The sequence below is a fragment of the Ambystoma mexicanum genome, chromosome 2p, assembly GCF_040938575.1.
Source record: "Ambystoma mexicanum isolate Mex_15411 chromosome 2p, UKY_AmexF1_1, whole genome shotgun sequence".
Classification (NCBI taxonomy): domain Eukaryota; kingdom Metazoa; phylum Chordata; class Amphibia; order Caudata; family Ambystomatidae; genus Ambystoma; species Ambystoma mexicanum.
Genome location: NC_090923.1, coordinates 782239388 through 783363835, shown reverse-complemented (window position 1 = coordinate 783363835; position 1124448 = coordinate 782239388). Strand labels below are relative to the sequence as shown.

At 46.2% G+C, this 1124448-nt stretch overlaps 1 protein-coding gene across 1 annotated transcript; it reads left to right on the top strand.

Moving 5' to 3' along the window:
• The first annotated feature begins 316433 nt into the window (after positions 1-316433).
• LOC138566788 (cytochrome P450 2F2-like) lies at positions 316434-1123582 on the top strand. Its single transcript, XM_069644442.1, has 10 exons — positions 316434-316544; positions 553284-553488; positions 659668-659830; positions 803596-803745; positions 822716-822876; positions 911551-911727; positions 1054288-1054429; positions 1060735-1060922; positions 1062576-1062717; positions 1122955-1123582. Exons 2-10 carry the CDS (start codon positions 553312-553314, stop codon positions 1123134-1123136), a joined length of 1482 nt encoding a protein of 493 aa, XP_069500543.1. The 5' UTR covers positions 316434-316544; positions 553284-553311; the 3' UTR covers positions 1123137-1123582.
• The last annotated feature ends 866 nt before the right edge of the window (positions 1123583-1124448 follow it).

Here is a 1124448-nt window from a genome sequence, read left to right as displayed (position 1 = left end):
ATCTCTTCAGTGCCCACACAATAGCAAAGTATCTTCTTTCTATTGTTGCCCACCTGGTTTCAGGATCCTTTAACTTCCTGCTGATGAAACAAATGGGGTGTTCCCTACCTTTCTCATCCAGTTGACCAAGGACTGCATCTATACCTACATTAGAAGCATCAGTTTGTACAATGAAGGTTTGGTGATAGTCAGGAGCTCTTAGGACTGGAGCTTGACAAAGGGCTTTCTTTAGTCCTTCAAAGGCTTGATTGCACTCCTCGTTCCACCTGACCTTTTTAGGAAATTTGGGCGAGGAGATGACATTCAAGGGAGAAGCTATGGTCCCATAGTTCTCTATGAAGTTCCTATAATACCCAGTGAAACCTAGGAAGGCTCTCACTTGGGTTTGAGTAGTAGGGGTGGCCGGTTTTGTACAGCTTATACTTTGCTAGGCACTGGCCTTATTTCACCTCCTCCTACCTCATGTCCAAGGTAGACCACTAAACTCTGACCAATTTGACATTTGTTTGCCTTTATGGTCAGATGGGCCTGTTCAAGAGCCTGCAATGTATAACCTAGGTGTTCAACATGTTCTTTCCATGTAGGGATGAACACTGCAATGTCATCCAAGTATGCTATGCAGAAGTCCTCCATCCCATTCAGAACTTGATTAACCATCCTCTGAAATGAGGCAGGTGCATTATTTAATCCAAAAGGCATTACCTTGAATTGGTAGAGGCCAACTGGGGTGGAGAATGCAGTTTTCTCCTTGGCATGGTCTGTCAGGGCTATTTGCCAATAGCCTGACATTAGGTCAAATGTGCTGAGGTACTTGGCTGCACCAAGTTTGTCCACCAGCTCACCTGTCCTAGGCAAAGGATGGGCATCAGTCATAGTGACTGCATTTGAGCTATATAGTCCATGCTGAATCTGATCTCCTTGGATCCTGCCTTTGGTACAAGCACAACTGGGCTAGACCATGGGCTAGTAGAGGGCTCTATTACCCTGAGTTCAAGCATCTTGTTGACCTCATTCCTTATGTGGGATCTGACATTGTCTGACATTCTGTACCCCCTGCTTTTTACAGGCAAACAGTCACCCGTGTGTATGTCATGCTGGCCCCAAGAGGTCAAGCCTGGTGAAAGTGAGAACAGGGAGGCAAACTGATTTAACAGTAACTTGCACTCATCCTGCTGGTCAGATGTGAGACTGGAAGAGAGATTAACTCCTTACACTTGCTCATCCAAAGGTAAGCCTCTGAAGAGGTCATGCAGAGGTTCACTCTCCTCCTCCTCCTGAGCTGAAGCTAGAAGCAGAGCTCCTATGTCAGGTTTAGAGACATAAGCCTTTAAACGGTTGGTGTGAAAGACTCTGGGAGCCTCCTTAGAATTGCCTAAATCCACCAGATAGTTCACCTCTCATAGTTTACCCACAACCTTGAAGGGTCCTATCCATTTGTCCTGCAAGGCCCTCTGCCTTGTGGGGACCATAACCAGAACAAGCTGGTCTTGAGTAAACTCAACCATGTTAGCCTTCTGGTCATGCCAATGTTTGACCAGAACTTGACCAGCCTTCAAGTTATCACTTGCCTCTGCCATCATGTGTGACATTCTCCTCCGGAGACCTATCACATAGTCAGTCACTCTGACTGGCTTGGGGGAAGGAGCACTCTCCAACCCCTCCTTAATCAGGGCCAATGAACCTCTGACTGGATGGCCATAGAGAAGTTCGAAGGGACTGAATCCTACTCCCTCCTGAGGGACTTCTCTATATGCAAAGAGAAGGCATGGCAGTAGAAGGTCCCACTTTCTTCTAAGGGGTTCTTCTAAAGCACCTATAATGCTCTTCATAGTTCTGTTAAACCTCTCTACCAGTCCATTGGTTTGTGGGTGGTAGGCATTTGAGAACTTGTATGTGACTCCACAGGTTTTCCACATGGTTTGCATGTAGTGGGACATAACATTTGATCCCCTGTGAGATATAATTTCCTTAGGAAAACGTACTCTGGTAAAAATACCAAGTAGGGTTTTAGCCAAAGCCGGAGCCATAACAGTCCTCATAGGTGTGGCTTCCGGAAATCTATTGGCATGGTCCACTACAACCAGGATAAACCTGTTGCCTGAAGTTGTGGGAGGGTAAAGAGGACCAACAATGTCAATCCCAACCCTCTCAAAACGAATTCCCACCACTGGGAGAGGCACTAAGGGTGCCACATTCATGGATCCACTCTTGCCAGAGGTTTGGCAAGTGTGGCAGCTTCTGCAGAATTTGTCTACTTCTGTACCCCTCTTAGGCCAGTAGAAGTGTAGAGATAGCCTTTCTTTGATCTTCTTAAAACTTAAGTGAGCAGCCAAAGGTACCTCATGGGCTAACTGCAGAAACTGGAGTCGGTTCACTAGAGGTACTACAAGTCTTTTGTAGTCTCCAGGGGTTGACTCAGTTGATTCACTGTAGAAGAGGCCATCTTCCCAGTGCAACCTATACTTTCCAGGCTGAGTCCCATTGAGCTGAGAATTTGCATGTTGGCGAAGACCTTCCAAGGTAGGACACTCTCTTTGTCCCTTACTGAAATCTTCCCTTTTGGGTCCACCTTCTGCCAGTAAAGACTGAAGCTCAGGATGGTCAACAGGCTCAAGATCTCGCACCAAGTTAAGATCCTCTTCTAGATCTGATTCCTCAGTATCTAGTGTGACCATACAGGGTTGAACCTCACACTCAGTCCCCGCTGGTGTGGGAGTCACAGGTGTGACTTTTGACAGTCTCGGAGATGTCCTTCTGGGCACAGGATCGCTTGCTGGTTTCTTGCTGGCAGACTTAGGTTTCCTCTTTGTCTTTTCTTGTCCTGCAATGGCAGTAAGTAAGTCCTGTGGACTTGGGGTGATAGCTTTCTCTATCATGTCCCCAGGAGAGCCTCTTAAGGTTCTCTCCCTTGCAGACCTTGTGAGCTCCTGCTTCCTTCTGCTGGGGGGTGTCTGGGGGGTGCTAGACACAACTCCAAGAGTTTTAAGGTCATTACCCAAAAGGACCCTTCCAGGTACGTTATTTTGCACACTTACAGGTATTCTGACAGTCATGTCATTACACTGGATGAGAGCTGGTAACTGGGTAACCATTTGCAAAGGGCCTCCAGCTAACTTGGTTAAGTGTTTGGGTGCCTTAGCAACATCCTCCACTTTGAAAAAACATTCATCAACCACAGTTATGCTGGCTCCAGTGTCTCTGATGGCAGGGTTCTCCTGACCATTCACAAGAACACTATCTTTATAATACTCTAATAATCTATCTTTATAATACTCTAATAATCTTCTAGATCTGATTCCTCAGTATCTAGTGTGACCATACAGGGTTGAACCTCACACTCAGCCCCCGCTGGTGTGGGAGTGACAGGTGTGACTTTGGACAGTCTCGGAGATGTCCTTCTGGGCACAGGATCGCTTGCTGGTTTCTTGCTGGCAGACTTAGGTTTCCTCTTTGTCTTTTCTTGTCCTGCAATGGCAGTAAGTAAGTCCTGTGGACTTGGGGTGATAGCTTCCTCTATCATGTCCCCAGGAGAGCCTCTTAAGGTTCTCTCCTTTGCAGACCTTGTGAGCTCCTGCTTCCTTCTGCTGGGGGGTGTCTGGGGGGTGCTAGACACAACTCCAAGAGTTTTAAGGTCATTACCCAAAAGGACCCTTCCAGGTACGTTATTTTGCACACTTACAGGTATTCTGACAGTCATGTCATTACACTGGATGAGAGCTGGTAACTGGGTAACCATTTGCAAAGGGCCTCCAGCTAACTTGGTTAAGTGTTTGGGTGCCTTAGCAACATCCTCCACTTTGAAAAAACATTCATCAACCACAGTTATGCTGGCTCCAGTGTCTCTGATGGCAGGGTTCTCCTGACCATTCACAAGAACACTATCTTTATAATACTCTTTAGTATTATCTGGGATTGAGTTATATACATCTAAGTTCTGTTGTTCCCAAAGACCCAAGGACACTAAAGAAACACTAGCTGAGACTCTCATGGGCTCATCAGCTAGTAGCTGAAAGTTTCCACTGGTCATAGGTACTTCATCCAACTGGGAGAAGGCTAAGGAGATAGTGTTGATCCCTGAAGGTTTACCCTTACACTTACGATCGCCTTTCACATGGCCAGGCAACCCACAACCAAAGCATTTTCCAAATGCTCTCTGGAATGGGGGTTTGCTCTGACCTCCATCTGGCGTGGAACCAGGTGGTACACTAGCCTGATCCGGTTTACCTTGTGGCTTACCCTGGTTATGTTTGGGGCCCTCTTTTGGATTGGAATTATTGGAATTCTCTTTGTTGTCTTTCTTTGGCTGCTTCCCCTCATCCTTCTTCTGAGTAGCCCCAGAATCTTTGTGAGTGGCCCTGTTGGCAACCGACAAGTCAGCAGCCTTAGCTAGCTTCTTAGGATCTATCTCCTTCGAATCAGCCAAGTGCTGTCTAAGCTCAGGAGAGCAGACATCAAAAATAGACTCCAACATTACAAGATTCCTCAAACCTTCATAAGTGTTCACTTTGTAACCCTTAACCCAACCATCTAAGTTTTTCAAACATTCACACACCCAGGTAGCCCAAGGGGTACCATCATGCTTTTTGCGGGTTCTAAACCTCTTAAGATACTGGGAAGGGGTCTTCCCAAACGTAGCTATTAATGCTAGTTTCACACACTCATAATCCTGTTTTTCCACCTCCCCCAACTCCATTACAGCATCACTTGCAACAGGGGCGAGCCTAGAGAAAAGCCAAGGAATCAACTGATTCTCTGAGATACCTTGAATCCCATGGTTGTACTCAAACATTGCTAACCAATCCAAAATATATAGTTTAGTAGCATACATACCAATCATTTCCTTTGGCATGCGGGGTCTCTTAGGGCTGGAAGACCTAGAGGTCTCTGGGAGAGAAGCATTTTCTAGAGACAATTTCTTCATTTATAGTTCATGGTTCAGCTCCATTTCTCTGAGCATTAACTCTTGATGTTTCATGGCAGTTTGTGCATCAATACGTTTCACTTCCAATTCAAGTCTCATTTTCTCAAGTGCAATAAACTCAGGAGTAAGTGTAGGACCTGTGGGGGTCCCTGTGGACAGAGGTTGTGCATTCTGAGCCGGCAAGGGAGTTGCAGGGTTTCCTAGCAAGGACTTATCTACTTCTTCACAATTAACACTCTCAGAATCAGAAACATCAAAATCCACATTTGCTGGAGTGGTAGGTCCTTCTGACCCACTCTCCAGGCTTTTTCCCATTAACTTTGCAACCAGTTCAGATTTCTTTCCTTTACCAGAGATATTCTTATCCCTACACATGGTTCTCAGAACCTCAGTAGTATAGAGTAAAAGACTCTCTTCAGTGTAGCTTTCCATATTTGACATGATTTCTTAGTTAAATCGAATTAGTGGTGTTAGCCTTGTGGTTAGTTGAACCCAAGCAACAGCAGCACTCTAAGTGTAATCACTCTACTTCCAAATCCTCACCGCTGTACACCAGTGTTAGGCAGAATCCTGTGCAGTGCCCTTAGGGACCACTACACACTATTAAGACTACAGGTGGCAATACAAGTTTTACCTTTGGTACAAGCCTGTACTACTATGTCAGAGTGGTAGCAGTGGCGGAGCAGCCAGGCTTATCTCAAGAGCATATGAGCAGTAGATTACACAAAGGGACCGCAATCACTGTGACTCAAGCAAACACTGACTCAAGGTTTCAGGTAGAAAAATATAAGTACATTTATTTTTAAACCATTCGTTATCAATACAACACTTCTATTAAACTTCAATAAAAACCACACGTTAAATATACTACAACTAACCAATTCACTTTGTACAGTAAGTCTCAAGGTAACTACCCTGTGTTTGAATGAACCGGTGTTAGGAACAAGACACGTTACCGTGAATACGATTGCGATCACTTTTTGACAGTTCGGTCTACTAAATAAACGCGTATCCGTGACATGAAATGCTACAGGGGCACAAAAATGACAGGAAATATTTTGGTTAGGCAGGCAGAATCAAGAAACATTCAGAGATAGGAGTTCAAAAGTCAAAGGGCCGGAGCCAGGGTCGAAAGACACCGGGGCCTGTTGCCAAAGATCACACAGTCAGACAGTTCACAATTCAATGTAGCCAAAAGTACTTTGATATTGTCAATGTTCGGAAGCAAAAGTTATAAGAAAGAGGGAAGACAAGGGCAAGCCTTGGAAATGAAAAAAAAGGGATTCACCCAATTTCCTCAAGCAGAACACAGTACCATGTTCCAATGGTGCAGCTGGTGCCCTGGCAGTTGTTGCTGTTGGTTTCCCACAGACCCACAGACCCACGATTCCTGGAGCTTCGGTGTGAAGGAGGATGTCTGTAGGGGGTCCACACCAGGCAGGGATGAAGCCGGCAGCAACAACGAGGAATAAAAGGGGTGCTCCTTAAAAACAGGAGAGGCTCTCCAGGTGGCTATCCAGACCACTACAGCAGCGTGCAGCGATTTCGACCAAGGAAGAGGATCCTCTGGCTGTAGAAGATGAGCTGGTTATCCCCACCAAGCTCAAGGGAAGACGACTCCGGACTGGATCTTCTCTAAGTCGTTGAAGGGAAGATAGCTCAGGACTGCAGCAGGGCTTCACCGGGACGGGGTAGTTGCAGCAGCCATCGTTCTCTCCGCTTCTCTTGTTCCTTGTAGTTCCAGTGGCGAATCTCTGACTTCTAGCCCAAGAGACCTGCCTTTTATGCTAAAAACCCCCATTCACACAGCCTGGCTGTCAATCACCCAGCAGGGGGGTTGTCCAGTGCGGACAACTACCCTGCCAATCTTGACAAGGTGCGACTTGGGTTTCCTAGGATACCCTGTGGAGGGGGTGACTATGCCCCTCCCTCACATTCAGCCCACCTAGACACCCAGGCGCCTTGAGGAGGGCTTCTGAGCAGAAGTTTGCCGTACAAAGTAAAGCACAAAAGGACTTTAACAAAAAGAAATGGCGAATAAACCCAACCGGAGCCAAAAGAAAGACGATTTGGTCAAGCGGGTTTATGTTCGAGGCTAATATAATAGCCAAGAACAGTACCACGTTTGTCTAATATAATTGTGGTAGAAAAGTTAGGGTAGATACCACTGCCACCAGCCAAGTCTAAATGTTAAAAGAGTGAAAGAATGCTCTAGGAGGTACAGATAAAAAGGGATACAAATTAACCCTTTCCAGTACTCCATGGAAGATGGGGTGTACTGGATCCGTGGTAGATTGACTAAGTAAAGTTAATGGTAACTTTACCATTTTCTGGGGGACGTAGTCGCCTCAAAAATGGAGTCGAGGGAAGTCTCAAAGACAACCCTGTGCCACGGCACTGAAGGTGCTGTGTGACACACAAAAAGAAGGGGGCTACTGAAGTGGTGTACTTCAGAGTCCACAATCACAAAAACAGATAGTAACACATAGCAAAACACAGGTAAGAGTGGGGGAAAAGCTCTCACTCTTACCAAGTGAAAAAAAATAAACTCCAGAAATCCAGCAAAGCCGCTGGGGGGACTAACTAGGTGACAGAAATTAGCCATAGATGAGAATTCTCCCTAACAGCTACACCTGTTCTCCAGCCCAGCCGAGAAACCTCCAGAGCCAACTATGCAGGATAGCCCCCCCTCTTTCTACCCGCAAGCAGCCTCTCCCTCACCAGGAAGCTCCCAGAAACGAAGACCCCCTCCTTTCTTCATTCTCCCTCTTTTAAACCACTCAGTGAAAACCGCCCCATATCCTTTTTCTCGGTATACTTTTCTTTACCATTTTCCCAGCCTCTTCCATGGTGTCATCTGTCACTCCATGTGCCAGAACCTATCAGCAACCCTCTTGTCCGCTCAGATTCCGCTTGTGTAGTTTTCCAGCCCCTGTTTTAAATGACCTTTGGACAGTACTCAGCAGAACACAACCTCCCAATAATGTTGGATTTTCCTTCGTCTCTTCCTGCTCCGCACAATGAACATTTATTTTCAAGGCCCATTGCACTGTTACACTGCATGCTCTGCCATGCGAAAGACTGCTGTTCAGCTTTTAATTTTGCATTACTTTCTGAAACGGCTGATGATCAGTGAAAGAAAGTGTTTGTGTGCCTGCTGCAATATTCGTACACTCAGAGAGCCAGTGACCTAACAACTCTAGCACACTCATTCACCCTTATATTAAGTGTAAGTAACCAATCTCATCCCCTTTATCCCCAGTACTGAATGTTAGAAACACATGTACTATACTACATACAGAATATGTTGTACAAGTTCTTTAACATTATTTAGCTCATAATCTCCCCTAAAGATCCAGTGTGTGTCCCCTTTGCAGTTGTTGGGGGCTGTTGTCAATTTTGGATAAAGGGAAATCTGCCTCTAGGGCTTCTTTCTGTTCACCCGACAATCTCTTTAAGGGAAGGGCATCCGACTAAAACCTCACAGCAGCCTTGCTATATCCTGGTCTTCCACCCACAGGACTCCAATCGCATTCCTGAGGCCAGATACCCATCTATCCCCATTTCTTCATACGTATCCCTAGATATAAGCACTTCTCCAAAGAGTAAATAAGTAACATCACTCATGCATTCACATCTAAACAATGTGTATTGTCATTAGAAGTGTCAAATGATCCCAACAACAATATTGAAGTGTGTTTGTAAAATGTGATATTTCTGTAAAAGTTGTGTCAACTGTATGGCCATCTGAGCTTTCTCAAGGCAGGTCAAAATAAAGGATTTGCCTGTGCATCAGGATAGAAAAGTAAGAGCAGGAGCCATAGGAGGGAAGCTTGAAGAAGAGCTTTGTGTCATCCACATAACAATGAAAGTTAGGAAAGAAAGTGGAGATCAAATGGGCTAGGGGGTGGGTCGATGTTGAAATGCCAAGGAGAGAGGATGGAGCCCTGAGGGACACCACAGGTGGAGAGTGAGATGGAGGAGTGAAAAGGGCCCATTGAACCTGGAAAGGTTGTTCAGAAAGAAAGGAAGTCAAACATTCCAGAGCCAGGTCTGTGATGCCAAGCGTATCACAGAGCAGATTTATAAGGGTGGCATGATTGACCGTACCAAAGGTAGAGGAAATGTCAAGAAGGATGATAATGGAAGGAGAGTTGGAATTGAGATAAGAGAGCAAGGAGTGCAGTTTCGGTGAAAATGGCAGCTCTGAAGGCAGACTGGTGGTCGTGGAGGCAATCAACAGATTCAGTGTGGCGGATAAGCTGGGGAAAGGCCAGCCGCTGCAAGTGTTTGCCCAGGAAGGGGGTAATGGAGATAGGGTGTTAGTTAGCGGGACAGGAGGGGTCGGCAGAAGGCTTTTTGAGGACAGGGTGCACAAGGGGGTTCTTGAAGAGGAACAGGAAGGATCCAGTGGCAAAGGAGTGATTGCAGAAATCGGCCAAGGCTGGAGCAAGGGAGGCAATGTTTCTCTGGAATGGGTCATTAATAGTGCTGGCACATGTGATAAATATGCTCACAAAGGTATTTCGACAGCCATTTAAATAAAATCTCATTAGCATCCTTAAGGCATGATTCTTCAAAGCTTACACACATGAACTTGATAAATGATTGATGAATTTCACAGGTTCAGCTATAAGTGATATATTCTGTAGTGAGCAGGTTGTAAATTGTGAAATTATGTTGTACCGAATACCTTGGCAAAGAATTTAAAAGGGCTTCTACGAGGGAAGAAGTCCATTGAATGCAACCGAAAAAGGATGACTTATTAGCTAGTTGAAGCAAAGTACATGGAACTTAATCAAGGTGAAATGCAGGTGATGCATTCAAACCAGACAGCATTATTCCTTTTCATATATTTTCCGCTGTGAGCTTTGATGCCCTTGTGTGCACTGAAGGAGATCGATAAACTGATGGGGGAATTTGTTCACCAAGCCTCTCAAAGTCAGATCTGCCCTGGCTGTTTGAAAGAAGTGGTTCGTGGCCACCCTACTGTTCCTTTCTTTTTTTCCCTTTTTGTTTTGGTGCCTTTTGGTGTCTCAACAGCACCACCATATCGACAACACCATTGCTTATATGAAAAGAGACAGGGGAAAAGGCTGTTAAACTAGCAGAATATCCAATTGACTGCTTGTAATGCTGTGACATGAATTGACCTAACTAATCATTATTTCTTCTTCCATTCTGCCATAGAAACGACTGAGGGTATGTTGTGCAATGATTCAGTCAATCAGCAGTTCTGTTAGAAAGCACTTACTTTATTCTATTCTCTTGTTGGGCTATGCAGTGATCAGGGGTGTCATTTCACCAAAATGCCAGGGGTAGCGGAAGTGAAATCACATGACCCTTCACCTCTGATGACATCACAGGGAGTGATGTCATGTTTGACCCCACCCCGAAGTGACATCATGGGAAATGATGGAACACAACCTTTTAGCCCTTGACAAAACAGGACGTGGCATCACATACCATTGTTCTAAGTACACTATGAAAAATATGGTTACAATATCACTGGAGTATTAGGGGAGCACCTGTTTGGATGAGACCTTCATAGAGCAGGCTTGTCTAGATGTGATATGGGAGAGAAAGAGGAGAGAAGAAGGAAGGGGAGAGGCGAGAGGGGGACCAAGGGAGGCCTGAGAGCATGTACGGCAGAACAGAGTGGTGTAGGGGAGTGTAGGACAGGATGTTCTGAGTTTTAGTAATCAAGTGAGAGGCCAGTGCAGTGCAGAGGGCGAGGGAAGGCAAAGGAGAAATGGAGACTGCAGTAGGTTTGGCAAGTTCAGCTGTATTGTTAGTGGACCCAGAGATTTGGGAATGGATATAGGCCCTCTTCTTAGAGATGATGGAAAATCCGTTTGGCAGGCCAGTCTGTCAGAGGTTGTACTTGAAGCCTGCCACTTCCGATCAGCAGTTGGACACATAATTCAGAGAGGCCAGGTTGGAGTCAGGTGTTGCGCTTAGAGGTAGACTTCATGCTAATCCTCATGACAGGTGCAAGGATGTCTAGAGTGTTGAAGGTTAGTAGGGGCTGAGTCAGTGGCAGGAGTGGGAGGGGGAAGGAAGGGAGCGGCAAAAGCGTCCCCTGACACTCGGTTCACAAGTCCAGTGACGGAGAAGAAGACTGGCAGTGCGGGGGGGGACTTTCCCGGGACCACATGAGGTCCTGATGAGAAGTCAGGAGAGCATGATCAAACCAGAAGAGAGGAGCAGTGAGAGGGTTGGGATGGAGATGTCTGCTAAGATGAGAGAATCCAAAGTGTTCCCAGCTGAGTCTGTTAGCCCGGCCAGCACTGGGGCACCAAGGTTATCATCAATGAGCCCCAGCAATGGGTTGTTGTCGCCCCCTCTGGATGCTGCAGTAGCCCACTGGGAGAGCATCCCAGCATTGGGAGGGCACCCTTGTAATTATCAGGATGCATGGGGGTAATTCATGTCAGGATCTCCTGTAGAAGACTGGACCGCACAAGTGCCTCTAGGTTTGTGTCTGCACCATGCGGCTGCTGGCCACGCACCCCATGCATATTTAATTGGATGTAGAAAAATGTTTTTCCTTCATCACAAATTAGTACCTTTTAGAAAGTAGTTAATATTCTGGGTAATCTAAAGTTTCATATATGCTAGAAGGTCCAATAATAACTTTTTTTTCCTTTAAACATTTGACAGAATTTCCTTTTACTTGACCTTTTATAGGTCATGTAACATAAGATTGACCTTTTCACAAGGTTGGGTCCTTACTTCTCCAGTAACGGTTTGCTGTGATACGAAAAGGATTCTGTAACCCTTTTCCTCTCATGTGCGTTACTATCTTTTCCTGAACTGTGGAACGGTTATAGTTCAAGTACTCACTGTGTTTGTTTAATTCTTCCACATGTTCTGAAAGGCTGCAATGTGCCCCTTTTACCATGACTTCGTCGATACAGAGTATATGTCAACATACCCTGAAGGCAGAAGTTACACCTTTGAGTATTCCGCATTCTAGTCACAGTTTTCAGAAAACCTAGCTGCTCCTGTTGCAGATTAGAATCTGTCCAGAGTTGTCCAAGATGGCAGCGGAGAAAAGTGTACATGTTCAACTTAAATAGTCCTTCTGATATACTATTAATCTACAATCCTCTAAAGTGTACAGCGTCAAGCATTACAACAAAGTTCCAGCCCTTTTTTACCTTTGGTTTTCACACTCGCCTGTCTATTCTTTCTTTAAGTCTTGAAAATAGTGGAAGGCCTCCAAGGGAATGCACCATTTCATCAGAGATCACCCTGCCTTTGCCCCATCAGAAACGTTGTGAAGGAAGTAATTGGAGCCTGCCATACCACCTATTGAGATGGTATTTTTTTTCTTCTTTTCTTCAAACCTTTAGTTGAGACTAATTGAGCCCTGCACTGTTACATTTTCCAACTTGTACCCCTCACTTCTAGAGAGGCACTCTGGAGTCATTCCTGAATTATTCTTCACCGTTAATCTAGTCTCGATGCACATGCAGTATTGCCAGAAACCTATTGTTTTGGTGAAACTATGCTACTGTGAGTCCGATAAAACGGTCTTTCCTCAGTCCACTCTTTCTCTTGTAGTGTGCAATTTAATTTCTCCATAGCAAAGATCAGATTTTCATATGTGAAGACTACCAGTAGCATCTGTTCTTACAATGCTATACAATTGGACTTCATCAGTGCTTCTTATACCATCAAGAAATGGTTCTGTGCTTCGCATGCCATCAACCAATGCTTCTTTATTATCCTGTTTATCTCGGGAAAGATCACTGCTGATACAAACTAGACATTCACTCCTATCAAGAAACATAGACGAGTGCATCTAGCAAAGGGATCAGGCGTTGATGAAGCTAACAAAATAAATCAAAACCATGTTTTATTCCCAATTGTAGTTGTTACTCAACTGTGTACAGGTGACTGAAAAGCATATCTACACCTCAAAATAGTAGGCTATGTTTGAGTGGCACAGCAACACTTGATAAGGTATAATCTGCAGCTCGTTCAGAACCAAGTTCTGCAGTTGAGGTACCTGGATCCAGTGCGCACACATTCCTGCTCTTTAGCAATTTTTGCATCACTAGGTGACTGGTTATCAAAGATATTGCACCTTTTTTTGTGCAAACGAGCTGTGCCCTGCCATTGTGGCGTGATTTCAAAATAGTACTACCGTTCCATATACGGCAAACTAGTCTAATTTGTGAGTTTTGTATCTTTCGGAAACTGGACAACATCGTCTTAGTTCTCATTGAAAATAACGGCGTTTCCTGATAGTTCTCTACCCTTCCGAAAAAATTACTTTGTGCACTGAGACTGCACTCTGCCTCTATGTAAGTAAGTTCTGACTTGCCTGCAATGGCTCATTCCCAGAAGACATTCAGGTTACAATGAGCACATACCAAAATAGTTGCTGTATTTCAGGCAGCTCAACGTTTGGCGTTCAGTTTTGGCTTTGGTTGGATGTACCTAAGAACAATGGTGTTATTTCCTGATCCCTCCCCATTTCTTATTTGGAATGGGTCATTAATAGTGCTGGCGCCTGTGATAAATATGCTCACAAAGGTATTTCGACAGCCATTTTAAAAAGAAAATGTAATTTGCATCGTTAAGGCATGATTCGTCAAAGCTTACACACATGAACTTGATAAATGATTGATGAATTTCACAGTCTCAGCTATAAATTATTTATTCTGTAGTGAGCAGGTTTCTGTAAGTTGTGAAATTGTGTTGGACCGAATACCGAATTTGAAAGGCTTTCTACGAGGGAAGAAGTCCATTGGATGCAGACGAAAAGGGACGACATATCAGCTACTTGAAGCATAGGACATGGAATTTAATCAAGGTGAAATGCAGATGATGCATTCAACCCAGATAGTATTATTTCTTTTCATATATTTTCCCCTGTGAGCTTTGCTGTCCTTGTGTGCACAGAAGGAGATTGATAAAATTCAGATGGGGGCATTTGTTCACCAGGTGGAGAGCCTCTCAAATTCAGATCTGCCCAGGCTGTTTGAAAGAAGTGGTTCGTGGCCGCCCTACTGTTCCTTTTTTTTATTCCTTTTTGTTTGGAGCCCCACCATATCGACAACACCATTGCTTATATGAAGAGAGACAGGGGAACGGACTGTTAAACGAGCAGAATATCCAGTTGACTGCTGGTAATGCTGTGACACGAATTGACCTAACTAATCATTATTTCATCTTCCATTCTGCCATAGAAACGACTGAGGGTATGTTGTGCAATGATTCAGTCAATCAGCAGTTCTGTTAGAAAGCACTTACTTTATTCTTTTGTTGGGCTGTGCAGTGTTCAGGGAAGTCATTTCACCAAAATGCCAGGGGTAGCAGAAGTGAAATCACATGACCCATCACCTCTGATGACATCATAGGAAGTGATGTCATTTGACCCCACCCCGAAGTTACATCACGGGAAGCGATAGAACACAACCTTTTACCCCTTGACAGAACAGGAAGTGGCATCACATACCATGGTTCCAAGTACACTATGAAAAATATGGTTACAATGTCACTGTAATGTGATAAACATTTCATGCAAGAATGGATCACCATATGTATCGGCAGAAAAAAAAATGCTATAACTGCAACTTGCGAAAAGCAAAATACATAGTCCAAAATGGATGCTTATTCTACTCTAAATGTTTTTGGAGTATTTTGTCTGCTTTGTGAATTTGAGGTTTAAAAACATACTAAATCAGTAATTCACCCCCTGAAGTGTACCTGAAATAAACCTTTAATGAGTCTAGCAATCATTGTATAAAATTCCAGAAAGACAAATTATTTGTTAATCCTATTCTTTCTTATTTAGAGTCACTGCTCAAAGTGTTAAACTTGTGGAACCCCCTGTTTTTTTTAAGAAGCCTGAACAAGAAAGTCAGCCACTCTAGAAGCAAAGTGCCACATGGCATTGGCCACAGCCCTGGAGCTTCAATTTGTAAACTTTGTAAAATTTTAGGGGTAGCAAGGGAGAGCTCAGTGGTCGCAAGTGCGATCCCTGGTGACCCTTAAATGACATCCATGGCAGTGATCCTTCCTTTGTTGCCTGCTAGCCCAACCAGTCTATGTGTGCCGACTGCTGGGCTCATTTCTAGCCACCTCTCATCACAGCCGTTTACCCAACATTTGCTGTAATCTCCTCCTCTGTGAGCACCCCTGCTTTCACTATGCATTACACACATGAAGCCTGGTGAGTGGAGGAGCAATATTGTTGAGTGGCACACAGTGTCAAGCACAATTCAAATGTTCTGCTCACAGTGAACTTGTATTATGCTTAGTTAGGGTAATTTGTGTGCCTAGTGATGATGCTGTGCATAGCTATACTACACTACTAGCATAAGCAGAAGGGTCTGGGGAAGAGGGCCACTCTTGTGCAGGGCACCGTTAGATCCAGGGGTGGCCCAGGGCACGAGGATGCTGGGTGTGTGCCTAATACCCCTTCCTATATAAGGGTTGGGATGAGTGCCACCAGACCCTGGGGTGGTGCCAGGCATGGGAGGACAATGGACATAAAATGAACCAACCACAGCAGGAAGCTGACAAGTTCCATTCAAATCTCAGTTGCATAACGCAGCTTTAAAGTAATTTGGAGCTTGTGACAAAATGTCTACTGCTCTGCAGGAGTACAAGGATGAGTGGTGGGCAAACCGCCTATTTAACTCTCACCCTTCTACAAACCAACAGTAAACCCAAATGTAAAGGTAAAACACAGCACAGTCAAGCGATGTACCTCCCCGCCTTTTGTGGCAATATGAGCCGAGGGAATGGTATACTCTTACAAGGGGTATGAAAGTGAGACCCAGGCAACCCAAACAGCAATAGCATACAAGTTCCAAAATAAAAGACTGTCCAATCAAGGTTATAACAAATAAAATATACTTTTATTTTTATTAAACAAATCAATCCTATAACTAGCTATTAAAACACTATCAAAAAGCCAGTCCCTGTAAAAAAAAAAAGAATAGGGTATAAACAAGCAAGAAATAAAGCAGTGTTGGTATATGTGTGCCAGACAGACTGGGGGTCACACTAAGAGCTCACCGTTCCAGCTCCCAGGGCCCAATAAACTCTCCCCCAGTGCACAGATGGAGGACTCGGCCAAGGGCAAGTTAGAACTGTTGTTTATTACACAAACAAACAGGGATCATACAGGACATTGAAGATCTCTCGAACTCATGGCTCCTGAGCCAGTGTCGGGCCATTTTGTTCACTTACTGCGTTACATAATGGGGCTCATCCCCAAAAACCTATGAGGACACAGGATTGGGTAGTTGGGGTGGTAGTGACCATACACAGCACCTATAGATGTTACTCTATTGGTCCTCACAAGTAAGGTGGCTTGCCTGCCCCTTCCATGAAAACGATCTATTACATTGTTGCAGGGTCGGAGGATTACCATTGGCCCTTGACCTCTACCATCCACCCCTGGATTTGTGTTCCCTGATTGGCTGGAACTGATCTGCCCAGGCCTGGGACCCATCTCGGTTCTCAGCATACCTTCTTTTGCCTATGAGAGTGCCCTCAGTGTTGCAATGTTGTTAGAGAATCCATGTTTACCTTCATGTCTGTGTCGCTGGGAACTGCACATCTTCCCACCACTGGTGAATGATCATTGTCTGGCTCAGTCGCACAACGTGGTTGAGGACCGTGAAATCAAGCTCTTTGGTCTGCAATTTGTGAGGATTTATGCTAGTATTTTGCAGGTTGCACATTGTCTCAGAGGCCCAGGAATGTTCTGCTCATCGCTGACCTTAGCTGCGAGCCCTTGCCTGCTGCTCTGTGCAGCCTAATTCTGCTTTTCCTTGCCTCTCGTCCTGAGGCTTGTCGCCTCATGTAACCTCACTACATTTATACTATGATTTCTAAATATCTATACCATGCTATGTTTCATATAGGTCAGTGGTGTTTTGGTTCTTCCATTCTCCTTATACAATCCTGTAGTTCCATATGGTTATGTGCAATAAGCGGATGTAAGCTTGCTCTGCATCTCTTCTTTTGCCTTGCGTTCAGCATTTCTGTATTTAGCTAATAAGAAAAATAATCGAAGGTTTTTGTAGTGTTATATGTATCTGTCCTCTGTCTACTGAACTGTGTGAGCATGTTCTTCATGTGCGGAGCTGTGTGTCCGTGTAATTTTGCGCAATGGTGCGAGTTTGCTTCATGACTAACGTTGCTATGTCTTGGTGTCACTATGAGGTCAGCACAATAGATATCCGTTATTATTCAATCCGATCCATTGAGGCATTTGGATCCATGATCAGTGGAGTGGCACCTGTATCCAAAAAGACGTTGACTGCATACGGTTTGAATGGCTGTCTAAGAGAATATCTGTTCACATATGTGGATGTCACTGGCCCCCCTGGGGGATGTCCAAACCGTTCTTGACTCTTCAGGCTTTCATGTTCATTAGGTTGAAGAGGGGCATTTCTGCGACCCTCTCTTGAACATTGTTATTAAAAAAAATATGTATTGGTGCAAAAGGGACTTAACAAGTCTCTAGGGTCACAACAGGTTAACCAAGGGGACATGTTCACTTGAAAGTACCTGACTCCAATGTTAGGTGGTTAAACAGTTTCAAACCAGGCTTCATCATAATGAAAATGCTAGTTGAACCAGGTTCAAGTGGTGATCCGGTGTCTAATTGGTTCATGTGTTGCTCTCTGCAGTTCAAAGGCAGCATCGAGCAATGCAGGTCAGTTGATCACCAGGAGTGGTTCCATGATAAACTGTGGTTTGAAACGATTTGTACGCTTGTTCAACTCGATGAGTGATACAATGAACCAATGTTTCAAGTCGTGCTGCGATGCAAAGTTCTGGTGGTTTGGTGCTTGGTTTGATGCAGCAGTTTGATGTCATCTGCATTGTGTGCTGGTGCTCGAGCTGAACAGGTGACTGGGATCTGCTGGGGCTATGTGGTGTTGAGCCTGTTTGAAGGTGAGTGGCAAAGAAAGCACTGCAGGTCCTGGTTGTTAATGTAGTTTCTGCTCTCCCAGCCTAGAGAGGGTTGCTGGAGTGCTTAATTTGTGTGGGTGGTTGCCGGTGCCCAACACTGGCACTCTTTTTTGGGCACCGGAACTCATGCGGGGCCGGCGCACGTGCCATTGCTTTGTTTGTTCTTCCACTTCACTTTGCTTCGATTATAAATCATTGGGATTTGTCATTCTGATCTCAATCTCTCTCGTGCTTGCAGGTTGCAGGCCATGGCTGGCTGGGCCTGGGAAGGGCCAGCAATTGCAATGAACAACAAACTGTTAGAAACAGCCAATATAAACTACCATTCTGTTGTTACTATGCAGTATTTGATACATTCTGTATAGTAACACAGAATGTGCAGTTTTCATTGGTTGTTCTTCTGAGCCAGTGAAATTACATGGTGACGTGTTGTTGTTGCCACAGAAGGCAGCGCAGCGCCACCTTCATTTCACAAGTTACTGTGAAGTGAAGGTGTCGAGTTGTTGCGTCATCGGTCCTGACTTGTGAGAGAGAGAGCCTGCCCTGCTACACTGCGTGGTGCCGACTAGTTGCTTTCTGTGGCCCCCCCTGCCTGCTTTTTCAGTTGTGCAGGTGCCAGTGTGCGCACCCGCCCCCACCCTGAGGCCCCGACAGCAAAGCAGGTAAGTCACTTGTTGTTGCGTGCGGTGCAGCCTGAGCTTGTCACAGTCAAGTGATCAGACAAGGAAGGCCCAGGTCGGGGCCCGGGCAGTGGGGCGGTCCGCTGAGGTGTCCTGACTGGCCAGGAGTCAGGACCCCAACAGGGGCCTGTCCACTCCCGGGCTTCTGTCTGTGTGACCTGTGTGTAGTGTGCTGCTGACTGCAGTCAGTGCCAGGCCCAGGCCAATTTCTGTGACCTGGGGCTGCCAGCTACCGCAGACTGAGTCGGATGATTCTGCTGGGGGCGGCCGGGCCCGTGGATTGTGCCCAAAAGTATGTTTTTTACTTTTTTCTTTCAAAACCTGACCTTCCGTGGGGCCGGTGGCCAGGGCCTCACCCCACGGAAGATAGGTTTTAAAAGAAATAACTTATTTTGAGTGGCAGCTGTGGACCATCACTTCGAAAGTGATGGGCCCCATCCGCCCAAATACACGTTCTTTCTTTTAAAATCATGCACCTATTTTTTATGTGGTTCATCATCAGGCTCAGCATGGCCATGGCGGTGGTGGCCCCATGGAAGGTAGCCTAAGTGATTGAGGCAAGGCAGGGCAAAGCCCAGGACCGGACGGGGCAGGGGCAGCAGCGTGGTCGCATTAGTGTCTGTCACAAAAGGAATGAATTGTCGTTTGCAACTTTGGCCACTTTTTCATTGGTGCCGAGCCCGACTCCAGACAATTGAATGCCCCAGTCCGACCCTGGATAGCATTCATCTAAGCGAAACATGAACTGTGAATTTTTGACTGGGTGTTTCCGTTCTTCCTTTTAATGTTATCGGCCTCATTAGTTCACAAACGAGCTTCAGCGAGGGGACCCGGAACGGTGCATGTATTGGGCCGAAACCGAACCGGCTGCACTTCGCGAGAAAAGCCCATGCAAAGACGAACTTCTGAAATGCCATTTCAGGCTTAAAGATACACACATGGAAACTAGATGGGGATAAACATGGTGCACGTGGCTTGAGAGTAAATTGATTAAATAAAAAAACACCTGGATGAGGTGACTGAAGAACAGGCTGAGGTGAGGGTGCTCTTCCTGGAGGTAACCGATTAACAATACTTGGTGTACTTTAACAGACTGTCAGATGGGGCAGAAGGGGTAGAGACAAATACAGTGCAACAGTGATTGAAACAGAAAGCTTTATTTATTTTTTATTTATTTGCATTTTTAAAACGCTCACACAGCCCGGGGGCATTGAGGCGCAGTTACAGAAGGAGCATGTCTTAGTTGCGCATTTACTACTAGCCTGTGCCAGCAGTTGCTGCAGCGCCAAACATGTGACATGGAGCAGCAGCAGTGTGATGGGCTGGTGGTGGGCCGATCTAGGTAGGTCTAGCACTGAACTGGCGGGGCCGGCGTGCCCGCGCTGAGGATGGCGCAGCGCCGCGTCCGGCATTATGGGGCCAATATTTTTTGGGCACTGGCACTTATTTTTTTACAAATTAAGCACTGGGTTGCTGGCATTGTAGTTGGCCTTGGTCTTCAGCAAGAGTCACTCCTAATGTGCCCTGGGAGTAGGTAGGGTGCAATGGCAATGAGGTTTGGAAAGATCAAATCTCCTCATAGTGGCCCAGATCAATTGGTACCGATATTCATGAAGGTCAAAAAGTGAATTAAAGGAGTCAGAGATCCCTCTTTCATAAGCAAAATTACACACAGGTTTGGAGAAAGGTAGGTCTGCTTTAATGAGTTCTTTCCCTGCCCTAGTCACAAGTGCCCCTTGCTTTCTGATGTCCTAACCAGAGTGCCTTGTTCCACATGAAGTGGAAGGGACAGGAAGGAGAAAAATGGCCACAGAAAAGTATGTTGTAACTGTTCTAGCGTCACCCCTTACTCAGCCTGCAGTGCCGAAGGCTCGCTGGTGTGTATCTCCTCAAATTGAAGCAGGTATTTGTATGGAATTAGCTCAGCCAGCCTCTCAGGGCAACTCCAGCTGGGAGATCCCAGGCCTTGCAAGGGAGAAGTCACCTTCAATCCCAGAGAGTTAACAGAGTTGTGCATCCTGCTCTTTCGTCTGATTCATGGAATGCAGACAGGTGAGTGCCTGAAATCAACATAGCCTTGCATAGCTGTTTGTACTCATAGGAATGACACTGGCATGCTACAAATGAATTGTGGTCTTTATAATTATGTAAACTAACAACTGTCTTCAGAAAATAGGTATGGCATATTATCCTGCCACCAGATCGGTTGTTTTTATAATTATGGTTGTTTTGGAACAAGGCGTAGACTTAAATGCAACCTCTGCAGTGCAGTGGCTTAGCTGTCACAGTAGCTGTCAAACAGAATACTTGTAACCTGTGAACCTTCCCTGTGCCATGGGACAGCAACATCTGCATATCAGGATACTGATGCAGCAGGGCTCAGGTGTAAACTATGCCTTTGGCACATAGTTTAATGAAAGGGGTGGTCTTGTTAGCAGACCACCCTTTCTGAGATTGATTCCCTGCATCATTTACACCCTTACAAGATTAAATCCTTCATGGCATGCATTGTGGACCATGAAACACAGTCTCGAACCTGCTGAAGACAGAGGAAAGGACACCGGCTAGAGCCATGAGGACTGGGACTGAATGTGGAGCAATTGAAACTAGACATTGGGTGGACGAATTGGAACTTGGGGGGGCATGCAGAGAACCACTATGGGGGCTGAAGGGCTCCAGACCAAGGACTAAAGGGGATTCTGGAGCTGGGGCAGCACGGAACAGGTGGGGATAGGGGTAAAAACAACTTTGTGGGTATATGTGCATACATGGGATTGTGCGAGTGGGAATACATGTGAACAGGTGTGTCTGAGCGTGCTGGTGTGTATGTGTGTAATATGTGGGAGCTGGGAGAGAAGGGCATGTGGTGGGTGGTGGTGAACGGGGTGTCAGCAGTGAAACTTTGAAGCCAGAATGGACCTGTTTTCTTCCAGGTGCATTGTTGGAAGAGCCTTAATGCTATCCCGATCCTATGACCTAACAACCATCACAAATGGAATATGTATTAGACTGTGGTATGTGGTGCATCTTGCACAGTACTAAACTCCAACTGGGCTAAACAAGATCATTCTGCGGGTAGGCTTCAACATACTTGTTTGTTTATCCTGGATTTGAGGGAACAACCGTATTTTGTAGTGTACATTTGGCCTCCCTGTTGATTGTGCTAAAAGAGAGCCCGAAAATTAAATGAGTAGATGGTCTGAACTAGGATCCCATACACTGTAGCTAAATCCATGCACACTGCTAAGCGGTATGAGGAAGCTTCCACTGTTGAAGAGGATGCAACATCAGATCTTAGATAAACACTGAAACCCACCTCCTTAATTCACTCACGTCTTGACAGTGCTCAGCTGGTACAATGCCAAATTGTTTAATTACTTGAGACCCAGATGTCTTGCAGTTCTTAACCGTGGTCGTCCTCATAAATGTTTCCTGTACAATGAAGGGAAATTGAAATCGGATAATTTGTGAAGCAGTCTGATTTTAGATGCAGATAAAACCCATAATGTGCATATCTTACCAATAATCCACTTTAAAAAGTTTCTTCTTACTCATGTGGGCCTACACGTGCCTTGCCGCCTCACCCTGTCCAGCTACTCAGCCTACCTTACTCCCTGCATTTTTGCCTCTATATGTAAAATTACATAAACTGCAAACGCCAAAACAATTGGTTTTGCCAAACCTTATTTTCTTTATCTACAGAGGTTTTTTTAGGCCTGGAGGGTGTTCTACCAGAAAACCCGACAATAAAGAACAATCCTCTGAGGAAAAAGTCTCAGTGCACCTTTTTCAAGGATAAAAATGTTTATTGTGTATACAAAAAGGAAAATAGTGGCAGCAGATCTCTGGCACTTCAAAGCAAGCACAGTATTTTAAAAGACAATGTCGTTACAGGTGACGCAAACAGGATAAAATATTTGTTCCATGTCCTCATTGGCTATCCCATATACATACTACTCATCGACATTAGCTCAATGGATACACTTGAGGTCAAATAAGCCCTCTGTAACAATGTAGAGCTTCTTGTGATCCCAGACATGCAGGTGTCATTCCTCCCCGGTGCACAACTGGATTTGTAGGCCTCACCCCTGGCACTTCGTATTACAAATCACAGGGCATTATGCTGTTTGCTCCCCATGTTAGCTGCCCATCCCCAGGGCTTCACCTGGACATCTCCCAAACCACACTAATCAGCCAACTTGTGAGTGATTTAGGAGTTCTGTTTGTCGGCATCTAGCAGTTCAAATAGGATGACCATTCTCCTGGGGGGCGCGGGTGCCCAATGGGATGGGTTGTTTTGACCTTCAGGACAAGCGCAACCGTGCCAGTGCTCGGCCCTTTGCATTCCTTTCTGGTTTTGCAGATCAGCAACATGATAAAATTAAGGTTTATCTTTGAGGTTTGTAGGCCTTTTCTTCTAACTCTCTTGCTGGGAAAGAGGGGATGGGAGAAATGTCTCAAGATGCTCTGTCAGGATACACTGCTGTTTCCACCACAGCCTGTGGCAACCTAGGTCTCACTCATAATATGTCGGCACTTCAGTATATCTCACAGCAGGACTGGGGGCTAGCTGCTACATGGGTCATTCCTGTTGCAAAATAACTATGATCTACTAAGGGACGCATATATCCCCTACATGTACGTTTAGTCAGAATGTACACTCCCCTGCACCTGGGTGCAACCCGTTTCTCCAACTCTGCATGTTTTCACACACCCTGCACATCTCTGGATGTAATATATTTTTCGGAACCTAAAGCGCTTGGGGGGGAGGGTGGCCTGGGAGCTGGACATGCATCCCAACAGGCACCACCCACATAGTTGCTATGGGTCATGCAAACTTTGAGAGTTTATGCTTCATAAAACACCAAGTTCATGTACATTATTCACTCTCTTGGGAATGATAAGGTGACCATATAGAAAAAATAACAAACCAGCAAGTTTACCCCTGAAAAGAAAGGAGGCACTGAACCAAAGCCACATTTTAAGGGGTTTTATGATATACTTGGTACATCTGAATCCAATCAGGAGTTTGTGCCACAGTATGGGAACAAGAACAGAGTAGGAGTGACTGTGGAGACCCCACCTGCATAAACTGGGAACTAACACTGAATGTCTGCAGTATAGAGTGGGAATAATGGTACATAGGGTTTCACGTTATTGCATAGGAAAGGAGAGACCATGGCAGAAAAAGGAAGGACGAGCCATACAACGCTCCTTGAATTGAATGCCAGCAGACAACACAGATAGGTGTGAGGCAATGGCAGTCGTGACAACACTTTCGGGACCATGGTGAGCTCATTGTCTAATTTTAAAAGCCCGATTCTCGAGTGTACACCTAACATTGGGAAAGACTTATGTCTCCGTGGGACAATGTACATACTCAGCATATTCTATGACAGGACAGGAGGCTCGCATTATGCTTTACTTTCTTTAATATTGCCACAACAGCTTTTCAACTTATCACTTTTAAACTTCAACATTTGCGCTTTTTTTCCTTCCAGAACTAAAAAATAGCCAATCTGAGGTTTAAAAGTTCCACCTCTAGAGTTTACTTCTTTAAGTTCCATTTAAACTAAAATTCCCATACACCTCCAGGAGTGTAATAGTTCCGACCCTATCCCATGTTCCAATCCGGTGATGGGTCATCCTATACGAACCCTCAGTCCCAGGTCCTTTCCTCTTTCTTTTTGCTGCCATGAGGTAAGTTCCTCACGTTTTAGTCTCTAGAATAAATGTTAATGGTAAATAATAAATAAAGTAATGTAAGGCTTATAAACCATATAAGGGATATCATTAGCGCGTATAATACATTTCTCTTTGGAGGAAACTGTACGTTTTCTGAAGTACGTGACAAGGTTTATCGACGCGGGTAGAGCCGTGCATGTTTATTTCGTTCGCTCATTCGGGAGCGCAGCGCAAAGTAAGAATACCGTTTTCTAGTTATAGAGGAGGCGGGGTCGGCACCGCAAACGAACGCGCTCGCCTCAGGCTCCCGGCCCCACTCCTCGTTCCACAAAGCCGCGCCGTCAAAAGCAGTGGGTGGCAGGACCGAGGGGAGCGGGAGGAGATCATTTCCCCGGCCTTCGCTTGGAGCTCTTCCACTCGAGTGCACGCAATTTCAATTGCGTAGTGTAAGCCGAGCGAAGAGGAAAGCCTTGTTGACACAGCATACAAAAAATATATATATATGTATTCGCTGGAGCAAGAAAGGGATATTTTACAAGGAGAATCCTTGCAATATAACAAGCTGATTAATATCCCTTGCTGACAGCATAAGGAGTTAGCCTTGCTAACAATATGGCACATTATAGAAGCCCCAGTGCCACTCCTTCCACCTCACCAGAATGGTCAGAGGAGGAGTGGGAAGAAATTCCTTACCAGCAGGACAGAGACCTGTCTCATAGTTTTAAAAGATTTCTAGGAGACTCTTTGGAAAAAGTAGTGTCACAGGGAGTACAGCCGATTGCCCAAAGGCTGGACATTTTGGAAGCTGTATTTAATGAACAGCAAGCATTGCTTGCCAGAAAAAGGAAGGCAGAAAACTCAGAGAGAGAGCTGCCAGCCAGACACCCCACAGAAGGGGTTGAGCACAGGGGGAAGAAAGTGGCTAGCAAGAGTAAACAATCTTTGACCCCCCCCGAGTAATCTAGATAGGGAGAATTCCACTCCCCAACTGAGTAGCAACCCTGTCACCAGGCTAAAGAGAGCCTTCCTGGAGAAGAAGCAGAGCCAGGACAGACCCCCTGCCCCAGGGGTGAATAATCAAGGGGACAATAACGAGGGCTATATGCCTGATGATGAAGGTGAGGAAGTAGACGCTGATCATCGGTACGAGGAGGAATTGGATCCTCAGGAGCCAGACGGTACAGCAGATATGTTTGATCCAGAAGCTATCAGACACCCTAAGTCCTCTGAGTGGGTTCCGTCGCCTAGAGTTGCTGCCTATATGGCTCAGTATATACGAAAGCCTCTGGATAGGGAAGTAAGATTGCGTATGCGTTCAGAGTGCCGTAGACCAGATTTGCCAGGGAAACTGGCAGAAACACCTGAACTAGACCCCAAGATGGTTACTTTCGTCACAAAGACTTTAAGAGATATATGTAAAGGCATAGACCGCACCTGTCAGGATGCCAAGATAAGCTCCTCGATATTGCTGGCCCATTAGCAAAAATAATGGACCTGGCAGAAAAGGCTCAGGACACTGGAACCCCAGTAGACGCCTCCGACCTAGCCAACTGGGCGCAAAGAGCTGTCTGTATTATGGGGAATGCGAACTGTGCTCTGTCCTCAGAGAGAAGGAGGGGAGTGCTTTTAATGATTGACAATAATCTAAGCGATTTGGCCACTTACGAAGCAGGAGAAGGAGCCAAAGGCTTGCTCTTTGGCAAGGCATTCGCTAAAGAAATGTCACAGTTCGTGGGCACTTATTCAGCGCTGGAAAAAGCACAAACCTCCATTAAGAAAATCTTCCCCACTCGAGTCTTTTCCGGGACCGGACGTTACAGGGGTCGTACGTCCGGTCTGTTTAATTACCAATGCAGACCCCAAGGGCCATGCGCCCAATTCTGGGAAGGGAAACAGCAAGACACGTTCTTCCCTATGAGATCCAGATTTCCCAGAAATCGAAGAGGTAGAGGCTCCTACTGGCCACCCAATGCTTCAGGAGGTGAGTGCAAGGATTGTACGCGTGGGAGGGAGAACCCTCCAATTTTTGAGCGCTTGGCGAGCATTATCGCATGATACATGGGTGCTGCAAGCAGTAGAGGGACTGCGACTAGATTTTGTAGGGGACCCTACTCAGAGAACAAAACCTCATCCCATTCAAGTGTCCCAAGAGGAGGCAACATTGCTCCACAACGAGATTCTCAATTTGGTAGACAAAAACGTTATAGAGAAAGATACACAAGGAGGACCAGGTTTCCTCAGCAGTATATTCCTAGTGCACAGGGGAGACAAAGTATGACCGGTCATGAATCTAAAGAGCCTGAACGAATGGATTGTGTACAATCACTTCAAGATGGAGGCTATCCATCTACTTCGAGATCTCCTCCGATCAGGGGACTGGTTAGCATGATTAGACCTCAACGATGCTTACCTGACGATCCCGATAGCTCAAGAGTTTCGGAAATATCTGCGATTTCTTTGGAAAGGAGAGACATGGTGTTTCACGTGCCTTCCGTTCGGCCTAGCGTCAACGCCCTGGGCCTTCACCAAACTGATGAAGCCCATAGCAGCAGCCATAAGGGAGAGAGGTATTCGCATAATCGTGTACCTAGACGACATTCTCGTCATGGGCTCAGACAAATTGACACTATCGAAGAATGTGCAATGGATATTCACGCTTGGTGAACTTGGATAAATCCCAGCTAGTACCAGTCCAACACACAGAGTTCCTAGGTTTCAGTATAGATACAGTCAAGGCGACCCTTGAGCTTCCACATCACAAAGTGAAAGCGATAAAGAAGGAGCTCAGAATAGTCATAGCGAAGAGGACTATATCTCTTCGAGCTCTAGCGAGAGTAGTAGGCCTTCTAGCAGCCTTGATTCAAGCAATCTTTCCACGTCCGCTCCATTATGGAGCGTTACAGAGGCTCAAAATAAGACATCTACAAGGAGGGCTAGGTTACCACCAGCTAGTAACCCTGGACCAGGAAGCAATCTCAGAACTCCACTGGTGGCTCTCTAAATTGGAAGCCTGGAATGGCCGAGCAATCTTCAGAGACACCCCAGACATCGTTATAGAATCGGACGCGAGCAGATCTGGGTGGGAAGCCAGGTGCGAGAACGTGAAGACAGGAGGAAAGTGGTCAGAAGAAGAACTAAAAATGCACATAAACTATCTAGAACTATTAGCGGGCTCTTTCGCAGTACAAGCCTTTACGAAAGACAAAGTACGATGTTGCGTTCTGCTCAAAATGGACAACATCTCGGCAGTACGATATATCAACAAACTAGGAGGAACAAAGTCGAGAATGCTAGTAGAATTAATAAAAGACTTCTGGCATTACTGCCTGCAGAATCAGATCACAGTCACAGCAGAGTATCTTCCGGGGACGCTGAGCGAGGTAGCAGATTGGAACTCATGATATCTTGTAGACTCCAGCGATTGGAAGCTACACCCAAGCGTGTTCAAAAAATTACAGGACCTCTGGGGCCCGGTACATATAGATCTATTTGCGTCCAGACTGAACGCGCAGACTCAGATATATTTCAGTTGGAGAATAGACCCGGGTGCAGCTGGCATGGACGCTTTTCTCCAACCGTGGAAAGGAGAGCTGAATTATGCTTTCACTCCGTTTCTCATGATCACGAGAGCGTTAGCGAAGGTTCGCAGGGAGCAAGCAGACCTAATAATAGTACTCCCCCTCTGGAAATCTCAGCCCTGGTGATGGAAATTTCTACAGATTTTCCGAGGATAGTTTCTCAGCAACCGGACCTTCTGCTAGACCCAGTCGGCAGGGTTCACCCGCTCATAAAGATGGGCACATTACAGTTGGGAGTCTGCAAGGTTTCAGGAGATAGTGGGAGTTGCCAGGCATTTCGCAACTCACTGCAAACTGCATCAGAGATTCCTGAGCGCCTTCCACCATCAGGAGCTATAACGCGGCAAGGAAGAGCTGGGACCACTGGTGCACAGACAATAGTTTGGATCCTGTTTCTGCCCCTGTAATGCAGTTATTCAACTTTTTAGCAATGAAGTTTCAAGAAGGAAGTGCCTTTAGAAAAATAGGGACATGATCAAGTAGAAGGCAACTCCATAGGAGAACACCCCGTAGTTCTGCGACTGTTGAGAGGAATGAAATTGAGAAAACCCCCAGAGCCAAAGTATTCAACGTTATGGGACGTCAAAGAAGTTTTCCAACTGTTTCTTAGATGGCCAGACAATAGAGATCTATCCCGATCAAACCTCTCAGGTAAACTGGCAATGTTGTTGTGTCTCACGTCATGCAGAGAGTATCCGATGTTAAAGCACTAGAGATACAATGGAAAATATTCTATCCAGAAGGGGTAACCTTTAACATAGCTAAGCGAACAAAATCAGATTCTCGAGTGATCTCATATCCCTATCTTACAGAAAATAAAAAACTATGTGTAGCACAATGTATCAAAGATTACGAGACCGCTACAGCGCAGTTGAGGCCGCGAGGCGTAACACAATTGCTAATTTGCGTAGCAAATCTTATCATGCAGTAGCTACAGCGACAATTGCGAGATGGGTGCGCAAAGTGATGCAATGGGCAGGGATAGACTTGTCCCAGTTTGGTGCGCATTCAGTTAGGGGCGCGATGGCTTCTAGGGCCTTTTCAGCAGGGGTGCCACTTCAGGATATAATGAAAGCGGCCGATTGGTCCTCTGAGTCTACGTTTAAGAAATTTTATTTCAAGCCAGTGTCAGACTTAACAAATAGGGTGGTGGCTAGCTTTGAACAAGCATAATGCGAGCCTCCTGCCTTGTCATAGAATAAAGATTGTCCACGCTTACAGCTCAGGAAGTCTTCATTCTAGTAAAGACAAGGCGGCGAGCATTATATCCCACCCAGAAAAGACAAAAGAGGATCTTATGATGCATATATCAAATGTTCAACTTTGTCTTGTCACCCACCCTTATTAGTATTTATTTGTTTTGTTCCTAGGAGATTACCAGAAAGCAGCCTGATCGCAGACAGCGAAACATCATGACAAGCACCGCTACTTCGCCCAGGGATTCAGGGCAGTTCTGTTTCAAGAACTCTGTTCACAGTTATGTTGGAAGTTTTGTTGTTGACCGTTCAGATCAGGGTTGAGTTAGCTATGGAAGATCTTCAAGGCAAAGAAAGAGGAAAGGACCTGGGACTGAGGGTTCTTATAGGATGACCTATCACTGGATTGGAGCATGGGATAGGGTCAGAACTACTACACTCCTGGAGGTGTAAGGGAGTTTTAGTTTAAATGGAACTTAAAGAAGTAAACTCTAGAGGTGGAACTTCTAAACCTCAGATTGGCTATTTTTTAGTTCTGGAAGGAAAAAAAGCACAAATGTTGAAGTTTAAAAGTGATACGTTCAAAAGCGGTTGTGGCAGTATTAAAGAAAGTAAAGCATAATGCTTGCCTCCTTGTATTTAATAGAATGGAGACTTCCTGAGCTGTAAGCGTGGGCAATCTTTATTAGCGTCTACTCGCACTGTCGTGATCTTGCTCGATTTCATTTAAGTCCTGGACCATAGCCCTGTATATGCATATATGATTGGTTATTTATACCTGGTGGTTTCTAAGCGCGGAACCGGGGATCAAACCTGTGTTGCTCCGTGTCATTTTGTTTCCAAAGCGAGCTCGCTCATTGCCCCTGAGCTATGCTCTCAAGGAACGTAAACTAAGGGGTTCAAAGCCCTTCTACCCCACACCTAATCAGGACTGGTTGTCTTCAGCATAAGTGCAAAGACGTCAGCTAAATGTATGCAGCTATCACTAGTGTTGGGATAGTTAAATTAAAATGAAGAAGCCTTAGTCTTTTTCACCCTATTTTATACGTATCTAATTCTTGATGACTTTCTGGTTGTCTGGACTCAAAAAGGGACACCCGTGGGTCAGCTGTAAAATTAGCAAAAACATTCTATTATTGTGAAGTGCAGTGATATTATGGATAATGTGCAGCGGTTGAGGAAGGGGTTGGTCAGAGAGTGGGACCAATGGCTCAATATTTTTGTGGAATAAATGCCTTTTGGGGAGTGGTGTGCAGTACTGAATTCTTCCTATGGCACAACGTCTCCTCAAGGGACTTTCCAAATTTAATTGGATATTGTTTTGGTCTGACATTTTGTACATGCTTCGGTTTTCATCTCTCCCTGCTGACTCGACGTCGGATCATTGCATAGGCAAAGAAAAGGCCTGCACCACTTTGGTACAGGCCATTGCAGTACATGCAAAGCTAGGATAAGCAGTGATTCGCTTGCTCAGCTTTAAAATTCACCTGTCTACAGTGCTCACACTTGCACCCTTAGCTTTGTTTCCTGGAATTACAGGTGTAATCGTTTTATCAGTGATTTGCATCCCTTGTTGACAAGACAAACCATTTGCTTTTGTCCTATTCTGCTGTACCTTTTATCCTAGCAGCATAGAGTCAGTTGTGCAAACTAATTTAAGAAATCTAAGGGAAACCGTTGAATCCTCATACCTGCTGTGAAGGAATCGGGTTGTGACAATGGTATTTTATTTATTTATTTTTATTTATACTGCACACAAAGACAAGCCCAGAGGCATAGGGGCGCCAAAAATGCATACAACACACAACAGAGAGGGGTGAAGAATGAGAGGAGAGGGTCATTGAAGGCACAAGGTTAGGTCGTTGCCATGAGTGTACTCAAATAGCTATGTTTTCAGCCTGCTCTTGAAGAGTTGCAGATTAGTGCAGGACCTCAGGTCTAGAGGAAGGGAGTTCCATATCCGGGGGGCAGCATGAGGAAAAGATATATGCTCCACATAAGACAAATGTGTTCTTGGTGTTTCTAGCAAGCCACTGTAGTTAGATCTCAGCTCTCTATGCACCAATAGGTGCAAGATACTGCTGGCCAGATACTTGGGTGGCTTGCCCTGAGAGACAATTGTGAATAATGCACAACACGCGGTAGATAATGCGGCTGCAAATGGGGAGCCAATGTAATGCTCTCCTAGCCGTTGTGACATGTTCTCTCCTTTGCAGACCTGCTACGATGCGCACTGCATTCTTCTCCATCACATGCAACTGGGTCATGTCTTGTTTGGAGATTCCTAGCAGTAGGCTAGAGCAGTAGTCTATTTTAGCTTCAATAATGGCTCGCATCACTATTGCGCGATTGGCTGATGACAAAAAGGGCTGTAGCTGAGCTAGGAGCTTCAAGATGTAGCACGTACAGGAGACAAGACCATTGACCTGATTTTTCATAGACAATTCTTGGTCTAAAATCACACGAGTGTCTTAACCTTAGGTATTGATATTGCATAGCACTTGCATCCAGGATTGAAAGAGTTCAAAGGTGGAATTTAACGAAGCAGAGTAAAGAATGTAATCCCCTGCCAGAGGCACAAGGAACGCGTATCATCCGCATTATTTGCGTACACCATACCAAGTTTGTCTACTTGCTCAAATAGTGTTAGCATAAAGATGTTAAAAAGAGTGGGTGTAATGCATGAACCCTGTTGGATCCTGGACATGACAGTGAACCCCTCAGCCATGACGTCATCGAAAAAGACCCTCGCTCTACGGTCCGTCAGGAATGATTTAACCTACTCAATTGCTGGTCTGGAGAAGTGCGCTGATGTCCGCAACCTCTCTGCCAAGATAACGTGATCCACAAGATCAAATGCGACAGAGAGATCCAGAAGCATAAGCATGGTCATTTTTCCCCCCGCCATGGCCTGCATTATGTTGGTCTTAAGCTCCAGAAGCTTGGATTCTGTACTGTGAGCTTTTCTGAAACCAGATTGTTTAGGCCCCAAGATGTCATATGTGGCCAAGTAGGCTTCGATCTGAAGATGAGCTACTTTATTCAAGATCTTCAATGGATAAGGTACATTCGTAGCGGGGCGATAGTTGCCCGCTATGCCAGGGTCAAGCGAGGGCTTATTTAAAAGTGGAGGGATCCATGCTTGTTTTATAATGCTCCGGACAGTATTTTCCCTGAAAGATACATTGACACATTTTGTTATCAAGGGCACCAAATGAGGAACACAGGCTTTAACAGTGATAGCCGGGCAGACATCACCCTTACAGTTAGTAGGCTTGCGTTTGCCCATGATCTCGAACAAGTACTCCTCCGATATAGGCTTGAAGCAAACTGTGGAAACTATTTGGCAGCTGCTTGTTCTCCAGTGTCCTCCACATCCACCAAACAGTCCTTATTTGTGCGGCGGATGCTTACCTGTGTCTTTTCTAATTTGTCTAAGAGTGCCTCCTGAATATCATTACAGCATTTGGCGTTTTTAACCACCTGACTAGGCAGAGAGCATGGCTTTTCCAGCTCTTTGAGGATACTAAAAAGCTTCTTCGAGCTGGAAGTGGCTCCAGAAATGCAAAGCTCATAGTAGTTCCTTTTTGTGCAGGTAATGGATGATTTATAGGCCTTAACTGCCTGCAGATTGATGAGGTTATCCTCATTGGACTTGATTTTATCCCATTATTTAACTGCTGTGCATACGTTATTCCCGATAACCCGAATCTCTGAAATGTACAATTTTTTGTCAGGTTGCTTTGTGAATACGCGTGACTTCATTGGCGCTAAACAGCTGTTTCCAGTGTCTTATAATAAACATTGGATAATTTCTCGGCCGAGTTCAGGTTGGTCAAGTCATTTCTCATGGGCATGATAAGGGGGGCCATGGCTATCTGGGTGAGTGTGTGGGTATTTTTAAATGTAACCCTACGACCCTCTGTAGGGATTTTCAAGACCAGAGAAATGGCCATATACCAGTCCAGGAGATGATGATCCAACCTTAGACATTGGGTATTTTGTGATAAAACCCAATCCAGGGTTTTACCTTTTTCATGGGTGGATGATGTGATATGCTGGTTAAACCCAAGGTCGAATAGCATGGACTTCATCAGCATAACAGGCGCGTCCACATGATTAAAATATCCAAAATTAATGTCCCCTAGGACTTAAGAGTTTGCACCCTGGAGAGAATTAGTGGGAGGGGCAGATTGAATGGAAGGAATGTTCACTCACTTAATACATGTATACTTCACTTGGCCTCGCTGACTCAGCTGGGGCAGGGTGCTTGGGGAGCAGTGTGTTTTCAAGGCAGGAGAAGAGTTCTCATGTTTTCCCATGTCCTGTGTGAGCTTATCCAGTCTTGGTTTTATTATTTTGGATTCTGGTTCTCTTATTTTATGAACTCACACTGGACTAATGATGTCATTTACATCTCCTGGCACATGATGTAAAACAATTGTAAGTCTTAGTAACATATTTTAAAGTGATTTAATTTGTACCGCTAGATGAGTTATGATTGCCTCTACCACACTGGAAATACAATTGGTTCATTGTATGCCAAACTAATTTAGGTGTGCTGTGCAATTATAGTTGACTTCTGTTGTCCTTACACTCCGTCCTTCAGAGCTAGTTGGGGCAACATGTGTCCACAGGCTGGTTGGTGAAGCTAATTAAACAAGAGACGTTGCCCCAAACAATTTGGGGCCCCACATGTGTGTGCATCCTTCCATATTGTCTCCTGCTCTTTATCAATGTTCTACCAACCTGTACACTCAGTTTGTTTTTTCAATCAGCCATGGGTCACAGTTAGTTGCGGCTCTGTTTTACCATGACGCTTTGCTTCCACACCCCTTGTTATCTAAATGTCAGCATAACTGTTAGGATAATATTTTTGTTTTTTCCTCACTGTCTTTATTTCTGCCACTCAGCCCCATCAGTCTCCACCCAAGTCCTTGCTGGTAATGTAAAGAAGAACATGTATCTCTAGGAATTCCTTTGCTGGCTTCCCTAAGAAAGTCACACTGCTTGGTTCTGTCTGATTGCAGCTCTTTGTATCAATTTAGAAGTCTGCACAATGTTGCAGCTATTTTGTGATCAGGGACAAAGGCTTTTTACCTGCAGGTCCCCATTAAAATGGCAGCTTGGCTTTGGAAGTACAGTGAGAATCGTAGGTGTATTAACCTGGTAAGCTTGTAAGCAAGTGTGCCATTTATGGCCATGGCCTTCCTGAGACACACATTGTTTAGGGCCCTGGCTGTACCAGGCCAGATATATTAATGCTTGTCTGGGATTCACTGGTGAATCCACATCCTGGGCATTTGACTGGGAAGCTTTGAGTGCATTGACTATTCCTGCCAAGATGGCTGCCAAATATTTCAATGGTTCATTCTGACTGATTGGAGGGATTTGTTCATCTAGTTGGAAAGGACCCTAAGGGTTTTTGTGGGGTTTCGGTAATAACAAGACTGGAGGGGTTGTCAAATAGGAGACATGCTTTATTAGGAAATCACCATCACTGTCCATCCTCCTCTCCCTCTACTTTACTCTTCACTTCTAACCATCTTGTGCTCTCATGCTTCTGGTAATTATGTTCTAAAATTTCAGCACAAGATATTACACCACTCCTTCCTTTATAACGTGATATAAACCATATATAGTGAGAACATCTTTAGAAAACACCTTTTCTAGGTAACATCAACAGAAATATGAACCGTCAACACATACTACATCCAACATCTCTCAATTAAATCCCTCTGCCATTTCCAATTAGCTCTCTCTCTTCCTCTTGCTCATTAGTCAGAACAGACATTTCACTTCGCTCATGTTCCACAGTGAGGGGAGTTATGTTGCAACCTGGGACCTCGCACCTAGGATGATTTATGAGTCTTCCAACGCCAAAGACTGTTCATTCAGCATCACATGAGCTACCCACTCAAAATTCCACACTCTACTGGCATCCGCACACACCGCTCCTTTGAATATTTCAATCACTCTATAAGCTCTCAAGTTCTTTGACATCCCCTTTGGCACATTCACCTTCACCCAATCACCTATCCTGATGACACCTGATGTGAGTGCCGTGAGTTAAAGCATTGTACAACCGTGTGGTCCTGTGCCTTGGGCAAAAGGAGAACGTACTTCCAGTAGATCCACTGGATCCATTGTAACAGACATGTCACTCATCACACTTTTCCACATCCACCAATTGTTTTCAGGGCAATGGGGTTCTATGCCCCCTAAATATCTCAAAATGAGACACCTTAGTATTGGAATGCCAATGTGTTCTATATGCAAATAACATGTTTTGGACTACTTTCCATGGCTGAAGTTTACACTTTATTGCCAGTTGTATTGTCAATGTAAGGACTCTATTGAACCTCTCTACCAAACTGTTAGCTTGGGGGTGATATAACGATATAATGCAATGTACTATAGCACAGGTAATCAGGAATGCACTTATCTCTGTGGAAATCAACTGTACCCCATTGTCCGTAAAGTCTTGTTCGCTAATTAAAGCAATCCCTATGGCCCTCATTACGACCCTGGCGGATTTTTACCGCCATCGACGGACTTTCCGGCCATGGCGCAAAGTCCCTTTACGCCATGGCGGATGGCGGACTTACCGCCCCATTCCGAGGTCGGCGGGGCGGTAAGTCCCCATTGACCCATTTACCCTTCCCCATTCCCATTTTGGCCCCATAGGGTATAATGGGAGTGGGGAAGGAGTTAATTACGCCACCGTAAAATACGGTGGCGTAATTAACACCAAGGTCCCAGAGCGCCATGGATTTTTCCGCCCGCAAAAAGCGGGCGGAAAAATGACCATGGCGCTCCGGGAACTCGTAGTTGGCGGTAAGGGGTCGGCGCAGCTAACGCTGGCGCAGACCCCTTAGCGCCAGGGTCCTAATGAGGGCCAATGTCTTCAATAGTTGATTTCTCAATCAGTATTCTTGAAAGACAGTCAGCTGCTACTGTCATGATTCCAGCCAATGGGGGTCATTACGACCCTGGCGTTAAGGGTTTAACAGCGCCGTAAAAGTTGTTGGCGCCGTTAAACACTTAACGCCTGATTATGAGGTCCCTTTGCGGGACCCGACCTTAACAGCTGGTTTTACCAGCCGTTAAAGTAGGGTGCCGCAAAGGGACCTCGGTGCTAATTACGGTACCGCAATTAGCGCCTTCCCCCAGTACAATTGAGCCCTATGGGGCGAAAATGGGAATGGGGAAGGGCCATGGTGAAATGGGGAAATACCGCCCGCCAACCTTGGAATGGGGCGGTATTTCCCCATCCACCATGGCGGACTTGTTACAACACCGGCACCAACCATGGTGCTAATAGCGCCATGGTTTAGCGCTGGGGTTGTAATGAGGGCCAATGAGCGCAGTGTACATTCAAGCATCCCAGATAAGCCAGGAACATTACCTCAGTCAGTGGGTCTAAAGTGGGCATTTGTCTGGCATACATGGCATTTGCACCACTCTCAACATAAGTTTCCATAGACTTCCATAGTGTTAACATTGGCCTTATACTCCAAACATAGCTGCCGCAAGATCCAATTCATATCTGACAGCACGTTCCATTGATATTGCAGAGGGAGCTACTTAAGCACTGCCTCCGCTGAAGCGCTCACTTCTTGTCTTCTCCGCTGACAGCGGGTAACGCTACCAACACTTTCTCCTCACAGAACGTGTCAGAAGGGGAGAATATAAAACATTAGATTTACCGAAAAAAGACAACAGAATCTCATAGTTTATTGAAAGAACTTACCGAACCATAGTTTTCTTCTAAGCAGTATCTTTAGTCATCGGTAGTCGTTTATTACCGCAGCAGCTCCTGTCAGAAGTTCCTCTCACAGCCACAGCATCTTCCGACTGCAGTTTTCTCTGAACCCGCAACATCTTCAGTCAGAAGTTTTCTTCCGCCACCTCTGCACCATCCGAAAGGATTTTCCTCAGCTTTCCGCAGATCTGCAGATAAAACAGAGGTATTTAATTAACTAAAGAACTGAATAGAAAAATACAAAAGAAAGTTAAATAAGCTTACGTACCTTTCTCTCAGCACAATTGTTCCGCACTTTTCCTGAAGACTGCAGTTATTCCGCATTGTTGAACTTACGTTTTTAAAAGTTTCCTCAGCCGAAGTAGGTGTGTAGTCATTCGCAGTAATAAACTTTCTGAATTCTGGGAATCTGCAAAATAAAGGTTCATTGTTAGAAAGAGAGATCTCTCCAATTTAGGGATAATTACAATGTTTTAACAAGATACCCACTCAAAGAAATCTTCTGGAAACAATGGACGTTTGTATGGCAAACAACTATTGAGCCCTCAGCATTTCAAGACTCCATTGTATTCCATTTTCAATGCGCCTCTGTAGAATGCAGGATGGAGAGCTCCACACATAATAAACACAGGTGAGAGGGGAGAATTACCACAGTATATATTTTAAAACAGCACCTTCTCGGTAATAGATTTTATAGCCGTTCTATTGTTGTTATTGTCATTTAAACAGAAAGGGAATCCAAAGAGTGCCCAAGTGCAGGTTCAGAGGCTGAAAAGGCATTACGCTCCCGAGGAGCCAAGGTAAGCGTTACAGCTCCATTGGTCTTCCCATGTTTAAATTGTATGTCGAAGTTGTATTCCCTTAGCATTGATCAAAGCCTAACCAACCTGGGAGCAATCCTAGTGGTACGTGTAGCAGACAATACTTGAATCAACGGCTTGTGATCAGTCCTGAGTATAATTAACACACCCCATAGATACGTTTTGAATTGTTTTTTTCAACCCACAGACATGAACGTGCTTCCCTCCAAATGACTGATTAATGCATTTCTGCTTGTTCGAGTGCTCTCGAGGTATAGGCCACTGCGTTCTTCATCCCATTTTAAAGTTGTGCTAACACTGTTCTTAGTCCTTTATTGCTGGCATCCACTGTTATCACCGTTCTGTCCTTTGCATCGAAAGGTTGCAGAGTTGGTGCTCTAAGGATGAGCAGCCTATGCTCACTGTCTCACGAAACCCACATTTAAGTGAGCAAAAGCAGGCAACCTTCTCCCTCCAAACTTGCTAGCAGAGCAATCATGCTGGACTTTTCAGAGATCACTAAAAACTTGGCTATTTGCATACATGGTCAGCTGAACTTTGTATGATCTACTGTCTTTATGTACATTTGTTAAAAGTAACTGGTAATGTAACAGCACATTGGTGCCCCTGGGTTTAGTGTGCTTTATAAATGGAAAAATAAATAAATGAGTTGCTTCATGGTTTTAAATGCATGTGGTTGCTCTTTTCCCCCCAATTAAAACTGACACCCCTCTTATTTATGTATCTCATCGGTTCAACCACTGATTCAAAACCTGGCATAAAATTCACGTAACCCTAGGAATGATGTTAATTCCTCCTTCTTTGTAGGAGCTGGGGCCTCCTTGATGGCCTTTGTCAATTTAGCTTTTGATTTAACTGCTTGTGAAGAAGTGTGTCTGCAAAATAATCAACCTCATTCATAAACAATTTGTATTTGTTCACTTTCAATGTGAGTCCATATTTCTTCATGGTCTCTAGAATCTTCTGTAAGGTAATCATATGTCCTTCCCTGTTATTGCTGTACAGTAATAAGTCATCTTGGAAAGTAACTGTCCAAAGGACATCCATAGGCATTTGGACGTGCCAAAAGAAGTTATGAACGCCGTCAGGTCATTAAAATCCCATGTGAGCTCGACCTGGTGGTATGCTGAATGCAGGTGTAATGTGGAAAATAAAACACTTCCTTTGATCCTTTTGACCATTTCTGAGATATTTGGTAGTTGGTGTACATCCACCATGAGGTTTCCATTGAGACTTCTGAGATCCACACATACTTGCATCTCTCCACAAGGCTTGTGTGCCAGTACAATGGGTGCAAACTATTCTTTAACTTCATCCTCTGCTATGTCACCCCTTTTTTGTACAAAATCTGTTGTTTCAACTGTTCCTACAACCACCTTTCTCAGTTGATGTTATTGGGGTCTATGCCTTCTATGAGAATAATCTGATTTTCTTCTTTGAATAAAGTGGGATATTTCTTTGTCAATGTTTCAAGTAACTCCTGTATGTCATGTTCTTCAGTTTTCCCTTTTTGCATCCCGTTGATCAACAGTATTTGTTGTTCTGCAACAGGTTTGGGAGTAAGTTCAAAAGCAGCCTGATGTTTCCAGCTAAGAACAAGTATTCCCTTCTCTTCCACATATACAATTCCAGTTGTTGAATGGTCTTTATATTTCATATCAGCTTGAAAATATCCAATGTGTATATGGTGGCCATAGTATGCTGCCAGTGCAAAGATGATTGGAGCTAGATTAATCACACTTGATTGTAGTGCTTGCTAATACAGTTCTTTCAATATTACTGTATATAACAATCCAGAATCAGTGATATGTGACACCATCTGTCCAGATATTTTTATATCTATGATAGGTCTTGAGGATCCTGGTTCATCCTCCGGTCCATCAATCATCAGTATGGTATTGGCTAGGTGGTCTGTTATCTCTTCTTTGTCCAATGGTATGTGGCCTAATTCATCAATGGCAGCTATGCCGGTTCCTCAAGTTTATCTGCTTGTGCATGGTTGTTTGTGTTGCAAACACACTTGGGCAAAATGGTTAAATCGTCCACATGTTATACATTATTTCCCCCAGACTGGGTAGGCTCTGCTGCATCTCACACAGTGATTTAAGATCCTCTGATGAAACCTGTTCTCATATCTTTGTTATTGATGGCATCGCCCATGGACATTTGCCTCTCTGGCCTCCTAGTGGCATTAAGTGGACAGATTGAAGTGAGTCATTGTGCTGAGTTCCCTGTCTGTGTTTGTGTCTTCTCCTACCCTGGGTGTCACTCCATGTCATGGACTGCTCCACTCCTTTCACCAGCACCATAGTTTCATCCAATGTGGGTTCAACAGCGAGCCATAGTCAATCCCTCACATATGTAGCATTAGTGTGTACCGAGAGTTGATCCTTCATTACTTAATTTTGGAAGGCTCCAAACTCGCAGGTCTTAGCTATCATTCTCAGCGCTGCTATGCATTGTTCAATAGTTTGTCCTGACAGTGGTTCACTTGTCTAAAATGTGTGCCGTTCTATGGCAGTGTTTACTTATGGCAGGTAGTACAAATCATATTTCTGAAGGGGCTCCTCAAAGGGGCATAACCGCAGAGTGCAAGCCAGGGTCAGAATTGGGGGTGAGTGCCTCCTAACTTCCAGCACTTCTGGGGCAGGCAGTTCTGTACTACCACCGTTTCCTTTGATGCTGTGAATAATTTCCCATTGGATGCCCCCAAATGAAGTTAGGAAATTTTGTTTGAACCTCACCCAAGGGATTAGTGGAGCTCCGGGACATGGTAGGATTTTGGGTGGAGGCTTTATGTGTTGCAGTGTCAGTGTCTGGCTGACAACATTGTGAGATTCATGCTTGCTTGCTGACTACTTTTCTGAGGTTCTGTATTTTCCTGTTGTAAACCTGGAGTGGCCATAGTGTTGGGACCTCATCAAGCCCTTTACACTTGTGTATTATGTTATGTGGCTTGTGTGCCGAGAGGACATTGCACAGCAATGTGCATGGCATTCTTGGCGGTTGGAGTTGTTGCTTGGCAACACAATGTTGTGTTCCTATTGGGTCATGCACGGGTCGCTGTACGTGAGGAGGTCATTTCCTCGAGTGTGTCGTGACACCACTCGCACTCTTCCACCTGCTGCTGTGCCCCCAAAATCACCAGCATTGGCAAAAAACAAATTGAGGAACAAGATGCAAATTTGTTCTACTCACGGTTTACCATGTCGGGAACAACAGAGGGGCCTGGTGCAGCGTGTGCTGCTTGCTTCGTCCCAGTGGACTGCTGTGGGTCTGCAGCGTGGTGATTTCTGTGGAGAGGAGTTAGGAGATCATTGCGAGTGTGGGTTGTTGGTAATAACCAGACTTGTTGTCAAATTGGAGACGCGCTTTATTAGGAGATTACCATCACTGTCCATCCTGCTCTCCTTCTCCTTCACACTTCACTTCTAACCACCTATCGTGCTGCTTGTATTTCTGTTATTGAATCTCAACACAAGATAATACACTGCTGCCTTATATTCATAGCCCCACTAACTTGCTGAAGCTTTGCCTATACTCTTGAGTTCATCCCTTCACAGCTAGCTTACAGCCTCCTGTTAGAAGGGCACTCCTCTCAATGATTATACTCTGTGTGTAGGCTTCACCTATTTCGTATGCAAAGTGCAGCCCTGCCTCAAGGTTTTGATTGACTTAGTATTGATTCCCATGCAGTCTGTCAGGTCCACTTGTAACTGTCATGTTGTTCATATATTAATTTGTATAAACAGGTGCCATGGTGGACACATGCAAACAGCAGTGATCTACAATCAGTGTTTTCAATAAATGAACAAGACATACATTCTCTCTGTCCAATGAATTCTAAAATGTCACTTTAAAGGGCTTTTTCCTCTAAATCACTTTCAAGAACTTCAACCAAGCTAGGGTATAAACATGGTTGTTGCTTCTTTGAAGCACAAACCATTTAAACTAATGTCAGATGACCGAGCACGTCTGAATACGTGCTAGTTGAAAGCGAACAGAGCGCTACCCTTGCAGCGTAAAGCCCTGGTGAGCAAAGGGCTGGTGGCACTGTTTGGCTGTGAGGAAGTGCGGACTTGAATACATTTCTACTGTTTCCCCTGCATCATACCACAAAGGTTCTGGCTGAAGCGCGCTGCACCTTTAAGGATCTTTGAACGATTACTGGGATCAGCTGACCGAGCACATCTGAATACGTGTTAGTTGAAAACAAACAGAGCGCTGCCCTTGTCTCGTAAAGCCCTGGTGAGCAAAGGGCTGGTGGCACTGTTTGGCTGTGAGGAAGTGCAGACTTGAATACATTTCTACTCTCTCCCCAGCATCATATCACAAAGGTTGTGGCTGGAGCGTGCTGCACTTTTAAGGATCTTTGAACGATTACTGGGATCAGCTGACCAAGCCCATTTGAATATGTGCTAGTTGAAATTGAACAGAGCGCTGCCCTTGGGGTGTAAAGTCCTGGTGAGCAAAGGGCTGTTGGCACTGTTTGGCTGTGAGAAAGTGCAGACTTGAATACATGTCTACTCTCTCCCCTGCATCATACCACACATTTTGTGGCTGGAGGGTGCTGCACCTTTAAGGATCTTTGAACGATTACTGGGATCAGCTGACCGAGCAGGTCTGAATACGTGCTAGTTGAAAACAAACAGAGCACTGCCCTTGCAGCGTAAAGCCCTGGTGAGCAAAGAGCGGGTGGCACTGTTTGGCTGTTTGGGTGGAGGGTGGACGGTGGACGACAGGAGATAGCAGTCCTCCCAGGCGGCCGTAACCACAGAGGCACGATAATTTTCCATCTAAAGAAAGAAAGGGTAAGAGTCTTGTGCTCCAATTGACAGAACCGTGATACTCTGTGATTAATCGGTCATACACAGTGCCACTGTTTCTTTTATTGGACTGGAACCGTCACTTTGCAAAGCCAAGAGAATGACTGCATAGGCTCAGCCCAAAACAACCTTGCTAGCTGGTCCCAAAACAAGGTTGCATGGAAAACTGGGCGAGACCTCTCCCACCCGACTCCCATCTGAGTCAATTCAACTGACGCCGGAACAAGCAAGGCACAAGCGGAAGACAAAAAAACCCCGATCTTGACGGCTCATGTCAAAACGGGCGATGCCCGCAGCTGGAACCAGCCTCACAGCCAGGGGAGACAGGCGAGCGGCAGAATGAAGTAATTCTTCCGGCAACAAACAACGCCCAACTTCTACTAGAAATCAATCGTCCCCTAGATGAACGATCAATAAAGAACTCGCAAGTCCAGTGCACTGCTGCAGACAAAATACATATGAATACAGAAAATGAGTCAACGGCGCTAGCCAAATAAAGAGTCCTGAAAATATAAATGTCATTAAGAACAATTGTAAAGCAAACGCTTCAGCTGTTGATGCACACCTGCACGCCCTTCAAATGGATGAGCCTGGCAATGTCATACCACAGAAAGCTACGATTGGTACTGACATGGCCTGTCAATTCACAGACAGTCAGGAGTCAAAAAGCACCCCATATTACAAAGGGAACCGAGTGAACATATAACACTGGGCGAGGACTGTTCCCACATACTGCAATCCAAGAGCAATATACAGTCATCGTTGAACAACTTACAACGAACTGCCAACTCTTACTTGGAATGTAAAATACAAATGGAACAAGCTATTGCAACTAACCTAGCCTCGCTAAGAGAAGCTAGCAAGTTACATTCTAAACCAACTATCCTACATGAAACAAAGAGACATTCTCTGCCCGACATCTCGAAGAAAGAAAAAGCCAAACTTGCGAAATTAAGATGGCTCCAAAAGCACACAGCACAAAAATTGGTTAAAGGAAATATACCACAACAAACTAATAGAACAAATGCCACAGCAGCGAGATTATCTTTTTTTTTTTATTTATTTATTTTTTTTATTTGATTTAGCTGTAAAAAAACAGCCTTTCAAAAAAAGGAACATACAATAAAATATGCATCATAAAAGTTGACACGTTGCACAAAATGGAACATAACAAAGAAATCAATGATTAAATATGAGTTTGTTACATTCTTCGGATAAAAATTGCAACATAAACCTTGGTGAATATTAAAATTTCATTTGATTTTAAACTGCCTGATTTACATGCTCCCTGTAGTTATCACACTAAATTCTGCATGTTGGGAGATCTCTACCATATTTCACCTTGCCCGTTATTATCTCAAGATCTCGTCCTTGAATTTATTAGATGTCTGGAAATATGTTTTGAACCATCTTTTCCCACTCAGTTACACATTTTCCAGCGGACATATGTTAGTACCATCTTTCAGCTTTAGTGCCTCCACAAACATTAATATAGCTAAGTTTATTTTGACCAATTGGCTATGATATAATTTATCCCATAACACATCATGCTCAGTGATAACCTGGTTCTCAAACAAATGTTTAAAGAAAGTACATCTCTTTCCAATAAGTGCAGGACATACAGCAATTAGATGTTTTAAGGATTCAACTTGTCCCGCCTCCTTACAAAATCTGCAATCCCCATTAGTAGTCAACTTTCGCATAAATCGTATTTCATTTGAAGGAAAAACATTCAGTCTTATTCTCAGATAATTAAATCTGCTTTTGGGATTGGGAAATTTGATGAGGTATTGCTCTATTTTATGTACTTCTTTCACAGCAAATGAATGACATCTGAAAGTTTTTAGTTTGGCACATGCATTTCTAGTCTCAATCCAATCCCACATCCATAGTTTTTTCTTTGCTCTTTCTGGATTATTTACCAGTAGCTCATCATCAATACCTGCCTCTGTCATAGCCAAAAGACACCACTTGCGCCACTTGGCGGTGTTCATATTATCAGTATTCAGCATGTGTTTTCCCATCAAGTACATCACACCATCATCTTCAGAGGCCATCACATACTTACGATACAGACTCAACATTTTCCAGAGATATATTGCATTTAGTGAAACCAGGCCCAATTCATGTCTTATCAGACACACCGAAGCTGAGGTAGGGAGGCCACATATCGACTTCCAGAATTCGCCTTCCATTTTAACCCATATAGATTTTTTCATAACTGCTTTGGTTTCTGATGCATACGTCACTATGGGTACAACTTTTTGTTTGTAAAAAATTACAGCAGGCATCAAAGAAAATTTGCCATATTTGGCTTGTATTATCTTAGATTGATTTATTCCCGTTTTAAGTTTTTCTTTCAACACTCTGTAATATGGATTATCAGCTGCATCATTATTAAATTGGATGCCTAGATATTTGTACTCTGTAACTATTTCTATCTCTATGTCTTGTATTGCCCATCGATATTTTGCATGGGGGGTTTTTCTTTTGGAGCTTTGTATCATAATTTTACATTTCTTTTGATTTATTGTTAATAAGTTTGCGTCTACGTATCTGCTCAAAGAATCAAGAAGGTTGTGCAATCCCACAGGAGTTTTGGCCAAAAGTACCAGATCATCCGCATAGAATAACCAAGGTATTGGGTGATCACCAATTCGCGGAGCATCAGCTCTGCAGTTCGAAAATTCATGCCGGACAGCTGCCATAAAAAAGTTAAAAAGGGTGCTGGCCAGAATACAGCCCTGCTTGAGACCTCTGTGAGTCAGAATGGGGTTGGATAAAGTTCCATCTGAGGCCAATCTGATTTGCACCGTGGTGTTCGTGTGCAATTCTTTAATCCAGAATACAATATATTCAGGACAATTTGCCTCACAACGTTTTTTCACCAGCAATTTCCTGCACACGGAATCAAAAGCCGCTTGGAAGTCAATAAAGGCCAGATAGATGGATTGACCTTTTATCTGTTCTTGTTTTTTTATGACTTCTAATATGTGCAGGTTAATTGCCGTTCCCATACCCGGCCTAAATCCCGTTTGATGTGGGTCTCTCAACTGTACCTCATTCAGCCATACATTCAGGTCTCTCAACAGCAATCTTGCAAAAATTTTGCTTGGAATATCTAATAAAGAAATGGGCCTGTAATTGGCAGGTTTTTCATGATCTCCTTTTTTATAAATAGGTATGGTTATTGCTTTTTTCCAAGAGCAAGGTAAAATTTGCGTTCTTATTATTTTCAAGAAAATAGTTAGAAAAATGTTGGCCCAAGCCATAGGATGTTGCTTTATCATAAAATTCGACAACCCATCTGGCCCTGGCGCACGAGAGATTGACAGTTTAGAGATCTGAAACAGTATGTCATCGATGTCAAAGGAGAGGTCCTTAACGCGAGACTTAGCAGGTCCCGCGATTTCCCCTTTTAAATTTGTGTCAGCATACAGAGATTTATAGAAGGACGCCCATACTTCCTGAGGTATGGGATTTAATTGATGGATAAATTGCTGTTTAGACTGCTTATAATTCAATAAGGACCAGAATCTGGATGAGTTCTTAGATTTTAATTTGTCTAGCATGTTTTCCGCATCCTTCTGATATAAAATCGCATGTTTCGATCTCAGCCAGTTTTTATATTTACATTTTAAAGCTCTGAGTATATTACTCCTATCACAATGGTTTAAATTCATCACGTGCCTTCTATCTTTTCTATATTGGGCCTTCCGAATTGCAACTTCATAATCATATGTGTGCATAAACTTGATGCCATTTGTTTTTAAATTATTTCTTTTAACAGCAAAAATTTGCATTTCTTCCACATAAGACTGAGTATCAGTTTGACAATTCTTCATTCTCTTCAACTCGCTCGTGATCAAGTTATGATTTAGCATGTGTAAGGATTTTGGACACCATTTAAATCTATTCATCCCATAGTTCAAGGACATATTCGTTGCCAAGGATTTTTCATAGTGTTTCTCAAAGACGGACCATGACCAACTCATGCATTGAATATCGTGATCACTAACATGTTGGGGGAAAATAGAGAAATTCGTTATGCTCTTGAACAATTGCTCATCTACAAATGTATAATCGATCATGGCTGATTGCGCACCTCGGTGCCAGGTGATATGTTGGGGAATATCCCCCCTTATGGCACCGTTTAGCTTACATAAGAGACGTTCTTCCATTAATGCATTCCATTTTTGAGCAGCCGTGGATATGCATTTCCCCCCTCGCGCATGACATGTTATGTTAAGATCTCCCGTTACAATAACATGATCACAAGTAGGATCTAGATAGATTACATTCAAAAGATTCTCAAGGGCAGTGAAAAATTCATAATCAGTGATGGCTGCATGGTTCCAGTAAATGTTTATCAAACCTATAACCTTGGAATCTATTATTATCCTCACCAACTGCAAAAAGCTATTGGGGGAAACCCATGATTCTAATTGAGTGTACGGATTGGTTTTTATTGCTACCATTAGACCAGCCATGGGTCTACCCTTGGGAGGCATAATTGCTGGAATCAAGGTTATAATGTGATTATCCCAGATTGGCGCATATTCTAGCCATATCTCTTGGAAAGCCAAGATGTCAAATTTTTCCAATATGCTGTCATTGCTTTTTAACAAATGATTGAACCCTCTCGTGTTCCATGATGATAGAGAGATAGAGATTGATTGCTGGCATAGTTAGTTTCTACATGGTCTCTCCTCTCTATCATTTTGTACTCTTTCATTTTCAAAGACTGACTCTGGTTGACGATTTCTAGAATGATATTGCACGTCTACAACGGAATTAGATTGATATTGATTTCTGATTGCAGATATTTGTGGAGGATCAGTCAAGGTGTTATTTAGCAGAATGAAACCCAATTCATATACATCCATTCTTGCTTGCCATAATGCGTTTTTTATAAAGCCTGACTTCATCCACAGCTTTACAATAGAAAGATCAGTTGGATGTAAAAACTCTATTTGCTCGAAATCTGCCGAACATATACCTTCTAGAGCCGGTACATCTGCAAGAATATTCATGACTGATTGTCTATTAAGATTGAATGCATGGAACGGATGCGAGCGGCACTGCAAGATTAGGTGGTGTGCTGTTACAGTTTTTCTTGGAGTTCTCAAGGCCCCTTTTATAAGTGAAGTCGACTTGAGATCTATTTGATTTGCTGGTTTATTGGGATACGCAGAAGCACCCATTGTGTTCAACATGTTTTTTTCCATAGAGACCTTAGTATTTGTGTTATTTACCATGGAAACAATTTTTTGAATCGATTTCTCTATGTCTTCTTTCCATTCTTTCAATACTACTGTGTCCACACTCTTCAATTTTGCAGGCTCTACTGGCAAGGGTTCTCCACAAAATTTCATTTCTACAGACTTTGGTTTGGTTGTCAAGTCATCCTCTTGAGAGCCTATATCATTCACCAAAGGAGCTGATGCCACGGATTTCTGCATAGAGACATTTTTATTGACCTGTTCGCTCATCAAAACCAAACTGTCCAAAGGTTCGTACATCAAGGACGCTGTTCTGGCCAGTTTGGATTGACTAGCTTTAAACAATAACATGTCACGATATTTGTTAGCGATATTTTTTCGAGCCAAAGTGATTGCAGAGTTTGGTTTAGATAATGACTGTATGAATTGTCTAGTTCCAGTGATCTTGGAGTTGGGAATGGATTTGACGTTTTTAGATTTTTTTATAGCATTTGGTATCAGAATGTGTGCTTTTTTAGGTTGTTTTTCAAATATATGATAAGTCGACCCCTTACTATCTGAATCAGGGTCTTTTTACAATTTCAGCAGCTTTAAATTGTTGGCAGACCTCACTAGAGGAAGGGGGTAGAGTATTAGTATACTTCAATTTTGCCTTGCTTTTCTTAGAACATCTCTGTCCAACAACACATTTCTCCTTTATATTGCTTCCCGACACAGAACTGGGTTTACACATCTCACATTTATTCTCTGTCACTTTTATATCAGTTTTTTCCACCAATCCATTAGATTGAACAGGTATTTTTGCTTTCCCAGTCTGGTGTTGTAATACAATTTGTTGATTCTGTGAACAATCAATTAAAAGTACATCAGAAGTTTGTACATTTTCAACATACTTTTTGCCCCCTATCTTTTCACACATTTCATTCACACATGGATCACACTCAAGTTTGTTTTTAAGACAGCCACATAGAGGTTCAGTATTTTTTGTTTGATTCTGTAATAATTTAGCTAGTAGCACCTGTTGCTCATTCATTTTTGAATCTAGAGAATCGTATAAGCGTGTCAAAGAAAATAAGGCTGCGTTCATCGTTTGTAGAGAAGTCTCTACACCTACGATGAACGTCCCTTGGGAGGGATGGTTGTTTAAATTTAAGGCATTTGGATTGCACCGTGGAGTAGGGTTCATAAAAGAGCAAGACATCACAGACGACTCTTTAGGCGAAGGAGAAAACATCATTGGGGATTTAGATAGGTTGTGAAAACTCTCTCTCATTCCGGTCACCAAATCAACCACTTCATCGTGATCAGAAGGAATACACTCGCCACACTCATCAGTTTTCTTAATTGAGTCTTCCTCATTTAATGTTGCTAATTCCCAAGCTGCATCATTGGACGCTATTTCTCTTCTAGATTCAACCTGCTCATCTAATGTCAGGGATGATTTTACATGAGTTGTTATTAATTCACCTTCACTCAACTCACCCCTTAATTCCACTTGGTTCTCAATAATCGCCAAAGCACCAGCGGCCACTAAGGAATCAGGGGGTGTACCTCTCAGCTTAACTACCTCCTCGTTTATTTCCTTTTCTTCAACATTGTTGGAGCATAACCCCTTGTTAGATAGGGAGGCTTGCAATTTTTCAACCCCCCCACCCATTTTAGTGCCCCATTCACAGAATTTACGTATATCCGCTATGGGGGTACAGGACCTTATATTAGAAGCAGATTTAGACGCGCGTACTAGCTGAATGCAACGTGTAGAAGATTTTGGGGTTTGGAAGGCCGCAGCAACACAAGCTTTTATTTTGTCCTGGGGCGGCATTCCAGTTTTCAAGGTTAATACCATTTTGTTAGAAAGCAACAGGGGAACTAGAGAAATATATAGAGAGAAAGGAGGGGGATTACACTCACCAAAGTTTGTCTTTTCTAAAGTTTTTCCCCTATGTAACAAGGCAATAATATATTCTCGCACTCAGTACATGAGCATCAGAACAGCGAACAGCCAACAGTCCTTCCGTAATTAGAGATGGATGTTCATGGGGCAGCGCACAAGGCAGGGATCAAAGAGCATAGCCTCCGCAGTCTCCGAGCCGGTCACGCCACCGAACAGCCGCACAACAGCCAGCGCCCTTGACCCCGCCGGGCTTAACGCCGCAAGGGTGATTGCCTCTGAGCTTTGTAGCCGGTAAGGTCACGTGATGAGTCACGTGTGCTGCACGGGTCCCGCCTCCTCCAGGAAGCGACCTCACGTTAGCAAGAGCACCTGGATGGCTCGCAGTTTCTGCAAGATGCAGAATAGAAAAACGTTCGTTTTTGTCAAAATGAAAGCAGGTTTTCGGGCAGCAGCATTATCACTCGACATAACAGAAATTGAATCTATAATGAACAGTGTAGAAAAAAGAAAGGAAGTCTTTGGTGACATTATACAACCAAGACACCCAAAATCAACCTCAACTCCTATGGTGAAATGCCTGCAACCCCACGCAAACACCAACTCACGGATAAAACCTGAGCCACAGAATTTGAACTATCCCAAGGAAAGTCTGCCCAACCACTTCACCTATGATATGGAAGAGTCCTTCCACACACCGCCACAAATTAATGAGAAACAGAAGCGGAGCTCTCCAACACAGTTTAAAAAGGATCCAACCATAAGTCCCACGCAAATGAACCCAGGCAACAATGACCAAAATAACTATAGGATACCAACTACTATGGTAGACTTACAAAATATGCTCATTGAAGTCATATCACAATAGATGGTAACCTTTCTGAAACTGCATGAAACGATGAAAGACAATATCCATGATCAAGCAACATTACTAGCTATGATTCATTCGAAACAGGTCTATACAGAGAATTTTACAACCACTGTAGAAAAACGACTGGACGCAGAAGCGGATCAATCTCACATATGGCAACAAAGGCTGTTCGAGGTCGCGAGAGGCGACCGGGAGGAAAAGATCCAACTAACTGCAAGTGTCATGTCCTGGCTGAAAGCCCCACAACAAATGCAGACAAGGCAAGAGCCGGATGTAATTTACCCTACAGACACCACAAACCCTCCTATTCCCTCTTCGATACTCGGATGGAATCATTCAGACCGCAATGGAGCTACCAAACTGCCTCAAGGTGGGATAGAAGACTTTTCCATACTGCAACCGATTGTTCTCAATCTCCTGTCAAAACCGCCGGCTACAATGTCTGTGGACACCTTCTAGATCTTTTCTAAAAAAAAGAGAACAGCCAAAACGCAAATTTGAAAGCAAAAAAAGAGAACAACCAACCAAACAGGGTCACAGGCATTTCTACGAACAATAAAGAAACCTCTAGAACACCCCGTAAAGAATCATCAGGAACCTCAAGTACATCTGAAGGTACTGGAAAATAGAAACAAGTCCTCAGCACAGAAGCATGTGCGCAATATATGTTTGCCCTCTAAAACAACAACAGAAGACAATGTCACAAACCTAGAAGATCTCCTCAATCTCACAACCCATACGGAGGCACAGGCTGAAGCAAACAATGAGATCTCAAACGCACCTAACGATTCTATGCTGATCATCATTGATGAATACACCTCTAACCCATTAGAAAACATCAAATTCACTTGTGAAGATATCTCAGACAGAACCCTCGCCGATTTAACAAGAACCAACACTGAACATGATTCATGCGAAGAAATCACAGACGATTCCTTGGACCACACAATACGCCAGATCACTGATAATGAGGGACCGTCTGAACATCTGATAATCCAAAAGACGATTTCCGTCCACCTCAATTTGTCAACCCCATGGCCAAATGACCAAAGATCAGCCTATGGCTGGAGAATATTATTCATAGACCAACCTCATTGATACTAAACAGAACCAACATTTTACTACTTCTCCAGGCGATACCACAATTGAAAACAATTTGCACAAGAGATATCAAGTTGGTGGCATTTGAAGTCGATGTCCTGTTAGATAGATCAAAAATAGATTTTTGGGATAGAAAGGTGATGGAAAAGATACTCTCAATGGAAAGACCATTACTGAAACTTGGATTCAAATACACGAGCACCATACAGGATGATAAGCAGGCCGAGGAAAAACAGAAAAAACAAGGCAGGAAGTCTCTCCTCAATGAAACAGTGAGCAAAACACATGGATAGAACAGATCACCAATTAGGCAAGACAGTAGGACTGCAAAAACTGTAATCCCTTCCTATGAGTCCTCAGCAAACAGAACCCGCCATGCCAACTACAAATATCCGATCTGGCGGGAATATGATAGATATCCATTGAACACAATGTATGACCTATCGGCCACTTCATACCCATTAATGAAAAGCGAAAACAATTGGTCCTTGTGCTCTTGGAATACTAGACGGAATGTGCATCTGTTCAACGAGCCTTCGCCGGAACTCGAAATATATAACATCATTTGCCTTCAAGCAACATGGCTCACTGAAACGTCATGTTGCGATGGATTTATAATTTTGCTTAATCCAGATCCCCATGGGAACCAGGGCAGACCTTCTTCAATCCATGGATACAAAACACTATTGTACAAATTCAAACCAAGGCCGAAAAACAAGACCAGGAATTCATGCAGCAGACAACTGAATGATTTATATCAATCATGAATCTTTATTGGAATCCTCTGGCAATCACCGTTAACACCTTCCTCAATGGAGTCTTCATAAAGATTGACAACACAATTAATAAATACCAACTCGTTGATTCCATTATCTGTGGTGATTCAAACATTCATTTACACACAGCTGAAGGTGACCCGATAGACTCCAAAGATGTATCCCCCCGTTCAAGGAGATGGCTTAAAGAAATAACCATGCAGAATCCTGTTCAAATAGACCACGCCACTGACCACAAAAATACCATCATACCCACTTGGGTAAGAGGAAATTAATCGGCATTTATTGACTTCATTTATATTTCATCAGAATCGAAGGCACTGATAGCAAAAGTCAACACCTTCTCTACTACAATGAGTGATCATTACAAACTGACAATACAAGGCCACAGAATGACGGAATACACCAGGAAGCAACCAAGTGCTCAACTAGACGTTATTGGCAAAAATTGAGGCTACGAATAAGTCAATCACAAATTGCGAATATACCAAACCGCTTCCAAAGAGCAAATATGGAAGAGGCAGACAAACTAAACTATCAGTGGCTCTAAATTCCCTTCTTTAAACAGAACACAGCAACTGGCAGAAAGAATCATAAAAACGCTTGCAATGCAGAATTTGCAGAACTTCGCAAGAATATTCGCAAAATAAGATCCAGTGGCAGTGCAGCTTACAAGACCCTACTAATAAAAGAAAAGCAATCATATACCAACTGGAGGAAATCACACCGAATGATATTACTACAAGATGATGCAGAAGCCATTATGAGATTGTACAAAACCCTTAACTTAAGAGAACTGTGGAATCTCTTGAATAACAACTCAGGACATCAACACAATTTGACGGCGAATGTTACACAACAAAAGTGGATACACCACTTTTCAGCCATATACGGAGCCCGCCAGATGGATGCTGATCCAGTTAATCTAAATCCAAGCAAAAAGTGGCTTATACAATGGGACACACAGGATCTTCTAGAGATGATTCACAATCTAAATGCTTCCAGTGCTCCTGGACCAGATGGGCTATTGTTTGTGCCCTCCCTGACGATACGTGTCAAAAATGAATAATACAGACACTCCCTGGACAGGGAATAAGGCACAAAAGAGCAGGCTGCGAGAGTTCTCTGAGAGCACTCTGACCACATCAAGGTTACAACACATTATATAGGACATTGACATTTTTAACATATGATGCTACGTTGGACCTGGATTGGTCAGCCGGGGTGGTGTCTTATGTGTGGGCATCATCTCTTCCTCCGGGTTGGTTGCTTGGTTGGCGGGAGGATTGAGGTCAAACATCTGTGCTCCGGATGGGTGAAGGCCAGGTCGCTGTGAAACACGGTGGTCACTATCTAAGCTAAGAAAATACATTCTAAATAATGCACTGGACGAGCTATGTGCTTGGCTCATGTTGGTTCACATGCAGGACAGTGATCTCAGAGGAAAAGGGATGTGTTACATTTATTATTTGGTGCAAGCAGCTCCGGCTTCAGCGTGAGAACGGAGCTGCAGAGTTTTCCAGTTGGAGTGGGAACGAGGGTGGGGGCCATGTGCTCCGAGCTGCTGCGGCGGGGAAAAGGGAGAGAGGCGTTTTGTACTATCGCAGTGAGGCCTGGTCACCAAAATGGAGTCGAAAGGGGGTACAAAAAATGGATGCCCCGTGTCCTGCTTGGTGGTCCCATCTACGCGAATGTAACCCAAAGTTAATATCGCATAAGGGCGAGGGGCGTACCCACCACTAGAGGCACTTGGTCCAAGTTTTGTACTGAAAAGTGATGGTAGAGAGGGGCCCATTGGCCCCTCGCTCCCACACATTCCCCCCTTTCGTTACATCTAAAGTAACAAATACTTCTACTTTTTATTCTTTTCATTCTCACTTCGGTAGTACTCAGCTTCTGCCACAGCCTCGTCTCACGCAGGGGTGCCTTTTATTGGCATCCACGCTCTGCATAAACTTCTTAAGCTATTTTCTCTTCTGGCATATTCGTCTGGTGTACACATTAAGTAAATTCCTCCATCCCCATCTAGATCCACCCATACTTCTTGGTACCCTTGCAACTCCCTTGGTTCTTTTATCGTTGTATGATGCAAATTATCAACTATATCCCCATATTGCCTGTAAATTGCTGTCATCCTGAATTGTGGTGTAGTGTACTCCCCTGTTTCATTTTTGCATCTATCATAGTAGTTACCGTTGTCGGTCGGCCGATTGTTACCATCATCATAGCTGAGGTTGGCATGCTTTTCTCACAACACCGTAGTCCCAGTTGGCACACACAAAAGAACAGGAGCACAAAGACGATGATGGGGATCAGTATTTTCATTGCCACATTTACTCATGATGATGAGTTTCGTTGATTCGGATGAGATGTAATTGGAGGATCTTTTACTTCGTGTCAATCTTTTCTTTAGTTCATATTCTGACAATAGTTCATACGCTGTCGATGGTTCAGCCGATTGCCCTGCTGCCGATATGCCAGCCGATTGCTCTGCTGCCGATATGCCAGCCGATTGCCCTGCTGACCCTTGGATGTGGCTTTCTGGTATCACCATTAGGGCTGTTAGGAGGGTGGCTAGAGCATAAGTTCCTTTCCATGATGCAGGGAGGTGCAAGTAAGCTTGTTTGCCGCAAAACCAGTACATGTCCATCACTGCAGCAGTGCCTTTCTTCATGTCAGGTATTATGACCGTCTTGTTACATTTCCTTGTCTCACCCATGTTCACTCTTCCCTCCCCATGGAAACACAGCTCATGTGGCACCTCTTTCTGTATTTTGATAGGCTTTTCTAATTCTGTGACCCACGTTAACTTTGTGATATGTCGTGACCAGATGGGATCACATACCTCCTTTATCCATTGGAAAGTGTCATTGGATAGGCCTTGAAGTGCTTCTGCCTTGCATTCGATAGTTTCTTCGTGTCACTTATTTTCTGCATATCGTGTCCCCTTGATGACAAGAAAGGGTTCCTAGAGGCAAATTACTCCTTGGTGTCTGCTTGGGCACGTTTTCTCATTTTCCAGTTTTTTCAATGTGACGGTGTGCGCTTGGAACGTGCTCTTTATTCTGCATAAAACCAGATGAATTAAACATTGGGCCTCCGACAAGGGCACTTCCTGCGGTACTAACATTTTCGGTGTTCCTGATGCATGCGGAATGAGTGAACAGACGTAGCAGCTTTCATTTGTTGCTTGCTTCGCCGTGGCACTCATGTCGGAATAACATTTATTTGATTGATCAGGGTGGCGGGGATCTTCTATTTCGTCTAACCCCAGGTCATGATAAATGTCATATCTTTCCCCTCCCGCCCCCCTTTTTCTCCTCCTCCTAATGTCCTATCTTTCCCCTCCCGCCCCCCTTTTTTTCCTCCTCCTCCCTTCCTTGTTATTGTTTTTCCCCCTTTTGTAATGTATTGGAAACATTCCAGCCCAGGTGGTATCATTGCTATTCAATATGGTATGTGTATCGTCATTAGTAGCAGCAATGTTGTGTGAGGTAGGGTATATGGTTGTCTGTGCATGTGTACTAGTGTTAATTAAATCATTTGGCCAATAATAATCTCCATCATATTCGTTATATCCATAAGCATTACTCATATTTATATTGAAACGTAACACTGACACACTTGTTGATCCTACAGTAACGTATTCTGAGGGTTGCATCACATCTGTATTGTTGATGTTAATCTCATTTGACTCTTTCCATATAGTCTTTACCCCAGTCCATATCATGTGCGATCCTTCTCGTATCATGTTAGCCCCGCTTCCTCCCCTTTGCATGTCATTAACAAAAGATAAAAGGGTATAATACCAAGCTGCGAAAAACAACATTACTGACATCAAAATTGCAGCACATTTCAAAACACATTCAATGTTACTGAACCTTTTAGCCCTAATGGAGTCCCTATCACTGTCTAGCATTAATTGGTTCTCTGTGATTGTAGGTCGTTGGGCCATTTGTCACCTGGAGGGGCGATATAAATTTGTTAAGTCACCACAATATATACACGTATTTACATTTTTTGATCAACTTCATGTTTAATCATTATTTTTAGTCATGTTTGTTCATTTACTCGATTGCACATGTACTTTTGCTATGGGGAAGATGATAGTAAAACAGTGATGGAGAAAAGCGTGGAACAATAATCGAAACAAAGGTGGGAGATAGAGAGAGAGAGAGAGAGTTGAGTTGTATGGAGAGCATTTCGATCAATCAAAGAGGAGAGGAGGAAAACATAGAAAAGAAGGAAGTAGGAGATAAGTCGTGCAGAACAAAATACATATCATAACTTTTATCTCTGCATATTCTCTTTAATGACAATTTGGTTATCCTTTTTCAACCTCATTTGTGGTACCAGTGGCACCATCTTGCTCCTCCTGGGGGATTGTACTATCGTGTGCGCTCCTCACGTCTGATAAGTGCACCCAATACTTCAATCCTTTACCTTCACCGCAGTGGGTGTACTATAGATGACCTCATAAGGGCCATGAAACCTGGATGAATTCCACCTCCTCACAAAGCTGCGGACGTACACATGTGCTCCTGGCATCAGTGGCCCGCTTCAACTGTCTGTGGCCGGTGTGGTAGTATCAGTTGCCACATTTTCAGTAAAAGGCAGTGCTATTTGTCACGCTATGCTATGTACTGCGTGTGTTAACTGGGTCAGGTATTCCTTGAACTCTTCCCCCAGCACTGTGGCAGCCCTGTGGGCATCCGATGCTCTTCTAGTCGGGGATAGTGGCGTGTGCATTCGCCTCCCAGTCACAATATCGTGGGGGCTCAGATGCTGGTCTTTACATGGTTGCCTCCTGAGTTGGAACAGTGCTAGGGGCAAGCAATACACCCGGTTCTTCTTCAGTGTGTTACACAGCTTAGATAACTTACTCTTCAGTAATCCATTGATCTTTTCTACCCCCCCAATCTCCATCAGATGATAAATTGAGCACAGGTTGTGTTTGTGTGATGTCACTTCCTTAAAGAGGTCATACACGAAGTGCGTACCGTTGTCTGATCTTATCACATCGCATAATCCCCATCGGGAGAACACTTCCCGAACAAGGAACTTGGCCGCACACTTTGCATCTGGGTGGGGACATGGGCCCGCTTCCACCCATCTTGAAAAGGGGCACACCACCACAATCAAATATCTTGCTCCATTACACCGCTCTCCCATATCAGCATAGTCTATATGGAGCTCTCTAAATGGTCCTGTTGGTCGGGGCAGGGTACCGCGCAGTGTTCTCAATGTCATTCCTGAATTATATGTTTGGCATGTTATGCATTCTACAATGAATTTCGACAGGTGCTCTTGCAAATTGGGGATGAACCAGTGTTCCTGGATGTCTGCGGCAATGTGTTTTTTTGCTACATGGCCGGGGAAATGCAGCTGTTGGAATGCTATTTCTAGTAACTCTGTGGGCATCACAACCTTTCCTGTCGTCTCCTGTCTCCAAATGAGATCTGTGGCTGATTGTTTACATCCCCGTTTGCTCCACAGTTCTTGCTCCTCCGGTGGTGCTCTTCTTTGTAATTCTATTATCTGCGCTATTGGGGTATTATTGTAGGCTTCCTCTAGTGGGTCTATGGTGGTTGCTTTTACAATGCATTTGAGTGTTGGTGTCACATTGAAATACAAGGCCTCCTTCGCTGCTGCGTCTGCTGCCGCGTTTCCCAATGAGATTGCCTCTGTGTTGTTGGTATGGGCTTGGCATTTCACCACTGCCACTAGCGATGATACTGCTAATGCATCTATTAACTCATTCAACAATGTTGCATGCTGTACTGGAGAACTGTCTGCCCTCCTGAATCCCTGTCTACGCCACCGTGACAACCCTGAGTGCACTGTGGTAGTTGAATATGCTAAGTCTGAGTATATTGTCACCGCACAGCCCTTGGCTGTGTGCAGTGCTTCCATCAGGGCAGTTAGTTCGGCTGCCTGTGCTGATTAATGGGATGGGAGGCGCATTTGCACAATCGTCTCATAGTCATCTTCCTCCATGCGCACTACCACCATTCCAACGTGTTTTTCCCCTGTTTCGGGGTTTATTGATGCTGACTCATCTATAAAATATATGTCTCCCTCCTGTAGGGCATTTTCACTTGCTTTTGGGATGTCATCACCTTCCCCCTCATATGTGGCACAATCGTGTTCCTGTATGTCCTTTGTCATGCATGGCTGTGTAATAAATGTTGCTGGGTTTACTGTTTTGCACCTTACAACGTGTACGTTGGGGCTTGAAATTATTATTTCATATGCTGTTGCTCTTTGTGTTGTTAGTGTTGATTTTGATCGCTCAAGGATGGCGAATAGGGAATGCTCCGCATATAGCGTTACTGAACATCCCATGACAATGGTGGCGCTCTTTTCAATCGCAAAAGCTGCAGCTACGAGAGCCTGTTCGCACGCGAAATGCCCTTGCATTACTGGGTCTAGTGTCCCACAGTAATACGCCAATGGTTTGTGACCTAAAGATGTTTTTTGTGTCAGTACTGCCGTCATCAGTGTTTCATTACAGTGTGAAAACAAGAAAAATTCCCTCTCATAATCTGGGTTCGCAAGGACTGGGGCATCAGCAATGAGGTCTTTTAATTTCAAATACTGTGTTATCATTTCATGCGTCCATTTTATTGTGGCTCTATTTTTCTGTGCCTCTTTTAACGCTTGTAGTAAGGGGCGTGTGTATGCCGCGTAATCAAGGATCCATGCTCGACAATAGTTACAAATGCCAAGAAACTTTTGCATGTCTTTCACAGTTTTTGGGATTATTATTTTGCGTATAGCAGCTGCTCTGTCTGGGAGTATTCGATTCCCATCTTTTGATATTAGCTGTCCGAGGTATACAACTTCGGCGAGACAGTATTGCAATTTTCCTTTGTCCACCTTGTACCCCTTGGTAGCTAGCACATTCAGTAGTGCTATCGAGTCTTCTCTGCACTTTTCTTCTGTATGGCTGCAGACGAGTAAATCGTCTACGTATTGGATGATGGTACTCTCCACATCTATGTTTCCAATGTCCTCACGTAACACCCTGTTAAAAATGCTGGGGCTTTTGCAATACCCTTGTGGGAGTCTGCAATGTTCATACCTGTTGTTCCCTAATGTGAACACGGTCAGGTATTGGGATCCTGGGTAGAGTGGTATGGAGAAAAAAGCATTCTTCAAGTCAATTACAGTGAAACATGTTGATTCTTTTGGTACGCTGCACAATATTGATGCCGGTTTAGGCACTAATGGGAACTCTTTTTGAATGACGTCATTGAGTGGGCGGAGATCCTGGATAATCCTCCACGCCCCTCCTTTTGCTTTTTTGATCGGGAAAATCGCTGTATTACATGGGGAGTTTGATGGCACTATGATGCCTTGTTTTAGGAGTGCATTTATGGTTTCCCTAATTCCCACCTCCGCTTCTCTTGTTATGGGATATTGCTTTACCCTCGGCAGTATTGCACCGGGCTTGAGTTTTATTTTTATTGGTGTCACCTCATGCAGTAACCCTACATCGTGGGGCCGTGTGGTCCACATTTCAGGTGCTACCTTTGCCATGTCTTCCTCAAATATAGTCAGTGGGGCATTAATGTTAGCCATGAGTGGGTTGTGTACCTCTCTGTACTGGATCATAATATCACGTGGTATGCTTATTTCCATTATTATCTCTCCATCATTTTCACCATTAGTGAATAATTCCTCATCTGTTATATCTCGTAGCATTATGTTTGGGTGTATGCATAACACAGTTCTACACTCGCACCCATGCGCGTCCAGTCCTATGACCACAATATGTTTGCTGGATACTCGAACTGCCTCGATGTCTATGGACATTATCGTGCCTGGCACGACGTCTGTGTGTGCAATTGGACTAATACCTTGATGCCATAAATGAACATACTTATATCAATGGGTATTCCCCGCACCACAACTTTGTTCATTACTGTGCTGATCATCAACATTGCTCGTAATGGGCATACTCCTGGGGTTGAACACACTATTCTTCGTTCTGTAAACGAGATGGTCATATTTAATTTGCTTAACAAATCTCTCCCCAGCAAATTGATCGGCACGTCTTCGTGGTACAGTAAGGGTGCGCACACGGTTTTTCCCCCCACCGTTATATCAAGATCTTTAGTGTAAGGAACTTTTAAAATAGCCCCAGAGAACCCCTGCGTCTCTAAATTCCTGCCTGAGAGCGGAAACCGCCCTTCCATAAGACATGATTTCTCTGCTCCTGAGTCTACCATAAAGATAAACTGCTCATTTCCTATCTCTGCCCCCACTAGTGGTTCCTCTTCTGCACATAGGGTGGTGGATAGGACTGGACACGCAAGTGTTCCCTGTGGGCTGTCCTAATCTGAATGTCTTTCTTGCCCTGGCACTGAAAAGACATTGTCTCCGACCACAGCTACGCCACGGTATGGTGTGGGCGCACTGTTTGCGGCTGTTCCATAACAATTATTGTTTGCGTTTCCTACTGCGTTTTGTCTTGCCATAGGTTGTGGTGGTGGTTGCTGTCCTTGCTGCATCTGAGGTTCGTTATAGCATTGGCCTTGCTGCCTCCCTCCTCCCATCGGTAGTCCATAGGGGCTACCTGGGTGTGGGCACCCCCAACCTTGTTCGTTCTCCATGGGCTGTTGCCCCTGGAAATACCCTGAAGGACATCTTCTATAATCTCTGGAGTAGTGTCCCCATCTCCCACAATTCCAGCATGACCCTTGTGGTCCACCTCTCAGTCCTTGGCCACCAAATCCTCTATTCCCCATACCTCCAAACCCCCTCTCTGGCCATGGTACCCACCTCTTCCTCTTGCTGGTCTTTCCTGCCACTGTTGTCCACGGTATTGCTCTTCTCCGTACCACTGTCCTTGTCCTCCTGTGGCCCGCAGTGCCACTATTGTTGCTGGTCTGTTTCCCGCTCCTTCATCCCCCTCGTTTTCTCTGTCTGTGGCTATGCTGGCGTTGATGGCTGCGACCTTCACTAATTTGTTCTGTACCAGCTTTGCCTCGTCTGCCAGCCTTTTTTGTGCTATCTTCTTTTCTCTCTCTTTGATCCTCCTGCAGTGGTGCACAATTATGCTCTGTATTTCAGGCCAGCCATTGGCTTCTATCCCAGCTATTTTGTCCAAGGTCTTCTGCACCTCCTTCGGGAGCCCCTTTTTAATGATAAAATAAAACAAGGCGGTGGACTGGTTCCACGCCGTGCCAGATTCGCTTCTCCATAAATCCTGCACCCGCAGTATGAATTGCGTGGGATCCTCGTTCTCCTCCATTGTGCACTGCATCACTAAATGTAAATCTGGAATATCTGGAAACGTGCACCTCAATGCATCCCATACTTGTGCTTGAACGTTATTGAACGCCGACCCATTGTGGCGGTCACAACTCATCGTTAGTCTGGGGAATCTGGCCTTTTCCCACACTGCGTCTGCTTGGTCACCAATTGCTGACACTAATAAACTTTTAACATCCCCTATCGCTAGTGGCACTCCTCCCGTGTTTTTCTCAAAGGAGTGTATCCATTTCCCAGCCCCTCCCGATAGTGGGGGGAGGACCTTTAGCAAGTTGTTTTTATCCATTTGAGCCCATGGAATGTCGTGTGGCCTACCTGCTCCTTTATGAATCAATGGCATTGTAACTTGTGTTTCTTTCCTACCTTACTTACTGCATCTTTCTTTATTTTACTTACCATCATATTTCCTCCTCGCTGCCTTAGTCTACCCTGCCATAGTGGTGGCGATGGTGTATCTGGGTAACCGTGGTTTGGCAGTGGGGACCCAGCCTCGGCAGCTGCCTCTTCATATTCGTCTAAGTCCCTCCACACCTGTTCTATTTCTGATTCTTGCTCATTGTTCCCTTCACATCCTTCCCCTCTCTCACTTTCTGGGGTGGGTGGGCGTATAATCCTCACGGGTTTGTCATTTAGATGAAACAGGAACTCCCCTGACCGCCACTCTTTCTCTTGCCCTTGTGGTATGCGTGTTCCTTTTGATGATACTGATCGTGCTGGCTCTGAGATTGCTTGCACCACTTCCCCTGATGTGCTCAATGTTGGCGTTAGATCCGCCATGGATAATGGTGGCACCTCTCCTCCCCCTGGCAGCATTTGACCTCTATCGCACAATGCTCTTAGCCGCGTTATTTCCATCTATGCATGCGTTACCTGGCGGTCTAATTCTCCAGTGAAGTGTGCCAAATTGACGGGGGGTGTACTTGTCGGACCATACAAACCTCCTTTATCATAAGGCGGCGGTGCTGTGGCGGGTGGGACATGCTGATATGTACAGGGGCTGACTGTATCCTACTGCTGGTCTTGACATTAAAGGATATATTTTTGTTGTATCGCCTTCAGCTGTAGTGGTTGTGCACTCGCCCTTTGGCGTTCCGCTTACCTCTTCCTGCGTTTTCTGTGTTTCGTTCGTTCTTTCTTTATTTACCTTTGCTGTAGGTGTAACTTCTTCAAACATTCGCCACAAGTCTAGTGCTTCTCTTCTATTCTGTAGTTGTTTCCCCTTATACCTTGCTAACAAGTGTGTGGATACTAAATCTAACACCCTTTTGTCGAATGACCCACCTCTGGCCAAATTGGCGTCACACTGTCTCCTTTTATCTCCGTCAACCATTGATCGTGGTATTTTTGTATCTTCTCACTGTATAACGGAAGGTGCTGACAAATATGTGCTAGTGGTGTTATTCCCCCCATGACGATATTTTTTCTTCTTTCCCTTCGGCTGTACTTGCCCTTCAACCTCTCTTTCCCTCTAATCACTTATCTACTTGCCTTTCTTTCCTTCTAGCTGAACAATATACCTGAATTTTTTCAATTACTTATAGATTGTCTGCACACATATGTATCAAGATGAATATATGGATCACTTTTCAACGTTAACCTTATAGTTCATTTTTGCATATTTTGCCACTTTAACCACAAATTAATCACAGTACTTGGATATCCTTGACAAAAACGGACAGAACACAAAAGCACATATAACACTTATCATGCACAAGCACTACCTGCACGCTTTTTTTTCTCCCCGTTTTGTTCCTTTTACCACCCCTTCCCCGTTTCGCCTACTCTTTTCATTCACTCCCCACCTCTTACACCCTCTTACTCTTTTCCAAGAATCCTTTCGTACCCAGAAAAAGAATGTTCTAAATAACTACTCTGAGTCTACTCAATATACGAGACTCCTACTATTTTCTCTGTATCTTCACTTATTTATTCTGCACTGGACGAGACAATGCTACGCAGCGCCGCCTTCTACCCCATTCGGGCTAGGATACCACTTTTCTTTTTTCTCTTCACTTCTTACAAAAACCTAATGGCCATATAAAGGACAGATCAGAAAAGCCTCATCATCACTCACACAGGCCCTACTCTTCCCTATAACCCATTACCACCTGTTCCCCCTATTTCCCCCTTACCTTTCCTTCGTAACCTTCGCAACCGGCACTCACATGTTCAGTCAGGTGACTCGAGGGTCGCCGCTCGCAGTCCGACCCCAGTCAGGCTCGCACCCCAACCAAGCCGTGGCCCGCCTCGGCGAGCAGCTTTTCAGTCGGGTATTTGTCAACCAGGAACCCTTGACCCTTCTCCGTAGTGCGCACAGGCTGGTCGGCCGCAGAGGCAATGGTTTTGCTGGGGGGCGTCCCAGATCTCGCCGCACGGCGCCGGCCTCGAGGCACCTCTCCGATCACGTCGCAGGGGGTCACCAAATGTGTGTGCCCTCCCTGACGATACGTGTAAAAAATGAATAATACAGACACTCCCTGGACAGGGAATAAGGCACAAAAGAGCAGGCTGCGAGAGTTCAAGGAAAAGTTTATCTAGATCTCTGAGAGCGCTCTGACCACATCAACACATTTATATAGGACATTGACATTTTTAACATATGATGCTACGTTGGACCTGGATTGGTCAGCCGGGGTGGTGTCTTAGGTGTGGGCATCATCTCTTCCTCCGGGTTGGTTGCTTGGTTGTCGGGAGGATTGACGTCAGACATCTGTGCTCCGGATGGGTGAAGGCCAGGTCGCTGTGAAACACGGTGGTCACTATCTAAGCTAAGAAAATACATTCTAAATAAGGCACGCACTAAATAATGGTTGATCAAAAGACCCTCAGTAGTGTATCATGTCATTGTACAAATCACTCAAGGCTCTATATCATCTATAACATTTGGGTTATACAGGTCACAGGTTTACGGGTCTTGACCACCATAATACTCTCATTGAACTCTAGGGTTAGTCTCACAAGAATCTCAGGTATGTGGCATTTGTTAGTATTGGGCACAATATACTGCAGCAGGGGTCTAATGTTAGTTGGGGGTCTGTTGGGTGGTCTTCATAGCATGGTTGGCAGTCTGGCACATGAAAGGAATGCCTCATAAGGACACAGAGTTAGAATGGCAATAAGTTTCAACTGGCGAGGGTAAGAGGGCAAGGACACTTTTGTGGAGATGGACGAGCTATGTGCTTGGCTCATGTTGGTTCACATGCAGGACAGTGATCTCAGAGGAAAAGGGATGTGTTACATTTATTATTTTTTGCAAGCAGCTCCGCCTTCAGCGTGAGAATGGAGCTGCAGTGTTTTCCAGTTGGAGTGGGAACGAGGGTGGGGGCCATGTGCTCCGAGCTGCTGCGGCGGGGAAAAGGGAGAGAGGAATTTTGTACTATCGCAGTGAGGCCTGGTCAAAAAGATGGAGTCGAAAGGGGGTACAAAAAATGGATGGCCCGTGTCCTGCTTGGTGGTCCCATCTAAGCGAATGTAACCCAAAGTTAACATCGCGTAAGGCCGAGGGGCGTACCCACCACTAGAGGCACTTGGTCCGAGTTTTGTACTGAGAAGTGATGGTAGAGAGGGGCCCATTGGCCCTTTGCTCCCACACACTATCAAACGCGATCATTAAGAAAGATCCCCAATCATGAGTAAACTTCATGGAACAACTTTTGTCCTTGATCAATAAAGTAAATCAGATCCCTCCATCATGGCAAACTGCCACAATAGTGCCATTTTATAAGCAGGGCCCTCAAGACGAGACGCAGAATTTTGACCAACATCTCTTCTTGATCCACTAGGGAAACTGTTTGCCTCAATGCTGCTTAAAAAACTGAAAAAATGGGCTACAGAAACACAGCCGTTTTGCCACACAGCAAACAGGTTTTACATCAAATGTGGGAACAAGTGTGACTCTGATCTTATTGAACCTGTTCAAATATGAAGCCATAAAAAATAGCACCAATGTATATGCAACATTCATTGACCTCCATATGGCATTCGACTCCATATCCAGACAGGAACTATGGAACAAGTTAACAGCATGGAACTGCCCCCTAGAGATTCTGGAGCCGATTAAATTGCTCTATTCAAACACCTCCATAACCGTAAGACTGTCAAAAGATGGGACCACCACGTCTTGCATCAAGACAGCGAAACGGGTTAATACAGGGCTGCCCTCTGGCCGCTACACTATACAACCTGTTTACGGCAGATTTCGAAGAACATCTCTGAGACAGTGCCCCCCTAAACTTAACTCCATTCTAGTCCCAGCAATGATGTACGCTGATGACATCCTTTTGCAAGACAAAACAACATCTGGGCTGCAGACCAGCTTAAGGCTTCTAGGCGAGTATATGGAATTGAATGAACTGCGTATAAATGCGAACAAAACGAAAGTCGTGACCCTGGTGAGCCGGCCGTTCAAGAAGAAAGAAGAACTGAAACATATACTTGATGGGAATTGACTGGATGAAGTGTCAACGTTTAAATACCTAGGATTTACTATTAATCAAGCCAAGGTAGAAAAACAATTGACAATCAACCTCGAAGATAAAACCAAAGCCCTGGCAAGGCAAGGATGCGTTCTCCACCATAAATACGGCAAGTTTTCATTTAAGTCAATAATCTCTTATTACAGACAGAAAGTGATTCCTGTAATAACCTATGAAAGCGAAGCAATGCTCACTGTACGAAACATCAATTGTACAAGATTAGAAGCAATGATTTGGTGCAAAATCCTGAAACTTCCAGCAACCTCCTATGGTAAGAATCAGGCACGAAATAGTCATGCAATCAATAAATTCAACTGTCATTTGTAAGCAACTAGATATCTTTCGCATACTGCTCTCTGATGAAAAAACACCAGCAATACAAATTCTGAGATCCCATCCAACTGCCATGAATAACAATGTTTTACAAGGCTGGAAAAAGGGATTACTACAACAACTGGAGAAGGAAAACATCTTGGTCGAAATGCTAACACTAAGACCCTAACATGCCAAAAGAAGACTTATGGAGAATGATTGGATAAGGACCTGTAAATTGAAAGCAAAGGATCGCATGAACCTTCAATGTCACACTGACATACACGCCATTAATGAATTACCTAACTACTTGATGAGATTTCCAGATTACAACATCCGCGCAACCTAGATGGAAATTTGCCTGAACCCATTGCCGACTAGAGCTAACTTAGCCATGTCTAGGCTAATACCTTTCACATACCAACACTGCAGGTTCTGCAAAAATCAAGGGACTCCAGAAACAATTCACCATTTACTAATGATATGCCCTGCACTAACTCAAAAGAGGCTCCTCTTTGGCATATACTTTGAAATCTCAGCGCAGTATATGGCTCCCGAAACCAGATGGACAATGGTAATGAATGGACAAGCCAACAAACTGATTTTCACAGTTGTACAATTTTTGCACAACATTTTTCAAATGGACATCGAATCATTGCGAAAACTTGTAACTGCGTAACCCTGGCAGTGGAACTTAAGAGATGTATCAATAAATATATGCGATGTTATACTAGAAGGAACACACAAAATCCAAGTGGATATAAATGAAAAGTTTATAATTAAATTATATAATGTTAATCAAAAAATGTTAACAATGTCATTTTGTATCCTGAACCTGCAAACTTGCAAAACATATTTTCCACTACATGTAATTTCTGCAAGGGGAACAATTCTATGTTTAGGATGGGGAATGACTCATTAGAAGACAGACATGGTTGTACTTGGAATGGTATCCTCATTCCTTTCTAAAGTTATTACAGATTGTTTTGTGTGAGAAGTCTTTCTGTGATGGATGCTAGACCACCTTCTTACAATGGTGAATAATCTGAATGTTTCCAGAACTTTGAAGAGCTACATAGAGCCCACTCGAAGGGGGAGAGGTGCTTTTCATTGGTGGGTCAGCAACTATCTATCAGGGAACAGGTTTGAGGCATACAGGAGCGACAGTGGTCTGCCTAGTTCATGGGATCTATGAGGTATTGGTACAGAAAATACTACCCATGTACTTTTCAGCCCAGGCAGTGCAACTTATAGCACTTATTTAGGCACTTCTAGCATCTTAAGGGTGCAGTGTCACCATATAGTCTAATTCAGCTTACGTCACCACCATGGTGCATGCAGGCATTGCCCTTTGGAAGAGGATGGGTTTTAGGAGGGCCAACCGATCCCCGGTACAGCATGTAGCACAGTTGGATAAATTGATAGATGCATTGTCCCTGCCCCCCTAATGGCAGTGGTAAAGTGCAGCACCGATTGTAATGACACAGACGAAGTCTCACTCAGTAACACTGCCGCGGATGTGGCAGCCAAGCAAGTCACATATTTATCAGTGCCAAGTGTTTCTGAGTACCCAGTGGTAGCGCAGAGAAGGGAACAGCTGCCAGACTCCTACAATAGTTTACCGATTGCACAACTAATTGAGTTGCAGGGACACGTCCCACAGGAGGGAAAGATCTATGGTTGAAGAGGGGATGTAAACAGTCCACTACAGATTTACTGTGGGGAAAAGAGACGTACGGCAAAGCAGTAATGCCACACAAACTGCTGCTGGTCGCATTCAACCAGCTGCATCATCTATCCCATGTGTCAAAACAACATATCGCTGCTGATATACAGGAGGACTGGTTTGTCCCCAATCTTCAGGAGGCAACAACTAAAATGATCATTAGCTGTTCTACCTGCCAGACTTAGAGCACTGGTCTCATCCTGCAGATGATCCGAGGTACACTGCTGGTCTATTCCGCAAGTGACATGGGTGAAAGGTGTAATGGGTCTCGATACCTAATAGTAGTTGTATGTCCTTTCTCAAGGTAGGTGGAAGCTAGTCCTTGTGCATACCCTGATGCAAAATGTGCAGCGAAGTTCTTGGTCAGAGAGGTTTTCCCTCGGTGGAGTGTGTGTCAAGTACTAAGGTCCGACAATGGCACAGACTTTTGCAATAAGCTCTTCAAACAGATCATAGCATTATTAGGCATTAAGCATCAGATTTGTACAATTTCAACCCCCAGGCCAGCAGGATTGTGGAGAGGATAAATGGTCTTCTGAAAAGCAAATTATCCAAGCTTTGCACCACCTTAAACAAAAACTAGGTGCACTGCTTACCCCTTGGTCTGTTTAGCAGGCATACACAGCCCTGTAAGGATCATCACTTATCGCCCTATGAAGTGGTAACGGGGCGACACATGCAGACGACCCTATCTCCAATCAGGAGAGCATCTGATGCTCACAGGGTTGCATATATTTTAGAGACAAATTTTAAAGCTACTTGTGTGCCATAACGAAAGCCATAAAATGTATCTCTTAGCAGATTGCGCTGCCAAGGACTGAAGAGATGACCAACTCTGCATCTGATTCTCAACCCACATCACCTCCTCTCCGACTTTTCCCTGGTGACCATGTCTTTGTAAAGAACTTTGTCTGCCGGTGGAACAAGCCCAGATATAACGGCCCCTTTGAGGTCATCTATGCTACTCCCCTTGTGGTAAACGTTTGTGATTTGCGGTATTGGGTGCACTTCTGATGTTCGCAAAGCACCCCTCCCCAAGTTCAGCAGATTACAAACAGTGCAGGCTGAGCACTACACAAACTCTCGTGTATCTGCATATTCACTGCTACTTGCTTTCTAGCGTGTTACATGAAAACGCTGCTCTGCATTCTTTGCACAAATAACCCTCTCTCTTCCTCTCTGTCTCTGCTCTGTCTCTGTCTCTGTCTCTGTCTCTCTCTCTCTCTCTCTCTCTCTCTCTCTGTCCTCTAGTCCTCTATTTATCTTGCAATGGATGCACCTGGGTCCAAAACCTCAATTTACAATCCGCGTTTTCAAAAATATTTCTTTATTACAGTGTTTTCCTCCATGTATACCTGTGTGATGCACTGCGTATCAGGTTTATTTGCTCTTTCTCTGTTTGTGTTAGGCATTTATCTTGGGTGTACTTTTATATGGGGTGGTCATATAAAAAGGGGGGATCACTAATGGATCTGTTACTAATGGTTCTTTTGTAACACACCACATTGCCATAAAGATCTCCCTATTAAATACAAGTGAAGTAAATAATACTGTGGCGGTGGTCAATGATAGACAGCATGATGCATCCGTTAATGATACACTTGTTACCCAGCATGAAATCTTGCAAATGTACTCATGCTATCATTATTTCCAAATGTATTATCTAACATAATTGAAAATGATACTTTCTCTCCTAGTGATTCACAATTTGGTGGGCCGAACCATTTTAACAGACGAATTAGAAGGGCCAAATACGATCAGTACCAAAGACTTGGGTTATACACAGTAGAAGGTGCGCACAATCCAGAGTAAAGCTATAGTTGATATGCAGACTTGAGCTCAGTTGGGAAAAGACAATTTAATGGAAGCAATTATGTCTGTTCCATGATTCTGCATGCGTTGAGAGCCCCCAAGCTATTAATGCCACAGGAATCTCTGATTGTGGAGGCTCAATGTTTCCTCAATCTGACCTTGTGCAGATTGCAAAGCACTTTCCAGACTCAAAGCGTGCAACTAGAAGTAATGGATCCTGATCGACTGCAATGTGATCAAAACCCCAAAAGTATGCAATGCCTGCAAAGACCATAGTTAAAGTTGGAAGGCATGAGGTCTGTGGCAAGCAGATGGCAAGCAACTACCATGAGCTGCATGGCAGGAGGACTAGTAGGATTCAGAGAAGAAGTGAGAGATAAAGTGAACAGTGTATGCAGCGGGTACTGGAATGAGCCAGTGACAAAACTCATGTGGATTGAAGCAATGGAGAAACCAGTGAAAGTGCAAAAGCAGGAAAAATATGAACTGTGTTTTTACAATGAAGGGAGTGTCTCTGTGGTGACCAATAATAGGTGCAACAAGACATTATACATCCCACTTCTCAAGAAAGGGACAGCAGCCATCATGGATAACTACTGGGTGTGCAGCCAGCAGGCATTTCTACACCTGCCGCCATCATGGAGGGGCAGCTTCTTGCTAGCTTTATTGCACTCAGCACTTCTGGTGGCCCCTGAAGAACATTTGATAGTGGCTTGTCGGCTCCAACTTCTACAACAGTGTTCAACATACCCACCACTGTGTCACTGCAGAAGCCCATATTCTGTATCTTGCCAGAGAAGGAGAAAAAAGAAAATTTGCAGAGAAAGAGAAGGTCAAATTATCTATCACAAGATTCCTCACAATTACTCAAACAAATACCAGATCAATACCGACTCTACAGCAAAGAAGACACTTTTTTCGCCTCGTTGCTGTTACCAGGAGTGCAGACCACAGCAAATGCCAAATGGTTTCAAATTGTGCATTGGGAAGTGAACCGGCTGGCCAATGACACGAAACAGGGCCTCAACATGATCAAGATGGAAATGCGTGCAATCCGGCTGATGATGATGCAGAACCGCTACATGCTGAACCTACTTATCGCCATGGAAGGAAGGGTCTGCAAAAAGATTGGTGATTCATGTTGCCCCTACGTACATCCTAATGAGACAGAGAATGGGTCCCTTATGAACATAAGAGGAGCCGTGCACATCCTCGGAACTCATATGCAAACAGAAGCTGGCATACAGAAGAGTGATTGCTTTGATAACCTTTTTTCTTAGGTGACATCCTGGATGGGGGCGATCAGGAAGATATTTGTTCCTGTGATCGTGTTCATGTTGGTGATATTATGAACCTGCCAGTTTGGGCTTTGATGCTGTGCCGACGCAGTGCCTAGCAGCGCAATGATGATGGTCTCATTTGGGGTATAAGAGGCACCTTGTGCTACAAAAGACAGTGCAGTTCAGACTGACAACCCAGGCAAGTCAGGCATGGTTGCAATAGAGCAGCTTCTTCACCCGCCAGGCACCACCACAGTTCCCCCACCTGGCCCAGAGAATTACACAGAACACTGGGTAGATCTAGCTTGGCATGGAGGGTGTATATATATGACATGTACCCCCGAGAAATACGCACAAGCAGGGGAAAGTTTACGGGCCATATGTAGGTCATGGGTAGCAAAGGAAGGGTCACCTCCATACTTGGAAGCTGAAAGATTGGAAAGGGAAAGGAAGGTAAAGAAGAATGAGGAGTTAACCCTGGAGTTTGTTAATATATTTTTAATGAAAGGGGGAATGCTAGGAAGGAGGGACAATTGTCCCATGCCCCCCAGAGCTTTTAGATGAGGCAAAGGCCTGGAAGTGTACATTAGCGACTCGGGAGAGTACAGGGGGGAGCGGGCGTGACAGGTTGTACAGTGGGGCGATGGTGGTGTATGTTTCTGCTCTAGTGTACATGGGGAACTGAATGCCATTTTAGATAGTAGCAGACATATTGGAATTGAGGACTAGCTGTACGTTGCACGCACACCTAGAAATAACTGCATGCATGCAGGAATAGGTTGTAGCCTGGACACCAGTGAGAAAGGCCAGAACTGCAGAGATTAGATTCTTAGACCCTTCATTATCTCCTGTTGCTAGCATTCTTATCCCAAAAGGATTATCCCGTGCAAGGCCACAAGGGGTTTGAGAGCTCTCTGCGAAAAGCGATCCACGAGAAGGAGGGCATGAGCCACCGACCATCCCCGTCCCACCTCTAAGTAATAGTGCCCTAATGCTCTTGTCCCAAGACTCCCAGCATTCCAAGGTACTGGTCACCCCCAGACTACCAACCATAAAACTGTTAGACCCCCCAATCAATCAAGAAAGATCAGAAAGGAGGGACCAGTTTTCTTCACCATAGGACACCTGATTTGTGCTGCAAGGTACCGGGAGGGACAAGACAACAGTTCTAAAACATGGGTGGGGATCTTTGGACAGGCGCCAACATGTCGGAATTCAAGCTGTAGTATGTTAGATGCAATGACCTCGAAGTATCTGCCTAGCTCTTGCCTGCAGTACCAGGTGCACATTAGGTTAGAGATAAAGCATGTTTTGTTTTCTTTTCTTTTATTGTTGCATTTATGGTTTACAGGAAACCTTACACAACATAGAAAATGACAATCTATTTTCAGTCTGTACAAAATAGACATAAAATCATACGTTAGAGTTCAATTGATCTAAAATAATAATCAAGAAATTATTTCAAAGCTAAAATGAATGAAACACTAGTCCCCCACATTAACATACAGCAAAACAAATGTATAGATGCTTCAAAATTGTTACTACCAGGATGCCCTGGTAGTAACAAAATACGGACATGCAGTGACACAGTGTCTCAAAGTTTTTGTTGTATCCTCATCTTTACAGAATCTACAATTTAAAATATGACCAGTTGACAATGAGTGGTATTGGTTTAGCCTGAAGCGGATATAGTTGGCACGTATCTTGTCGCATGGGAAACGTTGCAAGTACGGTGGAAAACATTCTCTCCCATGTGTGAAATGTGAATATTCCTTGTATGTGGCATACGTACCAATGATGTCAACTGTCTCAGCCCAATCTGACCTAAACAAGCAACTTTTTACGACTCCTGGTCATTGTATTAAATCGAGCTCGGACACCCCAATTGAAAGTAATATACTTTGCATCCTCAATCTGATGGAGTTAACAGAACCATTTGATTCGTCCTTCAAGGCTTTGTTTATGTCCTCATATAATGAATTTTCAGATGGATCGAGAATTTTCTTGCAGGTGATAATTGTTTCCATACACAACCAGCCTTCAGAGAGGAGAGGCACAATTCATGTCTTATTACTGCATTAGGGCTAACCATGGATAAACACAAAACCTCTTTCCACAACTTGCCTTGTATTACGCATGTTCCCCAGATCGTAGAGACACATATCATGACCGTAAAGGATCACATGTTCTATCTTTGCCATGTAGAAACGGTGAATTGGTAACATGGAAAATGTACGCAGTCCTGCTAGCAAATATTTCATTTGAGGAACCAGTTTCACCATTATAGCGCTAGAGAGTAGTCTTCCATGCCTCCACTGAAACCTTGTTGGTAAGGTTATAACCCAAATAGGTCGCATAGAGTACCTGTTACACTCTTTCAGGACCCATTATCCAGTACCTAACCTTCGGTCTGGTGCTCTTGGTAAAAACTATCACCTTGGATTGAGATCCATTTGGGGTGAGATTGTTGGCTCGTGCATATCTAAAGGAAAGGTTGAGCTTGCATTGCAGGCTCCTGGCCTTTTGTCAAAAAGGATGAAGTCATCAGCAAAGGCTATACAGTTCAGCTTGAGATTACAGAGCTGTGCTGGTGATATAGAGTGCCCTTGCCACAGGCCCTCCACATCACTTGCATACAGGTTAAATAGAATCAGGGCCAGTGTACATCCTTGTTTGAGACCCACATACAATTTAACCGGCCTTGACAATGACCCCTCTCTGGTCAGGCGTACCCGCAATGATGTATCTGTGTAAAGAAGAGCAATTAGTTGTACCAATTTGCTGGATACATTCATGTAAAGGAATTTTGATCACAGCATAGATCTAACCATGCAGTAAAAGGTGCTGGACATATCCAGAGAGGCCAGGTAGACTTTGCCAACTTCAGTGTGATAGATAATATGGCAAAGGTGTGCCATGATGGTGGCATTAAGGGAGGTGCACATTTCCTGCCTAAACCCTACCTAAAATCTTCTCAAAAGGTTGGACCGTTTGATAAACTGATTGAGGTCGCACAGAAGTAGTATGGCAACGACCTTGCTAATAGCGTAAATAAAGGAAATCGGCCTATAGTTGTTAGGGTCCCGTGGATCGCCCTTCTTAAAAATAGGGATAATAATAAATTGGGCCCAGAAGCGGGAATTATGTGGGTCCGATATATTTGATCAAACATGGGTTTTAGAAGCCCTGACCATATCTGTAGAGAAAATTGTAATACAAACGGAGGAATTCCGTCGGGGCCCGGTGCATGAGATGGATTGAGTCTACCGATAGCCCACATTATATTAGCTGCATCCCAAGGGCAAGTTCCTGAATGAACTAGTCCCAAAACTGTATCATGTGTATCTTTGTAGCAATCTGGCAAAGAATATTTTTTCCCAGAAATGTTTGGCCAGGGTTGTTCCTCTATTGGAGAATCAGTACCCTGCCCCTTTAAACCCAAAGTGCGATTGATGGTGCCCCAACATATGTTTTCCCTGCCATTGCAGAGTTGATGAAGCGTGGACTGATGAGTACATAAATATGATTCAATTAGAACAGTGCAAAATGTTGGCCACAAAATTGCGACCATTTCATTAAAGCGCCTTTGCGCGGTAATGAAATGCCAACCCCCACTACACTGACTAATGGGAGCAGGGGTGTCCCCCGCTGCCTTTTGTCGGTGTAGTGAGGGTTGGCAGTTGCGGGAGTGTCCCCCGCTTCCATTAGATGGGAGCGGGGGACAATAAAGAAAAAAGAAAAATGACCCTGCAATGCCAATTTAGGCCCAGGTTACTGGCTGAGAACTGATGCCGCAGGGTTGGGGGCGAGACGGTGGCACACTTCACGGTTTGCTGCCAAAAAAGGTAAGTGGGTATGGGGAGGCAGTGGTGGGGGATGCAGGGCACAGTGATCTATGTGACCACTGCGCCGCGCCATAATGGTTGTCAGCAATTTAATTATCGACATTATAGGCAGCACAGTGATCACATATATTCATTCAATTCTGAGTGATTTAACTACATTTGTATGTGATTGAAAGATCTTTTTCCTAGCAGAAATCAAATCTGTAGTACTTAGTCTCAGCTTTTTGAAAGCAGTCAGATTTTTTTTTGAGTGTTGAATTCTGTTGTCTGGAAAGTACCCATGTTTCTCACCATGGGCATGGCAATGCTCTCGGGTAACACCTTTAACGCAAGCCATGATCATTTCGTATGGTGCATTAAGACAATCAACCCTATGCCCAAATTGTAGATGTTTGCACTCAAGTTCAAAAGAGAGTCAGTCTAAAGATGACTCCGTTTCGCCACAATCCTTCGTTTTCATTTAAGTACACACCCACCCCAAGCCACTGATAGGCCAACAAGATCAGGTCTAAGATCGTAAATTGGAAAGGGTAGGGTCAGGGAAAATACAAATGTAAATGATCACCCAAGTCAGGATCAATATCATTTAGGAACCCACATTTCAGCCTAAAATCACTGGAGATATAGAAGTAGTCTATCCGAGATGTTCTTCCCCCTCTATGCTTAGTTTACATAGAACCATTATGGGCAGCACTCCAGATAAAACACATCCCGTTCCCCAAGGAAACGGTCCCAACACATCCCCATTCTATGTTGTAGTGTAGAAAGGAGGGAATACCCTTGTCAGCATTGCAGATTGAACCCTGCACACAATATCAAATCGTCCCCCAGGATTATTAGATTGTCATTGCCTTCATCGAACCAGTCCTGGAAGATGGTACTCAATGTATCCTGTATTGACTCAAGAGGAACTATAAGCGGGTTCCAATACACGTTGACCAGCAGTAAAGGTGATTGGCTCATTCCCAAAATAAGCTTTACAACCACCAACCATTAATTCTGGAATAGCATGTCCCACTTTATCCCAAGGTTCCGATCTATGGCCAATGCCAGGCCTCCTATCGGGCGACCCAATTCAGCCTTTACTGCTGGGCTAGTAATAGTAAAAAAGCCCTCCCCCTCAAAATGTGTCGATATCAGTTTCCTTGGAACATGAACAGACATTAAGATCACTCCTGGCGGCGGGTGGGGTTGTCAAGAAATTTAGCTAAATGGTACATCCACAGACATTCCATGAAATCACCTCAACCTTAATATTGTCAGAGGTGGCCCATGCCCTGTCTGATAATGTCAAAGGTTTTAAGTGCAGGTCAGACCCATGACCAATCTTGTCCATTACCCATGAAGATTGCAATTAGAGATGCTACGTTAGGATCTTACATGGTTTTCAATCCCGTTATTTCATAACCCAAGAATAAGAGATTCTCCCTCTGTTTCCAGACCATGTTTGCCACTATTTCCGAATGGAAGTGGCTAACCATGTGTTGGATGTCCACGATAGACAGAGATATCTCATCAATATCATTGGATGTATTAGATCTCAATTGGGGGATCTTCCGGAAAATGGCCAGTACTCTAGTCCTATTCATCCTCAATGTTTTGTCCGGTGAAATCTTTGAAACCCAGCCTAGAATTTTTGAGACACAACTGTTATCCACCACCTTCAATGCTTCAGATGCAGGTCATATAGTATTTACAGAGTCAGACACCTGCACCGGTGTGACGAATTGCACCGTCTGTATTACTGTCACAACCTCTTGTTTATTAACATCACTCAGTATGGTGTTTTATGAGGTCTCAGCAGCACAAACCCCCTTTTCTATGACAGCACCTATGCCACGCCATGGGCCCCCAACTTCTCAGAGGTCTGCGACCCCCCGAGTCACAAGAGCATGGGTTGTGCTCATGATCTTACCAAAAGAGGTCATCTTAGTTTGCTTCGTTTGTAAACGCTCAGGAAAGCCTACCACCGATTCCTTTGGAGGTCAATCCAGGGCTTCCCTCTGTACCACATCCCTCCCAGGAACAGAGTGGAAAATCAGTTGTTTATTGGGACCATCAATGGATTCTCTCAGGGGTGGATGGCAGGGAAGATGTATCAGATGTCTTTGCAGTGATATTATGTACCCTTACCAAGGTGTTAATTACCGTCTCCACCCCTTAACCTACTTGTGAATCTAAATCAGTCAACTTCTCAACAGTTGGCGTATGCCTTGTAAGTTGGAATTATGCCTCTTCAACCTAGCGCCGGCATATTTTTAGATTTGAAAAAATGGTTTTGTTTGCAATTGCATTTTTTACCTCCTTGCTGTCTGTTATTTAAGCCTTCAGAATTCTCTTGGGTAACCGTTGCAGCGGAAACATCCAGTGATAGTTCTGGAAGCTGATGTAGAGCCTGCATTTTTTTAAAGCTAACAGCGGCCTCCACCAGCACCAAGGGGCGATCAGCAATATCTGAGAGCAATGAATCGTTTACAACATCACTGCTAGATACTTCAACCAATGAAGTGCATGTAAACCTCTGGGTATTAAGCGCATTATAAATAACCTGTCATATCATATCATATCATATCATATCATATCATATCATGTAGCTGCATCCTCTAAATCAATCAATGTTTGTGTGTTCTCAATATGGAGCCTTTAACTAGCCCTATATCCTCACCATGGGGGACCATCCCCTTAACAAATCCTTTCAGGAACACAATTTGGTTTGTCAATTCATTGAATGTAGTCGGCTGGCCTGTTAACACCCCTCCCAAATTGTCTTCAGTCTCGGTCAGAGTCATTAATGTGAGGTTTAGGCTAATATGCAAGTTTGATATTAGGGAAGATAACACGTCTTGAAATGGAAAGCCATCAGGACCCTTCAATGGCAAACAGTTATGGTTTGGGGGAGATTTTTGCCCCTCCCTGCATGTTTCAAACAAGGTCCCGTAAGAGCCATTTATAACCCCATGCCTATTTATTACTTCCCCCTGATCATGAGACTGTAAAGTGGAACCCCTATTTCCATTATATGTGCTGTGAATGTCAACAGGCACAGTGCGCATAGCCATACTCTCCTCTATCCTTTTGGAGGTTTTTGGTGTTTTAGGTCATACACAGTACATTCTGGACAAGGCAACATCCTGTTACTTTCTGTATGATGTTCAACAGAGGTATCCAATCTAAATCCGTCTAGGGAGGCCCTAGCATCGCTTGACATACCCCCCAGAGGGATCTTGGTATCGGACACCACTTGATGTAGGCCTCCATGATGCTGCCTATGCCCTCTAAGTGCACCTAATTCCTCCTGTATAGAGACCATCTCCAAATCAGTGATGTCTCTCAGTAGGTCCCTAGTTGCTGATGAAACTAAATGGAAAGAATCATTCAGGATAGTACAGTACTGTCTAGGATCGTTTGACATCCCCTCACCCCCCTCAACTGGGAGCGGCAGGGTCAAAGGGCCAGCGGTGTATAGCGGTGTATAGCGTATAGCTGAACTCAAGGCTTAGAATTAGGCGGAAACTTTACACATGGATTTCCAAATATAAACACCCGAGGAGAACGGGGGAAGGAAATGAGGGGAAAACACTGGGGTCCTATCCTAATAACATGTGCATTGCATCATTAGGTGGAGGGCATCTCCTATCCTTGTTGCCCTGCACAGAATGCTGAGGGGTAGAGACATGGAATCTTACCACCTTCCTAGAAGCCATGATCGGGGGTGCAGAGGTGCATTCGTTCAAGCACCCTGGGACCCTTAACCCCATCTCAACCCTGTTATCTTGTGTATCCTTAGAAATTAATTCAGTAGTCTTAGAAGAGAAGAGCGGTTAATGTGAGACCCCCATAGGCTCTTTAGTTGTTAAATTGTGGCCAACACCCACAGTACCCTCCAGTTCCCTTATGTCTTTGCCCAGGCCAAACCCACTCCTCAAGTTTGGCATAGTCGTGGGTCACCCCAGAAAGTAAGGCCAATGTCACTAGATAGTAGAAACCCACTGACCTAGCCCTATTGGAGAGGAGTGGAACCAGATTAACCAAGCACAACAAAAACCAAAAATTAAAAATAAAATTACCAAAAACAGATTCAATGAATTAAATTCAACAGTAAGTCCAACAAACAACGGCCTACTTCAGATTTCAATTCCCCACAGCCCCAAGCTTGTTGCAAAGAATGGAACAATTCAGGTGAAATGAGGGTCGGCTGAACGGCAAAAATGCCTGCAGTCACCGCTCAGAGTAAGGTAACAGCAGTACAGCACTGAAAGTACAGGTTGAACAGAGTGTGCCTCCTTTGCTCCATGACTCGGGTCGGCTCAAAGGCAAAAATGCCCGCTGTCACCACAGCACTGGAGGTACCAGTTATACAGAGCGTGTCTCCTTTGCTCCATGACGCGGGTCGGCTCAAAGGCAAAAATGCCCGCTGTCACCACCCAGAGTAAGGTAGTAGCAGCACAGCACTGGAGGTACCAGTTATACAGAGCGTGTCTCCTTTGATACCCGGTCTAGAAGAGCTCAAAGGCAAAGTGCCTGCAGTCACCACCCGAAAGTAGGACAGTGTCAGGCACCACAGAAAAGAAAAACAAAGAATAAAAAGAAAGGGTTCTGTTGTGCAATAGTGCATCAAGTGCAGCCATTCGACTCCACAACCTGGGAGGCTCAAAGGCACCCAGCCAGCAATAACCACCCAGAGGAAGAGCAGCAATTAAAGTAATCCACCAAACTGAAGTAAGTTCATACACCTCGAGTCATTGTTCAGGCAGCCCAAGAGAGGGTCCTTTCAAGTTTGCTAACCAACGTAGCTGAAGGCAGCAGACCGCAGAGTAAATGATGCAAATCAGTGGCAAATTGCCCGCCCGGAACAGTTTGTAAATGAAAAAAGAATTGTGCTTTGCTCACTCACTTCTCTTCACGCACGTAGGTATAGGTATTTCTCGCTAGTGACAATAGGAGTTATGCCAGATAGAATATCCATCAGCAGATCAGGCATGGCACAGACTGCTCTGCACAACATGCCCAACTGCACACAATTGTATCACTTGCCCTCTTAAAATCGCAAGCTGTCAATCCAGTCCATTCCAGGTCCTGCTCCACAAAATCAGTTGTCCAAATCACAACCTGCCGAGCACTCAAAATAACTCGATGACTCCGGTAGCCACTCTCTGGTTAATGCAGTGTGTTACCGAGGCAGAAGTGGGTTTCAGGAGCAGGGCCGGGTTGCTTTCACTTTTACAGTAACATTTTGTATCGGATTGAGATGCTCCGATACCTGCCGATAACTGCTGACAACTGCCAGCTACGCCTGCCGCATGTATTGTTTTTCTTCGCATAACGTCCAGTTAATTGTAGCTTCAAGCTGGATGACACGCAAGGAGGAACACATGTGGAAGAAGATGGACAGAAGGGCCTGGGACCAATGGCCTGGCATCCCCTATGGAGCAGTTAGTCCACGTATAGGGTCTCAATAACCAGCCATTCGAATTAGTACCTTATTTAGGTATCGTCAATGATGACGATGTGTGTCTTCATTAAGTGTTGTTTGTGATGATTATGACAGAACGTTCCATGGCAGCAGAGTACTTTGCTGGCGTATCTTTATTTTTGTGGAAAATAAATCTTGTTCTCTTTGCCAGAGGTGTGCTGCACCTTTTTCCCTAGTGGGTTGCATTTTTTCCGGTGTGAGTGTTGAGGGGTTACTCTACACTTCCTGTCTCTGTAACAAGTTAATGCAGATAAAACTGGACCCCTCAATACTAAATTTCAGGAAGGACATGAATAACCGTGTGAGGAAATGACTACTGCTCTGAAGGAGTACATGGATGAGTAACCGCCTACCCAGCCTCACACTTGTACTAAACCAGCCGTGATCCTAAGAATAAAGGTGAAATAGGCACAGCCTGAAAGGTAAACCTCCTTTGCCTTGCGGTAGTGCAATCTGAGGGCAGGCTATGTCTTCAGGAGTGTGTGAGCTGATTACAGTAGTATCCCAACAGCAATAGTAAAAGGATTTCAAAATAAGAGAATGTCCAATCAAGGTTTTATACAAATAAAGACTTTAATTAAACAATAAACATGCAGACAAGTAACTAAAAACATTAGCAAAAACCCACCTCTATAAAGAAACAAACAAAATGTAGACTGTTGTGGAATAGATAGCTCGGGGGGATAGCTCAGGGGCAACATGCTCGCCTTGGAAGCAAGACGATGCTGAGCAACACAAGTTTGATACCCTGTCCTCGCTTTGAAACCTCTTGGTATTAAGCGTGTAATGAATAACCAATTATAATTATGGTAGTCTTGGTAGATAAGCATGGGTGTTCAGGCACTAAATTGGAGCAATGTTAATGTTCAAGAATGTCTTAGAAGAAGGCAGAGAAGGGGTCCAACGTGGATAAGGGACACAGGGCCACTTCACAGTACCTTACACCTGTCTTTAGGAGCTCAGCAGCTTTGAGCATGGCTTTTCGGAGGTTCCTGATGTTGTGATTTGGCATCATATGCGTGAGCTGTTCGTTTTGGTCCCACACGCAGTAATGGCGCGTGGGATGAAGTAGCTTTTTACATGCAGCCAATGTCTTTATTAGTATCGCTCCTAAGTGGATAAATGGAGTGATTAGGGCACCGAGCTGTTACTTGTTTTCCTAGTTGCAGCAATGCCCAATTCAAGGGAAAATATGAATCTCTCTGTTCTGCACTCACACTTTAGGGAGCTTGGCTTTCACCTACAGGGGATCCTTCACCTTCAGTGAACAGGGTTCTTGTTCCAGTGTAGCCAGAAAGAGGCCCTGGTCCAACAGCAGGACACCCCACTGTTCCCAGAGGATGGTTAGCAAACAAGGCTCTCCAGTGCCTTGCATATTTTTTCTCTTAATCTCTTTCTGAGGACTTTGGAAGAGACTGCAATCTCAACCAAGGTCCAAATGTGAATCCTTCTCTTTATGATCAACAGATGAATCAAAGTATGAGGAGGTACCCTGCTCCTTTTAAAGGCAATGTGTCAGAGGGTAACAAACCCAAGCAAACCTGCTGTAAATGGTCTAATCAAGGCATCTTTAACATATGTCATTTGCTTTATTACATCACACCCACAGTACCTTGCCCACAGAAAAAGGAGAGGGCAGGAACAAGAAGAGAGCCCTATGAGAAATGGTACCCTTCTCTAAGCCCATAGCTGCTTCATAGATACTTTAACTCTTCTCCCTACTCATGACTGCTTATTTTAAAGGGACTCTTGTGGTCAGCACCCTGGTGTGAGGGAGGCTTTTGTTATGTCAATGACTGCTTTTGAGCTTTCCATGAGGAAGATTGTATGACCTGTGGGAAAGTGCAAGCCTTCTTGCCAGAGAATCAGAGCCATCATCCTGGAGATTGTTCCACATAGCTGTAGTGGAGACAGTCAGACTAAACACCATTTCACATCAGTTCTGTCATACCTGACCCTGCACCCAGAGATCACATTGTGTGATAACAAATTGCTGTGGTTGTATAATTGTGTTGTCTTGCCAGACACCATGACCCAATTAGGCATGGCTTAAATGTAAATATTTAGGTGCTACCAGACTGTCTAGATTACACAACATTTGAATTTATAGAGGTACAGACAGTTAAAATGCTGCCTCTGCCAGCATCTCAACAGCTGTCTAGGATGCACAAGTGATCTTCGAGCCTGTCTGTGCTACTGCATTTCTGGTACTGAGGTGTCGGATGATGGGTAATAGCAAGTGAGAATAAACTGTTCTTGTCATGAGGGCATAGGAACTGCTCGCAGCCTGGGATGGGAGGCTAGAGGCAGTCTGACTTCAGAGACGGAAGGTGGCAGTTTAGATGGCCCCAATTCCTGCCCCTCCATAAGTGACAGTTTATGTATGGGCAGTACCCACTTGCATCCTCCTATGCCTCTTGACAAATGTGCTGGCCAAATTTTATCTTTCCCAGAACTGGAATCAACGTTTCAGCATTTTGGAGAGAACACCTGATGAAACACAACCTATCAATGCCCCAAACCAACCTCATTCAATCGTCAGAGTCCCTGAACTGGCAAACATAGAGAGAGGCAGCAGAGAAAGGAGTAGCTACTTCAAGCAGACACCGGGCATGCAGTGTACCACTCTGCAGCACATGCGCACTGTGGCACAAAACAGCTGCACCTCAGAGGCTAGACACACTGCAGCGTTTCTTACCTCAGACAAGTTAAATTACCTTGGACATTGCTTCCCCACAGCAAGTTAATACGAACTGGGAAACCTTTACCATGGGCTGTTATTCGTAACTTCCCATTGTTGCAACACCTTCCAGGTGGGGAGGACAAGGCCAAATTAACCAGGGCCTGAAACCCAATGGAAGAAACTGGGAAGGGATCAAATGGGCTACAGGAAGCGACACGCTGTGGGTTGTTTGGGTGAGGTCAGAGGAGTAGGAGATGGCACGCTAATAAACTAGCAGGAGGAAGGAAGTAGACTGGAGTGTGGCGGTGAATTGAAGAAAATGTGAGGTTTTGGTTGGTTAGAGCAAGTGGTACTGTGCTGTGAGTGTACATGCAAAGCAGGTGAGGGAGAGTGTTGAAGGGGTTGTATAGAGTGAATGGAAAGTGTTTGTGAGAGGTAAATGAGAGTGACTGAGTAGACGCTGTGGTGGAGTAGTAGTGTGTAGGAGGGAGTAGTAGTGTGTAGGAGGGAGTAGTAATGTAAAGGAGGGAGTAGTAGTGTGAACCAATATGTAATAGTGTGTAGGATGGAGTAGTTGTGTGAAGGTGGGAGTACTAGTGTGGAGGATGGGTATTCGTGTGGAGAAGGGAATAGTATAGTGGAGGAGGGAGTGGTAACATTGAAGGGTAGAGGCAGGTAGTTGAAGCAGTGAAAAACATTGGAGAGACAGAGGAGGAAGATGTATAGAGAAGGAGAGAAGTAGGTGAAGTTGGATGCAGATGAGTGGAGAGGGGAGAATCAATGGAGCGAAGGCTCATGAATACAAGTATAACAAAACTTTGAGAGGAGATCCTACCAGATTGGGGGGAGGGGGGATCAAGCAACCCTGAGAACATGGGCAATCTGTTTTTGATTAAAGAAGAGGTTTCATTAACCGCCCTTTTCACTGTCTATACGTTTTAGAAGATAGAACGGACATTCCACAAGCTGGTCCTTTTTCAGAGACTCACTGTCAGTGCCCTGTTGGATTGAGAAAACAGGACAATGGCTATCACAGCTGACCTAGTAACCACAGAGGAACTCCAGCCTATACAATATATGTTTATGGAGATGCAGACATCTATCCCCAAGCAACCATCAACCAGAGAATAATAGGGAAGCAGCTGCCAGTGCCAATGACTGTAATGTACAGTCTCCCAGAGAAGGCTCTGTTGGGTATTGACTTCCCACTATTATATATATATATATATATATATATATATATATATATATTCAGTAAAAAAACTTTGTTAACGGGACTTTATGGTTACGTTGCGCAACTAAAAACCTATGAAATTCAGTGAAAAAATGTTGTTAAAGGGACGTTATGGTTCCAAGTAAAACCGAAAACCCCCTGAAATTCGCCAGTTATGGTAAGCTAAGCAACCATAACTCGCGCCACTAAGCCTAACACCCAGGACATCAAAGATGACATCACAAACCTCATTGATGACATCACTGATGACATCACATGTGCATTTACCTTTCATGAAAAGTCTGTACAAGGGATTCTTAGTGTAATGTTAATAAAAAAGTGTCAAAGATTATTGGAATAAATATCAAGTGCTAATCAGTGCATTAAGCTATCATTGATATAAATAGCATTCTATTATTAACTTCAATCCAGTATACTAAGGTACTCATGTAGAAACATAGGCATTGTGTGCAGCATACATGATGGAGGTGCAATATTCATAAGCTTGCCATGTTGAATAGTGAAATGATAACTGTTTTCATATTAGAGTTTTGCGTACAGTGAAACTTGTGACAAGTAGGTAATAAAACCCACTTACTACATAATTGCATTATTATAGACAAATCAGAAAGAGGACAATACCACATACAAATATGAATATATACAAGGGAATTGAAGTAAGAAAAAGAAACAGCAATAGTAGCAGAAAGTGTTATGGTTAAGTTGGTGTTTCCATGGGAAGAGCATTTTTTGGGTGGCTTATAACTTCGCTCCCTCTGGACAAATCCTCACCAAACTTTGCAAGAAAAGTATATGGCCCACTCTGAATTTTGGAGAGGTTTTGGTCCGGGGGGGCAAAGTTATAGGGGGGGTCCCAAAACGTTTGTTTTTTCCCATAGACATAATGGGAAAAAACTTTGCGCACGCCTACAGCCCAAACCACTGGACGGATTTACACCAAATTTGCGGCAGGAGCGGGGGCTTGGTCCCGAAAGCGTGCTTTTGCAAATTTGGTGTAAATCCGTCCAGTAGTTTTTTTGGGTAAAATGACCAAAATGTAAGGCAAAAAAATTAGTGATATCTCCGTTCACTCCGTGGACAGTGCTCTGATTGGCCGAGCGGCTTGCGTGATGTCCGCGGACATCCAACGTGTTCGTTGATTGGACGGCGTGGGGCGTGGAGCGTGTCAGATTTTTGGTGGCGCCCGACATCTTGCATTCGCGGACGACCGCGGAAAGCGAGGTGAAACTTGGTTTAAAAATTGTATTTAGTGGAGTGTGTTGGTGTGTAAGAGTGTTTGGGGAGGGTGGGGGAGTATGAGATAGGTGCAATGTTGTATTTATTTTATGTGCTAGACGCTTTTGTTGTGTTAGATTTGTCTGCGGACAACACGGCTGTTCTGAAATGTTTGTAAATAAACAGAATGGATTCAGGGGGTAATTCATAGAATTCAGCGCACAAGTGGCGCACGCGGCTGGCGCACAGTGTGCGCGTGCGAATCCCTGCGCCAGCCGCGTGCGCTAAAATACATTTCCGTGCACAGCGTATTCATGGATTCCAGCCACCAAAACCAGCCGTGGCACACAGTGGCGCCGCGACCCTGCAGCAGCGCCAGTTACGCCCCCAAGAACGCCCCTTGCGCTGGGAAAAGCCATCAAAATGCCCAATCCAGCGCAAAGGGCTGCGCTAACCCTGTACCAGCACGGCAAGCGGGGTACGTGTATCACTGGGGTGCGCGGGAAGTTTCACACGTGAATTCAGCAGGGTACGTGTATTTTAGGGGTGCACGGGAAGTTTCACACGCGAATCCAGCAGGGTACGTGTATTCCAGGGGTCCGCGGGAAGTTCCACACGTGAATGTCCTGTGTACGTGTATTTCGGGGTGCGCGGGAAGTTTCACACGCGATTTCAGCAGGGTACGTGTATTTCAGGGGTGCGTGGGAAGTTTCACACACGATTGGCCCTGAGCGAGCGGGGTACGTGTATTCCAGGGGTGCGCGGGAAGTTTCACATGCAAATCCAGCAGGGTACGTGTATTTCAGGGGTGCGCGTGAAGTTTCACACGCGATTGGCCCTGTGCGAGCGGGGTACGTGTATTCCAGGGGTGCGCGGGAAGTTTCACATGCAAATCCAGCAGGATACGTGTATTTCAGGGGTGCGCGTGAAGTTTCACACGCGATTTCAGCAGGGTACGTGTATTTCAGGGGTGCGTGGGAAGTTTCACACACGATTGGCCCTGTGCGAGAGGGGTACGTGTATTACTGGGGTGCGCGGGAAGTTTCACACGCAAATTCAGCAGGGTACGTGTATTTCAGGGGTGCGCGGGAAGTTTCACACGCGATTGGCCCTGTGCGAGTAGGGTACGTGTATTCCAGGGGTGCGCAGGAAGTTTCACACGCAAATTCAGCAAGGTACGTGTATTTCAGGGGTGCGCGGGAAGTTTCACACGCGAATCCAGCAGGGTACGTGTATTTCAGGGGTGCGCGGGAAGTTTCACACGCAATTTCAGCAGGGTACGTGTATTTCAGGGGCTCCGGGGAGTACTACACGTGAATTGGCCGTGTGGGTCTTCCCAGGTGTTCGCTCTACAACCTCCACGGCCCCTGCAGGCAGCCCACACCACGGGGGACTACCCTGCACCCCTGCACATGTCCCGCAGGCAGCCCATCCACCATGGGCATGCCCCCCAGCCAAGCCACATGTCACCTTGCACTACTGATCAACAATGCATGTCTCCCAGCACCCCCACCCCCCAGCAGTGCAGGGCACCCTCCACCAGGCCCCCACTCCTGTCTCCCTGCACCCCCACCCCCCACCAGTCAGGGGCACCCTCCACCAGGCCCCCACACATGTCTCCCAGCACCCCCACCCCTCACCAGTCAGGGGCACCCTCCACCAGGCTCCCACACATGTCCCACTCATGTCCCCCTGCACCCCCACCCCCCAGCATTGCGAGGCACCTGCCAGCAGGCCCCCACTCATGTCCCACTCATGTCCCCCTGCACCGCCACCCCCCAGCATTGCGAGGCACCTGCCAGCAGGCCCCCAATCATGTCCCACTCATGTCCCCCTGCACACCCACCCCCCAGCATTGCGAGGCACCTGCCAGCAGGCCCCCACTCATGTCCCACTCATGTCCCCCTGCACCCCCACCCCCCAGCATTGCGAGGCACCTGCCAGCAGGCCCCCACTCATGTTCCACTCATGTCCCCCTGCACCCCCACCCCCCAGCATTGCGAGGCACCTGCCAGCAGGCCCCCACTCATGTCCCACTCATGTTCCCCTGCACCCCCACCCCCCAGCATTGCGAGGCACCTGCCAGCAGGCCCCCACTCATGTCCCACTCATGTTCCCCTGCACCCCCACCCCCCAGCATTGAGAGGCACCTGCCAGCAGGCCCTGACACATGTCCCCCAGCCAACACATCATCACAATCTAGATCCCTGGCCCTTATGGGCAGCCTCCACATGCCAAACACCCACCCAAGTATTGCATCCACCCACTCAGAATTGCCAATTACATGATACAACCCCAATGGCAAGTATGTAAATGAACACATGTCCCTCACATACACACAATGGGTGTAAGTGAATGTCAAAACCCATATCATGACATGCATGAAACCAATGATATGATACTACACATTGAAGTTTGATGAGAAAAATGTATTAAAAGCAACATAAATGGGATTAAAAATAAACAAACGACAATGGGAATTAAAAACAAAAAAGCAGCATGTCCGTAAAATAATGAAAAAACACAAATCATAATCCAAAGGAAAGGTTTCCAAAGTCACAGTTCAAAAAAGTACATCCAAGGGAAAAACAAAACCAAAAACCATTGCTCCATGGGTAAATAAAAAAAAAACATAATCCAACAGTCAACTATATACAGATAAACAATCCAGGGTCCATGATCCCAACTGAAGAAATGAAACCTATCTAAAAATACTACGTAATAAAAAAACTATATACAAAAATGTTGGCCATTGTCCAAAAGGTCCAAAATCAAGAAAAAAGCAAAGGAAACCTAACACTAACTACATAACTATTAACAAGGGCAGCGGGCTAGTCCAACGGCTCACTGGATGTTGTCATGGGCCAGGGCATCATCGAAATCCTGTTCAATGGCCTGGAGGCGGGCATGTTCCCTGGCCCGAGGTCTCGCAGGGATAAAGCAGTGTCCAGCTCCAACTCCCTCCGAAGACCCTCGAGGCACTCAGCCCGCCTCAGCACCCTCCGCATGGAGTTCTCCACCCTCACCATTGTGAGCCGTTCCTCCTCTGCCCGCTGCCGCTCCGCACCTATCTGCTGGCCCAACCGCTCCAACACGGAAGCCACTCCCACACTCCCATTCCAGGGTTCTCCTGCCCTCCAGCCAATGCCTGCACCCCTGATGTTGATGGCCCCGAGCCATGATGCCTCCCACATCGAGCCTGCCACTGCCTCCGACGCAACTGCCTGTGCCAGCACGACGGCATCCAGGCTGATGGAATCCACCGACGCCGTCATGCACTTGCCCTGCCCGATGATGCCGTCACATCCTCCATCTGCTGGGGTCCAGTTGCTGGTGTGTCCACCCCTGCTGGACCTCCGACTCCCGACTGTGGCAGGGATGGGATCCCCACCGAGCTGGCTGCATTGGTCGGGGCAGGTCCACAGGGGGCCCTGGTGGCATCTGGGCCGGAAGACGGCATGGAGTACAACTGGTGCATAGTCTCCACAGAGGAGGAGAGGGTCGCCAGATTGGCACACACATTTAGGAAATCCCCGACCATGGCCGATCCCAACTGGGCCACGTCGGCACGGTGCTCTCCGGGGAAGCACGCACCTCATCACGAATTGCACCTGTGCGCAACGCGACACCAATCAGGACCTTCTCCATACAGCCAGGTGTCCGCTCGTCCGCAGGTGGAGGGGAGTCAGATGACATGGACATCCCCCCTACCTGCGGACGGGCCTGGGATGGGGCATCCCTGCTGGTGCATGGTGGTGCAGTCACAGTGTCAGGGACAGTGACATGCACAGGCCCCTCCACGGCGACCTGTGCTGCCTCCTCCCCCTGCCCCTGGACTGCAACACTTGCACCAGCACTGATGCCCCCACCAGGCCCCATGTGCGCCTCAGTAGCGGCCTCCTCCTCCTCTGTGGAAACCACCAACCTGGATGGCTCCACACCGTCTTTCGCCGTTGCAAGCCCCTCTGGGGGCTCACCCACCCCTTCCGCTGCAGCCGTGGGGGCATCCCCGCCGCTTTGTTCCACAGCGCCGTCTCCGCCCTCTTCTTCACTTGGCGCTGTGTAGAGGGAGACATAGAACACAAGCATCAGGGTACTGTACAATGGTCCCCTAGACAGGAAGCAATAGCAGATGAGTGGCACTGTCAAAGATCACTTCCATCATGTCCCTCCACAACACATGGGTCAGTGCAGGTAAAACACATGCAGTAACAGGCATGGCGCATGCTATGGACATTAGCATACATGTCCAAGGGATTCTTGAAACATACAATGTTGTTTTGGAACTCACATGCATCATGGGCCATGCCTATCACATGCACACACTTCACCCTAGTCTCATCCATCTGGCTTTGTACACCACAGACACAGTGGATACAAGGATGACTAGGCTGCATCAGTAAACCTGAACATTGCGACAGACATGTGTCATGCATCCCTGGCATTCACAAGTCACAGACACGCAGGTCAGACACACAGACATGGACAGCATACATGTACATGGAATCAGCACCCATCCCTCACCCCCACCCATGTCCAGGAACAGAGACCGGCATGCTCTCATGTGGCCATTCCGCATAGGGCACCCCATGTTGCATTTGAACACATGCACCAACCGTGTGGTTAACACATTACTGGTCTCACATGCATGAAGTCCCTGCACACACACATGCATACATGGCCTATGTCACACATACAGGCAAGTGTCAGACAACCAGCACACTGCGACATGCCCTGTCTCACACAGCAATGCTTGGCCACTTACCGCTCAACTCCAGAAGGGTCTGCCTCTCAAGGATCTGGGCGTGGAGCGCTGGGCGTACGCGTTCCAGGACCCTCATCTGGATGGTACTCATGCGGCCCTGGCCCCCCTCCACGAGGCGCCGGGCCTTCAAGAGGGTCCTGGACCTGCAGTCATCCTAGCGCTTCTTGACATGTTGGTAGTCGCGGACTGCCACCCCCTCCGCGTAGATGGCAGTCACGATGTCCGTCCAGATCCGAGTCCGTCCTTCCTTGTTGGCGCGCGTACTTCTGAAGAGGGCATCATACTGCCCCAGGACTTGCTCCACCAGGACACCAACTTCGGTGGCAGTGAAGCTGGTGCCCCTCTGCCTCTCTGGCCGGGGGTTGCCAGTGGTGCCAGATGTTGCAGTGCCCGACATGGCAACCCCAGAGACAGTAGTGGGTGGGCAACTGGGTCCTGGGGCTGGGCTGTGGAGCGATGGTATCCCAGTCGGGAGTCTTCTGTTCCAGCAGGGGTGGACACAGCAAATTGACCCCTGCAGATGGCTGATGTGCAGGCACCAAATGGCAGGGCACGGTGGCAGCAGGCAGGCAGGAAGGCAGGCAGCAGCAGATGGCTCGTGGGAGGCTGCTCAGGGCTCTGGGGGGCAGTAATTCGGCCTTTTGGGCAGGAGCGTGGTCTTTCGTGTGCTTACGCGTAGCCAGCTTGATACGGAGTGATTTGGCACGTGAAAATCTTGCACGTCTGCGTGTAATTCGAGGAAAGGCCCTTAGCGCGTAAGCGCGTCAGCACGCATATGCGATTTCATTGGACCAAAGGCCCTTAGTGCGTAAGCGCGTCTGTGACGTTTCGTGCACGGGCGTTTCCCTGGTAGGGCTTGTAGATCCCACGTGCCTTTACATTGCTCTGTACATGCTTTTCGTGGGGTGCGGTGCGTGAGTTTTCCAGCCGTTGGGGTTCACACGCTATTACTTCATAGCGGGTGTTGGCTGCGCGTTCTTCTACACGCAAGGCAGACGGTGAGTGTTAGCTCGCTCCCCCAGGCCCGATTGCGTGTAAAACTTCACGCGAACCCCTGAAATACACGTAGCCCGCTCCCCCAGGCACGATTGCGTGAACAACTTCACGCGAACCCCTGAAATACACGTAGCCCGCTCCCCCAGGCCCGATCGCGTGAAAAACTTCACGCGAACCTCTGAAATACACGTAGCCCGCTCCCCCAGGCACGATCGCGTGAACAACTTCACGCAAACCCCTGAAATACACGTAGCCCGCTCCCCCAGGCACGATCGCGTGAAAAACTTCACGCGAACCCCTGAAATACATGTAGCCCGCTCCCCCAGGCACGATCCCGTGAACAACTTCACGCGAACCCCTGAAATACACGTAGCCCGCTCCCCCAGGCCCGATCGCGTGAAAAACTTCACGCGAACCCCTGAAATACACGTAGCCCGCTCGCACAGGCCCCATCGCGTGTAAAACTTCACGCGAACCCCTGAAATACACGTAGCCCGCTCCCCCAGGCCCGATTGCGTGAAAAACTTCACGCAAACCCCTTAAATACACGTAGCCCACTCGCACAGGCACAATAGCAGAATAGGACATTCATCATTGCTGTATATTGGCGCTTTTGTGATGCGCAGGGACGCTACCGCCTGCCTTCGTGTGGCGGACGTGTTTAGGCCTGTGCGTGTCTTTGGCCGTGCGCGGCTTTGCCCTATTCAATTCCATGAATACGTGTGGTTCGTGTGCGTGTGGGCGTTCCGTCTGCTTCCCAGCAGTACATCCCAGTTACGCCCTTATTTTCGCGTGTTGTTCCCCATTCCGCGCGTTACGCCCCGTGTTCCGGCCCCTTTTTGGTGTGTGCGCCGAGGGTGTGCGCTTTCACTGTACGCGTCGCGCACGCCGTTCGGGATGTTGCAGTGACGTGTGCGCCATGCACGGGTTTGGCGCACATCCCGAGGAAAACAAGCGCAGGGACTTCCATGAATCACACGCGTGAGCCTGTTTTTTCACGCTTGCGCCTGCTTGCGCTACTTTTTTCGGCGCACGTTGGTTCCATGAATCGACCCCTCAGTGTCAAGTTGAAAGTGTTCTAAGAACACTCGTGGGGTCCTGGAATGTTCGCAGGGGCCGTCCTGTTGACGTTGTCTGTATTGTTCGTTGGCAAGTTGAATGTGTTCTAAGAACACTCGCGGTGTCCTGAAATGCTCTGATTACTTACAAGTAATCTTCACTACTCCTAGTCCTACTCTTCCTCGTCACAGTACTGACGACCCTCCTCAACCTCCCTGCGGGGAAGGTCCCATGCTCCGGCTTGGTAATATGAAACTGAGTGATGTTGATGTGGGGGAGGAGTTATAGGAATTTAAAGAAATAGAAGAAGGTCCTGTGTCGGAGGCAGGGGCCTCATGAAGTAAGTACTGGGATGAGGAAGAGTGGACGTGGAGGTAATGTTTGCAATTAAACAAAATGGGGGTGTTCTGAGAACGCTGTTCGTATTGTTCGTTGTCAGGTTGAAAGTGTTCTAAGAAGCCTCCTTATGTTCGTTGACATTACAATTTCCTATGGGCCTTACCCGACTTTTTGTCCTCTAAACAAACAATAAATCAGGCTGCTGTGTGCCGACATTATGTGATAATCCTATCACTTGCCCCATCGACCTGGCTGACCTGCTTTTGCGACACTAAATGATATCTCCCGCCCCTAAGCCTGACGTTATCAAAGCATTCATATTCCCCATCTCTCTCCGTGACGTTACAGGGTGCGTAGCCAAACGCGCCCAGTCATCTCCAGTCCTACGCGACTTTACACAGAACCCGGAAAACAACACAGATCATCTCACAACACAGCGCGCCACAATTCGGAATATGAAACTGTGATTTAAAAGCAAACAGCAAGATTGTACATTTCGTAAAGTACTTTTATTTGACATCAAATGTTTAGAGAATATTCAGCGATTTGCATTTGTCTTTGCTGTCGATCCGCAAAAGTTCATATTGAGTCACGCGCTGTTCCTTTGCGGTACACAGGGTGTTGGTTTATGATAAAAGAAGCACTACGGTCGCACTGATAATCGGAAGGCTGTTCCAACAACGAGGCATTAGACCACCATAATGGTTGGTATGTTGCTTCTAGCCGCTACTACCGCGTAAGGCCCAGTCGTCTCCAGTCCTACGCGACTTTACACAGAACCCGGAAAACAACACAGATCATCTCACAACACCGCGTCCATGTAATATATATATATATATATACATACATATATATACAAGTCAAGAGACCCTTCATATGGGAAGGGGGTAAGTGAGATAATGGTCATGGAAAGGGAATAGGAGTCCTGGGAGGCCTACTAGGGAGGAGGACAATCCTACCACAGAGGGATAGGGTGGCAGTTGAGATTACTCAAATTGCTGTCCCCTCCCCAAGGGCCAGTTTATCCATGGGCAGTACCCACTTGCATCACCCCATGCCTCTGGACAAAAATACTGGCCAGGGTTTCTCTTTTTTTCCTAGTACTGGAATCAGTGCTTCTGTAGCACAGAGAGTCCACCTGAGGAAACACAACCCATAAGTGCCCCCACCCTAACTGCATTCAATTGTTGTCCCCAAACTAGCAAACAGAGCCAGAGAGCCAGCGGAATAAGGAGCAGAGAGCTCCTACAGCTACCTGGCACAATTCGGTTTGTCAATTCATTGAATGCAGTCTGCTGGCCTGTTAACACCCCTCCCAAATTGTCTTCAGTCTTGGTCAGAGTCTTTAATGTGAGGTTTAGGCTAATATGCAAGTTCGATATTAGGGAAGATACCAAGTCTTAAAATAGAAAGCCACCAGGAACCTTCAATGGCAAACAGTTATGGTTTGGGGGAGATTTTTGCCCCTCCCTGCATGTTTCAAACAAGGTCCCGTAAGAGCCATTTGCAACCCCATGCCTATTTATTACTTCCCCCTGATCATGAGACTGTAAAGTGGAACCCCTATTTCCATTATATGAGCTGTGTATGTCAACAGGCACAGTGCACATAGCCATACTTTCCTTTATCCTTTTAGAGGTTCATGGTGTTCCTGGTCATGCACAGTGCGTTCTGGACATGGCAACATCCTGTTACCTTCTGTATGATGTTCAACAGAGGTATCCAATCTAAATCCGTCTAGGGAGGCCCGAGCATCGCTTGACATACCCCCCAGAGGGATCTTGGTATCGGACACCACTTGATGTAGGCCTCCATGATGCTGCCTATTCCCTCTAAGTGCAGCTAATTCCTCCTGTATAGATACCATCTCCAAATCAGTGATGTCTCTCAGGAGGTCCCTAGTTGCTGATAAAACTAAATGGAAAGAATCATTCAGGATAGTACAGTACTGTCTAGGATTGTTTGACATCCCCTCACCCCCCTCAACTGGGAGCGGCATGGTCAAAGGGCCAGCGGCGTATAGCGGTGTATAGCGTATAGCTGAACTCAAGGCCTAGAAGTAGGTAGAGACCTTCCACATGAATTTCCAAATACAATCACCTGAGGAGAATGGGGGAAGGAAATGAGGGAAAAACACAGGGGTCCTATCCTAACAACATGTGCATTGCATTATTAGGTGGAGGGCATCTCCTATCCGTATTGCCCTGCACAGAATGCTGAGGGGTAGAGACATGGAATCTTACCACCTTCCTAGAAGCCATGATCGCGGGTGCAAAGGTGCATTCGTTCAAGCACCCTGGGACCCTTAACCCCATCTCAACCCTGTTATCTTGTGTATCCTTAGAAAACTAATTCAGTAGTTTTAGAAGAGAAGAGCTGTTCATGTGAGACCCCCCGATAGGCTCTTTAGTTGTCAAATTGTGGGCAACACCCACAGTACCCTCCTGTTCCCTTGTGTCTTTTCCCAGGCCAAACCCACTTCTCAAGTTTGGCATAGTCGTGGGTCACCCCAAAAATAAAGGCCAATGTCACTAGATAGTAGAAACCCACCGACCTAGCCCTATTGGAGAGGAGAGGAACCAGATTAACCAAGCACAACAAAAACCAAAAATAAAAAATAAAATCACCAAAAACAGATTCACTGAATGAATTTCAACAGTAAATCCAACAAACAACGGCCTACTTCAAATTTCAATTCCCCTCTGCCCCAAACTTGTTGCAAAGAATGGAACAATTCAGGTGAAATGAGGGTCGGCTGAACGGCAAAAATGCCTGCAGTCACCGCCCAGAGTAAGGTAACAGCAGCAGAGCACTGAAAGTACAGGTTGAGCAGAGTGTGCCTCCTTTGCTCCATGACTCGGGTCGGCTCAAAGGCAAAAATGCCCGCTGTCACCACAGCACTGGAGGTACCAGTTATACAGAGCGTGTCTCCTTTGATACCCGGTCTAGAACAGCTCAAAGGCAAAGTGCCTGCAGTCACCACCCGAAAGTAGGACAGTGTCAGGCACCACAGAAAAGAAAAACAAAGAATAAAAAGAAAGTGTTCTGTTGTGCAATAGTGCATCAAGTGCAGCCATTCGACTCCACAACCTGGGAGGCTCAAAGGCACCCAGCCAGCAATAACCACCCAGAGGAAGAGCAGCAATTAAAGTAATCCACCAAACTGAAGTAAGTTCATACACCTCGAGTCATTGTTCAGGCAGCCCAAGAGAGGGTCCTTTCAAGTTTGCTAACCAACGTAGCTGAAGGCAGCAGACCGCAGAGTAAATGATGCAAATCAGTGGCAAATTGCCCGCCCGGAACAGTTTGTAAATGAAAAAATAATTGTGCTTTGCTCACTCACTTCTCTTCACGCACGTAGGTATAGGTATTTCTCGCTAGTGACAATAGGAGTTATGCCAGATAGAATATCCATCAGCAGATCAGGCATGGCACAGACTGCTCTGCACAACATGCCCAACTGCACACAATTGTATCACTTGCCCTCTTAAAATCGCAAGCTGTCAATCCAGTCCATTCCAGGTCCTGCTCCACAAAATCAGTTGTCCAAATCACAACCTGCCGAGCACTCAAAATAACTCGATGACTCCGGTAGCCACTGTCTGGTTAATGCAGTGTGTTACCGAGGCAGAAGTGGGTTTCAGGAGCAGGGCCGGGTTGCTTTCACTTTTACAGTAACATTTTGTATCGGATTGAGATGCTCCGATACCTGCCGATAACTGCTGACAGCTGCCAGCTACGCCTGCCGCATGTATTGTTTTTCTTCGCATAACGTCCAGTTAATTGTAGCTTCAAGCTGGATGACACGCAAGGAGGAACACATGTGGAAGAAGATGGACAGAAGGGCCTGGGACCAATGGCCTGGCATCCCCTATGGAGCAGTTAGTCCACGTATAGGGTCTCAATAACCAGCCATTCGAATTAGTACCTTATTTAGGTATCGTCAATGATGACGATGTGTGTCTTCATTAAGTGTTGTTTGTGATGATTATGACAGAACGTTCCATGGCAGCAGAGTACTTTGCTGGCGTATCTTTATTTTTGTGGAAAATAAATCTTGTTCTCTTTGCCAGAGGTGTGCTGCACCTTTTTCCCTAGTGGGTTGCATTTTTTCCGGTGTGAGTGTTGAGGGGTTACTCTACACTTCCTGTCTCTGTAACAAGTTAATGCAGATAAAACTGGACCCCTCAATACTAAATTTCAGGAAGGACATGAATAACCGTGTGAGGAAATGACTACTGCTCTGAAGGAGTACATGGATGAGTAACCGCCTACCCAGCCTCACACTTGTACTAAACCAGCCGTGATCCTAAGAATAAAGGTGAAATAGGCACAGCCTGAAAGGTAAACCTCCTTTGCCTTGCGGTAGTGCAATCTGAGGGCAGGCTATGTCTTCAGGAGTGTGTGAGCTGATTACAGTAGTATCCCAACAGCAATAGTAAAAGGATTTCAAAATAAGAGAATGTCCAATCAAGGTTTTATACAAATAAAGACTTTAATTAAACAATAAACATGCAGACAAGTAACTAAAAACATTAGCAAAAACCCACCTCTATAAAGAAACAAACAAAATGTAGACTGTTGTGGAATAGATAGCTCGGGGGGATAGCTCAGGGGCAACATGCTCGCCTTGGAAGCAAGACGATGCTGAGCAACACAAGTTTGATACCCTGTCCTCGCTTTGAAACCTCTTGGTATTAAGCGTGTAATGAATAACCAATTATAATTATGGTAGTCTTGGTAGATAAGCATGGGTGTTCAGGCACTAAATTGGAGCAATGTTAATGTTCAAGAATGTCTTAGAAGAAGGCAGAGAAGGGGTCCAACGTGGATAAGGGACACAGGGCCACTTCACAGTACCTTACACCTGTCTTTAGGAGCTCAGCAGCTTTGAGCATGGCTTTTCGGAGGTTCCTGATGTTGTGATTTGGCATCATATGCGTGAGCTGTTCGTTTTGGTCCCACACGCAGTAATGGCGCGTGGGATGAAGTAGCTTTTTACATGCAGCCAATGTCTTTATTAGTATCGCTCCTAAGTGGATAAATGGAGTGATTAGGGCACCGAGCTGTTACTTGTTTTCCTAGTTGCAGCAATGCCCAATTCAAGGGAAAATATGAATCTCTCTGTTCTGCACTCACACTTTAGGGAGCTTGGCTTTCACCTACAGGCGATCCTTCACCTTCAGTGAACAGGGTTCTTGTTCCAGTGTAGCCAGAAAGAGGCCCTGGTCCAACAGCAGGACACCCCACTGTTCCCAGAGGATGGTTAGCAAACAAGGCTCTCCAGTGCCTTGCATATTTTTTCTCTTAATCTCTTTCTGAGGACTTTGGAAGAGACTGCAATCTCAACCAAGGTCCAAATGTGAATCCTTCTCTTTATGATCAACAGATGAATCAAAGTATGAGGAGGTACCCTGCTCCTTTTAAAGGCAATGTGTCAGAGGGTAACAACCCCAAGCAAACCTGCTGTAAATGGTCTAATCAAGGCATCTTTAACATATGTCATTTGCTTTATTACATCACACCCACAGTACCTTGCCCACAGAAAAAGGAGAGGGCAGGAACAAGAAGAGAGCCCTATGAGAAATGGTACCCTTCTCTAAGCCCATAGCTGCTTCATAGATACTTTAACTCTTCTCCCTACTCATGACTGCTTATTTTAAAGGGACTCTTGTGGTCAGCACCCTGGTGTGAGGGAGGCTTTTGTTATGTCAATGACTGCTTTTGAGCTTTCCATGAGGAAGATTGTATGACCTGTGGGAAAGTGCAAGCCTTCTTGCCAGAGAATCAGAGCCATCATCCTGGAGATTGTTCCACATAGCTGTAGTGGAGACAGTCAGACTAAACACCATTTCACATCAGTTCTGTCATACCTGACCCTGCACCCAGAGATCACATTGTGTGATAACAAATTGCTGTGGTTGTATAATTGTGTTGTCTTGCCAGACACCATGACCCAATTAGGCATGGCTTAAATGTAAATATTTAGGTGCTACCAGACTGTCTAGATTACACAACATTTGAATTTATAGAGGTACAGACAGTTAAAATGCTGCCTCTGCCAGCATCTCAACAGCTGTCTAGGATGCACAAGTGATCTTCGAGCCTGTCTGTGCTACTGCATTTCTGGTACTGAGGTGTCGGATGATGGGTAATAGCAAGTGAGAATAAACTGTTCTTGTCATGAGGGCATAGGAACTTCTCGCAGCCTGGGATGGGAGGCTAGAGGCAGTCTGACTTCAGAGACGGAAGGTGGCAGTTTAGATGGCCCCAATTCCTGCCCCTCCATAAGTGACAGTTTATGTATGGGCAGTACCCACTTGCATCCTCCTATGCCTCTTGACAAATGTGCTGGCCAAATTTTATCTTTCCCAGAACTGGAATCAACGTTTCAGCATTTTGGAGAGAACACCTGATGAAACACAACCTATCAATGCCCCAAACCAACCTCATTCAATCGTCAGAGTCCCTGAACTGGCAAACATAGAGAGAGGCAGCAGAGAAAGGAGTAGCTACTTCAAGCAGACACCGGGCATGCAGTGTACCACTCTGCAGCACATGCGCACTGTGGCACAAAACAGCTGCACCTCAGAGGCTAGACACACTGCAGCGTTTCTTACCTCAGACAAGTTAAATTACCTTGGACATTGCTTCCCCACAGCAAGTTAATACGAACTGGGAAACTTTTACCATGGGCTGTTATTCGTAACTTCCCATTGTTGCAACACCTTCCAGGTGGGGAGGACAAGGCCAAATTAACCAGGGCCTGAAACCCAATGGAAGAAACTGGGAAGGGATCAAATGGGCTACAGGAAGCGACACGCTGTGGGTTGTTTGGGTGAGGTCAGAGGAGTAGGAGATGGCACGCTAATAAACTAGCAGGAGGAAGGAAGTAGACTGGAGTGTGGCGGTGAATTGAAGAAAATGTGAGGTTTTGGTTGGTTAGAGCAAGTGGTACTGTGCTGTGAGTGTACATGCAAAGCAGGTGAGGGAGAGTGTTGAAGGGGTTGTATAGAGTGAATGGAAAGTGTTTGTGAGAGGTAAATGAGAGTGACTGAGTAGACGCTGTGGTGGAGTAGTAGTGTGTAGGAGGGAGTAGTAGTGTGTAGGAGGGAGTAGTAATGTAAAGGAGGGAGTAGTAGTGTGAACCAATATGTAATAGTGTGTAGGATGGAGTAGTTGTGTGAAGGTGGGAGTACTAGTGTGGAGGATGGGTATTCGTGTGGAGAAGGGAATAGTATAGTGGAGGAGGGAGTGGTAACATTGAAGGGTAGAGGCAGGTAGTTGAAGCAGTGAAAAACATTGGAGAGACAGAGGAGGAAGATGTATAGAGAAGGAGAGAAGTAGGTGACGTTGGATGCAGATGAGTGGAGAGGGGAGAATCAATGGAGCGAAGGCTCATGAATACAAGTATAACAAAACTTTGAGAGGAGATCCTACCAGATTGGGGGGAGGGGGGATCAAGCAACCCTGAGAACATGGGCAATCTGTTTTTGATTAAAGAAGAGGTTTCATTAACCGCCCTTTTCACTGTCTATACGTTTTAGAAGATAGAACGGACATTCCACAAGCTGGTCCTTTTTCAGAGACTCACTGTCAGTGCCCTGTTGGATTGAGAAAACAGGACAATGGCTATCACAGCTGACCTAGTAACCACAGAGGAACTCCAGCCTATACAATATATGTTTATGGAGATGCAGACATCTATCCCCAAGCAACCATCAACCAGAGAATAATAGGGAAGCAGCTGCCAGTGCCAATGACTGTAATGTACAGTCTCCCAGAGAAGGCTCTGTTGGGTATTGACTTCCCACTATTATATATATATATATATATATATATATTCAGTAAAAAAACTTTGTTAACGGGACTTTATGGTTACGTTGCGCAACTAAAAACCTATGAAATTCAGTGAAAAAATGTTGTTAAAGGGACGTTATGGTTCCAAGTAAAACCGAAAACCCCCTGAAATTCGCCAGTTATGGTAAGCTAAGCAACCATAACTCGCGCCACTAAGCCTAACACCCAGGACATCAAAGATGACATCACAAACCTCATTGATGACATCACTGATGACATCACATGTGCATTTACCTTTCATGAAAAGTCTGTACAAGGGATTCTTAGTGTAATGTTAATAAAAAAGTGTCAAAGATTATTGGAATAAATATCAAGTGCTAATCAGTGCATTAAGCTATCATTGATATAAATAGCATTCTATTATTAACTTCAATCCAGTATACTAAGGTACTCATGTAGAAACATAGGCATTGTGTGCAGCATACATGATGGAGGTGCAATATTCATAAGCTTGCCATGTTGAATAGTGAAATGATAACTGTTTTCATATTAGAGTTTTGCGTACAGTGAAACTTGTGACAAGTAGGTAATAAAACCCACTTACTACATAATTGCATTATTGTAGACAAATCAGAAAGAGGACAATACCACATACAAATATGAATATATACAAGGGAATTGAAGTAAGAAAAAGAAACAGCAATAGTAGCAGAAAGTGTTATGGTTAAGTTGGTGTTTCCATGGGAAGAGCATTTTTTGGGTGGCTTATAACTTCGCTCCCTCTGGACAAATCCTCACCAAACTTTGCAAGAAAAGTATATGGCCCACTCTGAATTTTGGAGAGGTTTTGGTCCGGGGGGGGCAAAGTTATAGGGGGGGTCCCAAAACGTTTGTTTTTTCCCATAGACATAATGGGAAAAAACTTTGCGCACGCCTACAGCCCAAACCACTGGACGGATTTACACCAAATTTGCGGCAGGAGCGGGGGCTTGGTCCCGAAAGCGTGCTTTTGCAAATTTGGTGTAAATCCGTCCAGTAGTTTTTTTGGGTAAAATGACCAAAATGTAAGGCAAAAAAATTAGTGATCTCTCCTTTCACTCCGCGGACAGTGCTCTGATTGGCCGAGCGGCTTGCGTGATGTCCGCGGACATCCAACGTGTTCGTTGATTGGACGGCGTGGGGCGTGGAGCGTGTCAGATTTTTGGTGGCGCCCGACATCTTGCATTCGCGGACGACCGCGGAAAGCGAGGTGAAACTTGGTTTAAAAATTGTATTTAGTGGAGTGTGTTGGTGTGTAAGAGTGTTTGGGGAGGGTGGGGGAGTATGAGATAGGTGCAATGTTGTATTTATTTTATGTGCTAGACGCTTTTGTTGTGTTAGATTTGTCTGCGGACAACACGGCTGTTCTGAAATGTTTGTAAATAAACAGAATGGATTCAGGGGGTAATTCATAGAATTCAGCGCACAAGTGGCGCACGCGGCTGGCGCACAGTGTGCGCGGGCGAATCCCTGCGCCAGCCGCGTGCGCTAAAATACATTTCCGTGCACAGCGTATTCATGGATTCCAGCCACCAAAACCAGCCGTGGCACACAGTGGCGCCGCGACCCTGCAGCAGCGCCAGTTACGCCCCCAAGAACGCCCCTTGCGCTGGGAAAAGCCATCAAAATGCCCAATCCAGCGCAAAGGGCTGCGCTAACCCTGTACCAGCACGGCAAGCGGGGTACGTGTATCACTGGGGTGCGCGGGAAGTTTCACACGTGAATTCAGCAGGGTACGTGTATTTTAGGGGTGCACGGGAAGTTTCACACGCGAATCCAGCAGGGTACGTGTATTCCAGGGGTCCGCGGGAAGTTCCACACGTGAATGTCCTGTGTACGTGTATTTCGGGGTGCGCGGGAAGTTTCACACGCGATTTCAGCAGGGTACGTGTATTTCAGGGGTGCGTGGGAAGTTTCACACACGATTGGCCCTGAGCGAGCGGGGTACGTGTATTCCAGGGGTGCGCGGGAAGTTTCACATGCAAATCCAGCAGGGTACGTGTATTTCAGGGGTGCGCGTGAAGTTTCACACGTGATTGGCCCTGTGCGAGCGGGGTACGTGTATTCCAGGGGTGCGCGGGAAGTTTCACATGCAAATCCAGCAGGGTACGTGTATTTCAGGGGTGCGCGTGAAGTTTCACACGCGATTTCAGCAGGGTACGTGTATTTCAGGGGTGCGTGGGAAGTTTCACACACGATTGGCCCTGTGCGAGAGGGGTACGTGTATTACTGGGGTGCGCAGGAAGTTTCACACGCAAATTCAGCAGGGTACGTGTATTTCAGGGGTGCGCGGGAAGTTTCACACGCGATTGGCCCTGTGCGAGTGGGGTACGTGTATTCCAGGGGTGCGCAGGAAGTTTCACACGCAAATTCAGCAAGGTACGTGTATTTCAGGGGTGCGCGGGAAGTTTCACACGCGAATCCAGCAGGGTACGTGTATTTCAGGGGTGCGCGGGAAGTTTCACACGCAATTTCAGCAGGGTACGTGTATTTCAGGGGCTCCGGGGAGTACTACACGTGAATTGGCCGTGTGGGTCTTCCCAGGTGTTCGCTCTACAACCTCCACGGCCCCTGCAGGCAGCCCACACCACGGGGGACTACCCTGCACCCCTGCACATGTCCCGCAGGCAGCCCATCCACCATGGGCATGCCCCCCAGCCAAGCCACATGTCACCTTGCACTACTGATCAACAATGCATGTCTCCCAGCACCCCCACCCCCCAGCAGTGCAGGGCACCCTCCACCAGGCCCCCACTCCTGTCTCCCTGCACCCCCACCCCCCACCAGTCAGGGGCACCCTCCACCAGGCCCCCACACATGTCTCCCAGCACCCCCACCCCTCACCAGTCAGGGGCACCCTCCACCAGGCTCCCACACATGTCCCACTCATGTCCCCCTGCACCCCCACCCCCCAGCATTGCGAGGCACCTGCCAGCAGGCCCCCACTCATGTCCCACTCATGTCCCCCTGCACCGCCACCCCCCAGCATTGCGAGGCACCTGCCAGCAGGCCCCCAATCATGTCCCACTCATGTCCCCCTGCACACCCACCCCCCAGCATTGCGAGGCACCTGCCAGCAGGCCCCCACTCATGTCCCACTCATGTCCCCCTGCACCCCCACCCCCCAGCATTGCGAGGCACCTGCCAGCAGGCCCCCACTCATGTTCCACTCATGTCCCCCTGCACCCCCACCCCCCAGCATTGCGAGGCACCTGCCAGCAGGCCCCCACTCATGTCCCACTCATGTTCCCCTGCACCCCCACCCCCCAGCATTGCGAGGCACCTGCCAGCAGGCCCCCACTCATGTCCCACTCATGTTCCCCTGCACCCCCACCCCCCAGCATTGAGAGGCACCTGCCAGCAGGCCCTGACACATGTCCCCCAGCCAACACATCATCACAATCTAGATCCCTGGCCCTTATGGGCAGCCTCCACATGCCAAACACCCACCCAAGTATTGCATCCACCCACTCAGAATTGCCAATTACATGATACAACCCCAATGGCAAGTATGTAAATGAACACATGTCCCTCACATACACACAATGGGTGTAAGTGAATGTCAAAACCCATATCATGACATGCATGAAACCAATGATATGATACTACACATTGAAGTTTGATGAGAAAAATGTATTAAAAGCAACATAAATGGGATTAAAAATAAACAAACGACAATGGGAATTAAAAACAAAAAAGCAGCATGTCCGTAAAATAATGAAAAAACACAAATCATAATCCAAAGGAAAGGTTTCCAAAGTCACAGTTCAAAAAAGTACATCCAAGGGAAAAACAAAACCAAAAACCATTGCTCCATGGGTAAATAAAAAAAAAACATAATCCAACAGTCAACTATATACAGATAAACAATCCAGGGTCCATGATCCCAACTGAAGAAATGAAACCTATCTAAAAATACTACGTAATAAAAAAACTATATACAAAAATGTTGGCCATTGTCCAAAAGGTCCAAAATCAAGAAAAAAGCAAAGGAAACCTAACACTAACTACATAACTATTAACAAGGGCAGCGGGCTAGTCCAACGGCTCACTGGATGTTGTCATGGGCCAGGGCATCATCGAAATCCTGTTCAATGGCCTGGAGGCGGGCATGTTCCCTGGCCCGAGGTCTCGCAGGGATAAAGCAGTGTCCAGCTCCAACTCCCTCCGAAGACCCTCGAGGCACTCAGCCCGCCTCAGCACCCTCCGCATGGAGTTCTCCACCCTCACCATTGTGAGCCGTTCCTCCTCTGCCCGCTGCCGCTCCGCACCTATCTGCTGGCCCAACCGCTCCAACACGGAAGCCACTCCCACACTCCCATTCCAGGGTTCTCCTGCCCTCCAGCCGATGCCTGCACCCCTGATGTTGATGGCCCCGAGCCATGATGCCTCCCACGTCGAGCCTGCCACTGCCTCCGACGCAACTGCCTGTGCCAGCACGACGGCATCCAGGCTGATGGAATCCACCGACGCCGTCATGCACTTGCCCTGCCCGATGATGCCGTCACATCCTCCATCTGCTGGGGTCCAGTTGCTGGTGTGTCCACCCCTGCTGGACCTCCGACTCCCGACTGTGGCAGGGATGGGATCCCCACCGAGCTGGCTGCATTGGTCGGGGCAGGTCCACAGGGGGCCCTGGTGGCATCTGGGCCGGAAGACGGCATGGAGTACAACTGGTGCATAGTCTCCACAGAGGAGGAGAGGGTCGCCAGATTGGCACACACATTTAGGAAATCCCCGACCATGGCCGATCCCAACTGGGCCACGTCGGCACGGTGCTCTCCGGGGAAGCACGCACCTCATCACGAATTGCACCTGTGCGCAACGCGACACCAATCAGGACCTTCTCCATACAGCCAGGTGTCCGCTCGTCCGCAGGTGGAGGGGAGTCAGATGACATGGACATCCCCCCTACCTGCGGACGGGCCTGGGATGGGGCATCCCTGCTGGTGCATGGTGGTGCAGTCACAGTGTCAGGGACAGTGACATGCACAGGCCCCTCCACGGCGACCTGTGCTGCCTCCTCCCCCTGCCCCTGGACTGCAACACTTGCACCAGCACTGATGCCCCCACCAGGCCCCATGTGCGCCTCAGTAGCGGCCTCCTCCTCCTCTGTGGAAACCACCAACCTGGATGGCTCCACACCGTCTTTCGCCGTTGCAAGCCCCTCTGGGGGCTCACCCACCCCTTCCGCTGCAGCCGTGGGGGCATCCCCGCCGCTTTGTTCCACAGCGCCGTCTCCGCCCTCTTCTTCACTTGGCGCTGTGTAGAGGGAGACATAGAACACAAGCATCAGGGTACTGTACAATGGTCCCCTAGACAGGAAGCAATAGCAGATGAGTGGCACTGTCAAAGATCACTTCCATCATGTCCCTCCACAACACATGGGTCAGTGCAGGTAAAACACATGCAGTAACAGGCATGGCGCATGCTATGGACATTAGCATACATGTCCAAGGGATTCTTGAAACATACAATGTTGTTTTGGAACTCACATGCATCATGGGCCATGCCTATCACATGCACACACTTCACCCTAGTCTCATCCATCTGGCTTTGTACACCACAGACACAGTGGATACAAGGATGACTAGGCTGCATCAGTAAACCTGAACATTGCGACAGACATGTGTCATGCATCCCTGGCATTCACAAGTCACAGACACGCAGGTCAGACACACAGACATGGACAGCATACATGTACATGGAATCAGCACCCATCCCTCACCCCCACCCATGTCCAGGAACAGAGACCGGCATGCTCTCATGTGGCCATTCCGCATAGGGCACCCCATGTTGCATTTGAACACATGCACCAACCGTGTGGTTAACACATTACTGGTCTCACATGCATGAAGTCCCTGCACACACACATGCATACATGGCCTATGTCACACATACAGGCAAGTGTCAGACAACCAGCACACTGCGACATGCCCTGTCTCACACAGCAATGCTTGGCCACTTACCGCTCAACTCCAGAAGGGTCTGCCTCTCAAGGATCTGGGCGTGGAGCGCTGGGCGTACGCGTTCCAGGACCCTCATCTGGATGGTACTCATGCGGCCCTGGCCCCCCTCCACGAGGCGCCGGGCCTTCAAGAGGGTCCTGGACCTGCAGTCATCCTAGCGCTTCTTGACATGTTGGTAGTCGCGGACTGCCACCCCCTCCGCGTAGATGGCAGTCACGATGTCCGTCCAGATCCGAGTCCGTCCTTCCTTGTTGGCGCGCGTACTTCTGAAGAGGGCATCATACTGCCCCAGGACTTGCTCCACCAGGACACCAACTTCGGTGGCAGTGAAGCTGGTGCCCCTCTGCCTCTCTGGCCGGGGGTTGCCAGTGGTGCCAGATGTTGCAGTGCCCGACATGGCAACCCCAGAGACAGTAGTGGGTGGGCAACTGGGTCCTGGGGCTGGGCTGTGGAGCGATGGTATCCCAGTCGGGAGTCTTCTGTTCCAGCAGGGGTGGACACAGCAAATGGACCCCTGCAGATGGCTGATGTGCAGGCACCAAATGGCAGGGCACGGTGGCAGCAGGCAGGCAGGAAGGCAGGCAGCAGCAGATGGCTCGTGGGAGGCTGCTCAGGGCTCTGGGGGGCAGTAATTCGGCCTTTTGGGCAGGAGCGTGGTCTTTCGTGTGCTTACGCGTAGCCAGCTTGATACGGAGTGATTTGGCACGTGAAAATCTTGCACGTCTGCGTGTAATTCGAGGAAAGGCCCTTAGCGCGTAAGCGCGTCAGCACGCATATGCGATTTCATTGGACCAAAGGCCCTTAGTGCGTAAGCGCGTCTGTGACGTTTCGCGCACGGGCGTTTCCCTGGTAGGGCTTGTAGATCCCACGTGCCTTTACATTGCTCTGTACATGCTTTTCGTGGGGTGCGGTGCGTGAGTTTTCCAGCCGTTGGGGTTCACACGCTATTACTTCATAGCGGGTGTTGGCTGCGCGTTCTTCTACACGCAAGGCAGACGGTGAGTGTTAGCTCGCTCCCCCAGGCCCGATTGCGTGTAAAACTTCACGCGAACCCCTGAAATACACGTAGCCCGCTCCCCCAGGCACGATTGCGTGAACAACTTCACGCGAACCCCTGAAATACACGTAGCCCGCTCCCCCAGGCCCGATCGCGTGAAAAACTTCACGCGAACCTCTGAAATACACGTAGCCCGCTCCCCCAGGCACGATCGCGTGAACAACTTCACGCAAACCCCTGAAATACACGTAGCCCGCTCCCCCAGGCACGATCGCGTGAAAAACTTCACGCGAACCCCTGAAATACACGTAGCCCGCTCCCCCAGGCACGATCCCGTGAACAACTTCACGCGAACCCCTGAAATACACGTAGCCCGCTCCCCCAGGCCCGATCGCGTGAAAAACTTCACGCGAACCCCTGAAATACACATAGCCCGCTCGCACAGGCCCCATCGCGTGTAAAACTTCACGCGAACCCCTGAAATACACGTAGCCCGCTCCCCCAGGCCCGATTGCGTGAAAAACTTCACGCAAACCCCTTAAATACACGTAGCCCACTCGCACAGGCACAATAGCAGAATAGGACATTCATCATTGCTGTATATTGGCGCTTTTGTGATGCGCAGGGACGCTACCGCCTGCCTTCGTGTGGCGGACGTGTTTAGGCCTGTGCGTGTCTTTGGCCGTGCGCGGCTTTGCCCTATTCAATTCCATGAATACGTGTGGTTCGTGTGCGTGTGGGCGTTCCGTCTGCTTCCCAGCAGTACATCCCAGTTACGCCCTTATTTTCGCGTGTTGTTCCCCATTCCGCGCGTTACGCCCCGTGTTCCGGCCCCTTTTTGGTGTGTGCGCCGAGGGTGTGCGCTTTCACTGTACGCGTCGCGCACGCCGTTCGGGATGTTGCAGTGACGTGTGCGCCATGCACGGGTTTGGCGCACATCCCGAGGAAAACAAGCGCAGGGACTTCCATGAATCACACGCGTGAGCCTGTTTTTTCACGCTTGCGCCTGCTTGCGCTACTTTTTTCGGCGCACGTTGGTTCCATGAATCGACCCCTCAGTGTCAAGTTGAAAGTGTTCTAAGAACACTCGTGGGGTCCTGGAATGTTCGCAGGGGCCGTCCTGTTGACGTTGTCTGTATTGTTCGTTGGCAAGTTGAATGTGTTCTAAGAACACTCGCGGTGTCCTGAAATGCTCTGATTACTTACAAGTAATCTTCACTACTCCTAGTCCTACTCTTCCTCGTCACAGTACTGACGACCCTCCTCAACCTCCCTGCGGGGAAGGTCCCATGCTCCGGCTTGGTAATATGAAACTGAGTGATGTTGATGTGGGGGAGGAGTTATAGGAATTTAAAGAAATAGAAGAAGGTCCTGTGTCGGAGGCAGGGGCCTCATGAAGTAAGTACTGGGATGAGGAAGAGTGGACGTGGAGGTAATGTTTGCAATTAAACAAAATGGGGGTGTTCTGAGAACGCTGTTCGTATTGTTCGTTGTCAGGTTGAAAGTGTTCTAAGAAGCCTCCTTATGTCCGTTGACATTACAATTTCCTATGGGCCTTACCCGACTTTTTGTCCACTAAACAAACAATAAATCAGGCTGCTGTGCGCCGACATTATGTGATAATCCTATCACTTGCCCCATCGACCTGGCTGACCTGCTTTTGCGACACTAAATGATATCTCCCGCCCCTAAGCCTGACGTTATCAAAGCATTCATATTCCCCATCTCTCTCCGTGACGTTACAGGGTGCGTAGCCAAACGCGCCCAGTCATCTCCAGTCCTACGCGACTTTACACAGAACCCGGAAAACAACACAGATCATCTCACAACACAGCGCGCCACAATTCGGAATATGAAACTGTGATTTAAAAGCAAACAGCAAGATTGTACATTTCGTAAAGTACTTTTATTTGACATCAAATGTTTAGAGAATATTCAGCGATTTGCATTTGTCTTTGCTGTCGATCCGCAAAAGTTCATATTGAGTCACGCGCTGTTCCTTTGCGGTACACAGGGTGTTGGTTTATGATAAAAGAAGCACTATGGTCGCACTGATAATCAGAAGGCTGTTCCAACAACGAGGCATTAGACCACCATAATGGTTGGTATGTTGCTTCTAGCCGCTACTACCGCGTAAGGCCCAGTCGTCTCCAGTCCTACGCGACTTTACACAGAACCCGGAAAACAACACAGATCATCTCACAACACCGCGTCCATGTAATATATATATATATATATACATACATATATATACAAGTCAAGAGACCCTTCATATGGGAAGGGGGTAAGTGAGATAATGGTCATGGAAAGGGAATAGGAGTCCTGGGAGGCCTACTAGGGAGGAGGACAATCCTACCACAGAGGGATAGGGTGGCAGTTGAGATTACTCAAATTGATGTCCCCTCCCCAAGGGCCAGTTTATCCATGGGCAGTACCCACTTGCATCACCCCATGCCTCTGGACAAAAATACTGGCCAGGGTTTCTCTTTTTTTCCTAGTACTGGAATCAGTGCTTCTGTAGCACAGAGAGTCCACCTGAGGAAACACAACCCATAAGTGCCCCCACCCTAACTGCATTCAATTGTTGTCCCCAAACTAGCAAACAGAGCCAGAGAGCCAGCGGAATAAGGAGCAGAGAGCTCCTACAGCTACCTGGCACAATTCGGTTTGTCAATTCATTGAATGCAGTCTGCTGGCCTGTTAACACCCCTCCCAAATTGTCTTCAGTCTTGGTCAGAGTCTTTAATGTGAGGTTTAGGCTAATATGCAAGTTCGATATTAGGGAAGATACCAAGTCTTAAAATAGAAAGCCACCAGGAACCTTCAATGGCAAACAGTTATGGTTTGGGGGAGATTTTTGCCCCTCCCTGCATGTTTCAAACAAGGTCCCGTAAGAGCCATTTGCAACCCCATGCCTATTTATTACTTCCCCCTGATCATGAGACTGTAAAGTGGAACCCCTATTTCCATTATATGAGCTGTGTATGTCAACAGGCACAGTGCACATAGCCATACTTTCCTTTATCCTTTTAGAGGTTCATGGTGTTCCTGGTCATGCACAGTGCGTTCTGGACATGGCAACATCCTGTTACCTTCTGTATGATGTTCAACAGAGGTATCCAATCTAAATCCGTCTAGGGAGGCCCTAGCATCGCTTGACATACCCCCCAGAGGGATCTTGGTATCGGACACCACTTGATGTAGGCCTCCATGATGCTGCCTATTCCCTCTAAGTGCAGCTAATTCCTCCTGTATAGATACCATCTCCAAATCAGTGATGTCTCTCAGGAGGTCCCTAGTTGCTGATAAAACTAAATGGAAAGAATCATTCAGGATAGTACAGTACTGTCTAGGATTGTTTGACATCCCCTCACCCCCCTCAACTGGGAGCGGCATGGTCAAAGGGCCAGCGGCGTATAGCGGTGTATAGCGTATAGCTGAACTCAAGGCCTAGAAGTAGGTAGAGACCTTCCACATGAATTTCCAAATACAATCACCTGAGGAGAATGGGGGAAGGAAATGAGGGAAAAACACAGGGGTCCTATCCTAACAACATGTGCATTGCATTATTAGGTGGAGGGCATCTCCTATCCGTATTGCCCTGCACAGAATGCTGAGGGGTAGAGACATGGAATCTTACCACCTTCCTAGAAGCCATGATCGCGGGTGCAAAGGTGCATTCGTTCAAGCACCCTGGGACCCTTAACCCCATCTCAACCCTGTTATCTTGTGTATCCTTAGAAAACTAATTCAGTAGTTTTAGAAGAGAAGAGCTGTTCATGTGAGACCCCCCGATAGGCTCTTTAGTTGTCAAATTGTGGGCAACACCCACAGTACCCTCCTGTTCCCTTGTGTCTTTGCCCAGGCCAAACCCACTTCTCAAGTTTGGCATAGTCGTGGGTCACCCCAAAAATAAAGGCCAATGTCACTAGATAGTAGAAACCCACCGACCTAGCCCTATTGGAGAGGAGAGGAACCAGATTAACCAAGCACAACAAAAACCAAAAATAAAAAATAAAATCACCAAAAACAGATTCACTGAATGAATTTCAACAGTAAATCCAACAAACAACGGCCTACTTCAAATTTCAATTCCCCTCTGCCCCAAACTTGTTGCAAAGAATGGAACAATTCAGGTGAAATGAGGGTCGGCTGAACGGCAAAAATGCCTGCAGTCACCGCCCAGAGTAAGGTAACAGCAGCAGAGCACTGAAAGTACAGGTTGAGCAGAGTGTGCCTCCTTTGCTCCATGACTCGGGTCGGCTCAAAGGCAAAAATGCCCGCTGTCACCACAGCACTGGAGGTACCAGTTATACAGAGCGTGTCTCCTTTGCTCCATGACGCGGGTCGGCTCAAAGGCAAAAATGCCCGCTGTCACCACCCAGAGTAAGGTAGTAGCAGCATAGCACTGGAGGTACCAGTTATACAGAGCGTGTCTCCTTTGATACCCGGTCTAGAACAGCTCAAAGGCAAAGTGCCTGCAGTCACCACCCGAAAGTAGGACAGTGTCAGGCACCACAGAAAAGAAAAACAAAGAATAAAAAGAAAGTGTTCTGTTGTGCAATAGTGCATCAAGTGCAGCCATTCGACTCCACAACCTGGGAGGCTCAAAGGCACCCAGCCAGCAATAACCACCCAGAGGAAGAGCAGCAATTCAAGTAATCCACCAAACTGAAGTCAGTTCATACACCTCGAGTCATTGTTCAGGCAGCCCAAGATAGGGTCCTTTCAAGTTTGCTAACCACCGTCTCAGTAGCTGAAGGCAGCAGACCGCAGAGTAAATGATGCAAATCAGTGGCAAACCGCCTGCCCGGAACAGTTTGTAAATGAAAAAAGAATTGTGCTTCGCTCACTCACTTCTCTTCACGCACGTAGGTATAGGTATTTCTCGCTAGTGACCATAGGAGTTATGCCAGATAGAATATCCATCAGCGGATCAGGCATGGCACAGACTGCTCTGCACAACATGCCCAACTGCACACAATTGTATCACTTGCCCTCTTAAAATCGCAAGCTGTCAATCCAGTCCAGTCCAGGTCCTGCTCCACAAAATCAGTTGTCCAAATCACAACCTGTCGAGCACTCAAAATAGCTCGATGACTCCGGTAGCCACTCACTGGTTCATGCAGTGTGTTACCGAGGCAGAAGTGGGTTTCAGGAGCAGGGCCGGGTTGCTTTCACTTTTACAGTAACATTTTCTATCGGGTTGAGATGCTCTGATACCTGCCGATAACTGCTGACAACTGCTAGCTACGCCTGCCGCATGCATTGTTTTTCTTTGCATAACGTCCAGTTAATTGTAGCTTCAAGCTGGATGACACGCAAGGAGGAACACACGTGGAAGAAGATGGACAGACATAAATAGACTGGAGAGCAGGAGCCCCTGGAAGTTGTAAGATAATGCACTTATTTGGGCTTTACATTTAGTAGTTCCGACTCAAATTGCTACAAGCAGAAAAAGAAAGTATAAAGGATCGGCCAGTGCTGGCGTGATTAAGACTTATTAAGACATTTTGATGGGCAATACGGCTGTTTTTTGCTGTTGCACATAATCACGCGTTATTAATAAAAATAGCCACAAAGATATTATATGGTCTGGAAATTGGCAAGCTGAATAAAAGAAAATGGAGTAATAGGCTGGAAGGGCAATTGTGGAAAACCATTTTAAATCTGACAATGCCAACCAAATGTGATATCTTTGGAAACTTTAATGAATTTGTAAATGTAATGACGGCTGACCAAATGTCAATACTTCGTTCTTGCAACTGAAGTATTCTTGACAGGGGAGGATATTCCTACCTGTAAAACAGCATGCACGGACTTTGTGCATGGGATTACCTATTCTAGACCAATTGAGAACATCCTATTGAATATCCAGGACTTAAAGAAGGAAGTGTTCTTGTGGGACAGAGTTAGATTATTTATTTACTTGAATATCAAACATTCATTAAAAAATAACTTTGGAAGTGTATGCAGATCCCCGTGAATACATTAGGCACATTGGCTGCTTTGCGAGTTTGTGACCATATTTCTAAGGAAAACACATTGTGTGGAGTGTGCATGAATTCGAAAAGATTTGAAACATTAAGGCATTGTTTTAGTAAATGTGTAAATCAACTATATATACAAAATGTTTTGGTGATTTTGTTTATTGTTGGGATTCATTTAGAAGGGAGTCGTTTTGGTTGATAATTATGAAAGGTGAATGTATTTCTTTAATACTGTAAACCCTAGCAGCGGTTATTACTTTGGAAATTGAACATATATAACAAGAGACTATTTGTATTGTAATTTTAGGAGATGGTATTTCGTTATTGTATGCATTTTATTCTTCTTTTATATTTATATGGGGGTATTCAATTGTGGTCTACGATGTAAAGTAGTGCAAGGTTTTCTTTAAACCAAAGTGCAAGTAACAAAACAGCCACCTTCTGTCACAATTTGCACAAGATAACGTTTAGCACAGGTAAAGCTATTGCCTTTTCCAACGGTTTTTATTATTTACTAGTCAATATATTATATCAATTTAATAGATGGTGGTCAAGTTTGGTAAAGTATATTCTGTGATGACACAATCGTGTGAATTGAAAGGAGCATTCTGAACATGTAATATTGCCCAGCAGAGTAGCCTCCGAATGTCAAAGCTAGGTTTCTGAAGGGCAGGCATGATTACAAAGTGTTTATTACACCACTGACAGCTTAATAGCTGCAATCAGCAGATTCACTTTCAGAAAGTTCCTTCTGAGGTTGAATGTACTGTTGTAAATAACCTGTGTTACACACATTTTGAGGAAAGGACGGGGCACTGGTTTTGTATATGGTCTATATGCATCCCTCCATAAATATCAGAAAAAGAGCCAAACCTGTTAAATATAATTTTTGTTTTATCCTCAGGTTAAAGCCACATTTATGAGCTAAACAAAAAAAAGAAGTCAATGAAAATGCGGCACTGAGAAAATATTTCTTAAGCTAGAAAGGGGCCATATACAAATTAAATACTGCAAGCAAGACCACATACATAAGCGCAAGTAGGCGTGATATCCAAAGGGACCTAAGTAGTCCATACACAATTCCATATAAGAGTCAGGGCTTTGTACATAAAATAGTATTTGTTGCAATCCAAGTTCTTACGAGCCATATACAATTAAATTAAGAGTAGCATGGTCATATATAAGAAAGCATGGATTTAGCAGGATTGAGTAGGCAATGGGTGCAGTAGGAGAGGCGTGGGTGTCTTTCACATGGCTGTGTGGATAAAGGAGATGCTGCATAAGGGTTTTATATATATATATATATAGTTGCTAGAACAAGATAGAGACACTGCTCATATAATTATGATCTGTACTCCTGAGGGCAGGAAAGAATTTGGGGGGGGGACAGATGAGCAGGCAATAAGAAGATGTTGGTAATGATAATTTGACTACAAAGTGAAGCTTGATGATTTGGACCCTTAATGCTCTACAGGCAGTGATGAAGGAACAAGGCACAGCTTTGGGGATGAGCGTTTCAAATTATTACAATGCAGCCAGTTAAGGAATGTTTCAAAGGTTGTAGTTTCCTGACACCAGAGAGGTTTAGTATCCTAAGGTGCCTCTTTCTTGCAAAGGCCACGGGGGCCCAGAATATGTAAAGGTTGTCTACAAGTAGTTTCAGGGAGATGTGTTGTGTCCTAGTTTGTTGTAATGTATTATGAGTTTGTTATTTTTCTCATACAAAGGGAAAGAGTTGCGTGGTGGCCTGTCTTTGTAGGGTCCTGTCTTTGTCGTAATGTATGATATGTTCCTTTGTACATCACCTGCTGGTCATCACTCATTGTTGTTAGAATGCTTGTGGGTGGTGTGATTGACAGCTCAGTGAATGTTGATGTATGATGATGCATGAGAGTTCTCTGGATGTCAGTTGAGAACTGAGCTGGAGATGCCTGAGGATGGCCGGTGGATGTGCCCCGGCAACTGAAAAGCAAAAGTAACTGGAACCTCATAACATATTCAACTAAAGCTATGTATCTTTCTAATATGGAGTTTGGAGCCATTTGTCATGATATCCTTTTACTGAAGAAACTCACTTTACAACTTTGGTGACAAGCTGGACAAAGGGGCCAGAAGGAGGAACCTTAAAAGTGCTGTGGAAGGGGGAACAGTGAAGATGACATGCCCACCACCCCCCAAGTGAAGAACCATCCTCAGGTTAGGAGCATGAGAAGCTGGTCTGTTTACAATGTCAGGAGAAGAGAGGCATCACAGTAGTTTGTTTACAATGCCAGGAGAAGAGCCGTATCACAGTAGCGTGTTTGTTTACAATGCCAGGAGAATAGTGACATCACAGTTGCTTGTTTTTCTTCAATGTCAAGAGAAGAGCGGCATCATAGTAGTAGTTTGTTTGCAATGCCAGGAGAAGAGCCATTACCAATTAATACCTTGGATGAATTCGTCTGTCAGCAAAAAAACAGAATAGCTGATTTGTTTTAATGCCATGAGAGGGTTGGCACTGAGCGTGAAGTAGCTCTGCTTGTCAAGTGGCATTAGTATTGATATCAGCCAGGACAGATGTGTTGACGTGAATATCGAGTGTTCGTAACTAATCGTGTTGACGGGGATGGAAGGCGTTAAGCTAAAGAAGGATCAACAGAGCTGAAATATACAAGAACTGTCAAGTAAAGTGGCAGGTGTATGGTGGAGTCTGATAGTTGGACTGAAGGAACAGCCGTGATGACTCCTCACAGCAATATGCTCCAAGGAGGGAGCAAGTGTGCAGTTGGAAATGTGTTACGAAATAAGAAATAATCGTTAACATGATAGATGGAGGCTCTACTGCAGTTTAACTGTTGAGAGGCAGTGGAGGTTTAACATAAGCCGATAGGCAGAAAAACTGGTTGCAGTTACTCTTGTAAGTTGTTAGCAGGGGCACACCCTCCGGCCATCCGCAGGTATCTCGGCGCAGGTCTCAACTGACACTTGTAAGAACACTAACATGTTATGATTCATCTAACATTCCTTGAGCTGTCACTCACCCGCACGCACAAAGACAGGACACAACACACCTCCTTCCCCTTATATACAATACAGGACAAACTTCCTTCAATTTATACATGAAACGTTAATACCGATAATACAAAAGAACCTGACACATACAAATACCACATGGACTAGCCACAACACATCACAACACTATGTACACCAACAGCAAAACCTGGTTTATCTAGGCTTGTGCATTAAAAAATTGTACTATTGTAACCTTCACCTCATAGCCACTAAACTCCCCCCATTGAAGGCCAGCTCCATTGCCTGCACTTCCTACTTGGATGAATACACACAGCAATAGACCCATCTACAGATATACATGCACTCTTTCACTCCACCACTCCACAAAATACAGACTACTGCATTGTGTGCCATGCATGCTGGCACTCCTCCACTCCCTACTAGGGAGTAATACACCCCACTTTAATCCGTAACATGATATGCTGCCAATGCTTTACTCCCTGCTTGAAGTGATCAACAACCAGCAAGCAAAGATGCCTTTATCCACTGGATACTTATTGACAGAACTCCCTTCTTAGAATAATAAACTACCAGAAAGCAACATTGCCTTTATTCACTGGATACTTATTGACAGACCTCTCGCCGTGGAATAGTCATAAACCAGCAAGCAAAGATGCCATCATCCTCCTGATACTTATTTGTCAAAACTCCCTCCTTGGAGTAATGGAATTTGTCAAAACTCCCTCCTTGGAGTAATGGAAAAAAGAGATGCTGTTAAACTCCAGGCAGCCCAACAGCAGAACCCCAACCTTGGAGTATAATTCTACCACACACTTCATATGTCCCAAACTCTACATGAGTTGTTCCATGCAACCTAAACAATTATTTTGAGATGTATATATAGGAATGTCTAACATCAGATCACAATGTGGCACTTTATAGGCACTATGCACTTTAATGGAATTGCACCATGCACCTTACTTTACAAGTGAAGTTAATAGCATATAAACTGCAATAACACATAAAGGCCACAGATGATACGATTGGGAAAAAATAAAAATAAAAAGCATGAACCAGTGTGAACGACAACATATTGTCTTTATGTACTCCTGCATATCGTATTCCCCCACAAAATAACTGTATAGGCATTGAGCTATTACTATGTATGTCGGGGGAAACCAATGTTTACTATAACCGTTTCAGAGGTTTAACTAAAACAGATAGGGGATGACGTACAAAGAGTTGCAATTATGGCCAATTAGTCCCTTTTTGATGTCTATGTTTGGGACTTACCTATGTAAAGATGGCCGAAAATTTACGACCACACGCCAAAGTGAGTCCTCTTTCTTTGCCTAAAACCATGCCACATGAGCTATTTTAAAGTACTGGTAACATGGATCACCTGTTGTGAACAAGCGGTGAGGAAACCGCGAAACGCGTCATTTTTGCTATGCAAGGGCCATATGTTTTGGGAGGACCACAATGTTAGTGGATTTTTATGAGCCATATGCTGCGCAATTTTAACTAATAAAGAACATTTGTTTGGACACAGAACACCGGTTTCCTGGAGTAACATTTTTCGAATGGGGAGTGCTTTCCATTGACTGCAGAGAAAACAGACTTTTCCGACATATATATATATATATATATATATATATATATATATATATATATATTACACGGCCACGGTAGTGGGCGTGTAGTTATGGTTAAGTTGCTGTTTCCATAGGAAGAGCACTTTTTGGGCGGCTTATAACTCCACTCGCCCTGGACGAATCCTCACCAAACTTTGCGAAAAAAATATATGGGCCACTCTGAATGTTATTGCAAAGTTTAGTGATGTTTGACCCAGGGGGAGAAAACTTATAGGGGGGGTCCCAAAACATTTTTTTTTCCCATAGACTGAATGGGGGAAAACTTTGTGCACGCCTACAGGCCAAGCCGCTGGACGGATTTTCACCAAATTTGAGCCAGGGGCAAGGGCTTGCTCCCGAAAGTGTGCTTTTGTAAATTTGGTGACAATCCGTCAGTAGTTTCCTTTAAAATGACCAAAAAGTATGGCTCAAAAAATTAGCGATATCTATGTCCGCTCTGCGCTCACACTTCCCTGTTCGCTCCGCGGACAAGATACCGATTGGCTAAGGGCCTGGCGTCATGACCGCGGACACGCAACATGTCCACCGATTGGCTGCAGTGAGCCGTGATATGCGTCAGATTGTTTGGATGCGCCCTACATCTTGGATCCGCCGACAGCGCCCCGGTGACCAGAGACGAAATGCTCAGCGCGCCAGTGACCAGAGGTGAAATACTGTTTCGGAAACTGTTTTGGTGTGTCAGAGTGCTTGGGAAGGTTCAGAGAGTAAGAGATAGGTGAAATACTGTATTTGTTTAGGTGGCAGGCGCTAATGATGTATTCCCTATGCCCGCCCTGTCCGGTGCAAATTGAGTACATGCTACAGTTAAAATGTTTCCTTCTATGGATGTGCTAATGATTTATAAGGGACCATTGGTGTAATATGCTGCGGTGCTTGTGGCCAGGGCCTAGAGTCTTGGGTGCATGGCCGTAGGTGATACTCCCAAGACTCTAGGCCCTGGCCACAACCACTGCAGCATATCACAGCAATGGATACACCCGTAGTAGCGCTTACCGATCAGATGGTTGTAGGGAGGGTCTACAATCGTGGGTGCATGGCCGAAGGGGCCATGCACCCAAGAAGAAACTTATAAGCACTGGAGTTATAAGCCACTATGGGTTTTATATAGTGGACACCCATACATTCAAATATTTATGGCTTTACACCCAAGACTCTAGGCTCTGGCCAGAACCACTGCAGCATATCACAGCTATAGATACACCTGTATGTGTCCGATATGCTCTGGTAGGTGTGGGCAGCGCCTAGAGTCCTGGGTGCAAATTGAGTACATGCTACAGTTAAAATGTTTCATTCTATGGATGTGCTAATGATTTATAAGGGACCAAGGGTGTAATATGGTGTGGTGCTTGTGGCCAGGGCCTAGAGTCTTGGGTGCATGGCCGTAGGCCGTAGGCCATACTCCCAAGACTCTAGGCACTGGCCACAACCACCACTGCATATCACAGCTATGGATACACCTGTAGTAGCTCTTATCGATCAGATGGCTGTGGAAACGGGTCTACAAACGTGGCCAAGAACAAAGTTATAAGCACTGGAGTTATAAGCCACTATGGGTTTTATATACTGCACACCCATACCTTCAAATATCTATGGACTTACACCCAAGACTCTAGGCTCTGGCCAGAACCACTGCAGCATATCACAGCTATAGATACACCTGTAGTATCAAACATCAATCAGGTGGTTGTGGGGAGGGCCTAGCTTCTTGGGTGCATGGCCGAAGGCGTATTCTAACTGTGTATTTTTTGTTACGGATCTGTGGTGTTCATTTATCTATGTGGTTGTTAAACACTCTTGGGCAGTTAGATACCTGTTGGCGTATTCTAACTGTTTATAGTCTTTTACTTGATTTTTTGTTAATGTTGAAGTACACATTAGTTATTAAATTTTGGCTTTAAGAAAATTAAATACGCGTTTGTAAGATTTGCTTGTAATCTCTGCTTTAGAGTAATGGTACTATCATTACATTTGAACCATCCACATTTCTTTTTAATATATGCAGTGTAGTGACCTGTATTGGTTGTGGCTCCTGCGTGGTAGATTATACCTATTGTTGTGAAGGTTTTCTTACCAAGTGACAATTGACCGTGTGTGAATCCAGTCAGCTTGCAGTTGTTTTTGGTACCATCTGCATTGTAACATAGAGGCATTAGTATTATGTAGTTACTATGTGTTTGTATCAGTAAGGTGGAGCGATTATCTGAATTGCAGATAGTACATAATCTGCCATGGTTTGCATTTTGAAGAAGTAGCTCAAATGGAATGGATTCACAATTAGGTATGGATACATACACAAATCGCTCATTTGGGATTTGTTCCTGTGTCACATTGTTACAGAGAGTGCATGTATGTTTCCACATGTATGAAATCTGGAACATTTCATTTATATGTATGTTTTTGTTTTCTAGTACTTGTAGTAAGTACATTAGAAATTCTTGTGGATCTTCTTGTGAGTTTATAGTGAATCTCACCATTCCAGCACAGTAGTCCAATTCTTGTCTTATTCCGTGAACACTATACGTGTTGTCAGGATTGTTTGTTGCGTTTCTATGAAGGACTAACATTTTCAAACACAATTGGTCTGTACTGTGTAAGTAAATTTTGTTAACAATTGGTGGCAATGGAAATAGAATATTCATTGCTACATTTGCGTAGCAACTTACACCAGTTTCATTTGAAAATTTGAATGGACCAGATAGTTCTGTCTCTGAGTGATTTTTTCGAAGTTTCTGTGCCTTCTTTGAAGAAGTACTTGATTTACTTTCCTTATAGGTTCATCTTTGCTTGTGGTAATTGATGAAGTTTCAGCTTCTTTTGTTTTCTTTGCAGGATTTGCTGTCAAATTCTGTTGCATTTCTGTTTTAAATAGTTTTCTTTTACCACGTTTTCCTTTTTCTGGAACAGGATATGAGTTCAGATGGGGGGTGTACAGTGAATGCAGCCTATTGTATTCTAAAAAGCAAGCAATATCAGCATTCACTTTACTTGCATCGAAGTTGATTAGAAATAGACCGTCAAGTGTACGTAAGCGTGATAGTGCTACGTAGCTCATGCCTTCTTTAAAGACTGTTTTTCCTATATCTATCAATGCTTTGTCTAGGGTAACACCTTGGGATTTATGAATGGTGACTGCATATGCAAGAGTTAGAGAAAATTGTTCTTTAAATACAGAAAATTGTTCTCTACGTACATACATGTCTTTGAAGAGAAGGAATCGAGCTGTTGAGCACCCTATCCTTTTCACTTCTGAAAGTTTGTCAAAGCAAATATTGACAAACTAAATGTTGTTGTCACGTGGGTATGTTTGAAAGCCAACAACTGTACCCAGTGCCCCATTAACTAGCCATTGCTCCACGTCAAGGTTACATTTCAGCATTACTCTACAATTTTAGGATAATTTTAATATTTTTTCCTAACCAGCTGTGTTGGAGATTGATTTTTCTAAGGTATTTAGTCTTGTTGTGGCTTGCTGACACATGGGTACTGTCATGCCATGTACGTCCAGTTTGTCTGTGAAGCAGATTTCAATTATTGGTTGCATTTCTTTATTTTTACTTTGTTTCATTGAATTTGAAACAGCATGCAATGTGGGATGTTCTAACCCACTAGTCTGTGCCCTGCAACATCGTTGTGTGCTGTTTTCATCAAAAACAACAGGATGGCCGTCAAAAAGATCTATGCGCTAAAAATCTTGAAAAGTGCGCAGTGAAACCTGAAAAATAGGCCATCAATCCATTTTGCCTATGTCACTGGTAACACAGGAGACCATTGCCAAAACCTATCATTGGGCTACCCACAGAGTAACATGAAACTACTTGAAAAAGCAGTGCTGCATTGCAAGGGAAACCCAGAACTGCTAAAATCTGTTTTTCCTTGGCTGTTAAATTTGCAAAATAATGATTTTCAAACATCACAAACGATCCAACATCCTTGTTGTGTGTTAAACATTACTTTCTGTAAGGAATCCACCTAAGCACAATGTCAGCAGGAGCACATTTCATCATAAGAAAATCCACATTCAAAGGTGCTTTCATGGGAAAAATATGTCAGAAATGGGCGCAGTACCGCCGCTCGCTTGTGTCAGAAGCTGGCATTTACTTAACCTGTCCCTTTAAACTTGTACATTAAAATCAAAGTGTGGAAAAGAAGAGACTTCCCATCAAAAGCAATATAGGTTGATACAATTCAATCTCTATGTTTTAAAAACCTGGAATTAAGAGATTTGTGGCTATATTTGTTAAAAATGGTAATTGTATTTTAGAAAAAGACTATTTTTAACAGTGTTTAAAAGTGAGTTAAAGCCAGCATACTGGGCTTCAAAGACATTCCACAGCTTCTCCCAAACAAAGGAATCTTCCCCCCTGCTCTCTGCTGAGGAACTGGCAGGGAGTTGTGAAAGGAGGTGGGAGGAGGACTTTGGCCTGTTGCTCTGACAGGAGACAAAAGACTCCCTTGACTGAAAGGAAATGCAAATTTGGGTGTCAACAGAAACCAGCTGCTGGCAGGAAGAGGCTCAGGTTGCTCTTGGCTCAGCCAAACTTTGGAGGCGGGGCTAGACTGAATTGTGCATCTGGAACTGAAGGAAATATAGTTTTGAGAAAAAGACATAGAAAACTGTGCCAAACTGATACAAATCTGGAATTTATTGGTTGTTAAAATAAAAATGTGGCTCACAAGTTATATAGTTCATCCATATATTCCTGTGATAATTGCAGTGATAAATCATCTTTGCGCTAATATATATTTGCTGAAGAAAGGCAAGTGTTGCAGCGGGAAAAGATCAGACAGAGGCGCCTCTGGACTGGTGGCTGTACCTTTGGTATCTCGCATCTTCATAGCCCCTTAGTGTAAAGCCAATCCTTGTTTGTAATCTTCAAAAGTGCATCTTTCATTTGAAATCTTCACTCTTTTTGAAAAAAATCGACCTTTACTAAAACCTTCATAATTTCTGAACGGTACATGCTAAGAACAAACATTAGGGGCAAATTGAGGCTAACATCCTCAGCTTTCAAACAAACCTAGAACCACATTCCAACTCCTTATAGTTTTTCTGTAATTGCGTTTCTTGTGCGCTGAAAAGTTTGCCACGATTCTGCATTTGGCTCAATTTCATCCCATGTAAAATAAATCTTTTTTTTCATTCAACCTCTGAATTCAGTTTTCCATCTGCCTAGGTATTCAACCATCATTGCTAGTGTTTACCTGAACCTATACAAAGTGGCTCCCACTAGTTTTGAATCCAATTGAGAGAATTAAATCCATTTATAGCATTTTTCCTATTCATTTAAAATCACATTCAAAAGCAATTGACCTGTTTTAAAATCATTCCTGTTTCTCTCTAAGCTTGCTTGGGGAATTGGGATTGAAACTGCATTTGTAGAGTCTTTATTCCTGAAACCTGTTTTCTCTCCTTCCATCTCTATATTGCATATTAGGGGGGATTGAGTAGTATCAGGAGTAAAGAGTGATTACATTGCATTTGATGGAATTCACAAAAGTACTATTTCTGTGCTGCATTCATTTCCTATCATTGCATTTCATTGAACCCACACAAAGTTTATTCTATGCTACATTATTCTTCTCACCCATGCTCCTTTTGATTAAAGAGATTGTTGATTATTGTAATATCACCCATTGCTGATCATTGTATAAATAATAATAGTGTGAAATTTAGATATTGTTCATATTCATAAAAGTGTGATTTATATATTGTTCAATTCATAAAATAAATCTTTTAACTTTGCAAAACAGCCTACTTCTTGGTTCAGTGAGACCGGGGGGATTCAAAGAGAGGGGCGTGATATAAGGGTACATCATTCAAAAATAAAAGAACTTTAGACATAAAAATATATAATTAAGGGTTCCAGCTGGGCATCTCACGCTAGGCATTGACTTAGGTGGAGTGCTGGGTTAAAACCACTTACAGATTGGGGGCTCGTCTGGGATTTCTGGATTAGAAATACCACTTGTGACAGCTCAATACAGTGTGCTAACTGACAGGGGACATAAATCCTGTTGGGCTACCACGCTGTGTTACATTGTGAAAAGCACCCCTCAAAAGGGAATGCTCTAAGGAAACGGTCTGTTTTGCAAAAATAAAAGAAAACTTCTGTAAGTCAGGAAGGAAACCAATATTTCCAGAATGGTGATATTGGTAGAGATCAATTTGGCTAGAGAACACCTATTGCATAAGTTATTTGTGAGAGGTGAATGGACAGAGCAGGATCAGAATGTGTGGTTGCAGGCAATCACAGAACAGATCACTGCAACATGGTTAGATACATGGCAAGATCAGAGTCCATTAAATAGGGCCCTGAGTGAACTATGTATGGCCCCTAAAGCAAAGGATAAGCAAAACAAGATTGCCAAAATAACGGCATACCTACACCTATCTATTGGATCGATACAGGATAAATATGCTGAAGGCCAAGATCTGGCAAGTAAGCAACTGCAGGCATTAGGAAAGGCCCACACTGATCTGGACTCTGCTGAGCAGAGGCCACAGAGGAGCCAAGAGTCCGAAAATGAAAGTAGGCAGTATATAATCAAAATAAAAGAGGACATGGGTATCCTGCAGCAGGAAAAGGCAGATCAGGATACCAGAATTCTGGCCTTGCAGAAGGAGTACCACGAAGGTTTGGACTCTCTACTGCAGAGCCAGAAAAAGCTGGAGCAACATATACATTTCAACAGGGCATGCACAGAGCAGGTAACCACCCTGCAAAGCCAACTAGACAGAGAGAAAGAGGAGAGCAAAAAATTAATCCTGAAAGACCTGGACACCCAGGCAGAATTTGATGAAGAGCGCCAGAAAGCTGGTGAGCTTCAAAGACAGAGGGAAGACCTGGTGGCACAGAGGCAGGCTGTTGCTCAGGAAAGGGACACCTTAGGCCAGGAAATCTGTCATTTAAAGAGAAACTGGAAGAAAATCACCTGGCCCTCCAGGGACTGGGTGACCTCCAAAAAGACCATCAAAAATTGTTAGAGCACACCAGGAGGGTGGAAGAGGCTCTAGCAAAGAAGGACCAGGCCAGTATGGACAGGACTCAGGAGATAATCCTCCTGCAGCAAATACTGGCCCAGTACTCAAAAATAACCCAGGCAGCACAGAGAGAAAATTAGGCTCTCTGTGAGAACAATGACAGGCTCCACAAACAGGTAGCCATGCAAGAGAGATTGATAGAGACCAGTAAGGCCTTGATTGAGGAACAGAAAACTCAGGTTCTTGCATGGCAACAGGGATATGGGGCTGATAGAGATGAGGTTCGCTGGGAAAGGGAAACACCTGAGCATAACCTCAGGAACCCTAGTACCAGAGGCCTTCACCTCTTCCAATCCCTGGACTCTGCCACTCCCATGTCCACTGGCGGACATGAGCCAAGGGCCACGGGGATGACAGATTTCAATCCAATCAGAAATATGGGGCTCATAGACCAGCAACCCCCAGGAATGGATGGGCGGGCATATGGGTATGGGCACCCAAGTACTGTGAAATTTAGAGGGGAACTCCATGAGAGTAGGCCCACTAAGGGCATCCTGAAAACCTCTGCCCAGCTAGGACAGTGGGGGGTACCCATCAAATACAGGGAGCAAGGAGGAATCAGAAGACTCATCTGAGCGCCCCAGGACACAGGAGACTAGGTCCCCACATTCTGCCAGCCATTCCCAGGCTCGCATGAATTCGGAAAAAACCTAGAAGACCAGACGGGCTCCTCTGGGAGCAGTGCCTCTGAGTCAGAGGAGGAGTGGACCAGGGTTACCCGAACCAAGAAGACCAATAAGGCAAAAAGGGCCTTGCTTAAGGACCCCTTAAAGCAAATCAAGTCGATAAGGAGCGTCATCACGCCCTATCATAAGAATGCTTAGTATTCTGATTGGGAGCACTTAGAGCTCTTTGAGCAGATTATGGAAACTTTCCATTTGAAGGACAGCCAAAGCTGTATTCAATATGTGAACTGGACATTCTCACCAGAATACTCCAGCTTTTTTGCGAGGCTGGATGACCAAAATCATTCTAGGTGGTCCGCCTATAGGGCGGCCATCTTGAAGCATTTTTCTGTGCATAGAAATCCTCAGGAGGCTCGCAAGGCAGCCTACAACTTGCAATGTGGGGAGGATCAGGCCCCACAAGAATTTGTGCAGGAATTAAAGCGTGCCTTTGCGCAGACCACTAAAAGGGTGCACACAGACAGCAAAGAATTTGTCAATACTTTTTTCCACGCTCTACCAAAGTACATCATGACCCAGCTAGTGAGAGATTTTCATGAGAAAAGATCACTAGACTGGGTCATTGAACAGGCCACCCAAATTTATGAGGTGCAAAAGCCCATAGAAAACAAGAATAATGCTAAAAGCCCCAAAACAACCAACACCCCTGCTGTTGCTAAGGTGGCAGAGGTGAAGGTTGCCCCCATTTTAGATTTGGAGATGGGAGGGGCCTAAAAACCCGCATGCACAAAATCAGAGCAATCCCAAGCCCCGAAGGCCCTCGGGCCAGTCACAGACAGGGAGCCAAGGAGGCAGTCCCACAAATGGGATCCCTCACTGCCCTGGCTACATAAGTCCCCGCTACAAGGGGAACAGACCCATCCTGGGTTATGTGTGAATTCCTCCAGTCCAAGGGGTGGGGGGGTCCAACCATTCACCAGTTAACCCAGCAAACTTCCCTCCTCACTTCCCCCAGGAGGGCAGAAATTCCCCAAATCCTGGACAGAACTTTTTCCCCAGGTACCCACAAAACTTTCAACCCCAGAACAATCCATCCTTCTTTCCCCACTTTCCTGAGCCCAGACAACCTAATCCGGGAGAGGGGAGGCCAAAGGTGGAGGGGTACCCAAATTTTCCAAACCTGGGGTATTTTCAGAGAAGGGATAGCTACCATTCCCAGGATCAGCCCAGGGGAGACAACAGAACCCTGTATCAGCCTGAGCAGGTGTCACAGCTAGAGCGCCAGGTCCAAAACATGGCACAGGATATGGGTTGCATGCTGAGGGCTCAACAGAACACTCAGATGAGCATGCCGGCGCAGAATGCCTCAAACTCAGGAACTGGTGCTCCAGAACAATGACGGGACAGAACCCTGACAACCCACCGGTTCCCAGGGAGGAGGCACAAGGTGAAGGTGGGTGTAAAGCCTTGGAGGAAACTTCCTTCCCTACTTGTAAAAAGCCCCTGGAAACCCAGGAACCGGAACCAAAATCCCCTGCCCCTGAAAATCTGCCACCCAAGGAGCAGAGGGGGGGTAGGAGAAACAAAGAACCCAAACAGACCCATTTTGAAGAGGAGGTACAAATCTTCCAATTTGTAGGAGATGGATCCTCAGAGGATCCTTGGAAAAGGATCTTATCCTTCAGAGATGGGGGGAACTCCTCCCAAAGAAAAATGGGTCCCAAAGGATTCAAATCCAGACTGGGTAGATGTGGGGACTGAGCTAGCGCCACCCATCATCCAACCCCAGAACCAACAACATGAAAATCCCCTGGTTCAAACCCATCCTGGTGACTGCCTCCAAAAAGGGGGGGCGATCCAGAACCAGAACCAGGAGAACCCAAATCTTGTCCCATATCTAGTTGCCACCTTTTCTTTGCAGATTTCCAAGACTCCCCACAAAATTCTGCCCGAATTTCTTCTCTATCAGTTTTGTTACGCTCACCTGGTATCCACGTGGACGCCACCCAGCCAGCTGGTCGTTGATGCCCTTCCCAATGGTTCCCTGGTGGTCTCAGTGTCGAGGGAGTTCCGCCCGGTTGCCGGAATCAGTGGGCTCTCCGTCCTGCTCTCTGGGCAGGGGCGCGTTGTCTTTTGTGGGCGCTGGCTGTCCAGTTACTTCGCTGACTGCGGCCCTTGTAGTGTCTTTCAGGTAGGTCTTATTGCGATTGATGGCGTCGTAATTCTTGCATGCCTTTTGTCTGTTCTAATGTCTCTTTTTATCTCCTCTAGGAGCGCGGAATGTCCACGGGGAGAACAGGATGTGCTGGTTCTCACCGCGAGATGATGGCGCGCTATAGCGCTATGATGCGGTGAGGAGGCACTTTGCGTAGTGCAGCGATGCCTTGTCCTCACTGACCTGTGCTTTTCTCTTTTCGTAGGTCGCGGAGAGTACCCAGCACAGATGGAGTTTCCGGAGCAGTGCCAGTGGAAAAGCAACCAGCCAGGTAAGTCTTTAAGCACTTTTATGGTTGTAATGTCTCTGGTACCTCCGTTAATGATGTCTTTCTCCTTTTCTCAGGTCCCTTTGATCCGGGCGGCGATCTCCTCCAACAGAGCTGCCCAGGAGCTGTGAGCAGAGAAGGATAAAGATTGCAGGTAAGATTCTGCTGCTAACGATGTTCTTTGTTTTCTGCAGGTCCGGAATTCGCCAGGTTCAAGAGAAAGCTGGACACGATGAGCGTCACATTGCTAGAAGCAAAGTAACGCGAAGCGTGTGGTCTTGTTCGGGTGTGGTTTAAATAGCCACTGTAAAGTAGTCCATGTAAAGTAGTCCCCAGGCCACCACACCCAAAACACTAGACCGTATAGCTTGGTTCTAGGAACCCAGCTATGTGGATGCCTCCATGTTGGCTGAAAGCCTAAATAAAGTAGTCCCTTAAGCAGATGCCTTCCCTAACTGATGAGCCTGGTGCCAAAGGTGCCAGGACTGGCCCCAAGAGGGCCTGAAGAGTGGATGCCCGGCCTTATTAATGATCCGAGCCCTGATCCCACCTGGCCAATGGGCTTGCCAGTGGGGATCAGGGCTGAGGGTCGTGACAGCACTCCCCCCAACCCCCTCCCAAGGCGTGTCTTCTGCCTGGTCCAGGTTTGGTTGGGAAGTTCCAATGAAACTTCTTGATCAGACGTGGTACATGAATATTCTCACTGGGTTCCCAGGATCTATCTTGAGGCCCAAACCTCTTCCAGTCGACGAGATAGTACAATTTGGCTCTAGAGTACACAGAGTCCAGGATGCCTTTGACTTCGAATTCTGGTTCTCCATCTATTAGTATAGGTTGAGGTGGTGTTTTGATTCGTGTACCGGGTTGCATTGGTTTTAAGAGGGATACATGGAATACCGGATGGATTCGTAGATTAGGTGGTAAATCCAACTTGACAGCTGCTGGGTTGATAATTGCCTTGATGGTATAGGATCCCAAATATCGAGGATGGAAGGTCCGAGTCCCTTTGATGGGTACGTATTTGGCGGCTAACCAAACCTGGTCTCCTACTTGATAGTCTGGGGCCTTTTTCCGATGCTGGTCGGCGAAATGCTTTTGTTTTTCTTTAGCATGAATAAGATGTTCCTTTGCCTTTCTGAACGCTTGAGTGATGGTTGTATGAAGAGTCTTTACTGCAGGCATTTCCAAGCTGGCAGGAAGGTCAAGTTCTGATGTACGTGGATGTCTGCCATACAATGTGTAAAAAGGTGTTTGGCCCGTGCTAGAATGTACGGAGTTGTTATATGCATACTCGGCTATCCACAGTAAATCCTTCCGATCTCTCAATTCATGGTGCAGCATGCACCGTAAATACTGCTCGAGTGTCTGGTTGGTCCTCTCAGTTTGGCCGTCTGTCTGGGGGTGGTGACTGGTGGATAGCCGGACGTCAATCTGAGCCATTGCGCAACACTTTCTCCAGAAATTGGATACAAATTGGCTGCCTCGATCGGAGACCAGAACTGATGGAAAGCCATGCAGCTTGACAATGTTTTCCAGAAATACTCCTGCTAGAGTGGATGCGTCTGGGAGGCCCTTGAGAGGAATAAAATGTGCCATCTTTGAGAACAAATCCACCATTACGAGAATGGTGTTACAGCCTTGACTCGGTGGCAGATCCGTGATAAAGTCAAGGAAAGAGTGTGCATGGAAAGGGAGGGATGTCCAGTGTTTGTAGGAGACCTGATGGTTTCTGTTTCTGTGATTTATTTTGTGCACAGACGCCGCAGGACTGAACATACTGGACAATATCCTTACGCCAGGTAGGCCACCAAAAGTTCTTTTTTACCTTGGCTAAAGTTTTAGCGATTCCAGGGTGTCCTTCGATCAGGGAGTCATGATAATCTGAAATGATATGCTGTTGTAACTCCTTCTCAGGTACATATAGCCGATCTCTAAAATAAGGTAACTGATCCTTGAAGCAATACTGTTCTCCCTGAGTTTGCCATGCGAGGAAAGCATCCGGGTTCATTTACTGACAAATTTTGTTTCGTAATTCGGCTTGTGATAACGCTGTTGTGATGCCCAAGTGTTTGTCTTCAGGTATGATGGGTACCGTGTCTGGAGTTGTATACACCGTTTCATCAATGCCCATTCGAGATAAGGCGTCAGCTTTCCCATTCTTGACCCCAGGTCGAAAGGTGATCACGTAGTCATATTCGGCGAAGAAGAGGGCCCACCGTAACTGGCGTGAAGACTGGGCTTTGGCTGTTTTGAAATATTGCAGGTTCCGGTGGTCTGTGATCACTGTAATGGTGTGTCTAGCTCCCAGAAGATAGTGTCGCCACGCCTTGAAAGCAGACTTGATGGCTAGGAGTTCTTTGTCTGTGATAGCGTAATTAATTTCCGGGGGTGAAAACTTTTTTGACCAGAAGGCCACAGGATGCAGCTGGCCAGTTTCTGGGTCCCTCTGTGACAGGACCGCTCTCACCGCCATACTGGAAGCATCAGTCTCTACGACATGAGGGAGGTCTGGAGAGGATGTCGCAGGATTGGAGCAGAGGTGAACCTTTGTTTCAGTTCCTGAAAGGCTCTTTATGCTTCCTCAGTCCAAGTGAACTTTTTATTGCTTTTTCGTAGCAATACTGTGATCGGGTGCACAACCGGAGAGAAGTCTGGAATAAACCGCGGTAAAAGTTTGCAAAGTCTAGCATGCTCTGTATCCCCTTTAGGGATGTTGGTGATGGCCATTTTAAAATTGCGTCCACTTTATGTACGTCCATTCTGATGCCTTTCGGCGAAAGGATGAAACCAAGGAGTTCTACTTCGGTGACGTGAAAAAAACATTTTTCCAGCTTTGCATACAAATGATGTTGGCGGAGCTTGGCGAGGACTGAACGAACATGCTTGATATGATCTTGTTTTGAGGCTGAGTAGATCAAGATGTCATCAATGTATACTAAGGCGCAAACGTCAATGAGTTCTCTCAGGACATCATTCATGAAATATTGAAATTCTGCAGGAGCGTTACACAATGGCATGACTTGATACTCAAACAAGCCATATTTGGTACGGAAAGCAGTTTTCCACTCATCTCCGCTTCTGACCCGGACCGGTGGTATGCTCCCCAAAGGGCTCATTTGGTATAGATCTGGGCATCTTTGACTTGGTCTAGCATTTCCGGGATAAGAGGCAAGGGGTAGCGGTTCTTCACGGTTATCTGGTTCATTGCGCGATAATCAATACAGGTCCTCAAGTCCCCTTCCTTTTTCGGTACGAAGAACAAAGGAATGGCTGCTGGGGACTTAGATGGGCGGATAAATCTGTTAGCAAGGTACTGGTCCAAATAGGTCTTCAGGTGAAGGTTTTCTGGCTCGGTGAGAGCATAGATCCTGCCGCAAGGGATTTGTGCCCCAGGAACAAAGTCAATTTGACAATCATAAGGCCAATGCGGCGGCAATGTGTTAGCCTGGTATTTTTGGAATACATCCTGAAAGTTAAGATATTCATCTGGCAAAGTATTAGTTACTCCCAGGGTAGAGGCTCTAATATTGGAAGTCTTGGAGACACAGTAATCGGGTTCCGGGTCAGGAGAGTAGCAAGTTAGGGAGCAGTTGCTGGAGAAGGTTAATTTCTGTGCCCGCCAGTCTATCAAAGGGTTGTGAGCAACCAACCATGGCATCCCTAGTATCAACCGGAATTGAGGTGCCTTTATAAGATCAAACGAAATACACTCCCGATGCCCATCCTGGCACAGCAAGGTTACTACTGCTGTGCACTGGGTTACTGGTCCGGAGGCGATTTCTGTCCCATCCACGGTCATCACCTTGTCCCTGGTAGACTTAGAACACAAAGGGAGCTCATCTCTGCTGCCAACGCTTGATCTATATAGTTCCCAACTGCTCCGCTGTCGATGTACGCTTCTGCGGCATGCATCTTTGACGATCGTTGGTGATTTATTAAGGTCACTGGTATCTTAAAGTGTGGGGTCAGTGGCTCTTTCTCATCACTCAACAAACTGACCTCTACGGTTGCTGAGCTTGGTAGTTTTCCTATTCCTTAACTTCATCCTTTTCTGTGGCCCGACTGTCCTCCTTGGGGGTTTAATTGGGCAGTCTTTCAGAAAATGTCCTGGTTTTCCACAATACAAACCAAGTTGCTGTTGTCTTCTTTTTTCCCACTCTTGTTTTGTTAATGGAGGTCATAACCCTCCGATCTGCATGGGTACTACGGCGTTGTCTCCCCTGTGGTGCATTGTCTTTAGGTCGAACATAAACTATTCGAGAGTCTGCTTTGGACCGGTCAGCTTTTCTGTCCTGCAAGCGATGATCTAGGTGCACGACCAGATTAATGAATTCGGTTCAGTCTCTGGGGGGATCAACTACCTGGGCCAAGACGTCCTTTAATTCGCCTCGTAAGCCTCGATGGAATAACGTGGTTCTTTTGTTTTCTGGCCACCTGGCTTCAGCAACCAGTCTATTGAAAATTGCAATGTATGTTAACAAGTCTTGGTTGCCCTGCCGGAGGGATAAATGTTTGTTATCCACTGCTTGTTCCTGGGTATGGCGAGCAAACAGTTTTTCCATTTCTCTCTGGAACCCCCCATAGTCCTGTAACAAAGGATCGTTATGAGTCACCAATGGCACTGACCAATCCGCTGCACTTCCACTCAAGTATGATAAGATGAAAGCTACCCGAGCTTGGTCGAGGGAGTTCTGCCTGGTTGCCAGAATCGGTGGGCTTTCCGTCCTGCTCTCTGGGCAGGGGCGCGTTGTCTTTTGTGGGCGCTGGCGGTCCAGTTACTTCACTGACTGTGGCCCTTGCAGTGTCTTTCAGGTAGGTCTTATTGCGATTGATGGCGTCATAATTCTTGCATGCCTTTTGTCTGTTCTAATGTCTCTTTTTATCTCCTCTAGGAGCGCAGAATGTCCGCTGGGAGAACGGGATGTGCTTGTTTTCACCTGGAGATGATGGCGCACTATAGCGCTATGATGCGGTGAGGAGGCACTTTGCGTAGCGCAGCGATGCCTTGTCCTCACTGACCTGTGCTTTTCTCTTTTCGTAGGTCGCGGAGAGTACCCAGCACAATGGAGTTTCCGGAGCAGTGCCGGTGGAAAAGCAACTAGCCAGGTAAGTCTTTAAGTACTTTTATGGTTGTAATGACTCTGGTACCTCCGTTAATGATGTCTTTCTCCTTTTCTCAGGTCCCTTTGATCCGGGCAGCGAACTCCTCCAACAGAGCTGCCCAGGAGCTGTGAGCAGAGAAGGATGAAGATTGCAGGTAAGATTCTGCTGCTAACGATGTTCTTTGTTTTCTGCAGGTCCGGAATTCGCCAGGTTCGAGAGAAAGCTGGACACGGTGAGCGTCACGTTGCTAGAAGCAAAGTAACGCAAAGCGTTTGGTCTTGTTTGGGTGTGGTTTAAATAGCCACTGTAAAGTAGTCCAGGTAAAGTAGTCCCCAGGCCACCACACCCAAAACACTAGACCGCATAGCTTGGTTCTAGGAACCCAGCTATGTCGATGCCTCCATGTTGGCTGAAAGCCTAAATAAATTAGTCCCTTAAGCAGATGCCTTTCCTAACTGATGAGCCTGGTGCCAAAGGCGCCAGGACTGGCCCCTAGAGGGCCTAAAGAGTGGATGCCCAGCCTTATTAATGATCCGAGCCCTGATTCCACCTGGCCAATGGCATTGTCAGTGGGGATCAGGGCTGAGGGTCGTGACAACGTCCAAAACTAGAAAACTAACCCACCAGTTGTCCAAAAATGTACATTATCTGTGCCCCCTTGTGGAGAAGGAGGGAAGATTCTATGCCCCGGTCCAAATACAGGGGCAGGGTACAATTTTGGCACTGGTGGACACTGGATCCCAAGCTACCCTTCTGTCCAAAAAGGCCTTTGATCAACTGAATTGTTTAAGGGGGGAGAATTACCAAATTCCTCTCACCCCTCTTCCTGGACAACTTCAGAACTTTGATGGGAAGGAAATTCCCATCCAGGGGACTGCGGATTTGGACATTAAAATTGGACGACACAAGGTGAAGCACCCGGTCATAGTTGTGACGCCAGAGGGCACCCCTTGTTTACTAAGGAATGACCTCCTGCGAAGGTTGTCACCCCTAATAGACTGTGTAAACAAGGTCCTCTGGACCCAGACTAGCCGACCAATAAATTTAAAACAGAGTGTCAACCATGTTAGTTTAAATGGCACCTGCCACATGGTTGAACAAAAACCTGACCAAGTAGAATTTCACTTCCAGAACAACCAAATCCCAGACGTGACAGTAATAGCAGTAGGACAACAAACTGGTGATGGGGGGTCCTCTCTATTTCTGAAAATCAACCTTCCTTCCAGTTTAAGGTGGCATTCCACACTGGAAGGAAACACTCTGAAATTTTTTACCAATCCACAATCAGACATTCCCACTCTTATAGTCCATAAAGATGAGAAATCAGCTCAAAGCCTGGCTGATATTCAGCAAATTGGAGAGCAGTTGTTCATCCCTGTTCAGGTAAATGAAGGCAAGGACTCTGTTCTCGCCCGAGTGTGTGTGAACAACGGTAAGAGCTTCATCAGCGAAGCCATGTTTCATCAAATCCCAAAAGATCCAGCCATTCCCACATTTAAACTGATAGACAAATGAGAAATGGATCTGGAAACACCCGATTCCAAACATCTCCTGCCAAGCATGTGTATGCTCAAAATCTCCATAGGCAACAAGAGCATAGTCCATAATTGTTGGGTCGTGCGAGAGGTTACTGCCGCCTTTTACTTAGGCAGTGACATTCTCATTCGCTTTGCCATTAGTTTGGTCCCGATTAGCGGATAATCCCATGGGCTTTGATGACCCAGAGAAAGCATTTAGGTCAGCTCAACTGCTGCCTTATGCAGTTGAAATTCAGATTGGAGAGGAAGTCACCATCCCAGAAAGGACCCGACAATTCTCCCTGGAAGTGAAAGTTAAAAGAGGACAGAAATTGAAAAACCCTAATGCCTATATTCATCTAAATGCTTCTCTCCAACAGCAAGGGTTGGGGGGAAACCCAACACCACTAGTCAAAATAGAACATGACACCATTCCAATAGAGGTGGATAACAGCGACTTAAAGAATATCACTCTAGCCGCAGGCACCATTATTGGAATGGCGGTTGAAGACTGACATTTTTCCATAGATTTAGGCAATGAACTGTTAGGACCAATCCCCAAAAGACTGTTTTGACAGTGACAGTGATGACAACACAACACCAGACAGGATCTTTACCCGGCATTGGGGGGAACTTCCTGGTGTACACTTCCTGCCCTTAGGGTAAGGAAGATGTGACTTGTGACTTCAGGAGAGATGAGGTGATTTTCCAAGTCCGCGAGGACTGCCTTCCCCACCTGAAGCCACCAGTCCAAATCAGCACTTTGACCAGGGACTTCTCCTCCCAGCTGGAGGAGGCAGCTGAGATAGCGAAACCGGAAGTCTTTCCAGGCTTCATGCAGATGTTTGAAGAGAGAGTCAACCTAGTTGATGCCTGTGAAACTCTGGAGCAAAGGCAAAAATTGAAACAAGTTTTCTTGGATTTTCAAGATCTCTTTGCGGTGGACTCATATGACTGTGGTCACACCGACATCCACACAACAACAATTCCCACGGACCCTGGCATAACTCCAGTGTTTGTGAAGCAATATCGCTTGCTTCTCGCATCAATGGAGTCTCTTACTGAAATAATTAAGAACCTGGAGTCCCGTGGGATAACCCGTCCAGTCCACAGCACCATCAATAATCCGGTGCTGGGGATTTTGAAGCCAAACGGCCAGTGGAGACTCTGCACCGACCATAGGGAGCTCAACAAACAGGTCCATATTTCCCGATGGCCTCTTCCCTACATTGATCAAGGGCTGGCCCAGATCCAGGGGTCACAGGTATTCACTGCAATAGACCTGACCAATAGGTACTGGACTGTACCTGTCAGTAGGGAGGACCAATACAAAGTGGCCTTCACCTTTTGTGGGCAGCAGTACACATGGACCCGGACTCCCTTCGGATACATCAACTCCGGCAATGAGTTTAACATTTTTCTACATAAGGCTATGCCCGATCTGGGTGAAAGGGGTAACCTGGCTTATGTAGATGATGTTCTCATCAAAAGCTCAACCGTGGAGGAACACATAGATCCGTTGTGTTCTGACCCAGTTGAGGGCAGCTGGAGCAAAACTTTCCTTTCAAAAAGCACAGTGGTGTAGAACCCGTGTAAATTTCTTGGGGCATGAGATTACTCCTCAGGGTCTCTGTCCCCAGGAAAAGAAAGTGGAAGCACTTCAGAAATTGAAAGACCCCACAACTCTGCGGGAACTAACCCTGCGCGCATGGGTCCAGCCTAGTCTGCGCTAGTTCGCGTCTGAACGCGTCACACGGTGCTGTCTTTACTTGCTGGTTGCTCCTCGGAATTTTTGTATTACGTATGGGACTCCAAGAAGTACTTGCTGCAATTGAGGCAGCTAAAGGTATGCTAGACAAACAAAAAGCTATTACGGATCACATGCATAGCAAAGTTAAGCGTATAGAGGCAGTGTTAGCTGACATAAGAAGTATGTCTACACTAACAGATGCTGGCGCACCCCAGTTTGCAGGGATTACACCCACATTACAACCTGATATAAATACCTCACATACTCACACGTTGGATGCTACTACACCTCCTTCATTAACCATAGGTACTACTCCAGCATCTATAGAAGGTTTAGCCTCTATATCTAAACATATTAAACCTGTCGCCCATGATCATTTTATCAAACCATTACTCATTAATACTAGATCCTTGGTGAAACATGCTGTAGAGATTGCTACCCATATAGAGGAGCAGGATATAGATATATGTGCGATTACTGAGACATGGGCACACTCAGCTCCTGGTCCATCGCTCAACTTAGCCATTCCGGTGGGATATGGTATGATTAGATGCAACAGAAAAGATGGTAAGGGAGGGGGGGTTGCTATCATACATAAGCTAACACAAAATATTTGGGAAAGCAGCACATTTTTAATGGATGGTGTGGACTCTCTATGCATAAAAATCAGCTTAAGTGCAGACAGTACCTTGAATATCCTCCTGTTATATAAACCACCTCTTATAACGCATGACTTTGTTAAAAAATCTCTCGAGATTCTTACTCACCACGATCAAAGCTAATACGAAATATCTGATCTTAGGAGCTTTCAATTCATGGTACAACCATACGGAAGATAAAACTGTCCTTGAAATGCAAAAAACTGTGCATGAACATAGCTTTATACAACACATTCAAGAGCCTACACATTGTCTGGGCCATATCCTAGACTGGGTAGTTAGTCATGAAACCAGTATTGATAACATACTGGTCTCACCATGTCCCTGGTCTGATCACTTCTTTGTGAACTTCAATGTTCCCATTGACTTCCCTTCTAAACCTAAAACTCAGATTCCTGTTAAAATATCACATCGAAACCTAAAGAACATCAAAAAGAATAAAGTGGAATCAATACTTAATACCATACTTGATCCTATGATGGACACCCCGGAAAATCTAGAAAAAAGGATTCTTACAACTTACAATGTGTTGCTAACACCCTGGCACCTATAAAAATGAAGGTGCCTAAAGCTGATAACAGACATAATTCATGGTTTACACCAGAGCTTCAGTCCCTGATATCAATAACCACGAAATCATATTACTTGTGGAAAAAGCATAATACCTCATTGCTTCTTAACAAATACAAAGCCATGATTAGTACTTATAAAAAGGGTATTCTTAAAGCCAAATCTAGTTTCTTCACTGAACGTATACAAAATGCACAGCATAACACAATGGAGCTCTTCCGCATCCTGAAAGAACAGGAAAGAACTAACCACTCTACGCCAGTCAGAACTATTGCAGATGATGTTACTTGGTGCAATGTCATGCAACAAGCTATGCACAAAAAATTAGGTAGGATTAAGGAAGATAACTGGAAAAAAGTATTAATTTAAACTGCTTTAAGGCCACTACCACTGATCGACCGTATCAAAGATCACCAAAATTTTCCTGTCTTCAATTTAGTGGCCATAACGGACAAGGATTTAAAAATTATCATCACCCAACTAAAAGCCACAAAGAATAAGAACGATATCCATACTACCATGATAATTAAGACATGTGCCCCTCCTTAATTTCATCTATTTGTCAATTTGTAAATACCTCCATATCCACCGGTACGGTCCCTCAGGAACTTAAGAAATCATGGGTCATGCCAATCCTGAAGAAGCCAGGGCTCTCAGTTGATATGCCAAATAATTATCGACCCATCACAAATACAGCGTTCCTACTTAAGATTCTTGACCGTGTGGCTTACATTCAAATCGCAGAACATTTAAAGACACATCCCATCTTTAATGACCATCAGTCTGGATTTCGGGTTGGGTACGGCACTGAGACCGTATTACTTGAACTCAAATCTAAATTGATGGTCCGTATGGACAACAGGGAAGCTTCCTTACTTGTGTTGCTCGATCTTTCAGCGGCTTTCGACCTGGTGGACCATGATATCATGGCCACCAGGTTGTGTGAAGTAGCTAATTTCTCTCCTTTGGCCTGTAAATGGGTATTGTCCTTCCTTAAGAATAGAGACAGTAGAGTCTTTTGCGGCAATGCGGAATCGGAACCCATTGTAACAACTTGTGGCGTTCCACAGGGTACTTGTACATCTCCCTGCTTTTATAATATATTTACAGCCCCCTTGTTTGCTATGCTCAACTTTGAGAATATCATTTTTACTAACTATGCGGATGACACGCAATGTGTCATCCCGCTTATTGGCTGTCACAGAGAAGATGAAATAGCCATTAAAGGAGTCTTCTCTCTTATTGAAGCATGGATGGTCCATAACAAACTAGCATTGAATAAATCAAAAACGGAACTACTTGTTATAGGCTCACCACATACCATCACTAGAATGGGGTCAAAGTATGAAAACTTTCAATTGGGAGGAGAATCTATTAAACCCCTAAAAAAGGTGAAAACCCTTGGAGTAACTTTCGATCAACACATGACTATGAAACAACATGTCAGCAGTCTTGTATCCTCATGTGCATACTACATCAAATTGTTAGAACACCTAAGGCCATTGATCTCACAGGAGAACGCCGAGACTATTGCGAGAGCAATAGTAGGCTCTAAGATAGATTACTGCTCTAGCCTACTCATGGGCATCAGTAAATCTGATTGTAACAGGCTACAGGTATGCCAAAATGGGGCTATCAGAGCTGTTATGAATCTCAAATTTAGAGATCATATTACACCGGCAAGACGTGAGCTACACTGGCTGCCAGTGACCTCTAGATTCCTATTCCGAACTCTGACGATTATACATAAGTGTAGATCAGGAAAAATGCCTGGATACTTACAACAACTGATATCCACAAAAAACAATGTGCGAACACTAAGGTCGAATAATCAGCATTCTTTGATTGAACCAATGTGCCATACTGTCAGAGCTGCAAATTCAGCCTTTGTCTTCAACGGACCTAGAGCTTGGAACGCTCTGCCCCTAAACTTGAGATCCATTGACTCCCTTGAATTGTTTAAGAAGAGCCTAAAGACATACTTGTTCAATTAATTGATTATGAGACAGCTATAAACTCTTTGTCGTCATAATTCTGCATCTCAGACCTGTTTATTCGTTACTCGTTGTCTGTATCTTGTAGTGCCCTCACGCCCTCGGGTTCATGGCTGCGCTATATAAATGTATTAAAGTAAAGTAAAGTAAAGTAAAGGAGCCTCCTTGGACTGACTAATTATAGCAGAAAGTTCATTGAGGACTACGCAGCGATCGCAAGACCCCTGATTCATCTTTTGAAGTGGGGTCAAGTGGGAGTGTGGTCTAGAACAAGCCGAAGCAGTAAGACAACTCAAAAGAAGCCTCTCACAAGCGGATTGCCTAGCTTACCCTGTCAAAAACAAGGAGTTCTTCTTGGAGACAGGGTTCTCTAATACATGCTTGACTGCAGTATTATACCAAAAGCATGACAAGGTCAATGAAGTAATCTCCTATGCGAGCCAGACTTTATCCTCTGTGGAGGAAAAATTCAACGATTGTGAGAAGGCACTCCTGGCAACAGTGTGGGCATTGAAGAATTACCGCCCGTTCATCCAGGAGGAACACATCATAGTGGAGACTACACACCAGCCTCTGCAATATCTCCAAAGTGACAGAATCCGGGCTGGAAAAGTAAGTAATTCCCGAATTACTTCCTGGATTCTGTCAATGCAAGGCTTTCCTGTGGAGGTCAGATATGGCCAAAACAAGAAGAGTCCCCTTACGCAAGGTCTGGCTGACTTGCTTGATTGTGCCAGAGAACGAGAGTCTAAAAATCAAGGACAACATGGAGGCATACCTCAATTCCCCACACAAAGTCCTTGAAGAAGACAAGTGTGAGGGAATGCCCACTGTCTATGTGGATGGATGCTCTTGCCATGTTGACAACAACGGGGAAAAAGAACTTGTGGCCGGCGTAGGGAATGCATGGGTGAATGAGAACCCAGAACCCTCTGCTGGGTACAAGATTGGTCCCCGAAGCAGTCAAGTGGCAGAGTTGATGGCTGTGCATCAAGCCATCCCCACTGCTGTCCAACATCAACTCCACAAACTGGTCATAATCACAGATTCGGATTATGTACGGAACGGGTTCGTGGAGCACCTGGTTAACTGAAAAACCAGGGGCATGCTATGTTCTAATAATAAACCCTTGAAACATGGGAAATTAATTCAAAATATTGATGATCTGGTCACCTTGAATGGGATGACCATCTACTGGAAAAAGATCAAGGGTCATTCTAAAGTAGAGGTACCAGACAAAACTGGAAATGACCTAGCTGATCAGCTGGCCAAAACCGGAGCCATCCAAGGGGATCTACTAGAGATCGAGTCCCTGTTGGGGGAAATCCAGGTCACTGCTGTCACTAGGTCCCAGACAAATGCTCACAATGAACTCTCAACTGCACAATGGAGTAAGGAGACCCAGGATGCTGATTTTATCACAGATCAAAAAGGGGATCCAATAATTGGTAAGTTTTATCAACACATTGAGGACCCTGAGAACTTTCCCCTGACGGATACCGATTACATAGGGAAAGAGAAACCTCATAGTGTTGATGAAATGTCCAAAAATTTGCCGGATCCAAGACGGTTTGTTGGTAAGGAGATCCCTAGCTGGCCATGATTAGTGGGTGGTCCCTACCTCATTCCGAAGCAAGATGTTAAGTCACGGCCATGATGCGGCCACAGCCGGTCATAGGGGGTTTCATACAACACTTGCAATCTTAAGAGAGGTTGCATACTGGCCACACATCGGGCAGGACCTCGACCAATACTTGAAGGGGTGTCTTGTGTGTGCACAATTTCAGCCAACATCCCTCACACACCATGCGCCTCTCCAAAAGAGGGGGGTGACACTGCCTTGGTCAGATTTGCAAGTCGATTATATCGGGCCCTTGATTCGCTCCTCTAAGGGGAACAAGTACATGTTGACCGTGACATGCTTGTTTACTAAATGGGTGGAATGTCTCCCAGCCCCAAATTGCAAGGCAGAAACAGCAGCTGCCCTGATGATCAACCACCTCTTTTTGCGTTTTGGACTAGCCCAAAGGATCGAGTCATACCGAGTTAGCCACTTCACCAGCGAAGTAATGACAAAGATGTGGGAGATACTTGGGGTCAAAAGGAAGCTACACATTGCTTACTAGCCAGCCTCTAGTGGTGCAGTCGAGAGATACAACAAAACAATTGTGAGCATATTAAAAACGTTTGTGACAGATTCTGGGCCAAGTTGGGATATTCGATTACCTCTTGTCCTAATGGCCATCAGATCTGCCCCTTCATCTGCAACTGAAATGTCACCGTTTGAGCTGATGACTGGACGCAGGATGGTGCTTCCCCAGCATCTGCTCTACAGAACCCAAGAGCAGATATTGATCATTGCCTCCACAACTCATGAGTATGTTGAAAATCTAAGAAAACACCTCCAACATGCTTTTGCCTATGCTCAGCGAAATCTAGAGATATCTGCAGACAGCATGAAGACCCACTATGACTTAAAGACTACTAGAAAAGAATACAATGTAGGAGATGGGTCTACTTATACAATTTCCAAAGGAACCAGGCCAAACAGCGCACATTTTTGCCTAGCTGGAGGGGACCTTTTGAAATTGTGGACAAAATCTCACCAGTCGCCTACAAAATCCACATCCCCAAAGGCAGTTTGGCGGAGGGAAAAGATAAGTGGGTCCATATTAACCAACTAAAGTGTTGCCATCCTAGGCACACTCTGCAGCAACTGGAGGAGTCTTCTGGAACCCCAGAAGGGGTCACTCCAGCTCCCTAGAATTCCAATTATAAAATATTCCATATATAGTCGATAACTTACACATATAAAAATGTGTCCTGATTTGTCAAAATGTATGTGTCCTTCCCACTACATTAATAGTGGTTGGGAAATGTCTACAAATATGTTTTTGCTTTGTCATCCTAGAATTGGAAACCATGGAAACCAAAAAACCAAGGAGGACCACCCAGGGACCGGTAGGAATGATCCAAGGGGCCCGGAGTATCGCTCAATACTCACACCAGGACTGGGTGAGGGGAACTTGTCGATCCACCCCTGTTGGAGGAAAAGATGATGACATTTATCATTTTTGGAACCATAAGAAAAGAGACTGACCATCCCAGTCTTGCGACTTCCCATTGATGGACGATCAATGCCAAATCGCAAGAGGGGGGCTTGTGCGATGTTCTAACCCACTACTCTATGCCCTGCAACATCGTTGCGTGCTGTTTTCATCAAAAACAACAGGATGGCAGCCAAAAAGATCTATGCGCTAAACATCTTTGAAAAGTGCGCAGGGAAACCTGAAAAATAGGCCGCCAATCCATTTTGCCTATGTCAGTGGTAACACAGGAGACCACTGCCAAAACCTATCATTGGGCTACCCACTGAGTAAAATGAAACTACTTGAACAATCAGTGCTGCATTGCATTAAATTTGCAAAATAATGATTCTCAAACATCACAAAAGATCCAACATCCTTGTTGGGTGTTAAACATCACTTTCTCTAAGGAATCCACCTAAGCACAATGTCAGCAGGAGCACATTTCATCATAAGAAAATCCATATTCATAGGTGCTTGCATGGGAAAAATATGTCAGAAATGGGCCCAGTACCGCCACTCGCCTGTGTCAGAAGCTGGCATTTACTTAACCTGTCAGTTTAAACTTGTACATTAAAATCAAAGTGTGGAAAAGAAGAGACGTCCCATCAAAAGCAATATAGGTTGATACAATTCAATCTCTATGTTTTAAAAAGCTGGAATTAAGAGATTTTTGGCTATATTTGTTAAAAATGTTAATTGTATTTTAGAAAAAGACTATTTTTAACAGTGTTTAAAAGTGAGTTAAAGCCAGCATACTAGGCTTCAAAGACATTCCACAGCTTCTCCCAAACAAAGGAATCTTCCCCCTGCTCTCTGCTGAGGAACTGGCAGGGAGTTGTGAAAGCAGGTGGGAGGAGGACTTTGGCCTGTTGCTCTGACAGGAGACAAAAGACTCCCGTGACTGAAAGGAAATTAAAATTTGGATGTCAACAGAAACCAGCTGCTGGCAGGAAGAGGCTCAGGTTGCTCTTGGCTCAGCCAAACCTTGGAGTCCGGGCTAGACTGAATTGTGTATCTGGAACTGAAGGAAATATAGTTTTGAGAAAAAGACTCATAGAAAACTGTGCCAAACTGATAAAAATCTGGAATGTATAGGTTGTTAAAATAAAAATGTGGCTCACAAGTAGAAAATACTCTGGAATCTGTGCGATATTCAGAGACTGAACCACTGAAATGTTGATATTGTAGCAATTGTAATAATGCTAGTATTATGCCCAGATGTTATGCACATGTATGTGGAATATTTGTACAGATCTGACACTGGGTAACCAACCAAAAGCACGAAAAACTGTCAACTGTGAACCGAAACTCTTAAAAAGATGGGACTTGGACAGATACGTGCTTTATTAAATTGGGAATGTGAATATATATTATTAGCAAGTTGGTTATATTATAAATATGTTTTATTTGAAAAATACATTTTCTGTGTAGAAACAAAGGGGAGGTTTTTCCCTGGACCATAAACACAGCGTCATCATTACACATCATTACACTCTGGTTTCCTTCTCAAATCAGGAGAGAGGGAATACTTTAACCAATTAATTTCCTAGAGGGTGGGCTTAGTATAATCAGCCTATCCACCCCTTTGGGAAATACATAAATAGGTACTGTTGAGGACCAAGAGACACAGACACATTCACCCATCAACTGATTTACTGGCGAAGCGCTCTGCAGGAGAATCCAGATCCAGACTCCAGAACTCTGAAAGCAGAAGGCCCAATCCAAAGCTGAATCCTTCTCAGCTGGCCTTTAAAATCTTGCAACCTGATTTTAACCCAAAACTTGCAAGGGGCACAACAAATTCAACAGCTGGGCTGTGCTGTTTCTGGTTCTTGCAGGGTACCCTTGCTAGAACTCAGAGATCCAAACCAGTAGAGCAGAGCTGTAACCCAGAACCAACCGTCAGATCCAGAACTAGAGGCCGTGCAGAGACCACAGTGCCTTGCTGAGTGCAGAACCAAGCGCCTGAAACCTGTCCTGTGCCTAGCAGATTCCAGTCCAAAACCCTTTGACCAGATCCTGACGTGCCGATTCAAAAACCATAGTTGTGAGTATTTAGCATAGAACTGTTCATAGCCAATCTCTTATCCTTAAGTAATCCTATCAAACCCATTTTAACATATCTAAACTGCATTGTAGAATCTCTTTTTTCTATCCTGAATCCTTCTCTCATCCATGTTGTCCTGTGATAATTGTAGTGATAAATCATCTTTGCGCTAATATATATTTGCTGAAGAAAGGCAAGTGTCGCAGCGGGCAAAGATCAGACAGAGGCGCGTCTGGACTGGTGGCTGTACCGTTGATATCTAACATCTTCATAGCCCCTTAGTGTAAAGCCAATACTTTTTTGTAATCTTCAAAAGCGCATCTTTCATTTGAAATCTTGACTCTTTTTGAAAGAAATCGACCTTTATTAAAACCTTCATCACTTCTGAACCGTACATGCTAGGAACAAGATTAGTGTCAAATTGAAGCTACCATCCTCAGCTTTCAAACAAACATAGAACCGCATTCCAACCCCTTATAGTTTTTCTGTAATCGCGTTTCTCAAGCGCTGAAAAGTTTGCCGCGATTCTGCATTTGGCTCAATTTCATCACATGTAAAATAGATATTTTTTTGCATTCAACCTCTGAATTCAGTTTTCCATCTGCTTAGTTATTCAACCATCATTGCTAGTGTTTACGTGAACCTATACAAAGTGGCTCCCACTAGTTTTGAATCTAATTGAGATAATTAAATCCATTTATTGCATTTTTCCTATTCATTTAAAATCACATTCAAAAGCAATTGACCTGTTTTAAAATCATTCCTCTTTCTCTCTAAGCTTGCTGGAGGAATTGGGATTGAAACTGCATTTGTATGAGTGTTTATTCCTGAAACCTGTTTTCTCTCCTTCCATCTCTATATTGCATATTAAGGGGGATTGAGTAGTATGAGGGGAAAGAGTGATTACATTGCATTTGATTGAATTCACGAAAGTATTTTTTCTGTGCTGCATTAATTTCCTATCATTGCATTTCATTGAACCCACACAAGGTTTATTCTATGCTACACTATTCTTCTCACCCATGCTCCTATTGATTAAAGAGATTGTTGATTATTGTAATATCACCCATTGCTGATCATTGTATAAATATTAATAGTGTGAAATTTAGATATTGTTCATATTCATAAAAGTGTGATATATATATATTGTTCAATTCATAAAATAAATCTTTTAACTTTGCAAAACAACCTACTTCTTGGTTCAGTGAGACCGGGGGGATTCAAAGAGAGGGGCGTGATATAAGGGTACGTCATTCAGAAATGAAAGAACTTTAGACATAAAAATATATAATTAACAGTTCCAGCTGGGCCTCTCACACTAGGCATTGACTTAGGTGGAGTGCTGGGTTGAAACCATTTACAGCAAGAGTTGGCGTTAAGGCCATACAATTGACATTTTTGTGCGCTAATTGTTCCATAACATCAGTAGCACATGCGTTATCGCAATAAAGTGCATGAATGTGCCGGTTATCTTGAGATAGTACACCAACTCTAATACTTTTTAAAATGTTGGCGTAACTGAGGTCTGCAGATTGACGCATGTTTTCTGTTAATTCTCTGTATTGGAAATGTTGCCAAAGGTTGACATTTCCTATGCTGCCAACAGTTTTACGGCAGAGTTTGTGTCCTAAGGTTTTAAAAATAGGTTCACCTTTCACTGGTGTCAATTGTAGAAGATCTCCATGGTTGGACACCATGCTCACTTCATCTATTAATAGCATTTTCATTTGTTTTAATACTCTGCGTAGTTCCATTGCAGCTTCTGCAGAAAGTTTGTAATAGTCTAATTTGTTTTGGTGTTCTACTGGAAGAAGTAGTAATCGGTGTAAATTGACACCGCCTATATTGTAGGCAGCTAAACCTGTGGGGGCAGTTACAACAGCTGACAGTTTGTTGTTTGTCAATTGTTGAAGGAATTTGCTGATGATTTTGATTAAAAATGTTTTTCCTGACCCAGCTTCACCACTGACGTACAGCAGTATAGGTTAGTAATTTTGGCAGGTACATTCTTTATTTTCGTGTTGTACATCATTTGCAATTTCTTTTGTTAAATCTTCAAAAATGGTGTGCTGATCTTTGGTAAGTTTTGATTGTAGTACAGTTGAGTCTTCTATATCTTCTATCTTCTATACCTTCTGCAGCCACCCCTCCTCTCTCCTTCTCTGCCTTTCCCCTTTTTTCTGCTGATGAGGTTTCGAGACAAGTCCGATCTATGAAAGTCTCGTCAACACAGATCCACCCCTGCTCCTCCAAAACTATTAAGGACCACATCAACTCCTTGGCTCCTGCCCTTGCTGACTTCTGCAATCACTCCTTCACCTCTGGAGTCTTCCCATCCCCTCTCAAGCACTCCCTTGTGCACCCCCATCTTAAGAAACCCTCTTCCGACCCGTCCTGCCCAGCTAACTATCGCCCTATCTCTATCACTCCTTTCCTGGGCAAGCTCCTGGAGAAACTTGCCATCCCCCAGCTTAATCTCCATGCTGAATCTGTCGGTAGCCTTCATGACCATCAGTCTGGCTTCAGAGCTGCCAGAAGCACGGAAACTGCCCTCCTGAACATCCGTGAGGACCTGCTCTCGAACCTTGACTCTAACATTCCATGTGTTCTCATTTTGCTTGATCTCTCTTCTGCCTTTGATACTGTCAACCATACCATCCTGCTTAACCGTCTCCGTGATAACCTGGGTATCACTGGTCAGGCTCTGGCTTGGCTTACCTCTTTCCTCTCAAATCGACCCTCCCAGGTCCAACTGAGGTCTTTCCTGTCTGACATCTTTTTCTCTACCTGTGGTGTCCCCCAGGGTTCTAACCTCTCTCCCTGGCTGTTCAACCAGTATCTGGCACTTCTCGCCCACCGCATCGCTGCTCTCTGCCCCAACTTTCAGTGCTATGCGGATGATACCCTGCTCATTTTCAGGCTACCCTCGGCCTCCTCTTCTCCTTCCCTCATCTCTGACTGTCTTTCTGCTATCCAGGAATGGTGTGCCGCCAACGACCTCTGCCTTAATGCCAGTAAGACCGAGATTCTACTCATCGGCACACCCACTCCCTCCTTCCCTGCAGCTCTCTGGCTGGCCTCTCTTGGCCCTCTTCCTGCTCCTACCTGCAAGGCAAAAAACCTCGGGGTCATCTTCGACTCCACACTCTCCTTCTTTCCTCACATTTCTGACGTTTCTAAGAAGTCACACTACCAGCTGCACCTCCTCAGAGGTATCCTTCCTTTCCTCTCCTTCCCCCAGAAGCTCACTGTCTCCAGAGCCCTGGTTCTCTCGAAGCTGGACTACTGTAACAGCCTCTATATAAATCTGCCTGCCTCTACTCTCCGCCCTCTGCAACTCATCCAGAACAGGACTGCGAGACTTGTCCTTGGCCTCAAGCCCAGGGACCGTATCTCTCCAGGACTGAAATCGCTTCACTGGCTCCCTGTGGCTGCGGGGATTAAGTTCAAAACCCTCTGCATTGTCCACAAGGCCTTCTGGGGCCTGGGTCCAAATTACCTTCAACTCTCCCTTCTTAAATATCTTCCTTCTCGAGCACTTGCTCTTCCGCCTCCAACTCCCTCAGGGTCAGCGCTTCTCCAAGCAACGAGTTGGGGGGAGATCTCTCTCCGCAGCAGGGGCCTCCCTCTGGAACAGCCTTCCTGCCTCCCTGAAACTTGAGGAGAACCATCTCCGGTTCCGGAAGCACCTCAAAACCTTCCTCTTTGCTTCTGCTTTCTCTCTCCCTCTCCCCTGCTAAATCACTGAAACTGTACTGAATCAGCAACTGGGCCACTCACCAATCTCGGTCCTTGGCCCAGCCACTCTCCCCTGCACTGCCTTCCTGGCAACCCCTGCACTGCAGGACTGCCTCTGTATCCCTACAGCCCCCCTTCCCAGCACTTGTCTGCACTTATCTTGCACTTGCCACCAGCTGGCCCTTATTATTTATCTTGTTCATTACTAACCCTGTACTGCACTTTCCCCTCTCCCTTTCCCCCTTGCACTTTTCCCGTCCCCCCTACCCATGCACTTGCGCGATCTGAATGACACCTGGCCTAGTAGGATGGTTGTCTGTCTCCCCTTGTTCCCCCCTCCCTGCCTTGTTGCGCCTTGAAACACTTGTGTATAGGCGTGTTACAAATGCCATATCATATCATATCATATCATAGTGACACATAGTGTTTTCCACTTCTGTCATTGCTAATCCTGCCTCATTGGCTATTAGTGGCTGTCCTAGTGGTTCTTGACTCCCTGTTACAGAAGGTTGACTACTGTCGGAAGTGTCCTTATCTAGTTAGGTCTGAAGTTCTTCGTGTTGCTGTTCATTGTGCAACATTGTTTTGTAGTGCGTAAAGTTCACATCGGTGATAGTGCTTTCATTTGCTTTGAAAGCGTCTTCATAGCAGTCATAGTTATCTAGTATCTCTTCCTCTTTTCTCCATGGTTTAAAAAGTTGTAGCCGGGACATGTAATATAGTTCTTTCTGTTGAGGAGTTTTCAATGACAATTTGACATGAATAATTAAGCTTTGTTTGGTAAGTTTAACTAAGCTGCCTTCACAATCTGTCACTCTATATCTACCTTTGTTTTCATCAGGTTTTATATTATTTTTGTATGCAAAGTTTTGCGCTATGTAGTATAGACACATGGTTTCCAAAGTGGTACTCCTGTTTGGGTAGTGTGTCCAGTAAATTGTTTTTTAAAATGTCTTGGCTGTTGGGATCATTGTTGGCAATTGTTTCTGTGTCCTCAAATGATTTGAGAACTCTTTTTCTAGATTTAGCAGGACCAAGACTTAGCCATACTATGTTTTCTGATTTTCCATACAAAGCAGTACCGGTTAAATGATCTGAAGCATCATAGGCGCCACATTCTCTATGAGAGAGCATTTTAATGCCTAGGCTGTACAATTTCTGAGATAGTGTTTTGTCTGATGATAGGTCATTCCAGAGGTCTTGCAGCTCTGTTTTTTCTGCTTTTGTTAAGTAGGCTGTAACATATCGTGCAACTGCAGTGGAATTGTCTGCAATGCATTGCACATCTATGTTTGCATTCCATAAGAGGGCAATGATTGCATTGTAATCATTGATATATGTTGATTCTTCTATTCTTTTGATGTAATACGTGTTCTTAGGTGATTTACCTTTAACACTATGTCGAACTGAAGACATGAAGTTGTTCACTTCACCTGTTTGTGTAACTGGTCTAGGGAAACGAAAGCGGCATTTGGTGTAGTATTTCCCTTTGCTTTTGTATTTGCGACAACAATATTTGCCACAGTGTGTCTTTGAAATTATAAAATCTGTCTATGAAGGTCACTATCTGTCCTTTGTGAAGGGATTTCACTAGTGATATATTTTTGGATGAACTGCAAAACAGTGGCATCACTGTCCTGACCAAAGTTAGGTGCACCTTTGATCCATAAAATCATGTGACTATGTGGTGCTCCTCTAGCTTGGTATTCTTTTCTCCAAAAGTAGTGTTGCACTTCTCCAAGGGGAGGAACAGTTTTATTACAAATAAAGTGTAGCATAGCAATAAAATGATGATGGAAATATCTTGACACATGAACAGGATCTAGAGAGCAAAGTTCTCCAGGTGTTAGTATATCTATGTTGTTTTTGTTGTTTGATATGCGTAGGAAATCATGTAAATCTTCCCATGCATACTCTGCACAACTTAATGTAACAAACCAAGTGGGTGGTCCAAGGTTTCTGATCATACAACGTACATCTCTGTGCCGTCGGAACCAGTATTCTTTGGTACCACGCATGTTTGCAAACAGATTTGTTATACTTGATTGTAAAACTACATCTTTTTCTTGCACTTTTTGTATTAATTACGTAGCTGACATATTTTGAAAGTGGGTTCCAGATTTCAATATGTCTGCAACTCCGAAACATAGGGTTGCTAGTTCACTTTCAAAGAGTAGGTGGAATATGTATTCCACATTTTTTCTAAATCTGGGATCTTGAGAATACATTTGTAATGAGCGGTATTCTGATGCTGTGATCTAAGTGGGTCTATCATCGTATCTTCCTCCTTTGCCAGTAGGAAATAGCAGTGGAAAAGAATGTGCTTCTCTACTTTTTTCCCATATGCTCATTGGTGACCCTTTGGTTTGTCGTATTTGATAGGTTTCTAGTGCATCATCTATGCTCTCATTAGAGTGCAATGGATGAATTGTATAATGGTCCAAAAGAGTGCATACTGCAGCAGGATCCAGAAGTTCAAATTGACCAGTTTCTGGTGACTCTTGAATTATTTCAGTTGTTTCCCTTAAGCTTTCTTCAATATTTATTTCTTTGTAGTATTCGTTATTGTCTTTCAGATATTGCAAGGCTTGTCTAACTTTATGTAAGTTTGTCTTTTGTTGGTACACCATTTACTAAGGCAATTAAAGAATGCTCTATTGGACGTTGCACTCCTAGAGTGTGCACACTTTCTGTCAGATCTAATGGCAAATAAACTACTTTGCCACAAATGCCTTTCACCAATTCAGAGGGAGGTAATTTTGCTGTTTTTGGTTGAAGGCGTATTATTGCTTGAAATGGATGGACTGTTTGAATTATGATGATCTCATACAAATTGAGCTGTTGCAGGGGTTTTGGTAGTGGGAATAACTCAAAATTATTTGTGATAGCAGGTGAAGGACTTTGATTGTTGTCCAGTTTTGTAGTGTAGTAACTGCAACATATTAAGGCTTAACTTATTTGGTATTTGTTTTCTGCGAAAATGTAGAGAGCTAATTCAAACCATTTGGAATCTTCATTGTCTTCTATTTTGTATGTTATGTCTATAGTTTTTGCTTTCCTTTTGTAAAACGTTCTGCGGCAACACACACGCACATGGTTTGGTACTTCAGCCAATGTACTTTTAAATTTTAGTATTTCTTTTTTGTATGTGTGCAATAGAAGGTTGCTATGTGCAGAATTGTTGCTACTCTGTTGTGCAATTGTTGCATTTTGTAAGTGGCTTTCACTTCCAAAATATTTTCTCTGGATTTCTTTTTGTAGGTATTTGGGTGTACCATGCAGAAGAGTGTTATTTAAATTGGCTAATTCTAAAGCTGGACTTTTAGCATAGTACAAGTTATACATTAGATTTCTTACATTTGAATGATGTGGTGCTATCCTTTTGATATCATGATATGATATGATGTGATATGGCATTTGTAACGCACCTATACACAAATGTTTCAAGGCGCGAAGGACCTTCATGGAAGGTGCTTTTGCAAATAGGTCCTGAAATGCAGCCTAATTAATGTCCTTGTAGTCCTGTGTATTTGCGCACTGGACAAGTATCCATATTTTGCAGCACTTTCATTTTGATTTTGTCTTTACCATTCACATACTGATTGAGGAACTGACATAAAGATTTGAAACATTTGTTAGGAATGTTACACATTGACGTGCATGGCCATTTGTATACTGGACGGTCTGGTTCAGTCGAATGGAGAGGTAATTCTGAGTTTTCAGAGCATATGTTTGTAAGCAGTGTTTCTTGTTCTATGATGGTATTATTGACTTTTTCAGACCCTCGTCCACAGCTATGGATGGCAATTGTGTTTGTATGCTTCGTCATTAAAATATGGCTGTGTGGTCGTTGTGTGACTCCATTCACCTCCGCAAATAGTTAAGAAGTTATTTTTGTTGACATTCCGTTTATTTAGAAGTTTCTTTTGTAATTTAGTACACAGTTGTGTTAGTGGTTTCATCCTATTTAACACTAAAATAAATAACTTCCTTTTGAGAAGGCTTGCACTGTCTACTAGAGCTTGTAGGAATAATTTTCTACGGTAGGTTTTAAGGGTTGAGGATGATTCCGCTCCTCTTCTTATTAGATTCTGAAGGACTCTGTGGCAAAACATTTTTGCTAAAATACTTTTTTTTACTATGGGTTCTTGCTAGTATATCAGGATTTATAGGAGCATTGTTAGCAGTACTGGTAGCCAAATTCTTGTTAAGCGTTTTGTGTTTCATGCCACATTTTGATGGAGGAGCCAAAGTTTGTGTAGTTGAAGTTTCCTTTGTTTCACTATATGAGTGTATTAGCTGTTTTGTTTCAACGTTATGTACAAACTCTGCTAGAGATGGATGCTTACTTTGGACACTTTTATTTTCATTTGCTCTATTTCTGCGTTCCTTTCTACGGACATGCGTTTTGGTAGGCATTCTTTGGGGTCTGTTGAAAAAAAAGAAGGCATCGTTTGGTTTGTTTTACAATGTATGTGTGCTGTGTGCATGCGTGTATGAGTTTGATGGGGAAGCTGTTTGTGGTGGTGTGTTAATGTGCATTGGGCAGTTGAAATGAGTTGGGAAGGCTATTTTTTTGTTTGTATGTTACTACACTGTGCTTCAGATGAGAGTAGAAAGTGAGCTAGTGGTGAGGAGAAGCATTCATAGTAAATTTAGTGGTAAAAAATTAAAACAGCTATTTGTTTAGTACTACTAACATTCTAAGGCTTCTGTATGTTATTTGTGTTCCAAAAACACAGGGATTTGTGTGCCATTCTGCCCGTTATTCTTTGTTTAATAAATGGGGATTTGTGGGCAGAATGGTTCAGAAATCAATGTTTATGTTGGTGCTCAAATTAGATAAATTACCCACACAGTCTCTTTGAGGAACAATAAGATTATAAAGGTAGTACTGTACTTACTTCTTTTTGTGGAATGACCAGGTTTCTTCGGATATATTGTTTGCACTGTAGATGCTGTTGATTTTTAGGAGAGTAGTCTTCACTGCAATTGTAAAAGGAAGAAGTTAGTAACTTTGTGTGTTTAAAGCAGTGTTGTTAATGTACACGTTCATTTTTCATCTTTCGTCGGAGTATTCTCATTTCATATCTGAACACAGTGCATGTGTGCATTTCATTTCACTATGTGCAGCCTTTATATGTTATTTGCAGTATGTTAGTTGAACCTGCTTCACAAATGAGTACAATTTTCAGTACATGAAATTCACTTGTTCTTTTCAAGCTGTGTTGTCCATAGCAGAGAGGTTTGGAAGCGAAAGGTCATTAAAGTGGATGGGAAAAATTTGACTACTTTCATATTATAAGTACGAATGCGAAAAATCTGGAGCACCTCAGAGGGAGATGTCACCACAGTAATCGGGAACATTTATTTTTCTCATACGATCGCATTGGAAGTTGCATTAATTTAGCCGGAAGACAGTAAAAAATTGTGATATTTTCTAAAGGAAAATCGAGTTTTGCGCATAAATCGGGACGGTTGGTACGTCTGTATAGGTTATGCGGAAGACAGTAAGAAGTAGTGAGTTTTCTCAATGAAAAATCAGAAGTATTGCACTTAAAGCGGGAGCGTTGGTATGTATTGGCTATGCAGATTTAGTGGCATTAATTTGTTTAAATGGAATCATACGAGTTGCACATGTTCTCTGAATAAAATATGCATACCTGTACTTTGTACTCATGCATGTGCGTATGCATGGAGCTGTAAGTAGAAATCTGCAACACTTGCACAGTAGTTTTTGAAGTAGGTGCTTTGCAATGTTATGCGACTTGAATTCAGAGTGATCAACATTACATTTCAAGAGCGGAACTCTGATGAAGTAGTTAGATGTAGAGATCTTGAATGTAATTGGTGGATGGTTGTGTGACTGCTTAGCTGTGTCCAATGAAGGAATGGATTTACGAGTGATGTGGAAAGGATAGAAGGACTCGCTGAGAGTTATGTGCCGCATAGACACTGTGCTTGTCCGTGGGTGGGCCGTGCCACATACGGGGTTCTACAGCTAATCCAGCATGGATAGGGGACTGTAGGCATCAGCCAATCAGATCTTCACATTGTTCATTTGTGTCGAAAGACAGTGTGTGTAGTGAAGATGGCCGAGGTGGAGACAGTCAGGGTGTTGGTGGTCGGAGATATTTTTGTCCATGGTTTACAGCACTATTCCGAAAGTAGGCATGTGGCAAACAATTTCGATGTCAGAGGAGTGGAGGTGGTGTGGAGGGCTGCCACTGATTGCACTGTAGTGGCAATTCTCCAAGTTTGTAGAGATATGCGTAGGATGACTAGTCCGCATGTGGTAGTTTTGCACTACGGTACTTGCCATTTGGGCTACGTGAGTTCACCTACTTTGTTGGAAGATTTGGAACGGTTGGTGCAAGCAGTCATTAACATCTTTCCAACTGCTAAAGTATTTTTTCTGGCTTACTCCCTAGAACAAAATGGGGCAACAGTTCTGTTTTTTGTCCTGATCAAAGTATTGGGAGGTGTACCATCAATCGAGGCATGCGTGCTTTCATGTTAAGAGCCGGTATGTTTTTCTGCAGCCACGAGAACATTGTTTGCAGTAATGTGGTTTATTTTTAAGCAGATGGTGTTTCTGTATCTTTTTTGAGAAATGCCATGTTCTTTGGGAATGTAAGGCTAGCTTTGGAGAAGGTTCTGTGATGCTTGTAAGAGAAAAGTAAGAAGTAAAAAATTACAAAAAAATACAAAATAACATGTATCTGTCAGGCATCTGCCAAAAAAACAAAAAAAAACGGCTCTTTTCAGAGCCCATCTTAAAGGGGAAAAGGGTAATACTATTTAAATGTACAGTCGTCATGGTCAGATCCTCTACATGTCCGCGGACATGCCGTTGGTCTGCAGGCAGCGCGTATTACCAACGGGGATTCTGGGGTGGAGACGCATGCAAATGAGAATGAGTGAAGATAGGGATTGGTCATTAAAGTTCAGTGGGTGTGTTCTGAACGGAGAGATTTAGTGCAAACATTTTTTTTCAGAGAGGAGACCAGACAGCTATGGCTCTGTGTGCTCGAAAAACAGATTATCTGGATTTTGGGAGACTCATGGATACATTGGTTGAAGGTGCATGCAGAAAGTTGTGGTATATCTGCAGGTCTTGGATTTTCTCATGTGGAAGTACACTGGCATGCAGTGCGTGGAATGAAGTAGCTGGACTTGGTACCTCTCTGTGCTACTTTACAGACAGAGTGTCATCCTGATATAATTATAATTCATTCTGGAGGAAACAGTTTAAGGCATGTCTCTGGAAATTCTTTGCAATTTGCAATGAAGGAAGGACTTGCAAAGGTCATGGACTTGTTTCCAATTTGCCAAGTAGTTTTTTCCCATATTGCACAGAGACAAATGTGGCTGCGTTCTTCTTCATTTGGTCCACAAAGGGAGAAAGTGAGGTGCAATGTCAATAAGGCTTTTTGTGGCTTTCTAAGAGATGTTGGCAGGTACTCTTTCCACAATGAAAACATTTTGTTTCGCAGCACTTTCATTTTTCGCAGAGATGGAGTCCATCTCACAAATGCTGGCAATCAGATTTTTCTTCGAAATTTACAAAATGCATTGCAACCTTTTTTGAATTCATAGTCACCTATTTTGCATTACATTTTTTCGAATCCACATTTTTTCAAACACACAAAACACCACCAAAAGGCTCTTTTCAGAGCCACCACTTACTTCCAGCGAAAAGTGCATTGTTTTTGCTACGCTTGCACCTTCCCTTTTTGTGCGTCCTGCGACTGTCCGTGGGCTTTTTGAAAAATGTGCAGGGGCCTACACCGGCCACTTGATAGTTCTATTGTTAAACTGAGAAAGGCAGCTCTGAAAAGAGCCTTTATTTATTTTTTGTTGTTTTTCATTTTTTATTTTTACAGACGACACACTAGGAGATGAGGGTAAAGGAGGGTAAGGAAAGGACACCAACCACGGGGATAAGAAAGGGCAGGTGGAGAGAGAAAGATGTAGGGTGGGCCTTACTTAGGTAGGGGGCAGTTCTTCTGGTTCTCCGTGATCGTAGTCTTGAAAGTACTTCAAAAACTCTCCCCCCTGCAGAGTACTGCGTCGCAGTACATACACAATATAGTGACCCTTGAAAGGTAAGGGTCAACAGCATCGCGAATGGCCTGTGAGGCAGCTGGAGGGATGCGCTCTCCCACAGGAGTGTCTCTTGTGGTGAGAGGATCAGACACCGAGGATGCTGCGGAGGAACTGAACCTGCTACGTTCTTCACATGGTACCACCTTGCGATTGTCCGCACTGTGGAACAAAGTTAGGTGTCGCTTCATGGTTGTCATACCAAAGCTGTACGCACCAGGTCTCCTGCGACTCAGCACCAACTCGCATTGGTAACACATGACCAGGTTCGCATGTGCTTTTGGTACGTTTCCACAAACGGTAAACAACCGCCACACCCACGACTCCCGACGAGTGCTTGTAGTACGGAGTTCCTCCACCTCATTCTCTTCATCCTCTTCTTCCTCACTCTCTACATCCTTACGTGTATTTCCCTCTGCAGGCCCTTGGGGAAGTGGTGGCAGAGGAGGGTTTGGGGGTGGTGCTGAGGCTGATGCAGCAACAGCAGCCATGGATGCCATTAGGGCTGGTCAGATAATCTTCGCTACAGCAGTAAAGATAGCAAAACTGAATCTGCTATAGCCATAAGTACAATGAAGATGAGCTTGGGGGTGTGGCCTTATATAGGGGTGGAGGGGTGCGCCTCGTGACCATATCGATTACTCAAAAGCATTGAAAAAATTCTAACCATTACGTTGAAAGCTAGGGCCATCGTATGGGACATGTCAAATGATGATTTTGTACTGTAAAATAATTTCCCATGTCTGGATAAGTTCTTTTGAAATGGTCTGGAAGCGGACAAGCTGCACAAATTAGTCCACTCGCTCAGCGTGGGTGCGGTCACATGATGACGTCGTGAACACATCTGCGAAGGAAATGGGTGCCCGCTGGACACCAAATGCACAGTAACGGTCGTGCGCATGCGTGCGGGTGTTCTACGGACAGTGTTCGGGTCCTGAAACTAATTAAAAGTGTGACACAAGTGAGACGGACAGTTACGGACATGCGCGATGTTCGTAAGACTTACTGTTGTGGTGCGAATGGGCGTAGATGTTCTGCTAACTGTACTCCCAGGTACAGTGCCCTTAGGACACCTCCATTTTCTTTGATTACGCACATGCCGGCCACTGCGCCTGTTCTACAGACAGTTCCATATTGGCTGCGAATGGTCCGGACAGGTATAGTGTCCTTACGACACTCCCATTTTGTTCATTTACAGACATCCCGAACACCTGGTGTGTTCTAAGAACAGTTTTATCTTGGTTGTGAACAATATGGAGAGGTATAATGTTCTTAGGACACCCCCATTTTGTTGATTTACGGACAACTTGGACAGCTGGTGTGTTCTACGATCTGTTCCATCTTAGTTGCAAATGGTACGGGTAGGTGTATTGCCCTTAGAAAATCCATATAATATTTTTTACGGCCAGCACGAACAGGCACGCTGTCTGCAGACACTTTAACTCTTTTAAAAAAAATTGTTTTGTTCCAAACCATTCCACTACAACTAACATAAACATTTTTACACTACACACAACTACATCAATCAAGAGAGAGAGGGGGAAGCAGACACTGAAACGAATATAGAGGAAATAGGGTTTACCACAGGCTGGTTGTGAGGGGATGAAGGGATGGACGTTTCATCAAAAAGTTTATGATGTTCTTGAAGGTTTGGGGATGGTTCACTAGGAAATGGAGAAGGGGAACAGGTACAGGTGGGACAGTGGTATCTTATTTTTCCTTTCACGTATTCCTCCAAAAATTGCCTTAACCAGTTAAAATTCTGATTTAGTATGTCCATTTTCTCTTCTATCAGTTTCAGACTGTCTTGCTCTGTGTCCTTTGGTGGGCTTTCTTCTTTTTTTACCTGGTCTGTTAAAAATAAATATATATTTGTTAAGTACTAATAAAGTACTGACTATTAATTTGCTAATGCAGATCAGTGTGTACCATTATTATCGCTATCTTCCGACATTTCGCCATGCAGAAAATTCTCCTCCAGCCACTCCAAAGTACTGCACATTTCTGTGTCAAAACAACAGAAATACATTATTTGTTCTGCACCTCATACAAAAAGTACACACACATTTAAGAAAAATGAAGTTCACTTACTATTTTCTTGTAATTTATCTTCATTGTGCTGTGTGAGTCTGCTGTCGCTCCTGGCTGCACAGTTTCTGTGAGGTAAGTACGTTGGAGGCATATCTTTTTCTGTTATGGTATAATCCATTTCATTCTACATGGCAATTCAATTCATGGGTAATGTGTGAGACATGTAGGTTCCATTGGTTACTTATTAGTACTTATAATGTGTTTATGTGCTCATTTTTAAACTTGTGCATTTTTCATGTGGCACAATAGTTCAATTTCAGATACCCCCTGACTGTTTGGGTATTGTTCATCTCATCCGTGCTCGTCCGCCGACAGGCGCTCTGTCCGTGCCTTTCAAATATCGTTAGCGAGCGGGTTCCGTATGTTCTATGTTACATGTATATAAAGTAAGGGAATTATAGTACATTTCTTCCGATTTCAGATGGTGAAAGTGTATACTCAGTAAAAAGACTTTGTTAACTGGATGTTATGATTAAGTTGCCCTACTAAAAAACTATGAAATTCAGTAAAAAAAACTTTGTTAAAGGGACGTTATGGTTAAATTGCCCTACTAAAAACCTGTGCAATTCAGTAAAAAAAAATGTGTTAAAGGGACGTTATGGTAAGTTGCGCTACTAAAAATCTATGAATTTCAGTAAAAAAACTGTGTTAAAGGAACGTTATGGTAAGTTGAGCTACTAAAAATCTATGAATTTCAGTAAAAAAACTTTGTTAAAGGAACGTTATGGTTCCAAGTAAAACCGAAAACCCCCTGAAATTCACCAGTTATGGTAAGCTAAGCAACCATAACTCGCGCCACCACCGTGCACTGCTAAGACTAACACCCAGGACATCAAAGATGACATCACAAAGGTCATTGATGAGATCACTGATGACATCACATGTGCATTTACTTTTCATGAAAACTCTGTACAAGGGATTCTTATTATAATGTTGACAAAAAAGTGTCAAGGATCATTGGAATAAATATCATGATCTAATTAGTCATTAAGCAATGCATTGATATAAATAGAATTCTATTATGAATTTCTATCCAGTATACTAAGCTACTCATGCAGAAACATAGGTAGTGTGTGCAGCATACATGATGAAGGTGCAATATTCATAATCTTGCCATGTTGAATGGTGAAATGATGACTGCTTTCTTATTAGAGTTTTGCGTACTGTGAAACATGTTATAAGTAGCTAATAAAACCCACTTACTACATAATTGCATTATTACAGACAAAACACAAAGAGACAACAACACATACAAATATGAGTATATACAGGGAAAGTGAAGTAAGCAAAAAAGCAGAAGTAGTAGCAGAAAGAGTTCATAACCTAATTGATTATCTTTATTCAGAGATAGGATTGTTGTCTTTCAAGTCTATGTCTTCTCCTATGTATATGTTTCATATGATGTGACTGGAACCTAAGAGAATTGCTATAAGAACATACTTGAAGGATAAGTCTACAAATATAGTACATCCATTTTTAGTTCATGACTGTTACTGAAGAAAACCATGTGGCCTAGATATGTCAGTAAAGGAAAAAAGGGGGGACCAAACATGTGATGTCAATGACATTTGTGATGTCATCTTTGATGTCCTGGGTGTTAGTCTTAGCAGTGCACGGTGGTGGCGCGAGTTATGGTTGCCTAGCTTACCATAACTGGCGAATTTCAGTTTTTTTTTAGTTTTACTTAGAACCATAACGTCCCTTTAAAAAAGTTTTTTTTAACTGAATTTCATAGGTTTTTAGTAGCGCAACTTAACCATAACATCCCTTTAACAAAGTTTTTTTTACTGAATATATATACATATATATAAATCCTCCCAAAGCAACCTTGCTCTGCCCTCTGGTTACTCACTCGCATGTAAGGTTTTTATTCCTCCAATACTCTGTTGTGCAGCACTCATTTAAATACCTTGATAACAACATCCATTGCTCTCGGGCCAAACCATGAATACACTTCCACAAGACAATGGCCCATTACATTATTCTACACACAGCCTAAGCTTTATGTGCACTTGGATATTCCTGCATCTGATGCACGCACTCGAAGCATTTCACTACATTGTTATTAACACACCCACTCCCCTCCAGCTACATAACACCTTCAATGCTTTTTATAAAGATATAAATATATAAATAAATCCAAGTCTCCACCACCTATAATTCCTCAAAATCCACAGAGCAACATAGCATGGCTCTCATGCTGAAAAACACCTTAAAGTAAAGTCTCCAAGAAAAGAAAAGAAAAACAATGAAATCATTTCGAAATATCCTTTCATTACTTTGACAAGTCGTCACCAGTAACAACACTTTACTTAGATTTTCTTTGACTGCTGCAGCACGCTCTGCACAGTGTTTCCGACCTCCCAGGTCAAGTTATATTTGTTGTTACTGTAAAACAGATGCAACCTCACCGTTAGACAACCTGGCCTCCGTGCTGTGACATCTTTCCACATCACATGCTCTTACAACTGATTTGCCAAATGCAGGTTTCAGTACCATTTCACCAATAGTTTTCATTTTAAATCACAGAAGCCTCTGTCAACTTGTGGCCTTTACAAGAGCGCATTTTTTGTGCATTCCCAACAGAAGTGTTAGTTGGCTGGTGAGCGGATTGTCGCAATACTTCCAGTGCCAGAAATTGATGTGTGCTGTTGTGTAGTGGAGGAGGTGGTGTGTGTGTGGTTTTGATGTGCCATTCCACCTCATGCACTACATTAATAGAAGTAGTAGTGTCGTGTTTCACAAAAGGGAAGGAGGTGTGGTGTGTCCTAGTTTGTAGTGATGTATTATATGTTTGTTATGTTTCACATAGAGGGCCTGATTCATGGAACGTTTCCCTATGGGATTGTGCCATTATAAAACACTTCCATGAATCAGGCCCATAAATGGAAGGAGTTGTGTTGTGACCTGTCTTTGTAGTGTCACCTGCTGGCCATCCCTCATTGTTGTCAGAATGATTGATAGCTCAGTGAATGTTGATATATGATGATGCATGAGCGTTCTCTGGATGTCAGTTGAGACCTGAGCTGGAGATGCCTGAGGATGCCCGTGGGTGTGCCCCTGCAATTTACAAGCCAGAGTAACTCGAACCTCATAACATATGTAACTACAGCTATGTGTCTTTATCTCATGGAGTTTGGAGCCATTTGTCATGATATCCTTTTACTGAAGAAACTCACTTTACAACACTGTGGTATTATATCACATCAAATGGGTTTGGGCAGATATTTTAGCAAACTCTCTCGGGGTAATTCATAGATTTCAGCGCAGAGGCAAGCAGCGCAGAGAGGGAGTGTGCGCCAGCGTGCGCCAGCCGTGTGCGCTAAACAGCATTCTGGCACACATGAACATCCCGCAGCGCCAGTTACGCCCCCAAGAACACCCCACGCGCAAGGAAAAGCCATTGAAATCCCTAATGCAGTGCAAAGGGCCGCGCTAACCCTGGACCAGTTTACAGGGCCGCTACACTGCAATCGCGCAAGCGGGGAACGTGTATTCCTGGGGTGCGCTGGAATTATCACACGCGATAGGGCTTGGGCGAGCGGGGTACGTGTATTTCTGGGGCTGTGCAGGAAGTGTCCCACGTGATAGGCCTTGTGCGAGCGGGGTATGTGTATTTTGGGGGGGGTGCGGGAAGTGTCCCACGCGATAGGCCTTGTGCGAGCGGGGTACGTGTATTTTGGGGGTGCGCAGGAAGTTTCACATGCGATAGGGCTTGTGTGAGCGGGGTACGTGTGTTTCTGGGGTGCGCTGGATTTATCACACGCGATAGGGCTTGTGCAAGTGGGGCACGTGTATTTTGGGGGTGTGCGGGAAGTGTCACATGTGATAAGGCTTGTGCGAGCGCGGTACGTGTATTTTGGGGGTGCGCAGGAAGTTTCACACGCGATAGAGCTTGTGCGAGCAGGGTACGTTTATTTTGGGGGTGCGCGGGAAGTTTCACACACGATAGGGCTTGTGCGAGCGCGGTACGTGTATTTTGGGGGTGCGCAGGAAGTTTCACACGCGATAGAGCTTGTGCGAGCAGGGTACATTTATTTTGGGGGTGCGCGGGAAGTTTCACACACGATAGGGCTTGTGCGAGCGGGGTAAGTGTGTTTCTGGGGTGCGCTGGAATTATCACACGAGATAGGGCTTGTGTGAGTGGGGTATGTGTATTTTGGGGGTGCGCAGGAAGTTTCACACGCAATAGGGCTTATCTGAGCGGGGTACGTGTGTTTCTGGGGTGCACTGGAATTATCACACGTGATAGGGCTGGGGCGAGCGGGGTACATGTATTTTGGGGTGTGTGCAGGAAGTGTCCCACACGATAGGTCTTGTGCGAGCGGGGTACGTGTATTTTGGGGGGTGTGCAGGAAGTTTCCCACGCGATAGGCCTTGTGCGAGCGGGGTACGTGTATTTTGGGGGTGCGCAGGAAGTGTCCCACGCGATAGGCCTTGTGCGAGCGAGGTATGTGTATTTTGGGGGGTGTGCGGGAAATGTCTCACACGATAGGCCTTTTGATTGAGTGGGGTACGTATATTTTGGGGGTCCCCCCACCCACTCACTCACCCAGCAGTGATGGGCACCTGCCAGCAGGCCCCGACTCATGCCCCCCCAACATGTCATCATGATCCACAATCATGGCCCTCATGGCCACCCAAATCCCACCGCATGCCACCCCTGCCCAAAGAACCAACCAAGTATTACATACACCCCACATTGAAATGGCCATTACATGAAACAACCCAAATGGCCTGTATGTACATCAACACATGTCCGTCACACACACACAATGGGTGCCAGTGAATGTGAAAACCCACATCGTGACATGTATGAAACCAATCAGAGAATACCACACATTTAAGCATGAAACAAATATGTATTCAACACAAAATGCATCAAATGAAATGAAATGAATCAAATGAAAACACACACTAATGGTAATGAGAAATAAAATGCTGCATGTTCCAAAATGAGAAAAAAATTAAATCAGAATCCAAAAAAATCCAATTGAAAATGTTTCCAAAGTCTCCGTCCAGCAAAGCAAATCCAAAGGGAAAGAAATAAGTAAAATCCATTGCTCCATGGTGAAAATAAAAATGACGATGATTCCACTGTTCTACTATATACAAATAACAAATCCAGGGTCCATGAGCCCAACCATTGAAATAAAACCTACAAAAAAAACTACCTAATAAAGAACTTTCTACAAAAAGGTGGGACATAGTCCAAGCGCCCCAAATGAAAGAAAAACATAAATGAAACCTAACACTAACTAACTATATACAATGGCGGTGGGCAAGTCCTACGGCTCACTTGCCGATTTCCCGGGCCAGGGCATCATCGAACTCCTGGAGGAGGGCCTGTTCACTGGCCCTGAGGTCTTGCAGGGATAACGCCATGTTCAACTCCAAATTCCTGCGAATTCCCTCGAGGCACTCAACCCGCCTCAGCACCCTGCGCATGGAGTTCTCCGCCCTGACCATAGTGAGCCGTGCTTCTTCCGCCTGCCGCTACTCCGCATCTATGGTAGAAGATCCAGCACACGGAGGAACCCAGCACTGGTGATCCCTCCTAGCCGGTCGACGCGGTCTTCGAGGCATTCGAAATGACGTGCATTGTCCTCACAAGAACCCTGCACGTCACCCCGAAAGGTTTATAGTGATAACATCGAAAACAAAAACTTGGAAAGTCAAGATCTCGAAAAAAAAAGTCGAAAAAAAAAGTCGCATTTTATTTTATTATGTTTTTTTTTTTAAATGGGGGTGGGGGGGGGGGTTCCCCCCCACAAACCCCCCCTATTTTTTTTTTGTTTTTACCCTTTTTTTTTACATGCTAGTGCCAAAAAATAAATGTAAATAAAAAAAATTAATTATTCAACTTTTTTTTTTCGACGTTATTGTTTTAGAGATTTTGACTTTCGATTTTTTGTTTTCGATATTATGACTGCACACCACCCCGAATGTCATGAACACACAACACCACCCCAGCCAGGACAGGCTGAACACGGTCCCGGATTGCCACATCCGCAGGGAGAGGAAGGCCAGTTGTTGTGCGGCTATCCCCTCCCTGAAAATGGGTCTGGACGAAGGCATCCCTGCTGGCACCGGATGATGCAGTCACTGGATCGGGGACAGGATTACACACAGGCACCTCTGCGGCGGCCTGTGCTGCCTCCTGTCCCTGCCCCTGGACTGCACCACTGGCACCAATGGAATCCCCCCTCCAAGCCCCGTGCGTGTGACTTCCATGGCCTCCTCCTCAACCAAACCCCCCACCAACCTGGATGACTGTACCATCTTCCTCAGTAGGCTCCTGTGGGGTCTCAGCTGACCCTTCTGCTGCCGAGGAGTCCACCTCCGACCTCTGCCTCTTGGACCTACTCCCAGCAGCTGTGGCCGCGGACGCGGCACCAGACTCCTCACCCCCCGAAGAGATGTCAACCTGGGAGGGGAGCTGGGCCTTGCGTCTCCGGCTGGCGGTCTGGGCCTTGCGTCTCCGGCTGGCGGTGGGATACCTGCCGCTGTGCTCCACAGCACTGTCTCCGACCTCTTCATCTGTTGACGCTGCAGACAGGAAGAGAGAGAACACAGGCATCTGGGCAATGTACAGGTCTGATACACACATGACAGTTGCAGATGAGTGGCAATCGCAGACTTCAGATATGGCATCACACAACCCAACACACATGTCATTTCAACTCACACACATGAGAAAAACAACAGGAATGTTGCACCAGGCAGCACCATCCACACACAAACATTAGCATGAGTAGCTGAAGGTGAGCCTGACGTAACATGCAACACAGGGAGTGCAGAACACATACACACATGCCACCAGACATACATGCATCTGTACATCTCCACCACCTGTCTCAGTGATAACATTGCCATCCATGTCACATCTGGCAATCAGCCTCCTACATGTCAGTGTCACATGCATCCATGGTGTATCACAGTTGCACGCTTGTCATATACACACACATGCACATGTACATAGTTCAGATACATGCAGGTGTAACCAGCATCCATGTGTGACACCACAACCATGCCACAGTACATACACAGAAATGCACAAATGTGTGCACCAACACCTGCATTTGGCCAGCATGCTTACCAACACATACACCATCGATGTGTCTCACACATGAGAGGACTCACATGTGGCAGGTTCATGTCCCTGTGCATACACATCCATACATGGCCCTACAAAGACATATGTGCAACCTGCACACTCCTGGCACACCTCAACACACACAGCGTGCAATCAGTACGCATGTACACTTACCGCTCGACTCCAGACGGGTCTGCCTCTCAAGGACCTGGATGTGGAGCGCTGGGCGTATACATTCCAGGACCATCATTTGGTTGTTGGTTAGGCGGACCCGGCACCCCTCAGCATCTGTTGCCTTCAAGAGGAGCCAGGCCTTGTTGAGGGTCCTGGACCTGAAGTCCTCCAGCGCTTCCGGACGTGTTTGATGTCGCGGGCTGCCACCTCCACGACATTGATTGCAGCCACGATGTTCATCCAGATCCTCTTCCGTCCTTCATAGTCGGCGTGCGAACTTCCAAAGAGGGCATCATACTGCCCCAGGACTTGCTCCACAAGGATACCAGCTTCATTGGCACTGAAGCTGGTAGCACTCTGCCTCCCAGCTGGGGGGTTGCCACTGGTGCCAGATGCTGTTGTGTCCGACATGGCAACCGCTGAGGCTTGTGTGGGTGGGCAACTGGGTCCTGGGGCTGGGCTGTGGAGCGATGGTATCCCAGTAGGGAGTCTTCTGTTCCAGCAGGGGTGGTCACAGCAACTGGACCCTTGCAGATGGCTGACATGCAGGCACCAAAGAGCAGGGCAGGTGTTTTGCAGGCAGGCAGGCAGCAGATGGCAGGTGGGAGCATGCTCGGGGCTCTTGGGGGCAGGAAAATGGCCTTCTGGGCAGGAGTGTGGTCTTCCGTCTGTTGTCGCGTGGCCAGCTTGATACAGAGTGATTTGGCACGTGAAAAAAGTGCACGTCAGCGTGAAATTCAAGGAAAGGTCCTTAGTGCGTAAGCGCGTCTGTGACGGTATGCGCGCGGGCGTATCCCACAACACAGGTGCATGTTTATTGTACACGTGAAAAAACTGCACGTCCGGGTGTCACTGCGTGTAATTGGAGGAAAGACCCTTAGCGCGTACGTGTATAAGTGACGTCGCACGTGTGGGCTGGCTTAAAAGGTATGCGTAGGATGCCATTTTCTTGTACGTGCTTTTTGTGGAGAGCGAGCGGGTGATTCTTGTACTTCTTGTCGGTTCACACGCGATTACTTCACAACGGTTCCAGTTCGTACTCCCTGTTTACTCAGACAGCGTTCCATTCTTTTTTTGGTGGGGGTGTTGCCAACACGCACACGCGCGTCTTTTTCACATTCTTTTCCCAGGCAGACGGTGAGTCGCGCAAGTATTTTCCAATTGTGGTTGCCCCTGTGTGTCGCGTACCCCTTCAGAGGTCATTGTAGGCTGCGTGTATCATGTGTATGCTTATTTTTGTGTTTCTGGGTGCCACAGCATAGTGCGGGTTAATTTTTCCACGCACGTGGTCTACCAGGGGTTGCGTGCACGTGTAATATTGTTTTCGGGGTGCCTGTGCGTTGCGTGACCCGTCATCTTCCCCCAGGGGTCACAGACAGCCTTGCTAGAGCACTAGGGTACGAATTCCATCTAGTCCCCTACCCCTTTTACCCCAATTGCCCAGGACAATTGTTTACTGCAACTCCCATATGCACAACAACATCAGTGCCATGGTTGGGAGGTGACCAAGCAGTAAGGGAGGCAAAGGTGGCCGAGCTCAAAGAGGTGGGTGCGGCAGGGGACATGGCCAGGTTGTGCAGGGTGGCCCAAGAGGCCAGTGTGTGGAGGACCAATCGGGGCCACCTATGCTCCCACCCCCCCAATGGTTGGGGGAAATGTAGCTGATGCCATCCCAGCTCAGCCCTTGTTAAACCGGCCCATATTGTCGACTGAACCGGCACAGGATGACTCCCAGGCTGACTTCCGTGTCACCAAGTCTAAGCCACGTGTGGCGGTGAAAGTTGCTGTCACCAGGCCACGTGGATCTGGGGCAGCAATGTCATCTGCTGCCCCATTTAGCCAGGGTGAGGAGGCTGCAGAGGCAGCTGCAGCTCAATCCACCCCAGCTCCGAGTCTCCCAGCCGAGACAGTGTCGGTCCAAGTCCATCACACCGAGGTTGGTCCTGCCAACATCACCCTGCAGCCAATGCCTGCAGTGAGACCTTTGGTCATTGTGCCTTTGGAAACCTCCAGTACCCAGTCCACCTGCGCTTTTGCCCCTACCAACCAGAGCGGCGTAAGCCACTCAGGATCCGCACCACCTTCCAAGAAGAAGAAGGGTGCTCTTGCACTACAGGCTGAGACCCCAGACACAGCTACACACTCCAGCACGTCAAGGAAGCCTAGCTTCAATGACGCCAAACTAGATGCACTTGTGGCCTATGTGTTGGCACATAGCCGTGAAATGGTGGTGACTGCAGGATGCAAGACTACGCCTGCTCAACGTAGGGCCCACTGGCAGATCATCGCGGACCACATTAGTGCCCTTGGATTTGTGAGGCGCACAGCTGATGATTGCTATTAGCGGTGGAATGACCTGAAACGCAGAGCAAAGAACAAGCTGGCTTCCAATCATGCCTCTACTTTGGTGACTGGCGGTGGGTCTCCACCAGAGGACGACCAACTCACTGAACATGAGTCTGTCGCTGGAGGCTTCATCACAGAGGAACAGATCCGAGGCGTGGGAGACCTACCAGATCTTGAAGCATTGTCCGGTGAGTGCCCATGCATGTGTGTTCAATCCATGTTTATGTTGCTTGGATGATGTGTTCTGATTGAGTGCCAGGTGAGGCTGTGTAGTCATGACTGGTATGGGTCACCCATGTGGTCCCTCCAAAACATTCCCCGGCCTTGGGTGTGGGTATGACAGTATCCCTTCTGACCTCAGTTGCCAATTTGCACCAGATTACTGCAGTTGCCCTTCAACTGTCATCTTGCAACAACATTGTTCAAAATGTTTTCCTGTTCATTCAGCCTGATTGTTTCAATCCTTGCCATTTTTAGGACACATATTTTTGCCATACTGCCACAAATGGAACATACTTCTGTCATAGATTACACCCCCCAATGGCCCACATTTATTACCTTGTTATGGGAATTAATTAACCATTCAGGCTGATTGAGTAATGGCCTGCACGCAATCATTTTTGGGCTCTGTTTGAATGTTGAACATGACTGTTGTCTTCTGTCATGTTGAAGTGACCCACCATTGATTTATTCATCTTCCTGCCATCACTGTATCAGTGAACACTGGATCTGTTGCAGCGTGTGGCACATGCGTGTTTTGTCACACTATTTTGCATGTTTTATCTCATGATGTCCATCTCACATGGATGGGTGACAGTACTGATTTCCTACCATATGGCTGTACTTGACAAATGTACCATGGCTATGCTACGTGCTATATGTGTGCTGGCATGTGTCATGTATGTGTATTGGACATGCCACTCACAGGCTAATGTGTGATGCCAGTGTATCCAGCATGCAGCACATGTGTTGCTTTTCCATCTTGGAGTCCTCAGTGTCTGCTTTTTGCCTCCCCTTCCAACTCATTGACAGTGCAGGCATGCCAGGGTTATAGTGATGTGGGACATGGGTAATTTATGTACTGGTTCTCTGCCTCGTCAGGCCTATATGTGTGCTATGGTGCTCATGCCTGTTTCCATTTGTTATCTTTCATGTTTTTGCAGGTGATGAGGCACTTGATGCTGTTGAGGAGGAGGACATGGTGCAGACCCAGGAGGAATCACAGCCACAACCGGGCACCACTGGAGGACGTGGGATGGTGGTGGGTGAAAACCTATTTGTCCTACAGACAATGCTGTCCATGGGTGTCTCTGGGTACACCTCGGCAGACCTCTATGAATCAGGTGCTGAATCGGACAGTGAGACATATGTGCCGTTGCATGTGAGTGTTTCTGGCAGGGATGCTGTTCTGTCCAACCCATCTGCACCGGGGGTAGACCCCTCTATGGGGATTTCAGTGTTGGTAAGTCCGCCTTTGGAGGTTACGGATGCAGGGCCACACTCCACAATATTTGCTCCTGTTCCTGGGCCAGCAGATCAAAGGAGGAATGCAGTCCTGCAGCCTCAGGCAGTGCCAGCACAGCAAGGTGCAGATCGCCTTGCCCCAAATAGGTGTGGTGCCCGCCAACGCGGTGGCCGTGCGCCTCCAGGCAATACTGTGTGGGAGAACTCCATCTACACTATAGCAGCACAACAGGGGGCATTATGTGAAATGATGGCTCAGGCAATGGATAGGGTGGCCACTTCCATTCTCCCCCCTGAAAGGCAGATGGAGCTCCAGCAGCAGGCAACACACTCCATTTTCCACTCACACAGGGAGGACATGTTGGTGTGGACTGGAGACTCTGCGCGCAGCCATATCTATAGAGTCACAGGCCCACAGGGAAGCCCTGAGGTTAGAACACAGGTCCCTCAGAGATACTCTGGGTGAACTTGAGGTTTCCCGGAATTTTAGGTCAGAACAGCAGCTGGAGCAGCTCACACGTTCACTCTCAGCTGAGCTCCAGGCAACCCGTGTGGAGATCCAGGCATCACGTGAGGCCATGCAGGCAGAAATGCGTGCTACCCGTGAGGTGCTGCATGGGGATCTCCGTACCATCATCCTGCAGAACCAAACCTTCCAGACCCACATGCTTGCTGCCAACGAGGACCATACCAGGGCTTTGTTTGGGCTGCCTCCCATATCACAGACACCTCCTGATGTAGCAGCAGAGGTTGATGACAGCGAAGGAAGTTCTCCCACTGTAGCATAGCCGTGCAGGCCATGAGCCCATGGAGGTATATTTTGTTCTCAACATCCACGCATGTGGGTATTGGGGTGCACCCTGTACCTCGTCCCTCCTGGGTGCACCCCCACCCCCTGGTCCACACATGGCCATTTTTATTTTTTTTTATTTTTATTTTTTGACAGTGTGTTGCTTTGTGTGGCTCCTGTGGGCATCCACTGTGTATTCCAGCTGGGCACATGCAGGCTTGTCCTGTCTTTGGGTTAGATGCTTGGTTTCCTGACACAGACACCCATCCTGCTTCCCCTTTCCATGGGCTTGCAAAGGGTGTGACCAAGTGACAGTAACTTACACAGTGACATTGGGCTGCCATGAGTTGTGTGGGCAATCTGTAGTCAAAACTGTGTGTACATCACTAGTTGGGATTGTTGTTGGATTCTACACTGCATGGTGTATTGATATGTGCTCGTGCATCCACGTCTTTCTCCTTAGATACATGTAGGTTCTTCATGTCTTCACAAGGCCGTCTCCTTTGCAGATGCAGTTCATGTTGTATGCACTACACTGAGACATTTGCCTAACAGCAACACTCTGCAGTTGGAAGGGGTCGATGTCCTGCCTTAGTCAGGTTGTGAGACTTACACTACTTTAATTTTTTCCTGTCATATATTGTCACGGTTTCATCCTGTACTGATGTTTTGTGTTGCTGGTAAGTATTTGTTCATGTGTGCTGTTTCTTATTGATTACTGAGAGCATATTGTCTGTGGCCGGTTTACATTAGGGACAGTGGACTTTGTGACAGTTATGTAATGTGTTGTGCATTCATTTGGATGCTTTCACATTGCATGCCATGCCATGGTGTGTTGGGTAGCTGAGATGGTGAGGTGTTGGGTGACATGGCACTATTTTGATGTGGTATTTTGCAAAGGGGTAGTCATTCCTGCTGCATGAATGTGTGTCTTTTTGTGACACAGCATTGGGTGTCTTTAAGTAGGTAGGGATGCACACAATGTAGCACTTCCAGGTGAACAATTTCAGGCTGGTATGGTTGTGACAGTTGACTGTCCCTTTTGTCATCATCATTGATTGTCAGCTGGTATGTGCCAGGCCTGTGTGCACTCTGCAGGGGTGGGATTTTAGGTGAAGTAATTTGCCACAAGCTGGGTACGGGCTGCCTCACCATGTGCCATTTCACCTCCCATGCGCAGTGGCCGTGCATGTGGTTGGGGATTTGGGGGCACCACTATGTCCACCGGCACGCCCCGGCGGGTTGCAACTTTGTGCAGGACACATGCTGCACTATTGATCCTGCACACTACTGGGGGCGCATATAGCAGCTGCCCACCAGAGCGGTCAAGGGAGCAAAAGCGTGACTTGAGCACTCCGAATGTGCGCTCCACTATGCCCTGGGTTACAATATGGACTGTGTTGTATCTTACCTTGGGTGGTGTGGTGGGGTTCCGAATTGGCGTCCTCATGTAGGTGTTCAGAGGGTAGGCACTGTCCCCTGGGGAGGTGATGATGGCTATCATTAGTGGGGTTGCCCACATTACTCAGTATCTGACATGCATGCATGTGCAGAGGCATTTATACTCACCAATCAGCCATGTGTCGCCATGCCGCCCAGCTTCCAGGTCCCGGTTTAGGGGTCACATTCTGAAAATGAAACTATCATGGCTTGACCCTGGATAGTTGGCATATACTGAAGTGATGATTCCCTTGGCATCACATACTACCTGCACGTTGATTGAATGCCAGTGCTTGCGGTTTCGATATATGTGCTCAGTGGCCCTGGGAGGACATAGAGCCACATGGGTACAATCAATGGCACCTAGCACTTTGGGGAAGTGTGCCACGCCGTAAAAGTCCTGGACCACGGCCTGCCTTTCTGCAGGTGTTCTGGGCATGTATATGTACCTGCGGACTGAGGGGCGTGCAGTCATGATGGCCAACACCTGGTGTAGGCAGCGTGACTGCGTGGCATGTGACACACCACCCACTATGGCACTTATCCGCAGAAATGAACCAGTAGCCAACAAGTGCAGTACATTGAGCACCTTTTCCAAGGGGCTCAGTGCTTGTGAGCACAGGGTGGGTGATATGAGGGCATCCTCCCACTCACTCACCAGGTCGAAGATTATTTGTGGTGGAAACCTGTACCTCCCAAACACCTGGTCATCAGGCATCCCAAAAAGGCTGGTCCTGGGTAAGAAAATGCGGGGCCTGGCTATCCTCCTCCTCCTGCGGTGTCCCACGACCACTGCTGCGAGGAACAGTATATTGATCGTAGCGTCTGAGCTTGTTTGTTGTTTGTGCGCACTTTTATGCTGCGTGGGGCCGCTTACGCCTTCTTCCTGCTGGCGTACGTGTTTCCGGATTAGGGCGTCTTTTTTGGCGCATGCCTTTCCCCTGTTCGATTCCATGAATACATGTTGTTGGCGTGTGTGTGGGCGTTTCGAGCATTTACCTCCTGTACTTCTCCCGTAACGCCCACATTTTCACGCGTTGTTCCCCATTCCGCGTGTTACGCCCCGTGTTACGCCCACTTTTGATGTGTGCTTTCCCTGTGTGCGTAGCGCACGCTGTTTAATGACGTGTGCACCCGCATGCGCCACCCACGATTTTAGCGCACATCCCAGGATTTACATGCGCACTGAATTCCATGAATCGATGTGCGCGGCTTTGGCACGCTTGCGCTGCGATTTTCACGCTTGCGCTCCCCTTTTCGGCGCACATTTATTCCATGAATCGGCCCGTCTGTCTTCTCTGTATTCCCCTGCTCTGGCTAAATACATGGTACAAAATGCCTTATTCTTTCACCTTTAGGGCACGCCCTACCTTAGCCTATGCTTGCCCACTTTCACTGCCTTATCATACACCACTTCACCGCCCTTACATATGCTGCTCTTTCCCACCTATGTCTCGCCTCCTATTGACCCACCCCAGAGAGCCTTTACACTGGTGGGGGCTTATCACTGAAGACAGACACAAGTGATCAGAGTTCAAGGGTGTTCAATGAACTTCAATGGGTTGAATGAACGCCTTTCTAACCCTAAATCTAAGGATGGCAGCAAGCTACAACCATCAAAGTAAAAATAACACAGTCCTAGTGGAGTCGTGTTGAAATAAAAAGGGCCTATACTAATAAACCTATTGCCAATCCATACTTCTAAATACAAATGAAGTGGGAAAATGATGTATGCAAAAGAAAGAGTTTTCAAGAAATAATATGTCAGGACAGATGAGTGATAAACTCCCCTCCCCCATGTTTCAGCATGGGACAAGGCATCACATTGGAGCTTGGAACACACTCTAGCTACATTGAGCAGCAGGATACAGTTCAGAAATCAAATCGGACCTTCTCGATAAAGTCTCTCATTCTCCACAACTCTCTCGCTCTGAGAATACCACGAGTTACCAAAACAACACTTAAAGTTCTCTCTCCTCAAAAGTTCACTGTGCTTCGTTTTCTGGTATGACATTCACTTTAGGTCTCCTTCAGTCAGGTTCGGATCCTTTTGTACAAAATATCTCGATGGGTCTCCCTCGATAAGGCACAGACCCCTTTTTGACAACTAAAAGGCACAAAAGGTCTGCCTCAGCCAGGCTAGGAATCACTTGTCACTTGCAATCCTAATAGGCCTCCCTCAGCCAGGCTCATGCCTTGGCAGAGTTCACTTTAATGAGTGGTTCAAGACTTTCGATTGTGCAAAGGATTTTTCACAGACCCTTGCATCACCACTTCAATTTTCTCATATCAGATTTTCATTTGCAATGTCGCTATTCAAATATCAACGTTTCGCTGCTTTGATTCTTTGTACGACACATTTCACCAGAGACTTTCGATTGAGCACCCACATGGTGCCAGACCACTCTGCAAATTTGTATCTTTTGCTTCTCTCATAAAATGTTCGACACACTTTTCAGATTTACTTGCGCCTTTCATCAAACACTTCAATATTCGCTCTCCACGGATACATTGTCACCACTCGTAACCTTCATTGAAACTCAGACCGGCCTCATACAGTTCCTCCCGACTCACCGGCTGTCTTGAAGGTTCTTCTTTTGGCTTTGATCCGAGAGCCAAGGACAATACCACATCAGCTGCTGTTCCTCCCTGACTTGGCCAGTGATGCAGGAGGGCCGCAGGTATCTCGGACACAACAAAGAGAATTCTCTTGCTTCACTTCCTGGCTTTACATGTGCTGCTTTCAAATCCTCGAGAGTATTACGATCACTCGTCCAAAATCTTAAGGGCATCTCCTTCCTTTCTCTCTCTTATCAACCTGTCCTCTTTCTCCATCGATTCAGCTGTGGCCTGGGTGAAACTGCTCTAAGTGTGCTCTCGTGCTCCTTTCTCTCTGTTCTCAAGCTGTCGTCTTTCTACATTGATTGAGGTGTGGCCTGGAAGAAACTGCTCTAAGTGTGCTCTCCTGCTCCGCCTTTTACCCGTGTGGGGAAGTTCAATGGAGATGAGGTACGAGTTGTTAACAGAGATTGCCTGACTATGGTAATGGGACATGTCCGGTACATTGTTCGGGTACTAGACTGCTTTCTCCCAGAGCGGGCTGCCTGTGTAGCACTGTTGGTGAAGGGAGGGGAGGGGGGAGTTACAGTTCCCAGATATCCTACCTGGTAAAATGTGTCAAAGGGATTATAGTGGGCATACTGTGTCTTGCCACAAGGTGTCACACTCCCACTCCCCAAGGACCCCACACCCAGTTAATACTTCCACACTGGTCCACCCCCAGGGTCTGTATCCAAAGGTGAACATCGTGCCCTGGCCACCTGAGAGAGAGACCCCCGGGGACTAGAGGGTGAGACACCTTCTGGTTTCTCACAGCTACCGACAGTATTTTTTTTGTTGACAAAGGTAGCAGCCATTTATTGCTTCTGTGCAATCATCCCAGTTCCCAACATGTATCCCCTTTTCTGTCATATTTGTGTGGGGTATTTTTGTGCTACTTTAAAACAACCTTTCATTTTTTTACCCGCAGCCACTGCAATTCTGCTTCCACCCCAGAGGCAAGGAGAAGAATCAAAGACTACCATTGATACTGGCACCCAAAGGAGGTCTCCCTCACAGGGATGTTTTGCCCTGTTCACACTGTCGGATATGAGCAGGCACCTCCAGCTGGGCTAGTCTGAATATGGTGCCCTACAGAAGAAAGGTGTCTTTGATATGTGCTTTCATAGCTTTGCTTCACTGACTCCTGGGGAAGCGCAGAAGTGTATCATGCACACAGGACCCCACATGATATGCTGTACCAACAGGAAGGCAACACATGCACTATCTGTTTAACACATCAATGCCCCAAAGGGCCCCTCTGGAGATGGAGGCAGCGGAAAGGCTGAGAAGGAAGAAGACTCCCCTTCCTTAAGGGTGACCAGACATTTTTTAACCAAATTCAAAGTTTGTTTCATTTCAGTAAGATTTGGGAACAGTTGCCCTCTAATGTGGCTATTTTAAAGTCATTGGAACTATTTATGGAGCATTGTTAATAGTTCAAATGTTTTCATGGTGATTTGAAACATTTTCAGCTAAGTATTGTGTTAGGGAGAATTCTCATAAATGGCTAATTTCCCTTACCTACTGAGTCCTCAACAGCTTTGCTGGATTTCTAGGGTTTCTTTTTTTTCACCTGGTAAGAGTGTGAGCCTTTTTCCCACTCTTACATTTGTTTTACTGTGTGTGTTTTTACCATTTGTGTGATCTTGGACTCTGCAGGCTCACCTACTCCATAAGCATCATTTTATGTGTGTGTTACACAGAACCTTTAGTGCAGTGACACAGGGATGTCTTTTAGACTTCCCATTGTCTCCATTTTTCTTGGACTGACTACTGTCTCCCAGAAACATGTAAAGTTGTCATTAACTTTATGTAGTCTTTTTAAATCACAGACCGAGTACACCCCATCTTACATGGAGTATTGGAAAGGGTTAATTCTTATCCCTTTTTTGTCTGTTTCTCTTGGAGCCCTGTTTTGCTCCCTTTTCATCAAGACTTGGCTGGTGGCAGTGGTAACTACCCTATTTTTCCTACCGCGGTTATCTTAAATAACCATGGTATTGTTCTAGGCTATTTTAGCAGCCTCGTACATAAACCCACTTGACCAAATATATTTTACTTCGGCTCCGGCTGGGTTTATTCACCATTTCTTTTTGTAAAAGTCTTCCTCGTGTTTTACTCTGCGCGCCAAACCAGGTTTGGTCCCTTTGTTCACCGTCTTTTGCGTGTTTCTGCCCAGAAGCCCTCTTCAGGTGCCTGAAAGTCTGGGTAGGCATGATGTGAGGGAGGTGTCTTAGGACCCCTGCCATGGGTTCCCTCTGTAACCCAAGTCACACTCCTGTTTGATTGGCTGGGTGACTGCCATTGCCAGGACAGCCACCCTGCTGCATGATTGACAGCCAGGCTGGGTAAATGGGGGAAAACTGCATAAAAAGCAGGTCCCTGGGACTGGAAAGGCAGAGTCGCCACTGGAACGAAAGAACCAACGAGGAGCTGATGGAAGAGGACCCCTACCATGACTGAGCCGCCCGGTAAAGCCCTGCTGCAGGTCTGAATCCTCGAACAACGACAGAGTAGATCCTCCAGGAATCTTCTTCCCTTGAGCTGGTGGGACCAACCAGTTCGCCCAAACTTCATGCCAGGACCCCTCCTCTGGTCGAATTTGCTGTACAGAGCTACAGTGGGCTGGTAGCCGGATAGCCCTGATACCTGTGGGTCCGACGCGCACAACAACAAATAAAGGTCAGACCCTGCTTGGGTTTTAAGGCACACACCTTTTATTCATTGCTTTGCTCTGCTGCTGGTTTCTTCCCTGGGTGGTACAGGACCCTCCAGTCTTCCTAATTCGTGTCAGTTCGACAGTTGCTTCAGGAACCGTGAGCCTTCTGGAACTACCAGGAACATCCGCCCCAGCTACAGCTTCCTCTCCATTTTAAGGTACTGTCAGGTGTGCAAATCTGATTGTTCGTTTCGTTCAGCCGCGGTGAAAGTGTGTGCAATCTTTCTCCAATCCGAGGGCTTGTCCTTCTCTTCTCTTTGAACTAACTTTTCTGCCAACCAACCTCGTCTGGAAACCGTGGCACGAACTTTACCGCAAACTACCTTGAACCGTGTGATCTTGGGCAAAAGACTTTTGACCTAGTGACTTTGACCTTAAGCATTTTTACCCTGATTCTTTCACTATACTTCCTCTTGCTCAATTGCCCTGAGTACTTACCTGTTGGTGTGGTTCAATTTCTGCCTAACTTTGTCTTTCCCTCCCTTTGAACTTCTGGAGTGCCATTTTGCTCCCACTTCATTTTGTGAGCTTAACTTGTCTGGAACTTATTGGGAGTGGTATGGTGTGTTAAGAGTGTGATTTTTAAACTGCTTTACTTTAGTGAAATGTTATATAACTGATGTGTAAATAAATGTATATTCTTTTACTCAGAAAACCTTGAGTCAGTGTTTGTTTGAATCATAGTAATTGCTGTCCTTGGTGTAACTATTGATTCTGCTCACTTGCTCTTGAGATAAGTCTGGCTGCTCAGCCATTGCTACCACTTTACTGTGTAGTACAGGCTTGTACCAAAGGTGAATTTGTACTGTCACTTGTAGTCTTAATTGTGTGTGGTGTTTCCAAAGTGTACTGCATATAATTCTGCCGAACACTGGTGTACAGCGGTGAGGATCAAAGTATTAATCATGTCTGATATGGAAAGCCACAGTAAGGAGACCCTCCTGAGTTACACTGCAGATTATCTAAGAAATCTATGTAAAGAAAGGAAACTCTCTGCCAAAGGCAAAAATACTAAATTGATTGAAAAGTTGTTAAAGAACCAAAGTCTGGGGAGTGGGTCTGAAATACCTGACTCTCTAGCAAATGTGGAAAGTATTGAGGATGATAATATGTCTGTTAATGATGAGTTGGAAGACGCAGATGTGTCTCCTAATGTAGGTCTCTCTGCTCCCTTGCATACTCAGCAACCTCAGCCCTTGTCCCCTGGGACCTCCACAGGTCCTACACTCAGTCCTGAATTCATTGCTCTAGAGAAAATGAGGCTTGAACTGGAATTCAAACGTTTAAATGCCCAAACTGAACAAACGCACCAAGAACTTAAGCTCAGAGAAATGGAGTTGAATCATGAACTAGAAATGAAAAAATTATCTCTTGAAAATGCTTCTCTCCCAGAGTCTTCTAGATCTTCCTGTCCTAAGAGACCCCGTATGCCTAAAGAAAGTATGCGTATCTATGAGGTTAAGCTTGACATTTTGGATTTGATGGCAATGTTTGAATATAACCATGGGATTCAAGGTCTCACAGTGAATGACTTGCTTCCCTGGCTCTTCTCTAGGCTACCCCCTGTTGCATCTGATGTTGTAATGGAGTTAGGGGAGTTGGATAGGATGGATTATGAGTGTGTGAAGCTAGCTTTAATTGCTAGATTTGGGAAGACCCCTTCCCAGTACCGTAAGAGGTTTAGGACCCTCAAAAGGCATGATGGTATCCGTTGGGCTACCAGGGTATGTGAATGTTTGAAAAACTTAGATGGTTGGATGAACGAATGAGAAATCTTGTTATGTTGAAGTCTATTTTTGATGTATGCTCTCCTGAGCTCAGACAGCACTTGGATGATTCTAAGGAGATATATCCAAAGAAACTAGCTAAGGCTGCTGACTTGTGGGTTGCCAACAGGGCTACTCACAAGGATTCTGGGGCTACTCAGAAGAAGGATGAAGGAAAACAGCCAACAAAAGATACCAAAGAGAATTCTAATACCTCCTACCTCCCATCCGAAAGAGGGCAACAAACAACAACATAAGGGTAAACCACAAGGGAAACCAAATCAGGCTAGTGCACCATCTGGACCCAAACCAGTTCGAGGTCAGAACAAACGCCCATTCATCAAGACATTTGAGAAATGTTATGTTTGTGGGTCAACTGACCATGTGAAAGGGGATCCCAGATGTAAGGGTAAACCTGCATGGGTCCACACTGTCTCTTTAGCTGTTAGGGCGAATTCTCCTTCTAGGGCTAATTTCTCTCACCTAGTGAGTCCCCCAGCAGCTTTGCTGGATTTCTGGAGTTTATTTTTTCCACCTGGTAAGAGTGTACATCCTTTTTCCACTCTTACATGTGTTTTGGCCTATGTGTTTTTACTCATTGTGTGATCTTGGGCACTGGAGCACACCACTCCAGGTGCCCCTGTTCTTGTATGGGTTACACAGCACCTTTAGTGCAGTAACCCAGGGTTGTCTTTAAGACTTCCCTCTGTCTCCATTTTGCTGGGGCTCACTACTGTCCTTCAGAGAAAGGTAAAGTTGCCATTTACTTTACATAGTCATTTTTACCACAGACCCAGTACACCCCATTTTACATGGAGTACTGGAAAGGGCTAATCTGTACCCCTTTTCTGTCTGTACCTCCCTGAGCATTGTTTAGCTCTTTTAACATTTAGACTTGGTTGGTGGCAGTGGTATCTACCCTAGCGATTATATTAGATAAACGTGGTACTGTTCTTGGCTATTATATTAGCCTCGAACATAAACCCGCTTGACCAAATCGTCTTTCTTTTGGCTCCGGTTGGGTTTATTCACCATTTCTTTTTGTTAAAGTCCTTCTTGTGTTTTACTTTGCACGGCAAACTAGGTTCGCCTTCTTTGTTCACTGTCTTTTGGCGGGCTTCTGCAGAGAAGCCCTCCTCTTGGCGCCTGGGTGTCTAGGTGGGCTGAATGTGAGGGAGGGGTGTAGTCACCCCCTGCACAGGGTATCCTAGGAAACCCAAGTCGCACTTTGCCATGATTGGCTGAGGTGGTTGTCCCGGCTGGACAACCCCCCTGCTGCGTGATTGACAGCCAGGCTGTGTGAATGGGGGTTTTGCGCATAAAAGGCAGGTCTCTTGGGCTAGAAGTCAGAGTCGCCTCTGGAAATACAAGGAACTGAAGAGAAGCAGAGGGAATGATGGCTGCTGCAACTACCCCGTCCCGGTGAAGCCCTGCTGCAGTCCTGAGCTATCTACCCTTCAACGACTAAGAGAAGATCCAGTCTGGAGTCTTCTTCCTTGAGCCTGGTGGGGATAACCAGCTCAACTTCTTCAGTCAGAGATCTCCACCGTGGTCGAAATCGCTGCACACTGCTGTAGTGGTCCGGATATCCACCTGCCGAGCCTCTCCTGTTTTTAAGGAGCGCACCTTTTATTCATTGTCGCTGCTGCCGGCTTCATCCCGGTGTGGTGCAGACCCCCTTCAGATGTCCTCCTTCACAACAAAGCTCCAGGAATCATGGGTCTGCGGGAAACCAACAGGAACAACTGCCAGGGCACCAGCTGCACCATTGGAACAAGGTACTGTGTTCTGCTTGAGGAAATTCCGTGAATCTCCTTTTCTTCATCTTCAAGGCTCGCTCTTGTCTTCCCTCCTTCTTATAACTTTTGCTTCTGAACATTGACAATATCCAAGTACTTTTGGGCTACACTGAATCTTGAACTGTCTAACGGAGTGAACTTCGGCAACAGGTCTCCGGTGTCACTTAACCCTGGCTCCGACCCTTTGACTTTTGAACTCCTGTTATGAGTGTTTCTCGATGCTGTCTGCCTAACCTAAATATTGCCTGTGATTTTTGACTTCAACTCCCTCTGGGTATCTCAGGTGCTAAGTGTGTTTTTGCCCCGGTCGCATTTCATGTCACGGATACGCGTTTATTGAGTAGGCCGAACAGTCAAAAAGTGATCGCAACCGTATCCGCGGTATCTTGTTTTGTTCATAACACCGGTTCATTCAAACACAGGGTACTTACCTTGAGGCATACTGTACAAAGTGAATTGGTTAGTTGTAGTATATTTAATGTGTGGTTTTGTTTAAAGTTTAATAGAGGTGTTGTGTTTATAACTGATGGTTTAAAAATAAATGTACTTATATTTTTTACCTGAAACCTTGAGTCAGTGTTTGCTTGAGCTCCAGTAATTGTGGTCCTTTTGTGTAATATCTGCTACTGCTCATATACTATTGAGATAAGCCTGGCTGCTCTGCTACTGCTACCACTATAACATAGTCGTACGAGCTTGTACCAAAGGTAAAAATTGTATTGCCACCTGTAGTCTTAATTGTGTGTAGTGGTCCCTAAGGGCACTGACCAGGATTCTGCCTAACCTTAGCCTTCTCCCCAGAGGAAGAAGTACCTATGACAAGTGGAGACTTTCACCTACTGGCTGAGGAACCCATGAGAGTCTCAGCTAGTGTTTCTTTAGTGTCCCTGGGCTAGTGGGAACAACAGAATTTAGATGTCTATAATTCCATTCCAGATAATATTAAAGAGTATTACAAAGATAGTGTTCTTGTGAATGGACAGGAGACCCCTGCTATCAGAGACACTGAAGCCAGCATAACTGTGGTGGATTAATCATTTTTCAAGGTGGGGGATGTTGCTAAGGCACCCAAACGCCTTACCAAGTTAGCTGGAGGCCCTGTGCAAATGCTTCCCCAGTTGCCAGCTCTCATCCAATGTAATGATATGACTGTCAAAATACCTGTTAGTGTGCAGAGTGAAGTACCTGGGAGAGTCCTGCTGGGTAATGACCTCAAAACTCTTGAAGTTGTGCCAAGCACCCCAGGCCTCAAAGTAAGAGGAGACAGGAGCTCATGTCACTTGGCCTGCAACGGAGAGAAACTTGAGAGGCTCCCCAAAGGAGTTGATAGAGGAAACTATCACTCCCATCCCACAGGAGTTGCTCACTGCTATTTCTAAGAAGAATGAGGCAAATGGGAAAACCCAAGACCTCCAGGAAAAAGTCAGACAGCACCCATGCGCTACCAACAAGGAAATCCCCAAGATTGTCCAAAGTCACACCTGTGACTCCTCCACCTGCTGAGGCAGAGTGTGAGGTGCAACCTTGTGTGGTTAAGCCAGTTTCTGAAGAACCAGATCTGGAAGAAGACACTGTCTTAGTTGGAGATCTTGACCCTGTAGACCATTCTGAGCTGCAGTCTTTACTGGCAGAAGGTGGACCCAGCAGGGCAGACTTCAGTGAAGGACAAAGAGAGTGTTCTACTCTTGAAGGTCTTTGATAAAAGGCTGCTAACCAACTTGATGGGCAAGAAGTTGGAAAGCACAGGTTAAGCTGGGAAGATGGCCTCGTCTACAGTGAACCAACTAATTCTATCCCTGGGGACTGCAAAAGAACTGTAGTGCCCCTTGCCAACAGACTCCAGTTCCTACAGTTAGCCCATGAGATACCTTTGGCTGGTCACTTGAGCTTCAAGAAGACCAAGGAAAGGCTCTCCCTCTACTTCTACTGGCCTAAGATGGGTGGAGAAGGTGACACCTTCTGTAGGAGCTTTCACACTTGCCAAACCTCTGGCAAGAGTGGAGCCAAGAATGTGGCAACCCTGGTACCTCTCTCAGTGGTGGGAGTTCCTTTTGAGAGGGTGGGCATTGACATTGTTGGTCCCCTTAACCCTCCCACAACTTAGGGAACAGGTTTATCCTGATTGTAGTAGATCATGCTACAAGATACCCAGAAGCTATACCTATGAGAACTGTTATGACTCAGGCTGTGCCTAAGGCTCTACTTGGTATTTTTACCAAAGTTGGGTTTCCTAAGGAAGTGATATCTGACAGGGGAATCCAATTATATGTCTCACTACATGCAAACCACGTGGAAAAACTGTGGTCTCACTTACAAGTTCTTCTCAGCCTACCATCCACAAACAAATAGACTGGTAGAGAGGTTTAATTGTACTATGAAGAGCATGATAGGTGCTTTAGAAGAACCCCTTAAGAGAAAATGGGACCTTCTACTGCAATGCCTTCTCTTTGCATATAGGGAAGTCCCTCAGGATGGAGTTGGTTACAGTCCCTTCGAACTTCTCTAGGACCATCCAGTCAGAGGTCCATTGGCCCTGATCAAGGAGGGGTTGGAGAGTGTTTCTTCCCCCAAGCCAATCAGAGTGACTGACTATGTGATAGGTCTCCGCAGGAGAATGTCACACATGATGGCAGAAGCAAGTGAAAACTTGAAAGCAGGTCAGGCTCTGGTCAAACATTGGCATGACAAGAAGGCCAGCGTGGTTGAGTTTACTCAAGACCAGCTTGTATTAGTTATGGTGTCAACAAGGCAGAGAGCCATGCTGGACAAATGGATAGGACCCTTCAAGGTTGTGGGCAAACTTGGAGAGGTGAACTATTTGGTGGACTTGGACAGACCCAAGGAGGCTTCTAGAGTCTTTCACACCAACCGTTTAAAGGCTTATGTCTCGAGACCAGAAGTAGAAGCTTTGCTTCTAGTTTCAGCTCAAGAGGAAGAGGAGAGCGAACCTCTACCTGACCTCCTCAGAGGACAACCATTAGATGAAAAAATAGGAGGAGTTAATCTCTCTTCCCAGCTGACTTCTGAACAACAGAAGGAGTGCAAAGTTCTGTTGAATCAGTTTGCCTCCCTATTTTCACTATCACCAGGCTTGACCCCTTGGGGCCAGCATGAAATTCTCACTGGTGACTGTTTACCTGTGAAAAGCAGAGGTTACAGAATGTCAGAACATGTGAGATCCCACATCAAAGGAGAGGTAAACAAGATGCTTGATCTCGGGGTTATAGAGCCATCTACATGTCCATGGTCTAGTCCAGTTGTTCTAGTACCAAAGGCAGGATCCAAGGAGTTGAGATTCTGAGTGGACTATAGAGCTCTAAATGCAGTCACTAAGACAGATGAACTGGTGGATAGACTTGGTTCAGCAAAGTACCTCAGTACATTTGATCTAACCTTAGGCTATTGGCAAATAGCACTGACAGACCATGCCAAGGAGAAAACTGCATTCTCCACCCCAGCAGGCCTCTACCAGTTTAACGTTATGCCTTTCGGACTAAAGAATGCACCTTCTACATTTCAAAGGATGGTTAATCATGGGATGGAGGACTTCTGCATGGCATACTTGGATGACATTGCAGTGTTCAGCACTACATGGAAAGAACATATTGATCAACTGAGATATGTTTTGCAGGCTCTTGAGCAGGCCCATCTGACCATAAAGGCAAGCAAATGTCAAATTGGTTAGAGTAAAGTGGTCTACCTTGGTCTTGAGGTAGGAGGAGGTGAAATAAGGTCATTGCCGAGCAAAGTACAAGCTGTGCAAAACTGGGCCACCCATACTACTCAACCCCAAATGAGACCTTTCCTAGGTCTCACTGGGTACTAAGGAATTTCATAGAGAACTATGGGACCATAGCTTCTCCCTTGAATGTGATCTCCTCTCCAAAATTCCCTAAAAAGGTTAGATGGAATGAGGAGTGCACTGAAGCCTTTGAAAACCTAAAGAAAGCCCTTTGTCAAGCTCCAGACCTAAGAGCTCCTGGTTATCACCAACCCTTCATTGTGCAGACAGATACATCCAATACAGGTATAGGTGCAGTCCTTAGTCAACTGGATGAGAAAGGTAGGGAGCACCCCATTTGCTTCACAGTTGGAAAATGAAGGAACCAGAAAAAGGTGGGCAACCATAGCGTGTGAATGTTTTGCCATTGTGTGTTCTTTGAAGATGTTTAGACCACACTTGTATGGATCTACTTTTGTGTTTCAAACTAACCACCAACCTTTGAGATGGTTAATGCAAATGAAAGGGGAGAACCCAAAACTTCTAAGGTGGTCTATCTGCCTGCAAGGGTTTGATTTCACCATTGAGCACAGAGCAGGATGTCACCACAAAAATGCTGATGGTCTCTCTAGGATGGATGTTTTTAACCAACTAGAGGTAGAGATTCATCCAGGAGTGGATTAAATCCTCTTGTCCCTTAGTCTGGGGGTCAGGGGTGAGTGTTAGGGCACCTCTGGAGATGAAGGCAGCGGAAAGGCTGAGAAGGAAGAAGACTCCCCTTCCTTAAGGGTGACCAGACATGTTTTAACCAAATTCAAAGTTTGTTCATTTTAGTAAGATTTGGGAACAGTTGTCCTCTAATGTGGCTATTTTAAAATCATTGGAATGATTTATGGAGCATTGTTGATAGTTCAAATGTTTTCATGGTGATTTGAAACATTTTCAGCTAAGTATTGTGTTAGGGAGGATTCTCACAATTGCCTAATTTCCCTTACCTTCTGAGTCCCCCAGCAGCTTTGCTGGATTTCTAGGGTTTATTTTCTTCACCTGGGAAGAGTGTGAGCCTTTTTCCCACTCTTACATGTGTTTTGCTGTGTGTGTTTTTACCATTTGTTTGATCTTGGACTCTGGAGCCTCACCTACTCCATGAAAATCATTTTTTTTTGTTTTGTGTGTGTTACACAGCACCTTCAGTTCAGTGACACAAGGTTGTCTTTTAGACTTCCCACTGACTCAATTTTTCTGGAACTGACTACAGTCTCCCAGAAACATGTAAAGTTGTCATTAACGTTATGTAGTCTCTTTAAATCACAGACCCAGTACACCTCATCTTACATGGAGTATTGGAAAGGGTTAATTCGTATCACTTTGTGTCCGTTTCTCTTGGCACACTGTTTCGCTCTCTTTTCATCAAGACTTGGCTGGTGGCAGTGGTAACTACCCTATTTTTCCTACCGCGGTTATCTTAAATAACCATGGTATTGTTTTAGGCTGCTTTAGCAGCCTTGAACATGAACCTGCTTGACCAAATGTATTTTATTTCAGTTCCGGCTGGATTAATTCACCATTTCTTTTTGTAATTGTCTTTCTCGTGTTTTACTCTACGCGTCAAACCAGGTTTGGTCCCTTTGTTCACCGTCTTTTCACAGGCTTCTGCACAGTAGCCCTCCTCCTTCTTAGGACCCCTGTCATGGGTTCCTTTGGTAACCCAAGTCGCACTCCTGTTTGATTGGCTGGGTGACTGTCCTTGCCAGGACAGCCACCCTGCTGTGTGATTGGCAGCCGGGCTGTGTGAATGGGGGAAAACTGCATAAAAAGCAGGTCTCTGGGACTGGAAAGGCAGAGTCGCCACTGGAACAAAAGAACTGACGAGGAGCTGATGGAAGAGGACCCCTACCACAACTGAGCCGCCCGGTGAAGCTCTGCTACAGGTCAGAATCCTTGAACTCCAACTTCAGAGAAGATCCTCCAGGAATCTCCTTCCCTTGAGCTGGTGGGACCAACCACTTCGGCAAAACTTCAAGCCATGACCCCTCCTCTGGTCAAATTTGCTGTACAGAGCTACAGTGGGCCGGATAGCCAGGAAAGGTCAGACCCTGCTTGGGTTTTAAGGAGCGCACCTTTTATTTGTTGCTTTGCTCTGCTGCTGGTTTCTTCCCTGGGTGGTGCAGGACCCTCCAGTCTTCCTAATTCGTGTCAGTCTGACAGTCACTTCAGGAACCGTGAGCCTTCTGGTACTACCAGGAACGTCCGCCTCAGTTACAGCTTCCTCTCCATTTTAAGGTACTGTGCAAATCCGGTTGTTCGTTTCGTTCAGCAGCGGTGAAAGTGTGTGAAATCTTTCTCCAATCCGAGGGCTTGTCCGTCTCTTCCCTTTGAACTAACTTTTCTGCCAACCAACCTCATCCGGAACCCGTGGCACAAACTTTACCACAAACTACCCTGAACCGTGTGATCTTGGGCAAAAGACTTTTGACCTAGTGACTTTGGCCTTAAGCCTTTTTACCCTGATTCAATTACTGTACTTCCTCTTGCTCAATTGCCCTGAGTAATTACCTGTTGGTGCGGTTCAATTTCCACCTAACTTTGTCTTTCCCTTCATTTTGAATTTCTGGAGTGCCATTTTGCTCCCACTTCATTTTGAGAGTTTAACTTGTCTGGAACTTATTGGGAGTGGTGTGGTGTATGAAGAGTGTGATTTTTAAACTGCTTTACTTTAGTGAAATGTTATATAACTGATGTGTAAATAAATTTATATTCTTTTACTCAGAAAACCTTGAGTCAGTGTTTGTTTGAATCATAGTAATGGCTGTCCTTGGTGTAACTATTATTGATACTGCTCACTTGCTCTTGAGATAAGTCTGGCTGTTCAGCCATTGCTACCGCTTTACTGTGTAGTACAGGCTTGTACCAAAGGTGAATTTGTACTGTCACTTGTAGTCTTAATTGTGTGTGGTGCTCCCAAAGGGTACTGCATATAAATCTGCCTAAGAAATTGGTGTGCACCCATGAGGTTCAACGCTGATGGTGGCCCACTGATACCAGTATTGGGGCAATGAGAGTACCCTCATTTTCTATCTCTTCTATAACTTCCTCATTGTGTACTAATACACAATATGCAGTACCCTTTGGGAGCACCATTGTGTGTGGTGCTCCCAAAGGGTACTGCATATAATTCTGCCTAAGAAATTGGTGTGCACCCATGAGGTTCAACGCTGATGGTGGCCCACTGGTACCAGTATTGGGGCAATGAGAGTACCCTCATTTTCTATCTCTTCTATAACTTCCTCATTGTGTACTAATACTGCATTTTATTCACTATTGTTTCCCTCTCATTTTCATCATGCCGTCCCCCATCATTTCTCAGCACTGTATTTCATCTATTTCTGTGATGAATTGTGATCTAGCTAGGGTGTGAAAACACATGCTTCTTTAAATTGTATTAATTTAGTAAATGATGAAGGTAATTCCATCTATGAAAGAGTATTCTGCAGATCAGATTCCCCTTTCATAAGCTCCATTCCAAAAACATAGTGTGTATTCTTGGCTTGTACCAGCATACCAATCAGCAGCAGCTGCTCTACCAGTGGCACATAGCAGGTACAGAGGTCACAGTTGCCCATTTGACAACTGCAGTGAAAGCCAAGTCTCTTGGCATGTGTAAATGAGCGAGAGAACACTGCGTGTGAATGAGTGAGTCAATGTTTTGTGAATGTGTGAGCTTGTTATGCGATGGCCAGCTGATTTTGGCAGGTGGGGGGTGGGAAGGTAGGGGTCATCAACAATGTAATTCTTTTCCTGGGCATATATATATATGTTAATAAACCAAGGATGACATTGTGTTATTACATAGCTAGAGTGACATTTAGTGCAGCAAGTCTCGTCATTTCTTACTGTAGCATGACATTTTTTTCTAGGCATATATGATAAACCAAATATGAGAAGCATTTTTTCTTGGCTAGACTGGCATTTTGGTGAAGCCAGCTTAGCTATTACTTACTGTGGCATGGAGGGCTTTTACTGGGCATCAAGGGTAAAGCAAACATGACAAGTGTTATTACATGTTTAGACTGGCCTACATTGTGCAGCCGGTTCGGACATGTTTTCTTTTGTGGTACTATCCCTATGGGTCATGTGTAATGTGCGCATTTACAGCCAAAGCCTTAACTGTTAGTATTGGCTTTGGAGAGACATTGTACCATAACTGAACACCCCAATTGCAACAATGAAAATGCTGTGTATTTGATTACTTGTCATTGTGGCCTACACTATACTGGAAAGACCAATAGAACGCGTAAAATGAGGCTCATCGAGCATCAGAGCTGTATTAAGAACAGGATTGAACAGGCAAAATTAGTAAAGAATTATATGAGTCACTAAAACTCTTCTGCTGATTTAAAATGGGTAGTTCTCAAAATAATTAAAGGGAATAGGGAGGACATTAGTTGAAAATGGTTGAATTTGGAATAGAGGCTTATTTTCCGAACTAGGTGTCATGTCATTGGCTTGAATGACAGTGTAGAATGGCATAATGTTACATAATGAATTGATTGCAGTATATAGCTTCCATGCAGATGATGTCTTTGTTCTTTTGACCTCCTGAATGTAATGACCACATTGCTACATTATTTATGTTGATGTATGTTGATTCTGACTTGCCCAAAGATGTTATTCATTCATAAATGAAACTGTAGCTTTGTAATTTCAAACACAATGTATTTTCCTGTGGGGGTTGTTTATTTACAAATAGGCACAATGCCACGTCTTAAAGGCAGCCATTTTGAGGGTGATAGTACACAATGGGTAACCGGTAGCAAGGAGGATGTGATTACGTTTGAATTGACTAGCCAGACAAATACGTTTCTCTGCTGGATACCTCTGACAATGTAGAGCTACGCGCTCCAAACTCATGTCCAAAAAACCAAGGAAAAAAGCAATCCACAAAAAATCAAGGAGTGCGCCACATGAATGAAAACACATTTATTTGTACACTGCATAATATAAGTTAACTTCAAGCCACCCCTTGCTGGCCCAACATGCTATAGCCACAATAAGAACATTAGCATATGTAATAAAAGTGTAACAAAAATATAATCTCAGCAAGGTGATCGGCTGGTTGTCGCCAACGACCTAAACATCTCTATAGATGCCTCCTTGGTTGTGTGCAATGGAACCTGTCTCTGAGGCTGGGTGTCACCTCCCCGGGCATGCAGCAGGGAATACTCCTCAGGTTCTGGCACATCTTGATGGGACCTCCAAAACTGTAGAGCTAGGTGCGCCCAACACAGGTCCCAATAAAAACATTGAAAAAAGTAATCAACAAAAAAACTGAAGGAGTGCACCACATGAGAAAATGTATTGGTACACTGCATCCGGGAAGATGCATAAAACAAGCTAACTTCAACCCACCCCATGCAGGCCCAATATTTTATAGCCACAATAAGAACATTAGCATATGTAATGAAAGTGTAACAAAAATATCATCTGAGCAAGGTGATCAGCTGGTCATCAAAAGCCACCTAAACATCTGTATAGATTGATTAAAAACAAATGGTGGTTTTCAGCTCATCATAAAAAGATGAACACCCACCCACATAGTCACCCCCTCACCCCTTGATCAGCCCAAAAAATGCACCAATCCATTTCAGGAAAACTGTTTGATGGAGGACTTTATTTCAATTGGACCATATCACTACAGACAATTAGGGCTACAATGTCCCATTGATGAGCGAACAGGCAGGCATCCAAGCAACTTGGCACATCCAACCTCTATTCATTCCCTGTTCCCACAGTCTGCTTCTGCTCATCGGGTAGCTCCCTATCTTGTTACATTTTGCATCCCTGGTACAGTACCTTCTAGCACTCTTCTAGAATCACCATTCCTGGACCATCATTTCTGCTAATTTTCTAATATATTCAGTATATTTCTTTCTGTAGTTGCTTGGGAACGTTTGATGAGGCAGTACTTGTTGCCTGGAACCAGATATTCATCCCATGAGAAATGTTTCTCTTGTAGAGCTGGCAATTACCTCACTGCCCTCTTGGCCTGCCCTTGGACTATCAGTCTGTTTTGCAGGGCGAGAGAAAATTAAATCCTCTGCTTCCTTCTGACAACTGTGGCATAATGCACTAAAATGGCACAGCTTCTGCTCATTACATCTAGCATCCCTATAAACACAAGACCTTATAATATTGTGTGTTCGGAACCTATAAAAAATGCACATGCTCATTGTGTGTGAAAAATAAAAACACAGCGAGCTGCAGTGTTATGTGTTAGGGGAAATTCTCAGAAATGTGCTAATTCCCTCCACATTAGAGACCCCCAGCAAATTTGCTGGATTTTGAGGACTTGATTTTTTGTACCTGGAGAGAGTGTGACCCTTTTTTTCCCACTCTCTTATGTATTTGTATGTGAATTTTACCTCTGTGTTTCTTTTGGTTGTGGAGTCTGACATACTCCATAGGCATCATCCTTTACATTGTGTCACATAGCACTTTCAGTGTCGTGACACAGGGAAGTGTTCCAGATTTCCCAAAGTTTTAAATACCTTCTCTGGGATTCCCAGACCAGTAAAGTGAAATTGACTTTACTTACCATTGTAACTTCCTAGACCCAGCACACACTATCTTACAATAGAGTGCTGGAGAGGTTACCTAGTATCCCTTTGTCTAGTTACACATGTAACATATTTTATGGTACCCTTTTCTCATTGAATGGCTGGTGGCAGTGGTTTTGTTTGAACTACCATGCTGCGCATTTACCATGGGCTCATTTCGGAGCTACAGTAAAGCATACAGGGGAGCCATCTTTGTCAAAATGGCACCCGGTCTTCTTTTTTCACCATTTCTTTATGGAAAGGGCCTTCTTGAGATTTGCTGTGTGCGCCAAACTAGGTCTGGTCTCTTTGTTCATTTTGCCTTTGGCGGGATTCACGAGTGAAGTCCGCCTCTGGCTCCAGAGTGTCTGGAGTAGGCAGGAAGTGAGGGAGGTGCCCGAAACTCCTTGTTCTTAGTTTTCTAGGAGACCCAAATGCACTCTGCGGTGATTGGCCGGCTGACTGTCCGGCAAGGACAGCCACCTTGCTGGGTGATTGACAGCTAGGCTGGAATGAATGGGAGAGAACTGAATAAAAGGCCAGTCCTTTGGCTTGGAAGGCAAAGTTGACCACTGGACGAAGGAACCGAAGAAGAACTTGAAGAGGACGCCTGCTGCAACTCCTGGACCATTGTTTTGCCCGGTGAAGCCCTGCTGCAGTGCCGAAACGCCAAGTTTGCATCGACATAGAAGCCCCTGCAAGGACGAATTCTCCTTTTGAGTTGGTAGGACCAATGAACACCAAAGTAATCCACCTGGACATCCTCTCAGAGCTGGTGGAAATTGCACTGCAGTTGCTGCTGGAACCGAGTAGCCAGGGAGAGGAACACCAGATTGCGTTTGTTGCTTTTAAGCTGGCTAAGAGCTCCAGGAAGATCCTCCTGACTCCCAGGACGACTTCTCCCCTTGAGCTAGTGGGACCAATCAACTCCAAAGTAAGCCACCTGGACATCCATCTCGGAGCTGGTTGAATTTCCACAGAGTTGCTGCTGGAAACAGTATAGCCAGGGAGAGGAACACCAGATTGTGTGCATTGCTTTTGACCTGGGCTGGAGCTTTTGGAAGATCCTCTGGACTCCCAAGAAGCAGGACACCAAGTCTGAGCCCCCTCAACAGAGTGTGGGACCCCAGGAGCAAGGAAAGTCCATCTCGACGGCCAGGAACGGTGGTGTTGCTATTTGTGGTAGACGCGAGGAGCTGAATTACTGAACAGCCACTGAAAGTGAAGTTTGCCGGTTGCGAGTTTTGACCATCCCAGTGCATTGCAGGAGTCCCCCAAGGTCCTACCTCTTGTCCACGTGAATGAAGCCCAGGAATAGTGAGATCTGCAGAGCTGCACAGGAACAGAAGTCATCAGCTGCATATTTTCTTCATTTCTAAGGTACTGTAAAACAAGTCTAAGAGAACTTACTTCTTACTGTAGAGCTTCTTGAAACTTCAACTCGCAAGCCTAATCAGCATGTTGCCCTACATTTCATTCTTCTTTTCATAAAAGACTCCTAAGATCTTGTGCAAAGACTTTTCCATTTACTTACCAGAAGTGCTTCATCCTATACAAGACTTTTGCCAACTGACTTTGGCTTAGCCTATTGAATTGTATGACTCTTCTTGGAGGATCCAAACATATTTTCCTGCTTAAGAATATGTGTGGTCTCTTGTGTTCTAATAACCTTTGCCTTTGACCAATTCCTAAAAGTATTCTAAATGCCAACAGTAAGATATTAATATCCCCAGCACCCTTGTTATTTAACTCAACTGTGGGGGTTGGTTGTGTCTGTGGGCCATCCCAAAAAGGTCTCTACTGATTTAGAAACTAAGAGTGTACAGTATTTTAGTGTATTTGTGTGTTACTATTACATTGCTGAGAAAAAAGGGATGTTGCAACCATCAAAGCTCTCCCTCAGCTACAGCTCTTTAGAACAACATGGTTGTCAGCATGAGTAGTTCCCAAACATTGTGTGGCTGCTACACAATCAAGAATGCATAAAGTAGGTTAAAATGAGAAAAGATTTACTCAACTGCGCCAACTTGAGGCTTGAAGTATGGATTGGTGAGTCCAGGTCGTTTGTCTCTATGCTTATCAAGGCAAAAGGATATTTGCAGCCCTACATTGGACTCAGTTTGACAAAACGTTGCTCCAAAATAATATTTCTTCAATTAACAAATATTTGGAAAACAATATTATAAAAACCAAGAATAACCATTGAATGAATTTGAAGTTGTCAAGAACTCCTTTGGCATTTGTAAGCCAACTTCATATAACAGGAAAATATTCTCTCTCCTGATGAACCATTGGTATTTGCAATGGGGAAACATACGTTGAGTGAGAAGCTGCTGAGTTAGAACCTGAGTGAGAACCGACTGAGTTAGAATCTACTTGAAGAGTGTGTACCTACTTGAAAGTTACCAGGTGTGACAATAACACTTGGGCAGACACAATTTGTTTTTTCTGCTACTACTACCCGATGTGATGAGAACACCGGGGTAGAATTACTTTGCTTGTCTCTACAATTTAATATCTAATTAAAAAACTTTGAAAGTACTATCTATATGGATTTTTCTTTCTGAATAACAAGAAATGAATTTTAAAATGTGTTTACTAGAGGATCTTTTGACTCACCAATCCATACTCCAAACCTCAAGTTGGCGCATTTGAGTAAATCTTTTCTCATTTCAACATACTTTTTGCATACTATTACATTTCTCCCTTCTGAAGAAGGCTTTCTAACTGGCTGATAAATACATTCATAATTGCTTATTCAAGAAACCTTGAGTTTAAGAGTTTATTTGAATACCTGTAACTGTTAATCTTTGTGTAACTCCACTACAGCTCACATTTATCCCTCTTGAGATAAACCTGGCAGCTCAACATGCTACCAAAACTGTGTAGTACAAGCTTATACCAAAAGGTTGGGATGCCTATACCTGTAGTCAGAGTTCTGTGTAGTGACCCCAGAGGGTACTGCATACAAACTTTACCTAACATTATGCAACTGGTGATCTATGTGTATACGTGTGTATGTGGTGTGCCAAATTATGAGAAGGTACTTGTTGCACTGTGCAGTTTTTAAGTCTGGTGCAATTTATGTATCTATTTATAGCTTATTATAAGGCACACTACACATCAAAAAAAGGGGTTTCAAGGAGCCAAAAGACAAAAGAGGGAGGGGTGGCAAGGGAGATAAAACAACAATAGTGGTCCATTTGACCTTTATCACATTACAAAATCAATCATTACAATTATAGGTTCAAATCATGTACACAAAAATATAAAAATATAAGTGGAGTAAAATATAACAACAAAGAAATTAGACAATATTTCAGTTACAATCAAAGTATTTCAACAAACCTAACTCCTCAAAAATGTTAGTGGCAGCAAAATTATATAGCAATTCAGATCCTGCTGACATCCTACACCATAGATTGTTCGGAGCTTTCATATTCGTAGTTAGTAATAAAAAAATGACCCAGATGTTTTGTTCTTAATCCTGCCAAGGTAGGACACTCCACTATTAGATGTTGCAAAGTTTCCAGTTTTCCTGGGACCTCACAGTGAGTCCAATTATTGTTCACAGTCCCTTCTTGCTCAGCAAAAACGTGCTGTATTTCCCCCGTGGGAAGAAGATTGAGTCGAAATCGTACGAAGGGTTGCCTCGTTACAGCACAAGGATATTGGAGCAAATAATTTGGTTAAGTCCCAACTGGTTTATTGAATATTTGATATGTGGAGTGAAGGTTATATCCTCTTGTTTGGGTAATGGTATTAATCCACTCCATTTGTTTTAGAGCTTTCTTTACACTAAGCGAATTTTCCACTAGGTCTGATCGTGCTTTATTTATGTCATATAACAAAGTGTCAAAGTACAACAGAATTGCATTAAAAAATTAAGATACTTTTCTCATCATGTACTTATGAAAGTCCACAAACAAAGTATTTGGTTTAGGCGACAGGATTTTTTACACTATCGATAGTACTCGCCAAGTGAATCAATATTTAAGTGCAAATAGGCCCAATTCAAAGCACAATGGGGGTCATTACGACCCTGGAGTACCGGGTCCGGATTCCTGGAATGGGGAAATACTGGGCCATTCCGACCTTGGAGGGCTCTGTATTTCCCCATTCCGGGGACCCAGACCCTGTACATCCCCATTCCCATTCGAGCCTCCATAGGGCTCAATGGGAATGGGGAGGATGCAAACAACGGGCCTGTTAATGACAGGCCTGTTGTTTGCATCCTGGTCTGCTCGCGGGACCCGCTAAGGACGCCTGATAAAACCAGGCATCCTTAGCGGGTCCCGCATGAGACCTCGTAATGAGGCAGTAGGGGGTTAACGGGGCTGGCAGTTCTACCGGCCCCGTTAACCCTCTACCGCCTTCCTCATAATGAGGCCCAATGACACCATGGGCAGAGAGGGAGGAAGGCCTAGTACCCTCTTCCACATCCTACACTCCAATCTGTCCCACCGGATGTCATACGCTGTTGGGTCGATTTCCATGCCATACATGATCTTTGGGATGTTCTTACCCACGTAAAAACATATCAATGGTTTGATGGTGAATTTACAGAATTTAACCTGGATTTGTTTCATCTGAAAAAATAGTTGATCACGTTTTTTTCTGCACGTGCTGTTATCACTTTATTAGGCTGTTTACAGATGTTAAAGCCCAAATACACTACCTCCTTCCTTGTTTCTATGCAGATATTGTCAATAGACCATTTTAATCTGCTCCTGGTCTTTCTGCTATTACTAAATGTGATGATGTGTCACTTCTGATTTATAATCAGATCGTTAGTTTTAGCATAGCTACTCAAATGCTTCGAGCAGCCTCTGTAGACCTACCGGAGGGCCATCTTAAAATGCCACATCATCCACGTAGGATAGCCGACTGATCTCTTGGTGCCCTATTTTTGGTAAAATGAGTGCAGCAGGCCCCAGTGCTTTGTCCAAGTCTGCTAAATACAGATTAAAGAGACATGGGGCAAATACGCATCCCTGTCGCCACCATTTAATGTCAGAAAACAGTCTGTATGTGAACCCTTGGCATCCAGCCTAACTCTAACAGACGTGTCCTCGTGGATGTATTCCAAGATTGCCAGTGGGGTTGTGGGCATACCCCATTTTCTCAATTTGCTACAAGCGAACGACGATTCACCAAGTCGAATGCCTTGGAGAAATCTTTTAGATAAACATAAACATCAGATGTAACATCTTTCCCCGCATGTCTAGAGCCATCTTTGATTACAGACAATGTCAACACGTTCAAAGTGCTGGACTGCCCCTTTCTGATCCCACATTTAAACCTGGGTAATATATAATTGTGTGCATTCCACATCTCAATTTTCCCTGTATTATTGCCACAAATATTTCACTATCACAATCCAAAAGGGCAATAGCCTGATCATTGTTGAAATCAGACCAATTGCCCCTTTTAAAGGTCAGAATAATAATGGATTCTTTCCAAGTTTTAGGCATATTGTGGGCTTTACAGACATCACTAAATAACAATGTCAGCAGAAGTGACCACACATCCACATTCTGCTTAAATAGTGTATTAGTAAACCCATTTGGTCCAACAGCATTAGATAGTGATGATTTAGTAATGTGATGTTTGATATCCTTTTGTCCAAACTCTATTACCCTGGGAATGGGAGTAGTGTGTCACTTTTTGTAACTAAAATCTGTTTGGAACATTTCTGCTCAATGTGAGCACCACTCATTTTCACCAATTGCACTACTTTGCATTACTACATGAACAACTCTGTCGCTGTTCACAATGCCCCCAAAATGACGTGTTTTTGTATCATCTGATATTTATGGGATCTAATCCAATTTTTGAAACCACTTATTAATTCCTTTTTTGTGACATTCCTCCATGTCATGATACTGCCTGCCAATCTGTTTTAAAGGAGCTTTGTGAGTTTTCTTATGCTCCCATACTTGTTGGTCTCAGGAATGAGTGTTTACACTATTTTTGACCCCAGGCGGTCTTGGGATTTCTCTCATCCAGATGAATTACTGGAAGGAATTGCTTCTACAACCCCAACAAATGTCCTCTTTTGGTTCTTCCATGATGTAATTATTTAATTTCCTTGTTAAATTAATACAATTTTTACAAATATTTGTATCCTGTTTTTCCCTGAATGTATTACTAAATTCTGAAATTGGGCGCTGGTTTAATATTTTTCCTGCAATTTAAATGATGCCTTTAGTATGTCATGGTCACTCAGCGCTGTAATCATGATCTTAAATCTATGACATTGTTTGAATATTAGTAACAAGAGAATTAAGAAGTCAATATGAGACTTCTGATCCCCTCTTTACCATGTCACCACTTTCTCCAGATCACCCTCCACATTCCCATTAGCAACTAACACATCCCACACTCCTAGAAATTGGGCCCGTTTCCTACTCACCCTGTTGCTAATCCCAGCCCTGTCCATGTACTCCTCTCATGTACTCCTCTCTACAGTTGGAATTCAGGTCCCCTGCCATCATCACATGTACTTCCCCACAAATCAACCGAATTCCTAAACATTCCGCATTAGGGTATAGAAAATCATCTATAGTCATATTTTTCGTATTCCAATATAGATTTAGGATCAAGATATAGATATCTCCATCATCCATTTTATATTTCAACGAAATTGCCAGAATGCCAGAGATTGTACTTACATAGGGCCTCATTACAACTCAGGCGGTAAGGGGTTTACGGCAGCGTTAACAGCGCCGACCCTTACCGCCTGATTACGAGGTCCCCTAGCGCCATGGTGCTTTTAACACCTGCTTTTAGCAGGTGTTAAAATCCATGGCGCTAAGGGACCATGGAGTTAATTACGCCACCGTAATTTACGGTGGCGTAATTAACGCCTTCCCCACTCCCATTATGCCCTATGGGGCAAAAATGGGAATGGGGAAGGGTAAATGGGGATTGGGGACTTACCGCCCCGCCTAGGTCGGAATGGGGCGGTAAGTCCGCCAACCACCATGGCGTAAAGGTAGTTTACGCCATGGTGGTAAAGTCACGGCCCAGGCGGTAACTTACCGCCTGGGTCGTAATGAGGCCCATAGTCAATTTTGGAGATTCTGAGTGCTACTGGCATCCCTCCCGCCGGGCATCCACTACTAAATTTCTGAGCATATTGTTGCACCATTTTAAAACCATCTAACCATATTGGGTTCAGCAGCCATGTTTCTTGGAAAATAATTAAAATATCCTCCTTTAAATACATTATGTTTATCTTGCTTCATAAAGCTGCTGAACCCTCTCTTATTCCAGACTATTGTTTCCAGATTTTCCCATGTCAGAGAGCCTTCTCACCTCTAATTTCCTTCGCCAATTCTCTTTAAGTTGATTTGGGTTGTTTGCCTGTAACGGAAAGGTTTGTGGCCGAAAAGACCGTAACTAACTTGACTATTACGGTCACACAACCCATAAATTAGGAATACACTTCCCCCCATACCCCCACTTTCTTATGTGTGGTGGCACACCTCCTTGGGTGCTGCCGCCGACTCCCTGCAACACTGGTTCTCTGCACTTACATGCTTGGAACCAGCACTGCAGGGTCCTTTCCTTTTTTTTTCTTCTTAAACAAATTTATATTGATTTACGCAAGGGACACCCTCGCAACCCTCATTCCCATTATAGTGAACAGGGAGAGCGGGTGAAACCCCTGCAATCCCTGTTCCCCTTTTTTGCTATAATGGGTTAGATTTGGCAAATTTGATAGAATTTCTGGTTGTATTAACTTTTTGCACAGCCTAAATTCGGTCAAATATGCCATTTGGTCTTTTAATTTCAGTCTTTAGGAGTATTTCCGTTTAAGTGACTCTAGCACCCAGACGCAACTTCCCTGCATGGCCTACATGGAGAGGTTGCCAAGTCTGTTCTGAAACGTATCTACCGGACAAGTGCTCAGAATCGTTTACCTGGGGTTAGTCAATACATCCTGCCTCCCCGGGGTTTCTCAATTTCCTTTAGCATTTGTTTTATTTATTTTTTTCACAATAAACCATAAACCCGAAGTGTAACAGTTAGTGTCTTTCTTCCAGAATTGATTTCATCACAAACGTAGACTTCAGGTGTATTTCAGCCAAGCCTGTTCTCGCCTCATAGGGAAAGCTCACATATTTAATATCTTTAGAGGAACCTCTGACTAATGTAGGGATAGCATGCAGCATTTTCAGAACATTAGACCTATTAAGAATGAGTTTTAGATTTAAGTGTGGTTTGAGTTCCATATAGATCTCACAAGTTTTCATGTCTGCATCATTCCTGCCAGTATTCTGTTCTGCATCCTGCTTTAATTTGTGAATTGGACTTTTCAAATCAGAGGCCGATATCAACAGTTTTTCTAGTCTGAATAGTTCAATCAGACGATCTTGCTTCCGACTCATTGGGACTCAATACACGGTAGGCGCTAAGGGATTACCAGCACCGTTAAGGGCACTGGTGCCGGTAATCCCTTAGCGCCCTACTATGAGGTCTCTCAGCGGGTCCCGTCCTTAATGCCTGGTCTGACCAGGTGTTAATGACGGGACCCGCTAAAGGACTTCAGAGCTAATAATGGTACTGCAAATTGCGGTACCGTTATTAGCTCCTTCCCCATTCCCATGGAGCCCTATGGGGGCTCGAATGGGAATGGGGAATGGTATTTGGCATGGGGACTTACCAGGTCCTCCAGGGTCGGAATGACATGGTAAGTCCCCATACCACCTACCAACCAACCCGGTATGCGGTAAGGGAGTAGCCATGCCGCTAATAGCGGCATGGTTACCTCCTACTGTGTAATGAGGCCCATTGTCTCTGATGAACCGTCTTGCATTTCTAAGGGCCCATCATGCAGTGCCTCCTTCATACACATTCCTTGTTGCTCTCCTGGAGTGTTTCTCTGTACCTAACCTAGTTTCACTTTTTGTATATCATCTTCTCTCACATCATTTGAGAGTACCAATGCTTTTGTCTTCTTAAAAATAGCGTCCCAACGTGCCTTGCCTTCTCCTTTTTTTTCTCACTTTTTCAACATACACTTTCTCTGTTTACTCTTCCCGCTTCCCGCTTCCCCCCTGCCTTCCCTCACTTCATTATTCAGAGAACTAGAATTTTCGGTCCCCAAATTTTTGGACAGGTAATTGAGAATTTGACTCTCAACAGTTTACTTCCTTTCTTGGAGTTATTTGGCTATCCATGTTACATGTAAGTTGCTTAAAAAACTGCTCAATTGAGACTACCTGGTGCTCAATGTTTTCTATTTGATGTACACTTTCCTGACTTTCATCCATCACTAAAGAAGTAGCATTTTGAACTTCTATGATTATTACTTCTTTCGCTGCCTCTTCCTGACCTGGCCTATCTTGCAATATGTCGTCTCCCATTTGGTCATCTCTAAGGTATTTTCTGGAGTCCAAGCATAATTGATTCCTCCTACCATTCTTTGATTTTTTTATGCCCTTTCTTATAGAGCTTTTTTACTTTGGGACTTGTCCTTTATCTACCCCATCCGTTTGTTCATGGTCATGTGGCCTTTTCGTTATGTCGTATCCATCAACTTGTTTCGCCCCTAATGCCAAGGGTGAACATTCTACTGTTGTTGTATATTTATCCTTCGTATTTTTCAATTCTTTAAGGGACTGCTTCAACATCAAGTTGTTCAAGATATCTCTTTTAACATTTAACTCACATAGAATTAGGGTGTGCTTTTACTTCATTCCTTATGTTTTCGTACAGGTCTACAGATGCATTTAAGCCTGCATTTAGGGCCGATATTGATGGTGAGGTTCATTTGATTCTTTTGTCTGCCTCTTTCAAAGTGTAATGCAGAATTCTAGGGCCAGAGGTTTCCGAATCCTGATTTATATTACTACCGTGAGTCGGTCCAAGAGTTGAGACAGGGAACTTGTTAGTCATTCACGGTCCTCCAATGGGGATCCTCCATTAGCCCTTTTCAAGTTACAAACATCCACATTGGGATTTTATTTTGGCACTGCCACATGTTCACCCTCGCCATTGTCACTCAGTATATCACATCCTGCAATTCCTGCTCCAGCGAGAATGCTGACGTCTGTTAATTCACCCGGAAAGCCCATAATATCCAACTAGGTCAATTTTACTCCTATGAGTTCAGTACTGCTACCCACTAGCTTACACAAATCTGTAATGATTGGGTCACATCCCATTGTAGTATTCAACAGCCCCTGTCTCCTTAACTTAGGCACAGTTTTGGCCCCCTCTCTCCGGCCATGGACCCGCCCTTGCATACAGTAAGAGCAGTGTTGAGGCATGTCAAGGGTTCCCCATGTGGCATATTTAATATTTGTTAATTCATTCTTACGTCACTACAAATAGTGTTTTATTAGGTCTTGTGACATTCGGATCGTGCAAGAAGTGCAAAAGGGGAGCGAAGGGAGAGGGGAAGGGCGGACAGAAGAAGGGCCGAAGGGCTAGGCAAGTAGTGAGGGGAAGACAGGGCAACAAGTGCCAGGAAATGCCAGGACGAGCCCAGGCAGACAAGTGCATGGGATTCCAGGAGGCTATCCCCTCTAAGTGCTAGGGAGTGGGGTGGAGCCAGATCGGGAGGGATGCCAGCCGCCGGCTGGTAAGTGAAGAGGGCCAAGGAGGGCAGTGCTGGATAGGGGGGTGCTGGAATAGACCGTTCGAGGAGTGTCTGGTGCCCTGAAAGACTCATAACGAAAGAAGCCTACCCGTCAAGCGACTGAAGGAGACATCAGCAAGGGAGGGCAAGAGGGAAGGACGTAGAGAAGAGAAGGGTCTTGATAAGCTTTCAGAACTTAATGAGGTCCGTTCATGTCTGAGAGAGGCAGGGAAGCCATTCCAGAGGGATGCACCTGCCGAAGAAAGAGATCTCCCACTCACTCTCTGCTTGGCAAATTGTCTGTTCTGCAGAAAGTTGGAGCTTCAGATGCGGTGGACTATGGGCAGGTGTGACACTGAAGGTCCTGTGTATTCCTTATGAAGTGTGATGCATGCAGGTATGTGGTGTCATGTTCCAGGTCTTTTCTGCCATTGTGTTGTGCAACTGAGGTGTGAAGAATATAGTGTCATGCTGTGTGTTGCGGGTCGTGTTCAAATGCCCCATGGCTTGACAAAAAGAAAAATGCTATACCTGCCTATGTTATTTAAAAAGAATAAGCCAATCCTACACTCCTGAGGCATGATACATTTATAGAGAAACATAATCTTCACGTTAATGTCTGGGGCTCCGACGTCCTGCTAGATGATCTCCTCAAGTGGTACCTCTGCTCTGGTGGGAGGCAGTAGCCCTACATCTGAACACTCCCCGCTTTTGTTACATCAGTAAACACATCTAATCCATCACCCCTTCCTTTTCTTCCTTCTTCTTCACCCATATATGACTGAGTCTCTCTAAGCTGTAGACCTCTACAACACACTCCTCCAGAGTCCGGAGGAGTATTTACTCAGTCGTTCCCACTGATGCAACTAAATTAATATCTCTCATAGTTTTCAGGGTCTGGTAGTTCGGCGAATTACACATCCTCATTGGCAACCATTGTCCTTATTGTTACCAGCCCATCATCCCTCTTTCCGTACCTTCTCCCTTCCTTGGCTGTTCTCATATTAAACATTATCCCTCGTCTTGTCCCCCATTGTCTCTTCAGTTGTCTCCCTAACCTCTTGGTATCACATCAGTCTTGCCTTATGACTCTGCTACTTTCTTTTTCCATCTTCATGTGTGGGATGTGAAAGGCGCTTACGGCTACTGTTAACCTACCATTGTGTTCATCAATAGCAGGTATAGGGTGCAGCTGCTTGTGTGATTCTTTGCACAAACCACTCCCTTCATTGCTGTCAACCTCTCCAAGACATATGTGTTTTGCAGGGTAATCAGCCTTAATGTTCTAAGCTCCTCAAATGTTGCATTCAGCATTCAGCCCTCTCTCAGTTGCATATTTGCCAACTTCAAAAGCTCCCATCTGGTAACCTGGAGCCATTTTGCATTGCAAGCAGACTGACAACCTTGTGCTAAAAGAGATGTAAATAACAGAGCAGGCTAAGAGAACAGTCTGAACTCTGTACCTCATGCAATGATTCTGATAACGCTACTTCAACTTCTTCTCAAATACTAGAACCAATGAAATTATCATTTTGGACATCAGTGAAATATTCTCTAGGATGCAAGTGTCCGTACCTAACTCTTAACAGACCTTCAATTGTTTGACTTGGGCACGAATGTCTGACATCCTTTTCAGGAGACATTTGATTAGTTCCTGAGTTTATTTAACACATGCTTGAAAAAGATATTCCTCGGCAGACAGTTTGGCAATAGCATGCACATTGAGAGGGGTACATCTGAATGTGGCACTAACAGTGCTGGGGTGTGCAGGGCTACATTGGAGCATGAACTGGCACAGTGTGCTGGCAGCTGAAGGTAGGCGTTGGCCCACAGCCCATCGTTCCGGTGCATTCCTCATTTTATTCCAGGTTGACAGTGCCCCATGCAATGAAACACAAAGAAGGATGTGTGAGTGGTTCTATTGTGACAGGTGTTTTGTTGTTTGTTATCCAAATGAGAGCATGCACATTCTCTTTCCATGTTTTCAGACAGAATGCATTCATGGTGGTTGCCACCTCCAATAAACAACCCAACAGTCTCCTTGCCCTACAGCACATTTTACCCTCCAACCTTTCACCTTTATAAAAAAAAGGTTCCTTCAATATGAATTAATGGATGAGTTCTACACCAGGGAAATTGATGACTTGTTCCATTGAGGCACGTGTGTGTGTTTTGTGTTGTGAATGTGACCTCCCCCCCCGTTGTGGTCTTTCCCTTTCAAAAATGCAATGCCATGTCCTTCATATCAGGGTTCTCTGCAATTTTTCTCATTTTTATGCAGTTATCTGCATGCACCCTTTCTTCCACCCACAGTACAATGATTGTCTGACTGTGGAAAAGACCTGTAACGTCACACAGTGCCATATGAAGTAAGCACTGCACCTTCTGTGCCTGCATTTCTTTTAGGATAAATATTCTGGGTGTTCCTGCTGCTCTGGGTATAATGGAACACACATATCATGTACCATAAACTCTCTCCCATCCTAGTGCTGCCATGTGGTCATACCACATATTCCCAGAGTCGGTGTGAGGTTGGGCCACTGCCTTACTAAAAAGACAACTGGATGATAATACTTCCCTCTTTGCTCGTGTCATTATGAGGACAGTGGCTAGGATTGCAGCTGCTAAAACCCATTGTTCACCCTTTCCCTTATTATATACAAAATCTTGAACCAGGACCCTTGAAAAGAGTGGATAAGAAAAGAGCAATTAGGACAAAAAGACATATAAACAATTCAATATATCACATTTGCTACCATTTTCACCCCTTGCTGTTGCCCCCACTGCTTGACACAGATCCAATCCTGGATGCTGCAAAAGGAAGACCACGGGAAAACACTTATATGACAGTAACTCCCTGTTTGTTTCCCTGTCCTTCTTCTACTGCAAGGATGGGTTGTTGCTTTTATCTTGTTGGACATCGGAGATGTGAATCCATTTCTTTCTTCCTTTGACCTTAATGGTAGCACGGGTGGCGAGAGTCACTTTGTAGGGCCCCAAAAAACGTGGCTCTTTCCACTTCTTTCGTGTGAAGTTTCACACCAGCACTCTCTCTGCCCTTTTCTTCTTTCACTGGTGAGGCCTCAGATTATGGCATTGCTGACTGGTGTTGTCAGAGCCCAGTCTGCAGGGAGATACATCTGAGAGATCGAGTAAGCCCCCTCAGGTACCCCTAAGCTCCTCTCCCAGAATCTCGGCTGTACTATGGCCAATAGAGGTAGATGTTACGCTCACCTGGTCTCTGCGGAGGCCTTGGGACATGGTTGCAGCACTCCCTGAACTTGAATCACCCCCTTCAGGCCTCTCGCTCAGGAGAAAAGCTGTGAGCAGTGGTACATGGTGATACTGCTCCTGCGTGGATATAAGATTGTGTGAGTGTGCCAATCTGTGATTGTTGTACCTCTCGGACCCTTCTCCACAAAGTACGGTTTCTATGAGCATACGCTGGCCCGTAAAGCTCACCTGTAAATAATGGAAGATAAGCTCTCCGTCCTGCTACTTCTGGTAGGGGTGCGTCAAATGGGATATAGTTCCTTCACTAATCCCTGATAAGGATTAGTCCAGTCCAGTTGCGACTATGGTTCTCCTTATAATTGGTAAGTCTTTCTTGAGCTCTTATGATTCTGTTCGTTCTGTTTAATGTCTTTATATGTTGCTCCTATTTATGCCCGCAAAAATGACTCTCTTCTGTTTTATTCTCTCAATGCAGCTGTGAGACGGGAGACACGGCCGAATGGAAGATGGATGCTACCGCAATGTTTGACAGCAGGTAAGTGATGGTTTAAGGAAAAGTGCGAAGTATGGCGAAACTCAACCTTAAACTGACTATTTTTTCGATGTCTAACCTTGTCTTCTGTTTTTCCTTGCAGGCGCTGCTGTCGACAATGGAGCGTGTCGTGCTGTGGTGCCAAGATGAAGATTTTGGCGTTCCGGAAAGTGTAAAGGTGAATGCTCGGTTCGCCTAAGAGATGTACAGGTAAGAACAGCTTCCTCCAGTTGGTAAGTATGCTGGCAGGAAGCAGGATGTCCAGGAAGCAGGATCTTCAAAGGTAAGCCTGACCTCAGGTGACGGTGAGCGGTACACTGCTTGAAAGTGCAGAATAACACAAATCGTCTGTCTTGAGGATCAGGGCAGCTTATATAGCTGTGGTCGTGGGTGTGTCCATTAGGGCCGGATTACCAGCCACACTCTGCCACTCCTAGAGAAGCAATCCATTAGCAGCCACACCCAAGAATACACTTGGGCTGCTTAATGGATGGACTGTTCAAGGTTAATGCATCTCCTTAATGGATGGAATGTTCAAGGTTAATGTATCTTAAGCACTATGTCCATAATAAAAGCTTTTTGGTGTTAAATGGATGTTCTTGTTTACTTTTGTTCATGAGCCTGGTGCCAAAGGTGCCAGGACAGTGCCCACCCAGGTCTCCTGTGCATGCGACCCCTGCATGCCTGTGCCCCTGAATTCATGACCATGACAGTAGACCATGCAGTGTGTGCAAAATCATGAGAAGTCAACATTTGCCTGCCGATCTCCATCTAACGAGGTGTGAGATGGTGATCGAATACAGGCTGAATGTGCAGTGCAAAGAGAGCCAGTGGTAAGCAGCTGAGACAGCTCTTACAAAGTGGGTCACACAGCTTTGCAAGGTGATCCTTCAGCAGGCCATTCATGCATTCCACTAAACTGTTGGTTTGAGGGTGGTAAAAGGGAACTTTTCTCCCTGAACAATTCATTGGAGAAGTGTGGGTCATTGTTGGACCTTAATACTTTGCACATTCGCCATTATTGAAAACCTCATGCATGAGGAATTGATACACATGCCCACCTCAAGCCAACGTGAAAATGGACACTCCACAACAATTAGATAGTGATAGTTTGCACACCTGCTTTGCACAGAAATATAATCAATATGCAAATGGCAGAAAGGCCCCAAAGAGAGAGATAATGTTGCTTTGATAGTTTTTAGCATATGCCATGAGGTCAACCTCAGACATGTCATACAGCTAGAAATAAATTCAGCCACATGCTCATTCAGGTTTGGGATGAAACACTCTGTTTGGAGATTGTCTGCAATTCTTTCCTTCGATGTGTTTGCTTGGTGGTGTAAATGATTGAGTACAATCTTAAGTAACTCTACTGATATCAATGGATTCCCAGAAATATTTTGACACCACAGTAAATTGGTGGGTGACACAGATCACTTCTGTTTCTTTCATACCTCATGTTAATGTATAAGTGTTCTGCCCTGTACCTCTGTTATCTGTGTTATTGGTTGCGTGTTGTAGCAGTCTGCTAATTGGACTTGCTGCTGTGTCATGCAGGTGCAAATGGATGGCTGGTCTGTAAAGCGTGGTAGATAAACTGCTTGTTTGTCTGCCATGTCTGCTGCTTCAATGCCAGGTTACACAAAGTCTGTACCCCCATTAGGGTGGCACACTTGACCACCGCTTGAACTGATGGCAACTGTAGCATTTCTATCAATCTGGATAGCAAGTGAGTGTGCTGCACTGGTGCCTCATCACTTTTCCTGATGACCCTTCTCTTCCACCTAGATAATCCAGAATGTATCTTGGAGGTAACGTACGCTGAGTCACTATGAATGGTGGTGCAGCAGTCCTTACACTTCTCTACTGCTGATGCCACCAATTTGGCTGCTTGTGCTGAATAATGTGATGGTAATTTCATCTGCGCTTACACCTCAAAATCCTCCCTCTCAAAGCGCACCACTTGACATCCCATGTTCTGGTATATCATTGATGAACCATTGACAAAATATATCTGTCCCTCTTCAAGTGCCTTTTCTCTCACTGTGGGCTGGTCCTCCAGCCCTTCTTCATACATGGTGCTATCATGAACTTCGTTACCCACTTGTACTGGCTTGGCGACTCAAAGTCACAGGGTTGACCACAAAACACCACACAACATGCCTTGCTGGGCTTGTAAGTATAACTTCGTACGAAGATGTTTGTTGGGTGGTGAGCGTTCATGTGGATTTTCCAGAATTACAAATACTGCATGGGAAAAGCTGCTTTGGTGAGCACTTGTTCACAAGGAAATTGGCCCTGCATTACTGTATCAAAATGCCATTATAATAAGCCTGTGGTTTGTACCCTTGGGGCTTTTTCTGAGTGATAACAGCCATCATCACTTTCCCATGCCAATGAGTGAATAGAAAACATTCTTTGTTGTAGTCCAGAGTTGCTAATACTAGTGCATGTGCTAATGCATCTTTCAGTTCCTTAAAGGAATCTCTCATTTCTGCCATCCAGGCAATGGGAACTTTCACGTTCTGGGCTTCCTTGAGCCCCTTCAGCAATGGTTTGGTGTAAATAGAGAAATCAGAAATCCAGGACGAACAGTAATGCATTCTTAAGGTCAATCACTGTGAAGCATGTCGTTCCCATGGGAATGCGGCACAAGATGGTGGTGGGTTGGGTACCACTGGAAACTCTGCCTCCAAAATGTTGTTCAGTGAGCAGAGAGCCTGCACCATCCTCCAAGACCCCCTTTCACTTTTTTTACATGGTGCACAGCCGTGTTACATGGGGAATTTGAGTACTGTATTATGCCCTGTTGCAAGAGTGCTACAATGGTGTCATATATCCCCTCATCTGTTTTCTTAGACAAGGGTTATTGCCTGACCTGGGAAAACACGGTCCCCTCCTTCAGTTGGATGCATACTGACCCTATTCCCTTCAGCAGGCCTACATATTAAGGCCCACTGGACAATATTTCTGTGGCTACCTTCTACATGTCTTCCTGCAGATATGTCAACATTTCTCTCACAAGGAGAGCCAGCTGTGGGGCCTCCCTATACTGTATATGCAGATGACAGGGTATGCTAATCTCAAACACCAATTCCCCTATGTCCTTGCTATAATTAAATAGTTGTTCATCAGTCTTGTCAGTCAAGCGCTGCATGGGATTAATGCACCAGACAGTGCGCCTTTCAATGCCATCCTCATCTAGCCACTGTAGAATGACCTTGTCTGCTTCTGTTACTATTAGATCTAGGTGTATTTTAATGATAATTGAAGTGTGCATTTCTTTTATCATGGGCATCCATCCCCAGCAGCAGCTGTACCACAAAGAGGAACAACCGGGGGGTCTATTGGAATCTCTTGCTGCGCATTATGACTATCATGTATCCGACGGTGCCTTCTCTCCTTTCAGAGCAGTGACCTCTCCCCATGTGGCCAGGGGATGGCAGCTGCTACTTGATCCTGACCCCGGGGGCAGCTATATGAGGGAAGATCCCCTGGTGGCAAGCAAACTGCAAGGGAGTGACATGACATCCTCTGATGTCGCATTTCCAATCAACACTGTTTTTTGATCTCTTGGATGTAGGGTGCTGGGTCCTCATTTGGAGCCACTGTTCAACCAAGGATTGACTGCATGTTGGCTGAATCTGGGTACATTTCCCTTATTGTCTTCCATACATTTGTCCTGCAATTATTGAATGGCATGCCGTTGTGGGCATCACTATTTATTGTCACACCCTCATACCCCACAATCCATCATAAGTCATTAGCTTGTACCCCCAATAGGCTAGCGAGCAAACTCTTCATGTCGACCCCCTGCTAATGCGATCTCTGCCATGTCATTTTTTAGGGAATATATCAATTTCCCTGCATCCGTGGGCAGGGATGGTAGGCTATTTCTTACATTTTCTTTGTCCTTATTTGGCCAAGGTACTTACTGAGGACCCATGCTGCCTTTCTGTAATAGGGGGACTGAATCTGCAGTTCTCTGATCTTTCCTGGCTCCCCACCCCATGTGGGCATTGCCACTGCTATGTGGGTTGGCTTTCTCCTAAGTCGCTCCTCCAGGGCCTATCGTCCCATTCCTCCCCTTCTTCACATGACCGTATCTCCCCCATCTCCTCCTCCTCCCTGGTTCCACAATCTGAATCATTTTAGAATGTCCCATTGGGTGGCACATTTGTGTTGCCAACCAGCTCTCTGTCCAATTTAAATCTTAGCTGTCCTGATCTCCATTGATCGGGGGGCGGGTTCTCACATCACTACTCCTATTAATCTGCTGCTGAATGCACAACCTCCTCCTCTGCCTCTTTCATTACTTTGTCTATCTCTCTCTGTGCGCTTCTCCCTCTTACTGTAACAAGGGTAGTACTACCTGAGTCCTTCTTGCCCAATCTGATGAGGCAGTACTTCAACCCAGTCCTTCCTTCTGACAACTTTGGCCTATCGAACTACAATGGCACCATATTGCCTCTACTTGAGTCCAATTAAAAAATGGCAGAGCTTCTGCCCATAACCGCTAGCATCCCTATAAACACGAGACTTTATAATATCATGTCACATGCTTCACACTATGTGCTGTAGACCTACAAAAAATGCACATGCTCATCATGTGTGAAAAATAAAAACACAGCAAGTTGCAGTGTTATGCAAAAATGGAAAAGTGGTGAGATGTGTGTATATGTTTGTATGTTCTGTGCCAAATGATGAGAAGGTACCTGTTGCACTGTACTGCTTTTAAGTCTGGTGCCATGCAGTGGACTGCAGGAAGGTGTGACATTGAAGGTGCTGCATGTTCCTTATGAAGTGTGATGCATGTGGTGTCATGGTCCAGGTCTTTTCTGCCATCTTGTCATGCAACCGAGGTATGAAGAATATAGTGTCATGTGTGCTGTGGGCCATGTTTGAGTGTGGATCAATGTGTTGTTTTAAAATATAATGCGCTGCACCCTCACTATGAAGTACATTTCCTGTGAGCAGTGCTATGTTAAGTTCTCCCTGTCTTGACAAAAATCAAAATGCTATCCCTGCCTATGTTACATAAAAGATATAAGCCAAATCTACACTCCTGAGCCATGCTACTGAATCAGTGACAAGCAATCAGTACGTCACTACCTGGGAACCTGATGCCCTGCTATATGATCGTCCTCAGTTGGTGCCTCCGTTCCTGTGGGGAGCGGTGCACCTGCATCTGAACAACTGTGTGATGCTCGGAAAGCCCTGACAGATTCAGCACTGTTACTTGCTGTTAAAAAGATGGACAGGTTTTTGAAAACTGGATTAATCTGCAAAGGGTTTCTCTAGTAAAAAGGACGCATAACTAATGTTAAACAGCTTGAAGAGCCCTGCCTCTGGGCGTTACAGGTCCTGAATTAAATCTTTAAATAGGGTCATCAGTGAAAGTCAGATACACGCTCTATCACAGCAGGATTATGTTTGCCACTTTAAGGAACTATACTGCGCAGTGGAAACTCCTCAACATCAGGTCCCTTCTGGGACGGTTCCTGTGCAACGTGCCTATGACCTGAATCTTAACCAGGAATGTATTCAAGACCTTATTGCTTATTCAAGCAACTCTCGTGCCCAAGGCCCAAACAAGTTGAGTAACCGTCTGTTGAAGGCAGACCATGTTGTATGGGATATCGTTCATATTTAAGGAGAGTGTGGTGACGGGTCGCTTGCACTTGTCTTGGAGGTTGACTCAGGTCTTCGCAATCTATAAAAAGGGACTAAAAAACAGAGCCAAACAATTATCGGCTGATCTCTCTCCGCAATGCTGACAGCAGGATCTTTGCCTTGGTCTTGCTATCCCATCTGGAGGCTTGGGATCGAAAGACAGGTCGGGTTAAAAAAAAAAAGAAAAAAAAAAAACCGTGCTCAGAAGCGGCATGTTCTCATTTTGACATGCATGCAGGATACTATCTGTAAGGGGGGCGGTAGTAATATCTATATGGTGTCCTTTGATTTAAAATCTCCCTTTCACTTTCTGGACAGGGTCCTCCTTTGGTCCAAGGTCGCCAAGTGGGGGATTCCTGAAGGTTTGCTCCGTCTTACATCAGGTCTAATTTTTTTACAACAGTAAAATAACACATACCAGGATATTTTATGGTGTGCTGCTGAGGCACGAAACCTGCTGTGAGGCTCTTGCTAACAAGTACATTCAGCTTGTATCAATGATATCAATTATCCTATAATGTGTTTTGTGTTCATCATAGTACACACATTTTTTCCATTTATGATAGCATAAATCCTGTAGTATTTTCACCCTTCTATGAAGATGATATAGATCATGTGCTATACTGAAAGTTGGAATGGATATTAATAAATGTGTGTGCCATGATTTCTCAGAAAATAACTCAGTTTGTTAAGAACTTGTTATAGAGATTTGTTTTAGGATGCCAGGTCGCAGTACCAAATTCCAGCAAATTCCAGCAAGGCTCAGCCTTTCCTATGTCATAATTAAATAGAATAAAAAAAACAATAGGTAAAAGTGCAGCCAGCTTGTGGCAAGTACAGGAGTAAGTGCAGACATCAAGTGTCAAGAGTTGGTGGGGTCTTTAGGGATATAGAAACAGCCCCCAAGTGCAGGGGTTGCCCGGGAGGAAGTGCAGGTGTGCAGCTGGCTGCGGAGGGAGCCTGGGACTGAGATCAGAGGGGACCCAGGTAACAGTGCAGTTTCAGTTAGGAGTTCAACAGCTGAGAGGAGGAGAGAAAGCAAAAGCAAAGAGTAAGGTCTTGAGGAACCAGAGATGGTTCTTCTCAAGTTTCAAAGAGGCAGAGAGGCTGTTCCAGAGGGAGGCCCCAGCTGAAGAAAGTGATCTACCACCAACTCGTTGCTTCGAAAATCGACTGACCCTGAGGGAGTTGGAGGCAGATGAGCCAAGAGCTCGAGAGGGAAGATATTTAGGAAGAGAGAGTTGAAGGTATTGAGGCTTCAGGCCCCAGAAGGCCTTGAGTACAATGCAGAGGGTTTTTAACATAATCCTCACAGCCACTGGGAGCCAGTGCAGAGATTTCAGTCCTGGAGAGATATGATCCCTGGGCTTGAGGCCAAGGACAAGTCTTGCAGTCCTGTTCTGGATGAGTTGCAGAGGGTGAAGAGTAGAAGCAGGCAGATTTAGAAAGAGGCTTTTGCAGGAGTCCAGACTAGAGAGAACCAGAGCTCTGGAGACTGTGAGCTTCTAGAGGAAGGAGAGGAAAGGAAGAATACCTCTGAGGAGGTGCAGCTGGTAGTGTGACTTCTTAGAGATGTCAGAGATGTGAGGAGAAATGGAGAGTGTGGAGTTGTACATGACCCCGAGGTTTTTAGCCTCACAGGTGGGAGAAAGAAGAGGATCAAGGGAGGCCGGCCAGAGAGCGACAGGAAAGGAAGGAGCAGGTGTGCTGATGAGGAGAATCTCAGTCTTACTGGCAGAGATCATTGGCGGCACACCACTCCTGTATAGTGTACAGACAGTCAGAGATGAGAGAAGGAGAAGAGGTGGTGGTAGGGAGCCTTAACATAGCACTGAAAGTTGGGGAAGAGAGCAGCAATGCGGTGGGCAAGAATTGCCAGGTATTGGTTGAACAGCTAGGGAGAGACGTTATACCCCTGGGGAACACCACAGTTAGAGATAGAGATAGAGGAGAGGAAGGACACAAGTTGAACCTGGGAGAATCGATCAGAGAGGAAAGAGGTCAGCCAAGCCAGGGCCTTGTCGGTGATACCCAGGTTAACACGGAGACAGTTGAGCAGGATTTCATGGTTGACCTTGTCAAAGGCAGAAGAAAGATCAAGTAAGAGGTGGACACAGGGGGTATGGGAGTCAAGGTTTGATAGCAGGTCTTCACGGATGTTATGGAGAGCAGTTTCCATGCTTCTGGTAGCTCTGAAGCCAGACTGATGGTCATGGAGACAACCAACTGATTCAGTGTAAAGATAAAGCTTGGAGATGGCCAGCTTTTCCAGGAGTTTGCCCAGGAAAGGAATGATGGAGATTGGGTGGTAGTTAGCTGGGCAGGAGGGGTCGGCTGAGGGTTACTTAAGAAGAGGATGCACCAGGGAGTGCTTCAGGGGGGAAGGGAAGACTCCAGTGGTTGCCCAAGTCGGCCAAAGCAGGAGCCAGGATATCAATGTGATCCTTGATGGTTTTAGAGGAACATGGGAGAACCTGTTTTGAAGAGACTTTCATAGATTGGACTTGTCTAGAAACCCCATCTGGGGAGAAAAAGGGAAAGGCAGAAAAGGAGGGAGGAGGGGTAGCCACAGAAGGACCAGAGAAAGATAGGGGAGTAGAGGGAGGAGGAGGAGAGGAAGAGAGAGAGGATAGGATGTCCTGAGTTTTAAAGATGAAATGAGAAGCCAGGGCTGTGCAAAGGGTGTGGGAGGGGACAGGAATGGTAGAGACTGCAGCAGGATTGGTCAGCTCCTTGCAGATTTTAAAGAGTTTGGCCGAGTTGTATATATGCCGCAGAGAGGCAGGGTTGGATGTAGGCTCTCTTCTTGGTGCGGAAAGCAAGCTGGTATTGCCTTTGGAGCAGGCAGCAGACAAGTTTGAGAGAGGATGTATAGGAAGCATGCCATTGCCTCTCGGCCACCCTGCACTTGTGTTTAAGGGTGACAAGGTCTTAGTCGTACCAGGAGTTGCACTTGGCTTTGGGCTTCAAGCAGATCCTCATGACAGGGGCAAGAACATGAAGAGTATCAGATATAGCAGAGCAGAGCATAGAAAGGACTGTGTCAGGGTGTGAGTCAGCCGAAAGGGGACAGGGGGTTGAGAAAGTGGTGGCAAAACACTCAACTGACACCCCTTCATGGGTCAGATAACCAAGAAGGTAGCTGGCAGTACTGGAGTTGGCTTGCCCTGAGGGTTGGAGAGAGTGAGCTGGGAAGAAAGGAGAAAGTGATCACTCCAGGAGAGAGGAGTGGTGGGAGGGATAGAAACGGGAATTTCTGTAGAGATCATAACATCCAGAGTGTGCCCTGCAGAGTGAGTCAGGCCATAGGGGAGGATTGAGAGTGAGAGAGAGTTGCAGAGATTGCAAAAGAGTCCACAGGAAGGACTGGAAGCACCCAGGTGGATGTTAAAGTCTCCAAGAAGGAGGAGTTGAGTTGTCGAGACCAGGAGGGAAGAGGAGAGGTCCACCTACTCAGAGAGGAAGGTTGAGATCTGACCAGGTGGCCGATAGATGGTAGCCACAGTAAGGGACTGGCTAGGAGAGAGAGAGAAAGAGCCTGCAGACGAGGCATTTGAAAGAGGAATAGGCCTGCGTAGGAATGACAGAGGCAGGGCTACTTCTCCTCTGTAATGATTAGACCTGTGCACGGAGGGGATCGTGTAGCCATTAGGGAGTAGAGTGTCAAAGCTTGTGACAGAGCTGGCCGTGAACCATGTCTCAGTGAGATCGAGGAAATCGAGGTCAAGTTCTTGAAGGAGGAGACAAATGTCAGAGGAGTGTTTGACAGCTGAGCGAGAGTTTGGAGTGGCAAAATGGAGAATGTTGCCATCATTGAAAGACTTCTGTGGAGGGGTCCAAATCAGAGGTACACCCTGCGGAGGTGTAGAAGAAAGCCGATGGGGGGGGGGCAGAAGAGGAAGGAGTAGAGGGCAAGGTAGCCAAAGAGGAGACAGCAGGGGGAGGCAAGGAAGCCGTGGAGGAAAGAGAGGGGACAGCAGGAGAAGAAAGGAAATTGATGAGGCACAGGAAGCATCTATCAAAGAGGGGAAGGGTGGCCTGAGGTCCTTGGACCAAGACGGTACCATTAAGGTAAAAATTGATGATGGCCTTAGAGGAGTTGAAGGAGGCCAGCAGAGCCTCCCACTGGGTGCCACCATTAATGGGAGAAGAAGAGAAAGGAGAAGCACAGAGACCATATGGAGAGTCCATAGGTCTGGTGAGGGAATGACAAAGAGGATGTTGGTGAGGGTTTGCCTGGTATAGGTGTCAGCGATAGGTAGGCCTGGGTTGGAGACCAGGATCTCTCTTTTAAACTTCTTCCTACCAGATTTAGTGAGGAGAGCAGGAGAGTCAATAGAGAAGCAGTTAGAAAAGATTGGAGAGACAGAGAGCACCATATAGTAGGTAGGGAGAGGAGAGAAGAGGAAGGGGGAGGGAGGTGGGTTTCGGGTGGGGAGAACACTAGGGAAGGACACATGGAGGGGCACAAGCAGACAAGACAAGGAGGGACGAGTAGATCTGTTTGCTAGATGATATACACAAGTGTTTCAAGACGAGACGAGGCAAGGAAGGGGGAACAAAGGGAGGACAGACAACGATCCTACTAGGCCAGGTGTCATTCAGATCGCGCATGTACATGGGATGGGGGAAGGGAAAAGTGCAGGGGAAGGGACAGTGCAGAATCAGGGAAAAGTAATCCCAAAGTAAGTAACGGCCAGCAGGTGTCAAGTGCAAAGGTAAGTGTAGGAATCAGGTGTCAAGTGCTGGAGGTGGGACTTTAGGGATACAGGATCAGTCCCAAGTGTGAGTGCAGGTGTGTGTGACTGGCAGGGAATGGAACTGGGTCCGAGAGCATTAGAGGGTGGCCAGGTAGCCATTACAGTTTCAGCTAGGAGGTCAGCAGGGGAGAGGAGAAGAAAAAGCAGAAGCAACGAGGAATGTTTTGAGGTGCTTCTGGGACCAGAGATGGTTCTCCTCAAGTTTCAGGGAGGCAGAGAGGTTGTTCCAGAGGGAGGCCCCATCCGAGGAAAGAGATCTACCACCAACTCATTGCTTGGAGAAGCACCGGACCTGAGGGAGTTGGAGGCGGATGAGTGCAGGGCTCGAGAAGGAAGATATTTAGGAAGAGAGAGTTGAAGGTATTGAGGCCCCAGGCCCCAGAATGCCTTGTGGACAACACAGAGGGTTTTGAACTTAATCCTTGCAGCCACTGGGAGCCAGTGCAGAGATTTCACTCCTGGAGAGATACGATCCCTGGGCTTGAGGCCCAGGACAAGTCTCGCAGTCCTGTTCTGGATGAGTTGCAGAGGGCAGAGAATTGAGGCAGGCAGATTTAGAAAGAGGCTGTTGCAATAGTCCAGCCTAGAGAGAACCAGAGCTCTGGAGACAGTGAGCTTGGGGGAAGGAGAGGAAAGGAAGAATGCCTCTGTGGAATTTGCACCTTTCTGGTATCTTCTCATTTATGTCTACTATATCTTCAATGCAATGGTGTATGCACCTTTCCCATTGCTTCCAATCTATCTGCATCCTTGAGCACTTTTACATTCTTCTTATATGAGTCAATAATAGGATATGTGTACCTTTTCATACAGCTACTGATCTGCTTCCTGCATCTAAAACTACACCATCCTCATGGCTGCTTTTTTAGTTTTGAGCATTAGGTGCTGCTTAAGCACCACCTATAAGCTGAAACTATTGTATTTGAGTACAGCAAGATGGCAGAATTTGATGTAAGGAGGGATACACAGCCTGTGGGTGTTGGTCAATTCTTTATTGACCCATTGACAGATCTTGACCATGCTAATCCCTACGGCCCTTCCCACCCACTACCGTCCCCTCCTTGCCCAAAATACATTAATTTAGGATCTCTTTGACCTACCTTTATTACGCTGTAATATCAAACGTTGGCTTGCCAGTGTCCTTTATAAACCACTTCTGAGAATGAACATCTTATTTGCATTTTTAAATGTTTGACTGGTGCAATAAATATGTCTTACTAAGTGTGCTTACAGCAACTTGATTTATAAGCAGTGCAGATGTCCTTGCATTGAAGGCCTGTTAAAAACAAGCATTGGCAAAGCAAACAGATTTGACTTGTGAACAGTTATTCAGCATTTTCCATGCACGGCTATCGTATGCCCAGGCACTCACACCTTTTTCCTGCTGTTGCCATGTTATGACCAGATGGTACCATTATGGCAGTGCTTGGTAAATGCCTATGTCATGCTTACACACAACTGTTGGCGTTGCCAATGCTTGTTAAAATGTGCCAAATGTGTCCTGTACCCTTGTCATGGACTGCTATTGCCCTTGAAATGCTGTTTATTATTCTGATTCAAGGAAGTCTGAAGAGGGTAAGTGAACTGGAAGGGAGTAGCCATACACATTTTGATTGCTGCGGGGCAGCATACCAAGCTATGGGTTGTGATCACAATAAGGGTGGGGGGCTAGACCAACCTAAGATTCTGGACCTATTCATTTTATTTGGTTCTGGGGGCTAGGAGGACAGCAACACAAAATTCCTTAAAATGGCCCTGCGTGAGACCCCACTCCCACTCTCTTACCATCTGAAGCATGATCTGCGGTGGGACACAGTACCTCAGCATGACCTCCTCATCTGCTGTTTGGAAAAGAGTATCCTCCTCCTGTACATCCTTGCACTCCGATGCCTCCTTCTCCTCGTAAGACATTGCAGCAGCATGATGCCCAGCAGATTGCCCATTTTGGAGTTGTGCGTGTTCCTCAATGTGGTGGTCCTTTATGCTGTCACTTCTGCTGTGTTTGAGTTGTCCTTAGTCTGTGTTTTACATGGACAAATGAATTGCCCTTTTTATGAGTCCACTTGTTCAACTTTTGGTTTTTGCAAATTCAGATGGCCATTTTTCAGAGCACATGGTGTGCTATGGGTTTGAGAATCCGGGATGGATTTGGGGCATTTGTATGCTTGCTGGTTGGAAACTCCCATTTTGCATGCTTAATTTGGCATGTTTGCATGTTTTATGGCCACTAGGAGGATTATTTTGGCCATATATTGCCCTTTTTTCAGAAACTAGTCCATCACTGTGAATGAGGCACATTTATTTGTGGCTGTTCTCAGATTTTCTCAATTTTTTTCATTTAGTAATTTGGCCCATTTAATTCATATTAAACCACCCAGAATGCAGGGGCGCCACCAAGGTAGGGATGACATTTAACGTCGCCAGAGGTCGCAACTGCGACCTCTGAGGTCTCCCTTGCGATCTCTAAAAAAAAAAAAAGTGGCTCTTTACTTCTGGAGTGGCTGGCTTTCTTGTTCAGACCCCCCCTTAAAAAAAGAAGAAAAATAAGAACAGAAGTGCCACAAGTCTAACACTTTCAGCACTAACCCTAAATAAGAACGAATAAGAATACCAAATAATGTATCTTTCTGGAATTCTATACAATAATTTCTAGACTATTTAAAGGTTTATTTCAGGCACACTTCAGGGGGTGAGTCACTGATTTAGTCTGTTCTTAAACGCCTCAACTCAGCCTTTCATCCTTCTGAGGTCCATAAATGAGTACCAACACAGGTTGGGTATTTTGGGTGTATATTTTCATGTAAAGCGCTTAAGCAGAAGTGCTATATAATAACACATCATTATCATTTGATCATGGACGTCTGCTTGCATTCACAGTAATTTGGGCCTATACACACTGATCTTAACGATACATATGGTGATCCATTCTTGTATGAAATGTACATCACATTATAGTAATATCATAACAATATTTTTCGTAGTGTACAATGCTATTTGATGCCACTTCCTATTTTGTCAACGGGTGAAAGGTTGTGTTCCAATGCTACCCGCGATATCACTTCAGGTTGGTGTGAAATGACATCACGTCCTCTGATGTCATCAGGAGTCAAGGGTCGTGTGATGTCACTTCCACTACCCCCATGCATTTTGGTGAAATGACGTCCCTGCACCAAGGGGTGGCCAAGAGGGGACATGGCTGTTAGGCAGAAACCTGTGCAGTTCCCGATTGGTAGCAGTCTGCACCACCCAGATTTACCTGGTAGCTGTGGCTGAGCAGTCAGACTTCTCTCAAGACGAGTTAGGCAGTATATAGAGTATACAAGATAGGGCAATTTACACAGTAGAACAAGCAGACACGGATCAGAGTTTGGGTGTAAAGATATTTAATTATTTATTTAAAAACACATCTATGAAAAAGACACTGGCACTAATATGACAAACAACTTCAATCACAGTTACTATAAGTATATATCAATCCCATAACAATATTTTGACAAGTCTAGGTTCAAAGACACCACTTATTTGCAGACATAGGTGAGTGCTTAACCTAGATGGCACTCTAGTATTCGTTAGAAAGGGAGAGAAAAAGGCAGGGTATGAAACCAACTCAGTACCAACACTTTTACGAAGCAAATGCAAGGCAAGCAAGGCAGGGTCTACTGTAGATCACTAAGTGCAGAGGCCAGGCCCACTCGGAGAGAGGCAAGGCGGTATGTCCCAAAAATACCACAGTGGAAATGCACTTCAAGTCTTTGTAGCAAAATGTCACAGAAAGGTTGGACCAGTTTTAGAACAAAAGTTAAGAAGGTCTGGAGGCGACCCAGTGGAAAGGTAAGGATTTAAGACACCTCACGCTAACCGGTTCAAGGGAAGCCAGGCGGACACAGTACCTTGAAAGTGAAGAGACAGCTCCGGCGGGGGCAGTTGTTCCTGGTGGTGGATGCAAGTCGGGGCTTTGCCAGAAGATGTGATGATATCGTTGTTGAGGAACGTTGAAGATCGTTGCACCACCAGGGAAGAGACCAGCCGCGGAGTGCTCAGTCACAAGGCACCACCTTTTGGTCGCGGTACAGTGGTTAGTGGCTATCCGGTTGCTGTGGTGCTCAGCACGGGCAATTCGACCACTGGACGTCCTGGAAGCAAAGAAAAAGCAAGGGACTGGTTGTTCCCACCAGTCAAAGGGAAGAAGACTCTCCAGCAGGGAGATCTCCTCTGTCGTTTGGAAGTGGTGAGTCAGTTCAGCAGGGCTCCACAGGTGGTGTCATCGTTGCAGGTCAGCTCAGCTCTTCTCTCGTCGGATTCTTAGGTCCTGTGGCGACTTCTGAAGTTCCAGTCCCCAAAGCCCTGCTTTTATGCAGAAAACCCCCATTCATCCAGCCTAGCTGTCAATCAAACATGCTAAGTGGTGAGCGGGGCGGCTCACCACTTGGGCCAATCACACCAGAGTGTGCGACTTGAGTTGGCAAGGCAACTCAGTCCAGGGTGCCTAAACCCCCTCCCACACCCCCTGTGGTACCCAGACAGAATGGCAACACTCGGGAGGGATTCTGTGCAGAAACCCGCCAAAAGTGGAACAAAGGGCTCAACGTTTGGTTTGGAGTTTACAGAGGAGAACACATACGCCATTTAAAAACCGAGTTCTGGCAGAAAATACCAACCGGTGAATTAATTTTAATCTAATAAACCGGCGGTAGGACCGAGGCTACATAGAAAAAGTATTAGCCTCGAACAATGGGAAAATCCATAGGAATATATTCGCGGTCGAATATAACAAGTAGTATCCACTGCCACCAGCCAAAACTCGACGAGGGGGGACGGGACAGTGCCCCCTCGAACAACAGACCCAGGGGTAATCGAATTACCCCTACCAGTACGTCCACAATAGGATGGTTTGTACTGGTTCTGTTAGTACATTTAGGTCTAGTAAAGCCAATGGTGACTTTACATGCCCTGGGAGACAGTAGTCAATCCCAGGGTATGGAGCCTATGGTGGGGGTCACCTAGGACACCCCAGTGTTACGGCACGGAGGGTGCTGTGTAACACACATAGCAAAACACATGAGACCCTATGGAGTAAAAGACCCCATAGCCCATAGAACACATTAACATTCAAAGAAATACCACAAATCATGTCCAAGAGTGGGAGAAAAAGAGTCTCACTCTTGGCAGGATGAAAAAAACAAACTCCAGAAATCCAGCAAAGCTGCTGGGGGACTCACTAGGTTAGGAAATTCAGCCTAAACAGAGAATTCTCCTTAACAATGGCCACCCTAATAAAAACGCTGGCCTCCCACAGGCCCATTCAGTTATGTGTTTGTTTTGGTGTGCCACCCTGAGATCTCCAGGGTGGTCACCACTATGAAACATGTCTGGGGCGCCACTGTCAGAATGAAGTGAATATTCGTTGGGTTGAATCTGTAAACAAACATTTTAAATGGTGCGTTTTTATTTAGAGATATTACGAATAGATCGCACATGCTTATGCTCCACCACGCTTACACTACAACCAGCTGGCTCATTGTAAGGGAAGTGGCCATCCCACATTAGGACCCAGCTGATAATTCTTCCGTGTCCCTCTACATGAGGTTTACATAGCTTACTGCTTGGAGCGTAAAAAAAGCTAAGGCGCAGCATTACAATGAATCCTTATGGATTCCACCTAGAATTCTAGATTCTAGAGGTATAAAAAGTAGGCAGAATCCAAGGAGGTTCAAGTCTCTCCCACGCATCTTGTTTAAATGCTGCAAAGCTGCTTTCAGTGTCCCCGCCTGCATCATTGGAAACAGATGCAGTCAGATTTATGTTATGTGGCTCCCATTGTGTGTGCAGCAAATGTGTCCAAAATGGAATGCAATGTACAAACCGCTAAAAACATCTCCCATACGGTTTTATTTATTGGCAGGTTGCACAATGTGAGAATATAATTGAAAACACACGCTCATGTTTTCCTCACATTCTTCACTCAATACATCACAAAAGCCCATCGCACTGGTTACATAATCTTCGCATCCTAATAGAATGATCAGCATGTAGTTGACTTGGGAGGCTTTCTCACTGCCTTAATTCTCCCTCAGGAAGGTACACAGGTGGCTTGGGGATAATAAATGGTGAGTGTATTGCAGGGATGAGTAGCCTTGCATTTGATAGGCTCACACCTTTCATTACCCATTACTCGGGGCCAGCAGCACTCCATGAAAGTAAACTACAAGAAGCCCCCTACAACAGCATCCCACACCCTGCCTCGCGATATTTAGTTATTTAGTTATGTGGCATTTGTGGCATGCTGAACTGTGATTGCCATGTCCTTGAGAGCTGAGGAGAGGGAGGCCTGCGTCTGCGCAGCACTGTGGTTTGACCTTGCATGCCATAATGAAGCCGTTCATTGGCTAACAGAGACTTTTGCATTCTCAGGGAACACTGGACAGATGTAACATTAGCAATATGGATAATTACTATGAGCCGGGCTGGGATGCGCTGGATGTTCGCCTATACTAATAAATGAGTATTACTGTTCAAATTCGAATTTAGGTGATTTTTGAACTACTAGCAGAGATGACTAGTTTTAAGACTTTATGAAAGCAATGCCAAGCAGACTCAGCGACCGTCTTTGATAATTTTGGGGAAATGCCTGCTTTGGGGCCCCCTTCTGAATCCGAGAAATTACGGGATCCATAATCTCTGATCGCGCCACCCACCCAGCCTCATTGCGATCACGGCCCACAGCTTGATATTCTTTCCTGCAGCAATGAAAAAATGTGCCTAGGTGCTCACTCTCAGTCCAGTTGCCCTCTTCAGACTCGCTGGAATCATAATAAACAAGCAGCATTTGAAGGGCAACATTTTCAGTCCACGACAAGAGTACTTTTACATTTTCACAATAGCAGCCACGAGAAAGGTGTAGTTTACGTGCAGGACACAGATAAGTAGCCGTATGAAAAAGCCACACTTACCACAGCAAAGAGAGAACACTCAGAGTAGCAGTCACAGTAGATGTTAAAGTGCTGAAGCATGCACACAAATTATGGGCCTCATCACGAATTGGGCGACAAAATGCAGCGGTAACGCTACCATATTTTCTGCCCCGCCCATCCCGAGTTTATGCGAAAAGTGGGAGGTAAACATCTCCCCTTTTCACCCATTTTCAGCACTATTGCTGCTGGCGCTATTACTGCCAATGGTAATAGCGCCCCCAAACCGCAATGGGCTCACTAGGAATTGGTACTTACTGACCCCAGCACAAATTGCGCCAGACTGAGTTGCAGTAACGTTAATTGCGTTGGGCGGCAGAGTGATTTGATGAAGTAAGCCCATACTCTCAACTTTTCCCATGAGATTTGGCGATCCAACATATCAATTGCACACTCATAATCAACAAATGCAATGTATAACGCCATACCCCTCAAGGACTATGCCTGTGTCAGCAGGGATAATCTCAAAATGTGTAGGGGTTTCACGGCAGGTCGCCTTACTCGATACACTAGGTGCAAGTGATTGAAACCACTCTTTTTCTTGCGTCTATGGGTTCCTTTATCTTTGTGGAAGGCCTTTTGGCTTTACTGTGAGTTTTCCTTCAAAGGAAATGTATCGCCTCACCTTGTCGTGCATGTTCAATAATATCTGTATCCACCTTAGCAGCTTTGTCGGCTTCCTCCACCCCATGTATAATAACTTTGTTTTTCGGTCTTGCATCCTCATTGGTTCCTCTTATGCTTATGCTTATGATGGACACTTGTCCCACTGCATCCCTAGGTACCCTCTTTATGAACCGTACTCTTGACAACCTCTGCTGTGCTAACAGATTCCAGCACTGTATCAACCAGACACAACAAACCGTCTTTAGTTATTTGTTGTTCTTTATGAAGGTTGCTGCATAAGGCTAGAAGTGTTTTCAGCATAGTCATTATTTCAGACTCAGAATGTATTTCCTCTTCCGATAATTCTGAGGAGAAGGAGGAGCTAAGTGTAGTTTAGGAGCCATATACCCGTTCTTCGATCCACACTAGATCAGGAGGTTTTGGCAAATGTACAAATGTATCAGGTACTTTGCCCCTATCACTTTACAAAGACTCTGATTGATGCGCCAAAGTTGCAGTTGGTGTACTCGTAGATTCTTTCTGCAAACTGAGGCATACATTCAATAATGAATTATTTTCAATTGGGGCAGTATTCATAGCATCTACGGTGTTATGGGCATTACCATCTTCCTGTTCCATTTGTTCCTCAGCGTGCCCCTCCCTTTTCCTTATTTTGTGCCTTTAACTTCAGATACTCAGTGATTTTATTCTGACCGTGGTCTAGGCAGGCTCTTCTTTCGTTAGCACTGCTAATTATACCTGCTGCTGCCCCTTTTCCCAACAGCTTATATAATTTGTTCTTTCTGATTAATTTGTCCACTCTCGGTGGCTAACAACAAGCCGCCCACACCCTTCTGGGTAATTGGTATTTCCTTCCCACGGGGGCATAATAACTCAGCAAGAGCTGGCAAACAATTCTTAATGTTTGCTTAGTGTACTGCACAATGCTTTTCTTTTTACTATATTAAGCCTATGATGATGCTATAAGCAGTATTAGTGCTCCCCATTCAGACTTATTACTTTCACAATCAGAATGCTGTACTTCAGTCCAAACCTGTTGCGCATCGAAGCCACGGCCCCCCATACACCAAGATAGGTCGCTCGCTCCACTGCTTAGCAGCTATGTAGTGGGTAATTCAAGAAAATTGTGACAAGGCAATTTCGTGTCTTCTTGGCTTCCCGCTTCACAGCGTAACAGCGAAACAGCACTGACCCGAGTACTCTCGCTGTGCAAGATATAACCAGTCTTCAAACAAAACCAGGAGACATTCGTGTAGCAGCAAACTTCCGGTTGTGCATACTTAACATTTTTATATCAGTACAACAGACTCTAAATCATCCATGAAAAAGTAATGTGGAGTATTTGTTGTGGCTAGAGGTTGACAACTAGCATATCCATCACCCAATGCCAAACCGAGTACCCATGTACACCATCACTGTGTTGTCTGCTAGGTTGCAATAAGTCACACTATGTTGCTACTTGTTTCCTTAGCTCCATAATCTTTGAATTCAAAAGAGTTTTTTTCTTCTTTCTTCCGATGCATGGTGATATCAAACTTTGCTAGAGCCAACCCGTGCACCAGGAACTTCAATTGCTCTACGCATTTCAGTCTGACTGAAAGAAGTCCTAGCAAGCACATTGTAATAGTAGCATCTAGATGCCACTCGGAAAGCGTGCATATACTCTCCACCACTCCCTTCCAGATACCTGTAGGGTCAAGACATCAGAGCCTCATGTTTAAACACGCGTTCACACAGCCAATAGGTTTGGCATTTGCAGCTGTTTATTTCAATTTATAGATATAGGCAGGAATGTAGTCATTACTTGGGACCAGATGTCCTACTGTGACACAAAGGAATATTTAACAGAAAGGTAGAGCATGTGCAACGGCCCTTTGATTGCATGAAGAAGAGGGGATGTGGTGGCAGTATGGTAATTTTCCCTTGTCAGGAGAACCAGGTGTTTGCCAAACTTTCAAACATCTAAGATCACACACTAAGGCTGCAGATTTTAATTTCAAAATACATTGGGCCTCAATACAATAGTGGTGGTACAGTGATAACGCCGTTATGACTGTACCGCCACATTACGAGTTCTACTCGTGGGTGCCGCTCTGCGCGCCTGGTCAGGCGTACACAGCCGCACCCTCGAGCAGAAATGGATGGTAGCAACGGTACCGCTATGAACGATACTGCTGCTACCGTCCTCCCCATTCCCATTGAGCCCTAGGGGGGCTCAAATGTGAATGGGGACGTACCGGCTCCACGTCCTGCGTAAGGGGAATTACCAAGCCCGCTGAGGTCAGAATTGCCCAGTAATTCCCCTTTCGCGGGACCCAGAGCCAGACCCGAGATTGGGGGTAGCCATGCCCATATTAAGGGCATGGCTACCTCCAAACTTGTAATGAGGCCCATTGCCTTAACATTTGTCCTACCCTGGCTTGGTTCCTGAAATAAGGTCTCTGGGAAGTTATTAACATTAGAAAAATATTTAAGAATGCTGCCAAATGTCAGAATAAAAATACATTTGTTAAATGAAAGGTGTATATTTTTTTGATAGGAGCTGGAAGACCATTTTTCAAACTCCAGTCAAACTCACAGAATAACGCTTAAAACCAAGAAAATGGATTCAATCTCTGCACCTTTACCCCTTTTTAAACTGTAGAAAGAAAGTGGAGTCAAAGGCTACCCTTGTCATTAACGCTCTGGTAGTTTTCTTTAGTAAGCAGTGGAGCTAAGATAGCATGTATCAGTTAGCTCTTACAAGGAACACAAGGGAGTGAAATTGTTTACAAACATACAAAAATGAAATTTATTGTTCACAAGAAAACATGTTTAAAACAACGGCATAAGACATCCTAGGCACAGAACGAAACATTGCATACAAATTGCAAATGGTTATGCAAATAGGTGGGTGAGTACATCCTAAGTGACTAGTTTCATGTATTGCTAATAGTGAGGCAATACGTAAACATTGTCGAAACACAAAAATCAGGTGTTTCTAGTACGGTGGATGGATGGAGCGGCCAGCGGTTGAAGGAATGGAAACCTGCTGGTTGTTGCACCGAACTGTCTTCAGGACTAAGGGATCTTGGAGCACTATGGTGCTAGAGGAGTGCCAGGCACCTATAAATAGTGAGACAAGCGATGGAGTGTTATGGATAGGAAAACTTAAAAATGCAAAATGAGTGTTTGCACAAGGGGACGCTGCAGAAAGAAAACCTACCTAAGGTAGTGGGAGCGTCATGGCTAAACGTTGTTAGATGGCCAGTTGTCGAGTGTATCACTGGCGTAAGATTGATGTCCGCGGATTGGGCTGTTGGTCTCTGAAACAATTTAAGAGATCCCAATGTAATTAGAGTGCAGGAAATGCATCTAAATATATGGGATTATGGAATGCAGGATTACCAGGTATGGCCGAACTGGGATCCCGGTAGAGGTAGATGAGAGGGGATCTCTATCTTTTTCACGGAGTAATGCTGTGGTATGCTGTGGGTGTGGGTAAGTATTGTGAAGTATTAGAAACAAAATGTTGGCTGCAGAGGTAAGCATGACGTCCCTGCACCAAGGGTGGCCAAGAGGGGACATGGCCACCCTTATAAAAACGCTGCCCCCCCCACAGGCCCATTCAGTTATGTGTTTGTTTTGGTGTGCCACCCTGAGATCTCCAGGGTGGTCACCACTATGAAACATGTCTGGGGCGCCACTGCCAGAATGAAGTGAATATTCGTTGGGTTGAATCTGTAAACAAAACATTTTAAATGGTGCGTTTTTATTTAGAGATATTACGAATAGATCGCACAAGCTTATAATCCACCACGCTTACACTACAACCAGCTGGCTCATTTTAAGGGAAGTGGCCATCCCACACTAGGACCCAGTTGATAATTCTTCCGTGTCCCTCTACATGAGGTTTACATAGCTTACTGCTTGGAGCGTAAAAAAAGCTAAGGCGCAGCATTACAATGAATCCTTATGGATTCCACCTAGAATTCTAGATTCTAGAGGTATAAAAAGTAGGCAGAATCTAGGGAGGTTCAAGTCTCTCCCAGGCATCTTGTTTAAATGCTGCAAAGCTGCTTTCAGTGTCCCCGCCTGCATCATTGGAAACAGATGCAGTCAGATTTATGTTATGTGGCTCCCATTGTGTGTGCAGGAAATGTGTCCAAAATGGAATGCAATGTACAAACCGCTAAAAACATCTCCCATACGGTTTTATTTATTGGCAGGTTGCACAATGTGAGAATATAATTGAAAACACACGCTCATGTTTTCCTCACATTCTTCACTCAATACATCACAAAAGCCCATCGCACTGGTTACATAATCTTCGCATCCTAATAGAATGATCAGCATGTAGTTGACTTGGGAGGCTTTCTCACTGCCTTAATTCTCCCTCAGGAAGGTACACAGGTGGCTTGGGGATAATAAATGGTGAGTGTATTGCAGGGATGAGTAGCCTTGCATTTGATAGGCTCACACCTTTCATTACCCATTACTCGGGGCCAGCAGCACTTGATGAAAGTAAACTGCAAGAAGCCCCCTACAACAGCATCCCACACCCTGCCTCGCGATATTTAGTTATTTAGTTATGTGGCATTTGTGGCATGCTGAACTGTGATTGCCATGTCCTTGAGAGCTGAGGAGAGGGAGGACTGCGTCTGTGCAGGACTGTGGTTTGACCTTGCATGCCATAATGAAGCCGTTCATTGGCTAACAGAGACTTTTGCATTCTCAGGGAAGACTGGATAGATGTAATATTAACAATATGGATAATTACTATGAGCCGGGCTGGGATGCGCTGGATGTTCGCCTATACTAATAAATGAGTATTACTGTTCAAATTCGAATTTAGGTGATTTTTGAACTACTAGCAGAGATGACTAGTTTTAAGACATTATAAAAGCAATGCCAAGCAGACTCAGCGACCGTCTTTGATAATTTTGTGGAAATGCCTGCTTTGAGGCCCCCTTCTGAATCAGAGAAATTACGGGATCCATAATCTCTGATCGCGCCACCGACCCAGCCTCATTGCGATCACGGCCCACAGCTTGATATTCTTTCCTGCAGCAATGCAAAAATGTGCCTGGGTGCTCACTCTCAGTCCAGTTGCCCTCTTCAGACTCGCTGGAATCATAATAAACAAGCAGCATTTGAAGGGCAACATTTTCAGTCCACGACAAGAGTACTTTTACATTTTCACAATAGCAGCCACGAGAAAGGTGTAGTTTACATGCAGGACACAGATAAGTAGCCGTATGAAAAAGCCACACTTACCACAGCAAAGAGAGATCACTCAGATGAGCAGTCACAGTAGATGTTAAAGTGCTGAAGCATGCACCCAAATTATGGGCCTCATCACGAATTGGGCGACAAAATGCAGCGGTAACGCTACCATATTTTCTGCCCCGCTCATACCGAGTTTATGCGAAAAGTGGGAGGTAAACATCTCCCCTTTTCGCCCATTTTCAGCACTATTACTGCTCGCGCTATTACTGCCAATGGTAATAGCACCCCCAAACCGCAATGGACCCATTGGGAATGAGTACTTACTGACCCCAGCACAAATTGCACCGGACTGAGTTGCGGTAATGGTAATTGCGTTGGGCGGTAAAGTGATTTGATGAAGTAAGCCCATACTCTCAACTTTTCCCATGAGATTTGGCGATCCAACATATCAATTGCACACTCATAATCAACAAATGCAATGTATAACGCCATACCCCTCAAGGACTATGCCTGTGTCAGCAGGGATAATCTCAAAATGTGTAGGGGTTTCACGGCAGGTCGCCTTACTCGATACACTAGGTGCAAGTGATTGAAACCACTCTTTTTCTTGCGTCTATGGGTTCCTTTATCTTTGTGGAAGGCCTTTTGGCTTTACTGTGAGTTTTCCTTCAAAGGAAATGTATCGCCTCACCTTGTCGTGCATGTTCAATAATATCTGTATCCACCTTAGCAGCTTTGTCGGCTTCCTCCACCCCATGTATAATAACTTTGTTTTTCGGTCTTGCATCCTCATTGGTTCCTCTTATGCTTATGCTTATGATGGACACTTGTCCCACTGCATCCCTAGGTACCCTCTTTATGAACCGTACTCTTGACAACCTCTGCTGTGCTAACAGATTCCAGCACTGTATCAACCAGACACAACAAACCGTCTTTAGTTATTTGTTGTTCTTTATGAAGGTTGCTGCATAAGGCTAGAAGTGTTTTCAGCATAGTCATTATTTCAGACTCAGAATGTATTTCCTCTTCCGATAATTCTGAGGAGAAGGAGGAGCTAAGTGTAGTTTAGGAGCCATATACCCGTTCTTCGATCCACACTAGATCAGGAGGTTTTGGCAAATGTACAAATGTATCAGGTACTTTGCCCCTATCACTTTCCGAAGACTCTGATTGATGCGCCAAAGTTGCAGTTGGTGTACTCGTAGATTCTTTCTGCAAACTGAGGCATACATTCAATAATGAATTATTTTCAATTGGGGCAGTATTCATAGCATCTACGGTGTTATGGGCATTACCATCTTCCTGTTCCATTTGTTCCTCAGCGTGCCCCTCCCTTTTCCTTATTTTGTGCCTGTAACTTCAGATACTCAGTGATTTTATTCTGACAGTGGTCTAGGCAGGCTCTTCTTTCGTTAGCACTGCTAATTATACCTGCTGCTGCCCCTTTTCCCAACAGCTTATATCATTTGTTCTTTCTGATTAATTTGTCCACTCTCGGTGGCTAACAACAAGCCGCCCACACCCTTCTGGGTAATTGGTATTTCCTTCCCACGGGGGCATAATAACTCAGCAAGAGCTGGCAAACAATTCTTAATGTTTGCTTAGTGTACTGCACAATGCTTTTCTTTTTACTATATTAAGCCTATGATGATGCTATAAGCAGTATTAGTGCTCCCCATTCAGACTTATTACTTTCACAATCAGAATGCTGTACTTCAGTCCAAACCTGTTGCGTATCGAAGCCACGCACCCCCATACACCAAGATAGGTCGCTCGCTCCACTGCTTAGCAGCTATGTAGTGGGTAATTCAAGAAAATTGTGACAAGGCAATTTCGTGTCTTCTTGGCTTCCCGCTTCACAGCGTAACAGCGAAACAGCACTGACCCGAGTACTCTCGCTGTGCAAGATATAACCAGTCTTCAAACGAAACCAGGAGACATTCGTGTAGCAGCAAACTTCCGGTTGTGCATACTTAACATTTTTATATCAGTGCAACAGACTCTAAATCATCCATGTAAAAGTAATGTGGAGTATTTGTGGTGGCTAGAGGTTGACAACTAGCATATCCATCACCCAATGCCAAACCGAGTACCCATGTACATCATCACTGTGTTGTCTGCTAGGTTGCAATAAGTCACACTATGTTGCTACTTGTTTCCTTAGCTCCATAATCTTTGAATTCAAAAGAGTTTTTTTCTTCTTTCTTCCAATGCATGGTGATATCAAACTTTGCTAGAGCCAAACCGTGCACCAGGAACTTCAATTGCTCTACGCATTTCAGTCTGACTGAAAGAAGTCCTAGCAAGCACATTGTAATAGTAGCATCTAGATGCCACTCGGAAAGCGTGCATATACTCTTCACCACTCCCTTCCAGATACCTGTAGGGTCAAGACATCAGAGCCTCATGTTTAAACACGCGTTCACACAGCCAATAGGTTTGGCATTTGCAGCTGTTTATTTCAATTTATAGATATAGGCAGGAATGTAGTCATTACTTGGGACCAGATGTCCTACTGTGACACAAAGGAATATTTAACAGAAAGGTAGAGCATGTGCAACGGCCCTTTGATTGCATGAAGAAGAGGGGATGTGGTGGCAGTATGGTAATTTTCCCTTGTCAGGAGAACCAGGTGTTTGCCAAACTTTCAAACATCTAAGATCACACACTAAGGCTGCAGATTTTAATTTCAAAATACATTGGGCCTCAACACAATAGTGGTGGTACAGTGATAACGCCGTTATGACTGTACCGCCACATTACGAGTTCTACTCGTGGGTGCCGCTCTGCGCGCCTGGTCAGGCGTACACAGCCGCACCCTCGAGCAGAACTGGATGGTAGCAACGGTACCGCTATGAACGATACTGCTGCTACCGTCCTCCCCATTCCCATTGAGCCCTAGGTGGGCTCAAATGTGAATGGGGACGTACCGGCTCCACGTCCTGCGTAAGGGGAATTACCAAGCCCGCTGAGGTCAGAATTGCCCAGTAATTCCCCTTTCGCGGGACCCAGAGCCAGACCCGAGATTGGGGGTAGCAATGCCCATATTAAGGGCATGGCTACCTCCAAACTTGTAATGAGGCCCATTGCCTTAACATTTGTCCAGCCCTGGCTTGGTTCCTGAAATAAGGTCTCTGGGAAGTTATTAACATTAGAAAAATATTTAAGAATGCTGCCAAATGTCAGAATAAAAATACATTTGTTAAATGAAAGGTGTATATTTTTTTGATAGGAGCTGGAAGACCATTTTTCAAACTCCAGTCAAACTCACAGAATAACACTTAAAACGAAGAAAATGGATTCAAGCTCTGCATCTTGACCTCTTTTTAAACTGTAGAAAGAAAGTGGAGTCAAAGGCTACCCTTGTCATTAACGCTCTGGTAGTTTTCTTTAGTAAGCAGTGGAGCTAAGATAGCATGTATCAGTTAGCTCTTACAAGGAACACAAGGGAGTGAAATTGTTTACAAACATACAAAAATGCAATTTATTAGTTCACAAAAAAAAAATGTTCAAACCAACGACATATGCCATCCTAAGGACAGAACGAAACATTGCATACAAATTGCAAGTGGTTATGCAAATAGGTGGGTTAGTACATCTGAGGTGACTGTAGTTTCATGTATTGCTAATAGTGAGGCATTACATAAACATTGTCGACACACAAAAATCAGGTGTTTCTATCACGCTGGATGGATGGAGCGGCCAGCGGTTGAAGGAATGGAAACCTGTAGGTTGTTGCACCGAACTGTCTTCAGGACTAAGGAATCTTGGAGCACTATGGTGCTAGAGGAGTGCCAGGGACCTATGAATAGTGAGACAAGCGATGAAGTGTTATGGATAGGAAAACTTAAAAATGCAAAATGAGTGTTTGCACAAGGGGACACTGCAGAAAGAAAACCTACCTAAGGTAGTGGGAGCGACATGGCAGAACGTTGTTAGTTGGCCAGTTGTCGAGTGTATCACTGACGTAAGATTGATGTCCGTGGATTGGGCTGGTGGTATCTGAAACAATTGAAGAGATTTCAATGTAATTAGAGTGCAGGAAATGCATCTAAATATAGTGGGATTATGGAATGCAGGATTACCTGGTGTGGCCGAACTGGGATCCAGGTAGAGGTAGATGATAGGGGATATCTATCTTTTTCACAGAGTAATGCCGTGGTATGCTGTGGGAGAGGGTAAGTATTGAGAAGTATTAGAAACAAAATGTTGGCTGCAGAGGTAAGCCCAGATCAAAAAGTAATCTCAATCTTCCCTGGAGTCTCTGCTTCTCCTGTAAGCATAAATCCCAAGAAGGATCAGTATCAAGTAGAACGTTGCTATCAACATTCCCCCATGTCCATCCTATCTGCTTTTTACTTTTCTCTGAATACTGCCACGGCTGTGCCTGCAGATTCAAAATGGCTGCTGTTTTATAAATGCAGCATAAAACATCATCACGCAATGTGATGATGTTGTTGGCACCACCAGTGCACTTGTTTGTAAACAAAGCCCAATGCCAAAACCTCCACCATCTGGACTTCGAAAAATCTACTAGAGATCTCTGAATATACATCGCCTCTCTGTTTCTCAAGGTCTGCCAAAATTATAGAACCTAATGTGTTTCCCTGTCAGCTCTCATAACCACGTATCATATAACCTATGTTGGTAAATGACTGGTAGGGGTCGCCCGCCGATTTTCCCATGACTTATTTCCTCACTAGTTAGGCTTACACTTTAAAGACCCAGCGCACCAGCACAACTCTTTTTCCATAGGTAGATTGTACACATTACTCATCATTATCACAGTGATTTGTTGAATTACGAGCATCATTACATTCAAATCAAATAGTGGATATTTACAACCACTTTCCAAATAGTGATTTGCATTGTATATAATATTACATAATAGCTCCATTAAGCACCATTTCTTTTAGACATAAAGATACTTTTTGCACATAAAAGTAGACCACAATGGGCCTCATTACGACCCAGGCGGTAAGTTACCGCCTGGGTCGTACCTTTACCACCATGGCGTAAACTACGTTTACGCCATGGTGGTTGGCGGACTTACCGCCCCATTCCGAGGTTGGCGGGGCGGTAAGTCCCCAATCCCCATTTACCATTCCCCATTCCCATTTTTGCCCCATAGGGCATAATGGGAGTGGGGAAGGCGTTAATTACGCCACCGTAAATTACGGTGGCGTAATTAACAACAAGGTCCCTTAGCGCCATGGATTTTAACACCTGCTAAAAGCAGGTGTTAAATCCTCCATGGCGCTAAGGGACCTCGGAATCAGGCGGTAAGGGTCGGCGCTGTTTACGCTGCCGTAAACCCCTTACCGCCTGGGTCGGAATGAGGCCCAATGAAATGAAATCCCTTAACCTCATCTATTCCCACTGGCAGGCATGAGCCATGGACACTTTTGCTTTTTCTGTGCCTTGCATAAAAAACGAAAACGTTCCCATTTGTAATCTGTGAAGAGGACGTGGGATGTCCTTAGCCTGATGTTGTTGCACACCCTGAAGAAAACAGCCTTTCACAGTCTTGCAGCGAGTCACAAGAAATTTCTTTCACAGCCAGTACGCTCACACATCCACACTCTCTCACACGGACTCACTCGCAATGACTCACATTATCTTTCAGAAGCATTCGCCCCTAACAATCGGCCCAGAATCGGGCTTGCAATCTTACCCGGGAATCTTAAGCTGCACTGGTTGGCACACCCTGGTCAGCACATTAGCACGAGTGAACTGGAGTAAGAAATCAGTAATGGGCCAAAACGGCTCTAAGAATGAGATGGGGCACTAGGCACCTGGCCTGAACTCACTCGAGTTGGGTGACGGTCCACAAGCGGGGTCTGGGAGCCGGGTCCATAAGATAAAGCAAGGCCCGAGGGGCCCGAGGGAAAGGCACAACCGGGGAAACATTGTGCACATGCCTCTGCTCTTATGAAGAACTGTCCAGAACAGTGAGAAGGTGACCATGCTTGCGTGCGCGCCCATAACTCACCAAACTTTAACAAATTTAATTGGCTGGCAAACAGTCAATTAAAATGTGTACAATCTGTGTTACTCTGAAGCCTAGAGACACTGTGCGCCTCTAGGTCTGCTCAGCCTTCAGTCCCACCCAGAACACAGAAAACATGGAGAGGAAAAAAAACAGCACCCTTTCCCTTGGGTATCGAGTAAGCAAATCTCCTCGATTTCAAGTGGAAAAAACACACAATTTCTGAGTTTTTGGGGACGATCATGAGCACCATACATATTTGTGAGTGCCAGTACTGGGTAGAAAGAGCACAGCACATAGAACACGTGGATTATTACGGTATGCACATGATCACGACATAGATTTAAGTTAAACCAAATCTATTATGGGCCTCATTACGAGGTAGGAGGTAGCCATAGTGCTATTAGCACCATGGCTACCCCCTTACCACATTTCGGGTCCGGGTTCTCGAAATAGGGACTTACCGGGTCATTCCAACCTTGGAGGACCCGGTAAATCCCCATTCCGAGAACCATTCCCCATTCCCATTCGAGCCCCCATAGGGCTCAATGGGAATGGGGGTGGAGCTAATAACGGGCCCACTTATTAGCTCCCTGGTCCCTTAGCGACTCCCGCTAAGGATGCCTGGTAAAACTAAGGGACCTCGGAATAGGACGGTAAGGGTTTACCGGCACTGGTCTCCTTACCGGTGCCCGTTAACCCTTACCGCCCACCTCGTAATGAGGCCCAATGTGATGAGCATAAGACTTGTTGCTAGTTCAGCAGAGTTGGTGGCTGGAAGTGCTAAATAGTGTGTAACCCGTAGTGAACTCAGGCCTTTGATTCACTGAGGTTAACGAGAACAGTTGCACAGAGTGGGAAGCATCAACTGCTAATTAGAGAAATGTCACCAAGAAGGGGGATGTTAGGGCACCATGCCATAACATGGCGGAGGGTCAAGGCCCACACCTCCACTCGCAGGATACAAGAGCTCTCTCTGAAAGGCCACAAGGTAGAAGTAACCCTGAGGGAGACCATGCAGGAAGGGGAGGTTTGCAGCAAGGAGAGAGAACTAGGGGATTGGCTGGGTGAGGGCATTTTTGCACCTGGCCAAGTGACATCAGAGGCCAGGGGTCGGGGAGAGGGCTTAAAAACCGACTGCAATCGTGTTCCAGCCCCTTTTCCTGTTTTCCTGCAGCAGAGGTTAAGCTTTTCCCCTTACCTATTACTGGGGATCAGTGTCAGTGTTCTCGGACTGGTGCGGCATCTGAAGATCCAAGGTCCCGCCGCCGTCATCATGGAGGCAGGTAATTTCACTGCAGCATGAGGGAGTGCATTGCTACTCATCCAACTCCTGTGAGCAGGGGAGCACGCTGGCATCTGCAGTCAGTGTCAGGAGCCGTCTGGGGTTCACACCGATGGCCACGAGAGCAGCAGACCTAGTCTGACATGTCCTGGTTGCAATCAATGAAAACAGTTGGAACAAAACGTTCATAGACATGTTCTCCCTGCTTGAGCTAGAACAGCTAGATTTGGACCTGGCAAAAGACGGCAAAAAAGAGGAAGACAGATCAGGGCCAGGAAGAGAGTAAGAAAGGAGCACAATAATATGAACTGGCTATACATCTTCAGAAGGTATACAGTTCCCAGGGGATGCAACTTTACTAATCAGAGATGAACCGGGCATACTTGAGGCACAGGAACAGTATGTGGGGGAAAGCTTGGTTGCAATATGATGAAGGTTTCAGGCTAAAAATGCAGATGTTCCTGAAGTATGAATAGGGAGGGAAAAGATGTGTCAGGGTACATCCACAAAATGATAGCAGCTAAACCTGTTCAGGGACAGCAAGTGGGTGAGCAGCAGTCTTATCACAGAGCATGCAGCAGCTTCCGGGGGCAAGGGCTACAGTGGAAACAACTAAAGGGGGAAGTGGCCCTTTTGGTATGGGTGGGGATGGCCGAAATTTGGGGTGTTTGGAAGAAATACCACCTGCTGAAAATTTGAGAAGGGAAACCGCATTTGGGGAGCGAATTGCAGGACAGCAGCAAAAGGTGCGGGACCATACGGCCACCCACTGCAAAAAAAAGACAAAAGCAGGCATCCAAACAAAAGAACAGTCAAAGCAAAAAGGGGAAGGAAACTGGGGCATTTGGAAGGGCTCCAACACCAATCAAGCTGTCCATTACTTAACGTGTATCATGACAGGGCAGCAGCGGAGATGCTGTTATTGGGTTTAACAGCTGGTTTTCCTGTCCCATGCTGCAATAATTTTAGTGGAAGGATGTTGCACAACCTGAAGTCAGTGATTTGTCAGGCAGGGTTAGTTGAACAAAAGACTAACAATAAGAGAAAGCACTGTTGCCTAATAGTCGAATTAAATGGCCTCTACAATGGAAACATACCTCCAATATTCACATTTGAATGTAGGGGCAGGACATCAATCATCGACAATTATGCTATTGTGGAAGCCTTCTCCTTTAACAAGGGGAAGTTATTTGAAATGGATGGAGATTGATCATAATCCCTTGTTGGTCTGCTGGCAAAGAAAGGATACAAAGTAGATATGTCCACATCACAGGCTGGGTATGATTGAAAGTATAGGGAAAGTGGGGAGGGATGAGCTGGATCTCCTTATGCAAGACCCTGCAGTGCAAAGACTAAGGACGGACATGTATAACAAGATTGATCGAACAAACATCATTTCACATTATGAGGGTCTTGTAAAGTTCAACCGGGATAAAATAGTGATCCCAACGGGAAACGAATTTGGTTGGGGGGAGAAGAAAATTAGGGGATGAATCATGGTTTGACGCAGAGTGCAGATATGCGAAAGGAGATTACCGCAGGCTGTAGGGGAATGCACTATTCTGGCCACTTCCCTCCAAGAAGGCAAATGTGCCTATAAAAATCTATATAAAGAAAACTAATATTAGCTTACAGAAAAACAGTGGGATAATTTACACAGGGTCAATCAAGAAATGAATGTTAAAGCCTGCTGGAGACTGGTCGCAAATGGGTTTGGGGAAAATGAAAAAGGGGACATTAGTTCCATCCCTCCCAACAGTTGGAGCACACGCTTTGAATGAGTGTTAAATAACTCAAAGACAAAGCAGTGAAAGATATGGAATGCAGACTACCACAGAAAAACTAACTTTTACCGAAGAGGAAATTGGGGTGTATGGTGTTCAACTAAAAATAGGTAAAGCTGCAGGCCTAGATGGAATAAGTTCAGAAATATTTGTATGGGGGGTAGAAAGGTGGTTGCCTGTCTTGACACAGGTCTATAATGCAATAGTAGCTACACGGAAATGGCCAAGCTTGTGGAACAAGAGCGTACTAGCACCAATTTTCAAAAAAGGCAAAATAACAGATCCCCGCTGCAATTGGCCAATCTCCCTTCTTGATTTATCAAGTGAAATATTCACAGGCTGTCTAGGGGTGTACGGCAATACCTCAGTCATGATACGGTGTGCTGGGGGGACAAGTATTCAAAGGATATTATTACAAACACAGGTGTCAGACAGGTATGCCCTCTGGCCCCACTTTTTTATTCTCTTTTTTTTTTTGGTTTTAACCTACATGACTCTTCTGCTAATGTTAAACCAGCAAAATGAAATGGGGCCTATTACAGTGCCTTGCTCTATGCAGATGATACAGCACTGATAGACCTCACAGAAGGGGGGATGCAGCAGAGTCTGCAGTATGCATACATATTTTTTAAAGAATCTTAAACTGACATTGAACTCATAAAAAACAAAGTTTGTAGTGGCAAATGATGGGGTAAGTGGTGCATCACCCAAGAAAGAATAGAAGTGGTACAATCATGCAGATACTTTGGGGTGGTCTTTGTGAAGGAGGGACGATGATCCACTCATGTAAATCAGGCAGCTAAGCATATCGAAGTAAGACTAAGAGGGATTCAAAGGTTGTTCTATCTGTAAGGGGGTAAAATGCTGGATAAGTGCTTAGAAGTGCTGAATCTCAAGACAAATACAGCTATGCTATATGGAAGAATATTATGGGGTTATTCGTCCTCTGCAAAATTGGACGTGGCACAGAACGTCTTCCTGAGAAAGCTTCTAGGACTTTCCCCAGCAACCCTGAGAGATGATCTGCGACGCAAGCTGGGGGTTCCCAGTGCAATGAAGGTGTTGATTACGCACCAAACAGAAGGGCACACCTACCAATTGCGGGAATAAGGGGGGTGGCCAGGGATACCTCTAGGGGGTAAACAAGGGGGTCAATGGAAGCTGTAGCCAGCCCCAAGGACCAAGCATGGAGGGAAACAATGGGGACACTCTGTATATAAAATAATATGGCACAATGGAACCTGCTGCGTAAATGCAAGAGAAGCAAAAACAGAGGTCAGCACACTCCATGGGAGGGGCGCAGGTGGGCCTCACACAGTAGGTCAACTTTGAACACATGGCCTGTATGCAGCGGCTTAAGGAGGGAGGGAGCTGCATTCAGGCTGCTTGTCTCCAGAAGACTGCAGTCCCGGGGAACAGCACTGGGCGATACAATCAAGGTTGGCGAGCCAGTCCCACGGTTACTCGTGGCAGCTGGGGAAATCAACCTAATCCAGGGAGTCACTCGGATGACACCAAAGGTGGTTTAAAATTGTCTTTTGACCAGCAGGTATGGGAACAAGGATGTGGGGTGGTGGGGCACTCCAAGAAGAGGTAATCAGACTTTAAGTTTTGGTGTTCCTGGAAAGTAACAAGCCCACAGTGTGTCCACAATAGTGTCTGCAAAAGTTATCACCAGGAAGGTGTCATGTCTCCCTTCCCACTAGTTCAAGGTGCTTGTGCGCCCTCCTTTCTGGTGCTGGTCAATGGCAGACAAATAAAAATCCTTATGTCAGCATAATTATGTCATAACTAATTGCAAACTGTGGGGAGGAGCGGGAGGCAATGTGGCGCCACACCGGGAGGAGATGAACTGGGAGAGGGCAGGTCAGTTTTGCTCCAATCATGTCCAACTAACGTATGTCTAACTTTAGGGGCATGATGTTTTTTAGCCAGTCAGCTTCGTGGGAACAGAGAAGACATGAAGTTCGAAGTGCAAAAGTTTCCAACTGTTACACACATTGTATTAGAACTATAAAAGTACTGTTCACTGTGAGCCTGTTGTCAGCTCTCTGTTTGATTTGTGCTTTCCCAGCTGCAATAAACAGTGTTACCTCTTTCCAGGTGTATGCTCTTTCTTAGACTACCACTGGTAAATTACTGTTTGCAAGCCCTAGTGGAGCCCAACTACACTAGCAAGGGACTACAGGCCCGTAGCCATTTTGCTCAGTTTTTTGCCTCAATGATACCCAACGTAAAGAACACCCTGATGCAAATGTTAAATTGTACTGTACAGAGCAAATATCACTGGCTCTCTGAGTGGGTGGACCTGTTGGGAAATTGGTGGCTGTGTAATACGGAGCATTTAAGCACACTGTCGAAAGGGCAAAGGAGAAGCCTGGTTTTAGCATGTGCTCATAAAAAAGAATGGGATGATACTCAGGAACATATGTTAAGGCTCCCGACAATGTAAGCAACCTCCTAAATGTTATTATAAAAGTAAATTCCCCTGACTGCAGGAGTATTATGTTAATGATTATGTTTAATGGCTTTTTGATAAGAAGGTGACGTGGCTTCATCAACTTCAAGGGCACGGTTGAAGTACTTCTTGGGATTGTCACATTGTGTTCCCGCAGAAGCAATTTATTGTGAGCTAGGGTTATCTTCCCTATTAACTCGATGGAAACTCAATAGAAGGATTTCTTTATCTTAAATCACCTAATAAGAATGGGGAAGATAAAACATTGCTCACATGTTTTTCTTCAATGGCCAAAGGTGAGCTTGTGAAAACATTTGTATTCTGAAAATGTGTAAATGAAGTGCTGGAGTTTTTTGAGGCTGCTGATTTTGAAATAGACATCCCCTTAATATTGAGCATATCTATTAGAGAAATGAAACATAAAGCCTGTGACTGGGATAAAAGTGCTATTATTGGCCACTTAAAAACCAAATACAAGTTTAAAGATTATGTTAAGCAGAGGATTAACGTTGCACAATTGGACAAATATTTGCAGGTGAGTAAGAGTAAGGCTGTGCATGATTTTATACTATGATTAAGGTTGAATCAGTTTTTAATAATGCACACAACAGATGAGAATTGTATGTTTGATATTGTATCATATGTGAAGGAATCTATGGGGGTGGATGTGACTTTTTGTTGAGTTGAATACAATATCAAACGTTGTAGAAAAGTAACTAGGCTTTATTATATTTAAGTTCACAGACAATGGACCCCCGGTGCAGCTAAGGCAAAGCTGCTGCTCTCCAACTGCTGCACAAGAGAATCCTAAACATAAGTAAACATTCTGAACACAGTATTCTTGATGGAGTGTCACTCTCCTAACACTCCACACTCCAGCCATGACACTGCATATAACAAGTAACATCAGAACACATGTCCTTCCGTTCATAGTCAACTTTTCGACACATCACATCTCCTCACCACCGCAATCCTATTCTTATTCCCCAGCTGCCCTCCACTGACTCGCACTGAACCTTTGAGTACGGCCACCACCTTAACAGGATCGGAGTACAATGATTCTCCCATCCTCCTAATCACCCTTTTCTTAATCCTCACCCAATCTCCATATTCCACCCTCAACTCCTTCTTACCACTTCTCTCATTCTCCCTAATCACCCATTCATCTTCTTCTTAAAATTCTTCCTCACCTCATCCACAATGCAATCTGATTCCCTATCTCTCCCTAACCAAGGAGGCTCACCTTGGTATTTGCTTTGCACCCTCCCATAAACTCGAAAGGATGTCACCTCATTCCCTGTCGTGGAATGAGGTGACATCCGCATGGCATACAGCCTCTACATGTTTAGGTGTTCATGTATTATTTACATGCTTTTGTTTTTGCCAAACAAAATAACCTTTTGCAATTTTTCACTGTCTTTTCAAATATGAGACTACCCTGATTGCGTTCAGAGTTTTCTACAGCCTAGAATTTGTGTGACACCGCTGTGGTGCACCTTGATGAATAAATTATTACTTGAACCAATTGTTAACTGAGTTTACAACAGTATGGACCCTATTGCTTGAGTATACAGCCTCTCTTGAGCAGCAACCTTCTTATCAGAACTACATACATTAGCTGAATGAATGCTCTCCATTACACATCTATTCACTCGTTCAACCATTCCGTTGGTCTCCAGTGATATAAGGCAGATTTTCTGTGCTTCACACCACACTCTCCCAAGCATCTTACACAACATCCACCTGTAAATTGCATGCCATTATCAGTGGGCACACTCCCCGGCATAACTTCCATTTAAAAAACGTGCACCACCTTGAGACTAAATCCATTAATAACACAATATATTTTCCTCTTCCATATCCAAGCTCAACGGGACCCTGTATATCCATGGCTAGTTCATCCCACACCTTACCTGACACAGTAAACTCCATAATAGATAGTTTTTTCGCCTCCAACCCCCTTCCCTGACTTGACACAATAATGACACTCACCCAATCTTCTCCCAATGTCCCTATCAAACCCAGGCCACCAGTAATCACACCTCAAAACACCCTTAGTCTTAGCCACCCCATGATGACCAATGTGCACTAAATCATTGACTTTCTCCCTAATGCCACCAGGCACAATAGCGCGTTCCCATCTGAACAATAAATAATTGACCACACTCCACTCATCTCTCACCTCCCAGAAAGCATTCCCACCCTGCTGTAAATCCATCTTGCTGGGCCACACCGAAGATTTCACATGAGCCACCACCCCCACCATTGTGGCATCTTTTCTCATCTTTCATCCTCACCACTTTGGTGACAATCCCTTCAAAATTGACAAATACCATCTCCACAATATCTCCTCCTTGCCACCACCAACAGGCACCCTTATTATTAAATAATCTGCTAAATCATTTTCCCTTCCTGGAATGACCTGCATCTTGAACCAGTGACATTGTATCCTTGTGACCAAACTGGCCACTCGCCTGGAAACTTTGTCCATCCCGTTGTTTTCAAAAATCACCTTAAGGGATTTGTGATCAGTTCTAATATTTCAATCTGTACCCCATACAAAACATGAACCTCTCCATGGCCCAATGGCACCTAAGTGCTTCCTTCTCGAGTACAGAGTAATTCCTTTCAGCTCCTCTCAGCCCACGCGATGCATGACCAATACCCTCATCAACCACTTCATCACCACTTCCTTTGCGTGGCTGAGGTAGCACTGCACCAATACCACTATCATTGCCATCGACAGTGACTATACTCACTCTGTGTGTGTCAAAACATCCTGCGGATGAGCTAAATCTATCTCTTCCTTTATCTCTTTAAATTCCTCCTCACTTTTCCTATTCCAAACAAATTCCTCACCTTTCTTCAAAATATACCTCATCTCAATCACTTTGCCAGCATAATTTGTAATAAATTTCTGTTAAAATTTGGTAATTCCTAAGAATTACCTCAATTCACCCTTACTCTCTGGTCGTTTCAATTCCTTGATGGCACCAACTAAACTCTCCTTCAGCTTTACACCACTCCTGGACACTTCATGTCCCAAATATTCCACTTTGTCTACCCTGAACTTACACTTCTCCTCCCTTAACGTGATACCGTTTTCCTAATACATTCGGAGTACTTTATCAAGCACTTTATCGTGTTCTTCGTCTGATTCCCCACATACAAGTACATCATCTTGGAAACAAAATGCTGTTATTGGGTTTAACAGCTAGTTTTCCTGTCCCATGCTGCAATAATTTTAGTGGAAGGATGTTGCACAACCTGAAGTCAGTGATTTGTCAGGCAGGGTTAGTTGAACAAAAGACTAACAATAAGAGAAAGCACTGTTGCCTAATAGTCGAATTAAATGGCCTCTACAATGGAAACATACCTCCAATATTCACATTTGAATGTAGGGGCAGGACATCAATCATCGACAATTATGCTATTGTGGAAGCCTTCTCCTTTAATGGAGATTGATCATAATCCCTTGTTGGTCTGCTGGCAAAGAAAGGATACAAAGTAGATATGTCCACATCACAGGCTGGGTATGATTGAAAGTATAGGGAAAGTGGGGAGGGATGAGCTGGATCTCCTTATGCAAGACCCTGCAGTGCAAAGACTAAGGACGGACATGTATAACAAGATTGATCGAACAAACATCATTTCACATTATGAGGGTCTTGTAAAGTTCAACCGGGATAAAATAGTGATCCCAACGGGAAACGAATTTGGTTGGGGGGAGAAGAAAATTAGGGGATGAATCATGGTTTGACGCAGAGTGCAGATATGCGAAAGGAGATTACCGCAGGCTGTAGGGGAATGCACTATTCTGGCCACTTCCCTCCAAGAAGGCAAATGTGCCTATAAAAATCTATATAAAGAAAACTAATATTAGCTTACAGAAAAACAGTGGGATAATTTACACAGGGTCAATCAAGAAATGAATGTTAAAGCCTGCTGGAGACTGGTCGCAAATGGGTTTGGGGAAAATGAAAAAGGGGACATTAGTTCCATCCCTCCCAACAGTTGGAGCACACGCTTTGAATGAGTGTTAAATAACTCAAAGACAAAGCAGTGAAAGATATGGAATGCAGACTACCACAGAAAAACTAACTTTTACCGAAGAGGAAATTGGGGTGTATGGTGTTCAACTAAAAATAGGTAAAGCTGCAGGCCTAGATGGAATAAGTTCAGAAATATTTGTATGGGGGGTAGAAAGGTGGTTGCCTGTCTTGACACAGGTCTATAATGCAATAGTAGCTACACGGAAATGGCCAAGCTTGTGGAACAAGAGCGTACTAGCACCAATTTTCAAAAAAGGCAAAATAACAGATCCCCGCTGCAATTGGCCAATCTCCCTTCTTGATTTATCAAGTGAAATATTCACAGGCTGTCTAGGGGTGTACGGCAATACCTCAGTCATGATACGGTGTGCTGGGGGGACAAGTATTCAAAGGATATTATTACAAACACAGGTGTCAGACAGGTATGCCCTCTGGCCCCACTTTTTTATTCTCTTTTTTTTTTTGGTTTTAACCTACATGACTCTTCTGCTAATGTTAAACCAGCAAAATGAAATGGGGCCTATTACAGTGCCTTGCTCTATGCAGATGATACAGCACTGATAGACCTCACAGAAGGGGGGATGCAGCAGAGTCTGCAGTATGCATACATATTTTTTAAAGAATCTTAAACTGACATTGAACTCATAAAAAACAAAGTTTGTAGTGGCAAATGATGGGGTAAGTGGTGCATCACCCAAGAAAGAATAGAAGTGGTACAATCATGCAGATACTTTGGGGTGGTCTTTGTGAAGGAGGGACGATGATCCACTCATGTAAATCAGGCAGCTAAGCATATCGAAGTAAGACTAAGAGGGATTCAAAGGTTGTTCTATCTGTAAGGGGGTAAAATGCTGGATAAGTGCTTAGAAGTGCTGAATCTCAAGACAAATACAGCTATGCTATATGGAAGAATATTATGGGGTTATTCGTCCTCTGCAAAATTGGACGTGGCACAGAACGTCTTCCTGAGAAAGCTTCTAGGACTTTCCCCAGCAACCCTGAGAGATGATCTGCGACGCAAGCTGGGGGTTCCCAGTGCAATGAAGGTGTTGATTACGCACCAAACAGAAGGGCACACCTACCAATTGCGGGAATAAGGGGGGTGGCCAGGGATACCTCTAGGGGGTAAACAAGGGGGTCAATGGAAGCTGTAGCCAGCCCCAAGGACCAAGCATGGAGGGAAACAATGGGGACACTCTGTATATAAAATAATATGGCACAATGGAACCTGCTGCGTAAATGCAAGAGAAGCAAAAACAGAGGTCAGCACACTCCATGGGAGGGGCGCAGGTGGGCCTCACACAGTAGGTCAACTTTGAACACATGGCCTGTATGCAGCGGCTTAAGGAGGGAGGGAGCTGCATTCAGGCTGCTTGTCTCCAGAAGACTGCAGTCCCGGGGAACAGCACTGGGCGATACAATCAAGGTTGGCGAGCCAGTCCCACGGTTACTCGTGGCAGCTGGGGAAATCAACCTAATCCAGGGAGTCACTCGGATGACACCAAAGGTGGTTTAAAATTGTCTTTTGACCAGCAGGTATGGGAACAAGGATGTGGGGTGGTGGGGCACTCCAAGAAGAGGTAATCAGACTTTAAGTTTTGGTGTTCCTGGAAAGTAACAAGCCCACAGTGTGTCCACAATAGTGTCTGCAAAAGTTATCACCAGGAAGGTGTCATGTCTCCCTTCCCACTAGTTCAAGGTGCTTGTGCGCCCTCCTTTCTGGTGCTGGTCAATGGCAGACAAATAACAATCCTTATGTCAGCATAATTATGTCATAACTAATTGCAAACTGTGGGGAGGAGCGGGAGGCAATGTGGCGCCACACCGGGAGGAGATGAACTGGGAGAGGGCAGGTCAGTTTTGCTCCAATCATGTCCAACTAACGTATGTCTAACTTTAGGGGCATGATGTTTTTTAGCCAGTCAGCTTCGTGGGAACAGAGAAGACATGAAGTTCGAAGTGCAAAAGTTTCCAACTGTTACACACATTGTATTAGAACTATAAAAGTACTGTTCACTGTGAGCCTGTTGTCAGCTCTCTGTTTGATTTGTGCTTTCCCAGCTGCAATAAACAGTGTTACCTCTTTCCAGGTGTATGCTCTTTCTTAGACTACCACTGGTAAATTACTGTTTGCAAGCCCTAGTGGAGCCCAACTACACTAGCAAGGGACTACAGGCCCGTAGCCATTTTGCTCAGTTTTTTGCCTCAATGATACCCAACGTAAAGAACACCCTGATGCAAATGTTAAATTGTACTGTACAGAGCAAATATCACTGGCTCTCTGAGTGGGTGGACCTGTTGGGAAATTGGTGGCTGTGTAATACGGAGCATTTAAGCACACTGTCGAAAGGGCAAAGGAGAAGCCTGGTTTTAGCATGTGCTCATAAAAAAGAATGGGATGATACTCAGGAACATATGTTAAGGCTCCCGACAATGTAAGCAACCTCCTAAATGTTATTATAAAAGTAAATTCCCCTGACTGCAGGAGTATTATGTTAATGATTATGTTTAATGGCTTTTTGATAAGAAGGTGACGTGGCTTCATCAACTTCAAGGGCACGGTTGAAGTACTTCTTGGGATTGTCACATTGTGTTCCCGCAGAAGCAATTTATTGTGAGCTAGGGTTATCTTCCCTATTAACTCGATGGAAACTCAATAGAAGGATTTCTTTATCTTAAATCACCTAATAAGAATGGGGAAGATAAAACATTGCTCACATGTTTTTCTTCAATGGCCAAAGGTGAGCTTGTGAAAACATTTGTATTCTGAAAATGTGTAAATGAAGTGCTGGAGTTTTTTGAGGCTGCTGATTTTGAAATAGACATCCCCTTAATATTGAGCATATCTATTAGAGAAATGAAACATAAAGCCTGTGACTGGGATAAAAGTGCTATTATTGGCCACTTAAAAACCAAATACAAGTTTAAAGATTATGTTAAGCAGAGGATTAACGTTGCACAATTGGACAAATATTTGCAGGTGAGTAAGAGTAAGGCTGTGCATGATTTTATACTATGATTAAGGTTGAATCAGTTTTTAATAATGCACACAACAGATGAGAATTGTATGTTTGATATTGTATCATATGTGAAGGAATCTATGGGGGTGGATGTGACTTTTTGTTGAGTTGAATACAATATCAAACGTTGTAGAAAAGTAACTAGGCTTTATTATATTTAAGTTCACAGACAATGGACCCCCGGTGCAGCTAAGGCAAAGCTGCTGCTCTCCAACTGCTGCACAAGAGAATCCTAAACATAAGTAAACATTCTGAACACAGTATTCTTGATGGAGTGTCACTCTCCTAACACTCCACACTCCAGCCATGACACTGCATATAACAAGTAACATCAGAACACATGTCCTTCCGTTCATAGTCAACTTTTCGACACATCACATCTCCTCACCACCGCAATCCTATTCTTATTCCCCAGCTGCCCTCCACTGACTCGCACTGAACCTTTGAGTACGGCCACCACCTTAACAGGATCGGAGTACAATGATTCTCCCATCCTCCTAATCACCCTTTTCTTAATCCTCACCCAATCTCCATATTCCACCCTCAACTCCTTCTTACCACTTCTCTCATTCTCCCTAATCACCCATTCATCTTCTTCTTAAAATTCTTCCTCACCTCATCCACAATGCAATCTGATTCCCTATCTCTCCCTAACCAAGGAGGCTCACCTTGGTATTTGCTTTGCACCCTCCCATAAACTCGAAAGGATGTCACCTCATTCCCTGTCGTGGAATGAGGTGACATCCGCATGGCATACAGCCTCTACATGTTTAGGTGTTCATGTATTATTTACATGCTTTTGTTTTTGCCAAACAAAATAACCTTTTGCAATTTTTCACTGTCTTTTCAAATATGAGACTACCCTGATTGCGTTCAGAGTTTTCTACAGCCTAGAATTTGTGTGACACCGCTGTGGTGCACCTTGATGAATAAATTATTACTTGAACCAATTGTTAACTGAGTTTACAACAGTATGGACCCTATTGCTTGAGTATACAGCCTCTCTTGAGCAGCAACCTTCTTATCAGAACTACATACATTAGCTGAATGAATGCTCTCCATTACACATCTATTCACTCGTTCAACCATTCCGTTGGTCTCCAGTGATATAAGGCAGATTTTCTGTGCTTCACACCACACTCTCCCAAGCATCTTACACAACATCCACCTGTAAATTGCATGCCATTATCAGTGGGCACACTCCCCGGCATAACTTCCATTTAAAAAACGTGCACCACCTTGAGACTAAATCCATTAATAACACAATATATTTTCCTCTTCCATATCCAAGCTCAACGGGACCCTGTATATCCATGGCTAGTTCATCCCACACCTTACCTGACACAGTAAACTCCATAATAGATAGTTTTTTCGCCTCCAACCCCCTTCCCTGACTTGACACAATAATGACACTCACCCAATCTTCTCCCAATGTCCCTATCAAACCCAGGCCACCAGTAATCACACCTCAAAACACCCTTAGTCTTAGCCACCCCATGATGACCAATGTGCACTAAATCATTGACTTTCTCCCTAATGCCACCAGGCACAATAGCGCGTTCCCATCTGAACAATAAATAATTGACCACACTCCACTCATCTCTCACCTCCCAGAAAGCATTCCCACCCTGCTGTAAATCCATCTTGCTGGGCCACACCGAAGATTTCACATGAGCCACCACCCCCACCATTGTGGCATCTTTTCTCATCTTTCATCCTCACCACTTTGGTGACAATCCCTTCAAAATTGACAAATACCATCTCCACAATATCTCCTCCTTGCCACCACCAACAGGCACCCTTATTATTAAATAATCTGCTAAATCATTTTCCCTTCCTGGAATGACCTGCATCTTGAACCAGTGACATTGTATCCTTGTGACCAAACTGGCCACTCGCCTGGAAACTTTGTCCATCCCGTTGTTTTCAAAAATCACCTTAAGGGATTTGTGATCAGTTCTAATATTTCAATCTGTACCCCATACAAAACATGAACCTCTCCATGGCCCAATGGCACCTAAGTGCTTCCTTCTCGAGTACAGAGTAATTCCTTTCAGCTCCTCTCAGCCCACGCGATGCATGACCAATACCCTCATCAACCACTTCATCACCACTTCCTTTGCGTGGCTGAGGTAGCACTGCACCAATACCACTATCATTGCCATCGACAGTGACTATACTCACTCTGTGTGTGTCAAAACATCCTGCGGATGAGCTAAATCTATCTCTTCCTTTATCTCTTTAAATTCCTCCTCACTTTTCCTATTCCAAACAAATTCCTCACCTTTCTTCAAAATATACCTCATCTCAATCACTTTGCCAGCATAATTTGTAATAAATTTCTGTTAAAATTTGGTAATTCCTAAGAATTACCTCAATTCACCCTTACTCTCTGGTCGTTTCAATTCCTTGATGGCACCAACTAAACTCTCCTTCAGCTTTACACCACTCCTGGACACTTCATGTCCCAAATATTCCACTTTGTCTACCCTGAACTTACACTTCTCCTCCCTTAACGTGATACCGTTTTCCTAATACATTCGGAGTACTTTATCAAGCACTTTATCGTGTTCTTCGTCTGATTCCCCACATACAAGTACATCATCTTGGAAACAAAATGCTGTTATTGGGTTTAACAGCTAGTTTTCCTGTCCCATGCTGCAATAATTTTAGTGGAAGGATGTTGCACAACCTGAAGTCAGTGATTTGTCAGGCAGGGTTAGTTGAACAAAAGACTAACAATAAGAGAAAGCACTGTTGCCTAATAGTCGAATTAAATGGCCTCTACAATGGAAACATACCTCCAATATTCACATTTGAATGTAGGGGCAGGACATCAATCATCGACAATTATGCTATTGTGGAAGCCTTCTCCTTTAATGGAGATTGATCATAATCCCTTGTTGGTCTGCTGGCAAAGAAAGGATACAAAGTAGATATGTCCACATCACAGGCTGGGTATGATTGAAAGTATAGGGAAAGTGGGGAGGGATGAGCTGGATCTCCTTATGCAAGACCCTGCAGTGCAAAGACTAAGGACGGACATGTATAACAAGATTGATCGAACAAACATCATTTCACATTATGAGGGTCTTGTAAAGTTCAACCGGGATAAAATAGTGATCCCAACGGGAAACGAATTTGGTTGGGGGGAGAAGAAAATTAGGGGATGAATCATGGTTTGACGCAGAGTGCAGATATGCGAAAGGAGATTACCGCAGGCTGTAGGGGAATGCACTATTCTGGCCACTTCCCTCCAAGAAGGCAAATGTGCCTATAAAAATCTATATAAAGAAAACTAATATTAGCTTACAGAAAAACAGTGGGATAATTTACACAGGGTCAATCAAGAAATGAATGTTAAAGCCTGCTGGAGACTGGTCGCAAATGGGTTTGGGGAAAATGAAAAAGGGGACATTAGTTCCATCCCTCCCAACAGTTGGAGCACACGCTTTGAATGAGTGTTAAATAACTCAAAGACAAAGCAGTGAAAGATATGGAATGCAGACTACCACAGAAAAACTAACTTTTACCGAAGAGGAAATTGGGGTGTATGGTGTTCAACTAAAAATAAGTAAAGCTGCAGGCCTAGATGGAATAAGTTCAGAAATATTTGTATGGGGGGTAGAAAGGTGGTTGCCTGTCTTGACACAGGTCTATAATGCAATAGTAGCTACACGGAAATGGCCAAGCTTGTGGAACAAGAGCGTACTAGCACCAATTTTCAAAAAAGGCAAAATAACAGATCCCCGCTGCAATTGGCCAATCTCCCTTCTTGATTTATCAAGTGAAATATTCACAGGCTGTCTAGGGGTGTACGGCAATACCTCAGTCATGATACAGTGTGCTGGGGGGACAAGTATTCAAAGGATATTATTACAAACACAGGTGTCAGACAGGTATGCCCTCTGGCCCCACTTTTTTATTCTCTTTTTTTTTTTGGTTTTAACCTACATGACTCTTCTGCTAATGTTAAACCAGCAAAATGAAATGGGGCCTATTACAGTGCCTTGCTCTATGCAAATGATACAGCACTGATAGACCTCACAGAAGGGGGGATGCAGCAGAGTCTGCAGTATGCATACATATTTTTTAAAGAATCTTAAACTGACATTGAACTCATAAAAAACAAAGTTTGTAGTGGCAAATGATGGGGTAAGTGGTGCATCACCCAAGAAAGAATAGAAGTGGTACAATCATGCAGATACTTTGGGGTGGTCTTTGTGAAGGAGGGACGATGATCCACTCATGTAAATCAGGCAGCTAAGCATACCGAAGTAAGACTAAGAGGGATTCAAAGGTTGTTCTATCTGTAAGGGGGTAAAATGCTGGATAAGTGCTTAGAAGTGCTGAATCTCAAGACAAATACATCTATGCTATATGGAAGAATATTATGGGGTTATTCGTCCTCTGCAAAATTGGACGTGGCACAGAACGTCTTCCTGAGAAAGCTTCTAGGACTTTCCCCAGCAACCCTGAGAGATGATCTGCGACGCAAGCTGGGGGTTCCCAGTGCAATGAAGGTGTTGATTACGCACCAAACAGAAGGGCACACCTACCAATTGCGGGAATAAGGGGGGTGGCCAGGGATACCTCTAGGGGGTAAACAAGGGGGTCAATGGAAGCTGTAGCCAGCCCCAAGGACCAAGCATGGAGGGAAACAATGGGGACACTCTGTATATAAAATAATATGGCACAATGGAACCTGCTGCGTAAATGCAAGAGAAGCAAAAACAGAGGTCAGCACACTCCATGGGAGGGGCGCAGGTGGGCCTCACACAGTAGGTCAACTTTGAACACATGGCCTGTATGCAGCGGCTTAAGGAGGGAGGGAGCTGCATTCAGGCTGCTTGTCTCCAGAAGACTGCAGTCCCGGGGAACAGCACTGGGCGATACAATCAAGGTTGGCGAGCCAGTCCCACGGTTACTCGTGGCAGCTGGGGAAATCAACCTAATCCAGGGAGTCACTCGGATGACACCAAAGGTGGTTTAAAATTGTCTTTTGACCAGCAGGTATGGGAACAAGGATGTGGGGTGGTGGGGCACTCCAAGAAGAGGTAATCAGACTTTAAGTTTTGGTGTTCCTGGAAAGTAACAAGCCCACAGTGTGTCCACAATAGTGTCTGCAAAAGTTATCACCAGGAAGGTGTCATGTCTCCCTTCCCACTAGTTCAAGGTGCTTGTGCGCCCTCCTTTCTGGTGCTGGTCAATGGCAGACAAATAACAATCCTTATGTCAGCATAATTATGTCATAACTAATTGCAAACTGTGGGGAGGAGCGGGAGGCAATGTGGCGCCACACCGGGAGGAGATGAACTGGGAGAGGGCAGGTCAGTTTTGCTCCAATCATGTCCAACTAACGTATGTCTAACTTTAGGGGCATGATGTTTTTTAGCCAGTCAGCTTCGTGGGAACAGAGAAGACATGAAGTTCGAAGTGCAAAAGTTTCCAACTGTTACACACATTGTATTAGAACTATAAAAGTACTGTTCACTGTGAGCCTGTTGTCAGCTCTCTGTTTGATTTGTGCTTTCCCAGCTGCAATAAACAGTGTTACCTCTTTCCAGGTGTATGCTCTTTCTTAGACTACCACTGGTAAATTACTGTTTGCAAGCCCTAGTGGAGCCCAACTACACTAGCAAGGGACTACAGGCCCGTAGCCATTTTGCTCAGTTTTTTGCCTCAATGATACCCAACGTAAAGAACACCCTGATGCAAATGTTAAATTGTACTGTACAGAGCAAATATCACTGGCTCTCTGAGTGGGTGGACCTGTTGGGAAATTGGTGGCTGTGTAATACGGAGCATTTAAGCACACTGTCGAAAGGGCAAAGGAGAAGCCTGGTTTTAGCATGTGCTCATAAAAAAGAATGGGATGATACTCAGGAACATATGTTAAGGCTCCCGACAATGTAAGCAACCTCCTAAATGTTATTATAAAAGTAAATTCCCCTGACTGCAGGAGTATTATGTTAATGATTATGTTTAATGGCTTTTTGATAAGAAGGTGACGTGGCTTCATCAACTTCAAGGGCACGGTTGAAGTACTTCTTGGGATTGTCACATTGTGTTCCCGCAGAAGCAATTTATTGTGAGCTAGGGTTATCTTCCCTATTAACTCGATGGAAACTCAATAGAAGGATTTCTTTATCTTAAATCACCTAATAAGAATGGGGAAGATAAAACATTGCTCACATGTTTTTCTTCAATGGCCAAAGGTGAGCTTGTGAAAACATTTGTATTCTGAAAATGTGTAAATGAAGTGCTGGAGTTTTTTGAGGCTGCTGATTTTGAAATAGACATCCCCTTAATATTGAGCATATCTATTAGAGAAATGAAACATAAAGCCTGTGACTGGGATAAAAGTGCTATTATTGGCCACTTAAAAACCAAATACAAGTTTAAAGATTATGTTAAGCAGAGGATTAACTTTGCACAATTGGACAAATATTTGCAGGTGAGTAAGAGTAAGGCTGTGCATGATTTTATACTATGATTAAGGTTGAATCAGTTTTTAATAATGCACACAACAGATGAGAATTGTATGTTTGATATTGTATCATATGTGAAGGAATCTATGGGGGTGGATGTGACTTTTTGTTGAGTTGAATACAATATCAAACGTTGTAGAAAAGTAACTAGGCTTTATTATATTTAAGTTCACAGACAATGGACCCCCGGTGCAGCTAAGGCAAAGCTGCTGCTCTCCAACTGCTGCACAAGAGAATCCTAAACATAAGTAAACATTCTGAACACAGTATTCTTGATGGAGTGTCACTCTCCTAACACTCCACACTCCAGCCATGACACTGCATATAACAAGTAACATCAGAACACATGTCCTTCCGTTCATAGTCAACTTTTCGACACATCACATCTCCTCACCACCGCAATCCTATTCTTATTCCCCAGCTGCCCTCCACTGACTCGCACTGAACCTTTGAGTACGGCCACCACCTTAACAGGATCGGAGTACAATGATTCTCCCATCCTCCTAATCACCCTTTTCTTAATCCTCACCCAATCTCCATATTCCACCCTCAACTCCTTCTTACCACTTCTCTCATTCTCCCTAATCACCCATTCATCTTCTTCTTAAAATTCTTCCTCACCTCATCCACAATGCAATCTGATTCCCTATCTCTCCCTAACCAAGGAGGCTCACCTTGGTATTTGCTTTGCACCCTCCCATAAACTCGAAAGGATGTCACCTCATTCCCTGTCGTGGAATGAGGTGACATCCGCATGGCATACAGCCTCTACATGTTTAGGTGTTCATGTATTATTTACATGCTTTTGTTTTTGCCAAACAAAATAACCTTTTACAATTTTTCACTGTCTTTTCAAATATGAGACTACCCTGATTGCGTTCAGAGTTTTCTACAGCCTAGAATTTGTGTGACACCGCTGTGGTGCACCTTGATGAATAAATTATTACTTGAACCAATTGTTAACTGAGTTTACAACAGTATGGACCCTATTGCTTGAGTATACAGCCTCTCTTGAGCAGCAACCTTCTTATCAGAACTACATACATTAGCTGAATGAATGCTCTCCATTACACATCTATTCACTCGTTCAACCATTCCGTTGGTCTCCAGTGATATAAGGCAGATTTTCTGTGCTTCACACCACACTCTCCCAAGCATCTTACACAACATCCACCTGTAAATTGCATGCCATTATCAGTGGGCACACTCCCCGGCATAACTTCCATTTAAAAAACGTGCACCACCTTGAGACTAAATCCATTAATAACACAATATATTTTCCTCTTCCATATCCAAGCTCAACGGGACCCTGTATATCCATGGCTAGTTCATCCCACACCTTACCTGACACAGTAAACTCCATAATAGATAGTTTTTTCGCCTCCAACCCCCTTCCCTGACTTGACACAATAATGACACTCACCCAATCTTCTCCCAATGTCCCTATCAAACCCAGGCCACCAGTAATCACACCTCAAAACACCCTTAGTCTTAGCCACCCCATGATGACCAATGTGCACTAAATCATTGACTTTCTCCCTAATGCCACCAGGCACAATAGCGCGTTCCCATCTGAACAATAAATAATTGACCACACTCCACTCATCTCTCACCTCCCAGAAAGCATTCCCACCCTGCTGTAAATCCATCTTGCTGGGCCACACCGAAGATTTCACATGAGCCACCACCCCCACCATTGTGGCATCTTTTCTCATCTTTCATCCTCACCACTTTGGTGACAATCCCTTCAAAATTGACAAATACCATCTCCACAATATCTCCTCCTTGCCACCACCAACAGGCACCCTTATTATTAAATAATCTGCTAAATCATTTTCCCTTCCTGGAATGACCTGCATCTTGAACCAGTGACATTGTATCCTTGTGACCAAACTGGCCACTTGCCTGGAAACTTTGTCCATCCCGTTGTTTTCAAAAATCACCTTAAGGGATTTGTGATCAGTTCTAATATTTCAATCTGTACCCCATACAAAACATGAACCTCTCCATGGCCCAATGGCACCTAAGTGCTTCCTTCTCGAGTACAGAGTAATTCCTTTCAGCTCCTCTCAGCCCACGCGATGCATGACCAATACCCTCATCAACCACTTCATCACCACTTCCTTTGCGTGGCTGAGGTAGCACTGCACCAATACCACTATCATTGCCATCGACAGTGACTATACTCACTCTGTGTGTGTCAAAACATCCTGCGGATGAGCTAAATCTATCTCTTCCTTTATCTCTTTAAATTCCTCCTCACTTTTCCTATTCCAAACAAATTCCTCACCTTTCTTCAAAATATACCTCATCTCAATCACTTTGCCAGCATAATTTGTAATAAATTTCTGTTAAAATTTGGTAATTCCTAAGAATTACCTCAATTCACCCTTACTCTCTGGTCGTTTCAATTCCTTGATGGCACCAACTAAACTCTCCTTCAGCTTTACACCACTCCTGGACACTTCATGTCCCAAATATTCCACTTTGTCTACCCTGAACTTACACTTCTCCTCCCTTAACGTGATACCGTTTTCCTAATACATTCGGAGTACTTTATCAAGCACTTTATCGTGTTCTTCGTCTGATTCCCCACATACAAGTACATCATCTTGGAAACAAAATGCTCCTTTCTTTCCCCTAAACAACCTGTCCATGACCTTCTGAAATACAGACAAAGCCAACACCAATCTGAAAGGCATCCTGCAGAACTGGAAAACTCCCTCATGGGTGATGAAAACAGTGAGATTCCTACACCCTTCCTCCCTTTCAATTTGATGATAAGCTGAGGCCATGTCAAGCTTTGAAAATGCCTTCCCTGTCCCTACTCTGGCCAGCATTTCTCCCATGTTGTGAAGAGAGTGTTGATCTATCAAAACACACTTGTTCAGCTCACGTAGTTCTACACATAACCGCAACTCACCGGATCCCTTTCTCAAAACTAGGGGAGACGTTCATTCTACCCCTCGTGCCGCCTCAATAATTCCATTTGCAATGACGTACCGAGTTCCCTTTTTACACTCAACCTTATGGCTAAAGGAACTGACCTCAATTTGGCAGAAATGGGTATGCTTCCTCTCCTGGCAATAATTTGATGCTGCATCCCTTTCACCTTCACTACACCCTTCCTGAATACAACTTTGTATTTTCCACTAGGGTGCACCACACATGCAACACTTGTTCATCCCTGTTGGGATTTAGTCTCACCATCAATTTCTTCTGATCCGCAAATAGCGGCGTGGTTACCTCCAAACTCGGAATGAGGACCATTGCCTTTATTGAAGTGTTTTAACCATCTCAGGGATACTTGGTCACCATTTACTCCAATTAAGCCAACGTAACCACCACCGTACATTCAGGGTTATCCAGATGGAAAAGGAAGAGGATTTGTGTTGGTCCGATGGCACACCTGTACATCATGCAGACTTGTTGAAAAGATTTATTTATTCATAGTCCTGCCCCTCTTTAGTAGTAGTGGTTAAATCTGCCACCCACACCCAGAATACAGACCCTATTTCACTCGCCAATGATGCAGCAGATAAGGCCGCCAAAGAAGCAGAGTATGACAGGGACCCAGATATCACTGCATATCCTGAGGTGGCAAATCAGCAGTTGCAGTTAACTATTCCATAGACTACAGTACCATAACACAAATAATTGAGTTGCAGGGACATGCACCCCAAAAGTAGAAACATCTGTGGGTAAAGAGGGGCAGGTCTCAGTCCCTGACGTACATGATCTGGAGAAAAGATATTATAGGTAACATGGCAATGCCATGGGAGTTGCTCATGTTTGCTTCTGAGCAGCACCACTACCCAGTGCATGTTTCTAAAAAGAATGTTGCTGCTGATGTTCAGGAGGACTGGTTTGTCCCTAACCTACAGGAATTTCTCAACACGTTTGTGGAAAATTGCATTATGTGTCATTTGTACAACACTGGGCAAATGCTCAGGACGTTGCATGGCACATTGCCCCATCCCACTGGGCCATTCCAGGAGTTTCACATTGACTACACAGATATGTCTAACAGGTGTAATAATGACTGTTACCTTATTGTTGCATTATATCCATTCTCCCGTTGGGTTGAGGCTGTCCCCTATGCACACCCAGATGCAAAATCTGCTGCAACATTTCTAGTATGCAAGGTACTTACTCATTGGGGGTGTGTGTGAGACATCATTAAATCTGATAATGGTACTCACTTTTTCAATTATGTATTTAAGAAGATTGCATTTCTGTTGGGGATCGGGAATACGTTGCCCTCCATATGCCAACCTCAAGCCAACAGGATTGTAGAGAAGTTGAACAGACTTTTAAAGAGAAAATTGTCTAAGTTGTGTGTAACATTAGGGAGGAACTGGGTGCAATGTCTCAATTTTCGTTAGTTTAGCCTGAGAATGCAAATCAGCAAAGACCACACATTTCATCAACCAGAAAACTTTGTAAATGGCTTTCCATACAAGACAAAATCAACCTGAAAACTCCCAGCCTCACCCATAAAGTTTTGAACCACTGAGCCCCTCCTTACCTCACTGACAAATTCACTTTGAGATCTTCCACCCGTATTACAAGATCCTCTAACAGATCCTGCCTACTGGTACCCAGATATAACCTTAAAAGAGCAGGCGGCTCCAGTTTCCCGGCACTGGCGCTCATCTATGGAACACACTTCCGCAAGACATAAAAACTATCCAAGTCTTCAATAAATTTTGAAGCTGTGCCATCACCTGGCTCCTAAATAAAAACTAAATGTATCTCCTGATCGTAGCCTCTGCACCTAATTTACCTATACATACCACTGATCATAGCTGACTGCACATCTACCTCGGACACTTACCTTATGCCCTTTGTACTATTTTGTATGATCTGTGTCTAGTAACATATACCTTCATGTATGATTTGGTATGATTCAAATTAGGCTACATCTGTACCTTTTCTAATTACTGTAATGTGTTAAGTGTTCTCTACACTTGTCTAAAGAACTGTATCCTGTAACCATTATCCTGCAACCTGTACCGTTATCCTGTCACCTGTAACCTGATCTTATCCACCAGCGCCCAGATACCTTTGGGCAGCTATATAAATGAAATAAACAAACAATAAAAAGAAATGTGTCCCTGCTTGAGATAGTGTCGGGAGAAGGATGCACTCACCTTTCACTCTTACACGCACAGCATCAGATGCTCACAGGGCAGCATGAGTTTTGGGGAGGAGTTTCAAAGGTACTTGTGTGAATTAACCAAATACACTAAGGTGCTCTCTCAAAAGATTGCTTCTAGCAGAGAAGATACAACCATAACATTGGCGACCGATGAACTGAACTTGCTGCTGCTGCATCTATTCTTAAGAGAGAAAATGTATATTCAAAATGGTTTCTGCCGCTGGAATCAGCAGAGGTTTCAGGGTACATACACCATTGTGTTTGTGACCCCCTTTGCTGTTAAGTTGAAAGGATTTGCAGTATTGGGTTCACCTAGTTGAGTTCGGAAGGCACCCAACACCATTCCTCCATGAAACAGACTTAAGTATTGATCAAGACTAAGCTGCATATTTAATTACATTCCCGATTGTCATATTAAAGTTTGAACACACACTATTATTTAACCACTATGAGTTGCATTGCACATTAAATTCCCTATTGACCTGTTACAGTGTACTGTGCACCATGTTCCCTTTTTGACCCAGTTGCTCATTGAGATTAAAGTGCATAAACTATTACAATACCTTGTTTGATATGACAGCTGATAAGGTCATGGTATTTGACACTGTGGCCGATGTGCACCACCCCAAATCAGACAATATGTGGTACAATCAAATGCGTGAAGTGGGGAAGGAGAGGTCAAATGAGGGCTGCTATGTTTGCTCTGTAAGTTGTTTAGCCTAGTGTCTGGAACACTTAGCCCATAATAATGGACATGGATGATGAAGAGTGTGCCAAGAAGAAAAAACAGGTGTGGTGCAAGGTGCAACCATTGTTAAAGATGAAAGTAGTGTTGTTTTTCAACAATAGATGTGTGGCAGGAGTAGTGAGCTGTGCAGTCGGGGGCTTACTGGGATTTCCTGAAGACATTGTGGCCCTCATGAATCAAAACTGTGGCACAATATGAGTTAACTACTTGCTGATATTGACATGGATTGAGTTAGGCAAAATACAAGCCAAAGTACAAAGGCCAGCAGAGTATTCCTTTTGCTTTCAAGGAAATGACACTGTACCATAGGAATTAACAGCCATAGCAAAACAACCTTGTTTATCCCTGACCTAACTGCTAGCACAGAAGCCTTAATGGATGTGTACTGAGTGTGTGGACACTATGCATATTTACACCTCCCACCATCATCGGGGTGTATGCTTGCTGACCACCCTACACCCCATGCTCTTAGTAATTCCCGATTCTCATTAATCAGTTAAAAAATGTGCCAGCCCCAGAACCAACTAATCCCCCAACTGATAAGCGAGTTTGTCGCTCACTAAGAGTCCTCATCAGCAGAAGAGATCTAACTACCTGTCCAAAGACTCCTCTGAGAAACTTAAGTAAATTCCAGACCAATACTGGTTGTTTACCAAGATAGAAATATGTTTTGCCTCCCTTCTGGTGCCAGGTATCCAGAGTGCAGCCAATACAAAGTGGCTGCAGATAAGTAGATGGGAGAAGCTTCAGATGGCAAACCAGACAGAGCAGGACCTCAATTCAATAAAGAGTGAGTTGAGAGCAACTAGACTCATGACCCTTCAGAACCAATATGTTCTGGATTTGCTCAAATCTGTAGAAGGAGGCATCTGCAAAAAAAATTGGACTGTCCTGCTGCACCTACACACCCCAAAATGACACATATAACAGATCACTATCCAATGCGATAGGGCCCTTTTACAATTTCATGATCTCCATGGAGAAATAAGCTGGAGTGAATGCAGATGACTGATTCGGTGCAATGATTTCAGGAGCCCCATCATGGTTAGAGCTAGCTGTCAAAATGCTGGTTCCCATCAGAGTATTTTTGATCATTTGTTTCAGTCAGATGATCCTGAGGTGACGCACCAAAACTTTGCGAAAGAGGTCATTGATGATGATTTTGACAAGGGTGGGTAATGCTCCTCCTCTAACAAAACATAAGTACACCTAGACTGATAGGTGGGATGGAGTTTTCAAGCCAGGAATAGTAAAAATAGAGCAGCCATTGGAACCGCTGGGGATGGTGACCACACCCCGACCAGAGGGTGCTGTTTTAAGACTGGGATACCAGAAGAATATGCCAGGGGGTATGATATGATATGATAGGTAATTTATAGCACGCTTAATACCCAGAAGTTTCTAAGCGTGGACTCGGGAATCAAACCTATGTTGCTGTGTGTCGTCTTGTTTCCATGGCAAGCACATTGCCCCTGTGCTATCCTCCCGAGACGCAGTGTGTATTTACATCACGTGTGTAGAGCATGGATACTTAAGGATGACGAGGGAGAGATGGAGGGAGTGATGGAGGGAAGGAAGGAAGGAAGGAAGGAAGGAAGGAAGGAAGGAAGGAAGGAAGGAAGGAAGGAAGGAAGGAAGGAAGGAAGGAAGGAAGGAAGGAAGGAAGGAAGGAAGGAAGGAAGGAAGGAAGGAAGGAAGGAAGGAAGGAAGGAAGGAAGGAAGGAAGGAAGGAAGGAAGGGAGGCATATTCTGGTTGAGGAAAACCAATTAGAATGCAACATTGGTGGAGCAGAGTGAAGTATTTACCACAGACAGAACATATGTTGTTTGTTAGGTTCGACACAGATTAGATATGCACATATCACAACACAGAACGAGCAACACATGTATCATGTTGTGTTTGCAAAGGTCATAGATAGGGCATCAGTATAGGCACAGTGTTTTAGTTGATTTAACTATAGTAACATAGGGTAGCGTGATATGAGTGAAGTATTGAATTGACAGAAGTTGGAGTCCGCAAGGCAATGTGGTAGAAGAGAGGTAGGTGCGTTAACTCATCAATTTTTATGTTAAGGTCTAGCACATAATGAACAGAAGAGAACAGGTAGTTCAGCTTCAAAAACAAATCCCCTTTTTCCGTTCCTCAGGAGAGAAGCTGAGGTCAGAGGCACGCATAGTGCGCAGGTAAGCACTAATTGTAACCAGCTGTGGTGCCTGAGCATGATGGGAATGGAACGTTGGCTGGTAGACCAGGTTGAAGGGATGTGCCCTTTGAAGGATAAATTCATGAGAAGAGGGCACGAGGCTCTCTGATTCCAATGAGCCGGACAAAGATTTAGAACACTAAAGCGCTCACCCCGGGGCGGACACCTCATATGAATTACACCTAGACACACAACTTAAGCAAACAAATATTTGCAATTCACACTCGAGAGTGGTGCCCTGGTTTTGTCATCCATGGGCACCTGGGGTTGGGAGGAGCTAAGCGGGTAGCCATGTCTGGAACATCTTGTGATTTGGGACAGAATGAGCAGAACTGATGCCAATAAATGTAGTATACGGTCGGGGGTGCAGCTCGTGTGTGCCATGGCATCTGGGTTAAGGGGGAAGCCTATTGTATTATCAAAGCAGGGTTTGCCTCACCAAGAAGTTACTTTGACCGCGTCTGGAATAGGAGGGTGCACAATATGTGATGGTCCCAAATGTACAATCCTATTGATAAGAACCCACAAATCATACAGCTGGTTTCAACAGTGATGATGTAGGGGCCCATATGTCTAAACTAACGGGATGGGGGTCCCGTAGATGTAGCCAATTGGTCAAGGGACTATAGGGGGGATTAGCATGTTCTGTAGGTGGTAGCGGTGGGATTATGCTGTACTCTTTATTATGCATAATATTGTTAATTTGCAGAAATCTCCTCTGTGCAAGCTGTAACCCTTTGAGAATAGATTAGCTCAGTGTCAGTTCGGTTGTGCAGGACACTCTGAGGCCTTTTATGCATGTAATAATCCTTGTTTTCTCTTGCAAAGAGGTGTCGTGATTATTCTGTCTCTTAGAATGTTTTCATCCCCCAGTTTTTGAGCTACTATCCTTTCAATTTGGGGTGTGGGCCGGGTGGTGAATCCTGGGTGTGGTGCCCATCTACAGTGACCAGTCCCTGTGCACAAAGTTGAAGAGAGGTTCACAGGCATCTTGTTGCCAGAAGTCGTTCTGCTCTTTGGAGAAGGGCACTGCTCCCAGATTGTGCAGGCCATTGATTGGACCCTGTATCAGAGGAGAATGCATAGACTTAAGTGCAACTTTGCGGGAGAAAACAATAAGGGGAAAGTGTGTGTGTGTGTGAAATGAGTTGATGGGGAGTGAGTGAAGTATTACAAACATGCTTGGCATGCAGTAAACCTTATGTTCCCATTCAAAGAGGTACAGTGATTATTTTGTCTTTTGGATTGTTTTTATCTCCCGGGTTTTTGGGCTACCATCCTTTTATCGCATAGAGAAGAAACTGTGTGGGATGGAGCAGTGCAAGCACCCCCACACTGAACAGGGAAATGAAGGTCCTCAGAAATGCAAGCTACACTCGCATAGACTTGGAACAGCATAGGAGGCAAGTGATCCAAGCTTTAATAGAACAGGAACAGTTAATTGCCACTGCAGTGCAAACTTTCATAGATAGAACACATTTTTCAGTGATAGCGACACATGCAAACTGAGCTTCCTGAAAGAAAACAAAATCAAAAATTAGGAATTTGGTAAACTGTAATTAGAAGGAATTCAACCTGAGAACAACAAATGATTTGTGTACCATTTGTCACTCAATATGACAGTCATTTTTCCACTGCAAAGGTCTGCACATTTTATCTGTTCTTTACACATTTTAAAGTTGAAGACACAAAAAAGACCAGGCCATTTACACAGTAAAGCAAATATGAATTGTGTTGTGAGTTTTGATAGCAGAATTGTCTATTGATATTGCTTCTTTATTTATTTTATTGTGTAACGGTAAAATGAAATTTACCTTTAACAAAATACACACACATGAAAAGAAAAACATCTTATAAAACAATTAAGATGATGTTAAAAAATAATATAAAATTAATATTAATGAAAGCCCTCATTTACTGGAACTAGTAGTGCTTAATGGTATGCCAGTATTGTGATATAATAGCGTAGAGAGGCAAGTGCTCAATGCTAAAATCTACACCTAATCTAATGGTCAAATGTTGGCTGTCCGGAGTTAGCCTTGAATCCTTCAGAAGTCAGTAAACTGACTATCAACTGAGCTAATAATAATCACAGTGCTCAGAAGTTGGAGGAATCTTGCATGAAGTGCTACATAAAACAATGAAATACCTGTCTGGATTACCACTACAGAGACATGTTTTGCTGAGTTACTATTTCAATTGCAAATGCAACCCTTGCATTGTTTTTTTGTAACAGCACTTGCACTGGCTGGAGATTCTGATTTTGAATGTTTTAGGTGTGGTTCTGAAGATTTGAAAGAGGCTGTGACCCCTGTTATTAGTATAATGAAAATCATCCACCCTTGAGCAACAGCCTTGCTGCCACTGACAATGTATGGTATCATTTGTCACATTGACTCCGATTTAAGGTCTAACAGACGTTTAAACTAGACATTTCAGTAGGGTGGTGCGGGAAAATTTGAGGTAATATGGCAGTAATGCCGTTACTGCCATGTTACTGCCACATTCCTGCACCGCCATACTACAGGTTTAGTGGAGAGGTGGAGGATTCACTTCCAGCTTAGAGCTGGAGGTAAATCCTCCATCTTTCTACCAAAAAAACTAAATTGTCGGTTTTACCGTGGGCCAAATATTTTGCCTGCAGCATTTCTGCCAAAATCCCCATAGAGTGCTTTATTTATTTATTTATTTATTTATTTATTACATTTATATAGCACACAGGCAGCCCAGGGGCATTGTGGCGCTGTTACTTGTAGATGCACTTAGTTACAATGAGTAAAGGTTGTGCTTTAGTGGGCTAACACCACCTACCACCACTTGTAATCTGGCAGTAATTCCGCCTTTTCAAGTGGCAGTAACAGTAATTCCGTTTGGTGGTATTTTGGCAGTGAAACCACTGAGATACCACCCAACGTATGATAAGGCTCATTGAATACTAATCCATGCCACAGATAAGGTGTTAGGGTGGGGAGTATTTTACAAACTGTTCTCACAAAATTAATTTGCCCTAGCAAGCGTGTGAATACAACAGATAACAAAAACAGCTGTGTAGCAAAGATGTCTGGCTTCAAACCAACAGGGTAATTCATAGAATTTCGCAGAAAAGTGTCGCAAGCGGCTGGCGCAGAGTGTCCGCGTGCGATTGTCTGCGCCAGGCACGTGCGCTAAAACCGATTTCCGCGCACAGCGTATTCATGGATTTTAGGCTCCCAAACCAGCCGTGGCGCAGAGTATCGCAGCGACCCTGCAGCAGCGCCAGTAACGCCCCCAAGAACGCCCTCGCGCAAGGAAAAGCCATCAAAATCGCTAAATCATCGCAAAGGGCTGCGCTAACCCTGGACCAGTTTACAGGGCTGCCAAACAAGGAACGCAAAGCGGGTAACGTGCATATCAGGGGTACGCGGGAAGTAATACACGCGATTAGCCAGGGTACGTGTATTACAGGGGTACGCGGGAAGTTTTACACGCGATTCGGCTGGGTACGTGTATTACAGGGGTGCGCGTGAATTCTCACATGCGATTTGGCCAGGTACGTGTATTACAGGGGTGCGTGGGAAGTTCCACACGCGAATAGCCTGGGCGCGTGTATTTCAGGGGTGCGCAGGAAGTTCCACACGCGAATAGCCTGGGCGTGTGTATTTCAGGGGTGCGCGGGAAGTTCCACACGCGAATAGCCTGGGTGCGTGTATTTCAGGGGTGCGCGGGAAGTTTTACACGCGATTTCAGCAGGGTACGTGTATTACAGGGGTGCGCGGGAATTCTCACATGCGATTTGGCCAGGTACGTGTATTACAGGGGTGCGCGGGAATTCTCACACGCGATTTGGCTTGGTACGTGTATTACAGGGGTGCGTGGGAAGTTACACACGCGATTAGGCTGGGTGGGTCCTCACAGGTGTTCCCTGTACACCCTCGGCGGCCCCTGCAGCGGGCAACAAAACAGGGGACTACCCTGCACACCTGCTCATGTCCCCCTGCACCCCCACCCCCCAACAGTGCAGGGGCACCCTCCACCAGGCCCCCACTCATGTCTCCCACCACCCCCACCCCCCAGCAGTGCAGGGGCACCCTCCACCAGGCCCCCACTCATGTCTCCCACCACCCCCACCCCCCCAGCCACCAGGGGCACCCTCCACCAGGCCCCCACTCATGTCTCCCACCACCCCCACCCCCCAGCAGTGCAGGGGCAGCCCCCACCAGGCCCCCACTCATGTCTACCACCACCCCCACCCCCCCAGCCACCAGGGGCACCCTCCACCAGGCCCCCACCCATGTCTCCCAACACCCCCACCCCGCAGTCACCAGGGGCACCCTCCACCAGGCCCCCACTCATGTCTCCCAGCGTGCTACGTGTATTTCAGGGGTGCGCGGGAAGTTCCACACGCGAATAGCCTGGGCGCGTGTATTTCAGGGGTGCGCGGGAAGTTCCACACGCGAATAGCCTGGGCGCGTGTATTTCAGGGGTGCGCGGGAAGTTCCACACGCGAATAGCCTGGGCGCGTGTATTTCAGGGGTGCGCGGGAAGTTTTACACGCGATTTCAGCAGGGTACGTGTATTTCAGGGGTGCGCGGGAAGTTCCACACGCGAATAGCCTGGGCGCGTGTATTTCAGGGGTGCGCGGGAAGTTCCACACGCGAATAGCCTGGGCGCGTGTATTTCAGGGGTGCGCGGGAAGTTTTACACGCGATTTCAGCAGGGTACGTGTATTTCAGGGGTGCGCGGGAATTCTCACACGCGATTTGGCTTGGTACGTGTATTACGGGGGTGCATGGGAAGTTACACACGCGATTAGGCTGGGTGGGTCCTCACAGGTATTCCCTGTACACCCTCGACGGCCCCTGCAGGCAGCCCACAAAACAGGGGACTACCCTGCACACCTGCTCATGTCCCCCTGCACCCCCACCCCCCAGCAGTGCAGGGTCAGCCTCCACCAGGCCCCCGCCCATGTCTCCCACCACCCCCACCCCCCAGCAGTGCAGGGGCAGCCTCCACCAGGCCCACACTCATGTCCCCTATCACCCCCACCCCCCCGCCACCAGGGGCACCCTCCACCAGGCCCCCATCCATGTGTCCCACCACCCCCACCCCCCAGCAGTGCAGGGTCAGCCTCCACCAGGCCCCCACCCATGTCTCCCACCACCCCCACCCCCCAGCAGTGCAGGGGCAGCAGGCAGTCAGGCAGCAGCAGATGGCAGGTGGGAGCGTGCTCGGGGCTCTGGGGGGCAGTAGTTCGGCCTTCCGGGCAGGAGTGTGGTATTCCGTGTGCTTACGCGTGGCCAGCTTGGTACGGAGTGATTTGGCACGTGAAAATCCTGCACGTCAGCGTGAAAACCGAGGAAAGGCCCTCAGCGCGTAAGCGCGTCTGTGACGTGACCCGCACGGGTGTTTCCCACACAGCACGTGATGACAGAGCACACGTGGAAAGACTGCACGTCAGAGTGTAATCGCGTCTGATTGGTGGAAATGGCCCTACACGCAGAAGTGACAAAGCGTGTGATTGGTGGAAATGGCCCTACACGCAGAAGTGACAAAGCGTGTAATTGGTGGAAATGGCCCTACACGCAGAAGTGACAAAGCGTGTAATTGGTGGAAATGGCCCTAGCGCGTACACGCCGCGTAAGTGACGCTGGACGTGTGGGCCTGTATAAAAGGTACGTGTAGAACACGTTTTCCTTGTACGTGCTTTTCGTGGAGAGCGAGTGGGTGAATTCTGTACTTCTTGTCGTTTCACACGCGATTTACTTCACGGCGTTTCAAGTTCGTATTCCCTGTTACCTCTGACAGCTTTTTCTCTTTTTTCGCTTTTACTGGTTTACCTGGGCCTGTTCCCTCAAACAGTGTTCCCTTCTACTGTTGTCCTGTCTCCTCAGACAGCGTACAAATCTTCTTTTGGCGGGGTTGTTGCCAACCAAACGTGCTCCTTTTACACGCTCGTTTACCAGGCAGACGGTGAGTCACGCACGTATCTAACATCTGTGCTTGCCCCGTGTGTAGCCTACCCCTTCAGAGGTCATTCTAGGCTGCGTGTGACACGCATACGTTCATTCTTGTGTTACTGGGTGCCACAGCGTAGTGTAGGTTTTTCTTTCTGCACACGTGTTCTAGGAGGGGTTGCGTGCACGTCATCTCCCTTTTTTGGGGCTCCTGTGCGTAGCGTGACCCGTCATCTTTCCCCAGGGGTTACAATCAGCCTTGCAAAAGCACTAGGGTACAATTACCATCTGGTACCCAACCCCTTTGACCCCCAATTGCCCAGGACAATAGTTTACAGCCACTCCCATACGCACATTTACATCAGTGCCATGGCTGGGAGGCGAGGATTCCGTAAGGGTGGCAAAGGTGGAAGAGCCACAAGTGGTGGCCGTGGTGGATCCGGTAAGGGACGTGGTCGTTACTTGCAGGGTGAGCCTGTCCCCCCATGTGTGGAGGACCAGTCAAGGGCACCCATAATCCCCCCCCTCCCGTTGAGGCTGATGTGGCTGACACCATCCATGCTCAGCCCTTGTTGGACCAGCCCATTGTGGCACCAGATCTGGCTGACTCCATGGCTGACTTCCAGGTCAGCAGGCCTATGACACGTGCGCTGGTGCACGTTGATGTCACCATGCCATGTGCATCTGGGCCAGCAAGGTCATCTGCTGCACCAAGGAGGCAGGGCGGAGAGGCTGCAGGGGCAGCTGCGGCTCCATCCACCCCAGCACTCACACACCCAGCCAGGACAGTGTCGGTCCTAGTCCATGCTGCTGACATTCCCCCTGACACCATCACACTAGAGCCAATGCCTGCACCAACTCCCATGCTGAGTGTGCAATCCCACACTCCTGATACAGAGTCCACCAGGGCTCCTGCCCCTAGTGTCCAGAGCGGCGCAGGACACTCAGGATCACCACCACCTTCCAAGCGGAAGAGGAAGAGTGCTCGTCCGGCACAGGCTGATGCCCCAGACACGGCTACACAGTCCGGCCCGTCCAGGAAGCCCAGCTTCACGGATGACGAACTGAATGCACTTGTCGAGTATGTGTCCGCACATGACAACGAGATGGTCATTGTTGCAGGATCCAAGACCACACCTGCACAACGCCAGGCACACTGGCAGACCCTTGCGGACATCGTAAGTGCCCTTGGAATCGTGAGGCGCACAGCCAATGATTGCTATAAGCGCTGGAATGACCTAAAGCGCAGGGCAAAGAGTAAGCTGGCCTCAAGTCATGCCGCAACTCTAGTGACTGGAGGTGGGTCTCCAGTAGTAGAAATGGAACTCACTCCACATGAGTCAGTCGCTGGGACCTACGTCACGGAGGAACAGATCCAAGGCGTGGGAGATCTGGCTGATTACGAGGCATTGTCCGGTGAGTGCACATGCATGTGTGTGTCATCCATGTGCATGGTGCGTGTGTGAGGGCTTCTGTTTGTGTGCCAGGTGAGAGTGTGTGCGCCTGAGTCGTATGGGTCAGCCATGTGCTTCATGCAATACTTCCTGCGCAGCTGCATTTGGCCATAGCAGTATCCCTTCTGCCAACAGTAGACATCTAGCCCAACTGCATGCCAGTTGCCCTTGAAGTGTCACCTTGCCACAACATAGTTGCTTATTTTTCACTGTTCATTCAGTCAGATTGTTTGCATTCCCCCACTTTTACTAGGCATGTCGCTGTCCACTAGTCACATGTCTGACATGGCTATGGTAAAGTGGAGTGACTTTGTTACCTGGATATCATTTGTACACACATGTCCCTGTGCAATTGGACCATTTCAGACTGGCAGCTCCAGGTGAAAAATCTGACCTGTTAGAATTAGAAAAGCGATTACATGCGGGAACTGGACTGAATAAATAGGTGCTGCCCTCCTCTCCATCTTCACTCAATAGCAATGGTACATGCCATCTGTGTGATGGCATGTGTGTTTCACCTGGCAATCACAGGCCAATGTGTGATGCCACTGCCAGGCAGCATGCAGAAAATGTGTTCATCTTCCATCTTGGTGTCATCAGTGTGTGCCATTTGCCTGCCCTTCATACGCAGTGAGGGTGCATGCATGGGAGGGTTTTAGTCATGTGGGACATGTGTCAATCAAGTGCTGGTTCTCTTGCTTCTCAGCCCTCATTGTGTGCCATGGTGCTAATGCCTGTTTCCATTTCTTTGTTTTTATGTCTTTGCAGGGGAAGGCGCACCTGATACTGCTGGGGTTGTGGAGATGGTGCAGACCCAGGAGGGGTCCAAGGGCCGACCAACCACCAGTGAGGGACGTGGTGTGGTGGTGGGGGAGAACCCACAAGTGCTGCAGGTCGTGCTCTCAAGGGGTGTCTCTGGCTGCACCTCCCCCGAGCTGTACTCAGGTGTTGATTCGCATGAGACCTACGTGCCGTCGCAGGTGAGTGTTCCAGGGAGGGATTCTGTTCTGTCTCACCCACCTGCACCAGGGTCAGAACCCTCAATGGGGATGTCAGTGTTGGCAGCTACGCCTTTGGTGGTTACGGATGCAGGGTCACACTCTGCGACATCTGATCCTGTTCCTGGGCCAGCAGATCAGAGGGGGAATGCAGTCCTGCAGCCTCAGGCAGTGCCGGCACAGCAAGGCGCAGTTCGCCTTGCCCCAGACAGGTGTGGTGCCCTCCGACGTGGTGGCCGTACGCCACCTGGCAATACCGCATGGGAGCAATCCATTTACGGTATGGCAACCCAACAGGCTGCATCATCCGAGATGATGGCTCAGGCCATGGATAGGGTGGCCACTTCCATTGTCCCCCCAGAAAGGCTGATGGAGCGACTAGAGCAGGCAACCGACTCCATCTGCCAGTCACACAGGGAGGACATGTTGGGGTCCAACAGGGACAGGCGGGCGACACTGGCGACTCTGCAGGAGGCCATCTCCATTGAGTCCCAGGGCCACAGGGAAGCCCTGAGGCAGGAGCTCCTTCACCTCAGGACGGCTCTTGTTGAGCTTGAGGCTTCAACACACCAAAGGACAGAACAGCACCTGGAGCGTCTCACCCGTACGCTCTCAGCTGAGATGCAGGCAACGAGGGCGGAGGTCCGGGCATCCCGTGAGTTGTTGCATGGGGACCTCCGCACACTCATCCTCCAGAACCAGACCTACCACACCCGCATGCTTGCAGCCATGGAGGAGCAGACTAGGGCCTTGCGTGGGCTGCCTCCCATAGTGCAACCACCTCCGGATGCAGCTGCACAGGGTGATAATAGCGACAGCAGTGATACTCCCACAATAGGGTAGCCGTGTGGGTCATGAGCCCATGGAGGTGTTTTATTTTCCCAGGATCCACGCAGGTGGGTTCTGGTGTGCATCCTGTCCTCGGATCTCCTGGGTGGCCGCCACAACCCCCCCAGGCCCATCAATGGCCATTTTTGATTGTTTCTTATTTTTTTTTTTATTTTTATTTATTTTATTCCCTATTTTTTTGGGACGATTTGTTGGCTTCCGTGGTTCCTGTGGGCATACGCTGCATTGTGGCTGGGCACATGCAGGCTTGTAATGTATTTGGTTCAGATGCTTGGGTTTGAGTCACACACACCCCTCCTGCTTCCCGTTTCCATGGGCTTGCAAAGGGTGTGCCCAAGTGACAGTTAATTACACAGTGACGTTGGACTCCCATGAGCTGTGTGGGCAGTCTGTAGTCAATACTGTGTATACATTCCTAGTGCATATTGCTGTTGTGTTGTACACTGCATGTTGCATTGATGTGTAACTCATCTTCTGTGTCTACCTCCCAATTTGCAGGTCCCTTCCTCATGTCTACACAAGGACCTCTAGTCTGGAGATGGGGTCCATGTTGGCAGCAGTGCACCTACAACTCTACATGGCGCCAACACTGCACAGTTGGTAGTGGTGGGAGTGCAGGCATTTCCAGGTGGTGAGACTACTAATATGTAACATTTGTGATGTCATGTTAATGGTAGTACGTGCTCAAGTATGTTGTTGGTCCGGCATTGCTGTGAGCATTTCAGGTGTTGCAGGTTTCTAATAGGGACACTGTACATAGTGACACTAGTGTCATGTTGTGGGGATTACTTTGTTTACCTGCAAATAGCATGACATGGCACGGTGTGTCGTGTGGCGGTGCTGGGGTTGGGTTGGCTGACATGGCACTGTCCTCTTGTTGCATTTTGCAAGTGGGTATTCATTTTAGCTGCTTGAATGTGTAACTTCACAAAACTGCATTGGTGGTGTCTGTGTGGGTAGGGATGCACACATTGTGACACTTCCAGGTGAACAATCTCAGGCTGATATGGTATTCACGGTTCATTCTCCAGACATTCAGGATCAGTGTCAGGTTGAGTCATCATTGATTGTCAGATGAATGTGCCAGGGCAGTGTGCACTCCACAGGGGTGTGATTTCTATGTGAAGTAATTAGCCACTAGCTGTGTACGGGCTGCCTCCCCCCGTGCCCTTTCCCCTCCCATGCGCAGCGGCTGTGCATGTGGTTGGGGGTGTGGGGCCACCACCATGTCCACGGCCAGGCCCCCGGCGTGTTGCAACGTTGTGCAGGACACATGCTGCCACTATGATCCTGCACACTACTGGGGGAGCGTACAACAGCTGGCCGCCAGAACGGTCAAGGGAGCGAAAGCGTGACTTTAACACTCCAAATGTGCGCTCCACTATGCCCCGGGTTGTAATGTGGGCTGTGTTATATCTTACCTCGGGTGGCGTGGTGGGGTTCCGAATTGGCGTCATCCTGTGGGGGCTGAGAGGGTAGGCACTGTCCCCTGTGGAGGTGGTGATTGGTATCATTGGTGGGGTTGTGACCTTGCTCAGTATCTGACATGCATGCATGTGCAGTGGCATTCATACTCACCAAGCAGCCATGTATCGCCATGCCGCCCAGCTTCTAGGTCCCGGCTTAGGGTGGACATTCGGTAAATGAAGCTGTCGTGGGTTGACCCGGGATAGTTGGCATATACAGAGGTGATGATTCCCTTGGCATTACATACTACCTGCACGTTGATGGAATGCCAGTGCTTGCGGTCCCTATAGATGTGCTCTGATGCCCTGGGGGGGACGTAGAGCCACATGGGTGCAGTCGATGGCACCTAGCACTTTGGGGAATCGTGCCACACCGTAAAAATCCAGGGCGGCAGCATGCCTTTCTGCAGGTGTTCTGGGCAGGTATATGTGCCTGCGGACTGATGGCCGTGCAGTGATGATGTTGAAGACCGGGTGTAGGCAGCGTGACTGGGTGGCCTGTGATACACCACCCACAATGGCACTTGTCCGCTGAAATGATCCAGTGGCTAAGAAGTGCAGTACATTGAGGACCTTCTCCAGGGGGCTGAGTGCTTGGGAGCACAGGGTGGGTGATGTGAGGTCATCCTCCCACTCACTCACCAGGTCCAGTATAATGTGTGGTGGAAACCTGTACCTCCCATGCACCTGGTCTTCAGGCATCCCGAAAAGGCTGGTTCTGGGTGTGATATTCTGGCCCTGACTATCCTCCTCCTCCTCCTTTGGTAGCCCACGCCCACTGCTGCTAGGAACGGTATGTTCATCCTGGGTCTGAGCTTGTTCTTTTGTTAGTGCGCAAATGTATGCGTTGCGCGTGTTGTAGGCGAGCGTGTGACCCGCGCACCCCTGAAATCCAGTACCCAGTCCAATAGCGTGTGGAAATTCCCGCGCACCCCGGGATACAGGTGCGCTGACGTACTTGCGTGTGTAAGTGTCCGCGCACCCCTGATATACACGTACATAGGCCAATCGCGTGTACACGCACTTTTGTCCAATTACACGCGATGACACTCTCACGTGCTGTCCAATTACACGCGATGACACTCTGACGTGCAGTCCAATTACACGCGATGACACTCTGACGTGCAGTCCAATTACACGCGATGACACTCTCACGTGCTGTCCAATTACACGCGATGACACTCTGACGTGCAGTCCAATTACACGCGATGACACTCTGACGTGCAGTCCAATTACACGCGATGACACTCTGACGTGCAGTCCAATTACACGCGATGACACTCTGACGTGCAGTCTTTCCACGTGTGCTCTGTCATCACGTGCTGTGTGGGAAACACCCGTGCGGGTCACCTCACAGACGCGCTCAAGCGCTAAGGGCCTTTCCTCGGTTTTCACGCTGACGTGCAGGATTTTCACGTGCCAATTCACTCCGTACCAAGCTGGCCACTCGTAAGCACACGGAAGACCACACTCCTGCCCAGAAGGCCGAACTACTGCCCCCCAGAGCCACGAGCACGCTCCCACCTGCCATCTGCTGCTGCCTGACTGCCTGCTGCCCACGTGCACTGCCATTTCCTGCCTGCACATCAGCCAGGGGTGCTGTTGCTGTGACCACCCCTGTTGGAACCGAAGACTCCCGACTGGAATTCCATCGCTCCACAGCCCAGCCCCAGGACCCAGTTGCCCACCCACTCCTGCCTCTGGGGTTGTCATGTCGGGGCAAACACCATCTGTGACCACTGACAACCCCCGGCCAGAGAGGCAGAGGGGCACCAGCTTCAGTGCCACCGAAGTTGGTGTCGTGGTGGAGCAAGTCCTGGGGCAGTATGATGCCCTCTTCGGAAGTTCCCGCGCCGACAAGGAAGGACGGACTCGGATCTGGACTGACATTGTGACTGCCATCAACGCGGAGGGGGTGGCAGTCCGGGACTTCCAACATGTCAGGAAGCGCTGGGAGGACTTCAGGTCCAGGACCCTGAACAAGGCCTGGCGCCTCTTGAAGGCAGCGGATGCCAAGGGGCGCCGGGGCCACTTGTCGGAAGAACAGATGGGGTCCTGGAACGCATATCCCCAGCCCTCCACGTCCAGGTCCTGGAGAAGCAGACCCGTCTGGAGTCGAGCGGTGAGTGTACATGCATCCTGATTGTGAGCAGTGCGTGTGGTGATTATTCGGTATTGTGCAGGTTGCACATCTGTTTGTATGGGGTCGAGTATGGGTGGGGGTGTACAGGGCCGTGGGGCTGACACATGCGAGGGCTGTGATGTGCGAGACATGGATGGTGCTTGTGTGTGTAGGCTTGCATGGCAAATGCAGTTGTGCGTGCACACATGTTTGGATGAATGTGTATGTAAGTAGACATGTCCGTGATGTCAGGCATGTATGTTGTTTTGGGCTGCATGTACGTGCACTGTGTACATGTGCATGTGTGTGTATTTGACAAGGGTGCAACAGTGATGCAACATGGATGCATGTGACTGCGGTATGTGTAAGCCTGATTGGCAGATGTGACATGGATGCCCGTCTCAACAGTGCAACACTTGGCAGAGGTGTACACATGCATGCAAGTGTGGTGGTGTGTGTACATGTGTGGTGCACTTCCTCTGTTGCATGTGATGTCTGGCTCCCCTTTGGCTGCTCATGCTGTTGTATGTGTAGGGATGGTGCTGGCAGTTGCGATATGGCTGTGGTATGGCTCATGTGTGCGAGTTGCAATGACATGTGTGTTGGTGATTGTGATGACATGTCTGAGGTTTGCCAATGCCACCCATGTGCAACTGTCATGTGTGTATGTGTCCATTGTACAGTGCCCTGATGCCTGTGTTTTGTTTCTCCCTGTCGGCAGCGCCAACTGATGAAGAGGGCGGAGAAGGTGCTGTGGAGCACAGCGGCGGGGATCCGACCGCCAGCCGGAGACGCAAGGCCCGGCTCCCCTCCCGTGTTGTCATCTCGTCGGGGAGTGAGGAGTCCGGTGCCGCGTCCCAGGCCGCAGCTGCCGGGGGGAGGTCCAAGAGGCGGAGGTTGCAGTTGGACTCCTCGGCAGCAGAAGGGGCAGCTGGGACCCCACAGGGCCCAACAGGGGAAGATGGCACGGAGTCATCCAGGTTGATGGGGGGTTTGGTGGAGGAGGAGGCCGTGCAAGCACCAGAGACGGGGTCTGGAGGTGGGGATCCCACTGGTGCTAGTGGTGCAGTGCAGGACCAGGGACAGGAGGCAGCACAGGCGGCCGCGGAGGTGCCTGTGTGCAATCCTGTCCCCGATCCTGTCCCTGCATCATCTTGCACCAGCAGGGATGCCTACGTCCAGACCCGTTTTCAGGCAGGGGATGAGCTGACGACAACTGGCCTTCTCTGCCTGCGGATGTGGCCATCCAGGTCCGGGTTGAGCCTGTCCTGGCTGGTGTGGCGTTGCGTCAACGGGCCATGCGAGGTGACCTGCAGTCTTTTCATGGAGAGACTGCACGTCATCTCGAATGGCTCGTTGACCACGTCAGCCTGCTGGGACAGGTCACCCAGGCTGGATTCCGCCGTCTGATGGGGCTTGCTCCGACCCCCTCCTCAACTGGACACCCTACGCACCAGTCGTCCTCTGTGCCATCTTCCCACCCATCAGTCACCTGGGTGCCCTGTGGAGCTGCCTCTGACGGTGCGGCCAGGCTGGTGGAGAAGGCATCCCTGCCACAGTCGGGAGTCGGAGGTCCAGCAGGGGTGGCCACATCAACAACTGCACCCCAGCCGGCGGAGGATGTGCAGGCAGCAGGAGGCAGTGCACGGGCAGAGGCAGAGCAGCAGCAGCAACATGGTGGGAGCCATGAAGTCTCGGGGCCTTCGACATCGGAGGGGCAGGCATCGGCCGGAGGGCAGGAGGACCCAGGACAGAGAGTGTCTTCCGTGTGGCAGCGGTTGGGCCACGCCATAGGTGCGGAGCGGCGGCGGGCGGAAGAGGCGCGGCTCACAATGGTCAGGGCGGAGAACTCCATGCGGAGGGCCCTGAGGCGGGCCGAGTGCCTCGAGGCAATCCGCAGGGGGTTGGAGGAGGACACGGCGTCGTCCCTGCGGACCCTCGGGGCCATGGAACTGGACCGCCTCCGGGACATCGAACAGGAGTTCGATGATGCCCTGGGCCGGGACACCACGGAGTGAGCCGCTGGACTTGCCCGCCGCCTTTGTATATAGTTCTTTAGTTTTATGTTTCCTTTGTTTCTTATTATGATTTGGAGTCGACGGACACTGCTCCACTTTTTGTATATAGTTGACTTTTAGTTAGGTTTTTTAGTAGGTTTCCTTAGTTCAGTTGGGCTCATGGACCCTTGGTATTTTTTTACATAGTTCTTTCTTGCATAGAGATTTTTTTACAATAGACTTTGGACGAAATTTTTTTGGATTCTGATTTGCAGTTTTTTATTTTTATACGGACATGCAGCTTATTTTTTCGCATTCCCATTGTAGTTTGTTTCCTTTCTTTAGCATTCTTTGATTTTTTTCTATACATTTTTGTTTTCATACTTCACTGTGTGGTATCATCTCATTGGTTTCATGCATGTCATGTTGGGTGTTTTCCCATTCAATTGCAACCATTGTGTGTGACGGACATGGGTTCATTAGCTTCATGAACATTGGGGGGGTAACATGTAATTTCCATTTCCATGGGGGTGAATGGGTTACTTGGTAGGGCTTTTTGGCTGTGGAGGCTGACCATGACGCACAGGATTGGGGATTGTGAGGACCTGGTGGAGGGTGCCCCTGGTGGCTGGGGGGTGGGGGTGGTGGGAGACATGAGTGGGGGCCTGGTGGAGGGTGCCCCTGGTGGCGGGGGGGTGAGGGTGATAGGGGACATGAGTGGGGGCCTGGTGGGGGCTGCCCCTGGATACTGGGGGGTGGGGGTGGTGGGAGACATGAGTGGGGGCCTGGTGGAGGGTGCCCATGCACTGCTGGGGGGTGGGGGTGGTGGGAGACATGAGTGGGGGCCTGGTGGAGGCTGCCCCTGCACTGCTGGGGGGTGGGGTTGGTGGGAGACATGAGTGGGGGCCTGGTGGGGGCTGCCCCTGGATGCTGGGGGGTGGGGGTGGTGGGAGACATGAGTGGGGGCCTGGTGGGGGCTGCCCCTGGATGCTGGGGGGTGGGGGTGGTGGGAGACATGAGTGGGGGCCTGGTGGAGGGTGCCCATGCACTGCTGGGGTGTGGGGGTGGTGGGAGACATGAGTGGGGGCCTGGAGGAGGGTGCCCCTGGTGACTGGGGGGGTGGGGGTGGTGGGAGACATGAGTGGGGGCCTGGTGGAGGGTGCCCCTGCATGGTGGGGGGCGGGGGTGGTGGGAGACATGAGTGGGGCCTGGTGGAGGGTGCCCCTGGTGACTGGGGGGGTGGGGGTGGTGGGAGACATGAGTGGGGGCCTGGTGGAGGGTGCCCCTGGTGACTGGTGGGGTGGGGGTGGTGGGAGACATGGGTGGGGGCCTGGTGGAGGCTGCCCCTGGATGGTGGGGGGTGGGGGTGGTGGGAGACATGAGTGGGGGCCTGGTGGAGGGTGCCCCTGGTGACTGGGGGGGTGGGGGTGGTGGGAGACATGAGTGGGGGCCTGGTGGGGGCTGCCCCTGGATGCTGGGGGGTGGGGGTGGTGGGAGACATGAGTGGGGGCTTGGTGGAGGGTGCCCCTGGATGGTGGGGGGTGGGGTGGTGGGAGACATGAGTGGGGGCCTGGTGGAGGGTGCCCATGCACTGCTGGGGGGTGGGGGTGGTGGGAGACATGAGTGGGGGCCTGGTGGAGGGTGCCCCTGGATGGTGGGGGGTGGGGTGGTGGGAGACATGAATGGGGGCCTGGTGGAGGGTGCCCCTGGTGACTGGGGGGGTGGGGGTGGTGGGAGACATGAGTGGGGGCCTGGTGGAGGGTGCCCCTGGTGACTGGGGGGTGGGGGTGGTGGGAGACATGGGTGGGGGCCTGGTGGAGGCTGCCCCTGGATGCTGGGGGGTGGGGGTGGTGGGAGACATGAGTGGGGGCCTGGTGGAGGGTGCCCCTGGATGGTGGGGGGTGGGGTGGTGGGAGACATGAATGGGGGCCTGGTGGAGGGTGCCCCTGGTGACTGGGGGGGTGGGGGTGGTGGGAGACATGAGTGGGGGCCTGGTGGAGGGTGCCCCTGGATGCTGGGGGCTGGGGGTGGTGGGAGACATGAGTGGGGGCCTGGTGGAGGGTGCCCATGCACTGCTGGGGGGTGGGGGTGGTGGGAGACATGAGTGGGGGCCTGGTGGAGGGTGCCCATGCACTGCTGGGGGGTGGGGGTGGTGGGAGACATGAGTGGGGGCCTGGTGGAGGCTGCCCCTGCACTGCTGGGGGGTGGGGGTGGTGGGAGACATGAGTGGGGGCCTGGTGGAGGGTGCCCCTGGTGACTGGGGGGGTGGGGGTGGTGGGAGACATGGGTGGGGGCCTGGTGGAGGCTGCCCCTGGATGCTGGGGGGTGGGCGTGGTGGGAGACATGAGTTGGGGCCTGGTGGAGGGTGCCCATGCACTGCTGGGGGGTGGGGGTGGTGGGAGACATGAGTGGGGGCCTGGTGGGGGCTGCCCCTGCACTGCTGGGGGGTGGGGGTGGTGGGAGACATGAGTGGGGGCCTGGTGGAGGGTGCCCCTGGTGACTGGGGGGGTGGGGGTGGTGGGAGACATGAGTGGGGGCCTGGTGAAGGGTGCCCCTGCATGGTGGGGGGTGGGGGTGGTGGGAGACATGAGTGGGGGCCTGGTGGAGGGTGCCCCTGGTGACTGGGGTGGTGGGGGTGGTGGGAGACATGAGTGGGGGCCTGGTGGAGGGTGCCCCTGGTGACTGGGGGGGTGGGGGTGGTGGGAGACATGGGTGGGGGCCTGGTGGAGGCTGCCCCTGGATGGTGGGGGGTGGGGGTGGTGGGAGACATGAGTGGGGGCCTGGTGGAGGGTGCCCCTGGTGACTGGGGGGGTGAGGGTGGTGGGAGACATGAGTGGGGGCCTGGTGGGGGCTGCCCCTGGATGCTGGGGGGTGGGGGTGGTGGGAGACATGAGTGGGGGCCTGGTGGAGGGTGCCCCTGGATGGTGGGGGGTGGGGGTGGTGGGAGACATGAGTGGGGGCCTGGTGGAGGGTGCCCCTGGTGACTGGGGGGGTGGGGTGGTGGGAGACATGAGTGGGGGCCTGGTGGAGGGTGCCCCTGGATGGTGGGAGGTGGGGGTGGTGGGAGACATGAATGGGGGCCTTGTGGAGGGTGCCCCTGGTGACTGGGGGGGTGGGGGTGGTGGGAGACATGAGTGGGGGCCTGGTGGAGGGTGCCCCTGGTGCCTGGGGGGTGGGGGTGGTGGGAGACATGGGTGGGGGCCTGGTGGAGGCTGCCCCTGGATGCTGGGGGGTGGGGGTGGTGGGAGACATGAGTGGGGGCCTGGTGGAGGGTGCCCATGCACTGCTGGGGGGTGGGGGTGGTGGGAGACATGAGTGGGGGCCTGGTGGAGGGTGCCCATGCACTGCTGGGGGGTGGGGGTGGTGGGAGACATGAGTGGGGGCCTGGTGGAGGCTGCCCCTGCACTGCTGGGGGGTGGGGTTTGTGGGAGACATGAGTGGGGGCCTGGTGGAGGGTGCCCCTGGTGACTGGGGGGGTGGGGGTGGTGGGAGACATGGGTGGGGGCCTGGTGGAGGCTGCCCCTGGATGCTGGGGGGTGGGGTGGTGGGAGACATGAGTGGGGGCCTGGTGGAGGGTGCCCATGCACTGCTGGGGGGTGGGGGTGGTGGGAGACATGAATGGGGGCCTGGTGGGGGCTGCCCCTGCACTGCTGGGGGGTGGGGGTGGTGGGAGACATGGGTGGGGGTCTGGTGGAGGCTGCCCCTGCACTGCTGGGGTGTGGGGGTGGTGGGAGACATGAGTGGGGGCCTGGTGGAGGGTGCCCATGGTGGCAGGGGGGTGGGGGTGGTGGGAGACATGAGTGGGGGCCTGGTGGAGGCTGCCCCTGGTGGCTGGGGGGTGGGGGTGGTGGGAGACATGAGTGGGGGCCTGGTGGGGGCTGCCCCTGGATGCTGGGGGGTGGGGTTGGTGGTAGACATGAGTGGGGGCCTGGTGGAGGGTGCCCATGCACTGCTGGGGGGTGGGGGTGGTGGGAGACATGAGTGGGGGCCTGGTGGGGGCTGCCCCTGCACTGCTGGGGGGTGGGGGTGGTGGGAGACATGGGTGGGGGCCTGGTGGAGGCTGCCCCTGAACTGCTGGGGGGTGGGGGTGGTGGGAGACATGAGTGGGGGCCTGGTGGAGGGTGCCCATGGTGGCAGGGGGGTGGGGGTGGTGGGAGACATGAGTGGGGGCCTGGTGGAGGCTGCCCCTGGTGGCTGGGGGGTGGGGGTGGTGGGAGACATGAGTGGGGGCCTGGTGGAGGGTGCCCCTGGATGGTGGGGGGTGGGGGTGGTGGGAGACATGAGTGGGGGCCTGGTGGAGGGTGCCCCTGGTGACTGGGGGGGGTGGGGGTGGTGGGAGACATGAGTGGGGGCCTGGTGGAGGCTGCCCCTGGTGGCTGGGGGGTGGGGGTGGTGGGAGACATGGGTGGGGGCCTGGTGGAGGCTGCCCCTGGATGCTGGCGGGTGGGGGTGGTGGGAGACATGAGTTGGGGCCTGGTGGAGGGTGCCCATGCACTGCTGGGGGGTGGGGGTGGTGGGAGACATGAGTGGGGGCCTGGTGGGGGCTGCCCCTGCACTGCTGGGGGGTGGGGGTGGTGGGAGACATGAGTGGGGGCCTGGTGGAGGGTGCCCCTGGTGACTGGGGGGGTGGGGGTGGTGGGAGACATGAGTGGGGGCCTGGTGAAGGGTGCCCCTGCATGGTGGGGGGTGGGGGTGGTGGGAGACATGAGTGGGGGCCTGGTGGAGGGTGCCCCTGGTGACTGGGGTGGTGGGGGTGGTGGGAGACATGAGTGGGGGCCTGGTGGAGGGTGCCCCTGGTGACTGGGGGGGTGGGGGTGGTGGGAGACATGGGTGGGGGCCTGGTGGAGGCTGCCCCTGGATGGTGGGGGGTGGGGGTGGTGGGAGACATGAGTGGGGGCCTGGTGGAGGGTGCCCCTGGTGACTGGGGGGGTGGGGGTGGTGGGAGACATGAGTGGGGGCCTGGTGGGGGCTGCCCCTGGATGCTGGGGGGTGGGGGTGGTGGGAGACATGAGTGGGGGCCTGGTGGAGGGTGCCCCTGGATGGTGGGGGGTGGGGGTGGTGGGAGACATGAGTGGGGGCCTGGTGGAGGGTGCCCCTGGTGACTGGGGGGGTGGGGTGGTGGGAGACATGAGTGGGGGCCTGGTGGAGGGTGCCCCTGGATGGTGGGGGGTGGGGGTGGTGGGAGACATGAATGGGGGCCTGGTGGAGGGTGCCCCTGGTGACTGGGGGGGTGGGGGTGGTGGGAGACATGAGTGGGGTCCTGGTGGAGGGTGCCCCTGGTGACTGGGGGTTGGGGGTGGTGGGAGACATGGGTGGGGGCCTGGTGGAGGCTGCCCCTGGATGCTGGGGGGTGGGGGTGGTGGGAGACATGAGTGGGGGCCTGGTGGAGGGTGCCCATGCACTGCTGGGGGGTGGGGGTGGTGGGAGACATGAGTGGGGGCCTGGTGGGGGCTGCCCCTGCACTGCTGGGGGGTGGGGGTGGTGGGAGACATGGGTGGGGGTCTGGTGGAGGCTGCCCCTGCACTGCTGGGGTGTGGGGGTGGTGGGAGACATGAGTGGGGGCCTGGTGGAGGGTGCCCATGGTGGCAGGGGGGTGGGGGTGGTGGGAGACATGAGTGGGGGCCTGGTGGAGGCTGCCCCTGGTGGCTGGGGGGTGGGGGTGGTGGGAGACATGAGTGGGGGCCTGGTGGGGGCTGCCCCTGGCTGCTGGGGGGGTGGGGTTGGTGGTAGACATGAGTGGGGGCCTGGTGGAGGGTGCCCATGCACTGCTGGGGGGTGGGGGTGGTGGGAGACATGAGTGGGGGCCTGGTGGGGGCTGCCCCTGCACTGCTGGGGGGTGGGGGTGGTGGGAGACATGGGTGGGGGCCTGGTGGAGGCTGCCCCTGCACTGCTGGGGGGTGGGGGTGGTGGGAGACATGAGTGGGGGCCTGGGGGAGGGTGCCCCTGGATGGTGGGGGGTGGGGGTGGTGGGAGACATGAGTGGGGGCCTGGTGGAGGGTGCCCCTGGTGACTGGGGGGTGGGGGTGGTGGGAGACATGAGTGGGGGCCTGGTGGAGGCTGCCCCTGGTGGCTGGGGGGTGGGGGTGGTGGGAGACATGAGTGGGGGCCTGGTGGAGGGTGCCCCTGGATGGTGGGGGGTGGGGGTGGTGGGAGACATGAGTGGGGGCCTGGTGGAGGGTGCCCCTGGTGACTGGGGGGGTGGGGGTGGTGGGAGACATGAGTGGGGGCCTGGTGGAGGCTGCCCCTGCACTGCTGGGGGGTGGGGGTGGTGTGAGACATGAGTGGGGGCCTGGTGGAGGGTGCCCCTGGATGGTGGGGGGTGGGGGTGGTGGGAGACATGAGTGGGGGCCTGGTGGAGGGTGCCCCTGGTGACTGGAGGGGTGGGGGTGGTGGGAGACATGAGTGGGGGCCTGGTGGAGGCTGCCCCTGGTGGCTGGGGGGTGGGGGTGATGGGAGACATGAGTGGGGGCCTGGTGGAGGGTGCCCCTGGATGGCGGGGGGTGGGGGTGGTGGGAGACATGAGTGGGGGCCTGGTGGAGGCTGCCCCTGGATGGTGGGGGGTGGGGGTGGTGGGAGACATGAGTGGGGGCCTGGTGGAGGGTGCCCCTGGTGACTGGGGGGGTGGGGGTGGTGGGTGGTGGGAGACATGAGTGGGGGCCTGGTGGAGGGTGCCCCTGGATGGTGGGGGGTGGGGGTGGTGGGAGACATGAGTGGGGGCCTGGTGGAGGGTGCCCATGCACTGCTGGGGGGTGGGGATGCAGGGGGACATGAGCAGGTGTGCAGGGTAGTCCCCTGTTTTGTGGGCTGCCTGCAGGGGCCGTCGAGGGTGTACAGGGAACACCTGTGAGGACCCACCCAGCCTAATCGCGTGTGTAACTTCCCACGCACCCCTGTAATACACGTACCAAGCCAAATCGCGTGTGATAATTCCAGCGCACCCCTGAAATACACGCGCCCAGGCTATTCGCGTGTGGAACTTCCCGCGCACCCCTGAAATACACGCGCCCAGGCTATTCACGTGTGGAACTTCCCGCTCACCCCTGAAATACACGCGCCCAGGCTATTCGCGTGTGGAACTTCCCGCGCACCCCTGAAATACACGCGCCCAGGCTATTCACGTGTGGAACTTCCCGCGCACCCCTGAAATACACGTACCCTGCTGAAATCGCATGTAAAACTTCCCGCGCACCCCTGAAATACACGCGCCCAGGCTATTCGCGTGTTAAACTTCCCGCGCACCCCTGAAATACACGTGCCCAGGCTATTCGCGTGTGGAACTTCCCGCGCACCCCTGTAATACACGCGCCCAGGCTATTCGCGTGTGGAACTTCCCGCGCACCCCTGAAATACATGCGCCCATGCTATTCGCGTGTGGAACTTCCCGCGCACCCCTGAAATACACGCGCCCAGGCTATTCGTGTGTGGAACTTCCCACGCACCCCTGAAATACACGTACCCTGCTGAAATCGTGTGTAAAACTTCCCGCGCACCCCTGAATTACACGCGCCCAGGCTATTCGCGTGTTAAACTTCCCGCGCACCCCTGAAATACACGCGCCCAGGCTATTCGCGTGTGGAACTTCCCGCGCACCCCTGAAATACACGCGCCCAGGCTATTCGCGTGTGGAACTTCCCGCGCACCCCTGAAATACACGCGCCCAGGCTATTCGCGTGTGGAACTTCCCGCGCACCCCTGAAATACACGTACCCTGCTGAAATCGCGTGTGGGACTTCCCGCGCACCCCTGAAATACACGTACCCTGATGGAATCGCGTGTGGAACTTCCCGCGCACCCCTGAAATACACCTACCCTGATGGAATCGCGTGTGGAACTTCCCGCGCACCCCTGAAATCCACGTACCCGGCCAAATCACGTGTGAGACTTCCCGCGCACCCCGGTATACACGCTCACGTAATTTTTTGTCAGCGTGTCCGTGTTTGTGGGTACCCCTTTGCACGTCATTTGTCCTGGATGGCCACAGTATAGGACATTCATCATGGCAGTATATAGGTGCTATTTGTTGGCGCACCTTTTGGTGCACATTTCTTACAGCCGCAGAGACGCTACCGCCTACTTTCTTGTGGCGGTCGTGTTTGTGCCTGTGCGCTGGTTTGAGCGTGCGCTTTTTTGCCCTATTCTATTCCATGAATACGTGTTGTAGGCGAGCGTGTGGGCGTTCCGCGCACTTGTGCCCTGTACTTCCCCCGTGACGCCCACGTTTTGGCAAGTTGTTCCCCATTCCGAGTGTTACGCCCGTGTTCCGCCTACTTTTGTTGCGTGCGCCGCGCTATGTGCGAATTTCGCTGTGGCCTGTGCGATTTTCGCTGTGACCTGGCGCACGCTGTTAGATGGCCTGTGCGCCAACGTGCGCGGCGCACTTTTTTATCGCACATCCGCTGGTTTTCTCGCGCACGGACTTCCATGAATCGACGTGCGCTGCTTTTCGTGCGATTTTCGCACTTGCACTGCGATTTTCGCTATTCCACTGCGATTTGCACGTTTTTGCCCACTTGCGCCGCGCTAATTATTCCATGAATCGGCCTGCAAGTATCAGACGTGTGGAAAATGTTCTGCTAAACACAAATGTGTTTAACACACCACATAGATTCAACTTTATGATAAATGCACACAACACAGGAACTCCGAATAAAACGTTTGCATTCATTACCTGAAAAAACATTTGTTTGTTAAAAGCATACTACTGAATTGTAACTAAGTTTTCCATTTTAGTACTGCAACAATCCTACAATGCTAGGAATACAGCATCAGTTGAAAATAAATAAACCATTTCGTATCCCATAGTGTGCTCTGACAAGCTCAGTGCACACAGTGTGGTGACAAGCTCAGAGCACACTGCTCTGAGAAAAATGAACTGCTGCTTCATGGTCTGCAGTTTCATCCATGCAGCTAAGAATCAAAGCATGTGTTCTTGTTCCTGTCAAGTCACCTGCCGTTTCCAGGAACCCCTGTTCTCTATTGGTGTGTATTTGGTACGCAAAGATAGATGCAAGTTGTTCTATTTGCAATATTTTAATGTTAAATAAGGCCTGGTGCAACATTTATCTGGATGCCTGGGTGTGATCCTTTGATTCCTGTTCACAGGAAAGCTTCTTGTAGTGTGGCTGTCTCTCTGGGTGGGTGTTACATCCCCTCACAAAGAGGCAAAGAGAGGAAATCACCAAGGCTACACACTTGCCAGCAGTGACAGAGACAACCTTGTCTGTGGAGAATAGACCTAGTCCTGGGCTCACAGGTCTGACACATATGTGATATGAAACTTCGGAAATAATTCTAAGAAATACCATGCACTGTACCATAACTCAGGTATGGTTTATATTTAAAAATGTTTCTGCTACCAAGACAGTAAACCCATTGTTATAGGGCTGTGGTACAGGGGTGCATATCCTAAATGCCACCCCTGTGATGAAGAGATTTGGATGACCAGCTGTCAGGTGGGCACCTGTACCCTCTGAACCTGCTCAGTACAACTAGAGAGCAGGAAGTACAGGTCACACTACTGATGTATTAGGGCACATATGTGCACTATGCTTTTGGCATGGAGCTTATAAAAAGAAAATATGATCAGCAGATTTCCCTTTCAGAAATAAAATTAACTTCATCATTTTATTAACTAATAAACATTAAAAAAGCCAGCGCTTTTACATCCTTGTCGGATGTGTAAGGTAGGCATGGTATCAACAGTTCGATATGCAGGACAACAGACACAAGAGAACAGTTTCAAAACCTTTATTGGTAACGTTAAACGTGGTTTATATCCTCCTGTCTGGCCCTAGCTCTAAAATGGGAGTAGTCTCGACCAATAACAAAAAAAGTCATAAGCTTCCGTCCTGTCCAAACAATAAAATATCTGTATCAAAACCTACACTTGCCCTCATCTTACTCCTGAAAATGTGTACGTTATTATGTTAAACAAAAAAGTGTGTCAAAATAATGTGAAGATTGAAATAGAGTTCTTTCAAAGATCTTCTACTCAAGGTCCAGTCACCTGGGATCTTCAGAATACTTCTTTTACTTTAAATGGTTCGAAAAAAGGGACACTTACGCTTTACTTATTCAGCTTCAAGACTTCTTGTATTGCCACAATTCACATAGTTCACTTAGTCTTCTCTAACCTGTCATTGCATTTTCCAGGTGCAATGCGGTTCTGTTTTAACAGATCTTCATAGTGTATTTCTCAGGCTTCCCTCACCTGATTCTTGAGTTCCTTAACTATAGACACTTGGAACAGGGTACCCTTCCCCAACCGTTGTACTTCCCGATTCACTTTGCGTTACCTTCGGAGGCTTTCGAAACTGCATGGTTTTACTGAATTCCATGCATGACCACTCCGACACTACTGGATTCTGGTACTTAGGTTTCTTAGATCTTACTTATGTTTCATTTACATGTATCTTTAACACTCTGGAAGTTCAATTCATTGTTGCTTTACATTCAGTTCTGTTTCAAAGGATCTATGTGATCACTAGGACCCCCAGAATTCCGACGGCCGAAAATGCTGACTTTTAAACCCCCTTTACACCACATACATATATGGGGAGACACCCGCAGTCCCCCATACTATTATTATAACCCCAACCCCCCCACATATATATGTGGTGTAAGGGGGTTGGAATTCTGAGGGTGACATTTTGGGCCATTACCATTTCAAACAGGCCTTCTTGGGGATTCTATTATTTTTTCCTCCTCTTAGTGATTTCCCTGCTTTGGCTTTTACTTTCATTTGCTTTTCAATATTCACTTCACTTCCCTTCTTTTCAGGGACTTCACTTTTATTTTTCAGAGACTTCCGATATCCTGTTCACTCACACGGGGTCAATCTGTTACTTTGTTTCTTGCGTTTTGCTTTCTTTCACTTTCAAATGTGGCTCTCTGTTGGTCGGGCTCTGACCCTTTCTAAGTTTACTTGGTGCCTTCTCACATGCTCTGTTTCCTGCCAGCTCGCCTGTGTCTCTCACATTCTCTCTCTTTGATCAGACTCACCGGGAAGCGGTGCGGGGTCAGCATATCTGTCCTTGGGTGTGCGGATGATGTCAGTGTCTCGCCACCTGCCCCTCACACCCCCTTGGGGTCCACACTGGCCCCAAGTGAACAGGCAATTGTCTGGACCTTGGCAGCAGGGTCCTGGCCCTTTGATTCCAACACATAGGAGGCAAGGTCCTGTGACATGCAGCAGCCCTTTCTTCTCACCGGGCAAATGTCACCACATGCCGTCCTCCTCTATATTCTCCTGATAGTTCCCAGTCTCTCAGCTTCTCTGCTCCAGACAACCTTCCCTGGTCCCCTTCTGGAGTTTGCGAATTGTAGAGGGATTATCTGCCGGTCTCACCCTTGCAGCCTCCCTCCTCTCTCCCAACTGCATTTGACTTCTCTCAGCAGCCTCCCTTTATACACCTGTGTGATGTTAATGGGCTGCAGGTGAGTGGTCAGGGTTGGGTCTGCCTGACCTTGCCTGTCTCCATTAGTGGGACAACGTGAATGTAGTTGGTGGTAGTCTTTCTTCTGTTTCGTAAAGTGTTTCATACAGGTAATCTTTGCTACTCTCAGTTGTCTCTCCTTCGTCCCAGTATTATGTGAAAATGAGGAGCGGGAGATGCGTGTTTGAAAATACCCCAAGAATGTAGAGGGGGATTGCGATTGTGGGTAACTGGTAAAAGGGGGATACACTGTCTCGCTTTGGATAATCCCATGAAAATGACCCCAGACTCCCCTAAACTGGGGATCCTCCCTCGCTCGTCCACCACTAGGTTTAGGATCCGAAAGCGATGGCCCTCCCCATGCCACCCGAGTAGGGGATTCTCAGGGTCTAAAATTGAGAATACCCCTAGGTTTCTCACAGATAGCAATCCTTCACACATACATATATCTATGCTCAAAAATTAGTTGCTGAGTAAAGCGCCATCATACACATACATGCACACTGTCAACACCTAAATGGCCAGTTAAATTGCTCATTTGCCAACAGAAGCATCCCAATACTCTATAACCAATGATAAGGAAACGTCATAGTCACAACCAAGCACACTTTCCCACCACACCCAAACTGTTCCCTAACTTTTAAAACACACCAAAACATATATTGCTGAATAACAGAGAATACACAAAACAATCACTCACTCGCTGAAACCCCACACAAACACACCGTCTTGAAACATTGTTGAATTTGCTAATGGGCATCTTTAAAAGGCATAGATCACATTTGTTTTGGTCTGTTTTTTTACCACACTCTACAACTGTGACAGATCTCTTTTAAAGATGCAGTGTAGCAAAGCCATGTTTTGGTATGTTGTTAAATAGGATGTGCTATCGTGATGTATGTCTTTTAAAGTTATAGATTTAAAAAATCAGTGCTTGCTGGTAGGCATCACTCACTTAAACTAATGTGCATAACATCAATATACGATTGCGTGACCAAATTTGATATGCAACTGTGCAGTTTGACAACATGTAAATCACAATTGTATAATGTGTTAAATAACACACAACTTAAAAAACACACGTAAATATCACATACATTGTTATATGATTTGTATTTTAAAAAGACATACCTTAAAACAAGATTGTAGAACCAAGTATATGTCACATTTGCATTCCATAACCTGATGTTGGTGTCGGACTGTAATGAAAATGTCCATGAACTGTGATGAAGATGTCTATGAGACTTCAAAAGCTAGTGCACCATCTCAGCTTATTAGTTTTATCAAGGCAAATAAAAGGAATAGAAACGTGGATTGTGTGTGCTTTTAAAACCTGACTACGATGGTGACAACTCTTTCTTAGCATAGCATATAGAAATACATACAGAAACATCCCAACCGTGTGCAGCCAATGACAGGAATTCTCATGCACCCCCCCACATGCTTTCCCATAACACTCAAAACCATCCCGCATTTAAATTGGACAAAACACCAAAACACACATGATAAAACAGTGATATAATTTATCTTACAATGTGCACAAATCCTGAACAAGGTCAGGCAAAGAAAAAAACACAAAAGCTTATAAATTGTAACATAAACATATAGCAACATGTATGATGTATGTCTTTACAGAAACATCTGCCATATTTCTCAAAACAACTGTCACCTTCTCCAGAGCACAGTCTAAGTTAGTATACCCTGCCTCACAATTTGAAAAGCCCCAACACACCTCTCATCCTGCTACCAACACATTTGTTAATAACCCTTATTACAAATATCACGATAAACCAATTACCAAAGCATGCAGCTGTATAAATATACATTTTGTTTTTATAACATAGAGCCCAAGGGGAAAAAGCAGCAGAACACTCAAACACAAGAGAGGCCATGGTGACGAATATGCTTAGGATGCATAACCATAATTCCTGTAAAGCAAAAAAACAAAGTTGTTACAAGAGTTAGTCAAAATATATTCCTCTTGAATTGCCTAAGTACCATAAGACAAAACAACTGATCTTCAAACTGTGGCACTGCCCTGTAAGGGGGACCAATAAGTTGGTGCAAAGCTCTTTTAAGAAGAGAGATGGGTGATTGCATTAAATAGAAAATAATTGGGTCCGGAATGTTGTGGGATACCACATGCATTATTTTTACTGATAGTGGTTCAGAATCCAAACGTTTGGAACCCCCCCCCCCTACTAAACAGTGAAGGAGAAAATGTTTGAAGGCATTGAATGGTGAAATACCGAAATTACCAAAAAAGGCCTTGGCACTGGGGGGAACAACCCACAGAAGTTTACAATAAACAGAACAAGAACCTCCTGAGAAGAAATATTAACAAAAGTGTCACACAACGTACTTAGTAAAATCGTATTTACTACAAATCACATATTCAATACTTAACTGTAACATCAGTAAGCAAGCACTCACAGCTTCAAGACATCATAGTAACCATGGAGAAATCCAAAGGTCAACTGCACAAGAGATGCTACAAGCTTTAAAGCCATGCAACCATAAAACAGTCATTACACATGTAGTTAGGTGAAGGCATGAACATATTTCCAAACAAATCATTAGGCCAGAGATTAATCTAGCTGTCAACACCAAAGGCAGCAGTTATAATTACCTCTAGGGGAGCCAGATATAGCTGGCCTAGAGCATCAGAGATTGACAACCCTCAGAGACCATGAGAAGACCAACACAGGGAACAGTCACAGAAAAACATAATCTGCAATTTGTCGTAAGTAATCCCATTGACAATGTGCCAACCAGAATTTGATGTAGTAAGAATGATATACAGTCGCCCAACACCACTATCAAATGGATGGGAGATGCCGCTACCACTTCCATAATACACAAACACCAAAGCTAGAATAGAATTTCCACCATGTCAACACCACTAAATATTAACTATACATGTGGACCTATTTTCAGAATCAGTATAACATGCACGCCAAAGCCAAAGTAGTAGCTTACCGGGCACCAAAATGCCCAGTGATGACAAAAATGCAGCATCAAAAAAAGAATGCTGGTTAGTACACCTTACAATTGAAAAGATTGCAACTACTCAAAAGGTAAGAAACCCTGCCATAAAAATATCTGTTAGTAAATCAACCTATCTATTAAAAGAAAAGTAAAATATTGGTAAGTATTTTGTATTTGTAGTTGTTTTGAACAATAGGGAGGTTGATTTCAATGAAAAATGACTTACAATAACACATTTACAGATGGGCTTGGCATTCCCCTAAAGGTTGCCTCGTACAATAGCACAAAGATGAGAACAAGTAGTGAGTCAGTTTATGAGAGTGTGAACAAAGTGGGACACAGCTCAGGGATGCTAAATAAACAAAACAAACAAACAAATATGAAACTGTCAAATTAACTAGGGATAATAAGAATGAAATATGTATGGATCGGTAGTTATCAACTTGGGGTAAATATTCCACTTAAGAGTTTTGAGTGATCTCTGATAAACAGGTAAAGCTTCCCTTCTATTGTTTATGTTGTCACTCAGAAATCTAAGTTCAAATACACCCCGTAGCTAAAAGCTACCGAAGTAAACATTGACATTGTGTATGGCCACTCCCATTAACTTTGCATCCTGAATGGTATTGCAGAAGGTGGGAAGAAGGCAGTGATCCTGTACTTGTAGCCTATAGCAATTCCAAAATTAAAAATAAACCTGGTCAAGAAAATTCTGTATAAGATTGCCTTCGAGCTATGTAATCCTCTGCTATGATGCAGCAGCAAAAGGGTACCAGATGCAAAAAGGAAAGTCATACCTAATGGCTTCTTATAGCAGCCATACACAACACAGTATTACTACTTACAAATGTGCAAACTAAATGGCAGCATGTAAACCATCTTGTTCCTGATCCAATTTTTAAAGTGTGTCAGTGTACTGGCATCACTTACATCACTTAAGAATAGGTTATAACCTCAATTCACTCTTAATTCAATATGCTAGTTGAAGGGCAGAAAGGGAAGGGGTGCAGATATAACCTACAGACGATCAGAGAGGAATAACACATGAAGTAGTCGAACAGTGGGAAGAATTTGAAAAATTGCAAGCCTATATAGTCAGTCATAGATGACCCCAAGAACACACCAACTCTTGAAAACAGTTCGAGGGTTTTTATTAGAAAAATTGAAAAGGGGCTCACACAGGGGTATCCATCTGACTCTCATCTAGGGTGGGTGGTTCCCTCTGTAGCCCAGATGTCCCTCAAACCCAGCATGTTCTCTAGGGATTGGTAACCCATACTTGGGAAACATCTGCCTGTCTGGTGGTTATGGCATAAAGGCAACACACACTTTCTAACTATCTCCCACTTGGAACACTCTAAGTGGCCCCTAACCTAGCTTTCCCATTGCAATTTACTGTAAGGATAGGTACATTTCAGACATCCACTCCTCACTTGACCCCTCCCTTTCATGCCCTTGTACTCTTTGCCCCAATGTTCTATCCTTCCTTTCATTTCCTCTCCTCTCCTCCCCTTCTTCATCTCACTCTCCTATGGTTTGACCTGTCTACCACTCTTCCCCTCCGATCACCCACTTTCCTCACTGCAATTTCCCAGAAAGTTGTTTTCATCACAAAGCAGCCTGTCAGGGAACTGTGCATGTGTTTAATATGGATGGAGGAAGTGTACTGATTGTGGCGGCGGAGCAGCCTGTGAGGTAAGAAGGGGGGTTGGGAAGGGGTAGGTATGTGTGTGTATGGAGGTGTGCATGTCAAACCTGTGTGTGAAGAACTATGTCGTACCTGTGTGTATGTGTCAAGGAATGATTGAGTGGGACAGGGGAGGCTGTGGTGGCAGACAACTGGTCCTACGGGGAGAGGGATGGGGAGGGAATGAGGATCACAGGGATGTCCCCCACATTTGGATTGGAGAGCGAAGAAGACGCAGAAAGGAAAAGATTCCTTGCAGCATGAAATTGGATCTGGACAACCAAGCTTTGATGAAATCGGCCTGCAGGGAATCATCACATATCCTTACCATCACTCCCTCCAATGTTTTCTCTCTCTATCCATCTCTGGTCCCTGCCTATTTCTACAACTACTCTCCCCTGTCCACACTACTAGTACTCACCCCTCTCCATACCCATACTGCTCTCCCATATCAGCACTACTGCTATTCTCTCCACTTCATGCTACTACGACTACTCTGCACCCTCATCTTCCTTGACAGTCATTCTCCTTTCACTCTCCATCACCTTCTCATCCCCTCCTGACTCTATTAGTCTCTCTCTTTTTCCTAAGATGCACATTCACATCCAAGTACCACTTTCTATCACCAACCAATAGATCACATTGCACACTTCTTCAGAAATTCTTCTCCTTGGTCTTCTGCACCGTCCTTCCTCCACTTAGCCTGTTAGTACTCTTCTCTTGCCTTGACCGCACTTAAATAACCCACACCTTCCTGTTTCCTGTGTCTCTGTTTCCCGGCTATCTTTCCTTTCTCCAGGATAGATGTTACAGGAAAGTAAACACATAAAGGCGAGCATTAAGCCCACCCCACTTCTCGTACACAGGTATGCCTGCATTTGGGAATGCACCACCACTATAATCACAGTCAATGTCCCAGTTCCTGTTAAGGCTTGCCGTAGCATTTGATATGGCGTAATATGCCAGTTTGACATGGGGACCCTTGGGCAGGTAAGGACGCTGATCTGTGTCACATAGAATGTTTGGTCCACCGGCCTGCTATGCAGGTTACTATGTAGCACTGCAGTTCCTCACTGCCTCTCTCTGGTCTGGCTGATCATTTGCTCTTCCACTGCTAAGCATGCTGGATGTTGAAATCCTGTGGGACAGGAAAAAGACTGCCCAGTGTGGCCCCTTACATGTATTGAGAAAGGGGCCCTCATTTCATGGACATAGGCACAAGTAAACAGACAAGGATTGGGGCCATCCCAACTCCCATCTTCATTACTATGGAGCACACTTCCATTGCACAGACATAGTTTATTCTGCCTTTGTTAGTCTAGAAATGTGTTTTATTAGCTAGTTTGAAATGTGTACTTTATTTTATCGTGATGCTCAATTTTATCATGCTACTAGATTACTGGGTTGTTTTACTATACATCTAGGTCCATAAGTCTTTGTAAAACAAAGTCGATCGTATTCTTGTGTTTTTTAAATTGTGCATTTAACACTGTCAGTTCAGCAGCCGCCTAGATTCGAATTTCTCATTGTGCCCAACTTGCCATAGAAATTTAAAATGTGCACCTCGAATGCCACAAATGCTCTATCAACTGGAACTACAACTTCCAAGGGAATTGAAGTTCCTGCTCGTATATTTTTGCCCACCAGGCGCGACAATGCCAGGGCAACATCGTCAAGCCGGTCTGTGGAGGTCCATGGCGTATGGGTGTACTCATAACATTGTTATGGTACTCGTTTGGTAAGTTCTTTTTTTTCATTGTCATATCATCTCATTGTGTACCCTTGCCCACAAAGTTTTAGAAGCGTCCGCTACTTGTGGCTGACTCAGGCATATACAAGGACCACAATGTGGAAATATTATTCTAGTAATACACTGCTGTCTTTTAGGAATTCACAGCAGGGCACTTTATCACTTTGCGTCCTCGATAAAATAAGACTTTCTAATATTTCCTGTGATAGACTTGAGATCGCTGTGGATTCCACCATGGCAGCCTCATTAACAATTGCCTTAATAAATGCCAGATTAGCCATTATGAATGCCATTGCCATTAATGGTCTTATTCGTATCATTAATCCAGACATTGGGCCTCATTATGACCCAGGCGGAGGACCATGGTGCTATTAGCACCATGGTCCATGCCGGTGTCCGCCATGGCGGGATGGGGAATTACCACTCCATTCCGAGGTTGGCAGGGCGGTAATTCCCCATGCCGCCATGGCCCTTCCCCATTCTCATTTTGCCCCATAGGGCTCAATGGGGATGGGGAAGGCGCTAAGTACGGTGCTGCAAATTGCGGCACCGTAATTGGCACCGAGGTCCCTTTGCGGCACCCTACTTTAACGGCTGGTCTACACCAGCTGTTAAGGTCGGGTCCCGCAAAGGGACCTCGTAATTATGCGCTAATAGGTTAACGGCGCTGCAGCCTTTTACAGCGCCGTTAACCCATTAGCGCCTGGGTCGTAATGAGGCCCATTCTCTTTATAACTGAGTACTGGTTTACCTCTACCTGTACAACATCTTCCTGTCGTCTAGTGTAGAAAACTACCTTCATAGGGAACATCATAATGGAGGCAGAGTTGCTATAAACACTCTTGAATTGCAGAATTTCCACACTCTGAACTGGGATACTACATCCCATCTATTGGCCTGAAATTGCCAACTGACCCCTAATGATTCTTGCCGATTGATTTTATGTTATAGACCCCGCAGGACCAGCTCATCCTTTCCTAGACATCGTGGATGCTTACCTGGGTACAGAATCACTTTGCTACTTAAAGTTGAACATTTTAGGAGATTTAAATATAGGGTGCAATGAGCCTGGAGATGCAGATTGCAGACATCTGAAAGATGTCCTGGAATCACACAATCTTAAAATTCTCTCCAGCCTACCGACAAATAATGGTGCACATTGCCTTGACCCTATACTGTCCAGAAGCTTAAGTCTATGTCACTATGACAATGTGCCAGTTAGTCGGTCAGGCCACTTTGTGGTATGTTTCACTATGTCCACTAACCACACGCTAGGCAGAACGAATTTGAATACAAACTCAGAACTACGTAGCCGAACAAAGGATCATGATTGTATCTCTGACAACGAGTTACTGGGTAATCTAACAACAACACAACCTGAAATGACTTATGCAGCTTTATATGCTAACTTGATGCTACAGTTGCAAGCCAAATGCGACATCAATGATCCTTTAAAAATGGTTAAAGCAGCATCTAAGAAGAACAATCAATGGTATAATAAAAACTGAAAACCCTTCAGGGATTATACCGGAAAACTGAAAAAGAAATGGCTTAAGAGCAGAGCTAATACTGACAACCTTAAGGTTAAGCTTGCACTGAAAACATATAAGGAATAGATTCTGCTAGCTAAATCTTCATGTCTTCAAAGACAGATTGACCACACAGAGAACACACCCACAGCCCTGTTTAGGGCTATTAGAAATGTCACTAACCCTATTTGCACAAATGCCAGCATTCCGGCATCCCAAAAGATGGTTAATGATTTTAAAATCTTCTTTTCAGCAAAACTTGATCTGATTAGGACTAACATCGATGCACAAGTAGTGGTCCTTTATACTGATGTGACCATTGAAAATGCACACTCTGATAATCAAATGATTGTGCCTGAGTTTGATTTTTCGTTGGTTACTGCAGAAAACATTGTGAAACTAATCACTAACTTTAAGTCCACCAATCACAGTTATTATCCCATCCCGGCCTATTTGACCAAACAGCATGCACTTGCTCTTTGCAGGCCTATACAGGCCTTGTTGAATGCCTCGTTAACCAAAGTTGTGTGCCTATGGATTAAAAAAAAATCTTATCTCACTCCACTGTTAAAAAAGTCTACATTGGACCATAAAACACTGTCCAAATATTGTGCCATTGCAGGTCTATTGTGGCCTGCCAAACCTCTGGTGAAAATTGTGACAACACAGTTGCAGGATTTTTTGGAAGAAAGCAACATCCTAGACTCCTAAGATTCAGATCAGGTCACGGCACAAAGAGACCGCCTTACTTGCCATCTGGGACGGTCTTCTCGAGACTGCTGACAATGGTGACATCAGCATTCTTGTCATGCTTGACTTGTCAGCAGCCTTTGACACAATCGATTTTGGCATTCTCAAATCCAGATCATCATTGGCAGGTGTATCTGAAGAGGCCATCCAATGGTTCCTCTTGTTCCTGACCGACCGCTCTCTACAGGTCAAGGGAGGCCCTTACCTGTCTGATTCATTGCCAGTAACCTGTGGAGTGTGTAGGGTCCTCTTTGTCTCTGTTATTGTTCATTGTAAACATTCACCCACTTCTTAACATCTTTGCCCAATTATACCTGCATTATCATTCAAATGACGACGATACGCACATATACATTTGGGTAAAGCAACCGTATATGTCAAATAATAGTTGACATATTTAAGAGGGACATGGAAATGTGGGCCCTGTTTTTATCAAGACTGTTTAATGCAATTGTTTACATGACAGTGGTCCCCATATCCTGGCTAATGGCAGAAATAATCCCAATTTACAAAAGAAATGTGGGAGAGATCAGATGACTACCTATTGCCCATATCCTTGACTGATGCTGTCGGGATGATTTATTCCTGGATGATCCTTGACCGAAATCCTGGTTGAACAATTGATAAGAGCAAAATTTACCATTATGATCCATTAGTGTTGAGGAGGGAACATAGGTTACTCCAGGACTGAGAATGAGGAGAATGACACCACAGATACAGAGGCTGTTCTTGCCCCTCACTTGATTACATTATCTAAGATAAGCAGCTTTCCTGTCAAAGGACAGACAATACATCACATAGTTATGTGGCATCTATCGCAACACCCTCACCAACAGGCAGATATCTGTGTGGTTTTAGCTGCAAGGAAGGTGTGCTATCTACAGTAAAACAGACACAAATGACCACAACTCAAGGGTGTTTATTGAACTTCAACAAGGGTATGATAAATGCCTATCTAATCCTAAATCTACAGATGGGAGCAAACTACAATCATCGCATAATAATAATGCAGACCTAGTGGTGTCTCGTCAAATTAAAAGGGCCGATACTAAAAATAAATGTTGCCAATACTTACCTCTAAATACAAATAGTGTGGGGGCAGTGTCTATGAAAAAGATAGAAGTGGTCACAAAAATGATATGTCAGGATGTTCAGGCCATTGGCATCCCTTCCCCACATTTTAAACACGGGGCAAGGTATTTCACTCGAGCGTAGCACAATCTATGGCTTCTTCGGCACAAGGATACAGTTCAATAACTAGCTTTGGGCCTTCTGAGCCCTAGTCTCTTTACTTCTCAAAGTCTCTTGATTCAGAGGGCCTGATGTACCAAACCAAATGAAAAGTTATTTTTCTTTTACAATTATTCAATTGAGGTGATTCACTCTTCACCCTGTATCCCCCTCAGCCGGGCTCAGATCACTTTCATACAAAGTGTGTTACTTTGGATCCCCCTCATCCGGGCTCAAATCCCCTTTTACAATATTTGGAGAATATTCTTTCTCGGGTGACTCATAGTTCACCCCGTATCCCCCTCAGTCGGGCTCAGATCCTTCCACTTACACAATTAGCCTCCCTCACCTGTGTTCAGACCAATTTCAGTTAGTATTAAATATCGAAGACTTTCGAATGTGCACATGTTTTAGCTTGACCTGTTGCAGGACCACTTCGATTTCACAATTCCTTTTTTACATTTGCCACCTCTCACTTGGATACCTAACGGAGACCTTCGACTGAGCACCCATGTGCTGCCCAACCACTGGGTTTACGGTATCTCTTTGGGCTTCAAAGGTTCAGTCACTCATCTGCTGTTTAATTGTATTTGCATCGCCCTTCGTCACATATGTTTCACACACTGTTCTCTTCAGATTTCTCCATACACTTTTGCTACTTGCAAACTTGGCTCTAACACTAACCGGTCTGGTATCAGTCTCCCGACTCACCAGCTGTGCTGACATCGCTGTCACTGCTTTTTTGTAAAAGCCAAGGACAGTTACCACAGCATTAAGTGCCCAGGCCTTGGCTATCGACATGGGATTAACCCGGTTACCTCTGACATGCAATGCAGGTTTCCTCAGCTTTAGTTTCAGGGCTTATGTTTCTTATTCTCGATGGCTCGTGAAACTAACAGTCTTTCTCTCAAAATGTCAAGGACACCTCCCTCCTTGCAAACCTCTCTGGTCGTGCTGTCTTTCTCCTTGTATTAAACTGCCATCTTATAACTGCTGCTTCCTTGTGTGCTTTGCCTTGCTCAAAGTGTGCTTTCGTGCTCTGCCTTTTATCCTTGTTGGGAAGTGTGATGGAAGTCAGGTGTATATAATGATCAGTAATTGCTTGACTCTGCCTGACCACTGTGTTGGTACATATCAGATATACGGCTCAGGTGTTACTCCATTTTCTCTCACAGTGAGCAGTCCATGAGAAAGTGTTTATGTCAGGAAAGGGGGAGAGAGGTTAAGTTCCTAAGTATCCTACCTGGAAAGATGGGGAAAAGGTGTTACAGGGAAGGGGCTACTGTGCCTCACCATCCGGTGTCCCTCTTCCACTCCCTGAAGACCCCTCATCCAGGTGATCCTCCCACACTAGTCCACCCCAGGAACTAGATCAAAACGCAATGGACATGCCCTGGCCACCTGGATGACAGATCCCCTGGGACTAGCAGGTGAGATTCTCACATAGCCCACAACAATAATGAAACGCATGGCAGTACTTCACACATAATAAACATCAACAGAATCTGGTCATCTAACACTCTGCAGTAAAATTGTGTTACATTTAAGACAGGGATCAATTTGCATGCCAAATCCATGCAGTCTTATATGCTGAAGCACTATGCACAGACATGGGAAGAAGTGAAAAGGTCTGAAGTCCAACCATCCCATGCCATCAAACAAGCAGTATACCACCACCACTGTGTACATTTACCCCTGAAAATACTGCAGATGTCACTGCCTGGAACACCGAGATCTACCCCAAGCAATCTAGCAATGCATAGCAGTGATCCCCCACTGCGTCAGGCCATACTGATGTGTAGTATTTGCAGTGTGTACACTGCAGCGTGTACAAAAAAATCACAAGTCTCATAACGGGACCAACTCAATGCTAATCTCGCTGTTATATTGGCACTATACCTTGTGCCCTATCCTTTTGTGGGAAATGCTATATTTTGGTGATACATGGAACAAAATGATAACCACCTGGAAGTTCTTGGCCACTGTTGTACCCCCCTGCAGGACAGTACCAGAATTTTACAAAGTGGTTATGGCTAACATAGCAGCCATGTGCTAAACAATCCAATTCACCATAGATATGTGGACCAGTGGTCCAAGGTTTTACTACATGGCTACCACAGCATATTGGGTGGCCTTTACTTGCTCTACCAGCCAAGATAAATCCATGGACAATTCAAAGGGGGCATCTGGTGTATGCACATCAGTTCAAACCAGTGTTGTACATGCACATGCAAATACATAGGGGAGCTGCCATCTGGGAGAAGATGCATTAGGTGGAGACCGAGTGTCAAAGGCCTACTAATTTAAATGTAGGCTTTAATGCAACAGACAATGAATGTATTTCTGCCTTGTGAGTTTTCATGAACATGTAGGTCACTTGCTTTCTACTTGTCCTTCTTTTTGCATTCACAAGCTTTATCAATAATTGTCAGCCTGTGAAGTAATTGGTCGCTGTGGCCAAGAAGATCAGCTCACATTTAATTTCGGCTTACCATGACAAAAAATACACTGCACCAATTGCAGATATCCTAAAAGTTGCCACTGCGTAAACTTAAAACTTCAATGGCCACCCTTTGGAACTCTACATTTCACATGCTAGGCAGACTGTGTGACTAGTGCAGTGACATCACAGATTACTGCACCACTCTCAGGAGAGCTCTAGATAGGGCATTGTTGACACTATGTCATTAGCATAGTGTCTGATCTGTGCTACAAGCTATTGAGAAGGCCACCAAGTGGGTTAGTGGTCATTGTGCATCCCTCACAATGATTCCCATCTTGTCTTTCTATAAGTAGAAACTTGTAAGTATTAACGTATGGATCCGATGCAATAATTCATCTGCCCAGGGAAACATGGGTAAAGCTACAGGGACAGTTTTGGTGAACTTTATTGAGACTTCCAAATGCTGTACCGACTGGTGCAATTAAGCAAGAACTAAAGCTGCAATCCTTGGAATCTATGGTTCTGTGGAAATCGGTAGCATTATATCGGAAATGTAGATATGAAACAGATATCATTCCTTTTGCAATTTTTGATCCTACTAAAAATGGGTATGATAAATATATTACCCAGTGGATGGCAAAGATAGAAAGAATTTTAGGATGTGGTGGAAGCCCTTTGCCATTGGGTAACTGTTTGTGATGCACTGAAAGATACGAGACAACTCTACCTGGCACAGTACAATATGAGTCAAAGTACCTTAAGCCCGAATGAGTGGTGGACGTGGGATATTATTGGAGAAAAGACTGGTTTAATAATCACAGTCTTGAAGTTTATTGAAAGAGTGCTGAAGTTGAACATGGAACTAAACGGGGAAGAGAGGCATAACCTCTCAGACTGTCTGGTCTTTTGGTTTTTTTTTAGAAAATCGATTCCTGGAAAAAAATTATGGATGCGATATCATTTGGTTTTATCCTCTGTCCTTTTTATCTGTCTGAAGAGAAGGCATATGCTATAGGATTTTTTCATTGGATATATCCTGTTTTTAATGTGTTTTTTTAATATGGATGTAATAATGTTAAAGGTTTTTATTTTTTTGAAACCAACAAAACATTTACATAAAAAAATAAGAAACTTTGTGCATCCCTCATCAAGGCTGACCATTGGGTGTATTTGCTTCAGCTCAGCCTGTCTTATATGGCAAGCATCCCTACTTTAGCAGTGATGGAGATGTGGAACTGCTGGTGCAGGGCTTGCTTTCAACCTTGCCTGGTGATCCACAGGTGATTGGATTCAACAGGAATATTGGGTTCCTGCTGGTATTCTTTATGGACCAATTTTTCAAGGTAACTGTCAAATCTTCAGCTGCATACGTCAGGGGAGGAGGACTTGTGGATAAAATCACAGCAAGGAGGCAATTGTACAAGAATGCATTGCTGTAGCACTTGCAGCAACAATTGGAGAAAGAAAACAAAAGTAAAAATATCTACAAACTCGAATTTTTTCCCAACTAGACCAGAAATTTGAAAGCTCAGGATTGACGGCATGTATGGACAGCATATCACTGACAACTGGTGAAAGCTTGGGATGTAGTGTGGGCTGAAACTATGGGAAAGAGGTGCAGTGGAACAACCTTCTCAGTGACTCAGGTCATCAACACGAACAGACAGCAAACCATCAGTTGTGCACATGCTACATGCCTCCCTACCAGACAATTCACATCTTCGAAGGGATGATTATCTAGTACGGTATTGGTACGTGAGCAGCCTGTCTTGCCAGCAACACTTGTGCAAATTGCCATGAAACCACTAAGCAATCTTCCATTATATTCCATTACTGCATTCAGGGTTGTTGTCTCTAACAACAGAATAAGTCTCTCAGTGGTGCATATTGACCAATTGCCATTTATAAAAATGAGCAGTCACTTAATTGCTGACAACTATGGAATGACATGTACTCATAGGCAACTCACCAGCTCATAGGATGATGAGAACCTGTTACCCAGTACATTACAGAAACTGAAAAGCTGAGTAGGGTTGTTTCCTGGGTGTGGTTCAAAAACTGATAGCTTTAATAGTGACAGTGAGGCCCTGACCAGTTGCTGACTTGCTGAGGCCAACATGCCTTTACCTTTAGTACCTATTCTTTTTGAGTGTGGCTATTGTAATGATCACAACTCCCAGTTGCCGATTGTTCTCTGCCTTTCCCACAGAGTGAAGCAACACTCTAAACCCCAAATCTCATAGCATCTCCCTCAGAGCACTTCCATTCCCTACAGGTCACAGTCTCTCCCACTGCCTGCTGCTACACCCTATATTTCACAGACTTTCCAACTACCTCACTGGCTCCCGTACCATTTTCAAATTTTTGGGATGGTTACCCGGTATGCCAGAGGACGTCTGGGGATTAGTAAGACTCCCAAGGGACCAACAACCGTTTACCCAGAATAAACTGAGGACTCAGCCAACGCCAAGTTAGAACTGTGGTTTATTACAAAAAACCAACAGCGATCATACAAGACAATCAGGATTCTCCAGTACATCTCAACTTTACTGTAACTTTTCTGTCCAGGCCTGTGACCCAATTCAGTTTTCAGCCCTCTCTGCAGCTCTTCAAGGTGATGTGAAATGACTATGTTTCTTAATTGTATCTTGTAGTATACTGCCTTTGCATGTGAGAGTGTGCTTCCAGGTTGCAACACTTGTTTCACCTCTCATCTGGGTTGCTGAGAATGGCTTGTCTTCCCACCACGGGTGAATGCCCATTGTCTAGTTGTCTGCATCACGTGGTTGTAGACCACAAAATTTAGCTTTGTGTCTGCATTTATGAGGATTTATTCCATTTTCCTGCAGCTGGTCCCTTTGTCCTCTGGAGTTTGGAATTTGACTGTTTACCTCTGACCTTGGATGTGAGCTCCATCTGTGCTTCGTGCAGAGTGAGCCTGCTCTTTCTGTCTAGCGTTCTGTGGCTTGAGTCCTTTCCTCAGACTTATAATATGATTTTTAAATGCTCATGCTGTGCTATGTTTCCAATAGATTAGTCACACGTGCGTTAGGGAGAATTCTCTTCTATGGCTAATTTCCCTTACCTATAGAGCCCCCCAGCAGCTTTGCTGGATTTGAGGGCTTTTGAGGGCTTTATTTTTTTCTCCTGCTAAGAGTGAGACCCTCTTTTCCCACTCTTAGGCAGATTGCTAGTGTGTGTTTTAGGCTATCTTGTGTGCTTATGGTCTACGGGTTTTTTCTCACCCTAATAGGAATCATCTTTTTCATGTGTGGTACACAGCACCTTCCGTGCCATACCACAGGGGTGTTGTAGCGACCCCCAAACATAGACTCCATACCCTGGGACTGACTACCGTCTCCCAAGGAATGTAAAGTCCCCATTGACTTTACTAGTCAAATCTTATGAACAAAACCAGTACAACCCATCTTACTATGGAGGTGCTGGGAAGGGTTAATAGTTTTTCCCTGGTGTTCATTTTCGAGGGGGTACAGTACAGTCCCACTCTCAAAAGTTTCTGGCTGGTGGCAGTGGTTACTACCAAAAATATCCGACCGCAAAATGTTCCAATGGGATTTTCCCATTGTTCGAGGCTACCACTTTTACTGACAGCCTCTAACATACCGCCAGTTTATTTTAATATTAACTTTACTCTGGTAGGTTTTTATTGCCAGAACCTTGTTTTAATTTCTTTCTCGTGTCTTTCTCTATAGCCCTAACACAGGTCAGGGATCCTTTGTTCATCCTTTTGGCGGGCTTCTGCACAGAAGCCTTCCTTTCGGCGCCGCTGATTCTGGGGTAGACAGGATGTGTGGGAGGGGGAATAGGCACCCTGGACAGGGTTGCCTACACAACCCAAGTCACACTCTGCCCTGATATGCTGGGGGGTTCTCCCACCAGGAGAGACACCCCACTGTGTGAGTGACAGCTAGGCTGTATGAATGGGGGTCTTGCTGCATAAAAGCAGGGTCCTGAGGACTGGAGGACAAGACATCGCCACTGGAACTAAGAAGCCAAAGAGGAGAGAAGCCAAAGACATCTGCAACAACTGAACCATCGGTGAAGCCCTGCTGCAGATCCTCACCACTTTTCTCCAACGACTCGAGAAGATCTTCACCTGCAAGTGTCTTCTTCCCTTGAGCTGGTGGGGCCAACCAGATCGCCAATCGCCTTCCGGGACCTGCCTTGGCCGAATCGCCAGTGCCAAGCACTAGGAGATTAGATAGTCAGGCAGCAGTTCACCCGGCCACCATTTAAAGAAGCATATCTTTCATTTAGTTTGGCAGCACCATGGCTGGTTTCATCCCTGGGCAGTGCAGTAACTCAAACCTTCCTCCACAACAAGAGCCTTTCTTCCTATGCTGGTCTCCCGAACTGCAGGAACTGCCAGGAACTACCGCCACCGCAGGAGCCTCTTCTACTTTTAAGGTACATTGTTCCGCCAGGCCTCCCTTTACGTTGAGTACTGCTAAAGGTGTTTTAAATCCTTTACCTACCTGCTGGGTTGGCCGCCCCTATCATCTAACATTGTCTTTCACCTTCTGCAACCACCTTTTCAAATTGTTTAACAAAGACTTGACTGCAGCTACAAGAACATTTTGCTCCTGGGCACTTTGCCCTGTACCACCTACTCTAGCACAGGCCTATTGACTCTCGCTAAATCTGTTACAACTGCCTTCTCTAGATTGCTTCTCACCTAGAAATGTGTTGGTACACCTAACTCTTATAACCACCTTTTCCTTCCCACTTTTTTAAACTTGTGAAGTGCCATTTTGTTCCGTTTTCACCTCAGTATTATACATGCTAAAGTACTGCCTTGCCTAACTTGTTCACAATCTTCTTGGGAAGTGTTACTGGTGTGTTTAAGAGTATATTCCTGTATAACCTGGGCTTCTCTCCCTTTTGAGAAATTGATAGAGTGCCTTTTCTGCTTGGTTTTCACTGTGCCATTTTGCTCAGTTTTCACTCTTGCTCAATCTTCTCTACAATTTAAATAGGGAGTTGTGTATACTTTTCTTGACTGATTTAACTTGCTTTTATAATTGTGATTTGTGTGTGAACATCAGAGTGTGTAAAATAAAATATATATATATATATATATATATATATATATATATATATATATATATATATATATATATTCTTTTTGATACAAAGCTTTGATTAGTGTCTCCTTGTTCTATAGTATTGTAGTCCTAATGTGTAAACCCTGAATACTGCTCATCTCCCTCTTGAGATAAGTCTGGTTGCTTAGCCACAGCTACCAACTAAATCTTTGTGGTACATACTGATACCAAAGGGGATTTATTGCTCATATCTGTAGTCTTAATCTTCGGTAGGGCTCCCTAAGTGAACTGCACAGGATTCTGCCTAACAACGTGGTCCTACCAGGCTCCATATATACTCCTGTAGTCCCATAGGGTTGATTGCCATAAGCATTTGCAAGCTTGCTCAGGATCTCTTGTTGCCTTCTGTTTCTGCGTTACTGCATTTGGCTAATGAGAAAAATAATAAAAGCTTTTACAGTATGTATATGTATCTGTCCTCTACCTACAGAACTGCGTAAGCATGTTCATCATGTATGCAAATGTGTGTTTGTGTAAGGCTTTGCAGGGCTGTGAGTGTTCTTCATGACTAACAATGCTATGTGGTGGTGTCACTGATGATGTCAGCACAATGGTTGCTTGGTACCTAATCAAGACAGTCCATTATGGTGTTCGGGTCCAGGATCTCCGTTGGATTCTCTGGATCTGGAAGGATATGGTTGAAATGGTTGTCTGAGGGGATACCTCCCTGTATATGTGTCAGGCAGGGGTACACTTGGGGTTCATCCAAAATATGATGAGTGACTTCAAGTGTACTTGACTCTTCATCCTGTCATGTTCATGGGGGTGAGGAGCTGCATTCCTGGGACCCTCTCTTCAGTCCCCACTCTGTTCAACCTGTCGACCACTCCTCCATACTTCATCACCTTCATTCTTGGTAGCCATATTTTGGTCAGTCCTCCAAGGTGTCCAAAGTAGTGTGCAAAATTCCAGGTCATATAACTGCATTCTCCTTCTGGTTTGCACCATACCCATTTCCCTCCATACTTCTTATTGTTGAATAGATTATCAAAATGTACCATCTCATTCGGAAACAGTGGTCATTCTCTTATTCTTGTTCTCAGCTTATCTCTTTCTTCCACTATCTTGTCCTTTTATCGTCCTACATTCGCATCCATCTACATCTTCATTCCTATCGATTTCTCAGTCATCTTGCGGCATTGAGTAATGCAAATCTTTATCACACACAGTCCCATTAGTACGGCATCCATGACCATAGGTACGCTATCCAGCTCTGGTCTTTTGTAGTCCCTCTGGCTTCTTCCTCCATTTTTGCATGCATCTTCGACTGTTGTGTCACTGCTTCCATCAGTGTGACATTCTCTCTGTCATTGGCAGGTAAGAATGTGCAACAGGAACTCCCAATGTTCGCACAAACTCCTCCTTCCACTGTTGTCAGAAGGTCCAGAACATACATATTCTGGAGCACCATCAACCTTACTGCTCAGAGCTCATCTTTTATTGTGTTGAAGCCATTTACTGTAGAGTTTATCGTCAGCATCAACTCCCACCTGGTTATTTGTAAACATTTTGCGTTTGCATATGTCTGTACTGCTGGAACCACTCATGCAAAGAGCATATCTGTCCTGCTGAATAACCTATGTTCGGGGGGTACATCATCTAGGGATGTTTCTGACTGATGAGAAATAGTTGTCTCTTTTCACTCTACTCAGTTCAACAGACTGTTTCTTTCTTTCCTTTTCTGCTACACCCACATTCTGTTTCTTTCTCGTGTTAGTGCACATCTTTGGGAAGTCATTGAGCTTTATATCCTTCTGTGGCACTACCAGTGATGGCATATTGATGTGTACCAAAGTGCAAACTCCTCCCCAGTTGGGTGGCAGCTTCTCATATGCCTTGGATCCACACGCCCATTAATGATCCAACATTACTGTGGTGCCAACCTTCATTGCAGGATGCTTTTCTGTGTACCGACATTCTTTACTTTACTTTACTTTAACTTCTAATGCACTTCAGGTACCCGAGGGCTTATGGGCGCACACATAATGAGGCACAGACAAACAACAAAGAATGCACTACAGCTACCGATCCTTCTAAGTTCTCTGAGGGGTTACTCTAGCTAAACCTCTACTGTTTAGTGGAATAGATATGTTTTCAGTTTGTTTTTAAATATAGCTGTAGAGTTTTCTTCTCTTATGTCCAGAGGCACAGTATTCCAGGCCATAGGCACAGCTTTTCTGAAGGCTCCTTTGAGAGCATTACTAGTTTTTCATCACTGAGTTCTTAACAAACAGGAATTGTTAGGTCTCAGAGCCCTTTGGCTCTGTTTCTCCACTATCTCTTCCATCAAGTATGTTGGCATATGCCCCCACAGCATTTGTGCATGATTAGTATTTGTCTGAACTGTATTCTTGCTTTTATTGGGAGCCAATGTAAACTGCGTCTTGCTCCAGACACATGGTCTCTCCACCTCAGTCCCTTCACTTCCCTTACTGCATTATTCTGGATTACCTGTAAGCAATTAATCTCTGATTGTAAGGTACCAGCTGGTAAGCAACAGCAGTAGTCGATCTTAGATACTATTATAGTGTGTGCTATTATCTCTGCATGATTTTCTGATATTAGTGGTCGGAGATTGGGCAGTAATTTTAGATAAAAAGTAGAGGTATCGACCAAACTACTTACCTGTGATCCATGGTTTAATTCTGATATAGTCTGATACCCAATACTTTAATTTTCTTTTGTACTTCAATTCTGCAGTCTGCAGTATCAAAACTGTTGAACAAGGGTCCCAGCTTGGCCAATTTCTTGCTTGTTCCTATCACCATAAACTCTGTTTCAATGCAAGCCCATTCTGTGCCATCCAAATCTGGATGCAGTTATATTCTTTGTTGATCTGTATTTCATCCGTGCTATGACATCCTGTGAGTGGTAGAACACACTGCGTGTCATCTGGCTAGTTGGGAAACATGATGCCTTTATGTTCCAGCATGTTAAAGAAGGGGACTGTGAAAATATTATATGTTGATGGGAACACATATGCTCCCTGTGGTACACCATAATCTCAGGTTACCGGTTCAGCTTTGGCTTCCCTGCTGGCCACATTCCCCTGGCTTTCAGTCTGAAATAAAGCCTTCAATTGCATGGCCTCTTCTGAAAAAGCAGCAACCTCTCGTAGCCTCTTAATCAATATAGGGTGATCCACTAAATCAAAGGCCACAGAGAGATCTAGAGCCATTAATAGAGATGCTTGACCTACGTCCATGAATTCCAAAAGTTGTGATTTTAGATTAAGCAAAGCTGTCTCTGTTCCATGATGTTCTCTAGAGCCTGATTGATATTTATTTAGGATCTGATAGTTATTCAAGTGGGAGGATATTCGATTATACGCCACTCTATCGAGTATCTTCAGGAGGAATGCAGTATTTGTAATTGGTCTACAATTCGTCGGAGTGTGGGGACATAGATCCATTTTTTCAGAAGTGATGTTATCCATGCTTTCTTCAGCTCTGTTGGTACTTGACTCTGTGCGAAGGAGGCATTCACAAATTTTGTCAGTGCCACTATTAACGTGTCTGTACACTCTTTGATGATGATGGCAGAGCATGGACCTCCCTTACAACTAGTAGTTTTTAATTGACTGATGACCTTTGCCAACTCTGCTTCTGTAATGGGTGTAAAGCTAAATTCTTGCTGTGTGTTATTCTCATTGATTAGCTAATTCTTGTCATTGTCTATTGATTCATTAAAGATAATCTTTTTTCCTCGATTCCTTTTTAAATTTTGTCTAGTCTATCAGTCATGGCCTTTTGGATCGATGTACACCATTTCTTATCCTTTGCTAGTGGTTCTTTATCAGGTCGCTTGGTGCATTCCTGTTTTCTTAAGATTTTGAACAGTTCTTTACTATTGGACGTGTCCTTTGTAATTCTATCATTAAACATGTCTTTCTTAGCTTGTAGAATGGCTTTTCTATATGTTCTAGCAGCTTTTTTGTATACTTCTAGACTCTGGGTGTCCTGCTTCTTCCTCCATTCATAGAAGTGTTTTATTCTTATAGGGCCTCATTACACAGATGGCGGAGAAACATGGCGCTATTAGCGCCATGGTTCATGCTGGTAAAATACCGGCACCGCCTTGGTGGAAAGGGGAATTACCGCCCTATTCCAAGGTTGGCGGGGCGGTTATTCCCCCTTCCACCATTGCCCTTCCCCATTCCCATTTTTGCCCCATAGGGCTTTATGGGAATGGGGAAGGCGCTAATTACTGTACCTCAAATTGCGGTACCGTAATTAGCTCCCTGGTCCCTTTGCGGGTTGGATTTTTAATGCCTGCAAAAAGCAGGCGTTAAATTGCCCAACCCGCAAAGGGACCTCGTAGTAAGGCGGTAAGGATTTACCGGTACCGGTAAACCCTTACCGCCATCCGTGTAATGAGACCCATAGTCTTCAGTTCTTGCATATGTGTATTAAGACATGTGTTGTTTTTACATACTTCAAGACACTGTTTTTTTCTTTAGTGGCGCTAAATATTCTGCTATTTCCTTAAAGGCCTTGAGGAAGGACATTGCCATCTCATGTGGGTTATTCATCGGCCCAATTTGAGCTGATAAGGGAGTGATCCAGGATTTCTGATTGTCTGAGGTTAGTTTTTTCATGTTCCTAACTAAGATAGGAATCCTGCTCTGTTTGCTTTTTTTTGTGAAGCACTCATTTCAAATCTGCAAATATATGCATGCATGGTCTGACCAGGGGCAAGATTTAACTTCTACTGCGTATATGTTAACATTGTGGGTCGCCACCCAATCCAGTGTATGTCCCTTTATAGGCGTCAGGATTGTAATCATTTGATGAAAACCTAGCGAGCTCAATGATGTCTCCAGAATTGTTGCAGTGGTGTCTGAGATATCACCCATCCAGTAGTTGAGATTGCCTAATAGTAGTAGTTTGGTATTCGGTTTTAGCATCTGTAAAATGCGATTACACAGTTGGTTGGTGAAATCGATTGCTACTATTGGCGCTCTATAAATTAATATTATGTTAAAGGTTGTTTCTGCACTAATGTTAATTTTTGTTAACATGATCTCTGCATCTGGTATCTCTTCTATCTTTGTTTACCATATTTTCAATTCTGATTTAAAGATGTGAAAAACACCTCCTCCTCTGCCCTCCTTTCTATCTTGGCACAATTTACTGTATCCTTCCGGAGTGGCGTAAAGATGGGCCAGCTGCGTTGTGACTCCATGTTTCAGTCAATGAGCATAGGTCGAGATCTTGTTCCTGGATATGAGATATTTCTACTGCATGCTCGTATTTAGCAGCATGGTTTTCAGGGTACACATAGGATGCTCATCTATTTTTTTCTGATTATTCCTGATGTGTTATTAATGCTTTCCTGATTTGAGTACCTAACTGACTGACGCACCATAATCTGTGCTTTCTCACTGTACCGATCTTTATGTGTTGTCATTGGTTCTCTTTTCCTTAAAAACGTCTTTACCAACCTGTGGTTGGGTACCAGGGGTTTTGGGGGGTGACTTGGTTGTCTGTCCTAAATACAGTATGTATATGTATGCTGCACGTATCCCTTTTCTCTGGCTCAACCTTCCTGTGGGCCTTAAAAGCAACCTCACAGGCATGTTCGGGTTCCAGGGGTGTCAAGAGACAAGTTGGATTGTCTTGGTTGAGTGGGGGTGCCCGCAGCAATTGCTGACTGCTCATACAAGTTGGAATGTAACCAGAGTTATCCAGACCTGGCAATGTGTATAGCCTCTTGTACCTCCATGATGCTCATGACTGTCCTGGCAAATTCTGGTGTATGTCAGAGAGAAATAAACGCCCGTCCCTCTGCCATGTCTTCTCTGCCTGTCACTGACTGCCACAGACTGCTTGGGTTCTCGTGCCAGCGCTCTTGCGCCTGATTTGCAAATTTGAGCGGTGCGAGAACTACACGCGGTCTGGGTGGTATAGTTTCTTTCTGGATCGTCGGCTCCCCACTGCTTACAATGGAAGCAAAGCTCTCTGATCCTTACGGGGCTATTTATATTAGAACACAAGCCACAGACAGGCTGTTTGCTCTAATGTATTGTGAAGCAGCAATTTAAAAGCACAATTTAACTGCTTTGTGCCACTAAAAATGATTTATCTGTATTCAAGCTACTAAAATCAGTCTATCCGTCTATCAGCAATCACAATTCACAAAATTCAATGCTAAAATCAAAAGTGCTAAAAACACAATTCTATGTTATCTGCAACTCTTACTGCTCCTTCAATCTTGTAGCACAATGCTGGTTTCTTCAGGGGTATTATAGGTACTGGCACAGCTTAATTGTCTATCCAGGTGAGCAGTTTAGCACTTGCATCCCATTCCTTCAGCGCCTGTCATTTTCTCCTTGTTCTGTATTCACTGGTGATTGTACTAGGGTGTGTGCTTTGCTTCCTACTACTCCATCTTTCCATCCTTCATCTGTGTATAGTTTGACATACATGAGCATCTGTGGTCCCTCCCAAAAACCTGGTTCTCCTCCTATTCCTTTCACCCCCCTCTTCCGGCCGGACAGTTTTTTCAGTGTTATAGTTTTCATGTCGCCTTTCTCCAGGCCATCAGTTATACATTGTATAGCTTGGTCTAACTGCCAATAATTGTTCATCAAGTCAAGAGTCTTTATGTAGCTGTATTCATAGGCAAATGTTGTTTGAGACATTAATCTCAGTGTTGCTGTATTCCCTTGGAATCTTCCTCAGGTTGTAACCATGGATAGGTACATGAGGCATTTAGCTCTTGCTGCTGGTATTTCAGTTGCTATGAATGTTCAGGAGGAACTCTTTGCATAAGGGATTTGTGAGCAGACATAACAGCTCTCCCCGGTGGTTTCCTTACCTAGTTTGGTAGTGTGTTTATGCCACATGTTATTAGACAAATGAGCTGTGTCAGTGAGATACAGGTCCACTCCCCCATGTCTGTGTCAACACTGCACTTGCCTCCCTTAACATGCTTACAGTGATCCCTTGTCCACCTGACATGGTCGTTCCATCTGCTGGGGTTGGAGTAATTTTAGTAGAGGATACAGAGGTTTCACTAGACACAAGCGGTAGTCACCAAAAAATAAATGCAAGGACCCCAATTGGGATAAAAGGCACAACAACATAAGCTTTATATTTTACCCATTTACACGGGCAGCTGGTTCCTTGTGCAGGTTGAAGATATCAGTTGCCCGCCTGAAATACTCAACAACTGTGCGTTAATTTGTTAGTGTTAGATTAGGCTCATGCCATGTGGATGATATAGTCACTTATGGTGAACACAAATACCTGTTCCTACATAGTTCTGATTCTTGTGTCTCCAAGTACTGCAAGGACAGATGGGTTTCCTGGTTGGAGTGGTGGGTAAGCTTGGGCCAAATATGCTATGAAAACGTGGTACTATATGCTAGGAGGACGTGCTCGGAATCTGTTGGACCTTCTAATGAAGTGGACAAATTGGCCTGAAAATGTATCAGGTTGTGGATCATTAGGCAAACATGAACAGTTTATACAATAAGACAGTCGTAATTTCTCCACAAATGTGTGTAGTGAGAAAAATAACACAGTGTATCCTCACTCTGGATGTGTAGGAAGTCCTTATCCTAACTCTGCTGAATGTGAGTGAGTAACAATTGGGTGTCCTCCACTCGGCAGTATTAGTTATGAGTTATGTTGTTCTTCCTCTTGCTGACGATAGTTGGCCCTGTCGATCTTGTTGCCAGGTGAGGCCACAGCTATGTAGGGCTTGACGTCATTCATTTGGTTCCAGAAAGACTTTTCCTTGAGCTTCACCAGTCTTTCAGTTACTGCTTTGATGGTGTGGGGGCTGTCAATCTGGGTGCATCCCAGCAGCGAACAAAGTTCCGTATGAGAACACGGTCCCCGGGAAATATAAGCAGTTTCTCAAGTAAGTCCTCTGTGGCGTTGGCACTGTCACTTTTTCCGTTTTACTTGTGGTTTGTCCGAAATATGATGAGTGACTTTGAGTGTACTTGACTCTTTGTCCAGTCATGTTCATGGGGGTGGGCAGGGGCATTCCTGGGACCCTCAATCAAAATCCTGCTGCATCATCTACAAGTCTGTCACCCTGAAGGCCCAAGCGACCTCACTCAGAAACTCAGAAACTCAGCATTTCTAGAGGCCTATTATCCACCAGAAGTAAGGACATATGCAGACATGAACTCTGCCGGTGCAGGAAGCAAAGAACCTGAAGGCAGGCCTTCTCTGTCTATGCCCCATTGTTGTACCACAACTGTTGATTATACACCTGAGTATGCCTCATAAACTCTTCTAATTCCATCTCTAGGGACTGCAAATTCTGAATCATAGTACATGTTCGATTGTCTAGACTGTCTGAAGAATGACATTGGGCATCAGTAGAATTCCAAAACACCTTCAATTATCTGGTACTATTTTTCCCATTCACTATTGTTAGTAAATAACACTCCAATTATTGGGTGTTCCTTCCCTTTACCTAGTAAAACACTGAGATCTTCCATTTCACAATGCCCTAGCACCACCACTCTGGGCATAGTCGTGGGCAAGTTTGCCAAATCTGGAACTATACTTCCATTACCACCAAGTTCTCTTCACGCTGTCAATACTGTACTTCCTGTCCATTTTGTGTACCAATATATGATTTTAGAAGTCATGTTGTTTCTTTTCCTAGTAAACAGCACAGAGTGAGAGTAATGTATTAGGTCAGAAACATGTGAAGGTTCTGGATACAATGCAATCAGCTTTTTGGATACAGTAGTAAGTATGTTAGTAGTTGCACTCGATCCTCTATCTCTAAGGATAGGTTGGGATTCAGAGTTCAGATTATTCAAACAATCTTCATCACTCCCCCAATTTGGTAGAGCCTCACAGGAAGATGGTGGACAGCATGATACACAAAGAGCGCAGTGGAAAAATTCAGGGTCAAAAAATGTCTCCTTGTTTTCCTTGTCCCATGTCGTGGCAGGAGGAGAGCCAATGAAGGGGGCATACCGTGACTCCTGCACAGTACTGGGAAATGACTTCATGTCCCAGGGTGGTCCATACCGGCAGGCATCTGTGCACCAGATCAATGTGCATCATCAGGGACTACGAGCCCAGCGCTATACCTGTATGTAGCAGCAGGACCACTATGTAGCTACTCCTTGTACCTCATTTCATCAAGGCACAAGAACATGGCTCTCTGCATTTCTCTCCATTGTTCTGCACCCCTCAACCTTGCGGGTCAATAATAACAGCAAGGAAGGGATCCTCCACCTTAGCATATCATCATGGATCCCGATTTCATCATCCTCATGGGTTCCAAATGTTCTCTACTCGTTGCCAATTTGTAGTGTACTACTTCATCAGAAGACACAGGATACAGGTAAGACACTGGAACTAGCAGGTACAACAAGTAGAAATGTTTTATTTCAATTTCAAGGCATACGTTAGAAGGAGAGGGAGAGCATAGATAAAATCCTCCTCTCAGTAGTATCTGCCATCCTGAATCCCTAACTGTCATCCATGGAACGCTGAGGGAACCCAAGGTTCCATCACTAGTCAACATTCTATGGATTGCCTTTTCATATGGCAATGCAAGCCCCGCATTAGACAACACTTTAAGTGGCTACCAGTCCAACAGCGTTGTAAATTTAATATTCTTTGTCTTGTCTTTAAATCTAATCACGCTGATTCCCCATCTTACTTGTTTGCCTTCATTTCACCCTATCATCCTCCATAAAATCTTTACTCTGCCTCTCCTCCTTGTGCCGCATCCCATTTTAGTTCTTTGCAGATGCTTGCTCCCAAACTGTGGAATTCTTTACCTTTGAATATTCCCTCTTTTTCTAATCTTTCACACTTCAAAAAGCACCTAAAAATGCAGCTACTTCAACTTAAATAACATCTTGGAAATGTTTTCAGAGGTTCATTCTCTTTTCATTTCTTGTACTGCTCTCAATGTTTGAAAAGCGCTTTGGTTAAAAGCACTGTCTAAATGCAGCAAATACATATACACATAAAGTAAATAGATACATGTAAAACCATGATAGGAGTTTTGTGTGACCATTGACAGGAGATCTGAGGTGTGCTAGGTGGATTTCCTTAACGTGTGAGCTTGCATTCTGCCCCTCCTCTCCCAACATACAATGTGAGTTCCCAGTGCCACAGAACACGTTTCATTGCAAGAACATGTTGTACTTCCCAATCTATAGCAAACATCTGGCCCATGTTCCCTGCGCTAAAAGAATAAAGTATCCAAGACATTCTGACATGCCTACCAATGGAAGCACATGAGAAAGAGTTGCACAATCATACATTTGCATTCAGTTATCCGACTTTGCGGATTTATTTTTTGGGAATGAACGCAACATATTTTCTTGCTCACTGCCAAGTGCTGGAAATGACTGCTTCCCCACAAATGTGCAAAGCTCATAACACATAGCTGCACTTCAGACTGACAGACGGGATTAGTCTACTTCAATGACAGTTTCACACCACCAGTGCAGCAAATATAAGGTAAGGTGGGTTGGGGATGGAACTGCAGAGACATCTTTATGGGATGACAAAAGGGGCTTGTGAACCGGATCCCCCCACCCTCTGGGCACGGGGGCCCAAATGGCTGACTGATTTAAAGCAGTCAGTGCCTATTTTCTTTACAAAGCTAAAATATCACGTAAAAAGATATTTTATGGTGCGCTGCTGACAAACCAAACCTGCTGCCAGGCTGTTGCTGACAAGTACTATATGCTTGTATTAATTATATGAGTTAATCCTATAATGTGTTTTGTGCTCATCGTAGTACACACAGTGTGTTGTGTCCATTCAGAGAACAACTCCTGTAGAATTTTCACCCTTCTATAGGAAATATGTAGATCATGTGCCATACTGAAAGTTGGAACGGAAATTAATATATGTGAGTTCCGTGATTTCTCAGAATATAGCTCAGTTTGTTAAGCACTTGTTACATCGATTTGTGTTCATATGCCAGTTCACAGTACCAAATTGTAGCAAAGCCAGCTCAGTCTTTCCTTATCTGAGGTGGATAAACTTGCAAGTATATATACTTTTGCGATAGTAACAGCAACTGTGTGTGACACAGGACCGTAACTGCGCCAATTAGTGCTATATGTAAAAAGTAACATGGCATCAGTCTGGTGCAGGTCTAGAGCTTTGTTCCTCCAAATGCGGACTGTTAAAAGTGTCGTTCACCCCCCTCCAGAACACAATGAGGAGCATAAATTGTTTGTAGGGGCATGTAATTGGCTAGTTAAATTCGAGACACTGGAACAAAAGTGTTGAGGTTCATATCCCAGCATTGCCAGCGGACGATACAGTGATCCTAGACAGATCATCTTATGTCACCCTATATTACTGTGCTGTCTGATCAAATGTCACAGATCTGGTGAACATATTTTCATATGAAAAAAACAAACTGCTTTCTTACACAATTTCGATGGTATAGCTGCACAACATAAATAACAGAACGCAAGTACGTGTGTTGGGTGTATGTGAAGCTTTGAAATACAAATGAAAATTCCAGATGAAGCCTTTTAAGTTCACATCAATTAATATAAAATTGCAGTGCTGTGTACTTGCCTTTGTGTTAGTGAAAATTAAGCTAGTATCATTGTCCTTTTGTGTATTTTCCAAGTCAGTTTTTAAAACAATAGGGTATTAGTTTAGTTCGTGAAAGTGAAACCTTCACAAATAATTGCACCTTGTTTTATGATAGGAACTGGGCAACAATGTGGTTAAGTGCAGGAATTGCAAATTGGGCTCACATCTCAACTACACTTCTCAACTAATATGTATGATCCTGGGCAACTCATGTATTCTCGTTTTGCCTAACCTGCCAAAATTGCCAGTCTGTAAACTTTTGAAAATGGTCAGCCCTTAAGAGTCCTTTAGTTCTTAGGTTCTTCAAAACACTCTCACTCACGATTAAACTGAATATAGTGTTGCATTGTATATAATAATAGTGCCATTGGTATACTGCACACCACACACTCATTTTCTTCTTCGCTGATTAATAGCACTAACACTTGAAAAACATAGCTTTTAATTTATATCCACAATCTATGCCATCTGTGCACCTACTCGAGCACTTTAACATCTAGTGAGACTGCTAATCCGAGTTATCTCTCTATGCTGGGGTATGTGTGCCTTTTTCATATGGCTACTTATCTTTGTCCTGCATCTGAACGACACCTTTCTCGTGGCTGCTATTGTTAAAATGTCCCCTGTACCTATGCTTGAACGCAAGTATTCTTGTTGTGGACTGAAAATGTTGCCCTTCAAATACTGCTTGTTTATTATTCTGATTCCAGCAATTCGTAAGAGGGTAAGGGGGATTGAGAGTGAGTACCCATGCATATTTTCATTGCTGGAGGAAAGAATATCAGGCCATGGGTTGTGATCGCTATCAGAGATTATGGATCCCGTAATTTCTCTGGTTGAGAGGGGGGCCCAAAGAAGTCTGTACCCGGGCCCCAAAATTTCGTTAAAATGGCCTTGTGCGGAAGTAAACGTATAGAATGTATATTTGCATAATTGTTAGACGTGACCATTTTAGGTGAGGGCTATTGCTTCTGGTTTGCTGGTTTAGTGTGGTTTCTGAATGCATCTGTTACATGTTGCACACAATTCGGTCACGTATTTCACAATTGCAGATGTCTTTTATTGCATTACATTAAAATACCTATTATTGTTATTGGTATTGTTATTGGGTATGTACATAGCACTCTGGGTGGACTTAACCGCATCTAGGCACATATTAAAATGTGTATACATATTCTTTGGAGAATTCTCTTTTCATTCATTGATTGTTTTTACATTTAGTATGCATTTATTTACTTACATCTTTATAAACTCCATAGTCCAAAGGACTTCTAGCCATTTCGATTTTAAATGTTTCTGATCCTTGCATTGTTAAAGCTTTGCTTTGCTTTGCTTATGGTGGTCTATGCTTAATTTCTAATGTAAGTATTGTATTAGAAATGCTCACTGTGATGAATTTCCATCTGGCAAGAGTGCAAAGCTGGCTTTTTTGATTTGTATTAATGCATACAATTATGTGTGTGATTCCTTCACCAAAGGGGCAATCTGCTAACTGGATCCCCACTTTGTCGCAACTTCATGCCAAAAGCATACTGTACTTGTGTCCTGCTGCATCAGTTACCTGATCCACAGCACCCACTCTGCTCGTGGCACAGAGTTCAATGGTCACAAGATGCTATCTCAACCACTGCAGCGACAGAAAAGTAATTGCAGCACAGGGGCTACATTTAAGATATGTCCCCTGTACCCAAACTACAATGATCATGAGTACCCCGTGCTAGTGGCAGGGTACTCTCTATGAATAAGCTATGCATGAGTTTAGGCAAAGTGCATGACGTTACTTATGATCATGGCTGCTACATCCCAATTGATAACGCACATGTGTCAGCTCTTGTGAGTCAGATATGCTGTGGAACGGAACGTGTTTTTTGGGATAAGAGGGGCTGATACTGACACATGACAGGACAGAAAGCCAGAGGACCCAGACTCTCTTCGATTCTCTTTGTGAAGGCAGTAACCCCCTCCCCCAGAGGCATCTGCACAGCAGGCAGCTGTCCTGGGCTGAGGTATCAAAGGAGCGCACCCATCCAGGAGGAGTAGCCTCACACCGGTGTGCTGCATGTCTAAAGGTCTTTGTTATCAGTAGGAGAGAAGGGACGGGAGAAGGAAGGGCAGGATTGCTTTGGACACTGGAAGAAGACTACCAACATTGTGTTTCTCGCTGTCTCTCTTTATCTTTTGTCTCTCCTCCATTTCCTCTGGAGCAAAGCAATTTGGGTGTGACATTAAAAGTGCAGAGTCCACCCTATCCACCAGGAGCAGGGATTGGTTCCCTAAAGCAGGATAGGTTTCGACCTATCATCTGAGGACATGCACCTTTAAAAGTTGCGGTCTTGCACCCCTTCAGGTGAATTTCCTCAGTTCCTCGAGGATCCTTTAAGGCCAAAGAGACATTTTGAGCATTCTCACCTGGAATTCCTTTGGGACAGCTGCACTGTCCAAACCCCTCTGTGAAGAAGGAGCCGTCCAAGACAGAAGGAAGTTCTGTCCCCTAACCACTTCCATGGAATATCAGGAGTGACCAGTACTTTGGAGCAGACCCTGAAATGAAGTATTCTTTACTCGAGCCCTTTGCAAAGGCCTCACAGCAACCTAAGGTCCAGACCAGCGAAGCTCCCTATTCTATTGCACGAAGCTGGTTTCTACGTGTTCCCCACATCCTGAACAACAGGGAAGGGGCTGGTGCTGGTGTCTGCGTGCCTCCAACCAGCCGCACTTCATCTAAACCAGCTCAATACTGCACCGTGACTTAGCAAAGCATGTCACCAACAAGGTCCAAAGCAAATGCTGAATGCCAGAACCAAACCCAAATGAAGTGTAATTCGCTGAATTCTGCCAGCGGATAAAACCCGACTTGACCTGGCCAACTGCAAAGCATTCTTCGGACTGCCCCGATTTGAATCACTTGAATCACTGCTGTTTGTCTGCACAGAACACCTGCATTCGCCCCTACTTGACGCTCGCTTGCTAGCAAGACCTCCTCAATCTTATGTGCCCGAACTGAGCCTGATTAGCTTGCATCATCGTACGCCACTGGGTCTGATGTGTAAACCCACAAAGAACTGAAAACAGGTACTGTTGACCCTGAACTTCACCCAGAGTCAACTGCGACCTCAGAGACTGGTTAGGTCATGATCACCCCTGTTTTGTTGCAAGATATCCTTTTATGGTAGTACCTTACCTACCACCCCTGGAACTACTCAAAGTGCTACTTTCTTCAGTTTGTTCCATCTTCTTTTGGGGTGGGTTTTTGTGTATTAATCTCTTTTCAGTCTGCATGCAGATAGTGTGCCTTAATAAAGTGTTTATATTTGTACAGGACCTTGATTGGACATTCCCTTTATTTTGGACTGTGTTCTTCGGGTCAATACTGGTTCACTTCCACACCACTCTTAAAGAGCATAGCCTTACCTCAATCTGTGTTACCACAAAAGGCAAAGGAGGTTTATCTCTTGATTGTCCCTGTTTTACCTTTGTTTATTTGTTTGTTTATTTATTTAGTAATGCGCACCAAACCCGTAGGTAGCTGGGCGCAGCAAGAAAGAATACTTAAGCTTAGTTACAACTAAGTATAGGTAAAACACAGTACATGATAATTACAGTGATAATAACAAGTAAGACGAGGGTGAAGGCATGGGTACAAGTACTAGGACAAAAGAGAACAGTGGACTGACAGTAGCTTCCTGAGTGTAAAGGAGGTAGAAGGGTAGTCCAGGACATTATCTGTCAATAGACCTCAGCCAGATTAGTGACCTACTTCTAAAGCTGGTGTAAGATTGGTTCATTCTGAGATTCAGAGGAAGGGCATTCCAGCCTTGTGCAGCTTTGACTGGAAAACTGCTTCCTCCAGCTTTAGTAAGCTTGAACCTTGGTATCTCTAGACAGTAGGAGTTCATAACTCTAGACGGCCGCATGGATGTTTTTCTGATTATTCTATTTGCTAGGTATGGGGGAACTGCGTCGTTAAGGCATTTGTGAGTGAGTGATGTAGTTTTAAGTAGTATTTTGTCACACATGTTTAACCAATGATAGTCTCTTCTAGTGTTTGAAATATGCTCTCTATTGGGAAGCTTCAAAGCCGTTCTCAGGGCATTATTTTGCAATAGCTGCAGTTTATTGAGGATGTAATTGTTAGCTCCTAAATAGAGTGCATTACTATAATCAAGCTTAGATAATATAAGGGCATTGGCCAGGGTGATACAACTTGCTTCAGATAGATACGGTCGGCATGGTCTGATGAGTTTACCTGTGTACGCCGTCGCGGAGGCTAGCGAGTTTACTTGCTTCCTTAAGGTGAAGGTAGAATCCAGATAGAATCCCAATGTTTTAACCTTATTTACGGTTTTGATAGTGTTTTCATCTATGTTAAATGAGGCGTAGTTTGGGGATAGTTTGTTTAAATTGGCTTTGGAGCTGAGGATCATGATCTCTATTTTCTCGTCATTCAAGCAAAGGCCATGGGTCGCCATCCATGCCTGAATGAGAGTGTATATTTCGTTTACCAAGGCCATAACACTGACAAAAATGCCCGAAAGGGGAATTAGGATCTGGGTGTCATCTGCATAATTAGTGTAGGTGATACCCAGTCTGTCCAATTTGTCAACTAGGGGCTTGGTAAAGATATTATACATGGTGGGTGAGACGCATGATCCTTGAGGGACGGCACAGGTAGTATGGATCGGGTTCGCTGGTGCAGAAGGAGATTAATGCTGCAGAAGGTCGATTAATGCTGTCTCGGTACCGTGTTGGGGTCTGAAACCTGATTGTCACAATCCTAGAAGGTGGTTTGCTTCTAGGTAACCCTGGATCTGGAGGTATGCTATCCTTAGTATTGGAGTTTGCTTTCTCAATTCTTTCGCTGAATACATTTTTTTTGGTGTTGATAATTTCTTTCTTATATTTTCTGGCTAGCAAATTTAGTTGTGATTTGTTATCCTCCGAGGGGGTGTGCCACCAAATTGCTTGTAGCTTTCTTTTTTGGAGTCTTAGCTCTTTAAGTTGAGGAGTGAACCATGTATTCAGGTGAGCCTTTGGTTTAGCAGGTGCAATAGTGTCTAAGGCTTTAATCATGGAGTTATAATAGATCTCAACTAAGAAATTTGGGTCAGCATTCTATTAGCTAGAAATGATTGAACCCAGGCTATGGCATCACTTGAGAAGTGAGCTGCTGTTGCTAAGTGTTTGCATAACACTGCGTGGTCCACCAAGTCAAAAGCGGCCGATAAATCCAGGAGCAGTAACACCGATGTTTTACCCTTATCTTTAAGCTCATCGATTTGCGTTTTAAGGTCTCTGTACCGTGTTGGGGTCTGAAACCTAATTGTCACGATCCTAGAAGGTGGTTTGCTTCTAGGTAACCCTGGATCTGGAGGTATGCTACCCGGTCGGGACCGTTGTAATGGGGCGGTAGTTCGTAGGGATAGATGGGTCAAGTGTCTGTTTCTTCAGGAGAAGAAGAACCCAGGATTCTTTTAGGCTCTCAGGTACACTGCTTGTTTTAAAGGATGCATTTATAAGTTTGGCTCTAAATGGAGCTAGCTCTCTAGCTGCATCTTTGACTGTTTGGGCAGGGCAATTTTCGCCTTTGCAGTTGGACGGCTTCAGGGACAGTATAATTTTCTCTGTTTCCAGGATCGACACCTTAGTGAAGCTGAACGGTGTTAGGAGGTTAGGAACTTTGGGCGGTAGGGTGGTAGGGGTCACTATTGGTATCAATGACGCTTTCTTTTTCTCAATTTTAGTTTGGAGGGAGGCTATTTTATTGGTCAGTGCATTTTGAATGTCCGTGCACCATTGTTTGTCTTTCGGGATGTTGTCTGCAGGAGGTATGGGGGATTCTAGCTCCCGGAGGATCATGAAGAGCTCCTTAGTATTGGAGTTTGTTTTCTCAATTCTTTCGTTGAATACATTTTTTTTGGTGTTGATTATTTCTTTCTCATATTTTCTGGCTAGCAAATTTAGTTGTGATTTGTTATCCTCCAAGGGGGTGTGCCGCCAAATTGCTTGTAGCTTTCTTTTTAGGAGTCTTAGCTCTTTAAGTTGAGAAGTGAACCAGGTATTCAGGTGAGCCTTTGGTTTACTTTTCCGAAGTTTAGCTGGTGCAATAGTGTCTAAGGCTTTAATCATGGAGTTATTATAGATCTCAACTAAGAAGTTTGGGTCGTCATTCGTAGAAGTAGAGTCCAGTGAGGGCAGGAGGAGTGGCAATAATTTGTCAATTGTGATATTTTCTTTTACATCTCGTATGTAATGGAGGTGCCGTAGCCGTGGCTTTAGGCATAGATTTGTCTAAAGTTAGTGTGAAGTTTATCAAGTAGGGGTCTGTCCAAGGTTGCAGGGTTATGTTCAGACTAGTCAATGAGAAGTTTAGGTCAGCAATACAGTCACGGGATCTGCCTTTGATATGGATAGGATCGTGGATTTTTTGGGTGAAGCCATGCTCAGTTAGAATGGCTGCTGCAGATTGTCCTTGTTTTGTCCTCCGGATCGGTAAAGCCTAAGTTAAAGTCACCTAGCACTAATATCTGCGATGAGTCTTTAGTATTATTAGAGAGCAGACTAGACAAATCGTCTTCGAATGTGCCGGTAGGGCCAGGTGGTCTGTACAGTAAATGGATGGTTAGGGTCCGGTTACTAGAGAGAGGTAACTTGGCTGTGAATCGTTCACAAGATTTAAGGGTTTGATAGGTACAGAGTCTTAGTTCGAGGCTTGTTTTGGATATAATGGCTAAGCCACCCCCTTTAGCATTGGGTCTATCCATCTTATAATGTGGAAGTTATATGGGATGGCAAGCAGGAGGGCTGGTCCTGCTGCATCATGAAGCCATGATTCAGTGATAGCCACGAAATCAAGGTTGTCAGAGGCTAGTAAGTCAGCTATTTCTGTGGCTTGTGCCACTACGGACCTTGAGTTAATTAGGGCTCCAGAAATGAGAGATTCCTAATATGGTCACCAGAGTTGGGCATGAAGACTCCATATTATGAGAGATAGTGGATGGCGAGCAGTTATGGCGGTAGGGCTTGTGGGCAGGGCCCGTTGATAAATTGGTGTCTGTACCCTTGTGGTGGCAGTTCATGTTATTCCTTTTATTGAGCCTAGGCTCATAGAGTCGGGGTAGTCTTGTGCGAATTTGGAGGTTTCTGTCTAAAAATGGACATGGTAAGACTTTACTTAGAGACATGGTTAGGAAGGATATGGCAAGTTGGGATATAATCAGCAAACTTTTCCCTAGATACATTATGATATTTGCTAGTGGTCTAAAGGTTAGGGCTGACCAGGATTTAATAGGTATGTCTGTGGTTGAGTGGCGCAGTGGTCTGGACCACACAATACAGTATTTCTCTGTGTCTCAGGGATCTTGTCTAACCTCTGGGAGTAGGCCAGGGATGAACAGTAAATTGGCACAAAGGTAATCAGGGAGGCTAGGTATTCTAATGGGATAGCTCGATACATACAGATAAAACAGATGGCTGCTAGCAAGCAAATGGCAAAAAGCAGAGTACGCGTGAATACATTAGGATAACAGTCAAGTGCTAGTGTCAACAGAGAGAGCTGATCTTGCATAGGAGGGTACAGTAGCAGGCTAAAGCATATAATAATGTAGACAAAGAAAAGGGCTAATCCTACATCAGCAAGTGTAGGCAAATTGGTAAATTAGATATAAGCGAGTGTGATCCTCAATATAGGTTTATCCTACAACATTGTTAGAATAGCAGTGAGCATAGAGCAGCTTATCCTGTGTAATTGGCAAAAGTGGACAATAGTGGCAAAGTACAGACTAGTAGGGGCAGTGAACTGGGACCGTAATATGCGATTTAGTGACTCCTTAAATTTAGAAGTTGCATCGTCAGGAACTGTTAGATACTAATTTAGGCAGTGCAGGCTAACGGAAGCGCATATAGACACAGTGCAAGGTGAGAGTCTTAACGGATGATGCACTCACGGTGAGTAATGGAATCAAAGTTATCAGCGTGTGGCAGGGCCGACATTAGGAATCCGAAAGTACTTACAGGGAGGTGTGAGTGCATCCATGCTACATCCAGCCACGCAACAGGCACAGACAGGCCCTTTTCCTTGCCCTTTGCTGAAGCCGGCTCCGCCTGCCAGTCTTGGTGGGGGTGGAAGTAGCACCTTGCGACCAATCAGGTGCTGCGGGGCATTGGGGAATCAGAAGGTGCTCTGGAAATGGCGAGCGAATCCTTCAGCGACCATTAACCTCGCTAAGGTTAGTGGCGTAGATGTAGGCAATAAATGGGATATGTGGGTCTGGGGCTCTGCACGCTCAACATGAGCCGATTGCATTGCCTCCGCAGATGTGGCGAGGTGGGAACGAAGCAAGATGAAAAATTTTGCCATTTTCAGAGGGGCTTTACCATCAATGGTGTGATGGTGCTCCGCCTGCCGGTCTTGGTGGGGGCGGAAGTAGCACCTCGCAACCAATCAGGTGCTGCAGGCTTTGTTTTTTGGTTTGTAGAAGTGTGAGTGCGGGGTGGGTCATTTTATCCTTACTCATCCTTGTACTTCGGCTAGGCAGAATCAAATTTATCACACACTCGAAATATACAATTTAATTCATTAATTGGCATATGATAGGCATGATCACGGTTAATTCCTTCCTTTATATTTACACGTATTATTTCTTACTACATAGGGTATTTCACAATGAAAAATTATCCTGCCAAAACCTTAAAATCATTTCCCCCGATGCATTCACCTGATTTAAAATTGTTTCTCTTCAATGTCGGTGCATAGTAGAAGAGCATAACATTTCTGTACTCTTCAAGAGAAAAATGGACATGTATTTTCAGTTTTATTGTTTTATAAACAAGGTGCTTTTAAATTAAACCAAGTACAACATAGCATTACTGTTAATTAATTAATTAATCATATTATATACAATAACATTTCTTACACACATGCACACACGCACATATACACATGAAAGGTGCACACGCACACACAAACACAAACAGAAAGAGAGTTATAGAAACATATTTCAGAATTCGACAATCCCCTAGCACTCACAAACTTTATCACATCTTCACAAGGTGCATGTGATTCACTGTGTCATCATTTCTACACTAAACAAATGAATAACACTTAACACCCATAAACAGAGCACCCGTCTTGCATATTTAGTAACTATCCCTAAATGGGATTATGTCTTTCCTCAACGGAAACTCACAATGGATGATTATCAACCCATTTTCTCAGAGCCTTGAAAATGCTGGTGCGGAGTTCCCTGTGGTTCTTCACTTTCCCCTTGATTTTTAATCTCTACCTTTCACCTCTTCCCCTCGTTTTTGAGGTCATTCAATTTGCCTTTCTACAACTATGCTAACAAAACTCAATTAACTCTAATATTCCTAAACACAAACATCACTGACAATGTACTACAGTTAGATCAGAGGATGTCTTCTAACCATTACCCAACCCAAAAAAACACCAGGTTCTCATCCCTGAAAGCTTGATGAACTTGTCACGTTCTATTTCACCTTCCATGGAGGACAAGAACTTAGTGGTCACTATAGACCAGAATCGATTTTCTTTAAATCCTGACTTGAATCTCACTTTTTTTCGATCTCTGCACAAGAATTCGAATTATGGTGCTCGTTCTATGAGGACTGAACTACGCAAATAGCTTATATCAGGTAGCACGGCACCAACTTACTTAATAGCGTGACAATATAGAGTGCAGAACATTGCTGCAAGATTATTTGCTGAGGTTGGGGCACAGAGATTACATTACTCCAGCCTTGATATCTATAAATGCTCTCCCAGTCGAGCGTAATTACCTTTCAGCTGCACTGTTTCACTTTCATGGACGAGGGCCAAATCTCCTAGAAACAAGAAGTAAAATACACTTGACCTCCATGAACATCAGGTCATCATCACACATAACCGTATTAAAGGATAGTTCCGGGACTTTTTTTTTATTGTCCCTACGGGTCGGCCATGTGTTTGTAAGCATAAATCGGTAGATCGTAGGAAACTTTCCTATGGACCTTACCCGACTTTTCGCCCATTATCGCACTCGAAATCAGCCTCCATTTTGTGATAATCCTATCATTCCGCCGCATCGACCTGGCTCACCTGCCTTTGCGGCACTTAATCAAATCCCCCGCCCCTGAGCCTGACATCAGCAGACGCGTACTGCCCATTTCAAGCACGTCTCGTGTCAACAATCGCTGCGCCTCAGCTATTGACGTGTTGCCATGGAAATGGCAGGACGCCTCTTTCCCCAATAAGTATAAACAGACCGTTTCACAACATACAGCAGCAGATTTTCGATTCCATTCCTCTCTCTGTGTTACTTTGAGTATTCTGTGACTCGTTTCAGTGCTCTGGTCAGCTACCTTCGCCGCTTGTAGCCCGTGTGAACACCTGTACCATCTCTGTAAATTATTTTACTATCTTTACCGCACAATGGCCACAATAATGCCGTATATGTACGAGCCCGAGTACACCGAGGAGGAACTACTGGAAAGGCAAGCACGCGAAAACGATGGGGATTCGGACGGCAGTTGGGAGGACCAGTCAACGGATGAAGAGCCTGGACCATGTCGCATGGACGGCGTCTCCACCTGGTGCACGTGCAATCGGTGCGAGCTAATGCCAACTGAGGAGGAGAACTGCTGCTGCCGTGAAAATTCCGGGTGCTTGGCCTACATTTCGGAAAGCGAGCAAAGTCAGCAGGAAGGCGAGCAAAGTCCGCAATGCATCACCGAGCTGCCAGAGTTCAGGGAAGCCTGCCTCTCACGGACAGTGTTGAGGATGATGATGGTGATTATGCACGAACTTCGTGGCACTGTTCGTCCGCGTAATCCGAGTAACGAGTAAGTATACTCTGTTTGTGATGTCAGTGATGCCACCACTATTTCATGGTCGTCTCCCACATATAAAATTACATTTACATATCATTTGAACGCATGTAAATTGGTTCCATATAGTGCATTTTCTAGATATAATTTTTTTCTAAGAAAAATGACATGTGTTACCTGAATCGACATTGATAAGAAAGTTTGGTCAGTTTAATACAGTTTGCATCTTTTTTTTTCACAGGTGGTACAGGCTGGTGGCCTATCGTTGCTTCACTTGGTGGCTTCACGGGAGGCTCGGACACCGCGTTCGGAGAGTAATACCTGCCTGTGCGGTACTTGCCATTAGACAACATTTCCCCAGTGACAGTGGACAATACCGCGGATTTTCCCTCGATGTGCTGCAACCTCAACTTTACAATGTGTAATGTTTATTATTTATGTTTAATTAAAATCTAAAATAAAGCCCAACATATATTTTAACAATGGTTGTTTTGATTTTTTAAATGAATCTAGTGTATATTCTCCTGGGAGGGTGAGGTATTTATAAACTCACCCCCCTGCCTTCCATGTAGTAGATCCTGCAGCCATCCTCTTACATTCAGTTAGATGGCCTCTCCTTGGTGAGGCCCTGCGGCAAACGGGTCTTGTCTGCACGACCACCGCCCCGATCCACCCCCCGCCCTATCAAAGGCAGTTCGCACCGGGGTACTTGCGCTGCTGGCAAGTGGAGCTGTCAGGGAGCGATAAAGGCCAAGAGGTGCCAAAGACCATGTACACTTCAAAGTGGTCTATAGAGCATGGGTTGTTGTTCCCATGTCTACCTCCAGACCCCGTGTCTCCTGCCAAGCATCCCCCCTCACGCTGGACGGCCCCCTGCAATCCACATAAGTGTGTCTCCATTCACAAGTCTTCCTGTGTCTTGTCTGCACGACCACCGCCCCGATCCACCCCCCCGCCTTATCAAAGGCAGTTCGCACCGGGGTACTTGCGCTGCTGGCAAGTGGAGCTGTCAGGGAGCGATAAAGGCCAAGAGGTTCCAAAGACCATGTACACTTCAAAGTGGTCTATAGAGCATGGGTTGTTGTTCCCATGTCTACCTCCAGACCCCGTGTCTCCTGCCAAGCATCCCCCCTCACGCTGGACGGCCCCCTGCAATCCACATAAGTGTGTCTCCATTCACGAGTCTTCCTGTGTCTTGTCTGCACGACCACCGCCCCGATCCACCCCCCCGCCTTATCAAAGGCAGTTCGCACCGGGGTACTTGCGCTGCTGGCAAGTGGAGCTGTCAGGGAGCGATAAAGGCCAAGAGGTGCCAAAGACCATGTACACTTCAAAGTGGTCTATAGAGCATGGGTTTGTTGTTCCCATGTCTACCTCCAGACCCCGTGTCTCCTGCCAAGCATCCCCCCTCACGCTGGACGGCCCCCTGCAGACCGCATAATGCCACGACATATACACGTCATTCATTCACAAACACACCCCTGTTTCGAATTCTTTATAACCCACTTCATATTTCTAATGAGAACTTCTTTGCGCTTTGCTAGTCAACCCGTGAAGGTGCTGGTTATCTGCTCTTCGTCTCTGTGAACTTCCGTGACCACTTTGAGCAAACTCGTCAGTTTGCAACCTGTGAACTGCTCCCTGTTCTACGACAAGAAACTACTCTGATCCCTGCATCTAACTGTTTGTTCGTCAAGGTAAGTCCATGTACCATAATCATTTTGCGTCCAATTTTTTAATTTATATCTATTTGCTAGTAGTCATCAAATTGCATCCATGTTTTCTTTTCGTTCACGACAGTACATGCAAGGAAGTAGTCACATGTTCTGAGTTTAGTCAAATTACTTTTTCTATTTTTTGAAAGTTATTGAAATACTTATCCGCATGTGAATAACGTGTATAGTTCCAAGAACCAAAACGGACCTTGCATTGAACCTTTTATGTGTCATTTAATGTTTTAACACATTGGTATTCATAGAGAATTGTTGATCTTTACTTTTCAGAACTTTCCATAATGCCTGCCTGTTCCATTGGCGGTTGCCCTTCGAAGACCCATAACAAATCTGAAGGTACTATAATGCATGTTTTCCCTAAGACAATAGATCAGATAAGAGAATGGGTCCGATATTGCGGATATCCAGCCTCTGAGATAGAAAGTAGAGTCCTAGAAGTCTTTGCGGACAAGAGGGGTGATCGATACCGCATCTGCAGCAGGCACTTTAGCCCAGACATGTACTCCACATCATTGCTAATAAAGAAGAAAACACCGCGAGCGAGGCGAAAATTGCTCTCAACCGCTATTCCCACTCTATTCGTCCACATCCCTCCACTGGTGAGTCAAGTTTACGTATTTATCTCTCGGCATTGCGGTAGTGTGTAGCATTAGCTAACAATAATTTCCCCATTTATGTATCCACTCAATATGAAGGCGGAAGATTCTCCATCCGTGTCGTTATTGCAGTCATCAGCCACTTCAAGCGCCTATCGGGTAATCTTACTTAGCTATTCTGACACTGACTTGTTTTAGGCATGTAAATCAATAGTTTTAATTGATCGTGTAATTATTTTACCTAATGGTACACCACAGTACTCGTCCTCTAGTCTTTATTTTCAGTTATAATTATTGTTATCCAAAATAATGCAAGTACTGTCTTTCAGGGAGATGCTGAGGAGTCCAACGCATTGACGACAACCGTAGATGTCACTCAGATGCTCGAGGTACGTTTCCGGACAGTTCCATCGATGGAGATCATCAGATCTTGCATTCTTGTAGCGTGATTGTTACACACAATGTTTCTTTCGTTTTTAGCCATTGGTATGTCCTTCTGTCGTCGCCCTCCTATGTGTCTTCTTTTTTCAATATTGTGTTCATTACTAATGAAAGTCCTATGTTTCAGGGAGTCGATGGAGCATTAGTCCAAGAAGAAGGGGGAGCATGCAGTTACGGGTCGGCGCAACAGCTTGCAGAAGTGTGCACCGCAGTTACAGCGTCCCTTGATGTTCTTATGCATTTCGAGGTATGGATACTGACAGATCAATCATGCGAGATCAAATGACGTGATTACATCCGCTATACTTCCTTCTTTATTAACGCAAGTACTATGTTTCAGGGAGCTGACGGAGCTTCTTCAACAAGAACATCACCCCTAGTAGTTGATGCAGATCTCTGGGTGGTGACACTTCCAACGATGGAGCAAATCGAATCATATTTAGATATCCATTATTTATTTTAGACAACTGATCATTTGTGCAGGTCTATTTAGATGAGCCGTTGACGCCTGCAGAAAGTTTATGTTCTTTTAAACAAAATAGAAAACCATACTAATGCAATTACTGTGTTTCAGGGAGTTGCTGAAGCGTCATCTTCAATAATATCATCAATGGAAGTCTATGCGGAGCCCGAGGTATGGATCTTGACAGTTCAATCTAACTAGATCAACAATGCGTGAACTATTGTCGTTTGAATGTTCTACACAATGCGTTCATTCGTGTTTTGCTATTGAGATGTACGTATGGGTATTGGTCCCCAAGTACATTTTGTGTTTTCAATATTATTATACATACTAATGAAAGTTCTATGTTTCAGGGAGTCGATGGAGCCTCAGTGAGTGATGGATGTGCTTATCATGAAAATATAGTCGTTGCAGCGCGAGAGGAAGTGGAGACATGCACACACGAGTCGGAGCAACAGCGTCCAGATGTTGAAGTTCGAGGAAAGAAAGTTTCAAAGAAAAGAAAGCAAAAGAAGGTTAGTGTCCTGTTCACTATATTATGTTGTCTTTCACTGTCAATAGTTCAATACTGTAAGTTGTGTTTAAACTGAACATCCCTTTTCTAATCTGTCCTCTAGTTGCGAGTGGGTGTAAGAACTAGATCTACACAGACAGTGAAGCGAACGAGAGATGTTGCTTGTCAAACCTTTTGGCAGGGACTTGAGACTGGAGATGCATCGTGCCAATGGGAAGAATATGAAGTGATTGACAACGGAGCTATACCACCACCAGCCATTGATAGTGAATGTCCTCCTGGTAGTTTGGATGCAGTCGGAGATCAATTCACAGAATCCACACCCGCAAAAAATAAGAGCGCGCGAAAGTTGAAGACATTGTTTTTTTCTCCCATCTCCGGACAAGGAACAGATGTTGCAATGGAAGAGAATGAAGTGGACGACAATGAAACACCATCAATATCACTCAGCATAGCGGAAGACGATATCAGAGATTGTACCTTTCATGCGAGTGACATGTCCTCAACGTTACAGGCCGAACCAGCTGGGATGCAGAGTGACAGTATAAGGAAAGAGGCCAAATTCATTGTATTCGATAGCTGTTTGATGGATATTATTATGATGATGAAATGTGGGCATTGGGTTGGTGGGGAAGTATGTGGGGAGCCATTGATTAATGTGACTCGTGCAATTCGAGGCACTAACCTTAAAATACATGCCACCTGTACACAATATCATCCGTTCGCATGGTCTGCACAACCCATGCTGGGGCAACTGCCAGCAGGCAATCTACTTTGTGCAGCGGCCGCACTTTTTAGTGGTTCAAGTTTTAAAAAGTTACAGTATTTCTTTCAGTTTGTGGGAATCCATTTCATTGCGAAAAGTCAGTTCTACAAATACCAAACCGATTATCTATTTCCAGCCATCAGCGAAGCTTGGAGAATGGAAAAAATGTCAATGGAAAGTACATTCGCGGGCAAACGCTTCAGGCTAGCCGGTGATGGACAGTGCGACAGCCCAGGATTTTCAGCCAAGTACTGCACCTACCACTTTCAGGACATGGAAAGTAAGAAAATTGTGAGTTCGGTGGTCGTGCAGGTGTCACAAAGTACATCCTCAGTGGCCATGGAGAAAGTTGGCTTTGTAGCATCATTGCAAGAACTACAATCGCGGGGAATGGTGATCGACCTGATAGCCACGGACAGACACGTTTCAATTGCCAAGACAATGAGAGAAGAGTACAAAAATATAAATCACCAATTTGACGTATGGCATCTTGCAAAAACAATCAATAAAAAATTGTCGGCTGCAGGAAAAAAAAAAGATATGCAAGGTATTTCACAGTGGTCCAAGTCAATCAGCAACCATCTTTGGTGGAGCTCAAAAACATGTGAAGGGTCGTTGGAAATTCTACTGGAAAAATGGCGGTCAGTAATGTTGCACTGTAGCAACGTACATCGATGGTCGACAAATGAGCATTTCCACAAATGTGAACATGGCCATTTGTCCACAGAGGAGGCACGGAAGAAGAAGTGGTTGATTCCTTCATCACCCACTCACAAGGCCATTGAAAAGATTATATTTGATAAAACTATAACAAGAGATTTGAGGGGACTCACGGAATTCTGCCACACAGGAGATTTGGAGGTGTTCCACAATATGTGCCTAAAGTACAGGCCCAAAAGATTGCATTTTGGCATGGAAGGCATGATAAATCGGACTCTTCTAGCGGTCTTGGCACATAACCATAATGTTGGCCGTCAACAAAGTAGGACGACCGGAACTTTAGGGACGCTTCGCTACAATAAGGCCTTCACTAAAAGAAGTAAACAATGGGTGATCAAACCAGTGTTTGAGGATATGCAATATGAGTTTATTGAGAGACTTATCGTAGATGTCCTCGATAGGCACATACATGGAGTGGTGAACGAACCTATGCAGGGGACAACTGCATTGCCACCCAACATTGCCTCTGTTCCATGTCCACCTAAAGCAGAGCTCATTGAGAAATACACATCACGGTTTAAATGATTGTAATTTGATTGTCTGTTCTCTCGAGTCTCCTCATGTTGCAGGCCCATTGCAATTAAACCAAACAGTAATATAAATCATTTTTACAAAAATTATAGAATGTTTCCGTATTACAAACACATGGCCGACCCATAGGGACAATAAAAAAAAAGGCACGCAGACAAGATGCCCTTACACTAACTGCAGCTAACTAGAAATGTGTGCTCGCTCAAAGTGAAGGTCAGCTGCTTTGATGTTTTGCTCGGGTGGCGGAACGGCCCACGACCCAATATAAGGTTCTATTGTGATTTGACCTTGACAGGCCGGGACCATCCTGAAAGACTAAGAAAAGATAATGAATAAAATTTCAGAAACGAAACGATGAGCCACGTTCATTAGAAGAAGTAACGTCGGCAAAGAAGGAGTGGTGTTTCGGGTCTGCCCTACACAGAGACACAATGGAAAATGCAAATATAATGTAAGTAACTTTTGATGAGTTTATACCGCAATTTCATTACTATACAGTGGCTTTAAAGACGGGTTCAGTTGTACTTGTTCTGCTTTTACTGAAGCACCTCAAAACCTTCCTCTTTGCTTCTGCTTTCTCTCTCCCTCTCCCCTGCTACAACTGGTCCACTGTCTGCGACCTCGGTCCTGGGCCCTTCCACTCTCCACCTGCACTGCCTCCCTGTCAACCCCTGCACTGGGGGACTGTCTCAGTATCCTACAGCCCCCCCTTCCCAGCACTTGTTCTGCACTTACCTTGCACTTGCCACCAGCTGGCCCTATTTATTTATTATTTTATGCTACTTACCTTGTACTCCACTCCCCCCCCCCCCTCCATGCCTCGCCACGCCTTTAAACACTTGTGTACACCCAGTAGCGCTGTCCTCGCTATGAAATGAATAATTTTAATAAGGATCTGATGGTGAGACTAATTTCATTTTTTATGTTTTTAGGTACATCATTCACTACTGTCTGTGTCACGAGTACCAGACACCGGCGGACGGCTTCTACAGCCGCCAGTTGCTTCTCCGCGTGAACAACGTTACCACCCTGACCATTTTATGGGACGATCGCCAAGTACAAGTATGCCCTTACGCGGTACTAACGGTTAGATGCAACATACCTACCGTTGTGGTGGCCTAGTGCCTCGTTGTTGGAACAGCCATGCGATTATCAGTGCGACCGAAGAGCTTATTTTTATCGTAAACCAACACCCTGTGTACTGCACACGAACATCGCTTCCCTCAAGACGAACTAATTTGGATCGAGAGCAAAGAAAAATGCAAATCGCTGAATATTCTCTAAACATTTGATGTCCAATAAATGTACTTTACCACATTTACAATCTTGCCGTTTGCTTTTAAACCACGGTTTCACATTCCGAATTGTGGTGCTGTATTGTGAGATGCTCTAAGACCCTGTGTACAGCAAAGGACCATCGCGTTCCTCAATACGAACTTTTTGGAACATGAGCAAATAAAAATGCAAATCGCTGAATATTCTCTAAACATTTGATGTCAAATAAATGTACTTTACCACATTTACAATCTTGCGGTTTGATTTCAAAGTACAGTTTCATATTCCGAATTGTGGTGCGCTGTATTGTGAGCTGATCTGTGTTGATTTCCGGGGTCTGTGTGGAGTCGCGTAGAAGACGCCTGGGCGCGTTTGCCTACGCAGCTCAGTCACGTCACGGATAGAGGCGGGGAATATGAATGTTTTGATAAAGTCTGTTTCAGGGGCGGGGGATTTGATTTAGTGCCGCAAAGGCAGGAGAGCCAGGTCGATGCGGCGGAATGATAGGATTATCACAAAATGGAGGCTGATTTCGAGTGCGATAATGGGCGAAAAGTCGGGTAAGGTCCATAGGAAAGTTTCCTACGATCTACCGATTTATGCTTACAAACACATGGCCGACCCGTAGGGACAATAAAAAAAAAGTCCCGGAACTATCCTTTAATGCCATAATATCTCAGAAGAAAAATTAGGTGCCCTGGTTTTCTTGACTCTTGCACCTACGTCACTGAGCTAGTGAAAAAAGCCATCATAACATCCCTTCTAAGCCTACTTTTCAGGCATTAACTCCAAGATACCTTCCACAAGAGACAAATAATACCCTTGATTGTGCACCACCTGGAGAACTAGCACCAAGGTAATATAGACCTTATGCATTATATTCATTCTATACAACGAAAACATTGGATTTCAAAGCAGATCCTTAATTTGGTGAAGTTTGGTAGGATGTAAAGTTCTACGATTATGTTGTAACATCACTCAATATGATAATGAGCACCTTTAACTCTGGGCCCCAGGGCATTACCTGAGTCGGTAATGCCCCCGCCGCTCAGGTCATATTGCTTAAATAGCGCGTGTCCCCTGCTCCCGAAAAACGTTTATATTTCTTCTTTGGTACTTTGCAGCAGAGAGGCTATTCGGAGCTATCATCTGCAATTTTTAATGTTTCTTTGTTTGGTTCAAGTGATTATCGCAGGTCATACAGCAGGAAACCAAAAAAGAAAGTTTCTCAAAATTAGAACTGGTGGAGGAAAATGGGTGCATTCGTATCAGGCTACATGTGGGGAGGTTATAACAAGGGGGTTGTCCTACCCTCTATAAATCTGAGAGGTGTACGGAGGAAGTTCAGTGTACACTGTTTTTTTTAGACCCTAAAGGGAGCACATGTCATTCTGGGCAACCATTGAGAAAAGCAACATGCTTCCTGATGCTAAACACATGACTCAAAAAATATATAAAACACATTTTTAATTTTTCATTTAGCTTTCTATTATAAGCTTTTTTAAAAACTTTTTTGTGCAGCAATTTCAAGTTGCTTCTTTGCATAATGTCCATTCATGAAATAACATACATAGTTGAAAATTCACTGTAGAAAAACTGTACTCAATGACATGCGATGTGGGTTGATTTGTTAATCATTTCACATAGAAAATTCCTATATACAAACATCCATACATAAAAAGACTTTTCCTTACAAAAGAATTAGAAGGATGAAATTGTAAATTACAGTTATGTTATGTTATTACATTTATTACGTGCACCAGGGGTCCAAAGGCATAAGGGCACATAAAAAACAGTATGAAGACAAAACAGTAGTCTACTTGAAACAAATTGAGACTCCTGGTCAGGGTTGAAGTATGTATCTCACCAAGGGGCACTACTTAAGCATATGGGTCTTTAGTTTCTTTTTGAACATTTCTCTTGGATCGATCCCCCTGAGATCAGGTGGCATTGAGTACCATGCCATGGGTGCTGCTGCAAACAATGCACCTCTATAGACCATAGTCAGCTTGGCCCTGAGTACCATTAACAGATTGGTATCATTAGATCATAAGGATCTTCAGGTTTCCTCCTCAGCATGTCTGTCAGATATGTGGGGCTGTTTCCTGCTAGACATTTGTGGGTTATGGTCAGTAAGCGGAAGGATATCCTGGGAAGCCAGCGAAGATTTCTTCTCGCTTCGGACATATGGGGCCTCATTACGAGGTGGGCGGAATGGGTAATGGTGCCGGTGCCGGTAAACCCATTCCGCCCTATTACGAGGTTCCCTTGCGGGACCCGCTCAGAACATCTGGTCAGACCAGACATCCTTTGCGGGTCCTGCAAGGGTCCCGCAAGGGGACCAGGGAGCTAATTACCGGCCCATTATTAACAGGCCCGTTATTTGCTCCCTCCCCATTCCATTGAGCCCTATGGGGGCTTGAATGGGAATGGGGATGGGTTTTTTGAATGAGGAATTACCGGGTCCTCCGAGGTTGGAATGGCCCGGTAATTCCTCATTCAAGGAACCCGGACCCTGACCCGATTTTGGGGGTAGCCATGGCCCTAATAGCACCATGGCTACCTCCAAACCTGTAATGAGGCCCATGGTCTTTTCAGTTTAAACATTCAACTGCTCTGACCACACTATTCTGAATAGTTTGTAGCCTGCTTACTGATACCAATCAACAAACCACTGCAATAGTCAATGTTGGTACTTATAATGCCTGTGGCACCCATGACGCAACTTGTTTTCAGTAGAAATGGGTGTATCTCAGACAAGAGTCTAATATGTTATGCAGAAAGTAGAGACTAGGCTATTAAGCTGTGCCTGCATATTTAAAGTGTGATCCAGAAAAACCCCAAGGTCAGCAGAACATTTTGGTATACTGGATCAAGCTTATGTATCCTAGTTGGCGAACCAACTACCATCAGCTCTGTTTTATCATCATTAAGTGCAAGGCCATTTTGGATGATCCATGTCTGAATCCACTTGCATACCTTGTTAACCATCTTTGCATCCTCTACATATGCTCCAGAGTGGGGGATTACGCATTGTGTGTCATCAGCGTAATTTGTAAAACAAACTCCCTTCTCTTTAAGCAATTGAAAAAGCGGGACAATAAAGATGTTGTAAAGGGACACGGACAGACAGACCACATACTGCAAACGTTCCAGGGTTGCATCCGCATTGCTGTTACATACTCCTACCTGCCTATCTTCTAAAAACGATTTGACCCAAACTACAGAATCCTCGGAGAAATGTGCCTGCTTCTGCAACACGCACATGGGCCTCAGAGCGCACACAAAGGACAGTCAAAAGTAGAGTCAGGCAGGAGCAGAGAGCACGTAATAGAGAGAAATGTAATCATGGAAGTGAAAGAAAAAGCTCTTGAACGCTTTCTTAAAAGTGGTCATTGATAGAGAGGATGTAATGAAGAGGGGCAAAGAATTCCATTTGTGGGGTGCCCTCACTTCAAATCTGGTGCCTCCAAAATCGCTCTAGGTGATAGCGGGGTTGAATTAAGTGGTTGGATTTAATGGAGTGCAATATTTAATGGAGCGCAGGATTCTTGAAGGCAGTGAATGAGAAATTATTTTTTCCAGGTATTGAGGTGCGGCTGAATGTAGACATTTAAAGGCAAGAGACCGAATCTTATATCTCACTCTCTCCCTGACAGGCAACCTGTGAAGTTCTTTTCTAAATACAGAAACATGGTCACCCTTAGTCTGTCCAAAGACAGCCCTGTCGGTGCCATTCTGTGTAGTCTGCATACGTTTAAGATTAGTTTTGAATGCACCTATAAGTAGACAGTTACAGTAATCCAGGTGAGAATTAGAGTAGTGTCAAGAAAAGAGCGATTTTTAATATTAAGTTAAAGGACTCATCTGGTGGAGAAGTTTGATGACAAGTCCACAAGAGGAGTGAACACTAGAGACATGCTTTTTCATGGATAACTCGGAATCCAGAGTGACACCTAAAGTTTTTACAGTTTTAGTAACAGGCATTTGATTTTCTTTGATGATGAAATGAGAGAAATTAGCATCAATTTTCTTAAGACAGGTACCTGATTCAAATATGATAATGTCAGTGTTACTGTTATTCATGGCCCATGAGTTATGGGCCATCCAGTTTTGTATCTCTTTATAAAGATTATTTACAGTTTTAGAGTCAGTGTAGTAAATGGCAGTCAATTCAAAAAGGACCTGGGTGTCATCAGCATAATTAGCATACTGGACACTCAGGCCATCATGAAGGTCAAAAAGTGGTCGGATAGTGTATATCACGTAAGCAACAAGTGAATGCATAATGTAAAATACACCAATGTTACTCAAAAACATAATACAAATTAAGAAACAATGAAGTATAGTGCAATTTCAGCTAGAATGTCTTTTACTCTGCTTGTGGGATTGTGTTGTATTCAGAACGCTCTGAGCACAGTGTTTGGCCTGCTCCTGCTCCCCCCTCCCACTTCCTGGTCCTCCTCTCCCTCCCCGCCTCCCTGCCCGCCCACACCCCCCTTCCTCTCCCTCTGCCTATAACCTCCCCCCTCCTGGGCAGCCCTCTGCCCGGCAGCCCCCGCGGCTAAGGGCCCCAGGCCAAGGGCGACTCCTACAGTGCGGCTCCCTGTGTGTCTGCAGGTGTCCGCAGGGGACGCCAGGTGCCAGTTCCACCTGTTCTCCGTTCCCCGGCCCACCCCTCCTATTCCTGGTTACATCCGCATGGGGCCTTGCCTCACTGTATTCACAGTTGAGGTAAACTAGGGTGTTTTTCTCCCCTCGCAGGATTCTCAAACTTAGGTGGCCCGGTACCTAATACGCATTACTGTTTGCTCTGAACTGTGGTAAACTAGGGTGTTTTTCTCCCCTCGCAGGATTCTCAAACTTAGGTGGCCCGGTACCTAATACGCATTACTGTTTGCTCTGAACTGTGGTAAACTAGGGTGTTTTTCTCCCCTCGCAGGATTCGCAAACTTAGGTGGCCCGGTACCTAATACGCTTTACTGTTTGTTTGCTCTAATTGTGGTAACTTGTGCTTGCCGCTCACTTCCTGTCTGCGTGCTCTCGTTTCGTCTGTCTCCCCCCCCCCTCCCTCCTACTCCATGGTGCTCTCTGTCTCGCCTATCTTCTCTAACTGCTTCTCCATTGACTATCCTGCTCTCCGCACTAAATCTGGTAGGAAAAAGTTTAAACATCCTGGTCTCCAAACCAGGCCTCCCTATCGATGACACCTACACTAGTGCCTGCTCTAAGGAAACTCTCACTGACATCCTCTTTTTCGTGCCTTCGCCTGACCTATGGACCCTTCATATGGTCTCTGTGCTCTCTCCTTTCTCCTCCTCTCCCATTAATGGTGGCACCCGTTGGGATGTCCTCTTGGCCCCCTTCCGCTCCTCTAAGGCCATCATTAATGTCTACGCTAATGGGACCATCTTGGTCCAAGGCCCTCAGGCCAACCTTCTCCTCTTTGATAGACGCTTCCCACACCTCATCAACTTCCTCTCCTCTCCTGCTGTCCCCCCTCCTCTACCCTTGGCTACCTTGCCTCTACCCTCCCTCCCTGCCCCCTCTCGTGCTCCTTCTTCACCTCCTTCTTCAACACCTCCGCAGGGCGTACCTCTGATCTGTACCCCTCCCCGGAAGTTCTTCAAGGAGGGCAACCTTCTCCACATTGCCACTCTAAATTCTCGCTCTGCCATCAAGCACTCCTCTGATATCTGTCACCTTCTTGAGGAACTGGACCTCGACGTCCTCTGTCTCACTGAGACATGGTTCACAGCCAGCTCTGCCACCAGCTTTGACACACTCCTACCTGACGGTTACAAGATCCTCTCCATGCCCAGGCCTAACCATGCAGGGGGTGGTGTTGCCCTTATCTTCCCTGAGTGGATTCCTGCCACTGTCACTCCTATGCAGACCTACTCCTCTTTTGAATGTCTTGTCTGCCGACTCTCTCTCTCTCCTAGCCATTCCCTTACCGTGGCTACTATCTATCGGCCACCTGGTCAAATTTCCTCCTTCCTCTCTGAGTGGGCTGACCTCTCCTCCTCACTCCTGTCCTCAACCACTCAACTCCTCTTTCTTGGCGACTTCAACATCCACCTTGATGCCTCCAGTCCCACCACTGCTCTCTTTCGTGACCTCTGCGACTCTCTCTCACTCTCTATTCTCCTGTCTGGGCCTACTCACTCTGCTGGGCACACTCTTGATGCTCTGATCTCTTCTGACCTTCCCCTCTCCGTCCCTCTCTCCACTCCTCTCTCCTGGAGTGATCACTTTCTCCTATCCTCCCACCTCACCCTCCCTACCCCACAGGCAAAGCCACCCTCTTCACTGCCACCCACCTTCTCGGTCATCCGACCCATGAAGCGTGTGTCAGTTGAGGCTTTCGCTGCTACCTTCTCGCCCCCCCCTGCCCCTTCGGCTGACTCCCACCCTGACACAGCCCTCTCCATGCTCCACTCTGCTATATCTGTTACTCTTGATATCCTTGCCCCCGTCATGAGAATCCGCCTGAAGCCCAAAGCCAAATGTAACTCCTGGTATGACTCGGATCTCGTCACCCTAAAACGCAAGTGCAGGGTTGCAGAGAGGAAATGGCGTGCTTCATGTTCATCCTCTGACAAACTGGCCTGCCGCCTGCTCCAAAGGCAGTACCGGCTCTCCGTTCTCACCAAGAAGAGAGCCCTTATCCAAGCCCGCATCTCTGCGGCATCTAACAACTCCGCTGAACTCTTTAAAATCTGCAAGGAGCTGGCCAACCCTGTTGCAGTCTCTACCTCTCCTGTCCCCTCCCAGGCCCTCTGCACTGCATTGGCCTCTCACTTCATCTTTAAAACTCAGGACATCCTGTCCTCGCTCTCCTCCTTTCACCTCCCTCCCTCCCTTCCCGGCTCTTCCTCTGGCCCTTCTGCAGTCACCCCTCCTCCCTCTTTCTCTGCCTTTCCACTTTTCTCTGCTGACGAGGTTTCCAGACAAGTCCGATCTATGAAAGTCTCGTCTAAACAGGTTCACCCCTGTTCCTCCAAAACTATCAAGGACCACATCGACTCCCTGGCTCCTGCCCTGGCTGACTTTTGCAACCACTCCTTCGCCTCTGGAGTCTTCCCTTCCCCCCTCAAGCACTCCCTTGTGCACCCTCTTCTCAAGAAACCCTCTTCCGACCCCTCCAGCCAGGCTAACTGTCGCCCTATCTCCATCACTCCCTTCCTGGGCAAGCTCCTGGAGAAACTGGCCATCTCCCAGCTTAACCTCCATGCTGAATCTGTTGGTAGTCTTCATGACCATCAATCTGGTTTCAGAGCTGCCAGAAGCACGGAAACTGCTCTCCTGAACATCCGTGAAGACCTGCTCTTGAACCTCGATTCCAACACTCCGTGTGTTCTCATTCTGCTCGATCTCTCCTCTGCCTTTGACACTGTCAACCATGCCATCCTGCTCAACCGTCTCCGTGAAAACCTGGGTATCACTGGTCAGGCTCTGGCGTGGCTGACCTCTTTCCTTTCAAATCAACCCTCCCAGGTCCAACTGGGGTCCTTCCTCTCCGACATCTTTTTCTCCACCTGTGGTGTCCCCCAGGGATCTAATCTCTCTCCCTGGCTGTTCAACCAGTATCTGGCACTCCTTGCCCACCGCATCGCCGCTCTCTGCCCTAATTTCCAGTGCTATGCGGACGATACCCAGCTCATTTTCAGGCTACCCTCAGCCTCCCCCTCTCCTTCCCTCATCTCTGACTGTCTGTCTGCTATCCAGGAATGGTGTGCCGCCAATGACCTCTGCCTTAATGCCAGTAAGACTGAGATTCTACTCATCGGTACACCCACTCCCTCCTTCCCTGCAGCTCTCTGGCCTGCCTCCCTTGGCCCCCTCCCTGCTCCTACCTGCAATGCAAAAAACCTTGGGGTCATCTTCGACTCCACACTCTCCTTCTCTCCTCATATTTCTGACGTCGCTAAGAAGTCACACTACCAGCTGCACCTCCTCAGAGGTATTCTTCCCTTCCTCTCCTTCCCCCAGAAGCTCACTGTCTCCCGAGCCCTGGTTCTCTCGAAGCTGGATTACTGTAACAGCCTCTATCTTAATCTGCCTGCCTCCACTCTCCGCCCTCTGCAACTCATCCAGAACAGAACTGCGAGACTTGTCCTTGGCCTCAAGCCCAGGGATCGTATCTCTCCAGGACTGAAATCTCTACACTGGCTCCCAGTGGCTGCGAGGATAAAGTTCAAAACCCTCTGCATTGTCCACAAGGCCTTCTGGGGCCTGGGTCCTAAATACCTTCAACTCTCTCTTCCCAAATATCTTCCTTCCCGAGCCCTTCGCTCATCCGCCTCCAACTCCCTCAGGGTCAGCCGCTTCTCGAAGCAACAAGCTGGGGGTAGATCTCTCTCCGCGGCAGGGGCCTCCCTCTGGAACAGCCTTCCGGCCTCCCTGAAACTTGAGGAGAACCATCTCCGGTTCCGGAATCACCTCAAAACCTTCATCTTTGCTTCTGCTTTCTCTCTCCCTCTCCCCTGCTGAACAGCTAATATTCTTCACTGAAACTGCACTGATTCTGCAACTGGACCACTCTTAACGGCCTCGGTCCTGGGCCCAGCCACTCTCCACTTGCACTGATGCCCTGGAACCCCTCTGCACTGCGGGACTGTCTCTGTATCCCTACAGCCCCCCCCTTTTCCAGCACTTGTTCTGCACTTACCTTGCACTTGCCACCAGCTGGCCCTATTTATTTATTACTTTACGCCATTTACCTTGTACTGCACTTCCCCCCCTCCCCTTCCCCTTGCACTTTTCCCCCTCCCCCACCCCTGCACTTGCGCGATCTGAATGACACCTGGCCTAGTAGGATCGTTGTCTGTCTCCCCTTGTTCCTCCCCTCCCTGCCTCGTCGCGCCTTGAAACACCTGTGTATAGGCGCGTTACAAATGCCATATCATATCATATATCATATCATAACCCATCCAGGTTGAGAGATTGATGAAGGGTGCACTGAACGTGAGAGGAGGTCAGGTGCGGAACAAGAATAGAACAATGGGACACAGTTTACTCGTGGCTGTTTCCAGGAATATAAATATATATAAAAAATCAGCATTTGTTTGCTTGTTTATTTATTTGATAATGCGCAACAAGCCCTCGGGCAGCTGGGCGCAGCAGTACAAGAACTCTCGAAGCTTAGTTACAGTGCAAGTCAGTACAGTGGGAGAAAAGAACATAGTTAGTTAGAGAAACTGATCACAAGCATAGTGTGGATCAGGCTTAACATTGCATATGTTAGGGGGGTGCCCGCAGCTATGGATAAGAGGTTCAGTATGTAGGTTACTGTGGCAGTGTTAAGTGCAGTGGAGGTCAGGGTCGTGTCAAGAGGATCGGGTGGACATAGGGTGGGTTGACGGTTGCTACTGGTTGTTAGTGCTAAGCCATTTGAGAGTGTTACTTCTAAGCCTGCCGTACGGTAGTGGGCATCTGAGTTCAATTGGGAGAGTGTTCCATGATTGCGCAGCTTTGACACGGAAGCTGGTTCCACCAGCCGTGGTCAGTTTAAATCTTGGGATTTCAAGCATAAATGTGTTAGAGGTTCTCGTCGGTCGGGTTGTAGATCTTCTGGTAATTTTTCCGAGAGGTAAGGAGGGTCTAGATTGTTTAGGCATTTGGACATGATAGAGATGGTTTTAAGGAAGATTCTATCCTTTATTTTTAGCCAATGGGCCTCTGTCCAGTATTTAGATATATGCTCTCTAGGTGGGATGTTCAATGCTGCTCTTATATCACCCGGAAGGAAATTGCATGTTGAAGAGAACATATAGATATATTATGGATGTGGTCCAGGTGGCTGGTGCATGCGGCATGGATAGGAGAGTGGCGGTGCAGGAGAGATTGTATGAATTGCACATGTCCCCGTACACGATTACTATTGTGAGCCCATTTGAACTGATGAGAGGTTGGAAGGACAATTCTGCCTTGGCTGGAAAGGGCGAGAGAATCGGATTACGTGGTGAATGAATTGAGAGGAAAATTAAAAAAGGTTACAGAGAGGTGGGTGTTGAAGGAGAAAGAGAACAGAGGAGAAAATGAGTTGTTGGTTCAGTGTGGCGATTGGGTGAGAATCAAAAAGGGTGTGGTAAGGAGAATGGGTGATCTGTTGTATTCAGAACCCATGCAGGTTGAGAAAGAGATGAATGTTGCTGTGAGAGTGAGAGGAGGTCAGGTGTGGAACAAGAACAGGATTGCAATGGTGGGAAGGAGGATGTGTTGAATGAAGGGGAGGAGATGTGTTATGATGTGTCTTGGAGCAGGGAATGGAACAGGAAATAGCCAAATGTAATGTGTATGGGATGCAGGTCGTCATTTTGCAGCTAAAGGCACACTTCCTTTCTTCATTATTATGTATCATTCCTTTGAACTTCCCCACACCTTTCCTGAAAACTTTTTTTGAATATTTCACATACCGAACCACCAACCTGCAACACTTGCCCAAACACATTTGGGTCCAGTCTAATGCGGGAATCTCTTTTGATAACTCCATTCCAACAGGGTTGCTCCTCTCTTCATTACATAATCTTTCCCATGAGCATGTCTACCTTTAAAATTAAGCTGGGCATCAAAATACCCCAACAACTCAATCTTGTCAAGATAATATCCTCCAGGATTTACATCCGCCTTGAGTACATTCCAAACATCACCTCCCACCACCTGCTCAAACACATCCTTAGACAGAAGAGATATCTTCACTCCAAAATGAAACATCATAGATACCTCCTGGCCATTCCCACAAATTAGGGCATACACAGTCTTACACTCCTCCTCATCTACACCTTGTACAACATTAACAGTAATATATTCAATAGGACAGTCCGCTTCATGTTCCAAAAGACCCTTGCTCCTCCTCAGTCACATACAGAACGTTCCTCTGTTTGAATTTAAAGTTTTTGCAACAGTTAGCAAAGTGATCCTTGCTATCATATTTCGAGCACACCATCTTGCAACCAGGACATGCAGATGAAGCAGCAGAATGCCACCTTCAAAACCTCAACCTTAACTTTGTTGCTTTCTGCTTCAGGTAATTACCCCACACATTCTAGGGAGAGTTCTACGTGCTTGGCAACGTCTAAAACTTCATCACGGGTGGGGTCATTTTCAACCAAATCTCCTCCCTAATCTTATTGCTATTGCAATGGATCATACATTGATCACCTTTATGCTCATCTAAAGAGTCACCAAACTTACAGGAAAGCACCAGATAGCGAAGAACAGTAACATACTCTTCAACATTCTTTCCTTGTTCCTGTACGCAAATTCCAAAATTGTAATGCTCGAAAATGGTGCTCATATTAGGATTAAAGTGCGTATCCAATTTCAGAAGAGCCACTTCAAATTCATTAGCCGCATCTCCACCACCTGCCCCAACTAGTGGAGGCACTGTATAAAAAATGTGTTTGCCATCATAACTTAAAAAGTGCATTAGCAACAAAACCTTCCTATTGATGGAAAACAAATTCCCACAAACAGTTTTAATATAATGCAGATTTTTTTTTTCTACCAGTTCCATTTGACCGTGACAAGTCCAGGTGATGCCATAAAGATGGAGTCCAGGCACACCAGGCATAGCCATTATGAAATCACACTCACTACAATAGTAGCACACCCCTAAACACGAGGGCAGATACCGAGGAGAATATCAAATCTTGGGAAAAGATAAAAGATGAATTATCAAGTGATAATACATGCGTTTATCGAGGAGAGTGGATAATACCTCCAGTTAAGATGAGAGAGAAAATTATGAAAATAGCGCATGAGGGTCACGTAGGAAGAAACTTAACAAAAAGAAGAGTGAGAGAAGCTTATTGGTGGCCCAACATGTGGGGTGAATTGGAAGCTCTGGTTAGGGATTGCACAGCATGTGCAGTAAGCGATAAGAGCAAAACAACACACATCGAACCATTACAACCAGTAGAGATCCCAAGTACCGTGTGGACTAAACGTGCAATTGATATAGCAGGACCATATGAAACTTTAGGACCGCAAAAAGTCTATTTCATTGTACTGGTTGACTATACATCCAAATGGGTGGAATGTGGAATTGTTGAGGAATCAATATCAGCGAGGAAAGTTACTAAGTTTTTGGAGGAAATTTTTAACAGAGAAGGGGAGCCTCTAGAAATAATATCTGACAATGGAACTCAATTTATGTCACAAGAAATCCAGAAATTTCTTAAAGAAAGGGCCATCAAACATAACACAACAGCTTTGTACCATCCTATGGGGAACGGATTGGTGGAGAGGATGAATCGTTTCATAAAAGGTATCATTAAATTAGCTATTGTCAACAACATACCATGGAAGGAGACACTAAAGGAGGCACTTAACACGTATAAAGTTACCCCTCATTCAGTGATTGAAGAAGAACCTTTCACTTTGATGAGAGGGAGAATAGCTACTAACAGATTCAGACCTGCATGGATAACAACAAAAAAAAACAAAGAAATAAATTTGGAAGAAATAGTTAACAGAGTAAGAAGAAAACAAGAAGAATACAAAAATGATTATGACAGACAGAAACATGTTCAAGAAAGCAAGTTTGAAAAAGGAGATTGGGTTAGAGTAAGAGAACCCAAAAGAGTGATGAAAGGAGAGTCAAGATTTCGTCCTCCTCAGAAAATAATGGAGTGCTCTGGAAAATCGGTAATTCTAGAAGATGGAAAGAAGTGGTCATGTAATGATGTTATTTTGGCAAAGGAGGAGGAAGTTGTAAGAAACAAGAAAGAACAGTTGGCAAAGGGAGAAATGTTTAAAGACAAGTTCAATGACTTGGGATATATGAACAAAGCATTTGCTCAGGAGAACTTAACAAAAAATGGAATACATGAGAAAAAGGTAGAGAATGTTCAGTTATCTTCAAGAGTTAGGAAAAGAGCGTGGAATTATAATCAAGACTATGTATATTATTAAAGAGAAATTGTGACTAAGAACTACAGCAACACAAGGAAGCAAGAGCATCAAAAGATATGCAATACTTTATAGGTGTATCCTTTTCTTAAAATGGCATTAAGTCAAGATGTTATATATACATTAATGGTTATGAAATGTTAGTATTAACATATTTAAATTGTTAAACTTAGTTTGTTCAGTTTATTATAGAAGGGAAGATGTTGTGATGTTTATTACAATAGTTATCAGTACACTGTGCTGAAACTATGATGTTCATAAGTTCTGTAACCATGACAGCATGTTCGTGTATGGTTCCAGAATGTTGATGGAACCATACACGAAGATGCCTGAAGAGATGAAGGTTGGCCTCCATGGGGGCTTCTCCCAATAAAACCAGAATCTATATAAATCAATCATATAGTATGACTAAGTGTCTATCATACGTCCTAACACCTGTCAACACTTAAACCATCCCTTCACATCAGTGTCATACAACTACCTGGGAATGATGCAACAGCTTTCTTTTCCACATGCTGTGTCTGGAAACAATGGCTGGCTTACTTAAGCAGAATCAACCCAAAGTAAAGCTGTTTTGCTTTCTGCTGCAAGGCAGTGTTAATACAGGTTGTCTTGGCAACCAATTCCAACAAAGATGGCCGCTGTGCATCAATTACAATGCTGGGTCCTCTTTTCCACTCTGGCGAGTGCTTACATTTGTGCAATGCCCTGCTGGTTGCCCAGGCAACAAAAAGTGAAGGAGGCTGCACACGCACACCACTCACCTGTCGTGCTGGCAGCACGGTCCTTTTCACGCAGGTTTTCAAATGTTGCTGGATGCACTGGCGCCCACGGAGCCCCAAAACAAGCCAGGTATCTCTCCTTACTTGTGGGTCCATTGGACTGTGCAATTCTTCAGCCAATACCTCCGCCTACCTCCAATGGTGGCAGGGCACCCAGCATACACGGACAACAACAGGACGTGCCATATTCCTGCACAATCCAAACCCTGAAAAGCCTCCTGTTCCTATCGGATACACACATTTGGCAGTGATGAGTGCATGGCAGCAGGAATCGATTGAGCAAAGGATATCACGATGGGGGTCACCCTCAATTCATCGCCATTGATGTAACGCACAACCATTAAAAGAAGATAAGCTTTATACATGTTTATTTGAGAATACACGTAGCAACACCAGCACACCCTCCTCACACCAACTCTGGCTCTCCAACTGCTTAAATAAGGACACAGTTCTACAATACACAATGTACATTCCATTCCTCTATTCCATGTTCCATTCCCTGCTCCAAGACATATGATAACATATTGCAAGCTGCTTTTGGACTTTAAGAGCACTGGTTGAACACATAAGCAGTGGAGTCATGCATAGTGCAAGTAATGTGCCGTTTCACACTTTCCAGCGGAACAGACTGATGAGAGGACCAGATGAGAGGACCGAGGCTGAACTTACACAGCATATTCAAGTAAACTTGGCTATTCTGCTATTCCTTTTCGTGCTGAGCAATCTTTATTTTAATAATTATTGTATTTGTTATTCCAAAACCAACAGCATACAACATACAAACATAATTTGCATACATTCAATCAAATATTAGGGTTGGACACCATTCTTAGTTGGTGTAACAGTCTTTTGGCTGGATCATTTCCGTATTGTGTGATTGTTACATATTGTGGTCACTTAGTTTTGCTCATTCCTTACATGGTCTGCTCCCATTTCTGACATATTTTATCGGCTTTCCCAGGGCAACCTCTGGATTCATAAACTCGGCGTTCCATTATTGAGACCAGGATGACATTTCTCCCTCTTCTTCAATCCCCAGTAGGATGAGTTTTGGTTTGTTTGGGATTGGTAGGCCCATGACCCTTGACAGTCTGTCACAGCATTTTTGCCAGAAGTGCTGTATATGTGCGCATTGCCATAGGATGTGGTAGAAGGTACCTTCTTCCTGTTTGCAGCGTAGGCATTTGGCATCTGTGATCTTGCCCCATCGGTATAGTGCTACTCAGGGATAGTATATTCTGTGTAGCACTTTTAATTGTATAAGTCGGATTCTGGCCGATATTGCTGTCTCTCTGGGGTACATTAAGGTTGTCATTCATTCCTCAGGTAACAGTGGGCCCACATCCCTCTCCCATTTTGCCTTTAGGCTGCACAGTTCTTTCGTAGCAAAGGACGAGATTGCGTTATACATGACAGATGTAACTTTGGCATTCACGCTATCTAGGACAATATTCCTCTCTATCGGCGTACACTCTGGTAGTTCGTTGAAGTTTGATATTTGTTTGGTGAGAGCATGGGACAATTGTGTGTGATGGTAGCTTTCGGTAGATGGGAGGCCATGAGTGGCCGATAGTTCAGCAAAGGGGATGATTTTGCCTTCATGGATCACTTGTATTGTTAATACTCCCTCTATTTCCCAGTTTGGCCATTTGGGTAGTTTGTGAAGTTCTGGGAGGTAGGTATTGTTCCAGAGGGGTTGCACGGGGCTGATTTTGTTTCCCCATCCTATGTGTCTGTGTGTTTCCATCCAGATTTGGGTCGTATGGGCTGTTATCATGCGGGTGGGGGGGCGGCTCACTAGGTTGTACAAGCTCTCGATTGGGGGTGTGCCGTGTCTCGACGCTTTTTCTGCTCGTATGTGTACTCACCCAGTAGTATATTTGGATGTTTGGGAGCCCAATCCCTCCCTCCCTCCCACACGGAGCATTGGAGGGTTCGCAGTGCTATCCTCGGGTGTTTCCCTCCCCATAATAGTTTCCGTAGGGTCTTGTCTATCTTACGGAATTCTGCTGTGCGGATGTGTAGTGGGGTATTTTGTAGAATATTTAAGAAGCGGGGCAAAGCCAGCATTTTGAGTGCTGCTCTTCCTAGCAGGGTCATTGGCAGTGACACCCAGTGGCTTACATCTTGTGCAAAGCGCTTCACAATTAGTTGTAGATTTTGGGTCACAAAGTCTTCCAATCTGTTTGAGATCAGAATGCCCAAGTATCGGAATTGTACCAATTCGATTTTATATGGGGAGCCCTTGGGAGGTATACAGTCTACTCCCTTAACCGGGAAGAATATTGACTTGCTCCAGTTCACTGTCAGACCACTGACGGCACCGTATCTTATCAGTATTTGTGTGACTATTGGACAGGAAATTGCCGGATCTCCCAGGTAAATCAGTAGGACGTCTGCATAGAGAGAGACCCTGTCCTCCCAAGTTGGGTTCCATGGGAAACCCGACCATGTTGGTGTGTTTCTCAGAATTACTCAAGGGGCTCAACAATCAGCCCGAATAGCATGGCTGATAGTGGGCAGCCTTGTCTGGTACCTTTTCCCAGTCAAATGTTGTGGGAGGGCCAGCCATTCACTCTCACTTCTCCTATGGGGGCATTATATAGGAGCTGAACCCATTTTATGAATTGTTCTCCAAACCCATTTTCCTCATGATTGTCCATAGTGCCTCCCAGTGGACTGAGTCGAAGGCCTTCTCAAAGTCAATGGCTAGTAGTTGGGGCCCTTTGAAGCGCTAAGTGCAGTATACGAATATTCATTCTCGTGGATCTCTGCAGCATAAAGCCACATTGGTCTGGGTGGATCAGACCACCCAGACCAATGTAGTCTCTTGGCTAGTACCTTCGCCAGTATCCTGGGAACTGTGCAATCTTGAGTTACACTATTCAGCTGCCCAACCTTAATCAGTCTGCACAATGTAGGTCTTGAGGAGTAAACCGCATATTTATTAATTAATTTATTTATTTATTTATTTATCCACATTTGTTGAGCGCACATCAGACCGAAGGCATCGTGGCGCTAGTTACAGTGTTGCTTATACTTAGTTACATACAGTTCATGTCCGTACGGTTACATTTGACGAGATATACTTTTTATTACAGATATGCAAGAGCATCAGGAGCACATGAAAACGGGGTTAGTTGAATAGGGCAGTTTTGAGCTTTTTTCGGAAGGAGAAGAGAGATGCATCAGCTCTGAGGTCAGTAGGTAGGGAATTCCAGAGTTTAGGTGTGAGGAAGGGGAAGCCTATGCCTCCTGCTTCGGTTCTATTGATGCGAGGTATTGCTAGTTGATTCGTGTATTGTGCTCTTCTTGGTCTTGTGGATTGATATCTACCTATCGTGTCAGATAAATAAGAGGGAGCTGTGAGGTTGATGCATTTATGGGTGGTTGTGAACCTTGTGTTGTCATATTCACTGTCATCAGCACAGTGTTACTCTGGAGATTATTCCCTCCTGCTCCAAACAGTTATTACTGCCCTCTAAAGAGGCTGTGACTAAAAAGAGTAAATGGTAGAATGTGGCCTCTTTGACTTCTACCTCCAAAATCATTCTCTTGTTTCCTCTTAAAGGCAAAAATAATACAGATTATGCAATACCCTCTGCATCATCCCCAGAGTCCGCACATGAAACAACTATCAACCCAGCGCATGCTGTCTCATCTTTGATAGTACAACTAAATCACTCACAAATGATGGGTTTGAGGGACGAGATAGCACACTCACCCACTCTTACTGAATTAGTCGATTTTACAGATTGAGCCAATGGGAGCTTCGAACTACCCTAAGGAAAAGGAAACATCAGTTTGGATAATCCCTCACAGACTCCCCCACTCTTACTGAATTAGTCGATCTTACAGATCGAGCCAATGGGAGCTTGGAACTACTCTCAGGAAAAGGAAACGTCAGTTTGGATAATCCCTCACAGACTCCTGTTCTCTTCAAAGAGATGTTAGACCGACCAAGCTCAATAGAGGATGATTCTCTAATGCTAGAACACCGGTGAAACTCTGTGAATGAATGCCCTAATACTTTTTCAGCATTATATTTTGTTCTTTCTTCTTTACTAAAACTTAATGGACATTTTTTCATGAACTCACAAGGCATATAACATCTTTGGGCGAAATTGAATTAAGGCTTGAATATTGGTACAATAAAGTTCCAGCTGCAGCTGAAACCTTATTGGCAGTGGCCTCCAACACCTCTATTCAGGAGGTTGGTATGTGTATTATATTTACCAGTGATCAAACAAAAGAGTTACGACCACTTCAGGGACGTGAGACAAGGGACGTCATTTCACCAAAATGCCAGGGGTAGCAGAAGTGACATCACACGACCCTTGACCCCCTGATGACATCACAGGAAGTGTATGTCATTTGACCCCCGCCCCAAAGTGATATCGCGGGTAGTGATGGAACACAACATTTCACCCGTTGACAAAATAGGAAGTGGCATCACATAGCATTGTACACTACGAAAAATATAGTTACAATATCACTATGTGATGTACATTTCATACAAGAATGGATCACCATATGTATCATTAAGATCAGTGTGTAGGCCCATATTACCAAATTACTGTGTATGCAAGCAGACGTCCATGACCAAATGATAATGATGTGTTATTGTTTAGCACTTACGCTTAAGCGCTATATACACCCAATATCACCCAACCTGTGTTGGTACTCATTTATCGACATCAGTAGGATGAAAGACTGAGTGAGGCATTTAAGAACAGACTAAATCAGTGACTCACCCCCTGAAGTGTGCCTGAAATAAACATTTAATGAGCCTAGCAATTATTGTATAGAATTCCAGAAAGACACATTATTTGTATTCCTATTCTTTCTTATTTAGGGTCAGTGCTGAAAGTGTTAACTTGTTGCACCCCTATTCTTATTTTTCTTCTTTTTTTAAGGGGCCTGTACAAGAAAGCCAGCCACCCCAGAAGTAAACAGCCACAGGCCAGGAACTTGCATTACAAAAAAAAAAAAAAACTTTTTTTTTTTTAGAGGTTGCAGGGGAGACCACAGAGGTCGCAAGGGAGACCTCACAGGTCGCAGTTGCTACCTCTGGTGACCCCTAAATGACGTCCCTGCGTGAGACTGCACTTCAGGACGAAATTAACCTGGCTAAGGTCTTCTCTAAATGATCAAAGAAGAAGAAAAATCAACCAATTATAAAGACATTGAACATGAGCAGTCTTCATCATGTAATGTGCAGATCATCTAGGAAATTCTTAAGGAATTTAAAGGCACAAGCAACTGAATTGGAAAATGAAGTTTTGGATAATTACCGAAACTACCATGAAGAAACCTCTAGCCCCAAAAGTGGGAGCATAAAAAGAAGAAAGCAAAAAAATAAAAAGAATAATAAGTCTGCTGGGACACAGAGTTAGGTAAACAATCCAATTACTGCAGTGGCTCATCTAATTTGTGACTCTGTAAGGCCTGATAACTCGGTTATAATAGAAAATTATGTTGACTCGCTTAATGAATCGTATGATGTAATGATGTAATGGACATTTCAGTGACTTCAGCTAAAGAAACTATGACTGTTAATTTTAAAGGAGTTACACGAGATGAACCAGAATGGTAGTCTATTTTATTATGTTTTTATTATTGGTTTAGTTGTACATTACAACTTTTCAAATTATATTGTTCAAACATGTAAAAACAGAATGAGATATACGCAAAGGTACAAAAATAGAAAATAGAAAAGCAGGTAAATAAGAAATAAAATATAAAAATGAAGTTAAAACATGTTTATATCTCAAATGCTAATACATATCAATAACAGTTAGGGCTTAGAGTGCATCTTCATTGTTTCTAATAATTCCAGACATTCTAGCCATTAAATGAGGCAAACTAAGTTCTTCCTGAATACATTTTCTTTCATTTTCAACCTTCTTAATACATGGTACATTGTCACACATTTGCATCACATACAACTGTGTTCGGTTAACAGAATTAAATTACTCTATTTTCAATTGATATCCCAAGTTCCAAGTTAAAATGTATTGTGGGAATATTTACTGATATTTGTTGTGCATTTACAATCCTGGTCAACATAGCATTTGGCGTTAAAGTACGATAGGCGCGAAGGAATTTATGAAAATGTTCTTTCCTCATACCAGATTGTGCACTACATTCAACAATTATGTATTGTATTGTATTGTATTGTATTGTTTATTTGATAATGCGCACAAAACCCAGGGGTAGCCGGGCGCAGCAGTCATAAGAATACTTAAGCTTAAGTTACATACATGGAATACATACAGGGAGTACAGTACATGAAGAAATTACAGGGCAGATATACAAGGTGCATTAGGTGCCGGTTAAATGAATTACAGGTTCCTAGTTTGGTAGAAGTTTGGATAGGTCCTGGCCTAACGCTGTTGTAAGTCGTCGTTGGTCCAGAGCCAACTTTTCACTTTATATCTAAATGTGGTGTAGGGTAGGTTGGCTCTCAGTGCGGTGGGCAGTGCATTCCAGGCGTGCGCAGCTCTAACCGGGAAGCTTGCCCCACCTGCTTTGGATAGTCTGAATCTGGGGGATTGGAGCAGAAATTGGTTAGCGGCTCTAGTGTGTTGAGTGGAGGATTTTCTTGTCAGTCTGGCCGAGATATAGGGGGGCGCATTGTTATTCAGGCCTTTGTGGGTGAGGGATAGTGTCTTAAGAAGAACTCTATCACTGATTTTTAGCCAATGCTGGCCTTTTCTAATGTTAGAGATGTGGGCTCTATGGGGTATGTCGAGAGCTGCTCTAAGAGCATTGTTCTGTAGTATTTGCATTTTGTTTATGGCAGTTTTGCTAGCTCCTGCATAGAGGGCGTTGCAATAGTCCAGTTTTGACATTACTAAGGCATTGGCTAGGGTGATGCAATTAGATTTCGAGAGGTAGGGTCTGCAGGCCCTGATTAATTTACAAGTGTAGGCTGTGGAGGACGCTAGGGAGTTAACTTGTTTCTTGAGAGATAGCGTGGAGTCGAGGTAGAAACCTAATGTTTTTACCTCTGTTGCCACTTTGATTATGTTGCCATCAATGTTAAAGGCACGGTAGTTTGGGCTAAGTTTTCTAAGGTTGGAGTCGGAGCCCAGGATCAGTATCTCAGTTTTGTCGTCATTCAGGCAGAGGCCGTGGGAGGCCATCCATGCCTGAATGATGAGGTAGATCTTATTTACTAGCGCTGTGTCTTCGACAAAGTTGCCAGATAGAGGTAGGAGGATTTGCGTATCATCCGCATAGTTGGTATAGGTTACCCCTAGTCTGTCCAATTTGTCGAAGAGTGGCTTAGTGAAGACGTTGTACATGGTAGGTGAGACACATGAACCTTGTGGGACGCCACAGGTGATATGTATTGGGTCCGCTGAGGCTAAAGGGGAGAACACTCTCATCGTACGGTTGGCAAGGAAGGATTGTACCCAGGCTATAGCTTCACTTGAGAAATGGGCGGCAGACGCTAGGTGGTTGCATAACACTGCGTGGTCCACTAGGTCAAAGGCCGCTGATAGATCAAGGAGGAGGAGCATAGCTGTTTTACCTTTATCCTTCAGCTCGTCGATTTGTGTTTTGAGATCGATAAGGGCTGTTTCAGTGCCATGTAACGGTCTGAAACCAGATTGGCGAGTACCTAGTAATTGGTTTGTCTCCAGATAGTTTTGGATCTGGAGGTAGGCTACTCTATCAATGATTTTGAGGAGGAATGGGACTGTAGTGATTGGCCTATAGTTGGTGGGGATGGCTGGATCGAGTGTCTGTTTTTTAAGGAGGGGTAGAACCCAAGATTCTTTGAGGTTAGATGGTACAATACTAGATTTAAATGAAGCATTAATGAGTTTTGAGATGAAGGGTGCTAAATCTCGTGCTGCGTCCTTAATGACTTGTGCAGGGCAGTTGTCACCTTGGCAGTTGGAGGGCTTTAGTGATAGGATCACCTTTTCGGTTTCTAGGATGGATATGTTGGTAAAACTGAAAGGTTGGCAATTGTATTGGGTGGCTGTTTGGTGTGAATTAGTCGAGTGGATAGTGTGGGCCTTAGTAGGGCTCAAGGATGCTTTCTTCTTTGCGATTTTGGTTTGCAAGGTTGCAATTTTGTTAGCTAAGGCATTTTGGATGCTAGTGCACCATTGTTTATCTTTGGGGACGTTGTCTACGGGAGCAATAGGGTTTTCCATTTCCCGGAGGATGGAGAAAAGTTCTTTAGAATTGGAATTAGCCTTACTAATTCTTTCATTGAATGTGTCTTTTTTGGTTTGGATTATTTCCTTCTTATATTTGTTGGCAAAGTTGTTGAGGATGGTTTTATTCTCAGCTGAGGGTGTATGCCTCCAGATAGCTTGGAGTTTGCGCTTTTGGATTCGAAGTTCTTTGAGGTGAGGGGTGAACCATGAGTTGAGATGGGATTCACGTTTGCTTTTACGAAGTTTGAAGGGGGCTATTGTGTCCAGCGCATTGGACATGGCGTTGTTGAAAGTTTCAACTAGTGTGTTAGGGTCCTGGTTAGTATCGCTGGCAGCAAGGGCTGGTAGGAGGAGAGGGAGCAATTTTTCCGAAGTAATGTCTTTTTTACTTCTGGTTGGCATGGCTGGTACTATATCTTGGTTAATTGGTTTAGGCAGTTCTATGGTTAATGAGAAACTGATGAGGTGGTGATCCGTCCATGTTTGTGGCAGGATTTTAGAGATAGTGGTGTTACAGTTTCGATTAGCTATCCAATCTAGGGTCCGTCCTTTTATGTGCGTGGGGGCAAGAATGTTCTGAGTCAGGCCATGGTCGACTATAATGGATTGGATGGAGTGGGCTTGTTTGTCCTCATTATCATTGAATCCCAAGTTGAAGTCACCTAGTAGTAAGAGCTGGGTAGTGTCTTTGATGTTAGTAAGGAGGCTAGATAAATCTTCTTCGAAGTTACCTAGTGGGCCTGGTGGTCTATATACCAAGAGAACAGTTAATGTGCTATTGTTAGAGATAGGTATTTTGGCTGAGAGGAGTTCACATGATGTTATTTCCGGGTGAGGGGTGAGTCTTGCATCAAGCTTAGTTTTGGCGATGATGGCTAGGCCACCTCCTCGAGAGTTGGGGTGATCAACTCTTAGAATGTTGTAATTATCAGGTACGGCAGTCATGAGTGCAGGACCTGCAGCGTCATGGAGCCAGGTCTCAGTGATTGCGAGTAAGTCTAAGTTGTCTAGGGCAAGTATGTCGGCAATTTCAGTGCTGTGAGCTATGAGGGACCTCGCATAGATACGGGCTCCTGATAGGCTAGGAATTGCAATTTTATGTTGGATCAGTCTAGGATAAGGTGTGTTGGGCCTCCTCTGATTATAGAGGTCGGTTTGAAGTTTATGGCTTCTTTCTGCCACTAGGGCAGGACGGTTAGGGTCATGTGTAGTAGGGGTTGAGGTGGGGCCTGGTGGTCTAGTTCTTTTGTTTTTGAGGTCATAGAGGCGAGGCAGCCTTGCTCTAAGTCGAATGTTTCTCTCTTGCAGGTTGCAAAGAGCGTAATTGGTGTGAGCCATTGTTATGATGATGGTTAGAAGGGTCCAGAGTAAGGTGCAGAGAGTGAGTGTTAGGTGTGTATTGGTGAAGTGCATGTTGGGAGGCAGGTGGCGGAAGGGCGTCTAAATTTGCCAACACGATGGTAATTGGAGTTCAAGCAGCGAGGTCTATCTACCTTGACAGTCCTGTCAGTGACTAAAATGCATGTGCCAACGGCAACTAGTTTTGACAGTCGTGTCAGCGACAGGTTTGCATATATCAAAGGCAGCTAGATATGGTGGTCCTATGAGTGGCTAAGTTGCATACATCAGGGGGCATCTCGAACTGACAGTTCTATCGGAGGCTAGGTTGCATATATCAGTTGGCATCTAGAGTTTGCCAAGGCCAGCAGCAATGGGGCTGCGGGCCACAGAGTGAGTGGTTTGAAGGCACAGCATAATTTAAAATGGTCTGTAAGCGACCTTAAGGCACAACACAATTTAAGATGGTCTGTAAGTGACCTTAAGGCACAACACAATTTAAGATGGTCTGTAAGCGACCTTAAGGCACAACACAATTTAAGATGGTCTGTAAGCGACCCTAAGGCACAACACAATTTAAGATGGTCTGTAAGCGACCCTAAGGCACAACACAATTTAAGATGGTCTGTAAGCGACCCTAAGGCACAACACAATGTGAAATGAATGGTCTGTAAGCGTCCCTAAGGCACAACACAATTTAAAATGGTCTGTAAGCGACCTTAAGGCACAACACAATTTAAAATGGTCTGTAAGCGACCTTAAGGCACAACACAATTTAAGATGGTCTCTAAGCGACCCTAAGGCACAACACAATTTTAAATGGTCTGTAAGCGACCCTAAGGCACAACACAATGTGAAATGAATGGTCTGTAAGCGACCTTAAGGCACAACACAATTTAAGATGGTCTGTAAGCGACCCTAAGGCACAACACAATTTAAGATGGTCTGTAAGCGACCCTAAGGCACAACACAATGTGAAATGAATGGTCTGTAAGCGACCCTAAGGCACAACACAATTTAAAATGGTCTGTAAGCGACCTTAAGGCACAACACAATTTAAGATGGTCTGTAAGCGACCCTAAGTCACAACACAATTGTAAATGGTCTGTAAGCGACCCTAAGGCACAACACAATGTGAAATGAATGGTCTGTAAGCGACCTTAAGGCACAACACAATTTAAGATGGTCTGTAAGCGACCCTAAGGCACAACACAATTTAAGATGGTCTGTAAGCGACCCTAAGGCACAACACAATGTGAAATGAATGGTCTGTAAGCGACCCTAAGGCACAACACAATGTGAAATGAATGGTCTGTAAGCGACCTTAAGGCACAACACAATTTAAGATGGTCTGTAAGCGACCCTAAGGCACAACACAATTTTAAATGGTCTGTAAGCGACCCTAAGGCACAACACAATGTGAAATGAATGGTCTGTAAGCGACCTTAAGGCACAACACAATTTAAGATGGTCTGTAAGCGACCCTAAGGCACAACACAATTTTAAATGGTCTGTAAGCGACCCTAAGGCACAACACAATTTTAAATGGTCTGTAAGCGACCCTAAGGCACAACGCAATTGGGGTTGCTGCAGCCGGGTCAATTAAGAAATAAACCCAGAGAGGGCTGACCTAGTGCAGCTTGAGGAGTATGCATAGCAGGTCAGCAGCACCGTAGCAGAAGCCTATAAATGTCTGCAGAAAGGCTGAAGTCTATAGCCTATAATTTCGGGTAGCATACATGAAATTGATCATGGGGGACCATAACAGGATGAGGTAACAATAGGTGCAGTCACCTAAGTACAAGAGTTAGCGAGTGTCATAGGGTAGGGCTAGTGGTAGAGGGAGTACAGCGGTATGCGTGGAGTTGCGCTTGATGCTGTGCATGGATTAAGAAGAAGGGGAGCAACATATGCAGTGGGAGTTAGCTTTGGGCATAGATGCAGCATGCAATAAGGCTTGTGTACTCAAAAGTGGCATTAAGTAGCTTGTGGTAACAAAGCTTTTTCCAGAGTCAGAGCAGTTCAAGGTAAACACAAGCTGTGTAAGTGAAGTGGTGTTTACCGTTGTAATTGTTCTGGAATCCGGCAGGGGGTCCGGGCAAACGGCGAGGAAGGCTGAGGACAGGTGAAGACAGGTATTGGCCTTGTTATCCTGGGCCTTGCTGGGAGTGGGCCGGCTTCGCCTACCGGCTGGCGATAGGCTGCTTAAGGTGCCTCAATGGCCAATCGGGTGCGAGGACAGTCGGCTGTGCTCAGTTAGGCACTGGGGTTCCTTGAGACATGGCGGGCGGCCATCTTGGAAGTGTAAAAACCTCGTGGTGGCTAATGGTGGCAGGGGCAAACACAGCAGTTGTTGGCATCAATATTAAAACATGCAGGCTGTGTGGATATTCTTGCAGGTCGGCCGGTCATGTGTTCTAAAGTTTCCTGTTGACTTTCAAGATTGTGGAATCTACATACAGTTATCTGCCCTTGGTGCTTATATCTCCTTGCTAGTACCATTCTTGTTGGACAGAGATCAAAATGTAGTCTCATTATTTGGTTACGGTATATATTGTCTGGTAATCTTAATAGGTATTTCGGAATTCGATCAAACATTTTGGGAATGAAAATTGTATATTATCATATTGTATATTTCTTACTTTTTGTCTCTGTAAAGCCCAGTTATTGCACTAAAATGTACCTTTGGCATATTCAGGGTTAGACACAAGTGTCTTTTTGTCAATATCTGCTTCAGTCATGTTTGTATTGCATCCTTCATACCATGTGTTTAGCAGATTATTTGATTTACAGTCCAGGTTGTCAGCAATTATTGGCATTACAGTTTGTTTAAATGTATCTTCCATTAAGCCTTTTCTGTACAGTGATATTTCATTCTATGATACTACCGTGCTCAAAGATAACAGACCTAGCTCATGGTGCAGTACCTCAATAGGAAAGCTTTTAGGAACCGGCAGTTATGCTTTCCAGAATATACCTTCAAGATAATCCCAGTTTGGATGAGACTCAGTGCTTTTAGACTGCGCACCATAATTTAGAGCTGGGATAACCTTTTGCTTATAATATATCAGCAATGCGGTATAAGAGAATTTACCATATTTATGCCGGATCACTTTGGCTTGAGAGCACAATTATTGCATTTTATGCTTTGTTTTGGTTTTATAAAATGTTTCGCTTTTGTTATCATTAATGTATAAACCCAGATATTTATATTCATGTATGATGGATAAAATATTCATACCAATTGTCCACGTGAATCCAGTGGTTTTATGTTATGCTTTATTGTTCTGGATTATTGGGTTTGCTTGCATTGATAATTAAGCTATTATCTGCAGCACATCTTTCAAGGGCAGTAAATTGTCTCTGCAGGCCGATTGGTGTTGGTTGATCAAAATAAGATCCTCAGCATAGAGTAACCAATTTATCGGGTGTTCCACCTAATTTGGGGGGAAAGGCTCTAACTGAGGCTATGTACTTATAGATATCTATGATGTAAAAGATAAAAAAGGTGGATTCAATGATACATCCTTGTTTTAGTCCACAATATATATTTATTGGGGAAGATAGTAGGCTTTGTTGATTTAAGCAGAAATAGCAATGGCTGAGGTAGAAAATATATCTATCAATCTAAACAATCTGAAGAAGATGTCAGTGCTCAAATCACAGCTAAATGATGACCAACTCACCATTTATCTAGAAGTTACTGAAGAAATTGAACATGGGTTTAAGCATGAAACTAAAACTTGTAAAAATTATAAACCACTGCTCGTCCATGTAAGTGGTGAAGCTGGTTCTGGTAAAATGTTCTTAATGAAAATAATTGGCACATTTCTACAAGACTTAACAAACAACAACCTTACAGATGTTGTACCAGCCCCCACAGGTTTTGCTGCCTACAACATAGAATGTGTAACTTTACACTGACTACTGCTCCTCCCAGAAGAACACTGAAACAAATTAGAATACTACAAATTATCAGCAGAAGCTGTTACTGAAGTACACAGAATTCTGAAAAAATGAAAGTGTTCATGATAGATAAAGTAAGCATGTTTTCCAACCTCATGTTGGCTTTAATTCATCTCAGAATGCAAGAAGTCCTACAAACTAACTAAAAATAACTGTTTGGAGGAAAACACATTATTGTATTCGTAGACCTCCTACAATTAACACCAGTAATAGGTCCACATATGTTCATTAGGACACAAACAATGCCATAACAAACTTGGCAGAATAGGAAATGTAAATCTCTGCTACATAAAAACTTTAGAACTGGTCTGCTTACTAAAGATGCACAATTAATCTTAAATACTAGACTAATCCATGAGCTATATGGGCAAAACACATCTGCGCCTGATGTCATGGAACAATTAACTCAACAAAATATAAAATGCATGTCCTTAATGCCAACCCTTGCAAGCTGTAGTCAATTCAATGATACATTGTTGAAAAACGAAATGCAACCCATACTGCATATCAGCTTCACAGACAAACTAGAAAGGCATGGCATGACACTCCCTTGGTGTCAACACGCAACAGCACAACTACACTACTTAGGGCTGGTCACCCTAAGTTACCTGGGGGCAACCAGACGTGGTCTCCCTGCTCACTGTGCTCAGAGAGGCACAGCTTCACCTCACTGATGAGGCCCAACAAGGCTGAAACACGTGTATGGGGTTGCTGTCGGTACTCTTGTTCAGAGACGAATTGCCATAGCATTTCGGTGCTGGACTGCCCATGTGGGCGGGACAAAGAATGATATGTTAATGGATATTTCCCATCTGTGAAAGGTACAGTAAGCAAAAAGCGTGTGCTGCAAACTCTCACCTCAGAACAGGTTATCATGCCATGTTCTCCCTGGAGAGGAGCGCCTGCTACCTTTTGTGAAATAAACTACTTAGAAAACTATCTCCAACACAGCTGGATTATAACATGTAGTACCTCTGTGTCTAAACTGCAGAGTAATCCTAAAACACAATCCTGCCGTAGAACAAGGTGTAGTTAATGGAGCAATTGCTACAGTTGGTGGCTTCCAAACCTATCCACATGACTACAACATTCAGTTTGTCAATATGCACTTAAACAAACTTCAAGAAGTAAAAAAATAGGCTGCACAATAGCATGTTTCCTTCTAATCAAACAAATGTACGTACGCAGAGAACAATTCTCTCTATCTCATGTATATGCTGTCACTATTCATAAATTGCAAGGTCGAACGCTAGATCATGCATTGATTGACCTTGGCAGAACAGTCTTTAAAGAAGGTATTAGTTACGTAGCCCTTTTATGTCTGCGTACACTCAATGGTCTATTCCTAGTAAACTTTGATGCAAACAAAGTCAACGCTGACATTCCTTGGATCCTACAATACAACAGGCTATGTGCACTGTACACCCCATCTAGATATGTACCCTGTAGCTCAAAAAATAAAACCTTCAAAAAGAAATCTAATTGTACTGGGGTAGATTCAGGCCATAGACGGGATCACCAGAGAAACAACACCAGTGCTTGTGCTGTTTGGGGTAGAACTCGATGATGAAGACTCGTACGATTTGCTAACACAAATACCACGTAATTTGTTGCTAGCAGCCAGGGTGTTTCTGACTATGAAATGGAAGTCAGCTGCCCTCCCTTCGAAAAGAGAATGGTTGATTAGAGCACACACCATCTACGAAATGGAGAATTTTACAGCCGCAGTGCATGAATCCCGTAAAAATGTAGACATGATTTGGCTGCCCTTCCTGGAATATTACGCAGCCTTCTGGGAACCCACAAACTAAAGTAATGCACCCTCTTCTAGGAGTTGACAAGCCAAACTGATGGCTCAGCCCCAAACTGTTGGACACTAAATGAACTTGAGTTATGTGTCTACATTGCACAATGAGGCACAATAGCTATTGAGGGAAATTAGCAGAGTACTATGACTGACCTGCCAATCCTGGTGATTCAAAAGAAATGAGTGGGGAAGGGGGGTTGGAGGGAGGGAAGGGAGGGAAGGGTTTTAAGTACGAGCTTGTGTTGATCATTGCTTCACTGTAACCCTGCGTTGGCAGCAATATGTAATTAATAGAAGATACTGTGAATTGAACATGTATTAAAACTTACTCGCAGAAAAAATCAATAAAACATATTAAAAAAAGAAAGCTAATGCAAATATAACCTGTAGCAGATCTCCCAGCAATACCGCTAAAGAAACAAACAACAACTGCTGCTGTATCAAATAATCGAACCACGAGACTGTCTAGTCCAAAAACAACTGCACATCTATCAGAAAAAAAAGAGATCTCTTCTAAAAACGAAAATGCAGGCCCATCAAGGGACACAGAGGCACCACTCTCTGGTCCTTTTAAATTCAGCAACACAACTGGAGTAAATTGCTATGCAAATGTAGCAATCAATCTCTTCCAATTGCCACCATTTGTTCACAACATTTACTTAGATGGCTCAGACCAGTTGTGTTTGCAAATGCCCATGCTTCACAGAAATGCCACAAAAAATCATGACAGCACTTACAGTGTGGGTATCCACAAATTTGGAACCAAGTTGAGGGATCTGTAACTCAAATCTTCCCTAATCGTCGTAACACAGATGGATTCAAGTACATTCTATTTAGATATTACTTCTGTTTAGGAATTAATCCATAATATTATGTTCCTGTTCTTTTTCCTTCCAGGTTCCACACACTGTGGATTTATTCATGCTGATTCATGGAATTATTTGCGCCAAAAAATGGGGATTTGTGGGCCATTCTGCCCGCGAATCCATGTTTAACAAATGGGGATTTGCAGGCAGAATGGCGAACAAATCCCCATTTTTCTGCGCATTAATTCCATGAATCAGCCCCATTGTTGTTTAAACATCAAATTTTTATTTCAGTTTGTTGGAATGCAACCAATTAAAATTGAGGTGGCAGTCTAGTTTCTCACGGCTGGGAAAAATAAGTCGAGAAACAGGATTTTACTTCACGTGCATTTAGTTCACGGAATGTTTTAAAACAAAATATTTGGAGTGTTAGACCAAAGTTAGTATAAGACAGCTCCTATTTCTTTTGGGTTCGGAGATCTATGTCTTCTTGTGAGCTCCGTTCCTTAGGTTTAATACACGATCCCTCCTAATGGATATTAGGAATGGGATCAAAATGTGGCCTCGCTGGTGGGTCGCTGATCCATATTTTGCACAGTCAAGGCACACAAAAGGCCGACCGGCTTCAGTGGTGAAAGAATTGAACCAGGTTGGTGGGGGGTTTGGTGGAGGAGGAGGCCGTGCAAGCAACAGAGACGGGGTCTGGAGGTGGGGATCCCACTGGTGCTAGTGGTGCAGTGCAGGACCAGGGACAGGAGGCAGCACAGGCCGCCGCGGAGGTGCCTGTGTGCAATCCTGTCCCTGATCCTGTCCCTGCATCATCTTGCACCAGCAGGGATGCCTACGTTCAGACCCGTTTTCAGGCAGGGGATGAGCTCACGTCAACTGGCCTTCCTCTGCCTGAGGACGTGGCTATCCGGGTCCGGGTTGAGCCTGTTCTGAGTGGTGTGGCGTTGCGTCAACGGGCCATGCGAGGTGACCTGCAGTCTTTTCATGAGGAGACTGCACGTCATCTCGAATGGCTCGTTGACCACGTCAGCCTGCTGGGACAGGTCACCCAGGCCGGATTCCTCCGTATGATGGGGCTTGCTACGACCCCCTCCTCAACTGAACCCCCTACGCGCCAGTCGTCCTCCATGCCATCTTCCCACCCATCAGTCACCTGGGTGCCCTGTGGAGCTGCCTCTGACGGTGCGGCTAGGCTGGTGGAGGAGGCATCCCTGCCACAGTCGGGAGTCGGACGTCCAGCAGGGGTGGCCACATCAACGACTGCACCCCAGCCGGCGGAGGATGTGCAGGCAGCAGGAGGCAGTGCACAGGCAGAGGCACAGCAGCAGCAGCAACGTGGTGGGAGCCATGAAGGCTCGGGGCCTTCAACATCGGAGGGGCAGGCATCGGCCGGAGGGCAGGAGGACCCAGGACAGGGAGTGTCTTCCGTGTGGCAGCGGTTGGGCCACGCCATAGATGCGGAGCGGCAGCGGGCGGAAGAGGCACGGCTCACAATGGTCAGGGCGGAGAACTCCATGCGGAGGGCCTTGAGGCGGGCCGAGTGCCTCGAGGCAATCCGCAGGGGTTTGGAGGTGGACACGTCAACGGCCCTGCGGACCCTCGGGGCCATGGAGGAGGACCGCCTCCGGGACATTGAGCAGGAGTTCGATGATGCCCTGGCCCGGGACATCCAAAAGTGAGCCGTCAAACTAGCCCGCTGCCCTTGTACATAGTTATGTAGGTAGTGTTAGGTTTCATTTTTTTTGGATTTATTTTGGACCTTTCGGACATTGGCCACATTTTTGTATATAGTTTATTTTATTAGTTAGTGTAGTTAGATAGGTTTCCTTTCTTTTGTTGGCATGATGGACCCTGGCTTGTTTGTATGTACATAGTTCACTGTTGGATTGTATTTTTCTTTCACATTTTAACCATGGAGCAATGGCTTTCTTTTTTATTTCCCATTGGATTTTGTTTTCTGGACAGTGACTTTGGACACCATTACTTTGGATTTAGATTTTTGGTTTTGCTTTTTTTCACGGACATGCTTCTTTTCATTTTTGTACATTCACATTTCTGTTTCTTTATTTTTGATTCTATTTATGTTTCCATTAATACATATTTTTTTAGTGAACTTCAATGTACGGTATGTCATTGGTTTCATGCATTTCATGATATGGGTTTTGAGATTCACTGACACCCATTGGGTGTATGTGAGGGAAAAGTGTTTGTTTCGGAACTTGCAATTTGTGTTCTGTCATGTAATTACCAATTATGAGTGGGTGGATGCAATACTCGGGTGGGTGTTTTGCATTTGGAGGCTGACCATAGGGACCAGGGATCTAGATTGTGATGACATGTTGGCTGGGGAACATGAGTTGGACATGGGTGGGGGCCTGCTGGCAGGTGCCCCACAGTGCTGGGGGGTGGGGGTGCAGGGGTACATGAGTTGGACATGAGTGGGGGCCTGCTGGCAGGTGCCCCACAGTGCTGGGGGGTGGGGGGGTGGGGAACATGAGTTGGACATGAGTGGGGGCCTGCTGACAGGTGCCCCACAGTGCTGGGGGCTGGGGGGGTGGGAGACATGAGTGGGACCTGGTGGAGGCTGCCCCTGGTGGCTGGGGGGTGGGGGTGCTGGGAGACATGGGTGGGGGCCTGGTGGAGGGTGACCCTGCACTGCTGGGGGGTGGGGGTGGTGGGAGACATGGGTGGGGGCCTGGTGGAGGGTGACCCTGCACTGCTGGGGGGTGGTGGGAGACATGGGTGGGGGCCTGCTGGCAGGTGCCCCACAGTGCTGGGGGGTGGGGGTGCAGGGGTACATGAGTTGGACATGAGTGGGGGCCTGCTGGCAGGTGCCCCACAGTCCTGGGGGGTGGGCGGTTGGGGAACATGAGTTGGACATGAGTGGGGGCCTGCTGGCAGGTGCCCCACAGTGCTGGGGGGTGGGTGGGAGACATGAGTGGGGGCCTGGTGGAGGCTGCCCCTGGTGGCTGGGGGGTGGGGGTGGTGGGAGACATGGGTGGGGGCCTGGTGGAGGGTGCCCCTGCACTGCTGGGGGTTGGGGGTGGTGGGAGACATGGGTGGGGGCCTGGTGGAGGGTGACCCTGCACTGCTGGGGGGGTGGGGGTGGTGGGAGACATGGGTGGGGGCCTGCTGGCAGGTGCCCCACAGTGCTGGGGGGTGGGGGGTTGGGAGACATGAGTGGGGGCCTGGTGGAGGCTGCACCTGGTGGCTGGGGGGTGGGGTGCTGGGAGACATGGGTGGGGGCCTGGTGGAGGGTGACCCTGCACTGCTGGGGGGTGGGGGTGGTGGGAGACATTGGTGGGGGCCTGGTGGAGGGTGACCCTGCACTGCTGGGGGGTGGGGGTGGTGGGAGACATGGGTGGGGGCCTGCTGGCAGGTGCCCCACAGTGCTGGGGTGTGGGGGGGTGGGAGACATGAGTGGGGGCCTGGTGGAGGCTGCCCCTGGTGGCTGGGGGTGGGGGTGTTGGGAGACATGGGTGGGGGCCTGGTGGTGGGTGCCCCTGCACTGCTGGGGGGTGGGGGTGGTGGGAGACATGGGTGGGGGCCTGGTGGAGGGTGACCCTGCACTGCTGGGGGGTGGGGGTGGTGGGAGACATGGGTGGGGGCCTGGTGGAGGGTGCCCCTGCACTGCTGGGGGTGGGGGTGGTGGGAGACATGGGTGGGGGCCTGGTGGAGGGTGACCCTGCACTGCTGGGGGGTGGGGGTGGTGGGAGACATGGGTGGGGGCCTGCTGGCAGGTGCCCCACAGTGCTGGGGGGTGAGGGGGTGGGAGACATGAGTGGGGGCCTGGTGGAGGCTGCCCCTGGTGGCTGGGGGGTGGGGGTGCTGGGAGACATGGGTGGGGGCCTGGTGGTGGGTGCCCCTGCACTGCTGGGTGGTGGGGGTGGTGGGAGATATGGGTGGGGGCCTGCTGGCAGGTGCCCCACAGTACTGGGGGATGGGGGTGGTGGGAGACATGGGTGGGGGCCTGGTGGAGGGTGACCCTGCACTGCTCGGGGGTGGGGGTGGTGGGAGACATGGGTGGGGGCCTGGTGGAGGGTGCCCCTGGTGGCTGGGGGTGCAGGGGGACATGCGTTGGTGGGCAGTAGTGCAAGTTGACATGTGGGTTGGCTGGGGGGCATGGCCATGGTGGATGGGGTGCCTGCAGGACATGTGCAGGGTAGGCCCCTGTGGTGTGAGCCACCTGCAGGGGCCGTGGAGGGTGTAGAGGGAACACCTGGGAGGACCCACACGTGCAATTCACGTGTGGTGCTCCCCGCGCACCCCTGTAATACACGTACCCTGATGAGATCGCGTGTGGAACTTCCCGCGCACCCCTGTAATACACGTACCCTGATGGAATTACGTGTGGAACTTCCCGCGCACCCCTGGAATACACGTACCCTGCTGATGTTGCGTGTGATACTTCCCCCGCACCCCGAAATACACGTACCCTGATGAGATTGCGTGTGGAACTTCCCGCGCACCCCTGTAATACACGTACCCTGATGGAATCGCATGTGGAACTTCCCGCGCACCCCCGAAATACACGTACCCCGCTCAATCGCGTGTGTAACTTCCCGCACACCCCCGAAATACACGTACCCCGCTCAATCGCGTGTGTAACTTCCCGCGCACCCCCGAAATACACGTACCCCGCTCAATCGCGTGTGTAACTTCCCGCGCACCCCTGAAATACACGTACCCCGCTCAATCGCGTGTGTAACTTCCCGCGCACCCCCGAAATACACGTACCCCGCTCAATCGCGTGTGTAACTTCCCGCGCACCCCCGAAATACACGTACCCCGCTCAATCGCGTGTGTAACTTCCCTCGCAACCCCGAAATACAAGTACCCCGCTCAATCGCGTGTGTAACTTCCCGCGCACCCCCGATATACACGTACCCTGCTCAATCGTGTGTGTAACTTCCCGCGCACCCCCGAAATACACGTGCACCGCTCGCACAGGCCCAATTGCTGTATGTTGCCACTTTTGTAATGCGCAGGGACTCTACCGCCTGCCTTCGTGTGGCGGACGTGTTTCGGCTGGTGCGTGTCTTTGGCTGTGCGTGGCTTTGCCCTATTTGATTCCATGAATACGTGTGGTTCGAGTGCGTGTGGGCGTTCCGTTTGCTTCCCTGCAGTACATCCCCAGTTACGCCCTTATTTTCGCGCGTTGTTCCCCATTCCGCGCGTTACGCCCCGTGTCCCGCCCACTTTCTGGTGTATGCGCCGAGGTTGTGTGCTTTCACTGTGCGCGTCGCGCACGCCTTTCGGGATGTTGCAGTGACTTGTGCGCCATGCACGGGTTTGGCGCACATCCCGAGGTAAACACGCGCAGGGACTTCCATGAATCGCACGCGTGCGCGTGCGCCTGTTTATTTGCGCTTGCGCCTGCTTGCGCCTGCTTGCGCCTGCTTGCGCCAAGATTTTCGGCGCACGTTTGTTCCATGAATCGGCCCCTTAGTGTTTTACCCCTTCCATTCTCAAGATAACTTTAAAATCAATTTGACAGCTTTCCAATCAATTCCGTGTTTCTCTTGTGTTGCTGGGGGGAAATTGGGACTGATATTTTGTGTGAATTTTGCCATTCCTGAAACCTGTTCTCTCCTCCTATCTCTTTCCATTTCCTATTGGGGGGTTGAGGGGCGTGCAGGGGGAAATAGTGACCACACTGCTATTTGATTTGAACACACACGCAAAAGTATTATTTCTGTACTGAATTGTTTTGCTCACTATTACTCCTTGTGATTAAAGAGATTGTTTAGTGTTACAGCACCACATTGGTGATTATTGTGCACCCATAAACATAGTGTGATTAAAATTGTGAATACATAAATAAATATTTTAACCTTGCAAACCAGCCTGATTCCTGGTTCAGTGTGACTAGGGGGGTTCCAAGAGCGCGGCGTGATATGAGTGGTACATCATTCCAAATAAAAGAACTTTTAGACACAAATAAATAAGGTTTTCAGTTGTGCATTGCACGCTAGGCGTTGACTTAGGTGAAGTGCCCGATTGAAATCACTTACAGATTGCGGGCTCGTCATGAGATTTCTGAATTAGACATACCACTTGTAACAGTCTAATACAGCGTGCTAACTGACAGGGTACATAAACCCTGTTGGGCTACCACACTGTGCTACACTGTAAAAACACCCTTCAATAGAAACACTCTAAGGAGTTGGGCCTGTTTTGCAAAAATAAAATAACTCCTGTAAGTCAGAAGGAAATTAATATTTCTGGAATGACGACCCCAGTAGAAATTAATATAGCAAAAGAACACCCACTGCACAAATTATTTGTCAGGGGTGAATGGACAGAGCAGGATGAGAATGTCTGGCTGCGGGAAATCAAAAAACAAGCCACTGCCACAGGATCAGATAGATGGCAGGATCAGGGTCCATTACACATGGCACTTAGTGAATTGTACATGGCCCCAAGGGCAAAAGAAGAACAATGTAAAATTGCCAAAATAGCGGCATACCTGTACCTCCACATTGGAGAAATACAGGAAAAATATGCTGAAAACGTAGATCTGGCAAAAAGGCAAGTACAATCACTAGAAAAAACTCAAACTGATTTGGACTCTGCAGAGCAAAGGCTACAAAAGAACCAAAAATCAGAGAATGAAACCAGACAGTACCTGATAAAAGGAAAAGAAGATCTGGATATCCTGCAGCAAGAGAGGGTAAAACAAGACACCAAATTACTGGTGCTGCAAAAAGAGTGCCAAGAAAGGTTGGATTCTCTGAAACAGAGCCAACAAAAGCTGGAGCAGCAATGACATTTTAATAGAGTCTGCGCTGAGCAGGTAGTCAGCCTGCAAAACCGCCTAGACCAAGTAAAAAAATGAAGAGCGCAAGAAAGCTGGTGCATTCAAAAAACAGAGGGACGACCTGGCTGCACAGAGGGGTACTCTAATTCAGGAAAGGGACACCTTAGGCCAGGAAGTCAATTCATTAAAAACCAAGATGGAAGAAAATCACCTGGCCCTCTAGGGACTGGTGAGCTCAAAATGGACTATGAAAAACTGTTAGAGCACGCCAGGAGGGTGGAAGTTGCTCTAACAAAGAATGATCAGGCTGGGAAGGATCAGACTCAGGAGGTGACCCTCCTGCAGCAAAAATTGGCCCAATACTCCAAAATTAGGCAGGAAGCACAGAGAGACAATGAGGCTCTCTGTGAGAAAACGGACAGTCTCCATAGACAGGTAGCTATGCAGGAACAACTAATAGAGACCAGTACGTCCTTGATAAAAGAACAAAAGTGTCAGGTCTTGCATATCAACAGGGAGTAGGGGCTGAGAGAGATGAGGTCAGATGTGAGAGGGAAACCCCTGAGCATAACTTCAGGAACCCTGGCACCAGAGACCTAAATCTCTTCAATTCCATGTACTCTGCCACCCCTGTGTCCACTGGCTCACATGAGCCAAGAACCATGGGGATGGTAGACTTCAACCCAAGGGGAAATATGGGGCCAATAAGTCAGCACCTTTCAGAAATGGATGGGCGGGCATCTGTGCATGGGTTCCCAAGTGCTAGGGCCATCTTCTCTGATTAGGGAGACTCCAGTGAGGGGAGGATCAGAGAAATGGATCCTCAGAAATATGATTTACCCAGAGATCAGACTGTAAAATTTTGTGGGGAATTCCATGAGGGTAGGCCCACTAAGAGTATATTAAAACCTCTTCCCAGCTAGGACAGTGGCGGGGTACTCAGCCAATCCTGGGAGCAAGGAAGAGTCAGAAGACTCTTCTGAGCGCCACAGGACCCAAGAAACTAGGCCCCCACATTCTGCCAGCCATTCCCAAGCTCGCAGAATCTGGGAGAGCCTAGAAGACCAGACAGCCACCTCTGGTAGCAGTGCCTCTGAGTCAGAGGATGAGTGGACCAGGGTGACCCGAACTAAGAAAGCCAACAAAGTCAAGAGGGCCATTCTCATGGATCCCCTGAAACAAATAAAGCCACTAGGAGCGTCATCACGCCCTACCACAAGAATGCAAAATATTTGGTTGGGGAGCACCTTGAGTTATTTGAACAGATGATGGAAACTTTCCATTTGAAGGACAGCCACAGCTGTATTCAATATGTAAAGTGGGCATTTTCTCCTGAGTACTCCAGCTTCTTTGCAGGGCTGGAGGATCAGAATCATTCCAGATGGTCCACCTATAGGGCGGACATCTTGAAACACTTTTCCATCCATAGGAATCCTCAAGAGGCTCGCAAGGCAGCCCAAAACTTACAATGTGGGGAAGACCAGGCCCCACAAGAATTTGTTCAGGAATTAAAACGTGCCTTTGCGCAGACCACGACAAGGGTGCACACTGACAGTAAAGAGGTGTGAACACCTTCTTTCATGCTCTCCCTAAGTATATTATGACCCAGCTAGTGAGGGACGTTCACAAGAGAGGATCACTAGACTGGGTCATTGAACAAGCAACTGTCATCTATGAGGTGCAGAAGCCGTTGGAAAATAAAAATAGTAGCAAAAGCCCCAAAACAACCAACACCCCTGCTGCTGCTAAAGTGGCAGAGGTGAAGGTTGCCCCCATTTTAGATCTTGAGATGGGGGCCTAAAAACCTCCCCACACAGAATCCAAACAACCCCAAACCCAGAAGGCCCTCGGGCCAATCACAAACAGGGAGCCAGGGAGGTAACCCCACAAATGGGACCCCAAACTCCCCTGACTACATCAGCCCATGATACAAGGGAAATAGTCCCATCCTGGGTTATGTGTGGACTCCTCCAGCCCAAGGGGGGGGGATCCAACCAGACAGCAGGAAACCCAGGGAACTTCCCTCCTCACTTTCCCCAGGAAGGCAGTAATCCCCCAAATGCCGGACCGAATTTCTTTCCCAGGTACCCGCCAAATTTCAACCCCAAAACAACCCATCCTTCTTTCCCCACTTTCCTGAGCCCAGACAGCCCAATCAGGGATAGGGGAGGCCAAGGGTGGAAGGGTACCCAAACTTCCCTAACCCGGGGTATTTTGGGAGAAGGGATAGTTACCCTTCCCAGGATCAACCCAGGGGAGACCTGAGGACCCCATACCAGCCAGAGCGGGTGTCCCAACTAGAGCGCCAGGTCCAGAACATGGCACAGGATCTGGGTTGCATGCTGAGGGCTCAACAGAACCCTCAGATGAACATGGTGGCTCAGAATGCCTCAAATCCAGGATCTGGTACTCCAGAGCAATGACGGGGGAAGAACCCTGACAACTCACCTGTTCCCAGGGAGGAGGCACAAGGGGAAGGGGGGGTGTAAAGCCTTGGAGGAAGCTTCCTTCACCACTTGCAGAAAGCCCCTGGAAACCCAGGAACCGGAACCAAAATCTCCTGCCCCCGAAAGTCGGGCACTCAAGGACAGAGGGTGGGTAGGAGAAATAAAGAGCCCGAAAAGACCCATTTTGAGGAGGAGGTACACATCTTCCAGTTTGAAGTAGAGGGATCCTCAGAGGATCCTGGGGAAAGGATCTTCTCCTTCTGGGATGGGGAAACTCCTCCCAAAGAAAAATGGGTCCCAAAGGATCCAAATCCAGACTGTGTAGATGTGGGGACCAAGTTAGAACCGCCCATCATCGAACCCCAGAATCACCAGCATGAAAATCCCCTGGTTCAAACTCATCCTGGTGACTGCCTCCAAAAAGGGGGGGGCAGCCCAGAATCAGAACCAGGGGAACCCCCATATCTAGCTGTCACCTTTTCCTTACAGATTCCAAAGATCCCAAACAGAATCCTGCCCAAATCACCTCTCTATCAGTGTCCAAAGCAAAGAAACGAACCCACCAGTTGGGCAAAAATGTGCATTATCTCTGCCCCCGTAAGGAAAAGGAGGGAAGATTGTATGCCCCGGTCAAAATACAGGGGAAATGTACAATTTTGGCACTGCTGGACACTGGATCCCAAGCTACCCTCCTGTCAAAAAGGGCCTTTGATCAACTGAATTCAGGAAGGGGGGAGAAATACCAAATTCCTCTCACCCCTCTTCCTGGACAACTTCAGAACTTCAACGGGAAGGAAATTCCCATCGAGGGGACTGTGGATTGGGACATTAAAATTGGGCGACACAAGGTGAAGCACCCGGTCATAGTTGTGACTCCAGAGGGCACACCTTGTTTACTAGGGAATGACATCCTGCATAGATTGTCACCCCTCATAGATTGTGTAAACAAGGTCCTCTGGACCCAGACTAGCCGACCAATAAAATTAAAACAGAGTGTCAACCAGGTTAGTTTAAACGGCACATGCCACATGGTTGAACAAAAACCTGACCAAATAGAATTTCACTTCCAGAATAACCAAATCCCAGACATGACAGTAATTGCAGTAGGACAGCAAACTGGTGATGAGGAGTCCTCTCTATTTCTGAAAATCAACCTTCCTTCCAGCCTAAGGTGGCATTCCACACTGGAAGGAAACACTCTGAAATTCTTTACACATTCACAATCAGAAAACCCCATTCCTATAGTCCAAAATGAAGAGAAATCAGCTCAAAGCTTGGCTGATATTCAGAAAATTCGAGAGCAGTTGTTCATCCCTATTCAGTTAAATCAAGGGAAGGACTCTCTTCTCGCCCGAGTGTGTGTGAACAATGGTAAGAGCTTCATCAGTGAAGCCATGTTCCGCAAACTCGCAAAAAAAACCCAGCCATTCCCACATTTAAACTGATAGACAAATGGGAAATGGACCTGGAAACACCCAATTCCAAACATCTCCTGCCTAGCAGGTGTATGCTCAAAATGTCCATAGGCAACAAGAGCATAGTCCATAATTGTTGGGTCGTGCGAGATGTCCCTGCTGCATTTTATTTAGGCAGTGACATTCTCAATCGCTTTGCCATTAGTTTGGACCTAATAAACTTCAAAGCTTGGTCCCGATTAGCGGGTAATCCCATGGATTTTGATGACCCAGAGAAAGCATTTAGGTCAGCTCAACTGCTGCCTAATGCAGTTGAAATTCAGATTGGAGAGGAAGTCACCATCCCAGAACGGACCCGACAATTCTCACTGGAAGTAAAAATTAAAAGAGGACAGAAACTGAAAAATCCTGACGCCTATTTTCATCTGAATGCTCATTTCCAACAGCAAGGGTTGGGGGTAAACCCAACACCACTAGTCAACATAGAACACAACACCATTCCAATAGAGGTGGATAACAGCGACCTAAAGAGTATCACTCTGGCTGCAGGCACCATTATTGGAATGGTGGTTGACGACAGACATTTTTCCATAGATTTAGGTAATGAACTGTTAGGACCAATCCCCAAGGACTGTTTTGACAGTGATAGCGACGATGACGTAACACCAGACAGGATCTTCACCCGGCATGGGGGTAATTTCCTGGTGTACACTTCCTGCCCTTATGGTAAGGAAGATGTGACCTGTGACTTCAGGAGGGATGAGGTGATCTTTCAGGTCCGCAACGACTGTCTTTCCCACCTGAAGCCACCAGTCCAAATCAGCACTTTGACCAGGGACTTCTCCACCCAGCTGGAGGAGGCCGCTGAGATAGCCAAACCGGAAGTCTTTACAGGCTTCAGGCAGATGGTTGAAGAGAGAGTCAACCTAGATGATGCATATGAGACTCTGGAGTTAAAGCAAAAATTGAAACAAGTTTTCTTAGATTTTCAAGATCTCTTTGCGGTGGACTCATATGACTGTGGTCGCACCGACATCCAAACAACAACAATTCCCACGGACCAGGGCATGACTCCAGTATATGTGAAGCAATATTGCTTGTCTCTCGTATCAATGGAGTCCCTTACTGAAATAATTAAGAACCTTGAATCCCGTGGGATAATTTGTCCTGTCCACAGCACCTTCAATAATACGTTGCTGGGGATTTTGAAACCTAACGGCCAGTGGAGACTATGTGCTGACCTAAGGGAACTCAACATATGGGTCCATACTTCCCGGTGGCCTCTTCCCTACATTGACCAAAGGCTGGCCCAGATCCAGGGGTCAAAGGTATTCACTGCCATTGACCTGACCAATGGGTACTGGACTGTACCTGTCAGTAGGGAGGACCAATACAAACTGGCCTTTACCTTCGGGGGGCAGCAGTACACTTGGACCCGGACTCCCTTCGGATACATCAACTCCAGCAATGAATTTAACATTTTTCTACAAAAGGCCATGCCCGACCTTGGTGAAAGGGATAACCTGGCCTATGTAGATGATGTTCTAGTCAAAAGCTCAACTGTGGAGGAACACATAGCGGAGATCTGTTATGTCCTAACAAAGTTGAGGGCTGCCGGAGCAAAACTTTCATTTCAAAAGGCACAGTGGTGCAGAACCCGTTTCAATTTCTTGGGGCATGAGATAACTCCTCAGGGTCTCTGTCCCCAGGAAAAGAAAGTGGAAGCCCTCCAGAAATTAAAAGACCCCACAACTCTGCGGGAACTAAGGAGCCTCCTTGGACTAACTAATTACAGTAGAAAGTTCATTGAGGATTACGCAGAGATCACAAGACCCATGATCCATCTTTTGAAGGGGGGGTTCAAGTGTGAGTGGGGTCCAGAACAAGCCGAGGCAGTAAGACAACTCAAAAGAAGCCTCTCACAAGTGCCTTGCCTAGCTTACCATGTCAAAAAAGGAGTTCTTCTTGGAGACAGGGTTCTTAAATACATGCTTGACTGCAGTATTCTATGAAAAGCATGACAAGGTCAATAAAGTAATCTCCTATGCGAGTAAGACTTTATCCTCTGTGGAGGAAAAAATCAACGATTGTGAGAAGGCACTCCTGGCAACGGTGTGGGCATTGATGAATTACCGCCCATTTATCCAGGGGAACACATCATAGTGGAGTCTCCACACCAGCCTCTGCAATATCTCCAAAGTGACAGAATCCAGCCCGGAAATGTGAGTAATTCCCGAATTACTTCCTGGATTCTGTCAATGCAAGGCTTTCCTGGGGAGGTCAGATATGGCCAAAACAAGAAGAGTCCCCTCGCGCAAGGTCTGGCTGACTTGCATGAGTGTGCCAGAGAAAACTGTCTCAAGGACGAAAGTCTTAAAATCAAGGACAACATGGAGGCATACCTTAATTCCCCACACAAAGTCTATGAAGAAGACCAGTGTGAAGGAATGCCGACTGTCTATGTGGATGGGTGCTCCTACCATGCTGTCAACAACGGAGAAAAGGAACTTGTGGCCGGCGTAGGGAATGCATGCGTGAATGATGCCCCTTAACCCTCCAATGGGTACAAAACCGGTCCCCAAAATAGTCAAGTGGCAGAGATGATGGCTGTGCATCAAGCCATCCTCACTGTTGTCCAACACCAACTCCACGAACTGGTCATAATCACTGACTCAGATTATTTACCGAACAGGTTCGTGGAGCACCTGGTTAACTGGAAAACCAGAGGCATACTATGTGCTAATAACAAACCATTGAAACATGGGAAATTAATACAGAATATTGATGATCTGGTCACCTCGAATGGGATGACCATCTACTGGAAAAAGATTAAGGGTCATTCTAAAGTAGAGGGACCAGACAAAACTGGAAATGACTTAGCTGATCAGCTGGCCAAAACCAGAGCCATCCAAGGGGATCTACTGGAGATCAAGTCCCTGTTGGGGGAAATCCGAGTCACTGCTATCACTAGGTCCCAGACAAATGCTCACAATGAACTCTCAACTGCACAATGGAGTAAGGAGACCCCAGATCCGGATTTGATTACTGCTCAAAAAGGGGATCCAATAATTGGTAAGTATTATCTCAACACGTTGAGGACCCTGAGAACTTTCCCCTGAGGGATACCGATTACATAATGAAAGAGGACCTCAGAGTGTTGATGAAATGTCCAAAAATGTTCTGAATCCAAAACCGTTTGTTGGTAAGGAGATCCATAGCTGGCCATGACCAGTGGGTGGTCCCCACCTCATTCCGAAGCCTGATGCTAAGTCACGCCCATGATGGGGCCACAGCCGGTCATCAGGGGTTTCATAGGACACTAGAAATCTTGAGAGAGGTTGCATACTGGCCACACATGGGGCAGGACCTCGACCAATACTTGAAGGGCTGTCTTGTGTGTGCACAATTTCAGCCAACATCACTCACACTCTGTGCTCCCCTCCAAAAGAGGGGGATGACACTGCCTTGCTCAGATTTACAAGTTGATTTTATCGGGCCCGTGATTCGCTCCTCTAGGGGGAACAAGTACATATTGACCGTGACATGCTTGTTCACTAAATGGGTGGAATGTCTCCCGGCCCCAAACTGCAAGGCAGAAACAGCAGCTGCCCTGATCAACAACCACATCTTCTCGCATTTTGGACTACCCCAAAGGATTGAGTCAGACCGAAGTAGCCACTTCACTAGTGAAGTGATGACAAAGATGTGGGAGTACTTGAGGTCAAAAGGAAACTAGAGATTGCCTACCGGCGAGCATCTAGTGGTGGAGTCGAGTGATACAACAAGACGATTGTGAGCATATTAAAAAAGATTGTGGCAGATTCGGGGCCAGGTTGGGACATTCGACTACCTCTTGTCCTGATGGCCATCAGATCTACCCCTTCTTCTGCAACAAAAATGTCGCTGTTTGAGCTGATGACTGGACGAAGGATGGTGCTTCCTCAGCATCTGCTCTACAGGACCCAAGAGCAGACCTTGATAAATTACATTATTACATTACATTTGTTATGTGCACTATTGACCCTCAGGCATAAAGCCACGGACTACAGAGAAGGACAGACAACACCGACAAGAGAGGCAACAAGAGAAGGGGAGGTTCAGGAAGCCTTGAAGAAGATATTCTGGAATCCCTAATCAGCTGACGGTACAGATTAGAAGTATCTGAATATTAGTGATGTCAGGCAAATAGGAAGGTCTTCAATTCCTTCTTGAAAGTAAGGAGAGACGAGTGACTCCTCAGTCTTATGGGAAGTTTATTCCAAAGAGAAGGGGCCTTCATATTAAATGCTCCCTTTTCAGCCTTTGAAGTCTTACATCTTGGCTGTGTGATCAGGTTTAAGGATCCTGATCTAAGAGATCTTTGATTACACTTCTCTTTTATGTGCTGTTGTAAATACGCTGGCATTATTTGAAGCCGGCATTTAAAAACAATAAATAGCACTCTAAAGTTAATCCGGGATTCTATAGGAAGCCAGTGCAAGGAGTGTCTAGCCTCGGTTACATGGCTGTGCCTGGGGAGTCTGAGTACTACTCTGACCGCCCAGTTCTGGGAGACCTGTAGTCTGTGCAGTTCTCGTTGACTGATACCCAGCAGGACGCTACAGCAATAATCCAACTTGACACTGATTATTGCCCTGGCTATTGTCTCAGCGCTTTCTTGGGAGATCATGGGCCTTAAATGAGCCATCAATTGGATCTAATAAACTACCCCTGCCACCACAGATGAGACATGTGCTTTCATACTTAGTGTCCAGTATTACTCCTAATATTTTTGCTTTTGATAAAGGAGATATAATGTCGTCTCCCAGTTTAAATGCATTATAGACTTGATTTAAGTTCTTAAGCGCCTTTGAGCTGCCTACAATCAGCAAATCTGTCTTACTGCGATTCAGAGCTAGGAATTTATCCAGCATCCACTTTTCTATCAGTGAGAATATTCTGTTAACCTCCAACTCATCATTTTCATGATGACCCGTTAAAGTAATGACACATTGGGTATCGTCGAATAGTTAGAGAACACAACACCATCCTCCTGTAACATAAAGAAGAAAGGGGCCATGAAGAAATTGTACAGACATGGAGACAAGCCATCCCCTTGTGGCACCCTGCAGAGAACTGAAAGTGGGGTAGCTTCGGCAGTATCTGAACAGACTCTACTTGTTCTATGCTCCAAAAATGAGGCAATCCACATAGCTGCTGAGTCAGAAAGGTTTGCAATCTCCTGTAACCTTGGGATAAGGATGGAGTGTTCGATTAGGTCAAATGCCGCTGATTGATCTAATGAGATGATCAGGGACAAACCACTTCTATCCATTTCCCCCAGTAATTTGGTTTTCAACTCCAGAAGAGAAGTTTCCGTCCCATATTTCTTCCTAAAGCCTGACTGATTCGGATGAAGAATGGAATGGAGATCCAAATGCTCTGCTAATTGACCATAAGCCACTCTGTCCAAAATCTTGAGTAGAAAGGGCATATTGGAAATGGGTAAGAAATTAAGTAGATTGTCCATAGCCAATCACGTTTTTTTAAGGATGGGGGTAACCATAGTTGCTTTTAACTCATCTGGTACATTTCCTTCCTTCAAAGAGGAGTTTATAATAATACAAACTGCTTTAATGAGCCGCGGTGGGCATGTTTTTATTATCATAGAAGAGCAAGCGTCTCCTCTACACTGTGATGGTTTCATAAGCTCTATAATTTTATCAGTTCACTCTCTGTAATCAGATGAAAGTTGAAATGAGGAATTAACGGGTCGTGGATGATCCCTTTGATCACTTCCTTACTAGCGTCAGTGGTTGACTACCTTTTTTCAAGCATTGTTGTCCTAATTTTATGAAGTTTGTTGTGCAATCCATTTTGTATGAGTTGACACCATTCCTCATCAGTTTTTACTAGTGAGTCTAGGGGTGCAGGAGCGATTTCCTGTTCCTTTAAGATTTTGAAAATGTCCCTTGTGTTTGATTTACCATTATTAATCCGACCATTATGAAAGCCTCTTTTTGCTTACAAGATTGACCTGTTATACTCTCGTACTGTGTTTTTGTACCTCACTAATAGTACTGAGTTGTATTCCTTTTTCAAAGCAAAGTAGGCTTTGCTGACCTCAGATTTTTTAGTTCTGAGATCCACCGAGAACCAAGCCTTGCTTTTATGCTTGTTGTCTTTAATCTTTTTTTAATTTAAGCAGTGCTAGCTTATCTGATATGCGGGTCAAGTTTTTTGTCAAAGCTATAGCCATGTCTTGTGATGATATTTCGGCCTGAAAATTTACTAGGCTGTCATTTAGCAAGGGCTCAATATTATCAGTCGTTATCTTGTTAAGGTTCCACAACAACATTTTAAGTGGCTTAATTGGAAGCTTCAAAGGAAAAGGCATATGCAATGTAAAATGCACAAAAAAGTGATCGGACCAGGGACAGGGGCTGGCGTCAACATTACTGCAGTTTGTATTAAGACCGCCCAGCCAGTCCAAGGTGTGGCCAGATACATGTCTAGGAGAAAACATTAATTGAGAGAATCCCAGGTTGTTTAAAGACTGTTTTAGTTCCGCAGCAAGGTGATCAGTGTCTGTTCCCAACCAATGGTTAAAATCACCAAGAAGAATACATTTAGAAGTTGGTTTGAGTTGTGGTAAAATATATGAGCTAGGAGCCTCAGCCAACTGCAAATTGCAGGAAGGTGGACAATATAAGAGAAGACAATTTATGTTAGTCTCTGGTTTAGGCCTATCTTGAGATGATTTGATTCAATACCATCCAGCGTAAAACTAGGTGACTCCCATACTGAGAGTGAGTCCTTCACAATTATCGCTACTCCTTCCCCTCTACCTTCTAATCTGTCCTTCCTCAACATTACGTAGCCAGCTGGAATAGCTAGGTTAAGAGCTGGACAGGCTGCACTGGAGCCCCAAGTCTCTGTCAAAGCACAAACATCTAAATTATTTGACTCTATATATTTGGCGACCTCTTTTGAGTGTATTACTAAAGATCCTGTGTTCAAGAGCAGGCAGTCTAGCTCTGACACTGGATTTAATACCTGAGAAGTGAGTGTAACAATCTCAGATACATTATCCACATCGGTTGATGGTCCAACTCCCATATCTAGCAATGGGTGTTGTATGTTTTTGGTGATAGCAGTATTAGGTATAAGACTACTAGTGGAGATGGTGAAAACATTCGAACTATCCACATCTCATCAGTATGTTGAGAATCTGAGAAAACACCTTCAACATGCTTTTGCCTATGCTCAGTGGAATCTAGAAAGATCTGCAGACAGTATGAAGACCCACTATGACCTTAAGACAACTAGAAAAGAATACCAAGTAGGAGTCCAGGTCTACTTGCACAATTTCCAAAGGAACCAGGCCAAACATTGCAAATTTCTTCCTAACTGGGGGGGTCCTTTTGAACCTGTAAATAGAATCTCACCATTCGCCTACAAAATCTGTATCCCCAAAGTCAGTTTGGCAGAAGGGGAAGATGAGTGGGTCCACATCAAACAGCTGAAGTGTTGCTATTCTAGGCATACTCTGTGACAACTAGATGAGCCATCTGGAAACCCAGAGGGGGACATTCTGGATCCCTAGAAAATTCCAACTGTAAAACCATTCCACCTGTTAAAATCAGTAGTAATTACAGGCGGGAAAGATTGTCAATTGTATGTCAAATGTATGCATCTGCCCCACTACATAAATAGTGGTGGGGAAATGTACATAAACATGCTCTGTTCTGTCATCATAGCACTGGAACCAAGGATTCTAAACACCAAGAGGAACCACTCGGGGACCGGGAGGAAAGACCCAAGGGGCTCGGAGTATCGCTCCATACTCCCATCCGGAACTGGCGAGGAGATCCTGTCGATCCAGCATTGATGGGAGAAGCAGACACATTTTTCCACGGACCAAAAAGAAAGAATGAACTTCCCAATCTCCTGACTTCCCCTTGATGGGTGGTCAAATTCAAGTTGTGAGGGTGTATTAATACAGGGGGCTTTGTGGGATGTATTAACGCACTTATGCTCTGCCCTACGGCGTCCCTGTGTTCTGATGCTGCCAGAATTATCAAAATGGCTGCAAAACCCATGTGCATGCCAAAACCTTTGAAAATCATGCTTTGTAACACAAAAAGATGGCTGCCAAATCTACCATGCATGTTGTCAGTGGTGGAACAGAGATCTCACTCCTGAAACAGGTCACTGGGATTCACAAGTAAAAATGGAGCACAGAGGGAAAAGCAGTGCTTTGCTGAAAGAAATCCAAAATCTTGCTTTTAAATCCTTGCTATTGGTTGCTGAAACTGCAGAATGCCGGTACAAAACCACCGCAAACATCCAATATTCTTGCTTGGTGCTACAAATCACTTAGTTCAAGAAATCATTATGAACATACAATGTCCTAAAAAAAGCTGAATTTGTCATCAAAACATTCACAGCAAAAATGTGCCTACCTGTGAAATCTGTCAAAATCTGGGCGCAGTACCTGCGGCCGCCTGTATGACAGCTGTCAGTAGCTTGCATGATAGAATTTAAACTTGTACAACTGAAATCTAAGGTCTGAAAACTAAGTGACCTCTTATTGCAAGTAACCTAGGTTGCAACTGTTTAATCCCATGGTTTAGAATCTGGAATAAGTGTTCTAGCTGCTTGTTTTGAAATTACACGTTTGTTTTGAACCAAGAAAAAAATTTAACAGAATGACATTGAAATTAAGCCTGCCTAAAAGCAATCAAACCAGTCCAACAGCTTCCCCCACGGAGGCCAGGCATCTCCCTTCTGCTTCACTCCACCAGAAAATCACACCACTGTGATGATTAGATTAGGGGAGGAGAATTTGGGGCTGCAGGGGAAGGGGACAATGGACATCCTCTGGCTGAAAGGAAATGGAAAGTGTGAAGAGTCATAAATGGCATGGGCCCAGAAGGAACTGGGAGGAGACTGCTGCTGAGCTGCCAGGAGAAGAAGGAGGCGGAGACAAACCACAATTTGTTGCGTAACAATGGCCAAAAGCACATTTTAAAAAGAAGGATAATTTACTGTGTAAAATTGTGAAAAATATGTAAACAACATATTTGTGAATCTAATTTTTGGTGGCACGTTTTAAAAGGCGCCAGAACTCTGTGAGATGTTCTGGGAAGTAACAGCGGAAAATATGTTTTTACACCAAATGTATTTATGCCAAAAGCATGAAACTTCATACTCTTATGCCCATATTCAATGCGCACATTTGCACAGAAAAACTGGATATTGTGTTCCTGGACAAAAATGGGGAAATTCTGTAAAAAGCAGACACAAGATCCTACAGGACGAGGTTTGGAGGAGTATCTGCAACACAAAATATGTAAACTGTATATATGATTGTTGTAGTGATTGCAAACATGGAAATATGTATTGTACCAAAAGTAGATTTTGTGTCCAAGGGACAAGGGGAGGATTCTCTGACTCATAAACTCACACCATTATGGTGACACCCTGTTCTCTCCTCCTATCAAGGTAGAGAGGAGACTCTAGCCAATCACCTGCCTAAGGAGCGCACTTAGGATAAACCAGTACACACCCCCTTTATCATAAGCATAAATAGAGACAGCTCAGGACTTAGACACACACATAGATTCACCCACTAACCGATTGCTGGCGGAGCACCCTGCTAGAGAACCATCAATCTTCCTTGCTCCAGACTCCAGAAACATGGCAAGCAGAAAGACCCAACCCAGAAGCTAAGGGGAACAAAAGAGACAGCTGAGCTGTGCTGTAACTGCTTGCCTGCTAAAAGAATTAACATCAGAAGCAAAAGATCCAATCCAGTTTTGCTATGCAGTGACCAGAGCCATTGCAGACCCAATCCAGTCCTGTGCTGTGCTGTGAACAGACCCATTCCAGTCCGGTGTGCCAGCAGAATCCCTGAGCAGAATCCCTGACCAGAAATCTTGACAGACCAGAATTCCTGACGGTTCCACTCAAACCATATGTAGTGATTATCTATAGAATAGAACTGTGTCACTAGAATATGTACCTGGCTTAGTCCAATCCCTATCTAAATCCATCCTATCTTTTCTTCAGAACCTGCATTGTTAGAAATCTTTTTGAATTACCTGAACTCTCTATCTTATCCCTACTATCTTACTTCTGTACTAGTATTGTTGAAAATATCTTTGCACTGATATATTTCATCTGAAGAAGGCAAGCGCCTCGGCAGGCAGTCGCCCTGATCCAGTGGCTGTGCTTCCATGTGCTATTTGCTTCTTCATAGTCATCCCCTAGTGTAAAATAATCCTGTTTGTCTTTTAAAAGTGCATCCCTGACTTCCCATTCTTGCCCATTCTTGCGCCTATCTCAGAAAAACGACCTCCACTAAAACGTCCATAACTTTCTCTGCTTGTAGCTAACATCCTCATCTTTCCACAGAACCTAAAACCGCATTCCAAATCCATATAGTTGTGTCAGGAGTGGAGCTCACCTGTATCTCGGTGTCTGATTCACTGGAGGATAATTCCAATCCGGGTAGTTCTGTTGTCTCTTTGGAATATCCTTTTTTAGAGAAGAGATAGGGTCTGTTTCGGGAATGCGCCACAATGGTTGCTATTAGAAAACAGACTGCAATAATTTATGGCACCTTCCCTCTACAGCCCTATATGGGGGAAAAAGCCAGCGGCATAAAAAACCCCAGTAGTATTCAATTCCGAAACCGAAAGAGGAGGAGTGTCCGAAGTCTTGGTCTTGAGATTCCGCAAACTGTACTGAAGCCAAGGCTGAGTCGGAGATTTCCTAGAATGTTCCGTAGTAGAGGCTGGGCAGGAGTTTCCCCAGTAAGTAGACTGTATAACCAGAAGCGGAAGCACTCACAAACCACCCGGTATCCAGATGGAAGGTAAGCCAGTGACACAGGAAGCTAAGGAGGAGGGTAGGCGAACAGACGGAGCGAAAATAACAGTGAAAATGCGACAGTAAAAGAAAGAATAAGGAGGGAAATGGGCCAAGAGAAAGGATCCCCCAATCTCTACGGAGAAAACTCACCGAGTAGTTAGATAGGTATGAACACCGGATATCGTGAATTACCAGGCAAAGGAGAAAGGGCAGGGGGAGGGGAAGAATAGGAGACGGTAAGGCGGTAAAGATGGCAGAAAATACCGGAAGCAAAGAAAAGTTATAAAAGTAGACCAAGCACCGGACAGGAATAAAACGGAAGGTAACTCCGAGAAATACTAAAGAGCGAAAGGAGCCGAAAGTCAGGAAGACAAGGTAGATAAGACTCAGAAGGGAAAGGCAATGCAAGAGGGAAGAGGAATCTGAGGCTGGAGAACGCTAGGAGCACTGAAGTATACGACTACAGTGGAGCGAGGAAACGAAGATTGTTGCAACGCACTGAGGGGGCGTGGCTAACCTCGTTATGAATGCTCCAAAACGTAACGACTAGAACGGCGCTGGAGGTGCCGTAATGTGTAGTTTAATGGTGCTTCCATCGGGACCAAAGCTTCCAGCCTCCAGCCCTCATGACAGTATGCCTCCTTCTCGGGGTACCGACCCCAGGCTTACCCGGATAGAGGGCGTGAAACTGTCATACACATCTGGGAGCTGAGAGATTAGTCACTGGTTCCCAAGAATCCTCTGCTTGAGAATAACCTTTCCATCTCACTAGGTACTGGAGTCGACCTTTGTAGTATCTTGAATCCATTATCCTCTCCACTTCATATTCGTCTGTCTGGGGATTAGTGTCCTTTAAATGAAAGGTTCTTCTTTTCCTGTGGTGTGGGTCTGGGATGAATTTCTTCAACAGAGAAGAGTGGAAGACTGGATGTATTCTGCTGAGCTGAGAAGAGAGTCGCAATCGGAAAGCCACAGGATTAATGCGAGCAGTGATGGTATAAGGGCCCAGATATTTGGGAGAGAATTTAGAAGGATGTGTCCAACGAGGTAAGTATCTGGTTGAGAGCCAGACTCTATCACCTACTTCCCAGTCAGGATTCTGGATCCGATGTGTATCAGCTTGATGTTTAGATCGAGCTCGACTTTCCTGTAGGTTGATAAGAGAGTTCTTCTGTGTTCTGGTAATGTTTTCCAAGAGAGAGTCTATCATGGGTAGACATGAAGCCTGGATATTATCCAAGGGAAAAGAACGGGGATGATGACCAAACACACAAAAAAAAGGTGTCATTTTAATAGCCGAGTGAAGGGTATTGTTATACGAAAACTCGGCCATTGGAAGAAGAGAGACCCAGTTATCTTGTTGTTCGTTAACAAAACAGCGAAGATACTGCTCCATCGTGGCGTTGAGACGTTCCGTCTGTCCATTCGATTGTGGATGGTAACCTGAAGTGAGGGCCCGTTCTATTCCCAGTAGATCACATAAGGTTTTCCAAAAGGTAGAAGTGAACTGGGAACCTCTGTCCGAAAGAATAGTTTCTGGGATACCATGGAGTCGGACAATGTCCTTTAGAAATACCTGTGCCATCTCCGGAGCAGAAGGCACTCCTTTCAGCGGTGAGAAATGGCCCATCTTACTGAAGCTGTCTATGGTTACCATGATTGCTGAGTATCCTTGAGACTTAGGGAGATCTACCACAAAGTCGCTAGAGACATGTGCCCACGGAGCTATAGGAAGTTTAGGTTGGTGCAATAAACCAGCAGGTTTTGAAGTCAGACCCTTGCTCCTGGCGCAGATAGGACAAGAACCTACATATAAATTAATGTCAGACAGCATGTTAGGCCACCAGAACATTCGTCTGATCAGGTCGGAAGTAGCTGTTAAGCCCTTGTGACCAGCGATCCGTGATTCATGACCCCAATGAAGGACTCGTGACTGTAGCTTGGTGTTGGGAATGAAAAGCTTTCCTTTATAGAACCACAGTCCTTCTTTCTTGCATAATTGCTCCTGAACCGGCTTGGAAAGAGGTAGTATAGCAACCTGAGTTGCTTCCTTGACGTCCTGTAGAAACCTTGAGATTGTATGGACGATTCGGACCTCAGGTAACAAAAGTTCCCCCTTAAAGGGTGGATTAACCCAACTGGAAGGGCTACGAGATAGACTATCCGCTAGGACATTCTTACTGCCCGGGAGGTAGGTAATAAAGAAATCATATTGGGCAAAGAAGTAAGCCCATCGGGCTTGTCGGGTATTCTTACACTCCATTTGTTGTAGTACTTTGAGGTTGCTATGATCTGTACGAATCTCAAACGGATGTCTTGACCCTTGGAGAAGATGTCTCCAGTCTGAACATGCCTGCTTAATGGCCAGAAGCTCTTTCTCTATAACAGAGTAGTTGTTTTCGCTAGGCGTAAGCGTGCGAGAAAGATAGGCTATTGGGTGTTCCTTACCATCGTGTTCTTGTTTGAGAACAGCCCCTATTGCTCCTGAAGATGCATCAGTTTCAACCACGAAGGGCCTTCGTTGGTCTGGCTGTTTGAGAATCGGAGCCGAACAAAACGCCTTTTTTAATCCTAGGAATGCTTGTTCTGCGTTGTGATTCCAAATAAAGGGAACATCCTTCTTTAGTAGAGCTGTTATCGGAAGAACTTGCTCAGAAAAGTTGACGATAAATCGTCTGTAGAAATTCGAAAGACCCAAAAAGGCCTGTACCTCCCTTACCGAAGAGGGGGCTGGCCAGGAGAGAATAGCTGAGACCTTTTTGGGATCCATCTTAATACCATGTTCCGATAGGATAAAACCTAGATAGGGAACCGAAGTTACTGCAATCACACATTTTTCCGGTTTAGCCAAGAGTTGATGGCGTCTCAAGCGTTCCATAACTTCAGTGAGATGGCCCTGATGTTGAATAGGGTTACAAGAAAAGACCAGGATGTCGTCTAAGTATACTATAACTGAGACAAATAAAAGATCAGCAAAAAGATGATCCATAAACCTCTGAAAGGTTGCTGGGGCATTGACTAAGCCAAAGGGCATTACTCGATATTCATACAATCCAAAGGGTGTACGAAATGCCGTCTTCCATTCGTCCCCAGTCTTGACCCTTAAGAGATGATAAGCACCCCTAAGGTCTAGCTTGCTGAATATACATGATCCTTCAACTGCCTCCAAGATATCTTTTATCAAAGGCATCGGGTAGCGATCTCTCACTGTGATCTTGTTTAAGCCCCTATAGTCTATACATGGGCGTAGTTCACTCGTATCCTTCTTGGCTATAAAGAATAAGGAAGCCCCTACTGGAGACTTGGAAGGACGAATCAATCCGTTTTGGAGGTTTTGGTCTAGATATGTCCTCAATGCTTGTTTTTCTGGGAAGGTTAAAGAGAACATACGTCCAAAGGGTACAACGGTACCCGGAACGAGATCGATAGCACAATCTTCGGACCGATGAGGGGGCAAGTCTTTGGGCATTCTATCTTCAAACACATCAGCAAACTCATGAAAAATGGGGTGAATGTTAAGAACTCGAAGGGAACCAGAAGTTCCTGATGGGCTAGAGATAACGGTTGCTTCCGTCTGTTTGGAAGAGCAGCAGTGTTGGAAGCAGAACTCAGATTCGAATTTTAAGGTGTTGAGGGACCAGTTAATATCAGGATTGTGTTTACGGAGCCAAGGGATTCCTAATATTATGGGAAAATGTGCTGCTCTTATCACATCAAAGGTGAGGGTTTCCTGATGAAGAGAGATGCATACCTTGACGTCGACTGCAGCTTGTACAATGGGTCCTGAACATAAGGGACGGCCATCCACCCCTTCCACCTTTTGTTCCTCTGTTTTATTTACCAGGTGAATACCTTCTTGTTTAGCCCAATTGATGTCTAAGAAATTACCAGCCGCCCCGCTGTCAATGAGGGCTAAGGCGTTCTTTTTTGGACAATTCTTCCACTGGAGTGACACTTGAAGGACCATAAGTCGGGCGTCTTCACCTGACGTCTGAGCACAATGTGAGCCTTCCACTGAACCCCGGTAAGTGGCTCCTTCTAAGACCGGGGTCCGTCATTTCCCCGACGTCTCGGGGGAACCTCCGGGCAATCCCTGAGGAAGTGTGTTTCTGACGCGCAGTACATACATAAGCCCTTTTCCTTCCGTCGGTTTCTTTCTGTGGTTGAAAGAGGACCCCTGGTCGTACCAATCTGCATGGGTTCTTCACCAGAGCGATGTGACCCCTGGGTGGAAACAGGTGACGGTCCAGGGATAGAAAGAGTTCGGGTTTTTCTTTTCTCAGATCGTCTTTCCATGAGTCGATAATCTATCTGCAGGACTAAAGTGTACAAGTCGGTTAATGTCGCCGGTCTAGGAACTCGTGCCAATTCGTCTTTCAGGTCGTCGTGCAGACCTCTTCTGAATGCGGTGTATTGCACTGTGTCTGGCCAGCCCGCTTCCGCCGCCAGCTTCTTGAAGGTAGAAATATAAGACATTAAGTCCATCGATCCTTGTTTAATATCAAACAAGACTTCTCCAGCAGAAAATCCAATCTCTTGTCTTTCAAAGGTTTGGCGTAGCAGGGTTGTGAAGGCATTATAGTCTTGTAAGACAGGATTGTTGGACGTGACCAACGGAGTTGCCCACGCAAGGGCATTTCCGATCATGTTGGATATGAGAAATCCTATCCGAGTGCGATCTAGAGTATAAGTAGTAGGTCTGAAGGTAAAGTATATCATGCAAGCATCCAGGAATTCCTTAACCTTTTTGGGAGAACCATCAAACTTTCCTGCTGCCAAGGACAAGGGTGGTAAATCCGTCTGGTGGGCTTCTCTGGCGACTGCCATTTGACGGAGAACAGCGTTCTCTGCCTTAACTCCCTGCAGTTCGAGGGAAAAGTTCTGTACAGCGTTTATTAGCTCCTGGACTTGTTCTGCCGTGGCCATTTTTAGGCGTTGCAATCTGTCAGGAGTGGAGCTCACCTGTATCTCGGTGTCTGATTCACTGGAGGATAATTCCAATCCGGGTAGTTCTGTTGTCTCTTTGGAATATCCTTTTTTAGAGAAGAGATAGGGTCTGTTTCGGGAATGCGCCACAATGGTTGCTATTAGAAAACAGACTGCAATAATTTATGGCACCTTCCCTCTACAGCCCTATATGGGGGAAAAAGCCAGCGGCATAAAAAACCCCAGTAGTATTCAATTCCGAAACCGAAAGAGGAGGAGTGTCCGAAGTCTTGGTCTTGAGATTCCGCAAACTGTACTGAAGCCAAGGCTGAGTCGGAGATTTCCTAGAATGTTCCGTAGTAGAGGCTGGGCAGGAGTTTCCCCAGTAAGTAGACTGTATAACCAGAAGCGGAAGCACTCACAAACCACCCGGTATCCAGATGGAAGGTAAGCCAGTGACACAGGAAGCTAAGGAGGAGGGTAGGCGAACAGACGGAGCGAAAATAACAGTGAAAATGCGACAGTAAAAGAAAGAATAAGGAGGGAAATGGGCCAAGAGAAAGGATCCCCCAATCTCTACGGAGAAAACTCACCGAGTAGTTAGATAGGTATGAACACCGGATATCGTGAATTACCAGGCAAAGGAGAAAGGGCAGGGGGAGGGGAAGAATAGGAGACGGTAAGGCGGTAAAGATGGCAGAAAATACCGGAAGCAAAGAAAAGTTATAAAAGTAGACCAAGCACCGGACAGGAATAAAACGGAAGGTATCTCCGAGAAATACTAAAGAGCGAAAGGAGCCGAAAGTCAGGAAGACAAGGTAGATAAGACTCAGAAGGGAAAGGCAATGCAAGAGGGAAGAGGAATCTGAGGCTGGAGAACGCTAGGAGCACTGAAGTATACGACTACAGTGGAGCGAGGAAACGAAGATTGTTGCAACGCACTGAGGGGGCGTGGCTAACCTCGTTATGAATGCTCCAAAACGTAACGACTAGAACGGCGCTGGAGGTGCCGTAATGTGTAGTTTAATGGTGCTTCCATCGGGACCAAAGCTTCCAGCCTCCAGCCCTCATGACAAGTTGTCCCGCAATCGCGATTACCGCGTGCTGAAAAGTTTTGTTTAGGGAAATTCTGTCACGTGTAAAACAGCTTTTGATTGTTCAAATCATTGCTAGTGTTTGCAACTATCTAAAGCGGCTCCCATAAGAATTTAAACAATTTCAGCAATTTAAACCCTATTTAGTGTTTTACCCATTCCATTCTCAAGATAACTTTAAAACATTTTGACAGCTTGCCAATCAATTCCGTGTTTCTCTTGTGTTGCTGGGCGGAAATTGGGATTGATATTTTGTTTGAATTTTGCCATTCCTGAAACCTGCTCTCTCCTTCTATCTCTTTACATTGCCTATTGGTGGGTTGAGAGGTGTGCAGGGGGAAATAGTAACCACACTGCTAGTTCATTTGAACACACACGCAAAGTATTATTTATGTGCTGAATTGTTTTGCTCACTATTACTCCTTGTGATTAAAGAGATTGTTTAGTGTTACAGCACCCCATTGGTGATTATTGTGTACCCATAAACATAGTGTGATTAAAATTGTGAATACATAAATAAATATTTTAACTTTGCAAACCAGCCTGATTCCTGGTTCAGTGTGACTGGGGGGTTCCAAGAGAGGGGCGTGATATGAGTGGTACATCGTTCAGAATAAAAGAACTTTTAGACACAAATAAATAAGGATTTCAGTTCTGCATTACACACTAGGCGTTGACTTAGGTGAAGTGCCAGATTGAAATCACTTACAGTTGAAGATCTAGGGTGAAGAGAGGTACTGAACCATCATCACTAAGGTGCTGATTCATGCCTTAGAGCCTTAGAGGATCTCGTTTGTGTGTTATTCTGGCTAGGGGGTACTCGGGCGAGTAGGTCTGTCCCAGCAATGATGTTACAGAAAGATATGATGGTATGTGGGTCATTAGGATTTACAGAAAGCACATTGCGTAATTATAAAGCAGAAAAAGGGAGAAAACATCTTAGAAATGCACATACAGCTCAAAGAGCAAAAAAACAGCAAGTAAGGTAAAGAGAGGTACTAAACCGTCATCACTAAGGTGCCGTTTCATGCCTTAGAGCCTTAGAGGATCTGGTTTGTGTGTTATTCTGGCTAGGGGGTACTTGGGCGAGTAGGTATGTCCCAGCAATGATGTTACAGAAAGGTATAATGGTATATGGGTCATTAGGACTTACAGAAAGCACATTGCATAATTATAAAGCAGAAAAAGGGAGAAAACATCTTAGAAATGCACATACAGCTCAAAGAGCAAACAAAGAGCAAGTAGACAAATTGCAGTCAACAAAAGCAAAAGGTAATTAAAGGGTTGCAAGAGTTTGCCAACACATATATTCATTCAAGCCTTTCACATATGTTCTGAGTCTATATATCCACATTTGCTCCCGTCTAAATAGTACATTTTGGATGTTGCCTCCTCTTGTAGGGATCTTCACTTTTTCAAGAATTGTCCATTGGATTTCTGTCGGACTGTGTTTCATTTCTAAGTAATGTTCGACCATGGGTGCTGAGGTTTTTTTGGTGCGTATACAAGAGCGGTATCTGCCAACCTTGTTTTGATGGGACGAGTGGTCATACCCACATATCTTAGGGCACATGGGCATGTGATAAGATAGATGACATTCCTGGTATTACAATTGGTCATGTCTTTTTTGTGTCCATGGGTAGCGCCATCCAATATCTATGGTCTTGGTTCTCGTAGTCCCAGGGCAGGCACTGCATGACCCACAGGGGGCATGTCCTTTTGGTTTTTCATGGTTCCAAAGAATCTCTGGCGGGACAACTTGTTTGTCCCTATAAGTTTGTACAAGAGAGTCCCTCAGGTTCTTACTCCTTTTCATTGCAAATCTTGGGAGGGCCAGAGTAGATTCCCCTACATTCAAGTTTGGCCAAAGTCTTTGGACTTCTTTCATTATTTTGTTGGTGAGCGGAGAGTAAGTGAAGATCGCTGTTATCTTATCTTCAGAGTTCTTTGGTGTTTCATGCTGTTCAAATGTAATTTCACGTGGTATGTTGCATGCTCTCTTTTTGGCCTGTTTTACAGTCTGTCTGGGGTACCCTCTCTTCTTAAGTTTATTAGCCAATTGTTCTGATTGTCTTTCGAAGTCTAAGGTATTTGAACAATTTCTTCTGTACCATAGGAATTTACCAAAAGGCAGATTATTTTTTAGGCTTGCTGGGTGGAAGCTCGAGAATGTTAGCAAAGAATTCCTATCTGTAGGCTTGTTGAATACCAGTGTTGTTATCATTTTGTTACGTACTTCGAGTTGGAGATTTAAGAAGTATATCTTAGATGTACTATGGGTTTCAGTGAAAGTCAGGTACCCGTTCTGTTCATTGAGCCAAGCCATGAATGTTGTGAGTTGTAATTCAGTACCTTTGAAGATCATCAAAACATTGTCAATGTAATGCGACCAAAGTTCTATTTGTAGTTTCCAACGGTTTGTGTCGGAGTAGGTGGTGTCCTCCTCAAAGGCAGCCACATACAAGTTGGCAAGGTCGGCGCAAAGATTGCGCCCATGGCGGTACCCGATGTTTGCTCAAAGTATGTTTGTTCATATAGGAAGTAGTTCTTGGTGAGTGCTATTTCCGCCAGCTGCATAACCAGATTGACTGGGGTATCTAATGGTGGATCCAAGTTTCTCAGAGTTTTCTCAACTACTTGTAAGGGGGCCATTTGGGGGATATGTGTATACAGGGATTCAATTTCCAAAGTTACAAGTATGTGAGTCTCTGGATTGAAGCTCCGGTCCTTCAAACGTAGGAGTGCTGCAGTCGTATCCTTTAGGTAGGAACGTATTTTGCATACTCTTGGTCTGAGAAAGAAATCTACGAATTCTGAAAGAGGTTCCAGGACTGATCCTATACCTGATACGATTGGTCTTCCCGGTATAGGTGTTTTCCCTTTGTGAACTTTAGGCAAGGCATAGAATGCCGATCTTCTCAGTGTTTTTGGAGACAGAATTTCGTATTCCTTTAGGTTAATGTGGCCTTCAGCAATGGCTTCTTCAAGGATGGGTAGGATCAAATTCTGGAATTCCTCAGTAGTGTCTTTACCCAGCTGTCTATAGCTTGTTCGATCTTGAAGTAGGGTTAGGACCATTTTATTGTAGTCTTCTACATCTTGGATGATGGGAGCTCCACCCTTATCCACTGGTTTGATTATGATCTGATCATTATGTTCCAATGCTCTTAGGGCTACCTTTTCTTTTTTTGAGAAGTTGTGAAAGGTATGGAGTTGTTCTTTTTCCAGTTTGTCAATGGTTTTAAAGAGCGCTTTTTCAAATGTGATGGATTTGGAAATAGCGCGTTAGGTGGTGGGTAAAAGGTAGACCTGTTTCTCAGGTCCGTAGCACATTTCTCAGTCCTTTTCTCAGTTTCTGTCACTGTAAGGGTACCAAAGTATTGTTTTAATCTTATCTTGCGGATCAATAGGGCTGCCTTGATCCGAGTTTGGAAAGGATCATGTTATGAGGTGGGTACAAAACAAAGGCCCTTTTCCAGAAGTGACTGTTGCTCCTTTGTAAGGACTACTTTATGGAGATTCATTACTAGGGAGTTTTCGCAAAGGGGACTCTGTGTTGTGGGTGATCGCATCATAAGGACATGTCTGTCTCCAGGGATGTTCGTATTAGATCGTCTTCTGCTTGGTGTGTCATTGTTCATCTGCCAGGTCACAGTTTTCCTTATTAAGAGGTGTGCCTGCCCAACCTCGTCCTCTGCTGCGTGTAACCCGAGGTGACTGATTCTGCCATTGGGTGTTCCATTGGCAGACTTGGGAGCTGTGGGAGCATTGCTGTTCGGTATGTTGTTTGAAGGGCCACCTGTTGCTCGAAAAAGTCCAATTAGTTGGTCTGGGGCATGACTGTATTTGTTTCCTATTGTATTGGTTGTATTGTTGGCCAGTTTGTGCAGTTGTTTGGCTCTGCTCCTAATAGTAGGCATCAGTTATGTAGGGGTATATTTTTTCTTGTGTGAAGCTTGCAAGGTCCTTCCTTAATTTCCCCACTTTTTTGTTTAGGGTAAACTCTTTGAAATCTTTCATTGTGGCATTAAGTTCTTCAATGCTCTTTTTGTAACTGGCAATGACAGTAGATGTTTTTAAGGTGTCCTGTTTTTCTTGGATTGCCTTCATAATTTTTTCTGATACTGTCTTTGCTGTACTTATAATAAGCACAAGCCAGTCCCTCGTGCACCTGTTTGATATGTATGACCAGTCCTTCCTGAATTGGACCTGTTCCAGAAAGATTCGAGGTTCGATTCTGATTATTAATCCCATAGGCGCTGCATGCGCACGTAGGTATTCAGTCATTATTGTGCCATGCAGTTCCGTTTGGATCAGTTGTTTCTTCAAGATTTTGAGTTTGTTCCATTCATTACCACTGCTTCCTGCTTATGGTACACCCTCTGTGCCTAGAATTGATGGATTTGCCAAAATGTGTTCTACTAAGTCCTCTGCAAATGCCAGATATCTAGCCTCTGCCATCTCAGTAAGTGCCAGGGATCTTCGTAATTGAAGTTGATTTATTGAAAAGAAAAGTTGTGGGAGGTCCAAACAGGACTGATGTGCTCTGGTTAGCTAGCAGGAGAGAAATGCTATATTTAGCATTGGTTCACAGCCACTGGCTGTCCGAAGAAAAGGTATCCACAAATTTGGAACCAAGTTGAGGGATCTGTAACTCAAATCTTCCCTAATCGACGTAACACAGATGGATTCGAGTAAATTCTATTTAGATATTACTTCTGTTTCGGAATTCATCCATAATATTATGTTCCTGTTCTTTTTCCTTCCAGGTTCCACACACTGTGAATTTATTGTTGTTTCCCAAATAAACATCACATTTTTATTTTGTTTTTTTTGGAATGCAACCAATTAAAATAGAGGTGGTAGTCTAGTGTCTCATGGCTGGATAAAATAAGTCGAGAAACAGGATTTTACTTCACATGCATTTAGTTCACAGAATGTTTTAAAACTAAATATTTGGAGTGTTGGACCAAAGTTAGTCTAAGACAGCTCCTATTTCTTTTGGGTTCTGAGATCTATGTCTTCTTGTGAGCTCCATTCCTTAGGTTTAATAAACGATCCCTCCTATTGGTTATCAGGAATGGGATCAATATGTGGCCTGGCTGGTGGGTCGCTGATCCATATTTTGCACAGTCAGGGCACACAAAAGGCCGACCGGTTTCAGTGGTGAAAGAATTGAACCACTTTCTTCAGGGCTAGGATGACCAACACCGATTGATATGAGGTCTAATCTCTTCTGCTGGTAGAGATGAATCTGAGGTGTTCAATGGGAGGCCGCCCTGTATAATAAGAGAGCGGGACATGGGGTAGGGGTGGGAAGACAAAGAAGAAATCCATTAGGGATTCGTCCCAAAGGTCCCTCCGAAATGGAGAGCCATGATTGTATCTGTGTCTTACCCATCAGAGGTGGATGCTCCCATGTATCAGGGTCCTAGATTCTCACAAACATGGTTATAGCAGAGTTCTAATGCCAGTGTTGTATGCACCATCGTGCATTCCTTGTGAACCTAGAGAGAAATCATATCTGTAAGGTCCCAAAAAGGGTATTGTGGAACTGAAGCAACATGCCATTCGGCAAGCTAAAACACTTTTAAGCAATTCGAGAAACACTTTAAAACCTAGCTAAATTATTTTTAAAAGGGTTCAACTCAAAAAGAGTTTGGCCTCAAGAACACATCACCCTGATGGGTGAGTCTCCAACCTTTCATGGTAGTGGTTTCAAAGTGTTTTGAATAATTATTATTCTCTTGGGGTACAGGGAAAAAAATATATAGGGGGCCATTCCCTGTAATCCGCTCTCAAATGAAAGAATCATTCTACATACCAAGAAATATGTGGACATTATTGGGCGGAAAGTGCCATTCTGTGGGGTTTCTCTGTTGAAGGTTCAAAAAGTGTACCTCCAGAGGTATGCTACTCCAGTGCGGGATGACTGATTCGGGTCAAATCTAAATTGTATGGCTATAACAATAGTGCAAAGGAAACGCTGCTTATTTTAGGAGATCGGACCTAGTGAACTGAAAAGACTACGCTTCTAAACGGCATTGTTACATCACGAACCATGCTCACCTCCAGGTGTTTTAAAGAGAATCTCCTTCCATCTGGTTATCGAGTTGACGTCGGTTCGTATATCGGCATCCCTGGTGAGCGCGTATATATTTGTTCGCGATCACGTGATCCGTTACGTGACGTTGCTACTGTGATGCCAAAATCGTCAATGACACTAAAAAAGGACTGAAAAAGGAACCAATATGGTCACTGGGAAAAGAGCCATGTTGTGTACTCCTAAAGTCTTGCATAAATACTTAACAACTGATATGGTGTCTCATATGCCCCATGTGAAATGGTGTACCAAATGGCAATCAGTGTGTGTCTAGAGAAATGGCCATTTTTATAGCAATTTGTTAACGGTCACGGGTAGTGTCACGTGTGTGCTGAATGTGTAAGTCGTATCCTGAAACGTTGGATGCATAAAGCACATTAATGGTCTAATAGGATGGGAAACCTGGTGCCCTCAGGTAGGTTAATGGCAGGATAGATAGTTGAAGATCTAGGGTGTAGAGAGGTACTGAACTGTCATCACTAAGGTATTGTATTTGTATTTTATTTATTTGTGTAGTGCACCTGGCCCAAGGGCATCCGGGCGCGTATCTTGGCACAATAAAGGTACAACACAGTAATAATTACAGTTGGAAGGCGTAAAATAAAACACAGTGTACAATATGTACAATATAAAAGAATGAATACTGTAAGGTGAGCACTATATATACAGTAGTATTATATACAATATATAATATAATATGCAGCGTTATCTACAGTTAGCATAAAGACTTTAATACAAGCACTAGGCAGGTAGCGAGCTGAAAGATCCTTAAGTGGAGGTGGTGAGTGGATTTTAGACTTGTGTAGTGGATAGCCAAAGTTTGTTTTTTTGTTTGAAGAGGGACGGAGAGTGTTCGGATCTGATGTTTAAATGGATCGAGTTCCATAATTTGGAGGCAAGGACTGGGAAGCTTGCACCCCCTGTCTTCTGCAGTTTGTATCTAGGGATGGTCAGGCAGTGTGCTTGCGCAGATCTGAGTAGCCGTGTGGGCGAGTAGTGGGAAAGCGGGAGGCTAGATAGCTAGCGGCCTGATTGTTAAGACATTTGTGAGTGAGGGTAAGAGATTTCAGAGAAATTCTTTGTGTTACTGAGAGCCAGTGTAGACTTTTCCTTGTTTCGGAGATGTGTGAGGATCTGGCGATATTGAGGGCAGCTCTAATGGCGTTATTTTGGGTAACCTGGAGTTTATTAAGGTTACGTTGGTTGGTTTCTAGATATAAGGCATTACAATAGTCAAGTTTGGACATACCCAGAGTCCTGGCCAGAGTAAGGCAGTTCTGTTTGGTTAGGAAGGGGCGGCATGCTGTAATAAGCTTACATTTGTAAGCGGATGCAGAGACAACGGCATTAGTTTGTCTGATAAGTGATAAGGTGGAGTCAAGGTAAATTCCTAATGTTTTGGTGTCAGTGGAGGCTTTGATGGAATTGCCGTCAATGTTGAATGTTTTGAAAGAAGGGTCAAGTGTGTTCAGTCGGTGTTGGGAGCCCAGGATGAGAAGTTCTGTCTTGTCATCGATGAGACAGAGCTCATGCTGGGCCATCCAAGCTTGGATGACTTGATAGATATCGTTCAGGGCTTTTGAGTCCACTAAGTAGTCACCTGTGATGGGAATGAGTATCTGGGTGTCATCAGCATAGTTAGTATAGGTGACACCCAGATAGTGAAGTACATCGGACAGAGGTTTAGTGAATACGTTGTAGAGCGTTGGTGAGAAGCAAGAGCCTTGGGGTACCCCACACGGCACTGGTGTAGGCTCTGCCGAGGCAGTAGGCGAGAATATCCTCATCTGTCTGTTGTCCAAGAAGGAACTGATCCAATTGGTGGCTTTTTCCGAGAAGTGGGCCGCTGATTTCAAGTGACGACAGAGGATTTGATGGTTGACCAAATTGAATGCTGCCGATAAATCGAGGAGTAATAGTAAGGCCATTTTTCCCTTGTCTTTTAGTTCCTCAAATTGAGTTTTTAGATCTAATAGGGCTATTTCCGTTCCATGCTTGGGTTGGAAACCAGATTGTCTTGTGCCGAGAAGATTGTTGGTTTCTAGATACTTCTGGATCTGTATATACGCTGCCCTGTCCAACATTTTCATTAAGAAAGGGACCATGGCGATAGGCCTGTAATTGGTGGGGATACTGGGGTCCAAGGTAGGTTTTTTTAGCAATGGTATGACCCAAGCATCCTTGAGGTTATCAGGGACAATGCCCGAGTGAAATGAGGAATTGATAAAGGCGGTGATGAAAGGGGCAAGTTCATGCGCAGATTCCTTAATGATAGGGGCAGGACAGGAGTCACCCTGACAATTAGACGGTTTCAGTTTACTAATGATGTTTTCTACCTCATGGATGGTAAGAGGAGAAAAGCTAAATGGTGTATGCGTGAATATAGGGGTTTTGGGTTTATTGGTCGAGAATTTAGTTTGGGAGGAAGTTAGTAGGCAATTTTGCTTAGCATTGATTTTGGGACTGTAAGGTGGCAATTTTGGTAAGAAGGACTTTTTGGATGTTGTCGCACCATGTGCTGTCCTTGTTACAAGTATCAGGAATGGAGGAGGGGGATTCTAATTCTTTAAGAATTTTGAATAGCTCCTTCGTATTAGATTCTGCTTGTGAGATGCGGTGGTTGTACGTCTCTTTTTTTGCTTGTACAATAGCTTCCTTGTAGTTAAGTGACACTATAATGAGGTTGTCTTTATTAGCCTCGCATGGATGACTTTTCCAGAGTGCTTCAGCATTCCGTTTTTCTTTACGTAGTGTTCTAAGGTGAGGAGTGAAGCAAGAGTTGAGATGAGCGCGCTGTTTAGGTTTCCTAGATTTGAGAGGTGCTATAGTGTCAATAGCTTTAAGCAGAGTCTGGTTACAGATGTCCACCAAGACCGTTGGGTCATCGTGTGCGAAGGCACGATTATTGAGTATTGTCAGGATGAGAGGGAGTAGTTTGTCCTTAGTGATGTCCTTTTTGTTTCTTGTGGGGATGGAAGGCGCAATATTAGGTTTGGTGCGTGGATCATTGGCGGGTATGTTAAAGATAAGGATGTGGTGGTCAGACCAAGCACAAGGGCCGTTGGAGGCAATATGCGTGTTGCAGTTTAAGTCAGCATTCCAGTCGAGCGTCTTCCCCTTAGAATGGGTAGATTTGAGAATGCGATGAGAGAATCCTAAGTTTGAAATATTACTAGCAATCTCTCCGACGTGGATGTTGTTAGGTTCAAGTAGTCCAAGATTGAGGTCACCAAATAGTAAAACCTGGGAGTTAGGTTTAGTGTTGTCGGAAAGGATGGTCATGATGTCTTTCGAGAATGTAAAGAGAGGGCCAGGACGTCTATATATAAGGTGCATATTAGCTGCGTTATTATGGGATAGAGAGAGTTTGACTGAAAGGGACTCAGCAGAACTAAGTTGTGTGCTGGGAATCAATCTCATATTGATGTTATATTTGTGGATAAAAGCAACACCACCTCCTTTAGAGAGGTTGGAGTTGTGATCACTTCTAATGATGGAGTATCCATCAGGGATGGCTAATGCCAATAGAGGACCTGAGGCTGCATGTAGCCATGTCTCAGTGATGTCGATAAAGTCAAGGTTTTGTGCGGTAAAGAGGTCTGCAATGTCAAGGGCGTGGGCCGGGAGGGATCTAGCATTGATGAGAGTGCCCTTTACCTCATTTTTAAATGTGTCTTGGGATTGTCAGGCTGTACCTGGGCAGTCTGAAGCTGGATAGTGTTTGTTCGCTGGTGGGTGGTGTGATAGGGTCGTGGTGTGTGGAGGAATCTAGTTCTTAATCTGTGGTTTCTCAAATGGAGCGAGCAAGGTTAATTAGGTGTGGGTTTTGTTGTGAAGTGCTGCAGCCATAAGGCGGGAAAATTGAGGTACGGATTGGTAGTATGAGGGAGGTTAACATTTTGGGTGATACAGTGTGTAGGTGTAAGAGACTAGATGGATGTGGTAGTATGGTGAGCCACTGGTTTGGTAACAAGATTCAAGGCTGGTGACATGGTAGTAAGATAATAAAGGTGAGTCACTGATGTGATGTTGCGCAGTGAGTTGTGAGTGCAGGCCAGGGGGGTGGCCAATGCCCAGTGTGCAAGGAGGTGGGAGACAGCAAGGAAGTGCAGCAGCATAGCAAATTGCAGATGTAATATAGGGTGGCTAGCAGTGTGATAAAAGCATAGCAATGCTGCTAAGTCCTACGATCAGTGACACGGTCACTATCATTCTTTAAGCACAGTGCAAACATAGTAGGAGGCAGACATTCTAGAATCATAGGCGCAATCACCAGTATGCGCGTGTTAGTAGAGCTGGTGCGCAAACACAGTCATAACCACAGGACTAGTGGAGTGGGAGACAGTAGTGCTGAGGGCAATTGATACAGACGGTAACTTATAGGTTGCAGCCGTGCCAGTGCACAGATCTAAACAGATCTGGACAGCTAACAACAGAGTGCAATTTAGGGCAGAGGAACAGTGAACAGGCAAAATGCAGATTGTAGGCTTAGGCACAACTAACAAAAAATGCAATGTGGGCAGAGGAACAGTGGACAGGCAAAATGCAGATTGTAGGCTGAAGCACATCTAACAAGAAAATGTACTTTAGAGCAAAGGAACAGAAGACTGGCAGGATGCAGATTATAAGCTACAGCCTAGTCTCTGTGCAAAATGCAGTTCAAGGTAGAGGGGCGATAAGCAGATACGCTACTATATCGAGCAGGGTAATAGGCCTGTCATGCATACAGGCGGATGTCTGTTTGTCGGTATGTATATATATATACATATACGGACAAGTGGGCAAACAGGCAGTGTGCTCAGAAGGATCAAGACGCAACAGCATAGGTGGCTTAGACATGGTAACAAGCAGTCAGATAGAGAAAGTACAGACAGGCATGTAGGAGGGCCAACCGGGACAAGTTAACAGTGCAAAGTGCTGAATACAGTAGAGGCAATGAAGCGGGTGCTCAAGGGAGGTACCATAATGAAGTCTCAAAGCATACAGTTATGTGAATGACGCAGTGGTACGTTATGGGCATAGACTGTGTTCAGTGTCTCACCGTGCAAGCGTGGGTCCGGGCTTGAAGGCTGGAACGGAGAGGCTGAGGTGATGAACGGCGGCAGAGCTTAGACCTTGAGCAGCACACAGCTCGGCACGCTCGGTCAGCTCAGTCAGTAGCCTTACAGTGTGCTTTGGAGGTCTGCCGGCTTTGCCTGTCGGTGCCCTCCGATAGGCCACAAGTAAGGGGGAGTAGCCAATGGGCTACCATGCAGGAAGCACAATGGTGGAAGGCGCAATGGCCGATTCATGCCTTAGAGGATCTCGTTTGTGTGTTATTCTGGCTTGGGGGTACTTGGGTGAATAGGTATGTCCCAGCAATGACATTACAGAAAGGTATAATGGTATGTGGGTCATTAGGACTTACAGAAAGCACATTGCGTAATTATAAAGCAGAAAAAGAGAGAAAACATCTTAGAAATGCACATATGGCTCAAAGAGCAAACAAACAGCTAGTAGACAAATTGCAGTCAACACAAGCGAAAGGTAATTAAAGGGTTGCAAGGGTTTGCCAACACATAGATTCATTCAAGCCTTCACATCTGTTCTGACTCTATATATCCACATTTCCTCCCATCTAAATAGTACATTTTGGATGTTGCCTCCTCTTGTAGGGATCTTCACTTTTTCAAGAATTGTCCACTGGATTTCTGTCGGACTGTGTTTCATTTCTAAGTAATGTTTGACCATGGTGCTGAGGTTTTTCTGGTGCGTATACAAGAGCGGTATCTGCCAACCTTGTTTTGATGGGACGAGTGGTCATACCCACATATCTTAGGGCACATGTGCATGTGATAAGATAGATGACATTCCTGGTATTACAATTGGTCATGTCTTTTTGTATCCGACATTCCTGGTATTACAATTGGTCATGTCTTTTTGTATCCATGGGTAGCGCCATCCAATATCTATGGTCTTGGTTATCGTAGTCCCAGGGCAGGCACTGCATGACCTACACAGGGCATGTCCTGTTGGTTTTTAATGGTTCCAAAGTGTCTCTGGGGGGACAACTTTTTTGTCCCTATAAGTTTGTACAAGAGACTCCCTCAGGTTCTTACTCCTTTTCATTGCAAATCTTTGGAGGGCCAGAGTAGTTTCTCCTACATTCAAGATTGACCAGAGTCTTTGGACTTCTTTCTTTATTTTGTTGGTGAGAGGAGAGTAAGTGACGATCGCTGTTATCTTATCTTCAGAGTTCTTTGGTGTTTCATGCTGTTCCAATGTAATTTCACGTGATATGTTGCATGCTCTCTTTTTGGCCCGTTTTATAGTCCGTCTGGGGTACCCTCTCTTCTTAAGTTTATTAGCCATTTGTTCTGATTGTCTTTCGAAGTCCAAGGTATTTGAACAATTTATTCTGTACCTTAGGAATTGACCAAAAGGCAGATTATTTTTTAGGCTTGCTGGGTGGAAGCTCGAGAATGTTATCAAAGAATTCCTATCTGTAGGCTTGTTGAATACCAGTGTTGTTATCATGTTGTTACGTACTTCGAGTTGGAGATCTAAGAAGTGTATCTTAGATTTACTATGGTTTCAGTGAAAGACAGGTACCTGTTCCGTTCATTGAGCCAAGCCATGAATGTTGTGAGTTCTAATTCAGTACCTTTGAAGATCATCAAAATATTGTCAATGTATCGTGACCAAATTTCTATTTGTAGTTTCCAAGGGTTTGTGTCGGGGTAGATGGAGTCCTCCTAAAAGGCAGCCACATACAAGTTGGCGAGGCTCGGCGTAAAGGTGAATGTTTTGTTTTAAAACATTCCATGAACTAAATGCATGTGAAGTAAAATCTTGTTTCTCGACGTATTTTTCCCAGCCGTGAGACACTAGACTGCCACTTCTATTTTAATTGGTTGCATTCCAAAAAACCGAAATAAAAATGTGATGTTTATTTGGGAAACAACAAAATCCACTGTGTGTGGAACCTGGAAGGAAAAAGAACAGGAACATAATATTATGGATTAATTCCAAAACAGAAGTAATATCTAAATAGAATTTACTTGAATCCATCTGTGTTACGAGCACTTACAGTGTCTCAGGTCTAAGGCAAGAATGTGACTACTGTACCAGAATTGTACAATTCACCATGTGTCATTTGGAGGTCACCAGGGGCAGCAGCTGTGACCCCTGATATCTCCCTTGCTAACCCCGTTGTCTCTCTTGCTACCACTAAAAAATATATATATATTCTTTTTTTAATAGAATCTCCTGGGCTGTGGCCAGCACTCTTTGTTTCTGGAGTGGCAGGCTTTCTTGTTCAGGGCTCTGAAAAAAACGCAGTACCACAAGTGTAACACTTTGAACAGTGACCCTAAATAAGAAAGAATGGGAAAAACAAATAATTTGTCTTTCTGGAATTCTATACAATAATTGTCAAACTCATTAAAGGTTTAGTCTGTTCTTAAACACATTGGCCCTCATTACAACCCAGGCGTTAAGGGGTTAAAAAACCAACCCGCAAAGGGACCTTGGTGCTAAGTACGGTGCCGCAATTTGCGGCACCGTACTTAGCGCCTTCCCCATTCCCATTGAGCCCTATGGGGCAAAAATGGGAATGGGGAAGGGCCATGGCGGCATGGGGAATTACTGCCCCACCAACCTCGGAATGGGCGGTAATTCCCCATTCCGCCATGGCGGAGTCGGTAAGTTACCGGCATGGACCATGGTGCTATTAGCACCATGGTCCAACGCCTGGGTCGTAATGAGGGCCATTAATTTTACAATGCAGACAAAAACTTCCAAAAAGTCTTTAGAGTAGAATAAGCATCCATTTCAGCCTATGTATTTTAATTTTCACAAGTTGCAGTTATAGCATGTGTTTTTCTGCCGTCGTCTCTCTTACGATCATCCCAAGACATTTCATATCGGTGTCCTCAGTCTCGTGACAAAATCCTTGTGCCTAAAAGATTGTGTACAGTGTAGAAATGTTTGACCATAGCAGAAAAAGTGGCTCTTGATTTCATTTTGTCACAATCAATGCTTTGTTGTAATGTGTCTATCTTTCCTATCTCTCTGATGTTTGTTTGCATGTATGAGGTAACGAGATCCCAGAATGCGGAATGCCATGTGAGTGCGCTGCTTGTCCTGCGCTACTTTAAATTCTTTAATACACAGTTATGAATCCTCCCAATGGTATGTATTTGCCAACCTCGGAAGCCTGAAACTTAGATCCATGCAGGCTTGACATGTGGCCAAATTTGCACCAGACCTGTAGATGAACTGGCCTGCTGTTAAATTTCAGTGACCAGTTTAATGGTCTCTACTACAGAGTGTAATTTGCTTTCTGACTTTGAGAACATTCAGATATGTTATTGCTCATTTTACTTTAGCCAGTAAGCTAGCTATAGCCGGTAAGATAGCTCAGTGGGTTGAGCGCATGCTTCTGCAATGTGTGTGTGATCTGCGGGTTGCAGGAAAGAATCCCAGCAAGGCCAACTCAGCCTTTCATTCTTCTGTGGTCGATAAATGAGTACCAAACACAGGTCGGGTGATATTGTATGTATATTTGTTCTATATAAAGCCCTTAAGCATAAGTGCTATATAATAACACATCACTATTGGCCTTGGATGTCTGCTTGCATTCACAGTCATTTTGGAATATGGGCCTATGCACACTGATATTAATGATACATATGGTAATCCATTCTTATATGAAATGTATATCACATTACATCTACTTAGGAACAATGCTATGTGATGCCACTTCCTGTTTTGTCAAGTGGTGAAAGGTTGTGTTCCATCACTTCCGGTGATCTAACTTTGGCGTGGAGTCAAATGACATCACTTCCAATGATGTCATCAGAGGTGAAGGGTCATGTGATGTCACTTCTGCTACCACTGGCATTTTGGTGAAATGACTTTCTGAGAAGATCCACAAGATTTCCTAATTGACTTCAGCAGCTTCTGCAGAATGCAAATCATAGCATATTATGCTCTTTTTGCAATTCAGACAATCGTTACATAGACTCACATGGCCAATAGCTGGTATCAATGCTTCTAAGGTACAATGCAGATGGTACCAAAAACAACTGTAAGCATACTAGCTTCACACACGGCCAAGTATCTCTTGGCAAGAAAACATTTACAACAGTGGGCATATTCTACCACACTGGTGCCACAACCACTTCAGGCCACTATACTGAATATGTCAAAAAATAAATGGTTGGTTTGAATGTAACAACACTTCTGTTACTCCAAAACATAGGTCACCTGCAAATCTAACAAATACACACAACTATTCTATAACATGTACATTATTTAAAACTATGTAAATTACTAGTTATTTTTTTAAACCACTATGATTATTTTTCCCAATGACCCAATGATTATTTCATATCAATACAACAACAGTGTAGCACACTTTAATGTTGTACCAAACATAGTACATATAATGTACTTTTTATGAGGGTTAAAAATGTAAAACTATATGTGAAATTGTATGCAATTAAAGATTTTAAACTATCTTGCTTAACAAATTATTCTTTTTTTGACAGAAAAAGAACCAGAGATTCCAGCTTTATTACCATATGCAACTAAGTAACCATATGAAGTATTATACTATTCGTTATCTTCATGAAGAAACAAGTACATATTCCATACGTTTTATCCTCAATTGTACTACAATCATAAATACCATATACACTTCAATTATATCATTCCACCTTATTACAAATACTGTGTACTTCCCCTAAGGTACCTATAATTACTATAGTGTGTTTCGCTATGGCCACAACCATAATAATTACATAAAAATATAGGCGAGGATAACACAGATTGAATAAATAACACAACTCATGATGGACAAAAACATTGGGCCTCATTACGACTGAGGCAGAATGGTTTAACGGGCTCCACTAAAGGAGGCGGACCCGTTAAACCTGTTCCGCCTCATTACAAGCTCCCCTCGCGGGACCCGGTAAGTAACGCCTGGTCAAACCAGGTGTCCCTACCGGGTCCCGCGAGGGGAAGAGGGAGCAAACAACGGGCCGCTCGTAATTGGCCCTTTGTTTGCTCCCTCTCCCATTCCCATTGAGCCCTATGGGGGCTAAAATGGGAATGGGGAAGGTCCGGGCCCGGGTTCCTGGAGGGAGGAATTACCGTGCCCTTTGAAATCAGAATGACCCGGTAATTCCCCATTCAGGGAACCCGGACCCGATTTGCCAATAGCGGCATGGCTACCGCCAAAATCGTAATGAGGCCCATTGTCTTTTTATCGAAAAAGCCCAAATGATTAGGTTGTTCCTCCACATCACCAACATTTATACATGTCTAAAACAGTACATCTTAAGCAACAATGGTCCCAATTTTAACAGAGACAGTATGTAAAAAACATGTGCTTCCTCTTGTCTCATCACAAAGAGAAACGGCATTCACTCAACAATACAATAACCAATATGGATCTGGTTCTTATTGTGCCAGACTCACAGAGCTGGAAATGTGAACTGACATATATATATCGTTGTAAGTCGACAGAGTAAATACAAATAGGAAAATGTGCAGGTTACGTATTCCCACACAGTCTAATAGATGAGACAATAAACTATATATGTCTTCAACGTTGAGCTCTGTCAGAGTCCTAGACCTAAGGGACCTGCACTAGTTTCAACCTTGTCCCATTGGGGACTGGTGTTCTTCAGGACTGGAAACAAGGATTTCGGGTGGTATACTCCTAGACCTTGGGGCCTAGGGCGAAAACACACAAATTAAATCAGTGTGTTAGGGAGATTAGATAAAAAGGATGTGTAAGCATGTGTAAAGAGTCCGTATGTGCCCCCCACCCACTCCCATGCCCCGTGAGTCTGTATGTGACCCCACCCACTCACATGCCCCTGTGAGTCCATATGTGCCCCCACCCACTCCTATGCCCCCCTGACTCCATATGTGCCCCCAACCACTCCCATGCCCCCCGTAAGTCTATATGTGCCCACCACCCACTCCCATGCCCCTGTGAGTCCTTATGTGCTCCCCACCCACTCCCATGCCCCAGTGAGTCTGTATGGGCCCCCCACCCATGCCCCCTGTGAGTCTGTTTGAGCCCCTTCCACCCCATGCCCTTAGTATATTGTCTGGATGCCCTTTTTCCCCTGACCTTCCCTCACCCAGTTAACTTCAGGCACTTCCTCAATTGCCGTCAGGCATAGTAATCGTTGCTGCCTGCCGTTCGCAGCCTCTTGTCCTCTCCTACCCACCCCCCTTCCCCTCTGTTGTTAAAGTCAGGCATTACCCCAATTGCCATCAGGCATAGTAATCATACCTACCTATCTTTGACATCCCCCTTCCCCTCTCTCCCCCCTCTCCTTTTACGCCTCTCATACTTTCTTGTAGCCACGCCCTTTATCCCCCCTTCCCACCCTCCTTGTGTATGTCTATTAACACTTACTCTATCAGTTGTCCCTTGACCTCTGATTGCAGTTTGTCTATCCCCCTTTTCCTCCTTGTCTTCTCCTCCCACACCCCCAGCACTTTTATGAATTGTTATTTTGACCTATTAAGATTGTCGCTTGTTTTCTCCTTTCCTCCTTCCTCTCTCCACACCACCCCTCTTCCCCTTCCTCTGCCCCTCCTCTTGTTACTCATGCACTACAACAATGGTCATCAGGCATAGTAATGTTAGTGCTTGTTTGTCTCATTCTCCCCCCGCCCCTTTTTCACCTTAACTGTTCCCTTGAACTTGCATTATCTGAAATGTCATCAGGCTGATTATGACATTTATGCTTTAACCTAGGAGGAAAACACTCCACGGACCTACTTGGATCAATACATGGCGAATGGCTTCATTAGACCATCTAAGTTACCAACCGCCTCCCCACTCTTCTTCGTACCAAAGAAAGAGGGGGACTTAAGAATGTGTATAGATTACTAGGCCCTAAATCAAGTCACCATAAAAAATAAGTACCCGTTACCTCTGATACCAGAACTCATAGACGAGGTGAGACAAGCGAAGATTTTCACCAAGCTAGACTTACGCGGTGCATATCACCTGGTACGCATGAAGAAAGGGGATGAGTGCAAGACTGCGTTCCGTACCCGCTATGGCTTGTACGAATACCAGGTCATGCCCTTTGGGCTTTGCAATGCCCCGGCTGCGTTCCAGCATTTTATGAATGATGTGTTATGGGAACTCCTCGAAGTCTGCGCAATCGTCTACATCAATGACATTCTGATCTACTCCATCACACCCCAAGAGTACATAACCCACGTGCGAGCTGTACTCCACAAACTACGTGAAAACCAACTGTACGCAAAGCTAGAAAAATGCTCCTTCCACGTCACCGAGGTGGAGTTTCTGGGATATGTACTGACACTGCAGGGGATCAAGATGGACAATAGAAAAATGGAGGCCATCCTCACTTGGTCCCCAACCACGTCTGTAAAGGGAGTACAGAGTTTCCTAGGGTTTGCAAACTTTTATCGACGCTTCTTACCAGGATTCTCACATATGTACATCCAATAAAGTCCTTGCTGCACAAACACCGAAAGTTCGAATGGACACCAGCGGCGGAAGAAGCTTTGCAAGCTCTCAAGGAAAAATTCACCTCAGCCCCAATACTGCAACACCGACAGCCCGATTTACCGTACATCGCGGAAACGGACGCTTCAAGCATTGCCATAGGGGCCATATTGTCTCAACAAAATCCTGAAACCGGATGCCTTCATCCCATTGCCTTTTGGTCAAGGACATTTTCCCCAGCAGATATAACTATGCAATTTCTGAGAAAGAACTCCTAGCAATCAAAAGCGCACTGTGTGAATGGCGACATTACTTACTAGGAGCAAACCACACCATCACAATAATAACAGATCATCGGAACTTGCAATACTTATGCTCAGCAAAAGCTCAGTCTTCTAGGCAGTTCCGTTGGACCCTATCCTTGATGGAATACGACTTTGTAATCACCTACCGCCCCGGAGTTAAGAAGGGTAAAGCAGATGCGTTATCCCGCAACGGCACAGTAGACAAAGTCTACAATGCCCCTAATCCGGTGCTTACCCAGCCATAAAATTCTCGCCCTCTGCATTGGCCCATCTCCGTTAAATACTCTGCAGGAAGCAATAAAAGAAAATATGTCTGAAGAAGACCTACTGGCTTGGGACACGAAGGGAGATCAGTTCACCATTCAAGACAAACTACCATACTACCAAAAATGCCTCTATGTTCCAACTAAGGATCTGCAACAAGCAATCATATCAGAGTACCACGACTCGCTGTTCGCCATCCGGGTATAGCCAACACCATGAAGAAAGTAAGCAAATCTTATTGGTGGCCAACTTGGCGAGAGGATATTGCCACCTACATAGGCACCTGTGAGGTGTATGCACAATACAAAACATCCAGGCAAAAACTAGCCGGCCTCCTTCAGCCAATCACCATTCCGCCAGTGCCCTGGCACACAGTATCAATGGACTTCGTCACTGATCTACCTCCTAACTCAGGTGATAATACCATCCTTGTAGTAGTGTACCTATTCTCCAAAATGGCTCATTTCATAGCTCTAAAAGGTATTCCATCAGCTCAGACCCTGGCGCAGGTTTTTCTAGACTGAATTGTCAAGTTACATGGATTTCCTACCATAATCGTTTCTGACAGAGGCAGCCAATTTGTATCTCGTTTTTGGAAAAAAATGTGCCCTGGCAAGAGTAGAAGTCTGTCTTTCTTCTAGTCAGCACCCTCAAACGGACGGCCAAACCGAGCGCACAAACCAGACCATGGAACAGTATTTGCACTGTCTATTACACCAAACAAGCCAAAGCTGGACAGACATTCTATGGATGGCAGAGTATGCCTACAACAACTCAACACATTCATCAACCCAAGCAACACCCTTCTTTACTATATATGATCGAAATCCCAGAACGTCGGTCTACGATCGCCAGAAAGGATTGAAATGCCTGCAGTAAAGAATCTACATGCCAGCATCATGAAAGCAGCCAGAGAAGCCAGCAAGCCAAAGAAACACAGAAAAGAAACGCTGATCGCCATCGACAAAAAGCCCCAGATTATCAAGTGGGAGACTCGGTCTGGCTGGCAACTAGACACATTGCTTTAAAGGGTCTAAAAAAATGTCAGCCTAGATACATCAGCCCGTATACAGTAGAAAAAGTAATTAATCCAGCCACCATGAGACTAGCGTTACCTCAACATATGTGTATACATCCCGTATTTCACGTATCACTGTTAAAACCAGCACACCCAGGAACCCGAACTTCCACACCTCCCGCACCCATACAAGTGGGTGAAGAAGCACCAGAATATGAGGTAAAGAACATATTAGATTCCAAACAAGTACAAAAGACCCTGTATTATTTGATTAACTAGAAGGGGTACGGACCCCAGGAAAGATCATGGGAACCCAGCACGCACATGCATGCCCCCCGATTGGTGCAGAGATTCGAATCGGGACCATCCTGAGAAACCAAAGCCCTTATATACACATTTGGGAGGGGTCTTGAGGGGGAAGACTGTCATGGGTATCAGGCAGGTAGTTTGTGCAATCTGGGTGGAGGCTTGGCATGCCTGGCACAGGCACACTAAGAACCCATAACATATCCCTCCTTTCATTCCTTCCTAGTGTTTGTAGTAACCTCTTGGTTACCACTTCCTGATGCCAAACAGGAAGTGCATGATAATTCATGAGCTCTCTAGTGTTTGGGTGTGGCTAGCTATATAAGCCACACAAAAGATTCTTCCAGTGCTTTGTGTTGCTTACTGTGAGCTGTATCAGCAACACACTTGCCGTGCTCTGGATCAGCCAGCATCTGCTTAACTGATCTGGATCATCCTGTTTTAGCTTACCTGCTCCGGATCATCCTGTTTCTCCTTACCTGCTCCGGATCATCCTGCTTCTGCTTACCTGCTCCGGATAATCCTGCTTCTGCTTACCTGCTCCGGATCATCCTGCTTCTGCTTATCCGCTCCCGATCATTCTGCTTCAGCTTACCTGGTTCTTACTCCATGTCGCAGCTATCTCCAGTCAAGAGGGGACTTCTACACCGGCACCTGTAAGAACAAAGAAGAACTGCGTTAAAACGCGCACATCAGTAATGCTGCGCATACTCACTGAACCTTCCCGTGATGCTGTAATCCAGGTTAGTTGCACAAGCACACAAACCCCTGTAAAAGAAAGAAGAAACATTATTCATAGGGCTCGCCCCAATAACGCAGACACTTATTTCACTGCACTTGTTCTCTCTATGCGGCGCATACACCAAAAGCCTCCGTGTAAACTTACCTAACTACCAAGTCTCCAGTAGCGCTGAACCCGGACTCGAGGCGCTAATACCACATAATTTCTCATGCAAGGGAAAGGGAGAGACATTACTAGGTGCGCTCGAATTGAAGGCGCTTGCACAAACCTACCAGCAGCTAGCTTCTACACGCAGCGCTACTCACCCACCAAAAATATCAGCAAACAAAGACAATACGGACTATTTTGTACACTCAACATTCTCCGCACAACGCTCACTTGTGGGAAGGACTTTGTAGCCAGTGAAGAAACTGGCACCTTGAACTCTCGGCCTCCCTGTGAAGGCATAAAACAGCATTTGGCCTCTGAACTGAGCCTACAGACATTGGCACTAATCACATGAGTGAATCGCGCCCCTGCGAATGCAGGATGGCGTGCACACCCTACTAAAGATCAAGTAAGCCCATAGGGGGATATCACAGCACACAGTAGAGAAGGGAAGGGCCCAAGGGAATCGGGTGAATTCAGGTCTGAGTGTACACCTTGTATTTGACAGGTGTTCCTCCGGGTGAAACAGGGGAATGAAGACTTGGGGTCAAGGGAGGCTCGTCCATCTCTCCTGCAGAGACACAGGCAAATGTGACAGATCTACTGTTTTTTGTACTCCTAGAGTTTTTACATTTTCTTTAAGATCTAATGGAAAATATACTACTTTGCCACGGGTGCACTTCAGTAACTCAGATGGAGGGAATTTGACTGTTTCAGTTGAAGGCGTTTTATAGCTTAAAATGGGCGTAGTGTTATTAGTGTTTGCACATGTAGGCTTTTGGTTATTGTCAAGCTTTGTGTTACAATATGTGCAAAGTATTGAAGGGTCACTTATTTTGTATTTATTTTCTGCTGTTAGATATAAAGCTAATTGGAACCATTGTAAAACCTCTTTGTCCTCTATTTTGTAGACCATATCTACAAACAAACTATGTTTGTGCTTTTTCATAAAATGTTCTGCAACAACAGACACATACTTGGTCTGGTATTTCAGCAGATGTGTTTTGAAACGTAGCTATTTCTTTTTTGTATGCGTTTGTTAGGAGGTTGTTGTTTGTGAGGTGTTTGGTAATGATTTCTTAAGTTACTGAATTTTCTAAGTCAACTTCAGTTCCAAATTATTTACTTTGGATGTGCTCTATTTCTTCAAGGAGTTCTTTGGCTGTTCCATGTAGGAGAATGTTAATTAAATTTTGCAGTTATAGTGCAGGACTTCTTGCATAGGATAGTCTATGAACAAGGTTTTGTTTAGCGGAATGGTGTGTTGCTAACATTTTGAGGTGCTGGGTGGTGCTTTTGCAGGAAGTTCTTGAAATGCATGCTAATGAATGTGATCAAAGTCCAGCGTGACTGAGCACTGGGCAGGAGTCCATGGTTTGTAAAGTTTTCATTCTACTTTTGTCTTTTAGTTTCACATACTCATTGAGGAATTGTCATAAAGATTTAAAGGATTATTGGGGTATGTTACACATTGAGATTCATGTCCATTTGTACACTGGACAGTTTGTTTGGGTGAAAGGAACATTTGGTTGAAAGTTTGTTGGCGTTGTTTTTTCTATAAGGGTTTCGGTTTCTTTTGCCATAATGGAGTTTTCTACTTTTCCATACCCTCGGCCATCACTGTTTATGGCAAATGTTTTTTTTTTTTGTTTGTTTATAAGCCTCTTCATTGCAATATGGTTCTGGGCTGCTTGTGTGAATCCATTCACCTTCACAGAAGTTTGAAAAGGTATTTATATTGAAATTGCACATATTTAGAAAACCTTTTTATAATTTATTAATTAATTTAGTTAGTGGTTTCATTCTGTTTAAAATGAATATAAACTATTTTCTTTTTAGTAGGAATGCGTTCTCAATTAGATCTTTGAGGGTTAGTCTCCTGCAGCTTGTATTATAAGATTCTCAAGAACACTACGGTGGAACATTTCTTGAAACATACATTTTTTAGATTGCTTTACAGTGACTACGGTAACACTGGTAGATGTTTTCGGTTCACTAGTAGGTCTGCTTTTGTTTGTGCATGTTTTTACTTTTAGTTTCTGCAAGAACAGCCTTTACTTTTTTAGTCATGGCTGGTTTTGTTTTGTTGAGTGAATAATCCATCCATGATGTTTGATAGATTTTTAGTTTTGCCTTATCAGGGTTTTGAATTAGGAGCTCAATTGTGACCTCTGCCTGTACCAAAACCTTATATGCCGAAAGTAACATTTTTTGAGCAAATGAATGGTCTGTGTTAAACAAGTAAGTCGAAAGTACCTTGAGCAGAGTATCTGTCTGGGTTGATATAAGGCACTTTCTTAAAAAAGCACACTGCCTCCAATTGAGTATGGATGAAAGCGAGGTAAGTCCTAATTCATATCGTAATCAAGAGATCAGGATACACTGAGGTAGATGTAACACATTTCTCCAAAATGTTGCTTCCCATCTGTCAGGTATGGCAAAGGCGATAGGTGGCCCCGTTTCCAAGCCATATAATATAGTAGGAATCACTTTCATTTGCAAAAATGTAATGGCCGGGATTACGGGGAATTTACCATATTTGGCGAGGAGGATGCGTGACTGGGAGATGGCAGTAAGAAGTTTAGTGTCTATCTGATTTATATGTTTTGAAGTCTTTAGTGTGGCTTCAAAGATAACTCCCAGATATGTGCATGCCGGGACCATAGACAATTCAATATTGTCGCCAATGGCCCAATGTTTCAAGGTATGAAGACCACGATTGGGATTGAACATCAACACTTGTGCCTTCGCAGTGTTGATTTTTAATTCATTCTCCTCTATGTAAATATCCAGAGCGGTTATGAATTTTTGTGGTCCACTAGGAGTCTTAGAAATGAGCATGATGTCATCTCCGTAGAGAAGTGCTTTTATAGGAGAACCATTGATTCTAGGCGAATCGGACAGAATTTTTTCAAACTTAAATTTGATATCTTGGATAGAGTAATTGAAGATGGCCGGTGCCAATAAGCAGCCTTGCTTAAGGCCGCGTGATGTAGAGATAGGTTGTGAAAGTAGGCCACTCAAAGTAAGTCTGATTTGGACTGAGGTACATGAATGAAAATGATAAATAAGATCACAGATTGTTGGTGGACATTTGTCAGTGATGAGTTTAGTCATGAGTTTGACTCTTGAAATGGAGTCAAAAGCCGAATGCAGATCTACGAATGCGAAGTAAATCTGCTGTTTGTGTGCCTGGCATTGTGACTTTATGACATTCAATAGAAACAAGTTAACCGCCGTGCCCATGCCGGCCACGAAACCTGTTTGACAGGGATTGCGGTGATGATGGTTTAGAGTCCATGCGGAGAATTCATGCAGTAAGAATTTGGCAAAGATTTTGCCCGGGGTATCAAGAAGCGCAATGGGTCTGTAATTCTTAGGAGATGACCGATCCCCTTTTTTGAATATTGGCACGAGAATAGAGGAGTGCCATGAGGATGGTAAATTTCTTGTGTTTAATATGTGTTGGAATAATAGGAACAGTATTTGTGCCCAATACTTTAGATTGTTCTTCAGCATTATGTTACTTAAACCATCAGGTCCAACTGCTCTAGAGTTTTTGGACATTTTGATGTAATGACTGATGGTATCTATATCACAATTAGTGCACTTAGAAGTCGATTGCATGTGGTAAACAAATTTATCGAATGCCGAATCGGCATATAACTCCGAGAAGTGTAGTACCCATTGGACTTCCTGTACTTCATTTGCCTGCGTGTCCAATTGATGTGGACAATTTGTGTGCTTGAGCAGTTTCCAGATGCTAGCAGAATTTTTGGAGGTCAGAGTGTTCAACATAACCTCGCTATCTTTTTGAAATAGAAGTGCTCTGTGTGCACGTACCCAATTGGTGTAACAAGTTTTTGCCTTTCTAGCTGCATCAAAACGAAGACAAGAGGATGAAGAAAGCAAGAGTTTGCATTCCTTTCTGTAACTTATTCTCCTAGTGTGTAATTCAGTATCAAAGAAGTGTAAGTGAGGAAGGGGCTTCAATTTTATGATTAAGAGGTTATTATGGAACTGTTGTAAATATCAGTATATTCTATATTAGGCTTGCTAGTAGGCAATGCAGCAAAAGATTGTTCAAGAGCGCAGAGCCTGCTAGGCGTCCAAGAAAACCGATTTCTGGATTGGTTAATGTTCAATGGTTGAGAGAACCATTTTCTATATTTTGAAGTTGACGAAATCAATCTTGAAAAATGTAATGAAAGAAATTTATGATCACTGTACATATGAGGAGTTATAACGAGAAAAGTAATGTCTTGAAACAGGTTTCAGTCAGCATAAATGTAGTCAATTGTGCTGACACTGGATTCTCTTTGCCAAGTAGTGGCCGCTGGGCGATCTCCAGTCACAGCCCCGTTAACCATATTGAAATTGTGGTCAGACATAAAGGTGGACCAAGTCAAGACCTCCTGGGCAGCAGCTTCATTTCGGGGGTTCAGGCAATCGATGTTGAGATCGCCAACTAGAAGCGTGGCTGTAATATCGGACGATAGAGTAACTAGTTCTAACATATACGAGAGCTCTCTAAGAAATGTATGGAATGTAAGTTTTGCCGGATTTCTGTATATGTTGAAAAGGGCAAAATTGCCCCCACAGCCAATCACTTTAACCAATTGAATGAAGATGTCAAAGGCGCACCAAGGTTCAATGTGAAATTGAGAGGTTTGTCGCGCTGCTACCAAGAGGCCCGACATTGGTCGGCCCTTATCTCCTGTCAGAGCAGGAACTAATGCCATTGAATAATTGTCCCACAAAGGCAAGGGCGTGAACCAAGTTTCTTGAAAAACTAGAATATCAAAAGAATGTGAGAACACATCCAGTGATTTCTGGAGATGGCCGTGTCCTCTGGTATTCCAGCAGCCTAAGGTCACAGAACATAACTCGTGTGTAACTTGTGGTTATAAATTAGAACATGCTCGTTTGGTAGATTAGTACAGACGTGAGATTGAGTTTGATTTTACAGACTCACTAGAAGAAGCATTTGTCGGAACAAACAGGGATTGATTTCGATCCGGATATTGGGAGATTAGAAATCCCATATCAAATATGAAAACTTGGCATTCCATATAATTTTTGGGACAGTTGCTGAGGCTATCCAGAGACGCACAATAGTGAAGTCTGTGCCAGAAATGAACTCCACTAAATCTGTGTCATGCGAGGAAACATGCTCAAGTGTGACAACATCATTGAGTATATTTAGAAGGCACTGGGCCTCATTACACGGTAGGCGGTGAGCCATGGCGCTATTAGCGCCATGGCTCATGCCGGTAAAATACCGGCACCGCCTTGGCAGAAAGGGGATTTACCGCCCCATTCCAAGGTTGGAGGGGCGGTAAATCCCCCTTCCACCATTGCCCTTCCCCATTCCCATTTCTGCCCCATAGGGCTCTATGGGAATGGGGAAGGCGCTAATTACGGCACCACAATTTTGCGGTGCCGTAATTAGCTCCGAGGTCCCTTAGCAGGTTGGATTTTAACGCCTGCAAAAAGCAGGCGTTAAATCCCCCAACCCGCAAAGGGACCTCGTAGTAAGGCGGTAAGGATTTACCGGTACCGGTATTTTACCGGTACCGATAAATCCTTACCGCCATCCGTGTAATGAGGCCCACTGTCTGTTAAGATCATATAAAGAAAATGTACCTCCTCTACTTTTCATTTTAAGCGAATGGCTGATCGGTGGCCGGGTCTTTATAGACTGGGGCGGTAATTTGGTAGGCATCTTTCCCAAGTTCATATTTTGCGTGACCAATGGTGTAGATGGCCGGGTGGATGACCGAGTGCTCTGCTTTGTTATGGCAGGCATGCTCGAGGGCCAAACAGGAAGGGTGGGATTAAGAGTGTGAGGATCAATGCATGAATGAGACAACAAGGTGGAGGTCGTGACACTTTGAGCATGCACATTTGACATTGGTGCATGATCAGAGGAACCCGAAAGTTGTCTTGATTGGGTGTCAAGAAAAGCGTCCACTATAGATTTTATCTGTGATGTCATCAAATCTAGATAGGACAGAGCTTTTGGTACTGTAATATGAGTGCTGATGCGATAGTCTACCCGAGAGGGCTTCACGGAAGAGTCTGACGGCTCCTCCCTGTTCGAATTATTTGATGATGCTGGTAGAGCATGATCAATAATGGGCCCAACCGGGCGCGAAGTACAAACAGTTTTTGTTGAAAGATACTCATCGATGGTAGATTTAATGAGAGCAATATTAGCAGTCGTGATAGACACAGGGCCTCATTACTCGGACGGCGGTAAGGGTTTACCGGTACCGGTAAGGGTACCAGTGCCGGTAAACCCTTACTGCCTTACTACGAGGTCCCTTTGTGGGACCCTACCCTAACGGCTGGTTTTACCAGCCTTTAAGGACGGTACCCGCAAAGGGACCTAGGAGGTAATTACGGTACCACAATTTGCGGTACCGTAATTACCACCTAACCCATTTCCATTGAGCCCTGTGGGGGCAAAAATGGGAATGGGGAAGGGCCATGGTGAATGAGGAATTACCGTTCCCACAAACCTTGGAATAGGGCGGTAATTCTGCCATTCACCATGTGAACTCGGTAAAATACCGGCGGCAACTATGGCGCTAATAGCGCCATGGTTACCGCCGTCCGTGTAATGAGGCCCATAGTATCAGAAGTGCTCAAAATAGCTGGTAAAGTTGGCACAGTCAGTTGAGTTGGCTTGCAAGCAGTGAATGTAGGCTTCGATACTATTGGAGCCGATGGAATTTCTAAAGCCTTAACCAAGTTGTGTAAAGGAGAATAATGTAGGTTACTGATTGACAACGAAGTGGCATTTTTTTTAGAATTTTGACATTGTATTGAGATGTTTTTTGTAATGCCGTTAGTTGTATGTGGAGGAACTGTGGGAATGGTTTTAAAGAACAAGGCAATGGAATTTTTAGGAAGCTTTGGAGCTAGCATGTTTTTAGATTTTTTGATTAGAGTTTGGCGAGGCAGAGACTTCTTTTTCTTTTGTCGTTTGCCTTTTAGTAACGCCGGTGAAGGGTCAGGGCAAATTGGTGTGGGTTGCATAGAGGATATGACAGAAAGAGCAACATCCGTCGCTTTAACAGGGTCCTCTTGGGACATGACATCTTGAGCGATGGATATGCTCACCCACGAGGTTTCACCTGCCGACGGGTCACCACTGGGAGGCTCATCCTCCATAGGCCGAATAATGTCAGCAATAATTGGTACAGCCTGGTAGATACAGGACTGAGCTCTGGTCAGACATGAAGACATGGAACGGACTAAGTGTGAGGCAGGCAGAGAAGTCTTTGAAGAGATAATCCAGTCATACACAGTGTCAATCTGCTGAGAAATATTTTCATCTAAACGTTCAATTAGTTTGAACATACTTAGTACTGTGGTATTTAATGCAGCAAGAGTAATCTCTAGCATGGTGGGTAATTTAATGGTCTCCGGTAAGGAGGGGGGCTGTTGGGGATGAGCACGTGGAGTAGGATGTGCATATTGGGCTTCATTCTGAGTAGGGTGGTAAGGGTTAACGGTCACCGGTAACGAGACCGGTGCCGTTAAACCCTTACCACCCTACTACGAGTTCCCTTTGCGGGTCCTTCCTTAACGCCTGCTTTTAGCAGGCATTAAGGACGGGGCCCGCAAAGGGACTTTAATGCTAATAACGGTACCATAATTTACGGTACCGTTATTAGCGCCTTCCCCATTCCCATTGAGCCCTATGGGGGCTCAAATGGGAATGGGGAAGGGCCCTGGTGAATGGGGAATTACCGGTCCCTCCAACCTTGGAATGAACCGGTAATTACTCCATTCACCAGGGCGGAATCGGAACGAGTTTGGAGGCAGCCATGCCGCAAATAGCAGCGTGGTTACCTCCAAACTCGAAATGAGGCCCATTGAGATGTATTGCTCGAAACACTACTTATCGAGGACAAGTCGTGAGGTGGCTCTTCATCATGAGTGCTAGACAGCGATATTGGAGAAGTGTGTTGGCCGGCGTGGATTGAGATGGCATAATTGTTAACAGAGGTATGGCATGGAATGCAAATCGATGGATTATAATTGGTGCTAGGTCGATTGCCATCCGCCGCAAGCAAAGTAGAATCAGATAGTAATTGTGGCATCGGAGCCACATGAGGAGCAGCTGACCATTGGCGGTGTCCGAAGACACGGGAACGGACATGCGCCATACTTGATGGGCTTTCGAGCTGATTGGGTGCAATATAATATAAGAAGTTTGCCCAAAAGAAGTGTTTGTGTTGACATAATCGTGCTTTTGTGAAGGCACACAACCTGTAATCCTACACTGAGAATTCAACAATGGTACATTGAAGGTATGAGATCTGCGTAACACACAAAGGTTACTCACAACTGAGGCCGCCATGTTGGATGATAAAGCAGCGTGATGGGGCAAACCTGATTTGTGGTTAAACATGAGACGGTCAAACCGGACCATGAGCAGTATGAAGTAAAGTGAAATGCTCTCCCCTTGAGCAGTGTCGTGACCTGAGCTAAAGAACCGACTATGCCCGCTGCGCCAGGCGAAGAGGGCAAAGCGGTACTTAGATCAGGTACTTTGCTTAGAGGGTGCGCGGGGAAACACGTTTTTGTACGTTAAATGAGGAAGTACGTCCCCTGAAAGGGCGTTGCTTGATACTTAGAAAATGTTTCCACTAAAACAAAACAAACAAACAAACAGAATGAGTCCGTAGTCAAGAACTGGATAAAGTTTTGCTGTAGCAAGAAAAGTCCAATACCTCGCTGAGAGCAGCAGCAAACAAGCAAGTCCGTTCTTAAAGCGTTGCAGGCAGCAGGCTCAGCGGGCAAAGAGGTACTTAGCCACTTAAACAAACACAATCCTGTGTGACCAAAAGGCACACATGCAAGCCACAGATTGCAACCCTCCATGCAAAATAGCACATCCAAATGAAAGTATGTCACCTAAACCTCCTTCAACCCCAGGTCACCCACCCCACACACCATGGCATGGCATGCAATGTGAAAACCTCAATAATAATATCAACACACATGACACAGGTCTCACAAAGCGCACTGTTCCAAATATAAACAGGTAACAGACAATCCCCTCAGACACGCACTCTATCGAAAAGAGTGAGCAAAAACATCCAACCTATACTAAAAGTACATAAATGTTTGCCATCAAAGGCCTGAACACCAAAACCTCGAACCTTTGGTGGCGTGCATTTCAGGGAATCCCAAAATATAAAATAAAATGCGGGTGCTGCAGGGTTGTCCCCCGCAACACCCTGCTCACTACACCACACAGTACAGTGAGTGGTGTCAGTGGTCTGGAAACCCCTGCAGCTGCATAAAAAAACAAAGGAAAAAAATGATCCAGTGGCACCAGTCCACGGTCACGAAAGTCAATCTGAACATGTGCAGCAGGGACACAGCATGTCTCAGAAGGCAAGTAATGAGTGGGTGGGTGGATGTTGGGGTGGGGGTGGGCTTGCAGGTGTTTAGTGTGTGTTGTGGGGGGTGTTTGCAGGGCGACTGAATGCATGATAGCATGGGAAATGCATGAACACTTACAGGGTAATTCATAGAATCTCGCAGAAAAGTGTCGCAAGCGGCTGGCGCAGAGTGTCCGCGTGCGATTGACTGCGCCAGGCACGTGCGCTAAAACCGATTTCCGCGCACAGCGTATTCATGGATTTTAGGCTTCCAAACCAGCCGTGGCACAGAGAATCGCAGCGACCCTGCAGCAGCGCCAGTAACGCCCCCAAGAACGCCCTTGCGCAAGGAAAAGCCATCAAAATCGCTAAATCATCGCAAAGGGCTGCGCTAACCCTGGACCAGTTCACCGGGCTGGCAAACAGCAAACGCCAAGCGGGGAACGTGTATTGTAGGGGTGCGCGGGAAGTTCCACACGCGACTGGCCCCGTGCGAGCAGGGTACGTGTATTACATGGGTGCGCGGGAAGTTCCACACGCGATTGCATCAGGGTACGTGTATTTCAGGGGTGCGCGGGAAGTTACACACGCGAATGGGCCAGTGCGAGCAGGGTACGTGTATTCCATGGGTGCGCGGGAAGTTCCACACGCGATTTCATCAGGGTACGTGTATTTCAGGGGTGCGCGGGAAGTTCCACACGCGATTGGCCCAGTGCGAGCAGGGTACGTGTATTTCAGGGTGCGCGGGAAGTTCCACACGCGATAGTCCCAGTGCGAGCAGGGTACGTGTATTTCAGGGGTGCGCGGGAAGTTCCACACGCGATTGTCCCAGTGCGAGCAGGGTACGTGTATTTCAGGTGTGCGCGGGAAGTTGCACACGCAATTTCAGCAGGGAATGTGTATTTCAGGGGTTCTGGGGAGTACTACACGTGAATTGGCCGTGTGGGTCCTCCCAGGTGTACGCTCCACAACCTCCACGGCCCCTGCAGGCAGCCCACACCACGGGGGACTACCCTGCACCCCTGCTCATGTCCCGCAGGCAGCCCATCCACCATGGGCATGCCCCCCAGCCAACCCACATGTCACCTTGCACTACTGATCAACAATGCATGTCTCCCACCACCCCCACCCCCCAGCAGTGCAGGGGCAGCCTCCACCAGGTCCTCACTCATGTCTCCCACCACCCCCACCCCCCAGCCACCAGGGGCAGCCTCCAGCAGGCCCCCACTCATGTCCCCCTGCACCCCCACCCCCCAGCATCCAGGGTCACCCTACACCAGGCCCCCACTCATGTCCCCCTGCACCCCCACCCCCCAGCATCCAGGGTCACCCTCCACCAGGCCCCCACTCATGTCTCCCACCACCCCCACCCCCCAGCCACCAGGGGCAGCCTCCACCAGGCCCCCACCCATGTCTCCCACCACCCCCACCCCCCAGCAGTGCAGGGGCAGCCTCCACCAGGCCCCCACTCATGTCTCCCACCACCCCCACCCCCCAGCAGTGCAGGGGCAGCCTCCACCAGGCCCCCACTCATGTCTCCCACCACCCCCACCCCCCAGCCACCATGGCCACCCTCCACCAGGCCCCCACTCATGTCCCCCTGCACCCCCACCCCCCAGCATCCAGGGGCAGCCTCCACCAGGCCCCCACTCATGTCTCCCACCACCCCCACCCCCCAGCCACCATGGCCACCCTCCACCAGGCCCCCACTCATGTCCCCCTGCACCCCCACCCCCCAGCATCCAGGGTCACCCTCCACCAGGCCCCCACTCATGTCTCCCACCCCCCCCGACCCCCCAGCCACCAGGGGCAGCCTCCACCAGGCCCCCACTCATGTCCCCCTGCACCCCCACCCCCCAGCATCCAGGGTCACCCTCAACCAGGCCCCCACTCATGTCTCCCACCACCCCCACCCCCCTGCCACCATGGCCACCCTCCACCAGGCCCCCACTCATGTCCCCCTGCACCCCCACCCCCCAGCATCCAGGGTCACCCTCCACCAGGCCCCCACTCATGTCTCCCACCACCGCCATCCCACAGCAGTGCAGGGGCAGCCTCCACCAGGCCCCCACTCATGTCTACCACCACCCCCACCCCCCTGCCACCATGGGCAGCCTCCACCAGGCCCCCACTCATGTCTCCCACCACCCCCACCCCCCAGCCACCATGGGCAGCCCCCACCAGGCCCCCACCCATGTCTCCCACCACCCCCACCCCCCTGCCACCATGGGCAGCCTCCACCAGGCCCCCACTCATGTCTCCCACCACCCCCACCCCCCTGCCACCATGGGCAGCCCCCACCAGGCCCCCACCCATGTCTCCCACCACCCCCACCCCCCTGCCATCATGGGCAGCCTCCACCAGGCCCCCACTCATGTCTCCCACCACCCCCACCCCCCTGCCACCATGGGCAGCCCCCACCAGGCCCCCACTCATGTCCCCCTGCACCCCCACCCCCCAGCATCCAGGGTCACCCTCCACCAGGCCCCCACTCATGTCTCCCACCACCCCCCTGCCACCATGGGCAGCCCCCACCAGGCCCCCACCCATGTCTCCCACCACCCCCACCCCCCAGCCACCATGGGCAGCCCCCACCAGGCCCCCACCCATGTCTCCCACCACCCCCACCCCCCTGCCACCATGGGCAGCCTCCACCAGGCCCCCACTCATGTCTCCCACCACCCCCACCCCCCTGCCACCATGGGCAGCCCCCACCAGGCCCCCACCCATGTCTCCCACCACCCCCACCCCCCTGCCACCATGGGCAGCCTCCACCAGGCCCCCACTCATGTCTCCCACCACCCCCATCCCCCTGCCACCATGGGCAGCCCCCACCAGGCCCCCACTCATGTCCCCCTGCACCCCCAGCATCCAGGGTCACCCTCCACCAGGCCCCCACTCATGTCTCCCACCACCCCCACCCCCCCTGCCACCATAGGCAGCCCCCACCAGGCCCCCACTCATGTCCCCCTGCACCCCCACCCCCCAGCATCCAGGGTCACCCTCCACCAGGCCCGCACTCATGTCTCCTACCACCCCCACGCCACCATGGGCAGCCTCCACCAGGCCCCCACTCATGTCTCCCACCACCCCCACCCCCCTGCCACCATGGGCAGCCCCCACCAGGCCCCCACCCATGTCTCCCACCACCCCCACCCCCCAGCAGTGCAGGGGCAGCCTCCACCAGGCCCCCACTCATGTCTCCCACCACCCCCACCCCCCTGCCACCATGGGCAGCCCCCACCAGGCCCCCACTCATGTCCCCCTGCACCCCCACCCCCCAGCCACCAGGGGCAGCCTCCACCAGGCCCCCACTCATGTCTCCCACCACCCCCACCCCCCAGCAGTGCAGGGGCAGCCTCCACCAGGCCCCCACTCATGTCTCCCACCACCACCACCCCCCAGCAGTGCAGGGGCAGCCTCCACCAGGCCCCCACTCATGTCTCCCACCACCCCCACCCCCCTGCCACCATGGGCAGCCCCCACCAGGCCCCCACTCATGTCCTCCTGCACCCCCACCCCCCAGCATCCAGGGTCACCCTCCACCAGGCCCCCACTCATGTCTCCCACCACCCCCACCCCCCTGCCACCAGGGGCAGCCTCCACCAGGCCCCCACTCATGTCTCCCACCACCCCCACCCCCCTGCCACCATGGGCAGACCCCACCAGGCCCCCACTCATGTCCCCCTGCACCCCCACCCCCCAGCATCCAGGGTCACCCTCCACCAGGCCCCCACTCATGTCTCCCACCACCCCCACCCCCCTGCCACCATGGGCAGCCCCCACCAGGCCCCCACCCATGTCTCCCACCACCCCCACCCCCCAGCCACCATGGGCAGCCCCCACCAGGCCCCCACCCATGTCTCCCACCACCCCCACCACCATGGGCAGCCTCCACCAGGCGCCCACTCATGTCTCCCACCACCCCCACCCCCCTGCCACCATGGGCAGCCCCCACCAGGCCCCCACCCATGTCTCCCACCACCCCCACCCCCCAGCCACCATGGGCAGCCCCCACCAGGCCCCCACCCATGTCTCCCACCACCCCCACCACCATGGGCAGCCTCCACCAGGCCCCCACTCATGTCTCCCACCACCCCCACCCCCCTGCCACCATGGGCAGCCCCCACCAGGCCCCCACCCATGTCTCCCACCACCCCCACCCCCCAGCCACCAGGGGCAGCCCCCACCAGGCCCCCACCCATGTCTCCCACCACCCCCACCACCATGGGCAGCCTCCACCAGGCCCCCACTCATGTCTCCCACCACCCCCACCCCCCTGCCACCATGGGCAGCCTCCACCAGGCCCCCACTCATGTCTCCCACCACCCCCACCCCCCAGCCACCATGGGCAGCCCCCACCAGGCCCCCGCCCATGTCTCCCACCACCCCCACCCCCCAGCCACCATGGGCAGCCCCCACCAGGCCCCCACCCATGTCTCCCACCACCCCCACCACCATGGGAAGCCTCCACCAGGCCCCCACTCATGTCTCCCACCACCCCCACCCCCCTGCCACCATGGGCAGCCTCCACCAGGCCCCCACTCATGTCTCCCACCACCCCCACCCCCCAGCCACCAGGGGCAGCCTCCACCTGGCCCCCACTCATGTCTCCCACCACCCCCACCCCCCTGCCACCATGGGCAGCCCCCACCAGGCTCCCACCCATGTCTCCCACCACCCCCACCCCCTGCCACCATGGGCAGCCTCCACCAGGCCCCCACTCATGTCTCCCACCACCCCCACCCCCCAGCAATGCAGGGGCAGCCTCCACCAGGCCCCCACTCATGTCTCCCACCACCCCCACCCCCCTGCCACCATGGGCAGCCTCCACCAGGCCCCCACTCATGTCTCCCACCACCCCCACCCCCCAGCCACCAGGGGCAGCCTCCACCAGGCCCCCACTCATGTCTCCCACCACCCCCACCCCCCTGCCACCATGGGCAGCCCCCACCAGGCCCCCACCCATGTCTCCCACCACCCCCACCCCCCTGCCACCATGGGCAGCCTCCACCAGGCCCCCACTCATGTCTCCCACCACCCCCACCCCCCAGCCACCAGGGTCACCCTCCACCAGGCCCCCACTCATGTCTCCCACCACCCCCACCCCCCTGCCACCATGGGCAGCCCCCACCAGGCCCCCACCCATGTCTCCCACCACCCCCACCCCCCAGCAGTGCTGGGGCAGCCTCCACCAGGCCCCCACTCATGTCTCCCACCACCCCCACCCCCCAGCAGTGCAGGGGCAGCCTCCACCAGGCCCCCACTCATGTCTCCCACCACCCCCACCCCCCAGCAGTGCAGGGGCAGCCTCCACCAGGCCCCCACTCATGTCTCCCACCACCCCCACCCCCCTGCCACCATGGGCAGCCCCCACCAGGCCCCCACCCATGTCTCCCACCACCCCCACCCCCCAGCAGTGCAGGGGCAGCCTCCACCAGGCCCCCACTCATGTCTCCCACCACCCCCACCCCCCAGCAGTGCAGGGGCAGCCTCCACCAGGCCCCCACTCATGTCTCCCACCACCCCCACCCCCCTGCAGTGCAGGGGCAGCCTCCACCAGGCCCCCACTCATGTCTCCCACCACCCCCACCCCCCAGCAGTGCAGGGGCAGCCTCCACCAGGCCCCCACTCATGTCTCCCACCACCCCCACCCCCCTGCCACCATGGGCAGCCCCCACCAGGCCCCCACTCATGTCCCCCTGCACCCCCACCCCCCAGCCACCAGGGGCAGCCTCCACCAGGCCCCCACTCATGTCTCCCACCACCCCCACCCCCCAGCAGTGCAGGGGCAGCCTCCACCAGGCCCCCACTCATGTCTCCCACCACCCCCACCTCCCCAGCAGTGCAGGGGCAGCCTCCACCAGGCCCCCACTCATGTCTCCCACCACCCCCACCCCCCAGCAGTGCAGGGGCAGCCTCCACCAGGCCCCCACTCATGTCTCCCACCACCCCCACCCCCCAGCAGTGCAGGGGCAGCCTCCACCAGTCCCCCACTCATTTCTCCCACCACCCCCACCCCCCTGCCACCATGGGCAGCCCCCACCAGGTCCTCACAATCCCCAATCATGTGCGTAATGGTCATCCTCCACAGCCAAAAAGCCCTACCAAGTAACCCATTCACCCACATGGAAAAGGAAATCACATGTTACACCCCCAATGTAAATGAAGCTAATGAACCCATGTCCGTCACACACAATGGTTGCAATTGAATGGGAAAACACCCAACATGACATGCATGAAACCAATGAGATGATACCACACAGTGAAGTATGGAAACCAAAATTGTATTTAAACAAATAAAGAATGCCAAAGAAAGGAAACAAACTACAATGGGGATGACAAAAAAAAAGCTGCATGTCCGTATAAAAAAAAAAAAAAATGCTAATCAGAATCCAAAAAAAAGTCGTCCAAAGTCAAATGTAAAAAAATCTCCATGCAACAAAGAACTATGTAAGAAACTACCAAGGGTCCATGAGCCCAACTGAACAAAGGAAACCTACTAAAAAACCTACCTAAAAATCAACTATATACAAAAAGTGGAGCAGTGTCCGTCGACTCCAAATCATTATAAGAAAGAAAGGAAACCTAAAACTAAAGAACTATATACAAAGGCGGCGGGCAAGTCCAGCGGCTCACTCCGTGGTGTCCCGGGCCAGGGCATCATCGAACTCCTGTTCGATGTCCCGGAGGCGGTCCAGTTCCATGGCCCCGAGGGTCCGCAGGGACGACGCTGTGTCCTCCTCCAACCCCCTGCGGATTGCCTCGAGGCACTCGGCCCGCCTCAGGGCCCTCCGCATGGAGTTCTCCGCCCTGACCATTGTGAGCCGCGCCTCTTCCGCCCGCCGCCGCTCCGCACCTATGGCGTGGCCCAACCGCTGCCACACGGAAGACACTCTCTGTCCTGGGTCCCCCTGCCCTCCGGCCGATGCCTGCCCCTCCGATGTCGAAAGCCCCGAGCCTTCATGTCTCCCACCATGTTGCTGCTGCTGCTGCTCTGCCTCTGCCCGTGCACTGCCTCCTGCTGCCTGCACATCCTCCGCCGGCTGGGGTGCAGTTGTTGATGTGGCCACCCCTGCTGGACCTCCGACTCCCGACTGTGGCAGGGATGCCTCCTCCACCAGCCTGGCCGCACCGTCAGAGGCAGCTCCACAGGGCACCCAGGTGACTGATGGGTGGGAAGATGGCACAGAGGACGACTGGCGCGTAGGGGGTCCAGTTGAGGAGGGGGTCGGAGCAAGCCCCATCAGACAGCGGAATCCGGCCTGGGTGACCTGTCCCAGCAGGCTGACGTGGTCAACGAGCCATTCGAGATGACGTGCAGTCTCTCCATGAAAAGACTGCAGGTCACCTCGCATGGCCTGTTGACGCAACGCCACACCAGCCAGGACAGGCTCAACCCGGACCTGGATGGCCACGTCCACAGGCAGAGGAAGGCCAGTTGACGTCAGCTCATCCCCTGCCTGAAAACGGGTCTGGACGTAGGCATCCCTGCTGGTGCAAGATGATGCAGGGACAGGATCGGGGACAGGATTGCACACAGGCACCTCTGCGGCGGCCTCTGCTGCCTCCTGTCCCTGGTCCTGCACTGCACCACTAGCACCAGTGGGATCCCCACCTCCAGACCCCGTCTCTGGTGCTTGCACGGCCTCCTCCTCCACCAAACCCCCCACCAACCTGGATGACTCCGTGCCATCTTCCCCTGTTGGGCCCTGTGGGGTCCCAGCTGCCCCTTCTGCTGCCGAGGAGTCCAACTGCAACCTCCGCCTCTTGGACCTCCCCCCGGCAGCTGCGGCCTGGGACGCGGCACCGGACTCCTCACTCCCCAACGAGATGTCAACACAGGAGGGGAGCCGGGCCTTGCGTCTCCGGCTGGCGGTCGGATCCCCGCCGCTGTGCTCCACAGCACCTTCTCCGCCCTCTTCATCAGTTGACGCTGCAGACAGGGAGAAACAAAGCACAGGCATCAGGGCACTGTACAATGGACACATACACACATGACAGTTGCACATGAGTGGCATTGGCAAACCTCAGACATGGCATCACAATCCCCAACACACATGTCATTGCAACTCGCACACATGAGCCATACCACAGCCATATCGCAACTGCCACCACCATCCCTACACATACAACAGCATCAGCAGCCAAAGGGGAGCCAGACATCACATGCAACACAGAAAGTGCACCACACATGTACACACACCACCACACTTGCATGCATGTCTACACCTCTGCCAAGTGTTGCACTGTTCAGATGGGCATCCATGTCACATCTGCCAATCAGGCTTCCACATACCGCTGTCACATGCATCCATGTTGCATCACTGTTGCACCCTTGTCAAATACACACACATGCACATGTACACAGTGCTCATACATGCAGCCGAAAAAAACATACATGCCTGACATCACGGACATGTCTACTTACATACACATTCATCCAAACATGTGTGCACGCACAACTGCATTTGCCATGCAAGCCCACACACACAAGCACCATCCATGTCTCACACATTACAGCCCTCGCATGTGTCAGCCCCACGGCCCTGTACACCCCCACCCATACTCGACCCCATACAAACAGATGTGCAACCTGCATAATACCGAATAATCACCACACGCACTGCTCACAATCAGGATGCATGTACACTCACCGCTCGACTCCAGACGGGTCTGCTTCTCCAGGACCTGGACGTGGAGCGCTGGGGATATGCGTTCCAGGACCCCCATCTGTTCTTCCGACAAGTGGCCCCGGCGCCCCTTGGCATCCGCTGCCTTCAAGAGGCGCCGGGCCTTGTTCAGGGTCCTGGACCTGAAGTCCTCCCAGCGCTTCCTGACATGTTGTAAGTCCCGGACTGCCACCCCCTCCGCGTTGATGGCAGTCACAATGTCAGTCCAGATCCGAGTCCGTCCTTCCTTGTCGGCGCGGGAACTTCCGAAGAGGGCATCATACTGCCCCAGGACTTGCTCCACCAGGACACCAACTTCGGTGGCACTGAAGCTGGTGCCCCTCTGCCTCTCTGACCGGGGGTTGTCAGTGGTCACAGATGGTGTTTGCCCCGACATGACAACCCCAGAGGCAGGAGTGGGTGGGCAACTGGGTCCTGGGGCTGGGCTGTGGAGCGATGGAATTCCAGTCGGGAGTCTTCGGTTCCAGCAGGGGTGGTCACAGCAACAGCACCCCTGGCTGATGTGCAGGCAGCAAATGGCAGTGCACGTGGGCAGCAGGCAGTCAGGCAGCAGCAGATGGCAGGTGGGAGCGTGCTCGGGGCTCTGGGGGGCAGTAGTTCGGCCTTCTGGGCAGGAGCGTGGTCTTCCGTTTGCTTACGCGTGGCCAGCTTGGTACGGAGTGATTTGGCACGTGAAAATCCTGCACGTCAGCGTGAAAATCGAGGAAAGGCCCTTAGCGCGTAAGTGCGTCAGCACGCATACGCAAATCTATTGGACCAAAGGCCCTCAGCGCGTAAGCGCGTTTGTGACGTGACCCGCACGGGTGTTTCCCACACAGCACGTGATGACAGAGCACACGTGGAAAGACTGCACGTCAGAGTGTCATCGCGTGTAATTGGACAGCACGTCAGAGTGTCATCGCGTGTAATAGGACAAAAGTGCGCGTACACGCGATTGGCCTATGTACGTGTATATCAGGGGTGCGCGGACACTTACACACACAAGTACGTCAGCGCACCTGTATCCCTGGGTGCGTGGAAATTTCCACACGCTATTGGTCTGGGTACTGGATTTCAGGGGTGCGCGGGTCACACGCTCGCCTACAACACGCGCAACGCATTAATTTGCGCGCTAACAAAATAACAAGCTCAGACCCAGGATGAACATACCGTTCCTAGCAGCAGTGGGCGTGGCCTACCAAAGGAGGAGGAGGAGGTTAGTCAGGGCCAGAATATTCACACCCAGAACCAGCCTTTTCGGGATGCCTGATGACCAGGTGCATGGAAGGTACAGGTTTCCACCACACATCATACTGGACCTGGTGAGTGAGTGGGAGGATGACCTCACATCACCCACCCTGTGCTCCCAAGCACTCAGCCCCCTGGAGAAGGTCCTCAATGTACTGCACTTCTTAGCCACTGGATCATTTCAGCGGGCACGTGCCATTGTGGGTGGTGTATCACAGGCCACCCAGTCACGCTGCCTACACCAGGTCTTGAACATCATCACTGCACGCCCATCAGTCCGCAGGCACATATACCTGCCCAGAACCCCTGCAGAAAGGCATGCTGCCGCCCTGGATTTTTACACTGTGGCACGATTCCCCAAAGTGCTAGGTGCCATCGACTGCACCCATGTGGCTCTACGTCCCCCCAGGGCATCTGAGCACATCTATAGGAACCGCAAGCACTGGCATTCCATCAACGTGCAGGTAGTATGTAATGCCAAGGGAATCATCACCTCAGTATATGCCAACTATCCCGGGTCAACCCACGACAGCTTCATTTACCGAATGTCCACCCTAAGCCGGGACCTAGAAGCTGGGCGGCATGGCGATACATGGCTGCTTGGTGAGTATGAATGCCACTGCACATGCATGCATGTCAGATACTGAGCAAGGTCACAACCCCACCAATGATACCAATCACCACCTCCACAGGGGACAGTGCCTACCCTCTCAGCCCCCACATGATGACGCCAATTCGGAACCCCACCACGCCACCCCAGGTAAGATATAACGCAGCCCACATTACAACCCGGGGCATAGTGGAGCGCACATTCGGAGTGCTGAAGTCACGCTTTTGCTCCCTTGACCGTTCTGGCGGGCAGCTGTTGTACGCTCCCCCAGTAGTGTGCAGGATCATAGTGGCAGCATGTGTCCTGTACAACGTTGCAACACGCCGGGGCCTGGCCGTGGACATGGTGGTGGCACCACATCCCCAACCACATGCACAGCCGCTGCGCATGGGAGGGGAAAGGGCACGGGGGGAGGCAGCCCGTACACAGCTAGTGGCTAATTACTTCACATAGAAATCACACCCCTGTGGAGTGCACACTGCCCTGGCACATTCCATCTGACAATCAATGATGACTCAACCTGACACTGATCCTGAATGTCTGGAGAATGAACCGTCAAAACCATATCAGCCTGAGATTGTTCACCTGGAAGTGTCACAATGTGTGCATCCCTACCCACACAGACACCACCAATGCAGTTTTGTGAAGTTACACATTCAAGCAGCTAAAATGAATACCCACTTGCAAAATGCAACAAGAGGACAGTGCCATGTCAGCCAACCCAACCCCAGCACCGCCACATGACACACCGTGCCATGTCATGCTATTTGCAGGTAAACAAAGTAATCCCCACAACATGACACTAGTGTCACAATGTACAGTGTTCACATTAGAAACTTGCAACACCTGAAATGCTCACAGTAATGCCGGACCAACAACAAACTTGAGCACGTACTACCATTAACATGACATCACAAATGTTAAATATTAGTAGTCTCACCACCTGGAAATGCCTGCACTCCCACCACTACCAACTGTGCAGTGTTGGCGCCATGTAGAGTTGTAGGTGCACTGCTGCCAACATGTACCCCATCTCCAGACTAGAGGTCCTTGTGTAGACATGAGGAAGGGACCTGCAAATTGGGAGGTAGACACAGAAGATGAGTTACACATCAATGCAACATGCAGTGTACAACACAACAGCAATATGCACTAGGAATGTATACACAGTATTGACTACAGACTGCCCACACAGCTCATGGGAGTCCGACGTCACTGTGTAATTCACTGTCACTTGGGCACACCCTTTGCAAGCCCATGGAAACGGGAAGCAGGAGGGGTGTGTGTGACTCAAACCCAAGCATCTGAACCAAATACATTACAAGCCTGCATGTGCCCAGCCACAATGCAGCGTATGCAAACACAGGAACCACGGAAGCCAACAAATCGTCCCAAAAAATTGGGAATAAAATAAATAAAAATAAAAATAAAAATAAAAAAAAATAAAAAATGGCCATTGATGGGCCCGGGGGGGGTTGGGGAGGCCACCCAGGAGGTCCGAGGACAGGATGCACACCAGAACCCACCTGCGTGGATCCTGGGGAAAAAAAAACACCTCCATGGGCTCATGGCCCACACGGCTACCCTATTGTGGGAGTATCACTGCTGTCGCTATTATCACCCTGTGCAGCTGCATCCGGAGGTGGTTGCACTATGGGAGGCAGCCCACGCAAGGCCCTAGTCTGCTCCTCCATGGCTGCAAGCATGCGGGTGTGGTAGGTCTGGTTCTGGAGGATGAGTGTGCGGAGGTCCCCATGCAACAACTCATGGGATGCCCGGACCTCCGCCCTCGTTGCCTGCATCTCAGCTGAGAGCGTACGGGTGAGACGCTCCAGCTGCTGTTCTGTCCTTTGGTATGTTGAAGCCTCAAGCTCAACAAGAGTCGTCCTGAGGTGAAGGAGCTCCTGCCTCAGGGCTTCCCTGTGGCCCTGGGACTCAATGGAGATGGCCTACTGCAGAGTCGCCAGTGCCGCCCGCCTGTCCCTGTTGGACCCCAACATGTCCTCCCTGTGTGACTGGCAGATGGAGTCGGTTGCCTGCTCTAGTCGCTCCATCAGCCTTTCAGGGGGGACAATGGAAGTGGCCACCCTATCCATGGCCTGAGCCATCATCTCGGATGATGCTGCCTGTTGGGTTGCCATACCGTAAATGGATTGCTCCCATGCGGTATTGCCAGGTGGCGTACGGCCACCACGTCGGCGGGCACCACACCTGTCTGGGGCAAGGCGAACTGCGCCTTGCTGTGCCGGCACTGCCTGAGGCTGCAGGACTGCATTCCCCCTCTGATCTGCTGGCCCAGGAACAGGATCAGATGTCGCGGAGTGTGACCCTGCATCCGTAACCACCAAAGGCATAGCTGCCAACACTGACATCCCCATTGAGGGTTCTGACCCTGGTGCAGGTGGGTGGGACAGAACAGAATCCCTCCCTGGAACACTCACCTGCGACGGCACGTAGGTCTCATCCGAATCAACACCTGAGTACAGCTCGGGGGAGGTGCAGCCAGAGACACCCCTTGAGAGCACGACCTGCAGCACTTGTGGGTTCTCACCCACCACCACACCACGTCCCTCACTGGTGGTTGGTCGGCCCTCGGACCCCTCCTGGGTCTGCACCATCTCCACAACCCCAGCAGTATCAGGTGCGTCTTCCCCTGCAAAGACATAAAAACAAAGAAATGGAAACAGGCATTAGCACCATGGCACACAATGAGGGCTAAGAAGCAAGAGAACCAGTACTTGTTTGACACATGTCCCACATGACTAAAACCCTCCCATGCATGCACCCTCACTGCGTATGAAGGGCAGGCAAATGGCACACACTGATGACACCAAGATGGAAGATGAACACATTTTCTGCATGCTGCCTGGCAGTGGCATCACACATTGGCCTGTGATTGCCAGGTGAAACACACATGCCATCACACAGATGGCATGTACCATTGCTATTGAGTGAAGATGTAGAGGAGAGCAGCACCTATTCATTCAGTCCAGTTCCCACATGTAATAGCTTTTCTAATTCAAACAGGTCAGATTCTTCACCTGGAGCTGCCAGTCCGAAATGGTCCAATTGCACAGGGACATGTTTGAACAAATGATATCCAGGTAACAAAGTCACTCCACTTTACCATAGCCATGTCAGACATGTGACTAGAGGACTGCGACATGCCTAGTAAAAGTGGTGGAATGCAAACAATCTGACTAAATGAACAGTGAAAAATTAAGCAACAATGTTGTGGCAAGGTGACACTTCAAGGGCAACTGGCGTGCAGTTGGGCTAGATGTCTACTGTTGGCAGAAGGGATACTGCTATGGCCAAATGCAGCTGCGCAGGATGTATTGCATGAAGCACATGGCTGACCCATACGACTCAGGCGCACACACTCTCACCTGGCACACAAACAGAAGCCCTCACACACACCATGCACATGGATGACACACACATGCATGTGCACTCACTGGACAATGCCTCGTAATCAGCCAAATCTCCCACGCCTTGGATCTGTTCCTCCGTGACGTAGGTCCCAGCGACTGACTCATGTGGAGTGAGTTCCATGTCTACTACTGGAGACCCACCTCCAGTCACTAGAGTTGCAGCATGACTTGAGGACAGCTTACTCTTTGCCCTGCGCTTTAGGTCATTCCAGCGCTTATAGCAATCATTGGCTGTGCGCCTCACGATTCCAAGGGCACTTACGATGTCCGCAATGGTCTGCCAGTGTGCCTGGCGTTGTGCAGGTGTGGTCTTGGATCCTGCAACAATGACCATCTCGTTGTCATGTGCGGACACATACTCGACAAGTGCATTCAGTTCGTCATCCGTGAAGCTGGGCTTCCTGGACGGGCCGGACTGTGTAGCCGTGTCTGGGGCATCAGCCTGTGCCGGACGAGCACTCTTCCTCTTCCGCTTGGAAGGTGGTGGTGATCCTGAATGTCCTGCGCCGCACTGGACACTAGGGGCAGGAGCCCTGGTGGACTCTGTATCAGGAGTGTGGGATTGCACACTCAGCATGGGAGTTGGTGCAGGCATTGGCTCTAGTGTGATGGTGTCAGGGGGAATGTCAGCAGCATGGACTAGGACCGACACTGTCCGGGCTGGGTGTGTGAGGGCTGGGGTGGATGGAGCCGCAGCTGCCCCTGCAGCCTCTCCGCCCTGCCTACTTGGTGCAGCAGATGACCTTGCTGCCCCAGATGCACGTGGCATGGTGACATCAACGTGCACCAGCGCACGTGTCATAGGCCTGCTGACCTGGAAGTCAGCTATGGAGTCAGCCAGGTCTGGTGCCACAATGGGCTGGTCCAACAAGGGCTGAGCATGGATGGTGTCAGCCACATCAGCCTCAATGGGAGGGGGGGGGGATTATGGGTGCCCTTGACTGGTCCTCCACACATGGGGGGACAGGCTCACCCTGCAAGTAACGACCACGTCCCCTACCGGATCCACCACGGCCACCACTTGTGGCTCTTCCACCTTTGCCACCCTTACGGAATCCTCGCCTCACAGCCATGGCACTGATGTTAATGTGCGTATGGGAGTGGCTGTAAAATATTGTCCTGGGCAATTGGGGGTCAAAGGTGTTGGGTACCGGATGGTAATTGTACCCTAGTGCTCTTGCAAGGCTGATTGTAACCCCTGGGGAAAGATGACGGGTCACGCTACGCACAGGAGCCCCAAAAAAGGGAGATGACGTGCACGCAACCCCTCCTAGACCACGTGTGCAGAAAGAAAAACCTGCACTACGCTGTGGCACCCAGTAACACAAGAATGAACGTATGCGTGTCACACGCAGCCTAGAATGACATCTGAAGGGGTAGGCTACACACGGGGCAAGCACAGATGTTCGATACGTGTGTGACTAACCGTCTGCCAGGTCAAAGAGCGTGAAAAAGGAGTGCGTTTGGTTGGCAACACCCCCGCCAAAAGAAGATTTGTACGCTGTCTGAGGAGACAGGACAACAGTAGAAGGGAACACTGTTTGAGGGAACAGGCCCAGGTAAACCAGTAAAAGAGAAAAAAGAGAAAAAGCTGTCAGAGGTAACAGGGAATACGAACTTGAAACGCTGTGAAGTAAATCGCGTGTGAAACGACAAGAAGTACAGAATTCACCCACTCGCTCTCCACGAAAAGCACGTACAAGGAAATGGTGTTCTACGCGTACCTTTTATACAGGCCCACACGTCCAGCGTCACTTACGCAGCATGTACACGCTAGGGCCATTTCCACCAATTACACGCTTTGTCACTTATGCGTGTAGGGCCATTTCCACCAATTACACGCTTTGTCACTTATGCGTGTAGGGCCATTTCCACCAATTACACGCTTTGTCACTTCTGCGTGTAGGGCCATTTCCACCAATCACACGCGATGACACTCTGACGTGCAGTCTTTCCACGTGTGCTCTGTCATCACGTGCTGTGTGGGAAACACCCGTGCGGGTCACGTCACAGACGCGCTTACGCGCTGAGGGCCTTTGGTCCAATAGATTCGCGTATGCGTGCTGACGCGCTTACGCGCTAAGGGCCTTTCCTCGATTTTCACACTGACGTGCAGGATTTTCACGTACCAAATCACTCCGTACCAAGTTGGCCACGCGTAAGCACACGGAAGACCACGCTCCTGCCCAGAAGGCCGAACTACTGCCCCCCAGAGCCCCAAGCACGCTCCCACCTGCCATCTGCTGCTGCCTGACTGCCTGCTGCCCACGTGCACTGCCATTTGCTGCCTGCACATCAGCCAGGGGTGCTGTTGCTGTGACCACCTCTGCTGGAACCGAAGACTCCCGACTGGAATTCCATCGCTCCACAGCCCAGCCCCAGGACCCAGTTGACCCCCCACTCCTTCCTCTGGGGTTGTCATGTCGGGGCAAACACCATCTGTGACCACTGACAACCCCCGGCCAGAGAGGCAGAGGGGCACCAGCTTCAGTGCCACCGAAGTTGGTGTCCTGGTGGAGCAAGTCCTGGGGCAGTATGATGCCCTCTTTGGAAGTTCCCGCGCCGACAAGGAAGGACGGACTCGGATCTGGACTGACATCGTGACTGCCATCAATGCGGAGGGGGTGGCAGTCCGGGACTTACAACATGTCAGGAAGCGCTGGGAGGACTTCAGGTCCAGGACCCTGAACAAGGCCTGGCGCCTCTTGAAGGCAGCGGATGCCAAGGGGCGCCGGGGAACAGATGGGGGTCCTGGAACGCATATCCCCAGCGCTCCATGTCCAGGTCCTAGAGAAGCAGACCCGTCTGGAGTCGAGCAGTGAGTGTACATGCATCCTGATTGTGAGCAGTGCTTGTGGTGATTATTCGGTATTGTGCAGGTTGCACATCTGTTTGTATGGGGTCGAGTATGGGTGGGGGTGTACAGGGCTGTGGGGCTGACACATGCGAGGGCTGTAATGTGTGAGACATGGATGGTGCTTGTGTGTGTGGGCTTGCATGGCAAATGCAGTTGTGCGTGCACACATGTTTGGATGAATGTGTATGTAAGTAGACATGTCCGTGATGTCAGGCATGTATGTTTTTTTCGGCTGCATGTATGAGCACTGTGTACATGTGCATGTGTGTGTATTTGACAAGGGTGCAACAGTGATGCAACATGGATGCATGTGACAGCGGTATGTGGAAGCCTGATTGGCAGATGTGACATGGATGCTCGTCTGAACAGTGCGACACTTGGCAGAGGTGTAGACATGCATGCAAGTGTGGTGGTGTGTGTACATGTGTGGTGCACTTCCTGTGTTGCATGTGATGTCTGGCTCCCCTTTGGCTGCTGATGCTGTTGTATGTGTAGGGATGGTGGTGGCAGTTGCGATATGGCTGTGGTATGGCTCATGTGTGCGAGTTGCAATGACATGTGTGTTGGGGATTGTGATGCCATGTCTGAGGTTTGCCAATGCCACTCATGTGCAACTGTCATGTGTGTATGTGTCCATTGTACAGTGCCCTGATGCCTGTGTTTTGTTTCTCCCTGTCTGCAGCGTCAACTGATGAAGAGGGCGGAGAAGGTGCTGTGGAGCACAGCGGCGGGGATCCGACCGCCAGCCGGAGACGCAAGGCCCGGCTCCCCTCCCGTGTTGTCATCTCGTCGGGGAGTGAGGAGTCCGGTGCCGCGTCCCAGGCTGCAGCTGCCGGGGGGAGGTCCAAGAGGCGGAGGTTGCAGTTGGACTCCTCGGCAGCAGAAGGGGCAGCTGGGACCCCACATGGCCCAACAGGGGAAGATGGCACGGAGTCATCCAGGTTGGTGGGGGGTTTGGTGGAGGAGGAGGCCGTGCAAGCACCAGAGACGGGGTCTGGAGGTGGGGATCCCACTGGTGCTAGTGGTGCAGTGCAGGACCAGGGACAGGAGGCAGCACAGGCCGCCGCGGAGGTGCCTGTGTGCAATCCTGTCCCCGATCCTGTCCCTGCATCATCTTGCACCAGCAGGGATGCCTACGTCCAGACCCGTTTTCAGGCAGGGGATGAGCTGACGTCAACTGGCCTTCCTCTGCCTGCGGACGTGGCCATCCAGGTCCGGGTTGAGCCTGTCCTGCCTGGTGTGGTGTTGCGTCAACGGGCCATGCGAGGTGACCTGCAGTCTTTTCATGGAGAGACTGCACGTCATCTCGAATGGCTCGTTGACCACGTCAGCCTGCTGGGACAGGTCACCCAGGCCGGATTCTGCTGTCTGATGGGGCTTGCTCCGACCCCCTCCTCAACTGGACCCCCTACGCGCCAGTCGTCCTCTGTGCCATCTTTCCAACCCATCAGTCACCTGGGTGCCCTGTGGAGCTGCCTCTGACGGTGCGGCCAGGCTGGTGGAGGAGGCATCCCTGCCACAGTCGGGAGTCGGAGGTCCAGCAGGGGTGGCCACATCCACAACTGCACCCCAGCCGGCGGAGGATGTGCAGGCAGCAGGAGGCAGTGCACGGGCAGAGGCAGAGCAGCAGCAGCAGCAACATGGTGGGAGACATGAAGGCTCGGGGCTTTCGACATCGGAGGGGCAGGCATCGGCCGGAGGGCAGGGGGACCCAGGACAGAGAGTGTCTTCCGTGTGGCAGCGGTTGGGCCACGCCATAGGTGCGGAGCGGCGGCGGGCAGAAGAGGCGCGGCTCACAATGGTCAGGGTGGAGAATTCCATGCGGAGGGCCCTGAGGCGGGCCGAGTGCCTCGAGGCAATCCGCAGGGGGTTGGAGGAGGACACGGCGTCGTCCCTGCGGACCCTCGGGGCCATGGAACTGGACCGCCTCCGGGACATCGAACAGGAGTTCGATGATGCCCTGGCCCGGGACACCACGGAGTGAGCCGCTGGACTTGCCCGCCGCCTTTGTATATAGTTCTTTAGTTTTAGGTTTCCTTTCTTTCTTATAATGATTTGGAGTCGACGGACACTGCTCCACTTTTTGTATATAGTTGATTTTTAGGTAGGTTTTTTTGTAGGTTTCCTTTGTTCAGTTGGGCTCATGGACCCTTGAAAGTTTCTTACATAGTTCTTTGTTGCATGGAGATTTTTTTACATTTGACTTTGGACGACTTTTTTTTGGATTCTGATTTGCATTTTTTTTTTTTTTTATACGGACATGCAGCTTTTTTTTTGTCATCCCCATTGTAGTTTGTTTCCTTTCTTTGGCATTCTTTATTTGTTTAAATACAATTTTGGTTTCCATACTTCACTGTGTGGTATCATCTGATTGGTTTCATGCATGTCATGTTGGGTGTTTTCCCATTCAATTGCAACCATTGTGTGTGACGGACATGGGTTCATTAGCTTCATTTACATTGGGGGTGTAACATGTGATTTCCTTTTCCATGTGGGTGAATGGGTTACTTGGTAGGGCTTTTTGGCTGTGGAGGATGACCATTACGCACATGATTGGGGATTGTGAGGACCTGGTTGGGGCTGCCCATGGTGGCAGGGGGGTGGGGGTGGTGGGAGACATGAGTGGGGGCCTGGTGGAGGCTGCCCCTGCACTGCTGGGGGTGGGGGTGGTGGGAGACATGAGTGGGGGCCTGGTGGAGGCTGCCCCTGCACTGCTGGGGGGTGGGGGTGGTGGGAGACATGAGTGGGGGCCTGGTGGAGGCTGCCCCTGCACTGCTGGGGGGTGGGGGTGGTGGAAGACATGAGTGGGGGCCTGGTGGAGGCTGCCCCTGGTGGCTGGGGGGTGGGGGTGCAGGGGGACATGAGTGGGGGCCTGGTGGGGGCTGCCCATGGTGGCAGGGGGGTGGGGGTGGTGGGATACATGAGTGGGGGCCTGGTGGAGGCTACCCCTGCACTGCTGGGGGGTGGGGGTGGTGGGAGACATGAGTGGGGGCTTGGTGGAGGCTGCCCCTGCACTGCTGGGGGGTGGGGGTGGTGGGAGACATGAGTGGGGGCCTGGTGGAGGCTGCCCCTGCACTGCTGCGGGGTGGGGGTGGTGGGAGACATGAGTGGGGGCCTGGTGGAGGCTGCCCCTGGTGGCTGGGGGGTGGGGGTGCAGGGGGACATGAGTGGGGGCCTGGTGGGGGCTGCCCCTGCACTGCTGGGGGGTGGGGGTGGTGGGAGACATGAGTGGGGGCCTGGTGGAGGCTGCCCCTGCACTGCTGGGGGTAGGGGGTGGTGGGAGACATGAGTGGGGGCCTGGTGGAGGCTGCCCCTGGTGGCTGGGGGGTGGGGGTGCAGGGGGACATGAGTGGGGGCCTGGTGGGGGCTGCCCATGGTGGCAGGGGGGTGGGGGTTATGGGAGACATGAGTGGGGGCCTGGTGGGGGCTGCCCATGGTGGCAGGGGGGTGGGGGTTATGGGAGACATGAGTGGGGGCCTGGTGGAGGCTGCCCCTGCACTGCTGGGGGGTGGGGGTGGTGGGAGACATGAGTGGGGGCCTGGTGGAGGCTGCCCATGGTGGCAGGGGGGTGGGGGTGGTGGGAGACATGGGTGGGGGCCTGGTGGGGGCTGCCCATGGTGGCAGGGGGGTGGGGGTGGTGGGAGACATGAGTGGGGGCCTGGTGGAGGCTGCCCCTAGTGGCTGGGGGGTGGGGGTGGTGGGAGACATGAGTGGGGGCCTGGTGGAGGCTGCCCATGGTGGCAGGGGGGTGGGGGTGGTGGGAGACATGAGTGGGGGCCTGGTGGAGGCTGCCCATGGTGGTGGGGGTGGTGGGAGACATGGGTGGGGGCCTGGTGGGGGCTGCCCATGGTGGATGGGGGTTGGGCGTGGTGGGAGACATGAGTGGGGGCCTGGTGGAGGGTGACCCTGGATGCTGGGGGTGGGGGTGCAGGGGGACATGAGTGGGGGCCTGGTGGGGGCTGCCCATGGTGGCAAGGGGGTGGGGGTGGTGGGAGACATGGGTGGGGGCCTGGTGGGGGCTGCCCATGGTGGCTGGGGGGTGGGGGTGGTGGGAGACATGAGTGGGGGCCTGGTGGAGGCTGCCCATGGTGGCAGGGGGGTGGGGGTGGTGGGAGACATGAGTGGGGGCCTGGTGGAGGCTGCCCATGGTGGTGGGGGTGGTGGGAGACATGGGTGGGGGCCTGGTGGGGGCTGCCCATGGTGGCTGGGGGGTGGGGGTGGTGGGAGACATGGGTGGGGGCCTGGTGGGGGCTGCCCATGGTGGCAGGGGGGTGGGGGTGGTGGGAGACATGAGTGGGGGCCTGGTGGAGGCTGCCCATGGTGGTGGGGGTGGTGGGAGACATGGGTGGGGGCCTGGTGGGGGCTGCCCATGGTGGCTGGGGGGTGGGGCTGGTGGGAGACATGGGTGGGGGCCTGGTGGGGGCTGCCCATGGTGGCAGGGGGGTGGGGGTGGTGGGAGACATGAGTGGGGGCCTGGTGGAGGCTGCCCATGGTGGTGGGGGTGGTGGGAGACATGGGTGGGGGCCTGGTGGGGGCTGCCCATGGTGGCAGGGGTGTGGGCGTGGTGGTAGACATGAGTGGGTGCCTGGTGGAGGGTGACCCTGGATGCTGGGGGGTGGGGGTGCAGGGGGACATGAGTGGGGGCCTGGTGGGGGCTGCCCATGGTGGCAGGGGGGTGGGGGTTGTGGGAGACATGAGTGGGGGCCTGGTGGAGGGTGACCCTGGTGGCTGGGGGGTGGGACTGGTGGGAGACATGAGTGGGGGCCTGGTGGAGGCTGCCCATGGTGGCAGGGGGGTGGGGGTGGTGGGAGACATGGGTGGGGGCCTGGTGGAGGCTGCCCCTGCACTGCTGGGGGGTGGGGGTGGTGGGAGACATGAGTGGGGGCCTGGTGGAGGCTGCCCCTGCACTGCTGGGGGGTGGGGGTGGTGGGAGACATGAGTGGGGGCCTGGTGGAGGCTGCCCATGGTGGCAGGGGGGTGGGGGTGGTGGGAGACATGGGTGGGGGCCTGGTGGGGGCTGCCCATGGTGGCAGGGGTGTGGGGGTGGTGGGAGACATGAGTGGGGGCCTGGTGGAGGCTGCCCCTAGTGGCTGGGGGGTGGGGGTGGTGGGAGACATGAGTGGGGGCCTGGTGGAGGCTGCCCATGGTGGCAGGGGGGTGGGGGTGGTGGGAGACATGAGTGGGGGCCTGGTGGAGGCTGCCCGTGGTGGTGGGGGTGGTGGGAGACATGGGTGGGGGCCTGGTGGGGGCTGCCCATGGTGGCTGGGGGGTGGGGGTGGTGGGAGACATGGGTGGGGGCCTGGTGGGGGCTGCCCATGGTGGCTGGGGGGTGGGGGTGGTGGGAGACATAAGTGGGGGCCTGGTGGAGGCTGCCCATGGTGGCAGGGGGGTGGGGGTGGTGGGAGACATGAGTGGGGGCCTGGTGGAGGCTGCCCATGGTGGTGGGGGTGGTGGGAGACATGGGTGGGGGCCTGGTGGGGGCTGCCCATGGTGGCTGGGGGGTGGGGGTGGTGGGAGACATGGGTGGGGGCCTGGTGGGGGCTGCCCATGGTGGCAGGGGGGTGGGGGTGGTGGGAGACATGAGTGGGGGCCTGGTGGAGGCTGCCCATGGTGGTGGGGGTGGTGGGAGACATGGGTGGGGGCCTGGTGGGGGCTGCCCATGGTGGCTGGGGGGTGGGGGTGGTGGGAGACATGGGTGGGGGCCTGGTGGGGGCTGCCCATGGTGGCAGGGGGGTGGGGGTGGTGGGAGACATGAGTGGGGGCCTGGTGGAGGCTGCCCATGGTGGTGGGGGTGGTGGGAGACATGGGTGGGGGCCTGGTGGGGGCTGCCCATGGTGGCAGGGGGGTGGGCGTGGTGGGAGACATGAGTGGGGGCCTGGTGGAGGGTGACCCTGGATGCTGGGGGTGGGGGTGCAGGGGGACATGAGTGGGGGCCTGGTGGGGGCTGCCCATGGTGGCAGGGGGGTGGGGGTGGTGGGAGACATGAGTGGGGGCCTGGTGGAGGGTGACCCTGGTGGCTGGGGGGTGGGGCTGGTGGGAGACATGAGTGGGGGCCTGGTGGAGGCTGCCCATGGTGGCAGGGGGGTGGGGGTGGTGGGAGACATGGGTGGGGGCCTGGTGGGGGCTGCCCATGGTGGCAGGGGGGTGGGGGTGGTGGGAGACATGAGTGTGGGCCTGGTGGAGTGTGACCCTGGATGCTGGGGGGTGGGGGTGCAGGGGGACATGAGTGGGGGCTGCCCATGGTGGCAGGGGGGGTGGGGTGGTGGGAGACATGAGTGGGGGCCTCGTGGAGGCTACCCATGGTGGCAGGGGGGTGGGGGTGGTGGGAGACATGGGTGGGGGCCTGGTGGGGGCTGCCCATGGTGGCAGGGGGGTGGGGGTGGTGGGAGACATGAGTGGGGGCCTGGTGGAGGCTGCCCATGGTGGCAGGGGGGTGGGGGTGGTGGGAGACATGGGTGGGGGCCTGGTGGGGGCTGCCCATGGTGGCTGGGGGGTGGGGGTGGTGGGAGACATGGGTGGGGGCCTGGGGGGGGGCTGCCCATGGTGGCAGGGGGGTGGGGGTGGTGGGAGACATGAGTGGGGGCCTGGTGGAGGGTGACCCTGGATGCTGGGGGGTGGGGGTGCAGGGGGACATGAGTGGGGGCCTGGTGGGGGCTGCCCATGGTGGCAGGGGGGTGGGGGTGGTGGGAGACATGAGTGGGGGCCTGGTGGAGGCTGCCCATGGTGGCAGGGGGGTGGGGGTGGTGGGAGACATGGGTGGGGGCCTGGTGGGGGCTGTCCATGGTGGCAGGGGGGTGGGGGTGGTGGGAGACATGAGTGGGGGCCTGGTGAAGGCTGCCCATGGTGGCAGGGGGGTGGGGGTGGTGGGAGACATGGGTGGGGGCCTGGTGGGGGCTGCCCATGGTGGCTGGGGGGTGGGGGTGGTGGGAGACATGAGTGGGGGCCTGGTGGAGGCTGCCCATGGTGGCAGGGGGGTGGGGGTGGTGGGAGACATGGGTGGGGGCCTGGTGGGGGCTGCCCCTGGTGGCTGGGGGGTGGGGGTGGTGGGAGACATGCATTGTTGATCAGTAGTGCACGGTGACATGTGGGTTGGCTGGGGGGCATGCCCATGGTGGATGGGCTGCCTGCGGGACATGAGCATGGGTGCAGGGTAGTCCCCAGTGGTGTGGGCTGCCTGCAGGGTCCATGGAGGTTGTGGAGCGTACACCTGGGAGGGCCCACACGGCCAATTCACGTGTGGTACTCCCCAGAACCCCTGAAATACACATACCCTGCTGTAATCGTGTGTGGAACTTCCCGCGCTCCCCTGAAATACACATACCTTGCTGAAATCTCGTGTGGAACTTCCCGCGCACCCCTGAAATACATGTACCCTGATGAAATCGCGTGTGGAACTTCCCACGCACCCCTGAAATACACATACCTTGCTGAAATCGCGTGTGGAACTTCCCGCGCACCCCTGAAATACACGTACCCTGCTTGCACTGGGCCAATCGCGTGTGGAACTTCCCGCGCACCCCTGAAATACACGTACCCTGCTCGCACTGGGCCAATCGCATGTGGAACTTCCCGCGCACCCCTGCAATACACGTACCCTGATGAAATCGCGTGTGGAACTTCCCACGCACCCCTGAAATACACATACCTTGCTGAAATCGCGTGTGGAAATTCCCGCGCACCCCTGAAATACACGTACCCTGCTCGCACTGGGCCAATCGCGTGTGGAACTTCCCGCGCACCCCTGAAATACACATACCTTGCTGAAATCGCGTGTGGACATTCCCGCGCACACCTGAAATACACGTACCCTGCTCGCACTGGGCCAATCGCGTGTGGAACTTCCCGCGCACCCCTGAAATACACGTACCCTGCTGAAATCGTGTGTGGAACTTCCCGCGCACCCCTGAAATACACGTACCCGGCCAAATCGCGTGTGAGACTTCCCACGCACCCCGGTATACACGCACACGTATTTTTTGTCAGCGTGTGTCCGTGTTTGTGGGTACCCCTATGCACGTCATTTGTCCTGGAGGGCCACAGTATAGGACATTCATCATGGCAGTATATAGGTGCTATTTGTTGGCGCACCTTTTGGCGCACATTTCTTACAGCCGCAGAGACGCTACCGCCTGCTTTCTTGTGGCGGTCGTGTTTGTGCCTGTGCGCTGGTTTGACCGTGCGCTTTTTTGCCCTATTCTATTCCATGAATACGTGTTGTAGGCGAGCGTGTGGGCGTTCCGCGCACTTATGCCCTGTACTTCCCCCGTGACGCCCACGTTTTGGCAAGTTGTTCCCCATTCCGAGTGTTACGCCCGTGTTCCGCCTACTTTTGTTGCGTGCGCCGCGCTATGTGCGATTTTCGCTGTGGCCTGTGCGATTTTCGCTGTGACCTGGCGCACGCTGTTAGATGGCCTGTGCGCCAACGTGCGCCGCGCACTTTTTTATCGCACATCCGCTGGTTTTCTCGCGCACGGCCTTCCATGAATCGATGTGCGCTGCTTTTCGTGCGATTTTCGCACTTGCACTGCGATTTTCGCTATTCCACTGCGATTCGCACGTTTTTGCCCACTTGCGCCGCGCTAATTATTCCATGAATCGGCCTGTCAGTGTAGCATACATTTTTCATGTTAACCACTCTGTTGCGGACACATCTGCAACAGAAACATATTGCTGATCCTGTGACACATCATAAGCAAAGGCAACAAAGGACTATCAATTTACCAGCATAACACATCATGAACACAGGACCCAACAGTCACAATATCAGACAGTGTGTAAACACCATAGCACAAGTCCCTCAATGTGACATTGGCATCACACATCCCCCTACCATCATGAGAGTGGGCTTGACAGATAAAGTGGCCATGGGAATGCATACAGCATGAAGTGCATCAACAATGTGTACAAATAAGGCAATACATGAATTAGCAGAATGAAATCATGCACAGTCAACAATATACTCACCAAAATGCAGTCCAACCATGCACTGGAGAAACCATCATGAATCCCCACTAGGGGTGTATACACAGGTTGGACTTCGGACTGGCCACAGATATGACGGAAGTCCAATGCCTCTGTGTAAAATACTGTCACACAGTGCCATCCTTGCGAGCCCATGGAAAGGGGAAGCAGGATTGGCATATGTGTCCGGACCCCAAGCCACAAACACAAGACAAGCCTGTATGGGACAAGCTGTAACACACAGTGGATGCCATCAGATGCCACATAGCACCACCCTGCAACATAAATGTACAATAGACAAAAAATAAAAATGGTCATAGTGGACCTGCGGGTGTGGGGGGTCACTCAGGAGGGGGCAAGGGTGCAGGGTGCACATCAACACCCACATGTGTCGATGTTGAGACAACAAAAAAAATCCACCATGGGCTCATGGTCTTCACGGCATGACCTGAGTGAGAGATAGGTTGTTGTTGTTGTCACCCCCTGGTTGTACATCAGGAGGTGCGTGTGGCACAGGTGCCTGACCATGCATAGCCCCAGAAAGCCCCTCCATGGCAGCAAGCCTGCGGGCCTGGTGAGTCTGGTTCTGAATGAATATGGCACGGAGGTATAATACAAAGTTCTGCCAGGAAGGCCTCACGTGCCAGACGGACCTCCTCCTGGCTTGCACGGAGCTCAGCAGAGAGTGTACGTTCAAGCTGCACCATCCTCTGGTCTGCCCGTTAATCCTGGGCCATGATGAGAGCACCCAGAGTACTTCTGAGAGAGGAGTAATCTTCCCTCAGGGCTTCGATGTTGGCCTGTCCCTCAGCAGCAATAGCTGAGCGCAAAGCCACCAGTTCAGCCCGGCGGGCCCTGTGGGATGCCGCCATGCCCAGCCTGAGTGATCGGCACATGGACTGCGTTGCCTGCTGCTGGAGCTCCACCTGCCTATCAGGGGGGAGAATGGAATCAGCACACGTTCCATGCCTTCAGCCAACACCTCAATTGCTCCCCCCTGTTGCTGTGGAATGGCATACATGGATTGCTCCCACCCAGTGTTCCCCGGTGGCACACGGCCACCACGTTGCTGGGCACCACTCCTGCGGGGCCCAAGGAGACGTGGACCTTGCTGTGCTGGCAGAGCCTGTGGCTGCAGGACAGCATTCCTCTGTCGATCTGCTGCCCCAGGAACAGGAGCAACTGGTGTGGAGAGTGACTCTGCACCCATAACCACCACAGGCCGACATACCAACACTGACTGGCCCCTTGAGGGTTCTACCCCCACTGCAGGTGTGGCGGACAGAACAGAATCCATAGCAGAATCACCCACCGTCGACGGCATGGATTCATGAGCATTCGACTTAACATCAGAGTCAGAGAGATCCTCAGAGCCATACCCAGAGGCAGGCGTGGACAGGATGGCCTGGAGCACCGAGGGTGGCTCGTGGCCTACCACCCCACGACCACCACTGGTGCTGGGATGGTGACCCTCCATCCTGTCTGCAATCTTCTCCTGCACTACTTCTGGTGCATCATCACCTGTAAAGAAATTAAAATAAACATTAGTACACATGTCAGCAGCCCATACCACACACATACACAACACAATATTGAGGGCCAACACAATGACTTTGGCAAAACAGAAAGGTGATGGTAAAACCTTCCAGCCATGACCTCTTTGTTTTTGCTGTGTCACCCCAAGTGGGACGGGTATGCCCAGACGTGGGTCCCGTGCCTGCTGGGCCTAGAGACCCAAGCTACTCCTCACTGATGAGCCCCAACAAGGGCGTAACATGTTTGGGGATGCTTGTGGTCTCGTGCAGAAGGGATGTGACCTAGCATTTCGGGCTGGACTGCCCCTTTTGGGGTGGGGCCAAGCCTGATTTGCATATGGTCTGTCCCCTTCTGTAATGGCTTAGCAGGTGAAGAACGGTGGTCTGGAGGGTTGCCCAGAGCAATTAAGATTCATTCTAAACCTTCCAGCCATCACCTCTTTGTTTTTACAATTTCCAAATAGCCACAGCAGTATGTCAAACAGTGTCCATGACAGATGCAAAATGCATGTCAACATGCACTACAAGAACATTAATATCAATAAAAGCACACTTGTCACAGATTACAACAACGCAAGTGCCTTGAAATACAGTGAAGGGAGGCAAATGGATACATACATGGCAGGTCACCTTGACCACCCACCAGTGAATAGGCATGTTGAAAGGTGAAACATGGCTCAGAGGTGCGTGGGTGCAGTGCAGCACATGTGTAAGTCCTCAACCATCAACAGAACCTGAAATGTAGTGATGTCAATCTTGTGACATGACCGCACTGCAAGGGCAAGTGCAGTCATCATGTGCAAAGTGTTTGCACTGGGTTGCATTGATGCACTGTACCCCGCACAGCCCCCCGGGGAATGGCAGGGAGCCAGTGCATGGCTCTGAATGGCTAACCACAGTACTGTGAAGTAGCAAACAGTGTATGCAGGTGTCAATTGCATCATCTGAGACAACTGAGACTAAAGCAGATGAGAGGGGGACAGAACGCAGGGCACATGTGGAACCAATACAAGTACATCTATGCAGGCAGAGACACAACATCAGTCGCCTGGAAGCAGGGTGGCTGTAACAGAGTGAGGCTTGTGCCCGACACATACACAGGCACCATAAACATTTGCATGATGATGAAGTGACCCTGAATGAGAATGACATGGATGAGCAAATACCATGAGACGGATAACATACTAGAGATGTGGTACAATAAGTAGCCTGTCACAGACCCATAGGGGCTTGCAGGAATGCAATGGCCCATGAATGATCACTCATGTGCACTCCGAGTCTGTGCCATTTGCATGGTCCAAGTGAGACACCCTGCATCAAGGACAAAGGATGTACACCACAGCACAGGTATGGCAGGGCTGCACAGGGAAGTGTGCCTGTACACAGGAAAGGGGAACAGACTATAGCAGTAGTCCAACATGGAATTTGCAGGTACCATGGTGACAGTGAACTGCAGGGTGGTGGAGAGGCAAGGATGCATGCCAGTGAGCAGGAGCAGCTTGCAGGGTGACCTCACATAGCTGTCAGTCATGTGATGACATAGGCTGAGTTTATGCTGGAACCACACCACAGGCTATATGCAAACATGTCAGTGAGCATGTACATGGACAGGAGAGGCTGCTGAGTGACTTGCATGTAAGTAGGGTGCATGTGTGGTGATGAGGACTGCCCCCATGTGCAGCACATATCCTACATGCAGACTGCATGATGACAAGCATGCATCAGTAAAGCATTGCATGTGTCACACGTGTCACTTATTAATACATAGCCTGAACTGGCACTCAATCATAACACATCACACAAGCAAAACACACATGGGCTGGACACACACGCATCAACACTCACCGGACGTTGCGTCATAATCCTGCATCTCTCCCACTTCCTGGATAAGTCCCTGATTGATGAACTCTGCAGCGATTTCCTCGTGCAGATTGAGTTCATCTTCCTCTGGTGGAGGCCCACTGCCAGTCGCCAGAGTCAGGGAGTAATTAGAGGCCCACTTTTGTTTTGCACAGCGTTGGAGGTCAGTCCAACACTTCTAACATTCCTGAGCTGTGCGCCTCTCATATCCCTTTCCATTCACACCATCCGCAATGAACTGCCAGTGGACCTTACGCTGGGCAGGTGTAGAATGCCAAACTGAGACCACCAGCATATTGCGGTTGTGTGCCGACACGTAGTCCACAAGGAAGTCCAGCTCCTCTTTATTGAAGGGCTTCTTCCTTGCTGTGCCGGAGGCCAATGCCGTGTCTGGGATCCCAGACTCATGCGCAGAAGCAAACTTCCTCCTTTTGGCCCGCTGTTCAGACCCTGAGGGGCAAATGCCACTCTGGTCAGTTGGGGCAGTGGCGATGGTGGACTGGCCAATGGGAGTAGGAATTGGCATGAGGACGGAAGGCCTGGATATTGTGATTGGCTGCTGGGTGCTGTTGCCAGGACCCAGCAGCACAACTGCCTCAGTGCCAATGGCTGTGACCGACAGAGTCCTGGCTGGCAGACTCACTGCCGGGGTGGTGTTGGCTGTATCTGCCCATGCAGCTCCCACCACACAATGCTCTTGCACCCCAAAATATGATATTAAACGTGCACGCAACCCCCGGTAGCCCATGTGCGTGGAATAAACCTCCCGCAGTACGCTGTGGCACCCAGGGACACATAAAACACGTACACGTGGAACACGCAGGCTACTCTGACCTCAAAAATGGGTGCGCGACACACAGGGGCAACTACAGTGGAAAAAATAAGCATGCGCGACTCACCATCTGCCTTGTGTGGAAAAGAAAAACACATGCGTGTAGGCAACTCCTCTGCCAAAACAAGAAGTACGAACTTTAAGCACTGTGAAGTAATCACGTGTGAACCCACAAGAAGAAGAAACACACGTCGTCAGTCTCTATGAAAAGTACATACAGCAAACTGCTGGTCCGCGCTCACCTTTAATCCGTGCAGAGGGAAACGCCTGCGCGCGTAACGTCACTTTCACGCTTATGCGCTAAGGGCCTTTCCTCGGATTTCACGCAATCTCACGCTGATGTGCTGGTTTTGCATTTGCAGATTCACTCTACATCAAGCTGGCCACACGTCAACACACTGAAGACCACACTTCTGCCCAAAAGGCCATTTACCTGCTCCCAAAGCCCAGGGGATCCTCCTACGAGCCATCTGCTGCTGCCTGCCTGCCTGCTGCCAATGTGCCCTGCTATTTGGTGCCTGCACATCAGCCATCGCCAGGGGTCCAGTTGCTTTGACCACCCCTCCTGGAACAGAAGACTCCTGCCTCGGGGGTTACCATGTCTGACACAAGACCATCTGGCACCAGTGGCAACCCCCGGGCAGAGAGGCAGAGGGCTGCCAGCTTCCGTGCAAAAGAAGCTAGCATCCTGGTGGAGCAAGTCCTGGGGCATTATGATGCCCTCTTCACACCATCGCGCGCCAACAAGGAAGGACAGAGGAGGATCTGGGAAGACATTGTTGGTGGCATCAACGCAGAGGGGGTGGCACCCCGTGACTTGAAACACGTACTGAAGCGCTGGGAGGACTACAAGTCCAGGACCCTCAAGAAGGCCCAGCACCTCTTGGATGCAGAGGATGCAGTGGGGCGCCGGGGCCAGCTTACCGTCCAGCAGATGAGGGTCCTGGAGCGCATTTGCCCAGTACTTCACCACCAGGTCCTCGAGATGCAGACCCGTCTGGAGTCGAGCTGTAAGTGCCCATGCATTCTCGTACAACACAGTGCATGTTGCAGTGTGGGAGGAGTTTGCAACTTGGCTGTTTGTGTGACATGGGCCATGTATGGATATGTGTGTGCAGGGACATGATGGTGCTGCATGTGAGTCCAGTCAGGCATGTTCCACATGGATGGTGTATGTGTTGCAATGCATAATGTGCAGCAGCATGTGAGAATGCACACATGTTTGCATGCCTGTGTCTGTACTTGGTCATGTTTGGGGTTTGAGACATGGATGCTGCTGTCACCGTCATGGTCATGCATGATGCACATGTGCGTGTGTCTGAATAGTGTGTGCGTGTGACTGGGAAATACCATGGATGCATGATACATGTCGATGACGATGTGTGAATTCACTGATGCAGCCTATTTGTCCGTGAATCCATTGTGTTGAGAGGTAGACATGGCCAGATGCATGACTGTCCGGTGGTGTGTGTGCATGTGATCAGCATGTCCCATGATGCATGTGAGGTTCAGCCCCCCATCAGATGTTCCAACGGTGCCTTGGGCATGGATGCACATGTCTGTTTCCTGTGCCATGCCTGTTTCTGCATGTGTGTGGCTTGCACTGACCCATGTGTTGTGGAGGGCGATGATGGAAGTGACGTTCGACAGTGCCACTCATGTGCAATTGCTTTGTGTCTAGGAGACTATTGTTCAGTACCCTAATGCTTGTGTTCAAGCGACTGAGGAAGAGGGCAGAGATGGTGATGTGGAGCAGAGCGGCAGGGATGCCCCACCACGCAGGGACACATGGCCCAGTCACCCTCCCAGGACATGTCATCTTCCGGGAGTGAGGGGACTGGTGCTGCATCCAAGGCCAGGCCTGCCAAGGGGATGCCCAAGAGGCAGAGGTTGGAAGTGGGCTCCACGGCAGCAGTAGGGGCAGGTGAGCCCACACAGGGGCTGTCCACAGCGGAACACAGTGCAGAGGCATCTAGGTTGGTGGTGGCTGAGGAAAAGGAGGAGGTAGCATCAGACCCACACATGGGGCCTGGTGGGGGTGGTTCCTCTGGTGCAGGTGGTGCAGTCCAGGGGCAGGGGCAGGAGGGCGTACATGTCACAGCGGAGGCGCCTGTGCATGTTCCTGTCCCTGATACTGAGTCTGCATCACCATGCACCAGCAGGGATGACCTGTCCCAGGCCCGTCCGCAGGAAGGGGGGAGGCCCACGTCAACGGGCACTCCTCTACCTGAGGACATTGCGATCCGTGACAGGGTTGAGCCCGTCCTAATCGGTATTGCGTTGTGCACACGTGACATTCGTGATGATGTGCGTGCTTCCAGGGGGGACCACGCACGTCATCATGAACATATGTGTGCCAACATGGGCCGGCTGGGATGGCTCATGGTCGGGGTGGTTTCCTCCATGTGCAGGGCGCTCTTGCGACCCTCTCCTCTTTACTCACTATGCCCCAGTCGTCCTCCATGCCGAGTTCTGGCCCACATGCCACCAGGGCCCCCTGTAGACCTGCCCAAACAACCACGGCCATGGAGATCCCATCCCTGCCACAGTCGTGAGTTGGAGGTGCGGCAGAGGTGGTTACCCCAGCAACTGGACCCCAGCCAGTGGAGGATGTGCAGGAACCATCAATTAGGGCATGTTTCATTGTGGTTATGTGGTATTGCTGAGGGACAATGGACCATATTTTTAATTGTCATGTCTTTCATGGATTTCTTTTCACTTTCGGATTTTGTTTTCATTTACATTTGTATTATTTGGTCATTTTGTCATTTTTTCTTTTAATACATTTCATTCATGTCCAGTGTTGGTGTGGTCTGCTATTATTTGCTTGATGCATGTGTCATTTGTCGTTGGCTCAGTCATGTGTCACTGCTGTGTGCCTATGTTGCACATGTCTAGGGGTGAATGCACGTGTGCTTCTGTGATTGACGTGGGATGGGGCATGTACTGGGGAGTGGCAACAATAGTTGATCATGGATTTGCATTGTGGGAGGTTGATATGGGGATACATTTGGGTGTGCATACGATGCTGGGGTCTGTGTTGCCATCACCGGGGTGGGGGGACATGAGTCGGGGCCTGCTGGCAGGTTGCTGTCACTGGTGGGGGTCAAGGGGCCATGAGTCGGGGCATACTGGCAGGTTGCCGTCACTGGTGGGGGGACATGAGTCGGGCCTGCTGGCAGGTTGCTGTGAATGGTGGGGGTGGGGGGCATGAGTCGGGGCCTGCTGGCATGTTGCCATCATTGGTGGGGTAACATGAGTCGGGCCTGCTGGCAGGTTGCTGTCACTAGTGGGGGGACATGAGTCGGGCCTGCTAGCAGGTTGCTGTGACTGGTGGGGGGACATGAGTCGGGGCCTGCTGGCAGGTTGCCATGGCTGGTGGGGGGACATGAGTCAGGCCCTGCTGGCAGGTTGCCGTGACTGGTGGGGGGACATGAGTCGAGGCCTGATGGCAGGTTGGTGTCGTTGGGGGGCTCCGTTGTGGTGTGGGCTGTTGATGGCATACTCACTGGTGATGGGGGGGCTATGTTGTGGTGTGGGATGCCTGCTGGCATGCTCACTGGTGATGGGGGGGCTCTGTTGTGGTGTGGGATGCCTGCTGGCATGCTCACTGGTGATGGGGGCTCTGTTGTGGTGTGGGCTGCCTGATGGCATGCTCACTGGTGATGGGAGGGCTCCGTTGTGGTGTGGGATGCCTGCTGGCATGCTCACTGGTGATGGGGGCTCTGTTGTGGTGTGGGCTGCCTGATGGCATGCTCACTGGTGATGGGAGGGCTCCGTTGTGGTGTGGGATGTCTGCTGGCATGCTCACTGGTGATGGAGGGCTCTGTTGAAGTGTGGGATGCCTACTGGCATGCTAACTGGTCATGGGAGGGCTCTGTTGTGGTGTGGGATGCCTGATGGCATGCTCATAGGTCATGGGGTGCTCGTTGTGGTGTGGGATGCCTGATGGCATGCTCACTGGTGATGGGGGGTTCCGTTGTGGTGTGGGATACCTGCTGGCATGCTCACTGGTGATGGGGGGCTCCGCTGTGGTGTGGGATGCCTGCTGGCATGCTCACGGGTGATGGGGGCTCCGTTATGTGGTGTGGGCTGCCTGATGGCATGCTCACGGGTGATGGGGGCTCCATTGTGGTGTGGGCTTCCTGATGGCATGCTCACTGGTGAGGGGGTTCTCCGTTGTGGTGTGGGATGTCTGCTGGCAAGCTCACTGGTGATGGGGGGGCTCTGTTGTGGAGTGGGCTGCCTAATGGCATGCTCACTGGTGAGTGGTGGGCTCCGTTGTGGTGTGGGATGCCTCCTGGCATGCTCACTGGTGAAGGGGGCTCCGTGGTGTGGGATGCCTGCTGGTATGCTCACTGGTGATGATTGGGCTCCGTTGTGGTGTGGGATGCCTGCTGGCATGCTCACTGGTGATGGGGGGCTACATTGTGGTGTGGGCTGCCTGATGGCATGCTCACTGGTGATGGGGGGGCTCTGTTGTGCCTGCTGGAATGATCACTGGTGATGGGGGGGCTCCGTTGTGGTGTGGGATGCCTGCTGGCATGCTCACTGGTGATGTGGGGCTCCGTTGTGGTGTGGGCTGCCTGGTGGCATGCTCACTGGTGATGGGGGGGGCTCTGTTGTGGTGTGGGCTGCCTGATGGCTTGCTCACGGGTGATGGGGGTTCCGATGTGGCGTGGGATGCCTGCTGGCATGCTCACTGGTCATGGGGGGGCTTGATTGTGGTGTGGGATGCCTGATGGCATGCTCACTGGTGAGAGGGGGCTCTGTTGTGGTGTGGGATGCCTGCTGGCATGCTGACTGGTGATGGGGGGCTCCGGTGTGGTGTGGGCTGCATGATGGCATGCTCACTGGTGATGGGGGGGCTCCGTTGTGGTGTGGGATGCCTGCTGGCATGCTCACTGGTGATGGGGGGCTCTGTTGTGGTGTGGGATGCCGGCTGGCATGCTCACTGGTGATGGGGGTCTCTGTTGTGGTGTGGGATGCCTGATGGCATGTTCACTGGTGATGGGGGGCTCTGTTGTGGTGTGGGATGCCTGCTGGCATGCTCATTGGTGATGGGGGGGGCTCCATTGTGATGTGGGATGCCTGCTGGCATGCTCACTGGTGAGGGGGGGCTCTGTTGTGGTGTGGTATGCCTGCTGGCATGCTGACTGGTGATGGGGCTCCGGTGTGGTGTGAGCTGCCTGATGGCATGCTCACTGGTGATGGGGGGCTCCGTTGTGGTGTGGGATGTCTGTTGGCATGCTCACTGGTGATGTGGGGCTCTGTTGTGGTGTGGGATGCCTGCTGGCATGCTCACTGGTCATGGGGGTCTCCGTTGTGATGTGGGATGCCTGATGGCATGCTCAATGGTGTTGGGGGCTCCGTTGTGGTGTGGGATACCTGCTGGCATGCTCTCTGGTGATGTGGGCTCCGTTGTGGTGTGGGCTGCCTGATGCCATGCTCACGGGTGATGGGAGCTCTGTTGTGATGTAGGCTGCTTGATGGCATGCTCACGGGTGAGGGGGGGCTCCGTTGTGGTGTGGGATGCCTGCTGGCATGCTCACTGGTGATGGGGGGCTACGGTGTGGTGTGGGCTGCATGATGGCATGCTCACTGGTGATGGGGGGGCTCCGTTGTGGTGTGGAATGCCTGCAGGCATGCTCACTGGTGATGGGGGCCTCTGTTGTGGTGTGGGATGCCGGCTGGCATGCTCACTGGTGATTGGGGGCTCTGTTGTGGTGTGGGATGCCTGCTGGCATGCTCATTGGTGATGGGGGCTCCATTTTGGTGTGGGATGCCTGCTGGCATGCTCGGTGATGGGGGCTCCGTTGTGGTGTGGGATGCCTGTTGGCATGCTCACTGGTGATGTGGGGCTCTGTTGTGGTGTGGGATGCCTGCTGGCATGCTCACTGGTCATGGGGGTCTCCGTTGTGATGTGGGATGCCTGATGGCATGCTCAATGGTGTTGGGGGCTCCGTTGTGGTGTGGGATACCTGCTGGCATGCTCTCTGGTGATGGGGGCTCCGTTGTGGTGTGGGCTGCCTGATGCCATGCTCACGGGTGATGGGGGCTCTGTTGTGATGTAGGCTGCTTGATGGCATGCTCACGGGTGAGGGGGGGCTCCGTTGTGGTGTGGGATGCCTGCTGGCATGCTCACTGGTGATGGGGGGCTATGGTGTGGTGTGGGCTGCATGATGGCATGCTCACTGGTGATGGGGGGGCTCCGTTGTCGTGTGGAATGCCTGCAGGCATGCTCACTGGTGATGGGGGGCTCTGTTGTGGTGTGGGATGCAGGCTGGCATGCTCACTGGTGATTGGGGGCTCTGTTGTGGTGTGGGATGTCTGCTGGCATGCTCATTGGTGATGGGGGCTCCATTTTGGTGTGGGATGCCTGCTGGCATGCTCACTGGTGATGGGGGCTCCGTTGTGGTGTGGGCTGCCTGATGGCATGCTCACGGGTGATGGGGGCTCCGTTGTGATGTGGGCTGCCTGATGGCATGCTCACTGGTGAGGGGGGCTCCGTTGTGGTGTGGGATGCCTGCTGGCATGCTCACTGCTTATGGGGGGCTCTGTTGTGGTGTGGGCTGCCGGATGGCGTGCTCACTGGTGATGGGGGGCTCTGTTGTGCCTGCTGGCATGCTCACTGGTTTATGGGGGGCTCAGTTGTGGTTTGGGATGCCTGCTGGCATGCTCACTGGTGATGTGGGGCTCAGTTGTGGTGTGGGCTGCCTGATGGCATGCTCACTTATGAGGGGGTGCTCCGTTGTGGTGTGGGCTGTCTGATGGCATGCTTACTGGTGATGGGGGGTTCCATTGTGGTGTGGGCTGCTTGCGAGGTGAGTTAGTGCGATTTGGCTGGCACAACCAGGGTACCTGCATCCCATGGTATGCCAGGGTGCTTTTCACGCAATTTAGCCGGCGAAGCGGGGTACGCATATTCTGAGGGGTGCACAAGGTATTTTTACACACGATTTGGCTGGCGCGAACGGGGTACGTGTATTCCGGGGTATGCAATTGCGCTTTTCACGCGATTTGGCCGGCGTGAGTGGGGTATGTGTATTCCGGGGTACGCGAGTGCGCTTTTCACACGATTTGGCCAGCATGAGCGGGGTACCCGTATTCCGAGGGGTGCACAAGGTATTTTTACACGCAATTTGGCTGGCGCGTGCCGGGTACGTGTAACTGGTGCTGCTGGATGTTTGTTACGCCACAGCTGGGAATGGCTTCGGTAATCCATGAAAAGGGGGTTTAGCGCATGCGGCTTGCGCATGCTGGTGCACGCACCCTCTCTGCGCCAGCCGTGTGCGCTACATCTGCGCTGGATTCTATTAATTACTCCCATAGTGTAAACAGGACCAGCTCATCCACTACAGAACAACCATCAATCTGGTACTGTACAATTTGAAGTACTTATCCAGTATGAACTCTACCAATGCAAATAACATTAACTCTGCCTCCTAAGTGGAGTACTGCGTAAAATCTTTGATTTTTTTAGAAGTAACAATTAACTTGTTAGATTTAATTAACTGCGTTTTATCACCTTTAACTGTGTATTTTTTCATATTCATTAATGAGAAAGAGAGACATTTGGTCCTAATACATTCAAGACACTTTTTTTGTCAAGTGTGCATGTACTGCCAACATATTTAACTTGCACACATTTAAAGTGCCACTTAAAAATGGTCCACAAATCTATTCTATCTGCTTTTACACGCAGTACTGCTATAAATGCACATATGAATGATTTAACTTCCATCAAATTGCTCCTAAAAAGAAACATTTTTAAACACAGAGCAGTATATTTACTGCTTCATGTGAGTAGGTGCTGAATGCTGCAATGTATGGATTTAGCTGGAATGGTTAAAAAAGAGACTATGCTTATTGAGAAGCTTATTATAGGGTTGGTAGCAGGAACCCTCTATATATATTTGTAAAAGAGTTGAAAATACTTTAAAAACTATAAGCATACCTGTATTATGTCTTATTAGATGCAGATATTGTTGAATCTGGAAATAGACATCTTGAAGAGTTTACAGTAGTTTATGATGCAGATAGCTGTTATTAATAGGAGATATGTACTCTCAGAGTTGAAGTGCACATATGAAGTGTTGAACTGATATGACAGGTTTAGGTGTAGAGTTTTTGGACGTGATTGGTGGATGGATGTGTGACTGTTTGAAAGCAGCCAATAAGGGAGTGTTAGAAATTAGAAAATGGAAAGCGTTAAAGGGCTGCCCTGTGCTGCGGCATCCACGGACACCGCTGAAGTCCGCGGATGGTACATGCCACATCTATGTCCTTTGAGGGCACTTGGCATGGAAAGGGGACTGCGGAGACCGCAGACAGTCGTGGATGTACGCAGACATGGGGTATCAGCCAATCAGGTTACCTGGGTGTGGTGTACTTCACACATAGAAGTCAAGTATACTTCGGAAAAATCTGGCAGTGATAATATTATCCTTGAGGAAGTCTCACAATCCAACCCAGGGGTATTTGCAATCTCTATCAAGATTTTATGCTATTAAAAGGGCAAGTGATTTTAAGACGTCAGTGACAAATCACTTGTTGAGTAAACCTTTTAGGGTGGATCCAATTATCTGACACTAACCGTATGTATTATTTTTGAGGAAATCCTGCGGCAGGGGCGTTTCCCTCCTACTTGGAATACAGTTAATATAATTCCTAATTATAAAAAGGGTCTCAGAGCCCAAAATCTAGATTAGATGTGGACAGCAACATATTTTCGTCCTTACTCCTAGTACATCTGGAAAAATGAGCGGCTGAAATTGGACGACTGATACCCACTGAATCGGGGATCAGAAAACATCACGGTACCAATATACATGTATTCACCCTGAGAAGTTGTCAAGAACAAGCATGGTCAAATAATGCTGAAACTAAATACGCAGCAGCAATGGACTTAACATTAACATATGGCAGAAATGACATATATAGCACCTTTTGAATGTGGACCTGTTTAGGCTCATTGTTGATATCTACGAGAACTATCATGTCCATGTATGGCTAATCCTTAAGGGCAAATTAACTAGGAAAGTGTTCATAAGTAATGGTTTGAGACAGGGGTGCATGTTGGCCCCATGTCTTTTTAATCTTTATGTTTCTGATGTAGGTGAGATTATTGAGCAAGACTCCTTTGTCTCTCTGAGACTGGGTTTGTTAGGGCTAACTCCCAAACAAGCAGGGCGGGTTGCTAGGAGTTTATGGACATCAAACTCATGGAAGGCCTAACTCCTTCCCAAATCTCAAAAGGAACACAAGTCCAGACAAGTAGCAAGTTCAACTGAGGTTTATTACATCCAACAAACTACAGGGAACAAATGCGCAGAGGCAATCCCAGGCACAGCTCGAAGAACTCTGGCTCGCAGTCCAGTTTCGATAGCATGTTATGCCATGATTACCTCACATCCTGGGCCCTTCTCCAAAAACCTATCTCCACTCTGGATAGGATGCCGAGTGGTGTTCACCCCTATAGTAGCCCCTATAGAAGTTATCGGATAGGTTCTCACCATGTCAGATGTCAAGCCTGGATCATTCGCAAAAAATGTTACAGTATGTGGACCCACTGATTGGTCGGTGGCCCCAGCTAATCCACCCCAAGGGCCATAAACTGTGATTGGCTGAGCCATGTTCTCCCAGGCCTGGGACAAAATCAATTCCTAGCTGGGGCTGCACCTGTTCCCGGTGCTGTATGAAACTATGTGTCTGCAATGTAACTGTGTGTGCGATCACCGTCTGGTCCGTGAGACGGCTGCGCTTCTCAGCTGCCAATTCTTGGCTCGCTCTCAGGTCGGCTGGGTCACGTGCCCAGAGACCATGTTCATGAGGCTTGGAGTTCTGAATTATTCTGAATTTAAGGAGAATTATGCTCTCTACTGCCAGTGTTACTTCAATTCAGTGTAAAGAATGTCACTTTGCAACAGTGCAACCTTGGCAGTGGCCTCGTTCCCCACTGTGGTACTACTGCGTGCACAGCATTCAGCAGGCTTCAGGTTTTCTGAGACGATTATGGCCTACTATGATTAACTAAGGCATGGCCTGGTTTTCCCTTTGTGTGTCTTCCATTTAGCATCCATAGGTTAGTGCATCATGGCTCTGTCATGTCCTGTAGGTGCTCCTGCCATTCCATGGGGTTATTTGCATGTAACCATCTGCAAGCATGTAAACGTGATCTTCTTGCTCTTCTGGCATTTCTGCGTTGCTGTGGAAAGCTAGTGGCAAAATAATACACGTGCAGAAAGTATGTACATGTCACCATCATCTCATAGAACTCACACATATTCTTTGTGTATTTGGGTGTGAGTGTGTGTCCTGAATGTGAGGATGGTACGTGTGTTTCATGTCTGGTGCTGCTAGGTCATCTAGTCTCTAACGACCTGAGGCATGGCTTCTCAGTGCTTTAGTCGATTCTGTCCATACAGCTGTCCTTGGTTCCATCTTGTGCATCTTCATCCACCCTGGGTAGTGCTCGTACTGCTCTGGGGTTGTAGGGACGGATAGAGGATACTTCTCATGGTACTCGTCCATCATGGGTGCAGTGGTGGTTGGCGTGAGCTTGTGCAATCGGTGGCCATATTGTCTTTGGTTCTTCTTTCAGTTGGGTGTCTCTTGGGACAGGGGGAATAGTTCTTGTCGACCACACCACCATCATCTTCTCTATCATCCATCAGCCGCCACACCTTTGTTTTTCCTGTGAGATGTCCATAGTAGTTGAGGTGATCTTCAAAGGACCAGTACATATAAATGCATCCACCTTTGGGTTTGCACCACACGATTTCCCTACCTACTTCTTTGAGTTGCGTGGGCTGTGTACCTTTATTCCAGGCCTAAACATGTCAGATTCTGCTATCTTCTGTCTTAGAGGTTCCCTTTCCTTTACAATATTGTCCATTGCTTCTCCTGTCTCCATTTCCATTAGAATTTGCATCCCTATTGCTTCTTCTGCCGTCTTCTTGCACCTACCAATACATATCTTGATCCCACACAGAGATGCTGCTCCCAGTGCTAGAGATCCAACTATCACCTTCAGCCCATCCGCCAGCCAGGATGGCATCCATGACCAGAGATATGCGAACCAGCTCATTTATTTCCCTGTTCCTTTCGCCTCTTCTTCCATCTTTGCATGCATCTGGGCCAATTGGTTAACTGCATCTGAGAGGGTTCCATTATCTTCGTCGTTGGCAGGTAGGAATGTGCAACAGGAACTTCCTATTTTTGTGCAAACTCCTCCTTTCATAGCTGTGAGGAAATCCAGAAATGATCTATTCTGGAGCACCACCAACCTTATCGCTCAGAGCTCTTCTTTGATTGTGTTGAACCCATTCACTGTCAACTCCCAGCAAGTGATATGCTGCTATTTGGCGTTTTCATATGTCTGTATCCTGGGGATTAGTGATGTGAAGAACATTTGTGTTCTACTAAATAGTCTGTGAGATGCTGGTATTTTGTCCAGTGCTGCTTCTGATTTTCCAGAGAAGTAATTGAGAAGTAATTCCCCCCTCTCCTTACTCCAATTAGTCTTTTCTGCTGGTTGTCGTTGGTTGTTTGGACAGATGGCACAGTGGGCAGCAATCTTTTCCTTCTCTTGTTGTTCTCCATTTTCAAGAAATCATCAATCTTCACGTCCTTTTTCTGTACCACCAATAAGGACATGTTGACGTTTGCTAGGGAGCATACTCCTCCCCAGTTTGGTGGCAGCTTGTCATATGCTTTAGATCCGTAAGCCCAGTAGTGGTCCATCAGCACTGCTGTTCCTGCTCCCATTTCCGGTATCTTCTCTACCCTACCGCATCCTATGTTTTCCCCTACAGTGGTCCGGCTTTATTGTCCACCAATGTCACTAAGTTTGCGCTCCTGTCCCATTCCTTGAGAAATCTGTCATTCTCTTCTTGCACATTATTCACTGCAGCTTTTGTCAGAGTTAGTGGCTTGCTTCCCACTACTCTGACTTCCCATCCATCGTTAGTATTTACCCTTCCATAGATCAGTAGTTGTGGCCTTTCCCAACAACCATGTTCTCCTCCTACTTCCATTACTCTTGACCATGGGCATGGCAAGTATTCCAGTGCAATAGTCTTTGTTTCTCCTTTCTCTGGCCATCTGGTGATATATTGCAACCCCTCACTGAGCTGTCAGTTATTGTTCATCATGGCTAATGTCTTTATATAGTTTTCTTGATATGGAAAGGTCCCTTTGGACATCCACCTTAATGTGGCTCCCTTCCCTTGAAATCTTCCTTGTGCCTGGAACATTGATAGATACATCAAGCATTGTGCTTTTGCTGCAGGTATTTCTGTTGCTACGAAAGTTCCAGTGGCACTCATGGCATAGGGAATTAAAGAGCAGACATAGTAGCTCTCTCTGGCCGGATGTAAGGGACACAACTGTTGCATGAATAGCAAGATATGTCTGCCAGAAAACAGCACCCAATAGTCAAGGGGATAATATGAACCAAGCAACAGTTATTCCAATCTTTATTTTATTCTTCATAAACACTTACGCTGCGTGGTGAGCAGCTGAAGAGATGATAAAGTTGCCTGCCTGAAATTCGTGATAAAAAGTGTTATTTGTTTAGTAATTGTGAGTATAGCTCTGCAAACTAAATAATCTTTAAGTGCCCATGCAAAGATTTCTTCCCAAATTTCCTGTGTGGGTGGGTGACGTAATGTGGGCAGGAGGCGGGATATGTGCTATGTTCAAGTTGAGGGTATGCTTGGGTCAAGTACTATGTGAATACCAAGAAGTATAATCCAGGGGATCGTGCTCTAAAGTGTCTGGGTCTTCTGATGGAGTGGAAAAACTGGTTGGAAAATGCTTCGGGTGGTCAATGGGAGACAACATCAATAAAAATTATATATCAACAGTCGCAGCACCCTGCATGTGCGAGAAACAAAAAAGTTTAAATCGTGTTATTGCTGTGAAATGTGCATGTAGCCAGGTTTCAGCGTTGGCGTTGGGCAGAAGTTTGGGCAGGGAGTGGGTGTGTTTCATATTGGTCAATTTGAACCAATATTGCTGTGGGTATTTTGGCAGTTTGGAAATATCTGACCATTGGATGGCCAGTAGTCTCTAGTTCAGGGCTATTTGGGGCATTTGCGCTTTCTTTTGGATCATTGGTAGTTGTAGCGTTGGCACTGTCGATCTCTGAAGATGTGCTCATGGGCAAGGCCGAATGCTTTGTATGACTTGATGTCTTGCAGGTGGTGCCAAGTTTTCTTTTCCTCTAGGCGAACTGCTCGGTCGGTGACTGCCTCAACAACATGAAGTCCTGTGAACCGGGGCACATTCCAGCGCTGTATAAAGTTTTCTAATAGGACAAGGTCGCCTATTTGCACTGAAGGGTCTGTAGGCGTTACCTGCTCTGTGTTGTCAATATTGCCTTGCACGTTGTCTTCTGGCCTGCCCTGAGTCCGCTGTATCTGGCGAGAGATTAAAGAAGCACTAGTAACCAGTGAAGTGACATATTGGAACATCTCTTGACCCAAAACTTTGGCAACATTCTCACAGTCTTTTAGGGCCCTAGTGGGAGGAGCCAGTGGGAGATACATGCGCCGTCCTGTCAACACCTTGTGGGGTATTAAATAGTGGTCGGACCCTGGCTTTTTGTGCAGTTAGAATAGTGCCAATGGCAGACAGTGAAGGCAGTTGTTCTTGGTGCCCTGCTGAGTTTTGGCAATGCGCTCCATCAGGAGGCCGTTGAGGTGTTCACATACTCCATTTGCTTGTGGGTGGTACGCACATGCAAATTTGTGTTTTATTCCTAGCAAGGTGGTAATATGTTGGAACATTTCATTGGCGAAGTGAGGACCATTGTCAGACCGCAGGACCTCACAAACGCCCCATATTGGTAATAATTTTTGGACCAGAAATTTAGCAGCTCTGACTGCATTGGCATGGTAACAGGGCCCAGTCTCTATCCATCTTGAAAATGGGCAGACAACCACTATCATGTATCAGTAACCTTGACATACTTTGATCATGTCCATATAGTCAACATGGAGGTGCAGCAATGGCCCTTCGGGTCTAGGTATGGCTCCTCTCACAACTCTCATGTGTGCCCAGCCGTGAACTGCTGGCACATCAAAGAGTTGCTGATAAAATTTGCCACATGCTTGTTTAGGCTTGGACAGAACCATGTTTCTCCAATGCGAGCTGCAATGACCTCCTTCCCTGTGTGCTTTGGATGATGTAGCTGTGTCAGTGCTGGTTTCAGTAATGCAAGTGGCATGACCACCTTTCCAGTGTTGTTTTGTCACTATAGGGTGCCTGTAGGGGACATTGAGATTCCCCTCTTCACCCAGAGTTCCTTTTCCTCCCTGGGTGCAGGTCCCTTTTACTCCATGATTTGTGTCTCTGGTAGGTGATTGTACCCTTCTTTCAACACCATTTGTCTTACTCCTCCCGTGCTCTCTCCTTCAACTCCAACAATTCTCCAAAATATAACGCACATTTGGCCTAATGATCTGATGCTTCATTTCCTCTGGCTATTGCATCTTTCCCTTTGGTGTGGCACTTCACCAATGCTAGCTCTTGTGGGTATGTGATCACTTCAATCAGCTCTCCCAACAATAGTGAATGCTGCACTGTAGACCCATCTGCCCTTCTGTACCCTCTCCTGTTCCATCGTGCCAACCTAGAATGTACTGTGGAAGTGACGTACGTATCTCTTATTTGCACTGTTTTGTAGGGCCAGTATGAGAGCCACTAGTTCCTCTGCTTGTGCTGAGTAGTGTGGTGGTAACCTGGCTCTCGCCACTGCCTCACTTTCCCCATTCCCATTCAATGTCACTACAGCAGCCCCTGCTCTCCTGATCCCATCACTTTGATCAATAGTTGAAGACCAATCAATGTAGAGGACACCTCCCCCCTCAAGTGCAACTTCCTCCACCTTGCATGTCTCACTGAATTGTTCTATGGTTTTTGTGCAGTCATGAGCCCACCCACCTGGTTGATAGACGTCTGCCATGAATAATGCTGGATTTACAGTCTTGCATCTTACTATCTTCAATTCTGCTTTTGATAGTATTATCTCATACTCTGATGCTCTTTGGGTTATCAATGTGCTCTATGGCTTGTGCAGAATTGCAAACAGTGCGTGTTCCACGTAAAGGGTGGTGGTACACCCCATTGTTATTGTTGGCGCCTTCTCTACTGTGAAGGCTATGGAAGCCAATGATTGTATGCACGGATAGTGTCCTTTCATTACTGGGACAAGCTGTCCACTGTAGTAATCAATTGGCTTATGGCCCATGCTTGTTTTCTGTGTCAATACTGCTTTCATAACCATGACATTGGTGTGTGAAAAGAGGAAGAATTCTCTTTTGTAGTCTGGGGCCCCTAACACTGGAGCCTTGCATATTGCTTCCTTTAGCTCATTGAATGCTTCCGTCATTTCTTGTGTCCATTTCTTGTGATCAGGCCAATGTTTTTGCTCCTCTCTGAGCTTCCTTAAATGCCGTTAGCAGTGGCCGGGTGTATGTGCTGTAATCAAAGACCCATGCTCTGCAATAATTGCACAACCTGAGGAACTGTTGATTCTCCCTCACTGTTTTGGGCTGTGGTCTGTGTTGTATCTCTTTGGGGCAATTTATCCTGGGTCCTTGGATGTCAACACTTCCTTTTGACAGTACTGGAGTTTGGCCTTGTCCACCTTGTACCCCTTTTCTGCTAGTACTGTGAGCATGTGTACGGAGTCTGTCCTGCATTCTTCCTCAGTCTTGCTACAGATAAGGCAGTCATCTACATACTGTAGTACGGTGCTTTCTGTGGTAATATTGGCAAAATCCATCTGAATCACCCTTTTGAAGATGGATGGTGACTCGCAGTACCCTTGGTGTAACCTACTGTGATTCCACTTCTGGTTGCGGTACATAAAGCTGGTCAAATCATGCAAATCAGGGTGTAGTGGCACTGAGAAAAAGGCGTTCTTCAAATCTATTACAGTACAGCAAGTGGCTTGCACCGGAATACTACACAATATCATTGCTGGATTTACTGCTACAGGATATTCTGCCTCTACAATGTGCTTAAGAGGGCATAAATCTTGTATGAAACACCACAACCCCCGTTTGCCTTGCGTACAGAGTACTCTGCAGTGTTGCATAGGGATTCTAATGGTACCAGGATGCCTCTCTCAATGAGGGTGCTGATTGTTTCCTAAATGCCCTCCCTCATCTACTTCCTTGGTCAGGGGGTAATGTTTGACCCGCAGCAGTATTGCTCCAGGCTTCAGTTTAATCTTCACCCCCACCCCCTACAGGCTCTTTCTGCACCCTACGTCATAGGGACTCGTGGTCCATCAGCTGTCTGGTACTTTTGCCAAATCCTCCTCCCAGAATGGTGGTGGCGCTTCCAGTGCCATTGCCATTGCCATTTTCTGTGTGACCTCTTTGTATGTAATCTGCAACCAGAACTTCACGCTCATTTCCAACACCATCTCTGTCTCCACTTGCTCTTCCGAAAATAACTCACTGTGGTCAACCTGCATCCTTCTGCAACTGCAATTATCGCCCTCCGTGCTCTCCCTTGGTCATCTTTTCTGTGTACTGCAACCCAGTCCTCTCTTGCCACAACTACCGCGATGTCTGTTTGCACAATTGTTCCCTCTTTCTTATCCAATGGTGTCTCTGGCCTGCAAAGGTACCCACCTGGCATCCTCCATACTTTCCCTGCTTTTCCTGGCATCCAGGCGAGTGCCACGTCTGTCCGGTACCAGAACATCTCTGGGTCTGATGGCACCCCCCTTTGTACCGTGTTCCGACAATATGCTTGGACAATCTGCCTTGCCGTTAGCATGTGTATTCCTTGTGTAGAACATATTATGCCCTTGTCTGTGAATGAGATGGTCATGTTCAGTCTGCGCATTATGTCACGTCCCAGTATGTTTACAGGTGATTGTCGGGAATAGAGTAAGGGTAAAGATAAGTCATGATCTCCTATAGATAAGCAGATGTTATCAGTAAAAGGAACCACTTCTCGAGCCTCAGAGAATCCTTAAGTGTTCATGGTATCGCCTGACAACGCAAATGTCCCTTTCCGGATACATAACCTAGTCGCCCGAGTGTCAACAAGAAAGGAAAAAGTGTTGTCACCTATCACCACCCTTATGTGAGGTTCCTCTGCAGGATTAGGTGTGACTGACAGGATGGGACACAACAAGTTCATCTGTGGGCTGTCCTATTGTGGGTACATAGATAATCTGTTCCCGGTGAAGGGGTTGTTGCCCGCCATGGAGACCCTCCCACCATTTTCACTAGTACTGTTGTCACTGTGTCCATGGGTTCTGGGGAGTGGCGGTCCTGTATCTGTGCTAACTGTTGTGTTGCTTGCAAGTATTGGGTTACTGGTGCTGTCATTTGGGGTGCTGTTGTTCGGGGTGCTGTCATTTGTGCAGCCTGAGGCTGTGTCTGGGCTGCATGTGGGACCTGTTGTTGGGTGTTGGGTATCTGTCCTTGTTGCTGTGCATCTTGGCCATAATAATCATCCTGTTCTCCTTGGTAGGTGTGCTGTCCCTGATCTCCCCACCCTTGTTGCACCCCCCTAATTCTGCAAGTTCTGGGGATATTTCCTAGCTGCCCACAGGTCCAGCACTGGGGTGATTCCCTCCCCTGCCCTGGGAAGCCTCCCATAAAATCTCCTGGCACCTGTGACATCTGCAGGTTGTAACCCCAAAACCTCCTGTGGTTTGATGGGACTGGGGCCCAAAGCTACGGCCTTGTTGCAATCCTGCCTTCCTGCGGTAACCCCGTTGGTATTCTCCCCTATCCATGTACCCTCCTCCCATGGGCTGGCATATTGTTGCATGGGGTGGTACGGTAGCTGTGGTTGGTATTGTGGCTGTGGTGCCAGTGCTTGTGTCTGTTGTGTGGGGCTGGTTATTACCACCCCTTCCATGGAATATTTTGCCAATTTCTTTTGTACTAACTTCGCCTCGTCTTCCTTCCTCTCTCCTGCTTTCTGTTTAACTTTATCTTGCCACAGCCTGCAATGATGCACAATGGTGAGCTGTATCTCGGGCAAGCTCTATGCTTCCATAACCACCAGTTTCTTCAAGCTTTTCTACACAGGTTCTGCTAACCCTTGCACCAAGATGTGATAAAAGATTGCTATCATTTTGTCCCACTGCTCTCAAGTTTCAAGGTGCCAAAACTCTTGAATCTTTTGAATATAATTGACAGGATCTTCGTCGTCGCGCTTCTTGCATGACGTAATAGCCCCTATGTCTGGCGTATCTGGTTATTGGGTCCAGCAGCTTGCCATACTGCTGCTCTGCAATTCGCAAATGGTGCCTGTGATGGGCAGTGTTGTGGATAGTCACCTCTAGGTACCCTGCCCTCTTCCAAATGTTGTCAGCTGCGTCACCCAGTATGGATACCAGTAGCTCCTTGATGTCCCCCAATGCTAGCCTGTGCGTTTCTGTCAACTTCTCCATCTTGTATATCCATTTCCCCGCTCCCGCACTTAACAAGGGTAATCTGTATTTAACGTTTTGCTTGTCTGTGTGCTTCCATTGTATGTATTGAGGTCATGACCCACCTCTCTCCAATAAGGGCATCTCTGAGTGTGCTTCCCTCTCTTCTCGTGTTCTTTTGTACTGCCTAATTTGAATGGATCCCCGTTTGTCCTCTATGTCTGTGCATATGTCAGTGGGTTCTAGCCTTGGTATGTGTTTGGTTTTGTCATGTGCTCTAGACAGTCGCCCTCTGGAGTGGGCCAACGCTGTCTCCTCCCCCCTGCACCCTGGGAGGTCCCTCAATCTATTGATGTATTTATTAGGTCTGTGTAATGCATCCGTCAATTGTCTGGTGTGTGTGTGTTCTCTGTGTTCTGGTCCCCCTGCCCTCTGACCTGGGCACCTACACTCCAATGACATCCTTTCACCTGTCCTAGTGAGGTAGAGTTTGCTGTGCCCCCTCTCTCATCATCACTATGTGCAACGTCATCGTCAGACCCTTCGTCCATGTCGCTACAGAACCCTTCTAAAAAAATCTACTTCCGTGTGATAGGGTTGTGGCTGTGCTCATCTTTGAGACTGATGTTTGTGAATGTGCATGTGTTCTCCTCCTCCGGTACACCCAAGCGTGCAGTTCCTCTGTCTACTGAACCTCCCCTATGGATAGCCGTGCGGCCTGGTTCTTTCCTTCTCTTTTCATCCCTTCTTTTCCTGTCCAGCTCCAGTGCTACCTGTTCACACACTGCCCTTAGTGCTCGCGCCTCCTCGTCTTCACGTGCTCGTTTCCTTGCCAGTCTCTCTAACTTACTCAGCATTCGCATCTACGTGTTTCTTGCTGTAACATCTTCCTACTCCACTCTACCATTTCTGCCTCTTCCAATTCTTTCCCCACTTTCTCCCATTCTTTCCTCTCATTTTCCTTCCTTTCCCTTTCTATCTTCTCCTTCCACTCCCTATCCATTACTTCCACCTCCTTCTCCCTTCTCTGCTCCATTTCCTCACGCTCTAACTTTGCCTCCTTATCTGTCTGTTGTTGCTCCTCCTCCTCCACCTGCACTGCCCAGTAACCTTCCTTGTTCCAGTTCCAAACACTCTATTGCTTGTGTTGCCCCTTCTGCGGCCCCTGTTGTCTTTCCCTTTAATTTCAGGAGTATCTGTGCAGCTATCCATTCTTCCTGCCCTATTCCCTCAAATTCTGCTTTTGCGCACTGCAGCCCATCCTCGTTTACGTTGGTGCCACCGGCAACATGCTCTGTACCTCGCTGTTGTTCAGTTTTGTTATATGGTGGTGGATTATACGAGGGGTTTGAATGCCCCTCTGCTGCCCTTAGTTCTCTCAATGAGTATATTCCCTGCTCACAATCTCCATCATCAGATTTTATACTAGGCAGGCTGGAGGAGGTGCAGAAGGGTCAGAGCCCTCTGTCTTTGCCTCCTGCTGGTTTATCATCGATACCCTTTTTCCCACCCCCTCCTGAAACCTACACCACAGCTCGAATATGGCCATGAGGTTTGCTAATTTCTTCCCCTTATATGTGCTCTGTAAGTGGGTCAGTAGCGATTGCAGCATGTCTTTGGAGAAACTGCTGTTAGGCGGCCAGGGTTTCAGGCTTTTTCCTGCAGTGTCTTTTGACCACTGTATGCTATACTTTACATTTTTGTTCTTGTAAGAGGGCAATGTTTTGCACAGGTGTTGTATTGGTGTTACTCCTCCACCATCCTCTGATACATGGGATACATTATTACCCTTTACCTAACCTCTAATCAAGGATTTGGATAATCCACTGTCAAATGGAAAAAGTTATAATACAGTGGTTATTACATTTGATTGCTATGAGCCCCAGCAGCTATGCACCCTACACAATGAACTCCACGTGCAGCCCCTCCTTCACCAGCTCTGCTGCTCTCTGGCACACTGCCACAATCCTGCACATTTGCCATCTGCGCACCACCACTTGTTCACCTCTCTACCAATCCCAAGTCTACAATGCTAGCTCCTCACCCTCACAACACTCCGTCCTATGCACCGACCTATGGGTGATGTTACCAAGCTAAAGTTCAAACAGGTCGATAGACAAGTTGAGCACACAGAAAACAATAATCCGTTGTTTGAATTCAACATATAAACCCACATAATTCCACAAACCCCACAGCACACCTACAGCTGTCTTCCTGCCTCTCCAGGGCAGCGTATACCATTATTTCTTGTGACTAACTGCACCCGTTGCGTAACCTAACATGTGAAACGCCTCTCTCCAGGAGACTTAATCAGATAGTACACCTTCCGTCTTCTAGGATAGCTCTAGCTAACCCTCACAGGAATACCAACATCTATGCTTCAAGCTAAAACGCCCAATTCATAGGAATACCTTATATACATAATTCTATAGTTCAAGCCTATCAAGTCTATAGTCCCGGTTCACCATCGGAACCTTTAATCTCAAAGACTGAACGATCACAAGCCATAAAAAAGGCACTTCTGCCTCTGCACCAGTTCCCTAATTAAATCACACCTGCTACCAATACTCGTCAGGTACTACAAAATAGTTTAGACATTACAACAATGCCTCCTGCCTCCCGCACATGTAACTCCCACCCTCACACCTTCTTTGCTGATTATCTGAACCAATACTTATGTTCTGTGTTTGTGGACACTGCTCAGCTGCTGGGTCCCAGTCAACCACTCGCCTCGCCCTTCTGACCTGCCTTGGACTCTTCACAGATCGCAGGCAGGATCATTTTTCAAAACGGCTCCCGACTATCTCTACCCAGTTATCGCTGTTCTGGCTTACTCGTAATTCCTGTGAAGGTCCCACAGACATCCATGTCCGGCGGCAAACGGGGGAGTTTCTGGCCGGGCTCACGCCACAACCATCGCTCTGCTACCAACTTGTTAGGGATAACTCCCAGGTAAGCAGGGCGGGTTGCTAGGAGTTCTTGGACATCAAACTCATGGAAGGCCTAACTCCTTCCCGAATCCCAAAAGGAACGCAAGTCCAGACAAGTAGCAAGTTCAACTGAGATTTATTACAGCCAACAAACCACAGGGATTACATGCGCGGGGCAATTCCAGGCACATCTTGAAGAACTCTGGCTCGCAGGCCAGTTTTGATAGCATATTACATCATGAGTGCATCACATCCTGGGCCCTTCTCCAAAAACCTATCTCCACCCCGGATTGGATGCCTAGTGGTAGCCCCCCTATAGTAGCCCCTATAGAAGTTATCAGATAGGCTCTCACCATGTCAGATGTCAGGCCTGGACCATCCCCAAAAAATTTTACTTACTAAATGTTATAGCCCCAGCTGCCCACACCCAAGGCCATAAACCGTGATTGGCTTAGCCGTGAGCTCCCAGGCCTGGGACAAAATCAATTCCCAGCTCGGGCTGCACCTGTTCACTGTGCTGTGTGCAACTATGTGTCTGCGATGTAACCATGTGGAGACCATTACTGCTGTACAAGTGCTCCTTTCCCATTGCACAACTGTAGCTCGCATGTAACCATTTTGTTGCGATCACCGTTGGGTCCGTGAAACAGCTGCGCTTCTCAGCCACCAATTCTTGGTTCACTCTCAGCTCGGCTGGGTCACATGCCCAGAGACTGTGTTCTTGAGTCTTGGAGTTCTGAATTATTCTGAATTTTAGGAGAACTATGCTTTTCTACTGCCAGTGTTACTTCAGTTCAGGGTAAAGAATGTCACTTTGCAGCAGTGCAACCTTGGCAGTGGCCTCGTTCCCCAATGTGGTACTTCTGCTTGCACAGCACTCAGCGGGCTTCAGGTTTTCTGAAACGATTATGGCCTACTATGATTTCCTAAGCCATGGCCTGGTTTTCCCAGTGTGTATCTTCCATTTAGCATTAATAGGTTAGTGCATCACAGCTCTGTCAGGTCCTGTGGGTGCTCCTGCCATTCCATAGGGTTATTTGCATGTAAGAATCTGCAAGCATGTAAATGTGATCTTCTTGCTTCTGGTGTTTCTGCGTTGCTGCGATAAGCTGGTGGCAAAATAATAAACATGCAGACAGTATGTATATGTCTCAATCCTCTATCTCACAGAACTGTATGCATGTGTTCTTCATGTATTTGTGTGTGTGTGTGTGTCCAGAATGTGCCGATGGCACGTGTGCTTCAAGTCTGATGCTGCTAGGTCATGTAGTCTCTAATGACGTGAGGCATGGCTTCTCAGCGCTTTAGTCAATTGTGTTCATATAGCTGTCTTTGGTTCCGCGCATCTTCATCCACCCTGGGTAGTGCTTGTACTGATCCGGGGTTGTAGGGACGGCTGAGAGGATACTTTTCATGGTATTTGTCCTTCCTGGGTGCAGTGGGGGTTTGTGTGAGCTTGTGCAATCGGCGGCCGTATTGTCTTTGGTTCTTCTTTCGGTTGGGGTGTCTCTCGGGACAGGGGAAATAGTTCGACCTCCTCTGTTCAGGTTCCTGGTGACCAATATGTTGAGTGGACACCAACAATTATATCCTACTGGATTGTACTCCAGTTTCCTTACAGCGCCTTTTAAGATCTTCTTCTGCGTATGTTTCAGCCAATTTTAAAAAAATACATGCGATTAAGACTAAAATGCTGTCCTTTTCCAAATCTAAAATGAAATCGGGCTTTCATTGGAATCTTGAAGGCACACGATTTGAGACAGTAGACAATATTATGTATTCATTCTTTCCAATTATTGGGAGTCCTGGGAAAGCATATATTAGTGGTTATTTGCATGAATGTATCTAATATGCCAAATTAAGTATATTGAAAATAAATATTGTAAATTCTCATATATCATGTTACTTACATTTTATATTGGGAGTGTGATGAATCTAGTGATAGCCTCTCCTTTTCCCTGAGATAGTCTCTCCCTTGGTGGCCAGTGAATGACAGTCACTACTTGATCCTGACCTTGGTGGTGGCTATATGAGGGAGGATCACCTGGGGCGAGGCAACCCTCTGAGAGAAGCGAGGACCCCATTTGGAAAAGTCACATACCACCAATCCCCCTTAGGGATGTTCCCTTCATTCCTCAGGCCTTAGTGGCTCATTGTACAAATCACCCACATCCATCTACTGAAGCCAGTATTAATATTCCCTTATGTGATAAACATGTATTATTGAGACAAGGAAGAGGCAGGGAGCATTAATGATTACTCCTGAAAGAATCCCATCCCAACTTCCTCAACAACACACAAAGAATTCTCCATCAACTACTGAGGAGAGGAAGATACAAAGAACAGTAAAGATCACTAACCCCAGAGAACCTACGCCGCAGTTTAGTCTTTGGAAACTCTTTAATCAGGCTGGGAAGTTTAAAACCTGCATAGTGGACCTTATACTTTTTTTTGCAAAGTTTGGTGAGGATTCGTTGCAAAAAAAGTATATGGGTCACTCTGAATTTGTTTTGCAAAGTTTGGTGAGGTTTGGTTCAGGGGGGGCAAAGTTATAAAGGGGTTCCCAAAACTTATTTTTTTCCCATAGACTGACTGGGGAAAAAACTTTGCTCACGTCTACAGCCCAAACCACGGGACGGATTTTCACCAAATTTGGACCAGGAGCAGTGGCTTAGTCCCGAAAACTTGCTTTTGCAAATTTGGTGAAAATCCATCCAGTAGTTTTTTATAAAATGAGCAAAAATTAGGTACAAAAGAAATTAGTGATATCTATGTTCGGTCCGCGGACACACTTCCCTGTTCGCTCTGTTCGCTCTGCAGACAGTATCCTGATTGGCCAACCGGCTTGTGTCATGTCCGCGGACATGCAATGTGTTCGTTGATTGGACGGTGAAGAGCGTGAAGCGCGTCAGATTTTCGGGAACGCCCGTCATCTTGGATTTGCAGACGTCCGCGTACAGCGCGGTGAAACTTTGTTGAAAAATACTATTTAGTAGAGTGTGTTGTCATATGAAAGTGTTTGGGGAGGGTGCGGGAGTAAGAGATGGGTTAAATGTTTTATTTATTTAGGTGGTAGACCCCCCTGTTGTGTTTGCTTTGTCCGCGGACAATGCAGATGTTCTAAAATGTTCTAAATAAACGAAATGGGGATGTTCTGAGGACACTATGCCTGTCCGTATTGTTCTCAAGCAAGCTGAAAGTGTTCTAAGAAAACTGGTGATGTCCTGAAATGTTCAAAAATAAACAAAATGGGTGTGTTCTGAGGACGGTAAGCCTGTTTGTTTTGTTCGCAGGCAAGTTGAATCTGTTCTAAGAACACATCATGTGTCCTGGGATGTTCGTCAATAAATAAAATGGGGGTGTCCTGAGGACTGTATGCCTGTCCGTTCTGTTCGCAAGCAATTTCAAATAGTTCTAAGAGCACATGTTCGCAAGCACGTTCAAAGTGTTCTTAGAACACAGTATGTGTCCTGGGATGTTCGTAAATAAACGAAATGAGGGTGTCCTGAGGACGCTATGTCTTTCCGTACAGTTTATAGGCAAGTTGAAACTGTTCTAAGGACACTCATGAGGTCCGCGGACATTAAAATTGTCCATATGGCATAGTTCAAATGTTTGACTCTATGGGTGTGATATGCTGCGATGATTGTGGCTAGGGCATAGGGTTTTGGGAGCATGGCCATATGGCCATGCTCCCAAGACGCTATGCCCTGGCCACAACTACTGCAGCATATCACACCCATAGTGGTTTAGAACATTGGGATCCAAGAACAAATTTATAAGCAACAAAGTTATAAGCCACTATGGGTGTGATATGCTGTGGTGGTTGTGGACAGGGCCTATAGTCTTGGGTGCATGAACAAGATCAAATTTATAGGCAGCAAAGTTGAAACTGTTCTAAGAACACTCATGATGTCCGTGGACATTAAAAGTGTCCATATGGCATAGTTAAAATGTTTGACTCTATGGGTGTGATATGCTGCGGTGGTTGTGGGCAGGGTCTATAGTCTTGGATGCATGGAAAAGATCAAATTTATAGGCAGCAAAGTTATAAGTCACTATGGGTGTGATTTGCTGTGATGGTTGTACTTAATATAATATACTTACTGTTTGGTTTGGTAACTGGAGTACATGTATTTCGTGTTTATTTCTGTGATAAAAGAAAAGATCATGTTAGCATTGGTATTTTGTAACAACTTATAACATTGAATAATCAACATTTATTTTTGGGACCCTCATATTTAGTGGATTACAAACCAGTGTACTGTGCAATTTTCTCAGTTTCTGTGTTTGTTGCTAAGATCATTGGGTCTGTTGGAGAAAATAAAATCCATGTTGGATTAAAAAAAACTTTTTTTGTTCTGCTACAGTCTGTTTGTTTGTTTTCAGTGTTCACTTGTTGTTTCTGTCTAATGCTCTATATATTGGCTTGTTGCAGATTTTTGGAGCAGTTAGATACCTGTTGACATATTCTAACAGTCTATTTGTTGTTATAATGAAGTGGTATTGATTTATCTATTTGGATATTGTAAAGTTTTGGGTTAGTTAGATACCATTTGGCGTATTCTAACTGTCTATTTCTTGTTATAATGTAGTGGTATTGATTTATCTGTTTAGTTGTTGTAGAATCTTGGGGCAGTTATATAGCTGTTGGCATATTGTAACAGTTTATAGTTTTCTAATAGAAGTTTAGTTAATGTTTAAGTACAGATTAGTTAATACATTTTGGTTTTAAGAAATTATAATGAAGTGGTATTGATTTATCTGTTCGGATATTGTAAAACTTTGGGGTAGTTAGATACCATTTGGCGTATTCTAACTGTCTATTGTTTTTTATAATGTAGTGGTATTGATTTATCTGTTTGGTTATTGAAAATCTTGGGGTAGTTAGATACCAGTTGGCGTATTCTAACTGTTTTTTTTTTATATAATTTAGTGGTATTCATTTATCTGTTTAGTTGTTGTAGAATCTTGGGGCAGTTATATAGCTGTTGGCATATTGTAACAGTTTATAGTTTTCTAATAAAAGTTTAGTTAATGTTTAAGTACAGTTTAGTTAATACATTTTGGTTTTAAGAAGATTAAATAAGCGTTTGTAAGATTTGCAGGTAATCTCTGCTTTAGAGTAATGGTACTATCAATACATTTGTACCATCCACAATTCTTTTTTATATATGCAGTATAGTGACCTGCATTGGTTGTGGCTCCTGTGTGGTAGATTATACCTATTGTTGTGAAGGTTTTCTTACCAAGTGATACTTGACCATGTGTGAATCCGGTCAGTTTGCAGTTGTTTTTGGTACCATCTGCATTGTAACGTAGAAGCATTAGTATTACGTATTTACTATGTGTTTGTATTAGTAAGGTGGAGCGATTATCAGAATTGCAGGTAGTACATAATCTAACATGGTTTGCATTTTGTACAAGTTGCTGAAATGGAACAGATTCACAATTAGGTATTGATACATACACAACGCGCTCATTGGGGATTTGTTCTTGTGTCACATTGTTGCACACAGTGCATGTATGTTTCCACATGTATGAAATCTGGAAGATTTCATTTATAGGTATGTTTTTGTTTTCCAGTACTTGTAGTAAGTACGTTAGAAATTATTGTGGATCTTCCTGTGAGTTTATAGTGAAATTCATCATTCCAGCACAGTAGTCCAACTGTTGTTTTATTCCATAAACACTGTACGTGTTGTCAGGATTGTTTGTTGGGTTTCTATGAAGTTCTAACATTTGTAAACACAATTGGTCTGTACTGTGTAAGTAAATGTTGTCAACTATTGGTGGTAATTGAAATATAATATTCATTGCTACATTTGTGTATCAACTTACACCATTTACATTTGAAAGTTTAAATGGACCAGGTAGTTCTGTATCTGAGTGCTTTTTTTGGAGTTTGTCTTCCTTCTTTGAAGAAGTACCTGGTTTACTTTCCCTAATAGGTTCTTTTTTGATTGTGGTACTTGATGAAGTATTAATATCTTTTAATCTCTTTGGAGGATTTGCAGTGACTTCCTGTTGCATTTCTGTTTGATTTAGTTTTCTTTTAGAACGTATTACTTTTTTTGGAATAGGATGTATTTTTAGATGGGGGTGTATAGTGAATGAAGTCTATTGTATTCTGAAATGCAAGGAATATCAGCGTTTACTTTACTTGCATCAAAGTTGATTAGAAATAGACCGTCAAGTGTACGTAAGCGTGATAGTGCTACGTAGCTCATGCCTTCTTTAAAAAACTCTGTTACCAATGTCTATCAATGCTTTGTCTAGGGTAAGAGCTTGTGATTTATGAATGGTGACTGCGTATGCAAGAGTTAGAGAAAATTGTTCTCTTCGTACATACATGTACATACGTACATACAATCGAGCTGTTGAGCGTCCTATCCTTTTCACTTCTGAAAGTTTGTCAAAGAGAATATTGACAAACTGAATGTTGTTGTCACGTGGGTATGTTTGAAAGCCAACAACTGTACCCAGTGCTCCATTAACTAGTCCTTAATCCACGTCAAGGTTACGTTTAAGCATTACTCTGCAATTTAAGGATAATTTTAATATTTTTTCCAATCCAGCTGTGTTGGAGATTGAATTTTCTAAAACTATTTCATCTCGTTGTGGCGTGTTCACACATGGGTAGTGTCATACCATGTATGCCTAGTTTGTCTGTGGCGCTAATTTCAATTCTTGTTTTAACATTGTTTCATTGAATTTGAAACAGCTTGCAAGAGTTGGCATTAAGGCCATACAATTGACATTTTTGTGGGCTAATTGTTCCATAACATCCGTAGCACATGCATTATGGCCATAACGTGCATGAATGTGCCGGGTTTTCAATATTGCTTGTGCTTCTTGAGATAATATACCAACTCTAATCCTTTTTAAGATGTTGGCATAAGTGAGATCTGCAGATTGACGCATGTTTTCTGTTAATTCTCTGTATTGGAAATGTTGCCAAAGGTTGACATTTCCAATGTTGCCAACAGTTTTATGGCAGAGTTTGTGTCCTAAGGTTTTAAAAATAGGCTCACCTTTCACTGGTGTCAATTGAAGAAGATCTCCGAAAACAATAATGTGTTTTCCTCCAAAGAGCTCTTCGTAGTTTGTTTTGAGTACTTCTTGTAATCTGAGGTGAATCAAGGCCAACATTAGGTTGGAGACCATGCTCACTTCATCTATTAATAGCATTTTAATTTGTTTTAATACTCGTAGTTCCATTGCAGCTTCTGTAGAACGTTTGTAATAGTCTAATTTGTTTTGGTGTTCTACTGGCAGGAGTAGTAATCGGTGTAATGTGACACCGCCTATGTTGTAGGCATCTAAACCTGTGGGGGCATTGACAACAGCTGACAGTTTGTTGTTTGTCAATTGTTGAAGGAATTTACTGATGATTTTGATTAAGAATGTTTTGCCAGAACCAGCTTCACCACTGACGTACAGTAGTATAGGTTTGTAATTTTGGCAGGTACATTCTTTGTTTTTTTTCATGTTGTACACCATGTGCAATTTCTTTTGTTACTTCTTCAAAAATGCTACGTTGTTCATTGTTTAGTTTTGATTGTAGTATAGTTAAGTCTTCTTTATCTTCATACTGACACATGGTGTTTTCTACTTCTATCATAGCTAATTCTGCCCTATTTGTTATTAGTGGCTCTCCCAGTAGTTCTTGGCTTCCTGTTACATAAGGTTGACTACTGTCAGGAGTGTCTTTATCTAGTTGGGCCTGCAGTTCTTCTTCGTGTTGCTGTTCATTGTGCAACATTGTTTTATACTGTGTAAAGTTTACATCAGTTATAGTGCTTTCATTTGTTTTGAAAGCGTCTTCATAGGAGTCATAGTTATCTAGTATTTCTTCTTCTTTTCTCCATGGTTTAAAGAGTTGTAGCAGGGACATGTAATATAGTTCTTTATGTTGAGGAGTCTTTAATAACCATTTGATATGATTAATTAAATTTGGTTTGGTGAGTTTTACTAAGCTGCCTTCACAATTTGTCACTCTGTATCTACCTTTTTTTCATCAGGTTTTATATTATTTTTGTATGTGAAGTTTTGGGCTATGTGGTATAGACACATGGTTTCCAAAGTGGTACTTCTGTTTGGGTAGTATGTGTCCAGCAAATTGTTTTTTAAAATGTCTTGTGTGTTGGGATCAAGTTTGGCTATTGTTTCTATATCTTTGTATGATTTTAGAACTCTTTTTCTAGATTTAGCAGGATCAAGACTTAGCCATACTATATTTTCAGATTTTCCATAGAAACATGTCACACATCTAAAGTCTACCTGTCCTTATACGATCAAGCTAATCAAGCAGAATAGGCCTTATCTTTCTGTTAACAACTTAACTTATCTGGCAGGTGCTCTTGTTAACACTAAAATGTGTTATTGTAATTTCCTACTGCCTGGTACCACATAAATAACATTAACTTGCAAGACCATTCAGAATGGAGCAGTCAGAGCTGTCAAGGGTTTAACAAGGATGGTGCATTTTATTTGTTGGGAGAGAGCGTCACTGGCTCCTGGTGTGCCACAGGATCTCACTCAAGATCTTATCATTGACTCATAAATACTGCTCATGGAATGCTCCTGGTTACTTCACAAGTTGAGTCCAGGAAGCTGTGGCACCTAGTGTGCTGAGATCTAATGGAAAAAACAGATTCCAGCAGGCACACATTAAATTGAAAACCTTTGGTGGGAGGAGTGTCAACTATTGTGTCCCAGAGCTCCGGGACAAACTTCCGATCGACCTCCGGGAGGATATAAATATCGGTAGCTTTAAGAAAGTCATAAAGACCTATTTCTTCAATTCTGATGATTAGTGATATCATCCTGCCACCTTCTTGTTGCTGTTGGTTCCGGATTCTTGTCTACCATTAGTTGAACTTTGTTGTTTGTATTGTCTTCTTTTATGTGCGCACAGAGGGCAAGTTGCACATTACAAGAAATAAAAATAAATAAATAAATAGTGTGAGTTTGATTACTCCTACAATGCCACTGCTGATATGGGTCTCCAATGGTAACATGGCAATAGCATTAAACACAATGCTGGAGGTAATAAGCATGGCTTCATATGTCAGACAACCTACCTTCTGCTTGTGCTGGTACCCCTTGTGCATTTGAAAATCGATAATTAATTCATGCATGCATGCACATAAGAGCTGTGTCAAAGTACCTCTTAAAAACCATAATAAAAACAGAAGTTTCTCATGCTGTGCGAACCTACCACGAATCAAAAGAGAAAACAAAGTATCTTGTGATGTTCCGTGAACCTAGGACAAATCAAAAAGTGTGGAATGAAGTTTCTCGTGCCTCTGCATGTACCTGGTATGAATCAAATAGGGTGGAACAAAGTTTCTTGTTGCCACTGCGCGAACCCAGTACAAATTAAACAAAAGCCTGTATGAATTTACTCATGCCATTGCATGAATCTAGCGCTAAACAAAACCGGAACCATCAACAGAAAGTTTCTCTTGCCGCTGTGCGAACCTACCATGAATCGAACAAAAAATCTGCACAAAATGTTTCATGCCACTGCACAAAACTAGCATGGATCATTGAAAAGCATGCAACGTTTCTTATGCTGCTGGGCGGAGCTACAACAAATTGAACAAAAATGCTTTGCAAAGTTTCTTATGCCACTGCACAAAACTAGTACAGATCGAAAAAAGACCTGCATGAAGTTTCTCGTATAGCGGACCTGGCAGGATCTATGAAAGACCTGCACAACAAATTATCGTGTCACTGCACAAACCGATCACAAATCGAAAAACTTAGCAAAGTTTCTCATGTCGCTGCACGAAACTACCATGGATCAAAAAAGACCCGCCCAGAATTCCTTGTGCCACTGCATGATACTAGTACAGATCAAAAAAAGACCTGCATGAAGTTCTGTGTGATGCAAAGATAGCACAGATTTTTTAAACAAGCTGCACTAAGTTTCTTGTGTCACTGCGTGAACCAATCACAAATCAAAGAACCACACAACGTTTCTTGACGCAAGATATGAAAATAACTTGGGAACGATTCACTGTGCACCATGCAAAACTGCACAAAACTGGATACAATATCAGTGGCGGCGGAATAGTAATGCAGGTTTCGGGGATTGCTCAGAACCGTTATCCAGTGCAGATTCCACACTGCCTACCTGCTGAAAATGTTGCTCATCTTTTTCTTCATGTATGTATGTGTGCATGTTGTGTGTTTATGTATGCATGCATGCATGCATGCAAGGAGTTGTTTGAATGTTGTGTGAATGCATGGGTAGATGTGATGTATGTGAGCATGTATGCGCCAGTCACCACTCGCAAATTTAGCAGCCATCGTGGGAAGCTAATTGTAGAGGTGGGGGCTGTTTGGGCATGGCATTCTTTTATCCTTTACCCTTGAGGCACAGTAATATATTTATTTATCATTGATCCCACTTTTCAAAATTTGTCAGCTACACTATTATTACAAAAAGTGCAACAAAAAGATGAGGTTTTACAATCAAATATTACAAATCTATTAGCAAATATGCATGGTACTAAAAGTACTGGTTTCAACGTCATGGAGATGTAGGTTGTATGATAAAAAACCTTGGCCCACCCACTTGGTTTGTTACATTAAGTTGTGAAGAATATGCATGGTAAAGATTTACATGATTTCCTGCGCATATCAAACAAAAAACAAAATAAACATAGATATACTAACACCTGGAGAACTTTGTTCTCTAGATCCTGTTAATGTTTCAAGGTATTTTTGTAATAATACTACTCCTCCCCTCAGAGAAGTGCAACACTTCTTTTGGAGAAAAGAATACCAAGCCAGAGGAGCACCACATATCCACATGCTTTTATGGATTAAAGATGCTCCTAAATTAGGTCAAGACAATGATGCCACTGTGTTACAGTTTATCGAAAAATATGTCACTTGTGAAATTCCATCGGAAGCAACAAATAGTGATCTTCATGCACAAATTTTACAATTTCAAAGATACAAATGTGGCAAATACTGTCGTCGCAAATACAAAAACAAAGGGAAATACTACACCAAATGCTGCTTTGGTTTCCCTAGACCGGTTACAAAAACAGGTCAAGTAAACAACTTCATGTCTTCAGTTAGACATAGTGTTAAAGGTAAATCACCTAAAAATACATATTACATAAAAAGAACAGAAGAAGCAAAATATATCAATGATTACAATGCAATCATTGCCCACTTATGGAATGCAAACATAGATGTGCAGGGCATTGCAGACAATACCACTGCAGTTTCACGATATGTTACAGCATACTTAACCAAAGCAGAAAAACAGAGTTCCAAGACATCTGGAATGACCTGTCATCAGACAAAACACTGTCTCAAAAATTATACAGCTTGGGCATAAAAATGCTCTCCCATAGAGAATGTGGCTCCTATGAAGCAGCAGATCGTTTAACTGGTAATGCTTTGTATGGAAAATCTGAAAATATATTATGGCTAAGTCTTGGTCCTGCTAAATCTAGAAAAATAGTTCTAAAATCATACGAAGATATAAAAAGAATAGCCAAACATTATCCCAACAGCCAAGACATTTTAAAAACAATTTGCTGGACACATACTACCCAAACAGAAGTACCTCTTTGGAAACCATGTGTCTATACCACATAGCCCAAAACTTCACATACAAAAATAATATAAAACCTGATGAAAAAAAAGGTAGATACAGAGTGACAAATTGTGAAGGCAGCTTAGTAAAACTCACCAAACCAAATTTAATGAATCATATCAAATTGTCATTAAAGACTCCTCAACATAAAGAACCATATTACATGTCACTCCTACAACTCTTTAAACCATGGAGAAAATAACAAGAAATATGAGATAACTATGACTCCTATTAAGATGCTTTCAAAGCAAATGAAAGCACTATAACTGATGTAAACTTTACACAGTACAAAACAATGTTGCACAATGAACAGCAACACTAAGAAGAACTGCAGGCCCAACTAGATAAGGACACTTCTGACAGTAGTCAACCTACAGTAACAGGAAGCCAAGAACCACTGGGAGAGCCACTAATAACAAATGAGGCAGAATTAGCTATGACAGAAGTAGAAAACACCATGGGGCCGATTCATGGAACAAACGTGCGCCAAACATCCCAGCGCAAGCAGGCGCAAGTTGGCACAAGCGTGAGAAAGCAAGCACACACGTGCAATGCAAGGAAGGCACTGTGCTTGTTTCCCACTGGTTGTGCGCCAAATCGGTGCATGTCGCACGCAGACTCACACGTCATCAAACAGCGTGTGCTACGCGCACAGCAAAAGCGCACATAGCGCAGAGCACCCAACAAAAGTAGGCGGAACAGTGGGCGTAACACGCAGAATGGGGAATAACACATGAAAAACAAGGCGTAACTGGGGAAGTACTGCAGGGAACTACACGGAACGCCCACACCCACGCGAACAACCCATATTCATGGATACGAATACGGGAAACCCGTGCACGGCAAAAGACGCACACAGACGTGAATGCATCCGCCACACGAAGGCAGGCGGAAGCGTCCCCACGTACAGTATAAAAGTGCACGCAAACAACAAACACGTATATACAACTATGATGAATGCCCCATTTGTTGCAGCACTGATCGTAGGACACCGCAGGAGGAGGAGAATAGCCAGGGCACGGATTTTTTCACCACGGACAAGCCTTTTTGGGATGCCTGACGACCAGGTCTACGGCAGGTATAGGTTTCCACCCCGTATCATCCTAGACCTGGTCAGGGAGTTGGAAGATGACCTTACATCCCCCACCCTTTGCTCCCAAGCATTGAGCCCCTTGGAGAAGGTGCTCAATGTCCTGCATTTTTTGGACACTGGGTCATTTCAGCGGACTACTGCCATAGTGGGGGGGTCTCACAGGCCACGCAGTCACGCTGCCTACACCAGGTGTTGGCAATCATGACTGCACGCCCCTCAGTCCGCAGGCACATATACATGCCCAGAACACCCGCAGAAAGGCAGGCCGTTGTCCAGGACTTTTACAGGGTGGCACACTTCCCCAAAGTGCTCGGTGCCATAGATTGCACCCATGTGGCCCTATGTCCACCAAGGGCCACTGAGCGCATCTACCGAAACCGCAAGCACTGGCATTCCATCAATGCGATGCAAAGGAAATCATCACCTCTGTCTATGCAAACTACCCTGGCTCCACCCATGACAGTTTCATATACAGAATGTCTGCCCTGAGCTGGGCCCTGGAAGCTGGGCAGCATGGCGACACATGGCTCCTAGGTGAGTACAAATGCCCTTGCACATGCATGCATGTCACACACACACACACACACAAATACACAAACCCCAATAATAATAACCATTATCACCTCTCCAGGGGACAGTGCCTACCCTCTGAGCACCACATGATGACGCCAATCCGGAACCCCACCACACCACCCCAGGTAAGATACAACGCGGCCCATATTGCAACCAGGGCCATAGTGGAGCGCACATTCGGTGTGCTCAAGTCACGCTTCCGCTCCCTTGACCGCTCTGGTGGGCAGCTACTCTATGCACCCCCAGTAGTGTGCAGGATCATTGTGGCAGCATTTGTCCTGCACAATGTTGCAACACGGCAGGGCGTACCGGTGGACATGGTGGTGCCCCCACATTCCCAACCACAGGCACAGGCGCTGCCCATGGGTGGGGATAGGGCACGTGGCGAGGATGTCCGGACCCAGCTTGTGGACACATTTTTCACCTAAACTCCCACCCCTGCGGAGTGCACACAGGCCTGGCACATACCAGGTGACAATTGATGATGACAAAGAGACAGTCAACTGTCACAACCTTACCACCCTTCGATTGTTGCCATGGAAGTGCCGCATTGTGTGCATCTCTAGCTACTTAAACACAAGCAATCCTGTGTGACCAAAAGGCACACATGCAAGGTGTGAATCACACACACGTGCAAAACAGGCCATGACTATCACTGGTATGTCACTCAAACCCTCCCAAAGCACAACATGACATGGAAAGCAATAGCCATACACCAACACAGTACCAATAAGGTACACATTACCATGTGAAAAAATGTAAATTGGCATCAGAAAATGATGCCTAGCATGGAATCAGATGAAATGACTGATCAACAACCTCCCACCCAAAATAAGTCATACCCAAATGCATTCCAAAAGTCAAAGTTGTAACATAACAATGAATGCCTGTCTACATGCACATTGTGCATTGAAAAATCAACACTGCAGCTTCTGTGTGCCTTGTCCACCTCCTGCAACACACTGCTCAGTGCACAGCACAGTTAACAGCCATTGCGTGTGATGCACTTCCTGAGCATCACATCTAAGCGACAAACCACATCAAAAAGCAAATTCGGCATGTACAGGATCCCCAATTGGTCACAGGACATGTGCTGCAGGGACACAGTGGGCACCAGAAGGAAAACAGAGTGTACACGTGGACGTGGAAGGGTGGTTGTACATGTAGTGCATTATAGTGCGAGTGTGTGGGTCAGTAGGGATATGCACTCAACATATGCATGTGCAATCAAGTGACCATCAGTGTCCTCTACACATCACATGTGAACATTCACCATGTGTACACCCCAGCATGTCAAACCCATGACAGTTTCATATACAGAATGTCTGCCCTGAGCCGGGCCCTGGAAGCTGGGCAGCCTGGCGACACATGGCTCCTAGGTGAGTACAAATGCCCTTGCACATGCATGCATGTCACACACACACACACACAAATACAGAAACCCCAATAATAACAACCATTATCACCTCTCCAGGGGCCAGTGCCTACCCTCTGAGCACCACATGATGACGCCAATCCGGAACCCCACCACACCACCCCAGGTAAGATACAACGCGGCCCATATTGCAACCAGGGCCATAGTGGAGCGCACATTCGGAGTGCTCAAGTCACGCTTCTGCTCCCTTGACCACTCTGGTGGGCAGCTACTCTATGCACCCCCAGTAGCGTGCAGGATCATTGTGACAGCATTTGTCCTGCAGAATGTGGCAACACGGCAGGGCGTACCGGTGGACATGGTGGTGCCCCCACATTCCCAATCACAGGCACAGGCGCTGCCCATGGGTGGGGATAGGGCACGTGGCGAGGATGCCCGTACCCAGCTTGTGGACACATTTTTCACCTAAACTCCCACCCCTGCGGAGTGCACACAGGCCTGGCACATACCAGGTGAAAATTGATGATGACAAAGAGACAGTCAACTGTCACAACCTTACCACCCTGAGATTGTTGCCATGGAAGTGCCACATTGTGTGCATCTCTAGCTACTTAAACACAAGCAATCCTGTGTGACCAAAAGGCACACATGCAAGGTGTGAATCACACAAACCTGCAAAACAGGCCATGACTATCACTGGTATGTCACTCAAACCCTCCCAAAGCACAACATGACATGGCAAGCAATAGCCATACACCAACACAGTACCAATAAGGTACACATTGCCATGTGAAAAAATGTAAATTGGCATCAGAAAATGATGCCTGGCATGGAATCAGATGAAATGACTGACCTACAACCTCCCACCCAAAATAAGTCATACCCAAATGCATTCCAAAAGTCAAAGTTGTAACATAAAAATGAATACCTGTCTACATGCACATTGTGCATTGAAAAATCAACACTGCAGCTTCTGTGTGCCGTGTCCACCTCCTGCAACACACTACTCAGTGCACAGCACAGTTAACAGCCATTGCGTGTGATGCACTTCCTGAGCATCACATCTAAGCGACAAACCACATCAAAAAGCAAATTCGGCATGTACAGGATCCCCAATTGGTCACAGGACATGTGCTGCAGGGACACAGTGGGCACCAGAAGGAAAACAGAGTGTACACGTGGACATGGAAGGGTGGTTGTACATGTAGTGCATTATAGTGCGAGTGTGTGGGTCAGTAGGGATATGCACTCAACATATGCATGTGCAATCAAGTGACCATCAGTGTCCTCTACACATCACATGTGAACATTCACCATGTGTATACCACAGCATGTCAAACCACAACTATCCCCTCACACCTGAAAGGTAAACACAACACATGAACAGGCATATATCAGCAGAACACATCATGTATATAGGATACCACAATTACAATGTCAGGGTGTCAGGGTGCCCATCACACAGCAGGGCAAGGCAACTATCACCAACCAAGCACCACCCCTCTCTCACAAATCACCATGACCCACTGAACAACTGCACCGGGGTTATGGAGTCTACATCCTTGAATTTCACCTGGCAACAGGATCACCCTTCCCCTTTGTCACCATCTCCCACCTTGTTTGTAAAAAGTTCCCTGCACCCTCAGAGTCCACCTTGATTTGCAAAAACACTACATCCAAGAGAACTCAAAGCAGGCCAACACAGAAGCCAAGCAAAAAGCTTGCAGGCAGAAAAACTAACCAGAACAGCCTCCAGTAGATGAAATGAAGTAGCAGTACCTCACAAAGGCCAAGCACTACCACAATGACGTAACAACCAAGGTAGCACAGTGAAACAATGTCACAAGAGGATGTGTACCATGTGTGGTACATAACATAGAATGAGGCACCACAAACGGATGTGTACTGTCACTGCTCCCGTGTACAGGTGCAGGAGTGGCACGAACCAACCACCTCCACCGTGGTCTGTGTGGCTGCAAGGTCAAACTCACACAGGCCTCTGAGACCCTGGTGGGGAAGGAGGGTCAGGTATATGGATTCGGGACAGGCGTTGGCATACTGGATAACCGGAATGAGGGGCAGGAGAGGGGAGTAGGATTGACACAGGAAAGTAGGGAATGGCCAAGAATGTAGTACTCACATTAACACATACACAATCATACCAAACTTGTTCATCATAAACATAGCAGCAATTCACTGAAATGGAAGTCAAAGAGAAACTTATCTCTGGGGTGAGTGCTGGCCTCCTGCCTGCACACTCTCAGGTCTGGTAACAGGAGCATCTCAATGCTGCAAAGAGAGCCACAGTTAAAAATCTGTGCGTGCCCATAACACACAAACACACCACCAAATATGCCCCAAAGTAAAAAACTACTCTACAAACAGACAATCTGGTGTGGATGCCTCGTACCCATACGTAACTTTACCCCTGTGATGGTTCATACACAGTCAATGCAGTAAGTCAGGTGCCGGTGGGTGCATGGCAAATGGAACACCAATGTGTCACGAATCACACAAGATGCAATGTTCCCTGGGTAAGCAGACAGACGCATACAGCAAGGTATGACTTCCAAACAAGTCCCCCTGCACCCCCACCCCCAGCAGTGAGGGGCACCTGCCAGCAGGCCCCCACTCATGTCCCCCTGCCTCCCCACCCCCAGCAGTGAGGGGCACCTACCAGCAGGCCCCCATTCATGTCCCCCTGCACCCCCACCCCCAGCAGTGAGGGGCACCTGCCAGCAGGCCCCCAATCATGTCCCACTCATGTCCCCCAGCAACCCCACCCCCCAGCAGTGAGGGGCACCTGCCAGCAGGCCCCCACTCATGTCCCCCGGCACCCCCACACCCCAGCAGTGAGGGGCACCTGCCAGCAGGTCCCCACTCATGTCCCACTCATGTCCCCCAGCACCCCCACCCCCTGCAGTGAGGGGCACCTGCCAGCAGGCCCCCAATCATGTCCCCCAGCACCCCCACCCCCCAGCAGTGAGGGGCACCTGCCAGCAGGCTCCCATTCATGTACCCCTCATGTCCCCCAGCACCCCCACCCCCCAGCAGTGAGGGGCACCTGCCAGCAGGCCCCCACTCATGTCCCCCTGCACCTCCACCCCCCAGCAGTGAGGGGAACCTGCCAGCAGGCCCCCACTCATTTCCCACTCATGTCCCCCAGCACCCCCACCCCCCAGCAGTGAGGGACACCTGCCAGCAGGCCCCCACTCCTGTCCCACTCATGTCCCCCTGCACCCCCACCCCCCAGCAGTGAGAGACACCTGACAGCAGGCCCCCACTCATGTCCCACTCATGTCCCCTAACACCCCCACTCTCAGCAGTGAGGGGCACCTTCCAGCAGGCCCCCACTCATGTCCGCCTGCACCCCCACCCCCCAGCAGTGAGGGGCACCTGCCAGCAGGCCCCCACTCATGTCCCACTCATGTCCCCCAGCACCCCCACCCCCCAACAGTAAGGGGCACATGCCAGCAGGCCCCCACTCATGTCCCCCTGTACCCCCACCCCCCAGCAGTGAGGGTCACCTTCCAGCAGGTCCCCACTCATGCCCCACTCATGTCCCCCTGCACCCAACCCCCCAGCAGTGAGGGGCACCTGCCAGCAGACCCCCACTCATGTCCCACTCATGTCCCCCAGCACCCCCACCCCCCAGCAGTGAGGGACACCTGCCAACAGGCCCCCACTCATGTCCCACTCATGTCCCCCTGCACCCCCTATCCCCCAGCAGTAAGGGGCACCTGCCAGCAGGCCCCCACTCATGTCCTGCTGCACCCCCACCCCCCGGCAGAGAGGGGCACCTGCCAGCAGGCCCCCACCCATGTCCCACTCATGTCCCCCTGCACCCCGCCCCCCAGCAGTGAGGGGCACCTGCCAGCAGGCCCCCACTCATGTCCCCCTGCACCCCCACCCCCCAGCAGTGAGGGGCACCTGCCAGCAGGCCCCCACGCCCCTGCACCCCCACCCCCAACAGTGAGGGGCACCTGCCAGCATGCCCCCACTCATGTCCCCCTGCACCCCCACCCCCCAGCAGTGAGGGGCACCTGCCAGCAATCCCTACTCATGTCCCCCCTACATGAAATAAATATGCACAATCATGGCCCACTTCTACATCAAAATACCACAGCACGACACCCCATTCTTGAGACGCAATGATATCCCAATCCACCCCACACTGGCATGCCTATCTCAAGACAAAAAATAAAAGTCAACCATGTACATCAACACATTTCCGTCACACACACACACTGGTTGGCATTGATTGTGTAAACCCACATTTTCAGATGAATTAACCCAATGAGCGAATCCCACACATGGAACTAAAATATCAAAATGTATTATGCACAAAAATAAAGCAATGAAATGAAAAACATGTGCAAAAGATGAGTAAATGAAAAGTATAACCAATCCAAAGAAATCTGAAAGAAAAGTAGTCCAAACTCTACCTCCAGCAATGCAAATCCAAAGGAAACGTAAAAAGAAAAATCCATTGATCCATGGTGAAATAAAAAAAAAAGTTCAAAATAATCCATTGTCCAACTATGTACAATCCATTGTCCAAAAGAAAAATCCATTAATCCATGTTCAAAATTCAAATAAAAAGTTCAAATAAATCCATTGTCCAACTATGTACATTCTATCGTCAAGGGTCCATGAGCCCAACGAAAGAAATGAAACCTACCTAAGAAACTACCTAATAAAAAAACTATATACAAATGTGTGTGGCATAGTCCATTCACCATAAATCAAAGGAAAAGGAAACCTAACTCTAAAAACTATTTACAATGGCAGCCGGCTAGTCCGACGTCTCACTTCCCGATTTCCCGGGCCAAGGCATCATCGAACTCCTGTTCTATGTCCCGAAGCCGGTCCACTTCCATGGCTCCGAGGGTTCGCAGGGACGATGACATGTGGACCTCCAACTCCCTGCGAATTGCATCAAGGCACTCGGCCTGTCTCAGAGCCCTCTGCATGGAGTTCTCCACCCTGATCATTGTGAGCCGTGCCTCTTCCGCCCGCTGCCACTCCGCATCTATGGCCTGGCCCAACCGCTGCCACACGGCACACAGAAGATACTTCCAATCCTGGGTCCTCCTGCCCACTGGCCGATGCCTGCCCCTCCGATGTTGAAGGCCATGAGCCATCATGGCTCCCACCTTGTTGCTGCTGCTGCTGTGCCTGTGCCTTGGCTCTTGCTGCCTGCACGTCCTCATCTGGCTGGGTGCAGTTGTTGAGGTGGCCACCCCTGCTGGACGTCCGACTCCCGACTGTGGCAGGGATGTGTCCTCCACCAGCCTGGCAACAGGGTCAGAGGCAGCTGCACAGGGTACCCAGATGATACATGGGTGGAAAGATGGCATGGAGGATGACTGGCGCATAGGGGGTTCAGGTGAGGAGGGGGTCAGAACAACCCGCTCCCGGATAGCCACGTCCGCAGGGAGAGGAAGGCCAGTTGCTGTAAGCGGATCCCCTCCCTGAAAACGGGTCTGAACGTAGGCATCCCTGCTAGTGCAGGATGACGCAGTCACAGGATCGGGGACAGGATTACACACAGGCACCTCCGTGGTGGCCTGTGCTGCCGCCTGTCCCTGCCCCTGCACTGCACCACTAGCACCAGTGGAATCCCCACCTCCAGACCCCATGTCTGACCCTTCCACGGCCTCCTCCTCCACCAAACCCCCCACCAACCTGGATGACTCCGTGCCATCTTCCTCTGTCGGACCCTGTGGGGTCTCAGCTGCCCCTTCTGCTGCCGAGGAGTCCAACTTCGACCTCCGCCTCTTGGACCTATCCTCGGCAGCTGCGGCCTGGGACGTGGCACTGGACTCCTCACTCCCTGACGAGATGACAACCTGGGAGGGGAACCGGGCCTTGCGTCTCCGGCTGGCGGTGCGATCCCTGCCGCCTTGCTCCACAGCACCCTCTCCCCCCTCTTCATCAGTTGACGCTGCAGACAGGGAAAGATAGACCACAGGCATCAGGGCACTGTACAATGGACTAATACACACATGCCAGTTGTACATGAGTGGCAGTGTCCAACTTCAGACATGGCATCACACTCCCTAACACATATGTCATTTCTACATGAGCAATTCCACTACAATATTGCACCAGGCTGCACCATCCATACACATACAACAGCATCAGCATCCGAAGGATGAGCCTGGTGTCACATGAAACACGGCAAGTACACAACACATGCACACAAACCAACACACTTGCATGCATGTGTGCATGTCCACCAACTGTCAGAGTGATGAGATCGCCGCCATCCATGTCACATCTGGCATTCAGCCTTCTACATGTCAGTGCCACATGCATCCATGTTGCATCACAGTTGCACACTTGTCAAATACACACACATGCACATGTACACAGTGCAGGTACATGCAGCTGGAACCAACATCCATGTGTGACACCACAACCATGCCAACGTACATACACATTAATTCAAACATGTATGCTCCCACATCTGCATTTGGCCGGCATGCTTACCCACACATACACCATCCATGTGTCTCACACATGAGAGGACTTGCATGTGTCAGCCTCACGCCCCTGTACATACACATCCATACATGGCCCTACTAAAACACATGTGCAATATGCACACTACTGGCACACCACGACACGCACAGCATCCAATCATTATGCATGTACACTTACCGCTCGACTCCTGTCGGGTCTGCCTCTCAAGGACCTGGACGTGGAGCGCTGGGCATATGCGTTCCAGGATCCTCATTTGGTGGTCAGACAGGTGGCCCCAGCACCCCTTGGCATCCGCTGCCTTCAGGAGGTGCCGGGCCTTGTCGAGGGTCCTGGACCTGAAGTCCTCCCAGCGCTTCTTGACATGTTTGATGTCGCGGACTGCCACCCCCTCCTCGTTGATGGCAGTCACGATGTCCATCCAGATCCTTGTCCGTCCTTCATAGTCGGCGTGAGAACTTCCAAAGAGGGCAGCATACTGCCCCAGGACTTGCTCCACCAGGACACCAACTTCCCTGGCACTGAAGCTGGTGGCCCTCTGCCTCTCTAGCTGGGGGTTGCCAGTGGTGCCAGATGGTGGTGTGCCTTATATGGCAACCCCAGAGGCAGGTGTGGGTGGGCAACTGGGTCCTGGGGCTGGGCTGTGGAGCGATGGTATCCCAGTCGGGAGTCTTCAGTAACAGCAGGGGTGGTCACAACAACTGCACCCGTGCAGATGGATGATGTGCAGGCAGCAAATAGCAGGGCACGTGGGCAGCAGGCAGGCAGGCAGCAGCAGATGGCAGGTGGGAGCATGCTCGAGGCTCTGGGGGGCAGTAATTCGGCCTTCTGGGCAGGAGCGTGTTCTTCCGTGTGTTGTTGCGTGGCCAGCTTGATAGGGAGTGATTTGGCACGTGAAAATCTTGCACGTCAGCGTGTAATTCGAGGAAAGGCACTTAGCACGTAAGCGCGTCAGCACACGTACGTGGTTTCATTGGACCGAAGGCCCTTAGCGCGTAAGCGCGTCTGTGACGTGACACGCACGTGCGTTTCCCTCGTGACGTGAGCACAGTGGCTCATGGCACGTGAAAAAACTGCACGTCATGTGTGAATGTGTGTAATCCGAGGAAAGGGCCTATGCGTCTGTGACGTGACGCGTGCAGGCGTTTCCATCAACACGGGTACATGTTCATCGTACACGTCCAAAAACTGCACGTCCCAGTGTCAGCTCATGTAATTGAAGGAAAGGGCCTTAGCCCGTACACGCGTAAGTGACGTTGTAGGTGTGGGCTGCTTCAAAAGGTACGTGTAGGGCCCCATTTCCTTGTACATGCTTTTCGTGGAGAGCGAGTGGGTGAATTCTGTACTTCTTGTCGGTTCACACGCGATTACTTCACAGCGTTTCAAGTTTGTACTCCCTGTTACCTCTGACAGCGTTCATTTTTTTTGTTGGGCCTGTTTCCTCAACCAGCGTTCACTTCTTCTTTTGTCCTGTCTCCTCAGACAGCGTACAATTCTTCTTTTGGCGGGGGTGTTGCCAACGTGCGTTTTTTTCCACGTTCTTTTTCCAGGCAGACGGTGAGTCGCACACACATTTACCAACTGTGCTTGCTCCGTGTGTCACATACCCCTTCAGAGGTCATTGTAGGCTGCGTGTAACACGCATACGCTTATTTGTGTGTTCCTGGGTGCCACAGCGTAATGCGGGTTCATTTTTCCATGCACGTGGTCTACGAGGGGTTGCGTGCACGTTATTTTTTTTTTTCGGGGTGCCTGTGCATTGCGTGACCCGTCATCTTCCCCCAGGGGTCACAGACAGCCTTGCTAGAGCACTAGGGTATGAATTCCATCTAGAACCCTACCCCTTTCACCCCCAATTGCCCAGGACAATCATTCACTGCTACTCCCATACGCACAACAACATCAGTGCCATGGTTGGGAGGCGTCCAAGCGGTAAGGGAGGCAAAGGTGGCTGACCTCCAAAAGGTGGGCATGGTGGGCGCAGTAGGGGACGTGGCCAGGATTTTCAGGGTGCCTCTAGACCCCCATGTGTGGAGGACCAATCAGGGACACCCATGCCCTCCCATGGTTGTGGAAAACATATCTGACACCATCCCAGCTCAGCTCTTGTTGGACCAGCCCATTTGGCACCTGACCCGACACAGGATGACTCCAGGCTGACTTCCAGTTGGTGTCACCAGGCCACGTGGATATGGGGCAGCGATGTCATCTGCTGCCCCAAGTAGGCAGGGTGGGGAGGCTGCAGGGGCAGCTGCAGCATTATCCACCCCAGCTCTGAGTCTCCCAGCCAGGACAGTGTCGGTCCAGGTCAATCAAACCGACGTTGCCCCTGCCAACATTACACTTCAGCCAATGCCTGCACCAAGACCTATGGTGATTGTGCCATTGCACACTCCTAGTACCCAGTCCACTGGTACTTCTGCCCCTACTGACAAGAGCTACGTAAGCCACTCAGGCTTTGCTCCACCTTTTAAAAAGAGGAAGAAGTGTGCTCTGGCACTACAGGCTGAGACCCCAGACACGGCTACACACTCTGGCACATCAAGGAAGCCTAGCTTTAATGACGCTGAACTTGATGCACTTGTGACCTATGTGTCGGCACATAGCCACAAAATGTTGGTGACTGCAGGGTGCAAGACCACACCTGGTCAACGTAGGGCACACTGGCAGACCATCGCGGACCGCATAAGTGCCCTTGGATTTGTGAGGCGCACAGCCGATGATTGCTACAAGCGGTGGAATGACCTGAAACGCAGAGCAAAGAAAAAGCTGGCCTCAAATCATGCCGCTGCTCTGGTGACTGGCGGTGGGTCTCCACCAGAGGACAACAAACTCACTGAACATGAGTCTGTTGCTGGGACCTTCGTCACAGAGGAATAGATCCAAGGCGTGGGAGAACTTCCTGATTATGACGCATTGTCCGGTGAGTGCCCATGCATGTGTGTGTAATCCATATGTATGTTGTTTGGGTGACGGGTTCTGATTGAGTGCCAGGTGAGGGTGTGTACTCCTGAGTGTTATGGGTCATCCATGTGCTTCCTCCAATACATTCACGTGCCTTTGATTTGGGTATGATCATTTCCCTTCTGTCCACAGTAGCCAATTAGCCCCACATTACTGCTGTTGCCCTTGAACTATCATCTTGCAACAACATTGTTCTGATTTTTTCTGTGTTCATTCAGGCTGATTGTTTAGATCATCCCATTTTTCATATGCTTTTTGCATCTCTAATGCCACATATGTGACATGCTTCTGTCATTGTTTGCACCCCACATTGTGCCACTTTAGTTACCTGGTTATGTGAATGATTAGACCATTGAGGGCGAGGGAGTATTGGCCTGCTGACATTTATTTTTAGGGCCTGTTTGCATGTGGAACATGATAGTTGTTTCCTGTCATGTTGAAGTGACCAACCATTGATGTGTACACCTGCCGACAATCACTGTCTTATTGTACACTGGATGTGTTGCAGTGTGGGGCACATGCATATTTTGCAACACTATTCTGCATTAATCTGCTCATCATGTCCATGTGACATGGATGTGTGACAGTACTCATTCACTGACATATCGCTGTAGTTGTCTAATTTAACATGGCTATGCTTCATGACATCTGTGTGCTGACATGTGTCATGTATGTGTATTGGATATGCCACTCACAGGCTGATGTGTGATGCCAGTGATACAACATGCTGCAAATGTGTTGCTTTTCCATCTTGGTGTCCTCATTGTCTGCCTTTTTGACTCCCCTTCAAACTCATTGACAGTGCATGCATGCCAGGGTTATAGTCATGTGGGACATGTGTAAACCATGTACAGGATCTCTGTCATGTCAGGCCTATGTGTGTGCTATGGTGCTCATGCCTGTTTCCATTTCTTGTATTTCATGTTTTTGCAGGTGACGACGCACATGATTCTGGTGAGGTTCAGGAGATGGTGCAGACCCAGGAGGATTCTCAGCCACGACCAAGCACCAGTGGGGGACGTGGTGCGGTGGTGGGTGAAAACACTTTGGTACTGCAGACCATACTGTTGAGGGGTGTCTCTGGGTACAGCTCCCCAGACCTCTATTCAGATGCTTAGTTGGATGATGACACTTATGTGCTGTCGCAGGTCAGTGCTTCTGGCAGGGATTCTGTTCTGTCCAACAGACCTGCACCGGGGGTAGAACCCTCTATGGGGATGTCAGTGTTGGTAGGTCCGCCTTTGGCAGTTACGGATGCAGGGTCACACTCCACAGCATCTGATCCTGTTCCTGGGCCAGCAGATCAGAGAGGGAATGCAGTCCTGCAGCCTCAAGCAGTGCCAGCACAGCAAGGTGCAGAACGCCTTCCCCCGAACAGGTGTGGTGCCCGCCGACGCGGTGGGCGTGCACCACCAGGCAATACTGCATGGGAAAACTCCATGTACGGTATGGCAACCCAACAGGCAGCATCAGTAGAAATGATGGCTCAGGCAATGGAGAGGGTGGCCACTTCCATTATCCCCCCTGAAAGGCAGATGGAGCAACAAAAGCAGGCAACAGACTCCATTTGCTATTCACACAGGGAAGACATGCTGGCATCCAACAGGGACCGATGGGTGTCACTGGAGACTCTGCACGAATCCATATCAATAGAGTCACAGGGCCACAGGGAAGCCCTGAGGGTAGAACTCCATAACCGCAGGCAGAGTCTGCTTGAACTTGAGGCTTCCCAAAATGTTAGGGCAGAACAGCAGCTGGAGCGTCTCACACAGTCGCTCTCAGCGGAGCTGCAGGTAACACGTGAGGAGATCCGGGCATCACGCGAGGCCATGCGTGCAGAAGTACAGGCAACCCGTGATGTGCTGCATAGGGATCTCTGCACTTTAATCCTCCAGAATCAGACTTTCCATATCCGCATGCTTGCTGCCACGGAGGACCATACCAGGGCTTTGCGTGGGCTGCCTCCCACAGTGCCACCACCTCCTGATGCAGCAGCAGAGGGTGAAGAGAGAGACAGCAGTTCTCCCACAATGGCATAGCTGTGCAGGCCATGAGCCCATGGAGTATTTCTTTTTTTGCAACATCCACGCAGGTGGGTGTTGGTGTGCACCCTGTCCTTGAACCTCCTGGGTGGCCTCCCCCCCTGTCCCCCACATGGCCATTTATTATTTTTTTTTTAAAACGGTGTGTTGCCTTGTGTGGCTCCCGTGGGCATCCACTGTATTCCGGCTGGGCACATGCAGGCTTGTCCTGAGTTTGGGTTAGATGCTTGGGTTCGTGACACACACACCCCTCCTGCTTCCCGATTCCACGGGCTTGCAAAGGTGTGACCAAGTGACAGTGATTTACACAGTGACATTGGGCTCCCATGAGCAGTGTGGGCAGTCTGTAGTCAATACTGTGTGGAAATCCCTAGTGGGTATTGTTGTTGTATTGTACACTGCATGGTGTATTGATATGTGCTTGTGCATCCATGCCTTCCTCCTAATTTGCAGGTTCCTTCCTCATGTCTTCACAAGGCCGTATCCTTTGTAGATGGAGTTCCTGTTGTATGCAGTATACTGACACATTTGCGTGGCTGCAACACTCTACAGTTGGAAGGAGTCGATGTGCTGGCTTATTTAGGTTGTAAGACTACCACTACTTTGACTTAGTACTGTCATGTTTTTGCAATGTTTCATGGTGTGTTGCTGTATTGTGTTGGTGGTAATTATTTGTTCATGTGTGCTGTTTGTTATTGATTACTGGGAGCATATTGTCTGTGGGCAGTTTCCATTTGGGACAGTGCACTTTGTGACACTTGTGTCAGGTCTTGTGCATTGCTTTGTTTGCTTTCACACTGCATGACATGCCATGGTGTGTTGGGTGGTGGAGCTGGGGAGGGGTTGGGTGACATGGCGCTGTTTTCATGTTGTATTTTTCAAGGGGGTAAACAATTTAGCAGCATAGATGTATGTCTTATAATGACACAGCATTGGTGGTGTTTCGGTAGGTAGGGATGCCCACAATGTAACACTTCCAGGTGACCAATCTCAGGCTGGTATGGTTGTGACAGTTGACTGTCCCTTATGTCATCATCATTGATTGTCAGCTGGTATGTGCCAGGGCTGTGTGCACTCCACAGGGGTGTGATTTTAGGTGAAGCAATTAGCCACCAGCTGCTTACGGGCTGCCTCAACACGTGCCATTTCCCCTCCCATGCACAGAGGCCGTGCATGTGTTTGGGGATGTGGGGGCACTACCATGTCCACCGGCAGGCCCCGGTGTGTTACAACATTTTGCAGGACACATGCTGCCACTATGATCCTGCACACTACTGGGGGAGCGTATAGCAGCTGCCCACCAGAGCGGTCAAGGGGTCCAAAGCGTGACTTGAGCTCTCCGAATGTGCGCTCCACCCTGCCCCGGGTTGCAATATTGGCTGTGTTGTATCTTACCTCGGGTGGTGTGGTGGGGTTCCGAATTGGCGTCATCATGTGGGTGCTCAGAGGGTAGGCACTGTCCCCTGGGGAGGTGGTTATGGGTATCATTAGTGGGTTTGTGGCACTACTCAGTATATGACATGCATGCATGTGCAGTGGCATTTATACTCACCAAGCAGACATGTATCGCCATGCCGCCCATCTTCTAGGTCCCAGTTTAAGGTTGACATTCTGTAAATTAAACTTTCATGGGTGGACCCTGGATAGTTGGCATATACTGAGGTGATGAATCCCTTGGCATCACATACTACCTGCACGTTGATGGAATGCCAGTGCTTGTGGTTTCTATAGATGTGCTCCGTTGCCCTGGGGGTACGTAGAGCCACATGGGTGCAATCAATGGCATCTAGCACTTTGGGGAATTGTGCCACCCTGTAGAAATCCTGGACGGCAGCCTGCCTTTCTGCAGGTGTTCTGGGCAGGTATATGTGCCTGCGGACTGATGGGCGTGCAGTCATGATGGCCAACACCTGGTGTAGGCAGCGTGACTGCGTGGCCTGTAAAACCCCCCCACTATAGCACTTGTCCGCTGAAATGATTCAGTGGCCAAGAAGTGCAGTACATTAAGAACCTTTTCAAGGGGGCTCAGTGCTTGGGAGCACAGGGTGGGTGATGTGAGGTCATCCTCCCACTCACTCACCAGGTCAAGTATTATGTGAGGTGGAAACCTGTACCTCCCATACACCTGGTCATCAGGCATCCCAAAAAGGCTGGTTCTGGGTGTAAAAATGTTGGGCCTGACTATCCTCCTCCTCCTCCTGCGGTATCCCACAACCACTGCTGCAAGGAACGGTATATTCATCTTAGGGTCTGAGCTTGTTTGTTGTTTGCGCACTATTATGCTGTGCGGGTCCATGTACGTCTACTTCCTGCTGGCGTACGTGTTTCCGGATTAGCGTGTCTTTTTTGGCGCACGCATTAGCCCCGTTCGATTCCATGAATACGTGTTGTAGGCGCGCCTGTGGGCGTTCCGCGCATTTGCCTCCTGTACTTCCCCCGTGACGCCCACATTTTCACGCTTTGTTCCCCATTCCGCGTGTTACCCCCCGTGTTACGCCTACTTTTGTTGTGTGCACTGCGCTATGTGTGCTTTTGCTGTGCACATAGCGCATGCTGTTTGAAGACGTATGTGCCAGCGTGCGCCACGCAGGATTTTGGCGCACATCCATGGATGTACACGCGCACAGACCTCCATGAAGCGCTGTGAACGGGTTTCGCTGTGATTTTCGTACTTGCGCTGTGATTCGCATGCTTGCGCAGAATTTTTCAGCGCACATTCATTCCATGAATCGGCTTGTAAATAGTTTAGAAAATGCAATCTCCAACACAGCTAGATTGGAAAAAAATGTAAAATGGTCCTTAAATTGCAGAGTATAAACGTAACCTTGACGTGGAATAAGGAGTAGTTAATGGAGCTATGGGTACAGTTGTTGGCTTTCAAACATACCCACGTGACAACAACATTCAGTTTGTCAATATTCTCTTTGACAAACTTTCAGAAGTGAAAAAGATAGGACACTCAACAGCTCGATTCCTTCTCTTCAAAGACATGTATGTACAAAGAGAACAATTTTCTCTAACTCTTGCATACGCAGTCACCATTCATAAATCACAAGGTCTTACCCTAGACAAAGCATTGATAGACATTGGTAACCCAGTCTATAAAGAAGGCATGAGCTACGTAGCACTATCACGCTTACGTACACTTGACGGTCTATTTCTAATCAACTTTGATGCAAGTAAAGTAAATGCTGATATTCCTTGCATTTCAGAATACAATAGATTTCGTTCACTATACACCCCCCATCTAAAAACATATCCTATTCCACAAAAACTAAAATGTTCTAAAAGAAAACTAAATCAAACAGAAATGCAACAGGATGTCACTGCAAATCCTCCAAAGAGATTAAAAGAAACTAATACTTCATCAAGTACCACAATCAAAAAAGAACCTATTAGGGAAAGTAAACCAGATACTTCTTCAAAGAAGGAAGACAAGCTCCAAAAAAGCACTCAGATACAGAACTACCTGGTCCATTTAAACTTTCAAATGTAAATGGTGTAAGTTGCTACGCAAATGTAGCAATGAATATTCTATTTCAATTACCACCAATAGTTGACAACATTTACTTACACAGTACAGACCAATTGTGTTTGCAAATGTTAGTACTTCATAGAAACACAACAAACAATCCTGACAACACGTATAGTTTTTATGGAATAAGACAACAATTGGACTACTGTGCTGGAATGGTGAAATTCACTATAAACTCACAGGAAGATCCACAAGAATTTCTAATGTACTTACTACAATTACTGGAAAACAAAAACATACCTATAAATGAAATCTTTCAGATTTCATACATGTGGAATCATACATGCAGTCTGTGCAATAATGTGACACAAGAACAAATCCCCAATGAGCGCTTTGTGGATGTATCAATAAGTAATTGTGAATCCGTCCATTTCAGCAACTTGTACAAAATGCAAACCATGGTAGATTATGTACTACCTGCAATTCGGATAATCGCTCCACCTTACTAATACAAACACATAGTAAATACGTAATACTAATGCTTCTACGTTACAATCCAGATGGTACCAAAAACAACTGCAAGCTGACTGGATTCACACATCGTCAAGTTTCACTTGGTAAGTAAACCTTCACAACAATAGGTATAATCTACCACACAGGAGCAACAACCAATGCAGGTCACTATACTGCATATTTAAAAAGAATTGTGGATGGTTCGAATGTAATGATAGTACCATTACTCTAAAGCAGAGATTACCTGCAAATCTTACAAACGCTTATTTAATCTTCTTAAAACCAAAATGTATTAACTAAACTGTACTTAAACATTAACTGAACTTGTATTAGAAAACTATAAACTGTTACAATATGCCAACAGCTATATAACTGCCCCAAGATTCTACTACAACTAAACAGATAAATGAATACCACTAAATTATATAAAAAAATAAACAGTTAGAATACGCCAACTGGTATCTAACTACCCCAAGATTTTCAATAACCAAACAGATAAATCAATACCACTACATTATAACAAAAAATAGACAGTTTGAATACGCCAAATGGTATCTAACTCCCCCAAAATTTTACAATATCCGAACAGATAAATCAATACCACTTCATTATAATTTCTTAAAACCAAAATTTATTAACTAAACTGTACTTAAACATTAACTACATTTCTATTAGAAAACTATAAACTGTTACAATATGCCAACGGCTATATAACTGCCCCAAGATTCTACTACAACTAAACAGATAAATGAATACCACTAAATTATATAAAAAAAATAAACCGTTAGAATACGCCAACTGGTATATAACTAACCCAATATTTTACAATATCCAAATAGATAAATCAATACCACTTCATTATAACAAAAAATAGACTTTTAGAATATGTCAACAGGTATCTAACTGCTTCAAAAATCTGCAACAAGCCAATATATAGAGCATTAGACAGAAACAACAAGTGAGCACTTTAAACAAACAAACAAATAGACTGTAGCATAACAATTTTTTTTTTTTTTTAATCCAACATGGATTTCTTTTCTTCCACAGACCCAATGATTTTAGCAACAAACACAGAAACTGAGCAAATTGTACAGTACACTGGTTTGTAATCTACTAAATATGAGGGTAACAAAAAAAAATGTTGATTATTCAATTTTATAAGTTGTTACAAAATACCAATAGAAATATGATCTTTTCTTTTATCACAGAAATAAACAAGAAATACATGTACTCCAGTTACTAAACCAAACAGTAAGTATATTATATTAAGTACAACCATCACAGCAAATCACACCCATAGTGACTTATAACTTTGCTGCCTATAAATTTGATCTTGGCCATACACCCAAGACTATAGACTCTGCCCACAACCACCACAGCAGATAACACCCATAGTGGCTTATAACTTTGTTGCTTATAAATTTGTTCTTGGATCAAAAAGTTATAAGCCACTATGGGTGTGATATGCTGCGGTGGTTGTGGCCAGGGCACAGAGTCTTGGGAGCATGGCCATATGTGGCCATGCTCCCAAGACTCTGTGCCCTGGCCACAACTGCCGCAGCATATCACACCCATAGAGTCAAACATTTTAACTATGCCATATGGACACTTTTAATGACCGCGGACATCATAAGTGTTCTTAGAACAGTTTCAACTTACCTACGAACAGTACGGACAGGCATAGCGTCCTAAGGACACCCCCATTTTGTTTATTTATGAAGATCCCAGGACACATAATGTGCTCTAAGAACACTACGGATAGCGTCCTCAGGACACCCTTCATCTCGTCCATTGACGAACATTTCAGGACACTGCATGTGTTATTAGAACAGTTTCAACTTGCCTGCGAACAAAACAGACAGGCATACCGTCCTCAGGACACACCCATTTTGTTTATTTTCGAACATTTCAGGACACCGCGAGTGTTCTTAGAAAAGTTTCAACTTGCTTCCGAACAATGTGTACAGGCGTAGTGTCCTCAGAACACCCCCATTTTGTTTATTTACAAACATCCCAGGACACTTCATTGTTATCAGTGAATCTCCCAGTGGTTCTTGGCTTCCTGTTATGGAAGGTTGACTACTGCCAGGAGTGTCCTTATCTAGTTGGGCATGGAGTTCTTCTTCATGTTGCTGTTCATTGTGCAACATTGTTTTGTACTGTGTTGTTAGGCGGAAACCTGTGCAGTTCCCTCTGGGACCACTGCAAAAGATTTAGGACTACAGGTGTTTGGCGGTGAACCCACTTGGTAGCAGTCTGTACCACACAGATTCACTTGGTAGCTGTGGCTGAGCAGTCAGACTTCCCTCAAGAAGAGTTGAGCAGTATGTGGAGTATACAAAATAGGGCAATTCTTCACAGCAAGACAAGCAAACACGCGACGGTATTTGGTGTTTATTTATAACGAAACATCTATCAAAAACACTATGGCACTTTCACGGCAAACAAATCAAACACAGTTACTCTACGAAGACGAAACGATCAATCCCCCTAGTAATATTTCGACAAGTCTAGGTTCTACCGGCACCACTTATTTACAGACAGAGGTGTGTACCTCAACCTAGATGGTACTCTAATATTAGTTAGGACGGGAGAGAAAAAGATAGGCAGGTTACGAAATCAACACAGTTCAATACTTCACAGGTAAAAATGCAAGGCAGGAAGGCAGGAATCACAATAGAGCGTAAAGTTCAGAGGCCAGGCCCACTCGGAGAGAGGCAAGGCGATATGTCCCAAAAAGTCTCTAGTGGAGAGGCCTTCAAGTCTTTGTAGCAAATTGTTATCGGCAGGTTGAACCAGTTCAGAACAATAAATGAGAAAAGCTTGGAGGCAACCCAACGGAAAGGATAGGATTAATACACCTCACTCGAACTGATCGAAAGGGAAGCCAGGCGGACACGGTACCTTGTTGTGGAGGGCAGCTCCGGCGGGGGCAGCTGTTCCTGGTGGTGGATGCACGTCAGGTCTTTGCCAAGAGTAGAGATGATCTCGTCGTCGAAGAAAAGTGAAGTCCGGTGCACCACCAGGGAAGAGACCAGCCGCGGAGTGCTCCGTCACAAGGCACCATCTTTTGGTCGCGGTACAGGGGTAGTGGCTATCCGGTTGCCGAGGTGCTCTGCACGGGCAATTCGACCACTGCGTCCTGAGGTGAATAAAAAGCAAAGGAGACTGATTGTTCCCACCAGTCAGGGGAAGAGACTCTCCGGCAGGGAGATCTCCTCTGTCGTCGGGAAGTGGTGAGTCGGTTCTGCAGGGCTCCACCGGAGGTGTCGTCGTGCAGGTCGGCTCAGCGGTACCCTCGTCGGATTCTTAGGTCCTGTGGCGACTTCTGAAGATACAGTTCCAAAAGCCCTGCTTTTATGCAGAAAACCCCCATTCATTCAGCCTAGCTGTCAATCAACACATGCTAAGTGGTGAGCGGGAAGGCTCACCACTTGGGCCAATCACTCCAGAGTGCGACCGGAGTTGGCAAGGCAACTCGGTCCAGGGTGCCTAAACCCCCTCCCACACCCCTGTGGTAACCCAGACAGAATGGCACCACTTTGGAGGGTCTCTGTACAGAGGCCCGCCAAAAGTGGAACAAAGGGCTCAACCTTTGGTTTAGGAGTCACAGGGACAAACACAGACGCCATTTTAAAAAACGAGTTCTGGCAGAAAATATTATCCGATAAACTTATTTAAGATAAGTAGACCGGTGGTATGTTAGAGATTAACGAGAAAAAGTATTAATCTCCAGCAATGGGACTAATCCCATAGGGTTATGTTCGGGGTCGGACATAACAAGTAGTTTCCACTGCCACCAGCCAAAACTCGACGAGGGGGGATGGGACAGTGCCCCCTCGAGTAACAGATCCAGGAGTAATCGAATTACCCCTACTAGTACGTCCACAATAAGATGGGTTGTACTAGTTCTGTTAGTAAATTTAGGTCTAGTAAAGCCAATGGTGACTTTACATGCCCGGGGAGACAGTAGTCAGTCCCCGGGTATGGAGTCTATGGTGGGGGTCCGCTAGGACACCCCAGTGTTACGGCACGTAGGGTGCGGTATAACACACATAGAAAAACATATGAGACCCTATGGAGTAAAAGACCCCATAGCCCATAGAACACATTGGCATTCAAAGGAATTACACACATACATGTCCAAGAGTGGGAGAAAAAGAGTCTCACTCTTGGCAGGATGGAAAATAACAACTCCAGAAATCCAGCAAAGCTGCTGGGGGACTCACTAGGTTAGGAAATTCAGCCTAAACAGAGAATTATCCCTAACACTCGCCCCCCCAGACTAAGGGACAGGAGGATTTAATCCACTCCTGGATGACTCTCATACCTCTAGTCGATGACATACATCCTAGAGAGACCATCAGCATTTTGGTGGTGACACCCTGACCTGTGCTCAATGGTGAAATCAAACCCTTGCAGGCAGATCGACCATCTCAATAGTTTTGGGTTTTCCCCTTTCATTTGCATTAACCATCTCAAGGGTTGGTGGTCAGTCTGAATGACAAAAGTAGAACCATACAAGTACGGCCTAAACTTCTTCAGAGCCCACACGATAGCAAAGCACTCTCTTTCGATTGTTGCCCACCTTGTTTCAGGATCCTTCAGCTTGCGGCTGATGAAGCAAACGGGGTGCTCCCTACCTTTCCCATCCAGTTGACTGAGTACGGCACCTATCCCTACATTTGAAGCATCTGTCTGCACAATGAAGTGTTGGTGGTAATCAGGAGCTCTGAGTACTGGGGCTTGGCAAAGAGCCTTTTTCAGGTTTTCAAAAGCCTGATTGCACTCCTCGTTCCATTTAACCTTTTTAGGAAATTTGGGCGAGGAGATGACATCCAGTGGAGAAGCTATGGTCCCATAGTTCTCTATGAAATTCCTGTAATACCCAGTGAGGCCTAGGAAGGCTCTCACCTGGGTTTGAGTAGTCAGTGTTGTCCAATTTTGCACAGCTTCAATTTTATTGAGCAAAGGCCTTATTTCTCCACCTCCTACCTCATGTCCAAGATAGACTACCTTACTCTGTCCAATTTGGCATTTACTCGCCTTTATGGTCAGATTGACTCGTCCAAGAGCCTGCAAAACATCTCTCAGGTGGGTTACATGCTCTTCCCAGGAATTGCTGAACACTGCGATGTCATCCAAGTATACCATGCAGAAGTCCTCCATCCCATTCAGAACCTGGTTTACCATCCGTTGAAACGTAGCAGGTGCATTCTTCAGTCCGAAAGGCATTACCTTAAACTGGTATAAGCCAACGGGGGTAGAAAATGCAGTTTTCTCCTTGGCATGGTCTGTCAGGGCTATTTGCCAATAGCCTGACGTGAAGTCAAATGTGCTGAGGAACTTGGCGGCGCCAAGTTTATCCACCAACTCATCTGTTCTTGGCAAAGGGTGGGCATCAGTCTTTGTGACTGCCTTAAGAGCTCTATAATCCATGCAGAATCTAAGTTGTTTAGATCCGGCGTTTGGTACTAACACAACTGGGCTAGACCATGGACTAGTAGAGGGCTCTATTACCCCGAGATCAAGCATCTTGCTGACCTCACCTTTGATGTGGGTTTGTACGTTTTCTGACATGCGGTATCCTCTGCTTTTGACTGGCAGACAGTCACCAGTGAGTATGTCGTGCTGGCCCCAAGGGGTCAAGCCTGGTGAAAGCGAGAACAGAGAGGCAAACTGATTCAACATAGATTTGCACTCTTCTTGTTGCTCGGGTGTCAGATCGGAGGAGAGATTTACTCCTTCAATGTTTTCATCTAAAAGTAAGCCTCTGGGGAGATCCGTAAGAGCTTCACTCTCTTCCTCTTCTTCGGATGATGCTAGAAGCAACGCTCCTAAATCAGGTCGGGAGACATACGCTTTAAGTCGGTTGGTGTGAAAGACTGTCGGAGCCTCCTTGGGATTGCCCAAGTCCACCAGATAGTTAACCTCTCCGAGTTTACCCACGACTGGGAAGGGTCCCATCCACTTATCTTGCAAGGCCCTCTGCCTTGTTGGGATCATAACGAGAACGAGCTGGTCTTGAGCGAACTCAACCATGTTAGCCTTTTGATCGTGCCAGTGCTTGACCAATGCTTGTCCAGCTTTCAAGTTATTGCTTGCTTCCGTCATCATGTGTGACATTCTCCTCCGGAGACCTATCATGTAGTCAGTCACTCTGACTGGCTTGTGGGAAGGAGCGTTCTCCAACCCCTCCTTAATCAGGGCCAACGGACCTCTGACAGGATGACCATAGAGTAGTTCGAAGGGTGAGTAACCTACACCCTCCTGAGGGACTTCTCTATAAGCAAAGAGAAGACATGGCAGTAGAAGGTCCCATTTTCGCTTAAGGGGTTCCTCTAAAGCACCTATCATGCTCTTCATGGTTCGGTTGAACCGTTCTACCAACCCATTGGTTTGTCAGTGGTACGCCGTTGAGAACTTGTAAGTAACTCCACAGGTTTTCCACATGGCTTTCATGTAGTTGGACATAAAGTTTGACCCCCTGTCAGAGATAACTTCCTTAGGAAACCCAACCCTAGTAAAAATACCAAGGAGGGCCTTAGCCACAGCCGGGGCTGTAACAGTCCTCATAGGAATTGCCTCAGGATACCTAGTAGCATGGTCTACTACAACAAGTATAAACCTGATGCGTGAGGAGGTTGGAGGATCAAGGGGACCAACGATGTCAATCCCTACTCTCTCAAATGGGTCTCCCACAACTGGGAGAGGCACTAAAGGTGCCACATTCTTGGAGCCAACCTTACCAGAGGTCTGGCAGGTGTGGCAGCTCCTGCAGTGTTTTTCTACTTCAGCCCCCATCTTTGGCCAATAGAAGTAGAGGGAGAGCCTTTCCTTACTCTTCTTGAAACTCAAGTGACCAGCCAAAGGAATCTCGTGGGCTAACTGCAAGAACTGTGGTCTGTTCTCTTGGGGCACTACAAGTCATTTGTAGTCTCCAGGTGCAGACTCAGTTGGTTCACTGTAGAAGAGGCCATCTTCCCAGTGCAACCTGTATTTCCCAGGCTCTTGCCCTTCAGCCTGAGCTTCTGCCTGGTGGCGAAGACCTTCCAGAGTTGGACATTCTTTCTGTCCCTTACTGAAGTCTGCCCTGCTGGGTCCACCTTCTGCCAGTAAAGACTGCAGCTCAGGATGGTCAACAGGGTCCAGATCTCCAATGAGTTCATGGCCTTCCATTAGCTCTTCCTCAGAGTCTAATTCTACCACACAGGGTTGTACCTCCCTCTCAGCCTCGGCTGGAGGTGGAGTTACGGGCGTAACTTTGGACAACCGCGGGGAAGTCCGTGTTGGCTGCACTGGAATGCTGGCTGCGGGTTTCGGGATAGAAGTCTCAGGTTTCCCTTTCGCTTCTGATTTCTTGGAGAAAGCGGCCGACAATTCCAGTGGAGCAGGAGTGATTTCTTTCTTCATCATCTCCTGGAGAGTACCTCGCATCGTCCTCTCTCTTGCAGGTCTGGTTAGCTCCTGTAACCGTTTACTAGGAGGTCTGGGAGTATGCGATACAACTCCGAGAGTTTTCAAATCGTTACCCTACAGTACGCGTCCTGGTACCTCACTCTGTATGCTGACAGGTATCTTCACAGTCATGTCGTTACACTGGATGAGAACTGGTAATTGGGGAAGCATCTGCACAGGCCCTCCAGCTAACTTGGTGAGGCGTTTGGGTGCCTTAGCAACATCCTCAGCCTGAAAAAAAGATTTATCCACCACAGTTATGCTGGCCCCAGTGTCCCTAATGGCAGGAGTCTCCTGACCATTCACCTGGACACTGTCCTTATAATACTCTTTAGTATTATCGGGGATAGAATTATAGACATCTAAATTCTGTTGTTCCCACAACCCCAGAGATACTAAAGAAACGCTGGCTGAGACTCCAATGGGTTCGTCAGCTAGCAGTAGAAAGTTTCCACTTGCCATTTGGACTTCCTCCTCTGGAGCGAAGGCTAAGGAGACAAGCTGGACCCCTGAAGGTTTACCCTTACATCTGGGATCTCCTTTCACGTGGTCAGTCGAGCCACAAACAAAGCATTTACCGAATGCTTTCTGGAATGGTGGCTTGTTCGGACCTCCTTCCGGTTTGGCACCAGAAGACACACTATTCTGCTGTGGTTTTCCTTGTGGCTTACCCTTCTGGTTTTGTTTGGGGCCCTCGTTGGAATGTGAGTTATTAGAATTCTCTTTTGAGTCTTTTTTAGGCTGTTTTCCCTCATCCTTTTTCTGAGTTGCCCCAGAATCCTTATGAGTAGCCCGGTTGGCAACCCATAAATCAGCAGCCTTAGCTAGCTCCCGGGAATCCAATTCCTTCGAATCAGCCAAGTGCTGTCTGAGCTCAGGAGAACAGGCATCATAAACAGACTCCAACATAAAAAGATTCCTCATACCCTCATAAGTTTTCACTTTGTAACCCTTAATCCATCCCTCTAAGTTTTTCAACCCTTCACTCACCCAGGTAGCCCAAGGGGTACCATCATGCTTATTGAGGGTTCTAAACCTCTTAATATACTGGGAAGGGGTCTTCCTGAATCTAGCTATTAAAGCTAGTTTCACACTTTCGTAATCCGTCTTATCCGCCTCCCCCAACTCCATTACCACATCAGTCGCAACAGGAGGGAGCCTAGAGAACAACCAGGGGAGCAAAGCATTCCCGGTGATGTCCTGGAGCCCATGATTGTATTCAAACAGTTTCGGCATCCGGGGTCTTTTGGGACTGGCGCTCCTAGAGGAACCAGAGGAGAGAGAAGCATTTTCCATAGACAACTTTTTCATCTCTAACTCGTGATTAAGTTCTATTTCTCTGAGTCTTAACTGAGCTTGCTTCTGCTCAGCCTGGGCATTCATCCGTCTGAACTCGAGCTCTTGGTTTCGTTCGGATTGAGCCAAGAACCGTTTGTATTCTAATTCGAGCTTCATTTTTTCAAGTTCAAAATAAGCAGGGTTACTTGTGGGACCTGGTATGGGCCCTGTAGGCACAGCTGGTAAGGCAGGTAGAGGAGCAGGGGAGACAGTTTCATTAGCCTCTCCGTCCTCGTCAGCCTCCTCATCACTATCATCAGAATTACAATTCAGATCAACACCATTACTGTTATCTACATTTGCTGGAGCGATTGGTTCCTCTGAACCAGTACCCAGACTTTGGTTCGCCAGCAATCTCTCGATTAGTTCTAACTTCTTGCCTCTTACAGAAAGATTCTCTTGCCTACAGAGAGCTCGCAAACTCTCAGTATTTTCACCTGACAAGGACTCTTGACTGTAAGTTTCCATCGTAGACATGTTTTTTGACAGTTGCATTTTGTGCAAAGTTTTGTGGTTAGTTATCCTACAGTGTCGAAAAGCACTCTAAACTGTATACTCGATACAAATCCCACCGCTGTACACCAGTGTCAGGTGGAAACCTGTGCAGTTCCCACTGGAACCACTGAAAAAGATTTAGGACTACAGGTGTTTGGCGGTGAACCCACTTGGTAGCAGTCTGTACCACACAGATTCACTTGGTAGCTATGGCTGAGCAGTCAGACTTCCCTCAAGAAGAGTTGAGCAGTATGTGGAGTATACAAAATAGGGCAATTCTTCACAGCAAGACAAGCAAACACGCGACGAGGCTTAGTGTAAAAATATTAAGGTATTTATTTATAACGAAACATCTATCAAAAACACTATGGCACTTTCACGGCAAACAAATCAAACACAGTTACTCTACGAAGACGAAACGATCAATCCCCCTAGTAATATTTCGACAAGTCTAGGTTCTACCAGCACCACTTATTTACAGACAGAGGTGTGTACCTCAAACTAGATGGCACTCTAATATTAGTTAGGACGGGAGAGAAAAAGATAGGCAGGTTACGAAATCAACACAGTTCAATACTTCACGGGTAAAAATGCAAGGCAGGAAGGCAGGAATCACAATAGAGCGTAAAGTTCAGAGGCCAGGCCCACTCGGAGAGAGGCAAGGCGATATGTCCCAAAAAGTCTCTAGTGGAGAGGCCTTCAAGTCTTTGTAGCAAATTGTTATCGGCAGATTGAACCAGTTCAGAACAATAAATGAGAAAAGCTTGGAGGCGACCCAACGGAAAGGAGAGGATTAAGACACCTCAATCAAACCGATCGAAAGGGAAGCCAGGCGGACACGGTACCTTGTTGTGGAGGGAAGCACCGGCGGGGGCAGCTGTTCCTGGTGGTGGATGCACGTCGGGCCTTTGCCAAGAGTAGAGATGATCTCGTCGTCGAAGAAAAGTGAAGTCGGGTGCACCACCAGGGAAGAGACCAGCCGCAGAGTGCTCCGTCACAAGGCACCACCTTTTGGTCGCGGTACAGGGGTAGTGGCTATCCGGTTGCCGAGGTGCTCTGCACGGGCAATTCGACCACTGTGTCCTGAGGCAAATAAAAAGCAAAGGGGACTGGTTGTTCCCACCAGTCAGGGGAAGAGACTCTCCGGCAGGGAGATCTCCTCTGTCGTCGGGAAGTGGTGAGTCGGATCTGCAGGGCTCCACCAGAGGTGTCGTCGTGCAGGTCGGCTCAGCGGTACCCTCGTCGGATTCTTAGGTCCTGTGACGACTTCTGAAGATCCAGTCCCAAAAGCCCTGCTTTTATGCAGAAAACCCCCATTCATTCAGCCTAGCTGTCAATCAACACATGCTAAGTGGTGAGCGGGAAGGCTCACCACTTGGGCCAATCACTCCAGAGTGCGACCGGAGGTGGCAAGGCAACTCGGTCCAGGGTGCGTAAACCCCCTCCCACACCCCTGTGGTAACCCAGACAGAATGGCACCACTTTGGAGGGTCTCTGTACAGAGGCCCGCCAAAAGTGGAACAAAGGGCTCAACCTTTGGTTTAGGAGTCACAGAGACGAACACAGACGCCATTTTAAAAACCGAGTTCTGGCAGAAAATACCATCCGATAAACTTATTTAAGATAAGTAGACCTGTGGTATGTTAGAGATTAACGAGAAAAAGTATTAATCTCCAACAATGGGACGAATCCCATAGGGTTATGTTCGGGGTCGGACATAACAAGTAATTTCCACTGCCACCAGCCAAAACTCGACGAGAGGGGACGGGACAGTGCCCCCTCGAATAACAGATCCAGGAGTAATCGAATACCCCTACTAGTACGTCCACAATAAAATGGGTTGTACTAGTTCTGTTAGTAAATTTAGGTCTAGTAAAGCCAATGGTGACTTTACATGCCCGGGGAGACAGTAGTCAGTCCCCGGGTATGGAGTCTATGGTGGAGGTCCGCTAGGACGGCCCAGTGTTACGGCACGTAGGGTGCGGTGTAACACACATAGAAAAACATATGAGACCCTATGGAGTAAAAGACCCCATAGCCCATAGAACACATTGGCATTCAAAGGAATTACACACATACATGTCCAAGAGTGGGAGAAAAAGAGTCTCACTCTTGGCAGGATGGAAAAAAAAAACAACTCCAGAAATCCAGCAAAGCTGCTGGGGGACTCACTAGGTTAGGAAATTCAGCCTAAACAGAGAATTCTCCCTAACATGTGTTAAGTTTACACCAGTTATAGTGCTTTCATTTGCTTTGAAAACGTCTTCATAGGAGTCATAGTTATGTAGTATTTCTTCTTTTTTTCTCCATGGTTTAAAGAGTTGTAGCAGGGAAATGTAATATAGTTATTTATGTTATGTTGAGGAGTCTTTAATGACAATTTGATATGATTAATTTGGTTTGGTGAGTTTTACTAAGCTGCCTTCACAATTTGTCACTCTGTATTTACCTTTTCTTTCATCAGGTTTTATATTATTTTTCTATGTGAAGTTTTGGGCTATGTGGTATAGACAAATGGTACTTCTTTATGGGTAGTATGTGTTCAGTAAATTGTTTTTTAAAATGTCTTGGCTGTTAGGATCATGTTTGGCTATTGTCTCTATATCTTCACATGATTTTAGAACTCTTTTTCAAGATTTAGCTTGACCAATACTTAGCCATACTATATTTTCAGATTTTCCATATAAAGCAGTACCAGTTAAACAATCTGCTGCTTAATTGGAGCCACATTCTCTTTGGGAGAGCATTTTTATGCCCAAGCTCTATAATTTCTGAGACAGAGTTTTATCTGATGACAGGTCATTCCAGAGGTCTTGGAGCTCTGTTTTTTTCTGCTTTGGTTAAGTATGCTCTAACATATTGTGCAACTCCAGTGGAATTGTCTGCAATGTACTGCACACCTATGTTTGCATTCCATAAGTGGGCAATGATTGCATTGTAATCACTGATATATTTTTCTTCTTCTGTTCTTTTTATGTAATATGTATTTTTAGGTGCTTTACCTTTAACACTATGTCTAACTGAAGACATGAAGTTGTTCACTTGACCTGTTTTTGTAACCGGTCTAGGGAAACCAAACTGGCATTTGGTGTAGTATTTCCCTTTGTTTTTGTATTTGCGACGACAATCTTTGCCACATTTGTGTCTTTGAAATTGTAAAATTTGTGCATGAAGGTCACTATTTGTTGCTTCTGATGGAATTTCACAAGTGACATATTTTTCAACAAATTGTAATGCAGTGGCGTCATTGTCTTGACCAAATTTAGGAGAATCTTTAATCCATAAAAGCATGTGGATATGTGGTGCTCCTCTGGCTTGGTATTCTTTTCTCCAAAAGAAGTGTTGCACTTCTCCAAGGTGAGGACATGTTTATTACAAATAAAGTGTAGCATAGCAATGAAGCGATGGTGAAAATATCTTGAAACATTAACATGATCTAGAGAACAAAGTTCTCCAGGTGTTAGTATATCTATGTTTGTTTTGTTTTTGTTTGATATGCATAGGAAATCATGTAAATCTTCCCATGCATATTCTGCACAACTTAATGAAACAAACCAAGTGGGTAGGCCAAGGTTTCTTATCATACAACGTACATCTCAGTGACGTCGAAACCAGATTTGTAATGTTTGATTGTAAAACCTCATCTTTTTGTTGCACTTTTTGTAATAATTGTGTTGCTGACATATTTTGAAAGTGGGATCCTGATTTAAATGTGTGTGCAACTCCGTAACATAAAGTTGCTAGTTCACTTTCCAAGAGTAGGTGGAATATGTATAGGAAATCATGTAAATCTTCCCATGCATATTCTGCACAACTTAATGAAACAAACCAAGTGGGTAGGCCAAGGTTTCTTATCATACAACGTACATCTCAGTGACGTTGAAACCAGATTTGTAATGTTTGATTGTAAAACCTCATCTTTTTGTTCCACTTTTTGTAATAATTGTGTTGCTGACATATTTTGAAAGTGGGATCCTGATTTTAATGTGTGTGCAACTCCGTAACATAAAGTTGCTAGTTCACTTTCCAAGAGTAGGTGGAATATGTATTCCACATTTTGTCTAAATCTGGGATCTTCAGAATACATCCGTAATGAGCGATATTCTGATGCTGTTATTTGAATAGGTCTATCATCGTAGCTCCCTCCTTTGCCAGTAGGAAAAAGTAGAGGAAAAGCATGTGCTTCTATACTTTTTTCCCATATGCTGATTGATGATCGTTTTGTTTGACGCATTTGGTACGTTTCTAGTGCATCTTCTATGGTGTCATTAGAATGCAATGGGTGAATTGTATAATGGTCTAAAGTATTGGATATTGTAGCAGGGCCTAGGTGCTCAAATTGACCAGCTTCTTGTGTCTCTTGAATTATTTCTGTGGTATCCTTCAAGTTTTCTTCAATATTAATTTCTTTGTAGTATTCATTACTGTCTTTTAGATATTGCAAAGCTTGTCTAACTTTATGTAAATCTACCAGTTGTTGGCAATTTTTTTTGTCTTTTGTAGGTACACCATTTACTAAGATAATTAAAGATTGCTCCCAGAGTGTGCACATTTTCTTTTAGATCTAATGGTAAATACACTACTTTTCCACAAATACCTTTCACTAATTCAGAGGGAGGCAATTTTGCTGTTTTTGGTTGAAGGCGTATTATTGCTTGAAAGGGGTGCACTTTTTGAATTATGATGCTCTCATATAAATTGAGTTGTTGTAGGGGTTTTGGTAGTGGAAATAATTCCAAATTATTTGTGATAGCATTAAGGGGTCAGTTATTTCATATTTGTTTTCTGCTATAAGGTAGAGAGCTAATTCAAACCATTTAGAATCTTCATTGTCTTCTATTTTATATGTTAGGTCTACAGTTTTTGTGTTACTAAAGTTCTAAGGCAACATACACACACATGGTTTGGTACTTCAGCAGATGTACTTTTAAATTTCAGTATTTCTTTTTTGTATGTGTGTGTGTAGAAGGTTGCCATGCATAGAATTGTTGCTAATTTGCTTTAAAGCTATTTCATTCCTAAAGGGGCTTTCACTTGCAAAATATTTTTTCTGGATATAGTCAATTTCTTCAAGTATGTCTTTTGCTGTACCATGTAGAAGAATGTTATTTAAATTGGCTAGTGCTAAAGCAGGAATTTTAGCATAGTATGATATGATATGATATGGTATTTGTAACGCGCCTATACACAAGTGTTTCAAGGCGCGACGAGGCAGGGAGGGAGGGAAACAAGGGGAAGACAGACAAACGATCCTACTAGGCCAGGTGTCATTCAGATCGCGCAAGTGCAGAGGTAAGGGGAAAAGGAGAAAGTGCAGGGGGAGGAGGTGGGGGGGAAGTGCAGTACAAGGTAAGTAGCGTAATAAAATAATAAATAATAAATAAAAGGGCCAGCTGGTGGCAAGTGCGAGGTAAGTGCAGAGCAAGTGCTGGGAAGGGGGCTGTAGGGATACAGTGACAGTCCCACAGTGCAGGGGGAGCCAGGGAGGCAGTGCAAGTGGAGAGTGGCTGGGCCCTGGACCGAGGTCACTGAGAGTGGCCCAGATGCAGGTTTAGTGCAGAATTCAGTGGGGAGTTAAGCAGGTTTAGCAGGGGAGAGGGAGAGAGAAGGCAGAAGCGAAGAGGAAGGTTTTGAGGTGCTTCCGGAACCGGAGATGGTTCTCCTCGAGTTTCAGGGAGGCAGGAAGGCTGTTCCAGAGGGAGGACCCTGCTGCGGAGAGAGATCTACCCCCAGCTTGTTGCTTAGAGAAGCGGCTGACCATGAGGGAGTTGGAGACGGATGAGCGAAGGGCTCGTGAAGGAAGATATTTAGGAAGAGAGAGTTGAAGGTATTTAGGCCCCAAGCCCCAGAAGGCCTTGTGGACAATGCAGAGGGTTTTGAACTTAATCCTCGCAGCCACTGGGAGCCAGTGAAGAGATTTCAGTCCTGGAGAGATACGGTCCCTGGGCTTGAGGCCAAGGACAAGTCTCGCAGTTCTGTTCTGGATAAGTTGCAGAGGGCGGAGAGTGGAGGCAGGCAGATTAAGATAGAGGCTGTTACAGTAGTCCAGCCTTGAGAGAACCAGGGCTCGGGAGACAGTGAGCTTCTGGGGGAAGGAGAGGAAGGGAAGAATACCTCTGAGGAGGTGCAACTGGTAGTGTGACTTCTTAGAGACGTCAGATATATGAGGAGAGAAGGAGAGTGTGGAGTCGAAGATGACCCCGAGGTTTTTAGCCTTGCAGGTAGGGGCAGGAAGGGGGCCAAGGGAGGCCGGCCAGAGAGCTGCAGGGAAGGAGGGAGTGGGTGTGCCGATGAGTAGAATCTCAGTCTTACTGGCGTTAAGGCAGAGGTCATTGGCGGCACACCATTCCTGGATAGCAGACAGACAGTCGGAGATGAGGGAAGGAGAGGAGGAGGCCGAGGGTAGCCTGAAAATGAGCTGGGTATCGTCCGCATAGCACTGGAAGTGGGGGCAGAGAGCGGCGATGCGGTGGGCAAGGAGTGCCAGATACTGGTTGAAAAGCCAGGGAGAGAGGTTGGATCCCTGGGGGACACCACAGGTGGAGAAAAAGATGTCAGAGAGGAAGGAGCCCATTTGGACCTGGGAGGGTCGACCGGAAAGGAAAGAGGTCAGCCATGCCAGAGCCTGACCAGTGATACCCAGGTTATCACGGAGACGGTTGAGCAGGATGGCATGGTTGACAGTGTCAAAGGCAGAGGAGAGATCGAGCAGAATGAGAACACATGGAATGTTGGAATCGAGGTTCAGGAGCAGGTCCTCACGGATGTTCAGGAGAGCAGTTTCCGTGCTTCTGGCCGCTCTGAAGCCGGATTGATGGTCATGAAGATTACCAACATATTCAGCATGGAGGTTGAGCTGGGAGATGGCCAGTTTCTCCAGGAGCTTGCCCAGGAAGGGAGTAATGGAGATTGGGCGATAGTTGGCCGGGCAGGAGGGGTCGGAAGAGGGTTTCTTGAGGAGGGGGTGCACAAGGGAGTGCTTGAGGGGGGATGGGAAGACTCCAGAGGCGAATGAGTGGTTGCAAAAGTCAGCCAGGGCAGGAGCCAGGGAGTCGATGTGGTCCTTGATGGTTTTGGAGGAACAGGGGTGAACCTGTTTAGACGAGGCTTTCATGGATCGGACTTGTCTGGAAACCTCATCAGCAGAAAAAGGTGGAAAAGCAGAGAAGGAGGGCGGAGGGGCGGCTGCAAGAGAGCAAGAGGAAGAGCCGGGAAGAGAGGGAGGGAGGAGAGAGGAGGAGAGCGAGGACAGGATGTCCTGAGTTTTTGAGATGAAGTGCGAGGCCAGTGCAGTGCAGAGGGCCTGGGAGGGGACAGGAGAGGTAGAGACTGCAGCAGGGTTGGCCAGCTCCTTGCAGATTTTAAAGAGTTCGGCCGAGTTGTTAGATGCCTCAGAGATGCGGGCTTGGATAAGTGCTCTCTTCTTGGTGAGAACGGAGAGCCGGTATTGCCTTTGGAGCAGGCGGCAGGCCAGTTTGTCAGAGGATGAACATGAAGCACGCCATTTCCTCTCTGCCACCCTGCACTTGCGTTTTAGGGTGACGAGATCCGAGTCATACCAGGAGTTACATTTGGCTTTGGGCTTCAGGCGGATTCTCATGACGGGAGCAAGGATATCGAGAGTATCAGATATAGAGGAATAGAGCATGGAGAGGGCTGTGTCAGGGTGGGAGTCAGCCGAGGGGGGAGAAGGGGGCGAGAAGGTAGCAGCGAAAGCCTCAACTGACACGCGCTTCATGGGTCGGATGACCGAGAAGGTGGGTGGCAGTGAAGAGGGTGGCTTTGCCTGTGGGGTAGGGAGGGAGAGGTGGGAGGATAGGAGAAAGTGATCGCTCCAGGAGAGAGGAGTGGAGAGAGGGAGGGAGAGGGGAAGGTCAGAAGAGATCAGAGCATCAAGAGTGTGCCCTGCAGAGTGAGTAGGCCCAGACGGGAGAATAGAGAGTGAGAGAGAGTTGCAGAGTTCGCGGAAGAGACCAGTGGGGGGACAGGAGGCATCGAGGTGGATGTTGAAGTCACCGAGAAAGAGGAGTTGGGTGGTTGAGGACAGGAGTGAGGAGGAGAGGTCAGCCCACTCAGAGAGGAAGGAGGAAATTTGACCAGGTGGCCGATAGATAGTAGCCACGGTAAGGGAATGGCTAGGAGAGAGAGAAAGTCGGCAGACAAGACATTCAGTACAGTACAGTTTATAGACTAGATTTCCTATAGTTGAATGATGTGTTTATATCATTTTGATATAATGGAAGGTGGTTTTGCAAGTAGGTCCTGAAATGCAGGCCAATGAATGTCCTTGTAGTCCTGTGTACTTGCGCACTGGACAGGTATCCATATTTTGCAGTAGTTTAATTTTCATTTTGTCTTTGCCTTTCACATATCGATTGAGGAATTGGTGTAAAGACTTGAAAGATTCTTTGGGAATGTTACACATTGACGTGCATGACCATTTGTATACTAGACGTTCTGATTCAGTTGAATGCAGAGGTAATTCTAAGTTTTCTGGGGATATTTTTGTAAGCAGTATTTCTTGTTCCATTATGGTATTATTAACTTTTTCATAACCTCGTCCACTGCAATATATGGCAATTGTATTTGTTTGCTTTTGTTTGTATGCTTCTTCATTAAAGTATGGTTCTGTGCTCGTAGTGTGACTCCATTCACCTCCACAGATACTTAAGAAGTTATTTCTGTTGACATTTCGTTTATTGAGAAGTCTTTTTTGTAATTTAGTCATTAGTTTTGTTAGTAGTTTCATTTTGTTTAACACTAAAATAAATAACTTTCTTTTGAGAAGGATTGCACTGTCTATCAATGCTTCTAAGATTAATTTCATACGTTAGGTTTTAAGGGTTTAGTTTGATTTCTCTCCTGTTTTTATAAGATTTTGCAGGACTCTGTGACGCAGCATTTGTGCTAAAATACTTTTTTTGGTATGCTTAGTTTGCACTATATCAAGATTTATAGGAACAGTTTTATCTGCTTTGGTAGCTGATATTTTGTTAATTGTTTTGTGGTTTGTTTTACATTTTGATAGTAAGTTTCTGTACTTGAAGCTTGTTTTGTTTCGCTAAATGACTGTGTTAGCTGTTTTGTTTTAACTTTTTTAAACAAATTCTGCTAGAGATGGATGCTTGTTATGGACACTTCTATTTACATTTGCTCTGTTTCTGCGTTGCTTTCTACGGACTTGATTTTTGGTAGGCATACTTTAGGGTCTGCTGAAAAAAATAAAGAAGGTATGGGATGGGGTATTCTTAATGTATGTGTGCTGTTTGCATGTGTGTGTGAGTAAGATAATAAAGATGTATGTAATGGTGTGTGATTGTGCATTGGGCAACTACAACTAGTTGGAATGGCTATTCTTGAATTTATGTGCTACTAAACTGGGGTTCAGATGATAGTAGAAAGTAAGCTGGTGGTGTGGAGAAGTAGAAATAGTAAATCTAATGGTATACAATTAAAACAGTTGTTTGTTCTATAATATCAAAATTCTTGGGGTTGAATTGGGTTATTTGTGTGTCGAAAACTAAGAAATTGTGCGTCATTCAGCCTGTAAATCTCTGTTTAAGAAATGGGGATTTGTAGACAGAATGGTGCACAATCTCTATTTTTAGACACAAAAATAGCATTAATTAACCTTACAGTGTGTTTGAATAATAGTACAAATAATATGGTGGCATTCAACTTACTTTTTTTCTGAAATGAGCAGGTTTCTTCTTAGTTGTTCTTTGTACTTCTTACTTACTTAATTTTGTTCGTATATAGCATTGTTTTTAATGTAGACATTGATTTTTTTTAATTGACATTGATCCTCAGCGCCTTCCTCAAAATCATGAAAACTATCTTATTCACATAAGATGTGTTGCACCAGTTGAATACATATCATATGTTCTTAATGCATAAACTGTATTGTAATGATTAACTGTACCAACCAAAATATAATTTGCATGCCTTGTGGAAATCATAATGTACCACTGAATACCACTATTTCTGTAACTAAGCTCTTGTAAGTAACAGCGCCTCAATGTCATGGGCTGCTTGCGCAGTATATAAATATAAGTAAATAAATGTTTATATTTTTGTACAAGTATTGTTGTTTGATTTTTGAACATACTGTGTGCATGCAATTTTGTTTGAGTATGTTAACTCTTCATATTGTACTTTAAATATGTTAGTTCAACATGCTTTGAAAATGTGTGTGTAAAAAGAAATTAAATAGCAGATAGGTTTGGAAGTGACTGTTGATTTTAGGAGATGGAAAACATGACAGTAAATTCATTTTATAGATTATACAAGCTAAAAGTCAGTTAATCTGTTTATATGAATCTATAAAAATTGTACATGTACTATATAGAAAATATACATACCTGTAGTTTGTGTTCATGCATATGGATATGCATGCAGCTGCTTGCAGAGGCTTGTACAGTATTTCTGGTAAAAGGTGCTTTCCAATGATATGACCCTTGTACTCATAGAAATTAACAGTACATTTAAAGTGCTGATCTATGATGATGCAGTTAGATGTAGAGGTCTTGGATGTGATTGGTGGATGTTCATGTGACTTCTTAGCTATATCCAATGAGGGAATGGCACAAAAGTGAAACGGAAATGGTAGAAGGGCTGTTCATGTTACAATATGTCCACGGAAATGGCGGTAGTCCGCGGACATCAGGTGTTACATCCGGGGATTTTTGGGTTGGGGAGCCATGCAAATGAGAATGAGCAGAAAAAGGGATTGGTCAGGAAAGTTTAGTGGGTGTGTTGTGCCAGCAGAGAGTTTCTCAGATACTCTTTTTGCTGAGAGAAGAACAGATAGCTATGGCTGTGTGTTTCAAAAAACAGATTGTTTGGATTTTGGGAGACTCGTGGATACATTGGTTGAAGGTGCATGCAGAAAGCTGTGAAGTAGCTGTAGATCTTGGATTCCCACATGTGGAAGTGCACTGGCATGGAGTACGTGGAATGAAAGTGGTTGCTACCTCTCTGTGCTACTTTGGAGACAGAGCAACATCCAGACATAATTGTAATTCATTGTGGAGGGAAAAGTTTAGGACATGTGTCTGGAATTTCTTTGTAATTTGCAATGAAAGAAGGACTTGGGAAGGTCATGGACATATTTCCAAATTCTCAAGCAATTTTTTCACGGATTGCGCAGAGACAAATGTGGCTTCGTTCTTCTTCATTTGCTCCACAAATGGAGAAAGCAAGGTGCTATGTCAATAAGGCTGTTTGTGCCTTTCTAAGAGATTTTGGCATGTCCTCTTTTCACAATGAAAATATTATGTTTCGTAGTACATACATTTTTCACAGAGATGTAGTCCATCTTACTTATTCTGGCAATCAGATTTATTTGAGAAATGTACAAAATGCATTGCAACCTTTTTTGGAATTACAGCATCCATTTTATAGTAGGTGTTGAGCTTTTCAAATGTTTCAAACACAAATAAACACCACCAAAAGGCTCTTTTCAGAGCCACCACTTCCTCCCAGATAGAACTGCAATGGTTATGATAGGGCAGCACCCCAACATTTTAGATGTCCGCAGACTGTCTGTGGACTTCTAAAAAATACACAGGGTCCTGCTTCATTTATTTTCACTTCTATTTTTGAACTGTAAAAGGCGGTTCTGAAAAGAGCCTTTTTTATTTTTGTTGTTTTAAATTAAATTTAAAAGTACTATGAAGTCTCTCCCCCCTGCACAGTACTACGTCGCAGTACATACACACAACTGTGACCCTCGAAAGGTATGGGTCATCAGCATTGCGTATGGCCTGTGAGGCAGCTTGAGGAATACTCTGTCCCACAGGAGTGTTCCTTGTGGTGACAGGATCAGAAACAGAGGATGAAGTAGAGGAAGTCAACCTGCTACGCTCCTCGCAAGGTACAACTTTGTGAACGGCCCCCGAGAGGAATGACTTTAGGTGTCGCTTCATGGTAGTTGTCCCAAAGCTGTAAGAACCATGCCTCCCGTGACTGAGTACCATTTTGCACTCATTGCAGGTGACTTGGTTCGCACGCGCCTTAGGACCATTACCACAAATGGTAAATAACTGCCACACCCAAGACTCACGCCGAGTGCTGGTAGTAGGGACTTCCACTACCTCATTCTCATCATCCTCTTCTTCCTCCTGTGCATCCTCACTCCTGTTCCCCTCTTCAGGCCCTTGGAGAGGTGGTGGTGGTGGTGGTGTAGGGGGTGGGGGTGGCGCTGAGGCAGATGCAGCACCAGGTGGCAGTAGTGGAGCCACGGATGCCATCAAGTTCGCGATGGAAATTGGCAAATTGGCAGCAAAATTCGCTGTGCTCTGTAGGATAGCCAGAAACACAATAAGAATGAGCTCTAGGGCGGGGTCTTTTATAGGGGTGCTTGTGCGCGGTTTTCGCTGACATGCGCGCTGTCTGCGGACAGATCGAACAGAAAAATGGGTTCAACAAGTCACAAAAAGTATGTAGAAACTCAGGATTACTATGTGGGACTTGTTCAATGGTGAGTTTTTGTTGGAAAATATTGTGGATTACTTGAAAATGTAGTTTTAAATTGTTCAGGGGCACGAACAGTGTTCGCAATCAGAACATACGCTGATCGTGGGCGCGGTCACATGATAGCTTCGCGAAAATGTCCGTGAAGGGAGCGGGTGTCCGCAGGACACCAAATGCACTGAAACTATTTTGGGCATGCGCGTTGGTGTTCTACGGACACTGTTTGGGTCCTGGAGTGATTAAAAGTGCGTCACAAGTGAAACAAACAGTTAAGGACAGCTGTTTGTTCTTAGAACAGTTTCAACTTGTCTACGAACAATATGGACAGGCATAGCGTCCTCAGCACATCCCTATTATGTTTATTTACGAACATTCCGGGACACTTGATGTGTTCTTAGAACAGTTTCAACCTGCCTACGAACAGTACGGACAGGCATAGCATCCCCAGGACACCCCCATTTCATTTTGTTTATTTACGAACATCCCAGGACACATAATATGTTCTAAGAACACTTTCATCTTGCCAGCGAACAATACGGACAGCGTCCTCAGGACACCCACATTTCCTCCATTGACGAACATTTCAGGAAACCCGTGTGTGTTTTGTGCAAAGTTTTGTGGTTAGTTATCCTACAGTGTCGAAAAGCACTCTAAACTGTATACTCGATACAAATCCCACCGCTGTACACCAGTGTCAGGTGGAAACCTGTGCAGTTCCCTCTGGGACCACTGAAAAAGATTTAGGACTACAGGTGTTTGGCGGTGAACCCACTTGGTAGCAGTCTGTACCACACAGATTCACTTGGTAGCTATGGCTGAGCAGTCAGACTTCCCTCAAGAAGAGTTGAGCAGTATGTGGAGTATACAAAATAGGGCAATTCTTCACAGCAAGACAAGCAAACACGCGACGAGGCTTAGTGTAAAAATATTAAGGTATTTATTTATAATGAAACATCTATCAAAAACACTATGGCACTTTCACGGCAAACAAATCAAACACAGTTACTCTACGAAGACGAAACGATCAATCCCCCTAGTAATATTTCGACAAGTCTAGGTTCTACCAGCACCACTTATTTACAGACAGAGGTGTGTACCTCAAACTAGATGGCACTCTAATATTAGTTAGGACGGGAGAGAAAAAGATAGGCAGGTTACGAAATCAACACAGTTCAATACTTCACGGGTAAAAATGCAAGGCAGGAAGGCAGGAATCACAATAGAGCGTAAAGTTCAGAGGCCAGGCCCACTCGGAGAGAGGCAAGGCGATATGTCCCAAAAAGTCTCTAATGGAGAGGCCTTCAAGTCTTTGTAGCAAATTGTTTTCGGCAGATTGAACCAGTTCAGAACAATAAATGAGAAAAGCTTGGAGGCGACCCAACGGAAAGGAGAGGATTAAGACACCTCAATCGAACCGATCGAAAGGGAAGCCAGGCGGACACGGTACCTTGTTGTGGAGGGAAGCACCGGCGGGGGCAGCTGTTCCTGGTGGTGGATACACGTCGGGCCTTTGCCAAGAGTAGAGATGATCTCGTCGTCGAAGAAAAGTGAAGTCCGGTGCACCACCAGGGAAGAGACCAGCCGCAGAGTGCTCCGTCACAAGGCACCACCTTTTGGTCGCGGTACAGGGGTAGTGGCTATCCGGTTGCCGAGGTGCTCTGCACGGGCAATTCGACCACTGTGTCCTGAGGCAAATAAAAAGCAAAGGGGACTGGTTGTTCCCACCAGTCAGGGGAAGAGACTCTCCGGCAGGGAGATCTCCTCTGTCGTCGGGAAGTGGTGAGTCGGATCTGCAGGGCTCCACCAGAGTTGTCGTCGTGCAGGTCGGCTCAGCGGTACCCTCGTCGGATTCTTAGGTCCTGTGACGACTTCTGAAGATCCAGTGCCAAAAGCCCTGCTTTTATGCAGAAAACCCCCATTCATTCAGCCTAGCTGTCAATCAACACATGCTAAGTGGTGAGCGGGAAGGCTCACCACTTGGGCCAATCACTCCAGAGTGCGACCGGAGGTGGCAAGGCAACTCGGTCCAGGGTGCGTAAACCCCCTCCCACACCCCTGTGGTAACCCAGACAGAATGGCACCACTTTGGAGGGTCTCTGTACAGAGGCCCGCCAAAAGTGGAACAAAGGGCTCAACCTTTGGTTTAGGAGTCACAGAGACGAACACAGACGCCATTTTAAAAACCGAGTTCTGGCAGAAAATACCATCCGATAAACTTATTTAAGATAAGTAGACCTGTGGTATGTTAGAGATTAACGAGAAAAAGTATTAATCTCCAACAATGGGACGAATCCCATAAGGTTATGTTCGGGGTCGGACATAACAAGTAATTTCCACTGCCACCAGCCAAAACTCGACGAGAGGGGACGGGACAGTGCCCCCTCGAATAACAGATCCAGGAGTAATCGAATACCCCTACTAGTACATCCACAATAAAATGGGTTGTACTAGTTCTGTTAGTAAATTTAGGTCTAGTAAAGCCAATGGTGACTTTGCATGCCCGGGGAGACAGTAGTCAGTCCCCGGGTATGGAGTCTATGGTGGAGGTCCGCTAGGACGGCCCAGTGTTACGGCACGTAGGGTGCGGTGTAACACACATAGAAAAACATATGAGACCCTGTGGAGTAAAAGACCCCATAGCTCATAGAACACATTGGCATTCAAAGGAATTACACACATACATGTCCAAGAGTGGGAGAAAAAGAGTCTCACTCTTGGCAGGATGGAAAAAAAACAACTCCAGAAATCCAGCAAAGCTGCTGGGGGACTCACTAGGTTAGGAAATTCAGCCTAAACAGAGAATTCTCCCTAACATGTGTAAAGTTTACACCAGTTATAGTGCTTCCATTTGCTTTGAAAACGTCTTCATAGGAGTCATAGTTATGTAGTATTTCTTCTTTTTTTCTCCATGGTTTAAAGAGTTGTAGCAGGGAAATGTAATATAGTTATTTATGTTATGTTGAGGAGTCTTTAATGACAATTTGATATGATTAATTTGGTTTGGTGAGTTTTACTAAGCTCCTTCACAATTTGTCACTCTGTATTTACCTTTTCTTTCATCAGGTTTTATATTATTTTTCTATGTGAAGTTTTGGGCTATGTGGTATAGACAAATGGTACTTCTTTCTGGGTAGTATGTGTTCAGTAAATTGTTTTTTAAAATGTCTTGGCTGTTAGGATCATGTTTGGCTATTGTCTCTATATCTTCACATGATTTTAGAACTCTTTTTCAAGATTTAGCTTGACCAATACTTAGCCATACTATATTTTCAGATTTTCCATATAAAGCAGTACCAGTTAAACAATCTGCTGCTTAATTGGAGCCACATTCTCTTTGGGAGAGCATTTTTATGCCCAAGCTCTATAATTTCTGAGACAGTGTTTTATCTGATGACAGGTCATTCCAGAGGTCTTGGAGCTCTGTTTTTTTCTGCTTTGGTTAAGTATGCTCTAACATATTGTGCAACTCCAGTGGAATTGTCTGCAATGTACTGCACACCTATGTTTGCATTCCATAAGTGGGCAATGATTGCATTGTAATCACTGATATATTTTTCTTCTTCTGTTCTTTTTATGTAATATGTATTTTTAGGTGCTTTACCTTTAACACTATGTCTAACTGAAGACATGAAGTTGTTCACTTGACCTGTTTTTGTAACCGGTCTAGGGAAACCAAACTGGCATTTGGTGTAGTATTTCCCTTTGTTTTTGTATTTGCGACGACAATCTTTGCCACATTTGTGTCTTTGAAATTGTAAAATTTGTGCATGAAGGTCAGTATTTGTTGCTTCTGATGGAATTTCACAAGTGACATATTTTTCAACAAATTGTAATGCAGTGGCGTCATTGTCTTGACCAAATTTAGGAGAATCTTTAATCCATAAAAGCATGTGGATATGTGGTGCTCCTCTGGCTTGGTATTCTTTTCTCCAAAAGAAGTGTTGCACTTCTCCAAGGTGAGGACATGTTTATTACAAATAAAGTGTAGCATAGCAATGAAGCGATGGTGAAAATATCTTGAAACATTAACATGATCTAGAGAACAAAGTTCTCCAGGTGTTAGTATATCTATGTTTGTTTTGTTTTTGTTTGATATGGATAGGAAATCATGTAAATCTTCCCATGCATATTCTGCACAACTTAATGAAACAAACCAAGTGGGTAGGCCAAGGTTTCTTATCATACAACGTACATCTCAGTGACGTCGAAACCAGATTTGTAATGTTTGATTGTAAAACCTCATCTTTTTGTTGCACTTTTTGTAATAATTGTGTTGCTGACATATTTTGAAAGTGGGATCCTGATTTTAATGTGTGTGCAACTGCGTAACATAAAGTTGCTAGTTCACTTTCCAAGAGTAGGTGGAATATGTATAGGAAATCATGTAAATCTTCCCATGCATATTCTGCACAACTTAATGAAACAAACCAAGTGGGTAGGCCAAGGTTTCTTATCATACAACGTACATCTCAGTGACGTCGAAACCAGATTTGTAATGTATGATTGTAAAACCTCATCTTTTTGTTGCACTTTTTGTAATAATTGTGTTGCTGACATATTTTGAAAGTGGGATCCTGATTTTAATGTGTGTGCAACTCCGTAACATAAAGTTGCTAGTTCACTTTCCAAGAGTAGGTGGAATATGTATTCCACATTTTGTCTAAATCTGGGATCTTCAGAATACATCCGTAATGAGCGATATTCTGATGCTGTTATTTGAATAGGTCTATCATCGTAGCTCCCTCCTTTGCCAGTAGGAAAAAGTAGAGGAAAAGCACGTGCTTCTATACTTTTTTCCCATATGCTGATTGATGATCGTTTTGTTTGACGCATTTGGTACGTTTCTAGTGCATCTTCTATGGTGTCATTAGAATGCAATGGGTGAATTGTATAATGGTCTTAAGTATTGGATATTGTAGCAGGGCCTAGGTGCTCAAATTGACCAGCTTCTTGTGTCTCTTGAATTATTTCTGTGGTATCCTTCAAGTTTTCTTCAATATTAATTTCTTTGTAGTATTCATTACTGTCTTTTAGATATTGCAAAGCTTGTCTAACTTTATGTAAATCTACCAGTTGTTGGCAAATTTTTTTGTCTTTTGTAGGTACACCATTTACTAAGATAATTAAAGATTGCTCCTAGAGTGTGCACATTTTCTTTTAGATCTAATGGTAAATACACTACTTTTCCACAAATACCTTTCACTAATTCAGAGGGAGGCAATTTTGCTGTTTTTGGTTGAAGGCGTATTATTGCTTGAAAGGGGTGCACTTTTTGAATTATGATGCTCTCATATAAATTGAGTTGTTGTAGGGGTTTTGGTAGTGGAAATAATTCCAAATTATTTGTGATAGCATTAAGGGGTCAGTTATTTCATATTTGTTTTCTGCTATAAGGTAGAGAGCTAATTCAAACCATTTAGAATCTTCATTGTCTTCTATTTTATATGTTAGGTCTACAGTTTTTGTGTTACTAAAGTTCTAAGGCAACATACACACACATGGTTTGGTACTTCAGCAGATGTACTTTTAAATTTCAGTATTTCTTTTTTGTATGTGTGTGTGTAGAAGGTTGCCATGCATAGAATTGTTGCTAATTTGCTTTAAAGCTATTTCATTCCTAAAGGGGCTTTCACTTGCAAAATATTTTTTCTGGATATAGTCGATTTCTTCAAGTATGTCTTTTGCTGTACCATGTAGAAGAATGTTATTTAAATTGGCTAGTGCTAAAGCAGGAATTTTAGCATAGTACAGTTTATAGACTAGATTTCCTATAGTTGAATGATGTGTTTATATCATTTTGATATAATGGAAGGTGGTTTTGCAAGTAGGTCCTGAAATGCAGGCCAATGAATGTCCTTGTAGTCCTGTGTACTTGCGCACTGGACAGGTATCCATATTTTGCAGTAGTTTAATTTTCATTTTGTCTTTGCCTTTCACATATCGATTGAGGAATTGGCGTAAAGACTTGAAAGATTCTTTGGGAATGTTACACATTGACGTGCATGACCATTTGTATACTAGACGTTCTGATTCAGTTGAATGCAGAGGTAATTCTAAGTTTTCTGGGGATATTTTTGTAAGCAGTATTTCTTGTTCCATTATGGTATTATTAACTTTTTCATAACCTCGTCCACTGCAATATATGGCAATTGTATTTGTTTGCTTTTGTTTGTATGCTTCTTCATTAAAGTATGGTTCTGTGCTCGTAGTGTGACTCCATTCACCTCCACAGATACTTAAGAAGTTATTTCTGTTGACATTTCGTTTATTGAGAAGTCTTTTTTGTAATTTAGTCATTAGTTTTGTTAGTAGTTTCATTTTGTTTAACACTAAAATAAATAACTTTCTTTTGAGAAGGATTGCACTGTCTATCAACGCTTCTAAGATTAATTTCATACGTTAGGTTTTAAGGGTTTAGTTTGATTTCTCTCCTGTTTTTATAAGATTTTGCAGGACTCTGTGACGCAGCATTTGTGCTAAAATACTTTTTTTGGTATGCTTAGTTTGCACTATATCAAGATTTATAGGAACAGTTTTATCTGCTTTGGTAGCTGATATTTTGTTAATTGTTTTGTGGTTTGTTTTACATTTTGATAGTAAGTTGCTGTACTTGAAGCTTGTTTTGTTTCGCTAAATGACTGTGTTAGCTGTTTTGTTTTAACTTTTTTAAACAAATTCTGCTAGAGATGGATGCTTGTTTTGGACACTTCTATTTACATTTGCTCTGTTTCTGCGTTGCTTTCTACGGACTTGATTTTTGGTTGGCATACTTTAGGGTCTGCTGAAAAAAATAAAGAAGGTATGGGATGGGGTATTCTTAATGTATGTGTGCTGTTTGCATGTGTGTGTGAGTAAGATAATAAAGATGTATGTAATGGTGTGTGATTGTGCATTGGGCAACTACAACTAGTTGGAATGGCTATTCTTGAATTTATGTGCTACTAAACTGGGGTTCAGATGATAGTAGAAAGTAAGCTGGTGGTGTGGAGAAGTAGAAATAGTAAATCTAATGGTATACAATTAAAACAGTTGTTTGTTCTATAATATCAAAATTCTTGGGGTTGAATTGGGTTATTTGTGTGTCGAAAACTAAGAAATTGTGCGTCATTCAGCCTGTAAATCTCTGTTTAAGAAATGGGGATTTGTAGACAGAATGGTGCACAATCTCTATTTTTAGACACAAAAATAGCATTAATTAACCTTACAGTGTGTTTGAATAATAGTACAAATAATATGGTGGCATTCAACTTACTTTTTTTCTGAAATGAGCAGGTTTCTTCTTAGTTGTTCTTTGTACTTCTTACTTACTTAATTTTGTTCGTATATAGCATTGTTTTTAATGTAGACATTGATTTTTTTTAATTGACATTGATCCTCAGCGCCTTCCTCAAAATCATGAAAACTATCTTATTCACATAAGATGTGTTGCACCAGTTGAATACATATCATATGTTCTTAATGCATAAACTGTATTGTAATGATTAACTGTACCAACCAAAATATAATTTGCATGCCTTGTGGAAATCATAATGTACCACTGAATACCACTATTTCTGTAACTAAGCTCTTGTAAGTAACAGCGCCTCAATGTCATGGGCTGCTTGCGCAGTATATAAATATAAGTAAATAAATGTTTATATTTGTGTACAAGTATTGTTGTTTGATTTTTGAACATACTGTGTGCATGCAATTTTGTTTCAGTATGTTAACTCTTCATATTGTACTTTAAATATGTTAGTTCAACATGCTTTGAAAATGTGTGTGTAAAAAGAAATTAAATAGCAGATAGGTTTGGAAGTGACAGTTGATTTTAGGAGATGGAAAACATGACAGTAAATTCATTTTATAGATTATACAAGCTAAAAGTCAGTTAATCTGTTTATATGAATCTATAAAAATTGTACATGTACTATATAGAAAATATACATACCTGTAGTTTGTGTTCATGCATATGGATATGCATGCAGCTGCTTGCAGAGGCTTGTACAGTATTTCTGGTAAACGGTGCTTTCCAATGATATGACACTTGTACTCATAGAGATTAACAGTACATTTAAAGTGCTGATCTATGATGATGCAGTTAGATGTAGAGGTCTTGGATATGATTGGTGGATGTTCATGTGACTTCTTAGCTATATCGAATGAGGGAATGGCACAGAAAGTGAAACGGAAATGGTAGAAGGACTGTTCATGTTACAATATGTCCGCGGAAATGGCGGTAGTCCGCGGACATCAGGTGTTACATCCGGGGATTTTTGGGTTGGGGAGCCATGCAAATGAGAATGAGCAGAAAAAGGTATTGGTCAGGAAAGTTTAGTGGGTGTGTTGTGCCAGGAGAGAGTTTCTCAGATACTCTTTTTGCTGAGAGAAGAACAGATAGCTATGGCTGTGTGTTTCAAAAAACAGATTGTTTGGATTTTGGGAGACTCGTGGATACATTGGTTGAAGGTGCATGCAGAAAGCTGTGAAGTAGCTGTAGATCTTGGATTCCCACATGTGGAAGTGCACTGGCATGGAGTACGTGGAATGAAAGTGGTTGCTACCTCTCTGTGCTACTTTGGAGACAGAGCAACATCCAGACATAATTGTAATTCATTGTGGAGGGAACAGTTTAGGACATGTGTCTGGAATTTCTTTGTAATTTGCAATGAAAGAAGGACTTGGGAAGGTCATGGACATATTTTCAAATTCTCAAGCAATTTTTTCACGGATTGCGCAGAGACAAATGTGGCTTCGTTCTTCTTCATTTGCTCCACAAATGGAGAAAGCAAGGTGCTATGTCAATAAGGCTGTTTGTGCCTTTCTAAGAGATTTTGGCATGTCCTCTTTTCACAAAGAAAATATTATGTTTCGTAGTACATACATTTTTCACAGAGATGTAGTCCATCTTACTTATTCTGGCAATCAGATTTATTTGAGAAATGTACAAAATGCATTGCAACCTTTTTTGGAATTACAGCATCCATTTTATAGTAGGTGTTGAGCTTTTCAAATGTTTCAAACACAAATAAACACCACCAAAAGGCTCTTTTCAGAGCCACCACTTCCTCCCAGATAGAACTGCAATGGTTATGATAGGGCAGCACCCCAACATTTTAGATGTCCGCAGACTGTCCATGGACTTCTAAAAAATGCACAGGGTCCTGCTTCATTTATTTTCACTTCTATTTTTGAACTGTAAAAGGCGGCTCTGAAAAGAGCCTTTTTTATTTTTGTTGTTTTAAATTAAATTTAAAAGTACTATGAAGTCTCTCCCCCCTGCACAGTACTACGTCGCAGTACATACACACAACTGTGACCCTCGAAAGGTATGGGTCATCAGCATTGCGTATGGCCTGTGAGGCAGCTTGAGGAATACTCTGTCCCACAGGAGTGTTCCTTGTGGTGACAGGATCAGAAACAGAGGATGAAGTAGAGGAAGTCAACCTGCTACGCTCCTCGCAAGGTACAACTTTGTGAACGGCCCCCGAGAGGAATGACTTTAGGTGTCGCTTCATGGTAGTTGTCCCAAAGCTGTAAGAACCATGCCTCCCGTGACTGAGTACCATTTTGCACTCATTGCAGGTGACTTGGTTCGCACGCGCCTTAGGACCATTACCACAAATGGTAAATAACCGCCACACCCAAGACTCACGCCGAGTGCTGGTAGTAGGGACTTCCACTACCTCATTCTCATCATCCTCTTCTTCCTCCTGTGCATCCTCACTCCTGTTCCCCTCTTCGGGCCCTTGGAGAGGTGGTGGTGGTGGTGTAGGGGGTGGGGGTGGTGCTGAGGCAGATGCAGCACCAGGTGGCAGTAGTGGAGCCACGGATGCCATCAAGTTCGTGATGGAAATCGGCAAATTGGCAGCAAAATTCGCTGTGCTCTGTAGGATAGCCAGAAACACAATGAGAATGAGCTCTAGGGCGGGGTCTTTTATAGGGGTGCTTGTGCGTGGTTTTCGCTGACATGCGCGCTGTCTGCGGACAGATCGAACAGAAAAAAGGGTTCAACAAGTCACAAAAAGTATGTAGAAACTCAGGATTACTATGTGGGACTTGTTCTATGGTGAGTTTTTGTTGGAAAATATTGTAGATTACTTGAAAATGTAGTTTTAAATTGTTCAGGGACACGAACAGTGTTCGCAATCAGAACATACGCTGATCATGGGCGCAGTCACATGATAGCTTCGCGAAAATGTCCGCGAAGGGAGCGGGTGTCCGCAGGACACCAAATGCACTGAAACTATTTTGGGCATGCGCGTTGGTGTTCTACGGACACTGTTTGGGTCCTGGAGTGATTAAAAGTGCGTCACAAGTGAAACGAACAGTTAAGGACAGCTGTTTGTTCTTAGAACAGTTTCAACTTGTCTACGAACAATATGGACAGGCATAGCGTCCTCAGTACATCCCTATTTTGTTTATTTACGAACATTCCGGGACACTTGATGTGTTCTTAGAACAGTTTCAACCTGCCTACGAACAGTACGGACAGGCATAGCATCCCCAGGACACCCCCATTTCATTTTGTTTATTTACGAACATCCCAGGACACATAATATGTTCTAAGAACACTTTCATCTTGCCAGCGAACAATACGGACAGCGTCCTCAGGACACCCACATTTCGTCCATTGACGAACATTTAAGGAAACCCGCGTGTGTTCTTAGAACAGTTTTAACTTGCCTGCGAACAATACAGACAGGCAGAGCGTCCTAAGGACACTCCCATTTTGTTTCTTTACGAACATTTTAGGACACAGCCTGTGTTCTTAGAACAGTTTCAACTTGCCTGCGAACAATACAGACAGGCATAACGTCCTCAGGACACCCCCATTTTGTTTATTTACGAACATCCCAGGACACATAATATGTTCTAAGAACACTTTCATCTTGCCAGCGAACAATACGGACAGCGTTGTCAGGACACCCACATTTCGTCCATTGATGAACATTTCAGGACACAGCGTGTGTTCTCAGAACAGTTTCAACCTGCCTGCGAACAATACGGACAGGCATAGCGTCCTCAGGACACTTCCATTTTGTTTTTTTACAAACATTTTAGGACACAGCCTGTGTTCTTGGAACAGTTTCAACTTGCCTGCGAACAATACGAATAGGCATTGCGTCCTCAGGACACTCCCATTTTGTTTCTTTACGAACATTTTAGGACACAGCCTGTGTTCTTAGAACAGTTTCAACCTGCCTGCGAACAATACGGACAGGCATAGCGTCCTCAGGATACACCCATTTTGTTTATTTACGAACATCTCAGGACACATAATATGTTCTAAGAACACTTTCATCTTGCCAGCGAACAATACGGACAGCGTCCTCAGGACACCCACATTTCGTCCATTGACAAACATTTCAGGACACCGCATGTGTTCTTAGAACAGCTTCAACTTGCCTGTGAACAATACGGACAGGCAGAGCGTCCTCAGGACACTCCCATTTTGTTTCTTTACAAACATTTTAGGACGCAGCCTGTGTTCTTAGAACAGTTTCAACTTGCTTGCGAACAATATGGACAGGCATATAGCGTCCTCAGGACACCCCTATTTTGTTTATTAACGAACATCCCAGGACACATAATATGTTCTTAGAACACTTTCATCTTTCCAGCGAACATGACGGACAGCGTCGTCACGACACCCACATTTCGTCCATTGACGAACATTTCAGGACTGTCATGATGCCTACCCCCGGGGACCCAGACCACGTCCAGCAACCCCGGAAGCAGGCATCAAGTTATCCTAAGCAAGCCCAACAACCCCTGCTAGGGGCTATTTGGGTCCAGTCCTGGTGCCTATAGCGCCAGGCTCATACGGAGAGTCAGTCCAGGCTCATAGATTAAAACTTACCTGATGCAGACCATGCTGCAAACTTACCTGATGCAGACCATGCTGCAAGAGCTCCAAGCCAAAAGAGGCTTGGAAGGGACTACTTTACTTATGGACTATTTTTTACTCGGGAGGGGCTGGGGAGGATTACTTACCTGGGACTACTTTGGAGCGGCTATTTAAACCACACCCAAAGAGCAGCACACGCTTTGCGTTATTCTGCATCCAGCAGCGTAACGCTCACCGTGCTTGCAAGTCTGCATCCAGCCTTCTGCCACGCCCGCCTCGAGTTTGGAGCTCTTAGAAAAAGGGAGAAAGAAGGAGAAAAGGTTAGTACAAGAGCAATACCTTTAATCCTTACCTGAATTCCCGATCCATCGCGCCTTCGAGCTGGAAGAAAGAAGTTATTTTATGCGCGTCGCCTCGCCTGCTGCAGCGCCACGCTGAACTCACTGGCCTTCGCAGCATCTTCACATTCCACTGCATCCTCCTGTATGTTCCCGCTGCACTCCAGCACCTAAGTAGAAGACAAGAACAGCAAGGTGAGCCAAGTGAATACACAGACGAATATTAGTTACCCTACTATAAACTTACCTGATTTTACCACCGGGGGTACTATTCCTCTTCACGGGTCGGCACAGCTTCCACTGCATCTTCGCCAAACCCCAGCCCCTAAGGGGAAACAAAAGGACAGCAAGGTGAAACAAAGGAACTAACAAGGGGAACCCTCCTCACCACAATAGACTTACCTGATTTTACCGCCGGAGGTATTATCCCCCAAGACTTCATATTTTCTCTCAGCGCCTGAATAAGGGAGAAAGCAACAGGTTACATATTGACATTATTTTATCAAACTGTGTTGGAAAATACAAATCCTTACCAGAATACTACCGGTTGCCACAAGGAACTCTTCATTAGGGTCAAGCTGCAACCTGCAAGGAATCGGACAAGAGTGAAAGTCAGGCATTTGAACTCTTACGAACTTTATACTTACGGCGTCTTGCCGGGAATCTCGGAGTCAATATTGTACGGAACTCACCAATTCCTTCGAGCCAGTGAAGCAACTGGTTATCAACGCACCCCTGCACTCAATGCAGGATGGAGAGCTCATCTTTTCAAACCATCAGGTGAGACTATAAGAGGGGACATCAAAGGTGATCTGTGGGGAGAACAGCAGGGGTGGGGGGATTTACGCTCAACTCCATGGGTGGTTAATTCCCTTTCTCCATTTGCAGACGAATATTCCTACGGGCCAAGCAAACGAAGCTAGGTGGGCCAGTCCAGTCCGTCATCTCGGTCCTACGCGTCACATTGGTGGAGACCGCAGCTGTCCAGTTCCGATCGACGCCTCTGTGGGAGCCAGGTGAGCGTAACAAGGATACCGCGTGTGTTCTTAGAACAGTTTCAACTTGCTAGTGTACAGTACGGACAAGTATAGTGTTCTTTGGACACCTCCATTTTCATTTCTTTACGGACATTCCGGACACCCGCGCTGTCCGCGGACACCTGAATTGCTTTTTTTTTTTTAAAAAACAAGAAATGAATTAGGACACAATATAATAATTTTACTTTATTTTACATGTATGTTAAATTTATGACAGAGAAGGTGAGGCAGAAACTGAAACAAAAACAGGAAAATTAGGGGTTTCAATAGGATTTATATGAGGTGAAGAAGGGATGGAAGTCTCATCAAAACGTTTTGGTTCATGGAGAGGGTTTGGGGATAATTGACTGGGATATGGTGAGGGGGGACGAGTACATGTGGGAGAATGGTATGTAGTTGTTTGTTTGAAGTGATCCTCCACAACGTTTTTTAAATTATTAAAATTTGCCAAGAGTAGGTCCATTTTTTCTTCTATGTGCTGTAGAGTCTTATCCAATACAGCTTTTTCATTAGTATTTTCAATTTTTGTATGGTCTGTACAAAAAATATATATATGTTAAATGTATCTAAAATAATATTAATTAATTGGTTTATATAGTAAAGTGTCTACCATTAGATTCACTATCGTCTGACATTTCCTCACGTGGGAAATGCTCCTCTAGCCACCCCAGAGTACTAGACATTTCTGTGAGAAAAAAAAAACATAATATCATTCTTTTTTGTATCTAATACAGAAAGTTTAGAAATATATGAGTAAAATGCAGTACACTTACTAGCTTCTGGTAAGGTGTGTTCTGAGTGGTCTGTAGATCTGCTGTTGCTCTTAGTTGTGGAGCTTCTGTGAGGTAATCATGTTGGAAGCCTATCTTCCTTTTTTTGGTACATTCCATTTTAGAACATATTGTATTTAAATGAATGATTAGTGTGTTATATATATGGGTTACACTTCTTATTTATTACTGCATATAATGTGTATGTGTGCTGGTTTGTGAATTTGTAAAATGTTCATATGTTATGATATAACAATTAAACATACCCCCCACACTTTTTGGGTAGTGGTGCTGTTGTCCGAAGATGTCCGCGGACATTAAAAGAGTTTGCGGACATCAAATTCAGTAGAGGGGGTTCAGTATGTTCCATGTTACATGTACATAAAGTCAGAGTTATTATTGTTAAGTTTTGCTACTAAAAACCTATGAAATTCATGAAAAAACTTTGCTAAAAGGACGTTATGTTTAAGTTGTGCTACTAAAAACCTATGAAATTCAGTGAAAAAACTTTGTTAAAGGGACGTTATGGTTTAACAACATTTTTTCACTGAATTTCATAGGTTTTTAGTTGACTTAACCATAATGTCCCTTTAACAAAGTTTTTTCACTGAATATGTATATATATATATATTCATTGAAACAACGTTATTAAAAGTGGTGTCATGGTTAAGCAATACTACAAAAGACAATCAAGAAGACCAGGAATATGAGGTAGAAGAGGTGTCTACCTCTAACACCCACAGAGAATCATGGGTGTGCCAGTTCTTTACCACTGTTGGAAATGTACCAAAGGCTAAAGCTACCAAAGTGAAACGCACTCTCAGTCGTGGACAACCTCGGCAGTACTCCTACGGGATCCCATCCATGCAGCGCCACACCAAATGCAACCAGCGCAATGCTCTCGGGAAGGCTGGTCCTTTCTTAGGAAGCAGTAGGCTGTCTTCCTCTACCTCATCTTCCTTAACCAATGATGTAACCACACAGCCTACTTCTGTGGGATACAAAAATCCCACCAGCTAACTTGCAAGCAATAAAAGAGGCTGTTCATCCATATCTATAAAAAACAACAGTACTCTGTATATACTGCAACACACCACTCTGCAGGGGGAACAATTTCAAAGTGCTTTTGATGCTGTAATCAAAGAGCATGAGAAACACTGCCCTCTACCTGAGAATTAACACAAATACGCAACATCTTCCCCTGTCCACATGTCCCTCCAAATGTGTGCTTGGTGCCCCTCCACTCATTTCCCTCCCCACTTTACTTTCTGGCCTCACCTGCAAAAAATAAATGAAAACAAAATTTAAAAAAAACATTCAAAAAGGTTCCTTTAGGAACCACCTTTCACAGTTAAAAAATAGAAATAAACAATAGGCTTATAGACCCATCTACATTTTTCAGTAAAGCAGTTGGATTCAATACAATTCTCCAACATTCCCCTTAGCATTGTCTACTATGCTAATTGAAATAGTGGACAATTGTAACCTAGAGAAAAAGAAAAAAACACAAAAACGAATTTCTGTCCAAAATTCTTCTCTCTACTATACAATAAACACCATAATCCATTGCCGTTTAGAACTATCCAGTCTTCGCATTCCCCTTTCTAGCCTTATTAGAAAACCCAAATTACACATGCACACCATCACAAACAACAGCCCTTCTACTCTTTTAAATGTTATGTTTGTAACACTCCCTCATTGCCTACTTTAAACCATTCACATATATATCCACCAATCACTCAAAAAACCTCAACATATATCCTATCAACATATTAAACTTCCACCCACCAACTGCCACTTAATGTTCTACACATCTTTTGCATCTACATTTCCCATAGGTATACCAAATAATCATACATAGTGCTTCTATAAATGCACATATGCATTATGCAGCGACAAAAGTGCATAAATAAAAGGGGCAGTACAGATGGACAAGTGCTTGTGGGAGCTCCAGAGGGTAGTGCCAAAGGATCTCAAGGTGGGAGGCCACTAGCTAACTGCTGGGGCAGAGACGTCCCAAGGGTGGGGTACATCTTAACCATAACGTCCCTTTAACAGAGTTTTTTCTGTCAATTGAATAGTTTTTTATAAGTCAAAATGTTTCATAATGTTACCTCACTGTATATAAGTTATTCCTCTTTTAACATGTATGAAAGAACTATAAAGCTCTGTTAACAAACATTTTGTAACGCATACTACATATGTGAGTTGTTATCAGCAGCGCATACTCCAATAGGCAAATCAGAGTAGACATTTGTCCTTGCCCACGGCATAAAGGTTATATCACTATTTATTTTACTTATGTTTCAATAATTTCAAAAAAGTTAAACAGAGGACAGATTTCCAAAAGCATCCTTTCAAGTTCATGCTGATGCTCCTCGCACAACTTTGCTACAATCCCCTCCAGCACTCTGGGCTGCAGCCACAAGCAGATTTTTTATTCCGTTCAATCCTAGGGCTTTGGCAATGCTGTATGCCCCAATAATCAAATCAGAGTAAACGTTTGTCCTTGCTCAGTGCCAGGGCCATTGCCCAGGCACCAAAGTTATATCACAATGTTTTGTACTTACATTATGACCCTTTAGAAAACATAAAACAGAGGACAGATTTGCAAAACCATTCTTTGAGGTCCTTGCTGATGCTCCTCCCGAATGTTTGCTGCAATCCTGTCCAGCACTTCGGGCTGTAGCCACAAGCAGAATTTGTTTTACCGTTCAAACCTATACCAATTTGATTTCGAAAACCTTTACCACAACATGTTGGATTCACGGACAGCGCCCGTTGTCCACGAACATTGCAGTAAAAACATATTAAAAAACACAACATTGCACTTGTCAAACTAATGAAACAATGTCTAGGGAGTTGAGGGTTGATGATGATGGGATGGGATATGGCCATAAGTATCCAAAAATGTGTGTTTTTAATCCCTGAAGTCCGCAAACAGTGCAGGGACAGGTCTGTGATGTTTGCGAACATCTCAGATTTTGGGGGACATCCATACCTATTTCTGAATTACAGGGTTGGTGAAAAGCAGTTTCTGATGGCTTATAACTTTGGCACCACTAAATAAAATATCATCCTAGACATGACCCTGAATGGTTCTGCAAAGTTTGGTGCTGTTTTGCCAAGAGGGAGCAAAGGTAGAGGGGTCGCAAAATATCTGAAAGACTTTTACATTTGGTGCCATTTGAGGAATCTGCACAAAAGTTTTCAACAAGATTTTAGACCCACAATTGAATGAATTTGCAGAATTTGGTGGGATTTTATCAAGAGGGGCAAAATTAGATGAGGGGTCTCAACATTTTTAGATGGCTTATAACTTTGTTGCCATTTGAAGAATATGCACACAAGTTTGAAGAAAGATTGTAGACCGATCCTTGAATGTATGTGCAAAGTCTGAATAGATTTTGTCAAGTGGGGGCTAAGTTATATGAGTATTTTATGTATGTACGTTTTGACATTTTAAAAATAATAAAACATGGATGGATTTGCAGCAAACTCATGCAAGGCACATTGGCAAAGACCTGAAAGCATGGTTTTGCAAATGCGTCCGTGTTTTATTTTTTGGAAAGTGTCATAATGTAGGTACAGAAAATACTGATATACCTTTTGTGATTTAGGTATAGCCTCTGGCCATGGGCAGTGGCAAAATCTGGCTACTGGCCATGAGCACAAGGGACCGGCAATGGGGTTAAAGTGGGCATTGCCACCAGTGACCGACTATAAATCTATTAATACAGGTGGACGGATACCAAAGGCCTTATCCTCTCAGCAATACCAGAATAGTTGGCAAGTTTTAGGTTAAGGTCACCACCCAATTGAAATGTAGGTCCTAGTGCGAGGCAATCACAATTTCTTGTGGCCTGGACTTCATCTAATAACCTCCCCAATAATCCCCTGTTGGCACCATGAAGTGATGCATTATAGAAGTTGGCCATACGCCACAAGTTGCCATCCACCAGCTCCACATCTACAATGAACAATGTGGCAGAGGATAGGTAGACTTTATTATCTTCAATGATATCGACACATATGTGACAGGCCCACCAGAATGTCTCCCTCTCGAAGAGGGGCGCGCCACCATGCTGAAAATCACATAACTGCTCAAGTGAATCACATTGATAGTCCAAGTCTCCTCCTGCAAGAACAACACATCCACGTTTTCGATGAATGCCATGCAATCGGGGTCTTTAAGTCTGAGACCCAAGCCAGCAATGTTCCATTAGACAATGATTAAAAAGTTCAATGAAAAACGATCAGGGTTACGACCTAGATGGGGAGGGTGTGCATGTTGCAACTGCAGACGGTGTCCTTTGCAGTTCTCGTGAGTGGGCAAAATAGACCTAGTCAATACGCGTTCAAGCGCAGGTTTATTCATATCCATCATGTCTACTGTTGTTGCAGGAGCCAAAAGACTTTTGAACTTTGATTGCGTGCAGCCTTGGGTGTTTCGCAGAGTGGTGCATGCCATGTATCATGCAAATGGCCCACAGTGTGATGTTTACATTGATGTACTTCCATGCCTCTCGAGACCATGGTGTCCACACAATTGAGTATGGCTGATCGCAGATACTGGTTAGCTAGACCAAATGCACGTTACAGCTGCCACAGTACATAGAGTCAGAAAGAATCCTTGTTACCTTGAAAGTGTGAAATTATAAATTGGTTATCACCAAGGTCTCTGTTATGGCTTTAATTAGGGACCTCCTATATAAGAGTTCTTATTTCCATGTTTCATACCTTCACAGCAGCAAATGATGTTTCTTTTCCTCCAGCCTTCCAACGGGTCTACCATAGAATTATTCACCACAACCTGTTTCCTTACTTGTTCCAAAGTCCTTGGAACTGTAGATGACAGTTGCTGAGGCTGCACCCCTTTCTTAGTACAACAGAACGCTTCCGAATTGACTGTGGGTACGCCGGTAATTGATGGGCAAGTGGCTGAATTTGGTTTGCATCGATGTGCATAGCGCTATTTGGTTTTCGCCTAATAGCGATACGTCTATGTGTGATGTGTTTGCCAATATTTTGGATCTGGAATGTTTTCTTCTGATGTTTTACTTTGATATGTCAAAATGTATTATGTGTTTCTTTTATGGCATAATTACGCAGAAATAAGAATTAAGAAAGTAGTATGACAGTATAAACATGGATTCAACATTTTAGACCTTGTCTATCTAAGATTTTCAAGTTATCCTTAAACTAATGTTTGTTATTATGGCTAATCTGGACATAATGTGCAAACTCTCTAATATTCTTTGATAAAATAGTAAGACTGAAAGGAAAAACCCCACAACAGTCTCCCTGTTAGAATGTCATATATATAAATGAATACTAAAATGGGTTTAAAGGCTCACTACGCCAGGCAAAACCAACTCTCACTACCGAATCATCATAAGGTGATTTTAATGTTGCAATTCAAAATCAGACACGTTTCTAAATATTGTGTATAGAATGACAAAATTGTTGTTTGTACAAACATACACATTGTACATAGAATACTAAACTATTTTGTACCATCAATAATACCCTTGGACCTAATAGGTTCTACCTACTAACACACAGTTATTTGGAGCAATTGTGCACTAACCAACATATATGTATTTAACTGATTTTTCATGTCGAAAATGACATGCCAAGTAAAAGATTACATACTGAAATGTGTTTCTTGCAAGCGGCCCATGTGTGAGCAAAAATCGATTTGGCTGATGGTTTGCTATTTACAAAATGAAACCCATAATTCTACAAGATACATAATATTAACAACTTTGCTTGAATTATTTAGTTTCTGTGTCTACAAAACATCAGAAACATCATCTGTCCCTAATCTATGATCCGTTGGAAGTGACTATGGATTTTTTTTAAAAGGTACAATTATAGTTTCTATGTGGTGTTGAAAAAATAGTTTCCAAGTTGTTTATTCTAAGTCCCAAACTGTAGGTTAAATTGGGACAATGTTTCACCCCTGAAATGGGACATAACTAACTTTGAGGTACCTTGAAATGTTGGATTCCACTGTACAGAACTTGGTGCGGTCTGATAAGCAAGGAATTTTGGACCCGCACTTGCACCAAAGCAATGCCGGAAACCACGTGTTTTGTAACTTGATAGTGTAAAAATCAAAGAGTTGACAATACCGCTCCAATTCCAAAGCATCGCGCAATATTGAAAGATCTTCAAAGAACTTAGAAATGTATTCTTCCCAGTTAGTCATGCAGGAAGTTAAATAGATTAAACACTCTCTATGAACAGACACTGTGCATTGTTTATTTTTCTAAGTGTTTATAAACCACCCAACACTCTGATGGTATATTACATGCCCACCATATTTAAAAATGTGTTACATGACTTTGAGATTATTCACCTAGAACTAAAAAGTACAAATCAAAATGGGGAATGATTGTTATGGTTAACAGCCCATGCTTTGGTGATATATGCACGCTGCAAAAAGGTGTACACCAGAGGCATATTTATCTGGCCTAATATGATTTCCAGAATGTTGAATACAATCAAAATCACTAATATGGGCCTCATTACAACTCAGGCGGTAAGGGGTTTACGGCGCCGTAAACAGCGCCGACCCTTACCGCCTGATTACGAGGTCCCTTAGCGCCATGGCGGATTTAACACCTGCTTTTAGCAGGTGTTAAAATCCATGGCGCTAAGGGACCATGGAGTTAATTACGCCACCGTAATTTACGGTGGCGTAATTAACGCCTTCCCCACTCCCATTATGCCCTATGGGGCAAAAATGGGAATGGGGAAGGGTAAATGGGTCATGGGGATTTACCGCCCCGCCAAGGTCGGAATGGGGCGGTAAATCCCCATTCCGCCATGGCGTAAACATAGTTTACGCCATGGCGGTAAAGTCACAACCCAGGCGGTAACTTACCGCCTGGGTTGTAATGAGGCCCAATGTCATGCCAATTACACAGCATATATGTACTCACAGAGAACACATTCAGTACCAATATTTAAAATCTTGTGGCATGTACAAAAGATGTTTACCCACTTTAAAATGACATTCCGTTTTTTCTCAAGTTAAGCAACACACAACTTTGTACCCATAATTAGGGCCACACATATCTGTTACATCATGGTTATATGTCTAACGTTTCCATTTGTCTTAAAAGAATTCACATTGAGTAGTAAAATAAACTCATTGAACTCAATGGTCCTGATTCAGAAAATATTTTTTGAATGTGATATCCCATTGGGAAATGCTTTGTAAATCTGGCCTAATGTCTTTATTCTGTCCATGTGTGCTGATTCTCCGGGAATAGTTTGTTCAAACCTCCTATTGTCTCATCTTCAGTTCACAGTCGCCTTGTCTTTGATGTACATGAATCCTTTTAATACTGAGAATCCCATGTCTTCAATTTTATTTTATTTGGTGGAGGTATCTCTGAATCTTTAGATCTTAGTTTAAAAGACAATCAAGATGAAATCCAACTAAAACAGTCAAGAAAGGTTTTCAAACATGAAAAAGATGACCAAGAAGATTGTATTTTTCATCCCAACTGAACTATGATAATGCATTTTTATAAAATAATACCTCCAGGGAAAGCACACGTGGGGGTTTGCCAAGTGGTTTAGAAGCAGGGTCACTTCTTAGTGATGAAGACATGAGAGCAACACACAATGAACAAACCAAAACATATAAAATTCCATTAAACAAAAAGAGATTAGCTCAAAATCATATTGGAATGGAAACAGAACCTAAATCTGTATGAAGAGGGTAACATTCCAAGAAATAAACAATCTAGATTATAAAATAACAGAACCAGAGGCAGAAATGATAGTGGCAAACTAAATAAGAAATACAAATGGTAAATGAGAATAAGGAGAAACAATCAGGCCTCACCATCTAACAACAGGAGAAATACAACAAGATAGGAAGCCGAAAAATTACTCATACCATCAAAAGAATTTTTTTAGGCAGAAGACTATCATTTGCTCCTAGTTGTAATGGTTGTCTTTGCAAATTATACAGAAAGCTTAAGTTGAAGAAATGTTTTCAAAAGGAGGAATTTCACTTATCACCAACATCAAAGCAGGTCCGTACTCCCTCCTGCACATTGTCAGATTAGAAAAATATTAGCTTAATCATCTCTTTAGATGAGGGGGTAGAGGAAGAACTACATTATATACAAGACAATTTGGATAATGGCTATACATGAACTGACATTGTGGAACTTAAAAGGAAATCAATGTTTACACCTACTATGCCATCAGAGAACAGTATGGTATAACCCTGTGCACAAAACAAGAACAACATACATTTTCTGAAATGTTAGGTCTGAAGAACTATGAGCTTTGTTACAGAAAATGATAAGTCTCTAATAACAAAACCAACAGATCAAGGAGGTAATATAGTTTTATGAACACAGCAGATTATGTCCAAACTGATCATCAAAATCTGGAACAGTGAGCTGACTAACACACCCCACCTTTGAAATATTAACTACTTGGAAACACAAATTAGGCTATTGTGTAAAAGAAGGAATTCTCACAGTAAATAAAGGAAATCATCTAACAGTGAAATATCCATTAATTCTAAGCTTCTATTTTTAAACTAAGCTAACAAAGAATGTACATCTTTTCCAAAATTAAGACGATTGGTGAGTGATATTGTTCCATCACTGAAACATTTTCTAAACATTTTGAGATATATTTGAAACCAAAGGTTCTGTCGCTGCCATCATCCATTTGTGATACGATGGACATGTTGAACTAATTACAAGAAAGAAAGTGGAATGATGACTACTGGTTGGCAAACCTTTATATGAGCTCACCGTACACATCTATAATTCATACCGTAGCAAAACTGGATATAAAAGTTTTCCATGAAGAGGAATCAGTTTCATTTTTCATTTGATTCCCAATATCAAATGATATTAGCCATGTTAGACTTTGCAATGCATAACAATATGTTTTTAATTTAAATGATGCACGGTATAAGCATTTCTAAATACACCAATTATCTGAACAATTTAAGGATACCCACCTATGTGGCAGGTAAGACTAACCACATGGAAAATTGGATTAAATCCATAACTAATAATGTGGTTGCCGAATATCCAAAAGAGGCTTACATGGCGAACACAAAACACAAATACCCCATATGACATAAACATTGTTGAAGGTAGATGCCAGCAGAGAAGGGAGCTAAGGCATATCAGAAGAAACCTTAAAGATGAGATAGTTGATCCAAAAAATAGTATTGCTCATGAAAAAACCCTGTATAGGAATTGGTTACATGTTGATAAAAAATGATATATAAAACTTCTGTGTATGAATGATAATAAAATAAATATTGGTACGATTTTAATAGGTAAAGAGAGAACAAGAATGCTTTCCAAATCAATCCCATTAGTGAAGAGCAATGGGCAGCATTCACGGGTTACAGCTTTGGAACTGGTCCTAATTTAATTCTGGAGGCAGCTGTTGAATTATCTACTGATCAGTGGGAAATCAGGTATGAGGAAGAGGATATCCGCATGATTATTATAAATTTAATAAACTCAAGAGCACCAGGCCCTGATGGCCTTTTAAAACCGTATGCAATTTGGGAGATTTTCTTTCTAAAAACGATGTTGGATCAAATATTGTGGTACTACAAAATACCTGACTCTTGGAAAGAGACATAAAATCGGGTATCTTTGTTCCCCAAAAAAAAAAAAGATTATTAGTCATGCTTGGTTTAACAAGTATAATCTTTGAAATGTTATTCGTAAAATAATTGACCCATTGGGCATATGGAAACAGTCTGATCAGCCTTTATTAAAGTGGTTTTGAGAATGGCTCCTCTGCAATACATAACCTGCTAGCTGCAAGTTTTATTAAAGAGCTATTACTAAATCTGCCTCACCAATGTACATGGCTTTTATTGATTTTGTGGCTGCCTTTGATGGAGTGATCATGTCAATATTATGGCATGTTGTTGCAGTCCTCTGGTATAACTAATTCATTAAAGAGATCTATGGTGGAACTTCTATACCTATCAGTTTCAATATCATAGGCACTTTTCTGCCTAGCTTTCCTACTGCATGAGATTTAAAACAAGGGTGTCTTTTGGTGTCCATGCACTTTAATTTATAAATTTCAGATTCACCAGAAACATTAAAGATGGCTACGGCCTTTCCTTCTAATTTTGGCACATTTCTTTTGCCTTTGCTAACTTACGTTGATGATGTACTAATATTTGTCTGCATGTATCACTTCTCTTTTATTATTTATCTCTGTTGTTCTGTCTCTTGTCTTTTTCCTCACATGCTGTTCACATTCCTCTGTTACCACTAGGTAAGCATCTTGTGGCTCTTTCTGCTGGCAGCAACCAGTTTTACAATATTTGGTGAGGTTTGTTGAGATTTCGTCAAGTGGGCTTTTCCATCCCTGACATACAATTATTAAGGCACAAATGCTAAACCTTTGTCAAATTCCCTTTGCATACCCAGGTTTCTAGACCCATTAAAGGGAGGTGTAACATTTATATTTATAGCAACCCTTTTCACAGTCATAATTCCTGTGAGTTTCAAGTCATACTATTTTCAGAATTTATGATGTATGCAAGTACCTGCCGAGACTCAAGAACAAAATGACATCACCTAAAGCTCTCATTTTACTGCCTCATCACGCCAATTGCTTCTAAAATCAGCATCCCAGAAACATTCTGGGCCTGATTTACAGAAAACGTTTTTGTATGGGAAAATCCCATTCAAAAATATTTTGTAAATCATGCCCCCTGTCTCATGTGAACAACTACTTGTTTGCACGTGTTCCTTTCAACATTTTGGTCAACTTCAAGAGAGTCGCAACAACCCTAGCAATTGGCACTCCAACTGGTGCCCCAAGTCATGGACACCAGTGGTAGCAGCAAACCTGGCTATGTCTGTCTTACACCTGGGACATCCATTGTAATTCCTGGCTTAGAGGGCACAGGTTTGGGGACCAGAAAACTGAAACCAACACAGCTTTGAAAGAACCATGTTTAATATGTATTCTTCCAATACTTTGCCCCCCCTTGCACCAATAAATAAGAGGCTGCTAATGGGATGATAAGGGTGGGATTACACACACATACACACACACACCTATTCCTCTCCTTAGCCCTCTTCAACTTCCTATTTGCCGATGACAGGTACCGGGTGTGGCACCTGTCCCTTCAAATACACAGAAAAGACCAGGAGGTAGGAAGGAAGTGAAATCTAAGACCAGGGATTCCGTTATCACCATGAACAGACTATGTGGTGGGGCCAGCGGCCACCATCAACCCTTCACTTCCAGCACCTCTTGCTGGATACAGCCAATCCAAGGGATGGTACACTACTGTAAGGCTTCACCCAACACCCAAATGGCACACCCAGTCATCTCCTGCCCTTAGGGTAGAGTGGGAGGCAGAAAAATGAAGGTTATACTGTTAACACTTCTCTGCACTTACATATGATGGTAGTAAAAGGTCAGGCATGTGAGCATATGATAACTGACTAGCATATAGGATTGTAACTCTTATACAATGGCAGTACTTGAAAATGTAATGGTGATCTTTGAATTTGATGGAGTCACTTGGCTAAGTTTGGGTGTATCTTCCATATTGTGATGATAACTGGATTAGGAGGCTTTGTGTGGCATATCATGATAGCAGGTGGACCTCTAAGGCTGCACTTGGTACATGATGGCAACATGTGGATTTCTGAGTATTTTTAGCTTTCAAATGTTTAGTGTACCCGACTCGTGATGCTTTGTCTGATATTAGATGACAGCAGTTGGACATTTGGGCCTGAATTTGCAGTGTTAGGGCATCACCTTGACATTTTAACGTGGTTTATGAGACTTTGACTTTACCCTAGCATAGGATGGCAGTGCCTGGGCATTAAAGATTGTACTTAGCATATGATCAGCGGTGCTCCTTAGACATCATGGGTCTATTATCAAAGATTTGCACTGCAGCAGATCCCAACAACCATGTGAACATTTTATTTTTAAAACTGCAGGAACAGGAAAAGCACTTTGTGTGAACAATCCATCCTTTGAATTAGCCCTCTAATAAATTCTCCCATTTGACAGAAATTCTACACACACCTCGGTGGTCTACTACTTAAAAGAAGTAATCAAAGTCTGCTAAAGTGCATTCAGTGTTCCTGGGGCTAAAAGGTTTCCTCCTAGTAACTGCTTTTCTGAAGTGTCCCACCTGTGTAGGAGGCTATGATGGCATTTGCTGGGGCTCCTCAAATTTACCAGCTGTCCTAACCTTCTTTGTCAGAGCACTATGAACAGTGGCCTCGGGATCTGGAATACCATCCATCAGAAACATCAGGGCCATGCCCCCTGCTGGAAGTGACATTTATGTGGTGATTCTCAGCCTTAGTATGAAGTGTTTCCTTCATATATCGGTTTATGGTATTGATGGAACTACCTCCAATTAATTTTCTCATTAAACAATTTGTTTTCTAGGAAAAAAGGCATTTCCCTGGATTCCAAAATGGACGCCACAGCTGGACTAGTTCTGTTCCTGATCTTCTGCCTCTCCTATCTTATAGTAACGTATGGAAAAATGATGAAAGGAAGAAACCTCTTACCTCCTGGTCCAACTCCACTGCCCTTCATAGGCAATTTACTGCAAGTCAGGGTATATGACATAGCGAACTCACTCATGAAGGTAATATCTTTATCACATTGTACAAATTGCATCTTAAATCGCGTCTTAACAGCTGAAATGCATGCAATTGTAATGCATTGTTTTACAATGTTGCTTAGCCCTGTATGGTGAAACCCCTGCCATTGTGGAGTCCTCTTGGCTTTAGGTCCTGCAAAAGCAGGGCCGGGTTTGAGGTTACTGGGAGCAGAAGAGCACTGTAAGCGTGAAGAGTTCACATAATTGACAGCCAATCACGTTTTTTCCTGAATCAGACATGACAGCATCAACCCAAGCATAATGGGATACTCACCACTGCTAACCATTCAATCAAATCTGGCTTTGCTTGACTCAGACATGACATCATCAAATACCTTGTGATAGAGCAACAAGAGAAGATAAACCTTTATCATCACTTTTAGCTATGATTGACCTTCCATGCAACGATTTGACCATTTATAATATTGGCTCTAAAGGGTTAAAAACGCTGTCAAAAAGTCTATGGCTTCTATGGGAATTTAATTAAGAACAAACTAAAAAGCAATCTTTTGCCATGGATCAAAAAGATGACAGGTAATTCATTTTAAATACTCCTACAAGGATTCCTCTCTCCTTTCCGTTGTGCTTTAATGGCTTACTTATCCTAGCCACACAAGTATGAGGTGCAACGCAGGTTGAACATGGAAACGGTGCTGTAATTTGAACCATGCTAAACTCAGTGGGCCCGATTCATGGATTTATTTTGCGTGGAAAATCAGGGAATTGCGTGCAAATTCGCACACAAGTCCCCGTTCGTCGATTCATGGAACACAATGAGCAGGGTTTACCTGGGACTTTGGAGGAATCCGTGCCGATCCAACACATCAGTGCAACACCACGAAGGCCTTGCTTGAGACTCCAAGCGAATGCCCACCTAAAAAGGGGATGGAACATGTGGACTGCGGAAGAACATGCAAAAATGTGGGCGTTACGAGGGACGTTCCATCGTCAAACAAACGCACCGCCCATACACACGCAAAACAACCATATTCATGGAATTGGACAGGGATTGGCGGCGCGTGAAAAAGTACGCACAAATCCCAAAACACATAGACCACACGATAGCAGGCACACAAATGTATAAAAAACCTGCACGATCAACAAACGCACATGCACAGCTACGGTGAATGCACCATTTGTTGCAGCAGTCATCCTGGGACACCGCAGGAGGAGGAAAATGGCCAGGGCCCGGATCTTCCACCCAAGGACCAGCCTTTTTGTGATGCCTGCTGACCAGGTCTATGGCAGGTATAGGTTCCCCCACCCCACATCATCCTAGAGCTGGTCACTGAGTGGGAAGATGACCTCACATCACCCAACCTGTCCTCCCAACCACAGAGCCCCTTGCAAAAGGTCCTCACTGTACTGCATTTTTGGCACTGCATTCCAAAGGACCACCGCCATAGTCAGTGGCATTTCACAGGCCACGCAGTCACGCTCCCTACACCAGATGTTGGCAATAAAAACTACACGTCATTCTGTCCGCTGGCATATCTATATGTCCAGAATACCTGCAGAAAGTTAAGCAGTGGTCCAGGATTTTATGGGGTGGCGCAGTTCCCAAAAGTGCTAGGTGCCATTGATTGCACCCATGTTGCTTTACGTCCACCTCGAGCAACAGGGCACATCTACCGCATTCGGAAACACTGGCACTCCATCAATGATCAGGTTGTGTGTGTTGACAAGGGCATCATTGCTGAAGTCTATGGCAACTATCTTGGCAGCACCCACGATAATTACATCTTCAGGATGTCCCCCCTACACAGGGCCCTGGAAGCTGGGAAGCATGGCAACACATTTCTCATTGGTGAGTAAGAATAGCCATGTACATGCATGAATGTTGCACACAGACAAATAGACACTGTTACAAATGACAATGACAACCATTCTCACTTCTACAGGGAACAATGCATGTAAGATACAACACTACCCATATTGCAACTCGGGGCACAGTGGAGCGCACATTCTGAGTGCTCAAGTCACGTTTCCGCTCCCTTGATCACTCTGCTGGTGTCTTGCTATATGCACCACCAGTAGTCTGCAGGATCATTGTGGCAGCATGTGTCCTGCACAATGTTGCAACACGGCATGGTGTCCCGGTGGAAATGGTGGTGGCACCCCATCCACACCCACATGTGCAGACACTCCATGTGCCCTTTGCGTATGGCTGGGCAAAGGGCACATGGAGTGGCTGCACATACCCAGCTTGTGCAATCATATTTCATCTAAAATCCCTTCCCTGTGGAGTGCACACAAGCCTGCTCCATCCCAGGTGCCATTCAGTGATGAGGACAATGGCCCAATCCACTGTGCCCACACAACCAACCTCAGAAAGTGCCATTGGCAGTGCTACATTTTCTGCCTCCCTTACAACTAAAACACATTGGCCCTCATTACAACACCGGCGCTAAACCATGGCGCTATTAGCACCATGGTTGGTGCTGGTGTTGTAACGGGTCCGCCATGGTTCAATGGGGAATTACCACCCCATTCCAAGGTTGGCAGGTGGTAATTCCCCATTGAACCATGGCCCTTCCCCATTCCCATTTTCGCCCCGTAGGGCTCAATGGGACTGGGGAAGGCGCTAAGTACGGTACCGCAAATTGCGGTACCGTGCTTAGCACCAAGGTCCCTTTGCGGGTCCCTAATTTAACGGCTGGTGTAGACCAGCCGTTAAGGTCGGGTCCCGCAAAGGGACCTCGTAGTAAGGCGCTAATGGGTTAACGGTGCTGCAACCTTTTACGGCGCCGTTAACCCATTAGCACCAGGGTCGTAATGAGGCCCATTATATTTCATCCTGTGTTTCCAAAAGAAACACACTGAAGAGGGAGTACGCTGCTACCACCATGCCAACCAAGCAATTAAATCACCTCTGTGTCACCAAAACCATCCCATATATAATGTAAAAAGATACTTGCACTGTACACCATACCCACTGTTGTGTTCTCCTTCTGCTGTGGTGGATCTGACTAACTAACATACCGGTCAAATATGTAAGCATCGATAAATCCAGAAACATCACCGGGGTAATTCATGGATTATTTGCGCCGGAAAAAACGGGATTTGTGCGCCATTCTGCCCGCAAATCCCCATTTGTTAAACAGGGATTTGCGCGCAGAATGGCGCACAAATCCTGTTTTTTTCGGCACAAATAATCCATGAATTACCCCCCATGTCTGGACTGCAACCCATACATGCCCTCAGCTATTCACATGTACACAAACTGCAATAAGCCCAATGGCTAATATAAGCACACATGTCCCAGAGTGTGTATGATACGCACAAACATGTCCCTATTGTGGAGTGTACAAAAGAAGTGTTGTATTGACCCACAAGTTCTTCAACATTACATAACGATCAATATACATGAAAATCTAACCTGTACCCCTGGCATGCGGTTGCCAGTTTAATGTCATCCCATGAAATAGCTATCATTCCCTGATGGAAGGATCTGCAGACAAAGAACAAAATGAAACATATTGCAGCTAACAGATACATTCCCCCAAAAAATGCAGACCCACGGGCACACCTCAGTGACATACAACACATGCAAATAACAACTCACAAGACAACCATCAACATGTGTCCCAACACACATGCACAAACACCTGCACACTGCATGCAAATCAAACACACACAAAAAACACACTGACAAACAACATCCCCCACACTGCCTGTCACCCACAGTGACGACATGCAGCAAATGTGCATGTCACATATCCCCATTCATTAGACCATAGCAGCGACACAATGCACGCATCAGTTAACATTCTGCATGAAAATGTGAAGACATCATATATGCAGATAATTGATCCCAACTAAAAGTTGGTACACCCCTTGAAGACTAACAATGACATGATAAGGCATGCCATCACCTGCGTAGCATTGGGACAGTGCACTGAACACAGTCATGGGAGCACATTAGTAATAAACGTATGTATTGTTAATTTGTTAGGCACTTATACAATTACCCCAAATGTTTCGAAGTACACACAGGGCAACAGAGTGCGGACCGGGGAAGATAGCCAATGAATTACTGACAGAGATAAATAATAGAATGAATATTACAAACAAATCATGACAATAACTGGGAAGGGAGACAAACCCACTATGCATTGAGAGTGTTCCCAATGTGCAAGTGTACAGGCGAGAGTGGCAAGGGTAATGGGTTTGAATTTGTTCACGGAGAACATCTTGCAGTGAAGTGCTAAGAAAATAAAAGATAAACGTATGTGCAACCTCCCGTGGTGATGCTGAGCGTGAGAAAGTGCAGTATATACACAGTTGCTTTAATGATACATGTGGGGGTTCAGGGCCCCCAGGACACATACAGGCCCTACACATCAGGCATGCTACTGTATGATGAGCACGGAAGAGAGGGAGAGAACGAAGAGAAGAGAAAGGACTTCAGGATTATTGAGAGGTCCTGCTGAAGACACAGAGGGAGGGCGAGGCTATTACACAGAAGGCAGCAAGCAGAGGAAATGTATACACCAACAGCCCTTTCTATACCAAAGTGCTTCACACAGAGGGAGTTGTTGCCAGAAGAATGCAGTCTGGAAGGGGAGTATTTGATCAGGAAGCATTGAAGATAGAGTAGTATGCAGCCCCAGATAGCCCTGTGGATGATACACAGGGATTACAATGTATTCTGTGCTGAGACTGTGGGCCACTTAAGGCTTTGTAGTGCATGAGAGGTGAGGTCCCTGGGCCTGAGGCCAATGATATGACTTGGTTCCCTAATCTGGGTACGTTGGAGGAGTCACAGGGTGTACCAAAGAACACTAAGGAGGAGGCTGTTGGAGTAGTGTAGCCTGGAGAGAACCAGAGTACTGGTAACATTGAGTGTCTGAGGGTAGGTGTGGAAGGGTAGTTACTATGAGAAGGACACAGTGAATGGAAGAAGTGGGCTACATGGGATCCAATAGGGAGGCATTCACTTCAGATGGCGTACAAGCCAAGGTCATTTGCAGTGCACCAGGCCAGGATGGCAGAGAGGCAGTTGGGGTGAATGAAGGTACACTGCTGAATAGTTATGTGTCATCAGCATAGCACTGGAATTTGTGGGAAAATTAGGCAATGAAGCATTGCAGCAGGGAATTGTATATGTTAAAGTTGCATGGCAAAAGAATGGAGACTTACGGGATGCCACAGGTGGAGGAGGAAGTAGGGTAGGACAACGGGCACATAATGGTTCTGTAAGAATGTTTGATTATGAATGAGCTAAGCCAGTCCACTGTCCGCTCATGGAGCATTTTAATGAGGATGGAATGCTTCACTGTGTCAAATGCAGATGAGATATCAAGGAGGATGAGGACAGCAGGGGATCATGAATTGAGGGATGCTAGCAGTTCTTCATGGGTGTTTAGGAGAGCAGTGTCTGTGGCTCGGGAAGGTTGGAATACACACAGGTGTACATGTGCACCGCCAACAAGTACGTCATGGGCATCCATTTGGTGATGGCAAACTTCTCGAGAAGTGATTGGAATGGGGCGGTAGATGGCTGGGTGGAATGCTCTTTAGATGGTATTGTAAGGATGGGGCGCACAAGGGAGTGCTTGAGGGAGAATGGAAACGAAACTGCAGCAAAGGAGCGGTTGCAGAGATCAGCAAGACCAGTGGCCATAGAGGAGATGTTGCTCTTGATGGTTCTGGAGGAGCATAGTCCCATTTGTTTGGATGAGACCTTCATGGAGTTGACAACTCTGGTGACTCCTTGAGGGGAGACAGTAGCGAAGGAGGAGAAGGAGGAGTGAGGAGGCTGAGTGTGGGGGGCCAGAGGGAGGAGGTTTGTATAGCAACAGTCTGTCACAAGGAGGTTTAGTATGTCTTGGCTTTTTGAAAATAAATGAGATTCAAGTTCATTACAAAGGGTCTGTGTAGGAGTAGGTGCAGAAGATACAGTGGATGGGTTGGCAAGTTGGCAGCACATTTGGAAGAATGCAGCCGTGATGCAAACCATTAGAATGCATGTACACACATACTCACCTCTTGGAATCCCGGCAGGGCCATGCTTGATGCATAAATGCACAGAGGCCAATGTCCCAATGGAATACTGGCCACTGAGGGAACTGTTATGGAAGACATAAGCAGACCGCACAAAGCAGTTTGATACAGCAACCAAGCATAAATTCATGCTAAATGTAGGATGCAAACCAAAACAGCATGGTGAATGCAGTCTTCATTGTCACAGCATGCAATTAGTCGAACACTGCATTCAATCGAATGCAGCAGTATCATGCACCCAGCTGCAGTGAACTTCAAGCTGCCAACACCATGGTGTAGCATGCATGGTACATGCATGAGAAAACACCAACACCACTAACCCTAATGTGCTGGTACACAAGATAGCATCCCAAAAATGTGCATTACTACCGACATGTTTGTGGCTTTCAACTGGTGCTGCACACCATAGTGGTTGATCCATAATCAAGACATTGATTTCATGTATTCACAAAGAGGGTCTTCCAATTGACGTCCTGATGAAGGCGGCTTCAACAATTACAGCAACTGCCAAAACGAACCAGCATTCAGCACTTGGGCCCACAGCACTCTCCTAAATTGTGTTTGTCATTCATTTTCACCTTCATTTCCTGGAGAACGCGGCCAAAGCGAAAGAAATATTTTTGCGTCTCTCTCCACATCTAAGGAGCAGAGACAGTGAGACTCCCAATCAATCGGAGTCCATCCCATTCTGCTTCAGACCTCAGAATTAATGAACCATTAAAATAGGTGCAAGTGTGCGTTACATTTACCTCACACACTAGGCAAAGGATTTACAACAATCTGACCCTTTACCTTGTTGGGACATTTCACCTGAAGACCGGGGCACCCACATTTTGAGAAATCATCTTGGGTTCATATGTTATAACTTGACTACACATTGGGCAGCCACGCAAGGCTTGGCGCATTGTTGGTTCATCGTACTTGTCTCCAGGAACTGATTAGCTCTCTGCTCTAGCCACGAGCTGGAACTTGGGATTTAAGTCCCTACAGGGTCTTCCAATTGACACCCTGATGAAGGCGGCTTCAACAATTACAGCGACCGTCGAAACATGAAGAGAGCAGGGAACCAGCATTCAGCACTTGGGCCCCCTGCTCTCTCCTAAATTGTGTTTGTCATTCATTTTCACGTTGGCAAAGATATCTTTTACCTTAAAGACCCCGACATAGGACTCTCACAGCCACAGGACTAGGAGGACAATTTTGGAAATCCTCTAACCATTAATAAGTATTCCATACATTGCAGTGGTTCCATTAACTGTCTAAATGTTGAGTCCACGTCATTCTTAAGAATTACATTGATGTATCATGGGATGCAAGAATCAAATAGGATTATAATTTACACATTATTTTTCAATTTTTGATTTGATTTTTTCTTCCTATGAACATCAATGAATTTTAATTGATGCAACACTTGGATATTGATTTATGTTGTGTTAAGCATTTGACTATTGATTTATATGTGATCTTGATTTATTTCTTTTACTTTACTATTGATATTGTTATTCAGTTATTATTTATAACAAAAATAATGTTTTCTACTACACGCAAAATTAAAAATTAAATGATCTTTCATTGGGTTTTTCATTTTCACCTATTCATGTTGTATATGCATGAGTCATGTGAGTTTCCTCATTTAGATGAATTGTCCACAAATTGTCATAAATAAGGAGTCTGGACAATGGTATAATACATTAGACATCCAAATGGGCATGGATATTCGCTACATAGCTTTTTCCAGTTTGAGATTTAGATAGGGGCACACACAGATTGATGAACACACCATAATCAAGGCAGGCCAAATGTGCTGTCGGTCCATAAATCCACAAACATTGCAAGGAATGTGAAGTGTCACTCATTACACATGATCAAAGTGCCATGATACACACATCAGCACAACAAGCAACACCTCTCACAGGACACAAACAGCCGGACATGCTACCCATTCCCAAACACCCATGAAAGGGCCACACAGTTAGATTGCCCACAGTTAAGATTGTGAAAACAGAGGCCCCACCAACCCATCAAAATTACACCATGCCAAGACCCATCATCAGAAGCACACCCTGTGAAACATGCACCCATTAAGAAGCACTGGTGGCCCACAAGACAAGTCAATCCCAAGTCAATCCCAAGTGAACACACACAGTGCTAGACTCCCATGCAAACACCACACTACTGTCTGCTAATGTCCTTCACTTACCTGTACAGAATACCCACCTGCCTTGCATACGATGCACACCATCGGGAGACGCTTCCCCTAAATGCATTCACATGCAGAGTAACAACCATAACAACATGCACGTCCATGACAACACATCACTTGCTCTAGAAACTATGCAGAGACCACCCACTTCAGGAGCAACACAGGGTACCAGAGTGTGACAGGATATAGATTGTGATCAGCCCAGGAGTGCAGTTTACCACAACAGAGAGAGGGACAGACAGTGACACTGAGAGGGAAGCCCAAGGAAATGCCACATCCAGGAGTGCACTGCCTGGATTGGAGATCGACAATGACATGCTCTACATCACAGTAGGTGCGGCCATAGAGGAATTCACCAAGGTAGGTAACACAGTGAAATGAGCACCACTTGAATAACCATACCGGCATGTTAGCATGCAAAGCACATATAAGTTAAGTAAGACATGCAGCAAACATGCACACCAATGATGCATGCTCAACATACAAGACAGTGCTCATGCTGAACCATATTTACCTGCACAAGCCATCCCGTGCACCACCATGCTCACATGCAAGTTGACCTCACTATGCATGCATGTATGTCCAAAACTGAAAACGTCATGCCCTTGAGATGTTAACAGCACAGCGCAAGGAAAATGTAAGAAAAAAATCAAAAATAAACCAGGACAGGGAATTCAAAAAGAAAAGGCCAACATCCGGGCCTGTGGTGAACAAAGGTATTCCTTAAAAATATCAGAGATATAACAATCCAAATTGTCCTTCGTGGACCGGGGGGAGTGTCCACCCAGGCAGGGGAAGGGCAGGGTGCATGTCAACTTCCACATAGGTGGATGTTAAAAAAAAGAAAAAAAAACTCCATGGGCTCACGGACAGCACGACTATGGTGGACCAGGAGGCATGTCTCTGCTGGCACCACCATCTGGATTGAATCAGAAGGTGGTAGTGGTGCTTCAGGCTGATCACACAGTGCCCTGGCCTGGTCCTCAGTGGCAGTGGCCATGCGTGACACTGCTGAATGTCCCAGCACACTGATGGCTTGGAGGTCACCATGCTCAATATCACGGTGTGCACAGAGTTCCGTCAAGATATCCTGCCCCAATGTTAGCACCTCGTCTGGAAAGTCTCCTCGTGGCTACCTCTTCCTCATAGATTGCAGCTCTGTGGCCAACAACTCTTGCCTCAGGGCTTCCCTGTGTGCACAACCCTCTGCACGCAGGGATCCCTGCCGAGACCTCAGATCTGCCTGTCGGCTCCTGCAGTTGGCCTCCATGCGCAGCCTGTGCGAGCGGCATGTGGACTGCATTACTTGCAGCTGTTGCTCCACCTGTGTTGCTGGTGGGATCATGGAACTGTCCACCCTATCCATTTTCTCAGCCAAACTCTCTAAGGCAGCACCCTGTTGATGTGTGGAACGCAACATCTGCTGCACTCACACGTTCTGCTCAGGCTGCACACATCCCCCACATGTGCAAGGCCCACGCCTGCCTGACCCAAGGGAGCATGGTCCTTGCTGTGATTCCACTGTCTCTGGCTGCAGGACTGCAACCCTCCCTTGGACATCTGGCCCAGGACCAGAAACCAATACATGGGAGTGTGGCCTTGCATCTGTAACCACCACAGACGGCCTTGATACCACTGACTGGCCTTGTGAAGGCACCTGACCCCCTTCAGACTTAAGGGCCCCAACTGTTCCAGCAATTGGTACACTTACCTCCACCAGCATCGAGGACTGTGCATCTGGTTCAACACCAGAGCTACTGGATTCTCAAGATTCAGTATCGTATGCCGAAACTCCCAGGATGGTCTGTAGCAGCAGGGGATTCTCATGGAATAAGAACCATGTTTGCTACCAATGTGTCTGGGGCTGGGACAGCTGCTTAAGCAGCACAACCCTTACCCGTTGGGGCTGGGACAGCAGCTTACTGCACGTCCCTGGACCCTTGGACCAGGGACAGCAGCTTCCACTGCACGTCTCTGGACCCTTGGGACTGGGACAGCAGCTTCCACTGCATGTCCCTGGACCCTTGAGACTGGGACAGCTGCATCCGCAAGACATCCCTGGACCCTTGGGATTGGGACAGCTACATCCGCAGGACACCACGTCCTCCACTGGTGCTCTGGACTAGCATAGACATTTCTTCCTCCTCTTCCTCTTCCTCTGCATCTGGTGCCTCCTCACATGCACAAGGACAGAAAAAGACATGAGGAGTCATGTGAAATGTGTCTGCAGTAAACATGTGTATCACATTGCTGTCATGAAACAAAATGAAGGGTATGTCACCATGCGAGAAGCAGCATCCACACACTATCTACAAGAAGCCATCCGATCATGGCATATGCAGATTGGCAACAACATTACATGCTCAGGCCCATGCATCCAGTGTCCACATTGGTAACAAACATGGTTCTTAGCAAAAACATTAAGGCACATGGCACTGCAACATATTGACTAATACCAATAAAATGGGCATGTTCATGTGGCTCTGTGACATGCTATTGCAAGACATGTCAACAGGTAGACACACATATTGACACCAAAGTACACATCCATCACATGCCACACCAGTGTTGAACTGGCACAGGGACTGCACACAATGGGAACATGCCCTACGTGTGGAAAAAAGGAAACAGTCCCAGTTGAAGTATGACTGTAAGAGTAACACCTAGCCAAGGTCTGTGAAGCGGAGAGAGTAATTAAATGCAGTTAGAGATAGGAAGAAAGTACAGTGACCCACAAGAGGGACAGGGGCATGGACCCATGGAGTGTGTGTTGAGTGTGGGAGGGTAACAGGGATCAGACCTCGAACAAACCAACTCCGGAGTCATTGCCATAGCGGAATGGTGGATATGCAAAGTCTAGAAATATGCACTCACTCATGGTATGCTGTGCAGCATGTTGGTGGTCTTCTTGGAAGGTCTATGTAGCATGGAAGCACCTACCTACAGGTGTGAATAGAACATCTACACACTGCAGTGCATGAAGTGTAACTCGTGCTTCAGACACAAGCACATGTCTTGCAGGCAGAGTGACTGACATCACTGATGCAACTAACAAGATAGCACCTTGTTGTATCATGTTGCAGATAATGGGTGGGTATGCTAGTGGGGGTTGAGTACTGTCACACAGCCATGTGAAACTGATTTACAACACAAGGGTTGTATCCACTCTTGAGTACACTGAACAGGAGTCAGCACACCACGACATGATTGACCCAGGGCAGTCATTCAAATGCAGGCAGAAGCATGGCACAATCATACATCTTTGTTATCTTTCACCACACATACTCAGGATACACAGTCTTGGTCACTCGACGGATGTGCCCTCGTAATTTGGCAGGCCTCCAAGCTGATAAAATAGAACTAAGTAATTTGGATGGGCTTAGGAGGGCCCACATCGACCCTGGATATTTTTTGCAAATCAGCAATTTGGTGGCAGGCTGTAAGCTGGCTAGAACTAGGTTTCGTACCACTCTCTTGAACTGTTTGGAGTCTAACATTTTGCAACAGGGGTTCTCGTCCCCCTTCACACTGTTATCTCCTCTATTAAAGAGGCCCGTCATTCTGCAAATATTGTTTTGTGCTTGCCTTCCTGATCCTCCAGTGAGATCAATGTGTCAAAAGCCCTCCACAGTCGGATATTATTGCATTAGGCTGATAAACATTTTGGGGACATGGAGAAATATTATGAAAATGATGGGGGTATAGATAGATGCGTAGAAACAAAACCTATGTCATCCCTCTGGGTTGGCACCAGACTCTTCACCTCCAGGATGTCAGGATGGAAGATGACATAGATAAATTGGGCCACGGGGCACCCTTGATGAATGTGGAAAAGGCCTGAGGAATAATTGAATAATAGGCACTATATCATTCCATGAGAGCCCTTATTTAGTACCCCAAATCCCACATCAATCCCATGATTTCCTGCTACGGCAGACTTTTGTGGAATCCTCCAAAGGCACCCTATGTGAAATGATTCTTTACATCTGTTGAGATGATGGTGACTGCCAGGATCCATGTGTTATATGGATCTCCCCAAGCATCTCCAGAAATGGCTTAATGTGGAAGCTTGGCTTGCTTGAATCTATAACCACCTTTAATGGTAGTTGTGGTGGACAAAGTTTACACCACTCCGACACACAGTAAGCCGTTCCAGTAAAAATGCTGGTACTACCGGCTCTATCATTTTTACCGGACCGGCTCATTCTGAGTCTGCTGGTAGGGGCAGTGACGGGATTTCAGTCAGGCCCCTACCAACGGAGAAATGACTGAATCACAGGTACCATTAACAATAGTGCTGGTGATTCAGTAGTTCCCATCCCATGGAGTCCACCAGGACTCCATGGGATGGGAACACACCGCCATTGCTGGCAACCGTTGGCGCCAGTAACGGTAAGTAAAGTTTGCCGATAACCTGCAGGTAGTATAGACGGATTACCGCCAAACTCGTAATGAGGGCCAATGTATCACAGCATGGGATTCAATGCAGGAGTTGAGGTTCACAAGGTATATTTAAACAACAACATAGAATTTAGGGGATAATGTTCAACTAAGGTGATAGGGTGGATTTGGCAGGAATGGTTATGAAAGTATCAACTTGTCTTCGAATGCTGTCCTCAGTCCTTCCCTCTCTCCCTTGTATGCCCTTCTATCATTGGAATCTAACAGTCACGTATGGTCTCTGGAGTTTTTATGTGTACCTGTACTTCATTCTTGGTAGATCACAGATTTTCTGTTATATTTGTCAGATATCATCAAGGTTCATCGTGTATTGACTCAAAACCTGGCACCAACACTCCTCTTTGGTTATTATGATGGGGTTGGCCCTCAGACTCTTAAGCAACTTCCGACACGTGATTTGTCATGTTCAGCCTCCCACTTCTCAGGGCATGTGCCTGGCTCAGTAGCAATCTCAACCGTAGTTTATCCCCTTCTTTCCTGTCTCTCTGAACTGTGCTTTTTCGCATTTAATGTGCATGGATGACATCACAACTCTGGAAAGAAACTGAAACCCAGCCCGCTCCTCCTGCTGGTTCTGATCAATCACTGTACTTTTCTTAGCTAAGAAAATGTGTTATGCAAATCTTATTTTCGCTGTCTCCTCATCATCTTTTTCACATTGTTAAACACATTTTGTCTCCTCCTATTTCCGATCCTTCCACTTCTTACAGTTTGACTTCTCCTGGTTTTGCTTAATTCTTTCACCTATGATTGGATCACTTCACTCTTCTTACTCCCTTTCTTGCCACTTGTTCTTACTGAAAATTCTATATCTTCATCCTCTGCCTCATCATTGTCTTATTTCTTCTTGTTAACAGATGCAGACATGACTGTGTTTTTAAATCTTGTCCACCCTACTGCTGCCCACTCCAGGTATAATTGTGAATCACCCACACATTGTTGAGTGAGATATTAGGGTCATTAAGCTGTGAACTGTAGGATATTTTGTGTGAATTTGGGGTTTTGCAGTATTTTCTTACTGCCAAAAATGAGCGGTAGTTTGGTGATAACTTATTCTTGCATTTAGATTGGATTTGGCCTCGTATCATTTTAGTGACCATACCTTGTAATATTATATTGGAGAACCTAGTAATATGTATTACTTACAGTATTTTATGATGGCATATGGTTCATATGATTTGCGGTATTTAGTGGTGAGCATAGTTTCCTTCCTTACATCATAAGCCCATCACAAACAAAACCTTCCTTTCTATGAGAATGCCTCCTAGTGATCTATAGAGAGCCTTGGACCTATACACACAAGGAAACCCAACACTTTTATATAGAGTGCCACCTACAGCCTGTGGCCGGTATAACAGGCTTATCTACACCAGTGATCTATGCGCCAGTAGGCATCATTACTGGCTCACAGACCTCCAGCAATCTATATATTATATTAGATCCCCTCCAAATAACATGCAAGGAGGACACACCCACACACACACACCTATTTTATCACTGCTTATTCTGTTTGTTATTCTATCTGCATGGCCAAATTGACAAATGTATTACCAAAGAAAATTAATCTCCCCCGTGTTCACATATGCAATAAAAAAAAAAACTGTAAACCATCTGTTTTTATATATTGGTTATATTGCAGACAAGTACAATGCACAATATAAATCTTACCATGTACATTGCACCATTATCTGTAACAAAAGAAGAAGAGAAAAAAAAAACAGATACAGAGCAAATAAGCCTTTTTAAAAATAGGCATTACTTGTTAACATTATGAACATGACAAATTAAAATGCAGGGGATTTCCTTTGCTAATCTGTCTGCATAACATTTTTAGATCGGTCATTCATCCAACAGCACACAGTGACCTCACTTAAACTGTGTCTGCTTACCAAAGATATTTGTTTGAATCTCTCCCAAACGACCTTGTCCTTGCTCCTCACAGAGGAGCAGTCCCAGCCAACGAGCCACTCCTGTAATCTTGGATGCTTAGAATGTGCGGCGAGAACAAAAGTTTCTCCCAGCCAGCGCTAAGTGACCAGGTACTTCTGTATTTAGAGCCCAGTCAGAACAAACTAACTTCCCTCTGTCATTTTTCCATTACAAAAACTCAGAGCCACCCCACATGTGACGTGACATATCTGCAGACACTTTCTTCCAATCATATTAGCAGAAAATGTATTCTGTTACCACCCTCATGTCCCAAACAAGGAGGGCTTCAGATTATAATAACTGTTTCTTTTTCCATTTCCTGATATGCATACTTTCTGCTTTCTGCAAACTGAACACAGAAGAGAGAGAAAAAAATGCCAGTGCACGTTTAAAAAACAAATTTTAAAATATTAATTTTCACCTCATTTTGTACATGGGACTACATTACAATGTTAAGGAGTTAGCATTAGTGATTAGTAATTGTTAATTAAGTCAGACAGTTATATAAATAATGTAGTCTTCTATGCATGAGGTATTCAAAAGATAAATGTGGTGCACATTTACTCTCTGCAGTTTCACATTGAGCTTTTGCTGCATTATGAATCCTGTAACTTGCATGCCACCAGCCACATATTCATATGTTATACTGGCAACATAAAATGACTATATGTGTGTACCACATTATTGCTGGCAACAACATGCCATCACATTTAGTGAAGCGCTATATATTCTAAAGCGCTATAAATATTATAAAGCGCTACATATATTACTACAGAACTCACTGGCCCCATGCGTAGATTAAAGACCACAGGGGAGAGAATTGAGCCTTGTGGGATTCCACACGTGAACAGACAGTGGGCTGATCTGAACTAGCTTGGTGCCTATCCAAGAGGCAACATGCAAACCAATTGAAAACTCAGTAAAACCATTCAACTAAGGCAGTGCAAGACTTCACTCTCAGCATAAGGTTGTATCACCTGAGTTCAGGGTAGCATAGACAAAGCAGCTAGCCTTATTTTAGGAGAGAGAGAGGGCTATAGAACCGGTACAAAGAAATTGTAATACACACATGGTCCAAATAAATGGCTATTCAAGTACAAGTAGGCCCACATAAATCTTGATGGAAATGAGTACTATCACAGATCATATAGACACATTATAAATAAACACACCAGTATGCTGGCAGGTACACAGAACAAAGCATATAACCTTATTTGGAACACCTAACAGTAGTTCTAGGGAAGTCAAAACCAATAGTTACTTTTAGATCACCTTCAGTGATACAAGGGTAGTAGACCCTAACAGCTGTATTGTGACGCTCAGCAAGAAATCATATATTAAGTCAAATGGAAAATATACTTTTTAGAATAGTGCAACACTTATTCTAGGCAAAGTAAAACACTGATAACTCTGATTCAGGATAACACAGTTATTCTAGGGGTGTTGGACCTTGGGGTGTAATATTCAATTACAGTTGCTTTTCAGTTCACAGGCTAAGGGAAGCAATAACTCTAACCAATTTTAGAATAACACAGTTATACTCAAGGTAAGTAAACCCTTTTTTTATGTAATATTCAATTACAGTTGCTTTTCAGTTCACAGACTAAGGAAAGCAATAACTTGTTAACGTATTTGTGGGTGGCACACAGCTATGCAAGGTAAGTAAAACCTCTATACATGTTTGTAAAGAGCTACCAGCAACCTAAAAGGTAAGTAGCACCCAGGCAGACTTATTCTGGTCAGGCTAACAGCAAAGTCAGGGAAGCAAGACCCAATTGGGGACATTCATACAATCACCTGAATAAGAATAATAAAGTGAAACCAACAGCATTACTTTTGGGAAGGGGGGAACACAATTCACAGGTGAGTAAGTTAACACTTTATACCTACTTTCTGTTAGAAATGTGAAACTTTTTCTAAGGAAAGTAAGACTTAATACTTATTTAGGAAGGCACACATATTATTCAAGGTAAGTAAATCCTACGTATACTTTTCAGAACGGCAAAACATAACTAAGGTAATAGCTTTTTGTAACTATTCACTCTGAGGGCCTCATTATGACCCAGGCGGAATGGGTTTAACGGCACCAGTAAAGGTGCCGGCGCCGTTAAACACATTCCGCCGTATTACGAGGTCTCCTTGCAGGACCCGCTCTGGACGTCTGGTTTTAGCAGACTTCCAGAGCAGGTCCCGTGAGGGGACCAGGGAGCTAACAACGGGCCTGTTATTGACGGGCCCATTGTTAGCTCCCTTCCCATTCCCATTGAACCCTATGGGGGCTCAAACGGGAATGGAGATGGTCTGGGTCCGGGTTCCCTGAATGGGGAAATTCCGGGCCCTCCAAGGTTGGAATGGCCCAGTATTTCCCCATTCAGGGGGACCCAGACCCGAGTTTAGAGGCAGCCATGCCCTCATTAAGGCATTGCAACCTCCAAACTCCTAATGAGGCCCTGAGAGTTTAAAGTTACCAACTAACACTTTTACAAGTAAGAACACTTTTTAAAACATGTTTTACTTATCAAGACAGACCCATTAAATTATCTAGCCCTTCCCAATTCTACTACATGAGCTCTCTCAGAAGAGAGACCCTAGTGCACAAGGAGCCAATATTAGGCAGGGTGATATAGGGCTAAATTGCAGGCAAAGTCAGAATTCCTGAGGAAGACTGGGCAAACAAGTAAGTAGTTCACTTTCAAAGATAGCTGAGGGACCAGGGACTTCAGAGAAGACACCCTCGGAGGAGTCCAACAGTGGGCCAGGGTTAACTGGATGAGAGACCTTCCAATCACATAAACACCCCAAAACTACACAGGAATCACGAGAGACTTAAGGTAAGTAAATGCCCAAGCCAGAACAGTACCTCAGCGCAGAAGAAGATTTTGCACCAGGAGGACTTCAGGATCTGCAGCCAAAAACCTGGTTTTGAATTCCTTCAAGAAGACAGAAGACAGGACACTGGAAGGACTTTTGCAGCAATGATCACGTAGAAGGCTCTAGGCAAGGTTTTCCTCATCACTGGATGCGGCTCTGTGGATTTGGCGCCTTTTTCAGGAGAACAGAAGAAAACAGAATATCGTTGGTCGGATTCTCATCATTTGCAAGGTCCAGCACTCTGGTGAGGGAATGTTTGGACTCGATTCACTTCTCAGAAGGTCCAGCATAATGCCCACAAAGATTCAGCGAGATTCGGAAATCAGAAGATTGTGTACCAATGCCACTCAATGGCTTGAGTTCAATCAATCAATCAATCAGTCAATCAATTTGTTTCTTCTAGAGCGCGTTTTCGCCAAAGGCGTCATTGCGCTTACACCGAGGGAATGAGTAGAACAGAGAGGAAGGGAACCCCCTGTGTAAAAAGAAAGGTCTTGAGCTCCTTCCTGAATATAGCAAAGTCATCATTATTTCTTAAATGTACGGGCAGAGAATTCCATACTCTGGGCCCAGCCACGGCAAAGGCTCTTCCACCCAGCTGTTTTCTTTTGTACCTAGTCACACACAAAAGGGAGGTATTTGTGGATCTTAAAGTTCGACTAGGATTATAACTATGAAGTTTCTCTTGAATGGCTGGGCTGCCTTTGCCATTTCGGGCATGATGAATCATGCACAATGACTTAAACTTCACCATTGCTTCAATAGGCAACCAGTGTAATGATTGCCGTGCCCTGGTTACTCCTATTCCAAAAGGGACATGTTTCGGCAGGCACACTGATGCGTTTTGCAGCACTTGCAAGCGATGGATGAGATAAAATGGCTTAGCCGAATTGATCGCATTGCAGTAATCAATGCTACCATTGATACCTGCTGTCACAATCTGAGCATAAAACTTCTCAGGTACAAGGGGAAGAATTTTCTTTAATTGCTTGAGTTTGGCGAAACCCTGGCCACATATTGCATTCACTTGGGTCTCCAGAGACAAGGACAGCAATATGTTTATGCCTACATTTCGCACCATATTTACTGACTCAGGTAGTGGACCCAATGAAACTGGCTGGAATGCTGAGGTCCAGTCACTAGCTACCTAAGGCGGGCAAATAATGAATATCTCGGTTTTCCCACTGTTTAATTTAAGCCAGTTTTCCTCCATCCATTCCTGGATAGCTTCCAAACAATTTCTAAGGCTTTCCACAATTTCTGGCTGGTCAGCCTGCAGCCTGAACAAAACGTGGGTGTCAACCGCATAGGAGAACACCCTGAAGCCAAATAGGTGGATGACAGCCAATAGAGGATGGATATAAAGGTTAAAAAGCAAAGGAGACTGTGCTGACCTCTAGGTACCCTGCAAGTAACCGCCAGTGAGGATCAACGGTAAGGTGAAAGTGAAACTATTTGAGAACGAGAAACCAGAAACTCCTTAAACCTGTCTAAGACCGCCCCAGAGAACCCTGCTCCCTTCATTCTGGATATCATAATCTCATGATCAATAGTATCGAAGACGGCCGATGGGGTCTAATAAAATAAGGCCTGCCGTACCACCCTTGTCTCTGATCATGGTAAAATCTTCGATCACTGATACAAGAACAGATTCTGTGCCCATCATAGGCCTGAATCTCATCTGGCAAATGTCTAGGATTTTTTGTTCTTGCAGATAATCTCTCAATTGAGGACTGACTACAGCTTCCAAGACCTTCATAATGAATGGTAGCAGCAATATGGGGTGGTAGTTTGCTAAAATCGAGACGTCCAAAGAGGTTTTTTTTAATAGAGGAATTACTAATGCCTCTTTTAGTTTCCTAGGTATTTGACCCCAAATTAAAGATGAATTAATTGCTTCAGCCAGAATCGCAAGAAAAAATCCTTATGCACCTGTTTTAACAAATGCAAAGGAATTGCATCAAGCGGCGAAGCGGATTTAAGATGAGATACTATCTTGCTTACTGCTTCTTTAGTTGTTTGATTAAAAACTGAAAAGCAAATAGCAATGTCAGATACAGTAGGGGATGGTGGGACCTTGCTATCCAAATTCATGCTAATGCCTTGATCCTTATCTAAGCTATCCATTATCTCCTTTCTGATGGTTTCAATTTTATTGATAAAGAAACCAGAACGTTTGTCACACATAATCTGCGAACTAATCCTCTTTGTATTGACCTCGGGTTTAGTTAGATGTTTTATTACCTCGAAGAATTTCTTTGGGACATCAATTGCTGATTCAATAGTGTCAGCAAAATATAACAATTTACCTTCTTTCAAGGTTTATGATCTAATGATCGTTGTTGTTTGAAGATGTCGCGCATAGAGGCATCATGCTTCTTTCTCCATTTACGTTCTGACTGTGGAGTTTCTAAACATAATGTGCACAATGCAGGTGTATACCAAGGTGCAGCCTGAGGGACAGTTTTCATCACTTATAGAGCGCTAACTCATCTTCTACAGTCTCCATAACACTGACTAATCTAAATATATCCAATGGTAAAGGAGACAGTTCCGAGGAGGCCTTGGTGTAGTAGTGGTCCACTTTAGAGAAAATAGAAGCAGGGTCAGTTCTTGACCAATTGTGCTTTAACATGGACACGGCTGGTTTTGATTGGCCCACTGTCTGTATCTTAAAAGGGATCACGCAATGATCTGACCACATGAGGGGATGGCTTGGGAAGCATCCACCAGTGTTGATAGTACAACTATTAGGTCCAGAGGGTGGCCTTTAATACCTCAGGGTATTGGGGGGGTTGCAGCCCTGTAAGATCACAGCATGGCATGGGATGGGTCAAAATGCAAGTCTTCCTGAGTCTACTGTGTCTTATCAGTCTCTGTGTCAAGGTTGTTGTTTCTGTAGTCCCCAGGTTGATTGGAGGAAAGGGTAAGAGCAGGCTCCGGTTACAGAGCAGGCTCTCTGGTCGTTGGAACTCATCTCAGCTGCGGTTTCTTCATCTTCCTCTTCAGGTTCCAGTGATCGACTACCTCTTCAGCTTCCAGGATCAAACTTTTATGCAGGAACACAGCCAATCAAACAGCCTTGCAACATTCAGACTTGTGGGGTTGGCAATCCTTTTAGGACAGCCAGCCTTCCAGTGTGTAATGGATTCCCACACTCAGGCTGGAAGACAAAGGACTGCATAGATTTGGACTCCTCCCTCTCTTCCTGCCTTCACAGACACTCTGGAGCTTGGGCGGGGATTCCACAGGACTCCCGCTGAAGATAGAAATCACACAAAGGAATTTTCCACCCTGGAGGTCAGGGGGTGGAACCAGAAAGGAGAAGGAACACTGAAATGATGAAAAAGAAGGCAGGGGCCATTTTAGTAAAATGGTCACACATAGGCGCCTTTACCGGGGTTATGCAAACAGCCTGCAGTAAAGGTGCACCAAATTAATAAAAAGGTTCACTGCCACCATCCATTAAAGTTAAGTTTTTCCTTGTAACATAAATGTTACATTTACAATGAGAAAGGGGATATTCTGTATCTCCCCAGCACTGCACATAAGGTGGGGGGTGCTGGTCTCACCTAATAAAATGTAAAAGGGATCAGAAGATCCTCTCTACCCTTGGGAACTGTAGTTCTCACAAGGTTGACAGAGAAAGTTAAAAGGGGAGCATCTAGTGCAACCCAGCAACAATAAGCATGTATTTTCAAAACGTTGTCAAAGAGGAAAACATTTAAAAAACACTATCGAGAGTCTTAAAAATGACACTCATGAAAAGAGTAAAAGAATCTGTGAGTGTGGAAAAAGGTTTCCATTCATAGAGGTATAAGAAAAAATGATCCACCAGTAAAAGCAAACATTTCTGGGGTGGATCCAGGTATGGAAGATGTATCATTTCTATGAACATCTTACCTAACAGGTGCTTAGTCAAACAAAAAACATAGGCCTTAAAACAATCCAATACTATTTACAATAATTAATAATAAATACAGTAACATACAAAAAGGACAGCACATATATACATAGTTTATTGAACATAAAGGGCTATACACATTTCTAAAATTCGTTCTGGAATGAAAAGAAATGAAATGTCCGTAAGAGCTAGTCTTGCAGATCTCACATTCACAACATCGTGTGTGAAGGTGGTCAACCATATAGAATGCAGCAGAGAGGCTAAGGAGGATCATGAGGCACGAGGTGCATTTGCCCATGATTCTATCGCTTGGATGGTCACTCTTTCATCGCTGCATTTTGGTTTGAACTCACATTGGTAATCACAGAGCAGTCTGCTTTCATTAATGCAATCATGGTGTCGGTTGATGACTATCTTCTCAATGAATTTTCTAATGAATGAGAGGCTGTTGATCAGTCAGTAGTTTGTGAGATCGTCTGGTCAAAAGTGGGTTTTAAAAAAAAGGGTGGGTTAGACTTGTTTTTAGGGTCCTTGAAAAGATACCTTTTGTGAGTGTGGTATTTACTATTTTGATGAGGTGGATGAGAGCAGCCCTCTTAATTTGCTTTAGGATGGCAGCGTGGAGGGCATCACCTTTGTATACAGTTGGCTTAAGTGCCACAAGGGTGTCATCAAGGGGGTGGGTCAAGGACCACCAGGTCAGTGAGTTTGAGTATTGTTTGTCAGCCTTTAGGAGAGCGTATTGCCTGTTGGCTGCCACTGAGATAGATGAAGAGTAATGACTCGTTTGGACTTTGATGATGAAAGTCCAGCACATAGTTCTTGAGGCTTTTATGGTGAGGAGGCCTTCGTTCCGCTGCTACACAAACCTTTTTCTAATGATCATAAACTCAGCAACCGAGAGTTTAACCCTAATGTGAGGTAGTTTCAAGGAGGCATGTGCATAAACCAGTTCTGTTATGGCTTGTTTTACCTCTGAAAAGAGAGTATCAGTGTTGGGGGCAGTTGAGCCATTTTGCTTTTAGGTATGCCACTATAATTTCAATACTAAAGACACCTTCTCTTGATTCTTCTATCCCCTCTAATTTCCATCAGGTTTCTCTTATGTTATTCCTTCTAAAATGCTGGAGCAAGTTCCATATTCACAATTGTTCTCTTTTCTTGACTCAAACAGTCTTCTTTCTAGTGTTCAATTTGGATTGAGTTCTTTCCATTACACTGTAACTGCACTAGTTGACATTTCTAACTCCTTTCTATCTGGTCGGCATGTTCACCAATCTTCGTTTACATTTTCTTTTGGATCTTTCAGCTGCTTCGACAGGACCACTGTATACTTTTTTCTGTTCTCTCCTCCGTGGGGCTTTCAGGTACCTTTCTTCATTAGTTTTCATTCTATCTTCTGGCTAGACCTATTCTTTATTCTGGGAAGGGCCAGTTTCTTTTTCGTATCCGCTTCAGTATGGTGCTCCTCAAAGTTCAGTTCTTTATATTTATCTCTATATACTAACTCTCCTTTTGTTATTATCTCTTCTTTTAATCTGCCCTGTCATTTTAATCACAATGCGCTCAAATGTGTTTCTACTATTCAGAGATTGATGCTTACTTATTCTCTTCATATTAATCTTCCTAAAACAGAAATTCTTTATTTTCCTACTTCTTTTCCATCCTCTTTTTCTTCCCCTTATTCAGTCTTTTTTCCTCCCTCTTATCTTCATCTGTCTATGTTAGCCAATAATCGTGCTGCTATTTTTGAACTGTCCCTTTCTTTCTTTCTTTCTTTCTTTCTTTCTCTCTTTCTCTCTTTCTTTCTTTCTTTCTTTCTTTCTCTCTTTCTTTCTTTCTTTCTTTCTTTCTTTCTTTCTTTCTTTCCTTCTTTCTTTCTTTCTTTCTTTCTTTCTTTCTTTCTTTCTTTCTTTCTTTCTTTCTTTCTCCATAGCTCAAGTACTCCCTGTATGGTTCACTTCTTTCAAACCATGGCCACATTTTAAAGAATTCAGAGAAGATGAAATATTAAATAAGAATCAAAGAAGCAAATTCTAGCCAGAGAAGAGAAGTAAACATGGAGTCACTGGGGCAGGTCTACAAAGCACATGATCAGAAGAATTATAAACAGAACAGAGTGGACTTAGTTGATAGTCAGGAAGACCAAGCAAGCAGTTGGGCAGAGCAATAGTTAAAACGAGAGAGATTAGTGAAGAAAGACGTTTAGTAGCCTGGAATGAAAGAAGTAATTGAACTGTGCAGACATTGTACAGATTAACGTGAATGAGCAAGCAGTATTAGAAATGTGTAACGAGAAAGACCCAGAAGAGTCATGTGCCGAAGGTGGAAAGAGAAATCTGGCAAGGGGGGAAATTACACGATGATGGTGTTATATGGGAAGGTATAGAAGAAGCAGGAAAGGATAGAACCCCAGATTTAGAAGAAGTGAGATGAAGGAAATTAGCAGACATTCGGGAACGAAAAGCTAATACACAGGCAGAGACAATGGCCCTCATTAGGACTCCGGCGGAAAACCATGGTGCTATTAGCACCATGGTCGGTGCCGGAGTCCGCCATGGCGGAATGGGGAATTACCACCCCATTCCAAGGTTGGCGGGGCGGTAATTCCCCATGCCACCATGGCCCTTCCCCATTCCCATTTTTGCCCCATAGGGCATAATGGGAATGGGGAAGGCGGTAAGTACGGTACCGCAAATTGCAGTACCGTACTTACCTCGAGAGTCCCTTTGCGGGCCCCTACTTTAACGGCTGGTCTAGACCAGCCGTTAAGGTCTGGTCCCGCAAAGGGACCTCGTAGTAAGGCGTTAAGGGTTTAATGGCGCCGGCACCTTTTACAGCGCCGTTAACCCCTTAACGCCAGGGTCCTAATGAGGGCCAATATATTGAAGAGACTCAGAAAAAATGAACATTGGGAAAATTTGGGAATCATCATCATAAAAGTGGTATGGTAGGTTAACAAAGAAATAATAGTAGGTAGTGGAGTGGTCAAAAGAAAGAAAGGACGAAGTATGGAGCATTGAGAGACTCCATACTTGAGAGGAAGCACAGGTGAGATTCATCTAGAGCAGGAAACAGTGAAATTATGATCTGCACGTTAAGAAGGAAACCACTGCAGGACAGAGTCAGAAAAACACAAGGAGGAAATAGCTGAAAGAAGAGTAGGATGGTGGACTGTGTCAAAAGCAGGAAAAATATCACATAAGTCAAGAAGAGAGAAATGCTTAACATAGCAAGCAGATAACATAGAATTGTAAACATACAGCAAGGTCATCCCTTAGGAGTCAAAAGTATGAAATGCAGATTCATGCAAGAGTAGAAGATAGTATCAATTAATATGGGAAGAGACGTAGAGGGAAAAATAGCTGAGGGAAGGAACATTTTGCATAGACAAGTTGGGTAAGTGAGTCAGAGGGAGATGCAGTCGGGTGTGCTCAAGATATGTACCCAGCATTTTGCAACTCAGCTATTTGCTGGGAGAAAGGAGCCATAGGAACATAAACAGGAGACAAATATGAACTAGAGCTAGCAGTTGAATGAGAACAAATGATGAGTGAATGAATGCCACCTTGCTGGTAAAGTAGGTTACAAAGTCAATGGGAGAAAGAGAAGAACAACGGAAGGAACTGTATTGGAGGAGTGAGAAGATGATAAAGTATTTGGAATGACTGATTAGGATGAGGAGAAAGAGTAAGAAAGAGATAAACAGGACTCTTTTTCAGCAAGAAATGTTGAGGAGTCATAGGAATCATGAAAACGATAATGAACAGGAGTGGTGAGACAACAAGTTTTCTTCCAACGCCATTCAGTGCAGCATAGGGAGCAGCAAAGAGAATAAATAATAGGAGTAATCCCAGGCTGGGAGGGTTTCTGTGACTGTATAAATGGGTTGTAAGAATAGAGGTAGTCCAGAGTTGAATGAAGTAAGGAAGTAAAGGTTGATACTTCAATGTCCACCTACAGTACGGAGAAGTCATCACAATGAGGAAGTGTAGAAATACGGGTAGACACAAAGGTAGATGAGTCAAAAGGATGAAAGTCAAGGCAATGAAAAGTGGCTATCGGGGTCAAGAAGATGCAGCTGGCGGAAAAGAAAAAAGGAAGTAAAACGTGATCAGAAGAAAACATAAGTGAAGCAGAAACTGTTGAAACTGGAGGAATATTAGAGATAATCGGATCTGGAGAGGAGTCCTAAAACCAAGATGGTGACAAGGAAATGAATATGAGTAAAATGAATCAAGAATAGAGTGAAAAGAAGTGGAAGCATGAATAGTAGAGATATAAAGTTGAAGTAGCCTAGATGAATGGCGGGACAGCCACCCTGCTGTGTGATTGACAGCCAGGCTGTGTGAATGGGGGAAAACTGCATAAAAAGCAGGTCTCAAGGTCTGGAAAGGCAGAGTCACCACTGGAACGAAAGAACCGACGAGGAGCTGACTGAAGAGGACCCCTACCACGACTGAACCGCCGGTGAAACCCTGCTGCAGGTCTGAATCCTCGAACTCCAACAACAGAGAAGATCCTCCAGGAATCTTCTTCCCCTGAGCTGGTGGTACCAACCAGTTTGCCCAAACTGCAAGCCAGGACTTCCTCCTCTGGTTGAATTTGCTGTTCAGAGCTACAGTGGGCTGGATAGCCAGGAAGGTCTGACCCTGTTTGCGTTTTAAGGAGCGCACCTTTTATTTGTTGCTTTGCTCTGCTGCTGGTTTCTTCCCTGGTTAATGCAGGACCCTCCAGTCTTCCTACTTCGTGTCAGTCTGACAGTCGCTTCAGGAATCGTGAGCCTGTAGGAACTACCTACAGCTTCTTCTCCATTGAAAGGTACTGTTAAAATCTGGTGTTCATTCCGTTCAGCCACGGTGAAAGTGTGTGAAATCTTTGTCCAATCCAAGGGCTCGTCCTTCTCTACTCTTTAACCTAACTTTTCTGCCGACCAACTTCTTCCGGAACTCTTGGCAAACACTTAAACGCGAACTACCCTGAGCTGTGTGATCTTGAGCAAAAGATTTTTGTCCTATTGACTTTGGCCCTAAGCCTTTTTGATTTGATTCTATCACTGTAGTTCCTCTTTCTAGATTGCCCTGCTTACTTACATGTTGGTGCTGTTCAATTTCTGCTTAACTTTGTCTTTCCCTCCCTTTTAAATTTCTGGAGTGCCATTTTGCTCCCACTTCATTTTGTGAGCTTAACTTGTATGGAACCTATTGGGAATGGTGTGGTGAATTAAGAGTGTGATTTTTAAACTGCTTTACTTTAGTGAAATGTTACAGAAACCTTGAGTCAGTGTTTGTTTGAATCATAGTCATAGAATTGCTGTCCTTTGTGTAACTATTGATACTGCTCACTTGCTCTTGAGATAAGTCTGGCTGCTCTGCCATCGCTACCACTTTACTGTGTAGTACATGCTTGTACCAAAGGTGAATTTGTACTGTCACTTGTAGTCTTAATTGTGTGTGGTGTTCCCAAAGGGTACTGCATATAACTCTGCCTAACACACTTCTATCATCAATCTCCATTTTCTGGTATTAATGATCACTAGTCTTTCCACTCTCCTACCTCTTTGTCAGCTCTCTCTGTCCTCCTGTCTCCTCCTCTCCTTAGTCTCTCTTAATCCTACTTTTACCTCCTCCTATGCCTTCACCTTTCTCCCTCTCGATCTTGGCATTGCTGTGCTGCCATGCTGCTAGCCCCTTCATTCTTCACACTCCTTCTGGCCCTATTCATTCTCCCATCAGTGAGGCCCCAAAGCTTACAATTCTTTAGATTATACAGTTATACTAGATATTGAAGCATGCACTTGGATTGGCTACAAATTCTCCACCAGATTCTGATGTCCTGGGGCAAGATTAAAGAAACTTTGCAACGGTACAAGTGCAAAGTTTGCATGGTATTAGCACTAGGGCAAAGTTTTCCCTATTTTTAAAAACACTGCGACATGTTAGAAAACTATTGCACCATGACAAGTGAAGTTTAGCATGGTAAAAGCACCAGGGCAAACATTGCCAGAGTGCAAAGAAGATACATTTTCAATTTGTTTTTTTCCAGGGGAAAGATTGCCCTAGTGCGAATACCGTGCAAAGAAGATACATTTTCAATTTGTTTTTTTCCAGGGGAAAGATTGCCCTAGTGCGAATACCGTGCAAACTTTGCACTTGAACTGGTGTAAAAGGTCTGTAATATGGCCCCTGGTCTGTCATGCAGCGGATTCTGTTGGTAAAGTTACTTCAGGTCTGAGCACAATATTGGATTTAGAATGCAGGCAGTGATGATCAGGATGGAAACCTATGAACATGGTTCGCAAAACATCCCAGCATGCATCACTCACAGACTTATGTCTTTCTATAAGCCACCTGTTTCCTTGTATGTGATCTATTCTATAGCTGGTCCCAGTAAACACTCTGCGATTGCCTGCATTTGGTTTCTCAATCTGTCTCTTGTTTACAGTGCGACGTACACATTTTCTGCTCACTGGGCCATGTGTCCATATTGTTGGGAAAACAGAGAATTGTAGGGGTGGAGTGGGGTGCTTAGGAGGCTGAGTCATGTGTGTCCTCACATAACCTTCTTCATGGAGCTGGTGGTGGTCCTCAGCCCTCAGAGTCACTTCAACTCCATCCCTAACCTTAAACCTGTGACTTAGTCACGCACATCAGCCAAAAGCAATCTTTTGAAGGTTTGCCTGTGATCCATCAAGCACCCAGTGCAAGAACTTCAGTGCATTTGATAAGTGGTCAATTTAACAAACGCCCAGCGCTTCCATGTTGTGAAAGTCTCGCCAGGGCAGGACCAATGAGTGTACTAGCCTTAAACTATGTTAGAAGACCAGAATGTGTATTTTTTTTTTTCAGCATGTGGTCCTGGTAGTTTGCACTTTCCTTTGCAATTAGTTTTACTTGATAGACAAACAACATTCATATGTTACGCATACGGTGTTGCACACACATGTATCACTTATGGGCACAAGCGATGAAAAGGGTAAGAGTCAGAGGAGAGGAAGGGGGATTGGACGGTAGAGGGAGTCATTTTAGAGAAGGATAGGGTAGGCTGCTGAATCAGCAGGAATAGTGATAGGGCTCATCTAGGCCAATTAAACAGCTGTTCCATCATTTTCATTCTCGGGCGTAAAATATAAATATGGCTTTGCATAAGCACAGTTAAACGTCAATATATAAAATACCTTCGTCAATAGGTTCTCTGTACACAACATACTAACAGCAATAACTTCATTTTTAGGGTGCCGTATAACACATTAACAGGCCGATTCATGGAATAAATGTGCGCCGAAAATCCCGGCGCAGAGGGGCCAATACGTGCGCTGCGCCGAAAATTAGCGCAAAGCGCAGGGAAACCAGCGCACGTCGATTCATGGAAGTCCGTGCGCAAGAAAAGCAGAGGACGTGCGCGGAAATAGCGCGCGGCGCAGGCCGGCGCACAGGTCAACCAACGTCGTGCGCCACGGCCACTGCGCTATCACTCCGAGCGCAGCGCACAGCTCTAAAGTAGGCGGAACACAGGGCGGGACACTCGGAATGGGGAATAAAATGGGGCACAACACTCGGAATGGGGAAGAATGTGGGCAGCACGGGGAAAGTTCAGGAGGCAAGTGCGCGGAACGCCCAGACGCTCGCATACAACACGTATTCATGGAATAGAATAGGGCAAAAAAGCGCACGCTCAAAGCAGCGCACAGGCACAAACAGGCACAAACACGACCGCCACAAGAAAGCAGGCGGTAGCGTCTCTGCGCCTGCAAGAAATGTGCGCTAAAAGGTGCGCCAACAAATAGCACCTATATACAGACATGATCAATGTCCAATACTGTGGCCCTCCAGGACAAATGACGTACAAAGGGGTACCCACAAACACAGACACGCGCTGAGAGAAAAAATAAACGTGTGCATGTATACCGGGGTGCGCGTTAAGTTGCACACGCGATATGGCCGGGTACGTGGATTTCAGGGGTGCGCGGGAAGTTCCACACGCGATATGGCAGTGTACGTGGATTTCAGGGGTGCGCAGGAAGTTCCACACGCGATATGGCAGTGTACGTGGATTGCAGGGGTGCGCAGGAAGTTGCACACGCGATATGGCCGGGTACGTGGATTCCAGGGGTGCGCAGGAAGTTCCACACGCGATATGGCAGGGTACGTGGATTCCAGGGGTGCGCGGGAAGTTCCACACGCGATATGGCAGGGTACGTGGATTTCAGGGGTGCGCGGGAAGTTCCACACGCGATATGGCCGGCTACGTGGATTTCAGGGGTGCGCGGGAAGTTCCACACGCGATATGGCCGGCTACGTGGATTTCAGGGGTGCGCGGGAAGTCCCACACGCGATTAGTCAGGGTACGTGGATTGCAGGGGTGCGCGGGAAGTTCCACACGCGATATGGCAGTGTACGTGGATTGCAGGGGTGCGCGGCAAGTTGCACACGCGATATGGCCGGTTACGTGGATTCCAGGGGTGCGCGGGAAGTTCCACACGCGATATGGCAGGGTACGTGGATTCCAGGGGTGCGCGGGAAGTTCCACACGCGATATGGCAGGGTACGTGGATTTCAGGGGTGCGCGGGAAGTTCCACACGCGATATGGCCGGCTACGTAGATTTCAGGGGTGCGCGGGAAGTTCCACACGCGATTAGTCAGGGTACGTGGATTCCAGGGGTGCGCGGGAAGTTCCACACGCGATATGGCAGGGTACGTGGATTCCAGGGGTGCGCGGGAAGTTCCACACGCGATATGGCAGGGTACGTGGATTTCAGGGGTGCACGGGAAGTTCCACACGCGATATGGCCGGCTACGTGGATTTCAGGGGTGCGCGGGAAGTTCCACACGCGATTAGTCAGGGTACGTGGATTTCAGGGGTGCGCGGGAAGTTCCACACGCGATATGGCCGGCTACGTGGATTTCAGGGGTGCGCGGGAAGTTCCACATGCGAATTGGCTGTGTGCTCCCAGGCATTACCTGTACACCCTCCACGGCCCCTGCAGGCAGCACACACCACAGGGAACTACCCTGCACACCTGCTCATGTCTCCCACCACCCCCACCCCCCATCCACCAGGGACACCCTCCACCAGGCCCCCACCCATGTCCAACCCATGTCTCCCACCACCCCCACCCCCCATCCACCAGGGACACCCTCCACCAGGCCCCCACCCATGTCCAACCCATGTCTCCCACCACCCCCACCCCCCATCCACCAGGGACACCCTCCACCAGGCCCCCACCCATGTCCAACCCATGTCTCCCACCACCCCCACCCCCCCATCCACCAGGGACACCCTCCACCAGGCCCCCACCCATGTCTCCCACCACCCCCACCCCCCATCCACCAGGGACACCCTCCACCAGGCCCCCACCCATGTCTCCCACCACCCCCACCCCCCACCCACCAGGGACACCCTCCACCAGGCCCCCACCCATGTCCAACCCATGTCTCCCACCACCCCCACCCCCCATCCACCAGGGACACCCTCCACCAGGCCCCCACCCATGTCTCCCACCACCCCCACCCCCCATCCACCAGGGACACCCTCCACCAGGCCCCCACCCATGTCTCCCACCACCCCCACCCCCCACCCACCAGGGACACCCTCCACCAGGCCCCCACCCATGTCCAACCCATGTCTCCCACCACCCCCACCCCCCATCCACCAGGGACACCCTCCACCAGGCCCCCACCCATGTCTCCCACCACCCCCACCCCCCATCCACCAGGGACACCCTCCACCAGGCCCCCACCCATGTCTCCCACCACCCCCACCCCCCACCCACCAGGGACACCCTCCACCAGGCCCCCACCCATGTCCAACCCATGTCTCCCACCACCCCCACCCCCCATCCACCAGGGACACCCTCCACCAGGCCCCCACCCATGTCTCCCACCACCCCCACCCCCCATCCACCAGGGACACCCTCCACCAGGCCCCCACCCATGTCCAACCCATGTCTCCCACCACCCCCACCCCCCATCCACCAGAGACACCCTCCACCAGGCCCCCACCCATGTCCAACCCATGTCTCCAACCACCCCCACCCCCCATCCACCAGGGACACCCTCCACCAGGCCCCCACCCATGTCTCCCACCACCCCCACCCCCCATCCACCAGGGACACCCTCCACCAGGCCCCCACCCATGTCCAACCCATGTCTCCCACCACCCCCACCCCCCATCCACCAGGGACACCCTCCACCAGGCCCCCACCCATGTCCAACCCATGTCTCCCACCACCCCCACCCCCCCATCCACCAGGGACACCCTCCACCAGGCCCCCACCCATGTCTCCCACCACCCCCACCCCCCATCCACCAGGGACACCCTCCACCAGGCCCCCACCCATGTCCAACCCATGTCTCCCACCATCCCCACCCCCCATCCACCAGGGACACCCTCCACCAGGCCCCCACCCATGTCCCCCTGGCCCCAGGTCCTGACGATACACAATCATGGCAGAATGGCCAGCATACCCAGCACAAACACCCAGGCAAGGATTGCATGCACCCACATAGTGAATGCAATCACATGACACAACCCCAAAGGCAAGTATGCAAAAGAACACATGTCCGTCACACACACATACACAATGGGTGCAAGTGAATGTCAAAACCCATATCATGACATGTAAGAAACCAAAGAGAAAATGACACAAGTGTAAGATAATATAAAAATGTATTAAAAACAAAAAATAAGTAAACTAAGAAAACATACAACTATGTGGCAAAGTAAATAAAAGGTCCATGTCCGAGAACAAAAATGATAAACCAAAAAACAAAGGATTAAAAAATCAATAGAATTTGTCCAAAGCAAAACCATGTAGTAGGAAATCAAAGAAAAACCATTACGTCATGGTGTAAACAATAAGAATTTAAAAAAATGTATCTCCCAAAAAATAACAATATATACAGGAATGTTCAAGGGTCCATGAGCCCAACACCACAAATGAAACCTAATACTAACTAATTAAAAAAATATGTACAAAAAAGCGGCCATTGTCCAAGCGGTCCAAAATAATAAAAATAAATAAAGGAAACCTAGCACTAACTAACTAAAAAACTATATACAAAGGCAGCGGGCTAGTCCTGCGGCTCACTTGGTGATGCTGGCCAGGGCATCCTCGAACTCCATGTCAATGTCCTGGAGGCGGGACTCAGTCCTGGCCCCGAGGTCTCGCAGGGACAACCCCATGTGCTCACCAAAATCCCTGCGAGCCTCCTCGAGGCACTCAGCCCGCCTCAATGCCCGACGCATGGAGATCTCCGCCCTGGCCATGGCGAGCGGCTCCTCTTCCACCCGCTGCCGCTCCGCACCTATCCGCTGGCCAAACTCCTCCCACACGGAACACACCGCCATGCCAGGGTTGCCCTGCCCTCCGGCCGATGCCTGCCCCTCTGATCTTGATGGCCCTGAGCCATGATGCCTCCCACGTCGAGCCCGCTGCTGCCTCCGACGCCACTGCCTCTGCCAGCACGACGGCATCCAGGCTGATGGTAACCACCGACGCCGTCGTGCACGTACCCTGCCCGATGATGCCGGCACATCTTCCATCTGCTGGGGTCCACTTGCTGTGTTGTCCACCCCTGCTGGACCTCCGACTCCCAACTGTGGCAGGGATGGGATCCCCACCGAGCTGGCTGCATTGGTCAGGGCAGGTCCACAGGGGGCCATGGTGGAATCTGGGCCGGAAGACGGCAAGGAGAACGACCGGTGGATAGCCTGCACAGAGGAGGAGAGGGCCGTCAGATTGGCCAACACATGCAGGAACCCCCCAAACATGGCCGATCCCAATTGGGCCACGTCGGCACGGTGCACTTCGTGATGACGTGCGTGCTCCTCCCGGGAAGCACGCACGGCATCACGAATCACAGCCGTGCGCATCGCGACCCCAATCAGGACCTGCTCCACGCGGCCAGGGGTTCCCACGGCCGCAGGTGGAGGGGAGTCAGTTGACATGGACATCCCCTCTACCTGCGGACGGGCCTGGGACGGGGCATCCCTGCTGGTGCATGGTGGTGCACTCACAGGGTCAGGGACAGCGACATGCACAGGCACCTCCACGGTGACCTGTGCTGCCTCCTGCCCCTGGCCCTGGACTGCACCACTTGCACCAGCAGGGATGCTCCCACCAGGCCCCATGTGTGCACCAGTGTCGGCCTCCTCCTCCTCTGTGCAAACCACCAACCTGGATGGCTCCTCACCGTCTCCCGCCGTAGCAGGCCCCTGTGGGGGCTCACCCACCCCTTCCGCTGCAGTCGTGGGGGCATCCCCGCCGCCTTGCTCCACAGCGCCGTCTCCGCCCTCTTCTTCACTAGCCGCTGCGTAGAGGGAGACAAAGGACACAAGCATCAGGCTACTGTACAATGGTCCCCTAGACAGGAAGCAATAGCAGATGAGCACCCCTGTCAAAGTACACTTCCATCATGTCCCTCCACAACACATGGGTCAGTCCAGGCAAAACACACACAGTAACAGGCATGGTGCATGCCATGCACATTTCCATGCATGTCCAATTGACTCTTGAAACATTCAATGATATGTAACTCACATGCATCATGGCTCATGCATATCACATGCACACACTTCACCTCAGTCACATCCATCTGGCCCCAAACACAACGAACACAGGCGAAACAAGGGTAAGTTGGGTGCGTCACTGAATCTGTGCATTGTCACACACATGTGTCATGCATCCATGGCATGCACAAGTCACAGACACGCAGGTCAGGCACACAGACATGGCTACCATATATGTACCTGGCATCAGCACCCATCCTTCACCCCCATCCATGTCCAGGTACAGAGACTGGCATGCTCTCATGTCCTAAATCTGCATAGGGCTCCCCATGACGCATTTCAACACATGCAACAACCATGTGGGTCACACATCACTGGTCGCACATGCATTACCATGATGTCCCTGCACACATACATGCATACATGGCCCATGGCACACATACAGGCAAGTATCATAGAACCAGCACACCGCAACATGCCCTGTCTCACACAGTAATGCTTGCACACTTACCGCTCAACTCCAGACGGGCCTCCCTCTCAAGGACCTGGGCGTGGAGCGCTGGGCGTACGCGTTCCAGGACCCTCTTCTGGATGGAACTCATGCGGCCCCGGCCCCCCTCCACGAGGCGCCGGGCCTTCACAAGGGTCCTGGTCCTCAAGTCCTCCCAGCGCTTCTTGATCTTCTGGACGTTGCGGGTTGCCACCCCCTCCGCGTTGATGGCAACCACACAGTCGGCCCAGATCCTCTCCCGTCTTTCCTTGCTGGCGCGGGACGATCCAAAGAGGGCATCATACTGCCCCAGGACATGCTCCACCAGGACACCAACTTCGGTGGCAGTGAAGCTGGTGCCCCTCTGCCCCTCTGGCCTGGGGTTGCCACTGGTGCCAGATGTGGAAGTGCCCGACATGGCAACCCCAGAGGCAGGTGTGGGTGGGCAACTGGGTCCTGGGGCTGGGCTGTGGAGCGATGTAATCCCAGTTGGGAGTCTTCAGTTCCAGCAGGGGTGGACACAGCAACTGGACCCCTGCAGATGGCTGATGTGCAGGCACCAAATGGCAGGGCACGGTGGCAGCAGGCAGGCAGGCAGGCAGGCAGCAGCAGATAGTACGTGGGAGGCTGCTCAGGGCACTGGGGGGGCAGCAACTCGGCCTTCTGGGCAGGTGCGTGGTGTTCCGTGTGTTTTCGGGTGGCCAGCTTGATACGGAGTGATTTGGCACGTGAAATTCCTGCACGTCAGCGTGAAATCCGAGGAAAGGCCCTTAGCGCGTAAGTGCGTCAGCACGCATACGCGAATCTATTGGACCAGAGTCCCTCACCGCGTAAGCGCGTCTGACGTGATCCGCACGGGCGTTCCCCACTCAGCACGTGATGACGGAGCACACGTGGAAATACTGCACGTCAGAGTGTCATCGCGTGTAATTGGCCAAAAGTGCGCGTACACGCGATTGGCCTATGTACGTGTATTTCATCGCGTGTAATTGGCCAAAAGTGCGCGTACACGCCATTGGCCTATGTACGTGTATTTCATCGCGTGTAATTGGCCAAAAGTGCGCGTACACGCGATTGGCCTATGTACGTGTATTTCAGGGGTGCGCGGCCACTTACACACGCAAGTACGTCAGCGCACCTGTATGCCTGCTGCGTGGGAATTTCCACACGCTATTGGAGTGGGAACTAGATTCCAGGGGTGCGAGGGTCACACGCTCGCCTAGAACACGCGCAAGGCATCAATTTGCACACTTTTCAATAAACAAGCCAGATGCCAGGATGAACATACCGTTCCTAGCAGCAGTGGCAGTGGGCTACCAAAGGAGGAGGAGGAGGAGAGTCAGGGCCAGAATATTCACACCCAGAACCAGCCTATTCGGGATGCCTGATGACCAGGTGTATGGGAGGTACAGGTTTCCAGCACACATCATACTGGACCTGGTCAGTGAGTGGGAGGATGACCTCACATCACCCACCCTGTGCTCCCAAGCACTCAGCCCCCTGCAGAAGGTCCTGAATGTACTGCACTTCTTGGCCACTGGATCCTTTCAGCGGACAAGTGCCATAGTGGGTGGTGTGTCACAGGCCACGCAGTCACGCTGCCTACACCAGGTCTTGAACATCATCACTGCACGGCCATCTGTCCGCAGGCACATATATCTCCCCAGGACTCATGCAGAAAGGCGGACGTGCATCCAGGAATTCTATGGTGTGGCTCAATTCCCCAAAGTGCTTGGTGCAATTGACTGCACACATGTGGCTCTACGTCCACCCAGGGCAACAGAGCACATCTATAGAAACCGCAAGCACTGGCATTCCATCAACGTGCAAGTTGTATGCAATGCCAAGGGAATCATCACATCAGTATATGCCAACTATCCCGGGTGCACCCACGACAGCTTCATCTACAGAATGTCTACCCTATTTTTTTTTTTTTTTTTTTTTTTTTTTTGATGCTGTAGTTTATTTGAAAACTTTTTCATCGTATAGTTAAGTTGGATCCTTTTTTTAAAAAAAATTGTTTGTCCAGTTCGAGTATAGAAGATAAAAAGAGGGCAATTGTGTAAGTGTACTTGTTGTTGTGGCCGCTGAGTAGAGCGGTCCATCTTTCTTGCGTACACATTTGTATCGATGAGAGTTGATAAAAGGCACCAAATTCTTTGCGTTGTGGCGCGAGTGCATTACATTCCATGACGAGGTGGAATATGGTTTCCTCGATTTTTTGGTCTTTACAGAACCTGCAGTAGTTGTCTTCCTTTTTGATTTGTCTTCTTGTAGCTAGGTGTGCTTTTGTAGGGAGAATGTTTAGGCGGATTTTCAAAAATGTTGTTCGAATGGTTGGGTCTGGAAAGGTTTGCAGGTAGGCCGGTGGTTCATGGATTCTCCTGTTGTCTTTTGTACAGTGTAAGTTCTGTTTGTAGGTATTTTTTTGTTGAATGGTCTTTATCCAATCATTATGTAGCAGTTTTGTTTTTGCGTGTTGTGGACGAAGTGTAAGTAATTCTTCTGTGATATTTTCACTAACCATTTCTTTTCTCATTGTGGCTTTCCATTTTTGCAGTATTGTCGTGTTGAAGGTATTTTCTTTATGTCGCAGTATTTGAATTGCTGGGGTTTTCCCGTCTGTCAATATTTTGCGAAAGATGTCTAGTCTTTTCCACTGTACGACTGATTCAATTGATTGAGTTGCCAATTCATAACGTATTCTTGGCATTGGAAATGTTTGTGGGAGGCGAAGGACTTTGCGCCAGAAAGTCGCTTCATATTTTGTCCAGTTGACTCTCTGAGCGTTTAGCATTGCTTCGGTACCATAGGTGAGAATCGGGATGTATTTGTGTCTGTAGTAGGAGATAATTGGCTTGAAGGAGAATTTGCCGTATTTTCTGTGAAGGAGGCAGCCTTGTCTTGATAGCGTTTGGGATGTTTGTTCGATTTTGTCCAGCCACTGCTCTTCTGATTTAGACTGGTTTATTGTGATCCCAAGGTATTTAAACTCAGTAACATTTTCTAGTTCGACGTTGTCTATCATGAATGTACGTTGGTTTATTCTTTTTTTTTTTAGTGATTTGGTTAGGGTCATTATCTTTGTTTTTCCCGTATTGATCATTAATTCATTTTTTTTCATGTACTGGCTTAAGTCTGCCAGTGTTGTTTGTAACCCAGTCGGTGTTTTGTCTAGTATCACGATGTCATCGGCATATGCCATGACTGGGACTGGGATCGAGTTGATTTTGGGGGGATTAGTTTTGTCTGATTTTAGATGGTCTTCAATGTCAGCAGTGTAGAGGTTGTAGAGTGTCGCTGCAAGTGGACAGCCTTGTTTGAGTCCGTTTTCTGTTGGTATGGCGGGTGTTGTAGTTCCTTGTCTCGACAATCTGACTTTTATCGTGGTTTTTGAATATAGTAGAATGATCGGTTCTAGGATGTCGGTTGGGCAGTTCCATGTTCTAAGTTTCGACCATAATTTTTCTCGCGAGATTGAGTCGAAGGCCATTTTTAGGTCAATGAATGCTGCGTAGATTGCCGAGTTGGAGTTGATAGCTTCATGTTTGATTACTTGGAGTAATACCAGGTTGAGGTTTGTTCCAACATTGGCTGTAAATCCTGTTTGTCTGGTCGAGAATTTGTTGTTTTTTGTGGCCCACGCAGTGAGTTGGTTTAATAATATTGTTGCAAATAGTTTTCCTAGCGGATCGAGCAGGGCGATCGGACGGAAGTTTTGAGGGTCTTCTTTAGGGCCTTGTTTGTGGATTGGTACGATTACTGCTGTTCTCCAGGAGTTAGGTATTCTATGCAGTTTATTGATCAGGGTTGTAATATGGCATAGAAGGGTTGCCCAAGCGGTTGGATCTTCCTTGATCATGGCATTAGATAGTCCATCTGGGCCTGGTGCTCTAGAAGTGTTGAGTTTGTTAATCAGGCAGATGAAGTCTTCAAATTCTGCTTGTACTTTCCATGTTGAGTCTGCTGTAGTTTGTGTATTCTGATGAGCTGTTTCTCGTAGTGCGTAAATGGTAGTAAAATGCGTTATCCATTTTTCTTGGGTTACATTAGCTATGAGTTTATGCTGTTTTTGTTGATTGTCATTGAGTAGGTTCCAAAGTTCTTTGGTATTGTGGGATTTGTGGCTTTTCAGTATTTGTTCAGCATCCGCTTGTTGAATGAGACTTTTTTGCGATTTGATCCAGTTTCGATGATTGTTTTTCAGGGTTTTGATCTGGTGTGAAGTGTCGGGAGCTGGAGTTTTCTTTAGCTGTCGTATTATTCGGTTTAGGTCTTTTTTCCTTTCGGCAATTTCCTGGTTGTAGAAATGTCGGTGGTCTTTCTGCGGACGATTTTTTCTGGTTTGTTGGAATGGGATTAGTATCCATTCATAGTCGATTTTTATATCATTTGCCAGTCTTGCCTGATGGAATTGTTCCGGCAATGAGGTTGAGGAGGCTTGCGGGATTCTCAGTCTTGTAGTTGTTCCATTTAGTTCTAATGGAGGAGGTGGTAGTGCTGTCACTGTTTTTTCTGGTTTCGCTTCTGAGTGTGCGGTAAGTTGGTTGTGATCGCTCTTGTCCGTTGATATCGTCTGTGCGTTTGTAACTGAATGGTGAAGGTTTTCAGATAGGAATATATAATCGATGATTGCATGGGACGAACCTCTGCTCCATGTGGGTGTATAGGAATTCAAAGTGTTCCCTTGGCTTAGAAGGAGTAGGTTCCGCGTTGTGGTTTCTTTTATCCATCTCTTTGCATTTGGTGATAATTGTGAGTGCTTTAAGAGGCTACCGTTTTTATCGTATAACTTGATGTTCAGATCGCCACAGATTATTGTTTCTGATAACGGGTATTTAGCTAAGGCCTCGTCAATCGAAATGAAGACTCCATCTAGGAACGTGTTTGTAGATATTGCTAGCGGGTTCCAGTAGAGGTTTAGAATTAGGATTGTTGAGTTGTTTTTGTCTTCTCGCTTTTGCTGGTGTTTTGTGGATGTTATTATGGTCAGTTGCGTCCAAGGGTTTATATTCTCGGAGAGTATTACTCTGATGTATGGGTTTATCTTGATCAGGGTGAGTAAGCCTGAAGCAGGTCTTCCTTGTTTTTGTACGATAGCTGGGTTTAGGAATGTGATAAAGCCATCGCATGCCGGTGGGTCGCTGAGCCAGGTTTCTTGAAGGCATATGAAATGATATTGCTCTAATTCAGCGGTTGTGTCCGTGAATAGATGTAAATTGCCTCTGGTGTTCCACGAGCACAATGACCAATTGAATCTATGGTTCATTAATTGTTATGAGTTTGAGCTCATTGAGTATTCTGTAGATTCTGTATCTGAGAGGGTGTTTTCGTAGTCATAGATTCTTCTGATTGCATCGGCATATCTGTCTGGATGTTGGCTTCTTATAGAGTATTCTGTAGATGCAGTGTCTGATGAGGGAGTTTCAAAGCTAGTTCTGTTGGGTTTGTTAATTCTATCTGAGTCTGCTTCTTTTGAGGCACGATTTGAGTATCTATCGTCAGTTGTCTGTTTTTGATTCCTCTGTTCAATGTGTAGTTCTTCATACCTTGTGGTTGCCCTATGCCGGGACCTAGAGGCTGGCCAGCATGGAGATACATGGCTGCTTGGTGAGCATGAATGCCACTGCACATGCATGCATGTCAGATACTGGGTCATGACACAACACCACTAATGATACCCATCACCACCTCCGCAGGGGACAGTGCCTACCCTATCAGCCCCCACATGATGACCCCAATCCGGAACCCCACCACGCCACCCGAGGTAAGGTACAACACAGCCCACATTGCAACACGGGGCATAGTGGAGCGCACATTCGGAGTGCTGAAGTCACGCTTTCGCTCCCTTGACCGTTCTGGCGGGCAGCTCTTATATGCTCCCCGAATAGTGTGCAGGATCATAGTGGCAGCATGTGTCCTGCACAACGTTGCAACACGCCGGGGCCTGCCCGTGGACATGGTGGTGCCCCCACATCCACAACCACATGCACGCCCGCTGCGCATGGGAGGGGAAAGGGCACGGGGGGAGGCAGCCCGTACGCAACTGGTGGCCAACTTCTTCACCTAGGAATCACAGTGCTGGCTAGTGCACACTGCTCTGGCACATACCATCTGACAATCAATGATGACACTACCTGACAATGTCACAAAATTACTTGACAATAAACTGTCAGATACACATCAGCCTGAGATTGTTAACATGGAAGTGTCACTATGTGTGCACCCCTACCTACACATACACCAGCAATGCATCACAACGAAAAGACACAACTCCATCAATCAAATATGCATTGCCACAGGCGATTCACTACATGACAACATTGCCATGTCACCCATTCCCTTCACAGTCCCGCCACTGAGGACACCATGTCATGGTATGTGAGAGCAAACAAACTGGCCATCACAACATGACACCAGTGTCACAAATAGCAGTGCCCCAAATGGAACATGGCCGCACTTGAACAGCTAACCGCGCTGGAGCCACTACTACACACCTGTGTAAGAGTAATTTCAATCAAATTACACACCAACCCACCCTGAAGCCCACCCAAACAAGACACAATGCATGTAATCAATGGTAGTCTCATTACCTGATTCTGCTGGTATGTCCTCACCGTCCAGATGTACAGTGATGGCGCCACGCAAAAGTGTCAGTGCACATCTACCGACATGTAGTCTGACTCCAGAGAGTATGCCCGTGTGAAGAACTGTGTGAAATACCTGCAAAACATGAGCAACATATGTAAGTAGAGGCACATATCAAAACATCATGCATAGTTAGGTGCAACAACAATGTACACTATGAATGTCTACACAGTATTGACTATGGACTGGCCAACAGCTCATGGGAGTCCAATGTCACCGTGTAATTTGCTGTCACTTGGGCACACCCTTTGCAAGCCCATGGAAACGGAAGCAGGAGGGGTGTGGATGTCTGCTACCCAAGCATCGAAACCAAACTCAGGACAAGCCTGCATGTGCCCAGCCACAATACAGTGTATGCCCAGGTACCCACACAAGGCAACACTCTTGAAAAAGAAAAAAAAAATATTGAGGGAAAAATGGCCATGAAAGGGCCGGCGGGGGGGGGGGGGCACCTATGAGGTCCGAGGACAGGATGCACGCCACAATCCACCTGTGTGGATCATGGGAAACTAAAACACCCCATAGGCTCGTGGCCCGCACGGCTACTCTGTTGTGGGAGATGAGTCGCTATCGCTCTGGCCAGACCCTGCAGCTGACTCAGGAGGTGGGGGAGCTGCCTCAGAAGATGGTGTGACAATGGGAGGCAGCCCACGCAAAGCACGAGTTTGCTCCTCCATGGCTGCAAGCAGGCGGGTCTGGTAGTTCTGGTTCTGGGTTATAATCATGCGGAGGTCCCCATGCAGTAACTTCCGGGATGACCTGACCTCCGCACGAGTTGCCTGCATCTCGGCCGAGAGCGTCCGTGTCAGACGCTCCAGCTGCTCCTCTGTCCTTCTATGGGATGAAGCCTCAAGCTCTAACAGGGTCGACCTGAGGTGATGGAATTCTTCCCTCCGGCCTTCCCTGTGGCGCTGGGACTCCATGGAAAGTGATTCCCGCAGAGTCGCCAGTGCCGCCCGCCTGTCCATGTTGGACGCCAACATATCCTCCCTGTGTGCCTGGCTGATGGACTGTGTAGCCTGCTCCAGTCGCTCCATCAGCCTTTCTGGGGGGACAATGGAAGTGGCCACCCTATCCATGGCCTGTGCAATCATCTCGGATGATGCTGCCTGTTGGGTGGCCATACCGTAGATGGATTGCTCCCAAGCGGTATTGCCAGGTGGCATACGGCCACCACGTTGACGGGCACCACACCTGCCTGGGGCAAGGCGGACTGCGCCTTGCTGTGCCGGCAAGGCCTCAGGCTGCAGGACTGCATTCCCTCTCTGATCTGCAGCCCCAGGAACAGGATCAGAGATTGTGTGGTGTGGCCCTGCATCCGTAACCACCGGAGGCTGAGCTGCCGACACTGACATCCCCATTGAGGGCAATCGCCCGGCTGCAGGTGGGTCGGACAGAGGAGATTCTCTCCCAAGAACACTCACCTGCGACTGCACATAGGTGTCATCCTCCGAGTCTACACCTGAATACTGCTCGGGGGAGGAACCCCCAGAGACACCCCTCGACAGCACGACCTGCAGCAATTGTGGGTTTTCACCCACAAACACACCACGTCCCTCACTTGTGGAAGGTCGGCCCGGGTTGCCCTCCTGGGACGGCTCAACCACCACATCCCCAGCATCAACAAGTGCTTCGTCCCCTGCAAAGACATGAAAGAGAAAAATGGAAACAGGCATTAGCACCATGGCATGCAACAAGGGCTGATGAACAACAGAGGCAGTAGTTCTACGACACATGTCCCACATGACTGGGAGACCTCCTATGCATTCACCATCACTGGGTCTGTAGGGGAGGCTCAGGGCATACAATGTACAGATTGGAGAGCAACGCCTGCTCACCATGCTGCCTAGCACTGCCATCACACATTGGCCGGTGATTGCCATGTCAAAGGCACATGCCATCACACACATGGCATGTGACATAGCCACCAAGTGAAGAGGGAGAGGAGGGCAACTTTTTAGGATTTCAACCACTCTGGTCCTGACATTGCATCGTCACATCAATAAGTTAACATGTTGTACATGGATCTGCTAGTCCAAATTGGCCACGATGCACAGTGCCTTGTCTACATCAACAAAATGCAGTTAACAATGTGATTCCACCTCCCCATCACCTGTAAAGGAATCATATAGCATTCGTGAAGCACCGGTCCAGAAATGTATGAAGGTACAGCGGAGCACTGAGGGGTGGTGGGGCAGAAGGGGATGCCAGTCAACAATCCTACTGGTGCTGGTGTCAATCATGTCACGCAAGTGCAGGGGTGGGTGGCACAATGAAGTGCAAGGGGAAGTGGCGGCTGGAAGTGCTGTACAAGGTAAGTAGGACTTAACGTCAAGGGCAGATGGTGTTAGGCGCAGACAAGTGCTGGGGGGGGTGCCCTATAGGGGTACAGAGACAATCATGCAGTGCTGTGGGCTCGGAGGGGACAGGGGAGGTACACACTGCATCTGGCTCGGCAAGGTCCTTGCAGATTTCTAAGTGTCCTGCAGAGTTGTCACATGCCGCAGATATGTGCCCTTGGATTGGCGATCTCATCTTGGTGAAAAGGGTGAGGCGCTATTGCCTTTGGAGCATGTGGCAGGCCAGTTTGCCAGAGGATGGGCATGATGCAGGACATTCCCTCTCTGCCACCCGGCACCTGTGGTTTGGGTTCACAAGATCCGAGTCATGGCAGGACTCTGCATTGGCATGGGGCTTCAGACAGGTGGTCATGACCGTGGCAAAGACATCCAGTGTACCTGACATAGAGTGGAGCATGGAGTGGGCCCTGTCAGGATGGGAGTGAGCCTAAGGGGGAGCTGGATTGGGGGGAGATTTTGGCAGCATGAGCCTCGACTGACACACACTTCATGGGTTGGAATACCAAGAAGGTGTGTGACAGTGGTGAGGGTGGCTTTGCCTGTGGGGTGGTGAGGGTGAGCTGGGAGGAGAGGAGAATGTGATCACTCCAGGAGAGAGGAGTGCAGAGATGGACGGAGAGGGGAAAGTCAGATGAGATCAGAGCATCAAGAGTGTGCCCTGCAGAATGAGTAGGGACAGACGGGAGTCTAGAGGGTGAGAGGGAGTTGCTGAGGTCACAGTAAGGTCACGTGGGGGGGTCAACAAGCATGCAGGTGGATGCGTACAGCACCAAGGAAGAGGATTTCTGTGTCTAGGGACATGAGTGAGGAGGAGAGGTGAGGACACTCAGAAAGGAAGTAGTACATTTGACCAGTTTTCCCAGACACAGTACGCACAGTTTGTGAATGTCAAGTTGTGGTAGAGAGAGACGTCACACAAGCCATTCCAGAGTGGAGTAGGTCTAAGTAGGAGTGACAGTGGCAGGAATACCCTCAGGGAAGCCAAGGGCACACCCCCCCTGCACAGTAGTGGCGGGCCAAGGAGAGGGTCTCCTGAACATCAGGTAGGAGTGTGTGAAGGATGCAGACAGAGCTGGCCGTCAGACATGTTTCCATGAGACCAAGGATGTCAAGGTGCATAACCTCATGTAAGTGACAGATATCGGAGGAATGCCTGATGCAGCCGCAGTGAAAGGAGTGTAATTGTGGAGGAGGTTGACAGCCTTGTAGGACTTACGGGGAGTGCTAGTGATCAGAGGTGCAGCATGTGTAGGAGTTGGAGTGGGAGGCGGAGAAGGATCATGGGAGGGTGCAGGGAGGCAGTGCAGGATTGATGAGGAGAGAGGAGGGGGGACAGCAGGAGAGGAAAGGAAGTTGATGAGATGTGGGTAGCATTTCTCAAGGAGAATGAGGTTGGCCTAAGGGCCTTGGACTGAGATGCTCCCATTACCATGCACATCAATTGTGGCCTCTGAGGATTGGAAGGAGGCCAGGAGTACACCCCAACGGGTCCCACCATTGATGGTGGAAGAGGAGCAAGGAGAGAGGACAGGGACCATGTGAAGGGTCTATGGGACAGGCAAAGGCATGTATGAGCAGATGTCAGTGAGAGTTAGCTTTGAGTAGGCTCAGATGCACTTGTCAGCAATAGGGTGGGTCGCATTGGAGGGCAGGGTGCCCTCATTTGACTGTTGGCAAGCAGGTGTCGTGAGTAGGGCACGATGGTCTGAACTGTAGAAGTCATGGAAGATAGACCATGAAGAGCAGCATGGAGTGTGAGGGAATGGGGCTCAAAACCAGACGGTACCAAAGCACACAGGTAGGAGGTGGATGTCAAGGCAACATCCACAGTATGACAGCATGTTGGTTGGCATTTATATACAGAGGACGCATTAGCATGTGGTATCATTGCATGTCAGGCATGTGAAGATGAAACTTGATTGGCTGGGGGAAAGTATAGGAATGGTATGTAAGACATCAGATGAATAGACAGGGGAGTATGAGCAACAATGTAGTGACAAAATGACAATTCAAGGGCAACTTCCATGGTGTAGGGCCATATGTGCACTGTTGCCAGTAGGGATAGTGCTGTGGGCAGATGGTGTTGCACTGAACATACTGGATGAGGCACATGGGTGCCACTATCAACTCTGCCACACACCCCCTTGACAGGCACCCAACATGAATGCTTCACACACACACCATGCACATGGATAATACACACATGCATGTGCACTCACCGGATGATGCCTCGTAATCAGGGAGATCTCCCACACCTTGGAGTTGTCCCTCGGTGACGTAGGATCCAGCTACGGACTCGTGTGGTGTGAGTTCTATTTCCTGTGCTGGGGACCCACCTCCAGTCACCAAGGTTGCGGCATGACTTGAGGCCAGCTTATCCTTTGCCCTGCGCTTGAGGTCATTCCAGCGCTTCTGGCAATCACTAGCTGTGCGCCTCACTACTCCAAGGGCACTTATTCTGTCAGCAATGGTCTGCCAGTGTGCCTGGCGTCTGGCATGTGTGGTCTTGGACCCTGCAACGATGACCATTTCCCTATCATGATCTGACACATACTGAACAAGTGCATTCAGTTCGGCGTCTGTGAAGCTTGGCTTCCTTGATGGGCCGGACTGTGCAGCCGTGCCTGGGGCATCAGCCTGTGCCGGACGTGCACTCTTCCTCTTGCGCTTGGAAAGGGGTGGGGATCCAGAGTGTCCTACGCCGCTGTGGACACTAGGGGCAGGAGCCGTGGTGGACTCAGTACTGGGTGTGTGGGATTGCACACTCAGCATGGGAGTAGGTGCAGGCATTGGGGGTAGTGGGATGGGGTCAGGCCTGATCTGAGGTGCATGAACTAGGACCGACACAGTCTTGGCAGGGTGTATGAGAGGTGGGGTGGATGGAGCCACACCCTGGCTACGGGGGCCAGCAGATGACCTATCTGGCATAGATGCGCGTGCCCTGATGACACCAATGTGCACCGGTGCACGTGCAGTGGACCTGCTGACCTGGATGTCAGCGATGGGATCACCCTCGGACAGGTCTGGTGCCACAATGGGCTGGTCCGACAAGGGCTGATCAGGGTTGGTATCAGCCACATGACTCTCAACTGGGGGGGGGGGCATGGGTGTCCCTGACTGGTCCTCCAGACTGGGGGGGACAGGGGCACCCTGCAAGTCACAACCACGTCCCCTAGTGGATCCTCCACGGCCACCACGTGTGGCTCGGCCACCTTTGCCACCCTTACGGCTTGCACGCCTCCCAACCATGGCACTGATGTTATTGTGCGTATGGGAGTCGGTGTGCACAATTGTCCTGGGCAATTGGGTGTCAAAGGGGTTGGGTACCAGATGGTATTCGTACCCTAGTGCAGTGGCAAGGCTATATGACACCCCTGGGGAAAGATGACGGGTCACGCAACGCACAGGCAGCCCAAAAAAGTTAAGGAACGTGCACAATACCCCTCCTAGACCACGTGTGCTGATGGAAAACCCTGCACTACGCTGTGGCATCCAGTAACACAATGAACGTATGCGTGTCACACGCAGCCTAGAATGACCTCTGAAGGGGTAGGCTACACACGGGGCAAGCACAGAAGTTAGAAGCACAGAAGTTAGATACGTGCGTGACTCACCGTCTGCCAGGTAAAAGAGCGTGAAAAATGAGCGCGTTTGGTTGGCAAGACCCCCACCAAAAGAAGATGTGTACGCTGTCTGAGGAGACAGGACAACAGTAGAAGGGGACACTGTTTGAGGGAACAGGCCCAGGTAAACCAGTACAAGAGGAAAAAGAGAAAAAGCTGTCAGAGGTAACAGGGAGTACGAACTGGAAACGCCGTGAAGTAAATCGCGTGTGAAACGACAAGAAGTACAGAATTCACCCACTCGCTCTCCACGAAAAGCACGTACAAGGATATGGTGTTCTACACTACCTTATATACAGGCCCACACGTACAGCGTCACTTACGGCGTGTACGTGCTTGGCCCATGTTCACCAATCACACGCTTTGTCACTTCTGCGTGTGGATCCTTTTTCACCAATCACACGCTTTGACACTCCTGCGTGTAGCTCACTTTTCACCAATCACACGCTTTGTCACTCCTGCGTGTAGATCCATTTTCAACAATCACACGCTTTGTCACTCCTGCGTGTAGATCCATTTTCACCAATCACACGCTTTGACACTCCTGCGTGTAGATCCATTTTCACCAATCAGACGCTTTGACACTGCACGTGCAGGTAACTATAGACGCACATATGCTGGTGACGGGTTTTCGCGCGATTCGCTGAGTGTGGGATTTTCACGTGCAAAATCACTCCCTATCAGGCTGTCCACGCGTTCAAACACGAAAGACCACGCTCCTGGCCAGGAGGCCAAATTACAGTCCCCCAGAGCCCTGAGCACGCTCCCACCTGCCATCTGCTGCTGCCTGACTGCCTGCTGGCCACGTGCCCCACAGTGCTGGTGGGTGGGGGTGGTGGGAGACATGGGCGGGGGCCTGGTGGAGGGTGCCCCTGGTGGATGGGGGGTGGGGGTGGTGGGAGACATGGGTGGGGGCCTGCTGGCAGGTGCCCCTGCACTGCTGGGGGGTGAGGGTGGTGGGAGACATGGGTGGGGGCCTGGTGGAGGGTGCCCCTGGTGGATGGGGGTGCAGGGGGACATGATCAGGTGTGCAGGGTAGTCCCCTGTTTTGTGGGCTGCCTGCAGGGGCCGTGGAGGGTGTACAGGGTACACCTGTGAGGGCACACCCAGCCTATTCGCGTGTGATAATTCCCACGCACCCCTGTAATACACGTACCCTGGCCAATCGCGTGTTGAACTTCCCGCTACCCCTGTAATACACGTTCCCTGGCCTATCGCGTGTTCTACTTCACGCGTACCCCTGTAATGCACGTACCCTGGCCAATCGCGTGTTGTACTTCCCGCTACCCCTGTAATACACGCACCCTGGCTGTTCGCGTGTGATAATTCCCGCGTACCCCTGTAATCCACGTTCCCGGACCTATCGTGTGTTCTACTTCACGCGTACCCCTGTAATACACGTTCCCTGGCCTATCGCGTGTTCTACTTCACGCGTACCCCTGTAATGCGCGTTCCCTGGCTGTTCGCGTGTGATAATTCCCGCGTACCCCTGTAATCCACGTTCCCGGGCCTATCGCGTGTTCTACTTCACGCGTACCCCTGTAATACACGTTCCCTGGCCTATCGCGTGTTCTACTTCACGAGTACCCCTGTAATACGCGTTCCCTGGCTGTTCGCGTGTGATAATTCCCGCGTACCCCTGTAAATCACGTTCCCTGCCTAGTCGCGTGTAGAACTTCCCGCGTACTCCTGATTTGAGGATTGCCCGCTTTGCTTTCCTTGTTTGCCTGCCCTGTGAAGTGGTCCAGGGTTTGCGCAGCCCTTAGCGATGATTTAGCGATTTTGATGGCTTTTCCTTGCACGAGGGCGTTCTTGGGGGCGTTACTGGCGCTGCTGCAGGCTCGCTGCGATTCTCTGCGCCACGGCTGGTTTGGGAGCATGAAATCCATGAATACGCTGTGCGCGGAAATCAGTTTTAGCGCACGTGCCTGGCGCAGACTATCGCAGGCGCACGCTGTGCGCCAGCCGCGTGCGCTACTTGTGTGCTGGATTCTATGAATTACCCTCATAGTGTTGGGGGGATGTGACTGTGCTAATTTCGATGACCTCAGCATTCATAAAACTACATTGGTTCCTATGAATTTTAAAAATGCTAACTAATCAAGATCGCCTCGGAAAAACTCCAATTATATCTGTTCCAAAAAAAGCATCTATGGCGTATAACTCTTTAAAAAAATATGTTGGTAATTTTTAAAGGCATGTATTGTATCTGTGAATTGGCATGCAACAAAATAGCCACATTTCTATTGGCCAATCACTGGTGGTAAGCCCCAAGTGGTTAGTATGTATAATTGGAGTGTATCTGAGGCGATCCTGATCAGTTAGTATTTTGAACCATCACACATGAGCCACTTGAAAGTCGGAGGAGGTGCAATAGGATACTTGGCCTGAGGTCCATAGATACGCGCACAGGCCCTGGCCTTGCTCCCTTTCCTGAGGATCTATAAAAAAGCAGATGTCCTGGATTTCCTCTTAGGGGTTAAGCCATAGGAGCGAAGCGGTGCAAATGAGACATTCCTCAAGTAATTGTCTGCAAGGGACTTCCAGAAGATTAACTTTATTAGACAAGATGCCTGAGACAGTTACGTTGAAGCAATACATGTTAAACTCAATCCTGCTTTTTATGATTTTCAATGTAGATCTTCATCGACATGACATATGTGGCCTCTTTCCTTGAATTTGCATGGCAGCACTCTGTGTGCATCTTTTTCCGGTGTCTGGAATTTATCAAGGATTTATTCCTGGGGGGCAGGGTAAAGGCCTGACTATATATATTATATTTGAAGCAACTATTGCTATGATCGAGCTTCTCTTTTTCTGAGTAGCAATTTAAAGAAGAGGCCTTTTAACGGGAGAGTCTGCTTGATGTTTTTAGAGTAATGTCTTTGACTCCGTCTAACTTAGATTGCCCAGTGTTCCCAACAAGGGGGTCCTGGAATCAGCCTGCAGCTTGTATTTAGAACATCATTAATGTACCGGCTTTATGATTTCAATTTTGGCTGTGTTTCTTTACGGCCATCTGTCAGGCATTAACCTTCATACAGCGGACAGACATTGGCTTAGGGTGTTGTATTGTTTATCCTGGCCAGGAGTAAATAACTTGGCTTCGTCCCTAGGCCAGGGTGAAAAAATACAACCAAACGAATATTCATGCAATTTTGATTTGACATCTCACTGAGCCTGATATTCAGACTCCTGCCCTTTCTGTGAGCAGTTCGTTGAAAATGTCATGCCTTCCCAGGCAGAAGGTGTTCGGATGAAACACGGTGTGAGTTTGAGGGGCAATTGGCTCCAGCTTGTGTTTCATACAGAAAGCAACATTAGCTATTTTCAGCTGAAAGGGAAAAAAAAAGAATCATAAAAAAACAGCCTCTGTGGACAAATGTTATGCATTTTGCCCAAGTGCAAGGCGACCGTGAACTCTTGGCATTGTAATATTACCCATCACTGGCACCCATGCAAGGAAATTCAGCAGGATGAAACGCTGCGTCATAAAATCTAAATGTACGACTGGCTTTTACCCACGTCTATAACGTTTTCAGATGCACAGTTCATGTCTGCCATATAACAACATATGAAGTCTACATGTTGTGATATTAAATGCATAGATTTTGCCACCACAAAACACTGAAAAGCAGACCTATGTATGTGTGGCATGTGATTGATTCTGTGATTGATTCTGCAGAGGTCTGACATGGCATTTCGCAGTTACGTCCTTCAACTGTGCGCATTTATCAATTTATCAACTTCAACTGTGTTGAAAGACTGAGTAATTCACAAAGCTGAGCATGCTGAATATACACAGATCTCTGCAGCAGCTGGATTAGCGACTCTTCTACGTTACTGTAGAGCAGGGGTGCACAACTAATTTTGACAGAGGGCCGAAAGTACCTTACATGAGGGCTATAGTGGGCCGAAAAGTAAATGTGGGCGGGGCGGTAGCCGGGGCGTGGCAGGTGGCTTTTTCAACCCCCAATTTATATTAAACACATGGAAAAAGAATATGTTTTTGAGGGGTAACGATTTTATTGCATTTCAAACTTACATTTTGTACTACACATTTTCCATTGTTATAATTTATTTCGATTTAGTTATTGTATATCGTCTGTTTAATTAAATTATATATATATTTTATTGACCCTTGATTGGACATTCCGTTAGTTTGCTGTTTGGGTTGCCCAAGAGGAGTATGGCCTTCGTTGAGTCAGGTTTCCTCAAAAAAGCAAAGGATGTACATCTCCTAACTGTGCCTGTTTTTGCTTTATTATTGGGTTCACTCTTGGAGTGCAACATTATGCCCCATTTCCCCCACCCCAACCAAACTCTATGCCCCCTGGCCCCTTCACCCCCAACCAAACACTATGCCCCATGGCTCCCACCCCCAACCAAACACTATGCCCCATGGCCCCCTCACCCCCAACCAAACACTATGCCCCATGCCCATGTCCCCCACCCCCAACCAAACACTATGCCCCATGGCTCCCTCACCCCCAACCAAACACTATGCCCCATGGCCCCCTCACCCCCAACCAAACACTATGCCCCATGCCCATGTCCTCCACCCCCAACCAAACACTATGCCCCATGGCCCCCTCATCCCCAACCAAACACTATGCCCCATGTCCCTCACCCCCAACCAAATACTATGCCCCATGTCCCTCACCCCCAACCAAACACTATGCCCCAAACACACTCTCAAGCATGCACCCATACAGACCCGAACCCTTCACCCCCAACTCAGCACACACACTCTCAAGCATGCACCCATACAGACCCAAACCCCCCACCCCCAACTCAGCACACACACTCTCAAGCATGCACCCATACAGACCCAAACCCCCCACCCCCAACTCAGCACACACACTCTCAAGCATGCAGCCATACAGACCCAAACCCCCCACCCCCCAACTCAGCACACACACTCTCAAGCATGCACCCATACAGACCCAAACCCCCCACCCCCCCCAACTCAGCACACACATTCTCAAGCATGCAACCATACAGACCCGAACCCCCCACCCCCAACTCAGCACACACACTCTCAAGCATGCACCCATACAGACCCAAACCCCCAACCCCCCAACTCAACATACACAACACAAACACTCAAAAACAAACATTCATACACATCCGACACCCCCCATCCCCCATCTCAACATACACAACACAAGCACACAAAAACAACCATTCATACACATCCGACACCCCCCACCCCCCCAACTCAACATACACAACACAAACACTCAAAAACAAACATTCATACACATCCGACACCCCCCCACCCCCCATCTCAACATACACAACACAAACATTCAAAAACTAACATTCATGCACATCCGACACCCCCCCACACCCCCATCTCAACATACAAAACACACTCAAAAACAAACATTCATACACATCTGACACCCCGCACCCCCTATCTCAACATACACAACACAAACATTCAAAAACAAACATTCATGCACATCCGACACCCCCCCATCTCAACATACACAACACACTCAAAAACAAACATTCATACACATCCGACACCCCCCCATCCCCCATCTCAACCTACACAACACAAACATACAGCAGAACAGACCCGACACACAAACAAACAGACCACTTACCGGACGTGCTGGAAGGCAGGTAAGCTGGAACGCTGGCGAGGTAAGTGGAGTGGTACTACGGCTGGCGTGGCAAGCAAGGCTGAAATGCCTTCCGGCATCAAGCCTTACTGGCCACGCCAGCCGTAGTGCTGGCCCTCTATTGGTGCAGCACACACGCACTACGTGGCTCGTAGGAGCGACGTGGCGTGTGTGTGCTGAGCCAATGACGGCCAGTGTTTTGTCCGGCCCGGAAGACAACAAAGACTTTCCTAATGGAGGGCGGCCGATGCTGCTTGTGGGCCGCCCTCCATTAGGAAAGTGTTTGTGCCTCACGGGCCGGACAAAACAGCATGGCGGGCCGCAACTGGCCAGCGGGCCGTATGTTGTGCACCCATGCTGGAGAGTTTCATGTGCTTTATTATCTGGATATCCTAAACTGATGAGCATCCTACTATTTCCACTTCCTAAAGCCATATCCAGGCTTATTCCCACTCACCCCCGCTTTCCTCATAGCCCTGCCTCCTTTCCTTCAGGCTTTAATTTGTCATTGATTTATTGCCATTTTAGGCCAATAGTGGATGTCAGATAATGAGTTGAAAAGCACTGGGTGTTGTCTCAGGGATCACGCATTGGACGGGGAAGACATTGGAAGTGTCTAATGAGTTGGATTCACATTTATAGAGAAGGTTTGGGGTGCCATGCCTTTGACTCGAGCTGATCTTCTCCATGATGAGAGCCATCACCTGGTTGGACAATGTAGAGAAGCTGACAGGTGTATAGGTAGGTATGCAACTAGTTAACTAGCGCTTTCTCCTGATCCTTGAGGAAGGGAATCATTATGGAATTATAATACTCAGTACTCTTTCATTGACAGGGATGTGTCACACATAACCCACAGCTTTTTGGTTTTACCTTCAAATGCATGAAATTGGAGGTCATCTGCAAAGGTCATATTGAGCGAATTAGTAAATGGACCACTGTTCTGTTCCATTTATGGGCAGTTACCTCATTTGCTCATGCTTAGACATGGACTAAAAAAGGGGAGATTTCAAAGAGCTTACCAGAGACTTCACTAAGGCAGAGCAGTATCTGTATGTCAGCAACATACATTTGAAAGAAAAAGCTGAACTATCTCTAATGTGTGACGGGGGGACCATGTGCAAATGCAGTAGCCAAAAGGACATTACTAAACTTTGGATAACGTAGAATATTACTTCGCAGGAATTTGGCAAGAACTCTCCATACTGTTATGTACGTTAGTAAGCACTGACCGGAGGCAGAATGGATGCTGGGATTTGCTTGCAGCATTACATAGATAGTGAAAGATATCCAGGAAGTTTCTAACCCCTGAAAGCAACAGGGTGTCAAGTACTCACTGGGAAACACTCTGGGGGAATAGAACCCAGACGAGTAGTTGTTAACCAAGATGTCCAGCAGCAATGAGATAGGTGACTGAAGGCAGGAAACCTCTCAATGCAGTTGGAGGTAGTGAGAGAGAGTCATCTCCAAGACAAGAAGCAAGTAGAAGCACAGTGTAAAAAAGCCGCGGCAGGAGCTAAGTAAATAGAAGGCAGAATGAGGAAAAGAGATAGCAAGGAAAGGAACTCGAGAATAGTCACCGAATGGGCAACAGAAATGGCCATAAAATGGAAGAAAGGAAACAAGAAACAAAAGGAAGGGCCTGTGGTCAAGAAGAAGTGACGCACTGGACCTGCACGTTCCCTGCACGTTCGTTCCTCCTTATCAGTTTCCTGGTGTGGAGTCACTCTGCACTCAGTGTTCCGCCATCTTGAAAATGAACTAGACTGTTAAGTCTAGTTAAACTCAGAGTCCCAACCAGGTTCCATATTGGAACTGGTTGTACATGGTGCGCCAGAGTTCTCTTCTATTTGTGCCAGAAAGACCCGGTGGGGCCACGTTTCTTGACAGTATGCCCCACTCGGGAGGTCAACAGACCCGGTTTCCAGGGACATGTTCTATGGAAACGTTATACCAAAGCCAGGGCATGCAATGAGGTAGTGAATTCCTAGGTGTGGTCGGAAGATCCATACCCTTTCTAGTCCATCACATTGTGTAGGATGCCTCGGTAGAACCAGGAGTCCCAAATTCCAGAGATATCATATTCAAGTCCTAAGACAGTGTCCAAAGGGGGAGGTTTATTCTTCGTATTTCGGAAGATTCGTATTTCGGAAGAAGCAATCTGGACAGTGTGGTTTCAACTGAGAAACATGAAACAACGGGTGGATTCTGGACCATGATATCTGTAATTGGAGACAACAGGCAACAGGTCCCACAGGAGAATGTATTTTGAATGGTCCGAAGAAGCGGGGAGATAGTTTGGATGGGTCAAAATAGTGAAACCAACCAAACAAGATTCCCACTTGAAAAGTGGGCTTCTTGGAACAAACACTTCAAATCACTGTAGTTCTTGGATTTGGAATGAGAAGAAGTGCTGTAAGCTCTCTCTTTTGTCCTGCTTGTTTGTCAGTGATCTGATCTGTTGTTGAAGGTATTTTGTAAGAGAAAGGCATCACATAGGGAAAGCTGGAGGGATAAAATCCATATGTGCACAAAAAAGGGCTTACCCCTATGGATGAGTGAAGAGAATTATTGTGAGTGGACTCCATAAGTTGGAGCAAATCTCTCTGGTTGTCCTGCGATGCCGGAACAAAACACAAAGATATTGATCCAATGATGGGTTAAGGAGCTCTGTTTGCCTGTTAGTCTGGGGGTGAAACCCAGAACTGAGAGTGCACTGTATACCCAAAGTCTTGCTGATGATAGACCAATATTTAGTGGTCTATTGTGGACCTTGGTCTGGCATGATGGTAGTGGGAAGTCCATGCCAGCAGAAAATGGTACTCAAAAAAATGCTTAGCCATGGCAGCAGCAGAAGGGACTTGAGGCATGGAAAGAAAATGAGCTAATTTGGTCATCAAGTCTATTGTCACTATGATGGTGGTATGTCCAGATGAGGAAGGAAGATTGTAAAGACTGGAGGGGGGTTATCTGTAATCCTGCCATCCATATGGCAGAGTAGAAGCACAGAGCACCCAAGCCAAGATTCTCTATTCGGTAGCTATGGGCGAGCAATCAAGGCTTAAGCTCTCAGGAAGTGATGAGGGCTGGTTCTTAAGTACAGTGTAGCCCCCAAGCCCCCACAAAGGAATGTCCACACACTATGTTAGTGATAACACAGTTCTTTTTTAAAAAATAAGGTTCAGAATATATACATACACAATAACACACTTTGTGATCAGGCAATATTATAATGATAAATGTACAATTTCTAGGTGGTACCACAATTACTCTTTGACTCCATTAAAATGCACCAACTGCGAACAGTGTCAAATCACATACAAATCAATAGCAGAAGGTATCCACCATAGACTTGGGAGGAAAACAAGTTGGTTAGACAATTGGCAGAATACTGGGTCCCTACCAAAGACACAGTCCTGTGTGAGGATCCACCCAACTGAGCCACCTGTAAATAATATTAAACAGGCTCAGTCCATATATTGCTTAGCAGAGTCTTATTTCCTTCTACAAATGTTCTACTACCTCATTGTACCTGGTTTAGCAGAGTTTGACATCCGGTCATCGGCTGATCCTTCTTGAGTGAACCCCCAGGTGCCACGGAGTGTCGAGATCCCTCGAAGAAAAGGGTGAACAGTGGCGTTGAGGCAGCAGCTTCAGTCCTGGCGGTGCTCAACGGCGATCGGTCTTGGACGTCCTGCGAAGATGAGACATGCCGTGCACCTTGATGACAATAGTTTGTTGCGGCAAAGAGTTAATGAAGAGCGTAGGCCCAGCAAGGGCATCGGGTCATCAGCGTTTGGCGTCAGCAATCGGAACTTGACCACGGCTGGCTTTCGGATCTTCATCGGCACCTTTGAGGGCTCTGGGTGGTGAGAAACCCACCAACGGATTCTCCTCTATTCGTCAGCGACCTTGACCTTCTCCAGTGGGACAAAGCGGTTGACGGTGATGAGCAAGGGAATCCTTGATTCAAATGTCTTAGGAAATGGAGTGTTACAGATCCGGTTGACGATGTTGGTCGTCGACGGCGAGGGACTTCAATGTCTGGGCGCTTCGTTTCAGATTCCTCAGCAGTCCCTGTCTCCGGTCGGCAGCCTTTCGATGACTGACTTCCAGGGAGCCTTGGTGAAGGTTAGCTGGTGCACGATGTTCCCTCTTAGCTAGGGAAGAGGTCTCCTAGCCAGGTCCTCTCTTGGATCAGTCCTCAAAGGCATGACAGCTTTAAGATTGCATCAAAGGAAAACAGCAGTAAACCTTCTTCTTCCAGCTCGGCTTCAAGATCAAGCATCAAGTTTCAGCTTCAGCTTCTGAACGATTTCAATCAGTGAGAGGTCCCCAGATATACTGTTCGGTCTCTCATTCACTCTGCTGGGTCACACTCAGGCAACCAATCATTCAGAAGGGCATTCATGCAGGCAGGCAGCCAATCAGGCTCACAGTGCATACAGGCCATTCTTCTCCATCCAGACACTCACAACAAGGAATGTGGATTGGGACATGCACCCAGCCATTCAGCACTACACACTGCATTCATACCAGTTTCGCCAGGGCTGTCTCAGTCTTTGTGTCACATACCATAAACCAGACACCCAAGGCATGAAATGTATATTCGTCACACACTCCATTCACCCAGGTCCCACCCAAGGGCGTACCCACCACATACAGTCACTGGGAAGGCTCCAGCCAGTCTGGCCTGGACTTCCCCACAATACCATATATGGATCTTCCAACAGTCAGTCAGGGGAAGGGACAGAGTCAGGGCTTCACAGGACATTGGGAAAACCAGGTAACAGGCAAAAGAAAGGAAGTGGCCACACAGCCATCTTGCCTCCTATCAGGAATCAACTGATTCCAATGGCAGGGCCTGGTAACCCAAAATGGAGGATACTCAGAGCAACTGTAAAATTCAGCATGGAGCTGCCACCAGCCCATACCCTGCTCTGTGGGCCATACACAGGTGCCCAAAAACATACACTAGGGGTACAGGGTTGTACCTCCACCCATGGGTGCCATAAGGGTATCCCAAGGGTCTGTACACCAAACCAAAAAGAGGAAGTGCTGCACTGCCAGGATTCCCGCATGGACTCCTGTGAAGAAAATAACACAGAACACACATGATAAAAGGACTACAGAACAAGGACATGGAGGCCCTGTCCCTTCAATGCATTTCCAGCATCACAGTCGCCCCCCCTCAGACTGAGGTTAGGGTGGTCTAATGTCCCACGAGATTGACACCCTCATCGAGACATCTAGAAAGGCTATCCACATTATCATGACTCTTTCCTGGCCTTTGCTCAATGGTGAAGTCTAGCCCTTGCAGGCTAATGGACCACCTGAGCAGTTCTGGGTGTTCACCCTTCATCTGCATAAGCCATTTTAAGGGGTTGTGGTCTGTTTGGACCTTGAATGTAGACCCCGTAAGGTAGGGCCTAAAACACCTTAGGCTCCAACTATGCTAAAATATTCCTTTTCAACAGTAGCCCACCTAAGTTCTCTACCCTCGAGTTGTCTACTGATGAGTATGATGGGGTGTTCTCTCCCTTTGTCATCCAACTGGGTAAATACAGCTCCAATTCCTGTGTCGCAGGCATCAGTCTGAACGATAAAGGGTTTGCTGTAATCAGGTGCCCACAACAAAGGTGCCCTACACAGACTTCCCTTCAGGCCAATAAAGGCCCTCTGATAGTCTTCTGTCCAATATACCTTCCTCGGTTGTTTGGACAAAGTCAGAGCTGTCAGAGGGGCAGCTTTTGTTCCGTAGTCTGCCATGGAGTTGCAGTAACACCCAGTGAGGCCCAAGAAGGCTCTCACCTGGGTTTGAGTAGTGGGGGTGTCCCAGTCATGTAAATCCTGTACTTTACTGGGGAGAGGTTGGATTCCACCCCCTCCTACCTCATGACCAAGATATGTGACTTTCCCCTGAGCTACCTGGCACTTGGTGGCCTTGATAGTGAGGTTAGCCCTTTTCAAGGTATGCAACACTTTATCCAAATGAGTCAAATGCTCTTCCCAGGTGGAACTTTAGATAGCAGTGTCGTCTAGGTAGGCCACACAAAAGGCCTCCAGCCCACTGAGTGCATGGTTGACTAATCCTTGGATGGTGGCAGGTGCATTATTCAACCCAAAAGGCATGACTCTAAACTGATAGAGTCCCCCAGGTGTTGAGAACGCAGTATTTTCCTTGGCATGGTCCGTCAGAGCTATTTGCCAATAGCCTGAGGTAAGGTCAAGGGTGCTTACAAATTTGGCATCACCAATGGTGTCCACAAGCTCATTAGCCCTGGGCAATGGGTGCGCATCAGTTTTGGTGAGGCCTGGTGTCAGTGAGAACAGAGGAGCATACTGCTGGAGCAACGCCCTGCAGACCCTCTGCTGCTCCAGTGTCAGATCTGGTGAGAGATGTGCTCCCTCCACTGAGCAATCCTAAGGGTTGCTATGCAGCAAATCAGGAAGAGGCTCACTCTCATCCTCTTCTTGCTCTGAATGTAGCAAGAGACATGAGACTTCTACTCATCTGTGGAAAGGCTTGAGCCTGTTGATGTGGAATACCTGAGGGTCTACCCCAGGGACTCTCATGTCAACCAGATAATTGACTTTTCCCATCTTGGAGATTATCCTGAAGGGTCCAGTCGACTTATTTGCCAAAGCTCTAAGCTTGGTAGGCTCCATCACAAGGATCCCCTATCCTTTCACTGGTGCTTTCACTGGTTCTATGCATTGGGGACTAGCCCACCGCCCTTATTGATTGTGCCTGTGTGTGTAGCCTATTATTCACTGGTTCTATGCATGGGGACTAGCCCACCTCCCTTATTGATTGTGCTTGTGTGTCTAGCCTATTTATTCACTGGTTCTATGCATTGGGGACTAGCTGACCACCCTTATTGATTACGCCAGTGTGAATAGCCCTTTATTCAATGGTTCTATGCATAGGGGACTAGCCTACTGTCCTACTGATTGAGCCCCTGGGACCAACACCTTGACTCTGGGTCTAGACCTTTGACCGTTGCATTTGTCACATCTACTCATTTACTTGCACACCATGCCATTTCTGCTCCTCATTGCCCTCTGTCTCCTCACCTTATTGGTTAAACCACATACTCAAGATCCTAAACTTGCGCCATATTGCACTATTCTCCACTGCTCTACCTTCTCGAAGAGACCAAGGTACATCTCACCTCAAAATGTGTGAGTATCTCAGCACCTACCCATTCAACTCACCTACTCCCAAATCTACTCCCACTGCTCTACTCACTTCCTTTGACCCAATCCACAATCCATACCTTAATTCCCCAGCTCTTTGGTTACAGCACTTTGCTACCAAACCCACACCCAACCAACCCTGCTCTGTCCTCTTCAGAAACTCCTGACTCAGATCCAGATTTCAACCCACACCCCGCAAACTGTGCATGTCGCATCCTACTATGAAAGTCGTTCCACCCACCATGATATCACCAGTCAGCAACAATACCCTTAAAGAAATAAAGATCAAAGGTGCTCTCATCAACGTGAGGTCCCTACCTGCCCATGCACTTGACATTGCGGATCTGATTACTACCCATGACCTTGACTTTATTGCTATTATGGAGACATGGCTTCACGCTGCATCTGGCCCTCTCCTCTCCCTCTCTCTACCCAATGGTTATTCTATTATCAGATGCAACCGTAACTCAGGTCAGACCAAAAGTGGTGTTGTTGCCTTTATACATAAAGACACTGGGCCTCATTACATGGTAGGCGCTAAGGGATTACCGGTACCAGTAAGGTCACCGGTGCCGGTAATCCCTTGGCGCCCTACTACAAGGTCCCTCAGCGGGTCCCGTCCTTAATGCCTGGTCTGACCAAGTGTTAAGGACGGGACCCGCTAAGGGACCTCAGAGCTAATAACGGTACCGCAATTAGTAGCTCCTTCCCCATTCCCATTAAGCCCTATGGGGGCTCGAATGGGGAATGGTATTTGGCATGGGGACTTACCGGGTCCTCCAGGGTCGTAATGACCCGGTAAGTCCCCATACCGCCTACCCGGACCCGGTATGTGGTAAGGGATTAGCCATGCCGCTAATAGTGGCATGGTTACCTCCTACCGTGTAATGAGGCCCACTGTCAACATCAGATTATCACTTTACTCACAAATTCAGTCAGCTGAACTATTATCTGTCAAACTCGCTATCTCCCCCAACAAAACAGCTACCATGCATCTCATATATAGACCACCAGGACCCCTCAATACCTTTAATGAGGATCTTACCTCCATCCTACTTGACAAAATGAAAACTAATTCCCAAATCATCTTACTTGGCAACCTCAATCTTGGAGTTTTTGACCCTAATAACCAGCCTGCTTTGGAAATCGCAAGTACTCTCTCTAACTTAGGCTTCGTACACAGAGTATGTGAACCCACTCATAATAAAGGCCTCAACTGCAACATTAACTTACAACAGAACACTTCCTGGGCATGGTCAAATCACCACATTATCACCTTTAATATCCTAGCCAACAACTCACACACTAAACAGGACATCGCATCCACCATATCACAAGAAACAAAAAGGATATCACCAGGGACAAACTTCTACCCATCATATTGCCCACACGTAACAAAATCACATGTTCATGTACAGACCCCACCACTCTTGTGGACGTCTGCAACTGCACTATGCTAAAGGCTATTAACACTATAGCCCCTTCTAAATTCAGGAAACCTAAACAATGTGCGCACCTCAATTCATGGTTCACACTACAAGTGAGAGTGCTTCGGAAAGAAAAACGCATGGCTGAAACCTGCTGGAAAAGTCTCCCGTGCATCACAAACAAAGGCAACCTTGCTGTTGCTACTCTCAAATATAAGGAAGCTATTCTCCTAGCACAAAAACAGACATACAATTTACGCATAACACAAGCCGAATCTAATACTAAGGAGCTATTCAAAATCTTGAAGGAACTAGAATCACCCTCCTCCTCCCCTGACACATGTAACAAAGACAACGCATGGTGTTCCAACATCCAAAAAGCACTGTTAGATAACATAGATATGCTCCAGTCGAAAATCAATAACAAAAGAAAACTGCCTACAAAATACCATACTACCTAATCCGCCAACCACTTCGCCAATACACACTCAGACTCCATTTAGTTTCACACCTCTCACGATTCCACAAGTGGAAAGTATCATCAGCAAACTTAAAGCTTCCAACTGTCAGGGCGATACCTGTCCCGCCCCGATCATCAAGGATGCGGGTCACAAACTAGCCCCTTTCATCACTGCTCTTATCAACTCCTCTTTCAACATGGGCATTGTCCCCGACAACCTCAAGGACGCTTGGGTTATTCCCCCCCTAAAAAAAACAACACTAGATGCCAGCATACCAACTAATTATAGGCCCATCACCAGCGTCCCCTTCACACTCAAGATCTTAGATTGTGCGGCATTCCTGCAGATTCAGGATTACCTGGAATCTATCCATGACTAAGACAATCCGGTTTCTGTCCTAGGCACGGAACTGAGACTGCGCTTATAGACCTTAAAACACAAATTGAGGACCTTAAAAACAATGGTAATTTAGCCCTGCTACTTCTCCTTGACTTATCAGCGGCATTCGACCTTGTCAACCACCACATCCTCTGTAAACATCTCGAAACTGCTGCTCACTTCTCGGACAAAGCTACCACTTGGATCAGATTATTCTTGAACAACAGATCAATGAGGGTCTTCTCCCCCTCCGCCGTGGCCGCCCCTTCACCAGTCATGTGTGGGGTCCCACAAGGATCCTGTGTTTCCCCCATATTATATGATGTGTTCACCAAGCCATTATTTGACATACTTGGCTATCTGGGTGTTACTTACACTAACTACACTGATGACACCCAGATACTCATTCCAATCATGGGTGACCATATTATTGACACCAAAGCACTTAATGAGGTGTATCTAGTCATACAAGTTTGGATGGCCTAACATGAGCTCTGTCGCAACGATGACAAGACAGAGCTCCTTATCTTGGGCTCACAGAATCGGATTAATAAACTGGACCCGGCCTTTGGAGCCTTTAATATTGATGGTAATTCAATCAAGGTCTCTAACAACACCAAAACTCTCGTAATCTACCTCAATTCCACCCTTTCGCTTAACAGACGAACCAATGCAGTCATTGCAGCCTCGGCTTACATCTGCAAATTGATTTCAGCCTGCCGTCTTTTTCTTACCACACCCAACTGCATTACCCTTGCTAGGACCATGGTCATGTCCAAACTAGACTATTGCAATGCACTATACCTAGGGACTAGTCAACATGATTTAAACAAACTTCAGGTCATCCAAACAATGCCATCAGGGCTGCCCTCAACTTTCCGAGATCTCTTTATATTTCAGACACTAGACAACACCTACACTGGCTTTCGGTCTCCCAAAGAATTTCTCTCAAAACTCTCGCCCTCACACATAAATGTGTGAATAATCAGACACCAGCCTATTTGGCAAACCAATTTACCCTCCACTCCTCAGCACGATCCTTGAGAACTGCCCAAGTGCATAGCCTCAACATACCTAGATTTAAGATCCAAAAAGCGGGAGGTGTGAGTATCCCTGTCCTCACCACTAAACTTTGGAACTCTATGCCCTACCTCATTAGGACTGAGCCATCGTTCCATTCTTTAACCGTGCCCTACTGTTCATATGTAAACTGTATTATAATATCTGCATTTGTTCTCACTGTTAAAAATGTAATCTTATTGTAAATATTGGAAGTATCACTGTACTTGTGCAACTGTATCTGAAGTCATGTACCCAGATGCCCCTCGGGCAAGGTGTGCTCTACAAGTAAAATAAACATAAACATAATCCACTTGTGATGCTTTAAGGTCATGCCAGTATTTGTTCAATTCCTGGCTGGCCTTGAAATTTGCTGTCCCTGGCCCATCATCTGTGTCATCCTCCATCTGAGGCCTAACACATAGTCCCCCACTTGTTTGGCAGGACCTGGAGGGGTGGCTTCCAAACCTTCTTTGATCAAGGCAAGGGGCCCCCTCACGGGATGTCCAAAGATCAACTCAAAGGGGCTGAAACCAACACCCTCTTGAGGTACCTCTGTGTAAGCGAACAGCAGGCATGGCAGGAGGAGATCCCATTTCCTCCTTAGGGGCTCTTCCAAAGCACCCAGCATGCCCTTGAGAGTTTTATTAAATCTCTCAACCAGACCATTGGTCTGGGGATGGTAGGAGGTGGAGAACATGAAGGTTACTCCGCATTCCTTTCACATCATTTTCAGGTAACTCGACATGAAGTTGGATCCTCTGTCAGAGACCACCTCTTTAGGGAATCCAACTCTGGTGAAAATGCACAGGAGAGCCCTGGCAACCACCTTGGCTGTAATGGTCCGAAGGGGTATAGCCTCAGGGTACCTGGTGGCATGATCGACCAAGACCAGGATGAACCGATGTCCACTTGAAGTGGGAGTGTCAAGGGGACCGACAATGTTGATGCCCAGTCTTTAAAATGGTGTGCAAACCACTGGCAAAGGCTGCAGTGGGGCTATGACACTGCTTCCAGTCTTGCCAGACAATTGACAAGTGGGGCAGGTCCTGTAGCGGGACTCTACTTCTACTCCTATCCGGGGCCAGTAGAAATGGGCATAGAGCCTTTGCTTTGTCTGCTTGGTCCCACGATGACCAGCTAAGGGCACCTCATGCGCCAACTGCAACAGGAAGGGTCTGTACCCTTGGGGTACCACAAATCTCTTGAGGGCACCAGGTTCAGGCTTAGTGGGCTCACTACAAAGGAGCTCACCCTCCCAATAAATCCGGAATGACCTAGACATTGCACCTTGTGCCTGGGCCAGGGTCTGTTGTCTCAGCCCCTCGAGAGAGTGGCACTCTCTCTGACCATTACAGATGTCGCCCATAGAGGGCCCCCTTCAGCCAGCAGGCATTGAAGGTCAGGGTGCTCCTCTGGGTTGAGCACTTCTCCCGCAGGAGGGTCATCTGGCTCTTCTCCCTCAGGAGTTGAGTCTCGAATTACCACTGAACCTAGCCCGTCTGGAGCATGAATCCCAGTGGGTGCTTCTGAAGCAGCAGGAAGAGAAGGAGCCACCTTCGAAGAGGTGGCCTTCTTATTCTTCTGTCTTGCCTTGGGTTTCCCCTTCAGCTTGGGTCCCTGACTCACAGTCAGACCTGGTGTTACCTGTGACCTAGTGACTGCAGCAGCAGTCAGGGGTAGACCATCAAAGATCAACCCCGACTTCACTAGTTCATTACCTAACAAAATGTTAGCAGGTACACTGTACCTGAACTAGGACAGGAAGCTTTGCTGTCTTTTCTCCAATCGTGATGTTGACTAGAGCTACGTGAGATCATTTTGGTGGCCCACAAGCTAACCTGGTAGTTCTCAGAGGAGCACCTACATAGTCCTCTGGCATGAGCAGGGTCCTGTCCACCACTGTCAAACTTGCCCCAGTGTCTCTCAAACAAGTAGAAGGCTAGCCATTAAGGAGGACACTTCTCAAAAACCTATGGGTGTTCTGTTGGATAGTAGCCAGTACTTCTGCGTACTGGTCGTAGGACCCAAGGGACACAAGGAAAATCTCTACAGGAGCACCAAAGGTGATTCCTGTAGAGGAGGGGAGGACAGTGGCCTCCAACTCAGATATGGAGTAATGGTAAGTCAGGCTGACAGCCTGGACTCCAAGTGCCTTACCTTTACACCTGGAGTCACCCTTCTTGTGGTCCAGAGCCCCATAGTCCCAACAAGTGCCACACATGTGGGGTATGGTACTGGAGCCACTGGCAGCTTGCTTTACAGCAGGAGGACCCCTACTCTTACTCCCATCCACATAGGACTTATCCCCACTAGATATTTGGGTCTAAGGAGTGGAAAGTTTTGGTTTACCCAACTGTGACTTCTTTTGGGACTCCTCAGACTTCTGAGGGGCCCCCTTTTCTTGTCCTTCCCACTGGGTTCCTTCGGGGACACCTGGTGGGGGACCCACTTGTCAGCCAGCCTGGCCAGCTTAAAGGGATCCAAAATGTTCTGGTCAACAACATACTGATGCAGCTCTGGTGAACAAGTTTCCGAAAAAATGCTCACAAAAAAAGGTGGGACAATTCAGCAAATGTTTTCACCTTCAATCCATCAATCCATCCCATCATGTTCATATGTGCAGCACTCACCCATTCAACCCAAGACACATCCTCTCTTTTCTTATATTCCCTGAAACTTTTAAGGTATTGGGTAAGTGTCTTGCCAAACTTGTCAATCAAAGCAGACTTCATGCACTCATACTGACCCATTTCTTCCACACTCAGTTTCATAATACACTCATAACCAGTCTGAGGCACTCTACTTAACAAACACATAGCCCAATCTCTTTTATCAACATCATGGATTCCACAAGCCATTTCAAACACTTCAATCCATTGGAGGATATCAGAACCCTCCACGTACACACCAACCAACTCTTTCATAAACTTGGAGGCAGGGGACTGGATAATCTCAACTGGTTTGCCTGAAGTCCCCACTCTAGCTTTATCTAGCTAGATTCTATGACATTCAGTGTCCTTGTCTTTGAGTTCAAGATCCCTATTCTTGAGTATCACTTGCTGTGCCAACTCCTCCTTCTTGAGCTCAGATTCCCTGAACAAATATTGCTGGGTTTCGGAAAAGAAGCAGCAGGAGTGGTGGCACTCCCAGAATTAGATTCAGTAACAACCCCAGGGGCAGGGTCCTCAATGGTTGCATCCCCCCCTCCATCAAGAGCTTCACAATCAGTCTGGTAGTCTACCAGGGCAGCTATCAGCTTAGCCCTAGACGTATATTCAAAGTCTAACTCCCTGGCTTTACAAGTACTCTGGTGAGCCTCTAAGCTCATCCTACTCAATTTTACCATTTTCAATAGATTCCATTGCTTGTAATGTAGTTATCTAGTATACAACTAAAACCTCAAATCACAAAGTGTAGATATTTTGTAAGTGGCAAGGTTACAAGATGATTCTTAAAACCATAAGCATCCCACCGCTGCCACCAGTGTAAAGACTGGAGGGGGTAATCTGTACTCCTGCCCTCTATATGGCAGAATAGAAGCACAGAGCACCCCAGCCAAGATTCTCTATTCGGTAGCTATGGGCGAGCAATCAAGGCTTAAGCTCTCAGGAGGTGATGTTGGCTCCTTTGTAAGTACAGTGTAGTCCCTACGCCCCCACAAAGGAATGTCCACACACTATATTAGTGATAACACATTTCTTTGTATAAATAAGGTCAGAATACATACATGCAAAATAACACACTTTGTGCTCAGGCAATACTATAATGATAAATGCACAATTTCTCGTTGGTACCACAAATACTCTTTGACTCCATTAAAATGCACCAACTGCGGAAAGTGTCAAATGGCATACAAATCAATAGCAAAAGGTATCCACCATAGACGTGGGAGGAAAAAAAGTTGGTTAGACAATTGGCAGAATACTGGGTCCCTACAAAAGACACAGGGCCTCATTACACGGTAGGCGGTGGACCAAGGTGCTATTAGCACCTTGGTCCATGCCAGTAAAATACCGGCACCGCCTTGGAGGAAAGGGGAATTACCGCCCTATTGCAAGGTTGGCGGGGCGGTAATTCCCCCTTCCCCCATTGCCCTTCCCCATTCCCATTTTTGCCCCATAGGGCATAATGGGAATGGGGAAGGTGCTAATTATGGTACCGCAAATTGCGGTACCGTAATTAGCACCCTGGTCCCTTTGCGGGTTGGTTTTTAATGCCTGCTGAAAAGCAGGCGTTAAAGTACCAACCCGAAAAGGGACCTCGTAGTAAGGCGGTAAGGGTTAACGGTCACCGGTACCATTACCGGTGACCGTTAACCCTTACCGCCTTCCGTGTAATGAGGCCCACAGTCCTGTGTGAGGATCCCCCACCTGGGCTACCTGTAAATGATATAATATTAAAGAAGCCCAGTCCATATATTGCTTAGCAGAGTCTTATTTCCTTCTGCAAATGTTCTACTACCCCAATGTACCTGGTTGTCGACGGATCCTTCTTGAGTGAACTCCCCTTAAGGCAGGAGCCATGGATCGTGGAGATCCCTTGAAGAAAAGGGTGAACAGTGGCGTCGAGGCAGCAGCTTTGGTCCTGGCAGTGCTTGTCGACGATCGGTCCTGGACGACCTGTGAAGATGAGGCGTGCGGTGCAGCTCGATGATGATAATGCGTTGCCGCAAAGAGTCAATGAAGAATGTAGGCCCAACAAGGGCATCGGTTCATCAGCATTTGGCGTTGGTGAGTGGGAATCAACCACGGCTGGCTTTCGGATCTTCGTTGGTGTCTTTGAGGACTTTGGTCAGTAAGGGTTAGGATGTGACATGAAAAATTGGGAATACATTTTCGATACAATTTCGATAAGAATTTGAGAATCCCAGCAATCTTTGTATCTCTGAAAAGGAAGTTGGAGAAGGCCATTCCATCATGGCAGATACCTTGTTGGGTCCATTTGGATACCTTTAGCAGAATTAATGTAACCTAAATATGAAACTTCAGCCTGGTGAAATGTACGCTTCTCTAATTTAGCAAAAAAGTGGTTGTCTTATAGATGTTCGAGAACTAAGGCCACATGGTTTTCATGTTCTTGTAGATTTTTGGAAAAAATCAGTGTGTTGTCTAACTAAATGATTATGATGTTTAGTAGAAGGTCTGCAAAAACGTGGTCAACAAAGCACTAGAAAACTGTTGGGGTGTTCGAGAGGCCAAACGGCATGACCTTGTACTCATTGTGACTGAAAGGGGCAGGGAAGGTTGTTTTCCACTCATCGCCTTTACGAAGGCGCATTAGGTTATAAACACCACTCATGTTTAATTTGGTAAAGATAGAAGCCCCTCTCACAGCCTCTAGCATGGCTGGAATGAGTGTCATGGAATAATTGTAAGGAATGGTAATTTTATTGAGTCAGCTGTAATCAATACAAGGGTGCAGTTCAGATGTGTTTTATTTAGTAATAAAAAATTAAGAGCCACCAGCCGGAGACCTGAATTCGGTAATGAGTCAGTTCTGTAACTTAGTGTGCAGATACTGTTTGAGGGCTTCCTTCTTTGTGTTGGATAAGAAACACATCCTACTAAACAGAACTGGTCTATCAGGTTCTATGCCGATGCCTCAATCACCTCTCCAGTGAGGAGGTAGACAATGCTGACTGAAATGGATGCACTTTCCTTGGGAGATGCCGCAGTGGGGGGATTGTAATTCCACAGGATTTCTTCCAGACAATGGTCTAAACAATATTCAGATCCAAGAAAAAGGGAACATTCAGTTCAGTTGATATACATATTGTGAAGGCATAACCATAGTAGACCCAAAATAATGGGGTTATTTTCTGCTCGGATGATATCAAAGCGCAGCATCTCTGAATGGGAACATATAGATAAGATGACGTGCTCCATCTATTCCTTGATGGATCCTGAGGATAGAGGGGTTCTGTCAACCCCCTCTACCGGAACTTGCACAGGTTTGGCAATCTGCTGTATTCCTTTTGAGTGTGCCCAGTGCGCTTCTAAAAAATTCCCTGCAGCGCCACAATCCACCAGTGCAGGAATTCCTTGGTATTGTATATCCTGAACTAATAACAAAACTTTAAGGACCACAATGGAGTGGTCTGGATTATGATCTTTCATTTCTGGGGAACTAGCCTATATTCCCTGAATTGTTGTTCCCTCTAGATCGGGAAAGGGCATTTCCCGAACATTTCGGTGAAGCAATTGGGCATTCACGAGCCATGTGTTCATTCAAAGCGCAATACATACAAAGACCTAAGAATCTTCTTCTCTTTCGTTCTTCAGATGGCAAGGGTCCTCAGGTACTTCTAACCTGCATAAATTCTTCCTCAGGATGCGGTTTCGTGGTCAACTTTTGGGTTTCCATCCAGAATCTAGTCAAGTGATTATTTTTCCTTTCAGCTTGTCTTTCTTGAAGTCAATAGTCCAATTGCATAACCAATGCAGTTAAGTCAGACCAATTAGCTGATCTATGGACCCTCGAGACATCGTATTTTAGTTCTTCTGAAATGTCATGTCCGAACAAGTTCATCAGGGCATCATATGGCCAAGCTGTCCGTGATGCCATTTGTTTGAACTGGCAAATATACAATATGTTATCTGTTAATGTGTACTCTTGTGCTGAAAGAAGTACTCCAGAGTCACAGGTAGGGACCAATCTTCTTTACTAGGTTCCGGTTTACAAAGTGACACAAGAGGTTACCTCATGGGTAAGTCAGTAGAAGGTTCAAGAAGGATACATAGTAAGACATCCACCGGCCTCCACTCTCACAGGCAACTCACTCTAATTGACTTTCCTGGAACATTCAGGGGCACGCACACCACATCATTCCACAGCTAACATTCCACCATGCATTACATCAGGCATTCCATCAAGTAAGCATCCACACAGGGCCAGAGCAACAAGATACAATACATAATATATCTCCCCACTTTTCAGAAACCAAAGAATGGGCACAGAAAGGAGCACATATGGAAACCATAAGGGAATGCCACTGAATATAATAAAAAATAACTCTGGCCACAACCGACCTCCAACTAGGAAAATCCACTCAATCCATTCCTCATCATAATGAACCTAAATGCTCCACCTAACTTGTTGCCTCACCAACTTACACAGAAGCCAAACAACCACACAGTACACTAAAAATGTATCGCAAGCCCACAACAGACACTCCAGCGAGGGAACCAGCCCCGACTCACAACACCCGGCAATGCCACCAAAACTCATAAACCAACACCAACCATCATGCAACTGCCAACAATTAAGGTGCAAGAAAGAGACAGCGTACCCCTCCATATCGAACATCTATGAGACCAAAATAACTAAATACACACTGATGCACAGGGCACAGGAACCCACTACATCACACTAAGCAGCAGAAGAGAAAACCCTTGTAATCCTACTCTCCAGGGTGCTGGCAGGAACCCCGCCAAGTGTGGGACTCCAACACCCTGTACAACCCGTAGCCAGGTTGGGCTCTGACAGCAGGCACTGCACCACACTAACACATAGACAGGTCAACCCCAGTAAATGGACACTGTAATGTAAACACATAAACAATGGGGTTGGGCCACCACAAACCCAGACCAGTGGTTTGCTATGCCAGCAGATCGGGTTTAAAACACAAGACATACAACATTCAGGCCCCACCCACACAAGTATAGGCAAAAAGAGCATTAAATGCATGGCAAATGAGAGAAATGTTTTCTAATCAAGTCCAAAGTCGAAGAGCTACAAAGTCCTTTAACATTTTTGGCACTTTGGAAGCAACATTCAATTATACAAAGAAAACATGCATGACACATACATTTCCTGAAGTGAAATCTTATATCCAATAATAAGGCCACTTCAAGTACATTCCAAACACACATGCCAGGGTCAGGTGACATCATACCCAAGCTAAACACAGTGACATCCACTTCAAGCTATAAACATGCATAAGGAACATGGTGAATAACAGGCCTCACGTGACATCTATGGTGTAACACTGGAACACTGTTGATGCACAACAAGAGAAATGCATCCTGCAATTGATCACTTAATGGTGTAACAGTTCAACGCACCACTGTGCTAACTTCACTACCAAAACAGTACTTCTGACAGCAAAACTTCTAGAAAACACAGTGGAACAGCCCTCAAATATCAGAGTCTCTCTCTCGCAGATGTAGATCCTCACTGCCAATATAGAACGCAAAGGCATCAGGAGCACTGCGATCCCTGCAGCACAGACAAACGAGGAACACCCGCTTAAAATATGGGACAACCATGGCCCTTTGCTCCATGAACATATCCTGGCAGCACCAAAATGCAAACAACAACTGCCCGAACACAAACAGTACCTCTGGTACTTATCCTTAATTGTGTCTCTTGCTATGCTCTGACCCACAACAGAAAGTCAAATTTGCAGCCAGGATCGGCAGGCTGAAACCTTTCCAGTAGGTGCGTCTCTCTTTTTTTTTTTCGATGTGTAACCCTCGGCAACTGCCAAAGCTCCATGACTTTGAAGCACAATACAGAAAAGAAAAGGACCTTGCGGAAGCGACGTTGCATATAGCTCAATGTGTCAGAACACAGAGAGCTGCTAAGTGCGCAGATTCCACATCCATCCCGAACGCGATACTGATACCAGCATATCAGCATCACCCCTGGGTTCTTTTTAACATCATGATTCTCTCTTTCGAGCGCAGAGCTCTGGCATTCCTCCCAGCTGCTCCATTGCTCATAATAGGACAGGCACACTCCGGGCCCTTTACTCTGCAATGCTGCACTCTCTTCCCTCCCACTCTGCCCCACGAAATCCACCAGCAGACTGCTGGACAGTGTTCAATCACTCCTCACTTTGGGCTTTACCGACAAGAGGAAAATCAGGTTCTTTGAGCTGACACAGCAATTCACTCCATATCTCTCACAAGGAGTGGACACTTCTCTCCCAGGTTAAGCAAAGTCACTCTGCCAGGATACTAAAGCAGACTTGTTTTACTCAATCTCAGGCTGTTCAACAGCCCGGTGCCTTGACAATACAGGACAGCCAAACAAATATGAAAGGCCCTCTGACTGCTCCTCGCAGCCTTGCTGGTTGTCCTGCCTCTGCAGGACAGCCCTGTTTCTTCTCAAAGCCCTCTGGCTGCCCTTTGCAGCTGCTCTCTCTGTGCCCTGTCACTGCAGGATGGCCCAGAAGCTTTCTGGGCCCCCTGGCTGCCTCTTGCAGCTTTGCTCCCATCCCCAGCTGCCCTCTGCCTGCCTTGTTCTTACTGTTTCACTCTGTACAGCGGTCAGCTCACTTTTGGTGGGCAGCGCAGGCCCAGTGGATGTCTCCTCTCCAGGTCACTGATGCTACTTTCCTTCCTTCCAGGTACTACTCCATCTGGAATTTCTGGATCCTCGTCGCCATTGCTAGGATGTACTCTTGTGCTGAAAGAAGCACTCCAGAGCCAAGGTCGGTAACAATCTTCTTTACTAGGTTCTGGGTTACAAAGTGACACAAGAGACAAGTTCATGGGTAAGTAAGTAGAAGGATCAAGAAGGATACATAGGAAGACATTCACTGTAACAAACATCTCACTCTATCTGACTTTCATGGAACACACATGGGCATGCACACCACAACATTCCACAGCTAACATTCCACCAGGCATTACATCAGGCATTCCATCAAGCAAGTATCCACACAGGGCCAGAGCAAGGAGATACTAGAGATAACATTATCCTTAGTGCCTTGTTTGAAATCCAGAAAATGTTCTTGGGCAGACACTGTGATTTCCAGGTTCCCCGGTCTGTATTTGTGCATCCTTCATAGTTTGCACCCTTGTCGGTTTTCCCATTGTCACCATCATCATTGCAGAACTAGGCATTGATTTTGCGCAACATAGAACCCCTACCTGGCACACACAAAAAATCAGCAGCAGGAAAACGATAAATGGAACAAAAATGTTCATCATAGTTCCGAGCCAGGAAGGGACCCAGTTAAACAGGTCATCGAACCAGTTGCTGGGTTAGATCCCCCCTTCTTTCTTCATTCTTTCACCCATGCTGTGCACCGCTAATATCACCTGTGATAGAGTTCCGGTGTCAGCATCAGCAGAAGGTAAGAATGTACAACATGCACTCCCAATTTTCCGGTAAACACTGCCGTCCATTGCCGTTAGTAGGTCTAGGAAATATTGGTTTTGCATGGTCATCAACCGCATGGCTCGAAGTTCCACTTTGATCACGTTGAATCCTTCTTCTGTGTCGTTGGCCAGCTGGATAAGTTTCCAGTACACGAAGCCACTTGGTGTTGGCTTGCGCCTGGATGCTTGGCACAAGGGAGGCGAAAAAGGTTTCTGCGGAGTTAAATAGTCTATATTGGTCAGGAATTTCTCCAGCAGGGCCCAGGATTTACTGGAAATATAGTTTGACGATCACCTCTTTTGGGACACTCTTTCCTGCAACTTATCCTCTGACAGGATGTTGTAAATAGAGGGCTCTTCAGTTGCTGGCTGGGGTGCCAAGGAAGTTTCTGCTGGCACCCTTTCCCTTTGGGCATGGTTTTCCGGGCCCCCCTGGACATGGCTTTCCGGGATCACCATCAGGGCCGAAGGAAACGTGGCCATGGCGCAAGTACCTCTCCAGGATGGTGGGAGGTGCAGGTACGCTTGCTTGCCGCATATCAAGTAAGTGTCCATTAATGCTGCTGTACCTTTCTTCATGTCCGGGAGGATGAGCGTTTTGTTGCAGCTTTTGTTTGAGCCCCTGAACACCTTCCCTTCTCCATGAAAACAGAGTTCATGCTGGATCTGTATCTTGATTGGTTTTTCAAGGGCCGTCACCCAGGTCAATTTGGCAATGTGTTGGGACCATGTTGGAGTGCATGTTCGTTTGACCCAATGAACATTTTCTTCCGACTGTCCTCGCAGTGCTTCAGCTTTACATGTGATTGTCTCTTCTTGCCATTTGTTTTCCGCGAACATTGTCCCTCTGATGATAAGAAATGGGTCCATCATGCAGAGTAATCCTTGGGGTTTGCTAATGCGTGTTTTATCGTTCTGCAGCATTTGTATTGTTACAGTATGTGCCTGGAAGGTACTCTGAATCCTACAGAGGGCTAGATGAACAAGACACTGGGCATCCGACAAAGGCGTTTCTTGTGGTATGAGAACTTTGGGCATTTCAGAGGCATGGGCTATCAAGAGCAAACATAGCAACTTTCGTTGGTCGCCTGTTTAGCCTTGGAACTCATATCTGAATAACATTTATTGGATTGATCAGGGTGGCGGGGGTCTTCTACATCATCTAATCCCAAGCCATGGTATGCATCATTCCTCTTGCGTTCTACCCCCCTTTTCCATCTCTTTTTCCCTCCTAAACCATTATATACCTTTTTCACCTTCTAATATCGTAAAGGAAAAATGTCTGTCCATGTTTCATTATTGTTCTCGCTACGACTCTGCTAATACTGTGAGGTTGAGTATGTTTGCGTGGTAGGGACATGGGGCTTAAAGTGCATATTATCGCCATTTGAGGTAGGTTCTCTGGTTGTGTGCATATGTACATATGGTAATTCCATTACATCAAACATTGGAGAGTCAACATTATAGTCATTTGATACTTCATCAACATCATAACCCATAGCAGCATATGTAAAAGTGGGCATTTTGACCGTTCGGTTTTTGTGGAGAGTGGTAAGATTGCCATTTAAGGAAGCATTGTGGGCCCATGTTACTTTAAACCCATTCCAAATAAGGCTTGACCCATCTTGTATTAGTTTGACCCCATCCCCCCTCTTTTTTTATCACCCAATATAAAAGTGAAACTCCAATACAGCCCTAGACAAAACAACATTACAGAGAAAACCATGGCTACAAAATATAAACCACAATCATAACTATTAGTTCTAGTAGCACTAATTTCTTCCCTATTGCTATCTACATTTGTAGTGTCGTTAGTGAGGGCCCTCCTTTCCACCATTTTTCCACCTGAAGGGACGATATGAATGCGTTAAGTACACACAAATAAATCAAATACTATCATTTATCTCCTCAACAGGCTATATAGTTACATGTATTTAAGAACCAACAGAGAGAGAGAGAGAGAGAGAGATAGAGAGAGTGTGAGAGAGAGAGAGGGAGTTTTACATTTGTTAAACAATTTTCTCAGCATTCACATACTCTTAATAATACTGTATATCATAAAGACATTTTTACATTCAATTTTCTATTTTTCATCTTTTTACTCAAACGTTTGTCAGCACCCTTTCCGATTATGGCACTGCACTCTCCTGCTCTTGTGGCTGTTCTCCATGAGGTGCTGTGCTATCGTGTGCTTTTCTTACACCTGTAAGGTGGATCCAGTATTTCCGGCCCTTAACCTTTACCGCAGAGGGTGTGCAATACACTACCTCATAGGGGCCATGAAACCATGGGGAGTTCCATCTTCGCACGAAAATGCGCACATATATGCTTTCACCAGGCATTAATCGTAACACTAGACTGTCTGCTGCTGGAGTATTTGTGTCAGTTTCATTTTTTTGTGTAAATGGGGGTGCTATTTGTCTTGCTATACTTCGCACAGCTTGTGTCAGTTGTGTGAGATATTCATTCAATTCGTCCCCTAGCACTGTGGCAGCTCTGTGAGCATCTGGTGCCCTTCTTACTGGAGATAGTGGCGTTTGAATGTGTCTCCCCGCCACTAGCTTGTGCGGGACAAACAATGGTCCTTACTAGGCTGCCTTCTGAGTTGGAACAGTGCTACGGGTAGACAATACACCCAGTTCTTTTTTAGGTTCTGGCACAGTTTGGATAGTCTACTCTTGAGGAGGCCATTTATCTTCTTGACCATCCAGTTCGCTTGCTGGTGGTAAATTTAACAAAGTTTGTGTCTTACACCTAGCAATTATGTCACTTCCTTGAATGATCATTTACAAAATGAGTGCTGTTTTCTGAACGGATCACATCACAAATCCCCCACCTACGGAACACCTCCCTCACTAGGAATTTTGCAGCGCACTTGGCGTCTGGGTGTGCACAAGGTCCTGCTTCTACCCAGCGTGAAAAGGGGCAAACTATTACAATGAGCTATCTTGCTCTGTTGCACCTTTCTCCCATATCGGCACAGTCAATGTGTAACTCTCAGAATGGTCCTGATGGGCATGGCAGTGTTCCCCACAGAGTCCTAAGGGTCATCCCAGAACTGTATGTCTGGCGTGTAGTGCATTCTATTATTAATTTTGCAAGGTGGTCTTGGAGGTTTGGGACAAACCATTCCTCCTGAATATCTGATGCTATGTGTTGTTTGGCGACGTGTGCGGGAAAATGAAGCTGTTGAATGGCCACGTGTAATAGTTCTACTGGCATTACTACTTTCCCTGTCATTTCCTGCTGCCAGAGGAGATCTGTCAGTGACTGTTTGCATTCTTTCTTTACCTATATTTACTGTTTTTCTGATGGGGCGCGGTTCTGTAACTCTACTATCTGTACTATGGGCATGGAACTGTATCCTTCTTCCTTGTCGTTTTGTGTGTTTGTCTTTACAACACATTCAACTGCTTGGGGAACGTTAAAGTATGCAGCTTCTTTCGCAGCGGCATCCGCCTCTGCATTTCCAAGTGAGATTGCATCTGTGTTATTTGTGTGGGCCTGGCACTTCACTAAAGCTACCTTTGATGGTTCGGCCAATGCTTCAATGAGGTCATAAGGTCATGCAATAATTGTGCGTGTTGCACAGGAGAACTGTCCACTCTCCTGAATCCTCTTCTTCGCCATCGTGACAGGTCAGAGTGCACTGTCATTGTCACATATGCTGAGTCAGAGTAAATTGTCACTATGCATCGTTTAGCAATATGCAACGCTTCAATTAAGGCTACGAGTTATGTTGCTTGTGCTGAAAAGAGTGAGGGGAGGTGTTTCTACACTATCACTTCATATTCGTCCCCTTCTATTCTCACCACTGTTGCCCCTATGTGTTTTTTTCCTGTCTCACAGTTCATTGATGCTGATCTGTCCACGAAGTACACCTCACCTCCCTCAAGGGCACTTTCGCTGCTTTGGGAATATCGTCACCTTCCCCCTCGTATGTAGCGCAATCATGCGCTTGCATATCTGTTCAGGGTTCTGTGATGAATGTGGCTGGCTTTACAGTCTTACAGCGTACAACATGTATTTTTGGGCTTGAGATGATTATTTCATATGCGGTTGCTCTCTCAGTGGTGAGTGTGGATTTTGACCTCTCAAGTATGGCAAACAAAGAGTGTTCAATAAATAGTGTTACAGAACATCCCATTACTATGGTGGCACTTTTCACTATTGCAAAGGCTTCTGCAGCGAGGGTCTGGTTGCACGCGACGTGGCCTTGCATTACAGAGTCTAAGGTGCTGCTGTAATCAGCCAATGGCTTGTGTCAGCACTGCTGTCATTATTGTGCCATTGCAGTGGCAGAATAAATTAAACTCCCGATCATAATCTGGTACTGCTAGGACTGGTACTGTTGTGATGATGTCTTGTAATGTAAGAAATTGTGTGAACATTTCCTGTGTCCATTTTATGGGGGTGCTGTTTTTTTGAGCTTCTTTCAGTGCCTGGAGAAGGGGGCGTGTTTATGCAGTGTAATCCAGTATCCATGCACGTCAATAGTTGCATATGCTGAGGAACTTTTGCATGTCTTTGACAGTTTTGGGCATTAGGGTAGCACGTATTGCTGCTGCTCTGTCCGGTATTATTCTCTTACCATCCTTTGACATTAACTGCCCCAGATACAACATTTCTGCCAAGCAGCACTGCAATTTTCCCTTGTCCACCTTGTACCCTTTTGTTGCTAGTAAGGTGAACAATGTTATTGAATCTGCTCTACATTGCTCTTCACTTTTCCTGCAAATTAAAAGGTCATCTACGTATTGAATTATTGTGCTTTTTGCATTGATATTGCCATGGTCTTGTTCATATCTTTTTCCCCCCAGGGTAAATGCTGTTAGGTATTGGGAACTGGGGTCGAGTGGTACTGAGATAGCATGTGGCTTCTTTTGGGACACTGCACAAAATGGATGCATGATTTGGTACTAGGGGGAACCCCTTCTGTATGATGTCATTAAGTGGGCAAGGTCCTGGATCATCCTCCAAGCCCCACCCTTTGCTTTTTTGATACGGTAGATAGCAGTGTTGCATGGTGAATGTGATGGCACAATGATGCCTTGTTGTAACAGTGTGTTTATTGTTTCCTTTATTCATTCCTCTGCTTCCCTGGATAGTTGGTACTGTTTTACTCTAGGTGGTTCTGCACCTGGTTTTATTTTTATTTTTATGGCTGTTACTTCCTGTAAGAGTCCTACATCATGGGGCCCTGTTGTCCATGAATTTGGTAGTACTGGTTTCATATCTTTGTCAAAAATCGAAGGTGGTTCACTGACACTGGCCATGAGGGGGTTATTTACTTTTCTATGTTGAATCATTATGTTGCAGAGCACACACATTTCCATTATTATCTCCCCATCAGTGTCACTGTCAGTGAACAGTTCCTCGTCAGTGAGATCATGTATCGCTATGTTTAAGTCAAAACACAACACTGTTCTTCATTCACATCCATGCGTCCAGTCCCATTGCCACAATACGTCTAGCTGACACTTGCACTCCTTGTAGATCAATCGAGAGGATTGTGCCAGGCACAATTTCTGGGCTTGGCAATGGGCGGAAAACAAAGTCGGATAGTACTCTCCATTTTTTTCATGTTATTTCAGGTACCACTCTAGCTAGTATTTGTATCCCATAAATGAACATGTCAACATCCGTGGGCACTCCCCTTACTGCTACCTCGTTTGTCATGGTACTGATCATTAGCATTGCTTTTAGTGGGCATACCCCTGGAGTGGAACAGACTATCACTCGCTCTGTAAAAGAAATGGTAATGTTAAGCTTACTGAGCAGGTCCCTCCGAAGCAAATTTATGGGAGAATCTTCGTGGTATTACAGGGGTGCCCGCACTGTTTTTCCTCCCACCATTATAGCCAAATCTGTTGTGTAGGGAGCCTTCAAAATTGCCCCAGAAAATCCCTGCGTTTTCCAAATGTCAGCCCAACAGCGGAAACCAGCCTTCCATGAGTCACGATTTTTCCGCTCCTGAGTCCACCATGAAGATGAACTGCTTGTTTCCTATGTCCGCTGCCACCACTGGTTCCTTGTCTGGACGTAGGGTAGTACATAGGACTGGACACAAGTGCTCTCTGTGGGTTGTCCTAATCTGAGTAAGTATTTGTTCCTGGGACAGAAAAGACGCTCTCTCAGATCATTGCTGTTCCACGGAATGGCGCAGGGGCGCCATTCACGGTAGTTGCAAAGATATTTGGGGGGTGCTTCCCATGGTGTTTTGGCATGCTAATTGTTGTTGCATGCTTTGTTGTGGTGCTTGTGGCCCTTGTGGTATTTGTTGTGTTCCTTGTTGGCAGTTATTATAATATTGCTCTGGTTGCCCGTGCAACCCATCAATAATCCATAACAGCTGCGCGGATGAGGGTGGCCATATTGCTGTTCATTTCCACACTGTTGGGGCCCTTGATAATATCCCATGAGTCGGGGGCAGCATTCCGTGAGAAATGTCCCCTCCTCCTGCAATTCCAACAGGACCCTTGGCCCCCTCCCCGAGATCCTTGTCCTCCAAACCCACCTCTCTGTCCCCTGTACCCACCTCGTCCTCTTCTAGGCTTTCCCTGCCATTGGGAACCCCCTGTATTGCTCCTCACCAGTCCATTGTTCCTGCTCATGTGCAGACCATGTTGCTGCCATCTTTGCCAGTGAACCCCCTGACCCCTCATCCCTGTCTCCTTGTCTCTCAGTAGGCAGGGCTGCTGTTACGGCAGGGACATTCGGTAGTTTATTTTGTACAAGTTTAGCCTCGCCTGCCAAACTCTTTGTGCAATTTATTTTTTCTATTTCTTTGATCCTCCTACAATGGTGTAGTATAATGCTCTGAATTTCAGGCCATCCTTTGGCTTCTATCCCAGCAATTTTATCTAGGGCCTTCTGTACCTCATTTGGGAGGCCTCTTTTGATGAAAAAAGTTGAAACCGGAGGATGATTGGCCCCATGCCATGCCCGTCTACGATCTCCACTGGTCCTGTACTCATAGATAGAATGTACAGTGCAGCCTCTTCCTCGTCCCCCATGGTGCATTGCATCACCAAATGTAAATATGGGGTATCAGGGAAGGTTCTCCGCAGTGCATCCCATATTTGCTCTCTTACATTCTTAAATGCTGAGCTGTCATGGCGGTCACAATTTGTTGTCACTCCCGGGAAACCAGCCTTCACCCACACTCCGTCTGCTTGATCTCCCACAGGGGATACCAGCAAACTCTTTACTTCCCCTATAGCCAGCGGGACCCCTGCAGTATGCTTTCAAAAGCATATATCCATTTTCATGCCCCTCCTGAGAGTGGGGGCAATGATTTCAGAAAATTATTCTTGTCCATCTGTGCCCATGGTATGTAATTGTCACGACCCTCGCCCCAAACTCCCTCTGGCAAACCCATTGGCCAGGTGGAGTCAGGACTCAGGCCTCTAGAGCCTGGCATCCTCTTCAAAAGCCCTCATGGGGCCAGTCTGGCGCCTATGGCGCCAGGCTCATACACCATGAAAAACAATGTGATTGGGAACTACTTTGTTGTATTGTCAGCCAACATGGAGGCATCCACATAGCTTGGTTCCTAAGAACCATGATATGCGGTCTAGTGTTTTGGGTGTGGTAGCCTAGGGACTATTTTACCTGGACTATTTTGTTGGGGCTATTTTAACCACACCCGAGCAAGACAACACGCTTCGCGTTACTTTGCAGCTTGCAAAGTGACACTCACTGTGTCCAGCTTTTCCCTCGAACCTCGGAGAAGCAGAACCTGCAGGAGACAAAGGGAACATCATTAGCAGCAGCATCTTACCTGCAGTCTTCATCTTTAAACACTCGCAGCTACTGAGAACATCTTCCTCGAATATGCACGCCTCCCGGACAGAACGACCTGAAAGAGGAAGATAGAGGCAACATTAAAGAAAGCAGTAGAGACATTTACAAATTAGAACTGCTCAAAAGGCTTACCTGGCTGGTCGCCTCTCTGCTGGAACCACTCTGGACATTCCACTCGTGTTGAAGAACACTGCGACCTACAAGGAAGGAAAACACAGGTTAGCAAAGGCAAGGCTTCGCAGCTCTGCACATAGCGCTTACTTACCGCATCATAGTGCCCTTAATGCGCCATCATTTACTAGCGGGGCTCAACCAAGCCAGTTCGCTGCGCTGAAGATCCGCATACCTAAGGGAGAAAAAAGAGACATTTTAAACAAAGAAAGGCATGCAGGATAGCAACAAAACTAAAGAACAGCAATAAGACCTACCTGAACAATATCAAACGGGCTGGCGTCAGTGAAGTAACTGGACCACTCTCGCCCATGAAAGATAACGTGCCCCTGCAAAGAAGGCAGGACGGAGAGCACGCCTAATTCTACCACAAGGCAGAACCTTCCCCACAGACAACCTCAGGGCAAAGCTGAGAAGCATACCAGCGTGTAACTCGGCTGGGTGGCGTCCCTGTGAATACCAGGTGAGCGTAACAAAACGCGAAGCCTACCATAACAAATTCACCTGGGCACCATGGAGACCAATTGCCCAATTACTAGGAGAGCTTTGTGCTGAGGTTCACTCTGCCCGACAAGAGACTAATGCCCTCGGAGAGACCTAATAGTGACCAAAGAACGAACTGAAGAGATTAGCAGGCAATACTTGCAATCACAGGCAGGACAGACACCTCTACCTAGAAGCAATCCAACGATGCAAAACCCCGCCATACCACCCACTCCGGTACAGATCACGTTACCTGGAACAGTGCCCCTGGCACCACCAGAAAGGTTCTCAGGCGACCCACGGAAGTATGCGGCATTCATCAATCAGTGCCGTCTTCATTTTCTTTGTAGGCCTGGAGCATTTCCAAATGACCAAGCTTGGGTAGCTTTTGTCTTATCATACCTTATCATACCTGAGTGATAGTGCAGCAGATTGGTCGGTGCCGTTGGTAACCCATGACAATCCTCCATTACATGACTTTGGGGGGTTCCATAGAGAAATGGAAAAACATTTTGCTCACCATACCCAGGAACAAGCAGTAGACAATTAACTCTTGTCCCTCCGACAGGGCAATCAGGACTTGTTAACGTACATTGCTCCCTTCAACAGACTGATTGCTGAAGCTAGGTGGCCAGAAAACAAAAGAAACACGTTATTCCATCAAGGCTTACGAGGCAAATTAAAGGACGTCTTAGCCCAGGTGGTTGATCCAGCCAGAGACTGTGCAGAATTCATAAATCTGGTTGTGCAGCTAGACCACCAGTTGCAGGACCGAAAGGCAGACCGGTCTAAGATGGACCCTCGGACCGTGTATGTTCGACTAAGGGAAAACACACCCCGTGTACCTGAAAATGGTGTAGAACTCATGCAGATTGGAGGGATACGGCCTCCATTAACAAAACAAGAGCGGGACAAAAGCTTTGTTTGTATTGTGGGAAACCAGGACATTTCCTGAAGGACTGTCCAGTAAAACCCCCAAGAAGAACAGTCAGGGCCACAGAGAAGTGTGAAGCTTAGGAATCAGAAAACTACCAAGCTCGACAAACGTAGAGGTCAGTTTGTCGAGTGAGAAGAAATAGTTGCTGACCTTGCACTTTGCAATGCCAGTGATCTTAATTAACCACCAACAGTCATCAAGAATGCATGCCGTTGAAGCATACATCGATAGCAGAGCAGTTGGAAATTATATTGATCAAGAACTGGCAGCGGAGATGGGGCTTCCTTTGTGTTCTAAGCCAACTATGGACAAGGTAACCACCGTGGATGGGACAGAAATCGCTTCCGGACCAGTAACCCAGTGCACAGCCTTGGTAACCTTGCTGTGCCAGAACGGACATCAGGAGTCTATTTCATTCAATCTCATCAAGGTACCTCAGTTCAGGCTAATACAAGGGATGCCATGGTTGGTTGCTCACAACCCTTTGATAGACTGGCGGGCATGAAAATTAACCTTCCCCAGTGACTGCTCCCCTGCCTGCTATTACCAAGAGGAGAAACCCGATGTCTGTATCCCCATGACTCCCGGAGCGACAGTATCAACCCTGGGAGCAACTAATACCTTGCCAAGTGAATACCATAATTTCCAGGATGTTTTCCAAAAGGACCAAGCCAATACATTGCCGCCGCACAGGCCCTATGACTGTCAGATCGACCTTGTTCCTGGTGCACAAATCCCTTGCGGCAGGGTCTACGCTCTCACAGAACCAGAAAACCTTCATTTGATCTCCTATTTAGACCAATACCTTGCAAACGGATTTATCCGTCCTTCGAAGTCCCACGCAGCCAGTCCTTTGTTCTTCGTACCGAAAAAGGAAGGAAACTTGAGAACCTGTATTGACTACCGCGCATTGAACCAGATAACTGTGAAGAACCGCTACCCCTTGCCACTTATCCCTGAGATGCTAGACCAAGTTAAAGATGCCCAGATTTATACCAAATTGGACCTTCGAGGAGCGTGTCACCTGGTCTGAGTCAGAAAAGGAGATGAATGGAAAACCGCCCTCCGTACTAAGTACGGCTTGTTTGAATATCAATTCATGCCCTTCGGGTTATGCAACGCTCCTGCGGCATTCCAGTATTTCATGAATGACGTCTTAAGGGAGTTAATTGATGGGTGCGCCTTAGTGTACATAGACGACATCTTAGTATACTCAGCCTCGGAACAAGATCATGTCAGGCACGTTTGTTCAGTCCTCACCAAGCTCCGTCAACATCGCTTGTTTGCAAAGCTTGACAAATGCTTTTTTCACGTCACCGAAGTAGAATTTCTTGGTTTTATCCTTACTCCAGGAGGCATCAGAATGGACGTGCACAAGGTAGATGCCATTCTGAAATGGCCTTAACCGATGTCTCTAAAAGGGGTACAAAGCATGCTGTGCTTTGCAAACTTCTACCGCCGGTTTATCCCAGACTTTTCTCAGGTTGTGCATCCAATCACAGTACTATTACGAAAAAACAATAAAAAGTTTGCTTGGACCAAAGAAGGAGCCTTTCAGGAACTTAAATGAAGGTTTACCTCCGCTCCAATCCTGCGACATCCTCGTCCAGACCTCCCTTATGTCGTTGAAACTGATGCGTCCAGTCTCGCAATGGGGGCTGTCCTTTCACAGAGAGACCCGGAAACCGGCCAGCTACATCCTGTGGCCTTCTGGTCGAAAAAGTTCTCACCTCCAGAGATTCATTATGCCATCATGGACAAGGAACTCCTGGCTATCAAATCTGCCTTTAAAGTTTGGAGGCACTACCTTCTGGGGGCCAGACAGACCATTACAGTCATCACAGATCACCGAAACCTGCAATATCTCAAAACAGCCAAGGCCCAGTCCTCGCAACAAATTACGTTGGGCCCTTTTCTTCGCTGAATATGATTATGTAATCACATTTCGACCAGGAGTCAGAAACGGAAAGGCGGATGACTTATCTCACATGGGCATAGATGAAATAGTATGTACAACTCCAGACCCAGTACCTATTATACCTGAAGACAAACTATTGGGTACCACGACAGCCTTAACACAAGCAGAACTACGAAAAGAAATCCAACGGACAATGAATCCTGATGCCTACCTCGCATGGCAAACTCAAGGAGAACAATATACCATCAAGGACCACTTACCCTTTTTTAGGGATCGCCTATATGTATCCAAGAAGGAATTACAACAGCATATTATTTCAAACTATCACGATTCACTTATCGAAGGGCATCCTGGGATCGCCAAAACCCTAGTTAAGGTGAAAGAGAACTTTTGGTGGCCTACCTAGCGTAAGGACATCATTCAGTATATTCAGTCCTGCGGTGTCTGCGCACAAAATAAATCACAGAAACAAAAACCATCTGGTCTCCTACAACCATTGGACATTCCTCCAGTTCCATGGCACACTCTTTCCCTTGACTTCATCACTGATCTACCTCCAAGCCAAGGGTTCAACACCATCCTAGTAGTTGTGGACTTATTCTCAAAGATGGCACATTTTATTCCTCTCAAAGGCCTCCCAGACAAAGCCACTTTTTCAAAAGTGTTCCTGCAGAGCGTGGTTATGCTACATGGCTTCCCTTCGGTTCTGGTCTCTGATCGAGGCAGCCAGTTTGTTTCAAACTTCTGGAAAAAATGTTGTGCAATGGCGCAGATCGACGTTCCGCTATCTACCCGTCACCATCCCCAAACGGACGGGCAAACCGAGAGAACAAATCAGACACTCGAGCAATATTTACGTTGCATGCTGCACCCCGAACAAAGGAATTGGAAAGACCTACTATGGATAGCCGAATATGCATATAACAATTTTTTTTGCATTCAAGCACGGGACAAACGCCCTTCTATACCCTTTATGGCAGACATCCACGTACATCAGAACTAGACCTTCTAGCCAGCTTGGAAATGCCTGCGGTAAAGACTATACACACAACCATTACTCATGCTTTAAAAAGGGCAAAGGAACACCTTATTCATGCCAAAGAAAAAGAAAAGAGATTTGCCGACCAACACCGTTAAAAGGCCCCTGATTATCAAGTAGGAGACAAAGTTTGGTTAGCCGCCAAATTCATACCCATGAAGGGAACCCAGACCTTTCATCCCAGATTCTTAGGACCCTATTCCATTAAGGCAATTATCAACCCAGCAGCTGTGAAACTGGATTTACCACCTAATCTACACATCAACCCAGTATTCCATGTGTCCCTCCTGAAACCAATGCAACCCGGCACACGGAATGGGACACCACCTAAGCCCATACTTGTTGATGGAGAACCAGAATTCGAAGTCAAAGAAATCTTGGACTCTAAATACTCTAGGACCAAGCTATATTATCTCGTCGATTGGAAAGGATTTGGACCACAAGATAGATCCTGGGAGCCTAGTGAGAATATCCACGCACCACTTCTAATCAGGAAATTCCATCGGAACTTCCCAACCAAACCTGGGCCAGACAGAAGGAACACCATGGGAGGGGCCGTAGGGGGAGTGCTGTCACGACCCTCGCCCATAACCCCCTCTAGCAAACCCATTGGCCAGGTGGAGTCAGGACTCGGGCCTCTAGAGCCTGGCATCCTCTTCAAAAGCCCTCATGGGGCCAGTCCTGGCGCCTATGGCGCCAGGCTCATACACCATGAAAAACAATGTGCTTGGGAACTACTTTATTGTATTGTCAGCCAACATGGAGGCATCCACATAGCTTGGTTCCTAAGAACCATGCTATGCGGTCTAGTGTTTTGGGTGTGGTAGCCTAGGGACTACTTTACCTGGACTATTTTGTTGGTGCTATTTAAACCACACCCTAGCAAGACAACACGCTTTGCGTTACTTTGCAGCTTGCAACGTGACGCTTACCGTGTCCAGCTAATCCCCCTCGAACCTCGGAGAAGCAGAACCTGCAAGGAGACAAAAGGAACATCATTAGCAGCAGCATTTTACCTGCAGTCTTCATCTTTAAATACTCGCAGCTACTGAGAACAGCTTCCTCGAATCTGCACGCCTCCTGGACAGAACGACCTGAAAGAGGAAGATAGAGGCAACATTAAAGAAAGCAGTAGAGACCTTTACAAATTACAAACTGCTCAAAAGGCTTACCTGGCTGGTCGCCTCTCGGCTGGCACCACTCCGGACATTCCACTCGCGCTGAAGAACACCGCGACCTACAAGGAAGGAAAACACAGGTTAGCAAAGGCAAGACTTTGCAGCGCTGCGCATAGCGCTTACTAACCGCATCATAGCGCTCTTAACGCACCATCATTTACCAGCGGGGCTCAACCAAGCCAGTTCGCCGTGCTGAAGCTCTGCATACCTAAGGGAGAAAAAAGAGAGATTTTAAACAAAGAAAGGCACGCAGGATAATAACAAAACTAAAGAACAGCAATAAAACCTACCTGAACAATATCAAACGAGCCGGCGTCAGTGAAGTAACTGGACCGCTCTCACCCATGAAAGACAACGAGCCCCTGCAAAGAAGGCAGGACGGAGAGCACGCCTAATTCTACCACAAGGCAGAACCTTCCCCGCAGACCACATCAGGGCAAAGCTGAGAAGCATACCAGCGAGTAACCCGGCTGGGTGGCGTCCCTGTGGGTACCAGGTGAGCGTAACAGTGATGGGGCCTCCCTGCTTCTTTATGAATGAGGGGCATTTAAAATTTTGGTTGACTTCCTTTCTTACTTACTATTACTCCTTTTGCTTTGCTCAGTGACATGTTTCCCAACCTACTCCAGAGCCTCCCCTGCCACCTTTGTCATACCACCCCATCTTCCTGCTCTTCTCGTAGTGGTAGAGGCATTCCTGCTGCCACTGCCACTGCTCCTTCCTTATATTCATCTAGATCGCTCCACACCTCATCTATCTCCCTGTCTGACTCTACAATTCCCTGTTACTCCCCTGCTTGGCTACCTTCCTGTCCTACTCGTTCTATCCTTATGGGGGTATTATTAAGGTGAAACAAAAATTCCCCTGATTTTCACTCGTCTTCCAGCTGGATAGATGGGTTCCTGGGTGGGAGTGGTGATGGTGTTAGGCCGCCCGCCGAGAGGGACGACGGTTCCCCTACCCCAGGCAACATTTGGCCCCTGTCACTTAATGCTCTCAACCATGTCAATTCCATTTGTGTGGTAGCGAGTTGTGTTTCTAAATCACTAGTTAGATGTGCAAGGTTTACTGGAGGGACGCTCGTGGGACCATACAACCCTCTAGGATCATAGGGAAGCGGGGCTCTTGCTGAGGGAGTAGAGGGTGCATTTGGCGCATGCAAATAAGATGGATCACTGTACCCCTCAGCATGTCTAGTGAACAGTGGGTAAAGCCTAGTGAGTTCTTCGTCCCCTGTTTTTAACATTTTTCCCCTGCCCACTTCTCCCCCCCCTGCTGGGGCTGGGCTGGTGCTCCTTGTCTGTACCACTAACAGGGGATGTTTCTTCAAACATCCTCCAGAGATATAAAACTGTGAGTCTATTTTGAAGTTGCTTTCCCCGGTATTTTGCTCAAAGGTGGGTTGTCACAAGATCTAATATTCATTTGTCGAATGACCCCCCATCTGGCCACACTTGGGACAATCCCTCTCTCTTTATCTCTGTGAGCCACTGGTCATGGTACGTCTGGATTTTCTCGCTGTATAGAGGGAGGTGCTGGCAAATATGGGATAATGGTATATATCCCCCCATGGTTCCCTGCTTTACTTTTGTGTACACTCGTGTATGTATTGTGCGTTTAAAAAACTAATCGAAAATGCGCTTCTGTTTTACCTTATAACATCATAATAAGCAACGTACAATGTCACAGTTTTTAAAAAAACCTTTTCACTTACACCTTTTCGACTCCACATGTATAAAAAGCAGCTCTTAAACATACCAACACAGTTGATTTTAACAAAAATTAACATAAAACATAGATTTGCTAACTTTCTAACAACACCCCCACCCTGCCCTGGATCACACTATCATATTCTTTCCCTACCCCCTTCCCTGAGCCCCTTTCTGGCTGACCTCTAAAAGAGTTATGTGCACCAGAAAAAGAATTTACTATTATCTCCCGAGTCTACTCATTATGCAAGACTCCTACGTTTTTTCTATTTTATCTCCACTTAATTCCTGCACTGGTCGAGACAATGCTATGCGGCGCCGCCTTCCACCCCCTTTTGGAGCTAGGTTCCTGTACTCATCCTGTATTCCGTTACTTCTATATTCACAACTTAATGGCCATATAAAGGAAAGAGAAGAAAAAGCCTACCAGTTACACTCATACAAGCCCTATACCCTAAGTCTGACTCCTCACTATTCCCTCAGCATTACCCTTATAATTGTTACCTCCTTTTTAAATCTCCCTCCTTGAGATTCTCGCAACCAATACTCACATGTCCAGGGTGATCCAAGAGCCCCCGTTCAAGGTCTATCCACAATCGGGGCTGCAATGGCTGAGACCCTTGGAACCTCTCTTTATGCACGCACTGGTCAGCCGCAGGTGTCAATGGTTTTGCTGGGGGGCGTCCCGGATCTCGCCGCACAACACGGGGGTGTCTCTCGGTGCACCACCAAATCACATCCCAGGGGTGACCAAGTGAAGGCGCTCACTCCACACATTACCAAAAAATCTCAGAATAATGGAAACATCCCAGTAGAGAATGAGACCAAGAGATTGGTTGTGCGAGGAAACAAAGCTTATGTAAGATTCAGCATCCAGAGAACTCTGCTGCTTTGAGAGCGCTCTGGCAAACAATACAGAAACAATACATTTTAAAGCGTTACAGTGTCATCTGTGACGATTTCTATACAGTCTAGAAGTTACATTTTGATTGGTCAGGGAAGGGGTGCGAGTATAGTGCTGTAAGGGCTGACTCCACAAGATTGGCTGATGACTTGGCGGGAGGTTGGACATCACGTGGTTCATCTGGGCCGGTCCATGCGAGGTGAAGGTTGGGTCAGGTCTTACTTGAGATAGTGGCGTTTGAATGCGCCTACCCGCCACTAGATTGTGCAGGGACACATGATGGTCCTTACTAGGCTGCGTTCTGAGTTGGAACAGTGCTAGAGGTAGATAATACACCCAGTTCTTTTTTAGGGTGTGGCACAGTTTGTATAGTCTACTCTTGAGGAGGCCATTTATCTTCTTGACCACCCTGTTCGCTTGCTGGTGGTAAATTTAACAAAGTTTGGGTCTTACACCTAGCAATGATGTCACTTCCATGAATGATCATTTACAAAATGAGTGCCGTTTTCTGAACGGATCACATTACAAATCCCCCACCTACGGAACACCTCCCTCACTAGGAATTTTGCAGCGCACTTGGCGTCTGGCTGTGCACAAGGACATGCTTCTACCCAGCGTGAAAAGGGGCAAACTATTACAATGAGCTATATTGCTCTGTTGCACCTTTCTCCCATATCAGCACAGTCAATGTGTAACTCCAGAATGGTCCTGATGGGCGTGGCAGTGTTCCCCACAGGGTCCTAAGGGTCATCCCAGAACTGTATGTCTGGCATGTAGTGCATTCTAATATTAATTTTGCAAGGTGTTCTTGGAGGTTTGGGACAAACCATTCCTCCTGAATATCTGCTGCTATGTGTTGTTTGGCGACGTGTGCTGGGAAATGAAGCTGTTGAAAGGCCACGTGTAATAGTTCTACTGGCATTAAAACTTTCCCTGTCATTTCCTGCTGCCAGACGAGATCTGTCGGTGACTGTTTGCATTCTCTCTTTACCCATATTTCCTGTTTTTCTGATGGGGCATGATTCTGTGACTCTACTATCTGTACTATGGGCATGGAACTGTACCCTTCTTCCTTGTCATTTTGTGTGTTTTTCTTTACGACACATTCAACTGCTTGGGGAACGTTAAAGTATGCAGCTTCTTTTGCAACGGCATCCGCCTCTGCATTTCCAAGTGAGATTGCGTCTGTGTTGTTTGTGTGGGCCTGGCACTTCACTAAAGCTACCATTGATGGTTCGGCCAATGCTTCAATAAGGTCATGCAATAATTGTGCGTGTTGCACAGGAGAACCGTCCGCTCTCCTGAATCCTCTTCTTCGAAATCGTGACAGGCCGGAGTTCACTGTCGTTGTCACATATGCTGAGTCAGAGTACATTGTCACTACGCATCATTTAACAGTATGCAACACTTCAATTAAGGCTACAAGTTATGTAGCTTGTGCTGAAAAGTGTGAGGGGAGGTGTTTTTACACTATCACTTCATATTCGTCCCCTTCTATTCTCACCACTGTTGCCCCTATGTGTTTTTCTCCTGTCTCGCAGTTGATTGATGCTGATCCGTCCACGAAGTACACCTCACCTCCCTCAAGGGCACATTCGCTGCATTGGGAATATCGTCACCTTTCCCCTCGTATGTAGCGCAAACATGCGCTTGCATGTCTGTTCAGGGTTCTGTGATGAATGTGGCTGGGTTTACAGTCTTACAGCGTACAACATGTATTTTTGGGCTTCAGATGATTATTTCATATGCAGTTGCTCTCTCATTGGTGAGTGTGGATTTTGACCTCTCAAGCATTGCAAACAAAGAGTGTTCAATAAATAGTGTCACTGAACATCCCATTACTTTGGTGGCACTTGCCTCTATCGCGAAGGCTGCTGCAGCGAGGGCCTGGTTGCACGTGAAGTGGCCTTGAATTACAGAGTCTATGATGCTGCTGTAATAGGCCAATGGCTTGTGTTAGTACTGCTGTCATTAGTGTGCCATTGCAGTGGGAGAATAAATAAAACTCTCGATCATAATCTGGTGCCACTAGGACGGGTGCTGTTGTGATGATGTCTTGTAATTTAAGAAATTGTGTGAACATTTCCTGTGTCCATTTTATGGGAGTGCTGTTCTTTTGAGCTTCTTTCAGTGCCTGGAGAAGGGGGCGTGTTTATGCAGCGTAATCCAGTATCCATGCACGTCAATAGTTGCATATGCTGAGGAACTTTTGCATGTCTTTGACAGTTTTGGGCATTAGGGTAGCACGTATTATTGCTGCTCTGTCCGGTAATATTCTCTTACCGTCCTTTGATATTAGCTGCCCCAGATACAACACTTCTGCCAAGCAGTACTGCAATTTTCCCTTGTCCACCTTGTACCCTTTTGTTGCTAGTAAGGTGAACAATGTTATTGAATCTGCTCTATATTGCTCTTCACTTTTGCTGCAAATTAAAAGGTCATCTACATATTGAATTATTGTGCTTTTTACATCGATATTGCCAAAGTCTTGTTCATATCTTTTTCCCCTCAGGGTAAGTGCTGTTAGGTATTGGGAACTGGGGTCGAGTGGTACTGAGAAAAAATTATTCTTCAGGTGCACTACAGTGAAGCATGTGGCTTCTTTTGGGACACTGCACAAAATGGATGCAGGATTTGGTATTAGGGGAACTCTTTCAGTATGATGTCATTAAGTGGGCAGAGGTCCTGGTTCATCCTCCAAGCCCCGCCCTTTGCTTTTTTGATAGGGTAGATAGCAGTGTTGCATGGTGAATTTGATGGCACAATGATGCCTTGTTGTAATAGTCTGTTTATTGTTTCCTTTATTCCTTCCTCTGCTTCCCTGGATAGTTGGTACTGTTTTACTCTGGGTGGTTCTGCGCCTGTTTTTTTTTTTATTTTTATGGGTGTTACTTCCTGTAAAAGTCCTACATCATGGGGTCCTGTTGTCCATAAATTTGGTAGTACTTATTTCATATCTTTGTCAAAAATCGAAGGTGGTTCACTGACACTGGCCATGAGGGGGTTATTTACTTTTCTATGTCGAATCATTATGTTGCAGAGCACACACATTTCCATTATTATCTCCCCATCAGTCTCACTGTCAGTGAACAGTTCCTCGTCAGTGAGATCATGTACCACTATGTTTAAGTCAAAACACAACACTGTTCTTCATTCACATCCATGCGTCCAGTCCTATTGCCACAATACATCTAGCTGACACTTGCACTCTTTGTAGATCAATCGAGAGGATTGTGCCAGGCACAATTTCTGTGCTTGACACTGGGCGGAAAACAAAGTCGGATGGTACTCTCCATTCCTTTCACGTTATTTCAGGTACCACTCTAGCTAGTATTTGTATCCCATAAATAAACATGTCAACATCCGTGGGCACTCCCCTTACTGCTACCTTGTTTGTCATGGTACTGATCATTAGCATTGCTCTTAGTGGGCATGCCCCTGGAGTGGAGCAGACTTTCCCTCGCTCTGTAAAGGAAATGGTCATGTTAAGCTTACTGAGCAGGTCCCTCCGCAGCAAATTTATGGGAGAAGTTTGTGGTATTACAGGGGTGCCCACACCGTTTTTCCTCCCACCATTATAGCCAAATCTTTTGTGTAGGGAACCTTCAAAATTGCCCCAGAAAATCCCTGCGTTTCCAAATTTCAGCCCGACAGCGGAAACCAGCCTTCCATGAGTCACGATTTTTCCGCTCTTGAGTCCACCATGAAGATGAACTGCTTGTTTCCTATGTCCGCTGCCACCACTGGCTCCTCGTCTGGACGTAGGGTAGTACATAGGACTGGACAAAAGTGCTCTCTGTGGGCTGTCCTAATCTGAGAAAGTATTTATTCCTGGGACAGAAAAGACGCTCTCTCCGATCATTGCTGTTCCACGGAATGGCGCAGGGGCGCCATTCGCGGTAGTTGTGAAGATATTTGTGGAGGTGCTTCCCATGGTGTTTTGGCATGCTAATTGTTGTTGCATGCTTTGTTGTGGTGCTTGTGGCCCTTGTGGTATTTGTTGTGTTCCTTGTTGGTAGTTATTATAATATTGCTCTGGTTGCCCGTGCAACCCATCAGTAATCCATAACGGCTGTGCGGATGAGGGTGGCCATATTGCTGTTCATTTCCACACTGATGGGGCCCTTGATAATATCCCATGGGTCAGGGGCGGCATTCCCGTGAGAAATGTCCCCACCTCCTGTAATTCCAACAGGACCCTTGGCCCCCTCCCCGAGCTCCTTGTCCTCCAAACCCACCTCTCAGTCCCCTGTACCCTCCTCGTCCTCTTCCAGGCCTTCCCTGCCATTGAGAACCCTCGTATTGCTCTTCACCAGTCCATTGTTCCTGGCCGTGTGCGGACCATGTTGCTGCCATCTTTGCCAGTGAACCCACTGTCTCCTTGTCTCTCAGTAGGCAGGGTTGCTGTTACAGCAGGGACATTCAGTAGTTTATTTTGTACAAGTTTAGCCTCGTCTGCCAACCTCCTCTGTACATTTTTTTTTTTCTTTATTTGATCCTCCTACAATGGTGTAGTATTATGCTCTGAATTTCAGGCCATCCTTTGGCTTCTATTCCAGCAATTTTATCTAGGGCCTTCTGTACCTCATTTGGGAGGTCTCTTTTGATGATAAAAGTGGAAACCGGTGGATGATTGGTCCCATGCCATGCCCGTCTACGATCTCCACTGGTCCTGTACTCATAGAATGTACAGCACAGCCTCTTCCTTGTCCTCCATGGTGCATTGCATCACCAAATGTAAATATGGGGTGTCAGGGAACGTTCTCCGCAGTGCATCCCATATTTGTGCTCTTACATTATTAAATACTGACCTGGCCACACTTGGGACAATCCCTCTCCTTTTATCTCTGTGAGCCACTGGTCATGGTACTTCTGGATTTTCTCGCTGTATAGGGGGAGGTGCTGGCAAATATGGGATAATGGTGTGTATCCCCCCATGGTTTCCTGCTTCACTTTTGTGTACACTCGTATATGTGTTGTGCGTTTAAAAACCGAATTGAAAATGCGCTTCTATTTGACCTTATAACAAACCTTTTCACTTACACCATTTCGACTCCACATGTATAAAAAGCAGAATTTAAACCAATTCAATATAAGACAAATTCACATATACTCTTAAACATACCAACACAGTTGATTTTAACAACAATTAACATAAAACATAGATTTGCTAACTTTCTAACAACACCCCCACCCTGCCCTGGATCATACTATCATATTCTTCTCCCCCACTCACTCTCCCTACCCGCTTCCTTGAGCCCCTTTCTGGCTGACCTCTAAAAGAGTTATGTGCACCAGAAAAAGAATTTGCTATTATCTCCCGAGTCTACTCATTACACAAGACTCCTACGTTTTTTCTATTTTATCTCCACTTATTTCCTGCACTGGTCGAGACAATGCTACGCAGCACCGCCTTCCACCCCCTTTTGGAGCTAGGTTCCTGTACTCTTCCTGTATTCCGTTACTTCTATATTCACAACCTAATGGCCATATAAAGGAAAGAGAAGAAAAAGCCTACCAGTTACACTCATACAAGCCCTATACCCTAAGTCTGACTCCTCACTATTCCCTCAGCATTACCCTTATAATTGTTACCTCCTTTTTAAATCTCCCTCCTTGAGATTCTCGCAACCAATACTCACATGTCCAGGGTGATCCAAGAGCCCCCGTTCAAGGTCTATCCACAATCGGGGCCGCAATGGCTTAGACCCTTGGAACCTCTCTTTGTGCACGCACTGGTCAGCCGCAGGTGCCAATGACTTTGCTGGGGGGCGTCCCGGATCTCGCTGCACAACATGGGGGTGGCTTTTGGTGCACCCTCAAATCACATCCCAGGGGTGACCAAGTGAAGGCGCTCACTCCCCACATTACCAATAAAACTCAGAATAATGGACACATCCCAGTAGAGAATGAGACCAAGAGATTGGTTGCGAGAGGCAACAAAGTTTATGTAAGATTCAGCATCCAGAGAACTCTGCTGCTTTGAGAGCGCTCTGGCAAACAATACAGAAACAATCCATTTTAAAGGGTTACAGTGTCATTTGTGATGATTTCTATACAGTCTAGAAGTTACATTTTGATTAGTCACAGAAGGGGTGCGAGTATAGTGCTGTAAGGGCCGGCTCCACTAGATTGGCTGATGACTTGGCGGGAGGTTGGACATCACGTGGTTCATCTGGGCCGGTCCATGCGAGGTGAAGGTTGGGTCAGGTCCAGAGAGGTGACTGGCTAACTAATCTACACACTTATCCTAAAACATACAGTAAATAATGATCATTACTACAACCTTGATGTTTTACAAGAGGCCTATAAATTGTACACAATTGTACACATGTGTTTGCATTATCTTGTTTTAGATCACTGGCGAGGTGAAGGGTGTGGGGGTCTTGCCCTCCAGGTAACATGTGGGGGGCGAGATTGATAGCTGTCAGGTCTGGCACATCAGAGCGGGAAAGGGTGGAGTGACACATGTTAGTTTAGGACAGAATATACTGTGACAGGAGTCTAGTTTTATTGGGGGCACTCTAGGGTGGTCAGCAAAGAAGGGTCACGCTTCTGTTACATCAAAATAATAGCTTTGGAGGAGCACAGGGTTGAACAGGCAGTCATTTTCTGACAGTGGGAGTGAGAGGTGCAGGAGCAGGTTTGTTGTGATCTCAGAGGGAAGGTGAAAATAATACACTGTTTGCTCGCAAAAATTAGTGTCAGAGCATCCGTGAGAGAGGGACGTAGGAGGCACAGGCGCGGGAGGAAAAAGGTGGGTGCTGTCAGTGCTCGCTGTGCTCTGCGTGGCTGAGGGGAGAGAAGGCTTCACAGATCTCAAAATGCGGCCTAATCCAAAGATGGAGAGGAGGGTACACAAAATGTAGTCCAAATGTGTCTTGCAATAGCCCCACCTCTGCATGTCCCAGGGACTTGTCCCTTGAGGCCAAAGAAGGGCAAGGAAGGCGTCCCTCCACTAGTGCAAGAGCAGGTGGTCGCTTTCGCGTCAAATGTATGGCGGGGGCTAAACCGACCCCCTCCTTCCTTACAGTGTAATTTTTTCTCTTTTAAGAGAGTGCACCTCTACTGTAATGTTTTGGACTGCTGAAACCAATTGATCCATCTTTGAGGATGTCAGATGTCGCTTACTGTTATGTACTTTAGTAAGCACTGACCTGAGGCAGGGTGGATGCTGGGATTTTCTTGAAGCTTTACATATATAGTAAAAGGACCCCACAAAGTATCTGAACCCTGGAAGCAACTGGGTGTTGTGTACTCGCTGGGGAAACCTCTGGGGAATAAAAGCCAGATGAGTAGTTGTAAACCAGGAAGCCCAGCAGCAATGAGAGGCAGGAAACCTTTCACGGCAGTGTGAAGTAGTGAGAGAGAGGAATCTCCAAGATGGGAAGCAGGTAGAAGCACAGTGTAAGCAAGCATCAAAATGAGCAGAGTAAATAGGAGGCAGGAAGAAGAAAAGAGCTACCTAGGAAAGGAACTGGAGAATAGTCACCGAATTGGCAACTGAAACGGCCACAGAAAGGAAACAAGAAACGAAAGGGAGTGTTTGTGCTTAAGAAGAAGAAACGTAGCATACCAACCCATTTGGTCCTCCTTATCAGTTTCCTCAGAGTGGAGTCACTGTGCACTCTGCGTTCCGCCATCTTGGAAATGAACTGGACTGTTAAGTCTAATTACACTCTGAGTCACAACAGTGTACCATATGGGGACAGTTTGTACATGGCGCACCATAGTTCTCTTCGATTTGTGTTATATGGACCTGGTGGGGCCATGTGTCCTAACACCTTACCTTATATCATGTGAACAGCCTTGCCTGCAGCACCCAGTCCAACATTTGAGAGTAAATGGGTTTCTTGGCAAGAAAAAATATACTTTTTTTATTAGGGTGAGGAATAAGGCAAATTGTCCTCCCTTTCTAAATCACAATACAATCCAGAAGTCAGAGCATCAGGTTGGATTGTTGGGGGTCGGAGAATAGGCACAATAAATCCATCAGGCACGAAGAGAAAGAAGGGAAAGAAAGCAGCACAGAAGAAAGTTGGAGAGAAAGTGAAACGGGGACGTCAGACTCAGATTCGGAAACAGAACTGGAGAAAAAAGCCCTAGAAGCAAAACAGAAAAAAAGGAAAACTACCTATAAACCAACATCGCAAAGAAAAAATCAAGAAAAGACGAATAAAATGAAAACAGCAAAGAACAACAGAGAAAGAGGATGTGAACAGCTAGGAAAAACGAAAACGACAGGAGAAAACATAAAAAAGAATCAGCAAAAAAAAAATGAGGGAATGCAAAAAGGACCATTGCCAGTATCCTTGTCAGGAACATTGAAAGCATTTTTCTTCAACCAGCAAAAACGAAAATTAAACCCGGAAAACGATCTATCGGACGCAGATCTGCTAGGAGCGGTCGAGATAAATCCCAGAGGGGATAGCCAACAGACCCCCGGGGTCACCATGGGGCTAGAAGGATCACCAGCTATAGGTTTGTCGCAGCTCTTGCAGGAAAAAAAAAATCTGGCGAAAGCAATCCGGCGGCAAATAGAAGAAAGAGAAGAAAGACGGAAGCTAAGCACCTTAAAAGAACATCAGGAGGCGCCCTCTGAAGGAGGGGGGAATACTTTAAGAACCGAAGACGACAACCAAAGACAGGCCCTGGCCCGGGAGAGGGTGTTCCAACTAAAAGAGCAACATCAAAACGCGGATTGCCCAGATTGGGCAAAAGCACACCCGAATTTAGACCGGCTACTTCGTACCCCGGAGAAAGTAAGAGAACTACATGGAGTGAACCAGCAAAGAGAAACACAGAAAGAACAACCTAAGTGCACAAGGATGGAGGAAAAATCACACAGAACCAGGTTAAGCGATAGCCTATTTACAGAAGCAATGGCAACGCCAGGGAAAATAGCCAGCACACCGAAATCGCAAAAAAACAGAAGGATAAGTGAATTAGGAACGCCGATACAAAAGGAGTCCCCAAGTAAAAAAACGGATCTACTAACAATCATGTCTGCAATAACGATCGCACTGGCCCCTTATTGCAAACTATATGAAACAATAAAAGAAGGAATACAAGATAACACATCAATTCTGGCCTCTATGTCCACAAAAATCACGCATATAGAAGGATACATCACAGCTGTAGAAGAAAGAAATGACGCCTACAAGAAAGGGTGGGAAAAAGAACTGGAGGACTTAAAGAAACAAATTGAGTGCTTAAAAAGGGGGACGGAGGGGGAGGATCAGAAAACTAAAAAATCGGAGCTGGAAAGTAAAAAGGCTGCAACCACAGATAGACACAAAGGAGACCATGAGATAAAGGAAGTGATGGAGGAAAGGTTCAAACCCCCACAAATATACCCAATCAAATCAGGACTCCGAAATCATCCTCAGAGAAAAGCTCCAGTGATATTGAAACTAAAGAATAATGACAAGGTAGAGAAAGACATCATCATATGTGGTGACTTAAACGCCGATTGTTGGGAGGGGAACAAAGAAACACAGTTGGGAAAGTGTCAAGGCACGACCCGAGAGAGAGGTACCGCATGGGAGACCTTGATTAAACCAAGAAATCTTCATAACATTGCAGCTCTATTTCCGAAGCAAAAGAACATCCCAACTTGGGAGAGCTTGAATGCAAAAGCCACCCTAGATTACATCTTTGTGTCGACAGAATTCCTACCCAGAATTGAAGAATACAAAGTTCAAAGAACCACACACAGTGATCATAATCTGTTGACATGCAAATGGACAGGATCACAAACAGAAAATCATGTGTACAAACACAATCTCGAAATAAACAACCAGCAATCTAGAGTTCGTCTAACAGAAGAAGATGTAAAAACGATAACAGCAAGACATAGGGCCTCATTACACGGAAGGCGGTGATCCAGGGTGCTATTAGCACCCTGGACCATGCCGGTAAATTACCGGCACCGCCTTGGCGGAAAGGGGATTTACTGCCCCATTCCAAGGTTGGTGGGGCGGTAAATCCCCCTTCCGCCATTGCCCTTCCCCATTCCCATTTCTGCCCCATAGGGCTCTATGGGAATGGGGAAGGCGCTAATTACGGCACCGCAATTTTGCGGTGCCGTAATTAGCTCCGAGGTCCCTTAGCGGGTTGGTTTTTAACGCCTGCAAAAAGCAGGCATTAAAGCACCAACCCGCTAAGGGACCTCGTAGTAAGGCGGTAATGGTTAACGGTCACCGTTACCATTAACTGTGGCCGTTAACCATTACCGCCTTCCGTGTAATGAGGCCCATAGACTTCCAGATGAAGCCCAAGGACAAGCACCACAAATTCGACCGAACTACCTAGCATTGCTAATACCATACAAAAAACCAGTGAGGAGTCAACAGAAGAAAACGTCAAATGCATTGCACACATATGATAAACTGGTGGTTGAAAGAAGAAAAGTGGTGAGGAGGTTAAGAAAAATTGCAATAAAAAGAGACCAGCAGGAAGACTGGGAAAACTGGCAGATGGAGGCCAAGAAATATAATCAGTGGCTAAAGCAACATAGATTAAGGATGTACCAACAAGATGCGGAAAGAATGTTGAAAAGTCTTGGCTCAAAGAAAACAAGCGATTTCTGGAGAATAATCAAAGCAACAAATCCCTCGAAGCCACCGGAACTGACAAATCAAGTCCCTGAGTCCAGTTGGAAAACATATCTAACGGCACAATTTGAGCGACCGAAAACACAAACAACTAAAGGATTATCGGACCCGACAGCCATTTGGGTGAACGTGGCAAACACTACAGACATTGAAAGGACTATCAAAAATTTAAAACCATCAAGGGCCCCCGGACCCGACGGGTTGTCAAATGTCGACCTAAAGCAATCGGCGAACGCTTGGGCAGAGATAATAAGCAAAATCTTCTCACATTGTGCCCAGACAAAAATGATCCCGGAAACATGGCTAAAGGCCATAATTGTGCCAGTGTATAAAAAAGGCGAAAGAGAAGACCCGGAAAGCTACAGGCCCATAGCGCTGTTAGACATTGTGGGCAAAATCTATGCAACCCAGAAGATGACCCATTTAAGAACATGGGCAAATACTACACCCTGCTTCGACATTTTTCAGACAGGATTTCAGAATAAGGGAGGCACGACAATAAATATACTGATCCTACAGATCCTGAAAGCGAAAGTAAAAGAAGGAGCCCCAAGGATCTATCTGGCATTTGTAGATTTATCAAAAGCTTTTGATAAAATCGACCGAGAAAAACTATGGCGAAAACTGAGCAAGTGGAAATGCCCAACGTCCATCATGGCCCCAATAAAAGCGCTTCATGAAAATACAAAAATTAGAGTAAAACTGAGCAAACAAGGCATCTTGTCGGAAGAGATAGCAATCCAGCGAGGTGTAAAACAGGGCTGCCCACTAGCTCCAGCCCTGTTCATTGCTTTTTTGGGTGACTATCAGATCGAAGAGGAAAAAATACGAGCTTTCCCACCAAAAATTGGAAATGAAATCATACCACGACTATGGTACGCAGACGATGCCATCATTATCGACCAAACTCCAATTGGGCTGCAACGAAAATTGAACAATCTGGCAAACTATATGTCAACAAATTTTTTGGAAATCAACACAACAAAAACTAACGTGATGGTCTTTGAAAAAAACGCAAACAAAAATATGAAGCAGCTAAATTGGCATTTGGAGAACGCCAAATTGGAAGTAGTCGATAAGTTTAAATACCTAGGGGTAACCTTAGATGGATCATCAGGCGACAAAGCAATACAAGATCAGTTATGGGACAAAGTTAAAAGACTTACAGCACAAACTAGATAGATTGGTTGACAAAAAAAAAAAAAATTTGGGAAATTCTCCATTGTCCCAGCGATAAAATTTTACAAGGCAAAGGTTGTGCCTTCTATCATCTATGGTATGGAAGCCGCCTTCAACTTACCGAACTCAATATGGCAAAAATTGGAAGGGCACGTGTGGAAGGCAGTATTAGGCCTACCCAAATCAACCTCCATGCCCGCAATTAGAAGGGAACTGGGCCTGGTCTCTTTGGCCTCATCAGTGAAACAAAGCAAGCTGAGACTATATAGAAAAATCATAATGGCCGATTCCTTACCAATATTTGCGGTGATATCAGAAGAATTGAAAATGGGCACCTGTAAAGCGCTCAACAATTGGGCAACAGCAATACAAGAAACGCTAAAGGAAATATCATGCACAGAAGAAGATCTCAAAACAAATCCAGACCGAGTAAAGATAAAAATTGAACTCATGGATTGGATCCGTACTGTAGACACAGCAAGAGTAAATAAGCTACTCACCCACCTTCCACCGACTTTTAATAGGGTGAAAGAGCCACTCAATTACTGCAAAAAGTTTCCGAACAAAAAGATGAGGAGCACATTTTTGAAGGCAAGATTAAACCTGCTGATGACCCACCAAATTCTAGCCATTAGATCATCGAAAATGGATAACAGCTGCCGCCTATGCAAAAATAAAGAAGAAGTGGAAACATTGCAACATCTAGTCCTAAAATGCCCAAAAACCAGTACAAACAGAGACAGATATTTAAAATCATGTCTGCAAGGGGCGACATCGCTAGATGAAGAAGCGGTATGGAATAGGCTAATCTCAGGAGAAACAACGAGATGGACCATAGCGGCAGTAAAATTGATAGATCTAGCTTTCGAAATGATTTCCAACACACAGGCCCATATGAAAACAGCAGAGGTGGCCGGGTCAGTGAAATCACCTATTGTAAGCTAAATACGAGGAACAATTAAATAACAAAGTAATCCTGAGAGAGAAGGCGGAAAATGACTATGACCAGATAATTGCCATCGCAAAAACGACCATGAAAAGCGCCTTGGCGCATCTGAAGAAGAAGAAAGGTTCTTGTAAAAATCGTTAACTTTTTCGATTAAAAGCAAGTAAATAAATAAATAAAAATAAATAAATAAATAGGCACAGGAATTGGAGGAAGGTGCATTTTTACTGAGCCTCCATAGCTGGAAGTAAGATTTTAAACACACTGCAATGTGTGAAAATGTTGGAATTTGTTATTCCTATTTAGTAGAGTTTTTCCAATTGGCTGACATCCTGACCTCCTGGTATGAACAAAGCTACCAGGAATATATAATGGGGGCTGTGATGTTATATGGCATGACCCACCATCTTCGTAGAAGTAATTCTAAATTGCCCACGTTTTTAAATGGGCTCATTTTGTTGGGAGCCAGGGTTTGAGGAAATTAAATGGGAACATGATAGGTGACTGTACTCTTCTACAACAAGGCCAAATGGGGATCTTTCTTCTTATGTTGATTACATTTTGGCCTTGTTTATGCTTATTGAATGCTGCGTTAATTTTCAAGTAGTTTACACATGTCTTACCGATCACTACTGGCTTTGTACCTGCGGTGAGTTGGGCCTTTCATCTGTCAGGACAACTGCTGTTCCTTTTCATTACATAGTTTCCTCTGAAGGTAATCATATCTTCTGGGCTGAAGAAACAATTCACAAATATAGTTCTTTGATTCATGATTTCTTTAATGCTTCTATTCCTTCATAGATGTCTCGTTTCTATTTTAACAGGCTCATTAGTGAAACAATACTTTCCCTTTTCGAGTAAAATCAGGAGGACACTGCTCTCAATAAACCAACTAGAGTGAGAACTCATTCTTATTATTACCTCACAAGAAAACTGTCAAACCAGAGATGACTATGTAAGAGAATTACCACACCTCAAACAACTGTTTTGAAACTGATTTAAGTTCCATAAATCCTTGATGGGTCTTCCCAGGCTCCTCCCTATTGGTCACCTCTAGGTCCAATGCGGTCTCTTCTGTGTCCCCTTCCCATGATCCCAGCTGGTAGGCCGGACAGGAGGCCCAACCTTTATTCCCTTTTCCCTGTCTGTTCAGGCCCAGGGCTCTCTGCACCAGCCCCTCCACATGTCTCTTGCCAGCCAGCCAGCTTTTGGCATGCGAGTCGTGCTAAAATGGATATGCCTGCCTCCTGACTTAGGCATCCTGGTCAAATGCCGGGGCCTCTTGAGATGGGCTTGCGGCCCTGCCATCAGCTTATTCCTCACCCGGAGACTGCCGCCATGTCTCTTCTGTACCCTGTTGGGCTTCTTCCCACTCCAGCACTCCTCTTGCCGGCGATCCCTTGTCAGGAGGTGTCTGCGGCTCTCACCCCTCTGGCTCTGATTCTCTTCCCACTGGTGGCTTCCCTACTGCCCCGTGACCAGGAAAATCGCCACACAGTCTAATTAACATGTTTTTATCCTTTCATTGACTGTTTTTTAAAATGGTTTGGTAGGATGATGTTTTATTTTTACTTATTTTCTTTTCTCACTTCATGTGAAATTGTATGTATGTGTTTACTCCTTTGTACTTTTCTTTTACTTTTAAACTAAGATTGGTTTCTAATAAACCATTGCACACCATAAAACTGTGGAGTTTTAGTTCTACTAAAAAGGCTAAACTGAAGTGCTGATCAACAGTGTTAGAAATGACTAAGAGTATGAGAATTAATGATGCTGCATCACATAAGGATGTCAAGTGTTTCACAAGGAAATCAGTATATGTGGTTTCTGTTTCCCTGATGGTTCTGAATCCTAAATGATGGGTTCAATTCCAGGCTGAAAATGTGGAATTCATTCAATGTTAGAAGTCAAACTTCTTCAATGTTTGAAATTATGGGAATAAATGACTTCCATGAAAAAGACAGAAATATGTAAGGAGGCTAGAAGACATCTCCTGCAATCTGTTTTTAAAAGTTGATGAAAAAAGGAGGACACATTAGTTCATGGATTTGTTTAACTGCCAAAGTGACCACAACAACTGAAGGGTTTCTGGGAGCTATACGAGAACAAATTAAAAGACCGCCAACAAGTTTAAAAATACTTCTTGTCCTCCAGAACTGGAAGTCCTATTTTGGACGCAACGCAACCTATGGAGTTAAACATTTCTAAAATGGGTTTAGTTGAATCACTGAGTGCAACACAGATGAAAATGGCCTTAACAGGTGAAATTTGGCAACACGTGGGGTCAACATTAGATTCTTAAATTAGTATAAGTAGCTGTACAGTACAGCTAAGGGATGGACCAGTCACTTTCATTCCACAAATATAGGACAATACCCCCACCCAAAGCAATTTTGATGAAAAATTACTTGTATCTAAAAAATAAGGATCAGCATAGTGAGTCCTGACTGCATGCTTCCACCTACAAAGCTTCACAGGTATGTTTGATCAGGTGTACCAGCAGAGCAATGACTCAAGAAGGACCCATACTATTATTACTGCCTGATCGGAAGAGGACTCCATACGGCAAGCTCTAACAGGAGCAACGCCCTTTTCAAAGTTCTTAACAAAACCACTCTCCCCCTCCCCGAGGGTCCAGCGATTCAGGAGAAGGGGTACAGAATCAACAACCTTTTAGACACAATCTGACAAATTATCGAATCAACCTGAGACACAGCGTATATTATCTACAAAGTAGGCACAAGTTGCACACCAGCATATCTGGCGGCTAGCTCCACATATCTTGTGGCACATACTCCTCATGCTCCTCGTGAAGCAAATGGATGAACCTGCCTCGAATCACAACTCCTGGAACTCGATCCCGGTATCGGCTCAATATGTCCCCACAAGTATCCAAACGCTGGCTACCCACACCTTATACAGTGCTCTGCTGCTCTAAATCTAAGTCCATGCATCAAACAATATTATAAAATATAAATAAATTAACAGTCAAGAATGTTTCATACGCCACACACGTATTGTGTGTGTACAAAGAACAACCACAGCAGTACTCTGTTGAATTGCAGATAGTCGCCCTGTGGCTGGTGAGTAGCTTGAGAGTATAGGTAATGTCAAAGTGGGACAGAAATAGCCAGGTTTTGAGTTCTTTTCAGTACAGGAGGTGCGAGGGGAGTGGAGAATTACTGCTTCCTAGTGTACTCCTTGTTGGCCTATCTGGTTTCAAGTCTGGCAATAGTCTTACTAGTTTAGGCTAGTGCCTAGTATCCATGTGCATCACTGAGTGTTCGGAGAAAACAGTTAAGGCAGAGTTTTTTGGAGGGCACACAGCCAACTACAGGGCTTTAAGCATTTCTGAATTTGGTTATTATTTGTGAAAGAGTCAATTGTCCTCATTACAAGATTGGTGGTCTGGAAATAAAGGTGCTGGTAGCAACGTACCGGCACCTTTTCAAGACTGCCAAACTATAAGTATGCAGCTGGGGACACAGAACTCTCGGCAGGCCTGACCTGCCAGGAGCTCAGGCGCCTACCAGCATGCTTCTCCCTGAAGCACCAGCATTGTTACTAACAGTGCCGGTGCTTCAGGTTTCCCATTCCCATGGAGTCCTGTAATGGCCATCTCTTAGTTGCCTGTCATATTTCGGTAGCACCAGGATGTCAGGCTGGCGGCAAACCATCAGTAGCACTGGCAGTTTACCGCCAACCTCATAATGAGGTACATGTTATGGAAATATGTTTATACATCCAGCCCATGTGTGTATGTGTCGCATACCTGACACCTCTCTGTGTGGGGAGAGCCAATGGGTATAGATGCTTTGTGAATGAGTATTTGTGGATGGCAATCTCACCTGTTTGGCACTTTCACTAATTCTGCACCCATTCCTGTTTAGTTGTTTTTGTATGTCCACATATCTTGAGCATTATTGGGTGGATGGGTTTCACATGAAGCAAACTGGCTGCATATGCATCCTCTCAGCAAGTCTTCTCTTTATCTCTCCACAGCTCCACAGACAGTATGGCTCGTTGTACTCATTGTACCTGGGACCCCAGCGTTACGTGGTGCTCTGTGGGTACAAAACTATGAAGGAGGCCCTGATTGACAGAGCTGAAGAATTTAGTGGCCGAGCACATTTTCCTCTCTTCTACAATTACACCAAAGGCAACGGTGAGGATGACGGAAATCAGGGTTCTGTAACATGAGCAAGCTACTGACTAAAGAAGACCCCCTAGAACATTTACTCTGGTTGTCTCTATTTGTATTAATTTATTTAGGCATTTTGTAAAATGGCAATATGTCCCAGCGTGGCCACTTCGAAGTGCTGATTGATCATATGTTATTTCTATATAAGTCTGACATGTCAGATTTGGCAGATATAAGTAGGGCTCGTTGTGCACATCTTTGCTTGTTTCTTCATCGCTTTGTATCATCTATGTAAATATCTGTCCCACTGTATCCACAGATCTCAGAGGTATTCCCCTCATAAACGGTATGGTGTTCTGAGTAGATCATGATATAGGCAGGAAGTGTCCACTAGTCTTCTCTATGGTCACCTTTCGGTAGCACTGGAGGAGCATAGAAGGCCGAGCTCGCATGACAGACTGAGATGGATGCACTCACAGAGATACAGTTGATCATTTAAAAGAGATCTTTCCACATTTCTGTTTATCTTAGATACCCTGTGTCTGTTAAAGGTAAGTTCAATCTTTCTGAACAGTTCAAGTTAAGGATATTCTTTGAAAGGCCAAATTTGGAAGCATTTGAGTTCTCCTTGTAGTTACATGGAGTAGAACTTGCATCAAGAGGGGGATTAGTAGAGAAGCCTTCAGTTTCTGCTTATATCTGTATGTAGTGGCTACCCCAATCCTAAACGAGTGAGAGGTACGGCCCATGCTATTGAACCAGCTGCCTCCAGTGCTCAGTGAAAAATGATCTTGATTTCAAAACGGGTACAAGCACAAACCATCCTTGTTGAGTATCCACAGCTGACATGCTCTCACCCCTTCTTGCACTGCTAAGTAGTCTATCAAAGCCTTTACAGACAAATAGCTGAGCCATGCTCCTGCCCTAACAGAACCCTGGTGTCATTGTGCCATTCGCAATGGATGCATAATTCGTTGCAGAGAACTAGCTCTCCAATCTAAAAAGCCTGATTGAAAGCTGTGACAAACACTGCCCTAAACATCAAAAGTTCACACTGGTTCATGCAGACCCCCTGCAATGCTGCTACAATAGCACCCAATTTCTCTGGTTCCAATAGCTTTCACACACCCATATCACATATATGGGTACTATTTGTTGTTCTTGGTGGACCTGTTCTGAGATGGGAAGCGTCTTTACACAATAGATAGAAAGAGAACAGGTCGCCCCTATCTTTACCTGCTTGTTTATTTTGCAGTAACGTACAGCAGTCTGCCCGATGTTAAAAAATCCTCAAGTTTAGCACAAGATTCCTTTTATACCAAAAAAAATATTTATTTTCATTTATAAAATATGTTTACTCTGTTTTAACAACAATTCACATACACTTCAAAACAATGTTCAACAAAATGATATATAGTTCATTACTTATGTCCAGAGGTACTATCAATCATTAGAGATAGTCTATCATTACAACCCTGGCGGTAGCCGTGCCTGTAAAACAGGCACGAATGCCACCAGAGTTGCATTTTTTCCAGCGACCAGAAATGGGCAATTACCGGGTCATTACGGCCTTGCCGGATCCCCGTAGGGCTCAATGGGAATGGGGAAGCCGAATGAACAGGCACCGTTATCAACGATGCGTGTGCATCCGAAATGCTGTGCTCGCGGGTGCCTTTCATTCCACCAGGTCAGACCTGGTGGAATGAAAGGCACCCCCGAGCACAACTCGGAGTTTGCCGGTACGGATACAACGGTACCGACAAGCTTACCGGTACCGTTGTATCCGGACCGGCAAGCTCATAATGAGCACCATAGCATATGTTCGAAAAACTCTTTTCAACATTCTTGAACAAACGGGGTAGCCACACATAACACAGCTAATACACCAGACAGAGTTTGGTGCATTAAAACATCAGTTCATTTTAATCCGTTTGTTTTAATTTTTGTTTCTTTTATGTGCTTCTGTTTGAAGTTGAGGAAGAGACAAAAGGTTGTCTGATGGAATCTAGTCGGATTTTGGTCAACAAAATGTGTTTTCGCCCTTATCCTGAGGTGTGCTTGTCCCCTGCGTTCTCATGTTTATTAATATTGGCCCTTTATCAGGACAAATATAGCTAAATTTCTCTGCGATTTCATCTGGTGTACCCCCGTTCATATTTATGCTGTAGCACGTGCTGGAAAGATCTCTGATTATGTCAAATTGTTCCTTGTTTTTAATAGCCAAGGGCTGATTCTATCCTACTCTTTTAAATTAGATTTTTCATTAACCACTTAGTGTAGGTACTTTGCATTTATTTGCTTTCGGTCCCACTTGGTTTGTTGTCTTTTTTTCTGCACCCGGCAGCACAGACACTTATCGTTCGCACAAACGTCTTTCCGCTTGGCTTTGGTTTCACTCTGCTCGCAACGAGCATCAGTGTTGCCTAATGTGGGTGCTATGCGTTTACAGTCTCACTTAGTTTGTTTTCCTTTTTACTCGGACCCATATCGCTGCACGGTTGTACTTTCACTCGGTTCTGACTCCGCGCCACCGCCACTCAGACAGCACTTTCTTAACTGCAAAATCAGTTGTCGCCCCTGTCACCCTTACGAATCCGACCAAAAATCCCTATTGCTGCTGCATGCCACTAGCCATCGAGAACAACCCATGCCTGGCATGCACGCATTGCAAGTATAACGGTCGTGTATCACATGCAATTAAAGGGCTCTGGCCCTTTTCAAAGCACGATTTTGCAAAACCATTTAAAATCCCTCTCATAGGCTGTGTTTGGCTTGTCCACGGGAGTACAGGGGTGCTGGCTACCAAGCTTCCACAATACATCAGGGAATCTGGTCATCTGTTCTTCTGCCTCTGGATGCAAGCACTTGAATTCCTGTACCTTGTAATGAGACAATAAATTAGCAACTTGATTTTCCACTTCATGCACATGACTTGCTGCAAATCTCACATGTGTGTGCAAACAGAGCAGTGCCAACTCGTTTAGGAACCTCAACACCATTGTGCAATACTTTCTCTGGTTGTTGATTGCCTGCACCGCAGACGTGCTGCCGGACGCAGACACCAATCTCTAATTCTCTTAAATAATAATAACCATGCTCACATGAACAAGTGCCTTCCAAAATAATTTCAATACTTTTCAATGTGTGTGTCTTCAGCATAAATGTAAATGCAATTTTTTTAAAGAAAATTGTAAAAATATCTAGGTTTATTATTTGTTTATTTATTGTAAAACATCTGAAGCAAAGGCAACTCTTTCTGTTAAACACGTTGCTCTTGGTATCTCATCTGGTCCGGTTTCTTAGTTAATGCAAGTATTCTTTGGTCTCATCTGCTGATTAGTCCTATGTACATGCTCATGAGTGAGAAAAATGACTACCCCTCTCTTTTAGTCTTATATGGATCTTAAGTGAGAGTTAAAGGCCTCCTAACTGTGTCATTGGTTAGGAAGTTGCCGGTGGAGAAAAATTGCACTGAACGCTGCAACTTGTAACAAAAGTTCTATCTCTTTAATGATTATAAAACATCTTAAAAAACATTTCTAAATTGATACTCAATCATATCACTCATTCTACATTCATCTCATCTAACAGGGGAGTTCTAAAGTGAATATAAATCTTTGTTGGCATAACATTTCAGTCTGAGTATGCTTTTTTGACATGGGAAAAAAACATTGGATTTTCCTTAAACAGTCGACATATGTTTCGGCCCGTTATAATATACCACTTTTGTCAGCAGTGGTCACTAGAATAAGTATAAGGCCATCTTCAAGACACCAATTGCTTTGTGGTTGATCAATCTTGTTCCCCTTTTAGTACATACACACATATGTCCACATCTTGTATTTGTGTGACTAGGATTCTTTCTTGAATGAACTGCGATTGTCTCGCTGTCTGGGCTTGTTATACTCAAACCTCCTCTCAAAGGTAACACCACAGAGGTTAACTCAAGTTACCTTTGAGAGGAGGTTTGAGTATAACAAGCCCAGACAGCGAGACATATAAGGAAAATCCAATGTTTTTTTCCCATGTCAAAAATGCATACTCAGACTGAAATGTTATGCCAACAAAGATTTATATTCACTTTAGAACTCCCCTGTTAGATGAGATGAATGTAGAATGAGTGATATGATTGAGTATCAATTTAGAAATGTTTTTTAAGATGTTTTATAATCATTAAAGAGATAGAACTTTTGTTACAAGTTGCAGCGTTCAGTGCAATTTTTCTCCACCGGCGACTTCCTAACCAATGACACAGTTAGGAGGCCTTTAACTCTCACTTAAGATCCATATAAGACTAAAAGAGAGGGGTAGTCAATCTGTTTTTCATTTTTCTCCTTTATAGATTGTCCCTTCCTTCAGATTAGACCCCCCGTTAACAAAAAATAGGGATTACCCATTACTTAAAACTACCATGCTCATGAGTAGCATTGCAGATGTATCTGTTGTTGAGTCATTGTATATTCCATTATTTATGCAGTGATTTGTTAGTAATGTTTCTTGGAAAGTGTTTCAGATGCCATGTTCATCATTGGCGTACTCCTTGGAAAGTATTTCAGATACTGCGTTCGGCATTTGCGTGCTTGTTGGAACACCACACTCCTATTCCGGGGGTCTGATGTTCATGCTGACAATGTTTCTAATATGAGGAATAGCCCAAAAAAAGTGGCGCTGCATACCAATCCATCAAGGACCCAATCATCTGGTTAAGGGTCCATCCACACTTTATTGCCTTGAGTGGTGCCAAAACCCATGCTCCTTGAAGCGTTGGTGCATAGACTAATCTTCCTGTTCTAGACCACAGTTGCTGGCCACAACAAATATTTTTTAAAGTCTATTAAAATTGCCTCCTTGATCTGAAAGACCTCTCTGACCTACAAGGACAACCTCGTCCAGTGATGTTTTTCCCTCACATTTTTCATGTCACCGCAATTGATTGTGAGAAATCTCTACCCATTAGGATAATAATTAGGGTATAAGTAAAGTGCACACCTTCTTCTGTGGCTGCCTGCACACACCCTCCTCAGAATCCAAATAAATACCCAGAAAGGTCAGCTATGTCACTGGTCCTTATTTATTTATTTATTTATTTTATTTTATTTATTTAATTATTCTAACATGCCAAATGCCCATAGGCCTCACGGCACACACAAATAAGGCACAGATAGCCAGATACAAAAGTACAGGAGCAGGAGAGTGATGCATAGCTAGGAGGACTAGCAAAACAAGTGTGTTTTGACTGCTTTTTTTAAGCAAAACAGGGAAGAGATAGAACATATTTTGTTTGGGAGGGCATTTCATTCCCTGGATGCCTGCAATGAAAAGTGGCATCCACCAAATTTAGACAATTTGAAACTTGACTGTTTGAGTTTGTGAGAATCCCCTGATTGCAGGGCATGTGCAGGTTTATCTGGAGTCAATTGTTTCATAAGATAAGGAGGGGCAGTGGATGACCAGCATTTGTCTGCCAGTGTTAGAATCTTATGAGGAATCCTGTACAATACAGGCAACCAGTGTACTTTTTTCTGGGCTTCAGAAACTTGGTCATGTTTTCGCAAACTGAAAAAAGGCACAAATGGCACTATTCTGCACCATCTGCAGTGACTGAATATTTGTCTTCGGGGTCCCTCCCTGCTAAGAGACAGTCACAGTAATTGAGTCTTGAGTTAATAAGTGCTGATGTTAAGGTGGATCTATTTGCCACAGAGATAGGGTCTAATTTGGTTAAGGATTGTAATCACGTAACCACAGGAGGTTCTAATATGGGATACATGATCTTTCATATTAAGCTCTGCATCAACATGGACACCTACTGTTTTTACGGTAGTGGACATAATCTGACTGCTAGAAATGGAGAAGTTCTTATACAAAGCATCAAGTTTATTTAACCTGTGATTGGTTGTTACAATAAGAATTTCAGTCTTGCTATCATTAAGGGCAAGTGAATTTATGATCATCCAGGATTGGATAGCCAAATAAACTTCATTAAGTCTCTCATAGTCCAGTGTGTGATCCCCCAAAAGTTTAAAGATCACCTGGGTGTCATCAGCATAGTTTGTATACCGGACACCCAGTTCATCAAGCAAGTCCAGTAGTGGTCTTATATAGATATTAAACAGTGCCTGTGAAATACAAGAACCATGAGGTACTCCGGCATTAAGAAAATTGGGAGGGGATTGAGCCCCCTCCATGGCACTCTTGATACTCATGGACCTAGAAAAGATGCCACCCAGTCTGCCGTCCTCTGGGTACAGCCGACTAGGCTCATCAACCTGTCAAATAGAATGGTCGACCAGGTTGAAGGCCGCCGACAGATCCAGAAGCATCTGCAGAGGTGGGTGGCCTTCGTCCATGATACTAGCAAGGGTAGACTTGAGATCTAGCATAGCAGTCTCGGTTCCATGTTGCGCTCGGAAACCAGACTTGCACGTACCCCGGATATCATTCTTTTCCAGGAAATCATGCAGCTGAATATATGCCACTTTATTCAAAATCTTCAGTAAAAAGGGGACATTTGTTATGTGATGATAATTTTCTGCTAGCAATGGATCAATCAAACTTTTCTTAAGGTGGGGAGTTACCTAATCCTCCTTAACGGTAGATGGTACAAAGCCATCTAGGAAGGATAGATTAACCATCCTAGTAATCCATGGACTCAAAATGGTCATGGATTCCTTAGTAATACTGGCCGGACATATGTCTGCTTTACAAGGTGTTAGTTTGAGTGCAGCAATATTCTGATGATCTCTGTCTCAAAACATTGTTTGAATTCGATGTTCTCAGTCATTGTTTTCCTGGAGGGATAGTCAGGAGTAGGATCCATCTGCAGCATGGCAGGTTGTTTTGTCTGAATGTTTATATTATGGTCCATGATTTTATTAGCAAACTCTTCTTGGATAGATTGGCACCAAGAAGAGTTATGTTCAATGTCAACAGTAGCAGTACTTTTTCCCTCTGCTCATTTTATAATTTCACTGGATCTTGATTTAGCGTTTTCAATTGTATTGTTAAAATATGTGGATTTTTCTGCACTTATCACTTTCTTGTAGTTATTGAATGCAGCTTTATAATTGGCAAGTGTCTAAGGGGTCAGGCATTTAAGCCACTCTCGTTCAGATGATGTTTTAACCAACCTGGATATAAGAACATTTTCATTGAACCAGGCGTTCTTTTTATTTTATGTTTAACCAGTTTCATTCTTTCGGGGGCAAGTCTCTCTGTAGCCTCACTGGTGACTTGTGTTAAAAGGGTCACCAATGAGTTTACATCTATAAAGAAGTCAGGGTGTTAAAGGTTCAATGTTATAAGTTCCATGAATTTGGTTGCTGACACATTCCTAAAATTACGAGATTTTATAAAGATTTTTGCGGCCACATTCAATTGAGTGGTAGCCACGGGCAAGCAAACAGTAAAAAAGATTAGGGAATGATCGGACCAAGGGCATGGTAAATAGGTAATGTTGGAGACTTTCATTTGATGTGTAAGAACCCAGTCAATGGTATGACCATTATCATGAGTTGATTCTTTGATCCATTGAGTATAATTAGTAGTGTTCAATGCAGAACAAAGAGATTTTGGCAAGTTTATGATTGTTATCCTCAGCCCAGTAGTTAAAATAGCAGAGGATAACAATGTTAGATGTAGTTTTAGTGATACTATTGAAAAGAGCGAGAAATTGTTCTTCGAACAAAGGCATATCATTAGGTGGTCTATAAATAGTAAGAATTCCACAGAATTATTATTATCTGTTTTAACCTTCACAGGTAGACTCTCACACCCTTCAATCTCCAGGTGAGTGAACATATGACAGTCAAGATGTTTATGTGTGAGAAGTGCAACCCACCCTCCCCTTTGGCCAGTATGATCAGCCTTGAAGATATTAAACGTCGGAGGAACTGAATTAGAGCTGCCATATTAGTTGACTTGTTAAGCCATGTTTCTGTTCTGGCCATTAAATCAATATCAGAGTTACAGAGGTAGCCCCCCACCTCAACCTGTGTTTGACTATGGAGCGTGTGTTCAATAGGGCCATTTTTAAATTGGGTAATGGTAAGCAACGAGGCACGGTATAATTGGGTAAGTTGTTTTAGAAATCCTCATTCAAATATAGTTAAAGGTGTCGATTGGCCATTACCTGGGGTTACGGATCCCCAGGTGATGATTTGCGCCATTGGTAGAGTATCGCCGATAACTGTTTTAATACTATTTTTTTCCATTTATCTGCATTTGGGGACTGCAGAGACATTAGACAGTCTTCGTGGGGACATTTGGCTAAAGCTCTATCATGAACATTTCTGAAGCTTTTAGATAAGAAAGCATCAGCACATGGAGTGCATCGAGGGACATGCAGAGCATTTGCATAAGCCATAGTGGCAGAAATACTCAATTAGAAAAAGGCAGCCAGAGGGTACCTAAGCAAACAATATTATAGGTGTGCGATAATATTTGAACACAATTAATGCAATTTAGTGCTAAGAGTAAAATAAGAATGAGTGAATGCAGAATCTATTTAACAAAATTCAGGTAAAATTAGCTTTGCAATACTAATTAAAATTAAAACATTTTACTGAAAAGTAAATATGTGGCGCGATGATAAACTCGACTTAAATACAAGGTTCTGTACAACGTATCAAATCGGCTTGGACGCACTGGCGCTGATGCGCCTGTCAACGTCCTTAAGGCAGGAGAAACTACAGGACTTCTGGGAAGTGTAGTTTTAGCATGGGTGGAGTTTTTGAAAGAAGGGACTCCCTCACTCCTGCGCACCTCTTATTCGAGACGATCCTCGACTACACGACTCCGAGCACCATCACTGCCGAACCCGGCCACAGAACTGCTACCCAGCCCACTGGCACCCACACATGGGAGGACCAGCTCACTGCACCTTGAAGCTCACCCAATAACTGAATTGGCCTTGAAAAAGACTTAGGTTGAAACGCGCGTCGGCTGTGTAACACACCATCATGTTATAAATGTCACCTTTATATCCAATGATGAATTTCATTGGTGCTGACTAACTAAGGAATAAAACAACCTCATGTTTGACAACAAAACTTGACTTATCCATTATCTGAGAAAGCTGCCTACCAGCAATCACCGGACTAGCTAATCCTACCAGCGCCTCACAGGACCAGCGTTTGTCAAACCCCACAAATCTTCTGGGAAGTGTAGTTTCAATGTCAACAGCAGGTAGCAGTTGCCGTACTCTGCTGGACAAAAGTGAGGTGGGCTGCAAGGACTCTGAGGCTACCTAAGCAAACAATACTATAGGTGCACGATCCAAGTAATATTTTAACACAATTAATGCAATGTAGTGCTAAAAATAAAATAAGAACTTTCCTTCTGTCTTTTCTGGGCCAATGGCACCCCTAAACTACCTGCCACCGTTTGTAAGACCCACAGGGACATTGCTCATTCCTTTGATGCTGCGGGTCCCAAAAAAGAAGAAATCATCAATGTCTTGGAGCAACCTCTTGTACCCTGATACTCTCCTGGTGACCTACTCCATAAAGGTATTCCGTTTTTTTTAATAATGCACAGGCCAATGAACACCCCTTCGGCTTGCGTTGATCGTGATGATACCTTCCTTCAAAATGAAAACCCAATAAATGGTAATCCTCCCGGTGTACTAGTAACAAACGGAAATCCACCCTATGGGCCTCATTATGACCCTAGCGGTAGCCGTGCTGGGAAAAATGGCACGGCTGCTGCCAGGGTCGTTATTTTTCTGGCACCTGCCAATGGGGATTTACCAGGGCATTACAGCCCTGGCGGTCCCGGTAATTCCCCATTACAAAACTCAATGGTAATGGGGAGAACGTAAACACCGGCACTGTGTGCAACAGTGGCTCTGCTTGTGTCAAAGTCTGCGGGTGGGTGCCGTTCCGCCTGCCAGGTCAGAACTCAGAGTATGCCGGTCGGTAACTATGGTGCCGGTAGCTTACCAGCACCATTGTTACCAGACCGGCACACTCCTAATGAGGCCCTATGTCTGCTTTTGCCATTATTGCCCCAAGCTCCTGATTCTGAAGGCAAATGAAAGCCTGGCCAAAACAAGTATACTGCACTGCATGTATATTTTCCTCAATTGCGTCATTCACTGACCCACTCTTCCAAAATGACAGGTTATGAATCAATCAGAATCGTCCCTTCTCTTTCCTAGGCTCCAGGCCCAGTGGTGATTATACCAAAGACTAGAAAGGTGGGACTAGGAAAGGACCACCCATCCTACCCAACAACACCCCTTTTGTTATCTTCCACTTTACCACTTGAGGTTCACCTCAACTGACTTTTGAGTCTCTGGGTCCACTGAGCTGTCACACCTAGAGCAGGGACAGGAAACTCCTCCCGGAATATCCAATAAGGCATCTGCTCTTCCTCCACTGAAGGGTACACACTCAACCACTTTAACAATGGATCCAGCTTCACCAGTGTAGTCGACATACGCCCATTCCTGCCTCCACTCCAGTTCCCCTCTTTTACCCTTGCAGCCTGGCCCACCCGAATATTTCTGTTCTTTTTCCTTGACCTTTCTGTGACATTGCAACTCCGTTTGGCACCCAATACCACAAAAGGAACTGATGTGATGGAACTTGCAGGCTTTGGTTGATCGAACATAAGACATTCAGTTAAATTCCCAAGAGACCCTGCCTCTTGTTCCCAGCTTGCTCCGAAAGGACAGCCCATACCTTGCAAACCCCTGGCCTGCTGCCTTCATCATTGACTGCTTGATGTGCTGCATTATTGAACCAAATATCTACTGCCTTCATGCCCCAGTCTTACCTGGCACTACCAGTCTTTGCAACCCTAGATTGTTCATCATACATACTGCATGTAGGAAGACACCTTAAGACCACTTTATTATTGTCCTCTCTTTTGCGTGTTTCCTCTTCCTACTTTTGCTACTTTTCAATCCTTTCCCTCCTTCTCGGATTCCACAGTCATACTATTCTTCAACAAAGAGAACACATTCACAAACATTTCCTTCCATATTTATTTTTTTCACCTCAGAGGCCACATACTATGCTAACAACTCTCCCCTGATAGTGTCTGAGGCATCTTCTGTCTGCCCCTGATGATGACATTCGGCCATTAACCCACCTTATTCACCCTTTTTGTGTGCACACTACTTTGCTGACTCCAGACTGGCCACAGCGAGGGGCACCTCTGCACCCTGGGCTGACCCATCCTTCATATTCATCTGTGCTGGGCCCTACGTTTGGCCGTACTGTTGCTACTACAGACCCTGCCACCCTTGGCTGCACTGGCACAGATCCCTTTGTGCCATATGCAGGCAGCCATTGGCTTCCTGGCAGCACTCATTGCACTCAAGCTAATGCCCATGGGTGCTGTAGTAACATTCCATGTCCAAAACCCTGTGTCCATTATGGTGTTTCTGTTCCATATTTGAAATCCCTTCATCCCCTGTTTTCTGGGCCACCCAGAATCCAGGAAGGCGATCTGCCCAATACCTAGACCCCCCCTTCCTCTGCTGCTAGTTGTGCCATGGGTAACATGCCAGCAGGCTTGCACCCAGTGACACCAACCTTGTTCACTGCATGAACCTCCATATTCCACTGGTGCACATCCTTTTCATGCTCCTTCTGCACCTCTTTCCTAGTCACTCTCCACTTTCTTACCTGGGCCTGGGTGGCATTTCTTTGACCCTACGCATGCCCTCAAAAAACTCAGTTGTACCTTGCTTCTCCCTCACCTGTAATGGTGCCAGTACTTCATCCATATCCACAGCACAGACCCCTGCCTGCAATGCATTAAGCAAGTCATCAAATGCAGGATTAATGGGTCACACAGTCCTCCCTGACTTCTCCCCAAATACGTTTGCCTTCCCATGCCCCTTCCTACTGACTATAAAGAAACACTGCTTGATGCCAAACTGTAGCCCGCAGACCTATACCTCAAAACAGCCTCCCTGTGTTCTACCCACAACATACTCATCCTATGTGACAGGGCTCCAGATCACCAGACAGTTTTCAGCGGAGGCCTTTGCAATCGTCTGTCCTCCTCCACCAATATGGAAGACCCAGGCATTGAGTCACGGCCCGCCCCCCACTCTCACCCTGTGCCACTAAGCACTGCCAACCAAAACCCCCACACACCAAAGGCGCTCCTCAAACAATCAGGACCCCGTACCCATGATTACCACTCCTACACTTACATCTGGCCAGGCTTTGCTACATACCTTTTTTTTAATTCAAAGGACAAATCGAGGCACCCTCAGCCCTGAACAAAGCACAGACAGGACAAGCGGCATGGTACCTATTGCCAGAACAGGAAGGCTGGTAGAGAAACGATGTGGGCAGCTTTCAGAGAATGTGAGAGGGAAAAGATCCAGGTGGCTCCTCTCACCAACTGCTACTGGTGCAATCAGCTCCTCCTTATGGATGACAGCATGGCAGGAATGGCTAAGCAGCCTGGGCATGGCAATTGCAACTTTTACACCGCTCCACAGCCCCTCTATAGCCCACAAACCCCCCCACATCTGGCGCTGCATGGGGATAGTTCAACAATTGCTCTTCCGCACTGTGCTCACTGTATTTCTATCTATCGACATCCTGGCCCCACTCTACCATTCTTCAAAGAACTCAGGCATCTCCTTGATTCTCTCTCCCCATCACATCAACTCATCCTCTTAGGTAACTTCCTCCTCCTAGTCGTAAGCAAAAATAAGACCTTCAGTGTTTTTCATTGAACACACTATCCACTCTACCCACTGTCCACTCTATTCATAACCTACCCACTTATACTATGGGCAGCTCTCTTGACCTCCTGTTCATCTCCAACTCTCTCTCAACAACTAAAACTACTCTCTCGCCATCTCTTTCGGACTACACCATCATATCCACAACCATTATCTTTCTCCTTCTAATCCTAGCCCCCCCACCACTTCCATTTCCAAAAGAAAATGTAAACCCTCTGCTATTCCTCCCTTCCTCCACTGACACTGCTATCTCCACTTTCCAGTCCCTATTTAATGACTCCCTCTCTCCTCATTTCCCACTGCTAACTTTCACCTCTAAATCTCATGGTCCTCAACCGTGGGTCTCTCCAGTCATACATGGTCTCTGCACTGGCATGCGACAACTCCTGCTCAGATGGAGATACTCCCACTCTCAGGAAGACCTGCAACTATACTGATCTACCCTTGACTCTCTCAAGTCTTCTCTTGATAGGGCTAAGAGGGATTTCTACCTTTCATTGATACACACTCCAACCATCCTCACCAACTCCAAGGGACCATAAATTCACTCCGTACTCCGGATAAACCTGCAACTATTAACTCTACTCTTTCAGATATTGACCTTACTGAATAATTTGCTTCCAAAATCTCCAAAATCACGGAATATCTCTTCACCCTGATCTTACTCCAACCTCTTACTTTCTTTCCTCCACCTACTCTACCCTCTTTCACTGCCTCTGTCTCAGCCCTCAGTCATACCAGCACAGAGGAAGTACCTTGCACCTCTGATGGCTAACCCTACCTGTGCCCCAGCAGATCTTCTTGGGCCTCAGCTTGTCAAATGAATTGTAGTGGCCTCTCACCTCGCTAATCTCCTCAACCTGTCCTTTGACTCAGCCTGCTTTCGATCTTCTTTCAAAATGTCCATGGTCATCCCTCTCCTGAAAAAGTAAGTAGCTGATCCAAATCTGCCAAACAACTTTTGACCTGTGTCACTTCTTCCTCACTACTCTAAGGTGTTTAAAAGAGTTGTATTCAACCGCCTTACTAACTTTCTTGACACACACAACCTTTCCAACTTTATTGCCTCAGTTAAACATTCCAACCTAACCTAACCTCTAATCTCATCAGTTTATCTCCTATCTTTGATACTGTCAATCCCACTAATTTCCTCAATACTCTCTCCCTGCTTGGGACTCCTGATCTAGCACTTGCCTGGATGGAGTCCTACCTGGCACCACCTCAGTTCTCTGTTTCCTGAAACAACACCTCTCAAATCCCTCCTCTTACTGTTAGTGTTCCATAAGGCTCTATCTAGGGTCCCCTAAACTTCACAATGTACATCGCTGCTCTCCTCCCTACCAACTCTTCATAGATTACATACAAATCTTTTTCTTTTTTCTTGAACTCTCCACTGACCTGTCCACCAAAACGTCTGACTGTCTCTCTGCTATTAAATACTACATAGTCTCACACTCTCTTAGGTTCAACTTCTCCATAACAGAGGTGCTTTTCTTTCCTGCCAAATCCTCTCTCTTCTTTTTCGCTACCTATCCAGTTCCTACCAGACCGTCTTTCCAACTTCACTTCAGCTAGAAACCTTGGAGTCATCTACGACCCTTAACACATTCTCTACTTTCATCTCTAAAACTGCAATGCTGAGTCACCTCCTAAATATCAGGAAAATGTGGCACCACCCTCCCTTTAAAACCACCACATATCTCTCACCCACTCTTTTTCTTCTCTAATCTGGACAACTGTGACTGTATTCTCTTAGGTCATCCCAACATTCTTTCTGTTCTCTTCACAAGATTATGAACTTTTCTACCAGGATTCTCTTTGAACTCCCTCACTTCACCCTATTTTCTTCTATCACCAGCAGCCTGGCTGGCTAACTATGCAAAATATGGCCAAATTCAAATTTCTCTTAATAATACAAAATGGTGGGAATGCACAACCATATCTATGCTCTGTTAGGAATCCCTACACACCCTCTCACAGCCTTCACTCTGCCTCCTCCACCTCCCTTGTGCACTTTGCCCACCCTGTGCTTCCTCTCGCTTCCGCTCTTTCACTCTTTTTGATCCGCTTACTTGAAACTCCCTCCCCTGTGCAATTCGAAACACAGTCCACATCAAATTATTCAAAAGAAAATTGAAAGCCCACCTCCTCTTTTCTGAGCTATCCACTTGACTCCCCACTCCCGGCTTATTACTTACACCCTCCCCCACTGCTAAAAAGATTCTTCCCTCTCTTTTCCCCATCACACTAGAAATTAATGGTTTGAAGTAACAGATCCTGCTTAGCTGACTAGACGGCCTGCTCAATGACACTTAAAATGATACACTGTATTGTTCACATGATTTATCCCTTCTCAAGCCCAGTCATCATGCCACTGAAACTCTCCCCATTATAAGAGGCTCACTGCCTCCAGTTTTTCTGCTATATTACCTTTGGTACTCTCCTGTGTGACAAAAAGAGCTTGTTTCACAGTATGTATGTATGTATGTATGTATGTACATACGTACGAATGTATGCAAATAAATAACTATTTTGATCTTCAACTAGAATATGCTAAAACCAGGGCTTAAGGAAAAACCATAAGATAATTATTGTTCCAGCATCGACCGATTGTCTTGCAAAGGACCTCTGTATATTTGTCATTCATCTTTTGGCTCTGATTGAGACAGACTTGGTTAACAGTCTGGGGTTGTAAATGTGGTGGACACACAGGATCTCCCACTTTAGAGATCTATTATTTTCAACCTGAAGTTATTATTTAGAATGAATGTATGGTACTCTTCAGGGGCAATAGTTACATCCCAGTATAATGATATTGCATGTATATGCTTGCAGATAAAAGCCATCACATAGCATTGTGTATTTGGAGGTACTGGGTAATTTGATCAAATAATTTTGCCTGTACGGACCATTTGGCTGAATTCGGCCACTACTAACAAATCGGAGCCCATTATACTGAACATGAGGAGCAGGGATTGCAGGGGTGTCCTCCACTCCCCATGTTCAGTATAGTGGGATTTGGCGATTGCAGGGGTATCCCCCGTTTCCAGGATATTGGAAGCGGGGGACTAAAAAAAAAGAAAGAAAAAATGCAAAAAGAAATAGGGTCCCTGGGGCGTCAGCTCCAACTCTCGTTGGAGGGACAGAACTGACGCTGCGGGTGTATAGCAGGAGCACCCGCGGCCTGAAAAATATGCAAGTGGGGCAGGGAGGAATGGTATAGGGCTGTTGGCGGGACAGGGTTGGCGGGACAGGTTGTTTGCCCGAAGGTCAAATCATTTTGTGGCAAAATCGACTACAGTCAATACTTCTCCAAATCTATGGACTTCGGCCAAACAAACCAGATCCGAAGGTGAGCTAAAGCTAAGAAAGGCAGTGGAGGAAGTGCTTCTGCAAAGATCAGTGAGGCATTACGTCAAGTGGGGAATTTTAACTTATTTTTGTAAAAGCTCTGAAAATCCTAAAGAAAGTATTAGGGCTTCTTTCATGTCATTTTTTCTATCCTATTGCATTAATTACGCTCTAAATATTAGCATAGAAGGCACCTTTATTCCAAAGGTAGCTTGCTAGTAATTGCTTTGCAGCAGAGGGGAGGAGATGTAGGCCACAGTTTTTCTCTTTTGACACATAGGAGAGATGGTGTAGGCTGGGAATGAAAATTCAATCTCGATTGCTATGATATTTGTGTCTAGTGACATTAAAGTGTAGAAACTTACATATGTTGATTTCAATTCTTGATGATACCCATGTTTTTTTTCAATGCCTATTCCTGTTGTCTGCTCTCAATACCACTACACCACTATTCAAACAATTCTGAGGAAGAATACAATAGGAGTACACATTTAGAATGTAAATGGCAGAAAGTGACTCATTACAATTATGGCGGTATGGGCAAGAGTGGCGGTAAAGTGGTGGGATTTGCATTACTGCCACTTTACTGCCTCATTACCACACCGGCCTACTATGAGTGTGACAGTCTTGTGGAAGATTTACTACCACAAAAACGCAAGAGAGAAGTCTTCCACTTTACTGCCAAAAATCAGACTCCAGAAATGGGGAATTACAATGCCCTACCACGACTTTTAATCGTGTGGTAAACCCACTGGACCAAGTGGGGTAACAGTAATTGAGTTTTTGGGGAATTTGGCAGATTTACCTCAGAATTTCTAAAGGCACGCCCACAAACGCTCACTCCAAAAAAAAATACAACCGGCTAGGGAAAAAGGTCAAAAGAGATTCTTGCAAGTTTTAATCACACCAAAAATAAGTATGCCAGCAAAGAACTCTGCTGCTCAAGAACGCTCTGCCAAAAAATGGTACAAGCAGAATGTTCTAAGGAAGCAAATCGTCAACAATGACTGAAACATATACAATAAAAAGCTGTGTGCCCTATATGAGGTGCCAGGCTATTGGTTCCAGCCTCTTCCGTCCATCTTCAATCAAGTGGGATCTGCTGGGCTTATCATTTCCAAGGAACCAAGGTCGAGTACATAATTAGTTACTTTGTAAGACAATGCTACTCTATCTTTATGGAATGCTCCTGGGAGGCTCAGCAACTGGCACAGGGGGAGCTTAAGATTGAGCTGACCCACACATTCTTCACTCATTCAGAATCACACTAACCACTCCCAAAGCTTTCACCCTTGCTTTGGACTATAATTTATTCCACCCTGCACCTTGCATTACAAATGTTGTCACTATCAAATACGGTGGAATGGTTGTGCTCTTTTAGATCTTTTATGGCAAGTGGGTTTATGGTTGGTGGTCTGGGGTCACCTACTATCATGGAATTCAGGGGTGTTGGACTGGGACAGTTGTGGGTGTTATACCTCATGGTTGGCTGGATGGGGGTTGGGGCCTGCTTTTGTCTGGCTGTGACAAACGTGCCTGGGAGGTGCCTGGTACCTTGCAGCCTTGCATAGCACAGTCCTGTGGGAGCTAACAGCTTGAGTCTCTCTATTATTAGTGCTTGGCCTATTCAGGTTCCTTCGTTGGGTCTGTGTTTACCGGGCAGCCATGCAGGGCCGAATGTTTCTACCATGCCTACAAAAATGGACTTCTTATATGTGGCACTAAGTCTAAGCATCTACATTTCGCACAATATTGTGTTTGTGCAGGATCGCTTAGTACGCCCCCCTCGACCATGCACATTGCAAGTGTATTTATGGGTTTTGCCTTATTCTAAAGCACCTACGGGGGTGCGAGAGGTTAATTTCCATCCCAACATTCCCCCTTTTGATACTTCCACAGTAACAAATTCCTCTGTATACTCGTGCTCATTTTCTCTTCTCACTGTGGCCTCATACGGTGGAGTTCCTTGTATTGGCATCCAGTTTCTAGATACTGATTGCAAACTTTTTCCTACTTGCGTGTATTGTTCGGGCGTGCATGCCATTTAAATATATGCCCCATATCCAGCTCGATCTACCCAAACTTCATTATAATTTTCAGGGTCAGGTTGTGGGACAGTGATGGCGTGGTATAATTGGTCTACCCCATCTACACAGTAAATAGGGAGCATTTGGGGAATGGTATTTCAGTTTCCTTTGTATTGCAAGGTACTTTTGAAACACCAATTGATATCATCATCATTGCGCTATTAGGCACTGCCTTGGCACAACACCTGTGTCCCATTTGGCAGGTGCAGAAGATGACCAGGATGAGCACAATAACAGGTACCAGCATCTTCATGATAGCTCACATCCAGGACGTGGCCCAATCAAAGGCCAGATAAAACCAGCCCCCCTCCCGTATTCCTGCTTCTTTGTTCATGCAAACTCCTAGTCCATGTGCTGCTGTGATAATATGGTATAGTGTCCCATTTCTTCTGGCAGTGCCAACGGGCAGCAATAATCCCCAATCTTGCAGTAAACACCTCCTTCCATCACTGTTAGCATGTCGAGCACATAGCAGTTCTGCATCGTCATCAGTCTTAGTGCTCTCAGCTCGACCTTTATGACGTTGAAGCCATGTTCAGTATCGTTTGCCAGTGGGACCAATTCCCAGCATACAACCTGGAGCCATTTCAAATTTTTTGCTGACTGTAGAGGGAGTGAGGCAAAAAATATTTCAGCTAAGCTGAAGAGGCGGTATTCATCTGGAATATCAGCTAATAGTTTTGAAGAGTCTTTGGACAAGTAATTGGATTGTTTCTTTCTCTTCAGCACTTCATACTGCCCACTTCCAGGTTGGATGCAGAATTCAGGAGGTGGTAGTGGGTTTTGTTCTTCAAATGTTGGAGGAACGATTGGGGCAGTATCTGGGATTGGCCTCCCTTTTAGTTGTTCATCTGGGACTAACAAAATTGTTAAGTGCAGCGTGGTCAGCGAACAATAGCCCCTCCAGGATGGTGGGAGGTGGAAATACGCTTGTTGGCCACAGACCCAGTAGTAGTCCATCACTGCCGCTGTGCACCTTACCAAGTCTGGAATCAATAATGTTTTGTAACATTGTTCGTTAAAGCCAATGAAGACAGTTCCCTCACCGTGGAGACATAGTTTATAACTCTTCTCAATGCACTTTCACCGGCTTTTACATTGTCGCAATCCATGTACATTTTGTGAAGTATTGTTTCTATATTTGTGTCCAGGTTCTTTCCACTAAAACCACTTCTTCGTACCCCAGGAGTCCTTCAACTAGGTAGCTGAGCGTTGTTTCTTGCCACTTGCTGTTAATGTACTTGAGTCCACCAATGACTGAATATGGTTCTTGTAAGCAATTGAGGTTTCTTTGTTTGTTGTTGCATCGTTGGGGGTCTGGATCCACAAGCTCTAGTCGCATACTGTGTGCCTGGAAGGTGTCATTTATTCTACATAGCACAAGATCAATCAGGCATTGTGCTTCTATAATTGGAACTTCCTGTGGTACTAAAACCTTGGGTGCCCCCAATGCGTGCCGTATTAATGAGCATGCATATCAGCTGCCATTGGTTGTTTGTCGTCCTACTGCCCTCATGTCAGTATACCAACTGTTGGAGTGCTCGGGATGTCTAATATCTTCAATGGCATCCAGGCCTAGGCTGTGGTATTCATCATGTTTGTGTCTATGCGCTTGCCTTCTCATTCTATCCTGCTTTGATATATATATTTTTGTTAATGTGCAATTGCCAACATTGCTACTGATATTTTTGTTACAGAAAATGTTTCTAAAAATGGTATGAAATATATTTTCTATTATTTTACTCACACCTACACTCATTCGTTCAGATACATTTGCTTGTGTGTTAACACTGGTATTGCTCTCATGGGAAATGGTATACTTATGTACAGTGGAATGCTGGTTATGTTTAACAGTACACTTCCATTTATGTTCCCCCTTTGCCCTTTTAGATGGCTTGCCCAGGTAAACGATGTACCGCAATAGATGCCTAACATCAACATCAATATAGTAAATAGGAGGTTGCTGAAGTGCAATCCACAAATATAAGAATATAACCATCTAGAATGAACATCATACTTTGTTGACTTTTTATTATACAATGAATCATTTGACGTTGAGTGTTCCATTTTCTTTACTACTGTAGGGAAAACATAAATGGGAGTGGGGAAGAGAGAAGAGAGACGAGAGAGTGTTCATTTTTTAATAAAGTGCTACTGCTTTTAGCAACTACACATGTTTATTATCCAGCACATGTAGTAAAGTTATTATTTTATATCGAAACCCATTCTCTTTTACAGTGAGAGGAGGGGAAATCACCACTTCATAGGTGTCATGGGTTCTGGGATTGTTCTACTTATGCACAAAGCTTTTGACTTAGTTACCCAGGCAGCAGCGGTTGGGTGGGCTGATCAGAAGTTGGTGGCTCTGTAGTGTTTGGTGTGCTTTCTAGCTGTGGTGGTGCAATCTGTCAGGAGACATGTTTAATTGCACATGTTAGGTTTGTCAAATAATCTTTGAATTCTTCACTCAAAATGCTGCAGCCTTATGGGCATCTGATGCCCTCCTGACTGGGGAGATTGGTGTGTGCATTTGCCTGCCAGTTACTATTGTGTGGGGTGAAAGGTGGTGGTATTTACTTGGTTGAGTGCATCAACTAAATGTGGTGCAGAGCTTGGAGAGTTTACTTTAAAGGAGGCTGTTTATTCTTTCAACAACGCCATTTGATTGAAGGTGGTAAATTGAGCACATCTGGTGTTTAATGAAAATTAGTGCTGTAATCTCATTGTAAAAGTGGGTGCCGTTGATGGATTTCAGTACATCGCACACAGCCCATTGAGAGAAAACATTGTGTACTAAACATTAATTTAGCAGTTCATTTGACATCCGGATGTGCACAAGGGCCACCTTCAACCCATCCTGAACAAGGCATACTACAACAATCAGATATCGGGAACCATTGCATCTTTCCTCCATGTCTGCATAATCTATCTCACGGAACAGCCTAATGGGAATGGGGCGGGGCAGAGTGCCTCGTAATGTCCGGAGTATCTTGCCATTACTGAAAGTTTGGCAGGTGTTGAAGTGTATAATCATGTTTGTGAGATGTTCTTGTATGTCTGCTGCAATGTGATGTTTGGAACTGAGTGATGAGTGGTGTAACTGATCGAATGCTATTTCTAAGAGCTCTACAGGCATAACTGCCTTGCCACTGCATTCTGTCACCATAGTAGGTCAGTAGCAGACTGTTTACATCCACACTTTGACCATAGTTCCTTTTCTTCATTCAGTGTCTTGCCCTGTAGTTCGATGAGCTGTGTAATGGGTAGCGCTGTGTATGGTGTGTTTTGTTGATCTTGTAATGCTATAGCTATGATGTTTTCAGAAATTACCGGGACCAAGATTTAGGACGCTATTTTGGCTGCAGCTTCCTCCTCAGCGTTCCCATATGACATTTCATCAGTGTTGCTGGTGTGGGGTGGATTTAATTACCTCTACCACAGAGGATTCTGACAATGTGGAAATCAGTGTATGTAGTAGTGTGGCGTGTTGTACAGGGGAACTATCTGCTCTGCAGAAACCTCTCCTTTTCCACCATGACATCCCAGCATGCACTGTGGTAGTGACGAGTCAGAATAAATGGTTACATGGCATCCTTGTGATGAATGTGGCACCTTGGTGTGTGGCGTAGTGTGTCAGGTGTTACTGGCGGCAGAAACGCTTCCCAGAGGAAACGTTACTTTTGTCATTGAGCAGTGCTTCGGTTTTTTGCTTCTGTCTCACCATGCCGTTTGCTGGTTGTGGGAGGCGGGCCTGTGGAGGCAGACTTCAAGAGGCAGACCAACATTACACCAACACCGGCGCAGAGCATGGCACAGTGTGCTGCGTAGTGTGTCAGGTGTCCGCTGTCCACGTCCTGTAGTGCATTCAACGTGAGAAACCCGTCTCCTCCTATGGAGCACTTTGTATGACATACTCTACCTCTTCAATTGACTCATTTAAACTGAAGCTACAAGTGCCTAGAATTACTCTGTCATGGATACTATAAATTCTTCCCACAGTAAGTTGGATCACTCCTACACTGTTACTGCTTATTCCTTCAAAAACTGAGAAGTCTCGGAAAAGCGCAGTGGCTTACAAATGCTTAATGACGGATACCCAGTGATATTGTGTGGACGTGTCTGTGCGGGTGAGACCGAACCCTTGAGCTGGGCGGCTCGATACTCTAGTGATAATCTGTAGAGAAAGAGCTCTCATATTTGGCTGCCCATATTGAAAGGCCCAGACGGGGAAGTGACTGTGGGCATTAGGCCTTTGAACTTCTCGTGTCAGCAGGAAAATCTAAGGGCTCTCACTTTGAAGCTCTAACCGAGAAATGACTGCAGACATTAGGCCATTGAAGTTCTTTGTTTGGTGCATACGTGAAATGATTGTCACCTCAAGGCCTAGTTGGAAAATGTGGCCATGGGCATTAGACCCCTTGAGTTTCTCGAGGTAGGCTTAAATACAATATATACCTACCACGACATCAACAAGTTCCTAGAATTCTGTTGTTCCCTTGGCTCACTACACTCAGAGAGGCTGATCTGCAAGAAACCAAAAAAAAATGAAATATAATCTACAGAGCGGGATCCTCACAGACGACATCAGAAATCCAGAATGGATACGCAGAAACAATAGCCCCGGTGAGCGTTCTAGTCCCAAAAACAGATATAGTCTATTTCCCAATTATCTCGACAGCAAGGGTAAATTTACAAGTGAATGCCCAGGCCTCCAGCCAAGTCCCTCGACTGGGGGAAAAGGACAAGGAAGGCTATTCAGAAAATCCATCCTTGTTGACGCGGGGACTAGAATATACTGTTACTACATCCAAAATGCATAAATAAATCGAAGATCATTTTTGGAAAAAAAGGCACAGAATCTAGGGTGATGTGGCAAGGGATGCATTTTTAGAAATAACACCTTCTCCACACGGAGTTGGGCTTTGCCTCCTCAGGGGGAGGAGTTGTGAAGAATAAAGGATGCATGGAAAACAATCTGATGGATGACATATGCATAATACCAAAGGAGGTTGATAATCGGGTCCAATACTCACTGGAGAGAATGAGTAGAAGAGAGACACCAAAGGTAAGACTTACCCAAGTAACAAGGAATGGGAGTCCTGAAAGGAATCAGGCAAGTGAAGCAACACTTTTGGCACTGAATTTTGTGCTGAACTTGCTGGTTACTGTCTTCGACTTGCTGAAGCTAGAGGTGCAATTTCAAGCAGGGATTCTGCTGGAATTGACTAAAGATACAGCAAGCTGCAAGTTATCTATTGTGGGGATGAGCAATGCTATTAACTCAATCACAGCTCAAGCACTAAATGACCTGAGAATTGAAGTCACAAAACAGGGCCTCGACTTCTCGGCTATTTTAGATTCCTTGCGAGGATGAAGACTCTCGATTATTGATGCGAGAACTCTTTGTGCAGCCAAAGCCATTAAGGAACACAGCAGAAAGAGAAGAAGTTGTGATGAAGGAAGATTGTACGAATATACCATTTGATGATACCCCCTCTCTGAATCAATCCTGGAAGAATTCAGAAGGCTGGCCCATTTGCCATTTGTAGAGGGGGAAGCAGAGCTGGAAATCCTACCTTGTCAAAATCCATCAGAAAAGGAAAAGATGGGTATAGAGGAAAAGGACACAGTATGGACAGAAGCTGAGAAACAGAACCATCAGAGAAGAAGAAAATTAAGAAGAAGGGAAGCCAAGAAGAAGAAACAAAAATCTTCATTGCTGATTCATAAGAGAGATCTTAAAAAAACTAAAAACCAGAAGAAATCAAAAATTAAGAAATCAGAAGCAACCTCTTTTCTAAAAACTCTTTCGACTCCAGAACTGGAAGATTCGTTGGCTGGACCACAGAATCTCACTAAATCAGAGCATAGCACTATAGATTTACGAGACTCACTCCCCTTAAAACAAGGAAAGAAAAGATCACGTCAATCACAACAGAGCACGTTCTGAAATACATCAGGAGTAGTTAAACAAGCTATTGAGATTGTAAGCGTCAGTGTTGGGCAACAAACGGACACCCTCGAACGAAATACATTTGAATTCGGCAATGCTCGAGGGGGTGAGCTGAATGTCGCTACAAACAAAATGGGCCATGTACATTTGGAGAAAAATTCAATCTCCGCACAAACATCTTTACCAGCTAAGATGTTACTCTGGGCCCCTATCTTCTTGAAGAAGAAGAATTCTACACAATATCTGCTATTAAATCCCTAATAACAAAACACCAACCGCAGGCAATGGAAATGAAAATAGCACCAATTTTTCTAAAACAAGGGAAACAAATTATTGCAGTTGTAGAGGGGTCAAAAAATATCTCCACTGCCCAGGTCACATTGCTAGAACATCAAAAACAGATCCTGGGCCCAGCGAAGAGCAATGGGCTCCGGAAATCATCTGAGATTGCAAGTCCTAGAGACAATTGTGCTATTGAACAAAGAGGAACGGAAGGAAAAATTGGAAACAAAGAAAAGGTCAGAAGAAGTACTACCCACTTTTGCGATTCCACGAGTTTGGCTTAAGACTTCAGCAAAAAGCCTAAAACACAAATCTCTGAATAGAAGCGTGATATTGGCAATTTTCAAAAAAGTATCAAACCTTTATCTCTTTGCATCTGAGGAAATGGCATTTGTACACTTTCCTATAGACAAAGGGGGGTGCTTAAATCAAAAAGAGCTAGTTTGGCAATCCTTGTGGCCTCAAAAGATTTAGAGAAACAAGGCTTGGAGACATTTTCCTCCTTTCCAAGGGAGGAACTAAACATTCATCTGCCTCATGAAAGGTGTAGTAAATTGGAGAACCCAGTACACCTATGAACTCTAGAGGAGCCCCAATTGGTTCCAAGAAAGACCGAGAACTGGGGAGAACATCAAGAAAACACTCTATCCCTCCTCCCTGAAATACTGAACAAAGTCCTTCACAAATTGGGAGTGAGAAATCAACCTCTTTAGGTAAAATGAATGCCGGCTGGTGAGTTGGAACACACAAGGTTCCTGTTCCTTCAAAACCAAAGAGATGAGGGAGGAACAAACATTTGGTAATAGTGACATGATACTTTCTCAGGAAACCTGGCTTGTCAACCCCATACAAATTGAGGGTTTTACAATATTACATCAAGCTGCACAACAAAAAGCAAAAGGGAGGCCATCAGGAGGTCTAATGATAGCTATTAAAAACACCATGGCCTGATTCATGGATTATTTGCGCTGAAAAAAACGGGATTTGTGCGCCATTCTGCCCGCAAATCCCCATTTGTTAAACAGGGATTTGCGGGCAGAATGGCACACAAATCCCATTTTTTTCAGCGCAAATAATCCTTGACAACAAAATGTGTATTCAGGCATGTAAAATATTATTAAGGTCAAACAAGCCATATTTCTATGTAATTATAATTAACATCTATTGGAATTCCTCCTTCATCAATCCCTATGCCTATCTGACGATCTTGTTGTCCCATTGGATAGGATTAAATTAGAATTTGGGGATGCACGCATAATTCTGCGGGCGATCTGAATACCTTCTGTATCCAGAATGCAAGCAGGGAGGAGGGGAAGAAAACTCAAAGGTTTGCAACTAGGGGAAGAAGATGGTGGATTTTCTCAATGATTGGGGCCTTAAGATAACAAATGGGTTGGTTGCGGGGGACGTTCCACCTGCAACAACCTGGCAGCGAGGCGACTCATCTTCCACAATCGACTACATTTTCTTGTCACCGGACCTTTTTGATATGATATGATATGATATTTTATTTAAATCGCGCTCATACACAAGTGTTTCAGAGCCCAACAAGGCAAGGGAGGGGAATAGGGGAGAACAAATTAACGATCTTACTAGGCTCAGTGACATTGAGAATGCGCAACTGCATGGGGTAGGGAATGGGGAAAAGTGCATGGAAGGGGGAAGTAGTGGGAAGTGTGAAGCAGGAGAAACAGATAAATACTAAATACATGAATAATAAAGGCAATCAACAATGGTAGTGCAGCCATCAATTAACAAGTGCTGTATTTAAGGCAGCAAACCAGGTATATCTGATAAGTGCAAAAAGAAAAGAAAGGAGGTGGGGGGCTGTATGGGTACAGATATAGACCCCAGTGCAAGGGGTGGCCCGGAGTTAGTGCAGGAGGGTGGCAGGGTGAAAAGGTACCTGGGCCTGGACGACAGAGTGTGGCCAGGTGCACGGTTCAGAGAGATAAACAAATTACCAGGGAAGACGAGGGGCGAAGGCAGAAGCAAAGTGGAAGGTTGTGAGGTGCTTCCGGATCCGGAGATGGTTCCCCTCAAGTTTCAGAGTGGCAGGGAGGCTGGTCCAAGGACGCACTCGCCGAAGACAGAGATCTACCACCAGCTTGTTTCCTTGAAAAACGACTGACCCTAAGGGAGTTAGAGGTAGAGGAGCAAAGAGCTTGAGAGGGGAGGTATTGACGGAGGGATAGTTGAAGGTATTTTGGACCCAGGCCCCAGAAAGCCTTGTGTACAATGCAGAGGGTTTTGAATTCATAGCTGGAGAGATACGATCCCAGGGCTTGAGGCCAAGGACAAGTCTCACAGTCCTGTTCTGGATTAGTTGTAAAGGGCGGAGAGTAGAGGCAGCAAGATTTAGAAAGAGGCTGTTACAATAATCCAACCTGGAGAGAACTAGAGCTTGGGAGACAATGAGCTTCTGGGGGAAGGAGAGGAAAGGCAGGGTACCTTGGAGGAGGTGCAGTAGGAAGTTTGACTTTTTAGAGGCATCAGAGATATGGGCGGAGAAGGAAAGTGTGAAGTCAAAGATGACCCGAGGTTGTTAGCCTTGCAGGTAGGGGTAGGAGGAGGGCCAAGGGAGGCCGGCCAGAGAGTGAGGGGAAAGGATGGTGAAGTTGTGCCAATGAGGAGTATCTCAGTCTTCTTGGCATTTAGACAAAGATCATTGGTGGCACACCAATCTTGAATGGCAGTTAGGCAATCAGAGATGAGAGAAGGAGAGGAGGTGGCTGAGGGCAGCCTGAAACTGAGTTGAGTCATCAGCGTAGCACTGGAAATATGAGCAGAAAATGGCAATGCAGTGGGCGAGAGTTGCCACGTATTGGTTGAAAGGACATGGCAAGAGGTTAGACCCCTGAGGAGCACCACAGGTAGAGAGGGAGACAGATGATAGGAAGGACCCAAGTTGGACCTGGGAGGGTCAGTCAGAGAGGAAAAAGGTCAGCCAGGCCATAGCCTGACCGGTGATACCCAGGTTGTCATGGAGACAGTTGAGCAGGTTGATATGGTTGACTGTGTCAAAGGCAGAAGAGAGATCAAGTAGAATGAGGACAGAGGAAATGTTAGAGTCAAGGTTGGAGGGCAGATCTTCACAGATGTTCAGGAGAGCAGTTTCCGTGCTTCTGGAAGCTCTGAAGCCAGATTGGTGGTCATGGCAAGAGCCAACAGAATCGGAATGAAGGTTAAGCTGAGAGATGGTTAGTTTTTCCAGTAGTTTACCCAGAAAGGGAGTAATGGAAATTGGGTGGTAGTTAGCCGACTAGAAGAATCAGATGTGAGTTTCTTGAGAAGAGGATGCACAAGGGAGTGCTGTAGAGGGGAGGGGAAGGGTCCTGTGGCAAAGGAGCGGTTGCAGAAATTGGCAAGGGCCAGAGTGAGGGTATCAATGTGGTCCTTGATGGCTTTAGAGGAACATGGATGAACATGTTTTGACAATGCTTTCATAGATCGGATTTGTCTAGCGACCTCATCAGGGGAAACAAGAGGAAAGGATGAGAAAGAGGGTGGGGGTGGTTGAAAGAGGGTCAGCAAGCACAGACAGAGAGGGGAGAGGAGGGGAAGGGGAGGAGACGGTGGACAGGATGTCCTGGGTTTTTGAGATAAAGTGAGAGTCAAGGGCATTGCAAAGAGCCTGGGAGGCAAGAGGAGCGGTAGAGACTGCAGCAGGATTGGCCAGCTCCTTGCAGATTTTAAAGAGTTTGGCCGAGTTGTTAGATGCTGCAGAAACACGGGCTTGAATGTGGACTCTCATTTTGGTGAGGACAGAGAGTCGATATTGCCTTTGTAGCAGGCGACCGGCCAGTTTGTCAGAGGGTGAACAAGATGCCCTCCATTTCCTCTCAGCTGCCATACATTTAAGTGTAGCTAGGTTGGAGTCATACGAGGAATTGCAGTTGGCTTTGGACTTCAAACGGATCCTCATGACAGGGGCAAGAGCTTCAAGAATATCAGAAAAAAAAGAGTAGAGAAGGGACAGGTCTGTGTCCGGGTGTGAGTCAGCTAGAGGAGGAGAAGGGGGATATGTATGGTTCTTTGCTAAGGTTAAACATGGGGGCGCAAGTGATCATGCATGGTTAGAATTGGTGCTTTTTGATATGACCATTACACCAATGGCTAGACAGAGACAGAGTATTAACATCTAAAAAAGGGAAAATTAGGCTATCAAAATATAAAAAAGAAGGGACCCACTTGAATGAGAATGTATCTTCTATGGCTGAAAAGGCCTTAGAGGAAAATTCATAGAGTTCATATGGACTATCAATTCACCAAGTCCTGAGACAACAGGGAAGCAAGTTTCTCATTGCCATGCATTTGACAAGGAAACCTGGGAGAAAAAAAGGACCCTAAGACAAAGGCTCAGAAAACTGTGGAAAAATCTTTGAACAACGAGTTATATAAGATAGAGATGAAGAAATTAAGAAATTATTTTAAGCCCTGGTCGAAAGGGCAAAAGATGCTGCGCCTTTGAAAGAATGGTGAGCTGATGCTGCGTGCAGTTTGTAGCAATAACTCAGGAAACTTTTGGGCAATTATCAATCAGCTAGAAGTACATCATAGCAATATCCAATGCAATGTTGTCTCAGAATCTATGTGGATAGAATATCTTTCAAAACACTTCAAGAATCCCTATTTAAGAACTTTGAACAGGTATACAGATGGTCTATGGTCAATGAACTTTGATGAATATGAAATAGCAGACCTCATTACCAAATCATCTTCATCTACGGCAGCTGGCCCAAATGGGCTGACTTACCACGTCTTAAAATCAATGTACACCTTTGGCTCAGATTACTTGACTGGCTCTTTAGGGATATCCTAAAAGGAAGACGCTCCCCCCTTCCTGGAAAACAGCTGTAGTTATCCCTTTTTTCAAGGGGGGTGATCGAGTGAATCCAGCGAACTATCAGCCCATCGCCCTCCTTGATATTGAGAGCAAACTATTCACGAAGCTGTTGTTAAAAGAACTGGAAAGCTGGGTGGAAGAGGCACATATTCTATCCAAGCTCCAGACAGGCTTTAGGAAGGGTCTTTCTACTACGCTTAATGGCTTAGCTCTAAATATCATCAGTGAGCAAGCTAGGGCAAAGCGAGATTCACCATTGTATGGGGCTTGGACAGATCTCTCCAAGGCATTTGACCAGGTTAATAGGGATCATCTATGGAATAAGCTCTCAAGTTGGGGGATTCCAGGACATATCCTGGCAATGCTGGTAGAACTACACAGAGCTACAACTATAAGAGTGAGACTAGATGAGCAAGGCCACCTATCGGAGTTCATTAGGGTGGAAAGAAGTGTTATACAAGGTTGCATGGGGCCCCTTTGTTCTTCAATCTGTACTTGGCAGACATGGGTACATCATTAGAGGCATCAGCTTTGGCCAGCCCTAAAATTAACGATAGTAAAATCTGCTGGCTGCCCTATGCTGATGACATTGTTTTACTTGATAAAAAAGCAGTAGCGATACAACGCCTATTGGATAAACTGGGGGACTATGCCAAACTCAATCATCTTTCCATCAACCCAGAGAAATCTAAAATAGTGGTGTTCAGACAAGCCAGAAGGAAGGTGCAGCATGTTCAATGGTCATTGGAAAACCAATAATTCCAAGAGTGGAGGAGGTGGTCTATTTGGGGTATGTAATGTATGCATCACCATCCATAGAGAAGGTTGAATCGGAAGTAAATGGTAAGATCATGCAGGTGATATGCCAAATAAAAAAAGTTTATACAAAATATTGTAAATTCTCAATAACCCTCCTAATTACATTTTAGCTGGCAAAAGTTGTCCCAGTGGTTCTGTATGGCCTAGATGCTAAACCCTTGCTCTGGAAGATTAACTGGCAAAAATGGGAGGGTTTAATATGGAAGAAGGTCCTTGGACTCCCGCAAGGCCTTTCTACCATATGTTTAAGATATGAATTTGGGCTGAAATCATTGGGATCCTTAGCGGATTAGATGTTTGTCTCCCTCCTTTGGTCGATCAAGATCTCTAAAACTCACACCCTACATGCAGACATCAAAGACCACCTCGAACAATCTAAATCAGCTATACTAACTGACCTGAACTTGAGGGTTGGTGAACTTCTCTCAAGGTCTGATAAAGACCTTGAGACACTGGTTACCAATCCCTTGAAGTCTAAAAGAGCTTTAGAACGGATGGACTGGATCATCACAATTGAAGCTAAGCGGGGTGCTGCCCTAGCTAACTCATTCTCGCTCTTAGAAAAGAAATTGGGGAGCATCCTAATATATCTTGAGAGGTTCCACAATTGGAGAGCTAGACACATCTTCCTCAGAATTAATGTTAATCTTGTGCACACTGGAGAAGTGCTCTCAAAATGGGAGAAGAGGGAGGCTGCTCACAAATTTTGCATGGTATGTAAAAATCCTGAGAAGCAGACATTAAAACATCTTCTGATGGGATGTGAGACACCTGGCCCATAAGAGCAGCTCTATTGCAAACATTTGTGGATAAACCGGAAGGAATCCTTACAGAAATGGTTTGGGAGAAGTTGATATCAGGACAAGAGACTAGCCTGATGATAAAAATGATAAGGGCGCTGGAAAATATCAATATTATCTTCTAAAGATAATTCAATGTCCCTCTCTGGCTGCTCTTGTAGTCTCATCGTGGGCTCAGGTTGGGCTAATTGTCGGTCATTTAAAAAAAAAAGAATTGTAATTAATGTATACTGTATTTGATCTTTTTTCTTTTTTATACACATTTTTATTTAATGATAGTGTGAAACATTATTTTCAGTTTTTTTAATGTTTACAAGTGGTGTAGACTGTTTTAGAAGTATGACTTTGAATTGTAATGGGAATAATTATTTCTTTTATTCTTTTGTAAAGTTTCTTTGTAACCATATACAAATAAAAATTACAAGAAAAAAGAATATAGCACCTCGATGAGTGCCACCAGCTCTTCCACATGTGCTGTATAGTGCCTGGGTAATCTCTTCATCACTAGTGTGTCATATTCTCCTCCCTCAAGGCGCACAACTGCCACAGCCGCATGTCTCCGTCCCGTGTCCTGGTAAATTATAACTGAACCACCAACAAATAGTACTTCCCCTTCTTGTAATGGGTTGTCTTCTCCTTTGGGGATTTCATCTTCCTCCCCTGCATATGTGGCACAGTTGTGTTGTTTCAAGTCCTCGTCTGTACACACTTCTGTTAAGAACGTAGAGGGATTTACTATTTTGCATCGCACAACATAAAGGTTTGGGCTTGAGATGATAATCTCGTATCCTAATGCTCTGTGTGTGGTCATGGTAGACTTCAATCTTTCTAAGATGGTGAAAACAGAATGCTCCATGTATAGAGTTACTGAACACCCCATGACAATTGTGGAACTTTTTCTATTGCAAAGGCAGCTGCAGTAATTGCACTTGCATAACTGAGTTCAGCAACCCACTGCAGTAGGCCAATGGCTTGTGGCCCATCGGGCTCTTTGGGTCAATACGGCGGTCATAAGTGTGCCGTTAGAATGTGAAAATATGTAGAATTCTTGTCTATAGTCTGGGGTGGCGCGAACTGAGCCTGTGGAGATTACATATTTCAAATCATTAAAATTGTGAATCATGTCTGCTGTCCATTTCAGTCTGTGATTTCCTTTTTGAACTTCCTTGAGACCCTGCAGAAGCGGCCTTGTGTAGGCAGCATAATCTAGAATCCATTCGCTCCAGTAGTTGCACAACCCTAGGAACTTTTGGATGTCCTTCACCGTCACAGGTCTGGGTGTGGCATGCATGGATGCTGCTCTGTCTGGAATTATTCTCTTGCCGTTTGCTGATACCAACTGGCACAGGTACAGTACTTCCAGTTGGCAATATTGGAGTTTGGCCCTGTCAACCTTGTAGCCATTGCGGGCCAAAGGTTGTGGGAGAGTAATGGAGTCCCTTTGACAGTCCTGCTCACCATCACTGCAAACAAGCAAGTCGCCCACCTCCTGGATGACCATGCCGGGCACTTGGTTGTTACCTAGGTTGGCGTGTATTGTTCTGTTGAAAATGCTCAGGCTTTTGCAGTACTCTTGGGGCAAACAAGGGTGTTCATAGTGCCTTCAATCATGTGTAAAGGCGGTGAGGTTTGTGAGTCAGGGTGTAAGGGTATCGAAAAGAAGGTGTTTTTTAAATCAACAACTGTGAAGTGGGTTGCTTCCTTGGGGATACTGCACAAATTGGTGGCTAGGTTTGGAACTACTGGAATTCTTTCTGTACTACATCATTTAGAGGTCATACATCCTGGATCATTGTCCAATTGCCCCCTGTGATATTTTTGACAAGGTAGATCACAGTGTTGCACAGTGAGGTGGAGGGCGCTATTATCCCTTGGTGAAGCAGGGCCTGTATAGTGTATTTTATTCCCTCTTCTGTCTCCCTTGATAGTGGGTATTGTTTTACTGTGGGTAATACTGCTCTGATCGTTAGTGTAATTTGTACTGGTATCACTTCTTTTAGGAACCCTACGTCATGTGGTTTGGTTGTCCATAACTGTGCGGACACATACTCCAAGTCCGCCTTAATGAATGGAGGTGGTGTGACAACGGCCATTTCGGGGCAGTGCACCCTCCTGTACTATGCTATGATTTCACAGGGGATGCAGATACATAAAATGATTTCTCCATCATTGACATTGTTTTCAAAAAGTTCTGCATCTGTTTCTTCTTTTAGTGGTACGGTGGGATTGATGCACAGCACTGTATGCCATTCACACCTTTGCCTGTCCGTTCCGATGCCATAAACCCTTGTAAGTCTAGAGATAATATTGTACCTGCCACCAATTCCGGGGACACTACAGGGTGAAATATGAAATCTGTTGGCACTCTCCAGCAGGCTTTGGTAATTTGTGGCACTGTCTCTGAGGGTACTGTTATGCCATAGATGAACATGTCTGGGTTGGCGGGTATGTCTCGAACCACTACATCATGTGCCATGGCATGTATTAGGACCACCACTTTCATTGCATACATCCCTGTTGTGGCACAGACAATGCTGTGATCAGTAAATGAGATTGTCATGCTCAACTTGCTAAGCAGACCCCTGCTGAGCAAGCTGACAGGAGAACTCTCAGAGTACAATAGGGGAGCGTGCACCACCTTCGCCCCCATCTTTGCATCTAAATCTTTAGTAAATAGAACCATAGAAATAGCCCCAGAGAATCCCTGCATATGGAGAGTTTTGCCAGATAATGGGAAGTCTCCTTCACTGATGCATGACTTCTCCACCACTGAATCAACCATAACAATGAATAGCTTGTTTCCTATCTATGCCCCACCAAAGGTTCCTCTTCAGGGTTAAGGGTCATCAACAGGACCAGCAAGTGCTCTTTGTAGGCTGTCCTAATCAGGGTATGTATTTGTCCCCAGAAATGAGAAGGGCTTTCCCCCACCAGAGACAACCGAGCCATTGGGCGCTCTGTTAAAGGGGTTCATGTTACCTGTTTGCTGGAAAGTGTTGTGGGGTCTATATTTTTGAATGGTTTGCTGTGGTTGCTTCTGTGGGGGAGGGCCTGGTATCTGCGGGGGCAACTGTGTTATGGCTTGGTGTATTTCGAGGGGTATGGAGGTCATCCTGTGAGTTGGCCCTTGAGGTTCCCCTTTGCGGTGGTGTACCATAATTTTGTTGACCCTATCTATACCCCATCCCTTGTCTGCTTCTACTCCCTCTTGAGAAATGCCCCCATTTTCCACAGTTTCTACATTGTGATGGCCCCATTCCTTCTCCCCTAGGTCCCATTCCTCCAAATCCCCCTACCCTTGAACCTCAGGACTCACCTCTTGCTGGCTGCTGTCCTCCTTGCTACTGTGGCCCAGGGTATTGTGTATTCCCCTCCCACTGTCCTTGTCCTCCTTCTGACCACACCACAGCTATTCTAGTGTTTGTGCAACTATGGGTGTACCATGTCACTTCTGTCTGTGCTGGCGATACTGATGCCCCCACAGCAATCTTAGCTAATTTATTTTGTGCTAGTTTTGCTTCCTCTGCTTGCCGCCTCTGAGTCATTTCCTTGTCACGCTCCTTTTTTCGTCCGCAATGGTGTACTATTATACTCGACATTTCAGGCCATCCTTTGGCCGCAACACCCACAATTTTGTCTAGTGCTTTCAGTACCTCTTTGGGCAGGCCCTGTTTAATGATAAGTAGAAAATGGATATTGATTGATCCCATGCGTTACCCGTCTCTGCTCTCTACATCTCCTGAACGTTAAGAATGAACTGTGCAGAAGTCTTTTTCATTTCCCATCGTATATTTCATGATCGACTGTAAGTCAGGTGTGTCAGGAAATGCTCCATGATGTGTGTCGTTTGCCAGAGTTACTCCCAGGTACCCCGCTTTTACCCACACATCGGCAGCCTTTATCCGATAGTAGCTACTAAAAGGCTTTTGATGTTTCCTACCGCTAGGGAACACCCACTGTCTGTTTTTCAAATGCATAGATACACTTCCCTGCGTCCACCGTAAGGGCCGGGAGCACTTTTGTTAGATTATTTGTGTCCATCTGTGCCCATTGCATATAATGAGGCCTGCCTGTCCCCTTATGTATGAGAGGCATCTGCAGTCATGCTTTGTTCCCCTCTGTTCCATTTTACCGCCATCCGGCCAAACCTACTCCTTAACCTCCCATCCCATAAACCTTCTACCCTAGGAGTTGGGTGCATGTTCTGCCTCCTCATCCTCGTCATGCTCAAACTCATTGAATGTACTCCACCCGTCAGATATGTCATATCCTAGGCTGCCCGCCCATTCACTTCCCTCTCCCTCCTTTTCCGCATGCATGTTTTTTATGGTTGTATTACCTATCCTGAATAGGAAATTTGCCTTCAATCCATCTTGTGTCTGCTCTTCCTGTCTGTCAGTTTTCACTTCTGTCTGCTCTGTTCGCAGTCTGTTCAATTCTGCTTGTGCTGAGGCCAGTGCCACCTCTAAATCCCTCGTATTGACATCAGGATGTCCTGGGGCATCCAGAGAGTACAAATATGGGGGTGGTGGGGCTGTTGCTTCTGTGGACACACATGTAAGGTTACTATAGCCAACAGCGGGGCAAACTGTCAGTGGGTATATCCCTCTGCGCTCTGTCGTCACCCCACCCTCTCGTCTTAGGCAATCGCCCTTGTTACTGACCTGTCCATCTTCTCCCTTACACTCTTCTGTGTCTTTGAACATCTTCCAATATATACAAGAGAGGAGCTCCCACACGTTCAGGAACTTAATGGAGCAAAAAACTATCTGAAAACACAAGGGTGTTCCTGACCGAACTAAGTTGAAAATATCATTTATAATCAGTAATAAGTCAGCTGGTAGCCTAAACAGCAGTTTATATCAAATTGTCAGTATTTGATTTACTGGTATCTCACCAGTCAAGGTAACCTTATGAGAATAAAGTGGGTACACTAATATAGAAAAATAAACTTTCTTTTATTTTTTTGTTTATAGCAAAAAGTATAACAATTTGATGAGTACATAGTACAGCAGAGAACATACATAAACAACACAGTTTATACAGACAAAAAACACTGATTGAACAATTCCGTCAATGAAAATAGAATCATACAAAGATTAACGAAAGTAGGGGTACAGCCCCATATCGGATTATACATATGCAAACAGCATATGCATGCTGCCGAAAAAATGGTTTAATATTGGCAGAAAAACTATGCCAAGAGAGTTAATAGAAATAAAACTATCCCTGGCTAACCCTTACTCGTCTTAGGGGTAAAGTTAATCAAAATAAATGACACAGATCATGCACCAAGCAATGAATGCTGTGTATAAGGCCTAATTTCGTCTGAAAAGAACATAAACATTATCACACAAAGTGGTGTGTATTGGGCCTAATTTAAATCAATGACATTGGTCATGCACCAAACAATGAATGCTGTGTATAAAACAATATCATACAGAGTGCTGTAAGTTGGACCTCATTTTTGGTTGGAGATCACAACAACATTAACAGTGTCGCACAAATATGCATTTGTGAAATTGAAATGTACACTTACTTTTAAGTTTGACAAAAAGTTACATGGTAGTTTACATAAGCTGGCATAGATTATGACACAGGCTGAAAGGGGTGTACAAACGCCTACCGCTATAACGCGTGCAGAGCCACAGTGACAAAAAGCAGGGGAACACGGGACCTGCAGTTATCACATGTGACTAGTTGGCGTTTCGGTGGTGTATGAATAGATAGAGACCATGTTCATCAGGTACAAAGATCTAGACAATCAGCCTTTATTCACGCAGTAGAAAAAGAGGTCCCCCTTGAATGGCACATACTGTGCTTGCCAGGAAAAGAATGTCATGCAGTCAGTGCATTGCGATGACATACCAGGGAGCGATGAATCTCAATATAAGGCTAAACGTGTTTGTAAAAGAGAAGCACGTTGCACACATGAGGTGCACAGGAACATGAAGAGTCAGAGCCTGTAGCTGTTTGCATCAAGCCATCGTTCAAAAAAGATACGAGGGACCGGATCGTGATGCTGGGGCCTCCTCCGAATGCGTACATCCAAGCAGATACAGCAAACAGCTGACATCGGTAAACTCTGTTGTAGCGATTAGCTCGGACAAATGTTAATATTGACACCCATGTACATTTCCCCTTAGAACTAACCATACTGCTGCCGCCCCAATTGCATCCGCTAAATTATTGCACCATGCTACTAAAATCATGCATATTTTCTGTCCTATAGAAGAGGAATGGTCCAAACCAACTACCTTATCAGAATCTCAGTTATCCTCTTCGTTGTCCTGCTTTGTCTGAAAGCTGTTAGGGGAAGTTGTGCAAGCAATTTTTCTTAACAAAGCAGTGACTCCTCCATCTATGAGCCTAATCCAATGACGGAAGGCGATATGAACATCCCCATTATGAGATACGGCAATAAAGAAGCCCAGACCAACATGGTCGACGATTTTCAAACAACAAGCAGAATGCTTTAGCGTGGGGGTCTATAGATATACATAATGCAAGTTGTAATCTAATTGACAAAAGCCTATTATGTACACCACAACTACCCATGTTTAACTTGACCATCATGGAGGGTGAGGCTGAAACCTTAATTGAAAACATGCTGACCCCAATCTGTTCACCAAGCAATATGCCCCGAGTGGCGGGGGCATTAAGGAGTCAAGTAATGCCCTGGGGCCCATAGTTATAGGCCCGAGGGAAGCCTTAACTAGACACACACAGCGCTACTATGCTCAATGGAAACTGTCTAGGGGAAATCCCAGAAGAACATACTAGGGTGACCAAGAACAGTGCCACCTTTATTGACTACGTGTTTGTCTATAGGTGTGACGATTCACCTACTCTTATTACTTATCCCCAGAGGGAAGCCCCTTTCCATGAGACTAGGGAGGTGAGGCCGCTACGCACTAGTCTCCCATGGGGGGGTTTAATGCAGGAGGACCTCATGGGGAGGGAATCCCATACTGTGGATATGGACGACCACCTGGGTGATAGATGGCACAACATACAAACTCAAACCTACCGGAAAACTCAAGCACCATTTCACACACCTCCTCTGACTGACACAACCAGTGTCCAGAGTGCTGGAGATGAGAAGCAGGCAGCAAGATCCCTTTTCCCCTGTGCTGTGGAGCTGGTCAGGAGCGTGACTGGAGGCTGAGAAGTGGTGGCACAACCTGCAGAAGGTGGGCACATAGTCCTACACCGCCGTCCCGAAGAGCGCAAATGAAGAACCTTGAGCAGGAGCAGTGGAGACAAGGAAATACTGCATGCCACTCCTGAACGAATCAAGACCCCAGGAAAATCCGCAGAGGGTCCCGAAGCCAGTAAAGGTAACGGGTGTAATGCAGAAAACGGTAGGGGCATAAAACCTGAAAGTAAACACAAGTTAATTGGTAATATGAGTGCAAGTTTAGTGAACTAGATGACACGAGTAATCTTCCTCGCGCCACTACTTGGCATGAGAGTGAGCCAAGGGAGCCCAGCATTAAGGGGAGGAAAGAAAGCTTGGAAACCAAGCAAGAGAAGGTTCTGGGATCCAAAGCAAAACCAAGCAGGCATCAGAGGGGATCATCCTTAAGACAATGGCAGAGATAAGTCCACTGGCCACCAGGGAAGGGTCTGGGACCCTGTCCATATTCACAGCGGGTAGGAACAGCCCACTGGTGCTCAAGTGGGACCCTGTCCACAATCACAGTGGGGAGAGGCACCCACTAGCCACAGGGAAGGGTTTGGGACCATGCCCACAATTGCAATGGGGAAGAAGAGCCCACTGGCCACCAGGGAATGGTCTGGGATGCTGGCTATCACATCAGTGGGGAAGAGAAACCCACTGGTGATAGAACAAGGGTCTGGGACCCCAACAAAAGGACATTACAGCAAGTTACAAAGGCAATTACACAGCCACGGTAGTCACTGTATAGTTATGCTTTAGTTGCTGTTTCCATAGGAAGAGCACTTTTTGGGCGGCCTATAACTCCGCTCCAACTGAACGAATTCTCACCAAACTTTGCAAAAAAAGTATTTGGGCCACTCTGAATTTTTCTGCAAAGTTTGGTGAGGATTTGTTCAGGGGGGGAAGTTATAGGGGGGTCCCAAAATGTCTTTTTTCCCCGTAGACTGAATGGGGAAAAACTTTGCGCACGGCTACAGGCCAAACCGCTCGACGGATTTTCACCAAATTTACGGCAGGGGCAGGGGCTTGGTCCTGAACACGTGCTTTTGTAAATTTGGTGACAATTCGTGCAGTACTTTTCTTAAAAATGACCAAAAAGTAGGTCTAAAAAAATTAGTGATATCTATGTCCTCTCCGCGGTCACACTTCCCTGTTCGCTCCACGGACAAGATACCGATTGGCTAAGGGGCTGGCGTCATGACCGCGGACACGCAATGTCTCTGCCGATTGGCTGCAGTGAGCCGTGTTCTGCATCAGATTGTTTGGATGTGCCTGACATCTTGGATCCGCTGACAGCGCAGCAGCGACCACCAGCAAAATGCTATTTCGAAAACTGTTTTGCTGTGTCAGAATGCTTGGGGAGGTTCAGACAGTAAGAGATGAGTGAAAAAATGTATTTGTTCTGGAGGTAGGTGTTAATGATGTATTCCCTATGCCCGCCTTGTTCGGGATGTTTGCAAGTACAGAAAATGAGGGGTCTCATAAGGGTAGTATTTCAGTCAGTGCTGTGCGCAGGCAACTTGAAACTGTTCTAAGGACACGCGTGGTGTTAGCGAACATTGAAATTTAGTACATGGTGTAACTAAATTATTTTTTCCTATGAGTGTGCTATTGATTTGTACGCCGCCATGGGTGTGACATGCTGCGGTGGTTGTGGCCAGGGCCTTGAGTCTTGGATGCATGGCCGTAGACCGAAGGCCATACTTCCAAGACTGTAGGCCTGGGCCACAACCACCGCAGCATGTCACACCCATGGATACACCTGTAGTATTGCTTATCGATCAGATGGTTGTGGGGAGTGTGTAGAGTCTTGGGTGGATGGCCAAAGGCCATGCACCCAAGAACAAAGTTATAAGCACTGGAGGTAAAAGCCGCTGTATACTCATACATTGTAATATCTATGGACATACAGCTAGGAGTCTAGCCTGTGGCCACAACCACTGAAGCGTACCACACCTATAGATACATTCGTATTACCGCACATCACTCAAGTGGTTGTGGGGAGGGCCTGCAGTCTTGGATGCATGGCCAAAGGCCATGCACCCAAGAACAACCTTATAAGCTTTAAAGTTATAAGCCAACATGGGTTTTATATAGTGCGGTGGTTGTGGGCAGGACGTAGACTTTTGGGTGCATGGCTGCAGGCTGTAGGCCATACACCCAAGAGTGTAGTCCCTGCCCACAAGCACTGCAGGATATCATATTCATACATCACACCCATACATTCGATTGTGTATCTGGTAGGTGTGGGCAGGGGCTAGAGTCCTGGGTACAAATTGAGTACATGCTACAGTTATAATGTTTCATTCTATGGGTGTGCTAATGATTTATAAGTGACCATGGGTGTAATATGTTGCAGTGGTTGTGGTCAGGGCCTAGAGTCTTGGGTGCATGGCCGTAGGCCGTAGGCCATACTTCCAAGACTCTAGGCCCTGCCCACAACCACTGCAGCATGTCACAGCAATGGATACACCTGTAGTATTGCTTATGGATCAGATGGTTGTGGAGAGTGTGTAGAGACACGGGTGTATGGCCGAAAGCCATGCACCCAAGAACAAAGTTATAAGCACTAGAGTTATAAGCTACTGCACACCCATACATTGCAATATCTATGGATATACAGTTAAGAGTCTAGACTCTGGCCACATCCACTGCAGCATACCACACCTATAGATACACCCGTAGTATCGCACATCACTCAGGTGGTTGTGGTGGAGGGCCTGCACTCTTGGGTGCATGGCTAATGGCCATGCACCCAAGAACAAAGTTATAACCTCTTAACTTATAAGACAACATGTGTTTTATATAGTGCGGTGGTTGTGGGCAGGACGTAGACTTTTGGGTGCATGGCTGCAGGCTGTATGCCATACACCCAAGCAAGTACACCCTGCCAACAACCACTGCAGCATATCACATTCATACATCACACCTATACAATCGATTATGTATTTGGTAGGTGTGGGCTGGGCCTAGAGTCCTGGGTAGAAATTGAGTACATGCTACAGTTACAATGTTTCATTCTATGGGTGTGCTACTGATTTATAAGTGACCATGGGTGAAATATGCTGTAGGCCATACTTCCAAGACTCTAGGCCCTGGCCAAACCCACTGCAGTATGTCACAGCAATTGATACAACTGTAGTATTCATTATCGATCAGCTGGTTGTGCGGAGTGTGTAGAGTCTTGGCTGCATGGAAGTCATAAGCAGTGAGGTTATAAGTAAACATGGGTGTGCTGTGGTGCGGTGGTTGTGTGCACAACCTAGCGTCTTGGGTGCATGGCTGCAGACCATGCACCCAAGAGGAAACTTATAAGTAGTGAAATTACAAGCACCATGGTTTTCATATGCTGCGATGGTTGTGGGTAGGACCTATACTCTTGGTTGCTTGGCCGTAGGGTGTAGGTGCTAGGTTATACATTGAAGACGCTAGGCCCAGCCTATAGCCACTGCACCATATTACTGCCATAGATTAGATGTGTACATTCGAATATGAATGACATGACTGTAATTATACTTACTGTTTACTTTGTTCAGAATCCATATATGTCTTACATGACATTAGTACTTGGCGGAAATATCCTTTTTTAATTTCTGTGATAAAAGAAAAAAGTATGTTAGTGTTTGCATTTTATGAAGACTTATTACATTGTACAATAGACAGTTTAGCTTTTGTTTTACCCTCATATTTAGATTACAAACCAATCTACTGTGCATGTTGCTCAGTTTCTATGTTTGTTTTTCAAATCCTTGGGTCTGGGGGAAAGAAAATCCTTGTCGGATTAAGAAAAACGTTTATTTGCTATGCTATGAATGATTTCTTTGTTTTCTTTGAGTGTTTCCTTGTTCTTTCTGATTAATGTTATGTCTGTTGCCTTGTTGGAGATTTTTAACAACAGTTAGATACCTGTTGGCGTATTCTAACTGTGCATTTGTTGTTACGGATCTGTGGTATTCATTTATCTGTGTCGTTGTTATACACTCTTGGGCAGTTAGATATCTGTTGGTGTTTCTAACTGTTTATAATCTTTTACTTGATTTTTTCATAATGTTGCAGTACAAATTAGTTATTAAATTTTGGCTTTAAGAAGATGAAATACGCATTTGTAAGATTAGCTGGCAATCTCTGCTTTAGAGTAATAGTGCTATCATTACATTCCAACCATCCACCTTTCTTTTTAATGTATGCAGTGTGGTGACCTGCATTGGTTGTAGCTCCTGCGTGGTAGATTATACCTATTGTTGTAAAGGTTTTCTTTCCAAGTGACACTTGACCGTGTGTGAATCCAGTCTCAGCTTGCAGTTGTTTTTGGTACCATCTGCATTATAACTTAGAAGCATAAGTATTATGTAGTTACTATGTGCTTTTATTAGTAAGGTGGAGCGATTGTCTGAATTGCACATAGTACATAATCTGCCATGGTTTGCATTCTGTACATGTGAAATGGAATGGATTCACAATTAGGTATGGATACATAATCAAATCGCTCATTTGGGATTTGTTCCTGTATCACATTGTTATAGAGTGCATGTATGTTTCCACATGTATGAAATCTGGAAGATTTCATTTATAGATATGCTTTTGTTTTCCTGTACTTGTAGTAAGTATATTAGAAATTCCTGTGGATCTTCTTGTGAGTGTATAGTGAATCTCAGCATTCCAGCACAGTAGTCTAATTCTTGTCTTATTACGTGAACACTGTACGTGTTGTCAGGATTGTTTGTGGCGTTTCTATGAAGGACTAACATTTGCAAAAACAATTGGTCTGTACTGTGTAAGTAAATATTGTTAACAATTGGTGGCAATTGAAATAGAATATTTATTGCTACATTTGCATAGCAACGTACACCAGTTTCATTTGAAAATTTGAATGGACCAGCTAGTTCTGTATCTGAGTGCTTTTCTCTGAGTATCTGTTCCTTCTTTGAAGAAGTACCTGGTTTACTTTCCCTAATAGGTTCTTCTTTGCTTGTGGTAATTGATGACGTTTTAGCTTCTTTTGTTTTCTTTGAAGGATTTGCCATCAGATTATGTTGCATTTCTGTTTGAATTAGTTTTATTTTACCACGTTCTACTTTTTCTGGAAAAGGATATTGTTTCAGATGGGGGGTGTACAGTGAACACAGTCTATTGTATTCTACAATGCAAGGAATATCAGCGTTCAGATTACTTGCATCAAAGTTGATTAGAAATAGACCGTGAACTGTATGTAAGCGTGATAGTGCTACGTAGCTCATGCCTTCTTTAAAGACTGTGTTTCCTATATCTATCAATGCTTTGTCTAGGGTAAGACCTTGGAATTTATGAATGGTGACTGCATATGCAAGAGTTAGAGAAAATTGTTCTCTACGTACATACATGTCTTTGAAGAGAAGGAATCGAGCAGTTGAGCGCCCTATCCTTTTCACTTCGGAAAGTTTGTCAAAGAGAATATTGACAAACTGTCATGATGCCTACACCCGGGCATCCGGATCGAGTCCATCAGCCCGGGAGCAGGCATCCAGATACTCATTAAAACCCCAACAGCCCTGGCTGGGGCTGTTTGGATTCAGTCCTGTGCCTTAGGCGCCAGGCTCATCATAGAAATCAGTCCTGGCGCCATAGGTGCCAGGCTCATAGACTTTACTTACCTTATGCAGACCATGCTGCAAATGAGTCCAAGCCAACGTGAGGCCTGGATGGGACTATTTTATTACAGGGACTATTTTTTACTCAGGTGTGGTTCTGGGGAACTTCTTACCTGGGACTACTTTGCAGGCTATTTAAACCATGCCCGAACAGCAGCTCATGCTTCGTGTTATTCTGCATCCAGCAGCATAACGCTCACCGTGTCTGCAAGTCAGCATCCAGTCTTCTGCCACGCACGCCTCGAATTCAGAGCTCCTAGTCAAAAGGAAAAGAAAGGAGAAGAGGTTAGATCACAGACTTTATTTGATTCCTTACCTGATTCCGGACCCAGCACATCTCCAAGCCTGGAAAGGACATTATTTCAGCATGCGTCGCTTCGCCAGCAGCAGCGCCGTGTTATACTCACCAGTCCACCGCATCTTTCAACTCGGCGCTGCCTCCATCATTTTCTACGTCGAAACCCAGCACCTGGGGTGAAAAACAAAAGGAATAACAAGGTGAGCCAAGAAAACCGACAAAGACAATCTCTTTGCCACCATAGGCTTACCTGCTTACCACCGGAGGTATTATCCTTTAATTCGCTGCATCTTTCTATGCCGCACCTATAAAGGGAGAGAAAACAGCAAGTTAAACTCATGCAACTTTTACCGGACAGTGTTTGGTAATACAGACTCTTACCTGAACGCCATCAGCTGCCTCCAGGCAATATTCTTTTGGACCCAGCTGCAACTTAACGAGGCAATGGAACAAGAGTGAACATCGGACATATTGAACTCTTTGAACTTTATAGACACTGGAGTCAATATTCCTCCGGAACTCCACCAGTACCTTCAAACCAGTGAAGTATGTGGTATCTACGCGCCCCTGCATCCCATGCAAGATGGAGAGCTCATCATTTAAAAACATAAGGTGAGGTTACCAAGAGCGGATATCGGAGGTGATTAGTGGGGAGAACGAGAACAGTTGGGGGGGGGCCATCACTAAAGTCCACGGGTGGCTAAATCCCTTTCTCCACTTGCAGGAGAATACTTCTACGAGTCCAGCAGACAAGATTAGGTGGGCCAGTCCAGACTCTCATCTCTTCACTACGCATCACGTTGGTGGAGACCGCAGCTGTCCGGGTCCGATCGACGCCCCTGTGGGAACCAGACACAAACTAAATGTTGTTGTCACATTGGTATGTTTGAAAGCCAACAACTGTACCCAGTGCCCCATTAACTAGCCCTTGTTCCACGTCAAGGTTACGTTCAAGCATTACTCTACAAATTAAGGATAATTTTAATATTTTTCCAACCCTGCTGGGTTGAAGATTGAATTTTCTAAGCTATTTAGTCTTGTTGTGGCTTGCTCACACATGGGTAGTGTCATACCATGTACATCTAGTTTGTCTGTGGCACAAATTTCCATTATTGGTTGCATTTCTTTATTTAACATTGTTTCATTGAATTTGAAACAGCTTGCAAGAGTTGGCATTAAGGCCATACAATTGACATTTGTGTGTGCTAATTCTTCCATAACATCAGTAGCACATGCATTATCGCTATAAAGTGCATGAATGTGCCGGTTTTTCAATATTGCTTGTGCTTCTTGAGACAGTACACCAACTCTAATACTTTTTAATATGTTGGCATACGTGAGATCTGCAGATTGCTGCATGTTTTCTGTTAATTCTCTGTAATAGATATGTTGCCAAAGGTTGACATTTCCTATGCTGCCAACAGTTTTACGGCACAGTTTGTGTCCTTAGGTTTTAAAAATAGGTTCACCTTTCACTGGTGTCAATTGTAGAAGATCTCTGAAAACCATAATGTGTTTCCCTGCAAAGAGTTTTTTGTAGTTTGTTTTAAGTACTTCTTGTAATCTGAGGTGAATCAAAGCCAACATTAGATTGGAGACCATGCTCACTTCATCTATTAGTAGCATTTTCATTTGTTTTAATACTCTGCGTAGTTCCATTGCAGCTTCTGCAGAAAGTTTGTAATAGTCTAATTTGTTTTGGTGTTCTACTGGAAGAAGTAGTAATCGGTGTAAATTGACACCGCCTATGTTGTAGGCAGCTAAACCTGTGGTGGCAGTTACAACAGCTGACAGTTTGTTGTTTGACAATTGTTGAAGGAACTTGCTGATGATTTGGATTAAGAATGTTTTTCCTGACCCAGCTTCACCACTTACGTACAGCAGTATATGTTTGTAATTTTGGCAGGTACATTCTTTATTTTCGTGTTGTACACCATGTGCAATTTGTTTTGTGATGTCTTCAAAAATGGTGCGCTGATCTTTGTTAAGTTTTGCTTGTTGTACAGTTAACTCTTCCATATCTTCTTGATAGTGACACATGGTGTTTTCCACTTCTGTCATAGCTAATTCTGCCGCATTTGCTATTAGTGGCTGTCCTAGTGGTACTTGGCTTCCTGTTACAGAAGGTTGACTACTGTCAGAAGAGTCCTTATCTAGTTGGGCCTGAAGTTCTTCTTCGTGTTGCTGTTCATTGTGCAACATTGTTTTGTACTGTGTAAAGTTCACATTGGTGATAACGCTTTCATTTGCTTTGAAAGCATCTTCATAGCAGTAATAGTTATCTAATATCTCTTCCTCTTTTCTCCATGGTTTAAAAAGTTGTAGAAGAGACATGTAATATAGTTCTTTCTGTTGAGGAGTTTTTAATGACAATTTGACATGATTAATTAAGCTTGGTTTGGTAAGTTTCACTAAGCTGCCTTTACAATCTGTCACTCTATATCTACATCTTCATAGGCAACACATTCTCTATGAGAGAGCATTGTTATGCCTAGGCTGTACAATTTCTGACATAGTGTTTAGTCTGATGATAGGTCATCCGAGAGGTCTTGAAGCTCTGTTTGTTCTGCTTTTGTTAAGTAGGCTGTAATATATCGTGCAACAGCAGTGGAATTGTCTGCAATGTATTGCACATCTATGTTTGCATTCCATAAGAGGGCAATGATTGCATTGTAATCATTGATATTTTTTGATTCTTCTGTTCTTTTTATGTTATTCGTGTTCTTAGGTGATTTACCTTTAACCCTATGTCGAACTGAAGACATGAAGTTGTTCACTTCATCTGTAACTGGTCTAGGGAAACCAAAGCTGCATTTGGTGTAGTATTTCCCTTTGTTTTTGTATTTGCGACGACAATATTTGCCACATTTGTGTCTTTGAAATTGTAAAATCTGCCCATGCCGGTCACTATGTGTCCGCTGTGAAGGGATTTCACAAGTGACATATTTTTGGATGAACTGCAAAACAGTGGCATCACTGTCGTGACCAAATTTAGGTGCACCTTTGATCCATAAAAGCATGTGAATAAGTGGTGCTCTTCTTGCTTGGTATTCTTTTCTCCAAAAGAAGTGTTGCACTTCTCCGAGGGGAGGAACAGTTGTATTCCAAATGAAGTGTAGCATAGCAATGAAACAATGATGGATATCTTGACACATTAACTGGATCTAGAGAGCAAAGTTCTCCAGGTGTTAATATATCTATGTTGGTTTTGTTGTTGTTTGATATGCGTAGGAATTCATGTAAATCTTCCCACGCATATTCTGCACAACTTAGTGTAACAAATCGCGTCAGTGGTCCAAGGTTTCTGATCATACAATGTACGTCTCCGTGCCATCGAAACCAGTATTCTTTTGTACCACGCATGTTTGCAAACAGATTTGTTATACTTGATTGTAAAACCTCATCTTTTTCTTGTAATTTTTGTATTAATTGCGTAGCTGAAATTTTTTGAAAGTGGGTTACAGATTTCAAAATGTGTGCAACTCCGTAACATAGGGTTGCTAGTTCACTTTCAAAGAGTAGGTGGAATATGTATTCCACATTTTGTCTAAATCAGGGATCTTGCAAATACATTCGTAATGAGCAGTATTTTGATGCCGTAATCTTAGTGGGTCTATCATAGTATCTTCCACCTTTGCCAGTAGGAAATAGCAGTGGAAAAGCATGTGCTTCTATACTTTTTTCCCATATGCTCATTGGTGACCCTTTGGTTTGTTGCATTTGGTAAGTTTCTAGTGCATCATCTATGCTTTCATTGGAATGCAATGGCTGAATTGTGTAATGGTCCAAAAGAGTGGATACTGCAGCAGGTTCCAGAAGTTCAAATTGTCCAGTTTCTGACGACTCTAGAATTATTTCAGTTGTTTCTGTTAAACTTTTTTCAATATTTATTTCCTTGTAGTATTCGTTATTGTCTCTTAGATATTGCAAGTATTGTCTAACTTTATGTACGTCCACCAGTTGTTGCCAATTTGTTTGTCTTTTGTTGGTACACCATTACACCACTCCTTGAGTGTGTACATTTTCCTGTTAGATCAAATGGCAAATAAATTACGTTGCCACAAATGCCTTTCACCAATTCAGAGGGAGGTAATTTTGCTGTTTTTGGTTGAAGCTATATAATTGCTTGAAATGGGTGAAGTGTTTGAATTATGATGGTCTCATACAAATTGAGTTGTTGCAGGGTTTTTGGTAGTGGGAACAATTCTAAATTATTTGTGATAGCTTGTGAAGGAGTTTGGTTGTTGTCCAGTTTTGTACTGCAGTAACCGCAACATATTAGGGGTTCACTTATTTGGTATTTGTTTTCTGCTAAACGGTAGAGAGCTAATTCAAACCATTTGGAATCTTCATTGTCTTCTATTTTCTATGCTGTTTCTATATTTTTTGTGTATCTTTTGTAAAACGTTCTGCGGCAACACACACACATGGTTTGGTACTTCAGGCGATGCATTTTTAAATTTTAGTATTTCTTTTGTGTATGTGTGTAATAGAAGGTTGCTATGTGCAGAATTGTTGCTACTCTGTTCAAAAACTATTGCATTTTGTAAGTGGCTTTCACTTCCAAAATATTTTCTCTGGATACGGTCGATTTCTTCTTGTATGTATTTTGGTGTATCATGCAGAAGAGTGTTATTTAAATTGGCTAAATCTGAAGCTGGACTTTTAGCATAGTATATTTTATACACTAGATTTCTTAAATTTGAATGATGTATTGATATCCTTTTGATATCATGGAAGGTGCTTTTGCAAATAGGTCCTGAAATGCAGGCTAATGAATGTCCTTGTAGTCCTGTGTATTTGTGCACTGGACAGATGTCCATATTTTGCAGCACTTTCATTTTAATTTTGTCTTTACCTTTCACATACTGATTGAGGAACTGACGTAAAGATTTGAAAGATTTGTTAGGAATGGCACACATTGACGTGCATGGCCATTTGTATACTGGACGGTCTGGTTCGGTTGAATCGAGAGGTAATTCTGAGTTTTCAGGGGATACTTTTCTAAGCAGTGTTTCTTGTTCCATGATGGTATTATTGATTTTTTCCTCGTCCACTGCTATGGATGGCAATTGTGTTTGTTTGATTTTGTTTGTATGCTTCTTCATTAAAATATGGCTCTGTGGTTGTTGTGTGACTCCATTCACCTCCACAAATATGTAAGAAGTTATTTTTGTTGACATTCCGTTTATTGATAAGTTTCTTTTGTAGTTTGGTACTTACTTTTGTTAGTGGTTTCATTCTATTTAACACTAATATAAACAACTTCCTTTTGAGAAGGATTTCACTGTCCACGAGAGCTTGCAGGATTAATTTACTACGGTAGGTTTTAAGGGTTGAGGATGATTTCGGTCCTCTTCTTATTAGATTCTGAAGGACTCTGTGGCGATACATTTTTACTAAAATTATTTTTTTACTATGGGTTCTTTTTACTATATCAGGATTAATAGAAGCATTGTTAGCAGTACTGGTAGCCAATTTTTTGTGAAGAGTTTTGTGTTTCATGCCACAATTTGATGGAGGAGGTAAAGTTTCAGTAGTTGAAGCTTCCTTTGTTTCGCTAAATGACTGTATTAGCTGTTTTGTTCCAACATTCCCTACAAACTCTGCTACAGATGGATGCTTAGTTTGGACACTTTTATTTTTATTTGCTCTATTTCTGCATTCCTTTCTCCGGACTTGCTTTTTGGTCGGCCTTCTTTGGGGTCTGTTGAAAAAAAGAAGGCATGGTTTGGTCTGCTGTACAATGTATTTGTGATGTGTGCATGCATGCATGGGTTTGATGGGGAAGCTCTTTGTGGTGATGTGTGAATGTGCATTGCCCTCTTACAATGATTTGGGAAGGCTATTTTTCGGTTTGTATACTACTACAATGTGCTTCAGATGAGAGTACAAAGTGAGCTAGTGGTGAGGAGAAGCATTAATAGTAAACGTAATGGTATAACATTGAAACAGCTATTTCTTTTCTAGTACTGACATTCTAAGGCTTCTGTATGTTACCTGAGTTCCAAAAACACATGGATTTGTGAACCATTCTGCCTGTTATTCTTTGTTTAATAAATGGGGATTTGTGGGTAGAATGGTTCAGAGATCAAAGTTTGATTTGGTGCACAAATTAAATAAATAACCCACACAGTCTCTTTGAGGAATAGTTAGAATATATAGGTAGTACTGTACTTACTTTTTTTGCAGAATGACCAGGTTTCTACGGATATGTCGTTTGCAGTGTAGATGCTTTTGATTTTCAGGAGAGTAGTCTTCACTGCGATTGTAAAAAGAAGCAGTTAGTAACTCTGTGTGTTTAAAGCAGTGATGTTACTGTACACGTACATTTTGCATCTTTTGTCAGAGTATTCTCCTTTGATATTTCAACACAGTGCATGTGTGCATTTCACTTCACTATGTGTTGCCTTTGTATGTTATTTGCAGTATGTTACTTGCACCTGAATCAGAAATGAGTACAATTTATAGGTTATGAAAATGCCTTGTTTTTTTAAGCTGTGTTATCCATAGCAGAGAGGTTTGTAAGTGATAGGTCCTTATAGTAGATGGGAAAAATGTCACTACTTTGATATTATAAGCACAAATCCGAAAAATCGGGAGACCCTCAGAGGGACATGTCACCACAGCAATCGGGAGCGTTTATTTTTCTCATACGATCGCATTGGAAGTAGCATTAATGTAGGCGTACACAGTAAAAAATGGCGACATTTTCTAATGGAAAATCGAGTTTCGCGCTAAATAGGGAGGGTTGTAACGTATGTATAGGTTATGCGGGAGACACTAAGAAGTAGTGCGGTTTGTCAATGAAAAATCAGGACATCTTGCACTTAAAGGGGGAGCGTTGGTATGTATTGGCTTGTCAATCTGGAAAAATGAAAACCCTTAATTTGGATGATAGACGTATCTTGATGGCCGAAGGCCAACCGTCTCATGCACAGAATTATAGAAATTCAGACTGCTATGCTTGACCAACAAGCGGCCATTTTAAACGTAGCAAGAATCGCCATTTTGCGTGTTAACCATTGCTCATTGCTTTTTGTCTAAACTGCTTTGCAGCTTGCAATTCTTGCAAATTCTGCTTACTCTGCTCAACTGTTAACATTGTTGTCTGAATATGAAAGGGCAAGGCCGCGGGACTGAGGAGTTCGTTGAAACTCCTCATGAGCAGCCCAGAAAGGAATGCCCACGCTCCCTTTCTGTAGCCTTGAGGGAGAGCTGCAGGGCATTTAATCATTTCACAGCTGCCAGCCAGTCTCGTACTGTGGTAGAATATGCTAGAATAAAGCAGGTAAAGGCTTGAATTATGCTCTTCTTACGGCCCCCCTTCACAAAATCCTTTAGAGCGTGTCGGCTCCCAGGACACGAATAGCACCTCATAGATAGTAAAGCTTGGAATGTGACTCTTCCCCCGTGTGCAGCTTGCTTCCAAGAATAGAAGCACCGTTTTCTGTTCAACAACTAGAAGATGCCTCCGCACTTTCTAAATTGCACATTGTTACTAGAATAGACATCGAAAGTGTCATAATTGTCATACTCGTCGGAAATGTCCATCATCATCCCGAGTTCAAAGAAACTTAATAAAAGGGGGGTGTTAAACATGACATAGCTGATTGTATGATATGCATTTTGTATATATGTAACTGATGTACGTAATTCGCTCTCTTGCGTCCCTCGAGGTCTAGAGAATACACGTCGCGGGGCGTGAGACCACAGTTGGCCAATTGGGACTATTTTGCTTGCAATAAACCCTAGCATTGGGAATTTGAACCTCGTGTCTGGCGCATCCTTTCGTGTATGGTTATTGCCTTGTTTCCATATCGTGAGGGACCCCAAAGGGCCCCTTTCAAGATGGCACCCGAATAGGGACCTTCCCCCACTTGCCCCTTCGTAGACGTTGTAACGGAGTAGAGGCGGAGAACGGCGAGGACGGGACAATTGAGCCGGGATCAAGAGGTGTACGGGGCACCCTGTAGAAGTGAGGAAAGATTCCTTCGCAGATCTGCACACATCTGATCCCTGATCGACGTACCGGGCCAGAGGGCAAAGGAGGCGGGGGTCCCAAAATGAGGCAGAAGCCAGAGAAGCACAGACACAACGTTGGGAGAGGTTGCGTCAGGACACAGGTGCCTTGTTTTATCAGGTGAGTCATTCCCCGATTCAAACGAAACCCTGATTATTGGTAGAGTGTTGATTTTGCAAATTCAAACATCCAGAGTAAGGTTGGTTAACCATGGGGAAGGTTAAAAACATGCCTGGAGTACTGTCCACTTTAGCGGGGCTTTTCCGCTGCAGTAGACAGTCCTTGGAAAATGGCCAAAGTGCACCGCCTGGGGGAACGCAGGCTTATGACATGTATGCAAAATATGGTGTGGGTGCGATAATATTTTGTGAAATTTGGCATAGGCAAACTAGAAAGCAACAGGACCATCAGTGGCCGATTAATGGTAGCTTTGAGATTGCGAGGATAGATAACCTAGAAAGGGTGTTGATAAGGGAAAAAGCGCGACCCGCAGCTTTTGAGACTATCAAAGATTGGAGGAGGGAAGCAATGCTCCGACTTAGGAGTAGAGAGAAGCATGCGCACAGGCACAAATCGAAGCTTGAGGTAGCAGAAGAAAAGGAGGAGGAGGAGTGGACGGCAAGTCTAAGACGGGAAGGGAGACGTGAGCAAATGAACATAGAAGGAATATACCCGCAGCAGGAACTACACATAGCAGATGAATTAATGAAACATTTGTTAACCCATACGGGTCGAGGCCCAAAACCAGGATGGAAACCAAACACGCCAGTAGTGACTGCGCAGGCCCAGCCAGTAGCTCTCATACCCCCTCTCGCAGCCCATGCACTTCCCCTCATGCAAGCATTAACCCACGCCCCACCCACAGCTCGAGCCCTCCTACACCGCAGACCGCAGACGCGCAATTTCCCAGCACCCAGCAAGGCCCTTCACAGATGCCACCTGTGTCACTTGTCTCATCCGCACCTCCCGCTCCAGAGACAGATTCAGCACCATCCGCCCCTCCCGAAGTCGAAATTGAGACCGGGGAGGCGAGAGGCAGGGCTGAAGGAACAGGATTTGGACGGGTACCTCGCAGCGCGATTAGCAAAGAAAGAAAGGTTGAATTACAGCAAGAGGCAGAAAAGTACATAGAAGGAAATGATGGGACGGCAGCATTGGCCTCATTATATGGGTACCGAAGAAGCAACGAGAGACAGGTAGTTTTGGAATACACTGGGAAATTTTTGGTGGGAGAATGGAAAAAGTTACTTGAGAAATTACCGCCACAACGATTGTTAGATTTGAACCAATTAGCATGTTGTAGAATAAAAGGTGAAGAAGTAAAGGAACATGTGAATGGACTTTTTGATCTTAAAAATGAGTTTGATAATGATTATGCTGAAATGTTTGCTGCACTTGGGCACAGGGGTTGGGATATTAGAAGAGATGGGAGAGGGACGGTAGAACCATACATACAGCAGAGACATTCAATGTCATCTGTACAGAAGGGCGACAAGCTGAAAGTATGTATACGGGAAGCGATAAAGTAGATGTCGAATCCTAGTATCCCAACAATGGTCATACATGACATATTTGACGAATATTCCATGCCAATGAAAAGAAAGGCACTGCAATCGATGGCTGAACATTTAATAGACAAGGATATAAAAAAACAATAAGGCTAGCCCACCTGAGATACTAGCGGTATACAAGAGAGCATTCGAGCGAAGTACAGGAGAAACGGGCCTATCACTGGATTTAGGAACACTATTGAACCTAAGAGAAGGGGGAGGGATCGTGAGTGGGGCATTTCCAATGAGAGAGGTTCCGCCCACGTTTGTACCAAAAGTAGAGGTCCCTGCGACGGGAACAGATGGAGCGCAGGTAACACCAGCCCATTTCACCGCCCAGTATGTGCATGTCCCCTTTTCCAGGCAAGAGGTGAATACTATAAAACAGACGATTCCCGATATAAGAAAGAATCCAGCAGGTTTCTACAAGGAAGTAGAGTCAACCCTGAGATGAGCAGTGCTTACTATGAGCGATATAGATTTGATTTTCCCATGATTTGATTTTGCCAGCAGATATATGGAAACAGATAAGGACGGTAGATGACGTGGGGGCTTTTGGCGCCACATGGGCGGAGTTACTATTGGAGGACAAATATAAAAAAGTAGGGGAAAATCCGGGAACCCGCATGGCAGATCTACCAGAACGGATAATGCGGAGATTGAGAGAAATAATTCCAGAAAGAAGGATTCAGTGGGACAAATTAACTACATATGTACAGGGCAAGGATGAGCCAGTAACAGATTATTTCAATAGATTTGAAGGAGTATTCACAGACTTCAGTTGGCAGGATGTGAGCGCAGAGTCGGGGGAAAAAGGCTATTTGCTGATAAATATGTGAGGGGACTAATATTACCAATTCAAGATATGTTAATGGTGTCGGAAAGTGCCTGGGCCTCAAAACCGGTGAGTGAGATATTACACATAGCCCAATATTACGAGAACAGGGTAAATGTGGCGAAAGAAAGGGAGATGAGGATAGAGTAAATTTAAAAACGAGGGAGTTACTGCAGCAGGTAATTGGATACAATAGAGGTAGAGGAAATGCACAAGGCAGGGGAAATTTGAATAATATGCACGGGGTGTCATTGGGATTAAATCAATGTGCATACTGTAAAGAGGAAGGACACTGGTGAGTGCAATGCCCGCACCTACAGAATAGAGGTGGGTTTGGCCAGAGAAGGCCTCATAGAGGACATCAGGGGTCAAATGGCCCAAGCAGAAATAGGATGCAGCAGCAGCAGGGATATACCAATGGAGGTAATCAAAACCAATCCTATGGTCAAAACCAAGCTCAACAGAACCAAGCATTGAACCAAAGTGTTCCGAACCAAAATCAGGGCGGGCAGGGCCAACAGAGAAATGATCAGAGTGGAGGACACCGAGGGGGAAATTGGAATATTTTTGATACACAATCAAACACGTATTATAGCAGCAGCGGTGACTACACATCGGACGATGTGTTATTTTCGCAATAGGACAGCCCACGGCAGGGGTCGGAACCAATGTCTATTCCCGTGAATCAGAGAGGACCCTACGTAGAAATGAGAGTCGGGAATAAGGAGCACCGTTTCCTTGTAGATACAGGGGCACAAAAGTGTTCGATAGCAACTGCCACTGTCGGGGCAAAAGAGTGTTTCTGTAGGGTTCGCAGGTACACCAGTAATTAACCCTGTGTCCGAAGCTGTCCCAATCACAATAGGACCATTTACGGAACAGTGTCCATTTCTTCTGACAGAAAATTGTGGGGAGAACTTGCTAGGATTAAACTTGTTGAGAAAATTGGGGGCATTTATACATTGTACGGCAGCTGGGGTGTTCCTCACGATTTGGCCTCACGATGCACCGGTGACGGAATTTATGTCAAAAGCGTTAACAGAATTGCTAAGTAGAGTACCAACCTGTCTGTGGGCAATGCATGATAATGATGTAGGATGCTTGAAAATAGAGCCAGCAAAAATAACTTTGAAAGAAGGTGTTACATTACCACGAATTCCCCAGTATAAAATTTCTGTTGAAGGTGAGAAGGGATTAAAGAGTATTGTTACTGACCTGATGAGATTGGGGGTGGTTGAAGAAATTGCAGGTAGCACGTGCAACAGCCCGATTCTTCCAGTTTACAAGAAAGGAGGCAATGAAGTACCATATTGTTTCATAATTGATCTGCGCGCATTGAACAAAGTGGTAGACCCACAATTCCCTTTGGTTCCAGATGTCACAACAATACTGACAATAATACCAGCCACTGCAGAATACTTTAGTGTAGTTGATTTGAAGAACGCGTTCTTTAGCATTCCAGTGGATAAAAGCAGTAGATATCTGTTCGCGTTCACTCTAGGAGGTCGATCATTCACATTCACACGCATTCCACAAGGATACACAGAAAACCTGAGCATTTACAGCAGAGCACTAAAGGAACAGCTAGATATGCTAGAACTACCAACAGGTTGCGCACTCTTGAAGTAAATAGATGACTTGTTACTAGATGCTGACACAAAAGAGATCTGCAAAGAAAGTACTATATTACTATTGACACACCTAGCGACCCATGGTCACAAAGCAAGTTTGAAGAAATTCCAGTATAATCAAAAGGAGGTGCCTTATTTGGGTTACCTACTTTCGAAAGAAGGGAGAAGATTAACACCAGAACGCATAGAAAGTATTTCTGGTATGCCTATTCCAAAAACTCATAAAGGAGTGAGAGCTATAATAGGCATGGCCTCTTATTGTTGGCAGTGGATCAGTAATTTTGCGTTGATTGTGAAGCCGATGATAAAATTAACTAAAAAGGACGCCTTTACAGTGGGATGAGGAATGTCAGAAAGCGTTTGAACAATTGAAAGTTGCATTATGTTCTGCGCCAGTTTTAGGCACACCAAACTACAAGAAAATATTTAGACTATTTGTGAGTGAGAGTGAAGGATGTGCATTGGCGGTTTTGACACAGGAACAAGGTGGAAGAAATAGGCCGTGCGGCTATTATTCTTCCGCGCTGGACCCTGTAGCGCGCGCATTACCATGATGTTTGCGATCTGTTGCAGCGGCTGCTGCGTCAGTGAAACAAACGGAAGGAATGGTATTGGGGCATACTTTAATTCTAATGGTGCCATATGCCATAGACGTTCTATTAAACAGAACACAGACGCAACACCTCACCTCTGCTAGACTAGCACGATATGAGCTCAACTTGTTTGCACCCCACATCCAAATTATGAGGTGTAGCACATTGAATCCTGCAGAATTAATGCCACTGCCCATAGCAGAAATTGATGACAACGAATCATCACCCCATTATTGTTTAATGGTCACTGAAGAAGAGACAAAGGGAAGAGTCGATTTGAGTGACACCCCACAAAAAGAGCCGGATGGGGAATTGTTTTGTGACGGCTCTTGTTTTAAATTACCTGATGGCACATCAACTGCCGCATATGCAATTACTACCCTAGAGAGTGTTGTAGAAAGCAGAAGAATCCCCTACAATTCAGCACAAGCCGCAGAAATAATAGCACTGACCCGAGCCTGTGAACTCTCTGAAAATTTGAATGTAAACATATATACTGACAGTCAGTACGCATTCGGGGTGGTTCACAACTTTGGTCGACTATGGGCTGAGAGGGGTTTCTTGACATCACATGGGGCCAGGATTCAGCATGGGCCTTTGATTGTACGATTGTTGTCTGAACTCACGTTTCCAAAGCGCCTAGCTATAGTAAAATGCGAGGCGCATAAAAAAGTAACATGTAAAGTGGGAGAGGGAAACGCATTTGCAGACAGGATTGCGAAACAAACAGCCACTGATTTGGGAAATAAAATGATGACAGTACAGACTGAGGAAGTACCTTGTATGATAGAGAATGGAGTTGCCACAGTCAAAGAAATGCAGGCTGATGCCACGACCGAAGAGATTCAGGGGTGGGCTGAGGGCTCTGCTGAGTTAGATTTGGAAGGATGTTGGGTGGACAAAGAGACCAAGAACTGGATGTTGCCAAATTGTTACGTAACCGCAATGGTTACAATGGCGCATAGCCCTACCCATATTTGCGCGAAGAAGATGGTACAACATTTATCCACAGTATGTAAAAATGAGCACATAAAAAAGAATGCAGAAAGGCTAGTGCAGAATTGTATTACGTGCCTGCAACACAATGTAGGGAAGGGAACCGTGACTCCAGTAGGTAGTTTTGGCCCACCCTCTATGCCATTCGAGGTGATCCATTTTGATTTCATAGAAATGGAAAGGTGCCAGAACTACAAATATGTGTTAGTGGTGATTTGTGCATTTAGCAAGTGGGTGGAGGCATATCCTTTAAAAGACTGTACTGCCATGTCAACGGCAAAAGTAATGTTGAAGGAGTATTTCTCCCGGTTCGGGCTGCCCCATGTCCTGTGGTCAGATAACGGCCCAAACTTTGTGGGCGCAGTAGTACTACAGATCTGTGCAGGTCTGCAGATTGACAAGCGATTCCACAGCTCCAGGCATCTGAGTTCCGCCGGACTTGTTGAGAGACATAACGGTATCTTAAAGTCAAAGATAGCTAAAATCTGTGCTGGGAGCAAGTTAAGTTGGGTGGATGCATTAACCCTAGGGCTATTGTGCATGTGCACGTCTGTGCAGGCTAAAACTGTGCTCTCCCCCTATGAAATTATAATGGGGAGACCGGCAAATGTATGGTGCGCACCGCAGCCCAAAAGATTGGGAGGTCGAGCATCCTGTGTTCAGCACGTACTGTGGCCTTTTAATGCAGAAGTTGCGATTGATTCATCAGCAGGTGCAGGAGGCGTTACCAGTGTGATACACCGACCGGGGCACGTGCTGGAGCCTGGAAGCTGGGTCCTGATTAAAAACTTTCAACGGAAGACGTCATTAGCACCCAGGTGGCACAGCCCCTACCAAGTACTTTTGGCGACACAGACGGCCATTCGAGTGGACGGTCGCAAGGCATGGATCCCTGTGACATATGCCAAAAGATTCCCAGGACTGCTGACAACTTCCGATGACCAGAGAAAGGAAACAGTCTCGGAAACTAAAGAAACTGTTGCCAGTCCACTGCCACAGCATCAGCCTGAGCGAGGAGTGAAAGTTGAAACAAAGCCTGAGCGAGAAGTGAAATTTGAAACAAAGCCTAAGCGAGAAGTGAAACTCGAAACAGAGCCTGAGGGGGCTGCCAGGACGGGGAAAGGGTGAAAAGTGCTCCAACGTTGCTCAGCAGAAACAACATCACTGCCGAGCGACACACACTCTGCATTGCAAACACGAGCAGAAACAACGCGTGTACCCCTTTGGCGCCCACCAGCTTCTGCAAACGCACCAAGGCCAGAGAAAGAAACTACATCATTGCCACGGCGCTCATCGCTACCCATCATTGTGTCGCAGGCTGACACTGAGCCTGATACTGGAAGTGCAACGGCACTATTCACGGATCATACAATACCAGGAGTGAAACGGTATAATTTGCGGCCTCGACAGGCAAAGTGATCCACAGATCGTTAGTGCTTTTCTTTTGCCTTTGGTTCCACTTACGGACGGAGTAGGAACCAGGGGCGTAGAGGAGAGAAGTGTGAGAGTTGTGCAAGTCGGACAATTCAAGACTCACGGCTCCTCGGTGCGCTTATAATAAAGTACATGTGTCAGGAGCCAGAGCAGGACCAGCTGGATGCACATAAGTACTAAGGCTGATAGAGTACATGTGTCCTAAGCCAGAGTGGGACAAGCTGGATGCACATAGTACTCTGTCAATAAAGAACTGTTCAGAAACCCTCTGAGCCGTGGGAGAAAGAACAACTAATCTTGCTCCAGGGCTGGCAGAATTGAACTGTGACATTTTCATTGAACTTTTGGCATCAAGAATGAGAGACATTTGCGACGAACTTTGCCAGCAAGAAGGACGATGAAGAACAAATCAAGACCGGTTTCAGCCTCCTCCTGCACCCCTGCTGAAAAGATGATAGTTTTGGAGACTGTAAATTTAGGGAAAAAGCATGGTAAGAGGAATAAGGTACTGATTTGGACATTGGTCCTGTGTTCTCTAAGTATGGTAGTACCAACAATAATAGCTATTACACTATGGTTCCTGGAGTCTGCGCACCCATTAGAAACACTTTTGCTAAAAGCAGCTACTGAAAGCCTGGTTCATGTAATCACTGGTACTTTGTCTCCAATGGAAGAAAGACATAGAGAAGGATATGGCAACAATACATTGTTGCTCATCATGAACATGACCCATGCGGTTTTAAAGAAAAAACATTGCTGGGTTTGTGCCCATTTACCACAGCACAGCACGGTGGGAAAGGGATAGGCTGGTATGTACAACCGTTATCATTGGTTTATTCATGTGAAGTATCGTTGAGTGCAATGTTCTTTGGGAAATGGAACAAGAGTAATACGGGTCAGCTAGATGAGACCAATATGAATGAATTTGAGGAAGTGATCATGAAACCTGTGGGTTGTTCCATATTCCACAAAGCTCACGTGTTTTCACCAGATCCCATGAGGAAAAATACACTAAAGACAACAAGACTAGATAGATTACATAGGCAGAATAGACCGACCCCACCAGCAGAAGAAACATCAGTAATGACATTTCGAATGAGGGATGAATGGAATAAAGATGCTGCGCCCCCTGCCTATACAGTGGATTACAGCCCCAAAACTGCTCCCCTATGTTTAAAGAAAAAAGGGTCCTATAAAGTAGGAGCGTTCAGCAGCTGCCTGAACACAGTGGTTTTAAAGCACGAAATAGAACCGATGTACGTAGGGGACCCTGTTTACTTTATAAGTGGGGAAAAAGCATATCCATGGTTACCTAGGAACTGGGGAGGTACGTGTTACTTGGGCCTACTATTCCCAGGAGTGTTCCTCTTAGAAACTGCAGAAGTAGTGAGGCGATTAAATGGTAGAACCCGAAGGAGTAGTGAAGATGGAATGATAGCAATGGATATAGCCAAATTGTTTATACCATTCTTGGCCCAAATAGAAAACTCCTATAACATAAGGAAACTGTCCAGAATACTAAAAAATACAATAGATACAACAACGGATATCTTACACAACATGACGTTGGAAGAAAAAGGAATTAGGCTAATGGCACTACAAAACAGAATGGCTCTTGATATAATATTAGTTGATCGTGGGGGAGTTTGCAAACTCGTAAAAACTGCATGCTGTGTGTTTATAGATGATTACTCCCCTACGATATTTAAAGCAATCCGGAAATTACATGTCCTAAGTTCCACACTCTCTACTGAAGAAGGGGATTGGGGGATAGGATACTGGTTTTGGGGACTATTGCGGTCCTGGGGATGGAAGCTAATTTCGATACTAATGGTGGTACTTCATAACATGTTGCTGTTTCATACAATGCCTACCAATAGTTTATACTGAGATAACTGAGGGATGTACTAAGGGATGTATGCACATGGTGTCGAGAGGAAAACAATTGCATGGCCGAAATAACAGAGACACTGATGAAACAAAAACAGTGAAACAATTCATGGCTTTAGACATTAATGATGAAGATGATGCTTATGATAGCATGAAAGGTTCAGACATAGATACCCCAGACCCATCCTCATCAGAGGAGGATACAATGAATGAATAAGACATTTGGCATACGGCCAAAAGGAGGATTTGTCAATCTGGAAAAATGAATACCCTTCATTTGGATGATAGATGTATCTTGATGGCCGAAGGCCAACCGTTATATGCACAGAATTATAGAAATACAAACTACTATGCTTGACCAACAAGCGGCCATTTTAAACGTAGCAAGAATCGCCATTTTGCTTGTTAACCATTGCTCATTGCTTTCTGTCTAAACTGCTTTGCAGCTTGCAATTCTTGCAAATTCTGCTTACTCTGCTCAACTGTTAACATTGTTGTCTGAATATGAAAGGGCAAGGCCGCGGGACTGAGGAATTTGTTGAAACTCCTCATGAGCAGCCCAGAAAGGAATGCCCACGCTCCCTCTCTGTAGCCTTGAGGGAGAGCTGCAGGGCATTTAATCATTTCACAGCTGCCAGCCAGTCTCGTACTGTGGTAGAATATGTTAGAATAAAGCAGCTAAAGGCTTGAATTATGCTCTTCTTACAGCCCCCCTTCACAAAACCCTTTAGAGCGTGTCGGCTCCCAGGCCACGAATAGCACCTCATAGATAGCAAAGCTTGGAATGTGACTCTTCCCAGTGTGCAGCTTGCTTCCAAGAACAGAAGCACTGTGTTCTGTTCAACAACTAGAAGATGCCTCTGCACTTTCTAAATTGCACAATGTTACTAGAATAGACATTGAAAGTGTCATAATTGTCATACTCGTCGGAAATGTCCATCATCATCCCGAGTTCAAAGAAACTCAATAAAAGGGGGGTGTTAAACATGACATAGCTGATTGTATGATATGCATTTTGTATATATGTAACTGATGTACGTAATTCGCTCTGTTGCGTCCCTCGAGGTCGAGAGAATACACGACACGGGGCGTGAGACCACAGTTGGCCAATTGGGACTATTTTGCTTGCAATAAACCCTAGCATTGGGAATTTGAACCTCGTGTCTGGTGCATCCTTTCGTGTATGGTTATTGCCTTGTTTCCATATCGCGAGGAACCCCTAAGGGTCCCTTTCAGGCTATGCAGATTTAGTGGTATTAATTTGTTTAAATGAAATAATAAGGGTTGCACGTGTTCTCTGATTAAAATATGCATACCTGTGCTTTATACTCATGTGTGTGTGTGCATGCATGGAGCTGTACGAAGAAATTCGCGACACTTGCACAGTAGTTTTCCAAGTAGGTGCTTTGCAGTGATATGCGACTTGCATTCAGAGTGATCAATAGTGCATTGGAAGTGCGAAATTTTGATGACGGAGTTAGCTGTAGAGATGTTGAATGTGATTGGTGGATGGTTGTGTGACTGCTTTGCGGTGTCCATTGGAGTAATGGATTTGCGAGTGATGTGGAAAATATAGGACGTGCTGCACGTAGACAACCCTTGTCCATAGTTAGGGCATGTCACATATGGGGTTCTACAGCAAATCTAGCATGGAAAGGGGACTGTAGGCATCAGCCAATCAGATGTTCAGATTGTTCTTTTGTGTCGAAAGACAGTGCGTATACTGAAGAGGTCAGAGTTTTGGTGCTTGGAGATGTTTTTGTCCATGGTTCACAGCACTATGCCATAAGTAGACATGTGGCACACAATTTCGATGTGAGAGGAGTGGAGGTGGTGTGGAGCGCTGAGACTGATCGCAATGTTGTGGCAATTCTCCAAGTTTGCAGAGAAATGCGTAGGATGACCACTCCTCATGTGGTACTTTTGCACTACAGTGCTTGCCATTTGGGCTACGTGAGTTCACGTACTTTGTTGGAAGATTTGGAACAGTTGGTTCAAGCAGTCATGGACATCTTTCCAACTGCGAAAGTCATTTTTCTGGGTCACTCGCTAGAGGAAAATGGGACAACAGTTCTGTTTTCGGTCCTGATCAAAGTATTGTGAGGTGTAACATCAATCGTGGCATGCGTGCCTTTATGTTACGAGCTGGTATATTTTTCTGCAGCCACGAGAACATTGTTCCCAGTAATGTGGCTTATTTTGAAGCAGATGGTGTTGCGTTATTTTCTTTGGGGAATGCCATGTTCTTTTGGAATGCAAGGTTTGCTTTGGAGAAGGTTCTGTAATGGTTGTAGGAGTAAAGTAAGAAGAAAAAATATGAAGAAAATACAAAATAACAGGTGTATGTCAGGTATGTGCCCAAAAAAAAAAGAAAACAGCTCTTTTCAAAGCCCAACTTAAAGGGGAAAAGGGGAATAATATTTAAATGTACAGTCGTCATGCTCTAATCCTCTACGTGTCCGCGGACATGGTGGTAGTCTGCAGGCAGTGCATATTACCAACGGGGATTCTGGGTGGAGACACATGCAAAGGACAATGTGAGAAGGTAGGGATTGGTCAGTAAAGTTCAGTGGGTGTGTTCTGAACGGAGAGATTGAGTGAGACCGTCTTTTTCCTGATAGGCGAACAGGCAGCTATGGCTCTGTGTGCTCAAAAACAGATTATCTGGATTTTGGGAGACTCATGGATACATTGGCTGAAGGTGCATGCAGAACGTTGTGGTATATCTGCATATCTTGGATTTCCTCATGTGGAAGTGCACTGGCATGGCGTGAGTGGAATGAGGTGGCTGGACTTGGTACCTCTCTGTGCTACTTTACAGACACAGTGTCATCCTGATATACTTATCATTCATTGCGGAGGAAACAGTTTAGGCCATGTCTCTGGAATTTCTTTGCAATTTGCAATGAAGGAAGGACTTGCAATGGTCATGGACATGTTTCCAAATTGCCAAATAGTTTTTTCCTGTGTTGCAATAAAGACAAATATGGCAGCGTTCTTCTGCATTTGGTCCACAAATGGAGAAAGCGAGGCGCAATGTTAATAAGGCTGTTTGTGCCTTTCTAGGAGATGTTGGCATGTCCTCATTCCACAATCAAAACATTTTGTTTCGCAGCACTTTTATTTTTCGCAGAGATGGAGTCCATCTCACATATGCTGGCAATCAGATTTTTCTTCGCAATGTACAAAATGAATTGCAACCTTTTTTGGATTCATAGGCACCTATTGGGCAATCCGTTTTTTCCAATGTACAGTTTTTGAAACACACAAAACACCACCGAAAGGCTCTTTTCAGAGCCACCACTTACTCCCAGCGAAAAGTGCATTGATTGTGCTGCACTTGCACCCTCCATTTGTGTGCGTTCTACGGCTGTCCACTGACTTTTTGAAAAATGCATGGGGTCTACAACGGTCACTTGATAGTTCTATTGTTACACTGAGAAAGGCGGCTCTGAAAAGAGCCTTTTTTGTAATTTTTGTTTTTTTCCAGTTTACTGCTTTTGAGCAAACGACACACTAGGAGAGGAGGGAAAAGGAGGGTAAGGAAGAGACACCAACCACGGGGATAAGAAAGGGCAGGTGGAGAGAGAAAGATGTAGGGTGGGCTTTATTTAGATAGGGAGCACTTCTTCTGGTGCTCCGTGACCGTAGCCTCAAAAGCACTTAATGACTCTCCCCCTGCAGAGTACTGCATTGCAGTACATACAAAATAGTGTGACCCTCGAAAGGTAAGGGTCAACAGCATCGCGAATGGCTTGCGAGGCAGCTGGAGGGATGCGCTCACCCACAGGAGTGTCTCTTGTGGTTATAGGATCAGACACGGAGGATGATGTGGAGGAACTCAATCTACTACGTTCTTCACATGGCACCACATTACGAATGTCCGCACTGTGGAATGAAGTTAGGTGTCGCTTCATGGTTGTCGTACCAAAGCTGTACGTACCAGGTCTCCCGCGACTCAGCACCAACTTGCACTGGTTACACCTGACCAGGTTCACACGTGCTTTTGGTACGTTCCCAAAAACGGAAAACAACCACCACACCCACGACTCCCGGCGAGTGCTTGTAGTGCAGAGTTCCTCCACCTCATTCTCTTCTTGCTCTTATTCCTTGATCTCTACATCCTCACCTGTATTTTCCTCCGCAGGCCCTTGGGGAGGTCGTGGCGGTGGAGGGTTTGGGGGTGGTGCTGAGGCTAATGAAGCAACAGTAGCCATGGATGCCATAAGGATTAGTTGTCTAATGGTCGCTATAGCAGTAAAGTCAGCACAACTCAATCTGCTATAGCCAGAAATACAATGAAGATGAGCTCGGGTGTGTGGCCATTTATAGGGGTTGAGGGGTGCAGCTCATGACCATATTGATTACTCAAAAGCATTGCAAAAATTCTAAAGAATACGTTCATAGGTGGAGCCATTGTATGCGATATGTGAAATGGTGATTTTATACTGTAAAATAATTTCCCATGTTTGTATAAGTTATTTTTCAATGTCGCGGAAGCAGACAAAGTGTGCAAATTAGTCCAAACGCTCAGCGTGGGTGCAGTCACATGATGACGTCCTGAAACCATCCGCGAGGGAAAAGGGTACCCGCTGGACAGCAAATGCAGAGTAACGGACGTGCGCATGCGCGCAAGTGTTCTACGGACAGTGTTCGGGTCCTAAAACTAATTAAAAGTGTGACACCAGTGAGACGGACAGTTAAAGACAGGCACGATGTTCGCAGTACTTATGGGGTAGTGCGCATGTGCTTACATGATCTGTTGACTGTACGGTCAGGTACAGTGTCCTTAGGACACCTCCATTTTGTTTGCCTACGGACATGCCGGGCACCGCGCCTGTTCTACGGACGGTTCCATCTTGGCTGCGGACGGTACGGACTTGTACAGTGTCCTTAGGACACTCCCATTTTGCTCATTTGCAAACATCCCAGACACCTGGTGTGTTCTAAGAACATGTTTTATCTCGTTTGTTAGTGGTACGGAGAGGTATAATGTCCTTTGGACGTCCCATTCTGTTTATTTACGCACAACCTGAACAGATGGTGCGTTCTAGGATCAGTTCCATCTTGGTTGCGATTGGTACGGGTAGGTGTATTGCCGTTAGATCATCCATATTGTATTGCATACGGCTAGGTCGAACAGGCGCGCTGTCTCAAACCCTTCTACTACAACTCACATAAAAAAATGTTCAATACACACACACATATCAATCAAGAGAAATATAGGGGGAAGCAGATACTGAAACAAATATAGGGGAATTAGGGTTCAACATGGCTGGTTGTGAGGGGATGATTTGTGAGGGGATGAAGGGATGGATGTTTCATCAAAACGTTTATTTTCTTCTTGAAGGTTTGGGGATGGTTCACTGGTTCACTGGGAAATGGAGAAGTGGGGCAGGTACAGGTGGGACAGTGATATTGTATTTTTCCTCTCACAAATTCTTCCACAAATTCCCTTAAACTGTTAAAATTGTTATTTCGTATGTCCATTTTCAATTCTATCCTTTTCAGCCTGTCTTCCTCTGTGTTCGTTGTTGGCTTTCTTCTTCTTTTACCTGCTCTGTTAAAAATAAATATATATATGTTAAATGCCCATAAAATACTGACAATTAATTTGCTTATGCTGAATACTTTGTACCATTATTATCGCTATGTTCGGACAATTCTCCTCCAGCCATTCCAAAGTACTGCACATTTCTGTGTCAAAACAACAGAAAGAAATTATTTGTTCTGCCCCTCAACAAAAAAAGTACACACACATATAAGAAACATGAAGTTCACTTACTATTTTGTTGTAATTTATCTTCGTTGTACTGTGTGTGTCTACTGTCGCTCCTGGCTGCACAGTTTCTGTTGGGTAATTATGTTGAAGGCATACCTTTTTTTGTTATGGTATAATCCATTTCATTGTATATGGTCATTAAATGCATGGTTATTGTTTCAGACGTTTAGGTTTACCTATTTACTTATTAGTACTTATAATGTGTTTATGTGTCCTTTTTCAAAGTTGCACATTTTTTATATAACACAATAGTACAAGTTATGATACCCCCTGACTGTTTGCGTACTGTTGACCTCGTCCGCGCCCGTCCGCAAACAGGCGCTCAGTCTGTGTCTTTCAAATATCATTAGCGAGGAGGTTCAGTATGTTCTATGTTACATGCATATAAAGTAAGGACATTATACTACATATCTTCCAAAATCACATGATGAAACTGTATATTAAGCAAAATATCAATGATATTTGTGATGTCATCTTTGATGTCCTGGGTGTAAGTCTTAGCAGTGCAAGGTGGTGGTGCGAGTTATGGTTGCTTAGCCTACCATAACTGGTGAATTTCAGGGGGTTTTCAGTTTTACTTTGAACCATAATATCACGCGTGTAAAGTTTTTTTTAGTGAATTGCACAGGTTTTTAGTAGGGCAACTTAACCATAACGTCCCCTTAACAATGTTTTTTTTAGTGAATATATATAGATATCAAGCTGAAAGTTCAAATATCAAGGGATACCAGGAGAAAGTGGTAATAAAGCAGAAGCAGTGGGACGCCAGGGGAAGGTAGTCATTTCCTCTGGCTTTGCGGTATCAAGAGCAGACCAAGAGAAGGGAGGCATTTTCTTGGTACCGAGATAAAAGTCAAATTGGCAATGCCATGGGAAGGACATAATTCCCATTAGCCTTTTTTGGCTCAATATCAAGACATATCAGGGGAAGGGAGTCAATCCCCTTGGATTTTTTTTGTGGCCTTGCACAGAATCACACCAGGAGAAGGGAGGCATTCTCCTAGAGAGGACATTTTATGAAGACTGTTTTCAAACCTGCAAATCACGTGAAGGGAGTCATTGCCCCTGGTGTTTATGTTTGAAGGAACATCTTTGTTAAGTAACTATGCAGAAACAGGAGAAAACACAACTCCACTAAAAGAAGGAATTTTGTGTTAATTTAGTCTTGTGAGGGATAGACGTAGGTTTTGACACAGGACAGTGGTTTATTCTTTGATGGACATCCCGATAGACCCATTTAGTATTAGTTTTGAGACAGGTGAACCCCTCTTAGAAGTTAGGGATAGTGAGGACTTCTTTTCCATTTTCTATAATAAAAGTCTATAAACAAAAACATGCTATCTTTGTGTCAGTCTCCTCTGTCCACACCCATAAATAGGCCATTCAGACAATAGGTACTTGATATGTGTGTACTACATATAAAGAGGAAAGTGATCACTTCCCACTCCTAACATACATGAACCTAGAAGAGAATGTCTTCAGACATGATCTTGCGGGCCCTGTTGGAATTAATTCAGGCATGAACAGGCTAAATTGGAACCACCAAAATATAGACACATCTAACAATGAAATCAATATTACCATCTTTAATCCAGCAGACTCACATTTGGGGCATCAACAGCAATGTAGCCATGAAGCAGTGGACAAATGAGATTTATGAGATATTTGATAATAAAGTTGTCTCGCTTATAATACATAAACAGCCTTTAATGTTCCCGTAATAGTGGCCGGGAAGCAGACAGCTTATTACTATTCCTATGACAGGGACATTAGCACTAGAAAGAAGCAAATAAAACGTGCTCTCTGAATTCTATTTTATAGGCAATTCGACCATTAGTATTATGGCAACGAAGATCTGCATATCAAAAATGACTAAGAGCACATTATAGGAAAGTAGACAGAGACAAATGGCACAAATTAGCATTTTGCTCCCACACCAAAGACTGTAGTTTTCTGCAAGCTCATGAATTAAACAAACGTTTGCCCTTCGCTAATGGGTAGCGTCTCAAAAAAATCCCGGAGACTTGGCCCTTTAAAATTCGAGTGCAAGTTATTATTAATATCATTAAGACCATAAATCTTTTCAGATTCCAGATGTCCTCTGTAACTCGCTAATTAAACAAAATCCAGTACGATGGGCCAGCATTCTTTACATGCTATTCTATACCATTAGAAGGCTAAAAGCAATACCCAAGACATGGAACTATAGCTTTATTGTACCTGTACATAAGAAAGGCTTGCAGGCCAATCCAGTTAACTACAGGCTACTTGTGTTGCTTGATGCACCTGCAAAAATGTCTGCACGTGCATTACTGCAGGAACTCTGGATACTTTCCGAGAATATAATTCTAGTATATCAGATGGGATTTCGACAGGGGGCTAATACCTTAGATAATGTTCTTGCACTTATCACTACCATCCTGCAGGCCTCGCTCACTCGTAAGCAGTCTTTGTGTCCTTCACTGACTTTAGTGCCGATTTTGACACGGTTAATAGAGAACGACTGTGCCATAAACTAAAGCGCTGGAATTTCCCAAAAGACCTGCTGAGCAGGAGTGTTGCTCTAAACACCTCTACCAGGGTAAGAGTAAGAATTGACAAAACAGGCTTAGTAACACATTGGATTTGCACGCACACAGGCTTCAAGCAGGGTTGCATACTTGCTCCCACGCTTTCTAACTTGTGTTTGGTGAACATGGGCAGTGCTTTTAGGAGACTTTACCATTCCCCCTACATTGGGTGACTAAGTGGCAGGCTATTAGGCAAGTCTATTAAAAAAGGACAAGCATACTCGTCCTTGGCACTTAAGGGGTTAAATGCAGCGGCTGCCCTATGCGGATGGCATTGAGCTACTAGATTTTACTCCTAGGGCCTCCAGAAGCTTTTACATCTAATTAGCATATACGCAAACAATAAGGTTCTTAAAATTAACATCATTATTCCCAAAATCATAGTATTTAGGTCAGGTTGCACTAAAAATAGAATGAACTACTCTTGGACGAACAATAAAGAAAGAGTAGAAATTCAGTACTGCAACTATCTAGGTATCCACATGGACTACACACTGAATTGACAAAGACAGATTTGCACGGTACAGAGAAAAGTAGCCAAACAAATTGGAGCCATGAATATATTTGCACACAGACATGGGGGATACACTATCAAAACTATTTTAAGAATGTATTCATCCCCACCATTGCATATGGTGCTCAAATCTGGGCTGTGAAGCTAAAACAGGAGCTGGGAAGGATTGAGTGCAACCTGTTTGAAAGCTCTCCTGAGGCTACCAATAAAATACCAAGGACGTCATTTAGAGGTAGCCAGGGGTATCCCTGGCTACCCCTGCTGTCTCCCTCTCTACCCCTGTGGTCTCCCTTGCAACCCTTCAAAAAAAAAAAAAAAGTTGAAGCTCCTGGGCTTTGGCCAATGCCTTGTGGCTATTTGAGCGGTGACCCTAAATAAGAAAGAATAGGAATAACACATTGTTTGTCTTTCTTAAATTCTATACAATAATTGCTAGACTCATAAAGGTTTATTTCAGGCACACTTCAGGGGGTGAGTCACTGATTTAGTTTGTTCTTAAACACCTTAAATTCGAAATGCAGGCAAAATCCTCCAAAAAGCATTTAGAGTAGAATAATCATCTATTTTGGACTATGTATTTTGCTTTTCCCAATTTGCAGTTATAGCTGTTTTTTTCTGCCAATACATATGGTGATCCATTCTTGTATGAAATATATATCACGTTACAGTTCATTGTAACCATATTTTTCATAATGTACTTAGACACAATGATATGTGATGCCACTTCCTGTTTTGTCGAGGGGTAAACGGTCATGTTCCATTGTTTCCTGTGATGTCACTTCGAGGTTGGGTCAAAAGACGTTATTTCCTGTGATGTCATGAGAGGTCAAGGGTCATGGCATGTCACTTCCACTACCCTTGGAATTTTGGTGAAATGACATCCTTGAAAAATACCCCAATTGAATGCATCTAGACAGAGTTTAACATATGCAGATTGAATGCCACTGTAATCTCTTGCTGTCTTAATTGCTGCTGTATTGCACATATGCCACTGGTAATAGGTTGCAAGGAATCATCATGCAAAGGTATGAGTTGTGTGCAAAGTTTTTCAAAGGAAATGTGTTTTACTTGAGTTTTAGGTTTTACAAAACTTGGGGAAAACTATTGAATCGACACTATCTCTACTCCTGTTGCAATATATTTTATTAAAGCTCTTGCGCGATGATGCACAAATTCAGCAGGGAACAATGAGTCATTGACCTCGCAACTAAAAATAATAGCACACTGTTTGTACATTATATACTCGAACATAAAACAATTTCTTCATATGTTTTAGACTTCTGGGGACGTCGCATTGTGTGGGAATGCATTAGATTGACATTCAATACCACTAAGGAAGTTATAGGGGCGTGGGAAAATATCCATACGCAAGACAGGTTGTGCAGGCTTAACGGAGACCAATGCATTGAAAACTGCAAACATCGCTTGCTAGAATGCAGGTCCCTCAGTGACCATACAGAATAAGTACCTAATGGCGCTGAGTATTTGGCAAGTGGATTCTATGAATTCAGAAGCTTTGTGGCAGACCTTTATGGATGGAAATGATAATGTTATGCTCCACCTGAAGGAGCTGTGGACCTATATTAAGTCCATACTAACTGATCGGTGCATTTAGAATTGAGATAGGGGATTTTTTCAATAAGAGATGTAGATTGCCGGATTATATATACAACAGCCGCTCTATAGTTAAGGTGAGTTGGACTCCCATAGGAACCCCTAAAAAATCTATTGTTCATAACTTTTGATTCGAGTAACGGATTTGACCGAAATTTCAAAAGTGATTAGTGACTCATGCCCCGCCCCACACCCATCTCCCTCCTTTCCCCTTCCTTCCCCCTCATCGGACAGCAAAGCTTCATTAAAAAAATAAGAAAGTTATAAAGAAGACAAAATGTTTATTTCCCAAAGTTGCTGCCTACTTCCCATTAATTTTCGCATAGACAAACAAGCCCAGCTCAAGCCGCTGGACGGATTTCGACCAGGTCCAAAACAATTTGGGCACGAAGCGCATAAAAGAGACTTTTTTGTGATTTGGGGTTATTCCAGAGAAGGGGATGCCCACTTCTCAAAAATCGATAACTATATCTCAGGTTTTACCTAAAAGCTTTTTTTTCAGCATCTTGTTTTTCTCTCGATGCGATAGAGATAACCGCGGCTATAGCCAGGACAACGGAAAATGAAAAGTAGTTAAAAAGCCTATTTGCAGGTTAAAATAATTAGCAATTACTTTAGGTGGGAAGGTTGCCGGAGGACACCAAGTGAAATGTGGGAGTTATAGGAGGTCTAGGGACTGAGTTTGCAAAACAAAGGTCTATGTAGCCTCGGCTATAGCCTCGAACAGCCAACATCTCAAAGCAAACTGCGTCACAGAAACAGCGTGTGTTGTAGGGGGAAACAGAGATGGCAGGGGAGGTGACGAGGCCATCTGGGGAGGGGTGGGAGCTGGCACAGATGAGGGGGCACTTGGTGAGGGTCTGTGGGGTCAGCAAAGCATTTTATTTCTGTCTCGTTTCTGATAATGCAGTTATATTCAAGGCTATTCAGGACTACATGAGTAGTTCTGTACCCATGACTATAGATTATGGCATGTTCATGTTTTATTTCTTTTTCAAAGTTATTATTATACATATAGTGACTTTGGGGGTGAATAATCACTGGCGATGTCCAAGGGCCATGGTCAGTGACATGGTAGGTATTTGGGAGACTTATCTATTTTGGCTGTGTGTTTTCAGACTTTCTTACATGTGAGATGGGGAGAAAAAAAGAAGAAAATTGTTTAAAAAATTCAATACAAAAAAGGACTGACCCTGCTCTAGTTTCAGTTGCCCCATCCTCTGAATTTTAGCCTGTGTATTCTAACCCATGCTAGTATATCTTGTGTAATAGTACCCATTAAATGTATCCCCACCAAGTTTACTGTCATGTATACTCTGCTCTCTTTATCATCATCTACCTTAAATAAGTCTTTTAACTTCCATTATATTACTAATGTCTAATGTCTCTTTCATCGCGGCTATACAAAAAGGGGAGCATTTGGTGTATTGAGGATCGCCTCTAGCAACAGCAACAACTGGAGTGTTTAACTATGGCCACCCAACATCCTCTCGATGTGCAGCGCTCGTACCCGCGGGTACAGCTGGCATGCTGTGCAGTCACATGTATAGACAGCAAAAGGAACTTTGTGTGTTTGTGGACATGTGGTAACCATGGCTACTGACTGGACTTTATTTTATTGGCTGTTCTTGTAAACACAGCTATGGTTATAGCCGCGTCTATTGAACCATACATTTTCTGTGCAATAATCATATTGTTATGTGGATGATACAGCACATCATTTTATTTCTGTATGTCATTCTATGTGCTTAGATGTTCCCTTGTTGAAGGCCGGCTTAGTTTGATTTTGAGCTTGTCATGGCTACATGGTAAGATTTATAAGCTGTGTCGAATAGCTGTGGCTTTGAGAGATGCGAGGCAGGTATCGCATAGATTTCTGTGAGTTTGATTGTTCGTTATTGGTTGTTGTTATTGTTTTATTTGTGTAGCTGTCTGTGATAGGTTGTACTGAAAAGGTGTCATCCATTTTAGTCATTTTATTTTTAATATAGTCCTCTTTTTGTGGCATTCATTTTGGAAACTAAAAAAGCTACCATTCTGTGCAGTATTCTTATTTTGATTGCGGAACTCCACAGTGTAGTATGCTGAGTGTGTGGCTGTTGTGGAAGTAAGTACCAGTAAAAATTAAAATATTTAAATGTTTTCTTGGGGGGTTATGTATCAGGTACATTTCCACTGCTATGAGATGGTATATAATGGCACTAATTTTGGCCTATTTAGATTAAGTGGTAGATTATATTTCATTTATTTTTGTACCTTTAACTTTAATGCTGCTTAATAAAATGTGTATCAGTTATATTTATTACTATTGTCAGATGGTATACTTTGGTACTATTTTTCATATACTCAGATTTAATGGCAGTTAATGTTTGATTTTTTGTACTTTTACTAATATGCTGCTTAAATTCAATAGTATTTTTATTCATCTATTTCTTTTTTGTATGCAGGTTTTTGTGGGTATGTGCTGAAACTGTGTTGAACAAGAGCCTTCCTTTTAGGTTTCTTCCTTGTCATGTGAATGGACCTGAACAAGGTGGTGGATGGCAGCTGAGGTTCTCAAACTTTGTGATGGTTTATTGTACAAAAAGTGCACTTCACTTCCTGAATGTCCTTCTTACTGTTTTGCTCCTTGATCTGAAAACAATGTGATTTACCAGCAACAGTTTTCTGAGCATTTGGATTGTTTTTTGAGTGGAGGTAAAGCAAAAGATACCCACACCATGTTTTTTTGTAGGTGTTTTTTTTTCGATCCACCATGTTTTTTTCGCAATAACCGAATGATTATTTTTTGTCATGTTCTTGACAGTCTTGTACATCTGGTGTACACAAGATGGGATGAGGTTGTGAGGAAGTGACAGTGGTGGCACTTTGCATTTTTTTCCCAATGACCCAACAATTACTTTGGGGCCCAATTCATGGAAAAATCTGTGCTGAAAATAGGGTACTTGTGCGCGAAATCGTGTGCAATTCCCTGTTTGTTGATTTATGGAACACAATGTGTGGGGCTTACCTGGGACTTGCAACGAATCCGCGCCGGCCCACCATGCCGACGAACGCCTTGCGCGAGACTCCAAGAGAAGGGCTGCCGGGCCTGTGCAGCCACCTTAAAAGGGGGCAGAACACATGGAATGAGGAAGAACAAGTGAAAATCTGGGTGTTACGAGAGACGTAACACTGTCGAACAATCGCAACTCCAATACGCAAATCCAGAAACACTGAAGCCACGAAATAACAGGCATAAACGTCAATGCGCACACTAACAAATGCATAAAAAGCATGCACTATCAAAAAACGCATGGATACAGCCATAATGAATGCACCATTTGTTGCAGCAATCCTCCAGAGATATCATAGGAGAAGGAGGATGGCCAGGGCCCAGATCTTCCACCCAAGGACCACCCTATTTGGGATGTTATGTTATTGTTATTTTTTTTTGCACTTATATAGCGCCTTATATACCATTGGTATGGTCTGAAGGCGCTTGTAGGTTGAACGCCCTTGGGAACCGAAGTTCAGATCAGTAGAGAGAGTAGGGAGAGTCAAAAGGTGCGTGTGAGCACCGGGTATGTGTGCAGCTCGTGCGGTACTCGTGTAATAGCTGCTTCTTAGCGGTAGGTGTGGTGGTTGAGAGATCAGGAGAATGTGTTCGTTCTGGCAGGATTTATCCGGAACGGATGTGGCTGCGTTAGGCCTGAGGAAAACGCCTGGCTGGGGGTGTGGAACCAGCAGTGATTACATAGAATGATGTGGAGTAAGCGGCGGAATGTTGGTATGAGAACAGTTATACCGAATGGTGTCATAGTATCTCTGTGTTCTAGTTGAGTGGTGATGTAAGGAGAGAGTAAGCATGGTGGTGTGGTATGATCGGTTATATGCTCTTTCACTGAGCACACTTCTAATTGCAACTTTCCCAGAGAGGGTACTGGGCGCACTTCTAAATACAGTTTTCCACAGAGAGGCTATTGGGCACACTTCTAGATTCAGTTTACTAGAGGCTATTGGGCACACTTATAAATGAACCTTTCCAGAGTGTCTATAGGATACAATTCTATAGTCAACTTTCACAGATGCTATTGGGAACACTTCTAAATTCAACTTCACAGAGCGACTATTGGGAGCACTTCTAAATTCAACTTCACAGAGCGACTATTGGGAACACTTCTAAATTCAACTTTACAGAGCGTCTATTGGATACACTTCTATAATCAACTTTCACAGAGGGTATTGGTTACACTTCTAAATGCAACCTTCACAGCGATGCTATTGGGCGCATTTCTAAATTCCATTTTCTACGGAGAGGCTACTGGGCGCACTATTAAGTCAATTTTTCAGAGAGGCTTTTCCAGAGAGGGTGTTGGGCACACTTCTAAATTCAATTTACTAGAGAGACTATTGGGCACACTTCTAAATGCAACTCTCAGGGAGGCTATGGGTACACTTCTAAATTTCGCTGAGGGGATAATGGACATACTTCTAAATGCAACTTTCATAGTGTCTATTGGGAACCCTACTAAATTCACAGCGAGGTTATTGGGCACACTTCTAGATGCAACTTTCCAGAGTGTCTATTGGGCACACTTCTAAATGCAACTGTCACAGAGGATCTTGGGTACACTTCTAAATTCATGGAGAGGCTATAGGGCACGCTTTCTTAATGCATCTTTCACATGTTAACATTTACAATTCCATCTAGATGCGACGCAGGCCGATATTCACAATTCCATCTAAGTGTGGATGTGCTAACATTCACAATTCTATCCAAGTGTGGACATGCTAACATTCACAATTCTATCCAAGTGTGGACATGCTAACATTCACAATTCTATCCAAATGTGGACATGCTAACATTCACAACTCCATCTAAGAGTGGACATGCCAACTTTCACAATTCTGTCTAAGTGTGGACATGCTAACATTCACAATTCTGTCCAAGTGTGGACATGCTAACATTCATAATTCTATCCAAGTGTGGACATGCTAACATTCACAATTCTATCCAAGTGTGGACATGCTAACATTCACAATTCTATCCAAGTGTGGACATGCTAACATTCACAATTCTATCCAAATGTGGACATGCTAACATTAACAACTCCATCTAAGAGTGGCCATGCCAACATTCACAATTCTGTCTAAGTGTGGACATGCCAGTATTCACAATTCCATCTGAGAGTGGGCATGCTAACAATCACAATTCTATCCAAATGTGGACATGCTAGGATTCATAAAACTTGAGAATCCATGCTAACAATCATATTTCTGTCTAGATTTGGCGCAGGCTAGTCTTTGTGGTTCACTCGTGGTATGGTTAGCATTATACTGCAGGCAGTGTTTGATGTCCCGCCATTAATAGGTTTGGGCTGGTGGTCACATCTTCCGAATAATGCATGGTGCGGGTCTGTAGCGGTCTAGGCCATTGATAGGTAAGTTAGAGTGGCAGGAACTTTCTGGAGTAGAGTGATTGCTCTACTCCCCATCCATGCCACACTCACGGTTTTTGTTGGTGTCTGTTGGTTGCTGGCTTCCTTGGCGTCCCCTGCGGACACCTGCAGACACTTTCTGGAGCCGCCTCTGTTGGAGCCGCCCTTGGCCTCGGGGCCCTTAGCCGCTGGGGCTGCCGGGCAGAGGGCTGCCCTGGGAGGACCAGTGATGAAGGTAGGGGATGGGCGGGTCGGGAGGCGGGAGCGGGACCTTGATGGGCGTGGGGCGAGCGAGGGAGAAACCAGGAAAGGGGAGGCCGGGAAAGCACGGGGCAACGCGGGGCCCGGGGGAGCAAATCAACCCCAAAATCACTCAAATGGGGTCGCTCATGGGGGGGAACACTCACCTGCTCCTCAGAAGTGAAAGAGGAGTGGGTGCACTGAACGGGTCACTAGACCCAGGCGGCCCCGCTGGGGCTGCCGGGCAGAGGGCTGCCCTGGGAGGACAAGTGATGAAGGGCTCACGGCCCAATCAGAGCGGGGATGGGCGGGTTGGGAGGCGGGAGGGGAGCGGGAATCAGGACGAGGGTGCGGGGTGGGAGAGGGACGCTCGGAGGGCCTGGGGGCCCAGTTGGCTCCCGAGAAATAGGCGGCGTGCCCGGATGGGCTTCCTCACCTCGCGCGGGCTGCGAATAGGGAAGCAAGGGGGCGGGAAGGAGAGGGCTGCACACGGGCCAAGGGGGCACAGAAAAGCAAAGAAAATGACAAAAAGGCCCAGAGGATCTTCTGCTATGGAGCGCTCACCTGCTCAGCACGATGGAAAGTGCGGGCAGGGAGCGAGGAGGGTCGTTATGGCCCAGGAAGCAGGGAAGTATCAGGACCAATCAGGGGAGGTGGGAGGGCTGGGGAGGCGGGAATAGGGAAGCAAGGGGTCGGGAAGGAGAGGGCTGCACACGGGCCTGGGGGGGCACAGAAAAGCAAAGAAAATGACCAAAAAGGCCCAGAGGATCTTCTGCTATGGAGCGCTCACCTGCTCAGCACGATGGAAAGTGCGGGCAGGGAGCGAGGAGGGTCGTTATGGCCCAGGAAGCAGGGAAGTATCAGGACCAATCATGGGAGGTGGGAGGGCTGGGGAGGCGGGAATATGGAAGCAAGGGGTCGGGAAGGAGAGGGCTGCACACGGGCCTGGGGGGGCACAGAAAAGCAAAGAAAATGACCAAAAAGGCCCAGAGGATCTTCTGCTATGGAGCGCTCACCTGCTCAGCACGATGGAAAGTGCGGGCAGGGAGCGAGGAGGGTCGTTATGGCCCAGGAAGCAGGGAAGTATCAGGACCAATCAGGGGAGGTGGGAGGGCTGGGGAGGCGGGAATAGGGAAGCAAGGGGTCGGGAAGGAGAGGGCTGCACACGGGCCTGGGGGGGCACAGAAAAGCAAAGAAAATGACCAAAAGGCCCAGAGGATCTTCTGCTATGGAGCGCTCACCTGCTCAGCACGATGGAAAGTGCGGGCAGGGAGCGAGGAGGGTCGTTATGGCCCAGGAAGCAGGGAAGTATCAGGACCAATCAGGGGAGGTGGGAGGGCTGGGGAGGCGGGAATAGGGAAGCAAGGGGTCGGGAAGGAGAGGGCTGCACACGGGCCTGGGGGGGCACAGAAAAGCAAAGAAAATGACCAAAAAGGCCCAGAGGATCTTCTGCTATGGAGCGCTCACCTGCTCAGCACGATGGAAAGTGCGGGCAGGGAGCGAGGAGGGTCGTTATGGCCCAGGAAGCAGGGAAGTATCAGGACCAATCAGGGGAGGTGGGAGGGCTGGGGAGGCGGGAATAGGGAAGCAAGGGGTCGGGAAGGAGAGGGCTGCACACGGGCCTGGGGGGGCACAGAAAAGCAAAGAAAATGACCAAAAAGGCCCAGAGGATCTTCTGCTATGGAGCGCTCACCTGCTCAGCACGATGGAAAGTGCGGGCAGGGAGCGAGGAGGGTCGTTATGGCCCAGGAAGCAGGGAAGTATCAGGACCAATCAGGGGAGGTGGGAGGGCTGGGGAGGCGGGAATAGGGAAGCAAGGGGTCGGGAAGGAGAGGGCTGCACACGGGCCTGGGGGGGCACAGAAAAGCAAAGAAAATGACCAAAAAGGCCCAGAGGATCTTCTGCTATGGAGCGCTCACCTGCTCAGCACGATGGAAAGTGCGGGCAGGGAGCGAGGAGGGTCGTTATGGCCCAGGAAGCAGGGAAGTATCAGGACCAATCAGGGGAGGTGGGAGGGCTGGGGAGGCGGGAATAGGGAAGCAAGGGGTCGGGAAGGAGAGGGCTGCACACGGGCCTGGGGGGGCACAGAAAAGCAAAGAAAATGACCAAAAAGGCCCAGAGGATCTTCTGCTATGGAGCGCTCACCTGCTCAGCACGATGGAAAGTGCGGGCAGGGAGCGAGGAGGGTCGTTATGGCCCAGGAAGCAGGGGAACTATCAGGACCAATCAGGGGAGGTGGGAGGGCTGGGGAGGCGGGAATAGGGAAGCAAGGGGTCGGGAAGGAGAGGGCTGCACACGGGCCTGGGGGGGCACAGAAAAGCAAAGAAAATGACCAAAAAGGCCCAGAGGATCTTCTGCTATGGAGCGCTCACCTGCTCAGCACGATGGAAAGATGACTGATGACCAGGTCTATGGCCAGTATAGGTTCCCCCCATATCATCCTAGACCTTGTCATGGAGTGGGAAGATGACCTCACATCACCCACCTTGTGCTCCCAAACACTGGACACCTTGCAAAAGGTGCTCAGTGATCTGCATTGTTTGCTCACTGGCTCATTCCAGCATACCACCACCATAGTAGGTGGCATCTTCCAAGCCACGCAGTCTTGCTGTTTTCACCAGGTGTTGGCAATCATAACTGCACGTCCTTCTGTCCACCGGCATATCATAATGCCCAGAACATAGACAGAAAGGCAAGCAGTGGTCCAGTATTTTTATGAGGTGGCGACCTTCCAAAAGTACTAGGTGCCATTGATTGCACCCATGTTGCTGTACGTCCACCTGGGGCAACAGAGAACAACTACTGCAATCAGAAACATTGGCACTCCATCAATGTTCAGGTTATGTGTGATGCCAAGGGCCAACTCCCCTGGTAGCACACATGATAGTTACATCTTCAGGATGTCCCCGCTACACCAGCCCTGGAAGCTGGGATGCATGGCAACACATGGCTCATTGGTGAGTATGAATGGCCATGCACAAGCATGCATGTTGCACACAGACCAATAGACACTGTCAACAAATGACAATGACACCCATTCTTATCTCTACAGGGAACAGTGTCTACCCTCTGAGCACATACATGATGATACCCATACGTAACCCCAACACATCCGCTGAGTTAAGGTACAACACTGCCCATATTGCAACTCAGGCTAAAGTGGAGCGCACATTCGGAGTGCTCAAGTAACATTTCCGCTCCCTTGACCACTCTGGTGGTGTGTTGTTATGTGCACCACCAGTTGTCTGCAGGATCATTGTGGCAGCATGTGCCATGCACAATGTTGCAACACAGCATGACATCTCGGTGGACAAGTGGCACACCATCCACACCCACAGGTGCACCGTTTGCATATGGCTGGGCAAAGGGCACGTGGACAGGCTGCACATACCCAGCTTGTGCAATCTTTTCTCACCTAAAATCCTTCCCCTGTGGAGTGCACACGATCCCGCCAAATCCCAGGTGCCATTCAATGATGACAATGGGCCAATCCACTGTGCACAAAAAAACACCCTGGGTAAGTACTGTAAGAAGTGCAAATTTGTGTGCATCCCTTAGAACTAAAAAATGTTGTGTTTCCAAAAGAAACACTTTGAAGAGGAAGGATACCACACTGCCAGCCATTTAATGAAATCAACTCTTTGGCACCAAAAACATACCATATGTAATGTTAAAGTATATTTATACCATGCACGGTCACCACCGTAGTGGTCCCCCTAGAGCTCTGGTGGATCTGACTAACATACCTGTCAAATGTGTAAGCTCGATAAATCCTGAAACATCATTTCTGAGCTGCAAGCCATACATGGCCTCAAAAATTAACATCGACCCAAAATACAAAAAGCACAATAGCATATAGCTGCACACATGTCCTAGAATGTGAATGATGCACACAGACATGTCCCTTTTGTGGGGTGTAGAAAAGCAGTGTAGCGCGACCAACATGTTACTCAACCTGGCAACACGACCACAATAAACCCCATCCCCAAAACAACAATAAACAAGAGGTAATATACAATTGTGAAAAAGTTGGCAACCAACCATAATTGCCACATCCAAACATTCAGCAACTAAACTAGCCATTCCATCATGATCAAGATAAATGCACATCTTGCCTGTCCTCTTGGCATGCAGTCGCCAGTCAAATTTCATCTCATCACATAGCCATCATTCCCTGATGGATGGATCTGCAGACAATGAGCAAAATGAAACAGAGTGCAGCTAATACATCCATGCTCCCAAAACCCAAGACCCACGTGCCCCCCTCAGTGACATACAACCCATGCAAACAACAACTCACAAGACAACTATCAACATGTGTCCCAGCACACATGCAGCAACACCTGCACACTGCATGCAAATCAAACACACAAAACACACACACTGACAAACTACAACCCCCACTCTCCATCAATGACATGCAGCAAATACGCATGTCACATATCCCCATTCACAAGACGATGGTACATACACAATGCACCCATCAGTCAACATGCTGTATGAAAATGAGAAGACATCACATATTCAGATATTTGAGGCCCCAAAAAAGCAGTGACACCCCTGGAAGACTACCAATGACACGGCAAGGCATGCCATGACCAACGTAGTTTTGGGACAGTGCTCTCAACACAGTCATTTGAGCCTATGATGCAAAGCACAAGAATGCAAGTATACAAATACTCACCTCTTGCACTCCAGGCAGGATCATGCTTGACACAGCAATTCACAGAGGCTGATGCCAGACTTGAAGGATGGCCACCGAGGCAACTGCCTTGGAAGCCATAAGCAGACAAGACAAAGCAATGTGATACTGCAAGCAAGGATAAATGCATGTTAAACGTAGGATGTAAAGTAAAAGTGTAAGGTCAATGCAGACTTCATTCTGACAGCATACAATTGGTCCAATTGTGCATTCAATTGAATGCAGCAGTACCATGCTTCCAGCTGTGGTCAATTTGAAGCTGCAAACACCATGGTGCAGCATGCATGGGACATTCATGTGAAAACACCTTGTGCTGTTTAACAACATACTATCCCAAAAATGTACATCAATGCTTCCATGGTGGTGGCTGGAGCTGCACACCATAATTGGGAAACCCTAAGCAAGAGAGGCAAAATGTGCCATTGTACCATTAACCCACTGTAATGCTTCAACACTAACCTGACTCGTGCAGCAATCAATGAGGCAAATGGAGAGTCCCCTGAGGCCCCTAACGCCTCCCTCCTCCCTAATAGGGAAACGGAGGGTTGTGCGAGGGATCCCAGGGAAACCCTCCTGGGGGAAAAAACCCTGCTGGAACGGATGTGGAGATGGCCCAGTTGTTTATCCGCTGGACGTTTACAGGATTACTGGATCTGGTCACAGAAACTCGGCGAAGTCCGGATTCTAGATAAGTAAACAAGAGATGAGAGAAGGAACTAGGTACGAGAGGAATCAATGTAATGGTTGGTGATGTACCTAACGTGTCTGTAAGGGAAGACTACCGGAGTTTCTTGTAGACTCGTGAACAGCGGAACGGGAAGGCTGGGCAGAAAGGCAAGGCTGTAGGAAAGAGCAGGAAGAAAAGATAAGCATAGGAATAAGGTTTAGAATATTGATTTCCCTAGATGCGAACTCACGTAGCGTCTGTAGAGAGTAGCGACGCACTGAGCTTCGGCTCTTGCTGGGCCATATCCGGAATCCTTGCGGGAACGAGATGACGTCAGAGGACGTCTGCCACGCGAACGTGAAAACACTGCACCGTAACCCAAAGGATGAGGAGCCATCTTGGAAGAGGGGGAAATGGAGAGTGCTCGTAATCTCCAGCGTTGCCACAGGGAACACCGGTGCCAGTAAGTCGTGACAGTATGCCCTCTTCCGAGGGTAACACCCCCTGGTTTGCCCGGATGACACCTGTGAAACTGGCGAACAAGTACGGGGGCGTGGACCGCTGAAGATGGTTCCCATGTGCGGTCGGCCACAGAGTAACCCTTCCAATGGATCAAATATTGCAGTCGACCGCGATGATAACGGGAATCACAAATGCCCGAGACTTCGAACTCCGGACCCTCCGTAGTAGCTACTGGAGGCGGGCAGGCCTTAGTAGATCGACCAAAACGATCCGATACGTGAAGCTTGAGTTGTGAAACGTGAAAAACTGGGTAGATCCTGGACCAAGAAGGTGGAAGCTGTAACTCAAAAGCCAAGGAACCTTTTGCTCTCAATACCGTGAAAGGTCCAAAATATTTTGGAGACAATTTAGAAGGAACCAGATGTCTGGGCAGAAATTTTGCCGAGAGCCAGACCAAATCCTCCGGAACAATCACTGGAGATGGTGAACGATGTAAGTCAGCATAACGTTTAGCATGCTCTTGAGCTTCCATTAATGCGGTTCTGGCCAAAAGATGTCCCTGTTGAATGTCGCCCATTAGGGCGTCCACATCTGGAAAGGCCGAAGATCTGAGAAGGGAGGATGAACAGCAGGAAGGATCGTACCCATAGGTACAATGAAAGGGACTAGTTTTGATAGAAGCATGAGGAGCGTTATTGTAGGCAAACTCTGCCAAAGGTAACAAATCCTTCCAGTTGTCCTGTGCCGCTGATACAAAACAGCGTAAATACGTTTCCAGAGTCTGATTTAAACGTTCAGTTTGCCCATTCGTTTGAGGATGGTAACCCGAACTTAAGGCTCTCTTTATGCCTAAGGCAGAGCACACTTGTTGCCAATAACGGGAAATATATTGGGAACCCCGATCCGACACAATACTGTCAGGAAGACCATGCCGGGAAAAGATGGAGTCTATGAAGTGTCTGGCCATCTGTGGAGCTGTCGGTACTGAGGGCAAAGCCAGGAAATGAGCCAATTTGGTGAAATAATCTACCGTTACCATAATGGTGGTTTGATCTTTAGACTTAGGTAAGTCTATAATAAAATCTGTCGAAATCAATTGCCAAGGACGAGTAGGTATCTGGACTTGAGCCAGCTTTCCCAATGGTTTACTGCGAGGTACTTTGACTTGCAGACAGATCACACAGGAAGAGACGTATTCAGTCACGTCCCTTTTTAATGTTTCCCACCAGAAATGTCTCAGTATGAGCTCCTGGGTGCTGGCGATTCCACGATGACCTGCTACACTAGAATCGTGACACATGTGCATTACTTCGGTTCGAAGCTCGAGTGAGGGAATGTACACCTGATGACCCCGGTAGAAACATCCGTCTTCGAGACTTAGTCCCCATTTATCCGCCTGAAGTCTGATGGAGTCCATTAAGACATGAGTTCGGGCTGCTACAGAGTGAAGGAAGTCCTGTACAACAGATATGAATGTAGCATGAGGAAACAGTCTTTCGGTCTGAAAGCCAGATTTGCAATCGGGATCTCTTCGAGATAGAGCATCTGCTTGGAGATTGATTTTACCTGGAATGATAGTGAAAGTGATATTGTAGGGAGAGAAAAAATGGGCCCATCTTGCTTGCCGGCTGTTGCGAGTTTCAGCGTATTGTAAACTCTTGAGATTCTGATGGTCGGTGCGGACCTCAATGGGATGTTGGGAGCCCAAAAGGAGATGTCTCCATTCTTGAAAAGCCCGTTTTATAGCCATCAACTCTTTCTCCAACACCGTGTAATTGATCTCAGAGGGAGAGAAAGTCTTGGACAGAAAGGCTACAGGTTATTCTGTTCCTTGGGCAAAAGCTTGTTTAAGTACAGCACCCAAAGCAAAATGGGAGGCATCGGTTTCAACAATAAACGGTAAACTCTGATCTGGGGTTCGCAAGAGTGGAGCGGAAGTAAAAAGAGTCTTCAAAGTATCAAAGGCTGACTGGGCGTCTTCTGTCCAGTTAAAAGGCTTTCCTTTCTTGAGTAAACTTGTAAGGGGCAGAACTATTGAGGAAAATCCCGCTATAAATTTCCTATAGAAATTCGAAAATCCCAGAAATCTCTGTAGTTCCTTGATAGAACTAGGAGAGGACCAGTCCAGAATAGCGATCACCTTGCGGGGATCCATGGAAATTCCAATAGGGGACAGAACGAACCCCAAGTACGTGACCGTAGTCTGATGGAAACTGCATTTTTCTGGTTTGCAATAGAGGTGGTTACTTCGTAATCGGTGTAATACCTGACACACGTGTTGGTGATGTTCTGTAGGATTGCTGGAAAACACCAAAATGTCGTCAAGATATACTACTACCGTATGAAGAAGGAGGTCTGAGAATGTATGGTCAATGAATCTTTGAAAAACTGCAGGTGCATTCGCGAGTCCGAAGGGCATCACCCGGTATTCGAAATGACCAAAAGGGGTGCGAAAAGCGGTCTTCCATTCGTCACCTTCCTTGATTCTGATGAGGTGATAAGCCCCTCTGAGGTCCAACTTTGTGTAAATCGTTGCCCCTTTTACTGCTTCTAGAATGTCTGGAATCAAGGGCATTGGGTATCGATCAGGAATTGTGATCTTGTTAAGACCCCTATAATCAATGCAGGGACGTAACTCGTCCGTGTCCTTCTTTGCTATGAAGAATAACGATGCGCCTGCAGGGGAAGTCGATTCCGCAATCAAACCATTTCTAAGGTGGGTGTCTAAATACTGTCGTAGGACTGACTTTTCCTTCTCTGAAAGGATGTACATCTTTCCAAAAGGGATTGGCTGAGAGGAGTCTAGACGAAGACAACAATCGTCTCTACGATGAGGCGGAAGTTCAGAAAATCTGGAAGAGGAGAAAATGTCCAGAAACTCTTCGTACTCAGGAGGAACAAGACTAATCAAGTCTACTATCCTTTGAGGGGCAACAGGATTCAAAGAAGGGGGACGAAATTCGACCGATCCTTCAGCAAGACAGTGTTGGGTACAGTATTCTGATCCATCTAATTAGCATATACGCAAACAATAAGGTTCTTAAAATTAACATCATTATTCCCAAAATCATAGTATTTAGGTCAGGTTGCACTAAAAATAGAATGAACTACTCTTGGACGAACAATAAAGAAAGAGTAGAAATTCAGTACTGCAACTATCTAGGTATCCACATGGACTACACACTGAATTGACAAAGACAGATTTGCACGGTACAGAGAAAAGTAGCCAAACAAATTGGAGCCATGAATATATTTGCACACAGACATGGGGGATACACTATCAAAACTATTTTAAGAATGTATTCATCCCCACCATTGCATATGGTGCTCAAATCTGGGCTGTGAAGCTAAAACAGGAGCTGGGAAGGATTGAGTGCAACCTGTTTGAAAGCTCTCCTGAGGCTACCAATAAAATACCAAGGACGTCATTTAGAGGTAGCCAGGGGTATCCCTGGCTACCCCTGCTGTCTCCCTCTCTACCCCTGTGGTCTCCCTTGCAACCCTTCAAAAAAAAAAAAAAAGTTGAAGCTCCTGGGCTTTGGCCAATGCCTTGTGGCTATTTGAGCGGTGACCCTAAATAAGAAAGAATAGGAATAACACATTGTTTGTCTTTCTTAAATTCTATACAATAATTGCTAGACTCATAAAGGTTTATTTCAGGCACACTTCAGGGGGTGAGTCACTGATTTAGTTTGTTCTTAAACACCTTAAATTCGAAATGCAGGCAAAATCCTCCAAAAAGCATTTAGAGTAGAATAATCATCTATTTTGGACTATGTATTTTGCTTTTCCCAATTTGCAGTTATAGCTGTTTTTTTCTGCCAATACATATGGTGATCCATTCTTGTATGAAATATATATCACGTTACAGTTCATTGTAACCATATTTTTCATAATGTACTTAGACACAATGATATGTGATGCCACTTCCTGTTTTGTCGAGGGGTAAACGGTCATGTTCCATTGTTTCCTGTGATGTCACTTCGAGGTTGGGTCAAAAGACGTTATTTCCTGTGATGTCATGAGAGGTCAAGGGTCATGGCATGTCACTTCCACTACCCTTGGAATTTTGGTGAAATGACATCCTTGAAAAATACCCCAATTGAATGCATCTAGACAGAGTTTAACATATGCAGATTGAATGCCACTGTAATCTCTTGCTGTCTTAATTGCTGCTGTATTGCACATATGCCACTGGTAATAGGTTGCAAGGAATCATCATGCAAAGGTATGAGTTGTGTGCAAAGTTTTTCAAAGGAAATGTGTTTTACTTGAGTTTTAGGTTTTACAAAACTTGGGGAAAACTATTGAATCGACACTATCTCTACTCCTGTTGCAATATATTTTATTAAAGCTCTTGCGCGATGATGCACAAATTCAGCAGGGAACAATGAGTCATTGACCTCGCAACTAAAAATAATAGCACACTGTTTGTACATTATATACTCGAACATAAAACAATTTCTTCATATGTTTTAGACTTCTGGGGACGTCGCATTGTGTGGGAATGCATTAGATTGACATTCAATACCACTAAGGAAGTTATAGGGGCGTGGGAAAATATCCATACGCAAGACAGGTTGTGCAGGCTTAACGGAGACCAATGCATTGAAAACTGCAAACATCGCTTGCTAGAATGCAGGTCCCTCAGTGACCATACAGAATAAGTACCTAATGGCGCTGAGTATTTGGCAAGTGGATTCTATGAATTCAGAAGCTTTGTGGCAGACCTTTATGGATGGAAATGATAATGTTATGCTCCACCTGAAGGAGCTGTGGACCTATATTAAGTCCATACTAACTGATCGGTGCATTTAGAATTGAGATAGGGGATTTTTTCAATAAGAGATGTAGATTGCCGGATTATATATACAACAGCCGCTCTATAGTTAAGGTGAGTTGGACTCCCATAGGAACCCCTAAAAAATCTATTGTTCATAACTTTTGATTCGAGTAACGGATTTGACCGAAATTTCAAAAGTGATTAGTGACTCATGCCCCGCCCCACACCCATCTCCCTCCTTTCCCCTTCCTTCCCCCTCATCGGACAGCAAAGCTTCATTAAAAAAATAAGAAAGTTATAAAGAAGACAAAATGTTTATTTCCCAAAGTTGCTGCCTACTTCCCATTAATTTTCGCATAGACAAACAAGCCCAGCTCAAGCCGCTGGACGGATTTCGACCAGGTCCAAAACAATTTGGGCACGAAGCGCTTAAAAGAGACTTTTTTGTGATTTGGGGTTATTCCAGAGAAGGGGATGCCCACTTCTCAAAAATCGATAAATATATCTCAGGTTTTACCTAAAAGCTTTTTTTTCAGCATCTTGTTTTTCTCTCGATGCGATAGAGATAACCGCGGCTATAGCCAGGACAACGGAAAATGAAAAGTAGTTAAAAAGCCTATTTGCAGGTTAAAATAATTAGCAATTACTTTAGGTGGGAAGGTTGCCGGAGGACACCAAGTGAAATGTGGGAGTTATAGGAGGTCTAGGGACTGAGTTTGCAAAACAAAGGTCTATGTAGCCTCGGCTATAGCCTCGAACAGCCAACATCTCAAAGCAAACTGCGTCACAGAAACAGCGTGTGTTGTAGGGGGAAACAGAGATGGCAGGGGAGGTGACGAGGCCATCTGGGGAGGGGTGGGAGCTGGCACAGATGAGGGGGCACTTGGTGAGGGTCTGTGGGGTCAGCAAAGCATTTTATTTCTGTCTCGTTTCTGATAATGCAGTTATATTCAAGGCTATTCAGGACTACATGAGTAGTTCTGTACCCATGACTATAGATTATGGCATGTTCATGTTTTATTTCTTTTTCAAAGTTATTATTATACATATAGTGACTTTGGGGGTGAATAATCACTGGCGATGTCCAAGGGCCATGGTCAGTGACATGGTAGGTATTTGGGAGACTTATCTATTTTGGCTGTGTGTTTTCAGACTTTCTTACATGTGAGATGGGGAGAAAAAAAGAAGAAAATTGTTTAAAAAATTCAATACAAAAAAGGAGTGACCCTGCTCTAGTTTCAGTTGCCCCATCCTCTGAATTTTAGCCTGTGTATTCTAACCCATGCTAGTATATCTTGTGTAATAGTACCCATTAAATGTATCCCCACCAAGTTTACTGTCATGTATACTCTGCTCTCTTTATCATCATCTACCTTAAATAAGTCTTTTAACTTCCATTATATTACTAATGTCTAATGTCTCTTTCATCGCGGCTATACAAAAAGGGGAGCATTTGGTGTATTGAGGATCGCCTCTAGCAACAGCAACAACTGGAGTGTTTAACTATGGCCACCCAACATCCTCTCGATGTGCAGCGCTCGTACCCGCGGGTACAGCTGGCATGCTGTGCAGTCACATGTATAGACAGCAAAAGGAACTTTGTGTGTTTGTGGACATGTGGTAACCATGGCTACTGACTGGACTTTATTTTATTGGCTGTTCTTGTAAACACAGCTATGGTTATAGCCGCGTCTATTGAACCATACATTTTCTGTGCAATAATCATATTGTTATGTGGATGATACAGCACATCATTTTATTTCTGTATGTCATTCTATGTGCTTAGATGTTCCCTTGTTGAAGGCCGGCTTAGTTTGATTTTGAGCTTGTCATGGCTACATGGTAAGATTTATAAGCTGTGTCGAATAGCTGTGGCTTTGAGAGATGCGAGGCAGGTATCGCATAGATTTCTGTGAGTTTGATTGTTCGTTATTGGTTGTTGTTATTGTTTTATTTGTGTAGCTGTCTGTGATAGGTTGTACTGAAAAGGTGTCATCCATTTTAGTCATTTTATTTTTAATATAGTCCTCTTTTTGTGGCATTCATTTTGGAAACTAAAAAAGCTACCATTCTGTGCAGTATTCTTATTTTGATTGCGGAACTCCACAGTGTAGTATGCTGAGTGTGTGGCTGTTGTGGAAGTAAGTACCAGTAAAAATTAAAATATTTAAATGTTTTCTTGGGGGGTTATGTATCAGGTACATTTCCACTGCTATGAGATGGTATATAATGGCACTAATTTTGGCCTATTTAGATTAAGTGGTAGATTATATTTCATTTATTTTTGTACCTTTAACTTTAATGCTGCTTAATAAAATGTGTATCAGTTATATTTATTACTATTGTCAGATGGTATACTTTGGTACTATTTTTCATATACTCAGATTTAATGGCAGTTAATGTTTGATTTTTTGTACTTTTACTAATATGCTGCTTAAATTCAATAGTATTTTTATTCATCTATTTCTTTTTTGTATGCAGGTTTTTGTGGGTATGTGCTGAAACTGTGTTGAACAAGAGCCTTCCTTTTAGGTTTCTTCCTTGTCATGTGAATGGACCTGAACAAGGTGGTGGATGGCAGCTGAGGTTCTCAAACTTTGTGATGGTTTATTGTACAAAAAGTGCACTTCACTTCCTGAATGTCCTTCTTACTGTTTTGCTCCTTGATCTGAAAACAATGTGATTTACCAGCAACAGTTTTCTGAGCATTTGGATTGTTTTTTGAGTGGAGGTAAAGCAAAAGATACCCACACCATGTTTTTTTGTAGGTGTTTTTTTTTCGATCCACCATGTTTTTTTCGCAATAACCGAATGATTATTTTTTGTCATGTTCTTGACAGTCTTGTACATCTGGTGTACACAAGATGGGATGAGGTTGTGAGGAAGTGACAGTGGTGGCACTTTGCATTTTTTTCCCAATGACCCAACAATTACTTTGGGGCCCAATTCATGGAAAAATCTGTGCTGAAAATAGGGTACTTGTGCGCGAAATCGTGTGCAATTCCCTGTTTGTTGATTTATGGAACACAATGTGTGGGGCTTACCTGGGACTTGCAACGAATCCGCGCCGGCCCACCATGCCGACGAACGCCTTGCGCGAGACTCCAAGAGAAGGGCTGCCGGGCCTGTGCAGCCACCTTAAAAGGGGGCAGAACACATGGAATGAGGAAGAACAAGTGAAAATCTGGGTGTTACGAGAGACGTAACACTGTCGAACAATCGCAACTCCAATACGCAAATCCAGAAACACTGAAGCCACGAAATAACAGGCATAAACGTCAATGCGCACACTAACAAATGCATAAAAAGCATGCACTATCAAAAAACGCATGGATACAGCCATAATGAATGCACCATTTGTTGCAGCAATCCTCCAGAGATATCATAGGAGAAGGAGGATGGCCAGGGCCCAGATCTTCCACCCAAGGACCACCCTATTTGGGATGTTATGTTATTGTTATTTTTTTTTGCACTTATATAGCGCCTTATATACCATTGGTATGGTCTGAAGGCGCTTGTAGGTTGAACGCCCTTGGGAACCGAAGTTCAGATCAGTAGAGAGAGTAGGGAGAGTCAAAAGGTGCGTGTGAGCACCGGGTATGTGTGCAGCTCGTGCGGTACTCGTGTAATAGCTGCTTCTTAGCGGTAGGTGTGGTGGTTGAGAGATCAGGAGAATGTGTTCGTTCTGGCAGGATTTATCCGGAACGGATGTGGCTGCGTTAGGCCTGAGGAAAACGCCTGGCTGGGGGTGTGGAACCAGCAGTGATTACATAGAATGATGTGGAGTAAGCGGCGGAATGTTGGTATGAGAACAGTTATACCGAATGGTGTCATAGTATCTCTGTGTTCTAGTTGAGTGGTGATGTAAGGAGAGAGTAAGCATAGTGGTGTGGTATGATCGGTTATATGCTCTTTCACTGAGCACACTTCTAATTGCAACTTTCCCAGAGAGGGTACTGGGCGCACTTCTAAATACAGTTTTCCACAGAGAGGCTATTGGGCACACTTCTAGATTCAGTTTACTAGAGGCTATTGGGCACACTTATAAATGAACCTTTCCAGAGTGTCTATAGGATACAATTCTATAGTCAACTTTCACAGATGCTATTGGGAACACTTCTAAATTCAACTTCACAGAGCGACTATTGGGAGCACTTCTAAATTCAACTTCACAGAGCGACTATTGGGAACACTTCTAAATTCAACTTTACAGAGCGTCTATTGGATACACTTCTATAATCAACTTTCACAGAGGGTATTGGTTACACTTCTAAATGCAACCTTCACAGCGATGCTATTGGGCGCATTTCTAAATTCCATTTTCTACGGAGAGGCTACTGGGCGCACTATTAAGTCAATTTTTCAGAGAGGCTTTTCCAGAGAGGGTGTTGGGCACACTTCTAAATTCAATTTACTAGAGAGACTATTGGGCACACTTCTAAATGCAACTCTCAGGGAGGCTATGGGTACACTTCTAAATTTCGCTGAGGGGATAATGGACATACTTCTAAATGCAACTTTCATAGTGTCTATTGGGAACCCTACTAAATTCACAGCGAGGTTATTGGGCACACTTCTAGATGCAACTTTCCAGAGTGTCTATTGGGCACACTTCTAAATGCAACTGTCACAGAGGATCTTGGGTACACTTCTAAATTCATGGAGAGGCTATAGGGCACGCTTTCTTAATGCATCTTTCACATGTTAACATTTACAATTCCATCTAGATGCGACGCAGGCCGATATTCACAATTCCATCTAAGTGTGGATGTGCTAACATTCACAATTCTATCCAAGTGTGGACATGCTAACATTCACAATTCTATCCAAGTGTGGACATGCTAACATTCACAATTCTATCCAAATGTGGACATGCTAACATTCACAACTCCATCTAAGAGTGGACATGCCAACTTTCACAATTCTGTCTAAGTGTGGACATGCTAACATTCACAATTCTGTCCAAGTGTGGACATGCTAACATTCACAATTCTATCCAAGTGTGGACATGCTAACATTCACAATTCTATCCAAGTGTGGACATGCTAACATTCACAATTCTATCCAAGTGTGGACATGCTAACATTCACAATTCTATCCAAATGTGGACATGCTAACATTAACAACTCCATCTAAGAGTGGCCATGCCAACATTCACAATTCTGTCTAAGTGTGGACATGCCAGTATTCACAATTCCATCTGAGAGTGGGCATGCTAACAATCACAATTCTATCCAAATGTGGACATGCTAGGATTCATAAAACTTGAGAATCCATGCTAACAATCATATTTCTGTCTAGATTTGGCGCAGGCTAGTCTTTGTGGTTCACTCGTGGTATGGTTAGCATTATACTGCAGGCAGTGTTTGATGTCCCGCCATTAATAGGTTTGGGCTGGTGGTCACATCTTTCGAATAATGCATGGTGCGGGTCTGTAGCGGTCTAGGCCATTGATAGGTAAGTTAGAGTGGCAGGAACTTTCTGGAGTAGAGTGATTGCTCTACTCCCCATCCATGCCACACTCACGGTTTTTGTTGGTGTCTGTTGGTTGCTGGCTTCCTTGGCGTCCCCTGCGGACACCTGCAGACACTTTCTGGAGCCGCCTCTGTTGGAGCCGCCCTTGGCCTCGGGGCCCTTAGCCGCTGGGGCTGCCGGGCAGAGGGCTGCCCTGGGAGGACCAGTGATGAAGGTAGGGGATGGGCGGGTCGGGAGGCGGGAGCGGGACCTTGATGGGCGTGGGGCGAGCGAGGGAGAAACCAGGAAAGGGGAGGCCGGGAAAGCACGGGGCAACGCGGGGCCCGGGGGAGCAAATCAACCCCAAAATCACTCAAATGGGGTCGCTCATGGGGGGGAACACTCACCTGCTCCTCAGAAGTGAAAGAGGAGTGGGTGCACTGAACGGGTCACTAGACCCAGGCGGCCCCGCTGGGGCTGCCGGGCAGAGGGCTGCCCTGGGAGGACAAGTGATGAAGGGCTCACGGCCCAATCAGAGCGGGGATGGGCGGGTTGGGAGGCGGGAGGGGAGCGGGAATCAGGACGAGGGTGCGGGGTGGGAGAGGGACGCTCGGAGGGCCTGGGGGCCCAGTTGGCTCCCGAGAAATAGGCGGCGTGCCCGGATGGGCTTCCTCACCTCGCGCGGGCTGCGAATAGGGAAGCAAGGGGGCGGGAAGGAGAGGGCTGCACACGGGCCAAGGGGGCACAGAAAAGCAAAGAAAATGACAAAAAGGCCCAGAGGATCTTCTGCTATGGAGCGCTCACCTGCTCAGCACGATGGAAAGTGCGGGCAGGGAGCGAGGAGGGTCGTTATGGCCCAGGAAGCAGGGAAGTATCAGGACCAATCAGGGGAGGTGGGAGGGCTGGGGAGGCGGGAATAGGGAAGCAAGGGGTCGGGAAGGAGAGGGCTGCACACGGGCCTGGGGGGGCACAGAAAAGCAAAGAAAATGACCAAAAAGGCCCAGAGGATCTTCTGCTATGGAGCGCTCACCTGCTCAGCACGATGGAAAGTGCGGGCAGGGAGCGAGGAGGGTCGTTATGGCCCAGGAAGCAGGGAAGTATCAGGACCAATCAGGGGAGGTGGGAGGGCTGGGGAGGCGGGAATAGGGAAGCAAGGGGTCGGGAAGGAGAGGGCTGCACACGGGCCTGGGGGGGCACAGAAAAGCAAAGAAAATGACCAAAAAGGCCCAGAGGATCTTCTGCTATGGAGCGCTCACCTGCTCAGCACGATGGAAAGTGCGGGCAGGGAGCGAGGAGGGTCGTTATGGCCCAGGAAGCAGGGAAGTATCAGGACCAATCAGGGGAGGTGGGAGGGCTGGGGAGGCGGGAATAGGGAAGCAAGGGGTCGGGAAGGAGAGGGCTGCACACGGGCCTGGGGGGGCACAGAAAAGCAAAGAAAATGACCAAAAGGCCCAGAGGATCTTCTGCTATGGAGCGCTCACCTGCTCAGCACGATGGAAAGTGCGGGCAGGGAGCGAGGAGGGTCGTTATGGCCCAGGAAGCAGGGAAGTATCAGGACCAATCAGGGGAGGTGGGAGGGCTGGGGAGGCGGGAATAGGGAAGCAAGGGGTCGGGAAGGAGAGGGCTGCACACGGGCCTGGGGGGGCACAGAAAAGCAAAGAAAATGACCAAAAAGGCCCAGAGGATCTTCTGCTATGGAGCGCTCACCTGCTCAGCACGATGGAAAGTGCGGGCAGGGAGCGAGGAGGGTCGTTATGGCCCAGGAAGCAGGGAAGTATCAGGACCAATCAGGGGAGGTGGGAGGGCTGGGGAGGCGGGAATAGGGAAGCAAGGGGTCGGGAAGGAGAGGGCTGCACACGGGCCTGGGGGGGCACAGAAAAGCAAAGAAAATGACCAAAAAGGCCCAGAGGATCTTCTGCTATGGAGCGCTCACCTGCTCAGCACGATGGAAAGTGCGGGCAGGGAGCGAGGAGGGTCGTTATGGCCCAGGAAGCAGGGAAGTATCAGGACCAATCAGGGGAGGTGGGAGGGCTGGGGAGGCGGGAATAGGGAAGCAAGGGGTCGGGAAGGAGAGGGCTGCACACGGGCCTGGGGGGGCACAGAAAAGCAAAGAAAATGACCAAAAAGGCCCAGAGGATCTTCTGCTATGGAGCGCTCACCTGCTCAGCACGATGGAAAGTGCGGGCAGGGAGCGAGGAGGGTCGTTATGGCCCAGGAAGCAGGGAAGTATCAGGACCAATCAGGGGAGGTGGGAGGGCTGGGGAGGCGGGAATAGGGAAGCAAGGGGTCGGGAAGGAGAGGGCTGCACACGGGCCTGGGGGGGCACAGAAAAGCAAAGAAAATGACCAAAAAGGCCCAGAGGATCTTCTGCTATGGAGCGCTCACCTGCTCAGCACGATGGAAAGTGCGGGCAGGGAGCGAGGAGGGTCGTTATGGCCCAGGAAGCAGGGGAACTATCAGGACCAATCAGGGGAGGTGGGAGGGCTGGGGAGGCGGGAATAGGGAAGCAAGGGGTCGGGAAGGAGAGGGCTGCACACGGGCCTGGGGGGGCACAGAAAAGCAAAGAAAATGACCAAAAAGGCCCAGAGGATCTTCTGCTATGGAGCGCTCACCTGCTCAGCACGATGGAAAGATGACTGATGACCAGGTCTATGGCCAGTATAGGTTCCCCCCATATCATCCTAGACCTTGTCATGGAGTGGGAAGATGACCTCACATCACCCACCATGTGCTCCCAAACACTGGACACCTTGCAAAAGGTGCTCAGTGATCTGCATTGTTTGCTCACTGGCTCATTCCAGCATACCACCACCATAGTAGGTGGCATCTTCCAAGCCACGCAGTCTTGCTGTTTTCACCAGGTGTTGGCAATCATAACTGCACGTCCTTCTGTCCACCGGCATATCATAATGCCCAGAACATAGACAGAAAGGCAAGCAGTGGTCCAGTATTTTTATGAGGTGGCGACCTTCCAAAAGTACTAGGTGCCATTGATTGCACCCATGTTGCTGTACGTCCACCTGGGGCAACAGAGAACAACTACTGCAATCAGAAACATTGGCACTCCATCAATGTTCAGGTTATGTGTGATGCCAAGGGCCAACTCCCCTGGTAGCACACATGATAGTTACATCTTCAGGATGTCCCCGCTACACCAGCCCTGGAAGCTGGGATGCATGGCAACACATGGCTCATTGGTGAGTATGAATGGCCATGCACAAGCATGCATGTTGCACACAGACCAATAGACACTGTCAACAAATGACAATGACACCCATTCTTATCTCTACAGGGAATAGTGTCTACCCTCTGAGCACATACATGATGATACCCATACGTAACCCCAACACATCCGCTGAGTTAAGGTACAACACTGCCCATATTGCAACTCAGGCTAAAGTGGAGCGCACATTCGGAGTGCTCAAGTAACATTTCCGCTCCCTTGACCACTCTGGTGGTGTGTTGTTATGTGCACCACCAGTTGTCCGCAGGATCATTGTGGCAGCATGTGCCATGCACAATGTTGCAACACAGCATGACATCTCGGTGGACAAGTGGCACACCATCCACACCCACAGGTGCACCGTTTGCATATGGCTGGGCAAAGGGCACGTGGACAGGCTGCACATACCCAGCTTGTGCAATCTTTTCTCACCTAAAATCCTTCCCCTGTGGAGTGCACACGATCCCGCCAAATCCCAGGTGCCATTCAATGATGACAATGGGCCAATCCACTGTGCACAAAAAAACACCCTGGGTAAGTACTGTAAGAAGTGCAAATTTTTGTGCATCCCTTAGAACTAAAAAATGTTGTGTTTCCAAAAGAAACACTTTGAAGAGGAAGGATACCACACTGCCAGCCATTTAATGAAATCAACTCTTTGGCACCAAAAACATACCATATGTAATGTTAAAGTATATTTATACCATGCACGGTCACCACCGTAGTGGTCCCCCTAGAGCTCTGGTGGATCTGACTAACATACCTGTCAAATGTGTAAGCTCGATAAATCCTGAAACATCATTTCTGAGCTGCAAGCCATACATGGCCTCAAAAATTAACATCGACCCAAAATACAAAAAGCACAATAGCATATAGCTGCACACATGTCCTAGAATGTGAATGATGCACACAGACATGTCCCTTTTGTGGGGTGTAGAAAAGCAGTGTAGCGCGACCAACATGTTACTCAACCTGGCAACACGACCACAATAAACCCCATCCCCAAAACAACAATAAACAAGAGGTAATATACAATTGTGAAAAAGTTGGCAACCAACCATAATTGCCACATCCAAACATTCAGCAACTAAACTAGCCATTCCATCATGATCAAGATAAATGCACATCTTGCCTGTCCTCTTGGCATGCAGTCGCCAGTCAAATTTCATCTCATCACATAGCCATCATTCCCTGATGGATGGATCTGCAGACAATGAGCAAAATGAAACAGAGTGCAGCTAATACATCCATGCTCCCAAAACCCAAGACCCACGTGCCCCCCTCAGTGACATACAACCCATGCAAACAACAACTCACAAGACAACTATCAACATGTGTCCCAGCACACATGCAGCAACACCTGCACACTGCATGCAAATCAAACACACAAAACACACACACTGACAAACTACAACCCCCACTCTCCATCAATGACATGCAGCAAATATGCATGTCACATATCCCCATTCACAAGACGATGGTACATACACAATGCACCCATCAGTCAACATGCTGTATGAAAATGAGAAGACATCACATATTCAGATATTTGAGGCCCCAAAAAAGCAGTGACACCCCTGGAAGACTACCAATGACACGGCAAGGCATGCCATGACCAACGTAGTTTTGGGACAGTGCTCTCAACACAGTCATTTGAGCCTATGATGCAAAGCACAAGAATGCAAGTATACAAATACTCACCTCTTGCACTCCAGGCAGGATCATGCTTGACACAGCAATTCACAGAGGCTGATGCCAGACTTGAAGGATGGCCACCGAGGCAACTGCCTTGGAAGCCATAAGCAGACAAGACAAAGCAATGTGATACTGCAAGCAAGGATAAATGCATGTTAAACGTAGGATGTAAAGTAAAAGTGTAAGGTCAATGCAGACTTCATTCTGACAGCATACAATTGGTCCAATTGTGCATTCAATTGAATGCAGCAGTACCATGCTTCCAGCTGTGGTCAATTTGAAGCTGCAAACACCATGGTGCAGCATGCATGGGACATTCATGTGAAAACACCTTGTGCTGTTTAACAACATACTATCCCAAAAATGTACATCAATGCTTCCATGGTGGTGGCTGGAGCTGCACACCATAATTGGGAAACCCTAAGCAAGAGAGGCAAAATGTGCCATTGTACCATTAACCCACTGTAATGCTTCAACACTAACCTGACTCGTGCAGCAATCAATGAGGCAAATGGACAGTCCCCTGAGGCCCCTAACGCCTCCCTCCTCCCTAATAGGGAAACGGAGGGTTGTGCGAGGGATCCCAGGGAAACCCTCCTGGGGGAAAAAACCCTGCTGGAACGGATGTGGAGATGGCCCAGTTGTTTATCCGCTGGACGTTTACAGGATTACTGGATCTGGTCACAGAAACTCGGCGAAGTCCGGATTCTAGATAAGTAAACAAGAGATGAGAGAAGGAACTAGGTACGAGAGGAATCAATGTAATGGTTGGTGATGTACCTAACGTGTCTGGAAGGGAAGACTACCGGAGTTTCTTGTAGACTCGTGAACAGCGGAACGGGAAGGCTGGGCAGAAAGGCAAGGCTGTAGGAAAGAGCAGGAAGAAAAGATAAGCATAGGAATAAGGTTTAGAATATTGATTTCCCTAGATGCGAACTCACGTAGCGTCTGTAGAGAGTAGTGACGCACTGAGCTTCGGCTCTTGCTGGGCCATATCCGGAATCCTTGCGGGAACGAGATGACGTCAGAGGACGTCTGCCACGCGAACGTGAAAACACTGCACCGTAACCCAAAGGATGAGGAGCCATCTTGGAAGAGGGGGAAATGGAGAGTGCTCGTAATCTCCAGCGTTGCCACAGGGAACACCGGTGCCAGTAAGTCGTGACAGTATGCCCTCTTCCGAGGGTAACACCCCCTGGTTTGCCCGGATGACACCTGTGAAACTGGCGAACAAGTACGGGGGCGTGGACCGCTGAAGATGGTTCCCATGTGCGGTCGGCCACAGAGTAACCCTTCCAATGGATCAAATATTGCAGTCGACCGCGATGATAACGGGAATCACAAATGCCCGAGACTTCGAACTCCGGACCCTCCGTAGTAGCTACTGGAGGCGGGCAGGCCTTAGTAGATCGACCAAAACGATCCGATACGTGAAGCTTGAGTTGTGAAACGTGAAAAACTGGGTAGATCCTGGACCAAGAAGGTGGAAGCTGTAACTCAAAAGCCAAGGAACCTTTTGCTCTCAATACCGTGAAAGGTCCAAAATATTTTGGAGACAATTTAGAAGGAACCAGATGTCTGGGCAGAAATTTTGCCGAGAGCCAGACCAAATCCTCCGGAACAATCACTGGAGATGGTGAACGATGTAAGTCAGCATAACGTTTAGCATGCTCTTGAGCTTCCATTAATGCGGTTCTGGCCAAAAGATGTCCCTGTTGAATGTCGCCCATTAGGGCGTCCACATCTGGAAAGGCCGAAGATCTGAGAAGGGAGGATGAACAGCAGGAAGGATCGTACCCATAGGTACAATGAAAGGGACTAGTTTTGATAGAAGCATGAGGAGCGTTATTGTAGGCAAACTCTGCCAAAGGTAACAAATCCTTCCAGTTGTCCTGTGCCGCTGATACAAAACAGCGTAAATACGTTTCCAGAGTCTGATTTAAACGTTCAGTTTGCCCATTCGTTTGAGGATGGTAACCCGAACTTAAGGCTCTCTTTATGCCTAAGGCAGAGCACACTTGTTGCCAATAACGGGAAATATATTGGGAACCCCGATCCGACACAATACTGTCAGGAAGACCATGCCGGGAAAAGATGGAGTCTATGAAGTGTCTGGCCATCTGTGGAGCTGTCGGTACTGAGGGCAAAGCCAGGAAATGAGCCAATTTGGTGAAATAATCTACCGTTACCATAATGGTGGTTTGATCTTTAGACTTAGGTAAGTCTATAATAAAATCTGTCGAAATCAATTGCCAAGGACGAGTAGGTATCTGGACTTGAGCCAGCTTTCCCAATGGTTTACTGCGAGGTACTTTGACTTGCAGACAGATCACACAGGAAGAGACGTATTCAGTCACGTCCCTTTTTAATGTTTCCCACCAGAAATGTCTCAGTATGAGCTCCTGGGTGCTGGCGATTCCACGATGACCTGCTACACTAGAATCGTGACACATGTGCATTACTTCGGTTCGAAGCTCGAGTGAGGGAATGTACACCTGATGACCCCGGTAGAAACATCCGTCTTCGAGACTTAGTCCCCATTTATCCGCCTGAAGTCTGATGGAGTCCATTAAGACATGAGTTCGGGCTGCTACAGAGTGAAGGAAGTCCTGTACAACAGATATGAATGTAGCATGAGGAAACAGTCTTTCGGTCTGAAAGCCAGATTTGCAATCGGGATCTCTTCGAGATAGAGCATCTGCTTGGAGATTGATTTTACCTGGAATGATAGTGAAAGTGATATTGTAGGGAGAGAAAAAATGGGCCCATCTTGCTTGCCGGCTGTTGCGAGTTTCAGCGTATTGTAAACTCTTGAGATTCTGATGGTCGGTGCGGACCTCAATGGGATGTTGGGAGCCCAAAAGGAGATGTCTCCATTCTTGAAAAGCCCGTTTTATAGCCATCAACTCTTTCTCCAACACCGTGTAATTGATCTCAGAGGGAGAGAAAGTCTTGGACAGAAAGGCTACAGGTTATTCTGTTCCTTGGGCAAAAGCTTGTTTAAGTACAGCACCCAAAGCAAAATGGGAGGCATCGGTTTCAACAATAAATGGTAAACTCTGATCTGGGGTTCGCAAGAGTGGAGCGGAAGTAAAAAGAGTCTTCAAAGTATCAAAGGCTGACTGGGCGTCTTCTGTCCAGTTAAAAGGCTTTCCTTTCTTGAGTAAACTTGTAAGGGGCAGAACTATTGAGGAAAATCCTGCTATAAATTTCCTATAGAAATTCGAAAATCCCAGAAATCTCTGTAGTTCCTTGATAGAACTAGGAGAGGACCAGTCCAGAATAGCGATCACCTTGCGGGGATCCATGGAAATTCCAATAGGGGACAGAACGAACCCCAAGTACGTGACCGTAGTCTGATGGAAACTGCATTTTTCTGGTTTGCAATAGAGGTGGTTACTTCGTAATCGGTGTAATACCTGACACACGTGTTGGTGATGTTCTGTAGGATTGCTGGAAAACACCAAAATGTCGTCAAGATATACTACTACCGTATGAAGAAGGAGGTCTGAGAATGTATGGTCAATGAATCTTTGAAAAACTGCAGGTGCATTCGCGAGTCCGAAGGGCATCACCCGGTATTCGAAATGACCAAAAGGGGTGCGAAAAGCGGTCTTCCATTCGTCACCTTCCTTGATTCTGATGAGGTGATAAGCCCCTCTGAGGTCCAACTTTGTGTAAATCGTTGCCCCTTTTACTGCTTCTAGAATGTCTGGAATCAAGGGCATTGGGTATCGATCAGGAATTGTGATCTTGTTAAGACCCCTATAATCAATGCAGGGACGTAACTCGTCCGTGTCCTTCTTTGCTATGAAGAATAACGATGCGCCTGCAGGGGAAGTCGATTCCGCAATCAAACCATTTCTAAGGTGGGTGTCTAAATACTGTCGTAGGACTGACTTTTCCTTCTCTGAAAGGATGTACATCTTTCCAAAAGGGATTGGCTGAGAGGAGTCTAGACGAAGACAACAATCGTCTCTACGATGAGGCGGAAGTTCAGAAAATCTGGAAGAGGAGAAAATGTCCAGAAACTCTTCGTACTCAGGAGGAACAAGACTAATCAAGTCTACTATCCTTTGAGGGGCAACAGGATTCAAAGAAGGGGGACGAAATTCGACCGATCCTTCAGCAAGACAGTGTTGGGTACAGTATTCTGATCCTAAAAAAATGGAACCGGCTGTCCAATTTATGTAAGGGTTATGTAGTCTTAACCATGGCAAGCCCAAAATGACAGGGTAGTGAGCTGCTTTTATAATATCAAATACGGCGTTCTCCCTGTGTGATCCAATGAACATCTTCAAAATGTGAGTCTGTTCTCGTATGGGACCCGATATTAGAGGGGTTCCGTCTACGCCTTCTACAGGTACAGCGATTGCTTTAGGAGATCGGGGAATATTCAGTTTTCTCGCCCAAACATCGTCCATGAACAATCCAGCCGCCCCACAGTCAACCAAGGCTGGGACAGTAACAATGTTTTCATCTGACAGAGAAAAAGTGACACGCAGGACTACCATGTCCAGCGAGGGAGACAAACTTGTAAGAGATTGGGAACCTGTATCTGTCACCCCGACCGTATGTCCCCTTACGGTTGAGGTCTGGCGTTTCCCGAACGAAATGGTTTTCTGAGAGGAGCGATTGGGCACTCGTGTACAGCATGGCCAGAAGAACCGCAATACATGCATAGTCCCTGGTTTCTTCTGCGGGCGCGTTCCTCTTGAGTCAGAGGACCCCGTGTAGTACCCAACTGCATAGGTTCTTCCGGAGTAACTGTTTTAGGGAAGGATGCTAATTCCGGCGCAGAGCGATGACTTCTCCCTTTTCGCCTCTCCGTTTGCCTTTCCTGCAGCCGATAGTCCAGCTGCATGGTTAACGAAATTAGTTCAGCTAATGTGTTTGGTCTCGGAACTCGAGCTAGTTCATCTTTCAACTCCTCATTAACCCCTCTCCTAAACAACGTAATAAGCGCATCATCGGCCCATGATGTGCCTAGGGCCATTTGTTTAAAACGGGTAATGAATTCTAAAATTCCCAAAGACCCTTGCTTGAAATCTAGAAGTTTCTCTTGAGAGGAGACATTGTATTCCCTCCGAGAAAACATAGCTTTTGGACTCGCCGTAAAAGCGGGCACAGAATCTAATATGGCATTGTTGGAAGTGACAATAGGCGTGGCCCAAGCTAACGCGGGACCTGTGAGATGAGTAATCATATATCCCACTATATCTCTGTCCGAGGGAAAAAAGGATGTCTTAAAAGCAAATTGCACCGTACATGCATCCAAAAATTCCCTTAAAGAATGCGGGTTTCCGTCATATTTCCCGCCTGGTAGAGGGCCAGGAGGAATCTCTGAACTAGTGGGGGCCTTCATTAACATTTGCTGTTTGAGGATTGCATTTTCATGCTTTAAGGCCTGTACCTCATGGGACAATCCCTGTACTGCGGTCGTCAATTGCTGCACTTGGTCTAAGGCTGCCTGTAAAGTAGCCATAATGAAATTCTAAGCCTCTTTCTTTTTAGGGCGTCGCTAGCTGTAATGCTTCAACACTAACCTGACTCGTGCAGCAATCAATGAGGCAAATGGAGAGTCCCCTGAGGCCCCTAACGCCTCCCTCCTCCCTAATAGGGAAACGGAGGGTTGTGCGAGGGATCCCAGGGAAACCCTCCTGGGGGAAAAAACCCTGCTGGAACGGATGTGGAGATGGCCCGGTTGTTTATCCGCTGGACGTTTACAGGATTACTGGATCTGGTCACAGAAACTCGGCGAAGTCCGGATTCTAGATAAGTAAACAAGAGATGAGAGAAGGAACTAGGTACGAGAGGAATCAATGTAATGGTTGGTGATGTACCTAACGTGTCTGGAAGGGAAGACTACCGGAGTTTCTTGTAGACTCGTGAACAGCGGAACGGGAAGGCTGGGCAGAAAGGCAAGGCTGTAGGAAAGAGCAGGAAGAAAAGATAAGCATAGGAATAAGGTTTAGAATATTGATTTCCCTAGATGCGAACTCAAGTAGCGTCTGTAGAGAGTAGCGACGCACTGAGCTTCGGCTCTTGCTGGGCCATATCCGGAATCCTTGCGGGAACGAGATGACGTCAGAGGACGTCTGCCACGCGAACGTGAAAACACTGCACCGTAACCCAAAGGATGAGGAGCCATCTTGGAAGAGGGGGAAATGGAGAGTGCTCGTAATCTCCAGCGTTGCCACAGGGAACGCCGGTGCCAGTAAGTCGTGACACCCACAAACATTGCAAGGGATGTGAAGTGTCACTCAGTAGACAGGGTCAAAGTGCAATGAGACACACACTAGCACAACCATCAACACCTGGCACATGCCACAAGCAGCCAGGTCTACCACCCACTCCAAATCACCCAAGAACAGCTCACACAGTTGGAACTCGCACATTTTTTAATATGAAACCAGTGGCCCCAGCAATCCATAGAATCAACACCATGCCCAGACCTATCACCAGAACCACACTCTGTGAAACATGAACCCATGAAGTAGTACTGGTGCCCCACAAGAGAAATCAATCCAAAGTGATCACACACAGTGCAAGACTCCCAGCCAAACACCACACAAGTGACTGCAAATGCCCTCTACTTACCTGCACAGGGTACCCACCTGGCTTGCATATGATGTAACCCATCGGAAGACACATCCCCTAAATGCATTGACATGCATAGTAACAACAGAAAGATCATGCACATCCATGCAAACACATGGAATGATCTGCAAAATATGCAGAGAGCACCCACCACAGGGTGCAAGAGGGTGACAGGACATATATTATGATCTGCCCATGAGTGCAGCATAGCACAACAGAGAGAGGGAGAGAGAGTGACAGTGAGAGTGAAGTCCAAGTTAAACACACCTCAAGGAGTACACTGCCTGGATTGGAGATGGCTAAAGACATGCACTACACCACAGTAGGTGCTGGCATAGATGAGTTGACTGAGGGAGGTAGCACAGTGACATGAATACCACTTAAAAACCATCCTGGCATGGTAGCATGCAAAGCACATATAAGTAAAGTTACACATGTAGCAAACATGGTGCACAATGACGCTCACTCAACATGCACGACAGTGCTCATGCTTACCTGCTTACTGTGCTGGCATGGTGTGAATCCCGCATCACCTTCACCAGGAACTGTGTCCCCTAAATAGTGACAGGAGAGCCAGTGCCTGGTGGAGGACATGGGGACCGTGGCCGTCAAAGTGTGCAGGGTGTCTCCCCCAGGACAGCAGTCACTGCCACATCATGGATTACTGAAACAGCATGTGAGAAGACATTACAATAGGCACAGTGAAGTACCATTCACACAGCACACATGTGTGAGGATACACTGAACCCATAGTTACCTGCACATGCCATTCTGCGCACCACTATGCAAACATGCAAGTTGACCTCACTATGCATGACAGCATGTCCACCACTGAAAACATCATGGCCTTGAGAGGTGAACTGCACAACTCAAGGTTAAAAGAAAAAAATATTTTAAAAAAAACCCGGAAAGGGCAACTCAAAAATAAACTGCTAACATCCATGCCCGGGGCCAACAAAATTATCAAAAACATACAAAATAAATCTAAAATGTCCATCATAGATGGGAAGGGGAGGGGTCCAACAGAGAGTGGGGCACAGTGCATGGGTGGACATCATAAATAAATGAAAAAAAAATAAAAAAAAACCTCCATGGGATCACAGACTGCATGGCTATGGTGGACCGGAAGCCATGTCTGTGCTGGCACCACCATCCTGCGTTGAACCTGAAGGTGGAGGTGGAGCTGGAAGCTCACCACACAGTGCCCTGGCCTGGTCCTTAGTGGCAGCCACCATGCGTGACACTGATGAATGCACCAGCAGACAGAGGGGTTAGATGTCACTATTCACAACCTCATGGTTTGCATAGAGTTCATCTGAGATTGTCTGCCAAAATGATAACATCTCCTGGCGGAACAGTCTTCTGGTTGCTGCCTCTTCCTCATGGATTGCAGCCCTGTCGGCCAAAAAATCATGCCCCAGGATCCCTGCGGAAACTGCAGATCTGCCCGTCAGCCTCTGATGTTGGCCTCCATGTGCAGCCTGTGGCAGTGGCATGTAAAACGCATGACCTGCAGCTGTTGCTCAACCTATGTTGCTAGGGGATCATGGAAGTGGCCAACCTATCCATGCCCTCAGCCAAACTCTCATAGGCAGCACCCTGTCCGTGTGCAGAATGCAACATTCGTTGCTCCCACTCTGACTGCCCAGTCTGCACACATCCCCCACATGTACGGGGCCCACACCTGCCTGATCCAAGGGAGCATGGCCCTTGCTGTGATGCCCCAGTCCCTGGCCGCAGGACTGCAACACTCCCTTGGACAAGTGTCCCAGGAACAGAAACCAATACAATAGAGTATGTCCTTGCAACCGTACCCACCAAAGATGGGCGTGCCACCACTGACTGGTCTTGTGAAGGTACCTGACCCCTGCAGAATCTCAGGCTTAAATTGCTCCACCCATTGGTGCACTCACCTCTGCCAGCATTGAGGACTGCACATCTGGTTCAGCATCAGAGCTACTTGAGTCCAAAGAGTCTGAAGTGTCTTCAGCACAGCTCAAGATGGTCTGTAGCACCAGTGGGCTTTCAGGGCCAGCCACACCACGTCCTCCACTGGTGGTCTGAAGCACCAAATACTCTTTGTTCTCCTCTTCCACCTCCGCTGCATCTAGTGCCTCCTCACCTGCACATGGACAGAAAAAGACATTTGGAGTCATGTGCAACGTGCCTATAGCAGATATGTGTATCACATTGCTGACATGCAACAAAATGCATGGCATGTCACCATAATAAATACAGCATCCACACAATATGGACAACAAGCTATCTGAGCATGTCATATGCAGACTGACAACACAATTCCCTGCTCAGGGCCATGCTGCCAGTGGACACATTGCCAAACAACAGGGTCGTTAAGAAGCACATTATGGCCCATGGCACTAGAAACTGTTGACTACTACCAGTGAAATGGGCATGGACATTTGGCTCTGTGATATGCAATTACATCACCTGGCAACAGGCAGACACACATATCCACATCCAAGTCTTCATCCATCACATGCCACACCAGTGTTGTCCTGGTCCTGGGACTGTACACAATGGGAACATACTGTAATCTGGGGAAAAGGAAACAGTCCCAGTTGATGTATGGCTTTAAGAGTACCACTTAGGCAAGGTCTGTGAAGTGGAGAGAGTAAGCCAATGGAGTTGTAAGATAGGAACAAGGTAGAGTGACCCACAAGAGGGAAAGGGGCATGGACCCATGGAATGTGGGCTGAGTGTGGGAGGTTAACAGGGAGCAGGCAGCGGGGATGTAAACATTCTAGACATATGCACACTCACTCAGGGCACGCCATAAAGTGTGTTGTTTGTCATCTTGGATGTTCTATGTAGCATGGAAGTACCTAAGTACATGTGTGAAAAGAGATTCTATACCATGCAGGGCATGAAGTTCAACTTGGATTTCAGACACATGCACATGTCTAGCAGACCAGAGTCACGGTCAATGACGCAGCAAACAAATGTGCATGTTGTGGTATTAAGTTAAAGATGTTGTGGGGGTATGCTAGTGGGGATGAGTACTGTCACATGGATATGTTCAATTGATGTACAACAGATGGAATGTATCCACTCTTGTGTAGACTGGGCAGGAGTCAGTACACCACGTGATGAGGTTCACACGGGGCAGTCATTCCAATGCAGCCAGATGTGCACCACATACAAACATCTTAGTGATACTTTAATTCATGTACTCATGATGCACGATGATGGGCACTCCCCGGATGTGTCCTCCTAATTTTCCAGGTCTCCAACACCTTGCACCTGCTCCAGTAGAATGAATTGGCTCATAGCCTCTTCATGCTTGTTCAGCTCCCCCTCCTCTAGTGACCCCTCTCCAGTTGCCAGAGCATAGGCGAGGTTGGCACCCAGCTGGACTTGGCACAATGGTTGAGGTCATTCCAGCGCTTCACTTCCTGTGCAGCAGTGCGCTTATCACACCCTAAGGCGTTGATCTCATCTGTGACATGCTTCCAATGCACCATACGCTGAGCAGGTGTACGGATGCTCTCCAGTTGCTGGCACATGTCACAGTGGTGAATGGTCATGTAAACCATGAGGATCTTGAGTTCTTCATCATGTTCTTCTACCTCAACTTGCCAGTGTCCTGTGCCGTGTCATGGGGTTGAGCCTGTTCCTGCTGTGCAGGCTTTGCCTTCTTGCCACAAGGTGTTGGTGCTGTCCCTGTGTGGCTGGGACCACTGTGGGGTCCAGATTCCGAGCCACAAGTGGCCTGGGTCATGGCATTGCCCCCTGGGGCTGTGCCAGCTGCCTCCACAGCACATCCCTTACTCTTTCGGGCTAGGGTAGCTGTTTTCATGGCATGTCCCTTACCCTTTTGGGCTGGAAAAGCTGATTACGCAGCACATCCCTTACCCTTTTGTGCTGGGGCAGCTGCTTCCTCAGCATGTCCCTTACCCTTTTGGGCTGGGGCAGCTGCTTCTGCAGCACGTCCCGGAACCCTTTGAGCTGGGACATCTGCTTCCGCAGCACATCCTGGAACACTTGGGGCTGGAACATCTGCTTCATCAGCATGTCCCTGACAACGGCCACATCTGCCCCCTTTCTCTCTTGGGGCCTTTCCACTCATGTTCTAGGTGTAACGGAAATATGAAAGGCACACCAAGTAATTGTCCTGGGCAATTTGAGTGAGGGGGCAAGCTATGTGATGGAAGATATAGTCTTGCGATCCAGTTTGCCTCAAATGTACCCTAGGTGGCAAATATACGGTATGCGTAACGCACAGGCACCCCAAAAAAATAGATGCGTACGCGATACCAGGATAGCTTCCAAAAAAATAGAAAAGCAGTACACGATATGCAGTGGCACCCAGCAACACAATAAATGTATACACAAACCCCGTAAAGTTATCCAGAAAGGTAATAATTGTGGTATGTGATACAATGGGACACCCAGAGTTGAACAAAATGCATATGCGACTCACTGTTAGCCTCACAAAAATCAAAAGTAGATGCGTGTATATGCAGAGGCAAATCCCCCACCAAAATAAGAAATGTGTATGGTCCCTGAAGAGAACTGATTGTCTGGCACTGCAAACTACACAGTACTCCACTCTTCCTTCTGCTCCCCTTTGCACATACGCATGGAGTTGCTTCTACACGTACTAATTTATCCCAAATATGGCGCCCTGAACACCTGCATGCAGCGCATCTCATGTAAGTTACGCGCTGAGGGCCTTTGCTCGGATTTCACATGTCCACGCTCATTTTTTAGGTGCAAACTCCTTTCACTCTGCTCACGACTGCCATCATCGTGAGACACAGAAGGCCCACGCTGCTGTCTCTGTGCCATTTTACCTGCATTTACCTGCTCTGTGCTGCCTCCAACTTTGCCATCTGATGCTGCCTGGACAAGGTGTGTGCCTGCTGCTCACCTGCACTGCGTTTGGAGTGCCTGCTGTCGAGCCATTGCCTGCGCTCCTGTCTCCAGCCATGTGACCACCTCAGCTGCTTTGTTGGACTCCCAACGTGCCATTCCACCACCACTGATAATCAGCCCAGCCCCAGGACCACCTTGCCCACCCACACCTGCCTCGGGGGTTGCCATGTCTGCACCATCAGACCAGATTGGCAAGCCCATGGCAGCAAGGAGGGGGCTGTCAACTTCAGCGCCAGGGTAGTTGAGGTCCTAGTGGCGAAGGTCCTGAAGCATTATGATTCCCTCTTCAACCTTGTAATGCAACGCAGAAAGTGAAATAAAGTGAACTGATTGTGTGGCACCCCAAAATACACAGTATTCAAATCGTCCTTCGCCTCCCCTTTGCACACACGTCTGGAGTTGCTTCTACATGCACTAATGTATCCCCAAATATGGTGTGCTGAACGCCTGCGTGCAGCGCGTGCCATGTAAATTACGCGCTGAGGGCCTTTCCTCAGATTACACATGTCCACGCTAATTTTTTACGTGCAAAGTCCATTCACTCTGTTCACGACTCCCATCATTGTGAGACACGCTCCTGCCTCTGTGCCATTTTATGTGCCTCCACCTGGCCTGTGCTGCCTGCAACCTCACCATCTGCTGCTGCCTGGACAAGGTGTGTGCATGCTGCCCACCTGCACAGCGTTTGGAGTGCCTGCTATCCGGCTATTGCCTGCTCTCCTGTCTCCAGCCATGTGACCACCTCAGCTGCTTTGTTGGACTACCCCTGTGCCAATCAACAACCACCGCTCCACAGCCCAGCTCCAGGACCACCTTGCCCACCCACACCTGCCTCGTGGGTTGCCATGTCTGCACCATCATCATCAGACCCGAGCGGCAACCCCACATAAGTGAGGCAGAGCGATGTCAACTTCAGCGTCAGGGAAATTGACATCTTGGTGCGAAGGTCCTGGAGCATTATGATGCCCTCTTCAACCCTGTAATTCAATGCAGCAAGGAATGATGTCAGCAGATCTTTGACGGGATCACAGAAGCCATCAATGCAGAGGGGGTGGCAGTCAGCTCCTTCAAGACCGTGCAAAAGCGCTGAAAGGATCTTAGATCCAGGACCCACAGCAAGACCCTGCGATTCATCCAGGCTGGTGCTACCGTGAAGAGCACCATGCACGCAGGTGCCGGATGTCAGGGAACAACATGCGGGTCCTGGAGAGGTTTTACTCAGTGCTGCACACCCAGGTCTGTGAATTATACCAATGTCCGAGTCGACTGGTGAGCAGACATGTGGTGCACTGCTCTGCTGTGCATGTATGTTGTGAATGTACCAGCATGTTGGCAGTGATCCCCTTAGGCTTGTAGTGCTGTCTTGCAGACCGTGCAATTCCATTGCTACTTGCGTTTGCGACATTCCAGGATGGCAAAAGGGCCAGTTGAGGTAGTGTTGCCCACGTCATGTGCATGCATGATGCTCATGTGTATATGCACAAAAAGGAAATGTGTGACTGTGCATCACTCATGCATGGATGCAACACGTGCATTTGCTTGTCTGGCTTAGTTACGTTGAGGCATTGCAGTTCACGGGACTCTGATGTGATTGGTCATGGTACTGCTTGGGCCCTCTTAGTTGATGTGTGTGGATGACATGTGTATGGGGTTGTTGCTATGTCATGCTCACATGTGCATGTGCATATGCATGTGCAATAGATGCATGTGTATATGACATACGCAATAGACTGGTTGTGACAGTGGCATGTAGTTTGATGTGATTGTGTGGAGTGATAGCCAGGCAGATGTCTGCATGGATGTGGATTGTATGTCCATGAGTGTGGGTGTGGAGGTCTCTGGTTGTTCCCGTGGCAAGTCATGTTCTTGTAAGCCATGCTGGCTTTGATGCAGTCCACTGATGTTGCTGTTCTGTGCCTCCTTTTCCACAGTTGCATCTAATGAAGAGGGCAGAAGCAGTGCTGTGAAGCAGGGATGGAGGGATGCCTCCACCAGGCACATGCGCAGGCCACAGCCATGCACCCGTGACAGCTCATCTTTGGGGAGCGATGTGGCTGGAGCACCACCTTTGACATCTGGCATGGCTGCTGGGGATAAACCCAAGAAGGTGAAGGTGGGAGTGGACTCCTCAGCACAGGTGGGGCCAAGTGATGCCACATAGGGGCCATCCATGGCAGAAGATGCCCCAAAGTCAGCCAGATTGATGGAGGTGGAGTTGGAGGAGGTGGCCATTGAAACCCAGCTCATAGGGTGAGGTGGGGGTGTTGATGTGGGTGTGCATACTGCAGTCCTGTCCCTCGGGCAAGAGGCTGTGCAGGCCGCCGTGGAGGTGCCTGTGAAAAATACTGTCCGATAGCCATTGAATGCAGCAGTGTGCACCTGCTGGGATACCTCCAACCAGACCCCTTGTCGACTAGTGTGTCCATCCATATCGACAATGCATTACCATGTGATGTGTACATCTGGGATTATGTGCTGCACCTGCTGGCTGGATTGACGAGGCAGACAGGTGTCATTAGTGATGATCTGCAGGCTATTGACAGTCTGCTTGCACATTATTACAGTGAGCTATACTGCCTTGTGTCCTGGCTTGCAACATGCCTGTTCCATGTTGTACTCTGGGATGTTCCCTGCTGCAACCACCTCCTCGTCTCCCTTCTTTGTGCACCAGTCGTCCTCCAGGGTGCCTTCCGGCTCAGATACCAGGGTGCACCAGTCCCACCCACAATGCTCTGTCTAGAGGAGATCACATCCCTGCCCATATTGGGAGTCCGGCTGGGGTGGGCACGTGCCTTCCCCCAACAAGGGCAGAGACAATGGGTGTCTAGAAGGCACCCATGAGGGGTGCAGGTGAAGTACGACCCCAGGTATCATCACCAGCTTGGAGGGCATACCAACGTAGCAGGTATCAGGCACTGGAGCAGCAGCAGGTGGCAATGAGGAGGAGGAAATTTTTCACAGGGCAGACCACCCAAAGGAGGAAGGTGGCAAGAGTGAGGCAGGGGGCATGCATGAGGCACAGGATGTCTTCTTTGTTCTAGCAATATGAACAGAATATTGTGATAGGCGGGGCACAGGAAACAGGGGTATTGATGGCCAGGGCGTTTATTGCGCTGCGTCGTGCAAGGAGGCAGGCTGGCATCCTGGAGGCCGCTTGCAAGGAGTCGCACATGATAGAGACATAGATGCTGGATGACCTGCAAACTCTCCAGGCAACAATGGAGGCCTGCCTGAGGGGGGGAGATGGGGTGTGGGACCCAGCCCTGGGGAAACGGCTGATTGAGTCTAGAAGGAGGACTAGCCCTCTGCCTTTGTAAGCAGTTATTTAGATGTAGGTTTCCTGTTTTATGTATTATTTTCCCCAGACTTGTCAGACGTCCCTTCCCAGTTGTTCATGTATATAGTAAATAAGATGTAGTGTTTTTGTATCTTTTCTTTTTTTGCCTGGACTGCTTTCACCTTTATTCCCCGTTGTACTTGTAAATATTTATATGTAATTTATGTTTGATGTTGTTACATTCCATGCTTCATGCAGTTCATTTGTGTGTCCGCAACTTTGATAGTTCACTTTTCTGCAAGTGCATCTCTCCATTTCAAGTCATGTGTCTCGTAGCATGTATGCCTCTGTGTTGTTTTTGTGATGGTTGTGGCTGGAAGGATGCACATGTGCCTGACATGTGGGGGTGTGTCCATCACACGGCTGGGACTGCACTGTATGTTTTCACTTGCTTATAAATGTGCAGCATCACTGTCTGTTTACCATCAGTGTGGTTGGGGTGGAGGGAGGTGGGCTCACTGTGGAGGTGTTCCATGGTCCCGTTAACAACACTTTTCTTTGTGATTGCTGTGTTAAACCCATGTTTTGTAGACACTGCCAACAGCATGTGCGGTCACACTGTCTTCTCTCATGTGTTGCTCCACCTCAGAGACTGGAATGCAGCAGTGAGCCATGTTTGCTCTTTCTGAGTGGCAGCAGGATTCTCCGGTCTCTGTGACTGATGCACTCTCTGACTGCCCTCCCATCACCCATGCATGGCGCTCTAATGTTTTAGTTCCCTGTCGGGTAATTTGCCACCCCTTCCACCAAGGTCACCAGTGCTCAGGCAATGACACACCGGGCCATTGTTTGTGTATATTTCATATTCATTAGTAGGGTTACTTCTTTTGTGGACACACATTCAGTTGGTGTGCTTTGATGCCTTGCCAATGTGCCATGGCCTGCATTCACATGCCACTTACGTTTGTATTCACTTGTCAGATGGGTATGGGGTGGGCTGGTTAAGGTCTTGAGGCGTGTGTCAACAGATGCTCCACTCCTTGCTGAATCTCTTATGCTTCATGTTGATTGTGTTTGCGGTGCACATATTGGTGTTCGACTTCATAGTGCTTGCAAACCTCAGAGGTTCAAGGAAGCTGCAAACATGCATTGCACTGGTATTGTGGGAGACTGTCAGCGGGCTGCCTGGGGGTGTGTGTCACGGGTGAGGAGGGTTGGGGAGGTGTCCAGTCTGGAGGGGGCTGCATGGGGGGTATCTAGCCTGGAGTAGGCTGCCTGGGAGGGTGACCAGCCTGGAGTGGGCTGCATGGGGGGTGTCACAGGTGAGGAGGGTTTGGGGTGGTGTCCAGTCTGGAGGGGCTGCAATTCGGGGTGTCCAGCCTGGAGTGGGTTGCTTGGGGGAGTGACCGGCCTGGAGTGGGCTGCAAGGGGGGGTGTCCACTCTGGAGTGGGCTGCAGGATTGGGCTGCATGGGTGGGTGTCCAGTCTGGGGGGGGGGCAAGTCTGGAGTGGGCTGCCTGGTAGGGTCATAGGTGAGGGGGATGGGGGTGATGTCCAGTCTAGAGGAGACTACCTGGTAAGGAGGTCCAGTCTGGAGTGGGCTGCCAGGGGGGGGTATCCAGTCTGGAATGGGCTACCTGGGGGTGTCAGTGGTGAGGGGCCTGGGGGTGGTATCCCGTCTCGAGGGGGCTGCCTGGGGGAGCGTCCTGACTGGTGTGGGCTGCCTGGGGGGTGACCAGTCGGGAGTGGGATGCCTGGGGTTGTGTCACAGGTAAGGGGGGCTGGGAGTGTTGTCCAGTCTGGAGGGGGCTGCCTAGAGGGGTGTCTAGTCTAGATTGGGCTGCCTGGGGGGGTCCAGTCTGGAGTGTACGGTCTGGGGGGGTGTCACAGGTGAGGGGGCTTGGTGGTGGTATCCAGTCTGGTGGGGCCTGCATGAGGGGTGTCCAGCCTGGGCTGGGCTACCTGGGGGGGTGTCTGGTCTGGAGTGGGCAGCCTAGTGGGGGTGTCCAGTCGGGGGGGTGACAAGTCTGAAATGGGCTGCCTGGGGGGTCATAGGTGAGGGGGACTGGGGGTGATGTCCAGTCTGGAGGGGGCTGCCTGAGGGGGGTCACAGGTAAGGGTGGCTGTTTTAGTGTCCAGTTTGGAGGGGTCTGCTTGGGGGTTTTCCAGCCTGGAGTGGGCTGCCTGGGGGGTGTCCAGTCTGGGGTGGGCTGCCAGGGGGGGGTCACAGGTGAGAGGGGTTGGGTGGTACTGTCCGTTCTGGAGGGGGCTGCCTGGTGGGGTGTCCAGTCTGGAGAGGAGTTCAGTCTGGTGTGGGCTGCCTGGGGGGTTGCCACAGGTAAGGGGTGGCTGTGGTAGTGTCCAGTTTGGAGGGGTCCGCCTGGGGGTTTTCCAGCCTTGAGTGGGCTGCATGGGGGGTGTCCAGTCTGGTGTGGGATGTCACAGGTAAGGGGGGCTGGAGGTGGTGTCCAGACTGGAGGGGGCTGCCAAGGAGGGAGTCCAGTCTAGAGTGGGCTGCCTGGGGGTTCCAGTCTGGAGTGGACTGCCTGGGGGGTGTGACAGGTGAGGGGGCTTGGGGGTGGTGCCCAGTCTGGAGAGGCCTGCATGGGGGATGTCCAGCTTGGAGTGGGCTGCCTGGGGGGGTGACCAGCCTGGAGTGGGCTGCATGGGGGGGGGTCTAGTCTGGAGTGGGCTGCCTAGCGGGTTGTCCTGTCAGGGGGGTGTCAAGTCTGGAGTAGGCTGCCTGGGGGGGGGTCATAGGTGAGGGGGGCTGGGGGTGATGTTCAGTCTGGAGGGGACTGCCTGAGGCGGTGCCCAGTCTGGTGTGGGCTGCCTGGGGGGAGGTTACAGGTAAGGGGGGCTGGGGGTGGTGCCCAGTCTCGAGTGGGCTTCCGGGGGGGTGTCCAGCCTGGAGTGGGCTGCAGGGGGGGTCACAGATGAGAGGCGTGGGGGGGCGCTGTCCATTCTGGAGGGTGCTGCCTGGTGGGGTGTCCGGTCTGGAGGGGGCGTCAAGTCTGGTGAGGGCTGCTTTGGGCTATTCAGTCTGGTGCAGGCTGCCTGGGGGGTGTCACAGGTAAAGGGGCTGGGGTGGTGTCCAGTCTGGAATGGGCTGCCTGGGGGGTGTCACTGGTAAGGGGTCTGGGGGTGGTGTCCAAACTGGAGGAGGCTATCTGGGAGGGTGTCACATAGGGGGGGATGGATGTGGTATCCAGTCAGGAGGGGGCTGCCTAGGGGGGTGTCCAGTCTAGAGTGGGCTGCCTGTGGGGTATCCAGTCTGGAGTGGGCTGCCGCAGAGGGGGTCACAGGTAAGCAGGGCTGGAAGTGGTGTCCAGTCTGGAAGGGGCTGCCTAGGGGGGAGTCCACTCTAAAGTGGGCTGTCTGGGGAGTCACAGGTGAGGGGGGTTGGGGTGGTGTCCAGTATGGAGGGGGCTGCATGGGGGGTGTCCAGCCTGGAGTGGGCTGCCTCGAGGGGTGACCAGCCTGGAGTGGGCTGCCAGGGGTGGGGGGGTGTCACAGATGAGAGGGTTGGGGGTGCTGTCCATTCTGGAGGGTGCTGCCTGGTGGGGTGTCCAGTCTGGAGGGGGCGTCCAGTCTGGTCTGAGCTGCCTGGGGGGGGTATTCAGTCTGGTGCGGGCTGCCTAGGGGGTGTCACAGATAAGGGGGCTGGGGTGTTGTCCAGTCTAAAATGGGCTGCCTGGGGGGTGTCACAGTTAAGGGGGCTGGGGGTGGTGTTGAGTCTGGAGGAGGCATCCTGGGAGGGTGTCGAGCCTGGAGTAGGCTGCCTGGCTTGTGTGTCCAGTCTGGAGTGGGCTGCCAGGGGGGGTGTCCAGTCTGGAGTGGGCTACCTGGGGGGTGCCAGAAGGTGAGGGGGGTTTGGGGGATGGTGTCCAGTCTCGAGGCAGGTGCCTGGGGGAGTGTCCTGTATGGTGTGGGCTCTCTGGGGGGTGTCCAGTCTGGAGTGGGCTGCCTGGGGGATGTCACAGGTAAGGGGGGCTGGATGTGGTGTCCAGTCGGGAGGGGGCTGCCTAGGGGGGTGTCCAATCTAGAGTGGGCTGCCTGGGGGGTGTCCAGTCTGGAGTGGGCTACCTGGGGGGTTGTCACAGGTAAGGGGTGGCTGTGGTAGTGTACAGTTTGGAGTGGGCTGCCTGGGGGGTGTCCAGCCTGGAGTGGGCTGCCAGGGGGGGTGTCGCAGATGAGTAGGGTTGGGGGGTGCTGTCCATTCTGGAAGGTGCTGCCTGGTGGGGTGTCCAGTCTGGAGGGGGCATCCAGTCTGGTGTGGGCTGCCTGGGGGGGTATTCAGTCTGTTGCGGGCTGCCCGGGGGGTTTCACAGGTAAGGGGTGGCTGGGGGTGGTGCCCAGTCTGGAGTGGGCTACCTGGGGGGTTGTCACAGGTAAGGGGTGGCTGTGGTAGTGTCCAGATTGGAGGGGTCTGCCTGGGGGGGTTTCCAGCCTGGAGTGGGCTGCATGGGGGATGTCCAGCCTGGAGTGGGCTGCCGGGGGTGGGGGGTGTCATAGATGAGAAAAGTTGGGGGGTGCTGTCCATTCTGGAGGGTGCTGCCTGGTGGGGTATCAAGTCTGGAGGGGGCGTCCAGTCTGGTGTGGGCTGCCTAGGGACGTATTCAGTCTGGTGTGGGCTGCCAGGGGGGTGTCACAGGTAAGGGGGCTGGGGTGGTGTCCAGTCTGGAATGGCTGCCTGGGGGTTTTACAGGTTAGGGGGCCTGGGGGTGGTGTCCAGTCTGGAGGAGGCTACCTGGGAGGGTGTCGAGCCTGGAGTGGGCTGCCTGCCGTGTGTGTCCAGTCTGGAGTGGGCTGCCAGGGGGGTGCCAGAGGTGAGGGGGGTTTGGGAGGTAGTATCCAGTCTCGAGGTGGCTGCCTGGGGGAGTGTCCTGAATGGTGTGGGCTGCCTGGGGGGTGTCACAGGTATGGGGGGCTGGTTGTGGTGTCCAGTCGGGAGGGGGCTACCTAGGGGGGGTGTCAAGTCTAGAGTGGGCTGCCTGGGGGTGTCCAGTCTGGAGTGGGCACTCGGGGTGGGTCACAGGTAAGCGGGGTTGGAAGTGGTGTCCAGTCTGGAAAGGGCTGCCTAGGGGGGTGTCCAGTCTAGAGTGGGCTGCCTGGGGGGGGTCACGGGTGAGGGGGATGAGGTGGGTCCATTCTGGAGGGGGCAGCATGGTGGGTGTCCAGCCTGGAGTGGGCTGCCTGGAGGGGTGACCATCCTGGAGTGGGTTGCATGGGGGGGTGTCTAGTCTGGTGTGGGCTGCCTAGGGGCGGTGTCCAGTCGGGGGGTGTCACGTCTGGAGTGGACTGCCTGGGGGGGTCATAGGTGAGGAAAACTAGGGGTGGTGTCCAGTCTGGCTCCACAGCACATCCCTTACTCTTTCAGGCTGGGGTAACTGTTTCCACGGAATGTCCCTTACCCTTTTGGGCTGGAACAGCTGCTTCCGCAGCACGTCCCGGAACCCTTTGAGCTGGGACATCTGCTTCCGCAGCACATCCTGGAACACTTGGGGCTGGGACATCTGCTTCCGCAGCACGTCCCGCAGACATTGGGGGTGGGACATCTGCTTCATCAGCATGTCCCTGGCCACGGCCACATCTGCCCCCTTTCTCTCTTGGGGCCTTTCCACTCATGTTCTTGGTGTAATGGAAATATGAAAGGCACACCAAGTAATTGTCCTGGGCAATTTGAGTGAGGGGGCACGCTATATGATGGAAGATATAGTCTTGCGATCCAGCTTGCCTCAAATGTACCCTAAGTGGCAAACATATGGTATCCGTAACGCAGAGGCACCCCAAAAAAATAGATGCGTACGCGATACCAGGATAGCTTCCGAAAAAATAGAAAAGCAGTACACGATATTCAGTGGCACCCAGCAACACAATAAATGTATACACAAACCCTGTAAAGTTATCCAGAAAGGTAATAATCGTGGTATGTGATACACTGGGGCACCCAGAGTTGAACAAAATTTGTATGCGACTCACTGTTAGCCTTGCAAAAATCAAAAGTAGATGCGTGTATGTGCAGAGGCAAATCCCCCACCAAAATAAGAATTGTGTATGGTCCCTGAAGATAACTGATTGTCTGGCACCGCAAACTACATAGCACTCCACCCTTCCTTCTCCTCCACTTTGCACATACGCATGGAGTTGCTTCTACACGTACTAATTTATCCCAAATATGGCGCCCTGAACGCCTGCATGCAGCGCATCTCATGTAAGTTACGCGCTGAGGGCCTTTCCTTGGATTTCACATGTCCACGCTCATTTTTTAGGTGCAAACTCCTTTCACTCTGTTCACGACTGCCATCATCGTGAGACACAGAAGACCCACGCTGCTGTCTCTGTGCCATTTTATCTGCATCTACCTGCCCCGTGCTGCCTCCAACTTTGCCATCTGCTGCTGCCTGAACAAGGTGTGTGCCTGCTGCTCACCTGCACTGCGTTTGGAGTGCCTGCTGTCGAGCCATTGCCTGCGCTCCTGTCTCCAGCCATGTGACCACCTCAGCTGCTTTGTTGGACTCCCAACGTGCCATTCCACCACCACTGATAAACAGCCCAGCCCCAGGACCACCTTGCCCACCCACACCTGGCTCGGGGGTTGCCATGTCTGCACCATCATCATCAGACCAGAGTGGCAAGCCCACGGCAGCAAGGAGAGGGCTGTCAACTTCAGCGCCAGGGAAGTTGAGGTCCTGGTGGCGAAGGTCCTGGAGCATTGTGATGCCCTCTTCAAACATGTAATGCAACGCAGAAAGTGAAATAAAGTGAACTGATTGCGTGGCACCCCAAAATACACAGTACTCCAATCGTCCTTTTTCTCCCCTTTGCACACACATCTCGAGTTGCTTCTACATGCACTAATGTATCCCCAAATATGGTGTGCTGAACGTCTGCGTGCAGCGCGTGTCACGTAAGTTACGCGCTGAGGGCCTTTCCTCAGATTTCACATGTCCACGCTAATTTTTTATGTGCAAAGTCCATTCACTCTGTTCACGACTGCCATCATTGTGAGACACGCTCCTGCCTCTGTGCCATTTTATGTGCCTCCACCTGCCCTGTGCTGCCTCCAACCTCACCATCTGCTGCTGCCTGGACAAGGTGTGTGCCTGCTGCCAACCTCCCCTGCGTTTGGTGTGCCTGCTATCCGGCCATTGCCTGCTCTCCTGTCTCCAGCCATGTGACCACCTCAGCTGCTTTGTTGGACTACCCCTGTGCCATTCAACAACCACCGCTCCACAGCCAGCTCCAGGACCACCTTGCCCGCCCACACCTGCCTCGTGGGTTGCCATGTCTGCACCATCATCATCAGACCCGAGCGTCAACCCCAAAGTAGTGAGGCAGAGCGATGTCAACTTCAGCGTCAGGGAAATCGACATCTTGGTGCGAAGGTCCTGGAGCATTATGATGCTCTCTTCAACCCTGTAATGCAATGCAGCAAGGAAGGATGTCAGCAGATCTTTGACGGGATCACAGAAGCCATCAATGCAGAGGGCGTGGCAGTCAGCTCCTTCAAGACCGTGCAGAAGCGCTGGAAGGATCTTAGATCCAGGACCCACAGCAGGACCCTGCGATTCATCCAGGCTGGTGCTACTGTGTAGGGCACCATGCACGCAGGTGCCGGATGTCAGGGAACAACATGCAGGTCCTGGAGAGGTTTTACTCGGTGCTGCACACCCAGGTCTGTGAATTATACCAATGTCTGAGTCGACTGGTGAGTAGACATGTGGTGCACTGCTCTGCGGTGCATGTATGTTGTGAATGTACCAGCATGTTCGCAGTGATCCCCTTAGGCTTGTAGTGCTGTTTTGCAGACCGTGCAATTCCAATGTTACTTGAGTATGCGATGTTCCAGGATGGCAAAAGTGCCAGTTGAGGTAGTGTTGCCCACGTCATGTGCATGCATGATGCTCATATGTATATGCACAAAAAGGAAATGTGTGACTGTGCATCACTCATGCCTGGATGCAACACGTGCATTTGTTTGTCTGGCTTAGTTACGTTGGGGCATTGCAGTTCACGGGACTCTGATGTGATTGGTCATGGTGCTGCTTGGGCCCTCTTAGTTGATGTGTGTGCATGACATGTGTATGGGGTTGTTGCTATGGCATGCTCACATGTGCATACGCATGTACAATAGATGCATGTGTATATGACATACGCAATAGACTGGTTGTGATAGTGGCATGTAGTTTGATGTGATTGTGTGGAGTGATAGCCAGGCAGATGTCTGCATGGATGTGGATTGCATGTCCATGAGTGTGGGTGTGGAGATCTATGTCAAGTCATGTTCTTGTGAGCCACGCTGGCTTTGATGCAGTACAGTGATGTTGCTGTTCTGTGCCTCCTTTTACACAGTTGCATCTAATGAAGAGGGCAGAAGCAGTGCTGTGAAGCAGGGATGGAGGGATGCATCCACCAGGCACATGCGCAGGCCACAGCCATGCACCCGTGACAGCTCATCTTTGGGGAGCGATGTGGCTGGAGCACCACCTTTCACATCTGGCATGGCTGCTGGGGATAAGGGTTAGGTGGGGGTGTTGATATGGGTGTGCATACTGCAGTCCTGTCCCTGGGGCATGAGGCTGTGCAGGCCGCCGTGGAGTTGCCAGTAAAAAACCCTGCCCGATAGCCATTGAATGCAGCAGTGTGCACCTGCCTGGATACCTCCACCCAGACCCCTCCCCCGTTGTCGGCTAGTCTGTCCATCCAGACCGACAATGCATTACCATGTGTTGTGTACATCTGGGATTATGTGCTGCACCTGCTGACTCGATTGACGAGGCGGACAGGTGTCATTCGTGATGATCTGCAGGCTACTGACAGTCTGATTGCATATTATTACAGTGAGCTATACTGTCTTGTGTCCTGGCTTGCAACATGCCTGTTGCATGTTGTACTCTGGGATGTTCCCTGCTGCAACCACCTCCTCGTCTCCCTTCTCTGTGCAACAGTCGTCCTCCAGGGTGCCTTCCGGCCCAGATACCAGCAGGGCCCCCTGTGCACCAGTCCCACCCACAATGCTCTGTCTGGTGGAGATCACATCCCTGCCCACATTGGGAGTCCGGCTGGGGTGGGCACGTGCCTTCCCCCAACAAGGGCACAAAAAATGGAGGGACAGCAGGCACCCATGAGGAGTGCAGGTGAAGTACGCCCCCAGGTATCATCATCAGCTTGGAGGGCATACCATCGTAGCAGGTATCAGGCACTGGAGCAGCAGCAGGTGGCAATGAGGAGGAGGACATTTTTCACAGGGCATACCACCCAAAGGAGGAAGGTGGCAAGACTGCGGCAAGGAGCATGCATGAGGCACAGGATGTCTTCCGTGTTCTAGCGATATGAACAGAATATTCTGATAGGTGGGGCAGCGGGCACAGGAAACAGGGGTATTGATGGCCATGGCTTTTATTGCGCTGCTTTGCGCAAGGAGGCCGCTTGCAAGGAGGCGCACGTGATAGAGACACAGATGCTGGATGACCTGCAAACCCTCCAGGCAACAATAGAGGCCTGCCTGAGGGGGTGAGATGTGGTGTGGGACCCAGCCCTGGGGAAACGGCTGATTGAGTCCAGAAGGAGGACTAGCCCACTGCCTTTGTAAGCAGTTATTTAGATGTAGGTTTCCTTTTTTATGTTTTATTTTCCCCAGACTAGTAAGACGTTCCTTTCCAGTTGTTCATGTATATAGTATGTTAGATGTAGTGTTTTTGTATCTTTTCTTTTTTTGCCTGGACTGCTTTCACCTTTATTCCCCATTGTACTTGTAAATATTTATATGTAATTTATGTTTGATATTGTTACATTCCATGCTTCATGCAGTTCATTTGTGTGTCCGCAACTTTGATAGTTCACTTTTCTGCAAGTGCATCTCTCCATTTCAAGTCATGTGTCTCGTGGCATGTATGCCTCTGTGTTGTTGTTGTGATGGTTGTGATTGGAAGGATGCACATGTGCCTGACATGTGGGGGTGTGTCCATCAGACGGCTGGCTCTGCACTGTATGTTTTCACTTGCTTTTAAATGTGCAGCATCACTGTCTGTTTCCCATCAGTGTGGTTGGGGTGGAGGGAGGTGGGCTCACTGTGGAGGTGTTCCATGGTCCCGTTAACAACACTTTTCTTTGTGATTGCTGTGTTAAACCCATGTTTTGTAGACACTGCCAACAGCATGTGCGGTCACACTGTCTTCTCTCATGTGTTGCTCCACCTCAGAGACTGGAATGCAGCAGTGAGCCATGTTTGCTCTTTCTGAGTGGCAGCAGGATTCTCCAGTCTCTGTGACTGATGCACTCTCTGACTGCCCTCCCATCACCCATGCATGGCGCTCTAATGTTTTAGTTCCCTGTCGGGTAATTTGCCCCCCCTTCCACCAAGGTCACCAGTGCTCAGGCAGTGACACACCTGGCCATTGTTTGTGTATATTTCATATTTATTAGTAGGGTTACTTCTTTTGTGGACACACATTTAGGTCGTGTGCTTTGATGCCTTGGCAATGTTCCATGGCCTGCATTCACATGCCACTTACCTTTGTATTCACTTGTCACATCGGTATGGGGTGGGCTGGTTAAGGTCTTGAGGCGTGTGTCAACAGATGCTCCAGTCCTTGCTGAATCTCTTGTCCTTCATGTTGATTGTGTTTGCGGTGAACATATTGGTGTTCGACTTCATAGTGCTTGCAAACCTCAGAGGTTCATGAAAGCTGCGAACATGCATTGCACTGGTATTGTGGGAGACTGTCAGCAGGCTGCCTGGGGGTGTGTGTCACAGGTGAGGAGGGTTGGGGTGGTGTCCAGTCTGGAGGAGGCTGCATGGGGGGTATCTAGCCTGGAGTGGGCTGCCTGGGAGGGTGACCAGCCTGGAGTGGGCTGCATGGGGGGTGTCACAGGTGAGGAGGGTTTGGGGTGGTGTCCAGTCTGGAGGTTCTGCAATTCGGGGTGTCCAGCCTGGAGTGGGCTGCCTGGGGGAGTGACCAGCCTGGAGTTGGCTGCAAGGGGGGGTGTCCAGACGGGGGTGGGCTGCCGGATTGGGCTGCCTGGGTGGGTGTCCAGTCTGAGGGGGGGCAAGTCTGGAGTGGGCTGCCTGGTGGGGTCATAGGTGAGGGGGATGGGGGTGAAGTCCAGTCTGGGGTGGGCTGCCAGGGGGGGGAGTGTCGCAGGTGAGAGGGGTTGGGTGGTGCTGTCCATTCTGGAGGGGGCTGCCTGGTGGGGTGTCCAGTCTGGAGGGGAGTCCAGTATGGTGTGGGCTGCCTGGGGGGTTGTTACAGGTAAGGGGTGGCTGTGGTAGTGTCCAGTTTGGAGGGGTTTGCCTGGGGGTTTTCCATCCTGGAGTGGGCTGCCTGGGGGGTGTCCAGTCTGGGGTGGGCTGCCGGGGGGGGTGTGACAGGTGAGGGGGCTTGGCGGTGGTCCCCAGTCTGGAGGGGCCTGCATGGGGGATGTCCAGCTTGGAGTGGGCTGCCTGGGGGGGTGACCAGCCTGGAGTGGGCTGCATGGGGGGGACTGTCTAGTCTGGAGTGGGCTGCCTAGCGGGATGTCCTGTCAGGGGGGTGTCAAGTCTGGAGTAGGCTGCCTGGGGGGCGTCATAGGTGAGGTAGACTGGGGGTGATGTGTAGTCTGGAGTGGGCTTCCTGAGGCGGTGCCCAGTCTGGTGTGGGCTGCCTGGGGGAGGGGTCACAGGTAAGAGGGGCTGGGGGTGGTTCCCAGTCTCGAGTGGGCTACCTGGGGGGTGTCCAGCCTGGAGTGGGCTGCCGGGGGGGTCACAGATGAGAGGCATTGGGGGGTGCTGTCCATTCTGGAGGGTGCTGCCTAGTGGGGTGTCCAGTCTGGAGGGGGCGTCCAGTCTGGTTCGGGCTGCCTGGGGGTTTCGCAGATAAGGGGGCTGGGGTGGTGTCCAGTCTGGAATGGGCTGCCTGGGGGGTGTCACTGGTAAGGGGGCTGGAGGTGGTGTCCAATCTGGAGGAGGCTATCTGTGAGGGTGTCCAGCCTGGAATGGGCTGCCTGGCGTGTGTGTCCAGTCTGGAGTGGGCTACCTGGGGGGGGGTGTCTAGTCTGGAGTGGGCTGCCTAGCGGGATGTCCTGTCAGGGGGGTGTCAAGTCTGGAGTAGGCTGCTTGGGGGGCGTCATAGGAGAGGTAGACTGGGGGTGATGTGTGGTCTGGAGTGGGCTTCCTGAGGCAGTGCCAAGTCTGGTGTGGGCTGCCTGGGGGGGGGTCACAGGTAAGGAGGGCTGGGGGTGGTGCCCAGTCTCGAGTGGGCTACCTGGGGGTTGTCCAGCCTGGAGTGGGCTGCCCGGGGGGTCACAGATGAGAGGCATTGGGGGTTGATGTCCGTTCTGGAGGGTGCTGCCTGGTGGGGTGTCCAGTCTGGAGGGGGCATCCAGTCTGGTACGGGCTGCCTGGGGGTTTCACAGGTAAAGGGGCTGGGGTGGTGTCCAGTCTGGAATGGGCTGCCTGGGGAGTGTCACTGGTAAGGGGGCTGTGGGTGGTGTCCAATCTGGAGGAAGCTATCTCGGAGGGTGTCCAGCCTGCAGTGGGCTTCCTGGCGTGTGTGTCCAGTCTGGAGTGGGCTACCTGGGGGGGTGGCAGAGGTTAGGGGGGTTTGGGAGGTGGTGTCCTGTCTCGAGGCGGCTGCCTGGGGGAGTGTCCTGAATGGTGTGGGCAGCCTGGGGGGTGTCCATTCTGGAGGGTGCTGCCTGGTGGGGTGTCCAGTCTGGAGGGGGCGTCCAGTCTGGTGCGGGCTGCCTGGGGGTTTCACAGGTAAGGGGGCTGGGGTGGTGTCCAGTCTGGAATGGGCTGCCTGGGGGGTGTCACTGGTAAGGGGGCTAGAGGTGGTCTCCAATCTGGAGGAGGCTATCTGGGAGGGTGTCCAGCCTGGAGTGGGCTGCCTGGCGTGTGTGTCCAGTCTGGAGTGGGCTACCTGGTGGGTGGCAGAGGTTAGGGGGGTTTGGGAGGTGGTGTCCAGTCTCGAGGCGGCTGCCTGGGGGAGTGTCCTGAATGGTGTGGGCAGTCTAGGGGGGTGTCCAGTCTAGAGTGGGCTGCCTGGTGGGTGTCGAGTCTGGAGTGGGCTGCCGGGGGGGCACAGGTAAGCAGGGCTGAAAGTGGTGTCCAGTCTGGAAGGGGCTGCCTAGGGGGGTGTCCAGTCTAGAGTGGGCTGCCTGGGGGTCACAGGTGAGGGGGGTTGGTTTGGTGTCCAGTCTGGAGGGGGCTGCATGGGAGGTGTCCAGCCTGGAGTGGGCTGCCTCGAGGGGTGACCAGCCTGGAGTGGACTGCCAGGGGTGGCGGGTGTCACAGATGAGAGGGGTTGGGGGTGCTGTCCATTCTGGAGGGTGCTGCCTGGTGGGGTGTCCAGTGTGGAGGGGGCGTCCAGTCTGGTGTGGGCTGCCTGGGGGGGTATTCAGTCTGGTGCGGGCTGCCTGGGGGTTTCACAGGTAAGGGGGCTGGGGTGGAGTCCAGTCTGGAATGGTCTGCCTGGGGGGTGTCACTGGTAAGGGGACTGGGGGTGGTGTCCAATCTGGAGGAGGCTATAGGGAGGGTGTCCAGCCTGGAGTGGGCTGCCTGGCGTGTGTGTCCCGTCTGGAGTGGGCTACCTGAGGGGGGTGGCAGAGGTTAGGGGGGTTTGGGAGGTGGTGTCCAGTCTTGAGGCGGCTGCCTGGGGGAGTGTCCTGAATGGTGTGGGCAGCCTAGGGGGGTGTCCAGTCTAGAGTGGGCTGCCTGGGGGGTGTCCAGTCTGGAGTGGGCTGCCGGGGGCGGGGGTCACAGGTAAGCGGGGCTGGAAGTGGTGTCCAGTCTGGAAGGGGCTGCCTAAGGGGGTGTCCAGTCTAGAGTGGGCTGCCTGGGGGGTCACAGGTGAGGGGGGTTGGGGTGGTGTCCAGTCTGGAGGGGGCTGCATGCGGGGTGTCCAGCCTGGAGTGGGCTGCCTCGAGGGGTGACCAGCATGGAGTGGGCTGCCAGGGGTGGGGGAGTGTCACAGATGAGAGGGGTTGGGGGTGCTGTCCATTCTGGAGGGTGCTGCCTGGTGGGGTGTCCAGTCTGGAGGGGGCGTCCAGTCTGGTGTGGGCTGCCTGGGGGGTATTCAATCTGGTGCGGGCTGCCTGGGGGGTGTCACAGGTGTGGGGGCTTAGGTGGTGTCCAGTCTGGAATCGGCTGCCTGGGGGGTGTCACAGGTAAGGGGGGCTGGGGGTGGTGTCCAGTCTGGAGGAGGCTACCTGGGAGGGTGTTGAGCCAGTAGTGGGCTGCCTGGCGTGTGTGTCCAGTCTGGAGTGTGCTACCTGGGGGGGTGCCTTGAGGTGAGACGGGTTTGGGGGATGGTGTCCAGTCTCGAGTCGGCTTCCTGGGGGAGTGTCCTGTATGGTGTGGGCTCTCTGGGGGGTGTCCAGTCTGGAGTGGGCTGCCTTTGGGGTGTCACAGGTAAGGAGGGCTGGATGTGGTTTCCAGTCAGGAGGGGGCTGCCTAGGGGGGTGTCCAATCTAGATTGGGCTGCCTGGGGGGTGTCCAGTCTGAAGTGGGCTACCTGGGGGGTTGTCACAGGTAAGGGGTGGCTGTGGTAGTGTCCAGTTTGGAGGGGTCTGCCTGGGTGGGGTTTCCAGCCTGGAGTGGGCTGCCTGGGGGGTGTCAAGCCTGGAGTGGGCTGTCAGGGTGGGTGTCGCAGATGAGTAGGGTTGGGGGGTGCTGTCCATTCTGGAAGGTGCTGCCTGATGGGGTGTCCAGTCTGGAGGGGAAATACAGTCTGGTGGGGGCTGCCTGGGGGGGCATTCAGTCTGGTGCGGGCTGCCTGGGGGGTTTCACAGGTAAGGGGTGGCTGGGGGCGGTGCCCAGTCTGGAGTGGGCTACCTGGGGGGTTGTCACAGGTAAGGGGTTGCTGTGGTAGTGTCCTGTTTGGAGGGGTCTGCCTGCGTGGGTTTCCATTCTGGAGTGGGATGCCTCGAGGGGTGACCAGCCTGGAGTGGGCTGCAAGGTTTGGGGGGATGTCACAGATGAGAGGGGTTGGGGGTGCTGTCCATTCTGGAGGGTGCTGCCTGGTGGGGTGTCCATTCTGGAGGGGGCATTCAGTCTGGTGTGGGCTGCCTGGGGGGGTATTCAGTCTGGTGCGGGCTGCCTGGGGGGTTTCACAGGTAAGGGATGGCTGGGGGTGGTGCCCAGTCTGGAGTGGGCTACCTGGGGGGTTGTCACAGGTAAGGGGTGGCTGTGATAGTGTCCAGTTTGGAGGCGTCTGCCTGCGGGGGCTTCCAGCTTGGAGTGGGCTGCCTCGAGGGGTGACCAGCCTGGAGTGGGCTGCCAGGGGTGGGGGGGTGTCACAGATGAGAGGGGTTGGGGGTGCTGTCCATTGTAGAGGGTGCTGCCTGGTGGGGTGTCCAGTCTGGAGGGGGCATCCAGTCTGGTGTGGGCTGCCAGGGGGGTGTCACAGGTAAGGGGGCTGGGGTGGTGTCCAGTCTGGAATGGGCTGCCTGGGGGGTGTCACAGGTTAGGGGGGGTGGGGGTGGTGTCCAGTCTGGAGGAGGCTACCTGGGAGTGTGTCCAGCCTGGAGAGGGCTGCCTGCCGTGTGTGTCCAGTCTGGAGTTGGCTGCCAGGGGGGGGTGCCAGAGGTGAGGGGGGTTATGGGGTAGTATCCAGTCTCGAGGCGGCTGCCTGGGGGAGTGTCCTGTATGGTGTGGGCTGCCTGGGGGGTGTCCAGTGTGGAGTGGGCTGCCTGGGGGGTGTCACAGGTAAGGGGGGCTGGATGTGGTGTCCAGTTGGGGGGTCTGCCTAGAGGGGGTGTCCAGTCTAGAGTGGGCTTCCTGGGGGGTGTCCAGTCTGGAGTGGGCTGCCGGGGTGGGTCACGGGTAAGCGGGGCTGGAAGTGGTGTCCAGTCTGGAAGGGGCTGCCTAGGGGGGTGTCCAGTCTAGAGTGGGCTGCCTGGGGGGGTCACAGGTGAGGGGGGTTGGGGTGGGTCCAGTGTGGAGGGGGCAGCATGGGGGGTGTCCAGCCTGGAGTGGGCTGCCTGGAGGGGTGACCATCCTGGAGTGGGTTGCATGGGGGGTGTCTAGTCTGGAGTGGGCTGCCTAGGGGTGGTGTCCAGTCGGGGGGTGTCACGTCTGGAGTGGGCTGCCTGGGGGGGTCATAGGTGAGGGGAAATAGGGGCAGTGTCCTGTCTGGTGGGGCTGCCTAGGGGGGTGTCCAGTCTAAAGTGGGCTGCCTGGGGGGGGTCACAGGTAAGGGGGCTGGGGGTGGTGCTCAGTCTGGAGTGGGCTACCTGTGGGGTTGTCACAGGTAAGGGGGGGCTGTGGTAGTGTCTAGTTTGAAGCGGTCTGCCTTGGGGTGTCCAGCCTGGAGTGGGCTTCCTGGGGGGTGTCCAGTCTGGAGTGGGCTGCCAGGGGGGTGTCACAGGTGAGAGGGGTTGGGGAGTGCTGTCCATTCTGGAGAGGGCTGCCTGGTGGGGTGTCCAGTCTGGAGGGAGCTGCCGGGGGTCCAGTCTGGTGTGGGCTGCCTGGTGGCTTAATCAGTCTGTTGTGTGCTGCCTTGGGGGGTGTCACAAGTAAGGGGGGTTGGGGTTGGTGTCCAGTCTGGAATGGGAAGCCTGGGGGGTGTCACAGGTAAGGGGGGCTAGTGGGTGGTGTCCAGTCTGGAGGAGGCTACCTGGGAGGGTGTCCAGCCTGGAGTGGACTGGCTGCGGTGTGTGTCCAGTCTGGAGTGGTCTGCCAGGGGGGGTTGTCCACAAATGTCGAATAGCCGCGGCTTCCACACGTCATTTTGTGTGGAGTAGCATCTTAGATGCATTGAGTGTTTTGGGGGATCGGGAGAGACCAGGTGAGTGGGAGAGGACCATGGGGAGTGCAGAGGTCTGTGAGGCTTTTTTGGTTCTTCTGCCAGAGCTACCGGGTAGCCCGTTGTAAGTTCCTAAAAACCCTCTGTAATAGCCATGGAATACGGCATAAGGCATGTCCTCCTACTGTTTAAAACATGCGAAGAGGTAAAAGTGGTTTACTCTGTAGCCAATTACCTCAATATAGCCTGGCGTATAAGAGCAAAAGCAATGAAAGCTGGTCTTGTGGAGTAAGATAAGTTGGTTGAACCCCACTGATAGTAGTGCATGAGTGGTTCATCTAACTGGTACCAAAGGATCAGTTAAAAACTGCCTTGAATGAATTTAATGACCTCTTTTAATATAGTCATGTTTTAGTTTAGGTGATGGAACCTGTAAATAACAAAATGCTTGATCATTTATTGGGACCTTAATGATGAACTGCTATTCGCGCGAAGTCTTCCCCTGCTTGTATTGTGTTGTATATAATTATCACATTGTTTTTTATTATATCACAGTGATTTTGTATATGCATGTTTTTGGCGAACGATGTTAAGTCAAATAAAAGTTATTTGATTGATTGACACATAGGATGTGCTTTTAAATGTGTAGACATGGGATACGCTCCCCTGCACTCGCTGGGGTAGTTGCAAATCATGATAGGGTCCATTATTACCCTATCATGATTTTTTCTTTTTAAGTGTGACAGCCAGAGTTTAAACTCTGGCGGTCACACACGCTTTTCCTTCCCCCAAATAGCGATGGAAATGCTTTTTTTTTTTTTTAGCATTTCACCAAGACGAGTGTTTTAAGGGTTGGCTTTTTATCCATTAAGGATTAGCTTGCATGATTTTCCTGCTCCAGTGTGCAGGGATACATTGAAGGCACTGTGAGGCGGTGGTCAGTTGGCAGTAGCTGGAGGACATTGTATTCCAAGTTGATGTGGTGGCTCATCGGCACGCCTATCACCCAAAAATACGTAATTAAATTGATCAAAGGGGGACATACTGACTGCAGCTCTATGAGTTGGAAGGTGCTGGAGGATATTGCAGTCAAATATAGTGTGGAGGCTCATCAGCATACCTATCACCCAAAAATAACCGATTAAATTGAGCAAAGGGGGAAATACCGACTGCAGCTGTATGTTAGGCTGTTGATATTGCAAAGCATGGAGCTTCTGAGACAAATTATCACGTTCTGATGTTTTTCACACAATGTCATGTTGCTGGCCCTTGTGTATTGTGGACAACTTGACAAATTCTGATGCCACTGGCTCTCATTTAGTGAAAACAACCGAACATATTCTCAAGGGTGCTTGATTCTCTGTCCAAAGTTGGCTATCCCCTCCACTATTGCGCTTGTAAAATAGCAAGAGCAAAACTAAAGCACAGAACACTAGTCGCATAAACAAACATGAAATCTAAACAACCCTGGTCCTCTTTGTGATTCACAGGCTGTTTGCTGGTGGTACCAATGTAGGGTTTCAATGGCAACACTGACAAGTGCTGCTGGTCTGCTGGACCACCTACTGAACCAGTACAGTAATGGATGATCATGTCTACCAGTGTGGGATTTCTAAGGTGAATCACATGAGCATTCATCCTGTTCTGTTGTAGGCTCTGGATGTAAACCCTTCCACATTGAGGTGTGTCAAATGAGTGAGGAATGTATCCCAAAGGCTTGCCCTCCCAAGCCCATCTCTACCATCAGTAGTGCACTCAGAAGAGAGGTTGTGTGATGTAGGTGACATGAGGAATGCACTCCCTGATGATGAAGACTATTTTTGACATCTCTATCTGTGGGAAGAGCACATGGATTCCAGCATTTCCTTCCTTCCTCTGTTCTCCATGCAATTTCATCTCCCCCTTCTACCTCAGTACAGCTTTGCAGATGTTAAACTTGTCTTTTGATATGTTCTCAGAGACCTAATCTGCCACATGTGAGTGAACGGCAGCAGCCTTGAGCTTGAAACAAGGATTAAGAAATGAGGCAGGAGCTATGTAGCATCATATTTCTTTTAAGGAAAGCATAGACCTCCATGCATGGTTAAGAGCACATCCGTCCCCAACCACACTTTATCCAACTCGTCAGCCGAATTGTGGGTACTTATCTTGGTGGACAGATTGCTTCCAGGCTACTACACCAGTGTCAGTGTCTCACTTAGTGATACATTGTGTCAGTTAACTGATTTAGTGGCTGCCTCAAAAGGCTGCAATAATCTGTTATAGCATTTAGCTAGCCCAACATGTGCAAGTTAGAATTCCAATAGTAACACGTGGTGCATGGTGCAACACATTTCTTGCACTGTAGGTCCGGCTGCACAATCATTTCCTTCAACAGCTTGAAATTGCTAATGAAACATGTTACCACAAGGCGAAGATCATGTGCAAGGCACGTAACATGCACAAATCTTCCAATTCCTAGGGCAGAAAGGTTATTAGAATCAGCATACCCAAATCCTATCTCTTTTTTAGTCAAGAAATAGGCAATGTTCACAGTGGAGTAACTTTGCTGAAAATGTTGGGGGGACATGACATCTGAAGAAAAGGTGCCGCAGCCAAATTAATGGGGACAAAATGGTGTGCCATGAAAGTTGGGGGGACAAACTCCCCCCCCCCTTAAAATGACCCCCATGAATGTCCTGCCATCTCATTCACCTCTACCCAGATATCAATATCAATAACGTATGCCTTCAAATCATTGTGTAAACAAATAGGCCTGTGCTACATTGCGTTGGTCTGCTCCCCAGTGGGTTACTTACTGGCCATCTGTTGTTCTACTGCACATGTGGAGTTTGTGCCTGGCTTCTGACCATTCCATTAGGTAGGTGCACTTCACTTTCTGTGCATTACTGCACCTCCAGGGGAATTATTGAACCTGAAAAATTTAAATTTGAAAAAAAAGAAGAAAAAAAAAGGAAATGTGCATAAAATTGTTGGAAAGGACTGTTTTATTTTGCATTTTCATCGTGCAGTCATATTTTGAGCTTTTTAATACCTGGAGCTGCCTTGCTATTTTGATAGTTTTTCCCTACTATTGCTGCTTATTTGACTGTATTTGGCCCTTCCAAAATGGCCACCGTGGTTTTCTTTGTTGTGTAGGCAGGCTGTGCTGAACCACCTCTCCCTGTGCTCCACTCCCATTGGTTGCTGAGTGTTTTCTTCCATCCAATCAGGGACCAGCAGGCTTCAGCTGGCCCTTTCAGCAAATGCCCACTTCCAAGGCCCCTGTCTGCTCTCTGTGCACTACCTGAAAGCTAATTGGGGTCCTCCCTGCACCTTACCCACAATGATGCTGCCACCACACTCCTCTAAGAAATCCGGACTGCCTTGACTTTGCCACCTCCAGAACTATGGGTTAGTTCCCTTCTTTTGGACTCACTCCTACTGCCTTTGACTATCAATGTTCTTTCTGCTTGTTGCTTCCTAAAACCTTTTGCTAACATCCGATTCCAAGATTGAAAAAGTTAAATCTTGCTGTTTATGCTTTGTGCTTAAATGTCAAATCTTGCTGTTTTTGCTTTGTGCTTAAACGTCAAATCTTGCTGTTTTTCTTTGTTCTAAACAGTCAAATCCTGCTGTTTTTGCTTTGTTCTAAAAAAATTGTAAAATCTTGCTGTTTTTGCTTTGTTCTAAAAAGTAAAATCTTGCTGCCCATTGCGAAATTCTCTGTATTTTGCTTGTATACTGTTTCTTCTCTGTAACGTGCCAGCCCAGTGATCTCACCACTCTCTTTTGTCCCACACCTACCTGCCTTAGCCCCCCCCAGTATCTCCATTCTCTCCTCACTTCCACACCAATGGCGCTTTCTGTTTCTCCTATCGTTTCCAATTGTTTCTCCATTGACTATCCTTCCCTTCTCACTAAGTCTGGTAGGAAGAAGTTCAAAAAGGATATCTAGGCCTCTAACCCTGGTCTTCTTATCACCGATACCTACTCCAATGCTTCCGCCAGACAGGCCCTTACCTACATCCTCTTTGTCATTCCTTTGCCAGATCTATGGACTCCTCATATGGTCTCTGTGCTCTGCCCTATCTCCTCCTCTCCCATTAATGGTGGCACTCGCTGGGAAGTTCTCATGGCTTCCTTCGACTCCTCTAAAGTCATCATTAATGTCTACCTAAATGGCACTGTCATGGTCCAAGGCCCACAGGCCAATCTCCTCCTCTTTGATAGGCGCTTCCCTCGCCTCATCAATTTCCTCTCATCTCCTGCTGTCCCCTCCTCTTTTCCCTTGGCTACCTTGCCCTCGCTCTCCTCCTCTGCCCCTCCTAGGGCTCTTTCTCCTCCGCAGGGCGTACCTCTGATCTGTACCCCTCCCCGGAAAGGTCTTTAAAGCTGGCAACCTTCTTCATATTGCCACTCTCAAATCTCGCTCTGCCGTCAAACACTCCTCTGACATCTGCCACCTCCTTGAAGAACTAGACCTTGATGTCCTTGGTCTTACTGAGACATGGTTCATGGACAGCTCTGTCAGGAGCTTTGGCACTCTCCTCCCATTGGCTACAAGATCCTCTCAGCACCTAGATCCTCCCGGTCCGGTGGTGGAGTAGCCCTGATCTTTTCTGAGTGTATTCCTGCCTCTATCATTCCCACTCAGACCTACTCCTCTTTTGAATGCCTTGTCTGTAGGCTTTCTCTCTCGCCTACCCATTCTCTTACTGTGGTTACCAGCTACAGGCCTCCTGGTCAAATCACCTCATTTCTCTCTGAGTGGGCAGACCTCTCCTCCTCCCTCATGGCCTCTACCACTCAACTCCTCCTCCTCGGTGACCTAAACATACATTTAGGCTCTCCTTGCTCCTCCTCTGTACTCTTCCGTGACCTCTGCAACTCCCTCTCCCTGTCCATCCTCCCCTCTGGCCCGACTCACTCTGCAGGGCACACAATCGATGTCTTGATCTCCTCTGACCTCCCCCTCTCCATCCCTCTGCCCACTCCTCTCTCCTGGAGCGATCAATCCCTCCTCTCATCTCATCTCTCCCTTTCTTCCCCCCAAGCCAAGCCTACCCCAACACTGCAATCTACCTTCTCGGACATCCGGCCCATGAAGCGTGTGTCAGTTGAGGCTTTTGCCGCCACTTTCTCCCCCCTTCCACCTTTGGCTGTCTCACATCCTGATGCAGCCATGTCTCTGCTCTACTCTACAATTTCTGCTCTACTCTACAATTTCTGATACGCTTGATGCTCTTGCCAGAGAGTCCACATTCAAGCTCGTGTGTCTGCGGCATCTAACAACTCGGCCGAACTCTTTAAAATCTGCAAGGAGCTGGACAACCCTGCTGGACAACCCTGCTGCAGTCTCTACCCCTCCTGTTGCCTCCCAGGCTCTTTTCAATGCCCTTGCCTTTCACTTCATTTAAAAAACCCAGGACATCCTGTCCACCCTCTCCACCTACACCCCTCCTCTGCCCTCGCCATGTGTGCTAGCTGACCCTCCTTTAGCCACCCTCCCACCATCCTTCTCGTCCTTTCCTCTTTTCACCCCTGACAAGGTCGCTAGACAAGTCCGATCTATGAAAGCCTCGTTAAAACAGGTTCATCCCTGTTCCTCTAAAACCATCAAGGACCATATTGACACCCTCGCTCCGGCCCTTGCTGATTTTTGCAACCACCTTATTGTCCAGCTAACTATCGCCCAAATTCCATTACTCCCTCTCTTGGCAAACTCCTGGAAAAGTTGGACATCTCTCAGCTTAACCTTCATTCCAATTCTGTTAGCTGTCTCCATGACCACCAGTCTGGCTTCAGAGCTGCCAGAAGCATGGAAACTGCTCTCCTGAACATCCGTGAAGATATGTGGCCTCATTACACGGTAGGTGGTAAGGGTTTACCGGTACCAGTAAGGGCACCGGTACCAGTAAACCCTTACCACCTAACTACGAGGTCCCTTTGCGGGACCCGACCTTAACGGCTGGTGTAGACCAGCCGTTAAAGTTGGGACCCACAAAGGGACCTTGGTGCTAATTACGGTACTGCAATTTGCGGTACCGTAATTAGCTCCTTCCTCATTCCCATTATGCCCTATGGGGCAAAAATGGGAATGGGGAAGGGCCATGGAGGAAGGGGGAATTACCGCCCCGCCAACCTTAGAATGGGGTGGTAATTCCCCTTTCCTCCATGGTGGTACCGGTATGGTACCGGCGGCAACCATGGTGCTAAAAACACCATGGTTTACCGCCTACCGTGTAATGAGGCCCATGCTCTCCAACCTTGACTCTAACATTCCCTCGGTCCTCATCCTCCTCGATCTCTCATCTGCCTTCGACACGGTCAACCATACCATCCTGCTCAACCGTCTCCGTGAAAACCTGGGTATCACTGATCAGCCTCTGGCCTGGCTGACCTCTTTCCTCTCAGATCGACCCTCCCAGGTCCAACTTGGGTCCTTCCTTTCATCTATCTTCCTCTCTTCCTGTGGTGTTCCCCTGGGGTCTAAACTCTCGCCCTGGCTTTTCAACCAACACCTGGCAACTCTCGCCCACTGCATTGCCACTTTCTGCTCAAATTTCCAATGATACGCTGACGACACTCAACTCATTTTCAGGCTGCCCTCTGCCACCTCCTCTCCCTCTCTCATCTCTGATTGCCTAACTGCCATTCAAGATTGGTGTTCCGCCAATGATCTTTGTCTGAATGCCAGCAAGACGGAGATCCTCCCCATCGGCACACCTACACCATCCTTTCCCCTCACTCTCTGGCCGGCCTCCCTTGGCCCTCCTCCTACCCCCACCTGTGAGGCTAAGAACCTTGGGGTCATCTTTGACTCCACCCTTTCCTTCTCCGCCCACATCTCTGAGGTCTCTAAAAAGTCACATTTCCGACTGCACCTCCTCAGAGGTAGTCTGCCTTTCCTCTCCTTCCCCCAGAAGCTCATGGTATCCCAAGCTCTGGTTCTCTCTAGCTTGGACTATTGTAGCAGCCTCCTTCTAAATCTACCTGCCTCTACTCTCCACCCTCTGCAACAAATCCAGAACAGGACTGCGAGACTTGTCCTTGGCCTCAAGCCCTGGGATCATATCTCTCCAGCTCTGAAATCTCTCCACTGGCTCCCAGTGGATGCAAGGATTAAATTCAAAACCCTCTGCATTGTCCACAAGGCTTTCTGGGACCTGGGTCCAAAATACCTTCAGCTATCCCTCCGCAACCTCCCCTCTCGAGCTCTTCGCTCCTCTACTTCCCACTCCATCAGGGTCAGTCGTTTTTCAAAGAAATGAGCTGGGGGTAGATCTTTGTCTTCAGCTGGGGCCTCCCTCTGGAATAGCCTCCCTGCCACTCTAAAACATGAGGAGAACCATCTCAGGTTCCGGAAGCACCTCAAGACCTTCCTCTTTCTTCTGCCTTTGCTCCCCCTCTCCCCTGCTGATCTGTTCTCTCTTGGCACCGTGCACCTGACCACCCTCTGTCCTTTGGGCCCAGGTACCTGCTCACCCTGCCACCCTACCGCACTGCCTCTGGGCCACCCCTTTCACTGGGGTCTGTATCTGTGCCCATACAGCCCCCGCCTTTTTCTTCCTGCACTTATCAGACCTACCCTGCCTGCTGCCTTAAACCTAGCACTTGCAAAGTGCTGGCTGCATTACCACTGTTTGTTGCCTTTATTATTTATTATTGTTATTTATCTGTTTCTCCTCTGCTTCGCACTTTCCACTTCTCCCTCCTTCCATGCACTTTTCCCCTCCCCCTCTCCCATGCACTTGCACGTTCTCAATGTCACTGGGGCTAGTAAGATCGCTGTTTTGTTTTCCCCTATTCCCCTCCCTTGCCTTGTCACGCTCTGAAACACTTGTGTACGAGCGTGATAGAAATAAAATATCAATCAATCAATCAAGAATGGCACTCCTCAAAATGTGGGCGGCACGGGAGGAGGGAGGGCCCTGAAGGATATGGACTCGGGGGACACTAGTTTGAACACTTACACTGTGAATTGTAGTTGTGTCCTATAAGAATGGTGATCTAAGACTTACTATTACTATTACTGAACGGGCTGTGTCGGCCTCATTTGATGTAGCTGCCTCTTCTTTCTTTTGTTCCTCTCCCTTGGTTTTGGTTGTTTTGTCTATGTTATGACTAATTGATAAATAAAAAATGTCTTATCAAAAAAAAAAAGAATGTCACTCCTCTGGGCTGGTAGGGGAAAAGAAAGTCCCAGTGTGCATTACCAGCTATGTAGTCAGTGCTTTAACCACTTATCCATATGTACATGGTGATATTGTCTTCTGCATTCGACTGATCTCATGCCTGCCCCACTATGAAATGTATCTCAACGTACAACCCCTGTGCAACCTTGAATGAACATTTTACTGGGAAAAAAAGCACACGCTTTTTTTAAAATTTTGGTCCTCGCTCAAATGACACCTTCACTATGGCACTTTAGGCATTACTAACGGAAATGCAGCAGGGACCTAGCGACCCAAGAAATCACAGCACAGCAGCAAATCTATCTGGGTTGACCGTATTGTTGCATTGTATGCTACAACAAAGATGCTGGCTTCCTGCTAAACACAGCTGTCTCAAACAGACTGCAATTTGGAGATGTTGTTGAGGTTTGTTCTGCTCAAAAGAAATTCAAAACTTTGTTTTTTCAAGGTGGACTAAGTCATAACCTACTATGAACAGCTGACAACGAAATGAATGGTAGTGGTGTTAGTTGTCTGAATTCCAATTGTTTCCTGCTTTCAGCTCTCATGGGTTTGTTAACTCATGTGCGATTGTGTTCATATATGTTCAGAATACTGTCAAGGCAAGGATTAATCCCCGCCTTCCTCCTTTTTGGACTAAAAAACATTAGTTCTTTCGTTAGTTACAATCTCATTCATCGACTGCAGATCTTCCATTACTCTATCCACTTCATTTGATAATGATCCAAGTTCACTTGTGAAATTCAGGCAGAGAGTAGATGGGGATTGCCCCGCTTTCTTGCTGTGCCGACCTTTGATCAGTTTATATTTTTTCCCATTTTTACCCCTTAATGGTTGCTGAATCATTCTTCTCATAGAGCAATGGTCTAAAGCTTTTTGTGTTTTACCATATTTACCATCCCTTTTTCACTTATAGCCTCTTCGTTTTGCGAATCAGGCAAAAACGCGATTTCTGCTACATTGGGCCTCATTACGAGGTGGGTGGTAAGTGATTACCGGCACTGGTAAGGGCACCGGTGCGGTAATCCCTTACTGCCCTACTACGAGGTCCCTTAGCGGGTCTCTTCCTTAACGCCTGGTTTTACCAGGCGTTAGGGAAGGGATCCGTTAAGGGACTTCAGAGCTAATAATGGTACCGCAATTTGCGGTACCGTTATTAGCACCTTCCCCCTTCCCATTGAGCCCTATGGGGGCTGAAATGGGAATGGTGAATGGCTTTTTCAATGGGGACTTACCGGTCCCGCAAAGGTTGGAATAGACAGGTAAGTCCCCATTGAACGGGACCGGACACGGTACCGGTATTGGAGGTAGTCATGGCGCTAATAGCGCCATGACTACCTCCAACCTCGTAATGAGGCCCATTGCTTAGAATATCTAAATGATTAGTAACTAACACATTTTTCTGCTATAATGTACGCCCTCCTTCATTGTCGGTATCATCATGCTCTTCATGCTATTGGCATGGGATTTCAGAATGTCTTTCTGCCTGCTCCCCTGTTTATGTCTATCAGCCAACACTACATATAATGTCTTACCTATTTGTTGGCTTGTCTTTCTAAGAAGGATACAGTCTCCGCCACATCATCAAGGTTTGGCAACTCGTTTGTAGCAAATATGGAATTCTTTGGGCTATTCTGCTTTTCTATCTGAGTAGGGGACTTTATGATATTAATGTTTGTATATGATTTGAGTTCATATGATAGGTTATTTATAACGCTCCTTTACACAAGTGTTTATAGGCATGACAAGATAAGGGAGGGAAGACAGAGGGAGGACAAGACAAATGATCTTACTAGGCTTTGTGTCATTCAGATTGTGCAAGTGTGAGAACGAGAAGTGCAAAGGGAAAGAGGGTGAGGGAATGGGAAAACAGGGCAGCATGCTCTGAGTAAGTGCAGCCAGGGCAGTGCGACACGTGGTAGTGCAAGGAGAACAAGGGACTGCTGGTTACAGTTAGAGCCCATAGGTGCATGGTAGACCCTGAGGCTGTTCAAGGGTGACTGATCAAAAAAGAGCCTGGTACACAGTGAGACTCTGACAGTAGCCAAGCAACCAGTCGGTACAACAGACAGGTACGTCAGGTAGATCAGTAGGGGAGGGAGAGCGAGAAAGCAAAAAGATTTCAGCTTCTTCTGGAACTTTAGCTGGTCCGGCTCAAGTTTGAGAGGGGCAGAGAAATAATTCCAGAGGAAATTACCTACATAGAAGAAAAATCTACCCCCCACTATCTGTCTGGAGAAGCGTCTAACCCTTACAGAGTTGGAAGAAGCTGAGCAAAGGGCTTGAGAAGGAAGGTATTTTGGAAGAGAGCGTTGGATGTAGTGGGGGCCTCGGCCCCAGAAAGCATTGTGGACAATGCAAAGGGGCTTGAACTTGATCCTTGCAGCCACCGGGAGTTAGTGCAGAGATTTCAGGGCTGGAGAGATACGGTGTCTGGGCTTGAGGCCGAGGATACGTCTTGCTCTCCTGTTCTGGATTAGTTGCAGAGGGCAGAGAGTAGAGGAAGGTAGATTGAGAAAGAGGCTGTTGCGTAGTCCAGCCTAGAGAGAACCAGGGCTCTGGAGACAGTGAGCTCTGGCGGGAAGTGAGAAAGGGCAGAATCCCTTTGAGGGGGTGCAGCTGGTAGTTGGACTTCAAAGCAACATCTGAGATGTGAGTAGAGAAAGAGAGAGTGGTGTTGAAGCTGACACCAAGGAAGAGGGCCCAAGGCAGTTGGCCAGAGTGAGAGAGGTGGCACAGGGGTAGGGGTCCCAATGAGAAGGATCTCTGTCTTACTGCATTAAGGCATAGATCCTTGTAGGTGTATCAATCCTGAATCACGGATAGACAGTCAGGAATGAGCGAGAGAAGAGAGGAGGCAGAGGGCAGCCTAAAGGAAAGCTCAGTGTCATCCGCTTAACACTGAAAGTTAGAGGAGAAGGTAGAGATCAGGTGTGCCAAAGGGGCCAAGTAGAGGTTGAAAACCAGGGTGAGAGGACAGAGCCCTGGGGAACACCACAGGTAGAGAGAGAGGTGGCAGAGAGAAGGGGATCAAGTTGGACTTGGAACGGGCAGATTAAGAGGAAGTGGGTCAGCCACTCCAGGGCCTGATCTGAAATGCCCAGATTCTCACAGAGTCAATCGATCAGGATGGCATGGTTGACTGTGTTGAAAGCAGAGGAATGATCAAGGAGGATGAATACAGAAGGAATTCTGGAATGAAGGCTGGTGAGCAGATCAATTAAGGATGAGAAGGGCACCATAAACCCTAAGAGTGAACTGGAACACTATAGGACAACGAAGAAGTGAACCCAGCACAGTCCTACTGGCTTTGATTGCAAATTGTGATCTCTGTGCTAAAGCCCTGTGCAGAGGAAATGTGGCAAAGAAGAGACTTTGTTGGATATCCCCCTGACAATAACTTGAGCTAACAAGTGGCTGTGCCCTATATCCCTGTGATTGTGAGCTTGATCCAACAAATGTCTGAGTGGTGTACATGAGACTCTGTTGTGCTTATAAAACTTTGCGGAAGACAAATGTCCCTTAGAGAAAAGAAAACATATATATTATTTGAACCGTACTGACATATTGCCAGGAATGCATTTCTAGTGTAACATTCAAAAATACCTAGACACTATATGTGTTCATTTCAACCACTCCCCGTGTTTCCCAGTTTTAAAAAATCTAAATAAGTTTGAACCTTGATTTAAAGTCTTGCAGTGCAAACATAAGATCATTTTGTGACATGCTCATTAGAAATTTAAGGGCCAATTTCAGACAGCATTTCACTTCAATAACCTCTCTAAGTCAATTGCTTAAGATGTTAATGCCTATGTAGTGGTGTGTATGGATCAATGGCAGTGTTGTTCCACTTTTCCACTTTTGTCAATTTAGCAGCACATTGTGGTCCAATGAGGAGAGGACCATCCTGTATTTGTATTAAGTGTTTCAGTTAATCAGAGGTGGTTAGTGTAAATTGCACCATGGGATATACATTATTCACAGAAAATGAATAAGGTTGAAGGTGCTATCAGCTATTGTAAAAGGAGGCTGTCGATGCATATATTTGAAATCCTTGTTGATATCCCTGTTGCCAGATGTCAGTAATCCAAGCACCTCAATCTCATCAACAGTAAACTCATCATGCTGCCCATCCCAAGTTCATCAAGGAAATACCTTTGACAGCTATTCAACTTCTTCAGCTTTTCAAATATTTTTATTAAGACACATACATTATTTGTTCTTAAAAGCACTATCACTAGTCTACTGAACACAAATTGTGGTCCTACTTTTTGGATCATAATAGGAGATGAAATCAATATCAAATATGGCAATGGCCAGCACCAGTATATATTTGACAATTCTGATCTATCCATCTGCAACATCACTCTCCCTGTTATGGAAGTTCCTAAGACTACTGCTTATGGTTTAAGGGTATATGCATGGTTAATAGAGTTGGGTCTACCACCAGTGAATGGCTGATTTAAATCTGATAGTCCTGGAGGATAAACCTTTAGAGGACATCAGGCTTCAAACCCAATGTCTATATCAACTGCTTACGGTACAGAGCTTTTCAGGAATATAAAAGTATTTTTATCAACAGAACGTGAACAAGATGAGTTAGGTAAAGTTTCTAATTGACCACATGTTATCCTGGCCACCAACACAATCTCTGAATAACTACCATGGTCCAAACACACACATGAATGGGCTTATAGTACAAGAGCTAGGTTCAACCTGCTCCTGATGAGGGCGGTCACAGGAAAGTAGATCACAAATAAATTAAGTAACTTGAAAGAAGTTAACCACCTTTTATGTAATGCTGTACTTGAAGACTTAATGCACTTTATTCTTCTTTGTCCGATTTATTGTAATATTTGAAGAGTGCTGCTTAGGCCTTCATGAATACATACCTTCATTATGCTGTATTTTTATGGCTGATTAACCCTTGGTTCATTGGACTTTACTATCTTATTGGTGAATTCAATTTTATAAATGCATTTGTATCTTTTCTATATGATTAGCCACATAGTACGAATGATGCATATAGGCCCACCTGAATTAATGTGTAATGTATCTTTATGCTTGTATGTGAACATTTTTATTCATGTCAAATGTATTTATTTACAGCATTTTATACAGTTAAAAGCTTAAATTAATGTATTTACTCTGTTTTCAGGACTTTGATAGATCACTTTTATTCATGATCTAATAACGACAAATAATACCCGCTGCCAATCATGTGATCTGTTAATTATATAGAAATACTGCCAGTGGATCCATTGCAATACAAAAACAACTAGTGTCGCAACTACCAGGATTTATATCTGCTAAATAAAATCACCTGGCATTCATAATTTGCTAAGTAATGCCACCACTGCCAGCTTTAACATATTCACATTTATAATAGCAGGGATGCATCACAAACCCCTCCTTAATCATGAATTCATTTTTAGTACTCCCACATTGCAGCACCTATGCACATGTTTTATCATTTTTTAGACACGTTTTTAAGACAGGCTGTACTTTTTTCTTATGGGAATTGCCATGTTTTCAGACGTGTATTCCTTTATGCAGTGGGGATTACCTGTCGTAATGACAGACCAACTGCGGAAACTATACTGCAGACATTACACGAGCTGGATGGATTTTCCCATTCGTTTGTCCTCCACCGTACTGCAATGGATGGATATTAACACTGGCAGTAGGTACTGATTACACCCTGCAGTAATCATAGACTCGAGCTTGTTTTGATCAATAGAGACATATTTAGTGAATGAACTGATGCACACATTGATAGAAAAAGATGCATTTGATAGATAGAAAAAGATGCATTTGTAGGCATGCAAATACTAGATGGAGAATATGTGCAATATTTTGAAAATATTTGGAAAATAGCAATTTCCCGTGTTTCTACTTACATTTAAAATATTTTGCTTATCTTTGCTCAATTTTAGATTTTCTTGAACCTACTCTGACTTTGGTGAAACTGCTTTACTTCCGCTGCCTGCTTCTCAGCTATCCAAAATCACATCAAAAGTGTGGAGGCGCTGCACAAATATTTACACATAACCTCCCTTTCCATCCCTTATAGGAATCGCCTTTAGCCAAGGGAGGAAGTGGAAGGAGCTCCGCCGGTTCACCATTTCTGGCCTGGCACAGTTTGGAATGGGGAAGAGAAGCATCGAGGAACGAATCCAGGAGGAGGTCCAGTACTTGGTCCAACGTTTCAAAGACATGGGAGGTAGGTAGAGAAGGCATAGGGTTTTGATGAAGATACATTATGTGCACAGAAACCGATTATTATAGCCATAAACCATGCACTGCCCACCATACCTGAGACTGGGTGATCTGATCCCCAATGTTCTTCCCATGGTTACCTGTAGTTTAATTGTTGACTATTACCCTCCCTCCCCTGTTGTTAGATACCCACTCCCTTGTTTCTCTGCGCCCTAACTTTGATCTTCCCCCTATGATTCTAAAGTGCCCCATTGTTTCTCAGAGAAAGGTCTGTGCTCAATAAATACAGCAATAATAATAATAATAATAATAATAATAATAATAATAATAATAATAATAATAATGAAGCCATATCCCTCTGAGATACTGGGGAGATACTCGGGAGGCTTGCTTTATAAGGAAAATGAACAATAGATGTACTTAAGGCAGGCAAGTCCATACACATTGGGAAGAAGGGTAATCCCAAAATTGGGAACATGTGGGAAGAAGGGTATGGGAAGAATTGTTAGCAGCCCCATGGAAATTAATGGGTTTATTATGTCTGTACGGAACCAAGACACGTTGCAAACGCACAAAGTTTGTGATATGTTGTGTATGGTGTACAATATTTGATTCAGCAGGGAAGTACCGAGTCACGCTACAGTGAGGCAGAGTTTTCGCCAAGAGTCTGCAGAATTATGGACTACATTTTCATTTGTCAGCCAGATTTCTTACAGTGAAAATAAATGCATCTATTTTATTTGTATTGATCGTATTTATGTATGCAATTTATAAATGTGAACCAGTGGGCATCAGGAAGCTGTACTAAACAATACATAGGCAATTACATACACATAAAGTTTCAAGAAACTCAAAGAATACAGAAGTACATGAAACATACTAACGCAGCCATATCACACAACCTTTGCATCAGTTCAGGTGCAATAAGCATGAGGGCTAAAACTTCTCAGGTGCAAGAAAAATCTTTCAATGCTTTTCTGTACAAGGGAAAAGGACTACGACAAGGGCAAACCTTGCCTTTGTGCATGAATGTTTTGAAAGAATGTTTTTTGCACTAGGGCACTTTTCGTTGCAGTGCTAATTGCACTTGCACTGGTGCACCGTTTCTGCAATACTGCTTTGGTGTATGTTTTCTTTCTCATATTTGTACTTTATCAAGAAACAGAATGATTAATTCAAGAAAGCAAATGGTAAAGGCATAGAGGGAAAAAAAGGAAAACTGAAAAAAGTCATAGAACCATGAAACTGAAGTCATCATTTGCACATATATTTTTAACAGACAGCAACGCAATTATTATACTATAGTACAGCAAATGATACAGTGCAGTCTAGACGACATATCTACACAAGGTCCTTTCACAAGTCCATGGTTCATTTAATAGGATATATTTATCCTCCAGAAACAGTGGGGAGACCCCCCAGACCCACCTTCCACCCCTTTCCCCCCTTACTATATCCGTTACCCAAAGTGACCATCATGCCTCCAGGTACTCATATCATTATCCAGCTATTGCCATCAAATTTCCAAGAAGTACCATCATACTTCAGGTTGTGAGAGATTATGAAATTGTACTCTTAAGCCTGATATTGCTTTTATATATCAGGTAATACCATGACTTAGGCATTGAGAACACGTCAACATTTCCGTATACAAATCCCACGGACTAAGAGAATTGCCAAATCTTGCTTTCAAAACACAACAATTTGCACCATTTTTATGCAATTTCCAGGAACCATTGTCAAGCATATCTGTAGTTAGCAGAGCAGTGGATGGTTTCATTATTTCCAGTTATCATAGCAGTTCCAGATTAATGTATGTCCGATTAGCAAAAAGCAAAACAGAAAGTTGATGGCTGGAAGGTTTTGAATTAATCACAACCACGGGAAAAGCTCTGGGCAACCCTCTAGACCATCGTTGTTCAGCCTGCCAAGCCATTACAGAAGGGGGAAAACCATATGCAAATCAGGCTTGGCCCTACCCCAGAAGGGGCAGTCCAGCCCGAACTGCTAGTTCACATCCCTTCTGCACGAGAGCACAAGCATCCCCAGACATGTTTCAGGCTTGTTGGGCGTCATCAGTAAGGAGTAGCTTGGGTCTCTAGGCCCGGCAGACTTGCGACCCACGTCTGGGCATACCCGTCCCATACCCGATTAACAAAAAGGACATACTTTACCCAAATAGCATAGAATGTACATATTCCATCGAACCAAACTCAGAAATCAATGCCATTATTTATTTTGCCACCGAGTTCAGTAAATCCATATGTTATTATGCCCAGTTACAACAAGAAAGTCATATTTCTTTCTCCCGTGTTAACATAGTAAGGGCGCATTCCAATGTTCATCGTTTACAAAGTAAAATCAGTTATCATTATGATCAGAAGAAAACATAATCCAGTATTCCAGTATGCTCAGTTAGCATGGTGTGGTCAGATTCCACTGTGTTTTTATGTGTGTATGGTGCTGGGCAGGGTTTGTTGAGTGCTTGGAAAGTACGTGTGAATTGTGCATATACAGTACTGGCGATGATGTGTGAGTACAGTACTGCTCTACTGAGTGTTTGTGCAGTGATGAAGTCCGGTGCCTAAATTGGGGGTAAAGAGTAGGGTAGTTCCAAGGGCCAGATGCCACTCTGAGCTAGTGCATGCTGAGCCATAGGGAGGTATATGAGTGATTCCAATTCCACACTTGCAAAGTCCCTGTACTAATGTAGGGGCAGCCAGGGGAGCAATATCCATGTATTTATTTTATTTATTCATATATTGACTTATAAAACGTACCTTCACCAGTAGGGCATCATGGTGCTACTGGGAGAAGGGCAAGAACCACAGACTGTCAAGAAAGAAGAAAGAGAAAAAGAAAGAGTGTAGAAAAAGAAAAGTCTCTAAAGCCAGATAAAAAAGAAAGTGTTCCTGCGTGGCACACAGGGCCAGCGGGAGAGAATTCCATAGCCTAGCAGCCACAACTGAAAAAGCACTACCCCCTGATCTTGAGCAGTGAAAGTGAGGGATCTGAACCAGACGAAAAGATGCTGAGTGAAGAGCGTGAGATGGAACATAAGGGAGAAATCTCTCCTGTAAGTACTCAGGGCATGGGCCATAGAATGCCCGGTGCACCATACAAAGAGCTTTAACGTCTACCCGTTTTGCTACGGGAAGCCAACGCAGTGAGGTGAGAATGGGGGTGAGGGAAGCACATAAAGAAGACCCAGTCACCATTCTGGCCACTGTGTTCTGCAGAAACTCCAGGCGATGAAACAGGTAGAGAGGCTGGGCAAGATACAGACAGCCTCATCACGAGTTGGGCGGTAGCCCTTAAATGCGGCGGTAACGCTTTTACCACTGCATTTAAGGGTCCGCCAGGCCTGGCTCCAGCAGGGGGGTCAGGATGGCCAGGCTCCCCCAGAGCCAGCCTCTGACCCCCCTAGAAAGGAGGCCATGTCAGTGGTGTTATACATCACTGGTAACTGAGGGAATGGTGGGTGGATGTCACTCTAAAAATTCAGCAGCAACCTCAGAGACATCATTCTGAGAGGCTGAATTGCAGGAGGCCCAGCCAGGATTTGTTGTCTTGCCCTAGACAATGATTTATGCCCCACAGCCATGAAAGTACAAATGCCCAGGGAGATGGAGGACCATTCACATCTCTAAGTGAGGTAGCACACTTTTGGTTTCTCTAATTGAAAGCATGTTTATTATTTGTGGGAATATAGTTTTTCACATCATGCTTAATAAAATGGTTAACTATGCCAAACAATAAATGACAGGTAAAGTTGCTTGAACACAGATTTTTGCAGAAGGTGCGTCAACTGACTGGGGGGCCCTTACAAATCAGATTCAAAGTATATATTCTGCTGCATTAACTACTTGCGTATAAGTGAAAAGATATGGTTGGTAGTAACAAGAATTAAATTCTGGAGGGGAGAGTGTCGTAAAATCAAAAAGTTAAAAATGCAAGGCTTTGAATTAAACATTACCACTACTGTTGCTCTGCGCAACATTCCATGCCATAATTCTGTAGTATGTCTGTGCGATTAGGGAAGGGGACAAGCCATTATCAAATTACTTTTGGTGCTGACACCAAAAGGTGCAGTTCAATCTCAATTGCTAGACCGTATGAATTTGTAGGCCCTGTGGTCTAGCAGTTTCGGAAGGGCTTCTGTCATTAGTGACATTAGTGACAGGGCCGAGGCTGATATGCAAACAATGGTATGGAGGGCTGGCCAGAGCAATGGAGGTGGTTCTAATTGATTCTGAGAGTTTTTACCTATTAGGTACAACCAGAACACATGCTGTGGAACACAGATTGGATGGCAATAAAATGTGAGGAGAAACACACATCCTATGGGTGTGTCTGGTCATTTACCCACCTAACGACTAGCCATGGCTATGTCATCGCTCACCACCAAATCCTAACCTTTCTAGAACTCTTTGCTCAAGCTCTATCACAAAGTAACACCAAACGGGTTGCTGTATAGGTCCTGCCAGTGTTATACCTAAGCATTCTTTTGAGTATTTCATTACTTTATTGCCTCTGTAAATGAGCTCCTGGTGTAGTACAATTCTCTTCATGTGTGTCTTCAGCCAGTTGATTTTATAAGCAATATATTTTTTAATGCCTCTTTGAGTTGTACTGAAATCCTGTCTTAAACAAGCAATCACAAAGCCACAGCAGTGTTGGCTGGCGTATAGGTATTAGCAGGCATTCGCCAGGCAATGCCATCATATGCCCAGTTACTGGCACCATTTTCCAGCTGTTCCCCTCTTTTGGCCAGGTGGTACCCTTATGGCAGTGCCTGGCATATGCCTATCCATGCATAATCAAAATTCCAAGTTGTTGGCTTTGCCAATGCATGTTGGCTTCCGTTTGTCTCCCTAAGTGAATGTGTATATGCCCAGATGTGGTTGTCTTGCTTTCTACACCTAGGGAATCAAGCTGCACCTCACTGAGCTGGTCCAACAAGGCACTACCTGAAAATGATAAGGCTATGTTGGCAAGTATTGACCAGTTTCAGATCTTCCTATGCATACTTACCAGTGGGGTTCCGACCTAAATAGAATGTATCTTTGTTTGGAAGCCTAGTCTACTCTGACCAAACGTTTCATGATTCAAACTGGTAAGTGCTGACTTCATAACCTCAATCTGTTTGAGTAACTTTACACAGTTTGCATGCAAACAGAATATGTCGTGTGTGTTGTGGGATTTGTTTGGAAAGTATGATGTAAATCCTGGGTGCAGGGTGTTTAGGCAGTGCCGGAAATGAAACATGAGCACCCGTAAAATAACAAAAAGAACAGCGTTTTCTATAATGTTGCGGACAAAGTATAAAAGGTGTACATCTTTTATAACTAAAAAGCAGTATTTAAATATTTTCTAAAGAGTGCAATCAGAGGTGGATTTAACATTTGGACAAAGGACAAATGCCAATGCCCCCCTGCCCTACTCTCTCCCCTCAAATGCTAACAGCAAGTGAGATCTTATCTTTTTAATGTGTCTCAGAGGCAGATTATTTACAAGAGGAACTGATTACAGATGAGAAAAGGTAAACAGGCAGTGATCATTGCTGTGGCACTTTTAACAAAAATTATGTAGGGTTTTAAGAAGCTATTTCAGTGTGATTGTTGGGTGATTAGTAATTAAGGGGATATAGAACAAGCTGTGTTAAACAATAACCTTGTCATGCATTTAATTTCACTTTGTGTCTGTATGAGATTTTTCTCATTAATTGTTATGCTGGAGTTTGTAGGCTTCCATTCGGGATGGGGAAAATAAAGCTACAGTCATAGGGGATCATTTTCCAGGTCAAGCGGAGTGGAAGAAGTGGTCTATATGCATGTAGCTCCACTTTATATGAGCAGCAGGATTTTCTATGATTCAACAGGTGAAGTTGGAGAGCAGATCAGACTTAACAAGGTCCCCCTGCCAAATCCGATTAGTATTTCATCAGCAGGTATTTTTACATTGGTGGAAAACCAATAGATTCCTATGGGACCTGCCTGACATTTACACCGGGAAAAAGCAGGCAGAGTCCAAAGGAATCCATTGTGGATGGCTCACACAATAGTTAATTGTGAAAGTGATTTACACTTTTCCAGACACGTAATGGTAAAGTAAAGAGCAAAGGTGATTTTCCCCTGTGTTTTACTCTTTACTTTTCCAGTACTTGGTGGAAACAATTAAAATTAATGAATGGTCCCTTTTGCAAAAAAGTGTAAACAGGAGAATTCTGATCTGTGCAATTTAGGATTCAAAACAAAATGCCCCCTTAATCTTTTCATCAACTTGTTTCTACATTGATGAATACATTGTCCGGTTGGTTTATCATGTGACTTGTGCTTTTTTTTTTTAAAAGTAATCTGTATACAATTTAGTATCATTTTAGGTATTCAAAGCCAAACCTCAACACATATTTGTACCAATTAAGCTCAGATGATGTGTGGTCAAGTATCTAAATTTCAGGCTAGGCTCAAATTATGGCTTTATCACTTGACCAAAGTGTGTGATCCTGGGCATATTTGTAAAGTTCACTATGCCTTACCTGTTAAAATCTGGTGCCCCTTGAAGGGATTCAGTTCGCATTATAAGCTAGTGCAAAAATCCTCACTCATGGTTTAATAGATGGGCAGCACAGGGATTAGGACACACATACATCTAACTTTGAAAATATCCGGGCCACATTTATTGAACACAATTGTGTTATACAATAGCAAATCAAAGTAAACACATCAAACAAAGTGTCATCATGGACAATTGCATATTATAACCTTTATGTAAAAAGTATGTACCAGACAATGATGTACAGGGGCACGCCCCACCAGGAGCGATGCCAGGAGGCCTCAAACCCCTCAATCAGCACTGTCGGCCACCTGATGCAGCCCTTACAGTCCTAGCACTCCCTTGCATTAGCACATCAATTAAATGTGCTCCAAAAATGCAACAAAAAATAAAATGTTGTGTTTAAAATGTAATTATGGACATAAACCATTGATGGGAGACATTCAGAATGGGACTACTGTAGGGGTTCAGTAGGAAAGGGGGGGTGGAATGGGTGGGGGAAGGGAGGATTGTATGCATGTGTATGTTATTGGAGGATATGTTGTGCTCGAAATATTGTTAAGATCAACAAGACTACCTGTATTGATTGGACATGGTATGTTCTGTTCTTGAAATTTAAAGAAGTTTGAAAGAAAACGTAATTTTGTAGGAAACAAAATCTCCTATTCCTTGCTTCAGTATTCTGGGTGGGGGGTCTATCTTTCACAACAAGACGTATTGTTGGGCGGACACCATCCGAGATGGTACAATGACTTGGGGCCTCACTGCTTAGCCCTCTCAGAGGAGTAGAAGGAGGCATCACCCTCGATTCTCCCAAGCCAGTCCAGGAAAGGCATGATGGATGCTGGTGTGAATAAGTGGGAGGGGAGGTAAATGGGAACGGTGGTTAGGGCAGCTGAAGGAAAGTGACTGGACAATGAAAGGTGAAGGAGGATCAGATATAACAGAAAGGGGAGAGCAGACGGGAAGGGAAGATAGGTAGATTGACTATTTTCCTTGCTTCACTTTTGCTATGTACAGTTTTTTATGGAGGGGTGCAAATGAATTTTTGCAGATCTGGGAAGAAATGTTTTGCTGGATCACAGATCTGGGAAATCTGTATCAACACCAGCACTTTGCTTAGGGTACTCCTAGACCCACACCCAATGGAATGTGGGCCCCCCTGATCACAACCCTGGCCCACCCAGATGAATATTCCTGGAGCCGGGCCTTGGTCCACCCAAACATGAGTCTGGCAGCATTTACCCCCAGCTCCAAGCTGGGGTAAATGCGCCGAAAATGCCCCATTGGGTCCAAAGGAACCAATGGAGAATGCGGAAATACCCATTACCGCCCAACCCTTGATCCAGCACTAATAGCGCCGGACTGGGTGGCAGTAACGCTATTAGTGCAGGTGGTATCCCAGCGGTAATACCGCTGGGATGCCGCCCAACTCGTGATGAGGCCCAGAGTATTACAGTAGTTCAAGGAGCCTGACATCATAGCAGAAATCACTGCAGAGTACAGGTGACCAGGAAGATAAGGGAGAATTTTGCGAAGGACCTTGAACTTAAAATAGATGGACTGGCAAACTGTTATAACCTGAGGCCCAAACGACAGTGAGGATGAAAGCTTAATGCTTACATTCTTAACAAGCTGTACAGGCTTCAGCAGAGGACCAAGGAAGGGGGTCCAGAATTCCATGGTCCATAAGGCAGAGCTGGAGACTTGGCACACAACCAAGATGGTTTTGTTGCCATTCAAGAGCAACCAGTTGTCTTTCATCCAAGTATTGACCGCCAACAGACAGGCCTGACATCAAGATGCTGTATCCTGCTACCGGAGGTCCAAACTGCCCAGAATTTGGGTGTCATCCACATATGAATAAAATCTAAAACCGAAAGAGTGAATAAAAAAGACCAAAGGCTGAATATAGATATTAAAGAGAAGAGGCGAGAGAGATGAACCCTGTGGGACCCCACAAGAGATAGGTGCTGAGCAAAAAGGAGAGAGCAAGAGGGATTGTGACCGGCCGGAGAGAAAGGAGCTGAACCAAGCGAGCACTAAGACTGAGATGGCCTCTGAGGCCAGCCTGTCCAACGGCAGGGCATGATCCATGGTGTTGAATGCTGCCGACAGATCTGACAAGATCAGAGCGCCTAGTTGCCTCTGGGCTGTGCACGCTTTACAAATAAATAAATAAATAAAGAGTGCCAACATCACCGTGATCCACCAAGTGGGCTAAGTCATCCACAACAGACACTAACAGAGACTCAGTCCCATGCCAGGGCCGGAAACGGGATTGAAAAGGGTGCAAAACCAGATTCTTCCAGAAAATTACTGCAGTAAAGGCAGCACCAAAGATTAAATACGTTTCATTTAAAAAGGTAGAAGAGAGATAGGAAGGAAATTGGAGAGAACAGTGGAGTTCAAAGAGGGTTTTATTTAGGAGCAGAATCACAATAGCATGCTTAAAAGAAGAAAGAATACAGCTATCAGACAAAGAGTGGTTAACAGCGGATGACACCAAAGGACTGATCAGAGGAATGATCTTCTTTAAGAGGCAGAGAGGCACAGGGTCGGCAGGAGAGGCCAATTTGACGGCATTAGTAGGCCATAAAATGTCGGCATCATTAAAGACCAGAAAACATGCCCAAGAATGAAAGGGGGCAAGAGGACTACTGGGGGCTACAGCTAAAAATGAGCGAGACCCAGGGTCCACTATTTTCTGGCAGTTTGTAACAATCTTGGCCACAGAGAACTCTGCAAGGGAGTCACACAACCCTTGAGAGGAATCAACGGTGCTACCAACAGCCGAGGATGGAAGAGGCTGCACCAGCCTGAACAGCTCCAAAGGCTGGTTCACTGCAGACGCCACATGTGTGAAACAAAACAAGCATTTGGACTCGAAAACTGCAGCTTCACCAACAGCGGCAGCCCTGCGTAACTTCAAACCACCAGCTCGACTGAAGGAGGAGCGCCATTTGCTCTCCGCCAGCATACACAATAGGTGAAGACCTGCAGGTTTGGGAGGGAACTGAGGCTCGGAAGGGAGCCTCCATAGTTTAGCTTACATCAGAGGGGCACATCGGGTGTAGAAGAAAGGGCAGTGGCAAGAGTGGGCAGATTAGTAGAATCTGGAGAGGGGCAGATAAGCGAGAACTTATTCACAATGCCATAAATACTGATGGAACGCCACCTACGATAAGGTGGACGTACGGAAATAGGGCAGGCCACCAGAGGGACGATATTGATCATAAAAGGAATCACAAAGTGATCCGTCCAAAACGCTGGACATACCGGAAAAACTGACAGAGATCCAGGAGCAGCAAACAGTAGATCTAAAGTAAAGTTGCCCTCTACATGGGTTGGGCTAACCACAAATTGAGGAAGCTTGAGGTCAGAGTGAACAGAAATAAACTGTGCTGCATACGAATCCAGCAGGTTGTTGGGTTGAAGATTAAAATCACCTAAAATGATTAAATCATTGTACCATAATTGAAGGTGCATCATAGCCTCAGCAAAGGCCAGCGGAAACAAAGAGTCCTTGGCTGGAGGTCGATATCACAGGCAAACATGTACTGCTCTAGCAGATGAAATAGCAGTGCGTAGCAAAAGAGATTCCACTTTAAGATTGTGAGTAAAGGGAGAACAGAACATGCAAAACGGGAGTGGTGAAAAAGTGCCACGTCCCGCCCACCTGAGGCATGGGTCGATCGAGCCGCAGAATGCGGTAGTGCGATGGAAGAGCTTGCACCAAACAAGCCCTTGATATCTAATTTCACCAAGTCTCTGTAACAAAGACAAAATCGGGAAAAACTCCTGCAGCATTTCGCAAAAAGCAAGAGCATGAGCCCTTAGTGAGCACGCATTAAGCAGGAGACACTTCACATATGCAGGTGACCACACTGAGGCAGCAATAGAGGGTGGCAGCATGGGGTCCAACCTAGGGGCCAGGAAGTAGCGGTAGGTGCAAGCTGAATAAGCGAGTCACTAGAAAAAGATAAATGATTACCCTTTGATTCGACTGTCCATAGCCCATCTGGAGCGCGGGTGGGCGCAGATGGGCCAGACCTTGGAGGCAATCATCATCCTCCCACCAACCAATCCATGTGACCACCACGAGGGGAGAGCAAAGCCTAAACCCCTTAAAGAAACTATTTCCCATAATGCTAATGCTATCAGATAGCAGTTTGCGCTCCCTTTCCAGACATAAATATTTAGATATCTAGCACAAAAAATAAAGTCTCTCCCTTAAAGGGAATAACATTTTGGAGTTACTGAGGAGCACAGAAATACATAATTTTTCTGCCACCGATGCCTCAGGAAACATATTTTCCTAAGACTAAATCTCCCACAGTCTGCGGAAGTCCCATACACATTATTGTTATTACTATTGCTTATTTATTTCTATAGCGCTTACGCTAAAGCGCTTTACAATAATTAATAATTAATAAATGTGTACAGTTTTAAGAAATAGTGAAAACATATAACAGATAATTAACCTGGCATTCAGAATTTGCCAAGTAATACCACCATTGATAGCTATAACATATTCACATTAATAACTGCATCAAATACAACTCCTTAATCATTCATTCATTTTTTTGTAATCGCACATGGCATATAACAGAGGAAAGAGAAATACAGAGTAAGAACAAAAGAAACAAAAACAGGAAGAAAATGCAATGATGATCCAGAATGACAGATTAATTAAAGTCCGCCAAGCATGCGCGTTGCAGGACACACTAAATACATCCCACCCCCAGACATGCAAAACACAGCCTGGCTGGGAAGCAAAGGCTAAAAGTCTGGGTCAGGATGTGATGTCACAGTTAGGTGGCTGGTGGAATTTAAACAATGGAGGCAGATAAATAGGAGCACAGTATTGGTTTGGGACTGTACACAATTATTTACGCACAAATATCTGGCGTATGTTCAGTCAATTTCATATAAAGTGGAGAGCAAAGAGACTGTGCTAATAAGGTGAGATCCTCATTGTCCATACATTCATAGTGCAGAAAACCGTGATGGATACCCTTAGGCAAGGTAAGGGGCAGCAACAGGTCAGAGCAGATGATCAAATAGTAGATATTCTGTAATAGAATAGATTCTAAGTCTTTGGAATGTGCTTCTGTTTTTGCACATTTTAGAGGTAAGTGGCATGAATCATGACCCGAGAATAGAATATATGGTATCATGTAATAAATAAGCGCAACAATATGTATATATTGTGTTGTATTTTATTTAGAGGAGGTCCCCTATAACTGACCTTCACTCACGCAAGCATCTTCTCATATGATCCCATCAGGTTCCAGAATCATACAGGAAGAACGCTGCTAAATAGAACCAAACAACATTCTGCATTATAACATCTCCCCCACCACATCATTTATGAAGAGTATAATTATACAGAACTATTTACAAAAAACTGTTAACAAACTAACATGGTGGGTGAATGGGGAACTATGTACAATATACTAACAAAAAATATCCAATATATAGTGATCAAATACATAACCTATAACTTATATGAACTTTCCTACTGTAAATAATTTCTTAATAAAGGATACATGTTGTGGTTCATCTCCAACTTCCAAAAAAAAATATTGTAGACAAAGCTTGTGACAACAGTAAGAAGATGCTGCTGTTTCAGTAGTAAATAACATCTTTTTTTAAATTATGCACAATTCTTCTAGCTCTCGAAGATGTATTCTTATCTCCGCTTGTATCTCTTGAAATGTCCTTATTGGCACACTTCTCCAACGTGCACCCATCATTAGAAAGTGTAACATTTTCATTGACATCCTTCACTTGTCCAGGTATGTCCCTCCATAGTCTCTGTGTGAAAAACTGATCAGAATTATTCTTCAACTTATCGTCTCTCTTTGACAACATGATATCATTGCACGACCACTTGTTCCCATCTTCTAGAATTACAGACTTTTTGGAGCATTCAACTACTCTCTGAGGAGGTCGAAATTTAGATTCCCCTTTCATGACTCTCTTAGGTTCTTTTATCCTAATCCAGTCTCCTCTTTTAATATTGCATTCTTTTACATGATTCTGTTCATCATAGTATTTTTTGTATTGATCCTGCTTCTTCTTTACTTTCCTAATTATTTCATCCATATCAACCTTTTTATTTTTCTTTATCGTCATCCATGCAGGTCCAAGCCTGTTAGTGGCAATCCTTCCCCTCATCAGAGTGAATGGTTCCACTTCTGTCATTGAGTGTGGAGTCACCTTGTATGCGTTCAGTGCTTCTTTTAATGTTTCCTTCCATGGCAAATTATTTGCAACAGCTAGCTGAATCACCCCTTTTATATAACGATTCATCCTTTCCACTAGTCCATTACTCATGGGATGATATAGCGCTGTAGTGCTGTGTTTAATAGCTCACTCTTTCAAGAAACTCTGGACTTCTTGCGACATAAACTGTGCTCCATTGTCGGATATTAACTCACATGGTTCACCCTCTCTACTGAAGATTTCTTCCAAAAACTTTGCAACTTTACTGGCAGAGAAAGATTTTTCCATTATCCCACACTCAACCCATTTGGAAGTGTAATCAAACAACACAATAAGATATATCTTTGATGGTTCAAGTATTTCATATGGACCAGCTATATCAATAGCCAATTTTGTCCACAGAGAGTCTGGTATTGCTATCGGCTGTAATGGTGTGGTCTTTGTTACCTTTCCTTTATCACTTACAGCACATGCAGAGCATTCTTTCACTAATGTTTCTAATTCACTCCACATGTTTGGCCACCAATAATTTTCTCGGACTCTTCTCTTTGTCAAACTCCTACCTATATGCCCCTCGTGAGCAATCTCCATTATCCTCTCCCTCAAAGATGCGGGAGGAACAATCCGATCTCCTCTATATATACATGCTTCATCACATGGAATCTCATCTTTTATCTTCTCCCAGCATTCAATATCCACATTAACATCTTTCCAGCCGCTCTCCAATGCTCTTCTTAATTTCCCTTGTTCCAAATCTTAATTCATGGCCTCAATCCATTCTTCTTTCTCAAAAGTGGGATGTACTTGTGCAATGATGCAATCCATGTCTCAGTCTCCTACTATTTCATCATCATCAGCATGGTCTTTTCCCTCATCATCACATGGTAAGCGAGAAAGGCAGTCGGCCACAACATTTGTTTTGCCAGGAGTGTACTTTATAACTACATTGTACTGCATTATAATCAAAGTCCACCTCCTAATGCGTGGGGAGGTCAAATGAGGATTCTTTGGATTTAGTACATGGATAAGTGGCTCGTGGTCTGTTTTGAGTTCAATTGGAATCCCCCATATTAGTCCTTTGAAATGTTCTAAGATTCACATTATCGCTAAAGCTTCTTTTTCGATTGTTGAATAGTTCCTTTCTGCCCCTCTTAGAGTCCTAGAAGCAAAAGCAATTGCCACCACAAATCCATTCTGAATTTGTTCCAACATGCCTCCCAACCCTGTGTTGCTGGCATCCACCGATACTACAGTCTTGGCACTACAATCAAACATCTTCAGGGCAGGCGCTTTGTTGATAAACACTTTTATTGTATCTAACTCCTTCTTGCATCCCTCAGACCACTCAAATTTTGTGCCTTTAGTCATTAAGTTTCTCATTTCACTTGTCCTGTCTGCATAATGATCCATGAATTTGGAATAATATTCAGTGAGGCCCAGTAGACTCCGAAGTTGGTCTTTATTAGCTGGATCGGGAAGCTTAAGAATGGTGTTCACAAGAGCTTCATTTGGTCTTATTCCTTCCACATTGATGTCAATGCCTAGATACGTCACCTCCTTTTTCTTTATCTTGCACTTTTCAATTTTAAGAGTGAGACCCTTCTGCTGTATAATTTGCAACACACCCAGAAGTTTGGCATCATGATCTTCTTCCGACATGGCAGACACTAATATATCATCTTGAAAATAATATACGCCTTTTAAGCCACTAAAAAGATGTTGTATCAGTCTCTGGAAAACGGCGGCAGCTGACGCCAAGCCAAATGGCATCCTCTTGTAACGAAAAGCCCCTAAAGGTGTTATAAATGATGTAAGGTGTCTGCACTCATCTTCTAGATTAACCTGATGATATGCTGAGGATAAGTCTAATGTGGTAAAATACTTCGCCGGTTCCATGGTAGTGAACATCTCTCCAATATTGGGTAAGGGATGGCGGTCTACCCAAATATTATTATTAAGATCATGAAGGTCAACGCACATTCTAATGGAACCTTCTGGCTTCCTCACTATGACAATGGGAGATAACCATTCGGAGCTCTGTATTGGTTCGATGATGTCTTGTGAACATAATTTTTCCAGCTCTCTCTGTAAAGCCTCCCGGGTGCCAATTGGAATGTTCCTTACTTTATGCACTACAGGTTTCGCACCTCTCTTTAGTACTATGCGATGCTTGAATCCTTTAAGGACACCAATGTCATTATTAAAAACTTTGGGGAAACATTTTGCTAGGTTCTCGGCGGAGTCACAACTATCATTCATTATGCTCAGAATTGGAACATTCTCTCCCGGGTGTATTCTGATCTTAAATGATGCTTGCTCCCACCAACCAACTATTGAAAAGCCTTCTTCAGCTACATACAATTTGCACTATGTCCTCCTTCCTCGAACTCCAAATGCACCCAGGCATAGCCTACAATATTGATTGGTGTCTTACCATAACCGGTTCCCCTAACCTTAGTCATCTGTAACTCTTCAATTTTTTTCCCCAATACCTTAAGGTATGTTTCCATGTCTGCCATTGTATATGGAGAGCCGGTATCCACCATCAATTGTAGTGTAATGCCATTAAAGGCCATGGGCACCCATGGGCCAACTGCGCTTTCGATCCACTGACATCCTCCATCGCCCTCACACTTGTCATGGCACCTCTCCCAAATTGTCCATTGTGCCTTGTTGCATTATATCGTGAATTTGATCTGCCCCTTCCTCTGATGTTGCGACACACCTTACCGAAATGGCCCACTTGACCACATCTGTAGCATTCAGCTGATTGAGCTGGCAGTCCTTCTCTACGTTAGCATGCCTATACCATCCACATTTAAAAAACCTATTTTGTGGCCTTTGGAGTATCTCCCTATTTTGTCTGGGGCTTATTCCAAAGTCAGATTTCCCTATCTCCTTCACGATGGCAACTAAAGCTTCTTCATCCTTATCAAATCCTCCATTTCTCATTTCCTGTACTGCTTTTATGTCAACACTTTTTGTCTTGCTCTGAACTTCCTTCATACATTTCTCACCCAGCTCAAAGATCTAGCTATTTCAATTGCTTGTTCTAATGTTGGATTTTTCGCTTGCCACAGTCGTTGTGGAATCCGAGCATCATCCACATGTAGCACCAACTGATCCCTAAGATATTCGTCTGCTACCCCTGTGAATCCACATGTCGATATGAGACCCCTTAAAGCAGCGACATAAGCATCTACAGACTCATTTTTGTTTTGCTTCCTTGAAAAGAATCTATATCGTTCTAAGACAATATTTGTCTTATTACCAAAATGCTTACTCAGCTTTGACAGTGCTGTCTCATATTTCCTAGTACTAGCCGAAGAATCCCCAGATCCCTCCTCTGTATCGTTAGAATCAGGTAAGGTTCTGAATATCCTCAATGCTTCAGCCCCAACACAATTCAGAAGGGTGGCCTCTTTTAAATCATCATTGAACTTGGCGCCCCCTATTGCTCTTAAATAGACTTGAAAATTGTCTAACCATTGCTTCCATGGACACACAGGATTACCAGGCTGAGCTAAGAACTTCACTGGTGCTGTAATGTTCTGCATGTTGAGGTGGTCCTGGGCAATTAAGCACGGTTGCACTGCAAAGTTTTTTCTTTTTTTTCTTTTTTCTTTTACTTTCTCCTTAAGGAAATTACTTTCCACATCCACAATCCCAAGTGATTGATAGCATACGGTATCAATGTCGTTTTGATATTGTTGATGAATTGCACAGCTAAATTGTTCGTGTGCTGGCACAGTTCAACTTCAAATCTAGTAATATCCTGCAATCTTTCATTCGTATAATGTGGCAACCAGACTTGCAATGTTGTATCTTAAAAAGCAGCAATTCACTATCCAATTATTGTTTGCACAGTCATACTTTTATAACGGTATGCACGCGTATGTTTGCTTATCCTTCTACAATACGCTCCGTCCGTTTAGACACTGCGCATCCATAACCATGCCAACCTCCACACACAAAGATGGCGGCATGCAAGGTACGTATATAGGTGCTTTACTCAAGCAGTCTCAATCATTTCTTCTCACGCACTGACTTGCTGACGTACCAGATGCATTTTTTGGAACAAAGCGTTCTTTACCGTTGGCTGTTGGACTCACACGCCAACCATAATGTAAGTCACTTATCAATAATACAGGCAAAATCCACCTCTCCTCACGTGAAAAGTCACTGTAGCCTCATTAAATGCGATTTGTTATCCTTTTGATGAGCACGGGTTCCAGTTGCCCTCCGGTCGCTTCTCGACGACCGCCTGCGATAAGAGCTGCGCCAACATGTGTCTGGGGACCTCCTTCAGGGACAGCTCCTCGTCACCATTTGTAATAAATAAGTGTAACAATATGTATATATTGTGTTGTATTTTATTTAGAGGAGGTCCCCTATAACTGACCTTCACTCACGCAAGCATCTTCTCATATGATCCCGGCAGGTTCCAGAATCATACAGGAAGAACGCTGCTAAATAGAACCAAACAACATTCTACATTATAACATATCATGCAGACGTTTGGTTTTATCAATTGTGTGTGTCCAGTATTTGGCGTGTGAAAGGTCAGTGTTATTTGGTCAGGTATTGTATATGTTAAAAAAGGTGGCAAACACACTTCCAACTGGGTGAGATAAATTAGTAAATAGGGCAAGTAAGATCCTAATTAGGGCATCTAGTATAAGGGAATCAATTGAGATTGAGTTAGTTGATAATGAGGACTCTCACAACTATCAGATGGACATCTAACAAGGAGTCTGACAAGGGTTTTCAGGATTCCCCGGTTAAACAATGTTGGCCAATCTCATAAGGCTATCCTTGAATTTAAGATAGAAAATAGTATGCAATAGCAGTCATCGTTGTAAATTAAGGAGATTAATTACAATAGGAGTGGGCCAATGACATTGCTGTATGTATTGAACAGTTGGGTTTTGGTACATTTCTATCAAGGCATCCAACTAAAGTGTTTAGACCACCGTTTGCTCCTCCATAACCTCCTTCACTTGCTCCTGAACCACCTCTTTCTGTTACTTTTACTGCCTGCAGCCATTATCCTGAAACGGCAAGAGCTTCTCAATTGCTGCAGAGGCCTGCCCCATGGGCACCATCTTCACTATAAGGCAATACCTTTTAAACTAAAATTACAGGCACAGGATATACCCTTACAACCTGAAACATTAACTGAAGTTGCCATAGCCACAGCAGGAAATACCCATGTGGAAGGTAGAGGGACTAGAGAGGTGGATACACATTTATATCAAATAGTATCATTGACCCCCACCACAATTACAGTCCTTTTTGCAAATGCCAATTATTTTTCCTAAACTGGCCACAACAATTTGTGACAGGGTTTGTGAAAATTACGTTCATGTTATCCTATTACGCTATTACATGTATGTTCTGCTTGTTGCCCTCCTCCTTAGTAGACACACCGAGATAAATATGTTATTTCAGTGTTCTACCTCTCCCTCAGAAAAGTCCAGTTACAATTGTCTACCTCTGCTTGATCCTGCTTCATTGTTATATATCACCTCAAGTAAACCCTATATCACAGTTTTTCCTCTTGGACAACTGTGTCCACTTTCAATGTTCTACAACTCCCTCAACTACTCTAGCAAATGCCTTCCTATGCCCAAAAGAATTAGCATGATCTCCAACTGCACATTACTTATTAAAAAGCATTTAAGAAAGCTAAGGACAGTTATTTTTGGTGGAGCTGCTTTGAGTGGTTCAGAATAATTTCAATGGGTTTTCCAACAATTGATGCTTTGGTTTGAATCTCAGCAGCCAGAGTACTCACTCATTTATGTTAGTTAAAGCAATGGGGGGAAAGTGAAGATAATTGTTGAGGTAAACCCTGCTCTATTTTCTTCTATGATAGACATGGAAATGGGGTGCCTTAAGCCCTGCTTGAATTAGACTTGTATTAGCCTTGACCAGAAATCTTTCAGGACTCAGATTAGAATCCCAGGAGAGATCACTTACCCTCTCCTCCTAAATTTAATACATTGCATGCCATTTACTGGGGCAATACCACAACTGCTTAGAAGTGCATGGAATCTGTCAAGCACCAAATATCAATATACTGTTTTTACAAATAAATAATTATGTTTAATCCCCAGACAATGGTGACGTTTCACATGCAGTATTTTGTTTTTCTGACTGGTTGTAGTTTTCTTTGTGGTCTTTAGGGTCACCATTTAATCCAGAATTCCTCATAAGTAAATCAGTCTGCAACATCATCAGTTCCATCCTCTTTGGAAACCGTTTTGACTATGATGATGAAGATTTGGTGGCGATGACTGATTCTGTAAAAAACATTTTTGCGACTGCAAGCTCCACTTGTGGTATGGTGAGTTAATGAATACAGTGTATACAATAATTCTTCTTGTCTTGAGATTGCCCATAATTCATAGTTCTGCCCATTTGCCTCACTTAATACCTTGATCTCTCTACATGTAAAAAAAAATAATATTTAAAATACTTATTTCCTCCTTATATCATTCAATGATCTTCCTACAAATGTTTAACAGTGATGTGAGAGCAGGGTGTTACAGTTTGGCAGGAGACGCTGGACTTGCTTTTCCTCATTTGGCGAACAAAGTATTTTCTTCATTTCTAGTGGTGGAGACAGACCCGGAAGCCTAGCTAAACACTTCACTATAAAACGTTAGCCAGAGAGCAGAGTGCGTACGTTGTGCGTGCAGTGTGTTACAGTTTGGCAGGTGAGGGGGGGAAGTGAGATTTCCACACCCTACACGACAGACTGTAAGCTATTGTGACTGTTAATGAAAGGCACAGCTTCCATAGAAAGATTAGTTTAAATTGTATACATGATACCATCAATACTTTTGCCCCCGCAAAGTGTCTCTGTGGCCTCCACTTGCTCATATTAATTGTTCTTCTATTCTTGGGAATATGACAAGTAAGTCAAGCTGTGCCTTTTGGAGTCACTCAGTTGTGAGTTCAGCAAGCAAGGGGACACAGGGAGATTTTTTTCCGTCAGCTGTGCCACTTTCTGAAAAACGTCCTCTTGTGCACCATGTGGCATTTGAAGAGTGCTTCCAGGTGGTTGAACCAGGTGCATATTCCATAGCTGGACAGATCCAGGTTGACAGCTGTTCAGAAGAAGATATGGTGAGCAAACTACGTGCTAATTTGGGAGTTCCTGAAATAAGTGTAAGTCAAAACGCTTTAGTGGGAAAGTAAGCAATGGAAAAAACGCAAGCACTTAGTTCCAACTTCAATGACCCCCATTGCTGTCCAAAAGATTTCAGATTTTTTTCTGAGGTCAGGAACTAGTACTGAGGTGAGGCCTTTGATTCCTAGTTGGGCCACTTCATTGGAGATCGATGGGACACATATTATTGATCAAAGCTGAAGAGTTGGAGGGGATGGCATCTCTAATCGATAATGAAGATCACAAACAAATGGACAGACTATTGGACAAATCTATTTCCTGTATCCAAGGGGAGTCATGTCCCAGTACAAACACTTAGTTGACTGAACTACTCACAAATAGGATTGTGCTAGTGGACTAGGCATCTAATAAAAGAGTAGGTGTTGCTTTACATCATACTATTAGGGAAGCACACAAAAGCATTAAGTTAACTTCTCCATCGATATCCGTGTTAAATTCAGTCATGAGTTCCCTTGTCAAACTTTATGATAATATAAGAGATGAGGTACGAGCACACGCTCTAATAGTGAGTGAAATACATATAAAAATGTAAGGTTTGTGTGAGAGGGATTGTGCAAAAATGCATCAGCTGATCCACACTCCTCTGACAACGGGGGCACAGAAATCTCCCCTGGTTCCGCATGCTCCTGCCTATAAGGAGAGGGAGCAGTCCTTTTTTGCCCTGGGCACGCTATAGGGGTGCAGTTGGGGATTAATGAGAGACCCAAGGACAAGTCCATATGGAGTATGTCAGTGGCAGGTGGGGAAGACAAAGCCAGAGGATGTAGGTGTGGGAAGACCCTGAAAACAGTTGCATAAACGAAATGGAAAATCTAAAGAAACTAATAGAAATTTCAGGAAATGTCTGCGTTGGATCCATACCACAGATACACCGTCAATCTTAGCATTGAAAAAGCAATCGGCTTGTGACTCAAAGAATATTTACGCCCCTATTTCTGGTAAACCTGCAGCATCTGAGAAGGATACTCATATTGCTAGTTGTTATTCGTCTACCGTAGCACCGGTGGTGATACCAGCAACCCATCTAGGGTATACCCATTCTGAGAAGCGTATATTGACTAAATGTGACTTTGAGACCCAAATTGTTAATTCACTGGGAGGCATTGAAAACTTGACTTCTTCTCTTACCACAATTAATATTTAAAATGTGTGAAATGGCTATACAATGCGGTGAGTGGGTGTGTGTGGTGTGATTTTTAAAGGAAAATGAATGTGGAGGTGGGGGCCAAATTGTTAGTTCAGTGGGAGTTATTGGTATGACTTCCTTTACACCACAGTTAATATCTAAAAAGTGTGAAATGGCCACACAATGTGGTGAGGGGTGTGTGCAGGATGCAACCATTAAAGGAAAATGTGGAGGATGGGGCTGAATTATCGAGCCTAAGTTGTGCAAGGGAAACCCCTGAAACTCCTGTAAAAAAAAAAAAAAAAGGCCCTGCGGTGTCGGTTCCCGATCACGGAAGTGAAAGGGAACTGGCGCCGCAGGGAAACAGCGCGAAGAAAAAGGTAAGTAGGTTATGTTTATGTTGGGGGTGTGGGTGGGGGTGTGTTGAGGGTGTGGGTGGGGGGTGTGTCATGGGTGTGTTGTGGATGTGTTGTGGGTGTGGGTGGGGGTATGGGTATGTAGGGGTTGTGTACATGTGATCGCATGGGAAATGGGCGAACCTTTTGTGGTTCGCACATTTCTCATGCAAACTTTCCGGCCGGGGGAAAATCAGCCGCAGTCGGATCACGTAGATCCATACCGTATTCATCTGTATCTCAACATTCCCCCCTCTGGTTGAGGCCTCAACCACTCCCTCATTCATGTCCTTTGCCGAATAGGGTTTTTTGGGGGTCCATATTTTAGTCATCCCCCTCAGGTTGCCTGCACATCTTATGTGTTCATCCACATTCCAGGTCATACAGCAGCACTCCCCATTGAAATTGAAATATGCTCCTCATCCAACATAGTTATGAGGGTCTTGAGGATAAGTACATTGTTATCCTGCAGGTTACTAAGGCTTTCCCTTACATGAACATGAGGTAGATCATCAGTTTGTGTATGTTCATGAACCTGGGCATTCAGGTTTATCACTATTTCCATTCCAACTGCTCCTTTGGCAGCCATTTTACAATTGTTTACAGCTATTCTTAAAACACAGAATGCCAGTAGTATGAATAATACTATGGTTATTTATATTTTAAATGCATTAGCCAGACAGGTGGGGATCCTTGAGAACAGATAGCTGAACCAATCGTCATTTTCAGGTCCATCCACCTCCTCCACCATCCTTGTCTGCAATTCTGTTACAGTGGCTATGGCCTCTGTGAGGGTTCCATTTTCCCCATCGTGGGTAGATATATACCTGCAGCAAGAAGGCCTGATTTTTGCACACTTGCCACCTCAATGGCTGTTATGAAATCAAGGATATATCTGTTTTGTAGGGTCATAAGTCTTATGGCCCTCATATCCTCTGTTATGGCGTTAAACCATTTCACGGTTGCATTTATTGTTTGCATCAACTCCCATTTGGTTATTTGTAACCATTTTGCATTTGTTGCTGCCTGCAAACCGGCAGTAAATAAAGATGTAAAGAACACTTCTGTCCTGCTGAACAGCATATGCTCATCTGGTATGTCATCATAGGCCTCTACTGATTTGATTGAAAAATAATGTTTTCTTTTACTGCATTTTAGGGACCATTTGTTTCTTAGTTGTGCATTCATTCAAGGGAAGTCACCAATGTGTACTTCTCTCTGGGGTACTACTAGAGTGGATGTATCTATCAGTGCTATGAAACATAGTCCTTCCCAGTTAGGGGGCAATTGCATATAGGAGCCACAAGCCCAATAGTGGTCCGATAATACTGCTGTTTCAACTTTCATGCCTGGTACATCGAAAATGTGTCTGCACCCGGGTTTCTTTCATACTTGTTCTGTATCATTGTTTCAGAAGCATAGGGTAGCATGTTTCAGGGGTTGTACCTGTACTGGTCCCCTATCATGTGGGTAACTTATTGACTTGAGGCATATGTCGAGAATTACTTTATTTGCATTCCCACTACTCCAAGAGCGCTAGTGCTTTGCACAGCACCAATCCTTCTGTCCCTTTTATTTGTAATTGGCCTCTTTCCCAACATCCAAGTGTTTCCTTGCCTTTAGTATCGTTGGACTGCAGCATTTTATTTTCTTCTATTCTAATTCCTGCTCCATTTGTCTCATATGGTACATATTTTATCACCTTGTGCCGTGTCCCCACCTTTATAATTATCTTCATCTCTTGTATGTAATTATCCTCCCATGGGGACTTTACTTTGTTCACCCATACTACTGAAGCTGTCTGACCCAGAAATTGCCCTCTAGTCATACAAAGTGCAAGGTGCGTTAGGCAATATGCTGTGTTTGCGGGTACTTCTGTTGCTATAAAAACTCTCAAAGCGGTCATGGCATAGGGGATAAGATATCACACATAACGGCTCTCATCAAAGGTCTCTCTCACAACTCGGCTCATGTGCTGATACCACACATTGGGCCTCATTCCGAAAAAAAGTGCTGGTATTCGTGGATACCAGCACTTTACCGGACTGCCAGACTATGGGTTTGCCGGTGGGGCACCTGGGTTACATCCAGCTAACAACTGGAGGATAGCCAGGCACTCTACCGGCAATAAAAGCGGTCATTACTGCCACTGGCATTTCCGATGGTGGTAATGATGGCAAATCCCCTCCTGGAGTCCGATGGGACTCCATGAATGGGGATGAACACCATTCTGCCGGCACTTGTAATCAGCGGCAATGCCGATTGGCCAAATGCCAGTGAATGTAAGTACCAAATGCTGGCATCCTTGCGGTTCTGCCTCCAGGATACTTGCAGGGTCAGAATGAGGCCTATTATTAGTTACTTGAGCAGATTTGGCCATATATGGGTTCATGTGCTCAGAATTCTCTCTCACACTACTTTTCTTTCTATTCATCTGCTTGGTTACTACAGGAAATTCTTGGGTAATCATTTCATTTACCATTGTGATGTGAGTTGTATTGCTTCTCTGCCATCATTGTAAAGGACCAACTCTCTTAATAAAATAAAGGCTACAAAATGTACAAGTATTTGTTATAAGCATTATTGCTAACGTATCTGCCTTTTGCAAACAGCTAGGTGTAATATGTCTTCTACATGTCAAAAGCGAATATTTAACTATATTGAAAAATCCCATTGTTCTCACCACCAGAAAGGTCTTTTCAGTTTCTTCAGAAGTCAGTTTTCACAGGAAATATTGCCTTAATATGGCAAGAAAAATATGTTTTTACATTCACTAATAGCACAGCAAGATTAATTTTCCACACTCCTAGAGAAGGATAAGTGTTTACTAAATAAACTAAAGCCATACAAATATAGTTGTCAAAGGAAGCATTGTTTATATGTATATATCTGTTTCTTCTTTTTGTTTTCAAGTTTGAATGTCACTTTCCATTTCGCACATGTATCCCTATAGCAATGTTTGCTCTGTCATTGTGTGTCTCTAGGGGAATCAATGTCTTTCTTGTTCTTCTTGCTGCTGTTTGGCCTTTGCCATGGATCTCGTCTGAGCTCTTCTCGTTTCTTCTTCACCATCATGCTCTGGGTTGGCAGGCAGGGGTTCTCTCCTTTGGAGATACAGAGGTGGATCCAGGCTCTTCTTCCCTGTTGCTTCACTGCTACTGGAGCAACCTTTTGCACCATGAACAGGCCATTGAAACATGGCTGATGCCATCTCCTACAGACACCCTTGCAGAGGACTTTTTACCCTGGGAACAACACTACGAGTATTAGGAACATTTCCGGCTCAATGTGGTCATATCTTCATCAATCTTCTTTGACAACCTCTGCCGTGTTTCAAGCTGTCGAGACATACATTAACACACTCCGTCATAGCCATCAAATAATCATGCATCTCCGTGCCTAATACAGTAAATACATGTTATGCATCAGTGAGAGCTCAAGTAGGAAGAGCAAGAGGTGTTCGGATCCGCAGTCCCATCACCAGCTCATGTGGAGTCAGGTGATGGTCTGAGCCAGGCTTATTGTATAATGCAAATAATGCTAGAGGAAGGCAATGAAGCAAGCCTTTTCTCAGTGTCACTTTTAGTTTTGCAATGCCTTCCTTTAGGAGGCTGTTGAGGCATTTTCAAATGCTGTTTGCTTGTGGGTGCTAAGCTGATTGAAAATTTATGCTTAATACCCAAAAGAATTGTGATGTGCTCAAATACTTAATTTACAGAATGCGGTCCACTATTGGATTGGAGTACTTCACACATGCCCCACCTTGGGAAGACCTGATGTATGAGGAATTTCACAGCACATGTGGCATGAGGATGTGTGTATGCACCTTCTTCAACCCATCGAGAAAAAGGACATACCACTATCAACAAATACCTGTAGCCATTACAAATTTGAATCATGTCTACATAGTCTATATGCAAATGTTGAAATGGTCCAGTAGGATGGTGGTATTGCTCCTCTGACTGTTCGCAAAGGGTGTCCAGCAGTGAATTGTTGGAAAGTCAAACAATTTATAACAACATTTGTGTAATGTACGGTCATGTTGTGGACGAACCCGTCATTCGCAATCAATACTGCTAGGAATTCTCTAGGTGTGCGTGCTGGGTAATGTAGTTGGTTTAATGCTATGTTAAGCAGCCCTAAAGGCATACTGGTTTCCCAGTGCTGTCATGCCACCACATTGCATCTGTGGGGGACAATGATCAGCCCCTTCTATTCCATAATTCCTGCTCTTCTGGTGGCGCTCTTCTCTGTAATTCTGTAATCTGTGCTTTGGCAACATATAAAACCCCTCTTTTATTACCATATTATGTACATCTGTGTATGTATTTAATGCTTTCTCAAATGCAGATGTTTCAGGGAATATGGTTTCAATCTTAGCAGCCTCGTTACCATGAGAAATCAAGTCTGCACCGTTGGTGTGCGCTGCACACTTCACCACAGAAATGGCCGATGGGAGTTGTTGTGCTTCTGTAAGCCTGTCCAATGTGACAGTCTTGCAATGTTTTAGTTCCTGGATAGATTATGTAGCTTTATCCAGCAATGTATTCCTTAAATGTAACAAATTTTAATTAGAGAAAACTAAGCCAGTGATCATACAATGTTACCGGTATATTTTACATTTATTTTGAAGCCTCTCACACAATTTGTTTGCTCATGTGTCTCTATTAATCAGCATAAAAATAGTATTCCTTGGAGCCCACCTCGAATACAGCAATTTAGTAGTATGATGAAAAGTTTTTGGCATTCGTCTAGCCTGAGTAATAAATTGGAAAATTGGAGTCAGAATTGGTGGAGTTTTTTCTTTTTTATCATTGCAAAAATCGCAGAAATATGTGGTAAGCCTAATATGCATACAAACTCTAGACGTACCCATAAGTATAATCATGAGGTACTAATGCAAGTACCTTTAATGAGGTCCTTTATAAGAAATATTTGTATAAGTAATTCAGTTTGGGAAATAACAATTATTAATATTAAAAAGGAGAAGCAGCGATATAGAAACTGGCTGAGGGCTCAAATATTTGTTGGCATAAAGGGGTGGGGAATTCATGCTTAGAGCTGTGAGGGAATGTAATGGGAAGAATGTTTGAGCTTTAGGGCCTCATCACGAGTGGGACGCTGACCCTGGTGGTATTACCGCTGGGGCTATTAGCCCTACCGCCAAACCCCCAGCGCTATTAGCGCCGGATCACGGGTTTGGCGGAACAGTAAGTCCTCATTCCTCATTGGGCCCATTTGGGAATTTCCCATCCCCCATTGGGCCCAAAGGGGAATGTCCGGCACTATCACCACCGCCGGTATTAGTGCCGGAAATCCGCAAAGCCCGTGATTTGGTGGACCCTTAAATGTGGCAGTAATAGCATTACCACCGCATTTAAGGGTTACCACCAAACTAGTGATGAGGCCCTAGTGTAGAATAGTGTATCTTTTAGCATGAAAACTTTGCTGAATCCCATTTCCAAACAGTGTTGGGTTGAATAATTTAAGGAATTATATAATAAGCCATTGGAGGCCCTTTTGATTATGTTAAAGTATTACAGTGGAGAAAATACAAAGAACTATTGTCACCTCCTCCAATTCACTTGCCCCGGGACCTAACGGTTTATCCAATAGGGTCCTGTAGTCAGACTCAAGAGTTTGGGTGCTAATTTTGTTTCTGCTCTTTAACAGCATTTTAAGGCAAAAAAGATTACCATCTACTTGGAAAATCTCTCTGATTGTCGCAATTTATAAAAAACGGGACCACCAAAGTCCATTGAGCTATCGCCTGATTGCTCTCCTGGACGCAGACAGCAAAGTGTTTTCAGCCTGTATTTTGAAAGAAGTGGAGTAATGGATTATGGAAAACAATAGGCTTTCTAAATTCCAGGCAGTGTTCAGGAGAAGCATTGGGACAGATGCCAATGGCTTGGCTATTAATGCATTACTTGAGCAGGCATGTGTTTAGGGGCAAATCCATTGTATGTGGACTGTGTGGATCTTAGCTTTGCCATTTGACATGGTGGATCGATCAAGACAGTGCGCTAAGCTAATGAGTTGGAAATTCCAAGAACATCTTCTTGATATCTTAATTTAAATTCATACTGGGATGGAGATTTCAGTCAGTCTAAACACTATTCATCAAGTTCCTGTTAGGACCTTGATGTTACAACAGTTAATTGTTGAACCTCACCCTTTTTCTTCACTTTTTCTACGGTCTCGTTGAACACAGTAATAAAACTTATTTCAAGTCTGAAGCCCACTAATTTTAACTATGACCCTATTCCCGCTTCTAATGCTAAGAAACATGTGTCTTCACTTGGTGAGTGTTTTTCTTCCTTTATTAATGCTTCTTTGTCCCAAGCTTTCAAACCATCTGAGTTTAAAATGTATTTTCTCTCCCTGTTGCTAAAAAAGGCATATCTTGATCATAAAGCATTATGTTTAAACATAACTGTATTGGACTGTAAAAACCATGAAAGCAATTTGTTGTAATAAACATACATACATACACACTAATAAATACAACTGGACATAATTTCCACCATAGGAAGGAGCTGGGGTTATGAGAAAAAAAGCAGAAGACAGCATTCCCTGCTACATGTGCCATAGACCAAATTAGTTCCCACAAGATCTTTTCCCCAGGGGTTTAAGATTCTCTACACATAATACATTGTTATTTGGTACAGTTCCAAGGGGGCCAGCAAAGCCCATATAGGGGTGTGTGCTGATTACTATCCCACTATTGGGGAACTGTTCATTGTGACCAGAGCTTACCAGGACATCCCTGGTCAGTTGCTCATTCCTGAAGATCAGTTTAACAGAATCAGCAGGATTTCTGCCCTCACCAGGCATTCTAAAACAGCCCAACATGGCTTCCCGGGCCACAAAAGCACAATTCCCAACAGTGCGGGGCCAGTGGAGGCATTTATTTGAAAGGGCATCCCTCGGTTCGCGTCTGCTGGGGGCAGCTTAGGTACCCCGTGGAGGAAGACGGTAGTGTTTCTTTGCTCCCCGTGTACATGATGCATGGACGTGCATGATCTTAGTCAAGAACTGTGTGTACCATGGTCACTATAGGCACTATTTCCCTCCCCCCGGGGGCACTTAGTTTTCAAGACAGATAGGGGAAGGGTCACGAGCATAATGGGCCTAGTGCACAGGGTTGAGTGTTACCTGTCTACCAAGGGAGGTGATAGCTTCTCAGCCTGTGGTTGGCTCAACAGTGTGGGAGCATTCATTGCACAGGGGACAGTATTCAAAAGTTGACATGAGGGATGTGGCCCCTAAATAACAGAAGAAGTGCTTGCAGGCTCCCCCAGTGGGCCCTCACCCCACCTCTAACCCCCCTCCCCTTGGCCTCAATCAGGCCTAATAGCAGTTTTTTAATGACTTCCAATTCGACAAGCACCCAACCACAAGAATAATCCGCAGTAGTATGCGCCTTCCCATGTGATAGAACAGGGGCGGACTGGCTACCCGACTGATGGGCTTGGGGCCCTAAAAGGGGTTAAGCGGAGGAAGGAACTAGAGACAGTTGTTAACATGTTCTCGCTCCAGGTGCTGCAGCTAGGGCTGGGCAAAAGCTCGTCCTCGGTTGCTCCATCGGGCTCCATGGCCATTTGATCCAAAACAGGGGGTATGATGATTGGAAAAGGATGGATGGGAATGGAGCCCAATGTGGGCAGGGAAGCAGGTGCCAGATGCCAAGCAAGGTCCAAGCATAAATCTACAGAAGGTGGGCTGGGTAAAGGGCAAGCGGCCACAGCGAATGTCAGCGGGAGAGCAGGCGATTCGCAGGCACCCTCAGTTCCAGAACCAAGCTGAAGGGCAAACTATCTTAAATCCCGGTGGAGGCTTGACCTATACTAGAGAGACTGCCCTCCAAGCCACCTGCAGGAGGGCTGTCCACGTGACCGGGAAGTTCAACCCCATGACAGACTCCTGGCGGGGATATTCTCTAACTCAGTGCAGTGTGGGTAGACCCCGAGGATTTGCGGATCTCATTTATTGGGGGATGCACCACCCCTGTAAAGTTGAAAGACCAGCTTGAGTTCTAACAGGATGACTCCCTGCCCTTCCTGGGAACAAGGTTGGTATCACGGAGCATGACCGGACCGCTGTCCGGTTCTGGGGCAGTGTCAGTAGTGACAGTAGTGACAATAGCACAAGATTTTGCATTTGGATTTGGGCTCAGTCTCTAGGTCTGGTGGCAGGTTGGATATGACTTACAGAGATATAGCGGGGGAATGGAGAGAGTGTGGCAGATCCATTGTGTTTCTTCCGGTGGTGCGGGCAGTCAGAGTCTCACGTGGACAGGCAACCTCCCCAGTTCAAAAGTGGGCCACAAACCACATCCCCGCTAAATCCAAGGTACATGCTCTCATCTCGCTTTTCCTCAGTTAGATGAAGGGGTGGGTGGGTCTACCAAACCAGCCCGCTCGTCCGTTAACACCCCCAGCAGGACGCCAACACCCCATGCCCTTGTCCACATGGGTTTTCACCCTGGCGTGGCTGCACATCAGTCCCTGAAAGCGTTATGTAACTATCGAGAAATTGCTGGCCTGTTATGGCCTGCCAAGATTCTGGAAAAAAATTGTGACAGTTCAACTTCAAAAAACTGGGAGGTTTATTGCATCTTTGATATCTACCAATCAGGTTTATGCCAGTCCATGGCACTGAAACGGCACTCTGTTTGGGATGACACTTTAAGGGCTGCCAACAAGGGTGAAATAGTATGCTGGTTTTGCTTGATTTGTTGGCAACCTTAGATACTATCGATTTTGATATCCTTATCTCAAGATTAGCGACAGTTGCATGAGTTTCTGAGAACTCATTGAAATGGTTTATTTCATTTCTGTTGGAACATTCCCAACAGGTTAAAATTGGATAATGTTTGTCTGACGCTTTACCCGTCAATTGTGCTGTGCCAGAGGGGTCCTCTCTCTCCCAATTATTATTCTAGTGACCTGAGTTAATTCCTATTTTAGACTAAAACAACCTAAAGATGCCATAGACCTTTCGATGTTCCTGCAGTTATTGCATCTAAAGTGAGAAATCTTGACAGAACATGACAGGCAAACCTGCATGGTAATCTCCAAGTTAGTGAGATTATTATCAATTAAGATGACTAACTCCTTTGCTGCCCCTGATTCCTTCTGAAGACCCTCACAATGTTGTAGGAGCCCTGGTCAACTCTAAAATAGACTATTACCTGGCCTCGACCAATGAACTCCTCCTCCTTGGCGACCTCAACATCCACCTGGATGCTTCCTGTCCCTCCTCTGCACTCTTTCATGACCTCTGCAACTCTCTCTCTCTTTCTATTCTTCCCTCTGGCCCGGCTCACTCTGCAGGGCACACTCTTGAGGTTTTCATCTCCTCTGACCTCTCACCACTCCTCTCTCCTGGAATGATCACTTCCTCTTTTCCTCCCATCTCTCCCTCTCTACCCCGCAGACCAAGCCAGCTCCAGCACTGCCACCTACCTTCTTGGTCATCCGGCCCATGAAGCGTGTGTCAGTTGAGGCTTTCACTGCCACTTTCTCTCCCCCTCCTCCACGTCTGGCAGACTCTCATCCTGACACAGCCCTCTCCAAGCTTTGATACTCTCAATGTTCTTGCCCCTGTCATGAAGATCCGCTTGAAGCCCAAAGCCAATTGCAACTCTTGGTACGACTCTGACCTTGTCATCCTTAAACGCAACTGTAGCATGGCCGAGAGTAAATGGCAGACATCTTGTGCATCCTCTGATAAACTGGCCTGCCGCCTGCTCCAACAGCAATACCTGCTCTCTATCTGCACTAAGAAGAGAGCCCACATCCAAGCCTGCATCTCTGCAGCATCTAATAACTCGGCCAAATTCTTCAAAATCTGCAAGGAGCTTGCCAATCCTGCTGCAGTCTCTACTTCTTCTGTGCCCTTCCAGGCCCTCTGCACAACCCTGGCTTCTCATTTCATCTCTAAAACCCAGGACATCCTGTCCACTCTATCGTTCTCTCCTCCTCTTCCCGCTTCTCTCTCCACTACCTCTGGCCCCCCTGCAGCCGCCTCTCCTGCCTCCTTCTCTGTTCTCTCCTGACAATATTTCTAGACAAGTCCGATCTATGAAAATCTCATCAAAACAGGTTCTTGCCTGATCATCCAAAACCATCAAGGACCATATTGACATCATTGCTTTTGCCCCGGCCGACATCTGCAACCATTCCTTTGACACTGGAGCCTTCCGCTCCCCTCTGAAGGACTCTCTTGTGCACCCTCTTCTCAAGAAACCCACTGCCGACCCCTTCTCCCCAGCTATCACCCAATCTTTATCACTCCTTTCCTGGGCAAACTACTGGAAAAGCTGGCCATCTCCCAGTTTAACCTCCACACTGATTCTGTTTGCTGTCTCCATTACCATCAGTCTGGCTTCAGAGCAGCCAGAAGCACGGAAACTGCTCTCCTGAACATCTGTGAAGACCTGCTCTCAAACCTTTATTCTAATCTCACCTCTGTCCTCCTCCTACTCAATCTGTCTTCTGCTTTTGACATGGTCAACCATGCCATCCTGCTTAACCACCTCCATGATAACCTTGATATCGCTGATCAGGCCCTGGCATGGCTGACCTCTTTTCTCTCCAACCCAACCTCCCAGGTCCAACTTGGGTCCTTCCTTTCCTCTATCTCACTCTTCACTTGTGGTGTTCCCCAGGGGTGTAACCTATCTCCCTGGCTGTTCAACCAATACTTGACACCCCTCGCCTACCGCATTGCTGCTCTCTGCTCCAACATTCAGTGCTATGTGGATGACACTAAACTCGTTTTCAAGCTCCCATCTGGTACCTCTTCTCCCTCTCTCATCTCTGACTGTCTGTATGCAATCCAGGAGTGGTGTGCCACCAATGACAGTAAGACTGAGATTCTTCTCATCGACACACCTGTCCCTCCTTTCCTGTCACTCTCTGGCAGGCCTCACTTGGCCCTCTTTATGCTCTGTTGGGTATTTGGGGCTTTACGGTATTTTCTTACCGCCAAAATACCTTTAGCAATAATCACTCTCTGTATTCATATTGGATCACACATAACAATAATACATTGCATTATTTCAGAATTCAGACCTGTTTAGATAATGTGCGCAATAATTTGCGTGGTTGGTTGGTATAGTGGTTGGTTTATTTGTGGCCCCAATATCCAACATCCCTTGTTTTTTATCTAGATTGTTCTTGATCACTAGAGAGACCTCAGGCCTACATTTTAGGGATACCACATTTTCAGTGTTAGTGTTGTGTGCCACCATGGGCTATTGTGGTATTTTTGTGGTAATTTCCACTACCTTATATACGGTATGGAACTATGTCCAGAGAGTCTCTCTTCCCGTTGGCTCATGTACCTCCAACAAGCTATGCTACAAACAGTCACTCACAACTGTCCATACTGAATATAATCATGCACACATCTGTTTTAAAATGACAATTGCACTGTTTAAAAATCTACCCATGTTTAAACCTTTTCCCATGCAAAATAAAAGAGAGAAATAATATACACTAGCTATCTGTTTTCAGATATGTTTGTATTATAGAAATTTCCTTTAAACACAGTTTAACCCTTTTTTACAGAAATAAATGAAATGGTACAACATTATTTGTGATAAAATGAACAGAGAACTGCGAGAATATATTCAATTGGTAACATTAAATATGCTGATAAGGGACTGGGACTCCCTCGAATACACTGACTGAGCAGTTTCGCACACTTTCGCACAGCTCCCACACTTCTGTAATTACCTTATCTGTTCAGCATGAGTTTTCTCTGGCTATTCTCTTTCTGAATTTGGCTCCCTTGAAGATTAACCCCAGTGAAAACAAGCGTCTGCCGTTCTCAAACCGGGGTTATTGCCTGGAATTCTCAGCTTTTGCAGCAGGAATGCTTCAGCCAGGAAACAGGTCCTTCTCCCAGCTCTGCAAGATCTCGATTGTCCTCCCCCTCCCCTCAAGCTTTCCCAGCAAAACTCTAATCACAGCCTCTAGCATGATACTTGCTATGACGCTGCTCCAATCAGAATCAATCATGTCATCTCCTCCCTCACTACACAATGGCTCATTTCTACAGTAAAAATTGTAACAAACTGATTTCCTGTTCCTTCAAGCTCTTTGCTTCCTGTAGTTATGTGGACAGGGCAGCAGAGAAAAAAAAATGAATGTGCGTTTAAAAGTTCACTTTCAGAGTAGACCTAATTCTGCAGTGGAGACACATTTTTATTAGTGGGTTATGTTAAATGAAGTTTTATTAGTAAGGTTAGCTATTAATAAGGTTAGTTATTAATTTTCAAATGTGTCTCTTGCAACATAGGCATTTCAGGTGAAAAATAGTGTGCATTTTTGAATGTGCACATGTGTGCTTTTAACTGTAAAAATAGATTTGCATCTTATATGTAAAAATCGTTTTTGACTGAATAGCCTGTCTTTACTTACATGTCCATGTTACTCTGGCAACACATATAGCAATGCACCACACCCATGTGGTGGTGCTGCATCAAAAAAAAATGCTACCTGTGCAGTAGTGCTGTACTCTGTGCTGTAACACGCCAAATATCCTTACATACCCTCCTTTTGTTTTTAGAACTTGGCTACGATCCAAGCCAATTCCTAAAAACAACTTGTTCTTTTTCTTCTTTTCACAATATAGCAATCCAACAAAATGAATATTCATGTGCATCAATGAAAAAGTTGCAATCAACACAGTATTCATCTGAGTTCATTAGTTTACAAAATGTTCTACATTTGCCTTCTCAGTGGAAGTGGCATTACTCTAAGTTTCGATTTTACAAGTCTATTAAAAACAATAAAATAAAACAACTAACTAAAACAAATAATTAATATAACAAATTAAAATAAATAATTAAAATAATAAATACGTGGAACTCCATATGTCAGGACTCTTGTCTGCCTCTGATATGTCCCGACCAGCAATGTTATTTGGTTCATTCGAGTACACTTTCATCTTGGCAATCTTGGACCCATAGAAGTAATCTTTTCTGGCATTCTGGTTATCTTGTCTTCACCTCCACCTGGAGGCAGGCATCTTTTGGTCTTCATCCAGGGGACTCCAGGACTCCATCGTCTCCCGTGGCCTCTGATCCCGGAACCTCCGACCAAATAATGTTAATTTTCTAAATCAAATAGAAAAGAAACAAATTAAGTACATAGCACAATACTAACTTCACCCTTTTGGCAAAAATAAAACATGCTTGGTAAAAACATTTCGTTTTTTTTTTTTTTTCTGAAATTAAACACAAGTTAAAAAGAAAACAAGCATATATAAAACAGCATTCAATATATAATACATTTTCTCTCTGCACATCAACCATGAGCTTCCATTATATATATTTATTTATTTATTTATTTACTTATTTTATATTATATATTTTTACATATATTACAGTGTTTATGTGCCATTATAACAATCAACTTTTTAACTTCTCTGTCACTGCCTCCTGATTGTACCCATTTATTTTCTCTTTTTGTGTTCAAGGGACTTTATCTGTTTCTACATGCTCAAGCTGCCTGATCTCATGTCTGGGATGGCATGGTTTTGATTTACATGGACGAACTGCTCTATTGCCGTTTCACCTTCATTTTTCAAAATGTTATAAACTACAGGAGAGACCTTATCTATAATTCGAAATGGCCCCTGCCAGGTTGCTAGAAATTTAGAATTTTTCTGTTTACTTTTTCCAAAATTAAACTTGTACACCTGATCCCCTACACTGTATTCCTTTACTGATGTCTTTTTGTCATAATAAGACTTTGCACTGTCAGCAGCTCTTTCCAGATTTCTCTGCACAAAAGCAAATGCATGTTGCAAATGCCTCCTCAGTTCATCAATATATTCATGAACTGTGGATGCACTCACAAGTGTCTGCTCATGTGTTCTGTATAGTAGGTGTTGTGGTAACACCATTTTCCTACCTGTCAAGACCTCATGGGGGCTAACACCTGTTGCTTTGGCAGGAGTTCATCTGATTGCCATCAAAACCAACGGTAAACGTAAATCCCAGCTGGAACCTGCTTCTGCCACAAATTTCTTTAAAATATCCACAACAGACCTATTGCTCCTTTCAACTGTACCTGAAGACGCTGCCCGATATGCGATATGTAGTTTCCTTTTCACACCTAGTATTTGCCATACCTTACTCATTAGAGTACTTGTGAAATGACTTCCTCTGTCTGACTCAATTCTTTGTGGCAACCCAAACCTTGAGAACACATGGTTCACCAGCAATGTGGCTGCTGTTTGCGCACTACAATCTGGTGCAGGAATGCATTCAATCCACTTCGACATCAAACATACCACACTTAAAATATAACGGTTTCCCCTGCTCGACCTTTTTAAAGGACCTACATAGTCTATTTGCAAATCTGACCATGGGAGAGTTAGGCCTCTTTTCATCAATGGTGCTCTATGCATTGGTGAAGCAGGTTTAAATTGGGCGCATACTAGACATCCTCTAGTATATAATTCCACATCTTGGGACATATGTGGCCAGTAAGCATAATCTTTTAGTATTTCTAATGTTTTTTGTGAACCTCTATGGCCTGCAGTTATGGCATCATGTGCATGGTGTAGCATTAGCCCTCTGAATGAAAGGGGTACTACCCACTGTATTTGTCCTGTTATGGACTCTCTAATCATGAGTCCATCCTGTAATCTAATTCGTGTTTTGTTCTTTAATAGCACCCTCAACTCTTCTTTTCCCATACAATCATTTTCTGTTAAATAATTTTGTTCAGGATCTATCAAATGATTATAATAGATTCCCAAAATTCGATCATTCTTTTGTGCCTCAATCAAATCTTGGTCTGGTGTGTCATGACTCCACTGCACCACCGGTTGATCTACCTGCTTTGGTGCTTTAGAACGTGTCACTGCATCAATTTGTATTTCACCCATTAAATAATCAATAGGTAGCAATTCTCCCATCACAGCCCCAATCTTAGCCAGGTGGTCTGCCTTATCATTTCCCTCCTTATCCTCTCCTGGTGTTTTTAAATGCCCACAAATTTTTCTCCAGTATATTGTTAAATTATTCTCTGACACCAATTTGTCTATGGCTTGTATCATTTTTCCATGTTTAAGTGGCTTTTTGTTGTATGTAACCATGCCTCTAGCTTTCCAACCAGGCAAATACTCCACAAAGCTATTCCGTGCATAGTCAGAATCAGTCACCAGGACAATTTCACTGAACTTTTTATCAACTGCATTAGCAATTGCTTTATAAATGGCTGCCAATTCCGCCACCTGACTGCTCCTAGCTCCAATCCTCATCCCTATACTGGGGACGCCTTCACATTTCAACCAGACATTTCCTATTCCTGCCACTAATTGTTTATTACTGTCATTTTCAATGTGAAAAGCACAACCATCCACATATACAGTTGGCAAATCCTTGCATGTTTTTTCATCAAAAGCTTTGTGTGGTGATTGTTCAAATTCCTGCAAACTAGTTTCCACTTCCATTTCATTAGGTATTTGTTCAGCTGCGCAGTCATGTAAGTCAGCTAACCCTTGAGCAATTGGGTTCTTTTTATTTTGTCCATATCTCACTTCTACGGGAAAACCTTGTAATGCCAGCGTCCATGAAGTGATTCTGGACTGCGCTAGATTACCTGATCTAATTCTTTTACTCTCTAAAAATTGCAAAGGTTGATGATTTGTTTCAATAATCACCTTTTCTCCCTGAACAATGGGGCAGAAATGTTGTAGCGCCCACACAGTGGTTAATAGGGCCTTTTCACATTCATTAAATTTCATTTCAACTTGGGAAAATGCCTTACTTGCATAGGCAATGGTTTTGTGATTCAAATCGTGTTTTTGTGATAACACTGCTGACATACAATGTTCAGAAAAAACTATTTCTATAAAGAAATCCCTGTCCTTTATGGGGTATGCTAAACATGGTGCCTTTACAAGACATTCCTTTAATTTAGCCACTGCATCAGACTGCTCTTTTTCCCATTTCCAGGGAGTATTCAGTTTAAGCAGTTTAGTCAATGGTTGAGTGATTTCTGCATAATTTTCAATGAACTTTCTGTTATAGCCTGTCATCCCTAATAAACTTTTTACTCCTTTCACATTTTTAGGATCTTTTAATCTTTGTATGGCCTCTATTTTCTTCTTTTGTGGATTTAGCCCATGTTCAGTCACTTCATGCCTTAGAAAGTTCACTTTTTTCTTTTGCAAAGATACTTTGGCGCCTGCTTTCTGCAATTGGCCAAGTAGATGTCTTATTTCATCAAAATGGCTTTTCAGGCTTTCATTTTTTATCAGGACATCGTCCACGTAAACTATTGTTCCTCTTTCCGCTGCATCCGGCATGGCCTTTCTCAAAAATATGCCAAATTCACTCCCACTATTGATGTACCCGAACGGAGCTCTAAGCCAGGCGTATTGAGTCCTGTCAAATGTAAAGGAAAATAAATGTTGTATCTCCTCTGCCAATGGCACGCACCAATATCCAGAGGTGAGATCTAATGTGGTAAATACATTTGAACCATGTACCTGAGCTAGGCCCTGATCAATGAATGGCAGTGGCCATCTAGATACTGGTACTCTTTTATTTAATTCTCTCAAGTCTGCACATAGCCGCCATTGACCATTTAGCTTTAACACACCTAAAATAGGTGTATTGGATGTGCTATGAATGGGCCTGATGATTCCCCGCGATTCCAAATTTTTAATAATCTCTGCCAATGATTCTAAACATGCCAGCGGTAGTTTATACTGGCGTACAAACACTGGATTTCTGCTACACCCTTCTGGTAGTGTGGCCACATGTAAATCAGTTAAACCACAATCATAAGCATCTTTTGCAAATACATCCTTAAACTCCATAAATATCTCCCTCAGATTGTGCCTATCCTCATTGCTTTCACACGCATCCGCTAAGGAGATCTGCTCTTCTACCATTTTGGAAAATTCTGGAAAATCTTCTGGTAAGGGAATCTCGGCGCTTTCCTTTAACTGTGTGGCTGTGTCTTTTTGTAAAGCTGCCACTTTTAAATATTTTGGCATATCAGCTTCCACTTCAATGGGCTGATTTTCTGTTTTATTTTCATTTAAATTAAATATTATGCAATCCTCTTGATGGCAGCACACTGTCTCATTTGAATCATAAGGATACACAGAATGAATTTTAAATATTCCTTTGGGCTGAGAGTCCAGGTGTTCTGGCAACTCACCCTTGGCATCTACATGCTTTTCAGGGATATTTCCAATCACCATGTTAATTAAATCTGCCGTATAATGTGATTTTTGTATGGCCATTCCTAATGGGGAGTTTTCCTCTAAATGAATATCCTGACAACCTTTATTATTTACCATAATTTTTACAGATCCTTCACCAATGTCTACCAATGGAATGTATTCATAATACAGGCCTTGCTGTTTTATGGATTCATTCAGGCATACAAATGCATCAGAGCCTTTCATCTGCTGTCCATTTTTGCATTTCAGTGTTATTGCAAACTGTTTTGTAAATGCAGGAATAATAGTATCTTGCCTCATTTGTAATTCGATTGCATAAGGAACCAGTTGTGCACAATGATAAGCCCTTCTTTTGTCTTCAAATTCAGGTGCCGGACCACCTAGGCGTGACCATATTTTTTGATTAAGGAAATCTAACACCATACACATTCTGTGCATGATGTCATTGCCCATGTAAAATTCATTTTGTGCTTCACTCACTATCCATACATTATGGTAAATTGTTTTCTGCCCAATGCTAATTTTAAGCATGCATCTGCCTGCAATTCGGTTTTCATATTCTGGACTGTCCAACCCAGAAACATATTGGTTTTTAATCCTAAATTTCGGGATTTCTTACCTCTCCATTATTTTTTGCAACAATTTCTCATTAATGAAACTCCTTTCATGTCCAAGCGCTAAAGTGGCTTTTATTGTTTTAAAATAGTCATTTATACCAACATGAACCCATGGTTGCTCATCTTCCATGTGTATTTCTGCCAGAGTGGTAATGTGTTTTCTGAATCTGTTTTAGGAGCAATATTCTGTTTGCATGTTTTCTCTTTTAAATAAAAACGTAATGTGTGCTCATCTATGGCAGTCTGCCAATTTTTCCTTGGGTCCAAGTATATTTGTACAGGTAGTTTTTCATTGTCGCTCTGCATTTTGTCTTGACACATTAATATAACAGTGACACTAGGTATGCAGCTATTCTGGAGATATACCTCCACAGCATCATTTGTTTTGGCAACGGTGTGACATTCATTTATATTGCTGTTTTGTGATTTTAGTTTCTTAGGCCTCAATGGTTTTTTGGTTAAGGACCACAGCACTCCATTCACCCCATCTATGAGAGGAGACAATCTTTTCAGGCAATCTGTCCCCATCAGAAATGGAATTTCACAAATAGATGTGATCAATACCTCTTGTTTCATTCTGTGATTTCCTATTTTTATGTCAACCTCAGTTACACCTATGATGGGCACCTGCTCCCCATTAAAGTTATGCACTGGACCTTGATTTTCCTTCACTACCAGCTCCTTGGACATAATTGTGGCCTGTGCGCCAGTGTCAATCATAGCAAAGGTGTGGCATTTTTCTTCTACAGTGATGGGTGCATAATATCTGTCCTCAACTTCCTCTAATACACATAAGAAGTGTGAATTCTTACTGATTTCAGGGCTCACCTTTCTCAGGTCTTCTTCACTTTTGGCTAAGCACATTGGTAAATGGAAAGACATTTTTCCCTCCTTTTTACCCATTTCTGCGCGAGAGACTTTATTCATTTCTCCATGATCAGAGGTTTTTTGGAGTGTGGCCACTGTTCGCCCATCCATCTGGGTAACATCAGAGACCACATTACAACCTTCCAACTGAACATGTGTAACAACATCATTCAGCAATTTGTCATTTTTTAATTCTGTGCATTTGTGATCATTTAGTGTGATACCAGCCCTTTCAGCCTCTTCAAAAATATGTGGCTCAAAGAATTCTTCAGGTGATTGACTTGTACCCTCCTTTTGAGTATTTCCTTTTTCTGTCTGTGTTTGGTCATTGTTTTGTTTGCCCAGGGAAGGAGCTATAGCATCCCCACTTACTACTCCCTGTTCACTGGTATTCCCCATGCATGAGTCATTTTTCTTAAATCTGTCCCTTTGTTCTTTTGGGATTCCTAATGTTTCTTTTTCATTTGTGCAAATCTTTACTGTTTTATTTAGCTCTAGGTTAAACCGTACCTCTTTTTTAGAAGTATTTGCACTTTCTGTCACAAGTTCATTTACTGGCACTTTCATTTTTAATCCATTAGGCATCTCAGAGTCGTTATGCAAAATTATATCAGAGCAATCTGTCATTTTGGCACTGCAGTTATCATGAGTACTTAGTCACTTTTCGGAAGCCCCCCGGTCATTGCTATGGCCATCAGCCCCCTCTTTGGAAGGTTGTTTTTGCGCTGTATAGAGCTTTCCTATTTGCTTAGCTAACATTTTCACTTGGGCCTCAAGGCACTGGAACCTTTCCATCTCTCTAGGATCCTCTTTCTGTGGCCTAGGTCGATATTGGTTGTTTTCCCCCTGATTGGATCTATTCTGATACCTCTCAGGTGATTGATGTCGGTTGGGATGGTTTCTGAACTCTTGATTCATTTGTGGAGGGGAGCGGGTTGCACCCATCCTTTGATTATAGTCCCCTGGTGGGGAATCATTGTACTGACGTGGATTGTAGTTCACGTTTTGCCTCATGTCCTGTCTCTCAGATTGTGGGTACTGGCCCCTATGTTGATTTCCATTATCAGTAAATCGATCCACATATCGGGGTCTATCCTGATTACCATATATCATGGTGTTGGGATCAAATCTGCTCTGTGTCCCCAATGACTGGTAGGGACCATCATTTCTTTGATCTTGATTTTGTCTCTGGTTATTGTTCATACCTGCCATATCAGGCCGATATCCTACCCGGGGTCTGTCCCCTAAATACCTAGGGCTGATGTAGCTCTCTCTATTACTAGGATCATGTGATTGGAACATTGGTACAGGAAATGGCGATCTTTGTTGATTACCCCTTTGTTCAGGTGTCACATTATTTTTACCTTGGCTTTGAGCAGACTCAAGGGACATTTTGGCTGACCTGATTTCCATTACTGTGGCTGAGGGTTCTTTAGATTTAGGTCTAGTATCTTTCATTTTATCGCTTTCTCTACCCTGACAATAGAGTACCTCATATAGTTTTGTGCTTTGATGTACAATCCATTCAAGGGACTTGTCACGGTCAAATTCACGGACCAATTGGGATATGATGTCTTTCTGTAGCCCATTGAAGTATGCAGTTTTAAACTCATTGGAATTTGGGTCAAAAGATACATCAAAGCGAGAAAATGCTCTTTTTAAGTCTTGTAAAAATTGGCGAGGGGATGTATTAGGTCCAGCAGTAATTGTGTAAGCGACTTTCTTTGCCTCCTGCAATGACTGAAAAGGAGAAAAATGACGCCTAATTTCTTTTTCAAACTCAAACCAGGTCATATTTCATTTAATCCCCTTATGATGCTGGCCGTCGGGGCATCTAAAGTTAAATGAAAATATTGTCTGTACTGTTCCTTAGGTATCTGGAGTGCTTTAAAAATGTCATGCACCGCTTCTAGGTGATCCTCAATGCAGCATTCACCTCCCTTTTTAAATGGTTTGATCAGGGCTTTAATGGATTTCATTATTTTTATGGGGCTACTTGTTGCAATGCATGGAATTGCACTACTTTGTGATTCAATCCTGTTTTCAGGTGTATGAGATTGGTGGCTGCCCCCAATGGGAGTATCAAATCCCCCAAGGGCGCTGCAACCAAGTTCAGTCACCGGCCCAGTCACTGGAGCACTAGCTCTTTGGGTAGAGCTAGAATTCACCTCCACTCCATTGAATGTGGTACCCTGCTGCCTCTCCTGGGACCTGGGAATGCACATTTGCTGTTCTAAGTCCTTACACTTTTTAAGGAGTCTGTTTGCTTCATTTTGCAAATAGTTGTTTTCATCACTCATCTTATTAATCACCTCCTGCATGTCGCACATTTGCATTTGGCATTCATTGAACTTTTTATTTCTCTTGTCTCTTTCTTGAATCATTTTAATCATTTCTTGTTCTGCACTCTGGAGATCACATTCTTTTTCACAATGTTCTTTTTGTAAAATTTGCATTTCTGAAACAACCTCATCTTTATCCTGTCTAATGTGGTCCACTAAGACTTTTAAGTGAACCAATTCTTGCTCACTATCCTCAAATTGTTTCTTGCTTTTGGATAACTGAGCATCAAAGTCTCTGCATTTTAATTGCATGTCTTTTTGGCATACATCCAATTCTGCTCTTAACATTTCTTGATTTTTACTTGCCCCATCTAATTCAGTCTTTAACCTGTTAATTAGCTGGGTATCATTCTCCTGCATTCGCAGGGACCATATTTTGCCGCATAGCCGTATTCTTTCTCTACACTTTTATCGGCTGCATTCAATAATCTTTTAAGGCAGACCTGAATTATGCTGCCTTCTGCAAAAATATTGTCTAGTTTTTCTTTCTGCACCTCACCCTGAATGCGGTCACGCCATTCTAAGGTGCTGTTCGACGACCACGTCCCATGTGCAAACAACTTTGCCTCTAAATATTGCACTAGGTCTGAAAATGTGGTTTCCCTTTGTGACATTCTGAAATTCGTTTTTAGTGGCACACTGCTATTATAAAATGGGTTCCCTTTAATGTGCAAATGGCAGTGTGAGACACGCTTGCCACGCCCAGTAGGTACTCTATGATCACTTTCCCGGCCTGCAACGCACCATAAATATGTTGGGTATTTGGGGCTTTACGGTATTTTCTTACCGCCAAAATACCTTTAGCAATAATCACTCTCTGTATTCATATTGGATCACACATAACAATAATACATTGCATTATTTCAGAATTCAGACCTATTTAGATAATGTGCGCGATAATTTGCGTGGTTGGTTGGTATAGTGGTTGGTTTATTTGTGGCCCCAATATCCAACATCCCTTGTTTTTATCTAGATTGTTCTTGATCACTAGAGAGACCTCAGGCCTACATTTTAGGGATACCACATTTTCAGTGTTAGTGTTGTGTGCCACCATGGGCTATTGTGGTATTTTTGTGGTAATTTCCACTACCTTATATACGGTATGGAACTATGACCAGAGAGTCTCTCTTCCCGTTGGCTCATGTACCTCCAACAAGCTATGCTACAAACAGTCACTCACAACTGTCCATACTGAATATAATCGTGCACACATCTGTTTTAAAATGACAATTGCACTGTTTAAAAATCTACCCACGTTTAAACCTTTTCCCATGCAAAATGAAAGAGAGAAATAATACACACTAGCTATCTGTTTTCAGATATTTTTGTATTATAGAAATTTCCTTTAAACACAGTTTAACCCTTTTTTACAGAAATAAATGAAATGGTACAACATTATTTGTGATAAAATGAACAGAGAACTGCGAGAATATATTCAATTGGTAACATTAAATATGCTGATAAGGGACTGGGACTCCCTCGAATACACTGACTGAACAGTTTCGCACACTTTCGCACAGCTCCCACACTTCTGTAATTACCTTATCTGTTCAGCATGAATTTTCTCCGGCTATTCTCTTACTGAATTTGGCTCCCTTGAAGATTAACCCCAGTGAAAACAAGCGTCTGCCGTTCTCAAACCGGGGTTATTGCCTGGAATTCTCAGCTTTTGCAGCAGGAATGCTTCAGCCAGGAAACAGGTCCTTCTCCCAGCTCTGCAAGATCTCGATTGTCCTCCCCCTCCCCTCAAGCTTCCCCAGCAAAACTCTAATCACAGCCTCTAGCATGATACTTGCTATGACGCTGCTCCAATCAGAATCAATCATGTCATCTCCTCCCTCACTACACAATGGCTCATTTCTACAGTAAAAATTGTAACAAACTGATTTCCTGTTCCTTCGAGCTCTTTGCTTCCTGTAGTTATGTGGACAGGGCAGCAGAGAAAAAAAAATGAATGTGCGTTTAAAAGTTCACTTTCAGAGTAGACCTAATTCTGCAGTGGAGACACATTTTTATTAGTGGGTTATGTAAGATGAAGTTTTATTAGTCAGGTTAGCTATTAATAAGGTTAGTTATTAATTTTCAAATGTGTCTCTTGCAACATAGGCATTTCAGGTGAAAAATAGTGTGCATTTTTGAATGTGCACATGTGTGCTTTTAACTGTAAAAATAGATTTGCATCTTATATGTAAAAATCGTTTTTGACTGAATAGCCTGTCTTTACTTATATGTCCATGTTACTCTGGCAACACATATAGCAATGCACCACACCCATGTGGTGGTGCTGCATCAAAAAAAATGCTACCTGTGCAGTAGTGCTGTACTCTGTGCTGTAACACGCCAAATATCCTTACAGCTCGCACCTTTGAGGCTAAAAACCTCAGGTCATCTTCGACTCCACTCTCTCCTTCTCTCCTCACATCTCTGAAGTCTCTAAGATGTCACAGTACCAACTGCACCTCCTCGGAGGTATTCTTCCTTTCCTATCCTTCCCCAGAAGCTCACTGTCTCCAGAGCTCTGGTTCTCTCTAGGCTGGACAACTGCAACAGTCTCTTTCTAAATCTGCATGCTACTACTCTCCACCCTCTGCAACTCATCCAGAACAGGACTGCAAGACTTGTCCTTGACCTCAAGTCCAGGGATTGTATCTCTCCAACCCTGAAATCTCTTCATTGGCACCCAGGGGTTGCACAGATAAAGTTCAAGACCCTCTGCATTGTCCCCGTCAACTCTCCCTTTGGAAATACCTTCCTACTCAAGCTCTTCGCTCCTCCACCTCTTACTCCTTCAGGGTCAGTTGCCTCTCCAAGCGACGAGTTGGTGGCAGATCTCTTTTTTCGGCTGGGGCCTCCCTCTGGAATAGCCTCTCTGCCTCTCTGAAACTTGAGGAGAACCATCTTCGGTTCTGGAAGGACCGCAAGACACTCCTCTTTGCTTCTGTCTTCTCTCTTCCTCTCCCCTGCTGATCTGTCTGTTACCGCACTGGGCACCTGGCTGCCCTCTGAATTCGGGCACAGATCCCTTCCCACCCAGCTGCATACCTGCACTGCCTCCTGGCAACCCTTTTATTTGCGTCTGTATCTGCAACCCTACAGTCCTTTTAGCTGCACTTATTAGACACCTGTTGTTTGCGCTTATTTCTCGCCCTTACCACATGCCTGCCACACTACCTGTTGTTGTTTTTGATCACATGTTCAGAACTTTCCACCCCTGCCCTGCCCCTTGCACTTTCTCCCTTCCCTCTCCCCTGCACTTGCACGTTCTCAATGTCACTGGGCCTAGTAAGATCGTTGCTTTCTTGTACCCCTCCCTTGCCACACCTTGAAACACTTGTGTATGGGCGCACTATAAATTAAATATATCATATTGGGATGCCCTTTTGACAGGCATTCGTAAGAATCAACTACAGCTTCTTCAAGTCACCCAGAACTCGGCCATTAGACTTTTTTCTCTTCCAAGAGTTGCTGCCATTTGCAAATATAGGAGCTTGCACTGATTGCCAGTTCAACAGAAGGTCATTTCTAAGATTCTTTGCTAGGTTTTCAAGTGCCTCCAAGGCCTGGCCCCTCACTATACTTCATCGAAGATTTCGTCCTATAGACCACAATGCACCCTTCGGTCCGCAAGCCAGAAACTCTTGCTGATACCCCCCAACTCCCCTAAATGTATTCACCGCAGTGACAAGCGCTTTTCCATCTTTGGCCCGTGAGCCTGGAATGCCCTTTCAGACTATTCTCACGAAGCTAACTCCCTTTCATGGTCTGGGAATACATTGAAAACCTTTCTGTTCAATAATTAAGCACTGATGCTTCTGTTATCTCCTATTTTATCAATTCAAACTGGTGTGGTCACTGTCCCCTCTGTGTATTTGTCCTGGAAAATATGGGCTCACAAATGGAGCTAAAGCCTGCTCACAAAAACATTCTGCAGACTAAGTGAGCTTTGTAAAGGTCTATTAATGTAACCATAATATATGACATCAGTGTAGTTAATATTTAAAACACTTTCTAAAGGCATATAGTCACATTAAAAGCTTACAACATATCCATTCCTTAATAATCTTAATAATGGCAATCCTGGAAACAGTGTCAGAACTAGGCATTTACTTTTTCCCTTCGGGTAACTTCTAAAAAAGCAAATTCAGTGATGAGCGTATGGACAGCCCTCATCATGGGATAGACCGATTCAACTTAACTCCATCTGGTGTTAATCACATTACATCTCAAATTCATGGGCATACTTTTTCTTTGCTTCTCAATTATAAAGGCCAAATTAATCTATATTATTCTTTCCATCTGTCCATACGCATGATCTGTGAGTCTAAAAGTAGTAATTAGAAACAAAATAATTAAAACAAATATGCTTCTCTTGTGCTGAAAGGGGCATTTGGGCCCTTGACATCCTTTTCCCTTGATGCCATGACATTACCTTTCCACGCCCACTCTAAGCGTTTGTACTGACAAACTGTGTTGCCTTGATCTGTCATTCTTGTTTTATAGCCGATTGAGCTTGCCACAAGGTGCTGCTGCGGCTGGGGTTTCTTGGTACCTATCTTTTCCCTGGGGGCCCCTGGGACTTATCTTCTGCACCGAACACTTGAAATGTGGGTGAGTCAACAGCTTTCCTAAAACTATAGAACAGTCCACTGTGGGCCTTCCTACTACTATCCTACTTTTCTTTATGTCCATTATGCATAAGCTTTGCCACACTGGCCGCTGGACCAGTGCTCTCAACACTCCTTCACAGTGTCTTATAAAGAAGCCACAATCACCGCCTTTTGATGGCTTTTTATTTCTACCTTACTCATTAGCGACTTACCTAGGCTCTTGACATATATTTAACTAGACTTCCATAAGCTCCTCACAATTGCCTCATGGTTTCCTCAAAGCCGAAGTATGTCAGAAATGTACTTTGAAAGAAGCAAGAGGAAAGGAGTTAGTGCATCATGCACCACAATCATGGTTAGTTTTGTCTCATGCCCATGCAATTTTGATATATACATGAAACCATTAGAAATATAAAACAAAAATGTTCCCAAAAACAGAAAAATAAAAACTAACACTGCTTTCATGATCCATGAAAGTGTGTCTTTCTGCATTTCCGCAAACTGCGATCTTTTTTGGTAATTGAGTCCTGATGAGAGGCTACTGTCTTTTTCCGTTCCCGGTGACTCCTCAACCTATTACCTATTACCTAAAATGTTTTAATATGAATAGTAATGCATACTACCTTTAACATTTAATACACAAACACACACAAGCGTACACACACACACACACACACACACAACACAGTTAAGGTACACACATTCACTTTATACCACAACAAATTCAACCATGAAACACAAACTGTAAACACTCACTCCATGCTTCTTCAAGTCTAACCTTAAAACTCACTTCAAATGTGGTATTGCTGTAACTTGCCTAATATTTGCAGTGAGTGGTATAGTTGGATTTGTAGTGGTAGTGTGGCTTGGGTGTGTGGTTTGCTGTTAGTGTTTCTATAAAAGCATGCACCTGAGGTTTCCAAAAATACTATCTGATTGTGGAACACTCTAGAGCCACACCTTCAGTATAAATCCACCAGAAACATTGGCCTCAATAATTGCAAAATGTCCACTTCATATGTTCAATTAAAACGTGATTTAAAGTCTCATATATGTCTATGAAGGCAACATTTAATTTAATTGTTCATTTATATTGCACTTAAAACCAGTGTTGTGGTTTCTAAATGTGGGATCGGGATTCAAACCCATGTGGCACTGCGTTGTCTTGCTTCCAAGACAAACGCGTTGCCCCTGGATTATCCTTCCTCACAATATATTTTTTTTATTTTTTTTATAGTGTTTATTGGTTACATTTAAACCTTTTACACCAAAGAATACAAACACTCAGAAAATCTAACATAAAAGAATAGAAAACAGTTACTATAAACTTACATTTAAAATCTAATAGACATCATACCAGCTTTTAAAAGATCTTAACAAATGATTAACAAACAATGTAATTACAGTAGCTTCTTAGCAATTTCTTTCCATAAGTAAAAAATCATAACATTCATAACCAAAGGTTTTCCAGAAATCAAATAAGATCAAAATTGATCTGCATAAATAAAATTCAAATCATGATGTATTTAGGCATGTGCATATAGTCTGGAAAGCTCCACACATCCTGTCAGCAGGTGTCTGGTGGATTACAGTTCTTTCTCACAGATTCTACATGTGCGTTCTTTCAGTGGGATGTTATACCAAGTTTGCTATTCATAACTCTAATTACTCAATTTCCCTTCTTTCCTTGCTACAGACTTCATTCTACTTCAGCCTTTTTATTACATGCTTCTGAAACATCTCTTCACCTTCTGTGCCTTTCGCACAAGATCAAACATGTTGTCGAGGGGATGAGTTAAGAATATTCAATTTGCTTGTATCAGCCTATATAGTGCATTTCAATGGGCTTGCCATGAATTCACTTATTAGCTATCTTCCAAAACATGTGTGCCATGTCAAATGAAAGTTAATTCCACTAAACTATACATCTTTCTAATAGATACACTCAGAGACTGTACCACAGCTCTAATGACATTTCTACAGTGTTCCTATAAACCTACAACTGTTCTTCCCTTGCAGCTGAAACAAGATCTGCAAATAAACAAAATCCTGTGACATTTTCCAACTGAAATACTCTAATGAGTTCCTTCCATCTTTGCTCACTGTGAAGGATTTTCATCTGGCAAGAGTATACATGCCCTTGCTTATTTGCTTTTTTCTTAATATTAAAATGATGCAGGTAATTCCATCTAAGAAAGGATGACTTCCTAGCCAGACCCCCTTTCATCAAACTGCATGCAAAAGCATAGTGTACTCCACGGCCCTGCTGCATCAGTATCCTGATCTGCAGTGCCTGCTCTTCAGTGGCATGGAGCCGGTTTAAGCGTCAGGGGGCCACTTGACAGCTGGGGTGACAGCAAAGCTACTTCAGCATAGAGGATGCATGCAAATCTGCACCACTGTTTCAAAACGACACTTTTATGATGAATTATCATTGTGATGGCAGATTAATCCGTACATATAACACATACCTGAGTTGGGCATATGGTGACTGGTAATTCACATAATTATTATTTCATCAACAGCATACATAAAGCAATCCTGTTAGCTGAGGACACCAGCAGGACCAAACCTAGTGGGGGCTGCCTCTCTTTTGATCCTTTGTGAGTTTGAGTAACACCTCCAGCAGGACAACCCATCAGCAGGAATTGTCTTGAGAAGCAGGAATCAAAGGACCCTGAACAAATGGTCTAGCCTACTGTCCATGTTGCATACCAAAGGGCCTTTGATGCTATAGGACTGAGAAGGGAGTAGTGTTAGTGCAGGCAGTGGGAGCTCTGAAAGTTTGTGTAAGGAATCTGCCATCATTTTTATATCATCACTGCCTTTCACACAAAGCAATTTGGGTATGATGCAAGAAGGCAATGGTCATTTGCCAGAAGGGCAGCCATTGGCCCCTTAAAGCAGGCTTGCTTTTGTTCAATCTCCTACAAGAAGGCAAATACCATTTGCCACAAGGGAAGACATTGTACCCCTTAAAGCAGGCTTGCTTTTGTCCAATTCCCTTTGGACATTTGTCTATAAAAGGAAGGGCTCTCCGACCCCATTCGGCATCCATGGGCTAGGCTACTACCTAACAAGGAGCACGCATTATCTAGATAATTAACTATATCTGGTTGCATTCTACAATTCTACAAATGCTGAAGAGCATTGCTATGTACTACAGATTATCGACAAGCATACAGTATTCAGGTTCATAAACGTGGATAAAAGGTTTACAGGAAAGCTCCACAATCCAAGCTTCTTCTGCTGCTCATGATATAGCAGTAGCAGTCAGCCCAGCCTTGAGAAAGACGAAGAATAGGTTGAAACCTGTTGACATAAGGGCATTTCAAGCCTGTTATGATCTACAAAATGTTAGGCAATTGGCATTAAAAACGACATTCTATGGCAAATGTAAATACCATACAGACATGTTTTCCTCTTGAGAAGATTGAATATAGCAGATTCCCATTCTCGACCACTAAATGACAAATATAACTTAATCAAGGAGCATATCATTTTCAATGTGCATGTGACATGGTCAATAACTTTTAATACATCTTCATTTGTGGGCTGTGGGGTAGCCTTCATGTACCCAACATAGCAGCAGATAAACCAATCTCTATATACCCTGGCACAGTGAAACAGAGATAAACTCTGCTCCATATTTGTAGTACTCAGGTTGATGCATGCACTCCCTCGCCAAACAGTTTTACGGCACAATGTGTATTTTGCCAGATGTGGTTGTTGTTTATTCTATTTTAAGTGTTTTTGTAGGTTTTAATTTTATTGTGGTATTAGTAACACAGAGACTGAGCTCATCTTGGTGTAATAATACTGGCAGAAGTGGTGTTGACGGTGTTCTGGATTCCATATAATGATGTGAAGTGCTTTCTGGTCGGCAACAGGAAGGCTGTTTTTTTAAGAGACTGCGCAGCGGTGGTTGTGACCTTCTAATAACACTACAGCCTCCATCTGTGGTGTCAATTCTTCTGAAGAGAGTTGAAAGAACTTGAGCAATCTGCCCAAGAGGGCTCAGATTGGCTGCGCTAACATAATATATAAACACTAGATTCATACGAGACACAGAAGTTGGTTGTGTGTAAAACCCAGGTTTCATCAGTGCAGAAAATGCATCCCATTATGCGATAGGAAAGAATCATCCATAAAACATTGTAAAGAACCTGCCGGGTCAGTTTTGACCAAGTATATCAAGACCTAATGGCAGGGTATGTTTAATTACTTTTAGAGAAGCTTAGAAATCAAAGGCCCTCATTACAACACCGGCGCTAAACCATGGCGCTATTAGCACCATGGTTGGTGCCAGTGTTGTAACGGGTCCGCCATGGTTCAATGGGGAATTACCACCCCATTCCAAGGTTGGCGGGCGGTAATTCCCCATTGAACCATGGCCCTTCCCCATTCCCATTTTCGCCCCATAGGGCTCAATGGGACTGGGGAAGGCGGTAAGTACGGTACCGCAAATTGCGGTATCGTACTTAGCACCAAGGTCCCTTTGCGGGTCCCTAATTTAATAGCTGGTCTAGACCGTAATGACCCCCAAAATCTTAACCCTGAGCTTGCCTTTATTTTTGTGGTTGGAGACTTGAAAATCCAGTTTAAACTTTTGAAAGACACCAAGAGAAAAATGAATCTTGGAGCATTCGCAATATTGTGGCACTTTTACATTGTAGGCTGAATCTAATGGCAAACATGTTGCATAACTGTTTTGATTCAGTAAACCTATGAGCATGCCATGGTATTAAAAGTGATTTGCCAACCTTGTCCCACTTTTAGGGCTAGCTACAAATCTAGTCTAATTGATTATATCCTGGTGAATGTCCTGAATTGGCTACACTTGGAGGATGTTATAGTTATGCCCAGGGTCAAAATTAGTCAAAACCATCTAACACCCTACACTAAATTGCCATGTGAATACATAGAAACACATCTTTTCGCTAACAGTTTGCATGTGTTCTCCAGTCTTGGGCTCTATATTCTATGGCTCTCCCTAGACCATGAAATAATAATGAATCTGTTATATTATTATGTTTTTCCATTCTTTTAATCTGTTTCACAGCCATGCATTATATACAATATTGATGGATTCAATAAGGAGCTAGTCAGACTGATTTGACTTTACCCTGCTAACAGCTTTAAAAGCAAGACCTACTAATGAGGAAATTAAGTTAATGGCGAGTGCAAAAACACCAAGATCAGATTATAAATGGCACATGGTCCAGTGGGAACCAGAGTAACAACTATTGTATTAAACCTGAAAGAAATGGCTGGGAAAGAATAGGCAGAATCTAGATTTCTGGCACTCATCAATAACCATGTCACTAACTTGAGGGTGACAATTTCACGGCATACACACTAAAATGGCACCCGTGGCTAACAACATTAAGATCAATACATCTGACGCATTCACATGTACGCAATTACATCATCACGCTGTGCCAAGGATTAGGCTCACAGCTTCATAATTCCATCTATTACACACACTGTCAATGAATGACAATAGGGATTTTTCAAAACCCAAACAAAAATGTCAGTGTAGAATTGTATTTTTTGTTTTCATTCTCGCCAACACCATGCACTGATAGACTTATGTTTGCTTGTTCTTACACATCACCATTGCAAAAGTCTGAAATGTGATTCTTTTTCTATTATTCACCAGTGAAAGTTTTTGACATAGATTGTTTTCTCACCTACAACCAATGCCTATGGAAATGTTTATGGTTTTGCTAACAGTTTTGCTAACACTCTAAACATCTTCATATAAAGTTTGAAATTGTCAACCTGTTTGGTATTGTGTGGCCCGTTCAATTTATGTGTCAAATAGTATGGGGTAGAATGGATAGTAGGTACTTAGGCTTATTACTTATTTTGTGAACTCAAAGATTTTAAAAGAATATAGACAAATATCAATCAATCAATCAATAAATCAATTAATCAATCCATTACTTCTATAGTGCACTGGCACCAAAAGTCTCCTGGCGCTGACCAAAGATACTGGGTGCGCTACTGAAAAGACGATATGGACTGACTCATACAAAAAGAAAGGTCTTGAGCCCCTGCCTAAAAGATGCAAAGTCTGAGGTAGTTCTTAGCTGCAGAGGCAGCAAGTTCCAAAACCTAGGTCCAGCAATGGAAAAAGGTTCTTCCACCCAGCCGCACCTTCCTATATTTAGGCACACACAGAAACGCTGCATTGGCAGATCTCAGGGCCCGGCCTGGGGTATAGCTGTGAAACTTCTCTTGAATAGCTAAACTTCTTCTACCATTTCATGCATGATGAAAAATGCACAATGATTTGAATTTAACCCTAGCATCAATAGACAACAAGCTGTGCCTTGGTTACCCCCATTCCAAAGGGGATATGTTTCACCAGACGCACTGCTGCATTTTGAAGCACTTGAAGGCGCTGGATGAGGTAGGCTGGTTGTGCTAAGTAGATCGCATTGCAGTAGTCAATGCTCCAGTTTACACAGGCTGGCACTACCTGTGCTTCACACTTTTGAGGACAAAAGGTAGGACCTTTTTAAGCTGTTTAAGTTTAAGGTACCCCAGGCCACACACTGAGCTGACCTGAGCCTCCATAGATAGAGATTCCGGTATTTTGATACCCACATTTCGGACAATTTTTGCCGGTTCTGGCAGAGGACCAAGCAAAGATGGCCATAAATCTAAGGACCAGTCATTAGCCACCTCTAGAGGGCCAACAATCAGGACCTCCGTCTTCCCATCGTTCAGCATGAGCCAATTTGCCTCCACCCACCCTCGGAAGGAGTCCAAAATATTTTTTAATCTTTCACCCAGCTCTACTTGGTCCGGGTGCAATCTGAACAAAATTTGGGTATCATCACCGTAGGAAAAACCCTGAAGCCAAATGAATTAATAAGTGCCATCAGTGGGTGAATGTGTAGACAAAAGATTAAAGGGGACAGGGCCGAGCTCTGTAGAACCCCACAGGTCACTGCAACCGGAGATGACCAATAAGGGTCAAGGGAGACCGTTTGAGAATGAGAAACAAGAAATTCCTGAAACCAATCTAATACTGCCTCTGAAAACCCCACGTCCTTCAGTCTACGCATCAGGATCCCATGATCAATAGTATCAAAGGCATCCAATAGGTCCAGCAAGATGAGGTCTGCCATGTCCCACTCGTCCCTGATCATGGTGAGGTCATCAAGTACCGACACAAGGACTGACTCAGTACCCATCATAGGGCGAAAACCCACCTGATAGCTGTCGATTAAAATATTTTGTCCTTCAAGGAAGGCCCTCAACTGTGGAGTAACCACTGCTTGCAAAACCTTCATAAGGAAGGGTAGGAGTGATATGAGGCGATACTTCGCCAGGACTGAAACGTCCAAGGACATTTTGTTTAGTAGAGGTACTACCAAAGCCTTTTTTAATTTTATGGGAACTTGACCCCAAATCAAGGAAGAATTGACTGCATCAGCCAGGATCCCCAAAAAATCTTCAGGCGGCAGCTTTAGTAGATGCAGGGGAATATCATCCAGGGGGGAAGCTGATTTAAGACCCGTGACTATCTTACCTATTTCATCCTTATTAGTGAGGATAAAGGCAGCAAAAAGGGAGCCCGCATCCCTTAGCATAGAGGATGTAAGCCTCCCACTTCCAGGAGTCCTAATTATGTTTTGTTCAGCAGTTGCTCTGTTCATGATGTCTTTCCTAATCGTCGTAATCTTATTAATGAAAAAACCTGAGAGGTTGTCACAGAAAGATTGCAAACTGGCTAGATCGGTATTAGCACCCGGTGTAGTCCGTTTTTTTTAATTATTTCTAAACGTTTTTTTGGGGTACGAACAGCTGATTGAATAGTAGCAGCAAAATACAGTGATTTCGCTTCTTTCAGGGCCTTGTGATAGACTGTAATTTGCATTTTAAAGTCTTCACACATTTCATATGACAGCTGCATTCCAGGAAAGCAGAGATTAACCCCTATAATCTCTCAAAATTACATATAATGAACAATCTCACCCGGTTGTGCGCTTGTCTGGAGATAACTACTGCTGCATACAATAAGAGAATTACATTATTTGTGATTTTAATGATTGCTTGACTGCTGAGGCTTGCCGACACATGTTTCGACCAAAGGTCATTTTCAAGGAAAAGCTGAGCCATTCATTCAATGTGCAAAGATTAACACAATCCAAATAATGAAAAAGAAAGTATAAATTAAAATTAACAAACAAAATAAATATTCAATCAAAAAGTGTTCAACAACATTACCATTTCCCAATTTTGTTGATTCACATATGGTCAGAGGACATTGAGAAATGTTGGCAGAGATAAATAATAAGAAAAGATAATAAACAGAGAAAATTCATAAGGCTCAATTAGCCAAGTGTGATTCTTGATCGCCGTGGTTAGCCACTCTGAAGTTAGTTCCAAAGCTGTGTTTACTACTGAGGTTGCGGCTTCATCATCACCAGCTATGGTTATGATTAGCATTACTCGAAATCCAACAAACTCTTTTACTATGATAAAAGCAAAGAAGTCTAATAATATTAAAAATCCACAAAGCAGCAAAATAAAGGATTGTGCAAATTTGTGCAAACATCAAAATCTCGACTGCTTCCTTGTAATGTGGATGAAAGTTTGAAGAATTGACTTCTAAATCGGACAATTCTTTGCCCAACCATGCCGACTCTAAGAGGAAGTTGAAAGCCAATAGTAAGAAAAAAATAATAACTCCAGTTTATGGAAGAAATGCTATTACCCACTTCTTGAAGCAATAACAGGAAGATGGGTTACTGGCAAAGTTGAGTATTCTGACTATTCATTCTGAGACTGAATGTGAATATATATGGGGTTATTTGTCATGATCTCTGCTTCCAAAAGGTCAGGTTTTTCCCAACTCCCTTGGAAGCAGATCCATAACCCAGGTTCCGAGTGCCAACCAGTCCCAATTGGGACCTTTTGGACCCAGTCCTGGCGCCAGTGGCACCAGGCTCATAAATATGCCCAGTCCCAGCGCTGGAAGCGCCGGGCTCATAATGCTTGGGTGGACTTACCTGCAGCAGACCATGCTGCTTACTTGCCTGCCAGTTGAGCCTCTGATCCTCTTCTGTTTGGAACTACTTTTCCTGTTGGGTGGGGCTGGAGCCACTCCCTAGATTCAGAACACTGGAACTCTTCTGGAAGGCAAGAACTCTTTTTTTACCAGGAACTCTTTTCTTACTTAGGCGTGGCTGTGGAAGGAGACACCTAAGCACTACAGGAGGCTATTGAAACCACACCCGGTGGATGAATCTTGCTTTGCGTTATTCTGCACCCTCTGCAGCAGAACGCTCATCGTGTCTTCTGCATCCGGTCCTGGGCCTAAGGAAAAAGGCTTACCATCCTGAATCCAGTCTTCAGCAACACCTATAAAGACAAGAAAGAACAGGTTAGCATTCCGGCATCTGAAAGGCAAAGGCTTACCTAATCTTCGTGCGCTCCGGAGGTCTTCACACTGCATTCCGGCATCTGAAAGACAAAAGCTTACCAACTCTTCGCACGCTCCGGAGGCCGTCGGCGCTGCATCTCGCATCTGAAAGACAAAACAAGGTGCGTTTAAAGACATTGGGGAACTTTAATACTCACGTGCCATTACTCCTTTCCACATCTAACCCAGTGGGTATCCCGGCACCCTGCAGCCGCTCCGAGCTTCTACCTGCAAAATAAAAAGACAGTTAGAGCGCTTCGTGAAGCTGGCAACAAGCGCCTAATTACGTGCTTCCAGGCGCTTCTATTCATCACACGGGCTCCATCTTCAACTCACTTCAGCCCGTCATCCGCCATCGCCGGAACCCTGCAAAACAAGAGACATCATTATTAAAGACTTTAAAGACATTTGAGTTACTCGAAACTTACCGTTCGTGCAGTAAACGACGGACAGCAGTCCTCTGAAGTCAAGAGGCCTGCGCTACCTATCCAGTGAAGAAACTGGTTACAGCACCCTGCCCCGAGGCAGATGGAGAGCTCGGCATTCACTTACCTAAGGTGAGAGCGTTAACCTGTGGGGGTCTACGGGAGAGGAGAAGAGGAAAGAGATAGGGACACCCCAATAACCCCAGTTCATTAACCCCGTATTTTCTATCTGCAGACATCTTACTCTGCACGTCAGGCATACAGGGCACAGAGGTCCAGCCCAAAGAGCCAACCGGGTGCTGCACATCACCTTTGATGATACGGTAGTCGCCCAGTCAAGACCGGCGCCTCTGCGAGAATCAGGTGAGCGTTACAGAACGCAAAGACTACCGCAAAACTCTCGCCCAGGCGCTATGGAAACCTCGGATACTGACCACCTAGCCCGGTTACTTGGGGAACTAAGGGCAGAAGTGCATGAAGCTCGTCAGGAAACGAACGCTCTAAGAAGGGAACTAATTATTTCCAAGGAGAGAACAGATGATCTTGCTAGACAATTGCTACAGTCACAAGCCGGACAGACCCCGCTACCCGCATCAGGGGCAAATCTTCCTTCAACATCCTCTATGAATCCAGTGCAGATCAACCTACCTGGGAATGTACCTCTGGCTCCGCCCGAACGATTTTCTGGTGACCCAAAGAGGTTTGCGGTATTTATCAATCAGTGCCGGTTGCACTTCTTATGCCGGCCAGCAGCCTTTCCAACTGATCAAGCTAAAGTAGCTTTTGTACTTTCGTACCTTAGTGGCAATGCGGCAGACTGGTCGATCCCTCTAGTTAATCAAGATGATCCGGTTCTCCATGATTTTCAAGCCTTTCAGCTTAGTATGGAAAAACTGTTCGCAAGACATGCACAGGGGCAGGCCTTGGACAATGAGCTTCTTTCGTTGCGACAGGGTAATCAAGACCTTTTGGCATCTTTCAATAGACTAATAGTGGAAACTCAATGGCCTGAGGACACAAGGATTACGCTGTTTTATAGAGGTCTACGTGGAGAGCTCAAAGACATTTTAGCCCAAGTAGTGAATCCCCCACAAGACTGTTCGGATTATATAGACTTGGTCGTTCAAATAGATCACAGACTGCAGAACAGGAAGGCCGATCGTTCCAAGTTTGATGCTCGAGTATTTTCCAAACCGCCAACTCCTTCCAAAGGAGTAGACTCCTGGGAACCCATGGAAATAGGGGGTCTGAAAGGTCCACTAACACAAAGGGAGCGGGAAAGGAGAAAACAGTTGCAATTATGCCTATATTGCGGAAACTCAGGGCACTTTCTTTGAGACTGTCCGGTTAAACCTGCCAAGAAGGCAGTAGGAGCTGCAGTTACCACAGTTACAAACTCTGAGCAGGGAAACGACCTCGCCCGACAAGAATAGAGGTCCTCTTGCCGAGCGTGAAAACCAGTTCCGTGACCTCGCATTTCGTGATACCTATGGTCCTCATTAGCCCTGATAATCCGGGTCGATTACATGCAATTGAAGCTTACGTCGACAGCGGTGCCATCGGCAATTATGTGGATCATGAAATGGTTTTGAGGATGAATCTAACTCTTTGTCCCAAGGCTGTAAAGGACGTCATTACTACGGTGGATGGTACGGAGATAGCCTCCGGGCCAGTAACGCATACCACTCAAGAGGTGACGCTAGTAAGTCAAGATGGACACCATGAGAAGATCGTGTTCGATGTGATCAAGGCCCCTCAGTTCCAGATTATTCTAGGAATACCTTGGTTAGAGAAACACAATCCTCTGATCGATTGGCGAGCAAGAACGGTCCAGTTTCCAGAATGTGTCTCTACGTGTCACCCTCCACCTGGTGTAGCACTGGCAGCAATTTCTTCAGAGACTCCCCAGTTACCTCCCGAATACCTAGAATACCAAGATGTTTTCCGGAAGGAGCAGGCTAACTCTCTACCTCCTCATAGGTCTTATGACTGCCAGATAGACCTGATACCTGGATCTACTCCTCCTTGTAGTAGAATTTATGCCCTCACCGAGCCTGAGAACCTTCACCTTCGACAATACCTGGATCAATACCTGGCAAATGGGTTTATTCGTCCCTCCAAGTCCCCTGCCTCTTCAGCTTTGTTCTTCGTTCCAAAAAAAGAAGGAGACCTTAGAACTTGTATTGATTATCGCTCCCTGAACCAGATCACCGTTAAGAATAGATATCCGTTACCTTTGATCCCTGAACTCCTGGACCAAGTCAGAAAAGCATGCATATATACAAAGCTGGATCTTAGAGGAGCTTACCACTTGGTACGAGTAAAAGAGGGCGATGAATGGAAGACGGCCTTCCGCACCAAGTATGGGCTATTTGAATATCAGGTCATGCCCTTCGGACTTTGCAATGCCCCGGCCGCCTTTCAATATTTTATGAACGATGTCCTTAGAGAGCTCATAGATGTGTGTGTTGTTGTTTACATCGACGACATTCTCGTTTATTCTTCATCGGAATCTGAACATCGGAAACACGTGAAAATGGTCCTCGAAAGATTGCGTCAACACAAACTTTTCGCTAAGTTGGAAAAATGTGTTTTCAACGTGACTGAAGTTGAATTCTTGGGATTCATATTATCACCTGGCGGAGTGCGTATGGATTCAAAGAAGGTCGATGCAGTTCTCAAATGGCCATCACCATCCTCCGTAAAAGGGGTGCAAAGCATGTTAGGCTTCGCTAACTTTTACCGCAGGTTTATCCCCGAGTTCTCTCGAATAGTCCAGCCCATCAGTGCCTTGTTAAAGAAAAACAAACGTTTTGAATGGTCTACCGAGGCGGAACAAGCTTTCCAGGATTTGAAGACTAAATTTATCTCTGCACCAATCTTAAAACACCCTCGCCCCGAACTCCCCTATATCCTGGAAACTGATGCTTCAAGCCTTGCCATGGGGGCAGTTCTATCACAAAAGGACCCGGTAACCAATCAGTTGCATCCCGTGGCATTTTGGTCCCGCAAATTCTCGCCTCCTGAAGTCAATTACACGATTACTGACAAGGAACTTCTGGCTATCAAGTCTGCCTTTAAGGCTTGGCGGCATTATCTGCTGGGGGCCCGACACACCGTTACTGTGATTACGGATCACCGAAACCTGCAATATTTGAAAACCGCAAAAGCCCAATCCTCTAGACAACTCCGTTGGGCATTATTCTTTGCCGAGTTTGACTTCATAATTACCTATCGACCTGGTACCAAGAACGGTAAAGCCGATGCCCTTTCTCGGATGGGAGTGGAAGAACACTTGATCAACCCTAAACCTGTACCAATCATTCCCGAACAAAGAATTCTGGGTGTAATCACCACAGAATCCATAGAGGAAATTAAGGATAAAGCCAGGCAACTTGTAACTCCAGCAGACATACAGAATTGGCATCTGCAGGGAAAGGACTTTGCAGTAAAGGACAACTTATTGTATTTCCAAGAACGATTATACCTACCCAGCACAGATTTACAGAAAAAAGTAATCTCTTGTTATCACGACTCTTTAATGGAAGGTCATCCCGGTATAGCCAAGACCTCAGAAAAGATCAAGCGCTACTTCTGGTGGCCGTCTTGGAAAAAAGATATCAGAGACTTTATAATGTCCTGTGGAGTATGCGCCCAAAACAAGAGTCAAAAGGAAAGACCAGCAGGCCTCTTACGCCCTATTGACATCCCACCTCGCCCTTGGCATACGCTTTCTATGGACTTCATCACCGATCTACCTCCATGCTCCGGATACAATACGATTCTAGTAATCGTGGACTTATTCTCCAAGATGGCGCATTTCATTCCGCTCAAAGGCTTGCCAACAGCAGCAACTCTGGCCCGAGAATTTCTCGAAAACATCGTCCGACTGCACGGTTTTCCTTCGGTTCTAATTTCGGATCGAGGTAGTCAATTTATTTCTCATTTTTGGCGAAGTTGCTGTCGGTCGGCTCAAATTGATGTGAGACTATCGACCAGTCACCACCCTCAGACCGACGGACAAACCGAGAGGACCAATCAAACTCTGGAACAGTATTTACGCTGCATGCTGCAACAAACTGAAAAAACTTGGAAAGATATCCTTTGGATAGCCGAGTATGCCTACAATAACTCTGTCCATTCGGGAACTGGGAAAACCCCGTTTTTTCTTTTGTACGGCAGTCACCCTCGAACCTCGGAGTTGGATCCCCTCCAAGATCTTGAAACACCAGCAGTAGACTACCTGCATTCTACAATCACCCAAGCCTTTAAGGAAGCTGTTTCTCACCTTCAAAGGGCTAAAGAACAATACAAGAAAGGAGCAGATCAACATCGGAAGGAAGCCCCTCACTATCAAGTAGGGGATCAAGTCTGGTTATCCACCAAATATCTATCTCTAAAAGGGCCACGCACATTCAACCCAAGATACCTTGGTCCCTATTCCATCACTACCATAGTAAACCCAGTAGCGGTCAAGTTGGACTTGCCCCCGCACATGAAGATACATCCGGTCTTCCACGTCTCTCTATTAAAACCCGTGCAACCTCAAACCCGACTAACCAAATCTCCAAAACCTATCCTAGTTGATGGAGAACTCGAGTTTGAAGTCAAAAGCATTCTGGACTCCAAGATCTCCAAATCTAAACTATTCTACCTAATTGACTGGAAAGGCTACGGCCCCCAAGAGAGATCCTGGGAACCTGCTGAATATGTCCACGCTCCTCGCCTAATCAAAAGATTTCACCGAACATTTCCTGACAAGCCAAAACCCCCGGAGAAGCCCGGTTTGGGAGGGGCCTTGAGGGGGGGTACTGTCATGATCTCTGCTTCCAAAAGGTCAGGTTTTTCCCAACTACCTTGGAAGCAGATCCATAACCCAGGTTCCGAGTGCCAACCAGTCCCAATTGGGACCTTTTGGACCCAGTCCTGGCGCCAGTGGCACCAGGCTCATAAATATGCCCAGTCCCAGCGCTGGAAGCGCCGGGCTCATAATGCTTGGGTGGACTTACCTGCAGCAGACCATGCTGCTTACTTGCCTGCCAGTTGAGCCTCTGATCCTCTTCTGTTTGGAACTACTTTTCCTGTTGGGTGGGGCTGGAGCCACTCCCTAGATTCAGAACACTGGAACTCTTCTGGAAGGCAGGAACTCTTTTTTTACCAGGAACTCTTTTCTTACTTAGGCGTGGCTGTGGAAGGAGACACCTAAGCACTACAGGAGGCTATTTAAACCACACCCGGTGGATGAATCTTGCTTTGCGTTATTCTGCACCCTCTGCAGCAGAACGCTCATCGTGTCTAATGCATCCGGTCCTGGGCCTAAGGAAAAAGGCTTACCATCCTGAATCCAGTCTTCAGCAACACCTATAAAGACAAGAAAGAACAGGTTAGCATTCCGGCATCTGAAAGGCAAAGGCTTACCTAATCTTCGTGCGCTCCGGAGGTCTTCACACTGCATTCCGGCATCTGAAAGATAAAAGCTTACCAACTCTTCGCACGCTCCGGAGGCCGTCGGCGCTGCATCTCGCATCTGAAAGACAAAACAAGGTGCGTTTAAAGACATTGGGGAACTTTAATACTCACGTGCCATTACTCCTTTCCACATCTAACCCAGTGGGTATCCCGGCACCCTGCAGCCGCTCCGAGCTTCTACCTGCAAAATAAAAAGACAGTTAGAGCGCTTCGTGAAGCTGGCAACAAGCGCCTACTTACGTGCTTCCAGGCGCTTCTATTCATCACACGGGCTCCATCTTCAACTCACTTCAGCCCGTCATCCGCCATCGCCGGAACCCTGCAAAACAAGAGACATCATTATTAAAGACTTTAAAGACATTTGAGTTACTCGAAACTTACCGTTCGTGCAGTAAACGACGGACAGCAGTCCTCTGAAGTCAAGAGGCCTGCGCTACCTATCCAGTGAAGAAACTGGTTACAGCACCCTGCCCCGAGGCAGATGGAGAGCTCGACATTCACTTACCTAAGGTGAGAGCGTTAACCTGTGGGGGTCTACGGGAGAGGAGAAGAGGAAAGAGATAGGGACACCCCAATAACCCCAGTTCATTAACCCCGTATTTTCTATCTGCAGACATCTTACTCTGCACGTCAGGCATACAGGGCACAGAGGTCCAGCCCAAAGAGCCAACCGGGTGCTGCACATCACCTTTGAAGATACGGTAGTCGCCCAGTCAAGACCGGCGCCTCTGCGAGAATCAGGTGAGCGTTACATTATTAAAGAACTCAGTGATATACCTGAAGCTCCTAAGGAAAGCTAGGATGTACCGGCTCACATTATGCAAGCGTCAGTAGTATCACAAAGGGTGGCAGGACCCCTCTTACCGACTGCCCCGATTTGTTTTACCTCGGAGCAAAAAAGGGTAAGAGCGTTAGTCCCATCACCCCAAGACCTTGGTTGTAACAGGTCTACACAAGAAGTACCTGTTTCCACTGACTCTTGTTTGGGCAAATGGTCATTGAATACCCCTTTGCAAATGTTTCATATGTTCCTTACATTGGAAGAAAGAAGGAAATAATTGGTGTATAAAGTTATCTCTAAAAATAGACTGTTTATTCACAACCTTAGGTCAATAAAGACTGGACATTTTGGGTGGTCCCCTTGATGGTGATCAGAATGTGTCACTAAATGGTGCTGTTAAAGCCTGTTGTCCATGCTCCGCTCCCATGATTGATACACACACTGTATATTTGGAACCTTTATTTGAGGATCATGGTGGGAGCCCACTTAACAGGCAGCATGTTTTAGCACTATTATTTGAAATCCTGTCCCTTAGGTAGATAAGCACAAGCAATATAGCACAAGCAGAATTTGTTGCTGATGATCAAGATGATTTAGTGAAAGTGTATGCACACTCTAGAATGATTAGAAACGTCCACTTAACTGAAGCCCCTTTTTTTGTTGTCTTTTGGGTATGATGTGTTTGAATATTTAGGCCCTGAGACTGTTGCATTACAAGGATCTTGGACATGAGGAGATTGTAAAACCTATAGAACCCTTAATAATCAATATACATGTAGGGGAGGGTAATACTTGTACAGTGTGTAATATCTAGAATAATGTTTCTAGCTTTAATTCCATCTATGAGTGGGCCCTGATAGTAAGTGTACTCACTGGGGAGGGCTCTCGGTCTAAAATGGGAATTGAGATACAATATACATTGTTTTATGGAATGCCCAGGGGTATCCGCACTTATTGCAACAGAGAAACTTGTATCTCAATTATACCATAATTTCCTTAAAGGAGACCTGGATTGTGGGCTTACGCATTCTAGACTGGTTTAACATTTGTTAAGAAAAGGCAAGATGAGGTAACTGTGGAAGACCCTTTAGAGGTGTATTGTATGCAGTTGAAAACGATTTGGGTATTTCTATGCTCCAATTATAAACAAATAGGTAGGATATATTTTTGAATAAGTTACAATGGTGGGATGATGTACTCATGAAGCATCCATTTTGTGTGTTGATGAATGCATATTTTAATCCTAGGACCATGGACTTGGATTTATTTTTAACTCATATTTCAGATCTTTGAATGTATGAAATGCCAGATGAGGAGACTCATTGTTGGGTGATTTTAACAGGGAATGTTCGGCCCCTCTGCATTAAATGCGAGTGGAGCGTAAACTGGTTTCAGATAGTACTAGAGATCGAGAACACAGGATGAGGAATGAACTGGGCTCTTCGGACCTAGCCCTTTTGAATAGTAACATTGATGGTGGCAGTCCACCGCACTTTACCTGGCACGATGAACTCTCGAGGTCTACTTTGGATTACATTTTATATCAAGGGCTCTTAATGAGTCCTGTGTAAAAATTGATATTATTGAATAAACTGAGAGTGATCACTGTATGCTGTCACTGGATATCGCTATAACTAAGCAGCAGACTTATTGTGACCTACCAGTTTAAAATCTAGAGATGAAACCTAAAGATTAGTCATTAATTTGGAGGCCTACAATTGCTACTAACTTAAATAATTTTATTAACAATCATTTTTACTCTGATAGCAGTGATCCAATTAATACACATAAATATGCAGGCATAATTCAGACAATACTTAGGTGTCTAAAAACTGGTAGGGAACAAGCAAACTCCGTTAACCAAAAGGTTCATATACATGTTTTTGACAAGGCAATTAATAGTTTTAAAAAAAGGAATTAAGAAGGAATTTTAGGAGCTTGAACACTCAAAATTATTAATTTGCAGACTTATTTTTTTATTTTTCATTAACGTATTAGTTTGTGTTTACAAACTTTTACATTATGCTACTTTCGATATGCAGAAATGTATCAGTTTCCTTTAAGATATGGATTGTCTTGGAACATGCTCATTCTATGATATCATGTTTAGAAATGTTCTCTGGTCATGATGAAGGTCAAGAATTGGATGTGCAATATGCAGAAATGTATCAGTTTCCTTTAAGGTATTGATTGTCTTGGAACCTGCTCATTCTATGATGCCATGTTTAGAAATGTTCTTTGGTACTGATGAAGGTCCAGTATTGGATGATGGTGATGATCAGTTTCCGGTCAGTGCCGGATGTTATCTGGGACCACATATCTTCTTCTCCACGGTTGGATCTCTGTGGGTTCATCATGCTGGTGAACTCATTCCTTCATTTGGTTAGTCGTGGGGACTTCATAAAAAAGGTGATGGATTGTTTCAGCTTGGTTCTCATTTTTACAGAATCTGCAGAAGTTTTCTTCAGCTGTTATTATTTTGGTTTCTGCTAGGTATTCTTTAGTAGGAAGAATGTTAAGTGGTAGTCTGAGATATAGGTTGCAAGTTATTTTAGAAGGGAATCTAGGTAGGGGGAAGTTTGTTGAGGGCTCTAGTTTCAAAATCAGAGATTATGTTCATTCTGTATGCAGCCTTGTCTGTGTGAGTCTTTATCCAGTCATTTTCTTTGATTTTCTGTTTCACCTTCAGAGGCCTGGTTATTAGCATCTCGACTGAGCTGTCATTTTGGTTCAGTAGTAGAAGGCATGCTTTTTCCCATAGGTCAAAGGTGGTCGAGTTCAGTGTTTCCTTTGCTTGACTGAAAATCTTAGTTGCCGGAGTTTCGTCATTATTGAAGCTTTTTCTATGCACGTCCAATTGTTTCCAGTTTTTGATGGAGTTTAAGATTGAAGTCCCAGGTTTTACCATATTCTGGGCATTGGGTAAGAGGTGACTAAGGTTAGTATTTTCTGCCAGAATAGGCCTTCGACCAAGGAACAAGTTTTAGGAGAGATGTTGATGAATGATTCGCTCCCATTTAGTAGTATGGCAGAGGCTTTTTGTTTGTAGAAGGCAGGACTGGTTTTATGGTGTATTGTCCATATTTCTGGTGGATGATCAGGCCTTGTCTGGCTAGGGTGAGAGCTCTGTTTCTTAAGTAGGTTGACCAGGTCCGTTCGATGTTAGATTGGGAGAGCCAAACACTGAGGTATTTTATCTCCTTGACTACTTCTAGTTTTTGCCATGCCAGGTGTAGTCGTAGGATGTCATTTTGCTTTCTAGGGCAAAAAATGAGAGACATGACTTGGGTTTTGTTCGGGTTGATTTCCAAATTGTTATTCTTTATAAAGTGTTCGAGTTTGTTCAGTCTGTTTTGGAGGCCGACTTTTGTCTTGTCAAGGATTATGATGTTGTCTGCATATAAGATATACTGGACAAGGCTTCAGTTGAGTTTGGAGGATTGGCTGTAGGAATCATTTGATTTATACCAATGTCGAAGAGGTAGAAATTAAAATAAAAAGAGTTGCAGCAAGTGCGCACCCTTGTTTGAGTCCATTGGTCGTGTTGATCACGGCACACAAAACTCAATCATTGGTTAGTCGGACTCGAATGGTGGTGTCGCGATAGATCGCTTTGATGGGTTCCAGCAGCTTGTGAGGGCAGTTTTGTTGTTGGAGTTTTTCCCACAATTTGTTTCTGTTGATACTATCAAACGCCATCCTGAAATCGACAAAGATGGCGTGGGTGTTGGTCCGGGTTCTGAGTGACTCCTGTTTTAGAATGTTGAGGATCAGTAGGTTGATGTTGGTGCCCACATTTTTAACAAATCCGGTTTGTTGTTTTTCTTTGTCCATTCGTTGAATCTTTTGGCTAGATTGATGCAAAAGTCTTTCCTATTGGATCAAGCATTGCCAAGGGGCTGTAGTTTTGAGGCTGGTTTCTCTCGCCTTTCTTTTTATTTTAAACTTTTATTTATTGTTTGTGGTACACGTCACCTCAACAACACAACATTCCATACATTTCTATAACTGAGATTTCAAGTTCAGAATTACAGCAAGACATATAGTATTTACAGAGCTGGCGTATTTCAGGTCCCTGTTGGGCAATTGCTAGCTGATCCCAATTCACATAAATACACTCTGAACGGAGCCCAAATGTCCTTTGGTTTACATGTCCTCAGGAGTGACATTACATACTGTTCCTCACACTCATTGACACATGCCAGTTCTTTGAGGAAGTGATTTATGAGTGGCGCGTGTACACTCTTCCAGTTCTGTAGTATACACTTTTTGGCCACTGCACACGCAATGTTAAACAGCCTTCTAGTCACTTCAGCTATCTTCCCTAAGTCTCCGAACAAGTATTTTTGGGGTGTTAGGTCTGCTGGAACTTGTGTGACTTTTCGCCACTTCTCCCCAGGATCCATATATAACTGGGCAGCTCCAGTACATGTGAAATGAGTCAGCATGCTCGCTCCCGCATTTCTGGCAACTGTTGGGGCCGTTTTGTGTAAATGTATACATTTTTTCGGGTGTGTAGTGCAGCTTATTCAATACCTTAAATTGGATCAGGTGAAGGCCTGCATTGATGGATACCTTCTTGGTCAGTTCACAGTATTTCGCCCAGGATTTATCTGTTATGTTTGTCCCCAGGTCAGTTTCCCAGGAGGCTTTAATCGTATTTACTGTCGGCGTGTTTGTCTGTACAGCTGTATAGAGCCCAGAAACACTGGTCTCCGACCGGGTAGACAGAGCCAAGAGGCATGGGTGTGGGGGGGGCTCGTCTGGGAACAGTGGCCATATAGCCTTGAAGGCCATTCACATCCTATGATAATGTAGTATCTTCAACTGGTCCTTCCCCATCCCAATCTTGAATTCTTTCAGTGTTATAAATTTACCATTGGGGAAAATGTCTCTAATTTTGAATTCCCCCTCTGGGTCCCACGTCTTCTGAACATCAGGATCATATGATGGTGCAATGCTGGGAAAGTTCCAGAAGAGGGCTTCTGAGTAGTATGGCGTTTCCAGTTTGAGCCTACGAAAGATCTTAGACCATGCATGTACCATTGTACTGACTGGGTCGAATGGGCAGTCATCTTTATGTTTAACTTTAAAGATGATGGATCGTAAGTTGGTTGGATGTGCTGCGTTTTTCTCTATCCAGATGTGTGGTGAGGTGTTCAAATCCTCATACCAGTATCTGACAAACTGAGCCTGTGCTACCAGGTACTATAATTCGAAGTCCGGAGCTGCTATGCCCCCTTTGTTATATGGCTCCACCATTTTTTCCCATTTCATTCTGGCTGCCCTTCCGCACCACACAAACTCTACAACCATGGATCGAAGGGCATTGAAAAACTGTCTGCCAGGCCAGTTCGGGATGTTAGTGAAAATATACACAGGGTAATTCATAGAATTTCGCAGAAAAGTGTCGCAAGCGGCTGGCGCAGAGTGTCCGCGTGCGATTGCCTGCGCCAGGCACGTGCGCCAAAACCGATTTCCGCGCACAGCGTATTCATGGATTTAAGGCTCCCAAACCAGCCGTGGCGCACAGTATCGCAGCGACCCTGCAGCAGCGCCAGTAACGCCCCCAAGAACGCCCTCGCGCAAGGAAAAGTCATCAAAATCGCTAAATCATCGCAAAGGGCTGCGCTAACCCTGGACCAGTCTACAGGGCTGCCAAACAAGGAACGCAAAGCGGGTAACGTGCATATCAGGGGTACGCGTGAAGTAATACACGCGATTAGCCAGGGTACGTGTATTACAGGGGTACGCGTGAAGTCATACACGCGATTAGTCAGGGCACGTGTATCACAGGGGTACGCAGGAATTAGCACACGCGATTTGGCTGGGTACGTGTATTACAGGGGTACACGGGAAGGGGGTGCGCGGGAATAATCACACGCAGTTTGGCTTGCTACGTGTATTACAGGGGTGCGTGGGAAGTTCTACACGCGATTGGCCAGGGTACGTGTATTACAGGGGGACGTGGGAAATTATCACACGCGATTTGGCTGGGTACGTGTATTACAGGGGTACACGGGAAGTCCTACACGCGATTCGGCTGGGTACATGTATTACAGGGGTGCGAGGGAATTCTCACATGCGATTTGGCCAGGTACGTGTATTACAGGGGTGCGCGGGAATAATCACACGCAATTTGGCTTGGTACGTGTATTACAGGGGTGCGTGGAAAGTTCTACACGCGATTGGCCAGGGTACGTGTATTACAGGGGTACGTGGGAATTATCACACGCGATTTGGCTGGGTACGTGTATTACAGGGGTACACGGGAAGTTCTACACGCGATTCGGCTGGGTACGTGTATTACAGGGGTGCGCGGGAATTCTCACATGCGATTTGGCCAGGTACGTGTATTACAGGGGTGTGCGGGAATTATCACACGCAATTAGGCTGGGTGGGTCCTCACAGGTGTTCCCTGTACACCCTCCACGGCCCCTGCAGGCAGCCCACAAAACAGGGGACTACCCTGCACACCTGCTCATGTCCCCCTGCACCCCCCAGCAGTGCAGGGGCAGCCTCCACCAGGCCCCCACTCATGTCTCCCACCACCCCCACCCCCCAGCATCCAGGGGCACCCTCCACCAGGCCCCCACCCATGTCCCCTATCACCCCCACCCCCCAGCAGTGCAGGGGCACCCTCCACCAGGCCCCCACTCATGTCTCCCACCACCCCCCCCCCAGCAGTGCAGGGTCAGCCTCCACCAGGCCCCCACTCATGTCTCCCACCACCCCCACCCCCCAGCAGTGCAGGGGCAACCTCCACCAGGCCCCCACTCATGTCCCCTATCACCCCCACCCCCCAGCCACCAGGGGCACCCTCCACCAGGCCCCCACTCATGTCCCCTATCACCCCCACCCCCCAGCATCCAGGGGCACCCTCCACCAGGCCCCCACTCATGTCCCCTATCACCCCCACCCCCCAGCCACCAGGGGCACCCTCCACCAGGCCCCCACTCATGTCTCCCACCACCCCCACCCCCCAGCAGTGCAGGGGCAACCTCCACCAGGCCCCCACTCATGTCCCCTATCACCCCCACCCCCCAGCCACCAGGGGCACCCTCCATCAGGCCCCCACTCATGTCCCATGTCACCCCAACCCCCCAGCATCCAGGGGCACCCTCCACCAGGCCCCCACTCATGTCCCCTATCACCCCCACCCCCCAGCATCCAGGGGCACCCTCCACCAGGCCCCCACTCATGTCTCCCACCACCCCCACCCCCCAGCATCCAGGGGCACCCTCCACCAGGCCCCCACTCATGTATCCCACCACCCCCACCCCCCAGCAGTGCAGGGGCAGCCTCCACCAGGCCCCCACCCATGTCCCCTATCACCCCCACCCCCCAGCCACCAGGGGCACCCTCCACCAGGCCCCCACTCATGTCTCCCACCACCCCCACCCCCCAGCATCCAGGGGCACCCTCCACCAGGCCCCCACCCATGTCCCCTATCACCCCCACCCCCCAGCAGTGCAGGGGCACCCTCCACCAGGCCCCCACTCATGTCTCCCACCACCCCCACCCCCCAGCCACCAGGGGCAGCCTCCACCAGGCCCCCACTCATGTCTCCCACCACCCCCACCCCCCAGCAGTGCAGGGTCAGCCTCCACCAGGCCCCCACTCATGTCTCCCACCACCCCCACCCCCCAGCAGTGCAGGGGCAACCTCCACCAGGCCCCCACTCATGTCCCCTATCACCCCCACCCCCCAGCCACCAGGGGCACCCTCCACCAGGCCCCCACTCATGTCCCCTATCACCCCACCCCCCAGCATCCAGGGGCACCCTCCACCAGGCCCCCACTCATGTCCCCTATCACCCCCACCCCCCAGCATCCAGGGGCACCCTCCACCAGGCCCCCACTCATGTCTCCCACCACCCCCACCCCCCAGCATCCAGGGGCACCCTCCACCAGGCCCCCACTCATGTCTCCCATCACCCCCACCCCCCAGCAGTGCAGGGGCAGCCTCCACCAGGCCCCCACCCATGTCCCCTATCACCCCCACCCCCCAGCCACCAGGGGCACCCTCCACCAGGCCCCCACTCATGTCTCCCACCACCCCCATCCCCCAGCATCCAGGGGCACCCTCCACCAGGCCCCCACCCATGTCCCCTATCACCCCCACCCCCCAGCAGTGCAGGGGCACCCTCCACCAGGCCCCCACTCATGTCTCCCACCACCCCCACCCCCCAGCCACCAGGGGCACCCTCCACCAGGCCCCCACTCATGTCTCCCACCACCCCCACCCCCCAGCAGTGCAGGGGCACCCTCCACCAGGCCCCCACTCATGTCTCCCACCACCCCCACCCCCCAGCAGTGCAGGGGCAACCTCCACCAGGCCCCCACTCATGTCCCCTATCACCCCCACCCCCCAGCCACCAGGGGCACCCTCCACCAGGCCCCCACTCATGTCCCCTATCACCCCCACCCCCCAGCATCCAGGGGCACCCTCCACCAGGCCCCCACTCATGTCTCCCACCACCCCCACCCCTCAGCATCCAGGGGCACCCTCCACCAGGCCCCCACCCATGTCCCCTATCACCCCCACCCCCCAGCAGTGCAGGGGCACCCTCCACCAGGCCCCCACTCATGTCTCCCACCACCCCCACCCCCCAGCCACCAGGGGCAGCCTCCACCAGGCCCCCACTCATGTCTCCCACCACCCCCACCCCCCAGCAGTGCAGGGGCACCCTCCACCAGGCCCCCACTCATGTCTCCCACCACCCCCACCCCCCAGCAGTGCAGGGGCAACCTCCACCAGGCCCCCACTCATGTCCCCTATCACCCCCACCCCCCAGCCACCAGGGGCACCCTCCACCAGGCCCCCACTCATGTCCCCTATCACCCCCACCCCCCAGCATCCAGGGGCACCCTCCACCAGGCCCCCACTCATGTCCCCTATCACCCCCACCCCCCAGCCACCAGGGGCACCCTCCACCAGGCCCCCACTCATGTCTCCCACCACCCCCACCCCCCAGCATCCAGGGGCACCCTCCACCAGGCCCCCACCCATGTCCCCTATCACCCCCACCCCCCAGCAGTGCAGGGGCACCCTCCACCAGGCCCCCACTCATGTCTCCCACCACCCCCCCCCCCCCAGCAGTGCAGGGGCACCCTCCACCAGGACACCAACTTCCCTGGCACTGAAGCTGGTGCCCCTCTGCCTCCTTGGCCGGGGGTTGCCACTGGTGCCAGATGTTGTAGTGCCCGACATTGCAACCCCAGAGGCAGGAGTGGGTGGGCAACTGGGTCCTGTGGCTGGGCTGTGGGGCGACGGAAAAGCAGTCGGGAGCCTTTGGTTCCAGCAGGGGTGGTCACAGCAACAGCACCCCTGGCTGATGTGCAGGCAGCAAATGGCAGGGCACGTGGGCAGCAGGCAGTCAGGCAGCAGCAGATGGCAGGTGGGAGCATGCCCAGGGCTCTGGGGGGCAGTAATTTGGCCTCCTGGGCAGGAGCGTGGTCTTTCGTGTGTGAACGCCTGGACAGCTTGATACGTAGTGAGTGATTTTGCACGTGAAAATCCCACACGTCTGCGTGTAAATCGATGAAAGGCCCTTAGCGCGTAAACGCGTATGCGCGTCCACGCGTAGGAAAAAGTTGCGTGACACGTCCGAGTGTCAAAGCGTGTTATTGGTGGAAATAGCCCTACACGCAGAAGTGACAAAGCGTGTAATTGGTGCAAATGGACCTACACGCAGAAGTGACAAAGCGTGTAATTGGTGCAAATGGACCTACACGCAGAAGTGACAAAGCGTGTAATTGGTGGGAATGGGCCTAGTACGTACACGCCGCGTAAGTGACGCTGTACGTGTGGGCCTGCATATAAGGTACGTGTAGAACACCAATCCCTTGTACTGCTTTTCGTGGAGAGCGAGTGGGTGAATTCTGTACTTCTTGTCGTTTCACACGCGATTTACTTCACAGCGTTTCAAGTTCGTACTCCCTGTTACCTCTGACAGCTTTTTCTATTTTTTCTCTTGTACTGGTTTACCTGGGCCTGTTCCCTCAAACAGTGTTCCCTTCTACTGTTGTCCTGTCTCCCCAGACAGCGTACATATCTTCTTTTGGCGGGGGTGTTGCCAACCAAACGGGCTCATTTTTCACGCTCTTTTACCTGGCAGACGGTGAGTCACGCACGTATCTAACATCTGTGCTTGCCCCGTGTCTAGCCTACCCCTTCAGAGGTCATTCTAGGCTGCGTGTGACACGCATACGTTCATTCTTGTGTTACTGGGTGCCACAGCGTAGTGCAGGTTTTTCTTTCTGCACACGTGGTCTAGGAGGGGTTGCGTGCACGTCATCTCCCTTTTTTGGGCCTCCTGTGCGTTGCGTGACCCGTCATCTTTCCCCAGGGGTTACATTCAGCCTTGCTAGAGCACTAGGGTACAATTACCATCTGGTACCCAACCCCTTTGACCCCCAATTGCCCAGGACAATAGTCTACATCCACTCCCATACGCACATTAACATCAGTGCCATGGCTGGGAGGCGAGGATTCCGTAAGGGTGGCAAAGGTGGAAGAGCCACAAGTGGTGGCCGTGGTGGATCCGGTAGGGGACGTGGTCGTAACTTGCAGGGTGAGCCTGTCCCCCCATGTGTGGAGGACCAGTCACAGGCACCCATAATCCCCCTCCTCCCCCCCTCCCGTTGAGGCTGATGTGGCTGACACCATCCATGCTCAGCCCTTGTTGGACCAGCCCATTGTGGCACCAGACCTGGCTGACTCCATGGCTGACTTCCAGGTCAGCAGGGCTACGACACGTGCGCTGGTGCACGTTGATGCCATCATGCCACGTGCATCTGGGGCAGCAAGGTCATCTGCTGCACCAAGGAGGCAGGGCGGAGAGGCTGCAGGGGCAGCTGCGGCTCCATCCACCCCAGCCCTCACACACCCAGCCAGGACAGTGTCGGTCCTAGTCCATGCTGCTGACATTCCCCCTGACACCATCACACTAGAGCCAATGCCTGCACCAACTCCCATGCTGAGTGTGCAATCCCACACTCCTGATACAGAGTCCACCAGGGCTCCTGCCCCTAGTGTCCAGAGCGGCGCAGGACACTCAGGATCACCACCACCTTCCAAGCGGAAGAGGAAGAGTGCTCGTCCGGCACAGGCTGATGCCCCAGACACGGCTACACAGTCCGGCCCGTCCAGGAAGCCCAGCTTCACGGATGACGAACTGAATGCACTTGTCGAGTATGTGTCCGGACATGACAACGAGATGGTCATTGTTGCAGGATCCAAGACCACACCTGCACAACGCCAGGCACACTGGCAGACCGTTGCGGACATCGTAAGTGCCCTTGGAATCGTGAGGCGCACAGCCAATGATTGCTATAAGCGCTGGAATGACCTAAAGCGCAGGGCAAAGAGTAAGCTGGCCTCAAGTCATGCCGCAACTCTAGTGACTGGAGGTGGGTCTCCAGTAGTAGACACGGAACTCACTCCACATGAGTCAGTCGCTGGGACCTACGTCACGGAGGAACAGATCCAAGGCGTGGGAGATCTGGCTGATTACGAGGCATTGTCCGGTGAGTGCACATGCATGTGTGTGTCATCCATGTGCATGGTGTGTGTGTGAGGGCTTCTGTTTGTGTGCCAGGTGAGAGTGTGTGCGCCTGAGTCGTATGGGTCAGCCATGTGCTTCATGCAATACTTCCTGCGCAGCTGCATTTGGCCATAGCAGTATCCCTTCTGCCAACAGTAGACATCTAGCCCAACTGCACGCCAGTTGCCCTTGAAGTGTCACCTTGCCACAACATTGTTGCTTAATTTTCACGGTTCATTCAGTCAGATTGTTTGCATTCCCCCACTTTTACTAGCCATGTCGCTGTCCACTAGTCACATGTCTGACATGGCTATGGTAAAGTGGAGTGACTTTGTTACCTGGATATCATTTGTACACACATGTCCCTGTGCAATTGGACCATTTCAGACTGGCAGCTCCAGGTGAAAAATCTGACCTGTTAGAATTAGAAAAGCTATTACATGCGGGAACTGGACTGAATGAATAGGTGCTGCCCTCCTCTCCATCTTCACTCAATAGCAATGGTACATGCCATCTGTGTGATGGCATGTGTGTTTCACCTGGCAATCACAGGGCAATGTGTGATGCCACTGCCAGGCAGCATGCAGAAAATGTGTTCATCTTCCATCTTGGTGTCATCAGTGTGTGCCATTTGCCTGCACTTCATACGCAGTGAGGGTGCATGCATGGGAGGCTTTTAGTCATGTGGGACATGTGTCAATCAAGTACTGGTTCTCTTGCTTCTCAGCCCTCATTGTGTGCCATGGTGCTAATGCCTGTTTCCATTTCTTTGTTTTCATGTCTTTGCAGGGGAAGACGCACCTGATACTGCTGGGGTTGTGGAGATGGTGCAGACCCAGGAGGGCTCCGAGGGCCGACCAACCACCAGTGAGGGACGTGGTGTGGTGGTGGGGGAGAACCCACAAGTGCTGCAGGTCCTGCTCTCAAGGGGTGTCTCTGGCTGCACCTCCCCCGAGCTGTACTCAGCTGTTGATTCGGATGAGACCTATGTGCCGTCGCAGGTGAGTGTTCCAGGGAGGGATTCGGTTCTGTCTCACCCACCTGCACCAGGGTCAGAACCCTCCATGGGGATGTCAGTGTTGGCAGCTACGCCTTTGGTGGTTACGGATGCAGGGTCACACTCCGCGACATCTGATCCTGTTCCTGGGCCAGCAGATCAGAGGGGGAATGCAGTCCTGCAGCCTCAGGCAGTGCCGGCACAGCAAGGCGCAGTTCGCCTTGCCCCAGACAGGTGTGGTGCCCGCCGACGTGGTGGCCGTACGCCACCTGGCAATACCGCATGGGAGCAATCCATTTACGGTATGGCCACCCAACAGGCTGCATCATCCGAGATGATGGCTCAGGCCATGGATAGGGTGGCCACTTCCATTGTCCCCCCTGAAAGGCTGATGGAGCGACTAGAGCAGGCAACCGACTCCATCTGCCAGTCACACAGGGAGGACATGTTGGGGTCCAACAGGGACAGGCGGGCGGCACTGGCGACTCTGCAGGAGGCCATCTCCATTGAGTCCCAGGGCCACAGGGAAGCCCTGAGGCAGGAGCTCCTTCACCTCAGGACGACTCTTGTTGAGCTTGAGGCTTCAACACACCAAAGGACAGAACAGCAGCTGGAGCGTCTCACCCGTACGCTCTCAGCTGAGATGCAGGCAACGAGGGCGGAGGTCCGGGCATCCCGTGAGTTGTTGCATGGGAACCTCCGCACACTCATCCTCCAGAACCAGACCTACCACACCCGCATGCTTGCAGCCATGGAGGAGCAGACTAGGGCCTTGCGTGGGCTGCCTCCCATAGTGCAACCACCTCCGGATGCAGCTGCACAGGGTGATAATAGCGACAGCAGTGATACTCCCACAATAGGGTAGCCGTGTGGGCCATGAGCCCATGGAGGTGTTTTATTTTCCCAGGATCCACGCAGGTGGGTTCTGGTGTGCATCCTGTCCTCGGACCTCCTGGGTGGCCTCCCCAACCCCCCCGGGCCCATCAATGGCCATTTTTGATTGTTTCTTATTTTTATTTTTATTGTTATTTCTTTTATTCCCTATTTTTTGGGGACGATTTGTTGGCTTCCGTGGTTCCTGTGGGCATACGCTGCATTGTGGCTGGGCACATGCAGGCTTGTAATGTATTTGGTTCAGATGCTTGGGTTTGAGTCACACACACCCCTCCTGCGTCCCGTTTCCATGGGCTTGCAAAGGGTGTGCCCAAGTGACAGTGAATTACACAGTGACGTTGGACTCCCATGAGCTGTGTGGGCAGTCTGTAGTCAATACTGTGTATACATTCCTAGTTCATATTGCTGTTGTGTTGTACACTGCATGTTGCATTGATGTGTAACTCATCTTCTGTGTCTACCTCCCAATTTGCAGGTCCCTTCCTCATGTCTACACAAGGACCTCTAGTCTGGAGATGGGGTCCATGTTGGCAGCAGTGCACCTACAACTCTACATGGCGCCAACACTGCACAGTTGGTAGTGGTGGGAGTGCAGGCATTACCAGTTGGTGAGACTACTAATATGTAACATTTGTGATGTCATGTTAATGGTAGTACGTGCTCAAGTATGTTGTTGGTCCGGCATTGCTGTGAGCATTTCAGGTGTTGCAGGTTTCTAATAGGGACACTGTACATAGTGACACTAGTGTCATGTTGTGGGGATTACTTTGTTTAGCTGCAAATAGCATGACATGGCACGGTGTGTCGTGTGGCGGTGCTGGGGTTGGGTTGGCTGACATGGCACTGTCCTCTTGTTGCATTTTGCAAGTGGGTATTCTTTTTAGCTGCTTGAATGTGTAACTCCACAAAACTGCATTGGTGGTGTCTGTGTGGGTAGGGATGCACACATTGTGACACTTCCAGGTGAACAATCTCAGGCTGATATGGTATTCACGGTTCATTCTCCAGACATTCAGGATCAGTGTCAGGTTGAGTCATCATTGATTGTCAGATGGAATGTGCCAGGGCAGTGTGCACTCCACAGGGGTGTGATTTCTATGTGAAGTAATTAGCCACTAGCTGTGTACGGGCTGCCTCCCCCCGTGCCCTTTCCCCTCCCATGCGCAGCGGCTGTGCATGTGGTTGGGGATGTGGGGCCACCACCATGTCCACGGCCAGGCCCCGGCGTGTTGCAACGTTGTGCAGGACACATGCTGCCACTATGATCCTGCACACTACTGGGGGAGCGTATAACAGCTGGCCGCCAGAACGGTCAAGGGAGCGAAAGCGTGACTTTAGCACTCCGAATGTGCGCTCCACTATGCCCCTGCTCGTAATGTGGGCTGTGTTATATCTTACCTCGGGTGGCGTGGTGGGGTTCCGAATTGGCGTCATCATGTGGGGGCTGAGAGGGTAGGCACTGTCCCCTGTGGAGGTGGTGATTGGTATCATTGGTGGGGTTGTGACCTTGCTCAGTATCCAACATGCATGCATGTGCAGTGGCATACATACTCACCAAGCAGCCATGAATCGCCATGCCGCCCAGCTTCTAGGTCCCGGCTTAGGGTGGACATTCGGTAAATGAAGCTGTCGTGGGTGGAGCCGGGATAGTTGGCATATACTGAGGTGATGATTCCCTTGGCATTACATGCTACCTGCACGTTGATGGAATGCCAGTGCTTGCGGTTCCTATAGATGTGCTCAGATGCCCTGGGGGGACGTAGAGCCACATGGGTGCAGTCGATGGCACCTAGCACTTTGGGGAATCGTGCCACACCGTAAAAATCCAGGGCGGCAGCATGCCTTTCTGCAGGTGTTCTGGGCAGGTATATGTGCCTGCGGACTGATGGCCGTGCAGTCATGATGTTCAAGACCTGGTGTAGGCAGCGTGACTGGTTGGCCTGTGACACCCCACCCACTATGGCACTTGTCCGCTGAAATGATCCAGTGGCTAAGAAGTGCAGTACATTGAGGACCTTCTCCAGGGGGCTGAGTGCTTGGGAGCACAGGGTGGGTGATGTGAGGTCATCCTCCCACTCACTCACCAGGTCCAGTATAATGTGTGGTGGAAACCTGTACCTCCCATACACCTGGTCATCAGGCATCCCGAAAAGGCTGGTTCTGGGTGTGAATATTCTGGCCCTGACTATCCTCCTCCTCCTCCTTTGGTAGCCCACTCCCACTGCTGCTAGGAACGGTATGTTCATCCTGGCGTCTGAGCTTGTTATTGTTAAAGTGCGCAAATTTATGCTTTGTGCGTGTTCTAGGCGAGCGTGTGACCCGCGCACCCCTGGAATCCAGTTCCCAGTCCAATAGCGTGTGGGAATTCACACGCACCACGGGATACAGCGTGTGACCCGCGCACCCCTGGAATCCAGTTCCCAGTCCAATAGCGTGTGGAAATTCACACGCACCACGGGATACAGCGTGTGACCCGCGCACCCCTTGAATCCAGTTCCCAGTCCAATAGCGTGTGGAAATTCACACGCACCACGGGATACAGCGTGTGACCCGCGCACCCCTGGAATCCAGTTCCCAGTCCAATAGCGTGTGGAAATTCACACGCACCACGGGATACAGCGTGTGACCCGCGCACCCCTGGAATCCAGTTCCCAGTCCAATAGCGTGTGGAAATTCACACGCACCACGGGATACAGGTTCGCTGACGTACTTGCGTGTGTAAGTGCCCGCGCACCCATTAAATACACGTACATAGGCCAATCGCGTGTACGCGCACTTTTGTCCAATTACACGCGATGACACTCTGACGTGCAGTATTTCCACGTGTGCCCCGTCATCACGTGCTGAGTGGGGAACACCCGTGCGGGTCACGTCACAGACACGCTTACGCGCTGAGGGACTCTGGTCCAATAGAATCGCGTATGCGTGCTGACGCGCTTACGCGCTAAGGGCCTTTCCTCGGATTTCACGCTGACGTGCAGGATTTTCACGTGCCAAATCACTCCGTATCAAGCTGGCCACCCGAAAACACACGGAAGACCACGCTCCTGCCCAGAAGGCCGAGTTACTGCCCCCCAGTGCCCCGAGCAGCCTCCCACGTGCCATCTGCTGCTGCCTGCCTGCCTGCCTGCCTGCCTGCTGCCACCGTGCCCTGCCATTTGGTGCCTGCACATCAGCCATCTGCAGGGGTCCAGTTGCTGTGTCCACCCCTGCTGGAACTGAAGACTCCCGACTGGGATTACATCGCTCCACAGCCCAGCCCCAGGACCCAGTTGCCCACCCACACCTGCCTCTGGGGTTGCCATGTCGGGCACTTCCACATCTGGCACCAGTGGCAACCCCAGGCCAGAGGGGCAGAGGGGCACCAGCTTCACTGCCACCGAAGTTGGTGTCCTGGTGGAGCATGTCCTGGGGCAGTATGATGCCCTCTTTGGATCGTCCCGCGCCAGCAAGGAAGGACGGCAGAGGATCTGGGCCGACTGTGTGGTTGCCATCAACGCGGAGGGGGTGGCAACCCGCGACGTCCTGAAGATCAAGAAGCGCTGGGAGGACTTGAGGTCCAGGACCCTTGTGAAGGCCCGGCGCCTCGTGGAGGGGGGCCGGGGCCGCATGAGTTCCATCCAGAAGAGGGTCCTGGAACGCGTACGCCCAGCGCTCCACGCCCATATCCTTGAGAGGGAGGCCCGTCTGGAGTTGAGCGGTAAGTGTCCAAGCATTACTGTGTGAGACAGGGCATGTTGCGGTGTGCTGGTTCTATGATACTTGCCTGTATGTGTGCCATAGGCCATGTATGCATGTATGTGTGCAGGGACATCATGGTAATGCATGTGCGACAAGTGATGTGTGACCCACATGGTTGTTGCATGTGTTCTAATGCGGCATGTGGAGGCCTATGCAGATTATGAACATGAGAGCATGCCAGTCTCTGTACCTGGACATGGGTGGGGGTGAGGGATGGGTGCTGATGCCAGGTACATATATGGTAGCCATGTCTGTGTGCCTGACCTGCGTGTCTGTGACTTGTGCATGCCATGGATGCATGACACATGTGTGTGACAATGCACAGATTCAGTGGAGCTGCCAACTTACCCTTGTTTCGGCTGTGTTTGGTGTGTTTGGGGCCAGATGGATGTGACTGAGGTGAGGTGTGTGCATGTGATATGCATGAGCCATGATGCATGTGAGTTACATATCATTGTATGTTTCAAGAGTCCATTGGACATGCATGGAAATATCCATGGCATGCACCATGCCTGTCACTGTGTGTGTTTTGCCTGGAGTGACCCATGTGTTGTGGAGGGACATGATGGAAGTGTACTTTGACAGTGCTGCTCATCTGCTATTTCTTCCTGTCTAGGGGACCATTGTACAGTACCCTGATGCTTGTGTTCTTTGTCTCCCTCTACGCAGCGGCTAGTGAAGAAGAGGGCAGAGACGGCGCTGTGGAGCAAGGCGGCGGGGATGCCCCCACGGCTGCAGCGGAAGGGGTGGGTGAGCCCCCACAGGGGCCTGCTACGGCGGGAGACAGTGAGGAGCCATCCAGGTTGGTGGTTTGCACAGAGGAGGAGGAGGCCGCCACTGGGCCACACATGGGGCCTGGTGGGGGCATCCCTGCTGGTGCAAGTGGTGCAGTCCAGGGCCAGGGGCAGGAGGCAACACAGGTCACCGTGGAGGGGCCTGTGCATGTCGCTGTCCCTGACCCTGTGAGTGCACCACCATGCACCAGCAGGGATGCCCCGTCCCAGGCCCGTCCGCAGGTAGTGGGGATGTCCATGTCACCTGACTCCCCTCCACCTGCGGACGTGGGAACCCCTGGCCGTGTGGAGAAGGTCCTGAATGGGGTCGCGATGCGCACGGCTGTGATTCGCGATGACGTGCGTGCTTCCCGGGAGGAGCACGCACGTCATCACGAAGTGCACCGTGCTGACGTGGCCCAATTGGGATCGGCCATGTACGGGGGTTTACTGCATGTGTTGGCCAATCTGGCGGCACTCTCCTCCTCTGTGCAGGCTATCCACCAGTCGTTCTCCTTGCCGTCTTCCGGCCCAGATGCCACCAGGGCCCCCTGTGGACCTGCCCCGACCAATGCAGCCAGCTCGGTGGGGATCCCATCCCTGCCACAGTTGGGAGTCGGAGGTCCAGCAGGGGTGGACAACACAGCAAGTGGACCCCAGCAGATGGAAGATGTGACAGCATCATCAGGCAGGGCACGTGCACGACGGCGTCGGTGGTTTCCATCAGCCTGGATGCCGTCGTGCTGGCAGAGGCAGTGGCGTCGGAGGCAGCAGCGTCCTCAACGTGGGAGGCATAATGGCTCGGGGCCATCAAGATCCGAGGGGCAGGCATCGGCCGGAGGGCAGGGCAACCCTGGGATGGTGGTGTCTTCCGTGTGGGAGGAGTTGGTCCAGCGGATAGGTGCGGAGCGGCAGCGGGCGGAAGAGGAGCGGCTCGCCATGGTCAGGGCGGAGTTCTCCATGCGTCGGGCATTGAGGCGGGCTGAGTGCCTCGAGGAAGCTCGCAGGGAGTTTGAGCTGAACATGGGGTTATCCCTGCGAGACCTCGGGGCCAGGACAGAGTCCCGCCTCCAGGACATCGACATGGAGTTCGATGATGCCCTGGCCAGCAACATCAACAAGTGAGCCGCAGGACTTGCCCGCTGCCTTTGTATATAGTTATTTAGTTAGTTAGTGTTAGGTTTCCTTTATTTTGTTTTATTATTTTGGACCGCTCGGACAATGGCCACTTTTTTGTATATATTTTTTAGATTAGGTAGTAGTAGGTTTCATTTGTGGTGTTGGGCTCATGGACCCTGGAACATTCCTGTATATAGTTTGCTTTTTGTAGATACTTCATTTTCATTTCTTATTGTGTTCACCATGAGGGAATGGTTTTTCATTTTTTTTCATACTACATGACATTGCTTTGGACAACAATTTATTTTTATTCCTTTTTTTTTTGGATTATGACTTTTGTTCTCGGACATGGACCATTAATTTGCTTGTCCACATAGTTGTATGTTTGATTTGTTTAACTATTTTTTATCTATAATACATTTTTTATTTTGACTTTCACTTGTGTCATTTTCTCATTGGTTTCATACATGTCATGATATGGGTTTTGACATTCACTTGCACCCATTGTGTATGTGTGTGTGTCAGACATGTGTCCATTTACATACTTGCCATTGGGGTTGTATCATGTAATTGCATTCACTATGTGGGTGTTTGTGCTGGGTATGCTGCCCATTACTGCCATGATTGTGTATCGTCAGGACCTGGGGCCAGGGGGACATGTGTGGGTGCCTGGTGGAGGCTGCCCCTGGTGGCTGGGGGGTGGGGGTGTTAGGGGACATGAGTGGGGGCCTGGTGGAGGTTGCCCCTGCACTGCTGGGGGGTGGGGGTGGTGGGAGACATGAGTGGGGGCCTGGTGGAGGCTGCCCCTGCACTGCTGGGGGGTGGGGGTGGTGGGAGACATGAGTGGGGGCCTGGTGGAGGGTGCCCCTGGTGGCTGGGGGTGGGGGTGATAGGGGACATGAGTGGGGGCCTGGTGGAGGGTGCCCCTGGTGGCTGGGGGGTGGGGGTGATAGGGGACATGGGTGGGGGCCTGGTGGAGGCTGCCCCTGGATGCTGGGGGGTGGGGGTGGTGGGAGACATGAGTGGGGGCCTGGTGGAGGGTGCCCCTGGTGGCTGGGGGGTGGGGGTGATAGGGGACATGAGTGGGGGCCTGGTGGAGGCTGCCCCTGGATGCTGGGGGGTGGGGGTGGTGGGAGACATGGGTGGGGGCCTGGTGGAGGCTGACCCTGGATGCTGGGTGGTGGGGGTGTTAGGGGACATGAGTGGGGGCCTGGTGGAGGTTGCCCCTGCACTGCTGGGGGGTGGGGGTGGTGGGAGACATGAGTGGGGGCCTGGTGGAGGCTGCCCCTGCACTGCTGGGGGGTGGGGGTGGTGGGAGACATGAGTGGGGGCCTGGTGGAGGCTGACCCTGGATGCTGGGGGGTGGGGGTGGTGGGAGACATGAGTGGGGGCCTGGTGGAGGGTGCCCCTGCACTGCTGGGGGGTGGTGGTGATAGGGGACATGGGTGGGGGCCTGGTGGAGGCTGACCCTGGATGCTGGGGGGTGGGGGTGGTGGGAGACATGGGTGGGGGCCTGGTGGAGGCTGACCCTGGATGCTGGGTGGTGGGGGTGTTAGGGGACATGAGTGGGGGCCTGGTGGAGGTTGCCCCTGCACTGCTGGGGGGTGGGGGTGATAGGGGACATGGGTGGGGGCCTGGTGGAGGCTGCCCCTGGATGCTGGGGGGTGGGGGTGGTGGGAGACATGAGTGGGGGCCTGGTGGAGGCTGCCCCTGGTGGCTGGGGGGTGGGGGTGATAGGGGACATGAGTGGGGGCCTGGTGGAGGGTGCCCCTGCACTGCTGGGGGGTGGGGGTGATAGGGGACATGGGTGGGGGCCTGGTGGAGGCTGCCCCTGGATGCTGGGGGGTGGGGGTGGTGGGAGACATGAGTGGGGGCCTGGTGGAGGGTGCCCCTGGTGGCTGGGGGGTGGGGATGATAGGGGACATGAGTGGGGGCCTGGTGGAGAGTGCCCCTGGATGCTGGGGGGTGGGGGTGGTGGGAGACATGAGTGGGGGCCTGGTGGAGGGTGCCCCTGGTGGCTGGGGGGTGGTGGTGATAGGGGACATGGGTGGGGGCCTGGTGGAGGCTGACCCTGGATGCTGGGGGGTGGGGGTGGTGGGAGACATGGGTGGGGGCCTGGTGGAGGCTGACCCTGGATACTGGGTGGTGGGGGTGTTAGGGGACATGAGTGGGGGCCTGGTGGAGGTTGCCCCTGCACTGCTGGGGGGTGGGGGTGATAGGGGACATGGGTGGGGGCCTGGTGGAGGCTGACCCTGGATGCTGGGTGGTGGGGGTGTTAGGGGACATGAGTGGGGGCCTGGTGGAGGTTGCCCCTGCACTGCTGGGGGGTGGGGGTGATAGGGGACATGGGTGGGGGCCTGGTGGAGGCTGCCCCTGGATGCTGGGGGGTGGGGGTGGTGGGAGACATGAGTGGGGGCCTGGTGGAGGGTGCCCCTGGTGGCTGGGGGGTGGGGGTGATAGGGGACATGAGTGGGGGCCTGGTGGAGGGTGCCCCTGGTGGCTGGGGGGTGGGGGTGATAGGGGACATGAGTGGGGGCCTGGTGGAGGGTGCCCCTGCACTGCTGGGGGGTGGGGGTGATAGGGGACATGGGTGGGGGCCTGGTGGAGGCTGCCCCTGGATGCTGGGGGGTGGGGGTGGTGGGAGACATGAGTGGGGGCCTGGTGGAGGGTGCCCCTGGTGGCTGGGGGGTGGGGGTGATAGGAGACATGAGTGGGGGCCTGGTGGAGGGTGCCCCTGGTGGCTGGGGGGTGGGGGTGATAGGGGACATGAGTGGGGGCCTGGTGGAGGGTGCCCCTGCACTGCTGGGGGGTGGGGGTGATAGGGGACATGGGTGGGGGCCTGGTGGAGGCTGCCCCTGGATGCTGGGGGGTGGGGGTGGTGGGAGAATGAGTGGGGGCCTGGTGGAGGGTGCCCCTGGTGGCTGGGGGGTGGGGGTGATAGGGGACATGAGTGGGGGCCTGGTGGAGGGTGCCCCTGGATGCTGGGGGGTGGGGGTGCAAGGGGACATGAGCAGGTGTGCAGGGTAGTCCCCTGTTTTGTGGGCTGCCTGCAGAGGCCGTGGAGGGTGTACAGGGAACACCTGTGAGGACCCACCCAGCCTAATCGCGTGTGTAACTTCCCACGCACCCCTGTAATACACGTACCAAGCCAAATCGCGTGTGATAATTCCCGCGCACCCCTGATATACGCGCGTCCAGGCTATTCGTGTGTGGAACTTCCCGCGCACCCCTGAAATACACGCGCCCAGGCTATTCGCGTGTGGAACTTCCCGCGCACCCCTGAAATACACGCGCCCAGGCTATTCGCGTGTGGAACTTCCCGCGCACCCCTGAAATACACGCGGCCAGGCTATTCGCGTGTGGAACTTCCCGCGCACCCCTGAAATACACGCGCCCAGGCTATTCGCGTGTGGAACTTCCCGCGCACCCCTGAAATACACGCGCCCAGGCTATTCGCGTGTGGAACTTACCGCGCACCCCTGAAATACACGCGGCCAGGCTATTCGCGGGTGGAACTTCCCGCGCACCCCTGAAATACACGCGGCCAGGCTATTCGCGTGTGGAACTTCCCGCGCACCCCTGAAATACACGCGCCCAGGCTATTCGCGTGTGGATCTTCCCGCGCACCCCTGAAATACACGCGGCCAGGCTATTCGCGTGTGGAACTTCCCGCGCACCCCTCAAATACACGCGGCCAGGCTATTCGCGTGTGGAACTTCCCGCGCACCCCTGAAATACACGCGCCCAGGCTATTCGCGTGTGGAACTTCCCGCGCACCCCTGAAATACACGCGGCCAGGCTATTCGCGTGTGGAACTTCCCGCGCACCCCTGAAATACACGCGCCCAGGCTATTCGCGTGTGGAACTTACCGCGCACCCCTGAAATACACGCGGCCAGGCTATTCGCGTGTGGAACTTCCCGCGCACCCCTGAAATACCCGTACCCTGCTGTAATCGCGTGTGGAACTTCCCGCGCACCCCTGAAATACACCTACCCTGATGGAATGGCGTGTGGACCTTCCCGCGCACCCCTGAAATACACCTACCCTGATGGAATCGCGTGTGGACCTTCCCGCGCACCCCTGAAATCCACGTACCCGGCCAAATCGCGTGTGAGACTTCCCGCGCACCCCGGTATACACGCACACGTATTTTTTGTCAGCGTGTCCGTGTTTGTGGGTACCCCTTTGCACGTCATTTGTCCTGGAGGGCCACAGTATAGGACATTCATCATGGCAGTATATGGGTGCTATTTGTTGGCGCACCTTTTGGCGCACATTTCTTACAGCCGCAGAGACGCTACCGCCTGCTTTCTTATGGCGGTCGTGTGTGTGCCTGTGCGCTGGTTTGAGCGTGCGCTTTTTTGCCCTATTCTATTCCATGAATACGTGTTGTAGGCGAGCGTGTGGGCGTTCCGCGCACTTGTGCCCTGTACTTCCCCCGTGACGCCCAGGTTTATGCAAGTTGTTCCCCATTCCGAGTGTTACGCCCGTGTTCCGCCTACTTTTGTTGCGTGCGCCGCGCTATGTGCGAATTTCGCTGTGGCCTGTGCGATTTTCGCTGTGACCTGGCGCACGCTGTTAGATGGCCTGTGCGCCAACGTGCGCGGTGCACTTTTTATCGCACATCCGCTGGTTTTCTCGCGCACGGACTTCCATGAATCGACGTGCGCTGCTTTTCGTGCGATTTTCGCACTTGCACTGCGATTTTCGCTATTCCACTGCGATTCGCACGTTTTTGCCCACTTGCGCCGCGCTAATTATTCCATGAATCGGCCTGACAATAGCTTCGGTAGAATAACCATTTTTAGTATGGCGACCAGGCCCATAAGCGAAATAGGAAGTTTTGCCCATAGATGGAGTTTGGTGGAGATTGTGCCTAATAGGAGTTCATGATTGTCTGAGTATAGGGAGGTTTTATCCCCCGACACGATAAATCCCAGGCATCTTATTTTAGTGGGAGACTATTACAGTCCTTGAGTGTTGTTCGGGCTCCTTAGTGGCAGGGTTAGGGGAAAGATTTTGGATGTGGATCTATTGGTTCTATAACCTGAGTATTCGGCAAACTCAGATATGGTTTCCATTGCTGGCCCCAGGTGTATATCAGGTTCTCGGACACAAAGCAATGTGTCATCAGCGTATAAGGATATTGACTGACTAAGGCCAGCCATCCTTATACCCCTCTGCCCTTGATGTTCCCCAATGGCTGCTGCAACTGGTTCCATTGTGAGAGCGAACAGTATGGGGGAGAATGGGCATTCCTGTCTCGTGCCCCTGCCCAACCCAAACCAGTCAGGCAATGTACGGTTACTAAGTACCCTATCCCGGATTAGAGTATAGTAGCCTGACGCATCTTAGAAAGTATGGGCCAATTCCGAATTTCTCGAGTACTGTAAATAGATACATGCATGACACTGAATCAAACGCCTTTTCAGCATCGAGGGATATGGCCACCACCTGGGCTTCAGGTTTTATCTGGGCCATGACTCCAAAAGTCTCTGGAGATTCAGTGCCGTGGATCTGGTGGGAATAAAGCTGCACTGATCCGGGTGTACCAACGTGGGCCTATTGGGTAGGAGTCTCGTGGCCAGGATTTTAGCAAATATTTTTGCATCGCTATTTATTAGAGACAGGGGCCGGTAGGAGGACATCTCATTGGGTGGTCGCCTAGGCTTCAAAAGCACTGTTATTATGGCCTCTCTCATGGATGTTGGCAGGGTTCCTAATTCTATGGCTTCCTTCCACACCGACAGTAGCAGAGGGACCAGCTCCTCACTGAGTTCCTTATATAACTCAGCTCCCAGTCCGTCCGAGCCCAGTGCTTTTCCATTGGCTAATTATTTTATAGCTTCTGTGATCTCATGAGTCGTCAAGGGTTGGTCAACCGCATGTTTATATTCTGTGGGCAGTTTCGGGAGTGTAATATTATCTAGGTAATTTCTTATATCACTGGCTGATTTCGTATCATGATTAGTATACAGGTCTGAATAAAAACGGGTGAATTCTCTATTTATTCCCTCTTCACTGGTGATCACTGTGCCGTCTGCTGCTAATATGCTGGAGATCGGTGTATGATGTCTCTCGGCCTTCAACAGGTTTGCTAAGGTACAACCTGCTCTATTTCCTTCTCCATACCTGCGTGCTCAAAGAGGAGTTGCCATATATAGCAATTTCCTAGTTGCTAGTTTATTGAACTCTTGCAGACAGCTATTCATGTCTGAGAGGGTTTTATCTTCATGCGCAACTGTGTATCGTGCTTCTAAGTCTCACAAACATTTCTCCACCTCTGCCAGTTCTACCCTGACTGACTTCAACAGCCCCGTGGATTTAGAAATTAGGATCGCTCTCACCCAAACCTTAAAGGTTTCCCAAAGGGTTGCATTCCTGTCAACTGATCCCCTATTGGTTTCAAGGAAGTGTTCCACCTCTATGTGTAACGCGTCCGCTACTGCTGGGTCCTTAAGGATGTCAGGTGGCATCCTCCATCTCCTAACTCCAAAGAGGAGTTGCCATATATAGTAATTTCCTAGTTGCTAGTTTATTGAACTCTTGCAGACAGCTATTAATGTCTGAGAGGGTTATATCTTCATGCACGACTGTGTATCGTGATTCTAAGTCTCCCAAATGTTTCTCCACCTCCGCCAGTTCTACCCTGACTGACTTCAACAGACCTGTGGATTTAGAAATTAGGATCCCTCTCACCCAAACCTTAAAGGTTTCCCAAAGGGTTGCATTCCTGTCAACTGATCCCCTATTGGTTTCAAGGAAGTGTTCCACCTCTATGTGTAACGCGTCTGCTACTGCTGGGTCCTTAAGGATGTCAGGTGGCATCCTCCATCTCCTAACCAGGGATTTTACATCCTCTAGTGTCATGTCCACTATGATAGGGGAGTGGTCTGACAGGGTGCGGGGGAGTATCTCACAATTATTAATCTGGTGCATGAGGTATGTGGATACCAGCCAGTAATCTATCCTAGACTCAGTGTCATGGACTAAGGAGTAGAATGAGTATTGTCTTTTCTGTGGGCGTAGCGTTCTCCAAGCGTCAACTATTGTCAGTTGCAGTAGGATTTGTTGTAGCATAGCGGATGTTTTGGAGGGATTTCGGTGTTTGGTAGTGGAGCGGTCTAGCGTGATAGCCAAGATGGTATTGAAGTCCCCCCCCCCACAGTATCTGCTCACTCCCAGTGTAGCCTATTTCATATACCACTTCTGTGTAAAAATCGGGGTCATCCACATTTGGCCCATTAGTATTTACTAACACCATCTCGCTTCCCGCAATGTTGCCCTATACTATGACATAGCGACCCTGAGTGTCTATTTTGCTTTTACCAAATCGAAAGCTTGCGGAGGGGTGGATCAGGGTAAGGACACCTCTTGCCTGTGTGGAGTATTCAGTGTAATACGGTTTATAGTCATAATGTCGACAACAAAAATGTCGACAGTCAAAATGTCGAAAAGAAAATGTCGAAAAAAAAAATGTCGACTTTTTTTTTCAATGCATTTTTTGTTCGAAATGGGGGGGTTCCCCCCCCCAGCCCCCCTTTTTTTTATTTTTTTTTATTTTTCCCTTTTTTTTTACTCCCGAACCCCTAAAATAAATATATAATTAAAAAAAACGAAAGTCGACATTATTTTTTTCAACATTTTTTTGTCGACATTTTTGTCTGTCGACATTTTTTTTCGACATAATGACTCCCCACCGTGTAATACCTATGCTGCCCCCAGCTCTTCAAAAACTCTGTGTTTACCTTCCGGAGTGCGTGTGTTTCTTGCAGCATAATCACCTGAGGGGGGTGTCTAGTAACATAGGCTCCCACCTTGCTTGACTTAGTGCGGTTGTTCAGTCCACGAACATTCACCCTAGTGTGTGTCATGTTTGTATGTCTTTATTATGTTCCTTATCTCAATATTTCTTTTTAGTGTGTCATGTGCAGCGGCATGACCACAAATTTTAACTTGTAGGACCCCTTCAACTGGGTCCCAGAACCTCGCCTCCCCCTCCCGATTCCCACATAGTTCAACATAGCTAAGCCTCATGTGGCATTTTGACCCCCCCACCCGCATCATCTCCCCCAACATGACGATGCTGCCCCTTAACTCTTGAAACCTTCCCTGTGGGCATTCCTTTGAACTGGTGGAACTTTCCTGAGGGTCGTCTGCCGTGGCCATCCGGATGACCCTGTCAGGGGCTCACAGCTCGATTATCAATAAACCTGTGTCCAGGCCGTCCTTGTTAGTGTTCCTTTATCCCTGCGACGGAGGGTAGGTGACATGCCTCTGTCAGTCTGCTGAGTCTCTCCCCTCCCGGCTGTGGTCTAGCATTTTGATCAATCCCCCGATCCCTGGGAGGCAGTGGGATGGAGGGCTCCATATACACCATGGCTTCTGCAGGGTTCTCAAAGAAGTGGGTTCTTCCACCATGTTGAATTCTCATTTTTGCCAGGAAGATGAGGGCATATGGCATGTTGCGCATCCGCAACAGCTTCTGAACCAATTCGTAGGACCGTCTCTGTGTTTGTATGTTAGCTTAGAAGTCCGGGTATATGTGAATTCTGTTTTGCTCATAGTGTAGAGTTCCTTTCTCTCTGGACAGTCAGAGTATGACATCTCTGTCCCTGTAGTTAAGGAGACGCGCTATTATGGTGCGAGGTGGAGCCCCTGGCTTCGGAGGTGGTGCCAGAGTGCGGTGGGTCCTCTCGATGAGGAAGTGCTCTGAAAAGGATTCTGCTCCCAGGATATCTTTCAAAAGGTTTTCCACTTGTCGTTCCATTGAGCCTTTGCCAAAGGTTTCAGAAACCCAGACAATCTGGATGTTATTCCTCTGTGATCTCAATTCAAGATCTTCACACTTGCTTTGGGTTTTGTGCAGTTCTGTTTTGAGTTGGGCTTTATCGCGGCCATGTTGTGAAATTGTGTCTTCGTTCGTACTTTTCCTATTCTCCGCCTCCGTAATACGTGTGCTTTCCTTCTCCACTTGGGCTTTCAGGGATCCAATTGTTGCCACTATGTCGTCCAATTTGACATTGACCTCCATGAATCCATTCTGTACCAGTGTTGCTAGGCGCTCTAAAGGATCTTCCTCCTGTCTGTCGGGTGCCTGCGGCGCCACCTCGGCCGCTCCATGTGGCTGGGAGCTGGCGAAGGAGTCCATTGGGCCGGTCCTTTTCCCTCTTGTTCCCTTCTTCTCATTGTGACCCATGTGTTGTAGTTTATGGTTGAGGGTGGACTGTGGTGAACCGTGATATTGTCCAGTAGAAAGAGAGAGGGAAGAAAGGTAGTGTTTTTTTCTGTACCTTCTCCCTGCACAGGTTGCTTTGCCCGCTTGTTGAGAGCGCTTTTGTTTCTTCTATGGCACCTAAATTTCCCCTAGGTGCACCCCCAAAGTTTGTTCAGGATGTAGCCTTGGTAGGTTTCCTAGTAGAGTGCACCTCTGCACGTTTCTGGAGTGGTTGGAGTATTGCCCGGGGGCGGGGGGTCGTCTGGTTCCGCCCGCTATATTCAGGATATCCTGAGGTTGCGGCTCCCGAGGTTGCGGCAGCTATCCCACACTTAGGATTTGATATTAACCCAATTACTGCTTACACCTGAATGTGGGGGGTGTAGTCCCCCGTGCCTCCTCAATAGTGCTAGTCCTGGCTTACAATGTCCACACGGGAGCCCCCCAGCGAACCCCACCACGTATTAGCAGGGGCTCCCTCCCCGCCCTGCTCCACTTGATGCGAGGGAAGATGTTTGCCCCCTTCGCGTGCCCCAGTCTCCTGCTTGCGTTGCTCCAAGGCGCCGCAGGCAGTATGTCCCCGTGTGGGGAGCAGAGGCCAGGCGGGAGCGGAGCAAGGCCCATCCGGCATGGCCGCCGGCTCTCCGCTCCTTCTTCCTTCTGTTTTGTGTCTCCCGTTGTCGATGTGCCCGGCGTCACCCTCCAGTCGTGTGGAGTGTTAGCTGACAGTAGTGTAGCGCACCAGGCTGGGGTGATAGCTCGGCGTACATCTCTGGCACTGTGCTGCGATCACGCGGGCGCCCCTCCTCCAATGCGGCCTGCTTTCGTCGTCTGTGCCTGCGGCACAAAGTCAATGTCTCGTGGAGCCGCCAGACGGCCACACCAAAGCCTCCTGGATGCCAAAAGCCTCAAGCAGGATATCTCGGCGCTCCCTCCACATATATTCACAATTTTTTGAGGGTTTGTCCAGGTGGCCCTCCGTCTCTGGATTCTTGCTTTTTAAAGCATTTGGAATGGCGCTGGAATGATTAATTTGAAATAGGATTTAATTCGAGCCAGAGCTCACCTTTCAGGCAGCCATACTCGATGTGCGCAACAGCGCCCCCCTTCTCTCGCCTTTCTTGAACACGGGAATGATGATAGCCAGTTTCCAGGTTTTAGGTATGTAGTTATTTTCAGAAATGAGGGTGAAGAGTTGCCCGCATAATTTGTCCCAGGTTTCTGGTTTGATTTTGATGATGTTGTTGCTTAAGCCGTCCGGGCCCGGAGCTGTCGAAGAGTTTAATCGTCTAATGTGTGAGAGGATTTCTTCATAGTCGCATTGTTTATACCAGGCTGAGTTGTCGATGTTGGCAGAGTTCTTGTCAATTCCTTGTTCCAGGTTCGTGTTGTATGGAGGATGGAAATGAGCGATCCGAGCTTCTTCGGAGACATCTGTGATCAGTTGCTGCTGGATTGATTGGGTGGGAGTAAGTAGCAAGCAGAGATCTTTAGTATTTCTTTTTTTCAGTGCAGTCAGCATCGATTCAGCATAATTTTGGACAAGGATTGGTCTGATGTTCTTAAGCCACTTTCTATACAATTTTTTAATTTTTTTTATTTTGGTCTTTTGGTCTATGAACGCAGATTCTTTTGCTGTTCTCAAAGATGTCCTTATTTGTTTTTTGGAAAGTGCAATTGTCTCAGAGTAGGCGTGGGTGTGGATTGGCTTGGTAGAGAGGCTCAGGACATTTTTCTGGAGATAAGGTGTTAAGAGCCATTCATAACCAATTTTTTTTCCTTCTCGCTTCTTTTGGAGAGTATAAATAAGTCTTCTAGTCCTGCCATTTTGGCTTCAGGTATGAGTAGTCGGTTGAGGCCAGTCTTATACTAATTTACTTAAATCCTATAAGAATGTGATGGCCCATAGGGATTCAGAATGTGTGCTTCAGTGCATTACCCAGAAGGATACCAGAGCTTTCTAGGCTTTAATAAAACCTCCGGGAAGTCCAGATTCCTTGCAGGTACAACCTAACTCTGAAGCGAGGTGGATGCAACATTTTATGCCTGTGTGTACTGGCCCACAGGATGGGGTTTCTTTAATCATATTGGCTGTGGCTTTGGGTGGAGGCCTTCAACTGAGTATTGAGGTGATCTTCACCAGTATACAAAAAGGCAAACCATAAAATGCTCCAGGCACAGACAGTCTTTCTAACACAGCCCTCACATCTAATCCATCTTTGTGGGCGAAAGTACTTTTGGGTTTATTTGATAATGTCATCTCATCATGTATAATATCTCCTTCTTGGTGAAGTTAATTGTACATTTTGGTCTATAAACGTGGCAATATATTGGAGTCCATTAATGATCGGGCAGTTTCTCTATTGGATTCCTCAAGTAAGATCTTTGCAAGCCTAATCCTAAAAGAACTTCGGGACTGGGCTTTTGATGCGAGCAGTTTGGCCTCTGTCAATCAGGGTTCAAGAAGGGAGTAGGGACCTCCCTGAACTGTCTTTAGCACAACTGTTGGCAGATCAAGTTAATTTAGAGAAAAGACTGATATTTGTGACTTTCCTAGTTATATTGCAAGCCTTCGATTGTGTAAAAAGAGCAAGGCTATGGCATACATTGCAGTTGCTGCGCTGTCTCCCTACATTGTTCCGTATTATAATAGCACTGCTCACTGAAACTAAGATTAAAGTTAGTTTATATCAGCGGGTGGGGCACTTAAACAAAATGGACCAGTACACACCGGGACTTTTGCCCAGGATGCACTCTTGCTCCATTTTGATTTAATATCTGCATAGGTGACATGGATAAAGCTTTACAGGACGTTTTGGTGAATCGCCCTAAACTAGAGGCCTGCGGGTACAGTATTTAGCATATGTAGACAACATTTATGTATGTGAACTTACACTCATTGGGTTGCAAAGATCATTGATCATTGACCATATTAAAAAATTACTTAATTGATCTGGATAAGGTGAATGTAGAAAAAAGGTGAATGTAGAAACAACTAAAATATTAATTATGAAACCAACAAGGTATTCTACAAAAAATACAATATGTAATTGGTTTACTAATGGTAACAAACTGGAGGTGGTGAAGTATTTTAAATATTTGGGTGTGACATTCTATACGAAGAGGGTGAATCAGTCTGTCTACAAATCTTATCGGGTGACTGCTACTGTCGCAGAGACTCAACTGCATTTACTTAACAGGAGATATGGTCATTTTTCACTCTCTCCTGTACTTCGATATTATCACTAGAAAGTATTCCCCAAAATTACCTGCGGAAACAATGGATTCCTCCTGTATTGGGCCAGGATCGAAGCGCTAATCTGGAGGAAAACCTTATCTCTCCCCCATGGTGTGCCAGTGGTGATAATTTGCCACAAACTTGTCCTAATATCGCTGCAGGCACACATTGGGCCTCCTTACGAGGTTGGAAGGCTACCTCCAAACTCGCACCCGGTAATTGCCCTTTCGCGGGTGCCGGGCCTGGTACATCCCCATTCCCATTTGAGCCCCCATAGGGATCAATGGGAATGGGGAGGCTGGTAGCACCGGTACCGTTAATAACGGTACCGGTGCTACCATCATGTTCTTCTCACAGGTGCCGGTACGGCCCCCGTGAGCAAAACTTGTAGTATGGAGGTACGGTAGCAACGGTGCCGGTAGCGATACCGGCACCATTGATGCCTTACCGCCATACTTGTAATGAGGCCCATTGACTAGAAACCTTTACATATTAATGGGAAAGTACTTTCTCCTCCGACTGATGGATTGTTTTTGAATTTGCAGAATGAACTGGCTCACAATTCTTGTAATGTGTTACGGATATGGGTAGCTAAGTGTGACTCAAAACTGTCTGCTAATGCAACCGAGGAGTTGAGGATTTTGCCAATGAAAGTAAAAAAGAAAATGGTGGAAGCCGGTTGGATTAGGAATAGGGATTCATTAAGGAAATATCACCGTTTTTACCATTTTAGGATGGAAATAAAATCTTTTAATACTGTCCCAATGTATTTGTTAAAAAACTCATTGCGTCTTTTTAGAAACAAAGTTTTAAGAATTGAACTTAATTTGTTATCTACTAGAGAAGTTGTAGGTGCAAAAAATAATATGCCATCTATTTATCGAGTATGTTTCACTAAGTGAAATACACATTAAACTGTTTGAAAAATGTATGTATTGTGAAGACATACGGTTTATGGCAGTATTTTGGTATTAGTATTTTGAATGCACAAGAAATCTCGCTGGCTGCTATAACATTTTTAAAATTGACCTTACATTGAATTTGTTATCTTGTATTTTTATGCTGACTGTGTTGAGTATGAAAAGTTTGTTTTAAACTGTTAAACACAATAAATAACATGAACAGAAATGAGTGATTTTCTCAGCAGCATGATGATGAATGTGCAACTCTTGACAATCTTGGAAGGCGACTGTCACACAAGCAAGCTAGGAGGTTTACAGCACTCATAGTACAACGTAAAGGGCCCCGCGAGGAGAGGAGAACTGACATCACATTTTAAGTTGCCACAATAAATCAGCAACTGACAATTAATAGTGAATGGAAATAATACTCTTGCTTTTTCAGATTATTTTACTCAGCGATGCGAAGATATGGAAAGCTCTCCATGACTTGCAATTGCCTTATCACATACAAAGGTGAAGGAGGCGTGGAGAGTGGCTTACTCAAATAATCTAGTGCATGGATAGTTTAATGGGGAGGGTAGATAGTTTAAAATACTTTGGGCTTTAACACAGGATTGGTGGTAATTGCAAAAATGAAATGTATTTTAAATACCCACTATTTTTAAAATATGCCCTATTTACAGGTTGGAATCGCATGGGATATTTACATTAAGGGATATATAGAACATATTGTATGGAATAAATACCAGACATTTACCCCATTAAGTATATTCAAACAATATACACAACAAAGGGAACCTGGTATTTACCCTGATCTCCTTGTTTCTACATATCATACTACAGAAATGCATCAGAGTCTATTCACATGGTTCCTAGTGATTCCATTGACAGCCAAACCATCGACAACCATACCATTGACAAAAAAAAGCATCGGAAAAAAAAACATTGAATGCATTTTCTGCCCCCCTTTTTTAACCTTAACACCCATTTTTACTAAACTTAACCCTTTACCATTTAAAAAATGCATTCAATGTTTTTTTCAATGCATTTTTTTCAATGGTATGGTATATCGATGCTTTGGATTCGATGGAATGACCGGATACCATTCACACATACATGTACTCTAATTTAGACCCCTAATACATTCCAATATTGACTGGAAAAATAGAAAATGTGGTCCTATTAAAGACCCCATATTAGAGTCCTTGGCCTCAGAAAGCTCAAGGTGTATGCATAGTGTTGCAATGCCTTCAAATCGATGGCCTAGCAAGCATCCTCTGGACTTTGCAACAAAGTAACATGAATTCTAATCCTGGCTTCCACACTTGCCTAAACACATTTGATCCTGCTCAATCACTTTATTTTAGAGAGTGCACTCAGTTCATTTCTTTTGTAAAAATTTATTTTGCAAACATGGTGATCCCTAATACTAAGCACCATATTAAATCAAAAAAAAAATTCACAAAGACAATTAAACTCCTAGTTACGAAACCACAATAAGTTTTAGCTGTGTTTTACTGGAATGTTTTACCCCCTATGGTTTTGATTGCATGCTGCACTTCAGTTAATTACTTACGTTATGTTCATCTGATTCAGATTAATTTCAATGGCTCTGTGTGTCATTCTAAGGCTGTTGTACAGAGGTGCAAAAATGTCTGCAGCTCTGAGAACAATGGGCTGTTTGTGGCATTCAGTGGTAGCTACTCACCTTTTAATGTCAGGAGTCTGAAATATTGTCCCTGAATCCTGTGAGGGAGCAAGCAAAGCATAGATCCATTAATCCAAAAAGAGGGTTTGGGGGTGTTTTCAACCATGATGTGTTTTAAAAACAAATTAATGAATAGGTCCATTTTATAGTTCATTTTCTTTGAGACGTTGAATAAAAAACATTAAGATTTGCAGTCAGATCTCAAGAAGGATACAATATGGCTTTCATGCCCCAGTAGCGGGTGGTAACGTGGCTGGGGTGTGAATGGCTTTCTTTTTTTTCCATTGGAGATTGGCTGTCGTAAGGAATGCCAATCTCTGAAGGAAAAAAAAATGAATCCAAGATGGCCGCCACCACAGGGAAAAAGGACTAAGACCCTTTTCTATTTGTATCGTGGCCAGGGCATAAACTACTGTAGGTAAGTGGGGAGTGAGCAAAAGGGTGGGGAATGGGTTGGGATTGTTTCGGAGTTGTGGGGAGGCAAAAGGGAGAGACTCCATGTTCCCTCCCAATATTACAAAAAGAAAAAAGATGGACCCACCCAGGGAAGCGCCTCAGGTGGCTGGAACAGCGGGCGAGGAATGTGTATTCTTGCCTGCTGTTCCAGCTACCTGATTGGCTGAGCCCCCTTCCCCGGGTGTGAATATGTAATCAAATACTTGAGATGATGGGTCACTCACATGTGGTACACATGTGGATGCAGCAAATTTTGTAACAATCTATCATACAATTGTGTGCATAAAAAAAACCGAAGATGCACAGTAGAGAAATATATACTTGTACTACATCACAGACACAGTGCCTGATACAGTTTTCCATTCCAGCACTTTAGATGTCCATCAATAACCATATGCAAATAGACATTACACCATTTTTAGTTAGGGCTATTAGGTGCTGCTTGCAACACCCATTAGCCCAAACTATTGCATTGGAGTACAGATAGGTAGAAATGGCATATGAGGAGGAATGCAAAGCTTGTAGCTATTTTTGGTTATGAACCCACCCATTGACTGCCTATGGCCCTGCTAATCCCTATGCCCAATCCCACCGAGTTCCTAACCCTGCATGCCCTACACATCTCTTCATGGAAACTGTTTGAGCTCGCTTTATTCAAGCCTTACCATCATACTCTCCACTCAAAGTAGCTGTCAGTGTTTGTACAAAGCACTTCTACGATAGTTAATGATTTAGTTGGAGCTGTAAATATGCTTCTTTTGTAATAATGTTTTACCAGGCCTGCCTGAAACCACTCGATTTATGAGCACTCTGCATGTCCTTCACCAAAGTCCTGTTAAAAACATGCATTGGCAAAGCCACTGAAGTCCTGTTTAAAACAAGCAATGTCAAAGCCAACATTTGTGGATTGTGCATACGTTTTAAGCTTTTACCAGGCAGATGCCAAGGTACTTGCACCATTTTGCGCTTGCTACCAACAAAGCCTTGTTAATAGCACTACGGCTGTGCCTGGCAAATACATTTTCACATGCCTACACAAAAGCCCAAACATTTGGCATTGCCAATGGTTGTTTGACTCGTGTATGGTGTCCATCACCCGTCAGACTGCTCCGTCCATCATCCTTGAATGTTTTTTTTTTTCCAGGGTGCCCATGTTGTGGCTGATGGCACGTGTGTTCCTTTCCCGGGACCCGCTCCGTCCAAGACAGTAAACGCACACAGATTTTAAATCGACATTTTCCTCGCACATTTTCCTCGCACTTAGGCAATGCAATATAAGTGAAATGAAAGGGAAGGCAGGTGTGTGGGCCCTCTTCGAAGGTGGAGGACAGATGCCCCCTCCCAGTATGGGGCCTTGGGCACGTGCCCCGTTTGCCCACCCCTGAAAATGTCTGTCATGGAAAACTAATGGAATGTCGCCATGATGTCACTTGGGCCTGTGCCAGACAGCAAGTTCTTCTCCTTCGGTGCTTTCACAAGTAAAAAATGCTGTATCCGATGACCATTTTTCAAGTCTTCAAATCTAGGAAGTGTTGTGTTCCAAACATGAGTGTTATCTTCAATGTCAGTTTCCGTCTTGCTGGATGTCTTGAATGGCCTTTTCATTTTCATTGGTCCATGGAGCTGTTTCCACTAACTCCTGTTACATTTCCCCATTTGCAATGCTGACAGCCTTTGTTACAGCTTCTTCTGTGATTCTGCTGACTTTATCATCCTGTAGCACTTTCATATAAGGCAGGAGATCTTGCTTTTCAAGGGTTGAGGCAAAACGTGATGTCCCATTCCACTAGCATCTCCATTCCACTCAGTCACTCTCTCTCTTTCTCCTTCTTCCTGTTCATATTTCGTTGTGTTTGTCTTAAGACTGCTCTGCCTGTAAAATGGTTTCTGCCCCATCATCGGAGACTTTGCACTGTACAATAACTGGTCGTTGTTCACAGGCTATTGCAGGATTTGGCTAGTGCACCCATTCGGCGCACTATGATCAATGCAAGCGTGGAATAGTCGTGGAGCATGCATTTTAAATGTTTTGCCAAACTAGCCAGCAAATTCTCCCTGTCTTCCTTAGAACCAATCCCAGGGTTTGTTGAGAGAAGAACATTAAGACAATAGAGGAGCTGTTTGTACAGCATACGAAGTACAGATGAAGGGGAGTACTCGGTGCCAACCGTTTTTTTAGTTTGCAGACGTGAGTTCTTCTCAGAATAGCCCTATTATATCCTATAGAAGCAGGATATTAGGTAAATGTAGATTTGTCGGGGACTAAGGACACAGATCTTTGTCCTGCTGGGTGTAGCATGCCACTTCAATGGCCCCCAACTTGCTATCCCCCATACAGTTGCACTGGGCAAAAGTTGCAGCCTGATAGTATTGCAGTTGTTGCCATCAAGCCCGTTAACTTATTTATCACTGTTGGCGGGAGCTCATACATGTGGACTTGTTCAAAGCACTCTGCTAAACGCTTTGATGTACCACCACGAACAGAGCATTGTAGGATCAATGTGAAGGGCTGAGTCAACATTTCCCCCCTTTGCAGCAGTTATCTGTTGTATTTCAAGTTTCTTGCTACTCTCTCTTTGCCCCAGGACTCTAAGAAGAGTAAGTGGCATTGTTACTTCCAGCTCACTGGATAACCTTTCTTCTCACAGCAAAGCAAACTCCCTTGATCTCCACCAACTATCCTCCACTCTTAGATCCTCTCTTCCTTGACCTCTCACTCTCTCTAACGACTGACATATCAACTTTGCCATCTCTGTTCCGACCACTCTCATCACTTCCTACCTCACCCATCGCTAAATAGAAATTCAAACTTGTCTCGATGCTACCCTTATTGAACCAAGTCAAGTTCTCCTTTTAAGCGGTCTCGTCACCATTTACCCAGTGTATCAAACTCACCTTTGATAAGAACAATAATGCACTTGATAACTCCTTCAATTGTCTCTATCCTGATCACCCTCTTTCCTACTGTCTACAAAGAGTTTTTCCATGCTGTCTCCACTGGTCTTGACTCAGCGAATTACTCTTAGTCCACTAACCGAAAATGTGTGTACTTCTCACGCTGTATCATCTAACCGCAAGCCTCCAGGCCAATGTCCCCACCCCAAATAAATCCAGAGCCTCCTACTTCTCAAACATCACTGAAATGTGTGACACACTGTACATACAATGTCTGCTCAGCCAAACCACCATCTACACACATTGATCCCTTTTGCAGCACATAGAGTAAAAGAACGTGCAGTGGGCACCTCCTTTTATCTACCCTACATTTTCAATCTCTCCCGCACCTCAGACATGTCCACTGCCAGCTCCATAACAATCCCCCTTTCTACCGGTATGTCTGTCCCTTGCTACACCACTCTAAAATAGTTGCATTTGACCATATTGTCAGCTACCTCATGTTTCACACACTATGTGATCCCTTCCAATAAGGTTCTCTAACTAATCACTGAACTGAAACTGTTAGAATAGCTTGATGTGGGTGTACTCGGTCTCACCGAGACTTGGTTCACAGCCAGCTCTGTCACAAGTTTCGACACTCTCCTTCCCAATGGCTACAAGATCCTCTCCGAACCCAGAACCAACTTTCCTGGTGGCGGTGTAGCCTTGATTTTCCCAGAGTGGATCCCTGCTTCTATCATTCCAATGCAGCATTACTCCTCCTTTGAATGCCTGGTCTGCAGGCTCTCCAACTCTCCTGGCCTCTCTCTCACTGTGGGCACTATCTACAGGCCGCCTGGCCAGGTCTTCCCTCTTCCTCTCTGAGTGGGCTGACCTCTCCTCCTCGCTCCTTGCCTCTACCTCCCAACTTCTCCTCCTCAGAGACTTGAACATCCACCTGGATGCTACCAGCCCTTCTTCAGGACTCTTTTGCAACCTCTGCGATTCTTGCTGCACTTAAATGCAAGAGTAGGGTGGTGGACAGGAAGAGAAGGGCATCGGGCACACCCTCAGACAAACTGGCCTACCGCCTGCTCCAAAGGGCAGTATAGACTCTTTGTCCTTTCTAAGAAGAGAGCCTACATCAAAGCCTGCATCTCTGTGGCATCTAACAACTCAGCCAAACTTTTCAAAATCTGCCAGGAGCTGACATATCCTCCTGCAGTGTCTACCTCTCCTGTTCCCTCCCAAGCTGTCTGCACAGCCCTGGCCTCTCATTTCACCACTAAAACCCAGGACATACTGTCTACCCTCTCTTCCTCTACCTCCTCTTCCTCATCCTCTACCACTCCTGGCCTGTCTGAGGCAGTCTCTCCTCTTCCTTTCTCCTCCTTTCCCCTGTTCACCCCTGACATTGTTTCTAAATAAGTCCGATCTATCAAAGTCTCATCAAAGCAGGTTCTCGCCTGCTCATCCAGAACAATCACGGACTACATCGACATCCTTGCGCTAGCCTTGGCCGATTTCTGCAAGCACTCCTTTGCCACTGGAATGTTCACCTCCCCCTTAAGCACTCTCTTTTGAACCACTTTTAAAGAAGCCCTTAGCTGATCCTTCCTCTCCGGCTAACTACGCCTGATCTCCATCACTCCTTTCCTGGACAAACTCTTGGAAAAGCTGGTCATCTCCCCCAGCTTAATCTACATACTGAATCTGTTGGTTTCCTCCATGACCACCAGTCTGGCTTCAAAGCTGCAAGAAGCACGGAAACTGCTCTCCTGAACACCCGTGAAGACTTGCTCTCCAATCTTGACTCTAATCTCCCATCTGTCCTCATTCTCCTCGATCTATCCTCTGCTTTTGACATGGTCAACTATGCCATCCTGCTCGATTGTCTCCGGAACAACCTTGGTATTACTGATAAGACCCTGGCCTGGTTGACTGCCTTTCTCACCAACCAACCCTCTTAGGTCCAACTGGGGTCTTTCTTCTCTTCTTTCTATCGCTCTACTTGTGGTGTTCCCAGGGGGTCAGCCCTCTCTCTCCCTGGCTCTTCAACCACTACCTGGCACCTCTTGCCCACTGCATCTCTACTTTCTGCTCCAATATTCAATGTTATGTGGATGACACTCAGCTCTCTTTCAGACTCCTCTTAGCCACCTCTGCTTCTTCTCTCATACCAGACTGCCTGCCTGCAATTCAGGAATGGTGTGCCGCCAATGATCTCTGCCTTAATTCCAGTAAGACTGAGATCCTCCTCATTGGGACACCCATTCCCTCCTTACCTCTCTCTCTCTGGCTGCCCAATCTGGGCCCTTTTCCTGCTCCTTCCTGTGAGGCTAAGAATCTTGGTGTCATCTTCGACTCCACCCTCTCCTGCTCTCCTCACATCTCTGACATCTCTAAGAAGTTAAACTATCAGCTACTCCTCCTCAGAGGTATTATTCCTTTTCTCACTTTCCCACAGAAGTTCACTGTCTCCAGAGCTCTGGTCCTCTCCTGCTGGACTATTGCAACAGCCTCTTTCTAAATCTTCCTGCCTCTACTCTTCGACCTTTGCAACTTATCCGGAACAGGATTGCAAGACTTGTCCTTGGCCTCAAGCCCAGGGATCGTATCTCTCCAGCTCTGAAATCTCTTCACTGGCTCCCCGTGGCTGCAAGGATCAACTTCAAGACCAAGACCCTCTGCATTGTCCACAAGGCTTTCTGGGGCCTGGGACCGCTCTACCTCCAACTTTCTCTTGCAAAACATCTACCTTCTCGAGCTCTCCACTCATCCACCTCCAACTGTCTGAGGGTCAGATGTTACTCCAAGCAAAGAGTTGGGGGCAGATCTATCTCCTCAGATGGGGCCTCCCTCTGGAACAGCCTCCCTGCCTCTCTCAAACTTGAGCAGAACCACTTCTGGTCAAGGACGTCATTTAGGGGTCACCAGAGGTCGACTGCAACCTCTGTGGTCTCCCTTGCAACCTTTTTATTGATTGCAAGCTCCTGGGCTGTGTCAGTACCATGTGGCTCTTTACTTCTGGAGTGGCTGGCTTTATTGTTTGGGCCACTTAAAAAGAAGAAGAAAAATAAGAGCAGGAGAGCCACAAGTCTAACACTTTCAGCACTGACCCTAAATAAGAAAGAATAGGAATACTAAATAATGTGTCTTTCTGGAATTCCATACAATAATTGCTAAACTCATTAAAGGTTTATTTCAGGCACACTTCAGGGGGTGAGTCACTGATTTAGTCTGTTCTTAAACGCCTCAACTCAGCTTTTCATCCTTCTGAGGTCGATAAATGAGTACCAACACAGGTTGGGTGATATTGGGTGTATATTTTTTCTATATAAAGCACTTAAGCGTAAGTGCTATGTAATAACACATCATTATCATTTGGTCATGGACGTCTGCTTGCTTCACAGTAATTTGGTAATATGGGCCTATACACACTGATCTTAATGATACATATGGCGATCCATTCTTGTATGAAATGTACATCACATTATAGTGATATCATAACCATATTTCTCGTAGTGTGCAATGCTATGCTATGCTATGGCTAGGTCGTGTTCCATCGCTTTCTGCGATATCACTTCGGGGTGGGGTCAAATGACATCCCTTCCTGTGATGACATCAGGAGGTCAAGGGTCGTGTGATGTCACTTCCGCTACTCCTGGCATTTTGGCGAAATGATATCTCAAGATCTTACTTTTTGCTTCTGCTTTCTCTCTTCCTCTTCCCTGCTGATGCACCTGACTGCTCTACATACTGGTCACCTGGTTATTCTCTCAGCTTGCGCCCAGGCTCTTGCATGTCCAGTTGCCCTTGCACTGCCTCCGGGCTCACCAAGGGTCTGTATCTGAAACCCTGCAGTCCCTTCTCTTTGCACTTATGAGCCACCCACTGGCTGCACTTGTGAGTTAACTGCACTTTCCACTTCCCGTCCCCCCTGGCACTTCTCCCCTTTCCTCTTCCCTGCACTTGTGCGATCTTAATGACGCAAGGTCTAGTAAAATCATTATTCTGTCCTCCCGTGTTTCCCCCTCCTTATCTTGTCACGCCTAGGAACCCTTGTGTACAGGCGCATTATAAATGCTACATCATATCATATATGAACCATGTTTCCAGTTTGATAGCCACTACTCACTGCTCTCACCTCCATCATCTTCCTAATTGATCTCACTGCAGCCATTACTTCTATAAACCCAGTTCTCCATTGGCTTTAAGGAGACTAATCTACTGGGTGAACCCTTATTTCTCTGATCACTCCTTCATCTCATGGAAATCTAACACGTTAGCTTCCACACTCCTTCTAGTCAGCGTCCACCAAAAATCAGCTTTCGTCCCACTCATCTTCACCCACTACACCACCTTGTGGGCAAACCTATCACATGCTTTGGCTTGTCCTACCACCTATTTATGATGAGAACCAGATATGTTTCGCATCTCAGTCTGTCTCTCTTTGTATCGCTTAACATATAACTAGCTGTGTCAATGCTATCCATTACTGGATGGCTCACTGCTTCCTGTTTTGTAACTTATCAAAGACAAAAGTCATCCTTCCCCCTGCATACAAAGATTACACCCCTCACCCATCCCAATCTTCTACCTCCCAGACCATTTAACCTCCTCACTTCTTCATCCAAGGCCCGTAACCTTGGGGCTCACAGTAAGAGCGACCTAGACTCCAAATGTTCAGTACTTCCACTGCTTCCAGTCTCAGTCTTCTCAGCATAAGGAACATTGACCGACAGTTCACCCCCCATTTTGCTTTAACTGTAATATTCTGCTCTTAGGACTACTACTTCAGCCTACCCCTTGGTCTTCCCCTGCACTCCCCAAAATAAAGTTTTCAACTTTGATACATTCACCATCTTCAACCAGATCATCCCCCACGTCAAGCTATCTTCCCTAGGGTGGATGTCCCTTCACTTAAAGCTCCTCTTTAAGTCTATTCATGGTCTTGCCACCAATATCTTGCTGACTGCATCTATTCATGTTCTCACTCTTGGTCAACTAGATCCTTCAACATCAAAAAACTACCTTTGCATATTTCCCTAATGCTTTCTGCCACTCTGTATCATTATTTATACTATTCCACTGGAATGTTTTCTTACGCCCATCAAAGTTATAGCATCAGTTCAATTGCTCAAGGCCAGACTCAACATTAGTTGATTCCTCAACCACTCTGCTGCCTTCGACACCATCAACCATACCATTGTAGTTTACATCCTGTGCCACAGGATAAAATTCTCAGGCACCATCCTTGACTGGTTCACCTTATTCCTTACTGAGAGGACCCACTTTGTCTTCATTCCCCCTTTTCGATCTGACACCATCCCAGTCCTGTACGGCATCCTGCAAGGCTCCTCCCTGGCACCACTCCCCTTCAGCCTATATGTTGAATCCCTTGGACAAACCAATAGCGAACACAATAACCTTTTGCACCAATCCACAGATGACACACAAATATACTTCAAAATGTCATCATACTCACAACTCCACACCCTCAAAAGCTTTCTCTCCACCATCAGCAACTGAATGGCCACCCACTTCCTCAAGCTCAACCCTTCAAAAACAGAAAACCTCCTCATCTGCCCCCAGGGACAAAGCTGAACTCATCCCTTGGATAAGAAAACTTGCAATGGACATCCGACAGTTATCCTTCTCTGCACTTGTTAAATCCTTTGGCTTCAACATCGACCCACACCTTTCCTTCATCCACCACATGGCTACTCTCACCAAAACATGCAAATTACAACTGCACCTGCTATGAAAGATCAGACACATCCTTCCTCCTGATCACTTCTGCACTGCAGTGCATGCACTGGTTCTCTCCAAGCTGGACTATGGCAATGCTCTCCTCACTGGTCTCCCCAGAAGCACCCTTGCCCCCCTAAAAGCCACATAAAGTGCAGCAGCCAGACTCTTCCAACTACCAAAATATTCAGACATCACCCAAGATCTTGTTCAGCTCCACTCTTCCTGTACCAAAAAGAACTTTCTTCAAAGGACACTGCATTGTTTTCAAAGCCATCGACAACAAAACTCTGTCTTACCTTCATGACAAACTCAAACCTATCACCTACACAAACACCAGACAAGCAAGTCAGCATCTCCTACACATTCCACTCTGCAAACTAAAATGTACACAAAAGCAAGAATGTACCCACTTGGCACCCAGGGCATGTCATACGCTACTTCTTCACATGAGCACTGCCCCCTCCATCAACATTTTCATAAAGAGCCTCAAAACATACCTGTTTCATCGCACATAACCTCACCCCTCCATCTCACCTGCTACCACTTATCTATCCTAATCGTTCCATCCTATCATGAAAGCATGTCATAACGTCTGTTTCACCTTCCATTTTTTTAACCTTTGAACCTTGTAAGGCATTTTGAAATCCTCTGGGTAGGGCCAGCATTAAACAACAATTCTATTATAATAAAATAATACATAATGGTGAGTAAATGCTTGTCAGCAACTCCCATCTCTCCCTTCTCAACTGTGTGTCCAAATTGCCTCACTTGGTAACACTTCACAGGAATGCACAAATAATTATTGTAAATAGGTCAAATTGGCCTCATGACCTAAATGTTGATATTGTACATGCTTGTGTCTGCTAGCCATTTTCCCTGGACAATGATCTTTCTTACTGCCCCATCACAACCTTGCCTGCTTCATTCATACAACCAATGCATCTTGTAAAGAGTGCTATATCATGGGACTGCCTTCACCTTCTGTACATGTGCCCTCTTTACATATTATCTGTTTGGAATTGCATGCTTGTCTGGATAAAATACAAACAACAACAACATAAGCTGTCAGTTTGAGCATTGAATGGCCTGCTCTTCTCCCCTGGCTCCTCGATAATGTGTGTTGGATCCCATTATGGACAAAGCCCCAGAGTCCAACTCACTTTGAATTATATTGTTTTACTTCATGTCTTCTTTGAACCCCACTGTGTAAACAAACAGAAGTGAAATATATCCATGCAATGCAAGTGCAACAGACCCATCAATCTATCAATGACCTGAGGATGTTTATTGCTCTCTTTTCAGCTATATCATGTATTCCCTGGTATCATGGATCATCTACCTGGACGCCACCAACAGATGTTCAAAAGCTTTCAGGCATTGGAGAGGTTCATTTTGAAGAGGGCAAAGATGAACCAAAAGACGCTGGATCCAGCCAATCCCAGAGACTTACTGGACATCTTCCTCATCAAGATCGAGCAGGTGCTGGAATAGGGCGGGGGAGCAGGTGCAGGAGGTGGGATAGAGGAAGCAATTCAACAGCTGACTTGCAGTTTGAAAATGTTGAGGGTAGTCGTTTATTATTTTAATATTTATTTGACACTATATCTTAATGATTTTTTAAATACCTTGAGTGCCCATTAAGCATGCCCACATCCAAGCTAGCATCTCTGGAGCCACTATCAAAACGTCCAAACTTTTCAAAATCTTCAAGGAACTCAGCAATGCAGCTGCAGTCTTCACCTCTCTCCTCCCTTCCCAGGTGCTCTACACCTCTTTGGCCGTCTATTTCACATAAAAACAAAGGACATCCAGTCCTCACTCTCATCCATTTCCATCTTCACTCCTGCACCCGCCATCCTTCCTGCTCGGCTCCTCTCCTTCCACCCTCTCACTCTTCTCCCCCCTGCCCATAGCACCGGATGAGGTTTCTAAAGTGGTCTGCCTTATGAAGGCCTCCTCTGTACAGGTGCTCCCCTGCCCTCCAGAACCATTAAGGACAACATCTCCTCTCTCACCCTAGCTCTTGCTGACTTCTGTAACCACTCCTTCGTACTGGCTCTTTTCTCTATTCCTCAACTACTCCCTTGTCCGCCCTGTCTTAAAAAAGCCATCTGCTGAACCCTCCAGCCCGGCTAACTATCACTTTATTTTCAATACCCCCTTCCTGGGTAAACCTTTAGAGAAACTGGTCCTCCCCCAAATGACCCTCCACACTAACCTTGTTGGTTACCTTCATGACCCTCAAACGGGATTCCGGGAATCCAGAAACATGGAAACTGATCTCCTCAACACCCGTCAATCCATGCATGCACATGTTGACTCCAACTCTCCCACTGTTCTCATTCTCCTTGATCTCTTCTCTGCCTTTGACACGGGCAACCATTCCATCCTGATAAAATGACTCTGTGACATGCTTGGCATCATGGACCGGGTACTGGATTGGCTGACCCTGTTTCTCACTAACCGCCATTCCCAGTTGCAATTGGGCCCTTTCTCCTCCACCACCTCACACTCTACCTGTGGGGTCCCCCAGGGCTCTATACTATCGCCATGGCTCTTCCATATCTATCTTGCCCCGTTTGCTCTCCTGATTTCCACCTTCTCCCCTCATTTCCAGTGTTATTCCGATGACACACACCTTTCTTTCAAACTCCCCTCTACTACCTCCTCTCCCTCCTCTCTAATCCCTGAATCTCTGTCCGCAATTCAGGCATGGTGTGTAGCTAGTGATCTCTGCATTAATGCCAGACAGAGATCCTTCTGATAGGGACACCTGTGCCCTCTGTTCCTCCTACCCTCTGCTCTGGCCACCCTCTTTGGGCCCTCTGCCCCGCCATCCTGTGATGCCCAAAACCTCTGGTTCATCTTCGACTCTGCTATCTCCCTCATCCCTCACATCATGGATCTTACTAAGAAGTCCCACTTCCAGCTCCACCTCCTCAGAGGCATTCCTCCTTTCCACACCTTCCCCCAGAAGCTCAATGTCTCCAGAGCTCTGGCCCTCTCCTGGCTGGACTTCTGCAACAGCCTCTTTCTCAATCTCGTTCTTTCCTCCCTACACCCCCTCCAGCTAATCCTTAATAGGGCTGCAAGAATTATCCTTGGCCCCAAACCCAGGGACTATATATCTCCAGTCCTAAAATCTCTCCACTGGCTCCCTATGTCTGCAAGGATCAAATTTAATACCTTCTGCGTCATCCACAAAGCCTTCTGGCGCCTGGGACTACACTATATCCAAATTTCCCTCCCTAAATACTCCCGTGCTAGAGCCCTATGCTCCTCTAACCCCACCTCTTTGACTGTGAAATGCTTCTCCAAGCAGAGAGTGGAGTGCAGGTCACTCTCCTCAGCTGATGCCTCCCTTTGTAACAGCCTTGCTGCCCCTCTCAGACTTCCGCCGAACCGCCTCTAGTTCCGGAAATTGCTCAAAACTCTACTGTTGTCTAACTCTTTCCCTCTTCCCCTTACCTGTTAATCACCCCACTGCTGCTGTAACTGGTGGCCTGATCCTGATGAATTGCACAGGATTCCAGGCCTTCTTCCTAGTTCATACAAGCATCACCCCACCCCCAGTGCACTGCCCTTGCGGGCCCCTGCTTGGTGACTCTGCATCCCACCCTTGGGAGTCGCCTGCACTAGCACTTAGCCTGAGGTTCTCTCCATTGGCTCCCTTTAGAACTTCCTTCCCGGGCCCTTTTCCAGCACTTGCCCATCCCTCTGCCCACCCCTTATCTCCTGCACTTCTCCTCACTGCACTTGCATGGCCAAATGCCACAAGGCCTAGTAGGACCATGACTGTATTTTACTGTTTTTGCTATTGTTATTTTTCCACTGTTCCCTTTCCATTTAGCCTTGTGGTGCTTTGAAACACTATTCAGTTGTAAAAGCGCCTAAGAAATGCTCAATAAAATAAATAAAACAATAGAGACTTTTACCCTATTGTCATTAAGTACTGTAACAGTGAACTCTTGCAAAACTAAACTAGATGGCCAAATCTGTCCAAAGTGCCATGGTGCTGTAGAGAGAGAGGTGCATTTTCTAATGTCCTATCTACTCTCTGGTGCTATTATATCCTGCACATTAAAACGAATCTTAAAGACCTATTTATCCACCAGTACAAGTCAGCCCTTATGTACCTTTTATCGATGCCTGAATCCCACGTTGCCATGGCTCTTTGCATCTATATTAAGTAGGCACTTGCTTGCCATTTAACATTTATAAACGATGCCATTGCTATGGAAATATGGGATTGGATCCTTGAAGTGTATGTTTTACTTTTTCCACTGCTCTGTTGCAATGCTGTCCAACCTGAGTGAGATAATTTAACTTTGATTTCTATAGTGCACTTTATTACTGCACTTAGGGCTGCATTACAAGTTCGGCAGTATGGAAAGAAAGCGATAGTAATTCTGTTCCTGACCCTTTTATGGTGGTAACAGAATTACCACCATTTTTCCCAACCACTGAATTATACATTTGGAGGTAAAGTGGAGGAATTACCTCTAGCAACCAGGTAGAGGTAAATCTGCCACATTATCTCCAAAAATTGGCAGATTTACTGTGCAGTAAATCGACCAGCGGTAAACCCACCAAAAATCCCCATGGAGTCGTATGGACTCCAAAAATGTGGAATTGGCACCACTTTAATTTCTGTGGTAAACCCACAGGACCTTGTTGTGTTAGTATTAGTCGCGTTTGGCGGTAATTCAGCAGATTTAGTGCCAAACTAAATGATTGGTGATTTACACAACCTTAGCACCACTCATAATCCATGGTAATTTCAAGGGACCAAGTCGCGGTAATAGTAACCGAGTTTGGTAGTAATTCCATGGATTTACCTCCAAATTACAGTAAAACTCCTTATGAGGTCCTTGCTTTTTAGACCAATATTTCATTTACATGAATGATAATTTATTTCAGGCAAGCCGAATGAATGCAAGCTGAGAACTCTGTTGGTTACTTTAACAATGCCATTATTTTGACCATAAACTAGGTTGACTATTGTGTGATTAAGTAAGACGCATAACATTTTTCCATATTTGCTGTGGATTTCAAATGTTACTTTTTGTCTTTTTACTGAACTTGTATTTGGTTTTTTGGAGCTATTGTTTTGAATTTCTGAATAACGATGAGTAATGAATGAATATGTGAGGGGCTGCCTGCTGGGACTCACAATCTCAAACCTCAGAAAAGGATGGCTTGTGTGTCAACCTATATTACAAATGTTATTGACAAGTATTGTATGGTTTCTAAAACAATCAAACATTGTCTAGAAACTTGCAAAACTCCCTTAGGCAACTTTTCCTATCATAGTAAAAACTGCTCAAATGCACTCCTTATCAATCTTCATTTGATCTGGAGAAAATCCACCTAGAATTTATTTTAAAATTGTTTTTAAATTCCTCCGAAAATGTAAAAAAAAACTCCTTTGTGTATTTCATGCTTGCTGACATATTCTGGACCCAGGAGGCATTCGGCCGGACCCACAAATTTAATTAAGGGGGAACCAGATTGGGCTCGGGTAGGGACACCTTTATTGTTAAACACAGCAGGCTAGGTTGAATGAACTCCAATAAGGCTGAGAGGTTTCACCTACAACAAAGAAGGGATATGATAAATGGGGAAGTTCTCTCATGAAATTAATTGGCCCATTCGATCAGGCATGTATTTTTGAGCATACATCGATAGATCCTAAAGAAAAATCCATAGCATCCTAACTTTGTTTTTCTGACATTTACACATGCAAAACTCACAGGACAGGAACCGTCATCTTGTGCTAATCTGATCGGCTGATTGATCACCCAGGTGCAGTAATTCAGATCAGCCACTCCTCAAGCTGACATCATTAGACGATTACGCCCCTTTTCACAGCGTCAATGCACGTCTTATGTCAATGTCCTCTGTGCACAATCTATTGATGTGTCTCCATGGACATTTCAAGATGCCTCTTATCTCGATAACTATCAACAAACCCTTCCTGATCAGACAACATTGGAGTTTCTTGTTGCTTAGTGTCAGAGTATTTCATTCTGAGCCAACAAAAAATAGGCGGTGAACCCTGTTTTTTGGTTACGGGGGGCCTGGATCATGAGGGTATAACAGAGATATAGGAAAAAGTATGAGTCCAAGCTACCTCACCCTTAAAGCGCTATGGTAAGTGTTGACACACAACAAAGAAAAACTAATGTAGCATGATTAGACTACACTAGTGTAAGTACACATGTAATTAAAACAAAGTTTATTCAAAAACAGAAAGTAAAAAATTGTGACAGCAAGCAAAATACCAACATAGTAATGTATGCACAAGCATTACAATTCATATTTTTGTCACAGTATTTAATATACAACATAGTTTATGAGCCATGCATTAGTAACATAGCCCATCTCAAAAGAGGACTGTCGACACTATGTTTTGTGTTTCTAGTTCAGAAGAGAGTGTCTAGTCTGGGATGCAATCATCTAATGCCATGAGTCACCCAAGAGTTCCGAACTGTCTTCAGGTTTTGCGAAAGCTGATTGATATCAGGGTATAAGAACAGGAGGCGAGTGCTTCACCAGTCGACCATTAGTCAGTGGGTAATGAATGGAGAGCGCCTTTGGGCTGAACACGATATGATGGTGCCAAATAGGTCACGTCGTGGAAAGGTTCAACGGAATGTTCTAATTTCAGTCCTGTAGTCACGCATCCAAAAAAGTAATGGATCCACGGAGGCTTCTGCAAAAGGTGCAGTGTTGTTCAGGAGGAGCCTCCTAGGTGGAATATCTAGTGCATAGAAAAGCAGGCGTCTCTTTCAGCAGTTGTGCAAGCAGAAACGTTCTGATCTTGTCATTGAGGAAGTCCCTGGAGTTGTGGATCTCATGCGTGAGCAGTGTGTGCTTCAGAATACTTCAGAGTTCATCTGGGATATTCGTCTGAGAGGGTTGTGTCGCCGTTGGGAAAGGAGGAGAAGTGTCAGTCCCATGCGCATTGTCTACGGTATCCACCACGCATGCGCATGGGATTGACACTTCTCCTCCTTTCCCAGCGGCAACACAACCCTTGCAGAGACGAATATTCCAGATGAACTCTGAAGTATTCTTAAGCACACGCTGCTCAGGCACGAGATCCACCACTCGTACTTCTACAATACTCAGGAATTATGGCAACACTTCAGCCCTACCTCTACGAGCTCAAGTATACAGAAGAGGAAATGGTTGAGAGAGAAAGAAGCCAACATAATGGGGAAATTGATGAAAGTTGTGACAATCAATCACTGCAGCCCAATCCCAGTTGCATGGAAGACGTCTCCACATGGTGTACCTGCCATCGATCTGAGGTAATGCCAACTTTGGTGGAGAACTGCTGTTGCTGAGTAATCTCTGGCTGCTTGGCTTACATAGCCAAAGAAGGCACATCACCACTATGCGATACCCAGCTGCATGAATTGAGGGCAGCCAGCTTTACAAAATCTGTGGTGCCAATGATGATGGTTCTCAAGCACAAATTGAGTAATGAGTATGTTTCCTCTTTATAAGTTATACTTTCCACAACCTAGAACATTAACATGTTATACTATATAAAATGTTATACCTTACATGGATAACTGACGATTTAATTTGTCTTATATTTGAGAAATGATCTTGTTCTAAGCTCAAGCTAAAGTAGTCAACATTATATTTAATGATGTAACAATTACATTTCTTTTTCTTTAAGGTTAAAAAGAATGTGTCCCTATATTCCAAACTTTGTATGCTGGAATGGGCATTCACATTTCTAATTCATCCATACTTGAAAAAAAATCCTACTGTAGGTACTTTTTCAAAGCATACCAATGCCTCACATTTTAGAAGGTAGTCCAAACAAGATACATGCAATTATCGGATTCATTCAAGTAAAGTATTTCTGTATCTCTTACACAGATAGTACAGGTTTGTGGCATAGCAAGCGTTTACATGGTAGATTCATGGAAGACTGGGATTCCGCCTTTGACAAGTAATAACTGCTTGTGTGGTTTAAGCCATTCATGAGAAATTCTCCAGTGACTCCAGACAATACAAGGGATTTTTACAGACAGTGCCCCAACCACAGCAGTACAATTTGTACTTTGTCAATGTCATCAACCTTACATTAAAAATGTGTCTGTTTACAAAACAAAAACAAATTCTATTAAAAATGTATCGATACAATATTTTAACATAGCCTTTTTTGAAATATTTACATTGAGTATGTGTTTCATTTAAATTTAAAGTTGAAATGTGTTCTTTCTAATCTCAAACTGTCACCATCAACATAAAAAAAACAAGGGGGGTCCTGGGAGTCCCCCTGTCGGACATTAGTCCCGGTTATGAGAGACTTACCCAGAGTCTTTAGCTCACTATCTTTCACAGAGGAGAAATATATAAAATATATCAGTCTTTGTCCTACCATAGGGCAGTCCAGCACCCAAATGCTAAGCAATTCTCCTCTGAACAGAAGTACCAACAGCAAGCTGAACAAAAGTACCAACAGCAACCCCAGACACATGTTTCGGTCTGGTTGGACCTCATCAATAGGGTGGAGCTGTGCCTCTCTAAGGATAGTGAGCAAGGGCTCCATGTCTGGATTCCCCTAGTAACTTACGGTGAGACCCAAAGTTACTTAAATATGCAAAAAACAAGGGGGTCCTGGGAGTCCCTTTGTCGGACATTAGTCCCGGTTACAAGAGACGTACACAGAGTCTTTAGCTCACTAACTTTCACAGAGGAGAAATATCTAAAACATATCAGTCTTTGTCCTGCCCTCGGGCAGTCCAGCACCGAAATGCTAAGCAATTCTCCTCTGAGCAAAAGTACCAGCAGCAACCCCAGACATGTGTTTCGGTCTGGTTGGACCTCAGAGGAGAAATATCCCATACATATCAGTCTTTGTCCTGCCCATCCTGTCGACATATGTTTCGGCTGTTTTACAATTTATGAGGCACTATCCCGAGTGCCCTTTCTGTTGTTATAGCCGTCTTCAGGACAAAACAATTTTAATTCTGGTATTGTGGTTAAATCACAGGACCCCTTATTTTGATCAGATATTTCACACACTCTATAATGCAAAAAAACTAAAAACAAATAAGAACATTATGTTAAAAGAATTTGTAATACTGAATGGTGAATAGTCGTCTGATTAAACTGGTGGTGTTGGGCACTAACCTGTTTATTCGTAGACAGGTTGAATCAGAGTGGTTTTCCTTATTTTAAGGGTTTAACATTTCTTTTATAAGATGGAGGCTTCTCATTTTGCATGTAATGTTTGAATAAATAGTTATAAATAATGTTGTTATTTATTTTGTAATAGTTATGGTTATTAATGTTTGTTCAGCATACTAACCTGTTGGTATTCCTGTACTTCTGCTTTGTTATTTCATTCTTGCATCATCTTTTTATACTGAGTGTGGACTATTCTGTTTTCTTTTCCTGAACTTCTACAAAAGTTCTGTCTACATAAAAACGAAACGAGGCTCAGTATTGTACATATGCCGCATTTCTTGTTTTAAGTTACATTGATCTCATTTTTGTTATATTTAGACATCACTCTCTTAGTATTGCTATGTGTCAAGGAAATGTGCTCCTATATTAAAGATACTACCAGCATGATTCACGCTCTTGAAGATCTACAAGTGGAACAATGTGACATATTAGTAACTCTAGACATTACCTCGTTATACACGAGCATCCCCCAACAGGACTGTATATGCAGGACTATATATGCATTATAGAACACTACCTAAGCAAACGCACAACAACCATCCATACAGACCCCACAACATTCATTTTGGAATGCACAAGAATATCTCTAACAGAAAACCTTTTTCTATATGAAGGGTCCTTTTTTAACCAGAGACACGGCACCAGTATGGGTGCGACATTCGCACCAGACCTGGCCAACCTGTTTATGATAAAACAAAAATCATCCGAAGATCTTACACAGTTTATGTACTCCAAGTTGGCACAGTCCGAGATTAAAAGGTTTTTTCAAATGTGGCACTTGTGCAGACATGCATATCAAGACAGCACCAAATTTGAAGATGCAATAGGCAATAAATGGCAGATTCAAGAATTGATCAACTGCAAGACTCAGTTTGTGGTGTACGCATTAATTTGCACATGTAGGAAGCTTTATATTGGGAGCATTATAAGGAACTTAAAAACTAGAATACGTGAACATATGTCCTATATCACTAGTTGAGATATGAGGTTACCTTTAGCTGTACACTGGCAACGAGAACACCAATGGCACAACACAGATGGTTTGAAGTTTATCGCGCTAAAGAAGATCCAGAAGAATGTTAGAGGCGGCAGCATGGAATGCGCCTTAAAACAGATGGAAGCTAAACTCATATGCTACTTCCGGGCTACGAAATTAGGTTTAAACTTTGATCACGAGATGGGTTTGTTTCTCTAATTGTGAATTGTGGTCAAGTAAATGTGTGCGTGATGACTGAGGAAGTTCTCTTTACCAGTAAAGCATTAAGCAGGATGGATTGCAATGAACAGGAGATATTTCTGTTAGCAGAGTGGTTTCCAATTTTGAAGTGCTAGTCATTTAAATAACTGTTTGTTTTTTCATATGACTATGTATAGAATGTGCAGAAGTGAATGTTAAAGTATTACCATTTTATGGTTGTGTAAACTACAGGTATTGTCGAGCATCAACCAGCAATAAGTGTTTAATATGTGTTCCATCATTTGAATGTATTACTGACTTTACACGTTTTTACAATCTCATTCACAAACAGCTCAGTTTAGCGAATCCAAAATTGGATATCAAGGTTCAGCAAGGTTATGTCTAAAACGATTTGGTATAAACATTTCGGACCGCGTATTGTAGGAAGTGTGCCTCACAGACAATGACCAATATTTCCCAGGTGACCTAAAGATCAGGAGGATCCAACCCAGGGACAATATTCATATTAAATATGACTTGATCAAAATCTTTAGCAATGACATGAGGGCATACATTATGAACACATACCGGTTTACTGACAGAGGCCATTTTGGCTGAATGAAATAAAGACAAATATCCTCAACAATTACCTGAGAGAGCATATATTTTTTAAACACGTATTGACATGGATTCAAGTGTTGGGATGCACTCGGCACGTCACGTCAGCTGATCGTATCGAATTACCAGACTTGCAGCAAGTTCCAAGGCAGTTCATTAATCATAACCAAACAGCTAGTTTAATACGCAGAGGAAATAGTGACAACCATATTACGTTTTACGTAAATGTTTATGGGTGCAAAAATTATCGTTAACGTTCTGTAAATGGGTATACTCAGCTAGTCATTTGGACATTGAGAACTACACGTTCCCTGGCAACAGGGAACTGACTAAACAACCACACTGATTGACCTAACTATGAGAGGGTGTACCCAATCAAGAAGTAGAAGCAATCCTATATATATACATAGAAAGGACCGCTGCAAATTCCATTTCGTCAGACACAGCCGAGGAGAACAAAACTCCAAAAACTAGGTAATCCAGAATTCCATTTCTCTGAACTTTAGTTGTCAACACTCTGACAGTTGTTCAAGTTTTAAAAACTTTACCAATAGCACCAAGGGGTGAACTATGGGAACGAGGTAATTATGTGTTGAAGCGAACAATGGTTGCAGCAAAATAGTCAGTATTTGGAATCTTTCTGGGAAAAAAGTCTGATGATCTAGCTAATGTCACGGGTGAATAATGCTTTAGGATGAAGTCTGTAGACACTATCAGTATATTTTAAATCTCACTTCAGGACAACATGCAACACAGGATGTCAGACTAGTGGACTCATACCAATTAATAACTCATAATCATGTGACCCTTAGTGACTTGGGATAGAAATACGGTTTAGTAAGTTTAATGCATGTTTTTCAGACGTAAGGACACCATTAATAGGTTGATAAAAGTTGAAGTACGGAATTCCAAATAGAATCAAGGGTTAGTAAAATGTAACGTAAATACTCAAGATGAATATGTCAAAGTGGGAGAGCTCAACATCTCTGATTCAACAAGTATCAAACGGTATGAAGGAAGCCATGTGTAGACAGTATATAATTAGAGGCATACATCGCAATGGAGTTGCATCTCATTTCTTGACAATAATTGCAGGAATGGTGATTCACACCGGAATATAGAATTTTGCGCTATCGATTGAAGGTAGTATCCTCAACACCTAACTTGGGGAGTTCAACATTTTATTCACTTTTTTTTACCTATTAATAGCACAATCTATCGTAGGAACATACATAGACTAATACTTTACTTTAATTGAGGTAGTGAAAGGGCTCACTCCCCACTTTACCAAACAAACTCAGAATAAAAGACACATCCCAGTAGGGAATGAGAACAAGAGAACAGATTGCGAGTTTTCCAAAGTTTTATAAGATTCGGCTTCCAGAGAACTCTGCTGCCATGTGAGCGCTCTGGAAAACATTACACTTAGAATGGATTATAAAACAAAAAGGCATCATCAGTGATGTCAGCTATAAGGGTTACAAAAATGCAATAACTTTTGGTTACAAGGTGACGATGCATAGGGGCCTGTAGGTGCTGCTTCGTCAGGATTGGCTGCTCCTTTGGCAGGAAGGTGAGCCTCACGTGGTTCAGCTGGACTTGTCCAGGTGGGGTGAGTGTCGGTCAAGCTGGTGAAGTGATTGAAACTAGCTAAACTGGCATAGATCCTAAATCTTGGCCTACAATAAACACTGAGCATCAATATCCCTGTGAGTAAATCTTGGAGGCTTACACGTTGTACATACATCACTACATTATTTTACATTGGGTCATTCGTAAGGTGAGAGGTATGGGGCTTTTACTTTGATCGATGACCTGGGGATTGAGCTGGTCTGGTACATCTGGGCGAAATGGGTGGTGGAGTGACACATGTTAGTCTAGGACAGGACATACTGTGACAGAGGTCTGAGTTTATTGGGGGCACTCTGGGGTGGTCACGCAGTGGGGCACACTTCTGTTACATCAAGGGAATACCTTAGGAGGGCACAGGGTTGCACAATCAGTAATTGTCCAACAGCGAGGGGGAGGGGTGTGGGAGCAGGTTTGTGGAGATGGATGAGCTACAAGGCATGGTTCAGGCTGGTTCACACACAGAATGGTATGATACATAATGTTAATTGTTGCAGTTAGCTTCAGTGCATCCATTAGAAAGGGACTTGGGCCATGCAGAAAAGGTGGGGGCGGCTGGTGCTCGCTGTGCGCGGTGCTGCAGAGGGGAGAGGAGACTTTGTAGTGCCGAATTGCAGCCTAGTCCAAAGATGGAGTCGGGGGTACACAAAATGGAGTCCAAGCGTGTCTTGCAATAGTCCCACCTCTGCTCCAGCTGAGGCATTATTCCTCATGGCAGCAGAAGGGCAATAGAGACGTCCCCCACTAGTGTCATAGCAAGTGGTTCATCTCGTGTAGAATGTATGGGGGGATAACTCGCCCCTTTCTTCCTTAGATCACCCCTTTCATTACATCTAAAGTAACAAATTACTTTTTATCATTGTTTGCATTCCGGTAGTACTCCTTCTGAATTACCGCCTCTTCCCAAGCAGGTGTCCCTTTTATTGGCATCCAGGCCCTGCATACCCCTCCTAAACTTTGGCCCCGTCTAGCATATTCATCAGGGGTGCAGGTCATGTATGTTCCCGCATTCTAATCCAGATCCACCCATACCTTCTTGTACCATTGTAACTCCCTTGCTTCCTTTATTGTGGTGTGATATAAATTGTCCACCCTTTCCCCGGGGTATCGATACACTGTTGTTATGCGGTATTTGGGGGATTAGACTCTCCTGTCTGTATTTGGGCGTCTTTCATTGTTTGTACCCTTGTCGGTTGCCCCATCGTCACCATCATCATGGCAGAACTAGCCATTGATTTTTCACAACAACGAACACCTACCTGACACACACCAGAAAGGAATCCAGTTGAACATATCATCAAAAAAGTTGCTTGGGGTGGTGATTCTTCCTTCTTTTCTCATCCTTTCACCCAAGTTATGCACCGCCGAGATCACATGGGACAGGGTCCCATTTTCCACATCTGCAGAAGGTACGAATGTACAGCAGGCCCTCCCGATTTTTCAGCAAACACCACCGTCCACTGCTGTGAGGAGTTCTAGGACGTACCGGTTTTGCATGGTCATCAACCGCAGGGCGCAAAGTTCCACTTTGATCACATTAAATCCTTCTTCTGTGTCATTGGCTAGCTGGATCAACTCCAAGCCACGATCTGCAGACATTTTGCGTTTGTTGACGCCTGGAGTCCTGGCAAGAGAAGTGAAGCAAAAAATGTTTCTGCAGAATTGAAAAGCTTGTACTGATCCGGGATTTCTACCAGGAGGTCTGAGGATTCCTTGGAGATATAATTTGATGATCTCCGCTTGCGTAAAACTCTGTCCTGCAACACGTCTTCAGTCAGGATGTCGTAAGTGGAGGGCTCTTTGGTTGCTGGCTGGGGTGCCGGCGACATTTCGATTGGCACTTTCCCGCCTTGGACATGGCTCTCCGAAATCACCATTAAGGCTGAGTGTAGCATCGCCATGGAACAGGTACCTCTCCACAATGGTGGGAGGTGTAGGTACGCTTGTTTGCCACACACCCAGTAACTGTCCATTAGGGCTGCTGTTCCTTTTTTCATATCTGGCAGGATGATTGTCTTTTTGCAGTGTTTGTTGGAGCCCATTCGTACCTTTCCCGCCCCATGGAAGCAAAGTTCGTGCTGGATCTCTTTTTGTATCTTGATCGGTTTTTCAAGTGCTGTCACCAATGTTAGTTTGGCAATGTGCTGGGACCAGGTTGCAGTGCAAGTTCGTTTTACCCATTGAACGTTTTCTTCTGTCAATCCTCCCAATGCTTCATCTTTGCATGTGATTGTCTCATCTTGCCATTTATTTTCTGTGAACATTGTCCCTTTGATTATAAATAATGGTTCTTTCAAACATATCACTCCTTGAGCTTTGTTTGTGCAAGTTTTTTCATTTTGCAGCATTTGTACTGTTACTGTGTGTGCCTGGAAGGTACTTCGTATTCTACTTAAGGTTAAATGGATTAGACACTGGTCATCCGACATGGGTATCTCTTAAGGTATAAGTACTTTGGTCATGCCAGAGACATGGGGTATGAGAGAGCAAATGTAACAGCTCTCGTTTGTTGCTTGTTTGGCTGTGGTGCTCATGTCTGAGTACCATTTGTTGGACTGATCTGGGAGGCAGGGGTCTTCTATTTCATTGAATCCCAGACCATGGTATGCATCATAACCTTTCCCTCCCAACCCCCTTTTTCGTCTTCTCCCCCCGCTTTTCCATTGTGCGTATTATTTGAGAACCAACCTTTCCGAGAAGACATTTGTTGCCATCACTCCTAAGCCCAGCACTGCGAGCCGTCAAGGGGCTCTTGCTGGTGGCCGTGCGTTTCCTGGAGGAGGCGGGGCTGTTCTGCACACGTGATCTATCACGTGACTTCTACCATCTATAAAGGCCAGAGCGAATCACCCTTGCGGCGTTAAGCCCGGCAGGGGTAAAGGCCGACTACTGTTACGTGACTGTTACGTGCTGAAGGTGCGAATTACCGCTCGGGAGACTGCAAAGGCCTCCCTCTTCGATCCCCAGGATTCTTCTATGCCCCATCGGAGCACTTCAAAGCATTGAGTAGGCGTGATTCATACACAGGCGAGAAAGTATAATAGTGTGTAATACACTATCCCTCAAAATCTGATTGCTTCAGTAAAGAATAGTATAGTTCAAGGGCAACCCTAGCAACATGGCTAAACCAAAGCCTGCCAAAGCCCGGTACGATTTGCGTAAAGGCAACGCTGGGAAAACGGACAAACTTCCAACTAAAAGCTCCAAGAAGGACAAACAAAATGGAGCAGATGGTGCGCCTGAAAAAGGCACGATCCCGGCTTTATTTGGCAAAAATAACACCAAAGTATCTTTTCCCACTGATAAATCGACAATTGATGATTACAATTCAGCCCCCCCACCCCCACATAACAACAGTGAGGCTCTTGATTCTACTAATTTTAATGATATCGATAACAACTCACTTCTTGACCTGTGTCTGTCAATCCAAAAATCAATGGCCTCTTTCAACAAACCTTATACCCCCGAAAGGACACCCCAATAGTGGTAGAAGCACAAATCTTGAACGAAGCTCAGAATGATCAACAGAGACCTTTGGTCCCACTTAGCCCTAAACAAACAGGCAATTCCACCTCAAACCTGTCCGGAATCCACTCTATGCACCCTACCCCCATTTCACCCGTAGTAGCAACTGCAGGGCGACTATCGGCTTCTCCAAATCTCTATACCGACACTAAAGAATTGGAACATACCGATAGAGGACCGAGCAACGTTACAGAGAGTTTAAATAATGCAGCAATCGTTGAATTACAAGCCTCAATTGCCTCCGTCCAATTTGCCCTGAAAATCCTTCTAAATCTGTGTGGGAGAATCCATACCAATTCTATAATCCAGCTAGGGATCTCTAACCCTATTGAAAGTATGGACCAAATACCGCAAAAATTGCCAACACTGAAGGGGGACCGGGACCCAGTGGCCCTGCTTGAAGAGGTAAACTTGGCGGAACCCAAGGAGATCACTGTTGAAGCACCTTTAACTAAAAAACAATGTCGACAATTAAGACGAGAGGCTGCAAAAAATGTGGCGGTCGAGATAGCTTCCCCCTTACCAGCCACTAATGCTCCTGTCGTACGATCCAAAAAAGCTAAAAAAAGGGGTTGGAAAACAAAGAAGCGCGCAAATAAGGGTGTAGGAACCTTAACGAGCTGGATTATTCCAGACATACCTCAGGAAGCTACCAGCACGATCCTGGAAGATCCAGAATCTGATCTCTCTATTAATTCAATTGATGATTCTTCTAAATGCTCTACCCTATCCGGGAATGTGAGAATTGAGGAAGATGAACATCATGATTCCATGGAGGTAACGGATAATGATGACCCCAACGTAAGTAAAATCTGCATTATTAAAAACTTAAATCAGAAGAAAAGGGACAAGTGGCTGACAAGATCTGAGGTCTTGACAAAACTACATCTGATCCCACAGTTACGTGTTATACGCTCGGAAGACTTTTCTTTTGTGGAACCACTTACAGTACGTAACCCTAATGTTACAGCCCTCCATTGCTGTGTTATGGCATCGGCCAAACTAATTCGATCTTACAAAAAAAGCCTTATGCGGGTTGGGATAGAGGTGGATGCCAGTAAAGAGAAGGAGGATCCCCACCTCCCAAGCGGTGATCATGTTCCATCCAAGGTTAATGGTTGCAGACCTGCCTAACCATTGGGGAAGAAAGTTCAGATGACGGATATACAAAATACGTTGAAATGCTTGGCTGATTCACTACCAATGGTCTTACAACAACCATGAGATTATTCCTTACTAAGCTGGAATACTCACGGTCACCAACATTTTCTTACTGATAAGGGATCTCTGACGCTCATCAATAGCCACCCTATTATTTTGTTGCAAGAGACCTGGCTGTTACAGCTCACGGCCATGGATGGTTACTCAACCCACAACACCCTGGCTAAGAAAGGATCAAGGGGGCGCCCCTATGGGGGTTTAGCTATTGGTGTGTCAAATATAATTAAAAGTAAAATGATTCCAGTAGAGAGCAGTCATATATGCGCTGCAGCTATGTCCCTTAGAATAAGAGATGCTTGGGAAGAAACACTGCTAATAAACATTTATAATCCCCCGGGGGCAAAATATAGAGACCACATACAAGACGTCTTACATGATCTTCTGAGTAATTGGAGGTTAACAAATGAAAAATATTTTGTCATTGTTGCTGGGGATTTAAATTGCCGGATAAACTGTGGGGGGGCACCACTAACAACCGGAATTTAGCCAGTAACAGCCTCTGGAAACAGGTTAACACCGATAATGAGGGGGAATGCTGGAGCAGCTTCTTTGAATGCTGGGATCTTGAAGTAATCAATGGCAGAACAAGAAGTGATAGACCTGCAATGGGAGGAGTGGAAGTACCCTCGACTATATCTTTACGAGTGCTGAAATTGCAACCATTATCGAAGATATGGTGGTGAGGGAATGTATATGGAGCGATCACGAACCCTGATATTAAATTTGGGATCTTGCATTCCGATGGAGGGAATGGTCAATTTAGGCGAGCTCACAGTTAACCATTCTTTAAATCGCATATCCTGGTCAGCACAAAATGTGCTGAAGGCATCTATGGCATCGGGTGAATGGGGGTTCGATCAGTCTAAGCTATTCACACAGATGTCGCCTGAACAAATAGAAGGATGGATCAGCAACTTCTCTGGTTTGCACGGTTCCTGCAAAATGCGGTCGATGGCAGGAAAACTGCCGCAAGAGGCAATCTATGACCGTGCCATCAGAGATAGGAAACGTAAGCTCAGAGGTGATATCCGTGCCATTAGAAAGGGCCCACACCCTTCTGATGTCAAAGCCACCAAAATAAGAAAGCTGAAGGCTACTTATCAAAAATGGCTAAAAATACACAAAAGACATAGGAAATTGGAGAGATGGCAGTTCACAGTTATGTAGTAAGAACTCCCGCAAAATCTGGTCTATACTAGGGGTCTATACTAGGGGAGGTGAAAGGCAAGAAGACCATTAATATGGTGAACCCCATTTGCTGTGATAAATGGATTTCCCATCTGGAAAAGCGAAATGCTGGGATCAGCAATAAGATCTATTCTTCTACCTTTTCAAAACCTCCCACTCCCCCCTTTCATGTCTCCACTGAGGACCTACAATGCATAATTAAGGAACTAAACTCCTCACGAGCTCCAGGTCCAAATGGCCTCTCGAACGTGGTGATGAGAAACAACCCTTCCTTTTGGGCCAATCTACTTAAAATTTTGTTTGATAAAATCATGTCTGAAGGTCGTATACCAATATCTTGGCAGGCGGCCATCATCATACCAGTTTTTAAAAAAGGTAGCAGGACCGATCCAGAGAACTATATGCTACTATCTATGTTGGATTGTACCGGGAAGATGTTTGCTGCTCTCATTCTCAATGAATTACAAAAATGGACTGAGGGGGCAGGTATCTTGGACCAATTTCAATGTGGTTTCAGGGCTGGCTACTCCACCTCACATAATTTATTTATTATGAATATACTAAGTAATAAGGCCCTGGTACACGCAAATCCTCCACTATATGCACTTTATGTAGATTTCAGGGCCGCCTTTGATTCAGTTAATCGTTCCCTTTTATGGGAAAAACTGAGGAATTTGGGCTGCCCTGCGCCTTTGCTACATTACCTTGAGCTACTACACACTAACAACACTGTACAAGTTAGGTTGGATAATCAGGGTGCGGTGACTAAACCCATCTCTCTGATGCGAGGGGTAAAACAGGGATGTGTGACGGCCCCCATCTTATATAACCTATTTGTGTCTGACGTGCCTAAATGCTTTTTGGGGATTAACAACTGTCCCCCTAAGATAGGCTCCCACCATTGTCCCATACTGGCTTATGCGGATGACCTGGTGATACTAGACCACACTTTTAGTGGAATACTTAGGTCAACAAACCAGCTATGGCGATATGCAGAATCCAATGAACTTATCATTAACCACAGCAAAACCAAATTAGTATTATATACAGCAGGAAGGGTTGCCAGGCCTCGTATGATGGTGGGCCCAATTGAAATTGAATACGCTTCCTCATATAAATATCTAGGTGTAGAGTTTGACAATAAAGGAAACTACCACATGTGTATTCAGGAACGTAGAACAAAAGCCGCCCAACTTACAGCACTAATATATAAATTTACGTGCGAGCAGTGTGGCTTTTCTATTTGGGCTGCACGCCAGCTATATTTGCAATGCCTGGCCCCTATGGTTACGTATGGATTAGAGTCCTTGATTAACATGAACCTAGGATGGCTACAACTCGTGGAGGGGAAGTTCTGGAGAAAAGTTCTCGGTCTTCCCCAATGCATCCCTATGGCCATGATTAGGCTAGAGTTAGGTATTCCTTCCCTCAAGGCTATGGTTCTGAGGAAAAGGATGGAATTCTACATCAGGTTTAACAACAAACCTACAAATAAGCTACTCACGACCATCAAAGAGGACACTATTGCAGGTAGACAGGTAAAACTAGAAACCCAGACCAACATTCTGATTGAAGAAATCAGTTGGTCCCCGGAGTGGGGTAGGGAAAATGAACACCTGATTACCCGCATGCGTAGTCGCTTAAATTTGTGGGACTGGCAGAGTAACTTCACCCACCTCAGATGCCTGAAAAGCTATAGTTTCACCACGTTCATACTCTATACCTATATGAAGCCACAGCCATACCTAAATCTTTGCCCGTCGGAACAATTGAGGCGTTTCATACTACTCTTACGCTTCAATTTTTTACCAGTTTTTACAGCCCGAGGTTCAGCGATGGGCTTGGCCGCAACAGCAAGGTATTGTAGTATATGTGAACTTTCGACTGTGTGTCAGACTTTTTCAGACGGCATGTCATGTATTAACGAAATGTAGCAGGCTGAAAACAAAGTACACGAAATATCTGAAGGAGTTCGTTCATGACATTGATCATATCGAACACTCAGATTTTTGGAATCAGTGTGTTAATACCTTAAACCCCAAATTGCACTTAGCACTTTTCCAGGTGTGGCGTGAGGCCACCATTTATCTGAAAACAAGCACAAGGGTGGCCACCTATATGCACAAAGGATTTTACCTTTAGTAAATGGCTATATAATGCTAATATGGAAGACAATTAGCCACACTGATAGGAGTAAAAGGATAGCCCTATGTCTTGTATCAGGTCCTATTAAGGATCTGATTTGTTTAACCTTCCCTGCCTTGATCGATTGATTTGTGGTGAATCTTATCATGTTTATAATGATTTTATATAATCTGTATATTGAATTCTTTTATACATTTTAATTGTTTAATGTAATTATGTGTAAAGTTTTTTACATTTTGTACAAAACTGTATCACATTAATAAATAATAATAATAATAATTGTGTAACTTTTTCACTTTTAGGTGTCTTATGGGTAAATATGTTGTCCATATTTCACCATTTTGTTCATTCCCACTCTGCAAGAATTGTGGCACTGGGTATGTTAGGGTACTGAACATAGAGTAATCCCCATCATATTAATTTGGTACGTTATCAACATCATACCCATAGCAGCATATTTAAAAATAGGGGTTTTGACAGTTCAGTGTTTGTACAAAGTAGTTAGGTTAGCATTCACAGAAGCATTGTGGCTCCAAATAACTTTAAAGCCATCCGAAATGAGACTTGACCCTTCTTGTATCAGATGTACCCCACTCCCTCCCTTTATATCACCCAATATAAATGACACACTCCAATACATGCAAAGGCAGAACAGAATTACTAAAAATATGATAGTCACAAATTAAAGACCACAATCGTAGTTATAATATCTATTACAGCTAACTTCTACTCTATCACTATATACATCTGTGGCATTGTTAGTGGGGGCCCTCCTTCTCATCATATTTCCACCTGAAGGGGCGATATAAATGGGTACACAAATCATTTATCTTTTTCATCTTTGTTTTACTGACATATCATTATTATACTCTTTTTTCACATTTATCATACATCTTTTTAAACTAAGAATATGAGATGACAGAACCATAAGATAGGAGAGCGGGAGCAAGTCAACTTTGAAGGAATGTGTTAGGAGGAGAGAGTTGTAGGGGCAGACATATATTGAGAGGATGATAGTTAGAGATAGTGAGAAAGAAAGAGAGAGAGAGAGAGAGAGAGAGAGAGAGAGAGAAAGAGAGCAAGAAAGAGAGAGAGAGAGAGAAAGATCGCATACATGTACATATTCAACTTTAACTCTAACATTCTTCATCATTACTTTCAATGCTTTGTTATCCGTGCTCCTTCTCTAAGGGGTTGCAACTTCCTCACTCTGTTGTTGCTCACTCTGGGGTGCTGTGCTTTCATGTGCCTTTCTTACATCTGACAAAGGCAACCAATATTTTAAACCACAAACTTTCACTGCGGAGGCGGTGCAATAAATTACTTCATAGGGGCCATGAAATTGTGGGGAGTTCCACCTCTGAACAAAGCTGCAAACATATACATTTTCACCAGGCATTAACTGTCCTGTGGGGCATTCTTGTGTGGGTGTGGTTGTGTCAGTTGCATTATCTCGAGTGAAGACAGGTGCTATTTGTCTTGCTATGCTCCGCACAGTCCGTGTCAGTTGAGTGAGATATTCCTTGAATTCATCCCTAAGCACTGTGGCAGCTCTATGAGCGTCTGATGCTCTTCTTACTGGGGATAGTGGCGTGTGGATGTACATTCCCGTCACTATTTCGTGCAGACTCAAATGGTTGGCCTTACTCGGCTGTGTCCGGAATTGGAACAGTGCTAGGGGCAGGCAATAAACCCACTTTTTCTTAAGTGTGTTACACAGTTTTGAAAATATACTCTTGAGGAGGGCGTTGATTTTTTCTACCGTTCCGTTAGCTTGCAGGTGATAAATCGAACAAAGTTTGTGTTTAAACCCCAACAATGTTGTCACTTCTTTAAAGAGGTAATTCACAAAGTGTGTGCCGTTGTCCGACCGGATCATTTCACACATTCCGCACCTGGAGAATACCTCTCTCACCAAAAACATGGCTGCGCATTTGGGATCGGGGTGTGCACATGGTCCTGCTTCCACCCATCGTGAGAAGGGACGTACTGTCCCTATGAGGTATCTTGCCCCGTTGCATCTTTCTCCCATGTCAGCATAATCTATGTGTAGTTCTCGAAATGGCCCTGACGGGCGTGGCAGTGTTCCTCACAGTGTTCTTAGTATCATACCTGAACTGTAAGTCTGCCATGTGGTACATTCTATTGTTAGTTTTGTCAAGTGTTCCTGCAAGTTGGGGACAAAGCACTCTTCCAGGATGTCTGCTGCAACATGTTGCTTTGTGACCTGTGTTGGAAAATGCAGTTGTTAAAATGCTACTTGTAACAATTCTATAGGCATTACTACTTTCCCTGTCAACTCTTGTCACCATATCAGATCTGTAGGTGACTGTCTGCACCTTCTCTTCTCCAACAGCTCTTGCTCTTCAAGTAGTGCTTGCCTTTGCAACTCTATTATTTGCAGTATGGGTGTAAAATTATACCCTTCGACTTTGTCATCTAGTGCTGGTGTCTTTACTATGCATTCTATTACTGGAGGGATGTCAAAATATGCTGCTTCATTCGCAGCAGCGTCTGCTGCCACGTTTCCAAGCGAGATCGCGTCTTTGTTGTTTGTATGTGCCTGGCATTTCACCAAAGCTACTACTGATGGTTCTACTAGTGCTTAAATTAAGTCATTCAATAATGCTGCATGTTGGACGGACGAACCGTCTGCTCTCCTGAATCCTCTTTGTCGCAATCGGGACACACCTGAGTGTACTGTTGTTGTCACATATTCCGAGTCTAAGTATATTTTTACTGCACACCCTTTAGCTGTTCGCAAGGCTTCAATAAATGCAATGAGTTCTGCTGCTTGTGCTTTAAAATGTGAGGGAGGCGCTTCTGCACTATCACTTCATATTCTTCCCCTTCTCTCCTTACCACAGCTGCTCCGACATGCTTTTCTCCCGTTTCACAATCAATTGATGCTGACCCATCTACAAAGTATATATTTCTCCTTCTTCTAGGGCATTTTCACTTGTTTTTGGGATGTCATCTTCCTCCCCCTCATATGTAGCACAATTGTGCGCTTGCATATCTTCTACTGTGCAGGATTCTGTGATGAATGTGGGTGGATTTACAGTTTACATCTGACAACATGTACATTTGGGCTTGATATTATTATTTTGTATGCTCTTGCTCTTTGTGTAGTAAGAGTGGACTTTGACCTTTCAAGTATGGCAAATAGTGAGTGCTCAGCGTACAATGTTACTGAGCAGCCCATCACTATGGTGGCACTTTTTTCTATTGCAAAGGCTGCAGCTCCGAGCTCTTGTTCACAAGCATTGCATCACTGAATCTAAGGTGCTACTGTAGTAGGCCAATGGCGTGTGGTCTAGTGATGTTGTCTGGGTGAGTACTGCTGTCATTAGTATTCTGTTGCTATGTGAAAAGAGATAGAACTCCCGATCATAATCGGGGTTCACCAGAAACGTTGCGTGTGTGATGAGGTCCTGCAATTTGAAATATTGTGTCATCATTTCTTGTGTCCATTTGATAGGGGCACTGTTTTTCTGTGCTTCTTTTAGTCCTTGGTGGAGGGGGCGGGTGTATGCAGCATAAACTAGTATCAGAGCACAACAGTAATTACATATGGCGAGAAATGTCGGCATGTCCTTCACTGTTTTGGGTATCAGTGTGTGACGTATGGCTTTTGACCTATCTGCTATAATCCTTTTACCATCCTTCGAAATCAGCTGTCCTAAATACAACACTTCTGCCAGACATTATTGTAGTTTTCCTTTGTCCACCTTGTACCCCTTTGTTGCTAGCAGGGTCAATAATATTATTGAATCTGCACTTCACTTTCGCTGCAAATAAGGAGATCATCTACATATTGAATTATTGTGCTTTTCACATCAATGTTGCCAAGGTCTTCATGCAAAATTCTGTTAAATATGCTGGGGCGTTCACAGTAACCCTGGGGTAGTCTGCTGTGTTTGTATCTTTTTGCCACCAAGGTAAATGCTGTTAAGTATTGACAACTGGGGTCAAGTGATATTGAGAAGAAGGCATTCTTCAAATCCACAACCATGAAACACGTGGCATTTTTTGGGATGATGCATAAAATGGATGCAGGGTTTGGCACTAGAGGGAACTCATTCTGTATGATGTCATTAAGGGGGCAGACACACCCCTTGCTTTTTTATAGGGTAAATTGCTGTATTACATGGTGAATTTGATGGCACAATTATACCTTGTTGCATCAATGCACTTATTGTTTCTTTTATCCCCTCCTCCGCTTCTCTAGACAGAGGGTACTGCTTCTCTCTGGGTGGTACTTCGCCTGGCTTTAGTTTGTTTTTATAGGCATTACTCCTTGCAGGAGTCCTACATCATGAGGCCCAGTTGTCCATATTTCTTGGGTTACCTTCTCCATATCCTGATTGAATATGGAAGGCGTGTACTGACACTGGCCATGAGGGGTTATGTATCTCTCTGTGCGGGATCATTATGTCACAAGGCACACATATTTCCATTATTATTTCCCTGTCAGTGTCACTGTCAGTAAACAGCTCTTCTGTTAACTCTCTCAGCGTTATGTTTGGGTCTATGCAAACACTGTTCTCCACTCACATCCATGCGTGTCCAGTCCTATTGCCACAATACGTCTACCTGATACTTGCACCCCCTGTAGGTCAATTGAAAGGATGGTGCCAGGCACTATCTTGGGGCTTATTACAGGGCGAAAAACAAAATCAGATGGCACCCTCTATTCCTTTTATGTTATTTCTGGTACCACTTTAGCCAGAACTTGTATCCCGTAGATAAACATGTCAACATCTGTGGGCACCCCTCTTACTACAACCTCGTTTACCATGGTACTGATCATCAGCATTGCTCGCACTGGACACACTCCTGGAGTGGAGCACACTATTCCCCTTTCTGTAAAGGAGATTGTCATGTTAAGTTTACTAAGGTGATCCCTCCCCAGCAAGTTTATGGGTGAATCTTCATGATACAGCAGGGGCGCCCGAACAGTTTTTCCTGCCATTGTTATGTCCAAATCTTTTGTGTAAGGACTTTCAAAATAGCCCCAGAAAACCCCTGCATTTCCAAATGTTTCCCTTAGAGGGGAAACTGGCCTTCCATGAGGCATGATTTTTCTGCTCCTGAGTCCACCATGAAGATGAACTGTTTGTTGCCTATCTCCGCCCCCAGTAGTGGTTCCTCTTCTGCATGTAGGGTAGTTGATAGGACTGGACACACAAGTGCTTTCTGTGGGCTGTCCTAATCGGGGTATGTGTTTGTTCCTAGGACGGAGAAAACGCTATCTCCAAATAGTGCTGCACCACAAAATGGTGCTGGTGCTCCATTAGCTGTGGTAGAGAAAATGTTAGTGTGTGTGTTCCCCTTCGTGTTCTGGCATGCTACTTGTGGTTGTATACCTTGCAGTTGTGTTTGCTGCCTAGGTTGCATTTGTTGTGGTCCTTGCAGGAATTTGTTATAATACTGCTCTTGTCATCCGCTGCCACCCATGGGCAACCTCTAGGGGCTACCGGATGTGGGTGACCAAATTGCTGTCCGTTTCCCATGGGAGGGTGTCCTTGATAGTAGCCCATAGGTCTCATTCTACATTCTCGGGAAAAATGTCCCACCTTCCGCAATTCGAACAAGACCCTTGGCTCCCTCCCCGCATGCCCTGCCCTCCAAACACTCTGTTTCCCTGTCCTCCAAATCCTCCTCTTTGTCCCCGATACCCACCTCGTCCTCTTGTGGGTCTGCCCTGCCATTGGGGACCTTTGTACTGCTCTTCTCCTGCCCATTGGTCCTGTTCATTTGCAGACCAAGTGGCTGCCATCCTTGCTGGTGTACTTCCTGACCCCTCCTCCCCTCCTTCCTGTTGGGTAGGGCTGCGTTGATTGCAGCGACCATCACCAATTTATTCTGAACAAGCTTTGCTTCGTCTGCCAGCCTCCTCTGTACTATTTCTCTTTCTCTCTCTTTGATCCCCCTACAATTGTGTACTATGATGCTCTGAATCTCCACTGGTCATGCACCCGGAGAATGAACTGCGCAGCCTCCTCCGCCTCTCCCATCGTACACTGCATTACTAAATGTAAGTCTGGAGTATCTGGGAAGGTTTTCCTCAGTGCATCCCATACTTGGGCCCTTACATTGTTAAATGACGACCCATCATGGTGGTCACAGTTTATTGTTATTCCCGGAAAACCTGCTCTCACCCACACTCCGTCTGCCTGATCTCCCACTGCGGATACTAGCAAGCTCTTTACATCTCCTATGGCCAGGGGCACTCACGCTGTATTCTTTTCAAATGCGTGTATCCACTTTCCCTCCCAACCTGAAAGTGGAGGGAGGAGTTTCAATAGGTTGTTCTTGTCCATCTGCGCCCATGGTATGTAGTGGGGTCTCCCTGCTCCTTTGTGTATAAGTGTATAAGTGGCATTTGCAATTTCACTTTTCCTCCCTTTGTACTTACCTTTACTTTCTTAACCTTACTTAGTGACATGTTTCCTAACCTGCTTCTCAGCCTCCCCTGCCACCTTTCCAGCCCTCCGCCATCCTCAGGATCCTCATGTAATGCTGCCCCTTCTTAATACTTATCTAGATCACTCCATACTTCATCTATCTCTCTCTCTGAATCATCAACTCTGTGTCCCTCACCTGCCTGGCTTTCTGCTGGATCGGCCCGCATGATTCTTACTGGTTTGTCATTTAAGTGGAAGAAAAATTCTCCTGATTGCCACTCACTTTCTGACCCCTTAGGTGCACCGCCTTGTGGTGGTGGTGAAGGTGTCAATCTGCCCACTACACTGGCTGGGGATGTCAATCCACTGGTTACTCTGAGTGGCGCTTCCCCTCCCCCGGGCAACATTTGTCCCCTGTCACATAAGGCCCTTAATTTTGTCAAGTCTATTTGTTTGGTTGCGAGTTGTCGTTCTAGATCTCCAGTGAGGCACGCTAAATTTACTGGAGGGGCACTAGTTGGACCATATAAGCCTCTGAGATCATAGGGTAGTGGGGCTGTGGCTGCAGGGGCTGCTGGGGCACTCGGTGCAGGCACGTATATGGGGTTGCTGTACCCTGCAGCGGGCCTAGTTAACAGTGGATAGAGCCTTGTGAGGTCATTTTCCCCTGTCTTTGCTGTGGGGTCTGCTACCATTATTCACTCCTCCCCTACTGTGGCAGTCAGCGCCTCTGGAGATATCTCTTTGGTTGTGTCATTACTGGGGGAGGCGTCTTCAAACATCCTCCACAAATCTAATATTTCACGTCTGTTCTGGAGCTGCTGTATTTGGCTTACAAGTGGGTTGTTACAAGGTCTATCACTCTTTTATGAAAGGACCCTTCTACTGGCCATATTTGAGACGTTTCTTCTCCTTTTATTTCTGTAACCCACTGTTCATGGTATTTTTGTATTTTTTCACTATACACTTCATAAATTTCCCCGCTTTAAGAATCTCACAAACGTTACTCACGTGTCCGAGGTGGTCTGAGAGCCTCCTTTCACGGTCTATCCACAATCGGGGCTGCACCCCAACCAAGCCATGACCCGCCTTGGCGAGCAGTCGGGTATTTGCAAAGATGACGGGGACCCTTGGAACCTTTTGTTTTGTGCGCACAATGGTCAACTGCGGAGGCAGTGGTTTTGCTGGGGCGTCCCGGATCTCGCCGCACTGCATGGGGGGTTCACTCAGCGCACCTTCTCGATCACATCGTCGGGGTCACAAAGTGAAAGGGCTCACTCCCCACTTTACCAAACCAAATCAGAATAAAAGACACATCCCAGTAGGGAATAAGAGCAAGAGAACAGATTGCGAGTTTGCCAACGTTTTATAAGATTCGTCATCCAGATAACTCCTCTTGCCCTGCGAGCGCTCTGGCAAACATTACACTTACAATGGATTATACAACAAAAAAGGCGTCATCAGTGATGTCAGCTATAAGGGTTACAAAAATGCAATACTATTGGTTAAAAGGCGAAGATGCATAGGGGCCTGTAGGTGCTGCTTCATCTGGATTGACTGCTCCGTTGGCGGGAGGGTGAGCCTCACGTGATTCCGCTGGACTTGTCCGGGTGGGGTGAGTGTCAGGTCAAGCTGGTGAAGTGGTGGAAACTAGCTAAACTGGCATAGATCCTAAATCTTGGCATACAATAAACACTGAGCATCAATATCCCTTTGAGTACATCTTGAAGGCTTACATGTTGTACATACATTACTAAACCATTTTACATTGGGTCATTCTTAAGGTGAGAGGTGTGGGGGTTCTACTTTGTGCAATTACCTGAGGATTGGGCCAGTCTGGCACATCTGGGTGAAATGGGAGGTGGAGTGACACATGTTAGTTTGGGACAGGATATATACTGTGACAGAGGTCTGAATTTATTGGGGGCACTCTGGGGTGGTCAGCACAGTGGGGGCACACTTCTGTTACATCAAGGGAATACCTTAGGAGGGCACAGGGTTACACAAGCAGTAATTGTCCAACAGCGAGGGTTAGGGTGGTGGGAGCAGGTTTGTGGAGATGGATGAGCTACGAGGCATGCTTCAGGATGATTCACCCACAGGACAGTGATCTCAGAGGAAGAATGATATGATACATAATGTTCATAGTTGCAGCTAACTTCAGTGCATCCGTGAGAAAGGGACTTGGGCCACGCAGAAATGGTGGGGGCGGCTGGTGCTCGCTGTGCGCGGTGCTGCAGAGGGGAGAGGGGACTTTGTAGTGCCGAATCACGGCGTAGTCCAAAGATGAAGTCGAGGGTCCACAAAATGGAGTTCAAGTGTGTCTTGCAATAGTCCCACCTCTGATCCAGCTGAGGCATTATTCCTCATGGCAGCAGAAGGGCAATGGAGGCGTCCCCCACTAGTGCAAGAGCAAGCGGTTCATCTCGTGTAGAATGTATGGGGGGGCTAATTCGCCCCTTCCTTCCTTACATTATTATAAAACATCAAATAACTTACATACTTTTGTACCTACCACTCTTATGAACATAATGACGCATAGCTTATTTGAAATATAGGTATTCTATACTAAGTGGTAATGAACGAGTGGTACGTTACAACATGGAAAGATGGTTATATGAGAAAAATAGAGGAGTAAAATGTCTATGCATTACCAACATCTCGCATACTTTGCAATCGTGTCTCAATACATGAAGATATGTTTTTATTATCATTTTCTCATTTTCACTTATCACTCTTTCTTCCATATTTGTTTTCCCTTGTTACCCAAAACATCCTACCCTCTAATCTCTGTCTCTGTTTTGTAAATATACAATGTACATTCAATGGATTATATTTTCTTTTCTATTACAACATACATGATGTGTCTTTTGTCTTCGTACCAATGGTTGATAACGATTGAATTACTCATATGTAACTATACGTGATTGAATTATTTGTATGTGATCACACGTTTTCATCTGAACATTTTGATTGGGTGCTTATGTACAGTACTAACAATTAATTTGTGAATATTAGTCCAGCTCTGAAGAAGGCCATAGGCCGAAACATGTGTCAATGTGCTGGACATCTGTTATGATCAAGTATCTTTGAACTAGTAACCTGGATTAGCAAATAAAAGTACATATATAAACTGGCGCAGATAGCTTGGTGGCATCTATTCATACGCAACTTAATGAGAGTGCAGTGGATAAACTCTTTTTGCCCGCATGTGCTGTGACAGTTGGCAGCAACCTCAGTACTCTAACTTCCTTACATCATACTGACCATGTCGTGCTAATATCCTTCTAAACCATCCCACAAACCTTTCTACACAGACACTGGGCCGAGGAAGAGGGTGACTGAGAGTAAAGGGGCTAACCCTTACATATCTCATTAGACATGTGCAGCTAATCGGGTCTGGCAAAGTCAGACAATTGACTTTCTTTAATAACATACATCCGATACCCATTAGCTCTCCTTACATGGATAAAATGCAGAAAATTGAGACACACTATGAGCAAGGTGGAACACGAGAAGCAGCAGAACTTCCGGAGCAAAGGCGAGCCTACTGGAGCAGACCGACCGACATAGGGATGAGAGCCAAGTGTAAAGAAACCCATAGATCCTTGCAGAAGGTTGTTGCCTCCAAAGAGCAGTGAAAGATACGCAGAGAAGGCCAAATCCCATACAAGAAGACTGCATTGTGTTTCAAGGGTGCCAGCGTGCCGCCCGGGTGAACGACAGAGATGGGGAGGCAAGGCCAAGCCTGTGGTATTAACCTTGACTCGTGAATTGAAACAGAAAAGACAAGAAAGGAATGCCCACAGCTGGACAGTTGGCGAGTGAAATGAAAGGCCAGTGTGTTAAGGAAAGATTGAAGTTGCAACAGTATATCTCACAAGAAAAGGCTGCACGCGCTTTGTTGAGACGTGAAGGAAGGCAGAACCAGTGGTGAACTTTCAATTACTGATAACTGTGAAGCCAGTGATACAGAGTAGTGGAATGGTGCAGCAAATGGAAGTAGCACAGTCAAAAGTCTCAGCGAAAGGTGAAATGTTTTATTATAAAGCGACACAGTGAATTAACTCTGAAATGTGTAATGATCAAGATTAACCAGGGAAAAAGGGGACATGAAAAGGTGAATGTTGAACTTTTGTGCTTGTGATAACGAACTTCCCAGACCAAGAGACACTGGGGTAAATGACACAAGAGTTTGAGCTGAAGGGAAGGTCGAAGTGGTCCTGCAGAGGTCTATGGTAAAAATACTTTGGACATTCAAAAGTCTTCAAAATCAGGAAAAGGTCAGAGCCAGGCTGAGGGAGACCAAAGTGTGATAAATTTGGGGAAGGGACCCCTAAAGAATGTGAATTAAGCTGTGGGAAGAGAACCCCCTGTAAGTACTGTGATTAAAAGGTCTGAGCCCGACCGAGGGAGGCCTACGTGAACTGTTAAAGCTTTGAGAGGTCCAAGCCCGATGCAGGGAGACCCATGTGAACTTTTTGTTGAACTGTGAACTTTTTGTTGAACTGGGAAAGAAATTTTGAAAGCTGGAATAAGTGACTTTAATGTGGAAGGCCAAGCGGGCCTCAATCTACGTTTTTGAATTTCCTTTGTTTTGAGAACCTGAGCCAGAGTGTGTCTTCCTATTTACGAGGATTGACTTACTCCATGCTGTCCAACGTGGGAAGGAGAGCTGACTCAGCCACATTATGATATAATATGATGTGGCATTTATAACGCGCCTGCACACAAGTGTTTCCTGCTGTGACAAGACAAGGAGGGGAAACAAAGGGAGGACAAAATAATGATCTTACTAGGCCTTGTGTCATTCAGATCATGCAAGTGCGGGTAAGAAGGAAGGTGAGAAGTTCCAGGAGGAGGGGAAGGGGGAAGTGCAGCTATCTCAGTCAGTGGGTGGCTCATACGTGCAGAGAGGTGTAGGGTTGCAGATACAGACTTTTAAGTGCTGGGGAGCCTGGAGGCAGTGCAAGGGCAACTGAACATGCAGGAGCCTGTGCCCAGGTTCAGAGCGTGACCAGGTGATTAATGCACAGAACATTCAGGTGCATCAGTAGGGTAGAGGAAGAGTGAAAGTGGAAGCGAAAAAGGAAGGTCTTGAGCTGCTTCTGGAACCAGAGGTGGTTCTGCTCAAGTTTGATAGAGGCAGGACCACAGCCAAGGAGATAGATCTGCTTGGAGAAGTGTCAGACCCTCAGAGAGTTGGAGGTGGTTGAGCGGAGATTTCGAGAAGGAAGATGTTTTGGAAGAGAAGGTTGGAGGTAGAGCGGTCCCAGGCCCCAGAATGCCTTGTGGATGATGCAGAAGGCCTTGAACTTGATCCTTGCAGCCACAGGGAGCCAGTGAAGAGATTTCAGAGCTGGAGAGATACAATCTCTGGGCTTGAGGCCAAGGAAAAGTCTTGCAGTCCTGTTCTGGATAAGTTGTAAAGTTTGAAGAGTAGAGGCAGGTAGATTTAGAAAGAGGCTGTTGCAATAGTCCAGCTTTGAGAGCACCAGAGCTCTGGAGACAGTGAGCATCTGGGGGAATGTGAGTAAAGGAGGAACACCTCTGAGGAGGTGCAGCTTATAGTTTGACTTCTTAGAAAGGTCAGAGATGTGAGGAGAGAAGGAGAGGGTAGAGTCGAAGATGAAACCAAGATTCTTATCCTCTTTGGAAGCAGCTGGAAGAGTGCCCAGAGTGGGCGGCCAGGGAGTGAGAGGAAAGGAGGGAGTGGGTTTTCCAATGAGGAGGATCTCAGTCTTACTGGCATTAAGGCAGAGCTCATTGGCGGCACACCATTCCTGAATTGTGGCTAGGCAATCTGGTACGAGCGAAGAAACAGAGGTGGCTGAGGGAAGCCTGAAAGAGAGCTGAGTGTCATCAGGCAGGCAGGTAGGTTTTGTTAGTACAGGCCATCTTTGATTTGACAGAGACTGACCAGGACTGTGTTTCTTTATTACTTGATGGCAGAGACTACTCCCATCCTAGCTATAGGGCAAAGCAGGAGTTTTTCCAAATTCTGAAAATTGAATAAAGGTTATGAAATTGTATCTCTTGTGTCAGTGTCATACTTGTGATATCATGCCTCCCTTATAGTACTTGCACATGTTTAGACCATCTTTACCCTACGGCCGTGCCCACTGTATATTTCAGAACACTACCAGACCATTGTCTACAACATGGAACCTACCAATATGCCAAATTTGCGGTGTGTAGCAGGTTGGGAAGTATGCTAAACATTTTGAACAGACACAGCCACACATGTCCACATATGGCAGTGCAAAAACATTAGATTGTATACGTTTTACATTGTCTGCACAATGGAACATACCCACATGCCAAATTTCAGGTTTGTAGCATGCTGGGAAGTATGCTGAACATTTTCGAGCAGACACACACAGATATCCACAAATGTACCTTTTGAATATATCTAGAGATGAAAATCATGTGCAAGATATGCCACAAATGTGTTGCCATGGGAGGTGCCATAGTAGAGGATTGGCAAAAGAGTGTGTCTGAACATCATATTCATTGCCATCCATCGTTTTTTTAAAGTGGAATTTGTTTCCCCTTTCTTACAAAATAAAAAATAAGAAAAGAGAAAAACTAATACCAAAAAACAAATATGTTCCTTTTTGTTTTAATCCCCTTTGTTACATGTTTTATCCTAATGTTTTTTGAATTCCTCACTCTCCATCCCCCAAAACGGCCCTTTTAAGAGCCACCCTCTACGTTTTGAAAATGGATGAAATGAAACAGAGGATTCAGAATAAGTCACAGCGTATTAAGTAATCTGTTTTATGCAGTTTGAATTACAGTAATTATTTTTCAAAATGTTTCTTTGTAGCCGTGGCTATAGTGTTCAGTGTTAGCTGTGGCTACTAAATACATAGGTTCATTTTCCTTAAAATAGCTGTGCATAGAAGTGTGCCTTGTAGATAGCCCCGACTGGATTTGCCGAGCTGTGATTGACGCTCCCGTAGCTGTGGATACGACTTCCAGTTTTTGTTCCTATTAAGCGCGCCAGCATCTCATTTGGCTGTTGTGGTAGCCATGGTTATGAAATTAAATAAAAATTACATGTATATATATATATATATATATATATATATATATATATATATATATATATATATTCAGTGAAAAAACTTTGTTAAAGGGACGTTATGGTTAAGTTGCGCTACTAAAAACCTATGAAATTCAGTGAAAACACTTTGTTAAAGGGACGTTATGGTTCCAAGTAAAACTGAAAAACCCTTGAAATTCACCAGTTATGCTAAGCTAAGCAACCATAACTCGCGCCACCACCGTGCACTGCTAAGACTAACACCCACGACATCAAAGATGACATCACAAATGTCATTGATGACATCACTGCTGACATCACATGTCTGGCTCACTCTTTATTCCTTTACTGACAAATCTAGGGCACATGGTTTTATTCAGTAGCAGGCAGGAAATAACAATTGAGAAGGTACTATATTTGTAGTTATCCCTCAAGTATGTATTTACAGAAATTCTATTAGGGTCCAGTCATATCATATGAAACATATACATAAGGGAAGACACAAGCTTGAAAGACAGCAATCCTTTCTGTGCATGAACATAATCAGTAAAGTTATCAGCACTTTCTGATAGTTCTGTTTTTTTTTAATTACTGTACTTTCCCTGTATATGCTCATATGTGTATACATTGTACTCACACTACTTTCCTTAGGGTCCAGTCACATCATGTGATACATATACATAGGGTAAATAGCAGCTTTGAAACAGAGCAATCATTTCTCTGCATAAAGATAATCAGTTAGGTTATGAACTGTTTCTGCTACTACTTCTGCTTTTTTGCTTACTTCGTTTTCCCTGTGTATACTCATATTTGCATGTGTTGTTGTCTCTTTGTGTTTTGTCTGTAATAATTCAATTATGTAAAACGTGGGTTTTATTAGCTACTTATTACGTATTTCACAGTACACAAAACTTTAATAAGAAAACAGTTATCATTTATTTATTCGACATATCAACATTATGAATATTATACCTTTATTATTTATGCTGCACACAATGCCTATGTTTCTGCATGAGTAGCTTAGTATACTGGATAGAACTTCATAATAGAATGCTATTTATATCAATGCATTGCTTAATGCATTAATTAGCTCTTGATATTTATTCCAATGATCTTTGACACTTTTTTCTCACCATTATAATAAGAATCCCTTGTACAGACATTTCATGAAAAGTAATTGCATATGTGATGCCATCAGTGATGTCATCAATGACATTTGTGATGTCATCTTTGATGTCGTGGGTGTTAGTCTTAGCAGTGCACGGTGGTGGCGCGAGTTATGGTTGGTTAGCTTTCCATAACTGGTGAATTTCAAGGGTTTTTCGGTTTTACTTGGAACCATAACGTCCCTTTAACAAAGTTTTTTCACTGAATTTCACAGGTTTTTAGTAGTGCAACTTAACCATAACGTCCCTTTAACAAAGTTTTTTCACTGAATTTCATAGGTTTTTAGTAGCACAACTTACTAATAATAACTCTGATTTTATGTACATGTAAAATTGAACATACTGAACCTCCTCTACTGAGTTTGATGTCCGCAAACTCTTTTAATGTCTGCGGACATGTTCGGACAACAGCACCACTACCTAAAAACTCTGGGGGGGGGGGTATTTTTAATTGTTATATCATAACATATGAACATTTTACAAATTCACAAACCATACACATTATATGTAGTAATACATAAGAAGTGTAACCCATATATGTAACGCACTAACCATTCATTTAAATACAATATGTTCTAAAATGGAATATACCAAAAGAAGATAAATAGGCTTCCAACATAATTACCTCACAGACACTCCACAACCAAGAAGAATAACAGACCTACAGACTACTCAGAACATACCTTACCTGAAATAGTAAGTGTACTGCATTTTATTCATATATTTATACACTTTCTGTATGAGATTTTAAAAAAAATGATATTATGTTTTTTTTCTCACAGAAATGTCTAGTACTCTGGAGTGGCTAGAAGAGCATTTCCCACATGAGGAAATGTCAGAAGATAGTGAAACTAATGGTAGACACTTTACAATATAAACCATTTAATTATTATTATTTTATATACATTTAACATATATAGAAAGTACTTCAGAAAACGCTGTTATGGATAAGACTCTTCGCAGCATACAAGAAAAAATGGATCTATTGTTGGCTAATTTTAATAATTTGAAAACCTTTTCTGGAAGATAATTTTAAACAAAAAACTTTGTACCATTGTCCCACATATGCCTGTCCCCCCTCACCATATCCCAGTCAATTATCCCCAAACCCTCTCCATGAACCAAAACATTTTGATGAGACTTCCATCCCTTCTTCACATCATACAAATCCTATGAAACCCCTAATTCTCCTGTTTTTGTTTCAGTTTCTGCCTCACCTTCTCTGTCATAAATTATTCTTATATGTTAAATAAAGTTAAACTTTTATATTGTGTTCTAATTCATTTCATTTGTTAAAAAAAAGCTATTTAGGTGTCCGCGGACACAGTGGGTGTCCGGAATGTCTTTAAATAAACAAAATAGGGGTGTCCTGAGAACGGTATGCTTGTCCGTTTTGTTCGTAGGCAGGTTGAAACTGTTCTAAGAACGCATCATGTGCCCTATAATGTTTGTAAATAAACGAAATAGGGGTGTCCTTAGAACACTATACCTCTAACTAATATTTGCATGCAAGTTCAGACTGTTCTAAGAACACACGCGGTGTCCTGAAATATTCGTAAATAAACAAAATAGGGGTGTCCTGAGAACGCTATGCCCGTCCGTATTATTCGCAACCAAATTGAAACTGTTCTAAGAACACATGTGGTGTCCTCAAATGTGCCTAAATAAACAAAATGGAGGTGTGCTGAGGACGCTATGTCTGTCCGTATTGTTCGCAAGCAAGTTGAAACTGTTCTAAGAACAAACCTCTGTCCTTAACTGTTTGTTTGACGTGTGATGCACTTTTAATTACTTCAGGACCCGAACAGTGTCCGTAGAATATCAACGCACATGCGCAAACCGATGTTCGTGCATTTGGTGTCCTGCAGACAGCAGCTTCCGTCGCGGACATGTTCATGAAGCGATCATGTGACCGCGCCCACGCTGATCGCGTGTTCTGAATGCAGACACTGTTCGTGTCCCTGAACAATTTAAAAGTACATTTTCAAGTAATCCACAATATTTTTCAATAAAAACTCACCATAGCACAAGTCCCACATACTAATCCTGAGTTTCTACATACTTTTAAAACTTTTTTAACCTTTTTTTTTGTCTTCGATCTGTCCGCGGACAGGGTGCATGTCCGCAAACTGCGTACAAGCAACCCTATAAAAGACCACGCCCTAGAGCTTATTCTCATTGTGTTTCTGGCTATTATACAGAGCACAGTGATTTTTGCTGCCACCTGCAGATTTCCATCTTCAAACTGATGGCATCCATGGCTGCACTGCTGCCACCTGGTGCTGCATCTGCCTCAGCACCACCCCCACCCCCTCCACCACCACCACCTCCCCAAGGGCCTGAAGAGGGGAACAGGAGTGAGGATGCAGAGGAGGAAGAAGAGGATGATGAGAATGAGGTAGTGGAAGTCCCTACTACCCGCACTCGGCGTGAGTCTTGGGTGTGGCAGTTATTTACCATTCATGGGAATGGTCCTAAGGCTTGTGCGAACCAAGTCACCTGCAATGAGTGCAAAATGGTACTCAGTCGTGGGAGGCATGGTTCATACAGCTTTGGGACCACTACCATGAAGCGACACCTAAGGTCATTTCACTCTGGGGCCATTCGCAACGTTGTACCTTGCGAGGAGCGTAGCAGGTTGACTTCATCCACTTCATCCTCCATTTCTGATCCTGTCACCACAAGGAACGCTCCTGTGGGACAGCGTATTCCTCAAGCTGCCTCACAGGCCATACGCAATGCTGATGACCCTTACCTTTCGAGGGTCACAGTTGTGTGTATGTACTGCGACACAGTACTCTGCCGGGGGGAGCGACTTCGAAGTGCTTTTGAGACTATCGTGTCAGAGCATGAGAAGATCTGCCCACTACCCAAATAAAACCCACTATACATCTTCCTCTCTCAGCTCGCCCTTTCTTATCCCTGTGGTTGGTGACCCCCCTTTACCCTCTTTTCCACTCCTCTCCTAGTGTGTCTTGTATAAAAAACCAAAAAAAATATAAAACAACAAAAATCAAAAGAAAATAAGGCTCTTTTCAGAGCCGCCTTTCACAGTTAAAAAATAGAAGTGAAAATAAAAGAGTCAGCACCCTAGCATTTTTTAGAAGTCCGCTGACAGTCCACGGACATCTAAAATTTTGGGATGCTGCCCTATCATAACCATTGCAATTTTCTCTGGGAGGAAGTAGTGGCTCTGAAAAGAGCCTTTTGGTCGTGTTTGTGTTTGAAAAATTATAAATATTCAACACCTACTACAAAATGGATGCTGTAATTCTAAAAAAGGTCGCAATGCATTTTGGATATTTCTCAGAAAAATCTGATTGCCAGCATAAGTAAGATGTACTCCATCTCTGCGAAAAATGTATGTACTACGAAACATAATATTTTCATTGTGAAAAGAGGACATGCCAAAATCTCTTAGAAAGGCACAAACAGCCTTATTGACATTGAGCCTTGCTTTCTCCATTTGTGGACCAAATGAAGAAGAATGAAGCCACATTTGTCTCCGCAATCCGTGAAAAAATTACTTGAGAATTTGGGAACATGTCCATGACCTTCCCAAGTCCTTCTTTCATTGCAAATTGCAAAGAAATTCCAGACACATGTCCTAAACTGTTCCCTCCACAATGAATTATAATTATATCTGGATGTTGCTCTGTCTCCAAAGTAGCACAGAGAGGTAGCAAGTCCAACCACTTCTTTCCACGTACTCCATGCCAGTGTACTTCCACATGTGGGAATCCAAGATCTACAGCTACTCCACAGCTTTCTGCATGCACCTTCAACCAATGTATCCACGAGTCTCCCAAAATCCAAACAATCTGTTTTCTGAAACACACAGCCATAGCTATCTGTTCTTCTCTCAGCAAAAACAGTATCTGAGAAACTCTCTCCTGGCACAACACACCCACTAAACTTTCCTGACCAATCCCTTTCTATGCTCATTTGCATTTGCAAGGCTTCCCAACCCAAAAATACCCGGATGTAACACCCGATTTCCGCGAACTACCGCCATGTCCGCTGACATATTGTAACATGGACAGCCCTTCTACCATTTCCACTTCACTATCTGTGCCATTCCATCATTGGATGTAGCTAAGAAGTCACATGACCATCCACCAATTACATAGAAGACCTCTACATCTACTGCATCATCATAGATCAGCACTGCAAATGTACTGTGAATCTCTCTGAGTACAAGTGTCATTTCATTGGAAAGCACCTTCTACAAGAAATACTGTACAAGACTCCAAGATTTCTACTTGCAGCTCCATGCATATCCATATGCATGAACACAAACTACAGGTATGCATATTGTCTGTAAAGTACATGTACACATTTTGTAGTTTCATATAAACAGATTAACTGACTTTTACCTTGTATAATCTGTAAAATGAATTTACTGTCTTTTTATCCATCTCCTAAAATCAACTGTCACTTACAAACCTTTATACTATTTAATTTCTTTTTTCACACACATATTCAAATCATGTAGCACTAAATAAATGTAAATAAAATATATAGCGTACATATAGTCAAACAAAATTGCATTCACACACTATGTTCAAATCTCAAACAACAATACTTGTACAATAACATAAACATTTTTTTTATTTATTAAATTACTTATATTTATATAGGGCAAACAGCCCATGACATTGAGACACTATTACTTGCAAGAGCTTAGTTACAGGAGTAGTGGTATTCAGTGGTACATTATGAACTTCACAAGGCATTCTAAAGATATTTTGTTTGCTACAGTTAGTCATTGCAATACAGTTTATTCATTAACAACACATGATATGTATTCAACTGGTGCGACATATCTTATGTGAATAAGATAGTTTTAATGGTTTTGAGGAAGGCGCTGAGGATGTCAATTAAAGAAATCAATGTCTAAATTAAAAACAGTACTATACATAAACAAAATTACTAATTTGTTTCTTTTACAACTGCAGTGAAGACCATTCTCCTGAAAAGAAGCAGCGGAATTTGAAGTACAAAGAACAACTAAGAAGTAACCTGCTTATTTTAGAAAAAAAGTATGTTGAATACCACCATAATATTTGTATTATTACTCAAACAAACTGTAAGGTTAATTCATGCTATTTCTGTGCCTAAAAATAGAGATTGTGCACCATTCTCTACAAAAATACCCATTTCTTAAACAACGATTTACAGCCAGAATGGTCCACAAATTCCTATTTTTCGACACACAGATTACCCAACTCAGCTGCTAGAATTTTGATGTTATAGAACAAACAACTGTTTTAATTGTATAGCATTAGATTTACTATTTGTACTTCTCCACACCACTAGCTTTCTTTTTTCTGTCATCTGAACCCCAGTTTATTAGCACATTAATTCAAGAATACCCATCCCTACTAGTTGTAGCTGCCCAATGCACAATCACACACCATTACATACATCTTTATCATCTTACTCAAACACTCATGCACACAGCACACATACATTGCAGAACACCCCAACCCATACCTTCTTTATTTTTTTCAACAGACCCTAAAGAATGCCTACCAAAAATCATGTCCGTAGAAAGCAACGCAGAAGTAGAACAAATGAAAATAAAAGTGTCCAACATAACCATCCATCTCTAGCAGAATTTGTAAAAAAAAGTTGAAACAAAACAGCTAATAGTCATTTAGTGAAACAAAAGAAGTTTCAAATACAAAAACTTTGCCTCCTCTATCAAAATGTAAAACAAACCAGAAAACAATTAACAAAAAATCAGCTATCACTACAGATAAAACTGCTTCTATAAATCTTGATATAGTGCAAAGTAAGCATACCAAGAAAAGTATTTTAGCCAAAATGTTCCGTTACAGAATCCTTCAAAATCTTATAAAAACAGGAGAGAAACCAGGTTCAACCCTTAAAACCTATCGTAGAAAGTTCATCTTAGAAGCGTTGATAGACAGTGCAATTATTCTCAAAAGAAAGTTATTTATTTTAGTGTTAAACAAAATGAAACCACTAACAAAACTAATGACTAAATTACAAAAAAGACTTCTCAATAAACAAAATGTCAACAGAAAGAACTTCTTAAGTATCTGCGGAGGTGAATGGAGTCACACAACAAGCACAGAACCATACTTTAATGAAGAAGCATACAAACAAAAACAAACAAATACAATTGCCATACATACCAGTGGTCGAGGTTATGAAAAAGTTAATAATACCATAATGGAACAAGAAGTACTCCTTACAAAAATATGCCCTGAAAACTTAGAATTACCCCTCCATTCAACTGAATCACAAAGTCTAGTGTACAAATGGCCATGCACGTCAATGTGTAACATTCCCAAAAAAATGTTCAAGTCTTTACGCCAATTCCTCAATCAATATGTGAAAGGCAAAGACAAAATCAAAATTAAACTACTGCAAAATATGGATACCTGTCCAGTGCGCAAGTACACAGGACTACAAGGACATTCATTGGCCTGCATTACAGGACCTACTTGCAAAACCACCTTCCATAATATCAAAAGGATATCAACACATCATTCAACTATAAGAAATCTAGTTTATAAACTGTACTATGCTAAAAGTCCTGCTTTAGCACTAGCCAATTTAAATAACATTCTTCTACATGGTACAGCAAAAGACCTACTTGAAGAAATCGACTATATCCAGAAAAAATATTTTGGAAGTGAAAGCCACTTACAGAATCAAATAGCTGTAAACCAAATTAGCAACAATTCTACACATGGCAACCTTTTACTACACACATACAAAAAAGAAATACTAACATTTTAAAGTACATCAGCTGAAGTACCAAACCATGTGTGTGTATGTTGCCGCAGAATTTTTATAAAAGTAACACAAAAACTGTAGACCTATCATACAAAATAGAAGACAATGAAGATTCTAAATGGTTTGAATTAGCTCTCTATCTTATAGCAGAAAACAAATAAATGACCCCTTAATACTTTGCAGTTACTGCACTACAAAACTTGACAACAACCAAACTCCTTCACGTGCTATCACAAATAATTTGGAATTATATCCACTACAAAACCCCTACAACAACGTAATTTATATGAGAGCATCATAATTCAAACAGTGCACCCATTTCAAGCAATAACACGCCTTCAACCAAAAACAGCAAAATTACCTCCCTCTGAATTAGTGAAAGGTATTCGTGGAAAAGTAGTGTATTTACCATTAGATCTAAAAGAAAATGTGCACACTCTAGGAGTGCAACATCCAATGCAGCAATCTTTAAGTATCTTAGTAAATGGAGTACCTACAAAAGACAAAAACATTTGGCAACAGCTGGTAGATTTAGATAATGTTAGACAAGCCTTGCAATAGCGTAAAGAGAATTATGAATATTACAAAGAAATTAATATTGAAGAAAACTTGAAGGATACAACTGAAATAATTCAAGAGGCACAAGAAGCTGGTCAATTTGAGCTCCTAGATCCTGCTACAATATTAAATACTTTAGACCATTATACAATTCATTCGTTGCACTCTAATGACACCATAGAAGATGCACTGGAAACGTACCAAATGCGTCAAACAAAAGGATCACCAATCAGCATATGGGAAAAAGTATAGAAGCATGTGCTTTTCCTCTACTCTTTCCTACTGGCAAAGGAGGAAGGTATGATGATAGACCTATTCAAATATCAGCATCAGAATACCGCTCATTACGGATGTATTCTGAAGATCCCAGATTTAGACAAAATGTGGAATACATATTCCACCTACTATTTGAAAGTGAACTAGAAACTTTATGTTACGGAGTTGCACAGACATTAAAATCAGGATCCCACTTTCAAAATATGACAGCTACACAATTATTAAAAAAAGTGCAACAAAAAGATGAAGTTTTACAATCAAATATTAAAAATCTATTAGCAAACATGCGTGGTACTTACGAGTACTGGTTTCGACGTCATGGAGATGTACGTTGTATGATCAGAAACCTTGGCCCACCCACTTGGTTTGTTACATTAAGTTGTGCAGAATATGCATGAGAAGATTTACATGATTTCCTACGCATATCAAACAAAAACAAAACAAACATAGATATACTAACACCTGGAGAACTTTGTTCTCTGGATCCTGTCAATGTTTCAAGATATTTTCACCATCGCTTCATTGCTATGCTACATTTTATTTGTAATAAAACTGTTCCTCCCCTTGGAGAAGTGCAACACTTCTTTTGGAGGAAAGAATACCAAGCCAGAGGAGCACCACATATCCACATGCTTTTATGGATTAAAGATGCTCCTAAATTTGCTCAAGACAGTGATGCCACTGTTTTACAGTTTTCTGAAAAAAAATGTCACTTGTGAAATTCCATCAGAAGCCACAAATAGTGATCTTCATGCACACATTTTACAATTTCAAAGACACAAATGTGGCAAATATTGTCGTCGCAAATACAAAAACAAAGGGAAATACTACACCAAATGCCGATTTGGTTTCCCTAGACCAGTAACAAATACGGGTCAAGTGAACAACCTCATGTCTTCAGGTAGATATAGTGTTAAAGGTAAGTCACCTAAAAATACATATTACATAAAAAGAACAGAAGAAGAAAAATATATCAATGATTACAATGCAATCATTGCCCACTTATGGAATGCAAACATAGATGTGCAGTACATTGCAGACAATTCTACTGCAGTTGCACGATATGTCACAGCATACTTAACCAAAGCAGAAAAGACAGAGCTCCAAGACCTCTGGAATGACCTGTCATCAGATAAAACAGTATTTTAGAAATTATACAGCTTGGGCATAAAAATGCTCTCCCATAGAGAATGTGGATCCTATGAAGCAGCTGATCGTTTAACTTGTACTGCATTGTATGGTAATTCTGAAAATATAATATGGCTAAGTCTTGGTCCGGCTAAATCTAGAAAAAGAGTTCTAAAATCATACGAAGATATAGAAACAATAGCCAAACATGATCCCAACAGCCAAGACATTTTAAAAAACAATTTATTAGACACATACTACCCAAACAGAAGTAATACTTTGGAAACCATGTGTCTATACCACATAGCCCAAAACTTCACATACAAACATAATATAAAACCTGATGAAAAAAAAGGTAAATACAGAGTGACAAACTGTGAAGGCAGCTTAGTAAAACTCACCAAAGCAAATTTAATTAATCATATCAAACTGTCATTAAAGAGTCCTCAACGTAAAGAAGTATATTACATGTCCCTGCTACAACTCTTTAAACCATGGAGAAAAGAAGAAGAAATGCTAGATAACTATGACTCATATGAAGACGCTTTCAAATCAAATGAAAGCACTATAACTGATGTAAAGTTTACACAGTACAAAACAATGTTGCACAATGAACAGCAACACGAAGAAGAACTCCAGGCCCAACTAGATAAGGACACTCCTGACAGTAGTCGACCTTCTGTAATAGGAAGCCAAGAACCACTGGGAGAACCACTAATAACAAATGAGGCAGAATTAGCTAGGACAGAAATAGAAAACACCATGTGTCAGTATGAAGATAAAGAAGACTTAACTATACTACAACCAAAACTAAACAATGAGCAACGTAGCATTTTTCAAGAAGTAACAAAAGAAACTGCACATGGTGTACAACATGAAAACAAAGAATGCACCTGCCAAAATTACAAACCTATACTACTCTACGTCAGTGGTGAAGCTGGTTCTGGCAAAACATTCCTAATCAAAATCATCAGTAAGTTCCTTCAACAATTGACAAACAACAAACTGTCAGCTGTTGTCACTGCCCCCACAGATTTAGCTGCCTACAACATAGGCGATGTCACTTTACACCGATTACTACTCCTGCCAGTAGAACACCAAAACAAATTAGACTATTACAAACTTTCTACAGAAGCTGCAATGGAACTACGCAGAGTATTAAAACAAATGAAAATGCTACTAAAAGATGAAGTGAGCATGGTGTCCAACCTAATGTTGGCTTTGATTCACCTCAGATTACAAGAAGTACTCAAAACAAACTATGAAGAGCTATTTGCAGGAAAACACATTATTGTTTTCGGAGGTCTTCTTCAATTGATACCAGTAACAGGTGAGCCTATTTTTAAAACATCAGGACACAAACTCTGCCGTAAAACTGTTGGCAGTATTGGAAATGTCAACCTTTGGCAACATTTCCAATACAGAGAATTAACAGAAACCATGCGGCAATCTGCAGATCTCACTTATGCCAACATCTTAAAAAGTATTAGAATTGGTATACTATCTAAAGAAGCACAAGCAATATTGAAAACCCGGCACATTCATGCACTTTATGGTGATAATGCATGTGCTATCGATGTTATGGAACAATTAGCCCATAAAAATGTCAATTGTATGGCCTTAATGCCAACTTGTGCAAGCTGTTTCAAATTCAATTAAACAATGTTAAATAAAGAAATGCACCCAATAATGGAAATTAGCGCCACAGACAAACTAGATGTACATGGTATGACACTACCCATGTGTCAGCAAGCCACAACAAGACTAAATAGTTTAGAAAATTCAATCTCCAACACAGCTGGGTTGGAAAAGATATTAAAATTATCCTTAAATTGCAGAGTAATGCTTAAACGTAACCTTGACGTGGACCAAGGACTAGTTAATGGAGCACTAGGTACAGTTGTTGTCTTTCAGACATACCCACGTGACAACAAAATTCAGTTTGTCAATATTCTCTTTGACAAACTTTCAGAAGTGAAAAGGATAGGACGCTCAACAGCTCGATTCCTTCTCTTCAAAGACATGTATGTATGCAGAGAACAATTTTCTCTAACTCTTGCATACGCAGTCACCATTCATAAATCACAAGGTCTTACCCTAGACAAAGCAATGATAGACATTGGTAACACAGTCTTTAAAGAAGGCATGAGCTACATAGCACTATCACGCTTACGTACACTTGACGGTCTATTTCTAATCAACTTTGATGCAAGTAAAGCAAACGCTGATATTCCTTGCATTTTAGAATACAATAGACTTCACTCACTATACACCCCCCATCTAAACACATATTCTGTTCCACAAAAAGTAAACCGTTGTAAAAGAAAACTAAATCTAACAGAAATGCAACAGGATGTCACTGCAAATCCTCCAAAGAGAGTAAAAGAAACTAAAACTTCATCAAGTACCACAAACATAAAAGAACCAATTAGGGAAAGTAAACCAGGTACTTCGTCAAAGAAGGAAGACTAACTAAAAAAAATCAATCAGATACAGAACTACCTGGTCCATTTAAACTCTCAAATATAGTTGGAGTAAGTTGCTACGCAAATGTAGCAATGAATATTCTATTTCAATTGCCACCAATTGTTGACAACATTTACTTACACAGTACAGACCAATTGTGTTTGCAAATGTTAGTACTTCACAGAAATGCAACAAACAATCCTGATAACACGTATAGTGTTTATGGAATAAGACAACAATTGGAATACTGTGCTGGAATGGTTAAATTCACTATAAACTCACAGGAAGATCCACAAGAATTTCTAATGTACTTACTACAAGTACTGGAAAATAAAAACATACCTATAAAGGAAATCTTCCAGATTTCATACATGTGGAAACATACATGCACTCTCTGCAACAATGTGACACATAAGCAAATCCCCAATGAACGCTTCACATATATATCAATACCTAATTGTGAATCTATTCCATTTCAGCAACTTGTACAAAATGCAAACCATGGTAGATTATGTACTACCTGCAATTCGGTTAATCGCTCCACCTTACTAATACAAACACATAGTAAATATGTAGTACTAATGCTTCTACTTTACAATGCAGATGGTACCAAAAACAACTGCAAGCTGACTGGATTCACACATGGTCAAGTATCACTTGGTAAGAAAACCTTCAAAACAATAGGTATAATCTACCACGCAGGAGCCACAACCAATTCAGGTCACTACAATGCATATATAAAAAAGAAATGTGGATGGTTTGAATGTAATGATATTACCATTACTCTAAAGCAGAGATTACCAGCAAATCTTTCAAACGCTTATTTAATGTTCTTAAAACCAAAATTTATTAACTAAACTGTACTTAAACCTTAACTAAACTTGTAGTAAAAAAAAACTGTTACAATATTCCAACAGGTATCTAACTGCCCAAAGATTCTACAACAACTAATAAGATAAAAGAATACCACTAAATTAGAGCAAAAAATAGATAGTTAGAATACACCAACTGGTATCTAACTAACCCAAAATTTACAATATCCAAACTGATAAATCAATACCACTAAAATACATAAAAAATAGACAGTTAGAATACGCCTACTGGTATCTAACTGCTCCAAAATTTTACAAAATCCAAAGAAATAAATGATATGGTACTGCTCCAAAAAACTGCAACAAGCCAATATATACAGCATTAGCCAGACGATGTTCACAGACAATTTTGGCTGTGCACAAATCCAACATGGCGGGCATTTCCAAACATCTGATGCACTTCACACTTTTCACCATCCAATCAGTGGTCGCATCTCATGTCCGCGGACATTACACTTCCCTCTAGGCCAATCAAATGGCCGTCCGTGGACCAAACAGGGAAGTGAGTCCACGGACCGAACCCAGATATCACTCATTTCTTTTTACCTACTTTTGGGCCATTTAAAAAAAAAACTACTGGACGGATTTACAACAAATGTACAAAAGCAAATTTACAAAAGCACGATTTCGGGACCAAGCTGCCTCTCCTGCCGGAAATTTGGTGAAAATCCATCCAGTGGTTTGAACTGCAGAAGTGAGCAACATTTTTTTCCATTGCTTCTATGGAAAAAACAGACTTTTTGGTGCCCCCCCTTCAACTTTGCCCCCTCTTGATGAAGCCTCACCAAACTTAAAATAATCAAATGCAACATTACCTAATGATAAATGACCAAATTTCTTTGATCAAATTTGTTATGGACTTTTTGTACATTTGTATTGATATAAAGATTGGGGGGTGGGGTAAGTGACAAGGTGAAGGTAAGGGGAAGTGGGGGGTCACCCCCCGCATTATTAAAAAACAATTCAACCAAAAATAATTCAGTCATTTCTCATTAGGTATTTCCTTTTTTCGATCATTTCATGGTAATCCGAGCTTGGGCATATGTCCTTATGAACCATCTACTACAGATCGACTAGAATAATGATGGAAATACAAACAGGAAGATCCATGAGCACCACAAGTTGAGGATGCATGGGACTCATTCATTATGCCGGTGAGTATCTGTACCTCCTCTATCACCACCTCCGCCCACCATCGCAACATATCCATCCAACATCGAAGCCACAACTTTTCCTAGTGGTACGTCAAATCCACCTGCTGCCATTCCACCAGCAACCAATGTTTCAGTAAGGAAAATCCTATGCACTGTATGCCAGGATTGGTTTGTCCCAGCCATTGCCATACCACAGTAATATCTGCACAGTGATTATGTACACAGTGATCAGTGGTTAGTACAGCTGACATACACAACCCTACAAATAAACATTTTAATAAGTAAATATTTATGAACACTTTCCCATCAGCCACATACTCAGCATGTGCACAGTGTCAATTCTGTAATCAGAATGAGAAAAGTGTACAACATGGTGGCTTTTAAAATGCCCAAAATCAATAGCACAAAAAGAGGACTATATATACGCAAAATACTAAAATAGCTGACACATTTTCACTGCAACCTATCACAGACTTTGATAGACTTTTTCCAATGATACGATTTAGCATCTCACGGGTCATCTTAACGGTAGAATTAACATTTCTCCATATACTTTTCCTAGTATCCACAGATACGCCCAGCCCAGCCCAGGAGGAGTGACATTGATGTAACTGTCCCCAATAGAGCTGAACATGGCATATATGCTCCGTGAATGAACACAAGGTAATGACACACAAGTTACTGTTATGGAAAAAGCTTTGAAGCTATTCCCCATTTGAGTTGGCCCTCAGCACGAGTAACATTACTTAATTTGCATTATCTGAAGGTCGTTTTGTTTCAATCGAAGAGTGACTCTGTGATTGAATTTGGACTGATTTCGAGTCCCTGCCACGCGAGACCAGCCATCATAGGCTTGTGACCTACACCTACTTAGGGTGCGCTATTGAAGTTCCCCTTTTTGGTAAGGACTTGCCCGAATGGGTTCATCCCTCTCCTGGTAGAGGCTAGATGAACAAGTTTTTGATAACCAGATAGAATGAGTGACGACTTTTCATCCCTAGATCTTCCTTCGACAGTATGTTTTTAACAGAAATGAACCTTTCTATGTTACGACGCCCCTTTCGGTGTATGAAATTAGAGCATATGATAGCTCCACAGACAATGTAATTTAACAGTCTGTTGAGAGAGAGGTCTTACTCATTGGTCTCTCTATCTCTTTGTTTGTTCACAGGTGTTTGAGCAGTTAACCCCCACGTGACATTACCAGTGCGTGGTTTGGTTGAGCACATTTTTAGAGTATTCACTCCCTGATCGCAATCAATTAGGTCCTTTAGCGTTGATATTACCTTTGCTAATCTTTTTGTTAACCTTGGCACAAATTGTTTTTAAGTGCATGCCCCTGGCGAATTTCCCCTGACTGTGTGTGTTCAGAATGAGTGAGGAATGAAACATGTTAGGTTGAATGGGAGTGAAGGAGTGTGAGACAAAGTGGTGAATTTAGCTTTTCATTTTTGGATATTAGACAACTTATTTTGGGTTGGGCTGATAAGAGACAGTTGATTTAAGCACACATGTTTTGCTTTCCTGTCTTTAAACCTTTCAACCGTACATTTCTTTATAGTTTATGCACACTCCCGATCCCGGTGTGCTTATGTTGTTGTAATTGTGTTTTTTTTTTTCCTTTGTGCAATTTCTTATGGACTGTGCCAAAGATTTGTTTTCATTGGGAGATGGATTATGCCTCCCTGGCATTTTAATCGTGATTCTTAATTAATGTTGAATGTTTAAATAAAATGTATATGTGAATAATCTGTTCAATGTGCATTACTCTTCATCTACTTTTTGTTGTGTAGCCCCTTAGGTGGCTACCTTTTAGAGGTACTGGAAATAACTTTTCTCCCCTTTCAGGTTCTCCTTAGGTAAGGTTGGACATCTCACCCTGTGATGACATATTGTTGACCACGTCTTTAGTTTATGATGTTTAGGTGTACCTAAATCAGGGGGTTTGTTTGGTTAAACAGTTTAATTCCCCCTCCTCTCCTTGTCTCCTTGTTGTTTGTTGACATTTTCACTGCAACCTATCACAGACTTTGACAGGCCGTTTCATGGAATTAATGTGCGCTGAAAATTCCTGCGCAAGCGTGCGAAAGCATGCGAATCGCAGCGCAAGTGCGAAAATCGCAGTGAAACCCGCGCACAGCGATTCATGGAAGTCTGTGCGCGTGTAAATCCATGGATGTGTGCTAAAATCCTGCGTGGCGCACGCTGTCGCACGAGTCTTCAAACAGCGCGTGCTACGCGCACAGCAAAAGCGCACATAGCAAAGCGCACACAACAAAAGTAGGCGTGACACGGGGCGTAACACGCGGAATGGGGAACAGCGCGTGAAAATGTGTGCGTCACGAGGGAAGTACAGGAGGCAAATGCGCGGAACGCCCACACGCGCGCCTACAACACGTATTCATGGAATCGAACAGGGCAAACGCGTGCGCCAAATAAGACTCGCTAATCTGGAAACACGTACGCCAGCAGGAAGCAGGCGTACATGGACCCACGCAGCATAAAAGTGCACGCAAACAACAAACAAGCTCAGACGCCAAGATGAATATACCGTTCCTCGCAGCAGTGGTCGTGGGATACCGCAGGAGGAGGAGGATAGTCAGGGCCAGAATGTTTACACCCAGAACCAGCCTTTTTGGGATGCCTGATGACCAGGTGTATGGGAAGTACAGGTTTCCACCTCACATAATACTCGACCTGGTGAGTGAGTGGGAGGATGACCTCACATCACCCACCCTGTGCTCCCAAGCACTGAGCCCCTTAGAAAAGGTGCTCAATGTACTGCACTTCTTGGCCACTGGTTCATTTCAGCGGGCAAGTGCCATAGTGGGGGGGGGTGTTACAGGCCACGCAGTCACGCTGCCTGCACCAGGTGTTGGCCATCATGACTGCACGCCCATCAGTCTGCAGGCACATATACCTGCCCAGAACACCTGCAGAAAGGCAGGCTGTCGTCCAGGATTTTTATGGGGTGGCACACTTCCCCAAAAGTGCTAGGTGCCATTGACTGCACCCATGTGGCTCTACGTCCTCCCAGGGCAACTGAGCACATCTACAGAAACCGCAAGCACTGGCATTCCATCAATGTGCAGGTAGTATGTGATGCCAAGGGAATCATCACCTCAGTATATGCCAACTATCCAGGGTCCACCCATGATAGTTTCATTTACAGAATGTCAACTCTAAACGGGACCTAGAAGCTGGGCGGCATGGTGATACATGGCTGCTTGGTGAGTATAAATGCCCCTGCACATGCATGCATGTCAGATACTGAGTAATGTCACAACCCCACTAACGATACCCATCATCACCTCCCCAGGGGACAGTGCCTACCCACTGAGCACCCACATGATGACGCCGATTCGGAACCCTACCACACCACCCGAGGTAAGATTCAACACAGCCCATATTGCAACCCGGGGCATAGTGGAGCGCACATTCGGAGTGCTCAAGTCACGCTTTCGCTCCCTTGACCGCTCTGGTGGGCAGCTGCTATACGCGCCCCCAGTAGTGTGCAGGATCATAGTGGCAGCATGTGTCCTGCACAATGTTGCAACACGCCGGGGCCTGCTGGTGGACATGGTGGTGCCCCCACATCCCCAACCACAAGCACGGCTACTGCGCATCGGAGGGGAAAGGGCACGTGGTGAGGCAGCCCGTACGCAGCTGGTGGCTAATCACTTCACCTAAAATCACACCCCTGTGGACTGCACACAGCCCTGGCACATACCAGATGACAATCAATGATGATGACATAAGGGACAGTCAACTGTCACAACCATACCAGCCTGAGTTTGGTCACCAGGAAGTGTTACATTGTGTGCATCCCTACCTGCCGAAAGACAACCAATGCTGTGCCACAAAAAAACACACATTTATGCTGCATGAATGACTACCCCCTTGCAAAATACAACATGAAAATAGCGCCATGTCACCCAACCCCTCCCCATCTCCGCCACCCAACACACCATGGCATGTCCTGCAATGTGAAAGCAAACAAAGCAATGCACAACACATGACACAAGTGTCACAAAGTGCACTGTCCCAAATGGAAACTGCCCACAGACAATATGCTCCCAGTAATCAATGACAAACAGCACACATGACCAAATACTTACCAGCAGCACAATACAGCAACACAGCATGAAACAATGCCAAAATTTGACAGTACAAACTCAAAGTAATGTAAGTCATACAACCTCAATAAGCCAGCACATCGACCCCTTCCAACTCCAGAGTGTTGCTGCCACACAAATGTGTCAGTGGACTGCATACAACATGAACTCCATCTGCAAACGAGACGGCCTTGTGAAGACATGAGGAAGGAACCTGCACATTAGGATGAAGACATGGATGCACAAGCACATATCAATACACCATGCAGTGTACAATACAACAACAATACCCACTAGGGATGTCCACACAGTATTGACTACAGACTGCTCACACAGCTCATGGGAGCCCAGTGTCACTGTGTAAGTCACTTTCACTTGGTCACACCCTTTGCAAGCCCATGGAAACGGGAAGCAGGAGGGGTGTGTGTGTCACAAACCCAAGCATCTAACCCAAACTCAGGACAAGCCTGCGTGTGCCCAGCCGGAATACAGTGGATGCCCACGTTAGCCACACAAGACAACACACTGTAAAAAAAAAAAAATCAAAAATGGCCATGTGGGGGCCGGGAAGGGGGGGGGGAGGCCACCCAGGAGGTTCGAGGACAGGGTGCACACCAACACCCAGCTGCGTGGATGTTGCAAAAAAAAAATACCTCCATGGGCTCATGGCCTGCACGGCTATGCCATTGTGGGAGAACTGCTGTCGCTCTCTTCACCCTCTGCTGCTGCCTCAGGAGGTGGTGGCACTATGGGAGGCAGCCCACGAAAAAGCCCTGGTATGGTCCTCCATGGCAGCAAGCATGTGGGTCTGGAAGGTCTGATTCTGGAGGATTAAAGTGCAGAGATACCCATGCAGCACCTCACGGGTTGCCTGCACTTCTGCACGCATGGCCTCGCGTGATGCCCGGATCTCCTCACGTGTTGCCTGCAGCTCAGCTGAGAGTGAACGTGTGAGCTGCTCCAGCTGCTGTTCTGCCCTAACATTTCGGGAAGCCTCAAGTTCAAGCATACTCTGCCTGAGGTTATGGAGTTCTACCCTCAGGGCTTCCCTGTGGCCCTGTGACTCTATTGATATGGATTCACTCCAGTGCCGCCCGTCGGTCCCTGTTGGACGCCAACATGTCTTCCCTGTGTGATTGGCAAATGGAGTCTGTTGCCTGCAGTTGTTGCTCCATCTGCCTTGCATGGGGGATAATGGAAGTGGCCACCATCTCCATTGCCGGGGCCATCATTTCTACCGATGCTGCCTGTTGGCTTGCCATACCGTACATGGAGTCTTCCCATACAGTATTGCCAGGTGGCGCACGGCCACCGCGTCGGTGGGCACCACACCTGTTCAGGGCAAGGCGATCTGCAACTTGCTGTGCTGGCACTGCCTGAGGCTGCAGAACTGCATTCCCTCTCTGATCTGCTGGCCCAGGAACAGGATCAGATGCTGTGGAGTGTGACCCTGCATCCGTAACCACCAAAGGCGAACCTACCAGCACTGACATCCCCATAGAGGGTTCTACCCCTGGTGCAGGTCGGTTGGACAGAACATAATCCCTGCAAGAAGCACTGACCTGCGACAACACATAAGTCTCATCATCCGACTCAGCACCTGAATAGAGGTCTGGGGAGCTGCACGCAGAGACACCCCTCGACAGTATGGTCTGCAGTACCAAAGTGTTTTCACCCACCACCACACCATGTCCCCCACTGGTGCCTGGTCATGGCAGAGAATCCTCCTGGGTCTGCACCATCTCCTGAACCTCACCAGCATCAAGTACGTCGTCACCTGCAAAAACATGAAATACAAGAAATGGAAACAGGCATGAGCACCATAGCACACACATAGGCCTGAAAAGACAGAGATCCTGTACATGGTTTACACATGTCCCACATGACTATAACCCTGGCATGCATGCACTGTCAATGAGTTTGAAGGGGGGGTCAAAAAGGCAGACAATGAGGACACCAAGATCGAAAAGCAACACATTCCCAGCATGTTGTGTAGCACTGGCATCACACATCAGCCTTGAGTGGCATGTCCAATACACATTCATGACACATGCCAGCACACAGATGTCATGTAGCATAGCCATGGTAAATTAGACAACTACAGCGATATGTCAGTGAATGAGTACTGTCACACATCCATGTCACACAGACATGATGAGAAGATTAATGCAGAATAGTGTTGCAAAATATGCATGTGACACACACTGCAACACATCCAGTGTACAATAAGACAGCGAGTGTAGGCAGATGTACACACCAATGGTTGGTCACTTAAACATGACAGGAAACAACTATCATGTTCCACATGCAAACAGGCCCTAAAAATAAATTTCAGCAGGCCAATACTCCCTCGCCCTGAATGGTCTAATCATTCACATAACCAGGTAACTAAAGTGGCACAATGGGCCTCATTACACGGACGGCGGTGGACCAAGGTGCTATTAGCACCTTGGTCCATGCCGGTAAAATACCGGCACCGCCTTGGTGGAAAGGGGAATTACCGCCCTATTCCAAGGTTGATGGGGCGGTAATTCCCACTTCCCCCATTGCCCTTCCCCATTCCCATTTTTGCCCCATAGGGCATAATGGGAATGGGGAAAGTGCTAATTACGGCACCGCAAATCGCGGTACCGTAATTAGCTCCCTGGTCCCTTTGCGGGTTGGTTTTTAACGCCTGCAAAAAGCAGGCGTTAAATTCTCCAACCCGCAAAGGGACCTCGTAGTAAGGCGGTAAGGGTTTACCGGTACCGGTAAAATACCGGTACCGGTAAAATACCAGTACCGGTAAACCCTTACCACCTACCGTGTAATGAGGCCCAATGTGGGGTGTAAACAATGACAGAAACATGTCAAATATGTGGCATTAGGGATGAAAAAAGCATATGAAAAATGGGATGATCTAAACAATCAGAACAATGTTGTTGCAAGATGATAGTTCAAGTGCAACAGCAGTAATGTGGGGCTAATTGGCTACTGTGGGCAGAAGGGATACTGTCATACCCAAATCAAAGGCACGTGAATGTATTGGAGGAAGCACATGGGTGACCCATAACACTCAGGAGTACACACCCTCACCTGGCACTCAATCAGAACCCATCACCCAAACAACATAGACATGGATCACACACACATGCATGGGCACTCACCGGACAATGCGTAGTAATCAGGTAGCTCTCCCACCCCTTGGATCTGTTCCTCTGTGATGAAGGTCCCAGCAATAGACTCATGTTCAGTGAGTTTGTTGTCCTCTGGTGGAGACCCACTGTCAGAGCCTTCAGTCTTCTTCTCCTGGCGCAGAGGCAGCACAAACGCCTCCCTTCCCGTTAGGTCTTGGGGCCTGGAGATTACACCATCGCAGGCTTCCGCGACCCTTCGGGGAAAGAGGGTTAGGGTCCGTGGAATGGATGGGTTGAGGGTTTTAGGATCACCGGAAAGAGGTAGAGGAAGGAATTGTGGATAGGAATGGGAGAATTAGGGTAACATGCTCCTTGGCTCCTGCTTCCATTCGATGGAGTTGTAACCTGTCACTCCAATGCTCTTACCACCTCTAGTGAACTCGGGAGCCTTTGTGCTGGAGCCCCAACCAGTTTGGCCAACTGCTTCTGCAGAGCCTGTGAGGATACCAATGTCATTCACAAACAACTACGAAACATTTCCCAGATTATTGCATGCGAGATTCCCACATTCCTGCATGTAGAAATAGCATTCCCCACATTGCTTCATGTGAGGTGCAATTCTGCTATACGTGACTCACTACACTCACTCTGTCAGTAAAAGCAACAAAAAACATAAACTTGAACTTAGCTTCGTTTTCAGGTGATCTGCGGTGACTGCCGTCTTTTCTATCCACGCACCGTTCTGCGGAGTCGTCTTCCACTAGAAACAAACAAGGAATGTCAGAACGGATGCGTGCGCTAGCTCTACCCTAGAGGGTTAATTGTTCTGAGATCGAGCGGCCCGAGTCTTTCGTTTTTTCCCCACACGGGTCTTAGTAGTCAGGACCATGCAATGCCCCCCAAGGTGCATGCGGTAGTTATGCAAGCACTACCCATGCAAGGTTAATAGTTTGTGCCCAGTTAGTTTCGTTTTGTACGCGACTTGGTTTTCGTGGTTTTCGAGTTAGTTTTATGAGAAATCTCTTCCATGCAGTTAGCCGCTGCGCGTAGGACCATGCGCTACTTATCTCTTGATTGTGACGCGGGGCCTGGGGTGTGTTTTCAGGCGGGCAGGTGCCCCGCTGATGCTTGCCGACCGGAGCTCATCAGATGCACGTCTGCTCAGGTTGCCGGTCAGTATTGCGAGCAGCGCTCGTGGGGCGCAGCTCGCGCATGCGCTCTCGCGTGGGCGCGGTTCCCATGTGTCCTGCCGCCGGGGTCGCTGGGAAATGTAGTCTCTTGGCTGTTCTCCACCCCTGGCCATACGACCTGCTAAAGGGGTGGAGAACACGTCTTGAGAAGCCTGTTGGGCGCCACAGAGGCCCCCTCCTCCCTCCATAACCCCACATAGGGACCCTTTTCCCTGCCACCACCCCAAAACTTGCCAGGGTCCTGACAGTACCTCCCCTCCCTCCGGTGGGCCCAGGTTTAGAGGGATTTCGTCGATGGAATTGGTGGAGGAGCCGAGGAGCATGAATATTAGACGCTGGTTCCCAGGACCTATCCTCAGGGCCATATCCCACCCAATCCACCAAATACCACAGTGCATCTCGCCTTACTCGTGAATCTAGGATAGCCTGGACCTCGAATTCAGGGTACCCATCGATCAGGACAGGTGGAGGCTTTGTGGGCGGAATGAAAGACGGAGCTGGTTTGAGCAAAGCAACGTGAAATACTGGGTGCACTTTCATGTTTGCCGGTAGATCCAGTTTTGCTGCTACTGGTCCAATCAGAGCTGTGATTTTAAATGGGCCAATGAATCGAGGTTTGAACTTAGGCGACCCCTGTAACCGAAGATTCCGTGTTGACAGCCAAACCTTGTCCCCATTCCGGTATTGCGGGCTGGGACGCCTTTTCTTGTCTGCCTGTAGTTTGTATGCCTGTTTGGCTTTATCCAAATTGTCTTGTACCTGCTGCCAGATTACCTCTAGCTGCTTCTTCTTTGTCACCGCTGCTGGTACCTCTGGGTACTCGTATTGAGGCACCGGCTGAAAGCGAGGATGATGCCCATACATACTATAGAAGGGCGAGGTTTTCGTTGATGTGTGAAATGCGTTATCATACGCCAGTTCAGACAGCCATATCACCTTTGCCCAATTGTTCTCTAAACCTTGTGTTAAACAACGAAGGTATTGCTCTAAAGATTGGTTCAAGCGTTCACTTTGACCGTCTGTCTCTGGGTGATAGCTGGTTGAGAGCCTTATTTCCATTCCCACTGATTTGCAAAAGGCCTGCCAGAACCTCGATGTGAACTGTGGTCCTCGATCCGAAATTACATTATAGGGTATACCATGTAAACGGATTATATGTTGTAGAAACAAGTCTGCCACTGTGCTAGCCGAGGGGGTTCCTTGGCAAGGAATGAAGTGTGCCATTTTGGTGAGATAGTCCACTACAACCAAGATGGCATTGTAACTTTGACTTTGTGGTAGCTCCACTATCAGATCCATAGACACGGTATGCCATGGGGTGGGTGGTGTTGGGAGTGGTTGTAAAACCCCTGCCGGTTTCTGATGCTCCGACTTATTTCTCAAGCAGGTTTCACATTTGGCGATGTGTTGTTGAACTTCCTGATTTAACCCTGGCCACCAGAAATGCCGGAGAAGTAATTCTACAGTTTTTTTCTTCCCTGGATGTCCCAAGAAGGGTGAGTCATGGCACCATCGCATGGCCTGTTGACGAAGAGGTACTGTTGGGAGATACAACGCTGATTTAAAGAAAGGTAGCCCGTCTTTCACGGTTTTGTTTTTGTCTCCGGCTGTCCAACGCACTAATTCCTGTGCTGACATGGCCTTTCTGATATCTTCAAAGATAGTATCCACAGCTATGCTACCTATGACACGACTTGGGTCCAAAATTGTCTTTGGCACGAGTTCTGATTGACTGGAATCCGGACTAGGTTCAGGGTACCGTGACAGTATGTCAGCTTTCCGATTTTCTATACCCGGACGGTATGTCACCACAAAATCGTATTCCGAAAATTGCATTGCCCACCGAAGCTGTCTTGGACTCAATGCTTTGGCTGATTTCAAAAATTGTAAGTTTTGGTGGTCTGTATATATCGTGACAGTGTGTCGAGCCCCCATTAAGTAATGGCGCCATTCGTCGAAGGCTGTTTTGATAGCCAGTAGCTCCTTGTCTGCTATGGCATAGTTTTGTTCAGCTGGCAACAACATCCGGGAGTAAAAAGCAACTGGATGCAACTGACCGTCTTCATCTCTTTGTGATAATATTGACCCAACAGCATAACTGGAAGCGTCGGTTTCCACAATGTACGGCTTGGCTGGATCCGGATGTCGCAGAACTGGCGCAGTGGTGAATGCTGCCTTCAGAGCTTGAAAACCTTCCTCTGCCTTCTCGTCCCACTGGAATGGAACTCCTTTCCGTAGTAGTCGTGTCATGGGCTGCACCTTCTTAGCAAAGCCATCGATAAAACGGTGATAGAAGTTGGCAAATCCTAAGACAGTTTGAATGTCTTTCACTGAACCAGGGGAGGGCCAGTTTAGAATGGATTGCACCTTCTTTTCATCCATAGTGACCCCTTGAGGTGACAGAATAAACCCCAGGAATTCTACTGTTGTTTGATGGAATTCACATTTTTCTAATTTGGCGTACAAATGATGTTCCCGTAGCCTTTGCAGAATGGCCTTAACATGACTCTGGTGTTCTTTTGGGTCTCGTGAGTAGATTAGTATATCGTCGATGTACACTGCTGCGAATACATCGATGTAATCATGCAAAACTTCATCTAGAAAATGTTGAAACGCTGCTGGTGCATTGCAGAGCCCGAAGGGCATTACCTGATATTCATACAGGCCAAACTTCGTGCGGAATGCTGTCTTCCACTCGTCGCCTTGTTTTACCCGTACCAGGTGATATGCCCCACGGAGATCTAGCTTGGTGTAAATTGTGGATCCGCGTACCTGATCTAGTAACACAGGTATCAAAGGCAGGGGGTAACGATTTTTGATGGTTATCTTGTTAATTGCCCTGTAGTCAATGCACGTTCTTAGATCCCCTGTTTTCTTAGGCACGAAAAACAGGGGTGAGGAAACTGGAGACTTGGAATGTCTAATAAACCCATTAGCCAAGTTATTTTCGATATATTCTTTCAGATGTTTGTCTTCTGCTTCCGTAAGTGTGTATATTCGACTGCAGGGTAATACTGCTCCTTCCATTAGATCGATTCGGCAGTCAAAAGGTCGGTGTGGGGGTAGGGTCTCGGCCGCGGCTTTGCTAAAGACGTCCCGATATGCTTCATATTCCATAGGCAGGTCGGTTTCTGAACTTCCTCCTACACAATGAGTTACCTTCTCTGATGCTCCACAGTTCGCGTGACAGTGAGTGGAATTAAATTCCAGTACCCCGGTGCTCCAATCTATGGTTGGGTTGTGCCGCCGCAGCCAAGTTAACCCCAAAATAAACCCGAACTGGGGAGCCGCTATTACGTCAAAGCGGATCGTTTCCTGATGTGTTACTCCACAACTCAAGTGTAAAGGTAGCGTTTGCTGTGTAATCGGTCCTGAAACCAACTGCGAATCATCCACCGATTTGACTTCTTCTGGACGGGATTTGTCACACAATGGAATACCCAGTTTCAAGGCCACCTGACGATCCACGAAACTCCCTGTGGCTCCAGAATCTACCATCAATGACACTGATGTCTGCTTTTCTTCCCACCTGAGGTGACCTGCTATCAAAACATGACCTGCCTGGCTATGTTGCACATTCGCTAAGATTTCGGGGGTGTCTTCAACTTTGCTCGTCCTTGCCACCCTCATGGGCGAGCGGTCTCGTTTCCCGAAGGACTTCCCTTGACAGGTTTGTTCGTACATTCCCACACAAAGTGGCCGGCCTTGCCACAATATAGACACAGTTTCTCTCTTCGCCTCTTCTCTTTCTCCTCTTTAGACAGGGGCCCACGCACAGTCCCGATCTGCATTGGTTCATCAGTTCCTCTTTCCGATGTTTTTGGAGTCTTTTGTTGATCGAGCCTAACTAGAGGCTTGTTCGCCCACCTGCGCCGGTCTTGTTGCCGCTCACTTTGTCTTTGGTCCAATCTAAGAGCTAGATCGATCATTGTTGAACAGGTCTCTGGTTGTGGGTCAACCTGTGCTACTAGGTCTTTTAAATCCTCCCTTAGCCCTTGATAGAATAAAGCCATCCTTTTTTTCCTGGGGCCAATCGGTTTCCATAGCCAGTCGATTAAAGGCCGTGACATAAGTAACCAGTTCTCTGTTGCCTTGTTTTAGTGTCAACAGTTCTCGATCCTTCACTAAAGTTGCAGCCCTACGATTGAAGATTTTGCCAAATTCTTCGAGGAACAATTCCCAATCGTAGAGCAAACCGTCGTCCTTTCGGACCAAGGGGGTGGCCCATGAGGCTGCATCGCCCGTAAGGTAGGAAATTACAAACGCGGTGCGCGCTTGGGCTGTCCGAAAAACTGCTGGTTTGGTTAAGAAATGCAGTTGACATTGCATTATAAACTGATTAAAGTTCTGAGGTTCTCCATGGTACCTCTCTGGGGCTGCTAGGCTTATTGGTGGTTCTGTGGACACTTGCACCTGTACTGGGATAGGGGATGACACTCTAGGGGTTGGCAGTGGCGTAGCTTGGGCCTGGCTTTGGATTGTTAAAGTATGGACCTGACCCGCCAGATTCTGGTAGTCCTGTCTGGTTGCGGTCAATTCCGCTTTCAATTCCTGAAGGAGTGTAACCACATCCGCCATGGTTGTACTGCCTGGGCGCCTGGTTTGCACGTGGGCTCGCAATTCTGTCAGAGCCTTCAGTCTTCTTCTCCTGGCGCAGAGGCAGCACAAACGCCTCCCTTCCCGTTAGGTCTTGGGGCCTGGAGATTACACCATCGCAGGCATCCGCGACCCTTCGGGGAAAGAGGGTTAGGGTCCGTGGAATGGATGGGTTGAGGGTTTTAGGATCACCGGAAAGAGGTAGAGGAAGGAGTTGTGGATAGGAATGGGAGAATTAGGGTAACATGCTCCTTGGCTCCTGCTTCCATTCGATGGAGTTGTAACCTGTCACTCCAATGCTCTTACCACCTCTAGTGAACTCGGGAGCCTTTGTGCTGGAGCCCCAACCAGTTTGGCCAACTGCTTCTGCAGAGCCTGTGAGGATACCAATGTCATTCACAAACAACTACGAAACATTTCCCAGATTATTGCATGCGAGATTCCCACATTCCTGCATGTAGAAATAGCATTCCCCACATTGCTTCATGTGAGGTGCAATTCTGCTATACGTGACTCACTACACTCACTCTGTCAGTAAAAGCAACAAAAAACATAAACTTGAACTTAGCTTCGTTTTCAGGTGATCTGCGGCGACTGCCGTCTTTTCTATCCACGCACCGTTCTGCGGAGTCGTCTTCCACTAGAAACAAACAAGGAATGTCAGAACGGATGCGTGCGCTAGCTCTACCCTAGAGGGTTAATTGTTCTGAGATCGAGCGGCCCGAGTCTTTCGTTTTTTCCCCACACGGGTCTTAGTAGTCAGGACCATGCAATGCCCCCCTAGGTGCATGCGGTAGTTATGCAAGCACTACCCATGCAAGGTTAATAGTTTGTGCCCAGTTAGTTTCGTTTTGTACGCGACTTGGTTTTCGTGGTTTTTGAGTTAGTTTTATGAGAAATCTCTTCCATGCAGTTAGCCGCTGCGCGTAGGACCATGCTCTACTTATCTCTTGATTGTGACGCGGGGCCTGGGGTGTGTTTTCAGGCGGGCAGGTGCCCCGCTGATGCTTGCCGACCAGAGCTCATCAGATGCACGTCTGCTCAGGTTGCCGGTCAGTATTGCGAGCAGCGCTCGTGGGGCGCGGCTTGCGCATGCGCTCTCGCGTGGGCGCGGTTCCCATGTGTCCTGCCGCCGGGGTCGCTGGGAAATGTAGTCTGATATGATATGATATGATATGGCATTTGTAACGCGCCTATACACAAGTGTTTCAAGGCGCGACGAGGCAGGGAGGGGGGAACAGGGGGGAAGACAGACAACGATCCTACTAGGCCAGGTGTCATTCAGATCGCGCAAGTGCAGGGGTAGGGGGAAGGGAAAAGTGCAAGGGGAAGGGGAGAGGGGGAAGTGCTGAACAGGGTAAGTAGAATAAAAAATAAATAATAAATAGGGCCAGCTGGTGGCAAGTGCAAGGTAAGTGCAGACAAGTGCTGGGAGGGGGGGCTGTAAGGGATGCAGAGACAGTCCCGCAGTGCTGGGGTTGCCAGGGAGGCAGTGCAAATGGAGAGTGGCTGGGCCAAGGACCGAGGTCGGTGAGAGTGGCCCAGGTGCAGGTTCAGTGCAGTATCAGTGAAGAATTAGCAGGGGAGAGGGAGAGAGAAAGCAGAAGCAAAGTGGAAGGTTTTGAGGTGCTTCCTGAACCGAAGATGGTTCTCCTCAAGTTTCAGGGAGGCAGGAAGGCTGTTCCAGAGGGAAGCCCCTGCCGCAGAGAGAGATCTACCCCCAGCTCGTTGCTTCGAGAAGCGGCTGACCCTGAGGGAGTTGGAGACAGATGAGCGAAGGGCTCGGGAAGGAAGATATTTAGGAAGAGAGAGTTTAAGGTATTTAGGCCCCAGGCCCCAGAAGGCCTTGTGGACAATGCAGAGGGTTTTGAACTTAATCCTCGCAGCCACAGGGAGCCAGTGTAGAGATTTCAGTCCTGGAGAGATACGGTCCCTGGGCTTGAGGCCAAGGACAAGTCTCGCAGTCCTGTTCTGGATGAGTTGCAGAGAGCGGAGAGTAGAGGCAGGCAGATTAAGATAGAGGCTGTTACAGTAGTCCAGCTTCGAGAGAACCAGGGCTCTGGAGACCGTGAGCTTCTGGGGGAAGGAGAGGAAGGGAAGAATACCTCTGAGGAGGTGCAGCTGGTAGTGAGACTTCTTAGAGACGTCAGTAATATGAGGAGAGAAGGAGAGTGTGGAGTCGAAGATGACCCCGAGGTTTTTTGCCTTGCAATTAGGAGCAGGAAGCGGGCCAAGAGAGGCTGGCCAGAGCGCTGCAGGGAAGGAGGAAGTGGGTGTGCCGATGAGTAGAATCTCAGTCTTACTGGCATTAAGGCAGAGGTCATTGGCGGCACACCATTCCTGGATAGCAGACAGACAGTCGGAGATGAGGGAAGGAGAGGAGGAGGCCGAGGGTAGCCTGAAAATGAGCTGGGTATCATCCGCATAGCACTGAAAGTTGGGGCAGAGAGTGGCGATGCGGTGGGCAAGGAGTGCCAGATACTGGTTGAACAGCCAGGGAGAGAGATTAGATCCCTGGGGGACACCACAGGTAGAGAAGAAGATGTCAGAGAGGAAGGACCCCAGTTGGATCTGGGAGGGTCGGTTGGAAAGGAAAGAGGTCAGCCACGCCAGAGCCTGACCAGTGATACCCAGGTTATCACGGAGACGGTTGAGCAGGATGGCATGGTTGACAGTGTCAAAGGCAGAAGAGAGATCGAGAAGAATGAGAACACACAGAGTGTTGGAGTCGAGGTTTGAGAGCAGGTCCTCACGGATGTTCAGGAGAGCAGTTTCCGTGCTTCTGGCAGCTCTGAAGCCAGATTGATGGTCATGAAGACTACCAACAGATTCAGCATGGAGGTTGAGCTGGGAGATGGCCAGTTTCTACAGGAGCTTGCCCAGGAAGGGAGTGATGGAGATTGGGCGATAGTTAGCTGGGCAGGCGGGGTCGGAAGAAGGTTTCTTAAGAAGAGGATTCACAAGGGAGTGCTTAAGGGGGGATGGGAAGACTCCAGAGGCGAAGGAGTGGTTGCAAAAATCAGCCAGGGCAGGAGCCAGGGAGTCGATGTGGTCCTTGATAGTTTTGGAGGAGCAGGGGTGAACCTGTTTAGACGAGACTTTCATAGATCGGACTTGTCTGGCTGTTCTCCACCCCTGGCCATACGACCTGCTAAAGGGGTGGAGAACACGTCTTGAGAAGCCTGTTGGGCGCCACAGAGGCCCCCTCCTCCCTCCATAACCCCACATAGGGACCCTTTTCCCTGCCACCACCCCAACACTTGCCAGGGTCCTGACACCCACCGCCAGTCACCAGAGTAGCGGCATGATTTGAGGCCAGCTTGTTCTTTGCTCTGCATTTCAGGTCATTCCACCGCTTGTAGCAATCATCAGCTGTGCGCCTCACAAATCCAAGGGCACTTATGCGGTCCGCGATGGTCTGCCAGTGTGCCCTACGTTGACCAGGTGTGGTCTTGCACCCTGCAGTCACCACCATTTTGCGGCTATGTGCCGACACATAGGTCACAAGTGCATCAAGTTCGCGTCATTAACGCTAGGCTTCCTGGACATGCCGGACTGTGTAGCCGTGTCTGGGGTCTCAGCCTGTAGTGCCAGAGCACCCTTCTTCCTCTTTTTCAAAGGTGGAGCGGAGCCTGAGTGGCGTATGCCGCTCTGGTCAGTAGGGGCAGAAGCGCCGGTGGACTGGGTACTGGGAGTGTGTGAAGGCACAATGACCATAGGTCTTGGTGCAGGCATTGGCTGAAGTGTGATGTTGGCAGAGGCAACGTCGGTTTGATGGACCTGGACTGACACGGTCCCGGCTGGGAGACTCTGAGCTGGGGTGGATAGAGCTGCAGCTGCCCCTGCAGCCTCCCCACCCTGCCTACTTGGGGCAGCAGATGACATTGCTGCCCCAGATCCACGTGGCCTGGTGATACCAACTTGCACCACCACACGTGGCTTAGACTTGCTGACCTGGAAGTCAGACTGGGAGTCATCCTGTGCCGGGTCAGGTGCCACAATGGGCTGGTCCAACAAGGGGTGAGCTGGGATGGTGTCAGCTACGTTTCCCACAGCCATGGGGGGGGCATGGGTGTCCCTGATTGGTCCTCCACACATGGGGGTCTAGGGGCACACTGCAAATCCTGGCCACGTCCCCTACCACGCCCACCATGCCCACCTTTTGGAGGTCGGCCACATTTGCCTCCCTTACTGCTTGGTCGCCTCCCAAACATGGCACTGATGTTGTTGTGCGTATGGGAGTAGCAGTAAACGATTGTCCTGGGCAATTGGGGGTGAAAGGGGTAGGGCACTAGATGGAAATCGTACCCTAGTGCTCTAGCAAGGCTGTCTGTGACCCCTGGGGGAAGATGACAGGTCATGCAACGCACAGGCACCCAGAAAACAAAAAATAATGGGCACGCAACCCCTCGTAGACCACGTGCATGGAAAAATGAACCTGCACTACGCTGTGGCACTCAGGAACACAAAAATAAGCATACGCGTGTTGCACGCAGCCTACAATGACCCCTGAAGGGGTATGCGACACACGGGGCAAGCACAGTTGGTAAATGCGTGCGCGACTCACCGTCTGCCTGGAAAAAGCACGTGAAAAAAACGCACAGTTGCGCGTTGGCAACACCCCCGCCAAAAGAAGAATTGTACGCTGTCTGAGGAGACAGGACAAAAGAAGAAGTGAACGCTGTCAGAGGTAACAGGGAGTACGAACTTGAAATGCTGTGAAGTAATCGTGTGTGAACCGACAAGAAGTACAGAATTCACCCACTCGCTCTCCACAAAAAGCACGTACAAGGAAATTGGGCCCTACACGTACCTTTTAAAGCGGCCCACACGTACAACGTCACTTAGGCGTGTACGCGCTAAGGCCCTTTCCTCCAATTACACGAGCTGACACTCGGACGTGCAGTTTTTGGACGTGTACGATGAACATGCACCCGTGTTGATGGAAACGCCCGTGCGTGTCACGTCACAGATGCGTAGGCCCTTTCCTCGGATTACACGCATTCACACGCGGATGTGCAGTTTTTTCACGCGCCATGAGCCACTATGGCCACGTCACGAGGCAAACACCCGCGTCACAGACGCGCTTATGCGCTAAGGGCCTTTCCTCGAATTACATGCAGACATGCAAGATTTTCACATGCCAAATCACTCCGTATCAAGCTGGCCATGCAACAACACACGGAAGACCACACTCCTGCCCAGAAGGCCGAATTACTGCTCCCCAGAGTCCCGAGCACGCTCCCACCTGCCATCTGCTACTGCCTGCCTGCCTGCTGCCCACCTGCCCTGCTATTTGATGCCTGCACATCATCCATCTGCAGGGGTGCAGTTGTTTTGGCCACCCCTGCTGGAACTGAAGACTCCCGACTTGGATACCATCGCTCCACAGCCCAGTCCCTGGTCCCAGTTGCCCACCCACACCTGCCTCTGGGGTTGCCATGACGGGCACACCACCATCTGGCACCACTGGCAACCCCCAGCCAGAGAGGCAGAGGGCCACCAGCTTCAGTGCCAGGGAAGTTGGTGTCCTGGTGGAGCAAGTCCTGGGGCAGTATGATGCCCTCTTTGGAAGTTCTCTCGCTGACTATGAAGGACGGACCAGGATCTGGATGGACATCATGACTGCCATCAACGAGGAGGGGGTGGCAGTCCGCGACATCAAACATGTCAAGAAGCGCTGGGAGGACTTTAGGTCCAGGACCCTCGACAAAGCCGGGCGCCTCTTGAAGGCAGCGGATGCCAAGGGGAGCCGGGGCCACCTGTCCGCCCACCAAATGAGGGTCCTGGAACGCATATGCCCAGCACTCCACATCCAGGTCCTTGGGAGGCAGACCCGTCTGGAGTCGAGCGGTAGTATACATGCATAGTGATTGGACGCTGTGTGTGTCGTGGTGTGCCAATAGTGTGCAGGTTAACATGTGTTTTTGTAGGGCCATGTAGGGATGTGTATGTACATGGGCGTGAGGCTGACACATGCGAGTCCTCTCATGTGTGAGACACATGGATGGTGTATGTGTGGGTAAGCATGCAGGTCAAATGCAGATGTGGGAGCACACATGTTTGAATTACTGTGTATGTACGTTGGCATGGTTGTGGTGTCACACATGGATGTTGGTTCCAGCTGCATGTATCTGCACTGTGTACATGTGCATGTGTGCGTATTTGACAAGTGTGCAACTGTGATGCAACATGGATGCATGTGGCACTGACATGTAGAGGCTGAATACCAGATGTGACATGGATGGCGATCTCATCACTCTGACAGTTGGTGGACATGCACACATGCATGTAAGTGAGTTGGTGTGTGTGCATGTGTTGTGTACTCCCCGTGTTTCATGTGATGTCAGGCTCACCTTCGGATGCTGATGCTGTTGTATGTGTATGGATGGTGCTGCCTGGTGCAATATTGCTGTGGAATTGCTCATGTGTGTGAGTAGAAATGACATGTGTGTTAGGGAGTGTGATGCCATGTCTGAAGTTTGACACTGCCACTCATGTACAACTGTCATGTGTGTATCAGTCCATTGTACAGTGCCCTGATGCCTGTGTTCTATCTCTCCCTGTCTGCAGCGTCAACTGATGAAGAGGGCGGAGAGGGTGCTGTGGATCAAAGCGGCAGGGATCGCACCACCATCCGGCGACACAAGGCCTGGCTCCCCTCCCAGATTGTCATCTCTTCGGGGAGAGAGGAGTCTGGTGCCGCGTCCCAGGCCGCAGCTGCCGAGGGTAGGTCCAAAAGGCAGAGGTTGGAGATGGACTCCTCGGCAGCAGAAGGGGCAGCTGAGACCCCACAGGGTCCGACGGAGGAAGATGGCATGGAGTCATCCAGGTTGGTGGGGGGTTTGGAGGAGGAGGAGGCTGTGGAAGGGACACACACGGGGTCTGGAGGTGGGGATTCCACTGGTGCCAGTCGTGCAGTGCAGGGGCAGGGACAGGAGGCAGCACAGGCCGCCGCAGAGGTGCCTGTGTGTAATCCTGTCCCTGATCCTGTGACTGCATCATCCGGCACCAGCAGGGATGCCTACGTCCAGATCCGTTTTCAGGGAGGGGATGGGCGCAAAACAACTGGCCTTCCTCTCCCTGCGGATGTGGCTATCCGGGACCGTTTTGAGCCTGTCCTGGCTGGGATAGCGTTGCGTCAACGGGGCATGCGAGTTGACCTGCGGTGTTTTCGTGAAGACACTGCACGTCATCTCGGATGCATCTTTGACCGCGTTGACCTACTGGGACGGGTCACCAGTGCTGGATTCCTCCGTGTGCTGGACCTTCTTGCGACCCCCTCCACACATGAACCCCTTATGCGCCAGTCGTCCTCCATGCCATCTTCCCACCCATGTATCACTTGGGTAGCCTGTGGAGCTGCCTCTGACCCAGCGGCCAGGCTGGTGGAGGACACATCCCTGCCACAGTCGGGAGTCGGACGTCCAGCAGGGGGGTGGGAGTGCTGGGGGACATGAGTGGGAGCCTGCTGGCAGGTGCCCCTCACTGCTGGGGGGTGGGGGTGCAGGAGGATATGAGTGGGGGCCTGCTGGCAGGTACCCCTCACTGCTGGGGGTGGTGGTGCAGGGGGACATGAGTGGGGGTCTGCTGGCAGGTGCCCCTCACTGCTGGGGGTTGGGGGTGCTGGGAGACATGAGTGGGGGCCTTCTGGCAGGTGCCCCTCACTGCTGGGGGGTGGGGGCACAGGGGGACATGAGTGGGGGCCTGCTGGCAGGTGCCCCTCACTGCTGGGTGGTGGGGGTGCTGGGGGACATGTGTTGGTGATCATATTGCAAAGGGACATGTGGCTTGGCTGGGGAGCATGCCCATGGTGGATGGGCTGCCTGCGGGGGCTGTGGAGGGGGTAGAGGAGACACCTGGGAGGACCCACACTGCCAATTCACGTGTAGGACTCCCCGCGAACCACACTGGATACACGTACCCCGCTCTGACAGCAAAATTGCGTGTGAAACTCCACGCGCACCCCCGAAATACACGTACCCCGCTCTGACAGCAAAACCACGTGTGAAAGTTCACGCGCACCCCCGAAATACACGTACCCCACTCTGACAGCAAAATCGCATGTGAAACTTCACGCGCACCCTCGAAATACACGTACCCCGCTCGCACAGGGCCAATCGCGTGTGACACTTCCCGCAAACCCCAGTAATACACGTAACCCGCTCGCACAGGGCCAATCGCGTGTGAAACTTCCTGCGAACCCCAGTAATACACGTACCCCGCTCGCACAGGGCCAAACGCGTGTGAAACTTCCTGCAAACCCCAGCAATACACGTACCCCGCTTGCACAGGGCCAATCGCGTGTGAAACGTCTCGTGAACCCCAGTAATACATGTACCCCGCTCGCACAGGGCCAATCGTGTGTGACACTTCCCGCGAACCCCAGTAATACACGTACCCCACTCGCACAGGGACAATCGCGTGTGACAGTTCCCGCGAACCCCAGTAATACACGTACCCCACTCGCACAGGGGCAATCGCGTGTGAGACTACCCGCGCAGCGGGGTACTTGTATTCTGAGGGGTGCGCGGGGAGTTTAACAGGCATTTTCAAGGTTGTGAGCCTGTGCGCCATGTCCAGGATTTGTGCGCTGTACATGGCGCACAGGGAGGGGTTGAGGGCGTAACTGGCACTGCTGCAGGGTCGATGCGCCACTCTGCACCACGGCTGGTTTTGGATGTTAAAATCCATGAATACGCTGTGCGCAGAAATGGATTTTAGCGCACACGGTTGGCACAGAAAGTCGCACGCGCACACTGTGCGCCCGCCGCGTGCGCCCCTTGTGCGCTGAATTCTATGAATTACTCTCTTAGTATTATTATTATTATTATTTTTCTTTTTCTTATTATTTGTATTCAGTTCTAAACGAACTTAACAAAATTCACAGTTTTTAAAGAAGAACAGTTCACACAAATTTTACAAATTACAAAAACTATTTATGATTTCATTTTCAATTAATCAACTTTTGACTTTAAAATAAACTATTATATGGCCTTAACAATGTACAACTTATGTAAAGGACCGTAACGATAACCTCTAGTAAACATCTCTACATTGAAATAAATAAAAGGGGAGTCAAAATTCCAAACTGCCAATCCATTTCACATTGTAGATAACATATTTTATCACCAGAAGTTCAGCACATCGCCTCCTCCACTTTCAGTTAAATATGTGTAAAGCGTAGAAATGTCAATGCTAAAATACGAAACTCCTACAAATAAAATGACGAAAAAGCCATATTAAATTCATATCAAAAACCCTAACACAACCATCTTACATATGTATTGGCGGATTACTTGTGCGCTAAAAAGCAGTCACAATCAGGGGCGAATAACTGCACCAGTGTCCAAGATTACAAACTGTCTTGTCACATTGTGGGCAAATACTCATGATTTACTTGACCTCTCATCATTTGCCCTCCTCACCTCCATGTGTGGTTTTCAACAATGCTCTGCTTTATAAAGATAACTTGGAAAGTACACATACCATAATGTCACTCGATTGCATGGACCCTAACTCTGTTAGGAAAAACATGTACAATTGAGTCAATATTCCCCCATATTGACTGGGAGACTACAAATACCAGAATGCAATTCAGCTAAAGGCTTAAAGATGGTCTCTGTGCAATACTTATGTAGATGCCATGTGTTTTCTTAGTGTGTTATGAGATATTTAAAAGTAAGAAAACACACACCATCAGGGACTGTGGATTCTCTTCCATCCATGCAATAACTGGAACCGACCGTGCTTAGCTTCAAAGCAATGAAGGGGCAGGCCCCAACCCCCTCAGGCCATGTTGCTCTAAGTGGTATTGTAACTTGGGCTCATTTATTAGGCAACATGACATGAGGGGGCTGGCACAGGGCCAATCGCGTGTGACACTTCCCGCAAACCCCAGTAATACATGTAACCCGCTCGCACAGGGCCAATCGCGTGTGAAACTTCCCACGAACCCCAGTAATACACGTACCCCGCTCGCACAGGTCCAATCGCATGTGAAACTTGCCGCAAACCCCAGTAATACACGTACCCCGCTCGCACAGGGCCAATCATGTGTGACACTTCCCACGAACCCCAGTAATACATGTACCCCACTCGCAGAGGGGCAATCGCGTGTGAGACTACCCGCGCAGCGGGGAACTTGTATTCGGAGGGGTGCGCGTGGAGTTTTACAGGCATTTTCAAGGTTGTGAGCCTGTGCGCCATGTCCGGGATTTGTGCGCTGTACATGGTGCACGGGGAGGGGTTGAGGGCGTAACTGGCGCTACTGCAGGGTTGATGCGCCACTCTGCACCACGGCTGGTTTTGGATGTTACAATCCATGAATACGCTGTGCACGGAAATGGATTTTAGCACACACGGTTGGCACAGAAAGTCGCACGCGCACACTGTGCGCCCGCCGCGTGCGCCCCTTGTGCGCTGAATTCTATGAATTACCCTCTTAGTATTATTATTATTATTATTTTTATTTTTCTTATTATTTGTATTCAGTTCTAAACGAACTTAACAAAATTCACAGTTTTTAAAGAAGAACAGTTCACACAAATTTTACAAATTACAAAAACTATTTATGATTTCATTTTCAATTAATCAACTTTTGACTTTAAAATAAACTATTATATGGCCTTAACAATGTATAACTTATGTAAAGGACCGTAACGATAACCTCTAGTAAACGTCTCTACATTGAAATAAATAAAAGGGGAGTCAAAATTCCAAACTGCCAATCCATTTCACATTGTAGATAACATATTTCATCACCAGAAGTTCAGCACATCGCCTCCTCCACTTTCAGTTAAATATGTTTAAAGCGTAGAAATGGCAATGCTAAAATACGAAACTCCTACAAATAAAATGACCAAAAAAAAGCCATATTAAATTCATATCAAAAACCCTAACTTAACCATCTTACATATGTATTGGCGGATTACTTGTGCGCTAAAAAGCAGTCACAATCAGGGGCGAATAACTGCACCAGTGTCCAAGATTACAAACTGTCTTGTCACATTGTGGGCAAATACTCATGATTTACTTGACCTCTCATCATTTCCCCTCCTCACCTCCATGTGTGGTTTTCAACAATGCTCTGCTTTATAAAGATAACTTGGAAAGTACACATACCATAATGTCACTCGATTGCATGGACCCTAACTCTGTTAGGAAAAACATGTACAATTGAGTCAATATTCCCCCATATTGACTGGGAGACTACAAATACCAGAATGCAATTCAGCTAAAGGCTTAAAGATGGTCTCTGTGCAATACTTATGTAGATGCCATGTGTTTTCTTAGTGTGTTATGAGATATTTAAAAGTAAGAAAACACACACCATCAGGGACTGTGGATTCTCTCCCATCCATGCAATAACTGGAACCGACCGTGCTTAGCTTCAAAGCAATGAAGGGGCAGGCCCCAACCCCCTCAGGCCATGTTGCTCTAAGTGGTATTGTAACTTGGGCTCATTTATTAGGCAACATGACATGAGGGGGCTGGCACAGGGCCAATCGCGTGTGACACTTCCCGCAAACCCCAGTAATACATGTAACCCGCTCGCACAGGGCCAATCGCGTGTGAAACTTCCCACGAACCCCAGTAATACACGTACCCCGCTCGCACAGGTCCAATCGCATGTGAAACTTGCCGCAAACCCCAGTAATACACGTACCCCGCTCGCACAGGGCCAATCGTGTGTGACACTTCCCACGAACCCCAGTAATACATGTACCCCACTCGCAGAGGGGCAATCGCGTGTGAGACTACCCGCGCAGCGGGGAACTTGTATTCGGAGGGGTGCGCGGGGAGTTTTACAGGCATTTTCAAGGTTGTGAGCCTGTGCGCCATGTCCGGGATTTGTGCGCTGTACATGATGCACGGGGAGGGGTTGAGGGCGTAACTGGCGCTACTGCAGGGTCGATGCGCCACTCTGCACCACGGCTGGTTTTGGATGTTACAATCCATGAATACGCTGTGCACGGAAATGGATTTTAGCACACACGGTTGGCACAGAAAGTCGCACGCGCACACTGTGCACCCGCCGCGTGCACCCCTTGTGCGCTGAATTCTATGAATTACCCTCTTAGTATTATTATTATTATTTTTATTTTTATTATTATTTGTATTCAGTTCTAAACGAACTTAACAAAATTCACAGTTTTTAAAGAAGAACAGTTCATACAAATTTTACAAATTACAAAAACTATTTATGATTTAATTTCCAATTAAAATTTCAATTAATCAACTTTTGACTTTAAAATAAACTATTAAATGGCCTTAACAATGTACAACTTATGTAAAGGACCGTAACGATAACCTCTAGTAAACATCTCTACATTGAAATAAATAAAAGGGGAGTCAAAATTCCAAAGTGCCAATCCATTTCACATTGTAGATAACATATTTTATCACCAGACGTTCAGCACATCGCCTCCTCCACTTTCAGTTAAATATGTTTAAAGCGTAGAAATGGCAATGCTAAAATACGAAACTCCTACAAATAAAATGATGAAAAAGCCATATTAAATTCACATCAAAAACCCTAACACAATCATCTTACATATGTATTGGCGGATTACTTGTGCACTAAAAAGCAGTCACAATCAGGGGCGAATAACTGCACCAGTGTCCAAGATTGCAAACTGTCTTGTCACATTGTGGGCAAATACTCATGATTTACTTGACCTCTCATCATTTCCCCTCCTCACCTCCATGTGTGGTTTTCAACAATGCTCTGCTTTATAAAGATAACTTGGAAAGTACACATACCATAATGTCACTCGATTGCATGGACCCTAACTCTGTTAGGAAAAACATGTACAATTGAGTCAATATTCCCCCATATTGACTGGGAGACTACAAATACCAGAATGCAATTCAGCTAAAGGCTTAAAGATGGTCTCTGTGCAATACTTATGTAGATGCCATGTGTTTTCTTAGTGTGTTATGAGATATTTAAAAGTAAGAAAACACACACCATCAGGGACTGTGGATTCTCTCCCATCCATGCAATAACTGGAACCGACCGTGCTTAGCTTCAAAGCAATGAAGGGGCAGGCCCCAACCCCCTCAGGCCATGTTGCTCTAAGTGGTACTGTAACTTGGGCTCATTTATTAGGCAACATGACATGAGGGGGCTGGCACAGGGCCAATCGCGTGTGACACTTCCCGCAAACCCCAGTAATACATGTAACCCGCTCGCACAGGGCCAATCGCGTGTGAAACTTCCCACGAACCCCAGTAATACACGTACCCCGCTCGCACAGGTCCAATCGCATGTGAAACTTGCCGCAAACCCCAGTAATACACGTACCCCGCTCGCACAGGGCCAATCGTGTGTGACACTTCCCACGAACCCCAGTAATACATGTACCCCACTCGCAGAGGGGCAATCGCGTGTGTGACTACCCGCGCAGCGGGGAACTTGCATTCGGAGGGGTGCGCGGGGAGTTTTACAGGCATTTTCAAGGTTGTGAGCCTGTGCGCCATGTCCGGGATTTGTGCGCTGTACATGGTGCACGGGGAGGGGTTGAGGGCGTAACTGGCGCTACTGCAGGGTCGATGCGCCACTCTGCACCACGGCTGGTTTTGGATGTTACAATCCATGAATACGCTGTGCACGGAAATGGATTTTAGCACACACGGTTGCCACAGAAAGACGCACGCGCACACTGCGCGCCCGCCGCGTGCACCCCTTGTGCGCTGAATTCTATGAATTACCCTCTTAGTATTATTATTATTATTTTTATTTTTATTATTATTTGTATTCAGTTCTAAACGAACTTAACAAAATTCACAGTTTTTAAAGAAGAACAGTTCATACAAATTTTACAAATTACAAAAACTATTTATGATTTCATTTCCAATTAAAATTTCAATTAATCAACTTTTGACTTTAAAATAAACTATTAAATGGCCTTAACAATGTACAACTTATGTAAAGGACCGTAACGATAACCTCTAGTAAACATCTCTACATTGAAATAAATAAAAGGGGAGTCAAAATTCCAAAGTGCCAATCCATTTCACATTGTAGATAACATATTTTATCACCAGAAGTTCAGCACATCGCCTCCTCCACTTTCAGTTAAATATGTTTAAAGCGTAGAAATGGCAATGCTAAAATACGAAACTCCTACAAATAAAATGATGAAAAAGCCATATTAAATTCACATCAAAAACCCTAACACAACCATCTTACATATGTATTGGCGGATTACTTGTGCCCTAAAAAGCAGCCACAATCAGGGCGAATAACTGCACCAGTGTCCAAGATTGCAAACTGTCTTGTCACATTGTGGGCAAATACTCATGATTTACTTGACCTCTCATCATTTCCCCTCCTCACCTCCATGTGTGGTTTTCAACAATGCTCTGCTTTATAAAGATAACTTGGAAAGTACACATACCATAATGTCACTCGATTGCATGGACCCTAACTCTGTTAGGAAAATTGTGTACAATTGAGTCAATATTCCCCCATATTGACTGGGAGACTACAAATACCAGAATGCAATTCAGCTAAAGGCTTAAAGATGGTCTCTGTGCAATACTTATGTAGATGCCATGTGTTTTCTTAGTGTGTTATGAGATATTTAAAAGTAAGAAAACACACACCATCAGGGACTGTGGATTCTCTCCCATCCATGCAATAACTGGGACCGACCGTGCTTAGCTTCAAAGCAATGATGGGGCAGGCCCCAACCCCCTCAGGCCATGTTGCTCTAAGTGGTATTGTAACTTGGGCTCATTTATTAGGCAACATGACATGAGGGGGCTGGCACCTTTCTTGTGCTATCATGTCACGCCTGACATCACTATAGCTGTACAAATATATTTTTCACTAACCGTGGATACAGAAATACATATACCCTCGGCTGTATGTAGTCATATTATAGCCGTAGATTATCGGAAAAACAGCCAAAGAAAAATTTTGCGGGCCCACAGGCCCTCACCAGGCCCTCACCACATGCCCCATTCTCTGTTTGCTCCTCACACACCCATGACGGGCTCCTCACTTTCCCTGCCCTCTCCCATTTCCCCACAACACATGCTCTTTCCATGACGCAGTTTGAGTTCAAATATCGGCTATTCACAGCTATTCTGTCCATAGGCAAGGCTATAAAAAAGCTTTGTGTTGCAAACTCAGTCCCTAGAGGCCCACCAACCCCCAAATTGCACTTGGTTTCCTCTTATCTCACACCACCTCTAGATTGAGGGCATTTGAAAGTTTTGTGACCTGCAAATGGCTTTTTTTTCCAGCATTACATGTTCCGATATCCTTGGCCAGGGGTGGACTGGGAACTAAAAGAGGCCCTGGAAATAATTACTGGGGACCAAAAGAGGCCCTGGAAATGATGTTCAAAGTGGCCCCATATGACACATTTTCAGCAAGCCCAATGCTTTTCCTATGAGAAAATTTGGAAATACCACACAAAAGAGGCCCAGGGAGCAGAGGCCCACTGGGAAATCTCCAGAGTTCCCTATAGGCCAGTCCACCCCTGTCCTTGGCTAATGCCCCAGATATCTCTCGCATTGAGCAAAAACAAAGATGGCAGCTGTTTTATTTCTAAAAACACCAAGTTTTGGCAATTTACCCAATGTAACACCAGATCAATGAATAATCAGGCGTCAAGCATACATGACCTAATTATTGAGGAGGATCTAGACATGCTGTGTCTCACTGAGACCTGGCTCCAAGACCCCTGTGGCCCAACGATAGAGAAGGCAGTACCTGGAGTTACACCTTCCACCATACAAATAGGGAAACAGGAACAGGTGGTGGAGTGGCAGTAATAGTAAAGGACTCTATTCATTTGTTTCCCTCACCCACAAACAGTCAAGGATGCAAGGTCTTACACCTCAAATACACACCGACAAACAACTGTATCAATATACTAGTGATCTATAGACCACCCTCTCTAACTTCGGAATTTTACGATGAAATCATCCCGCAGATTTCTGCCATTAAAGGCCCCAATACATCAGTGTTAGTTGTTGGTGACTTAAACAGGTGGAGCGGCAATAAAGAGGACAAGAAAGCAATATAATTGGAAAAGGCACTAAACATTCTCACGTAACACATACTAAACTCAGAACCTGCCACAGACAAAGGGAATCAACTCGATTGGGTGATTACCCATAATAATGATGGCCAAATAGGGAAAACGGTTCCATGTGTATGGTGCGACCACTACAGGGTATTTTTCACCCTGACTGTAAAAAGTGAGCAGCTAAGAAAAGACAATGCACATGTAAGAATCTTGAACAGAAATCACAAGAACATTACCTCTGACAAACTAGAAATTTGCCTTAAAACAATTCTAGAAAAAAAAGCTCAATAGACGACACATGTGAGGAGATTGTCATCAAATACAACACACATACACAAACACTACTAAAGCAAGAAGCTCCCCTGAAGAACAAGTTGGTCAGAGCAAACAAAAACCATCAAAAATGGTTTAACCCCGAACTTGAGAAATTGAAAAAGGAAAAAAGGAGGAGGGAGGCCATCTGGCAGAAATCCCCAACAGAACAAAATAAGAACAATTGGAAAGAACTACAGAAACAATATAAAGACAGCATCACAGAGGCAAAAAAGAACTTCTTTAATAACGAAATTAGGCCTCCAACTCATCTAGCTAACTATTTCAAATATTGAAATCAATTGAGAAACCTAAAGCATTATCCACACCTATTGCCCCCTCTCAGGAAGACTGTAATAGAGTGCAAGATTTCTTTGCCACCAAAATAATCAAGGCAAGAGACAGCATCCGAAGTGCACAAATGCCTCAACCATTCCAGCCCAAATCAGTTACTCTGATGAAGATTCCAGAGATTAGGGATACATTTGAATTTCAACCAATAAGCTCAGAAGAGATGTTGAAAATATTGAATTCCATGAAATTGTCACCTGTGCAGAGAACATTCTTCCCGTAAATATCATCTTAGATAATAAAGACATTTTCTCACCTCTACTAACAAAGATGGTGAATGCATCTTTTAAAGAAGGTATAATCCCAAAGAATAGCCAGACCTTCACTGTGACCCCAGTGTTAAAAAAATGAGGACTAGATCCCAAGGAACCTAGCAACTTGCAGCCAATAACAAACTGCAATTTTCTCCTTAAAATCATGGACAAGATTGCGACAGCCCAGTTACAAACATTTGCAGAAAAGAAAAATATTTTGCACAAACAACAATCTGGTTTTAGATCGGCTCATAGTACTGGAACAGCCTTGATAGACCTGCAGACTCACATGTTAAATATCAAGGATGAAGATAGAACAGACCTACTTGTACTGTTTGACTTGAGTGCTGCATTTGATTTGCTAGAACACAAGCAACTTCAGTGGGTCCTTGATAAAGTGGCTAACTGCTCCCCAGTTGCCATTAAATGGCTGACTTCCTTTATCTCCAGGAGAAAATCCAAAATGCATTGGGGAGATAAATTCTCCAGGAAATTGCCTATTGAATGTGGCATCCCTCAAGGCGCTTGCATCCCCCCACTATTGTTCAACCTATACCTGAGGAGTCTCTGTATTGTGCTAGAGAGTATCAGAGCATTTTTCACCTGCTACGCTGACGACACCCAGGTGTTGGTTGAACTTAGCGGGAGTTACATCCATGTCTGCGCAAGTTTAGGAGACATCTATAACATCATCGAGGCATGGATGCTGACAAACTGGTTGTGCCTAAAGGCAAAGAAGACTGATCTTATGATCTATGGCTCTATCCATGCAAGGCATACATTCAGTACCCAGTAAAAGTGTTTTAACATCAAGGATTCGGCCATTCCAGTTAGAGATGAAGTGAAAACTCTAGGCATGACCCTGGAAGCATCACTAGGTGCTGAGGCTCAGGTATTGCACCTACAAAAGAACTGCCAATACTACAATTGCCTACTTCTGGCCATTAGACCATATTTAAGCTAAGAGAACACAGCAACCATTTCAAGAGTAATTATTTTATCAAGGCTGGACTACGGAAATGCTTTGATGCTTGGTGCAAGTAAAAGCTGCATAGCCAAGTGCCAAACAATCCTAAACCATTCTGTCAGAATAATAAAAAAAGGTCATGGAGAGAACATCTTACCAATGACCAAACTGATCTTCACTGGCTGGCAGTTGAGGTGCCTATTTGGACAGGCTCCAGGTTATCTTAAAGAAAGGATCACCTTGTAAACATCTACAAGATCCCTAAGATCAGAAGGAAAGAACCAGATAAAAAGCACCCCGTTGAAATGCTCACAGGGCATGGGAAGAGCTCCCCAGTCAGAGTAGCCCTGATATGGAACAAACTCCCTGTCAAGCTAAGACGAGAAAGGAACTACCAAAGCTTCTGAAAAAAGCTGAAGATCCATTTATTTAAATGAACCCACAATCCAGCCAAAGCTTGAAAAAATTGAAGATTAGGATAGATTTCCTTAATAGTTTTTGTCTTGTTCGTCTTGTGTTCCTTGTTGCGCCCTGATGCCTGTGGGCTTCGGTGCGGTGAAAACCAATAAATAAATAAATAAACCACTTCTCCAGCAAATATTTAAAAAACTACTGGACTGAATAACCCAAAACCACAAATGCCCTCAAGTCATCGCTTCATGCCCAAATTGTTTCGGACCTGATCCAAATCCATCCAATGGTTTGAGCTGTGCTGTTTGGCAAAAATTGACCTTTTTTGAATGGGTGGTAGGTCGCAACTTTGGTTTTTGTTTTTGTTTTCTTAATAACGTTTTCATTGTTTAACAAATCTTTGCCAAACTTTGCAGTGTTTGGGGCTTTGGGCACACATCCCTAATTGTCTTCAAGTTTTCAGCCAAATCCATTGCACGAGTCAAAGGTTATTAGCAATTTCTTGTTTCGAGGCTCCTATGGGAGTCTGTCTCACCTTAACAATAGGGCAGTGACCGCCACCCTACAATATACAGAGATACAGTTACATCTGAGTTTATTGTTGTCCACCCATATTTCTATGTACATTGTATGGAATTGCTCTCTTTATGCATACTAATGTACCTATCCATAGGCACGTCTCAATGGCTCTATCCATCTGTACCCGCAAATATTTTTCTTTGTTTTTGTGCATATATGAATGTATATTTTGATTGATCTCTATCCATGTACATGTATTCTTACGCATGTATGCTTCTTTATATATGCCTCTATCAATTGGTCTGTATACCGTAATCTAAAAATGTGTGTCACTGTCTGCATCTTTAGATATCCATCACTCTCTATGCAACCATATATATCTGTAAACATTTGTCTGTCGATCTACCCAAACGTTTGTGCAAGCCTCTAGCTTGATACAGCATTATCCAATAGAAACCAGTACCCTACTATCACTATGTATAGGTCTGTCTATCTAACTTTCTATTTCTGTCAGCATTATTGTGTTTTTCGACCGTGTGGAATTTATTGCATGATCTAAAATCCCATCGGTGTGTCCAAGAATTGCTATGCACTTTAACAGATATTTGAGGGCCAAACTCACTCATGGGGGACGTGCAGAGAGGATTCGTAAAGTGAGTTTGTACGTTTTGTGCTCAGCACAGAAGGTGGGTAGGGACTAGCTAGGCAGCTAACAGCAACACATACATATCAGATGAGGGAATAGGTGCATTGAGTAATTTTATAATAGGTGGCAGAGTCATTTATCTGATGGATAGAATTTCAGAAGTGTTTCTTGGTTGTATTGGGTTCGAGGTGGCAACACATGTTTTCATGGTGTGTATTCAAGTTCAGTTTTTTGAGTGTGGAGATGGGCTGTCTGTGTCCAGGCATGATATAGTTTGTTTTTGACAGTAAGGCAATCAGTACCTACCCAGATCGGAACCGTAGGGACAGATGGAGCTGCATCCCACCCCCAACCCCTCTGCTGCAGGATGGCCTCCCCACTGAGCATCTATAACAAACCTTATCATACATGCCCAGGGCACATGCCTGGTGGTGGCCCTGAGCACACAGCAATGTGTAATGTGTGGTGTCCGTGTCCCGCACCTCTCCAGGCTGCAGGTGCTGCAGTAGCCCAAATTGGGATGCGACAGGACACCTTGAGACCGTTAAAACTGAAGCTGTCCATGGTATAAATCACAATAACATCACATAACATGGACACTTGTTTGTGGTCCTATCCTGTTGTATTTCCCAAGAAACCGTGTATATAATAGTAGTCCTTCCTGTAGGACAATTTTAGAATTGGGTTGAAATAAGTTAGTCGTTATTGATTGGACCAAATTGAATTTGATTTGGAAGAAAAGTTTTTTATGTATTTGCATTGAAAAAATTGCTGCCCAGATGAACACTTCCTTTTTCCACGTGTATTCGTGGACGTTAAAATTATTCCAGAAAAATTAAAAAGTTGCACTGAGAAGGGTTATGTTTATAGTAAAGAACAAAGTAAATATTTTGTTCTTTGGAAGAGTTGAAATATTTCCTCATTTTCACTGCACAGCTTGCAATTGAAAGTGGAAGATAATATTGTTTATTTCTGTCGCATTTGTTTCCTTTGGAAATGTAAATACATAATACAGGGACTCTTTATTAGTTGTCCTTGAATCAATGTGGTGAATAGCTACAAAGAATTGATAAGATTCACCATCATGAAACCTAACATAAGAAAGTGAAGTTTCTATTAAGGAGATCTGGCGATAGAGACGATTCCTCAAAATTACATCGAGAGAATAGAAAATAAGTAAATAATGTAAGAACACTTTTACATAATATTTATGTGACTGATGTTGCCATGTGTGCTGTATGATTGATGATTAATGATGTGCTGCATAAATGTTCAAGTTGATGCAAAGACTAGGCATTGTACATGTACATTTTACTGTACATTTTTATTTAACATTTAGTTACTGTGTATGTTATTCTTGAAAATGAGTACTGAACTATATTTTTGCCTGCCCACATGTACATAGCTACATCATTGGGATGTGCATTTGCCATGAATACAATCTTCCTGAGGATGGGTTTTTAACCAAAACTGTACAATAACCAATAATAACTGAAATTTAATATCCATATTCTGGGACAATCGTCAGGCACCAGTATGTCTATTTTTGGTGGCAGTGATGCAGAGCAACATGCCAGCTTTTATGGTATGAATATGTGCAGATTGCAAAGAGTTGCATTTCAAAGTAAAAGGAATCCGTTATTCTCACAATCGGAATACCATGTGCGTTGATCAAACATCGGAGATGGAACATAAGTGCATTAGATCTAACCCCACAGATCTTTGACTTCACAATGCAAATACAGGGATTGACCCATCGATCAAGGCCATCAGCAAGATTTGATGGAAGTTGACAGTTTTGGAAAACATTCTAAACCTGCCATGTTTTCTGGCTATAACTTTTATTCACAAAGGTTTTCAATGTTTCCGTGGATGTTATCTATTTCGAGCATCTTGTTAAAAATATAAATACTTGTTACTTTGCGACTTTTATTATTTTCTTAAAAGTATACGTTGTTTTCTTTGTTTTGTGAAAAGAAAGTGAACTTTCACGCTGTGTGTGGATGTGTTTGTTGATCTTCCTGGATTTGCGTTAGGTAACGTTATGATGTAGGTGATGACAGGGTACTTTTGGCTACGCTGTCCATGAACATCATTTATTTATTTATTTATTTATTTATTTGCATTTATAAAGCGCACAGAAGTGCCCTGAGGCATCGTGGCACTGTTACAGCAGGCTTGATCTTAACATAGGTATGATGAAACATTTGGTTGCTATAGTAAAACAAGAATAAATGCTTTGAGTGCAGTGGTGAACATAACAGGTGGTGAGAGACCGAGTGGGTCTAAATGCAGAGTGATATGCTTTGCTATGGTTACAGTGCAAGCATAACTATGCATGATGGTTTGAAACATTAGCGGAATAGAAAGGTTTCTAGGTTTTTGCGAAAGGTGGTGTAAGATTTTTCATTCCTTAGTGAGGTGGACAGGGCATTCCAGTTCTTGGGTGCAAGGTGTTGGAAACTAGACCCTCCGGCTTTGGTTCTTTTGAACGTAGGAACATAGATCTGGTTAGCGCGGTGGACTCTGGTGGGTCTGTTAGAGGAGTTTATGGTGATTCTTTCCGAGCGAGAAGGTGGGGCATCTGATGTAAGGCATCTGTGTGTGATGGCCATTGCTTTAAAGAGTATGCGTTCCTTTACCGGTAGCCAATGGTCATCTTTCCTAGCTTGAGAGATATGTTCCCTTTTGGGAATGGTCAATGCTGCCCAGAGCGCGTTGTTTTGAGTGATTTGGAGTTTTATTAGATTATTAGCAGAGGTGTCTAGGAATAGGGCATTACAGTAGTCCAGTTTGGTACCTATTGTGGCTCTGGTGATGGATAGGCAGTTTTTGGTGGAGAGAAAAGGCTTGACTGCATTGATCAGCTTGGCGGTAAACACAGAGGAGGATGCTATGGCGTTAACCTGGCGGGACATGGATAGTGAAGCATCTAGGTGAACACCTAGGGTTTTGACAGTCTTGGAGACTGTGATGATGGAGTTGTCGATTTTGAAGGATTTATATTGTGGGGGGAGTTTATTGAGGGTTTTGCTGGTCCCTACTAAGAGGATCTCAGTTTTATCCCTGTTTAAATAAAGGCCGTTGGCAGCCATGCAGATTTGGATAGCTGAGTATATTTTGGTTAGGGCCCTCACATCTTCTTCATAAGTCCCAGTTAGTGGGAGTAGTACCTGCGTGTCGTCTGCGTAGTTGGTGTATGCTATGTTGTGACAGTCGAGGTCATTTAAGAGTGGAAGGGTAAATATATTGTAGAGAGTGGGGGCGGTGCAGGAGCCCTGAGGGACGCTGCAGTGGATGATAGTAGGAGATGCCGAGGCTGTGTCTGAGAAGACCTTCATGAGTCTTCCATTGAGAAATGAGGCTACCCAGGCGATGGCTTCTGGGGCGAAGTGCGCTTCATTCTGTAGGTGCATGCCTAGGATATCATGGTTGACAAGGTCAAAGGCGGCGGACAGATCCAGTAGAAGAAGGAGTGCCGGGTTGCCTTTGTCCATGATGTCCCCAAGTTGTATTTTTACGTCGAGTAGGGCTGACTCTGTCCTGTGACCTGGTCGGAAACCTGACTGTCTTTTACCTAGGATATGGTTAGATTCAAGATATTCCTGGATTTGTGTGTAGGCAACTTTATCCAGGATCTTGAGCAGGAAAGGCACAGTGGTGATGGGCCTATGGTTATTAGCAACTTCTGGGTCGAGAGTAGTTTTTTTTAGAAGGGGGCGTACCCATGCTTCTTTTAGACTGGCACTGTGTTGGTGTTGAAAGAGGCGTTAATGAAGGATTTGAGAAAGGGGGCGAGTGTTTCAGTGCAGTCTTTAATCAGACTGGCTGGACAGGGGTCTCCTTTGCAGTTGGATGGTTTAATTTTGTTCATTATCTCAATGACTTCCTGTTCTGTTACTTCCCTTAATTTGAAAGGGGTTATGGGGGCTTTGGTGGAAGAGGGCACTGGCCTGGAGGTGGGCAGGTGGTCAGTATTGGTGGTTGATTTTATGTGCTGTGATAGGTTTTTTGTGATGCTCCTTGATTTTAGCTTGTAGGAGTTCGATTTTGTTCATTAGGGCGGATTGTATGGAGTTACACCAGGTTTGGTCTTTAACAATATCTTGTGATTTAGTAGCTGGAGTGGTGAGTTCTTTGAAAATGTCAAAGAGCTCTTTAGATTGCATTGGCAATTCTTTCATTGTGGGAAGCTCACTTGGCTGTGATTATGGCTTTTTTGTAATGAGAGGTGATTTTTTTGTAGGATGACAGGGTGACTGGGGAGGGTGATTTCTGCCAGGTGTTCAGTGCTTTTTTCTTCTTAGAGCAGAGCTCTTTAAGTTCCGATGAGAACCAGGTGTTTGAGTGTTTCATTGTTTTGTTTTTTTTATTCTGTAAAAGGGCAATGGTGTCCATGTCAGTGCTTATGGTACGCTTATATATATCTGCTGACACCGACGGGTCGGAGGACTTAAGATCTGTTGTGAGGGTGCTGAGGTGTGGTAGGATCTTATCTTTAGTTAGATTTTTGGCGCATCTTGCCAGAGCAGGGGGGGTAGGGTTGGGCTTTTTGGTTTTAGATGAAGCGGGGATGAAGAAGTGAAGGATGTGGTGGTCTGACCAGGGAGTCGGGGTGATGGAACTAATGTATATGTGGCAGTTGTGGTCTGCTACCCAATCAAGGATGCGGCCTTTGTAATGTGTGGGTGAGGTTATTTTTTGGTCAAAGCCTAGTTCCTTAAGGGCTAGAGAGAGAGTTTGTAATGTCATCTTTCTTGTCCTGGGTGTTAGTGTTAGCAGTGCACAGTGGTGCGGGCAGTTATGGTTGCTTAGCTTACCATAATGGGGGAATGTGCAGTGTTTTTTGGTTTCACTGTGAAGTATAACATCCCTTTAACAAAGTTTTTTTACTGAATGTACATATAGATATACGGCAGGTATCGAAAACAAATAGGCTAAACATGTGATGTCGTCAGTGATGTCATCAGGGACATTTCAGAGGACAGCTTTCATGTTCTGGGTGTTAGTGTTAGCAGTGCACAGTGGCGATGGCAAGTAAGGGGGCTCAGTCTGCCATAACTGGCGAATTTCAGGGGTTTGTTCATTTTTAATTTGAACCACAATGGGGAGGTCGAAAATTTCTATTTAGTGAAGTGCACAGGTTTTTCGTAGGGCAACTTAACCATAACGTCTCCTCAACAACGTTTTTTTTTTAGTGAATTTTACAGGTTTTTGGGAGGGCAACGTAACCATAACATCCCAGTAACAAACTTTTTTTAACTGAATGCCATAGGTTTTTAGTAGTATAAATGCATCATGACATTACTTTAACAAAAATGTTCTACTACATTTTTCAGGGTTCTAATAGTAACACGTAAGCATACGACTGCAAAGGAACATTTGAAGCAACTGCCCACCTTTGGAAGAATTCCACATTATCATATGCTGACGTATAGCATGGGGACGTGTTTGAACAGTCATACACACTTCACAATGACATGTGTAACTGGTTGATAGTGCAAAAGTACATTGTGTATTGTTGCAAGAACTTCTAACTGCAAACTTTCCGCCGCAGAACTCCACAATGCAAGTGTGCAACACAATATGAGCAAGGTACATACCGACGTTTTGGGATCATTCACCCCCATTCCTCCCCAAAGAGTGGGGGATGAATGCCATTGGCAATCAACATTTTACAGCAGTAATTCGTGGTACCAAGGAAGAGGATTTGTTGTCTTCAACCATAACGCCTCCGGTGTTACCGGCTGAAGAAAACAAATCCTTTTTCAAGATGGCCACCATACAAAGGGAAGATGGGCATTGGATAGAAAGCCTTCTTTGCTTTCCATTGTAGCCTGCAGAAAGCAAAAAAGAAAATGTGTTACCGTTATGGCAGCACCACATTTGTGTTCTTAGATAAATGTGTGGTTATGAGCAAGACGTTTACCAGAAAGGCAGTCCCTAGTGGACATGGCAACCTCAATGCAATGTTTTGTCCCTTGCAGAAAGGCTAGTAGCCATATCCCGACATTGTGGGCACTACCCATACATAGAGGCTACCCCTCAGAGACGGAAGCTGTACCGTTAAATATGAAATGACTATCACATGCACAACACAAACCTTTTCAGTCGTTGTCAATGACCTTTACATACATGTGTTGTACATGTACTAATTTTGTTCTGTAAAAATGTGCGTAAAAACAGCAAAGGAGTAGTGTACTTACATTGACATAAAATGTCAAACAAACTCTGTGATGCGAAGCACAATGACGTCAGAAATACTCGATGCAACACTCACCTTTTGACACATAATTTTGTAAGTGACACAGGTGGAAAGGTGTGAAGATATGTGTATTGGGAGGGTGTAACCATATATTATTGTACAAACATTTCTGTGCATAGGGCATCTGGGTGACAGAAATTGGGCTGACGGTGACAGAAATTGGCCTGACGGCACTAATGCATATGAGATGGGCCTGACCCTCCCGTAGCCAATGCAAGTGGTATGGAGTACCTTTCTCCATAATGTTCCTTGGCAGCTTAAACAAATGTGTCCATATAGACGTACGTGCAGTGATGTAGCACCTACAAAAGAACAGATTACGACCTGCAACGTAGCATGCCACATTGTGCAAATAGAGAGTACATTTGTAAAGAAAACACTAACATTTAAAAATGTGTCCATTAGTTTTATTTCACAATAAAGTGAGTGAAAGCATCGCCCTATGCAAGTAGTAAAGTAGTTTTGTTTCACAATGTCCTGTGCGAAAAGATGGCACTATTCACTTTTCCATAGAAGTATTAAGTTTGTCTCGTTGGTCGATAATGACAATGTTAAAGGTCCATATGGACGTATGTGCCGTGATGCAGCACCTACAAAAGAACACATTACGACCTGCAACGTAGCATGTCACATTGTGCAAACAGAGAGTAAATTTGTAAAGAAAACACTAACATTTAAAAATGTGTCCAGTTGTTTTATTTCACAATAAAGTGAGCGAAAGCATCGCCCTTTGCAAGTAGTAAAGTCGTTTTGTTTCACAATGAACTGTGCAAAAAGGTGGCACTATTCACTTTTCCATAGAAGTATTAAGTTTGCCTCTTTTGGTCGACAATGACAATGTTAAAGGTCACGTGGTTTTTTTCCACACACAGAAAGTAAGCGTTGTCACCACAATAGTCATTTTCCTCCCACATTGATGTGCAAGGCGACGTCAACTGCTGTGATCTACAGCACCAGAAAGGATGGAATGTTACTTCTTATAGCAACAGCAGCGTAGGGACACAGAGGACCCACACGATCATCACAGTGAATTATGATGCTCAGACAGCCGGTTATAAACAGTTGCATTTGATGGTTAAAGAACCTGTCACTTGGCATCTGTAATCCGTGAAATTCACAATAGTAAAGAAAGTATCTGAGGAGGAAATGTGAATTAAAAGATGCATGAATACGCAACCTTTGGATAAACCACAGTTGTACTACGTAACATTTTCAGTAAAAAAATAATTCAATAGGAGGAAATGTAGTGACGGCGACAATGTGCAATGTCCATAATTGAAAAATAAATCGAACGGCACAGAAAGCTGGAACGTCGTTATTAATAACACAATTTTTCTTTGGAAGTAGCAGGAGTGGAAGGGGAAACAAAACGTGTATCACTGCACAACATGTGCACAAACAAATATTCTAACACATACCTGCAATGTCCATAATAGGAAAAAAATTGCAACGGCACATAAAACTTGCAAAACATTAGGGAAAATATATATTTTTTTTACAAACTAAAACATAATGTCAATTCAGAATATAGGCTGCAAAAATACACTTACATGATGTGGAGCCCCTCCATTGCGTTCGCTGTAGTCACACACTAGTGTATGTGGAAGACTGCCTGTTCGGGAACTAATTTCTGCTGGTCGGTGCAAAAGTTTTCAAAGCATAACCTTATCAAATGATATGTTTTTCAACCTGTTACTCCCTACATTCTTTCTACTCTTTCCCTGTACCTCAAGGTTAAAAAACAAGGGGCCCTTATGTGTGTCGACAAATATGCGGCCGAACTGAGCTCATGTTGAAAAGCGTAAATGCAGTGGCCTTCACTCCGAATGCAAATACATTCTCATTTTGCAACAACATATCAGCGTCTATTTATGGGAACCGCTACTGGCGTACACATGCAGAAGGGCTGTGTGTACGAAATGGAGCAGGTGGCTGCCTCAGATTCCCGCCAGTCTGACCGCAGTAATGTTGTTTATGGATTGTAAAATGGACGCAGTAAGTTCATTTCGTACAATGAGTAGAAAGTCCCACTGTACCGTATGACAGTGCTAACAAGACTACTTCAATGTTTGACTTTCTACTACCACGTCTCATTAACGCTCACCTTTCGAAACAGTGTTCCATAAGTGTTATAAGTGCATTGGTGCCTTCTTCGTTTACGTATGTTAGCACCGAGGTTACCGTTTAACAGAAAATGAAGTAAACATGGCGGACGTATCGAAAGATTACGACGCACTTCACGCTGTACCACAACCAATCGGTGAAAGCGCAACATGGTCGCGGGCAGCACGCCACGGAATAGCCAATGGGAAGTGTGACCGCGAAGCGGACATAGATATCACACATTTTTAGAGACATACTTTTTGATCGTTTTTAAGGGAACTACTGGATGGATTGTCACACAATTTGCAAATGCACGCTTTCACCCTCAAGCCCCTGCCACTGCATCAAATTTGGTGCAAATCCATCCAGTGGTTTGGCCTGTAGCCGTGCGCAAACTTTCCCCCATTCAGTCTATGGAAAAAAAAAATGTTTTGGGACACCCCCTATAACTTTTCCCCCCCTGGACCAAACATCACCAAACTTTGCAAAATAATTCAGAGTGGCCCATATACTTGCAAGCATGGTGAGGATTCGTCCGGGGGGAGCGGAGTTATAAGCCGCCCAAAAAGTGCTCTTCCTATGGAAACAGCAACTTAACCATAACTCCACGGCCACTACACAGCCATGTAACATATATATATATATATATATATATATATATATATATATATATATATATATATATTTGTAAAAAACACATGCGGATGGGGAATTGTAGCACTACAAAAAACTCCCCAATACAGCGTGTCAGACACAGTCCCTTGCACACATGACCATACCAAATTCTAGTGAAAAAAATAGTCTTTATTTTAGTTTAAAAAAGACACATAACCAACACGACACCAAATTAGTGACCTCTCCCCAGGGCATAAAGGTCTAAAAAAACACTCAGCCCCTTAGGGTGTAAGTTCGCCATGCGTTGCGCTTGTTTCACCAAGCTTCCTCAGGTAGATTAACATCCACATTCGTGAAAAACACCAATTTAAATGAAAAACGGGAACAAACGCGGCTCGAGCGTTAGGCTCCTCCCCTTCCTCCTGTTAGTTCAAATCATGTGATCACCCTGGGTCTAAGTCCCAACAGTTTAAATAAAGCCGCCATGATGGACTGGCTAAATCGCCCAATTTGCGAATGGTGCTGTATATGAAAATTATTTCATTCAGCAGTCAAATACGTAAATGACTTTAATGTGAGTCAAGGAAATTCACCCAAAGCTCTAAAAAGTCGCGCTTGCAATTTCCAATTAAAAACACATTTTGTTGCAACATGTGCAGTTAGTACATGATGTTCGGCGCTAATGCGCTATATTTTAACATGGTTTATGTTTCTCTAACTTGACAAACATCAAACCATTACGCCCCAAGGATTGGAGTGTTAAAGAGGCCACAGATCTGGGTGCAGCACGGACATTTCTGACAATTTCAGATGACGCACAATTCTGTGCACCTAAGTATTCTCATAGGTTAACTTGGTGCCACTAGGTAGTTTATCTACATCTTTTATCAAAGTGCAAATGCAAAAGTGCAATGTACATTACAAGTGAGCCTATTAAAGGTATAGTGTCATAAAATACCTAATGATGGGCGGCAGCATATACATCAGATTAGAGGCAACATAATCTTAGTAAAATACTGAAATGCTTAAACCCTTTGATGAGAAACAAAGCCGCAGTCATCAAATAGCAATTGGAAACAGCATGGTTCATATCAAAAAGTGCCAGTGCATTGATAAAAACATACTCCATAAATGAACAATAGGTAAAGTGCCAACAGTTGTAAAGTGCAAATGCTTAAACCCACTGATGTAAAACACCATCATAACCATCACATTATGATTTAAAGCAGCATACTTCCAATTCAAAGTGCCTATGCAATAATGTGACATTCTTGGTAGATGAGTAGATGAACACTGAATAAAGTGCTAATGCAATGTTGTCCTTAGTTCTAAGAAAGGACAAGTCCCAGCTACATCTCTAGACACGATACATAATATGCAAAAAATACACAATTTTTAAAAAAAATATATCAGATTTAAAAAAAATATCAAGATTAAAATATCTGGGTCTCGATCATCACTATCATCACTGTTGTTATGGTAATACCTGGGTTTTAGGGGCCATTGTGCTAGAGTAAGTCGACCATGTGGTTTCCACTCACTTCTTACGTGGATTCACTTCTAGCAATTCTTGACAGGCAGAAGGACTTACTGCAAAAATACATATAATTCTGGGTCAATATTGAGCCCATTGGGCCTCAGTGTGTCAAATTTGCAAATCAGAGATGCCTCCAGTTGTCTCAACTTCAGCTCTCTGATACCCAGTCTCTTGTGTATCGGAACATGCGCAAGACCCACAAATGTCATTTCATTAACATTTGCTCCATGTTTCTCCAAGAAATGTCCTGTCAGTGGATTCGTAACATCCCCATTTTTAATCACTCTATAGTGCTGTAGGATGCGTAGCTTTAGAGGCCCTATAGTTGAGCCAATATAATGGAGGTCACAGGTACACGTAATGGCATACACCACAAATTTAGTGATCCATTTCATTTTGTGTTTGTACTTCCATCCCTTCCCATTGTGAACAATAAAAGGTATTTTTGATACAAAGTCACACATTTTGCAATTTACACATTTGCGAAAACCTACCACATTTGATTTCAGAAATGGGCTAGGGGATTTGGTATCTGTGATAACCATACTCGGAGAAAGTAAATTCTTAAGAGTTGGGGCTTTGCGGTATGTTACATTAGTGGTGTTGCCTAGCACTTTTTTCAAATCAAGATCAGTTAAAAGAACATTCCAATGCTTTTTCATAATGCGTTTGATGTTTTGGGCTTGGTGGTTATAACCCGTAATGCATCTCATCTTTTCATCTTTTTGTGTTTTGTGGATTTTAAATAATTCAGATCTATTGATACCTTCAGCTTTATCAAAACAGTCTGATACCACTTTCTTGTTGTAACCTTGTTCTACAAATCTACAACCTATGTGTTTCGCTTCTATTTGGTAGTCAGTTTCTATGCTACAGGCCCTTTTTTCTCTCAAAAACTCACCATAGGGGATCAAATTTTTCATTGAGGTGGGGTGGTGGCTTTGGGCATGCAGTGTAGAGTTGGAGCTAGTTTGTTTCCTAAATAGTTTGGATGTTAATATATTGTTGGCTACCGTAAACCGAACATCCAGGAAAACCAGTTCTTTATTACTTGAAACAGATGTCAATTCTAGATTGTAATCATTGACATTCAAAGTTTTCACATAGTTATCCAAATGTATCTTGGTACCGTCCCATATTATAAATAGATCACCTATAAATCGGTACCAAACGATTATATGCTTCGTAAACTCCTTCATTTCTTCTGCCCATGCCACTTTTGATTCCCACCTCCCCATATACAGGTTGGCGTAGGATGGGGCCATACAAGACCCCATCGCCGTCCCTTGTGTTTGCTTATAAATAGAAGTCCTCTGCAAAAAGTAGTTGTGTTCCAAACAAAATAGAAGCATTTCTAACAGCATTTAATTATGCTGTCGATGGATGATAGATCTGGACTCCAAAAAGAATCTACATACTTTGACCCCTGCTTCATGCTTTATCGAGATGTATGATGAGACAACGTCAAGTGAAACCAGAATTTATTCAGGGTCCCAATTGACGTTTTCAAGTTTTGTCAGAAGATCTGAGGTGTCCCTTCTGTAAGAACTGAGGCTAACAACAAAGGGTTGAAAAAAGTAATCAAGAAATTTTGAAATATTTTCAAGAAGACTCCCCTTAGAGGAAACTATAGGACACCCAGACGGGTCAATGAGACTTTTGTGGATTTTGGGGTTAAAGTAGATTAAAGGCGTGACAGGAAAGGTTTTTTTTAGGAACCAATATTCTTCATGATTAATTAATTCCAGTTCACACCAGTTATGTAACATAGAATAATATAGGACATTGGTTTCCGTTAACATATTTTTGTCCACCTTTATGTAGTTGTCCGTCATGCCTAATTGTCTACTAGCTTCCAAGTCATATTTTTCACTGTTCATAATGACTATCTCACCTCCTTTATCTGAGGGTCGTATCACTATAGTATGGTCATTCTTCAAACCCTCTAATGCTTAGATTGCAGAAAATGTAAGTTTCTGCAGGATGCTAGAAATTTAAAAGGAAGCTTCTTGAGATCTTGTAAGACCAAACTTTCAAAAGTGTCTATAGGACTGCATACAACATTTGGACAAAAAATAGACTTTGGTTTAAAGTTACTAGGGCAGGGAACATCGGTATATATACCAAATTGCTCTTCTAGTGTAACATTGTCCACAGAGGTAGCCCTTTCCCATTCTGCTTCTGTTTCCAGTGTCATATTTGCGAGACACATGAGACTAACCATATCTTTGTCCGTGAGGGGAGAGATCGGTCTGGACGGTTTCTCTTTTCTCCTGGATCCCTCATTGACTTTGGTAGCATAGAATTTAGTTTTTTAGTAATTTGAAGAGGTCAATCCTCGTTGTGGTATAGTCGTAAAGGAAGGTAGGGCTAAAGGACAGACCTAACAATAGTACTGATGTTTCTTCTTTAGTCAGGACTCGGTTAGATATGTTGAAGATCTTTAGTTGTAGGTCTTCTTGCTTCTCTGCCTGCCCTTCGGGTTGTTTCCAGATCGCGTGATCACGTTGGGCTGACTGCCTGTGTTGGCACCCCCGCCTTGTTTTGTTTTTCCTGCCTTTTCTATTGCCCCTCTTCCTTGCCCTGAGTGTTGCCCTCTTCCTCTGTTGTCCTTTCTGCTGTCCAAATGTAGTAGTTTGAACTCTTCTAAAAGAAATTGCCTTTTTGACGTTGAGCCATCTGTATCCGATATGTCAATTTCAGAGCTACTCGGCTCCTCTTCTGTCATTGCTGGTACTTGATTGTTAGTGGTTATTTGTTCCAGTCTCTCTTTGATGGGTGCATCAAAACGCTTGGCAAACGTATATATTCTGCCCTGTTCGTAATCCAAACGATCCCGCTTGAATTTTAGTTGCTTACGAGGTCTGATTTCTCCCTCATGTCTCTCTAGATTCTCTTCCACTCTGGACATTCTTTTTTTGCACTCATCACCGTCTTCTGAGGAGAAGAGTTGCTCTTCCATCTCTTCAATATCTTTTATCAGTTTGATTCTATCTGTCTTGGCATATTTTATAAGACTTTCAATCATCTTGAAGGAACATTTGTTGGTATGTTGTGTCCATTCCTCTATCAGTTTAGGATCAAGGTCCTCAAAGGTGGGAATAGTCAGGATTCTCAGTCCTCTCGGGATTCGTTGGACATCTAGATATGTTTGTAGGGTCATTGCCTCCCACCATTTTGAGATTTTTTTTCTTGATTTGTTCAAGTTTGTCTAGTTTTTGTTGTACTGTAAGACTTGCTGGTAGGCTGCTCTCCACTGAAGTTGCTGCGGCCACCTGGTCCTTGCCAAAGAGAATCCGTGCCGCTGCTCGTCTCTTGGCCTCTACCTGTTCTGCCATATTTTCAAACCAATGATGACATAATCATGGTTTGAAAGATCTTTAGTCTGTTGGTTACGCTAGAAAATGGTAAATATACCGAGAGCAGGCTGGAACTATTATGATCAAGCTCCCCCTATAGCACTCTGACTCTGCTCAAAAGTATTATATTTGTTTAAATTATTATATTTAATTCTATTTTTAAAACCACGATCACAAGGGAGACCACAGGGGTCACGTCTTTGATCTCTAGCAACGCCCAAATGAAATCCCTGAGTCAGGAAAGTATGCAGCGACTTGCAGAAGAAAAACTTGCACACTCTCAAACGAGGGAAGGTGGTTCAGAGTGCCTCAAGCAGAATGGCAAACATATTGGACAGCCACTGCATACTGATGTCAGAGGGCAATACAGTCATCACAATTTGAGTCAATGAATGCAGGAGGCTACTGAAGTGATGTCTGCAGGAAGGGAAGCACCACTACTTCATATGCAGTCCTGCTTGCTGAGTGATACTATGGCTAGGTGCATGTGGAGGATTTGTGATAAACCGAGTGGAGCTCAAGAGATTACGCTAGCGCCAGTGTTTAGTCTTCAGAGTGAGAGGTATTTAAGATGAGTGAATGCTATAATTCGGAAATATTATGATGCTGTATGAGTAACCAAGAGAACAAATGGCCAACATAAAGGTCTGCAGAATGCGTAGTGTCATAGGAGAGCATTTCTTGGCAGTGTACCTCTATATGTGGACTGCATATCAAGTGATCCTTTAGAAAGTTGTAAGGAGATGAAGGATACAATAGAAAATGATCCGAGAATTAAGGTTAATTGAACAGCGTATTGTATAAAAAGGATTGCAGACAGTGGTCAAGCTTAATGGCGAATCATATTCATGGTGTCTTTGTAGTTGTGCAGCTTTCAGCAACAGAGTGTCCCAATATTGTGGCTTCCCAATATTTAAATATACATGAATTGCTTAGAAGGGTTATTCCATTTGCAGCAGCTCTCATTTATTGAAGAGTCATAAGGTTGATGTAAGATTGCATCACTTCAAAAAGTGTTTTACCATATTGTTAAGCCAATCTGTATGTGTTCAAAGGTAATTGTCATTGAGTTCTTGCCAAACAATTGGCCTCATTACAAGTAAGCCAGTCCGGAAACAACGGTGGCGGTAAATCCACCGCCACCATTGTTTCCAGACCGGCTGATTCCGAGTACTGCAGGCGGGAGGTGTCACTCCTGCCAGGTCTAACCTGGCGGGAGTAACACCACCTGCATGCAGGCAGACATGGAAACACTGGTTCTGTCATAGACGGAACCAGTGTTTCCATGGTTCCCATCCCCATGGGGATTTACAGAATTCCGCCTCCAGAATTAGTGGGTCACCGGGGTTGTAATGCCCCGATGATTCTGGCAATCACGGAGGTGAAATGGTATTACAGGTCCGGCGGCAGCCTGCCGGTGTGTCCATCCCTTGCCATGTATGGCCTGTATGGCCACAAATTGGTTCTTCTGGGCCCCGCTCATCAGCATCATCCAAGTCTGAGTCAGGGTTTGTAATTTCATGGGTACATTCTTCCTAATGCACAAATTGTGCAGCATGGAATAACAATCTTGTTCACTTTCTCAGGGCTATACATGAGGGTCTCCAGTGCCATCCATTTACCAGAACCTTGCCTTCAGTTGTCATGAAGTGTGTTCAATGCAAACCGTTGTTCGGGCTGTGGGCATCATGATATGTTTCAGAGATTTAAATGCGAGTCATGAGCCAAGGTAGCTGGCAGTATACCGAGTCACCTGTAATGGAAAGAGATGTGTGATTGGTGCATTGACAAAATATCTATCTACCCTCAAGCATCAAATCCATTTCTTGTCCATGAATGTTCCTTTTTCCGTAAATGCCTTCACTAAGTGTACTAATCATCCCAAACAGCATATGACACACAGCATGATCTGCTTCCAGAAATACAATCAACTCTGATTCCTCCAAGGTCATGGATTCTGATAGGTTACATCTGCAAGTTAATTGTATTCTATTGTATTTGGTTATTTATATAGCACTCTTTCCCTATGTTTATGGCCTCAATGCTCTTTGTGGTTGGAACACCCTCTGTGACCATAGTAAATGTGTTGGAAGTTCTAAGAGTTTTACATTAGGAGGTGCATGTGTGCATTTTTGCCGGACTAGGAATTAGGTGGCTGGCTAGGCTCCACTAAGCAGCCCAAAAAGGTCAGGCACGTGGGTGGGTGCTGTTGGTGGTTTGCAATAGAGTGCTATTGTTGAGAGAGTCGATGTGTCACCAGCTATACCAAATTTCTTTTTGTTGGTAGTCGATGTATGCTAGTGGCAGAGGTGTTGAGGTAAGTCAGGTGTTTTAGTGTGGACGGCTATATGCGCTGCCAGACTGGATGAGCGTAGCCATAGCTGCATTGTCGGTGCATGGATGTTTGGCAGTGCCTGCAGCCTGTGTCCACAGAGGTGGTCTGAGGTATACATACCGTAGGCTTTGAAGTTGTTCAGCTGGAGCGATCTCTCTTCCAGTGCAGACAGCGTGGTCTCATTATTCATGGTCTCTCTGATGGGAGGGTCTGGGCGGTAAGGATGGGTGAGTTTATTGCATTGTGCCACAGCGAAAGCTGCAGTCTTCCCTGATGTATTTGTTAGGTAAGGAATGTTGTTTTTCTTGGGGCTACTTTATGTCAGGTGAGCTGCTGTGAATGCTGCCGGCCTATGTGTTGTAATTGGTGTAAGGGAAGGTTGGGTTTGGCAGTGTGATTTCGAGGGGGGAGGATTCAGGGCGATACTATGGGAAGAGCCAGGATTTTAGGGCCTTTCTGAATTTCAGGCGGTTTTCAGTGTTGCAAATGTGTAGGGGTAGGGAGTTCCAGATGATTGGTGCTTGGACGAGAAGGAGGTTCTGCCCAGCCTGGAGGAGTTGTGAGGTGGGGCCACTAGGCAAAATGTTGTGCATGATCTGAGATTCCTTGAGGGCTGGTAGGAAACGATTTTGTCTTGAAGGAATTCCGGTCCGGTGTTGTGGATGGCACGTTGGGTGATGCACATGGCTTTAAAGGTAGTGCGTCGACCAATCAGGAGCCAATGGAGGACTGTAAGTGGGGGGCTGATGTGTTTTAGATACGGTAGTGTTGTGTTGGGTAAGGGATAGGTCTGAGTCCAGTGTGTATCCAAGGTTTTTTACCACGTTACAGATTGCCAGTGCTTGTCCTAGGGGTTGAGGCCATGAAATTGGTTGGAGGAGGGCTGTTTTCCCGCAAACTAGGATTTCAGTTTTCGAAGGGTTGAGGATGAGGTGGTTGGTCGTCATCCAGTGGGCAATACTCGAGAGGCATGACAACAGGTCCAGACTGCCAGAGCCTTTAGATTTTGGGATTTTGAGGATGATCTGGGTGTTGTCTGTGTAGTTGTAGCAGGTAAGATTGTATGAGCGGATGATTGCGGGCAGGGCTTTTAGGTAGAAGTTGAAAATTAGAGGAGATAGGGATGCTCCTTGTGGGACACCTTTCCTTACTGGTTGTGATTTGGATGTGACCTGGTGGAGGTGCATGATTTGTGATTGATTTGAGATTAAAGAGGAGATCCATGAGAGGGCTGTGTTTCTGATTCCTAGTGTTTGTAGCCTGTCTAGTAGAATGGTGTGATTGATGGTATTGAAGGCTGCAGAGAGGTCCAGCAGGATGAGTACAGGGCAGCCTTCTGCGTTGGCTGTTCTTTTGAGGTCATCCCAGATAGAGACTAGGGAATATTCTGTTCCGCTGAGTGACCTGAAGCCTGATTGTGCAGTGTCTAGTTGGATGTTGGCTTTGGCAAAATGGCCAAGCTGTTGGTATACCACACGGTCTATGAGTTTGGCGATGAAACTTGTGTTGGAAATAGGGTGGTAGTTCTGGGGAGGAGTGGGACGAGTGTCGGTTTTTTGAGGATGGGTTTGATGTAGGAGGTTATTAGGGCTTTCAGGAAAGATCCTGATGTGAGTGAGTGGTTGAGGATTGTGAGTGCACACTACATGCGCAGGTGGAGGCTAGGATGTTTTTGAGGATTGAGGGTGGGCAGGGGTCTGAAGTGCAACCATCTGCTATGAGCGAGAGGAACTCTTGGTGTGTGAAGGGAGGGAAAGAGTTGAGGATTTGTATCGGGGGTTTGAAGGTCAGTAAGTGGACGAGTAGGTGACAGGGGCATTTGTTTTAATTTAGAGATGATGGCAGAGTGTCTGTCATTAGCAGCATTGTGGAAATGCAGTAATAAGGTGTCACATAGGGCTTGGGCGATTGGTGGGGGCTGGCTCGAGCATGAAGCAGATTTGAATTCAGCTATGATTCCATTTAGTTCCTTGCTCAGGTTTCGAGCAAGGAATCCCACTTATTTACATCATTGCCTAAATCCATACCACATTCCATATTTAAATGTCTGGTATTGCCTGTTCACGTACTTGGTAGAATCGGTCCCCTGTTTACTTGGGATGTGTTCTGCTCATGTGTGTGCATTTATAGGGCTGTACAGCCCATGTTCAATTGTACTCTGGGGGCACTATGCTAGTGATGATAATCAGCCTACGCATCTGCATACCTATTTACTTGATCAAGTTCATGGAGTACTTAATATGTTGTGTCAATGCATTGTGGGCTTTGTAATTCTGACAATGCTATTAAGTGGAACTGGGTTTGAGTTCTGGAAGGCTATTGTCCCACTTAGGTTTGGTGGGGATTGTGAGTCATCTTTGTGAGGAATTGGACCATCCACACGGTGAGTGTGTGCTTGCTCAGACTTTTTTTAATGATTTTTTAGGAAATGGAATGAATGGTGGGAGATCAACCTCTAAAAATGTGTGGGGCCAATCCACACACATTTTCTAATGCTCGCCGTGCAGCAAACACATAGGGCCTCATTATAAGTTTGCCAGTCTGGAAACAAGGGTGCCGGTAAGCTCACCAGCACCCTTGATTCCTGACCGACAAAATACGAGTCTGCCTGCCATGGCCGCTGTGCCTGACAGGTCTGACCCTGCAGGGCACAGCCACCACGGTAGGCAGACTGGTGATGGAAGCGCTGACAGTGTTGCTAACCATGCCAGCGTTTTCGAGTCCCCACTCCCATAAAGTCCCACAGGAAATGTGGACTTACAAGTTTACCAGTGTCTGACTTGCCAGCCTCCGGACTCGTAATGAGCCGGTTGCATCAGGAAGTCAGGCGCCAATAAATCATTACGAGTCCAGCATCAACCCACCGGTAGCAACAGTAGGGTTACCGTTGGGTTCGTAATGAAGCCCATAGCCCAGTGTACACTTGTGGACACAACCTCCAGGTGCAGTCCTCCCTGTCACATTTATTTGACAGGTGACAGCGAGGGGTGCATGAAAACATCCAGGGGAGAAGGGCAACACCTTTCTCCTCCTATGGCCAGCCTAATTAAATATCCAAGGCTCCATGGATCCACCCTGTTCTATTGTTTAAGTTCTGTGTGCTGGCAGCACATACTAATGAGAGTTAATTGAAGCAGGCCTGCGAATAGGCCTGGTCACAGAACTTAATGGGCAGAAAAACATACACCTCTTTGATATGCAATGTGTCACCTTGAAGCTAGCTCCCACCCCTCTGTATGAAGGACAGTGAGTGGCATGTCTGGGACTATTTACAGAGGCAACCCCTGCAGAGCAGACACCTTTCAGTGAGAGAAGTATGTGATTTAAGGGAGACAGAAAGTCTGTTCTCACCACAAACTTCAAGGGAGTCCTGCACTTTGATGAAGAGCCACAGAGGGCTCAGTTAACCAGAGAGACACTTTGATCTACAACAGACAGAAAGATGGGTGGGCCTTAGGAGTACATGTTGTCATCTCTTACCTTCAGCCAGTACAGTCTATCTTACAGCTTCCAAACAATGAAGGAAGGCCAGGATTTCCAAGAGGGAAGCAAGAGCCCTCCCCTAAACATCTCCCAGGGAACAGAGGGAAATACCAGACTCAGAGGACCCATCCAGCAGCTCCAGAACAGGTACCAAGCCAGCACACAGCCTGCCCTGCTAGGTTCTGCCAGCAAACTTCCTAGGTGGGAAGTGGCAGATAGTCCATGAACAAAGGACAAGGCCGTTGCCTGTAAACACTATCCTCAGCTTTGGCCCGTCCACCTTGAAAGGGCGCCACAAGTCCTGTGAAGAAGCTAGGAGAAGTGCCACAGAAGCATCAACCAGCATCCATCTTTAAAGGACATTTCCAAGACAGTCTAGCCCTCAAGCGGTGACTGATTGCACGACTGACTGTTGTCATGCTGCAGTCACAAAAACCACCTGAGACACCTTGACCAGTGTGCCAGATCTGCCAACCAGCAAACAGACAGCGATTCTTGCCCCTGAGCTGCCGTGTAGGCCAGCCAGCAGCCATCCATCCAGCCCTGCTTTCCGAAATTGCCTGCCTCCTGATACCCGCAGCTGTCTCCAATTTTGAACTCTGACGCTGGAGTTGCAAAGCATCATGGAACCGATTCGACACTGTCGAGCATCAAGAGCATCTCAAGCACCAGGTACATTGTGGTTCTGTCCCCCTGGTCCTTCTCCGAAAGCCCCTAATGACATTTATGAACCCTTGCTCCCTTGGTTCTGAAACCAAATAACCTTGAACAGTTAAGACTGATTGCTCTACCGACTACCCTCCTGTTTGTATGCCGAGTGCATCGCTTTCCTTCGTGAAACTGTCTGTCCTCTGTGTTCCATTACAGGGTGGGTTGTATTTTGTAGTGTGCTAGAACTGTCTGTTGTAATAATAAATTAGATATGTTTATACAACCTTGACTGGACAATCCTTTTTATCATTGGGTAATAATTGCATTTTTGCAGTGTTGCAACTAACCAACCATCCACGACCATGCAGATAAGCCTGCCGTTCCATCCACATTACCAAAATTGGACAAGGAGGTTTATAATTTACTTATGGTTCCAATCTGTTCGGACCTCTTCTGGTGTATTAGAGGTGTGGGGCTGAGTTATGGTTTAAAAACCAATATTGAACCATGGACCACCGGTGCCCCGTAAATTGATTTGTCACAATCTTACATGGTCATGTGGCTCCAATTGGGATGCTCCTAGACTAAGACAGTGGGTTCTTGCATTGCATAATCATACATGTGATATATGTATGAGATATGATAGTTTATTTATATAGCACCTATACACAATGTGTTTCAAAGCACTTTATGGCAAGGGAGGAAACAATGGAAAATATTATTACATTCTTACAAGGCCATGTACAATAAGAATGTGACATTAACTATTATACTTTGCCTGTCGACATTTCAGATAGTGCAAGAGCTATGACACAGGTAAGGAAGGGAGGGGGTGAGTGGGAAGGAATGGAAACAGACAAACGACTACCGTACTAGGCCTGACAACATTTCTGGTAGAGCCGGAGATTTACAAGAGGTGAGGGAGAAGGGAGGAGAAAGGAGCAGAAAGGAGAAAGGAGCAGAAAGGAGGTAGAGGGACAAAACAAGCTACTATTGTACTAGGCCTGATGACATTTCAGATGGTTCTGGAGGGGGAGGGGAGGAAAAGGCCAGCAAGGGAAGGCAGAGGATACAAACACAGTAGCTATCATGCTAGGTCCAAGGACGATTCTGATAGAGTAAGTGCATAGGAAAAAAGTAAGGGGGGAGGAGAGAAGGAGATGGGAGAAGGAAGTGGGGGGTGATAACAGCGGGTAAAAGCAGTGAAAAGAGTGGAGAAGCAAGAGGGGAGAGTGAATACAGTTGCAGAAGTCCGTAGTAAAACACAATGGGCCTCATTCCGAGTATGGAGGTAGCCATGGCGCTTTTACCGGCATGGATACCCCCATACCGTGCACCGGGTTCCGGGTTCCTGGAATGAGGAACTACCGGGCCATTCCAACCTTGGAGGGCCCGGTAATCCCCTTTCCAGGAACCCAGACCCGGTACATCCCTATTCCCATTTGAGCCCCCATAGGGCTCAATGGGAATGGGGAGGACGCTAACAACGGGCCCGTTAATGACGGGCCCGTTGTTAGCATCCTGGTCCACTCGCGGGACATGCTAAGGACGTCTGGTAAAACCAGGCGTCCTTAGCGGGTCCCGCGAGTGGACCTCGTAATGGTACGGTAAGGGGTTAACGGCGCCGGCAGCACTGCCAGCGCCGTCAACCCCCTACCGCACTCCTCGTAATGAGGCCCACTGTTGCAAGTGAACAGCAAATGCAAGTGAACAGCAAATGCAAACCACGACTCAAGATGACGATGGGAACAGCATGATTCAGGGCCACTATGAGTACAAGATGCAGGGGAAATACAGCATGGGAGATGATAAGGGTGAAGCACCATAAATTAATCAGTCCATGAGAGTCAAATCCAAGCAATGGTGATGGTAGAACCATAGTGAATCTATGCAAACTCCGGCAGCGGTTAAATGTAGGGGGGGTAGAAGGAGAGGGCTGAAGGGGAAGGTGAAGCAGGGTAGACGTAATCAAACAGAAGGCAACACATATGAGAGAATGGGGGGCACAGCGGAACATCAGTGGCAGCAAGAGGGGGCGGGGGAACACAACAGAACATCACGGGCAACAAGATAGGGCAGGGGAACACAATGGAACATCAGGGGCAGCAAAAGGGAGTGGGGCAACACAACAGAACATCACAGGCAGCAAGAGGGGGTGGGAGAACACAACAGAACATCACAGGCAGCAAGAGGGGGTGGGGGATACACTACTTTGTACATGCAACATATTTTTGTCAGATGGCTACTTACCCAAGATCCAGGTCAATGCTCCCCTGTTAGAGTTCATGTATACCAGTAGGGTGCTGTTCCATAGAACCATGGCATTATGGGTTGAGTTAGGGAAACAGGAACAGCAGTGGCTTACAGTCAGATCTCCTAGACAGGTATTTTTTATGTTCATTGTGTTCTGCTGTTTCCGGTCCTGGAGCACCTCCCCTGATGTCTAGGGGTGTAAAGGCACATGATTGCAGACGAAAACTGCAATGACGTTGGGAAAAGGAGGACTCCTATAGAAGCATAAACTACATAAATACACCTGTGATTTGAAAAGCTCTCAATCCATGTATGCCTGGAGCTTTCCTATTTTGACAGGGATGTATTTCACTGGTGTGCATTCAAAACTACTGTCTTTGACTGATTCTCTTTTCAAGTAAGGTACAATGCACACATCCTTTCAACATGCATGATAAGGTTAAACGGGGTCCACTTCCATTGATACGAGGTGGAGCGGGCAGTGCCGCAAACACTTTCAGGGTAATTCATAGAATTTCGCAGAAAAGTGTCGCAAGTGGCTGGCGCAGAGTGTCCGCGTGCGCCAAAACCGATTTCCGCGCACAGCGTATTCATGGATTTTAGGCTCCCAAACCAGCCGTGGCGCAGAGTATCGCAGCGACCCTGCAGCAGCGCCAGTAACGCCCCCAAGAACGCCCTCGCGCAAGGAAAAGCCATCAAAATCGCTAAATCATCGCAAAGGGCTGCGCTAACCCTGGACCAGTTTACAGGGCTGCCAAACAAGGAATGCAAAGCGGGTAACGTTCATATCAGGGGTACGCGGGAAGTTTTACATGCGATTAGGCAGGGTACGTGTATGACAGGGGTACGCGTGAAGTTTTACACGCGATTAGCCAGGGTACGTGTATTACAGGGGTACGCGGGAATTATCACACGCGATTTGGCTGGGTACGTGTATGACAGGGGTACGCGTGAAGTTTTACACGCGATTAGCCAGGGTACGTGTATTACAGGGGTACGCGGGAATTATCGCACGCGATTTGGTTGGGTACGTGTATGACAGGGGTACGCGTGAAGTTTTACTCGCAATTAGCCAGGGTACGTGTATTACAGGGGTACGCAGGAATTGTCACACGCGATTTGGCTGGGTACATGTATTACAGGGGTGCGCGGGAATAATGACACGCGATTTGGCTGGGTACGTGTATTACAGGGGTGCGTGGGAATTATCACACGCGATTTGGCTGGGTACGTGTATTACAGGGGTGCGCGGGAAGTTACACACGCGATTAGGCTGGGTGGGTCCTCACAGGTGTTCCCTGTACACCCTCCACGGCCCCTGCAGGCAGCCCACAAAACAGGGGACTACCCTGCACACCTGCTCATGTCTCCCATCCCCCACCCCCCCCAGCAGTGTGGGGCACCCTCCACCAGGCCCCCACTCATGTCCCCTATCACCACCCCCCAGCCACCATGGGCAGCCCCCACCAGGCTCCCACCCATGTCTACCACCACCCCCACCCCCCAGCACTGTGGGGCAGCCTCCACCAGGCCCCCACTCATGTCTCCCACCACCCCCACCCCCCAGCCACCATGGGCAGCCCCCACCAGGTCCCACCCATGTCTACCACCACCCCCACCCCCCAGCCACCATGGGCAGCCCCCACCAGGCTCCCACCCATGTCTACCACCACCCCCACCCCCAAGCCACCATGGGCAGCCCCCACCAGGCCCCCACTCATGTCCCCCTGCCCACAGGCCCTGACAATCCTCAAGCATGGGCCTCATGGCCAGCCACCACAGCCCAAAGACACAACCAAGTATTACATGCGCCCATGATACTACTCCAATGGAAACAATGTAAATCAACACATGTGTCTCACACACACACAATGGTTGCAAGTGAACCTGAACACCCATATCATGACATGCATGAAAACAATGAGATGAAACCACACATTGAAGAATTAAAAAATCCAAATAATGTATTAAAAACAACAGTAATGGCAATCAAAATCAAACAAAATACAAAAGTAAAAAAATTGCAAAATTAAGCTGGCTGTCCCTTTTCAAATTAAAATCAATAAATGATAATCCAAAAAAATTTCTTCCAAAGTTCAAGTCCATAAAAAGGAAATGAAGGGAAAAAATAAATAGAAAACCATTGCTCCATGGGAAAAAATATTCATAGTAAAAAAAATATCCAAATCCAAAGTCCAACTATGTACAAAGTATTCAGGCTCCATCATCCCAACAGAAGAAATGAAACCTACCAAAAAACCTATCTAAAATGGAACTATATACAAAAGGTGGAGCAGTGTCCGTCGACTCCAAATAAAAATAAACTATAAAGGAAACCTATCACTAAATAACTATATACAATGGCGGCGGGCCAGTCCAGCGGCTCACTTAGTGTAGTGGTGTTCCGGGCCAGGGCATCATCAAACTCCTCGTCTATGTCCCGGAGGCGGTCCTGTTCCATGGCCCCGAGGGTCCGCAGGGACGCCGACATGTTCACCTCCAACTCCCTGCGGATTGCCTCGAGGCACTCGGCCCGCCTCAGGGCCCTCCGCATGGAGTTCTCCGCCCTGACCATCGTGAGCCACGCCTCTTCGGCCCGCCGCCGCTCCTCATCTATGGCGTGGCCCAACCGCTGCCACACGGAAGACACTTCCCGTCCAGGGTCCTCCTGCCCTCCGGCCGATGCCTGCCCCTCCGATGTTGAAGGCCCCGAGCTATCGTGGCTCCCACCTACAGCCTCCTGCTGCTGCAGCTGCTGCTGTCCATGTGCCCTGTCCGATGTTGCCTGCACATCCTCCTCCAGCTGGGGTGCAGTCGTTGATGTGGCCACCCCTGCTGGACGTCCGACTCCCGACTGTGGCAGGGATCTGTTGTCCACCAGCCTGGCCGCACGGTCGGAGGCAGTTCTACAGGGCACCCAGGTGACACATGGGTGGGAAGATGGCATGGAGGACGACTGGGGCATAGGGGGTTCCGTGGAGGAGGGGGTTGGAACAAGGTCCAGGAAACGGAGGAATCCAGCCCTGGTGAGCTGTCCCAGTGGGTCAACGCGGTCAACGAGCCATGCGAGAAGACGTGCAGACTCATCATGAAAAGACTGCAGGTCAGCTTGCATGGCCCGTTGACGCAACGCCACCCCACCCTGGACAGGCTCAACCTGGTGCAGGATAGCCACATCCGCAGGGAGAGGAAGGCCAGGTGTTGTAAGCCAATCCCCTCCCTGAGAACGGGTCTGGAGGTAGGCATCCCCGCTGGTGCAAGATGATGCAGTGACAGGAGCAGGGACAGGATTGCACACAGGCACCTCCGCGGCGGCCTGTGCTGCCTCCTGTCCCTGATCCTGCACTGCACCACTAGCACCAGTGGAATCCCCACCTCCAGACCCCGCCTCTGTCGCTTGCACGGCCTCCTCCTACTCCAAACCCCCCACCAACATGGATGACTCCGTGCCATCTTCCTCCGTTGGGCCCTGTGGGGTCCCAGCTGGCCCTTCTGCTGCCGAGGAGTCCAACTCCAACCTCCGCCTCTTGGACCTCCCCTCGGCAGCTGCGGCCTGGGACACTGCACCGGACTCCTCACTCCCCGACGAGATCAGAACCTGGGAGGGAATCCGGGCCTTGCGTCTCCGGCTGGTGGTGCGACCCCTGCCGCTGTGCTCCACAGCACCTTCTCCGCCCTCTTCATCAGTTGACGCTGCAGACAGGGAGAAAGAAAACACAGGCATCAGGGCACTGTACAATGGACTCATACACACATGACAGTCATACATGAGTAGCATTGGTAAACCTCAGACATGGCATCACAATCCCCAACACACATGTCATTTCAACTTGCATACATGAGCCATACCACAGCCATATTGCAACAGCCAGCACCATCCATTAACATACAACAGCATGAGCAGCCAAAGGTCATCCACACATCACATGCAACATAGGGAGTACACTACACATGCACACACACCACCAAACTTGCATGCATGTGTACACCTCCGCCAACTGTTGCAGTGTTCCGATCGACATCCATGTCACACCTGACAATCATTCCTCCACATCCTGTGCCATGCAAGCCCACACACACAAGCACCATCCATGTGTCACACATGAGACCCCTCGCATGTGTCACCCTCACGGCCCTGTACACCCCCCCCTACTTGCCCACATAAAAATACATGTTCAACCTGCACACTCCTGGCACACCACACGCACAGCTTACAATCAGTATGCATGTACACTTACCGCTCGACTCCAGACGGGTCTGCCTCTCAAGGACCTGGACGTGGAGCGCTGGGGATATGCGTTCCAGGACCCTCATCTGATCTTCCGACAAGTGGCCCCGGCGCCCCTTAGCATCCGCTGCCTTCAGAAGGCGCCGGGCCTTGTTGAGGGTCCTGGACCTGAAGTCCTCCCAGCTTTTCCTGACACGTTCGTAGTCGCGGACTGCCACCTCCTCCGCGTTGATGGCAGTCACGATGTCCATCCAGATCCGAGTCCGTCCTTCCTTGTCGGCGCGCAACCTTCCGAAGAGGGCATCATACTGCCCCAGGACATGCTCTACCAGGACACCAACTTCGGTGGCAGTGAAGCTGGTGCCCCTCTGCCTCCTTGGCCGGGGGTTGCCACTGGTGCCAGATGTTGCAGTGCCCGACATGGCAACCCCAGAGGCAGGAGTGGGTGGGCAACTGGGTCCTGGGGTTGGGCTGTGGGGCGATGGAAAAGCAGTCGGGAGTCTTCGGTTCCAGCAGGGGTGGTCACAGCAACAGCACCCCTGGCTGATGTGCAGGCAGCAAATGTCAGGGCACGTGGGCAGCAGGCAGTCAGGCAGCAGTAGATGGCAGGTGGGAGCGTGCTCAGGGCTCTGGGGGGCAGTAATTTGGCCTTCTGGGCAGGAGCGTGGTCTTCCGTGTGTGAACGCGTGGCCAGCTTGATACGGAGTGATTTTGCACGTGAAAATCCAGCACGTCTGCGTGTAATTCGAGGAAAGGCCCTTAGTGCGTAAGCGCGTCAGCACACGTCTGTACATTCATTGGCCCAAAGGCCACCAGCGTATGCGCGTCTATGAATTCACGTGCACGTTGAATATGGCACACGTTTGAAATGTTGCGTGTTAAAAAAATGAAATACACGTCCGAGTGTCAAAGCGTGTAATTGGTGGAAATGGCCTTAGCGCGTACACGCGGAAGTGACAAAGCGTGTAATTGGTGGAAATGGGCCTAGCGCGTACACGCGGAATTGACAAAGCGTGTAATTGGTGGAAATGGCCCTAGCGCGTACACGCGGAAGTGACGCTGGACGTGTGGGCCTGCATAAAAGGTACGTGTAGAACACCATTTCCTTGTACGTGCTTTTCGTGGAGAGCGAGTGGGTGAAATCTGTACTTCTTGTCATTTCACACGCGATTTATTTCACGGCGTTTCAAGTTCGTACTCCCTGTTACCTCTGACAGCTTTTTCTCTTTTTTCTCTTTTTCTGGTTTTCCTGGGCTTGTTCCCTCAAACAGCATTCCCTTCTACTGTTGTCCTGTCTCCTCAGACAGCATACAATTCTTCTTTTGGCGGGGGTGTTGCCAACGCGCACACGCGCTTCTTTTCCATGCTCTTTTTCCTGGCAGACGGTGAGTCACGCACGTATCTAACATCTGTGCTTGCCCCGTGTGTAGCCTACCCCTTCAGAGGTCATTCTAGGCTGCGTGTGACACGCACACGTTCATTCTTGTGTTACTGGGTGCCACAGCGTAGTGCAGGTTTTTTTTTCCGCACACGTGGTCTAGGAGGGGTTGCGTGCACGTCATCTCCCTTTTTTGGGCTTCCTGTGCGTTGCGTGACCCGTCATCTTTCCCCAGGGGTCACATTCGCCTTGCTAGAGCACTAGGGTACAATTACCATCTGGTACCCAACCCCTTTGACCCCCAATTGCCCAGGACAATAGTTTACAGCCACTCCCATACGCACATTAACATCAGTGCCATGGTTGGGAGGCGAGGAATCCGTAAGGGTGGCAAAGGTGGACGAGCCACAAGTGGTGGCCGTGGTGGATCCGGTAGGGGACGTGGTCGTTACTTGCAGGGTGACCCTGTCCCCCTATGTGTGGAGGACCAGTCAAGGGCACCCATAATCCCCCCCACCCCCCTGGTTGAGGCTGATGTGGCTGACACCATCCATGCTCAGCCCTTGTTGGACCAGCCCATTGTGGCACCAGACCTGGCTGACTCCATGGCTGACTTCCAGGTCAGCAGGCCTATGACACGTGCGCTGGTGCACGTTGATGTCATCAGGCCACGTGGATCAGGGGCAGCAAGGTCATCTGCTGCCCCAAGTAGGCAGGGTGGAGAGGCTGCAGGGGCAGCTCCGGCTCCATCCACCACAGCTCTCACACACCCAACCAGGACAGTGTCGGTCCTAGTCCATCCTGCTGACATTCCCCCTGACACCATTACACTTGAGCCAATGCCTGCACCAACTCCCATGCTGAGTGTGCAATCCCACACTCCTGATACAGAGTCCACCAGGGCTCCTGCCCCTAGTGTCCAGAGCGGCGTAGGACACTCAGGATCACCACCACCTTCCAAGCGGAAGAGGAAGAGTGCTCGTCCAGCACAGGCTGATGCCCCAGACACGGCTACACAGTCCGGCCCGTCGAGGAAGCCCAGCTTCACGGATGCTGAACTGAATGCACTTGTCGATTATGTGTCCGCACATGATAACAAAATGGTCATTGTTGCAGGATCCAAGACCACACCTGCACAACGCCAGGCACACTGGCAGACCGTTGCGGACATCGTAAGTGCCCTTGGAATCGTGAGGCGCACAGCCAATGATTGCTATAAGCGCTGGAATGACCTAAAGCGCAGGGCAAAGAATAAGCTGGCCTCAAGTCATGCCGCAACTCTAGTGACTGGAGGTGGGTCTCCAGTAGAAGACATGGAACTCACTCCACATGAGTCAGTCGCTGGGACCTACGTCACGGAGGAACAGATCCAAGGCGTGGGAGATCTGCCTGATTATGAGGCATTGTCCGGTGAGTGCACATGCATGTGTGTGTCATCCATGTGCATGGTGTGTGTGTGAGGGCTTCTGTTTGTGTGCCAGGTGAGGGTGTGTGCGCCTGAGTCGTTTGGGTCACCCATGTGCTTCATGCAATACATTCTGCGCAGCAGCATTTGGCCATAGCAGTATCCCTTCTGCCAACAGTAGACATCTAGCCCAACAGCACGCCAGTTGCCCTTGAAGTGTCACCTTGCCACAACATTGTTGCTTATTTTTCTCTGTTCATTCAGGCAGATTGTTTGCATTCCACCACTGTTACTAGGCATTTCTCAGTCCTCTAGTCACATGTCTGACATGGCTATGGTAAAGTGGAGTGACTTTGTTACCTGGATATCATTTGTTTAGACATGTCCCTGTGCAATCGGACCATTTTGGACTGGCAGCTCCAGGTGAAAAATCTGACCTGTTTGATTTAGAAAAGCTATTACATGAGGGAACTGGACTGAATGAATAAGTGCTGCCCTCCTCTCCATCTTCACTCAATAGCAATGGTACATGCCATCTGTGTGATGGCATGTGTATTTCACCTGGCAATCACAGGCCAATGTGTGATGCCACTGCTAGGCAGCATGCAGAAAATGTGTTCATCTTCCATCTTGGTGTCATCAGTGTGTGCCATTTGCCTACCCCTCATACGCAGTGAGGGTGCATGCATGGGAGGGTTTTAGTCATGTGGGACATATGTCAATCAAGTACTGGTTCTGTTGCTTCTCAGCCCTCATTTTGTGCCATGGTGCTAATGCCTGTTCCCATTTGTTTGCTTTTATGTCTTTGCAGGGAAGACGCACCTGACACTGCTGGGGTTGTGGAGATGGTGCAGACCCAGGATGGGTCTGAGGGCCGACCGACCACCAGTGAGGGACGTGGTGTGGTGGTGGGTGAGAACCCACAACTGCTGCAGGTCGTGCTCTCAAGGGGTGTCTCTGGCTGCACCTCCCCCGAGCTGTACTCAGGTGTTGATTCATATGATGAGACCTACGTGCCGTCGCAGGTGAGTGTTCCTGGGAGGGATTCTGTTCTGTCCGACCCACCTGCACCAGGGTCAGAACCCTCAATGGGGATGTCAGTGTTGGCAGCTACACCATTGGTGGTTACGGATGCAGGGTCACACTCCGCGACATCTGATCCTGTTCCTGGGCCAGCAGATCAGAGGGGGAATGCAGTCCTGCAGCCTCAGGCAGTGCCGGCACAGCAAGGCGCAGTTCGCCTTGCCCCAGACAGGTGTGGTGCCCGCCGACGTGGTGGCCGTACGCCACCTGGCAATACTGCATGGGAGCAATCCATTTACGGTATGGCAACCCAACAGGCAGCATCATCAGAGATGATGGCTCAGGCCATGGATAGGGTGGCCACTTCCATTGTCCCCCCCGAAAGGCTGATGGAGCGACTACAGCAGGCAACCGACTCCATCTGCCAGTCACACAGGGAGGACATGTTGGCGTCCAACAGGGACAGGCGGGCGGCACTGGCGACTCTGCAGGAAGCCATCTCCATAGAGTCCCAGGGCCACAGGGAAGCCCTGAGGCTGGAACTCCTTCACCTCAGGACGACTCTTGTTGAGCTTGAGGCTTCAACAAACCGAAGGACAGAACAGCAGCTGGTGCGTCTCACCCGTACGCTCTCAGCTGAGATGCAGGCAACTAGGGCGGAGGTCCGGGCATCCCGTGAGTTGTTGCATGGGGACCTCCGCACACTCATCCTCCAGAACGAGACCTACCACACCCGCATGCTTGCAGCCATGGAAGAACAGACTAGGGCCTTGCGTGGGCTGCCTCCCATAGTGCCACCACCTCCGGATGCAGCTGCACAGGGTGAGAATAGCGACAGCAGTGATACTCCCACAATAGGGTAGCCGTGTGGGCCATGAGCCCATGGAGGTGTTTTTTTTTCGCAAGATCCACACAGGTGGGTTTTGGTGTGCACCCTGTCCTCGGACCTCCTGGGTGGCCTCCCCAACCCCCATTAATGGTTATTTTTTTTTTTTTTTCTTTTTTTTTGGGACAGTGTGTTGCCTTGTGTGGCTCCCGTGGGCATACGCTGCATTGTGGCTGGGCACATGCAGGCTTGTCATGTATTTGGTTCAGATGCTTGGGTTTTTGTCACACACACCCCTCCTGCTTCCCGTTTCCATGGGCTTGCAAAGGGTGTGCCCAAGTGACATTGACGTACATGGTGACATTGGACTCCCACTACATGTGTGGGTAGTCTAGTCAATACTGTGTATACATTCCTAGTGCATATTGCTGTTGTGTTGTACACTGCATGTTGCATTGATGTGTAACTCATCATCCATGTCTACCTCCTAATTTGCAGGTCCTTTCCTCGTGTCTAAACAAGGCCCTCTACTTTGGAGATGGAGTCCATGTTGGCAGCAGTGCACCTACAACTCTACATGGCGGCAACACTGTACAGTTGGAAGTGGTGGGAGTGCAGGCATTTCCAGGTGGTGAGACTACTAATTCCTTACATTCGTAATGTCATGTTAATGGTAGTTTTGAGGGTCAGTAGCTGATAAGTGTTATTGCTAAATACCTGCTCAAGTGTGTTGTTGGTCCTGCATTACTGTGAGCATTTCAGGTGTCGCGAGTTTCAATTAGGGACACTGTACTTTGTGAAACTTGTGTCATGTTGTGGGGATTACTTTGTTTACCCGCACATAGCATGACATGGCATGGTGTGTCGTGTGGCGGTGCAGGGGATGGGTTGGGTGACATGGCACTGTCCTCATGTTGCATTTTGCAAGTGGGTATTCATTTTAGCTGCATGAATGTGTTTTTTCACGAAACTGCATTGATGGTGTCTGTGTAGGTAGGGATGCACACATTGTAACACTTCCAGGTGAACAATCTCAGGCTGATATGGTTTTGACGGTTGATTCTCCAGACATTCAGGATCAGTGTCAGGTTGAGTCATCATTGATTGTCAGATGGTATGTGCCAGGGCAGTGTGCACTCCACAGGGGTGTGATTTCTATGTGAAGTAATTAGCCACTAGCTGTGTACGGGCTGCCTCCCCCCGTGCCCTTTCCCCTCCCATGCGCAGCGGGCGTGCATGTGGTTGGGGATGTGGGGGCACCAACATGTCCACGGCCAGGCCCCGGCGTGTTGCAACGTTGTGCAGGACACATGCTGCCACTATGATCCTGCACACTACTGGGGGAGCGTATAACAGCTGCCCGCCAGAACGGTCAAGGGAGCGAAAGCATGACTTAAGCACTCCGAATGTGCGCTCCACTATGCCCCGGGTTGCAATGTGGGCTGTGTTATATCTTACCTCGGGTGGCGTGGTGGGGTTCCGAATTGGCATCATCATGTGGGGGCTGAGAGGGTAGGCACTGTCCCCTGTGGAGGTGGTGATGGGTGTCATTGGTGGGGTTGTGACCTTGCTCAGTATCTGACATGCATGCATGTGCAGTGGCATTCATACTCACCAAGCAGCCATGTATCGCCATGCCGTCCAGCTTCTAGGTCCCGGCTTAGGGTGGACATTCGGTAAATTAAGCTGTCGTGGGTGGACCCGGGATAGTTGGCATATACTGAGGTGATGATTCCCTTGGCATTACATACTACCTGCACGTTGATGGAATGCCAGTGCTTGCGGTTCCTATAGATGTACTCAGATGCCCTGGGGGGACGTAGAGCCACATGGGTGCAGTCGATGGCACCTAGCACTTTGGGGAATCGTGCCACACCGTAAAAATCCAGGGCGGCAGCATGCCTTTCTGCAGGTGTTCTGGGCAGGTATATGTGCCTGCGGACTGATGGGCGTGCAGTGATGATGTTCAAGACCTGGTGTAGGCAGCGTGACTGCGTGTCGGCCAATCTGGCGGCCCTCTCCTCCTCTGTGGAGGCTATACGCCGGTCGTTCTCCTTGCCGTCTTCCGGCCCAGATGCCACCAGGGCCCCCTGTGGACCAGCCCTGACCAATGCAGCCAGCTCGGTGGGGATCCCATCCCTGCCACAGTCGGGAGTCGGAGGTCCAGCAGGGGTGGACACCACAGCAACTGTACCCCAGCAGATGGAGGATGTGCCGGCATCATCAGGCAGGGCACGTGCACGACGGCGTCGGTGGATTCCATCAGCCTGGATGCCGCCGTGCTGGCAGAGGCAGTTGCGTCGGAGGCAGCAGCAGAGTCAACGTGGGAGGCATCATGGCTCGGGGCCATCAACATCGGAGGGGCAGGCATCGGCCGGAGGGCAGGAGGACCCAGGACGGGAAGTGTCTTCCGTGTGGTTGCGGTTGGGCCAGCAGATAGGTGCGGAGCGGCGGCGGGTGGAAGAGGCGCGGCTCACGATGGTCAGGGCGGAGAACTCCATGCAGAGGGCCCTGAGGCGGGCCGAGTGCCTCGAGGAAATCCGCAGGGGGTTGGAGGAGCAGATGGCGTCGTCCCTGCGGACCCTCGAGTCCATGGAACAGGTCCGCCTCTGGGACATCGAAGAGGAGTTTGATGATGCCCTGGCCCGGAACACCACGGAGTGAGCCGCTGGACTTGCCCGCCGCCTTTGTATATAGTTCTTTAGTTTTAGGTTTCCTTTGTTTCTTCTTATGATTTGGAGTCGACGGACACTGCTCCACTTTTTGTATATAGTTGCATTTTAGTTAGGGTTTTTTGTAGGTTTCCTTTGTTCAGTTGGGCTCATGGACCCTTGAATGTTTTGTATTTATTCACCATGGAGCAATGGTCTTTGCATTTATTTTTCTCTCTCGGATTGATTTTATTTTTAATGTGACTTTGGACAACATTTTTTTGAATTTGGATTTGTAGTTTTAATTTTTTTTGACGGACATGCAGCTTATCTTTTTTTCATTGCCATTGTAGTATGTTTCATTTCATTTGCATTCAATTTTTTTTAATACAATTTTGTTTTCATAGTTCACTGTGTGGTATCATCTCATTGGTTTCATGCATGTCATGTTGGGTGTTTTCCCATTCAATTGCAACCATTGTGTGTGACGGACATGGGTTCATTTGCTTTATGAACATTGGGGGTGTAACATGTAATTTCCATTTCCATGTGGGTGAATGGGTTACTTGGTAGGGCCTTTTGGCTGTGGAGGATGACCATAACGCACATGATTGGGGATTGTGAGGACCTGGGTGCAGGGGGACATGAGTGGGGGCCTGGTGGAGGGTGCCCTGCACTGCTGGGGGGTGGGGTGATGGGAGACATGAGTGGGGGCCTGGTGGAGGGTGCCCCTGGATGTTGGGGGTTGGGGGTGCAGGGGGACATGAGTGGGGGCCTGGTGGAGGGTGCCCCTGGATGCTGGGGGGTGGGGGTGCAGGGGGCCATGAGTGGGGGCCTGGTGGAGGGTGCCCCTGGATGCTGGGGGGTGGGGGTGGTGGGAGACATGAGTGGGGGCCTGGTGGAGGCTGCCCCTGCACTGCTGGGGGGTGGGGGTGATAGGGGACATGAGTGGGGGCCTGGTCGTGCTGCCCCTGCACTGCTAGGGGGTGGGGGTGGTGGTAGACATGAGTGGGGGCCTGGTGGAGGCTGCCCCTGCACTGCTGGGGGGTGGGGGTGATGGGAGACATGAGTGGGGGCCTGGTGGAGGGTGCCCCTGTATGCTGGGGGGTGGGGGTGGTGGGAGACATGAGTGGGGGCCTGGTGGAGGCTGACCCTGCACTGCTGGGGGGTGGGGGTGATAGGGGACATGAGTGGGGGCCTGGTGGTGCTGCCCCTGCACTGCTAGGGGGTGGGGGTGGTGGTAGACATGAGTGGGGGCCTGGTGGAGGCTGCCCCTGCATTGCTGGGGGGTGGGGGTGATAGGGGACATGAGTGGGGGCCTGGTGGAGGGTGCCCCACAGTGCTGGGGGGTGGGTGTGGTGGGAGACATGAGTGGGGGCCTGGTGGAGGCTGCCCCTGCACTGCTGGGGGGTGGGGGTGCAGGGGGACATGAGTGGGGGCCTGGTGGAGGGTGCCCCTGGATGCTGGGGGGTGGGGGTGCAGGGGGACATGAGTGGGGGCCTGGTGGAGGGTGCCCCTGGATGCTGGGGGGTGGGGGTGATGGGAGACATGAGTGGGGGCCTGGTGGAGGCTGACCCTGCACTGCTGGGGGGTGGGGGTGCAGGGGGACATGAGTGGGGGCCTGGTGGAGGGTGCCCCTGGATGCTGGGGGGTGGGGGTGCAGGGGGACATGAGTGGGGGCCTGGTGGAGGGTGCCCCTGCACTGCTGGGGGGTGGGGGTGGTGGGAGACATGAGTGGGGGCCTGGTGGAGGGTGCCCCTGGATGCTGGGGGGTGGGGGTGCAGGGGGACATGAGTGGGGGCCTCGTGGAGGGTGCCCCTGGATGCTGGGGGGTGGGGGTGCAGGGGGCCATGAGTGGGGGCCTGGTGGAGGGTGCCCCTGGATGCTGGGGGGTGGGGGTGCAGGGAGACATGAGTGGGGGCCTGGTGGAGGGTGCCCCTGGATGCTGGGGGGTGGGGGTGATGGGAGACATGAGTGGGGGCCTGGTGGAGGGTGCCCCTGGATGCTGGGGGGTGGGGGTGATGGGAGACATGCGTGGGGGCCTGGTGGAGGGTGCCCCTGGATGCTTGGGGGTGGGGGTGATGGGAGACATGAGTTGGACATGAGTGGGGGCCTGGTGGAGGGTGCCCCCGGATGCTGGGGGGTGGGGGTGCAGGGGGACATGAGTTGGACATGAGTGGGGGCCTGGTGGAGGGTGCCCTGCACTGCTGGGGGGTGGGGGTGATGGGAGACATGAGTTGGACATGAGTGGGGGCCTGGTGGAGGCTGCCCCTGCACTGCTGGGGGGTGGGGTGATAGGGGACATGAGTGGGGGCCTGGTGGAGGGTGCCCCACAGTGCTGGGGGGTGGGGGTGGTGGGAGACATGAGTGGGGGCCTGGTGGAGGCTGCCCCTGCACTGCTGGGGGGTAGGGGTGCAGGGGGACATGAGTGGGGGCCTGGTGGAGGGTGCCCCTGGATGCTGGGCAATGGGGGTGCAGGGGGACATGAGTGGGGGCCTGGTGGAGGGTGCCCCTGGATGCTCGGGGGTGGGGGTGATGGGAGACATGAGTGGGGGCCTGGTGGAGGGTGCCCCTGGATGCTGGGGGTGGGGGTGATGGGAGACATGAGTGGGGGCCTGGTGGAGGGTGCCCCTGGATGCTGGGGGGTGGGGGTGATGGGAGACATGTGTTGGACATGAGTGGGGGCCTGGTGGAGGGTGCCCCTGGATGCTGGGGGGTGGGGGTGATGGGAGACATGAGTTGGACATGAGTGGGGGCCTGGTGGAGGGTGCCCCTGGATGCTGGGGGGTGGGGGTGCAGGGGGACATGAGTTGGACATGAGTGGGGGCCTGGTGGAGGGTGCCCTGCACTGCTGGGGGGTGGGGGTGATGGGAGACATGAGTTGGACATGAGTGGGGGCCTGGTGGAGGGTGCCCCTGGATGCTGGGGGGTGGGGGTGCAGTGGGCCATGAGTGGGGGCCTGGTGGAGGGTGCCCCACAGTGCTGGGGGGTGGGGGTGCTGGGTGACATGAGCAGGTGTGCAGGGTAGTCCCCTGTGGTGTCGGCTGCCTGCAGGGGCCGTGGAGGGTGTACAGGGAATACCTGGGAGCACACAGCCAAATTGCATGTAGAATTTCCCGCGTACCCCTGAAATACACGTACCCAGCCAAATCGCGTGTGGAAATTCCCGCACACGTACCCGGCCAAATCGCGTGTGGGACCTCCCGCGCACCCATGAAATCCACGTACCCTGCCAAATCGCGTGTGAAACTTCCTGCGCACCCCTGAGATCCACGTACCCAGCCAAGTCGTGTGTGGAAATTCCCGTGCACGTACCCGGCCAAATCGCGTGTGGAACTTCCCGCGCACCCCTGAAATCCATTGACCCTGCCAAATCGCGTGTGAGACTTCCCGCGCACCCCTGAGATCCACGTACCCAGCCAAATCGCGTGTGGAAATTCCTGCGCACGTACCCGGCCAAATCGCGTGTGGAACTTCCCGCGCACCCCTGAAATCCACGTACCCTGCCAAATCGTGTGTGAAACTTCCCGCGCACCCCTGAGATCCACGTACCCAGCCAAGTCGCGTGTGGAATTTCCTGCGCACGTACCCGGCCAAATCGCGTGTGGAACTTCCCGCGCACCCCTGAAATCCACGTACCCTGCCAAATCGCGTGTGAGACTTCCCGCGCACTCCTGAGATCCACGTACCCAGCCAAATCGCGTGTGGAAATTCCCGCGCACGTACCAGGCCAAATCGCGTGTGGAACTTCCCGCGCACCCCTGAAATCCACGTACCCTGCCAAATCGCGTGTGAAACTTCCCGCGCACCCCGGAATACACGCACACGTTATTTTTCAGTCAGCGGGTGTCCGTGTTTGTGGGTACCCCTTTGCACGTCATTTGTCCTGGAGGGCCACAGTATAGGACATTCATCATAGCTGTATATAGGTGCTATTTGTTGGCGCACCTTTTGGCGCACATTTATTACAGGCGCAGAGACGCTACCGCCCGCTTTCTTGTGGTGGTCGTGTTTGTGCCTGTGCGCTGGTTTGACCGTGCGCTTTTTTGCCCTATTCGATTCCATGAATACGTGTTGTAGGCAAGCGTGTGGGCGTTCCGCGCACTTGCACCCTGTACTTTCCCCGTGACGCCCACATTTTGGCAAGTTGTTCCCCATTCCGAGTGTTACGCCCCGTGTTCCGCCTACTTTTGTTGTGTGCGCCGCGCTATGTGCGATTTTCGCTGTGGCCTGTGCGATTTTCGCTGTGACCTGGCGCACGCCGTTAGATGGCCTGTGCGCCAACGTGCGCCGCGCACTTTTTTAGCGCACATCCGATGGTTTTCTCACGCACGGCCTTCCATGAATCGATGTGCGCTGCTTTTCGTGCGATTTTCGCACTTGCACTGCGATTTTCGCTATTCCATTGCGAATCGCACGTTTTTGGCCTCTTGCGCCGCGCTAATTATTCCATGAATCGGCCTGTTTGTGCAGTGAAAATATTTTCTTTCTATGCGAAACGCAGTGAGATAAAGGAACTATGAAAAGGGTTCATTACTAACGTGTAATGATTAAAAAACAAGTTGTCAAAGCAATGATTTGTGCTCTGCCAAAATTAGCATCCGTACCAATGAATCTGTAAATTTCTCACTTTAATAAGAAAATACAGTACAGAGAGCGCAGCAATTCAAAAGTAAGTGCATTTTGAAAAGGTTTAATTTCACACTGTAATAGAAATGCATTTATATTGTCATGCAGAACATGGCTTTCTAAATTGTGAAATAGTCACTGCTAAATGATTCTTACTTCAAACAAGTCCATGTAACACAAAAATAAAGAAATCCGCCATATTGAAATGTGCCGTCATTTCAATTAAAGGCTGATGAGAGTAGGTTACAGTTATAAAAGGTGTTGTACATGCCCTAATCTAAAGTTTCTTAAACAAATGTTAGACTAACCTGTTAGTTAATAAGAAGTAAAACTGTACAGGCGCGCATGGTTATTTAAATAAAGTGATGCAGCCGTCAATTATTTTTGCAGAGGGAAAAACTGCTATTCTGTGTTTTTGGCAAGAACAGTCTCTAAAAGGATAACATGGAGAAAAGAAAACGGTCCTTGAGTTTCCATTAGACAAACATGCATGATTTTCTCGGACAAATGGCAGATCATACATGCAGAGCTGACCGAGTAATATTGGCTACATTTCAGTGAAAATGAGCAGGACGGTCATTGCAACTGTGAGGAATTGCCATATGGCAAGGGTGCAAAGCCCTTGCTTTTTTATTGTTATTAAGAAATTGAATGATTAGGGCAGTTCCACCTAAAAAAGGAGTAGTCTTCCAAACAGATTCCCCCTTTTCCATCGACTCCATGTCAAAAGGTTAGTGCACTTGTGCCCCTGCTGCATCAGTTGCCTGACTTGCGGCAACCACTCTACTAATGGCACAGAGTGGTTTCAAAGGTCATGAGATGCACACTTGACAGCTGCAGGGACAGCCACGTCCCTGCAGCACAGAGGCAGCATTTAAAATATGCCCCCCTGTACCCACAATGATGATAATGATTATAAGTCGCCCATCCGGGTAGAAGGGTAAACTCTAAATCAAAGCTATGCCTACATTTAGGCATAGTGCATGGATCTACTTATGATCACAAACACCACCTTCCAATTGATATCACACATGCATCAGCTCGTGGGAGTCTGCTGCACTATGGAAGGTGATGTGTATTCTATTCAGCCAGATGCAACCCGCCAAATGGCAGGACAAGAACCTAAAGTGCCGTGCCTCCTCTTTGATCTCTGTGTGAGCAGGTAACACCCTCCACCCAAGACAGCCGCACAACAGGCAGCTGTCCTGGGACTGGGCATCAAGGAAGCACACCCATTCAAACGGAGTACCCTCACACCAGGGTGCTGCATCTCTAAACACCTGTGTTCTTTGTAAGAAGGGAAGGGGCAGGATTATTATAGGCAGTAGGGCTCTGTCAATGGGAGATGGTTTCCACCATCTTGAATCTCACTGTCCCTCTTACTCTTTCCTGTCCCTTCCACTTTCACTGGAGCAAAGCACTTTGGGTGTGACATCAACAGGGGAAATCCTACTCCGTTCTGGAGCAGGGATTGGACTACTAAGGCAGGCACGCTTTAGTCCAATCATCTGAGGACGTTTGCCATTAAAAGAAGGAGGTCTTCCACCCTTTTGGTAGATTCACTTAGTTTCTCTCAGTTCTTTTAAGGCTGTAGATGCATTCTGAAGATCTCACTGCACTTCCTTTGGGAAAGTTACACTGTCCAAAGCCCTCAGCCTGAGGTGAAGAATGAATCATCCAAGACAGAAGGAAGAGCTGTCATCTACCGCTCCCATGGCATGTTGGGAGTAAACTTTGCAGTGGATCAGGACCCAGCACTCTGTGCCAAAATCTTCTGAGCTGGGAGAGCTGACCCTGAACGAAACCATCCTATCCTCGAGTCTCCCTGAAAGGGCTTGAAGGCAAACAGAGGACCAGAACCTTCCAAGCTCCCTGGCCACCACACTGAACCATTTTCTCCATGTTCACCACACCTGGAACATGAGGGAGGTTGCTTGCACTGGGTGCTGCGCTTCTACATCCATCGAACATTGCTTGCACCTTCCACCAGCTTCACACTTCATCACGTCGAAGCCAAAGCTCATCACCTGATAGGCTCATAATGACTGCTCAATGCCGGGACCTGAACCGAATCACTGGCGAGTCACTCACTGAATCTATCGGGGGGGTTACACCCACAGCTCAGCTCAGCTACCCCTTGGACTACTGCCTCACTAATCGCAGATCGACGCACCCAGGATCACCACTTTGACAACCGTCGCCCGCGACTCGAACCACTGGAGCATCACTCATCAATCCCTTCTAGCGGCTAAAGCCAGTCTCAACCTGGCCAACTGCAAAGCGCTCATGTGACCTCCCTAAACTGCATCCTTGAAGAGGTGCCTTTCTAGCGCACACAGTACCCGCATTCGCCCCTACTCGACACCCGCTGGCTGCCGGGGCTTCCGCCATCCTAAGTGCCCAAACTGAGCCTGATCAGCTCACATCTAAGTTCGACCCCAGATCCAACTCCTTCTGCCCCCCAAAAACGGAATCCAGGTACAGTTGGCCCTGAACTGCCCCCTGGGTCCACTTGGAACCTAGAGACTGGTTAGGTCACAATCACTCTTGTTTACTACCAAGATATAATTTTGTGGTCAGTACTTTAGCTACCATCCCTTAAATCATGGTCTGAGTCCTACTTTCTCCAGGCTGTCACATCTTCTCTGTTCTTCCTGTGGTGTGGGTACAGTGTTTCTATTTGTTGCACATACAGATAGTGTGTTTTAATTAAAGTGTCAATATTTGTATCAAACCTTGATTGGATATTCCTTTTATTTTCGACTGTTGTACTATGTTGTTTGGTTCACCTTCAGACCCCTTTTAAGAGCACAGCCTTTCCTCAGCCTACGTTACCACAAAAGGTGAAGAATGTATATCCCTTAACTTTCCCTGTTTTACCTTTATGATTGTGTTGTGTTTTGTTTTGTAGAGATGTGAGGGCTGAGTGGGACCATCTTATCCCTACTCATCTTTGTATGGAGCCGAATCCATTTTGTCACAGCAACTGATTAAATGACTGACACCTATCTGTTAGAATTGGGTTGGCTACTATGGCCACACCACACCTAGCCCGTAACCTTGTTGAATGATGAACCTCAAAAATGATATGTACATTGCTGTCCTTCAAGTATAGTTAGTATGGATACAAGTTACTTCTGGTTCATTTACATATATATTCATGAATGACTATGCTCATCCATTTCCATGAGTGTATATAGAGTTAACAGTAGACAGTGGCTTGTAGACCCTCCAGAATGCCTCTGCCACTGCAGTTTTGCAATAAGGCACAGATCATTAGTGAGCAGCTGGCTTGACTGTTTAAAGAACATGACATAATTCTGCATCGGTTTGAAGCCAACCATGCTCTTTCTAGTAACATAATGCACTATTTATCCCTCCTTTTGTTTAATAAGTCCAAGCACAAACTCATAAACTAATAGTATTCTGGGCCTTGCCTGATGGTCTATTGTGTTTGTGATCAATTATCCTACACATAATTTAAATCGTAACGTTTATACTTATTTTAACCCTAACTCAAACCAACAAGCTATTGAAAACTCTAAGCATGTTAACCAAATGCCTTACAACCCATCTATTAGCCTCGCCAATGGTACTTCACATGTGGTGATCTTGTATTTATTGCAGGCTACAGGAAATTGTATTCCTACATGTCCAGCAGCAGTAGAATATTGAAAAGGCAGATTACATTTCTAGTAATGTTTCTTAATCTATCACCATATTTTCTAAGTAAGTGCAAGTCTGGCAGGGATTTGAAAGAATATTTTAGTCCTGCTGTTGAGTGATACTATGGGCTAGGTGCATGTGGAAGATTTGTGATAAACAAGAGATTACGCTATTGCCAGTGTTTAGTCTTCAGGGTGAGTGTTATCCAAGATGAGGAATGCTATAATTCTGAAAGATTATGATGCTGTAAGAGTAACCAAGAGAGCAAATGGCCACACAATAAGGGTCTGCAGAATGTGTGGTGTCAAAGGAGAGCATTTCTTGGCAGTGTGCCTCTATATGTGGACTGTATATCAAGTGATCCTTTCGAAAGTCGTGAGGAGATTAAGAATACAGTAGACAATTATCAGAGAATTACGGGATAATTGAAGAGCAGATTCTAGTTGTGGAGCTGCCAGCAAAGGAGTGTCCCAGTATTGTGGCTGCCCATTATTTATATATTAATTAGTTGCTTGGAAGGGTTATTCAGTTTGTGGCAGCTCTCATTGAAGAATCACTTAGAGCCATAAGGGCAATGAAAGATTGTTTTATTCAAAAGGTGTTTTACTATATTGTTAAGCCATTCTGTAAATTGGTACATTTCAAATAGTTTGGGGCTCATTCCAAGTATGCCGGTCCGGAAACAACGGTACAAGTAATTTTACAGGCACTGTTGTTTCCGGACCGGCATACTACGAGTCTGCCTGCCGCAGCTGCTGTGCCCGACAGGGCAGACCCTGCTGGACACAGCGGCCACGGTAGGCATACGTCATGGAAGCACCGGCACCGTTCTTAACGGTGCCGGTGCTTCCGTGGTCCCCATAACCATGGAGTCCTATGGGAATCCATGGGTATGGGGACTTAGGGGGTCATTATGACCCTGGCGTTAAGGGTTTAGCAGCACCGTAAAAGGTGTCGGCGCCGTTAAACCCTTAACACCTGATTACGAGGTCCCTTTGCGGGAACCGACCTTAACGGCTGGTCTTACCAGCCGTTAAACTAGGGTGCCGCAAAGGGACCTCGGTGCTAATTACGGTACCGCAATTTTGCGGTACCGTACTTAGCGCCTTCCCCAGTCCCATTGAGCCCTGTGGGGCGAAAATGGGAATGGGGAAGGGCCATGGTGAAATGAGGAAATACCGCCCCAACCTTGGAATGGGGCGGTATTTCCCCATTCCACCATGGCGGACTCGTTACAACACCGGCACCAACCATGGTGCTAATAGCGCCATGGTTTAGCGCCGGGGTTGTAATGAGGGCCTTACAATTTACCAGTGCTTGACTTTCCAGAACGCTGGGGTTGTTTCCAGCAATTCTGGCGCCGGTAAATAATTACAGGTTCAGCGGCACAGTTACCGCTGGACTCGTAATGAGCCATATCTCATCACCTCTACACGTGTTTCTTCTGCACTGTGACTCCAGTGGGTCATCAGGAGGTTTTATATTACCAGGAGGTTTTATAGTAGTGACAATAAGTATCTAAAGCAATATAACGATAAGTATGCATGAATTGAAAATGAAAGGCATTTGTAATGGGGGTTAGAACTTAAACTTGAGAGAGCACTTATTCTGGCTTATTATATTAAGTATACATACATTTCTCCAAATAAAGGCAACTCAGAGTTGATTGTTTCTTGATGCATTTGTTTGCTGCTACATTTATAAAAATATAAAAAATAAGCATGCATGAATTGAAAATGAAAGGCATTTGTAATGGGTTTAGAACTTAAACTTGAGAGAGCACTTATTCTGGCTTAATATATTAAGTATACATACATTTCTCCAAATAAAGGTGACTCACCCTTGATGTTTTTTTGATCCAGTTATGTTTGCTGCTACGTCCCTACTTTCAAAAGTTCCTTTTTGTTGGATTGGTATTGCTAGGTATGTTGACTTTTGTCAGAGTCTCTTTGTATGTTGGTGATTTGCCAGAAATTGTTACAAATAATTAGTTGTAGCACATGTGTTAATAATACTTATTGGCTTTAGCCCAGCGATGCATTGCAGGTAGTAGTAGGTTCAGGGTTCACAGTTTTAGGATCATTTCTTACTTTATTTTGACTCTTTCTTGGATGAAATTGTCCTCGAATGCTTGAAAGGCTGATCTGTGCTAAGAATCGTCAATTTAAGATAAGATGGCCTCCTATTTGTTCATCAGCATGATGACATCAACATGCTATGTGTGCGACAGCGTCTTCACCTCAGATCGTAGAGTGCCCACCTTGGGTGTATCTTTTATATGTATGCTCTAATTGTGATCACATTTGCAATTGTTTTTGCTCTTTAAAGATTCAAAAAGGAGCAATTTCTCTGGAGGGGGTTGGAATAGCATTTTTCTCATATAAAAAGCTAAATAATATGTAGACGTAGGGTGTGACCACGAGTTGGGTGGTAGCCCTTAAATGCAGCGGTAACCATGTTACCTCTGCATTTAAGGGCCCACCCAATGTCGAGTCTGGCGTGTTTACCCACAGCTCAGTGCTGGGAAATTACCATCGGTGGTTTTACTGTCCGGTAATTGCACAGAAAATATCTCATTAGGTCCAATGGACCAATGGGGGACTGGGAGTAACAGTTAGTGCCCAACCCATGGGCACTGATGCAGATAAAGTTGGGCGCTATCCCAGCCGGGATACCGCCTAACTCGTGATGAGGCCCATTCAGTCTCTATTCCTAGATCATAGTAATTGAAAAAGGTATATAGCTAACAACAAATAAGTTTCACAATGTTCAACATGTTATCCTCTGTGTCTGATGAGGATGTATATAATGTGTTTCACAGGACTTGGTAATATATCTCATTTAGTTATTGGTACAGTGATGGTGATTTCCTGTATTTGTTTTGAGTGTATTCACAGGTAGTTGCACATCTCATTATCTTGATTTAGGCTAGATGTACATGTGTCCATAATGTTAATCTATTTTGCTCTTTCCTTCTTACTAACAGTTCTTTATTGCAACCTCTGGGTGGTAAGTCCACTTTTTCTATTCCAAAAATGTGATGTGATGTATTCTAAAGTTTCATTTGGATGTTCCATATGGATGTGGTTGGCCATTGGGTATTGTAAGAGGATTCAATTCAGCACTACAGCCAAGTTAACGCCTAGTCTAGAATACTGAATGAAAACCCTTATTGATATATCTTTAGGTCCAGTTCATGCGTTCTGGATGACTACCCTTGTATAACACCCCTCTCTTGGAATCCCCCTGACCCCACTGAGCCAAGAAGTAATTCTGTTTTGCAAGTTTAAAAGGTTTATTTGATAAATTAAAATATATATCACACTTTTTAATAAATTAATAATTGAATATCACACTTAATCTGATATGGTAAATATTAACAACGGAGAATCTGGCACTAGCACACTTCTTTAATCACTAATGAGTTGACATGAAATGGATAAGGTAGCACACTGGTAAATAGGAACAAAAGTATAATGTGGTAGAGGATGCTTTATGTAGGCTCAGGTGGATGCAATATTCAATGAATGCAGTACAGAAAATACGCAATATGATTTCAACCAAACAATGTAATCACTTTTCTCTGGCTACTCCCCTCCCCCCTTGATGCAAGGCAAGGAAATGGAAGGAAAACACACAGTTCTCAGAAATGCAATCAACTGTAATTCAGTTCAATCCAGCAAGCTTAAACAGAAGTTTGAAAACACAGGCAAATGCTTTGATAGGTGCTAGCAATGAATGAGAAATATGCTGGAAACGCTCTTAATTCCCTTTTAGAGGTTCAGGATGAGTGGTATCTAGTTAATATTAGTCCAGGCTCACACTAGCAATGATGCAGGGATAGTTAGCAGGTTAAACGAATTTCTGGCAAATGAAATCAGGCAGCAGCAGTTTTTTTACATGTGAAGAAATTGCAAATCGCGGCAAAATTCGCGTATGCGCCGAGCGCTATTACAAAGGAACCGCAAGGACTATCTCTACCGTTTTGGGGTCCTAGGAAAGCCTGGGATCTCAGCTTCCAAATGAAAGTTATTGCAAGTCTCTAGCCACGGTTGCGGAGATATGAGTAATTTAGTAAAGGTCGTTTTTGGTTTTGTAAATTTTAAACGCACACTTTTTCAAAATGACAAATTTTACTAGAAATGACAGGTGACAGATAGGAGGCAGTTCTACTTAGGTTAAATAGATTGAATTAGATGAATTTAAACTAAGAGATGTGTTCTGAGTTTTGCTAAGTACTCACAAGAGATTTTGAACAGGAAAGCGACTTGGTCACGATCTTCAGTCTGGTCAGGTCTTTCCGGATTCTGCTCACAGCGCCTGGTCTGGTCTCGGCTAGGCACAGCACTGCTTTCTCTCTGGTCTGGTCTCTGCTAGGCACAGCACTGCTTTCTCTCTGGTCTGGTCTCTGCTAGGCACAGCACTGCTTTCTCTCTGGTCTGGTCTCTGCTCTGGATAGATTGAAGTCTCTAGTTTGGCTTTCTGGAGTTTGATGGAGGTAAGTATGGATTTTTCCGGCAGGGCTTCCAGCGGCAGATGAAATTGAATGTCTCTATGTGTCCTGACTCTCTGCTTTTATCTGTTTCTTGAGAATGGGTGTGTGTGTTGCATCACTAGACTTGCCCCTCTCATTCGTCATTGGTCAGGCTTCCATTCCTCCGCTTGATTGGCAAACTGAACTGTGAGTCAGATTGATGTCATTTTATGATCTCTTGAAACAACCTCCCTTATCATCTGTGCACCCAAATATATATATGATCAAAATCCATACTTCAGAGTTACACAGTTGTTTGAAATTACATATACATGGTGTGGCTGAATTTAGCCATGTCTATGTCCAAATCTGCTCATTCTCGGAGCTTGCATTCAAAGAGTGTACATAATTGACTTTTTAACTGCTTTTTCAATTTCCGACATGGACCCAACTTTACATACATGTGTGCAGGGGGTAGGGACATTAACTGATGAAGTTTCAGATTTTTAACATGCACACATTTAGAGTAATATCCACTTTTCCGCTAAAACCCCCCTGAACATACCACCGGTTCCTACCACGTCTTAAACTGTGGGCAGAAAAATCACAAGAATTATGGTATCATTTATAAAATTTTCACATGTCCGCACTATGAATTATCCCCCTTTTTATAAAACCATATCCTTGCTGCAGGGGTGTGTCTTTTCAGGTCACATGGTACAGAAACCAGTCTTTCCAGTTTCTGCCAAGCCAGCTTGCTTCTCACAGGCAGTGCCCCTCCCAGCTTCTCCAGGAGGAAGCCACTTTTTACGACGTCTGTAATAAAAACCTTTGCCTGAGTGGAGAGGGCTTTGTTCACTCTCTGGCAGAGCACAGGAAATTCAATTATCAGATACATGGCATATCCTTAGTGTGGGCAGCAAAAGGAACATTGGCCTGGGAACATAGTTGTGACTCAAGTTTCACTCCTGATGGGATCCGTTGCTAGGCAAAATCAAGTTCCTTAAGCCAGACCTTCAGCTAACTTTTTGTTGCTTTTAAAATAACTTGTAATTTTACACATGCAGCTAGAATGCTGATTCTAAGTGCAAAACTATGACATTTCAACAGTTACAAAGGCATGTGACACCAAACATAGGTCACTCATTTAATTTAACATTTTCGATTTTGGTGGTTTTAAATCCAGTTGCAGTTAGGCTTAAGCTGCTGACTCCATAGCATTTTTGTTATAAGCATTGTTTTTGGGCTCTTCATTCCCCAGATTTTGTAGGCACACAAAACTCCATTCTGCCAAATGTCTGCTGGTGTTCAGTGAATATTTTGCACATGTTGCAAGGTTTGAAATAGGCATTTTGCTTGCCTTCAGAAAAACACACAGTGGGTTTTAAAACGCCGGCTTTTGGATAGTGGTGAGTACTGGTACTGCACCCATTTTTGGGATTTTCTTGGATTAATGCATTCTAAACAGGAATGGTTCTTACATGGTAGTAAATCCTTGCTTAACATTGTTTTGATGGGGCTCCTTACAGTAAGATGGTTATGTGGAACCCCACAAAAAGGGTTGAATCTTTAAAGTGGTCCAATGAGTCACGATTTCAGCAACTTTTTGACATCAGTAAAAGTGGATTTTGTTAACAAAGACCTTTCTTTACCCTGGTGGGTGGCAAGTTAGGTAACCATTTTGGTGTGCGCACAACTGCGCAGCTTTCCTGGATTTCGGCGCACATGTGGGTTTTCCGCCATCTTGAATTTCCTAAGCCCACAGCACCAAATGTTGTAGCAGGGTAGCTTAAACGTGGGTCAGGACACCCTACAAGCCCCCCCACGTGACTGCACTTTGAGTTTGGGTCGATGGGGAGTCGCGTGCCCAAGGGTTTTGACCCACGCACCGGTCTGTCCGCATAATCTTCTTCCTCTTCTGTAGATGGCACAGTTCAGCATCTTCTTCTCCATCCGGTCAGATCGATCAGTTCTCCTCGCCGGTCCTGATGGGAAGATTGGGCGGTACCCCGGGCCCGTTGTGTCTTTGCTCCCGGTCTCCGGATCGTCCTTCTTGGTCATCCTTCATGGTTTCATCTCTCCTAGGATGATAAAGGAAGAGCGGCAATATCTACTCATAGACGATTTTTTTTTCCACCACTGTTGAGATAGTGGGGCAGCATATGCATTTCATCGTAACGAAATATTACATTCTTATTTTGAAAAAAAAAAACAGCATCACTAGAGACAGTTTCATGTAAATCACAATATTTTAGAGACTAGATGTGGTAGGTTTTATGATTGGAACTGAATTAGTCTGATACAGTACCCGCTAGGATTCCAGAGGATTCCTCCAGTTGTTGCAGAGTGTGCCTGGGATGGCAACATTTCAACTGGTTTATGTGGACCCACTTGTCTTCCCCCTCTGCCGAACCACCTTTGGGGATGCGGATCTTGTAGGCCACAGGGGAGATCTTATCGACGATCTCAAAGGGTCCCTTCCATGTAGGCAAAAATTTGCGCTGCTTGGCCTGGTTCCTTTGGAAGTTGTATAGATAGACCCGGTCTCCCACCTGATATTCCTTCCTGGAAGTTTTCAGGTCATAATGGGTCTTCATGCTATCAGTCGATCTTTCTAGATTCCGCTGAGCATAAGCAAAAGCATGTTGGAGGTGTTTCCTTAAATTCTCTACATACTCATGAGTAGTGGAGGCATTTATCAGTGTCTGCTCTTGGGTCCTGTAGAGCAAATGCTGCGGAAGCACCATCTTGCGCCCAGTCATCAACTCAAATGGTGACATTTTGGTTGCAGATGAAGGGGTAGATCTGATAGCCATTAGGACCAGAGGTAATCGGATATCCCAACTTGGCCCAGAATCTGCCACAAACTTCTTTAATATGCTCACAATTGTCCGGTTATATCTCTCTACTGCCCCAGAAGAAGCTGGTCTATAAGCAATATGCAGCTTTCTCTTGACCCCCAGTATCTCCCACATCTTTGTCATTACTTCACTGGTGAAGTGGCTACCTCTGTCTGACTCAATCCTTTGAGGTAGACCAAAACGGGTAAAGATGTGGTTAATCATCAAGGCAGCTGCAGTTTCTGCCTTGCAATTTGGGGCTGGGAGACATTCCACCCACTTGGTAAACAAGCATGTCACAGTCAACATGTACTTATTCCCCCTAGCCGAGCGAATCACAGGGCCTACAAAGTCGATTTGTAAATCTGACCATGGCAGTGTCATTCCCCTCTTTTGTAAAGGTGCCCGGTGTGTGAGGGATGTCGGCTGAAATTGTGCACACACAAGACAACCCTTCAAATATTGGTCGAGGTCCTGCCCCATGTGTGGCCAGTATGCAACCTCTCTTAAGATTTCCAATGTTGTGTGAAACCCCCTATGACCGGCAGTGGCCGCATCATGGGCGTGACTTAACATCAGGCTTCGGAATGAGGTAGGAACCACCCACTGATCGTGGCCAGCTTTGGATTTCCTTACCAGCAAACCGTCTTGGATTCTGAACATTTTTGGACATTTCATCAACACTCTTAGGTCCTCTTTCCCAGTGTAATCGGTATCCGTCAGGGGAAAGTTCTCAGGGTCCTCAAGGTGCTGGTAAAATTTACCAATTATTGGATCCCCCTTCTGAGCGGTAATCAAATCAGCATCAGGGGTCTCCTTACTCCATTGTGCAATTGAAAGGTCGTTGTGAGCATTTGTCTGGGACCTAGTGATGGCAGTGACCTGGATTTCACCCAACAGGGACTCAATCTCAATTAGATCCCCTTTGATGGCCCCGGTTTTGGCCAGCTGATCAGCTAAGTCGTTTTCAGTTTTGTCTGGTCCCTCTACTTTGGAATGACCCTTGATCTTTTTCCAATAGATGGTCATCTCATTCGAGGTGACCAGATTATCAATGTTTTGGATCAACTTCCCATGTTTCAAGGGTTTGTTGTTAGCACATAACATGCCTCTGGTTTTCCAATTAACCAGGTGCTCCACGAACCCGTTCCGTACATAATCCGAATCTGTGATTATGACCAGTTCGTGGAGTTGATGCTGGACAGCAGTGAGGATGGCCTGATGCACAGCCATCAATTCTGCCACCTGACTACTTCGGGGACCAATTTTGTATCCAGCGGAGGGTTCTGGGGACTCATTCACCCATGCATTCCCTACGCCGGCCACCAGTTCTTTCTCCCCGTTGTTGTCAACATGGTAAGAGCATCCATCCACATAGACAGTGGGCATTCCCTCACACTTGTCCTCTTCAAAGACTTTGTGGGGGGAATTAAGGTATGCCTCCATGTTGTCCTTGATTTTTAGACTTTCGTCCTCGAGACAGTTTTCTCTGGTACAATCATGCAAGTCAGCCAGACCTTGCGCGAGGGGACTCTTCTTGTTTTGGCCATATCTGACCTCCACAGGAAAGCCTTGCATTGACAGAATCCAGGAAGTAATTCGGGAATTACTCACATTTCCGGCCCGGATTCTGTCACTTTGGAGATATTGCAGAGGCTGGTGTGGAGTCTCCACTATGATGTGTTCCCCCTGGATAAACGGGCGGTAATTCTTCAATGCCCACACCGTTGCCAGGAGTGCCTTCTCACAATCGTTGAATTTTTCCTCCACAGAGGATAAAGTTTTGCTCGCATAGGAGATTACTTTATTGACCTTGTCATGCTTTTGGTATAATACTGCCGTCAAGCACGTATCAGAGAACCCCGTCTCCAGGAAGAACTCCTTGTTTCTGACAGGGTAAGCTAGGCAAGGCGCTTGTGAGAGGCTTCTTTTGAGTTGTTTTACTGCCTCGGCTTGTTCTGGACCCCATTCCCACTTGACCCCCCCCTTCAGGAGATGAATCAGGGGTCTGGTGATCTCTGCGTAGCCCTCAATGAACTTTCTGCTGTAATTAGTCAGTCCAAGGAGGCTCCTTAGTTCCCGCAGAGTTGTGGGGTCTTTCAGTTTCTGAAGTGCTTCTACTTTCTTTTCCTGGGGACAGAGACCCTGAGGAGTAATCTCATGCCCCAAGAAATTAACACGGGTTCTACACCACTGTGCTTTCTGAAAGGAAAGTTTTGCTCCGGCGGCCCTCAACTGTGTCAGAACATAACGGATCTCCGCTATGTGTTCCTCCACAGATGAACTTTTGATGAGGACATCATCTACATAAGCCAAGTTACCCCTTGCACCCAAGTCAGGCATGGCCTTGTGTAGAAAAATGTTGAATTCATTGCCGGAGTTGAGGTATCCGAAGGGAGTCCGGGTCCATGTGTACTGCTGGCCCCCAAAGGTAAAAGCCAGCTTGTATTGGTCCTCCCTACTGACAGGCACAGTCCAGTATCCATTGGTCAGGTCTATTGCAGTGAATACCTGTGACCCCTGGATCTGGGCCAGCCCTTGGTCAATGTAGGGCAGAGGCCATCGGGAAGTATGGACCCGTTTGTTGAGCTCCCTAAGGTCGGCGCAGAGTCTCCACTGGCCGTTTGGCTTTAATATTCCCAGCACCGGATTATTGAAGGTGCTGTGGATGGGACGGATTATTCCCCGGGACTCAAGGTTCTTAATTATTTCAGTAAGGGACTCCATTGATGCGAGAGGCAAGCGATATTGCTTCACAAACACAGGAGTCATGCCAGGGTCCGTGGGGATTGTTGTGGTGTGGATGTCGGTGCGACCACAGTCATATGAGTCTACCGCAAAGAGGTCTTGGAAATCCAAGAAAACTTGTTTCAACTTTTGCTTTTGTTCCAGAGTCACACAGGCATCAGCTAGGTTGACTCTCTCTTCCACCATCTGCCTGAAGCCTGGAAAGACTTCTGGTTTGGCTATTTCAGCGGCCTCCTCCAGCTGGGTGGAGAAGTCCCTGGTCAGAGTGCTGATTTGGACTGGAGGCTTCAGGTGGGAAAGGCAGCCCTCATGGACCTGGAAAATCACCTCATCCCTCCTGAAGTCACACGTCACATCTTCCTTACCATAAGGGCAGGAAGTGTACACCAGGAAGTTCCCCCCATGCCGGGTAAAAATCCTGTCTGGTGTTGTATTGTCATCACTGTCACTGTCAAAACAGTCCTTGGGGATTGGTCCTAACAGTTCATTTACAAGATCAATGGAGAAATGTCGGTCATCAACCGCCATTCCAATAATGGTGCCTGCGGCTAGAGTAATACTCTTTAAGTTGCTGTTATCCACCTCTATTAGAATGGTGTCATGTTCTATGTTGACTAATGGTGTTGGGTTTACCCCCAACCCTTGCTGTTGGAGAGAAGCATTTAGATGTATGTAAGCATCAGGGTTTTTCAACTCTTGTCCCCTTTTAACTTTCACTTCCAGGGAGAATTGTCGGGTCCTTTCTGGGATGGTGACTTCCTCTTTAACCTGAATTTCAACTGCATAAGGTAGCAATTGAGCTGACCTAAATGCTTTTTCTGGATCATCAAAGCCCATGGGATTATCCGCTAATCGGGACCAAGCTTTGAAGTTTATTAGGTCCAAACTAATGGCAAAGCGATTGAGAATGTCACTGCCTAAGTAAAAGGCGGCAGGGACGTCTCGCACGACCCAACAATTGTGGACTATGCTCTTGTTGCCAATGGAGATTTTGAGCATACACCTGCTTGGCAGGAGAAGTTTGGAATTAGGTGCTTCCAGGTCCATTTCCCATTTGTCTATCAGTTTGAAGGTGGGAATGGCTGGATCTTTTGGAAGTTGGCGAAACATGGCTTCGCTGATGAAGCTCTTACCGTTGTTCACACACACTCGAGCGAGAACAGAGTCCTTCCCATCATTTAACTGAACAGGGATGAACAACTGCTCTCCAATTTGCTGAATATCAGCCAGGCTTTGAGCTGATTTCACATCTTTCTGGACTATAGGAGTGGGAGTTTCTGATTGTGGATTAGTATAGAATTTCAGAGTGTTTCCTTCCAGCGTGGAATACCACTTTAGACTGGAAGGAAGGTTGATTTTCAGAAATAGAGAGGACCCCCCATCACCAGTCTGTTGTCCTACTGCTATTACTGTCACGTCTGGAATCTGGTTGTTCTGGAAGTGAAATTCTACTTGGTCAGATTTTTGTTCAACCATGTGGCAGGTGCCGTTTAAACTAACATGGTTGACACTCTGTTTTAATTTTATTGGTCGGCTAGTCTGGGTCCAGAGGACCTTGTTTACGCAATCTATTAGGGGTGACAACCTTCTCAGGAGGTCATTCCCTAGTAAACAAGGGGTGCCCTCTGGGGTCACAACTATGACCGGGTGTTTCAGCTTGTGTCGCCCAATTTTAATGTCCAAGTCTGCCGTCCCCTCGACAGGAATTTCCTTCCCGTCAAAGTTCTGCAGTTGTCCAGGAAGAGAGGTGAGAGGAATTTGGTAATTCTCTCCCCTTCCTGCATTCAGTTCATCAAAGGCCCTTCTAGACAGAAGGGTAGCTTGAGATCCAGTGTCCACCAGTGCCGAGATTGTACCCTGCCCCTGTACTTGTACCGGGGCATAATATCTTCCCTCCTTCTCCTCAAGGGGGCACAGGTAATGTGCATTTTTGGACAACTGGTGGGCTAACTTTCTGGTTTTGGACATTGCTAGCGAAGAGATTTGGGCAGAATTCTGTGGAGAGTCTTGGGAATCTGAAAGAAAAAATTTGCAACTGGAGATCAGAGCCATTGTGGGTTCCCCTGGCTCCGTTTCTGGGCCGCCCCCCCCTTTTTGGAGGCAGTCGCCAGGATGGGTTTGAACCAGGGGATTTTCTTGCTGTTGGTTCTGGGATGAGATGGTGGGCGGCGGTAGCTCAGTCTCCACATCTCCCCAGTCTGGATTTGCATCCCTAGGGACCCATTTTTCTTTGGGAGGAGTTCCCCCCTCTCTGAAGGAGAAGATCCTTTTCCCAGGATCCTCTGAGGATCCCTCTCCCTCAAATTGGAAGATCTGTACCTCCTCCTCAAACTGAGTCTGTTTGGGTCTTTTGTTTCTCCTACCCCCCCTCTGCTCCTTAGGAGGCAGACTTTCAGGGGCAAGAGATTTTGTTTCCGGTTCCTGGGTTTCCAGGGGCTGTTTACAAGTGAGGAAGGAAGCTTCCTCCAAGGCTTTACACCCCCCTTCCCTTTGTGCCTCCTCCCTGGGAACCGGTGATTTATCGGGGTGCTGCCCCCGTCATTGTTCTGGAGCACCAGGTCCAGAGTTGGGTGCGTTCTGCGCCGGCATGCTGATCTGAGGGTTCTGCTGTGCCCTCAGTATATGACCCATATCCCGCGCCATGTTTTGAACCTGGCGCTCTAACTGGGAAACCCGCTCAGGCTGATACGGGGCCCTGTTTTCTCCCCTGGGCTGATCCCGGGAAGGGTAGCTGTCCCTCCTCTGGTAGTACCCCTGGTTGGGAAGATTTTGGTACCCCTCCACCCTTGGCCTCCCCTCTCCCGGATTCAGTGGTCTGGGCTCAGGGAATTGAGGAAAGAAGGATGGATGATTTTGGGGTTGGAAGTCGGGTGGATATCTGGGGAAAAAGTTCTGCCCAGGGTTTGGTAAATTTCTGCCCTCCTGTGGGAAGTTTGGAGGGAAGTTCCCTGGGTTAGGTGCTTGGCTGGATCCCCCCCCTTGGGCTGGAGGAGTCCACACATAACCCAGGATGGGTCTGTTACCTTTGTAGCGAGGACTTACATAGTCAGGAGAGCGAGGGACCCCATTTGTGGGGCTGCCTCCCTGGCTCCCTGTCTGCGACTGGCCCGAGGACCTTCTGGGCCTAGCATTATTAGGTGCAGGTAGGTTTTTAGGCCCCCCCATCTACAAATCCAAAACGGGGGTGACCTTTACCTCTGCCACCTTGGCAGCAGCAGGGGTGCTGTTGGCTTTGGGGTTTTTCTGGGCATTGCTTTTATTTTCTATGGGCTTCTGCACCTCATAGATGCGGGTAGCCTGTTCAATGACCCAGTCTAAAGATCTTTTCTCGTGAAAATCCCTCACGAGCTGGGTCATGATATATTTGGGCAAGGCATGGAAAAACGTGTTTATAAATTCACGGCTATCCGTGCGCACCCTTCTTGTGGTCTCTGCAAAAGCCCGCTTTAACTCCTGCACAAATTCTTGTGGGGCCTGATCCTCCCCACATTGCAAATTGTAGGCTGCCTTGCGAGCCTCTTGAGGATTTCTGTGAACAGAAAAATGTTTCAGGATGGCCGCCTTATAGGTGGACCATCTTAAATGACTTTGGTCCTCCAGCCCCGCAAAGAAACTGGAGTATTCCGGGGAGAAGGTCCACTTTACATATTGAATGCAGCTTTGGCTGTCCTTCAAATGGAAAGTCTCCATCATTTGTTCAAACAACTCTAAGTGCTCCCAAACAGAATACTTAGCGTTCTTATGGTAAGGCGTGATGACGCTCCTGATCGCCTTAATCTGCTTTAAGGGGTCCTTGAGCAAGGCCCTTTTTGCCTTATTGGCCTTTTTGGTTCGGGTAACCCTTGTCCATTCTTCGTCGGACTCAGAGGCACTGCTCCCAGAGGTTCCCGTCTGTTCTTCCAGGTTTTCCCGGATTCTGCGAGCCTGGGAATGGCTGGCAGAATGTGGGGACCTGGTCTCCTGTGTCCTGCGCAGTTCAGAGGAGTCTTCAGATTCCTCCTTGCTGTCAGGATTTGATGGGTACCCCCTCCACTGACCTAACTGGGCAGAGGTTTTCAGGATGCCCTTAATGGGCCTACTCTCCTGGGGTTCCCCACTGAACTGTATTGTACTTGGGTGCCCATACCCGGATGCCCACCCCTCCATTCCTGGATGGTACTGGCCTATGAGCCCCATGCTTCTGGCTGGATAGTAATCTGCCATCCCTGTGGCCCTGTGCTCATGTGCGCCAGGGGACATGGGGGTGGCAGAGTCCAGGGACTGAGAGGTATGAGGGCCTCTGGTACTAGGGCTCCTGAGGTTATGCTCCGGAGTTTCCATTTCCCAGCGAACCTCATCTCTATCCGCCCCTGCTCCCTGTTGCAATGCAAGAGCCTGCATTTGTGCCTTCAGTTCCTCAGTTAAGGCCTTACTCGACTCTATCAGTCTCTCCTGCATCGCTACCTGCTGTTGGAGCCTATCATTGTGTTGACAGAGGGCCTCATTTTCCCTCTGTGCTTCCTGGTTGGTCCTGGAGAACTGGGCCAGTCTTTGCTGCAGGAGGGTTACCTCCTGAGCTGTGTCCCTATTGGCCTGCTCCTTTCTTGCTAGAGCATCCTCCACCCTCCTGGTGTGCTCTAGCAAGTTCTGGTTTTCTTTTTGGAGGTCACCCAGTCCCTGGTGGGCCAGGTGATTTTCTTCCATTTTCCTTTTTAAATGGCAGACTTCCTGGCCTAAGGCGTCTCTTTCCTGACTAAGAGCCTGCATTTGTGCCGCCAGGTCGTCCCTTTGCCTTTGGAAGGCACCAGCTTTCTGGCGCTCCTGATCAAACTCTGCCTGGGTATCCAGGTCTTTCAGGATCAGTTTATTGCTCTCCTCTTTCTCTCTGTCTAGTTGGATTTGCAGGGTGGCTACCTGCTCTGTGCATGCCCTGTTGAAATTGATCTGTTGCTCCAGCTTTTTCTGGCTCTGCAGTAAGGAGTCCAAACTGTCTTGGTGCTCCTTCTGCAGGGCCAGAAATCTAGTATCCTGTTCTGACTTTTCCTTTTGCAGCACATCCATATCCTCCTTTATTTTAGTAATGTACAGTCTGCTGTCATTTTCTGACTCCTGGCTCCTCTGCAGCCTCTGCTCAGAAGAGTCCAGATCAGATTGGACCTTCTGTAATGCCATCTGTTGCCTATTTGCCAGATTTTGGCTTTCAGCACATCTATCCTGCATGTCTCCCATATATAGGTACAGGTATGCTGCTATCCTGGCGATCTTATTGTGTTCCTCTTTGGCTTTAGGAGCCATATATAGTTCACTCAGGGCCACATGTAAGGGACCCTGATCTCTATATATATCTGACCCTGTTTCAGTGACCTGTTGTGTGATGGCCTGCAACCACACATCCTGGCCCTGTTCGGTCCATTCACCTCTCACAAATAGCTTATGCAAGAGGTGCTCTCTGGCTATTTTCATGTCTACTAAGGTCGTCATTCTAGAGATTGGTCTCTGTCCTGACTTACAGAAGTTAGTATTTTATTTTTGCAGAACAGAACTTTTCTTGGAGTGTCCCTTTTGAGGAATGCTTCACAGCGTAATGCAGCGTGGTGATCCGACCGGGTGTATGTATCCCGTCAGTTAGCACACTGTATTAAGCTGCACAACTGGTAAATCTAACCCAACGTCTCGGCTCGAGCCCCCACTTTGTAAGAGGATTCAATTCAGCACTACAGCCAAGTTAACGCCTAGTCTAGAATACTGAATGAAAACCCTTATTGATATATCTTTAGGTCCAGTTCATGCGTTCTGGATGACTACCCTTGTATAACACCCCTCTCTTGGAATCCCCCTGACCCCACTGAGCCAAGAAGTAATTCTGTTTTGCAAGTTTAAAAGGTTTATTTGATAAATTAAAATATATATCACACTTTTTAATAAATTAATAATTGAATATCACACTTAATCTGATATGGTAAATATTAACAACGGAGAATCTGGCACTAGCACACTTCTTTAATCACTAATGAGTTGACATGAAATGGATAAGGTAGCACACTGGTAAATAGGAACAAAAGTATAATGTGGTAGAGGATGCTTTATGTAGGCTCAGGTGGATGCAATATTCAATGAATGCAGTACAGAAAATACGCAATATGATTTCAACCAAACAATGTAATCACTTTTCTCTGGCTACTCCCCTCCCCCCCTTGATGCAAGGCAAGGAAATGGAAGGAAAACACACAGTTCTCAGAAATGCAATCAACTGTAATTCAGTTCAATCCAGCAAGCTTAAACAGAAGTTTGAAAACACAGGCAAATGCTTTGATAGGTGCTAGCAATGAATGAGAAATATGCTGGAAACGCTCTTAATTCCCTTTTAGAGGTTCAGGATGAGTGGTATCTAGTTAATATTAGTCCAGGCTCACACTAGCAATGATGCAGGGATAGTTAGCAGGTTAAACGAATTTCTGGCAAATGAAATCAGGCAGCAGCAGTTTTTTTACATGTGAAGAAATTGCAAATCGCGGCAAAATTCGCGTATGCGGCGAGCGCTATTACAAAGGAACCGCAAGGACAATCTCTACCGTTTTGGGGTCCTAGGAAAGCCTGGGATCTCAGCTTCCAAATGAAAGTTATTGCAAGTCTCTAGCCCAAACGGTTGCGGAGATATGAGTAATTTAGTAAAGGTCGTTTTTGGTTTTGTAAATTTTAAACGCACACTTTTTCAAAATGACAAATTTTACTAGAAATGACAGGTGACAGATAGGAGGCAGTTCTACTTAGGTTAAATAGATTGAATTAGATGAATTTAAACTAAGAGATGTGTTCTGAGTTTTGCTAAGTACTCACAAGAGATTTTGAACAGGAAAGCGACTTGGTCACGATCTTCAGTCTGGTCAGGTCTTTCCGGATTCTGCTCACAGCGCCTGGTCTGGTCTCGGCTAGGCACAGCACTGCTTTCTCTCTGGTCTGGTCTCTGCTAGGCACAGCACTGCTTTCTCTCTGGTCTGGTCTCTGCTAGGCACAGCACTGCTTTCTCTCTGGTCTGGTCTCTGCTCTGGATAGATTGAAGTCTCTAGTTTGGCTTTCTGGAGTTTGATGGAGGTAAGTATGGATTTTTCCGGCAGGGCTTCCAGCGGCAGATGAAATTGAATGTCTCTATGTGTCCTGACTCTCTGCTTTTATCTGTTTCTTGAGAATGGGTGTGTGTGTTGCATCACTAGACTTGCCCCTCTCATTCGTCATTGGTCAGGCTTCCATTCCTCCGCTTGATTGGCAAACTGAACTGTGAGTCAGATTGATGTCATTTTATGATCTCTTGAAACAACCTCCCTTATCATCTGTGCACCCAAATATATATATGATCAAAATCCATACTTCAGAGTTACACAGTTGTTTGAAATTACATATACATGGTGTGGCTGAATTTAGCCATGTCTATGTCCAAATCTGCTCATTCTCGGAGCTTGCATTCAAAGAGTGTACATAATTGACTTTTTAACTGCTTTTTCAATTTCCGACATGGACCCAACTTTACATACATGTGTGCAGGGGGTAGGGACATTAACTGATGAAGTTTCAGATTTTTAACATGCACACATTTAGAGTAATATCCACTTTTCCGCTAAAACCCCCCTGAACATACCACCGGTTCCTACCACGTCTTAAACTGTGGGCAGAAAAATCACAAGAATTATGGTATCATTTATAAAATTTTCACATGTCCGCACTATGAATTATCCCCCTTTTTATAAAACCATATCCTTGCTGCAGGGGTGTGTCTTTTCAGGTCACATGGTACAGAAACCAGTCTTTCCAGTTTCTGCCAAGCCAGCTTGCTTCTCACAGGCAGTGCCCCTCCCAGCTTCTCCAGGAGGAAGCCACTTTTTACGACGTCTGTAATAAAAACCTTTGCCTGAGTGGAGAGGGCTTTGTTCACTCTCTGGCAGAGCACAGGAAATTCAATTATCAGATACATGGCATATCCTTAGTGTGGGCAGCAAAAGGAACATTGGCCTGGGAACATAGTTGTGACTCAAGTTTCACTCCTGATGGGATCCGTTGCTAGGCAAAATCAAGTTCCTTAAGCCAGACCTTCAGCTAACTTTTTGTTGCTTTTAAAATAACTTGTAATTTTACACATGCAGCTAGAATGCTGATTCTAAGTGCAAAACTATGACATTTCAACAGTTACAAAGGCATGTGACACCAAACATAGGTCACTCATTTAATTTAACATTTTCGATTTTGGTGGTTTTAAATCCAGTTGCAGTTAGGCTTAAGCTGCTGACTCCATAGCATTTTTGTTATAAGCATTGTTTTTGGGCTCTTCATTCCCCAGATTTTGTAGGCACACAAAACTCCATTCTGCCAAATGTCTGCTGGTGTTCAGTGAATATTTTGCACATGTTGCAAGGTTTGAAATAGGCATTTTGCTTGCCTTCAGAAAAACACACAGTGGGTTTTAAAACGCCGGCTTTTGAATAGTGGTGAGTACTGGTACTGCACCCATTTTTGGGATTTTCTTGGATTAATGCATTCTAAACAGGAATGGTTCTTACATGGTAGTAAATCCTTGCTTAACATTGTTTTGATGGGGCTCCTTACAGTAAGATGGTTATGTGGAACCCCACAAAAAGGGTTGAATCTTTAAAGTGGTCCAATGAGTCACGATTTCAGCAACTTTTTGACATCAGTAAAAGTGGATTTTGTTAACAAAGACCTTTCTTTACCCTGGTGGGTGGCAAGTTAGGTAACCATTTTGGTGTGCGCACAACTGCGCAGCTTTCCTGGATTTCGGCGCACATGTGGGTTTTCCGCCATCTTGAATTTCCTAAGCCCACAGCACCAAATGTTGTAGCAGGGTAGCTTAAACATGGGTCAGGACACCCTACAGTATTTTGGATCTGTTTTTTTAATAGCTCTCAGGTGTTTCATTAGTCTTAGCTTTAAGGGATGTATTGTGCTGCCCATGTAAAGTTTATTGCACAGGCATTGTATTCCATACATTTAGTGTTGCAGTTAATGAATTGCATGATCTTCTTTGTTTTTCCATTTGGTAACAGAATATTGTCTTTCCGATTCAACATTTGAGGACATATTTTACACCTGCCACATTTTTGGTTGCCTTGAATTGGTTTAAGGTTCCACATAGCTTGTAATATTTTAGGTTTTTGTATTGGTGTAAAATAGTGGTGTGATTTGGTTCTTGATTGTTGGTGCCTTTCAGAGTGTTACTGCTGGTTCCTCATCCAGATATTTGATTAAATCTTGGTCTCGTTAAGGATGTTTCAGTGTTTATTCAACATTTTTCGTATGTAATGTACATCCAAGCTATAGGTGGTAATTACTTTTAATTTACGATTTGGTTCTTTTGTTCAATATTTTGCTCTGTTGGTAAGTAGATCCATTCTTTCCTTCATGTTGGCTTTGGTGAGAGTTGTTTTCAGAACTTTCTCATAGTATCCTCTTTGCCTGAATTTTTCCATTGTGTTTTCCCCATGTGTTAAGAATTCCAGATTGTTGGTACAATTTCTTTTAATCATATGGGATATTTCTTATGATGTGATTTGGGTGGATTTGGGTAGTTGCTACTAGCATGTAGGATGCACTTGCCAGCTATCGGTTTTGTATACAAAGTGGCTTCAATGGTATTGTTCACCACATAGAGTTCTAAATTCAAGAAGCATGACATATTTGAGTAGGGACGCTGTGTCACCATCCCAAATTATGAGGATGTCATTAATATAGCGTCCCCAAAACACTTTATTATTGTTTTCAATTAATACTTTCTGTTATCATGCATATTCAATTTCGAAGAACCCCAAGAGGTTAGTATAGTGAGAGCAAATTTGATGCCCATCGCTGTTCCTTGTCGCTGTTGGTAAATCTGGTCCTTGAAACAGAAGATATTGTTGTTTAATGTAAATTCCAAATTGATATGAGCATTTGATTTTGAGTTTGGTACGAGATTGATCTATATTTGAGGAAATATTCAGTTCTTTGAATTCCCATTGAGTGTTGAATGCTGGCATAGAGTGATGTTACATCTAGTGTGACCATAATGTAGTTTGGCTCCCAAGTGGTAGATTCTAGCTGCCAAATGACATGTTCTGTGTCTTTAATAAATAAGGCCAGGCTTTTTAGACAGGGCTTCTAATTGCTCAAAAAGTGTTGTTAAATTGAACAGCTGACATACAGTTACAGCCTGAAAGCATTGTGCATAGCTGTAAAGTTGCTCTGTGTCATGCTTGACACTGGAGGCCAGTCCAGTTATTCCCCATTGCATGCTTTGTAAATTAAAGGTTTGTTTTCCCTTTGAAAGTATGGGCCTAGGGGTCCTAGCATGTCGTGGGAAAAACGAGCACTGGCTTGTGGTGTCACGCATGACAGAGGGTAAGTTGGCAGGTATGATTCTAAGGAATGAGGGTCTGCATGTGAGGGATCTTCTGATAAGATGATCAAACGTTTTGTGTGAAATTACTTTACCTGTTGTATCATTGATTTCAGGAGAAAGATAATCCATCTTCGTTTTTCAACTGGAAAAGCTTAGCAATGTCTTCAATTACCCTCACATTCGCAGGGACAGAATCTGTCAGCACGACCCTCAGGTTTTGCTTCTTGTATTTGATGAAAAACCCTGATGTTCAAGGTAAACAAAACGATTATTTATAGAAATTATTAATTACTTTTACATGTAAATGTGTTGGAATGCTGAAGACATGAATGAATGGGTATATGAGTCAGAAACACACAATGGCCATATTAATTAGTCTAAAGTAGAAGAGTGAGCTAATTCAAAAAGCTGAATGACTGAATGAGGGGAGCTACAGTACAACACAAACAGGAATACAATATACTACAACAGAATAAACAGTGCATGCACAAAAATTGAACTTTCTGGTTTGCTACTACACACCAAATACAGTATCCAGATCTGGCCGAGGCACCACCATGAACGTAGTAACATCACTTTAACAAACTTCTTTTGTTGTCTCCGCCCCACTTTCTAAGGAGGTGAAGCTGCTAGGTAAAGACACATGTTTAAATTAAAGGAAGCATGGGCTAAGGTTCCCATATGAGCTTGTTGTTAACAGTAAAACATATAGAGCCTCATGTTAAGGTTGCTGGTATCCTGGCAGTAAATCACCCATGATACCAGCAAATGTTATTTAAGCAATATGACCCGAACGGCGGGGGCATTACCTACTAAGGTAATGCCCCGGGATCCATAGTTATAGAACTGAGTGAAGCGAGGGCCTCAACAAAGGCCCCGGGGCATTACCTGAGTCGGTAATGCCCCCGCCGCAAGGGTCATATTGCTTTTAGTACCCCGGCCCGCAATATTTGCGTGACCGGGGCACTAAAAGCATTTTTTTCTGCCCCAAAATGTTTCGGGACAAAAAAAAATGACCAAGAAAATGGCCGCCGGGAAAGGGAAAATGAAGTCCATTTTCCCTTTCCATGGCGGCCATCGGGAGCAGATGCGCTGGAAACAGAAGTGTTCCCAGCACGTCTGCGCCTGAACAAAAAAAAGGAGAAGAAGCTAAGTGGGGTTATGAGGGAGTAAGGGAGGGAGGAAAAAAAAAGAAAAAAAAGGAAAAAGATGGAAGCCTCCAGCCGTGTGGAGGTGCGGAGCGGGGATGGCCCCGCTCTGAGCCTCCACACGGCAGGAGGCTGCCATCATCCCCCGCTGGGGAGAAAGGAGGCAGAAGGTAAGTGGGTTGGGGAGGGCAGGCAGGGAAAAAAAAGCCTTACCTGAGTCCCTGGCGGGTGGCGAAGGCATCCTCAAAGCTGTAGGGAGACTCAGAGCGGGGCCATTCCCGCTCCGCGCCGCCACACGGCGGTACATTTTCTTTTTTTCCCTTCCCTCCGTTTCTCCCTCTGGTACAATGGCCGTGGTAATGCCTCGGGGAGGGCCAATCAGAATGGTTGTTTGATTCTGATTGCGCGCTCACCAGGTACTAATACTGTTTACGGCACTCAGTCCGGCTGCATTATCGCCGGATTCCGAGTACCAGAGTGACAGTGCTAATCCTCATTCATGGAGTCTTAAAGGACTCCATGAGGGAATTTGCCATCATTACCGGCACCGGCAACACCAGTGTCAGTAATGACAGCATTATTTGCTGGTAGGGCGCATGCCTTAGCTCCAGTTCTTGGATCCTGATTTGAAAGACTAGACAGGTTTTCTGTAATACGTACTCTGAGTTATCTAATCTACTGCCTATGTATACTTTTTTGCATATTCAAATTATAGCATATACAACGCATGTTGTCCTATGGTTAATTAAATCCTTGATTATAAATTTTCTTCTGCCCCTGGTGGTGTGCATATTTGCACATGGTGCAGGTTCCACATTTGTGAAATCCTGTAGTGGTGCTCAGCCAATCACTTTTGCTGGTTGCTTGTGTTGTGACAGTAATGAGAAATGAAGGACACAGTCTATTTCTAATGGTGGCTGTCCTGGTAAATACAAATGTGGGTTTGTTCTTAATGAACTGCAACAGATCTTTATCCATACACAATAGATGCCAATGTCTCTGAACCATCATATATAGTGTGTTTGCATTCTAGAATATTGGGTAATGGTATCTATATGTTGGTTGGTAGGTAATTCCTTATTAGCAACTCTTTTAATCATTGCACCCTGTTCCACGTCCTTAACCCGGTTCTTCAATTTATGAATAACGGTTGGTGAATACCCTCTCCTCTGAAATCTCTCGTATAAGGTCTCACGCTCCTTGTCAAATTGGCATGTTTTGCTACAGTTTATGCATCCCCTTTGCAATTCGCCCATTGGAATATTATTGACTGTGGCTCTCCTATGGCAGCTTGTAGCATAAAGTGTGGAATTAACTTCTGTTGCCTTTCTTGTTTATAGGACAGTTTGAAACAACATATGCTCTCACAGAAAATGAACATGTCAAATATGTCATTATATGGAAAAGGTACATTGATGATATTTTCATTGTGTGGAGTGGCTAAGAGCAGGGTTTTGGTGACTATGTACGATACCTGAATAACAATCTTTTTTGTATAGTATTCACAGGCTACTGTCATAAGTCTGCCATTGATTTTCTTGATCTTCACATGTACATCTCGAAAGGGAAAATGTAAACTTGTAACTTTAGAAAGGCAACAGAAGTAAATTCCAAACTTTATGATACAAGCTGCCATTGGAGATCCGTGGTTGAAAATATTCCATAGGGTGAATCCCAAAGGGCATGCAGAATCTGTAGTGAAACATGCCAATTTGAGAAGGAGTATGAGACCTTATCAGATATATTTCAGAGGAGATGGTATTCAACAACCGTTATTCAAAAATCCAAGAACCGGGTTAAGGACATGGAAGGGGGTGCAATGATTAAAACAGTAGCTAATAAGGAATTACCTACCAACCAACATATAGATATCATTACCCAATATTTTAGAGATGCACACACACTATGGGCCTCAACACGAGTTGGGCTGTATCCGGACAGGGATACCGCCCAACTTTTTTTGCGTCACCGCCCACTCGTCAGGCGGTATTACTGCCGGATCACGGGTTGGGCAGTAAACGTTATTCTCCATTCCCCTTTGGGTCCATTAGACCCAATGGGGAATTTCCGGGGCAATTACTGCCGGCTGTATTACCACAACGATATTGCACCGAAAATCAGCATTTTTCCAGCGTCTTTGCCCCCAGCTCTGAGCTGGTGGTAAACACATCATACTCATGATTGGGCAGACTCTTAAATGTGGCGGTAACTCCGTTACCACAGCATTTATGGGCTACAGCCCAACTTGTAGTGAGGCCACATATATTATGGTTCAGGGACATTGGCATCTGTTGTTTATGGATCAAGATCTGTTGCAGTTCATTCAGAGCAAACCCACATTTGTATTTACCAGGGCACCCACCATCAAAAATAGACTGTGGGGGTCATTACGACCATGGCCGTAGCCATGGAGCTATTAGCTTCCATGGCTGCCTCCCATAGAGTGCCCATGTCCGGTGTTGTGCAATGGGGACTTACCGGTGTAGTCCGACCCTTGCGCGACGGTAAGTCCCCATTGTACAAACCATTCCCCATTCCCATTTGAGTCCCCATAGGGCTCAATGGGAATGGGGAGGGTGCTAATAATGGGCTCGCGACTTGCAAGCGCTCAGACCACATGTTCCTTACGGTCCCCGTCAAGGGACCTTGGAATAGGGAGGTAAGGGATTACCGGCACTGGTCTCCTTACCGGTGCCCGGTATCCCTTACCGCCCAGGTCGTAATGACCCCCTGTGTCCTTCATTTCGCAATACTGTCACAACACAAGCAACCACCAAAAGTGATTGGATAAGAACCACTACAGGATTTCACAAATGTGGAACCTGCAGTATGTGTAAATACACCGCTAAATATACCTACAGGGGTGGAAGAAACATTGAAATCAAGGATTTCATTAACTGTAGGATAACATACCTTGTATATGATTCAATTTGCATTTGCAAAAAAAGTCTACATAGGCAGTACGATTAGAAAACAGAACATGCGTCTTGTCTTTCAAATCAGGATCCAAGGTTACCATTAGCTATTCACTGGCAAAACTGTCACCAACTAGAGAACAAAAGTGATATCCGATTTATGGCCAAATGTCGCAAACGGGGTGGGATTTGAAACTCGACCTGCGACAAATGGAGGCCAAATGCATTTTTAAAATGAGGAGCACAATAGAGGATTTCAACTCCAAACATGAGATTAATGTGTTTCTGTTATTTTACCGTGAACATATGTCTATACGCACAAGATGATTGGTATATTATGTGCATTGTCTACATATGCACTGATAAGAACACATTCCATGGTATTTCAGAATATCTTTTTTTTAAAGAACTTTCCTTCAGTGTCTCCTCCGAAGTATGAAAAAAACATAACTAATGTTAATGAGGAATGCTAGATGCATTAGCAAACTGTGCATTTATATTGGTTAAGGTTTCTTGTGTAATGACTTGTATGGCAGCATAACACCACAGCATGTACATCACACAACAATGATGAGCAAAAATGTCGAGTATCTCATGTAAGAACAAATGCATATCAGGTAGTGAGTTGAGTTTGCTATATGAGAGAGTATGGATCGAGTGAGCACCTATAATGCCTCCTGACATATAAAAACCCATAGAGGCATGAATTTGGTTAACTTTTTTATGGTATGAGATTACCTTTTTAGGGTTATGTAATGATCATTTTAGAACAATTAGAATGTGAATTCCCTGTTGACAATGGGTCAAGTCCTGTGCACTGTTTACATATGTTTAATCCAAGATGGCGCCTGCGAGTTAAGACACACGCATAACACTGTGCTGATCCCAACAAGTGACTGTTAGTCATTAGTAAGGTAAGGGATATCATTCTTTGACTTATAGACCCTTGGGGGGGGGGGCATCAACCATTTGGCCTTAACGTGGGCATACATCATAGGGGGAGTGCATTTAACTAAACAGATACCACTTCCCCACAGTGACATTACTGACTGGAGGGGGAAATCACCCAACAGGGACTAATATCAGGAGCATGTTGACAGGCTACAATAAGGGTAAGTCTGTGTTAAATTAATCTAAATATATTTGAAGAAGGTAAATACTGGAAGGTTTTATGGGCTTACTGATTATAATATAATGTAGGCATCATTGCAGTTTGGAGCAATTGGAAAATCATCTTGAACATTTACACTGTATAGATCACGAATGAAATGCTAATACTAGGTAAGTGTCTGAAGACCAAATCTTGATGCATGGGGTGAGATCTTAAACCCATGTAGCTATTGTCCTTACTTCCTATTCTAGACCACATAAAATAACAACTATTGGTGAGTTTTTCTGATCAAAACTGTTATCAGATGATGGATGAGCACAGTTTTCATAACTGGGGTTATAGTAATAGCCAAACCCTGCTGGGAGATAGAACACTGCAATCACATTTCAAGGCTTGTTCCTATAGTAAGACACCTACATGGCTGTCGTATGCTAGTCTACAGTTGTACACACATTATGCACAATTTGGAACTTAATTATACTTGACCGGAGCGTTTTGGGTGCTACACTAAATCCATGCTTTGCATGATGCTTAACTAGGACCAAACAGGTGGCAAATCACGATATCTGTAGTACAATTATTAGAATGTACCCTAAACTGAATGTTTATGTTTGTTCTTTTCTTTCTGCCAATCTGCCTTGCCTGCTATTGGTATGTATATATTATAATTTGTAATGTATGCCATGTGACTATGTTTGATACTAACACCAGTCTTGAAAAAGACCAGAGGTCGAAACACATGTTGGCTGGATTGTGCTTATGCCAATAAAATATTTTGATTTGAAGTTTAAACAATTGCGCCGTACTAACTGTAATAGCTTAAATTTGTGAAATACACTTCAAATTAATTTGGAAAGTGCAGTAAACTGGCATAAACCCATAAATACTTTGCTTCTTATTTTTTATTTTGACTCTACAATTGCATGTGTTAATTTGTTTAGTGTAGTCCAGGAAGCATTCCTCACAACGACATAGAAGACAAGCGCACAGAGGTTAATAACCTCTGATCCTATTGAAAATTGACATTCTAGTGCAAATGCTTTAACTCTGAACTCCAGTTGCCCATATGCCTCGTCAAATACACTACACAACTAAAATCTCTCAGCATAGCTGGGGAATTCTTTTGGGGGGTCCCGGAATTAGATACTTTTAATTTTGCATCCCACAAGTAGTGCTGTCTTCAGAAATATTACACATCGGAGCGCTAGTAACAAGGATTTTTATAACCTACTTAGTGGCTTAATATTAACAAAAAATGGAGCCATTCAATGGAGATATTTCTTTGAAAACTGCACATAATTGCTTTCATGAACATTTGATTTTCTCCAAAATGAGGTTATGATGATAACACTGAAGCCAAGAGACAACTTTCCAATTTATCTACAGAGAAAGTTCACGAGGAGATAGACCGTGTGATTGGTGACCGACAAAACCCATCATATCACCACAGGAGCCAGATGCCATACACCCAGGCCGTCATCCATGAGTTGCAGAGGATTGCGGATATCTCTCCCATGTCCCTCCCACATTCACTAACTCGGGACACCGAGTTAGGAGGGTACAAGTTCCAGAAGGTACATTTCCCACAGGTTTGGTCTTGTGAAGGATTGAAAAAGATATTTGGTTTCTATGGTACTTTCTCTGTCACCCTAAAGTAGACTAACATCATCAACTGGCAGATTTCAGTTAAGCAGCAACATAGTTACGCTCTCTCGGAAATCGATCTTTTCTAACATTGCAAGTTCTCAATTGATGGAGGATTGGATTTTTGCTATTATAACAGAATACATGTTTGCACATTTATCATTTCTGTAAACAATTGTATATAGAATTATAGATGGGACGCCAGCAACTACAGGGATATTTCCACCATGGCTTTCTGAGTAACATCTGATACAAGAGTTAAAAGCTCAAGTTGTCTATGATGTCACTCAGAACCCTGACATGGAATAAAACCTGCTATGGAAAGCGACCCATCTATGATTTTATTTGCATTCATATTTATTTGGGTTCTATAGCGCTTTCGCCAAAGTGCAATAGAAGTCTATGTTTCTAAATCTGTGTCTAAATGTATGTTGTATATGGATCCCTATGTCCCTTTTCCAAGTCCTATCAATTACTGTATGGGGCTCAACACTGTATTCTGCCACTAGTAATCAGCTGGATTTACTGTGATTTCAAGTTGTGGAAATATTAAATGACTTTGGCAGGATTTCTAGAGGAAATCCCACCAAACCTGTAGTGAGGACTCAAGCTCCCTGTCCCCTCCTCCAAGAGCACCCTAAAATGGCGGGAAAAATGTGGGGGAAAACATGCTTTATCACCCTGCTGAAATGTTATAGAAATGACTTAAGACTTCCAAAATCATCTGCTATGAAGTCCCAGCAGGAACATTCTGCATTTGCAAATAAGAAAGGCTGATTAGGACATACATAAGCATCTGCTATGACGTCCCGGTGGGTAGATACAATATTTGGAAATGGAAATAGTTGATAGGAATTCCACAATCATCTTCTATGATGTCCCAGCAGGTAGATACCTTGGGCCTCATTACAAGTTCAGCGGTAGCCTTGCCGGTAAAACTGGCAGGCTGCCGCCGAACTTGCAAATTTACCGGCACCCGGGAATGGGCAATTACTGGGTCATTACGGCCCTGCCTGTACCAGTATTTGCCCATTCCCGGGCGCTGGTAAAAAATGCTCCCCATTCCCATTGAGCCCTATAGGGCTCAATGGGAATGGGGAGGCCGGATGCACCAGCACCATTCAGAATGGTGCCGGTGCATCCGACATGCTCTGCTCGCGAGTGCCGGTCCGCACACTAGGTCCGACCTGGTGGGCGAAAAGGCACCCGCAAGCAGAACTCATAGTTTGCCGGTCCGGTAACTACGGTACTGGAAAGTTTACCAGTACCGTAGTTACCAGACCGGCAAACTTGAAATGAGGCCCATTATTTGGAAATGTCATACACAAATAAATCATAGATGCCTACGTGTCGACAAAATGTTAATTTCGCAGAACTTAAATCAGCCATATTGCAAGATGTAACTTGTTTTATTGGTCCCTGTTTGCAGTAAAGTTGTCAAATAATCCTCAAAGAGTCAAGCATATAATTGCCTAAATGCTATCTATCATTGACAACCTAATTGGCTGAACCACCTACTTATGACTGCTTTTGAAGTAATCATGCTTTTCTATTATCATATTGATATGTTTTCTTTTTTTCAGGGGACTGTTTTCATCCCTCTGCTGAATTCTGTACATTTTGACCCTACCCAGTATGAACACCCTGAAATATTTGATCCCAAACATTTTCTTGATGAAAATGGCTGCTTCCACTTGAACCCTGCTTTCCTACCATTCTCTGCAGGTATCAGTCAGTGTTGATCTTCTGGACTGTACAACACATTCTGTGATGTTGGGACTATTCTGCACTGTGCATTCCTTATGTACTGAAGTGGTAGATGCAATGCCGCTCACAGCCATGAGTGGTATCTGGTGTGCCTGGGATATTCTATCTTGGGTGCATGAGTTGGTATGTACTAGTGGAATACCTGATGGAACATGGAATGTAGGGCTCTCCAAATTCCAGGATTGATGGTTGGAAGGGATTCTGGATGGGCATAGATACCTGGTGGATGCTAATACCCTTCTCTCCTACATAACCACTTACCTTGTCACCTATAACAATTAAACACTTTCCTTTTACATAATCCTGGGACCTGTGTTGTTCCTGCTTGCTGCCGGCCTCACCTGGTGCCCAGGATACAACATATTTGGCAACAAGGATGTTGTAATTAGTTACCCATGAAAAGGTAAGGGGCACCTTCATGCAGCCAACGAAATGGTAGAGTTGAACATATGTATTTACTGCTGATGAAGATATGCCACGAAGGAGAACAGCATCACAACAACACTGGGGGTGAGCCAGAGTGTCCAAGAGATTCAGGACCAAATGTATAGCAATATGGGCCCATCAATGTTGTCATTCAAACCAGACTGATGCTTGTCCAGTCGTAGTATCCAGTGTTGTTCCAAATCAAAAAGACAATTTGTTGTGGAATAATTAGCTGTCTCAGGGCATACTGATTCAATTGTGAACCATTTGAGATAATTTTCATCATGGCCTAGTACTTGGTAGCGTTTGACTAATGGGGCTTGTATGTGGTGATTGCTGATCTTGGATCTATGTTCAGAGATCTGGACCATGGAGGACCGTGTGGTCATGCCCAGATACCACAAGCCACAAGTGCAGATAATCACATACACTGGGCCTCATTACGAGACCGGCAGTAACCGAGCCGGAAAAACCAGCAGGTTACCGCCGGACTCGTATTACCATTCCGCCTCCGTGATTCCCGGAATTAACGGGGCATTACGACCCCAGTGACCCGGGAATTCCAGAGGCGGAATTTGGTAAATCCCCATTCCCATTGAGTCCCATAGAACTCAATGGGAATGGGGAAGTGGAAACACCGGCACCATCTCGTGATGGTACCAGTGTTTCCTCGTCGGCCTGCAGGCGGGTGGTGTTGAACCCGCCAGGTCAGACCTCGCGGGAATGACACCTCCCGCCTGCAGGACTCGAGATCACCCGGTATGGAAACAACGGTGGCAGCAGGTTTACTGCCACCATTATTTTCATGCCGGGTGACTTGTAATGAGGCCCACTGTGGTTTTTTTTGTGAATCACGGTAAGGCCCAGTGAATGTTGTGTATAATTCTGTTAATCACACATATTTGTAACCTTCTGGATACATGTGTTTTTATCCCATAAAAACACACTCTGCTTCGGTGCCTGCTTTTATCATGTGAAGTCTATTTTATTTTAGTTTATTTCTTGGCAACTTATTACAAATTATTTGTGATCTGACCATTCATTGCTTGTTTTTTATCTTGATGCTCAATTGTTTATTTGCTCTTCACCTTGTTGCCCAATTCCTTTTTCATCCACAACCCGCTTCCACTTTTGTGTTTCCATCGTTTTCAGCACTTTATTTGCCCCAAATATGGCTGCACACAGTTAAATCAACTTGACAGTCCAGACGCCAAGTCTTCTGTTTTCTTGACGCATGTTGGCGACGATCACACATTCCTGACTTCAGACGGGAAGCCTATATATCCAGTGGTGGCTGGTGAATTTTTTAACTAAAAGAGCATAAACAATTCTCCCAGATATGCCATAGCGACAGAGCGTAGCGAGGGAGCCCTAACCAATCAAAGGGGGTTCAGGCCGGTTCTCCCCCTGAGAAAAGTTTTAAAATAATGGGTTCAAAGGGTGTATTTTAGAGCACACTTTTTTGGAAAATCGGGTAAAGCCAAGAACTTTGCAATTGGTTATGTAGGGTAACTCTTAAAAAAATCAAATCCAATAGATGCAAGTCACCAACAATGCACAGGTGCATTTCTACAACACATTTTCATGTTGACTTTGCCCACAATATTTGCCAGTATAAAACGTTTTCACAATTGCTGTACCCAAAGATTTCCATGCCGGCTGCACCGTTATACTGTATTAGTACCATATAAGAAAATACTCATGCTTGCTTTGCTCATAATGCCAGCAATGATACTATAACACTAATGATACTTTAGGATTTGCAATCTCATGGATAATATCATTGCTCCATGACAGAATGTCAAAAATTGTCTGGGGCGGAGCTCACTCTAAATCGGAGCGCATGGGCTGTGGAGTACCACAGGGTGCTTGCTTGTCACCATCTCTTTTCAATGTTTTTTGTGGCCTGCTATGTGATCTGTTAGTCATATTAGGGGTGAGTTTTTCAAATTATGCTGACGACACCCAGCTTATTATTGACCTTAGTGTAGACTATGATAAATATTGTGAGAGGATCACTCTGATCTATGGAGCTATTGAGAATTGGATGGCATCAAATGGAATGTGTTTAAACGCTGCAAAAACTGAGTTTTTGGTGTTTGGCTCTTCTCAACCCTGTGCAAAACTTGGAAGCACGAATTCGGAATTCTCCATTGACATGCATTCTACCAGTACGATGTCTAAAGTTAAAACCTTAGGGGTTGTCTTAGAGGCATCATTGAGCTCTGATGCCTAAGTGCACAATATTACTAGTAAAACACAGTACCACTTAATGATATGATATGATATGGCATTTATAAGGCACCTATACACAAGTGTTTCAAGGCGCGAGACTTAAGACTTCTGAGGTTAGTGAAACCATAAGTCTAAGAAGCCAATTGCACAACGATAGTCAGGACATTTATCATGCCGAGAAGTGACTATTGCAGTGCACTATTGGCAGGCATGAGTAAGAGCTGTCTGCAGAAACTTCAAGTCCTGCAAAATGACACAGTGCGTATTGTAAAAAACATTCCAAGATGGGATCCTATACCAACTCATTGAAGAAAGTTCCACTGGTTATATTTTCAGGCCAGAATTTGCTTCAAAGTCTGTATCTATGGGCAGGCACCTAGGTACTTAAAATACTCTATTATTGCCTCCAGCCCTAATAGAACGAATAGATCTAGCTACGCAATCCATTTGGTGGTTCTGAAATGTAAACAGGAAAGAGGTTTGGCCAGATTTTCCCATGCGCAGGCAGCGGTAATGTGGAATACTCTCGCAATGGTCTGTGAGTAGACAGTAATCTATCTTCTTTTAGGAAGCAACTGAAAACGAAACTGTTCGAATAACTCCGGGAATTAGACTGTGACTGTATGTGTTTTCTGTTTCTTTTTCCGATCATGCGCCCTGATGCCTGCGGGCCCCGGCGTTATATAAATATGTGAATGAATAAGAAAACACATCCATGTTTGTTCTGCCAATATAAAGCCATACTCCATTTGGCATTACTATTAAAAATGCGTCCCACAGTATGAAAACCTGTCCAAACTGGGTGAACTAAAATGCTGTTCGAGCTACATACTAACACTTATCAAGCTTGCTTTATCAAAGCTGCCCAATACATAATATCATACTGCAATAAGAAATGGCTAGACTGGTTGCATAAAAATACCAGTCTTGATTTGTAATGAAAGAAGTAAAACTCAAGCCAATGCACAAGGCTTGTGGGTGGAACTGACAAGACAGCTTGTTGCACTCAGGGGACCACATTTTGTCAGTACCCACGGCAAGAACCAGAACTGTTGGAGCCAATCCTTTGTTCATGGCATAACTTGTATCAACAAATAAAGTTCATTGTTTGGAGAATTGTGAAAAAAAGCAAAGCCATGGTAAGGAAAATGAACGCAAAGTTTTGGAACATAAGGGTAGGTTGCTCCACACCATAGGAGACACAAGTGTGCAAGCCAAGCCCAGAGGAATGATCAAATGCAGAAACACAGATAACTAACAATAAGGTGAAAAGACCATAGGAGGGACAGGATCTGAAAGAGGAACACAAAACATTATGCAGGAAAGGTTACAAAGTTAAGGGAAAACCCACTAACAACTCAGTTTGCAGATCAAATAATCCATGACAGAAGCAACTGCATAGTAATAGACCCCTCCAAAGCAGATTAGGCCATTCAGCCCTTGCTTCCAGGCTGTCACTCACAGTTACTCAAAATCTGACCCAGAAGACATAGGGAATGGGATTCATGGCCCTCATACAGGTTAGCCTCAAAGCCATTGCAGTCAGGAAAGTAACTAATGTGGAATATAGACACCTGGAATTAGATCTTATAAACTAGTGTTGATGGAGAGTGAAAATGAGCGACAGCATGGGTGCAGAAAGAGGTTACATGGCCGCAGTCCTCCCTGAATACATGGCAGCATTCAGGGAGGGCGCTCTATTGTGCAATGGTTGGTGCTAGGCTCTGTCACTCACTCTTTCCAGGACAGCCAGCTGGCTGTGGAGGTAATGGTTGGTGAATGTGCCGGTGGAGGACACAAAGCCACAGAAGCTGTTCCAAGGCTTGTCTTGTGAATGTGGATTTCTCCGTTCTGTGACCCTATGCAGCCGGTCTTTGAATGGAATGACTTCACGCTGGTCTCCTTCTGTACAGCAGCTGTATGTGGACGTGAGAAAATATCTTTCGGAACTTTTAAAAAGTGTTGACGTGGAATACATGCCACCTTTCCGAGGAGATAATGAATATCACTCGGCCAACTTGGAGGACATGAATGAGCCATGACTTTGAGGATATGATAATTGGATTTCAAGATGCCATTTGATGGCTATATCTCGTGAGGTAGACTTTCTGAGTTCACATCTTGGCCCCTCAGAAGAGTTATCTTTAGGGCTTCTGACAGTTTGGGGATAGCTGCCCTGGTGGGTAAAAGTGCAGTCATATCTTCAGCGACATCTTGAAACACTTCAGGCGCGTTATAAATGCCATTTCATATATCATATCAAAGGTGGATTTCCTGCTCCCCTTCTGTGGGACGGTGAATGGTCTTGTGATAGAATTGTGGGAAAACCTTTGTCTGTTGCCTCTGTTCATTATAAGATGGCCAAGAAGCATAGGCCTGAACCAGGTGGTTCGATTTTTCTGCCTGCTCGTTCAATGTCAGAGCTTGGTTTTTCGGGGTATCAGTACCAGGTCGTTCTCCAATGGCTTTCCCACTTTCCCCCGAGATACTGAATTAAATACGTTGGGAATGCTTTGGCAGGATAGACCATGCCTTCGGGAGCCTGGAGTTGTGCGCTGTGAATGTTATATGCAGCCTTGCAAAGTACCCCACAGAATGTGAGAGATATCACAAACTATGTACATGCCAGTCACATGCAAATACCATTTTTGGAGCTGGTTGAAAAAGTTAGAAAAACAGATGTTTAAGACCAGTATGGGCATAATGGACTGTCCAAGTAGTTGAAATATTATGCCATGCTGCTTTCCATGTGTAGTGGCACCACACTGTGATGGTGTGGTGCCACTACACATGGTACACAGTCTGCTCCCTGCTCCTCGGGGCTCCAGCCCTTCTACAGCCTGGCAGCCCTCCGTGTCAGCTACTTCCCGGACGTCTAATCCTGGCTTCTCTTGGCCCTTTATTGTGGGGCTTCCGTGCCTCCTCTGCTGTCGGTGAGGTCTGTCTGGAGCTCTGCCCTCATCCGCTTCTCCCTCTCTCCTGTCTGCTGGCCTCCCCTCCTCTAGCAGGGCTTCATCGTGGTTCCGCCCCTTCAACAGCCTGACAGCTCAGTTTGGCAGCTCCCGCCCGGATGCCTTATCTCGGCCTTTCATCTGAGGGCTCCCGCGCCTCCTCCACCTCAGCATGGGTTCTGCTCCTGCTCTTGCCTCTCCAGCTGTTGCGTGGACATTGTGGACCTGTCGCCCTTGCCTGGCTCTTTATTGCCCTTCATTGGCGGGCTTCTGCGCCTCCTCCACTGCCTGTGAGGTCTGTCCGGATTTATGCACTCGTCCCCTTTCTGCCTCTCTCCTGTCTGTTGGCAGACTGACTGTTCCACCCCTTCAGCAGCCTTCAACTCAGCTTGGCGGCTCAAGCCCAGACGCCTGGACCTTGGCCCTTCATTCGAAGGCTCCCGCGCCCCATTCACCGCAACAGGGGTTCTGCTGCTGCTCTTGCCCCTGCATCTGCTCCGTGGGCATTTTGGACCTGTCACCCTTGCCGTGTGATCTTCTCCTCATTGGACATCCGTTTTCTGCACTGTATCTCCGCTGGACATTAATTTCTGCCTAATCTAATCTCTCACCTTCCTACTGGCCACCTGCCTCTGATGGGCTGTTCTACCTGCCAGCTCCTTCTTTAACCTTCTGACACTGCAATTACTCCGGCCTCTATCTACTCAGGAAGAGTACACCTTTCCCACTTTTCTCTTCCAAATTGGTTTGCCCCGCCCACAGTGGACTTCCTGGCCTTGCTGGACCTACTTTGCCTTCTGGCTACTGTGTTTATGGTTGCTCCGGCTCATACGGTTCCAGAGTGTGATTCCAGCTCCCACAGCTACTTTCATCGCTCCACTCTCCTTGACGGCTGCCCAGCCTCCAGTGGGTTCTTGTCTCACTGACCTCTATGTCTGCTCCGATTCCCTGCATCTAAGCCCCGGAGAGTGTCTACATAATGCACGCCCTGCAGCTGTTTCCTCCCATCTTCATTTTCCTAAATTTGGTCTGCTACTGATCTGGGCCTCCTACCTCCTCATTGGATCCTACTCCCCCTCGCTACCTGCATCCACCTGTACTCTACTCTACTGCCATTACCCTCCCAACGTGATCTCACCCTTCCTCAGACCGTGGCTCCTTCAAATTGACCCTCTTGGACCGGGACCGCCTGCTTCCACCTCCTCACGCTCTCTTTCCCTCCCAGCCCTCCCCATCACCCCATCACCTCCTACCCCCAATTTATTTATCTTTGTCACACCTCACAGCTATCCTCTTTCTTATTGCATCCTCTCCCTCTTGTCATGCACATTGCCAGATTTCTCCGTTCTCTCCCACCTTATCCCTTGCCCCATCCCCCGTCCTCCCCTTTGCTCTGACTTCTTCTCCTCGTCCTTCCACTAGCCTTTATGTCTATTCGCTTGCTCAACCCCCTTCCCCTTACGCCCCTTTTTCTTCCCTTTCTCATCATCGTAAACTCATCTACCCCCCAACCATCTAACATCCCAGTCTAATCAGCATACCACTTTGGAATGCAAAATTGCTCTGCAATAAGACTGCAGCTGTCCTGGACATGTTTTTCTGCCTCAAACTTAATTTCCTCTGTCTAACTGAAACCTGGATCCCTCTTCACAACTCCACTGTCCCTGCCTCTCTCACCACCCCTTCCTCTTCCTTTTCTCATGTTTCTTGTTCTTCTGGTCATGGTGGAGGCGTTGGTCTTCTCTTCCACTCTAAATACCTTTCATCTACCTCCTCCTTGTCCCTTCCCGCTTTCCCTTATTTCGAATATTTGTATAAATCCTTTACTTTCCCTCACCCTATTTCCTTTCTAGTCATCGATAGACCTCCTGGCCCTCTCTCTTCCTTCTATAATGACCTTGACCAACTCCTCTCTCTTATCTCCCCCTCTCCCCTCACTGTACTTGGTGACTTCAACCTTTACCTTCCTACTCCCCCTCAGCCCTCACCTCTTCATCCATTCTCGATTCCTACCTTCTCTCTCCCCTCTTTTCCTACCCACTCTTGTGGTTCCACTCTTGATCTCATCTTGTATTCCACCTACTCTTCCTAACCTGTCTCCTCTTTACATATCTATCTCTCTGACCATGCTTTGCTCTCCTTCTCCCTTACTCCCTGTCTCCCTCCATCCACTCCTTTACCCTCGCCTATATCCTTTACTCAACGTGGCCTCCGAAATTGTAACCCTCTCTCTTTCTTGATACCTGCTCTTCTTCTCTTTCTCCTCTCTATGACTTCTCCTCTCTCCCTGCAGACCTTGCCCTTTCCTCTCTGTCCTCCTCTATCTCTACCAGTCTCAATCAACTCTACCCCCTTTCATCCTTCCGCCCTACTTGCAAACCTTCCCAACCCTGGTTCTCCCCTTAGCTCCTGTCCATGCGCCGTCTCCTTCATCACCTCAAGCGCTGTTGGCTCAAATCCCCCACTCCTTCTAACCAATCAACCTACTTCGCTTATCACTCTCTATATGACTCCTGTCTCAACTCCACTAAATGCTCCTACTTTTCAAACCTCCTTCACTCCCAAGCCTCTCATCCCTGACGTATCTTTCAAACCCTTTCTCATCTTTTCTCACCTTCCACCCCTGACCTTTCTTCTACGTCTCTCTCTCTCCTTCTGACTTCGCTGATTTCTTCTCTGCTGAACATTGTTTCTCTCTGCCAAAAAATTAACTGCTCTCCTTCGTATTCTCTCCCCTTCCTTACACTCCACCTCAGCATACATGTCTGAATTCTCTCCAAACACTCCCTCTGATGTCTCTCTCCTCCTGACCAAATCCCATCCCACCGCTGTCCCTTCGTCGGATCCCATCCCAACACCTGTTATACCTAAAGTGTACCTCTTGCTCATTCCCTATCTAACCTCCTTTTCAATACTTGTCTCTCCTCTGCCACTTTCCCTTCTGCCTTCAAGCATGCCACCATTATCGCTATCCTGAAGAAACCCTCTGCCAATCCTCTTCTTGCTTCCAACTTTCGTCCAATCTCACTTCTATCTTTTCTCTATAAATTACTAGAACGATTAGCCTATTCTCAGCTCTCAACCTTTGTCTCTAACCACTCTCTCCTTTCCCCCTCTCAATCTGGTTTTCGCCCTAAACCCTCCTCTGAGACCGCTCTTACTCATGTTCTTAACTCCCTCTTAACCGCTCTCTATTCTAAGGTGTCCTCAATCCTCATCCTCCTCGAGCTCTCTACCGCCTTCGATACTGTTGATCACCCTTACTTCTCAATACTCTTTCCACCTTTGGCTTCAAGGGCTCTGTTCTCAACTAGCTCTCCTCTTACCTCTTCCACCACTCTTTTGCTGTCTCTTGGGGTGGTTGTACCTCCCCTACTCTGCTTCTGGACTGCGGCGTTCCACAAGGTTCTGTCCTTGGACCCATCTTATTCTCTTTTTACACCTCCCTCCTTGCCCTATCGTCTCTTCTTTCTGGATTTCTCACCATTTCTATGCTGATGTGTTACGGAGAATTCTCTTATAAGGCTAATTTCCCAAACCTAGTGAGTCCCCCAGTAACTTTGCTGGATTTTTTTTTTTTTTCTCCTGCTAAAAGTGAGACTCTTTTACTCACACTCTTAGGCATGATTTGAGATATGTCTGTGACTATTTGTGTGATTTTGGGCTATGGGGTCTTTTACTCCATAGGGTATCATCTGTTTTTTGTGTATGTGTTACACAGCATCCTCAGTGCAGTAACACAGGGGTGTCATAGTGACCCCCAAACATAGACTCCATACCCTGGGACTGGCTACTGTCTCCCAGGGCATGTAAAGTCACCATTGACTTTACTAGTCTTAAATTATGAACAGAACCAGTACAAACCATCATATGGTGGAAGTACTGGAAGGGGTTAATTATATTGCCCCTGGGTCTGTTTTCAAGGGGGCACTGTCCAGTCCCCCCTTGTTGAGTTTCTGGCTGGTGGCAGTGGTTACCACGCGAAATATTCCACCGGAATATTCTCTATAGGATTTTCCCATTGATTTTAAACGCACCACTTTTTGGTGCAATGTTAAAGATACCACTGGTTTATTTATTTAATATTAAATCAACGGTTGGGTCTTTTTGCCAGAACTCTTTTCTAAAATGGCGTTCGGGTCCGTCTCTGTTACTCTGAGCAAGGTCAAGCCCTTTGTTCCACTTTTTGGCAGGCTTCTCCACAGAAGCCCTCCAAATAGTGCCACTCTGTCTGGGTTCCACAGGATGGGTGGGGAGGGGAATTGTCACCCTGGACTGTGGCGCCTTAGCAACTCAAGTCGCACTCTGTTCTTATTGGGCCAGTTTTGAGCCGCCCGGCTCACCACTTAGCATGTTTGAGTGACAGCTAGGCTGTTGAATGGGGGTTTTGCAGAAGTCGCCACAGGACCTAAGAATCCGAAGAGGGAAAAGCTGAGCCATCTGCAATGATGACACCACCGGTGAAGCCCTGCTGCAACAAACTCACCACTTTCCCAACGACAAGAGAAGATCTTCTGCTGGACGAGTCTTCTTCCTCTTAGTTGGTGGGACCAACCAGTTCGCCCTTTCACCTTGCAAAGATGTCTGTTGGTCGAATCATGCGTGCCAAGCACCCCGGCGGCCGGATAGCCAAGCTTCACCACTTTGACCGCGAATAAAAGGAACGCACCTTTTACCGATGAACTCTGCAGCTGGTTTCATCCCTGTGCAGTGCAACGACTCCACATTTCCTCCTTGACGAGATCCTCTCTTCCCCTGATCGAAACAATGAACTGCAACCACTGCCAGGAACAACTGCCACCGCTGGAGCTTCCTCCCTATTTAAGGTACTGTGTCCTGCCTGGCCTCCCTTTCTTCAGTTTGCCCAAGGTGACCCTTAAATCCTTGGCTTTCCAACTGGGTTGGCACCAGACCTTCTAACTTTACCTTCTTGAATTGCCCCAACCTCTTCTGAACAATCTGCAAAGACTTTTAGTACATTTTAAACCGTGTGATCCTGGGCACATTTCGCTTTGCTCCATTTAAAGTGGGCCTGGCCTATGAACTTTGGCTCTACAGTATATACTGCCTTTATTCCCTTGCTGAGAACTCTTAAACGTGTTGGGACCTGTTTTGTTTCTATGCTCTGCCTTTTTCTCTCCCTTTAACTGAACTACTGGAGTGTCATCAGGTTACGCGCTCACATCTGTTTTAATAAATCGTGGTGTTTTAACTCTGACTTGTCTGATAGTTATCAAGGGAGGTGTGTATACTTTACCTGACTGTGTTTTAACTTGCTTTTGATTTAGAGTGCTACTATATTGCCAAAAGTGTTTTTTAAATAAATAATTATATACTTTTTATGCAAAGCTCTGGTCAGTATTTGTTTGCTCTACTGTGTTTTAGCCCTATTGTGCATACTCTATATACTGCCCTACTCTTCTTCAAAGAAGTCTGACTGCTCAGCCACAGCTACCAGGTAAATCTGGGTGGCGCAGACTGCTACCAATTGGGTTTACTGCTTACTCCTGTATTCTTAATCTTTTTGCAGTGTTACCCAAGGGAACTGCACAGGATTCTGCCTAACATGATGGCACCCAGCTTCAGTGCTTAAGTTGTAAAAAAATAAGTGCCAGGGCCCAAAAAATCTTGGCCCCCTAATGCTGGGGCTTGGTCCGGCGGGGCGCCGCCCGGAATGCGGGCGTCACGGCCCGACCGGGTCAGTGCTAGACCTATATTGGCCCACCACCAGCCCATCACATTGCTGCTGCTGCTCCATGTCACATGTTTGGCGCTGCAGCAACTGCTGGCACAGTCTAGTAGTGGGATGGATGCGGAAGGAGCACACATATCTATCTTTGTTTATTTCACAACTTATTTTATTACATGTTTTAAATCACTGAAAGTACTGTGGGATTAACTAGATTTTTCAGGTTGGCATTAACTTGCATTCTGGGAGTTATAGTTTAACATTAAAACCACAACAATATTCTTTTGGCTTAAGATGTTGCTATAATGATTTACATGCTGTCATGTGGCTTTAATTAGAAATGTGCATTTTTTGTACGTAAACTCTAGAAGACATTATTACTGTAGACCTTGAAATACAACTATTTGAGCTAAGGTTTGTGATCCTGGTCAGACCCCCTTTGCCCCTCGACATCCCCTGCTATGACCTGGGATATGGCTACTGACAACTACATGTCTGTTCTATGTAGGTTTCCTATTCATATTGAAGTGGAGGTTATGTTCAGGATTACCCTCGTATCTTCTGACTCAGCGCCCGTAGTGCCGTCTTGCACATAACAAGCAGGACAGGCACCATGCACATTTCACCGCCTGACAATAAAGGTCCCGCGTTTACGCAGAAGTTAAAGGTGGAAGTTATACAGAAACTACAGCATCTGGGCATTTGATTGGCAGCTCCATAAGCAACCCAATGAAATCTATGCCTACTAATTACCTACAATTATTTTAGATGCCGCAAGTGTTCCAGTGTTTCCCCCTGCTGACTAGTAGCTTGTGTAACATCTTCTTTCTGCTTTGCACTCAGTTTCCATATGGGCCCTTCGATTTACATGTTAGCATTGTCACAGAGAGCCAGGTCAGCTTCACGCGTGGGTAAAAATCATTGGCAACACCAACAGTTTGGGCTTTTTTGTAGGCATGGGAAAGGCACTTGCCAGGCACTGCTGTAGTGGTATTACCTGGCTATAGATGATAGCAGGTGAAAAATGGTGCAAATACCTGGGCTGGGCATCTAATAGTGTCTGGCAAATGCCTAATACTTACACAAAAGCCAAAACTGTTAGCTTTGCCATTACTTGTTTTTTACAGGACTTCAGTGAAGGACATGTATAGTGCTTATAAATCAAGTGCTTGAAGGCAAACCTGGTTAACACGTTTTTATTACACCAGTAGCACATCTACAGTGCCACTTAAGTCATTAACTCTAAGAACTGGCAGGCCGCTTCAAGTGCAAAGTTTGATGGTGAGGCTCCATTAAAGCAAACTTAAAGAGTTCCAATGAGGTGATGTTTATCATATCATGTGTGCATCAAGTGCTGGGCATGAGAAAAAGTGAAAGAAAAGAAAAAGCAAACCTATTTTTTTGTGTATAGGTGCGTTATAAATGCCATATCATATCATATCATAATATTCAGTGCATGAACCATTATAGCATTCTAGTTTACAGAGAAACATCCTTAGTGAAGCCAGTGCATATTTCATTGTTGTATATAAAGCTATTTCCAAAGTAAGGTCCTGTTTGTAGGGGTGGATGAAGTTAGCCGACATAAATCAAAGGAATTATACACACAGTGTAGCCTGTCACTGTCACCCAAGCTCTAAATCGCTAGTGCCGCAATGGTTGTAAATATTGTTAAAAACAAACAGCAGATTGATCATAAAATATGGAGACAATCGGCATATCTCAGAATGGCAATCTGCTGGATAAACGCGTTCATGTTCATAAGTTGAAAAAGGTCAAACATGCAGCCCCCTCAAGCATTAAATCAAGCCTCATGTTGAACAAAGCGGCAATCTGCTGGATAAACGTGTTCAAGTTCACAAATTTTTAAAGATTAAACATGCAACCCACTTCAAAATTAAATCAAGCGTCATGATGAGCGCGAGGGCTGCTCAATAAATCGAAGGCTCTGCTTATCTCGTGTACATGGAAACTCCATTAGCATTGGGCAGATGGCTCTGGTCTGGGAAACAAATGAAAGGCTGCCGCGCCCCTCTCATTCATTCAGCAGGGGCGGAGAAGCAGGGGATCTCCTATGCTACTTCTATACTGTGTGTGATTTTTGTAGCAAAAGCAGCTCTGTCAGCTCACAAGAGTCCACCCACCCCCACCCACAACAATTTGTTATTGGAGGGAGCACGGCTGCCTCCTGGCTGGCATCATGCTGGCCGGTAGCTGGGCCTCAGCAAGGGATTGCATTCATCAAAGAAATTTAACCCTTTTGGTTAACTTTCTTTGATGAATGCCTTCATCCCCTGGGCAGAATGAGTTCCGGTGGCGAAAAAACTCTGCCGGTCGGGGCCACCCCCAACCACCGGCACAAATTAAGCACTGCCCAGCTTTTCCTCTCCTTTTCTTCCTTCACCTCCGACTTACATCTAAATCTCTCTGCCTGTTTTACCACCATTAAACACTGGATGTCATCTCACTATCTCTCTATTAACACTGACAAGACTGAAGTCTTATTCTTTCCTTCTAACACACTTCGTCCTCCCTTTCCCCCTCCTCATATTCATTTTCCCCCTTCTAATCTTCCCATCTCCGCCCATGCTTATAATCTAGGCATTCACTTTGACTTTTCCCTCTCCTTCACTCATCATATTTCCCTTACTAATCATGTATGTCGCTACCACCTCTTCAATATTTGTAAAGTATGCTCTTCTCTCACCTTCCATTCTACCAAACTCTTAATCTCCTCCCTAATCTTCTCTCACCTCTTCTATTGTTCTTCTCTCTTCTTTGGACTCCCCGCTTCCCACCTCGCCCCCCTCAAATCCCTCTACCACTCTTGTGAGACTGTGCTGCAAATCAGACAAATCTACCTTTGGCATACCCCTAGTGGGCGACCATGCATCAGTCTTAGACAATCTCCTCGGGGGGTGTTGTTCACTATGCCCCACCTGCTCTTAAGTCTCAGGGCCTTTTTGCACTGTGTTACTCCTAGATTACTGCTAACAACAAACTCCTATCTTACTCCAATGGACACATTAACATAAGACACAAAGAAAACGCATGAATCAATTTAACAATAGAAACATTGTTATTCATACATAGCAAATCATGCTGCAAACACTACTATAATGCAAATCACAAATGTGCACCTTTTATGCTTTTGGTGCAGATCTACCATGCAGTGTAATAACTGTAAGACTTACAGGCTTCTAATGCCAGTGATCTAATAAGCAGACCATTCCTCCCCATTCTACACCATAATGTCTGATTACCCCATCTATAGCTCTGTGTGAGTGTCTGTTCCAATTCCCCATGCACACGTCTTATTCAGCAATACTCCCCTTTTTCTTTGTTTTGCTGTCTCTCCTCTCCCGCTAACTTCTGCAACCAGCATCGATCAGCTCTGCTCAGAATGCTTACCCAAGCTTCCTCGATCTCAGAATCATCCAAACGTTTCTCCTATGCCACCGCCAAACATCTCTCATCAAATCATCTCAGTGTCAGCTCCCTCGATCTCAAAACTCCATCTCAAACAACTAGAATCTCAAACTACCAACTCCCAGAGAGCAGAAACTACCTAAAATCTCAGAGCCTCACATCTCATTATACTGTTCAATGACGTATATAAATCTCTATGGTTACACTCATTCTCTAAGCTAAAATACCTCTGTGTCTGTCAGCATTTCTAAATATGAACAGTGCCTAAATGTCTGTGTTGTATGTACTTGTACTTTGCAATCACTGCGTGTTCTTTGTCAATGTGACATTTCCCACATATCTATACCATATCTATCTTCTGTCTGCCTGCACCATCCTCATATGTCTCCATTCATTCCCTCTATCAACCTACATGCAAAGCTCTCTGTGCAAAGCTCTTCTCCCTCTCTCCATGGCGCTGCCCCCACCTTCCCTCTCTCTGTGTGAAGCACAACCCAAGCTGATAAGGCACAATGCCTTCTCCACTCGGACAAGGTTCATGCAAATGTTTACGAATACTTGTACACTGTAACTCATAGGCCTCATGCGTTTTCTATTCTCGATTGTAGTGCCTAACACATTTATTCACACCAAGCACTATACTTAAAGCTCAATGCATATTCTAAATGCACACTCAATGTGTGTCTCTCTACAATGCATACATAATACATAACAACATATCTCTATATGTGTCACTTGTGTCTAGAAATGGCACTTCAAATATAACAGGCCTCATTCTATGTTCACATGCAAATGGCAACATATATGTGGCAGAATAATGTGGATAGTCTAATGATCTCACTACTTCATGTACTAATCAGAATGTATGATGGATAACTAAACAGGATGCAATGATGGATAACTGGATCCCTAAATGGGTAATGATTCCATAATGATAACAAACCAGGCTTCTCCATACTATCAGGTTTCACACTCTGCCATACGTACCCTCTGTCTTCTCTCTCCTCATGACTCCATCTCCAACTCACTCTCTTACCTAGGCTGGCTTCCCTTCCGCTCCCACCTTAAATTTAACTTTCTCTGTCTTGTCTTTAAATCTCTTCATGATCTTGCCCCTCCATATCTCCCCTCTCTTCTCTCATTTTACACTCCCTCATCTTCTCTTCAATATGCCAATCTCTTCTTACTTTCTGTTCCCCCTCCCCCTTGTGCTCCTTCTTGTTTCTGCTCCTTTCAGCTCCTCGCTCTCCTACACTGGAACTCCCTACCTCTTTCTATTCGCTTCATCCCCACCTATTCCACTTTCCGCTCCTCTTTGCAATCACTACTTCTTCGGTCCCTTCCCTGATACCTTTCCCCTTCCCCTGTCTTATTTCCCTTTACCTTCCCCTTTTCTCTCCTAACTCCTCCCTTCTTCCTACAAACTCACACTACCCTCTTCACCTTCTCCCTCTTCCTTCCTTCCCTACCTCCTCCGCCCTTCTTCATCCTTGTAGGCAAATTGTTCTACAAGCTGTTTTACTGGTTTGATTCATACATATTGTTATTGCTTGAACTGTTCCATGTTCTATTTATTCTTGCTGTTAATTTGTAAAGCGCTTTGGATTAAAGCGCTCTATATAATCAATAAATACCAATGTATGTAAACTTTGTAATGTTGCAGGATGCTGATTATTTTAATCTGTACTGTACTGTGGTCAGACATTCCATAATAGTATCGCATATTCACATAGCACTCCTCACCAGATTCATCCTGCTTCTAAGCACTGTAACAATAGGCATTGTTAATGGTATTCAGTTTATTGACTATTGGTGAATGAAAGGATGAGTCAGACTTGCCTGGATTAAACCATGTGTCCTGGAGACTGCAGCCCATCTAGCACGAGGGTGTAGCTCACTGAGCTGCTTTGCTGGCTAAATTTTATTTTTGCATACCTACAGGTTTGGTTGTGATGCAGGAAGAGTTACCTAATGATGCATCTTGCTCAGTTCTCTAACCTATATTGTGCAGGATATTAGGGAAATTTCACATGTACTGTGGAGATGGTGCAGGATGGTAGGTAATTTTTCATAACATACTTTCTTTTTTAGTGTTAACATCAAAATAAGGCACAATGTTGCACTCCAATACAGAATAACACATACACGTCAATGCACTGTACAGAGGGTCCAGGTAATTTCATGTCTCCTGTACAGATAGTACAGGGTTAGAGCATTTCCCTCTGCCATGTTTTTTAAAGGAAGTGTGTAGTGGTAGAGGTATGTTTACCATAATGTGTAGTGGAGAAATATTGTGGGCCAGTTTTAACTGCACTATTTTAATGATGTGAGGAGCACTGGCCTGTACTTTGTAACGGGGGGGATATGTGCATTTACGTTGTCCATTGTTGATCGATGCTGGATATTTATATATAATCTCTGCTGCGACCTGATGAGTTTGGCAGAATACATCTGTTCTCCAGAAATAAGGGAGTTGGGCACTGTACTGTGAATGCCATCATCTCTGCAAGTCGCATCAAGTGGCAGTTATCTTGTTCTGCAGCTAATGGGATCCAGCCTTCAGTGGGAGGATCCCTGAAGTGGCTATTGTTGCAGTGGAAGTTATCCTTACCCAGTGCGGATCCTTTCACTGCTGCTGGAGGCAATGTCGGGCCCAGGGTTCTGCAGTGCAGTAGCTGCACTGGAAAACTCGAGTCGGGGACATTACATTAAAAAAAAAAAAACATACTGTGCATTGTCATGCGACTGGCCTCTGTCAACTCTGGTAGTGTGTGGACTGTGGAGCCCCACCCCTGGACCGGACATCCAGGAAGAGGAACTTGAGAAACCAAAACCAAACCCCCCTCCATTTGGGAAACAAAACCAAACAAAGGGGTGTTTGGTTTCATTTCGCTTCTCTCAAGTTCCTGCATGTGGGTGGGGCCCCACAGTGACATCACTGTGTTGAGGTCCTCCCCACCTTCTGAACATTGACCCTGTTCCTTGGAAGAGGGTCAATGGTCAGAGGTTGAAAGAGACGCCTGACCCAGGAGGTTCAGGCGTCAGAAGGTGGGTAGAAAGTGGGGGGGGTGAGGAGGACCTCAGCTCCCAACCTTCTGTCCTGTCTCTTGCACAGACTGCGGTGGGGTCTGCAAAGTCTGACCCCGCCCAGGTTTGTTTGAAGGACAAGACAGGGTCCTCCTCAGTGAAGAAAAGTATGCCTTTGGGGGTGTTTCTTTGTTAATAACCCCAGGTATCATTTTCAGCCAGGTTTATTGGCTTTGTGCTGGCTCAGAACGGCCTGCACTGCACATGTGCAGCAGGGAGGGCTCGTTATGGTGCTCTCTACTGTACATTCAGCGAAGCCTCCACCGTGCCAATGAGCAACAGGATTTTGCTATTTCTCCTTGAAATGGTGAGGGAGTGTCCTATTGTTGCTGGGTCACCGCCCCTCCAGCCCCCATGGGCCAGTTGCACCTGCGTATTTTAGCGTAGGACACATGATGCTCCAGCAATGTTCATGACCAAAAATGCTTTTATGTGGTCCTTGAACCTAGCCAACAAACAATGGATTGAGAGGTAGGATTGCTACCTTAATTTCATATGCAAACACTGTCATTCAGCTCACGCACATGCAGGCACAATCTTGAAAAATGTTTTATTGCCGACAATGGACATTCATTACACATGACCTTCTGTATTTTTTCCATATAAAGATCATACAAACAATATACAATTGAATTCCCAGCACTATAACTGTCTGGGCTAGCCCCACTGATCCTAGCGGTAAGCCTGTTTTTCAACTATTTCCTTCTTCTTTGTTCACATAGTCAACCATCATTGCCGCCTCTCATTAACATACACATTATTCTTTTTTTACACACAGAATGAGACCAGGTTCAGGGAATGTGCATAGCGCAAAATGATCACTCCATAATTTGGAGTTTGCAAATTATGACTCTGAAACTCTCCTCTCTCACCAAAAGAAAAAAAAGGTAATCCCAAATAGACTAATTGCACTGTGTGCACCTATTAGGCACGCGCAGTATCACAAAGTGATTATATTTAATATTTTTAAAAAGTTCTTTTCATTTTGCTTAGTGAGACTTTATTCATACAAATACTGCCCAGTGCCACAATCTGGCTGCCATCTCAAATCTGCCATCTAAAATCTCCATTTCATCCTGATGAAAGCTGGACACATACCCTCACACTGACCCAGTTAGCTGAAACTCCTTTGGGGGTGGGACCTAGCTTGATTTGCATAAGGTTAAGATATATTCTAAACCTTGAGCCATCACCTATTTTGTTTCCAAAAGAAGGATGCAATAATTGATTGCAAATGCATATGTTTTCTTTATTCAATCAGAAACATGTTTGAACCGTGTATTTAGGCAGCAGCGATGATATCTACAATAATGTTTTAACACTTCATGTGATGTTCTTGACAATATATTGATAACTTTATACATTCAATTGAAAACATCTTTTTCAAATGACGATGCTCTTTTTTTAAATTAGTAGCCCTATGACTGCTAATTCTATGAGGGGGATCCTGCTATTGAGCAAGAAAGGCAAGATTTTAAGGTACTGTGAGGGGGTCCTATTCCCTGGCCCACTTTCTCGGACAATAGTGATTTTTAAGCTACCCTTTTCTTCAAGGACATAACTATAAACATTGACCTTGTTGCCTAATCTGATTGCCGCAACAAACATACTTATCTATCTAGAGTGCCTTTTCTGCATTTCTGTGCAGGGGTGGATTTTACTTGTGTTACTAATTGACCGATTGCATTTTTGTTTGATTAAAATATCTATATTTTTTATAGAACCGAGATCAGACCATTTTTTATTTAAAAGAAATTGAATTTAAGTTTTTGAGTTGCTGCTGTTATTGGCACACACCCCACCAGAAGAGTATAGCCTGCTCTTGCCCAACATTACCATAAGGGGTGGAGGTGGTATATCTGTCAGGCTATGTCTGTTTCATCTTCATGATTGAGATCACTGCTGGTTTAGTAGTAGTGTGAGGCTGAGTAAGTGATTTCACCATCACTCATCCCTGTTCTCCTGCTGAGCTGTAGTCATTATGTCACACCCAAATACTCTGTACAATCATTCACACACACTCTCACACATGCATGCTTGCACACATAGACACACATTTAGTGCAAACCTGGATATTTTGTGGCAACCCTGATAATGGTGCAAGTATTTGGATATATGAGGCAAGTAACTGTCAAATGGTTTAAGTATCTGACATATTATGGAAATACCTGACTAACCACTGTACAGTGGCTATACAAAAGGCACAACACTTGGCTTTGTCAATGCTTGTTTTTTTGTTGTTGCTTTCAAAAGAGATGAAAATTGTTTGAGCTGGCTGGTGAGTAGTTTAAAACTTGAGAATAACAAAGCATTTCCGAGCAATGTTCCAGGATTCCCACATTTGTAATGAAAAATTATTTAAATATTGTTAATTGGAAAAATGCAAAAGGTCTCTTGAAATACCATCTCTTGCAATACCAGTTTTATCACCATCATTCTATAGCCAATGCTATTTTTAGGGTTTGGCTCATAGGTATTGCAAAGTGTAGCCAAAGTCTAATGCTATGAGAAAGAAGGGGTGGGCATGGCATGCTCAGATGTATATACGTAGGCCAATGCAAGCCTGATCCTCATCGTAGCAGGAGCAGGCACTGCTGGAGCAGTGCCTATCAAAGGAAGCCCTGGAGTGCTCTTAGGTAAGCCCAAGCATTATTGCTGGCTACCTCGTGCATTTTTACCTGCACGCTATCAAGCCGTTCCCCCTTCCGCATCCACCTTCCTTAATTTGAAAGAGATGGAAATAACCCTGCCAACTACGAAGAAAAGCTTTTATTGCACCATTTGCATCCACATTCTGCTCCTCCTCCATTGCCAACCATGAGGAAGAACAGAGGCTAAGATGGCCGCCTCCAGATTTGCCTGACTGCCACCAGCAACCTGGAACCAGAGGCTGCACTCCGATTGGCCAAGCTAGCGCCTTTAGTCAATCGCATCTCGCCGGCAGGCGAGCACTGGCCCACAACCAAAGGCACACAGACCCAAGCAAGCTCCTTTCCCAAGCCAACAGAGCACAGGGCCAGGACGTTTGCCCTAGGCTAATGCACCTATGTTGAACCTTGCTTTTGTGCTTATGTTGAACCTAGGCTAATGCACCTATTTTGAACCTTACTTTTGTGCGTATGTTGATCCTAGGCTAATGCGCCCATTTTGAACCTTGCTTTTGTGCTCATGTTGATCCTAGGCTAATGCACCCAGGTTAAACCCTGCTACTGTGCCCATGTTGAACTTCGCCCACCAGACTCATGTTGAACCTACCTTGCCCATATCGATCTTAGATCTATCCTGCCTATGCTGAATTCAGCCTACCACGCTCTTGCTGACTCTTGACCACTCTGCCTTCCTACTTGTAGACTTGTGCAGACTATATTTATCTACATTTGTCACTAGCATTGATTTGCCTACATTACTCACTTTTAACAGAATGTACCTACCAGGTATCTATTCAGCACTCCTGAGAGTAATTCTCCACCTTATCTGCTCATCTAGCCACTTAAGCCACACTTTCAGCCCTGCCTCCACAGACACCTCACCTCCCAACACCATGACTCACACCCACTCACCAACACCACTCACCTACCTAGCCACACTGCCCTACCTATCTATCCCCTGTAATCCCTCTGCCAGAAATAGCAGACTACATACCAGGTTACCCAAACTATACAAACCTCATGCCAGGGACTCCCCTCATTCTAAACTGACTAACTGGACTCCACCTGAGCACATAGTCACTCCTATCATTTGACCTATGAACAGACCGACACGCAACCCAACCAAAACTGCTGTCGAGCACAAGTCTCACAATGCAGCCATTCCACTCAACCCTACCAAAATCATCGCCCCCCAATAGAGGCACCTTAATAAATGCACGATCCCTAGTCACCCATGCGACAGACATAGCAGACCTCATACTAGAAGAAAAATGGGATTTTCTAGCTATCACCGAGTCTTGGGTCCACGCAGCTGTAGGCCCAGCCCTCATGCTAGCTATCCCAAATGACTACACGATCTTCAGAGCAGACAGTATAGAATCCAGAGGCGGAGGCATCGCCATAATTGCCAAAACTCACCTTAACATGAGACTTGCCACCTCGGACAACCTCACATCTTGTGAATCACTAATAGCTAAATTGCCCACTGCCAACTCCCAAACCATCACCATTAACCTGCTCTATAGGCTCCCCGGCCTTCAAGGCTCTTTTGAGGAGGACCTTACAACCATCCTCACCAACAACCTAAAGAATATGTCCCGGAGCCTCCTCTTAGGAGACCTTAACTTAGGCTTCAAAGACCCTAAAGACCCTCAGACCTCACTTATCGCCAACACCCTATCGGAATTAGGTTTTACCCAAACAGTGACCCTGCCCACCCATAATAAAGGGAGAACCCTTGACTGGGTTGCAGACTATAACTGCGGGGCTTCCATCACCGCCATTTCACCCTAGCCATGGTCAGACCACCATCTCCTTACTTTCTCCCTTAAAGCCTCAAGCCCCATCTCTAACAACTCACTAGCCCCAGCCATCCGTATGAGAAATTAGAAAAACATTACAGCTGAAGCTGAAAAACTCATCCCCCCCATCCTCCTGACCCTGAACTCACTATCTGCAATCTCCAATCCTCACTCCCTTGTAGATGGCTACAACAAAATCATGAGATCAGATCTAGACTCCATTGCACCCTTAAAAATTAGAAAAAGCAAACCTAAAAAACACCTAAACACATGGTTCTCTCCCTATCTGAAATCTCTCATATTATAGAAATGTAAATGTGAACAGGATGGAGACAATCACCCTCGGATAACAATAAGCTGAACCTTAACAAAACAACTGCACTCTACAAAAAAGAAATTATAATCGCCAAACAAGAGTCTTACAATTTGAGAATATCACAAGCCAATTCTAGTACAAAAGAATTGTTCACCATCATCAAAGAGCTGGAAACACCCATCCCTGTCCTTGACACGTGTGAAAGACAAACAACGGTGCACTAGTGTCCAAAATGCCCTATCCAATAAAGTAGCAGGCCTACAAATTAAAATGAACAACAAGAAATAATCTCTAATCCGCGCAGCCTTTGTAGCTAACACTAACTCTCCTCCCCCTCCCCATAACTCCACACCTAACCCCCCTCCCACTTTAACTTCTCCAAAGTTTCCACGTTAAAGGTGGAAAAAATCATCCTCAGCCTCAAACCCTCCAACTGCCAGGGTGACCCCTGCCCATCACAAATCATCAAAGATGCAGCAAGAGACCTCTCACCCTTCATTACTAAGCTCATCAACGCCTCCTTCTCCTCAGGCACCCTCCCCAGCAATCTCAAAGAGGCATGGGTCCTCCCCTTACTCCAAAAACCCTCTTTAGACCCATCAATACCCACAAACTACAGACCCATCACCACCATCCCCTTCCTGCTTAAAATACTAGATAAGACAGCCTATCTACAAATACAACAATACCTAGAAATAAACCATCTCCTGGGAATTCGGCAGTCGGGCTTTAGACCCCAAAATGGGACAGCGACTGCACTCATCGATCTTAAATCTCAAATTGACACCCTCAGAGACAATGGGAAAACTGCTGTACTACTTCTACTTGACTTGGCATTTGATTTAGTAGACCACAAAATCCTCTGTAACCACCTAGATTCGGCAGCTCACTTCTCGCAAGAAGCCATGGGCTGGATTGAATCTTTCCTTAACAATAGGTCTATGTGTGTCTTCTCTATGTCAGCCTCTGCCGACCCTATCCCCATCACATGCGGGGTTCCCCAGGGATCATGCGTCTCCCCTACCTTGTACAACGTGTTCACAAAGCCCCTGTTCAATGATCTTGATGGTCTGGTTATCACCTACACCAACTATGCCGATGATACCCAGATCCTCATCCCGCCGACGGGAGATTACGACATATGATATGATATGATAGGTTTTTTATAACGCGCTTAATACCCAAAGGTTTCTAAGAGCAGACCGGGGATCGAGCCTATGCTGCTCCATGAAGTCTTGCTTCCAAGGCAAGCACGTTGCCCCTGAGCTATCTTCCCGACAAGGATTTGGCCTTGGTGAACACGGTGTACCTCATCATTCAGACGTGGAGGGCCTCTCACAGTCTATGCCTGAATGATGACAAGACCAAGCTCATCATCCTTGGTTCCACCACTAACCTAAATAAACTAGATCACAATTACGCCAGCTTCAGTATAGATGGAAATACCATTAATGTAGCCAAGGAAGTCAAAACTCTTGGGTTCTATCTAGACTCCACCCTATCCTTCCATAAACAGGTTAGCTCCATGGCCTCCTCTACTGCTCACACATGTAAATTAATAAGAGCAGCCAAACCCTTCCTCTCAACCCAAAGCTGCACCACCTTAGTCAGAGCCCTAATCTTATCAAAATTGGATTATTGTAGCGCCCTGTATGTAGGAGCCAATAAACATGTTACAAACAAAATCCAGATTTTGCAAAACAATGATCTCAGAGCAGCGCTGTGTATCTCCAAAAAAGAACACATCTCTAACATCAGGAGAGCCCACAACTGGCTCACCACCACTGACAAAATCATGCTCGTTGACGCACAAATGCCTCAACAATGCTGCCCCTCGCTACCTTGTCGATAGAGTCAAGAGATACACCCCCAACCGATCTACCAGAACTGCTAACACCAACCTACTAACAGTCCCCAGATTTAAGCGAACCAAAACTGTTGGTAATAGCTTCCAGGTGAAAGCAGCCCAACACTGGAACTCCTTGCCACCTACCTTAAGGACATCTCAAACCTACCCCCATTTCAGGCATAACTACATTCAATGGATAAAGGAAAATGGCCACTAACCTCACCACCAACCCCTTATGCACATCTGCAAATTGCCTGTTAATGTATCTGCCTTTGTATCTGTAACTGTATTGACTCGTGTAGACACCTATAATTACTGTACAGCACTGTACCCAAGCTGAGAATAAGCTTGCTGCTCCTGCGCCCTAGTACCCTCGGGTCCGGTGCGCACTACAAATGAATAAACCTAAACATAAACAATGCTTTGGCAATGTCTCCATCTTTTCAACATTTATTCCGGGAAGCTATTGGTGAACCAAATCACATTAAGACTTTCTATTGGCTAATTTTTGGTAGCATTGACATTTACAAGTGCAAAGTGGTTTGTAAGAAAACAGAAGTTGAAAACCAACAAAATAGCTTTTTCATCAACTTGATTTTTATCTTGCTAATCGGCCAGAGAAGTGTTACAAGTTGAATTTACTGGGTGCATACATGCATTTTTAATTTATTTTCTTATGGTTAACTTTATTCCCCTTTATAACAGCCTTCAGTGATAACCACACCTGTATAGGAAATAGTCCGCTTGTTGGCCTGGGGAGCGGAGCCTTTTAATAAGTGACATTTGGATGTAAATGTGCACACAGAAAGAAACTATTTTTAGTCATGGTGGATTTAATTGACAAACAATGAAGACTGTTTAACTAATGTTGTGGTGAGTTTGTCTTGCAGGCTAACTTGGATGCCTGAGAAGTAGTAATTACTCACTCACTGAAGAAGGGGTTCCACCTGAAATATATTTCAACAATGCATTATTTCTAGTTGGCTGATATTTGGAACATTTCATATACCTGTTACAGTCAGTTGATGACATATGTTTTTTTAATCTCCTGAACTAATATGAAGAACATTCCAATGCTTATTTTATTGAATTCACTGAATTTAAAATTATTTATATAGTTCACTCGCTCAAAATCCGAAAGCCACCACTGCATTAAGTCAAAACTGACATGAATCCACTTAAGATATTCAACCCTTGTTATAATTATCTTCTTGTGTCTCCTTTTTTTACCTAGATGTAGGCGTTCTTCAAATATATTCCCATTGCGTGTTTACAATTGCCCACAAGTGGGTTTTTTGTGCATCTCCAGAATTTCTATGAAGAACGTTCAGCGATGATAATGTGGGCAGTTGTCTTCCTATGGTCGCCCCACAGACGCTGTTATTCCCCTCCCACATCAACACGTTACACCAAAAGAATGAGACTGAACACATATATTATATTATTCTAGCAGTTATCCCGTGGTTCGCACATTAATTCCTACAAAAGAAATGAGACAAAGGTATATTTATATTTTATACTGTTTACATTGTCTACACCATGGAACCTACCTACATGCCAGATTTTAGGTTTGTAGCAGACTATGAAGTATGCTGAACATTTCGAACATACACACACAAATTTTCATTTTATATATAGAGAGATTCTGTGGATTTTTACTTCCTGCTGTAAAATCTAATCCTTGGTAGTACTGTGTTCTTTATGCTAGAGAACCTCTTAACAATCCCCCTCACAGCCACTTTGTACACTTCATCAGCGTCATCTTTTACAACTTCAGGCTTCAACCCCACAAAAATTCTCGGACTTTTGATGCGCAGTGCGTTTAGCAGCATTGCCCTTTTCCTTACTGCAGCGTAGCCAGCACCTCCCGCTGCTTCCAAATATTTCTCAAAATTGGTTGCCATTGAGGCCTACCTGGAAATTGCAATCAAGCTGGAGGTGGCGTTGCACCTTGCATCATGTTTGTGGCAGGTTTTCGTCCCTCTCCTCATCGCCAATTATGTTGTGGCCTGAATGATCAAGCGAGACCATGGTGAGTTTAATATCTTTATTCACCTTGTGAAGTACAAATCAAGCTGAACACAGTTGATTCAATGTGACAACACTTTAGCAATAATAAAGGAGTTGTCCTTTGAGAACTGTATTTACAATAATTAGAGAGTCTTAATGTTCCCAATGTCCTCTTATGAGAAGTGCTGGGTGGGCTCATGTTTCTTGCACAGCCTGCACTCTGAATGGCACAGCAGGGGAAGCCACACATGCAGCTCACTTAGATCTCACAAGAGCTGGCGTCTCACGAGACCTGGTGTCCACATAACTCATCTTGTCAAGCACCTTGTTTAGACCCCATACCAAAATCTGCAAATCTTGCAGGTCTTTTTCTTTGGCGTTGAGGCCAGTTCTCTCTGCCCTCCTCATTCTCCTCATTCTCCTTATTCTGCGGGATTGTCTCATCTCCTCTCTCTACTCAGTCTGCATCTCACTTTCTGCATTTTGCATCTCTTCCTGATCTCTCAGTTTTTTTGGAAATCTCACACTTCTCTTGATCTAGTGCATCCATGTTTGACTTATTGAGGCCCTTTTTTCTGCCATGTATCTCTCTTTCTTTGGGCAACTGTTGTCGACATTCCAACTCATTGGACTGCTTGGCTCTCCTCTCCAACAAGGACGCCCTCTCTATATTCCATGTTCTCCCATCTTGAGTGCATACATGGTTAGAGCCTCTTTGCATTATTCTGATGGGCCTGCTGTACTTAGAACCGGTATCTAGTGTTTCCATCGAAAAGGTTTCCAACAAAACCTTTTCCTTCGAAACCTATCCATCGAAAATATATGCATGGAATGCATGTATGTGTAGGGTAAAGGGTTACTTTTCATTGTAGTGTTTTTGTAAGGGTAAAAAACAGGGGGTTGGGGTGGGGGACCTCCCAAAAAAAAAGAAATACAAATAAATGCATTTGAAGGAAATATTTTCGATGGATAGTTTTCGATGCAAAACACCATTGTCGGAAAGTTTTCGTTGGAAATACCATAAACCCTGAGAACCTGTTGCAGTCATCTTCTTGAACGTCACTCCTTTGGACTGCTTTTCTACTATCATTCCACTCCATCATTTGAGCCTTACTTTTACTTATCCTCCATACCACATCCTCCATGTCTACAGTGTCATCCTCCCTCAATCTTTACAAAATGGAGGTGCCAATGTGGAAGCTGCTCTTCCTCCCCGCAGCCTGCGAAAAACAGACACGTTTGTAGTCCCATTAGGGGTCAGATGATAGGCAGCTATGGCTTCCTTAACTGTTCTGTAAGGATGCATGCTGGACATTGTGGCTAGTTGCAGTGCCCCTTTGATGGACCTATTGGTTCTCCCAATAATCCCATTGACTTGGGGTTGATATAGTGAGGCTTCTACTTGTGTAATGTAGTTGTCCCTTATGAATGTTTCCTTCTCTCTGGATACTAATGGGTGTTTTTGTCTGTAACCATATCGTTGGGTAAACCCTCCATCTGGAATATTGCAGAGAGCACATCAACAATGGTGGACGTTGTGATGTCGGGCATAAATCAGCTTCTACCCATTTAGAAAGATAGTCAACGATGACTATCCGATAGCTGTGTTCTGGCGAAATCACTGCAAGAGGACCGATGAAGTCCACTCCCAACTTGTGCCAAACTCCTTCCCGTATCTCCATTGGGATCAGCAGAGCTTGTCTGACCTTCAACCTATTATCACTATTTAGGCACTCGTGAGACGTATCCAACATGACCCTTATCTCCTGGTCCATGCTGGGCCATCAGTAGGACTCTCACACGTCACCTCCTCAGGTTGCTTCCCAGGTGCCCTGCATGAGCTCTCAACATGATGATTTTCCTCATCCCTATGGAAGGAATGAGTTGATCACCTCTCTTCAACAAAGCTACCGTCTTCAATATTTTGTCGGCCACTTTGCAATATGGCCTTAGACCTTCAGGAATTATTCTTTCCTTCCTATGGCCATCCTTTCCTGACCCACTCTGTGAGTTTAGCAATAGTTGCAGCACTCGCCGATTCTTGTTTTCATTCTGCTCACTCGTTTCTAGAAACTCTATACTCTGAGATCTCCAAAGGATGCCACTACGCACTCGTCCTTGAGGAAGTTGTTTGCTGTGTCTCTCATTTCAGGTAGCCAGAAAATGCAGACTGCTTGGTCAATTTTCCATCCTGCAATATGTACAAATTTGTAAGTGCACTCCTGCAGTTTAGCAGCAATGTGGGCTGGACGAGGCATGAACATTTGCATCCCTCCTGGGCTCAACATGTGATTAATGGTTTGTGGTTGATCATAAACTGAAAGTTTGTGCCCCACTGTCATGACCCTTGCTCCTGGCCCTCACTGGCAAGTCAGCCTTCCAGTTAGGGCCAGGTCTAAGGCCTTAAAACCTCATCCAAGACTCTCTGGCAGTTAGTCCTTTGGCACAAGGCTCATAACCATCATGAAGACCAACATTAGAATGGGACTATTTACTTGGGACTATTTAACTTGGGGAGGTTCAGCCAACATGGAGGCACACACATAGCTCAGTTACAAGGAACTGAGCTATGCGGTCTAGTCTTTTGGGTGTGGCAGGCCTGGGACTACTTTACCTGGACTACTTTGGGTGTGGCAGGCCTGGGACTATTTTACCTGGACTACTTTACCTGAGACTATTTAAACCGCACCCAAACAGCAGAACATGCTTTGCATTATTCTGCTGTGGGCAGCGTATCGCTCACCGTGTCCAGTTCTCTGATGCCAGCTTACCTGAAACCAAGGACCTGCAGAGAGAGAAAGAACACTACAAAACTTACCTGGAACAGTAACCTGTCTTCAATCCATCACCGACTTCAGTTCCACTCACCTGACGGTACGAACTCCATCATCCGGCACTGCATGCATCCTGGAATCCCATAACCTGGGAAGAGGAGAAAGAAAGACAGCATTAGTAAGCGTTTACTCACGTTTCCTCCCGAATGAAGAAGGCCACACAATTCTTACCTGGGTAGTCATCTCCTGGTCAGTATCATTGCTGGAAAATTATGGCGCTCGACGAGGAACATCGCAACCTGCAAGGAGAGAAAAGACACAGGTTAGCAATATAAATGGCGAAACAGCGCCGCGCATCGTGCATTACTCCCCGGACAACATCATGCACACCGTGCTTTCGCCTACCAGCCCATGCTCATCTTCAAACTGCATGCCAACACCAAAATACCTTTCCATACCTAAAAGGAAAGAAGCAAGACATCATTATTCGAACTAAGAAGAACATAAGAACTGCATATAAAGACTGTAAAGTAGCAAACCTATGAGTCACAGCAGGCCTGGATTCCCGGCGGGGGGGGCTTGCACAAGTGAAGTAACTTGGTCGCTGCTCGCCCCCCACATCAACGCGCCCCTGCCACGAGGAGCAGGACGGAGAATCCACCTTTTACAATATTAAGGTGAGGAGAGGGCCCAAGGGGGATGAAGGATTTGAGGCCAAGGGAGGTGGCAAAACATAAAGACAATCTGGTATTAAATCCAGCTCACCTATATTGCAGACCCATCTTTAACCAGAGGCCTTACCAAGGGACCGGGAGAGGGTTCGAGAGTGCAAATCATCCAACCAGGGCTGGGTGGCGTCCCCGTGGATACCAGGTGAGCGTAACACCCATACATAATTCCTGAAATATTCAACTGCCTAGGTGCATGCTAGCATTTTCTTCTCCCCTGTGGAATAGTTATTTTCAGCATAGCACAACGCTTTTCATGCATACGTCACTATATGTTCTGCATCTCCCTTTTTCTGAGTTAGTGTCGCCCACAGGTCATATGCATCGGCATTGGTTGTTATGATGGTCTTCCTCAATGGATTTAAGGGTTGGAGCGTGTATGATTTGCCACTTGACTTCATCAAACACCTTTGTCTGCTCTTGGTGCCAGCTCTTCTCAGCACTTTTCTTCACCAATTCCCTCATCGGTGCAGTAGTCTCAGAAACCTCTGAACAAATTTGGCATAATATTCCAGCAATCCCAAAAAGGACCTTGGTTCTTTTCAGACTGATCCCCTCCATCCAAATCTTGTAGCCTAAGTGCTCCACTTCTTTGGCTTCGGTGACACACTTGTCAAAGCGCAATCTCACTTCAGATTTTTGTCATTTGGTGAGAACTTTCCGGAGTCCAATGCCATGAGTTTCAAAATCGTTCGCATACATTAAGATGTCATCTTGAAAATAGGCCACATTGCCAATATTGTGTAGCAGAGAGTCCATCATACACTGGAAAGCTGATGCAGCTGATAATAAGCTGAAAGGCATGCGGGTAAATTGGTATGTGTCAAACTGGTTTATGAACACAGACAGAGGCCTTGATTGATTCTTTATGAAGGCTGATTTGATGATATGTGTCTCTCCTATCCAGTTTGGAAAACACTCTGGGCTACTTCATCATGAAGATCAAATCCCCCTAGCACTTCCCTTCCTGACCCGGCATTTGTGTGATCTGAATGACAAAAGGCCTAGTAAGATTGTTGTTTTGTCCTCCTTCTCTCCTCCCTACCTTGTCTTGTTGCACCTAGAAACACTTGTGAATGACTTATCACAAATATCATATCATTTATGATGGAGAAGGGGTATCTGTCTGCAATCACCTTCAAATTTAAGCTGCGCAAATTGGTGCAACCCCTGATGTCGTATGAGTGTTTTTTTTTTAATCAGAACCACTGAGCTCAGCCATTCGGACAATTCCACGGTCTCTATTGGCCTCCCTTTAACATTCTTTCCAATTGTGCCTGTAGAGCTCCCCTCACCACTGCTGGCACCAGCTTAACTTTGTGCTTTTACTGGGACTGCATTTTGTTTGAGAATGATCCTGTGCACATAATTCTTTGCCTTCCCCAGAATGTCGGAGAATAGACAGCGACATTCTACTCTGGACACTCCTGCTGTATTCACTGATAGTACCTGGTCCTCCATGCAGGCATCTACTATGATGTTTAATTTGGCTTTTTCATCCCAACCGAACACAGCCGGCCCTCTCCCGAAAAGTAGACTCTGGTCTTCGTCACTCTGCCTTTGAATTCAATCATGCCATGGATGTACCCCAACAGGCTCAATGTGGCACCTCCAAAGACCTTAGTCCTCTTCAACTCTACCATGTCTTTGCTGACCCTATTTTATATGTGTGAAATGGTAGTATCATTAGGTCCGAGCCTGAGTCAGACATCACCATCGTCTCATTTCAGTCCACCTTGATGACGCAGTGCAGTTTCTCCCTTCTGGCCATCCTGCAGTTCACCTTTATTATGGTTGGACTCCTGTTGCCATACAGCGACTCTGCACCCTTTGTGTTTTCACTCGTAACAGATGCGGCCACTTTCTTGACCCACCATTTGCAAGCTATTGCTACGTGGACAAATCTTATCCAGTTCGAACACTCCTTATTCCTGGCTGGATACTCTCAGTCGTTCGTAAGATGGCAGGTGCTAGTGCATCTATGTGTTAGACAGAAAAGGCTTAGGAATACAGGTATTGGCAGTAAACCCAATTGGTAGCAGCCTGTACCACCCAGATTTACCTGGTAGCTGTGGCTGAGCAGCCAGACTTCTCTCAAGAAGAGTTAGACAGTATATAGAGTATACAAGATAGGTACCAAAATACAGTAGCACAAGCAAACACTGACCAGAGCTTGGATATAAAAGTATATAATTATTTATTTAAAAACACACTTTCAGGGTAATTCATAAAATTTCGCACAATAGTGGCGCACGCGGCTGGCGCACAGTGTGTGCGTGCGAATGTCTGCGCCAGCCGTGTGCCATAAAATCAATTTCCGCGCACAGCGTATTCATGGATTTTAGCCTCCAAAACCAGCAGTGACGCAGAGTGGCGCAGCGACCCTGCAGCAGCGCCAGTTACGCCCCCAAGAACACCCTCACGCAAGGAAAAGCCATCAAAATCCCCAATCCAGCGCAAAGGGCTGCGCTAACCCTGGACCAGTTTACAGGGCCACCAAACAGCAAACGCCAAGCGGGGAACGTGTATTACTGGGGTTCGCGTGAAGTTTCACACGCGAAAGGGCCTGTGCGAGTGGGGTAAGTGTATAACTGGGGTTCGCGTGAAGTTTCACATTCGATTGGAGCAGGGTACGTGTATTACAGGGTTCGCGGGAAGATTCACACGTGAAAGGGCCTGTGCGAGTGGGGTATGTGTATAACTGGGGTCTCAGGAAGTTTCACACGCGATTTCAGCAGGGTACGTGTATTACGGGGTTCACGGGAAGTCTCACTTGCGATTGGATCCGGGTACGTGTATTTCGGGGGTGCGCGGGAAGTCTCACATGCGAAAGGGCCTGTGCGAGTGGGGTACGTGTATGACTGGGGTTCGCGGGAAGTTTCACATGCGATTTCAGCAGGGTACGTGTATTACGGGGGTTCGCTGGAAATCTCACACGTGATTGGATCCGGGTACGTGTATTTCGGGGGTGCGCAGGAAGTTTCACACTTGTCCACTTCACACTTGAAAGGGCCTGTGCGAGTGGGGTACGTGTATTGCTGGGGTTTGCGTGAAGTTTTACACGCGAAAGGGCAACGCCTGTGCGTGATACATCACAGACGCGCTTACGCGCTAAGGGCCTTTGGTCCAATGAATCGCGTACGTGTGCTGACCCGCTTACGCGCTAAGGGCCTTTCCTCAAATTACACGCTGACGTGCACATTTTTCATGTGCCAAATCACTCCGTATCAAGCTGGCCACGCATACACACACGGAAGACCACGCTCCTGCCCTGAAGGCCATTTTCCTGCTCCCCAGAGCCCCGAGCATGCTCCCACCTGCCATCTGCTGCTGCCTGACTGTCTGCTGCCCATGTGCCCTGCTATTTGGTGCCTGCACATCAGCCATCTGCAGGGGTCCAGTTGCTGTGTCCACCCCTGCTGGAACAGAAGACTCCCGACAGGGATACCATCACTTCACAGCCCAGCCCCAGGACCCAGTTGCCCACCCACTCCTGCCTCTGGGGTTGCCATGTCGGGCACATCTCCATCTGGCACCACTGGCAACCCCCAGCCAGAGATGCAGAGGGCCACCAGCTTCACAGCCACCGAAGTTGGTTTCCTGGTGGAGCATGTCCTGGGGCATTATGATGCCCTCTTCATCACATCACGCACCAATAAGGAAGGACGGGAGAGGATCTGGGATGACGTAGTGGTTGCCATCAACACGGAGGGGGTGGCAACCCGCGACATCAAGCACGTCAAGAAGCGCTGGGAGGACTTCAGTTCCAGGACCCTCCACAAGACCCGGCACCTCGCGGAGGGGGGCGGGGTACGCATGAGTAACATCCAGATGAGGGTCCTGGAACACGTAGGCCCAGCGCTCCACGCCCAGATCCTTCGGAGGCAGTTGAGCGGTAAGTGGCCAAGCATTGCTGGGTGAGGCAGGGCATGTTGCTGGTAGTCTGATGCTTGCCTGTATGTGTGACATAGGCCATGTATGGATGTTTGTGTGCAGGGACATCATGGTCATGCATGTGAGACCAGTTATGTGTGAACCACATGCTTGGTGCATGTGTTTTAATGCAACATGGGGAGCTATATGCGGAATGCACACATGAAAGCATGGCTGTCTCTGTTCCTGGACATGAAGGGGGGGTGAGGAATGGGTGCGGATGTCATGTACATGTATGGTGCACATGTGTGTGTGTGTGCCTGAGAAGTGTGTGTGTGACTTTGAAACACCATGGATGCATGTGACTTTGAAGGCAACATTTTGGTTTACGGGGGCCCTTCTACATGGATGTGATGTTGATTGCAGGCGCCAGGACTGTTTCTGCATGTGTGTTGTGTGCATTCACCCATGTGTTGTGGAATGACAGGATGGAAGTGACATTTGACAGTGCCACTCATGTGTTATTGCTTCCTGTCTAGGGTATTTTGTACTGTACCCTGATGCTTGTGTTCTATGTCTCCCTCTACGCAGCGTCAAGTGAAGAAGAGGGCGGAGACAGCGCTGTGGAGCCAAGCGGCGGGGATGCCTCCACTGGGCGGCGACGCAAGGCCCAGCCACCCTCCTAGGAATTACCATCATCTGGGACCGAGAGGGCTGGTGCTGCGTCTGCCACAACGGCTGTGGTGGAAGGGCCGGGTGAGCCCCCACAGGGGCTTCCAATGGCAGAAGATGGCGTGGAGACATCCAGGTTGGTGGTCTCCACAGAGGAGGAGGAGCCCGCTACTGAGCCGCACATGGGGCCTGGTGGGGGTAGTACCACTCGTGCAAGTGGTGCAGTCCAGGGCCAGGGTCAGGAGGCAGCACAGGTCTCCGCGGAGGGGCCTGTGCATGTCGCTGTCCATGACCCTGTGACTGCACCACCATGCACCAGCAGGGAGGCCCCGTCCCAGGCCCGTCCGCAGGTAGGGGAGAGTGCCATGTCATCTGCCTCTCCACTACCTGCGGAGGAGGGGTCCCACGAACGTATGGGCTCCATCCTGGTTGGTCTCGCATTGCACACGCATGTCATTCGTGATGACGTGAGTTCTTCCTGGGCGGAGAACGCACGCCATCACGGAGAGCAGCGTCGTGACATGGCACTGCTGGGAGGGGCCCTGGTTGGTGTGTTCCTACATGTGTCGCACACTCTGGCAGACCTCTCCTCCTCTGTGAAGACTATGCGCCAGTCGTTCTCCACACCGTCTTCCGGCCCAGATTCCACCAGGGCCCCCTGTGGACCTGGCCTGACCAACACAGCCAGCTTGGTGGAGCTCACATCCCTGCCACAGTCGGGAGTCGGTGGCCCAGCAGGGGTGGACACCACAACCGGAGACTAGCTGATGGAGTATGTGCAGGCACCATCAGACACAGACACAGCAAATGGACAGCAGCAGCAGGAGCAGGCTCTGGGTGGGAGAAATGATGGCTCAGGGACATCAGCATCGAAGGGGCAGGCATCGGCCAGAGGGCAGGAGGACCCAGGAATGGGAGTGTCTTCCGTGTGGCAGCGGTTGGGCCAGCAGATAGGTGCGGAGCGGCGACGGGCGGAAGAGGCACCGCTCACCATGGTCAGGGCGGAGTTCTCCATGCGTCGGGCTTTGAGGTGGGCATAGTGCCTCGAGGCAACTCGCAGGGAGTTGGAACAGGCCATGAGTGCCTCCCTGCGAGACCTTGGGGCCAGGACAGAGGCCCGCCTCTGGCAAATAGACATGGAGTTCGATGATGCCCTGGCCCGGGACACAACAGAGTGAGCTGCTGGACTTGCCCGCCGCCATTGTATATAGTTAGATAGTGTTAGGTTTCCTTTCGTTTTTTCTTTATTTTGGTTGTGCTTGGACAATGCACCATGTTTTTGTTTATAGTTTTTAATCAGGTAGTATTTTTGATAGGTTTCATTTCATCAGTTGGGCTCATGGACCCTGGATTGTTCATCTGTACATAGTTCACCATTGGATTGTTCTCTTCTTTTTTTATTTTCACCATGGAGCAATAGTTTTCACTTACTTTTTTCCCTTGGATTTGCTTTGTTGGACTGTTACTTTGGACACCATTTCCTTTGGATTTCTTTGGATTATGATTTTCTTTTTTTAAATTCTTTTACGGACAAGCAGCTTTTCTTTTATCATTCCCATTGTTGTGTGTTGGATTTTGATTACATTCATGTTGTGTTTAATACATTTTTTTCTTCATACGTCGATGTGTGTTATTATCTCATTGGTTTCATGCATGTCATGATATGGGTGTTCACATTCACTTGCACCCATTGTGTGTGTGTGTGATGGACATGTGTTCATTTACATACTTGCCATTGGGGTTGTATCATGTAATTGCCTTTTCTATGTGGGTGGATACATTATTTGGTTGGGTCTTTGGGCTGAGGAGGCTGGCCATAAGGGCCACGATTGAGGATCGTCATGACCTGGGGGCAGGGGGACATGAGTGGGACATGAGTGGGGGGCCTGCTGGCAGGTGCCCTGCACTGCTGGGGTGTGGGGGTGCTGGGGGACATGAGTGGGGCATGAGTGGGGGCCTGCTGGCAGGTGCCCTGCACTGCTGAGGGGTGGGGGTGCAAGGGGACATGAGTGGGGGCCTGCTGGCAGGTGTCCTGCACTGCTGGGGTGGTGAGGGTGCAGGGGGACATGAGTGGGACATGAGTGGGAGCCTGCCGGCAGGTGCTTTGCACTGCTGGGCGGTGGGGGTGCTCTTGCACCCCCACCCCCCAGCAGTGCAGGGCACCTGCCGGCAGGCCCCCACTCATGTCCCCTTGCACCCCCACCCCCCAGCAGTGCAGGGCACCTGGCAGCAGGCCCCCACTCATGTCCCACTCATGTCCCCCTGCACCCCCCAGCAGTGCAGGGCACCTGCCAGCAGGCCCCCACTCATGTCCCACTCATGTCCCCTTGCACCCCCACCCCCCAGCAGTGAAATGCTGATCTCATGACACAAACCAAAAGTCAACTAACAGATGTCCATCACACACATACACTGGTTGGCATTGCTTGTGTAAAGCCACATTTTCACATGCATCAACCCAATGAGCAAATCCCACACATGGAACTAAAAAATGGAAATGTATTATGTACATGAAATCAAAAATGAAATGAAAGCATACCAAAATATGAAACATGAAATGAAAAGCATGTGATTGAATGAAAATGATAACCAATCCAAAAAAAATTGAAAGAAAAACAGTCCAATGTCACCCTCCAACAACGCAAATCCAAAGGAAATGTAAAAAAAAAAATCTCCATTGCTTCATGTTCATAATTTAAAAAAAAGAGAAATCAATCCATAGTCCAACTATTTACAATCCATTGTCCGGAAAAAATAAATCCATTGCTCCATAATGCAAAAAAACCCAAAAATGAATACATGATGAAACTATATACAATCCATTGTCCAAGGATATAAAGGGTCCATGATCCCAACCAAAGAATTGAAACCTACCTAACTACCTAAAAATATAACTATATACAAATGTGTGTGGCATTGTCCATTGAACACAAATAAAAGGAAAACGAAAAGGAAACCTAACTCTAAAAACTATTTACAAGGGCAGCGGGCTAGTCCGACGGCTCACTTCTGGATGTCCCGGACCAGGGCATCATCGAACACCTGCTCATGTCCTGGAGGTGGTCCTCTTCCATGGCCCCGAGGGTTCTCAGGGACGACGACATGTTCTCCTCCAACTCCCTGCGAATTGCCTCGAGGCACTCGACCCTCCTCAGGGCCCTACGCATGGAGTTCTCCGCCCTGACCATCGTGAGCCGTGCCTCTTCTGCCCGCTGCCGCTCTGCATCTATAGCATGGCCTAACCGCTGCCACACGGAAGACACTTCCAGTCCTGGCTCCTCCTGCCCTCTGGCCGATGCCTGCGATGTCGAAGGCCCCGAGCCATGATGGCTCCCACCTTGTTGCTGCTGCTGCTGTGCCTCTGCCTGTGCCCTGGCCCTTGCTGCCTGCACATCCTCCAGCTGGGGTGTAGTTGTTGAGGTGGCCACCCCTGCTGGACGTCCGACTCCCGACTGTGGCAGGGATGTGTCTTCCAGCAGCCTGACCGCAGGGTCAGAGGCAGCTCCACAGGGTACCCAGGTGATGCATGGGTGGGCAGATGGCATGGTGGACGACTGGGGCATAGGGGGTTCAGTTGAGGAGGGGGTCGGAACAAGGTCCAGAAAATGGAGGAATCCGGCCCTGGTGAGCTGTCCCAGTAGGTCAACGCGGTCAAAGAGCCATTCGAGAAGACGTGCAGTCTCCTCATGAAAAGACTGCAGGTCACCTCACATGACCCGTTGACGCAATGCCACCCCACCCAGGACAGGCTCAACCTGGTCCCGGATAGCCACATCCACAGGGAGAGGAAGGCCAGTTGTTGTAAGTTGATCCCCTCCCTGAAAACGGGTCTGGACGTAAGCATCCCTGCTGGTGCGGGATGATGCAGTCACAGGATAGGGCACAGGATTACACACAGGCACCTCTGAGGTGGCCTGTGCTGCCTCCTGTCCCTGCACTGCACCACTAGCACCAGTGGAATCCCCACCTCCAGACCCCGTGTCTGTCCCTTGCACTGCCTCCTCCTCCACCAAACCCCCCACCAACCTGGATGACTCCGTGCCATCTTCCTCGGTCGCACCCTGTGGGGTCTCAGCTGCCCCTTCTGCTGCCGAGGATTCCAACTCCGACCTCTGCCTCTTGGACCTTCCCTCAGCAGCTGCGGCCTGCGACGCGGCACCAGACTCCTCACTCCCCGACAAGATGACAACCTGGGAGGGGAGCCGGGCCTTGCGTCTCCGGCTGGCGGGATGATCCCTGCCGATGTGCTCCACAGCACCCTCTCCACCCTCTTCTTCAGTTGACGCTGCAGACAGGGAGAGATAAAACACAGGCATCAGGGCACTGTACAATGGACTGATACACACATGACAGTTGCACACGAGTGGCATTGTTTAACTACAGACATGGCATCACACTCCACGACACACATGTCATTTTAACTCACACACATGAACATTTCAACAGCAATATTGCACCAGGCAGCACCATCCATACAGATACAACAGCATGAACAGCCAAAGGTGAGCCTGACATCACATGAAACACAAGGAGTGCACTAGACATGCACACAAGCCACCACACTTACATGCATGTCTACATCTCCTCCAACTGTTGCAGTGATGAGATCGCCATACATGTCACATCTGCCATTCATCCTTCTACATATCAGTGTCACGTGCATCCATGTTGCATCACAGTTGCACACTTGTCAGATACACATACATGCACATGTACACAGGGCAGATCCATGCATTATGAACCACCATCCATGCCACAACCATGCCAATGTACATATACAGAAATTCAAACATGTGTGCTCCCACACCTGCATTTGCCCAGCATGCTTACCAACACATACACCATCAATGTGTCTCACAACTGAGAGGACTCACATGTGGCAGCCTCACGCCCATGTTCATACACATCCCTACATGGCCCTACATAAACACATGTGCAACCTGCACACTACTAGCGCACCACGACACGCACAGCGTACTATCAACATGCATGTACACTTACTGCTCGACTCCAGACGGGTCTGCCTCTCAAGGATCTGGACGTAGAGCGCTGGGCATATGCGTTCCAGGACCCTCATTTGATGGTTCGACAGCTGGCCCCGGCGCCCCTTGGCATCCGCTGCCTTAGCGAGGCCCCGGGCCTTGTTGAGGGTCCTGGACCTGAAATCCTCCCAGCGCTTCTTGACATGATGTAAGTCGCGGACTGCCACCCCCTCCGCGTTGATGGCTGTCATGATGTCCATCCAGATCCTGGTCCATCCTTCATTGTCGGCACGCAAACTTCCAGAGAGGGCATTATACTGCCCCAGGACTTGCTCCACCAGGACACCAACTTCGGTGGCAGTGAAGCTGGTGGCCCTCTGCCTCTCTGGCTGGGGGTTGCCAGTGCTGCCAGATGGTGTTGTGCCGGACATGGCAACCCCAAAGGCAGGAGTGGGTGGGCAACTGGGTCCTGGGGCTGGGCTGTGGAGCGATGGAATCCCAGTCGGGAGTCTACGGTTCCAGCAGGGGTGGTCACAGCAACTACACTCCTGACTGACGTACAAGCAGCAAATGGTAGGGCACGTGGGCAGCAGGCAGTCAGGCAGCAGCAGATGGCAGGTGGGAGCGTGCTCGGAGATCTGGGGGCAGTAATTCAGCCTTCTGGGCAGGAGCGTTGTCTTCCGTGTGTTTTCGCGTGGCCAGCTTGATACGGAGTGATTTGGCACGTGAAAGAATTGCACGTCAGCGTGTAATTCGAGGAAAGGGCCTTAGCGGGTAAGTGCATCAGCACACGCACGTGATTCCATTGGACCAAAGGCCCTTAGCGCGTAAGCGCGTAAGTTACATTACGTGCGCGGGCGTTTCCCTCATAGCACGTGATGACAGAGCACACGTTGAAAAACTGCACGTCCGAGTATCATCGCGTGTAATTGGAGGAAAGCGCCCGCATACACGCGTATCTGACGTGTACGTGTGGGCTGGTTTAAAAGCTACGTGTAGGACGCCATTTCCTTGTGCGTGCTTTTCGTGGAGAGCGAGGGGGTGACATCTGTACTTCTTGTCAGTTCACACGCAATTACTTCACAGCGTTTCTAGTTCGTACTCCCTGTTACCTCTGACAGATCTTTTCTGAATTTTTGTTGGGCCTGTTTCCTCAAACAGAGTTCACTTCTCCTTTTGTCCTGTCTCCTCAGACAGCGTACAATTCTTCTTTTGGCGGGGGTGTTGTCAACGTGCACACGCGTGTATTTTTTTACGTTCTTTTTCCAGGCAGACGGTGAGTTCGGCACCTACTTAGCAATTGTGCTTGCCCCGTGTGTCGCGTTCCCCTTCAGAGGTCATTGTAGGCTGAGTGTATTACGCATACGCTTAGTTTTGTGTTTCTGGGTGCCACAGCATAGAGCGGGTTCATTTTTTCATGCATGTGGTCAACGAGGGGTTGCGTGCACGTAAATTTTTGATTTTGGGCTGCCTGTGCGTTGCGTGACCCGTCATCTTCCCCCAGGAGTCACAGCCTTGTTAGAGCACTAGGGTACGAATTCCATCTGGTATCCTACCCCTTTGACCCCCAATTGCCCAGGACAATAGTTTACTGCAACACCCATACGCGCAACAACATCAGTGCCATGGTTGGGAGGCGACCAAGCGGTAAGGAGGCAAAGGTGGCTGACGTTCAAAAGGTGGGTGTGGTGGGCGCGGTAGGGGATGTGGCTGGGATTTGCAGGGTGCCCCTATACCCCAATGTGTGGAGGAACAATCAGGGACACCCATGCCACCCCCCATGGTTGACGGAAACGTGGCTGACACCATCCCAGCTCAGCCCCTGTTGGACCAGCCCATTGTGGCACCTGACCCGGCAGAGGATGACTCCCTGGCTGACTTCCAGGTCAGCAAGTCTAGGCCACGTGTGGCGGTGCAAGTTGTTCTCACCAAGCCACGTGGATCTGGGGCTGCTATGTCATCTGCTGCCCCAAGTATGCAGGGTGGGGAGGCTGCAGGGGCAGCTGTAGCTCCATCCACCCCAGCTCTGACTCTCCCAGCCAGGACAGTGTCAGTACAGGTCCATCAAACTGACGTTCCCCCTGCCAATATTACCCTGCAACCAATGCCTGCATCAAGACCTATGGTCATTGTGCATTCCCACACTCCTACTACCCAGTCCACCGGTGATTCTGCCCCTACTGACCAGAGCGGCGTAAGCCACTCTGGCTCTGCTCCACCTTTAAAGAAGAGGAAGAAGGGTGCTCTGGCACGACAGGCTGAGACCCCAGACATGGCTACACACTCCGGTACCTCAAGGAAGCCTTGCTTTAATAATTCGGAACTTGATGCACTTGTGACCTATGTGTCGGCACATAGCCACGAAATGCTGATGACTGCAGGGTCCAAGACCACAACTGGTCAACGTAAGGCACACTGGCAGATCATCGCGGAGCGCATAAGTGCCCTTGGATTTCTGAGGCGCACAGCTGATGATTGCTACAAGCGGTGGAATGACCTGAAACGCAGAGCAAAGAACAAGCTGGCCTCAAATCATGGCGCTACTCTGGTGACTGGCGGTGGGTCTCCACAAGAGGACAACAAACTCACTGAACATGAGTCTGTTGCTGGGGCCTTCATCACAGAGGAACAGATCCAATGTGTGGGAGAACTACCTGATTATGATGCATTGTCCGGTGAGTGCCCATGCATGTGTGTGTAATGCATGTGTATGTTGTTTGGGTGACGGGTTCTGATTGAGTGCCAGGTGAGGGTGTGTGTGCCTGAGTGGTATGGGTCACCCATGTGCTTCATCCAAAACTTTCAGCGGCCTTGGATTTGGGTGTGGCAGTATCCCTTCTGCCCACAGTAGTAATTTAGCTCAACATTACGGCAGTTGCCCTTGAAGTGGCATCTTGCAACAACATTGTTTGTATTTTTCAGTGTTCGTTCAGGCTGATTGTTTCAATTCTCCCACTTTTGCCACGCATTCCTCAGCCCTATTGTCACATTTGTGACATGCTTCTGTCATTGATGAACCCCACAGTGGCCAACATGTGTTACCTTGTTAGGTGAATGATTTGACCATTCAGGCTGATTAAGTATTGGCCTGATGACATACATTTTCGGGGCCTGTTTGAATGTGGAACATGATAGTTGTTTCCTGTCATGTTGAAGTGCACAACCATTGATGTGTACATCGGCCTGCAATCACTATATTTTTGTACACTGGATGTGTTGCAGTGTGTGGCACATGCCTATTTTGTCACACTATGTAGGATTTTTCATCTCATCATGTCCATCTCACATGGGTGGCTGACAGTATTCATTCACTGACATATGGATGTACTTGTGGAATGTACCATGGCTATGGTACATGCCATCTGTGCGATGGCGTGTGTCATATATGTGTATTGGACATGCCACTCACAGGCCAATGTGTGATGGCAGTGCTACCCAGCATGCAGCAAATGTGTTGCTCTTCATCTTGGTGTCATCAGTGTCTGCCTTTTGCCTCCCCTTCCAACTCAGTGACAGTGCATGAATGGGAGGGTTATAGTCATGTGAGACATGTGTAAATCATGTACTGGTTCTGTAGCTTGTCAGGCCTATTTGTGTGCTTTGGTACTAATGCCTGTTTCCATTTTTTTTCTTTCATGTTTTTGCAGGGGATGACGCACTTAATGCTGTTGAGGTTGAGGAGATGGTGCAGACCCAGGAGGGATATCAGGCATGACCGGGCACCAGTGGGGGACGTGGTGTGGTGGTGGGTGAGAACCCAATCTTGCTGCAGACCATTCTGTCCAGGGGTGCCTCTGGGTGCACCTCCCCAGACCTCTACTCAGGTGCTGATTCGGATGATGAGACCTATGTGCCGTCGTAGGTAAGTGTTTCTGGCAGGGATTCTGCTCTGTCCAACCCACCTGCACCAGGGGTAGAACCCTCTATGGGGATGTCAGTGTTGGTAAGTCCGCCTTTGGCGGTTACGGATGCAGGGTCACACTCCACAACATCCTGTTCCTGGGCCAGCAGATCAGAGGGGGAATGCAGTCCTGCAGCCTCAGGCAGTGCCGGCACAGCAAGGATCACATCGCCTTGCCCCAAACAGGTGTGGTGCCCGCCGACGCGGTGGCCGTACGCCACCAGGCAATACCGCATGGGAACAATCCATGTACGGTATGGCAACCCAACAGGCAGCATCAGTTGAGATGATGGCTCAAGCAATGGAGAGGGTGGCCACTTCAATTGTCTCCCCTGAAAGGCAGATGGAACATCTACAGCAGGCAACAGACTCCATTTTCCAATCACAGAGGGAGGACATGTTGGCGTCCAACAGGGACAGACGAGCGGCACTGGAGACTCTACGCCAATCGATATCAATAGAGTCCCAGGGCCACAGGGAAGCCCTGAGGGTGGAACTCCATCACCTCAGGGAGTCTCTTGTTGACCTTGAGTCTTCCACTAACTTGAGGACAGAACAGCAGCTGGAGCGGCTCACATGTTTGCTCTCAGCTGAGATGCAGGCAACTCAGGAGGAGATCCGGGCATCACGTCAGGTGGTGCATGGGGATCTCCGCACTATAATCCTCCAGAACGAGACCTTCCACACCCGCATGCTTGCTGCCATGGAGGACCATACCAGGGCTTTGCGTGGGCTGCCTCCCATACCACCACCACCTCCTGTGGCAGCAGCAGTGGGTGATGAGAGTGACAGCAGCAGTTCTCCCACATTGGCATAGCCGTGCAGGCCATGAGCCCATGGAGGTGTTTTATTTTCCCAACATCCACACAGGTGGCTGTTGGTGCGCACCCTGTCCTCGGACCTCCTGGCCCCCCCCCCTCAGTCCCCACATGGCCATTTTTTATTTTTTATTTTTTATTTTGTTTTACGGTGTGTTGCCTTGTGTGGCTCCCGTGGGAATCCACTGTATTCCGGCTGGGCACATGCAGGCTTGTCCTGAGTTTGGGTCAGATGCTTGGGTTTGTGAGACACACACCCCTCCTGCTTCCCGTTTCCATGGGCTTGCAAAGGGTGTGCCCAAGTGACAGTGACTTACACAGTGACGTTGGACTCCCATGAGCTGAGTGGGCAGTCTGTAGTCAATACTGTGTATACATTCCAAGTGGATATTGTTGTTGTATTGTACACTGCATGGTGTATTGATATCTGCTTGTGCATCCATGTCTTCCTCCTAACTTGCAGGTTCATTCCTCATGTCTTCACAAGGCCGTCTACTTTGGAGATGGAGTTCATGTTGTAAGCAGTGCACTTACACTATTGCGTGGCAGCAACACTGTACAGTTGGAAGTGGTCTATGTGCTGGCATAATCAGGTTGTAAGACTACCACTACTTTAACTTAGTACTGTTATGTGTATTCTATATTTGAGGTTGTGTAGCTGCATTGTATTGTTTGTAAGTATTTGGTCACGTGTGTTGTTAGTTCTACATTACTGGTAGCATTTTGTGTGTGGCCAGTTTCCATTAGGGACACTGTACTTTGTGACACTTGTGTCATGTTTTGAGGATTGCTTTGTTTGCTCTCACATAGCATGACATGCCATGGTGTGTTGGGTGGCGGTGCTGGGGAGGGGTTGGGTGACATGGCACTGTTGTCATGTTGTATTTTGCAAGGGGGTAATGAATTTAACAGCATATAACTGTGTCTTTTGATGACAAAGCATTGGTGGTGTTTGTGTAGGTAGGGATGCACACAATGCAACACTTCAAGGTGACCAATCTCAGGCTGGTATGGTTGTGACAGTTGACTGTCCCTTATGTCATCATCATTGATTGTCAGATGGTATGTGCCAGGGCTGTGTGCACTCTACAGGGGTGTGATTTTAGGTGAAGTAATTAGCCACCAGCTGCGTACGGGCTGCCTCACCCCGTGCCCTTTCCCCTCCCATGCGCAGCGGGCGTGCATGTGATTGGGGATGTAGGGGCACCACCATGTCCACGGCAGGCCCCGGCGTGTTGCAACGTTGGGCAGGAAACATGCTGCCACTATGATCCTGCACACTATTGGGGGAGTGTACAACAGCTGCCCGCCAGAACGGTCAAGGGAGCGAAAGCGTGAATTGAGCACTCCGAATGTGCGCTCCACTATGCCCCGGGTTGCAATGTGGGCTGTGTTGTATCTTACCTCGGCTGGCGTGGTGGGGTTCCGAATTGGCGCCATCATGTGGGTGCTCAGAGGGTAGGCACTGTCCCCTGGGGAGGTGGTGATGGGTATCATTAGTGGGGTTGTGACATTACTCAGTATCTGACATGCATGCATGTGCTGTGGCATTTATACTCACCGAGCAGCCATGTATCGCCATGCCGCCCAGCTTCTAGGTCCCGGTTTAGGGTTGACATTCTGTAAATAAAACTGTTGTGGGTGGACCCTGGATAGTTGGCATATACTGAGGTGATAATTCCCTTGGCATCACATACTACCTGGACATTGATGGAATGCCAGTGCTTGCGGTTTCTATAAATGTGCTCTGATGCCCTGGGGGGACGTAGAGCCACATGGGTGCAATCAATGGCACCTAGGACTTTGGGGAATTGTGCCTCCCCGTAGAAATCCTGGATGGCAGCCTGCCTTTCTGCAGGTGTTCTGGGTAGGTATATGTGCCTGCGGACGGATGGGCGTGCAGTCATGATGGCCAAGACCTGGTGTAGGCAGCATGACTGCGTGGCCTGTGATACCCCACCCACTATAGCACTTGTCCGCTGAAATGATACAGTGGCCAAGAAGTGCAGTACATTGAGGACCTTCTCCAGGGGACTGAGTGCTTGGGAGCACTGGGTGCGTAATGTGAGGTCATCCTCCCACTCACTGACCAGTTTGAGTATTATGTGAGGTGGAAACCTGTACCTCCCATACACCTGGTCATCAGGCATCCCAAAAAGGCTGGTTCTGGGTGTGAAAATTCTGGGCCTGACTATCCTCCTCCTCCTCCTGCGGTATCCCACGACCACTGCTACTAGGAACGGTATATTCATCCTGGTGTCTGAGCTTGTTTGTTGTTTGCGCGCACATTTATGTTGCGCGGGTCCATGTACGCCTGCTTCCTGCTGGCGTACGTGTTCCGGATTAGCACGTCTTTTTTGGCGCACGCGTTAGCCCCGTTCGAATCAATGAATACGTGTTTTGAACGTGCGTGTGGGCGTTCCGCGCATTTGCCTCCTGTACTTCCCCAGTGACGCCCTCATTTTCACACGTTGTTCCCCATTCCATGTGTCACGCCCTCTGTTCCTCCTACTTTTGTTGTGTGCGCCGCGCTATGTGCGATTTCGCTGTGTGCGTAGCGCACGCTGTATGGAGACGTGTGCGCCAGCGTGCGCCACGCAGAATTTTGGCGCACATCCTGGGATTTACACGTGCACGGACTTCCATGAATCGCTGTGCGTGGGTTTCACTGCGATTTTTGCACTGGCACTGCGATTCGCAAGCTTTCGCATACTTTCGCACGCTTGCGCTGAAAATTTCAGCGCACATTAATTCCATGAATCGGCCCGCTAACACTAATATGGCAAGCAAGTTCAAACACAGTCACTATTAATATATATACATCCCTGATTACTTATTGAACAAGTCTTAGTTAAAACACCACTTATTTTCAGACCGAGGTGAGCGCTTAAGATGGCACTCCAATAAGTTAGTTAAAAAGGGAGGGAAAAAGGCAGAATTAGGAAAATACACGATACAAACACTTTAAGAGAACCAGAGCATGTCAGAAAATGCAGAGTCTACTGAGGAGCAAGAAAGTCATAGGCCAGGCCCACTCTTGGAGAGAGCAAGGCGGAATGTGTCCAAGATCACACAGTTGAATAGTACTTTAAAGAGTCTTTGTTTATAGTTCAAAAAGGGTTGGATCAAGTCAGGAAAAGTTAGTTTGCAGGTCCCAAGTCACCCCAGGATAGAAAGTCAAGGATTTATGGGACACCTTGAACAGTCTGTTGCAAGGGAGACCAGGCAGGATACAGTACCTGAAATGGTGAGAAAGCTCCAGTGGGGACAGTTGTTCCTGGCAGCAGGTGCAAGTCGGTGCTTCATCCAGGGGAAGAGGAGTTCTCAACGTGGAGGAAAGCTGGAGCTTGTTGCAATGCCAGGGAAGAAACCAGCCGCAGAGTTTCCCAGTTAAAAGGTTCTACCCTTTTATTTGCGGTAGTGGTGAAGCGTGGCTATCCGGCCGCCGGGGTGCTTGGCACGGGCGATTCGACCATGAGACGATCCAGGAAGGCGAAAAAGAGGGCGAACTGGTTATCCCCAGCAGTTCAGAGGAAGAAGACTCTCCGGGATGAAGATCTTCTCTGTCGTTGGGAAGTGGTGAGACGGTTCAGCAGGGCTCCACCAGTGGTGTCGTCGTTGCAGGTCAGCTCAGCTTCTCCCTCTTCGGATTCTTTGGTCCTGTGGCGACTTCTGAAGTTCCAGTCCCCAAAGCCCTGCTTCTATGCAGAAAACCCCCATTCATCAGTCCTAGCTGTCACTCAAACATGCTAAGTGGTGAGCCGGGCGGCTCACCACTGGGCCAATCACACAAGAGTGCGACTTGAGTTGCCGAGGCATCTCAGTCCAGGGTGCCTAAACCCTCCCACACATCCTGTAGACCCAGACAGAGTGGCACCACTTTTGGAGGCTTCTGTGTAGAAGCCCGCCAAAAAGTGGAACAAAAGGCTCGACTTGGGTTGGAGTTACAGAGGCGAACACAAACGCCATTTTAAAACCGAGTCCTGGCAACAAGACCCAACAAGGGAATAAATATTAAATAAATAACCCGGCGGTATCTTTAACATTGCACCAAAAAGTGGTGCGTTTAAAATGAATGGGAAATCCCATAGGAAATATTCCGGTGGAATATTTTGCGTGGTAACCACTGCCACCAGCCAAAAACTCGATGAGGGGGGACTGCACAGTGCCCCCTCAAAAAACAGACCCAGGGGCAATCTAATTACCCCTACCAGTACTTCCACAATATGATGGTTTGTACTGGTTCTGTTCACAATTTAAGATTAGTAAAGTCAATGGTGACTTTACATGTCCTGGGAGACAGTAGTCAGTCCCAGGGTATGGAGTCTATGTTTGGGGGTCACTATGACACCCCTGTGTTACTGCACTGAGGGTGCTATGTAACACACTTACCAAAACCACATGAAACCCTATGCAGTAAAAGACCCCATAGCCCATAAAACACATTACAAAGTCAAAGGATATCTCAAATCATGTCTAAGAGTGGGAGAAAAAGAGTCTCACTCTTAGCAGGAGAACAAAATAAACCCCAAAAATCCAGCAAAGCTGCTGGGGGACTCACTAGGTTTGGGAAATTAGCCTTAACAGAGAATTCTCCATAACACTATGTCATTTCAGGGGTTCAGGCTTTCCCCTCTTTCTCCTCCTTGCTACCTGGCAGCCATTTATCTCTTCTCCCCTTGAACTGCATGACATGTACATCTAGGACTGGCATCCTTCCCGCCAACTCCTTGCACCTGCATGAAGTTTCTCCCACTGCCCAAGTAATTTGAATAACTTTGTCGAGTTGTAGCTCTTCCACAAGTATTAATTTATCTTGCATCTTCTTATTGGTATGCACCGTTAACATATCCCAAATCCTATTTTCAGTGGTATAGCCAGGGGTGTATAACACAGCCAATTCCCCCATCTTTGTAACATAGTCATCCACTGACTCGCTGGGTTCTTGCTTCCGGCTGTAAAATCTGATCCTGTGCAGGATGTTCTCTTTGGTAGAGAACCTCTTAATGATTTAATGATCCTCCTCACAGCCTCTTCGTACATATAATCAGGGTCTTCTTATATAACTTCAAGATTCAACCTTGCAGAAATTCCCTGAACTTCAACACACAGTGCGTTTAGCAGCATTGCCCTTTTCCTTACTGTAGCATATCTGGCACCTCCCACTGCTTCCAAATATGTCTCAAATAACGGTTCACATTGAGGCAATGGTATTTCGGTCCTACCTGGCAATAGCAAGAAAGCTGGAGGTGGCGCTGCACCTTATATCATGTTCATGGCGGGTTTAGGTCCCTCTACTAGTCGCCAATTATGTTGTGGCCTGAATGATCAAGTTTAGCCGTGGCGAGGTTAGTATCTTTATTCACCTTGTGAAGTACAACTCTATCTGAACACAGTTTCTTCACTGTGACAGCACTTCAGCAATAATAAAAAGAGTTGTCCTTTGAACACATTCAAATAATTACAGAGTCTTAAGTTTCCTAATGTCCTCTTAGGAGGAGCGCCGGGGTGCTGGTACTTCTTGCACAGCCTGCACCCTCATTGGCGCAGCACAGGAAGCCATACGCACAACTCCACTCAGATCTCGTGAAAGCCAGTGGCCGGCATCTCGGGAGACCTGGTCACCCCACCTTCTTTTTGCAGTGACATCATTGGACTTGGAAATTCCTCTTGTTTTCTTCTCCCATCAGCTTCTAGGCCTCTGTGCATCTCCAACTCTGTCCCTTATCCCCCCACTATCATGGACTCCCCATCACAGCAACCCCATCCATATTCTTCTTAAGCCAAAAAGGCAGCACCTTATATCAAAATACTGATGTAGAATCTGATGCTAATCAACACCTGCTCAGCAATCGCACATGCAGCTGACATTGCAAAACCATTACTACCCATGACTTGGACACATTCTTTATCACTCAAACTAGACTCACCCCTCCTTGACCCTGGTCTTAGACGTCCTCACTCCTGATGACTGCAGCATTCAACTCAGAGAGAGGTGAAACAAGATTGGTGCATGACTCTCCAACAATTACAATTTCTCCAGGCCCTGCACCAGACTAGAAGTATTCATCTTCAGCTTCTTCGAATCACTCTCCTGTCACTTTTCCCTGAACCAAATGAAATTGTCATCTCATCTATAGGCCATCTATAGGCCATTGAAGCCCAAGACCTCCTCAAAGTTGACCTTTCCAACCTGTTCACTGCCAAGTCCCTCCCAGCCCCAAAGCATCTTCGTCTGGGACTTCGACCACCCAGGAAGCATGGCAGCCAAGTCTATCCAGGAAAATCTCTGCTTATTAGGTGAACTGATACTCACCCAGCAAACCACGTACCCAACCCACATCCAAGCCAACATCCTTACCACCGCTATAAAGACCCTTCATTACAACACACACATTCCCCTCTACTGGTCTGATGACTTCACCATTCCCTTCACTATCGACTGTGTTGCCCCATCTAACCACACATAACTTAGGCCTGCCAAGCAGACATTCCACTCCTTCAAAACTCTCCTATACAACCTCACTGACCTCAACTCCTCCCTACAGAAATCCCAGTACAAGGTATGTAACAACATACCAGCAAGACCTTGAAGATCAACATTAACATATATGCATCAGAGAAACATTGTGCCATCAGGCATACACCATCAGCCACCTGGCACACAAATGAGCTTAATATCAATAAAAGAGTCATTCAAAAGCAAGAGAAAATCTAGTCCAAAACCTCATCTAATCTAACCCAAGAAACATAGTTGAAGCAACACTTACGAGACAGTTAAACGATGCACCAGCCCACTACCCAACCCTCTGGCCCCTCAATCACCATCATCAGCAACTTTTCTCTTTCATTGATAAGATCAGTAAGATCTGCCAAAACCTTGATGCCAAGCACATTACCCATACAATGCACCACTGATGCCACCCCTGCAAAATTATGACATGTACCACCTTCAAAACACCATACATGAAGGACTCAACTAACACCCTAGAATCTATTGAGGACATCGCCTACTCTGAAATCCTGCCAGCCTCGTTTCTCAAGGCACTCCTCATGGAAGTACACCAGCCATCAATTCATCCCTCACCCAAGGACCATTTAGCACTATCCTTGAAACTGAACAAATTCTCCAAGTCCTTCAAAAACCAACACCGTGCCATCCTGCCCTCATCAACTGTCGCCCCTAACACACATTTATTTCTTTGGCAAGATCTTCAAAATAGCAATTCAACTTCAAACACAGATTGACATCAACAACCATATGCAGACATACCAATTTTGCTTCCGAACAAGATGCTGAACAAAGACTGCCACCATCCAAGTAGTAAACAAGGATGTACTCTGCTCCCTCAATGATGGTCATCCCTCCGCGATCATTCTGCTGACTTCAGCACATTGGATCATCAAGCCTTCATTGACATACTACACAACCTCATAGGAATCAGTGGAACTGTCTTCCTGTGGTTCACCTCATCCTTGAAGGCCATCATCAGTTCATCCAGATAGATACCTCCGGATCACCTGCTTCATGTGTCACCTGTGTTGTCCCTAGAAGGATCATTCCTCTCACAACTTTTACATGGATCCCCTTGTCAGCCACAACATTCACATCTACCAATGTGCAGATGATATTCAACTCTACCACAAAATATCTTCTATCAAAGACATCCACCAGCTGAAATACTACCTCATATTAATCAAAACATGAGGTCCAGCTCATACCTCAAACTCAAACCCACAAAAACAATTTCCTTTTCCTCTACACCCACATCCAGTGTTGAAACTAGAGTTCTTTATTACACTACTAACACATTGCTCTAAGTCCCTGTGATTCCACATTGACACCAAGTTCTGCTTCAAAATGCACATACCAAAGAAAACCCTGACACATTATTACCAACTCTCTTTTGTCGAAAATCAAGTCCTTTCGTCCACATAATAACTTTAATAATTAAGCCACTCCCAATCCACTAACCCACCCCGCACTTCAGATGTACTTCTTAAATGTGCTCCAAATGCTAACCCTATGATGTCGAAAGGCACTTACCGGCCCTTCCAGCACCCTATTCCCACCTTCTCTATATTAATGAGTTTGTTTATCTCAAAGGATTATTCTTTCCTTTATGTTCCTGTTCATAGGATGTTACACATCATATCATTTCCAGGTTAAACATGGTGGAGCTGGCTTATTTCCAGTCACATCCTCCTCAGACAAGGGTGTAGGCCTCCACCCTTGTAATGACATCCGCTGTAGATTAAGAGTCTTTTGTGGGATCTGGCTTAGGCTAGCGAGTACATGCTCTAGTCACCCGAGGCTGACTGAATGTCCAGAGTCAGCATTATGAGCATTCCTGCACATTGCAAATGGCGACAACCAGCAGCAACTTGTGGCAATAGAAACAGGAGTACCCTCGCCAAAATACACTGAGATTGAAAAAAATAAAATAAAAATAAACTAAGGGCAGAAAGGTAACATCATGGTAAATTACTCCCAAAAATGTTTTCCTTGTTTTCTTTTCTCAAGGAAGTCATGGCAGAAGTAGTTGGAGAAGCAGCCAGCAGCCGTGTATGCAGCAAAAGCAGAGAAATGAAGATGCCGGGACTGCTGCTGTTTTTATAGCAGGTTATGGTGCCAGGAGAGTCATAGGATTGAGAAGCCCAAACTGCAGAGGTCATACAGCGGGAATTGTTAAGGTGACAGGCTGCCCTGTAGAAGAAAGAAGCTTTTCAATCCCTGTTCTCACCTCTGGTGGCTGGCTAGCATGGAGGAATGCCAGGAGCAAAGCAGGTTTCTTTCCTGAGAGACGCCAGACTAAGGAACTTAACCAGAGTTGTCAAAAGCTCTGACGGCAAAGACCCAAGAGGTCACAGCAGCAGTGGATAATACAGATGTGCAAGGGGAGACCAGTAAGGTGGCCTATGATAGATGAATCTGGAGCGTTCCATGAGACACTACATGCTGCGTATAATGGCTTTGAATGCTGAACTAATGAAAGAAAGCATATTTGCTACTATGGCGGGAGTGTGTTGCTGTTGTTGACAGTGCCTGTCAGCCTTTCCTCACCCTTTATTGTGAAGCTTTGTGAGATTTGTCTTCAAAAACATCCGGCCAGTGCGGAGCACAGTGGAGTGTGGCGGTTATGTGTTTTGCTGGTGTTGACAGTGCCTGTCAGTCTTTCCTCACCCTCTATTGAAGCTCTGTGAGATTTGTCTTCAAAAACACCTGGCCAGCGCGGAGCGCAGCAGAGTGTGGTAGGAGTGTGTTGTTTGTTTCCCGGTGGCCCGAGACCAGCCACAGTTGCACCCCTAAGATACAATACCGGCCATTGAAGCAGAACGCCCATTGAACGCTCCACCAGCACACGAGAAGGCAGACACACCTCCATCTCTCTGAAAATCCAATGTTCTTCTTCTTCTTCAAATTATCGAATGCTTGGTCGGACCCATGCAGGCGCCTCCCCATCCAAAAGGATGATGTGCACCTACCCCACCAATCCTACACACAGCCCTAACATTCTCATAACTCCTCCCACCGCCCCGTCTGCCCCACAAAATCCAGCAGCATACTGCTCCTCTCCCTGCCTCTCACCCCGACTCCTCCCAGCAAAGCCTTCCCACTCAGTTCAGCCACTCCCAGCGCAGACAACTGAACCCTCATCAACTCTCTCTCCTCAACATGCCTCTCACACGCAAGCAGAAAATGTCCCACAGTCTGAGGGACCCCACACACCGCACAGTCCCTCGACTCACGCTTCCCTACTCGAAACAGACTTTTTCATTCAGCCCCACATGCTCTATCCTCAACCGGTTTAGCATCACCTCCTCCCTCCTCCTCCATTCCAGTTTCCCTGCACCCACATTCACAGACACTTTCTCACAAACACCAAACATCCACCTGCCCTTCACCCCACTCTTCCACCTCTCCTGCCACTCATCCATAACCCGCTTCACCACCACAGCCTTCACCTCATCCACAATGGAACCTTCTGAAAACCATGCCGATGAACCAGCTCTAGTGCCAGAATAAAATGCCCTTCAAGGTGGGTGCAACTTCAAAGAACCTGGTTCTTCTCCCATTCTCCATCCTCTTCCCCTTTCCCCTCAGCATCCAGCCCCAACTTGATGTTGGCCCTTTGTGCTGCTGCAATGCCAGCAAGCACTGACGACCTGGAGCCATCCTCCTAGTCTCGCACGGTCGAATACACAATGGTCTCTGAAATGGTCTCTGAAAGCAGAGCAGGAAAATCAGTAAGTGAGTTACATCTGCTCCCGGCTGCCAATTCAAGTGTTGGGCCCTCGATCGGCTCTCACACCCCTCCTCCTTGGTGCCCACTTGAAGGAAGAAGGTGTTTTGCCTCAAAATCCTTTCGAGTCCCCGCTGCTGCTCCAAACACTTGTGATCAACCAAAACGTGCAGCACCTTCTAGGAACTGCTAATGAGGTATCTGACAATGAGCTCTTATCCGCAGTGATAGATGCCACAAGCGAAACAGTATGCCAATACCAACCATGCAATGAGCTCTTGCAAGTAAAAGACACAGGCACAAAGCTCACACAGTCTCTCCCACCACCATCGCAAACGGTCATATTAACAGAGCAACTGAACACAATCTCACAGACACCCAAAGGACCGAACACAGAGAAAATAACACCAGAACACCTCTCAAAAAGGCTGTGCAAGGCAAATTTGACTAGAGGGAAAGAAACTTGCCAAACATCTCTTACATGAACTGTTCCCTCTTTAGGCTCACCCGTGGCTGTCTTAATATGCCTTTCTAGGCCATGTCTGGTGAATAATCACGTGAAACCTGCAAGGAAAATACAATTAATGACCAACCTCCATTATTGCCCCTGACTGTGATGATGACCAGCACCCTCTGGCAGCCTAACAAACAAGTACCTCCTTCGTGCCAAATTCGATCTTCCCATGAACCTCAAGCACAGATTCCACCACACTGGACTCCTCACTGGATGAAAGCGATGAGAGTGACTCTGGCTCTGGACAGAGACCTCAACTAACACAAAACAAAGCACATAGGCATCAGCCTAAATACTCATACCAAGCAAAATTCAAGTCCAACCTGAATCAAAACAATACTGAAAATCTCCAATCAGGCATGATATACTCACCATCTCCCTCGCTCCATACATGAAGCTCTATGAAGCCCGAAATGACAACTTAAAGGATCAAGAAACTTAAATGGTGCTAATGAACTCAAAATTAAACTATGTGGAATCCTTCATAGACATCATAAAGGAGAGACGGTCTCAAGATTGAGATACAGATTCCATTAGGAATGACCTGATTCTGTTACTGAAGGAAGTACGTGAGGAAAAGAACTCCTGTTTGGCCTGTCCAAGGATGTCCTAAGAGCAGGCTTTCAGCTCCATGGCGGAACTGCCACAAAGTCAAGTGCAGCCTCATTGGAAAACCTATATCCATACCAATGGAAAAAATAAAACAGTAAAAACATGCACCAATTCTGGAGTCTCTGTAATCATCTTAAACATGGGAGACCAACACAACGCTGCAGCCAGTACTCAGGAATTGGCAACTGCTCCCATTGAGTCCAGTGGCCATGTCCTTTCGAGCTTACAGGTGATAGGGCATAACAACAAAGATCAAAATCATAACATGCCCAGATCTGCATGACACAGGAGCGTCCACCTCACCGACAGGAAACAGAAAACTCCCAAAGAATTCTGACATGTTGCCTATAGGCGGCCAAAAAGGACGTGTTCAACAAAGTCAATATTTCCCAATTTGTTGCCCCAAGCCAAAACAAAAAGTCTCTGTCAATTCCACAAAGCCACAGCAACAAACCAAAAAATCAAAAAACCTTCCATCAACAAGGACAACTAAATCAAATGCCTCAAGAAACTTTATGCGAAACGTAAGGTTCGAAGTCCCTGCTTCGACCTCTGAAATGGTAATAAAGTCAACATCCAAATTAGATCTTTCAATGCAGAATCAAGGTAATGAAGACCTCCCAACTCCGAGAGAAGCAACCATGCCCACTGAAATTGAGCAGGAGTTTTTAAATCTGTCGACTTTTGACGACGAAGATGTCTCCATATGCCAAATAAGAAGCAGGGACACTGCACTTCCATCAGGTAACAAATCCTTCGGCACACCATCCCAGACCCCCAGGAGCGAATCAATTTCCCCAAAAAGTCTTTCAGATAAAAACAACTTCTTATACTAGCAGACAAAAGGGAATTGCTACATGGGCCCCAAATAGCCGGCAGAGAAAATCATCGAAGAGGGGATCCGTCAGAGGACAGTGGGCCAGTGAGACATACCAAAGTCGCATTACCCTCTCTGCCCCAGACACAACATTCCAAAAAATCTGCAAAGCAGCCAGCCAATGACTGAAAAACACAAAATGTAGCCAAACAACTACACAGAGAAGAAAAAAATTCACGAACACCTAAACACCACAAATCAGTTAATACTAGAACATATTCTAAATACTGATGATAATTTAATTCTGAATAGAAATAACATCCTTCAACTATTCCAACACGTCCCAGAACTCAGTGACGTCACATCATCAGACATCACTGTGGTAGAATTAAATGCTGAGGAAAGACTTGATCATGTATGTCTACACATCCCCTCTACTGTAGTATACAAACATCTACTAGAAGCATCCTCAACATTAAAATTCATGGGCTTTGACATCACGAGAAATAAAAAATAACTCAACAGAAAATAAGGAACGTAATTACTCACACAGGCTGACAAAAAGGCCTAGCAATCTAGAGCACATGCCAATAACATTGACCAACAAAGACCCAAAAAGACCAAGCTCTGCGCCAAAACAGAAAGTAAATCCTCCACCCAAAATCATCAATGTTGTGCCCCCCCTCAGAGTATCTTTCAACACAATGAGTAGAGTTAGAAGATCTATACGGGAAATCCCAAGGCGAAGAGCTACTGTGAATGATGACGACTCGTGGGACTGGCTTGTAAAGGCCATTTCAACTCACCAGGAAAATTAACAACAAACCACTGACCAAATCAATGTCCTTTCTTGGAATACCAGAGGATTCGCCCAACTGTTTGCCAACCAGAGTCACACCCCAGACTCATTTGATATACTATGCATGCAAGAAACCTGGCTAAGAATCACACCAATTGTCAATGGATATTCTGCCTATCTAAACCTGACCTGCAAGGGAGCAAAAGGAAGCCCCATGTCAGGCCTCCTAACAATTCTAATCAATGGAATGGGGCTTACAATAGAAGACTCAGAACAGCTATATCCAAGCCTTCTTGATAAAAGTGGAACAAAATGTACAACCTGGACATCATTGATTGGCTTTATTCAATCTGTATTGGGCCCTAACAGATGTAAAGACATCTGAATTTGTGGAACAAGTGACACATGAACTAGATGAATGGGCAACCGAACATAACAACTTAATGATCATCATTTGTGGTGACTTAAACAATTACTGCTTAACACATAAAGACGTAAATCAAACAGTATGGAAAAACAACAGAAAAACCAAAAGGGATAGGCCACTAGCTTGGTTGTTGGCTATGCAAGAAAGAAACATGCATATGCTAAACGGTAATAAAACAGGCGATATTCCTGGTGCCCCCACTTGGCACAAAGGCTCAACAAAGACATCTTTAAACTACTTCTTTATGTGACTTAACATGCTACATACAATGAAGTCCTTAGAAGTGGCCAGCAAACAAGTCAGTGACCACGATATGCTAAAACTAACAGGCGGTAGGAAGCTTCATTGTTTTCATTTATGGTTAACTTTAGAGACTGAATGCTGCCCTCCCACTTTGGGGAATTACACAATTTTCTATGTGTATTGATACCGCCACATTAAAAGACCAGACATGACTAAGGGCTTTTTGTGTTTGTTATACAATCTTAGAGGAATCAATTGAGTGGTAAAAAGGCATAGGAAATCGAATATTTAAGGAACTATAAACCAATTTGGCCATGTTACAGGAAACTCCACTAACAGGCATGGAGCACACAAAACTCCATATTAACATGAAAGTTCAATTCTATTTCTTATCCTTCTCATCTACTGCTATGGGAGTGATGGCATGTTTAGCTCCTTATGGTCAATTTCAAATAGAAAGGCAGCATGACTTAAGTTTTAAAACTACCACAGAATCCTTTGTTACCTCGGGATGATGATCAATGCCAATTTCAGTAGGGTATATCCAGGTAATGTGGGAAGCACATAATCTAAACTGAACAGCCTGGTAAACATACGATCTACTTTACCATTATCACTGATGGGCATGATCTCTATCACTAAAATAGTTATACTCCACAAACACCTGTATCCTATTTATGTCATGTCCACATATATAGCAATATCCTCATTTTGGGCTTTGGACATGCTACTACTGATATTGCTATCCGGAAGTGGTACCCTTCAGATTGCCCTGTCAACTTAAAAAAAGGCCCATCGAAGCTAGAGGACTTTGGGTTCCTGATGTCTTTATCTATTACTATGCTGCACAATTACAACACGTTGTCCCCTGGTGGGATGTGGATTTGCTAGACGCACCTAGTAGGATTATATGTGAAATTGGAAGCGACCGTAAATTACTCAACATCCTCCGGGCAGATGTGACCTCTTTTAAAAACTTTTCCGGGACCAGCTTGCACAATACAAAATATATGTCCCAACTGGTGGTCACACAAGAGAATCAATTGTAGCTTTGCATGACATTCCATTAAGGGCCAATAAGGTTTTTATGAGCTTGGTGGGGAATAGAGATCAGGAAATATGGGGCAGAAAAGATTGTGAATCTTTTGGTAACTGATTTTTTGATGGTATTGCAATGACTTTTCAGGATTTCTGCAAAAGATGGGATATTTGTCAGTTTCTATCTTGTGCAGCAACAATCACAATACGTTGTAAAGTCTGTCCTGACTTTCCCAAGGTGCTCCCTGGGCATAATATTATAACCACTATTACAATTCTTCTGGATGTTAGGAAGTAGATTGCAATAGTATGTTATGTTATGCACAACATTCATCCAATGGACATCTTGGCGCTAACTTAGATTGGGAAGCGAGTGAAAGTTAGGGATAAATGGGTGAGAGATGTAGACACCACAATACATGATGCAGAATGGAGACAGGTTTGCAGACATGTTGTGGAAGTCACAGATTGAAGTTTATCTAATTCAAATGTGTACATAGGGCATATTTAACACCTGGGATAATACATACATTTGTTCCGGAATGCTCTGCCTCCTGCCCAAGATGCGTGTTGCTGAATGCTCAATGTATGCATGGTCTGGGAGCGATTGTGTGTTCAGATGTGGTGGAACAGCTTCTTCATGCAGCATAGACACCACCAATTCCGCCCCGACGTGACCCATTAATAAGGGGTCAAGTTACTTCATTGTAATGTGATACTAACACGCTCGAGCTTCTGGCTTCTTATATGTATTCCTAGTAACCCACTGTTGTAAAGCGCTCCACTGCTACTCGAATTTAAGTCTGCACTCAATAAACACTCTAAATAAAAAATAAAATACGATTTCATTAGACTGTTCCTTTCCCACCTTCTGAAGTGTTATTAGTGTGCAAAGCCTTCAAACAATTGTACTTTTTACTTGGTGGCGAATGAAGTACATTTATACTTAAGATAAAAGCATTCATTTATCAGAGATGTGCACACTGTGTAATATGCATGATATCTGATATACTCATGAAATAAATTATGGCTCAAAGGCACAAAAGACCAACGTCTATGGACCCAGCATGAGATTACCTTCCAAAATATGAAAATATACTCTTAGAGTGTGAATTGAAATCATTCAGATTTTGAGGACAAAGTGAGACATCTTCTATTTCCTATTTTGAATGTTTCTACTTCCATGAGGGCTGATTGCAAAGATGACTTCTATGCTTTGGTGTGTGACTGAAAAACATGAGCCTAAAGTTGTGTTTAAAAAATATGGAATATTGACATCATTTCAATGTGTTGTCCTATTCTTTCCTGTAGGGAAACGTGTTTGCTTGGGAGCAAACCTTGCTACCATGGAAGTGTTCCTCTATTTCACCACCATCCTGAAGAACTTCAAGTTGGAGCCCCTCGTCAAACCAGAGGAAGTTGATGTTCGCCCAATAGGAGTCTTTTTGGCAAATTTACCTCGCCCATTCATGTTTTCCCTTATCCCACGCTAGGGCTGTGGAGAGAGCACTGTAATATGTAGCTTGCATATTAATTGCTTGCATTAATATTTAGGAGGTTATATTCTCAGCTAACAAATTGTAAAATAGCACACACCTCTAAAAGAACTTCATCAGTTGATTGACACATTAAAACCAGTGCTGTGCAACAAGAATGCACGGCTTTGTGATATTTCTTTTTCATATGGTGGATGTGAAAAAACAGTATTTTGCCTCATATGTGAAAATGGGGTTGATCGTTTTCATCGAAAAATTCCAACGCTGTTTAAGTCGGCAAGGGTCAGAATGCAGTATTTGGGAAGGACACCTCTGATGTCCATGGGAATGTTACCTGCACTTCTTTGGGTACTTACATTTGTGTACATGTGCAGATGTGCCTGCGTTTGAATTGCTTACGTACATCCTGCCTAATGTCAACTCGAAATAAATACTGAATTTTATACAAATGGCTTTCTTTTATGAGAGTGGGCACTGTTCCAGGATGAAATTATCTGCAACGTGACCTACCTTGAACGTAGATGCATGACACAAGTCCATAAGGTCCATAGATTGACAATTCTTTTTGATCCATGCAGCTTGGTTTGTTCGTTTGTTTGGTTGTGAGTTTTGCTCAGTCATTATTATGTGTCTTTCTTTAAGTGTCCAGCCAGCTCATAGTTAAAAACCTGTGTTTCTAAGTGAGTGAAATGAGGGAATTGCTGTGTGACCATGGTTATGCTTGTCATGTTGATGTGAATATTGTAGTAAATAGAAGGTGTGCATAGAACACAGTCGTTTTTCATATAATGTATAGTGGGTGTTTGGGGCAATATACACCCATCTAGTGTCACCAGCGTGTAGTAGAAGAATGCTAAACAGCTAGGGAGATAAAGGAAACTCTCCAATGGTGTATGCTTTGCCGGTAAGTGGGCCTCGCCTGTTCTGTAGAGCCTTGAGGGTTATTAAGCAAAACACCAAGATAATCACCGGAAAACAATCTCCCAATTGGCCTGATAAGTCACCAATGGACTTCTGTTTCCCAAGCAAACCCGGAACTGGGATAAACACACTGTGGACATGTTTTGCCACCACATAGACCTGGTCCGGTGGCAATAAATAAGAGCAGAATAGAAAAGAAACTACAGCAATAGATGTAAGCATTAAGCAGGTAAACCATGTTTTGCTTCTAGTATGGTAAGGGTCCAACATAAGCTTTGATTATATTAAATGAAGTCTGTTCAACTAGAACATTGGAGTACAGCAGTTCTGTGTCAAATCTAATGATGTTTAAGTCGGTGTACACATGTTCTGTACATTCGGGCACTTT

What these genes read in the sequence shown, in the direction of transcription:
- LOC138566788 (XM_069644442.1), top strand. Translation starts at nt 553,312, where the DNA reads ATGGACGCCACAGCTGGACTAGTTCTGTTCCTGATCTTCTGCCTCTCC. An exon ending in TAGCGAACTCACTCATGAAG is followed by an intron (nt 553,489 to 659,667) that starts GTAATATCTTTA and finishes ATCTCTCCACAG; the next exon opens with CTCCACAGACAGTATGGCTC. An exon ending in CAATTACACCAAAGGCAACG is followed by an intron (nt 659,831 to 803,595) that starts GTGAGGATGACG and finishes CATCCCTTATAG; the next exon opens with GAATCGCCTTTAGCCAAGGG.